We start from the raw sequence: 1,153,433 nt of genomic DNA, 5'->3' as shown, positions 1-1,153,433 counted from the left end.
CCACCTCACTGTTCACCCCCTTTTCCAGATCATTTATGAATATGTTGAATAGGACTGGTCCCAGTACAGACCCCTGGGGGACATCACTATTTACCTCTCTTCATTCTGAAAACTGACCATTTATTCCTACCCTTTGTTTCCTATCTTTTAACCAGTTACCAATCCATGAGAGGACCTTCCCTTTTATCCCATGACAGCATACTTTGCTTAAGAGCCTTTGGTGAAGGACCTTGTTAAAGGCTTTCTGAAAATCTAAATACACTATATCCACTGGATCCCCCTTGTCCACATGCTTGTTGACCCCCTCAAAGAATTCTAGTAGATTGGTGAGGCATGATTTCCCTTTACAAAAACCATGTTGACTCTTCCCCAACAAATTATGTTCATCTAGGTGTCTGACAGTTTTGTTCTTTACTATAGTTTCAACCAGTTTGCCGAGTTCTGAAGTCAGGCTTACCAGCCTGTAATTGCCGGGATCACCTCTGGAGCCCTTTTTAAAAATTGGAGTCACATTACCTATCCTCCAGTAATCTGGTTCAGAAGCTGATTTAAATGATAGATTACAGACTACAGTCAGTAGTTCTGCAATTTCACATTTAAATTCCTTCAGAACTCTTGGGCGAATACCAAGTGGTTCTAGTGACTTATTACTGTTTAGTTTATCAATGTATTCCAAAACCTCCTCTAATGACACCTCAGTCTGCGAGAGTTCCTCAGATTTTTCACCTAAAAAGAATGGCTCAGATCTGGGAATTTCCCTCTCATCCTCAGGCATGAAGACCGATGCAAAGAATTCATTTAGTTTCTCTGCAATGGCCTTATCGTCCTTGAGTGCTTCTTTAGCATCTCAATCGTCCAGTGGCCCCACTGCTTGTTTAGCAAGCTTTCTGCTTCTGATGTACTTAACATTTTTTTTTGCTATTACTTTTTGAGTCTTTGGCTAACTGTTCTTCAAGTTCTTTTTTGGCCTTCCTAATTTTATTTTTACACTTAACTGATCTGCAATAATTCTGTGGCTAATGTATATGACCTGGTCAGTGAGACAGTCCTGGCATAGCTACATTGTGTTATTGGGCTTTCCTGCATGAATGTATTGGTCTAACTTAATGCTGGAAAAACCAACAGGAAAACGACATGTGTCTAGATGGGCAACCTCCTAGCAAGCACATGGGGTGCCAATTACTAGCCAGTTGCTGAGTTATTAGCATGAAGATGCTACTTCCAGGCTCCAGTTTGAAGGTTCACAGCAGCTTTGCCAAGGTTGGGAGCCTTGAAACCAACAGGCTATAAACAGTGTGACAAAGTTCTGTCCTGGTGTCCGTGGGTCCCGCGCTTCCTGGCAGAGTTTGCTAGCCTCAGAGGCTCACTGTGACCCTCCATGTAGCCCTTCTCTCTCTCGAGGCAAGGGTCATAGCCTACTGAGCCATTTTCATCATAAGCCAGCAAGGGAGGTGAGGAGAAGCAACCCTCCCTTGCACAGTCTCTGTTGTCTCCCAGTCTCAGTGATTAATCAGGGGGTGGGGGGGGGAGCCCAGACCCACCCTCTACTTCAGCTCCAGCCCAGGGACCCTAATAGTAGCAGCTATGGTAGCTGACTTTTTGGAAATAGGATGCATACAATTCCTTGGGCCACTTCCCCACAGCAGCCCCCACTTCCTCAATATCTACTTCACCATTACCTCAGGGCCTCCTTCCTTGCACCTGAAATGGTTTGTACTGCTCAATTCCTCCAACACACAGCTTCCTCCTACAGCTCCTGACATGTGCACCCACTGACTAACTGGGAGGCTTTTAACTAGTTTCAGCCATCCCCTAATTGGCCCCAGGTGTCTTAATTGTTTAGCTGGGGGCTAACATATCTATCTCCCACTACTTTTCTATAGCCATCTGGCCTTGCCCCATCACAACAGTTGAAACCTGACTTGATTCCTCTGTAGAGGGTGATCAAAAGACTGAACAGGTTTAAAGGCCTCACTCCATGAACTGGTTTGTCAGTTAAGAAGACAGATTATGCAAAATTATACCCTGCTAGTGGTTTTGGGGGAAGCTTGTGTGAATCTTAGACCTAGCAGGATCCCTATATAGAAGATGGCTAGACACTTGGCAAGCTCGAAGTGTGTATTGTCTGCTTATTGTTTTAAGAAATTTTTATCTGAAATAATTTGGTCCTAAATAAATAATAATTGCTTTAAGAGGCTGTCTGGTCACTGGGTATCACTGATCGGAGCTTGGGGAGGGAAAAGAACTGCAGGTACTGAGCCTAAATGGCGTGGGAATAAACTTCCCTTTTATTTTATTTTAGAATATGTTTTGTTGCACAATTGCTACAGATGCTGCTGATGCCTTTCAAAACTCTAATGTGCAAGAACAGCATGTTCCCAATGGATGAGGAAGTAGCCTTGTAAATGTGTGCCGCTGCCTTTTGATGCCATGTGGTTGAAAGAGACTCATTTTTGCAGGGTTTACAAATGGGGTCAGAGCCACCACTGTTTCATAGGGAGTGTGGAGAATCTTGCCTCTTGGACAAACAGTTTTTCAAACCAGCAGTGCCAGAAAATACAAACACCTGCATAAATAAACAAGCTCATTAAAAACAAAAATTAACAGCATATTCAAGTGACTTTTCCCATCAGTCCTTGTTATCTGTCCCTGTCAGAAGGGAATGGAAAATATTTTGACCGCAGTGTTGGACTTTTTCCACTAGAGGCGCCTGTTCCTGCTGCCACTGGGCTGCCTCCTCTTTTTCTATTATGGTTTTGTGTGGATTTTCATCACTGCAGTATCTGAATGGTCTTTGTTCCTCCCACTGGCAGCTTCCCTGCCCACCCGTCTCTCAGGGTACGTCTACACTGCAATAAAAGACCTGTGGTAAGGCCGCAGCTGGCCTGGGGCAGCTAGCTCCGTCTCAAGGCTCAGGCTTCAGGGCTGAAAACTGCAGTGTAGATGCTTGGGCTGAAGCCTGGGCTCTGAGAGCCAACCCCCATGGCGGGGTTTCAGACTCCTGGATCCAGCCTGAGCCCAAACGTCTACACTGCAGTTTTCAGCGCCAAAGCCCGAGCTCTGCGAGCCTGAGTCAGGTGACCCGAGCTCGGTGCTGCGGGGTTTTCACTGCAGTGTAGATGTTCCTGAAGTGTGTTAGGGCAGTGGTTCCCAGACTTTTCTCCCCGAGGCCCACCGGTGCAGCTGCAATAGGCACTGCGGCCCGCTATTAACACTTCTGGAGGGAAATTATTAATTTTATTGCATACATTTAAACGATAACACAGTAAATAAACAATGTCCATGTTTCCTTTTCATTGTAAGGCAATCCATTGTAAGGCTAGAAATCCCGAGCAATATGCACTCAAAGAAATGCTGCAAGATCTATGAACCCAAAGAGTTTCAGGGAAACTACACTTTAAAAAAATGCTGAGAGCAAGATGTGGTGTTCAAATGGGGGAAACACAATGTTGTTTAAAACTGAACAATAAGCAACACAACAATGTTAACAAAAAGGTTAAAAACCACACCGTGGTGGTGTTTACTTTAAAACAAAATGGTTGTCCAACTTTGAACACTATATTGTGTTTTCACATTTGTTTAGTGCAAAATCTAAATTTCTGTGCTGTGAAAGTAAAGACACAACGTTGCGCTCTACAAATTAGAAAATAATCTAATATTGTAAATAAAAATAGAAAATAAGAGTTATATTAAACCCGCTGAGGCAATGGGTACTCCTCTGATGTGATAAAGGCGAGTACAAACTTCAAATATGCGTCATCATATCTTCTTATCACTTTCTTTATTTTTTTTTGGCTGACTCATTTCGTGCCGCTGTAGATGGTCTGGGACTTCCATTTTCTTCTCCACCAGTCCACCCTACTCGTTTTTAAAAAATATATGGATCCATTGTCAGATTGAAATACGGCTTGTCGTTTTTTACCATTGTAAATGGCAGACTGTGTTGTACGTTCTTGGTTATCTTGCAGTGAAACGCACTCTTGTACTCATGAGAATTAAACTCAACATATTGCAGCTTGGGGTTTTTTTAAACTTTTTTGGTATACTCTGCCCACCATATACAGGTCAAAATATTACATTTATATAGCTTTTATTTAGATTACCCGAGTCATGTGGAGTTAAACATTTACTAAGAGCTTGCTTGGAGAATCCCGTTGTACTGGGGGACCACCCGGGTCTTTGTCAGTGGGCTGTGGCCCATGGCTTGGGAACCCCTGTGTTAGGGAACACATAGTCACTCCCTGGAGGAGGCTGTTGAGTTGTGCGTGCTCAACATCTTGCTGAACTGGGCCCCTAAGCAGCTGTAATGGTAAATCTAAATGAAAGGCGTCTTTAGACTCATTAGTCTAAAGGTACGTCTACACTGCAGTCAGAGGTGTGACTTTGGCACTTGTAGACATAGCCTAGCTAGCTTGGGTACCAATAGCAGTGGGGGCCACGACAGCACCTGCTCTGTACAAGCCCAGGTAGGGCTAGGGCCCTGGGTGTGTACTCAAGTTTCTAGTGTGTACTGCTGCCTCGGCAGCTGCAGCTTCACTCTTATTGTGATTCAAGCTAGCTAGATCAAAACTAGCCTGGGTGCGTCTACACATGCTGCAGTCACACCTCTGATTGCAGCATCGATGTGACCAATGATGCTTAGCTGGCCTGCTTTATCCAGGCTTTGCCAAGCTGCATTCATAGCTCTTGAGTTACTACGTGATTGCGTGTCCTGCACCCTTTTGCAAATGGCCTTTCTGTCAGCTGTGTTGACCATTTTTCACTTAGGGCCATGTCTGAGTACCAGGGGACAGCTGACATTTATAGCACAATCAGCTCAGAGCTCTGGATGTTCAAAGCATGCGGTAAATTCCCCCTCTCAGCCTGTATAGCCTGTTGTTTCTATGCTGGCTATTGGAACCAATGGCAAAAGGGTTCTCAGTATCTCACTTGATCAGATGGCGTGAGGCCCTTTTGACAGTGAGACCCATGCACCAGCTGGCAATGGTTCCCGGCGGCTCTAAGCATTCCTCTTCCAGCTCCCTCACTTTTCATCACCAACGCTACTTACCCGTTCATCTCTCTACCAGCAGCTCTTTGCACCTGCGCACCCAGAGAGCAGGGGGCTTCTCTTGCTGCCATGCCTGTGCTGCACAAAGTGCTCCCCAAGCGACGTAACTGAAACAGGTGCGGGCACTGCAGTGGGGACTCCCACCGTTGGATTAGCTTAATTACATTGACGTGAATTGTCCTGGTACAACTTTCTCATGGAGACAAGGCCTCAGTTTGGACCATGAGATTAAACAAGTCCCTTTCACGATGGGCCAGAACCAACCCCTCCCTCTCCCCAGATAAGGACACTTGGGAACTCTGGGACTGAGCTGAGCATCATGGATGAGGCTTTTCTTTATGCTCAGCTTGTGTTGACATTCACCTTCTGTTCTCATGCGCCAGTACAAGGCTGTGAGGTCTACAAACTCCATGGGACTATTTCTATCCCAACCAAAACCATGTCCCATTTTCAAAAAATGTTTCCATTAATATCGGTTTTATAAAAGCCTTCTGGATTTCTCCAAAATGCAACATTTGGGGCTCATCTGCCTGGCAGAATTAAATGTGAGCTGAGTCTAGCTAAATGGTTGGAGAAATGAGCCAAACCACTTCTAGTTCTGGTATCTTGGATCTAAAGAGATGTTCAAAGACAGGCCTGGTGCATTTTACCACCTCTTTACTGTCCTGCTTTACATAGACACCACCCACCAAACTTACATTTACTTTTGTCTAGCAGGCTGTGCTCTTCATTATTGGCATCAAGAATGCCGAGGCATGAAGTGAAGATTTATGACACCTGGTCATTTTAGCTTCTTGTCGGTTGGTTTTGCTAACCTGTCCCTCATTTTGTCCTTCGTGTTCTTACTCATTTTAAAGGACAGCATCGCCCTGTTGAGCCCCGATAGATGGAGGGAGGAGACATTTCTTGACTGTGCAGTATCACTGGGGCTGCTGTCAGGAGTGGGTACCAATGTGTGGAGCTGAGGCTGCAGAATGGAAAGTAACAGAATCCATGCCTGACGGAGGAGAAGGTGGAGGAAGACATGGGGGGGACAAGAGAAGAGGGGGAATGGACAAGAGAGAAAGGAGAGAGAGAAAGTCGGCAAAGGCGCAACAAAATGGATATAGCAGAGGGAAGAGAGAAAACAGAAAAGGAAGGCAGAGGAAAAAGAACAGACCAATAGTAAGAAACAACAGAACACAAGGAGATGGGGTGGGGCGCAAGTTGGTACAAACAAACAGGGGAGAGCCAGAGGGACAGATGATGCCAGGTGTGGGTATATCAGCTGGTTAGGTGAAGAATGGTTTGCTCCCTCTCGCCCGAGTTAAAAGAGCAGGTCACCCCATCTCTTTCCCTGAGTCATTCCTCCTGATCTCCCCATCTGTAATGCTGCCCCATTTGTCTGCAGGATGGCCTACCTCCTCCTGCAGCCCAGGCTTTGGAGTGAGTGCCGGGAACTTCTCACCCGACAGCTTGTTGGTGTAGGAGAGCTCCATCCTAAGCGACAGAGCCCCTGGAAGCCTAGACAATTGCCTATCTTGAGTCACCTCTGGGCAAAAGGACAGGTGAGCGCAAGAGGGACAGAGACAATGGAATATGAAGGACAGCAGTAGAGTGACAGGGAAGAACCCAGCAGATCACAGGGGACTGAGAGAATTGGGCAGGGGGAGGGGAAGAAATGCCTGGCAAGTCTATTGAAAAGACAAATAGGGGAAAGATGGCAGACTTACCTTGTTAAGTAAGGGAGAGAATTAAGAGGCACTGCTGGCTCTACTGAAAATGACAGCAAAGTTCCTACTGACTTTTAATGGGGCCAGGATTTTACCTCCAGAAGGGGAGGGAGGGTGTGTGTGTGTGTGTGTGTAATAAATCAATAACTGGGAGTCAATGAAAGAGGGAAATGGAAGAAAAGAAAAATGAGAAGGGGATAAAGCAGTAGAAAGAAGAGAAAGTCAAAGCATGCAGAGGTCCCGGCATTGACGTGTGTGAGTTTCATTTATTCCTGTCCCTGCATGTCACTGCGTTTCCCTGGCAGGCACTCCCTCCCAGCTCCATGCATTCTGCAGAATGACACAGGAAAGGCAGCTGCTGCTGTGGGGATTCGAGCTGACTTGACTTGTTCCATCACCTTCAGAGCTTCTGGAAAGTCTTCTGCCACAGCAGCAGACCTGGTGCTTTCCATCCACCCTTCATGACTCGGCCTGAAGGGGCTTCAAAGAAGGGAACAGAGGCAGGAGCAAATGGGGCTAGTTTGCCTGCACAGGCAGCCTAAAGGGAGACTTCATTGGGGGTACTCACCTGCTTAAAGTTAAGCATGTGCTTAAGTGCTCCGCTGGATCAGTTCCAGAGTGCTCAGCGCCCTATGGGTTTGAGCTCCCAGACTCTACGAGCACCAGCAGTTAGCCAGTTGGTACTTGCTACAGCAAAGCATTCTGGGCCGGATTCTCCAGTGCCATGCACCTTGTGCAGTCCTATACACCTCCATAAAGTGGATGTCACGTGTGACCACGTTAGAGTGGTGACGTTTCACTCCTACGCTGCGTGGGTTTACAGTCAGATTTTCACTATTGGACACTGATTTTGTGTGCCCAGCTCAAGATAGCGAGGAAAAAGGACCCACATTTCCCATGACCACCGTGGTGTTTTGACCTTTCAAATTATTGTGCCAGGTTATTGTATCACTGCCTTTCCCTGTGCAAAGCTAGGGCCATTTTTCAGCAAAAACGTTATCCAAAAATGTTGCCATTTCATTCTAGGCGAAAGTTTGCTTTCCATTTAATTTTTTTCCACTGAAATCATAGAAATAATAGAAATGTAGGGCTGGACGGGATCTCAACAGGCATCTAATCCAGGCCCCCACCTCTGTCCCCCTCCCCACCACATGCTGAGGTAGGATTAAGTATAGGGAGACCAAACCATGGGAAAATACAAATTTTCATCATTTTGATGCAAAATCCACTTTGTTAAAAAATGGGCCTTGTTTTGTTTGAAACATCACACATTTTCTAGGAAAATGTCACACTTTTTGGCCCCAAATGAGTCACTTTTCACTAAGAACTGCCCATTTTTGAGTTAAGATGTAAGGCGAAATAGGGCCTTTTCCAGTCTTCTATGGAGATGCTAAAACACTCCCATGTTGAGGCCTTTTCTGTTTTGCTGTGGAAACTGCACACAGCTTTGACGTACTTGGCTTCTGTTGGTTGCTGAAGAAGACAGCTCTGGTCTCCCCTTCATAGCATGCAGAACAGCAGAGATGGTAACCCATGTGGAATCATTCTATCCCGAAACATGTCCATGGTCTGGGGCAGTGCTTAATTTGCAATGAAAGAGGTGCCATGGCTCAAGCAATGGTTTTACGTTAATAACTGATGCGGCAAGCCCAGAGGTTCCGGGCTATGAATTGCCAAGCCCCGAGGTGCCGGGGCTCAGTCCTGGCACAAATTAAGCACTGGTCTGGGGTGTTGGAGCGGATTTTGCTAGCTCATTGGCAACAATCCCATTCTGTATTGAAAGCCCAGAAGCTAAATTGCTTTATTGAGCTTAGATGACAATTTTGCTTTCTTGAGCCGTGTATGTATATCCCTAATCTTATCACCTTCCCAATGAATCACAACCTCAGATGTGTCTATAGTTGTTTGTTTTTTGCTTTTATATGTAAGCTTGTAATGAGCGATCCATTAAAAAAATCAGTGTCTCCAGGAGCTAAACAAGCAACTTCACACACACACATTTTACACACCCATGAAAAACAAACCCTTGAATGTAGCTGGAAGCTTTGGGTGTACTGGCTAATTCTGACATGCCATCAGTTTCAAATCCTTCAGGGCAGCTGTTTGGTTCGCACTGTTTTATTCTGGTGAAATACCGTAGAAAGTGAACTGGCTCATTTAAAAGGAGTGAAGCAGCTCTTTATTCCTTCTCTTGATAGAAGAGATAACAGGGTCCCACTGTGAGATATTGGGCTGACAGTAGGAGAAGAACGAAGACATGCAGACCTAGCTGAAATGTCAGAAGCAGTTTCAGTCCCCCCAAAACAGGCTTTTCCCGTTAGCTTTCATAGATCAATGAATTTTAGTGCTGCTGAAAGTGAGCAGTCAATCGTAATGGCTAGAGATCCGAGTTACTGTAGTACAGATAGGGCATGTCTGAGCTCCCTGCACCAGCTATGACAATGCATCCCGGTCCTGACCTGCAGAATTCTCTGCTGCTCCAGTCTGGGATACACACTCTGCTTGGTTAATGGGCATCACCCCTCCACTGCATGCTCCCCCTGCTATTCCAGTTCTTACTCAGTGCTCCTCGGTCCTTACCTGCAGCACCAGGTAGCTGTGCCAGTCCTGGATCTCTACTAAGGAGAGTTTGCAGATCAAGCCCCATTATGCATGAGGATTTAGGTGAGAGCATAAAAATACCATCAGCTCTCACTAAGTTGAGATCAACCAATTACTGTCCATTGTGATTTAAACCAAGATCGAGCCCAGGTCTTAGGCAGTAAAAGATGACCCAGGACTGGAATAATGAGGGGTGTGTCAGGTCAGGATTGAGGGGCAGGGACACAGCTGTGTGTGGGAAGTCACATGGTACCTGCCTACACGGAGTGTCCTGAGCTGGTGCCGTTAATGTCTTTTTCATGAGTGCAAAATTCAAAGCTTTCAACTTTGTATGAAAGTAAAAAAGTGGAGTTTTAAAGCGTGTCGTGGTCACAGTGTCACTGAAGAGCTGGGCCGCTAGGAGTGCTATTGAGTGCTCCTTGGCCACTGCTACCCATGTACATTATTCTGCTCACTTTTACCATCATGTCCATTCAGCTGGGATCACATCACCCTTTGGCCAGACACAGAACTCAGGCTGCTACTGCACTTCCCTGCAGCTGAACAGAGCTCTGTTATGGGGGGTTATTTTAAATCTTCAAGGATGCAGCCCTGAAACAATCCCTCCCACAACATCAGCTGTAAACAGAGGGTGACAAGGTGCGCCATGCTAACCTGGGAAACTGCTGAAGGTATGAAGTCAGGACTGCTCCTCCCTGACTGGGAAAGAAGCCGGTTATTAGGATATGTCTCCACTGCGATAATAAACCTGCACCCCTGAGACTCAGAGGCTGGGTGAGCTGGCTCGGGCACAGGCTGCGGGGCTATGGAATTGCAACATAGATGGTTGGGCTCGGTCTGGAGCCTGGGTTCTGAGACCCTCATGGGGTATCAGAGCCTGGGATCTCGCCTGAGTCGAACCATCTGCACTGCAATGTTATAAGCCAGCAGCCCGAGCCCCGTGGACCCAAGTCAGCTGACCTGGGCCAGTCATGGCCATGCCGTGGGTCTTTTATCACAGTGTAGATGTGCCCTCAGTGTCCTGGTGAGGGTTCTTATAGAATCAAAGAAACATAGGGCTGGGGGGACCTCGAGAAGTCATTTAGTCTATCTCCCATGCTGAGGCAGGACCAAGTAACCCCAGACCATCCCTGACAGGTGTTTGTACAGCCTGGTCTGAAAACCTCCATGTCTATACTATTATTGCCTCACCCCTAGAGCTGTATGGGGCCCATCTAGAGAAAAAGCATAACAGAAAGGTAGGATTAGAACTCTTTCTTGTGATATACAGAAAATATTCCTTCTGGCCATGATTGCTTCTGTTCCAAGTTGGTCTGGAAGCCGGCTTGCACTGCTGCAGGCTCTTCTTCCCCTCCCCTCACCCCCCTGCCAGGAGTTTGCTTGCTGTCATTATAAATATCCCTGCAAATCTGATTGCTTCTTTGTGTCTCAGTGGCCTTTACTGTAAATTTTTGCATATTCTATTCTGGAAAGTAAATCCCCTCTGAGAGCATTAATGCAAATCAGCAGTGCTTAGGCTCAGTGAGCTTGAGGGGCTGATGCCCCACAATGGCAGTGAATGGTGGGATGTAATATCTCCATTCCCACTGTAATTAGGGGTTGAGCTGCATCGCTGAATTAGAAATGGCACTGCCATTGGTTAAGCAATCCTGGCTTCATTGCCTGTGGGTGCTACAATCACCTGGAGCTCCTAGAACTTCAGACTGGACTCAGCGTTGGGAAGCAGAAGGAGACCTAAGTGAGGGGAATTTGAATGCATGAACTCTAATTAAAAAGAAAAAGTCTGGCTGTTTCTCACATTCACGCTCATCAGAGGCTGCTGAGAAAAGAGAGAGGAGACCCTTAATGAATGAAAACTGGGGCCCAATCTTTGAGCCATTCGAAAACCAGAAACAGGTACTAATTTGGCATGAACCCATCTCTTCTTCGTCTCTGCTTTCTCTGTATAAAGGGAATTTAAAGGGAAACTGATAAGAAGCAGCTCCAAATACATTAAAGAGCCTGGGATGTAGGCAGTAGAGGCTGGACAGACGGTCTCTGATTTTTTCAAGGCTCTCTTGTGTGAACCTCTTGGAAGATGAAATGTTTCTCCGGCGCTTTGTGGGCTGCCCTGAGCTTGTCCCTGCTCTCCTGGCCCTGCCATGAGTCTGCCTGCCTGCCTGCCACTGGGCTTCCTGTTGTTCAGTGCCATCAGAAGTGATGCCCTGGTGAATAAACAGCTGGAGCCGGTGGTGGGTAGGAGAAAAGAGTGTACAGAGAGACCGTGAGGACCGGGAATGGGAGCGGAGGGCTTCTCTCAGTTGGGTGAAAACTCACAGCTGTATTTTTCTGATCAGTGGTGAGTGAATGCCCAGAATGGCTCAGTTCCGATAATCCCCCAGATGTCCAGATGCTCACCCGTAACTTACCAAACCCAGCCAGGCCTCCTTAAAGGCTTGGAACTGGGCTGCACATAGAGCTGAGTGCAACTCAGCAGGTTTGGTGTGCAGAGATCTGATATGGATTGATGAGGGGTTGCAGCCCCATCTGGTGCTTGGAGTCTCAGGGTCGAATGGGAAAAAAATAAATCGAAGAGGAACTCGGTCAAACCCGCTAAGCATCTCCTGGTTTGGATTTGGAAATGTGTGACGTCACCAAGCCTCATGGGATTTCCACCTGAAATGATAAATGCCCCATGTCAGACCCAGTCTTGGCCCTAAGACAGCCCCACTTTTACCCAAACCAGCTTTCAGATGAGTCCTGTGGTAGCCAGAAATGTGATTGGTCAAACTGGGCCTCAGGAAAAGAATGGACAAGTTGGACAAAGCAATTGTTTTCTTACACTGGATCGGCAGCCGCAGCTGCTTGTGTATTGTACCTTATGGGTTGGTCTGCACCCTCTAGTCCCTCTAGTCTAATGATTATTCTGATGATGAACACTTCCCAGCTGCATCTATTTTATCCTGCCAGATTCTCTCCCGTGTTGCCTTGTCTCTTCTCTGACAATGAGTCTGGTGGATCGTGCTGACACCGCAGAACTGTCTCATGTTGCTCAGATGAATTAACCAAGGGCTCAGCTGCATGTGTAGAGAATATCCTAATAACAATAATGCCCAGCTCTCCTGGAGCCCAGTCGCTTTATGTGACAGCTATTTAGAGGCACTCTGACCACGGGTGAAATTCACCTTGTATTTGCTGTTCTCTTACCAGAATGTCTCTTGGTTCATCTCTGGGCAGATAATAAATGCCTCGAGGACAGTAGGAGAGAAGTTTTCAGTTGCCTGGGGTATGCGAGGAAGTTTATTTTGAGAAGCAGCTCAGTCCATCCACTCAAGGGTCTTTTGGCTCCCTTTTCTGGGGATTTTCAATACATTCTTTCAATAAAGTGGCCTATAGAAGCCAACGGACATTGGACCAAATCCTGGTCAATGGGAGTTTTGCCATTGCCTTTGATGAGTCTCCCTAAAGTTTTATTCCTCTCTGCCTAGGGGAAAAGGAAAGAGTCCCTCTTAGATGCTGTATCATATCCCCACTCTCAGCGGCGAAGGAACAATCCCCTGAGATTTATCTCTGGAGTCTTAGAGAAGGCATCCAATACATATTTTGTGTCTATTGAAAGCCCCCACTGTAGTTATGGTATAATTTCCCAGGAAGGGGGATCTCTGTATATCTCATCTCTCTATTCCAGGGGTAGGCAACCTATGACATGCATGCCAAAGGCGGCACGTAAGCTGATTTTAGTGGCCATCGGTCCGGGGGGCTCTGCATTTTAATTAATTTTAAATGAAGCTTCTTAAACATTTTAAAAACCTTATTTACTTTACATACAACAATAGTTTAGTTATATATTAAAGACTCATAGAAAGAGACCTTCTAAAAACATTAAAATGTATTTCTGGCACGCGAAACCTTAAATTAGAGTGAATAAATGAAGACTCGGCACACCACTTCTGAAAGGTTGCCGACCCCTCTGAGTGGGAGATTTCCCCTAGGAGATTCCTTATTTCAGGGGGGAGCCTTGCAGGTGTTGTAACTTCATCTTTGGAGAGGGATGTGCATGTCTGGTACTGCACTATTGTCATGTCCACAATTGCACAGCTCACAGCCCCAGCGGGGTTAACCGTGAGCTGAAATATGTCCTCAAAAACTGAGATCAGCGTTCACCAAAGCTGCTGTGTTAGAGATGGTCGAAAGTGTTTGACCAAAAAATACACTGTTGGAAAATGTGGTTTCATGGAAATTGAAATTTTGTGTGGGGAAAATGATGAGTACAATGACTTATTTTTTTTACTTTCTGGTCTGATGAAATGTCTGTTGAAAACAAACATTTCATTTGGATGTGCCAGAATGTTTCATTTTGATTTAAAATGTCAACATTATGCCATTGAAACATTACTGATTCAGAACTTGTCAGAATGGCTTTTATTTTATTTTTTTTACACTATTTCAACTTTTTCTCACGATTGGGAACAGCGAGTAATTTTGAAATGTCAAAATTTCCTGAAAAAAGAACATTTAATTTTTGAGCAGTTCTATGCCCAGTCATGGGACCATGGAAAAGAAAGATCTCTGAATGTACAGCCTTTGTACAGCCCAGTTATAACTGATTCACATGATGGTGCTTCTACTTTTTCCGCCCCCTAATTTGAAGGAATTCAGGAGCTACAGCAAAATTATTTAAATTTTTTCAAGTTATAAAAGGACTACTCTTCTCTACCCCAGCCCCAATATCCTGCTTTTGCTGACCTTCCCAGCATGCACTGTGTTGGTGACATCAATGTCTCTCTTCCCAGGAACAGCTCTGGAGTAGTGTTAGCCACTGAAGATAAAGCACACCTGGTTTTATTCAGTACTCTTTATCCTATTTTTTTAATCACCTAAAGCCAAATGAAAATGCCACGGAGACACTGCATTCCCTTTTCCCCTAGATGAGCAGTTGTCCCCTTTCTGACTGACAGAATGCTAACATTTTAAAGGTTACAGCTCTGAACTTGTGAATTCAAATGTCAGAAGATGAAAGATCTGGGACGACACAGACATTCAGGAGCAGATCAATGCACAGGGTAGCTCAGCAGTCCACAACTCGACCAAAATGTTCTCTGATAAATTCTCATTCTTCCATCCTGGAGTAACCTACAGTAATTTCAAGCCTGCATGGAAGCTGGTTTACTGGGGTATAGAAGGCTCAGGAGAGGAGGTATGAGATGTACAGGGATCCCCCTTCCTGGCAAATTCTATTGGGGAGACTCTCCCAGTGCCTAAGCAAAATACCTGCCCTGCCTGGAGGGTACTGGGAGCTGTGGTCAGATATTTATAGATGTTTGGCTGCGTGCATGTGATAGCCCGTACAGCAGGCTCCGATCGAACTGCCCAATAAATCCACAGGCTTGGTTCATAGCGAAGGAACTTGGTCAGGTTTATTGCCGACGAGACACGGTGCTAATGCGCCAGCTCAATGGTTCCAGGTACATTAACACATGTCTGCCCGTAACAATGGCCAGGCTCAGTAAATGGCAGGACTTTCCATTCTCCTCTTGGCCAGACAGAGACACTGCCTCTGAGACTCCATTTTATACATCAATACAAACAAGTTACATACTGCCCCTCTGACGTAGTTAGTTGACACCCTCTGACGTAGCCAGTTACCACCCATCACCTTGTACACCTCTATCCATCACACTGTCATCCTGACCGTATCTTTAGGATGGGTTAGCGTGTTCCTGTTCTCTTTAGGGAATGTGTTGGTATCGAGGTGTTCTCGTACCACCCTTCTGGAATGTGTTTGCGTGAGTGCTCTGTGCCTAACACCTCTTAGGAACGTGTGTTTCTGTAATATCAGCCCTGTTCTTGACAGATTCTGAGAGCAGAGCCTGCCTCTCGCTCACAGCCTGATGTTGCTTTATATTAGCAAAGTTTTGACCACTACTTTATCCCAGGCCTCAGGCCTCATACCAGGCCTCTGATACACGGGCTTAAGTTTCAGGCCCTCTTCCTACTACAGAAGGATCTGATGCTAGACCTGAAGCTTCTGGAGAAGAGGTCACTTCCCAGCTGTGCTGCTGCCATGAACAATTAATAGAGAAGATGGCCACCACCAGGACAAATATCAAGGGATGTATCCATGCTCCAGCCCTCCCTACAGTGTGTCTGTCAGAGGGGGTTCTCCCCACCCCACACACTGTTTATTTGTGATGTACTTGAATAAAGCAGTCTGTTCCCCGCCTTTGGTCCTGGGAATAGAGTGTTAGTTTTGTAGCACTGAGTGGTCCCTTTACATTAGGTATAAGTAGCTCATTCCAGTCCACATCCATGGACTTCACGGGACTGCGTCAGCTCCCTCCTGTTTGCTATTGGAAAAAAAAGCCTGATGCTTATCTAGACAGCAAAGTCCCATCACAGGTAGCTTCAGTGCCTTGGGACAACAGAATATCAGCTTTCCCAGCCAGTGTGGAGACCCAGTCTTCACAGCTACAAAGTATAGTAAAGAGCTGTCTGGTATGGGGTTAAATGTATTGTCTGCTACCGGATTCAGTAACTGGAGTCCCAGGAGTTAATGGAGTCTCTGTAGAGCTCAGCCTAGGAAGAAGCATTTTACTCTCCTTGATCGGAACTCTTATATTGCACTCTTTATCAGTAGCTCTCAAAGCAGATCAGTATTGTTATCCCCATTTTAGGGATGGGGAAACCGAGGCACAGAGAGGCAATGTGATTAGCCCAAAGTTACCCAGCAGCAGAGCCAGGTATAGAACCCAGGTTGCCTGAGTTCCAGAATGGTGCGCTATCCGCTAGGCCACATTGCCTCCCTCTGGCTAGGTCAATAGTTCTCACTTATAACCCATCTTAATATTAGCTTGTACGTTCTTTGGGACAGTGACTGCATTCACTTCTGGGTCAGATCCACCAGTAAGTCCTGTATGCTCGGTGTCTCTGTGTTGATTTACGCTCCCCAACCCCCTCAAGGATGTAGCCCACAGCTTTTGCTTTGATGCTGTATTCCAAACCAAGAATGCACCTTCTTTATTTTCTCCTTGTAGTGCTCTCTCAACTTCCATCAGTTCTTTGCTGTGAAACTAAAAACCAAGCTAAACTCAGGAAAAAGTAGGGCTCTGTTCCCTTCAAACATTAGGGGCCTGATTCTCATGTACACTTATGTTGTCTATTGAAAATTGTGTTAAAATGACAAGCTATCACTTTAAGTGTCAGGGGTTTCCTGGTCCTTGCAGGCTAGGGGGCTCTGTAGAAAAGTGTGCAGTCTGGGTTTTCCCAGCAGTCAATCTGCAAAACGCCAGCCTAGAGCAAGGTGGGGTGAGTTGTGCTTCACTGCTTTAGGGAGCAGCCTGTTTTGTCACTCTCTGTTTTTGGTTCTTCTGTGTTAGGGTTCTGGATGCTAAGAAATAAAGTACTGATATGTTGCAGCCTTCCAGAAAGAGTATTTTATGTCTTGGTCTAATCTCTCTTTGTGGATACTGTGAACATAACAACTGTAACCCCATTTGACCCAAGCAACTAGTCAAAGTTTGGGGATGTTCCAGTGGGGAGTAGAACTTTATGATGGAGTCGGGTATTTTGTTTGATGCAAGCTTGTTTATTTACAAGGAGTGTATCATGTCCTGCTTCTCCTTCTTTGTGTACAGCCCGAGTTTCTTTCAACCATCCCCAGAGCCGGTCTCTAGACTTTTCCTAGGGTCATGCTATGCTTACAGGCCGCTGCTTGGCTTTCTTTCTGGCTCTGAGGCTCTCTTAGTTTCTTGTCTGCCACTAAACCCAGCTAGACTTTTTCCACACCCTCCCTCCCATGTCAGAGCAATACCCAATGGAACCTTCTGGCCATGTGGTGTTAGTTTCTGGGCAGGCTCTATTAGACCTTGTGGAACCCCTTAACTCTCTCTCTTGCATCAATCTTAAACGAAGCATGTTGTTCATACATCAGTTTCAAGGAGGTTTTAACTCAATCCATAACAAGGTTTAACCCAGGTCAACTAAGCCCCCTTCGCACTGCCCTGACAGCATAAGGGGGTCCCTAAAATGGATGTAAATTACAGTCATACACATTTGAAGGCACTGAAAATGAGATTCAGGCCCTAGGTTCCTATTTCCAATCATCAGCCAGAGTTCTTTGTCCACTAGACTGATGCTATGACAGTGCAACAAATTTTGTTTCAGTTTTGTAGCTTTTAACCACGTGGGGCATCATCTTTCCCCTTTAGTTCTCACACTGAGGGCATCATTTTTCCCAGTAAAGCATTAAGCTTAGAGAGCTCCCCTGGCTGGCGAGGGCTCCCAGAATCCAGATATTTTTGCACAGATTTAATCTTCAACCCCCTGCACATATCTGCCCACTTGATTTTTTTGACTGCAGTTTAATGGCCAGTCTGCCTATTCCTCTGCATTATCCTCCATGCTACCCAGCTGCTTTTCTCTTCTAGGCCCTCTTCCCTCTAAGAACTTGATGTCAGTGGGTAAGACTTCTAGTGTCTCTTCTAGGGAAGACATTTCAACACAGAGCTCCAGCCATTTGACTGTGAAGTGGTTCCAAACGTTTGCAGGCAGAACTTCTCCAGTAGGGAAGGATCAAGATGGGCACTTACTGTGTTTTTTCAAAATCAATGGACTTCCTTCTATTTTTACCTCTAGGCCTGTTAACTTGCTGCTGGGTCCCTGCTGTGACTCAGAAAGTGACAGCTCATCTTAAGCAGAGGTTTTGCATTCTTTTTTCCTTCATCAGCTCACCCCTAGCAAAGCTCCCCTCTTCTCTGCTTGGCTCTGCCCCCATGGTCATCTTTTTGTAACCCAAAGCTCCATTGGATAGTGGAGATTTGTGTCTGCTCCCGTTGACCAACTCCAAGCCTCTATTTGATTTCGTGGGCTGAACTAACATGTATCTCACAATTAAAGGTCTTGCTTAGGGTGACTATATGTCCAGTTTTGGCCAGGACAGTCCTCTTTTTCAGCTCTGTCCGTACTTTTACACCAAAAACTGGGCATTTGTCCCAGCTGCAAAGCAGAGCAGAGAGCGGCGGCTGCTGCTTGGGGGCCAGCTGAAGGCAGCAATGCCTGCCAGCAGGAGAGCGGAGAAATTTGCTGCTGGCGGGCAGCGCTGCCTTCAGAGCTGCCCTCCCTCCCCCTGGGTGGTGCGGAGCTCGACAGCTCAGTTCCCGCCCCAGCTGTGGGCGACATGGGGCTCGGATAGTCACCCTGGTCATGCTGTAACTTGTTTTCTCTGGGAATCTAGAGAGCTAGTATAATCGCGGAGCATCTTATCTGCAGGGGAAAGACTGAACTAAATACGGTTTTCCCTGCCTGGGAACCTGCTGCTGCGTGATCTCCCAGGTTATATGTTAACTAGAAATACAGCTAGCTGCTAAGAGCTCCTTGAATGGCAGCCTTTTGGCTGGAGCTTGTCAAAAGGCTTATTTCAAACAGCAGTGCAGGTAGTAAGGGCTGACAGTGGATATTTCTATAGGCAGCCCAAAGTGGGTAGCTGTGACCGGGGCTTCTCTGCCTCGGTTTTTCAGGGAGCATGATGGCATTAATTTCCATAGTCTAGTGAGCTCACTTATTTGTCAAGACAGGTCTCACTATTCATTTGCACCAGCTCTGACAGGCAAGCACCTACTGGTATTTTTCATATTATACATCTCTTGCCTCCCTAAGAAGGCAGCTTTCACACTGGCAGGGCCCCAGTCCCTTCCAGCACATTTCCTGGCTTCACTGCACGTCCTACTGGCTTTTGATGCCATCTAATGGGATTGGAATGTTTCTGTTTCCATGGTGGAAGTCGAGGAGGAGGAGGAGGATTGTTGGCTGCCCGATAGTGGAGCTTCCAGTCTGGCTGCATGTTATCAGCTCCTATGCTCTATGCACAACATGTCCACACCAGTGCAAGCGATGCAGGGATTTTCATAGCCGTCCAGCAAGGCTGCCTACTGGCATAAGTCAGCATCAAGCTCAAAGGGCCCTGGAGTGTCTAGCTTGTTTCTCTGGGGCTGTTAGCACTCCAACTTGTCTGCCAGTACGACCACTGCTGAAGCTGTCTTAAAGGCGATGGATACTTCCTCCTGACACAGAGATAGGGCTGCCGTCCACAGCCCAAGGGACACCACCTAAGAACTTTGTCCTACTGGAAGATCAGGTTGCAGCTCATTGGTAGATAACCTGTGTGACGGGTTGGATCACAGAAACCCCCTGGGGGTTGCCAACTCAGGTGCGAAGACTACTTCTGCCCCTGCTTTCCCTGCCAGTTAGGGACTCCAGCAGCCTGTCTTGCTGAGCCAGACACGCCAGTCTGCTCCAACACAGACCCAGGGTCTGAACCACATGCCCCAAACTGCAAGCTTAACTGAGAGCAGCTTACAGAAGTGTTCCTGCCTTTAACACTCAGATGCCCAACTCCCAATAGGGTCCAAACCCCAAATAAATCCATTTTACCCTGTATAAAGCTTATACAGATAGAGAGATATGCACAGCTGTTTGCCCACCCCCCAGGTATCAATACATACTCTGAGTTAAATAATAAGGAAAAAGTGATTTTATTAAATACAGAAAGTAGGATTTAAGTGGTTCCAGGTAGTAACAGACTGAACAAAGTGAATTACCAAGCAAAGTAAAATAAAACACGCACGTCTAAATCTAGTACAGTAATAAAACTGAATACAGATAAAATCTCATCCTCAGAGATGTTTCAATAAGTTTCTTTCACAGACCGGACACCTTCCTAGTCTGGGCACAATCCTTTCCCCTGGTACAGCCCTTGTTCCAGCTCAGGTGGTAGCTAGGGGATTTCTCATGATGGCCTTCCCCTTGTTCTGTTCTACCCACTTATATATCTTTTGCATACGGCGGGAATCCTTTGTCCCTCTGGGTTCCCACCCCTCTTCTTAATGGAAAAACACCAGGTTAAAGATGGATTTCAGTTCAGGTGGTATGATCACATGTAACTGTAAGACTTCATTACCCACTTGCCAGCCTACCAGAAGACTTACAAGTAAAAGAGAGCCATCGACAGGTAATTGTCCTGGTTAATGGGAGCCATTAAGATTCCAAACCACCATTAATGGCCCACACTTTGCATAACTACAATAGGACCTCAGAGTTATATTTCATATTTCTAGTTTCAGATACAAGAACGATACATTTATACAAATAGGATGACCACACTCAGTAGATTATAAGCTTTGTAATGATACCTTACAAGAGACCTTTTGCATGAAGCATATTCCAGTTACATTATATTCACACTCATTAGCATATTTTTATAAAATCATATAGAGTGCAATGTCGCAACCTGGTTAATGCGAGCACATCCAGTGAGAAGCCTGTTGAGGGGCTTTGGGAAGTCACATGTAGATCTTATTGTTGGCTTTTCTGCCAGTGCAGATTTCAGGCTGCTGAATTTCTGAGCCTGGGTGGAGCCAGGAGGGTGGAAAACTTGGATGTCAGTGAGTGGTTCCCAGAGTGGAGTTTGGAATTCCACCGTGTCACCCCAGGTTGCTTGGCCTGCTGGCAGGGGAATTAGTTCTTAGCTGTAGCTGGGTAACATGATGGGCAGGGTGAGAGGGACTGAGGTAGGCATGGATCTTCCTGTCTGGGGTGAGAACATTGTCCACTGTCCTCTTAGAGGAACTCCTTGCACTGGGCTGGAGTAGGGCACAAAGCTGGATACATATGCGAAATGGTCACCATTCCCTGTCTGCCTCACGCTCTTCCACTCGGCAGACATATTCAGTGGCATATATGATATTGGGCAGAGAGGGAACTCTTAACAAAATACCTGGGCAAAGGTCAGTCACATGAGAGAGAGCAAAACGCAGGTGACTTTGCAAACAGAAGGGGACACTGGCAGGTGATTAATCCCCACGGTGAGCACTGGGGACAGTGTTGTTTAAAATGGTGAGCGGTGAATTCACTCCACTCACTTGGCAGTTATACTAAATTGTCCACAGAATAGGGACTCCATAGCAGGCCCCTAGAGCCTGAGCACTGCAGCTAGATGAGAGAGACAAAGATAGTGGGGTGTGCATTGCCACAGTGGACGCGCGCGCGCACACACACACACACACACACACACAGAGAGCCAGTGGTGGCAGCAGCATCTACAGAGAGCAATAACTCTGCTCACCAGGCACTCTGTGGCTCACCCCAGGGCCAGGGTGAAAAGAAAGTGGAAGGGTCCCTGCACTCTCTCCTGCAGGGCGCCAGCAACAGACCAGCCCATAGCATGTACTAAGGCCGTGAGTAGGCAGCACAACGTCCGTCCCGCAGCAGTTTTGTCTAAACAGCCTTGGCGAAAAGGACTGAATGAGCAACGAGCCATAACCCCACGAGGTCAGGGTCCAGGCAGATTGGCAGGACGCAGTGTGTGCGGGGAGCTGGCATGGCCCATGGTGTACTGGGCCTGTGGACAAATAAGGGACTCCAGTCTCCAGTGCAGTCGAGGGGGCACCATTCCCTTGTGCTGGATGCTCTGGGTTACAAACATGGTGAAAGCTTCGCAAAGACAGCAGAGGTTTTTAATGGCCAGCCTCTTGTGCGGGGTCTGTCCTGTGCTTTGGGTTTTCAATGACACTCCAGGGGAGGATTCGGTTCTGTCTGATGCGGGCCCTGTCTCTGGGAGAAAAATCCAATAGCTGACCCCTAGACCGCCGGAAGGCCTGGAATGACCGCAGAGCGAGAACAGAGCAGAAGGCAGCAGCTGGGCCAGATGCCGAGGGGAAAGCAAGGGGAACCAGATGCAGGGCTCTTGCTTTAGGGTTCCCAAGTCCGTAGTTCATTTAGCTGCGTAGGCAGGGGAGGGCCAAATGGAAGGTGAAGCTCCCGCCAGTCTGCTCCCCCTGTGGCTACGCAGTCAGGCTATTCTATGGGGGAAGGAGGCTTCACACCCACAATTCTAACTGAAACGCCCAGAAGGCTGGAGACCAGGGATCACCTCCTGGTTTTGCTGCTGACTAGTGATTGAGGCAAGCCCTTGAAAGAGCTATTGCCTCTTGTTTTAAGAGGAAAAACAGGATTTTGAACATTTGAGCTGAATTGCTGACTGGTTGGCAAACCCCAAGTCTGTCTCATGCAAGCCTCCTCAGGGAAAGCACCGGGGAACGTGCTGCCACATGCCTGCTCTGGGCTTTGGCAGAGTGTGTTTAGACGAAGCTCTTCTGCTCTGCACGGCTTCCATGGTGCCCCCCAGATGAGTGTAGAGGTTTCTGTAAAATGTGGCTTGTTTTGTCCATTTCCTACTGCAGAGGATGCCTAGTGTCTGCTACTCAGAGCTGCTAGTTGTGTGTAATAGCTACTGAGCCTTGGGGCATGCGTCCCCATGTGTCTGTTACACCCTGGAGCCCTTTAAAACTGGGGCCTAGAGTGATAAGTCATGTTTGTTCCTAATCAGGGGCTAGACACTAGAGACCCAGGGGTAGGGTTGGGCTAGGAAGGGAGCTCCCCTCAATAGCCAGGCAGGGTTCTGAAAGCAGGGAAGGGCCCAGTTCCTGCATGTTTTGTATTATCTTGAGCCTTTCTATCTTCTTGTGATTAACAAACCTGCCCTAAGGGCTGTGGGCCTAAACTTGAGCACATGGGCTGGGCTGGACTGCTCTGGCTAGTGCATCTGCCCTGGGGTTAATTTGGCATGAATTTGGCGATTGAGGGACAGAGCTAGGGCAAGGAGTACTGTGGGCAGGTCTGTGCAAGCTCTCCCGATACAATTCTCCCACTGCACCCCAATCCTGACCGGCACTATCTCTTGCTGCTAGAGTTTCATGCAGAGTTCTGCCATTCGAATGTACTCCTATCCTGCTGTGCAAACAGCCCCTGCTAATCTAGTGCTGGGCTTGACTTGTGTGCAAATTGCCACCATCGCTCCATTGTGAGCTCCAGAGAGAGCGAGCTGAGCAAATCATATGTGGATCATTCAAAAGTTAGAACATGGATGTTAGTGTAAATGGTGCCTATTGTTTTGGTGTCAAGTGTTTTGTTTTTACATAGAAGGGGCTGAAATGTTAGGGCTGCCTGTTCAGTGCCTTTCCCATTAAGGGATTGAGCTTTGCTGAAGAGGTGAGCGCTCTGGGCCACAGCCAGGTAGGGTTCCAGCTGAGGAAGGTGCTCCTGGAAGGCACTTCAGTGGGGCAGATTTTGCAACCTGTGTGCGTTTGCTGGATTTTGGCAAAAGATTTAATAAAATGCTCCAGTCTGTGGCAGCCCCCTGATCTGGGTGTGTGACGTGTGCAGCCAATAAGGTATTTAAAGAATTCCCCTTTTTTTTCTAGTTCGTGAATTGTCTGCAAACAGATAGTGAAATTCTCCAGTTATTGATATTGCAAATTATTTGCCGAGTTTGTTCATTCTGGTCTGCAGAATGCAACTGCTGCGAATTAGACCAACCAGATACGCACTTCGTGATTCCTGTTGTGCCCTGTGAAATTTACCGAACCATCCATGCAAATTTCAAGTTAGGCAGCGCTTCAAAGTGCTACATAATTGCTATTTTGGGGGGCGGTTATGGGACGCAGAGGCCTTCGGCTGACTGCACGGAGTGAGTCGCACTCGGAAGGGAACTCAGGAAAGTCACAAACGTGGTTGAGTTGAATTTTACGCTTGAAGTTGATAGGCTATTTGCAGAAACATTCACCCCCTCCCCCAGCTCAACTCTAGTTCTATAAAGCTTTGCATTCTGCTGCTGAGAGTGACTCATTCATACCCCAGGCTGGGAAATATTAACTCAAAAGGAGTTCTGTTTCTCTAGTACCTGTTTTTCACATCCTTTACACTACCAGCACATGCCCAGCTGCAGCATTAGCTGTGCTTTAGCTTGGCCAGGCATTATTCAATCGCACGTCCCTGGGCAAACCTGCCTAGCATCTCAATTCCTCCCTTTTGGCTGATTTCTAAATGATAGAAGGCTGCAGCTGCAGGGCATGTTGTATATTCCAAGGGAGAGGTTGATCTGCAAGGGCTGTGGATTGAATTAATCCTGTCCGCTTCCCAGGGTTCCTCCTGCATTGATTTTTCTCTCCTCTAATGGTGAAGACCAGCTGCTTGGCTGGAGAGTGCCTTTCTGCACTGAAGTGAGGGATCCTGGGGCTTCTGAATCCAAATGCACGCACACAAACTAAACTAGCATGTCTTGCTTGGTTCAGCAAGCTAATTACATGTGTGGAGTCTGGCAAGAACATTGTCCAAATGCCCAAGGTGTGGAGGGGAGATTTGATGCACTTCAGCCAAAGCTTGTGTGTGTGCTACCTGGGGAGAGAGAGCGGAGTAACTCAGTCCTCTTTAACAAGCAGGTCATCTGATAACATAAGGCTCCACCCTGGAATGCTAGTCTTGGACAGCCCCCCAATGCACTCCTTTCCAGCACACCTGAACAGTCACATCACGACACGTCAACTTCACATGCTGCTGCTGTTGTGATGATGTTAAGTCTTTGTCAACGTTGGGGATTTTGCCTAGAGTATTTCCCATTTTTGCTACCACCCATGCAACTCTGCCAGCGGGAGCCCCCGAGTAGTTGGATGTCAGCATTTTAACTGGTGCTATCTAACCCTGTTTAGAGGGTAGTTCAAATGCCCGTGGCCACCTGCATCTGATCTGTACTAGTACTCTCAGTGGTAGCAGCAATGGGGAGCTTTAGGCCAGGAAAGGCCAGTGTAGACACTAGCCGATGTTCTTGCACTGCACTGGGAGTCAGGACTCCTTTGTTGTCTCACATGCTCACTTTGCAGGAGGCTGGGCAGACCTATGAAAAGCTGGGCTGATCCCCAAATTTCAGGGTAGGTGATGGTCCCATCCCATCCTTTGGCTGTTGCTAAGGCACATCTTGTGACCTTTACTCTACAGCAGGGATTTGTTGCATCTGTTTTCACAGGGGTCCCAATGAAACACTGTGTTGCATGGACAGTAGGTGTGGTCTAGGGAAATAAATGTGTGGGTGGAACTGACAGGAATGCCAGCTCTCCCACTGGTATGCTCTATTGCCTTGGCCAAGGCATACAAGCCCTTTGGCAGTTTCTTCACCCAAAATATAGAGCTGTTGTTATCATAGAGATGTTAATACTGAACGGGCTAACTTTGTGCCTACTCTACTGCACTCTAGTGGATAGAATCAGAATTGGATAGTTGTGTGTCACAGGCCCTACACTGCTAAGAACTAAAGCAAAATTGGCAGTGCTGGTGCTGCTTGGAAGATGCATGCACAATCTTGATTTTGGTCTTCTTTCTCCTTTGCCTCATTCTGTGCTGTGATTCTTTCCTGGATGTCTAAAATCCAGTAAAAAGAAATACTTAAAAAATTGCTTTCTTTGTATATTTTTGGTGACTAAGCTCAAGGCTGTGGCTCTTCCTGGAATGCACATAAGACAGGGCAGCAAGACAGCGGATTCAAAATCTGCTTTCGTATTTCAGCAAATATTAATGGAAACATCTTTCCACTATTCACCCAGCTCTGATGATGATCATGAGGCACAGCCAGCTTGGAGCTTTGCTCCCATGTATTGTCTTAGTGCTATGTACCACCCATCCTATCTGTCCAGAAGTGCGGATTGCTAGTTTGCATTCCTAGAATTTAGGTCTACAGATTGCGAGCGCCTCATTTCTTCTTCCTGAGGGCTTCACTGCAGGCTGTTTGTATTTCTGTTGCTAGGTTTTTAGCAAACCTGTTCATTTTTGCACCCAAGTGATGTTTTAAATGCTATTTGGGGATTTTATCTCAAAGAGCAGAAGGAAAGAGTGGAGAGGTAAGTTAGGATCAGTAAAAAATAGAGATTTACTATGGGGCTCTTGGTTCAATATGGGACTCACCAGTAATCCCATATTCATATCTGTTGCCTCCTCCACCTCTTTCCACCAAGACCCAGATTATACAATTACTTCTCTCTCTAGATCAGAGATCTAGGTTCATAAAAAAATCCATGTTAATACATCACAGTCATTCTTTTTCTGAGGAGGATGGGTCAGAATCAGCAGAGCAAAAATAGTGAGGTTTTTATTTTTCCATTTCCCTGCTACTGCCTGCTGCTTTTCATCATCTTAGAGCCTGTAGCCCGGGCTGCTTCTTGCATCTATGTCATTCTAAATGGGGTATAAAATATTTTGACTGCAACTATGTTTTAGTGCCAGCCAAGACGCATCAGTCACTCTTGACTCCGCACACAGTCTGTAGCTCACTGCCAGACCAGATCAGTTATTCATGGGGATCATATACATGTTGGCTGCCTGCAGCGGTGCGACGACTCACTGGTGCGGCACCTCCTACTGGACGTCTTGGGAATTAGCTCTTTCCAGCCTTCGGAGCACCCTCTGCAGGCCAGTGTCTTGCCTGCCGCTGGCCCCATGTCCCTCCCGGACCCTGGTGCCGTTTTCCTCAGGGTTCTGCCCCAGCAGTACCCCAACTCTGGGTCTCCCCTCCCAGGGGAACCCCCAACCCTCTAAACCCACCTTGCCTCAGTAGCTACTGCCAGTCATCATCTAGCCCCTGCTCACTGGGGCAGACGGCAGTGTAATTGCCACTCATCATTGGCAAGGGGTTAGGACCAGCTGCCTCTGCCTATCTCTGGGCTGCCCCTCTGCAGCCCCAGTGCCTTTGTAGGCCTCCACCAAGGCCTGTAGCCTGGGGGTTTATCAGGCTGGAGCTCCCCAGCTCCCTTTGCCCTTCCCCAGCACTGCTCCACTTCAGGTACCTTGCTCCCAGGCAGCTAGCCCTTCCCAGTCCAGGGCTAGAGTGAGACTTCTATGGCTCCTGGCCCTCAGCCCTCTTATAGGGCCAGCTGTGGCCTGATTGGTGTGGCCCCAGTTGTGGCTGCCTTCCCAATCAGCCTAGCCTTTTCTCTCAGCCCCAGCCCTCTCCAAGGGCTGGCTTTAACCCTTTCAGGGCCGGAGCAGGGTGACTGCCCTGCTACACTGCCTCACTTCAGTCCACTAGTATAGCAGTGAAGACTCCATGTATGGATGGAAGACCAAAATTCCCTCAGCTGGATCCTGGGTTTTTGCCTTCCTATCTTGTGTCTCAGCTGGTAAATTTGACTTTCAGAAACTAAGGGGAAAGAGTCCACGAGACAGAAAAGTCTCTCCATTATTAATATTATTAATTATTATTAATATTTATTTACATGTCTTCAAATATGTTAAGGACTGTAACAGAAAGGATGGTGATCAATTGTTCTCCATGCCCACTGAAGGTAGGACCAGTGGGGTATTAATGCCTAGGCCGACAAGGCCTAGGCCGGCAAATTTGCAGGGGCGACAAATTTATAATAGCAGCCAGAGGCTGCTTTCCCTGGTGCCGGTTCATGCCCTCCGCCCTCAGCCCTGCCCCAACTCCACCCCTTCCCCGCCCCCATTCCCCGCCCCCTCCCTGCCCCTATTAGTCCCCTTCCCCAAATCCCCGCCCCAGCCCCGCCTCCTCTCCTGAGCGCGCCGCGTTCGCCCCTTTCCCCCCTCCTTTGTGAAGCTGTTTCGCGCACAAGCACTGGCAGGGAGTGGGGAGAAGCAGGACCCGGTGGCACGCTCAGGGGAGGAGGCAGAGGCGGAGTCAGAGCGGAGGTGAGCTGGGGGGGCAGGCGGCAATTATTTCTGGGCCTAGGGGTGGCAAAATCATTAATCCGCCACTGGGTAGGACAAGAAGTAATGGGCTTAATCTGCAGCAAGAGAGATTTAGGTTCGATATTAGGAAAAACGTTCTAACTCTAAGGGGAGTTAAGCTATGAAATAAGCTTCCAAGGGAGGTTGTGGAATCACCATCACTGGAGGTTTTTAAGAATTGGTTGGATAAACACCTGTTGGGGATGGTCTAGGTTTACTTTGTCCTGGCTCAGCGCAGGGGGCTGGACTTGATGACCTCTCACGATCCCTTCTAGCCTTACATTTCTATGGTTCTGTGTACTGCATTACCACCTGGGAGCCTAAGTCATGGACCAGGACCCTGAGGTGCTAGGTGGTGCACAAACACGGAACAAAACACAAACCCTCTCCCAAACAGCTTACTGCCCGAGTACATCTCCATTATCTTTGGTCAGTGAGTGGATTGTAGGGACCAGCTGGAATTGCTACCCAAAGAAAAAAATATTTCAATTTATTTTTGTATTACACCCTGAACTTAATGGCATTCTAGTAGCCCTGACACTGAGAGTCGGCCCCACAAAAGCAAGGAATTCCTACCGGAGGGCTACTCCTGCCCTCTCAGTCTCACTGCGCTGATGCGTCACATCACAGAGAGTCTGGGTGCTGATGTTCAGCAGCACAGGTTGAGGATTAGCACAGCATGGAGTAACAAATCCCCTTCTCATTCATCAGTAGCAAGTCCTCGCTCTTCACCGTGGTGAGGGAGAAGTACCTGGACAGAGCAGTAATCAGGGCAGTGCTTCCCTGTTACACACAGAGGGGAACAACTCCTTGGATAGACGCTCCCTCAGCTCCCTCTGGCCACGTCAAGAGTGAATGAAGCAAAGGAGTGAAGTAACAGAGCAGGACAAAGCAGTCTGAATGGCTCATGAGTGTCAAGGGATGCTGTCAGGAGACCAGAGGGAGGTGGGGATGGGAACAGCAGGTCCCCACACAGGACATCACCGCTGCAGGGAGGAATCCTGTGCAGGCCTATATCCCCTCCTTCCCAAGAATGTAGAGGCACACAACTCAGCCTGCCTCTCCTCCAACAGGGACACATTTCAGTGGGTTTGGAGTCACTTCTGTTGGCACATTTCTGACACCATTTGAATAGCCTGATTGACAGACCCAGAATGAGTCTATTTCTGCAGCTACTGTTATTAAGCTGTCCCCAATGCTAATTTTGCAGAGAAAACCTCATTTAAGACAAACCTTCTGTCTTGGGTGCTTTCTTTATTTACAGAAGTTGCCTCAACAGAAACCCTCGATGTAGACCAAATAAAGCCACACTAACCCCAGAATTGCAATTTGGCCATAGACAGATCCAAATGTGAGATTCAGATATGACGCTGAGTCTGACTGATGCTTTCTTCAGTTATTATTTTGTCAGCCCAGCAGCTTTGCCTTACTTAGCCCCAATTATAGCGCTGCTGATAGGAATGGGTGTCTCCAGTCTCCTGCCCAGCTCTTTTTGCAATCCCCTCAATTAACTAATTCCCAGAGTGGCGGGAAAAGCATCTTAAAACTGACTCCTCCAAATCTTGATAGAGGAGCAATTGGTTCATTAGGCACAAGGTTTTGTTCACTGCAAAGGAAAAAGCAATTTGTGTGAGCTGGTAGAATGATGAAATAAAGATGGCCTTAAGTTCATTCCTTTCCACACAGCTCGGCCAACGTTGGTATCAGCTGAAAACGTGCTTGATCTGACGGATGAACATTTCATAACTGTTGACAGAGTGCAAGGCAACTGTGATGGGGAAACAGCTTTCATAAGCCACAATGACAAAAATGGAGCGATTAGTTATAATTCTAAGAAGGTGACTCTCTTAGAAGGATGGTTTTGTGGATAAGGCACTGGAGTGGGATTCAGGAGGTCTGGGTTCAGTTCCTGCCTCTGCCATAGACTCCCTGTGTGATCATGAGTAATTCAATTAATCTCCCTGGGCCATAGCTCTAAGTTAGCCAGGGCCCTCTTTACACGGGGTATGTTTGCTGAGGGCCATTTCTACACTCTTTACATTTAGAGGGGTGTAAAAAGGGCCATAGCACAAGTGGGAAACAAAACCAAAGTGGAGCATTGACATTGGATACAAAAAGAAAGCAGTCTGGGCTCCTAAGGAAGCAAAACTGCCCAGCAATTAACAAAAGTAACACGTTGCATAGAAATGATCCAGCTGGGAAGCTGTATCTGAGAACCTCGAGCCATTGTCTCTGCTTGGCTATAGCTACTAGAGAAAATCATTAATGCCAGAAATCTATACGGGCTTCCCATTGGGAGAACCAGTGATTATCACGGAAATAATTGAGCTTGGCCCTTGAAATGACACTGTGTGTGCTGGCTGGCTTGCAGGCATTGATCCAAGAGGAGAGCTCCGCGGGAAAGGAAATCAAGTGCAGAGCAGAGCAGAGACAAGAGATTCATTGGCTGGACGAAGCGTAAACCTATGGGACCAGTTTCACTGTGATTTTGCTCATGATAAAGTGATTCTGAACCAAGGCTTGGTGCAGAGGAATCTCAGGAGTGGTGTCTCCCCCACCCCTCCCCAGCTGTCTGTCACAGACTGAAATATGGCTCATCCCATGATCACAGTCCCAGGTTGGCAGGGATTCTCTCTCATACATCTGCCTTGGATGAACAGAGTATACAGCTCCCTTGCAGTGACTCCGGCCTCCACATGGACACAAATGTTTCAATGTTTACAGTTCCCAGAGAACTAATATTCTGACCTATTATAGCTGACTTTTAGCCAAAGGCTGCAGCTGTTGAGATAGCTTCCTGGTCCTGAGTGAGCCAGGGCAGTGCTGTGCCCACTGGGGTAGCTGGCAGAGCTAGTCACACAGTAACGAGTTTAGAACAGGTGGGATAGTGCACTGGGGTGGGACTCAGGAGATGCTACAAAAGATTTTAAATCACCAGGTTTGATTTCAAGTTACAGCAATAAATAAGAGGTGGTTAAAGAAAACACAGCAGGTATCTTACTGGAAGGAAGAATTATTATCTGTTCCATGAGTAAGCTACCGCCTACGGCTTGCATTTATTTCTTCCAAGAAAATTGGGGGGCTCACCCTAAAGATTCCTGTTACGTAGCAAAAAAATCGGTGTGGTCTGCCTTGGTTTCCTTCAGTGGGACTAATAAGGCTTTTAGGGGCTCCTGGGTTCTGTGCCCAACTCTGCTGCTGACTCGCTGCACGGCATTAGATAAGTTACTTCGTCACCACAGCACCCTTCATCCCAGGTGACGAGGTGGGGAATCAGAAGTGGAAGCAGATGAACCTATCGGCGATGAAGATCCATGCAAAGGAATGTTTCTGTAATAAACGAGGGGGGATGAGAAGTACAGGAAATGTGACCTATATACAGGATTGTTCCCAAACAGGCCATTGTCTGTTGCTCTTTCACCCGCTCTGTCATGCCAGAGGGCATAGCTGAGGGGTCTGACTCCCAAAAGAAGGCATCAGGCCGGGATTTGCAGCATGGGCGCTGCATTTCCATATTGTTGTGGGAGGGATGGGCAGAACATAAGTGTAATTGGGGTAATTTGTGTCTGGTTCCCTTGCCTTTGCACTAGGGGATCAGGGATCTATGAGGGTGGTACCAGGAACAAATAGCTTCTTGCACCAAAGAGCCCCCCAGAGGTGGCACCCCAGGACCCCAGGTGGCACCCCAAGATCCTACTCCCCTGTAGGTGGTACCCCAGGACAAGATCTTTCATCTGAAAGCTGCTACAGCTTTAATGGCATCGGATGGGTTGCAACACTTTCCTAGCTCAGTCAGTGTGGCAGGGATAACATCCAGGTCACACACTGTGATAATACAAGGTCTCTGCCTGTACTTGCTGGTTCCCATAAGAGCAAAAATCAGATTCCATACCTCAGTAGATAACCCCAAAAGAACTCCACAGTTACATCTCCATCCCTGAAGACTTTCACACTGGCCTGGGGACCCATCAGAGATCTCCACCCAAGACCAAAGACAACTCAAAGTCCTCCAGCCATGTCCAGGGACCCCTCAAAGACCTCCAACTAGCCCCAAGGGCCCCTTGAAGACCTCCAGCCATGGAATGAAAGGGATCTCCCCCCACTTTGCGAGGTATCCAAAAGTCTCTGACAAATACACTGCAAGTCTAAAAGCAGAAAGGAAAGTACTTCCAACAGGCCCCTTGTCTCCCAAATCCTTCTAAGGGCTTTATTCAGGGCCTTCATGGAAGGGCTGGGGGATAACTTGCCTAGTCTTTAAACCATGCACATTGAGAGAAGATCCATTATGTGGGTATTAATTATTCAGAGACCAGAGCTGAAAGGGATCCAGGAATACACAGTTGCTACAGTCTACATAGCTAATGGGCTGTTCTATAAAATAACAACAACAACAACAAGGATAATAACACAGAATAGTTTTTCCCACTCCAGAAATTAGCAAGGCTAAAAATAAGTATCTCTGCAGTCTGAAGCAATGTATTTCTCCCACCCAGTGCCATGTGTTTCCTATAATCATCAAACCTTTCCTTCTCCTTTCCTCCCCATATTGTCAGAGCCGATGTTCTATCCTAGCAAGGAACGGCAAAGAAGGCATCTTTGAAGGCTCTTTCTGAAGCAGATATCAGGTGAGATGGTATCAACTGCTGCTGTCATGTTAACGATGAGACAGTGCCGTAGGGACAGGTATCACATCACTGGTGATTTGCTATCGCACCAAGTCATGGCATTAGTATGTCAGAGTGAATGAACACATTACCAAGGATCTATGCACCAGACACTAAAAACTCATGCATAAAATCTGTATTTTGAAGAAGGCACAGCAGAAGGTTGGTCCATGTAGGCGCTATGCAGAGTTTTCTGGCTCCTAGAGTAAACACATCTAAGAATTGCTCTCCACCCAAAAGGAAAGCCATAACAGGAGTCCACTTAAAATCTTAGCCATATTCTGGTGCCCATGGTTCAGTGAAAGAAAGGATGTTAAATGTCACCTATGGCTGTTCAATTTTAGCCTTTGGGCCTTTTTGGTCCATATACAGTAATTGTTGATCTGTGTGGATTAATATTTCAGATGCTTCTTGGGGTGAAGTGCAATTCATTAAAACAGAATTGTTACATAAAAGTAAATCCTTGTTGCATTTGTTATGGAGGGCCAGATCTTCAGCTGGTGAAAGCTATGCCTGATTTACATCAATCTGGCCTTGAGAGTGAAATCATCAAGGTTTGGGGGCTCCAAAATTTGAGCTTCCATTTTGTCCAGAAGAAACCTTAGATGGGTTCACACACACATAGACATGCTGGCTAAGATTTGGGGAGGTATCAATTCATCATTCTTACCTTCGTAAACATCCCAGGGGCCACATTACTTGGGGTGATCACTGAGAAACTTCTCCATCCAGGGACAAAATGTGAGTGCCAAGTTAGGTGTACAATGCTTCCCAATTCATCTATCTTCTTCCCTGGTGTCCTCTTTATTTCCCTAACTGTCCCTTCATCTCCATCCTTACACTCCCATTTCTTCTTATGACATGGCCGGGCTATTTTAGCGTGTCTTCCAAATGCTTTTCATCATAAGATCCTCTCTTAGCCATTGTTTGTCCTCCTGCCTCTCTGACATTTTATGTCTATCACCTTTCAGTCCTCTCCTGCTCAGCTTTTAGCTTTTCATCCATCTTTTGGCTGAGAGTCTGGACAAAACCAGTGCCAAACGTTTGAAGGCAGAAAACTTGCTCTTCGTAACTCTCTCCATTCTCCACGGGCACAGTTCTAAACTTTTCACTGGGTCCAATGGAAATAATGTGGTGACAAATAAATGCCTGTTCCAAACTAGACATATGAGGCAGAGGAGTTCTTTGTCAGCCACAGTGGCCTTTTCATCTGCCATGCTGTTGATTAACATACTGTTGGTCTGCGACGTGTTGGTCTTGGCCACTCATCCCTGGCCTTCAGATCCTGAATGTTGCGTCTGCCTCCTCCTGGGGTGTCAGGCGAGACAGCCATGTGGGAACCACTCCTTTTCACCAGCCGGCAGCTCGAAAGGACGAGCTCTCCACACAGAGCTCAAACCTCTCACAAAAGATATACAAACCCGAAGAAATAATGGCTGATATTGGTGGGGGCAGCGGGAAGGGGAGGGAAGCCTGAAGAGTTGGAGACTCCCTGCAAGGCAGAGCCTGGGGAAACAGGAATATTTTTTCCAGCCAGGCTGTGGAACTACTCCTGAGAACAGTGGCTTCCAGAATGGCTATAACTCTGCCCCAGGGGTGTTGCCTGCGGAATCCATGTAAATGCCGATCCATTGACTTTGCCCTGCCTCTCCCGGTCCTCTCTTTCTGGCCTGCCCTTTCTAACAGTCTCCTCTTGTCACAGCCTGTGTGGAGCAGTGCTCTGTGCATCCCACTCCCCATGTAGTGCCTCTGCAAAGGCAGAGAGGGGAGGGCAGGATATCCCCAGCAAGTGAACACTATTGAGCAGAAGCCCGGCAGAACATGGGAGAAGATTATGGGAAATGAGCCTTGCTATTCCGCTGCTGCCGTTGCCTGTATTTGACGTCCTCGTGGGACTTTGTTTACATTAACTCACTCAGAAAAAACCTAGGCTTTGAAAGCGAGCTGCCAAAGGATGGTTTTAAAGCACGAATGCCTTTTCAGGGTGGTAATTGCCTCCTTCTGTTCGGCTGGTTTGCAGATTAACTTTTCTAGGTTTTAATGCAGGGCAGAGATTTGAATCTCTCTTACCTGTTTTTACTGTGTTGATATGCTCTCTCTGGTCTGGTGTAGCCATAGGTGTACCTACCCATGCTGAGAAGGTTCAGAAACGCAGGTGCCGCCAGCCACCCATGGGTTCTGCAGCCTGGGGGCAGGGAGTGTTCTCTAAGCACATCCCTTTCAGCACCACCAGGGTCTGTTCGCCTCCTAACCCCCTGCACCATTCATTTCCCTCGACTACGTAGTATTTGTATTGCCACAGCTCCTAGGAACCCGAGCCATGGAGCAGGATCCTACTGGGCCAGGGGTTGTTAACGAAGCTGCAATGTTTGATAAATTATTATTGATAAATCATCACTTTCTGGGGGTGGCTGGGTGGCACTTTCCAGTGGGGACACCAAGGGCCTTTTTTGTTGGAGGAAGGGGATAAATTCCCCCCTGAAAAATCATGTGTTTTCTCTCATGTAACGCATCGCTCCAGCTGGAAACCAACCCTGTCTGTTCACATTGTAGTCAATGTTCTAGTTTCTTTCCTCTGCCAGGGGCATTTGCATGAATATGCCCCACTGTTTACAAATCACCCTGCAACTCAGCCAGGCATCTGCAGCTGTGCTTTCTGCTTTGCCTGTCACCACCAGTACAGAGACTAGAACTGGAGCTTAGCTGGCTGATGTCGCAAGCGGCAGACCAGCACCCAGCTTGCTCTTCTGCAGCTGGCCTCGCTCTGCGGGGCTGTTAGTGGTAAGAGTTGTTCAGGAAACCAAGTGGATGTTGTAACAGTAGTGACTAGAGTCAGGAGATCCTGACCCCTGGCAAGAGGTAGGGTATCACTGTTTGTAACTCTTATCCTTGTCCTGGTTCAAGGGTGAGGACACCCATCTTATGACGGTGCTTTGGGGGGGCCGATGCAGAGCAGATATGGGCAAGTAAGAAGGCCACCTTCTTAGCCAATGCACTGGGGAGTGAACCAGATGCCTCCAACCCTAAAAACATGAGCCAATAGAGCTTGAGCTAAGGCACCTGAGCCACGACTGTCTCAGACTTGGGCCCAGACAGGGAGCTGTAACGTGCTCACCCCTGGATTACATCAGGCTCAGTAGGTGCTTTTGAGAACAGAACCTCCTCACTGCACTCCTTTTTTGCTGGTGACAGTCAGCGCTGCTGGATGCTCAGGGCTCCTACCCAGGTGGGTATATATAGATCCTTCCACAACGAATGATGAAAAACACGATGGCCTGGTTTGAACATAGACTGGGGAGAGCAATGGGGTGAATCATGTGCCACTCAGTATCATTCCAGGTGGTGAAAACAGGCCTTTGAGGTCAGCCTGGTCTCTGAATGGGGACCTGGCTAAGTCCACGTATGGCCCCCATTACTATAGTGTTCTGAGGATCTCCATGGAACTTTGATATGCCACTTTTCATCCATTGTGGAAATACCAACAGTGAGAGAGAGTTGAGTATTCCCTTCCTGCTTAAAGCAATGGTTCTCAGCCAGGCAAACGGGTACCCCTGCGGGTACGCAGAGGTCTACCAGGGGTACATCAACTCATCTAGATATTTGCCTAGTTTTACAACAGGCGACATAAAAAGCACTAGTGAAGTCAGTACAAACTAAATTTCATACAGACACTGACTTGTTCATACTACTCTATAGACTATACCCTGACATGTATGTACCATATTTATGTTCCAATTGATTTATTTTATAATTATATGGTAAAAAGGAGAAAGTCAGCAATTTGTCAGGGTGCTGTGACCCTTTTGTATGTTTATGTCTGATTTTGAAAGCAAGTAGTTTTTCAGTGAGGTGAAACTTGGGGTACGCAAGACAAATCAGAGTCCTGAAGGGGGTACAATAGTCTGGAAAGGGTGAGAGCCACTGGTTTAAAGCATAGGTGTAGCCAGTGACTCCTTAAGGAGTCTTAGTGTTCCATCTCCTCTTGCAGTGGCATCCAGGGTAAACCATCTCTGCTTACAAACACTGATTGGATGCTCTTCACTTAGAGCCAAAGGGGATTAAAAACAAGCAAAAAGTGAGTTTGTCAAGCTCTTGCATACTAGATTCAGTCTTCTTTCTGGCACACTAACTGTGGATGGGATTTAAGGATACGCTTTCCTTTATTCCACATGCCTTGATGTGAAAAATCAGTACTTCAGTAGGCAGTTTTCTCTCCGGTGAGTCATTGTCAATACATGGTAAAGAGACAACACCAAGCTGTCTTGCTTATTTTAGTCTCCAGTGGTTTGAAACTTATCTGAGGAAGCTGTCAAAGACCTTTTTAGAGGAAGAGGACATTTTGTCACACGGACAAGGTTCTTCTGAGTGTTCCTTCACCTGTTGTCATTTCCAGTAACATCCATAATTCATGAGAGGCTACGTGTGCTTCTCTGGGTGGGGGCACAAGGGCATTACTCAGTGTCCATCAGCGAAAAACATCGGGGGGAGGGGGAGGAGAAGCACAGGGTGGAGTTCTGCATGCAACCCAAGGAGACAGGAGAAGTCACTTCCTTTCTAATGGTTGGCCATAAGTTTGGCCTAGATTTGGAAGCAATGTCCAGTAATAAGAAAAAACACTGCTTTTTGGAATGTTGATCACAGTCTTCATTTCCTCTTCCTCTTGCTGTAGGAAGACGTGGGATTTCAGGAAGAACAGCAGTCGTTATTCTCACATCTTTTAAGTACAGTTATTTCCAGGAACGAACAATTTAATAATCCTCTAAATACTTTTAGTGCTAAGCACAAAGAGAACCTGCAATTGGAAGGGCCGCTAGTAAAGAATAAATGTGAGGACTTTCGGGCCAACTAATATGAAACTAGATTTGCCTGAAAAACCTCAACAAGGGAGGGGCTTGCCTAGATGCAGAATGCACGGAAAGCAGCCTGCAAGTACAATACTGCTAATCATTTCAATTTCCATGGCACTTTTCATCTTTTTTCAAGGCACTTTACAACGGAAGTGAAGTTTCCCATTTTACAGATAACAAAAATTGAAGCACTGACCACTGAAGTTACTTTTTGCCCAAGGTCCCCCAGCAAAATTGTGGCAGAGCCAGGCCTGAAACCTTGTCTTTTGATTACTAGCTGTGTGGTGTAGCTACTGGATCATTCTGCCTTCCAGGTGAAGAGTAGCCAGGGGAGAAGTGAATATACATGAAGGACTTGATGCTACTGCTGGAGCTTAAGAGCTGAGGTAAAGGACATCATGTTACTGATACACATGAGCAGCAGCTAACCCACTAGCACCCCTACCACAGAAATGACTGGCATGCGTGGCTGGATCAGACAGCTGTTTTTTGAGACAAGGGTTGGTTTACCATTACAGCTCTGAAGCCGAGCTGTATTCTTTCTACCCAGGGATGCCTAAAATTTCATCCAAGATGTCAATCAAAGGGGCGTGTGTGTCTGGAAAAAGCTTCAAGTTAAAAAAAACCGCAACGAGTGCTGGAATTGCATGCAACGTGACACAGGATTTAATTTTTCCTTTGCACTGAAAACCATGAGGAATAGCTTTAAAAACACATAAAGCAGCAAAACAAAAACAACAACAAAAACGTTTTTCTTCCCCTTGACGAGCTTAGCTTGGGTTTCCTCCTTTGCTGATGGGTAAAGGGAGCCCTCCTGCTACAGACCTGCCAATATGACCAAATCGGAGAGCTCGGGAATGAAAACAAAGATGGTTAGACGAGCTCAGCTCACATTTCTTTTGAGAGCAGCTTTTAATTTCACCTCCTGTTATTCTCCCTGGAAAACAAGCCTGTCTTGTTTCTGTTGGACCTGGCAGGTATTTGGGATGCCAGGGTGATTCTTTCATCGTAAACGGCTCTGAGGCTCTGAAATGTGTGAGCAGCAGGCTGAGTTCTAGTGGTCTGCAGGCGAGACCTGATCTCTCCACTGGTATCCCACAGGCCCTACTGTTATATGTGTGCTGCAGCCATAGCCTTGGCTCTGCTGCTGATTTGCTGCCCATGGTGGATTCCTTTAGTGGTGTGCTAGGAATCCATCAGAGGCCAAAAATACTTTGTGGCTGCAGATGAGACCAACAGAACCAAAGCCCCAGCTCTAAGCAGCCCTAGATGCTGGGGAAGTTTGGAGTTGGACCCACACTGTGTCTCAAGCCCACCTCTAGTTACAGTGTTCTACACCCCATTCCCCCCGCCCCCCCCCGCCCTTTATGGCCAGCATGCAGCTCCTCCCCAGGGCCAGCGGGCCAAGCTGCAGCACCTTCTGGGGCCCCACTACCCATATAAACATTTTGCATCTGCCACCAACATTTGCACTTTCCACCCATCAAAGCGGGTCACACCAGTTAAGTGACAAGCTGACGTCATTAGACTAGGTGTTTAGGTTGCGTCTTGGAGATAGTATTGATCCACCTAGTGTCTGCCCATGGTGTTGGTGCCTGTGCTGTACCAGTCCTGTGGATAAATGGCTTTGACAATCTTGATGTCAATGGGAAATTTGCCCAACTATAATCAAATGTATCCGGTTACTTCTGGATTCCTAGTGTTAATTATTTGTATTACAGTCACTTCTAGAGGCCCCAGCTAAGATCAGGACCCTGCTATGCTAGGTGCTGTACAAACAGGTGGGAGACAGTCCTTGACCTGATGAGACCTTCTTTGACTGAGACCGCCTGAATGGAGGACTTGAAATCTGGCCTTGGAGTTGATGAATCTAAGATTAAACTTTGAAAAACCCTTACTGGGGAAAAAAAGAACAAAATGGGTAAATCTCACTGGCAGTCTCCCTGAGATGGTATGAAATCAGATGACAATGTCTGATCTTGCAGTAACCTGTAGGAACACAGGCTGGATCAGACCAGGGGACCATCTAGTCTAGTATAGCATCTCCAACAGTGGCCAGCACCAAATGATTCAGAGAAGGGTGCACGAATCTCTACAGAGGCAGTTATGGAATAACCTACTCATTCGGAAAGTTTCTTCCTGACACACCATTAGTTCGTGAAGCATGAGGATTTCTACCCCTTCCCTCGTGGTTTTTAAGTCCTTATTATTAAAAACCCTAGATATACTCATCATCCTTGTAACTATTCCATCTTTTTTAACCCTGCTAAGCTCTTGGCTTCAATGATATCTTGTGGCAATGAGTTCCACAGGCTAATTATACATTGTGTAAAAGCTGCGGGGTTGGCATTTAAGGTTGATGGGAAAGTACAGAAAGGATCTCTTTCAATTTTCCACCCACAAAGAGCAAAACATCTACATTCACTCTTGATTCCTTTCAGCTGAGTTCAAGGCAAGCAACAAAGAATGAATGTAACGTCTCCATGAGGGAAAAAGCCTCTCTTACTCTGTTGGATCCACCATATTGGATCCCCTCCCAGCCCTGATCCCTGGCTCACAGGACCCCAGACTTCTGACCTTTAGAGTCACAGAGTCAGAGAATCCAAGGCCAGAATGGACCACCTGATGATCCAGTCTGACCTCCTGTGCATTACAGGACACCAACACCACCCAGCACCTGCACTGTAAACCCAAATGAAATTAGACCAAGGTATTACAGCCCACAGGAAAAGAGGATCAGGGCTGCCTCCATCACATACAGCAAGAGGTCTTTTAAATTTAGCATCTCCAATGTGCTTGATGCCGAGCTAAAACTGTCAACATCCTGCACAGGTTACTGATTGCCTCACTGTGATTATCAGGGCAAAAATATCCCAAATGAGTAATTTTTAAAATGTGCAAATGACTGAAATCTGATTCCAAGTTTCGAATGTCTCTTTCTCCACCCCTGCCATCCCTGCTGGCGGGGGATTCGCTGTGGCACCCAGTACACACTCCTGATGCAAGGAGAGTCTTCAATTTTGTGCATGATACTTGACACTCCACAAGAGAGGGGAAAGGGTCTGACACCAGCCCTAAAGGATGGGTTAGCTGCCTTGCTGTTTGTAGTTTAATCCGTTTGTGTCACATGTGTTTATAGTAAAAATCCAATGAAAGATGAACTCTTGGGCTTCAAGGGGAAGGTAATAGGAAGGGAACAGTGACATAGGCAGCAGTTCACCGGAGGGTTTGTTTACTCTCCATTTTGAAGGCAGAGTTACATGCCTGTGGCAGAGCAGCCACAGGGCTGGAGGCAACTGGCAGGATCTGAGGGAACATCAGGTTTTCCTTAGCTTTTTACCATTTTCTATGTATATTTTGGGAGAGGCAGTGTGGTCAAAGCTTGACAAGCAGGAGACCTGGGTTCCCTCCCTGGCTCTGCTGCTTGCGCGGTGCACTTCTCGGAATCCATTCATGGCTCTTTGCCTCAGTTTACCCAGCTGCAAAATGGGGGTAAAGCAACCACTTTGAGACCTACAGCTGAAGATGGGCTGTGTCAGTTCAAAGCAGCGTTACTGCAAAATGAATGTAGGGCTGGTGAGACAGGCCCATGCTAAGAGTTCTGCTGTCCTCGATAGCTGGCAAATGTCCACCCTCGCCAGCCCATAGCAACCTGAACAAGCAGGGGCTGAACATTTTGCTGTCGTAGGTGACTGTTTACTCTGCCCGTATGGTTGGCTCTGCATTGACAGCCCCAGAGACCAAGCTTTCTCTCCACAGAACAGCTGTCTCTTGGCCACTGCGCAGGCTTTCCGCTGCACGCCCCCATGGCCAGGAACGGGGAGCTCAGGGTCAGCGTTGCAGTGCACAATGGCCTCTCCGGGCAGAATGTTTCTGTGCTGTGCACACTTCTGAGGTGACCAGCTCATTTTCATGCCCATGCAGCCAATGGTAACGACTGAGCGGGGCTGGCTTGAACAGCTGACCTGACAATTAAGTGCTGCTTGTCCCTAGCTCTGCCTTTGTTGTGCTCAGAGCAGCAGTTACGGTTATCAGGATTGTGACAGTTTTCCTTTTGTTTCTTTTCATGCCAGTCCATTAACACCCGGCTTTATCAGCTTCACGACTCGAGGAAAGAGTAATTGCTTTTTATGGACTGAAGCAGACAATTATTTTTGTTCCTGTGAGCACTCCCCCTGCGCTCTGTGTGAAGGAGTCAGATGCTGGCACGGATTAGTCCTGGCCCTTCCAACCCTCTGAATGATTCTGTGTGGTCACCATGGGGAGGGGCCCTCTGCTATCAGGCTTCAGATTGCGGAGACGCACTTATGGTCTAGGGGAGGCATGGGTTAAAACAGCTGTGACGTCAGGAGGGTGGTGGTGGGTGGGGGTGGGGGGGGGGATTCCTTTCTGCTCCAGCTAAAGGGTTAGGAAACTGCTCGTGCTAGGCCTGTGGATGGGGCGGCTTTTATTTTGGTCTAGTTACTGTGTAATGAAAGGTACAAAACGTGTGAGCCGACACTCCATTACCCTGCCTCGCATTTAGACCATGCAAAGTGCAGTGGGGAGTCAGCCCTGGGCAGAACCCACCTGACAAAAAACCAGACAGTTCAGTGAATTGAAATGGCTCCCTCCTGCTGAGAACTGACCTCCAGGGACACTTTTTGAGCTCAAATGGCCTCTTGGCGCTTGAGAGCCCCAGTTCAGTCCCCCAGATAGCCCCATGGATGCAGGGGTTCTGTAAGAAACATGATACCTCGGTGTGTGGATCATATAAGCTCCATACTTCCTGAGGAATGGGAGACTGGGCTTTGACAGCTTGCATCTGAAACCCTAGACATTAACTTGGGACAGCTGGTCCATCTGGCTGCACAGGCCACAGCAGCTACCCTTCCATTTTCAGCACGCTAACTCGATCCGAGCTAGTGTGGGGATGTCTGCCTGAGCTGGAAATTAAACCCCCGGGACCCTGAGACCAGGATGGGTAACTTTAAGGTACTGAGTGGCAACCGTCTATCTTGAAAGGCGATGCCAAAGCAGTTCAGTTACTTCGCATCATGCTGCAGCATTGCGAGTGGCTAACAAGTCCAATTCTTGCTTGACCATCCTTGTCACAGATAACGCAAGTGTGACATGCAGGGCCACAAGATGAAGGTGGCGCTCTACTAGCTCTGCAATTTCCTCTTCACTCTCTTTGCTTTCCCGTTTCTTTACCTCTCTTCAGCCTCTTTGACTTCCTGGTGCTGCACAGTCCTTCCAAGTAGCCTGTTTTTTTCCACAGCTTCCAAGTTTGCAGTGCTGGTGTTGAAAGTTTTCAGGTCTCTCTTGCAAACATCCTGGAACCTGAGCCTAGGTTGGCCCAGTGGCCTTGGGACATCCACAAGTTCTCCATAGAGGAGATCCTTTCGAATGCATCCATCATCCATCTGGTGCTGATGACCAAGCCAACAGAGAGATCTGTGTTTGAGGAGAGTGATTAAACTTGGTAATTTTGCTTTCTTGAGTACTTTGCTATCAGGAACTTTGCTGTATTCTAAATACAAAGTGAAAACCAAAGTCAGCGGGGGTGGAATGCGTGTGGTCTTCTCTTGCGTCTGTTATAGATGGTCGGGGTCTTGCCACCATACAGCAGTATGTTCAAAATGCATTCCCGGTAGACCTGAATCTTGGTGTTCAATGCAAGTTCCTGTTATTCCACATGTGCTTGGTCAGTTGGCCAGATGAGAGGGCTGCCTTTCCGATGTGAGAGTTAAGCGCGTCACCCAGAGATAGGTTATCTGATGCAAGTGATCCTAGACAGTAGAACTTCTGCACGGCATCTAGTCTGGTGCAGTCAGCCCACCTTGTGCAATAATCATTGTCTTCTTTAGGCTAATGGTTAGTACAAATTTATCACAAGCTAGTGCAAAGCTATTTCAAAATTGCTGGAATTCCTTTGCACGGCGTGCAACAAGCACTGTGTCACTGGTATGGATACGATATTGTTATGGTAAAATTAGGCAAAATTCACGAAACAGTCATGGTAAAAATGTACCAAATCAGCTTATGGTCATGGCAACAAAAAAAGTGTAACAATTTAACAATAAAGTATTATTGTGTAACATTTACAAGAAACAGACACCGTTAGTGTAATAGTTTTCATTTCCTTGTCCAAGTAAACTATTTTGAAATTATATATACATATTGTGCAATCATTTTTCGAACAAAAATGAAAAGCTACATAGCCAAAATAACTGATTCTTTTAGTAAAGTCCCTTTTGCAAACTGTTGCAATTTTGGTACAGCAAGTTAGAGACGGACAGATTGTTATTTTTCGTGCAGATTCTGTTGGCCCCAAGCACATTCTTATAAGGCGTGTTCGGCGCCCACACTATTGACTGGTACTGCTAAGAATCACAGGACAACTACTGACACAGCTGGGAGTCTGGCCATCTTGCTTCTCCAGAAATGGAAAACCTCCTCGTTCCTCAATTCTAGAGTTGCTCCGCAGTACGCCCGATATGCTCTCTGGGCTGGATGTTGTCCTCAAACAGTGGATTTTCAAATCCCGTGATCTTGCAAATGTCAAGGTGTTTTGCTTGATTTGGCTCAGATACACAGCATGCACTGAAGAAAGCGGCAGCAGGTTGGCAAAAGCAGGAGGTTGAGGGTCCATGTATGATTTTTTTTTTTTTTGGCATTTTCCAAGAGGGCTGTTTTTGCTGTTGGGTTTTGGCAGATTTCAGAGCAGCTCTCTGCCCACAACGCAAGATCACACATGCCATTTTTGACTTGATGAGCATGAACTGTGGGCTCTTCATAAGCTGTAAGCGTGTTCATGATTTGGGGTGCAAACTCTTTTTGGACCTGAAGTTCTTCAGTAACTGCTGTGAATTGGCAAAATCAACAGTCTCTTGAACACTTGAACTACTGCTACGACCATTCTCCATAAAAAATGAAATGTAATCCTCAGTGTGTTCAGTGTGATAAAGAGCCTCATTGAACCAGCTGTTCATCTGGTTATTATGGGGGTTGGTGGGATGGAAGGACTTTTCCCTCTTTCTGTTTGAAACATGTGGAACCAGGCGTTTCTGGCAGGGCAGACAGTGAAAGCACGTTTTACAGCCACAACTAATTCATTTTCTTTCAAAAGTATCGTCCACCACAGATCGCCCGCAAGGTTAAGCAAATGCGCCATGCGTGTAAGATGTACAACATTTACATCCAGACCTTCCAAACCTCGATCCCGGGCTTTCCCCATGAACATGGCATTACTGGTCACAAACGCAGTGGTGCGATCAAATGGGACTGCGAATTTTTCAACCGTTGCTGTTTTAAAATTGACTGCTTCCAAAACATCACAATGTAACAAGAGAACACCCAGCTTGTGTTCACCTGCGTCTGAAGCGCCTGCAATTGTCAGTGCTTGGTAGGGCGGGGACGGCAAGAATGTTAATCACATACCTGTCTTCAGCATCAATGGTTTAATCTGCCGCAATGCTAATTCCTACACAGGACTGCGACTCTTCCTTTCATTCTTCAACGTGACAAGTTGCGCATGGTAGAACACCTACCTTGTTCTCTAAAAACCCTCTTGGTTTTGGATTGCTGAAGGCATGCAGGGGCATATTTGCAGCACAGAAGCCTTCTGTTAATTTGAAGACTTCATTTCTCCTGAAATGCTGCTCTTTGGTCTTGGTATTAAACAGCTCTGTAACCGTTCCCTGCTTTTTGACATTTCTATCTTCGTCCATTTTTAATGCCTCTCGTTCGCACTAATGAGTTGCACTTTCAAGATGCTTACCACAGCCAGCCTTTCTCGTAAAATCAACAGGGACATTGCATAACGTACAAAACAATTTTCCTCCGCTTTCATGGAATGTTGTAGGGCACTGCTCTGCTCGCTGCTCAGCACTTAATTTTATCACTTTGCTCATTTTTTTTGTTTGCTGTTGTTCTCCTAGTCGTATTTCAAACCAGTTTCTGTAACCCCTTCTTCTACATGCGTGACTCTTCCATGTGAAATGCGATGAAGGCCGCATGATGTAACATCCTTAGTTACTGTTGCTTCGTGATTGACTGTAAACAACGTGAGCGGCAGTGAATGCAAACAAATGTTAGACAGTTTATTTCGTTTCTTCTTTTTTAAATACACTGCTAGTTCTTACAAATACAAAAAATCAAACAGTTTTACAGGGATGGAATGGTAGATTCTCGCTGTTTTCGGGGTCAAACTGAAATAAATGGCAAAACTTGCAGGTTCCGTGATGGTGGTGACAACCATAATATAATCCATTCTTTCAAAAGTATCATCTACCACAGATCGCCCACAAGTTTAAGCAAAAGGTTAGGCAAGAAGAGGTTCTCTTTTCAGCAGGTGTTTGACTTTGCTTTTTGCTCTTAAACATGTAATTTTTTGTTTTTGTATGGAGATGTACACTCTTGGTGGCAGATGAGAAAGCATGATCATAGAATCATAGAATCATAGGACTGGAAGGGACCTCGAGAGGTCATATAGTCCAGTCCTCTGCACTCAAGGCAGGGCTAAGTATTATCTGGACCATCGCTGACAGGTGTTTGTCCAACCTGCTCTTAAAAATCCCCAATGATGGAGATTCCACAACCTTCCTAGGCAATTTATTCCAGTACTCAACACCCCAACAGGGAGTTTCTTCTAATGTCCAACCTAAACCTCCCTTGCTGCAATTTAAGCCCATTGCTTCTTGTCCTGTCTTCAGAGGTTAATGAGAACAATTTTTATCCCTCTTTCTTGTCTCATGTAACTTACGCATCTGCGCAAAGGCAGGGCCCTCCCGCCGTAATGCCCATCTCACCTCCTTCCTGGCACTGGTGCTGTCAGGTCACCTGTCCCAACCTGGGCTGTGGCCAGACAAATAAAATGATCTGTCGGGCCAGAGGTAGCCTCTGGGCCACCAGAGGCCCATCCCTGCCATAGATTTATTTCAGTTATTCTTCATTGTACAGTGCCTAGCACAGTGCGGTCCAGCGTGGTTGTGAGCTTTCAGCACCCCACAATATAAATGTTTAATAATAATTAATAATTGCCCTTGTTTTCTGTGAGTCTAACTCCACAGTTCAGTTCTTTCCCCTTTTGTTCGCCAGGCTGGAGGGACAGCCCTGTGCTCGCTGTATTATTCATGCTTTCCTGGAATCTCACAGACCCACTGCACAAGGACAAGAGCAGACTTCAGAGAGGACATGTGCTGCTAGGACTAACCAGAAATTGAAAAAGAAAGCAAAGCGCTAGAATATTCAGGGGCTTTGGCAGCAGTATGAGCTGAAGAATTTTTCAAACTCCCCTTCATTTATCAAGGAAAGCTCAAAGTTAAAAGGAACATTGAGCTTTGATGGCTCATTTTTCTTAGTTTCAGAATTTCCAGGAACCTCCCAGTTTGAGTTTGTTACAGGGGGAGCTAGAGTCTGAGTCCGACTGTCATCCCATTAGAAAAGCAAAGGGGGAGAGGCTTTTGCCACAGGTAAAATCACTTTGGAGCACGTTCCTGTCTCATCACAACTCTGTAATTCCCATCGCTTAAAGCAATCCACCCATTGCAGTGAAGGGTGAGCTCTCTGAGCGGGTGAGTCTTTTAAGCACCCTTGATCTAATTGCAAAGCTTTCGAGAGCCATGTCAGTAGGTCCAAGCCTTTCTCAAGCAGTGTAGGTTTGAATGTTGCTGAAGAATGCATGGTCTGTGGCTTTCAGACCTGATTAATGTTTAAACATCGCCCGTGAAGGGAAAATAATTATTTTTTTCTTTTACTTCTTTCTGATGGATGCAGAAGGCTTGAAAGGTTTCTGCTCTTTTTTTTATACATTAGCAATGTGAGTTTTCCCTAATTTGTTTTTCCTGGGTGAGCTTGTAGGATTCGGACATCATAAAAATCAAGGAGCAGTTGAGAAAGGAGGAGATTTTGCCTCAGAATATTTAGAATTCTTTGCTTTTGTTAACACTCGTTTAACTGAAATGCCTGAAAAGAGATGGGAGGAAAAGACCGTTCAATTAAAGGGTGGGAAAGCTACTTCTTCAATTACCTAGTCCTCCCAGGAGACCTCCAGCATGAACAGGGAAGATGAGGCTTTGTTGTCCCTTCTGTTATAAAGATGAAAAACAAATAGAAAATAACACTTTAAAAAAACCATTCTGGGCATCTCTCAGTCTACACTTGGAAGAAGCCCCAAAGGGCACAAGCCCATGATTTTCCTTGGCATGTCACCTGAGCTTGTAAATTCTTTGGGGCAGGGACCTTCGCTGTGTTCTGGGTCTGTAGAGCACCTAGCACAATGGCGTCCGGGTCCAAGGCACTACCGCAATGCAAGTAATAAATAATAAGAGCCTTTAACTGGCTGGCAGGAAACATCTCCGTTATATTCTAATGTGCTTCCTGTACCTAATTATCACTTCCCAGGGAGGGCTGGCCTGAGTAACTGAGAACTGCAGATACTTAAAGGCCACAGCTGGTGTGGTATTTTGATACAATTAAGGGAATTATCAGGATTATGCTTAACCAGGAACATGCATGGAAATGAGAAAGGGCTGGGAATTTTGAAAACATAAATGCCTCGAGCTGTTGATTTCTTTATCTGATGTGAAACTAAGTGGGCTCAGTTGTAGCATGTGAATGTGACTGACAGCTCAGCTTCTCTCCAGTGGCAGAGCAGGGCTGCTACACTCTAGAGGAAGGGGACTGAGCTGATTATGATTAACGGTGGCTGGAGACTGGCTGGTATTAGAAGCTCATTGACTTCAAGTGCTTCCAAACCAGACTCTCCAACGCTGCATCCACACGTCCAAAACTGCACCTGCGAGAATGGAGAAAACAAGGTATACTTAATCCTGCCTCAGTACAGAGGGATGGACTAGATCAGTGTTTCTTAATCTTTTTGAGACCCCGGACCAGCTTGTAGCCTTCCTAAACTGTGTCAGGGAGATCTCAGGGACCGGTGCCGGGCCACGGACTCAGAAACGGCTGGAACATATCCAGGCACTGTGCCAGCACCTTGCTGATGCATCTATCTCATTTTCCACAATCTCAGCTTACAGGTTGTTGTTTTTTAAAGTCTGCCAGGTGTATGAGCTGCAAAGAAAACCTCAAAAATGTGACCAGAGTGTTCCTGAGGGCATGGCTACACGACGAAATTATGTCAACCTAGCTTGAGGAATTCCATCGCTTGTGCATGTCTACACTTTGCTCCTTGTGTCAGCGGTGCACGTCCTCACCAGGAGCGCTTGTATCGATTGTACGGTCAGCATGGGGCATTGTGGGACGGCTCCTGAAAGCCAGGAGCAGTCGATGTAAGCGACACAGTGTGTACATCGACTCTGCATCGACTTCACTACATCAACCTTGACTCTACACTGCTCATGGAGGTGGAGTTATGAAGTTGGCGTAGCGGGGCAGTTATGTCAGCGGGAGTGAAATTGAAGTGTAGACACTTCCCTAGTTAGGTCGACGTGAGTTGCCTTGTGTGGACCTAACACTGTAGTGTAGACCAGACCTCACAGAAAGAGGAGTCTGTGGAGAGAACAATAGATCAGAGAGGTGTGACCTGCCCCATTCACCTCAAGAAGTTAACACAGATGTCCAGTGATGATAATTTAAATGACAACATTGTTACTCAGTTCATTCTTCATACAAGAAGGAACGGGGGGGGGGGGGAAGGTCCTGGATCTGCCTAATTTACTGTGAGAAATGTCTCATTTTGGTGTCATAAGTGGGCAGCATTTGAAAGAAGCCACCACTTCCCCCAGCCCCCTCACCCAATCAAGAGAGAGCCATACCTAAAAAGAAAAAAGAAAAGGAGTACTTGTGGCACCTTAGAGACTAACCAGTTTATTTGAGCATGAGCTTTCATGAGCTACAGCTCACTTCATCGGATGCATAGCAGTTTCCACGATATGCTATGCATCCAATGAAGTGAGCTGTAGCTCACGAAAGCTCATGCTCAAATAAACTGGTTAGTCTCTAAGGTGCCACAAGTACTCCTTTTCTTTTTTCTTTTTACGAATACAGACTAACACGGCTGTTACTCTGAAACCATACCTAAAAGAGTCCCTGGGCGTATTCAAGCCCCACCATTGGGGAAGGGAGGGAAGCTCAGGGAGCCCAGTGGAGCTAAGCCGTGCACAGATTTTATACATCTGCACAATCTACTGTGAGTGGTATCTCATTTTTTGCATCTCGCATGGGTGGAGCTTTTCCTGTGGGCGGAGCTTGGCAGAGAAGCACCACATTGTGGGTGCGCCGTTCCCCCCGGCCTGCAGTGCATCGCCACTGCAAAGCAATAAACCTGCATCAGACTTGCTTGCAAGGTACAAAGGTATTAGTGTGGGCAGCACCGGGTCACCCACTAAGGGAAAGGAGTGCCTATAAATCCATAGGAGAGGCCTCCCAGGATTCCAGTAACGGATGGGGACAACCCCCAAGGGACTGGCTCTGTGTCCCAGGGCGAATACAGTATTCACGGTGGTATTATTGAAGTGCTGGGGCAGCGAGGGGAGGAACTGGGAGCGTTCAGGGAAGGGAATGGTGGGGGGTAGGAAATGAAGCCCTGTTGGGAATTGAACCCCTCAGAGCTTTGGGGAAAACCCTCCCTCAAGAGAGGGCAGAGCCACGGGAAGGGACACTTTGAACTCCCCTCATTCCTTGCCCCCAAAGAGTTTCAACGCCAGTTATTTAATGAGCCCTTCTCTCACCCCTGTTCCGTTTTGTTTACAGACTCCTCCCCCGGCCCATCCCATGGCTGGTCCCCCAGTTGAGATCAGATACAAGGCATATCAGGGGGCAGGGGTCCTACTGGGAGCAGAGGTGGAGAAGTCACAGACACATGCTCAGAACAGACTCCAGGCATCTTGGCAGGTGTGTGGTACCCAGCTGGTATTTCAGCCCATTTCCTCCAACTTGTTTTTTTCCTACAAACCCCCCCCCCCCCCCAAGACGTTCTGGTTAAACTTGGATTATTGCTGTGCACATTGTAAGATGAGCTATTGCCAGCAGGAGAGTGAGTTTGTGTGTGTGGTTTTTGGAGGGGGGTGTGTGTGTGTGGGGGGGGTGGTGGTGAGAAAACCTGGATTAGTGCTGGAAATGACCCACCTTGATTATCATGCGCATTATAAAGAGAGGTTTCAAAGAGGGATGGGCTATTACCAGCAGGAGAGTGAGTTTGTATGTGTGTCTGTGGGGGGGGGGGGAAGGGTGAGAAAACCTGGATTTGTGCTGGAAATGGCCTTCCTTGATGATCACTTTAGATAAGCTGTTACCAGCAGGAGAGTGGGGTGGGAGGAAGTTTTGTTTCATGGTCTCTGTGTGTATATAATGTCTTCTGCAGTTTCCACGATATGCTATGCATCCGATGAAGTGAGCTGTAGCTCACGAAAGCTCATGCTCAAATAAACTGGTTAGTCTCTAAGGTGCCACAAGTACTCCTTTTCTTTTTTCTTTTTACGAATACAGACTAACACGGCTGTTACTCTGAAACCAACTTATCAGTGTTTGTAGCCTTGCCACTGCATTTCTATGTAGCAGTGGGGACATCTAGTGGTTACTCTTGGTAATGGCAGATGAGCAATCAATGCCCCTCACCCCTTCAGAAGAGGTATGACATCCCACTTTCGGGTGGGATCAAAGGGAGAAGTATGATAGCAACACAAGCCGTGCCAATACCAGGATAGATTAAGGCTGTTTCCTATTCCAATCCATGTGCCAGACTAAGGCTAATAGATATTGTACCTGGGAATGGCACACAAGGAGCAAGAATCACAGGCAGATGGCACTATCACATCCCCACGGTGCAGCAGCTTGGCAAGTCAGAATTTTTTGGGCAGGCAGGAGGTAGGTAGGGGATGTGACCATTCCAGGAGCACTGATGTATACAAAAAAATTTTCAAAAAAATCCCAGCCTATCTCACAGAGTCCCTGGTTTTGAGTAGTGATGGGCCAGATCCTCGACTTTGGGGTTTGTATCTAGTTCCAAATATACCCCGCGTTCAGGTGTATCTGGGTCCAGAGCTTTGGTTTGGCCTGTTATAGAGACAGAAGCAGCTGTGAATGTTGGGTGTGGATCGGAACTTCTCCATAGTTACAGGGAAGGTTTTGGACAGGGCTTAATTCTCATAGAGTATTTCCTCAAGCTTCCCATGCCCCCCTCCCACATTCGGGGCTCCGGGCTTCAGCTGTGGGGCAGGGTGTCTTGAGGCTTTAGCCCTGTGGGGTGTGCCGGGGCTCAGGGCTTCGGCCCCACAGGAGGTGCCGAGGCTCGGGGCTTCTGCCCCATGGGGCGCACCAGGGCTCAGGGCTTCAGTGAGGACCTGTGGCTCCCCAGAAACCAGCTCACGGCCCTCCAGAGGGCTGCAGAACCCCCACTGAGAACCAACAGCATCAGGCTGGAATCAAGGGAAAATATTTATTGGCGCTCTGTTCCGGACAACTCCAGCTGAATTTAAGTTCAGGTTCTGGATCTGGGGTTTCAGTTCAGTCCCATCATCACTTGTTTCACCTGCGGCTGTCTCAGTGTGCTCACTCTCAGGAAAGGGAAAGGGGGAGTGGCTCAGGACTTCCTCTGAGGACAGGGTGTGATGAAGCTGACAGTCTCCACTCCAACCCCTGGCTCATCTTTCCATCTCTGATCAATGCAACATTGACCCCAGTGGAGTGACAAAAGACATGACATCATTGGTCCCTTCCCCATCAGAGCCAGGGTTTGACTTTCAGCTAGGCATCCCCAGAACTTCCCAGAGATGTCGCACATCAGAAGTGCTGGGGGGACTGCCTCCCTAGTTTGAGGGTGTGTGTGCAGGAAGAAGGAGACCAGGGACATAGCAGAGGGGGTGCAGACAGGGCATGTTATGTGAAGAGCTCCTGATCTTCACACTCGCTTCCCCTTCTCCATCTGACACAGTGCCCCCTGGACATGCTGCAAGGCCCATGGATTCTTATAAGGAGGAGGGAGGGTTAGGGTGGGTGTGACACTACACCCCATATTCTTCATAGAAATATTGTTATAATATGATTATAGCACATCTAAGATATATTTTATGCAACTCTGGCAGCCAACTTCACTCTCTGCATGCCACCCAGTGATCTGCCAGAACATGCTGAGAATCTCGGCTTGGGACACACCATTAGGATAACGAAGGAAGCATCTCTGAAGTGACTCAGGCAAGGCTGGTCTAGCTCCCTTGAACCATCCCCCATGTCAGAAGGCGCCTGAGAAACAATATTACTGTGGCTATGCGAGCTGGCTGATCCCACCATTCAATAGCTGTGTTGATTGGAACGGTCTGAAGTACCGTGGCTAATGCTGTTGCTAATCTCATTCCTGGCAAGCACTGGTAAGCACTGGTGTTTCCCCTTGGCAGATTGTGTCATTGTGGCAGTGTGAACTGTCCCAGTGGGGAGAAGAAAAAGCCAAGCAGCTGGCTACAATTAACCAATCCCCTCAGAGGCTGCTGGGAGTGGGAAGGGTCTGGGGTCTCTATAAGCCAGGCCCAGCTCAGTCCACAGGGTGGAAGGGGCACACCTGAGAAGACTTGAGGCTGAAGGAGTCCCAAGGGGAAAAACAGCTCCAGAAAGGGGCAGGAGGAGAGACAATCAGTTTGGGGGAAAAATGCTGAGCTTGGCAAACATGGAGTACAGGCTGGGACCTGCTTCCCAAGAAACCTTGGACTTGCCTGAGAGGTAAGAGAACGTAGGGGGACATGGGACTGAGGAGTTTGTTCATAGATGATGATAACTAAATGCCGATTCAGCCCACTGATAAGCACTCTGACATTCTCTCTGGCACCCTTTCTCCCCCCAGCCTTTCTGTGGTAGTCAGGTCATCCTGGCCCATCAGGCAATGGCGTAGTGCCAGTTGGAGCTGTGGGATTCAAGTCATCTTAGTGATTGTCTGCAGACGTCTCTGGGGCTGGTGGGAATCTACTGGTTCTCAGTAGTACAATGAAGGATGAATAGCATCAGCAAAAGCCAAGGATTGTGCAAGCTTTCCCCATTCAGCTTGGCAAATGACTCTCGACTCTACCCTGTAACTGTTACTCCAGTCCTGAACTCCTGTAGGTTTGACACTAGACCTGAGGGCTGACCTCCAAACCCCTCTGCTATTCCATTCCTGAGCCGATCTGCCAATGTAGTTAACCTTGGCCTGCTGTGACTTTTTGAGCCTTAAATCTCTTCTAAGTAAAGATTGCTGATTCCTGGCACATGGAATGGGAGCTGGGGGTTGTTAGGGAGCTAGGTGTCTATGGCAGAACTGGCGCCTTTCACTTTTTAGCTAAATCGCAGTGCTCCAGTCGTGAGCATTAACCCTTTGTGCCACTGAGGGGTTCCTGGCATATGAGCACTGCTCCACAAGTTATGGGTGCCATCTAAGAGGCGGGACAGACTAGAAGTGCAGCCAGGGAGGAGAAATTGCCTGTGAGAGGAGACAAATGTCAGAGGCAAAGTTGGATTCAGCCTACCTGAGGCCTGGATTGACAGTCACAGCGTTGGTGCCGTGACCCATAGCTGCAATAAGGATACTGTGCCCCCATCTCTCTCCTCCTCAGCTCTCTGCTCCCTCTTGTAAAGCAACATGCTTAGCTTTCCTCTTTCTTTGCCACTTGTGCTGTGGGCAACCCGCTTTTAAACCACGTCGCGTGCATTGGATGCATATTGCCACCCAGCTTGTGCTGAATGCCTGTGTGTTGTCAGTTGTTTTCAACCCAACTCAAACGCCCACCATCCACAATTACTTTCGTCCCATCAGATCACCAGAGATCAGGAATGGAATGATCACTGCTCTCACCTGGCAACTGCTTTCTTTTCACAGGGGACTGGCAGCAAAACCCTCACTTTCAACCTGTCTTTCCCGCTGTAACCCTGCCAGCTGCCCCTCCACCCCATTCCCTCCCACCTGTGTACCTCCTTAATTTCTCCCCCTTCTTCTTCCTTAACCTCTCTCTCTTTCTCTCTCGACCTGATATAGAGTTCTTCCCCATTCTCAGAATAGCACACACAGGAAATACATACCAAGGAATAAATAAAGGAAGCAGTGGTTGAGTTCCCAGGGTGCTGTCAATTAAGATGTTTTCCACTGGTCACTTGGTGCATTTTGTTCCTTTTTCTTTCTTTCCCACTTTACCGTAATAAAGACCGAGCAGGATCGGCGCCTCACAAGGAGGAACTTGAGTGCATTTTATATGAAAGGCCAGTGATCCACAGGGGGACACCCAAGGAGCACCTTTGCAGGTGTGAATGGAAGCTTGAGCATGGCAGACTGGGCATCTGGCACATGCACAAAATAATGCCAAGCAGTTAGATAACACTTTCCCTCTTCCAGGCGAGTTAACCCTGACAACCCCCATTGGACGTGAATGTTTGTCTCTGTGTTACAGATGGGGAATGGAAGATACAGAGCAATTGCCCAAGAGGGGGCTTGTGTGAAGCTGGATCTGGGCTGCCAGTTCTGTGCTTAGACCAGGCTCCCCCTCTGCACGAAACACCCTTTTCCTCAGGCTAATCCAGGCTTTGCACACACAGAACTGTGAGTGAATTCCAGTGCTCAGGGAAGGGAGGGACAGACAGCTCGGATTTAAGCCAGCACAGAGCTGGCACTGGGCAAACATTCCTCACGCAGCTCTGCCAGTGCAGTTCCACCTGGACTTGCACTCCTCCTTTGGCTACAATATCCACCAGCAGCTATGTGCAGTTAACCCAGGGAGAAGCCGTTAACGGTTGAGTAATGCAAAGTGTTCTCCTGAACATAATGAGCCCCCCAAAAAGCTCAGGCAATAGCTGAGCTGTGTGTGAGACACCTGCAGGAGACAGACAGAAGAGATTACATTTCTTAGCTTAGGGCTGTGTGCATGGGAAAGTTTTAGAGAGACAAGGTGGGTGAGGTAATATCTTTCACACTGTATCCACCTTGTCTCTTTAATATCCTGGGACCGACACTCTACAATGACACTGGGAAAGTTTTACTAGTTATACTGGTGTAATTATACCATTATAGCTATACCAGTGTATCTCCCCATAAGTACGCTCTTATTCCCATATAACTGGGGCTCCTCAAAAGAGGGTGTGTTATACTGGAATCAGAGTGTTCACACAGGGAATTATAGCAGTAGAACAATCTCAGTTTTAATTCATGCCTTAGTTCATACCAGGATAACTTTCCCAGGTAGACACGCCCTTAGTAAATTGGTCATGAGACTAGGGATGGAGTGAGGTACTTCAGAGAGTTAGCTATGCAAGAGGAACTAGTTTTATGAACTAAGAGATAATTGTTGTTTGACAGAGGTGGCGACACCGAATTGAGAGGGAAACTAATTGTACTATTAATGGAGAAAGCATTGTCCAGTGATTAGAGCAAAGGTGGGGCTAGGAATCCAGACGCCTGCTTTCTGTTCCCAGCTCTGGAGCTGGCTCGTGTTCTGACCTTGGGTAAGTCACCTCACCTCTGGCTCTCAGCAATCCCTCTCCCCCAGGGCACTGAGAGCATTAATTAGTTAATGCCCTTACATTGTCCTGAAACTACAGAACTAGGCATCAGTAAGCATTGATTCAGGCCCAGATTCCGCGACAGAGTTGGGAGGTTGGAGGAGATCAGAGGGAGAGTCTATGAGGGGGTTATTTGGCTGAGGCACGTTTCACTGAAGCTTGATCTGACATTAGCTCAGTGAATATAGGTTTAACTGGTGGAGGCACCCAGTAAGAATAGCCAAATTATTGTGACATGGAGGATATGGGTCAAATCTGAGACCTTACTGCATATCTAGGGGAAATATGGCATGACCTTCAATCCCTAAGAGTGCAAGGAGGAGTTTGTGTTGGGCTGTGCATATTTTAAGGACAGAATATAGTTTAGTGCAGGGGTGGGCAAACTTTTTGGCCCGAGGGCCACATCTGGGTATGGAAATTGTATGGTGGGCCATAAATGCTCATGAAATTGAGGGTTAGGGTGTGGGAGGGAGGGAGGGTTTCGGCTGAGGGTGTGGGTTCGGGGGTGGGGCTGGGGATGAGAGGTTGGGGGTACAGGAGGTGCTCTGTGCTGAGACCAAAGGGTTTGGGGGGTGGGAGGGGGGAATCAGGGCTGTGTCGGGGAGCAGGCTCTGGGTGGCACTTACCTCAAACAGCTCCCAGAAGTAGCGGCATGTCCGCTCTCCGACTCCTATGTGGAGGCACAGCCAGGTGGCTCTGTGCACTGCCCTGTCTGCAGGCACTGTCCCTGCAACTACCATTGGCCGCGGATGCTGGCCAATGGGAGCTGTGGAGGCAGTGTGTGGAGCCCCCTGGCTGCCCCTACTCATAGCGCGGAGGGGGCACATGCCACTGCTTCTGGGAGCCTTGCGGATCCCCGGTATGCGCGGAGCAGGACAAGCCCCCAACTCTGCTCCCTGGCTGGAGTGAGGCAAACCCAGGACCCCGCTCCCCGGCTGGAGCTCCAGGGCCGTATTAAAACGTCTGAAGGGCTGGATGTGGCCCCTGGGCTGCAGTTTGCCCACCCCTGGTTTAGTGGATGAGTTTTGACTGTTGTTCTGTTTGCCAGTTACATGAAACCAGACTTTGATTTTTATGTACCTGTCCATTATTAGCAGTTGTTTGACCCGCCTTTTATTTCAGCTGGTGGGCTGTGCATGAACTAGTTCTTCAACCATCTTTTAGGCTACTCATTATTTCCGGCTTCTGATTGGTCACTGGAGTCACATGATAATCTGTTTGCTCCCTGGCCACTGTAACTTGTATAAATAGGAGGGAACTTAAAGTGATTTCAGGGTTACTTGGTTTGTAAGCTCTTTGGGACAGAGACTGCCTTTTTGTTCTGTGCTGTGTATGGGTTCCTGGTCCACAACGGGCTCCTCTGCGCTACAGGAATACAAATAATGAATAACAAGGTGGCTGCATGAACACTTCTGCTGGAAAGCTGCCTGCAAACACATCTGCACAAATATTTGCAATCCTTTGGGCTTCGCCAGACCATTCTTGCAAACAAACACAAAAATCCCTCCTCCGACTAGCGATGGCAAATGAATGCAGAGTCTCAGCTCACAGTTTTTATTCACACAAATGTTTGCAGATTTTTTTTTTTTGCATTTGCATTTGCTTGACTCCATTTGAAAGCTTCCTTATAGCAGGATGAATGAAGACACAGAGATTAGTAGCTGCTTGAATGTCTGACTGAGGTCAGTGAAAGCAGAAGATGATTGATGGATCCTCACAAGCTATGGCACAGCCATGTCGGCTACGATGCCTTAAAGCTCTGTCAGCTTTGAAATTCCCCAGCACTGGCACTGACAGGTAAAATAATCTCGTGGAAAGCTCTAAAGCACCAGAGCTTTGGAGGCATCCCATCCTTCAACGAATGCCCTTATGGATAATTCAACATCTCGTTGAGGGTTCTGAGCAACTTCCAGGAGTCAGATCCAACCTATTCTCAAGTGGAAAGAAACATGATGAATCTCTGCCTTGTTCAGCCCCACAGTCTCAAATGCTGAAGCAGGGGAAAAAAGAGGAGTTGTGCCATTTACTTTAATGCACCGGTGGAGACTATTGAGGTGAAATGACTGTGTCATTAAAAAGCGAGGATCAGGGGCAGCTGATGAGGAGAGGGGCAAGTGCTAATCATTTGGCATTTCCTACTTTAGGATTTCTCGCCATGGCATCAAAATTGGAGCTGTGTCAAAACTCGAAGCCTTGGACCTGAATTCCTTTGGAATTTGGGGTGATGTGGGGGGTTTGAATTAGGACCCCCATGTCTCAACTAGCCCCTATGGTTCCACTTACAGCTCAGATCCAAAACTAGGCAGGGCCGAAATTTTCCAGCTCTGCTTTGGACATGGAAGAAATTTAGTGAGACAGGCTAGTTGCCTGTAGAGGGGTCTACAGGCTAGTAGATGGGTTTGCAGGCCTGTGAAATGGGCAGGTCAGGACTGCAGTGCAATGGCAGAGCGGTTTGGGGGGCACAGGATTGGCAGAACAGGCGCAGCAGGAACGGGACTGAGGGGCATTGGCAGAGGTTTGTGGGAGTGTGTGCAATGCCCGGCTGTAGTCTGCGCCAGTCCCCACTTTCAGAAACATTGAAATTCACCGATGTATAAAAGTAACTACATTATCCCCCCCTCACCTGACCCGCACACATACATGCCCTGCCGCTTACCTGCTGTGGCAGCATATCATACCATACAGCAGGTGACAGAACAATGGGAAATCACAGCAGCTGAGCTTCCTGTAATGGTTTCAGGTCAGGGAGTGCGAAAACAGTTTCAGCACCATCTTTCCCTACCTACCAGTGACTGGGGAGGAAGAAGAGATACAGGCAGCTTTTCATCAATACCATCAGCTCTTGGTTCTCCAGGCTCCGTTGCGCAGAAACCAGCTTATGGCCAAGGGGGATTTTTTTTAAAGGAATTTAACCTTCCTGTTAGTGACCAGTCCCTAAGCCTGGGTGCCAGACTCCATTTTGCCTCTTGGGAAGGGACTCGCCTCCTGATGAACAGGAAAGCTGCTGAGTGCTGAATCTGGCAATGGACCCAGCAACTTCACCCTGTTTATTATGGTAGTGCCTAAGGATCAACCAAAAATGGAACTCTACTGTGCTAGACACTGTACAAACATGAGAGCTGCGCCAAAGATCTTACAGTCTAATAGGGTAGAATTATAGGATCAATGACAATGACAGACTCAGCTCTAATCCACCCATGCAGGACGAGGCAGCAGGATCTGTCTAGTGCAGGTGGCAAGTGGGCTTTGCACCTGCCATCTGATTCTCACACAAAAGCTGGACTCTTCCCAGGACCATTCCCAGCTTGGATTTTCTATGGATGTGCACGTTGGAGCAAATCTCGGGGTGCAGCTTGCACTGATGGGTATCACGGATGTTACTGCAGCAGTTGCAGGTTGTACAGTCTAGCACCTGTCTGTCCTATATGATCTTAATAGGACCGTGTGCTTTTCTAGCACGCATTGATGATGTCTCACTGTGCTACTCGGGGGTGCGCGTCATTTCCTCCCCATTTGGCAAGGAGGCACAATAAGGCTGCGTGATCTGCCTAGCATCGCAGAGTAGAGTTCAAGGCAGAACCAGGAGGAGAATCGGAGTTCTGAATCTGTGTTCCCAGCTCACACTGCAGGACAGAGCAATGAATTCGAATGGAGGTACCACCTTCTCCCACAGTATGGGACTAGAGCACCGACAGCGGCAAGACCTCCAGTTCCTGGGGTACAACTCACACCCTTCACCTGCACTCCCAGATGCAAGACCCACCCATACTGTATAATACATCATGAGAGGAAGGATCGTCCAGTGGTTAGGACATGGGAGACGCAGGTTCAATGCCTAGCTGTGCTGTAGGTTCCCTGCCTGATGGTGGACCAGTGACTTGGTCTGTCTATGCCTCAGTTCCCAGCCGTAGAATGAAGGTCATAGCCCTTCCCTTCCCCACCTCCCAGGAGTGCTGTGAGAATCAATACATCAATAGGCTGAAGACTGTGAGGTGCTCAGAGTCTGTGAGGAGGGGGCTAGAGAAGTACCATAGGCAGGCTGCTCCCAAATGAGCCTCACAGTGTCTTACAGCATCCAATAACTTTGGGCCTCTTGTCTCATCGTTACCTCCTGGAGCCTTTGTCCTTTTGATTAATCAGCGTGCTATCAGTTCCCTATTCTGTCCCCCGTTACGTGTGCCAGGCTTCCTTCCTGTGCCCCGTCTCTCTGGCATAACTCCACGGGGCCTCTGACTTTTTCTGAAATGATCTTTTCTCGCCCGCATGTCACCTATTTCACTTTGCCATGCAGCCCAATACAATATAAGTGTAGAGAGGGGGAAAAAAACCCTGCTGTCCCCACGAATTCCCACTGTCATCTCATCTATTTCTGAAAGGTTTCTATCGATTTCACCCCATGCGCTAATAGAGTGGCCGTTCCTCCCATCACCCTCTCCATTCTATAACCTCGGCGTTGCTAGCGAGGCCAATCTCTCCAGCAGGTGCTTTCCCCTCTTTATTTTAGGTCCTGCAGCTTGTATTACCTACCCCAGTATTTCTCAATGGATTCACAGGGAGCAGCTGCTTTGCATCACCTCTTAAGGGACTTATCTGGAGAGAAGAGATGGACAAAGCACTTACAGCTGGTGCTCTAGCAATCTAAAAGGTGAGCCGCTGCCCTCCATTTCAATCAGAGTTGCCAGTGGCAAGTTCCTGGGGTGGGAAAAGCATATCTCCCCAGGCAGAAAGTGCCAGGTGTGCTGGAGAACAAAGCTGAACTGCCACTTGGCTGGCAGCAGGTAGAATTTTTGAGAGCAGGGAAATGGGAGCTGAGCTCAAAGGTTGCAGATCAGTTTCCATCCTGTTGTAGTAGCTTGAGGACAGCAAAGGAGCCTACTGTAGTGATACTCAGGGCCCCCTTTTCTCTAGAGGCACCATTTACAGCATTAAATCTGTACCCAGATTTGAAGTGCTGGTACTTGCATCTCTATCGACTGACCATGGATGCAACCCAGGTCAGGAGGTGTTCAAGCACTGGGGTGTGCCCTTGCAATTTGGGAGTTCATCCTGCAAAGAACCAGGTGCAGATAGCTCCGACAGAGAGAGAAGCTGGGCTCAGGCCATGTGAAAATGTCTCCTTAAACCTTTTGTTTTTTGGGGGCAGGCAGGTCTGGAGCTGGGTGCTCACCTTTCCTGAGGACATTAAAGAGGCAGCTGTTAGGGTGGGGAAGGTCCAACCATTGCTCTCTAGAGACCCTCGGTGGTAGACAAAAGCAGCAGCATTAACAGCCTCCAGAGAGAACCATGTGCCACTCTCCTCCAGCAGACAGGACACCCACCATGGCTTGGACCGTGGAGAATCAAATGGAGACCAGAGCTTAGCCTCCATTGTCCAGGCAGGCTTTGGCTGCAATGCCATTACATTACTTTGTGCCTTGGTGTGATGGGGGGTTCACCCCACACAAAGCCTGAAGGAGTTAAGGTGGCTAGGTGGGCCAATTAACTGCCCAAGCTACACCTGGAGGAGCAGCCAGGGAGCAGGGAATAATTAGAGTAGGCTCAGCTGGACAGAAACAAGCAGGGCCTGCATAAAGCCCAGGAGCTGCAGGAGAAGCAGTCTGCAGTCCCTCCCTGAGAGGCAGGGGGTGTGGTTGGGGTGAGACAGGTATCCTACGGTTGCTCCCAGGGAGGAGGGAGTTTGGGATGGCAAGCCCAGAGGAAGGGTGAGGGCCAGAGGGGTAGGAGAGGCTCAGATGAGAAGCAGCAAGGTATGGAGTAGGGCAGACATTGGCTGCCGATGAGAGGGCCCCTGAGCCAGAAGTGGCCCTTTGACCCTTCTGTAGTCATGGGACAAAAACAGGGGGTTAGTGGGTTAGGATGTTGTAATAAACCATGAATCTAGTGTCTCTATTCAGTCCATGATTTTTAGAGTCTAGCAGAGTAATGCATTTAAGCTCCCCGGCTCATCTTTTGAAAGTGCTGTGCGGGTTCCCTGTGAGGAGGTGGACTGACAGGTCAGATATAGACAGATCGTGTTGTGAAAAGTGTTTGCTCGCAGGGGATAGGGTGTTTTTGTCTTTTTCCTGTGTGAGTTTATGTGGGAACATAGTGATTGTCTGGTTTCACCCACATAGTTGTTTTTTGGGGGGGCGGCATTTAGTGCACTGGATGAGGTACACCCTAGCTTGTGACAGGCATAGGTAGGATCCATGAATCTTGAAAGGTGAATTGGGGGGGGGGGGCTGTTGATCGTTATAGCGGTGGAGATATGTCTAAAGGTTTTGCATCTGTTCTGGTGCTGCTTTGAGTCGATGTGTCCTGGTCTGTGAGGAGCTTACTTCTGATGAAACAGGGAATCGTTCCAGACTGGGGGGGAAGTTTCTGTAGGATCCCCCTAAAAACATAGGCTTTTCCAACAGGACTTGTATCTGAACAGGATGACTTTAAAAACATGGCATGAGGTGTCATCTGCTCTTAAAGGGCCTAGTCCAATGCCCGCTGATATCAATGGGAGCTCTTCCATTGACTTTAATAGGTATTGGATATTTAGATAGCTATTGTAAAGTCCTGAAAACAGGGCTAAGTTCAGAAGTGATGCATAAGGCAGTGCGAGCTAGAACCCCTTACCCTCTGCTAGACTCCTCCACATCTACTGACTCTACCCACGTACAAGGGAGCTTATGCTGGCCTAACTTACACAGCCTGGAACTGCAAGAAAGCATAAGAGGGTGTATATTAAAGGAGATCCCACCCTACTTTATCTTATGTCTTCTTTTGGCTCCTTGGCATAGTCGTTAGACTCCCTTTCACATGGGTAGAGCAGATATGAGTACCTCTAGGAGTCCCAACATTAGGGTGAGGGGGACAAACTGCAATCACCTTCCTTCCTCAATTTGGCCCATCCATTCCAGATTCCTAACTACAACTTGTGGCCTAGGCGCTGACTCCGTGGGTGCTCCAGGGCTGTGCACCGGGGAAAAAAATGCAGGGTGCTGAGCACCCACCATCAGCCCAACTACCAGAACCTCCCCCTCCCCCAGTGTCTCCTGCCAGCCAGCAGGCCCCACCAATCAGCACCTCCCCCTTCTTCCCAGGGCCTACTGCCTGCCACGGATCAGCCATTTCACGGCGTCAGGAGGCACTGGGGAAGAGGGGGTGGAGCGAGGGCACAGTATGCTCAGGGGAGGGGGTGCAACTGGGCAGGGAAGAGGTGGGGCAGTGTGGGAAAAGGCGGAGAAGAGGTAGGGCGGGGGCAGAGCAGGGTTGGGAAGAAGCAGGGCGGGGGTGGGGCAAAAGAAGCGGCTGTTCCCAGAGAATCTATCCCAGATTTTACACTTAGCCACGCATATGCTCGGGTAGCTCTTCTGGAGTTTAGCTAGTGCTTTCGCTCACCAGCCAGGATAAAAAAAACCTCATAGTTTATGCACTTCCCCATCTTATTTCAGTGCCTCAGTTGAAGGAGCTCCCTTTAACCAGGGACATACCAGTTACCCTTAATTATTCCACCTAAATCTTCAAGGCAATGCGAGGAGTTTGAGCCACGTGTCTCTCACTAACCCATAAAACATTCACGTGTTTCAGGCTGGCAGGCAAAGGAATGCCTGTAACACGTGGACAGGGTATATCCACTGGGAGTTGTGCAGCTAAAATTCTCACACATGTGCCTTTGAAAATCTAGGACTTTGTTTCCAAAGGCATTTTCCCTCAGCTTCCAGGGGAGAATGTCAAGTGACTACTCCAGTTACCCACTCACTGATCTTGACCTCCCAAAGGAAGGCTCCTATCAGCTCTGACATCTCCCTTGGGAGCTGCTTGACAAGTTGTGGAGGAGAAGCATAAAGCCTCAGGGGTCTTCAAGAACTCTGTGGTTCTTACAACATTTCCAGGTGGCAGACAGGGACACGAAAGCTCAGTTGCTCAGCCGGGTGAGATGATTAGTAATGAAACACGTACAGATAAGCTCAACAGGCTGGACATTTTCATAACTTTCCCCAGACACTTCCTGAAATATCAGAGGCTGCTTAATGCTCTCATTGGGTAACACACCTCACCCATGCTTTATCAGTTATTTTTTTCCTATAGGTTCCAGTGCCATGGAGCGCAACGGACGCTGAATGTCTGCTAACAGGCAGAACTCAATAAAAATACTAAGAAAGAAATCGCATTGTCTGGCCAGAACCTCAGTGGGTGTCAATTAGCATAGCTCTATTTACTTCAGTGGAGACACACCAATTTATACAAGCTAAAGGTCCTATTCAGTTGTCTCTGGTTCTCTTCTACCTTCAGTTCCAATTTGTGTCTGCTGACAAGTTAGAGCGGGCCTGTGTATCACCAGAGTCTCTCCCCCCGGGAATGGGACACACTGACATCAACACAGTTCCCCCAGCTGAGGATCTGGCCCATTGTGTGTACGGCTAGTGTGTTCCTGCAGTCAAGCCTCAAACTGGGATCCTGACATTCCCCAGCCTCTCTGTGAAGCTGTAAGGAATCAGCTTCTGCGGGAAGTTGTTCTTTAGCTTTGTCCCACAAGTGGCAAATAAAATCTAACAAGCAAGTGCTGCTTCAAATAGCATATGTGAGGTGCTGAGTCAAAATATTATCAGCCCCCGACACCCAGAGCATGAGTCAAAGTCAAAACTATGTCTTGACACATCAGGCTGTTTTGTGCATCTCTTTTTTCTTTGTCAACCTCCAAGCCAGCATGCCTTTTATTTGTTCTACCATTAAGCCTAGCTTGCCCCATGGACTACTGGGGTCATGTGAAGAGAACAAAAGGAAACAGCATGAGCCATGATGAGATAACGTTGTCTGGTAAGGAAATGACTGCATGGAGAGATCAAAACTGGTCGAGAGGATGGACTGTTTGCTTGGAAAGGCTGATACTTGCTCTGAAGGAATTATTTTTGAAGTCAGCAGAAAGAGAAACTAAATAGATAAACATCTGTGCCACGAGAGAGCAGAGTAATATTAAAACCCCATTAACTTTCCTGAAAATCAGTGAAATGCATAATCTGCACAGAAAAAGCCAATGAACCGATGGATGGGGAGAAGAGACATAGAAAATTGAAAGAATGTGAGTGAGCAAATGCCTGGGCTGGTGCTTTTGCTACAAGTTCAGATTTTTAAATGAAAAAGAGGTAGCCGCACCTCAGCAATGGGTGACCTGGGGAAGGCCTTTCACTTCTAGGTCATTGGTTCAAATCTTGACCGGCACTGACTGAAGGCCATTGCAATCTGATGCTGTTAAGTAGCTCGCGTCACTGGGCGCACTCACCGCTGGTGGAGCCTCCTCCTGGCCGTTCTGGGGATTAGCTCTGCCAGGTGCTGCCCCCCCTCTGGCAGTGTCCTTATCCAACATCCTTTCTCACCCCGTGGGACCCTCTCGCTTCAGAAACCGCAGCCACCTCTGTGTGACTCGGCCCTCTGGCCAGGTCACTATTGGTTGTGCTTCCTGCCTGAGTCTATGCAGGGACAATTTTGGGCACATGGTAAGTTGGGTGTTGATGTGTGGGCTGAGATTTCTGGAAGGGGAAATTGTCCGTTTGCTGCCTTTGGGTTCTGTGCCAGGACTGGGGTATGAGTGTATCTAAAGCAAGTTACACATAGAACATATGTAGACTCCACCTCACTGAGTTCCCCACTGGTAAGCCGACTTGCCGTTGGCGATAGCTTGGAAGGGGTGTGACACTGGTGTCCACTCTGGGACACCGGCGTCGGAAGAAGGGGCAAGAGTAGAACAGCTCAGTGTCCAACCAGCATGAGTTGAAATAGGGAGTACAGCTAGGTATGGAGAAGACTGCGGGTGGGTTCCAAGATCCCCTCCACAGGATACATAGGCTATTTGGTACAGTCCGGGCCAGTCCAAAGGGAAAAAAATGCCATTCGGAAATATTTTGCTAAGCCTGTTCTTGGATGGAATTCAGGGCTAGCTGGTGCAAGGTTGGCTGTGGGGGTTCCTATTTACTCTCCTCCTTTTCCTTGTGGTCAGTGCTCCCTAGCAGAGGCTCCTCCGCTTGTTTCTAGCTCCTTTTACAGACCTCCAGGCTCTTTGCAGTGAAGAACTGGGACTAAGTAGGACTTCACTGATAAAGACCATGGGGCTGCTGAGCGGGGAGCAAAGGGAGGGCGATTTTCTGGTAATTAGGACAATTTGTGAGAACTAAACACATTCTGAGCACTAATGGAGCAGTGCAGAGCCAGCCTCCAGCAGGATTGGCCAGCCTCAGGTCTCAGCGTGAGCAGGCAATCCTGCTGCTGTAAGCTTTGCCTTTCTACCAAGTCTTCCCAATGCACCACCTGATGTTTCATATGTAAAACTACACCATTAATTTCCCTTCCCTTGTAATGCACCTGCCCATAGAATACAGGTTTATCTCAACTATTGTTGGATCATATTAAAGAAGTTCTGTATTAAAATTACTAATTAAGAGGTGTCTTGGTTTTTGGTACTGTTTCTCTCCCTCTGTGTGAAACTTGCAAGCTGCTAATTGTGTTAGTACATTCTAAGACAGAGTCTGTTCTCAAAGCAATTCTTTGTAACAACTACTCACACAGAGAGAGACTCAAAGCAATACTCTGTAACAACAGAAACAGCACCCAGATACTCCCTGCCCTTTTGTTGTATTCATCTCGCTTTGTTAACAATTGTGATTAAAATAGAGATCGAGGATGTGTGTGGATAATAACTGAATGATCAGGGAGGTGCCAGCCTAAGAATCCAGTGTCCATCGGCTGAAGAAGGCGTCAAGTGGAAATAACCAGAGGACCCCCGGAGGGCAGCCTGGAATCCACCCAACAGCCTCAAGAATGGGAGAACCAAAGAACAAGATAACATCTGGCAGCAGGGAGCCATCAGAAATGTGCCATCTGCTGATTGATTCCGCAACAGCATGATGAAGCAATTCCCACAGACTGGCATAGGAAGAAATTCCTATAAAAATGGACTCTAGAAAGTGAGACCTTTGGGGTCTGATTCTGCAAACCAACTTCCAGGAGCATCAGATGAGCATCTGACAAAGCCCTGCTCCCTCCTCATGTCCAGGCCACCTGGCCAGTGGCTTGGCATGAGCAACTCTAAAGCTGGCAACTATGATAACAACCTTGCAGGACCTGTATGTGTGTGTGAATGAATGTGTGAATAAATATGAAATTGAATGGAATGTTATAGCTATAACTAATTGCTTACTGTGATTCTTTCTGTATTCACAATAAATGTGGCATTTTGCCTTTTCCCCTTTAATAAGATCCTGCTGGTTTTTATTTTATTGGTATAACACTATGACTAATTCCTAGCTCCTATGGTGATACGAGTATGTAATGGTGAAGGCAGTCCCTGAACACCCTGGTGTGATGCTGCAGGCTTGGCCTACCTTAATTTCCTCTAGTAGAACAGCAATAAATTCAATTTCAAGGGCAAGGAGTAGCCAACACCTATTTACACAGTAGTATGTCTACCTCTGAATCAGACTTCAGGACGGGAAGCATTGCAGCAAACACTTCATCAGGACGCTGTATCAGGGCTCCCAAACCTACAATCCACGCCCAAGTCTTTCAGTCAGGTTAGACGTGTCTCCTTGCGTGTAAGAGCATCTGCAGCCTGCCTGAGTTCTATTCCCCACCCCACTCCACTTCCTGTTCCTGTTTCTGTTTATATGGTTCAGCCTCCGGGGCAGAGCAGGGCCATCCTGGATTATCCAGTCGGCTCCTTAAAGGGGTAGTATCCTTTTTACCACATGCAATAGACTCTGTGAAAGAGTAAGTCCATGACGTTCCAGTTAGCAATGGGTCACAGCTGGCCGCCTGCGCTCTGCTTGGCCCACTGACATAGAGAACTTCAGTTGCCATGTGCCACAGCATGCTTCCCTATGTCCCGCCATCAGGGCTGCTAACCAGCCCCACCTGGGTCAGAGTCTTGGGTCAGGGACATTAGAAGCACCTTAGCAAACTGGAAATGTTTCTTCGCTACCATCACTGGATCCATTGCTGCCATGCAATAGATAGTGTACAGATTGCCATTCTTGCTGCCTCACCCTCCATTCCTGCATCCATTCATTGTACCGTCCACCTGGTCCAGCTTGTCATTGATCTAGATCGGGGAGGGCAAACTGTGGCCCGCTGGCCAGATCTGGCTCGGCACAGTTTTCAATCTGGCCCATGGGATTACCAACCCTGTGGCACAGCAGGGCTAAGGCAGGTTCCCTAGCCCTGTGCTGCTCCCGGAAGTGGCCGGCACCACGTCCCTGCGGCCCCTGAGGGAGGAGGGGCAGAGGGCTCCGTGTGCTGCCCTCACCTGCAGGCACCGCAGGAACAGGGAACTGCGGCCAATGGGAGCTTTGGAGGTGGTACCCACAGGCAAAGGCAGCACGAGGCGGAGCCGCCTGCCCCACCCCCATCCCACCCCACCCCCAGGAGTCACGGCTGGACATGATGGCCACTTCTGGGAGTGGCGCGGGGCCAGGGCAGACAGGGAGCCTGTCTTAGCCCCACTGCACACCGCTGCCACCCCAGAGCCACTTGAGGTAAGCGGCGCTGGGCCTGAGCCTGCACCCTAAATCCCTCCTGCACCCAAACCCTTGCCCTGAGCCCCCCCCAATCACCTCCTGCATCCCAACCCTCTGCCCTGAGTCCCCTCCTGCACCCCAACCACACCCTGCACCCCTCCTGCATCCCAAACCCTTGCCCTGAGTCCCTTCCTGCACACCACACCCTCCCGCACCCCAGCTCCCTGCCCCAGCCCTACATTCATGGCCCTGCATGCAATTTTCCCACCCAGATGTGGCCCTCGGGCCAAAAAGTTTGCCCATCCCTGATCTAGATTGTGAGATCTCTGAGGAAGGGTGTGTATTTTTACTACATGTTTGTACAGCACCTAGCACAATAGGGCCCTGATCCCCTAACTGAGGCCTTCAGCTGCTCCTGTAATCCAAGGATATAATAATAATTAATACTCTGTACACTTATTTGGGATACGGTTTTTATGAGAAATGGAAATGCAAAATAAATCTGTGTTGCACTGAAGACAAGAATTAACCCCCAGCGGAGACTGTCTATGACCCTGACGTTGAACCTATATTGCCTGAGATCAGACTTCACCTCTGGGCTCTGCCAGGTATTTATGTGCATAAAAATGCAGAGATGTCACGATGGATGTGCTGTAGTTTATAGTGCTATTCTTGGAGGTGCCTGATGGAGCGTGGGAGGAGAGGGCTTTCCTTTCAGAGCTATATACTATGTGTGCAAAAGTGCTTCCTGGATGCCACTGATTAGCTGATTACAGGAATATTCCTGTAATACTGCTGAGTTCCAGTCAAGTGCAGGTGTCACTGATGCATCAGTGAGAGTGCTGACACTTGTCCTCTGCAAAGGGTCCTTATCAAGCAGAAGTGAAACCTTCAGCTGCTCTGCAGCCTCTTGGCTGCTCAATAGGCAGAGGGCGCAGCTCCATTTCGTCCAGCATCTTTTAAGAAAATGGAAGTTCAGGAATCTTCACTTAATCATGACACACTTAATCCACGTGCCTCCCATGGAAGCAGCTGAATCTCAATGACTCTTCAGGGCAATGTGCGTGGCTTAAACAGGAACAGCATTCCCCATAACCCGGCTGCCTTCAGGTGGCTAAGCCTTTGTGTCCTGCACACTCATTCTGGTTCTCTCGGTTTGCAAAATGTTTAAGGGTCCTTTAAAAGGGCAAGTGCTCTATAAAATGTCAGGACTGGGCTGGAGTCCCAGAGTGTAGCTCACCTGTAAAATGGGCGTGATACTATTTACCATCAGGACAATCTGAAAATATCCAGGGTATTAATCGGCTCAGACCGACCCATAGAAGGCTATGCAAACATTAACCCACTTTTCTGACAGGGAAATTGAGTCAGAGATGAGAAATGACTTGTAGGGGGAGCCCTGCGCTCTAGTATGTTACCCCTGGAGGCAGAAGGGTGGGGGAAGGGCTGCTCAGGCAGGAGAGACACTGAGCAGGTAAGGGAGAGAGTGGTCTCCAGGAGGAGAGACCTGCGAGTAGGAAGAGAAATGTTGATTTGAGGGTAACAGCCGTGTTAGTCTGTATTCGCAAAAAGAAAAGGAGGACTTGTGGCACCTTAGAGACTAACCAATTTATTTGAGCATGAGCTTTCGTGAGCTACAGCTCACTTCATCGGATGCATACTGTGGAAACTGCAGAAGACATTATATACACAGAGACCATGAAACAATACTTCCTCCCACCCCACTCTCCTGCTGGTAATAGCTTATCTAAAGTGATCATCAGCAGGAGAGTTTGTGTGTGTGGCTTTTGGAGGGGGGTGAGGGGGGTGAGAGAACCTGGATTTGTGCAGGAAATGGCCCACCTTGATTATCATACACATTGTGAAGAGAGTGGTCACTTTGGATGAGCTATTACCAGCAGGAGAGTGAGTCTGTGTGTGTATGGGGGTGGGGGGGTGAGAAAACCTGGATTTGTGCTGGAAATGGCCCACCTTGATTATCATGCACGTTGTAAGGAGAGTGGTCACTTTGGATGGGCTATTACCAGCAGGAGAGTGAGTTTGTGTGTGTATGGGGGTGGGGGGGTGTGATCATCAAGTTGGGTCATTTCCAGCACAAATCCAGGTTTTCTCACCCCCCTCACCCCCCTCCAAAAGCCACACACACAAACTCTCCTGCTGATGATCACTTTAGATAAGCTATTACCAGCAGGAGAGTGGGGTGGGAGGAAGTATTGTTTCATGGTCTCTGTGTATATAATGTCTTCTGCAGTTTCCACAGTATGCATCCGATGAAGTGAGCTGTAGCTCACGAAAGCTCATGCTCAAATAAATTGGTTAGTCTCTAAGGTGCCACAAGTACTCCTTTTCTTTTTGTTGATTTGAGGGACTTTAATTTCGGGCTTGGAGTCTTATGGAGTTATTGTCTGTGAGCCAACCCAGGCTCCAAGGAGGGTATTTTGACCTCAAAAGTGGGCGGAGTCTGTGTAAGGAGCCCTCCAAGGGAGAAATTATTGGTAGGGCACCACAGAGGCCTCCGTGACCACAAGGGGGCAGATGAGGCAGCCAACCCTGTTACAGGAGGAAAGAGCCAGGAGCGTTACCTAGGGAGGTGGTAGAATCTCCTTCCTTAGAAGTTTTTAAGGTCAGGCTTGACAAAGCCCTGGCTGGGATGATTTAATTGGGGATTGGTCCTGCTTTGAGCAGGGGGTTGGACTAGATGACCTCCTGAGGTCCCTTCCAACCCTGATATTCTATGATTCTATGATTAATCATTGCTGTGCTGGAGCAGACTGTGATCCTGCCTGGTATGCAGTCTCCAGCCGTGCCTGATACTGGATGTGTCAAAGGAGTGCAAGCTGCACCCTATTAAGGCATTTCGCCAACTACACAGTGCAATAGCTGGAGAAACACATTCCTCCTTGGCGCTGACAAATCCTCTCCTCTCGAGGACTCCCTGGAAATTTCCCATGTCTCCCGGTGGTTGCAACATTCCCTCCAGGTTAGGGTGACCAGATGTCCTGATTTTATAGGGACAGTCCTGATTTGGGGACTTTTTCTTATATAGGCACCTATTACCCACCACCCCCATCCTGTTTTTTTACACTTGCTATCTGGTCACCCTACTCCTGGTGTGTTCTGTTCACACATGTCTGAATTACGCATCACGCCTGGCTTCTGACAGAGGGGAACAATTTAAAGGGCACGGGGCTCCAGCCACCGCTACTGCAGCGGAGCCCCGGGCCCTTTAAATTGCCGTCAGAGCCCCGCTGCTGGAGCCCCGGGGCTCTGGTGGCAATTTAGAGGGTCCGGGGCTCCCCACAGCGGCCGGAACCCAGGGCCCTTTAAATCGCCGCCTGAGCCCTGGGGCTCCCAGCTGCCACCGCTATCCCGGGGCTCCGGCAGCAGGGCTCTGACGGCGATTTAAAGGGCCCAGGGCTCCTTTTAAATCTCCAGCCTGGGGAAGCTGCCCCCTGCCTGTATGGTTCGCTGTGTACCGGCTCTTGCCAGTACCCCGTACCAGACAGTACCGGCTTACTTTCACGGCTAGCCTGCAGTACTACAGGCTAGCCAGCCCAGGTACAAACCCGCCTGAACCCTGTGGGCACATACTCAGGGTGGCAAGCTCATGCCCCTGTTGCCCATGCCACTATGGCTACACCATTATTTTTAGTGAACTAGCTCAGATGAGAGCTTGTGTGACCTGGGAATTGCACCCCTAGCTCCTGGTGTAGACGTAGCCTTAGGGTCTAAGGTTAATTGAACACATGCTTTAACATAAATGCACATCATGCTTGAAAATAGGAGAAGGAGTGCAGGCTTAGATAGAGAAGGTAATTCGAATCCCAGTATTTAGGTGTGTTTGTATGAATAAGTAATTCAGGTCAATCCTAGTTACGTTCTTGTTTGCTCTCTTCAACCACAACCCAATGCAGCTGAGTTTGAGCCATTCCTGGGCAGATGCCCTGGGTCACTGGGACGTCTCTTTGTCAGATGAGATATAGATCAGAGGCACTGATGAGCTGTGGTCATTAAAAGAGTCCATGCCATTTTTTTACAAGAGGAGGGCCGTTCGCTTTGGTATCTCAGCCAAATTCCAGTTCTGCTGCCTGTATTGGGCTGTAATTTCAGATGGCTACATTAGTCTTCACATCCCCTTATGGACACCATCGTTTGTGGTGTCGCCCCGTTCCTCTTCCAGGAGTGGCTGCATTTCCATGGTGGGTCAAGTGGCCCCTGTGTAGTCTGAACAGCATGCTGGGATTTTCCCTAGTGGAAAACATTTGCCAAACATTGTTGCTCTGGATTTAAAAAAACCCTTTCTGATGTGTGATCAGCACTGGATAAGGAAAATTCCTGCAACAAGTGCCCCAAAGTGATCCACAGAGGTTTATTTTATTTCTGCTCATGCTGTTCCCACACAAACAGATAAAATACAATATCAACGATGCTTACAGGCCAGCTATTGAGCCATGCATAACAAGCAAGGCACAGGGACTAATTAAAGAATGACTCTCAAATTGGTGACTCCCAAAATTCTTTCCCCTTTTTCTTTAACCAGCACAAACCTGCCAGATTTGGTTCTGCCTTCTCAGAGGAGAAGTGCCTCAGAAAAGGTGAAAGCTGCATCTGTGCCTAATTCACAGCATAGGCTGATGTCTAGATATTGTGTACAAAAACCAAACCCATATTCTCCCTCCACAGTTCCTTTCAGGTGTAACACCTTCCCCACCCCAGAAGTATCCAAATAACTTATTTGTTACTCTCTTAGAGAAAGAAGAGACAATGGTTCTTTTGGCTACACTCCTGTACTCAGGCCAGGAAAGGAAGGTGGGGAGCTAGAGGTGGCTTGACGCCATCATTGCATTTCATGCAGGGTAAGTAGTCTGGGAAGAGCTGCACCAAGCGATGAAAAGAGGCACTTGGTTTTGTGTGTGTGTATGGGATGGGGGGGAGGGGGCGGGGGAAGGTCCATCTAGGGGATGCTTCCCAAAGAAACCCAATTGTTATGTTTTTCCATGCACCGAGGAAAAGATGGTCTGGAAAACTTGTTAAAATTCTTCAAGAAAAACTACCAAGCAAAGAAGGAATAAATGTAAAGTTTCCATCAGGGAGCACAGTGTGTGTCTTGCCCTGTCACATGCCACAATCCCGGTCTGCACAGGCAGCTGCCCCTGCAGGCAGGCAAATCCCTTGGAAATGAAAAGGGGGGTGTCAAAGGGTGCACTGCGCATCTGGGCCTCCAGAAAGCACTAGTTACTGGGGATGGGGCTACCTGACAAGAGTCAGATGGAAGAAAAATCCCCACCCTCTCCAGTACTTGTCAGCAGGATTCAGAAACCAGGGATTAAAGGGTTAACCAGCTGCCAATTCAAGACAATTGGCGTTTGCTGGGGAAGTCGGCCCAGCTGCTTTATATAGCAGGCAGGAAAGGAAGCTTGGCTCAGAGCAGGGGAGGTTGTTGTGATGATTTGTCCAGGAGCACTGTGTGAGAGAAATGTCAGCACCAGCCTATTATACAGCAGAGTTTACTAGGGTCAACTGTGGCTTCATTCCCACAATGCAATGGCATGCCTGCCCACCCCACCCCACTGAGTGACTGTTATCCCCCTACTTCCCCTATCCCAGGGAAACAGCTACAGAAAGGGAGGGGTGTCTCAGGAAGGAAGTAGACTCCCTTCCTTTTCAACATACAGCCTCTGCCTCTGTGAAAGCTTCTGCCCATGTCCAGCTTGCAAACTCTGCCAGAGCCTCAGCAAAGCTTGAGAGCTCCCCCGAGACTCATCACTAAACTTGATGTTTTGGGGCAAGGGAGAGGAAGACATCAGGAAATTCCCAGCTTAAAAAACAAAAACAGAAACTCCAAGTTCAAGGGAATATTGTGCATATCAGTTGCTTTGAGGAGAAATGCCTTAATGCCTCAAGGAAACTGGTAAAAAGAACGAGGAGTACTTGTGGCACCTTAGAGACTAACAAATGTATTTGGGCCTAAGCTTCTGTGGGCTAAACCCCACTTCATCAGGAAACTGGTGAGACTCCTGACGTTTGCGCATAAACTATTAGTGTGCTCCCAACTCTAGTCAAAGGCATCAGGACAGCAGAATAAAAGAGTCAATTGGTGACAGAGAGATATATGTGGGGGCTGTGACTTTGAGGGGGAGGGAAGTTGAAAATGTTGCAAGTGAATCCCCTCCTGGTTTTGAAGCCTTTTTGCTAGAAACACCATGTCTGATTTGCCTCCAAATTCCTAGGGAGATCAGACCCTGGTATAAGATTCTACATGTACCTTTCAGGTGGATAGCTTTAGCTATGTTGAAGCTGGTTGGTGAGGAATAAAAAAAATTAAGCTAATATTGGAAACCCTTGGAAATATTGGAAAGCTGCTTCCTCCCACCTGGAGAGCTATACAGTGACCAGCACTTAGCCCAGTCCCAGGTATCTATGTGAGCATCATTAATGGCAAAAGTACACTCTTTCAGGATGCATTCTCTGAAGTTGCATTCGAAGTGCAGGGCAAGCTTGCAATGGGTGGTGACTTTATTACAGAGCAAGTTCAAGACACCTCATTATGACTATCCTCATTAAAGGGACAGGTTTCTTTAATATCTGATGTCAACAAAATCCCCTGAAGTGGATTTCACCACTTCTGCCTGTTGACACTTTGCTAACTCCTGCACAAACATGTTCCTAATAGTCCGAGTTAGTTCCTAACAGCAGCTGGTCAAAGGAGCCCATAACCTCCACAGTGGATTCAGTTGATCTCTCAGGTGCCCCTCCCAGCATCAATGTGGCAAAGCTGTTCTAAATTATAGCAGTGCTGAGGGAGCTCACCCAGAAGCCTAACTCACTTTTCAGTCTCAGCAAATACCCTGCTTTGCAAGGCTTGTGAGAATAAGGTGCTGCTCACTGGAGCAAAACCACTGGTTGAATCCATTGTCCTGGGACAAGCTGAAAGAATCATACATAGTGTTTATTTCTAGATCATGCACCTGGCTTCTTGAGCTCTTCTTTAAATACTATGTCTTATATAAGGACGTGGGAGAAGAGACTGGGAGATTCGAATTCGGTTCTGCCTCCAGTAATTTACTGACCTGCTTCCAAGTTTGTGGTGGAAAACCAAAATCTTCTGCCTCATGGTCACTACTCCCATGTGGATACATCCAATGGAAAGCCAGCTGTCCCCTAATTGCTGGAAACAATGTTGTGAGGTGGACTTCCTGAGACATCTCAGCAGTAATGACCAGACCACCTGGCATTGTGGAAATTTATCAGAGATCTTATCTTTAAAAAAATCTCTGGTTTCTCCCTGCCATTATTCTCATAGGTGTTTCCTTCTGATATGGGTCATAACTGAGAATGCCAAATTCAGGAGGAACTGCTGAGAAATAGGGCAAACACAACGCAAAACTGGTGGTTATTCTTTTATAAGATATGCCAAACCAGCCACAAAATTAAATTCCTGTTTTACCACACTGGCTAACAGGAAAACATAAAGGCAGTTTCCTCAGGCATTCCAGTTCTTATATCACCACCAAAAACACTAGATTCAGAGATGAGTGGTTCTTTACAACCAGTCTCATCAAATAAGAGGTTCTTCTGATCCCAAAGGACCAGCCACACACCCAGGTCAATATATAACTTAGATCTTACCCAAAAATCACGCCGATGCCAATCCTTTAGTATCTAAAATCTAAAGGTTTATTTATAAAAAGGAAGAAAGAAAGATGAGAGCTGAAATTGGTTAAAGGAATCAATTACATATAGTAATGGCAAAGTTCTTGGTTCAGGCTTGTAGCAGTGTTGGAATAAACTGCTGTCTTAAGTCAAGTCTCTGGAATACATCCACAGCTTGGATGGGTCATTCAGTCTTTGTTCAGAGCTTCAGTTTGTAGCAAAGTTCCTCCAGAGGTAAGAAGCAGGATTGAAGACAAAATGGAGAAGATGCAGCTGCCTTTTATAGTCTCTTGCCATGCGGCCTGTGCTTTCTTTGTTTTAAACACAAGCTGCCCAGCACATGGCTAGGAAGCCTTAGAGTTCTCCTCATAGGCATGTCCCTGTATGCCTTGCTGAGTCATAAGGTGTATCTGCCTTCTCTCAGTGGGTCAGTTGTATAGCTGATGGTCCTTAATATCTTACATGGCATATTTGGCTGTGACTGGTGTCCCAGTGCGCGATAGCTATGGTTACTCAATTAGTGTGAACTGCAAAGAATGGGGCAGACAATCCCCATAAAGCTGATGGATATTCCAATATTTATAACTTCACATACAAAAATGATACATGCACAAGTAATCGTTATTATTTATATAGTGCCCCAGACACCTGTGGATATTTACAGAATAAACAGGTTCCTTGCCCAGGAGACTAAAAGGAGGAGACAATAACATAAGAAGAGGCAGTGAAGAGGCATGGGACCAGGGTAAGGACAATGAATACATGATCCCTGGGAGGCTAGCACATCATATTTGTTTTATGTGATTAGCACTATTATTTATAAGAACAACGGATGAGGTGGGGTTGGACGTGAACAGGAAGGGAGTTCCAAGGTTGGGGGGAATGACAGTGGGACATAAAGGGGGGCATCCAGGCAAATGCCTTGGGATGATTCAAGAGGTAGGGAGAGTAAAAGGAGAAAAGTGCAGAGAGGCAGGAAGGAGCTAAACTGAGGAAGGCCTTCAAGGCACATTGAAATAGACAGGGCCCTCATCAGCATTAGATTGGGGTCCAAGAACATGGGAAATACTCCCCACGGAAAATGTCCAGAAGTTATGGACATAGGGGCTGATCCTGCCAGGGTCCTGCAGGCAGAATTCCTAGTGAGTTGAGTGGGAATACGCTGTTGTTTGTTGTTAATTTATTTGTATTATGATGGTGCCTAAGAGCCCCAACTGAGGCCTTATCAGCACAGAGGAGAACGGAAGCATTACTTCTTTTGTGTTGCTTACAACACTCCTGCTAATACAGCCCAGAATGACATTTGCTTTTTTTGCAAGCATTACACTGTTGACTCATATTTAGCTTGTGATCCACTGTAAACCCCAGATCCCTTTCCACAGTACTCCTTCCTAGGCAGTCATTTTCCATTTTGTATGCGTGCAATTGATTTTCCTTAATGAATTTCATTCTATTTCCTTCAGACCATTTCTCCAGTTTGTCCAGATCATTTTGAATTTTAATCCTGTCCTCCAAAGCCCTTGCAACCCCTCCTAGCTTGATATCATCCACAAACTTTATAAGTGTACTCTCTATGCCATTATCTAAATCACTGATGAAGATATGGAACAGAATCGGATCCACAACTGATCCCTGCGGGACTCCACTCATTATCCCCTTCCAGCTTGACTGTAAGCACTGATAACTACTCTTTGAGAATGGCTTTTGTAGCAGTTATGCACCCACCTTATAGTAGCTCCATCTAGGCTATATTTCCCAAGTTTGTTTATGCGAAGGTCATGGGAAACAGTATCAAAAGCCTTACTAAAGTCAAGATATACCACATTTACTGCTTCCCCCTCATACATAAGGCTTGTTAGCTGTCAAAGAAAGCTATTAGGTTGGTTTGACAGGATTTGCTCTTGACAAATCCATGTTGACTGTTACTTGTCACCTTATCATCTTCTAGCTGTTTGCATATTGATTGCTTGATGATGATTACTGTGTCCAGTAATTGTTCTGTCTCTGATACCTTTAGACTGAGGTGTGTTTCAAGGGAGTTCATTCTCAACACACCTCCTGGAGGTGTGTTACCACAGCACACCCATCCTCACTGCATCTGTGAGCTCCTTATCAGTCAGCAAAATGAGGAGGGTGTTTAAATCACAGTCTTGGTACCTAAGGGATCCTTCCCCTTGTTATATGACAGTCTGTATCACTGTGAGTGAGCACTGAATGAGTAATAGATGCAGCCTCTGATAGAGAAGTTGGGGGTACTGTTTGCCATGTCACAAGGATAAAGAATTGCACAAAGAGTTTCTTTCATCTAACACTGAACAAGGAACTTTATTTGTATAAGTAACAGAGTATTTTCTCTAAAGCTACTCCATTTCTCTGTGCTTCATTGTCGAGATTCTGCCTAGAACCTTCCCCAATTCCATCCCCCACATCTGCTTGGCTTCCTGCTAGAGTTTTAAATAAATGGTGCCTATATCATCAATGTCTAAAACCAAACCCATTATCAAAAGGTCAGGAAGGTCTGTGACATTTTTGGGCTCATCCCGACCCATAAGAGGTCCTGTAACCTTAATTCTGTGCTGCTATGGCTCAGATCCCTGACACCAGTAGCCAGCCCACAAGCACAAGGTCTCATCCTGGCTTCCACCAGCTTAGTTACTCCTTGCAGGGTGATCCTAACTGCCCTTTCAGTCCCAAGTACCCCCAAATCCATCCTTCCCAAGTTCCAAACTATCAGACACTCAGACTTTCCCCCTCCAGTTCGTCACCGCGGGAGATGTGAAACCAGCGCTCCCCCCCGCCCCCCTTCCCCCCCAGTTATCAGCTCAATTTGGCACACACACTCCACACAGTTTGCACAACAAAGACCTGCTTGGGGTAAAAATACACAAAAGGTTTGTTTAATAGAACCCCCCCCCCCCCAGATTCCAAGAGGAAATAATGAGGGAGAGCAAACACAGACAAGCTACACAGTCAATAAACATAAAGACGCAACCTCAGGCTTTACGCTTCTATATTAGGTAAAATCCCATTTCGAATACAATATACTTATTGCCTTTGCACAGTTTCCCAGTGTACCCCTAATTGTAGAGGGATCTAGCATTTAACGGACAGCTTCCCCGCCTTGAGGCAGGTCCTCAGTTTCTGGACGGATTTCACTTCAACTCCCATTTTAAAAGGGATTGCAGGGTTTTTTTTCCCTTCAGTCACTACAGATATTCAAAGTGGGGAAATTCAGAATTGTCTGTGTCTTTCCATTAACTTTAGCGATTCACCATTGTCTTTTCCTGGGCTGGACAATGGATTGAAGCTGGTTTCATGTAAACAACTGGTTTGGGAAATAGCCCCTCCCTGCTTGATTGCTTTACCTCCCTGTTGTGAGTTGCATCACAGTCACAATTTACAGTTTTCTATATATGCAAATATATACATTCATCACCATGGCCTGTACACATATCTCATAATGACCATCAAGTTCAGAACATTACAGGCTTTCATAAAAGACCTTACTTGACATTTTTATAGTACAATGACATAATGTGCAATCTGTTAGTTCAACTGCTTATTCTCTGGGGTTCAGACCCCTTGTTCTTTGGGGTGGCTGGACCCAGGTTGTCACCAATTCATGCAAAATTTGAACTTGTTCCCCAAATGCCTGTTGCTTCTGTCTGCATGTCAAATTGGTTACAAGAGCACTTTTCTTGCTGCAGTTAACTGGTTTTGGGCAACATCATACAGATTTTTAGCCTGTCTTTGCCAGGTTAATTTTTCTCTTTTTTGCTGGATGCACCTCCCCTGACAATCTCCTAGTCTTCCCTTACTTTCTTGTCTAGGCAACAGGGTTATTGCAGTTGCTTACACTTTCCACTTGCTGTTTTAATTTCCCATTTTGATTTTTTTCTAGTTATAAGTTCCTTGTCAGCTCTTACATTGTTGTTCAACACTAAACATGTGAGGCAATGCAATGCAATACCACTTTGCTTCTTATCTTTCCCTTTTTTACAAGTTACTCACGTGACCCCAAGGGTTAAGATTTACATATCTAGCCCGAATCATGGACAAACATGACTATTTACAAATTGTACAACAAGGGATTTTAATGTCTCCCATCTCTCACTTTCATTTGCCTTGGCTTTAAATTTGTTCTGTGATGTTTACTGAAAGAGGATCCCCCCCCCGCCCCCTCTTTTTAGTCTGTGTCTGGTATTTAGCCAAGAAAAGTGTTTTAATTTTTATATACAGAATACTGAAAATGTGGCTTTTGGCCCAGGAATTCCTGAAGTATTGGCATTTTGCCTAAAGTGTTTTTATCATGCGCTAGCTATAAAACTGGTCACTAGGCCTGGCCTAGCTGGCTACACAAGTGTATGTGAGATTAATGAACACTAGCATCCCACTGCTTCCTGAGCATCATCCCCCTCCAAGCAGTTACATTGTGACTCCGCACTGCTTGGTTTGACTAACGTTTGGCTAGATGGCTTGGCTCACCAACTGGTTCATAAATTGTACAGTCAACTGCTTGATCACAATGTCCGTCTGGTGTATTGCTCTAAGCCAATAATAATCTAGTACAGGGAAAAGGCTGTACACCAGTCTCTGGGAAGCTATCTAGTGCAGTGATGTTACATTGACTTTACTCAGAAGGTGTGCTCCCAAGGTTACACATTTCATCTGGTATTATTTATATGATGATCCAACCTATCAGTGTGTCCCAGTTCCCAAACATGTCATTCTGTTCCTTCCTTATCGTTGTTTTGGATACAAGCATTCCAAGTACTGGTCTGGGCAGATACTTCCCTAGCTTCAATTAAGACACAGAACGAATGTACCTTGATTTTGACAAGTTTCCTATCTGCTTATGCCAAGTGCTTTCTTCAGCAAATGCAAGGAATTATGGGATACTTAGCATAAATGAATTTAGCATAACGAACATAACTTAGTATAAATGAGTATAACTCATTATAACATAACTTAGTTTAAATGAGCATAACTTAGCATAAATGAACGTAGTTTTAACTAGCTAAGTGATAAAAATACACCTAAGTTCTTAAAGTATGGGACTTTACAGGCAGGCCTGAATATCTATATTTTAACATTGTGTAACTCACCAAACAGGAAAAGAGGCATTGAGTAAGGTAAAGTGCTCGTCCATGGCCCATTGAAGGCAAATGAGGACAGAAACCCTGTTGACGACATTCCTGACTCCCTCCAGGAAGGGGAGACCTACACATGAACTCATCCCATCAGTTTGGGGATAAAAATCCCTGACAAAGAGAAACTGGGTCTCTTTCATGCTGTCTGGCCTCTCAGGGGTGACAATTCCTAAACATAAGCAAAGAGATCCCAATGCTGCTTGGCATAGATTAGCCCTGAAAGACATTCTGAATTGATAGATTACTACATCCCAGTCACCTTTTGAATTACAGGCAAACTTATTTTTGCATATATGCTTGCTTTAACCTGTAATTAATTCCCTTATTTCTTTTTCCTAGTTAATCAACCTTTAGTTAATTTATTACAGGCTTGGCCACAAGCATTGTCTTTGATGTGAGGTCTAAGGTACTAATGGACCAGGGGTGAATGACTGGTCTCTTGGGACAGGGAGCAACCTGCATATTTTGTGATTTTTGGTGTAAGTGACCATTTATCACTAAAGCCCTACAAATCCATGGATCATTTTTGCGGATCGGATGTCGATACAAATTTTGTATTTGCGCAGGGCTCTATTTATCACTGAGTCCAGCTTGCCTGGCGGGTAAGCTAGACTGGAGAGCCCAAGGGCACTATCTGTGACTCCATGCTGAGACTGTTACAGTGACATCTAATTATAAAATAGACCACCAGTTTGGAGCATCTGTCTTGCTTTTGACAGCCTGCCCTGAGGTCGTGAACCACTCCGACAGCGTGACATTTACGATAGGTTTTTGCTTAACTTTGCGACAGCACTACAGCCCTGGAATGAACTGGGATACAATGGACAGAAGTAGTGTTCATCCACACAGTGCACTGAGACTTTCGATGAGGCCAAGAAGCTCCTAGCATCTGAAAGGGTTCTTACATGCTACAATGCATCTTTGCCCATAAAGTAGCTTGTGCAACTTCCCCCTAAGGAAATGGAGCAGTAATTTCACATGTGATAGAAGATCACATGGAAGGACCTTTGCTTCTAGAGATCTCTTACCGGGGCAGAATGCAATAACTTCTGATTGCCAAGCTGAATAGTCAGTGCACATATACCCAACCCTGGTTTCTCCCAGGGCCTTTCTGTTGTTGGATGGTGCAGAATGCTTCTTTCTTGGGGACCATTGCTATTTGTTCATGGAGCTCAGCTAATGTCTCAAACGAATCCATCCAAATGAGTCTTCTCAGAGGACAGTTTCATAAATGGCTCTTTTACCAATAACCCTTTCATTAAGGGACTTGGGGAAAAAGTTGCCTTTTCCGTTTCAGAGCTAGCTAACACATAAGGCTAACAGATACATTTTACAAAGGACAGAGGGCTAGTGTGAGGCCTTGGAGCCTGTCTGCCAACAGCACTTCCTGTTTCTGTGCCCATAGGCTGTGGCGTTGCTGCGATTCATGGTTTAACTCCTTTATCTGTCTGCTATTGCTGGTGGGGCTTTGAATATCAAATTGCTTTTCCAATTTCTGCGATGTCCTGGCTTCCCCTAGGACTAGCCTATTCGCCTCTTTCTGAGGCCTGGCCATCACTTTCAGTACTAGCTGGGTCTGTTGGGTGGTGCAGACCCGCACTTGCATTGTCTTTTTCTCAGAAGTCAACTTGTAAGGACTAGCTTTAGAAACATATGCCCACAACATGTAACTATGGCACTCAATTAGAGGAGTGAAGTGCATTAGTAAATCATTCCCAATTAACAAGCCTTCAGTAATATATACAGGGTGGGCGTCCCTCTTTCCCCCCAAGTTAGTTCCTTCAGCAGATACCCACAACATTCACCCTATCCTGGAATAACTGGTGAATCTGGCTGTATTGTGTTGTGGGGTGAGCATTCTCTCTGCTGACAGGAGTGCTTGGTTAATCTGGTCAAACATTCTTTCTGCCCTTAGAGTCACTTCTGCCCCTGGATCCAGGGAGAGCTAGTCCCATCACAGTGCCTTGTATCCTAACCGCTTCGGGGCAGGACCTCCAGGGACAAGTTCCCCTAAATAAACTTTCCCTTTGATCCACCTGTACAAAATCAACAAAATCCTGCCTGATGTGCGAATGGTCATTTTGGATGGTTGTGGATTCTAACCCATCTCCCTTCTTCTCCATGGCTGACAGTCAGGGTCTGCCCTAGTGTAGATTGGATCCCATCACTAATCAGCTAGTTTGGGGGCCAGTTTCCAACGCAGGAAGGCTTGTCCTAAGGACATCCTGGTCCACTGGCATAGTCACAGCGAGTGGCTTAGTGAGTTGTCAAAGACAGTAACTGATCCCGTCTATCTATTGCTTTTGCAAACTGCTTGCCTGCAGACTCTGGTTACTCTGGCTGAGACCTTGAGTCCTGACAGACTGAGTTCACTTCCTTTGTGGAGCCAAAAGAAAAATTCGATCCAGATTCTAACTGAATGTGCCTCCTGTACAGCTCCCCCTCAGAAATGTTCACAAAGGATTGTGGGGTCCCTGTTCACAAGGCTAGGAGGAATCTAGTCTGGATGTCACTCAGATTGCTTTTGTACTAGGGCTGTCAAGTGATTAAAAAAATTAAGCACAATTAATCGCACTGTTAAACAATAAGAGAATACGATTTGTTTAAATATTTGTGGATGTTTTCTACATTTTCAAATATATCAATTTCAATTACACCACAGAATACAAAGTGTACAGTGCTCACTTCATATTTATTTTTTATTACAAATATTTGCACTGTAAAAACAAAAGTCATTTTCATACACGTACCGTAGTCCAATCTCTTTATCATGAAAGTGCAACTTACAAATGTAGAATTAGGTACAAAAAAATAACTGAGTTCAAAAATAAAACAATGTAAAACTTTATGGGCAAGAGCTTGCACTTGAACCAAAGAGATTTACTGCTCTCCTGAGGGATCACCCAAGGAATGCACTGTTTGCAGCTGTATGGAGAGAAGCACGCTTGGGACAAGGATTCCTTGTGCCAGACCAAAGCCAGAGACCCTCGTGTTCTTGAATGTGTTTGCATGGTCACACTGCAGTCCTTGGACTGCTCCTTACAATTATGGGGATTATATTTACCAAGACCCTGATGCCCTAGCTCTGCTTCTTGATCAGCTCTGCCCCCCCCCTCCCCGCAGTTAGTGCAGTGAGTCCTGGAGACAAGCCTCAGAGCATGGTCCCCTCAAATTTGTCTCTGCCCCTATTGGATTCCGCAGACCCCCGCCACCGGCAAAAGGCTACCAGCTTCATAAAGGTCAGATTTGCTAAGGTCTCCTCCTCCTCCTCCTCCTCCTCCTGAGGACTTACTCAGAATCCAGAACTTTTGACACAGGGATACCAATAAGCTTATCCTTAAAATGAATAAGGGTGAAGAGGCGAAAACTCAGGGTCCTGGCTTCCCAGTAAGGTCCCCTCTACTCCCAGTGACTTGAAGAGCAGAACAAATATTTCCTTTCAGTACTACACTTTTTCAAAAATGTCATAATGCAGATTGGCTGGGGATAGGGGAGAATCACTTCCAGAGTCTCTGCTAAAGAAATGCTGGAAAAATATGGCTCTTTCCCCACGGTGAACTCCAAGAGCTCCTTGGTTGAAATGACCTCCCCGGCTCCCATGCTGTGCATGCAACTGCCCCCAGGGATCCAGTGGACAAGTGAGCAGAAGCCTTTCACTTCAATAAGCTACTTGGATGTCCAGGGCTGTAAGTTTTCCTTTGAAAGGAAATAAATGTTTAATGCATTTTTCCTGTAACTATGACCCTGGTATCAGTTGCTGATGTTTCCTGGCAGTTTCCTACTAATGGGATCAGGTAGCAGGCTCGTCAGAAGGGCTCTAAGCAGCTTAAACTTATTTCTCTCTGGTTCTGAGAGCATTTGCTGTGATGTTGATTAGATCTCCTGGGAACTCTTTGTGCCTCTGCTACACTTCAGTGAGGTTATTTTCCTGGGTTTCAAACCCTGATTTCCTTCTGATAATGCAGAGTAAATAAAACACACCCACCATATTTAGATTTCAACAATAGGCCAAAGACTTTCCTGTTTCAGGCAACATCTCAGGGCCACTGCTTTTTCAGCAAGTTCCTTGAGATGAAGAGTTTCGTAAATATCAAGCAAGCTGCATATGTCTCAGGATGATGTTTCCATAACTGGAGCTAGACCTTTAAGGATCATGTAAAAATCTTTTTCTGTTATTACTCCAAAGCAAGCATCATTTCGGAAGTTAATGCGAACTGATACACATCTTAAATGAATGGCACCATCCAAACTGCCATACAATCAACATTAGACTATTGTCAGTCACAGTTCTCCAAGACAGATTGCCATGCCTTTTGATGGTCATAAAATGGTTAGATTGCTATAAGCAAAACTGCTGAAGCAAAACCACTTTGCACCATAGTTAACAGCTTCACAGTTTTGGTATAACCAGATACATCATTGTATCAGATTACAGATGCTGTCTGTGATGTGCACTGACTGAGATGAATCTTTCAAGACATGCAAGAAGTTGTCATGAAGTACCAGTTACCTGAGATCAGTACATGAGGATGCCAATCCATGATCAGAGTTACATACAATTAACACTTTCAGTTCAATTGTAGCTGCAGAAACAGAACATATATTGCTCTTTTGAGCTATGTGTATTCCCCCGTGAAAAAACTGGGTTTGTTTAGTCTGGAGAAGAGAAGACTGAGGGGGGACATGATAACAGCTTTCAAGTAAATAAAAGGTTGTTACAAAGAGGAGGGAGAAAACTGTTCTTGTTAATCTCTGAGGACAAGACAAGAAGCAATGGGCTTAAATTGCAGTAAAGGAGGTTTAGGTTGGACAGGAGAAAAATGAACTGTCAGGATAGTTGGGCACTGGATTAAATTGCCTTTAGAGCCTACAAGTCCACTCAGTCCTACTTCTTGTTCAGACAGTTACTCAGACAAACAAGTTTGTTTACATTTGCAGGAGATAATGCTGCCCCCTTCTTGTTTACAATGTCACCTGAAAGTGAGAACAGGCGTTCTCATGGCACTATTGTAGCTGGCATCGTAAGATATTTCCGTGCCAGATGCTCTAAAGATTCATATGTCCCTTCATGCTTCAACCACCATTCTAGAGGACATGCGTCCATGCTGATGACGGGTTCTGCTCAATAACAATCCAAAGCAGTGTGGACCGACACATGTTCATTTTCATCATCTGAATCAGATGCCACCAGCAGAAGGTTGATTTTCTTTTTTGGTGGTTCAGGTTCTGTAGTTTCCGCATCTGAATGTTGCTCTTTTAAGACTTCTGAAAGCAAGCTCCACACTTGGTCCCTCTCAGATTTTGGAAGGCACTTCAGATTCTTAATCCTTGGGTTGAGTGCTGTAGCTCTCTTTAGAAATCTCACATTGGTACCTTCTTTGCAGTTTGTCAAATCTGCTGTGAAAGTGTTCTTAAAATGAACAACATGTGCTGGGTCATCATCCGAGACTGCTATAACATGAAATATATGGCAGAATGTGGGTAAAACAGAATAGAAGACATACAATTCTCCCCCAAGGAGTTCAGTCACAAATTTAATTAACGCATTATTTTTTTCACCAACATCATCTGCATGGAAGCATGTCCTCTGGAATGGTAGCAAAAGCATGAAGGGGCATACAAATGTTTAGCATATCTGGCACGTAAATACCTTGCAATGCTGGCTACAAAAGTGCCATGCGAACGCCTGCTCTCACTTTCAGGTGGCATTGTTAATAAGAAGCCTGCAGCATTATCTCCCGTAAATGTACACAAACTTGTTTGTCTTAGTGACTGGCTGAACAAGAAGTAGGACTGAGTGGACTTGTAGGCTCTAAAAGTTTTACATTGTTTTGTTTTTGAGTGCAGTTATGTAACAAAAAAAAATTTACATTTGTAAGTTGCACTTTCATGATAGAGATTGCACTACAGTACTTGTATGAAGTGAACTGAAAAATACTATTTCTTTTGTTTATCATTTTTACAGTGCAAATATTTGTAATAAAAATAATAATATAAAGTGAGCAGTGTACACTTTGTATTCTGTGTTGTAATTTAAATCAATATATTTGAAAATGTGGGAAAACATCCCAAAATAGTTAATAAATTTCAATTTGTATTCTATTTTTAACAGTGCAATTAAAACTATTTCACATTTGGGGACAATGTATACCTTCAAATCAGCAGCACTGCTATGGGTACCCGCATGGCCCCACAGTATGCCAACATTTTTGTGGCTGACTTAGAACAACGCTTCCTCAGCTCTCGTCCCCTAATGCCCCTACTCTACTTGCGCTATATTGATGACATCTTCATCATCTGGACCCACGGAAAAGAAGCCCTTGAGGAATTCCACCATGATTTCAACAATTTCCATCCCACCATCAACCTCAGCCTGGACCAGTCCACACAAGAGATCCACTTCCTGGACACTACGGTACTAATAAGTGATAGTCACAAAAACACCACCCTATACTGGAAACCTACTGACCGCTATTCCTAGCTGTAGCTCACGAAAGCTTATGCTCAAATAAATTGGTTAGTCTCTAAGGTGCCACTAGTACTCCTTTTCTTTTTGCGAATACAGACTAACACGGCTGAAACTCTGAAACCTTTTTTAGAGATGTGATTTTATAATCTTCAGCAACATACTAATGAAATCTTTTTAAAGCAAATTTTAAACTAAGGTCCTGTAGACTAACATGTTCTGAGTAAATAGTACAGTAATGCACAACTGTTTTTGTCAGTAAATTCAGAAACTGAGCATATATATCTGGGGGTTGGCAAATGCCTGGTAAATGGCTTCATTACCACTTGAATGGCTCTTTAACAGTTTCAATGTTGTGCTAATAGGTCTGGCGGGCTGGAAGGCGTTTTCACTTTTAAGTACTAGATCCCCTCCGGAGGAAGACTCACTAGGCTGCAGCAGCCAGCTGTGGTGGGAGCCTGCAGGAAGGGTCGGAACAGGGATAGGAAGAGGCTGAAGGGTGGACATTAAAACCTAGGGGTGCCCCAAATTTTCGGGTGCCCTACGCAGTTGTGTATGCTGCGTATGCCTAAGGAGGGCCCTGGAAGAAGAATAAACAAACACAGAACGCTACTACAGGTAGTAATGCATATATTAGAGCTGATCAAAAAAGGGAATGGGAGGTTCTTTACGTACCAAAGGAGGGAATAAAATCAGCCAGAGCACTACACTTATCATACTGCAGTTTCCACAGTATGCATCCGATGAAGTGAGCTGTAGCTCACGAAAGCTCATGCTCAAATAAATTGGTTAGTCTCTAAGGTGCCACTAGTCCTCCTTTTCTTTTTGCGAATACAGACTAACACGGCTGTTACTCTGAAACTTATCATACTGTGTGTCCCTTCGATGGAGTCACGCAGCCGTTATGCATCCTGCCCCACTGATTCCCCAAGGGAGGCCCTGGCAATGCTAGAAGGTGCCATGGCCCTTTATGAGTTCATCCCCAGCAAAGGCTTCACAGTCCCAGCTGGGAGATACCCCTGAGCAACGAACCAGGAGAGGAAAGGGTTGCTGGCTGGAAGCCAGAACAATGTTCACTAGGGAGACAGGAGGCAGCCAAACGGGGCCATGTCAGCTTTGTTCTTTGTGGGTCTCTCTTTGATGTTTATGGATTTAAGCTGTGGCCGGGGTGGTGAACTATTGTTGTGTTGGTTTGATTTCTGGTGGGTTTTTTTGTGTTGCATAAACATACGGTAAAAATAGACTGTGAACGTAGAGGGTGATTTAACGTAACCTCTGGCCCCTGTGAACTTTTATCTGCAGCTGCCCAGTCCCTGGACCTGCCATAGCTGATAGAAGTTAAACGGCAGTATTTAGACTGAGGACTTGAAGCCGCTGAATCATAGGGGTGAGAAATACACATTCTTAAATTAAGTGCCTATGTGACAGGCTGCTTTACAGCCCTCCCAGGGCTCTTCACTAATATAGGGCCATTGGGGAATGCCCAGATCCGTATTTTTTGAGACTAACATAACATCATAATACCCTGCTCTTACACAGTATTTCCCATCCAGAGAGCTCCGTCAAAGTGCTTTTCACGCATGAATTTCCCAAGAGCTCCTGTGCAAGAGGTAAGTATCGTTATTCCCATGCTACAGATGGGCAAACTAAAATACAAAGATATGTGACTGGCCCAAAGAGACACTGCAAGTCAGTGGTAGAGATGAAATAGACCCCTGGAGTCTATGATCCCAGGATCCTGCTGTAACCATTAACTACCCATGACAACTGACACCTTGGCTAGTGGTAGGGATTGAACCACGGACCTTTAGAGATGAAAGCATGCGTGTCTACAGCTTGAACTAAGGAACCAGGCCCTGCTTGGGCTGTAACAGACTCATATTTGCTGGGGACTGGACACCCTGCCTTACAGGTTGCACTTACTCCCAGCACATTTCACAGGCTATTAAAACATTGCTTGGTCTGTAGCACCCATTGCTTCTGTCATCATCCTGGGTGTCAGTTAGGGAGCAGGGAACCTGCGCAGCGTTGGTCCACATCCCCCTCACCCATGGAACCCTAGCCCCCCCAGATGCGGGACAGAGACGAGCTTGGTGTAGTTCCATGGAGGAACTCTAGTGCCCAAGGTTTAAATTTACACTCTGATTGGTTTATAGTCCCCTAAATGAGTGAGGTAAGGGGGGAAAGTGTTGTCTATGCTGATTCCTTTTGTAGGTTGTGGTGATTCCTGTTTACCTCGTCTCTGGAAAGGGTAATTAAGCTGCCAAAATGATTAGAAGGGAGTGGTGGTTTTGAAGAGGAGGAGTACTGTGTTTGCTCCCTGGTTTCACTAGGCCAGTTTCTGAACATCTGGCTGTTTGAATGGCCTAACTTTTAACCCCACTCACTATAAGTGTTACAGGTAATAACAGGATGACTCTTGTGCTTACCTATCCTGAACAATGGTCATTTATTTTAGTGGATACAGGATTTTCAGTCCTTTGTGATGTTTTAACTGAATTATAGAATTAGCAGACAAGGAGAAAGCAGTACGTGTGTGCAGATGTCCTCACCGTAGACTCCTACATACGCACAAAACCCACCTCGATTTCAGTTCTTGTTTTCTGTGGCTCCCAGTGCTCCCGAGTAACCCAGATACACCCATATTTGAAAGCGTTTGGCTTAAGGCATAAAAACATAACATTGGATGAAGTCACTCTCAGAATCTTACCAGAAAATTGAATTCCAGTGGCTTTGGAGAGGAACACTCCTATGTGGACTGAAAACTGGCTTAGATACAATAAACAAAATTATGTAACTGATGGCAAAAATGTTGGAAGGGATATTCAACCTCTTACTTCAAGGTTGAATCCAATCTCCAACTACCAGAGGTTATTATGTGACCTGTGAGAGGAGTTTCTTATCCCACATCTGCTCCTGTGGAGTTTATACCTCTTCTGGTGCTGGCCACAGTTAGACGGGATACCAGACTGGATGGACCTTGGATCTGATCCACTCTGGCAATTCCTATATTCCGATGCGTTGATAAATCGGGAAGGATTGAGTTGGGGGAGTTGCATAGCGGGGTACTACAGGAATCGGGGTTAAGTGTGTTCTTTGCTTAGCCTCTTTGTTAGTAGTCCAGAAGGGAGGCATGTAAATAGCATGTTAATGCAATTCATAAACAGTGATCTGTTGGGCGGAGTTGCAGACACCAAGAGGGATAGAAAAATAATATAAAGGGAGCTAGTGAGATTAGAAAAGGTAAAACACTCTAGCTGGTTTCAAACTAATCTGAAACGCAGCTGTTCAGGGAGGAACTCTGGGAGCACTCTGAGCACAGCCAGATACACCAGGGCTATCACCTCTGTCCTCTGAGACATACGCCAAAAGAGACCTGGGGAGAATAGCATGTCTCCGACATGAGATTACAGTGTGACATGGCAGTAAAGGCCAAAATAACTTATGGCTAGCCTCCAAATTACACACAGAATATTGTTTTATGGTCACCTGATTACGAGAAGGAGATTGACTGAGCGGTAAGGTGTTCAGAGAAGGACTGCAAAAACAATCAGCTGACAGCAGGGATCGGTAAGGATAAAAGAGGTAGATCGTTTGGGGAAGAGATGATTGTGGGCAGCGGGGGAAGGGAGCACATGGTTTCCATTTACTTGAAATCACAGGATTTAAGTTAAGAAAGTGAATCATTAGGCTGAATGTTAGGAATGTTTCATGATAATACTGTGGACCAAACACCACCACCAAACTCCTTCTCCTGCTGGTCCACTTGTGTTCACCAGTTGCAGCCTAATGGCCATGCATCTCACAGGGGTAGGTCACCTTTGTCCATGGAACAGCTGCAATAGCTAGGCCATATGAGCTGGGGCACACATCCAGGGGAAGAAGAATGGACTCCAAAGCTTGGAGGAGAGGTGCAGCAGGCGAGGGGAAGGGTAGAGGGAAGGGCTCCACAGCAGAGACAGAGCTGTGGAGGAGGGGTATGTACATCCTGGGGGTGTGTGAGGACTCTGGGAACTAGAAGAGGTGGCTGGGGCGAGGAGAAAGATGCATTGATCATTCAGTTCCCGGCCCTGTCACAAGCTCACTGCACGATCTTGATCTTGAGAGAGTCACTTAATCCCTCTGTAGTTCATTTCCCTGTCTGTGAAATGGGGATAATTGATATTCCCTTTCTCCCCACCTTGATCTCTCCAGTCTATTTTAAGTGTAAGCTCTTGGGAGCAGGTGCTGTCTCCCATGCTCATGAGTTTGATCTACATATTGAATAATGTGGCCTACCATGACTAAGGAATTGGTTGGCACCATTGCTAATGTGGTGACATGGAAGACCCTGGAAATTATAGACCAGTGTGTCTAAGCTCAATGCCAGGGAAAGTACAGAAGACCCCAATTAAAGTTCGAATAACATGGGGCTTGGGTAAGCAGAGCTGTATTAAGTCAAAGCAGTCTGGGGGCTGCTGTGGGAAGAATATGCCTCGCTAACCTGGGATAGCCTCTTTTATCAGTGTTACCCGTAGGCATGACGTGCTTGGATTTTCCAAAGGCTGACAAGGCCTCATAAAAGTATAATAAAAGAATTATGTGCCAAGTTTAGTCATGCATGCTGATTGTCTTATAGAAAACATGCAGTCATAGCGAATGGCTGTTTCTCAGACGGGAGAGAAATAAAGCAAGTTAGTGCTGTTTGCTGGTGATGCTAAACTCCTAGATTTTTGTATAAATTATGGAGAATTGTAAGAAACTCCCCACAGATTTCAACACATTGAAATCAACACATGGGAAGAACTAGAGCCGTGAATCTGCATGGCTCACTGAGGACAAAGACTTTGGGGTCACTGGGGATAGCTTACTGAAGAAAAATCAGCAATTAGACAGGCAAATAAGAAGTTTGGGAGAATTAAAGAGGGAAAGAAAATAGCACATGGTACTCTGTGTCCACTCTGGGGTCTCCTTTAAGAGATGGAGCAAATGAGATTGGCCGTGTCCAGAGACAGGCAAGAGTAATGGTTAGAGCTTTGACAGAATTTATATATGAGAGATAACAAATCCCAGGTTTGTTTATCCGGGAGAGGAGAAGTGTTGGAGATACTTGGAAGCATTTCAGATTATGTTTATGGGTTTCTGATTATGAATATGAAATTCTGGGGGTATAGTGAGATGATCAGTCAGTCCTCTTTACCCACTCCCAACATAATGCAAAACAGAAAGTTACCTTGAAATGAAAGGGCAGTGAATGTGGCACAGGTAAAGGGGACTGTTACATTCATTTATGCAGTTCTGTGCAATAACAGGTCATCAGCTCAAATATTATAGCTGGGACTTAAAAAACAGCTGGATAAATTCATGACCACAAACATTAGTACATAGCCTGCCCTTATACAATGTGGCTATAGAGGCTTCAGGGGGAGAAGAGGGGTGTGCCGATTAGGGTTTCAAAGGCATCTCGCTGGCCAATGCTAGGCTGCATCAGTGTGGCTGGCGTGGGAGCATAAGGAAAACACAAGTGGAGCTCCCAAAGGAGCAGCAGGGGCCCCTCAATCCCAGTCTCTCCTTGACACTGTAACATGTGTACTGGCAAGCTTAGTGCCAAAGCAGGCCCCTAGCCAGCAGCCCATGCCCCAGTGAGGCTGTGATGCACCAGTGGGCTTATTAGCCGGGCCCCTGCCTCAGTCTGTGTGCTGCTGGGTGGGTGAAGTCAGGGGTGGAGACATAGTGAGCCCATGTGACATGGGGCAGAATTTGGCTTTAAGTTAATAGGGTGACTAGTGTCTGGATCAGGAAATATTGGGCAAGAGTTATCCCTGGTGTAAGCCCACATACGTCAATAGTGTTACATCAGGATGAGCTCTTCTTTCTCAATTGCCAGTGGTGCACTGGGGGTGGGCAGAGGTTCCTTTGCCTCTAGAGGCCCATGCACTGGCCACTGTGCAGAGGCAGGAGACCAGTCTAAGCTCTGATCCATTTTGGCCAGTCTTTCCTCTTCACCTTCAGACTCAGGACTTCACTTTGCTCCCTTGAAGACTTTCCTGACTTTGTTTCTTATTTGTCTATGCAACCTGAACATTGTGTTGTCAATTTTGTTCAGGCAGTTTGCCCACTAATGGCTAAGTCAGCTGGGCATTGTGTGACTGACTGAATAGCTCAGGAGGTTAGTAATGGGCTACGGAGTGACATATCTAGGTCACCAAGTTGAGCCTTGCTTAGGTCCATAGATCACCAAAAGTTTTTTTCTATGTGCCAGGCCTTTGCTTGCCTCAGTATGAGATTAGCTTGTGCGTGTGAGTTTATCTTCTAATGGGGAAGTCTCCATATCTCAGCAACCCCCAACTCAGCAGACCCCTTTGTTGACTGTGTCAGTAGACAGGCTAAAAATAGAATGGGTGTGAGGAGAGAACCCATCGCACCCTTAGGGGAGGTCACAGCAGGTCAGGGTTGAGGTTCTTTGGCTTGGACAATGTCAGGGAAAGCTTGCACTGTCAGTGCACTCTGGCTAAGCAGAAGACCTCACTTTCCAGGCCAGTTAATCCAGTACCTTTAACCAGCACTAAATTCATTGTTTAAAAAGTCAGTCACTCTAAAGAAGTGGAGACGCTGGGCCAGATTCTCACCTGGTGGAACTGCATTGTACTCAGTGATGCATATGGTCCGGTGTGGAGTATTTAAATAGCACTTTGATGTAATTCTGAGCAAGTGAGGATTCCTTTCACAGCAAGAGCACTGAACCACAATCATAGGAATGCCATAATGGATCAACCAAGTACTCCATGTAGTTCAGTATCTCAGAGAGTGGGATAGCAATGACAGAGAAAGCAGGGAATTCATTAATAAGAGTAATGTCGTATACATCCACACATAGGCCAGAATCCTTGGCACGACTCAGGCCAAAGCCTTTAAAACATGTCAAACAGCAGAGCTTTTTGGGCACTGAACAGGCTGGAGTGTCAGACTTGGAAATAGTGAGCAAGGAAACTGTCTGCTCATTAATGATCAGCGAGTTATTGGTTTTCCACATGCCATCTTTTGGGTAAATATCATGACAACAATGTGTTAAGTATAGTGAGTATGTCAGGCCTGACAAAAGTTGCTGACACAGAAGACTGAACCACCAATGGGCCTGTGTCACAATGTGTCAGGCATATTTTTTGGTGTGATCCTGTTTATTTACAAAGGACGTACACAAAGTTCAGTTTCTCTGAACACTGCAGAAACAAACAACAGCAGGCAGTTTGTTTCTTTAAACGAGCAATGGACTTTATTAATCGTCTGTGAGAGGGCTGGACAAAGCGGGGCAGATGGTTTGGGGGCATTCAGAACTGGGAGATGTGATGGGGTCACTCTGCGAGTAGTAACCAAGGCTGGAGGGGACCAGTGTGTGGCTGTGGTGTAACAAGCAGGCTGCAGGGTCAGGGCGCTGAACCAGGACTGCTCAGCACACGGACACTCACTGCATGCTTGTCTGCTGCCTGGGCTGTGAGCCACAGCAGCAGAGCATTTAAAGGCACTCAGGGTTACAGGGCAGCTGGTGACACAGCCTGTCACTGGTCTGGGTTGCACCCCAGAATGTGACACATGTATCATCAATTTCTTCTTCGAACAGCCTGCAAGGCCCCAAATGTTCGCTAACTGCTCCCTCCGAAAGGGGCAACAATACATGATTAGAAGTATAATTTTATTGCTAGGTAAAATAAATCTAAAAGGGATCAATTAAGATTCAAGAAACTATATTGAAAATTAAAGCTATATAAGTGATAATGTGACAGATCCCTGGGCAGCCTGCCCACAGAATCCAGCAGCTAGTTCGGACTGTGCATTGTCTATTTTAAATAGAAATGTGATCAACAGGCAATTTATAACTGATCTTTAACAAAGATATATTGGACAAGGTATTGGTTTTGTGCTAAAGAATCTTATGTGTTTAAGCGGTATATGGAGAAGCTAGTGTGAAGTGAAAATCTTTAAGGTGAAACAGCCAAAATTATCAGGCCGTAAGGAAATAGGTTGCTGATTGATCCCAGCAGGTGTTCTGTGTATGTCTCAGGATGTTTTGTACAAACTGGTATGGCCTAATATATCTTGCCCAAAGTGGTATGGCACAAAATGCCAAAGTCCTACCAAGGCAGACCGCTGTGAAATCCAGAAAAATAATGAGCATACATTTATCATGACACCTTTAGGGAATCATGAATGAATGGCTTTTCTGTCTTTCTTGAGAAATCAGTCATTGCAACCATGAAGCTGAGCTGAAGAACCCACTTTCATGTCAGTTCCAACTAAGTAGTTAAGGCAGTTCTAAACATGTATGAGATGACTTGGCTAAATGCTTCTCCAGAAGTAAATACCTAAGCTAAAACACTGAATGCCTAAAGGGTATGCTGTATATTTGTGTTTCACTAACAAGTTTAATCTTAGTTGTCTCGAAATTATGCTGTCAGTAAATAGTTGAGAGTTCTGAGTCTGGGGAAACTCGTTACACTAAGTCTAGTGGTATTTGCAACAGGAAACTGCTTACCTAGTCAGTTCTAAGAAACTCTTTCAAAGAATTCAGCCTAGAAATGGCACAGATTTTGTGGTCAAGAGAACTGACAGCACCTCAGACAAAGAGAGGAAGAAGCTTTGAACTGGTTTGTAAGCTAAAGATCGTTATCATTAATTGAATCTTTTATTAAAGTGGCATAAGAATTTACGGTCCTGTTGAAGTTCCAGAGGCCAGACAGTAGTTTCAACATCATTCCCTGCATATTACATTTTGGGATAAGTTTTGTGCATGTATAAGTGGCAAAGCTTGGCTATGAGTATCAGGTGAGCAAGGTAATTTGGAACTGAATTGACATTCTTTGATAATTAAGTAACATGTCAAAACTTCTAAATTCTACTTTAGAATTGTTTGGTTGAGTTATCAGGAGCAGTCCTATGACTCCATTGGTACAGACGTGATTAGAAAGAAATAAGGATCTCTGATTTAAGGATCAGTAGTTCAATGTTGTTTCCAAAATCACCTGCCCAGAGTACTAAGAGCTCAGATAAATGTTTACCTTTGTAAAAAGACTTGTAATCATGTAACACCAACAGACCCCAGTTGTCACTGGGCACGGTTAAACCAGGGACCTCTGGAGCTTAGTGCATGAGCATCTATCACATGAGCTAGAAGCCAACTGGCTGTTAGCTAACCAGGGCCGGCCCACAACATTTTGGTACCTGAGGCAGGGAGCTCAAATGCCGCCCCCAAACCCCCTCGTTTGGGCCAAAACTTTGAAAGGTCTCAGTTCTGCCCTCTTCCTGTTCTACTCCTCTCATGGTACTGCTCTGCTACCTACCCCAATAGAGAAGAACTAACAACTTTAAAATGCCTTGTTCAAAAATTGTAAGTAACACTTAACTTTCAAATGCCTGAACAGCAAATGTCACTTTTCTTGTCTGCATAGTAAACACTGGCATTTTTATCTGTTTGAATAAACAAAGTGGTGCTTTCCTTGCCTTCTTGGTTGCAAAGATTTGAACTGCTTCCTGAAGGTCCACAGTCTGGGCCAGCTCATGCTCTATTGAGATGGTTGCAAGGCCTCTCCCATGTCATTGTGGAGCATAGATGTGTTTTGATTAACTTCAGCTTGGAGAATCTGCGTTCTCCACTGGCAACTGTTACAGGAAGTGTTAGAAGTATGCGCAGAGCAACAAAAGCATTTGGAAAGAGGGTGATCATCTTATTTGTGCACATATGTTTCAGAACAGCCTTTGGAGTTGATCCTGCTGAAATGTATATTGAAAGGGCTTTCAGTTCATCACCTAAATCACTCGCATCAATATCGCGCATGTCATCATGTGTCAACACTGTCTCTAGTGCCCTGCATTGCTGGTGTAGGTCTTCTTCAGGTATAATGAGGAGTTTTGGAATATCATACAACATCCCAAATATACTGCTGTGTTCCTTGAGCTGCACGAAACGTTCTTCAACTAACTGTATTGCACAATCTAGCACCTGGTTAAAGAATTCAACTTTGCATTGTTGGTTGGGGTCTCTTATGGGATTATCCCGTGCCTCGTAATCAAAATGTCGTTTTCTTCAGTGACTCTTGTATTCTTCAATGGGTGGGAAAATAGCTTCAGTGTGAAGTTCCTCTGCCAACTTCTGTGCACTCTTCAAATCATTTTGAAATCCCTCATCTGACCGGTAAGACTGTAGGTATGACTTTGCTTTGTCCAGTTGTTCCATTGCTCCAGATATATCAAGTCAACACCTTGGAGTCTCTTACTTACAATATATATTTCAAACAGTATGTCATGCCACAACACTAAGCCACACAGAAATTTGAAGTTATGTATGTTTCTGGTGATTCCATTTCCCTCTGCCACTGTTCTCCCACGAACAGTTCCTGTCATAACATATATATATAATGGCAACTATGGCATCATCTATCTTCCCAATTTGATGTTTGATAGGCTTTATCGCCTCCACTCGACTTTCCCATCACGTGGCACTCAGTGGTTTCAGTGTCAGAGAGGATGTTCCCAGACGTTGCTTCAAAATTTGCCATCGATGAGTTGATTCAGAGAAAAATACATAGATGCTTTGAATTACATTAAAAAATCAGCAGCCTCACTAGAAGCTGATGCTGCATCACTGACCACCAAGTTCAATGAATGAAAACTGAAAGGGACCAAAAAAAGCTTGAGGGTTTAACTCTCGGATCTGTGTCTGCACTCCTCTGTTCTTTCCTCTCATGTTGGCACCATTATCGTAGTCCTGGCCTCTCATGTCAGCTATCGCAATTCCCGTATCCTTCAGCTTTTTAAGAAGCACATTTGTCATATCAGCTCCTGTAGTATCATCAATGTCAATAAATTCTAGAAAATGCTCTCTGACAGTCACCATTACAGGGACATTTTCACTAGGTTCTGTTGTTGTCACAAAACGCACCATTAAAGTCATTTGTTCCGTATGGCTGATGTCGGGTGCGCAGTCCAGAATAACAGAGTAATATCTTGCTGACTTCAGATCTGCCACAATCTTCTGTTTGACTTTTGTTGCCAGGTACTGTATGATCTCATTTTGAATTGTTTTTCCAAGGTAGTGGTGTGTGTACATTTCTTGGGTGGTGACTCTTTTTAGATGCTCCGGGAGTACAGCATCAAACTCAGCCATCAGCTCCATAATTTTAAGGAAGTTTCCATTGTTTGGCACATACAGCTGATCTGAAGTGCCACGCATGGCTAGGTTTTGGGTAGCAAGCATTCTCACAATGGCAATGAGCCTTTTCAGAACATTTTGCCAGTAAAGAGACTCTGATGCAATCTTCTCTTGATGCTGATCATCTATGGTGGATTTAACCTTAGTCTCATCTCAAGCTCTTTCCACCTATGGAATGCTCTCTGGTGATTTGCTGCCTTCTCATGGCATGCCAGATTTCTAGCCAGATTTTTCCAGTCCTTTGTTCCGGTAGAACCTAGTGTGGCTGGAACATTAGACTGGAAGAGTTTGCAACAAAAACAGTATGCAGCATTCTGGGCTTTTGAGTACATAAGCCATGGCCTCTCCACTTTGTCACCATTGGGGATTTCACTCCAGTAATGTGTTGGATGGAAACTTCTATTTTCATTGTCTTTGGGGAACATGAAGTTTTTCACTTGCTGTGACCCATGCAGTACAAGGAAGTCCCTGAGGCTACTGCTCAAGTGGGTCCACAGTCCTGGATCATCTAGATTTAAGGAACTAAACTCAGCAGCAGCTGTTTCTTGCGCCTCCACCACACTCTTCTCTGATCTACACTTTTCTTCAGCAATGTGCATGGTTACATCCATTTGCGATGGAGATATGGATGCTGCAGTAGCTGCCAGGTCACCTGCACTCTGACTAACTGGAAGATCAGGCATCTCCTCACCACTCACAACCTCACTGGGGCTGGAAGGCTCACCATGAACATTTGTGTCTATGTATCTCAGGAGAGCTCCTTCCTGCCTAAAGAAAGGAAAGGAAGCTTTTCTATCTCTTTTTCTGAATGCTGCCCCAGAGGTGCGTTTTCTTCTTTCACTCATGACTGCTGTTCTGTGCCAGCTATAGTGGCTTTCAACACTCAGTTGAAGGAGACAAATAAGCAGGCTGGTAGCAGGGCCTGAGTGAGGGAAGATATCAGCATCTCAAGGGCCTAATTGGCTCCTACTACTTCAGTTGACTGCCTGTTCTCCTCAAGTGGGTTCAGGGAAGCATCAGGAAACAGGAAGCTCCCTGAGAAGCTGGTGTTAATCAGTCCAGGCTCCTGGGGGTGCTAGAGAGGTACATAAGAGGCTCCTCCTCCTCTCTCTCCCTGCAGCTCCTGCTGCTTTCTGTTATTCCCTCTCACCTTTTCTCCTGCCTGCCTATTATGTCTCTTGTGCCCTCCTTCCTCCAGCACAGCACTCCACCATCTCTGTGCATCTAGAGCAGAGAGAATACATATGCACCAGCAGCACACACAATTTTCTACACTCTGGGTCCTAGTGGTGGCGCCCCCCCCCGGCCCACCCAAGTCTGGCACCTTAGGCAGCCGCCTCAGTTCGCCTCATGCTAAGGCCAGCCCTGCTAAGGCTGTAGAGCAGACTCATTCTATCTCTCTCTTTTTAAATGGTCTCAGTGACACTAGATGGGACAGAACACCACACCCAGAAGGTGTGTGGGTTACAATAAGACCTTCAATTAATTAAATTGACTTATTACCTTTTGATAATGTGTAACATCCCATGTGAGTTTTATTTTGACATGGTAAACTATATCTTCTAACCATCTTTATTTGGCTTTTTGTTATTTCTTAATATCTTTTGAAAAGGTATTTTGACTAATAAAACTCATAAGTTTAAAATAATTCATTAGTCTGCACATTCTCTAAGGAATAGAGATCCAAAGACCAGTGAGAAACTAGTTGAGGTAACTGGCTAATTAAAACTATTTAACTAAAATATGTAAGTTTATAACATTTCTTTCTCTGAGTGGCCTGTAACAGATGCTTCAAAGGAAGGTGCAAGAAGCACCAGACTGGACAATTATGGAATAACCAACCGCTAGGTGAAGTTCCTTCCTGACCCCCATCAGTAAGTGATTGATTTCTGCCCAGAAGCATAAGGACTTCTAGTAGAGCTGCTCCTTTCTGCAAGAATATGTTGATTTTGATGAAATTTAATTTTAATTTAATTCAATTTCAACATTTTTGGAACCAAATGTTTTGATTTTTCATTTCAAAATGACTTTTCGTTTTGAAATGTGTTAGAAAAAAATTAAAAATCTAAAAAGTCAAAATTGAAATGAAATACTTCAACTGATCTGAAACAAATATTTTTGAAAATTGTGGGATGCTTCAGAACTCGACATTTTATTCTGACTTGTCATGAAAACAAATTTTGAAATAGCAGAATTTCGCACAAAATGGAAATTCCAGTTCCTGCACAGCTCTAGGTTATATAGCTTAACAACATTTTCCTAGTTAATGTAACTCTGGATTTTATCATTATCCATATAAATGTCTATTTTTTTTGTATCCCACTAAGATCGTGGCCTCAATTATATACTTGAGTCAATGAGTTCCACAGGTTAATAATTCTTTTTGCATAAAAAAAGTTACAACCGCACTGTGTTGCTTTTCAAGTACATTGAATGTTACTTTGTTCTTGTAATATGAGAAAGTAAATCAAAGTGTACATGCATGACTTAGTAACCCTGATTGTTTCCCATGTGTATGAGCAGTCCAAATTTTTCCATCCGTTGAAGCCAGTGGACTTTCACTAGGGAGGACTCTTTTAGTTTAATTAAAACTTTGAAAGAAGATTTAAAATTCTCAGTATGCAAAATGACAACTGAAATTCTTAGATACCCGGAGTGCTGACCTATAAAATTTCTAGTCTGCCCAGCAATATCTTGGGTTAGTTAGTTATTTTTTCTAATTGGTTCCTGTGTGCATTACTAAACCCTAGACCGCCAGTCTCTGCTGAAACTTGTAAACACAGTCAGAGTGACTTTGACCTTTGGAAGCTTGTGTTCATTACTGCTGCTTTATGGGTTTTAAAAAAAATCACATGGACTGACTTACTGGAAACACTTTATATCCCTTTGTTTATTAGTCACAGATAGCTTGTTATAATAAGCCAGGCTAATACGAATGATCACGTTCCAGATAAATGTGCTTTCGCTTTTAGGATGGCAAACAGATTAGATCATCCTTTTTTGCAGTTTTAAGGCTCCTTTCACTCAGAAAGATACCAGAGGGCTTCATGAACTAGGTGTACACAGGTTTCAGAGTAGCAGCCGTGTTAGTCTGTATTCGCAAAAAGAAAAGGGGTACTTGTGGCACCTTAGAGACTAACAAATTTATTTGAGCATAAGCTTTCGTGAGCTACAGCTCACTTCATCGGATGCCAATGAAGTGAGCTGTAGCTCAGGAAAGCTTATGCTCAAATAAATTTGTTAGCCTCTAAGGTGCCACAAGTACCCCTTTTCTTTTTAGGTGTACACACAATACCAATGAAGTGCAGCCATCTTGGGGGAGGAAGAGGGTAGCAGCTAGGTAGCTAACTGACATGCAGCACATTGTACAGTATCAGAAGAAGGCCAAGGGCACTAGGGGAAACAGTGTGATAGGGCAGTGAATGTCCATTCAGACGGGATGGGATGTTGGTTAGTTGGGTTTCATCTAAACATCCCCCATCGCCACCACCCCATACAAAGAGTAAATCACATGAAATTTAATTTATCTATTTCTGAAGGCTGAAGGGCTGAAAACCCAGAACATGACCAAGGCAAATGGCATTCATGCATCTGCAGAAGAAAGGGCTCTCCACTTCCTGTACAGCAGTGATGTCCAACCAAGAAAACTGTCCAGCATTTTCCTGGTGGCTCCCATTCTGTGTTTCCCGTCTTGCTCTGAAGCACTTTTGCTTACCCACTTTCTGAGGAGTCCTCCTCAAATGCTCCCCATAAGCTATTCCACTAATTTCTGTGATGCCTCCTTTGAAGCAAAAAGGAGGCATGTGAAGAGGACCAATAGCAGATGGCTGGGTGAAGGCCTGATACAAAAAGTTGGGATGAACCTCTTACTAGACGGTATAACAACTATTACAGACAGTAAGTAACCTCTCTACTGCCACCACCACTAAAATAAGTCCATTTAATGGATATTCACTGTCTAAAATGATTGTGAGTTCTCCAGTATGATCCTTCTATGTCACTTTCTTTACCGTTCTTAAAATGAATTAAGCAGGGCCATCCTTAGGCATACGCAGCATACGCTGCTGCGTAGGGCACCAGAAAATTTGAGGCAGGACCAGGGATGGCGTTTTTTGGGTGGGCAGCCAGGGCGGGTGCCCAGGGTGGCATGGCAAAGAGGGTGCTGTGCGCTGACCTGGCCCAATGCTCCATGCGTGCCACAGCCAAGCGGCCGCTGCAGCACTGGTTCCTCTCCGGTCCAGCCCCTCCCTCTGGCTGCTCTCGGCCGGCGGGCCCAGGGCTGCCTTCTCCCTACCCCTGACCCCTGCCCACTTGCTCCTCTTGGCCAGCTGGCTGCCAGCTCCTGACAGTGACGGGGGTGGAGAGGAGCTCTCAGCCTCTGCAGCTCCGCTCTGGCCCCATCTCCTCCCCTCAGAGGCTAGTACCACTTGGTGGTGCGCGGGGGTGGGGGGAAGGCTCGGTGGCAGGCCTGGGGGTTTCTGGTTGCCGCGCTGCAGACAGCTGGGCTCCCCCGTGACACAGCCCCCGCCTCCTCCCTGTGCTCTTAGGTCCCTGCCGGGCCTGGGGCAGTGCTGGTGGAAGGATGCTGAGCATGCAGCTCCCCCTTACCGCCCTGTGCACCCATCCCGGCCCCGCCATTATTCAAATGCGGAGGCCAGGGAGCATGGGGATCCCGGACCATGCGGGGCAGGAGGCGGCACCATCATCCAGTGGATGGACACCCCGACCAGTGGGTGCTCCTTGTTTCAGATTAGCCACCTTGACCTGGGCCCCAGGGAGTAACTGGAGACCCAGTTCCCCCTGCCCCATCCCCCCCACCAGCACCCCTGGGGGAGACCCAGTTCCCCCTACCCTATCCCCCTACACCAGCACCCCTGGGGGAGACCCACCACCAGCAGGGCGGCTCGGTATCCTTTGCTGCCTCGTCCACGTCCCCCGGGCTGTGAGCCCAGGCTGCAGCAGCATCTGCCTTGTATGAAGCTCAGTGCGTGTCAGCAATGGGGCGGTGGAGACATAGTCCATCAGCATTATAGTTCCTTAATTTGTTTAAACTGGTTTTAATAAAGTGCATGTGGCAAGTTTTCCATTACTATAAGCTTATGTTTGTGTTGCTAAGAGCAAGTCGGGCATAGGGGTACCAGCACAGGCAGGGCCGTCCCTAGCCATTTGGGTGCCGGGGGGGGGGCTGCATAGGGCCCCAGGCCTCTGGGGGGAGCACCTGCTTCCCTTCCTCCTCCCCCCCTGCCAAGGTCTGGGGCCCGGGAGGCAGGAGCTGTGGGGAGCCACATTGGGGGGCCCCACAGGCCCAGAATGGTCCGGGGGATTAGCGGGGGCCAGGAGCAGCCCACTCCACTTCCCTCACCCCGGCCCCAACTCTGTTACTTGGGGGAAGGGGTCTCCCTCCGCATTCACCGGCAGCGGCGGGAAGTGGAGTAGCCCGGCCCCAGCCTGCTCTACTCTGCCAGCTCCCAGCCATGGCGCTCCGCTTCCCGCCACCGGTGAGTGCGGGGGATGGTCCTTTCCCCAGCCCCCCCACCTGCACTCACTGGCGGCGGGAAGTGGAGTGACCCGGTCCTAGCCCGCTCTGCTCCGCTCCCTCCGCCCCAGTCATGTCGCTCAGGGGAGGGGATTTGGGAGGAGGGGAGGAGTCCCCCCCGCACTCACCAGCGGCGGGAAACAGAGCGACGCGGCTGGGAGCTGGCGGAGTAGAGCGGGCTGGGGCCGGGCTACTCCGCTTCCCGCTGCTGCCGTTGAGTGCGGGGTCGCTGGGAGAAGAGGTGGAATGGGGGCAGGCCGGGAGCAGAGCAGGAGGGAAGGCTAAGAGGCAGGGCGGAGGGAGTTGTCTGGGGCCCCACACCCCACTAGGGACGGCCCTGCCCCTTGCAGTGGGCGCAGCCCGCGAGGGAGCTGGCCGAGGGATAGGGCTGGTCACCGGAGCTGGTGCTGCCGCATATGCAGCACACAGCTGCCTAGGGCACCATGAAATTTGGGGCACCAATTTGCCCCAAATTTCATGGTGCCCTACTGGCAGGGTTCCCTCCCCACTGTGAACTCTGGTGTACAGATGTGGGGACCCGCATGAAAGATGCCCTGTGCTTATTTCTATCAGCTTAGGTTAAAAACTTCTCCAAGGCACAAATCCTTCCTTGTCCTTCGATGAGTACTGCTGCCACCACCAACTGAGTTAGACAAAGATTCAGGAAAAGGACCACTTGGAGCTCCTGTTTCCCTAAAATATCTCCCCAAGTTCCTTCACCCTGCTTTCCTGGGGAGGCTTGAGAATAATCTACCAACCAGATAGGTAAACAAGGTGAGCACAGATCAGACCCTTGGGATTTTAGGACACTAAAAACTAATCAGATTCTTAAAAAAAGAGAACTTTACTATAAAGAAAAAAAATAAAAGAAGCATCTTTGTAAAATCAGGATGGAAGGTAAATTTACAGGGTAATCAGATTCAAAACACAGAGGGTTCTCCTCTAGGCAAAACTTTAAAATTACAAAAATGAGGCATAAACGTGCCTCTTAACACAGGGAAAATTCACAAGCTAAAACAAAAGATAAACTAACACATTCTCTTGCTATACTTACAATTTGTAATTTTAGAGGCTTATTTCAGGTATGGTTTAGGAGAGGTTTTTGTTTTCTGCCTGGTCCCTCTCTTTGTCCCTAGAGAACACAAAGAAAAGCCTTCCCCCACAGGTTTGAAAGTATCTTTTTCCCTTATTGGTCCTTTTGGTCAGGTGCCAACCAGGTTATCTGAGCTTCTTAACCCTTTAGCTGTATGTTTATAACACCTACACAGCTGCGTATTCTGCGTATGCCTAGGGACGGCCCTGAGCATAAGGCCCAATAACTCCTAAAGACGGCCCTGGAATTAAGTTGTAATAAGCAAGGCAAATAAAAACCGCAAACATCATGTTAAGTAGAAATGGACAATGAGGAACAAAGATAGAGTCCAGATGCAGAACTGAACTTTTCCAAAGTTGGTAATGTTTGGATCTGCCCTTTTGCTTTTGACTCATCTCTAATATTAAGGATGAGTTATCCAAGTTAGTAATCTCTACATTAAGGAAATGTCTTTTGCAACTGCAGAGGGAATTGTGCAAAGGAGTCCTGTCTGCTCGGACCCAGATGGGCAGACCGCTTTGCTAGTTAAAGTTGGTTGGAGTCCAGCCACACCGAACTTGGGGCCCTGATCAAAGACGAGAGGCTCTTAGAAACTACTGCAGTATAGACAAATAATAATAATTAGACCTCCAACCCTGCTGACACCACTGCCGCTGGACCTAAACCAATGCCCTAGTTTAGTCAAGGCCACACATAGAACTGTCTTGCAAACTGCTAATCTGTGGAGGGAAGATTGGATCCAAAACTTGAAGCCTTTGCCCCTGGGTTCCTCAAGAGGTTGAATGACTGAAAGAGGTGTTTAAGGTGCAACTGATAATGGCATGTTGTAAAAGCTGAACTTGATAGCTCTAAAAATCCCCTGCCATGATGGTTCAAGAAAACATTGCTCTATGCAGAGAACTAAAAATCATTCCAAGAGTAAAAATCTCAGGATTCTTGGCATGGAAGAACCTGAGACAGGGAATAGGACACAGAACTTTAAGGTAGCTCTTGGAAATCAAATTTGAGTCCCTTTGGGATGGCATACACTTCCTGTGTTCCAAGCCGAGCATCCAAAGCCTTTCACGGGTGCAAAGTTCCTCATTACAGACATTTTTATAGCATCTGGTTTTATAAGTTGCACAGAAGAAAGGGAAAGAGAGGTTTTACACACAATTAAAGGACACAGTAGAAGTACTGGCTGAAAGTAGCTAAGAATAAGACTTATTTTATTCTATTCTATACACTGCGCTCTGTTCTTATACCACGCTCATCCCCCTAGTATCTGAGCACTTTTCAGTAGTGCATTAAGCCACATGGCTATACATCTGTGCATGCGTTGTTGTCTCTCATCCTCTCCCTGTGGAGGTGTGTGCAGTGGAATGTCTTGTTTTGGAAGGAGTTTTTTGTTTGTTGTTTGACTGATTGTTTTTAATGTACACTATTGCATAGGATCATGATGCAGAAGGCATGTCGTTGACCTCACCCCTTCCAGAAGGTGGTGAGGTTTGGGATAATCCTTATTTCCTGGGGGAGTTCATTCCACAGTTTTGGACTGGTCCCTGAGAAACGTCTATCTCCGGCACATACAAACTTTTTCCCCTTATTGCTGAGAATTACATCGTGCCTGAGAAGCAAAGCTGTTGACCATGGTCTTCATCCTGCAGCTCTAGGCAGTCTTTTAGATATCCTGGGTGCGGGCTGCGGAGCTCCTCATAGATAAGGACTGAGACCTTGAACCTGATTGGATAGTCTATGGGAAGCTGGTGTAGGGAGCGGAGGACATATTTCATGTGCTCATGGTAGCCTATGTTGCTGAGGAGACAGGTTGCAGCATTGTATACTAGATGGAGTTTCCTAAGTGCTGAAGGCTTCATGCCCAGGTATATCCCATTGTTGTAATCCAGACAAGTGGTGACAAAGGCATGAATAATTGAAGCCAAGTCTCTGTCTGCCAGGAGGGGATGATAGAAAGCGCTACGCATGCCTCCAGCTGCGTGAGAGCTTAGTGTCAGCAAGGAACCCAAGAGTACTGCTAAACTATGGACTGATTTGACCAATCGTGTGTGTACTTTCCATCAAAGAAGACTGTGGCTGAGAACTCTTCTGAGTACTTTCCTTTGCCCACCAGCATTGTGCCCTGGAGAATGGACAGGGTTCAAACCGACACATCTCTATGGTACCAAAGATGACAAGCCATAGTGCTCACTCAAGCGCTCCATTTGTTCCCAGGGTAAGTGCAGCCTAGGCAGCAGCAGTGCAGCCTTTCCCCACAGTCAAACCCCGTGTGGACGGACCACACCTTGGGGTGCGAGTGTAGCTCAGGCAGTGTCTCTTCAGTCCTTGGCTGCTCTGCTGAGACTGCCAACAATGGGGCCAATTCCCGCCAATAGGGGTAGGTTTGTGGCTGTGGACAGCTGCCCTCTGGGAACTGGCCTGACACCTCCAAATTCATTCTCAACAGGCAACAGAACAGCTTTCCAAAGGGAACAGTTTCCAATTAATACTCTTCTGGGCTGGATTTGACCCTGAGATCCAGGATCTCCATCTGTCACTGGCCCCTGGACCATTTAGACCCCTGTAGATGGCTAATTGTTGTTTTTCTTTCTCTCCTACATATGTGGGATAGAAACAGAGTTTGGGGAGAGGATGAGAGCTCAAATACTCAGGGCTAGTTCTCCTGGTGCAGTGTGGCTCCATTGAGCTGGACCAGCAGCAGGATTCTGGCTGCAGAGCTGGTTTATCCAGCCCTAAGAGATTCACCCTGGCAAAGAGATTCCTAAAACTCCCCCTTCATGCTGGGGGAACAAGGAACACAGCCAGCAGAAAGGGGGCATGGCACGGGTGTCTTTACATGTCTCTAATCCCTGCAGTTTTGGCCACTTATTGCTCTTTGCCTTTGCATACATTGGAATTGCCCTTACATTACTCTAGCCTGGTGCAGAGGTCTGGCTTAGGAGCAAGAATATAAAGATTACCCTTATGACCTCTTTGTATGTGCAGGAGAAAGAACTTTCTTGGGGGCCGGTCTGAGTCTGTGGAATGAATGTTCCCAGGAACTAAGGACCATTACGAACCTCCCCACCATCCACTCCATGTGCAAATGCAGGTGCATTTCTTTGACCTTGCTGTCTCTAACATAAACATATAGCAACCTGTATAACAAAAAAAAACCCTACCAAAACAAGACACTCCATTGCACACACCTCTCTCGCTGAGGAGAACAAACAACACATGACAAATGTGTAGTCGAATTGCTCAATGCACTATTGGCAGGTTGTCAGATACTATGGTGACGAGCACAATACAGGAACTTGAATAGAATAGCATATACCTTCCCCTCTCAAGCTGCTTTCCCATCTATATTACCCAGAAAGGAACTAGAGTAATTTGGAATAGAAATTTTTATTAAATGCTGTGACCCTGATGCCTGGAGGGACCATGCTGAGATAGCTCAATCAGGGCAACCTGCAAAGAATGGGGCACACGATCCCCCAAACTGGTGGTTTGTTCTAATAATTAGATTGACCAAGCCAGCAACAAAGCAGCTTCTACAATACCTTCCTGAAAAGAGAAAAGGAGGACTTGTGGCACCTTAGAGACTAACCAATTTATTTGAGCATAAGCTTTCCTGAGCTACAGCTCACTTCATCGGATGTAGCTCACGAAAGCTTATGCTTAGATAAATTGGTTAGTCTCTAAGGTGCCACAAGTCCTCCTTTTCTTTTTGCGAATACAGACTAACACGGCTGTTACTCTAATACCTTACTAGTAACCCAGAAGCCCAAAAGTACATTTTCCCTTCAGCAATCCAGCCCTGGGCTCCCACCCAGACAGCCAAGTCAAATATGGTGAGGATTACTTGAAATCTTAGTCTCCAAGGTGCCACAAGTACTCCTTTTCTTTTTGCGAATACAGACTAACACGGCTGTTACTCTGAAACTTGAAATCTTGTTCACCATATATAAAGTTCTACCAATCCCAAGACACCGGACACATTACCCACCAGGTCAGTGAATATTTCGGACTTTACCCAAATACACACTTACAGCCGATTCTTATTAAAAAGGTCTGAACTACAGTCCTCTTGATTTTCAACTACCAATTTCTTCATCTCTCCGGCTGCAGCTGGGAGACCCCGGGCCTTTAAATCACCCCCAGAGCTACCAGCTGCAGAGGCAGCTGGGAGCCGTGGGGCTCAGGGGCGATTTAAAGGGCTCCGGGCGCCGCTACCACAGTGGAGCTCCAGGCCCGTTAAATCACTGCCAGAGCCCTGCTGCTGCTACCCCGGGGCTCCAGCAGTGGGGCTCAGGTGGTGCTTTAAAGGGTCCGGGGCTCCCCGCAGTGGCCAGAGCCCCAGGCCCTTTAAATCACCGCCTCAGCCCTGCCTCCACTACCCCAGGGGCTCCGGCAGCGGGGTTCGGGTGGCGCTTGAAAAGGCCCGGGGCTCCAGCCACTGTGGGGAGCCCGGGACCCCTTAAAGCACCAGCCGGGGGAAGCCGGTCCAGTCCGGCGTACTGGCTCTTGCTGGGATGCCATGCCATACCAGACCAGACTGGCTTACTTTCACCTCTGGCCATGGCAGATAGGCTTGGGAAAACCCCTGCAGTAGCTACCTGGCTGCTCCATATACCTTGGATACAGGGTGAGGTGGGGAGGATTCCATCCTCTCAACCCCATGCATAGGCCCCTGGACAAAACCTATTTATCTGGGCGTTGTGTAGGAGGACAAGAACTTGCTCCTGTGTGGCCAAAGATTCACAGAGTCAGGAGTGGAACCCAGGACTCCCACATCTCCTGTTCTAGACCAAACTCACCAGCCTCCCTGTTCCACGCAAGGTGTGTTCATTCCCAGACTTCCCAAGCAGCGACTCCCATGTATTGGAGTCTGAGCTTGGGATGTCTTTTTCAATCCTCTGCCTTCTGCTGGTGGATACACAACCATGTTGAGTCAGTGTCTGTCTCAGGGGCCCACTTGGGAATCCTAGTACTACGTGCTAGGAATTAGCAACCTTGGGCCAGATCCTCCAATGTATTTAGGCTCCTAAATCAATGAAATCAGTGCAGATTATGCAACTAAATACTTTTGAGGCTCTGGGCTCATTTGCCTGAGAACATGACAGTACAATAACGGACTTTGAAACATGGCAGAATCTTTCTAATGGAATCCACCATTATTACTTAAATCTACCACTCGTTGCCACTCTTCCATCTCCACGGCACATTGATTAGAGTTCAGAAATGGGTTTCCGGGATTTCTTGTTCTCTCGGTCTCTTGCTGTACATAAACGTGGCAGTGCAAACAGCAGGCACGAGAGCAGGGCAACATGTGTTTTGAGTCTACGTTTTGCACGAATCCCTCATCGCATTCCCATTCCCTGCATGCTGCCTCGGAAGGTGTCATTGGTCTGGGACGCCCCAGAGGTCCACAGGAAACATTTGGCTTAACACCATATGCTGGCAGCCTAAAGCACTGCCGGAGAGACTGCTGTGCCTGAGCCTACACTGGTTTGTTGTTTGTCTTTCTAGAAACTGATACATGCCCCTCTCGCTCACTGATGTCAGTAGTAGTTAATGCTTAGCTTTTCCTCCAGGGATCTCAAAGCACTTTACAAACACTGGGGATGATTCTGCTTGGGTCCCTGAGCATTCCACCTGAGTAAGGAACACAGTCTCCCAATGTCTTTGTGAACCATTTTAGAGATGGGTAAACCGAGGCATACAAAGGCCACATGACAGAGTGTGAGGCAATAAGGAATAGAACCCAGGAGTCCTTGCTCAAACTCATTGAGCTGCACTCCCCACCCCCCCCCCCCAAGAGGACATTGCAGAATAACGCTACATACACTGTTTCCATTTAAACAATAACAATACTTGTATAGATAGTGCTGCTCATCAGTAGATCTCAAATCGTCCTGCCATGGCTGGTGAGCATCATTTTACAAACAGAGAACATGAGACTCAGGGAAGTTCACTAGACTTACCCAGAGTCACACAGCCAATCAGTGGCAGAGCTAGAAAGAAGCCCCAAGGAATAGGCGTCCTAGTCTGAGGTCCAGTCCACCCTATTGTTATTCCCCACTGCATAAAGTTATGGCATCAGCCGAGCACCCATTTAAGAACCAGCTCTACAAATACAGATAATGTGCTTAATTAAGACACAGTCATTTCTTCCTTTTTGCCGCGGTTGTGTCCATTTCACAACTCGATAGCCACTGGCATAGCCTCACCTTTTCTTGAGCTGTACAATGATTTCTAATTCCTCTTCTTGTCTCTAGCACTGAAAGATAGTAACACTTCATATTTAATGAGGTAAAAGTGCTGGCTACAAGAATGAAAATGAAAGTGAAAGTTCCTTGGTGTTATGATGGGAAATCCAGTGCTTTCATTTCATACCCTGAGCTCAGGGATAAACATGAAGCAGGAAAATTCCCACTTCTATTCACCTGCCAGGCTATGAAAACAACCCCATGGGCCGAAGCATCTGCAGAATAAACTGGAGTGGGAAAGCTTACAGTTTACAGCTGAAGTCGTTTTCTTGCAAGATTGCCAGCTGCTGGAAGTGACTTTACTAGGGAACAAAGCAGTCAGGGATCGAAAACTTATTCTGGATGCTTGTCAGCTTTCAGGTACTGTACTAGGTTATTCTTTTCCAGGCTCTGAACAGGTGACGGCCAGATTGTTTTTTTCCATTACAAAGCTTGCTGGTTTCCAGTTTAAACAGTCAGTTAGGAATTTGTATTGAAAATCTAAGTCATCAGCTGAGCAACTCATGCTTTTAGAACATATCCTGTAGAAGGAAGTTCCTCGTTGCTTCTGTTTTATGCATGTTGCTTAGGATATGCAAACAATTCTCTGCAATTTTGAATATTTTCCCAAATGTTTTAATCCCACAAAGATTGCTTTTGCCTGCCACGAGATGAGACTAAGGCTACGTATTCATTGCAAAATATTTGTATGTTGTTTTGTAGTTTGTCTTGCATGTCGAGTTAGATATCACAATGTAGTTTTACCTCTCTGTGTAATTAGTTGAGGTCAAACACCCCTGACCTGGGATTTACATCAACTAACTATATGGAGGTAAAAATTATAGTCTGCAGTAGGAGTTTACATTCAGGTTGCTAACCATGTAAAAACACACCACCTTGTTTTGCAGCAAAGACACAACCTGTGAAACAGGTGTGCTAGAAATGTTCTGCATTTGAGTGCTGCTCAGCAAAACTTTTGCATGATTCTCTCCTGTCTTCGCACCATTTATACCTGTGCAAAGTGGGTAAAAAAATGTTACCCTATCAAAAAGGTCCCATCTGACAGCCACTTTGCACAGGTATGAATAACCATACAAGGGGCAAAACAGTAGACAGGCTGGTCCTGAATCACTGTAACACATGCAGAATTTTAATCCTCAGGTGACAGAGTAACAGCCGTGTTAGTCTGTATTCGCAAAAAGAAAAGGAGTACTTGTGGCACCTTAGAGACTAACCAATTTATTTGAGCATAAGCTTTCGTGAGCTACAGCTCACTTCATCGGATGCATACTGTGGAAAGTGTAGAAGATCTTTTTATACACACAAAGCATGAAAAAGTATTTTCATGCTTTGTGTGTGTATTTTTTCATATTTTTTCATGCTTTGTGTGTATAAAAAGATCGTCTACACTTTCCACAGTATGCATCCGATGAAGTGAGCTGTAGCTCATGAAAGCTTATGCTCAAATAAATTGGTTAGTCTCTAAGGTGCCACAAGTACTCCTTTTCTTTTTACGAATCCTCAGGTGAGTGTCCCATCACACTGATGCTATTTGTCATATCCTGTTAGCGGGTTTTTTTGGGGAGGGGATGACCCCTTTCCCCAAAGTGGTTATTTTGTAGATGTTTTGCAAAGGAATGGTTTTTAATAGCTTGCCATAACTTTACAATTAAAATTCTTGCAACTCTTGATTTTGATAAGTAGGAGGCACTGAAAGTTACATTACAGCATGGATTTATACTGAGATTTGTTGTGACTGCAGCAGGGCTGGAAGCAAACCAGTAACAATTTAGTTTGCAGGGATGTATTGACTTGAAATTAACTTTCCACACAGCCTCATCTCTTTTCATTTAAAATCGCTTTAAAAGCTGTAAGGAGTAAACAACTCTTGAGTATTATCCAGAGGTTTGAGCAAATGTGCTATAAATATATTCAGCTTATTTTGCATTCTTTTCCATGGAGTCTAATACAGCTTCCCCACAGAATCCCCATGCCCCAGTTAATTGCTGATTTCTCTGTTTTGTTTGCCTCAGAGCCGTGTTGTCCTTTCTTGTCATCTTGCATGTTTTCTTTTAGGGTGGTAGCGCTTATTTTGTAGTGTGACTGACAGGGAAAAGTGTTTTCCCCAGTTGAGTTAATGGGTCCCAATTCATTTCAGATGTAACTCAGCAGGAATGACCCTTAACGTGAATATAAATCCAGCTAGGATTGCCAGAACGAAGCTGCAGACCCAGCATGGCAATTCAAGGAAGGCTTTTCTCGGGCTGTTTTTTTTTTTTTTTTGTTGGCTTGACTTCCTTGTTGTCGTCAATAGCTCACATTTTGTTTAGTTTCAGAGTAACAGCCATGTTAGTCTGTATTCGCAAAAAGAAAAGGAGTACTTGTGGCACCTTAGAGACTAACCAATTTATTTGAGCATAAGCTTTCGTGAGCTACAGCTCACTTCATCGGATGCATCCGATGAAGTGAGCTGTAGCTCACGAAAGCTTATGCTCAAATAAATTGGTTAGTCTCTAAGGTGCCACAAGTACTCCTTTTCTTTTTGTTTAGTGTTTTCCACTTGTCCTACGGTGTTTATGGATTGAGTCTCACAGCTAGCAGGTACTTAGGCTGGAGTGTGAGGAATTCAACAATCCCTGAATTCTCAGCAAGTCTGATTCTGCCTCTACTGAAGGGGGTCTGAAATTTGGAGCAAGTTACCTATTAAAAGGCTGATAGCAGCCTTCATATTTAACTGGTGAACTGCTGGGGTCTTTGTCAACTCCCAGGAAAGCAGAGATCTCCAGATCCACATCACCTATCCATTTGTTGTAGCAGACACCAAAAAGGTCATGGGATGAACACCTGGTGTGCATGTGCAGTGGGGGTTGTGAAATGCAGATGCATTTAGCTAGTGTAGCGGGGATCAGGAGCCTGTTAATTGTCTATCACCCTCCTAAACACCATCTCCCCTTTGTCATAAGGACATAAGAACGGCCATACTGGGTCAGAGCAAAGGTCCATCTAGCCTAGTATCCTGTCTTCTGACAGTGATCAATGCCAGGTTCCCCAGAGGAAATGAACAGAACAGGAAATCAAGTGATCCATCCCCTGTCGCCCGTTCCCAGCTTCTGGCAAACAGAGGCTAGGGACACCATCCCTGCCTAATAGCCATTGATGGACTTATCCTCCATTAACTTATTTAGTTCTTTTTTGAACCCTGTTGGTGCCTTGGCCTTCACAACATCCTCTGGCAAGGAGTTCCACAGGTTGACTGTGCTCTTCCTTTTGTTTGTTTTAAACCTGCTGCCTACTAATTTCATTGGGTGACCCTTAGTTCTTGTGTTATGAGAAGGCGTAATTAACACTTCCTTATTTACTTTCTCCACTCCTGTCATGATTTGTAGACCTCTACCATATCTCCCCTTAGTCATCTCTTTTCCAACCTGAAAAGTCCCAGTTTTATTAATCTCTCTTCATATGGAAGCTGTTCCATATCCCTAATCATTTTTGTTGCCCCTTTCTGTACCTTTTCTAAATCCAATATATCTTTTTTGGGATGGGGCGACCATATCTGCACGCAGTATTCAAGATGTGGGCGTACCATGGATTTATATAGAGGCAATAGGATATTTTCTGACTTATCATCTATCTCTGACTTATCATCTATCCCTTTATTAATGATTCCCAACATTCTGTTTGCTTTTTAGCCTGCCGCTGCACATTGAGTGGACGTCTTGTCCTCCATGCCCCTTTGTACAGATGGACACAAATGAGTCACTGATGTAACTCTACTGACATCAGAGAGTTACACCAGGAATGAATTTAGCCCTCTGCTTGTCACTCACAGTACTTAGAACTGGTTCCCTGGCCTTGTTCGAGCAAGCCTCCATGATTTAAGGTGGGAGGAAGCGAGGTTTAGTCATCAGTGTAGCAGTGTAAGATTGGGGACTCCTGAGCTGAAATCCTGGCACCATGGATGCTAATGGGAATTTTGCTGTTAATTTCAATAGGAACCATTATTTCACCTCTGCTTTATATTCTTCCCTTTGCCATAGAATCACCTTGTGATCCTGAGCAACGCCCATGGCCTCTTTGTGCCTCAGTTTATCTGTCTGTAGAACAACTGGGCTGTGAGAATTATCTGCATAATATTTGGGAAGCACTTTCGAATCCTTAGTTTTATTTTTACTGAGCCAAACCGTGCAGTCCTAAGTGTTCACTCAAGAAAAATCCCCCTGCCTTCACTGGGTGCTTTGCCAGAGTAAGGGTTGACCCTTGATTAACATTGTATCAACATTGTATATTCCCAGTATTAAAAGACTGATCTCTGGGCCACTAGGTTAATCTGTTTATTTCTGTCTTAATAAACACAGGGCTTGTGTATAGCAAATGAAATGCAAAACACAAAAGCAAAATCAGGGAAAAACGAGAGACACAAAAAGGTTGCAGCTGATGAACAAAATTCATGCACTCATAACCCTTTCCTATCTGAGCTCTGAGCTTTCTAGTTAGGGCCAGAGAGTCTGATTCATTATCTGCCAAACTCCCTTCCTTCTTTGGTTAATTCCCCCCCTTTCCCACCCCTCATTTTTGATATTTGCTCTTGTTCTTCTGCGAAAGGCAGTTCATGGGGGCCAAACCCATCACATTAATTTCAGCGGAGCTACCCAAGGGCTGAATTTAGCCCAGGGTATAGGTAGCCTTGCCAGAAGCGAGGCTTATCAGAAAAACCCTCCCTAGTTTTCCAGCCCAAATCTGGAAACACAAGAAATGTGTGTGTGGCTCAGCGAAGGACATCATACAAAATATGAGATATCTCACTTATCTGTCCTATTAAACTGCAAGGTTTTAGTCAATTAAAAACCCAAAACAGGATAGGCTTTGGCTAAGCAAATCATGCTGTGGCAAAGAACAAGGGTTCATGGGATTTAGGAATTCAGTTCATGCAGGAGGAAACCTTACTCATAGACTTTAAGGTCAGAAGGGACCATCATGATCTTCTAGTCTGACCGGCACATCGCAGCCCACAGAACCTCACCCCACCCACCCACACACTCCTGTAATAGACCCTTAACCTCTGGCTGAGTTACTGAAGTCCTCACATCATGGTTTAAAGACTTTAAGTTAGAAAGAATCCACCATTTATACTAGTTTAAACCTGCAAGTGACCTGTGCCCCATGCTGCAGAGGATGGTGAAAACTCCCCAGTGTTTTTGCCAATCTGACCTGGGGGAAAATTCCTTCGTGACCCCAAATATGGAGATCAGTTAGATCCTGAGTATGTCCGGCATACCTGGGAAAGAATTCTCTGTAGTAACTTAGAGCCCTCTCCATCCCTCATCATACCATCCCCTCCATTCACTTCTCAAGCTCAGTCTTGAAGCCAGTTAGGTTTTTATGGCGCTCCCCCCCACCCCCCACTGCTCTCCTTGGGAGGCTGCTCCAGAACTTCACTCCTCCGATGGTTCGAAACCTTCATCTAATTTCAAGTCTAAACTTGTTGATGGCCAGTTTATATCCATTTGTTTTTGTGTCCCCATCGGTGCTTAACTTAAATAAGTCCTCTCCCTCCCTGGTATTTATCCCTCTGATAAATTTACAGAGAGCAATCCTCTCTCCCCTCAGCCTTCTTTTGGTTAAGCTAAACAAGCCAAGCTCTTTGAGTATCTTCTCATAAGGCAGGTTCTCCATTTCTCAGATCATCCTAGTAGCCCCTCTTGGCACCTGTTCCCATCTGAATTCATCTTTCTTAAACATGGGAGACCAGAATTGCACACAGTATTCTAGGTGAGGTCTCAAAGTGCCTTGTATAACAGTACTAACACTTCCCTGTCTCTATTGGAAATACCTCTCTGGATGTGCCAAGGTCGGTAATAAAAATGTTAAATAAGACTGGTACTAAGACTGATCCCTGAGGAACTCCACTAGTAACCTCCCTCCAGCCTGACAGTTCACCTTTCAGTATGACCCACTGTAGTCTCTCCTCTTATCAGTCCCTTATCCACCTTTCAGTTCTCATATTAATCCCCATCTTCTCCAATTTAACTAGTAACTTCCCAAGTGGACTGTGTCAAATGCCTTCCTAAAATCCAGGTAGATTAGATCTACTGCATTTCTTTTGTCTAAAAAATCAGTTACCTTCTGAGAGAAGGAGATCAGGTTGGTCTGGCATGATCCGCCTTTTGTAAAACTATGTTGTTTTTTATTCCAATTACTGTTTACCTCTATGTCCTTAACTACTTTCTCTTTCAAAATTTGTTCCAAGACCAGGCATACTATTGAGGTCAAACGAATAGGCCTGTAGTTTCCTGGATCACGTTTTTTTCCCTTTCACTATACTGCATGCCTGAACCATGTTGCTAACTGTGTCAGGCAGTAACCGTAGTGGAGCCACCAACCAGTGACTTTTTACAGTGTAGGTGGGGTCTTACATGTGTCTTTATTCAAGTTACAACACTTCGCATTCAATACTAACCACCCTTAATATCGATGCTCTTTAATGATATGCACCTACCTCTGTGTTAACATCTTTCAGCCATAGACAGGTAGAAGCTGTTCTCCAGCCCCCTGCATGGTAGTTTTTAATTCTCTACCATACATTAAAAGGTCCCATGTTAGTGACTCTGGCTTATCTTTTTTTTTAAATCCATTTTTATTGACAAATGGATACGAAAGTACAGAGCATCTTGTTAATGTCCCGCTGACTGGAATAGCTTCACCTCTAGAGCCTCCTGAGATACGATTAAACATCTAGGATCAGTTCCTCATCAGGTGTCAATTGACATCGTGCCATTGAAGTCAGAGCTACACTGATTTACACGTGACACTACTGACTTCAGCGTTGGCTTGTAGCCCTAAATTCATCCTGGCGTAAGCAGGTGCAGCGCCCCCTGAAGTTGATGTAAGTTGCACCCACTTACACCAGGGGCAAATTCCGCCCAGGGATTCCGCCAAACCTCCTTGTGACCTTGGTGAAGAATTCAAAGGTGACTTATGGGTCCATCTCTCTCTCTCAGCTTCCCACCCCCAACTGCCATTGGTGTCCCTGTCAGCCGGCAATGCTCAGCCCTGATCTCACAGAATCAGGCCAGTTGAGTAGAGATGTGCAAACTGCTTCTTAGACAGTGAAAAACAGCCTGAAGCTCAGCCTTGTTCCCAAACCTCGGCCAGTGGTCAGAGGAGTCTGGAGTGCAGCTCAGAGCTGTGGGGCCTGGGCTGGCAAATGATAAATTTTCAGTTTCCCTTGGAGAGTAAAGTGCCATGAAATAAATTATGAGGCCCTAATCTTCCCTTCCCCTTCATCGGTTAGACACAGGTGTTACCTCCATTGACTTTATAGAGTTCCTCCAAACTTGCACCAGGGTAAAGCTGGGAAATGAAGCCCTAGCTATGAAGGGTCTAGTCCTGAGCAGCCCCAACTCTCATTGACATCAACGGGAGTTAAGGACCCTGCGGAAGGTGCTCATCCCAGGACAGGTTGTAAGAGTGGCTAAGTTCTGCAGCTGGGAACAGAAACAACCTGAAGAACACAGGCACAGCTGATAAGGCTAAAGTTAAACATCACACTTCACTGATACTGATGGAGCAGAAAGTTCAGTCTAGTGAAATGATCTCCCCAAACAGCTATTGGCAATTCTAGCTGACTGCTCTGATTTATATCACAGTCTAATTGTTTTATTTGTAGGTATGTGGTATTTCACAACATGTTATCTTAAGGGCTGGTCGGAAAATGAGGGCCACTACAGGTAGCCATCACTTCAAGGCATAGGTGCAAACACTGGGGGCTGAGTGTGACATGTCACTCCCCCATTGTGCTGTTCTGCCCCTTTACTGCTGCTACAGGACTCATTAATTCATATTCCTGGTTCCCTCCTCCTCATTTTTATCGAGCTATCTATTTCAAGTACAAGTAGATCTGGGCATTAATGAAAAGTTTAGTTAAGTGCATGCCTGATTCTACTGGTCTGCATAAAATGCCCCACATGAAAACCCTGTAGAACTGTCCAAATATTTCATACACATTTTGTGAAATCCACGCAAAATATACAGAACAGGCCACAATGTCCGTACAGGGTGGTATACGGTTCACAGATCAACGTCAGAGCTGGGAAAAATTGGTAAATGTTGGTCTCTGAAAATCCATGTACAATTTTTCATTAGTTCATTTTTGCAGGATGCCCTTTGCCTCTGGTTTCAGCCAGAAATAGGGTACATTGGTACATTGAAGGTCTGTAGGCAAAAAAGCTGGTGCTGCAGATCAGTGTTGAGATGCTTTGGCAGAGCTGCGTGTGGGCCTAGGAATGGAACAACAGCCCTGCTGCAGGCCAGGGCTGAGGGGCACTGGCAAAGCTGTGTGCAGGTTTAGCGGCAGAATAAGTTGATGTTGCAAGATGGGATTGAGGTGCATTAATTAAGCCTGTGGGAGAAGTTTGTCCAGCATCAGCTTCATATGCTAAGTCGGACTCAGTCTTTCCTGAGCACTACATTCAAATCCATAGGTTTCAGAGTAACAGCCGTGTTAGTCTGTATTCGTAAAAAGAAAAAAGAAAAGGAGTACTTGTGGCACCTTAGAGACTAACCAGTTTATTTGAGCATGAGCTTTCGTGAGCTACAGCTCACTTCATCGGATGCATGGCATATTGTGGAAACTGCAGAAGACATTATATACACACAGAGACCATGAAACAAAACTTCCTCCCACCCCACTGTCCTGCTCGTAACAGCTTATCTAAAGTGATCATCAAGGGAGGGCCATTTCCAGCACAAATCCAGGTTTTCTCACCCTTCCCCCCGCCTCCCCCACAGACACACATACAAACTCACTCTCCTGCTGGTAATAGCCCATCCCTCTTTGAAACCTCTCTTTATAATGCGCATGATAATATACTCTCAGCCCAGCAGAAGCAGCTGTCCTATCTCGGGGTCTCTCCTTCTGCCCCTCCACCCCCTCGAACATGATACAGTTTTGTGGTGACCTAGAATCCTATTTTCGACGTCTCCGACTCAAGGAATATTTCCAAAATACCTCTGAACAACATAATGATCCACAGAGGCCTGCCTACCAACATTACAAAAAGAAGGATTCTAGGTGGACTCCTCCTGAAGGTCGAAACAGCAGACTGGACTTCTACATAGAGTGCTTCCGCCGACGTGCACGGGCTGAAATTGTGGAAAAGCAGCATCACTTGCCCCATAACCTCAGCCGTGCAGAACACAATGCCATCCACAGCCTCAGAAACAACTCTGACATCATAATCAAAAAGGCTGACAAAGGAGGTGCTGTTGTCATCATGAATAGGTCGGAATATGAACAAGAGGCTGCTCGGCAGCTCTCCAACACCACTTTCTACAAGCCATTACCCTCTGATCCCACTGAGAGTTACCAAAAGCATCTACAGCATTTGCTCAAGAAACTTCCTGAAAAAGCACAAGATCAAATCCGCACAGACACACCCCTGGAACCCCGACCTGGGATATTCTATCTACTACCCAAGATCCATAAACCTGGAAATCCTGGGCGCCCCATCATCTCAGGCATTGGCACCCTGACAGCAGGATTGTCCGGGTATGTAGACTCACTCCTCAGGCCCTACGCTACCAGCACTCCCAGCTACCTTCGAGACACCACTGACTTCCTGAGGAAACTACAATCCATTGGTGATCTTCCTGATAACACCATCCTGGCCACTATGGATGTAGAAGCCCTCTACACCAACATTCCACACAAAGATGGACTACAAGCCATCAAGAACACTATCCCCGATAATGTCACGGCTAACCTGGTGGCTGAACTTTGTGACTTTGTCCTTACCCATAACTATTTTACATTTGGGGACAATGTATACCTTCAGATCAGCGGCACTGCTATGGGTACCCGCATGGCCCCACAGTATGCCAACATTTTTATGGCTGATTTAGAACAACGCTTCCTCAGCTCTCGTCCCCTAACGCCCCTACTTTACTTGCGCTATATTGATGACATCTTCATCATCTGGACCCATGGAAAAGAAGCCCTTGAGGAATTCCACCATGATTTCAACAATTTCCATCCCACCATCAACCTCAGCCTGGTCCAGTCCACACAAGAGATCCACTTCCTGGACACTACAGTGCTAATAAACGATGGTCACATCAACACCACCCTATACCGGAAACCTACTGACCGCTATTCCTACCTACATGCCTCCAGCTTTCACCCTGACCACACCACACGATCCATCGTCTACAGCCAAGCTCTGCGATACAACCGCATTTGCTCCAACCCCTCAGACAGAGACAAACACCTACAAGATCTCTATCAAGCATTCTTACAACTACAATACCCACCTGCGGAAGTGAAGAAACAGATTGATAGAGCCAGAAGAGTTCCCAGAAGTCACCTACTACAGGACAGGCCTAACAAAGAAAATAACAGAACGCCACTAGCCGTCACCTTCAGCCCCCAACTAAAACCCCTCCAACGCATTATTAAGGATCTACAACCTATCCTGAAGGATGACCCAACACTCTCACAAATCTTGGGTGAAAGGCCAGTCCTTGCCTACAGACAGCCCCCCAACCTGAAGCGAATACTCACCAACAACCACATACCACACAACAGAACCACTAACCCAGGAACCTATCCTTGCAACAAAGCCTGTTGCCAACTGTGCCCACATATCTATTCAGAGAACACCATCACAGGGCCTAACAACATCAGCCACGCTATCAGAGGCTCGTTCACCTGCACATCCACCAATGTGATATATGCCATCATGTGCCAGCAATGCCCCTCTGCCATGTACATTGGTCAAACTGGACAGTCTCTACGTAAAAGAATAAATGGACACAAATCAGATGTTAAGAATTATAACATTCATAAACCAGTCGGAGAACACTTCAATCTCTCTGGTCACGCAATCACAGACATGAGGGTCGCTATCTTAAAGCAAAAAAACTTCAAATCCAGACTCCAGCGAGAAACTGCTGAATTGGAATTCATTTGCAAATTGGATACTATTAATTTGGGCTTGAATAGAGACTGGGAGTGGCTAAGTCATTATGCAAGGTAGCCTAACCCCCCCCCCAAGACGTTCTGGTTAAACTTGGATTATTGCTGTGCACATTGTAAGATGAGCTATTGCCAGCAGGAGAGTGAGTTTGTGTGTGTGGTTTTTGGAGGGGGGTGTGTGGGGGGGGGGGGTGGCGGTGGTGAGAAAACCTGGATTAGTGCTGGAAATGACCCACCTTGATTATCATGCGCATTATAAAGAGCAGCAGGACAGTGGGGTGGGAGGAAGTTTTGTTTCATGGTCTCTGTGTGTATATAATGTCTTCTGCAGTTTCCACGATATGCTATGCATCCGATGAAGTGAGCTGTAGCTCACGAAAGCTCATGCTCAAATAAACTGGTTAGTCTCTAAGGTGCCACAAGTATTCAAATCCATGATTTTCATCAATGTGATAGGGAGGACACTGAAAGTGTTCCCAGAGATAAGAATCTGTCCCGAAGGGTTTGAGCCATGCAGGAAAGAATGGACAACGTACAGACCTATGCAGAATTAGAAATAAGAGCAAGAAGTAGCCAAGAGTAAGAAAGAGGCAGATCCAAGGTACAAATTCTCCAGTACAGTGCTGGAGAGTAGCAGAAAAAACACAGCCTGCAATGAGGTAGTTGTACAGTGACAGAATGAAAACAAAGATAAAGATTACACAAGGGCCCAAGATAAACAACAAGAAGTACGTACATAGGTCATGAAGGAGACAACTCATCTCAAGGCCCAGTATCCTGCAAAACACTTAAGCACATAAGCAACCTCACTTATGGGAGTAGTCCTATTGAAGTCAATGAGTAAAGTTGCAAGTCCTGTGTTTAAGGGTTTGCAGAAACAGGTCCTAGGATCACACCTCTTTCCTCCTCTCTCCTGGCTTTAGGCTGGATTCTCTGATTAATTATTAGTTGGTGTTTTTGCTATAAGCTTCCCTGTTCAGGGGGTTTCTATCAGAGCGGTGATAATTTCCTTGCAACAAAACTTGACATAGACAGTCTCTGCGATTTTTTTCATTCTTGTAAATCTGGTACATGTAAACTGAAATGGACCACAATTTCCAGACACCTTTGAATGCCTCAAAAATTATGGCTTTTTTTCAGGCCAAACTAAGAGGCCACTCCAGACATGTAGGCTAATCATTCCGGCAAACGTGTGAGTAAGAAAAAGACAGATGGGTAGTGTAGAATTGAAAAAGAAAAAGTGAACTGTGCCCAGGCGGTAAGATTTCACACACAAAGAATTGTTGATTTCCATTGGATTTAATGGCACTGTTCATTGGGGTGTGACATCAGCCAACTTGATTTTTTTAAAATTTGACTCTAATTCGACTAGCTTCTGTTAGCCCACCTTTGAAATAATATGTCCAGAAATGGTTGCTTAAATTCCTTTAAAGACGTTATAAGGACATTTCTGTTCTCTGGTTGATTCTTGTAAGGATCTTTATGACTAATTCCTTAACTGAGCTCAATGAAGTTCAGCATCTGCTTAATTTTTTACACGATCGTGGCCAATTGACTCTTTAGGGGAAATGGTGAAATTGAGTATGTACAAAATAAATACACTGAAATTAGAGAGAAAAATATTTTTTTAACTTTGTTCAGTGATAATAACCTTGTAAGAATAGGTTTCAGAGTAGCAGCCATGTTAGTCTGTATTCGCAAAAAGAAAAGGAGGACTTGTGGCACCTTAGAGACTAACAAATTTATTTGAGCATAAGCTTTCGTGAGCTACAGCTCACTTCATCGGATGCATGCAGTGGAGGAATGCATCCAATGAAGTGAGCTGTAGCTCACGAAAGCTTATGCTCAAATAAATTTGTTAGTCTCTAAGGTGCCACAAGTACTCCTTTTCTTCTTGTAAGAATAGTAGCTGCAAAATTTTCAGAGAAAAGTAAGATTGTTTTCAAGTTAGCAGTATCCCTCTAAATAATGACGTTTATTTATGTACAGCATCCTCCATATACTTAAGTGCTGTGAAACAGAGAGGAACTTCCTTAGGAGTTGCTGGTAGCCTGAAACGGGAGGATAGGGCACTTGAAACTTGCAACGATTAGAAGTGCAAAACAACATAAATTTTGTGCATTGTCACTTGTTAATGGAATGCAGTGCACCCTTTGGTGGTTTAAAATGAAAAGTACAGGAATTTCATTATTTAGCATCACCAAATTCAGATGAAAAATAAATATGTCTTCTGTTTCTTATTTTCTGATAGCTCGATGGGTCTCAGGATAGTGATAGAGGATCCAACAGCTTAGCACCTGAGTCACTAGTTCAAATCTCAGCCATGGTAGCTGTGCAGGGATGTTATTAGAGTCTGAAAACTGCTCAGTGGTTTAGTAATGAGTCTCAGGCCAAATTCCTGTGGGACAGATGTCCACATGGGAGACCCCTGCACATGACTGCACTGCACCCTTGCCACCACTCCAGCACAGACTCCAAAGGTTACCTGGACAGTGGAGACAATTACCTGCTCATCCTTAGAAGTGGTTAATCCACAGCAGATTTGAAGCTACATTCCTCTTGGTTTTAGCATGATAGGGTTGGTAGCAATCCCCACTGCCAACCCCCTTCCTTGACTAGATTGAACTGCCTCCCTGTGCTGCCCAGTCATCATCCAAAGGCATTTGCTGTGTTGTACAATGGGTTCTTCTTTCGGCAAAAGGCCTGTGGTGAGGGGTCGTTTTGTTGCTGGTGAAAAGGAGATTAAACAGGATGAGAAGGGGACGGGAATTCTAAAGGCTGTAAATTAAGTTTATACCCAGGAAATTGATGTCACCTCTTCTGCTCTGATAGAATAATACCAAAACGCTGGACGTCTACAGCATCTTTCACCTCAGGATCTCAGACATCTGAGACACACGCCTGATGGGCTCCCTCCAGAAAACAGCTGCATGCCTCCTGTTCCTGTCCATTTTCTCAAGTGCCTCCCACGGCCGTAAGTCACCTCATTTTACTGTGTTTGCCTCTCATCACACAATAATATGTTATTTATGCTCCAAGGAGAAAGCTGAACTGTTAACAATTAAAACCAGCAACCCAATGAGCTGGGGCAAGGGCAAGGAGGAAACCGAGTTAGGCTACTTAGAAAGAACTGAAGCTAGAGCCTTCTGAGGAGAGGGACTAGCAGCTTGGCAAGAAGAGACATTACAGTACTGATAGTCTAAGGGGATACTGCAAACCACAGAATCACCTCTTCCCTCCAGCTCCACTCCCACCACAACCAGCGTGGTTTGGAATCAGCCAGCAGATCCGTTTTAGAGCAATCGTTATATCCCGTTTGTCTCCTGTAAGCTCTGGCAGTGAAACACAGCTCAGACAGGTGGTCACTGCTCCCACTGGCTCAGCCAATAAGGAACCTCCACTTTGGCTCTCCTGGGAGAACCCCTGTCTACCGAGCCCCCACATTCCAGACTAAGACTGAAATTAAGATGTGCTAATATGCTAACAGTGCTACTCCATCCACTGGAAATGCTCTTTGGATAAAGTAGATTTAAATGCTGGCCATCAGTTGTCTGTCATCTTAGGGCACATTCACCACAGGAGTAATTCCGCAGACATCAGTGGAATTACACTAGAGATTAGTTAAACCCAAATTAAAATTCTGTGCTCAGTTGCGCATATTTGCTTATGTAAGGTAGCACAGGTGTAACTTGGGACAGAATATGGCCAAATGGTCTCGAACGGATACAAGTTTTCTCCACTTAAACCTATTCTATATTTTAGCAATCAAACACTTGTTTTTCACTTAATGATTTCTGTTTGAGTAATAATTTATTTGTGTTCTTTTTTCCCCCGCCTCCCTCAGAACTTGCAACCTTCATCTGCAGTGATGTCAAGACAGAATATAACAAAATGGCAACAATTTCATGCATTAGCAACAAGAAGATTACAAATGTGATCGTTAAGCGCTGTGAAAATTGTAATAAACAGAACTCGTGCTTAGAAAGTGTTATAAACACATGGGCAGGAAAGAATTCCAGTGAAGAGGGAAGAATTCGGTTGGTGCTACAACGCAATGTTTCTGAAGTGCACATACAGGAAGTAAAAGCAACTGATGAAGGAGGTTATAAATGGCATCTTTATTCTGAAGCTGGGTACCGCGATGGATGCGCAACCCTTGAGGTTACAGGTAAACTCACAGCACAGAGGGGATCATGGACACTATAATAAAGCTACTCCAGATTTCAGTTACTTTTTTGAGCATTTTAATAAATAAATTCAGTTCGACCATGGATTAGTTTTCAGAGGACGATTACCAGCACTAGAGGTTTTGGAGATAAAATAAAGAGGTTTTCAGAATAAATAAAACATTTCAAACACTGAGTTAGGCCCTGCACAGCCCCATTGTCTTAAAATGGTTGAAATACCATAAAAGAATGGAGACTGTTTGGTGACCTGTGATGGACAGGTGAAAGCTCAGCGTTTATTGTTCTTGTACTCAGCACTCCATGAGTGAGCTCACCGAGTGTCAAGGTTCTAGCTCAGTAGAGACACGGAATTGGACTGTGTTCTTCTCCCTGTTCCAGTCATTTGTATTATATTAGCTTGTTTAGGGCCTGATTGTGACCTTTACTGTATAGCCACCCAGGGTTAAGGGACACCGTTCCCTTGTGCCTGTTGCCCATGTCATGGGTACCAGTGCAGGGTGGGAGAGCAGCCACAAGAGTTGCAGGGAAGCTTGGTTCTGCCCTTCCCCCAAACATATCACCCAATGCAGCTGCCTCCTGTGTGCAAACAGAAGTATCCTTTGCCAGGTGGAGTAGATTATCCCCCCTCTCTTCCCTCTCCCTTGAGCCCTTAGGAAACTGGGGACCAGATTGTGAGTCTCTGAGTTCCAAGTCTGCTCCTGAGTCAGTGCGGCTGCATGCTGCTTTTTGCCCAGGGCAAAGCCACTATTTAGCCCATGTATAGCAGCACAGGAATAGATAAATGCTGCCAGAGAGGGTTGTGATGCATTGGTAGAGCTGTGGAGGAAGTCTGACCTGGGATCTGTAATGAGACTTTCTGGTAAGCGAGAGGGGAAAGAGGGCACCTTTAGATCCACACTAAATGAGTTAATTCCTGGGTTTACCTGCAGTCAATAAAGTAAGAGTTTGTTAACCAAGACTAGCATGGAGCTAGGGTTGACTGAGGTTTCCTGCAATGGCCTTCAAAGGGCACCTACCGTATTGATCAGCAAGCCCCTTGCTCCTGAGGATGGGGCCTATGGAATAAGGGAGCAGAATGAGGTGGGCCAGGATCTAAAATTTCCCAAGTGGCAGCAATTGTCTGTGCTGTAGGAAAGTTGGGGTTGTGACAGCCATGGCTAGAATAGCAGGAGTCACACAGGTCAGCACTGGACCAGACACAGGGGGCTGAGAAAAGGACCGAGGGCAGTTGAATTGCTGGGTGAGGGAAGCCTGTAGAGCACGTGGCTCCACTGTGTGTGACTGAAGTCACGGCTGTCAAGCCCTCCGCATTAGAGGTTCACCCGCAATATAAAACGTTTAGAGAAATCAATCAGGTGTAAACGGACACCCAAACCACCCTGGCAGAAACCATTTTTGTTTATAAACTCCCTGCCATCTCCAGAATCTTTAGTGACACCTCAATCCACTTTTCTTTTATTGTCACTTTCCCTTTTTTCCCCAGCTGTACTCACACGTATGGTATCAGGTGCAGTTGTGACCCACCCTAGCACCAGATCCTTTAGCTCCATCCCCACAGAAATCCAGCCAAGACTGTCGTTACACAGTTCTAGGGTCAATTCATCCTCGACTGAACTTCAGTGGAGTTACCCACACACGCCAAGGCTGAATTTGACCCATAGATTAGCTGTTAATTCGGACCCCTAGTCACCTGTTGTGGAAAAAAGCAATGGATATTGCACTAGTCATAATCAACACTGTGTTTCTTTCAGCTCCAGAAACTGAGCCTAATCTCACTAGGAACGGAACAAAGCTCACCTGCCTGTCACCTATAGGGCATCGACAAAGGCAGATCCATTGGTTCGATGGCCACGGGACTAACCTGACGGGCAGTGCAAGCCTGGTATCTGAGGAAGCAGAAGGTGGCTTAACCAGCCTTACCAGCACTCTCCATGAGAAACCCAACTTAGCTGCCTCAGAGTATTGCTGTACTGTGCTGTATGATGTGCACACCAAGAGAAACCAAACCAAGTGCCTTAGTGCCCACAAAGCAGTCGCTGATTACCTTCATTTTACTTCAACCGCAGGTATAAGATATAGCAGAAGTACTTTGAGTTTCAGCCACAAATCAATCATCTCCTGATGATGAAACGTTAGCAGGTGTCTTATGCAGAATTCGTGCTCCCCAGCTGGAAAGGGTGACTGGAAGTTCTCAGAGTATTAGTTCTAATGCCATTATTATTGAGCACCACCAACATACTGTTCCAGGAATAGCTGTCTGCAGGTAAAGCAGAGATTTCTGAATAATATGTCGCATGCATCTGCTTCACATGCTAGATTATTCTAGATTTTTTTACAATACAAAGCAGTGTGGGCAGTGCATTTTGTACAAGAAAGGGCTGAGGCACCTGACGTCAGGAGAGGTTTCATGGCTGTGAATCGCACATGGAGATTGGTGCCAAAGTATTTCCCACTGGCTAGTTTAGGCAACTCCTTGCTGTGTGTGCTGGCTTTTGCAGATCCCTTTCTTAGGCTCCTAAATCTCCTCAAGCAGTGCATACAGAGTTGGGTGCCTAACGCAGGGCTGTGGATTGCACTGGGTAACAAGGTGCCTAAGTCTCTTTGTGGATCTAGCCTGTAGCTGCCTAAGTTTTATGGGAAGTCAACTGCGGCTCCTAAACCACTTAGGCACCTTTGAAAATTTTACTCCATGTAAGCTGAAAACAAGATCACAAAAGATACCCTCAACATCTGCCAAATGTACCGTATGACACACAAATCATCCCGCTATGAATTACTGCTTTAAACACGCTACGGCTTTGGTTGTCACCGTAATGTTTTTGAGTCCTTATTAACACACCTGGTTTTTTTCCAGATCCGGAAATTCCGAAGACCATGAAAGAGCATGTTGCCACCATTCTAGTGCTCCTCTTTCTGGTTCTCTGCTCTTTTGCAGCTGTTCTGTACTTCAAGTACCGCCAGCGAGGTACAGTCTGACAACACACATTCAGGGCGAAGCCTGTCCGATCTGCACTTGCTGAGTTTCAAAAAGTCATTTGCTAGGAGCTAGTGCCCAGGGCCGGCTCTAGGCACCAGCAAAACAAGCAGGTGCCTGGGGTGGCATTGTGGCGCCGGCCATGCCGCCCCTAGAAATGTGCCCCCGCCGCCTCAGCTCGCCTCCGCTCCGCCTCTGCCTGCTCTCCTGAGCGCGCCCCCACCTCTCTGCTTCTCCCCCCTTCCTCCCAGGCTTGCCCCGTGCAAAACAGCTGTTTCACGTGGCAAGCCTGGGAGGCAGGAGAAGCCGAGCGGCGGTGCGCTCGGGGGAGGCGGCGGTGGTGGAGCGGAGGCGAGCTGGGGCGGGGAGCGGTTCCTCTACCCCACTCCTTTACTTAAGGTTCTCCCCCCCAACACCCTCACTCACCTCCACTCCGCCTGCTCCCCTGAACGCGCTGCCTCTCCCTCGCCTGAGAGGGAGGGGGGAGAAGCGGAGCGGCGGCATGTTCAGGGGAGCAGGCGGAGCGGAGGTGAGCTAGGGTAGAGGGTTGCGGATGGGGGAGCCGCAGGAAGCAACGAGGGGGGGAAATGCGGCACGCCCGGGGGAGGAGGCGGGGCCGGGGATTTGGGGAAGGGGTTGGGAAGGGGCGGAGCCGGGGGACCAGGAGGGGGGGGCATGAAAAAAAGCGGGGGCAGCCAAAATTTTTTTTGCTTAGGGTGGCAAAAATCCTAGTGCCAGCCCTGCTAATCCCACAAACTCAGCTAATCCACTCTTAAAGGTGGCAGCCTGGAACAAACGTGGGGAGTGTCCATGCCAGCCTTTGTAAATGTGTTAGCTACCACAAGTTAATTGGTAACAAAATAATTTGAGATTAAAATGTCTAGTGCAAACCAATGCCATGAGTTTAGAAGAGGCAGGAATGCTGCTGCTTAAGGATATGTCTACACTGCGAAAGAAAAGCTTTTTGTTCAGGTTAAAATACCAGTGAAAACATGGCAACTTGGATTAGCAGCTCAAATTCAACTCCTGGGGTATGTCTACATGGCTGCTGGATGTGAGCCTCCCAGCCTGGGTAGACAGACTCACACTAGCTGGGCTCAAGCTATCATGCTGAAAATAGCGATGTGGAGGTTGTAGCTCCAGCAGAATCAAGCTAACCACCCGAGCTCACACCCAGGGGTCAGGTGGGCTCGAGAGTCTGAGCCACAATGTCTAGACTGCTATTACTAGCACAACTCTGCCTACCCAGGTGAGGAGGCTTGCACCCAGCTGTGGTGTAGACATATCCCTTTCGGCCTGCACTCTAGCTGCTATCCCAACTTAAAAGTAGAGTTGCTACATCTTCACTGCTATTTTAATCTGAGTTAGGAACACACCTCTTTTTGCAGTGTAGACATATCCTTACTCTCCTCTTGAGCATACTGGCTTGATTTAGCCCGTATTTGTGTGCACTTGAACCCCTCCATGCTACAAACCAGGTAGAGTCCATTCCAGCCCATACTTCTTCATGACTGAAACCTAACACTTAATGCTACACCCAAGAACGAAATGGGAAGTTTGCATGATCCTTGGTGGAGACTGATTCCATACAAATGAACAAATGCAAACCTGTAACACGCAACGGACCTTACCTTGCACCCCCTAAAGAGCATGAGAAATTATATTGGAGACAGTAGGACAGTAGAGTGTCCCTGCTTGTCCTCCAGGCAATCAAGGGTATCTTTTTCCTGCACTAAAGTACCCTGTGCTTTTCAGTCATATCCATAGATTGTGTCCTACCATGCAAAATAATGATGTCGGAGAGGTGTAACTCCCAGCCCCAATGGTCCAATTCTACCCCCAGTAAAGACCAGCCCCTACATTAACAGAGAAATATTGTTTAAAAGTGTCCCCAGGACATGTTTTTGAGTTCCACTTAAAGTCAGTGGGACCAGGGCTCCTAAGTAACATAAGCATATTTGAAAATTTTTCGCTTTGCCATTAGTCTCAAGCCAGGCAAAGGATTAATCTCTTGCTAAATTTCAGATGGCATTTAAAATAAAGCTTTGGGTAGCACTGCCAAATCCAGCCCAGAGAAAGAACTTCAAATACACGCAAGACAGCACTGCCTCTGGTATACAAGTGATCAGGGAACCATGCAGAGGGCTGCACGGAAACACGTGACTGACCCCAGTCAAAATCAAAATGTAGTCCTTTCCTGTGTCTGCATTCACTATGGGGTGTTGCCTCTCATTCATTGTCTTGGTCAACACAGTGAAGGCAGCACTGCTAAAATCTGTTTTCAATGATGCAGTATAGTTCCTGAAATTAAATCATCTAATGGTTTCATACATATTCTAATGCCAATCCCTTTCCCCCTTCATTTTCCTAGCAATGGCCAGAGGGAATTTTGCAGACGTATTAAGGAACCTCCTTCCAGTTTTGAGACAATGTAAGCCTTTCCATTGTTCATATTGTATCTCATCATGGGTCAAGTTAATCCGGTGTGTAGTTCAGCTGAAATTACTGGCTTTGTGTCAGGGTTGAATTTAGCCCAATATCTCTGTGATTTGATTGCTTTGTTACATTTTAGTGCCCTTCATAATAAAAAGCTGATAAGAACCCAATGTCGTGCATTGCATGGACTAGCTATATGTGCTTCTCCCCTGCAGCGCTGCCAAAACACACCTCAGTTCTGGCCTGCAGCAATCCAAGCGAATATGTTCCGGGAGTACACACAGCTATGAAATATATCTAACTCCTGATCTAAAGTACCCCCTGCCAGTCCTGGGACACCATACAGCTCAGCTGATGGACCACGAACCACTATTTCAGTGCTGCCACCCTCAACCGAACCACTCCTTCAAACCACCACACAGCTCTACCCACGCATATTAAACCTACCGAAACTCAGCCTCTGCCCCTCTGTATTCATCTGCAATGTCCTGTTCGCTTCCCGTTCTGGCAACCCACCCAGCTCTCCCATTGCACCTCATCCCTGGCAGTGTGAACCGACAGGCTACAGACAGAGGCCAGGTCTGCTGTGTAAAGTTTGGTCAGCATAGCTATGTTGGTTGAGGTGTGAAAAAAAAATAATCATACCTATTCCGGAAAAATGGCTATGTAGCTGCAGTTTATTGTGGTAAAGGGGCACTTTTGCCTGGATGGTTTGTGTTGTTAGGAGAGATGGTTGAACTATTCAGACTAAAATACGATGTAAGTTTTTAACAGTGAAGGTAACTAACCATTGGAAGAAGGACCATGGTAGATTCTCCATCAATAGCTGTTTTCAAATCACTGTTGGATTTTTTTTTAAAGATATGCTCTAGTTCAAAAGGAATTATTCTGGGCATGTTTAATGGCCTGTGTCACACAGGAGGTCAGACTAGACGCTCACAATGGTCCCTTCTGGCCCTGGAATGTAGGAATCTATGAACTATAGCGGCAGAGAATGCCTCTTGTCGGAACATGCTGTGTCTCCTTCGGGGGCTTTGCCAGTGCAGCTATTGGCAAATTGGCAAAGCCTTTGTACCATACACCAGCCCCTATGGAACCACGGTGACAGAATCCCCTCGGCCCTAGAGGCAGTTCCACTAGGTCAGAGTTGAGGTACCTTGGCAGGGCCATTCAGGGGAAGCTGGCACCACCACAGTCTGTGCTTTGCCTGTACTGAATCCAAACAGATACACACTGGGCCTGGTTCTGATCTAATTGACACCCATTGTACACTGGTGTAATGTCACTGACTGTCATAGATTCTTTTTTACACTAGTGTGAGAAACAGCAGGAGCAAGCTCGCTGTCACCCAGCTGCTGCTAACCTGGCTTCAGGCATTTCTTTTGTAAAGAGGGAATTGCGTCTAGGGTGTTCTCACAAGAGTTTCTCCCTGATTTCTACAGATGAAAGAGCACAAGAAAATGTACCTACCCAAGAAGTCTGACGTGTGAAACAAGATGGCTCCTGATAGGAAACAATGATGATCCAGCCTGCATCAATGCAACTGAATTTAAGCAAAGCAGTAGATACAGAAACTGAGACATTCAGTACATACACACTCAGCAATCAAACAATGTGAAGAAACATTCTCCTCTCTGTTTCACTGGTCTGATAATTTGCACAAAGTTCTTTTCCTCCCTGAAACACTGATGCTTTAAGGCCATATTTTCCCCACTTTTGATGGAATCAAAGCTTTGTTTCCTACCTTAATAGCCAGCCCTTTAGGATGGGCTAATACAGCAGCTAGATGTATGTAGCATTGTATCCCCCAATTAACCTGCAGCCATCAGGACAGAAGTTCAGTGCACGATCACAAAGACTTTGTGGTGCAAGTGCCAATCTAATTTACCAACCAAATGGTGTGTTGTGAAGGGGCTGCAGAACTGGGAACCATCCCCCAAATCAGAACCGACTTCAATTACTTGCAAGAGTTGTATGATGAATGGACACACTGAAGAGAAAATGAATGTAAATGGGGCCCTAACTTCACAAGTAGATTGCAGAAATTAATTGCACTGATTTACTTTCTACATATGATAAAAAATATGGAAAGAAAGTGGGAAATCTTGTTTTGTTTAGATAGTAGGGTGATTAAACGACATGCAGCTAATTTACACTAGAACTGAGGAGCTAAATTGTTGGTATTGCAATGATGGGAAATTTCTGTTGACTGAATAGTGTAGCCTCAGCCATACACTGTCAGTAGTGCTGCTGGGGTCTTGGCACTTTTGAAAATCAGGGCTTTTAATCAGGTAATTAAAACATGGATTTAGGACACTAACTTTAGGCATCCATTGAAAAAAATCTTGGCCATTGATTTTATCCAAATGTCTTGCTATGTTGAAAGACACAGAGATACCTGCCTTCCTCCCTCTGGCTGAAAACCAATGGCAGATTCCCATAGGGCCAGATTTTAGTAATTTTTTCCAAACACTCTTTGGGGAAAGGCCAGGCCTTTTGAAACCCCTGTTTAAATAAACTTAATTGACAGTTGCACCAGTGGTTGCTGGGAATTGTAGTACCCACCAGGCTTAAACAACTCCTCCTCGAGCAGACATAGAGCTGCCTAAGATGCCAGGGAACCTTGTCCTAGATAACTAGTGTGTGTTTGGGAGATGCTGTTTTGTCTTCCTCGGAAATGTTCACTATTTGTTGCTATTCGAGGTAAAACACTATCCTTGATGGGCCACTGGGCTGAGCCTATATTTCTGTGACACTCCAGTTACCTACCAGCGACACAAAGGCCTGTACATGGGTATGTCAGAACCTGGAGGTGGGAGGATTTGTGAGACTATTCATCCTCCTGTCAATGGGTGCCTCCATCGCTGCCCAGCGTACCGTACCTCCAGGCCAGTTTGTGTCGATTCACAGTCACAAACACATGCCCGGCCCTTACCCTTTCACCAGGGGTGTATTTATTCTTTCCTTACACGCTGAGAGGATTTCAGTGCAGGGTTATAGCAAGAGGAGGCTTCCATGCCACCTTCACTCCTCAGCCCAGGTTCACCCTTTCAGCTCCCCGTGCTTCCTGTTCCTCCCATTTACAGCCTCCCAGTTACCTCGTTAGGCCAGGGAATAGCACCCAGGGGCTCATAATCCCCCAACAGAAAGTGTCTAATTGGCTTCAATTAATCCTGCGCTCTTGCCAGTGCTGCAGCAAACTCAGTGACCAGGGTGCTATTAATAGCACCCTGTCACACCTCCTCTGGCTGAGTTTTAAACCAGTAATTAGGCCCAGGACCTAGCTTCTTCAGGGCAGGAAGCTGCAGATACAAAATTCCATCCAAACAGCCAGCCATCCCATGACCAGGTATCCACTGGTTTTGTCTCAGGAATCTGTTAGTCAAAGAGGTAGATCTTCTTGTCATTGCTATGCTGATTCAGTCTTTCTGTTAATTAAGGCCAAAGGCATATCTGCAATTATAGTGTATTTTACGTACATAATGACAGGTTTCAGAGTCGCAGCCGTGTTAGTCCGTATTCGCAAAAAGAAAAGGAGTACTTGTGGCTCAAATAAATTGGTTAGTCTCTAAGGTGCCACAAGTACTCCTTTTCTTTTTACGTACATAGCAAGTCATGCGTATAGAGCCAAAGGTAATGCAAAGCAAAGTCTGACACTGTCCTTTCAGATTCTGGAGCATCAAACCCATAATGGCAATTCCAGTCGGCTCTTTTTGAATCTTTCAGTTGGTCTGTGTTGGTTTCTAGCGCTGGGCCAGACATCAGTAGCCCAATAATGAAACTATTGCTCCGTGCCAATAATACGAGTATCGTTCTGTGCCAAAACTTTTTTTGCCAGCAGAATCAGTAGAAACCAGATACAAATTTTCAAATGGAATTTCCATTAGTGACATTTTAAAAATGTGAACCAAACTTATTCTTTTTCCACTCAAGTTGCCACAGGAGCTTGTGTTCCAGAATTAGCTCTAGCATTGTCTCTGGCTGTGGATAGCATTTTCTTTCTTGACATTTTTTTACTTCGTGGCAACACTAATTACTTGTGGTTTATTTCTGTAAGAAATCATTTTGAATTAATTTTGCAGTATCAGTGATAAGAATATTATATATTTTTTCCATAAGGTTTTGAACTTTCATATGGCTAGAAAGAGCACATTGACCAGTGAGTTAGGTCTCAAATGTTCCCATCCTGACACTTACGTGTTTGCTAAAGCCATGCCAGTGTTTTCTTTATTTCCAACACAGAGGTTAACACTGTGTGAGATCAGGGCTTGGATTCTGCATGGGTGTTGGCTTGTTGCCTCTGATGGGTGCTTATACACCTGCACAACTTTATTAGTTTTTCCCGAGGTGCGGGGGAGCTGCACCAAATGAAGCCTCAATCCTGCACTGTGACCCATGTAGGCAGCCTGCAGCACCTGTGCAAAGCCCAGTTGATGTCAAAATGGGCTCCATGTGGGCACAATGAGATCACAGAGCAGGATTGGGGCCTGAGAGATGACCATGTTGAATCTGATGTGCTCTGAGCCACAAATGACCCATAACTCTTGATGGTGGGGGGGCAATTTAAAGGTTGGGGCGGGCACGTGACCACCCCACGTGTTGCCTCTGGCCCCTTTCCTGCTCCCCCTGCGCCTTCCACACCCGCTCAAAGCCGGCACCAACTTGCCCCCATTCCCCTCACAGCTCCTTCCCGCTTACTTCTCCCATTGCCTCTCCACTGCGGGCACGGCCCAGGCTGGAGAGGGCTGCGGACACCTACTGCCAAGCAGGTACCTGCGGCTGTGGGAGAGGAAGGGACAGGCTGCTAGTTTATGGTTGTTCATGGAGGAGTCTTGATTTCCCTTCACCTCTATCTCACATAGCAGAGAGCTGAGGGGGGGGGTCACATGGGGACATGTGCCTCCCCACAGATTTCTGCCTGGGTGGGAGTGGGGCTGAGTGCGGAAGAGGGGGCGTGCCTGGGAGACACTTATCACTCCCGCTGAGCCCTGCGAGGAGGCGCCCATAGCAGGGAAGAGAGACGGGGCTGGCAGTGCACCCATATGCAGCTATAGCTATGCAAGACACCTCCAGTAGGAGACAATGGAATATTTTTTAGTTCCTCGGAGCTTGCTATTCATACCAGAAACAAGGGCAATAATCAAAGGACATCTACTAATAGGTCTCCCCTGTATAATGTCCAACACCCTCAACTCCCCTGGTGATGATCAGAAGCTTGTAGGACCAAAGCCATAATGTGCAACTTCCAAAGTATAGAAACTTCTGACCCTCAACTATTTGGCTCTGTGCCCCTTTAACCAATCCTGTAAATAACTGTAATCAAAACACAAATACAAGTTGCTTTGTTTTATTATGCAATGGATCAATGTCTCCTGCTAGAATGAGAATTCCTGGCTGCAGTGTCATTTTAGCACCCAATCTACTTAATGATATGAAAGATTTTCACATAAAAATCAAAGAGCCATTAAATCAACTCACTGGCAAGTGGGAAATTATTTCTCTGTGTTTTTCGTCTCTGGATTCTTTCTGTCTGCTGACTGAACAGAAGGTTTTAACCAGACGGATTTTGAAGTCACCGTTTTGATTTCTATCTTAATTATTATAGTTGCAAAGAAGACTAAAAATTGTTTTTAAATGGTTTAAAAATTGTATATACACAAGATTTCAGGAGTCTTTTGTGGCAATTGAGGCCCTTCATACGAAGGACGGTTGTGCTTTATCCTTCCATCCCATAGGGTTTAAAATCTGAATTACAAGAATTAGCAAATCTGAATGGGTTTCAACCGAATTCTCCATTTTGGGAGTAACCAATGCATGGGGAATATCTAGAGAGAAACATGGAAATAAAGCGTAAGATTGCATCATCAGCAGGACATAGGTCATTCCAGAAACCAAGTTCTTCCATCAGTTCTGCAGTAGGGTGAATGTTTATTTCTTTAAATCTTATAAAAATGCTAGCAAAGGCACCTATCTATCTGGTCTAAGCTTTCTTCACTCCAAAACATATCCTACATACAGCAGTATAATTTTAAGAGAACCACCAACCACCCGTGAGCACTGTAAATAGTGAAATCCCCCACCTTTGTGATTACCACCTTTAAACACTGGGAGGTGGAGGGGGGGAGGAAGAGGAGTTTTGCAACATCCACTGAAGATGTTCAGATGCAAAGGAAGTGATTTAAACAAGCAAAGACTAGCACCCAGTCCCGTGTTTCATTTCATGTGCTTGGTAGAAGCTCTTGCCACACAAGAGCCGAAAGGGATGGGCAGAAAGACACAACCCAAGCTGTAGAAGCACAAGGTGTTGGATGAAAATGTTTATACCAGAATGGCTCCTATTCCAGGAGACAAAAATGGCAAACAAGCCAGGTTTAAATGCGGGGTAGGAGGAAGCCTGGGAGAGCTCCTGGCCCTAAAACTTGAGAGCAGATAATCAAAGGGAAATGCACCCCTCTGATCTTAGGCGGGCAATCCCCTCTGTCCTGGAGCCTCAGTCTGCAAGTTGCATTGCAGTCCTTACTCATGTAACCCTTCTGCCAGGTGAAGCCAGCAGCAACAAGGGCCGGGTTCAGTATCTAGGGGTTCCTTTTCAACAATACAACACCGAAGCGGCTCAAGCCCCCACCCAGTAACCTGGGACAATTACACATCACCCCCTCGGTGCCTCTGAGAGGCAATACTTGCCCATTCGCAAGCTCAGAGTCTGAGTGTAGCAAAAACTTTTAATAAAAGGAGGGAATTAACTCAGCATTAATTTGGGAAAACACCACAGCTATGGTTCATAAACACAAACCATGAGCAAAAGACCCACCCCGAAGTAAGTTGGGCAGTGTCCTTTTCCCCTCAGGGTCTTAAGTCCAGCAACCCAAAAGTCCCTTTAGCGTGCCCGTCCCTTCTCTGTACCCCCACTCGCAGTTGCTCTCCTTGGCCAGTGCAGTCACAGAGTTCAGAGGTTCATCCGCAAAGTTCACCTCCCACCCTGTGTGGAAGACAGGGGTGGGGGGTAAGGAGGCACTAACACACTGCACTGCTCGGGCACTCGCTCTTCGCCCCAACGGCTGATTGCCACGCCTCTACAGGGCTTTTCTCTGGCCCTCTCCACCAGCGTCTCTGCTGGCCACTTGCCATGCCTCTCCACCAGCCGCCCTGCTGGTCGCGCCTCTTGTAAGGGGCAAAATCCTAAAGTTTGTGTTTGTATTATCATTGTTTATTGTATTTGGGTGGCATCCATCTTATAATCCAAAATGGAGTATTGGTCATGTGACCCAAGGGTTAGCTAGAATGCTTCCCGCCCTTTTCAACGGTCAGTAGTGGTACAGTGGTAAACAAGTACCAGCTCAAACTGGTTTTGTGCAGGGATTCTATGGGGTTTCCCGCCTTAGAATCTTCATAAGGCTGGCAGTTCTCTCAGTTAGGGGCTGCCCATCCTAGAGGCAGGTACACGCATCTTGCTCCAACGGGCCGTCTAGACTCCGGATCAATTACCCGTCACAGTCACAGCCATTATTATCTGCCTTCAGATGCCCTGCTGTCATCACGGAAGAACAGACTAACGAGGGATCACTTCAGTGTTCCTCTCTTGGGGGTCTATACGGGCTAAGAGATAAAAGGCCTGAGCAACCAACGGAAGGGTGATATATGTATGTCATACTTACCTTGTACCCCATCTGGTATTGATTTGGGTCCTGGCTTCACACCATGCATTCACTAGGTTACTGTACCTGTAAAAGAATAAGTTTCAGTTAATGTTTACTCGCTTCCCTGTCCCCACTTTGCTTACATCTCCCCAAATAAACATTTTCTGTTTGTTCTACATATACCTATCTTCACTTGTATCATTATCCATCATAGAAAGGGGGAGGGAAATTACATGGTAGAGGCTGATAGCCAACCAGATCAGAGATACTAGTCTCACAGTAAAGGAATGAGAGCTCATTTATTGTTGGGGGGCTCCCTGCTGCCTTATCCATTCTAGATCTTGTAGCTAACACTCTCTGCAGGCCACCCTGCTAGCCACTTGCCACACCTCTCCACCAGCTGCCCACTCACCAAGATGTCTCCAGGGGCCCCCAACACTTAACACAGCTCTCAGTGATTCCAACTCTCAGTAATTTCAGCTGTTAGTGAGGGAAGCCTCACCACTGGTGCACACTGGGCAGTCTCTTATAATTGAGATACTGTCCTAAAGTAGGCCTAATATTACACCTAGATATCAGTGATTTCAGCTCTGCAGCATATAATAAGACTCTCAATTGAATCTAAATTAGCTCTTTTATTATACCAAAGGGACAAGAAAGATCACGTGGTGTCTAGGGCCCTTAAACACAGCCCATACCACCAGGCACAAGTACCTATCCCCACCTTCTCTCAACTCCTTGGGCTTTGGAACCCATGTCCCCAGCCTAGCGAGTGCTGTTCAGTTGAGGGTGAGTCCCTCCATTGGGGTATGCCAGGTACAGTTCTGTTGCCCTTGGTTCACACAACAAGGATAGCAACCCTCTATTACTCCTGCCCCAATAACAAGGAGACTGGAGATCCAACACCAGCCACAAGTGATCATTTGGGCAAGCAGTCCCATCATGCTGAGCACCTAGGTAGGGTGTGTGTGTCCATGCAGATGAGATCAGCTTTTGAAGTTTTTTTCCACAGCTCACCACTAGATGTCAGGGGAGAGCTCATCCAGACTTAGCTTACACTCTCACTCATAATTCCATTGACATCACTGGGATGGCTCATATGGATGTGTTACAGGAATAAGGCAACCCATTTGCTGATTCTAGTGTCTGTTCACTTCAGTATAAAATGTCCAGCCGGGATTCATCCCCCATGCTGGTGCAGAGCATGGTTTTCATCTCTGTCAAGAAACAGGGTGAAGTCTCCCTCCACCCACAGAGCACTGTGCCACACAGGCTTTCTCTGTGCAAGGGACATCGGAGTGGGAGAGGCAGTGCACCTGGGCCATGGCAGATAGGCTTGGGAAAACCCCTGCATAAGAGGTGCATAGTGGGTCACTAGCACAGCTCACTGGCTATCTGGCTGGTCCATATACCATCCTCTCAACCCCATGCATAGGCCCCTGGACAAAGCCTATTTATCTGGGCGTTGTGTTGGAGGACAAGAACCTGCTCCTGTGTGGCCAAAGATTCACAGAGTCAGGAGTGGAACCCAGGACTCCAACTTCTCCTGTTCTAGACCAAACTCGCCAGCCTCCCTGTTCCACTCAAGGTGTGTTCATCCCCAAACTTCCCAAGCAGCGACTCCCATGTATTGGAGTCTGAGCTTGGGATTTCTTTTTCAATCCTCTGCCTTCTGCTGGTGGATACACAACCATGTTGAGTCAGTGTCTGTCTCAGGGGCCCACTTGGGAATCCTAGTACTACGTGCTAGGAATTAGCAACCTTGGGCCAGATCCTCCAATGTATTTAGGCTCCTAAATCAATGAAATCAGTGCAGCTTATGCAACTAAATACCTTTGAGGCTCTGGGCCCATTTACCTGAGAACATGACAGTACAATAATGGACTCTGAAACATGGCAGAATCTTTCTAATGGAATCCACCATTATTACTTAAATCTACCACTCGTTGCCACTCTTCTGTCTCCACGGCACATTGATTAGAGTTCAGAAATGGCTTTCTGGGATTTCTTGTTCTCTCGGTCTCTTGCTGTACATAAACGTGGCAGTGCAAACAGCAGGCACGAGAGCAGGGCAACATGTGTTTTGAGTCTACGCTTTGCACGAATCCCTCATCGCATTCCCATTCCCTGCATGCTGCCTCGGAAGGTGTCATTGGTCTGGGACGCAGCAGAGGTCCACAGGAAACATTTGGCTTAACACCATATGCTGGCAGCCTAAAGCACTGCCGGAGAGACTGCTGTGCCTGAGCCTACACTCGTTTGTTGTTTGTCTTTCTAGAAACTGATACATGCCCCTCTTGCTCACTGATGTCAGTAGTAGTTAATGCTTAGCTTTTCTTCCAGAGATCTCAAAGCACTTTACAAACACTGGGGATGATTCTGCTTGGGTCCCTGAGCATTTCACCTGAGTAAGGAACGCAGTCTCCCAATGTCTTTGTGAACCATTTTAGAGATGGGTAAACCGAGGCATACAAAGGCCACATGACAGAGTGTGAGGCAATAAGGAATAGAACCCAGGAGTCCTTGCTCAAACTCATTGAGCTGCACTCCCCCCCCCCCCAAGAGGACATTGCAGAATAACGCTACATACACTGTTTCCATTTAAACAATAACAATACTTGTATAGATAGTGCTGCTCATCAGTAGATCTCAAATCGTCCTGCCATGGCTGGTGAGCATCATTTTACAAACAGAGAACTTGAGACTCAGGGAAGTTCACTAGACTTACCCAGAGTCACACAGCCAATCAGTGGCAGAGCTAGAAAGAAGCCCCAAGGAATAGGGGTCCTAGTCTGATGTCCAGTCTGGGTCCAGTCCATCCTATTGTTATTCCCCCACTGCATACAGTTATGGCATCAGCCGAGCACCCATTTAAGAACCAGTTCTACAAATACAGATAATGTGCTTAATTAAGACACAGTCATTTCTTCCTTTTTGCCGCGGTTGTGTCCTTTCCACAAGTCGATAGCCACTGGCATAGCCTCACCTTTTCTTGAGCTGTACAATGATTTCTAATTCCTCTACCTGTCTCCAGCACTGAAAGATAGTAACACTTCATATTTAATGAGGTAAAAGTGCTGGCTACAAGAATGAAAATGAAAGTGAAAGTTCCTTGGTGTTATGATGGGAAATCCAGTGCTTTCATTTCATTTTGTACCATGAGCTCAGGGATAAACACGAAGCAGGAAAATTCCCACTTCGACTCACCATTTGTTAGTCTCTACGGTGCCACAAGTACTCCTTCTCTTTCTGCCAGGCTATGAAAACAACCCCATGGGCCGAAGCATCTGCAGAATAAACTGGAGTGGGAAAGCTTATAGTTTACAGCTGAAGTCGTTTTCTTGCAAGATTGCCAGCTGCTGGAAGTGACTTTACTAGGGAACAAAGCAGTCAGGGATCGAAAACTTATTCTGGATGCTTGTCAGCTTTCAGGTACTGTTCTAGGTTATTCTTTTCCAGGCTCTGAACAGGTGATGGCCAGATTGTTTTTTTTCCATTACAAAGCTTGCTGGTTTCCAGTTTAAACAGCCAGTTAGGAATTTGTATCGAAAATCTAAGTCATCAGCTGAGCAACTCATGCTTTTAGAACATATCCTGTAGAAGGAAGTTCCTCGTTGCTTCTGTTTTATGCATGTTGCTTAGGATATGCAAACAATTCTCTGCAATTTTGAATATTTTCCCAAATGTTTTAATCCCACAAAGATTGCTTTTGCCTGCCACGAGATGAGACTAAGGCTACGTATTGATTGCAAAATATTTGTACATTGTTTTGTACTTTGTGTCTCCTCTCATAAGGCAGGTTCTCCATTTCTCGGATCATCCTAGTAGCCCCTCTCGGCACATGTTTCAGTTTGAATTCATCTTTCTTAAACATGGGAGACCAGAATTGCACACAGTATTCCAGATGAGGTCTCAAAGGTGCCTTGTATAACAGTACTAACACTTCCCTGTCTCTATTGGAAATACCACTCTTGATGTGCCTAGGTCAGTAATAAAAATGTTAAATAAGAATGGTACTAAGACCAATCCCTGAGGAACTCCACTAGTAACCTCCCTCCACCCTGACAGTTCACCTTTCAGTATGACCCACTGTAGTCTCTCCTCTTATCAGTCCCTTATCCACCTTTCAGTTCTCATATTAATCCCCATCTTCTCCAATTTAACTAATAATTTCCCCAGTGGACTGTGTCAAATGCCTTCCTAAAATCTAGGTAGATTAGTTCTACTGCATTTCCTTTGTCTAAAAAATCAGTTACCGTCTCAGAGAAGGAGATCAGGTTGGTCTGGCACGATCTACCTTTTGTAAAACCATGATGTATTTTATCCCAATTACGTTTACCTCCTTCACTACTTTCTCTTTCAAAATTTGTTCCAAGACCAGGCATACTATTGAGGTCAAACGAATAGGCCTGTAGTTTCCTGGATCACATTTTTTTCCCTTTCACTACACTGCATGCCTGAACCATGTTGCTAACTGTGTCAGGCAGTAACCGTAGTGGAGCCACCAACCAGTGGCTTTTCACAGTATAGGTGGGGTCTTACATGTGTCTTTATTCAAGTTTCAACACTTTCCATTCAATACTAACCCCCCTTAATGTAAGTGCTCCTTAATGATATGCACCTACCTCTGTGTTAACATCTTTCAGCCATAGACAGGTAGGAGCTGTTCTCCAGTCCTCTGCATGACAGTTTTTAATGCTCTACCATACCTGTTAGTGATTCTGGCTTATCTTTTTTTTTTTTAAATCGATTTTTACTGACAAATGGACACAAAAAGTACAGAGCCTCTTGTTAATGTCCCGCTGACTTTTGCTGGTACCTGGAATTGCACAATATGTTACCTTAAGGGCTGGATGGAAAATGAGGTCACTTCAAGGCATAGGTGCAAACACTGGGGGCTGAGTGTGACATGTCACTCCCCCATTGTGCTGTTCTGGTGATGGCCCCTTTAGTGCTGCTACAGGACTCATTAATTCATATTCCTGGTTCCCTCCTCCTCATTTTTATCGAGCTATCTATTTCAAGTACAAGTAGATCTGGGCATTAATGAAAAGTTTAGTTAAGTGCGTGCCTGATTCTACTGGTCTGCATAAAATGCCCCACATGAAAACCCTGTAGAACTGTCCAAATATTTCATACACATTTTGTGAAATCCACGCAAAATATACAGAACAGGCCACAATGTCCGTACAGGGTGGTATACGGCTCACAGATCAACGTCAGAGCTGGGAAAAATTGGTAAATGTTGGTCTCTGAAAATCCATGTACAATTTTTCATTAGTTCATTTTTGCAGGATGCCCTTTGCCTCTGGTTTCAGCCAGAAATAGGGTACATTGGTACATTGAAGGTCTGTAGGCAAAAAAGCTGGTGCTGCAGATCAGTGTTGAAATGCTTTGGCAGAGCTGCGTGTGGGCCTAGGAATGGAACAACAGCCCTGCTGCAGGCCAGGGCTGAGGGGCGCTGGCAAAGCTGTGTGCAGATTTAGCAGCAGAATAAGTTGATGTCGCAGGATGGGATTGAGGTGCGTTAATTAAGCCTGTAGGAGAAGTTTGCCCAGCATCAGCTTCATATGCTAAGTCGGACTCAGTCTTAAGGGAACCCTTTCCTGAGCACTACATTCAAATCCATGATTTTCATCAATGTGATAGGAAGGACACTGAAAGCGTTCCCAGAGATTTCCAGACACCTTTGAAAGCCTCAAAAATTATGGCTTTTTTTCAGGCCAAACTAAGAGGCCACTCCAGTCATGTAGGCTAATCATTCCAGCAAACCTGTGAGTAAGAAAAAGGCAGATGGACAGTCTAGAATTGGGTGGGGAAAAAAATGGACTGTGCCTAGGCGGTAAGATTTCACACACAAAGAATTGTTGATTTCCATTGAATTTAATGGCACTGTTCATTGGGGTATGACATCAGCCAACTTGATTTTTTTTAAATTTGACTCTAATTTGACTAGCTTCTGTTAGCCCACCTTTGAAATAGTATGTCCAGAAATGTTTGCTTAAATTCCTTTAAAGATGTTATAAGGACGTTTCTGTTCCCTGGTTGATGCTTATAAGGATCCTTATGAGTAATTCCTTAACTGAGCTCAGTGAAGTTCAGCATCTGCTTAATTTTTTACATGATCATGGTCAATTGACTGTTTAGGGGAAACGGTGAAATTGACTATGTACAAAATACAATTTTTTAAACTTTGTTCACTGATGATAACCTTGTAAGAATAGAAGGTGCAAAATTTTCAGAGAATTTTTTGAATGTTTTCAAATTAACAGCATCCCTCTAAATAATGACGTTTATTTATGTACAGCATCCTCCATATACTTAAGCGCTGTGAAACAGAGAGGAATGTCCTTAGGAGTTGCTAGTAGCCTGAGGTGGGAGGATAGGACCTGAAACTTGCAAGATTAGAAGTGCAACACAACATAAATTTTGTGCATTGTCACTTGTTAACAGAGTGCATTGCGCCCTCTGGTGGTTTAAAAGGAAACATACAGGAATTTCATTATTTAGCATCACCAAGTTCAGATGAAGAATAAATACATCTGATGTTTTTTATTTTCTGAGAGCTCGATGGGTCTCAGGATAGTGATGGAAGATCCAGCAGCTTAGCACCTGAGTCACTGATTTAAATCTCAGCCATGGTAGCAATGCAGGGAAGTTATTAAAGTCTGAAAACTGCTTAGCGGTTTAGTAATGATTCTCAGGCCAAATTCCTGCAGGACAGATGTCCACATGGCAGACCCCTGCACCATGACTGCACTGCACCCTTGCCACCACTCCAGCACAGACGCCAAAGGTTGCCTGGGCCATGGAGACAATTACCTGCTCATCCTTAGAAGTGGTTAATCCACAGCAGATTTGAAGCTACATTCCTCTTGGTTTTAGCACGATAGGGTTGGTAGCAATCTCTACATTTAGGATGCCTAACGCTTTCTGATATAAATGACTCTTGCGACTGTTGTTTTGAGAAGCTCCCATGCCTCCCTTGTTTGCAGTAGGCCTTTGATATGTGGGGAGAGGGAAACCCCTCAGACTGGAGACGGGCCTTCCCTACCCCGCACCATGAAATTCCATTCAGGTTTTGCTGAGATGTACACTTTTGAATATCACCATTTTCATACTCTTGCTTGCATTCTTCCGTGCCCAAGCCATGAGGCTAGGGTGGGCTCTGGGAGTGGTCACAAGGGTCAGAGACAGTCTAAGCCAGGGTCACACGGTGTCAGAATCAGCAACAGAACCCAAGTGTCCCCACAGCCAACCACTTCCTTGACTAGATCGTGCTGCCTCCCTATACTGCACAGGCATCGTCCAAAGGCATTTGCTGTGTTGTACAATGGGTTCTTCTTTCAGTAAAAGTCCTGTGATGAGGGGTCGTTTTGTTGCTGGTGGAAAGGAGATTAAACAGGATGAGAAGGGGACAGGAATTCTAAAGGCTGTAAATTAAGTTTATACCCAGGAAATTGATGTCACCTCTTCTGCTCTGATAGAATAATACCAAAACGCTGGACGTCTACAGCATCTTTCACCTCAGGATCTCAGACATCTGAGACACACGCCTGATGGGCTCCCTCCAGAAAACAGCTGCATGCCTCCTGTTCCTGTCCATTTTCTCAAGTGCCTCCCACGGCCGTAAGTCACCTCATTTTACTGTGTTTGCCTCTCATCACACAATAATATGTTATTTATGCTCCAAGGAGAAAGCTGAACTGTTAACAATTAAAACCAGCAACCCAATGAGCTGGGGCAAGGGCAAGGAGGAAACCGAGTTAGGCTACTTAGAAAGAACTGAAGCTAGAGCCTTCTGAGGAGAGGGACTAGCAGCTTGGCAAGAAGAGACATTACAGTACTGATAGTCTAAGGGGATACTGCAAACCACAGAATCACCTCTTCCCTCCAGCTCCACTCCCACCACAACCAGCGTGGTTTGGAATCAGCCAGCAGATCCGTTTTAGAGCAATCGTTATATCCCGTTTGTCTCCTGTAAGCTCTGGCAGTGAAACACAGCTCAGACAGGTGGTCACTGCTCCCACTGGCTCAGCCAATAAGGAACCTCCACTTTGGCTCTCCTGGGAGAACCCCTGTCTACCGAGCCCCCACATTCCAGACTAAGACTGAGACTAAGATGTGCTAATATGCTAACAGTGCTACTCCATCCACTGGAAATGCTCTTTGGATAAAGTAGATTTAAATGCTGGCCATCAGTTGTCTGTCATCTTAGGGCACATTCACCACAGGAGTAATTCCGCAGACATCAGTGGAATTACACTAGAGATTAGTTAAACCCAAATTAAAATTCTGTGCTCAGTTGCGCATATTTGCTTATGTAAGGTAGCACAGGTGTAACTTGGGACAGAATATGGCCAAATGGTCTCGAACGGATACAAGTTTTCTCCACTTAAACCTATTCTATATTTTAGCAATCAAACACTTGTTTTTCACTTCATGATTTCTGTTTGAGTAATAATTTATTTGTGTTCTTTTTTCCCCCGCCTCCCTCAGAGTTTCTCATCTTCAACTGCAGTGATGTCAAAACAGAATATAACAAAATGGCAACAATTTCATGCATTAGCAACAAGAAGATTACAAATGTGGTCGTTAAGCGCTGTGAAAATTGTAATAAACAGAACTCGTGCTTAGAAAGTGTTATAAACACGTGGGCAGGAAAGGATTCCAGTGAAGAGGGAAGAATTCGGTTGGTGCTACAAAACAATGTTTCTGAAGTGCACATACAGGAAGTAAAAGCAACTGATGAAGGAGGTTATAAATGGCATCTTTATTCTGAAGCTGGGCACCGCGATGGATGCGCAACCCTTGAGGTTACAGGTAAACTCACAGCACAGAGGGGATCATGGACACTATAATAAAGCTACTCCAGATTTCAGTTACTTTTTTGAGCATTTTAATAAATAAATTCAGTTCGACCATGGATTAGTTTTCAGAGGACGATTACTAGCACTAGAGGTTTTGGAGATAAAATAAAGAGGTTTTCAGAACAAACAAACATTTCAAACACTGAGTTAGGCCCTGCACAGCCCCATTGTCTTAAAATGGTTGAAATACCATAAAAGAATGGAGACTGTTTGGTGACCTGTGTTGGACAGGTGAAAGCTCAGCGTTTATTGTTCTTGTACTCAGCACTCCATGAGTGAGCTCACCGAGTGTCAAGGTTCTAGCTCAATAGAGACACGGAATTGGACTGTGTTCTTCTCCCTGTTCCAGTCATTTGTATTATATTAGCTTGCTCAGGGCCAGACTGTGGCCTTTACTGTATAGCCACCCAGGGTTAAAGGACACCGTTCCCTTGTGCCTGTTGCCCATGTCATGGGTACCAGTGCAGGGTGGGAGAGCAGCCACAAGAGTTGCAGGGAAGCTTGGTTCTGCCCTTCCCCCAAACATATCACCCAATGCAGCTGCCTCCTGTGTGCAAGCGGAAGTATCCTTTGCCAGGTAGAGGCCTGGCATAGATTATCCACCCTCTTCCCTCTGCCTAGAGCCCTTAGGAAATGGGGGACCAGATTGTGAGTCTGGTTTTGTTTCTCTTGGTGTGCACATCATACAGCACAGTACAGCAATACTCTGAGGCAGCTAAGTTGGGTTTCTCATGGAGAGTGCTGGTAAAGCTGGTTAAGACACCTTCTGCTTCCTCAGATACCAGGCTTGCACTGCCCGTCAGGTTAGTCCCGTGGCCATCAGGAATAGATAAATGCTGCCAGAGAGGGTTGTGATGCATTGGTAGAGCTGTGGAGGAAGTCTGACCTGGGATCTGTAATGAGACTTTCTGGTAAGCAAGAGGGGAAAGAGGGCACCTTTAGATCCACACTAAATGAGTTAATTCCTGGGTTTACCTGCAGTCAATAAAGTAAGAGTTTGTTAACCAAGACTAGCATGGAGCTAGGGTTGACTGAGGTTTCCTGCAATGGCCTTCAAAGGGCACCTACCGTATTGATCAGCAAGCCCCTCGCTCCTGAGGATGGGGCCCGTGGAATAAGGGAGCAGAATGAGGTGGGCCAAGATCTAAAATTTCCCAAGTGGCAGCAATTGTCTGTGCTGTAGGAAAGTTGGGGTTGCGACAGCCATGGCTAGAATAGCAGGAGTCACACAGGTCAGCACTGGACCAGACACAGGGGGCTGAGAAAAGGACCGAGGGCAGTTGAATTGCTGGGTGAGAGAAGCCTGTAGAGCACATGGCTCCACTGTGTGTGACTGAAGTCACGGCTGTCAAGCCCTCCGCATTAGAGGTTCACCCACAATATAAAACGTTTAGAGAAATCAATCAGGTGTAAACGGACACCCAAACCACCCTGGCAGAAACCATTTTTGTTTATAAACTCCCTGCCATCTCCAGAATCTTTAGTGACACCTCAATCCACTTTTCTTTTATTGTCACTTTCCCTTTTTTTCCCCAGCTGTACTCACACGTATGGTATAAGGTGTAGTTGTGACCCACCCTAGCACCAGATCCTTTAGCTCCATCCCCACAGAAATCCAGCCAGGACTGTCGTTACACAGTTCTAGGGTCAATTCATCCTCGACTGAACTTCAGTGGAGTTACCCACACACGCCAAGGCTGAATTTGACCCATAGATTAGCTGTTAATTCGGACCCCTAGTCACCTATTGTGGAAAAAAAGCAATGGATATTGTACAAGCCATAATCAACACTGTGTTTCTTTCAGCTCCAGAAACTGAGCCTAATCTCACTAGGAATGGAACAAAGCTCACCTGCCTGTCACCTATAGGGCATCGACAAAGGGAGATCCATTGGTTCGATGGCCACGGGACTAACCTGACGGGCAGTGCAAGCCTGGTAACTGAGGAAGCAGAAGATGGTTTAACCAGCCTTACCAGCACTCTCCATGAGAAACCCAACTTAGCTGCCTCAGAGTATTGCTGTACTGTGCTGTATGATGTGCACACCAAGAGAAACCAAACCAAGTGCCTTAGTGCCCACAAAGCAGTTACTGATTACCCTCATTTTACTTCAACCCCAGGTATAAGATATAGCAGAAGTACTTTGAGTTTCAGCCATAAATCAATCATCTCCTGATGATGAAACGTTAGCAGGTGTCTTGTGTAGAATTCTTGCTCCCCAGCTGGAAAGGGGTGACTGGAAGTTCTCAGAGTACTAGTTCTAATGCCATTATTATTGAGCACCACCAACATACTGTTCCAGGAATAGCTGTCTGCAGGTAAAGCAGAGATTTTTGAATAATATGTCACATGCTTCTGCTTCACATGGTAGATTAGTCTAGATTTTTTTACAATACAAAGCAGTGTGGGCAGTGCATTTTGTACAAGAAAGGGCTGAGGCACCTGACGCCAGGAGCGGTTTCACAGCTGTGAATCGCACATGGAGATTGGTGCCAAAGTATTTCCCATTGGCTAGCTTAGGCAGCTCCTCGCTCAGTGTGCTGGCTTTTGCAGATCCCTTTCTTAGGCTCCTAAATCTCCTCAAGCAGTGCGTACAGAGTTGGGTGCCTGACTCAGGACTGTGGATTCCACTGGGTAACAAGATGCCTAAGACTCTTTGTGGATCTAGCCTGTAGCTGCCTAAGTTTTATGGGAAGTCAACTGCGGCTCCTAAACCACTTAGGCACCTTTGAAAATTTTACTCGAAGTAAGCTGAAAACAAGATCACAAAAGTTACCATCAATATCTGCCGAATGTACCGTATGACACACAAATCATCCCACTAAGAATTACTGTTTTAAACACGCTACAGCTTTGGTTGTCACCGTAATGTTTTTGAGTCCTTATTAACACACCTGGTTTTTCTTCCAGATCCGGAAATTCCGAAGACCATGAAAGAGCATGTTGCCACCATTCTAGTGCTCCTCTTTCTGGTTCTCTGCTCTTTTGCAGCTGTTCTGTACTTCAAGTACCGCCAGCGGGTACAGTCTGACAACACACATTCAGGGCGAAGCCTGTCCGATCTGCACCTGCTGAATTTCAGAAAGTCACTTCCTAGGAGCTAGTGCCACAAACTCAGGTAATCCACACTTAATGGTGATAGCCTGGAACAAACATGTGGGGAGTGTCTATGCCAGCCTTTGTAAATGTGTTAGCTACCACAGGTTAATTGGTAACAAAATTATCTGAGATTAAAATGCCTAGTGCAGACCAATCCCATGAGTTTAGAAGAGGGAGGAATGCTGCTGCTTAAGGATATGTCTACACTGCGAAAGAAAAACTCTTTGTTCAGGTTAAAATAGCAGTGAAAATATGATAACTTGGATTAGCAGCTCAAATTCAACCCCAGTCTCCCCTGGGGTATGTCTACATGGCAGCTGGATGTGAGCCTCCCAGCCTGGGTAGACAGACTCACACTAGCTGGGCTCAAGCTATCATGCTGAAAATAGCTCCGTGGCAGTTGTACCTCCAGCAAGAATTGGGCTAGCCACCCAAGCTCACACCCAGGGGTCAGGTGGGCTGGAGAGCCCGAGCCACAATGTCCACACTGCTATTACGAGCACAACTCTGCCTACCCAGGTTGGGAGGCTTGCGCCCTGCTGCGGTGTAGACATATCCCTTTCGGCCTGCACTCTAGCTGCTATCCCAAATTAAAAGTAGAGTTGCTACATCTTCACTGCTATTTTAATCTGAGTTAGGAACACAACTCTTTTTGCAGTGTAGACATATCCTTACTCTCCTCTTGATCTTACTGGCTTGATTTAGCCAGTATTTGTGTGCGCTTGAACCCCTCCATGCTACAAACCAGGTAGAGTTTGTTCCAGCCCATACTTCTTCATGACTGAAACCTAACACTTAATGCTACACCCAAGAACGTAATGGGAAGTTTGCATGATCCTTGGTGGAGACTGATTCCATACAAATGAACAAATGCAAACCCATAACACCCAACAGACCTTACCTTGCACCCCCTAAAGAGCATGAGAAATTGTAATGGAGACAGCAGGAGAGTAGAGTGTCCCTGCTTCTCCTTCAGGCAATCAAGGGTATCTTTTTCCTGCACTAAAGTACCCTGTGCTTTTCAGTCATATCCATAGAATGTGTCCTACCATGCTCAGCTGATGGACCCCAAACCTCCTATTCAGTGCTTCCACCCTCCCCCAACCACTCCTTAAAACCACCACACAACTCTACCCACGCCTGTTAAACCTACCGAAACTCAGCCTCTGCCCCTCTATACTCATCTGCAATGTTATGTTCGCTTCCAGTCCTGGCAACCCACCCAGCTCTCCCATTGCACCTCATCACTGGCAGTGTGAGCCAACAGGCTACAGACAGAGGCCAGGTCTGCCCTGTAAAGTCTGGCCAGCATAGCTATGTTGGTTGGGGTGTGAAAAAATAATCATACCTATTCTGGAAAAATGGCTATGTAGCTGCAGTTTATTGAGGTAAAGGGGCACTTTTGCCTGGATGGTTTGTGTTGTTAGGAGAGATGGTTGAACTATTCAGATGTAAGTTTTTAACAGGGACAGTAACCAACCATTGGAACAAGGGCCATGGTGGATCCTCCATCAATAGCTGTTTTCAAATCACTGTTGGATTTTTTTTTAAAGATATGCTCTAGTTCAAAAGGAATTATTTTGGGCAAGTTTAATGGCCTGTGTCACACAGGAGGTCAGACTAGATGGTCACAATGGTCCCTTCTGGCCCTGGAATGTAGAAATCTATGAACTATAGCGGCAGAGAATGCCTCTTGTCGGAACATGCTGCATTTCCATCGGGGGCTTTGCCAGTGCAGTTATATGGTATTGACAAAGCTTTTGTAGCCCCTCAGAACACTACCCTCTATGGAACAACAGTGACAGAATCCCCTCAGCCCCAGAGGCAGTTCCACTAGGTCAAAGCTGAGGTACCTTGGCAAGGCCATGCAAGGGAAGCTGGCACCACCACAGTCTGTGCTTTGCTTGTTCTGTATCCAAACAGATACACACTGGGCCTGGTTCTGATCTAATTGACACCCATTTTACACTGGTGCAATGTCTCTGACTGTCATGGATTCTTATTTACACTGGTGTGAGAAAGAGCAGGAGCAAGCTCGCCATTACCCAGCTGCCGCTAACCTGGCTTCAGGCATTTCTTTTATAAAGAGGGAATTGAGTTGATGGTGTTCTCACAAGAGTTTCCCCCCCGATTTTTACAGATGAAAAAGCAGAAGAAAATACACCTAACCAAGAAGTCTGACATGTGAAAACAAGATGGCTCCTGATAGGAAACAATGATGATCCAGCCTGCACCAATGCAGCTGAATTTAAGCAAAACAGTAGATACAGAAACTGAGACATACAGTACATACACGCTAAGTAATCAAACAACCATCATAGAATCATAGACTATCAGGGTTGGAAGGGACCTCAGGAGGTCATCTAGTCCAACCTCCTGCTCAAAGCAGGACAATTCCCAACTAAATCATCCCAGCCATCATCAATGCAGTGGTCTCCATGCCATTCATCTTAACTGGCCGCATGTATCTATGTGGGGTCATCACAACCCCCACAAGGTTGATTAAGCCACATGGGCCTGCATGATCACCCAGATTGCACTGCATGGGCTCCTCAGTATTAGGACATTGGGCAGCTATATGCTCTAGTTCTCCACAAGCATAACACCTATATCCTGCTCAGGATATCCCCTATTCTTTGGGCTATCGGGTCTTACCCCACGACCCTCTCTCCTCAGTCCCCCAAATCCCTTTGCAGACTCCGGCTGCTCTTCAGCATCATCGTAGGCCTTCTGGGCTTCCCCACATAGGAAAGGGGCAAGGATGCTGGACCACTGGTCTCAGGGCCAGGCCTCATGTAAGGCCGTTCTCTCAAAGGTGAGAAGGTATGCCTCCACATCATCTTCCACCATCATCTTTTGCAGGTAACTTCTGGCCCTTCGGGGTTTCATCTCATTAAGGCCATGTGTCAGAGTGGTCAGGGCCTTTAGCTGGCTTACAACCTCCTGCAGGGTGGCTCAATCCTGGGCTGCCTGGCTTATCAGCAGCTGATTTGTCTCCTGTTGTAGTCATACCAACTCCTGTTGGGCGGTCATCTGGGTCCTGGTAGCCTCTTGTTATGCTGCCATGGCCTGCACCAGTGCCCTCACTAGATCATCCATTTGCAGGGGCAGGGAGGTGATTTACCTTGCCCTGGGATGATTCTCAGCACCAATGCAATCCCCCTTCTGACACCACATGTGGCAAGCACCCTTTCTACCTCACCGGGTTTAGCACTCCCTTCTCTGGCAGGGACAGGGCCTGGAGTACATCAGCCCCCACTCTGGAGCATGTCTGTCTTCCCTCTTCAGGGTTTGTTTCTCAGAGCCTTCCCAGTAGGCCTCAGGGCAGGCCTGAGGAGTCCTCCTCTGCCAAACAAAGGGGAACAAGCCTATAAAGCACCAAAACAAAAAGGGAATACCTTTCTCTGGCCCCCTCACTGGGGCAGGTGTTGTCCTGTCACTGGCCCCAGGGTGTCAGTCCTTCCCCTAAACAGGCACTGGGTTTTGGATGTCTCCCCTATGGGGGGGAGAGCAGTCTCTCACACTGGAGAAGCCTATCTCCCTGCTGCCTCCAGCTTGCAGCAGTTTGTCTCTCTCCCCCCCCTCCCCAGGAGAGAGATTTTAACAGGTTTTAGGCAGCCCTTAATTGGACTCAGGTGTCCCTAATTGACCTGAAGTAGCCCCTTCCCAGCTTGTAGGCAAAAGGGCCTTTAGCATTCTAGGGCTAACATACCTGTTTTCCCAGACTCTCCTGCAGCCGTCTGGCCTGACTTTGTCACAACAGCAATAGATGTTGAAAAGGATGCAGAAGTGGGAATGAAGGTGGAGTGAACCATCTGACCTTGTACATTAGATGATGTGGGAATAAACTGAACTGGATTCAGCCCTGGTACAAGTGGGTGCAAGACCCACTGAAGTCAGTGGTGCCACACCTATTACAGCAAGGTGGAACGTGGCCCTCCAATGGCACAAACCTGCAAGGCTCTGAGCACTCCTGTGTGGTACAGGGGGACCTGTGCTCTAGCTAACTTCAGTGGGAGTCAAGAGAGCTCAGTGCATAGGTGAACTGAGCCCTACAAACACCGATGGTTTGGGGTTTTTTCCCCCGCATCAGCACTTTTTCAAAACTAGCTCATGCAGTGGTGTTTGTGCTTCTCTGTTTGTTACTGATGTGGTTGACAGCCAGCAGACACGGGTTCAGTGTCACAGGAGAAACAGCTCATCAAGCTCTGCCTTTCTTCACTTGACGTTGGGTGGGATTTTATGCAGTAGCACAGAAATCTAGCTCCAAAGGTTTGTGAAAATGCCCTGGACACCGGCTCTTCCAGCTGCGTTTCTGCTCTTCCTGCTTTTCCAGAGTACCCCAGCCCAGAAAGGTATGTAGTAATGATTCAAGCTTTAACTTTGTTTTGGAATATTGTAGCTCCAATGGCTCAGTCTGTTAAATCCAAATTTGGCTTGGGGTCCTTCTAATCTGGGCAAGTGACCTGCTATTCACAATGGCTGGTGAGTAACAATGGGTCCCCTAGGATTCCTTTCAACTAGTATTGAAGATGATTTAGCTACGAGCGTAGATAGAGCCACACCCTTTTCATCACTCTTACAGAAAACTTATTATCCACCAAATTGCACCAGGTCTCCACCACGCGGGGTATATATAGGTGCTGAGAAACACTTGACTCCATCTACCCTAGCCTACCTTGTTATTTGTTTGCACACACACCTAGTTGGTGCCAGCAATTGCGGTATTTGCACATACAATTTTGCAAGGCCTTTGTGTTATGGAAAGCAAGGTCATGAAGTTCTTTACCAAACTTGCTTGGAGAAGGATTTATAACATTGTTATTTCCTGCAAATGTACTCTCTGGGTGTTAACAGTTCTTATCAACCGCTGACTGGGGAGAGGTGGGTTGGTTGAAAAGGAAACAAAAGTTTCAGAAGTTTTCTGAAATTTTCTGAGATTGAATTTGGTATTTCCCAGGAATTTCAACTACAGTAGGATTGTTTTGTGATTCTTTTGTAGTCAAAAGAAAATACGCTTCAGGTGATATATTTCAGCCAGCAACCACAATAATAAAACCCCAACAATGTTTAACAGAGATTTCTTGGAACCTTTTTAACTCTTCAGACCATTTGTTACAGTAGGACTCATACCACTGAAAATAATTTTTGTACAGATGATTTATTACTTTAAGTTCAGTTGCTTTTCTTCCCCCACAGTACCTCTGTCTGTGCATAAAGAGGGAATATGTAATAGTGGGGGGGGGCTGCAAAAAAAGTATTTCTTACTGTGAGTTTGGGGTAACTCAGTCACTCACATACACTGGAGCCAAACAATGAATTCTGCAAATCAGTCCAATCAAGTGGCTATAGTATAAGAGCTTTGTAGCACACACATTTTGTCAGTGCCACTTATTTTGCTTCTATCTTTGTAGTTCCCCCTCTACTTTCGCCCTTTGAAACATTTTTGTATTATAGAAATAATGAAACCATTGGTATGGGTTGAAGAGTGTCATCTACAAGTGCAGAATATAGACTTCTACTGCTGTTGTTCTGATTAGAATTTGGGCCACTTTGCTTAATGATGAAATGCATCCTAGAATACTCAAGAAGCTGACTGAGGAGATATCTGAGCCATTAGCAATTATCTTTGAAAAGTCATGGAAGACGGGAGACATTCCAGCAGACTGGAAAAGGGCAAATATAGTGCCCATCTATAAAAAGGGAAATAAGGACAACCTGGGGAATTACAGAGAAGTCAGATTAACTTCTGTACCCAGAAAGATAATGGAGCAAATAATGAAGCAATCAATTTGCAAACACCTAGAAGACAATGAGGTGATAAATAACAGTCAGCATGGATTTGTCAAGAACAAATCATGTCAAACCAACCTGCTAGCTTTCTTTGACAAAGTAACAAGCCTTGTGGATGGGGGGAAGCGGTAGATGTGGTATATCTTGACTTTAGTAAGGTTTTTGATACTGTCTCGCATGACCGCCTCATAAACAAATTAGGGAAATACAACCTAGATGGAGCTACTATAAGGTGGGTGTAAAACTGGTTGGAAAACCATTCCCAGAGAGTAGTAATCAGTGGTTCACAGTCATGCTGGAAGGGCATAATGAGTGGGGTCCCGCAGGGATTGGTTCTGGGTCCGGTTCTGTTCAATATCTTCATCAGTGATTTAGATAATGGCATAGAGAGTACACTTGCAAAGTTTGTGGACGATACCAAGCTGGGAAGGGTTGCAAGTGCTTTGGAGGATAGGATTAAAATTCAAAATGATCTGGACAAACTGGAGAAATGGTCTGAAGTAAATAGGATGAAATTCAATAAAGACAAATGCAAAGTACTCCACTTAGGAAGGAACAATCAGTTGCACACATACAAAATGGGAAATGACCTCCTAGGAAGGAGTACTGCGGAAAGGGATCTGGGGGTCATAGTGGATGACAAGGTAAATATGAGTCAACAGTGTAACGCTGTTGCAAAAAAAGCAAACATGATTCTGGGATGTATTAGCAGGAGTATTGTAAGCAAGGCACAAGAAGTAATTCTTCTGCTCTACTCTGTGCTGATTAGGCCTCAACTGGAGTACTGTGTCCAGTTCTGGGCGCCACATTTCAGGAAAGATGTGAACAAATTGGAGAAAGTCCAGAGAAGAGCAACAAAAATGATTAAAGGTCTAGAAAACATTACCTATGAGGGAAGATTGAAAAAACTGGGTTTGTTTAGTCTGGAGAAGAGAAGACTGAGAGGGGACATGATAACAGTTTTCAAGTACATAAAAGGTTGTTACAAGGAGGAAGAAGAAAAATTGTTCTTCTAAACCTCTGAGGATAGGACAAGTAGCAATGCGCTTAAATTGCAGCAAGGGTGGTTTAGGTTGGGCGTTAGGAAAAACTTCCTGTCAGAGTGGATTAACAAAAATAAATCTGCAGCTAGGGTTTTTGATTTCAAAAGGGCTGACTTTCAAAAATTAAGGAAATTAGTTAGGGAAGTGGATTGGACTGAAGAATTTATAGATCTAAAGGTAGAGGAGGCCTGGGATTATTTTAAATCAAAGCTGCAGAAGCTATCGGAAGCCTGCATCCCAAGAAAGGGGAAAAAATTCATAGGCAGGAGTTGTAGACCAAGCTGGATGAGCAAGCATCTCAGAGAGGTGATTAAGAAAAAGTAGAAAGCATACAGGGAGTGGAAGAAGGGAGGGATCAGCAAGGAAAGCTACCTTATTGAGGTCAGAACATGTAGGGATAAAGTGAGACAGGCTAAAAGTCAAGTAGAGTTGGACCTTGCAAAGGGAATTAAAACCAATAGTAAAAGGTTCTATAGTCATATAAATAAGAAGAAAACAAAGAAAGAAGTGGGACCGCTAAACACTGAGGATGGAGTGGAGGTCAAGGATAATCTAGACATGGCCCAATATCTAAACAAATACTTTGCCTCAGTCTTTAATAAGACTAAAGAGGATCTTAGGGATAATGGTAGCCTGACAAATGGGAATGAGGATATGGAGGTAGACATTACCATATTTGAGGTAGAAGCGAAACTCAAACAGCTTAATGGGACTAAATCGGGGGGCCCAGATAATCTTCATCCAAGAATATTAAAGGAATTGGCACATGAAATTGCAAGCCCATTAGCAAGAATTTTTAATGAATCTGTAAACTCAGGGGTTGTACCGTATGATTGGAGAATTGCTAACATAATTCCTATTTTTAAGAAAGGGAAAAAAAGTGATCCGGGTAATTATAGGCCTGTTAGTTTGACATCTGTAGTATGCAAGGTCTTGGAAAAAATTTTGAAGGAGAAGGTAGTTAAGGACATTGAAATCAATGGTAAATGGGACAAAATACAACATGGTTTTACAAAAGGTAGATCGTGCCAAACCAACCTGATTTCCTTCTTTGAGAAAGTAACAGATTTTTTAGACAAAGGAAACGCAGTGGATCCAATTTACCTAGATTTTAGTAAGGCGTTTGATACTGTGCCACATGGGGAATTATTAGTTAAATTGGATAAGACCGGGATCAATAGGAAAATTGAAAGGTGGATAAGGAATTGGTTAAAGGGGAGACTACAACGGGTCCTACTGAAAGGTGAACTGTCAGGCTGGAGGGAGGTTACCAGTGGAGTTCCTCAAGGATCGGTTTTGGGACCAATCTTATTTAATCTTTTTATTACTGACCTTGGCACAAAAAGTGGGAGTCTGCTAATAAAGTTTGTGGATGATACAAAGCTGGGAGGCATTGCCAATTTAGAGAAGGACAGGGATATCCTACAGGAGGATCTGGATGACCTTGTAAACTGGAGTAATAGTAATAGGATGAAATTTAATAGTGAGAAGTGTAAGGTCATGCATTTAAGGATTAATAACAAGAATTTTAGTTATAAGCTAGGGACGCATCAATTAGAAGTAACGGAGGAGGAAAAGGACCTTGGAGTATTGGTTGATCATAGGATGACTATGAGCTGCCAATGTGATATGGCTGTGAAAAAAGCTAATGAGGTCTTGGGATGCATCAGGAGAGGTATTTCCAGTAGGGATAAGGAGGTTTTAGTACCGTTATACAAGGCACTGGTGAGACCTCACCTGGAATACTGTGTGCAGTTCTGGTCTCCCATGTTTAAGAAGGACGAATTCAAACTGGAACAGGTACAGAGAAGGGCTACTAGGATGATCCGAGGAATGGAAAACTTGTCTTATGAAAGGAGACTCAAGGAGCTTGGCTTGTTTAGACTAACTAAAAGAAGGTTGAGGGGAGATATGATTGCTCTCTATAAATATATCAGAGGGATAAATACAGGAGAGGGAGAGGAATTATTTAAGCTCAGTACCAATGTGGACACAAGAACAAATGGATATAAACTGGCCACCAGGAAATTTAGACTAGAAATTAGACGAAGGTTTCTAACCATCAGAGGAGTGAAGTTTTGGAATAGCCTTCCAAGGGAAGCAGTGGGGGCAAAAGATCTATCTGGCTTTAAGATTAAACTCGATAAGTTTATGGAGGAGATGGTATGATGGGATAACATGGTTTTGGTAATTAAATATTCATGGTAAATAGGCCAATGGCCTGTGATGGGATATTAGATGGGGTGGGATCCAAGTTATCCAGGAAAGAATTTTCTGTAGTATCTGGCTGATGAATCTTGCCCATATGCTCAGGGTTTAGCTGATTGCCGTATTTGGGGTCGGGAAGGAATTTTCCTCCAGGGCAGATTGGAAGAGGCCCTGGAGGTTTTTCACCTTCCTCTGTAGCATGGGGCACGGGTCACTTGCTGGAGGATTCTCTGCTCCTTTAAGTCTTTAAACTACGATTTGAGGACTTCAATAGCACAGATATAGGTGTGAGGTTTTTTGCAGGAGTGGTGGGTGAAATTCTGTGGCCTGCGTTGTGCAGGAGGTCAGACTAGATGATCATAATGGTCCCTTCTGACCTAAATATCTATGAATCTATGGTTAAGCACTGGAATAAATTGCCTAGGGAGATTGTGGAATTTCCATCATTGGGGATTTTTAAGAACAGGTTGGACAAACACCTGTGAGGGATGGTCTAGATAATACTTAGTCCTGCCTTGGGTGCAGGGGACTGGACTAGATGACCTCTCGAGGTCCCTTCCAGTTCTATGATTCTATGGTTTGAAATATATTCCATGGTTTGTGACATGCAGGAATTTACATGACTATCGTAACCACATATATGCTATTAGACAATACACTGCAAAGATACTTGAAATAAGAAGATTGGGCAACTTCAGAGGATTTAAGTTGTGAATATTAGTCCCAACCTGATCATATTTAATTTAAAAATTAATGAGAGAAAATTCCTTATTCAGTAGTGTGGTATTGTAGTTTGGGATCATTAAGTCTCAGAAGTTCCTGCTGTCGGTAGATATTTGCCTGGTGCCATCAGTCACTAGATCCGATTTGTACATGCTTGCACCAGATCTGAAAGAAACCCATGAAGTGTAGCTACTTTGAGACCTGAACTCACTTCTATACAACATAGCCTGGGAGAAAACTGGACAACAGGGGAATCACATGGATTTTTTTGGTTTGTTTACTTGGGTTTTTTGGGTGGGTGGAGAAAGTGTTATGTTACAGTGTATTGCCAGACTGGGCATCTTAAAAAAAAAAATTTTAAAAATGCTCTCGCTCAGTCACAAGATATGGCCTTGAAGCATATATCAATGGATGCAAATCTATAGTCTGTGTTATTCAGAATGTCAGAACTAGAATATTGTAATTTTCCCTTCTGGCCTTCAAAATCTAGGAATCTATAATATGATGATTATTGTTTGCTGAATGCCATCAGGGTACTCAGTACTGTTCAAATGCAGTGGAGCACACAGTCTGTGTTCCCAAGTGTTTGTTTATAATCTGCATTACTGATCTGAAGCCTGCAGTACACAGTTCCTGTGGATTACTTTTGTATCTTTTATTATTATGGTGTGAAAGTCACTGGGAGCACATAAAACCCAAGCATTTAGTTGGCATACCTGGAGGTGAAATCTACACCCCAACAAAGGACCAAGGCCCTGGGCACCTCCATTGCAGCTGCTAATTCAGTCCATTGCATGGAATAGTGGGTCCTCTGGACCTATATAAAGTCAGATCCGTGGCTCCTTACCTTGCCCAGTGGCAGCTCCCAACAAAACAGGAGGGGAAGCAGGCCAGTGAGCAACCTCCAAAGATACTGGATGGGAGACAGAAGGCCACTGGGTCTCCCCCTGGAAGACAACCAAAATAAGGATGGAAGCCTGGGCCTGCTGATGGAGAGGGGGGAAGTCTTATGAGGAGAGTGAGCAGATTTGTAGGGGTAGGCAGGCTCCAACGTCTGGATACACATTCACACATTTGGATTCTGATTCCAAATGACCAGGTTCACCCCAGAGTGAGAGGTCTGAGCTGGCTTCAGGAACCCAGCAAAGGCAATGGAGATAAGCTTCCAAGATGGTCAGCGGAAGGAAAATGGCTATTAAAAGAGACTTATTTGTTCACCTCTCCCTTTTAGATAGGGTGTAAGGGTGCACCTTACCCTTCTATCCTCCAGGTGCAGCCCTGCCTCAGTTTCCTCTCTGAGGGGAGGGATCTGTTGTAATTGCTCACAACATGACTCAAGTTCTAACTCAAAGCTTCCCCTCCTGGGCCTTGGTTTATCACCATACAAAATATATCCCAACAGGAGACCCCATCCACCCACACCTCCTCAGGATATCACAGCTCTCCTCTAGGGCCTGTAGATAATCCTTCACCCTTCCCAGACTACAGTTTCCTCCCTCGGAAGCCCCATAGCCCAATCAATTGGGTGTGCAGATAACCCTCTTCCTCTTGTGTTGGAGGTTCATAAGTCCCACCCCTGGCTGTACGGGTTCCAGACAACTATTGCCCCTCCTCAGGCTCCTGCTTGGAGAGGCCTAAAAATCACTGCTGTTCCCCTTCAGGTCTACAAGTGGGCAGACTCCCTGTCCCTGCCAGGTCTCTTTTTAAACTAAGGAAGTGGTTTGGCCTTTTATATCCTGCTTCATCTCCCATCAAGCCTTGCCCTCAGGCCTGCGACTCTAATAGTGCCTGAACTACAAGTCCCAGAATTCCCTTGATATAGCTCTGGGAACTGTGAACAGTGGTGGATGGTGTCTGTCCTTGAAGGGCCAGCACACTCTGTTACAAAGAGTATGGCAAAGACACCTGGCTCTGGAGCAGAGGGGTGTTTTGTAATTGGAAGAACTTGCTAGTGCAAGGCCATCCTCCCTCTAGCCTCCAACAGTTCCCAGTCAGCCACATGGTAATAACATGTTTTCCTTTCCTCCTCTCTGCATGCAGGTGTGACACAGGAGCCAGCTATTCTCATAGTTAATGAAGGAGAGTCGGTCAACATAATCTGCTCCGTTACTAACAAGGGGATGCTAGTAGGGATGTATTTGAAAAGAGAAGTTGTAAATGCCATGGAAGTGCTATACATCAAAAATAATAGTCATACTAGTACCGTAGACTTTCACTACAAAGACCGCATCGAGATCTCCTTACTCGGGACAGAAATGAGGATAACGCTGCACCGGTTGCAGAAAAATGACACTGCTGTATATGTCTGTAGTGGGAGCACGCTAGAAAATTTCGAGCCCCGTAATGTGTTGAGCCATGGCACCATATTGGTGGTGAAAGGTATTGCACATTTTTCTGTTTTTTTTAAAGTGTAAGACAAGTGGGTATTTATTTTCAGTTGAAAGGGCTGAGGAAGTGTAGAACATTAACTGAATGGTTATGTGTTTCAGTATATTAGCAGAGCCAAGGATGGGTTTATGGAAAGACGGGGTCTTCTTACAGTTATGTTTTTTCCCATATACCAACCATAAATTTTGATCTGAAGACAACAAGAAAGAACAAAAGTAAAGTCCCCATGCGAGAGTCCAGTGTGTGTCTCATCTGTAACAGGCTGCAGCAAGTCTGAAAGTGAAATGGTTGCTCTTTCTGCATTGAACAGATTTCTTTGACATGGAAAGAGGCAATACACAGAAAACAAAGGCTTCGTAGTTTTATAGCCACAGACACCACAGTTATTCCCTCCCAAATTTGCTGTTCAGCCATAAAATTTTAAATGTAACCCCCATTTCCTTCCCAGGTTACTTGGGAGTAGGCAACTCTCACCTGTGATCTGGGTACCTATGTCATTAAGGATAATGGAAATCCTGGGTGTCCCAGTTGAGGTGAAGAATTAGGTGGGAAGTCATAAGTACCTGCTCTGTTCCACAAAAGATGATAATTCCCACAACCATTTTTGAAGTACCAGACAGTACAAAGTAGTTGTTGCATATTGCCTTGAAATAGCTGCCCTATCCTTCTGCACCTTCCTCTCTTTCTCTTTAAAGTCAGAGGTGACTTCCCCTGCTCAGATTTGGTCAATTTACAAGTCAGCAGGTAATCATGCTGCAAATTCAGGATGGGATCCAAAGATAAAGCTCCATTTTGGTTAGTTTTTTCCCCACCTACCTCTTGCATCATCAGCCCCAGTAATAAAGATTCTATAGTCAAACCTTTTGGCAAAAGTTTTGTTGAAATGTTGAGGCAGAATAGAATCGAGGTCACTCTCTCCCTGCTCTATTGACTCTGCAGCATAATACAGAAAATTGGTTTTGTCTATAGAATATGTAGAGATGACTCAAAAATACATGAGGCTAGATTGGGCAGCTCTCACTCATGCTTGCAATGAGACTTATGACTTCATTGGGTCTCCTTGTGTAAGAGACCACCAGAAGTAGGGGTTGCACAGTCTAGCCCACAGAAAACAGAGTTGCTAAATAGAAAGGGGCAGTTCCTACCTAGTTTCTTTCCCAACGATTGTGTAACCACACTGCTATAACAGCCTTATCCCATGGGATTTACTGGAGCCAGGAGCGTGGCAGGGATCCCAATTGTTGTCGCAGAGTTACAAAGCAGGGTGTAACTTTAAACAGAGAGGACTCAATAAATGGGGAGTACTGTACCCTGCCGCAATAGAGTCCGTAATGCCCTTGGTTAAAGAGAAGATAAAGCAAGGGCCAGTTGTACCCTATTTCATCTAGTCCCCTATGTCTTTACTAGAGTCAGATATATAACTGGGCCGCCATGTGAAGATGACATTTTTTTCGAATCTATGCACCTGAAGCTTCATAAGAACACGTGGCTGTAGCTGTTATTAAACATGAAGTCATGGCTATTATATGGTGGTTTGTTTTCAATAATTGTGGCATTGGACAGTGGTACGCTCGTTGCACAATAATTCTTTGGAGAAGTGGTAGGGTAGTGGTTACATGTCATTCCTGGCACAGTTCTATACCCCATGATACCAGAACAGTAAACCTTGATGCTTAGCTTCTTCTTACTCCAAGTGTTCCAGCACTGCACGCAATGGTAGCAACCATCCTAATGGGATTGGCACCTAAATCCTTTGTGTTCCAGGAACGAAAGCCATACTGCCATCTCCACTGGTCGTCTTCTTCTTTCGTATGGCTGGTGTAGAGCAGCAACTATAATTTCACCTGAAGCTGATGGAGCCAAATGGCTACATCAGGAGTAGCAGAATTTATTGCAGTAATGCCCCCTTCATATTTTTGAATTGGGCAATAGGTAGTGATATGTTCGATGGTCTGTTGTGGGGAACCACACTCGCACCATGGGTGGTTCTTGATTTTCCATTTTTGCATTCGATGCCCGCATCTACCATGGTTGGTTCGGATTTGGGTCAGAGTTGACCATGGAACACCAAACCCAGAAACTTTCTGCGTGGAATTCGGCACAGGGTACTTATTTTTTAAGTCTTGTTTAGCCCAGTCTGCTTTCCAAGCCTCCTCCTGATCGTAGCCTGATTGCATGAGACTAAACGAATGTTCCCAGAAAGGCTTGCAGGACTTAACACAGTGGGGGCAAGGCATTGTCAAAGTCTTGGTGTATAGGAAGACATCTGTTTTCCTGGATTCGCTGAGCTTCGCGGAATGTCACAGCAGTTCAGTGTATCGGTGGGGGAGCGATGTTAGCCAGAACAGGTAGCCAACAGTTGTTGGAGTCGACTTAAGGGTTCCCATGATGTGTGGTGTGACACTGGGAATGCACTGGTGGTAATGAGGAATGATGGTGACACTGGTGGACTTCCAGTTTACTGGCCTGCAGAGCGACATAATATGTTCCTCACATGAAGTCATAATTCTGCCTCTCCTCTGATAAATCACCCACAGAAATGGAGCAGGCAGAGTGCTGTGTGGCTTCCTGGGTGCCCTATGTCCTTTCCTTCATGGTTTTGATCTCGGTTTCTGCGCTGGGATACCTCATTCTGTCTCACATCGATGTAAGTATGTCTTCGGCCACAGCCCCAATGTTTTCCGCACTTCTGACCCTGCAGATAGGAGTCATCCCCAAGCACAACCATGCCTGTTAAAGTGCTGTGCATATAAAACATTGTGGAGCCATAAGACATACATATGATAAACCTCTCTAACCATGTGTGTCTCCTATTGTCCCTTTGTCCTTCCATCCCCACTGCTCCCATCCCTTTGTGTGTTGACATCCCCTGGTGTCATGACTACATGTAGACTGTAAATTGCTGAAGGAGGGACTGTGGCTTCTATCATGACTGTACAGCCCCAGGCTCATTTTCAGGTTCTATTATAATAATAATTTCTTAGAGAGGAGGAGGAAAGCACGAGCCAGCCCCCTCCCCCCCCAGCTTTGCCTATGGACCTTGATGTGGTAACTGCATTGAAATCCCACCATTCTGCAGTTGCCCTTCTCACTGAAGAATGGAATCTTAACAAGCCCCCTGTTGGGATGGACGAGAGGGACGTCCCCTTCTTGCGGTGTTCTGTGGGAGATCAGGGACACCACAGGGTCATGAAGAAGCTCAGTGTCAGAGGGTAGCACAGCCATGTTCCCTGACAATAAAGTTGCCTCAGAGGGCTTGTGCAGAACAGCCTCTTTGGAAATGGGCTGTGACTGACACACGCACTCACCTCCCATGCCCTGCATGTTTATTTAGGAGAGTCATTTCAAACTGTAGAACAGGATTGAATGAAAGCCTTGCTTTGGGCCTCCTCCTAACAAGTTTAACAGGCACCACAGTGCAATGATGCCAGCAAGCCTCTCCTAAGGAAGCCGTGTCTCCTCTTGCAATAATTACAAGACAATTGTCCAAAGCTGTTGGAGCCATTGACACTTTCAGCCCCCTAAAGAGCTGCTGGTGGAAGAGCCTGTAAGAATTTTGGGGATTAACCCAGCCCTTTCTGCTTGTTGCTCTATGTAATTCCTTTGGGCTAAGAGAAGGACCGTTTTGTTATCTCTGCTTGTAACTCGCTGCACACTGAGATGAAAACAGCTCCTGGCAGGGGTTCTGCTCCAGCCCTAGACCTGGATGGCTGCCTGAGTGTTTTGTTTTTGTTTTGTTTTTTGCAGATCAAGAAACACTGCCAAGAAGGAAAGGAAAAGCAAGCAAATACGGTGTACGAAGACATGTCCTACACCCTTAGGGTCAACACCCTGGCCACAGGCAACTCTTATAGCAATTATTAGCAAGCTCTTGCCAGCTGAGGCAGTGTGGACATCAGCAGCTCCTTCTCCATGTGCTTGAGCTAGAAAGGCTGACGTCTGACAGTCATTCCCTTTAGTGAAAAGAAAAAAATACCTGCCTTGTGTCCTGTGCAATATTTCTGCTTATTTCACTCAATTGTGAAGACCACTTTGGGGTGGGGGGCAGGGAGGTTACTTACAGAAAATGTAGAGAAATGAGTGCATCCCTGAGTGTCTGAGTGTGTGCTGGGGAAGGTGGCATTAGATGCTGCGGTGTATGATGCAACACCTGCCCTTGCTCCGCCGATTAGTGATGCTCACAGCCCCCAATGAAGCATGTGAGAGAAGTTGTGTTGGGAGCACGGGGAGGCACTCAGGCCCAGATCCACAAAGGGACTTAGGCACCTCTAAGTCCCGGTTTAGGTGCCACTGAGATCCCCAAAACCTCCACTCAGCTTCACCTAACCCTGTAGGTGCCTAAATGTGCTCAGCGCCTGATTTGGCAGTAAAAGTTCCCTGGGCACCTAAGTTCCTCTGGGCAAGGGCGCACCTGCCTCTCTCTTGGTGTCTGGCCACCTAAGCCCCAGAGCAATCCAAGAACTAAGGGAAGATAGGTGCTCCTCCACCTATCTTACCTATGGGACCTGATCCAATAGGCGTGCTCAGGCCTTACCTACTGGATTGGGTCCCATAGAAAATCTGGCTGGAGGAAAGTGGTGGTGCTGGTGCCTAGCTTATAACATTCAGCCCAGTGGTTAGCTCACTTTACCAGTATGTGGGCAACCTGGGTTCAATCCCCCTCTTTGCTTGAAGGGAAGAAAGGATCTGAACAGAGATCTCCCGCAAGTGCTCGGACTACTGAGTTATGGGATATGCTGATGCGGGACTCTCTCCTATGAAACCTGTTCCATTTTGAATAAATACTTAGTACTTGGGAGAGAAAATGGCTCTGCAGATGGGTGTTTAGAGCACGCAGTTCCCCTGCTCCAGTGATTGTAACTAGTTATCCACCATGTAAGAGCTTCAACAGGAGAAAGCGAGGGAGCACAACAACAGACCTCTTCTATGGCTCAGTGGTTAGAGCACTCTCCTGCGAGCTGGGTGACTCCTCTTCAAATCCTTTCTCTCCCTCAGGCAGGGTGGGGGGAATTGAACCTGGGTCTCCCATGCCACAGCTAAGTGCTCTAAAGTTAGGTGGTAGACACTGCCTCCTCCCGTGGCTATTTTGCGTGGGCTGAGGCAGGTGCCCAACTCATTCTCCCAAGAAACAACGTAGGCACCTAAGCTGCCTGACTCCAGGCAGCTGGTTCCTATTCATGGATCACTAGCAGAAATAGCAGCCTGGACATAGACACCTATCTCTGGGAGAGAGGTAGGGGTTAGCACACCTGCCTTTTGTCAGCATCTCCTATTGGCTAGCTGAGGTGGCTCCCTGCCTAGCATACTGGCTTTTGTAGAGCTCATTCTAAGGTGCCTCTCTCTCCCCATGGGAGCTTAGGCACCTAACTCAGGCTGTGTGGATTGCAGTTGTTCTGTGATTTTCTAGGTACCTAAACATGGGGTGTTGCTATATTCCGCACCGTAACGCCTGAGCCCATGAGGTAGGCTTCAGACACCATGATGATGCACATCTATATAAAAACATAGATGGATAAATAAATAGATGGATTCCAGCATTTGCAACAAAGCACAGGTAGCTGGGTAAGTGGGTTTTGTGTAATCTAAGTATTAAAGCAGAGGCAGTTCCTCAGAACAGCATTCAAAACCCATTTGTGAAATGGCAAAATACAAATGTAAAGAGCCTGTCTAACACCCCTGTAGTCAATGACTATCCCACAGGGATGAAGTTGGACCTACAGTGTATATGACTGGTCTTGCTTTAGGGTAATAGCCAGATGGCTGGGATTCTTGCATTAAATTCAGGAAATGGTGAGGTTTTCAGGTCCATGATATCACAGAAGCTGCTGTCCCTCTTTCTGGTTCTTTGTCTGTTTAATGTAGGTTATTACACAACACAGCTCAGTAAACCCACCTCAGTGATGCTGCACTGTACAATGACTTTCAAAAGTCAGCTAGCCTGGACCACAATCAATAGCTAGACATCTGACCAGGGAGTGGATGAGCCTGGGCCAAAATCACTCTAGGATATTTACCTTTCTCTTGGTAACATGAGTTTGAAAACTCAGTGGGGTGAATAAAAAGCTACATTAGCTCTGTAATGGCTTATATAGACCTGTCCATTGGTTAGCAGGGAAGGATTTAATCCTCTTTCTCTCTGGCTAGAGGACAGACCACAGCTGTCTGCCTTGAGTGCAGGGAGATCCAGAGTTGGCTCAGCTGTGAGGAATTAATTAATTACCCCCAGCCCCAGCACAGTATAAAACAGGGGAAGTGGGCCTGATATTTGTTATTGAATTCAGGGTGTTTAGGAAGGAAGTTAATGAAGGAAAATGGTCTTTAAAGTTTTTTTTTGTGCTTTGTATTTGATTGAGGGAAGCTGTCTTGTATTTGGTCTGCAAAGGGGGCAAGGTATTCTTTATCTTGGTGGTATATTTCTATTTTGCATTACAAATTTGTTCAGAGCGCACCAGTCTCCTTTCTCAGTTAGCGCTGTGGGTGCTCAGCACTTCTGAGAACTGGACCTGAAGTGTCCCAACTTGGGCACCCGCAATCAGGGGCTGCTTCTGCAAATCTTGGCCTTAGTATCTCTCTATGTTGTAACCATGGAGCAATCCACAATAGAGCAGGGGTTCCCAAACTAAGGGTTGGGACCCCTCAGGGGGTCGTGAGGTTATTATTTCCTGTGGGGTCACGAGCTGTCAGCCTCCAACCCAAACCCTGCTTCGCCTCCAGTGTTTATAATTGTGTTTAAATATATTTAAAAGTGTTCTTCGTTTATAAGAGGGGGTCACACTCAAAGGCTTGCTGTGTGAAAGGGGTCACCAGTACAAAAGTTTGAGAACCACTGCAATAGAGTGTGTGGGTGAGGAAATCTATTAGCTATTGAAGACAGAAGTTTTTGTTTGTTTTTTCCTGTAATAGATGACAGATAAGCAGGGGCTTGTTTACCCACCACAATATTTCCTGTCATCTAGAAGGTGCCAGAAAAACACATTGTGAGACATTAGGGAGGAGAGAGGGTACTGAGAGAGAATTTTTGGTTAGGCAACAAGCTGTAACTACAGCAGAGTGGCTGATTGAATTGGTGTCTCATCAAAGACATTCCCAACTGTTTTGTCACTTTTGCATGAGTAGATTATTGAATATTCAGTATATTATTGCATGGCTATAGTCAGCATGCTGTACTCACATATCTGCAATATTCATTTGTATGTGTGTTATGTGACTGTCAGCTCAGATCCTGTAATCCTTACCCAGGCAGAGCTCCCGTTGCATTCACTGGAAGTTTTCCCTGAGTAGGAACTACAGAACTGGGTCCATAATATTTAATATTTTACTGTGTAGTTGTTGGAAAAATACCAAATCCACTGGTCAAACTTTAAATGTGTATGAAATGCTACATGCACATTTATGAAGAGGGCTTTACACATTTCTTTTTGTATCCACATTTTTTTCAGTTTCTATATCTTTTCATGTCCTTTACAAATTAACATTATAGATACTGATTTAGTTTTACTTTTAGGCTAGTTTGACAGTTTCCTGCAAAGCACAATAAAATCTATAGCAGACACTGCCTCTAACACTCAATTCCCACTGTTAAGGTAGCATTGGAAAATATTGTCCAGTACATGATTTTCAATTTAGAGTAAATTGGTGAAGAAATTTGAGGGGAGGAACTGCTCACCTTCTGAGTGCAGCTTTTACCTGCTTAAGCAAAAATCATCAAATATCAGGTTGATGGAGATGGGAAGAAATAAAATAGACAACTACAATTTTGCATGACCTTTGAATAACCATATGTTTGTTGGTTAGTGGCAGTTGCTTAGAACGCTTTTCATTGTATTTTGCTGGATTTAAGTGCACTGTCCTTACTCAGTGCACTGGCTGGGGCTTTGTGCAGAAAGCCTCTTACAAGAACCATTCCTCTAATGTCTGACAGGCCTCAGACCAGCCCTTGGGCTCTGCACAGGGGCACCTGACGCACAGCAGCCCTTCCGATTTACAGAAGTGAGAAGTAAAACCAAGACCGCAGGGGAGCTATGACCTCAGTGAGCCAGCTCTTCAAAATATGCCTGGGTGAGGTAAAGGAAGGAGCTAATGAACCACACACCAAGGCTGAAGAAATGCTTGTACTTTACCATTGGGAGAGGAGAATATGCCATAACCAGTGGGGACCAGCTGTTTTTTTACACCAGTCTCAAAGCCTCCCCGGTCTGTCTGCTGTGATTCCCAGAAGTGACACTTCTGTTAGTATGTACAATACAGTGATGGCCTGGGCCTACCCAGATAGATAGGGGGCATCTGATGTCTGAGGAGGATCCATGAAGAGTCCCGGGGGACTTGGCTTCATGACCTCTCAAGCGGAAACTGCTCTGCATAAAGGCAGCATGTTCCTGTGGACATTGGTGGGGCTCTTGAGCCCTGGACCCCCCACATAAATGTGACATGTGGGAACAAGTTCATCTGACCCTGAGGCCAGACAGGCCTTCATCTGAGGTGAACGGTGATGTGCTGCCAATCACATGACGAGGAGAATTCCACAGAAACGTTCCCCTTCCTGCCTCAGCGCAGGGCAAACCCAGTGTCTCAGGAGTGTTTGGGCCGGAAAGGGGAGGAGTGCAGGGTTGGGGAATCAATTGCTGGGTGTTCCCATTGGAACAAGACTGCTCTCTCACCACTAGAGCCAAAGAGGGAGGCAGCAGCACACAGCAAACAGGCTTGTCGTCTGGGCCACACGCTGGCAGTGTTTATAGTTTGTTCCTCAGAAACATGATGGTGTAGCACAATGGAGTGTTGTGTAGTGCAGAAGCATGGGCCGACGGGCAGGGCAATCGCTTAGGACTTGAGAGACCTAGGTTCAAGTCCCTGTGCTTGGCCGCAGACTTCCTTACGGTCCCACAGCAAATGGCTCTTACAAAACAACTCAAGATAGTTAAGTCCTACGCAGACTGCGAAGAGCTACAAAAGGATCGCACAAAACTGGGTGACTGGGCAACAAAATGGCAGATGAAATTCAATGTTGATAAATGCAAAGTAATGCATATTGGAAAATATAATCCAAACTATACATATAAAATGATGGGGTCTAAATTAGCCGTTACCATTCAAGAAAGAGATCTTGGAGTCATTGTGGATAGTTCTCTGAAAACATCCACGCAATGTGCAGCGACAGTCAAAAAGGCGAACAGAGTGTTGGGAATCATTAAGAAAGGGAAAGATAATAAGACAGAAAATATCCTATCGCCGCTATGTAAATCCATGGTATGCCCACATCTTGAATACTGTGTGCAGATATGGTCACCCATTCTCAAAAAAGATATATTGGAATTGGAAAATGTTCAGAAAAGGGCAACAAAAACGATTAGGGGTATGGAACGGCTGCCATATGAGGAGAGATGAGTTAAACTGGGACTTTTCAGCTTGGAAAAAAGATGACTAAGGGGAGATATGATAGAGATCCATAAAATCGTGACTGATGTGGAGAAAGTAAATAAGGAAGTGTTGTTTACTCCTTCTCATAACACGAGACCTAGAGGTCACCCAATGAAATTAATAGGCAGCAGTTTTAAAACAAACAAAAGGAAGTATTTTTTTCACACAACACAGTCAACCTGTGGAACTCCTTGCCAGAGGATGTTGTGAAGGCCAAGACTATAACAGGGTTAAAAAAAGAACTAGGTAAATTCATGGAGGATAGGTCCATCGATGGCTATTAGCAAGGATGGGCATGGATGGTGTCCCTCCCCTCTGTTTGCCAGAAGCTGGGAATGGGCGACAGGGGATGGATCACTTGATGATTACCTGTTCTGTTCATTTCCTCTGAGGCACCTTGCATTGACCACTGTCAGAAGACAGGATACTAGGGTAGATGGACCTTTGGTGTGACCCAGTATGGCCGTTCTTCTGTTCCTTAAGCTTCTAGCATGGTTTTGGACCCTGTAATAATAAAAACGAATAAGGCATCTTTGTGCTGGATAACAACTGTGTGCAGAGAGGAGCTGGCTCCAGCAGGCCTCCCTCCCCCCAAACCTCTCTTTGAAATGAGAGGAGGATTCTAGCAAACCTCTGGCAGTGCATCACTGGCCTCTCCTGTCTTTATCTATTGATCTAACCTGGCTAGAGCATCCCCCCTGTGACGTGGGTGGAAGCAGGAAACCTACATGCTGTGTTGATTCACTACAAGGTTTCAAAGCTTTTCCATTTAAGGAATGGACAAATTAAGCCAAGTTGTTACCAGCTGAATTTAAACAATTCTCCCTAAATGTAACCTGGAAACCCTGTCCCTGCAGTTCCTGTGCTGTGTGGAGCGGGGTGCCCCGGCACCTGCCTGGGCAGGTGTCAGTGGAGTGCCCACACAGGCTTCAGCAGGGTTAAGCAAGAGACATACTCTCTGCACTGAGCTCCAGGGAGCCTTGCTCTCTCCTGCTGCTACTGGACAGCAAAGCTCGCTCAACTGCAGAGGGGGCAACTCCTTTGTAGTTCCTTCCTTCCTTCCTTCCTCCCTCCCTCCCTCCCTCCCTCCCTTGACAGTGCTGTTATTATCTAGTACCAAGTTATGTAACTGTACAGCTCAAAGGGATACACTGGCATACAAAAGGAAAATGTATTAATACTGGGGATGAATGAACTCTCTTGGTGCTGCTATAACCCATCCCTGAAGCACATGGAAATACTTCAGCAGAGCAACTGCTTTGCCATTCAAAGGGACCAGATTGCAGCAGCTGGCAAGTGTTTTCCAAAAGTTCCCCAGCTGAGGAGGCGACCCCCTTTCTCCCTACAAGGCTCCACTGAATTTTAAATGACTCAGGTGGAACCCTCTGCTGTCCTGACTACACTCAATGTATTGTGGTCAGGAAAAAAGTCTCAGGAAGTAACCTGGGGGATAGCCATTTCAGACTTGATTCTGACAACACAGAAGAATTGGTTGTGAATCTGAAGGTGGAAGGCAGTTTGGATGAAAGTGATTGCAGGGGTGCTGGAACAATTTTTATAGTGGGGGTGCTGAGAGCCCTGGAACCAAACTGTAAACCCTAATACGGCAGCTACTCTGAAACCTACGATGGAAACCTCTCCAAGCCAGAGGGTGCAGCAGCACCCCCGTACTCCTAGTTCCAGCACCTATGAGTGATCGTGAAATGACAGATTTCATCATTCTAAGGAAGTGAAGGAGTGGGAACAGCATAATAAGGACAATGGACTCCAAAAAACCAGACTTTAGCAAACTCAGAGAAATGGTAGGTACTTTAGGAAGAAAATCTAAGGGATAAAGGAGTTCAGGAGACTTGGCAGTTTCTCAAGGAGACTATATTAAAGGCACCACTGCAAACTATCCTGATGCAAAGGAAGAGTAGTAAGAAGCCAATATGGCTCCAATAGGAAAAAAAATTTTAATGACTTGAAAATCAGAAAAGAATCCTACAATAAGTGGAAATGTGGACAAATTGCTAAGGAGGAGTACAAAAGAGTAGCACAAGCATGTAGGGGAAAAATCAGGAAGGCTAAATGAGTTACATCTAGCAAGGGATGTAAAAAGCAATAAGAAGAGGTTCTTTAAATATATTAGGAGCAAAAGAAAGAGGAAGGAAAGTGTATGACCTATACTTAGTGAGGAAGGAGAGCTAATAACGGATGACATCAAGAGGGCTGAGGTATTTACTACCTATTCTGCTCAAAAAAGTTAATGGTAATTAGGTACTCAACATAATTAATATTAACAACAAGAGGGAAGGAATGCAAGTCAAAATAGGGAAAGAACAAGTTAAAGAATATTTAGATAAGTTTGATGTAATCTAATTGGCTTGATGAAATTCATCCTAGGAACTAGCTGAAGCAATCTTGGAATGGTTAGCAATTACCTTGGAGAACATACGGAGGATGTGTGAGGTCCCAGAGCACTGGAGAAGGGCAAACATAGAACTTATCTTTAAAAAGGGTAACAAAGAGAACCCAGGGAATTATAGACCAGTCAGCCTTCCTTCAATACCTGGAAAGATACTGGAACAAACTAATAAACAATCAATTTGTAAGCACCTAGAGGATAGTAGGTATAAAAAACAGCAAGCCTGGATTTGTCAAAAACAAAATATGCCAGACCGACCTAATTTCCTTCTTTGACAGAGTTACTGGCCTTGTGGATAAAGGGGAAGGGGGCAATATATCTTCATTTTAGTAAGGCTTTTGACACAGTCCCACATGACATTCTCATAAACAAACTAGGGGAATAGGGTCTAGATAAAATTACTATAAGGTGGGCATACAACTGTTTGAAAAACCATTCTCCAAGTAGTTATCAATAGTGTGCTGTCAAATTGGGAGGACATATCTAGTAGGGTCTCACGGGGGTCAATCCTGGGTCTTATACTATTCAATATTTTAATTAGTGACTTGAATAATGGAGTGGAAAGTGTGTTTATAAAATTTATGGATGACACTAAACTGGGAGAGGTTGCAAGCACTTTGGAGGACAGGATTAGATTTCAAAATGACCTTGACAAATTAGAGAATTTGTCTGAAATCAACAAGGTGAAATTCAATAAAGATAAATGCAAATTACTACACTTAGGAAGGAAAAATCAAATCCACAATTACAAAATGGGGAATAATTGGCTAGGTAGTAGTAATGCTGAGAAGGAACTGGGAGTTACAGTGGATCACAAATTGAATATGACTCAACAATGTGATGCAGTTATAAAAAAGGCTAATATCATTCAGGAGTGTATTAACAGGAGTATTGTAATTGTTTTGCTCTACTGGAGACTGGTGAGGCCTCAGCTGGAGTACTGTGTCCAGTTCTGGGCATCACATTTTAGGAAAGAGGTGGATAAATTGGAGAGAGTCCAGAGGAGAACAGCAGAAATGATAACAGGTTTAGAAACCTGACCTACAAGGAAAGGTTTTTAAAATGGGTGTGTTTAGTCTTGAGAAAAGAAGACTGAGGGGGACCTGCTAAGTCTTCAAATATTTTAAGGGCTGTTACAGAGAGGATGGTGATTAATTTTTCTGCATGCCCACTGAAGGTGGAACAAGAAGTAATGGCTTCAATCGGAAGCAAATTTGATATTGGAGGAAAACTTTCTAACTATAAGAGTAGCTATATTCTGGAACAGGCTTCCAAGGGAGGCTGTGGAATCCCCATCACTGGAGGTTTTTAACACCTGATCTAGGTTTACTTGAACAAAAGAATGGCCATCCTGGGTCAGACCAAAAGTCCATCTAGCCCAGTATCCTGTCTTCTGACAGCAGCCAATCCCAGGTGCTACAGAGGGAATGAACAGAGCACATAATCATCAAGTGATCCATCCCCAGCTTCTGGCAAACAGAGGCTAGGGACACCATCCCTGCCCATCCTGGCTAATAGTCATTGATGGACCTATCCTCCATGAATCTTTTTTGAACCCTGTTATAGTCTAGACCTTCACAACATCCTCTGGCAAGGAGTTCCACAGGTGGACTGTGCATTGTGTAAAGAAATACTTCCTTTTGTTCGTTATAAACCTAATGCCTATTAATTTAATTGGGTGACCTCTAGTTCTTGTGTTACAAGAAGGAATAAATAACGCTTCCTTATTTACTTTCTCCACACCTTTCCTGATTTTATAGAATTCTGTCATATCCTCCCTTAGTCGTCTCTTTTCCAAGCTGAAAAGTCCCAATCTTATTACTCTCTCCTCAAACGGAAGCTGTTCCATACCCCTAATCATTTTTTGTTGCCCTTTTCTGTACTTTTTCAAATTCCAATATATCTTTTTGGGGATGGGGCGACCACATCTGCACACTGTATTCCCATACCCAGACACCCCTGCCAAGCCTAACCCAGTATGCCCAGAACCCCCCTAGCCCTCCATACTCGAACCCCACCCCACTGAACCTCAACCCCTGCATTTGGAGCCCCCCTGCACCCAGACCCCCTTCCTCTGGACCTCCACCCCTTCACCCAGACCACCCCATAATGAGCTCCCTGCACTCAAACCCCCACCCTGAAGCCCCACCCCCTGCACCACCCTGAGCCCCCACATCCAGACCCCCACACCACTGACCGCCAACTAGCTGCACCCAGACCCCCATCCCACCAAGTCCCACTCCCCCAGCACCCAGACACCTCCGCTGAGACCCCCACACCCAGATACCTCTGCTGAGCCCCAACCAGCTTCACCTGGAAGCCCCTGCAGAGTCCCATTGCCCTGCAACTGGAACCCCACCGCCCCAACAAGCCTCTGTGCACCTAGACCCCCTTACTGAGCTGCCTTTACCCAGATTGTCCCACACAGAATCCTCTCACCCTACACCTGGATCCCCCCACACTGAGCCTCTCCACACTTGGATCCTGCCTGGTTAAGCCTGCCTGCCCCACACCTGGTGCATCTGGCGCAGAGGGGCTGGGCCCCAGGGTGTTTCTGGGGCAGGCCAAGGCCTTGTGCTGTGTCAGGGTTGGGTGCAACCTAACCGCTGAGTCCGTGTCCTCAGGGTAGGGGGGCTGCAGGGTGATCTTCCACCTTCATGCAGCCAGTGGCCTGTGCTCCCCACTGCTATGCTGGAGCCTCTACATTTATTTATTGACAAATAAAACTTGCAGAATTTTAAAATATTTGTGTGGAGAATTTTTAATTTTTTGGCACAGAATGCCTCAGTAATATTATTGTGTAAGTGCAACTTTAAAATGTAGATTTTTTTGTTGTTACATAACTGCACTCAAAAACAAAACACTGTAAAACTTCAGAGCCTAGAAGTCCACTTGGTCCTACTTCTTGTTCAGCCAGTTGCTAAGACAAACAAGTTGTTTACATTTACGGGAGATAATGCTGCCAGCTTCTTATTTACAAAGTCACCTGAAAGTGAGAACGGGATCCCCCTTGTCCACATGCTTGTTTATCCCTCAAAGAATTCCCGTAGATTGGGGAGGCATGACTTCCCTTTACAAAAACCATGTTGACTCTTCCCCAACAAATTATGTTAATCTATGAGTCTGACAATTCTGTTCTTAGTTTCAACCAGTTTGCCTGGCCAGCCTGTTATTGCCGGGATCACCTCTGGAGCCCTTTTTAAAAATTGGCGTCACATTAAGCTCTCCTCCAGTCATTTAGTACAGAAGCTGATTTAATTGATAGGTTAAAAACCACAGTTAGTAGTTCTGCAATTTCACATTTGAGTTCCTTCAGAACTCTTGGGTGAATACCATCTGGTCCTGGTGACTTATTACTGTTTAATTTATCAATTTGTTCCAAAACCTCCTCTAATGACACCTCAGTCTGGGACAGTTCGTCAGATTTGTCACCTAAAAAGAATGGCTCAGGTTTGGGAATCTCCCTCACATCCTCAGCCATAAAGATCAATGCAAAAAATTAATTTAGTTTCTTCACAATGGCCTTATCATCCCTCAAGTGCTCCTTTAGTACCTCAGTCATCCAGTGGCCCCACTGGTTTTTAAGCAGGCTTCCTGCTTCTGATGTACTTAAAAAAATGTTTGTTATTACTTTTTGAGTCTTGAGCTAGCTGTTCTTCAAATTCTTTTCTGGCCTTCCTAATTATATTTTTACACTTCACTTGCCAGAGTTTATGCTCCTTTCTATTTTCCTCACTAGGATTTAACTTCCACTTTTTAAAGGATGCCTTTTTGCCTCTCACTGCTTCTTTTACTTTGTTGTTTATCCATGGTGGCACTTTTTTGGTTTTGTTAATATGTTTTTTTAATTTGGGGTATACATTTAGGTTGAGTCTCTATTATGGTGCAGATTGCAGGGATTTCACTTTTGGCACCGTACCTTTTAATTTCTCATTAACTAACTTCCTCATTTTTGTATAGTTCCCCTTTCTGAAATTAAATGCTACCATGTTGGGCTGCTGTGGTGTTTTCCCTGCCACAGGGATGTTAAATGTAATTACATTATGTTCACTATGTTTACCAAGCGGTCCAGCTATATTCATCTCTTGGACCAGATCCTGTGCTCCACTTAGGACTAAATCAAGAATTGCCTCTCCTCTTGTGGGTTCTGGGACTAGCTGCTCCCAAGAAGCAGTCATTAAGGTGTCAAGAAACTTTATCTCTGCATCACATCCTGAGGTGACATGTTCCCAGTCAATATGGGGATAGTTGAAATCCCCCATTATTATTTGAGGTTTTTTTATTTTAATAGCCTCTGTAATCTCCCTGAGCATTTTGCAGTCACTATCAACATCCTGGTCAGGTGGTCGTTACTAAATCCTTACTGCTATATTCTTTTATTGTCGCTTTTCGGCTGTCTGAAATTACATGATGTAATTGAATGGGACTCTTTTTCATTTGACTGTTTCTCATCAGATCCTACCCATATTTTATCATTTTCCATCCTCTCCTCCTTACTAGGACATAGAGAATCTCCATTAATAGATCCTCCCCTAAGAGATAACTTTGTCCGAACACGTGCTCTTCTGCACCTGTCAGCTTTCCCCCAACCCTTTGTTTAAAAACTGCTCTGTGACCTTTTTAATGTCAAGTGCCAGCAATCTAGTTCCATTTTAGTTTAGGTCCTGCATCAGTGCCACACTTCCAGCCCAAGCTTTCTATGATTCTAGGCCTTCCAGGAAAGGGCACCCTGTAAAAGTTTGTTTTCCAGGTAGTATTCTCTTGTTCTTTGGACCTGGCTTTCAGAGTCACTTCTGTTCCAATGGAAAAGCCAATGAATCCACTTCCCAGACCCTCTAGAGCATGGGGTTCATCTCAGATTAAATGTTTGGGGGTGGGGGGGCTTATTAAAATACACTGGCCAGGTCCAATATTTTCATTTTCCTAAGCACTTTCTTTGTTATTTTACTTGCTCCTTCTTTTCATTGAATGTTGGCCGAGGATCAGAGATCAGGAACCAGAGGGTTGAATTCAAGAACCTGGCATGACACAGAAGGCAGGAGTCTGCAGCCCTTTCTCATGCTGGAGAGCCCCTGGTCTGGGACTACTCCCCAACTCGAAGGAGGATTGCATAAGCTCTCCGAGAGAGCGGTGCCCACAGATGAGCTTGAGCACCCTTCGGCTTTGCGTCTCTGAGCTGTCTTCCTCTACATCTTGCCTTGCAGCTCTCTGGCAATCGCTCGAGTGAAACCACAGAGACCAATTTACTGCTTAGGGCCCCAGACTGCAATATGTTGTTTTTCAACAGTGAGAAGTGAGGCACCAGCCAGGTCAGCTGCATTGCTGGCGAATGACATTTAAAGGTGTATGTGGTTGGTTTCTCATGTGGCTTCTCGGCATACCAAGTGATATGGGTATGCGTTTGAAGGTCCTCAGCTTCTCAGAAAGGGACCCGCCTGACTAATCATCTCTGTAACATCTCTGAAGGATTAGCTGCTCTTCTGATTGCTCTCGGTTATTTATAAGCAAAGCGCAGTGGCTCCCTCTGTGTGTCTGGAATGGGGAGAGTCAGGGAGTAAATTAAAATACCTCATGGACCAGAACTACTATGTTCCAGAAAGTTCAGTTAACAGGGACTCTGACTGTGTGTTGGGGGAGGTAAGGCTGCACCTCCTAATTCCCTACCGGGTATGATGTGGAAGCAATGAAAGGTCAGATGAAAGGCTGTCCTCAGGCAGCCATATTGTCCCCTCCAGCAGCATGTGTCTAGGAAGCTGACAGCAGCTGCGTGCAGGAACACCCTGGCTATCCGTGTTCCTGGCCTAGCCAAAACCAGCACGTCCAGGGAATCTCGCTGGAGTGCTGTTTCCCATGGGATCTGCAGCCTTCGTTTCAGTTCCCAAAGGTTCGTGTAAAGATCCCAAACAGAACCTCTGACATTTCCAGCAATGGACAAAGCAGAGGTGTCTCACCCTTGACAGTCTGGTGCCCTGCAGAGGAGAAGGAACGTGCTGTCCAAATCCGCAGGTCTCTTATTATCGCTCTTTTGCTAGCAAGTTGAGGGTAACACATGATGGGCAGTCTGTGGCGGCTTTGTAGTGGTGTCTCTACAGAATGGTGGCAAGTGACCAGAAGCCTGAAGTTCACACTTAACTGGAGCTGCTGGGAGAGATAAACCACCACCCTACTTTATTCCTTTGCCTCTCTGGCTCTGTTATAGAGAGACAAAGTCAGCCCTGGGAACTGAGGGTGCCACCTTGCCTTGGAAGGAGCAAAGAGGACAGCAATATTTATAACCCAAACCAGGCTGCTGCTCACGATCTTCTTAGCATAAGTGCAATGTGCCTCAGGTGGCACATGACCAGGATTCCTCACCGAATCTGGTCAGCACGCTTTGCTGGGCTAGTGCATCTTTCTTTGCTGTCGCACTGAAGGAACAGTGGTGGGGTAGGTGTAGGGGTGGTTGCTGCCATAGCCTTTGAAGTGTTATGTTTCTATCTGACACTCTTCACAGCTACAGCTTATCTGCAAAGGGGCTTATTCTTCTGAGGTCTGGTTTACTAGCTTACCACCTTGTTAAATGGCTCCATGCTAACACACTGACAAGCTGTGGTCACTTTGATTCAGAAGAGGCTGCTGCAGAGGTGATGCAGCTCAGCAAACCCAAGGCGCATCAGCTCAGTAAACAATCACCTTCATTCGTATCTCTCTGACCCCGAATGCTGCTGGAAGATGTGCTGAACTGTGGCTCCCTGACAGATGTCTCAGCAACGTGGTTTACGCCAGAGCTTGCCTCTGATTGCTTGGAAATGCAATGGCAGATGGACTGTCCTGTCCAGGGTCTCACAGGACTAATGGCTGGCTGCAGACCTCTCCCACTTGGGAGCCAAATAATTCTAGGGCAGCCGATGGCCAGGACTCTCTTTTCCCAGGTTAGAAACAGGAATGGTTAGAACACAGGACTCAGGTGGTAAAGACAGAAATCTGACATTTATATACTGCCTTTTGTCCTGAAAGGATGAAGGGTCCCGCTGTATGGTCGTACGTAACCAAGCATGCTGATCCTGATCCTGACTGGGTGCTCTTGTTATACAAGCAGTAATAGCAATATTGGGCCTTTATATAGCATGCTGCTTGCTCAGAGCACTTCATAATCCATTCTCACAACACGCCTGGGAGGCAGGTAGTATCTTTATCACAGAGGCACAGGTCAGGGAAGTGACAGCAAATCAGGGGTACAGCCAAGATTAGAGGTTGTCCTCTTTGAGTCTCAGCTCTTCATTGCTCCAGGCATTGCCGCCTCACCACTGGCAGAAATGAACACTGACTAGCCCTGTTGTGGTGCTGTCGTTAAGTACGGGGAAGTGGGATGCGGAAAAGGGGTGGGAGGAGAGCTGACCTTGTTGGGCTTGAGAGGACTGCAGCTTAATGGCTTCTGCTCATTTAGTGGTATTTTTACAGCCTGTGCTGTACAGAAAGGATACTCCAGTAGTTAGGAAACTAACTGGAGACTTGGGAGCCCTGGCTTCAATTCCCTGCTCTGTCACAGGCTTCCTGGGTGACCTTGGGCATGTCACTTGGCTCCACTGCACCTCAGGTTTCATCTGTAAAATGGGGCCAATAGCAGTGTTCTACCTGGCAGGGGAAAGAAATACCTTAAAAGAGTATGAAGTGTTTTGAGATCTACTTACGTAAAGTGCTGTCTAAGAGTTATGTATTATTATAAGTCCTAAGCAAAGCTACAACAGACATCAGGGTGACCAGCAAAGTACCCCACCCCCATACACCACACACAAGTTGGGTGCTACCGTACTTTGCATACACATACTCTGCTATTGCCTCCCAGGCTGGTGAGCTCTATGTGGAGGTTTCCATGTTAAACAAGTGTCTGCTGAAAGGGCACGTTTGAGTGCAGCACCTCTTTGCAGAAAACTGCTGACATGGATTGTTATTTTATAAGGGTTGGACTTACCCTGCCAACTCATAACCATCCTGTGGAGTGTTGGTGTGGTCTCCAACCAAGGCTGCAGAGACTTCTGACATTTACAGCAGAGCTTTGGTCTATGATGCTTTTACCAGCTTCTGCAGAGCATGCTAGCATCACGTTCCTTGCAGCTGAGACATGGTAGCTGTCTCATCTGGGCAGCACTTGTATGTCTTCTGTATGAAATCTTCAGCTCCCACCCCAACACTGACAAGGCTGCAGAGAAGGAACCCCAGAGATTGCAAAGTTAAAATGAAAGCTGCCCACTAAATGGGCTGGACACAAGGGATTTTTGTGTGAGGTACCCTTGAGTGATCATGAAGGCGAGGGATGATAAAAATGGCCAGCTATTAGCATTCAGACAGTGAATATTTTTGCTGCCTTATGACCTAAGGGCCCGCAAACCTGATATACAAAATCTTCATGTTTTTCTCTGATGTAAGGGGAGATCCCTGCTCCCAGGCAGTGACGCTGACTATCTGCCAGGAGGGGACGAAGGAAGAAGACTTATGTACAATATGGCACAATTGTCTAGGAGCATCGCAGGAGAGTGGGCATTCCCATCAGTGACCCGTCACTTCTGGGTGAAGGCCCAAGATGAGACGGGCTGATGATATGATCTGAGATGGCAATTGTTCCCGGGTACATAGTGCAGTCAGGAGCTGAACAAGTATTTTCTCCACTGCCCTGCCCTGCCACACCTGCGCTGGCTGTCTCCCACTCCTGGACTTCTCTTGGCCAGGGATGGTCCCAGTCCTACTGAATTGAGTGTCAGTTCTCCGATGGCATTAAATGCCTGTCAGTTCATTTGTGCTCGTCAAACCTGCTTCACGTGCTGCACCGGCATGCTGTGAATGGTAACGGCGCCTCCGAGTCCTCGGGCGGAGTGTCTTGCAGAAATGCCCTGAAAGGCTGTTCAGCCTGAACTAGATCTAGGCATGGATGGCAGCTCTAAGTTCTCAGCTTCGAAGGAACCCTCGGGGGGTTCAGTTCAGCTCTCCTCTGTACGTTACTTGTGCGCACACACAGTATGAATCTCTCATGTATGATTACATTGTGTCCAGGTGCAGAGGCCCTACCAGAGCACTGGCAGGCAAGGACTTAACTGCCCATTCAGCTTTGTTGCAGGTGTAAAGGTCCAGGTAACGACGTGCTGCTAAAGGCCTCATTAGGAGCTCAGAGGTAAATCAGGGAGCACAATAAAACCAGCTCCCTCAGGGGAGAGGCCAAACTTGGGAGCACAGTGAGAAGGGACGATGCATCTGTATCACAAGCAGGCCATTTGGTTTTCTATTTGAGAGCTACGTTTTGTCTGTTAGCCCCAGAGCCCCTTTGAACCCAACTGGGCCCAATTCATCCCCTGGGGAAATTCCATTGGAGTCCCCAGAATTGCATAAGGGAATGAATCTAGGCCAGGTTTCTTCTGCTTCTGGGCCACGTTGGAGAACTGCCAGTATGTACACATCTAATTCTAAATGGTAAAGCAATGTCAAGCTTCCTGGGAAGTGAATGCCTCCTGGGAAGATGAAAGCCAGAATGCCATGAATTCTTCGACGGGCCCCTGTGCACAGTTAGAATACAGGGCACTGATCCATACTCCAGCAGACAAGACATGTCTGGTCACAGACACAATAGGGCAGTTCCCATGGGAAGAAAAAGCCCAGGTGTGCATCTTTTGCCATTTGCCTTCATTTGCTTAGCCCAGGCAGACAGTCTGTGTCTTTGCCTGGTCCTCTCTCTAGCTCAGCATTTCTCAATGTGGCCACCATGGCTGCATGCGGCTACTAGTGTATTTTTTTGCGGCCACGACAGCCTCCAAAGCATGGACTGAGGCTGGGAGTGGGTGCAAAGCAGCAGCCCTTCCCCATAGCACCCAGCTATTGCTCCTGGAAGCGCTGCCTTGGTATTTGCGCCGCTGGCACTGCTGGCAGGGATTGGTGCCCTGCACTGCACAGCCTCCTCAAGGACTCTAAGAAGCACATCTGGAGACACGTGGGGCTGGTGTGTGGGGCACCAGAGGTGGCTGTGGGCTGCGGCGTTTGGTCACTGGGGTACTTCCTTGGGCAACTCCCTCACTCCCGCCCGGCCAGGGCATAGTGAGCCTGAGACTCCACAGGCGGCCGGTGAGTTCCTAGCAGCAGGGCTTGGGCTTCATCTTCAGCCAGGGAATGGTGGGGACTCACTCTTTAGCATCAGCATGACCACCAGCAAAAGTTGGTGGCTGCACTCTGAGGCCACCGAAATAATTTATTGTGAGAACTCCAGCTCTAGCTTGCTCTCAGCAAAGTGCTGGGAGCCTCCTGGTGGTGTTTGTTTCCTTTGCATCTCTGCCGCACTGTTCCACCACACCCAGCAAAGCCCTCTGCTGCAGACGCAAGTGGCCCACCTAGCCGATGTTTTAAAAATAGACGCCAGAGCGTGAAGCAGATCACAGGTCACTCCCCAGTTAACCACACTTATCACATTCAGTTGTTTCTTTAAATTTCTCTTGTTTGTGAGAGACTGGGGAGGAGGAGGGGACAACAACATGTGCACGATGTGGCTTACATCGGAAAATCTCTCTCTGCCTCTGGGAGAACATGAGCCTGCCGAGGCCTTTGTCTAACAAGGCTGGAGCGCTGGGTGCCAGCACCAGGCATGCCTGAATGTGTCCGCGAGGAAGTCGAGGCTTCTGGGTGAGCATGCAAATTGCTGCAGAGGCAGAGTCGTCGCTGGCTTCTGGCTTGCCTGATTATCAGGAAGGATGACTGGCACAGCAGCACCGGGAATTATTTCTTGAATGATCACAATGAGTAGGATGGGAGTAACGCCCAGCAGTGTCAACTGAGATCGGAACCCCCTTGTGCTAGGCACTGTACAGACACATGGTGAGAAGCAGCCCCTGTCTCAAAGAGCTTACAGGCTAAATAGACAAGACTGGCAAATGATGGGAGGGGAAACAGAGGCACAGAGAAGGTGGAGTGACGTGCCTCAGGGCACAATGCAAGTCAGTGACGGAGCCAGGAATAGAACCCAGGGCTGCATCCCACTGCAGTGCCCTGGCCCATGCTGGGCCTGTGTTTCACTCGCAGCTTTGCGGCTGAAGAAAGCACCAGAGACGCAAGCTGCAATTTCTCTTCTTCACTGTTCTTTCGTCTCCCCTTACATGTGTGTTTGCCTTACACGATCAGACTTCACTAATCACCACCACAACAAAACACCTGTCTGGGCGTATCACAACTCACTTTGTCTTTTTAACTCCCAAATGCCCAGTTAAAACCATGCCTAACACCCTCTGAAATGACAGGTAAGCAGGGGTTTTCCCCTATGGAAGACACTCGACACAGCTGAAGGAAATAAGGAAGATGGTTAAAATGAAAGCCTTGCATATTGCTTTGAGTTTCAAATGCTTTAAATATTTTCTCTTCTTTTTCCTGCATCTTTAGTAAGAAGTTTGTCCTGGGGTCCACTCACCACTAGTGGCACCTCCTCCTGGTCACTCTGGGGATTAGCTCTGGCCAGATATTGCATCCTCCTCTGGCAGTGTCTTTCCCGTCACCCTCTTGTCCTGTGGTCCCCTCTCACGCCAGGAACGGCAAGGGTAGCAAAGTCCCCCTTGGCAAATGGGTTCAGGGTGTCTGCCTCCTCACTGTCCCACTGGTGCCAGTTCGTCAGCAGCTGGTAGGGGGACCCGGGCCCACCTGCTACTCCGGGTCCACACTCCAGGGCCCTCTCATCGGCAGCCAAGATTTGACCTACCCCATACCTCACTGATCCTTCCCTTGAGCCTTGCCTATCTCTCTGGCTCTCTCCTTTCACTGGGCTTGCCAAACAACACTTGCTCCTCCCAAGGAGTAACTACAGGTTATTCGCCTCCAGCCCCAGATACACCTCCCTTCTCCCAGGGAGTGACTGGACACTCCTTCCTTCCAGCTCCTGGGCATTATATGGGCCCCTGCTGTTCCTGTCCAGCTGAGTGTGCTTCCAGTTAATTCCCTGCTCCCTGGCTTCTTCTCTGGGTGCAGCCTGTGGAGTTAACAGGCCTGCCTGGCCATTTTAACCCCTTTCAGTCCTAGGTGGGGTGGACACCCCATCACAAGGTTAAAAAGATTTTAATGGCAGTTGTGACAATGGAAGATGCCAGCGATAACTCGACAGGAAAACCCCAGACTACACTGAATTTTTTAATGCTCTAACTGGTGTGAAGGGTTTTTATTAATCTTATTCCTTGTTCAGCCTGAGACAACTTCTTACCACCATCACAGGGCACCCCAGTAATCTGAGAGCTACGCTGCTGACTCTCACAATGGTACATCCCCTTAAGAGATTGCGCTGCTGGTAAGTCAGTGAGCCAAGGGAAAAGGCATCTGGAGGACTGGGAGCAAGTGAAAGTGGTAATAGACTAGCATGGGCACTATAAGATGGATGAGGCTGATGCAAGAATGATGCTCAAAGGATAACTTCAATAAGGAATGGAGAGAAGAGGACAGAAGACAGATGGGAGCCACTCAGCTGTTTCTGAGGATACTGGGCTTTGTAGGACATAAATGGTACAGGGTGGAGGAAGGTTCCCTGGAAGCATCAAGGGGAGATCTTCATCCCTACCTGCAGAGAAGGAGGCTGTGTTGGTGACAATTCACGTGCATCTATTTCAGGAAGCTCACTGCAGCACCAGGGCTCGTCTGATTCCAATAGATGGCCTTAATATAAACTTACATCTACTGACAAGCATCACTCCTTCCAGTGTCCATCCAAGCCTAGATAGGTGTGTCTTGCTTGGTGGTCAGACATCCTGGTGGAGCCACTGATTAAGTTTACCTAGCAAGCACTGGGGAGAACAATGTGCTCCCTAGATACAGGTGGACCACAGAGGCTGGCCGTTGTACTCCTTCAGTGTCTAAGCCATGGGGGCTTTCTGCTCATGCACACACGCATCCTGGCTTCAGTCTCTATATCACTCCCATCAAGTATTCATCAGAGGAAGGTTTTCATCTGAATGTTTTGCATTATTCAGGCATGGCAGCCTCTCAGTGAATCTAGGAGATGTTCACATTGCTGACAGGATTTGGATACCAGGGAGGTGAAGGGGGGAACAGATCCCTCTTTAATTTCCTTCATTTAGAAATTTTACTTGATTAGGATTCTTTTGAAGATTAGTCTTAATGAAAGACCTTTAATTCAGAATCTTCCTCCCATTAAAGGAGGCCCACAACTGAAAACAGATGAGCCCGCTCCAAAGAAATCCCTGCAATTTGATTATCATCCATTGACTGATTATGGAGCCAGCTGTATTCAATTCACTCAGCTTTTGTCTTACCCCAGCAGGCCTGCATGGTTAACAGGCCATTCCTGTTCCTTTAAAGCCCTACTGTATAATATCAAAGGAAGATCCTTCCTAGAGCAAAGCTCTCTGATGCACTGCATCAACAAAACAATTAGAAATAATGCTGAGCCAAGTTGGAACCAAGTTTCAAACCACCAAAGTCCAGGGCTATTTGGATCCAAGGTTTTGGTTTGACCCATCGTAGATATAAAACCTGGTTTTCAGAGGGATGCACAAGAGTTGTGGGTGCTCAGCACCTCTGGAAATCTGGCACACTCTAGACCAGCCACAAAATTCAGATCTGGATCTAAGTTCAGATTCCACCAATGCTGCAAAGATCATGTCAATTTTCTTTCTATGACGCTGTATTAAGGGACGCAGCAGTGGAAGTTAAGTCAGCTATAGTGCTTGGCCACTAAGTCACAGACAGAACAGGGTACTGAAAGTTTGGCATTATGGGTACTAGCACTCCTACATATTAGAGGTTCAGATGGTACCATATGGAGAGAAAAGACTCCGCAATAAAGGAAATCTAATTTTTAAAAAAAGGACAAGAGAAATGTTTGCAATTAAAATCATACCTGGTGTGTATGGGTGCAGCTCTGTTGAAGTCGATGGAGTAGCACTTGCTTACATCAGGGCTGAATGAGAAGGATGCTTAAAACCCAGATTCTAAATTCTTTGCTCATGAGCTGCCCTACAGGAATTCTTTGATGGGAAACAGATGCAAAATTAAGTTGCTGTCTTTTCAAGAATCAGTCGTAATGGGGAAAGCTGGTAATGACAAGCAGATTCGCAGTGCTTGTTGCTCTGAGACAATCTCAGTTATTTCATTCACTCCTGGAATAACTTGTTTATCTTTATCTGCTTATGTTGGAATTTTCTGTGATTCTCCTCCATTGTTCTGTTTGGCGCATTAACAAATTTTAGTGCACTCAGATGAAGCAGGGATGGGCATTAAACAGATACAAAGTGAAGCCGGCCACATGTTTTATAACATGGGGTGGTTACAGCAGGGTGAATGTTTTGGCTCAAAGATACAGAAACTGCAAGTACAATGTTTGCCTTAAGCCACAAGCAAAGAACAAAGCAGTGTGTTAAGCTAAGCTACAAGGCGTGCAGGCAGGCCCACCTGCAGCAGATAGTTATAGGGATGAAGCAGTCCCAAGCTGAGACTCAGCAATCGTGAATGAGACTTTGCAAAGATGCGCTCCAAAATGTGTGTACATGCATGCATATGTGTACTGTACGTGTGTATAAACATATATGTACTGCACTGTGTACTGTATGGTCAGAGTAGCAGCCGTGTTAGTCTGTATCTGAAAAAAGAACAGGAGTACTTGTGGCTCCTTAGAGGCTAACACATTTATTAGCGCATAAGCTTTCATGGGCTACAGCCCACTTCATTCGATGCATAGAATGGAACATATAGTAAGATATATATATACACACATACACACACACAAGTACAGATAAGTTGGAAGTTACCATACAAACTGTGAGAGGCTAATTAGTTAAGATGAGCTATTATCAGCAGGAGAAAAAAAACTTTTGTAGTACTGTATGTATGTGTATAAACCTAGGTTCTCTAGCTCCTTTTCTCTCCCTTTCTTGTATTTACATAGATGGTTGTGTTTGTGGGTTGTAACTTTGAGCAACATCCAGTGTCTCCAGAAAGTGAGGAGCTGATCCCTGGGACTAGCCTGGAACAACCATCATGTGATGGAGGCAGAGGCTGGCCAGGCTTCATACACACACTTCAATCCCTGATGTGAGCATCCCTGCTGCTGTGCCCCTGGGCCTCTCCTGATGAGAAGATGGCCAATGCCCGTGGCAATCAAGAGCCAAATTTCACAGCGGGGGGGTTAACTCTACTGAGAGCAAAGGATTTGGCCTGAAATGTTTCCCCTGTTTTTCCAAGAGTGTGTGACAAGTCAGAGAGAGTTAAAACCAAAATGATCCACTGAGGCTATTAAAAAAAAAGAGCACATGACAGCGACACTTTTGGAGCATTTGCCAATCCCAGCAGTTTGTTGGCAGCAGTGCTGGGGGCATCGTGGCAACACCAAAGTACACTGAAGGGCTGGTGACAGCAATAAAGCTTCATCTCCATGAATGCTTTCACCAAAGGGCTCCCATGCACTTCTCGCGGAGATCGGAGGAGACTGTTATTTATGGTAATTAAATAATTAACTAGTAAGAACATTTATTAAGGCTTAACAGCTGGGCCATAGATAGGCATCAATTACAGAACAGCAAAATCTGCAATAAATATGCTCCCCCCCCCATAATCAAATATGGCATAATGAGCTAATACTGAAAGAGTAGGGTTGCAATAAATAGACTCAGTAAGACTTGCCTTTATAATGGGATTTAATCAGCCAGCCCTTGTAAATTCATTTAATAATGATTATTCTACATCTATTTATTGAGGATTAAAAACTCAGTGGTAGATATGCAAATCCCCCCATATGAAATACACTGGAAATTCTCAAATACTATTTAATGCACATTAGCGATCTGATTAAATCTAAATGGCTGGCCCACTGGAGAACCCTCCTTCGGCACTGGGCTGAAAGCTGCTTGTTGCCTTTGTGAGCTAGTCTGTGCATGTGGTGGGTGGCTTTTAAGTGGTTATTTGGGGTGTAGGTGAGAATGGAGAGAGAGACAAAGGGAAAGTGAAGTGAAAGGAGCTTGCTTGATGAGCCTGTGCCTGTCTGGGGAATAGAAGTTCTCTGTGAGCCTAATCTTGCTCCACTGATTTCAGTGCACATTTCTGTGTTTATTTTTGCCACTTCTTGAGCAGTGTGGGTAGAAGGAAGGGGTCTTCATGGGGGTGAATTGGGTGGGCAAAGGAACAGATTTGGGGATCTCTATTAGGATGACTTTTCCTAGAGGAGATGATTGAATAAGCTTCCATTAAATCTCCTTCGGCTAATCTCCATGGCTTCTGTTGAGAAATACACCACGCTGGAACGGCTCATTTGTATCGCTCCTGCGTGGGATTTTGCTGGGGTCTGTGGTGAATAATGCCAACGGTCTCCAAGATTTTATCATGAAGTATCACCCAGAACAGGCACACGTTGCTGGCTGAGTGATGCTGCAGGCCACAGATGGCAAGGCTGGCTCCAGGGGGTCTCACAATGGCCCAGTGACACCAGGCAGAAAAAGTGGTAGTGTCATAACTGTGATATGTTCATCCCTCTTCCCATGCATGAGGTTGCCAAATGTAGAGAAGACTTTAGTCAAAGATCTGGTCATTTCCTGGGGACAGGTTGAAAGGGATGGTTCTGCTGGTGAATGCAGCTCAAAGCAACTAGAGGGGTTATGGCCAGGCTCTCTAAGCTGTCCTCGGGTTATTGTCCTCAAAGACTATATGCATGTGGATGTCCATTCCGGTGGGCCAGCATGTAGCTTTCTGAAAGAGATGGACTGCCTGGGTTTCACTAAGAGGATTCAGAAGAAATCCCACAGGGCCTTTGTCTTTCGACCTGGTTAAATATTCCATCTTTTCAAGGCACTCCAGTCTGATGGGTCATATCCTTTATCCTACATTTCAATACAAGATCTACCCCAACCCTATCTCAGCACCACTGCTGATCTCTTTCTTAAAGAGTGAGGAAAGCAATAGATCTCTGTGATCTTCCTAATGCTGCTGAGTTAGATATGACTTTGCCTTCCATCCCAAGGAGCAATAACTTCAACAACCCAGGGAGCTGTTATAATGAGTTTTTGCTGTTTTTGCCAACTAGATACCTCATGTCAAAGTTCCTCCCCCACTCTGAACTCTAGGGTACAGATGTGGGGACCTGCATGAAAAACCTCCTAAGCTTATCTTTACCAGCTTAGGTCAAAACTTCCCCAAGGTACAAAATATTCCACCCTTTGTCCTTGGATTGGCCGCTACCACCACCAAACTAATACTGGTTACTGGGGAAGAGCTGTTTGGACACGTCTTTCCCCCCAAAAATACTTCCCAAAACCTTGCACCCCACTTTCTGGACAAGGTTTGGTAAAAAGCCTCACCAATTTGCCTAGGTGACTACAGACCCAGACCCTTGGATCCTAAGAACAATGAACAATCCTCCCAACACTTGCACCCCCCCTTTCCTGGGAAATGTTGGATAAAAAGCCTCACCAATTTGCATAGGTGACCACAGACCCAAACCCTTGGATCTGAGAACAATGAAAAAGCATTCAGTTTTCTTACAAGAAGACTTTTAATAAAAATAGAAGTAATTAGAAATAAGAAATCCCCCCTGTAAAATCAGGATGGTAGAAACCTTACAGGGTAATTAGATTCAAAACATAGAGAACCCCTCTAGGCAAAACCTTAAGTTACAAAAAAGATACACAGACAGAAATAGTCATTCTATTCAGCACAATTCTTTTCTCAGCCATTTAAAGAAATCATAATCTAACACATACCTAGCTAGATTACTTACTAAAAGTTCTAAGACTCCATTCCTGGTCTATCCCCGGCAAAGACAGAATATAGACAGACACACAGACCCTTTGTTTCTCTCCCTCCTCCCAGCTTTTGAAAGTATCTTGTCTCCTCATTGGTCATTTTGGTCAGGTGCCAGCAAGGTTACCTTTAGCTTCTTAACCCTTTACAGGTGAGAGGAGATTTCCTCTGGCCAGGAGGGATTTTAAAGGGGTTTACCCTTTCCTTTATATTTATGACACCTCATCTTCCACCCTGCGTAGTTCTTTGCCCAGCTAGGCCATGCTATCTCAGAGACAGTTTCTTCTTCAGTAACTCCCCAGCACAGCGATGATCCTTGGGCATTCTGTGGCTACAGGAACACAAACACACACTCAAGGAAGCAAGAGGCGGAGACTTTGCCATGCTGTGGGAAACAGCTTCCCAAAGCAGATCAGGAAAGCTCTATCTTGGCCATCTTCAGGTGGCAGGGAGATTCCCCTCTTTGGCATAGCACTGCCCTCAAGGAGCAAGGAGGGAAGGAAACCTAATGGTGCACTCAGTGATAACAGCTCATCACTGAACTGGGAGCAGGATGGCTGATTAACCTCATGCTCAAACTCATGGGCCTGGATTACACCTAGAGCAAGACAGAGAACTGAACTGATTAACATGGGAACCACGAGAGGTGCTTGAATTTGAGAGGATTTGCTAATGATAAGTGTAACCTGTGGTGGGCTGTGGGGACATAGAGGCTGGGTGCATAGGGTGGATGACAGTGGGCCTGGTTCTCCACTGTCCCTGCATCTTGTGCTACCTCTCCCACCAGTGGAAAGTGGGTGTCAAATGAGAATAAACTTCCTTCATCTCTACCCAGTACCAGAAAAATCCATCCCCTCTCCTGTCCATTCCCTGCTGCTGCTTCTCCATACTCACATTTTCAGTATATGTTGAGGTAGAGGGGAGACACCACAATTTACAGGGTCAGGTATTCAATGTACCTGAGAGCTAGAACTCTCTTCAAACCAACCTCCTGCAAATTTTACTGCCGGGCCCCATCTTTACAATGAGCTGAACCAAAAACCCAGCTCTGAACTTTGGGGGGAGTCTGGTTGAGGTTCGGAGCTGTGCAGCTTTGAGCCATCTCTAGAGAAAGCAGAGCTGCATCCAACACAGTAGAGTAAAAGCGATTGCTGCATTAACAGGCTGATGCTCCGTAGTGGCAGTGTTGGGAATGTTCAAATGCCGTTTTGAACCTGGAACCCTGCACTCCAGTCCTGCAGTAGTTTCCTTTGGAGCTCTGCAAGGATGTGGGGAACGATGCTAGCAGGTGCAGCTGCAGAATCGAGGCTAGTGGCTGGAAATCGCCTAGGCTATTTTGCAAAGGTTCCCAGTCTTCCTTGCTTCCAAGCATTTTGGAACCCAGACGTGCACAAATGCAGGCAAGAAAAAAAACGTGCAGCAGCTAGTTTTCATTGAAGTCCTGCTTTGTTTTTTAGGCATGAGATCAAGTCACTTGCCATTGTGTGGTCATATAATTAGAAACTGGTTCAGTCTGGATTCAAACCTTTTATAAGTGAAGTCTTTAAAAAACATGCAGAAAAGGAGCATGGTAACATGAACCAGCTGATACTGGCCACTGTCAGAGACAGGATAGTGGGCTAGATGGACCATGGGTCTGATCCAGTATGGCCATTGCTATGTTCATTGTACAACATGGCAAATAACCGTGTGTGTGCGTGCTCATAAGCGCATAAATGTAAATACCTCCAGCAGCCAAACATTCTAGGATCTCACTTCCTAGTATTTATATTCTCTAAATTGAGTAATAATGAGGGTTAGCTGCTGGTGACATTCGGTATTTGCTCACCAGAGGGAAGCCACGTTAATAGTTTCAATAATTGGGACAAAGAAGCACCCCTGGACTTTTTCCTGCATCGCCTCAGTTCTCCCCGGGTGTTTCTGTTCTCTTCTCCTGCTTGCAGAGGAGGGGTTCAAGTTTTCAGACACTCCCCTCAGTGCATGGGCTATCATGTGGATCAAATAGCAACTGTCTGGGCAACCTTTGCTAAGAAGACTGCTTTAAAAAAATATTTTTGCATGTAAAGAATTTGTTGCAAATCCCAAGGAAGGACACAAGAGGGCGATGTCTCCTTAGGAATTTTTCTCCCCTGTGCCTGAGCTGCTTTTTCTTGGGGAACCTGCTTAGACAGAGAAACTGACCAGTTTCCAGCATTGAAATGAAATGTTCCTTTCTCTTCAGGGAAGATCCTGCTCCCCCTTTCAACTCCCACTGACTTCAATGGGAGCAGGCCCTTAATCGCCTGCTCAAGCAAGTGACGAGACACGGTTAGGAACTGGTCCCATCCTGCCCCTGAGGGAGGCAGCCGTGTTCATGTTTGTGATAGAGTCTCTGCTCTGGGCCAAGAGTAGTCAGGGAAGGGGATCAAGGAACTCCCCACGCCGGCCTAGGAGGAGGGCTGCTTACACAAGCCAGGGAAAGGATGGGGAGCGTGGCTCTCCCACGCAGAAGCAGCTCCCATCCACTTTTAGCTGCACTTCCTGTTTAGGGACATCATGTGGGGCTGGCCTGAGCTGCTCGCCCGATCCCTGCCTGTCCCCCTGCCACCCTCGCGAGGCTGGGGCTGCCATCGCTGCTCACCGCCCACATGTTCCTCCACACCCCACTTTTTTGACAAAACTGGGCATTTGTCCTGTTTTCTCTTGCCAACTGATCAAGTGTGTGGCAGCGAAGGCCCCAGGAATGCGAGGGGCAGAGGCCATCGTGAGGAAGGTGAGCTGCTCCCCCCACCCATTTGACCCTAATCCATTTGCAGCTCCGGCTTTGATTCCTGGAGAGCCAGGCCTGTCTAAACAGCTTCCAAATTGCCCTGCTCTCTGAGAGGTGATTGATGCTCAGTGAGGGAAGCTATTATTAAATTCCAGCCTGCTGCCCCGTTCCTGCAGGTGAAGCACTGGGCGGTGCCTCTCCAACACATCTATCGCCCCGGCATGCCGGGCACAGGCCTGCCCCATCTGTGGCAGCCTGCTCTGTGAGGGAGCTCTGTTCCCTGCCCCTGGGATTCCTCCTTTGCTCTGTGGGCCCCAAATGTTCTTCAGTGCCACTGGCCAACCCCAAATGGCTTTGGCACAGGGGGTGGATCCAGGAAGGGTATGAATGCCAAAGGCCTGCACTCCTGAAACCTCCTTGTTACTGGCTGAGAGCCACCTGGGGCTGCAGGACCAGAGAAGAGACCCTCCCAAGTTTCCTTGACTTGGCTGTGAATTCGTCCAGAAAAGCATTTCTCAGGATACCTGGCTGTTCTCCACCTTGTGTCCCAGCCAGAAACCAGCAGAGAAGAAACCTGTGTCTGAACATCACGGCCAGTTCTGTCCCAGTTCAGTTCTAGAAAGAGGCCAGTGCTGGGGAAGGGTGTCTCAGAGCTCCTAAGCCAGTTTTCCCATCCTCACTTGCTCTCACCTCTCTCCCTTCGTCCCTGGGCATGAGGGCCGGCTGGGCATTTCTGCTCCCTCCTCAGAAGAGTCCAGCAGCCAGGAGATTTCTGCATGTGCGTCCCCTTCTGATCCTGAAGGCTTTTTCTGAAAGTACCACTGGGAATGACTAGAGCACATCACCCAGCCTTGCTACCCCACTGACCTCCAGCTAGGGCTGCTTGGCTATTTCTGTAACAAGCACGGGTAAAAACACCTTTATACCAGTTTAACTGCATCCACACTAGGATCTGCACTGATTTAACTATTTCCTTATAAAATCACCCACCTAACTGGCATAGAAGAAATGCTGTGTGTAGACCAGGACTTAAAGCAGCCTAGGAGCTGCTCTAGCTTATGCAATGCCACGTGGTTTCTCCGGACTGTCTATCTGCTCTGTCCCATTGGTATGCACTCTGTGCTCAGGCTGGGGGCAATGGCTGGCACAGGAGCCAGCTAAAAGTCCCCCCCTTTCTGGGATAATTTTCAGATGGCCAGTTACAGCCAGAATCAGTCACCAGCTGAGTAGGGGTCTGGATCACATAGGAGAATCTGGCTCAGTGACTTTAGTGGTGGCTGTGCACCTTCAGCCCCTTCGAACCTGAGCCCTCCCTGTAAATTAGAACATTAAAATAGCCTGATTTGGCCCCTGCTCCCCTCACTCCTAATCTGGATTCTCTCCATTTGCCAATGCATTGCAATGATGCCGATCCATGATGCCCTCCCGACCCCCCATTTCCAGACACAGGGTGCTCCAGTTTGCTGTGCAGAGTGGAGTGATTGGTACATTTGTTTTGGAGGGCTGCCAGGGGAGTTGTCTTTCCCTCGCATCAGAAGCCTTTGGATTCCCTCCAGGAAAGAGGCGAAGGTTGATTCTCGCCCCGTATCTGGTGTGCCTGCAGAGCTGGTCAGGGCCGCACAAAGGCAGGCCCTGTGACTTGGGATCCTCTCCCTGAGCTGCCGTTCTCTTCAGCGGTTGTGGTCCACACCCCCACCCCGGCACCTGAGGAGCTCTCGACCTCTGGCGGCAGCTGAGTCAAGCCTCTGAAATTACAGGTTTACCCAGAGACTGCCGGACGCCTCGCGGGATAAGTGATCCCTGTGTTTGGAACCCACATGACACAACGCAAGACAAATTGCTGGCGACTAAATATATGTTTGGGGTGCGTCAAAAGCTGGCAGCATGGTCGGCTGCGATAGCCAAAAAGGGGTGGGGGGAGGGGAAGGGAAATGGCCAGATTCCTTTCCCCTCACGTTACGCTACAAAGAAGCTTGGGATCGACTGAGGCCTGTTCACGGGGTTTTGGATGGGAAGAACAGAAGGGTTGAGCCAGGAGGGCCTATGCAGGGGGTCAGTGCAGCAATACTCCCAGTGAAGGGATGTTCATTTCAGGGACACTAGAGACCTATGTAAGGGGCAGATGACCCCACATCTGCTACTGTTGGGGGTCTTCCAGCTCCCTCTGAAGTATCGGCTGCTGTCAGAGACAAGACACTGGAATAGATGGAACTGGTGTGATACAGTCTGGAAGTTCCTGTGTTCAATCCCTGACCTGGGCTAAGCCGCCTGCCATCGTCGGACACTTGTTCTGGCAAAATGACACGTCTGCATTTAAAGGGGCAATGTCAGATTTTAAAACATCAGTCTCCTTGTCTGCATTACTACAACTAAATCCTTATATTATTACAATGGAAAGAATTCTCTAAACCCGAATTGGCTCTTTACATGTTTTGTTTACTCTTTTACACTTCTGCTCAGTGGAACTAGACCGGTCAGTTTCCCTTTCTGTTTAGGGTCAGTTTCACTTTCTGGCTCTCCACCACTAGCAAAAAAGATCCTAGTCATTCCAGCACTGAAAGCTGCTTTGAGAGGTGCCCAGGGCTGCACCAAATTCTAACATAAAATGATTCGTTTTAATAATTGAAGCTCTGTGCCCATAATTGTGACATTAGCTTTAACCCTAATGCGGGCTTGAAGCTGAGACACAACAGAGGTGCTTTTAAATTGGGAGTGTTTGCCACTGGGTAAAGGCTGCGTGATGAGGTGTATAAACCCCACACTGGTTAGCAATAGGTTAATAGGAGCTTGAGCCCTGGGGGGCACCTGCAGGAGTGGTAGATCTAATTGGTGATCAAACCAAGCTGGGTCCTCATAAAAGCAGGAGCGCAGGGAAGCCTGAGAAGGCCAAGGAGGAAACTCAGGAGAAAGGCAGCTGGGAGTTTATGCTCTGGAGCTATAACTGGAGGGTCCTGAAGGAGGAGGAAGCCTGGGAGGTGGGGGCTGTGAAGCCTGGGGCCGGAGGCGGATGGTCCTGAGGCAGGAGGAAGTAGGAAGCAGTGAAGTCCAAGAGGCAGCAAGGATAAAGCCTAAGGGGTCTTGGGATGGGAGTGTGAGGTGCTGCAGGCGGAGAGCAAAGAACTCTGCAGTCGCTCTTTGGGGAGCAGGGTAGTGGAGATCCCTGGAAGAGACAGGAGTGGAGCAGTGGCTGACCCTGACCCAAGGGCAGGAACCAGACCCCTGGGGAAAAGCCCTGGGAGGTGCTGATTGTTCCGAAGGGCCCAGGAAGGGGCTGGGGGAAAGGCCGGAGGAAAGGCTAATGGTAGGAAGGAGTCCAGGGTAGCAGCAACAGTGACAGACAGAGCAGGCTTGATCCAGAGTCAATACACAGGAGCCCAGACTAGAAGGTGGGCCTGGGTTCCCCTGGTTGCCACTGGCCAGGTGGCATGAAATCCCCTGAAGTCCAGGATAAGGACAATTGAGGGCCCGGAGATAAGGTTGTAAGGATCACTGGGCTCACAATCAGGGGCCAGTGACCTGACACAAGGTCTTGGAATTATTTCTTGGAGTTTCTGTTACCCTGGGATGGATGGACTTAAATGTGAATCCTTATTTGTGAATCGTTTTTTCAATTTTAGGCTAGCGCTGCTATCTCTTTAATCTTCACGCACACATTCTCATACTGTCTCTCTCACACACACCCTTGGAACTCCCGCTCCCAGGCAGAAGGACATTTCCAATGGAAATAAATACCGTTTTAGACATGAAAGAGTTTCTACCAGCTGAATTGATTATCATAAATCAATAGAGCCACATTTTCAGCCACAACCTCTGACTGCATCTGCCAATTTTATGCATTGCCCCTTGCGTTGCACACCTCTTGATGTGTGCCAAACAGTTGTGTGTGAATGTTGTGGGTGCAAACATTTGTGTGTGCAATTTTGTAAGCACAGAATGGGACGCTGTGGCTGAGACCGGCCGAAAAAAGTGCCCATAAAATTCTAGCAAATCTAGAAGTGTGTGGAGTCTTAATGCCTCTCTCCAGCCGGGGGAGCTGTCGACATTGTCTGCTTGTTTCCCGTAAGCTCGCTCTGATACTTGCCGACAGGTGTTTGTTTGCACATAGCCTTACTATGATGCAGCGTGTTGCTAACCAGCAGGGCGTGGAGGGAGCCGGATATCCTGGCAGCTGGACTATGGCTAGAGCTGGTTGACCAAATGTGGAGATGACGATATTTCCCTGAGAAATGGCTTTTTGACCACAATGACAATGTGAACTTTGGTCATTTTCCAGGGTGGTTGTTTTTTCTTGAAAAACTAGAAACCAAAAACTGAAGTTTTCCAAAAAATGACTTTCAAAACCTACATTTTTTTTGTTTACCTCAAAAAGCAAACCTTTTGAAATTCCTTCCTCTCCCCCCCCCCACATTTCCCCTAAAAATAATTGGCATTTTCCAATCACTTCTAATTAATATCACCGTTACTCTGCAAGAAGTTGAGCACACCAGCATATCTGATATAGGAATGGCCCCTTTAAAACCTTGCCCTGAGGCAGAGGAAGGGCTGGTTGTCCCAGGGGCTTAGGGAGAGGGAGAGGACAGGGTGTGGGTGTCTAGCTCCACAGAAGAGGGCTACAGCCAGCAGGCCCTTATATAGCCAAGAACCTGCCCGAAGCCTGGGAGGGAAGCCAGGGATGCCCTGGGACAGGAGCCAGGAGGAGCACTGTGCCAGGGAGGAATCACCCGAGGAAGACAAACCGGAGCTGGACCCAGTATCATTGCTGCCCAGCGCTCTGTGGGGGGCTTGTGACCTTGCACTGGGAATAAGGAGGGAGGCTGTAGCTAGCTAAGTAGGGGGGTGGTCACTCTGTGTGGCTTTGCAGAGAGCGGCAGAAGAGGGCACCGGAGGGGTTTGTTGGGGAAAGTTCACTGGCACTGAAGACGACCAGGAGCACCTAAGACTCGCTGCTGGACTGGAACTCTGCCCAGGACTCCTGACCGTTGAGTGTAGACGCAGTGCTCGGTGTCTGCCCTGTCATATTGTGGTATCACAGGGCCTCTGGGGCCTCGTGTTGTATGTAACCCTGTTTTATTCCCCTCTTCCCCTCTGTTGTTTTTTCTCCATTCATCCCTCTGTAAATCAATATTTCCCTTTCCTATATTCATTGTACTATTCCCATGTGTGTGGGTGGGTGTGTTTACTCTGGGGGGGGTTGAAACAGGTGTCCCTGGGGTGGAAGAGAGTTTCCCTGCTGTGTTCCTGCATGTGCCTTTTCATGGCCGCAGCTGCCTGCAGAGCAGACTCCATCTTGGTCATGAGGGTACTAAAGTTACACTATTTAAAGGGATACCACCCAATTCCTATACCAGGAGTGGGCAAACTTTTTGGGCCACGGGCCACATCTGGGTGGGGAAATTGTATGCAGGGCTGGGGCAGGGGGTTGGGGTGCGGGAGGGAGTGTGGGGTGTGGGAGGGGGTGTGGTGTGCAGGAATGGGCGCAGGGCAAGGGATTGGGGCAGAGGAGGGGTGCGGGATGTATGAGGGGGCTCAGGGAAGGGGGTTAGGGTGCAGGAGGGGTGCAGGGTATGACGGGGGCTCAGGGCAGGGGTGCACAGGGGTGCAGGGTACAGCAGGGGGCTCAGGGCACGGAGGAAAGATGTGAGGTGCAGGCAGAGGGCTTAGGGCAGGGAGTTGGGGGGTGGGGTGCAGGAGTGGTTCGGGCTCTGGCCCAGTGCTGCTTACCTAAAGTGGCTCCGGGGTGGTAGCGGCGAGCACTAGGGCGGCAGCGGCGAGCACTGGGGCCAGGACAGGATCCCTGCATGCCCTGGCCCTGGCCCTGGCCCTGGCCCCACGCCGTGCCACTCAGCATGTCCCTGTGCAGCCCTTGTGGGGGGCACGGGGCTCTGCGCACTGCCCGTGCTGCACCTCCAGGTACCTCTCCCGAAGCTCCCATTAGCCGTGGTTCCCCGTTCCCGGCCAATGGGAGCTGCAGGGGGCGGTGCCTGGAAGCAAGGGCAACGCATGGAGCCCTCTGTCCCTGCTCCTCCCCCCGCCCCGAGGCCCCAGGGACATGGTGCCGGCCACTTCTGAGAGTGGTGTGGGGCCTGCGGCACCACGGGGGGCAATCCCGCGGGCCAGATCTAAAGCCCCGAGGGGCTGGATCCAGCCTGCGGGGCATAGTTTGCCCACCCCTGTCCTATACGCTACATATATATTCTTAACTTTGTGTAGAGAGCTAAGGCACAGCAGTGTGACTGACTCCGCTTAAGAGTCCTGTTTGGTCTCGCTTCCTGGCAGCCAGAGGATCAGATGACCTCCTCCAGCAGCCCCAGGGAAGACCCATGAAATCGGCCAATCCTTGAAGCAGCCTAAGGATAAGCCACTTCCCTCAGGATAAAGTTGGATGTGGACATATATATTTGAAAATACCGTGGCCACTCACAGATCTTATTGTGCTGCCCACAATGGTCATCTTGGAGCTAAATAAAAATAGAAATCTCCCTTCACTATTAGCAGTATGGTGCCTAGGACATGCCATCGAGCAGTTCTCATGCCATCCAACAGAGGACAGTGCATAATAGTTCATTACATTTAGACCTTCATTCATTCAGCGGGCAGTGAGGGAACATGGCAACATTCAAAGAGTTAAGATCTTAATGTTACCCCCTGTGCTTTGCTCCCAAGGGCAGACCCTGATCACTTTTCTCCACTTTGTTTCTCCTCACTGATTAAAACTAAGAAACCACACCAAAGGAGAGAATGGGGAAAGGGATTAGGGAGTTAGTCTTTGAACTGCCATGTGGTAAGGTAATGAGCCATGAATTATTGAAGTGATTCAATCAGGACTGACAGCCACATGCACAGTTCCTGCACTGGACTTTCCTCTATGTGTTTAGGCAGGTTTGCAGCTTGCAGCTTCTTCGCACAAACATACTCTTCTTACAAATTATATATATATAATATTATATATTATAATAATAATAATATGTATATGGGTGTGTGACTGATATATAACCTCATCTGCCATTTGGTAATGTAAGCTAATGGTCCTGTGGCCAAGAAATGTTATGCCTTAGTGCATGGGGCAGGGTCACATACTGTAGACCATACAGGAGGGAATAGAGCAGCACTGCAATGAAAGGATATGGATACCATAGTAGAACTGATCAGCAGCGTGGCATAGATCCTACACTGGTGACCGCTAAGAGCGATACTCCTTGATCTCAAAGGGTAGATGCATTGTTTTGATATCACGGAATAGTTTGTTTGCTTGCACAGGCATAGCCTGTTGTCAGTAGCTCACCATCAACGAATAGTTCTATTCAAAGAGACTTAAGCACGGACCAGACTGGTGTGTGCTCATCTTCTAAAAATGACCTGCACCACAACTAACTTAACTTCCACTATTTCTCAAAGATCTAACTGCCGATACACAGTTGAGTATCTGTAACAGTGCCATCTGGTGACTGCTAAGAATATTGCAATAGAGGCTTATACTGGAGTGGGAAGATTTGAGTTCTACCCTAGCCGTTGCTGGGAGGTTCCAGACGGCCATGGAAATCAGCAGTGAGACCTGTGACATGCTACAGTAGGAGTCCATGGATATATTCCAATATCATTGGAGCTGGGCAAATATCTCATAAAGAATGGGCTCAGCTTCTGGGGACAGGAGCCGACTCTCAGCATGCCAGGGAGGGCAGGGGGCTCCAACTCACTCAGGCGCAGTCCCTTAAGCCAAGCCCGGGTGGGAGGCAGCCCACTGCCGCTGCAGCCAGGCACTCACCCAGGCAGCTGCTATGCCGCACCATGCAGCAACCGGGAGTGGCTCTGGGGCCTGGCTGCCAGGAAGAGCAGCTAAACATGCCCGGTGCAGCGGGAGGACAGAGCTCCCCTCCCCCAGGTAACGTGGGATGGGGAGGGGACGGGGAGAACGCAGGGGGGGCAGGGAGGAGTCACGTGGGGAGGTCACATGTCCTCTCCTTTAGCTGGTGCCCCCCCAGTATGGTGAGGCACCAGTCGTCTCAGTTGGAATCAAGCCAGTGATCTATTTGGTAAAATGCTCTGTAACCCAGTCCTATGCCCATAAGCCATTCAGGTAACACATCCCCCGCCTCCTGTCTCTCCCACCCCATTCATTTACTAAATTAAACAAATAATGACAATGACCATTTCTGGAAAATAGACAGGTGCAAAAAGTCATATCTTCCTATTCCCCTCTGAGGAACGGACCAGTTTCAGACCTGCTTTTGTGCATGCCTGTCTGGTTTGGTTTTCACAGTTGGAAACTGGCAGGTGCCCATGACACAAGCTTTTTGGGAGTCTTCTATTTAAGTCTGACAGGCTCCGAAATCGTCATTGCCCTGCAATTGTACCAAACTGATTGTAAGCGCTGAGATATATATAGATAGATAGCCTGTGCCCTGCGTCGAGTGATTGTGCCTCGTAGTTCTGGTTCCACAGAGTAAGGTTCTTAACAGTCCAGTAAGCTAAAATCCTCAGTTTGCCGGCTAGCATCAGAGAAGAGGCTTCTCTGTGGTTGTGTGGAGATGTCTGTGCAGGTGGCTATTCCCACAAGTGGAAGGGCAGGGCAGGAATGGGAGGCATAGGCAAAGCTGGAATCGGTCTCTGCTCCCATACTGAGACAACTGTTGTCAGCTAAAGCAGCCACAGGTGTGCAGCACTGGAAATAAAACTCCCACCGTTTAGCTCAAAAAATCCTCAATCTCTGGCTCCTGATCTAATGATGACTCCGTGTTCAATAGGTCGTCCAACTGCACAAGGATGTACCTGTTGTTTGTAGGCCAGCCACCAGAGGGCAATACAGGAACAAAATCTTGAGCAGTGTGGAATCCACTGAGCCCAGACCCAGCTCGTCTACCCATGATCCATTATATTGCAAGCAGAACAAAGATTTAGGCCTCGAATAGCAGTGGGGGCTACAAGTCAGGTTGGCTGCGCACGGGCAGAACTGTGTGTGGGAAGCTTGTGGAGCACCTGGCTGTAGCCATCACCATCATTCCATCAGTGTCACTGTGACCCAAATCCTTTTGGAAAGGTATAAAAATGGATCAACCCCAGGGAGCGAACAGTTTGTACCACAGAGCTCCCACACAGCGCGATGTCTGGTGGAACAATTCCCTACCCACCATGATATCCCCCATCCACTGGCACAGTCCCCTCCCTTTGAGCGAGGGTGAGAGCAGGGTGAGCTGTCTCTAGACTCTGCCCTTTGCCAATGGGTGAGGATGTGCATGGCTCCTTGTCTGGGGAGTCCCATTCTTTCTAGCCCAGAGAACGAACATCCCCTCTCTGAACTCTCAGAGCCCTGGATTCCGCCTGGCATGTAAACACTAAAGCATCCATCTCCAGGGCTCTTTGGAGAACAACCTATTTTCCATCTTCCTTCAAGTCAGCCCCAGCTCAGAAAGAGATCAAAAGAGCCAGGGGGCAGCGGGTGAGGAGTAGGGAGTTCCACACGGCTACATTCACACAGCTGCTAGTACCAGCCCGCTCACTGAGTTGCTCTTGAAACCAGTCCAGACTCTGAAGTCATCGTTCCATTAGGAATCCATTCATGCTCCAGCCAGGGCCCTGGTGTGGCTCCCTGCAATGTAGCAAACAGCCAAGCACTAACACAGACTAGGAGCCACCGCTCCTGCCTGGCTCGTTAGAGGAAATATACTGCTGGTCTGATGTGCGCCGGGCAGGCAGAGCGGGGCAAGCCCCCAACGCTGCTCCCCAGCCGGAGCTGGGCAATGGAGTTTGAGGGCCAGATTAAAAGCTCTGATGGGTTGGACGCGGCCCGCAGGCTGTAGTTTACCCACCCCGTGCTAGCTTGACAGCCCGGGAGACCTAAATCCTCTGCACGCTTCATGCAGCAGCCGCCCTGTGCTTCATCTCTTTAGGCCCTATGTCTAAGGGTGAGAGAAGGACGGTCCTTCTCAATGTCCCTGGACTCTCTGAGATTGCCTACAAGGATACCACTTTCTGCACTGTGCTGGTCAGTTTGGTAGTGCAGACCTTTGCAGTGAGACCCGCCAGGCTGTTAGATAATAGCAGTGTTTGCTTACTCCTGGCTAGACTGCCGGCCAACCCAGTGCTCTTTGGGGCACACGCTCTGGGTCCCAGTGCAAAGCCTGATAGTGCGGGATTGTTTGGGTTGGGAGATTCTGGCCCATCGCTGGGAAGAACAGTGAGAACCAATTCTCTGGTTCGCCTGCTTGACCTTTAATTACCCTACCGGCTGCACTATGCAGTGAAATCCAGATTGGGTTTCATTTTCATTTGGTGAATCAGCGTTTCCTCTGATCCTTTTTCTCTCCTTCTTTGCATCTCTGGGAAGTCTTTCACAGCAGTGTAAACAGAGCGGTATTAACCTCAACACACACAACTTACTAGTTTGCAGATGGGGAAACTGAGGCATCTAACAGTGAAGTGACTTGACCAAAGTCACAGAGACAGTCAGTGGCAGAGCTAGAAAAAGAACCTAGCTCTCCTGATCCCCAGTCCTCTGGCTCTAACCACTAGGTCACACTGCCTTTTTTTGTCACCAAGAAGGAGACAAGCATGGCCTTGTTTTGCTTACTTCATCTTTTGTGCAGCTCTGGAAGACGGGGCTGCCTGTGAACTTGCACTGGCTTTGCAGCAGCAGAACACAAAAATATGGTAGGCCCTACAACAACTGTGACTATTTTTAAAAAAAAGGAATGGAGACAGAAATAGATATTTAGTATCTGAGGTGATTTCCCAGCATCAAGGCTGAGCCTTTGGGAGGAGTCAAAGAACTTGGAAAACAGTTAGTGATTCGCTGGCCTCTCTCTCCCCCTCTCCCACACCATCCCTCCACCCTTGCTCTGAGGTGTCTTTCTATAAGTCCCCCTCTGAGGTGGATGCATTAGTCAAATCCCTGCTGTTACCTGGTAAACTGCAGCGAGCTTGGTTCCGTGTTTACATTACCTCTTGGCTTGTCTCTTTCAAGGCATTTTTCATTCTGATGGATTAGCCTTTTGAGCTGGGTTTGCAGTCGGTCCTTTCTGCTTCATTTCATTGCCCTGATAGCTTTTGGGCCAGGCTGCTTTGCACCCCCTTAACCTCACTGACTTTTGGATCTCCTGCGGAAACTGTTGAGGTTTGCTCCGTTCTGGGTTCCGCAGCTCCCCTGGCTTTGAGCTTTCCAAAGCTGTTTTCCCCTCTCATCTAACATGGAACTGTCAGGGTCAGCATGTGCTTAGGGCCTGGGGGTCAATCAGGAATAACTGTGCTGAATTCACTGGGCCTCATTCTGCAGCTGCCCTGAACTGGTGCAGTCATTTTCACCAATGCAATGGCCCTGCAAGGTACAGGGCCATGCAGAATCAGGCCTGATAGAGCTGCACTAGTGTAAAAACAAAGTAAGGGAGAGTAGACTCAAGTCCATAGAAATCAAATAGGAATGGGGGTTGGTTTGCTACAACCGGGGAGGCAGTGGAGATGTCACCAGTGACAGACAATGGCATATTAGACAGAAACCTGCTCCAGCCTCCAGGGCTGCAGTAGGACCAGCCTGGGGTTCTGCTGCCCAGGGTGAAGGCATCATTTGCAGACTCCGTCTGAGGGGTGTTCTCCTTCTGTGCAGGGCAGAGTCCTCTCCTGGGTGTTGTGACACTGTCTGAAGGTGCCAGGCAGCGATTTATCACAGCCTAGATCCCACAGGCTGTAATAGCAGTAGTGGATCAGCTCTGCTCACACTCCACTGACTTGGGAAAGATTCCTCACCCACTTTGCCCCCATGGAAGCCTCCGGCATCGCTCACACTGGCTGCTGTGGAGATCCCAGACTCCGTGGAGTTACAGCAGGGGTGAAAATTGGCCTGTTCAGTTTTCCACTCGTTGGTCCCAGTCCTCCTCTCAGCTCCATGGGAGCAGATCCTTGCCCCACTGGGGCTCTCACAGGCACAGAGATCTGCACGGCATTGCTCAGCGCAGGAGCAAGGATCTCCTTGGTAACTTGCCAGCCTAGGATGGTAACGTAATAGCCCCCGGGGTAGGGCGCTGGTAGCAGGGATTGAACCCAGGAGCTCTGGATCTAAACGCATGCGCCCCTACCGCCTGGGCTAAAGGAGCTGCTTGAGTTAGCGCTAAGTCAGGAGCACAGAAACTTGTGATGTGGTCCAGCCCTCACCCCACCCTTAGAGCGGGACAGAGAGCCACACTGTGCAAGTGTGGGCTACAGGGACTTACTCAGTTCCCAGAGGCAGCATGATCTGGGGATGGGAACTCCAGGGTTCCAGTCCTGGCTTTGCCATGGACTAGCTGCATGTCAAACCTCTACATGCCTCCATTTCCCCACCTGTAAAAAGGGGGAGGGGGCAGTAATACTTCCTCGCAGGGGTGCTGCCAGGCCTGGCCAATAGCTCCACTGCACGCCAGCGCCGGGAAGGTGCTGAGGATTGTGAGTCACTGATTTGACATTGTGGTGTTTGTTTTCCTTTGTAAACTTGGAAGTAACATTTGGCCTGAGCTCCAGGCTGGAAGCGGAGAAGTGTAGCCCTTCCTTCCCGCCTCCGCCCCGCCCCTAGATAGGACAGAAGTGCTGAGGCTGTACTGCTCACATCTGAGATAGCCCAGTGCCAGGATACCAAATTCCCTCCTTCCAGCTTTTCCATTTCACGTGCCAAGGACCCAGCTCTGCAGCCTGGTATAAATCTTCCATAATTGCTTTGGTAGCGATTACAGCCTGGCTCTCGCTGAGCCTTCTGTGGTTTTCCTTCATCCAGATTTGCTGTGTTTCCTTTTCCCCTCTTCTCCAGTTCCCTGCTTCCCTCCTTCTCCAGTTACCAGCTGGGCTCTGTGGCTCCTGTCCAGAATCTCCCAGCGGAGAAACAGCTGTACAATGGGTCTGATGGGTTTCTATGCCTGCTGTTCCACAAACAGCCAGTAGGGGGAAGGGGCCTCTCACGCCCTCCTCCCAAGCACATGCAAACACACAGGTCAAGGTCAGACACCAAGGTCAGGCTTACAGTGCTGGGGAGGAGGCCTGTGCTCTGGAAACCAGTGACTCTGCAGGTGGTTGTAGACAGCCAGCTGAACATGAGCTGCCTGTGGGATGCTGGGGGGAAAAGGGTTAACCCCATGCTAAGATGTAACAGGGCATGTACTGAGCAGGAGAAGGAAGGTGGGATTGCCCCTGAGTATGGTAGACGTACCTTCAAAAGTGCCTGTGTCCCATTTCTAAAAGGCATTTTGGCTCAGACTGTCAGCGGTCTTTAGGCCCCTGACTCCCACGGGATCTGGGCCTAGGTCACTTAGACACTGTTGAAAATTTTACACATGGTCTAGTTCAATTGCAAGTTATTAAACTAGAATCAGGAATCCCTGGATGAAATCCTATGGCCTGTGCTCTTCAGCCAGTCAGACTAGATGATCATGATGGTCTCTTCTGGCCTTTATTAAAATTGATGCATCTCCAGTATGAATGTATGTTTCCTGGTCAGTATTTCCTGGGCAAAGCACAAGGGAGAGGGGCTCCACTTGAGAGGAGAACACGAGGCTCATGTGAGTCTGCCCGAGAAAACCTGTGACTGAGGCCCTGGAGAATCCAACAGGTTCTTGCTCCTGTACATTTATTACAAAACAATGACTTACATTATACTAACTAGGAACTATAAAAAAGTTTACATTTCTGTAGCCCCTTTCACCTGAGGATGTCAAAGCACTTTCCGATTAATCAAGCTTCACAACTCCCTGTGAGATAAGGCAGGATTATTATCCCCGTTTTACAGATGGGGAAACTGAGGCACTGAACAGGTAAGTGACATCATAGAATCATAGAATCATAGAATATCAGGGTTGGAAGGGACCTCAGGAGGTCATCTAGTCCAACCCCCTGCTCAAAGCAGGACCAATCCCCAATTAAATCATCCCAGCCAGGGCTTTGTCAAGCCTGACCTTAAAAACTTCTAAGGAAGGAGATTCCACCACCTCCCTAGGTAACGCATTCCAGTGTTTCACCACCCTCCTAGTGAAAAAGTTTTTCCTACTATCCAACCTAAACCTCCCCCACTGCAACTTGAGACCATTACTCCTTGTCCTGTCATCTTCTACCACTGAGAATAGTCTAGAACCATCCTCTTTGGAACCACCTCTCAGGTAGTTGAAAGCAGCTATCAAATCCCCCCTCATTCTTCTCTTCTGCAGACTAAACAATCCCAGTTCCCTCAGCCTCTCCTCATAAGTCATGTGTTCCAGACCCCTAATCATTTTTGTTGCCCTTCGCTGGACTCTCTCCAATTTATCCACATCCTTCTTGTAGTGTGGGGCCCAAAACTGGACACAGTACTTCAGATGAGGCCTCACCAATGTCGAATAGAGGGGAACGATCACGTCCCTCGATCTGCTCGCTATGCCCCTACTTATATATCCCAAAATGCCATTGGCCTTCTTGGCAACAAGGGCACACTGCTGACTCATATCCAGCTTCTCGTCCACTGTAACCCCTAGGTCCTTTTCCGCAGAACTGCTGCCTAGCCATTCGGTCCCTAGTCTGTAGCTGTGCATTGGGTTCTTCCGTCCTAAGTGCAGGACCCTGCATTTATCCTTATTGAACCTCATCAGGTTTCTTTTGGCCCAATCCTCCAATTTGTCTAGGTCCCTCTGTATCCTATCTCTGCCCTCCAACGTATCTACCACTCCTCCCAGTTTAGTATCATCCGCAAATTTGCTAAGAGTGCAATCCACACCATCCTCCAGATCATTTATGAAGATATTGAACAAAACCGGCCCCAGGACCGACCCCTGGGGCACTCCACTTGACACCGGCTGCCAACTAGACATGGAGCCATTGATCACTACCCGTTGAGCCCGACAATCTAGCCAACTTTCTACCCACCTTATAGTACATTCATCCAGCCCATACTTCTTTAACTTGCCGACAAGAATACTGTGGGAGACAGTGTCAAAAGCTTTGCTAAAGTCAAGAAACAATACATCCACTGCTTTCCCTTCATCCACAGAACCAGTAATCTCATCATAGAAGGCGATGAGATTAGTCAGGCATGACCTTCCCTTGGTGAATCCATGCTGACTGTTCCTGATCACTTTACTCTCGTCTAAGTGCTTCAGGATTGATTCCTTGAGGACTTGCTCCATGATTTTTCCGGGGACTGAGGTGAGGCTGACTGGCCTGTAGTTCCCAGGATCCTCCTTCTTCCCTTTTTTAAAGATTGGCACTACATTAGCCTTTTTCCAGTCATCTGGGACTTCCCCCGTTCGCCACGAGTTTTCAAAGATAATGGCCAATGGCTCTGCAATCACATCCGCCAATTCCTTTAGCACTCTCGGATGCAACTCGTCCGGCCCCATGGATTTGTGCACGTCCAGCTTTTCTAAATAGTCCCTAACCACCTCTTTCTCCACAGAGGGCTGGCCATCTACTCCCCATGTTGCGATGCCCAGTGCAGCAGTCTGGGAGCTGTCCTTGTTAGTGAAGACAGAGGCAAAAAAAGCATTGAGCACATTAGCTTTTTCCACATCCTCTGTCACTAGGTTGCCTCCCTCATTCAGTAAGGGGCCCACACTTTCCTTGGCTTTCTTCTTGTTGCCAACATACCTGAAGAAACCCTTCTTGTTACTCTTGACATCTCTTGCTAGCTGCAGCTCCAGGTGCGATTTGGCCCTCCTGATTTCATTCCTACATGCCCGAGCAATATTTTTATACTCTTCCCTGGTCATATGTCCAACCTTCCACTTCTTGTAAGCTTCTTTTTTATGTTTAAGATCCGCTAGGATTTCACCATTAAACCAAGCTGGTCGCCTGCCATATTTACTATTCTTTCGACTCATCGGGATGGTTTGTCCCTGTAACCTCAACAGGGATTCCTTGAAATACAGCCAGCTAACCTGGACTCCTTTCCCCTTCATGTTAGTCCCCCAGGGGATCTTACCCATCTGCTCCCTGAGGGAGTCAAAGTCTGCTTTCCTGAAGTCCAGGGTCCGTATCCTGCTGCTTACCTTTCTTCCCTGTGTCAGGATCCTGAACCATCTCATGGCCACTGCCTCCCAGATTCCCATCCACTTTTGCTTCCCCCACTAATTCTTCCCTGTTTGTGAGCAGGAGGTCAAGAAAAGCTCCCCCCCTAGTTGGCTCGTCTAGCACTTGCACCAGGAAATTGTCCCCTACGCTTTCCAAAAACTTCCTGGATTGTCTATGCACCGCTGTATTGCTCTCCCAGCAAATACCAGGAAAATTAAAGTCACCCTTGGACTTGTCCAAGGTCATGCAGGGAGTCAGTGGCAAAGACAGGAATAGAAGCCAGTTCTTGGGTCTCCCACTCCTACACTTGAAAAAAATACTTAACAATGTCTGAACAGTGCTGTGCTCCTCTTCGTATGCCGAGCAGCGCCCAAGAGATGACTGTAAGGGAATAGAGAACAAGACCATTAGAGCGCATCAAAAACAGCAACACATTTTAGAGCAAAATGGTGTCAATGTTTTTTGTGGGGTCATTTTTTGGCTTTTGATTGTGAGTACTCAGCATGTGAGTGAGATGTCTTGGAGGGGCATGAGATTCAGAGAGTCACTGAAAATCAGGCTGTTTCAGATGTCTTGATCTGGGCCCCCAAAGTCACCGGTCACGTCTGAAAGCCCTTCAAATGAAGAGGCAAAACAATGACTTACATTATACTAACTAGTAACTATAAAAAAGTCTGCATTTCTGTCGTCCCTTTCACCTGAGGATGTCAAAGCACTTTTCAATTAATCAAGCCTCACAACTCCCTGTGAGATAAGATAGGATTATTATCCCCATTTTACAGATGAGGAAACGGAGGCACAGAACAGGTAAGTGACTTGTCCTCTTGCTGTTTCCCTTGGGCACCAGCCCTTCTGCCCATGCCTGCTGCTTTATTTTATTTATAATAGAAGCATCAGCTTTCAGGTTGGGGCTGTAAAAAAAGTTTCCTCTTACAAATACATTGGCAAGGTCGTTCTCAGAAACTGACCACTTGTGCCATAGCAGATGTTACCCTGTTTGGTAATAAAATCCTGCCCATGAGCAACTGGACGCTCCTTCTGGCTCACCGTAATTAAGGTGAGAGGAAAGATCAAAGCCTTCTGACTTAAGCTAGGTAATTGCTTCATTAAAGTTCCTGCCTCCTAAACACATCCATTAGTCCAGGCTGTGGAACAGCAGGGTTGCAGAGCCAGGTGGCTAGATGACAATGTTATGATACTGTGGCCCATGGATGCTGCAGTGTCAGATGGAGTCACAGGAGCAGGAAGCAGGGAATGCATTGCTAAATTACTAACCTCCTAGCCATATGCAGTTGAGAGTGCAGAGGGAGCCTGGCTGTTGTGCTATAAAGTGAATCGGGGTTTGAAACAGGCAGACAATGAAGGAGGGTTCAGCTCATCACATCACAGACTGCTTCCCTCTGCTATCTGAGCATCAGATTGTGATGGGGTGTTAGGAAAGCCAGAGCATCTGTGTTCTCCCATTCCAGGGGATGCCTGCTTTAACACCTGTACTATAACTGAAAAGAGGGAGGGTCATTCAGGACTAGTACAGTGCAAATCTTAGCTCTTGGAGCATGTGACTGTCCATACAAAAGTTCTCTGTGGTGTCAGTCCCTATGGAGGTGTGTGACCATACACACAAGTGTGTGCACACACAAATTTTACTTTGAGTTTAGGGTATAAATAAAGCTGAAGACTCAGCCACTGCTACCCAACATCGCCTGGTTGCATTTAGTTGGGTGTCAGATCTGAGCTCTATGTCCAAGATTATTGCTGCAACTTACTTCCTTAATGGGTGGGATCCAAACTCTCCAAACTCTGGGGAAGTTTAGACCTGGATGCTGCCCCCAGAGTTTAGATTGGGGTTTGATTCTGCTCTGCACAGAGATATGAAGTTTGGAGCTAGACCTAGTGTTCTGATAGGGGGGTTTGGCTGCACCCCACCTCTAGCTTGGCTGGGAAACCTCACATTTGCCCATGTCTGCAAACCTGTTCTGAGCATCAGATTTCTTACCAAGCCCCAAATGAGGCAAGTTTGGCTTTGAACATTTCACAGCGCTCTAATTAGGATTGTGCCTGGACTGAAGAAGAAGGATCCCAGGGCTTCCTAGGGTTTTTCCACCCAGACTGCCAGCTGTTTTGCAGCTGCTAATTATATATATATATATAAAAATATGAATATAAAGTCTGTAGGACAGGGACCACGTCTATAGGTGTTTGTAAAACCCTGATCCTGGTTGAGACTTCCAGGTGCTGCTGTGATAGAACTAGTGAACAACCATTTTATATAACCATTTCAATTATTAGAAATATAAATAGTTGGATTTGTGATGACCGGGAGAATCACATGATGAATTACTTGCTAAGTGCAAAGGTGGTGGACTTCTCAATGCATCTAGACCAGGGGTGGGCAAACTATGGCCCGTGGGCTGGATTCGATCTGCGAGCTGTTTTAAGCCGGCCCACGAGCCACACCACACAGCTCGGCCCGCTCTATCCAGGGCACTGGGTCGGGGACGCATCACTTGGCTCGGCTCCACTCCAGCCATGGCGCTGGGTCGGGGGCCACACCATGCGGCTCCCGGAAGCCGCGGCATGGCCCCGCTCCAGCTCCTACATGCTCCAATGGGAGCTGCAGGGGCAGTGCCTGTGGATGGGGGGGCATGCAAAGCCTCCTGGCCGCGCCTCCACGTAGGAGCCAGAGAGGGACATCCATTGCTTCCAGGAGCTGCTTGAGGTAAGCGCCGCTTGGAGCCTGCACCCCCTGAGCCTCTCCCCATGCCCCAACCCCCTGCCCCAGCCCTGATCCCTCTCCCACCCTCCGAACCCCTCAGTCCCAGCCCAGAGTACCCGCCTACACCCCAAACTCCTCATCCCCAGCCCCATCCCAGAGCCTGCACCCCCTCCCACACCCCAACCCCAATTTTGTGAGCATTCATGGCCGCCATACAATTTCTATTCCCCGCTGTGTTCCTCAGGCCAAAAAGTTTGCCCACCCCGATCTAGATAGGCTTATGTGCAGTGCTGGGGAGGAGCCGGTGGTTGTTGTGGTCTATGTAGGTACTAATGACAAATGGAAAAGTAGGAGTGAGGTGTGGAGGCCACATTTACCTGTTAGGTAAGATATCAAAATCCAGGACCTCCATGGTAGCATTCTCTGAAATGCTTCCAGTTCCATGTGCAGGACCAGTTAGACAGGCAGAACTGCAAGCTTTGAGTGTGTGGATGAGATTATGGTGTGTGGAGAAGGGATTTCAGTTTATTAGGAACTGGGAAATCTTTTGGGAAAGGAGAAACCTATACAGGAAGTTTGGGCTCCACCTAAACCAGAACAGAACCGGATTCCTCGCATGTAAAATTCAAAAAGGTCGTAGAGCAGTTTTATAACGAATGGCTGGGGGAAAGCTGACACGTGCACACAGTTCGGACAGAGACATCCCTTAGGGGAGGATTTATTAAAGGGGATTCTTTCAATTCTAGTAAAGAGGAGAGGATGGAAGTTGATAAAGTACAGGTAGGAACTGAAGAGAAACAGTCAAACGACAGAGTCCCATTCAATTATTTCACATGAAGGCAGACAACTAAATATTGACAAATTTTATAAGTGCTTGTATACAAATGCTGGAAGTCTAAATACTAAGGTGTGTGAACGTGAGTGTCCAGTATTTAATGAGGATATTGATAGGTAGCACAGCAGCTTGGTGGAATGATGATAATCAATGGAACATGGTGATAGCAGGGTACAAAATATATAGGAATGACAGAGTAGGTCGTGCTGGTGAGGGAGTGGCACTGTATGTGAAAGAAAGCGTAGAGTCTAATATTGTAAACGTCTTAAATGAATCAAATTGTACCAGAGAATCTCTTTGGATAGAAATGTCATACTTGAATAATAAGAGTATAGCAGTTGGAATATATTACTGACCACCTGACCAGGATGGTGACGGTGATTGGCAAATGCTCAGGGAGATTAGAAAGGCTACAAAAACAGAAATCTCAATAATAATGGGGGATTTCAACTATCCCCATAGTGACTGGGAACATGTCACCACAGGTTGGGATGCAGTCTCGATAAAATTTCTGAGCACCATAAATGATTGCTTCTTGGAGCTCTAGTCCTGGAACCCACAAGACGAGAGGTAATTCTTGACTTAGTCCTATATGGTACACAGGGATCTAGTCCCAGAGGTGAATATAACTGAACCGCTCGGTAACAGTGACCATAATGTAATTAAATTTAACATCCTTGTAGGAGGGAAAATACTAAAGAAACCCACTACTGTAGTATTTAATTTCCAAAAAGGGAACTACAGAAAAATGAGGAGGCTATTTAAATGGAAATAAAAGGAACAGTCATAAGAGTGAAATGCCTGCAAGCTGCATGGAAACTTTTTTAAAAAAACACCGTAACAGAGGCTCAAACTAAATGTATACCCCAAATAAAAAATAACAGTATGAAGACACCAAAATGCCATCATGGCTAAACAACAGAGTAAAAGAGGTGGTTAGAGACAAAAAAGACATCCTTTAAAAATTGGAAGTCAAATCCTACTGAGGAATATAGAAAGGAACATAAACTCTGGCAACTCACGTCAAAAGCATAATTAGGGCGGCCAGAAAAGAATTTGAAAACCATCTAGCAAAAAACACAAAAACTAACAGCAATTAGCAATTAGGAAGCCTGCCAAACAGTCAGTGGGGTACTGGACAATTAAGGTGCTAAAGGAGCACTCAAGGAAGACAAGACCGTTGAGGAGAACTAAATGAATTCTTTGCATTGGTCTTCACTGAAGGTGACAGATCTGAGGAACTGCCCCAGATTGAGGTGTCAGTAAAGGAAGTTTTAGAACAAAGTGATATATTAAACAGTAATAAGTCACCAGAACCAGACGGTATTCACCCAAGAGTTCTCATGGAACTCAAATATGAAATTGCAGAACTACTAACTGTAGTATGTCACTGATTGTTTATATCAGCCTCTGTACCAGATGACTAATGTAACACCAATTTTTAAAAAAAGCTCCAGAGCGGATCCTGGCAATTACAGGACGGTAAGCCTAACTTCATTATAGGCAAATTGGTTGAAACTATAGTAAAGAACAGAATTATCAGACACATAGATGAACATGGTATGTTGGGGAAGAGTCAACACAGCTTTTATAAAGGAAAATCACGCCTCATCAATCTATTATCATTCTTGAAGGGAGTTGACAAACGGGAAAGTGGATATAGTGACTTGGACTTTCAGAATGCCTTTGACAACACCTCTTCCCTCACTAAAGGCTCTTAAGCAAAGTAGGCAGTCATGGAATAAAAGGGAAGGTTTCTCATGGGTCACTAACTGGTTAAAAGATAGGAAACAAAGGGTAAGAATAAATGGTCAGTTTTCACAATGGAGAGAGGTAAATAACAGGGTCCCTCAAGGATCTGTACTGGGACCAGTGGTGTTCAACATATGCATAAATGATCTGGAATAAGGGGCAAACAGTAAGGTGACAAAGTTTGCAGATGATACAAAATTACTCAAGCTAGTTAAGTCCAAAGCAGACTGCAAAGAGTTACAGAAGGATCTCACAAAACTGGGTGGCTGGACAAGAAAATGGCAGATGAAATTCAATGCAGATAAGTGCAAAGTAATGCACATTGGAAAACATAATCCCAGCTATACATACAAAATGATGGGGTCTAAATCAGCTGTTACCACTGCAGAAAGATTTTGGAGTCATTGTGGATAGTTCTCTGAAAACGTCTGCTCAGTGTTCAGCAACAGTCAGAAAAGCAAACAATATTAAGAACTATTAGGAGAGGGATAGATAATAAGACAGAAAATATCATAATGCCACTATATAAAGCCATGGTCCATCCACACATTGAATACTGTGTTCAGTTCTGGTTGCACTATCTCTGCAAAGATATGCAACAGCTTCCATATGAGGAGAGATTAAAAAGACTGGGACTGTTTCGCTTGGAAAAGAGACAACTAATGGGGGATATGATAGAGGTCTAGAAGATTATGAATGGTGTGGAGAATGTGAATAAGGAAGTGTTACTTACCCCTTTCAGAGAACACAAGAACCAAGGGTCACCCAATACAATTAATAGGCAGCAAGTTTTAAAACAAACGTAAGAAAGGACTTCTTTACCCAGCGCACAGTCAACCTGTGGAACTCGTTGCCAGGGGATGTTGTGAAGGCCAAGAGTACAAATGGGTTCAATAATACATTAGATAAGTTCATGGAGGATGGGTCCATCAATGGCTATTAGCCAAGATGGCCAGGCTGCAACCACATGCTGTGGGTGTCCCTAAGCCTCTGAGTGCCAGAAGCTAGGACTGTACGGTAGAGGATAGATCACTCTGTAATTGCCCTGTTCTGTTCATTCCCTCTAACATGTCTGCCACTGGCCATTGCAAGAGGACAGGATACTGGACTGGATGGACCACTGACCTGGCCCAGAATGGCCATTCTTATGTGTAGAGTTACATATAACATACACAAAGACTAATGTCTATCTCAACACCTCACAATACTCCTGTGAGACACGGCAGGGCTGTTATCCACATTGTACAGGTGGGGAACTGAGGCACAGAGAGGCTAAGTGACTTGCTCAACATCACACAGGGAGTGTGTGGCAGAGCAGGAAATTGAACCCAGGCCTCTGGTGCGCTAGACCACAAGGCATTATGCCATCATTAGCATGCATCTTTGACAGCCTCATTTCTTTGACTCACTTGGCTTCCCCAATCAGGAATATTGTAGCCATCCCAAACTCTGGCCAATTAAACTTTTACCCCTCCCCTCCCTGCCATGTCTGCCATAGCAAGTCAGCTGTGGGTGTGAGTATATAATTTATATAAAAATATACACACATAGCTAGTATGCTGCAGCGTAACAGTGTTCTTGGCATGACTCTGGCTGTCTCACTCCCGACTGCTGGAGTGATGCGTGAGTTATGGAGGCCGTGCCAGACGAGTGCCAATCAACCCTCTAGACCTCTTCATCGTGTAAATTGCACATGCCACAGACTAGCTGTTACAGGAATGTTCTCAGAAATTCTTCAATTGGAATGGCTTTTTGGTAACGCTCTGAAGCCAGGTGTCTCAGTTATCCACCCTCCAAGGGCTCAGAGGGAGAACCGGGCGAAATGTGACAGCAACTAGAAAGTTAGCTGGATGGGCAAAAATGAACGTCGGTGCTCCTAACTCTAGCTCTGAAAGTGACTCTTGCTAGGACCCCAGCCTAGCTTCTGTGCTTCAGTTTGCCTTTCTATGAAATGGGGACAATGCTAGCCTTAGTTCACTGCAGGGTTAATTCACTACCGTTTAAGCAGGGCTCTGAAGCTGTCAAGCTCCCAGTGTTATTACTAGGATTCTGAGGAGCCAGGAAAGCAGCCAGGGCTAGTGGGGTGTTTGGTGCTGGTACTGGCTTAGGCAGGGAGACTGTGCTATCGGCAGAGGGGGTCTCTCTGCAACAGAAAGGGGTAGCTGGTGCTCTGAGTGTTAGCTGTAGGATGAGGAGGGTAGAGGCTCTGATTCTTGGGAGTGCAGGTACCAGATGTTCCCAGTGCTGGCCATTCTCTGGGCTTGGCCTCAGTCGCAAGCAACTTCCCCTTGGCGTGGAAACATCATGCCTCCAGCAGGGAGCAAACTACCCTGAAAGTCTGTTTCTCTGCAGCCAGGAAACCAGGCGGGATCCTATTCCAGCCAGTGATTTGCCTGGCTGGCCCCTTCTGCTGACTCAGTGCCTCCCGGCTGCTGGACGTACGAAGTGCACGGGAGGAGTCAGCACTCCGCTGCACATCCATCAGCACTGAGGCTGTTCCTCCGTCCCTCCCGGCGAGCTCATGCTGGAGCCAGTTTCTGCCAAAGCCACAAGCTCCCATCTCCGTGTGGTCCCACTCCCTTCACTCCCAGTTCAAAGGCTTTGCTTGACTTTCTTTTCCCCGGGTGTCTCTCTCTCTCCAGCCAGTGGGTGGATGGCACAGCTCACCTACTGTTTGGGTTGGCAGCTGCCCTCTCCCCTGCTGCTCGGCCAGACAGGGAAGAGTGTGCTGGATGGAAAACTTTACAGGCGCCCTCCAGCCATGCAGCCACGGCAGAGCGACTGTGCAACTGTACGAAGCTGGCAGGATCAGACGTAAAACAAACAGAGCGCTGGAGAGGGGGATGCGGCCGATTTATGGCCCCATCACTCTAGTTTCCACCTTTACATCTGTCAGGAATATTTTTCCCCAAAGAAGTTGATGAGGCCTGGCCTGCTGCTGGCTTGTTAAACCCATGGACCCCTTCCCTTCGCCCTATTGTGCCTTTCTCCTGCTTGCCCCTCATTCCGCTGGCTTCTACTCACTCCCAGCTCCCTCCCTGACTGGTGGCAGAACAGCCAGCCTGATGGAACAGGGCCCTGCTCCACAAAGTCTCTCCCCCGAGCCCTGCTGAGCCTCATCCTATTCCCTAAATGCAGCTCCTGCTGCCTTTCCTTGCTCATGGTGGCCTCCGTTAACCCTTTCCTGTTCCTAATAATAGCCACAATGATTGGATAGCGTGCAGCATCTTCAAACGCGATACCAGCACTAAAGGCTTACAAGGCTGGCTGGCTGGAAAAGAAGCATTCCATGTCATGAAGAATGTCAAGGTTTTGAATTTTGGTTACAGTCTGCACTGGAATAGGCGGGGTTCCTACTGATGAGACCTGAGGTGGATTGGCAGCGCTGGGAATGGGGAGGATGGACTAAGATTGGCAATGCCAGGAGCACTGCAGGTCAGGAGTGAGGTGCATTAGCAGGGCTGCCTGGGGGCCCACAACTGCAGTAACAGGGGTGCTCCAGGCTAGGAGCGAAGTGCTTTGGCAGAGCTGATGGGGGCCCAGGACTGGGACATCAGAGGCGCTGCCCTTCAGGCCTGAGGTGTTTTGGCAGAGCTGCATGTGTGGGACGCTCACCCAGACAGTGCGGGCCTGCACTGTGTCTGGAGCAAGCCAGGACTCTGAATCCCGCCCCTTTCAAGAGCAATAAATTCCCTCACTTATCTTACGGAACAGAAAAGAGCTATAAATGACTTACCTATTTGCAGCTTGAGGGCTCTGTATTGGATTAAACATTAACCTGCCTTTCCAAGCAAAACTACTGACTCTCTGGATAATTCAGAGGCCCAGGCAGTTCAAGAAAAGGATTTTTTGTCTGAGGGATGTTTCATAAAAAAATCCCTCCAGCCATTTTCTAGTTCTTCACGTTTATTTGGCCCTGCGCTAGAGACCTTGCCCCACAGTTTGCTGTTTGTGTTTGTGCAGTCGAGCAACTGCTCTGCACACATGCACACACATACATAGTCAAACACACAGATGCACATAATCATATGCACACATGACTGAGCACACACACAATCACACGACTGTGCACACAATCACATGACCGTGCATGCACAATTGGACACACACACAATTGTGCACACCTAATTGCATGCCCCCCCCACACACACAATTGTACACACATACACACATGCAAATATGTGAGAGGAGCTGTAAATTGTCCCTGAACCTTCTGCAAAACGTTTCTATGTGAGTATGATAGTATTTGAATCAGCCAGGTCTGTGAATATAACCAGAGGTGCAGAGACAAGGGGGTACCCCAGACGGTAGGATATTTGATTAGCATTCAACCAAGCAAGCTGTGGATTGTCTTCCTGGCTTCAACACTGGCCTTGGCCCATTGTATGACATTGGGTAAGTCACTGCACCTCTCCGTGCCTCGGTTTCTCACCTGTAAAATGGAGCTAATGACTTGTAAAGCGCTTTGAGATCTGTTCTGTAGAAGAGCTAGGTATTGCTGTTTAATGATGGGATGGGCTACTGGTCTCTCCATGTCCTCATGCAATGCCAGGATCAGAGCACACCCACCCTGTGCCAGGCAAGCTTGCAAAGCAACAGACTTCCTTGCAGGATATTACAGTGGGAGTAAAAGCAAGAAGGTGAGTCACCCGTCCTCTGGATTGCTGAATACAACAGGGATGGCCCTGGGCTCTCAGTAATGAGACATGTGCTTACACAGTCCCAGGAAGGGGTGGGGGAGGGGGCTTTTAAGGGCAGTGGCCACACAGCCAACAACATGGTGAGGGGGCCTTTTGCAAACCACAATGTCAATATTTTACTAGTTTCAGAGTAACAGCCGTGTTAGTCTGTATTCGCAAAAAGAAAAGGAGTACTAGTGGCACCTTAGAGACTAACCAATTTATTTGAGCATGAGCTTTCGTGAGCTACAGCTCACTTCATCGGATGCATACTGTGGAAACTGCAGAAGACATTATATACACAGAGGCCATGAAACAATACCTCCTCCCACCCCACTCTCCTGCTGGTAATAGCTTATCTAAAGTGATCATCCAGTTGGGCCATTTCCAGCACAAATCCAGGTTTTCTCACCCTCCCTTTGTGCAAATCCAGTGCTGGTGAAAGTTGCTGGTTCAGCAGCTTCCTTCTCAACACATGCAAGTACTTCTGGGGGTTAGAGAGCAGCTAAGGCTCCATGGCCCATTCAATCCTCAACTGCTCTCCTGAGACAGGAATTGGAGCCGGCTATGATAGTGGGTTGTGTGATGTGGACACTTGCCCATGGGGAACCTGGACTGACACCCAACAAACTCATTTCACCCAGGGCACCAAACAGCCATCAGCTGGTAATAACTAATGGTTGGAGCTGGATTCAAACTGGTGGCCTAGAGGTGAAAAACTGTAGCTAGGAGCCAGTCAGTCCTCCCACAGCATCATTTTTATTTCAGGCCTTGTCTACATGAGAAAGTTGTGCCAGTTTAACTTAAATTAGTGTTTAAACCACTTCAATTAAACCTGTGCAAACCACCGTCTGGACATGCTTAATTCAGTTTAAATCTGGTTCATATTCTTTTAGTTTAAACCAGATCCTGATAGGCTTAAGCCAAATGGAAATACGTCACTCTGAGCTGAAATAAGAACATCCATACAGGGGCTTGCACCAGTTTAACCAAATCAGTTTCAAAATTGCACCTCTTGTTAAACCAGTGCAACTTTCTCATGTAGACAAGGCTTTGGGGGGAGGTTCTGCCACCTTTCCTCCTGCTGAGTGAGTCTCGGTGTCAATGGGAATTTTCCATTGACCTAACTCCATAAAGAGTCCAATTCCATGGGGCAGAATCCAGTTCTTTGGCCTTTTCTTCTTAATATTCTCCTCTTTCTGTGCTAACAATGCCTTCAGCGTGTTTGCCTGACTACTAATTACCCAGCATGCACTTCACATGGCCAGTAATCGGAAGCATGTGTCTCGTCTCTGGGCTCCTGAGACACCCAGACATGTGTCAGACTCGAGCCTTCCCTCACCCCAGATGCTCTGAAGGGCGATGAGTGGACCTGTGTGTGAGGGGGGAGAATCTCCCTCCGCTTTGTGAAGCTGGTTGTCTGGTATGTGGCTGGCTGTTGGGCTGCTTCTCTTCGGTGTGATGAATGGTTCGGTTACACATGCACGCACACACACTGTGACACACATGCACGCACACACACAACCCCACGGCGGGAGGCTAAGCAAATGCTTCACTTGCCTGGCAGCCTTGCCTCTCCATGCGGGTTTGGAGAACGAAGAGGAGATGTTTACACTAATCAGGCTGACAGGCCAGCAATGCACTTTGAACTAGAAACTGCTTCTCCCTAGAACTGGGGTGATCCTGCCCCACACAGACGGGGAGGGGCTGAGTCAATGGCGGTGGGGTGGCTCGGGGCTTGAAGGAAGAAACTCAGGTAGATTTTGTTCCTGGCTGCACAGGTTCAATCTGTGGGAGGTTCCAGGCCCGGGAGCTGGCAGAAATATTCTGCAGAGTGCATTTGTGTTTGGAGGGGAAAAGGTTAACCCACCAGGGAGGCTGAGCTCTCCTCCTTCCCCTGCCAATGTCAGCGCAGTTGGAACGGCCCAGAACTGAACATCAGATTAGGAAAGGTGTGTTCTAATTGCTGGGAGTGTGCTGGGCTGCCCCTCCGCTCTTGTGTGGAGCCAGTGTGCAGGAGGAGTGCACTTCCCCTGGCTGATCCCTGCCTGCGGGAACAACAGCACTAAGCCAGTCACACATCACCCTGGGGATTAGTCGCAGGAGCAACTTGGAAAGCCATCCCGGCACGGAATTTTGTTCCTATGTAACGTCCGCGACGGTGGCAGCATGAAGAAGTCAGTACACTCAGGTGAGCAAAGCGGGCCCTGGTTTGGTGGCTGCCGGGTGTTCTTGAATCAGTCAGCTGTGTGTGTGTACAAACCCAACACTTAAAAACAACAGTATGGCACATACAAGCCCCTCTTGCTCTACTTCTCTCTGTCGGAGGAGAGACGCTGTTTTGTTGCCTATAAATGAAAGTCTTTGATCAATGGAAAAGGCTTAAGAAACCCAGAGCAAACCCAGGGAGGCAGGTTGTGCCAGCCCGCTGGAAATGTCTGTGAATGCAGTTCCTGTGACCCACACGTCACTGTGACAGCACATGCCACAAGGAACGGCAAAGACGGTCAGCTTGGAACAAAAGAGGGACTCTAAAAAGCAAAGCGGTGCCTACGTTACCGGCTGCATTTCCTGTTGTAAGGGACGCTAATAGTATGTGTGCTGTGAACTGAATGAACCAGAGCCACGGGAGGGTGGTGTGGGTCTGAGTCAGTGCCCGCTATCCTACCCTGCTCCACTCCCCAGCTCTACTCCAAGTCAATGCAGGCTCTTTCGCACTTGCTCCTGCGGGGACAGCCATTGTAGGTGAATGGCAGCGGTGGGGCTGCAGCTGGTTACAGTCCTGGCAAGGTCATCTTCTGCCTCCTGGAAGCTTAGTCACCAACCGAGGAGCAGTCCAATGTTACAGCTCCTCCCCTCTCATCTTCAGCCTTCCCATTAGAGCAGAGCCCTGCGAGCCCTGTGAAAGCCTGGCGTTGGCAGCCTCTGAAAGAGTTGCCAAGCCACTGCTCACAAAGAGCTGCCGCTGGTACAATGCGAGGGGAGTGGCTAAAGTTAGCATGGATTCCTGACACTTCCTGTAAGGTCAAACTAACAAATCGTTGGAATAAGTGATCAGTGGGTGACAGTGAGGGCAAATCCCCTGTGAAAGACCAATCAGTTACCCAGCTGACACGCTGCAGTTAGGGTCCCTGCTAGCACTTAGGCATATCTTCCCCTCGACAGCTGAGTTCCACTCCTGGTCCAGCCAGCAGCCTGTGCCTTTAAATTCCTTAAGCCAAATTCTGCTCACTTACACCCTTGCTACCTCAGTGACTTCAGTGGGGCAGGCTGGATGTGACTGCCTGCAGAATGTGGGCTGTTTTCTACATGCCGGTCTCTTCCAAGCAGCCGGATCACATTCCTTGTTGGACCATTGCGTGGGTGAGCTTCTTCGCTGGTATTTCGTTGCTTTTTGGAGTGGCCAAAATACTGTGACTTATTGAAGCCACATAACAGCCAACTCAAATCCCTTCTGGGGGCTTGGATGATCTCATAAACCACAGGAGCAAGCTGGATTCAGTGCTTTGTCTTCAGAGCTCCCCAATGGAAATGCCTCGGATTACTCCAGTGCTTCTGTCCGTTCAGAACGTTTCTATTGTTGTGTGTTCAGTCTCGAGCTCCCACCCCCTAAAATATATATCTTATTGGTGTCAATCAGCAGACTGTTCTGGTGGTTTTATTATGATTTTACATGTTGGGACCCATAGCTGGTGAAAGTATTATTATTAATATAGCACCATGCCTTACAAAGCATGTCATTTAGATGGGCCATTGCCTTGGGCAGTTTGACAAGCTAGATATGACTGCTACAGTACAGCAAGACATGGCATGAGGGCAGTCGCAGCGACCATTCTTCCTGAGTGTGAGAAAGCAGGGCAAAAGAAGTGTGTTTCATGGGGGAATGTGTGGAGCATAGAAAGTGGGGGTTATTTCAAGGGTAGGATCAGGGCAAAAAGAAGGTGCAGACACCAGGATGGGAGAAGGGATTCGTAATACCTCCTTGCTCCTAAAAATAATGGGCCAGGTCCTCAACTGATGTTAGCTGGTGCATCTCCATTGCAACCATGCTGATTTATCTCTATGGAAGATCTGGCCCAATAGATTTTATGTGAGATGGGGCAGCTAAGAATGGCAAAACATGGCACACAGGCACCACAGAGATGGGCCTGTTAGAAAGGCATAGATAGAAAAACATCTGATGGGTTGCAACCCCTTTCTGATGCCTCCTGACGCCTCCCAAATACTAGACAACACATATGTTCTACTTTGCACAGCAGGGCTGAATATGAGCATTACATATTTTAATCCCATACCTTAAGGAGCCTTGTCAGTGTCCAATGAGCTGACATTGTGGCTGCTTGCTATTGAAGCTGAGTGTCCTGGACTGTCATGTTTGCTTTGTACTGATGTGTGGTGGGGTAAACCTGAGAGACTGCAAATCTTCTGGCATTAGTGAGATGTGTAGCTCATGAGACTGCCCCAGTGAGCACAATTCCAGATAACTACAGTAGGGTTCGGCTTTGACATTTGTTTAGTACCTTTCATCCAAAAGGGATTTTAGAAACACTTTGCTCATCACAAAGATGCAGCCACTTCTGGGCTGGAACGTGGCAGTTGTTTAAAAAAGGAAGGGAAGTTTATATTGTTCAATATAGAGGAAGGTACAACAAGAGGAAGGTTAGGGAGGCAGAATGTAATTGCGTGGGTTGGAATTTGGCCAGGACACTAGGGTTGAAACCCCCACTTACGTTCTCGCAATGCTTTGGAGACAACTTTTTATTACAGAAGGTGGAGAAAGCGACTAGGGGAGAGGTTGTTCTAGATTTGATTCTGACAGACAGAGAGGAACTGGTTGAGAATTTGAAGGTGAAAGGCAGCCTGGGTGAAAGTGACCATGAAATGATAGAATTCATGATTCTAAGGAATGGTAGGAGGGAAAACAGCAGAAAAAAGGCGAAGGACTTCAAGAAGGCAGACTTTAGCAAACTCAGAAAATTGGTAGGTAAGATCCCACGGGAAGCAAGTCTAAGGGAAAAAAGGGTTCAGGAGAGTTGACAGTTTTTTAAAGAGATAGTATTAAGGGCACAAGAACAGACTATCCCAATGCCAGAGACCATCCTGGCTTAATAAAGATATCTTCAATAACCTGAAGCTCAAAAAAGAATCACATGAAAAGTGAAAACTAGGTCAAGTTGTGAAGGATGAATATGAAAAACAACAACACAAGCATGTAGGGACAAAATTAGAAAGGCCATGGCACAAGATGAGATTAGGGACACAAAGGATAACAAGAAAACATTTTACAAATACATTAGAAACAAGAGGAAGTCCAAGGACAGAGTAGACCCTTTACTCAATGCAGAGGGAAAGACAATGCAGAAAACACAGCAATGGCTGAAGTGTTAAATGTCTTTTTTTGTCTCCATTTTCATCAAAAAGGTTAGCAGTGATCAGACGACTAACATAGTGAACATCAGTGTACACGGGGTAGGATCTGAAGCTAAAATGGAACAAGTTAAGAATGATTTAGACAAGTTAGATGTCTTCATGTCAGCAGGGCCTGATGAAATACATCCTAATATACTTACGGAACTGGCTGAAGCAATTTCGGAGCCATTAGCGATTATCTTTGAGAACTCGTGGAGGACAGGAGAGATCCCAGAGGACTGGAAAAGGGCAAGTATAATACCTATCGATAAAATGGGGAATAATAACAACCCAGGGAATTACAGGCCAGTCATCTTCACTTGAGTACCTGGAAAGATAATGGAGCAAATAATCAAACAGTCAGTTTATAAGCACTTAGAAGAGAAGGTGCTAAGTAACAGTCAACATGGAATTGTCAAGAACAAATCATGTCAAACCAACCTAATATCCTTCTTTGACAGGGTAACAAGCCTTGTGGATGGGGGAAGCAGTAGATGTGTTAAAGCTTGATTTTAGTAAGGCTTTTGATGCTTTCTCACATAACCTTCTCATAAACAAACTAGGGAAATATAGTCTAGATTAACCTGCTATAAAGGTGGGTGCACAACTGGTTGCAAAACCATACTCAAGAATAGCTGTTGATGGGTTCATAGAAAAGCTGGAAGGGCATATTAAGTCAAGTCCCACAGGGATCTGTCCTGGGTCCGGTTCTATTCAGTATCTTCATAAATGATTTGGATAATGGCATAGAGGGTACACGTATAAAATTTGCAGAAGATGCCAGTCTGAGAGGGGTTGCAAGCATTTTAGAAGACTGGATTAGAAATCAAAATGATCTGGACAAACTGGAGAAATGATCTGAAATAAATAGGATGAAATTCAATAAGGACAAATACAAATTACTACACTTTGGAAGGAACAATCAGTTGCACACATACAAAATGGGAAATGACTGCCTAGGAGGGAGTACTGCAGAAAAGGATCTGGAGGTTATAATTGATCACAAACTAAATATGAGCCAACAGTGTAACACTGTTGCAAAAAAAGCAAACATTGTTCTGGGATGTATTGGCAGGAGTGTTGTACGCAAGATATAAGAAGTAATTCTTCAACTGTACTCAGCATGGATAAAGCCTCAACTGGAGTATTATGTCCAGTTCTGGGCATCACATTTCAGGAAGGATGTGGACAAATTGGAGAAAGTCCAGAGGAGAGCAACATAAATGATTAAAGGTCTAGAAAACACAACCTACAAAGAAAGATTGGGGAAAAAAACTGGATTTGTTTAGTCTGGAGAAGAGAAGACTGAGGAGGGACATGATAACAGTCTTCAAATACGTAAAAGGCTGTTATAAAGAGGAGGGTGATAAATTGTTCTCCTTATCCACTCAGGACAGGACAAGAAGTAATGGGCTTAAACTGCAGCAAGGGAGATTTAGATTAGACATTAGGAAAAACTTCCTAACTGTTGGGGTAGCTAAGCATTGGAACAAATTACCTAGAGAGGGTCAAGAACCTCTGTGACTGGAGGTTGTTAAGAAGAGGTTTAGACAAACACCTGTCAGGGATGGTCTAGGATAATGCTTAGTCCTGCCTCAGTGCAGGAGACTGGATCAGAGGAGCTCTCGAGGTCCCTTCCAGTCCTACATTTCTATGAAAAGGCACAGTGGACTTGATCTTGACTGTACATAATCAGACCTTGTGTATAACTCAGCCAAAAGGCTAGCGCTTTGGAGGACAGGATTAGAATTCAAAGTGAGTACAGCTCCCCATAATGTCCTTTGGGGGGCTTGTCTCTTTGCTGATGCAGAAGGAAGAGGGTCACATACTGAATCACTACCATCCCCTACCATCCTTAGGTTTCTTTGGTGGTCTCCCCTCCAGACCCAGGATTGGCCAGACCCAAGCCTGCTTAAGCTTATAAATTGGATAGCATTACAAATCTTGGTAGATGTATGGTTTTCTTTTGGGATGGCCACAGGGAATCCGACTGGCTTTACAAAGAAAGGTTACTGCCGCTCACTGATTGTGCAGACTATCAGGACTTGTTTGACAGGGAAAGTCAGGAGGACTAATGAGAGGTGGAAGGGAGCATGCCAAAACGGCTGAAAAGATGACCCCTTTCTGCCAGCACTGCAACCCCCAGCACTGTTGTGGGATTTGAACTACAACGCCTTCTCGGCCAGAAGCAAGAGTACGGCTGTGAGAGACCAGCTAATGAACGCCCCAAAGCTACGACATTAGGAAGCAACAAGCACGTTTCACATGATTTGTGAGGATAGAGAGGGGCCGTGGGGCTTAAATTCAGACTCCTGAGGTACCAGACTTTGCCCCACTCCCTTTGGCTCCCATTGATTTCACTGGGCTTTGGCTCAGGCCCTGTGTTTGCTGGGCACGCTGTAATGCTTTTGCTGCATCTTCCTGCTGTGGGGATATTCACAGCCCAAGCAGGATTTACATTTTCTGAGGCAGTGTAGGGAAATCATATACATCTGCTGTGGCTTTTGAACACTTGCCATGTAGGTGTGGTTGGGCTAGAGATCCTGCCTTAGATACTTTACCTCTTACCCATAAACAGACATTCAGACCTTTGTGCTTTAGCTGCAGGCATACACAGCTCAGCCCTGCAATGATCTGGGCCTGAATATACTGAGGTGGCTGGAGGGGAGAGGGGCTATAAAGGCCTTTGCAGCAGTCAGGAGGAATCTTACAAGGCAGGTTTAAGAACAAGAAGCCCCCACTATGACACCAACTGTAACTCCTCACACTTGTTTTTTCAGATCTGTGGGGAGAGGAGAGTTGTCCTGAGATGTTTCAGTTGTGCTGGGATCCTCTCTAGGGGATACTGTTTCTTTAAGGATATAGTGCTCCCTTTTCCATTACTCAGATCCGTGTGCATTGCCAACAAGGCAATAGACAAGTAAGGCTCATGCTGAGAGGTGAGGCTGAGGCTTGACGCGGAATGACCTTCAGGTGACCTCCAAGCTTGGCAAGAATTGCTTAAGAAGTGTGTATGATGCTGAGAATATTTGAAAAACGAGTGCCCTAATTACCTCCTGAATTACCCCCATGGAACTGCATGTGATCCACCGGTTGAGCAGGATTGGGGGGAAACTTGCACTAAATCTGGGATTTGCAAGTCTTCCAAAACTTTCCCTCTGTGGCCAATTACACTCCTCATCCTGAACGGAACAGGAACCTCAGAATGGTTCCATCTAGGACACTGCTGCTGCTAACAGGGAGAGGCCTAGGCCTTGGTTGGGCTCCACACAACAGGGGTCTGCCCACGTAGATGTGATCAGACCCTTGGGTTGTATACTGTAGCTCTCAATCCTTCTGAAGAACATCTGTGGGTGATCAAGGGGTTTCCTGCTTGTACTGCCACTGTATAAACTACCAGAGGGGTAGCCGTGTTAGTCTGGATCTGTATAAGCGGCAAAGAGTCCTGTGGTACCTTATAGACTAACAGACGTATTGGAGCATAAGCTTTCGTGGGTGAATACCCACTTCGTCAGATACATGTAGTGGAAATTTCCAGAGGCAGCTATAAATAGAAGCATATTTATACCTGTCTCTGGAAATTTCCACTACATGCATCCGATGAAGTGGGTATTCACCCATGAAAGCTTACGCTCCAATATGTCTGTTAGTCTATAAGGTGCCACAGGACTCTTTGCCGCTTGTATAAACCATGGACTTGTTAACAGGGTGCATGCAGAAGAAATACCTGTATAGTTCATTCATGATCAATGTACTTATAATAAATGTAGAGGTTATTGAAAGAGAGCTGTGTTCTGAGCTCTGGATGGGGAGTCAGGAGCTCCAGCATGCTCCAGCATAATCTTGACTTTCATAGAATCATATAACTGGAAGGGACCATGAGAGGCCATCTAGTCCAGTCCCCTGCAGTCAAGGCAGGACTAAGTATAATCTAGATCATCCCTGACAGGTGTTTGTCCAACCTGCTCTTAAAAATCCCCAATGATGGAGATTCCACAACCTCCCTAGGCAATTTATTCCAGTGCTTAACCACTCAGTTAGGAAGTTTTTCCTAATGTCCAACCTAAACCTCCCTTGCTGCAATTTAAGCCCATTGCTTCTTGTCCTATCCTCAGAGGTTAAGAAGAACAATTTTTCTCCTTCCTCCTTGTAACAACCTTTTATGTACTTGAAAACTGTTATCATGTCCCCTCTCAGTCTTCTCTTCTCCAGACTAAACAAACCCAATTTTTTCAATCTTCCCCCATAGGTCATGTTTTCTAGACATTTAATAATTTTTGTTGCTCTTCTCTGGACTTTCTCCAATTTGTTCACATCTTTCCTGAAATATGGTGCACAGAACTGGACACAGTACTCCAGTTGAGGCCTAATCAGCGCATAGTAAAGCGGAAGAATTACTTCTCGTGTCTTGCTTACAATACTCCCGCTAATACATCCCAGAATGATGTTTGCTTTTTTTGGAACAGCGTTACACCAGTGACTCATATTTAGCTTGTGATCCACTATGACCCCCAGATCCCTTTCCGCAGTACTCCTTCCTAGGCAGTCGTTTCCCATTTTGTACGTGTGCAACTGATTGTTCCTTCCTAAGTGGAGTACTTTGCATTTGTCCTTATTGAATTTCATCCTATTTACTTCAGACCATGTCTCCAGTTTGTCCAGATCATTTTGAACTTTAATCCTATCCTCCAAAGCACTTGCAACCCCTCCCAGCTTGGTATTGTCTGCAGACTTTATAAGTGTACTCTCTATGCCATTATCTAAATCATTGATGAATCGATCCCTGCAGGACCCCACTCCTTATGCCCTTCCAGCATGACTGTGAACCACTGATAACTACTCTCTGGGAATGATTTTCCAACCAGTTATGTATCCACCTTATAGTAGCTCCACCTAGGTTGTATTTCCCTAGTTTGTTTATGAGAAGGTCATGCAAGATAGTATCAAAAGCCTTACTAAAGTCAAGATATACCACATCTACCGCTTTCCCCCCTCCACAAGGCATGGTACCCTGTCAAAGAAAGCTATCAGGTTGGTTTGACACGATTTGTTCTTGACAAATCCATGTGACTGTTATTTATCACCTTATTATCTTCTAGGTATTTTCAAATTTATTGCTTAATTATTTGCTCCATTATCTTTCCAGGTACAGAATTACTGGTCTGTAATTCCTTCTGGGCTGTAATTCTGTAATTTCCGGGGTTGTCCTTATTTCCCTTTTTATAGATGGGCATTGTATTTGCCCTTTTTCAGTCTTCTGGAATGTTTCCCATCTCCTCCATGACTTTTCAAAGATAATTGCTAATGGCTCAGATATCTCCTCAGTCAGCTTCTTGAGTATTCTAGGATGCATTTATCAGGCCCTGGTGATTTGAAGACATCTAACTTGTCTAAGTAATTTTTGACTTGTTCTTTCCCTATTTTAGACTCTCATCCTACCTCATTTTCACTGGCATTCACTATGTTAGACGTCCAATCGCCACCAACCTTCTTGGTGAAAACCGAAACAAAGAAGTCATTAAGCACCTCTGCCATTTCCACATTTTCTGTTATTGTCTTCCCCCCCTCATTGAGTAACAGGCCTACTCTGTCCTTGGGCTTCTTCTTGCTTCTAATGTATTTGCAGAATGTTTTCTTGTCTCCTTTTATGTCCCTAGCTAGTATGATGTTGTTTTTTGCCTTGGCTTTTCTAATTTTGTCCCTACATACTTGTATTATTTGTTTATATTCATTCTTTGTAATTTGACTGAGTTTCCACTTTTTGTAGGACTCTTTTTTGAGTTTTAGATCATTGAAAAGCTCCTGGTTAAGCCAGGGGGGGTCTCTTGCCATACTTCCTATCTTTCCTACACAGTGGGATAGTTTGCTCTTGTACCCTTAATAATGTCTCTTTGAAAAACTGCCAGCTGTCTTCAATTGTTTTTCCCCTTAGACTTGCTTCCCATGGGATTTTACCTACCAGCTCCCTGAGTTTGCTAAACTCTGCCGTCATGAAAGCCACTGTCTTTATTGTGCTGTTCTCCTCCTACCATTCCTTAGAACAGGGGTGGGCAAACTACAGCCTGTGGGCTGGATCTGGCCCCCAGGGCTTTGGATCTGGCCCACGGGACTGCCCCCAGTGGTGCCACGGGCCCCATGCCACTCTCAGAAGCAGCTGGCACCACATCCCTGCGGCCCCGGGGGAGGGGGAGCTGGAGGGCTCCGTGCGTTGCCCTTGCCTCCAGGCACCGCCCCCCGCAGCTCCCATTGGCCGGGAACGGGGAACCGAGGCTAATGGGAGCTTTGGGGGAGGTATCTGGAGGTGTGGCAAGGGCAACGTTCAGAGCCCTGTGCCCTTCCCTCCCCCAGGGGCCACTCAGGGACGTGGTGCCAGATGCTTCCCAGAGCGGCGGGGCGTGGGGCCAGGGCAGGCAGGCAGGCCCTGGCTGCTGCCACCCCGGAGCTGCTTTAGCTAAGCGGTGCCAGGCTGGAGCCCACACCGCTCCTGCACTCCGCCCCCCAATTCCCGCCCTAAGCCCCCTGGCTGCACCTTGCACCCCTCCTGCACCGCAGCTCCCTGCCCTGAGCCCCGTCACACCCCGCACCCTTCCTGCACCCCAACCCCCTTCCCTGAGCCCCCTCATACACCCTGCACCTCTCCTCTGCCCCAATCCCTTACCCTGAGCCCCTTCCTATGCATCACACCCCCTCCCACACCCCGCCCTGCCTCCCATACCCCAGCCCGCTGCCCCAGCCCTGCATACAATTTCCCCATGCAGATGTGGCCCTCGGGCCAAAAAGTTTGCCCACCCCAGCCTTAGAATCATGAACTCTACCATTTCATGATCACTTTCACCCAAGTTGCCTTCCACTTTCAAATTCTCCACCAGTTCCTCCCTATTTGTCAAAATCAAATCTAGAACAGCCTCCCCCCAGTAGCTTTCTCCACCTTCTGAAATAAAAAAATTGTCTCCAATACATTCCAAGAACTTTTTCTGTAGCCTTGCCTTGAGCAACCCCCCATGACTCAGTTTCCTTCTGAGTAGGTGATAATACCAAAGGCAAATAGAAGTTGTGTAGATTAGTTCGACGGGAAGTGATTGGGGAAGGGACTGTGTTTTCCTGTGGGTTGGCACTGTGCCCAGCACAATGGGGTCCCAATCCTGACTTGGGCCTCTGGTCACTACCCTAATAGAACTAGGGTCTGATCATTCTGAGATGCTGAGCTGTGATTCAGACCAGTGGGACCGCAGGTGTTTGGTGCCTCTACGAATCAGGCTCCTACTAGATCCAGTGTTTCTGGCTGTACCATGCGGTAAGTATTAGACCCAGTAGGAGAATAAAGATTGGACACTAAGATCATTTGCTTTGCTCCTTGTCAGCTGAGGCCTTGCTGAGCAGAGCAGCATTGATAATGATCAGCTGAACTGTATTTCTCCAGTGGCATGGCATAGCAAGCTTTCACTCCAAAGGTCGGATTTTCCAGAGGCACCTAGGGCCGGATTTCACGTGGTCAGCACCCACAGCCAGGGGCAGCTCAACTACTATTTATGCACCTAATTAAGGGTCACATCTTCAAAAGAGCCAGCTCCACAGAGGGATGGTGCTAACTGTTTACCGGTGCACAGCAACACCACATAGCCGCCGAGGCTGCAAGCGAGAGAGATTGTTTCCAATTGAGATTAGATGGGGATTTTAGAGGCGCAGAATGGAATTTGGCCAGGCCTCTGAAATTAATGTTCCTCCCCCCAGGGCAAGTGTCATGGGGCTCTTGAGAGCTCAGTTCTTCTCTCCTTTACCCATTGACCCAGCAGACAGTTTGCCTGTATAAAGCCTGGAAAACGGGATCTTTAATGACCATGCGCGGTCAGACCTCAGTCTTTAGCTGCAATAAGTGAGTGTGTGAAAACAGAATTCAGTGCAAACTACATCGCTGCCAGGGCAGATTAACAAACTGGTGGCATTGTTTCCACCCATCATTTCTGCCAGGAACAGCTCTGCCTGCCACTGTGACGTGCATTCAAGCACATTAAAAGCTACCCCATTATTTCTCAGGAACGGTGCCCTTAACCAGTTGCACCATTGGATGCTCAGTCAACCTGACCCAGATAATTGCGTACCCTGGATTTTCTGCGCTAAGGCATTCTCAGCAGAATCCCTTTTCTGAGCTATTTAATCTAATCTGTCTGCATTATCTCTCTATCTATCTAGTATCTTCACTATATTTATCGCTGTGGTATCTGAGCAACTAAGAAAACAGATCTGATTGGAGTTATTCTTTGCCTCAGTTAGATCCTGATCCTGAAAAAGGATCTGCCACCGGGACATCTACCCATGTGGAGCCCTCTTACAATTAACATGGCTTTTCATGAGCACTTGTTTATTATTGTAGGGTTGCTTGTGAGTTGCTAGGGTTTCCCACCGTGGCTTTTCACTGCAGGGTTGTGTTGAGCCATGTTCATATCAAGTTGTTATTTCCATTATTTGTGTTGCTGTTGCACTCCTGGACCAGGCCCCCATTGTGCTAGGCACTGAACAAACACAGGGGAAAAAAGGCTGCCCTTGCCCCCAAAGAGTTTACGCTCTAAATGCATATCTTTGTGCCCTAGTTTGTTATTGTAGGGTTGCAAACAGGTGCTGCAGACACTGGTGTAATTTTTGGGCATGGGACTTTAGAAATACACAAGCTGTGCTTCCTGTTGCAGAGTTAGGCCAATGCGGAGCACCCATAAACAATGCCATGGAGTTTGCAAACCGATAAGGGTTGCGGGAGGGGAAGCTGACAGTCTGGCCTCCCATCTGTGCATGGGGCATTCCTGGGAGTCTAAGGTCCCTGCTGGCCATCAAGTTTGAAATCCTGACCCCGCTGAATTCAATGGCAAAGCTCCCATGAACCTCAATGGGGCCAGGATTTCATCCCAAGTCCTCCCAGCCTGAGGAAACAATGGTGGCATAATCATCTCCCTGGCAACATGCCCAATGCCTGCCCTGACTAGCTAAACTGCCAGGGGAGGAGCAACTCGGCACGGGGTTCATAGCGTGATTTTTTGCCTTTCATTGTTTGTATTACATACAGAAGTTTCTCTATCGGGTTGTTTTAATTAAAACTCACATAAATGACACCACAAATCGTTCCCCCCAGAGCTAGGCTTTCCAGGCCGAGCCCTGGAGCCAGTCAGTGAGGCCAGAACGCCTAGCATAGCTCATAAACAAACGGAGCAAGGCACCCCCCTGCTCTCACCTCCTCCTGGGGGAATGTGGGGAGAAAAGCAGCTGCTGAGCTGGTTGAGGGCTCTTTGAAGTCAGTGGAGTGACTCCTAGCGATTGCAGGGGCCTCTGGATCAAGCCTTTGGGGAGCACTCAGCCCCATGGCAAGCCAGCTCCTGAGCAGGTGAAACCTGGTCCTGGAACCGGCTGGGAATTGTTTCAGAGCTCTGCGCTGGGCATTGTAAATTTCTGTCTGCAGAAACGGACACTTTCCAATCACCCAAGGGCAGCCGTTCGCCATGCGCGACACACAGGAGGTGCTGAGCCACCTCTTGCCAGAGACCCCAGACGTATTAGACTGTGAAAATCTCATGATTTTAAGCCAGTCTCCTGATCGTTTTGGAGCCTGACTCCTGGTTTCTGAACACTGGGGGTTGGCAGTGCCACGCATACTGCTTTGCCGGTGGTGCCAATTGCTTCATGCAGCTCCTAATCTAGGAGTCTTTCTCCTGATAATAAAATCCACTGTGTTTACATTGCCCAAGGACCTGAACTCCATCTACTCATATACCATCGATCCTGCCTTAAAGCGGCCCAGAAATTATACAAGCCCCTAATTCTGCCCATGCTACCCTACTACACTCACTGGAGATGCATGGAGGTAACTAGGGACAGAATTTGCCTGTAGACTCCCTCCCACAAGCGTGACCCATGTACATTGGGCCTTTCTCATGGCCTTTCAGTGTCACATACATGCAGTTCCTGCCCTTGTTTGGTCCCATCTCCTGATGGTGCCTCATTCCCTTTACAAGGCTGAAGGGTCAACCCACATGCATCCAACAGCCTTCCCCGATATTGACTTGTTGCTTGTTCATTTGCAGAGTCCCCGAGGCTTGGCTCCTCCCACTAGGGGGAGGAGCAGAGGGTAGCCTCCTCAAAGACATGATACCCTTCTTCAGGGGAAAAAATGTCCTGGACTGTTACATGGACAATCCTTGAAATTCCCCAGTGCTGGGAGAAGTCAGAGCTTTCCTCCTGTCTATTATGATATTATTTATTATCTACATGAGTGTGGTGATGCACCGATCAGGGCCCCATTGCGTTCATTGCCGTACAAATTCACAGTAAGAGACAGCCCCCGTCCCAAAAAAGGCTTACAATCTAAACCCTCTCTGTTCCAGCCCTCTGATGACATGGCTAATGATGAAGGAGGGTATTGAAACACTTTAAACTTGCTTGGAAATGAGTCAGTTTTATTGAAATTATAGGAGGGGGAAAAGCCAGGGGGATGTCAGGAGTTTGTCTTCCCTTAATCTAGGAGCTGCTGATAGTTGTTGCACAGACAAGGAGCTTTGTACTTTATCTTCGGGGCACTGGAAACAAATTCTGTGGCTTGGTTTGGTGAGTCACGTGGGCTAAGAGAGGCCATAATTTACATCTGTGAGAAAGCTTGTAATCTGAAAGGTCAATCGCTCTCCATACCTGCCCCAAACCCAGACACAAAAGAGAAAACAAATAGGATCCAGTTCCCACAAGGAAAACACTCGCCCGTTGTTTCAGGCAGCTGATTAGCCTGTGCCACACAGTCACATTTTCCAGCCAGTAAACAAAAGCTACGCTGCCCTGTCATGTTTACACATGCTGCCTGGCAACGACTTTCACCACTGGAGCCGGCAGACTGAAAAGCACACCTCTGAACTTCCTGCGTGACTCACTTCCCCTCCCGCGGCTGCCCCGGCTCGGCCCGTTGGCGCTGCCATTGCTTTCAGCAGTGGTGTTTGTAATTTGTCCTACAATTGCACCTAGCAGCTCCAACCGAGATCAGGGCCCGCTCGCGCTAGAGCCTGCACAAACACATAGCAAAAGGCAGTCCCTGCCCCAAAGCACTTTCAAAGTAAATAGACAAGACAGAAACGGGTAGGATGGGAAACTGAGGCACAGAGCAGGGAAGTGACTTGCCCAAGGGTGCACAGCAGGACAGTGGCAAAGCCAAGAATAGATTCACATCCCCTGAGTCCCAGCATAGTGCCTTCGCCATGAGCCTATGCTGCCTCTCCAGCTAGCTTTTCAATACGCGATTCAAATTTTAAACACGCTGGGAAAAGCAGAACAGATGCGCTTCCCAGCATCCCATTTCCAGCCTGTGTCTGTTACCTCTTAGCATTAAAGTCAGCAACCTTCCCAGCCTATCTCAAAACACTAAGCAATGTCTGACCAGATGGCCCACTCTGATCCCTGCACATTTTCAGGGAGACCCACGTTCTTCTCAGTCACGGGTGTGTCATGAGACGCTGCTGTGACACTGGCATTGTATATTGCTAGGGCACTAGCATGGTATGCTCCAAAAACATCACTAAAGTGTGCTGCTGTATTGTTTGTCTTAGCCCCAGGTGATGGGGCATCCACCTCACTCTGGCAGAGAAGGGATTAACAGGGCCATAGGGAGGCTGCGTGGGGAGCAGCCAATAGGACAGGGCTGTGAGGAACAGCCAATCAGGGCCCATAGCAGGTCCATATAAAAGTGAGCTGCCGGATAGAGTAGTTCAGTTGCTGTTGGGAGCCCAGGGAGTGAGGACTGTGACCCTGGAGGGCTGAGAGTGCTGTAAGCACCTTGGACTGAGCTCTGGCTGGCTCCTGGGACTGAGCAGTGAAGTGCCCTGAGGTGGGGGTGAAGAAGGTGCTGGGGCCATGGGGAAGTGGCTCAGGGGAATAGAGCTGCATTGACAGAGGTTACAGAGGAACAGCAGGAGGTTGCTATTCACAGGGGTCCTGGGTTTGTGCCAAGAGTAATGGGTGGATCTGGGTCCCCCCGACTCGCCATTAGGGAAATGGCTGGACTGATGGACAGAGATACCTACCCCTGGAAGGGGGAAACACAGACAACAACCTAGCCAGAGGGCTCAGTAGAGAAGAGGATGCTGTGGTCCTGGGAGCTGAGACAGGAGCAGAGACGGTGCCTGTGTTCAGACTGTGGACATGGGCGTTGGCCTTGAGCTAATCCCCAGCACGACCAGGCGGGGGCATCAGTCTGGCAAGGAGTGCTTCACCCGTGATACCCCATTAGGCATCCTTCCAAGGCCCCAGGATTGCTTGCCGCAAAGACTCTAGTGTGGGTGGACTGCTTCAGTGGAACCAATTGGCTGCCATACTGGTGCCAATATGTATTACAGTGATGTTGGCAGAATATGCTGCTATCACATCAGTGTGCCAAGTGGCGATGATGTTGGCATGGCTTCCAGGGCATCAGCATGGTGGGTGGATGTAGCATTGGTAGGACAGTCCGCTATAGCACTGGTATGCTTTGTTGGCATGGTATGAGATAGTACGGGCAGCTCATGGTACATCAGCTGCTATGTTATTGGCCGGGCATGCTCTTATAGCATCGCTTTCTCTTCCAGCTAGTGGAAAAGTTCTGCCGTAGCTAACATGACATCCTGATACCTCTCAGGAACCAGCTCACAGAGCAGGGAACTCCAGCCCAGCAGTAAGTTACTGCTTGTACATAACACCAGGCAATTTAATGAGATGTCAAATAAAGAAGAGCTGCAGCCAAAAATTGCTGTTTAGGAGGCTGACTGGGTGTGTAATCCCCCTCTGGGAGCATGGTCCTTGTTCCCGCCTTCACCCTGCCTGCCCTGAGTGAACCAGACAAAAGGCATCACGTCAAACAAGGAAATGTGGCTGTGGGGAATAATTCCCTGATGAGCTAATGGCAGACGGGTAAATGTGAGGCAGGGAAATGGAAGCAAATAAACCTTCACTTCTTTTCTTCTTCGCTCCTTTCTGCTGCCTCTTGCATGTCCTGTCTTGCCTGAACTCCAGCTTAGCTGTGAGTTTCCATGCACTGCAGCTCACAGACACAGGCCCGGTCCTGTTCCTCTTGAAGTCAACTGCAAAAGTCCCTTTGACCTCAGCTGGAACAGGATTGGACTCCGTGAACCTCAGCCGGGGCATTGCTTGCCATCAGTCGCTCATTGGAAGCAGAGCTATTGGCTACAACACAGTAACTGGCTCTTCCTGAATGATCATTATCTGCCCCCTTGCAAACCACAACAGACAGAATTAGTCTTGCAGCCCAAAAGGGCTTTCCCATCTGGGGCAGAGTCTGTGGAGATGGAGAAAACTTGGCCTCTTTGGCGAAGAGAAATAGTGACCCCCTAAAGCTTTCTCCCAGCAGGTACAAATGGAAAGTCTCTTCTTTCTTTTGGGGAGCTCTTTGGTGGCTGACGTGAGACAGTGGTCTCCATCCAGTGCAGCCACCTCTCTCAGACCACTGGCCAGGCCACAGACTGACTGGGCCAAGGAAACTGAACTCCCTTCTCATCCCTGGAGGCGACTCCTCCATATTAAGGCTGAAGCTTATTGGTGTTGGAAAACTTGTGCTGCCACCTTCTGTGCCCAGTCTCTTCTCTGGATAGGTGGACTTTGGTCTCTGTGGCCGCTGGTCTGACACTTTCACCAACACCACTTTAAGAAAACATTAGGGGTTTTTCCTTCCTCCCCAGCTCCAGCATCCTCTGGAAGAAATCCAGGACGCCTGTGCACATATACTCACCATGTGTGTGCAGTTTTCGTATTGTAATCAGAGCCCAAAGGCAGCAGTCCAGTCAGAGAAAGGCAGCACAGTCACTAGTGAGTCAACGCTTTCCCACACTTGCCGGGGATGACCTTATCATGACAAAGGAGCCCCGAGACACCATTTGAAGTGCTTACACTTCAGATGAGGATTCATTGCAGCCTGGGAATCTGCCTCCTGCTGTGTAACTCATCATCCTGGCTAGAGTTGGTGACAGGACATCACAGAGTCTGGGAAGGCCTTTCCTAGTGCTCATGGTGGAATCAATGCCTAATCCAGCTCTGTGGAAGCAGGAGTCGTGTAATCACAGCTTGGGTTCTGACTTCTCAATTATAAAGCACCCTTCACCCCACACCAAATGGCTTTACGATCTATGGGTCACACAGCACCAGTGAAATGCAGACACTTCTGGGGTGGAGGGCAGCACATGAGTAGGGAAGAGGAAAATTTTGGCCAATAGTGACAGATTACAACCCTGCCATTTATGTAAAGTGTCAGGCCATGCTGAGCAGCCAGGACCTTAGTTGTAAGTTCTTGTTCAAAAGGCACCCTGTATGGTACTAAACTTAGCCATCTTGGAAATCTGAAGGGCTTTCTCAAAGCTGCTATGACTGGGGCTTGTGATTCCAGCCCAGGCTGGTATTTCCAAACTGATGTTTAGAGCACCCGCTTCCAGTTTTTCTACAGGCACAACATTAAAGTGAAAGAGCCTGCAGGCTCCCAGCGAGGTCCGATGACATCTGGGTTCTAGGAAACTCAGCTGGAGTGGCCAATGCAAGGGAACTGGGGGAAGGAGGAGTTTGGTTCCATGTTGTGGGATTATTTATTTACAGGAAACATTGTACGGGACTCAGAGCTTTGTTTAACAAGGGGCTTAGAGAGAGGAGATAGTGATATGCCTGATGGAAATGAAGAGGAGCAAGGTTATGCTCAAGAAAGACCATCATCCTCAGGGGGGATTACTGCTGCTTTGGGGGTAGAGAGGGTGGCAGGGGCTTTGGCTCAGATTCCCAAAGGGCGAGAATACTCCAATCAGGTGAGTAGCTGAGTTTCCAAAGAGCCCAGCTCCCACTTAGGCCCCCGAATGAAGTACTCAGCAGCTCCCACTGAGATCCAATGGACCTGAGCCCAAACCAGCCGGCACAGAGACACAGCTGAACCTCTGCAGCTGGTGATTCTCTCCACTCACAGGGAGACATCTCTCCTAGCAACCTATTGCTATTCACGAAGAGGGATCACCAGGGACTGGAAGCCAACCAGACTCTACGTGTTTATAGGCTGAATCTGGTTAGCTTTGGGAGGGGAAACAGGGAAAGCATGAAATTTGTAAAGATGCAGGGGAAGACATGAAGATAACAAGGACAGAGCAGGTCTTTAAAGAGACAAGGGCTAGAATGGATTAAAACAGCCAACGCTTTTAGGGGAGGCACGGTTGCGGGAAGGGGCGTGAGAGACGTGATAGCCTTTTAGGACACTCCGATGCCCAGGAGCTATTTTGTTGGATTCGTTCGTGTGTTTGTTTAAAGAAGTTTTTATGGCAATGACTTCTACTTTCAGAACAGACCTCACAGCAAAGTCCAGCATCTGTGTAACTGACTTTACAGGCCATCAATAGTGCACACTGCATAGCTCTGCCTTTAGAGCTTCATTGGCATAACCACGCTGTGGCATAACTGAAAAAAAATGTACTAGTTAAAATGATTCTGCACCTTTATATCTAAGCGTCATGCTCAGGGCAGTATACTTACTACCTACCTTCTTAATTTGGGATGGAGTTTTTGACTCTTTGTAGCCTGGCAGTTGGTATCAGAAATGAGAGCTGCAGGTGTTGAAGGACAGTTAGCGGAAGAGGTTCATTAGTATTTTTATTTTTTTAAATGTCTGTCTGGTGCAGTTGTATGGCAAAATGAGATCACCACTAAGTGAGCCAATAGAACAAGGGGTCACAGGAGAGGAGAAATGGCACGTTCATAACTGACTGCCACTGTGCTCGGCGAGGTAGTAAGCTATGGCTCTTCCTTGTGGTGTCTGGACCACTTCAGCAGAAAGTTGATGTTTCCGGGATGGCCAAACTGTGGCTTGCGAGCCACATGCCCGTTCCCCAACTAGGCTGGGGGGTGGGGAGTTAAGGACCTCTGCCTTGCAGCAGGGTGGTGGGGTAGGGACTTCTGACCAGCAGGGAGGGAGGTATCAGGGCTTCTTCCCAGTGGGGTGGGGGGGTCTCAGGGCTGGCGCACCTATTGGGGCTCAGGGCTTCAGCAGGAGAGGGGCTGAAGTCCTGAGCCCTGGCAGATGCGCCCCAGCTCCGAACTTCTGAAGGCTGTTGTATGTGGCTCAGAGAGTCAGTAAGTTTGGCTATCCCTATATTTGTGGCTTTTCTCACACCTCATTCTCCCCTCCAGTTCACCCTCAGCTACGGCCTGTACAGGGCACAGGCACTGGGAGAGTTGCTTTACCGAAGATCTTTCTTTCTTCTCTTGATGTACGGTTAGGCTGACCCTGTTTAAGTGAAGACCTCTTGGAGGGTGTGAAACCCGCCAGGTTGAGTTTGCTTGTGTGTCTGTGTAGTCTGCCTGTGTCATGGCAGGAATCTGAGCAGGGGCCCCCATCCTTAGTTGGCAGGAATTTGCTCATCTTTGAGGAATAAAGGATTACCCCATGGTAATCTCACCAAAGGGGTGGCTTGGTAATAAAACCAAAGGAGATGCCCTCTGAGTGCTGCCCAGTTTGGGGTGGCTCAGCTCCAGGTTGATATAAGGGCCTATAAACAAGGGGCCGGAGTCAAGGAGCTTTCCTGATCCTGCTGTCATAGAAAGGGGCAGGTAGGCAAGCTGCCAACCCACAGAAGAATCCAAATGAGGGAAGCAGGTTGGCCTCCCCCGGGTCAGTGCTGCGGAGTGGGCCAGCCAGCCAGGCCCTGAAGAAGCTGGGTGGCAAGAGGTCAATGGGCCCCAGGCTCAGTGGCCTGCAGCACTTTGGAGGGTTGGAGAGAATGCAGGTTGTGTGTGGGAGACTGAAGCTTCCCAGACTGCCAGTTACCTTTGGGGTTCTTACTGAAAGTGCCCTTGTTTGGGTCATCACAGCATCAGGGTGCACAGGCCTGTTACTGGGATAGGCTGTGTACCACCATTTGGGCTTATACCTAAAACATAAAAAGAACGAACATGAGGGAGAGGGAAAATGGCATTGAAGGCAAAATCCCCCTCCCAGAGAGAAAGGGCACCTGTCTCCTTTGAGATCCGGCTCACTACTTTCAGGGGACACAAGGGGTGGAGCAGGAGGTCAGAGGCCTAGTCATCTGCATAGACTTCCTGATCCATTGGGTCCTCCAACTTTTTAAAGGCTTTTGCTGTCTGTTGCTCTTTACCCAAAAGGCAATATGAAGAAACCACATGGGCACAGTTGGATCCCAAGTAACCATACTTCCTAAACATACCCAAACACATGAGGCTCAGGTACACTGGGTTCTGCCGGATTCTAAACCACAGAACACTGTGAGCGCCACTAGGGAGCCCACCGACTACTTAAAGGGATACTACCTTATTCCTCTACTCTACAAAGGCATGTTCCTCCCACCTTCATTGTGTACCGCACAAACTAGGTCATTCAAAATGTTATAACAGTCTCTGCTTTGCACGGAGTCAGTGCGATATCCAGCGCTTTGTTGCTTCAGTGAGGCTGAGGGAACCATGAGTGGGTAGGAGGCTGAATTTTGTTCTGAGATGATACAGCTGACTTGAATCACTTTTCACCCAGCCAGAGCTGATTTTCCCCTTCTGGGAGTTAGTCCCTTTTCCAGGGGGGAGCCTGGCTTTGATTTGTGCCTTGAGGAGATGTCAGGAAGACTAAACAGCGAAAAAGCCCTGGGTTTCTCTGCCTGACCCACAGAGCTGCTCTGGGGCAAAGTGAAGGATCAATAGCCCCTCTGTTCAGCCCTGACGTGTCCGTAGCAGCAGCAGCCTGGCAGTGAGAGCAGATAGACTTGTGGGACATGCACTTCCCCAGGGTGAAGCTGTCTGACCATGAGGCTCAGCAGCCCTGGCTCTGTTGAGGTGGTCATGGATCAAGTCGCCACCAGGCAGATGGCTTAAGTCAGTGCTACTCAAAGGGGTGGTCCGCAGACCAGTACCAGTCCATGAGCCATTGGCTGCCGGTCTGTGCGCACATTGGAAAAAAAAATTGCCGGTCCCCCACATCAGATAGCTTGAGAAGCACTGGCTTAAGTGCCTTACAGCCCAGCTGAAGATTCTGCACAGAAATTCCTTCTGCTTCATTATTTTAGGACCTGATCCAAACCCCACTGACGTCAATGGACCTTAGATCAGGCCCATAACAAACACCACTAAGGACAGTTACTAAGGGGCCTGATCAGACTCCCATTGTGATCAATAGTGAGGGTCCCACTGTTCTCAATGGGAGCCAGCTCAGGCCCTGAATTTCTAGGTACCTGAATGTGGAGACTGTGAGAAAAATTTAGGACAAAGTCAGGGAAAATTCCCATGGTTTGGAGGGTTTGTCACAGTGCTTGGGTTCACCCAAGAGTTTGTGGAGATTTGTGAGCCTTTCCAGTGACCCAGGGCTTACGTGAGCTGACTTATGGTGTTGCCATTTGCTGGGTAATCTTTTCCAGGTTTTGACTGTGTCAATTGCTGGCAAAAAAGCCAGGCCTGGGAGAGCTGGAGACTGAAGGCCTCTAGTTACACACAGCCAAAGCAGTGCTGCCTTGTGGCTCATCTTGCCCCACCAGGGGTGAGGGACAGGGCCGTCTTCTAATGTTCCTCCCGTGGAGCGCTGGTGTATGTTTGTCACCATCTCAGAGAGTGCCTACATCACAAACAGATCCCACACACAGGGAGTTCTGTCTCTTCCACTGGCTGAGCTTTGTAACTAAAGATATGTCCCACTTCTCTAACACCTTCCATCCAAAGATCCCAAAGCCCTTTACAGGCATCATTTGGGAGGGGAGGGTGGTATGAGCCCCATTTTACAGATGGGAAGCTGCCGAAAAGATGGGTGAAGAGACTTTATCGAGGTCACACAGCAACACTGCATCAGAGCCAGGTATCCTAACTTCCATCTCCTTGCCTTAACAACGATTGAGATAACTTAGGCTTTTATTTGGCCCTCATTAGCGCAGTATCTGAGCATAGTTATCTCACAACACCCCTGTGCAGGCTGGCAGTGCTATTATCCCCATTTTGCAGATGGAAAACTGAGGCATGGAGAGGCAAAATCACTTGCCCAGGGTTACACAGGAAGCCTGTGATGGAGCAGGAAATTGAACCGAGGTCTCCCAAGTCCCACGGTAGTGTCCTAACACCTGGACAATCCTTCTTCCCTAAACTGCATCCTAAAAGTGAACACTTGTTTACAGCTGGGGCTAAGCCCTTCGTATCCTTCTGTTGTGTTTGTTCAGCAGGTTGCTGGTTTACACAGTGGCAGTTAAAGGAGCTTTATTGCTTGAATTCACCGCAGGCTGTATGACGTTTTGAAACTAAGCGACTGCATGCTTCAACATAGAGATCCCTGGTTGGGTAGGTGCTGAGCCTCCTTCCCAGCATCCTGTAATATCAGTGGACCAGGGCACAGCTGCTCATGAAGCAAACTGCCATGCTAGAGACTGACACGGTCACAGACCTGGCACCTCAGTATGATAACATAAACTTGGGCCGAGCCAGTGGATATTCTTCAGTGGCTCAGGGCGTGAGACTGTGGTGACGTGTTAGCAGGGAGAGGGGCCAGCAGTTCCTCTTGAGACAAAGCAGAACCATTTTCTATCCATGAACTCAGTTGCTTGAGATAAGCTTGAAATTTAAACAGCCATTTAAGCATCCTCCCTCCGCCCCCTGTCCAGTCCTCGTGCTTACATCCAGGCAGGAGAGATTCCATCCTGTGAGTGGACATGTCCTGGAGAACAATACTGGAGACAGGTTTGGAATGGCAGGTTGTGGCACTGCCTGAAGATCCCTCTCTGACAGGGGGTTCTGGGGCCCTCTCTAATGGGAAAGGGTAGAAAGCAGGAGAAGCCAGGTCATTTGCTAAATCACAGAATCTGGCAATGCCAAGGTCCCACTTACTAGATATCCATAATCACCTGTGAGTCCCAACCAGCTGGGAAGGGAACAGCCCAAGGCCTGCTGGGCCACAGCCGAGTTTAACATACTGTATAGCTGGTCTGGGATTATAAATGTCAGCATGCCCTGAGCTGCATGAGAATTACTCACAGCCCCTTCTCATTTCTCATCACCCTTTAACCTCCCTGATGTGCAGACAAAGGAGACCAGCAGTACTCCAGAAAGTGATCTCAAATCTTCAAGTCCATAGGGACCAAAAATGTTCTGATGGGGGCGCTATTAACTTGTCTCTTTGTAAGCCTGGACTGCGTGACTATTGCACCTTCTCCTGCCGTCCAGCTTGTCTTTAAAAAGGAGACAACACAGCACCCATGTTGGATTCAGGCCATAGAGATCACCTGCCTCTCGTCCTTTATGGGCTACAGTCCTCAGTCCTTCCTAGCATATAAATGTTGCCAGCACTGGAGCCCACCTCTAGCTACAAGAGTGCAGTCTGTCTGGGCTGCTGGGGATGGAGTGCGAGCTGAGGTGAAAAAGAGCAGCCTAGGGTGTTGGGGGTCCTCTCCATTCCACAGGGGAATCTATACATTAAACTCTTCCAGCCTTTGCCCTTTGGAGCCTGGATCAATGCACTACATTGTTCGATGCATTTATATAGACCTTCCTGTTGCAAAACCAACAGCAGCACAAGGCAGCTGTCAGTTCTCTGTGTAGATGTGTATTTGCTCTGTAGATTTGGCAACAATTCTTTGGAGAAAAAGGTAATTTTCCCACACCAGCCAGTATAGCTGGATGTGTGGCTCATGTGGGTGGGGAGCTTAGGAGACTGGCATTCTGGGTTCTAGTCCTGACCTTACCACTGGGTAAATCATGTTAATCTCTTGGGCTCATGGCATTGTTGCTGATGCAACCTGGCTTTTCTAGGGGGTCATTAGGGCACCCCCTATCTTCTTCTCCTCTCCCCAGCAGACTGTGTTATGTTTGTATGACACTGTATTTCAGCACAGGCTTTGGTTCCTCTTGCATGAACTTTCCCTTCATAAATAGATGAGTGATGAATCCTGTTCTAAGGTCTCATGTTCTAAGTTTGCAGGTGGCAGCTCTACTCATGCTTTTCACCTGAGCTGTGAGCCAGTTCATTTTGCCTTGCATTAGAGTTTGATTGTTTAAGTAGATGCCAGGTGTTTTATTCTTTCCCTACTATTCCCACTCTTCAGCTGCAGCTGGAGGAGCCCATTAGAGCAGCCGGCTGCTTAGTGACCTTTTGGTATCCATGGAGAGGAGAGGGTAACCATAGAGTAACATCAAGCAGTTTTTCGTCCAGCTGGGCCTGTTTCAAGGCACCACTCTAGGGTTGCTTTCCTCCCACCTCATCTAGGGAGCTGACTGAGCTGGCTTCTAAGGTGTAGTCAGATGAGCTGGACTGAGGCCAGAGTTGTTCGGCGCTATTGGAAGCCGAACTTAAAAGGACACAACTGGCAAGGTAGTTTAGTTAAATAATTGTTCCCCCTTCCTGTTTTGAGCACCCCCTCCCCCCATAGCTTGATCCTAACATCTGCTTCCTTGTTCTATTACTATTATTTAAAGCTAACATGGCTTAGTGTGGGTTCATGGCTGCCCTTCCCCCTCCAGTGCTTCCCATGCAGGATTGGAGCATCCGGGGGGTCAGGTTTTCCAGAGCTCAGCGTGCTGGGTCCTTTTGTACATCAAACCTGTAGTTAGATGCCTGAATGGGAGCTGTCTTGTTTGGAAAGCCGTGGCCCAGTTCCAGCTGCTGAGTGTTTGTAGGTCTGGGATTAGGGCTCAGATCCTCACAGATAGGTAAGTCCCTAACTCCCCTCATGGCTCTGTGCCTAGACCACTGTGTTCCAGTTCTCTGCCTGTGCCTCTGTCCCTGTCCATCTGTGTGGAGCTGAACTGACCAAATGCAAACACAGCAAATCCTCGCTGTAGGGCTTTTTCCATAAAACCTGCCACAGACGTAGCCAGGGCAGCTCTGCTTAATAAGCTAATAACATTCTTTGTGTGTTTTTCCTTGTGTCTTACAAGGATTTTCAATATTAACTGTAAGAGGCGGGCAAAGTGGAGTAGGGGAAAAACCTCCTGCTATGTGACTCCCTGCATCTGGATATTCAAAAAGCGCCTGTCTGCATCTCTAGGCACCCAAATCCCTTTCAAAAGCTAGTCCCCAGTTTTTTTTTCTAGTCTGCTTTGCCCTCCTCTTGCAGTTAGCAATAAAAATCTCTGTAAGACTCAAGGAAAAACATGCAAAGAATGTTATTAGCTTATTCAATGGAGTTGCCCTGGCTGTGTCTGTGGTAGATTTTATGGAAAAAGCCCTACAGCCAGGATTCAAGGCTTCTTAGCATCCATAGCCATAAACCTCCTTCTGCCAAACTGCTTGTGGATAATAGCCATCGCTGCCATTATCTATAAGTAGTTCACACCTATCAAGTGCTTTATGGTGCTAGTAACGAGTACAGACATTCAGGAATAGATCCTTGGGCTGCCCTATAAGCAGGGAAGTGTTATTCACCCACTTTTACAGACAGGTGCCTGGCAAGAAGAATTGAATTGCAGTGAGTGAGTCAGTGGCTCAGCAATATTTAGAGCAGAGCAGTTCCTGACTCCCTGTCGAGGGTTTGCTTCTGCAGACCACACTGCCTCAACAGCTGATCAGCTGTTTGCCTCTTCAAACCCTGCAGCTTTATTCCTAGGGGACACTGTTGCAAGTGAATGGAACACCAAGCTGTGACTAGGGATGGGGCCAAAACTGTAAAACAGCAATCTGGATGCTCAGTGTCCCAAGGGGTCAGCCACCATCTGGGCTCAAGTGAGTGGCTCAAGGCCACTGAAGGAGTCTGTCAAATCTGGGGCTTGAATCTAGGCCTACCAGCCCATGATCAGAATGCTAAAGACCACAAATCCGAAGGAGACTTAACCAAGAGAGGTCCCGATTCACCAATGCCCCTTGTGGGGCTGCTTACAGAAGTGCAAAATGAATGTAAAATGTTCCCCCTGTGGTCTGATTGTGTTACACTCACACTGCACTGTGTAAGTAACCACACAAGCTACGGTGAAGTGGGCCCTGGGTACATGAGTGCAAACTACTGACACCGAGGATGCTTCAGGGTGAAGAGCATGATCCTTTTAGAATGTTTCTGGGCTTGTGTCTGATTCTTTTATTTATTTTTTTTCCCTTGGTAGGGTGAGAATTTGATTGAGTGAGTTTGGTTAATTGGTTTTGAGGCCCCCACCTGAATTCAAGGACAGATACACTTAACAAAGGAGGAGCTCAGGAGAGTCAACAGACGCCTCTTATGAGCCTTTTCTTCTTTACACACTCCATCCTCCTCTGGGAAAAATCAACATTTGTCTTTCTGAGCCTGGCAAACAGCAGCATTATGTACTCCATCCTGAGAGCACCCCTAGGTCTGCAGCTTTCTGGTGATCAATTCTGCAGTGTCAGTCTGGGAACTGGAGGGGGGAACCCTCTAAAATAGAAGCCAGAGAGCGCTTCGTGTTTGAAATCAGAGCAGGAAAGCACTGAAGGGCCACTGGGGAAAATCTGCAGCTGAAAACCAAAAGCATCTGTTGAATTGCACTGAGCGAGCGCGAGGAAAGCAGGAAACAGAGTTTTTAAAATGCATGTGTTTTTGAGCCGCACATTGCTGCGCAGGGTTACGAAGCTCTGCAGAATGCCAGAGCGCACCGAAGCTTTGCCATGGGAGTCTTCATCCTCAGCCAGAGCCTAGTATAGTATGGGGCTGAGGGCAGGAGGGGGGAAGTCTTGGGACCATTTGCTCTCCTCTGGACATACCAGATTCCATATTTAAAATTTCTCTTCCCTCCATCAAATCAGATAAGGGATCTCTCTAGCCAGGTTGTGGCCCTGGCTTTGCTTTATGACAGGAGAGTTTCAGAAAGCTTGGTGGTTTGGTTGGGTGATGAGCACCCCAAAGTTTGGACACTGAAAGCTCTTTGGGGTAGGAACCGAGTGTTTGTTCTGTGTTTGTAAAGCTCCTAACACAGTGGGGTCCAGCTCCTAGGTGCTACTGCAAGATACATAGTTCAGCGAATTATTATTATTATTTGAAGCTCGTGAGGCTGCAGAGCTGGCCTGAAGCTTTTGTGAGAGCTGGTTACCGTAGATTTCTGGTATTTCCTCCTTCCAGCCTGGCCAGAAATTGGAGATGGGCTGGAGCCATTGGTTCAAACACCCAGGACTGCCCCCAGAACATAGCTGGGGCTGATAAAAAGTAAAGGGTAGCCAGATCTCAACCACTCCGAGTTTGGTTTTGTGAACTCTGACTGAAGGTTGTGGGTTGTTGTTTCTTTTTTTTTTTTTTTGGGCGGGGGTGGAGGGGCGTGTTTGTAAAACCAAATTCACCTCTAAGTTTAAGTCCCTCTCTCATGGAAATACCACAACAGCAGCATTTCACTCGGCATTTCACCCCCTCCTTTTCTGATCTCGGATGGAGCTTGGAAGCTTTGTATGGTAAATGAGGAGGGGAAAGTTAGAGGAACATCAACAACTGGGAATCTAGAACATTTCAAGAAGAGAATTACAAGTCGTTTCAGGCATGATAGCTGCCCCTGAGTCCCCTTCCTCATTGTTATGGTTTCACACAGTATTATTTTCCTATTCATTTAAAAATGTTTCTCTCCCCTAATACTGTATGAATCCCTGACAAAGAGCAGAGGAAATGGTGAAATTGACGCCCCACACAAAGGGCCTATTTTTCCAGTGCCTTGTAACTGGTGTAATTCAGAGAGTGTGATTTGTCAGTGAAGTCATGTGGTACCATTTCTACTACCTGATTGCACGACTGATTTTTAAACCAGAGAAGCACGAGTGATGACGAACACCCTTTACAGTACAAATAATCGCTTGTGCTAACATTTTTGATGCCTTCATAACTCACCAGCATCTTTCTGAATAGATGGCAGATGTCCAGGCACTCATGAATAATGAATAACATTCCCACTAACAGCAACAAACAGATCCAGCCACTCCCATCTGTGGAAATATTTGTGACTCCCGTTTTGTATGATTCATCCAGCCCTCCTCCTCGCTGTGTGTATTCTGTGCTGAAATGGTCTCAGCAATACCTGGAGGCCATTTTAACCCTTGAACACCTTACCATGGGATATGGTGGATTCTCCATCACTGGAAATCTTTAAATCAAGACTGGACGTCTTTCTAAAAGACATGAACTACTTCAACTGCAAGTGAGTGGGCATGATGCAGGAATGACTGAATGATGTTCTATGGCTGAGTTAACTCAGGTCAGACAAATGGTATTGATGGTCCTTTCAGACCTTAAAATCTATGGATTCGTTAATCACTCTCTGATCATAACTGGAGAGGAACTCAGTTTAAAACTCTCAATCTCAATTCCTTTTCCTGCTCTAAGCTTGGGAAAATTCAAGTCTCAGTTTTGCAGCTGGGGCTCTCCTCCATCCATAACCACCATTTACACAGTTCTACCTTTTGGCCACTGCTCAGTGGCAGGATGATGACCTTCCAAGCAACACACGTGGTAGCTAGTATCATGCAATGTGCCCAGTACGAGACGTGTAGGCAGTTTATTCATTCCAATTCCCCAACAGCTTGCTGGAGGGATGACTGTGCTCCAGCTGTTGGCCAGATTCTGAGCTGCTGTAAATCACCATAGCTCCACTGAAGTCAACAAAGCTTGGCCAATTTACACCAGCTTAGAATCTGACCCCTGATCTGCACAAGCTTGCTGAGCACTGACAATTCTGGTGCTTAGGCCATACAGTGGTTATAGGCAGCAGTGCACCTAGGCATGTGCCACAGTCCCATGAGCGCACCGGCAAGTAGCTGCATCAGAAATGGGCATTGATCCATGTCTGAATCCATTATCAGTGTCAACTAGGGAACTGCAGATGCAGCCCTGCCTCGCTTCCAGTGAGAGGTCTGTTTGCAGCATGCTGTTGCTGCTGCTGCTGCCAGAGACATCTGATCCAGGATGAAAAGCAAAAGAAACCATATACATGGGTTGTGCTTCTGTCCAGCTGTGCTCAGCTTATTTGGAGAGTGTCTCCGTTACACAGAACTTGGGGAAAGTATCGGGTTCCTCAGTGCGTGTTTCTGATTAGGGCTGGAGCTCAGTGCACTCAGTTTCACATATTCCTTTTTGGGTTCAGGGGTGAGAATGGATTTAGAGCGAATGAAGGAGAAGTACTAATTGCACTGGCTGGAGTCGGGCATAGATTTCTGCCCCCATTACCTGCATGTTCTGCAAATAAGTGGCACTCCTAGCCTTCATCAACTTTGCTGCTTCCAAGCTGTTCCAATGCAGCTCAGGTCCTCACCCCCAGCACCCTCTGCTATTCCACTTCTAGTGCTCTGTTGAGCGGACCCGGTCAGGGCTGTTGAGCTACAGGAGAACCTCAGAGGTATAAACACCAGCGTTACGTACTGACCGGTCAACCACACAGCTCATTTGGAACTAGAAGTACACAATCGGGGCAGGAGACAAAAAGAAAAAAGTGCATACAGTTCTGTGTTAAACGGAAAAAAACTACTAAAATAATAAAGGGAAAGCAGCATTTTTCTTCTGCATAGTAAAGTTTCAAAGCTGTATTAAGTCAATGTTCAGTTGTGAACTTTTGAAAGAACAACCAGAATGTTTTGTTCAGAGTTACGAACAACCTCCATTCCCAAGGTGTTCCTAACTCTGAAGTTCTACTGAATGTGATGTGGGCAAACGGGAATGGGACTCATCCAACCCATTTTCAGTTATGTCCCGAGCCAGCATTTGAACGTCGCAGCTTGGGCAGACGTCCAGCATCCAGACGCCAGAGAGAAAGGTAAAGAAGTCACTGAGGACCTGCCTATGCACTGTGGATCAGCCCTACTGCAGAATTTCCCTTTTTGTATTATGAGCTTTGGTCCCAACCCTCAACAGCTTAACTAGCGTTTCCAGGGGTTGTTCATGAAGGCAGGGTTTAGGGCTGGGGGGAAGGACACTTGTGTTGCGTCTGGCTGCGTTGCACCTGTGCGGTGGATAAACTGCATAGATTCCACTCTTCAGGATGGCCTAGCTGGCAGCTTTCAGATGCACTGAAATGCACACGCAAATCTAAACAAAAAAAGGGGGGAAACTGAGTATTTCATAATCATCTAATTGTACTCCTGAAGGCAGTAGGGCTCTGCCTGGCTGTCACCCTCACATCCTCTCCAGGAGACAGGGTGGGGGGCCATGACAATGCAGCACTGGAAGGCTGATAGTTACTATTTAGTTGGTAATCACAGCCACAATGTGCTGGGCTCTTTTCAAATACAGAGAGTGATGCAGAATCTGCCCTGAAGAACGGATGGTCTAGAAAACTGAGCATCACACTGGGAAATACCAGTGTCACAGAGCAGCATTCCTGTATACATCTCAGAAGTGTCCCCGTCATGGCCAAGAGCCCCTCCCATCATTCCTCACTCCTGATCAATGGAGGGCAGGAGATGGCTTGGAGAAGCTCTTTTCTTATCCTCTGGGTATGGGAGGGTAGCTGGGATGGCCTGAATAGCCTTGGGAAAAGGTCGCGGTCTTAAACAGAGACAAGAAAGGGCTAATACTGGGGGCAGAAACATACATTCAATTATCTGAGTAGCCCTAGAGAAGATCTCCTGGATGATCCCAGAGACTGGTAGTCTGCCAGTAATACAGCTTATAGAAACAAGGGGCCAGATTCACTGCTCAGATAAGCAGGAGCCAAATGACTGACCAGTGGGATGATTCCTGCTTACACCATTGGTGCATTTGGCCTAGTCATTTTAGACAGGACCAGTGGTCACCATTATATTTACTTCTGTAACGGGTGTAGCGAGCATGTGCTGCTGGTTGTAACACCGTGGTGTTGTTCAGACATAGCCCATAAATCTGAAGAGTTGGATCTAAGAATATGTAGAAGAATATCTAAGAATATGTCCCATACATATGCCTTATGTATGGGATGTGTATAGCTATCGGGATCAGCGACACAATTTGAGAATGAGCCTAAAGCATAGGCGTAGTTTGACTTCTGTAACTGGGGGGGCAGCTCCAGTCAGGCCAATGGGGCTGTGCATGAGGGGGCAAATTCCGTGCTTGCCCAAGGCTTGCACTTTGGAAGGGGGCAATGCCCTCCCCTGCTCCCCCACCCCCAAAACTACGCCCACGGAAAGGACCCATTCTTGGTATTGTTAAATGTTCATAAAAGGGTCAGGGAGACAATTCTTTGCCTTGGGCACTTTGTACAAAACAAACCAGGATTATTTTGGTAATATCGTATTTTGGGGATATTGGACGTGGAAGTAGCTATCAGTTCCATTATTAGGGTCAGGTTTTGCACCAGTAGTAACCAGCTGAGACAGTCATTTTCCACCAGCAGTGATTCCTCTAAATACACTGGACCTGATTTCCCATTGCCCTACACCCCACCCTGGCCCTGGTATCATTTATACTAGTGCAAAATGGGATTTGGGAACATTTTACACACACTTTGCGTTGGTGGCACAAGAGGTGCGAGGCAGTAGGGAATTGGGCCCTGTATTGTCTGGGGCGGGCAGATGGAGTTGTGAGACTGCCAGAGTGACTGGACCTGATTCTGATCTTGCTCAAACTGATGCAACCCCATTGGAATTGCTGCTGCCTTGCACAGCTATAGAAGGGATCTCAGTCAGGCCCAGCATGCTTTGGGGATGCCCCTGTGTTCACTGTGTTCCCTATGGGCCTAGGCTGCCGGTCTGGGAGTGATTCTGCCTTGATTACAAACTGCTACCAGATACTGTTCAGCCAGAGATCAGAGGACAGTGGTAAGTGTCCCTAACGCGATCCCTGTGCATAACAGCGACATGTCCATGTGGTGGAATGCACTGCTCTTAGACTGTCCTACTTTACCTGACGGACTGTTCCATTTCAAAATTACACTGAGGGAGTGTGGGGAAACTGCCCTAATTTCAACCAGATAAGATGTATTTAATTTTGTTTCTTATTCCAGTACTCTATAGCCTGGCCTGGGGATGCTCCTGCTGCTATTAGAGGGAGAACTTATAGACAGTATGTGTAGGATAGAAGCCTTTGATTTTTGATTCCTAGTCCCATAGCCCAGAACCAGAGCTGCAAAGGCCTCCATGCTATGAATAGAGGTAACCCCAGAATGCTGTCTAACATGCTGATACACTGTCCACCCCGCCTGCGCTGCAGTCTTTGCAATGATCTGGGGAGTGAATACATTTTCTTACTGATTGCATTTGCATCTATGACAGATTCTCTCTCCTGTCCTGTGGGACTGGAGTCTTTCCACATTGCTTAACCGCCCTCCCATGGTCAGTCTGGGCAGTTTGTGTCTCTGTGGAGAAGTCTAGAGGATAGCACACTGGACTGGGAATCAGGAGATGTAGGATCTATTTCCAGCTCTGCCTCTGGTTTTCTCGGTGACCTTGGTCAAGTTACTTCACTCCTCTGTGCCTTAGTTTCCCTGTCTATAAAATGGGGTAATAATACTTTGTAAAGCACTTTGAGAGCTACTGATGAAAACTGCTGTATAAAAGCTTGGTATTATTGTACTTGAGGTAGCCTTCACATGGTGTCGCTTAGCGGTTAGAGCAGCCAAATAGCTGTCAGGATACTCTGGCTCTAATCCTGTCTCTGCCACTGACTTACTGCGTGAACTTGGGCCAGTCACTTTAGCTCTCTGCAGCTTGGGTTACCCAGCTACTAAAAGGGGATAATAATCCTTACTGGCGTCTCAGAAATGTGAGAGTTAAATCATACTAGCAAAGTGCTGGGAGGTCTCTCTATCACAGGTGCCATATAAGTGCAAAACTGTGCGTGCGTGTGTGTGTGTAAGTAAATAGATACATAGCTATATTGCAAGTTTAAGAATAAGAAACGCCAAATGCAGAGGGCTCTGCCACACTGGACATTGCGAATGTTTTACATTTCGTTTTTACCTTGTTACCAGGGCTAAGAGAAGTAAAATCTATTTCCTGTGTCCAGTCTTGTCCAAGCTTGGAAGTTCCTTGCTTTGCATCTGTTTGCCTTTTGACCCCAAAAGGATGGATTTAACTAGCTCTGCATGACTGCATATGTGCAGGTCACCCAAAGGGGGGCAGTTTCTCCTATAGATGCAGTTTTCAAATGCTTGTAGCTTCTGTGGAAGCGAAATCATTCTCTCCCCCTGCCCAAACACAGCAACGGTGCTAGTCCTCAGGGAGGAGCCACTCTTTGCTAGGTTTCAGCCGCTCTTGCCATAGCCTAGCTAAAGAAGTGCTGTTAAAATTCTTGTTTAACAAAGAAAATATTTTCACCTTTGCCACACACAATCTCCAAAATATCCAGTCCAACTTCCTGAAAAAAAATCCCCTTTTGGGCCAAGACCGAGTGAAGAAAATCTCAGGGGAATGTTTCCGAAAGTGGTGGAGGTGGTGGCAAAAACAACCCCAAACACAAGAGATTGCAATGCTGTTTGTGTTACATTAGCACCTAGAGGTCCCAGGAGAGGTGGGGGACTCCACTGTGCTAGGCACTGTGAAAACACCTGGTAAGAAGCAAAACTAGCCCCTGAGAGCTTACAAGCAAAATGTAACCCTTCTTCCAGGCAGAGGCAGCAGCAACCAGGGCTGGGTTCAATATCTAGGGGTTTCTTTCCATCAGTACAACACAGAACAGGCTCAAGCCCCCACCCAGTAACCTGGGAAAATGACACACCACCCCAGGAGCCTCTGAGAGGCAATACTTCCCCACTCGCAAGCACAGAGTCTGAGTGTCGAAAAGAAACTTTTAATAAAAGGAGGGAAGTAACTGGGCGTTAATTTGGGAAAACACCAGAAACAGGGTTCATAAACATAAACCATGAGCAAAAGACCCACCCCCAAGTAAGTTGGGCAGTGTCCTTTTCCCCTCAGGTTCTTAAGTCCAGCAACCCAAAAGTCCCTGTAACGTGCCCGTCCGTCTCTGCACCCCATGCACAGTTGCTGTCCTTGGTCAGTGCAGACCAGAGTTCAGAGGTGCATCTTCAGAGTTCGCCTCCCACCCTGGTGGAGGTAAGGAAGCACCTTACTTGTTCCGTTGCTCAGGCACTTGCCTGCCACTCACTGCGCCTCTCCGTCAGCTGCCCTGCTGGCCACTCGCTGCGCCTCTCTGCCAGCTGCCCTGCTGGCCACTCGCTGTGCCTCTCTGCCAGCCGCTCTGCTGGCCGCTCGCTCTGCCTCTCCGACTCTGCCAGCCACTCATTCGCCAGCTGACTGTCAGTCACCTTCTTCTGCCATCTGTCTCTCTGCCATGACCTCTGCACATCAGTCTCTTAGTGATTTTCAGCTCTTTGCAGGCTGGGCAGAGTCACTGCCCCATCTCAAGTGATTTCAGCTCTCAGTGATAGAGCATTTAAAATAACAAAAGAGGCTCCAAATGAAGCCTATTTAGCTCTTTCTTTGAACAGTGGGGAGGAACAGGTTAACGAGGTCTTTCAACTGAGGGTGACCCCCTCATTTGGGAAAGATTAAGTACAGTCTTGCTTCCCTGTATTCCTACAATAATTACAACATTGGTAACCATATTCCACTACCCTGGCATTCAGTACTAAGGTGATTTGTAACCCAACACCAGCCAAAGTTGATCACTTTGACACCGCTCTATCTCCTGAGCAGGAGCAACTATATTTACATAAACACACCCAAAGTCTCTCCCCCTCCCAGCTAGCTGTCAGGGGACCATTCATTCAGATCCTGCTTACGTCAATAGACAAGGAAACAGAGAGGTGTCCAAGGTCACACCGAAGGTCAGTCGCAGAAATGGGAATAGAACTCAGGTCTGTTGAGTTCCACGCCAAAGTCCTGTCCACTAGACTCCTGCCTTGTGCTGTCTGATAATGGAAGTTGTTTACAAACTGATCTGCTGGAAGTTCTATCAGACCCCCACTGATACAGATACAGCTGTTGAAGGGACAGGCTTTCTTCATCTGCATTCGCACATGCACAATAGAGCAGTGTTCGCCACAAGGGGGGAAACATCAGTCTCAATTTTTTCCTTTTGAAATCTGGACTTTTTACTGTCCCCCTTTCACAGGGTGATTCTTGCCCTGGGGGCTCTCCCTCTTTCTCCTCCGGGGATGAGGAGCAGGGTGCGTCATCTTGGAACTGGCCCAGGGGTTTAGCCACGTGGCTTCGCAGTCACCGAGACTTTCTTATATTACGAAAGGAAAGTGGAGATACACACCCGCATGGCTCTGAGCATGAGGCGCTTTTTCCAAGTGGAGTTGCCAGCCAGAAACCCCTGTCCCAGGGCAGTTAGCATGAGGTTTGCTGCCTTCCCCACCTCCCTCTTTTTTTTTTTTTTAAATAAGGCACAAGCTGTTCCAGCTGAGAGGTTGGAGCAACAATACTTAACCCACTGTTTCGGGGCTCTGGGACCTAGGCACACCCTGGTTTTCTGACTGGTTGCTGCAGGGTGGGAGGAAAAGACACTTACTAGTGAGCTATCTCTTATAAATGAACTCTGCATTGAACAAAAAGTGGAGAGTTCCAAACCTGCTTGTGTCCTGTAGGTTGCAAGTGCAGTGGGGACCTTAGTGGAAATTCCTGTTCAAAATGCCCTAGTGGCCAACTAGGGTTTGGAAAGAGTAGTGCATCTACTTGGCTATTTGTTGCTGGGACTACTGGATCTTAGAGACATTGGTCCTCCAGTCTTCTTCTTAGCATATGTGCAACATGCCTCAGGTGGCACATGACCAGGATTCGTCACCGAATTTGGACCACTGACTGGATCATTAGCTCCCCGGCTTGGGCCAGTTACTGATGGGGAGTGCGAAGTGAACGTTGATCCATGCCCCCCAGTCTCCGGTAGAAACCAAGAGAGACTGAAGGATTCTGTTTGGAATCTCTTGGAATTTCCATGGGAGCCAGATCAGCTGATCCACTGAATCCATGATGTAATTGCCACTGCTTGTAACATCAAGGCACTACAGAGTCAGTTAGAGAGGGGCAGCCCTAAATCTGTGATTCCTGGATATGGCCAATTCATTTGTTTGTTTGTTTTAAATCAGAGCTGGTTAATAAGGAAAATTTAACACCCACAGCACAAGTGGAAGATGTGTGGTTGTGGCTATCCTCACATGGGCAATTTGTGGCACAAGGAGGGTAAGTGACTTGTCAAGGAGTAGGTAGCAGAACTGGAGACCGAACCCAGGAATCCCTCCTTGCAGTCCGTTGCTCTAACCAGTAGACAGCACTGCCTTGCTGACAGTGCAGCAACACCCAGATATATGGAGGATTAGTACTCTCTTTCTGGATCTGGGTATGTGGAATGGAATAAAGGAGAGATTTGGTCACCTTCTAAAGAAAAATATGTTCCAGGATAGGGTAAACTTCCTCTGTAACTATCTCCCTGCCACTGTCTGGTTAGCAGCTGGGTGGTTCACACAAACTGATATGGAAAGACTAACTCATTAAAAAAGGCCTTTCAAACCAAGCCAAATTCAGGTGTGTCTCTTCTGGTTGACCATCAGTCCAGAACACAGGGATGTGTCTAATATTTCAGCCAGTTTAGCCACACTAATACAGATGCTATGTGATAAATTAGCTCTATCTGGTCCTTTTGCATTGACTTTGCTGGTGGAGGGATCCTCTCTCACAGGCACGGAGCTAGCAGTGGGTACCATTCACTAGGGTCCCGACGGAATGTCTCCACGGACGTGGCAGGAGCATGCTGTGGTCAGGGAGTGCGTTCTGCAGTGCTGCGCACAGACCACTGCAGCCTCCTGGGCTGATCTAACCTGCACTATAGGCCAAGCTGGCTCTGGGCAGTTCCAGGATATGGGAGGCACACTTCATCCCTTCTAAGTCTCTGTACCATGCATGCACATACCGTGTGCGTGCACCAGCCTAGACATTGATTAGGGTCTAATATTGTTGTGTTTGCTTGTCTTAGCAAAACTCACTTCTCTGCAAGATCCAGGGGAATGTCTGTGTTTTCTTGTTGGAGAAAACATTGCCGGGCATGAATATCTGCAGTAAAAAAAAGTCCTAGGTTGAAAGGGGTTTGTGTGTCTGTGTGTGTGTCTGTCCTACTCAATTACTTCAGGACTTTCTTCTCCAATTTCATGACCTTTAAACATGCTTGCAGTTCCTGATACTGCAGAATACTAATAACAACCACTATTAGCCAGTGTATACTACAGGGGCAGCTGAAGGTTACCAGTGAGGTATTTCTCCATTCAAAATACCCATTCTTGAGATTTCATAGATAACGTTTCTGTACAAAGCAGACACCAGCGGAAGAAGGGTGGCTTGGCAGATCAGGTTTCAGAGTAGCAGCCGTGTTAGTCTGTATCCGCAAAAAGAACAGGTGGAATTAAATAAATGTGTTTGTCTCTAAGGTGCCACAAGTACTCCTGCTCTTTTGGCAGATCAGGAATCACAGCATGGACACCGAACCACATGCCAGGTTCACATTAGTTAGCCTGGCACCTTATCACTGATTTTTCTTGCTCTAGGAATCACCAGGACCTCCAGTGGGAGACTTCGGCGACTCGGTGACCTGACAAGTCCAAGTAAGTGGCATTAATACACCTGTTTCCCTGAGTCGTTCTCCTCCAATAGAAAGGCTGCCTCTCCCATGCTTGCCTCCTGGGGCTATCAGAGAGAACCTCTCCCACCTTCCATCAAATAACAAGCACTGCTAGAAGGGAAAGCTAGCTGCTAACAAACAGAGAGAGGCTTCCATACCCTACATATTCTGCACTATAGAATTAGAGGTGAATTACCTGTTGAATGATGGATCCGCACATCAAGTCAAGAGTCCGACACCAGTGAGCAGAAAGTGAGAGTGCCCTGAGGTTGAATTACTGTTCTGGTAATTAATGGCTTTCTCTCACTCTCCTAAGCCATTATCTTTTATTGCACATGGAGATTTACGGATAATGTGTGCTTGTCCTTAAAATGACATTCTTAATTGCAGCTTGACATGATTTAAGCGGTTTCCCCCATTCAGGAGGAAGCCAGTGGGAGGGTTTCTCTCTTTAAACAGGTGTCTCCCAGACTCATTACTGCACAGCTCTCTTGTCTCCCTTCGGAGGCTTTCGGCATTTGAGCCACACTTGGTCTGCAGCCCTGTCTGTATCGTATGTGGTGAGCTTTGGAGTCCTGCTGATATTAACTGTGTGAATTCAGCCCAGACTGGTGAGGGAATTATGGGGCAATAGGGAAAATGCTTGAGGGCAGCACCAACTTTAGGCATAGGAGAGACAGGCAGTTATAGAGTCAGAGATTTTTGAGGCCAAAAAGAACCATTAGATCTAGTCTGACCTGGGACTGCCTGGAGCCAGCTTGAACCCTGCTGTAGCTTACACCCGGCCTGAGGGCTGCCTAGGTTGCAGTGGTCCCTGGAGGGCTGAGCTTAGCTAGGAGGCCACATCTGAAATAGCACCATGTTAGCACAGGAGTCCCAAATGTCCCTCTTAGCGAGGTCTCAGCAGGAGGTCAGTGGAATCTGGCTGGAAGAGCAGAAGGGAATCGCCTAGTATGGGGGATGTTGCAGAAGTCCCCAATACGAAGATGCTCACTGCAGCCAGTGCAAAGGATTCTGGGGCAGGGCTGGGCCTATTTGATCCTGGCAGAGGTGGGGGGGCCGAAGCCCACTAGAATGAAGGCCCAGCTGGGTCCCAGAGCCTGGAAAACTGATTACAGAGGGACCAAAAAGAAAACTGGATGGGGAGTGAAGGTCAGAGGTACAAAGGAAGGGTTCTGGCTGGGACAGGGTTGGAAGGGACAGAGGTGCTGTGTTTAGGCCAACAATTCACCTAGGGCCAATCTTGCTTAAGGGATCCTAGTGACTAAAGTGATGGTTGAAATCCAAATGCACCCTGCCTACAGGTCCTCCCAAGACACTGGCCCTTTGACAAGTACCCCCAGCTGCTCCTATTCCAGTGGCTGGCGGGGCTGTAGCTCGTGGAACAGGGTGACCAGCTGTCCCGATTTTACAGGGACAGTCCCGATACTCGGGGCTTCTTCTTATATAGGCGCCTATTACCCTCCACCCCCATTCCAATTTTTCACATTTGCTGTCTGGTCATGCTATCATGGAACCTTTGTGCAGTTGCTTCCATACCCAGAAGCCCCGGCTCCAAAAGATGGCACTTCCTCCTGTAGTGACGTGGCTGAAGTTTGTCTCATGAGAACTCCCATTGGCGTCTATAGGAATTCCATGCACGGGGAACTCTCAGGATTATGGGTAACACTTTTATTCCCTGTTCCCATCCAGGATTTTATGCTTGCAGATAAATGCTCCTGCAAATGCTGTTGGTGCCTTATTAAAGACTGGCTGGAAACTTGTCCCTAAAGCTCCCTTTTCTATCTATTGCAATAGTGTTTTTACAGCTAGAAGGAAAGGAGATTCAAAACTGTGCCACTGTTTGTCAAATGCTGTCCCTTTTCCAGCAAGATCCCCGCTGGCAGCTCCTCACTTACTACTATTTAATGCCCAGGTGTGCCAGCCAAGTTCAGGGCTTCATGGTTAAAGGCACTGTACAAACCCAGGGTAACAGACTTTGTCTGCTCCATGGGACTAGACAAGACAGATGATGGGAGGGATGAGAAACAGGTTCAGCCTTGCCCAAGTTCACCCAGTGGCAGAGGCAGGTTTGGAATCGAGATCTGCTCAAAGCCAGTCTGCTGCCCCATGAGCTGGACCGCACCGCCACTGCAATGGCATTTCCCCAGAAAAACAAACCCCGTGTCAAATGAAGTGGCCTTTTGTTTGCAAGCTGGGAAATGACTTCTTGCTCCAACCGCTGCTGTGCTGGGGAGTGTGGGCACAGCTTCTCCTGAACAACCCCCCCCAGTCGCAGCGGGAGTATGAGGAGTGGGGCTGGAGAACAAGGGTCAAGTTTCAGTTTTAGCTCAGTGTGGCACCCGGGGGCTCAGGAACCCAGCCAGGCCCAAGCTGCTTGCGCATAAAACTCTAGAGCCCCAGCGCTTCACACTGTCCACTCAGCATCTGTGACAGGTATCTTAGTTCTACAGCTCCGCCTGCCTGCTGCACTGCTTACTGCCAAAGCAAGTAGAGCAATGGATGAAGCTGTCCAGATGGCTACCGGGAGATGGCGGTGGGAACCCAAATCCAGTCTGTTTCTTGAACGTTGCTTTACATCAGGGTCATAGTGCAATGTACCTGCAGGAGGCTGTGGTGTCTCCACCGATGAAGAATCCGGCTTTGTACCTGGCTCCTCTGCATAGAGTCACAACAAGCAGTAGCCATCTTGGGTCAATCACTTCGGGGGAAGGGAGAATACTTGTGGGTTTCATTCCCTTAGTGTGAACGGAATCCTTCACACCCACACGCCCCACGTGAGTGTGAGCTCTGATCTCCTGCAGCGGGGTGGCTTCCTCTTGCACTGTCACTACTCAATTTAAAAGAGCTGCAGAGAGGTGAGCTGGAGCCAGCTGGCCAAGGTGAGTGGAGTTGGATGGTCACCTTTCCCTAATGGCTACACTGAAATTCCTCCATTTAAAACACCCATGTGGTCTTCCAGATGGCGGGCCTGTGAAAGCATCGCTGGGGACATGAGCGCTGGGGTCTGGTGCTCTTGACTGGGCTGTGTAATCCAGGGAGTGTTTTGCCAATCGATCTGGCATGGAACTTGCTTCTAGGCCTTTCCCTAGCAGCTGCGTTCCCAGTTTGGAAGCTCTTTCTGGAGGAGATGCTGAGGAATAGAGAGAGAGAGAGCTGGCAGCTGCTAGCCTCCATAAATCCATTTCCACAAGTATTCGCTGGCGACATTTATAGTCACAGGGCTGCTCTTCGAGCTTGAACGCTCATTTTCAAAGAGACTCTGGCTTAGTTGGTTTTTTAAGCAGTACCAGGTGCTTGCAGCCAGAGCTCATAGTGCTGTGACTCTCCTCAGGAACCTTCTCTCTGCCTGGCAATTGGACTCAACAGCCTGTCTGTGGACACCCATTTCCAGCTCTAACAGACCATTGCTTATACTTTGTCACTTGAAAAACAGATTTTTTTTCCTTTGTGAAATAATCAAGAGAAATATGAAGCCAGTGGGGTCAGCCTGGAATGTTTGTTTGGTTTGGCAACTCCTTTATTAGTCTCTCGGCATCTGAACATGGGTTTTCCCGCACCAGGACTGGTCCTCCACCAGAGGCTGAGATGAAATCATGGTCCCAAAGCTCCTTTTATAGCCCTTCAATTCCCTTCCCTTTCGATTACCACAGCTGTTCTCTTCCCTCTCTGCTGGGATGGGGGTAGCTATGGCATGCGCCGTTTTAGGAACTAGCAATGAGATGGTAGCACTTAGGACAGCACAATCATTGCCACTGTGCCCTTGCACAGGGGTTGGGCACAAAAGTGTGAGGAGGCTCCCTGTACTTTCTTCATCCCCTTGCATGCACCCCTGCAGGGCTGGGCACAATTAGGCTGTGTATGTAGAGAAATCACCTACTGCAAGAAGCCACAAGACAAATCTTTGTTCTGTTTGCTCTGGGGAAGACCATAGGGCAGTAGAAACAACTTATGCAAATACCATTTTTAAGGGACAGACCTGCTAAAAAAAAAACCCTATTTTTCCATGCACCAAAAGTTAAAATACAATAGAAAAAAATGGACCTGATGGGGGTGTATGCCTAGCGAAAATACATTTCCAAACCTCTGGTGCTGCCGGGTCTTGGTGAAGGAACGTCATTTGGGTGCATCGGAATTATTAGTGTAACAAGCTTGTCAGAATTTTATTTTCTCACTCAGTTTGTTTGTAACACTCTTTGGCTTGACCATGGACAATGTACTATAAAAGCAGGACGGGGATATTTGGCGTCCATCCGTGTAGACTCTATATTTATAGTCTGTCTCCTCACCTGGATGTTAATCACAGATGGTTTATATAAAGTGACAGTTTTAAAATAAGCCCCGACTCCTTTGAAAGAGCACAGCACATGCTGAACTTGACGAGAAAATGACTGAAATGGGATGGGTCCCTGTGGGGACGTATGGGAGCATGGGGATGTGAGGAGTTTCCCACTAACTTCCAATGCAACTCCGATGTTCCCATCCTCCTTGCCCCCTGGGGAATTTTTCATAGGCTGACATGGTACTTCCTGAAAACATTCCCTCCCCCTTACTACACATGCTGTCCCTCTGGGGTCTGTTCCAAAGCCCCCTGAAGTCAATGAGAGTCTTTCCATTGGCTGAGGTGGGCTTTCACTCAAGCCCTTAGAGAATCCACAAATCCTGGTTATCAGTTCACTGTAACTCTCTTTAGATCTCGATCTGTCCCGCTTGCTGGGCCCCACTGCTGGAATCTCCATTAAAGGTCTCTAGTTTCCTTTGTCCTTGCTGGCCTTAGTTCAGCTCTCCGGGTGCGACAGGTATCTAGCTCCCAGAGGAGAGGTTTTCAGCACAACATTACAAACTACCTTGCTTCTGCGGCGAGGCCTACAAGAAATAACCCAGCCTGTGATGATGTGGCAGAGGGGCAGCTGGGAGGAAGTGGATATAACTTTATGCAATGCAAAGCACAGGGAAAACAGCACGTGTGTGGAACACTTCTATCTATCTGATAGACTTCTTCTCTCCCCTGTCTCTGCCTGATGCTTGTCTCCTTAGTGTGTAAGGTATTCTGGGCAGGGATCCACTGCCTGCACAGCACCGAGCACAGTGGGGCTCTGGTCTGATCGGGGCCTCTGACCACTACCACAATAGAATAAATATTGGCACCCCTGCTTTGGTGCTTCAGTATGGTGGGGCCCAGGACTGACTGGGTCATGGAGATGGAACTGACCTTTTAGCCAGGCACCAGTCCTGGAAAGTGCCTTTGGCTCCCACTGAAGCTGAGAAGACCAATCTCGCACCTATTGATGTTAAGGACATTTTGCTATTGTCTTCAGAAGGGCAAGATCTGGCCTGCTACGAGTGGAGCACTGAGCACCTTGCAAAACTGGGCCCCCGGAAGCAGATCCCTGTGCGGCAGAGTTGCCACACTAGAGGTAATGCCGGCTTTGCCATGACCCACCCCACACTCCTTCTCTGAAGGAAGAGAGGGCATCGGTCTTCAGGGCTGAATTAACCAACAAGAAGCTTCTAACAGAACTAGCTTCTGTGCTTTCCCTTGGTGGGATCTTATCTCTGGAGCCTGCTGGCCCTGTGTTATCATCCCTATGCTTTGTCCGTGCTGCCCTATATCCCAAGGGGCTGAGAGAGGTTCCCTCTACCACTGCTCAGAATTCTGGGAGGCTCCAGCTGCCTCTGGGGCTTTGCCCATTGCAAACGTTCTTCACTTTTCGTTACCGCTTTTGGTGTGATGGTAACTTTCTTTCATATTTATTCTGCCTCCCCAGGAGATATATGGATGGCTGCTGGCATCTCTTACCCGCCATACTCCTCTTTCTCTCCGGAATGCTGCAGAATTTATCTAATTTTAAATTATTATTTTAGGAATGCTCATCACTTTTCAGTCAACAGATCCCCTGGAGAACTCCCACTCTCTCCTTTGATACCTTGCTACACCTCTCCTTGGACAGTCTTATGTTCACAGTCTCTCTCCCTTTTTACTTGCTTTCTTGGCCACTTGTACCGCTTCCCAGTCCTCGTTCCCTGGATGTGTTGTCTGAGATCTCAGATCTTCTTGTGGCAGGTTCTTGCTGCTCTTCCCGGTGCACAGAGGGAGGCGAAAGTTATCCTAACAATGATTTCCTGGAGCAATGACTTAGCTACAGAAAATGTGCTGGAAGTTTAAGTAGATGCATAAGTGCTTCACTGGATCAGGGCCTTGGTTCAGATTTGGTCCTTGGCAGATACTGGGTCAAGTGACCATTCAAAGGCCACAGCTGAGTGTTCAGGTTATGGTTGTCCCCAAAGGGTAGACTGAAGGATGGCTTCAGAAAGAATATGCACCTGCTGATGCTGTGGTATTGTACCATGATGTCATAATGTTTGCCTCTTCCTGCCCTGAGGATGACTCTATGGGTGATGATGTTGCATTCTCATAATGTTGTGGTATCTTGATGCAAAGAAATGATCATAATAGCACACTGTCATAATCCAACGTCACAAGGCTGCAAAGCCCTGAAGATCCCTCTTAAAAACTCTGATTCTCCTGCAAATTTGGGGATGGGAAGTGACACCAGTCTGGATGATAGGTGATGCACTAAACCATCACCTTAGGAAAACTGGCTTCAAATTCTTGGCCACCAGTGAAATAGTCCGTAGTCAGGTCTTAGTATCTAGTGCACTTTAGTTCATTTTATATGCAAACACAAAGATGTTGTCTTGACTTCTGGTGTGGTATGTCCTCATCCAGCTATATCCAAAGACAGAAAGGGGACTAGGTAGAAGTTCTAGGGTAACTGGAGTGCAGAGATGCTAAATTGAAAGACACAGAATTAGTCTGGTTTCTTCAGACTCTACTTATATAATCTCCTGTTTTTCTGGTGTGAGCCCTTTTTAATTTTAATAAACTTTTTCATGTTGAGAATCTTAACGAGCAGTTCAGTGCTTTGATTTATACTGTAGTAAATATTTACAGCTCCATATAACTGCAGCTCCATTTCCCCTCGTTTCAGGGCCAAATTTCCTCTCTCTGCTCACTTGCCCTGCACCTTGGAGCACTTATAACTGGGACGATTGTGGTGTTTCCCCTGTAACTGCTGCTCAGTCAGGGATAGCGTGGGGCTCTTCGCCACCCCAAGGTGCCTTTCCACAGCCATTGCATTCTGCAGGCCAGATTTTCAAGAGTTCTGGCCATAAGCAATGGGGGCTGCTGGGGGCTGAGCCGTTGCAGAACTGACCCAGAGCCGTCTTGGAAATCTGGTCCTGTGACCCCTTTCTCAGCTTCTCTCCTCCCTGTGCCAGTGCCCTTTTGCCATTGCCAGTCATCTCAAGTAGGTAGCACCTCCAGTTCCAGGACACCCCCTAGACACAAGGGAGGCCCAGTGATTAGGGTGCTACCGGGGGACTTAGGAGAGACCTGGGTTCAATTCCTGGCTCTGCCACACACTTCCTGTGTGACCTTGAGCAAGTGACTTGTCTCAGTTCCCCATCTGTACCCTGGGGATAACAGCACTGCCCTGCCTCACAGGGGGGTCATGAGGGTAAATACATAGACATGTTTGTTTGAGGCACTCAGAGACCTTGGTCAGGGGGCCATATGCGGACCCTGGCTACAGGTGCAATTGCAGCCTGTGTGTGGGGATTGACTAAGGTCTGATCACTGAAGCTACAGAGCTGGACCTAGCGAAGCCTATTCAGAGGTGGAACAGGGACAAATGAGGGATTGTTATTAGCCCTCTTCCCCACACCCACCTAGGTGGCCGTCCTGTATGGTCACTTGCTCCGATTCCCCACCCCTCAAATTCCAGATTCAGCTGTCACTTGGGAATTTACAACCTCTTTTCCCTGCCCAGCCCAGGAAGGATGATTAACAAGTTTCAATGCTCAGTAACCATGGTCAGCAGCACTGCACAGCAAGAAATGGCTGCTCCTCAAGAGTTGGAGGGGCCCCTGCTGAGAGTCCCTTGGACATACAAATGTCTGGGTTTGGCAATGTCACCCGACAATTAAACAAGGGAATACAGTCCATCAGGCTGAGCAATGTGGGAGGTTTGGGGTCTGTATTAAACACGCAATTGGAAACAGGCGACTCCTCTTTAGGATGAGTGGAGGTTGGGCGGGAGGAGAGAGAAGAGCAGAAGCCCTAAATCAGAACTTCCATGGCAAACTCTAGCTCCCAACCTAACATGCCAACTCGGCATGTCTTTGGTAGCCTTGGCTATCATTTCTGCAGCATGGAAATGTGTTTCCTGAGGCGGCAGGGCTTCCCCCACTGAACCTTCTTCAGATTCAGCCCTGAGGAATACTAGTGAGTGAAAATATTTGCTGACACATGCCAGCCAGGCGGGAGTGTGTATTACCTGGCAGGTCTGTGAATAGCCCCGAAGCACCTGAGTGGAGAGAATCTGCATCTTGGGACGCCAGCTGCTCTCTGTACTTTGGTTTCCTTCCAGGCTACTCTCTGGCTTTTGTCCAGAGGAAAGAACATCTCTGGGAGGTGCTGGTGCAGCATGCAGATTAGGGTGCAGGTAAAGCGGTATACTTTTGGGGCACAGACAAGCCCTAATGAGGAGATGGCCTTTAAATCTGATGCAGGGAAATTATTCCTTTACTAGATCTGTTTCTGGATCAGGTGATTTGTTTGTCAGAACTCCCACCCAGGTAAGAGAGGAAGAGGTGCCTCATGTTTCCCTGCTTTTGTTCTCTATCTTGCTGCATGGCTAATTAATTTTCAGCCAGCCAGACCAATAGAGAGGCATTACACCAGAGCCAGCTGCAATCCAGGGGAGGCACAGTGAGTCTATCCACAAGAGGCAGAGTGCTAGCAACGTCCCTAGTTTTGCATCATCAGCACTTGGCTGAAGACCGACTGCAGTTTATCTTGAGGCTGCCTGGAAGCGCAATGCATAATTTAGAGAAGCACAAAGCTCAGGCCCAGCTATCTGGGTTGCATTATAAAGGGCACTCACTGACAGCATGAAAACCTTCATCCGAAAGGTTTGTCTTTTATTCTCAAAATGATCCTACCGGACACAAGGCGAGAAGCACCATGCCCCAGTCCTGTTACTCTTGGAGTCACTTGTGCCCTTCGTTCTCCTCTTACCCTGAGTAGGTCAAGGGACAAAGGGACCGAAAGAGCAATCAGAGGTGAGGGAGTGTGGGATGGAATCTCATGAGTAGGGGCCTCCAGAGAACTTAGTTCAAGGACCTCATGAGACTGATGCTGGTGACAAAATGAAAGGTTGATGGTCTCTATCAAAGTCTGAGCAGACACTGTAAAATCCCCTTCACCACAAAGTGTGGCATTGACACAGCTGTGAGAGGGACCCAGGAGTGGAGGCACAGGAGATGTTAAGGCAGGTCGGGACTGAATGTTGTCGCGGGGGTTCACAGCTCCTGTCCCCAGTTAGTGCTATAAAGCCACTGCCCTAGGCAGCGAAATCCATCCCTAAGCTCAGAGACATTTTTAAAAATATTCAAGTCCCAGGGGAATCCTTAGTGAATGAAATTGTAGAACAATTCAATCCTTTTCCCCACCATTAAGATTTTTCATGTTTCCTAAGAATTAAAGGTCAGAGGAGGAGAGATATTTCATCAGCCTTCGCTGAACTAGGTGCCAGTTGACAGTATTTCCCAGGCATGGCAACTCCTTACCAGAGGTACTGCTCTTATCTCACGGCTGTACATAGCAAGAGGACTGGAGTTATAGATGGAGTAGGGAGAAAATGTTTTATCTGCAAATTTAAAACTTTAACCGTGATTCCCTACCAGTAAATTGTCCATTTATCGGTACAGCTTATATCAGTTCCCCTAAACAAGACAATGATACCAGCAGAAGGACCTTGCCACTGTAACACAGCTACACTTGGGCTTTTGCGAGGACAGCCAGGTCAGCACAACAAATATCCAGCGCTTGTCTGTAGCACGTGGTTCACCAGCTTCATCAAGGTGTCTCGTTGGGTGACGTTCTTTCCAGTGCACCTGCCGTGCAGCCTCGCCATCCTCAGGCCTGGGCTGCACTGGGAGCTTTGCTGCCATAGCTAGAGCAGTTGGGGAAGGGATTTTTATTTCTTTATTTTAGTGTTTTGCTGACATGGCCGTCCTAGCAAAAGCCCAAGTGTAGCTGCTGTTATAGTGGCCAGATCCTTCTGCTGGTATCATTGTCTTGCTTAGGGGAACTGGTATAAGCTATACTCATAAAAGGACATTTTGCTGGTATAAACTGTCTACACTAGCAAGGTTTGCCAGCGAACTCTTTGAGAGCAGATCAGGCCTCACTTCCCATTGCTTCAAGAAGTGTGACCGCTCCAGCTGGAGGTTGGGACATGGTGGAAGAGTAACAACGCCTGGCATTTCTGTTACACCTTCCACTCAGGGTCTCAAAATGCAGGTATGGGAGCAAATTCCGTCTTGGTGTAACGCCTTTGAAGCCAATGGCATGACACTAAGCAATGAATACCCTAAATTCTGTGATACTGTGGTTTGAACCGTTATAGCTGAATGCTTCGAAGGGTAGTTTTCAGCAAGCCACTGCCACTCCAGTGGAGAGTCATTCAGCTCGATAGAGCACCCTACGTTTCTGTATCCTTCAAGTCTCTTGGTCTGCTAAAAAGAACTGGAAATCTCATGGCAGCATCACTGTGAGGGAACCCACAGGAAAGGATTCATTGTACAGATGGGGATGCTGAGGCCAAAACGTTTTACAGGGTCTGTGAATCTGGGATGCCTTAATGTTGAAATGGAACCATGTATGGCCTGCTGGTCAGAGGGGCTGAGCGAATGGACCTGTGGGTGTTTATACCTTCGCTGTTTCCAGTCTGGCAACCAAAAATGGAGGCAACCCAAAACGAGTGCACACTTTTGAAAGATGAGGCTTAAGCGAATTCCCCAAGGCCATGTAGTGAGTTCATGGCAGAGTGGGGACTAGTGTCCAGGGCTCCTGAAGCTCAGGATCCTGCCTCCCTCATAGGACCATCGTCACTTTCTTTATGCCTAGAAACAGTGAAAGGGTTAACATCAGAGATGAGTTGGAGTTAGGAGACAGGTGAGACAACGCAGTTAACAAAACCCGACCTATACATTTGTCCGGAGCGTCAGATGACCCCAACTTTTAACTTTGGTTGAGTCATTTTCGCAGGCCACTTCCAACATCAGGTGATCAAGGCTATTACTGTAGTATTTCCAGTCTTAGCAGAAGCAGGGATGATCCAAATGCCTCCTGAGAGACTTTGCTGCCAGGAGATTTCCAGTTCTTTTTAGCAGACCCAAGAGACCCGAAGGATGCAAAAACGTAGGGTGCTCTATCGAGCTGAATGACTCTCCACTGGAGTGGCAGGGGCTTGCTGAAAACTGCCCTTCTAAGCATTCGGCTATAATGGTTCAAAGCACAGTAGCTTAGATTTAGGGGTACTGCAGGGTTTGGGGCTGAGCCTGTGATACTAATGGAAGCTCATGCTTTGAGGCCTGGCCTCTGACCTTTACTTTGACACAGCAGCAAAGGAGTTAACAGCTGGTTGTTGAAGCCTGGTTGCCTTGAACATGTTCCTAGATGAGGTCATTTGAATTTCCTGGGGCAGTCTCTATTCCCTTTTGTTTTATGCACCAGGCGGGCTACCCCAGCTGCGTGCAGCCCTGTGCCAAAGAGTGCCCACATGTGCATGCGTCACTCACTCCTCTTGGGTGCTAGTGCCAGGCTGGCATTTGAAATGTGTCCTCTTTGTGTTCCTAATTGGGCGGAGGAGGATGCGGGGACAGAAAGCAAAGGCTGAAACTGCATCGATTGGATGCAGCTGTGCACCAAGTCACAGCACCACTCACTCACTTTTGGCCCCACTATGACGGACGAGCTGCGGGGCCAAACCTGTGTGGGTGGGTGCGGGGAGGCCAGTGCTGCTGCTCCTCGCTGCTGCCATTGGGAGAGTCCAATGCTGCTGACTTTCCCCCATGCTAATGATACGCACCATGTGTAAAGTACATGCGGCTGCAGGCACCACCAACTATCTGATGGTTTGCGGCAGTGAGGGGGGTTCTGGTGTCCAGGATTGTGAGGTTTATGGTGATTTATGTGTGCATGGCTAAGAGTTTCAGAAGTGGCTAGTGATTTTGGGTGCCTCGTGTTATACTCACAGCATTCACACAGCAAAGGTAGGTAAAACCATAAAGGATTCCTGCCGGATGGTTGCAATGTAACACTATTTTATTATTTTGAATTCAGATAAAACACAAAACCCCCAAAACAGAGAGAGAGAAAACAGGCTGCTCCCAAGGGCAGCAAGGCAAAATTCACACCACGTTTCTTTGACCTGGCTCTTTCCAGACTAACTTTTGCTGCCAGTGCTCATGTGCTTTGCTACAAAGCCCTGTAAGTAGGAACAGGAACAGCCCCCGCACTTAAAGTGATAGCTTGCAATTCCAACACAGTCCTCAGTATACCACACCTCAGGTTTTGAGTGCCCAACCTGAGACCTCTTAAAGGGGTCTGACTTCTTGTGGAAGGCAAGTGCTCAGCACTTTCTTTACAGTATCTCTGGTTGGGACCACAATATCGTGAGTCATTTTGATTTGTTAGGTATATGGGGTGGTCCAGGTGGGAGGGGTGGTATAAAATATTGAGGAAGATTTGAGGTTTATTGATTTATGGGGTATTCTGGGTTTGGTGTGATAGGGTCACAGAGTTTAAGACCAGGAGGGGCCACCAGACCATCTAGTTTGACCACTTCACAAGCCACCAACATCCCCCAGCACCTGCACACTCAGCCTAACAACTGAAATGAGACCAAAATGTTACAGCCCACGGGAGACTAAACTGTTCTGTGCCACAGGCAGAGAACAGGAGGGAGTGAGCTGTACCACGGTCAAAGGCCCCAGCCATGATCAAGTGAGATGTACTCAGATAATCCTGGCAAGTGACCTGTACCTTCACGCTGCAGAGGAAGGCAAACCCCGCCCCCCCCCAAGGTCACTGCCAATCTGGGGGGGGAAATGCCTTCCCAGCCCCAACCATGGCGATCAGTTAGACCCAGAGCATGTGAGCAACAATCAGCCAGCACCTGAGAGAGAGAGAGAGAGAGAATATTCAGCACCACCTCAGAGCCTTGACCCACCCCATCCAATGTCCCATCACCAGCTGTGACCATCCATCATCCTTCAGAGGAAGGAGATTTTAGAAACACCAACAGAATACATTGGAGGAGGGGAGGTGGGAATCCCTTCCTGACCTCTGCTGTGGCCAGTTGAAACCCTGAAGCATGAGCTTTTAGGAACATATGATATAAACTGGAAGTGAGTTGCTGCCCCCTGCCATCACAAGCACTCAATTCACCATCTGTGAAATGGGGATAGTGGTATTTCCTTTCACGCACCCTTTGACTGTCTTTGTTGTTTAGACGGTGCTCTCTTTGGGGCAGGGTCTCCATTACTATGTGTTGGTACAGCGCAACAGGGCCCTGATCTGGGTTGGGGCCTCGAGGCATTACTGAAATACTGTTGCCTTTGGACAGGCTGTCAATCAGGTTCTTTATAGTCTCAGCACCAGCCAGCCTCTGGAGTAAACTCCTTAAGCCGTAGCCCTTTCAAGTGAGTATGGCAAGCTGCTGCGGCAGGGACAGGCCCGGGGGATGGGAGCAGAGAAGAGGGGAAGTCGCAATGGAATTTAGCTTTGTCTGGTTTACTTTGCTAGTCTCGTTCCATTGCAAATGCAAAACAAAACAATCCCCCTTAGACTGAACACAGTGCACCCAGAGAGAGAGATGCACACATTCATTATCAACCCTCCCAGCACCAACATGTATCCAGTGAGGAACACAACAACCTTGATGGGGGGCGGCGGTGGTGGAAGGCACTTAGCCTGCCTGAAAGCACTGCAAACTGCTTCACACGCACAGGAGCTAAGCAGAGAGCGAGGCTGCAGGCGGCTTCTCCGGTGTCTGGGGGAGAAGAGGGGAAATATTTCCTGCCAGGGTGTTGACAGGTACTGTTGAGATTATTCCACTATTGATGTGTGTGTGTGTGTGTGTGTTTGCATGTGCGTGTGGGGAGGGGCATACAGCATGATCCCACCTCTTCTATATAGCACAGGAATGCATTCAGCAGCATAGAGTGGGGATCAGGTGCGAGGAAGGAGCTGTCTGGCTTCAATGGCTAGTGTGCCATTGTCTAAGCGAGATCAGTGCTGTAGCTATGTTTAGTCAGGAATCCCCTGCGCTGCATGTTTGTCTTTCTCCTGTGATTGCTTTCTCCCACTTCTTTTCACCTCCACAATGGCAGTTTGCAAACTTTTCTCAAGGGCTGATTGTTGTGAGACCCGCTGATGGGCTCTCTGCGCTCTCTCTTCCCTCCTCGGCAGCCCTGTGTCTTGACGTCAGCCGGGGATAAGTGGCAGTTTCCAGGACTCTGGCTTGCTTGGAGAAATCTTGCTGGCTTCACACCACAGGCATGCTGCGAGCCTCCAAGGCAGGAACATCCGGCTACCATCTAGTGTTTATCGAAACCCCTAATTGTATCTTAGGCACAGAGCACCCATTTACCCACCTCTAAATTTGTTCTCTAAGCAGGGCTGCAGAAGAGATGGGAACACAGCCGCTTTCTTCGTGTCCTTATCGTTCTGGTTGGATGATTTTGCTGTTTACTCTGCCATGGAAGCAGGGGATCAGCTACTGTGGACAGTTGACACTGGGCTGCGAGGCACTAAAGAGTATGGATGGAATTCTGGGAACCATGAAAATCATTCCTGTGGGTGCCGGGGCGGATCAGGTAGCAAAATACAACTTTGACTCATGGGTCTTGGATCAGCTCCTGCTGGTCTGAATTTTTCCAGTTGAATTTCTTGTGCCTAAAAGCAGGCCTGATGATCTGAGAACTGCCCAGGCCTTCAAGATTCTGCCACTCTTAGCAAGCCCTGTAGTGTTGCCAATCCAGCCTGGCTTTTGCAGCATAGTTCCTATTTTAACAGGTGGGTCTCTTCTGCTAGCAGGACCTGAAAGACCACTGATGAGACCCAGAGGCTCCCTTAGGCCAGTGCAATGGCATCCTGCTATGTTACCCCATGGCGAAGTTTCTTTGTGGTGTTGCCTGGCAACACGATGATGGTCCTTGGAATGATGCGGTGGCACGAAGCAGCGAAATCCATCCTGCCGGGACAAACTGCTGGAAGTGGCCGTGCTGGCTAAAAGATGAGAGGGGTGGCACCCGGGAGCGCCCCTCTCAGGAGAGTGCCCTATGCACTGTGTGGGAAGGGAAGTCCTTTCCCCAGAAAGCTGTTCTTGTAAGAAGTGAGAAACCAAGATCTTACCAGGCTAGATCCTCAGCTGCTGTAAGTCAGGGTAGCTCTGTTGACCTCAGTGGAGCTACTTGGATTCACACCAGCTGAGGATCTGACCCACAGTGACATCTGACTGTGTTGCATTCAGAAAACACCTATCATAGGTGTCTGGATACCCACACTGTTATTGTAGGGCAAAAGCTAAGCGGCAAGCCCCGCTCCCTAGGACAGTCGTAGGTTCCATCTGGGCACGGCTGCCCTGCTGGGTTGCAGAGGGAGGGAGTACAGTTGCCAAGAAAGCCAAGGCCCTGGCTTATTAAGAAGGGCCTTTAATAATAGAGCTGGGTCCTTGAATTGTATTCAGAATGAACTGGGAGCCATGCAGTGTATGGAGCCCGGGTGCAATCAGCTGCTTTCCTTGCGTAAGAGGTAGGGTGATGCCCATGGCATAGGTTAGGTTAGTAGCTCTCATGTGGCCTTCGTTCTCCATCTTAGGTCAGAGCCATTGCAGTGACCTGACCTGGACGTGATGAGAGCACAGATCACAGTAGCAAGATCCTCATCCAGCAGAGGACCAGGTGCAATCAAATGCAGGACCGTGCTTTGTCCCATCAGCCACTTGGAGGTGGGAGGGGGGAAGTGTCCCAGCCCTTTTGAGCAAGGTGCTGGGTTGGGTGGGTAGAGGAGATGGGGTGGTTCTGAGAAGACAGCCCCAGTTGGCTCTCAGGGCTGGGTGTGAGGAGGGGAAGCTGAGCAGAAATGAATTAGTGGAGTTCACACTGCTAAGCAATTGAAACCAGCTCCCATGAGGTCCTGAGTCTAGTTGTTCCGCCTCCCCTTTCATTCTGCGTTGCCAGCAGCTATTAATACATCCACACGTTAATTCTGAAGTGTGAGCAGAAAGGCTGGAGAGGATATGCTGGGGATTTCCTGCCCTTCGAAGGGAATCAGGCAGAGACTCAGCCAGGGTGGAACAGAGTTCTAGCCAGCAGCTCTTCTTAAAGAGACACACATGCTGCTAGCAGCAGGAAGTGAAATCGAGTCCGGTTTGTGTGTGCATTAAATAACTGTTCCATACGGGCCTGGGGGCATGAAGCAATGGGCTGCTAATATTTAACAAGAGGCTGCCACTAAAATGTCCCCCGAGTAGCCGATGATAAGCCTGTGATCAGGGGTGCCTGTGATCTCAGGGCTGGGTAGCTAAGAGCTGAAGAAATGTACACACTTGTTTTCCTATTTCAAACAAATATGCTTTCTCCTGAAAATAAAAAGGGAGGGAAGTAACAGCACTTGGCAAACAAAGGTTTATAAAGAGCCATGTGCTGGGGATGTTTGTCATCCTGAGGCTATTGACAGGGCAGAGCAGCTTTCAGCCTGTATACCTGGAAGGGACGAGGGGCAGGGTGAATGTCAAGACCTAGGTGGGGTTCTCCTCCTCCCTCAGCGTATACCTGTATTTTAAATACATGGCACCTGGTGCAATCTGGTCTTCAGAAGCATTTTTAGGAGCCCAAGGGATACGTCATCTATGGTAGGCATGATTAAGCAACATCCAGAGAGGGGATGATTGTCCCGAATCCACCTTTTAAAGGAGTGGTAGAATTCCATTAAGGGCCTCCCCAACCTGCACGTCACCAAATTATTCATGCGAGAAGGGGGTTCTTGGAACAAATGCTCAGTGGATGCTGATCTAACGTGACGACTCGGTGGGCCAAATTCAGCCCAGGTGTAAATGGGCCCAGCCCTGGTGTAAGGGAGTTGCAGCTGATCACTCCACGCTTGAATCTGTATTGCTACAGCCAGACATCTTCCACTGCACATAGTGTGGCTCAGACACATTCATCTACAACCACGCTGCCTCCTGCCCTCACCGTCCTTTCACTGCCTCCCAGGCTACTAGTCAGAGAGTTTAAGGCCAGAAGGGGCCACTGGCTCATCTGGTCTGACCCCCTGAATCATAGGCCATCCACACCTCCTAGCACCCGCATGCTAAATGAGACCAAAGCAACACTGCCCCCACAGAGACTAGAATATTTGTGCCCCCACAATGGCAGGGAAATGATTAAGTGAAATATACCCAGAAAATCCCAGCAAGTGACCCACACCCACGGACTGCAGAGGAGGGTGAAAACCCCCTAAGGTCACTGCTAGTCTGACCTGGGGGAAAATTCCCATTCCCACGAAGGGTGATCAGTTAGACCCTGAGCATGTGAGCAAGAACCAGCCAGCCAAGTACCTGAGAGAGAAAATGTTCAGTGCCACCTCAGAGCCCTGGCCCTCCCCGTTTCAATGTCCCGTTTCCACTCATGGCCATCTTCCTCCTTCAGAGGAAGGAGAGAACAAACCAACAAAACAAAAGGTGGGGGAGATCCCTTCCTGACCCCTGCAAGGTGACCAGCTGAAGCCCTGAAGCATGAGATTTTAGGAACATAAGACATAAACTGGAAGGGACCCCCAGGGCTGCCAAGCCCTGCCCCCTACCATCACAAGCAACCCATCAGACAGTCCCACTCATAAATGTGCCCATTTCTCTCTTAAAACTAATTACATTGTTTTCCCCCACAACTCCTATTGGAAGATTGCTCCAGAACCTCACTCCTGTGATGGCTAGAAACCTTCTAATTTCCAGCCTGAATTTGTCCAACATTGTTCTTTATAGCTATTCACCCTCCCTGGTGATTACCCCACAAGGTATTCACCGGAGAGCAATCACATCCCCTCTCAGCCAAGCCAAGCTCTTCCAGTCTCCTCTCATAAAATGGACCCTCTGTTCCCCTGATCGTCCTAGTAGCTCTTCTCTGCACCCATTCCAGTTGGAATTCATCTTTCTTGAACATGGATGACCAGACTGTACACAGTATTCCAACAAAGGTCTTACCAGTGCCTTGTACAATGACATTAATTCTTCTCTCTCTCTCTACTGGAAATGCCTCACCTAACGCATTTGCCTTTTTTCTCAGCCTCATCACACTGGTGCCTCCTCATCATCCTGCGATCGACCAACACACCCAGGTCTCTCTCCTCCCCGTCACTTCCAACTGATGGGCCCCCAGCTTAAAGCAGGAATTCTTATTAGACCCTAAGTGCGCTTCACACTGTTGAATTTCCTCCCGTTTCTGGTGCTCCAGTCTCCAAGGTACTATGGATGTCTGAGAAGTAAAGTAACTAGCTGAATCCATGGCAGCCCAACCTAGGGGCCTGCAGTCTGTGCATTCGCATGCAACACTTCCCTTGCCAGCAGCCTGAGCGCTGGGGCAGGAGCGGGAGCTATATAATCTGGTTAGTGTTTTATGGGAAGAAGACGGAGAGAGGGAGAGTGGCAGCTCTGTGTGCCAGGGACTTTGTGTCACTTGCTGTGTGCCAGGGACTTTGGCACCTAGTGCAGTGGGGCCCTGGTGGCAGATTGGGGGCCATAGGTGCTGCTACAGTAGGAATAATGAAAGTGTCAGGAGGGATGGACTCTTGGGAGCCTCACTGGGGGAGAAGGAGATTGAAGCAAGCTGTCCCAACCAGGTGATTCTTGCGCTGACTCTAAAATCCATGCAACGCCAGTACAGCCCCTAATGACATGGGTTTACAGACTCCCCTCTCCCCAAAATGATGTAGATGCCCAAATCCCATTAATTTTAATGGGTATCCAAGCCACCTAGACAGCTTGGAAAAGCTCAGGCTAACCCATGGACTCGTCCCATATGAGCACCAGCTGTGCTAGAAAATAATTCTCTCCTTAAATGAAAGAAAGGAGGAACCCAGACCCTCTGTGGCAGGCACCCAGGTGTCATGGTGATGAGCATGCTAGGAAACCTAGAGAGCCAGACAGGAGGACCTGCTAATAGAATTTCTCCGTGTCTCATCCCAAGGTTTTTGCTACCCACCTGTAGTGGCCACCAAGTTGGTAATTAAAGAACCTATATGTACTGGGTCACCTCAATGTCCTGGCTAACAGTCCCCTGTCTCAGTGAAACGGGATCCAGCATCCAAAGCTGCGTGTGAGCTTTTGCTGGCCGCATAATGGCTGCTTTATTTGTCCGTAGAGTCGCTGCACTGCCAGCACCCAGCTGGTTGCCTTGCAAAGTGCTCCAGGGTCTCTTGACTCGGGTGTGGAAGACACGCTATATATAAACCCCAAACTCTAGCCTCTAATTGGATTCTGTTTGTTTTCCTGCTTGTTGTTTCCTCCCTAACGCCCCATCGGAGAGAAATGCCTTGTGTCTGCAGCCTGTCGTAATTAGCAAACACACTGGTTGAAGGGGGAGGCTAAAGCATGGAAGCCACACGCTGTCTCCAACCTCCGCCTGGCTCAGCAAGCTCAAAGGAGGCTGGGAGATCAAGGTTCCTATTTGTTTAAGCTTCCCAGCCCCAAATGTAACTGGAGGCTATTTTTAAAATGGTCAACAGTTCTTCCCTAAAGGCTGTTCCTAATTTGCCCTCTCACACAGCTCTATTATTGGCCCTCTGTAATGCCACCAACTGGGCCTTGTGACTTCACTTGTATTTTTTAACAAGGTTTTTTAATGTTTAAAAAAAGTCCAGGCACAAGAAAACCATCAGATAAACCTCTAGCGGAGTGGCCAATCCCTAATGTCCTAGGCCTCTCATGCACTTTGTCAGTGTCTCTCAAGGGGCAGACACAGCACCAGTATTAGGGCCTTCATCAAAGGCCAACACAATGCGACAGTCGCCGTTTCATTCTGGGATACTTCACCCTCCCTCCAGATTTTGTCTTTCATTAAATATTTGCAGAACAGCCAGTTTCTCACAAGGAGCAACAATTCCAAGGATGGCCCCTGTCCTACTGACATTGAAAAATTCCAAATGTCAATTTTTTTCTCAAAAATAAGGGCCAGTTTTCATGGATTCAAAATGAGATGCAGAAGCCGTTAATTTTGAGACCCACATTTCATGTTCCGTACCGTGCACAGCCCTCATCGGAGTGGCTCCATTCGATGTCAGACCCATGTGACCTTCAATGCTCCTCTTTCCCTAGCGCTTTGCATCAGGACGACTGATTTTAAAGTGCCTATATATCCCTCAAATAACAGCATCAGTGAGAAGCCCCATCACCAGATCACGTTTTACTAACCTCTTCCCAAGAAATTATTGAAACAAACAGCAGCTACTGTATTAGGCCCTCCCTGCTTCAGCAAACTGTTTACACACATGCTTATCTTAAGGTCATGGATGAGTACAGCAGTTATTCAGCAAAGCATGTGCTTAAACATAAGCACGTTCTTAAACGCATTGGGGTCTTAGGGACTTTCTTTCAGATGCTTCACTATTATGCAAAGGAGCAAAAACAAACAAGCAAGCAAAAGTCTACATTTTCACCAACAGGTGCTGTTAGCAATTACTATGTATTTTGTTTTACTTTATTTAGATTTATACAATTCCTACATCATAAAGCACCGATTGAGGACTTTTGGCCCCTTTGCCAGCTGCTTAAAATACAAATATGAATGCAACTAAAAGCAAACTCCATAAACTCTCCCAAACCAAGAAGGTAAAAAAAGCTGGAGCACTCAAATTCCAGCCCTTGGCACAGCTGCCCCTGCCCAACAGCCCTGAGTCACTAGATACATGCTATTTCCAATTCTAGGGGAGGGAAGGAAGAAAATCCTGCACATAGACCACCTGGCTAGTAGCTACTGGCTGCCTCCCATCTCCCGGCCTGTACCCACTGCAGCTAGCATGCAGTGAGAGACGATGTCTCAGGTTGGCAGGTCCAGAGCCATCCAGATCTTGATGGGTTAAAACCCATATGCGCTAACATTTGTGCTGCCTTGCATCTCTCCTTCCTTCCCATTCATCTATTTCCTCTCTCGATATTTCCCCTTAACCCCTTCCTTTCCTCTGTGGCCTTCAATTGGCTTCCTGCATGGAGAGACTGTCAATGAAGGCTCCCTATGGGAGGCAATGGATTGGATTCTGTGCTGCATGTAGCTATGCGACACTTATGGCTTTTTACCCTTTTACATTTCAGACAGGAAGTACAGAGTTGCTCTTTGTGGATGGAGCCACATCACCTATTCTCCTCTAGACATTTGAGAGGCAACATACCCTTAGTGAATAGAGTACTGGACAGGGATTCTGGAAGTTTGAGTTCTGTTTCTGGCTCTGCCACTGACCTGCTGGGTGACTGTCATGGATCCGTGCCTCAGTTTCCCCTTCTGTAAAATGGAGATAATATTGACTTCCTTTGTGAAGTGCTTTGAGATGCACTGGTGCAAAGTGCTGTAGAAAAGCTAGAGATGATTATTATTATATGAGCCGCAAAAATATCCAGAATTCTGATAGTGAAAGAATATGAGAAGGAATCTAATCCCTACCTCTTCAGGCATAAGTCAACTTCTAACTATTGGGGTCAGAAGGAAACTCTCCATGGGAATACATTATCCCATAACTGCTCCTACAGGGTTTCTTGCATCTCTCTCTGGAGCAGTTGGCACTGGCCATAGGGGCCAATGGTCTGATCCCCTGCAGTAATTCCTTTGCTCCCCTCTCTGGCTTTGGCAGCAACCAGATTCCATCATCGGACGTGTTGGAAAATGTGTAGCTTTGGGGGATTTTTTAGTACTGCTGCCATAAACCAATGGATGGTAGATCCAACCCACAAAAACCAAGATACGTTTCTTGACAGCTCCCTTAATCCAATGATTCTTTCATGGAAAGTTTATTCATCCAGACAGATAATGGCTTAGGGACTGTCTTTTTTGTTCTGTGTTTGTACAGCATCTAGCACAATAGGGTCCTAGTCCATGATCAGGTCTCCTAAGTGCCACTGCAATACAAATAATAATCATGAGGTAATCTTCTGTCATAGTCCACATTACTAAGGGGCACGTGCCTGATGCTAATGCAATACACATAATTTTCCATATAGATTGTACGCATTTTTGGGCAGGGACTGTCTTTATTATAGGTGCATGTACAGTGCCTAGCACAACTGGGCCCTGATCCCTGATCAGGGCGTCTGTGCTACTCTAGTAGAAATAATAATCCATATAAGAAGATTGCAGGATTGCCCCTCGGTGTGTGTGTCCCCCCCTGGTGCCTAGAATGTCTGTGGAGTCCGTGTGAAGCCATGGAAACAGCAAGGAGCCTGTCCGAGAGCTCTTTTTGTTTGGAATCTCACCACGCCGAAGCAGCACTGGGAGTCGTGGTCTGTTACCATCCCGTTTTTAAGTTCTCAGCCAGGTTTGGCTTTTTAGCGCACCAGGCTTTACAAATGACACCCGTGCGACAGGTGAATAACAATAACGGCCTTCCATTCCTTGCCACCTAGTGGCAGTCCCTGCTTTCTCATTGCGGGGCCAGGCCTCTCTTGCATGCACACTGAAGGGGGAGGCGGGTGCCCTTACATCTGGGCTGTTGACTCACGGCCTGAGGAATTAGCAGAGTGTTCTCATTGCCCAGCTGATGAGTGACGTGTCGGCTGCTGGTACCCTGTGTGCTTCACCACTTAGTGCCATCCTCTGGATCTGCTGCAGTCACAGAGATGGTTCCTGGATCATTCAAGGCAGTGTGTCCCGTGGAAAGAACGGCTTGTGGCTTGGGTAGTGAGCAGTGTGACTGCTTCAGTAACAGAAGGTGCAAGCATAGCTCGCTCCCTACAGAGCCAGAAGGCTGTGGGTTCGAGTCCCATCAGGGGCTTGACCTCATTCCCATGCTGAAGCCCCAGGCAGTATGTATTGAGCTGGTACAGGTGTTTGCTCATGGGGAGGTGTTTAACCAACATCTCTTCTGCCTGGGTTTGGCAGCTGTCCAGGTGGCGGTTTCCACAAAGAGGAGCCTCCAGCCCCAGAGTCCTTGCCAGCATTCCCCCTCCCTGCCCTCAACAGAAGCAGCTCTAATGTCCAGAGTGGCACATGAGCTCCTAATGGTTGCTCCATTTACTCTGCACACTCAGTGCACTGCCAGCCCCTATCTCTTTACTGTGCAGAAGGGAGTCCATGAAAGGTGCTTTCTGAAGCCCAGCTCTGTCCATTCGGGGATGACAGGGCAGCCCCTGACTCCTGTCACCGCTGGGTTAGAAGGGGAGGTTTCACTATTGGTTTCTAGCTAGCTTCAGAAATCTCTTCTCTTATCGCTTGTGTAGCGAGGGGAGGGCCTGGCGTAGCCGGCTGTTCATGCGAAGGAGAAGCAGGGATTGCTTGCCAAGATTCAGCAGTAAACCTCTCCAGCAGGGCTCCGGTGGGAGACTAAACATGTGCAGCAGTCGGGTCCTTCCTGGTAGCAGGCAAACCGTGATGCTCTGCCTGAGGATGAAATCAGCCTTTATCGGCGGAATAGTTTATGCATGAATCGAAACTTCAGACCTGGCTGGGTGGGGGAACAAGCAGGATCTGAGTTCTTTAAAATGCTTTAGCCACTGAAGGAGGAGGGCTGGGGATAGAGGAAATAGCAACAAAATCAGACTGGGGAAGCCGGGAGAGATTTGAGAAGCTGGATGTGTTGCTCTGTTATTCCAAGGAGTCAAGTTGTGTAAGCCTCTCCTGGTGGATACTAAAAGGAGCCAGCCGCAGAGACGGCCGCAGTCTCCTGGATCCGCGCATGCTGCCGCTTTAAGACTGCTCTGGAGAACTTGGGCTTTGCCATCGTCTACATGCGCTGGAGTATTTCGGGGCGTTGTTGAATCTGTGGGTCATGTACCCCCCCTCTTTTTTTTTTCTCTCCCTTTCTGCCTCAGTCTTTCTTTTCATTTCAAAGAGACAAAGCTACTTCAGTTTGGAGCACAAACATATGATCAGCACATGGAAATGTGGTAATTTGGATGCATTCATGATTGCAACAGATTGAAGAAATTAGACCAGACAAAGAGCTTTTTTTGGGAAGAGGAGGAGGAGGAGGAGGAGGAGGCAAGGAAAGGAGGGAGGGAGGGAGAGTGGGTGAAAGAAGGGGACACCACCGAAAAAAGGGACGGCGTGACACGCGGATGCTAAATATATCCCGTAGTAATGGAGAGGGACCGCATTTCAGGTAGGCTATTGATCATTTTATCTCTGCTGTTCTGTTACTCTCCCCTGCTCCCCCTCCACTTCCCCCGGAGTGTCTGCATGTGAAGAGAAGAACCAGCCAAGCTCTGCTTTGATTTCAATGGTCTCTTTTATTTATTTTTAATGTTCTGCTGCTTTTTTTTTTTCAACCTCCTAAGTTCTCCAGACAGACCGTGTTTCCAACAGAAGCAGAGGAGGGTGTGGGAGAAAGAAACCGTTTTCTGGGTCTGGATTTCATTTGAGTCTCTCTCTCTCTTTTTTTTTATATTTTCCAATCTGCCGCACCGAGTGAGGCAGATGAATGCTGAGACTGTTAGCTCAGGACTCGGAGTCAGGGAGAGAAAATATCCTGGCTCTTGACTTAAGGATGCCTTTAGATCCTGGAGGTTGGCTGCTTAGTTCATATGGCTGTGTGTTGTGGTTTCGCTCTCTCTGCATGCCAAAGCTTGTGTTAAAGACAATATCCTCCTCTCCAGTAATGCTTATATTGCTGTACAGAGACTTGGTCATAGGTCAGGAGTCTTCTGTTGCTAGGACAGGGCCTCCTGGCTGCATGTGTGTTCCCACATTGAGCTGGGGTTTGTTGTATAACTCTGGAAAAGGGGGTTGATTTCATGCAGTTGGCATGTCTTTGGCTTCAAGTTGCTGGTGAAGTGTGTGTATTGGGGCGGGGGGTGGGAATAGAAGGGCAACTAAACTGGATACATCCAACTCCTGTCCTTCCTTGCAAACCCCAACTAATGGCGCATGTCCGAGAGATTAATCCCAAAACTGCTGCCGATTGATCAGAAGGCGTTAGGTAACCGCGTCTCAGCAAGCAGCTTTGCAGCATTGCAGGACTTGATGCTGAGCAATGGCTAAGGCCTTGACAACTATTCATTATTAAAAGTCAGGGGTGGGGGTGGAGGAATGTTTGCCCTAGAAGCTTGAGCCCAGAGACTGAGAATAGGGCTGAGTCCATACAGAGCTCTGAGGGTCCCTAAGAGAAGACAGGAGGCCCTTCAGCAAAGGAATCCCAGTGCCTTTGGAAAGGCCAGGGGTGCAGGGGCTGCTGCTTTGAACGGCTGGGACTCTGCAGCCATTAACTCAGTCTGTGGTTCCCTGCTTTTTCCCTGCTCCCCGCCCCTGCTGGGGGCCAGGGGGTATGCTGGAGTGGAGAGCAGATCGCTTCTTACCTGCTCTGGAGCCTGCATATTCTTCTCGCCACTCTGAGTTGGACTGGGTAAAGCAGCGACCGGGTGGGGTGAGGCAAGCAGCACCACGCTACTGGGCATCAGGTTTGGAAAGAAAACCACAAGGACGAGGGGAAGCAGTCGAGCAAGGGTGGCGTGCAGCAGCCGTGAGGGAACGTCCATCCCATTCCTGGGCCAAATGGGGCCACGTAGGTCCACCGTGCAGCCACCCAGCATTGCTCACTGCAATCAGGGGCTGGGGAGACCCATAGAGGCCATCAGGCTGAGAGTGGGGGTCTGTGGGGCTCCGCAGTTGGAGACCTTGGGGCATCTGTAACTCCTCTGCTGTCTGTCTGGACACTAGTCTGTGCCATTAAGTACCATAGGGGAGGCCTTTCTTTACTCCAGCCAGGTGTGTAACAGTGCTCGACAGAGGGAGCACAGCCCTGACGGAGCACAGACCCAGCTGCAATTGCTTAAGGGCCTGATCCTGGTAGGTGCTGGGCACCCACAACTCCTGCCATTGCTGTCAATGGGAATTGAGAGCGCTCACAGCTTGAGACTGGCCTGCGGGAGCGTTCTCTCCCTCCCAGCCCTTTTCCAATAAGGGCAGCTCGGATGACGTGTGCGCTCCTTCTCTCTTGCCCTCCTTCTCTCTTGCCGTCTCTTCCCCACATTCCCTCCTTTGCTTTGAGTCACTTCAAAGCATTCCTGGGAGCTGCCCTTGACCCAAAGGATGGAGTGTGTATGTGTCAGTAATACCAGTGCTCAGACGTGGATAATCCTCTATCACTGCAGCACAGGCCTTGGCCAGGCAGAGGATAAATAACAGAGGGACTGGGGCAAGTTCTGCAGAACAGAGCCAGTCGGACCCAGCACCGAACCGATCTTTTAAATCTGCTGCTGCTTTCCTTTTGCGTTGATGTTTTCCCAGGACAAGGGGGCCTGACAAACAGGAGTGCTGGCAAGAAACTGGACTTTAATTTCTGGCCCCAGTCACATGAGAGGCTCTCTTTAGTCAAGAGAAGTGCCAGATCTCCGCTCCCCGGAGTCCCTGCTCATTTTGGGAACTGCTCGATTCAACACACTTCATGCAACCTAAATGCAATAGCTAACTGCAGCAAAGAGCCCACCTAAGTCTGGGTGGGATACCTCCTATCCACTCTCATCCTTGGTACCCCATGTGCAATGGATCCAAGGGCAGGAAGGACCCTGGTACAGTAGTCCACAGATGCAGCAGCTCTAGTTAACCTCCAGTAGCCTGGCACCTTCCTAAGGGTCACTAGCAAAGTATGCAAACTGTCAGGTCTGCTGATGACTTAGCTTGGGTGTGCCAGCGACGCCTGCTGGAATCTGATGAGAGTATGCAGATTTCAGTTCTCTTGATTTAGCTGTGTCACGCAGTTGTTGGCAGGGAAGCCAGGCAACAGAGCCCTCCAATTAAATCCTCATCCTGCATGTGGATGACAAATAGTTGTGGTATGTGATATGCGCTAAACAAGGGTAGTAGCTGTATGTCTCTTAACTCAGGGGCACAGAGGCTGGTTTGCACACACAGCTCAGACTTGGGAGCGTTTCTCTGGGGACGCAATACCCAGTACTCTGCTCTTGCTCCTCATGCTCGCTCTGTTCTAGAGGCCTAAGATGTCAGCAGTCTGTGCCGGGGAGGAAAGAGTGCACTGCAGAGTCGCCAGGCAATGAAGCTCTGTCCAAGATTGGAGAAAGAAAGGGACATGACTAGAAGCAGTTTTTGAATGACTCATCCTTTCAAAACCCCCTTCTCAGCAGCAGCGTGGGAGAGGGAAATGCAGGAGGGTTATGGGTATATGTAGACCCTGAGGAAAGAGTTAAAATCCAATGACATAAATTTGTTTAGAGTAAACAGTATTTAAAAGCTGCGGTTCAGGGAGGGATTTCAAATGTGCTGGGAAACCACTTTAGAGACACAGTAAAGTAAGGGTTAAAGGGAACATAGGAAAATCTTGTTAAGTGAGGTTCTGGGCAGTTCAGATTATGTTGTCAGGTTTCCAGGTTTATTCTCCAGCATTGACTTCTGGGCAAATCGGCTCGGTTTGCCTGCCAGCAGACTGAGTTGTGCCTGGTACCTGGCAATCCGGCTGCAATCTGTGGATCTGATTCTTACTTGGGGTCTGACTCTGGTCTCATGTACACCAGAGTCACTCTATCGATGTTACCCCTGATGCACACCAGCAGGGCTGATGGAGGGGGGCAGTTATACTGGGGCCCTATGCTCGGGGGGGGGGCAAAAGGTTTGTAGTATCTGGGTAAATAAAATTAAATGGAGGGGGTGCAGCCCCAGCTAACATGATTGTACCAGGGCCCCAAATTTCTCTCAATGGACCTGCATACCAGTGAACAGGGGAGGAGAATCGGGCCCACCAGTTTTGCCTGAGTCACAGCCTCATAGTCTGGCTGGTCGTGCTTCAGCCATCATGACAGGAGTTGGCAGTTCAGCGGCTGGTGTCCCAGGCAGAGGAGAAAGCATCCTGCTCTCTCACAGCTCTGCTGGCTCTGCAGTGTTGGCAGCAGGAAAGAAAAAACCTGGTTTTGGTGAATCAACAAAACATGACTCAGATGGAGAACAGATCCACGCGGTGCTAGGCGGCCACGTTTCCAAGGCACTCTTCTGGCCAGAAACATGTTTTTAATTAATATTCCACCACTGGAGCTTCACAATGAGGAAATAAAAACTCCCTGTCTGAATTCTCCGTGTGAAGGGGCCTCAGCATGACTGAGAATCAAGCCTCTTCTCTTCCGTAAGAGTGCTGTGTTCCTGCAGCTACTGCAAAAAAGCATTCCTGAATCCTACAGGCGCTCCCCACACAGGGAGAGCACAGGCCTTGCCACGTCAAGGCAGATCAACAGCTTCCCTAATTGGCTCTCCTGTCTCTGACAGTGGCCAATGCCCGATGCTTCAGATGAAGGTGCCAATCCCTGTAAAACACCTAGTTCTGCGCCTGGTGATCCTTGAAGCGTGAGGCTATGATAGTCCTTGTCGATTTTATTGTAGCTAGTTTAACTACAGAGACATATTTAGATCATGGTCCTTTAAAATTTTCTGGTCTCTCTAGGTTCTTAGATTGCACCTATCACCATAATATCTGAGCACCCTCAGCAGTGCAGAAAGCAACATGTCTAAAGTCTGTTATGTTTGTTCTCTCATCCGCTCCTCAAGGGAGAAGTGTGTGCAGGGAAGTGTCTTGTTTTGGATTTGTTTTATATACCTTATAAATGTTGCTCTATGTTTATGTTAGAGAAGGCCTTGCACTTGGAGCGGGAGGCGGTGAGCTTTGTGATGGTCCTTAATTCCTGTGGGAGTTCATTCCACAATCTTGGGCCTGTCTCCTGTCCTGCTTTATGTTGTCCCAGGCAGGGACAGTCTTTTTATGTTTATACAGGTAAAGCACCCTGCGGCCTCAATCCTGATGAATGCCTTTGGGCATCAGTAGAATAGACTATTGTAATAGAAATGGTTATTAATAATAATATGACTATTTAGCCTCATTAAACTGTCTGCCTCAGTAAAATCACCTGGCATTGAGTTTCACAAGTTATGCTGTGGTGCATTAAAACACACAGAGCTGCTTTTTTGTTATCAGATATCTTTATTTTTGTGTTCAGTAAAAGGGCTGCAAAACTACACCCATCTGGTGTTCTCTAGCCCCTTATTTATTAATTCATATCCCTCTCTCCTCTTCCTCTAATCCTTTCCAAATGGTCTTGGGGAGGCTAGATAGCAGCAGGTTTGTTCCTGGTAGTGTTCCTTTCTTTCTCTAAGAGATGGACATCTTGGTTAATCCAGATTCTCCTGTTATAAAGGACCAAGCCAGTTCTTATCTGCGGCCTCAGTTGAGACGTTAATTGCAGAAGAGGCAAAAGGTTCCACCAGGTTTTATTAAAAGGAAAGGAAAGACAGAGAGAAGTTGAAGGGGTAGGAATTGTGTTTTTATTGCGACGTGTGGGGTGGTGGAGCAGATAGATGTAGCTTTTATGGAGGATCTAGTACTCCAGATGAATGATCAGTTGCACTTTTATACTAAGGTTCCATATAGAATGGTTTATAAACAGTTAATAAATGATTCATAGATGTTATAAGCATGTTACAGACATGAGAGGCTTGTGTTGCAGATGGTCTTAGAAGGGGCTGTAGATGATTATAAGTAACCTAGTGAATTCTCTAACAATTGATTAGCCATTTATTACACACCTGTTAATTATTTATTAACCCTGTATAAACAATTTATAAATGGAAGCTTACAGTAAAGTGTGACAACTGAACAGCCAGCGGCAGCCCAAACAGCACCTGTTTGCAGTGTGTGTGGTCATCAGCAGCTGTATAATCACTAAGGACCGATTTCAGTGATAATCAGTTCTGCTTTGGCAGTGCCCACCTCTCCTGGGGCTCAGAGTCTATGGGGAGTGACTGAGGTAGTGACCCCACCTGAGCCCCAGGGTATAGGGGGAGAGATTGGTAGGGATCACAGTATCCCTCCATGTTTGTAAATGGGATTTCCATAAATGTGTGTAGCTCTGAATGGAGGTGGCCTGATTCTGATCTCACTCCAGCAGTGTTTACCCCTGGCTAACTCCACTGGCTTCCCCTGCAGTTAGTCTTGATTAATGGTGGTGAGGCAGCAGAATCAGACCCAGGTGTAGACTTTGAATGTCCAAATTGTGTCTAGCATTTTCCTACCCAGTGGCTTCCACAGCAGCACAGGCTCCCCTTTTCTATTCCCTCAGTGCTATCGCCTGTCAGCCACCCTCTACAGCAGAGATTTTCAAACTGTGGGGCATGTTGCCCTGGTGGGGTGCATGACATGGTTAACTGGGGGCACGAGGACCGGCCAGTGCTGGGGAGAGCCCTGTGTTAAAAACTGAGGGGAAAAAAGAAAAAAACCTGGTATGGGGGTGGCCGGGCCAAACCTGAGGTTCTGCTCCCTACATCCCTGGCACTGTTGCCTATCGGATGGGCATTTTTCTTTCTGCCTTTTGTGCTGCTTTCCACAGTATGTACACTGAGCCATGATGTCTGCATTCTCAGTCAGTCTGCCTTTGTCCTACTTCCTGGGTTCCTTTGGCTTGAACCTGAGTACTTGTTCTGCGCTAGGGGCTGTCATTGCTTTGATCCTTTCTCTGGACAGTTCAGCTGTGCTTGCTATTTGGAGGCATTTCTCTAGGGTTAGATCTGTTTCTTTCAGCAGTCTCTCCTGTAAACTAGAATTGTGAGTCCTACAAGCAATCCTGTCTTTAATTAGGGAGTCATTCATGTTTCCAAAGTTACATGTGGATGTCTGAGTTCTCCACTCTGTAATATAAATATCTAATCCCTCTTCTGTTTCTTGGTTTTGGATAAAAAAAAAAACAGTCTCATTCTGTCTGGTCTCACAGCACTTATCAAACACCTCTACCAGCTCTTCCAGTGTTTCAGGCATTATTCGTTGCAGCACTGTCTCTCTCGCTTCTTTTTTCCCATTGAGCAGTAAAAAAGCTATTCTTTCATTCCTCATCTTTATCCCCCCATGATCAGATCTATGTACAGACTCAGTTCTTGCTTCTACTGTTTCTCTGCTTGTGCAAAGGCTTTTTGTCTAGAAACCCAGCTTTCCTGGTGATCTGAGTCCCTCCATGCTGCCTGTTTGTGCTGTTTCTGTGTACTACTTTGTTTTCCTGTCAATCACACTCTGTTCCTTGACATGGGTCTCACTAGACTGACCACTGCCACCATGTTTCATGTACCTCATGCTGGGTAATAACAGAGAAGATAACATTGCTTGTAAAACTTTACTATCTCTTTACTAAGAGATTTAAAGAGATGCTGCAATTGCAGCTAGCATTCTAGTCATGTGCACACAGGCTGACGTTCTGGCACCTCCTGAAACCTGTGCTCCTCCCTCCAAGTTCCATGCAGGTTGCTACAATGGTGTGATGCCATTCCTAGAAATGGTGCCTTCTAGAGGCTGTGCAGCCAGGAGTGAGGTCTGAGAACAGCTGCTTGGGGGATCCCCAAAAAGAAAAAAAATGTGGCCACCAGGTAGGAGTGTGAGGAGAAAACTATCTCCTCCAGAAGCCAACAGATTGGTTCCCTTGTTATCAAGAGCCTGATTTGACCTCGGTTCAATCATGTGCGAGGGATTCTCTTCATTTCTTTTTAAAGGAATGCTGCCAGGTTAAATATACATCATTAAAAAAAGAGAAACTCATCTATGCTACAAGTAACATTAGATTATTAAAATGGAAAAAATTTGAGCAATCTAGCTAATTTTCCTCAATGCCACTTCGTATTTCTCCTCCTCCCTGCCTGTGCAATGAACATGCTGCAGACAGGATAGCCTGCTTCACTTTCACTGCTTAGAAGCAATGTGTGCATGAGAATCCATCTTAACTGGTTAGATAGTTGTACTGCACTGATCACTGAATGAATCACTCAAGGGAACTGTGTGCATGGCTGTGTCTCTCTTTCCATGGGATTTGTTTGTTAATTTCATTTAAATGGTTCTTAATCTTTAGGGTTTTTTTCAATTTTATGCCTAATTTTTCCCTTTTAGGGGCCAGATTTTCAAGTGCTCGGCCCCTGCAATTGGGGGCCTATTTTCAAACTAGCTCAGCTCCAATGTAGGGCCCCAAATTAGGGGCAGATTTTCAAACGAATAATCCTCAGCACCCAATGTGACAATCTAGCCACTTATTTTGGGCCCAAATGGGAGCTGAGTTCTCTGACATTCTGGCCCTGGCTGGGGTTCTGAACACTTGGAATTCAGCCCATTGGCTACTCTGCAGACTAGCAGCAAATTAGAGGGTTCAACCTCCAGCACCAAACCTGTACTTTGGAGAGAGACAGGGACAATATGGGATTCCCACCTCCTGTTCAATGATGATAGCTTTTTATAAGACCTGTTTTTATCTCATCCCAAGAGCTGGAGTTTGAAAGGATGAGAAGGTCCATATTGGTCCCAGCCTTAAGAGTGCAGGATTTTTTATCTAGTGTTTTTCATGGATGCCAGCCTATACCTGCAGGTGGCTTGTTTTATATGAACTGATCTTTGGACCTTGCTACTTCAGAGTCAAAAATGTGAAGGGAAACTAAACCCACAATAGAGCATGGGGTTATGTCTCTGGCCATCTTGGCTAATAGCTGTTAATAGACCCATCCTCCATGAACTTATCCAGTTCTTTTTTGAACCCAGTTATTGTTTTAGCCTTCACAACATCCCCTGTCAACCAGTTTCACAGGTTGATTGTGCATTTTGTGAAGAAGTATTTCCCTTCATTTGTTTTAAACCTGCTGCCTCTTAATTTCATTGGGTGACTCACGGTTTTGTGTTATGTGAAGGGGTAAATAAGACTTCCTTATTTACTTTCTCCACACCAGTCATGATTTCCTGTCTTTTAAGCAGGTACTGATCCAAGAGAGGACCTTCCCTCTGATCCCAGGACTCTTTACTTTTCTGAAGAGCCTTGAAGAGGAACCTTGTCAAAGGCTTTTTGAAAGTCCAAATACACTATATCCATTGGGTCACTCTTGTCCACATGCATGTTGACCCCCTCAAAGAATTCTAATAGATTGGTGAGGCAAGATTTCCATTTGCGAAAGCTGTGCTGACTCTTCCCTAACGTATTGTGTTCGTCTATGTGTCTGATAATTCTGTTCTTTACTACAGTTTCAACCAATTTGCCTGGTACTGAAGTTAGGCTTACTGCCTTGTAATTGCCAGGATAGCCTTTGGAGCTTTTTAAAAAATCAGTCACATTAGCTATCCGCTAGTCATTCGGTACAGAGTCTGAATTAAGTGATAGGCTACATACTTTGGTTACTAGTTCTGTAATTTCATATTTGAGTTCCTTCAGAACTCTTGGGTGAATACCATCTGGTCCTGATGACTTATTACTGTTTAATTTATCACTTTATTCCAAAACCTCCTCTATTGAAACCTCAGTCTAGGTCAGTTCCTCAGATTTGTCACCTAAAAAGAATGGCCTAGGTGTGGGAATCTCCCTCACATCCTCAGCCATGAAGACCATTGCAAAGAATTCATTTAACTTCTCAGCAACAGCCTTGTCTTCTTTAAGTGCTCCTTTAGCATCTCGATTGTCTAGTGGTCCCACTGATTGTTTGGCAGGCTTCCTGCTTTGGATAGGCTTTAAAAAATTTGCTGTTTGTTTTGTGTCTTGTGTTAGCTGGTCTTCAAATTCTTGTTTGACCTGCCTAATTATACTTTTACACTTGACTTGCCTGAGTTTATGCTCCTTTCTGTTTCCCTCAGTAGGATTTGACTTCCAGTTTTTAAAGGATGTTTTTTTGTATTTAACCACCTCTTTTATTCCGTTGTTTAGCCATGGTGGGGGGAGGGGAGGGGTTTGGTCCTCCTACTGTTTTTTTTTTAAAATTGGGGTACACATTTCGTTTGAGCCTCTATTAAGGTGTTTTTAAAAAGTTTCATGTAGCTTGCAGGCATTTCACTCTTGTGAATGTTCCTTTCAGTTTCCGTTTAACTAGCCACCTCATTTTTGTGTAGTTCCCCTTTTTGAAGTTAAATGCTATTGTGGTGGTTTGTTTTTTGTTTTTGTTTTTTTATATTCCCCCCCTACAAGCATGTTAAATGTAATTACAGTATGGTCATTACTACCAAGCAATTCAGCTATATTCATCTCTTGAAGCAGATCCTGTGCGCCACTCAGATCGGAGGAAAGATACATTGTGAGTACGGCTCTGTACTGAGATTCACCAGATCTGGAGTCACTTCCTGGCTCTTCCACAGAATTCCTCTGTGATCTTGGTCAAGACACTTACTCTCTGTGCCTCAGTTCCATTTCTGTAAAATGGGGACAATGCTAGCCTTCACCCACCTTTTTTGTCTGGCTGGTCTATTCATAGATTGTGAGCTCCTGACTCTTATTGTGTGTATGGACGTACACATGTCTAGCACATCTGTGTTGTGATTTCTAGGTGCAACTGTAATATAATTTACAATAATAAAGTATTTCATGATTCTCCTCTCACATGGGGGATCAAGCAGAATCAAGTCTCCAGTTGTCAGTTTTCCCATCACCACCTCACACAGCCTTGAATCAGCACTTCAGTGCATTTCCAGTTTTCAGATTCCCTTTCAAGTGATTGATCATGCTGCATGGCTGAGACTCAGATATTGCTGGGCATGAAGGGAAGAAGTATCTCATGCAAGTCAAAATGTTTCCAAGTTCCAGAGTCTAGCATACCAAGATGCTGAGTATTTAAGAAGCAAGTACATAGTTGGGGAAAGTATGTCTGAATCAACAATTCTTCTGTAGTCTTAGCAATCCCAGAAGCACAATGTCTGTGTGTCCTGTTGGCTTCTCCACTAGGTACTTGCAGCTGTACCTAATACTGTAGGTACACAGTAATGCATTAAAGAGAGCAGCAACACCTCCTGCTATAAATCCTAGTATCAGGTTATGTAGCCTACATAGAAGGGACTTGCTTTCAACCATACCTTCTCTGGCTGGTATTAAGAGAGGAAGGATAGCCCAGCGGTTAGGGAGTAGCCTAGTGTCACAAGTCCCAGGTTCAATTCCTTGCTCTGCCATAGACTTCCTGTGCGACCTTAGGCAAGTCACTTAGTCTCTCTGTACCACAGTTCTCCACCTGAACAATGGGGATAATAGTCTGTCTGTGCTTGGATGGAAGGCCATGAAGGAAACTCAGGAGCTCCAGGCAATAAGATGGGTGAGTCAGTAGGCAGTGCCCCTCCCTTCACATCACTTTCCCCAGCGATGAGTTTCATGACAGTGACACTCTGACGGCTTCTGGTTACCAAAGATCCTACAGCATTTGTTTGCGAGAGCAGCACGGCCTTACCAAATATCAATCTGGGTAACGAATTTCCCTTGCAGTTGGAATGGGATATTGCACTCCTTCTTACCACTCCTAAACCAAGGGGCATCATTATTATTTCTTTATTTATTTGTATTGCAGTAGTGCCTGTGAGTCTCCATCCTGCACTGGGGCTCCATTGTGCTACAAACACACAGTCCTTAATGTTGTTTCTGTTGTTAAACATGGGCCATTTTCCACCCCCGGCGTGGCTGCCGTGTGAGTGGCTGGCCAAGAAATCCCTGTATATCAAGTTCACCAAGCCCTTTGGGATCATTAAAGCTGAGAGATGCTCTAAGAGCTGTGCAAACGTCTACTTGCCCTGGCCTGGGGAGATTATATGTAATTTGACAGGTGAGTACAATATCATTAGCTTTTACATCATTACACGATAAAAGGGCCAACAAGTAGATTTTGTGGCTGGGCTGGTAAATGGCCATGGCAGATTCCCTAAGCTTTTAAAAATCTGTGTTGTAAGATCCTTACTAATTAACTGATTACATCATCACCAGGTCTGATGGGCTAAATAAATACTTCTTGGAGCAAACTGCAGGTTATGTGGTAATTAGTTTGGGGCCTAACAAGCATAATTACTCACTCAGCTATACCCAGCTCCATAGGGTTCACAGGAAAAGCCCCATCAGGGGCCAAACCCAGCCATGGGGCAGGCTCAGGGGTCACGGTTCATATCCAAGGACTGGTCGGAGGTTTATGCCTTGGCACAGTGGAGAAAAGGTTTTACAGGGTCGTGTTCTTTGCTGTCTGGTAGAGCGGCCCCCAAAGTGGCCCAGTAGAACTACTAGGGTCTGTTACGACACACTGCGGGCAACAGCAAACCACTCAGGTTTGAAATGGTCTGCGCCATGCATGCCATTCTCTTATCCAGGCCTATCCAAGCCAGATTCCAGAGGTGCCTCTTCTTTTTCCACGTGTGCCATTCTTGGTTTAAAGGCAAGACTGGGTGTGAGTTACATGGGAACGTCCTCCCCGTAAAGCAGCCAGGGCCCAGTGAGTACGGAAGGCGGCGTTGGGAGGAATAGGCACTGCTGTAGGGAGAAGCTTAGGCCCAAACATGCAAGAATGGCGTCTGATTTGGGCTGCCTTGCTGGAGATACCTTGGGTCTCATTTGTGAGGGCTTGAGCACCAGCAGATCCCACAGGCTTCTGAAGATCAACCCAAGGCGCCTCAGACGGGCACCCAAAAACTGAAACTGCTGTTCAAGTGATCCCCTGCTAGAGGGACCTCCAGCACAATTCCCCACCCACATACTCTTTCCCCTTTTCTCCCTCAGATCCTCTGGGCCTGGTTTGCAGGCTCCTTGGGCCAGCAGCTCTGCCCATTACTGGCCACCCATCCTCCACTCTCCAATCCTTGTCAGCTGCGGGTGACTCTCTCACTTTGGGGAGAGAAAAGGACGTGTGTTATTTATTAGTTTCAGATGCTTTTGTTTCCAGGGCTTTTTCTTAGGGCTGCATGTTTCAAGCCCTGAGTCACAAATGTGTAATGGTGGTTTGGGGGCTGTATACAAACCCTCTACTAACAGGTCAGTGAGTCTAACCAGGGAGGATTGCCACGGGGCACATGGTCGGTAGGCGCTGTGCTTTGTACAGGCTTTTTATCCTTTCTGGTGGGGAGGAGTGTCTGGCTCCCGCTGACCTACATGACACAAAATGATTCATGCCCCTGAGCAACATACTTAAGCCAGCCTGTAGCCGTTTAAGTGTAGATGTAGCCTAAATTAACATTTGTGTGCGTGCAGCTGTGTGTTTAGGTCGCTCTGCAGAAACAGAAATGAAAGGGTTAAGCTCCCATGGGCTCAGGTGGATGCTTTTCCTTCAGAGAATGCCTGTGAAGCTAGCATGCTTTGAGTAAGGATCCAGACCCAGATCTTAGCTTTGTGGCTAGGGCCCATTTCTACTCTAGTCTCAATCTGAGAGAAGTGGCTGCATCCAGCATCCTACTCAGGAGGACTCCCCTTGCAGACAGACCAAGGTAGCATGTTCTACTGGTTAATGACCTGGACTGAGGCTCAAACCAGGGTTTTATTCCTGCCACTGCCCTGCTGCCTGAGCAAGTCACTTCATCCCCCTGTTTCTCCATCTACAAGGTGTTACCTCACGCTTCAGGCCTAAGCCCATCTCTGTTAAGGTACATCTACACTTACAGCTGCCGGTAGAGTACAGACACTGCACACCAAAGTAGCACGGGTATAAACAGCAGTGTAGATGGTGAGGCTCTGGGTGGGTGAGTAGAAAAGAGACGAGTGCCTGAACCCCCACGGCATGTACCCTACACAGTTCTCTACACACTCAAGCCATGCTTCCCACAGCCATACTGATGTTTATATCAGTGAAATGTCCCACGGCCGGAGCCTTTCCCTGCTGCAGGGAAAGGCTCCAGCAAGGAGGAAAGGCTCTGGCAGCTCCCTGCTGATCGAGCCTTTCCCGCTGCCTCCCCATTGCCAGAGCCTTTCCCTGCTGCATGCAACAACATGTCACAGTAATAAGTGTGGACGCAGGCTGCCTTTCACTGCGGCGTGTAGCTCCACATTCCCTGCATGCTGCCAGAAGTGTAAACAAGGCCTTAGAGACCAGAATGGGGCCTGCACTTGCCTCTTGTGGGGTTCTTACATGTTGCTCGGAAGCATTGGGTGCTGCCAGAGACTGGATAGCTTGGGTCTATCCAGTATGGGAATTCCTCTGTAAAGTGCTTTTGAGATCTTCTAATTTAAGAAGGCCTATATAAATTCAGAGCATTATTATGGTGGTGGTTTGTATTATCTATTGTCTAACACAGGAGAGATCTTTAACTTGGAATTTCATCCATATGAACAGGCAAGAATAGATTTTGCAGTTAATGCTAATACTTTAATAATACTCTAAATTCTTTAGGGCTGGGATTTTGTGTGATAGAGGTGTGTACAGAACCTAGCACAATGGGGCCGTAGGCACTACTGCAATCCAGAGCATATTAATTACAACCCTCACTCACCGCACTGGTTTCCAAAGGGTCCCACTTGCTTGGCAAGCTGCCAAAACAAAAGGCAAGAAGAGGGTAGCTGTGGCAGAGGGGAGTCTGGCAGAAAACTGGGGAGAGAGACTGTCAGAGCACAGGTTTCAGAGCGGTAGCCGTGTTAGTCTGTATCAGCAAAAACAACAAGGAGTCCTCGTTGTCAGAGGACAGTAGGTTGTGGACATGCAATTGCAATGCAAGGATGTTCTAGCATGTTGGGCCCGCCTCTGGGTGGCCAGGAGCTGGGACATAGCTGCAATGTAATCTCTGTCCTAGCCGTGCTTCCTTCCCACGGCTGTCTGTGGAATGAAGAACAAAGCAGAGAGTGAAATAGTTTTTCTTGAGGCTTGCAGGTCTGAGACTCCCAGGTGACTATTCCCGGTTAACATCTCCCTTTGCCAGCTGTCCCACAGACTGCGGAGAGGGTGTATCTGTGTTGGTGCCGATGATTCCCGCACATCAGCCATGTCTTGCTCTCTGTTTCTACAGGATAGGCAGGGGGGAGGGAAGTAGCTGCAGAGGGAGCTGTTGGAAGGCATTGCCCTGTGGCAGAATATTGGCATGTTCAATCTGTGCAGCACCTGGACAAGACCACTCAGTTGCAGGAGTCAGGGTGCTCTGGGTTTCCTTTGAATCCAGCGTTACTGTTTAGGTTTTGTTTCTGTGGGATACCTTAAGGCTGCCCCAGTGTGGGCAGTTGCAGGGAAAGTTCAGTGAAGGGTGCTGACTTCAAAGGGCAGAGCTGAACTTCCCCAAGGTTTGAAAGTGTTTTGTATTGGGCCCATTTTGAACATTATTATTTATTATTAAATGCAGCAGAGGCCCCAGCTGGGTACAGGGCCCCCTTGTGCTAGGCGCTGCACATACATAGTGAGAGGCAGTCGCTGCCCCCTTGCAATCTAAACAGACAAGGGGTAGAAGGTAAACAGAGGCACATACAGGTGAACTGATTTGCCCAAGCTCACACAGCTGGGAGTGGAACAACCCAGGTCTCCGACTCCCAGTCCAGTGCCCTGTTCACTGGCCCATACTGCCTACAGCGGTGAGGGGAAGTGGCATCTTAACCCCTTCTGGTTTCTTGGGGGTTGGTCTCTGCACCCCTGAGTCCTTTAAAAATGTTCCAAAGACGAATAGGGGAGGAGGGCAATCCCTCCACATAAATAGTGTTAGCTGTAGGCTGATTGATGGCAGTGCTGACTTCATTTGCCCACGTGAAATGTCTGAACCAGGTAGTCCAGCAGGCAGGTAAATCTTCAGGGCAGATGGTATTTAACTCCCTGAATGGACTTCAGCAAGACCACGGGTAGACGCAAAAAGGTGTTTCATTGTGAACTATGGGATTATTAGCAGCTGTAACCCAGCAACCTCAGTCCTGGGCTTCCACGAGGCAAATGGGAAAGGTGCCATCTCCTGGGGCATCAGGCTTGGCCTCTTCTTTCAGCAGAAGTCATCCATTTCCAGTGACTCGCTCTCCACACCCTGTGGGTCGCTAGGGCTGGGAAGGCTAGGGGTGGGGAGAAGGGGAGCGTGGAACTAGACATTGAGCGAAGCAGGCATTCGTCTGGAAGAGGCCTGAATGGACAGAGAGAGTAGCCAGAAGGCTGTCGCCTAGTCAAGCTGACCGACTGGCCACGGAGACCATGATGGGAGGAATCCCTAAGATACGGGAAAATAACAAAAAGAATTGACATGCTGTCTCTCTACGCTGGTTTGGTGCCAGTAGATGGCAGTGTGAGCTTCGCAATAGGATCCCAGGCCCGGTCTGAAATCGGAAGCCTTGGGGATACTTTATGGGTTTGTGCCTTCACATAATTCATGGCAGAAGAAATTGCTGCTGCCCTGTTCCAGCTTCAGGGGGCAGTGAACGTGAGGGGGTGGGGTGGGCAGTACGGGAAATAGACAATGAAGAAGGGGAAGGGAGAGGAAGAACAATAAAGGGAGGGCGCCCAACAGGGCACTGGCTAAGAAAGGGGCCAGCGTCCCACCCCCGCCCCACACCTCCGAATGTTCAGTGCTTTCAAATAGGGATCTTCCCCCGTCTTTGCAATGTGCCTAGTGCCAGTTTATGGTGGGAGCTCCATGTTTGCTCATGTGAGCCTCTGAGTCCCTTTAAAAGCTCCCTTAACCCCACAGCCCAGGCTTTGATTACACATCAGAAGAGGAGAGGACAGAGGATTAGAGTTCTGTAGATATGTAGAAGAGGCAAAGAATTAGTGAGGATTACAAGAGGGGATTTGAGCTAGAGGGAGAGAGAGCGAGACTAGTAATTGCCCATCTGTACATTTCTCTGGCTGGCACTACAGACAGCCAGCAGAATGTGACACATTTCTGTTTTCAGCCTCCTTAGTTTCCCAGGGGTTACTCCATACGGACCCATCTTGCCTCCAGTTACCCCAGCTCTCAGGATGCCCCAAAATCCCAACATGGAGCTCTGGTGGAGAAAAAAAAAAATCCTAGCAGTTAAAGATGAAAAATCCGAGACTTGCCGAGTCTCTGTCTTGATGCATATTTGCTAGTGCTTTGTCCAGCCTGCTTTTAAAAATCCCAAGGGCTGAGGGTTTCTATCCCAGCCATGGAAATTGTCCCACTCCTGCTTTGAAGGTTTTTTTTCTGCGATCCATTTTTAACTTTTCTTAACTTCATCCCATTCCTCCTGGTTCTGTCGCATGGGGCGCCCGAAATAAATCCTGTCCATCTTTGGTATTCATACCCTTCAAACACTTGTTGACTGCCATTCTGTTTTCCTGCCCTGACCCTTCCCGGTCCCCACTGTAGCCATCTTCTAGGCGAACATAAGAACAAAAGAACAGCCATACTGGGTCAGACCAAAGGTCCATCTAGCCCAGAATCCTGTCTTCCAACAGTGGCCAGTGCCAGGTGCTTCAAAGGGAATGAACGGAACAGGTAGTCATCAAGTGACCCATCCTCTGTCACCCATTCCCAGCTTCTGGCAAACAGAGGCTAGGGACACCATCCCTGCCCATCCTGGCTCATAGCCATTGATGGACCTATCCTCCATGAATTTATCTAGTTCTTTTTTGAACCTTGTTATAGTCTTGGCCTTCACAACATCCTCAGGCAAAGGATTCCATAGGTTGACTGTGCGTTGTGTGAAGGAATACTTCCTTTTGTTTGTTTTAAACCTGCTGCCAATTAATGACCCCTAGTTCTTGTATTCTTAGAAAGTGTAAATAACACTTCCTTATTTACTTTTTTCACATAATCATGATTTTAAAGTCCTCCATCATATCCCTGCTCTTTTCCAAGCTGAAAAGTCCTAGTCTTATTAATCTCTCCTCCTACGGAAGCTGTTCCATACTCCTAATCATTTTTGTTGCCCTTTTCTGTACCTTTTCCAATTCCAGTATATCTTTTTGAGATGGGGCGAACACATCTGCACGCAGTATTCAAGATGTGGGTGTACCATGGATTTATATAGAGGCAATATGATATATATAATGCACATTCAGTGTTCTCTCTAATATTAAAAAATGACAATGCTTGTTTTCTGGACTAACGTTCCAGGCTGACGTTGCAATGCCACATCAGGCTATTATGGCTGCCCTTTCTCTTCTGATATTTGTTTTCTTGGCAGCTTGGTGCATGCACCTATTAGGAGGCAGAGAGGCCCAAACAGCTGGAGGTGGGTGCTGCATAGAGAAGTGACCTTGTAGCCTGTTAGAGATGCCCGCTCTCAGATGTTGGTCCTTTGGTTTCCCTTCTCCACCCCAATTATAATATGGGGTGTTATGTGCATGCTGCTGGAATGTTGTGAGCATGCATGTGCGTGTGCATGAATGTGTGTGCATTGTGTTTCAGTAAATTAGTGAGGCGCTGAAAAGCTCAACGTGAGAGCCATCTTTCACCCATTGTCATCTGCTACCCATTGTGAAATTGGCCAGCAGCTCTCCGAGTGGACTAGCTGGGCTCCTCTCCTGTGCAGTGGCCATTGTCCGGTTTTGTTTTAATATTGGAACTTTTTGATTAATGTCTTTATTTTTTACCAGCAAGCCTTAGTTGAGCCCCACACTGAAGGGGGTGTTCTAGTGGGTACAGCAGAGCTCTGGACTCCTGGATTCTCATCCAAGCTCTGTCACTGCTTTGTTCTGTGGCCATGCGCTAATCAGTTCACATGCATGCCTTGATTTCCCTAGCTGTAAAATGAGCCTGGTACTTACTGTCTCCCAGAGAGATGTGCTTCAAGATCCTCTCCCAGTTGGCAGCAGGAGGGGCTGCCTTTATACAGCTGGAAACCCCAATGACCTCTGTTGCAAGCACCTCCATTTTCAGTGTAGGCAATGGGGCTTTCTGGGTGATGAAAGCAGCAGTCAGTCCGGATGCAAGGAGCAGAGATGGAGAGCCGCTGGAGGGGCTTGGCTGCAGACATGAACAAATCTCCCTGACTCAACCTTTGGCCCATTCTGGGGAGCCCAGGCAGATGGTCGGGTCTGAGATTCACTCCCCAGAATGCTGCCCACCTCTGCATCAGACACCATTAGCGTTTGAGACCCCAGCCAAGGTTCTCCCTGTGGGGAGTTCTCTCCACTCCATAATCAGGAGCCTGCAGCCAGCCGCCGCCTCAGGTATGTTCAAGGTAACACAAATCATGCGGCTGCGTGTCTCTGTTCCTCCTGTTAGCTGGAACTGTCCAGCGCCCATTGTATCACCAGGGACGTGCAGGAGGAGACAGAAACCAGCTCATCCTTTTATGGCTCCTCCAGCCCACACGGTTTCCAGAGACAAGGAGACGTTCGAGGCCTTGGCTGGTGTCTCTTTCAGCCCCCCTGCTCTCCCTTCCAGCCCGCCCCCCCTGCAGAGAGAGATCTTCTCCAATTAATGGCCTACTCTTTCCATCATGGTTTTTTCATTTGCTCCTGCTTAGCTGCTAAAGCATTTAGCAGTCACTCAGCTACAGGGGCTCTCTCTTGCTTTCCCTTGCCCCAAGGCCTCTCTGTGCTCTGTGTTTTGCAAGCCAGGCCTGAAACGCCACGGCTTTCAGGGAAGGCTCAGGTTTAAATGTGCAGTAATTTATCCTGGTAGAGGAAAGGGGTGCAACCTTGTGAGTAGCTGAGCTGCCAAACTCAGGGAGCACAAAATCTTTAGGACCAGATGTGTAAAGATATTTAGGCATTGCTCTGCTCAACATTGCAACAAGGCTTGAGCTTCCGAGGCTCAGATCCCCAAAGGTCTTGGGGCTGCTAACTTCCCATGGGACCTAGCCTTAAATCACATGGGCCTTGCAACTGCTGAGCAGAGTAGCAGCTGAATGCCTTAGCACTTAAAATATTTACCATTTCACTCTCCTCTAATAATCTCAAGGATTCAAATACAAGCTGGTCAAAACCATATTGTCCAAACTGTTGGGGTTTTTTTTTAACTAAAAATAACATTTTGACAAAACTGAAAATTTTGTGTGTGTGTGTTTTTAAGGCTGTCGAAAAGCTGAAAACCCCATTTTGGGAAGGTTTCAGGTCTTTGGTTTTGTGAAGAAAAACTTGAAAATATTCAAAGAAATTTTTTGATAAAAATGAATGTTTTTGTTGAAATTTTTCAGTGTGGAGAAAAATAATTCCCCATCCAGCTCTATTCAAAGGTATTTTATAGCACTTCACCTATATAGGAATTGCTTCCGCTACCCATCAAATGCAGCCACCTCTGAGCTGAGCTGTTTAACAGCACACGTTAGCTCATTTTAAAATAGGGATTATTAGTTAATAAATTGCCAGAGGGGAGGAAGGAAATATGTGTGTCATGGTAATTATTTCTATTGGAATGAGGCCAGTACATCAGATTTAACTCCTGCTCTCACTAAAAGTGTCATGGATCTCTAACGCCCACAAGTATTCAGAATCTCAGAGATGTGGGTGGGTGGGTGTATGTTCAGCTCCATAACAAGTCATCCTAGTTCAGTGCACAGAGGTCTTTCCCTCTGATGGTCACTTCCTTCCATGCCTGAGTCGGGGGAGGGGGTACAGGAAAAAAGGAAAACGACAGAGTCGAATTTCCCACAGCAGATCCATGCCTGGAGTGAATTGTCACAGCTGGAGACAGACCCCGTTAAACAGAGAGAAGGGGCAACTATAATAAACCACTGCTGTTTGTACGACGTAGAGGCCGCAGCAGAGATCAGTGTCCCATTGTACTAGGAAGTGCCAAAAAGCTTACAGTCCAAGAAGACAAGACAGGCCAAGGGTGGGAAGGATAATGGAGTGCATGACCTCTCGAGGTCCCTTCCAGTCCTACCATTCTGTGAAACGGAGAGGGAAAAGTACTTGCCCACAGTCATGCAACAGGTCAGGAGGAATAGAACCTGGGTCCCCTGAGTTCTAACCCAGTGCCCCACCACTGGGGCCAGACTGCCTCCGTTTTAAAACTGGTGCTAGGGTCAGCCAGTGGGATAGGCACAAAGCTTGGTAGCTTAGTGAAGGTGTTTTATGGAGCGTGGGGAGGTGCATGAGAGTGGATGGAGAAGTAGTTTATCCTCATGAGAGCCCATCCTAGCAAACTGTGGATGAAATGGGCTGGGCCCTTCTGAAAGAATACAATTTCTCTACAGCAGCACTAGCCCAAGGCACAGCTGTTTAAAGTAGGGTCCATGCAGTGCCCGGGGTCAGCACCCTAATACAGCCACACTTTTTTACCAAGGTGGGCTGTCTAACACTAATCCTTTGGAGGCTGGCCTAGCCAGTCATAGAGACTGCAGCTACAACCAGCTAAAGGCGATAGAGGCTTGTGCTTTTGGTACTGCAGGCCACAGGTTCTACCCCGAAGGAGAACCATGGTAGGGAACATTATAAAAGGGTGCATTAAAGATGGCTGCATGGGAAAGTCCAGGGATCTGAGGCGATAGGGAGAGAAGGCAGCTACACAGGCCAGAATTCCACTGCATTAGGTCTGTGGTTCCAAATGCGGGAAATCATAGAATATCAGGGTTGGAAGGGACCTCCCCCACTGTAACTTGAGACCATTAGTCCTTGTTCTGTCATCTGCTACCACTGAGAACAGTCTAGATCCATCTTCTTTGGAACCCCCTTTCAGGTAGTTGAAAGCAGCTATCAAATCCCCCCTCCTTCTTCTCTTGTGCAGACTGAACAATCCCAGTTCCCTCAGCCTCTCCTCATAAGTCATATGTTCCAGTCCCCTAATCATTTTTGTTGCCCTCCGCTGGATGCTTTCCAATTTTTCCACATCCTTCTTGTAGTGTGGGGCCCAAAACTAGACACAGTGCTCCAGATGAGGCCTCACCAATGTCGAATAGAGGGGAACGATCACGTCCCTCGATCTGCTGGCATTGCCCCTACTTATACAGACCAAAATGCCGTTAGCCTTCTTGGCAACAAGGGCACACTGTTGACTCATATCCAGCTTCTCATCCACTGTAACCCCTAGGTCCTTTTCTGCAGAACTGCTGCCTAGCCACTCGGTCCCTAGTCTGTAGCGGTGCATGGGATTCTTCCATCCTAAGTGCAGGACTTCGCACTTGTCCTTGTTGAACCTCATCAGATTTCTTTTGGCCCAATCCTCTCATTTGTCTAGGTCCCTCTGTATCCTATACCTACCCTCCAGCGTATCTAACACTCCTCCCAGTTTAGTGTCATCTGCAAACTTGCTGATGGTGCAGTCCACGCCATCCTCCAGATCATTAATGAAGATATTGAACAAAACCAGCCCCAGGACCGACCCTTGGGGCACTCCGCTTGATACTGGCTGCCAACTAGACATGGAGCCATTGATCACTACCCGTTGAGCCCGACAATCTAGCCAGCTTTCTATCCACCTTATAGTCCATTCATCTAGCCCATACTTCTTGAACTTGCTGGCAAGAATACTATGGGACACCATATCAAAAGCTTTGCTAAAGTCAAGGAATAACACGTCCACTGCTTACCCTTCATCCACAGAACCAGTTATCTCGTCATAGAAGGCAATTAGATTAGTCAGGCATGACTTGCCCTTGGTGAATCCATGCTGACTGTTCCTGATCGCTTTCCTCTCCTCTAAGTGCTTCAGAATTGATTCCTTGAGGACCTGCTCCATGATTTTTCCAGGGACTGAGGTGAGGCTGACTGGCCTGTAGTTCCCCGGGTCCTCCTCCTTCCCTTTTTTAAAGATGGGCACTACATTAGCCTTTTTCCAGTCGTCCGGGACTTCCCCGGATCGGCATGAGTTTTCACAGATAATGGCCAATGGCTCTGCAATCACATATGCCAACTCCTTTAGCACTCTTGGATGCAGCGCATCTGGCCCCATGGACTTGTGCTCGTCCAGCTTTTCTAAATAGTCCCGAACCACTTCTTTCTCCACAGAGGGCTGGTCACCTCCTCCCCATGCTGTGCTGCCCAGTGCAGCGGTCTGGGAGCTGACCTTGTTCATGAAGACAGAGGCAAAAAAAGCATTGAGTACATTAGCTTTTTTCACATCCTCTGTCACGAGGTTGCCTCCCTCATTCAGTAAGGGCCCCACGCTTTCCTCCCTGCCCAATTCCCGTAACTGTGAGCTCCTGGATATAGTGTCTTGGGACACATCCCAGAGCTGATCACCAAGACAACCCACCTCCCCTTCCCTATCTGGGGCAGAAGGAGGTAAGTCTCGGTCCGCTACGTCCAGCTGGGGAGGAAATGGAACCTTGCCCTGTGCAAAGGGGGAGCTGACAGCCAGCAGCAAGGTTTGTCAGGGATGTGACCAAAGGGAATCTGCGAGGGTGGGAAAGGGGGATTCAGCGCACGATGCAAGGAGCTGTGCTGCCCAGGAGGCAGAACGGGAGGGAAGCACACACAGGGCCAGGGTAGCTAAGCGGATCTCTCTGATCTGTGGGGAGAGGTGATCAAGGTGATCATTTTTATCAAAGTTTTATCCACATTTCATGTTGCATGCAGGAAGCCCATGACTCTGGGCCTTTCAGAGCAGAGAGAGTAGGAGCGCAGTTTGACCTTTGCCCTCTCTTTGCTAATGTCCCCACCGCCTCATGGAATTTTCCTCTTTCCACTGCTCACCTCTGCTCACCTCCCCAGCAGGGGCCAGGCACTCATTTCACTCCCCTCTCCGCTTCTGGAGCTTCAGAAGTCTCCTGAGCCTCGCAGGAAGCGGGGCTGCTGGAGCCCATGTCCTTGGCAAAGGGAAGGTGTTTTCTGTTGCTGTTCATTAAAAGCCGAGTGAGCACAGCAGGAGCTTGGATCTTGCTATCAAATGCTAGCAGCGTACAAAGAGCAAGCACTGAACGCAGTTTGTAGCTTCCGGTTTCCCAGGCACCGGAGGGAGGGGATGGATTGTTTAACTAAGTGGCCAGATACAGCCCATCAAGTTACTTTTATGCTTTAATAAGTGCCCGCCCAGACCGTGCTGCATTTTCCTAGCTCATGGCTTCCTACCAGGCTCTACTCCAAGCCTGCCTGTGCCCAGACAGTGACAATTTTAGCCACATTCCATGAGGACAGGTGACTGCAAATCCAGTTGCTTCTCTGAGTCCGATCCTAACTACGTGGACAGCTTGGATGTACATAACTGCTCAGAATCTCCTGCAAGCAGATTTTCCCATGAGATAACCAATGCTTCAGGTTGACTTACAAGAGATGCCCCATAGTGCAGGATTTTTCCATCCAATCTCACCCCTGCTGGCTTGAACCCCCGGGGCAGGGGTATGTAAAACTGGGGAATAAAAAGTTACCAGTGAAGCTCCACAGATATTGTTTTAAATTAAATGGGAATACTGCCCTTTTAATATTAAACACATAGAGCTCCATTGACTACACCGGCTGAGGGTCTGCTCCATAATACTTTTGCAGCACTTAATATTTCCAGAGTGCTTTGCAAACATTAGTTCATCTCCTAACAACACTGCAGGGTAGGTAAGAGGTTGCAGTTATTCGTATCATTATCCCCATTTTATAGGTGGGGAAACTGAGGCATGGGGTCTGTGAGGTGCTGAGCAATCCAGCAAGTTGCTGAGTGCCTCCTGCGAGATCCTGAGCTTCACTGGGAGCTGAAGGAACTCTGCATTGCTCAGGAGGTGCTCAGCATGTCACAGGAATGGCCTCAGCTAGGATAAGGCCAGTGTTTTCAAACTGGATGTAGAAAGCTAGGCAGCAAATTCCATATAGAGGCTCCTCCTGGTAAATACATAGTCTGACTTTCAGAGTGATCACCTGCCAATGTCCATGACGTTAATGGGAGCTGAAAATTGGCCACTTATTTAGGTATCCCACTACATCCCTAAGTGCCTAACTTTAGACACCGACCCAAGGCCCCAGAGAGAGTCAGTGGCAGCAGTGGGATTAGAAAGCAGGTATTCTGGGCTCTAAGGCCTGGACTTAGTCCACTAGACCATGCTGTCCCCTAAAGAGTCTGTGAATTGTAGGAGGAGCTCTTTCCAACGAGAAGTTCTGAGCAGCCGATGAGCATGTTCTAGGCTCAGGCCCAAAAACACCAAAGGGCCAAAACCATCACGCTGAGTCTAACTTCAGGTAAATCATGGGGCCTGACTGGGGGGAGGGATAGCTCAGTGGTTTGAGCATTGGCCTGCTAAACACAGGGTTGCAAGTTCAATCCTTGAGGGGGCTGTTTAGGGATCTGGGGCAAAAATTGGGGATTGGTTCTGCTTTGAGCAGGGGGTTGGACTAGATGACCTTCTGAGGTCCCTTCCAAGCTTGATATTCTATGGTTTTCTCTTTGGTGTGTTGCAGCTGCTGCTCTGAAGGTTGCAAACAAAAGGTAGTTTAGGGAAGGCTCCAAACTTTATTCTGTTTACAAAGTTTTTTCCACTAAAGCCCCAGAGACTTTCCTTGGTGACTTTGCTGGAGCCTTTCTCTGACTGTAATTTGAGTTTACATCTCCCTCGTTCACAGATGTTCCCACAGGCCTTGCCTGCCTTTTGCTAAGCTGGGTTATGGATCAAGCTACTGATCTTGCTGTTTTCTGTGACTCCACAAACCCCTCTTGCTGGTGGGATTGTGTTTGGACCTCCATGATGCATGTCTAGTGTTCTGGCCTGCACATCTGATTATAATGAAGAGGCCGGGCTTGATTCTTTTTCAGTGGCCCCCAGGAACTGTACTTTCCTTTGAGCTGGCAGATAAGGAGGATTCTATACCTTTGGGACATTCAGGGGGCTGGATGGAGAAGCGAGGTGCATGATTTGCAGGATCCTGAGATTTATATCTTCCATAGGTCAGCCTATAAGGCAGATGCATTTCAGGATTTGGAATGTGGTGCCAGGGGTCCCATAGGATGGGGTGAATGGCAATAAATCCGGGCCATAAATAATAGCACTGTTGTCCTCCCAGTGATTGCTGACTTTTCTGATAACAAATGTAGCAACAGGCTTTCATCTGCGGAGGATGTTCTTGGCTTCCAAGCTGCGAGAGAGACCGTTCCAAGTGGGCTTGGCTGCATGGAACTCACAGCCTTAGGGCCAGGGTCAAAGCGGAAAGGAAGCCAAGGCGCAGATAGGATTTTGTGTGGCTCTCCCTGTCTGGCTTGGGATTTTGTTGTCATCAGAACTTGCCCCAATCCTGTGCTCAGCTGAGGCCACTGGGTGACACCACTCTTGTTGCCATGGGAATCTCCAGTGTCGCAGACTCTGGGGATCCCTTTCAGGTTCAGGGGCACGGTGCAGCTGTTTGAGACTAAAACCTAGGCCAGATGGATGAAATTCTGAAAGCAGTGTGATTGATGGGGCTAGAGTCTGGCTCTCCAGGCAAGCAGGTACTGGGAATGCTGCTGTGGAGGAGGAGGAGGAGGAAATGATTTGATCAGTCCCTTTGTGGATTGGAGGTATGGAAATGAGAGGCATTTCAAGGGAGTTCCAGCCACCTTCCTTGCAATGGAGAACACTGTAGGAGGAGAGAGAGAGGACATCTGTCAGGGCTGTGAAGATGGGGATTGCAAGGGGGATGCCCCATCAATCTCCTCCTAACACATTCCAGACTCCGGTGCCCCCTGCATGAACAAACTGACATGTGCACCCTTTCCACAGGGATCTGGCCCTGCCCAGATAAACTCTTTGTGCTCAGTTTGTGGTGAGATTCCATCTGCCATCTCCTCATGCCATCTCCTGCACTGTGCTCACTCTGACGGGCTCGTAGGCCCCAACTCCCATGCCAAAACTTTGTCAGCTCTTTATCATCCTGTTCTCTAGTAGCTGTTGGATACAGAGGGCAAATGCTGTATAAAATGGATACCTCCCTCACACCTGCTCTGGCCTGGGAACGTGAGGAGGAATATTTGATGGGCCCTGTGAGCCATCATTGCTGATTTCACTTTAAACACAGTAACTCCCTTGAGGCAGACAGTGGAACGAATAACACGGGTTGCTCTCTGGGTTGGAGATGGGTTTCTTCACATTCTTATGAGCTGAGTAATGAGCATCACAGATGCTCAGAATCTCTAGCATGTCAGTGGTGGGCTGGTCTGTCTGCCCTTTCTAAAGGGGTGGCATAATTCTCTCTAATCTGAGTAACCCCACAATCTCACCTGGCAGTTAAATAGATAACATTGAGCCCTCCTTTGGGTCTACAGCCATCATGGTCATGCCTAGCCTTTCATATTTTGCAGTGGGTAGAATGAGCTCACCAGCCGTGACTGAATTATCTGCAGCTTGCTGGCACCTACATACGTACTCCCGAGTGTCTCTCCAAAGATAGTGTTGACTAGCCATGCTGAACATCACTCCTGGAAGCTCCAATATGGCAATTATAATGTATCTTTATCTTCTACACCTGTCAGACTCTAAAGTAACTGGGGCGTAGGTCTATAAAAGCCTAGAGGCCTTGCCCATCTGTTAGAATGGCTGAACAATTGACGCTGATGGAAATTTTGTCTAAGGAATGGGTGCAGACTTCAAGATTTGGCCTCTAGTTTGTAAGAACTATGGCTGCTGCTTAAGAAAACTTTTGAACCTTACACATTGTAGAGCGATTTCTCCATAGGTTTATTACAGCTCTTGTTGTTGGCAGAAGAATGACATGAAATGGATGGCTATTTGTAAACCATATGTCCAAAGGGACAGAGCATAATATAGGTAAATGATGAGGAATGGTTGAGCCTTATTTTGAACCTCAGTGGGACTGCTCTCCTGTCTGAATATTTCCAGGATAAGGGCCTCAGCCAGCAGCATCTCCCACCTTGAGCTGAGTGTATGACCTTTGTAGTGATCTCTGCTCATGCTGCCACATTGCCCTGAGACTGGCTGTGGTCAATGGAGGCCTGGACTAAGCTGAAAGAAGCCAGGTGCGAATTAAAGGGACCTCCTTGGGAATGGAGGCTGAAGCGAGAAGGGAAGCAAAACTGCATTTTTCTCATGAGAGCATCAAAAGTTCTGAGTGATGCAATCAGATTCTACAAAGAGGTCATGAAAGGGACACACCCGAGGCACGTGCAGACACTGTTGTGTGACTGTAATAACCTGGCTGGCAAAATAAGTATTCCAGGCCTCTCTGAAGAGTATTCTTAGCAGATAGAGGAATATGATGCTGCTGTTAGAACAACCCTTATCTTGACATTCAGTCACATTGTTTTCTTTAAAGTTCACCTTGTACCCCTCTCCCATTCTCCTGGTCCCACTGCAGGTCTCTATTGTAGGCATCTGATCAAGTAGGACTGTGTTTGAAATACTGTAGGTTGAAAGTTGTAGATGGAAGGGATTGACAGTTATTGTTAGCAAACTGTGCGCAAAGAGTGTTATCTGGAAAAGCACTTGAGGAACACAAGTCTGGTCCACTAGGAGCGAAGATCCTGTGCTTAATCTGTAAGTGCTCTGTCACCACTTCTGTCGTAGCCAACATCAGAGATTTGCACAGCGTTTTCAGTGCAAAACCAGGCTTATTTTACTGCCTTTCTCCTATTAGGCCCTAAAATTTTGGGACCTGATTTGCAAATAAATAGAATACATTTTATATCTATAACACATATAGATGGATAGATTTCATGCCACAGTATGTATTTAGATTTATAGTGCTAATCTGCTGTTCTTTACAAAATTGATAATATCCAGGATAAAAATTCCAATCACTAAATATATTCAACTGCCATATAAAATCCCCAAATCAATCCCTGTCTTCCTATCCCCAGCTCACACACACCGCCTCTCCCCAAATGTCCCAGAAAAACATGCCCACCGCTAAGGTAGGCTTTATAGCTTTTTCTGCAAATAAGTGGCTCAGAGGCTAGGTTTTTAACATTGCTCGTGATCGGCAATATGTCACAAGGGGAGCTGCTGGGTGATGGGCACTTTTGTAAGTCTAGCCCTCATTTAGCTGCCCAAATGGGAGCAGAGCTATTTTGAACATTAGATCCTGAATCTGGGTGCTGAGTGCGTGAAAATCTCACCACCAGCTCCTTGGGAAAAATCTGGATCTTGATGCACAAGCCAAGCTGCTAATGACTCTTCCTCCAGATGACACATGGTGTTGTGTAGGGCTGCCTGCCTCTGGGGATAAGAGCTGCAGAATTCAATCTCAAGGGATATTCATCCCTTGGCTTCTCTGGTGTGGTGCCAGTTTGTACCAGCTGGGCTGTGGACAGGTGGTCTCCTAGGATCTGGCCTGAGACCCATCAGCTTGTTTCATGTAGGCCACTGAGCTGCTATGAAACACTAATAGCTTTCAGTCACTTCTGATGCACATGTCATAATAACGTGATGGCTCTGGTTTGGGTTTGTATCATTGCACAGTGACTAGCTAAGAGACTACTTTGTACAGTGACTAGCTAGCTAAGTGGCTGCTAAAAACAAGATGGTGTTTGCCAACCAGTGGGTACTCTTAATGTCTGCACCACTACTTACCCTCCTCGTAGAGTGTCTGGAGGTATAAATATATACGAGGTTAGAGCTCCTGCTGTATGTTAATATGGCTGACAGCAGAGATTCCCAGCATGGATTAAACATGAGCTCTGCAAGAAAGAGGCTTTTTTGAGCAGACAGAGAGGCTTGGTGTTGCAGTGCAGCCGCATTCATCCTCTGCTCTGATGCAAACATCATTATCAGCTTGTTTACAGGGGGGCTTGGCTGCAAAACGGCTCCTCCTCCTCACTGCGGGAAGGTTTTTTCAAGAGGCTTTGTGACTTTTCTAAATGACCCCTTTATTGCACTGCCAAGGACTCTTGTGGAGTCCAGTCACAGAAGGAGTGGCCTGCTTGGCTGAGGTAACATCCCTCCGGGCAAGAGGTTCCATTCCCAGGGGTCCTAAAAACTGTTTCCAGACTGGTAGGTGTCCAAGAGGGGGCCCTTCCCCCCAAGTACCTATGTCTACATTAAGAAAAGGAGTACTTGTGGCACCTTAGAGACTAACCAATTTATTTGAGCATAAGCTTTCGTGAGCTACAGCTCACTTCATCCGATGAAGTGAGCTGTAGCTCACGAAAGCTTATGCTCAAATAAATGTGTTAGTCTCTAAGGTGCCACAAGTACTCCTTTTCTTTTTGCGAATACAGACTAACACGGCTGTTACTCTGAAATATGTCAACATTGACTCTGTACATGCAACTGTCCCTTTAACTTCTGTGATGCCTGGCTCAACAGGAGCTGGAATGGCCCCATCTACCTAGTGCCCCCCACTGAGGCCAGCATTCCAGTGGAATCTTGCCACTTCAAGAGCCCTGCTGAATTCTGCCACCTCAGGGTGGATGCTGCAGAGAACTAGGAAGGCAGTAAATGACCCGCTGTCACCTCTTAGGAAAGTGTGAAGAGCGACTTGTATTGCTCTTTACACCGCGGGACATTTGCATGAGGTCAGGATCATGAACTGCAAAGGAAAACTCGAAGCTGTTAATGTGTTTGTAGCCCATCTTTGTGATGGATAAAGTTGATCTCAAGGGTTGGTTTGTTTGTTTGTTTGTAACAAAGGAAAAAAGATTTTTTTCCAGTTGTTTTTTTAATATCTGGACTCCCCATCCTTCCTTTTGCTGGAGGACCTTTTGGAGGGTGGAGAAATGGAATAGGAGAGTGACCCCACCCACAATGGTCTGATGTGCAAGCTGCAGCTATCTCTTATATGGCCCTCATCACCATCATATCAGACTGCCTTACAGACATCATTGAACTGTTCTTCACAACCCTCCTGTCAGGTAGGGAAATGATTTTCCCGCATTTTACAGCTTTGGAAACTAAGGCACGGGGAAATTAAATAACTTGACCAAGAGCATACAGGAAGTCTGTGGCAGAGCCAGGAACTGAACACAGATCTACTGACTCCCAGTCCAGTGCTTTTTCCTTTCTGTCTCAGCCCTCAGTTGAGTTGGACAATGAGATGCTGAGGCCTCCAGAGACAGTTACTCTTCCCCCCACTTTTTTCACTGTCAGCTGTTTGAGTTAAACAGGTTTTAACAAAATAATTCCATCCCTTCCCACCAAAATTAATAACCAAAGGGTCAAAATGCACTTTGTGATGTAAGTGGAGCGGCTCTGGGTTTGCTGTCTTGAAGTGAGGCTGGGAACCATGCTCTGGCCTGCTGGCAGTGATCTCTTCTCCGATAAACTCTGAGCAAGCATTATTGGCAGGACCCTTATTTGGAAATTTTCAGTTATGGAAGTGAATCCGCATCGGCAGACTTTAGCAATAACCTTTGGAAATCTGATGGCATCTGTGGTGTCCATTGGCCTGCCAAGATGTGCTGACGATCTATTGCTAGGGAGCCTGACCAAAGCATCTCCACTCCAGAGATTAAGGGCAATGCCTTTAGTCTGCTGAATATGGTTAAAGAGCCTTCCCTGTATAGGAGGGTCTCACCAATATGTCCAAAGGTAGGGTCATGGCTAATGCGTAATGCATACACTTGTTCTCTTTTTCAATTCCTTTCTAGGAGAAGGTATTTAGAATTTAAAATCAATCCGAATGTAACTTCTTCAGAACAGGGGTTGTCTGAGTCTATGTGTTCGCACAGCCCCTATCACAATGGGGCTGTGATGTGGGTTGGATCTTTTGGGTGCTATTGCAATGTAATGATGAAATAATAATGACGAGACAGTGGGGGAAGTCACCTGGGTTGCACGGGGTGGCTGCTGAGGCCAGTAATTGAACAAATGAAGCCTGCCCTACATGTTTGAGATTGCGGGAGGGTTTAATGCAGGTGAGCACCTTACACTTGTCTCACTACCATGCCTGCATGCTTCACTCCTGTCTGCAGGGACACTGATAAGGTCTCCTGATCAGGACAGGTGTTTGCAATCAAACTTTGCTGCCTGCAGATGAGCCCAGTGGCCAGGGTGTGACCGGGGCATGTGCTATGTACACAGGTCTATGCATGTGGAGATGAAGCTGCTGCTCTGTTACTGCAAGGGGGCAGCCAATGCATGGCTTGCTTCTGAAAGCAGTTTAGCTCTGCAGCCTCCATTTGAAACAAAAGGAAAGCTAATGACCCCAAAGCCCACAGCAAGACATGTGGAACCGAGCCCTTAAACAGCTACAGCAAGGGTGGTTTGATTTAGGGGGCTGATGGATGGAGGTACTTCCTGTCCAAAGAGCACTGGTGGCTAGAGTAGCTTAGGACAGCACTTCATAGAGCAGATGCAAAGCCAAACGCTGTTTTCAAACTCATGGCTTACCCCAGTCCAAGCCTTTTTCCCTCTTTCCCCCGTATGCACCCATATAAGCTAGGCCAGTTCTTACTAAGGGAGCACCCCCCTGCTTTGGTGTCTTTGACTCTTATCTGGTTCCAAAGGCCTCAGAGTCAGCCCATCTCTAATGGTTTCACTCCGACGGGTTAGAGCCTGGCTAGCGGGTTGCATGGAATGTTAACTTAGCATTTTTCACTTCCTGTTGATGGGCTGAAAATCCCTCATTCTCTCCCATCCTCCATCTCCTCCCGAATCTACCACCTGGGTCAGCGCTCTGCCTCCCTCCATCTCACATGCCCCATGCACCGTCATCCTCCATCGCTTTCCAAATCTAACACCTGGGTCAGTGCTCTGCCTCCCTCCATCTCATGTGCACCCTGCAACGCCATCCTCCATCTCCTCTCGAATCTACCACCTGGCTAAGTGCTCTGCCTCCCTCCATCTCACGTGCCCCCTGCTCCACCATCCTCCATCACCTCCCGAATCTATTGCCTGGCTCAGTGCTCTGCCTCCCTCCATCTCACGTGCCCCATGCTCTTCCCTTCCTCACTGCAGGGGAAACGCTGCAATGGACCTTCTGGTTCATGGGCACCACTCCACCCCCACCCCTGCCAATCATCTCACAGCAGGCGAATCTTTATTAGGCTCCCCTCTGTATTACGGGAGCCAGCATCCACAGCCCTTTTCTCTTGCTTGTGCAGAAAGCTGCTCCTGCCAGTGGAAGGGCTTCCGTGAGCAGAAAACCAGAACAGTCTGATCCGGTGGCAGCCAAGCACTTAGCACTGCCATGCAGAAGTCTTGGGTTTGATTCTCTGTCTGTACTGTCCTGCCCCCATTTGGTGGGGGCCGCAAGTGCTGAAATGGGAGTCTCTGAGTGAGAAGAATTTGTTCTCACCAGGAAAGAGTAGCCTAGGCCGTAGCATGGGTGGTGTGGTGGATGGTCTGCGTGTGTGTGGAGTGAGGGTGGGGGAGTCCCCTGAAGCCTGGGACAGGGCTGCAGGAGGCCTCAAAGGAAAATCACCTAGGACCATGCACATCATACTCATGTGGCACTGCACAGAGTTGGCTGGTTGTATAAATATTACCCTAGGCGCGTGCTGCACTTCACAAGCCAGTAAAAAGCAAAGGTCCCTGCCCTGTGACCTGACAATTTGGGGACAGCCTGGTTGCCAGAGAGACGTGCAGCCAGCTTCACTCTTGGTGTCCCTACTCTTCCCTGGGTCTCACCATCCCTGACGTCCCATTGAGGGGCTACTCAGAGTCAGAGCTGGATAGCAACACCTCGGCATGCGCTGGGTTTGGCCCTGCTCCATTGGCCATGCAGAGTGGATTACTGCGTTACTGCTGCCTGGGGAGCCCGTTAGCTGAGAAGTATGGAACCGGCCCATTAGTATAATGTGGTCTGGTTAGCACATGCTTCTCAGTTACACTCCCTTTATAAACAGTGCCTGTCTCCTTTACCACAGAAGGCTGGAAGAGTGGGCACATCTGGGAGGCTTTCTTGGGCATAGCTCCACGTCTACATGCATGCGGGACTCAACTTTCTACATCCTTTTTTGTTTGGAGAGAGGAAGGGTGAGCTAGTGGTTAGGGCTCGAGCCTGGGACTCAAGGGAGACCCTGCAGACAGGTCCCAAGTCACTATGCTAGACTACAGTCCCAGGCCACAGAGAACATGCTTTCTCCTGAGTATAGTTTTTCCTTCTCCAGATCATCAGCCACTCTCCTTCCCACTGTAGGTCCCCTCCATTGACCATTGGCTGGCCTGCTAAATGGTCTGTATTTTTGCCTGGATGGGCACAATGTATAGTGCCCACCCAAGCAAAAATACAGTAGAACATCAGAGTTACAAACAACCTCCAGAATGGAGGTTGTTTGTAATTATGAAATGTTGGTAACTCCGAACAAAACAATATGGTTCTTCTTGCAAAAGTTTACAACCAAACATTGATTTCATACAGCTTTGAAACTTTACTATGCAGAAGAAAAATGCTGCTTTTAACCATCTTCTTTTAAATGAAGCAAGCACAGAAACAGTTTCTTTACCTTGTTAAATCTTTTTTTAAACTTTCCCTTTATTTTATTAGTAGTTTACGTTTAACACAGCACTGTACTGTGTTTGCTTTTTGTCATTGCTGCCTGATTGCTGTCACGGAGTGTGGGGGAGTCCGGGGCCTGCACCCCTCTTCCTGGGATTCACTGTGACTCTCAGCCAGCCAGTAAAATGGACGGTTTATTGGACAATAGGAACACAGTCTAAAACAGAGCTTGTGGGTACAACCAGGACCCCTCAGTCAAGTCCTTCTGGGGGGCAGGGAGCTTAGACCCCAGCCCTGGGGTTCCCTGCGTCTGCGTTCCACCACCTAGCACCAAACTGAAACCAAAATCCCCCCAGCAGGCTCTCTCCTGCAGCCTTTGTCCAGTTTCCCGGGCAGAGGTGTTACGTCCCCCTCCCCCTTCTGGCTCAAGTTACCAGCTCTCAGGTCTCCCATCCCCAGTGAAACTCCCCTGCCACATTCCCAGGTCAACACTCCCCCCTCCCTGCTGTGTCACATCTCTCCCCCCTTCGAGACTGAACTAAGCGGGGTCACTCTGACCAGTGACCTGGGGAAGTTCAGGGCACCCTCCCCGTGACAACGCATCTGCTATCATGTTGGCACTTCCCTTCACATGGACCATGTCCATGTCATAATCCTGCAGGAGCAGGCTCCACCTCAGGAGTTTGGCATTGGCTCCTTTCATCTGGTGCAGCCAGGTCAGGGGAGAGTGGTTGGTGTACACGGTGAAGTGTCGCCCGAAGAGATATGGCTCTAGTTTCTTGAGGGCCCACACCATGGCCAGGCATTCCTTCTCGATGGCCACGTAGTGTTGCTCCCAGGGTAGCAACTTCTTGCTCAGGTACACGATGGGGTGTCTCTCCCCCTTTTCATCCTCCTGCATTAACACCACCCCCAGTCCCGTGTCTGAGGCGTCGGTGAACACCATAAAGGGCTTGTCAAAGTCTGGGTTTGCCAGAACTGGGCCACTGACCAGAGCCTCCTTCAGCACCCGGAAAGCCTCCTGGCACTGCTCAGTCCAGACCACCTTGTCTGGCTTCCTCTTCTTGCATAGCTCGGTGATGGGGGTGGCTATGGTGCTAAAGTGGGGCACAAACCTTCGATAGTATCCTGCCAACCCAATAGAGGCTTGGACCTGCTTTTTGGTGTGGGGAGCGGGCCAGTCTCTGATCACCTCCACCTTAGCTGGCTCCGGCTTTAGGTGGCCACTCCCCACCAGATGGCCCAGGTAAGATACTTCAGCCATCCCCACCTTGCACTTCCAAGCTTTTATGGTCAGCCCAGCCTCCTGGAGTCGGTCCAGCACTTGTCTAACCTGGGACACATGGTCCTCCCAGGTCTGGCTAAAGACACAGATGTCATCAATATACACCACGGCAAAACTCTCCATCCCCTTCAGTAGCTGATCCACCAGGCGCTGGAAGGTGGCTGGCGCTTCCTTGAGGCCGAAAGGCAGGGTCAGGAACTCATAGAGCCCCAGAGGGGTGATAAAGGCCAATTTCAGCTGGGCATCTGCATCCAGCGGCACTTGCCAGTAGCCCTTTGTAAGGTCCATGGTGGTAAGGTATCGAGCTCCTTCCAATTTGTCTAGGAGCTCATCAGGCCTGGGCATAGGGTAGGCATCAGATACAGTGATGGCATTGAGCTTCCGATAGTCCACACAGAACCAGATCGACCCTTTTTGGGGACCAGCACCACCGGCGAGGCCCAAGCTGGATCACCCCCAAAGCCAGCATGTCCCTGACCTCTCTTTCCAGGTCCTGAGCAGTTTTCCCTGTGACTCGGAAGGGGGAGCATCTTATCGGCGGGTGCGATCCTGTCTGCACCTGGTGGACAGTCAGATTAGTGCGTCCAGGCTGGTTGGAAAACAGCTGTCGACATGGATGCAGCACCCCCCTGATCTCAGCTTGCTGAGCAGGGGTTAGCTGATCCAAGAGGGGAATTGTTTCCAGGGGTGAACCAGCTCTGGTCCCAGGAAACAGATCTACTAAAGGGTCATCTCCCTGCTCCTCCCAATGTCCACACACAGCCAACACCACATTCCCCCTGGCACAATATGGCTTCATCATATTCACATAGTACACCCGGCGATGGTGTGCCCGGTTAGACGAAAGGCGAAAATCCGGTAGACTCCTGGGGTACCTCCCTGTACGCGAACAGCAGGTGAGGTAAGTACTTGTCCCAATACTGCGGGTGCTGGTTCATAAAGGTTTTCAACATCATCTTTAGCGTCCCATTGAACCTCTCCACCAGCCCATTGGACTGGGGGTGATAAGCTGAGGCCCAGTTGTGCTGGACCCCACATTTCTCCCACAAGCACCGGAGCAGGGCCAACATGAAGTTGGATCCTTGGTCTGTCAAGACTTCCTTAGGGAACCCCACTTGGCTGAAAATGGTCAGGAGCGCATCTGCCACGGTGTCTGCTTCAATGGAAGCTAAGAGCACTGCCTCGGGGTAATGGGTGGCAAAATCTACCACCACCGGAATGTATTTCTTCCCCGACCGGGTCATCCCACTGTGTCCATGGCCACCTTCTGGAAAGGTTCCTCTATGATGGGCAAAGGTTTCAAAGCCGCTTTCCCCTTGTCCCAGGCGTTCCCCACCCTCTGACAGGGGTCGCAGGATCAGCAATACTGCCGGACAGTAAAAGTTCTGTAGCAACCTCTGCCGGGTGCGCCAGATTCCGTGGTGCCCTGAGAGGGGGATGTCATGGGCCAGGTACACTAGCTTGCGGCGATACTTCTGGGGGACCACCAGCTGCCTCCTGATCCCACAGGACTCCACTTCCTCTGGGGGAGCCCATTCTCAGTACAGGAACCCCTTCTCCCACAGGAACCTCTCCTGGCAACCTCTCCTCATGGTCCATACCACACGGAGGTCGGCCAGGTCCCTGAGCTTCCGCAAGGAGGGATCTTTCCTCAACTCGGCCTGGAACTCAGCGGCTGGGGAAGGGATGGGGACTGGTTCCCTCTCATTGGCCGGGTCTGAGGCCACAGCCTCTCTGAGCCGTGCCCCTCAGCGCTCCCTCCCCACCAGGGTAGGATCCTGCGCCTCCGGTGTGGTACCCTCCCCAAGGTCGGGGCGAAGTGCCCCTCACCGGCTCTGGCTACGGGTCACAACCAGGGCAGTCTGGGGGTTGCTTGGCCAGTCCTCTAGGTCCCCCCCATCAAAACCTCAGTGGGCAAATGGTGGTGCACTGCCACGTCCTTGGGACCCTCCTTGGCCCCCCATTTCAGGTGTACCCTTGCCACAGACACCTTGAATGGGGTCCCGCCCATCCCCATCAAGGTCAGGTAGGTGTTGGGCACCACCCGATCTGGGGCCACCACCTCGGGCCAGGCCAGCGTCACCTCCACGCCCATATCCCAGTATCAATTGACCTTCCTCCCATCCACCTCCAGGGGAACAAGGCACTCTCTCCAGAGGGACAACCCCGTGCCCACCCTGTAAACCGAGCATCCTGAGTCCAGAGCATCCAGCCCTCTGGCGGAGCTGGCTTGGGGTACTCTTCCCTCCTGAGCAGGTGGTAAGCTGGCAGCCCCCCTTGCCTGGGCTGTCTGCCCCTCGTCCAGCTGGGTCCCTACCCAGTTAACCCTGGGTAGGTTGGGTCTGCTCAGTCTGTCCCTGAGCCTGGGGCACTGGGTCTGTACGTGGCCTCTCTGACCACAGTGATAGCAGCTCATGTCACGTTGGTCCCCTCGAGCGGGTCGGATGGTCCTGATGCCAGGCGTTCCCCTTGGGAGGGGGTTCTCCATATTTCCCCGCTGGGAGGTCCCATGGTGACTCTCCCTCTGCACCGTGGGGGGCCTGTTCTTCTGGGACTCCTCCCTGCTACCCCCTGACCAACTGTTCACAAACTCGTCGGGGGTTCTCTAGCTTTTTGTCCACTAACCATAGCCTCAGGTTGGAAGGGCACTGTTCATACAGTTGCTCCAGTACAATTAGGTCAAGCAGGTCCTCTTTAGCTTGGACCACAGCTGTCCACTTGTGGGCATATCCCTGCATTCGGTTGACCAGTTGTAGGTATATGACCTCAGGCGTTTTACGCTGAGTCTGGAACCTTTTCCGGTACATCTCGGGGGTCAGCCCAAACTCACGGAGCAGGGCCTTTTTGAACAGTTCGTAGTCCCCTGCCTCCGCCCCTGTTATTTGGCTGTACACCTCCATGGCTTTGGGGTCCAGTAAGGGGGTGAGAAACTGGAGCCTGTCTGCAGGGTCAACCCTGTGCATCTCGCGGGCATTCTCAAAGGCCGTCAGGAAGCTATCTATGTCCTCTCCCTCCTTATGCTGGGCCAGGAAGCACTTATCAAAGCTCCTTGCAGTCTTGGGTCCCCCCTCACTGGGCTTCCCCCAACCCCTCCCCTAGGCATAGGTAGGAAGGGTCTTGGGATGTCCTCGGCAGCAGTCTGACCCCACCCAGCCCGGTCAGGCCCCAGGGCCCACACTGTGTCCACTGGGCGGCTTCCCTCAGGGACAAGGATCGGGTCATCCAAGCGATCCTTCTCCTCCAACTGGGCAATCACCTGTTCCTTGGTGGCCCTCCCAATGTGCAGCTCCCTCTGCCTGCACAGCTCCACCAGGTCACTCTTAAGGCATTTAGCATACATCTCCCTGCTGGCCACTCGCAGGCCTGTGCAGCTTTCCATGGTTTCCAGGAAGAACCCCTAGGGTGCCAGTCCTTCTTGAGGTCACTACCTCTTTGCCAGGGTCGAGCTGCAGACTCCTCCGCCCCTGGGACTGCTCGCTGCAATCTCCCGGGGGACCCTGTTACTGCAAAAGTCCTTCTCTCTGGTCACGCACTCCCAGGGGTTAACCGCCCCCTGAAACTGTCTCTCTCTGAATCTTCAGCACGCCCGGTCCCCGTCAATCCCCCTTCGTTGTACTGTTCCCCAGTCACTTACTGCAGGAAGTGCCGTTCACGGGGTGCAGTACATCCCACCTCTGCCATCAGTTGTCACGGAGTGTGGGGGAGTCCGGGGCCTGCACCCCTCTTCCTGGGATTCACTGTGACTCTCAACCAGCCAGTAAAACGGAAGGTTTATTGGACAAAAGGAACACAGTCTAAAACAGAGCTTGTGGGTACAACCAGGACCCCTCAGTCAAGTCCTTCTGGGGGGCAGGGAGCTTAGACCCCAGCCCTGGGGTTCCCTGCATTCCACCACCCAGCACCAAACTGAAACCAAAATCCCCCCAGCAGGCTCTCTCCTGCAGCCTTTGTCCAGTTTCCCGGATAGAGGTGTTACCTCCTCCTCCCCCTCCTGGCTCAGGTTACCAGCTCTCAGGTCTCCCATCCCCAGTGAAACTCCCCTGCCACATTCCCAGGTCAACACCTCCCCCTCCCTGCCACGTCACAATTGCGTACTTCCGGTTCCAAGTGAGGTGTGTGGTTGACAGGTCAGTTCATAACCCTGGTGTTGGTAACTCTGAGATTCTATTGTACAAGCCGTTTATCAGACATGCCCCAGGGCTTCCTGCACCCACAGCACCATGGACCGCTTGCCTTTGTCCACACCCGGTATCAGTGAACACCAGCTCCTGACCGACAAACTCTTTGACAGATGTTACTTGTGCAGCGGCTGAAGCGAGGATACTCATAACAAGAAGTGTGCATGGCAAAGGCTGGCTTTCACCATTGGCTGAGTGCCAGAAGGAAGCTGACGCTCCCATGCCACAAACATTGGCTGCACCAGAGAACAAAGATTCAACAGGCTGCAAGGGAGAGGAAATAGTCTAGCTCCTCTTGCTTAGTGTGGGCGTGGAAGTTCTGTGCTGACAAGGCTTCCAAGACCCACTTTCCCTCGATGGGGGATGGGCGTAGGTGTACAAGTGCAGAGGAGAGGTGGTGAGTGACAGGGGGGACAGGCCGGCCTGTGTGGATTGCTGTGATCCTGTCTATCTAGACCCTTATCACTGCACTCCTAATGATGCGCACACCGTGGTTCGGTGCTAGTTTGGACTGGAGGCAGAGCAAAGTTCAGTGATTGCCGGGAATCTCCCTCATGCTGCAGGATTTTAAACAGCTGAAGGGCACTCAGCAGCTGCTTGTGCACTTTGTGAGGCAGGTGTGCCCAGTTGCAGGTGAAAGACATTTGCAGATTAACTAGTGGGGCTGTGTGGTGTTAACCAGAGGGCATGAATGAACTGAGGCTGCACACTCTGATGGGCAGGTAAAGAGGCTGTATGACGACAGGCATTTGGTTCTTAGCGGTACTGTTCCCGAAAAGAAGTGGTGGATGTTGATGGTCTGGCAGCACCGTGAAGAGTTACACACAGCACCATATGTAACGATTTCCCACACTAACCCTGTTCCTTTTGCTTATACCGACCTCACGCTGTTTTGCAGAGGGGAAGTATGGTCTAGCAATTAAAATACAGGACTGAAAATCAAGTGACTTGGTTTCTAATTTGGCTCTATGACTGCTCACTGTGCAACCTGGGGCAAGTCACTTGATTATGAGTATTGCAGCAGTGCTTAAGAGCCCCAGTCCAGGACCCCATTGTGCTAGGCGCTGTACGAACAAAGAACAAACCCTCCCTGTACCTCATTTTCCCTATCTGCTTAACAAGGATCAGGATATTTCTCAGCGAGGCGCTGGGACGCTTGCTTCATGGGTGTTTGCAAAGGCCTTGGAGATCTTGGGTGGGAGGGTACTTGCAGGAGAGGAAAGATTGATTTATTTTTCTCTTCCTTTCACTTTTTTTTCCCTACTCGTGCTTCTTTTAATTTTTTACTAAGGTAAAGCTACCATGATAGAACCGTGCCTTGTAACTTTATTCTGTCTGCCTCTTGCAGAGGAAGCTGGGTGGGTACGTAACTGAGGAATTGTTCTTATCAGCTCTTCGAATGTTTTTTTCTAAAAAAAAATCTTTAAGGAAAAGCGGTTGAGGAGACACCATCGCTCTCAGGGCCTGCTCCACCCTATTGCACTTCCATTGACTCGGGCTTTGGATCAGGCAGCCTGCAGCTTGTGTATAAGATCTTCATGGTCCCGATAGATGCCATGTGGGGCTTGGAACATCACTGGAGCCTCTGCATGGTGGTGAGAAGCCAAGCAGGGACTGGCACATGTAGTAGGAACCACTGGAAACAGCCTCATGGCAAAGCAGTAGGGAGCCATAAAAGAGGAAACTCTCCAGCCATGTGCTGGCGTATTTATGACTGGAAAAGTTCTGGGTTGAAAAGGTCACGCGCACACGGCTGAAGGAGCTGCTGGGGAGCATCTCTAGAGGCTGACTCCCCGGCTGGTTTGTGTGCTGCTCTCTGGAATGACATACCCAGCTGGATAGGAAAAGAGCATTGCACTACCGCCTAGCAGCCTGGTGTAACATGAGAAGGAGCACAGAGGGAAGGGTGGGCGACAGACAGGCAGGCAGAGAGAGGAAAGACTAGGCTGTGTATGTGGGAGGAGAGATAGGGGCCAGGGTTGTTGTATAAGTCGGAGTAGCCCAGGGTAATCTCTGCAGCACCTCAGCATGGAGAGCCCATTTTCTTCCTACATCATCTCCTTATCCTGAAGGAAGGAGCTCGGAAGCTCTCAGCTGGAGACCAGCTGCAAAGGAGAGGGAGAAACATCTGGCAGCAAAGCATGGGTGTTACATTGGCTCATTCCTTCCTCCGAGCCCTCTCTAATTAAGGGCTGCCAGGTAGTTTTCAGTAAGCAAGTAGCCTGCTTCTGTGGGGAGCAGGGTCCCAGACTAACCTTTCCCCCACCCCATTGTCCTTCCCTCCATGAGCAGAAAGGCATGCACAATATTTCCTGCTGGGAATGTGAGGACATCTCCTCTCGCTCAAGATAATGGCCCAGCGACTTCTGACAGAGTCAGATGCCTCTGACAGCTGCACGGGAAGGCTTTGCGACCAGAGACGCACTGGGCCACGTGTGTGTGTGTTAAACTCCTCGGGGCCCAAGCAAGGGTTCGGACCCCTCTCTTCTTGGTTCAAGTGTCTTTTCCATGCTGAGTTTTGCGCCTACGTGTTGTAACGTAAGGTAGCCTCTACATTATTTCTATGTGCGCAGCATGATGCATTGTCAGCTCGTTCCCCTTCTGGGAGGGCACGCTTGGCCTTTGTTGTGAAAAGCCAGCCTCCAATAAGGCTGCACCTTAAACTGAACTTTCACAGTGAGCGCTGAGCTGAAAATAAACAAGCTGGGGAGAGTTTCAGGCTGACCTTATTTTACCTTGAAGGCCGCAGGGTCTGGGTAGATATAATCCCAATTGGCATTTCTACTCCCCCTTCCTCAAGGATCTCAGAGCACTTAAGTCTCCCAACCTACCCCCCACGAGGCATGGACATGGTATCATTAGCCTATTTCCCCCCTCCCTGAGCCAGTAGCCTAGTGGTGCAGGTCTCTCTTGGGCGAAGGGAGGCAGCGAGCGTGCTGTGTCAACACTGCCGCGTTGGCTGTGCTAGAGTGTCCGTGTTCTGGCGAAGCTGGGGAGTTCAGCATGTCCCTCAGCCCAGGCTTCGGACAGTGTTTTTGTTTCCCGGCTCCGCAGTGCACACAATAGCCGGAATTGACGGCTCCACGTGAAATGCTTCCAGCTGGGCTCTGACACTGATGCCATGAGTGACTCATGTGTTTGCAGCATGAGGTCCGTGTGGTCAATAGCAAACTCATTAAGTGCACACGGGTTGCTCTGTGCAAATGGACAAATTGCTCATTCAGGTCAATAAGGCTCTGAGTGCTGCTGGGAGCATCGCCTGGGGAGGGGGACGCTTCATGTCCGTGTGCAGCTGACAGAGGCAGCAGCAGAGTCCCTGTATGGAGCCCGCTGGGCTGTAGGCCACTCTCCCTGCAACCTGGCATGCTACTGCTGTCCCCCCATGTGTTCCATTATAGTCTGTAAAACTGGGCCCGTGTGCTCCCTGCATCTTCCGTATCACATCTGCTCAGGTTGCTGGAACAAACAAAGTTTCTGTTGCCAGAGACAATGTAGCTGCAGAAGGGCAAGCTCTTGTTAAACAGAACTGTCAGCTCAGGATCCAATCCTGCAGTCCTGAGATGGGAAAACAGCCATTAAAGTCTAAAAGAGTTTTGCCTGCGTACGGGTAGCAGGACTGAGACTCAAGTCTGAATTCCAGACTCCTGTCTCTTTTATGCCATGTAAATCTAGTATAAATCTTGCTGAAGCGAATAGGTTTAGGGCCAGATTCTCATCTCAGTTACATCAGTGTAAATCCAGAGCGACTCCATTGAAATCAAGGGAGTTATTCCAAGTTGCACAAGAGGAGGACTGGGCCCTTTGCATATTGTTGGCAAGATCTGGTGTGCATGTATGTACACATGGAAGAGAAAAGGCACTGCTTGATTCTCTGACTAACTGAGCAAATTTGATCTGGAAACACTGATGGAAAATAAGTATCATTGTTACAGTCACTCTTCTTGCTGTAACTGTATTTTAGTAGCACGTGTTTTGTTTCAGGCTAAATTCATTCCTGGGTCCTGAGTTTCAAAGGAGTTCAGGGTCAGGTTTTGAAATGCTCAGCACCCACAGCCAGGGCCAGGCTTTCCAAAAAACTCAGCTCCATGTAGGTACCTGAATACCTACATTTTTGGAAGATTTTTGGAAGAACTGCCCAACCAGATGCAGTTGATGTGCTGACCCCATTTGAAAATCTCTGCCACTAATGCACTGTCTTTCAGTTTCCCCACCTGTAAAAGGGAGATCACAGGGCTTCTTCCTAGGGGCGTTGTGAGCAGAAACTTTGTGGCGGAAACCTGAGCACATGTGACTCAGAAGATGACGGGTGCACATGGGTGCATGGACAATGGCCAGTTTTGCAGTCACTTCACTGACCAGTTAGAAAGGAAGCCCAGCCCAATTTAATGACACTCCTTCCTTCCTTCTCTAGGAAGTTGCAAACCTTTCCTTCCCTGTTCCCTAAGCATCTGGCTTAAGATTCTATTGGATGATGTGTGTGTTTGCATTCACTGCACTGGATTTGGTAGGGATCCTAGTTCTGTCTAGGGGCTGGAACGGGCAGGAAAGCTTTCCTGTGTGCTGGCTCTATCTTCCAGAGTTCTTTGGTGAGGGAGAGCAGCTTAGGAGCAGTGAAGTCACCTGGGCTCCTCATTACTCTGCCCCCTAATGGTTGGAAAGCCCCCTCTCTCCTTGGTTTTCCACTTCACTGCTGCTGTTCTGACCAAAGCAGACAGGATGGACCAGGCAGCACTGCTCCTGCATCAGCCACAGGGGGAGCTATAGAGCGTTCCAAGCCCTGGCCTTCTCCCTGCAGGGCACAGAGGCTGGCGTGTTCTTCCTATGGAAAGGGAGCCCTGGCCTGGAAAGCTGTTGAGGGCTGATTCATCATGGAGCAGCTGCAGATTCAGCTCAGCAGGGGAGGCGTCTGACTGCCCGATGTGAACAGCGGGTCCCCTCCAAGGGTTCCATTTTCTAATTAGAGCCAGGGGAGGAAAAAAGAGGGTGATGGGGATTAATTATCTGCTACAGTTTGCTGGATAATTTTAAAAATATGCCTACAGGATTCATTTAGCCACAATGACTCAGGCCATCTGCTGCAACTGAGCCTGGCATTCGAGGGGGGAGCAGACTGTGAGAGCGATAAGGCAGGACTCTGAAGGGTTTAGAGAAGAGAGCGTACTCGCCATGTGACATGTCACTCCTCCCTGCCACCACAAACACACCATGAAAAGTGCTTTTTAAAGTGGGTGGGGATGGAGAGCCCTTACCATGCCTGAGTCCCCCAGGCACCTTAAGAAGGGTCTCCCATGCCTCCTAGACCCTTCCTAGAGAGAAATGGGGGGTTTGCCCCTGTTTTATAATACAGCTGCCTGGGCAGTCCTCTGCCATGCCATGGTCCCTGGCATCTCCTCCCCATCCCTGTGCAACTGCAGGATCCGGAACACAGAAATTTCCCAGCCTGCATGAGACCAGAGATCTATCTAGCCCCATAGCCAATCAGTGGCACTGGCCAGTACTAGCTGCTTCTGAAGAAGAAGATTGCCATGGTATTTGGAAAACTCAGACTCCAACGTAAGTGAGGATGCACACAATTGACTGGGGAGGTTGGAGATATGTTGGAGCCCAGCACAGAGTCAGCTGAGCCCCTGAATTCATAAGAACCAGGGGGAAAGTTTGCTGTGTAGGAAGGTTGCTGGCCAGCCAAGTGATGATATTGCAACTGTGTTTTTTTTTATACCGGTCTTAATGTAGCTGGCTTGGTCAGTGGGATGCCTTGCCAAACTGGAAAGTTTCCAGTTTACCAGAAAATCCAGTTTACCAGGAAATCCAGTTATGTAAAGTATGTAGGTTACAATACAACTTACAGGTAGCATCTGTAACTATAGCATGGCAGGGCTAGAGAGCCAGTAAAGACTAAGTCTGGGGGAGAATGACTGATCACAAAAAGAACTGGCTGGTTTAAGTGGTAGGATTTGATTGGTTGCTTTTTAAGAGAAGAGCTGGGAGTCATAGGCCAGGGAGAAAAGACAGGTCTGGAGAAAGCATTTGAAGAGAGCCAGGAGCCACCCAGTTCCTGACCGTAGGGATAGCATAAGCAAAATACTTCTACTATGGAGAATGAGGGTCAGAGCTGCTGCTTGTCCCAGATATTAAGGGATTACACTAGTTTTAACTTGGCTCCTGTATTTTGCAGGCTGCACTTGTAGGATGTTCACAGGTCCTAGCAATGACTTCTGGGGCCTGTGAAACATCATCACACAGGAACGTTGCAAGTGACATAAAGCTTGGTGGAATGGTAAATAATGATGAAGACAGGGCAGTCATATAGAGCAATCTGGATCGCTTGGTAAACTGGGCTCATCCAAACAAAACGTGTTTTAAGGCAGTCAAAGACAAAGTCATACTCTTAGGAACAAGGAATGGAGGCCATATCTATATATTGGGGGATTGTATCCTTCACTCTGAAAAAAATCTAGGGGTCAGCGTGTACAAGCAACTCAACATGTGCTCCCAGTGCAATGCTGTGGCAAAAAAGGGCTAGTGCAAACCTTGGATGTATAAACAGGAGAGTAGTAAGTAGGAGGAGGGAGTTGACATTACCACAGAAAAACGGCCATACTGGGTCAGACCAATGATCCATCTAGCCCAGTATCCTGTCTTCCAACCGTGGCCAGTGCCAGATGCTTCAGAGAGAATGAACAGAACAGGCAATCATCGAGTGATCCATCCCCTGTCATCCACTCCCAGCTTCGGGCACTTAGAGGCTTAGGGACACCCAGAGCATGGGATTGCATCCCTGACCATCTTAGCCAATAGCCACTGATGGACCTATCCTCCATGAACTGATCTAATTCTTTTTTGAACCCTGTTATAATTTTGACCATCACAACATCCACTCTGTATACGGCATGCGTGAGACTGATACTGGCTGCTTTTTGGAAGAGATGCTTTAGCCAAACATAAGTCATTGGGCTCAATACAGGGGTAACGGAATGTAATTTAATGGCCTGTGCAGGGGTGAAAGTAAGTCTAGGGACTTACCGGTACAGGGCTGGGCTTGGGCTGGCTCTGGCCCCCGGAGCGGGCGGGGCCTCGGGCAGAAGGGGTGGGGCTGGGAGAGGTCAGAGCCAGCCCTGGCCTACCCTGTACTGGCAAGTGTCTCCTTCACCCTTCCTGGAGTAACAGCGGCAGCCGCGGCCTCTGGCAGTGGTTTAAAGGGCCCTAGGCGGTAGCAGCGGCTGGAGCCCTGAGCCCTTTAAATCTTCCCCGGAGCCCCACCGCCGCTTCCCCAGGGCTCCAGCAGCAGGGCTCTGGGGACAGTGCTCCGGCCACCACTACCTCCCCGGGCCCTTTAAATCGCTGCCCCAGCCCCGTCGCCGCTACCCCAGGGCTCCGGCAGTGGGGCTCTGGCATCAATTTAAAGGGCCAGGGGCTCCACCCGCTGCTGGGAGCCGCAGGCCCTTTAAATTGCACCTGGGGAAGCCAATCCACCCCGGTACGGCGCGCTGGCTCTTGCCGGTACGCCGTACCAGGGCATACCGGCTTACTTTCACCTCTGGGCCTGTGCGATACGTTCAGACTAGGTGATCAAATGGTCCTTTCTGCTCTTAAACTCCACGAATATATGAAGTGCCATAATGGATCAGACCCAAGGTCCATCCAGTCCAGAATTCTGACTCTGCCATGGTCAGTAAGAGGTGCTTCAGAAGAAGGTGCAAGAAGGTGCACTGGGGGAGAGGCAGTGATGGGATAAGCTGCCCCAGGGAAAGCTGTCTCCTGACCCCGGCCAGCTAGCGTTCAGATTTTGCCAAGGCATGAGTGTTTACCTTCCTTCTAAAACTCCTGTTAGTTTTATAATATTTACTATTGTAAATCTGGATATTCTTGTTATCCATAAACATGAGTATCCAATCCTTTTTGCTCACCGCTAGCATTTTATTTATTTATTTTGCTATTTGCTATCCTGGTAGCTGATTTCAATAAGAGATTGCATATTGGGGTTAGCACCTCAGTCTCTTCATTGACAAATTCCGTCACAGCTCTAGATGCCCTCATCTGGGCCTGGTGATCCATTGACAGCACCTCATCTTTATTACCAGGAAAGATTAGATCTGGGGTACCCATCTCCTCAACATCTTCTGTGGTGCAGACTGATGCAAAGCAACCGCATAGCTGAGATTATGTCAAGATAGCTGAGTTTGCCCATTAGACAAAGTCAACCTTCCCACCAATCCTAGCAGACTGGGTAGATTTGGGAGACTACAGGAATAAATCTGGCATTCAAGGAGTTTAGGAGCAGATTGGAAACTAAGAAGAGATGAGGACAGCTGTATGGAGGAAGAGAGGAGATATCCAGTCTGCTAAGAATCTACAGCTCTATATCTTAACCCAACAAAAGCAAAACAATTCCAAATGAAAGCCGCCTCTTCTGTCTCCAGTCCTCTCATTGTGCCCAGTTGTTATACCCCATCTGGTATATAACTTACTTACTGTTCTCACACTCCTGTGCTAGTGACAGTGGCAACCTTAGCTCAGATGTTGCTTGCTTTCCTCCCAGATTAAATCAAACCCACACAAGCATTATTACTTAGGGTTTTGTTCAATATTTAGCAACTATGGGTATTGTGACGGGGGCAAGGCCAGATGGCTATAGAAAAGTAGTGGGAGATAGATATATTAGCTCCAGGCTAAACAAATCCCTGGTACCAGGTTAAGTGAAATGGAAGCTGCTCCAGGTCAATTAAGACACCTGGGGCCAATTAAGAACTTTCCAGAAGGCAGGGAGAATGCTAGGTTGATTAGGACACCTAAAGCCAATCAGGGGCTGGCTGAAACTAATTAAAAGCCTCCTAGTCAGTCAGGTGGGTGTGCATGTCAGGAGTTGTAGGAGGAAGTTGTGCTATTGGAGAGGCTGAGTAGTACACACCATATCAGGCACAAGGAAGGAGGCCCTGAGGTAAGGGTGAAGTGGAGCTTGAGGAAGTGAGGGCTGCTGTGGGGGAAGTAGCCCAGGGAATTATACATGTTATGTTTCTAAAAGGTCAGCTACCATAGCTGATACTATTAGGGTCCCTGGGCTGGAGCCCGGAGTAGAGGGTGGGCCTGGGCTCCCCCCCCCACCTTTGCCCCCTGATTAATCACTGAGACGGGGAGACAACAGAGACTGTGTAAGGAAGGATAACTTCTCCTCACCTCCCTTGCTGGCTTATGATGAAAATGGCTCAGTAGACTGTGACCCTTGTCTCTAGAGAAAGAAGGGTTACGTGGAGGGTCACAGTGAGCCTCTGAGGCTAGCGAAATCCGCCAGGAAACGCGGGACCCACGGAGGCAAGGACAGAGCTTTGTCACAGTATGTCTATGCTGCAATTAGACACCTGTGGCTGGCCCATGCCAGCTGACTCGGGCTCGAGCTAAGGGGCTGTTTAATTGCAGGGGAGACATTCTGGCTGGGGCCTGGGCTCTAGGACCCTGCAGTGAGGGAGGGACCCTAACATCTACACTGTAATTAAACAGTCCCTTAGCCCAAGTCAGGTGGCAAGGGCCAGCCGCAGCTGTCTAATTGCAGTGTAGGAATACCCCAAGTCTGAGTATGCTGCATGCCACATTAGCTTTTCTAATATTCCTTTTCTGTGCACCACTCAGTGTGCTATTAATAGAACAGATGGCATTTAGCAGCCTTATATGAAAAGTAATTATCTAAGGGAATGGAAGAAGAAAAAAAAAAGGAATCATGCGGAAAGCAACAAGTTGCAATGTGGCCGGACAAATCTCTCTCCCTCATCTCTTCCCCTGGCCCAGGTTGTGCAGTGTGAGGCAGTGGAAATTTTCCCATTTCCTCCACAATAGGTATCATTTTACCAAATAAACAGAGAGAAAGGGGTTTTGATTTCCTGTTGATGACTTCATTTCCCCTATCTCTGTATTTATGGAATCCCTGTGCCTATCTCTGTTCTGGAAGCTGTTTCCCTCTATATCACAAAAGGTGTATTTCCCAGAGAAGCTATGAGTCCAGGCTCTGGCTCTGTTGTCATTGAGATAACTGGCATTAAAAATATATCCAACTAGCAGGTTTTTCCACTAGTTAGTTCACTCCCTATTCCCTGACCCCTTCCCCATCTCAAAAACACAGATTCCATCACAGTACAACACTATTGCCTGGGTGACATATTTTGGAGGTAACATCAGACTCCAAACAATGGACCTGGCTCAGTGAGGGTCTCAGCAGTCTCTCACACTGAATTCAATGGGAGTTGAGGGCACTGTATGGTTCACAGACACTACTCAGCCCCTCTGAGGGCCATGGGTTGTTTTCCTTCCATATTTCTTTCTTTCTTTGCTTGCTCACTTTATTTTTTATTTGCATTCCACCCCCACCCCCATCATGACAATTCACCAGAGGCTTATGCCCATTAGCAGTGCTCATCTCAATCAAACTCAGGTTATACAGCTCCCAATACTGAGAGAATTCTCCATCAGTTTTAGCAAGGCAACTTTTCTCTACCAATGGTTTTCAACCCCTGGTCTGTGGATCCGTGGTCTGCAAACAGTGTCTAAGATTTCCAAAGGGGTCCGCACCTCCATATGACATTTTTTAGGAGTCCGCAAATAAAAAAAGGTTGAAAACCACTGTCTTGTACTAGCCAATTGTAAATCTCAGACTCTGGGGTTTGGGTTTTTTTTGTCCATTGAAAATGGATTGTGGATATAACCCCTGCACTTTAGCACCCTACAAGAAGGAAACACAAGCTTCCTTTCAAAACTGGTGCCAAGGCCACTGGTACAGGTCAGCAGCACTGGATCCTGTATAATGTAACAATAGTTTCCTTTTCCCAAAGACTATGTGTAGATCTGAAAATGGCAAGGGCCCACCACTAAGGATGTGAAATTAGCATCACAAGAAAGGCAATTTGAGCTGTGAACCCACGTGAGCTCATGCCATTGTCTAACGCACTTGGAATGTATAACTGGGCTAATTTACCATGGGCTTCCAAAGAAAGTTGCACTCATGTATTTTTGAGCAATCTCACGTTATCAATGCAATAAGCATCTACATTATTTTTAAACCTGTAATGGCAAGGAGGCATAGTGCAAACCTCTCGGAACTGTTTGTGGTTTACCAGTTCCTTGTAAAGAATTCAAGACATGAGCATTATTCTTTTTAAAGGGAGGCTGTAACGTCTGACAAGTTATTTGTAGCTTAAAATACCATGTTGCTGTTTTAAAGGGTGCATTAATCAGCTTGTTTAAACAATCATGATTTTCTTTTTTTAAGAAAGTCCTTCCACATATTAGAAATAAAGCCTCAGATTATTAAAACTGGGTAAAAAACAAATCACCTTTCCTGCTGCTGCTTTCATATGGCTTAAAACCAGCAGTGTTAAATACCCAATCTAGGCTGGCGATCCATTTGTTTGCTTCATGTGGTCTGCCCTGTTAGATGCTAGGGCACAACCAATGTCATCAGATCAACAACTGAACATCACTCAGTGAAGTCCTGGATTGGACAGCAGTGGAAATCAGCTGTGCTTTACACCCTTCATTCATTTGCCTTTTGGATTTCTGGCGCTTTAGACAGCTTTGGGCTAGTCTGTTTTGCTTTTGGGTTCCTGTGTGCTAGGACAAGTCTCTTTGGTGTTTGGGGGTGGACAGTCATTAAGAATTTTAAAATAAAATAAATCTGCAGATGCACCCCTATTGCAGCAATGGAGGGTTATACCCGGCCTGCTCCTTTCCGCATCGCTTCCCCCATGGCCTAGCAGAAAAAGAATTAAATTGGGTCTGTTTTATGCTACTTTTCCTGCTACTGTCTCTGAACAAATTCAGTGGGTTAGGGTAGCACAGTCAAAATGATTATGGGGGAATCATTGGTTGGGAGAATGACAAGACAGAGGGCCCGATTCTGCCACCCCTACTCCGATGCCATGGGGTGATGAGCTCAGTGTAAGAATCTACCTAGAATGGAACAGAACGTGCTGAGTAGTAGCCTTCTCTGTGGTTACACATACCCAGTCTGAGTAAAGGTGGTAGTATCTGAGTCACAATGGGAAGGGGAAAGCAGGAGGGGAGGGGCAACATCCGAGAAGAGGGGAGGCAGACAGTGACAAAACAGAGTCACAAGCTGCACCAGGGCTCTAGGGCCAGAGTATATCAGTCTGAAACCACTGGGTTGTGGAAGACTCAGTCCCCAGGGAGATGCAGCATGTCTCTCTGCCCTGTAGCAATCTCTGATCAGCTGCAGGAACCTGCACTGATGCTATAGTGATGGGCCTAGTCTAACCAGTTAGAGTGAGAGGATCATAAGGGACTGTCCTACAGAAAGGCGGTTACTGGCACAGCAGGGCTTGAAGCTGTTGGAGGAGGGAGTACAAGGGGGAATTGGGGAGGTAAAGCAAAGGAAGAAAGTCCTGTGTAATCCAAAGAAGGTTGGAAAGCGTGAGGCTTTATCTATGCACTAAAGTTGCACTGGTTTAACTCACTGAATTGGTGCAATCCTTAAGGCCCGCTCTACACCCATTGTTTGGCCTGACTGAACTAATTCTGTGATGGCTATGGTTTTCTACCACCCTCCCCCAGTGTGGGTCCTGTTAAGCTGGTTATAGCAGGGTAGCTTATTCTCCTGTACTTAACTGATTTAGGAGTGTCCACATAAGGGAATTGCGCCCCATTTAACTACAAGGTGGTTAAATCAGTGTCTAAACCCATTTTAGTTACTGTTGGGTGTAGACAAAACCTGAAACAAAGAGGGGGACCAAGAAGAGTAGAGGCAGAAGCGGTGGGGAGAAGTGTGGAAATACAGGGAGACTGTCAGAAATAAAGGGGGGGCAGGTATAGAGGCAACGGGGAAAGCCTGTGTCAGTACTGGGTACAGCGAATGAGTTCCCCCCACGGGGGAAAGGGGCTGCAGGGTGGCATGTTCCCTGTCTATAGTGGCAGAAGGTGATTTCTCCCCGTAGCAGGGAATGTGCGAATGGGGAACCCCCAATGGTAAACAGCATCAGCCCAGCTCTACCCAGATGAGCTCCCGGGTCCTTGCTCGCCCGCCCCAGCCAGCTCGCCTCGCGCAGCGCGTTTGCAGACACCGGCACGACCCACTTGCACTTCCTCGGGGAGCCAGGGGCGATCGCCGCCCTCCCGCTCTGTTGCTCCCCCCTCTGCCGAGGGCGGCGAGGCAGCAGCCGGGCGGTAGCGAGGTGGCTGTGCCCCCCAGTCCCCGAGCGGGGAGGCAGGTTTGACGGGCGTGCCGAGCAGCCAGTGCGAGGAGGGGAGGCTGGGCTCCGCTCGCACGGGCTGGGGCTGTGCCCTGGGTGTGCGAGCGAGCGGGGAGGGCTCCTTCCCTCGGCCCTTCCTCCATTCATTCAGCCCGAGCCTGCGAGCGGGAGGGGGCCCCAGAGGGGCTCCGGCGAGCTCGGCAGCGAACCCAGCCCGCGGTCGCTGAGATCCTGCTGTCCGGCCGGCCAGGGGCTCGGCAGGAGTTTGGCCGCAGCGCCGCCACCCCCGGCCGGGGGCTTTATTTGGGGAGGGGGTGGGGGCAGCGCGCCGCGATGTCAGACCCGGCGGTGAACGCGCACTTGGAGGGCATCATCTCCGACTTCGAAGGTAGGAGCCTGCGCCGGGGGGCAGCCCCCGAGCACTCCCGGGGGGGGTCCCCACTTAGCGCGGGGTGGGATACTGCTGTTTGCCCCCCCCCCGCGCCCCGGCTCGCGTAGGGGCAGCAGGAGGTAGCGCCTGGGTGGAGGCTGGACTGGGGGGATCTGCCGGGACGTGAGGCGGGGCCCGCTGGCCCCTAGGCTGGAGGAGCGCACGGGGCTGCTTGCGCGCTGGTTACTTTCCAAGCGGGCGCTTCAGCCAGGACGCTCCGGGCTGGGCTGGGTCTGCGGGGCGGCCCTTGCAGCGGGTCCCCGCCCTGCCCTTGGGGCCGGCTAGCGGCGGGGGGTGGCGCAGGGCAGGGGGTCGCTAGCTCCGTGAGTGGCAGGCGGAGTCCCCGGGACTGGAGGGTCTCAGCGCTGTAGCTGCCTTGGGGGCTCTGTGCGCCCCAAGGCCTCAGCAGAGGCCGGGCTCTCAAGGGGACAGGACAACAGCTGGCAGCTCCCCCTCGCCCCCCCCCCGTCTTTGCGTCTCCTTCCCCGCCGTTGTGCCTCCTCGGGCCGGGCCTGCCACCGCTCCAGGCTCCAGTCATCTGGGGCTGGGGTGGATCCAAGGACCAGCGTCGCCTCCAACCTCCTGTTGAGCTGTGTCTGGGGCAGCCTCCTTGGCAGTGCAGAGAGTGGGGCCCTTCTGTTCCTGGGTCCTCCTGAGAGGGGGATTATTGCCAGCTCCTCCCCTTCCCCCCAACCAGAAAGAGACCTGGAAATATTTGCGTTATTCCAGCAGCATCTGTGCTCAGCAGAGCTCCTCGAGTTCCTGGCCCTGGGTTCTCCTACAGGGCAGCGTAGCAAATCAGCAATCCCGGACTGATCTGCCTGTGAGGCACTCTTTGTCTGTGGGGCAGTGACTGTCAGGGCCCTGTCCCCAGAACCTGCCAGCACCAGATTGGGCTGAATCAGGTGTGGCCATGGGATCTGTGTGTTTGGCGCTCATCCAGCGGTGTGTAAAGGGTTAGCTTCCAGTTCGCTCCACGAGTGTGGCAGAGTTGGGGACTGAGCCCAGTTCTTTGGGTCCCAGGGCCAGGCCAATGTCATACTTCTTCTCTTCCAGGAAATGTGGCAGGCTGCACTTTTAGGAGGGGTGAAAAGTGCTTTTCACTTCTGCATGGAGAACAAGGGGGTTGCCATCTCCTGGAAACAGCTCCATTGAGTCACTACCACTGGCCACGGCTGGTGACCGTCCCTCTTACGCAGGAGGGCAGGGGACAGACTGGGTGGGGTTTGACCTCTTCTTCAGCAAAGTGAGAAGTGTTTGGCTCCACTTGTTGACTTGTCCGTACTTCTGTAGGTAGGGCTGGGGAGGCTGGAAAAATGGAGGTGTCTGAACTTGGCCAACTGCCATCTCACATCCTCTGGCAGCTTTTTGGGGAGCTCAGAGGTGATTGACTCAGTTCTGAGTGTATGGGGTTTTTTTTTTTTTGGTTCAGCGCAATGGTGCATTCTGTTGTTATCTGCTTCGGGAAGATCTTCAGGCTGTTTTTTTCCTGTCTTTTCTTACTCTGTTTATGTAGCTTTTTAGTCTGAAGTGCATGCCTGACATAATAGAGAAGGCTGTGAATCTCCAAGCACACGCAGGGCTTGCTTGCCCTTTGCTTCTCTTGGATGCCAGCACAGCTTGGAGGTAGCTGTGAGATGGCCATAGCTAGAGCTGCCGGAGGAAGCTTCTTTTGTGAACTGGGTTCGAATTTCTACTGCCTGTTACGGCCTCATTACTTTGTGGCAGCCTGAGCTTCTGGAGAGCATACAAGAGAGAAGGAGTACCTCCTTCTCAGACCCTTGTGGAGCGCTGAAGGGTTTTGAGGGATGCCTTTGAACTGAGGGCTCTGGGCATGTGCCCAATGTGCTGAGTTTTCAGGAGAGCACAAAGAACTAGCCTAGTCAAGTCTGGACTCTTGCCAGAGAGGCATGTAGGCCAGAGACAGGCAGTGACAGGACAAAGGGACTAATCTGGAATGGCTTGGAGAACACAGATGTGATTTTAAGATCAGGGGGATTGTTCTTCCTAAAAATGGTGCTAATTCTGGAAAAGCAACATTTTCCCTCCAGAAACACTAGGACTTAAGAGCCAGCCATGGTCCAAAGAAACAGAGCTTTGCACAGTGGGCTGTAGAAAACCAAGAGATAGCAGAACTCTAGGGCAAGGATGATGGGTCATGGCTCTGGATCTGTCCGTCTAGATACTTCTGTGGCCTCTGTAGCCATAGTCTCTCAGAATTAAGTCTTGAATCCCCTGCAGTGAAGCAGAGACATATTTTCATTCCCATTTTGTAGTTGATGATACTGAGGCACAGCATGTCTTGCTCCAGGTCACACACAGCTGGGAATTAAACCCTAAGTCCTAGTTCAGTGCTTCAACCACAAGATCATCTTTCCCCTCCTGTGAAAATCAGGGGCATGTCCTCCCCAGCGTGGCTACCCCTCCCTTGCAATCTTTTACCGTGCAGGACTCCAGACTCGGCAGCAGCATGCTGGGAGGGGTGGGTGGGTGTGAGAGAGGGGGAAATACAATCTCATAACAAAGTAAGTGCTGGTGGAAGTTTGGAGTGAGTGAAGCTGCCCGACTGCTCGATCAGTTTTCCACTCTTTGTTTCCTCTAGTGCGTGTATAACTGCCCTTCAGGGACTTGCACTCACATCCCTACTGAAGTATGCTCAGGCTCTGAAGTAATTACAACCCTCCCCTTTCACCCATCCCAACTGCATTTAAATCTGTCTGCAGCCTGAAGTAATCCTCCACTCAGAGAACAAACTGAAGAGGGTAAAGGCCCTGCCGTGAGCTTGAAGGCTGTTAGCTGCAGAATGTGAATGTCCACCCCCCCCCCCCCGACAAGGATCTGCCCCCCAGTGGGAGAATTTTCAAGCCAGAGTGGGTATTCCCAAAACGGCAGCCCCTGTCTGTGTAGTGCAAAGCAGAGAGAAAGCTGTGGATGCATCTGGCCAAGAGTCCTGGCATTGCCCTGAGCGGGGATCCAGGTTAATGGTTCACAGCTTAATTAGCTGTCACCATTCTGCGGTGGCATCCCAAGCAGAGACCCTGGTAGTGCCCGTTCCAGTTATTCTCCTAACCCCCTCAATAGTGAGCCCAGTGTTTGACTTCTGGGCAGGCATCTCAGCCTGACCTGGCCCAGGGCCAGAGTGAAAGATATAGCCAAAAAATTTCAAGTGATACAGACCCCAGATCCTCTGGAAGCTGGAACCCTCTTTGTTCTTGCAAACTGCAGGCCTGTCAGTCCTGCAAAAAAATGTTCCCTTTGGCCATCCCTGTCTGGTTCCTCTTCTAGTGTCCCTCACTGGCTTGGGCCTGACAACTTTATCTAAAACTACAGAGTAGCAGATGGGAGCGAAGTGCTACTTGGCATGAGGGGATGCTACTCCTTCCTCTCCTCCTTCCCCCCCCGGTGCAAGTGTAACCCACTGGTCATGAGTGTTCAGGGCATGTCCACAGAGGATAGGAGTTGTTGCAGGCCCCAGCCTGGGCTCTTTAGCTCAAACTGTAGCAGCTCATGCTTTTAGCTCGGGAGGTCCCTGATTCAATCCCAGGGCGTGGGCCGGGAAGGCGGCCATCACTCAAACATGAGTCCCTGCTCAGGATATGGGGATGCCCTGGTATAGTGCAGGTTTGTGCATGGGAGCCTTGCCAAGTCTCATGAGCCAGCGTGGTGGGGTTGCGATGCCGCTGCTGAAGGGCGTGGGCATCCTTTCACAAAGCGCATCTTCAGGAGGAGGAATGTGAGTTGTTGCAATGAAGTTTGGTGGGCACCAGCATCCAAACCAGAGCATCAGCTAGCGTGGGGAAACGCCCATCCCCTGTGATGTGGCTGGGGTTAAAATTGGCTCTGCCATGCTCCTGTGAGCAGTGCCACAGGTGGTGGGGAGGAAACGATCTGATTTGAAGTGGGCGGCAGCAGGGCCATCTATAAGCATTGGTTAGGTTAACAGGTATGGTGGCGTGGGATAGATACTTTAATCCCCAGTATGTGATTGGCAGAGACTCTGTCTCTTTTAATAAGCAGAGAAATTTTTTCTCCCCCCTTCCCCACACAGTTTGGAGTCTGGTTTGCCAAGACGCGTGCAGGACCAGCACAGTTGCACTCCTAAGTTCAGAGGTTTTGGCAGGTCCTCTGAAGAGTTCCTCCTCCCACAGTGATCTCAGCCCTGCACTGTGCCAGTACCCCCCCAGCCTCACCCCTGTGAGATAGCTCCATCAGCATCTTACATTGCCCAGCACTAGCACAAAATTAAACAAAACTCCCAGGCCCAGCCAGCTCCACAGTGCCCCCAAAAGCCTGGACTGCAGCTAGCTCAGCTTTCAGTAATGTGAAATAAATACATATGTGCAATATGGTACGGAGATTCTCTTCCAGCCATTGATCTACATAGCTTGATCTTGCTTGCTTTTCGGTATGGGGATCAACCTGAATTTGTCCTAATGTCAGGTTACATTCCAGAACCCATCCCTGGAGTATCCAACAGCAGTATTCACAAAGATGGGGTGGGGGTGTATGTGTTTCTCACCAGTATTAAGAATTACATTTGCAGTTACTCAAGGTGGCTTTGTTCAGGGCACTAGTAATGTAAGAATACTTTGCACATATACAGGGCCTCTCAAAGCACTGAGCAAACATTTTCTGCTGAAGTAAAGTCCCTTAGAGAGAGAGAAGATGTCCATTAGTGAAGTACAGCCACCTCTAGGGTGGAATTCAACTGTTGTTGAATGACACTTGAACAAAGGTGTGTCTTCACTAAGAATTCATGGAGTTGAGTTAGCAGGCATAATGCGGAGTACAGCTAGTCTTTCTCCACTCTTGCCATCAGTCGTGGTCAGCATCCGCTCCAAACATGGGATTTCCTAGTGAACACATGACCCAAATGGCGGCAAATGGAGAATGAGACCATAATCACTTGAAACTGCAGGGTAATGTAAGGAGGCAGAATGTAATTACCAGAGTTAGCATCTGATCAGGATGCTGGGGCTAGCACCTTTGCTCCAACAAAAAATGCAAAATAAGCTTCAGTTGTCACCAATGGTTAGATCCTTGGCTTTACAGTCCATCCCAAAGACTCCATCTCCAGCAGTGCAGTGACATCGGATCAGCACTGACTCACTGGGACGAGAGCTGCTTATTGACTCACCCGCTTCTTCCTGTACCTGGGTGGGCCTTGGCAGTCTCCCATCCTAGCTCAGTCCTGCAGAGTTCGTGAAATCTGACGGCATCAGAGCGCAAAAATAGTGTGGCTTCAGGCTGCCAACATATTATAGTGGCTTCTTGTGTAGTTTGCTACTTGGCAGAGCGGAGCTCCGTTTATTAAAAAAGAAAACAAGAACCAATCCGAACGGGTTCCTCACAAAAGTAATAGCTTTTACAATCCAATGCACTAGAGCTGGCTAGAAGCAGGCATTCCATGGGAAGGTAATTTATAACAGCTGACAATGCACCTCAATTCTAACTGGCAGCACTTTCTCCTTTTGCAGTCCCTCCCCCCAGCTCTGCCAGTGCAGTTCTGTCCTGCCCTATATCACCCCATGATATTCCAGTCATGGCCTTCACTTGAGCAAGGTCCACCAATTGTACCTGACCTCTGTGGTGGTTTTCAGGGTCAGTGGGAGCTAAAAAAAAGGCTGCCAGGTCATGTTGACAAAGGACCCAAGTAGAAATGGATCCCAGGGCTTTCCAGAGTCCCGTGGTCTCATCCAGCCCACCTTCTTCCCTAAAGTGCAGTTCAGCAAGTGTCTGGAATCTTGTAGGGACACATTTCTGGGGTATGCATGCTAAGCCACTTGGTGCACACATTCTTCCTGCATGCTGCATGAGGGAAGCAGCTGTTGCTTGAATGCTGCAGATGCTGAATATCAGCCATGATGCTAATATTAGAGAGCAGCATGCCAGAAGGATGGATGTGGTGTTATGTGGAGAATGTGACTTGAACTCAATATGGTGCAAAGCTGGGGGAGAGGAAGTGCACAAGATTTTCATAACATTGCATTTGGGTCCAATCTGACTTGATCAAGAGCGTGGGCTGGATGCCATGTGCATTTGGGCCTCTGATGCATGGGGTGGAGCCTACTAAGGGCTTGTCTACACTTACTGGAGGATCGATACTATGGCGATTGATACATTGGCAGTTGATTTAGCAGGTCTAGTGAAGACCTGCTAAATTGACCGCCGATCACTTTCCCGTGGTCTCCTGTACTCCACCTGATTGAGAAGAGTAAGGGGAGTTGACACGAGACGTTCTCCCATCGACGTCGCGTAGTGTGGCTCCTGCAGTAAGTAGATCTAAGCTATGTCGATTTGGGTTACACTATTCACATAACTCAAATTGCGTAGCTTAGATCGACTTTTTCCCTTCATGTACACAAGGCCTAACTAAGGTCCCCACATACTGAGGCAGTTCCATTATTCCAGCTTCTTTTGCACATGTTCAGGGAAGTAGATGCTAGGAAATCTTTCAAGGTGCATCTCAGTCCCACCCAAGATTTGTAGATGCTCTAAGCAAGTAGGTATCCCTGCCCCCAATCTTTTGATTTCCTTGAGTATCTAAAAAATTAGATTGAGATGGGCCCCTTCTTGCACTCCTGATCCTGTACACACATGCCCGACACTAACAAATACCTCTCCCCAGCTGTTTGAGGAAGCTTAATGCTCAGAGTTGACCAGTTAGATTTTATATAATCCTCAAATGAGACCTCTGAGGGTTGTCTCTGTTCTCCACCTTCCCCTTAACAGTCTTCTTGAATCCAAGGCAAAAAAATGGTGTAAAATGGAAGCGTTTCCCCCAAAACAACAAACGTTTTGGGAAGTGAAGCGGCTGTTTGAGTGGAGGGCATGGGAGGTGGCTCATGGAATGCCTGATGTCTTAGCACAACTGAGATGGTCATTAAGAATGGAAGAAATCACATACCTGCTTAGTTTTTGGATTTTTTTTCTTTGTCCTGCCAATATTTTTCTTTGGGACCAAAGGGCATCAAACTGGAGGAGGTGGAGAGGTGAGTTGTGGGGCATCTGCTTGGCTTGACTTCATTAATTTTGTAGTGAGGGGGGTGGGTAGATGAATCCGGATCACTGGTTCATCCAGCCCAGTATTCTGTCTTCTGACAGTGGCCAGTGCCAGGTACTTCAGAGGGAATGAACAGAACAGGCAATCATCGAGTGATCCATCCTGTTGTCCATTCCCATCTTATGGCAGTCAGAGGCTAGGGACACCCAGAGCATGGGGTTGCATCACTGACCATCTTGGCTAATAGGTCCAACAGTGGCTATTTGCCATGAACTTAGCTAATACTTTTTTGAGCCCTGTTATAGTTTGGCCTTCACAACTTCCCCTGGCAATGAATTCCACAGGCTGACGCTGCGTTGTGTGAAGAAGTGCTTCCTTTTGTTTGTTTAAAACCTGCTGCCTCTTAATTTCATTGGGTGACCCCTGGTTCTTGTGTTATGTGAGGGAGTAAATAACACTTCCTTACTTACTTTCTCCCCAACATTCATGGTTTTATTGACCTCTTGCCATATCCCCCTCTTAGTAGTCTCTTTTCCAAGCTGAAAAGTCCCAATCTTTTAAATCTCTCTTCATATGGAAGCTGTTCCATACCCTTAATCATTTTTGTTGCCCTTCTCTGTACTTTTCCCTATTCTAATATATCTTTTATGAGCTGGGGTGAGCAGATTTGCATGCAGTATTCGAATTATGGGCGTACCATGGTTAGAATGTTCCTAAGAACAGCCTTTCTCATCAGATTTCCAGCACTGTCTGCCTCTGATTAGGCCAGAATTATCACAGAAACCATCTGTCATGATACTTCAGCAGTTCTGCTTCCAGCTGGCATCAAGGGCAGCAGAGGTGTCTGTGAGGACAGGGAGGGTACCTTTCTGCATCTCACAAGAGGCTCCGCTCAGGTTTGGTTTGAGTTTTGGGTAAGGGTCTCACGGCTTTTCTTACTCTGTTATGGTTAGTTTGCCAACCTCTAGTCTCCAACAGATGTGGAAGCAGCTGGTCACTACAGTAGCCTATGAACTTCAGTCTCTAGTAATAGTCATAGCAGCTGGGGTGGCACAGGTGACCGTAATCGTGCTGGGCATGCAGGTGGCTGGAATTTTCCCGTGTGTAAAGTAATGGAATAAGTAAGTTGCGGGAGGGGAGGAGGAAAGAAAAGGGTTTCTGTGCCTGTAGAGCTAGACTCTGGTGACAGCCCCGACCTTGTCCCTAGTTAGGAAGTGGGACTGTCCAAGGGTCTCTGGTTGTGGCAGCCTATGCAGTGAGGAGCCCGGCTGCTTCCCCTGGGGCCTAACAGTCTACGCCACAAAGCACAGATTGTTCTGTGGCACCATGCTAGGCCCCGGAGCTTCCAGTGCTGCAGACATGGCAAAATACTAGCACCTTTGGGTGAGGTCAGCAATGGGAGAACTCTAAGAACGGCTTTGCACTAGTACAGTTGAAGCATTGTGGGGGATGGGAAAAGGTCTATGGCTGCAGAACGTGCAGGTGTTTGGCCAATGCAAATGGACCAAGGCCAGAAGAGAGGAGCATCTTTGGAGCATGCACTGTGAGTGTCCCCTGCCGTCCGAGGCCCCTGCGGCCCATCATTTGGAGTCCCCCCAAGGCTGGCCTGGTATGCTACCCTCAGAATTCTGCTCTTCCATTTTATTCTCTGCTCTTTGCCCTTAGGTGGCTTATTTGACCTCCAGACCCCCTTGTGGGTAGAGTGTGGTGGAAGCAGCTTGTTTTGTCCTGTCCCAGGCTAGGACCCGCTACTCCTTTCAGCCTGGCAAGTGTTGGCAAAATCGCATTGTTAAAGGGACGTGAAGCCTTGGTGTGGTGTGGCCTGGCCTGGCTGTGTCATCTGGGCTCTGCTTTCCTGCTTCCCTTTATTTATTCTCTGGTTCCCCTTCTGCCCCCCGTAGGGTACATGGCATGTTTTCATGGGAGTGGGAACGAGGGCAGCAGCAGCAGCCAAACCCTGAGTTCAGGACACACTGTAAATTCAGAGACAATAATGGAAACATCAGATCCCAGCATGACTCCAAATATTTACATAACTAGCTTTACTATTTAAATGAGGAGACAGGGTGCTTGCAGCTGGCCCAGCCCTAGAGCTATCAGCTGTGCTTTCCCTCCCCCCCACTCCCATCACCTCTGTCCCCACCCTCCTCTTCCTGCAGGAGCAAACCCCTGACAGCTCTTTCTCCACTGTTGGAGAGATGAGGATCATGGGGCAAGGCGGGGATGGGTAATGGGCTGTGGATCCTTTTGCTTCCGAGTTCAGATCGAGCCCAGCCTCTTGGCTGTTGGTGTCGTGTAAAAAGAGTTGATGGGCCCATGTCCATTTCTCAGTGGGAGAGCATTCATATTGCTGATAGTGGGGAGAGTGTTGGTAGAGAGGCCTAGGCCTGGCTGGTTTTGTCTCTGAGCTAGGGTGACCAGACAGCAAGTGTGAAAAAATTGGGACGGGGTGGAGGGTAATAGGAGCCAATATAAGAAAAAGCCCCAAATATCAGGACTGTCCCTATAAAATCGGGACATCTGGTCACCCTACCCTGAGCTGTTGTGCCTCATCCTCCTGCTCAGCGCTGGGACATGCTGCTGCGCTGCGTGTCTTCCCCCTTTCCTTTCACAATCGCTGCGTCCCATTAGCCCCCCTGCCTCAGCCACATCTCTACCCCCGGGCAGATGCCAGCAGAGTTTAGGGTCTGGTTGCTCCGCGGTTGTCTTTCACCAGCGCACTCTAGCACTCCCGTTTTCCTTCCTTAGTACGTGAAGGACAGCACTGAGGAAGAGGAAAGGGACCTTGGGCAAGGAAGAGGTTTATTGTTATCTCTGACGTGGTCCGAAAAGCTGCCCCTGGGTTAACGAAAGCTCTCAGTGCTTCGCAGCTGTGACTCAGGCTTTCGCTGTGATTGCTTTTCCAAAGTCATTGGCCAGAGCTCAACACTGATTGTCACAGCAGTACGTGCAATGAGTTCTGGGTGTCCTAGCTCCACTGGACCAAAGCTCCCATTGACTGCTAACTATACTTCCTAAGGCAACCTTCCTCTTCAACAGAGAGAGAACATTTCCTTTTCTGCTCTTAATTTATTTTTCTGTAAGGGCTTGTCTTTACTGCAGTGCTAGCTTGTGGTTTAACTTGTATGCTGCCCCTGACCTGACTCCTTTCCACACACACAAATCTCTAGCTCATGTTAAGTTGCGCTTTAAACTCTAAATAGCGGGCCTCTCGGGGGCATATGGGTTGAAGCTTGAGTGCTGATGCTTGAGGTAGTAATGCAGTGGAGAGGCAGCTACAGCTCGAGGTAAGACCGAAGAGAACGGGGAAGTGTCCTCCACCGCACACCCAGCCCTGCCAATGTGTCTGAAACCTGACCTACAGGGACCACCCTCAAGATGGGAGAGGAGTTCTGTCTCCGTGTTTCCAGATGGCTCTACCTCTGCTCCCCTTGCCGGTGCAGACACCATTGGCTCAGGTGGAGGAGTGAGGGACATGGATTTCTGGCAAATGGGCCATTACAACCCCTGTCCCAGGTGATAATGCTGGAGATGGGCCAGTACCCAGGCTGCAAATCTGAAACTGCCCCCCTCCCTTTTATAGTGTTTTGAGTCTGACCCTCTAGTTCCAAACTGGCCTCAGTCTGTAATAATGATCCAAATGCCACTGAAGCTGGTGGGAGAGAGGGGCTTGGAATCCAGATTTTGCAGCTTGGTCCCTTTTCCATGTGACAGGGATATGGCAATAAACCAAAGGACTCCTTTGGTGAAATTCAGAAAGAGCATTACAGATTCTGGGAAATCAGGCCTGGTGGCATCTAAATTCCAGGGCAAGGGGCATTGGGGGAGCATCTGCCGTGCAACCAACAGAGTGATGGATAAGCACCACCTCCGTTTGCACAGAAAATATTAACTTGAGTAGCCACCATGGTTACATCACTCCTTGATCCTGGTGACTTGTGCAGCGTCCAGCCTGATCCAGCCTCAGGGGAGGCATAGCGAGGGCTCGCAAAGACGGAGAAGGCAAACCAGATGAAACCTGCAAAGATCATTTGAGCGAGAAACTACCACTGGAGAAAGAGTTTGTTGCAAGTATCAGAATTCCCTGCTTGTATGTATATATTTTAATTGCTAACGGAAAAGTAAATTTTGAACAAGGGAGAAGGGCCATTTTAGATCTTGGATTTAGTTCATGAGATGTTTCAAGCAGTACTGTCCCAGGGAGGGGAAATGGGAAAGGGACGAGGGTTGGGAGGAGAGAGAAAGGGAAAGAATCCCTCCCAGTACTTCTTGGCAGCAGCTGCCTTCTTGCAGCACTGGTCTTTTCCCTGCCCTATAGAAGCCAGTGCTGCTGGGGATATTAAGAGTGACTGATTGGCCAGTTGGTTGCTTTCGCTCTTCTTTCCCCCTTCCTCCCTCCTTGGTTTCCTGGGTTGTTGTTTAAGGAGAGCGGCATGATGGTGTGTTTATAGTGCTGTCAAATTCTGGGAGGCTTGTGTACATGTCACGGCTGCTGGGAACAAGCTGCCTCTGAAGAGCATGGCTTCCTGTGGAGTCAGTGTGGGGAGGCTGTTAAAGATGCTGGCAGGCTTTCCCCAATTGTCTCCTCTTTCGCTGCAGTTGATCTGAACCTTCACCTCTTCTCCAGACTGGAGCTCACCAGTGAGATGAGTTTGGCGGTCTCATTAGAGTCCCTATGGGACACTTGCCCATGTCACAAAAATACTAGTTGATTCTGCAGGATTGGCTCATATTGCCCAGGAGCAGATTAGGCCTGGAATAGGATAAGGTACAGCAGGGCAAGATTGGGGGGCATTGGCAAAGCTGTGGGGGTCCTCAGGCCAGGACTGAGGGGCAGTGGCGTAGCTCTATGCGTGTGGGTGGGGTCCCCAGGATCGGAATAGCCAGAAGCTCAAAGGGCACCGGCAGAACTGTGTGGTGGAGGAACTTGTACAGCTCCTGTCCGCGCTGTGTTTGGCTCCAGACAGATCTGTTAAACCCTCCCTCTTCCCAAGCTTGCTCAAAGCTGCTTGGTGGCACTTCTGCCTGTTAGGACACGTTGTCAAACAAAGATTTAGTAATTTAAACTATTGAGGGTGATGAAATCTCCTTTCCAGAACCTGGCATTAATCCCCTGTCGCTCCATGATCAGCCACCTACCATAAGTGGTCTTGACGTTTCTTTTGCACCCACTCCTTCCCCTCAGGATATGTGACTCGCATCAGAGATGGCGTCTGTCAGCAGAGTCTGCCTCTGATGTGACAGGGGACCTTTAGCTTCGTTAGACAAGAGAGACAGGCTATGGCTACACTCAAGAGCATACAGCATTGGTGCAGATGCACCGCTGTAAGCTCTCCAGTGTAGCTGCTCTGAGCCGGTAGGAGAGAGCTCTCCCGTTCACTTAATTAATCGACCCCCAACAAACGGCGTTAGCTATGTCGGTGGGAGAAACTCGCCCACTGACATAATGCTGCCCACACTGGTGTTTAGGTCGGTGTAACTTATGTTGCTCAGGGGAGTGGCTTATTGGCACCCCTGAGCAACCTAAATTATACCAACATAAGCGGTAAGGTAGACGTAGCCTCAGTCTTGCTGGACAGTCCAGAGCAATGGTTGCTCTCAAGCCTTTGTGGCTGTTTCCCCACGTGTGCCCAGCACTGCATTGCCAAAATAAGAGTTGATGCTGTCTGCTTGATGCACAACAGTGGTCAGGATGCAGGTGACCTTCTGACTATAGTTTAAAGACACAGGCAAGTTAAAAAAATAATCTCTGGAGAAACAGCATTGTCCCCAATGAAGAAACAAAATAAAAAAAAAATCTGCAGCACAATCATGGTATTTTCTGCTGCAGGGAGAACGGTGGCTTAAGTCAATCAGCCAAATCTTCAAACACATCTTAATTTACAAAGACAACTAGTGAAAATTGGGTAATCCCATACTGTTCCTAGAGAAGTTTCAGAGTAGCAGCTGTGTTAGTCTGTATTCGCAAAAAGAAAAGGAGTACTTGTGGCACCTTAGAGATTAACCAATTTATTTGAGCATAAGCTTTCGTGAGCTACAGCTCACTGCATTTTCCACTTTTATGCATCCGATGAAGTGAGCTGTAGCTCACGAAAGCTTATGCTCATATAAATTGGTTAGTCTCTAAGGTGCCACAAGTACTCCTTTTTCTTTTTGTTCCTAGAGAATTGTTGTCTCAAAAGACATCACCAAAATTTAGCCTTCTTCTACCCCTGACTTTCTAGATTATAACTGTGCGGATCTTTAGTACCGTCAATCCAAGGATCTCAAAGCACATTAGTGAACTAAGCCTTACAACCTTTCTGTGAGGGAGGGAAATATCGCAATTCCATTGTACTGATGGGGAAACTGAGGCATGGATAAGGGAAATGACTTGACCAAGGTCCCCCAGCAAGTTGATGTCAAAGCTGGGAATAAAATCCAAGGGGCTGATTTTTTCCGTTGTTTTACACCAGTACAAAATAGGTGTAAAGTGCTCCCATTCTTATTTGGTAGCATTTTGCCCTGGTGAAATGACTTTCCCAAGATGAGAATCAAGCCCAAAGCCTTTTTGTCTATCCAGTACAGTAAGAGACAAGATCTGAATTTGACTTAATCTGGGAGCCGTTTGTTGCTGTTCTTAATACTTGAACATAATTAGTCCTCTGCTTTTCCACATTCAAATAGGCATCTGGTAAAATGATGCAATGGTTCCTAATGGCTGAGTGTACCGCACGGGCTATTACAGGTAATCATCATAATTTAAATGAACACATGTGGAATGTTGCTTGGAGATGTTTGGTTTAGATGAGATTTCTGCGATTTCACTTACCGCTACGTTTTGTCTTTTTCTGTTTACATGCTGTCACCGACCCTCACTTTACAGCGGTCCTAATGTTAATCAGTCCATCACCTTAAACTGTTGTATATAACCCGTGTGTCAGCCTGGGAACTACACTGAAGCCATTTCAGCTCTGTTTGGACACTCGGTAAAAGGCATTATGAAGTGTGTACTCTAACGGAGGGCTTGGCTGCACAGCAAGTGACTGCTGCATAATGTCCAGACGGGACGTTGCTTGGTGGCAAGCTGATGCCCTGTTGATTCATAGTGTGATTTTCTGCGCAATAACTTGCTGTACAGACAAGTCCTGAGAGTAATGTGACCATCCCAAACACATGCTGCTTGATGCTATTCTACCACACCAAGCCCTTGTATCATATGGACATGTCGCAGCAAGGCTGGCTGGGCAGGATAATGATGTGGTCTCCTGATCCAAGCCCAAGAGAAGGATCCAGGAATTTCTGAGTTCTGTTCTTGTTTCTTATGCTGATTCACTCAGTCGCTTTGGGAAAGTTGCTGAACTCCTCTGTCTCCATTTCCCTGTCTGTAAATTGAGAATCAGAATATCTCCTGGGGGTGCTTTGAGGATCAGTCAGTGAACGTTTGCAAAGCAGCATACCTAAGTGTTATGGTGACCATCGACCATTTATAACTCATTGTTTTTTAGAGTGCGTGTCAAGTCCAAACTAGATGTTCTGTGCTCCTCTTGGCACATACAAGCGTAACCCACTGGTGAGTATCTGTTCCAGGTTCCCTTCTGTGTCCCAGCCACAAAAGCTGTGACTTTGTTATAGCACCCTCTAGGGAGCTTAGCTCAAGCTGTAGCAGTTTACGCTTTTAGCTCTGGAAGTCCCCAGTTCAATCCCTGGGCTGTCTACCAAGATGGCAGCCATCACACAAATATAACTCACAGTATTGTTGGAAGGGAGCTGTGAATGACCTGCATGCACATTATTAACATATCTAATATTCCAAAAGCTCTTTCCATAGCCCTTTACTTCACCTGGCACTAAAATGCAGCCACCTCTGGCATAGATCTTGGCAGCTGTTTACGAGTACAGCAACCCCACACAACGGTTTAGGATTGGAAGTGCTTAAGAATGTCATATCCATTTGAATGTAGAGGGGTCAGTGAAGTGTAAGAATGTAATTATTCAAGCTGAAATATGGCCAGAAAACTGGTGCTAACATCCTGCCAGTCTGGTGACAAGTGTCCTGGGATATTTAATGACCGTGAATGGGTAGGACCTCAGTTCTATGGCTCACCCTCCCTGGGAACCCCAGCTCGCCATCTGGTAGCCCTTTAAAGAAAATCAATGTTTTGGAATAATACCGTTGTATATTCTGAAATAAACAGTTTAACTGGCTCTGGCTTATTCCAATAAGAGTCTCGTGTGTCTAAAAATGCAATGAGAGCTTTCAGTGCTTAAGCAAGCCAACAAACATAACTCTGAGGTTACAGAAATCAAGTGCGGGATGTTTAGTGGGAAGCAGCCGCCTCTCCTTTCAGTTCTTCAGACTCCGCAGAGCCTGAGCCAGGTTGCAAAGCAGTTAGCATAGGTCCTGTAGGAAACGGCATCCCTTTCTGTTTGTTTCCTTTGGTCTCCTTCAGTGCTTTGTAAACAGAGGTTTCCTTGTCCACGACATCACCTTGGCTGGGACTTGGTGTCTTTTTGTTTACAACATGTCCACAGATGTTAGCCTCCCCGTTCCACAGGTGTCATCCAGAGATTTTTTTTACCCCCACATCTAAAACGGGGTGTTTGATGTCGGACATTATTTCACGTAGCAGAAAACAGATGAGCAGGAAGCTCTCTAATGAAAACCCAGCAAAGATTTGTATTGCAGGCAAGGGGCAGGAAGCTTGGCGGGGAGGGCAGGGGCCAACGAGCCCAATGATGTCAATGGGAATCTTTCCGTCTACTTCAGTGAGTTTGGATCATGCTCTAGAGAGAGTCTTTCACTCTGGGAGAAAGGCACTTTCATGCGTGCAGCCCTGGGCTTTGCCCCCGACTTTGTTTTTGATGATTTGTCTGTTTTGTAAATGAGTGGGATTTTCTCAGAGCTTTGTGGCTCAGCCCTACTTCCCTCTCTGTGTGACCCTCATGGGGAGATCCTAATTCTTAGCTTGTGATTCCATGGTGTGTGATGACAGGCATGCCTGAGTTGTCGCAAAGTCAGCGTTACGGTGACCTCCATACAGCAGTGGGAGAGGCAGATGGTCTGGGAGATGCACAAAAATGATTGTTCATCACTTAGGTTGCAGTTTGCACAGTTACCGTGATGCACGGTCATAGAGCAAGACACGTTTCCTGTGCCAACGTACTCACAATCGCAGGGCCCGGTCCTGCCAACTCACGTTACTGGGCACGATGCTTACAGGATCCGCACAGCGCAAGTGTAGGTGGCAGAATCAGATTCTGTAGTGACACTTCTCTACATTCACTGGTGTTTGCAGGATCAGGCCTTAGGAGAGATCAGAGAAACACAGACAACAGTTCCATCGAGATGGGATGTGGAGTGATTAAAGCTGAGAACCGCCAGGTTGGAAGACTTTGTGGGGGAAGTGGGTTTTACAGAAGGATTTTTTGGTGGGAGAGAGCATTAGCAGTGAAGGGAAATTATGAAACCCACAATACAAATCTGTTCCCTTACATATTTCAAAGCATTTTCCAAGGACCAAGTAACACATACATACACAAACGTTACCATTTACTGTATTAAAGGAAGCTGTGCCCCGACTTTCTGTTTCAACACGCGTTTCCTTGTAGGAGCAAAGAGTTGCTGCATTTGTGTGTTGTAAACTAGGCTGATTACAGCAAGGTGCCTTGGAGAGAGACATGCATCTGACGAAGTGGGTATTCACCCACAAAAGCTTGTGCTCCAATACGTCTGTTAGTCTAAAAGGTGCCACAGGACTCTTTGCCGCTTTTGGAGAGAGAGCTGCTTTTCCCCTGGGAATCCACACTGGGGGGATTCATTCTTTTTTTTTTCAGTATCATGATTGTTTAAGCTCTGACCACCCAGTTACCCTCACAAAGCCAGTCCCTGAGTGGGGGCTGGGATGGTTGGGTGAGGTTTCAGATCTGCTCCCTTCCCCCTCTGCACAGGATAGCTTCGCTAGCCAAGCCCAAATGGGGGATCAAGATGGATCCCCTCCAAGGGTATTGCAAAGGGCATGCCAATGTGCACGGCAGTTGGTGCTCCTAGAAGAATTTTCTGCTGAAGCCTCTCCAGGACTGATGATACACAGGGCAGAATCCAACACTTAGGCAGAGCTGGAGCTGCTCATGTTATCTTTTAAACCAGGTAAACAAAAACACACCAGAAAACAGAAACACCTTTTTCGTGGCTGAATGCTGCTTGGCCTCATGCAGATGTTGCATTGTCAACACAAACACAGACAGCTTTTCAGGGGAGAAGGGGGAGAAAGAGATTCTATTGTCTCTTCATACTATCATGGACATGCTGTCCTTTTTAGAGAGAGTGAGCACAAGACAGCCAGTCATCATACATCAGCACAGGTAACAGCAATAATGTACGTTTAAAAGTGTCTTTCATGCCAGAGGCTTTACAAAATGCATACAGACATAAATAATTCACCCAGCACTAAAATGCAGCCACCTCTGGGGCAGAATGTGGTGGTAGTTTAACACACAGTGATATTGTGGAAACTGCCTAAGGTCTTCAGGGTGAGTCCCTTTGTGGAATAAGTGCAGAATATGTGCTCCTGAGAGGTCAGTGCTGTTGATGATTGATTTGCAGTGCAGGTTGGAGCAGGGAGGTTTCTGCCCTGTCACAGGTAGGGAAGAAAAATACAATAGAAGCTGCAGGGGAAAGGCAGGAATTTGGGTTGGTGGAATGTGCTGATCTTAGGCCACATATAAATGAACCCATGTCTTGGGAAATGAAGGACTTGGGGGGCTACATAGGGGCAAAGGACCAGATTTTAAAGGGGAGTTAAGTGCCTAAATGCCTCTAAAAATCTGGCCCTATGAGTATTAGCCATGCAGTGGTGGGAGAACTGTGCAACGCATCTGTAGACGCAGCCCCTTTGGTACGGTGTTGTGCTAGGCACCCAGGAGGACTAACACACAGAGCCTGCCTGCAAGGCTGATCTGCGGCATTGGCCTTTATTTGGCTATTATTGTTTTAATTAATTAGCCAACTTCCCTGCAGGAAGCCAGGAGGCGGGTCCTTTGGAACACGGGCTGTTTACTTCCCTTCTCTTGGCTCCGGGCTGTGCAGGCTATTTTTAAACTCTCCAATGTTGATGGGTTTTTTTTATTTTTGTTTTTTCTGGGATTGTTTTGCTTCCTGAGGTCTTTTTTTCCACACTCTCTCTCTTGCCCTTTTCTTTGCTCAGCTGCTGTGTGCAGGGGCGTGGTGACGCTGAGCAGGAAAGAGCTAGAACAAGAGGCAAGCAAAGCATCAGGGAAGCTGAGAAGGTGAAAGTTTGAGCAATGGGCTGACACAGTCATAAAGCCAAGGTGATCTTGGGCCCCATGATGCTTCAGAAGCATGCTCTGCTCAAAGGAACGTGCTTCTGCTTGCAGGGCAGAAATGCAAGGCCCATTTGTCACAGCCATTTTCCTTCCTTCACCCCAGGAACATGGAATACTTGCCCTGCCCAAGACTAAAGTGGAGTTGGGGTGGGTCCCTCCTGCGCTGCTCAGCAGTCTGTAGCTGGCTGCCCAGCACAGTTTGTTCTGTATCTTTGGAGCCGTCTTCTGCATTCCTGGGCTGGTCTGAAAACCTCTTTGATTGGACCAACCAGCTCTCTGCTTTCGCGACCCGGTGTTCCTGCTTGTCTTTATGGAAGAGGCTTGCAGTGATTAATAGGGATGAAACCAATGGAGTTCTAGAGAAACGTCTCTCGAAGCCTGTTGAATCCTTTCTGTGGGCCTGCTTTAGAGCCCAGTGAGGTCAGCAGGAAGTCGCCCATTGACTTGGGTGGACTTGAATTGGGCTGTGTAGGAATTCTGAGCCATCCTGTGGAATTCCATGGTTGGGCTGTGAGGTTTTACAGGCTGGTCCAAAAGAGCTATAGAAGAGTGATTGAGCATAAGAAAACAAATAAATTTGTTAGTCTCTAACGTGCCACAAGTACTCCTTTTCTTTTTGTTTTCTGTTACATTCAGCTGGCCTTTTCAGACCACTGTCTGCCTAACCCCTCCCCCTTGGTCTGATCTTGGTTTAATGGGGTAGGTTCTTTCTGGTTTCCAGAAACTTTCAGGGAGGTTTATGGTACAGAAAAATGAGTCTGTAAATCACCCCTTAGGACTGCACATATCAACTGGGTCCTGCAACAAACTGAGCACTTGGGCCCCGATCCAGCAGAGCACTGAAGTGCATGAGTGATGCCATTGGAAGGGCTGATTTTGGCATATGCTTTGCTGGATCATGGCTCAAACAGTCAGAACCTTGGAGCATTGAGCCCTATAGGTCTGAACCTACAGCCCTTAGTCACACAGGTTGTTTGTTCCTCCTCACCTAAGTACTTCCATGGGATTACTCACCTGAGGGAAAGTTGCAGGTTGAGATTTTTCAAGGCCAGAATAAAACTATTGTAATCATCTACTCTGATCTCCTGCATATCACAGGCCAGAGAACATCACCCAGTAGTTATCAGGCCGTGTTCCCCTCTACTTGCTTGTGGAACTCCCTTTGATGTCTCTGGGAAACTAGAGTATATCCCATGTGCTTTGTCCCAAATCCTAATCTGGTGAGTTTGACAAACTCTATTGAATCCTTCTGTCAGCATTGCAGAACTAGCATAATTGCACCGCAGCCTCTCCTTGGCTGTGCTGGTCAACAGCTAAGTAGCCAGTGAAATTCTGATTCCAGAATCTTTAATTCCTGTGGTGCTGGTGATTTTCGTGCAGACTAAACTCTGCTGAAACATTGAGTCAGCTTCACAATCCACTTCCGTGGGCTAGGAAATGGTGGTTGGTGGTGCTGTTTGCATAGACAGCACGTTACCAGAAAAGGAACGTAAATCTTGCAGCCTGCTCACAGAGTGAGATCCACAAATGGAGTATTGCCTAAATAAAGAAACTTTCCAGTACTCATCAAAATGTTGCCATTTCCTTTGCTATCACATTCGTTTGGAGAACATTATTTACCTTGGAATGTCTGATCTTCCAGACACATCTGTCTTTACATGAGTAGGCCGCTTGGTCCAAGGGAATAAGATAGATGTTGAAGCACTCGGACATCATAGTGATGAGCATGGTTTAAAACCCCCAGCTCACAGAACTGCGGTACTGTCTGTCACAACAGTGGCAGCGGGTAATGAGTGTGTCCTCATCTGACCTACTTCCATCCTACCCCCACAGCTGTCTTGTAGAGAGAGAGAAGTGGAGGGAGCAGTTCAGATTTGAATCCTACTTTCTCCTTTCCCAATCTCTGTTGTACCTTTATCCAAAACTCATAGAATCAAAGAATAATCATGGAATATCAGGGTTGGAAAGGACCGCAGGAGGTCATCTAGTCCAACCCCCTGCTCAAAGCAGGACCAATCCCCAATTTTTGCCCCAGATCCCTAAATGGCCTCCTCAAGGATTGAACTCACAACCCTGGGTTTAGCAGGCCAATGACCTGAATCAAACTTTTTTAAAATAGAGATTAGGGGAAAAAGGAGTTAATCGTTAAAGAGGCACAAAGCAGGAAAGAAAATGGCAGAAAAGCTGATGCCCTTGGGTTCTCCAGCCCAGCACTGGAGACTTGAAGGCTTTGGATAGTTTGGAAAAGCTCTTGAGTCTGGACCTTTATTTTTAATTACTGTTCTGAATAGGACATTGATGATTTCGTCAAGAATTAGCTGCTGCTCATCAGCAATGCTCTTGGTGGTGGTGGCTTACAAGACCTAGCTAGCAAGACCAAGTCTGCCTGAAAGCGCGCACACAAGAAGCTAAGCATGGGGCTAGCACTTGCTTGGCTGCCCTATAGGAGCTTAAGGAAGGAAGGGCACAAGAACCTCTCCCCATTCTCCTGGGCAGCAGCCAGGTGCAGTTGCAGACCATCTGTTTTTTCCTGGAGTGTCCTTGAAGTGTACGACAACCCCTGAGTGACCAATGAGGGAGCCTCTGGTAGAATTCTTCCTAGATTTTCCCCTGAGGCAATGCAGCTCTGCATCACCTCTGATATGCACCTGGGCCTATACAGTACTGTACAGCTCACAGATCTTCTCATCATGGAAATGTAGGGCTGGAAGGGAAATTGAGATGTCAGCAAGTCCAGCCCCCTGCACTGAGGCAGAACCAAGTAAACCTAGACCATCTCTGACAGGTGGTTTGTCTTAAATGATGATGGGGATTCCAGTCTCCCTTGGAAGCCTGTTCCAGAACTTAATTACTCTTGGAGTTATAAAGATTCCCTAATCTCTAACCTAGATCTCCCTTGCTGCAAATAGAGCCCTTTACTACTTGTCCTGCCTTCAGTGGACACTGAGAACAATTGAGCCCCACCTCTTTGCAGGTTTGAAGACTGTTATTAGCTCCCCCTTCTTCTTTTCTCCAGACTGAACAGGCCCAGTGTTTTTTAACAATACATGTGGTTTTCTATGGTGGGCTTCTTGGAAGAAGTGGCTCACCAGAGGGATTTGAGTGAGGAGAGGGGTGGAGTCTGGTGTGCTGGGACTGGCTTGTCAGTCTGTCGGAGTTTAAGACCAGGAGAGACGACTGATGGTCTAGTTTGACCGCGTGCAAATCCTGCTGCAGGCTACTAAACACCACCCCCACACCAAGCCAACACCCAGGATTCGAACACAGCACTACAGCCCTTAGAAGACTCAGCGTTCTGTGCGACTGGTGGAGAACAGGCCAAATGCTCTCTGTCAGCCTCAGGAAACTAATTATTTAGGCTTAGTATTGGTACCATCGATAGATTGTTCACTCTCTTATAAGAGATAAAAGAGGGGTGGGGAAATTTTTGACTTCAAATATGGAGCTGCCAACCTGAAAAGGTTGAGACCCGCTGCTCCGGAGTATTAAATCCCTCCCAATTCTTCCCTCTGCCTTCGTTACAAGGATTCTTTTGCCCCAGTAGAGATAATTCACTCTAGGTACGGAATGGGGCAGAGGATAGCCTGATCCAGCATGGCCAACCCTGCTGGTCCATCCGTCCAATATCATGCCTCCAGTAGTAGCCTGGACTCGATACCTCAGAGATGCTGCCTAGCATGTCCCCTTTCGTTCCCAGATCTCAGGGTCCTATAGCAAAGGTGGATGTCGTTAGCTCCGCTTTATGGCTTGAATAAGTGAGGCACAAAGAGATCATAGCGAATCGGTGCTCTGGAGATAGCGCCTAGTCTCCTGACTCCCAGCCCTTCTCTGCTGGACTGCCCTTGCCCCTCAAAGTTAGGCAACAAATCCTATAATGCCTCCAGCCAAACCCCACAGGGGCCTTCCTGAATCCCACAGGCCTTCAGCTTACACCCTGAAGCCCAACATTTGGTAGCTTCTTCTCATTGTTCCTCACCTCAAGTCCACGCTGCCAGCTTAGGAGATGGTGTTCTTCCTCACAGCACTGCATACAAAACCGACACAATCCTTTCCCAGCCCTTCTGAGGTTTGCTTGCTGCTTGATTGCAAGACCCCTGGTGGAATGTTCTTGTGCTGAGCTGATCAGTCACAAGGCACCGACTGCTGGTGGAAAGACCTACCTGTGGCAGGGGTCTAATGCACAGCAGTGGGGCTCTGCTCTGTCGCGCTGGATAATGGCATCAGTGAGAGACAGTGGCTATTTCATTTATGGGAAGAGTGCTGGGAGAGAGCCAGGCACTGCTGGGGTGCTACAGGGCTGCGTGCCACACCCCATGTGTCAGTGGGGGAGTGGGGAGCAGAGGTAGCAGCAGCTTTCATGGTTGTGACAAAAGTGTTCTTATTGCAGTTGAGTGTCTGTTTCAATCCCAGGCTCATGAACACAGGCTTGGAAATTTTAGCAAGAGGCTCCCGTGAGACCCCTCCAGTTCATCAGTGGAACCAGGAGTGGGCACAATGAAGGGAAACTGTCCCGACATCTTTCAAGGCTTTAGTTAGGATTTTCTGCTCCTAATTTCCCCTGTGTAAATGGGCCTGATGATTCTCTTTCCTCTGAGTCCGTGTTGGGTCAGTGCCCGGCATAGTGCTGGATGGCGCCCTGCTGCTGCATGTGTTGTCTTTCCCATGAGAGGTAAAACCAGACCGCTTGGAGGTCTGGAAGGTGCAGGTACAGGGCTTTAACCATTGTGTCCTGGCTAAATGCCAGGGCAGAGGATATTCTGCCGACCTCACCTCCTGTCCCCACTGCAGATTCAGTTGGACAAGTCTTTTCTGCTGCATGCCCTGAAGTGTTGCTGTGTTGTGTTAAACAGCTGCCGTAGTCCATCCCAGCACAGTCTGCATTTGAGCAGTGGATGAAGCAGTCTAGCTCATCTGATCTTGCCATCTATTTACATGGCCTGCTGCCATCATGGTATCTGACCACGTTGGGTAAGAGGGTGCTAGAAGAAAGCAGGGTATTCCTGCTTCGTGACTGTGATTGGAGTCGGTGCCGGTCTGGGGGTTTCATGTGGATGCTGTGGTCTGTACCTCAGTGCCTCGGAAACCCTCCTTCCGTATTGCACATTTGCTTCTTGATAGCAATAAAGACTTGATGCTTTCTGAGTGGTAGTTCTAACTGAAGAGGCACTTCACCTCTTTCATGAAGTAATGAAATCCATGTAATCCATGAACTGGGCAGGTTAAGTGCAATGTTCAAATAACAGAGCAGGGTTCCCAGCGTGCAGTGGAGTTGCTGCACTGATGCAGGAGTCAGTGTGATGCTATAGAGAGCTTGGTAGGGCAGGGACTGTCTATATTGCGTTTGTACAGCGCCTGGAGTAGAATGGGAATCCAAACCCTCTTGGAAGGGCCTGGAAGATGTCAGTGACATCAGCAGACTCTCTTGTACTCCCCTTTGAATTGGCCCTAAAACTCCAGCCACTCCTGAAATGTGGGGCTCATGGTGACCCCAGGCACTGCAGATTATGCCGGTAAAGCATGCAGTTTCCACATGCCTCAAATCCCATTCTGCTCATAGCAGATCCAAGTGTGGGCATGGCTGTTTAATCTGTACCGGGCTCCACCAGCTCCCTGCAGGATAACCCCTCAGACTGAGGTGCTGCAGCAAATCGGTGCAATCTCCATCACAGCCGCGCCCCCCCCCCCCCCCCCCCGGCCGTGCTATATTGCAGCCAAGCGCTTTCCCAGCAGTTGGCTGGCCTGTACTTTGCAGCACTCGAGCTCATGACAAGGGGAGGAGGAACCTTCTGAACATAAGCATAACTAACGAATGGTTGGGGGGCTGCGTGTCAGCAGCTGCATTTACAATCTGCTGGCAAAGTGGCGCTGGAGTTCCTGCCACGTGGAACGCTTTCCTGACCCTGTACGCTGGAGAGAGCTGGAGCAGATGGTTCCTATTTCTGAGCGGGGAGGCTGCTGCTCTGACAAATACATGTGTCAAGAGGGACTGAGAGTTCACAGGCCTCTCTTCCTTCTCCTCTGGGTTCAGGCGCTTTCCTCCACTCTGGAATTAATACTTGCCTTATAGTCGGGACAAGCACCGCTGCTTCTGGGATATATGGGACCAAGCTGATGGGACAGTTCCTGAGCAGCGTGTGTGTCATTCTTCATGGGCCAAACTCGGACATTTGTATTACAGCGCCTGGGCCTTTGCCTGATTGTTGAGATAGGGGAGTAAGTCCACCCTGATCTGGGGGGCAGGGCAGCAGGCACCATTCAGTAGCCACCCTATTACAGAAAGGCAGATGGCCACCCTATTCACTATGCCACCACGGTAGGGCTGCTACTTCTGAGACTGGCCCTGTGTTTTCTAAGGAGGAGCTGGCAGGTAGTAGACTTAACTCATTGCCTGAGTAGAAAGACACTGACCTGTCCTGAAGTTCTCTTGCCCTTAGTCCCTGTCTCTGCAATTGCACAGTGGCAGGCTCCTAGACTAGAGGACCCAGCAGGAGCTAACGCTGCTTTAGGCAGCTACTCTTGGTCAGAGCATCCATCAGGTATGGAAGGGATCATGCAGCTGCATGCTGACTCCACCCTCTTTTGCTCCCAAATTTCACTGGAGTCGCAACCCCACAGAGCTCATGCACAGAGGGGAAGCAGGGTTTGGTGCTGATGCTTTCTCCACACCTCCTTGCAATACTATCATTGCGTGTGACAGGTGGGGAGACGCCAGGGCTTGTTTCTCTTCCGTGCACTCTGGTCCCCTGGCTAAGGGTGCTGTGCAGTAAGTGGGTTTTAGGACATTACCGTAGCACAGGGAGGCAGAGTAACTGAGAGTAGCTATGATTTCTTCTCTCCCTCTCCCACTTTCCCTCCTGTTGTGCACGTGCTGTTCACCTCTTGCTCCCTGTGCCTGACATTCAGGGACTGGAGTGGGTCCTGTGGGCTGTGGAGTTGATGCCTTCTCTTCAGGTGCCTATTCCTTTAACGGGGGGATAACTCCAGGGGTGGGCAGGGTCAGTCATACCTGGCCAGTCTGACATGAACCAGGCTGGGATCTGACAAGGGCTGACCCTGGGCTAATGTGGGGTGGGATCATCAGGTTGGAGGAGTTTATAATAATAGTTGGTGGAAGAGAGATGGATTGATGTGGATGGACCCAGCCTGCTAGGATACTCTGTGCTTCCTTTGATTTCTGAAGTGCAGGTCCAGCGAACTCAGGTTTCTGGGGCCATGCAATACTTATTGGCTTTCCCCAAACAGATTCCTGGGTCGGGGATTTCAGAGTTGCCTTCTTAGTGGGAAAACTCTCTCCATGTGTTAAAGGGGCCAGAGCAAATGCTGTGGGCCCCTTGAGACTGGGACAGCAAGAACAGCAGAAAACTTCACTTCCAATGACATGCAGCTTTGTAGCGCCTCTCAGACAGGCTGATTACTCAGGTCTAGTATGCGAATGACTGAAAGCAGTGGTGTAAAGACATTCTGCAGCCTATTGATTAAACCAAAGCACTCGGTGCTAAGCTCACATTGAAGCCTAAGCCTGAGAACCAGAACTCCTGAGTGTTATTGCTGGCTGTGTGCAATGCTGGATGAATCACTTAGCAGCGCTGTATCTGTTTCCCCATCAGTAAAATGAGGCTGATCATGGTTTGTTCTGTAATAGTGTCCAGAGGCCCAACCAGCACTTCCCTGCTCCAAAGGAGCTGTGGCGAAGCTAAATTCATGAACATTTTAAAAGCGCTTTGCGATCCTTGGGTAGAAGGCTCTTGAGAAATACAAAGTATTATTATAGAGGATTTATTCAGAGTCTGATCCCTTGTTATTAAAATATAACCAGCTTCTCTCTCAGTGGTATGTTTATTGGGGATTTCCTGGTCTTCTCCAGTTGTTTTGGACACTTTCATGAGGGTGGGTTTGGATTACTTTGCTCCAAGTGACCCACTCGACCCTCAGAAGTTGTATATGTACCACCGCGCCCTTGGAGGTGGAATCACGCTGGCTGGCTACTCAGAGTGTAACTGAGCTAAAGCCGGCCAGCAGGCCCCCATTAGGACCTGGTTCCAGGCTGTCTTGTACCTTGTGAAGTCATTTACACCTGTGCAAAGCAGGAGACAAAACATTACCCCCAGGATGAGTGGAGAATACTAATAAGGTAATAACTTGTATTAGAGGTGTAAAAGATACTCAAGTTGTGGTTAGATTTCTGGGAATTGGGATTCCTGGATTCTAGTCTTATTTCCATCACTGACTCGCTGTGTAAGTACCATAGGGGTACTTTGGGTAAGTTCCATAAGTTCTCTGTTACTTAGTTCCCCCACGTGTTCAGCGGGGGTACTGATCCTCCTTACCCATCTCTTGAGTGTGGGATGGAAGTCTTGAAGGTTCATGAACACTGGTAAAGTGTGCTGTGATCCTCTCATGAAGATGCTGTTGTTGTTAAATTCTGAATTCTGTTCATGTATTTCAGCTCTGAAGCGATCTTTCGAGGTAGAGGAGGTAGACCAGTCTCCAAACACCTCTACGCCGCAAAGACGGACCCCGAACCCTCTCCTCAGGTCCACTGTATCCAGCTCCACACAGAAATTCCAGGATCTTGGTGCCAGGAATTCAGACACACCTGCCAGACATGCAGACTCTCCAGGTCAAAGGTCGCCTAAGTCGTCTCTGAGGAGGGTGGAGCTCTCTGGACCCAAACTTCCTGAGCCTGTGTCACGAAGAACAGAAATCTCCATTGATATCTCATCCAAGCAAGTGGAGAACTCCACTCCAGGGTTATCAAGGTTCGGCCTCAAGAGAGCAGAGGGGCTGGGGCACAAACCCCCTGAGCCCACTCCAAGAAGGACTGAGATCACTATAGGCAAGCCTCAGGAGCCCGCTGTCCGGAGGATGGAAGCCCCCACCTCAAAGATCCCGGAGCTGCCCCAGCGGAGAGCCGACACAGCCAGTGCCCCTGTGCCGGATGTTGCCACCAAACGGGTAGAAATCCAGGTGGCAAAGTCTCCAGAGGTCCCAGTCCCACCTGTCAGGCAGATGGAAAATTTGGAGCCTTCCTTGACCAGTCAGCATCTCCAACCAGAATCAAAGGCGCAACCAGTAATGGCTGAAATCCCGCCAAAGAGTCCAGAGGGTAAGTAGAGTCCTGGGCAAATCCTTGTGTAACATGCTGGCTAAGTATATGTCTGCCTATGTCTCCCTCTAGTGGCTGTCCCACGAGGGGGGCAACAGCCAGCTGCTACTTGTTCACAGCTAACTGTTGCTCCCTTAGTTCATGTCGTGAGGTCTGGTGCTGAAGGTCCTGGGTTCTGTACCCGCTGGTGTCTGAATGAATATAGTCATGCGTCCATTATGCTTGGATTTATTGAGACTTCTGGAACTGCTGGGGGCACTGCAGAATTTTCATTAAGTGGCCCCATGAGACCACAAAGCTTGCTGAAAATGGAATGAGAAAATAACCCCCTCCCCCTTACCTCAGCCGTTTGCCAGGCTTGTAAAATGGGACACTGCTCTCACTTTTGGCCCTAATCTTGGGCCCACCCACCTTGACTGTGTCTCCTTAAGAAAAGCAGCCATTGGGGTGACGTGAAAGGTGCAGACATGGCGCCTGCATTGCTTGCTGTTTCATTGCAGTGCTGACGCTTGTGGGACTCCAGCACTGTGTCAGCAATTATTGTCCTGCTGGGGCAGCCACCCAGCCTCTCTCTTAGCAGGAATCAGGAGCTCTTTCCCTCTGGCCCCTGTAGCCAGATGCTGTAATTGTGTCATGGACCGGAGCCACTGTGAAATTGGAGCCCTGTTTTACATTAGCTCTATCTTGTTTTTGATTAATCCTGCATTAGGCATTAAAGCTGGCTCCCCTCCCCCAGCGGCGCCGGGACCTTTATTCCCCCCACTTCTGTTTTAAAGAGATTTTTGTTCTGTTCCAGCTCTTTGATTATTTTTCCATTCCCCAGTCCCCTCCTCTGCTAGGTGCATCACTGGCATCGAAGGCCATAACCTTCCCTCCTCGCCCTGCTCTTCTCCAGGGCTCACGCAAGTCGATCCCTTGTGGGGTGAAGTGTTACAGCTGAAACAGGCCGCTGGGCGGACTTTGCGTGTCCAGTGAGTTACGCAGCCCGCCCTTCTCGCCCCCCAATTCACTCAGTCCAGCCAGGAGTTAACCAGACTTCCTTACAAGGCAACGTCCGTCAGCCTGTCCAGCGCTATTGTTCAGTTGCTTTGTTAGCTCAGGAGGGTGGTTGGAGACCATAGAAGAGCTGCCTTCTTCATCGCGCCCTCCCCTTTCTGCCCCGGAGCCTGCTGCAAACCTGTCGCATGCGGACCCGGCCGGGGGTGTCCAGGCCTCCTGCGACTTTTGCCATTACCTGTCAGGAGCCTCCCTGCTGCTCTGCGCCGCAAGCTGGGCTGCTTGGTTGTGGGAGCGACCGCTGCCAGCAGAGGCTGTTAGGGTGGTTTTGCTTGGGGGAGACCTGGCCCTGTAGTAACACTTGGACAAGTAGAGAATGATTTTCACCCCCTCCCCACACGCATACATTCTGCCATTGGCTGCTGGACCCGTTCATTGGCATTAGGCTGGGGCAGCTGAGAAGTGCCTTGGTCTGAGGACCTGGCCTCTCAGGTGTTAGCACTGCTCCAGGTGGCCTCCCATTCAAAAGTGTCCATGGAAACAGGAAAGCCATATTATCTGATACCGAAGCTGTGCTGGGCCCTCCCCAGGCTTGGGCCTAGCCCCAGCAGGACCCTGTGTGAAGTCAACTGCACAGGGCCCCATCCAGCTCACTTCCCCCTTCACTTCCACCTACCCTTGATGACGCTGCTTGCCTCTGACCCCTCGTCCCTGAGCTGTTGTGAGACTCCCTGGTCTCTAGCGAGCCCTCCCTCCCCACCTGGCCTAGGGCATGAAGCTGGCAGTGCTGAAGGGCATCATTTAGCAATTGGGTGCGAGCGCGTGAGGAGTTGGTCTCTGCCATTGGACAGGCTGCTGCAGGGGCAGGAGCTGGAGCTCAGCTCTCACTGACCTTAACGGGAGCTGCAGCTGCTCAGGGCTTCTGAAAATCAGGCTCAAATAACATCAAGTTGGGCGCCCAAAAGCTGAGGCACCGAGAGAGGCCACGTTTTTGATGCAAGTGACTTGCTCAAGATCTGAGGGTGAGTCAGTGGCGGAGCTGGGCTTTGAACCCACAAATCCTGACTCCCAGTCCTTTGTGCTAACCATGAGCCCACAGAGTTTACAATATGTGGAATGAGGAAATGGTGAAGTCCCCCTTGTCCCAACTGTGTGTAGCCTTTGTAAGAAGAGAGGAACAGCCTTGGTGGGACTGAGGGAGGGGAAGCAGCCTAGGACAGCTGCAGTTATCTCAGTTAACAAACTCTGATTATCTGTGGCTGAGTGATATCTAAGAACACAGCACAAGATATCTCAGCACAATAAGCCATAAAAGCACTGCAGGCCAATCCACTTTGCCTCATCCCACTCCGGGTTTAACATAGCCTGAGTAATCCCAGAGAGACCATCCGCCCAGTGAGATGCTCGATGAGTCTGATCCTGCCAGGCGTGGAGCTCCTTCTGGGTGGCGCAGAGCCCTCTCCGCTCCCACTGACGCTGAGCACAACATCACGCAGGATCGGGCCCTTTGGTAGGTACTGGAAACAGTGTCTAAGCTACAGAATCCCTGGACAGCTGCCTGGAAGTGCGGGTGTCTTTAAATCAAAGGGGCTCCACAATCCCAAGACAGGTTTCAGAGTAGCAGCTGTTTTAGTCTGTATTCGCAAAAAGAAAAGGGGTACTTGTGGCACCTTAGAGACTAACCAATTTATTTGAGCATAAGCTTTCGTGAGCTACAGCTCACTTCATCGGATGCATTCCGATGAAGTGAGCTGTAGCTCACGAAAGCTTATGCTCAAATAAATTGGTTAGTCTCTAAGGTGCCACAAGTACTCCTTTTCTTAATCCCAAGACAGCTGCTGAGGGTGAGGTTTACACGACAGCACAGCTGTCTGGGGTACGATTTACAGAACAAGGCAGCCGTGCTCGGTGGGAGTGACACAAAGGGAGCTTTCGGGCCCAGGGAGGCCCCGAGTCCAATAAAAGAGCTGAGAAACTGAGTTAAAAGGCTCATCCTCCTGGTCACTCTTTCCCAGCTCAGATTTACAGCCCAAGAGCTAGTGCAATATCTCCACTGCACCCCTCAAGCCCCAGCACCCCTACCCCCTCCCCCACTGACATCTTAGCCACTCTCCGTTGTGAACTCTAAGCTGCCTATGCAATCACAGCTCCTTGGGTCACTTTCCCTGCCAGACCCCATTGTGGGGCACTCCCTCCCTGTGAATGGCTGTGTAGCGCCCGCTCTGGAGGAGCACTCTCTGCTGTGGCCTAGTGGGGAATGTCGGAGATCTGGCGTTTTATGGGACTACCCATTGTTTGTCCTGCCTGGCTGCGGAGGAGCGTCCTGCCTCCTTAGCCCTGTGGCGAGAGGAGCTTTGATCGGCACCCTGCTCACTGAGCATGGGCAAAGCGAGCAGAGCTGATGTCTGGAGAAGCTGTGGACTTTGAGAGCCAAGGGGGGTCCCTTCAGTGGTAGGAGAAAGAGAGAAGGCTTCTTGGAACCCCCTGAGAAGACGTTACTACGTAATCCCCCCGCCAAACACACACACAGTCTTTGGGGGGTAATGAGATGCTTCCCTTACCTTTCCAAGATGGAAGAAGTGGCTGGGGTGGGGGCTGCTCTGCTTCCCACTCTTAAAAGCCCACAGGGCACCACTGGCTGCCATGCTACAAAGGCTAGGACTTCTCAGCTCGGCTGATGCTCCGTGTCCAAGCTAGTAGAGTGATAATGGAGGAAAGTCTGCTCTGAAGAGGAGGTGAGGACTAATCACTCCAAGTGAGGCCCATGAGGTCTGTGATGTTTTCATAGCTCTGAGCTGTAGTACAACTGGGTCTGCTAGCAGGGTGGGGACTGTAATAGGGGTGCCGTCCTGGAAGAGATGTGCCCAGAGCCTATATGTGAGTGCAGAGAGGCAGGCCACGGCTGAGCCCCACAGAAAAGAAACTGGATAATCCCTCTACCCAGTGGGGTCTCGGTAGGTGGCTTCTCTCATCTGTGTTGAAGGGGCCAAGGGACAGACCTGTCATCCCAGGCTGCCCTTCCCTGGGATTGAGTTTGGTGTGGGAAGAAATCGCTTCAAAGCTGCTCGTGGACCTGAGACCGAATGAAACAACCCAAGAGAAAAACAAGCTCTCCCCTTAAACAAATCCATCCCGTTGGGAGCTGGAAACGGGACCGATTTACACCAGGGGTGAATTTGGCCCTGTGACTAAAAGAAGCTTTGATTTGGAGGGCGATGATAGCTTGGCAACTCAGCTGCTTCCTGCCCAAGGGAGCTGAGGGCTGCAAACAGTCTCGAGTTCTTATCCGACAGCCAGGATTAGGAACTGCCGTCCTCCCCAGTTGTCTCTGCACTGCAGAGCAAAGTGCATTCCCTTGGAGATGTATGGCTGGCTGCAGGTGAGACTGCCAGGTCTCTAGGCATGCTGCAGCTGTGTCCCTGCAGTGGCACTTGCCCCTGTCTCACTTGGCAGTTGTGACACCTGGATTGATGCCCTGCTTTCTCTACCTGGGAAATGCTCCCAGAGGTTGGGTCAGGCATGATGCTGCAACATGATGTTCATGGAAACTCCCCTCCACCCAAGCCCCCTGCTACCCCTACAGTGGAGCCTCAAAAACAGCCCAGAAGTAATTAACCCCTTGTGCCTGCCTCTAGCTTGTTGAGATTTTATTTCCCTTGAGCTCCAGCGGTCAGTGACTTGTCTGTGTTCTCATGCTGTTCCTCTCCCCCTCACCCCACTGCTGCTGTCACCACCACCTTTGCTGAAGGTCTTCAGGAAAGTGTGTGATGCAGGAAGGAGGCTGGTTGGAGATGAGCTGTCACCTGGAGCTCAGCAGCTCTGAAAGAAACGGCAGGGAAAGGAAGCCAAACAAATGGAGCAGCTAGCTGTGGTGAAACTGCCATTGCGGGGTAGGAGGGGGAGCAGTTAGTTTGTATTGAGAATGCCGTAGAGCAGCGATTTCCACCTGCATAGCTTCAAAAGCCTCGTGGCAGTTTGCCAGGCACTGGAGGGCTGTGCCTAATTTGCATTTTAATTTACATGCATATTTAAACCCAAATATTATTGTGCACAACCTGATTATCTGTCTCTTGCTTTTATTCCCCCTCTACATTTATTTGCATTAGTTTAATGCTGTTTTGACAGCCCTGGAGACTGAAATCCCCAATAGCAGCTATCCCTAGGACAAGCAGCAGCCATGCAAACTCTTCCTCCCTTTCTCTCTCATGCCCTGCCACCAGACCTGAAGGGAACTTTTCTAGTGGAGGAGGGTGTAGTCAGTCCTTCAGGTCTGTTCATTCCTTGGCTTTTCCTCTGAGAGTGACGACTCTTGTGAGGACGCCATCCACTGCGCAGGCGATTGTGACAGCCGGTTCGCTTAATGCGACAGCAGCCAACATCAGATGGTGGTAACCTTTGGTTCCTGCCACCTTCCTAAGCAGGATTTGAACTGGTGACAGGCTACTTCCAGTCCGCTGGAAGCATGGTCCAGTGGTTAAGTTGCTAGGCTGGGTCCAGTGGTTAAGTTGCTAGTTCAGTTCCTGCTCTGCCATATGCTTTATTTTGTGACTGTGGGCGAGTCGCTTGGGGTACGTGTGCACTGCAACTAAATACCTGCGCCTGGCCCAGCTCAGCTGATGCCTGCTCCCTGGGCTCCGGCAGTGGAGCTGTAAAATTGTGGTGTAGACGTTTGGGCTCATCTGCACCCCTCAGCTCAGACTCCAGAGCTCAGGCTCCAGCCAAAGCCCAAATGTCTCTACTGCAATTTTACAGTCCGGCCGTAGCCTCTGCGCTGGAGCCCGAGTCAGCTGACATGGGCCAGGCACAGGAATTTAACTGCAGTGCAGACATACCTCGAGTCTCTCTTTGCATCCGCTCCCCCCTCGGTAAAGTGGGGATAATAGCAGTTGTGTACCTCACAGGGATGTTTCTGAGGATGAATGAATTACAGACTGAGAGGGGCCCAGATGCAATGGTGGTAGGGCCCAGATAAGTACCGAATGTGGGCTGAGCTTCCTTGACAGATGAGCAGACTTTGCAGGTTGGTTCAGTTTGCCAGCAGTAACTGCCTACTGCTGCTAGGTTGTGTCCTCACTCTGCAGCTCTAGGCAGAGGATGGTTTCAAACTACATTGTCTCTCAGGCCGTACTTCGGATGCTTTGAGCGAGACACATGAAGGACTGAAGCGGGCCCTGGGAGGATGGGGGGGGGGGGGGGGAATAATGTTATTAGCTAGACTATTCCACCTCTGCAGTAGGTGGCAGGAGGCAGCCTCAGATGTGGTATAGTCTATAGGCAACAGCATCACTGTAAACAACGTGCAAACAGCTTCCTCAAAGGGTTACCGCAGGCCTAGCAAGCCTGCTGGGGAAAGCCTGGGTGGAGAGCACAGCTGTGCACCAAAGGGTCAAGTAGCAAACCCCTACGGTTGGGCCAGGGGTGCCCAAAGTTCACCAGCTCCAGGGCAGCTTTCCACGTGTCCAAGGGATACATGCACCTTCCATAAAGGAGCCTCCTGAAGCCAGCCTCTTCTTTAATACAGGCGTGCTGTCCATGGACACTGTGGTTCCCAGCATGCTGTGCTCCATCCATCTGAGTGGCTGCCTGGGCTGCACCTCTGAGCACGTGTCCTTGGGGGCATGCTGTAGAACTCCCTAGGCGTGTGGACTGAACTTTCGGCACGCTGACGCTGGGGTTAGGGAATGAGTCTGGCGATGCATCTCCCTCTGCTGTAGCCCTTATGGACCTTGCAACAGCTGTGGAATAGATGGGCAATATTGTCCTTGCTTCATCCCCTCCTGTCCCTGTTGTGTCCCCTAGCTTAACCTAATCCACTCCAGAACATCCCCTGGGCTGGGGACTTTGTGCCTGGTAAGGGGGTGCTCTGCACTGGGAAGGGTGTTCACAGCTGCTTTGCTGCCCCTTTCCACCAGTTCAAGGCAGGCAGGACTCTGCCTCAGGTGTGTTAGTGCCCAGATGTGGGTCCCTGCCATAGTGGTGCAGGCATTGGTCAGCTCTATGATTTCTCTTCTCAGGTGTGTGCTTTGTTACTGCCTTCCAAACAGCCTTTCCTCTGCTGCCTGTTGCCAGACAGCACCTAGGCACCTGCCTTCCTCACTGCCTCCACAGTGCCCCTCTCCAAGCTTCTGGAGGCATGTATGCTTCACAGCTGCTGCATACTGTGTCCCTTGATGTCCAGGTGCCGGGCTAAACCAGGAGGGGAGCACTTGACATTTTTGGGGGCAGGTTTTATCACCGCCCCCTGAGACTGTGCAGCTGTTGTCATTTGCCTGGAGCCTGGATATTAGCTCCTTGGCCTCTGTTGGCTTGGCAGATGGTGCAAGGAGAATTGTGTTAGGTGCAGCACGAGAATTCCCTTCCATGTCGTCTCTGGGACAGGGGAACCGGGAGGGAGGAGTAGGAGGGAGCCGTGTGCATATGAACCAGCATATGACATCCACAGACACTTCTCAATAGAAGGATTTTGAGGGCTTCCCTTTGGTTTGGATGGGTGCCAGCCTAATCCTTTAGGAAGAGCCTCGTATAATTTGTAATTACTAATTCTGCAAGAGCCCTCTTGTCTGGGGAGATGAACAGCATGTCTCAGCTGTTTCTGGTATTCATGGTTCCATCCATGGCCTCTTGTTGTCACTAATGTTGCAATTTCAAGTGCTCTAAACTCACACACTCAGTCTACGCGCCTGCTTACAGACACACAAATGTACCTATACACACACGTGCACAAATGCATACCTACACATCGCAAATATATATTCAAACACACGCTCTGCATATGCACATAATACATACACGGATTCATTAGAACCACAAAAACCGCTGGAGACACTCCAGGGATAGATGACCTGGGTCCGGCTGTCTCTACAGTTGAAGCCTTTCTATGTCCAGTAGATATCATCTTCTTTTTATTTAATTGTTGGGAAAGGGTAGGTTCTCCTACTGGCATCCCATGGCAAGCATTACACCAGTGCAGGGAGCAGCAGCGGTTTTCTATGCTTACAGTAGAGGTCTAGAACTTCTGGGTTTTCTCGCCTCCTCTTCTCCTCATTTACTTTGTCACCTTGGGCAAGTTATCGCCTCTCTCTGGGCCTTGGGATTCCCCTCTGTAAAATGGGTATAATTCTTTTGAGCTCCCTGTTGGGTGTGGTGCGGCTTAATTCATCTCTTTATATTGCATTGCTTTACCGTCTTTGGTGAAAGGGGCTCTGTCGCATGCCCAGTGGTGGTGGTAAAGGGTAAGGAATCCACACGGCTCTCTCAGAGCAGGTCTGAGTCCTGGAGGCAATGGGTTTGATACAGCACATGGAACGAGGCTCAAGAAGTTGTCTGTGTCACTCAGTTTGCAGCCCTCTTGTGACAAGTAGAAGATGGTCAGTCTCCAGGATGGTTGAATTGGCCTGCAATTTCCCTGGCAGTAAATTTTACTTTGAAAAGTAAAAGGTAAATAACAGGATAGCCTGCCACCTTTTGTCTGATGAAGAAAGTAGCACTAATGAGTTTTGAAAGGAATTAGTCTAGTTCCCCTCAGGTAGAAAGATTGAGAGGGGATGTGTGTGTGGGGGGGGTGTACATTATGTCAACAGGTTATTCCTGAGGAAGAGCATCCAAACCTCCAGCTTTTATTCTACATTCCTTTCATCTCCTCAGTGGACTCTCTGAAGAAGTGTTCTAGTGGCTGGAGTGGCTGTCTGAAAGTCAGGACTCCTTGGTTCTCTTACAGACTGCTGCCAGCTTGCTGCATGAGGCAAGTCACTTTTTGTCTCTGCCTCCGTTTACCCATTAAATGTGGGGTACGGACACTTTAGCCACAGAATAGCTATAGGACAGGCAGTGGCAGAGCAATCTTCCCCACTTCTTCCTCTACATCCTCTGCTCCAGGGACCTCTTCTGCAGGTGAAAGGATAGTTCAGTAGCGCAGTTTCCCATGTCCATTCAGTTGTTGGCCTCTGCTGAAGACACCCAGACAGAAAACCCCAGCTTACTTATGACAGGCCCTTGAACAGCTTCCAGATGCCAAAAGCTTTTTGCCATCACTGAGGTAGGCTGGATTGGAGGTGGTGACTGGAGATGAAAGGTTCCGTCTCCTGCTCCCTGTCCTCTCCCCATACTCCTCTTGTGCTTACCCACTAAGGTTGCAGCTTTTCCCCTGGTAACAAACCTCCTTTACAATCAGTCCATGAACACTCAATGTAGAAGGCCATAGGTGCTCCTGGAACTTTGGTAAATTTTTCCTCGTTAGTCAATTCTTTCTCGTTCTGTCCCCGGCTCCTCCTTGTTCAACCCCTGGGTTGTATTTGGAGGTGAGACTCAGTTGCAATATCTGGTGCATTTGGAAATCTTCTTGATCTGATACGAAAGCGATGTGAAGTGACTTCTCCTTGAAAGCACATGCTGTGCCTTCAGTGCTGGCCCAGGCTCTGGGAAAGTTGTCCTGGCCGCATGCTGCCAGCAAAATGTCATATTTAGAAAGCCACCAGCTTGAAGTTGGCGCTGATGAAACTAATTTTCTCTTGCTTTTTTGCCTGATTGTCATTCCTGCCAGCTCTAACTGGCAGCGGAGCAAGGAGTTTAGCAAATCCCTGGCTCTGGAAAGGTTAGAAAGACCCTCTGTGTGTCAGTCATGAGAGGAAAGAGTTCATTTGCTGGTGTCACTGAGAGCCCCATCTCCACACTTGCCCTCAAAGGAGAAGAGGGTCTGTTTGACCAGGTCTGCTCAGGGAAGGTATGGGGGTCCTCGGGTTTGTAAAGGACAGAAGGGTGTTATAAGAGAAGCCATTGGGTCAGTGACTACTGACCGCAGCCACGTGATGGGGGTATAACCTTTGTCTCATTCTGACCCATGGCATATGCTTGGGGCCAGGAAAAGCCCATAAGTCTCTTATCAGCTCTCCCATGCCTTCACTACCATTATCTTGTGGCTAGTTTAGTCCCCTCGATCCCCACCCATGGGTTCTCAGAGTGCCTTCTCAGCCTAGAGCATATACACGGACACCGCAGAGTTTAATGTCGCTCCACAGAGTCATTGTCCTGCCCTTGCCCAGCACTAGGACCTCATTGCCTTTGTCCCTCCATTTTCTGGCTGCTGTTCTCTCCAGAACTCTCCCCAGCAGGCATGGAGGAACCAAGGCAGATAAGATAAACTAGTACCAGGTACCTTCACCCAAAACCTGAACTCAGCCTTCCTCTGAAGCGGCTACTAATGGCCACTGTCACTAGATGGACTTTGGATCTGATCGGGTGTGACATTTTTTGTATTCCCATGAGCCTGCCTTGATTCTTGGTTTGGCTTCCAAAGCTTTCCAATAACTTTTTAAAAACCTATTTTTTCTTGGAAGCAGCCTCTGCCCTTCCTGGCCCCCTCTGGGGAAGCCAGAGAAGTGCTGGGAAATCTGGTGGGAGGTGAGCGAGGTTCCCAGCCTTGTTTTGCTGTCCCAGGAGGTTCAGGAATTTAGAGAAGGTGTGGTGAAGCTCCTGTGAGGAAGACCCTATCACAAGGGCCCATTGAGAAGAGGGCCCCATTGGTTTGGGGGAGGTGTGGGCGCGTGGGGCTCTTCTCATCCAGAGAGGTTTGGGGATGGAAAGGTGGAATGTGCTATTCAAATACCATTGTGTCTATTTTATCAAGGCCCTCTTGGGATGTGGCTCTCTGGTCTAGTTGTAAAGGGGGTGGGGGAGGGGAAGGGGAGTTAGAGAGATTTAAAAGACAATAAACAAAGCAACTCTACCTGAAATGAAAAGGCCAGGGTTGAGTAATCCTTTCCAAGTCCCTGAGTGGCACAGCAGTTTAACTGCACTAAGAGATTAAACCTGTGGGGAAGCATTTCCTTACAACTAGCTGACACACTGGGGCTAGACTGGGTGCGTGCGTGCGTGTGCACGCCTGCAGCCGAACGTACCCGAGAGAGACTGCGAGCAGGGAGGGGACTGGGGAATGAAAAATGCACCGAGTCCAACTCTGTGTATATGTAGTAGGCGCCAAATATGAGATAATCTGGAAAAAAGGAAAATCTGCAGCGCCAGTTATTTGGAAAAAAAAGAGAGAAAAGAGGAGAGAGCGCAAGGGGGAGATGTGCCTGTCTCGCTACAGAGGTTGCACACAGTCTGGAGAGCAACATGAATTTGACAACAGAGGAAGCTCTCTGTTCATACTCTATTCCCCTCTCCCATACCCCCAGGCAGGTACCGCATAGGCAGCAGCAAAGCAAGCTTCCCTCTCCTCTGCCAGCATTCCTTGATCTTGCTCTGGAATGGCAACAGGAAATGCATCTGATGAAGCTCACGAAAGCTTGTGCTCAAATAAATTTGTTAGTCTCTAAGATGCCACAAGTCCTCCTTTTCTTTTTGCGAATTCAGACTAACACGGCTGCTACTCTGAAACAGGAAATGGGTCGTTCAGCCTCCAAGCTCATTTAGACTTGGGACTGGCTGCTGAGAATGCTGGTGAAGGTGCCAGCAGTGATAGTGGTTTTTCTGATGAGGACACCTTCCCTGCTGACAGATGATCTGAGGCCTGCTGAACTCATCTCACCTGGGCCACCAGGTGGTGAATAACTGGTTGCTGGCAACCTAGAGGTGGAAGGCTCTGAAGTCAATTACCAAGCCACCAAACCAACATGGGCAGGGGATAAGGAATTATATTTGGACACCAGAGATGGTCTGGTATGATTGAGCCAAGATGCAGAGCATTAAATTGGAGTGTGATTGCAGGCCAGCGAGGCCTTATTACTGACTCAAGCGGTTATTAATATTGTTTGACTGGCAGATTCCCCCCTCCTTCAAACCAGCCCCTCCTTTCCAGTGTGACTCAGGGCCAATGTTTGGATTTATTTCCTTGTTTTAGCAGATTCAGTGTCTCCTTTTCTCATTTCAGAGTCAGCCAAACTCTGATAAAAGAAGGAATTTGTTTGCCCCAGTGTAAGTCCCTGTGGGTCTGCAGTGAAACGGGTGATCTCACCAGCAGACAGATCTATTGTACTGTGGAATAGTCTCCCAAAAGAAGTGGTGCGAGTCCTGTTGTTTAAAGCTGGACTGGATTGAACACTGTAGGCACCTTCCTGCAGTGGACTGGATGATCTAAACGTCTCTCTCCCATTTCTAGTTTCTATACATCAGCATGATGTTTGCCTCCAAGAATTTCCAAAGAGGATGCTGGGATCTGTGCACTTGGGATTTTTAAAGACCCCAAGTGATCAAGGCCTCTGTTTTCTCCAAAAGGCAGCCGCCCAGCACTTCATCACATCAGGCTGGGGCGCTGGCTCCTTGCAGACTTAGGATATGTCTACACTGCACACTAAGCCTAGATCTGGGGCACCTGGGCTTGTGGACTTAGTGTTTCCAAGTCCATGCTTGAAGGTTCACACTGCATTGTAAACCTGGGTTTACAATTGCTGGGCCCAGGTCTGAGCCATGCTAATGCATCCATAGTGTATTATGCAGACCTTCTGACTTGGGTCTGCAGCTTGAGTTGTGTCCACACTGCAAAATGACAAGGCTTGGACCTGAGTTCCTGTGGGGCTCTGGCTCTGATCCACCTCCCCTAGCAGGGTCCTAGGGCTCTGACCCACCCCATTAGCAGGGTCTTAGGACCTGGGTCCTGAGTGCTCGCTGACCTGAGTCAGACTGATTGGTGTGTGGATTGAAGGGGGGCTTGTGCTCAAACCTGAATCAGAGCCAGGGCTTAGTGTGCAGTGTAGAACTACCCTGCGAGGGAAGAGTGCCCCCTTCTGAATCAGCAGCACTCTTAGATACCAGATCCTCCACAGCTTTGCACCTTATGTCATCATTTACACTTGTGCAAAGTGGGTATAAAACACTACGGACCTAGTTCTCGTTTATACTAAGGTTCTGCTATGCTCTGACAGGGTAACAGTGCCTCAGAGTAAAGGAAAACCAGTTCCTACCATAGGTGTAAATGATTACACAAGGTGCAAGGCGGTGCAGATCCTATCTGCTAATTGGAGGTCTCCCATCCACACGCCCTGGAAAATCCTACTTAGCTCTACGAGATATGGTCCCCAGCTCTTCTCTCTTCTGGATGTTCCAGGGGCTCACGCATTTGGGAAAATAGTCTTGCAGGCTGATAAGAAAAAAAGTCAGTTATCTTGGGAGAGATAAGACAAAAATTTCACCAGGGTCTCCTTCAGTATGGGTTGGCTATTAACTTGGACTTCAATGCCTTCTGCTGATAGGGCACTTTGACTGTTGATAAAAGTAGGATAAGAATTGACTTTTCCAGATTGAAGAATTATCTTTTAAACTATTTATAGATCCTTCCTTCTGCCTAAGCTTGATGTTGCTGTTGGCCACTGCTTGACAGGATAGGTTGGGTAACCTGCCAGCACAATAAGCCTTATAAGACGAGGCAAAGGACTGAATTAAGATCATGCAGAGATAGCTTTGTTTTGGGAACATCAAACTTCATTGTGATCAAACAAGATAATTTGACAATTGGCCAATTGTGTTCTTCACTACTCCCTCAAACACACACACTTCATTTCCTAGAGTCCAAGATGTTGCAATGAAGCTGGACTGAACATGGCTATAAATGGAAGAAGCAGCTTATCTTGGATTGGAGCCTGTGCTAAGACTTTCTTGGGCCCAGTTTTTGTTCCATCTGCCATAGAGTTTAAAGAAGGGAATTGGGGAAGGGGGCTGCTTTCCTTTAGGTCAATTTAAATACATTCATTTCCTGGGTCGGAGCAGGAGTTATCTGGATTTCTCCAGAGTCGCATGCAAAACTGGTTCTCTCCATTGAGTTTCATTCTTTCGTGGGGTGGGGGTAGACCTAGACAAAGCTCAGAGCCAAAACTCTGCCAGAGAGGCTGGCTCAGTTCTGTGGACCAAAGTACCATGCAAGCCACTGCAACTAATGAATTATACACATATGAACAAGGAAAATACATAACATGCCTTATAAGGCTCTTACAGCTATCAAGAAGTAATGGCAGGATGTTCTCACTGGGCTTTGCTTTGCCTATGGTTCCTTCAATAGGGGAAAAAAGGCCCATCAGTCTTCTCGCATAGCAAACGCAACACTTGGCAACTGGAATAAATATTGGTTGAAGCAAAGAGGGATTTTGCAGGGGCTGATGCTCTGGTGGGTTGGGTGTTAGTGTTCTAGCTTGTCACCCCTTCCGAGGCTTATGTTAAAACTCTTAGGTCCCCAGTGAAAATGAATCTGATGATCTCATCATAGTCCCCAGGTGTGTAAATGGCAAAACACCATTGTACGGTTTTCAGTCTGCTCAGGAGAGGCCTGGGTTTGTATGGTGGGGATTTATATCAGCTCAGAACTGAGGTGCACTTGCAGAACTGTTTTCAGGACTGGACCAGCACAGCCGATTCTGTGCTTCCGATTTGATCAGGCCAAGAATCGGTGGGGAGAGCTTTTCATAGACCAACTATGCCTGGCTTTTGGGGAAGGGAGGGAATTAATCTCTCGATTTCATGCATGCTAAAACTTCACATTCAGCTTAAGGGCCTGTTCTAAAGTGCTAAACAACCTTCCCAGGATCAAGCCCTAGAACTAAAGAAAGAGGGGCTGCTGGTGGGTGTTGCCTTTGCAGATTATATACCTGCAACATGTTACAAGCACACCTTGTACATGCAAAGGCTGCCTGTGTCATACATGTGACATGTCTGCTTTTTGGCTGGCAAGGGCTGAAGGCATGCAATCCTCATTGCCTTTCAGTGGGAATTGAATGGCAATTTGAAAATTCCTGCTTTTGTTTTCCTCTGAGAATGAGAGCAGAAGAGGCCTGGACTGAGAGTATTGTCTGATGCATTCCACTCTCTATATATGTTGTCTATTATTTCCGGAGCAAGGCCAAGGGTGGTAGAGGTGATTAAGAGAGGCATTCCTGCATTGCAGAGCAGTGTAAACTACCAGCCCCTTGTAATGTTCCGCACAGTGGTATTTTGAGCACCTCTTTGTGTCTCTGGCCTCATTATGTCATGCAGTGCTATGATCAATTCATGTTTAACAGTCATCTACTTATACAAGGGAATAATGTTTCTTTGATGTTTATCTGCAGCACTTGAATTTTATGGTGGCAGCATGTTCCCTCCTCCTCCCCCTGCACCTCCCCCTCCAAACAGAACAAACACAATTCACTCCTGGTGGAAACGGTCTGGCCTTGAAAAGGCAGAGAAAGATGAGATGGGAATCCGAACGGGAGGGTTGTAGGGAAAGGGGGGACAATGGAAACAAATTGACACGCTGTCTAATGGTGACTGAATCACAGCTTAGACCTCCTAAAGTGTTAGGCACTGTTCCTCAGACAAACAGATTGGGATGGATACCACGAATATTCGTTGGGATCTAGAGTTTAGTCACTGTGCTTGGGCCCCTGGCCACGTTTGCTTTTGTTTTTGCTGGCTGAGAGAGAATTGGTGCAGTCAGGTATTCACAATGAAAAAGGTCTCTCTGACTTGGGTTGGGGTGGGATGGGACAGCACTTTATTAACACAGCGGGGAGGCAGGGTTCCCCAAATCCTTCGCCAGAGCCCTGGGGGCAGAGGCATTAAGAAAAGCTGGATGAGGATCTGAAGCGGAACCCTTCACAGCTAGGAGCACGTGGGCATGTGCAGTTTCTGCGCAGGGCAGCTTTCTGTCTTTCGCTCTCCTCTGTGAAGCTGGAGTCAATGGGAGTTTTCGCTAGTGACTGTTATGGAAATGGGGTCAGGTATTCTGAGCATGAAACACAGCATGGCCTGGAAGAATAAAGAGAAGGTTGGGAGAGTGGAGGTCCCAAGTTCTGGTGGTGGCTCTGCCATTAAACTGTATAGCGTAGCCTCGGGCAAGTCACGTCACCAGTGTTCCAGTTTCCCCCCTCTGTAAGACAGGGCATCATGAGATTTTCTGTAGCTATCTGATGGGGGTGTGAAGAGGGTTAGTTAGATAGACCTGAATTTTGCCACCCTTGATTAGGACCTCATGCTTTGAATAGTCCCACTGGGTTCATTGTGATTGCTCGTGGAGCATGGCGCTACTCACCATGAGTAAGGTTTTGGGTGATCGAAGCCAGCCCTTGATGTCTGCACAACTTGTTGGAGCATTATTATTCCATGAGAGCTGCTGGCAGTTGTCTGTGGGGAAGGGGAAGATGCCAGCCAATGTCTGTATCTATGCAAAACAAGCTCTTTCCAGCTTGCTCTGAGATTCTGCCCTTGTGTCCACTTTCTCAGGGATCTACGAAACAGCTGGCAACTCACGGCCAACTTCAGAGAGCCCTTGGGTTTAGAATGACATCTATTTTCTGGTTGTTTTGGTCATTTTCCTTGGCGTTTGATTGCTAGTGTTGTTTTGGGATATGAGCCCACCCAACAGACTCTGCAAACAGAATCCTTCTAAGGGCTTGTCTACACTGGCACTTTACAGTGCTGCAACTTTCTCGCTCAGGGGTGTGAAAAAACACCCCTCTGAGCACAGCAAGTTTCAGTGCTGTAAAGTGCCAGTGTAGACAGTGCAGCGGCTCTGGGAGCCGCGCCCCTCATGCAGGTGGGTTTTTTTAGAGCGCTGGGAGAGCTCTCTCCCAGCGCTCTGCTGCGACTACACAGCCACGTGTAGACTAGCCCTAAGAGGAAAGCAAACAAGAAAGGTGCCAATATGCAGTGTGTGGATGCGGGTTGGTTGGCAGCAGTTGCAGGTTAATGCACTAGCTAGGAGAAGGTCTGGATTGGGATAGTAGGGGGGTTCTGCAGATCAGGGTTGGGTTGTGTGCATCAGCAGATCTGTGTGTGGGCACACCCAGAATAGCATGGGGTGCTGTGGGTCATAAGAACAGCTGTGGTCCATGGTCCATCTTTTCTGACTATGGCCAATGCCAGATGCTTCATAGGGAATGAACAGAACAGGGCAATTTCAAGCAATCCATCCCCTGTCACCAGTCCTGGCAGTTGGAGTTTTAAGGACACCCAGATCATGGGGTTGCTTCCTTGACCATTTTGGATAATGGCCATTGATAGTCCCCTCCTCCAGGATTGAGTGCATTCATCCAGTTGTGTGGTGGAAGAATTACATTGTGCCTGACTGAATTACATTAAGCCAACGCTACCCACATTCATCCCTTTTTCCTGTGGAAGGGACATTGATAGCTGCTTCTTTATGGCTCTGTTTTTCAAACTGTGATTAAACTGTAGAGCATTCTCCTTGTTCCCATCCTGCACTTTGCGGTGATACAATTGAGTCTCTCTGGGGTAGTTTCTGGATTGCTTGTGGAGCAGCAGAGTTCTGGTGTAGAGCACAAAACCAGGTTGACCGTGTATTGCAGTCCTTCCCCAACCTAGCTCACAGCTCTCGAATATACTGAAGGTATCCTTAATTAACTGTCCAGACGTTCACTTCTGCCCCTCACTTTCACTATAGATAGTGGACAAATCATGTACACGCGCAGTACTCCTAGGTGAAATCTTGACTATGTTGAAGGCAAAATTCCCCTTGACTTCAGTGAGACCAAGATTTCAAATATGTTGCCAACCCTCAGGATAGCTGATGCTTTTCTTAAAGCCCCAGTTCTTGGAGGCATGTGGTTAAGTGAAAATCTCAGCTTTCATATAAAAAAAAGAAAAAGTAGCTAATCCTCATGGCTGCAGAGAAAAGCTTGAGAACATGATGCTGAGTGCACCCCAAAGGCCCCCAAACCAGAAGACAAAAAGGACATTTAAAAAAAAAACCCGCTCATGATTTTCAAGCCAATTTCATGATTTTGGGGGCCTGCCCCATGATTTTTTGACCCTTGGGAGCTGGTACTCCTGGCCAGATTGGCCTCTAACAGGAAGCGTGGAACACTATCTGCGATTCCTGTCCAGCGCGCTCCCTCCTCCACCTTCCCCAGTAAGAGAAAGGAGGGTGAAGGTTTCCTTGGAGTTGTCAGGGTTTGCCTGGGAAAGGGAGGAGATCGGAGCAGCTTTTCGCATAAAACACAATGTGTTTAGACAAACTCTGGCTGAACTCGTTTCCTCTCGCGGCCCAGCGCGCTGATAAAGTGGGTCTTGGGGGAAATTACCTCACATGCTGCTCGGGCCTTCCCTGGGGGTCACCCCGCCATCGAGATCCAGCGCCCACCCTCCCTTCCGCTGCCCTGAGGGGGAGGGCAGGGTGCGGGAAGGCACTTGGCACAAGGCTCATTAGCGGGCCGGGGCCTGCCACCAGTGACAGTTACTGTTCTAATTTATAGTCCTGAAATGGAGAGGGCGCTGTGATATAAAGTGCATTAGTGCCATTAGCCGGGTAGTTAATGTAAATACCAGCCTCGTCAGAGGTCACTGTAGGATCAGTCGTAGCTAGTCAGCTACAGCTCAGCCTTGTTTACGTTTCACTCAGTTTTATGTACGTGGTGAATTTCCTCAGGAATGTGTGAGCCACTCAGCACATTCGAACTAGCAACTCCTACCATGTCTGTTTGGGAGTTCTGTTGTGCCGCTCTGTAGCTCAGCCGGAGACCTATGCCGAGCAATGGCCGGATCCCTGCCCTGAGAAGCTTCCAGACTAAAGGCACGAGCGTGATATGAGAGAGCAAGTGCAGAGTGGGGAATGGCCGTTGGAGCTGGAATGTAGTAGGGCCAAATCCAGCTCCCGCTGAAGTCAGTGGGAGTTTTGCTGGTGCGTCCACTGAATTGGGATTGGAGCTGTAGTCATGGTTTTCCTGGCAGTTACCGTCTCTGTTCCCTGGGGAAATAACAACCCCCACCGCCACCTATGTCATAGGGCAGGAGGCTGGGTTAAATGTCTGAGAAGGGCTTGGAAGATGTAAATGCTCAGGATGAGAGCTGTGCACCGCTTTGCTCCCCAGCATCTGGAGATCTTTCCAGGGCCGGAGTGCTCTGCTTTGGTCTGAGCTCCTTGTAAGCAGGGACTCAGCAGAGCTAGGGCCTTTTACATGGGCACCGGGGTACTGTTTTGCTTCACTGGAATGAGACCATGCATCCGTCCCCCTCGCCCAGACAGTCAGCGGTGAGGCACACGAGTCACACGGAAGCACAAAAGGAGGCAGGGATGGCTGGGAGAGCGTGATTTATTGACTACTTGTGGGTGTAATTGGGCTTGTGAGGCTGCAGGGCTGAGCCCTGCCCCACTGGGTCATCTCCATGGGCCTTGCACCAGAGCTCAGGCGTGAGTTCTCTTTTGCTTGAGATTTTTCTGTTTATTGTTCATTTTGGGAGTGAACCTAGTGCGCTCTTTCACTTCCACTGCTCTGGTGTGTAATGACTGGAAACTACTGACTCATGTCACTTTTCACCCAACTGGGATTTGGAGCCAGAGGTGAGAAGTCGGCTCTTCTTCATTTAAATTTGTGTTTGAGCAGAAAGAGATGGGGAAGGAAAGAAGCGGTGTAAGAGGACCACAGGGAGAGAGAAAGTGCTTGTGTTTTCCTTCTTCTCCTGCTCTTCTGGCCTTTTCCACAAGACTGTAGATTGGTGGGCTGAGCCCTGCAGAGAACATACTTCAGCAGCCAAAGGGAGCTGCAGGCTTTGAGCCCTTCATCAAGGACCAGGAGCGGTCTGGAGCGTGGCCCATTGTAGCAGCTCATCTGTCCAAGCCTAATGGAGTGATCTGTGCATGCCTAGTGCTCCCACTTCTCAGCATTGGGGCAGCTCTGGTGGGAAGGACAAGACCTTTCAGCTGAGGACTATATATCAGCCCAGCGCTTGTTACCTCGCGCTCAAAGGCATTCTGGTGAAAAGCATGCCAAGAACGCTGGCATTTTGCAGGCTGCCAGCTAGCTGAATGCCCAGGAGGATGAGCTCTGAATGCAGCAAGTGTGTGCAGGCCCAAGAAGGTTAATCTGGGTTACTCAATAGGCAGCATTGACCTCAGGAAAAAAAGTTCTCACAGCTGCCTGCGATTCTCACTGGGGTGTCCAGCAACATGCACAGCCCTTGGGACTGCACGCTCTGTAAGGAACTAAACTGTAGGACTGCAAGAGCAGGAGGCAGGCCTACCTCTGAGGGCAAGATAAAGAGACAGGCAGGCAGATCTGATAGATCTATGGCTGAACTATCCACTGTCCCAGGGCACCATTCACCAGGCCAGTTCTTAAAGCATAAGGGCACACGAGGGCCATATTCTGCCTTCACTCACATCCGTGCAAATCTGGAGTAACTCTGCTGGCTTCAACAGAGAGATGCTGGCTTGGCACTGGGGCAGATTCTGTCCTTAAGGTCCAAAATACATGGAGAGCAAAAATGAAGCTCAGCCACTTCCCCTTCGTTTATCTCTGCTACTTAACACAGGTTGCTGCCAGCCTTTCACACGCAATGCTCCTGTTTGTTCCTATCTTTAAGGACCTCAGGGGTATCAAAACTCTGGTGGTGATGATCTCCAGGCCCCCAAGGGGAAGCCAGATCGGATCTGGGCTGGTTTTGTGAGCCGCATGGCCCTAAGCCTCTGGAACAGGGGTGGGGCTGAACCGGGAGTTTTTTCCTTCTCCAGTCCCATTGCTGGAAGGCTGCAGCCTGTGGGTGTGTGACTCAAAGTAGATCTTCGGGATCTGAAGCAGTGGTGTGAGTATTGTTTGTGCCTTAGGCCAGCACTGTTTCACAGTGGGGAGAAGCCATTATCTGAAGCATCCGTGTCGAGCCTTCTGTCTGCTCAGAGGAGAGCGAAGAGCATCGCTGAGCTTGTCTCAACCACTAGACCGGTTTGTGGGACAAGGTCTGCGAGGGTCCCTAAACAGATCGGTGAGAACCAAAGCGAGTATCCTCCTGACCCCGCTGTAATGAACAGCACAAGGAGACAAGGCCACCTCGTAATCACTGGCTGTCTGTACAGAATGTGTGTACTGCTGGGAGCAGCTGCTGGGGGTTGCCTGTCTGAGCCCCAGCACAGCTCCCTGGAGAGGAGAGGGCTCCATCCAGTGTTTTCGGTCTTGGTTTTCCTTTTGATCTCCAAATATATAGGGCTCATTTAGCTTTTCAACAGTCGCCCCAAGGCGGCTGTGTTCTCCCTAGGTGAGTTTCTGCCCAGTGGAGCTGGGGACTGGCTGGGTTTCAGATGCTGCATTCATCCTGCCCAACAGAAACGTCCCCTCCCCGTGTAAGTCACCAGGCTGGCTCCCATGCTTTGCATAAATAGTGTGGTACTTCAGGGTCAAATGTCTTTTAAGTGGCGGTCAGTAGAACACAGGAAATGGCTTAAGTTTCCAGCTCCCAAGATAGCGGGAGTGTGAAAGCTTCGAAATAGAAGAGCATTCGACCTCCGACTTCCTGCATAGCAAACAAAAGTCCACTCCGCGACCCCAGGGCGAAATGCGGGATTGATTGGAAAAGCCTTGCCCACCCTGCAGCACAAGTGCAGCGTTGTTCCGTACAAGATAGACGCTGATTTTGGTGCTGTTCAGGAGTAGTAGATGTTGGGGGGGGGGGAGGGGGATTCAACCTGACTCCTCCCCACCCCCACCGAGATCTTCAGGATTTCTGCCGGGGAATCAAGGCTGATTGAATTTCCTCTTCTGCTCTGCCTTGCTCTATTGCTCTGTAATAACATGCCCAAGGAGAGCTGTTGACAACTATCAGCTGGGGCAAATCTCGCCCCCATTGTGTGAGCACGCAAGACCAACCTGCAGCATAGCTTGGGCTGCAGAGAGGCTGTGTGGTGGGGACCCCAAATCCCTTGCATTTCATGGAGCAGTACTTTGTGGCAGCTGTCTCTGCAGCAACATGGGAGTGAGGGTGTTGTAAGTGGGGCAGGAGAAGGGGAAGCAGAGGCAGGTTGGAAAGATGCAAATCCAGTGGCCGAACCCCTATGTAGGGGGAATGTATTGGCTAGGGGATAGCTGTGCAGCAGCTCGGAGGGTTGAGGTGGAAGATTCCATCCACCTCCGGTAGATCTGTTTTCTTGGGCTTTGCATGGCGGAGAGGATTTCACTCTAGTTTCTCAAAGGACCTTTCACTGCTCGACCAAGCTGTATGGCAGCTCCCTTTAAATAATCTCCCAGGCTGCACCACAGCTTGGTTGCATTAAGCTGGTACTGGCAATACCTGCCTTTAGCAGCCCGCTGAGCTGCCTGGGGCAAGCTGAGCCCTTCTCTCAGCCCTCTTGTTTTAATCTGTTTGGCTGCAGACTCTAACTAGGAAACAGCGGTCCCATCCACAGTCAGAGGGGCTTGCAACTGCCAGCTGGAAATGAAAGTTGAGGTTCTGGAGTCAACAGGAGATGAGGATATGAGCTGATCTTCACTTTGGATTGGACTGGCACCTTCTAGCCTGACCATCACAATTCAGCCCCCGCTTCCCCTCTACATCAGGATGGAGGGAAATTGTGCCAAACCATTTTGCAGGACAGATTACATCCCCCTTCACGCTGGCTGAGCTCCACCACTTCTGTGCGGGAGGGGGACTAGAAGCCTGGAAATGCAGCCCCTTGTGCCTCCTTATCCATGGTTGATTGACATAAAAGGAGGAGCATGTAGAAGAGGTGTTGCTATAGAACTGGGTGCCAAATTCATCTCTGGTGTAACTCCAGTGAAGTCAGTAGAACTATACAGTACTAGGCCTGAAGTGTGTGTGGGTGGGGTGGATGGATGGAGGAAGGGTAGTAAACATATAGTGACTTAGAAGACAGGAATCGCTACGCCAGAACAGACGAAGGCTACGTCTCCATGGCTCTTCAGTTTGGACTACAGGTGTATGAATTGCAGCGCTTACTAGTGCAGAAGAGGGAAAGAGTGTCCTGTTTGAAACTAGGTACCTTTTAGTTCACACCAGCAGTGTTCACATGGGGCAGTTACAGCACAACCGGCTCGTACATACTGCACTTCACACCCCCATAGTCCGAGTGGCGGGGCTATGTAGACTAGCCCTTAGACTCTATCTAGTTGATATCCTGTCTCTGACAGATGTCATGTGTTTTCAGGGGAAGCTCCATCCTGTAATCCAGCTCTATACTACACCATTGTGGGAAATTCCTCCAAGATGCTCCAGCTTCTGGCCTGACGCACAAGGTGTGAGCACCCTTGTCAGTGATCCTAGGTGTTGTCAGTAGGTTGGCAGTGGCTTGTATTACATATAATGTGACCAGGGACTGCAAAAGTGCAACAAAAGAATAGACCCCTTCATGGTTAGAGGCTAGAAAACGGTGAACCGGAGGGAGATGCCATGTAAAACCTACTGGCTGGTGTGAAGGAGCAGTTCACTTGACAATGCATTGGGCCTGTGTCCCATCTCACTTGCACCATTTGACCCCCGGTGCAACTCCATTGACAGTCATGGAGTTACTTCTGATTTACACCAGCGCATGTGAGAGCAGAGTCAGGCCCATTATTCCTGCACTGCATCAAGGGCCAAGGCGTGGGCCTGAGTCTGTGCTGGGCACCAGCGGCTCCTGCAGCCGGACACATGTTACACTCGGTGCGTACAACTGGCAGTGGTGAGGAGAAGCAGCGCTGGTTGCCCCACTGCCCAGGGGGCCCACTCTGCTTTGGCCTCGCCGGCCCCCTGCTGTAACAGGGTGGGGGTCTAAAATTAGTGGTAAGCATTGTGACACCCATGCACCAGGTTGCAATGCCACTCACTCAAGTTTGGCCCCATAGCTACCCTCTGAGGGGCTGGCTTTTATACCAGAGCTCCCCCTGGGGACTTGCCTGTCCTCACCCCACTTCCAGCAGCCTGTGTCCCCTCTCAGAGATGGAGAGTAATGCTGCCCCAGGTGGCCTGGGCTGGAAGGTGGGGGCTGAGCGCTCAGCGGGCAAGGTGCCAGGGCCAGTGGCTGCAGTGGGGATGGCTCTACAGGGACTGATGGTGCATCATGAGAAAAGTTTCTGGGTGTGCCCCTGCCAAGTGCTTAACTCCACTGGCCACAGCGGAATTCCTGGGCTGAGAGCAGAACCACACCATGGTGGGAGCTTTCCTAAGACAGGTCCGGCATAAACTGGGCACTATCCTGTATCCAGGTCGTGCCTCTTTTTGGCTCTCATCTTAACCCCTTCTTTGCTACGCTCTGCTGAATCAGACTCTTGCATGTGGCCTAAAAGTTATTCTGGGACCTTTCAGCCTCTTACAGGAAGCAAGATCAGAAAAGTGAGGTAGGCGGCATGCCTAGCGGGATGCTAGATCCCTTGCAGCATCAGGAGCACAGAGAGCTGGTGTGGGGACACCTTTTGCTTCTGCAGACATGAGTAAAAACTCATATTAAGTCCCCAGCAGCAAAGCTCTCCCCATTGGAGGCAGTGGGGTTTCTCCTGGGGACAGGCCCTAGTTTTCACAAAGCTTTTCCACAAGGCAGTTTTCCCCAGCAAAAGCTACATTTTGATTTACAAATCTGGAGTGAAGGGGAAAAAAAACCTGAAACTGGGCACAAATGGCTGTAAAATGTACACAGCCACTGCCACCCAGTGTGTGAGGGGGGTAATAAATGTGGGATCTGAAGACTGCCCAGTGGGAAACTGATGAACACTAGCCTGCATCACAAAACTTCTTGGATGGGCTGGCAGATCTTGCTGGCTCCAGTCCAGGCCTGGGAGGATGGAGTATTGCATGGTCTAAGCTGCCAGAATTGGTGGGAACCCAGGACAGCGTAGCAGTGAGATTTGAGGTAGATTGGCAGAGTTGTATGAGGACTCAGGACTGGAGTAGCAGGGGATACTGCAGCTTAAGACTGCAATAATAATGATAAATAAATCCTAGCTCTTATGTAGCACTTTTCATCTATAGAGCTCAAAGTGCTTTATAAAGGTGGTCAGAATCTTTATCCCCATTTTACAGATGGGCAAACTGAGGCACAGTGGTGAAGCAGCTTACCCACAGTTATCAGAACCAGAAAGGAGACTCAAATCTCCACTTTCTTGCACCACCCTGTGTAGTAATTTATGCTGGTGCCACTGGTGTGTGTGGAGTACTGTGATTTGGTAGAGTTTTCACCAGTGTAAATGACTTCATAAGATACCCAGCAGGGAAGAATCTGTCCCTCTCTGCCTGTCTCTCCAGAGGGCTGTTTACCCCTTCTGCCACCAGTGCTGAAGTTCCACTTGATTCACATATTGAGGGGGGTAGAAAAGGGCGCTTGTCTCTAATCCTGCTGAGTCAAAGCTAGCAGCTGCTCTCCGGTTGTGTTTCCCGCCCTGCGTGCCTCTGACGCTGAGCGATGCCTTCAGGAAGCAGGAGTCAGTGAAAGAGTGAATTACATGTGTATGCAGTCCTTCTCCCAGGGAGCCTCTGGGCTTTCCCAGGGAGAGGGCAAGTTCCACAGAAACTTAATTTGTAGGGGAAAAGGTCCTTCCGTGGTTCTGCTGAGCAGCCAGGGCTGAAGTGTGGGGGAGAGGAGGACAGGGAAAGCTTTTGTATAAATCACTATGGAATTGATTATTTGTCCTTTAGTTTTTGGCCGCCCTCCATCACCTCCATATCCGAGACTGTTGAGTCCCACATAACAGCAGTCAGCCTGTGTGAACCAACTCACCGTAGGCTAAGTGGCTCTTCCAGCCACCGGTCCCCTGGTCAGACTGTGAAATCTGAGCCTGCAGGGTTGGTTTGCAGTGACTGGAAAGAGGGAGATTCACTGATACACTTCGGAGCAGGATATTAAATGTCTCCTTGACATGCACAGCCAGATCCTCCATAGAGGGGCCAGAGTGCAGCACCGAGCACTTTGCCAATTGAGGGTGAAGTCCTACTGAGCCTGCCTTCAAGTGAATCCAAAGTGAAGGTGTTTCCCTCCCAGTGAGTGAGTCTTGGGTGGTCTTCGTGAGGGGCATGGGGGTCCCTTCTTGATCTAGCCAGTCCTTTCCTTAAAAATAGATCGGCCGAAAAATTGAATGGAAGGACTTTCCCCTGCCGCTGCATTGCTCTTGCTTTCGGGAAGGGGGATTGTTCCCAGGCATGGTTTGTGGTCACCCTTTACAGGTTGGGCTCAGTAGGGTGATGAATCCTGCCCAGCACAGCTGTGGAATGTTACACAGAGAAGCTCATGGTAAAGTCATGGGCAGGACAAGGAATGCAAAGGGACCAGATCCTGCTTTTAGGAGAGCATTGCTGCACTCCTGCCAAGTTACTTTGCCTGCTAGCAGGATTAAAGCCTATGAGGGCAGTGTGAAGCTAACATGAGTCTTTGGCTTGAACCTATGTTTGTAGACCTGCCTGTTCCAGTACTTCCAACCCCAAAACTTCAAAAATCCAAAGTCAGGCTCCCCCAAAATTACATTAGCTTCAAATCATGAGATTTAAAAAAAATAAAAAATGTTGGGGTCTTTTAACTTGATTTCTGAGCCATCAGGGTCCATTTGATTCATGTTTCAGGCTTTTCTCCACAACCATAAGGGCTAGAAATTTACTTCTTTGTAATGAAAACTGAGATTCTCATGTGACAAAATGACTCCAGGAGCTGGGGCTTTAAGAAAAACACCAAATATCATGAGATTCATAATAAAATCTCGAGTTGGCAACATCTGCCCCATCCCTTTTTCACTCTGCATCTCTAGTCTGGAGATTGCAATACCTGGCACGTAACCTGACTCACACTCTCACACGGAACCCTTCTTTGTGCTTGTGCTGGAGCACTGCCGCTTCGCACAGCCCTTCAGGGCATCGGGCAAAGGCCCGAGTGAAGGAGGGACATGTAGAGTGATCCCAGCCATCCTGAAAGCTGAAGGTCAGCTCTGCTTTTGGGACCTCAGACCTGCATTTCAGTTCTCCTCTCTGTAGGACAGGAAACATGGAGAGAGATTAAAGATCAGCTTGTCAGTGAAGCATTCCAACCAGTCTGTAAATTGCTAGTAAGAGTCTAATAATAATAATAATAATAATTAATAATAAAGGAAGAGCTTTTCAAAAGCACACATGGGGGAAAGCATTCAGCCCCCACCGAATTTCAATGGGTTGGGCACCTTAACTGCCCTTTGTGTGTCTGAAATTTTTCCCAAATATCTTAACACCCAAAGACCCCAGTCAGGATTAGCACCCCATTCTGCTTGGTGCTGTGCAAACACGGGTAAAGAGATGATCCCTGCTCCACAAACCTTATACTCGAAAGGACCCAAGAACAAAGCTGTGTATTTTTCATCAACATATTTTATTCTTAGGGTCGGGGGAGGCTTCCAGGGATTTTGGAAAAGGGCTTCCAAATAAATGATTTACCAGGGCAATAAAGGATCAAGGGATGTTGGGATGGCATCTAATCTAAACCCCTTCCATCTATGAGGGGGTATCCGCCACCCACTGACCTATTATAGCTTTCCCTTAGCTGGTTATTGTTCTGCATGCCATTTATGGCCAGGGTCCCTCTCCTGCTGAACGTCAGTGATTAGACACTAACTAACGCAGTTTGTGCAGTATCCAGTCAGAACAGGCTGGCTTTTCTTTTGGGTAGCAGAAGTTCTTGGTTAGTTTCAAGTCATGAATCAGGAGTCCCATGGAAAAGAAGCCCTTGAGGAATTCCACCATGATTTCAACAATTTCCATCCCACCATCAACCTCAGCCTGGTCCAGTCCACACAAGAGATCCACTTCCTGAACACTACAGTGCTAATAAACGATGGTCACATAAACACCACCCTATACCGGAAACCTACTGACCGCTATTCCTACCTACATGCCTCCAGCTTTCACCCTGACCATACCACACGATCCATTGTCTACAGCCAAGCTCTGCGATACAACCGCATTTGCTCCAACCCCTCAGACAGAGACAAACACCTACAAGATCTCTATCAAGCATTCTTACAACTACAATACCCACCTGCGGAAGTGAAGAAACAGATTGATAGAGCCAGAAGAGTTCCCAGAAGTCACCTACTACAGGACAGGCCTAACAAAGAAAATAACAGAACGCCACTAGCCGTCACCTTCAGCCCCCAACTAAAACCCCTCCAACGCATTATTAAGGATCTACAACCTATCCTGAAGGATGACCCAACACTCTCACAAATCTTGGGAGACAGGCCAGTCCTTGCCTACAGACAGCCCCCCAACCTGAAGCAAATACTCACCAGCAACCTCATACCACACAACAGAACCACTAACCCAGGAACCTATCCTTGCAACAAAGCCCGCTGCCAACTGTGCCCACATATCTATTCAGGGGACACCATCACAGGGACTAATAACATCAGCCACACTATCAGAGGCTCATTCACCTGCACATCCACCAATGTGATATATGCCATCATGTGCCAGCAATGCCCCTCTGCCATGTACATTGGTCAAACTGGACAGTCTCTACGTAAAAGAATAAATGGACACAAATCAGATGTCAAGAATTATAACATTCATAATCCAGTCAGAGAACACTTCAATCTCTCTGGTCACGCGATTACAGACATGAAAGTTGCGATATTACAACAAAAAAACTTCAAATCCAGACTCCAGCGAGAGACTGCTGAATTGGAATTCATTTGCAAATTGGATACAATTAACTTAGCCATTCCCAATCTCTATTCAAGCCTAAGTCATTATGCAAGGTAACCTATTTCCCCTTTTTTTTTTCCTCCCCTCCCCCCCCGCCCCTCCTCCTCAGACATTCTTGTTAAACCCTGGATTTGTGCTGGAAATGGCCCACCTTGATTATCATACACATTGTAAGGAGAGTGATCACTTTAGATAAGCTATTACCAGCAGGAGAGTGGGGTGGGGGGAGGTATTTTTTCATGCTTTGTGTGTATAAAAAGATCTTCTACACTTTCCACAGTATGCATCTGATGAAGTGAGCTGTAGCTCACGAAAGCTTATGCTCAAATAAATTGGTTAGTCTCTAAGGTGCCACAAGTACTCCTTTTCTTTTTGCGAGTCCCATGTAAACGGCCCTTCTTGCAGTTTTCTTTTTTCTAGAGATGTCTGAACCCAAATCCCTGATCCAGACGCTCCTGAACTTTGTCATACCCATGGCACTGCCTAGGTCCCATTGGTGGCTAGAAGCACCGAGCGGACTGCAGCTCACTGAGGCCACAACCTCTGGTCCTCCTACTAAAACGCTGAGCCGAGAAACTGCTCTGCTCTTGGCTACAACACAAAAGTGTCAGAAACAAAAGCTGTATCCTGTAGAACTGAAAACCCCAAACCAGCAGCAGTTGTGACCTTTAAGAGCCTGCAACAATACTGCAAACCAAGTGCTCTCCCTCTATCTGCAGAGCAGATCTCAGAGCCACGCTGCTTGCTGGGTTGAAATGCACCCTTGAGTTGCTTTTAGGTTGCTATGTAATGTTTGGGTTTAAGGGACGGATTGTAAGCTCAGGTAAGGTTGGACTGCTGTGATGCTGCTGCTTTGGGTTTGTCTTGTGAGGGAAGTGTTAGAAAAGTCAATGTCTAAAGCTGTGCTCATTGCATTAACAGGGGATCCTTGGGAGGGTTTCCTTCCCATGGAGTCAGGGCTGCTACTCCCATCAGCAGCAGGTGCCGCCTCTCTTCTCGGGAGCTGGCAGTTCATGCTGGAATTCAAGAGTAGAGGCTGCACCCAGAGTCCATTCCATGACGGGCACCAAAATCCAGTTCCTGTTTTACTCCTAGTAAATTAAGACAATAGGAGGTTAAGCATCACTTTTCTCATACCCTTGCGGCTTTTGTTTTTGCTGAGAGACTGACTTTCCCAGGCTAAGGGAACCTCCCACTAGGGCCTAGGACCATCCTGGCAGAGAAGGCTGTGCCGTCTGGGAGCTCCAGCTGTCCACAGAGTGATGCTAATGGATGCTACAGAGGCAGACTGTAGGTGTAAAATGGCAACCGAGCAGGTGCAAATAAACCCCAGCCTCAAAACAGGACCCACCTGTACAAAGAGGGTGAGAATATCCTGGTCATTTATTTTGGTCCATGAGTTTTATTTCACCACCAGACCTCAGCTCTGCTTCCTCTTCCCAAAGAGGCGGGATGGGCGGGAGTTACGGTTGCAGGCGGCTGTATTCTCCCAAATACACTGCTGGGCAATAACTCCTGGACGTTCATCGATAGACTTCCCAAAACCCTCCTGGTTAACTATTGATATGTGCAGCTCTGCTCCACCCAGTCCCTGCTACGCAGGGGCCTTCTGTCAATCTAGCACCTTTCACCGCACAAAATTCACTTTAAACCACCTCAGGAAATAATTTTTTCACAAAATAGAGCAGCAGACATGGTTTTGTAGCCTCCCCGTCAGAACATAGCCCCCCACCATCTCTCATGGTAAAGTTTAACATCACTTGTTTCTCTCCTTGTCTGTGCTGCTGGAGGCCAGCCAGAGTCAATACAACTGGGCTCCAAAGCCAAAGACCGGGAACCCAGTGGAAACTAGACTTTGGAGAAAGATGCCCTGTGTTTCCTCTGCAAATGCCTCCCTCTGCCACCCTGGCCTCGGCGGGGCACATGTGGACAGAGCACTGTCAGTGCCAGGAAACTTTGCGCATGGGTCTGAATTCTGTTTTTGTTCTGAGCAAATTTAGTGCAGTGGAACGGGGATAGGAGAGGAAGGGTGGCCATTGGCTGGGGGCTAGCTTGGGACTCGGGAGACCTGGGTTTAGTTCCCTGCTCTGTCACAGACTTCCTGTCTGACCTTGGGCAAGTCACTTAGCCTCTCGGTGCCTCTGTTCCCTGCCTGTACAATGGGACACCAGCACTTCTCTGCCTGCCAGGGCTGTTGTCAGGATAGATATGTCAGAGATCATGAGGCGCTCATAAACTACGGTGGTGGGGCCATAGAATTACATTAGAGAGCTAGAAGAAAAGGATTGATGGACCTGGAGTGTGACGGCTGTTGTTTATGCAGCGCTGGAGTACGGCACCTTTGGCAGCCCTGCCGGCTTCGCTCACCAGTGGGCATCAGCCCTGCCCTGCAGGGGCCAACTTTAGGAGCATGACGGTCTCTGTGCCCTTCATGGAGTGTGCTGAAAAGAGTGTTTCTGTGATGTGGATACTTGTCTGCTCAGAAGTGGAGCGAGCCAAGCAACTAGCTTCACATGGGCCACCCCATAGCCACGGGATGGTCATAATATGCAGTTGCTCTCAGGCTTGGCTGGATTCATGCCAGCAAGCTTGAAGTGAAAGGACCTGGTTCTCAGTTACTCCATGTGCTTGGGACTGGGATGAGAGTGAAGGTGGTTTTCATCTACTTTTGCATTCCTAGAGTTTGGTGCCATACAAGGACCTCCTTGGTCCCTGGTGTAAATTAGAGCTGCCTCAAAGCTGCTCTAACCTATGCTCTGCTCTTGACATGCTCCCCATCCACCACTATGCATGGGCTTGGGAGCAGAGCCACTGAGAACCCTTTCATCAGCTCTAGACCATCCAGGGACGTGGCAGGAGGCTATTTCTGCCTCTTTTGAGGGCCCTTCACACGGGTAGCTCAGTGAGCTGCAGCCAGCTGAAGGGGAACATGCACTATTTGGATTTGAGATGAGGCTTCCATCAAGCATCCGAGGCAGATGGCTCGTCATAGTCAGAGTCTGTCCTTTCCCTGCAGTAGCTGTATTTCCCGGATCTGTCCAAGTGCGACTAGAATCCCACTCATCTTACAGAGTGCACAGCTGCTGAGCCCAGCCGCATTCCTCTCATAGCTGAACAGAGGCAGCTGTAGTGTGAGTTCATGGGCCCAATTGCATCCACAACCAAGGGTTCATAACCAGGCAAATGTACCCTTCTCCTGGCCCAGTCTGAAGGGGAGGCTGGGGGAGGTGTGATGTTGGAGAGAGGGACCTCCCCGCACTCACCCTGCAGTGGCATCTCCTGTCCCGCGGAGCTGAACCCAGCTCTGCACTCCAGACGTTGCGACCTGGCGCACTGGGTTGCAGCGCCACTCAGGTATGGGCCAGCCATCTGGAGTGGGGAGTCAGGCTCAGGACCCGCCACTCTGGGGTGAGTTCAGAGTGGCCTCTGTCTCCAACGCCCCCGCCCCCACTCCCTGGGGCCTCCCCTCTGCAGCGGTCTGGGATTAGAGTTGCAGAGCTGGGGTGGAGGGCGCTGCAGCGGGTGGTTGGTGCCCCCTCCCCAGTTAAGTGTAGCGCACCCATTGAATCAGGAGGCTACATCCGCCCCTGTGGCTGAGCGCTCTGGCAGCCTTTGTGGGGAAGGCAGACACCCACTGAAGAGGTTTCTGGTGGTGTTAACTCTCTCCTGGCCAACCCCTGGAAGGCTGCATCCAGTCACTATGGCGAGTTGAGGATCTTGAACAGGGGTGGGCAAACTTTTTGGCCTGAGGGCCACATCGGGGTGCAAAAGTGTATGGAGGGCCGGGTAGGGAAGGCTGTGCGCCCCGAACAGCCTGGCCCCCGCTCCCTATTCACCCCCTCCCACTTCCCACCACTTGACTGTCCCACTCAGAACCCCCGATGCATCCAACCCCCCCGTTCCTTGTCCCCTGACTGCCCCCTCCTGGGACCCCCCCTGCCCCAAACTGCCCCCCGCCCGGGATCCCACCCCCTATCCAACCACCCCTGCTCCCTGTCCCCTGACTGTCCTGACCTATTCACATCCCTGCCCCCTGACAGGCCCCCCAGGACTCCCACACCCTATCCAACGCCCCTCCCCCCCCGTTCCCTGACCCCTGACCACCTCAGAACCTCCGCCCCATCCAACCACCCCCTGCTCCCTGTCCCCTGACTGCACCCCGGGACCCCCTACCCAACCCTGTCACCGCCGCACGCAGGCTGCCGCTGCCCCCTTACCATGCCACTCAGAGCGTCAGGAGCTCACAGCTCTTCTGCCCGCGCGGCAGCGTGGCTGCATGGGAGGGCCAACAGTGGGGGAGGGGCCGGGCGTAGCCTCCCGGGTCAGGAGCTCAGGGGCCGGGCAGGACAGTCCCACAGGTCGTATTTGCCCACCTCTGATCTTGATGCTGTGGGATGCTGGCTTTGTGATGCCAGTGACATAGGGCTAGGAATCAGGAAGCCTTCGGATTGGCTAGTTGTTGGCTCCATTTTTTTCATATTTAGGTTGGGCCAGTAACATTGAAAAGTCCCATCACAGAGAGTCAATTGTTATCCCCCTTCCAACCCCTTCCCGTACGTAAGAGCTACGAGGAGATTGCTTAGGGCTGCAGCTTGACCTTTCCTTGGGCTGTGCAGTGCTCTGCTTCCAGTATAGACAGGAGGCTTCCAGGGGAAATCTGATGGAGAACACATGGAGGGGTACATGTGCAGAGTGATGTGAATGGGGTGGGGGGACGGGACATTCCACTAAATCATATAGGGAATTGCTCAATCCAGTTTCCTTCCTCCTATGCTAACAAATACCCCCATCTCCCAGAGTCAATGGGTTGGGCTGGTCCTGAGGGAATCACTGACGATCCTCATGAATGTTTGGATTCAGGCGTGTGCATCAGAGCACAGGCTGGAAATCACAAACTGCAAGGGTGTTTTCACACCTGGCCAGATTCTGCTCTCACTAAAATCTGGTGTAAGTCCTTTGACTTCAGAGGGGCTCCTCTAGATTTACACCAGTGCTGCTGAAATCTGAATATGCCCCAGCGAGAGAGACAATCACCATATCACGGAATTAGTGACCCTTTCATGAACAATGGTGTGAGCTGACAACAACAATACCATGTAGCTCTTCTATAGCACTTCTTATAGCTATGAAAGTGTTTTACAAAAGAGGTCAGGATCATTATCCCCATTTTACAAATGGGGAAACTGAGGCACAGGGAGGGGAAGTGACTTGCCCTCAGCAGGCCAGTGGCAGAGCTCGGATTTAGACCCAGGTCTTTTCTAAGTCTTAGTCCAGTGCACTAGCCATTGGGCTCCACAGTATTTGCGTTGATTTAGCCTTAGAACCATCTACTCAGACCTGAAGTGTTTATTAGCTGAATTCAGCATCTGAGGAAACTGCTCACGCTCTGCTCTGCTCCCACCTGTAGGAGCTCAAAGCAAGAGGAAACCATGCAAGAAAGAGAGCGGAAGTGAACCAAAGCCACATGAGAAGCTTTTTGGGTCACACATAAGTCTGGCCTGTGCTGAATACATATCTCGTCTGATTCTCTGCAGCTTTTGATGTCAGTAACTGCATTGCTCTTTGTTCATTATGGCCCCAATTCAGCAAAGCACTTAGGAAAACTCTTAAGTTTAAGGTCATGAGAAGTTCTGTTGAAGGCAGTGGTACAACAGCGCTCACATGCGTACGTGCTTTGCTACTTCAGGGCCTACATGCTTAGAGAAGTTACCAGCATTGCTAAGCTGGAAGTTAGAGTTAGGCAGGAAAGCACCAGTCACTATACAAGCAGAGGACTGCTATGAGCCAGGCACTTAGGCTGTGAATGTGAAATGAAGATGAACAAGGAGACTGAGTTATCAGTGGTGGTAAGGGTATTTAATGTCTCTCGGCCTTGAAAGATTCCAGAGCACTTCGGAAAAGACTGGCCTGCTCCTGCTCTCATTGTGGTCAACAGGAACTTCCCCCATTACTGAATGCAGCCATGTCCAGGATGGAACATGGCAGCTATTTAACCATGCACACCAATGCTACACAACCCTTTTAGCAAACCGTGTGTCCCATTGAAACCACAGAGGAAATGTAGAGAGAAAATAATTAGCCGGTGGGAAGTGGGCCGGGACCTTGCAGGTAGCACCCCTGTTCTGCAGAGAGGAGCCACGGGAACAGTGAGGACGAGTGCTCAGGTACTGTGTTTCACACCACACCCAGAAGATGGCAAGTGAAGGAGCACTGTCAGGTTCCCTTTCAGCCCAGGACAGGATGTGGCACATCAGAATGTGCTGCAGTGTCATCATATCTGATACTGCAGGATTTGGCTGTAAATGAATGTCTGTTGCAGAGACAAACCCCAGCGAGACTGATTAAAAGGAAATCCTTGTGGACTCTGAGGGGCGTCTATGCAACGGGCAGTCCCAAAGCTGTAAAGCTGCTTACCGCAGGAGTGAGGGGACACAGGAGAGTTAAGCTAAGCCTTGATGGAGCAAGCACAGTACTTTAGGAGAGTCCAGTTACAAACTGGCTTGAATCACAAGTGAAATGACTCCTAAGTAAGCTGCTTGGGAAATAGCTCAGACAGTCTAGGCTTGGAGGGTTATGCAGACAGATCTCTCAGCCCTTCAGGGAGACAAGAGACAGGGCCACCCAGCACTACCAGCCTGAGAACAAGCTTTTATGAACACTTGCTATGAAAACAGAAAGAGATTTGAATGATAACTTGAGGCTGCTTCCTGTTTACAAGGTGAGAACTAGATGATCTCCTAGGAAGGAGGCAGAGGTGTTTACAGCCCGGGCACCCCCTCCCTGGGTTCTGAGGACATGTGATCCTTCCTCTTGCTCCTGCACTCTGATTGGCTCCTGCCATGCTCTCTGGTCTGATTGACTGTCGTCCTCAAACTACTGCTCCGTATGCCTACCCCAAACATGGAGACCTCAGTTTTTGACCTTCCACCCATTTTGTCACCATAGCATCATAGAAATGTAGGACTGGAAGGGACCTTGAGAAGTCTCTATGCCGAATGTCTGTCTCCTTTGTCTTCCCCATCCTCCTCCTTGTGGTGTGTATCCTCCCCACTCCTCTCAGACCAAATACAAATAGTTCCTTTTCTGGTTAACTTGCAGTTAGTATCAGTGACAGAGTGGGGCAGGGGCCAGACAAGTTTAGTGTGGGCGTATGGATGGGAGATCTGAAGGCAATGATTAATGAGAGTACAGGGATTTGAATAATCATCAAAGGGTTACTGAGAAATAATGTGAGAGCGATTATGCAAAGCAATACCCATCAGCCAGTTAGATGTATATTTGAGAAATAGAGGCCCAGTTATGTGTCACATCCTGTAGGTGCATCCCTCTATTCTGACTGGCTCTGGTCTGCATAAGAATTGTATAGTCTTTTCTCATAACCATGCAAATGATTTTGCAAATCCCTGCACTCTGATTAACTCCTGCCCTGAGCACTCCACATCCATATGCCTAAAAATTCCATCTCGGTGCAATATGGGATAGGCTCCAGCCTGCACAGAGAACATCTGGCATCTGTGCATTGAACAGTATTAATCACAGCACAGATGCAGCCAAGTGTAAGATGGTACATCATCCCTCCTTCCCCCCAGTGAAGGTTGATTCAGTGTTTCATTAGTAAAATTAACATAGTGGTCTGGGCAAATGATACTCTGACAAGAACTGCTGTGGGATGAAGGGATGGACAGCACTCTTAAGCTAAAAAACCATTCCGTCCTGTGACTTTTGAAATCCCCTGCGGCATTTGAGCTGTTTCCTAACAATTCCTAATCTCCTTCATTTTGAGCCTAAATCCATGAAGGTTTCTTGTCACCCTCACCCCAGACTGCTCTCTTGCCTTGAATCCTTTTAATTGTTTGTAGAGCTATTGAAGGGCCAAATCCTGCCACCCTTACTCCAGATGAGCAGCACCTTACTCCATGATGTAATGGGATTCCTTGCATACTTATGTACCGCTCAGCCTATGGGTGGCAGAATTGTCACCTCTAATTGTATTCTAGTAACTGTACTGATTGGAATCGGGGCCCCATTGTGGTAGTGCTAGAGCATATTCCTGTCCCAACTAGACAAGACAGGCACAGGAAGTATTACTGTCCCCATTTTACTGGGAATAATCATAGATGGGGAACTGGAGCATCTAGAGAAAGTGGATCACATCCTCACCTGGTTAAAATCCATGTAGCTCAATTGAAGTCACCCAGCATCTGGCCCTAAATGATTAGCCCAAGGTTATGCAGGAAGCTTGTGGCAATGCTCAGAACTGAACTTAGATCCCTTCAGGCTCAGTGTAGTCAGTGCCTTAACCACAAGGCTATCAATCCTCTCTGAGAAGTCTGCCCTGCACAAACAGCTGCATCTAAGGGACATTAAGCTCCCCATATGTTACCTTAGATGTGGGTGTTTCCCAGCACTGCCCATACAGAAAAGCTAGTCCTCCTGGAGCACTGTTCTGGGAGGAGGCCCAGGAACTGGTTGTGATGCACAGAGGAGGACTGATGAGCGAGCACTGCTAAGAGGGAGTGTCGGCAAAGGTTTGGAAGCTCTGGCAGCCTGTAGATGTGAGCTGGGTGGGAACTGGATTTTCTGTTTCATGGGAAATTCCGTAATTTCCAATTTCTTTCTATTCCGAAACAGAACAGAAGCCAAACCTTTGAAATTTCCCGCAAACAGAGATTCTGTGAGGGGGGGAAAAAGGGTGGGAGGGCGGTTGATTAAAACATTTGGTTTTGGTAAAATCAAAACATTTTGCTCTGATTTTGACCCATTTAAACTACACACAACTTTTTTATATTAAAAAAGTGAATTTTTGTTTGACTAGTGTTTTGAAATGAAAAATCATAACATTCTGTTCCAAAAATGTTGAATTGGGATGTTTTGACATTATCAAAATGCTTTGTTTCATTTGTTTAAAACTAAATGTCAAAATCACCCTTTTAAAAACATTTTGATTTTGACAAATGTCATTTTCCATTTATTTATTTTTTTTTTAATGAAAAATTTCCAACCAGCTCTGCTGTAGATGTGATTAACAAAGAGCTGGTGTCCCCCAATCATCCTGGAGCCTCTGCGGACTCTGGCCAAGGCTTATTCTCCTACATGTAATCCTTGGCTGAGTTAAATCTCTCTGCCTGACCTCTCTGTTCCCCTCACAGCAGGGAATAAGGAGCAGGGGAGGAAGCTGCTCAGGTTTTGTGGCTGTGTGCAGCTACAGGAGTTTAGCACAGGAAGTCAGAGCTCTCGAGATGAGATGACCGGATTGTAAAGGAAGTTGGAAGATGGGGGGGATGGTGCAGAAGTGGCTTGGTCTGGGGGAGAGAGAGAGGGAGAAATACCAGGGGCGTGATGCAGGCATCAGCACAGGGAAATGCTCCTTTGGCAGAGCCCAAGTTACGCAAAGCGCAGAGATTTTTGACATGTGATACTGAACATGGTCTCTGCATGCTCCTATGCAAACTAGATGGTTTTGCCCAGAACTTAGTGATCTAAGCCAGGCCTGCCTCTTCTGTTTTCACAGTGGGGGGAGGAGGAAGCCCCTGGGGAGTAGGTTTGGTTATCATTGTGCCTGGTTTTCGGTTGCTGAGCAGCTGGGTAGGGTAGCAGAAGGGAAAGAGTCACGAATAAGCCTGTGCTCTGCTTTAGGAGCGCATGTAGTGGCCCTTCCTAAATGAGCTGCTACCTGTTGTTCTCCCGATTTCCTTACAGGGCTGCTGAGCAGTCTGCAGCAGGGGCCAGGGGAGCAGGGAGCGTATGTAGCTTTAAATGGATGGTTCTCTGCCAAAGGCTAGGGTTTAAGGCTCTCTTCAAAGCCCCCTCCCATTAATGTCTCATGGGAATTGGGTTTCCAGATCCCTTAGCTGGCTTTGACGGTCTCAGCGTCCTCTCCTTCCATCTCCCTGTTCACTTCTCCTTTGACACATATGGGGTGGATTATGCGAAGTGCTCAGCAAGTCCTGGAGGCACTGAGTGTCCTCCAGTCACTCAGGACCTTGCAGAATTGGTCCCCAAATTGCTTAACCTTTCTCCTCCTATTACAAAGCTCTGCCCACTCACACTGCAAACTACAATCAGAACATCTGAAGGGCACAAAGGATGGAGATGATGGTGGATTTAACAACCCTCTTGTATGTTCCCTGGCTCTGTTTTAAGGGCCCTGACAGCAGAGCTCGGGGAGCAGGGGGGACTGGACCTGCTTTAACTTGAGTTGCTGGGAGGAGGTTCTCTTCAATAGGTGGGAAGCTGATGATGCTGGTTTGTTTGCCTGCTATCTACTGCAGCTGCCCTAGCACTTCCCCTGTGCCCTGTTGTTTGTTTTTAGGTCCAAGCTCTCTGGAAGGACAAAACCACCCAAGGACCTGGGTGGATTAAAGAATAGGTCAGCTTGAGAGTGACTATTTTAAGGAGGAGGAGAGTGCAGATGCTTACACTCAGTCTTCAGAGTAACAGCCGTGTTAGTCTGTATTCGCAAAAAGAAGCTGTAGCTCACGAAAGCTCATGCTCAAATAAATTGATTAGTCTCTAAGGTGCCACAAGTCCTCCTCTTCTTTTTACACTCAGTCTGCATCTCTTTGAGACCGAGGTCTTGCGTGGCAGAGACATGACCAGTTCCTCAGTTTGGTTCTTGTCCCTGAGCTGGGGCATGCTGGGAAGAGGAGAGGAACCTGGGACTCTCTGTTGGCAGGATCGCTTCCCCACATCACGCTGTGGATGTTTCACTTGAGGCTGCTGCAATAAGCGTCTCTTCTCTGTGGTTGTATTTTATGTGATCACTTTGGAGGCAACCTGGGAAGTTCTGGGCTACACTATCCCATGCACAAATAACGGTCACTCATTCCACGGCCTGCAGTGGAGCAAAGCTGCCGCCCGCTACCTCCCAGGCTCAGTGAAGTGTATTGCAGGTATGATAACCTGCCTCTGTGTAACGTCCTCCCCAGCTCGGAGGGGCTGGCTCTTGAGAACATCCCCCTCGGCCATAGAGCCCCATCTGTAAAACACATGCTGCAGACCAGGGGCGACCATTGATTTTTCTGATGATCCTGACTTTCCAATCCAGTGTGCTGGCATTGTCCAAGACTGTCCAGCTCACACAGTCCTGTGTCGGACTGACAAGTCAGACGCCAACCACAGATCACCCTTGCCAATTGCAAAACTGCTGTGACACATATTCCACTGAGAAGCATATTTCTCTCTTGCAATTTTGCTTGTGGACAGTTTAAATGTCTGTATAAAGGCCACTGCGGCAGGAGCCTGGTCTCCCAAATCTCTCCCTGGTAAGGTGCTTTGCTCTGTCAGTCGGATAGTAGGAAGAAGAGGAATGGTCAGGAAGCAAACTCCCTTCCTCCCGGTACTGGATGGGCTTGAGTTGTCCTGCTGGCTGTTTAAGGTAGCAGGGATGGGTTAGGGCAGGGCGAACTCCTCCCCAGTACATCTCTATGGAGTACTAGTGACTTATATAACTTGCCTGGCCCCTCATTAGGGCTAGGAAGAGATGACACCAGAAGGATTTCTCCCATCCCTGCCCCAACAGCTTTAGCTGTGAGAACCTGCTCCCAAAAAGGGGTTGGAGGAATCTTTATTTTTTCTCCTTATCTGTCTTTGAGTTTGTTCCTGTGTGAATGAGTGGGGTGGTTCAAAGGCCAGCCTTCCCCCGCCTTCCCCATGCCTCAGTGTGTTCTTCCCCACGTGGGAGAGAGAGATTTCTTACCCCAATTAGAAGCAAAGGCCAGCCAAAAGATGGAGAAGACCGACTGTGGCCAGTACCCCAGAGAGGCTGCCTGTGTGCAAACCCATTGATATGTCCTGACCTGGACAAAGTGCTCATGCTGCGTCGAGCGTTTGCCCGTGGGGTTAGTTTGGGAGCAGATGTGCTATCAGAGGGCGAGGTACATTCAGCTTGCAAATGAAAAACGGGTAGCAGTGAAAGCCTGACCCAAAGGCATGTGTTACCATCCATCTGACTTACCCAGGCTGGCAACCCACCGAGCTCCCTGATCCTGTGCCAATGCACCATTTGGGCAAGGAGGAGTTCATACAAAAGCACAAGAAAGGGAGTAGTCTTAGGTGAAGCAACTGTGTAGGCTTATTCGTAGATTGCAGCATGGGTCTCTGTGTTATGGTACGTTTCAGAGTGACAGCTGTGTTAGTCTGTATCCGCAAAAAGAACAGGAGGACTTGTGGCACCTTAGAGACTAACAAATGTATTTGAGCATAAGCTTTCATGGGCTTATGGTATGTGATTTGTGTCAGAGCCAGAGACTAAAGCCTTTAGGAGAGGGTGGATAGGGAGTGTCTGCCTTCCCATGTCCCAAATTATTCATGTAGCACCAGTACAGTAGTGATTAGACACTTGAAAAAAGATGACAGGGTCCTCTATTCCCAGGTAGTCATTCTCCAGGTGTTTCCAGGTACTCTCCCACAATGGGACTCCAGTCCCCAGTGTTCCCTCTAATTTTTCCCAGCATGTGCGGAATGATTTTTGTTATGTGCATCACCTCCATGTTGGTGCACATAACAAAATTAATGTGGCAGGGTGGGGCCGAGGGGTTCAGAGTGTGGGGAGGCGGCTCAGAGCTGGTGCGGAGGGTTGGGGTGTGTGTGTGGGGGGGTGAGGACTGCAGCTGGGGGTGTGGGCTATGGGGTGGGGCCAAGGATGAGGGGTTTGGGGTGCAGGTTGCCCCAGGGCTACAGTGGGGAGAGAGGACTCCCCTTGGGCTGGGCGTCTCTCCCCATCGGGGCTGGGCTGAGGCCAGGGGAGGGGCGCCTCTCCCATGGCCATGGCCGACCCAGGGCTGGGTTGGGGAGGGGAAGGGGCCCCTCTCCCCCAGCCGTGGCAGGTCCAAGGCTGGGCTGGGTCTGGCGGGAAGAAATGCCTCTCCTGGCAGGTCCGGGGCTGGGCTGGGGCCTGCAGAGAGAGTCGCCTCTTTATCTGGGACTGCGGACTCTTTATCAGGCATCTCTCCCTGCTGCAGCCCTGAGCGGCGCTTAATAGGCTGCTGCACAACCGTGCAGCTTAGAGGGAACTTAGGTCCTGATTAATGATGGGCTTGATTCACCACTGCCCTGCACCTTGTGTCATCATTGGCACCCAGGGAAAGCAGACAGGTATCCCTTTACGCCACCTTCCAGAGGTGGAAAAGCCAAGGTAAATGGTAAGGTGGTGGAGAGTTGGGCCCAGTGCATTTATGGCTTTACTAGCCCAAATCCACTGAAGTTCCTTGTCTTGTGTATTTATCTCCCAACAAAAGTGGTTCATAAAACTAACTTCTGCTCATTCACCTTGTTTAATAGATTGTCCTGGCTATCCTTGCTACTTGTTGTTTCTTAGCTGGGTTGGTTTAAGGGCTGGGCCTGTTCTAGCCCACCAATTCCTCTGGCTTGATTACTCCCAGCAAAAGCCTCCCTCCTGCTCCAAACACAAGGGGCTAGACTTGGCACAAGGGATTCCACACAGGCGAGGGGAGAAGTACTCCTCAGGCTGCAGTAGCCCCAGTTGCTGCTGCACCTGTTGATCTGGGTGGGGCTCCATGTAGCCGAGGGACCAGCAGCCCTGCTCCCTCTAACTCCGTTGTCTGAACATGTGCAGGGAGCCCCGATAGGATTGAAATCCTCTGTGCACAGAGGGTGCAACACTCCTCAGATAATTGCCCCCTCCCTGTGCAACAAAACCCCAGCAGCTCTGTGCCTATGTGGCCCTCGTGTTCGTGGAAGAAGAGGTAGGACTGGCCCCTCGGTGAAGTCCCAGTGTTGAACTGGAGACATCAGAACCCCCTCTGTGGCAGTGGGTCGGGATGTAGGACAAGCTATTACTAGAGGGCAGGCATAGGCATGGGAAATAGGAGTGCAGGGGGTGCTGCACCACCCCCAGGTTTTACCTGAGGCCTCCGGTCCTGCACCCAGGGCTCCACTCCCCAGCTGAGGTCCTGGGGGTCAGCCCCATGCCCCGCTCCCCAGCCGCTGGCTCTACACCCGGGAGCCCTATCCCAGCTCTTGCCCAGGACTCCATGCCCTGGCCCTCTGCTAGGATCCCGGCCACCAGCCCCACTCCCCAGCTGCTGGCCCTGTGCCCGGGGCCTATGCCCCGGCCCCACTCCCAGCCCCGCGCCTGGGGTTCTGCTTCTGGGGCCACAGGTGCTGGCCCCACTCCCCGGCCATTGGGCCCCGCATCCAGCCCCATCCCCTGCTCCCAGGGCTCCACCGCCTGCTCCCAGGGCTCCACTCCCTGCTCCCAGGGCCCGACCCCACGGCCGGGCTCTGCTCCTGGCCTCACATGTGGCGTCCCGGCTGCCAGCCCCTGCCAGGGGCTCTGCTCCTGGCCCCATGCCCCTCCTCAGCTGTGGCCACAGCCTCGGCCCCCTTATCCCTGTCTGGGTCCCCTCTTCCTGGAGACACAGCCCTGCTCCCAGCCTTAGCTTGGGCAGGGGGGTGGAGGGTGCAGACAGGGGTAAGGGGGCTGGATTTTAACACCCCTACTATTAAAAATGTTCCAGTGCCACTGAGGGCAGGATCAGGCAGCAGGAGGAAGAGCTGGCTGGGCTGGGAGGAAGATACATCGGGGGTTAGAGAAGATCAGTGAGGTCCCCTCATTCATCTCCCAGCGAAAGGCACAAATGCAAAGTGCTGTTCAGCACAACTATCATCACTTACAGCAGAGGAGCGGCCAACTAACCTGCTGTATTGGCCGCAAGGTGATGGTCCTGTGGCTAAAACACGGGGCTGGGCATCAGGAGATCTGGAGGCTGGTCACCATTCTGCTACTGATTTCCTGCATGACTTTGGCCAAATCCCTTAACCATGGTGTGACATGGGATCCCGCCCCCCACCAGTGAAATGGGGATGATAATGCTTAGCTGAGTGGCAGGGGAGTTGTGAAGCCCAGTTCATTCACACATGTGCTGTGCTTTGAGATCCTGCCAGCACTGTGGGATGAATGCTCCCTGTTTTCCAGATCGTCCCTGTGTGACAGTGCCCTGAGTTTTCGAAATCCCCATAAGCTGAGTCAGCTTCACCTCCTCTCCTTTTTAGAGCAGAGACTTTCCTCTGAATTACTGTGTCACAGAGTTTTTATTTTTAATTGGCTCTTTTGAACTGCCTCCCCCCCCCCCCGGTTCCACTCCACTCTCTGCACCCTGGGCAGTAATTATCCATCTGCACCCCCACCCCCCGCACTGTTGGGTGCTCATAATTCACAGAGTGACAAAGCCCCTTTGATCATTGACTAGTATTCTGAACCATGTGACCCTGAAGGGGGCGGGCCTTCTCTGCTAACATCGCCAGGAGCCTAGAGTGTTTCAACTGCTGGGGTGAGTCTTCTCATTCTCCCTTTGTTCTTTCCAATAATCCCCCTTCCCTCTGCCTCGCCGTGTGCTGCACGGGGACTCGCCTTCTCTCCGGCCACAGCTTCCCTCGCAGGGCTGGGGACCTGCATGCCAGGGTAGGGATGGGGGGGAAGGCAGCAATCCTAAATTGTGATCGTGGGCTGCTTTCAATGGTAACGTGCAAGGCTCAGCAGAGCAGGACGCCTTCAAGCTTCTGTCCCCCTTCTGGAGATGGGCAGGTTTCAGCAGCTCTAGCCCTGCTAAAAGCTTTCAGCCTCCAGGCTGAGTCATTGTAACCAGAGAGAGACAGGGATGGGGGAATTTTGTTTCCATGCTCCGACCAGATTCCGCCCGAGAAAGAAGAAAAGAGCTTTGTGCTTTACAGCTATCTCTTTGTAAATATTTGGCCAACTGAGCCGGGTGCTTTAGTTTCTTTCTCTCTGGTGGTTTCTTGCCCTTGCTTTGGAAGGAGCTTGTTTTGCTCTCCTTGAGACGGGGACTTAACTGTAACTCTCCTCTTGCCTTTATCTAGCAATCTCTTTTGAAAGAGTGCAGAGCGTGTTTTCCTATAAGCCCTGGGGGTGGGGGGGGGGAGTCCAAGTCGGTTTGTGTTCGCTTGAAACTCAAATGAGTACTTTTCTTTACGCCGTGTTCTCAAGTGTCGCTTTCAGTCAGTGTTCCTGCTGCTGTGTTACCCTTTAGAAGCCTTTTCATGATGAAAACTTTCAGGGCTGCAGGGAGATATAGTGAGGGGGTTGGGGGAGGGCAAGACGTTTTCTTTGCAACTGACTGGGAGCTCCCGGTTCTTAAATGATCACTTGGGGCAGCTGCTTGCATTGCAGCAGGATCATTGAAGGTTGGGAAACGTGTGTTTATATGGCATTATGGGAAAACCGTAGTCCTACTAAGTAAATGCTTTTCCTGGGACTTCTCAGACAGACAAGTGCTTGGGCGTGGGGTCCTTCGGCAGGTACAGATCCAGCAATGACTCTTACAATGAAAGGGCTTGTTTACAGGAAATGCACTCTGTTCTTCCAGGCCTGGTATCCCCAAGCAACTCATTGTTGCCTGGCGCTTTTAAATCCAAACAGACTGAGCACCAGATTCTTAGGGTGGCCCTGCTCCCTCAGCTACAGTATGCCTTGTGCTGCTTGAAGCCAGCATCCTTGTTGGGAAACCAGCTTTGTTCCAGGAAAGTTTAGACTCTCCTTTTAAAAGAGGCCAGATTCATTCCTTGGGTAGCTCCACTTCAGCCAGCAAAGTAGCATCTGGGATGAATCTGGCCTGATCTATCTAGTGCCATGAGCATCCACTGAGACAGTCTTTACCCTTTATGAAGGATGCTTTCTTTTCCATAACAGGCAGGGGCTGGGGGCTGAGCAAGCAGCTGAGTATGTAATTGTACCATTGTTACTGGCGGAGTGAGATTGTTTCCAGGTTTTTCTGTAATGACCATCACCACAGCATGCAGGATGCATTTATGTTATTAATGCAGAGAACTGAGAATGGAAACCAGTTTCTGAGTTCAGGTCCAGGTGTGTTCTGGTTCAAACCCACTGGCTTAATGTGGACTACTCTTTCATGTAAATTCCCCACCGTTGCACTGGCCTAGATGCCATGTGGATCAGATAAAGCAGGCCATCTGTAGGACCAGGGGTGTAGGGTACCATTGCTCCAGCATTTTAAAACTGACTATATAACAGAGTTGCTGAAGTAACCTACCATCCCAGGGGGGTGGGTTTCTCCTGTTAGGAAGCCTTACAGATTAAAATCTAGATTCTGGGTTGGATTCTGCTCTCAGATGCATGAGCATAGATCTTGTGATGCAAGGTTTGCTTGTACAAGCCCATACAGGAGCTGCTTTTAGTGGGTATGCGACCATGTGGGTCTTGTGTTTTTAGGGGACCAGATCTGGCTCTTTTAAGCACTTCTGTTCAACCCCTTCCAAAATCTAGCACTGTGCTGCTTTAAAATCCCCCCCCCCATCCAAGGTTAAACTGTAAATTCATGAGAGTAATTGCACAGGGCCAGCTATGACCTAGTCCTGACCCTGCTGTGAAGAGCATCGAATAAGAGATGTGGGTATATATGTTCCCCACTCTCAGCTTCATGCCTTCTATTGGAGCAATGTGCCCTAGCGCATAGAGTATTAGACTGGAGTTCAGGAGACCTAGGTTCGGTTCCTAGCTCTGCCACTGACCTGCTGTATGACCTTAGGCAAGTCACGTCCCCTCTCTGTGCCTCAGTTTCCTCAACTATAAAAGGGGGATGACGATATGTCTTTTGTAAAGTGCTTTGAAATTTACTGATGAAAAGTGCTATACATGTATTATTATTATGTCATGAGTTCATCTTGCACTCAGAACAGTTTCCCACTCCTTCTGTGCCAAAGTGTCTATACTCTTATTGGAATTGGGGCAGCAATCAGTCCCGCACTGCTTCCCTCACAGTCCCCAGTGTAGGGGGCATGCCAAGGGCAGGGCCAGGGACCTGTTGGGAGCAGGAGAGGGCATATCCGTAGCACAGGGCACTGTGGAGATTCTGCGCTGGCACACAGCTCTTAGGCTGTGTCTACACTGCATTTAGACGCCTGTGGCTGGCCTGTGCCCGCCGACTCAGGCTTGGGTTCTAAGGGGTTGTGTCATTGCTGTGTAGGCTCTGGAACCCTCCCACATTTCGGGGTCCTAGAGCCTGGACTCTAGTCCGAGCCCGGAAGTCTACACAGCAGTGAAACAGCCCCACAGCCCAAGCCCCACGAGCCTGAGTCAGCTGGCACGGGCCAGCCACTGCTGTGTAGGCAAACCCATAGGCAGCCAATGGGAGGAGAGCAGTCTCATAAACTGCTCTAATTTATGCCTGGGGCCCCACGAGCCGTGAATCTGGGCCGCACAAAGGTGCGGTGGAGTTACCTCTGACCCCTCTCCCGCCAATCTCTGCCTTCTGTGCTGAGTCTCCAAAAGGTTCAGCACAGGATGAGACCCCGTGTTTTCCAGGTATCCTTCCTGCCTAGTTCTCTTCACTGATCCTATCACCACACTGTCCCTTACCTGACCCATTGCTCTGTGCCTAGTCTTGTCTTGCTGAGCTTGTAAGCTCCTCAGGGTGCGGCTTGTGTCTGACATTGTTTTGTAATGCATCCTGTGTGTTTACAGCACTATAATAATGATGCTTAACACTATCATAAAGTAACTAGTACAACCCATGTAACACTTTTTAGTTAAGGTGAATGTCTCCTTCTGTTAATACAGCAGAAAGTCTCCTTGTCTGCTGGTGGAATAAAGTCCATCTCCTGGAGAGGACATCAGAGTGCAGTACTCAAGAGCTGTGATATCATAGTGATTAAATATGACTTTTAAAGTCTGCCAGTATTCTAACCAATAGGATAGCTGTATACAAATGAACCAAGGTCCAACTGTATTGTGATTGGTTGAGTAATCAATAATGTCTCACTTCTGCACTCAGCAATCAGCTGTTCCTAACTTTTTTGAACTCCTTTGCAAGGGAGGGACTCTAAATGTTTTCTTCTTTCCACTTGAACAGAACACAAAAGAGATTTTACATTGTAAATTATTTTAATTTTAAATACCATGGTTTTCTTATTAACGTAGCGTGGTGCCCTATATGCAATACCTAACATAGGAACCCTGTCCGTGATGGGGGGGTTGGAGGTTAGGCATGCATTGCAGGTTCTGATCCCCACACAATCCATCCAAGCCTCATTCTGGTTATCACAATGTCCTAGACTACAGTGTTGTCTTGATGTGTAGTTCAAACGAACGAGTGAGAGCCAGGACTGGGTTTTATTCCTGACTCTGCCAGTGCCGTTTTGTGGCCTCGGGCAAGTCACTTAACTGCTCTGCAATTCGGTTTATTTATCCCTGAAAGAGGGTTAATACTTTCCTATCAGGAGTGTAGAGAGGCTTAATTAATTCACAAGAGGAAATCTTGCTGAGTTAATGTTGCCAGTGCATTTCAAATGGAGTCCAGATAACAATCCCTCCAAAAATTCTAGCCTGGGTTGAAATGTGGCATGTGAAATTTCAAGGGAATTGGATTCTTTTAGGGAAGTTGAGTAATTGCTGGGAGGGCTTGATAATCAGGTTTGTACCAGGAAGTTGGTTTCAACCTTAAGTCCGGTTACCGCCTCTGTGTGACGTATATAAAGCACTTTAAGATGCTCAGGTGACAATTGTTCGAGAAATGCAAAGGATCATTATCACATACCCACACACACTGAGCAGGGGATATGGTCTTCTAACTTGCAGTCAGCTATAATTAGGCCGTAGCTGTTGCTGTCAGAAGCATGTGCCCTGGTTTCTATTGGAAAGTCTCAGTTGTGCTCAAGAGAGGGAAATGGAAGTCCATCCTCACCATGCCCTTGAAATGGCCTTCCGTGCGCCCTGAGAAGTGAGAGTGTCTTGAGCAGGGCCCTCCTTTCTCAGAATTCCAGGGTTCTCTGGAACTGCAGCATAGGAATTTGCTTTCCCAGGGGTTTGCTGTTACTTCAGCATCCTACACAGCAATAATAGATCTCCCACTGAAATCACTACCTGTAATCCCCATCCTGTTTACAGAAAGAGATGCAGCCTCACTGTAGCTCTCGCTGGGTCATAGAATTCCATGGCCTCTGTTACCTTAGAACAGTGGTGTCCAAACTATGGTCAGTGCAGAGCTGGCTGGTCATATGGCCCTCGCTCCTCTTGCTAAAAATATATTCACTCCTTTCCTAATACACATTTTTCACGTAATAAGCAATTGCTGTCATTGCCGCCGGGCTGTTATTTGATTGACAGCAGGAAGGGAGGTGGCCGGGGGATTTCTTGTGAAGTGGTTAAACTGTTGCATACTGGGAACTCCTGCTCGGGGCTCACGCTCCTTTCTCCTGCTCTGAATTTTTAAACTCTGTTAAGATCATAAATGATGTTGAAATCTCCATCCTCATCTGTGTTGCCCCCAGGTGTGTTTGTTCTTTCGAGGGCCAAGTAGTCAGATCTTAGGAACGGGAGCTAAGGTCCCAGCCAGGACCTTTGGTGCACATGTTGCTTATTGACAATCTCTTGGCTTTCGCGAGGGTCCGGAGAGCACTGCAGGATTGTTCGGCAACAGACGCTAAACCCCTGAAGCACAGATTTACATGCCTGCTGGTTGAAGGGGCCTTTGGAGCAGAGAGAAAGAAGAATCAAAATCTTCCTGAGCTGCTGCTTTAGTGGCAGCATCTCTGTATCTTCACTTTCATGGAGGCTTTTGGTTTGTTTTCTGACAGGAGGAGTCACTGAATGGAAGACAAAAAACCATGTTCTTCAGTGTTTGGGGAGGATTGTGAGTTAGATGGAGGCACCATTTGCTGTGGGCTTTCTCCTGGCTCAGCTGGAAAAGGTTAATTTTTTCCATTTCCCCCAGTAACGTTCTTTCCCCAGGATGATTGTGGGGAGCAGGGGAATTGCCTCTGTCACTTTCTCAGGGATGGCTGGGCAATAGGGAATGTCTGTAGCTGATTCTCCTGATTCATAGATTAAAAATAGTAACAGGCAGCCCCTATTGGACAGTCCACAAGAGGTGGAAAGTACAAACATTTGAAACCAGACTGGACAACAGACTTGCCCACAGTGTGTGTGAGACAGGGGCACTGACAGCTCAAGTTTTATGCCCCCTAATGTGGCTTTCTGCTGAGTTTCGTTGGCATAATTTCCCCCTCTGTTTATCCCCTCCACATTTCCCCACTGGTCAGCGACACTCACTGTAGGCTTCCCCTCCCGGAGCCCTCCCATTGTTAGCCACTGACCCTGGAGCATCTTCAGATGACGTCACCATCCTCCGTTTTCTGCCAGCCTTGTCTGAGCCTGGAGACCCTCATCTCAGGGTGCCTCTTGTCCTAACCACTAGTGCTGGGAACTGTATTGTGATCCTGTTTTCTTAGTGCAGTGTGGGACTTTGCTTTCCCATCACAAACTGTAGGCAGTGGCCAGCCAATCTCACAGTGGCCTTTGATGCCCCTTCAGGACTGAAGGCAGCCGCTAACTGGTGCTGTGTCAGACCTCGCCTTAAACAGGGGAGCTGCCCCCGCTCTGCCTTGGGCAATGGGACTCCATTCAAATGCCTCCTTCCCCCCTGCCAATGGGCCAAGCTGTTTCCTGCTCTGGGCTGTTTCCCTTTGACCCCTGGCCTGCTGGGCTCTGAATCAGGCCAGCAGGGGCTGTCGGAGGGTGGGGCAGGCCGGAGTGGGTGGAATAGGGACAATGCCAGCTAGCGGGCGGGAAAAATAGAACAAAAGGCAAGGCCTGTATTTTTGTCCCTGGTGGTTGGGGCAGCCAGCTGGCTCCTCCTTAGTGGGAGCCCAGCCCCAGCTGCTGAGCAGAAGAGGCTTCTCCTTGTTCTCTCTTCGCAGAAGAATTACCATATGAATACCGCTCTTTCCCAATCCCAATGAGGCTGGCTCCTCTGGCGCCCAAGGAAATGCAGATCGCAAGGGCGAGGCCTGGCTTTAGGCACTTCTGCAACTGCATCTGCACAGCAAGGCCCTGCTGCTTGGCAGGCAACGGGAGCTCTTTCTCCCAGCAGTTCCATGGGAATGTGGATTTGCGACTTGCGCTCTCTGCAGGGATCCAGTTTGCAGGGCATGCTCTCTTGCCAGGAGGATTAGATCAGTCAATTAGCCCCAGGCAGCAGGGTAATCCCAAAGTGAAGGTTTCAGAGGGGTAATTGTGTTAGTCTGTATCACGAGTCCTCGTTTTTTCCCAAAGTGAAAGAATCCCAGTAGAAATGGGACTGCAGTAAATTCCAGATCCAGTTCTGGGAAGGCTCTGATCTACATCAGAACTTGGTGACCTGTTCCACTCTGGAATGGCCAGACTGAAGCCACCGTAGTCCTGTGGCTCGGGCACTGCCCTGGGAGTCCTGGGTGCTAATCCAAGCCCTGCCATTGCCCTGGTGTGTGACCTGGGGCAAGTCCCAAGAGCTCGGTTTTGCCTCTCACTCTGTGTCTGTCCAGACTGGAAGCTCTCAGGCAGGGACTGTGAATCCAGAGCCTGCTGCACTGAGCCCTGATCACAGCTGGGGAATCTAGGTGCTGCTGTAATACAGATACTAATAACTAAAATGCTATCCACTATCCGCTATCTGGCTATCCACCAGAAGTTGGGATCCAAATCGGCCCGCACCAGCCAGGAGCCAAGGACATGTGTTGGGGAAGGAGTGCTGGGCTCTGCCCATCTGGGAAGAGAATCATAAGGTGCTTTCTCTTGGTGAGTTGCAGCTAAGAGGAGAGAAGGGATTTCCCTTTTGGGTCTGAGTCAAACTGGCATGAGAGGGGGAGTTAATGAGATGCTCCCAGGAGTGCCTCTCTGCTAAGTTGAACGTTAAGATACGGTGACCCTAAAGCAGGCCTGGAAATGTCTAGAAACATATTTTCTAGTCTCTCCTGAGACCAAAGAGGGAAGGTGAGACCTTTTGCATTGTTGCTGGAATCCCAACAATTGCACCCAATTATCCCCTGCTTAGACCCGTCCTCTGACCAAGAGTGAGTTGAAGATTTGGGGCCCATCAGTGTCACTCATTAATCAGCCGAAGGGGCCGCTCTCGTGCAGTGCGGGACACCCCTTCTTCAGAGGTTCAATGTGTTGCCTTCACAGGACTGGGGAGATGCCAGCTGGGGCTGTTGCACATGGCCATGCAGCATGCCACACTGCTGGGCCAGCTAAATGCATTATGATTTCCTCAAGTCCTTCCTTGGGGGCTGCTACCATCCAGTCTCCTCCATGTCATACACTGGAGGGCTCTGAGGATGCTAAACTGGAGCCTTCTACCTAATTCAGCCCAGAGCCATGCAGCATGTGATCACTGGAACCTCCCCCACTTTCCAGGGGACAGTGCTCTAAATATCAAGTCCGGAAGGTCCAGCTCCGAGTCTATTTCTAGGGAGTCAGCGCCTCCTATGCTGTTCGCTGACGTGAGTGTAAGCCATGAAGCACAGCAGGGCATGTGCTGGTGTTGGATGCACACAGCAAGCAGCAGACACTGTCACAAGTAGCTCTGCACTCTGCTGTGTGCTCCTGGGCTTGCCATGGCTGTGCTCTAATGAGGCAGCTTGGGATACTCCTGGACCAATGAGTTTGCTCTGCCAGGCCACGACTACAAGAGCATTTGCAGCTGGGGAGCAATGAAGCACTTCCCCTCCCAAGAGAGATGCTGAGGTGGAATTAGTAAGCTCCAGAGTTAACCCTTTACCTGCTGGCCTCCAAAGCTTTCTGTATGCTAGGGTGAAAAGCGGAACATTGCCACTTCAGTGGTGAGACCTAGGACACAGGGCCGCACTGGAGATGTGCTTTGTCTTGGTGGATGAGAGAGCGCCGCAGGGGTTTCAGTGAAAGCCACCTCCCAGGTATAGGGGCGGGGTAGACACCTGCTTTACCTCTCCTGTAAGGTGCTACCACTAAGGCTCAGTGAACTGACACTGATTTGAGCATTTAGGGGTCTGATCCTGTGAGGTGCTGAGCATCCTCCATGCCCATCGAAGCCCAGGATGGTTGAGGGGGCTCAGCACCTTGCAGTTTCAGAACCTGCATCTTCAAGCCCCAGTCCTGTTGCCCAGCAGTACCGTGGGATGTGCCGCTGCACCCACCCTGTGTAAGGCTGGTGCACTGGGTTCCCAGGGAAGTGGTTCCTCAAGGAGGAAGCGGGTGAGACTGGCAGGGGTGAGGGATGTCCTCCATTGAGCACTCACTCCCTGCTGGTGCTGCAGCGCAGAGATAAACAGGAAGCTTGTAACAACTCATTTATCATCACGGTGAGCTGACACGAGGGGCTGGGACCAGCACAGGGTTCCCACTTGGGTTGGGTAAGACACAGTGCTGAGCATGAGGAAACAAAATGATCCATTGTTCCCCCTGGGGGTGGGGGCCGAGGGGAAGATATTATAGGGGTACCAGAAACAATGGTGATGGGCATGACTGTAAGAATGTAGCTGGATAACTCTGCACTTACATGCCTGGGCCCTTTCCCCCCCATCTGCCTCCACCCTTGCTCATGGATTTCTTAGATATACAAGTACAAAGCATTATTATTAGCAGAATAGCATCTGCATTAAATGACAGGGCTGGTTCTATAAACAACCTGGGATGACAACACGCTGTTAATTAAGTTCTAGAAGAAAGAGCAGCACCATGGCAGCTTTAATAGGATTGTAGCTAAGAGTTTTCCCCTCTCTTCAGTGTTGGGTTGTCCTCCCTTCTTCTGGGGAGGACAGCACCAAAAGCAAGAAAATCTCTCCAACATGGGAATCTTTAGGGGCACAAAAAAACGCCTCTTCCACCTGGTTTGTACGTGTGCATGCATTGTACATTGACCATCATGAATATATAGGCACAATAGGCCTGTCCTACATAGCCCTTACTCAGGTGAGTCCGAGCATTGCATCGGTGGGATTTACTTGCGTGAGTAAGGGCACGATTGGGGCCAGCTGTCAAATGTGGATGTCTCTATCAGGGCATGCAAAAGGTACTAAAAGAATCAGCACTCAGGAGCATTTTAGCCATATACAAGCCTCAGGGAGCACCCAGTAACGAACCTAAGTTCTCTTACGCAGAGAAAAGTCCTAACAAAGACCAGCCATGCTATATACTGTTGCTAACTCTGTTCTGAGACAGGGGAAGTGCTGGCTTGCTCAGCATTGACAACAATAGTCCAGAAACCGCCTGCTCTGCGTGTGCACAGTCATACCTCAGCTGGGAGTATTTGTACTAAGACGTAACTGACTGCCTTTGTCTGGCCCGTCATGGTAACACACCACACCACTTTGAGCAGGCATCCCTTTGTTTCCTGATGCTGTAGCACTAGCTGGACCCACTACAACTTGTGGTTAAAAATAACGAAAGGCTGAAGCACTATGAGGAAGTTCTCTAGGCTACTACTTGTGCTTTGTGTTACAGTAGTGTCTGGAGGTCTCGGCCGAGAACGGGGCTCTGGTGTGCTAGGCACAGTACAAACACACGAGACCGTCTCTGTCCTGCAAATCTTACATCCTAAATAGAGAAGGCAGACGAAGGGTGAGAGGGAAATGGGCTGAGAGAATTCAATTGACTAACCCAAGGTCACCAAGCAGGTCAGTGGCAGAAAGCCCAGATCGGCTGATTCCCATTCTAGTGCCATGCAGCCTCTTTGTAACTAATTTGCTTCCATGATTCCCTTTTGCTGTTCTCCACGACTGCTGATTCTCCTCCTCAGTAGATAGGGACAGAGCGAAGGGAATTCAGAGTAGAATGACAATAATAATTAAGGTGACTGGTGAGGAGCTATTGAGAAAACTAAGGGCCTGGTACTGCATCCACTAAAAGCAAATTGAAGTTTTTCCTGTTGACATCAGTAGGGACAAGAATGGATCCTAAATATGTGCCGCTTGGTCAAATAGGGGCTTGTGTGTGTGCAGTTTTCACACCAGTCTAATGACATGGATAGAAAAACCAATTCAGTTAAAGCCTCCAGATAGACACTGATCCTGGGTTAAAGGTGCTTACACTTGCAGGGTTTGTATTGGTTACAGATATACAAAGGGTTGGACTGGTTTAAGCAACATAGTGAAACCATTGTCAGGCCTGTGTGTAGACAAGGTTGAAGAGAAATGTGGCAAACCATTTCAGAAGTGTGTGTGAGGTGCCATGCTTGGAGTAGAATTTTGGTTGGTACAGAAAGGCCGTCCTAGGAATTACGGGATGAAAGTTAGCGTGGGAAAGTCCAGCTGGCTATCAGAGAAATGCTCCTAACGGGGAGGTCTGTTTGACTTTATAATTGAATTTATAATTTATAAAGTTTATAATTCCCGAGGGAATTGGGGCAAGCCGCAGTGCTGATGTCACTCAAACTCTGATGGGGCAGAGCGCTGAAGAATCTTACTGTAGAGCCAGTCATGCTGGATTGAAACGGTCCAGCAAGCCCACTTTGAGCTCTGGGGTGACTTCCCACACTTCACTGCATTTATTTGTTCACCAAAAAAAAATTACAAGATTTTTTTTAAATGTGCATTTTTCCCCTCGCCCATTTAGTGCCGTTGGATGAGAACTGATTGTTACTTGCTGAGTGCATTTCCTGTGTGTCTTTATGCAAATCGCCTGTTGCTGTTTTTAGTTGCCCATAAATTAAGCTGCTAGTGGCTAGAGAAACACAGGTCATGGTGAAGTAGTGCCAAATCACTCTGAAAATGTCCTGAGTTTGTGGGGGCAGACTAGCTTCAAGCTGCTTTGCAATGGTTGTGCTGGGGAGTGGGAGATGTGGCTCCTGATTCTCCATTCATTCTGATCTCCACTCCATCCACTGATAGAAGATTTTAAGGGTACGTCTACACTGCAATAAAAACCCCGTGGCACAGAGTCTCGGAGCCCGGGTCAGCTGGCTCGGGCTGCGGGGCTAAAAATAGCAGTGTAGGTGTTCAGGCTTGGGCTGGAGCCCGGACTCAGGGTCTCAAAGCCCAGGCTCCAACCCAAGCCCCAATGTCTACACTGCCAATTTTAGCCCCTCAAACCCAAGCTCCAGGAGCCTGAGTCAGCTGGCCCGTGGCCATGCCATGGATCTTTTATTGCATTGTAATCGTACTCTAAGCCACTGCCCCATCCCTGTGTTCTCAGCCTGGTGTAAGCGAGAGCAGTCTGAGGGAGCTGCAAGAGGAAGTGGCGTAGAGCAGTTCCACTGGGGTTATTAGCCAAGCAGTCCGTTCTGCTACCGAACAGCTCCTTTATGCTGCTGGAATGGCTTAAAGCGGGCTTTGTGGAACAGTGAATTGGGAGCTTGGTGCATACATTTTTATGTGGCAGGAGGCTACGTGGGAGAGAGGTGTCCAAACTTGGAGCCCAGCGGGAGGCAACCCAATCTTGGGGTGCAAGGGCCCCTTCAGACCAGCTGATCCATTCAATCTCTGGTTAATCAGCTGCTGGCTGCAGTTAGTGTTCGGCTGAAGGTGGCAGATGAATTTCTAATGTAGGGTGAGGAGTTAGCTATTGATGGTCTCCTCTCTAGGTTCAGGACCTCCCTCCCATAAGTAGTGGGACAACACTCAAGTCTTCACTGCAGGAGGGGAGCTGTCAGCTACCCATCAACCAGAAACACACTAGAAGACGCAGGCAGCTCCGAGGCAATGTGGCATGGGAATTAGTCTGCTCTCTTCCTCAGCCAGGGCAGCAGATCTCTAGCTGTGGCCCAAAGAGCAGGCCTCCCCACCTTCTGTAGGTCTGAGCATCACTGTCTCCAAGGTGACCTTTGTAGCTGCGACACTTGTGTTTGTCTAACAACCTCTACGTGTAAAGGCAAATCAGTAGCTGCTGGGCCTGATCCTGTCACATTCTAGGTGTCTCCTGAGTGCTCTCAACTCCTGATGATGTCAGCACATCGCACGACCGAGCTTGTGTCCTCGGTGAGCAGAGGATGATGGGAGCATTTTTCTCCTGTGCTCCTTGTGTGTGTCTGGCCCTGGGCCTGCCTCTCAGCAGTGACTGATGGAGCACAGTTAGAGGTCGCTGGCCTAGTGGCGCTGTGGGTCTCCCTGCTGCTAATGAGCCGCGCTGGAAGGAAGGGTGCTGCTGCAGTGGCAATGCTGGGTGAAGGGAAGTGAGTCGCACCCTCTTGGCAGAGCAGCTGACACCTCCCAAGGATGCAGAGTCGGCTTTGCATATCAACCGATGGCAAAATCCAGAATGGTTCCTTCTGTCCGTCCGTCCTGTGCCTGCTGGTGGACGCGAGCCAGGCTGGAGGTGTCGGTCTGCGGGAGCTGTTCTTTCCCCTTCCTAGCCAGGGATCAGGCAGCCAGGCCGAGCTCGCTGAACAGGAATGTGTTGTTTTTCTTAAGAGTCACAGAGCTGAACTAGCTGAGCCCCAGCTCCTTTTCCCAAACTTGCTGTAGTTTCACCTGAAAGGGTTGAGCAATGCGGAAGGTATGTCCAGAGCTGCCCGTGTGATTTGTTGGGCCCCTAGTCATGGGAGGGAATCAGGTTGTAAATTGGCTCTCCCTCTGGTACTTTAACCCGGGGGAGTGTCTGTGAGAGAGCGAAGGTTAGACTGGCCCAGGACTTGCAGAGTCTGAAGTGCCCCAATACGCTGCTTGCCCTACTCATGTGTTAAGACCAGGCTTGAATTTTACGGAGCAGGCTGTGGGAACGAGCTGTCAGAGCGGATGCATTTCCCACACAGATGTTCCCTGCGCTGCAGCAGGAGGGAGAGATCATAGGTGGCAAATGGAAAACTGATGCTTCTCCAGAAGATACGAATGATGCAGCTTATTGAATTCAGGGAAACAGTCAGAATTGCTCCCTGTTTCTTGCCAATCAAAACAAATTTACAGCTGCAAAAGTACTTGATTCCAAAAGTTCCCCTCACTATCTAAAGTACTGATATAGTCCTTCACAGTCTTTAGTGTAAAAAGAAAAGGAGTACTTGTGGCACCTTAGAGATTAACCAATTTATTTGAGCATAAGCTTCGTGAGCTACAGCTCACTTCATTTTCCACTTTTATGCATCCGATGAAGTGAGCTGTAGCTCACGAAGCTTATGCTCAAATAAATTGGTTAATCTCTAAGGTGCCACAAGTACTCCTTTTCTTTTTGCGAATACAGACTAACACGGCTGCTACTCTGAAACCAGTCTTTAGTGTATTTACCTTCACAACACCCCTGTGAGGCAGAGCAGTGCTATCATCCCCACTTTACAGATGGGGGAACTGTGAGGCTCAGAGACGCTAAGTGACTTGTCCATGTTCACACAGGAATTCTGTGATAGAGCAAGAACTTGAACCCAGGTCTTCCAAGTCCAAGGCCAGAGCCCTAATCGCTGGACCATCCTCCTCTCACTCTTCAGTTTCCCCCCACTCAATGCTCCCATTCAACGCTGCGTTCTCCTGACTCTTAGAACCATTGATAATGGAGTCTCTTTACCACAGCATATGGGGGGCAAAAAATTTATGGCCAAAACTCTGGCCAAAAAGATGACTGGTGAATAACCAGCTACTGCAAATGTCTGGGGAGTTGTTTTTTTTTGTTTTAAATCTGTTCTCAAACAGGAACTGCAGCTAATTAGTGCAAGTCTCTGCTCTCTGCATTGCTCCTGTTGCTGGGGCTGCCCCGCAGTGGCAGGACCGGGTCTTGTTTGCTCTGAATCCTTGGAGTTTGGTTTGGGTTCATTCACCCCCAGAAAGTGTAAGGTTTCCCTTTTGTGGGATTAAGCCGCTAAGTAAATTTCTGCTTGCAGCCCTGTTCAGAAATGAATGGGGTCTTTGCCCAGGCCCAGGCCCAGGCATATGCTAAGCAAGGATTATGCTGTTTAAACAGGGAGTTCAACCAGTGCCAAAAACTGACAACTTGAAGAAGAAAATTGCATTTTATGTAGGAGGAGGGACTCGGGGCTCTGCCACAATCGAATGTAACAAATATTAATATCTAATTCCAATACAATGATTATAGCTAACTCTTATATAGTTCTCTTCACCAATAGATGTCTAAGCGCTTTACCCTGGAAGACGTGTATTATTGCCAGGACCGGCTCTAGGCACCAGCAAAGCAAGCACGTGCTTGGGGCGGCACAATGCCAGGGGTGGTGGCATTCCCGCATTCCTTTTTTTTTGTTTTTTTTTTGGCTTGGGCAGTTGCGCTCTCGGAGCTTGGGGCGGCAAAAAACCTAGAGCCGGCCCTGATTATTGTCCTTCCATTTTGGGGCGAACTAAGGGATAGAGAGGTGAAGTGTCTTATCTAAGATCTCAGTGCAGGCGAGTGGCAGCTGATTCATTGATTCATAGATTACAAGACCAAAAGGAACTATTGTGATAATTTAGACTGACCTCCTGCATATCACAAGCTTCCCGGAATTAATTCCTGTTTGAACTAGATCAGATCTTTCAGAAAAACATCCACTCTTGATGTAAAGATTTCCAGTGATGGAGCCTCCACCACAAACAACCCTTGGTGGCGACTAGTGGGGAGGGACACAAAGAGGGGCATGCGGCCTCACCACTTGATGCCCACACATGACTCCTCCCAGCCCAGGGCCCCCACGCTCTCCCCATCCTGTCTCTTCCCTATCCCACGTTACCTGGTGGGGGAGGGGGGGCTCTGTCCTGCTGCACCACGCTGGGCAGCGTCCCCTCCCAGGCAGCGTGGGAGAGTACAACAGCCGGGCAGCATGGCCGGAAGAGGAGAGGCTCTGGCCCTGCCTCTTCCCTTCCGGCTCTGGCCCTGCCAGCTGCTGGCCCCTTGCCGCCCCCGCTCCCCCCCCAGCATTTGGGGAGGGTCATGTGACGCTCTGGGCCCCTCCCACCCATCGCCCTTGAATGCTTCCAATGGCTAATTACCCTCACTGTTAAAAATTTGAATTGCACTGGCTAGAATCTGATTTGCGGACCAGAGTCCTTCCCTGTTCAGTGGCTCACACTGCCTTCTATTGACTTTAATGGAGCTTCACTATGCTCTGAATTTGCTCCATTTTCTGCTCCTGATCTGAGAGTTGCGATACAAGCGGCTGGAGTTTCCAAGGTGCAGAACACCTGCAGCACCCATTGAAGCCAGTAGGAGTTATGGGTGATTGGCACCACTGCAAATTGGGCAATTTTATTTACCAAAAATAAAATACAAACAGTTTGGTGTCTGAGCCCTGTTGCTGTGCGGTAAACCAGGGATCAATGCGATGTGCACCTATATGGATTGTAAACCACTCTTCAGAGCTCTGTTGTTAAGAGCCACAAGGCAGAACGTCTGGCTGCCTGCACTTTGCACTCTGTACTGTGTCCAAAATAGCGTATCGATTGCCGAGTTAAAACTAGAACCCAGCAATCCTGTCTCCTAGCCTGGTGCCCGTCCAGTGGGCCATATGGCCACCCATTCCAAGATAAGCAGCTGCGGACCCTGGTGCAGCCTTTGGATGGGATTGCCCCAAGGAAAACCTGGGCTCCTGTGGAAAGTGCTACTGGCACTGGTGATTCATGACTATAGATACCACGGAGTCTCCTCTGGGAGCCGGTACTGAACCAGTGCCCCAGCAGAATTTCTGGTAACCTGGGCTGCTGCTGGGCCTAATTCTCCACTGCCTTGTACCAAGGGGATATAAAATGCTGCCATTGGTGTGCATGGAGAATTTTGATCTGGTCTAGTTTTACACTCACACGTGTAAGTGGCTGTGCAAAGGAGGGGAGAATCAGGCCCAGTGTTTTGGAGGAGATGCAACACTGACAGCGTGTCCCCTTGTGCATAGTGCAAATCTGTGACGCTTCTCACAAGAACACGGGGGGTTACCCAGAATTATTCCTAGCCCCAAAGTTTTTAGAGAGAGGCAGGATGATCTTGTGAATTATGACCCTGGACCGGGGTGCAGGAGTCCTGGGTTCAATTCCTGGATCTGCTATAGATGTCCTGTGTGACCTTGGGCAAGTCACTTAATCTCTGTGTTGCTCACTAGCAACTGGGGATAAGAATCCTTCCTGCCACTAACCTGCTGTCGTTTTGGGCAGTAAGCTCTTCAGGATAGGGACTGTCTCTTCCTATCTCCATTTATAGAAACTAGTATAATTGGGCCTCAACCTCAGCAGCCTGTCGGTGCTACTACAGCACAAATGTGAGAGGTGGTCGTGTTGCTGTACAAGCGATTCCTCTGTGCCAGTGATACTCCGACTGAGGCTTCAGAGCCTCAAGTGAGTCTTTAATGGGTCGCTGGAGCCTCTTTGCAGTGCGTGATGTTAAAACACAGTGTGACTTAACTATTAACCAATCAGGAGGCTTTTACTATGTTATTAACCAATTGTAGTTGATAAAATAATAATACTTAGTCAGTCATGTTGCGTGAGAATGATATATGTGGGGATATATGTAATCTAAATATTTCCCTGTCATACTGTTTAAATATGACTAGATAGTACTGTAGTAAATGGAACAATGAATTCACACGACTGTGGCTCTTTTGGGTCACGTTGATTGCTAATTTGGCTCCTGAACCACTGAGGTCTTGAGTATCACTGCTCTGTGCAAACAGTCTACAAATAACTTTGATGAAATGTACTGTTCTAAATGCCCAGCGTGTCTCTTTGGTAGAGTCAGGGGATGTCTCTTTATAGTCTTTGTGCTCGGGGGCTCATTGTCCCCACCCTTCGATCGTTTCTCTGGGTGGGCTCTTTGTGTTGCCTGTGCAGCTGAAACAGTAAGTCCAATCGAAAGAGCGTGTAAGAGTCCCATGATACGTGAGCCACCAGCCCCACGGTATGTGAGTTACCAGCCATGATGCAGTGTTTATAGATGTGCTACAGCAGTGGCTCTCAAAGCCAGTCCGCTGCTTGTTCAGGGAAAGCCCCTGGCGCGCCGGACCGGTTTGGTTACCTGCCACGTCCGCAGGTTCGGCCGATCACAGCTGTGGGAAGGGCGGCCCACACGTCCCTTGGCCCGTGCCGCTTCCCGCAGTCCCCATTGGCCTGGAGCGGCGAACCGCGGCCAGTGGGAGCCGCGATCAGCCGAACCTGCGGACGCGGCACGTAAACAAACCAGCCCGGCACGCCAGGGGCTTTCCCTGAACAAGCGGTGGACCGGCTTTGAGAACCACTGTGCTACAGTGCTTGACTTGTTGAGGGGAGAAACTTTTTCTGCAGTTTTCTGCTGCTCACAAACAAGGCTAACATCACAAATCCGAGTCTGTGTGGAACAGTGAGGACAGTAGTAGTACGCACGGCTCATGCGGCGCCTCATGGCCTCGGACACCATCCGATGGTCCAGGGACATCTACATTGAACACACACCGGCCACCGACAGTACCAGGAGGTGTGAGCCGGTACGACATCGTGCATCAACTATGGGAAAGGGACTGAGAGACTTTTTCCATTGGACCATATGAACTGGAACCATAAACTCACTGAACATTAAATCCCACCAAATGAGGGTAAATCCATCCTCATCATCGTATCCACTCATTATACTCCACACCTGAACATAGCCATTATATGGACAACATACCCCCATATGTCAATGTCTGTACTTTGGCCCGTTAAACTTTTACCCCCAATCGGGGAGATTGCAGATTACGTATTCCTTATGCCACCCGTTCCTAAACCGAATTTCGCACCCCTTGATAATCTGTACTTTATTCCCTGATAACCAGAAACTTCTATGCTTAAACTCTGTACCATTTTCTTTTTACTTCAACATCATCTTAATAAAATTATTAAATCTGTAAAAAAAGAAAAAAGACTTCAGTTTCAAATATAACAGGCTGGCCAAGCATGTTATGTTCTCCCTCCAGCAGCTCACTCACGCAGAGGATAAGTACTTGCTACTGCTAGCAATTCGTGGAGTTACTCCTTTAGTTCAAGGGATAGAAGTCCATGCTGTTTGGGTAAAGTTTCTGGTTCAGTCCCTGCTCGTGACCCAGAGTAGGGACATTTCACAAGCATCCAGGAAATGGTTGTAATCCTGAGCATGTGTAATTGTTTTAATAATAGTTAAGTGTAGAGTAGCCACCATTTATAAAGTCAACACACATCTGAGAGACCGCACTGATTTCCTGTTCTAAGCACAGATGGAAAGTGCAGCACCTCAGACACAGCTGCGTGCTAACTCTTGGCACATGATGGCTTTTCAGTGGCAACCATTTTATATTGATAGCTCTTGTTCGAAGGCCCCGATCCTGCTCTCTTTAAGACATTGACTTCAGCATGAGCGTGACTGAGCCCTACATCAGCAAGGCCCTGTCACGGTTTAGTTCAGCCTGCTGGCTTGCATGACCCAGTCCTGGCCCTTAACCTAATGAAAACCTGGAGTGACCTTAAAAAATGATGGGCCCAGCTGCTACTGGGCAAGGCCCTGTTTGGCATCTAGCGTAGGATTTTCACTATTAAGGAGCTTAAAACACTAATACTCATTGATAGGGTTTAGAGCTTTATTAAGTCATAAAAAGTGGTGTAATCCAGCTGCAGGGTAAACAGATTGAGGCTGGATTTCCGGCCTCGGTTTCAACGCAGTGACGGCACTTTCTCAGCAATTGTTATTTGTGGCGATCAGTAAAGTGAGGGGCCGGAATCAATCCTGTGCAGCCTGTTTTCCAGCCCGTTTTCAGAGGGATACATGCCAACTTCAGCAACCTTGCCAGAGCTGTTGGCAGCCAGGGGAAGAGAAGAGAAGAGAAGGCAGCCATCGGGATGAGCGGGGTTAACGTTGTAATCGGCAGGGACCTACCACCGGACAAGGGAAATAAGGCGGCTCAAGCCAATTCTTAGGGGAGAAGGAAAGCAGAATGTGAGTTATAGAGCCTGCCGTGGACAACAGAAAGCAACAGAACAGGCACAAAATACTACTTGAAGTCCAGGGGTTTAGTCACCAATTGGGTTTAGGTTGCACGGCCTTTGGCTGATTTTCCTGCAGAAGAGTATTTCGTACACGGCTAGGATCCCAGAGGGCTGGTGGCATAGCAGCAGCTCCTTTGGTCTAGTTATCCGAAATCTGTCTAAGGGTTTGATCTTGGAGGGAGGACTGCTGATGCTGATAACACGTCTGATCCGTGCGTTCTCCCTACCCGGTTTCAAAGCAGTAGGGGCGCACAGTTTGATCTTTCTTCACCTCTTCAATGCCCTATGATCCTGGTCCTGCAATGTACTGTCTCCTGGGATAGCTTTATATATATATATAATATCCCTGAGGATCAAAGAATCTAAGCAACAGTATTGGAGCCAAGACAACCAGGTCTCAGAACAAGGGAGCCATTTTAGCCTTAATCTGGGGAAGACAATGGACTTGGAGAATAGAGGAAGGAGTGCCCTTAAATTAATTTGCTGAGCCAACCAGCCTCAGCATGTCTCCATTTCCGTGGTCTGTGTGATCTGGTGCAGAGATGGTGGACAGGTAGGCAGCGCCCACGGTGCAGTGACCACTCCCGAAAAGCACTGGGCACCAAAGCCTGGTTCCATTCATCCCAGGACCTGGCCGGTTCAAGGATAGCATCCGGGCTCGGGCTGCCTAAGTGCGCCAGTGCAATGACAGCAGTGGCGCCAGGCATTGCAGCCTCGCCATTTTACATTGTGATAATCTTCAGGAATCCCGCCTTCCTGCTTGCACTGGGGGAAGTGGAGGCTAGGGAGGCCCTTCTAATGCAAATATTTGAGGATGTCAGCTAGGTAATGTTGGGGGTGGGGTGGGATGGAGGCTGCCTTTGGGTTTATTTACTGTAGCAGACTGCTGTGTGGTTGAAATAATCCAAGGGGCGCTCCCAGGGGCTGCCTGGCTTTGTATTCCATCCCACTAAAAAGTCCCCACTAGCTGCCATCCCTTTAACTATGAAAAGAGCCTCTGTTCGCACAGCAGGCCCCAATTCCCTATGACACTAGGCACCCAGAGGCGAAGTGCCAGCCTCACCCCAAGGATGTTAACAACATCCTGCTGCCGGCACAGCTGGGAGGGGACCATAGCTCCTGCTGGCACCCCGGGTTGGGAATGCAGGGGCAGGGCAAGCAGGCACTTTGCCCAAACTGAAGCGGTGATGCTGTGTTAGGAGGTAGCATCACAGCACACAGCCCTCTGGGGGTGGTTTTGAATGTGGAGTCAGGATGGGTGGGTTTGCCCTAATGCCCTGTGTATAATTGTCAGTGCTTTTTAACCCTGGTGGAGCCACAGTGTGATTGAAAACCCCCCATCCTGCCCTCGGTGAATATGCAACCATGTAAAATGGGGCTTGCTCCAGTGCAATTTACCCTGGTGAGTCACTGGGGTAAGTTGCAGTGTGCAGTGTGTCTTCACTAGAGGTTTGTACCCATGCAGCTCCATGGATGTCTAGACAGGGCCTGAATCGATCTCTGCTGCTGATGCTCTTTCTCAGTGAAAATCCCTGCTAAGACACTGCCATTCCTGATAGCCATCTAGTCCAATCTCTAAAGCTGGCAAGCACCCTTCAAGGGAACTGGTCCCTATCACTCCATTGAGGGCATGCACAGTATACACAGTACAGATACGTTCTCACAAGTAGACACAGGCCAAGCCAGCTAATGAATGCATCCGATGAAGTGAGCTGTAGCTCACAAAAGCTTATGCTCAAATAAATTTGTTAGTCTCTAAGGTGCCACAAGTACGCCTTTTCTTTTTGCGAATACAGACTAACATGGCTGCTACTCTGAAATCTCTCAGAACTGTGTATCCAAATGTCCAGGCCTTTTCGGGCCTGTCTACACTGCAGTTAAGCACCGTGGCTAGCCCATGTAAACAGGCTTGGACTGTGGGGCTGTAAAACTTGCAATGTAGATGTCCGGGCTTGGGATGGAGCCTGAATTCTGCAAGGGGAAAAGGTCCCAGAGCCCAGCCTGAGCCTGGATGTCTACACTGCAGTTTTACAGCCCCGCGAGTCCGAGTCCACTGACCCGGTCAGCCGTGAGTATTTCATTGCAGTGTAGACATACCCTTTGTCTTCACAAGCCTTAACTCTCCAGGGGCACAGTTGTTTCCAGCAGGACTACTGAAATTGCCCTGCAATGCAGCAGCCTCCCTGCCACAGGCAGGGCACTTCCCACTCCAAACGGGTGGGGTGAGGGGTAGGGAGAGCATGGGGTGGTCCATCTCATTGCAGGGCATCCTAGGAGGATGGGTGGGCATACATAAGATTCTGGTAAAGAGGGTTATATGCCCTTTCAAAAGTGGCCGTGGGAGGAGGGGTGGAATTCTGTTGACTGTGGGGATGGTGGCAGGGAGCAGAAGGACAGGAAAAGGAGAGTGCTGGGGAGCGAGTCCCCTTTAAGAAGATGTGTTTGCAGGCTGACTGCAGCTAATCAAGGGGGAGCTCACCATCAGGACAGAGCAAGGCAAGTGGAAGGAGTTAGTTGATTAGGGGGAGGAGGAAATCATTGCAAGCTGACTGGAGGAGGAGAAGCAGCACCAGCAATAAAAGCAGCCAGGGTAAGTTGCTGTTTCCTTTCTTTGCTGAGGTTTCTGCTTGCATTGTATGCAGTGTTGAAGGCAGGATGGAAGAGGCTCCTGGTAGCCTGTGCAGTGAGCTGAATTCACAGCAGGCATCTCTGCCTAAAGCACAGGGAGGTATTTTAACAGTATCTTAAAAATTCTGAGGTCTGGAGTGGAATAGCTTGATAGCAACGTATCTGAAAACCCATGGGAGTCCCCTAGTTAGTGTAATGGACCCAGGCAGATGGAGTCAGGAAACAGCGGCTCTCTGTGTTTTAAGGGTCTTGTACCGTGGGGGCTGCCAATACTACTCCATCTGCAGGGCCTGAGACAAAACCCCCTCAGATCACATGCAAGGTTCAACTGGTAAACGCTCAACACAGGGACCTCTCCCTCCTGGTTGTCCTTCCCTTGTATTTATAATTAATTAGCTCAACAAGACAAGCTGTTGTTTCTTCTCCCTCCTCAGTTGGAGCCCTGCTTACATGCCCAGTATTGTTTGGGATGGAATGAATAGGAGGTTGTATTCCTAGCAGGAAGATGGGAAAGCCTCGGTGCCGGCTAGCACAGGGGCTGCTGTTGGAATGAAGGGGGAAGCAACTGCTACAGGCAACCTAGATGGTAATGTGGGGGGAAGCAAAGGGGGATATGTGCTCTGCTGATATCGGTGTGCCAGAGGTGTTCCATAGCCTCTCCAGGACTAATTTGTTAGTCTCTAAGGTGCCACAAGTACTCCTTTTCTTTTTGTGAATACAGACTAACACGGCTGCTACTCTGAAACCTGTCCAGGACTAACGTACCCCTTGTATAGATGAGTTCCCAGACTGTAACCCTAGCAGCACTCTTAGTAGAAACCACTGTATTCTAGGCCTCCCTGTCTTGTCTTCCTCCCACATCCTGCTGCTTTGACCTCTAATCCACAGGGAGGCTCCCTGGACATAACTCTCCTTATTACAGTCAAAGAGGTTTTAAATACCCCGCAACAGCTCATTGGCTGCCCTTGAATGCCTGTCAACACTGACGCCTGTGGCTAGTTTTACTCACCCAGGTGGCCTTGTAGAAGTCATTGGGACGGCTCAGGTCCCTCAGATGCATATGTGCAGGATTGGGCTAGGTTGGGCAACCTGCTTTCTCTGTGCCTGTAGCAGCTCTTACTCTGAAGGTAACGGTGCCTGAAGCTGGGCAAAGAGAGATGGGGAGTTTCTTCCAATGACACTCATTTAACAACCTGCTTACTCTTTTTTCAGCTAATTTAACTAGGGTCTACTTCCATTTTTAAAGGGAAAAATGGGACTAAAATTCCACAGTTAAAGCCATAACACAGGCCAGCACTGGTTTGTGTCCTTTCTCTGTCCGTCCTCTGCTGACCTCTTACACCTGGGACAGGACTATGGGCAGAGGGGCTCTTCTCCCTGGGGGGAGGGTGACAAGCTTTGTGTCATTCATTTATTTAAATAATCCCCCAATCATTCCACTCCTGTTTCTCAGTGGGGAGTAAAGTAGCTGGCAGTGCAGAGTGTCTTTCTGAATATAGGGTGTCTGGGAGGGATGGCTTTTTTCCCCTGTATCCTGGCCTTTGCAGGGAGTTCATTGATCCCACCGGAGAGGATTTTAGGGTATGACCATGCCCCATCCTAGCTGATGGCCCTGAATGAAGTTATTATACAGGTAGGACTTAATTGCACTTCTCAGCTGCACCTGGCTCCAGAACCCATGTTCAGTGTGCTGAAAGCTGGGTATTGTGGGAAATCAATCCAGGGATGTCCAGGAGAGCTAAGCCATGTGCCATAACTTAGTTTTTTCTCTTGGAAACAGTCTTTGTGAGTGGGAAAGGGGAATAGGCTAAATGACAACACATCTTGTTTTCTCTAGAAATGTTGGCTTCCTGCACTTTTGTCTGTCACTTGAGCTGTACTCTCCTGTGGTTAGAGAAACCAGGGCATGTGGTTTCCTGTCCTCCCTGAGAGGACTGGTGTGTGGGTTAGAAAGATGTTGAGTCCAGCAAAGTGAGACTGAGTCTTGGTAGCTGGTGCACAGCAGGAGGGTAGATGGGCAAGACTTACATGTCCTGATGGACGGCTCTCCTTCCTTCTCAAAAAGCCTGAGATTACAGCATTTTCCAAAGTGCAGAATAGAACCGACTGGCTGGAGACCTCTCAATTGTTCTTCAGAATCTCAGCTCTAATTATTTTAAAACACCAGCTGGAGACTGTCAAGAAAACATTCAGCAAGTGTAACTGAGGCAGAGACCTCTGCCTGAGTTTGCCGAGAGCCTGAAACAGTAGCTTTCCAGTGTGAATGGCCCCATTCATTTCAGTGGGTGCTAACTGAGACCCCAAGCGTGATACTTTGATTGCGAACAGAAGTGGTACAGGAATCCTAGGTGAGGTTCTCTAGCTTGTGTTAAGCAATAGGTCAGACTGTGGGATCAAAATTGCGCCTTCTGGCCTTTAAAACAGGAAATTATGAACTCTCAACTATTTCTCTGCTCATCAAAGCATGGAAGAAAGGAAAGGAGGGGTCATATTATGAACTACATCAGGGTTTCCCAAAGCATGGGTAGAGGGAAGGGAGGGCATGTATAAATTAAAATGTGTGGGCCTTTAACGCATAGCAGGATCGCAGGGGACCTGCAAGTGACTTCAGTTTCCTGCAGGGGGACTCACTTTCCAAAGCTTGGGTAATGCTGGGCTGCTGGAGTCCTTTGCAACACCTCTAGTCATGGTATTTCTTGTAGGTGGGTTGAAGGGAATATATAGCAGCTCTGGTTGGATCCCCAGCTTCCTGTCAGAACTAGTGGCTACTCCCATCCCCTGTCCTACAAAGGCAAGGTTATTTTGTTTCCTCACTTGTGTGTGTGTTTTTTGGTGTGTTTTTTAGTCTTTCCCTTCAGGCTCTCTTTTTTTCTGTATGTTTGTTTCCTGTTTTTTTTCTTCTATTTTGCTCAGTCTTTTAAGTCCGTCTCTTGCGCAAGGGCCAAGCTCCTCCTTGCTATGGGCCCTACTGATACGCTTTTTATCCCAGAGACAGGGGACAACCCTGCCTGAGTCACAGGGGATTGAGCACAGGAGCCATGGGACACTTCAGAGGGCAGCTGGCGCCCCACAGTGTGGAGTTCCCTAGCTGTAGAAGGCTGTGTGTCTGTAGCTAGCTGGAACATTGAACAGCAGCTGTTGGGATTAGTGTGAGTTCCTCTCCTGGGAAGTGCCCACATGGGATGGTGTAGTGCTGAAAGGGTTAAACTCTCTTACTGTCACAGAGCCTCCCTCTGGGGAGAAGCAACAGGAGGAGAGTGGGAATTGGGAAGCAAATTGCAAAAATTCTGCTTCTCTTGCAAATGAATGAGTGAGAGATAAGCCTCAAATGGCACTTCCTGGTGAGGGAATGGGCAGTGCGGATCAGGAGGGTTGGAGCCATTTAACCTAAACTTCTACCCAACTCAGTAACTGAATGTCTACACTGCAATTAAACACCCACGGCTGGCCCTGACTCTGGCTAGGGCCATGTGACTGCAAAATTGCAGTGTAGATGTTTGGGCTCGGGCTGGAGCCTGGGCTCTGGGACCCTCCCTCCTCATGGGGTCCCAGGCCTTGGGCTCCAGCCTGAGCTTGAATGTCAACACCGCAAGCCCAAGTCAGCTGACCCAGGCCAGCCATGGGTGTTTAATTGCAGTGTAGCCATATCCTAAAGCAGTGGCTCTCAACCTCTTCAGACTACCATACCCCTTTCAGGAGTCTGATTTGTCTTGTGTACCCCCAAGTTTCACCTCACTTAAAAATGACTTGCTTACAAAACCAGACACAAAAATACAAAAGTGTCACAGCCACACTATTACTGATAAATTGCTTATTTTCTCATTTTTACCATATAATTATAAAATAAATCAATTGGAATATAAATATTATACTTACATTTCAGTGTATAGTATATACAGCAATATAAACAAGTCACTGTATGAAATTTTAGTTTGTACTGTCTTCGCTAATACTTTTTATGAAGCGTGTTGTAAAACTAGGTCAATATCTAAATGGGTTGCTGTATCCCCTGGAGTACCTCTGTGTACCCACAGGGGTACGCTTACCCCTGGTTGAGAACCACTGTTCTAAAGGATTCGGGGGGGCTCCCATTGTGTCTTTAAGCAGGATGTCATGTAGCTCGAGTTCAGTTCCCGTGCACTTTTGAAGTGCCACGTGCTGGATTGGCAGGTTGAACAACTCGCTCCATAGCAGCATCTGCATCACCAATGTGCCTCCCCACCTGGGAATGAGAGAAGAGGGCTGTCTGCAGGTTCGCTTTTGGCCTGGTTTTTCTGCAGACGCTACCAACATGGACACCTCTTTGGGATGGGAGGCCCCCCGCCCCGCCCCTCACTAGGATCTGGACAGAAACCATCACCTTGACCAATGTGCGTACGGCAGCTGTCTGGTCATCTCCCCGATAGACCCAGGAGGCAGAGATCAGATCCTTCTCCCGTTTCTGGCTTATGGCTGTTGTGGTGGGGATAAGAACCTCCAAAACTTGAAGCAAGGGTAACCGATGCCAACTCGGGCAGATGCCCTTGCAGAGAGTCTGAAACGGTAGCTTTGAGGCATGAACTGCCCCCGTTCACTCAGCTGCCCAGTCCTCTTTCACCTCTGCATCAGATGGTCTAAAACTAAAGCACTGGAGCGTATTTCTTACCTACCTTTTGACTTCATTGTATTGCTTTTGGCTTGAGAGGTTCTGCAGACAAGACTCAGAGTGCTCCTAATTCAGGAGCAGCCATCTTTGTGGCCATCCCTTTTGAAGGAAGACTGTCCAATGGGGTCATGCTGTGGCATCCCTGGCACCAGGAGCAGGCCCCGTGGCATTCGTTTCTCATGGGCTGTCTGTATTTTAGTGGGCGATTGTGGGGAGGAAAGGGAAGAAACGCTGTGGAGGGGGCAAGGGCTATGAAATAATTGCCTCGCTTGGTTAAAAGTAGTCTGTGATGACCATAGAGTTCTCCTAATCCCCATAAATTCATGCCATAGTACCTCTGGACATAAATGCTGGTTGACTTTTTTCAAAGGAGCTTAAGAAAACATGGGGCCCAAATCCCATGGGAAGTCAATGGGAGTTAGGAACCTCCCTCCTTTGAGAGCTCCTGGCCCCTCTGCTCAGGAAATGCCTGGGCTGGAGCACCAAGCTTAGCCTAGGACTGAGCTGCAGAACGAAGGTCGGGGACCCAGCACCTGTGTGTGTTGTGCTTGGTCCATGCTGCCGAGTTTGCCTCTAACCAGTCGAGTGCTCTGTATGCACATTGGGGTTCTAAAACACATTCCCGTTGCACCCACCAGCCATGGCTGTCATGGGATTTTGGCGCTCAGCAGTTCAGAGGTTAGTTGGCATTGGTCTGGACTGCTCTAGTAGCTGTTCGTGGATACCTGACCCTGAGAAGCTGTTGCTTTTCGTCCCCTCAGCTGACTGATACTGTTGGTTCAGCACTGTGCATCCCACATGCATGATATGACAAGCCCACTCGACAGACCTGGAAGTCTGTGTGTTTCCCTGTCACACCCATGCCTGAAACCCCAAATACAGGGAAAGATACATTTGTAACAGCTGGTAGCAACTCTCCCTTCCCCTTGAGGGGTCTGGAGCATCTTTCCTTCGCTGGAGTGCCTGTAGTTGAGAGGAATTACCAGGAGGTAACCAGGTGCTAAGTGCAAACAGAAGATTGAAGGCCAGCAATAGAAGGAATCTGTGGGGAGAGAAATTAACTCTATGGAGGGGAAATCCTGCCTGTGCAGATCTCCAAAAAGAAGAGGGGAGAATCAAGTTGTCTTTCTGCAGCAGTTTTATGCCCTCTTCAAGGTGTACAAGCCTCTGTGCTAATCCGAGTGAAGACTCTGACCCAGTCTAGAGACCAGCACTCAGTACTAGGAGAAGGGACAGCAGCCTGGGGCAGGAGTGATTAACTGGGCTGCACAGACGCTGCAGAACAAGGCTCAAGGCCCACGAATGTCCCAGTGGAAGCTGCTGTTGCTCCTTTAGAGGTGCATGATGGTGCTTCAGGCAGTTTAGCAGCAGTGCTTCTCCTGGCTCTTCTGAAAGGGAGAGTTTGTTATGGGCCCACTCTTCTGCCTCTAGCCCCAGTAACCCTGGCAGTGGGGGCATTTTGTAGCCAGAGACGTGCATAGCATATGAAGGGTTAAACCATGGCAATACACAGGGATGATGCCGAATCATGTTGCATGGTTGGATGCTGCATTCTGATATAGCTGTCGTGTAGGACTTGAAACCAGTTTCTCTGGTAGGGCTTTAAACAACATCCCTCAGTTTGCCTTCCGTCTTTAAGGGTTCATCTACAGTGCAATTAGACACCAAATGCTGGCCCATGCCAGCTGATTCGGGATTGTGGGGCTCGGGTTAAGGGGCTGTTTCATTGCGGTGTTGATATTAAAGCTTGGGCTGGAGCCCAAGCTTCTAGGACCCTGTGAAGTGGGAGGGTCCCAGAGCTCAGGCATCTACACTGCAATTAAATAGCCCCTTAGCCTGATCCCAGGTCAGAGGGCACAGGCCAGCTGTGGGTTTTTAATTGCAGTGTAGACATACCCTAACTCTACCATTCCTGATGAACACTTTCCTTGCACGGAGTGCCTCTCAGACTTGTCATAAATAGAGGCAGCATGATCTAGAGGGTGGAGCAGGGAGTTTCCATCTTAAAGCCATTTAACCTCTGTGTTTCCATTTTCCTGTCTTCAAAATGGAGATAATTGTGTTTATCCCCCTTTTTGTAAGGCTCTGAAGAAAGTCACCTGCAAAGTGGCGGGAAGCCTGCAAACCATCATGGGGGCCACTGTATTATCAAGGCAGCAAGGAGCCCTCAAGGAAATCAAGGCTGTTACAGAGAAGCTCAATTAATTCTTTGCATAGGCTTTCACTGCAGAAGATTGAGGGAGATTCCCATACCTGAGCCATTGTTTTCAGGTGACAAATCTGAGGAACTGTCCGAGACTGAGGCATCAATAGAGGAGGTTTTGGAACAAGTGGATAAATTAACCAGTACCAGGACCAGATGGTTTTCATCCAAGAGTTCTGAAGGAACTCCAGTATGAAACTGCTGAACTACTAACCGTGTAGGGTGACCAGATAGCAAGTGTGAAAAATCGGAACAGGGGTGAGAGGTAATAGGCACCTATATAAGAAAAAGCCCCGAATATCGGGACTGTCCATATAAAATCGGGACATCTGGTAATCCTATAACCATGGTATGTGACCTATCACTGAAATCAACCTCTGTACCAAATGACTGGAGGGTAGCTAATGTAATGCCAATTTTTAATAAAGGTTCAAGAGGCGATCCTGGCAATTACAGGGTGGTGCCTATCTTCAGTACCAGGCAAATTGGTGAAAACTCTAGTAAATTATCAGACACCTAGATGAACACAGTATGTTGGGGAAGAGTCCACACTGCTTTTATAAAGGGAAACCGTGCCGCACCAATCTATTAGAATTCTTTTTTTTTTTTTTTGGGGGGGGGGGGTCAACAAGCAACCAGGCAAGGGTGGTCCAGTAGATATAGTGAACTTGGACTTTCAGAAAGCCTTTGACAGGGTCCCATACCAAAGGCTCTTAAGTAAAATAAGCAGTCATGGGGTAAGAGGAAAGGTCCTCTCATGTATCAGTACCTGCTTAAAAGATAGGAATAAATGATTAGTTTTCACAATGGTAAATGGTAAATAGATGGGTTCTCTGAGAATCTGTGCTCGAATTTATGCTGTTCAACGTATTTATAAATGATCAGGGAAAAAGCGGTGAACAGTGAAGTGACGAAGTTTGCAGATGATACAAAACTGCTCAAGATAGTTGAGTCCAAAGCTGACTGGCAAGAGTTACAAAGGAATCTCGCAAAACTGGGGAGTGGGCAAGAAAATGGCAGATGAAATTCGGTGTTGATAAATGCAAAGTAATGTACTTTGGCAAACATAATCCCAACTATACATGCAAAACAATGGGGTCTAAATTAGATGTTGCCACTCAAGAAAGAGATCTTGGGGTCATTATGGAAAGTTCCTTGAAACTATCTGCTCAATGTGCAGCCGCAGTCAAAAAAGCTAACAAAATGTTGGTAATCATTAGGAAAGGGATAGATAATAAGAGATAAAATATCATAGTGTCACTATATAAATCCATGGTATGCTCATACTGTGAATAGTGCATGCAGTTCTGGTCACCCCATCTCCAAAAAGATGTATTGGAATTGGAAAAAGTACAGAGAAGGGCAACAAAATGATAAGGGGTAGGGAACAGCTGCCATCTGAGAAGAGATTAAAAAGACCGGGGCTGTTTATCTTAGAAGAGAGAAGACTAAGCGGGAATATGACAGGGAAGGTAAGGAAGTGTTATTTACTCCTTCATATAACACAGGAACCAAGAGTCACTCGATGAAATTAATAGGCAGCAGGTTTAAAACAAACAGAAGGAAGTACTTCTTCACCCAACGCACAGTCAACCTGAATAACTCATTGCTAGGAGATGTTGTGAAGGCCAAAAGCATAAGTGGGTTAAGAAAAGAATTACCCAAGTTTATGAAGGATAGGTCCATCAACAGCTAGTAGCTAAGAGGGTCGGGGCTGCAACCCCATACTCTGGGTGTCCCTAAACCTCAGACTGCCAGAAGCTGGGACTGGACAACAGGGATTGATAACTCGATAATTGCCCTGTTCTGTTCATTTCCTTTGAAGCATCTGGCATTGGCCACTGTTGGAAGGTGGGATCATTGGTCTGAGGGATCATTGGTCTGATCCAGTGTGGCCTTTCTTACATTCTTATGATTGCTCTAAAACCTAGGGTACTAGAAGCACTCTGACTCTAATGGGAATCCAGTCAATATGCACAGTCTACAATTGCTCTCTTCCTGGCCTCCCAAACACTTTAGGTTATCTCTTGAGCTGTGAATGGTGCATTGCCTGTCCATTTTTTTCTAGGCCCTCATTTCTCCTCAACTACTTGCTGGCTTCCAGGGGTTCCTATGTCTTTGAATGAATGCACTCTGCTAACTAACTGTAGCTGCCTGTGCGTGGACTTGCTCTTAGCATCTCAGCCCCACATGGGTAGCAGATGCGCTCTCTGTGCCTGAGGTGAGCTTTTCATGTTGATACACAGATGCTGAGTTTGGCTTGAGTCCGAAGTGTGTGTGTGTGAACTGCTATCAGCCATCCCAGGGTCTCTGACAAACTGAACTCCCGCACAGCTGTACTGGATCTTGTTGCTGCGTGTAGCATCGCACTTGGTTTATTTTGTTCTTGCTAGTGCAGTGACATTCTGATGATCCCCTATCCATGTATCTCTGGAGAGCGCAAACGGCAAGCAAAGTAACATGCTATTTCGTCAGATAGGTGTCACCACAAAACACATGGGAGGGTTGCACCTGGTTATCCTCAACTAGAGGAAACAAGGCATCTGTAGTGAGCTGGATACTATGTATCACTAGCCTTTCCAGAATGCTGTTGGAACTGCTTGGCTGTGTGTCAAAGGCCCTAGACTGAGATTTTCCTATAGCGCAAAGGGGTAGGGGCTTTTGGGGCGCAGAGGCATCTGAGATCTGTCTTAGCTGTTGCTATGAGTTCTCTAGGTGGGCAGCATAGTGACAACCATGAATTTCTTAAGCAACCACAGATCTGTATCGGTATTATGTAGCTTAGTACATGCCCGCTTCTAGCACTCAGAGCTTCTGGTTGGTGGTGTTGATATGAGTATCATGGAAAGTTCTGCGGCTCTGGCACTATTACCGTGATCAAGAAGATACGTTTTAAATACTAACAGGAAATCCTGGCAGCATGTATGTACAGCCAACCACTGCATCTGTTCAGATTTAGTTCTGAGACTGTTTTATACATGTTTGGCGAGAAACACTCCCCCAGCCATAATGGAAAAATCTGCCTGGAGAAAAGCAGGGAGCCTATTGTTCCAAGAGCTGCTGCAGCCAAATTACTCATGCTTCGGGATGTCGGAGGAATCCTGGATACAAATTGGCTGGTGAGAATAAGGCCAGGACACAACCAACCATGCCAGAGTGGGATGCTCGAGTGCACCTATTGACGCTGACTTTTTGTTTGTTAATTGCTGATTATTAAAGGAACCCTGTCAATTTAGAGTCGCACATCTTAAAAATTGTTCACCTATGTTTGCTACAAGTAACATTTATGGCTACTTGCAACACTGAGAGGTCAAATGAAAAAAATATTCTCAATTCCTTTGTTACAAAATCTCTCCTGTGCATTTGAGAGCACTGCATGCAGAGTTGGTGTCACGGCTTTGCCCTGTAGGGTCAGTAACCTTTCCCTAGTCAGGTTGAGCTTTCAGACCACAGCTGGAGGAGAGAGAAACATTTAAAATAAATTCTTTCTGATTACATTTTCTTTTAGCCTGGACCAAGCAGTTGTGGAACTAGCTGCTACCTAACTGCATTGCCATACACTAGCTGGCAGCAAGTCATTACGATTTGCACCAACAGGATGTTGTCTGCATTTCCTCTGATGTCGTAGGGCTTTTATCTGGTCTTCTGGGGCTGCTGAAACATGAGAACCTTGGCGGAGTCAAGTGTGGACTTGTGTGAGTTGGGTTGGAACATCCCAGCTCGGCGTCTCTAGTCCATTCCCTTGCACCATATGGGGGTTTGCCTTTCTGTTTGCCAAGCACAGACCTATGTAGCAATGCATGTTGCATTCTCTCATAGGACTGCAAGCATTGTTAGAAGTTGTGTGGGTTGGAGAACATGGAGCAGATGCGGTAGGTGCATTTCCTTTGCTGCAAATGGAGAATAACTCTCTTCTCCAGATATTTTATTTCCCGGTTCTGACTCTTAGAGTACAAACAATGTGGCTTCTTTAGCTGAGCACAGAAAGTACGTTCCAATTTCTTTGCTGCCAGCTTTCCGCTCCAGTGCTGCCTTGTTGCACCTGAATCCTCCCGCACGTACATGAGCAATCCCCACAAACCACCCCAGAATCGTACAGGTTTAGGGTTCAGTCCTACTGATCTCTCTTACCTAAGCTATGCCTAGAAGGGTGCTTTGTGTTACTGTTTCTGTGACTGCAACAGTTAAACCCTTACATAACCCAGTATTTCTCCTAGCGGTTACATTCTTTCCAAGTGGATTTATTTTTTCAAATGGTATGTAGGATTTTTTTCCACTCTTGGCCTTGCCATTTTGAAAATGGCACTAATTCAGGATCCATGGAAAGACCTCTGGCTTGCTGGGTCTATAATTTTGCAAGGAGCAGTGTTGGGGCCAGCAGCCCATTATCAGCATGACTTTTTGTGGCTTTGGTACAAAGCTATGCTTTGAAGGAACATGCTGCTACTGTGCATATAAAAATTGGTGTGTTCCCTACTGGATCTGTGTGTAACTCTGTTCTGGAGAGCCCGGGATTGTGTGTGTGGTTGGTTGGTTGGTTGTTTTTAAAGTTCGAAGTGGTCTAAATGCATTTGTGCTGTCAATTTGCATTCTGCAAGGTAGGATTGAGTATGTGCAATAGTATGTGTGCTACTTGGGCGAAGTGAATGCTTCCTAGTGCCAGATCCATGTGAGTCCTGACTGTCTGGCTTACAAGAGGTTACAAGCTCTTGCAGGTCACTGGCAGAGAGGGGATGGTGAATGTGAAAATGGCTTTGTTTGGATGTAGGCTTCTTTAATTCAGCTAAACTTACACACCCACACTCACTCACTCAGTCACACACACATGTTTTTGGACTTAAGGGGGGGGGGGGGAAGCACCTAGCACATCATAAAAGGCCAAAAATAACAGCAGAGTGAGGCAAACAAGCCAGGAGAGGGTCTGATGTCATCCCCGCTAGGCCTAGCAGCAGTGAGGGGGGAATGTGTCCAGAGCCTAGGAGACTTCCCAGAAGACATTGATTACTCCAGAATAGAGACCCAAGCTCTGGACCTAGGCCAGGGGTTCTCATAACAAATTTTTTGGTGGCCTCAGAGTGTGGCCACCAAATCTTGCTGGTGGCCGCTCTGACCATTTTCCCTAAAATAGTTTAGGAAAAACAAATAAATATGCACATACATATGTCCAATCATTGTAATTTCTCTACATAGGGGTTGTTTTTTTTTTTTTGAAGACTCAATAATAAAAATTAATGTACAGTTGTCTCTATTCTTTACTGGACTTAAACAGAACAGAAACACAAATAATGTGCTTTGAGCATTCTTGTCTTTTTTTTCTTGTTTCCTTTGCTTTTTTTTTGGTTGCTTTTTTTTTAAAGACTTGCTAGCTACTAAGTGTACTGTGAAAAGTGATATTAACAAACATACAAATATCATTTTCACAGCAGACTTACTCATCCCCGGCAAGCCCGGGGACAAATTAAGCCCTGGGTACAAAGGCAATGGGGGCCAGAGGCGATGGGGCACTGGGGGAGGCAGCGGGGGCCAGGGGATAAGGGGGGTGAGCTCGGGGCCAGAGCCTGGGGGTGGAGCCCAAACCCCCTTCCACCTGCCACCCCAGGGCTGAAGCCCAACCCCCCCCTACTCCAGGAAGGTGGGGAACTCACTGGCTGCCTGCTCCTCCACCTTGTGTGTCTCCAGAGGAGGGCAGGGTCCGATCACTGCTGGTGGCCCCTGGGGAGGGGCTGCTGCTCTGCCCACACACACACCCCCCCGCTCCCCCCAATCACTGCCCAGGAGGCTGTGGCCACAAGAAAAATCCCTGGTGGCTGCGTTTGAGAAACGCTGACCTAGGCTGCAGCTCCCAAGACCCAGGCTGGTGGGGAGGGGGTTGAACATCCTATAAGGTGGCAGCTTTTTGGCTTCTACTGGAGTTTTTCTCTAAAAACTGAACAACTTTGGCTGTCATTGCAGGCCCTGGTTCATTCTGGAAAGGATGAATTCATGAGCTACTTTAGTTTGGGAGCCCCAGCAATAACACACTGACCCACAGAGCAGAGTTGTCACGTGTGGGTTGGAGATGGAGTTTAGATATTCCCCCTTTTAATTTACAGGGTTTCCCTGATCAAGCCACTTCCAAACAAAGTGGGGCACAATCAAGGTTTACACTGGTGCATTTTGTAATTGCCCTTTAGCAGCTTACAGTTGCAGTGTTTCCTTACAGGTAGCATGAACCTGCAGCTCTGTTAACATGTGGGTGTGGGAGTGGCTGGTTACAAGGCACTTTTTGTTTCTTTCTAAACCAAGTAATTGAATCTTTTGATACCCACACGCCACTTCCTCCCCCCGCCTCCACGGACTCTTAATAGTGACAATACAGTGGAACTTTACTAATTCTCCCTCTGCTAATCCACAAACCCAACAACGGTCTCTCAAACCAGGCAATACTGTCCCATTTATGAACATCAAGTAGGGGGTTGTCTACACAGGGAAATTGACCAGCAGAACTACACCAGTATAATTATCTCTGCAACTATGCAGAGTAAACCAACACTCCCACCCCACTTTGTGTGGACACTCTTTCAGGATTTAGAGTGGCCTCTTTTCAGCCTAGCTTTTGTCCTTTGGAAGCAGCTGAAGCAAAACTGTAAGTGTGGTATAATACTACCACTACGGCTGAGTCGGTAAATTTCCCCACGTAGACAGGCCCTTAGTAACAGGGTCTGTGCTGAGATCTCATCTCACTAAGACTTCATCAGTCTGACTAAATATTCTGACTACGACACTTACAGGAAGGTTCCTCGGCTCTGGAATTCGCCTCCTTCCTTGCTGTGATTGATTTGCATCATCAGATTTCTGATGATCTTTGGGATATGACGCAAGAGCAGCCTGTTCTACCAGGCAGCTCTTGTGAATGGGTGTGGGAGGGGGATGGATGGGGGTTGGGAAGATATTGCAGGAGGGGTCTCTGGTATGGGCCTTGTTGGACAACCTAATATTCCATTTTAAATTGCTTTAAATAAGCTTTGTAATGTTCCTAGACCCATAGTTGGGTGCAGTGAATGGTAAACCAAGCTAACTGCACTCCAAGGAAGCACCGTCTGTGATGCATTATCCGTTTTTAACCCGTCTGTCCCCTTCACTTGCTTGGCTAGGTTAGTCATTGGCACTCATGCTCAGGGTGTCTCTCAGCTTCCAAGCTAAAGGGCAAGAGGGTGTTTGTTGCCATCCTCTCCCGTTGCTCTGCACTCAGCATTTACTTCCCAGAGTTCCTCACTGCTCTTCCTTCACTTCCACAGGTCCAGAGGCAGTTCCCAGTTACACGCCAAGCATGACGGACGCCCCCAGAGATGCTGGCCTCAAGCAGGCGGCACCGCCACGGCCCGAAAAGCCAGCTCCCGACTTCAGCTACGTCGGGATCGACGCCATCCTCGAGCAGATGAGAAGGAAAGCCATGAAGCAGGGATTTGAGTTCAATATCATGGTAGTCGGTGAGTTTCCGTCAGACGCTGCTCTCCCAGGAGACGCCGGCTGTGCTGTGCTTGGTGGAGGACAAGCTGTTTATTTTATAGCTCCTTGGCAAGATTATTCTCCCTGTAGCTTCTATAGGAGCAGCTTCCAAGATTTAATGCTGGGATTCTTGCATTCGGAGTCAGCTAACTCCGTTCTACTTTAAGGGGCCTGGCTTGCTATCGGTTGTTAAAGCACAGAGTTGGTTGGGATCAGTGTTGCCAGGCACATTGTTTAGCATTTAAGAGTTTGTGCGCCCTTAAATCTAGTGGGGGCTCTCCACGGCCAGACCTCAGTGCTACCACGTGTAGTGCCCCCGCTTGGGCCATGGACCAAGGAGTCTTTCTCCTCTCTCTTCCTGTTTTGTCCCCAGTGCAGTGGTTTGATGGTATAAGTGGGAGGCCAGGAGTAACTGCATGATTTTAACCTCTTCCTGTGAGTATGTACAGCTCCTAGCATAATGGGGCCTGGTTTTCGATTGGGGCCTCTAGGTTTTACTGTACTACAGATAAACAAGAAATAAGCAGTGATTCTGCCCAAGCTGTACGGACAATTTCCCCAGATCTGCTGCATTTACCTGGGGATACCAGGCGCTGTGTGAGATGGTGCTGCTTGTGAAACAAGGCTTCAGAGCAGGGCTCTGTTGGGCTCTTTTCCTGAAAGGCCTGGGGACGGGGAGGAGTGCAGTTTACAGGTGGGGTGTACGAGGCTGGAGATGAAGAGGGGTGTGCAGGACGTGGATGGGAAACGACACCATTATCAGGGTAGTTGCTGGGGTGTAAGCAGGGCCTGTGCAGCATGGCACAGTGTGGCCCCAGGTCTCTACTCCCCTGCAGCTGAATTCTCGATGTGTTATGATGAAGAGGAGGGGCTGTCGCTTTGCGTCCTGGTTGCCTTCCCCTTTCCATTGCTGCTTGGGTGAGGCACAAACCACTTGGCCCTCAGAGCTGGACTGGGGGTGCAGCAGCTTTATAAGCAGGGGAGGAAATAACCCCAAAGATTCGCTGATGTAATTAAAGGACCCCAATGGGGCTGGCCTCATTTTGAGGCTCCTCTGGCTAGCCCATTTGCCAGTCTGAGCGGCCTGCAGCATATAAAAGCTCACCCTGGTGCAATGTACACTGGGATTATAGCATCCCTGGTGCTTGTGGTATGTGGGGAATGGGGAGGAGCTTTGCTTTTCCCTCTTCCCTTGTGAATGGTGAGCTTGGTGCCAAAACCCGATACACCAATAGACGTTCTTGAGCTCTTGTTATCCCTTTGAGGCTGCAGTGGATAAAGGACAAGGAACCTAGAGTCTTCCTTCAGTCCCCGGCAATCCCCACCACCACAACCCACCTGCCCTCACTTGGAGGCCACAGGTTTCCTTACTGCTGCTCTAGCTGAAGTTTTACTGCTGTGGTTATCTAAGTTTCCCTTTTATAAGCCTCTAATTTAAGAGTTTTACAGCTTGGCTCTGCCGAAACTTGCCTCAGGTTAAAACTGTCTGCCTCAGCAGATAGCAATTGAAATCTGAGCACATGGATCTGTAGGTTTGGTTATTAAGGGGGAGGCTTTACAGAGGAGCAGCCTCTGAAGGAGCATCTGTCTATAAAGAAATGAGCACAGCTAGTGCTATTGGTGCTCCCTGCGCTACCTGTAAAACTGTCATCGATGCTCCGTGCTTTGCAGTGGTACCCAGATCTAAGCTGCTCAGCTTGCAAAGTTCAGGGTGGTTTGCCTGGACCCGTGAAACTCCACCTGGGATCTGGAAGGCAGAACCCATTTGACTAGGGTGAGCATATGTCCCGTTTTGGCCAGGACAGACCCCCTTTTTGAAACTCTGTCCTGGACGCCTGGCAAAACTGGGCATTTCTCCCATTTGCTTTTGCCCTAGGGGAAGTGCAGAGGAATGTTCAGGTAAGAGCAAATGGGAGAAATGCCCAGTTTTGCCAAAAAAGTCATGATGCCCCTGATGGCAGCTCGGGTGGGGGGCAATGCCAGGCAGGGCTCGGGCCAGCCCCCCACAGCTACACCCAATGTTTTCAGTTAGGGAAATATGATCACCCTACACTTGACTCCTGCATCATCCCCAGGAATAAGGGCTTGCAAAGCAGCTTGTCCTCAGTTCCTCTTGAGCAACTGTAAGCAGGACTTGGCCAGTCAGCTGAGGGTAAGCAGTTTCTCAGGTGACCGACCCGTGGCAGGGTGCAAGGGGAAGAGAACACAATACCGAGTCTGCTTGGAGCGCAAGGCCTCTGGCATGTGTTTTGTTTTGTTTTTTTCCTCTCTCCCTCAGTGCCTCCTGCTGGTGGTGATGGAGTGGAACAATATCTGCTCTCCCCGATGGTGGAGGGTGCCAAGCACTGTTTATCCTGGGCTGGCAAAGTACAGAAAGAGAGTCTGGGGGTCAAAGACGACTGGAGTAGTTTTGGCCTAACCTGCAGTGTGTGCTGGCACTGTCACTTTCCTCTGACATCCGCTCCCCTGGGAGCCTGATTCTGCACCTGGCTTTCCAGCCCCCTGACATGTAGCTCTCTTGCTCTCTCTGCCCTCATCCCTTACCTATACCTGGACAGCTGGCGCCTCCTTGCTGGTTACCCTGGTTAGCCCCAAAGAGCTGTGCAGTGAGCCCAAAACCAGGCCTGGCTCACAACAAACCCGGAACTTGGGTCAGAGTCACTGAGACTGGTGAGCCTGGGCTGGCTTTGCGGGTTACAATAGCTTCTCCCCAAATCAGCTGCAATTTCAGCTGACTTTCTGTCCCCCAAAGATCAAGATTCTTCATGAGATCCGAAGTTGCATGAACTGAGACCCTAGGCCTCTGGCAGAGCTGGACTTGCTTCTGCCCTGTCCTGGGATACCCTGAGTTCACAGTTTAGGGGTGTTGCCCTGTGTTGCCTAGGAGCCACAGCTCTCCTCTTGCCATCCGAGGGCAGGCTGCAGGGGGAAGACACCTCTTCCTTCTGCAGTTCTGGTGGTGATGGGAGACTTGTAAGATGGGCCCGGACTTGCCTTGGCAGAATGCCGTATATGGTATGGAAGCCCATACCTCACAGTGGCTGGAAAACTCTGCTCTTTCCTTGGCAAGCTCCCGGCTGAGTGTTCACAGGCCAGGGAATTCGTGGCAGCCTAAACAAGTGCTGAAACTCTCTGCCTATCACAGGAAAACACAGGGTATGCGACAGAGCGGGCGAGGGGTGCTCAGTGCATGTGAATGGGAGGATGACCCTTGCGATGGATCACTGAGCTTTATAAGGACAGGTTGGACAACCACCTGTCGGAGATGGGATAGGATTACCTGGTCCTGCCTTAGGACAGGGGGCTGGACTAGATGGCTTCTCAGAGTCCCTTCTAGCCCTACAGGTCTAAGTCTGAGGCCCCAGGATGGGATCTCCCATTATCCCCTCACTCTCTCCTGCCTGACTAAATACCATGCCAAGTTGGGAGACAACAGGCTTCCTGAACCTGTACAGATAAGGGCAAGGGGATGGGGCAGCTGCTTATTTCAGGGCTCCCACAGAACTGCGGTATTACTTGGGGGTTCTGTCTGTCTGTCTGTCTCTCTCGCTCTTGCTGAATCTGGGAGTCTTGCCATGTTCCTAAAACTGTCTGGAAGCCACCCACAGGTCTCTGGTTCAGGCAGACAGAAGGGAGAAATGAGGAGTAGCCAAGCAGTTTCAGTCCTTCTTCCCGATGAGCCTAGTCTAAAGCATGCGCTCTGTGGAGTCCATTTGAATGCAGCTGAGTGGGATCCTCAGGGTTAGCCTAGTCATGTGGCAGTGCAGAGCATCCAATGAATCTCTATTGGAAAGCAACTTCCCAGGCAACTTGCTTACAGGAGCTGTAGAGAAGCACGCCTTCCCTGGCCACGTTCTTTCCACTCAGCTCTTTCTTGGTCCGTCCTCTGCCTTTCTTCATTAGTGCTCAGCTGGGCAGCCCCACAAAAAGCCCGACAAGACCCCGCTGTATTGCCCAGACATTTATCTAGGTATAATATGGCCCCCCACTCTGGCATTTGAGCACTTGCAAAGACAGGTACTACTATCCTCGTTTTACAGTTGGGGAAGCAAGGGGCAGTGAAGTTAAGTGACTTGCCCAGAATTACACAGGAAGCCTGTGGCGGTGCTGGCAGTTGAACCCAGGTGTCCTGTGACCCAGTGTAGTGCACTCAACACAGGACCATCCTTTCTGTAGAGCAAATCTCTCTGGGGATCTTTGCCACCATGAGCACTACTAATGTCCTCAACAATACTGTGGAGAGCTTCAATCAGATTCCTGGAAGTGTTTAACTCGTGGGTCAGTCTGGATTTCCCAGAACTACTTTAGTCCCCTAATCCCTGCTGCTAAGATGTGGTTACAGCCAGGAAAAGGACTCTGCAAAAAGTGGCTCCTTACTCTGAGATATTGAGAAGTTGCAAAGTAACTACTTTCCTGAACAAAATCCGCATAGTATGTACTGACCAGAGATGGCCAAAAAGCTTCGCATTCCAACCTCCGTCTCTGCTACCCACTCCCAGGAGCTGCTCTGCTCTTTAGTGTTTTTCACTCCAGCTAATTAAACAGCGTTAGATGCAGGAACAGACTAGCACAGGTTGCAACAATGTATCACATCTTAATTAGAAGTATATGGGAAAAACTAACAAGATCACAAATAGAATACCGAGATTAGCCTATTTTGTTTACACTTCAGGCATTAACCCTTCTGTTGCTTGATGAAACTCTCTGCAAAGGGCAACACACTTGAACTGAATTTGCCCTGTGTTTCTTTTGCACCCATAGCTTCTCTGCCTACTGACAAAAACAAGACTTCCTCCTGTTGGCATTGCTAAAAGCAGGTGGGGAGAGACTATGGGAGAGCAAACCAGTGCAGAAGCTTTTGGGACCTATGAGTTTCCTGGATGCTTGGGGAGATGGGGAAGGGGGTATTTTGATCTTCTTGGTCCTAGAAGGGTGGGCATGGAGGTGGAGGTTGAGTGTGGGGCAGTGGCTGGGACTAAGCTTACTCTGAAGTGCTTTTGCAAATTTAGTTAGAAGCTAGTGGCCCAGCTGAAGCCTGTCTGACAGTATTTTTCCTAGGAATTTTCTAGTACTAGCATTGTGCTATTTTTCCTGGAACATTGATCTAAACAACAGAGATGGATTTAGCCCAAGCTGCCATGCGCTGCCCAAATCTGGCCCTTAAGAGAACCTCTGGTCCTGTTAAATGTGACTGATTTCTGGGGCCAGAGCCGACGCTTTGTTAGTTTAGCTGAAAGAACCAATCCATCCCCAAACCTAATTTATTCCCCTTTGTGATCTCAGCCATAAACCATCGGGTTTTGTTTTTAGCCTAGTCCTGGATCATTAGTATCTATCCCCTGCAGGATTTATTGAAGAGCTTGGGGGAAGCTGTCTGTCATGGTGGATGATCAAAAACATAAGATACAGTTTAGAGTGTCCTCTTTAATATCGGCTGAGATAAAGGTAGAAGGAGCCTTGCAAGGAATGGAATTCATGTGGGACAGACAGTGAAGGAATCCTGTAAGTGAGCCCTCCAGTGGGCCATTTCAATCTGTAAGTCCCTTTAAGAAAATCTTTATTGAAGGGGTCATGGCGGAGGGAGAGCTTGTCTGCTTCCCATCCTCTTGTTAAGGAGGGAAATGGTTATTGCAGCCTTACAGGGGGCAAATAAATAATTCAAGATGACTGTGTGGCCTCTGTGTTGGCTCAGTTAAGGTTAATAAAGGGGTTCTGTAAACATTAGCCCTTCTGTGCTATGTGTATCTCTGCCCTTACGGGTCGTGTGAGCTGCTGCTGTTTAGCGAACTGACAAACTAGCTATTCACATGCTCCCCAATGAGTTTGTCTAGTTGTGCCCAAATGGGCCGTGTTTTCTCTCTAGCACGTCTTCAACCAAGTGAGATCTTGTTCCATATTGGAGTCACTTGTCTGACTTCGCTCTACGGGGTGCCAGATCCCTGTGCTTTCCATCCCACATCTCCGGGCAATGTCTTCAAACACACGGGTTTTGTGTTCCACCCTGAACAGGGACAGGGGGCAGAGAACCGTATTGATTGCAGGAGGGAGCTGTTTCCACTGAGTGTGTTGCCTCATTACCAAGGATGCTTTCACTCTCAAAGAGGGAGCCGCAGTTCCCGTGATCCACACCCACGTGCTGAGGTCACTTGACTAACGTGCGGCATGAGCAGGAGAGCAGACCTGGGCTGAATGAGCTACAGGAACCACTTTGCTATGTCAGCCAGCAGGGGGCACAACGCATGAGCCGGTCTGAAACGTTTGCTCCGGCCCATGTGTACCCAAGCCAATATGCAGCCATCTGCTGGTGTGAAGAAATATCCCAGAGGGGCTGGGAAATACTGTTAAATTCTGCAAAGAAACTGTAGGTATGTGCAAAGCCGCTGCCTGCGGAGTTGGCCCCACCCTAGTTAGCAGAATGTGTTCTTGATGCATGGTGGGGACGGGGAATTCCCATAAAGGTGAAATGGAGACAATTCTAACTCTGATTCTGACTCTCCCTGTCCTCCAGGTCAGAGTGGCTTGGGGAAGTCCACGTTAATCAACACCCTCTTCAAATCCAAAGTCAGCCGGAAATCCGTTCAGCCAGCTTCTGAAGAGCGGATTCCCAAAACCATTGAAATAAAGTCGATCACTCATGGTGAGTCTCTTGGCCATACATGCACCTTGCGGGGTGACAGAGCTCTGGGGGTGCCTCCTAGGCCAAGAGAAGCCAGAGCATCTTCTCTGTATCCACCAGCCTAGACCCCTTTATGCCAGAACACAATAAGTTGAAATTGCTGGTTGTGTATCGTGCTTCGCAGGGGGAGGAGTTATATGGTCTATTGAGAGAGCCGAGCTGCATAGTGTCTTCTTTATAATGCAGTTGAAATGCCAGTGATGTAATAGGTTGCTGTATCTTTGGAGGGCTGCAGGTACCAAGAGAGCAGCCGCTTGGAGAGATCTCTGGTAGTAGGGCAAGGCTGCACGCTGGGCCTGTCTCTGTTTGCTGCCTACACCATCCCTTGGACATTTCTGTTTCAGATATTGAGGAGAAAGGTGTCCGTATGAAGCTGACTGTCATCGACACCCCAGGGTTTGGAGACCACATCAACAATGAGAACTGGTGAGGAGCCGGGAGAGGGGAACACTGCAGCCGAATGGCCCCGGGCTGTGCTGGCATAGGCCTTCTGTCATGCAGACCACCTATGAGGGTGGGGGCTCACTTTACACCACCCTTCCTTTGGCCTGGGGCATGGAATGGGCCGGGGCGCATTGCAAAGATGCGGATCCCTTGTGGCCTCATTCTGCCCAGCTTGGTTGTTGAGGGGCGGGGAGGGAGGCTGGAGATGCTGAACAGCTGGGCTGGTGAGCTGCAAAGGGAAACCAGATAATCCTGCCAGCTTCCTTCCTCAGCAGGCTCCAGTGCAAAGGGCTGGGGTTAGTCAGCATTCTCTCTGCCGGGGGGTGGAGCCCAACCACCCCAGATTGTCGCTTCATGGACAGGGCAGGTGCCAGAAAAGGCCGAGGAATCCTGCTCTTTGGGCAAAGAACCTGGCCAAATGGTGTGGAGATGGCATGGGGACAGCTATGACCCACTGGTGGTTAGTTACAACCCTTCCGCACCCCCACACGTCTCAGGGCCCTGGGGCAGAGCGCTATGTTGCACTGCTCTCAGCAGGCCAAAGGCCAGACTCTGCCCTAGATTTCCCGGGAAGTGGCCAGGCAGTTCCGTCAGCAGCTGTTAAAGAGCACCTTACTGCCACCGCTAAGGAGGCCACCCGTCTCCTCAGCCCCAGCATCCCCGTCATGCTGACACAACTGATCACCCAGCCCTTTCTGCATCTGCTGGAGAGTTAGCAGCTGTGGGGAAAGTCCTTGGGGCAGCCACCGCCTCTGAACGTCCATGTGTCCCGCTTGTGGGGATGTGTGAGTGCCAAAACAATTAATTATCAATATCTGTACATCCCCCCCCCCACACACACACACCCACACCCATGCACCCACACGCTATGTGGTTATGTGGGGATGAGGATAACACTGGAAGCATACAGACAAATTTGAGTGACCAATGTCTGTGGGGGAGGGCACACAAGCATGTTTCTTTCTTTTTTTTTTAAAGCCCACTCCCCTGCCCCGCAACCTCTCTCTAAATACAATGTCTAGGAAAGCACTACAAGCTCTGTTAAGCTTTCTGGGGCACTGCAGGTCTCCCACAGTCCGGGCAGTCAATGGCTAACTGCTCTGCTGCCTTTCTCAGAAGTGACTCCTGGTGAAGGGTTATGGCTGGGATCCTGGGGTGGATGGGGAAGAGCAAGAAGATGGCAGGGCTAAGTGGCCAGGCTTTCCAGGGCTTATTTGACACTCCTGGTGCTGTTCACTAATATTTCTGTTCTGAAATGGGTCAGAGCCTAGTTGGTCACAGGATGCCCATTACTGCAGCAGTAAAGGGGCTACTATGGACGCTAACACTTACAAAGCCTGCTTACCATTGTGAGAGTCTCGCGTTTGGATGGTGGAGCCCAGTTATCCACGTGAAGTGGTTGCAGGCTCTGCACTGCCTCCTAGTGCTAGAGGCAGAGCTCACAGCCAAGAAGCTGAGCTCTCCTGCGGCCATACATCCTAGTTGTTCTCCTTGTTGAGTGCCAGGACTGGGAGGATTCCCAGAAAACTTGGCTTTAGAAAGGTGATAAAACAAGATTTGCCATTCACACAGGACTTGGGGGATTCTTTACGTAGCTTCCTGCAGCTGTGGTATGAAACGTTCCCGTGCTTTTACTTGGGGGCCCAATTCTGCAAGATGCTGAGCACCATCCAGTCCCAATGACTCCCCCTTTCAGAATCCAGTCCAGAGGGTAGCGTGTGGGTGGTTTTAGAGTCCCTGCATGAGTCCTGTCTCACCTGTGTGTATGTCTTTCTGCATAGCTGGCAGCCCATCATGAAGTTCATCAATGACCAGTACGAGAAGTACTTGCAGGAGGAGCTCAATGTTAACCGGAAGAGGCGGATCCCAGACACCAGGGTGCACTGCTGTATATACTTCATCCCAGCCACCGGCCATGCGTATGTACCCGCCTCCTTGGGAGAATGATCTTTCCTACTGAGGATGGCGTGTGTATGTGTTTGTGGGTATGATCAAGATTGAACCTACTTGTCTCTCTGGTGCTAGCTGTCTCTGTCTTTAGTCTTCCCCAGAAGTTGCTAAGAAATTCAAAATCACTCTGGTTTGTGTGACCTTACAATAACTTTTCCCAATTAGTCATCTTTAGTGCAAATACTACATCCTGTTTAGCCAAGTTCTGGTCACTTCCTGTACATTGAAGCATGCACACATTGACTGCTAGGTGCTCTATATACAATCCCACACAAGTAACATATCAATGCCATAATTCCTAATGCTTATAGCTAGCTCCTTCCCCATCTATAGCTGTTAGTATTAACACAAAGCAGTCCTAGCCAGGCACAGGTAGAACAAATATGCAGGCATCACTTCATTTTCTTTTCCCCCCAAGGACCAATCAAACAGTTAGCCAAAATCCCAAGAGTCCTTGTGAGTAGTGGCTAGAATCTGATGGTAATGTGCTTGCCAACGTTTAAAGTGCCTCCCTACCATGCTGTCCGTTTTGGTTAAGCAAGGATCCAGTTGTCCCAGCAGTATAGAGCAGATGGAACAAGTTGGTACTGAGCCTGAAGGGGGTATTTAGAAATAGAGCTTTTAGCCTGGAAGTGATCATGACCTATTTCATATGTAGCCTCATTTCTGTCCTTGGCACCTTTAAAAAGCAAGTGTCCAAGTGCCGGGACCTAGAATTTTCATTTGGTTTGTGGCGATTCCTTCACTCGAGAGCTGGCCTTGTCTTCTGTATAAACAAGGTATGAACTTAAACCTATATAGTTATACTAGTCTAACCCCCTGTGTGGACACTCTTGTTTGGATAGGAGTCACTTGTTTTGGTTTCACATATGTCACTTGGGAAGGGGCTTCAACTCAACCAAAAAAAAAAAAAAAAGCACTCTTCGACTAGAATAATTGTCCCGGCGTGGAAAGTTAGACAGGTATAACTATACTTGTGTAACTGATGAAAACTTTCCCACGTAGACAAGACCTTAGAGTGCCCTTCTCCATTGGCTTTAGAGAGCAAATTCCTTGTCAATGTGAATGGCCCTGCATATACATTAGCATAGAGCAGAAGTGGTTGCATACGTGCAGTTTGCAAAGACCCTGGGGTCCTTGGATTGTCTGATTGGGCCGTGAGCCTGGAGTCTTTGTCTGTTGTAGCCTTCTATTAGGGGCAGAGGGAGCCAATGGAGTTGTCTGCCTCGGGATGATCAGACCTTTTCTAGAGAAGACTCTAGGTCTGGTGACCTTGCAAATCCCACTCTTCAGCAGAGGAAGAAAAGGAGGCTCTGAGCCCTCTGCTTGTGTGCAAGGAGCATTGGAGCTTTAGAAGGGGTGACCACATGCATGCCCTTGAACACTTAGCACTATGGCTGTGCCACTGACCTGGCCGTGCATCCAGCAGCAGGAGTTTGCTAATGCAACTCTTGAGGTGGAGCAAATGACCCATTCCACAGCCCGCTCCCCCATCCCTGGGAAAGCGCCGTCATTCTGTGTGTGGCCGTCGTGTGTGTGGGGGAGGGCACTGACATGTTAGGCGCTCATCCCTCTGCCTGTGCCTCTCTAATGGCATGTTCTGGTTTCTCTCACCCGGCTGCTCCCAGGGTAGCAGTGTTTCCATGGAAGTCTGATTCTCTGCTTCCTCCCCCCCCCCCCCCCCCCCGCCTCTTCCTCCCTCCCTCTCCCCTCTCTCTCCAAAGAACATGTGTTTCCAATATAAGAAAATGGCCCTGCAGTTCGAGAGGTTTCATTACCACGCTGCACGCAACAGGCTCCTTCCCCTGCAATAGCCTTTGGCTGCGTGTAGCCTGATACCCCAGCTGGGGGTTAGAACCCGCTCGCTTGGCTGCCGTCTCAGGTTGCTTCTCCTAGGGCCACGGTTTCCTGCCCAGGTGTCAAAGAGGACATCTGGCTCCTGACTTTCGCCTCCCGACAGAGGATGCATATATGCCGGGGAACAGCAGGACGCACTGAGGCCATAGACTACAGCTCGGGGGGAGGGAAGACCTTTAATGGGACTGGGGAGTGGATGGGAAATGCTGGCTCTCTCGGAGTTGTAACGTGTGGCATTTGAGTTCCTGATGCCACTCTCTGGTTAGTTTCACATCTAATTTCTTATTGCCATTGGCACTTTCCTCCTGCCCTTCATAATCTCCCCTGCTCTCCTAATGAGTTGCCCCATGCTCAGAGATTATGGGCTAGCACGGGGTAGACTCTCTCTTCCCACTGTCGAGTGGAGTATTGTTTGAAATGACCATAAACCTTTTCAGAGAGTGGTGAGCTGGGAGGCATCTTCCCATAGTTTTATGTAAGCAAGGCACATCCCTTCATGCTGGTTTTGTGCATCTCTAACACAGCTGTGAGCTGCAGATGCTAGTGTAACCCACACACCTTCTAGATATGGTGTTCTGTCCTATCTAGTGGCACTGAGACCACTGAGAGAGAGATTAATGAGTCTGCTCTGCAGCTTTAGCTAAAAGCCGTGTGGCTTTTAGCTCATACAGTAGAGACTCATGCGTTTCGCTCCAGAGTTCCAGGTTCGATCCGGCCCGCCGATGACCAGGGTCTGTCACTGTTACACTACCGCTGTCTTGAATATGCCACAAGTGGAGGGAACTGGGACTAGAACCCTGGTGCATCTGCTCTCAAACCTCAGGCCTCTATCACTTGAGCCACCTTAGCGGGTAATGACAGGTATTCCTTTGCACTCTGTGGATCCCCACGGGGGGCAACATCACACAAATCCCAATGGGACGGATCACTTGATGATTCCTGTTCTGTTCATTCCCTCTGAAGCACCTGGCATTGGCCACTATCAGAAGACGGGATACTGGGCTAGATGAACCATTGGTCTGACCCACTATGGCCATTCTTATGATGCTCACCAGAGGTGTCCCCAGAAGGGATAACTCTCTGGGTGTGGTGGTTCAACCTGTTGGGATGCTTCTGCCTGCATAACCTGCTTTTTAATTTGGATCACAGTTTTTCTTGGCAGCCAGCTCCCTCTCCCCGTTCTCACGGACACATCTTACTCCTGTCAATCGTTTGCACCGGTTACAGAAAATGTGGTAGCGGAATTAATCCCCATGTCATTCTCAAGTGTCCTCCACTGTTCAGATTGTCCTTTTCAGGGGCCTTCTGCCCCTTCATTGACGATGGGGAATGATGCAGCGGCCCTGCTGCTTTCCAGACCTGACGACTCAAGGGCAGAGCATTACTCTTTTCCTCCCTTCCCAAACTGCACAGCAAGGACTCCTAGCAGCCCTTTGGCAGCATGTGACTGCTTCCGCAGCCAGCAGTGTGCAGGGGGTTAGTTTAACCTGCAGTGCCTTGTGGAGATGGGGACTGGCTTGGAGTTGGTTCTGCTTTCTGTGCCAGTTGCATTTGGATTAATACTTGATCCTCTGGAGCCGTTCTTTTTGTCATCGTCATAAACATTTAACATACATTCAGAACCCACCGAGACTGGTGAATCCCTGAGTGACTTTTACGAGACTGCTGAATATAGCACTCCAGTCTGTGAGCCAGAGATGTCCTATCCCATGATAGCCCTCACCCGGTAGACTGCTTGGTTCCATTTCAGACTCTGCCGTAGACGTTGAGTAAAAGGTTTGTCTATTCCTCCCGTAGAGTGGAACCCGAGAGTGAATCAGCTGATGCCTTTTCCATCTCCTAACAACACATCCTCAGCTCTGTCTCCCATCAGTCAGGAGTCCAGGGCAGAGGAAACTAATCTAGTGCATGCCCTGCTCTCCTCATAAGGCCCCGGTAAAATGATGTTTGCAAAGACTAAGTAACATGCTGGCAGGGGCTTTTGTCCATGGACACAAAGCCACAACTACTTACCACCCAATAAATTCCACAGCAGGCTCTGCATGATGTCTGGAAAGCATGGCTTGACTCTGAAAAGTGGCTGTGAAATACGGCACTTTCTCACTCACTGGCTGTGCAGCCTGTGTGTGTTGGAGTCGCTGCTTCTGACTGTACTGACACCGTCCAGTTTCCTCTCCTGTTAGTGTCCCTGCTGTTGGAGAGGGAGCTAGATTCAGTTCTGGTTTGTGCCTCAGCAGTTTCCTGTTGCGCACTTAGGTATGTCTACATGTAGCTTGCTTCCTGCATGCGTAGGCAGACCCACACCAGCTCTGCTAGTGACTTGCCCGAGTATGTCCCCAGGGGGTGGGATTGTGCTCAGGCGTCTAGCCCAAGCCACTGCCCATGCCACAGCAGCCATGTTGCTATTTATAGCACACTAGCTCGAGCAGAGCGGGCATGCGTCTGTCTGCCTGTGCCGGAAAGCATCCTCCTAGCTTCTGTGCAAAAGCACCCTTTCTGGCGGTGGTGGGGGGAGCCCTGTGTGACTCCGCACAGGTGTTTTGCTCAGTGTACAAATCAGAAGATTTTATTCCTTGCTGCTAGTTAGATCTGGGACGCCACTGACAGGGTATATTCTGTGTTTCGTACTCTCAGTGGCTTTTATTCCTTAACTGCATTTTAAGGGAACAAGCAAGAGCCGAGTCTGCCCTACAATGTTCCTTCTAATTGTTTACATCCATGTGCGGAATGAATTTTATGTGCACCAATATGGAGGTGATGTGGGGCAGAGGGGTTCGAAGTGGGGAGGGAGCTCAGGGCTGGGGATGCAGGCTCTGGGGTGGGGCCGGGGATGAGAGGTTTGGGGTGTTGAAGGGGGCTCAGGGCTAAGGCAGAGAGTTGGGGTGTGGGGAGGTGAGGGCTCTAGTAGGGGATGAGGGGTTTGGGGTACAGGCTGCCACAGGGCTGAGGCGGGGAGAGAGGACTACCCCCAGCCCTCTTTCACCATGGCAACTCCGGGGCTGGGGCTGGGGGAGAGGTGCTTCTCCCTGCCACAGCCCTGTATGCCCCAACTTGTTCCCCGCCCACCCCCTACCTCTGTCCTCTCCAGGCCCCTGTGGCTGCGCGGCCCTTGATAGCCTGCTGCGTGGCCGCGCAGCTTAGAGGGAATTTTCCTGCCCGATCCCACCTATGCTAGCGAGCCCAGGTGTAGATCACTTGGAGGGGCCATACACAACCCCAGCAGTAATACTCCATTCCCTCCCCCACCCCCAAACTTTGTGGGGCTGAATAGTGGTCACTGAACAAAAAGGAAGGACAAGGTTTTATAGCCACCCAGTGTGTATATTTCAGCTCGGTGGAACAATCCCCCGCCACAGTTCCACTCAGCTGTGGCCTGTCCTCTTTCCCTAGAGGTCCCTTTGCCTGTGAGGCAAAGGCAGTTTCTCTTGTACATATTCAGTCACAGACCTGGCCTTCCAGAGATCATACTGGAAAAGAGTTAAAATATAATCTGTTGCCTCTTGTGAACTGCACCCACTGCCTGCTTATGACTCTGGAACGCAACACTGATCACAAGAGATTTTGCATGTTTTTGTACTGTGATCATCCATCTTTTCTTGCATGCTTTATTCAGTAGTGAAAAAGTTAATGTGAGAACCAAAATGGTCTTCCTTAGGTTCCAGAATCAGCTGCTTTGCTCCTTGCAATAGGGAGCTGGGGATGGACTACCTGAGGCTAGAGTAAGCCATCTCTTCCCACTGCTACTACAGTGGCCATGTCTATAGTGCACGTAATATCTATGAAAGGGTTAATTTGTGCGTAAGCCAGCTCCCAGTGCTAGTGACTTCTCAGGTGCATTGAGCCAATGAATTTTCATCTGCTTTAATATTTGTGACTTAGTCTAGAGCTAGAGCTTTCCTGGCTAGACTTCCAGTTAAAGGGCCTCCTTTGGGGAAAGTCCCACGGAACTGAATAGAAAATGGTATTTTTCTATAGAGTTCTTTTTAAACTGTCCAATAGAATATAGTAGCAAATTGTATAGGATGGTCCAAAAAACATAAAGAAAAATTATTTGCTCTCTGTGAAGTTCAGTTACTTCTCTAGAATTCTATTTGTTTAATCCCTGTGACTTTCATTTGATAGGAGAGTAATAGCATTTTCAAAGCACTTTATAAAGGCAGCCAATCAAGCTTTCTAACACCCTGTGTGGGAGGGAGGGAAGTGTTCCCTACATTAAAGGTGAGGGGACTGAGACAGAGGTTATACCATGTCTAAGACCACACACCTTTAAATTGTGTCAGTGGCAGAGCTGGGGTTTGGCTTCAAAAGACCTGGATCGTCTATCTTATTACTGGGCCCTGCTGCCTCTAGGCTCAGAGCTTGCCCTGTTTGCTCTGCTACTAACAGGGAGCTGTGTCAAAGTGTAAATCCCCAGCAGCCAGCCTGGCTGTCCTATGCCCTGTCCTGGTATCAAGCCTCGAAGCTGGAATGCTGCTCGCTGCAGTGGTGTAGGAAGAACTGCTGTTTGGGAAAGTCTGCTGACCTCGGTTCTCTAGCAGTCAGAGGAAAGAGCTCAGCAAGATGCCAGGAAGCTCTGCCGTGGGGACTCTGGGAAAGCACAGGGCCCCACAGTGCACAAAGCTTACTTTGTTTGGTCTCCTCTGACAGTGTCTTACTATGGGGGAAGGTGGGAGAGTGGGGGGGGAGGGTTACGGCTTCATGGATGCCCTAGGTCTACTGAGGTCAGACAGGGGACCTGGCTGATAATAGAGAAGAGTTTGCATCCCTGAGTCCTGCTGCTGACCCTTCAGTCAAAAGCCTCCTCACTGACGTACAGGTTCACACCCCAGCTTGTGAGAGAGCAGAAGCCGCAGCCAGCGGATTCAGTTAATGGGGTTTTAGAATGGTCACTATGGGCCAAATCCTCTGCTCAGTGGAGCTGCAGAGAATTAGACCCATAGATGCCTTTCCTCCCAACGAGTGTTACAATCAGCATGAGAATTCTTACGCCCACCACTGAAATGCAGCCACTTCTGGAGGGAGTCCTCTGCTGCAATGTTGCATCTGTGTAGGACAGGAAGTGGAGATGAATACCCTATTGAACTGAAACTTCAGTGCAGGGGGATTGAATTGGAATTCGTCTGCTATGATGGGGTAAAAATCTTCTGATAGACTCAGGGCCTTCTTTTCAAAGACCACACTGGGTGAATGCTGGGAGCAGTGCAGCCTGCCTTATTGGCTTGCATTTCTGCTCCTCCAGCCTCTCCTCTGGTCTTTCACACCATCTCACCATTGTTAGTGCAAGAGCCACCTTCTGGGCAATTCTTGCCACTTGGAGCAGCTTTTCTGTATCTCTCTGTCCCAAGTCTGCCTGTACCTCTCTCTGGAGAGATGCTGGTATTGCAGCTGTGTTGTTTGTCTAGAGCATCGAGGGGAAACCAGTCAGTGGAAGGACACTACAGATTGAAAGGTGTGTGGGGCTCTTAATGCTGTAAGACCCTTAAGATCAGAAAGGATTGGGACCTCTGTTTTAGGGCTTGTACGAAAGATAGCAGTGCCCCGTATTGCTGTACAGAAGCATTGCTGCACTGCTGAGCTAGAGGGAAAAGCATCAGTGACTGAGTCAGAGTGGGCTGGTGTTATGGGGAGGGAGATGATCGTAATCTTGCAGCTGTGTGGGCTCACTCAAGAGCACCTCCTCTGCCTCCTCAACCCAGTATTAAGTGTGCACAATCTCGTATATTGTACATAGGAGACTTCATGACTGGTCTTGGCCGTTAAGAATACCTCAGCACCAAGAGGAGATGCACTGCTGTTGCCCAGTCACCAAACCCCACTGGGATGGGCTAAGCATGGTGCATAGATGCCAGCAGATCCAAAGCTGTGCAGCTGGCTGATGTCGGAGCTGGGTGCAGATGGGGATGTGGGCTAGGTGTGGCTTGGCACGCTGCTGTTAGAGTAACAAAGGGCACCCTGGCCCCCTACGGCTCAGTGGACCAAGGCAGGCTCGATAACTGGGCTCCAACTTTTAAATCAGAGTTAAAATTCCAATGTACTTCTGATTGTGACTCAATCTGCATTGGCCACATACACATCCCCATCTTCCACCTAAAACAAAAGCTGATGAAAGAGGCAGGAACATGCTGTCGACGGGGGGAGAGACTTTTAAAGGGGAAAAGCTGTTTGAAAAATTGCAAGGAGAACAGGAGGGAAAGAAGTCCTTGGGGAGAGAAACATAAGAGTGATGCTTCCCAGGGGGGTTGGCAAATGTATTCTGCAGAGTTCCAAACAGCACTCTCCAACAGCAGTCTGCTCAGATGTGTCCTTGGGGGTTTCCTTTCCAAGCCAAACTAATTTCTTGTTTTCCTGGAGCTCAGGGCAATCTGTGACTGCAGAGTTTGTATTAGGACCTTGCTCTCCCTAATGCTAATGATGTGATCTCTAGGCTTTTTGATGTGTTTGCCCCACTCCCGCTGCTCTCTGTGCAGTAGAGAGACCACAACCTCTCTTGTGTTGAATCTCTCCATGTCCTCCATGCGTTGTGGCCACAGCTGCACTGTGGCCACCTGAATGTAGAAAAGGAATTCTAGCCTTGCACTGGCCACAAGGCATCTGAATGAGACAATGTTCGCAACTCAAAGCTAACTCCTGCCTTTCACAACTGAGATTGCTACAAAGCTTTGTGGCAATCCCAGTTGTGAAAGGCAGTGGCTAGCTAGCCTGGCTCCCAAGCGGGAAGTGGACTTGCCTGCCTGGGAGGTGAAAGGCTTTGAGTTGCCAATATTGTCTCCTTCTGTGAGTACAGAGGTGCCAGTCTCCCAGTTTACAGAATAGGACTGGGGTTTAGGAGAGCTGGTGTGTAGACCCAGTTCTGCCACTAAGTTGCTGTATGGCCTTGGGCAAGACATGTTGGCCGCTCCGTGCCTCAGTTTCCCCCACTGTACATTGGGGATAAATGCACCCCCATCTGTGAGGCAGGACAGCGAGGCAAGGATTGATTCATATGAAGTTGCATTAATTTAGTGTTCGCCCTTTGGCTCCAGCACTGGCCTGCCTGCGCCCTTTCCTCATACTCCCTGCCTCGACTTCTACCCTGGCGTGCTCTGGCCAGTTTCAAGCAGGCAGATTCCTTGGGATTTCCCTCACCCAAGGGGCTTCAGTGCTTGTAAAGTGTCCCTGTATCCAGGCACTATACATGACACTGCGCTCGCTTCTTTACAGTAGCTTGTTCTTCTTACCACTCTGCTTCCCAAGCTGGCTGGGGCCTCTCAGCCCCATGGCAATGGCTTATCTCCCTGGCATCATGTCTGGCTGCCTGATGAGGTAGTTGGAGCGGGCAGGGGGATCATGCCTCACTCAGACCAACACAACTAGCTGCAAATCCAAATACCCAACTTGTGTTTGTTCTTTGCAAGGGGCAGGAGTGTTCTGGACCCCAGCAGCATCTGGGCCAAAAGAAACAATCCTGGCCTTGTGTTCCAGCAGTTTGCTCGGGTGGATGGAGTTAGCTCCCTTAAGCTGCTGGCCAGCTGTTAACGAGACTTGAGGCCACTCTTGGTTTTAGACAGCCTTCTAGCTGGGATCTTAAGAAGGACAATCATTTGGGTTGTGAATTCCTTGTAGCTTTGGGGCATCTGTTTTTCCCTTCATGCTTCATGTCCTCGCTAACCCCGCTGTGGAAGTAGAGTAATCTGTCCCACTGCTGCTGCTCAGTGTGGGCATTAACCAAGTCATGCTTTGTATCTGCACTGGCCGGTCTGTCGTTTTGGGTGAAATTCACCCCTGTGCAGAGGGGTCAGTACAAAGCGTGTGGTCCACAGGCCAGTTACTCTGCGCGCGGGGGTGAGGGATGGGGGGTAGGGGGAAGGGTCATGATTCCACTTCATTCTGATCAGGTGCCAGGATGGGCAAAGTTTTATACAATGGGTCACCCTTAAACTGTCCAGTTCCATTGCACAAGGAAGGCAGGATGGCTTAGCAGACCAAACCCAGCCAGGAATGCCTGAGTGCTGATCCCGGCTCTGCGAGAGACTTGTGTAGCCGTGACAAGTTCCTTAAAATCCTCTGTGGCTGAGAATCCCCATGAAGATAAAAATCCTCTCCTTCTTCACGGAGTGTGGAGGGTTAATAATTGATTGCAGGGCACTTGGAAAATGGAACCTGGCATGTTTCGGTATTTGTGTCCACAAAGCATGTGTCTGTCTCTATCCCCCTCTCATGCTTTTAAGAAAATGTTGATTAGAGAGGGATGTTCTCCAGCGTTACAAAATTACTCCCCCGCTTCCCTAGGCTCTAAATACCCTTTCTGTTCTGGGGATTCTCCCCCTGAAACAGCCCCTACGTCGCTACTGTTGAAGTCTGATTCCCTTTCTTCTCTGCTGTGCTTTTAGCCTCCGACCGCTAGATATCGAATTCATGAGACGCCTGAGCAAAGTGGTTAACATCGTGCCAGTCATCGCCAAAGCCGACACGTTAACGCTGGAGGAGAGAGACTACTTCAAAAAAAGGGTAAGGGGATGGCAGCCACTCCCCAGCCGGCACTTCTTCTCCCTCCCTCCCTACCTCCCTTCCCCACCGCCCCCTGCAGGGCTGCAAAGCCTAAGGGCTGGCCTGGAGCCCAGAGCATTCCTTAGGCTGCAGCTCTGAGTGATCCCATGTGGCAGGAGGAAGGGCCTTCGCCTCCAAACAGTTCCTTGTGTTTCCCTTGGATCTCTGTCAGCTCACAATGGATTTCAAGCTCTTGGTCTCCCTCTGCATGGCTGTTTTATTTTTTCCCCCCAGGCTGTTTTTATGGTTTTTAGGAGGCCGGTCCTGCTGTATGTCGAGCCTCTAAGCTCTTTTTGGGGAGCTCATATTACTGCACAGCATCCTGCAATGATACAGAATCCAGGCCAAAATGTATGCATGCTGAGGTCCGCTTTGAGATTGACGGGGGAAGCAAACCGTGCAGTTCCCTTGATTGCATCAGCTGGAGGTTGGTGAGGTGGGGAGCCCATAAGAGGCTGTCTCAGTCTACAGCCAAGCGTGCTGTTTCCTCGTGGTGCCGCTGCTTTGCTTTGGCTTTCAAAGGGCTATAAATCCAATAATATGACCAACGATTTTGCTGCAGGCGTGATGGTCTCAGCATGCGCTGCAGAAATAAGCAAGCCACCAGTCGCCTCTTGGATTGCTGCTTCTCGAGTCTGAATTGCCATTCTGAGCATGAATAGCCTGGGTTTTGCCAACCCAATAGCTCAGCCAGCGTTCCATAAATACCCCCGCGGAATGCAGCGAGGCTGACGCAGGAAGGAAACGGGCAAGGGGCGGAGTCAGGTAAATGGCAGGGAAAGGGGTCTCAGGGTTGTCCGGCTGACTTCAGGATGTCCTGGTCCTCTAGTCCGGCATTAACCCATAAGAGCCCAGCGGAGAGGGAGGCTTTGCATGTGGTAGCAAATAGCTTGAGGTGAAAGGGTTCGTTGTAAATCCAGGCTCAAGGCAGTGAAGGAAAATATGAAGCACAGCTAAATCCACATGCTCAAATGTCTCCATAAGCATCTGACTTGGAGCAACAGAAGCAAAGAGATTCCCAGTTTGATTTCAGCCCATTCTTACCTTGGGCAATATAGCAAGCTATGCGGAGAGGGTTTGCTAACATTCTGCCTGGGGAGGGACTCTCGGGGTGGTGGGGAGAGCACAGATTGCCGTATCCAGGTCACCGGGGGATGCTGTGGGCTGTGGAGAGAGGCTACAGGGCTCTGAAGCCTGCCTGGCTGTAGTCTTACTCAAAGCATCGCTGCGGAAGGGGAGGAGCTGCCCTGCTCACTGAACGTCATCCACCGGCTGGGGTTCAGAGCTGGCTTGAGCATCCCCTTGTCCCATCCATGGGAGCGAGGGCCATGAATTGAAACCACCAATCTGACCTGGGCGGGGGGGTTGAATCCAAATTTCACAGCTGAATCCATTCTACAGAGGACCAAGCAAAGTTCTGGAAATGGAGCCAAATCTTGTGGCCCAGCCCAGGCTGCACGTTATCAGCATCCCGTGCTCTCGGGGACAAGTGAGGAGCTGTTGCAGTCAGGGGAAGGGTTGTAACGACCGACGGTCTAGCCTGCTGTAGTCTGGTCTTTCCCGATGACTTTTCCACATGCCGTTTGCTCAGTTCAGAAGTTACAAGGCGCGTGCACGCGTATGTGTCGCTCCCTCTCCGTCTGCCTAGCTGCTGGAGCTAGAGTCAGTCTGGAATCTGAAAATCCAGCTTGGCTCCCTGTGCCTCAGATATCATCCTTGGCAATAAAAGCTGAGCTCGGAACTGAGCTGACAATGTTGTTGACGCGTCAGGCGCAATAGAATCCAGCTGGCTCTCCTGGTGCCGTATTGGCTTTGCAGTTAATGGACTAAACTTGGATTTGTCAAGGAAGCAGGAACAGATAGAACTTGAAGACTCAGCAAATTTTCCCCTCCGCTGTTTCAGCCCTGTACCACGCTATTCACTCTAATTGGGTGGCAGGGGTGTCTCTGAGCAGCACTGGCCCATGGTAGCAGGAAGGCGGGGTAAGAAGTTCCTTCTTTTTATTGAGTTACATTTTTGATTATAACCAGACTCTGAAAATCCTTCCCAAAGGGAGGTGAAAAATGTAACTAAGTTGGTCTATGCGCCATGTGAGACTGGACACCTTGAACCCCATCCTCAACGGGCTCCAACGGAACCAGCCAGCAGCTCTGGATCCTCAGCTGATGTAAATCAGGAGATAGCGGAGCTGGGCTGTTTTACACCAGCTGAGGATCTGGCCCCCCCAGTGGTCCGATATGGCTCTGGCAATAGTGGTTAGGCGTGTGTGAGTGTGTCTCTCTCTAGATCTATACACACATGCACAGCTGTAATATGCAATGGCCTCATCTGCATTAGGTGGTAGTGTATTGGAAGGTGATTTAGCTGGAACTGCCTTTAAACTCTGCTTTCTGGCCCGTTGTAGCTTAGTGGTGATGGAGCATTAACCACCAGTGGCTGTCTTGTACCCATTCAGATCTCAGTAGGTCCAGATTCTGTTCTCTCTTAAGTTGGGATAATTCCCATGGGCTGGGTGGCATTATTCCAGATTTATGCCAGTGCTCTGTTAACTTGCACCAAAGTGGAGTCCAAAGACCTGCACAGTCGTTCCTTCCCACATTAAAGCCAAGCCTGCTCCTGAAACCGCAGCATGTCTTTGCTGGTGTTACGTGACTCCCCCGCCCACAAGAATGGAGGGTGCTCTCAGGTGGGGAAGTTTGTCAGAGTGGATGTTTCTGGCTTGGGAGAGGGGGTTCACTTCCCCTGAAATGCAGGGCTGATCTAGAGCCAGTGCCAGCCTCATGGCACTGGCATCATTCAGACTTGGATTCAAACATGAGTTTTCTTCAAGACAAACGACACAGGTGTGTTCTGGTGCTGATGGCACCCGAATCTCCCTCCAGGAACCTGGTATCAGTGTGTGTCTAATGCATGCACCACAGCGAGATGTTCACAGCACTGGGGAGTGTGGGCCAGCACACCCTGCACACACCCCTTGGTGTCAGGGTTGCTAATTCCGTGCACATTACAGGATTCAGGAGCTTGAAAATCCCTGACACTGATGCCCGGTTGGATTCAGGAGCTGAAAATCTGCCCTTCTTCCCGGGTGCTGGTGCAGTGCTAGTGCTTGGTTTAAAACCGACACCGATCTGGACTAACAGACCGTCCCCCTATCTGGGTAGGATGCTCTGCCCTTTAGGCCTGGTGTGGAGGAGGGAATGACATCACTGTTGAATGACCCAATGCTACGGTCTGCTTAAGGCAGTGAGGAGCAGTGTATGGTGTGCCAAGGGGAGTATGAGCACCCCTCCACCTCAAGCCCATGGATCTGGGGGAGGGAGTGGCTGAGTAGGTGGCGGAGGATCAGCCCGGTGTCTAACAGGGGAGAACCTTTTGATGTTGTCTCAGACACATAGCAGATCCCAGGCTGCAAAGTGAGGCTCCCTCAGAGCAAGTCTCCTGACAGATGGTTTGTTTGCAACTGAAATAGGTTTCCGAGACCCCATTCCAGGCTCTTCAGCCCCTGGGGCTTGGGTGTCGCTGCTCCACTGTGCTTCTCGGCGCGGGGTGCCTCTTTCCTGTGGTGTTATCCTGTGTGGGGTCCATGGTGGCATAACCCACTGATCAATGTTTGTCTGTCTTCCTCTGAGCTTGATCCCCAGAGGATGGGAGTCTGTTACGCTGCCCAGCTACTGAACACAACCCTCAAGAGCCTGCAGCTTTAGCTCATGCTTTCAGCTCTGGAAGCTGCTGGCTTGGTTTGCCAGGTATCAGCCAAGATGACTACCGTTGCAGTGGCCAATGCCATTGAACACCATGGTTTTCTCCCCACGGTGTCAGGCTGGACAGAGGCGCACTGTTCTCATTCATGGCCAGCTGCAGCGCCTATCTGAAGGGATAGAAAGAGCAAGTTCGTGCATCTACACTTCACTGAGCTGTGTGTTCCTGCCCCCATGTGACCCCTCTCAGGATATGCAGCACAAGATCTGGGGTTCCTCTTCCAGGGAATGTGAGCAAGACACAAATACCAGAAAGTGACTTGCTAGCTTACTCTGGAGCACCCAAACTTGCCCACCTCCAAGTCTCAGGAGCATGTGCCTGGGAGGTGCACGGTCGCCCTGACTTGCTGCCCATGGTGCAGGCTGTCACTACCCTTTGTCTTTTTAATGTGAAGGCGGGGTCCAGCTTGCAATGCTTCATCTTGGTCTGTGTGGCCTTCTGCTCCGCTCAGAGATGGACGCTATCCTGGGGGCGGTGGGGTGATGGAGAGACGATCTTCTAGAACTTCATGGGCTGCACTTCAGGCTGGGTGGATATTTAGCACTGAAACTCGCATCCTTCACTGAGCAGTAAGGAGGGGAGGGGACGCAAGGTTGCCTGGCTAGTTCCAAGCTGGAAAGGGCTTCGAGTTGTTCTATGGCCATTCAGTATTGCGCAGGGTGCAGCCTTGCTATGCTGCCGGGGAGGCTGAAAGGCAGCAGCCGTGGTCATGGAGTCTAACATGGTGTCCTTTCCATGTCCGTCTTCTTCAGATCACGGCCGACCTGCTCTCCAATGACATCGACGTGTATCCCCAGAAGGAGTTTGACGAAGACTCCGAGGACCGGCTTGTGAATGAGAAATTCAGAGTGAGTGGATGGTGCTTTTGTCCTGTAGCACTGTGGCCCAGAGCTCTTCAGGCTGGGCCCTACGGCTCCAAAGGCTTGTGAAGATTTTGGGGGGTTCAGCAAAGTGCCTGTATTTCCTTTCCAAGGCTGGTGCACTTTACCTCTGTTTGTGCACAGAGACTGGAGACAATATAGAAAGAGTGGGTGGGAGATTTGCTCCCCAGGTTATGAGAATTGCCTGATTTCAGCCATAGCCTGGGATGCTGAGCCCCATCCTTCTGGCAGCGGGCTGGCTGGGTGTTTGCTGCACTTCCCTCCACAGGGATAGGAAAGTAGGTAGAGTGGCCTTCCTTCCTGTGTTGTGTCCCTGACACCGTTGGTCTGGGCCTTGGGGAATGTTGGCTGTTGCTGCACTCAGAGGAGCAAGCGAAGGCTTCCTGCAGCTGGCGTTTGGGGGCTGGGGCTGTGACTTGTTTCCAGACGGCTCATTGAGAACTGGCCTGGCTGTTAGAGTCTGGCTCCCTAAATGTGACATGCTGGACGATGGTATTTGCCCAACAAGGGCCCTGGGAGCAAAGCCAGGCTGGGGAGCTAGGCTAGGAAGAGGAGGGCTCTGAATGAGAACGTTTCCCAGCCCTTTGCCACCCACTGGTATTTTCTGACTCCGAGGTGTGATGGCTGGCAGTGGGGCAGCCATTAGTGATGGGCTAGTGTCATCTTTCTGCCACTCTTTGAAGCCCTCCTGCCCTTTGAGGTGTCGCTGCAGTTTCCTCCTAGGCTATGATTCTCCCTCAGCAGCCCTTAACAAGTGGGCAGGGGAGCCCCTCCGCACTGTTGCACTGCGCTGTTGCCAAGCCATGTGCAGGTGATGCCCTTTTCCTGCTGCGCTCTGGGTGGAGGCATCCTGTTCTCTGAAGAGCATTTCCCTCTGGCAGCACTATTGATTGAAGGTTTTAAATAGTAAGAGATAGCAGAGAGGGACACGATTGGAAGGGAGTGGCCAGGATAGAGATGCATTGGCAGATTTTTATTGGTGTCTGCGATTGGAGCAGCAGTGGGTGCTGCAACAAATGGTGCTCACAGCATTCACAGAACTGTGTGTGAGGCCCTTCCCAGCACTTGCTGAGGTGATGCATCCCCTCACTTCGATTTTTGAAAGCCCCCAATCCCCTATTTTTAGTCCTGTCTGCCTGCCGTGTTTCAGAGAGCTACCACCAGTCTCCCAAAGGGAAGCCGAGGAAGCCTGTCCCTTCTTGGGAGAGCAGCTGCTGTCAGGTTGGCCCCACACATGGCGGCGGTGATGTATCTAGCCTCCGTTGCTGTGCTGAAGATGCATCGCCCCCATTAAAGTGCAGTGGAAACAGATAAGTCGAACCTATGGAGATGTTCCTGTGAAACTCTTCAGTAAAAAATCCCCTCTGCAGATTTCTCCGGAGGCTAGACCTACAGCCCAGAGACCAGAGCTCTTAGACACGTACCATAACTGCTTTGCCTGCTGGGCTGGCTGTGGATTATCTTACCCAAGGCCACTCCGTCCAGTTGGTTTACCTGCTGGCTTCCAGGATGAAGCCGTTAACCTGTGTGCTATGCTCTGTCCCTCCAGGAAATGATTCCGTTTGCAGTGGTGGGCAGTGACCAGGAATACCAGGTTAACGGGAGAAGAATTCTTGGAAGGAAAACAAAGTGGGGCACCATTGAAGGTAGGGGCTGTCGTTGTTTGCCCCCCACCCCCTTGTCTGTTTTCTGCAGTGTTTGAACGGGAAGTCAAAAGGCGGTAATTGGAAGCATGTGCAATATGTGGATAGAGCGCGCACCACTGCCCTCTACAGAACAGAACTGGACCCTGCTCTAGTGTTTGCGATGGGAGTGGCTCTTGAAAGCCTCATGGCACGGCAGAGCCTGGGCCAAGCATCCCAGAGCTGGGGGTCTCATCCCAGAGCAGTCTGTGTGAAATTGCTCTGGCAGCTCTCCATCTGCAGAGAAGCAGACACGTGTGAGGTTCCCTCCAGTACGGTGTTGGGGCCCTACAGAGGAGATTACACGGCTGCTGTTGATGGGGAAGCACTGGTGTTTGATAAGTGGTCATAAGGAAGGCAGTATGGCCCAGTGGTTAGGGCACCAGGCTCGAGTCCAGGAGACCTGGGTTCTGTTTCTCGCTCTGCCACTGAGCTGCTGTGACCTTGAGCAAGCCACTGCCACTCCCGGAACCTGTCTCCCCTCTTCCCGCTTTCTCTGTCTTGTCTGTTTAGACTGTAAGCTCGTTGGAGCAGGCAGTGTCTTAGTGTGTACATGCCTAGCACAATGGAGCCTGATCTCAGCGGAGGCCAGTGAAGGTGCTACTGTAATACAGATCAAGAGCTCCCCTTCCTACACATCCCACTCTGGGATTGAGGGTGAGAGCAGGGTCATTTCTGAGCCCTTTCATTGTTCTCCTGACCGCTGGTTAGGAGGGGAGGATCCTCCACTGCTCCCGCTGTTTTCCTTTCTGTTGTCTCCCTTCTCACCTGTCTTCTGCCCCAATGCCAGCATCTTTCTCTTGTTCAACAACTGCCCCAAAGGAGGGGCCTGGCTGTGGGAGTGCCATGTAAGTGTGGAGATTCTCTTAACAGGCTCTAGAAATCTCCATTTCCCTAGCCTGCAGTCATTGATGGTGCAGTTGAGCCTGGAAATCTGGAGTCCAAGGTGACCTGAAACTTCCACTTTCTGATGGAGAAAGACGGGAAGGGAGTGCGTGAGGGGATGGGGATTCCGCGTGCATTTTCCATCAGAATCATCTGGTCTGCCCTGAAGACTAGAGAACAGGGAGGAGAGGATGATATTCTAAGAGCTATTGTGGGGGTTGGGCTGTCCCTTGTTTAACTACAAGGGCCAGCATACACTGGAGAGAGCAGGCCTTTGTTACATATTCACCCCCTCTATCTCTGCAAGGTCCTAGAGCTCCCTACACCCATCTCTGCTGCCTCCCAATGATTCTCCAGAAAAGACTGGACATGTCTGCTATCGCTGAGGAGGAGAGTGTGCCCGTTAGGAGGTGGCATTCCCATTTGGCAGCTTTTATCTGTCCAAAGGAGCAAAAATGGGCACAGCCCCAATTTAGGACTTTTTTTTTTTTGCAAGTCACGTTCAGTGGATTCAACTGCACTCGCAGTAGCCACTAGTGCTCAGTTGGGACTAGTGTACGACTTTCTCTGCCCCACGGAATAGTCTCCACCCACCTATCCCCATCCCCTAATCCGCAGAGGCTGGGAGTGACGGATACTGAGTGGTGACATCTTTTGCCTCTCTGAAAACGCTGGGATCAAGTTGAGTGGGGGCAGGGCCCTTCTTCCCAGCCCCCTCTCTCCTGCCCATCCCACCGGTGCCTGCAGGGGGCGCACAGCCCTTTTTGAGTCTTGCTGCTTCATGAAAGGGCACACAAATGGCCATGTCCAGCTCCTCAGGCCCTCCCTGCCTTACATCTGGAAGGAACCCTCCATGCACCAAGCCCCGGTCTCCTCAATTGCTGCAGGAGCCTGAAACCGAATGCTTGGCTGCCGGCGGGGGAGGGCGTCTGTGCAGACGGGCCGCCTCTCAGCACCCGCTGGGGCGTTTGAATCGTCCTTCTGTCCCGGACTCTCACAGGATTTGTTCTTCTCTCTTCCCCAACATGTGCTGCATCTTCCTTTCTTCCTCCTCTTCCCCTCTGCCTTCCTCTTTTTTTTTCCCCTCCCTTCTTTCCTTCCACAGTCAGTCTCCCGCCAGCATTTCATTGGGGAAGCCTACCTCTATCAGTGCGACACATGCTCTGCTCTCGGTAGCTAGGATCCCAGAGGCACAGTCCATGTGATTTCACTGCTCCCTCCCTCTCTTCTCCCCCCTCCTTCCATTTCAGAGCTTTTTCTGATTTTACGATTCTTTTTATAGAAATCCTATTTCGAGTAAGCACTTAACAAAGATGCCAAAGGAACCCATTTTATTTTAAACCCTTGGATGCCCTCTTGTGGCTAGTTCTTGGTAACTCTCGGGGCTTGGCAGTGATGGTCCTGGCTGGGTTTGTAAGAAATGCTGGTCATCCTTCAGGTGTGAGGTATCTGCCTTCAGTATAGGGAGACTCAAGGACCCAATGTTTGCCATTGGTTATGTGGCAGAAATAGTGTTGTTAATCTGCTTGCTATTTGAGCATTGTGTTCAGCCATGTAGAAAACAAAGGGGAAGACGCTTTCCTTGGCCCAGGGATCTGTCCCTCTGAATTAGACCAACAGCACCGTTCAAACACACCATGTGCTGAGAGCAGGACACAGGATGATCAGACAGCACAGTGACCTTTTTTCAAGGCTTTTTGCTCCACACCGCTTTTAATCCGAACAGTCCCAATAGTAGATCATGTCATTCCACAGCATGAATCAAGATTGGGGGGAGGGGCGGACTAAGGCACAGCGATCTGCTCCAGGTCCCACTGGAAGTCTGGGGTAAAGCCAGGATTTGAATCCAGGGCTACTGAGTCACAGTCCAGGGCCTTAACCACAAAACCATCCTTCCCTTCGCCTTTCCAGTTACCCCCAGCCATCTCGGGAGACACTTACGTTGAAACAGGTTCGTTGTTTGCGAGGAGTCAGTTGGTGCCCCTTGCCTGGGTGACGCAGTGAAGTGGTAGTGGACTTGCACTGGAGGGTGTTCACTCCAGCAGCAAGTGAGCGTGAGCAGACGAAGCAGACACGAAAGCTCTTCCTGTCTCTTACAAGCTGCTCTTTAGGCAGGTAACAGCTAATGAGCCTCTGTGTAAATATCCTGGCTTATGATGGTGAAGAGGCTTTTCCTCATGACAGGCAAACATTGATTTTAAGCCCGTGGAATCCCTCAGCTGAGTGATCCTTCTGCTGGGCTGAAGCCCCTGCTCCAGGCTGTTTGTGCCCACCGTGCACTGGTGTTGATTCTGAAACAAAAGGCAGAGTCCCGCTTGTCCTGAAATTGCTGGCTTGCTCAGGAAATGTGGCTGTGTTCTGGGCTGTGCCCTAACGGTTTGCCTCCTCTTCTCCTTTCCAGTTGAGAACACGACACACTGTGAGTTTGCTTATCTGCGGGATCTCCTGATCAGGTCGGTATAACTGCTCTTGGGTGAGAAAGAGACGCCATTGTTGTATTCGTGTCACTTCTGCCAGCAGGTGGCATCAAAGGGAAGGGAAGAGCTCAGCAGTTGCTTGGGGCATGAGCTGCTTTATCCTCTCTGCCTTTGCTTCTTGCAGACCACAGAAGCAACAGCTGCTGTGTAACCCGTAGCCTCTTGAATGAGGACGTGAACTAGGGGGCTTCCTGGGTGCACTGGCCAGCAGAAGTTAGGGAGTAGGGAATGGGAAGGGAGTCCTGCTGTCAGACTAGCAATACCCACCATAGAGGTATCCCAAAGATTGCTTCAGGCCCAGTGTTTTCTGCATCACTGTGCCAGCTGCCTATTGCCACCATACACCTCCGTGCCCTCCAGTTGGCTGCTGTAGCACTGGGCTCATACTAGTGAGTGGAATCCCAGGTGTGGTTCCCTACAGTAGCAAAGGTGATGCTCTAAACCCCATTTAAACCCTTCTGAAGAGTAACCACTTCCAGGCCTAAAACTTCCTGCACAAATAAGACTAGTCCCTGCAGTCACGCCAGCTAGGGTAAAGAGATAAGGGGCGTTGGACCTTGTGTATCATGGCTTAAGTTGATTGCCAGCTTGGATTGGGGGAAAACTTCCCCTCCTGATATATGGATTCTAGGAATTCCAGGCTTCTCCCTGAAGCCCCTAGCACTGATCACTGCTGGAGATATTACACTGGAGTCCAGGGGCCATCTGGTCAGCTCCTGTGTGAAAGACATGACTGGCACGCCACCTGACTTTGAGACGGGCCAGCCTGCTGTTTGGGTGTGAGTCACGTTGCTCTCAGAAGTGCTTTTCAGACTAAAGGGTGGGCGGCAAGCTGAGAGAGGGTGTGCCGGTTGCAGAGTTGTGCGTAAGGGCTCCTGTGAGAGGAAAAGCCTCCTCCACTGGTAGCAAAGCTGCAGAGAGCTCTGAACTGGGGAAACCTGTGGCAGCCATTCCCTGCCAATGCAGGCTGTTTAGCTGAGCGTATTCCACCACTCCCCATAACCCCCTCTAGGCAGTCAGCCCTGAGGTATGGGCTTCCCCCCACCCTGCAAATAGTGTGTAAGGTGCAATACCTCCCCTGTGAGCCAGGCTAGATCTGCCTGGAGCCTTTCCTCCAACAGTAATCCCACGGCCAAGCCCTTCCTTCCTGGATCACCTGTCAATGCCCTCCTCAGAACAACAGGGAATCGAGAGAAACTGAGAGTTGTGGAGAGGGGGCTGATCAAAGCTCTGTGCTACCACCTCTTCTCCCATATGAGTGATTCCTCCCACAGGGGAATGGAAAGCCAAGCTGCTTTTGTCTGTCCCCCCCGGTTATCAAAGTTTCCCTGAGTCAATAGCTCATCAGGCCAAAGTGGTTAAGGCACATCTGTTTCCTACCCCACGGCACCCAGGGGCGATCTGGCCAGCATCGCCTCCTACTGCCTTTAGCAGATGAGGGCCCATTTGGGGGCCTGGTGCACTGAAAGTGGTCTTTGCATGAGATTGAGCAAGACTTGAACCCATGACTTTCAGAATTGTACTTGACTGTCTTAACCACTCAGCTACTGCACTTCATGGGGGGAGGGGTAGATGCAGAGGTTAGGGGAGTGAGAAAGGCAGTACTCTTCCAAGACCTGCCTACACTGTAAGCTGTGCCCACTGGAGATGCTCCGCCTACTCGCAGTCTGCAGAGCGTCAAAATATGAGCCTGTAGGCTCTTTGGGCTGGGCTCCCTGTAGAGGGGACCACACACATCCGTAGGCCCCCACCTTGGGGCACTTTGAATGAACAGAGGCAGTTGGTATCTCTCAGAGCTGTTGTTCCATCTGCATCAGCTACATTGGGGTCACATTCTCGAGGTTCCAGGAGTAACCAGAAGGGCGAGAGACCTTGAAATTGCGGGGCCTGAGGTGGCAGCATGGAAGAGGTGGTGGCAGACTCTGCTGCCGTGAAAGCCCCATTGTGGGGCTACGCATCTGCGCACAGAGATCTCATTTAACCGGCTTCTCTGCTTCCCTCAGGACACACATGCAGAACATCAAGGACATTACCAGCGGCTTCCACTTTGAAGCCTACAGAGTGAAGCGGCTGAACGAGGGCCGGAGCGCGCTCTCCAACGGCGTGGCCGACCAGGAGGCCAATGAAATGTAACCGTCTCTCTCCGTCGCCAGGACCCAACGCGCTCGCGCTCTCATTTCTTCCCCTACCCCCTTTATTTTTATATAATTCTTCTGCCACCGTCCTCCTCCCCCGCGCTGCCCATGTTAACTGACCAAGTAACCTGATGCCGTATCTATCATCAAGAGCGTGGTGACTGCCAGTCCCCTGGCGCGGCCTGCCCCGTAGCGCAGGGGTTCCGTTCTCAGCTCCCGTTGGGCTTAGTGAGGGGCGGCTGGGTGGTTGGACAGGAAGGCCGGGGAGGGAGTGAGGGGAGGGGAGGAGATGACTGTCCCAAGTCAGAAGTCAGTCTCTATTTATTCTCTAACACTAGCCCAAAGCATAATCCCTGGGTAGGTGGAAGATCCCCCTCCTCGCAAAGGCCTGCTCTAACTCACTCCACCTGGCTTCACCAGGAGCTGGAGGGTTGCTTTATAATGAAATCCAAGCCAGGAGATAGGGGAGAGTCTCTCTCTTCTTGCTCACAGAAGCCAATCATGAAATGAATCTGATTTCTCTCTTCTCCGTGTCTTGAAACGGCGCCATGGAGTGGGGCGCGGGGACTGACCTTACTGCCACGCATCATGTCTGTAAAGATAGTTGGAACCAGATGGCTTTACCCTGCATCATGTGGCTCTTTTATTTTCTTCTCCGTCCATTGAAGGCAAGGCTTTCTCTAAGTAAACATGGCCTTCGTAAGCAAGGTGCGGGCATGTGGATGGAAAGGGAAAGTGATCACAAGCTTACGTCTGCCGCCTCTCTTCTGCCCCCAGCCCTGTGCCTAGCCAACTCACTCACCCCACTCCCTGTCACCTGCAATAAGCCAGGAATGCCATGGGGTGACTCACGGATCTCTAAATCTCGGCCCGCTCTGAGAGAAGTGCCTTTGAATTCAGCTCCCATGCAATAGCTAGTTTCTCTGTGCAGCCTGCCAAATGCCTGTTGAGATTGACTCTTCAGAGATTCTTCTTCCCAGCTTTTCCCCCACTTCTTCCCTCTCACTCAGTGCTTGGACCATACCTATGGCTGGTTTCCTGGGAACACTTGGTGTATTTATTTTTAATTCAGTGTCTTTGTTGAAGGCTCAGAATACGTTTGTGTGTGTGAAGGGGGCTGAGAACAGAACCATCTCTGCAAAGCACGGGCAGGGGGCCGGAATTCTTTGTATTGTGTGACTTGTGTGTTTTATTAGGTTTTAAATAAGCCAGAGGAGGCTGTTGAATCAATTTGTTTTATTCCTTTACCTGGGCAACTTATATGTACATAGCCAGTTCCTTAATCTGGCTAATGCTTTCTCTTGAGAACCATGTGCACGCACACAGATCGAGCCCCGCATGCCACACGCTTGTTAGAAGCCTTCAGCTGTAAGAAAGGCTAAACTGGTATCTCACGCAAGCTTTGTAGTATAGGGTCCCTGATCCCCAACATGGTCTGTTGACTTAGATCAGCTACCGTAAACGCCAAGTGTGCTTAAATGAAACTCCATGCATGGGGCCAATCCAGCAGGGACAGAACCACCCATGTGCAAGTCGATCTTGGAGCAGAGATCCAACTGCCCAACTTCGACTTCTGTCTAAAAACCCAGCCCCAAGACAGATTCTGGTGTCTGCCCAACATCACTTTTCTGACCCCCCCCCCCCCCCCATGGAGGTGTAAGACTGTGCCCAGATTGTCTCCTCTTGGTGCTCCCACAAAATGGCAAAGGTGTCCCAACTTCCAGCCTCACAGAGACACCTGCAGAGCCCCCCGAACCCCCTGAGGGATGAGACCAGTTACATGTTTACAGGCGGTAAGAAGGTTTTGAAGAGGGATGCTGCTCTCATCTTGATTCAGAGGCCCGCATGCTCTTCTGCATCAGTGGAGTATCTGCAGACTGCTGCTCCCCACACATCACTCTTCAGAGACCCAGCCATAGAGTCTGCTCAGGGCTGCATCCCTCCACGCCATTTCCAGCTGTCTTACTGTCCATGCCAGGCCGGTAACAGGAACCAGTTACAGGCTAGCAGGGCCCAATTCTGCATGATAGCAGAGGGAAGTAGCATCTTGCAAGATCGCCCCCCCTTCATGCCTGCATGGGCAGATGTTCTATATGGTGGGTGTGGTTATGGGACACATGAATGTGTCTGTGCAGGTGTGTTTGCCTTGCAGGTAAAATCTGTACTCCCCTTTAACTCTGTTTCACCCCCCTCCTGGAAAAAAGTAGGAATTTTTACAGAGCTGTGTTAAGTTGAGGAAAATGAATTATTTACTTGCTGACTTGCTATATTTTAGCAAAAACAAAATATTGTGTATTAACTGAAAAGCATATGTATTTCAAGTGTTAAAAAGACTATTCAAGGGGAGGGTAGAAAGTCTTTTCTGCGTGATGCACTTCTGCAAATATCACCATCTTAAACTCCTTTCCTAGACAGTATCTCAAGCTGGGCCAAGCAAGACATGCCGCTTTCTCCTTTGTAATCTAATTTTTGGAAAAAAAAATGTTTAAAAAAATTAATCCAGATCTATTAAATATGGCCTTTTGGGTGTTATATGCATTATGACAAATTTAGTCCTTTTTTGTATAAATAATAGTGTTTAATATGTATTTCCCAAAATAAATGTTTCAAATGCAGATGGAAAGAGGCTTACTTGGAAATGTTCGGTTTGTTTGTTTGTTTGTTTGTTTGTTTGTTTGTTTGTTTGTTTTTTCAGAGCCACACAACCTCAGGAAGTTTGATCTTGTGTCGGATCTTTTACTATGCAAGGACATTTCTTCCTGAAGGCAAACTCAGGGGCTGCAGGGATTGTGTTAGGGTCTCTGTAGGAAGTGCTCTTCTTTGAATTGCTAAGGTTCCAGTGCCACCATGCTGGGATATTTGGGGTGTCACTTTTGAATATGATAAAAGAGGTCCTGTGGTTAATAAAGATCCCTCTGGTCCTTTCAACAATAATAATATTGGGCCAGATCTGGGATATAAGTGGAGATGTTGGATGCTAAGCAGGCTTAAAAATCGGAACAGGGAGCCACAGCATCCTAGCCAAATTCTATTATGGGTGACCGACCTACCTCAGTTCCTGTATTGTTCATTCCGCTAATATATTCCCATTCCTGTTGCTGGTACTGCTCTAACAGAGGCTGCATTTCACTTGAGGCAATAACAGGAGCCTTTACTGGACCAACACTCATTAGAAAGACCAACTTGAACATATTCAGCGTCACCAATGGCCCATCAGTCCTGTCCCAGTTCAGGTCTTGCTGGGACCGAGCAGAAAAGGGTTAATAGGCTAAGGGGTCCAAAGAATTGGAACCCATCAGCTGCACTGTAAACCAGACAGGAAGTGGAAGGTGAGGGGAGCAGTAGTTCAGAGCCCAGGGTACAATAACCGCTGTTGAGGTGAAGGACTCCTACATTTTCACTGGGTTTGTAAATGGGAAGGGGAGAGTCCGGCTGGAGCTGGCTGAGACATGAGGACCTCTCCAGCATGTAACCAGCTAGGTGCTGTGATACTTAAAGAGGAAAAAGAGACCGTTTAAGTACCATATATTCTGCTTCAACACTCTCTCCAGAGCACTGTGGTAGGTAGCAGGAACGGCCCTAGCTGTTTTGCGGGTCAGCATAGAAAATGGTTTTGGCACACCCCTCCCTGCAGCAGCTGAGCCAACCCACCCCCGCACTTGCAGCCAGCCAATCAGCAAAGCAAACAAAAACACATGTAATCACAGCCTGGCAAACCAAACCAAAAAGAAAATCCCAGTAGTGTGCCACCTTGAACGGAGCAGCCTGCCCCAGAACCAGCCCTGGTTGGTGTGGCAGGGGGAAAGAATTGCAGGAGTGAAGGCAGCATAGATGGAGGATTTGAGGGCAGGGGAAACTCTATGCCAATGGGATCCAGACAGGAGATACTCAAGGGAGAGGTTCCTGAACAGAAGCTGCAGTGTGAATGAAGTGATCATGGATGGGCCCCACTTTTCAGGCACACCATACACTGGCTAGCATAAGTATAGCTGTTCCCTGAGACTTATGCTGCTTGGATGAGTGTTCAGGGGCAAAACCCTTAATGCACGTTCCCCAGTGACTGCAGCTCCACTGGAGGAATGAGGTCTGGCCTCAGTGAAGGACCCTGGAGTCCCTGGGTGGCGGAGCTGTAGCATGGAACTGGAAACGGGTGGTTGGGAAAGCAGCTGGGTGGAACCCTGGCACTGGGAGTAGGATGATTAAGCCATTGTTCAGGGGCTGGTCTGGGGTGGGGAAGAAACAGGCACAGATGGAGGAAGAGAGGATGTACTGACCTGACAGCACTAAGTTGTGCTGAGATGAAACTGGGATGTGCCTTTCCAACACAAAGTCTCACAACATGGGCAAGTACTATTATTATAAGAATGGCCATATTGGGCCACCCCAATGGTCCGTCTAGCCCAGTATCCTGTCTCTAACAGTGGCCGATACAAGACCTTCAGGGAGAGTGTAAAGAACAAGCAATTGGAGTAAGCCACCCCTTGGCTTTTCCTCCCAGCTTCTGGTAGTCAGAGTTTTCAGGTCGCCCCAAGCATGGGGTTACACCCATGGCCGTCTTGGCTAATACCCATTGCTGGACCTATCCTCCATGAACTTATCTAGTTCTTTTTTGAAGCTGGTTATACTTTTGCCCATCACAACATCCCATGGCAATGAGTTCCACAGGTTAATTGTACTTTGTGTGAAAAAGGACTTCCTCTTGTTAGTATTAAACCTGCTGCCTATTAATGTCAGCAGGTGATACACACATGGTTTTTGTATTGTGGGAAAGGGTAAGTAACACTTTTCCCCCCGCCAACCATGGTTTTCTAGACCGCTATCATATTGTCCCTTAGTCACCTCTTTTCTAAGGTGAACAGCTCTAATCTTTATAGTCTTTCCTTGTGTGAAAGCCATTCCATATTCTTTATCCTCTTTGTTGCCCTTCTCAGAACCTTTTCCAGTTCCACTATCTTTTTTGAGATGGAGCAACCAAAACTGGACACATACTCCAGGTATGGGCACACCGTGGATTTATACAGTGGCATTATGATATTTCCCTTACATCCTCTGCAGTGAGGACTGATGCAAAGAATTCATTTAGCTTTTCTGCAGTGGCCTTGTCTTCCTTGAGTGCTCTGTTAGCACCCCGATCATCCAGTGGTCCCATTGCCTGTTTGGCAGGCTTCCTGCTTCTGATGTCCTTAAAAAAAATGTTTACTGTTAGTTTTTGCATCTTTAGCAACTTGCTTCTCAAATTATTTCTTGGCCTGCCATCTTATACTTAACTAACAGAGTTTGTGCACCTACCTGATAGCCTCACTAGGATCTGACTTGTAAATTTTAAAGGATGACTTTTTGCCTCTAACAGCCTCCATTACTTTTCTGTTTAGCCATGCTGGCATTCTTTTGGTCCTCTTATTGTCTTTTCTGATGTGGAGTGTACACTTAGTCTGAGCTTCTGTTATGGGATTTTTAAATCGTGCCTATGTTGCTTCAAGGTATTTAACCCTTGTGACAGTGCCTTTTAATTTCCAGCTAACATCCTCATTTTTGTGTAGTTCCCCTTTTTGAAGTTAAATGTTACCGTGGTGGGTTTTTTCATATTATTCCCACTACAAGGATGTTACATTTAATTACATTATGGTAACTATTATAGAGCAGTTCAGCTACAGATACTAGATCCTGTGCTCCACTTGGGACTAAATCGAGAGTTGCCTGTCTCTTTGTGGGTTCTTTGTGCTTCCGTGTGGATGGAAGTATATTGTCTTATAATTGTCAGATGTGAAATATTTCTGTCTAGCAACTCCAATACACAGTAGAACCTCATTTATCTTGCAGCCCCTTTTTAGCCCAATTTAAATAATGGAGGGGTTATGTCCATTGCTGAACACTTTGTATTAAAGTTCCTCCCATTTCTCCAAAATCCAATTAGTCCAGATAAATTCTTGGTCCCCCATTCTCTTCCGACAAACAAGAGTCTACAGTCGTGAAGCTGTCTGCACAGAGCGTCTCATTGTTTTAGTGAATTGCAATGGGCAGATGGCCACTTGAGCTGAAGTTCTTATGAAAAAGGACGGATGTAGATAATGTAGCACTTACGAATGAGCTGGAGAGCTTCGCCTAGAGATGTGACTGCAGTAATGCCCACCCCCCTGCTCCCACAAGCATTACCTCATCCTGCAGGCTTTCCCTAGGATTCTATTTCAGCCTGTAAGCAATTTACTCCTGCACAAAGCAAAAGACATGGGAGCAAAGGGTGCCCAGCGCATTGCAAGCTCCAGCCCAGTGAGTGCATTGAGCTAGCCCAATGTTTCTGCTGTATCAACAAATGTTCCTGAGCACGATGGAGAGGGATGCTGGGAAACCGCTTGGGATGGGCAAAATTCCTCTTCTCAGAAAAGGGGACCATGCCGTTCAACTCGGCTGAAGAACCATTCCTCGGGGTCAAAGGCCATTTCACGGGAATGGCCCAGCGAATGGCTTCCAGCTGTTAGGATGCTATGGAAAGGTAGTTTTTATAAAGGGGACAGCAATAAAGCCAGCTGCTCTCAGGAAGCTCTGACACATTATGCACAGTCTGCTCTGCTGGCTGCAGCTGGAGTGTTAATACAATATTGCTCCCCCAAGGTTTAAAAACCTCTCTACTTTTATTTATGAAAAATACAAGAGCTGCCAGTGTGTTTTGAGAAGTGTACAGGCTCCACCCACACTGCGAGCTCATACCCAACTCAGGGCTTGTAGGCAGATCAGCCCTTTATGAAATCTCGCAACTTCTTGTCACAAGATTTTTGGCCCAAAATAGTAGAAATCCTGGGAGCTCAGCTGTTCGTGGGGTTTCAGCTGCCTTGGAGCAGGAATTGGTTTGGAACTTAAATGTAGCTCCATGTTAATCTAGGTTAGAGAGAGAGGGAGAGGGATCTTGGCTAGTTTGGATACAGGGGTCCTCAAAAAGTGAAGGGATTTGAATTTGATTTACCTGGCTGGGTCTGTGAATGGAAGTCATGCATCTTAAAGGCCAGGAAGGAGTTAATTCAGCTCCAAGGAGAAGCAGAAGGGGGACCAGCTGGGTTCAATTACAGAACCCTGGTGATGAGGCCTGGCCCCTCAGTGCTGCGGCTGAGTTAGGAAAGTTCTTTCTGGGAGCCCTGAGGAAGGGCCTGAAGACACGTGTGCTGAAGGACCCTCCCCAGAGGCTCGGCCAGCAGCAAGAGGTACTCACTGTGAATAAAAGAGATCTGTGGCTAACAGGTTCACTGGGGGGCTGGCTAGAGCCACTTGCCCCTCCATCCCCTGCTGGCTACCATAAGTCCTAAGGGCCTTTTTGCCCACTGGCAGCTCTTGGGTCTGAAGGGGACAACTATACACAAAGGTTAAAGTAAGCAGGAATTGGGGATATGGTAGCATAGTGAGAGAAGGGCTCGCCTCTCCTGAAAAAGGAGGGGAAGAGTCCCTTCCTTTCCTGGCTGGAGAACACAATAATCCCCCTTTTAGACTGGTCCCATGAGAGCTCCCCCTCTGGTTTCAATGTACTTTAACAGCTGGTTACATCTGAATGAGCCAGTTACAAACAGAAAAGAGAATGAGACTAACACTTCCCATGCTGGGCTCCATATAAAGAGTTAAAGGCATTTCTGAAAGGGCTCAATAGAGGGAGGCATTCCCCAGTGTATTCTCCCAAGGGCCTACAATCTATTAGAGAAACCAACCCCCAATAGTTATTTCAGGGTTTGCTCTAGTAACCTCCCCCCCGTGTTAGAAAAATCACAGGATAATGATCCTTTAATTCAACACAAGATTTACCCTTCTAGGGGAAGGCTTGTCTAGTGGTTAGGGTGTGATAGTCTTAGACTCAGAAGACCTGGGTTTAATTCTCAACTCCACCACCCACTTCCTGTGTGAGCTTGGGAAAGACACGTAGTATCCCTGGCCTTAATTCCTCAGCTGTGAAATGGGGATCACAGCACTTGCTCCTCTCGCAGGGGTATTGTGAGGACAAATACATGAAAGCTCGTGAGGTGTTCAGGTGCAATGGTAATGGGACCTGGGGGCACTAGAAGTACTTAAGATAATAGATATTTCAGAGTAGGAGCCGTGTTAGTCTGTATTCGCAAAAAGAAAAGGAGTACTTGTGGCACCTTAGAGACTAGCCAATTCATTCTTTGTTAACAATTGATTCTTGTGCTGAACTCTGGGCGCTGCTTCTATCAAATAGCCTCTGAATTTAAGCACACAGACCTCAGGGTCTTCATTTAGGAGCGTAAAAGTCTCAGGGTGCAATCTGCTCTATTTTTTTGTTTGTTTGTTTTTCCCTTCTAAGGGGGTCCCAGTTACTGCCAGGTTATCCTACCTTCTATACTTCTAGCTTGCAGGACATTAAATGACACCAAGCTAGCTTTGCAGGCCTATGTAATATCAGTAAGTTTGGCAGCATTTTATTTTTATTTTTATTAAATATATTTTGGGACAGGTATTGACGTTTATGTTCAAGATTTCTTTTATATATTTAAACTTTTGTTCACAGTTGTATAAAATTACAGCTTACGCATTTTGGGGGGGGTTAAATGGATTTCAGTTGTCATAGTTTCAGGAAACTGGGCAGAAACTGGGGGAAGGTCAGACAATAATTATTTAGTGACAGGTTTCAGAATAGCAGCCGCGTTAGTCTGTATTCGCAAAAAGAAAAGGAGTACTTGTGGCACCTTAGAGACTAACAAATTTATTTGAGCATAAGTTTTTGTGAATGCATCCGATGAAGTGAGCTGTAGCTCATGAAAACTTATGCTCAAATAAATTTGTTAGTCTCTAAAGTGCCACAAGTCCTCCTTTTCTTTTTATTTAATGACAGTAGATGCTGAGATTCAAAAAGTTAAAGCTTTATTACTGTTAGAACACAAATCGTTACCATCACAATATATGAAGTAAATAGCCTGAAATCAAACTAAGATGTTCTCAAGCAGCATTTTTCTCCCTCTGCCTATCTGTGAATTTCTGTTATCGATGGAAATATTTTTAATCAGTTTGTATGTACTGTGAAATCGATGTTTATTAACATTTAGTGATGAAAAATCTCATCCTTCCAAGCTTAAATATCAAGGAGTGGAGTTTCGGTAGCAACTTCACAACAATTGTATGTTGACATGCGGGACTAAAGAGTTTAAGGGTGGATGTCACGTAAATGACAGCCTGTTGAAAAAGTGTTCTGTGTGCCCTGTGATGACCTGGACAATTTATCTATGTACAGCTCATTCTGGCTGGTGCTATGAAGTTATTCTGAACGCCTCAGTGTAGACATGATGTCAGTCATCTGCTGTCAGGGTTATAGCATGTCCCTCCCCAACCAGGTACAGTGGTGGGTCATTAGACTGTTAATGGTCATCTATTCAGTTGGAAGCACCTTGGGGCAATGGGCTGGCTGAAGCCTAGGGAAACCAGTTTGACCAAGTGTATGTGCAAAGGTTTGGAGAAGTGGACAGTGGAAGATTCCTACTAGCAAAACAAAGAAATCAGCTGCAGGTCATGGGACATAAAAAATTGAGAGATTAGCAGAGCAAGATGCAGGAAGCTTGGGCAGGAGAGCAGAAGGCCACGGACTGCAGAGGTCAGAGAGAGACTCCATGAGTCTTAAAGCCATGAGCTGCAGGAGAGGAATCCTGAACCCTGCAAAAACACTCCAGAGTGGTGAGGAACCTGAGGCAGAGAGATGTGTGGGTGTGTTCAATATTTTGTCCAGATCTGTGTATTTCTCCTGCTAAGTAAACAGTAATAGTGTGTTAGAATCCTGTGCACATGTTGGAAAAGGTAAAGAGCTTTCTGATGAGATGAAAAGCAGTTTCTGAGTAGTATTTGGACATGAAAAATATCCTAGTACTTTCTTGTAAAAACAAACATGTGACCCCTAGTGTGCCAGTTTTCTGGGTGTCCAATTACACTTTTGCCTTTCTACATTTCTTTTGCAGTTTCAAATGGATACAATATTTTGAAGAGACACTAAAGACAGAAAGTATCAGGGGGTAGCTGTGTTAGTCTGTATCCACAAAAACAACAAGAAGTCCAGTGGCACCTTAAAGACTAACAGATTTATTTGAGCATAAGCTTTTGTGGGTAAAAACCTCACTTCTTCAGATGCATGGAATGAAAGTTAACAGGTGCAGACATAAATATACTGATACATGAAGAGAAGAGAGTTACCTCACAAGTGGAGAACCAGTGTTGACAGGGCCAATTCGATCAGGGTGGATATGGTCCACTCCCAACAATAGATGAGGAGGTGTCAATTCCAGGAGAGGCAAAGCTGCTTCTGTAATGAGCCAGCCACTCCCAGTCCCTATTCAAGCCCAAATTAATGGTGTTAAATTTGCAAATGAATTTTAGTTCTGCTGTTTCTCTTTGAAGTCTGTTGGATTCTGAAGTCTTTTTTGTTCAAGTATAGCTACTTTCAAATCTGCCCAGAAATCACCTACTACAGGACAGGCCCTACAAGGAAAATAACAGAACACCACTGGCCATCACGTACAGCCCCCAGCTAAAACCTCTCCAGCACATTCTCAACGATCTACAGCCTATACTAGAAAACGATCCCTCACTCTCACAGACCTTGGGAGACAGGCCAGTCCTCGCTTACAGACAGCCCCCCAACCTGAAGTAAATATTCACCAGCAACTACACACCACACCACAGAACCACTAACCCAGGAACCAATCCCTGTAGCAAACCTCGTTACCTACTTTGTCCCCATATCTACTCTAGTGACGCCATCGGAGGACCCAACCACATCAGCCACACCATCAGAGGCTCATTCACCTGCGTGTCTACTAATGTGACATGTGCCAGCAATGCCCCTCTGCCATGTACATTGGCCAAACCGGACAGTCCCTACGTAAAAGAATAAATGGACACAAATGGGACATCTGGAATGGTAACAGACAAAAGCCAATGGGAGAACACTTCAATCTTCCTAGACATTCTATAACAGATTTGAAAGTAGCTATACTTGACCAAAAAAACTTCAGAAACAGACTTCAAAGAGAAACAGCAGAACTAAAATTCACTTGCAAATTTAACACCATTAAACTCCCTTCTCTTCATGTGTCAGTATATTTATGTCTGCATCTGTAACTTTCACTCAATGCATCTGAAGAAGTGAGGTTTTTACCCATGAAAGCTTATGCTCAAATAAATCTGTTAGTCTTTAAGGTGCCCCTGGACTCCTTGCTGTTTTTTTAAAGACAGAAAGACCCCCTTGGGTCATTCTTCTCACTGCTGATGCAAGAGGCATCCACTTCTTGTCCTAAACTCTGATTTCATGTTGCTGTGCACCATTAAATAGCTGCTGAGCATGCCTTGGAAGTCGCTGCATTTCAGTAATGAGTAAAGCAAGACTCATTTACACAAAGGCCAAACCATGCCCTTTCTGGCCTAAATTCAGGAGCTGAGCCACAGTGTAACAGGAAAATCCATTACTAAGAGAGTTGCTGACAGATCATCAGAAGCTGGGTTGAGGGTTTCATGCCTGCAAAGCAGGCAAGGAACACATCCCTCCAGGATGCCCTGAGATCCACTGTACCCCTTTAGCTGCTGGTTGCCAGATTAGTAAGATGCTTTCCATCTACACAGCACCTTCCAGCCCAAGCTCTCAAAGTGCTTTACAAATGTGGGTTAATCCCTATTTTACAGTTGAGCACTGAGAGCCACAGGGTGGTTAAGTGACTTGACCAAAATCATTTCATGAGTCACTGGCAGAGCTGTGCATAGAACACAGAAGTCCTGATTCCTTGTAGTAACCACTGGACCACACTCCAGTAAACCTCTTGCCCATGCCCTTTCCCTTTCTCTCCTGTTTGTCAAGCTGCTCAAAGGTTAACAAAGAGGTAGGACTAGTTACCTAGCAATCCCTACACTTAGTATATTCTTCTGTGCAAAGAGTAAAGTGAAAATAAGTCTCCCTTATTCTCAAGAGAGAGACGGTCCAGTGGGACAAAACATTCCCTGAAAAGCTCAGCCCTGCCTTGGGGAAATTGGCCTACCAGCGCTGGACTGGGACAGCAGGGAGCTCGGTGTGGATGACTTGTTGAGTGGCCTCACTTTAATAAATGACAGAAAGGACGATGAGGGACAGTTTAATGACTGAGCAGAGGAGGGCTTTCTGTAGCTTGCGACTTGGGTGGAAATTTTCACTTTAATTTGTCTTGCCACCAGAAAAAACAGCACAAGTGAAATTTGGCCTCTGAGATTTTTTGGTCCCTCCCCGCCCTTCCAGTAGCTGTTAAAATTACTGGCTCTTACAGAGATGTGTGCTCAGCAAGGCCAGGCTGGAGCTAGGTTTCTGTTCCGGCTGAGTGGCCCACCCCAGAAAGCATCTCCCTTTCCAAAGAGGATGACTATAAATAAGAAGAATAAAAGGGAGTATAAATAATTAAAGTCGCTCATAGTGAGTAGTTTCTGAAATGTCTGCCTGATTTAAAAACTAATTACTTTGAGGGTAATCATCACCAGAAGCAGCATATATTTACCCACAGTGCTGCACTTCTTTCTCCTCTCTCTCTCTCTCTCTCTCTCTCTCTCTCTCCTGATTGTTATCCAAGGCATTGGTATTCGCTTATCATTCATCCACAGCACACAATAAACTTTTGTTGTACTCTTCCATCTCTCTCTCTCTGATTAATAACTTCATTGGAGACCTATTTCTGAATGAAATAAATCCTCTCTAGATAATAATGCAGGTGCCAACAACAGGGGAAATCTTAGATACGAGGCACCAGGGAGTAGCACTCTCACTTCTGCAATAGAGGGGAGTGGGGTTCACGCTGCATGGCAGTTTAGTGATAAGACCAGGTTTTGCGATCAAAGGGGCCATCTGCAGTGGTTGAGGGGCAGTCCCTTTGAAGGTTCCGTCCACCCCAGCTCATGTGGGCTGTGAGGCATATTATAACTCTACTGTCCTGGACAACAAAACCATGTTCTGTGATCCAAGGCTGAGTATAATGGATGGGGCAGAGGGATGCCTATAAAGTCTCATCTACACTGGGGTTCTGGTGAAGTTCACTAGGGTAGACCAGCTGCCAATGTTTTTTATCACCATGTCATCTATACCTGCTTGGGCAGGGTGAGATACTATGTGGGGTAAAAATGGCAATGGCTGGTCTACGTTAGATCTCCCACTGGTGAAGCTACACCAGGGCCAGGACACCCATAGGAGAGGCACAAAAACTTCCCAATTGAGGCAGCAGACACTTGATAGTAACTCCGAGGAGATTCCAAAGATTTGGTTAGAAGGAGGGTCACGATAAACTCTACTCATCTCCCCTCCAATTTGAGGACAAAACACATTACTGCGGGTTTGAGCACTTGGTTGTTTTCATTTTCTAAGCTTGTGGGATTCTATTAAGAGCTTCTAGATCATCTGCCCCAGCAAAACTGCATCCCTCTGCCTCAGGTTAGCTGCCTTTTAAAACTCCGTGTGACCAATGGCAGGCTAGTCTATAGTATGTTTGAGAAATGGCAACTGGTTTCAGTGCCTCAGTTTGGGGTTCCCAGTTTGTAACCTTGGGCCTGACTTTTCAGAAGGGCCGAATGCAAACAGCTCTTGGAGGTGCAAGTGCTCAGCACCGCTGAAAAATGCACTCTCGGTGTTAAGCGGGGCAGCTTAAATTAGTGGAGCCTTTTGAATATATTGCCCTATATTATCCATTACACACATAAAAAGAACAGGAGTATTTGTGGCACCTTAGAGACTAACAAATTTATTTGAGCATAAGCTTTCGTGAGCTACAGCTCACTTCATCGGATGAGGTGCCACAAGTCCTCCTTTTCTTTTTGCAGATACAGACTAACATGGCTGCTACTCTGAAACCCGTCATTACATGCATGGTTCTCTTCAGTGCAATTGCATGCATTTCCGAAGCTAATAAAAGCTCTCACTAAATGGCCAGAGTTTCAGCCCAAAGCTCCTTCTCCTCTCCACGGTCCTCGTGGGCTGAGAACTCACTCTTTGCTTTTCACCCCCACGACCTTTGGGAGTGAGCAACTCAGCCCAAGAGCTGACCCCCAGGCTCCAACACACAGCAACACAAGAACCCATAGTTTTAAAGCCGCAAGTGAATTCCATGGTCCTGGACTGGCCTCCATGGGAAACAGCTTCTTTTGCTGTGAAGGATGAAAAGTGAACGACAATGGGCACGTTGCAGAGTTATGTTTGTTGTGATTGTGCAGCACTGCAAGATAGGGTATGGTGCTACATGAGGGGCTGAGTTCTGATCCTGCTTACCCCAGGGTTACTCCACTGACTTCAATGGATAATAGAATCAGGCCCTTTTTGCCAAAGTACCTCTCTGCTCATGCAAAATTCTCTGAATGTTAAGATCTAGCTGCCGGTCTCATTGCTCCTTTTAAAATCTAAAGCAAAGGTTTTCTCCCACCCCCGTTAAGTGAAAGTTTGTAACTCTGTCCTCTGTTTTAATTTGTTTTTAATCTGACAAACCCTGTGAGTGGTGCTACCCAAATTAAAAATCACCACTGAAATGACTTAGAAGCAGGATTGTGCCATGTTGCCTCATTTAGGAAAACAGAATAATTTATTTCAAACTTATGGGATTCAGGAGAACTGCAATCACAGACTGCAATATTTTCTCATTAACATTACCCATCTAGGCTAAAAACTGCAATTTCATAAGTCATGCTTCCTTCAAAGGCACCTCACAAGCTTCCCAGGGACTCAAAAAAATTACTGAAGCTTAAAAGGATATCTCCTAGCATGCAGCAGCAATGTACTGAATTCCCTTATCTGATTAAAACCATCTTCCCGTGCCCATTCCCCCAGAGCTCTTTAATGGGTTCTTGAGCCATTCCCTCACTCTGATAACGTCTGATATCCCAAACTAATGGGTGTAGGGCAGTTCCTCACAGGCAACCCTAGAAAAACAGCCTAGGATGCACAGCCCAGCACCTGCCATGAGTAGTCCTTTGATAGCAAATAAGCATCCACAACCCAGCTCCATTAGAAACAGCCACACGACAACAAACTGGTAATGAAAGCCCAGCATTCATTAGAACCAATTCTGCAATAACAAACCAATCTGCAGGGAGCCTGGCTCCTGACAAGCTACCCTCAAGAGCAAACCAGTGTACCAAACCTTGCTTCATTACAACCAACCCCAAAATAACAAACCAATGCTCAATGCCCAGTGCTGCTGATCAGCCCTGCAATAACAAACCTGTGGTCGAAGCCCACTCTGGGGTAGCCTCACGGGCAGCCCTGCCATGACAGAACAGTGGGCGCCTGCATCAACGGAACAGAGAATATTTAATTAAAGCCGCAAACTTCAGTCCCAGCTTTCCAGGGGGTTGTTCTAAACAATCAAGAATTAAAACTGATTTGAAAATACCTCAGCCTCGTCCCTTTGACTTTAAAAGCGGCTGGTCTGAAGCGCTGCTCCTCTCTTATCTTGTCCTTGCTACCTCTGCTGTTAGTCTGGCACTGGGATCACCTGCACGGGTCTTTGTTTCCAAATAATTCCAAAGTACTGTGTAACAAAGGACGATCTGCACGTCTAATGCTATTGCAGCAGAAGCATGGGAGGGCTGCTATCACTGTGACCCTGTGAGGCACAAGAGTAAATGAGGGGAGTGGGGCAGCAGTAGCTAATGTAGAGAGAAGCTAGGAAGCACCAGCAGGAGAATGGGATTGATGCCAGGCAGCAAAAGTGTGGGAAAGGGAAAATAAGAACCCATTGGCATTGGGTTAATAAGGGCTGGGGAATGGAAGGAGCCATCAATGAGCAGTGGGTAGATGGGGTGTTGCAGGGAGCTGGCTGAAAATTATTATCCAGGAAACAGAATGGCTTACGACTTGCTTTTGGGTGCAAGCCAAGCTGTTGATATAACCCGCAGCCAGACTCTTGCTCTGTGTGATATTGAGAACCGCAGGGGCCCCTCTGTTAATAGGCATTGATGGATGGCAAGGCGGGTATCCTCAGGAAAGAGGGGGCAGGACTATGAAGCCCTGTTGGTCCACCAGAGCCTGTGTGTGTTGACGTTTCGGGCACAGGGCAAAGCTTGTCTGTTCTCTCAGGCCTCTGTCTGCTGGGCTGTGTATTTAGGACTGGCTTTTTAGGAGTCCTGGGTACCCACAACTCCAGTAGGAGTCAGTGAGGGTCACCTCTGATAATCAGGCCCTGGGTTTATTCTAGGGGGCGGGAGTTTATGCAAACTGACTTTACTTGACCTGTTGTAGCTTTTAATGCTGCACATGTGCTGTGATCTGGGCCTTTGTCAGCTCAAGGACAGATTATTGCAGTGGGCCATACACAGGTGGCAGTTCGTCCCAGTTTTAGTGGCTTTTCATAACCTTTCCTGTGACATAGACTAAGACTAACAACTCCCTGGATGGAGGCAGGTCATGGGCAACAGAAAACCTGACACCTTGGACCCCTATTATCCTAAATGGGATTCAAACCTAGGAAAACCCCATAACCCAATACCGGTGTCTGAGCTATCCAGCCCCCCTTAGCCAAGCCACCTCTTAAAAAGAGTTTTACCACAAACCCTTCTCAAAAACTCCCTTTAACCAGATCGACAAACCTGGCTTTAAAAATAAAATCTGCACAAAAATGTAGCCCTTCAAGAAACACATCCTAAAATGTCCTTATTGATTACATTGATGTGAAAGTAGGAAGAACGAGTTAGTTCCCTTTTATGTTTCTGCCACATTTTATATCCTATTAGCTGTAGGTTTATGTAGGGGAGCGATTGCTAGGAGATGATTTCAGTGACTTTCCCCCTTTCTCCTACCACCTCAAGAAGAAAGGCAAGATTACATATCATATTCCTAAAGCAAAATTACACATTGGAGAGTCTGAGCTCCCCTCGGGAGGATCAGGACATTCCTGTATAAATATCTGTCTCCGTATATGTAATTTGCAGATGAAATTAAGTCTGTGAAGAAAGAGAAGTCTGTCTCTTTATGTGTGGGCTGTCCAGATTTTGCCTTGAATATTAAAGTGAAGTGAGTTACAAAGCATTGGCTCTCCGGGATTATCTAAGAAACCTTGTAGATCCCAAGTGACAGTGGTTACCGGATCAAAAGATGCAGTACTTATGCAGAAAACAGCCAGTGTGGTTCTTAGATCAGACCCTAATAGTCAAAGTCTCAGGTCAGTTTACAAAGCTCAGAGCTTTCCAAGGTAACAAGGAGATAAATGAGAAGCCAGGGGAGGTTGGGGTTTCATGTGGATTTTGGATTAAATATTAACTTACTGTCTTTGGTCATAAGAATAAACATCAACATTAATAATGTATACACTCATTATTATTGTGATAGTGGATTGCTGGAGCTAAGGTTGCATAAGCAATTCCATTCTAACCCCCTGTTGTCAGTCACTTATAACTTACCAAAACCTCCACCTTTCAGGCTATGCCTCTTTGGAAGGTGATTGATTCATTTAAACCATTTTTATTTGTTTATTTTGAAAGCTTGGGCCAAAATGGTTGCTTTTGAGTATGAGAGAATGAAGAAAATGCATTTTTCGTCATTAAAAAAAAATAAATCTTATGAGGTTTTTGTGCAAATCCCAAACTCCAAGGAGGCAGAAAATTGAACTTTGGCCTGGAGATAGCTCCCATGGTAGAGATATGCCTTGGCTGTGCCAGTGAAAATTCATTTTGATATTCATGTTGATGACCTCTTTAAAATCACAACTTGTCCACATGCAGTACCTTTTGAACAGGGGTTTTTCTTGCTAAGTATGTAAAGTGTGCTGCTTAAGGACAGCTTTGGAGGCCTACATGAGTGGCCAACTTGGCTGTATAAATGAAAAGCAGTCCAAGATCATGTGATGAGATTGTACTGTAATTACAGGCAGTTGATATTTGTGGCGTAAAAAGTTGTTTTGCTGAAAAATGACCTTTTCCTTGTTCTTTTCTTTTTCAAATTCAAACATTTTTGTGACAACTGGTTTTATTTTTTTTACATTTTTTCAAAACGTTTTGCCTGAATTTTTTCACATATTGTTTTTTCAGTTTTTCTTTCTTCTCTTTCCTTTGTTATTATTCTTCTGTCTTTTTTTGCTCCAGTCATTTTTCAAAATAGCTGGCATGCAGGGAAGGGAGAGGGGGAACAAAAAGAAAGACATGAAAAGATTTAAAAAGCAATAAAAAATAGACCTGTGGTAGAGGGCCTGGTTCTGTCATTAAGTGATATTAGATATGGAGCAAAATTATTGTGAAGACGGAGTTATGCATGTCTGCAAATTACTTTTCTAAACCCAGATGAAAGACATGGAAGGGAGCTCACCTAGCAGACAAGAAACTGTCTGATACTAAACATTTGGAGGGGTTGCACTCGTATCTCTAATGACCATCTTCCCAAGGTGGAGAGGATGCAAAGATCTATAGACTCCTCCTATGTGAAGCTACCTTCAAAAGGATTATTTGGGTGGGAGGGTGGGGGAGGAGACTGACTGCTAAGACTGGAGAAAGGAAGGTAGGAAAACTTTGGGGAGCTAAACAGGAGGGCGGTAGTTGAATGAGGAGAAAATGACCATTGTGTGGGGAACAAAGAACTATTCATTTCTTTAAGACAGTCCACCTGATTAAACGTTGTTTATGAAAATGCTGATGCAACATCACCCTGATATGATAATGAACTCTAGCATTTTGGAGGTGAATTTATTTCCTGCATACTGCCTCATAAGGTCGCAAATCCCTCATCCCCTAAGGAAAGGGGGGTGAAGGATACAGGTATCTGCAACCTTAACCCTCACTCAAGGCCTGTCTCAGAGGGGCATAGACAGATGAATCTTTTCCCATTAAGATGTGTTGCAAAGCAAGGCGGGTCATTTGTACACAAATGGAGTTGCTTGAGGATGATGGAGGAGATGAGATTTGGTTAGGGGTGCATGGGGCAGGGCCCAAGTGCAACCCTGTGTAAGAAAAAGTATTTTCAAATGGCGTTAAACTGTTTTTCTGTTTTTTGATCAGCCCTAACTGCAGTGCATACATGAGGTGTTGGAGTTAAGGTAACACAGCCAATCTTCACTTGGACATTTCCCAATTTCCAAATGATTCTAGCCAGGCAACCATAATAGTTTATTAACATTGACTTTTCTGATGGAACAATACACTCTTTGTGCTTTTTTCTTTCACTGTGCTAAGGATTTGGGCACTGTTAGGAAAAAAAAGATGATTGCAATGGTGGTTTTTCTGTTGTCGTGCAGGTCAATATGACATATAAATATCGACATTTGAAAGCTAGAAATATTGGAGAGAAAACTAGGGAAGCACCACTGAACTGCACTGAAGCATGCTTGGCTGGGAATGCTTGCAGAGGAATCTTGATCTTGGTGCAAAATTTACAAGATGCTAAGGAACAATGATTGACGGCTGCTGATGGCTTGAAAGCAGATGCGATGATGGAATGAGTGAAATTATGGTGCTGTTGCTTGTTCACCAGGTATTTTTAAGGCTGATAGCTGCTGCTGCAGCAGGTTAATATTAAAAGTAATGAAGGTCCATGAGGCAGAAAACTCAAAAGGGTCACAGTCCTCAGAGATGTGCACTGAGGGTCTGAAAACTAAGCTATGAAAACTACGGTGAACTCGTTGTGATCTGTTTTCATTTTATTTTCTCCACCATGGGTCAGATTTTCAAATACGCCCCACACCCAACAGGCTGAGCTATTCTGAAGAACTGGCCACTTACTTTGATGCTTAAAATAAAAGTCGAGCCATTCTGAAAATTTGGCTCCAATTGTGAGCACGGAGGTTTTTTTAAATTTTGCTTGTCTGGATCTTCCTCTTTACTCACAGTCTGACCTCTGGAGCCCACCTGGGAAACAGGACAACACAAATTAGAATGCAACAAAGCTCAGATGCAAGAGAATATAAAACTGTCACTGAAAAGTTTCGGAGTAGCAGCCGTGTTAGTCTGTATCTGCAAAAAGAAAAGGAGTACTTGTGGCACCTTAGAGACTAACAAATTTATTTGAGCATAAGCTTTCGTGAGCTACAGCTCACTTCATTAGATGCATTCAATGGAAAATACAGTGGGGAGATTTATATACACAGAGAACATGAAACAATGGGTGTTACCATACACACTGTAAGGAGAGTGATCAGGTAAGGTGAGCTATTACCAGCAGGAGAGCGGGGGCGGGGGAACCTTTTGTAGTGATAATCAAGGTGGGCCACGTCCAGCAGTTGACAAGAACGTCTGAAGAACAGTGGGGGTGGGGGTGGGGAATAAACATGGGGAACGGTGGGGGTGGGGAATAAACATGGGGAAATAGTTTTACTGGGAGTGGATGGGTCATTACACAAAGTAAAACTATTTCCCCATGTTTATTCTCCCCCCTCCCGCTGTTCCTCAGATGTTCTTGTCAACTGCTGGAAATGGCCCACCTTGATTCTAGAAAAAAGATTCTAGTCACTTGCATCTTAGGAGAGAAGCCTCTTCCTTCAGGTGAGTGCGGGGAGCCTTGTCCTAAATTGGCTCGCTGGGAAGATGAAAATGCACCTGTCTTCTCAAATCCCTTGCATGTGACAAGTGATCAACCCACAGTCATTTGAATACATAACCCTTGCAAGTACTTAAAATAAAAAAAAAAACTCTAAAAAACCTGGGGCAGGCTATTTTGAGCCCAGGCTGCATCACATGGGAAGTGATCTTGTCTGATCTGGCTTGTTTAAATCATCTTAACAGTTCTTAGTGAAATGGAGAGAAGGGGAAAAAAAACCCTCTGCATCCTCAAGGCGAGTATATTTGGGCAAAGCAATAAGACAGACTTGAAGAGGTTTGGAGGTTACAGTGGGAAATAGCAGTTACTCCCAATAAGCAGTGTTTAAATGGAGTGCTGCTGACAGTACCCTCAGGCAGGTTCAAGAGTTCCAAGATTTGCAACTAAAAGATTAACCAAAATAGATGTCTTATTACAGGCGAGTTTGTATCTAAATCATTTAAAGTGCCTTTAGACTCTGTAATGTTTTTCCGCCTAAGTACTTGTAGTATTTCTGCTGGTTCCTCTCGGCTTTAGTGAACAAGTAATGAAGGACCCTTGATCTAAGGAAGCCTGAGATCCTTCTGTTAATCACAAGGACCTCAGTGTGTTTGACACGCTGTGACTGAGTGGGAGGCTGTTTGTCTGTTTGTTCTTTAAGTCCAGGCGAGGGGGGGGGAGGAATTCTTGGCCAAAATTTTCCCTCCTTTCTGCTTTGTGTGGTGTGCTGTGCTGTCTGCCTGGATTATGTACACCACCCCAGAGGGGATGCATTCCCATAGCCCTGCACAGAATATTGAGCCAAATTCTGTCTGCCACAGGCAGAGAGAGAGCATGGAGTGGGATTTTTGTGCCTTGATTCTGGGTATCTTCCCAAACCACCAAAAGGCCACTCCAGAGACCCCGAGGTAACAGAGGAGCATTTGGGGGTCAAGGACATGCTCGCCAGGCTTCTACAGTGTGCCCCCTATATCGGAATGGGGACCACAGAGCCCCACTCACACAGTTTATTGCTGCTTTGAGCAAAGGGTACTGCTGGTAATCTGGGTACACTCCAACCCTGCTTTGGCAGTGGTAATATGTGCCTAAATTGGGATCTTTTCCATGTTTTGGGCCATAATTTACAGCGTTTGATAGGATCCTTTGAAGTGGGAGGTGCTGTTTGAAAATGCCAATTCTAATTACCATCCTAAGGCAAAGGTGAACCTAGGAGATCTTGGTTTCCTAGGTATTGCCATATTACTGAAAGCAACAAAGTCTCGGGTTTACCGATAGGTTGAGAACATATCCAGATGGTGTTAAATCCTTATAGTCCCCCAGGATTTGGAAAGTTAAATCTCTTAAGAGGAGGCCAACTTGAGCAGGAAAGAAATTGGAAATACAAGCTTCCCCCCCCTCCTCCCCGAAGCCTGTTTCCAAGTTCTAAAGCTAAGTGACATTTCTGTGTCATTCAGAAAACCTGAGATTACATATTTTTTTCAAAAAAAGAAAAGGAGGACTTGTGGGACCTTAGAGACTAACACATTTATTTGAGCATAAGCTTTCATGGGCTACAGCTCACTTCATCGGATGCAAGTCTCTAAGGTGCCACAAGTCCTCCTTTTCTTTTTGCGGATACAGACTAACATGGCTGCTACTCTGAAACCTGTCATATTTTTTTCAATATGTCCTGGATAATCTCCCACTTAAAAAACGGCTCCAAATCAGTTTGCAATCAATTTTATTTAAAAATAAAAAGTGATTAGAATTAAGAGTTCCTGTCAAAAAGAACCTTTGCCTTGTTACCTGAGCACAGCGTGCTCTGAGCTGTCCAGTGGCCATTTCAAAAGCATCAATCTCATTACCACGATAACTCTCAAAAGAACATAGCTTCCTTGCAGAACAAGAACCACAAGGACTGATCTCTAGTTAGTTCCTTAAGGCTGTCTGGCTGGATGTTCAGTCTGTGTCCATCATTGATGATTTCATCGGACCACTGAAGCTTTTGGTCCCCATGTAGTCACCAGCTGGGTAGCGGCATTCCTTTGTAAATGCACTTCCTAATTCACTGGTCTTCCATCCTAAAATGTCAATATTAAGGAAGCCACCAAACCTGAACCAGTACGTTCACATCATGAGAGTGTTTATACTGAAGACACCTGAGACAATCTGGTTAATTGTCCTTGTAGCCAAAATGGCCAAGAGTTTCTCTGTCCTTGAAGAGAAAATGACCAATGAAAACCTCGTGAAAGCACCACTCAGGTATCCTGTGTATTGGTGGCAGAAGCATCGTGAAATAAGGTCTAAATAGGCAAAGGTCAAAGTCCCACCTTCTGTACAAATTAACGTGACTCATTTACCTTGGTGTGTTTAGAAGGAGGCTTCAGAGCGGACTCAGCTGCTGAGGATGGCGTTGACCTCAGTGTTAGCACCATACATAACACTATCACTCCACAGTGCCAAAGCATGCTACAAATACTTATTAACACTTACCATACCCCTGTGAGGTGGATATGTGTTTTGCCCCCACCATTTTAAAGACAGGGAAACCCAGGCACAGAAAGGCATCATGACATGCTCCAGGCCACACAGCAAGTCAGTAGCTATTAGTTTTCCCGCTCATTAAAATGACGAGGTGTCAAATAGTATGGTGATGGGTGCCAATATAAGACAATACTTGGCCCGCCATGAGTCTTCGTTAATGTTTGTAATGAGCTGTGGGATCCTCAGATGAAAGCTACAGACTGTTCTTACACAGAGCAGTATGCATGTATTCTCTACCTGTATAATAAGAGAGAAGAGCACAGAGGTTGCAATACCTAGAAAGTGCTCTCCTTACCCAAGCACCTACCACAGAGGGAATCTGATATAATTGACAAGAGCCACGTTCCTGAACCAACTGCACTGAAGGTACAGGCTGTGTTATTGATAACAGATGGAAAAGTAGCTTTTCTGGGTTCTCAGAAATCTCCCTTTCCCTGTCTCCACTGCTCTCACATTCTCTGCAGGTTGAATCACTGCCTCTTTTTCTGTCCACTCCAGGAGTCTCCCCCTGAAGGGTAGAACCTGCTACACGAGCTGCGTGGGTGCATCCTCTTCATGTGTAAGGAGTCCCATTCAAGTCAGGCACCACCCATAACACTTTTCTACAGTCAGTGTTTTATGATTGTATGCAAATTATTTACAAAAATGTAAATGAGGTAATACAAAATTTGCATAAAATGTCCTGCACAAAGCTTGTGAGTTATGTCTCCCGGACAAGAGGGCTTTTCAGGCCTCCTTGCCTAACACTCTCATCCAAGACACTAATGGATTTTGTTCCACTGACTGCATGATGTAGATTGATGAGAGAGGGCTCCATGATTCTAAAACTCACTGTCCTCTTTAATCCCCCACATCCTTCCCTTCCCCACCCTCTTTCCACTTTTTCTCCCATCCAAGCCAAGAGATGGTACTGTGGTATGCAACTTCACTTGTATCTGTTCTGACTTGACTTCTCTGTAGTGCATCTTTCACTGACGAGAAGACCCACCCACTGCAAGGGATGCAGCTGCCGTTTTGTGTTCAGGTGCACCCTGTTACAAAGGAGACTTGTGCACACACACTGTGCTCTTTCACAGAGACTTAACTTTTGTTCTTTCTTATTGTGTTCTTCCCTTAATTAAAAATTTTAAAAGTAAAAAGGCATTGCGATTAAAAGAGTATTATTGCTCTTTAGGGCTGGAAAAACCTAACAGGCCCAAATCTAAAAAGCCCTGGATCTGAACCCTCCTTCACTTTGGGAGATTTTCTGAGCTGAGTCCAGATTTACATCCTTGTGCTGTTTTCCCTCTAAAACACTCTGACAGCTTCCCTTTTGAATGGGCCCCCTGGTCTGTTATAGCTGGAGAGGGAAGTTAGTCTTTGCCTCATTGCTGGGTTCTAAGTGAAATGTCCTGCGATTTTATTGTGGGGGTCTCAATGCTTTCTCTGAAAGCACCAGCTCCTGGGGTTAGGTGATTACATGAGAATGTGAGATTTGATTTTTTTTAAAGTAAATTTCAACCTGTAACTTAGGTTTTTGTTTGCCAGAGTGAGATCCTGAGAAGGAGTGAGGATAGGGGTTGTGTGTAATGAAGTGGCAGCCCGATAATTTGGCAATTAACGTAACCCACACTTGTAATGTACACGATTTCTCAAAAGTCTCAGTGGTGCATTTCCCCTCTTTATTTTAATGTATAGTTTGGAAAGCTGCCCTTTTAACTCTCCTGGCACTGAAGGGAGGACACTTACCCATGGCTTCCTTCTCCCAAGAGTTAAAATGCTTAATTAAAAAAGGTATTTTCAAGAATTTCTGCAACAGACACAAGCATTTTGTCCTTTAAACAAAGCACCATCCAGACTCTGAATTCCCTGTGCTAATTAACTGTACATTCTGTTAGGCTGGTGAATTATTCATTGCGACTGGAAGTTTAAACTGGGTTTTAAAAAGAACTGGATAAGTTGATGGAGGATATGTCCAGCAATGGCTATTAGTCTTTAAGCCTCTGCCGGCCAGAAGCTGGGGCTGGACAACAGGAGTTGGATCACCTGATAATTGCCCTGTTCTGTTCATTCCCTAAGAAGCATCTGACACAGGATACTGGGCTAGATGGACTGTTGGTCTGACCCAGTATGGCCATTCTTATGTTCTTAAAGGTGCCAGTTGATGGCAATTGTAATTGGATGTGGGCATGGGAAAAACCCCTGGCTTGGTTCACCCGGTTGGACTTTAAATCTCAACCTGTCTTTCCTGAGAGTGTAGAAAGAATCTGGCATATAATGGGAGATACTGTAAATAACTAACTAAAGTAATAATAACAAGGAGTCCGGTGGCACCTTGAAAACTAACAGAGCCATGTTAGTCTGTATCCACAAAAACAACAAGGAGTCCGGTGGCACCTTAATAATGTAATAATAATAAGAGTAGTAGTAATGTGAACTCTGAGTGTGGAATATGGCTTTCCTTTCTTTATAGGCACTAAAGCTGCCACCTCCAACCACTTATCACTTGCTCATTGTAGAAATGAGACTTAACCTCACTGTTACTTAAACCACAACTACCCTGGGAGAACAGAGACGTTTCTATTTAAAATAGGGACTAGTGAAAACTGCAACATACCTAGCAGCAGGTAGAAGGCCCTACGTGTGGATTACGTGACATGTTGATTGGTACATGCGTCCTGCTTAGCAAAGGCCTAAAGCAAAACTGTAGAGGTAATATCTTCAACTTAGGGAAACTTGGGCCCAGATATGAGTTTTGCACCTGGGGATCATTCAAATCAGGGCAGTGAGTGTATTTGTCTCCACCTCCCATGCAGAACAGAAATCTTGTGCTCATGTCCTCTATGTTCCCGGCACCATATTTCCAAGCCCTGTGCAAAGCCGTGAGTCCGATACTAGAGTCAACACACAGACAACTGCAACAGCCCGTGCTCTTCACAATAGCACCTTGGACATTAGAATGTGATTTACTGAGAGGGGGAATGTTACCTGGGGGAGGTGAGCGATACCTGATTCTCTTCAACATGTTTCATGGGATCTTTAACTTCCACTGGATTCTGGCAGAAGAGGCCTCAAATAAAGTATACCACAGTGTTTTAAAAGCAGAAACTCTGAAACAGCTGCCATGATTGTAGTCAGGCCAGGTACTGCAATGGAACCTGGGCTGTGGTGGCAGTTATCTATAAAGACACAGTAGCAGGCAAGCTACTGATATTTTGGATTGGATTGAGCTGGAGAGGAGATATTTGTGCCCCCAAATCATTAGCCGGGATAAGTTACTGGGGCAGAACCCTTAACCAAGAAGATGCAAAAAGAGGCCTTTAGCGGGAAACTCAGGGAAGGCATGTGCGTGAATCTTCAAGGCTTTGATGGGGACACGGAGGAGATGGATGGAAAAGATGAGATCCTTACAAGAGTTAGAAATTCAATATGACCTTGTGAGTGGGTGCATAAACCCCAGACAGTTTATGGAGGTGGAAAGGGTTATGATCCTTCCTTGGATTAAGAGAAGGAAACTCCCCTTTTCACCCATAGTATTACCTCAGCTGTGAGGAGTGGAGGCCAGTTGCCTCAGGTGAAACTATTTGAGGAAGCTTAGCAAGGAGGAAATGTGCTGGGATGGGTAATTAAGTTACCCTGCATATATGCAAAGAAGAGCCAGGGAATTTTTCTTTTTCTGCATGATATATTTAAAAATAAATATCAAAAACATCCAGCTTTCAGTTTTTTGTGGGGGGAAAAAAAAGAAGAAACAAAAAATTTAGGGGGAGAGGAGTGGGTTGGTGAAATTTCTCAGTTTCTGAGTTCTGAGTCGGGTTTTTTGGTATGTTTGTTAGCTTGTTTTAACAATAAAAACAATGGAAAACTGACCAAAATGAAAATTTTTCACAATTTTGTTTATTTTTGTTTAAAAAAACAAATTAAGAATTTCTTTAAAGGTAACCAATTCTAATTGAATTCCCTTTAAAGGCTGTGACTAAGGGTCCCATATACACTATACAGTATTTGTGGCCTCTTAGGTCAGGAGCAGGGAACAGGACCCATAGGGGCTGGAACGGGCCTGGGAGTAGATAGGAACCCCAGGACTCTCATTTCCAGGCTGGAGCTGGCTGTCTCCCCACCGCCCCCACCCCCACCAAGTCTCAGTACCTCCCCTTACTCCCCCTCCTATTCCTCTGCCCCCATTTGCAGGGAGTTTCCTCCCCCCAATTTTCATAAGAGGGGAAGAAGGAGCAGAAAGAGCCCAGTAGTTCAAGGTGGTTCTGCTCCCTTCTTCCTCATTACGGACAGTGGATCAGTCTGCTCTCTGCTCCTTTGGCCCTGGGGAAGGGGAAAGGGGGTGAAGAATCTCTGGAGCAGCACCTTCCCTCCAGGCCTAGGAAGTGGGCGAAGAAGCCCATGCTGCAGCTGTCCTCAGCCCCAGGTCTGTGTGAGGGGACTGGAGAGCCCTGGAGTTGCAAAAGGAGCAGAGGTGCTCTGGGGACAGAATTGGGGTAGAAGGGATGTGGGGGATGGGCATGTCTGGGGCTGAGGAGGATGAATTAATTTGGATTTTTGGCTTCAGGGAGAAGCTGGAAACTTGGCACTGTTAGGCAGCATTTTATACCCATCGGTGTGGTTCAATCTTTCTTCCAGTGAGCACTCCTGCACCCTCTAAATGTGGGAGAGTTGGCAATACGGTCATGCCACACACATGCACTGGGGGTAGACAGGGGTGTGTGTCAGAAATCAGGAGACAGATCATATCACACACTAAAACCTTTTCTGTTTTATGATTTTTTTAAATACAATTTTAGGGCCAAACTCCATGATTGCTTGGGGTCTGACTGGTGATGTTCAAACTTTAGGGGCTGGCAGTACTGGCAGCTACAGCCTGGTGTGGATTGCACCCTGCTGACCAGAGGCCCACCTTCCAAAATGGAGCATCCCCTATCCTAACCTAACAATAACAACTACTCCACACTGCCTGGGAGGAGGCCTAAGAGGCAGATGGACTGAAGGGTCAGGAACCCCAGGGAGGGAGAAGTTCTTATGGACTTTGATAGAGATACCTGAGGTGGATAGAGCTGTTGGGGGACAGATTTGGGAGTGACGGGTTTTGAGATAGCTCAGGAATAGTTGGTTTTATGCTGAAGGGACAGAAGTAGCTAAGACTCAGGGGAGAGTTAAAGGACAAGCAGAGAGAAGGAAAAGGTCACAGACAAAGGGAGCCAAAAGGTATACACTAAGTGTTGGCTTCCTAGTTCAGGGCCCATTGGCAGGGCTTCCAAGAGATGGTGGATTTGAGAGGGGCTGTGGTCCAGAGACAACAAAGAGCATCTGTTGGAGCCACTGTACGTTTTGTATGTTACTCTGGAAATGTGGCGTTTTCCTCGTTTAGCCAGAGGATTAAATTTAAGCTGCCCCCACTCGCTATGGAGAAACGGGCTGCCCTGGCAATGGACATACTGGGTTATTAACAGTGTCTAAACAATTTCACAGAATCCTGCAAATTGGCGATAGAAAAGACTTGTTAGCTCCATCCCCTGTCTAATGCAGAATTTCTCCTCTTCACGTATTAGCACAGCATGCTGTCTAGTGGCATGTCCAGTCCACTTTTAAGATTGAAACAGGGGGGCTTACATACATTTTTTTGATATTCATCCTTAATATCCCCCCCACTTTAGTTTTTCCCTTTACTTCATATTACACCACTTTATTACCCTCCCCCCAACTGCTCTTTGCTTTCTCGGTGTTTATATACTGTGATCGTATTCCCTTTAGTTGCTGTCATTTAGCCAAGCTGTTCATATTTAATAAAAAATATGTTGCACATAGAGACTTTAATCCAAGGGTCTCAAAGTGCTTTATGCCTCATAACACAGCTGTGAGGTTGGGGTTGGGTAATCCTTGTTCTGCTGCCCAGGATACTGAGGGAAGAGAGAGAAAGTGATTTGTCCAAAGGCATATAACGAATCTGTGATAGAAACAAGAACAGATCCAAGGTGACCTGGCTCCTACTCTACTCTAACCACTAGACCACACTCCTTTAGTTTTAATCTTTCTTCATAAGTCCTAGGACCACAGGAATTTTCATACAGGATCAGACCAGTGCTCCCTCAAGTCAAGTATTTTCTTTCTGATTGTTGTCAGTATAAGATGCTTCAGAAGAAGATTCAAGGAACCCCATATAACCTGCCCACAGGGACACGTTTCTTCCTAACCCCAGGCAGTTACTGGGTAAAATATGATTGTTTGTATCCCTTACATTAGATAAGTTTAAAAATAATTGAACTGTGGATGTTTTCATTATATAGAACAGTCTAGTTGGGTTTTATACTCCTCCTAATTTCTTGACCTCACTAATATCTTGTGGCAGTGAGCTTCACCGGGCAATTATGCATTATGTTTTTTTTAAAGTATTTTCACAGTTTTAATTTGTTGCCTTTCAACTTCATTGACTTCCCCATTGCTCTTATATTCTGAGAAAGGGTAAATAGAGAAGTAGGTCTGGCACTCCTATCCCAATCATTATTTTGTGTATCTCTTTCATATTGCCCTTAATTTGTTTCCTCTCTGAACTAAAATAGTCACCATCTTTCAATCTTCTATATAGGCTTTTCGTATACTGTGTTCATCACTGTAATGTCTGAGCACCTTCCAGTAGTGAATTAAACAACATGACTAATATCTGTCACATGCGGTTCATTCTCTCTCGCCTCCTCTCTCTAAGGAGATAACTGTGTGTGCACCGGAGGGTTTTATTTTGGTAGGGCTTGTTTTTAGGTTTTTTTAGAATGTACATGCTGCTCTGTGTGTGTCAGGGCTTGTTTACAACTTGCAGCACTTAGTGAAGATGCTACCTAAGCCAATGGGAGAGCTTCTCCTGTTGGCGTACATACTCCACCTCCTCGAGAGGCAGTAGCTATGTCAGTGTGAGAAGCCCTCCTGTCAACTTAGCGCTGTCTACACCAGATGTTCGGTCGGTATCACAGGCACTGACTTTCCAAAGTGCCAGGAGGTGCTCGACCCCAGCTCTGCCCCAGACCCTGCCCCCAATCCACCCTTTCCCGCCCCTACCTCTCCCCGCCCAGTTCCGACCCCTCCTCCAAGCTTGCCGCGTCCTCGCTCCTCCCCGCTTCCTCCCAGCCTCCTGCACACCACGAAACAGGCAGGGGTGGAGGAGGCTCTGATCCATGGGGCCCGCCGGTGGGTGGGAAGCACTGGGGAGGGGCTGCTGGGGGGCTGCTGGTAGGTGCTCAGCACCCACCATTTTTTCCTTGTGGGTGCTCCAGCCCCGAAGCACCCACAGAGTTGGCGCCTATGGTCAGTATAACTGATTTTCCGCATCCCTGAGTGACGTAGTTATACCAGCATAAGTTTGTAGTGCTTTGAGAAAGCAGGTCGAGGAAGTGCATCTTGAACCTGGAGTGGAAGGTGAAGTTTCTCTTTTCTGGAAGCCTCCCCATACCTCTAATAACTTTCTTTGCCTATCTCTGGGTCTCTTCTATTTCTGAACTCTCTCTTTCAAGACATTAACCACAACTTTTACTCCTTGAAGTGGAAAACTTTGGAAAATAAGAGCTCTTGCAAGGAATGTTTAGAAGGCAAGCCTTTGTTGTTTGCAAAGCGACTTGGTAGTCTTGTTCTGTGTCCCGGTATAAAATCCAAAATTAACAGGAGGATTGGTACAATAATAAGGACAGTCACTTAGACAGGGTGGCGTTTTTATTTTTAATGTGAATACATTTAATAAAAAAACTTAAAATGTGTTGAAGAAATAGACATTAAATGATGTTGTTTTTATAACACCTGATGAGTGAGTGTTAGAGAGGAAACAGTGTGAAAACTAGCACATCATGAGCAATAGCAACAGACAAAGCCACAACTGCTAGCCACAACTGCAGTGCTTTGCACCCTCATTCTCCCTCTATAGCAATTTCAGGGCAACAGAGAAGAAAGAGGTTTGAAGACAGTTTTTAAATTATGGCATAAATGAGAAGGAGGAGGAGGAGGAGGATAGCATTCTGGGGAGTAGAGGTCCAAGAGGAGAAGCAAAATAGTTAGGAACAGCACTGGAGGCATGAATAGTATAGAAACGATTATGAGAAGCTGGTACTAGTAAGGTGTGACGAAGAAAGAGACCTGTTTAGGAAAATAGTGCTGAAAGTAAAGCCAGGGGTGAGCTGCCAATATTTAAACAGGGATTCCCACAACATGTGTCCATCCCCTGTCATGCTCCACCCTCTGCCTTGCCCTCCGAGGGCTTGTCTACCCAGAGACTTAGTGCTCAGCAAACCAGATGGTGAATCTACAGCTCACTAGCTAGCCACGCATTAACTAGCCATGTGGACTCTGCTACTGTGCACAAAAATGTCCCTAGTGTGCTTTGACTGCTGTAGATTTACACCTTGGCTTGCCACAAGCTAAGTCTCTGTGTACACAAGCCCTGATAAATGTTTATGGGGGTGCTGCAGAAGCCACATACCTTTCAACCTGACAAGGCACAAATGTGGGACACACTGTGATGGAAACCCAGGACGAGGGGACACAAGTTATTCACTAAGAAAGCCTAAAATAATGAGGGATTCTCTCCTTCGGCATAAATGACTCTCTAACCACTCTTCCATGGTTCGTTTGTTCTAATGTAAATAATCCTCAGCAACAAAAGTGAGGGGATGCCAAATTTATGTGGGACCTTGCTAACTCTGGGACTTAAATGAGCGAGGTCCCTCAAAACTGGGGATACTTGAGAGATTTATGTGTAGGGGAATGGCCTGGGAAGAATTTATTTTCTAGTTTAAAATGCCAGCACTACTTCATAGCCAAGGAGGCAAGAGCACTTGAAGTACAAGGGCCACCGCCTGGAATTGTCTCTGAAAAACCTATGAAGTATTTTGCATAGCACATTGTTTGCTGGTGATGATATTGTCAGGGGAGGGGTTTGAGAGAAAAGACTGTGAACCTTGAGGGTTCAGCTGACTCTGGCAGGGGTAATCCAGATGTGTGGCTCTCCTCTGGAGAGAGGGACCCTAGTGGACTTCTCCAGCATGTCAACGTGTATAAGGCTGTGGCAACAGCTGTTGTCAGCTATGGCTCCATTTTCTAGGGTAATTACAAATAGCGCTTGGGTGAGAAATTTAACATGGGAGAACAAGAGATTGAGAGAGGCAGAGTGAGGAGAAGACTGGTGAGATGTGCGAGCTGCGGGGAAAAAGAGCTAGGTGGGCTGTATGATCTTGAGCAGACTACAGGGGCAACTCAAGTCAACAGCCCTTCATGGAATCATGGTGCTGTGGGGTGAATATGCCAAGCTTTCACCTCTGGAGACCCAAGTTCAAAACTTCCTTCCAAACAAATTGAGGGGGTGGGGTTAGGACTGGATTAGCAGGGGATGCAGTGGGCTCAGTGTTGACGTGCATTGGCAGAATCGGAGGGGGGACAGTGTTGGTGTAGCAGGCTAGGTTTGGAGTTAGTTCACTGGCAATATCCAGAGGGTTGTGCTACTGGAATGGCTTTGGGTGTAGTGTTTTGGGACTGAGTGTGCACTGCTAGGGTTGTGTGCATCAGGGAGCTCCATCTCATGCCTTATGCTGGCCAGTGCAATTCAGCCTCAGCAATACGTTCACTCACACTTGAGCAAAAAATGTTTTTCTCTCCAAGTCCCAGCCACCCATTATGATAGGTCAGCCCTTCTGTTCCTCTGATCAGCGGCATGCGAGCAAGAGGGTGGAGAATATACATTGATGTTATACTCTGAGCTTTGATTCTTCTTCTTTGTAATGGTTTAATATTTTGGCTTAGTAAACAATCTGCATATGCAAACAAAACCTTACAACCCTCCCCAACACTGGCTGGCTCCGTTGAGCTCATCCCATTAACTTCCTGAGAGCAAAACCCTTTTGAACAGCCATTTCAGAATGTGTGAAATTGATTTCATATCCATCCTTCTCAGTGAAAGAAGATGGCGGCACAGAGCTGTGGGCTGTATGAACTCCTCTCCCCCCCCCCCCTTCTTGCTTTAGTTTTTGAGAGATCCTATTCCCACAGCTCATCTCCATGGTACAAAACAGATGGCTTTCAGTCTCACTGATGCTGTGCCTGGTGCCTGCAGGTTAGCCACACTGACTTAACACACTGTCTCCACTCTGTACCTTCTGGTGAGAAAACAATAGGAGACAAATTTATAACTGCCCCTCCTCAGGTCATTTGCATAGTGCAAATTCCCCCACTACCTCTCATCCTCACCCCCCGCCCACGAATGTCTTCATGTAATTAATTAATACAGCATTCATCAGGGCTTAATTCACGTTCCTGTAGTACACCAGGATGGCAGGAAAAGGCAGGGGGGACCCTACCGAGGGGGACAGTAGTACACTCCAGCTTCTCCGTTCTATCGGTGGAACTTAATTAGTCCCCATGATAATATCTGATCATTTCCTGCAGCCTTTGGATCACATGGTTCAAAAATTTTTTAGTGCACCCTAGTGTATAGCCCATTCCAAACAAACACCGCAGCATCTTTCCCTTAAGAGTCAGTGCACGGGTTTTGCTTTGGGATTTTTTGCAGGGGGTCGGCTAGGGGGAATGTATGGAGGGGCAGGACAATCTGTTGTAACAAAGCCCCCTTTTTCTTTCCAACTTTAAACCCACAGTGTTGAGTCTGGTGAGGAAAAGAAGCAAAATAGCCTGCTGCTGCCTTCTTAGATACAGACTGTCTCTGGGGTTTGACATTGGAAATGGGCAAGGTATGTGGGGTGCCGGACCTAAAACTGTGTCAGGCTGTAAAGAGTCCAGTATATTCATTTTTGCTCATAGCTGTTACTACTGGTATTGCAGGCTTGCTATTCTTTTTTCCTTTTTAAACATGACCTGCTTTCACATGCAGTACCTCCTATATTGCAAATTCTTACTGCCTTTGCCCTGAAGGGGACCACAGCTGGAAATCCAGCGAAGGTTGGGGGAGGGCGAGCGGGCCCGCGCTTTTACTTTTTGACTCTGGCAAAAGAGCAAACTGGGGGGAAAAAAAACCCCAGAAAATTTAACCGATGTGGCAATTTTAGGAGGCGAGCATAACTTCTCAAGGACCTTCTGCAAAGGCATCCAATCTGCAAGGTAATTTCCTGCTGGTTAATTAGCATTGGTTTACAGAGCGCATTGGAATTTAAACGTGGTTTTTCTAATTTTTTTTAAGCTTTAAAAGGAAAAAAATAAAAACCCAAAACAACAATGTATGCCGGCAGTCCATTCCTTGGCAGCATACAAACGAGGTGGGGGCAGAGGCTTGTAAGTACGGACGTGAATGCCAGTCGCTAACGCAAAAGGGTATGTCTTTTATTTGCACGTTGTCTTTGGAGAGAGACTCATGACTCTCCTCCCCTTAAAACAAAACAGTCCCCCTTTGCTTTAAACATTTTGTACGGTCAGCGACTGCGAAATTCAGATTGTCTGGATACCACATTTAAAATAAAATAAATAAAGGGGGTGGTAGATGGGAGAGAGAGGGCGAGGGAGAATGGGGCGGAGGGGAAAAAAAAACAAAAGCGGAAAATATACTGCCTGGCATGCCGAGGTGTTCAGCGGTGGATCAGGCGCCTTGCCAAGAGTGCACACAATAAGCAGTTGTAGTATGCACAGTGCCCTTGTCTTCACTAATGGCAGCTGCAAAATAAAAAGTCTTGAGCATTGATTACGATGGAGGGCAATGGGTTGGGGAGGGGGGGAAACGGGCGGGGGTGTGGGGATGCGGAAGTATAGACAGGCAGGTTTGCGTGTCTCCCTCTCTCTGCCCCACTGTTTCCCTTCGATCCAAAATGGCTGGCGATGTTCCCTGACACACACACCCACCTCCATTCCCCCCCCCCCATTTTCTTCTCTCTCTTTCTCTCGTCCTCCCCCCTCGCTCTTTTCAAGGATCTTGGTGTTAATGCTGTAGGTCTTTAGCTTGAATGCAAAGGCTGTTTTCTGTCAGTTCGGCACACCAGCCTGTGAGATGCCATCTCGCTCACATTCTTCCCAACGCTAGACAGAACTGAGGAATCTGAAAGGCATTATTGGTGCTCCGGCAGCCTGACGCGCCCTGTGCACTTGACTCGCTCGATTTGCATATGCAATGCAGCCATACTTAATGAGTGTGAGTAATTATGCCAATCAGAGGGTTGGTTTGTGTGGGGCGGTATTTTTCCCCCTTCCTCCCCTCTTTATCCCCGGCCTGCGGCATTGAAACTTAGCTACCTCTTTGGTGGTGGACTTAGGAGCGAAGGGGGAGGGAAAAAAAGGGGGTCAGTTGGCACAGCAACTGTTGTTAAGGGAGAATAGGAGGCTTTCTTAGATACAGTAGCAGCTGCCAGCCAGAATAGCAAATACGAGAGACTTGGCAACACTCCAGCTTCCTGGAGGGTTTCAGAGGGATGGTATGTTTGTGGGTAAGACTAGCTAATTAATCTTCCGGCAGGGAACAATGTAATATCAGACAATTACAAACACAGAATGAAATGACAATAGTTGGAAGGCTGGCATATGAATTTCTCAAAGGGTCCATTCCTCAGCCCACTGCTGTACACTTTATATGTGGGGAAAGCACTGGCTGCACTTGTGTTTTTGTCTGAATTGAATTATATCCATGTAAGGGAGAGGCTGGGGGGGAGGGCGGGAAACTAGACTTGATTGCGTAAAGGTTTTCAGGAGAGAAAGGGAGAATTGTTCGAATTGAAACGGGTCCCCACTCCACACGCCATACTCAGGAGGCAAAAAATGTGTTGTCAGCAACCCCATAGGTTTGTGGGTTTGGGTTTTGTTCCCCCCATGCCCATCCCTTCGGTTGTCCTGTGATGATGCCATGGTGTGAAACAGAGTTGCCATTTTGGGGGGAAATGGCTGGCTGGCTGGGCTGAGGCAGTAAAGCCTCCCTCAAAGCCCCGCTAGTTGTTGGAAGTTATTGGGGAAACACACCTACTAGCCCAGTGGCAGTAATTGCCAATAATTAGCTGTAATAACTGTTACCTGTAGTTGGGATGCTGTGATGAATAGGTCAGCACAAGTCACATGTCAGAGGCTCCCCATCTGTTTATTTGCAGTGGGGAAAGTATTAAGAAAGTCTCATTTATCCTGGAGCTTAGGAAAACATCAGCGGGAGTTCACGGTCTCTCCAGTATTTACACGAGAAACCACTCCCTCCCCATCCTCCCTTTTTCAGGGCTTTACAGCTAAGCTATTGAATCTCCCTCCAGGCACTGCGCTCCCACAATAAAACTTAACGCAAAGGGGTCTCCATATAGGAATGATTAAAAATGAAATAAAAACAAAATTGGTCAAATTCTGTAAATAAAATATGTATTTCTGCGGCTAAGGCTGAGCTTTGTCAAGTGATGGCTTCATAATGTGGCCTTTGCCATGTGTCTGGCACAATGGGGGATGCTTTGCAAAACTGCCCCTTAGCAATTCATCCAATACAACACAGAAGAGAAAAAGCTTGTTGGATCTATTCCTCCTTGGTCACTCTCCCTCCTCTGTGAGAGAGCTGTTTGTTTGGTGCCTGTGTACAAAAGGTCAGATGTCACAGGCAAGGCTTTTTAAAAACCCTTACGAATTTCTGCACACCTGTGATAGGGAAACGGCTCTCAGGAAACCTTTCTCAACTGACTGGGTATAGACAGGGGGATCTGTGAGTGCCAATTGTCACTAAAGTTATTGGATTTAAGGTATTGTAAAATAAGGGGAAATTTTGAAAAAATGGCATGATTATTTTTTAAGGTAAACTAATAATGAAAAATGTTTGATTTACAACCCTGGGGCCCAGTTCTCCAGGCTGCAGGATACTTGTCTCTCCTTTTGGTGGCAGGGGAATAGGGTCTCTGGCAATAGTTCTCTGCTTATCGACAGATACCTCGCAATCTGTAGCAAGGCAAGTCTCTCTTCACACCACTCCCTGATGCCCTGCTCTAGAGGGAATACCTTGAGAGTGAAAAGAAAGTTCAGACTCCACACACATTACATTTTCATTCCTTATCATGTAGCCTGAAGACCACGACCAAAGGTGCTGTTGGTGGATTTTGTAATGTGGACATTTGTCCACCAGCAGTGAGGTAGAGACCTTCAGAGACAGTGGAAACTGTTGCTGCCTTGGTTTCATCGGGACTTTCTCAACAGTGACTCCACCAAAAGCCTCTTGGGTCAGTTTCTTGTAAGGGTGAGTAGCTTTTTGTACAATTTCAACAATGAAAAGGAAATGTGAAGCCAACATTCTCTATGAGCACAGGTTCCCTGATGAGCTGCGGGGTATGCAGTGTAAAAGCTTCTCCATGACAGCCCTACTTGCTCTGGGACAGCTCTGAGGCCTTCAGCTCCAATCCATGAAACTGAAGTCATAGAGCTGTGAAGAAAGGATCCAGATTACTGAAGGGGGAACCTGAGAAGATGCCATTCACATCATATTTTGTATTTATACAGATCCTTTCCTCTGAGGATCTGCGAGTTTTTTAATCAGAGAGTATTATTCCCATTTTACAGATAGGGAAATGGAAGGCCTGAAGGGTTAAGTGAGCCCCCCCCCCACAAGACTATGCAGCAACTCAGTGGCAGATCTGGGAAAGAGTGGTTATATCTCACTTGATGTTTATACCGTACCTGTCACCAGGGTAGTTGAGCCCAAGTCTTCTGACTCCCAGTCCTCTGCTCTAGCTCTTACACCTCTTAATCCTGACCTGCCCATTGGAAGCTCAACCAAATCCCTTGGCACTGCATATTTGGACCTGGAACTCTTGCAAGATCAGCCTTTTCAGAAAATGGGCAGACGACCATCCCAGCTTCTGTGTAGGTGCAAAATACCTCAGCCATCCTTTCTCAGGAATCTGATGCTTTTACTTTAGGGCCTAGCTGGAACCAGGAAGTGAAGAGGGAGAAGAAAGCAAAAGGAGTCTGATCACTTTGATATTCAACAAAAGGGTCCATTTGGGTTTGGTTTGAATCTTGGGCAAAGGTTTGTGATGGTCTGTACTTTATCCAAACTATTCACCATTCCTGATAGTGGATTTTGTACCCTTGGAGTCCTACATACCAACTGACTATTTTCTGGCTTTTCTCTGTCTTCAGTTATGTGTATATCAATCTTGTTGATACCAGTGGATCTGGACTTGACTTTCTGAGGGCAGAATTTTCACCTTTATGTTTACAGTAGAGTGGTTTAAAACAAAAGCGTGCATGAAATTCTACAGAAACGGCTGTAAATTCACAGGTGTCTTTCGTTTAACTGCAGGTTTGTGCTTTCTGAATTTTCTATGGATATTGTGACAGGGTCGGGCCAGATGGCTACAGGAGAGTAATAGAAGGCAGATATATAAGCCCCAGGCTAAGTAGGTCCCTTTTCCCTGCATAAGGTAACAGGGAAGGTTCCAGAACAATCAGGAACCTTCTGGAGACAATTAAGACAGGCTGATTAGAACACCTACAGCCAATCAAGAAGCTGCTAGAATCAATTAAGGCAGGCTAATCAGGGCACCTGGGTTTTAAAAAGGAGCTCACTTCAGTTTGTGGTGTGCGTGTGAAGAGCTGGGAGCAAGAGGCACTAGGAGCTGAGAGTGAGAACACGGACTGTTGGAGGACTGAGGTGTACAAGCATTATCAGACACCAGGAGGAAGGTCCTATGGTGAGGATAAAGAAGTTGTTGGGAGGAGGCCATGGGGAAGTAGCCCAGGGAGTTGTAGCTGTTGCACAGCTGTTCCAGGAGGCACTCTAGACAGTTGCATTCCACACGGCTCTGGGCTGGAACCCGGACTAGAGGGTGGGCCCGGGTTCCCCCCAAATCCTCCCAACTCCTGGTCAGACACAGGAGGAGTCGACCTGGCCTGTGAATTCAGAAAAACGGCCAAGCTGAGGGCTGCCGTGAAGCTCCAAGGCGAGCAAATCTGCCAATAAGTGCAAGGTAGAGCAGGAACTTTGTCACAATATATATTTTTAAATGGAAAAATTCTAGTTTTGAAATTTTTGCCTTTTTTTAAAAAAAAAACCTCTTCCCCCATGTGATTAAACTTACCAATCATGTTACAAAGGGCCAGACATGTCTTGTCCTGGCCAGGTCTTTTGCATGCCCACTTTCACCATGTAAAGGTGACTCTGACTGTAAAGGTGGGCATATGCAACCTGCACTTGGGTGCTAAAGCAAAACAGGTGCACTGTCACTTCCGTGGTCATAATCTGTTGTTCATCTGAAGCAGGCATGCCACATGGGACATTGGGACTGGAAATGGAGCCAAATGCACAGATCCAGTTGTATCTAATCTGAGGGTTTTTTAACCCTTTGTTATATTCAGGCTTCAGAGCAGTGGATCTTAATCTCAACCTGCTCTGTGCTGAGACCCCATTCCCATTACCTTTTCCATACTGGGATCTTCTATCCTGTTTAGCCTATTGGAAGTGCAGGGAGATTGCAACCCCGTGACACATATTTATAACCCCAGATTGAGAATCCATGCTTTCGTTCCTATAGCTAGGAAGATGAAATGGGTGATTAGGGATGTACATTTTCCTCTTGCCACTGAAATGTAAGAGAATTGGTACTCTGCCGAGTGGGGCATGGTGGCTAGGAAAGGGTTAACAGCACCCTAAATGCCTCCCATTCCTGGGCGGAGTGCACCTGTGCATTGTTGAAGATCCCCTGTTTACCACAGGGTGCCTTCCTTTGTATCATGCCAAGCCTCTTCAAGTCAACCACTTGAGTTAGGAAATGTAATTTGTAATAAATCTGTATTACAGTTCTGCATTACTGTACAAGTAAATCTGCTTCAGTGGTTGTAAAAATTAATTCCTTATCCTAAACATTATTATATAGCTTTTAAAATGAATTGACTGTGGTTGGTATCTTAGTATGTGCCATTATTGGTAATTAGTGTAACAAAATAATGTTGCTGTAATATTTCCTTCCTGCCCCTCCCTCCTTTAGGAGCCGTTTCCTATTAGACAATCAGAATTGCAAATGTGATGCTTGCATGCAAACCTCTTGCTTTGGTTTTTGTGTTGGAAGACAATCCCGCCTGTTCTGCATCTTGGATTGCTGTTTTGCCAATAAGTTTTTGATTATGAATAAGCATCAAAGTCACGGTGCTTCAAGGCCCAGTGTCTCAAGATGCTGATCATTCTTCTGCACTTGGATTCTGTTCAGCAGAAGCTGAGGTTGCTTAGACCTCCTGAACCTAGTCCGTACTTTGGGTAGCACCTTTCCTACAAAGCGGATCTCAACAGGCTTTACCATGATACATCATACAGGCATATTTTGGGCAGACTCATCACCTTCAAAAATTGAGCTTTCTTTAAAAGTTTCCATCTCTTCTGATGGTGAAGTTATGCAGGGTACTCTTTTCAGCCTGCTGGCAGACAGCCTGAATAGCTCAGGGAGTTGTGATCTGATAAGAATGGGGTGTTAACTCTGAAACCTAATGGCACATTGAATGTCACTATTTCTAACTATTTCCCTGCTGATCACTTTTGCTGAACCATCCAGCTGCTCAGACAGAACTTTTTCTCTCCATAGTCTGACCACCAGTTAAACAATGTAAGTGGGAAGCATATGGTATAAATAGAACCACATTCCATATATTCTCTTTATAACAATGTTTTACATATTTGAAGACTATTATGTCCCCCTTCAACCTTCTCTTCTCTAGACTAAATATGTGAATTATTTCAATCTTTCCTCAAGAGGTTTAGAACACCTGACCTATAATAATCTGTGGTGTTTGCTTCTGGATTCTCTCCAGTTTGTTCACATCTATCTTAAAGTGTGATTCTCAACGTCTTCTCCTGGATGGCTACCAAAATGACATGTAGTGGGCAGCTTTGTACGATTACCCAGGAAATTGGTTATATTTTCTCCTTCATGTTGGTTTCTTAAGTGAAATTTTTCTTTCTTAGCTAAGGAATTTTGGGGGGAGAACATAGCGCTTTTTAAACACTTGGATCAAATCATCAGAGTCCAAATCACTGGGATCTTGAGGGACATTCTAAGCCTTTCAGGATGCAAATACCTCTCTTTTTCCAACCACAGTGAGGCATTTTATTTTATTTTGCTACGTGCCTTAGGTACAGGGTGGTTGGCCCCTGTAAATAAAGTAGGTCCATCTCCTTTATGCCAGGACAGCTGCTCCTGTCCATTTGGCCAATTAAGAGCGTAGGGGAGCAGTTGAAGCCTATAAAGGACTAGGGAGAATCAGAGACAGGGGGAGGCCTGGTGAATCAGAGTTGCCTGAGAGGGAGTCAGGGCAGATGAGAGCAGCCAGAGACTGTATGTTTGGGACCTGGGAGAAAGCTGAAGGTAGGAGAACAGCAAGTGGGTTTGTTGGCTAATATCCCCAAGCCTGAGAGCTAGAGGCAGAGGGCTGGAGAAGGCTAAAGGCAGGAGAAGCTGCAGAGGGAGATTCCTGCTGGCTCTAAGCTAGATAGCCAGAGCCAAGGACCAGGGAAGGCTGAAGGCAGGGGACCAGCAGAGGAGCTTATCTTCTACCATCTCTGGGGCTGGAGGGCTGGACTCAGAGGAACCATGAGAGGGCCAGGGGGAGTGAGGGATGTTCCCCTGGTAAAGATGATCTGCCAGCGAACAGGCTGTGGGGGTTCCCACTGGGAAGAGTGGGATTATGTTCCAGTAGGAGCGGCTGGTACAAGAACAGTGGAGGCCTGCCAGAGCGTCTGGACCGGGTCAAAGGCACTAGTGTGTGATATATGGAGTCTTATGAGATGAGACACCAGGTGAGCTTAATGACTGTTTGCACTGGAGTGAGAAGTGAATTGTGTGTGTTTGGAACTTACATTTTGGACCCTTTGCACCATGTTTTGTAATAAACCATCTCCAAGGACAGTGTTATTGTGGGAGAGAGCTTATGTGGAATTACTGGGGACGAATTTTTGTCTGAAACAACGTTTCCAGAAAAGTCTTTTGCCTCATTGGCATTTTCTGACGGAAAAATTGTTCTGTCAGAAAATTTCCAACCACACCTTCTTCTACATGATACATCCAGCCCTGCTAGGTTTCCGAGTAGCAGCCGTGTTAGTCTGTATTTGCAAATAGAAAAGGAGGACTTGTGGCACCTTAGGTTCCATTCTTGCTTTTGGGCTCCAGGCCAGTTCCAGCTGCAATGCTATCAACTGACAAATCTTTTGATCTCTGACATATGGAATATTCCAGACCTTGAAGGTTCCATTTGTATGCATGGTCACCACAAGCTTTAATGTTCCATATACCACTGTAGATGCTTTTGTCTGGAATTCAAACACAGAAATCCCTCCAGTGGGCAACTATGTGAGCATGCCATTAACAAAGATATACAACTCCTGGGGTTAAAATAGGACTTCACCATTGTCCACAGTCAGTTTCTGAACTGGTAAAGCCTGAAAGAAGTGAGAAAAAAATTCTAACATGGTGGTACATCTGCACTAGAGTATAATAATAATAATTAATAATCATAATACCTAGCTTTTTATAAAGCACTTTTTATCCTTAGATCTCATACTGCTATACAAATGAGGTAAGCATAAGTATAGGATCTGTTAGGTGCTCATGGTGTAAGAATGAGCTCTGAGTTAATGTCTTCTCTTATAGTGCAGCCCAGAGGAACGTGTCTTTTGTATTATCTTTTCCCATGTGCTCTTGCAGTAGGAGAGTTAAATTGGGGTGAATTCTCTCTGTGACAGTGGCCAATTGTGTATTGGCTAAGGCAAGGGGAAGATGGTTATTGTAACTTGTTTCCTGCTTTTCTGAGTTAAGGGGATGTATCCCAAGTTTGTTTGTTTGGGTTTTGTTTTGTTTTTTTTTTTTGGTAGGAATATACCAAAGTAACAGATGTTACAAGAAACTTTAGATCACATTTGGATAATCTTGAATTTTTAAAGTACTTTTTTATTTTTTGTGTCTGGTTGTATGAAAGGTCAGACTTTTTACAACTGCTGTATAAAGGACAGAAAGATGTTTACATTTTATATATATTTTTGTGAGAAATCTATGTGATAACTGGCTCATTTTGCTTATTTAGACTTTGTAATTATGTATTTAAAACAGGTTTCAGAGTAACAGCCGTGTTAGTCTGTATTTGCAAAAAGAAAAGGAGTACTTAAGGCACCTTAGAGACTAACCAATTTATTTGAGCATAAGCTTTCGTGAGCTACAGCTCACTTCATCGGATGCGTGCTGTGGAAAGTACAGAAGATGTTTTTATACACACAAACCATGAAAAAAATGGGTGATTATCACTACAAAAGGTTTTCTCTCCCCCCACCCCACTCTCCTGCTGGTAATAGCTTATGTAAAGTGATCACTCTCCTTACAATGTGTATGATAATCAAGGTGGGCCATTTCCAGCACAAATCCAGGTTATCTCCCCCCCCCACAACAAACACTCTCCTGAAATGGCCCACCTTGATTATCATACACATTGTAAGGAGAGTGATCACTTTAGATAAGTTATTACCAGCAGGAGAGTGGGGTGGGGGGAGAGAAAACCTTTTGTAGTGATAATCACCCATTTTTTTCATGGTTTGTGTGTATAAAAACATCTTCTGTACTTTCCACAGCATGCATCCGATGAAGTGAGCTGTAGCTCACGAAAGCTTATGCTCAAATAAATTGGTTAGTCTCTAAGGTGCCACAAGTACTCCTTTTCTTTTTGTATTTAAAACAAGGGTTTTCAAATTTTGTTTACTTTGTGGGCCATTTCTTAAGATCATGATTTACCTTGTGGCACAGCTTCATTCACAGCCTCCTGACCCTAATTCCAGACCTTCCTTGTGGCACCTACAAGGCTAGGAAGAAGTAGTAATCCCACAATATTCTGAAGACAGAATACAAATAAATTATCTTTATGGGTTGCGTATGGCTGCCTGGTTGCATCAGTCCCCACATCTTTTTGCATCAGTGCTACTTATCTCCTTTCCTTGATAAGTCCTGAATCACTTTCTCTCTGCAGCAGGCTCCTACTGCTGTTAGGAACTTTGCAAAGAGAAACCAACTGGGATTAATCATTTTCCACATCAACCTCCTTGAAAACATAAACTGCTTGCCATCCAGCTCACAGCTTGTTGCAGAGGGGAGACTGACTTATCTTGCTCATGCTATGTTTGTTTGCTCTAGCCTTTTTTTTGCTGAAAAATTTCTCACTGTCACTGAAGCGGTTCAGACCTCACAGGCGGCTAGTAGCAGTGGGAGCCCTAGTGTAGACAAGATTCCAAGCAGCTGCCAGCATTTTAAACCATTGTGTCAGCTAACCTAATCAAAGTGGGTCTACCTGACCCAGTGTTAAAAACATCAGCATCCACAATACTACTCCACTAGCATTCACAACCATTTCTGCTACCACTGGTGTTAGTAACCGTGGGAAATTTTTCAGGAGAAAAAGCCGACAGTATATTTTTTTATCAATTAGGCACGTTTATCTGAATTCCACCCCCCCCACACACACACACGCTTGCTCATGACTGTACCACAAAGGGTACACTATTCATAGTTCAAGTTTCAGAATTCTCCTCTTGTTTCACTGTGGTTGTCAGTTCTCTCCCCTTTCCCCTCCCAACATAGAATCATAGAAATGTAGGGCTGGAAGGAACCTCGAGAAGTCAAGTCCAGCCCTCTGCACTGTGGCAGGACCAAGTAAACCTAGACCATCCCTGACAGGTGATTTTTTTTTTTCCAACTTATTTTTAAAAGCTTCCAACGATGAGGACTCCATGACCTTCCTTGGAAGTCTATTCGAGAGCTTAACTACCCTTATAGTTAGAAAGTTTTTCCTAATATTTAACCTAAATCTCCCTTGAGGCTGATTAAGCCCATTACTTCTAGTCCTACCTTCATTGCACATGGAAAACAATTGTTCACTGACCTATTTATAACAGCCCATACCTTAGTGGAAGACTGTGATTATGTCACCTCACTCTTTTTTTCTCAAGACTAAACATGCCCAAGTTGGTTTTTTTGTTGTTGTTTTTTTTCCCCAACCTTTCCTCATAGGTCAAGTTTTCTAACCTTTTGTCATTTTTGTTGCTGTCCTCTGAACTCTTTCCACTTTGTCTACATCCTTCCTAAATTGTGGTGCCCAGAACTGGACACAGTACTCCAGCTGAGGCCTCAGCTGGGCCAAGGAAAGAGGGACAGTTACCTCCTGTGTATGCACCCCAGAATCATATTTGCCTTTTTTGCAGCTGCATCATATTCAGTCTGTGGTCCACTATAACTCCCAGATCCTTTTCAGCAGTACTACCACCTAGCCAGTTATTCCCAATTTTGTAGTTATGTGTTTGATTTTTCCTTCCTAAATGAAGTACTTTATACTTGTCGCTATTGAATTTCATCTTATTGAATTCACACCAATTTGGTAAGGTCATTTTGAATTTTAAACCTGTCTTCCAACGTGCTTGCAACCCCTCCCAGCTTGGTCTCATCTACAGATTTTATAAGCATACTCTCTACTCCATTATTCAAGTCATTAATGAAAATATTGAATAGTACGAGACCTGGGATTGACTCCTACAAACTCCACTAAATACACCCTGTTAACTGGACAGAAAGCCATTTATAACTACTCTTTGAGCATGGTCTTGCAACCAGTTGTGCACCCACCTTATAATAAATTCTTCTAGACCACATTTCCCTAGTTTGTTTAGAGTATGTCATGCGGAACTGTGCCAAAAGCCTTACCAAAATCAAGGTATATCACGTCTACTGCTTTCCCCCATCCACTAGGTCAGTAATCCTATCAAAAAAAGGAAATTAAGTTGGTTTGGCATGAATTGTTCTTGACAAATCCATGCTGACTATTCCTTATAACACTATTATCCTCCAGGTGCTTACAAACTGACTGTTTAAGAATTTGCTCCAGTATCTTTCCAGATTTTGAAGTTAGGCTGACTGGTCTATTGCATCAAGCGAAGTAAGAAAGGCTGACAAGTTTTCTGAAAACTTCCAGTAATATGAAAGATCACCTGGACAATTTCAGTCCAAAGGAAGGATTTTATTTTAAAGAAAGTATCAGAGGGATAGCCGTGTTAGTCTGAATCTGTAAAAGCGGCAAAGAGTCTTGTGACACCTTATAGACTAACAGACGCATTGGAGCATAGGCTTTCGTGGGTGTATGCCCACTTTGTCGGATGCATGTAGAGGAAATTTCCAGAGACAGGTATAAATATGCAAGCAAGAATCAGGCTAGGGATAATGAGGTTAGTTCAAGCAAGGAGGATGAGGCCCTCTTCTAGCAGTTGAACTAACCTCGTTATCCCTAGCCTGATTCTTGCTTGCATATTTATACCTGCCTCTAGAAATTTCCACTACATGCATCCGACAAAGTGGGTATTCACCCACGAAAGCTTATGCTCCAATATGTTTGTTAGTCTATAAGGTGCCACAGGACTCTTTGTCTATTTTAAAGAAAGTTATGAGTGAATGAGAATGGGGTTTATCCCAGGAACTGTCCTGTAATCAAAACTGTACTATTCATTATACGTCAAGAAGGGGAAGAATGGCCTTGTGGGTAAGGCCCTGGAATGAAACGCAGGAGATCTGAGTTCAATTCTTCACTCTGTGTGGCTGCCTTAGTGACTTTGGGCAAGTCACTTCTCTCCACGTTGAGTCCCATCTATAAATGAGTGTAATACCACTTCTTTTTTGTATCTTGTCTATGTAGGTTGTAAGCTCCCTGGAGCAGGGACTGCCTCTAGCTATGTGCTAGGCCCTATAGGTGCACAATCTTGTGTGGGGCCCCTAAGTGCTACTGACTTACAAATAGTAAGTTATCCAATGTAAACTATTTTGTACTGACTGATGCACATAAAGAGTAGTTGCCTTGGTCAGTTGCGCAGTGGCAGCATGTGGTTAAAAGCCCTGCATGAACAAATGCACAATTTACAATCATGCTTCAAAGATACTACAACAGGTCCAAGAAAGGTCACATAAAGGGAGCCTGGGTGGGAGCTGGGGACATCCTGAAGAACACAATTCACCCTTAATTTAATAGAATGGTCCATTCGATAGAGAATATATTGTAAAGTTCTCTCAGGTTGGATGGCTTCCAGTTGTGCCTGGCCTTTGAAGTGCTGATTAGCTGGGCTGGGAACACGCTGATAAAAAGTTAATTTCTATTTGCTGTTGCTTTGTAATCAGATGAACACGAAAGCAATTAAATATTAAAACATACAAACAAATAACAAAGTCACTGTAATTAGCCAAAGTTTGATCACTGTCATATTTATTTAGGAGGAGATGATACGTCTCAGCAGGTGACATTTTAAATACCCTTGGCCACTTTGGTGGTGTCTTCAGAGAATGCTGAATAATATACAGAGGATTTAATTAAACCCCATTGTAAATCAGCTGTGATGACAAGGTAGTGACAGCCACATGTTGAAAAGAGAATTAGGCCTCAGCAAGAGATATTAATTAACTATTTTCTATAGGGTTCAACCTAGACTTCTTGCTCTGAGGTTTGAGTTTATGTGAAAGGGGACTTGTTTGTTGCTGAGGGTGTTTGCTTATCGTTATAAAAAGTTTAATTAAATTTCGATGTAATCCCTAGAACACTACCTTTCATCCTAGGATTTAACAGCCCTTTAAAAAGGTGAGCATGTGTTGTTATCCCCATCTGACAGCTGGGGATAACTGAGGCACAGAGCAGTGATGTGACTAGTCAGTGGCAAATCTGGGCACTGAATCCAGTTCACCTGAGTCCCATCCCAGCATGTAGAAGATGCTTCTGCAGAAGAGACTGTACTGAGGGCTTTCACAAATTGGAGGCAAGGGATTTATTTTTCATTACCCATTGGTGGATATTTTGAGAGAAGAAACTTTGTGGGCACTGAGGTCTGCTGCTCACCAGCTGTGTCTGAAGTTCATGGGAGTCTGAGATCTTTATTGTGTCAATGGACACTAGGAAAGAAGCTCATCTGTTTGTGTTATAAATGAAGGAATCCTTTGGAAATGCTGGTGTGTTGCTTTGTGCCTTAAAATAAAAGGAAAGAGAAAGGAACCTCATAGGATTTTCTCAGCTTCGTTAGTGTAAGCAAAACTGAAGGTTTGTTTGCCTGTATGTAGTGTTGTCCAAACCTCATTGGGCTAGAGATTTCATACTAACAGGCTTTCTCGTGGTAACTTCTGTCATAAAGTACAGAGGCTCCCCTAATTCTGCCAAACAAATGAAGTTAACCAAACTCTTTAATACCAAAGAGTTCCATTTGGTTTGAGTAGGGGGTTAATTTTTTCTGCTGGTCCTTTTCCCAACTAGCTGTACCTGCTTTTTAAGTACATTTTAGCAGACTCCTAGACAGTGGTTAAAAGTTGCCTGCACTCTTGAGGTTATGGGGAAAAATCATTGAGTGAGCCTGTGGGGCTGTCTAGTAAAAATAGCCAATGTTGGTCAAAGGACCGCCAAAACAAGAAGTGGGTGTCAAGATTTCAGGGGATGAAAGAGTCAAAGCCTAAGATGCCTGTGTTGGGAAAGAGGGACAAAGGGGAGCTATGGGAAAGTCATATGAAATAATGAATGGTATGGAGTTTGCCAGTCAGGTACTCCTGTTTGCCTTTGCCCATAAAATAAGAACAAAGGGGCAAGTAAAAATTAAACGGCAACAAACATATAAAAAGAAACAATTTTTTACACATCATATGATTAATCTATGCAATTTATGATTAATCTATGCAACTCATATGATTAATCTATGCTGCTGCAGGGTTTTATTGTGATTATAAAGCCAAATACCTTTGAAAGAGTTAAAAACAAGATTACACATTTATACAAATAACGTTAGCACCTACTGTTAGAGAAGAGTGAGATGGAAAATTATTAGGGCTACCAATTCTCATGCAGCAAGGCATATACTGATCACTAGTTGGGCTTAGGAATCAATTTCACTCTGTAGCATAGTGTTACACAATGAGGTATATTATGGGGGTTTTGCACCATCCTCTGAAACATCTGGCATTAGCCACCAGCACCCGGGACAGGAAACCAGATTAGAATGGGCTGTTCTCCTATGAAAACAGATAAGCAGGGCATTTTTACCATGACTCTAGCTGAGTCTTATGCGTGTGAACGTTCCTCTACCCAGAGTGCTACTTAGGGGATAACGTACAATGCAGCAATGAATGGCTTTTGTGAGCGGTTACGCACCTGAGAGCAGATAAGTGGGCTCCAGTGCCGGGAACCGTATTTCTACTATGACAACGTATAAGGAGGTGGGGGACCGAGGGCCCTGATTCAGCAAAATACTGAGGCATGCGCTTAATCTTAAACGTATGAATAGTGCCGCTGATGACATTTTAATTACTCATGTGATTAGTGTTAGGGATATGGTTAAGAATCTCGAAGAATTGAGGCATAGGTGAAAAATTGTTCATGGGCAGGGCTCATGAGTGCAAGACAGAGAGTGACCTGGGTGGGGAAAGGAGTCATGGGACTGGACACACACATGATATGCCTGTCAGTGCAGTTTGTGAGAATCGTAGCTGTATTTTCCCTTCCTGTCAAACCAAACCAACTCCCTCCTTTCTTTCCTCCCAGGGGCACCACTGAACTTCAGAGGCCTGCAGAGAGGATGAGTCTGAATGGCACTGTGTGGAAAGATCAGCACAGAAGCGTCTGTAATCCTTCCCAGTCAGGTAAGGCGACCGGTTATCTTGGATTGCCGCACACGGGTCTCTAGCGCTACTTTTGCTGCTGGATGGTGTGATTTGCCCAAGTGACTTTGCATTCCAAGGGACTGATTCTCCTCTCACTCCCACCCATGTACACACTGGAGGGAAAAAGTCGTACTATGCCTACACCTCGCAGGGCTGTAAATGTAATTGTATCCGCTCAAGAATGGGACTTGGATGCCACTGTGGACAGCTCAATGAAGACTTCTGTTCAATGTATGGCTGTGGTCTGAAATGCAGATATGATGCCAGCATGAATAAGGAGTGGGAAGGAGACTAATAAGGAAAAATTATAATGCTATTCTATAAATCAGCCTTGTCTGGAATACCGTGTGAAGTACAAATCACTCCATTTCAAAAGAGATATTGCAGACTTAGAGGGGATTCAGAGAGGGTGACCAGAATGATTAGGGGCCCGGAAAAACTCTCCTCTGAAGGGAAATTGAAAAAGATTGGGATTAGATTAGAAAGGAGACCAATAAGAGGGGATGTGACACAAGTGTATAAAAATAATGAATGATACAGAGGAGGTATCCTGGAGCTTCTGTTCTTTCGGTCTCATAACAAGAACAAGGGAACATTATATGAAATTAAAAGATGTCAAAGCTTAAAACTGATAAAAGGAAATAATTTCATGTTGTGTGAAAAAGCAAAATGTGGAACTCATTGCCACAAGATGTTGTTGAGGCCAAGAACTTAAAAGATTCAAAGAAGGTTTGGACACTTTAGATGGATAATAAGAATACCCAGCATTGTTATAGTTATTGTTAACAGGAAAAAAAAGTACTGGAAGGGAGTTTAAGCCCTGAAACGGGAGGCTTTAACCAGTTTTTAACTATTGGGGTTTAGGATGAGGCTTGCATCGGGGCACATTACTTCACATCAGCCCACCATGGACTTCTTGTGTCTTCCCCTGAAGCTCCTGGCATGGTTAAAGACAGGACACTGGTCTAGATGGACCAGTATGGCAATCCCTATATTTCTGTGTTGACTGAAGTTCAATGGAGTTAGACCAGTGTAATCATGCTATGAAGGAGAGAAGAATCGTGCACTATAATTAAGGCTACGTTTTAATTATGGGTATTTTTAGTAAAAGTCATGGACAGGTCATGGGTAGTAAACAAAAATTCACAGCCTGTGACCTGTCCATGACTTTTACTAAAAACTTTGGACGGGAGGCCCATGCTGATGCTGGGGGTGGGGGTGGGGGAGAGAGCTGGGCCATGGCACATGGCCCGGGCCGCCACTGGTGCTGGGGAGGACAGGCCGCGATGCACGGCCCAGGACCCCTGCTGGTATTGGGGGAGGTTTTGGGGGGGCTGGCCGGGCTTCCCTACCCTGCTTCATGTCCCTGGAGCTCCTTTGCGGGAGAGGGGCCAGGGTCCCCCATGTGCTGCTCCTGCCACAAGTGCTGGCTGCTGCAGCTCCCATTGGCCGGGAACCACAGTCCCCCCTGGTCCCTCCACCACCTAGGAGCTGCAGGGCCATGCCAGTGGGAGCCCCCCTCCACGAGGTAAACACCCCCCACACCCTCCAACTCCCTGCACCTAGCCCTGAGCCCCCTCCCACACACCCAAACTGCTGCTGCTGCAGAAATCCTGGAGGTCACGGAAAGTCACAGAATCCATGACTTCTGTGACCTCTGTGACAGGCTCGCAGCCTTACCTATAATAATATCCCAATAAATAGATAGAGGTGTGTGTGTGTGTTGATCCTGTGAGATGCTACGCTCCCATAAATCTTGTTGAGGCCATGGGGCGGTGTGGTAGCTTGGTGTTGCTCTCAGAATGTGGACAGTGTACCCTGAGACCTTGGGTGTGTGTCTTGTTGGGGGCCCGTCTGCACTGGCTGCCTGCCCTATACCTGCTGCTTCCCCACAAGTTCCACACAGACCTGAACCCAGCTGCAATGTCCAACAGTTATACCCTGTCCCACATGTTGCAGCCTGCTCTGTACACAGTTCCCTGGCAATTTCTCCTGCATTCAGCTTCCCTGCTGTTCCTGGCGTAACATGCCGCTGCTGCCTCTTCATGTCCCAAATTACTTCCTTAACTGCCTTAAACCACGAGACAATCCTTCCTGTTCCTTCTGTGCCCTGCTTCATTCACTACACACTTTACAACTTCCGCCTCAAATGGGGCAAGCAGGGCCGTCCCTAGAGGGGTGCAGCACCTGGGACATAGGTGCGGAGTTTCTAATCTGTTTGGGGGGTGCTCCCCCCCTTCCCCGGCTCCACCCAGGCCCTGCCCCCACTCCACCCCTTCCCACAAGGCTCTGTCCCCACCCCACCTCTTCCCGCCCCCACCCCGCTTCTTCCCCGCCCAGTTCCGCCCCTCCCCCGAGCACACCGTGCCCTCATTCCTCTCCTCTCTCCCCCAGTGCCTCTTGATTCCGCAAAACATCAGATCCGCGAAGAGGGAGGGGGAGGTGCTGATTGGCGGGGTCTGCCAGTGTGCAGGAGGTGCTAGGGGGAGAGGGACGTTCTGGTAAGGGGGCTCCTCCTTGCCCCCCCCGCCTACCACTCGCCTACCCATTCGCCTCCTCACCCCGCTCACTTGCCCACCCACCTCACCTCCACACCTGAAGCGTGGGGCCCCCTAAAGCGCGGGGCCCGGGGCAGTCGCCCTGATTCACCGTACTCAAGGGACGACTCTGGAGGCAAGAGTCCTATACAGAAGTGCCTCCTTTGCATTACAGCCCTGATTCACTGACTGAGCAACGTCCATCCTGTGTACGGAATGAGGCAGGGGTCCTGTGGAAAAAAATGGCACGTGATCATGTATTTAAAGATTGTATTGTACAAGGGGCTGAATTTAGATTGCTTGGACAATCTTATTTCCTCCATTTCTAAACTTTTGAGTGTTTGACTTTACAACCTTTATGGTCTTTTAACATAGTGTTTTGGATATAATCTATAGATAAAGTGCCAGTAGATGGTGCTCAAGAAGATATAGCATAGTTTCTGGGTATAGTAGGACCCATAAAACTTCTTGCTGTGCACCTCAGATGGCTTCCTTTATATCCACTATTAGCAACTGTCATGTTCTGGTCTGGAAATTCAGTGTAAGGAGTGAGGAATCCAAATCGTTGAAGCAGCAGCAATTGTTGGTTGATCCTCGTTCTTGTCTGATCATCTCCATTTTCTTTGCACCATTTGGGTTTAAACAGCTTCACGGTCTAGAAATCCTGAGCCAACTCTCTCCTCAGTTGACCCCCTTTTATGCTTTGCTTTCAGCTTATTTGTAAAGTGACATGAGAATTTAAATGGAAAGCTGAAGTTAATTGACCTAAATGAGCCAAGAGCCTTCTGCTGGCTTTATATACACAGATATATATATATATATATATATATATATATATATATATATCTGTGTAGCCCCAGCTCTCTTGCTTAACCATGTTCCAGATCAGATCAGATTGCCTAATGCATATTGAAGCAGCTGTTGTTTTAACACAAAAAATAATAATATGGTAACATCTAAACACCCTAATTGAGATCAGAACCCCATTGTCCTACACACTATGTATACAGAGAGATAGTCCCTGCTCCCAGAGAGCTCAGTCTAAATAGCCAACACAAAGGCTAAGAGGAGCAACACGGGCATACAGAGTAGCAGTGACTTGCTCAAGGCCATACAGCAGGTGAACAGCAGAGCTGGGAAAAGTCAAGGTCTATCGACTCCCAGTCTAACGCCCTGTTCACGAGACTACACTGCCTTTACAACACAGTGTAGCCTTTTAGTGGTTAGGTTTCCTCAATAAATATTGCATTTTATCATTAATAGAAGCAATGCTCCCAACTTCTAAAATATGTGGCACCTCAGAAAGTGAGGGACTTATTCCCATGGCTATACCCAGGCATAGTTTGGGCAGGCATTGTAGAAGTTTCCAGAGCTCTTCTAATGCATCTCAATCCTGCTCAGACCTCTTTCGAGACGTTATGCTCCATTCTACCACCGCACCTTGTTCTTGAAGTGCTGCATCCTCTGCTGTTGCATTCTGTGGCTACCACAAATCTTTCTCAGTGCACCTCGTTCCCGACCCGCAGAACCCTCTGCCCGTGCTAGGCCTGGTCTGCATTAAGAAAACTAGCTCCAGTGTAACAAAATCAGTACAATTACACTGGTGCAAACTACCCATTGTAGTTGTCCTTAGACCAGTTTAGCTTAATTCAGTTTCCAAAATAACCAAAATCAGTATAATCATGACTTAAAAGTGGCTTAAGTGCATCTGCATTAGGGGTTTGATCTAGTGTAAGTGCACTGATTTAAAATTGATTTAGTTACATGGTGGAATTTTTCTACTCTAGATGAGCTCCTAGTCCAGCCTGGAAGGTGGGTGCATGGCAAGTATGGGGAAATGGGCGAAAAGAGAGGACAGATCCGCAAGGCTCAGATGGGGATCCCCGTGAAGCACAGGGCTCGTCGTTGCGTCACAAATGGAGGGGAGGCAATGCGATCTAGTGGATAGGGCATGTGGCTGGGAGTCAGGAGATCTAGGTTTTATTTTTTGACTTTGCTGCTGACCTGCTGAGAGACCATAAGCAACTCACTTCCCTCCTCTATGCCTCAGTTTCCCCTCCTGTGTAAAGCACTGAGCTCTCTGGATGAAATTTTCAGTTCATATTCTATAGATAAAGGAGCCTAAAGAAAATAATCTTCAAACAAAAGACTGGCCACAAATTTGGATCAAAATCCAAGTGTCCTCACAACATGGAGAAGCTCAGGTCTGAGATTTTGATGGGACCCCTGCCCTCCCCCCGACCCCCCGGGCTTCAGATTTATTAATCCTTAGATAATTTACACTTTATGGAAATGTGCCAGTGGAGAGGGCTCTCCGAGGGCGCACCTTTCTCTGGACAGGAAGAAAGCAAGCCGTCTAGTTAGGTGAAGAAATGCCAAACTGCCTCTAGCAGTTTCATTTAGGGAGCCCTCTTGTGGCAAATGCTGAACATGTCTGAGGCTTTCTTAGAATGCTGGCTTGGTACTTGTAAACAACAACAAACTAAATAAACCTACAAAGAAAATATGTGTCTAAACAGAGAATACTCCCATCTCTCTCCACCCCGCCACTGTTTCGAGGGTTCTCCTTGTCCACAGACTAAATAGCAGTAAAGAATAGTGACACTTTGTGAAAGTGAGACAGCAAAACTGTTACAGAAACAGCACTCCCCCTTTAAACTTGGTGGGAAGAGAGAGGCTTTGGTGATCCCTTAGGCAATTTAGTTTAATGCTGTTCTATAATCTCCCTAGAATCCACATGGTGTCTGTAGTGTGTAGAATGCACTTGTTTTGTACCTCTGCCATTATAGAATATGATGATACAGAACATGACTGAATTAATCACTTTCCTTTCATGCACCTGGCAAACTGGCGGGACTTGCCGGGGGGGGGGTCTTTGTGCTGATAATTTGGACTCATTAAAAATCTCCAGCCTGGTGGGGGAGCAGCAGTGTTGCTGTTCAGAACACTGTACGGTGATATCAGGAAGCAACTTTGGAAACAATCCTAATTGTCCCTGTTTGCTCCAGTTTGATTGCATGGTACATTTCTTCGGAGCAATTAGACTGAATGGGAAGGGAATGAGATCTTGTACCAGAGTTGTCTAGGCTAGGGCCAGTTGTTGCTCCCATTTGAAACCAAAATCAGGCGAGAAAGAGGATGGTCCTGCATCTCTTGGGATGGAAGACTGGGCGGAGCATTGTCACATCTTGGTTAGCATCATTCCAATGAAGGCTCCATTTCTTGTGGCTCATTGTTGGTTTAAATACTGCTCTTGGGGGGTGTAGCAGGTGGCACAATTTTGCACAGGCAATTACCCATTTTATGAGTACAAATCCGAGTGTTGCTCATACGGTGCAACCACACAAACTCTGTGGGTACAACTTCAGGTAGGTGTCTTCATCTGAATGTTTTTTCCGTACAGATATATTAGAATTGCCTTTGTTTTTAAGGAGATGTACAGAATTGCATGACCATAAGAAACTGCTACGAAGGAGAGTAATTAAGATATGTTTGCCCTTTTTTGGCAGGCAAGGATCTCCAAAACTTGTACAAACACAAATGAAAGTTTTGCAGCATTATTCCCATTTTACTAAAGAAGGTGACTGAGGCACAGAAAATCTAGTTAGCTTTCCCAAGGCTGCACAGCGAGTGTGGGAAAGAGCCAGGAAAAGTTCTCTTGACTCCCAGGACAAGGCACAAGGACACCTTCTTCCCTCTGGTAATTCGAATGCCATGCCCCCTGCCCTTCCCTACACTCTTTTAACATCTGCAGCGGCTGGTGACTTTCAGATAAAAGTTGGGAAGGTGACATGAAGACCTTTTAAACTTCCTCCACTTTCGGTCAAATTTCTTTGACAGATTTCTGTATAGATCTTATTTGTGAGTGAAGCTGACAGAACCCTGAGGGCTCCCTGTTCTTTCGCAAGCAGCCTTCTTTCCCTCTCGTGCTCTCTCTATTGTCAATTGGGATAAGACCTTGACTGTGACTTTTCTCCCTCCTCCTTCTGATGTCTCTTCCCCATGCCCGATGATGACTCCCTGTTTATACAAAGTGGAGATGACATCTGCACTGGGAGTTCCTTATTTCTTCCACATGTTATTGTAATGAGCAAAATAAAAATGAACAGCATTAGGTAATGTCATCTGCTCGAAAAGCTGGGCTAGGGCTTGTACCTGTTGCTGCGGGGAGATGGCCCTGCTATGCTGATTGAAAATAATTAAAGCCCACTGAAACATTGGGGACATTTCTGGCTTGGGAATGTCGTGTTAGACTGCAATAGAAAACAGATGTTCCCTACTATATTTATTCTCTAAGTGAAAGTATAGCAGATGCAAAACAACATTAAAATGGTATCAAGGCTGTAAATACTGCTCATAATTACTGCGCCAGCCAGGTAATGTCATTTGCAGCAAGCCGACTTTCTCCAAAGGATGCTGCAGGCACATCCCGGATGCATAATGTCTTTTAAATGACAGATTTGTGCATTTTCCTCCTTTTAACATATGTGTGGGTAAGCTTAAGTGCCCATGGGGGAGCTGAGGAGAGTGCTGGATAGTTAGATGTAGTGGGCAAGATTCTGCACTTGCTGGTAGGAGATGCACTGGGAATGGAGAGTAGAGAACAGCTGCATGTTAGTTACAACAATCATCCTGCTGGCAAAGAGCAGGAATGGCTCAGGCTAGACAGCCACAGTGTGGTGTGAAAAGGAGCAGTGTGCGCTCCTGCAGACAGACACAAGCCAGTAGGGTCACTGCTATGTAAGAAAGGGAGAAGCAATGGAAGCTACCCAGATAGCCTGGTGGCAACAGTGACATCAGAGACCTAGAGGTGAGGAATATGAAGGAGAGACATGAAATACGTGAAGGAAAAGCTGACTAGGAATCGGAACAGCATGAGGAGGGGGAGTGAGGGGAACAGAATGGGGGGGGGAGGAGGGAAGAGAGATGAAATGAAGAGGAAAAAGGAGACCGTACTTAACTTGTCAAACTAAACTTAAATTAAGGGGTGGGGGGAGCTCAAACATTATAGTGTAAAATTTCCAGTGCACTCTTTAAAAAAACAAAAAAAACAAATAAAACCTCAGCACCCCTTAAGAACTTTAAGAATTCAAAAGGGACAGTGAGTAGAGACTGAGGGGGTGGGGAGCACCTGGCATGGCGAGCAGGAGAGAAGGAGCCTATGAGTTTTTCTCTCTATTAAGAGGAGCTACAGAAAAATGTGAGCACCCCTTTATGTTGGGGCAGCAAACGTATAGTTATACTAAAGAAAATGTCCCACAGTAGTTAGAAGCACAGTAGTTGGCAGACATCTGCCTATCTTAAGGTTTTATACTGCAGCCCATCACCAGAGTATCTAAGCACCTTGCACATAAAACCAATAGCAACAGAGAAGCTCCTAATGGACTCCATGGAGCCTCTGGCACATCTCAATTTTTGGGGTAAAACTTCTATGTGGGGCAGGATTTCTTTTTATTTTAAAATTATGAATTTACTTTTTTAAACAAGTTAGTTTTGCTTCAGGTATGGTTTTTGTGTGCTTGGGGATTTTGAGTAGAAGGGGTGCCAATGTTAGGCATTCTTAGGATGGAAAGGCCCCTTCAGAGGAAGGGTTTGCAGTATTTCCCAAAGATGGTTAGACTCTGGATTTGCCTGATCTCCTCCAGAAACGTGTTCCACAGCCAGATCCCCTTGACTGAGAATACTTTTGTCTCCTACAATCCTGCACTTCATCTTGGGCTTTATGATCTGGTTTGTCCCAGAAGAGGTCAACTGTCATGGTGGTTCATAGATCTAAATTTGGTCTTTAATATAGTTGGGCCTAATCCATTAATTGCTTTGAATACGAGAAGCAAAGGCTTAAACTGGCATTGGACATTGATTATGTCTACACTACCCGCCGGATCGGCAGGCAGAGATCGATCCAGCGGGTGTCGATTTATCGCTTCTAGTGTAGACGCGATAAATCGATCCCTGAGTGCTCTCCCGTTGACTCCTGTTCTCCACCGCTGCAAGAGGTGCAGGCAAAGTCGACGGGGGAGGGACAGCAGTCAACTCACCGTAGTGAAGACACCGTGGTGAGTAGAGCTAAGTACGTCGACTTCAGCTACGTTATTCATGTAGCTGAAGTTGTGTAACTTAGATCGACCCCCCCTCCCCGTGTAGACCAGGGCTGAGTGGGGAGCCAATGGAGGGACGTGAGCATGGGCCTGATATGATCACAGTGGCTGAGACTACAGAGAAGATAGGTAGACACCTTCCATATGAACTGCAGTCTACGTAGTGTTTTCAGCTTCAGTTACCATGAATTTCTGTAGTGCAGCCTGGAGGTGGATGAATGCAGAGATGACTGGGGTTAGGTCCTTGCCCATGAGGAAGAGATGAAGTTTCCTAGCTAGCTGGAGATGAAAGAAGGCATTTTTAGATACTGCTTCTGGGTGGATAAACCTCATTCTCTAGGCAGAATGAGAGCTGCAGAACAATCCTTCTCTGAGGTTCCTAGGGACCTTTTCCTTACTCATCCTCTTCCAGACACTGTGCTTCCCTTTCCTTGTTGTTTTTTATACTTTTCAATAACTAGCTTGATAAAATGCAGCTTGCAGAATTGCGTCCATAGCCTGAGAGCTGCCCTGTGTTGTTTCTGTGTAGCACACAGCACTCTGGGCATCAGGAGCTAATGGCTTAAGATGTATCTCAATCTCTAATTCCAGCAGGGGCAGGGTATGAGCTAGAAAGCTGATGCTACCAATTTAGCTTGGACGTGTGGCTAATAACCTGCCTGGGGGTGACCCATTGCTCTGCTATAGATGAACTGGTCAGCAGTTACTGCTAATCCCTCTCGTAGGGCATGGTATGTTTTATAGGAAGATGTAGCCTGTTGTGGGGAGTTTGAAGTCTGTGGTTTCAATAGTTAAAGGGAAAAAATGCTACATTTTCTTTTCTTTTTCTTTCTTTTACAAAACCTTTGCATTTCTGCAAAAGATATTCCAAAGGGGTTGGGTCTCCCCTTGCTGTGTGTTTGTATCTCTTGTTAATGGCTATAGAAGTAACATACGTGCACTGAAGTAAGAATTCCTGGGAAAGTAAAGTACTGTATTACAATGTAAGTATTTCTTCATACAACACACAGTCAACCTATGGAACTCCTTGCCAGAGGATGTTGTGAAGGCCAAGACCATAACAAGGTTAAAATAGATAAATTCATGGAGGATCAGTCCATCAGTGGCTATTAGCCAGGATGGGCAGGAATGGTGTCCCTAGCCTCTGTTTGCCAGAAGCCAGGAATGAGCGACAGGGATCCCACTCTGCTGACCGCAGTCCTTCATGGAGCATGAACAGCACAAGGAGCAGCAACAGGAGCAGAGAGAGCTTGCCTCTCCCCACCACCTCCTCCCCACTTGTCTCTTGAACCTCCCTGCACATGTGAATGTGGCCCCCACTTTTTGTGACATGTGCACACAGACCCCCTCAAACAAACACCCACTCTAATATGTTTACAACTGCAATACACTTTTAAAAACAGAAAATCCCCTGCTGAATCAAATTATTTAGAGAGATCAACCAAATGTGCATTAACTAATCAAACTGTGATTTCAAATTGATTATTGCAAATTGCCAACAATAATGGAGTTCTTATAATGGGAATAATAAAAGTAGAGGCTCTAGCGGGTACCTTGGCTAACCTGTCCTTGGCTGCTAGTTAGGGATGAATTTATGTCCCCTTTCCCAATACAAAGATCTCTCTGTGAGTTGATAACCTTGGATTACTGTCCTAATCTGGGTGTCCCCATTACTAGTGCTGGCACAGATGCTTGGCTTGCTGTTTGTTTTGTGCCCCTCCCCCACTCCTCTCTTAGAATGCATGCCTCGCATTGTCCTGCCAACTGCATGGTGAGGTTGGCGGTAATTGGCAGAGTTCCAGCGGGGAGTGCTGGGCTGCTGATTACAGGCATTTCTCACACTTTGCAATGTGGGCAGCAGCCCTGTGCACCTTCACGCTTGTTTCCTTGGCAACCAAATCACTCTGCCAGAGCGCTGCAATGTCAAAAAATAAAACAAGATGACACCAGAGCGCCTTAAAACCCCTTCCCTGCCCCCCAAATCTGTCGCTTCCTGAAATCCTGTGTGTTTCAGAGCCGCCATGTGCTAGCTGGGCATGCCTGGCTGTTAGAAAAGGAGTGAAAGAAATCACTCTTCCTTGAAGACCGTCGGCCGACATATCCAGATCAGCCAGATGTTTAAGGACTATTAGACTGGAAAATGGCTTCTGAGCAAGCCAGAGAACGTGTACACTTTCACACTTGTAGGAGACTTAAAGTGGCTTAAGATGGCTGCACCAGCTGCTCCCCCTGTATAGCCCCAGCCCAGTTGCTGAGCAAGGTACAAAAGAAGTAGAATGGTTTTGTGACCGGGACAGTGGCCTAGGCTTTGGGAGACCTGGGTTCTAATCCTAGCTCTGCTACCCACCTGCTGCATGTGACCTTGGGCAAGTTAATTCATCAGTTTTCCCTGCCATCTTTTGTCTGGCTTGCCTTTTTGGATTATCTGTTACTAGGTGTTTGTACGGCACCTCGCACAGTGAGGACCTGATCTTGGTTACAACATCTAGGTGCTATTGTAATACAAATCGTGAATGATGAGCTACCACTCAAACTGACAAACATTTCAACTGTTCCATAACAGTTTTAACCATATCTCCACCTCCTGAAACCTGTGCTGGCAAGTGGCAGGGTACATAGAACTGTGGCTTCCTCTGGTAAGAGGCCTAGGCTAAATTAATGACTGTTTTGCAAAGTGCTGACATCCTCTGATGGAGGACCCCAGAGCAGAGCAAATTATTATTACCTATTAATAAAGGTACAAACTCTTCTTTCTTTGTGGTGGCACTTAATGCCACTTACTGTCTTCTCAAACGATCATCCCAGATTAGAATGGTTGACTCTTTCTGATTTATTAGTTCCTCTTTCTTCTAACTTCGGGTTCCCAATTCTGATTTTGGAGCAATATTTTTCCACCGAAAGCTCTCATGTAAATCCCAGTGCAAACATCCATAACTCGCCCCTGCCCCTTGCTCCCCTATTCCACGTCTAGGGCACCTGTGCTTTTTCAATGGTGGTTGGTGAAAGCAGCTCTGGAGTCTGGACACCAGCTGGCAGTCGTGATGTATTATCAACACATAGAATAAAAATATTTAAAGAGACTGTTCTTACTGGATCAAGACATGGCCAGTTTATTTCCCCCCATCCCCACTTTTTAAAGACAGTACAAAATAGATGCTCGGGAAGAGGGGGTGTTGATTCGCACAACTGGCTTAGTAAGAGAAATTCTGCATTGATGTAACTAAATATACAGGGACTCTGGTAAATGGAATGCAGAGCCTTTTAATTTCAGGTCACTGATTTTAGTGCCACTTAGTATGGTGAAATGACCAGAAATGATTCTGGTGGATGTTCAATGGGTAGCTTATATGAGGTGAGTTGGTGGTGTCAATCCATTGGCTACTCTACATGGGCCCCATCCTTCCCCCCCAACACCTCCACAAAAGAAACCATCATCAGCATTAACCACGTGGTTGGCAGTTTCTGTCAGTAGAGTCGTAAGGACTGACAGTGCATGGAGACTGAACTGTGCCTTCACTCCTATGGGTGGTCCTTACAGGTCGCAGGAGAAGGACTAGGAAGCTTGTTTCTGTACTGGCCATACTGCACCTCTTGTGGATTAATCAAGAAATTTAGTTTTGTAGCCTTGTCAGTCTGGCCCCTTTCACCACTCCAACGTTTACTTTAAAAGTACAGTTGGACAGGTTTAACATATTTTCCAGGGTATATTGCATTCAAGCCCCCCTCACCTGAAAGGTGAAAGAGTTGTCAGAACAAAAGCATTCTCCATGTCACAAGGATGCCATCTTAATACCTCCCCCAATGCACACAAGTTTAGATTTAAACTGTTATGAGCATGTCCTTTGAGCAGATTTGCATCCCAGCTTTGTCATGGTACCTATGAAAGCAATGCTTTGTAAGACGAAATGTATCTTTCTTCCATTGGCAAATATGGGGTCAATGTGGGGTGTCTTTTTGTATTCGTGTGTATGTAATGTACTGGCCAAATGTACATGTCCCACCTGAGGCTGTTCCATAGACTGCAGTGGTTCTCAACCAGGGGTACATGTACCCTTTGGGGTATGCAGAGTTCTTCCACAGGGCCCATCAACTCATCTAGATATTTGCCTAGTTTTACAACAGGCAACATAAGCACTAGCAAAATCAGTACACACTAAAATTTCATACAGACAATGCCTTGTTTATACTGCTGTATATACTATACACTGAAATGTAAGTACAATATTTATATTCCAATTGATTTATTTTATAATTATATGGTAAAAATGAAAAAGTAAGCACTTTTTCAATAATAGTGTGGCTGTGACACTGTTGCATTTTTATGTCTGATTTTGTAAGCAGGTAGTTTTTAAGTGAAGTGAAATTTGGGGTACACAAGACAAATCAGACTCCTGAAAGGGGTACAGTAGTCTGGGAAGGTTGAGAGCCACTGCCATAGAGTAGTGATACCTGCTAGTGCTGCCAGCTTATGACTTGGATCCGTTGGATCCATTGGTTGAGGTCTGTCCTTGAGAGATATAGGTGCCTGGTTCAATCCCGGCTGACGTCCCCCGGTTTATATATAAACCTATTTTATTAAGATGAGAGTTTATATTCACAAGTGGGTATGCCCATGTTGCCTGATACTCAGGCTTACCTGTCGGGGTTTGAATGTAATCCCCTCCGCTCTGATCACCATAAACACTTTGATAACCTACCCTTTACCAGCTGTCAGAGAAGTCTTATCACTCTTTGCTAGGGAATTTGCTCCTATGATTCTGAAATACCTGTCTAATGTACAGGAGATAATTTCTATGGAGAAGTTCGTCCTGTTTCTACAGGACCGGTCTTTGGACTATAAAATTACTGTGTAGGCACCATGGTGTGCGTGTGTGCAGCAAATTAGCCTTTGGATGGCTAAACCACTGATTCTGTCTTCATTTGATCATGCTGTGTGGCGGGAGAGAGGGGGGAGGGAGCTATTTCCTTCCTTCTTGGGATTCTTTAGTATGAAGAGCCACCACTCTTGTGGCCATACTTCACAAGGAAAGAGGAATGACTTTCCCCGTGTTAAGACAAGTGGGTTGGTTTAGAGTGAGGGGAGACAGCTCCCTGTGCTATGACTCCTGCTTTTAATAAGAACATAAGAATGGCCATACTGGGTCAGACCAAAGGTCCATCCAGCCTAGTATCCTGTCTTCCGACAGTGGCCAATGCAAGGTGCCCCAGAGGGAATGAACAGAACAGGTAATCACCAAGTGATCCGTCCTCTCTCTCCCATTCCCAGCTTCTGTCAAACAGAGGCTAGGGACACCATCCCTGCCCATCCTGGCTAATAGCCATTGATGGACCTATCCTCCATGAATGTATCTAGTTCTTTTCTGAACGCTGTTATAGTCTTGGCCTTCACAAACATCCTCTGGCAGGGAGTTCCACAGGTTGACTTGTGCATTTTGTGTGAAAAAATATTTCCTTTTGTTTGTTTTAAACCTGCTGCCCATTAATTTGATTGGGTGACCCCATGTTCTTGTGTTATGAGAAGGAGTAAATAACACTTCCTTATTTACTTTCTCCACACCAGTCATGATTTTTGACTTCTATCATATCCCCCCCTTAGTCTCTTATCAAGCTGAAAAGTCCCAGTCTTATTAATCTCTCCTCATATGGCAGCCGTTCCATACTCCTAATCATTTTTGTTGCTCTTTTCTGAACCTTTTCCCATTCCAATATATCTTTTGTGAGATGGGGCGACCACATCAGCACACAGTATTTAAGATGTGGGCATACCATGGATTTATATAGAGGCAATACGGTGTTTTCTGTCTTATTATTATGTATCCCTTTCTTAATGATTGCCAACATTCAGTTTGCTTTTTTGACTGCCGCTGCACATTGCGTGGATGTTTCAGAGAACTATCCACAATGACTCCAAGATCTCTTTCTTGAGTGGTAACAGCTAATTAAGACCCCATCATTTCGTATGTATAGTTGGGATTATGTTTTCCTAATGTGCATTACTTTGTATTTATCAACACTGAATTTCATCTGCCATTTTGTTGCCCAGTCATCCAGTTCTGAGAGTTCCTTTTGTAGCTCTTCGCAGTCTGCCTGGGTCTCGACTATCTTGAGCAATTTTGTATCATCTGCAAATTTTGCCACCTCACTGTTTACCCCCTTTTCCAGATAATTTATGAATATATTAAATAGGACTGGTTTTAGTACAGACCCTTGAGGGACACCACTATTTACCTCTCTCCATTCTGAAAACTGACCATTTGTTCCTACCCTTTGTCTCTTATCTTTTAACCAGTTACCAATACATGAGAGGACCTTCCCTCTTATCCCATGGCAGCATACTTTGCTTAAGAGCCTTTGGTGAGGGATCTTGTCAAAGGCCTTCTGAAAATCTAAGTACACTGTATTCATTGGATCCCCCTTGTCCACATGCTTGTTGACCCCTTCAAAGAATTCTAGTAGATTGGGGAGGCATGATTTCCTTTCACAAAAACCATGTTGACTCTTCCCCAACAAATTATGTTCATCTAGGTGTCTGACAGTTTTGTTCTTTACTATAGTTTCAGCCAGTTTGCCCAGTACTGAAGTCAGGCTTACCAGCCTGTAATTGCCGGGATCACCTCTGGAGCCATTTTAAAAATTGGCATCACGTTAGCTATCCTCCAGTTATTTGGTACAGAAGCTGATTTAAATGATATGTTACAGACTACAGTTAGTAGTTCTGCAATTTCACATCTGAGTTCCTTCAGAACTCTTGGGTGAATACCATCTGGTCCAGAAAAGACCAGGAAGTACTTTCCATTCATATCCCATCAAATGTTTCTTCTTATTGGTCAGAGCAGTGTAAGCGAGTAATTCAGCTCTTAGCTCAGGTCCTGGTCACGTTGTCTCCACAGCATCCTCAGCTAAGGTTGCCAGGCGTCTGGTTTTAAACTGGAACGCCCGGTTGAAAAGGGACCCTGGTGGTTCTGGTCGTGTTAAAAGTCTGGTCGGTGGCACAGCAGGGCTAAGGCAGGATCCTTGCCTGCCCTGGCTCTGTGCAGCTCCTGAAAACAGCAGGCATGTATGGCTCCTAGGTGCAGGGGCCAGGGGGCTCCACATGCTGCCCCCACCATGAGTGCTGGCTTGCAGCTCCCATTGGGCCAGGAACTGCGGCCAGTGGGAGCTGTGGGGGTGGCGCCTGCAGGCATGGGCTGCGCGCAGAGCTCCCTGGCCCCTCCCCTCTGCCTAGGAGCTGGACATGCCGGCCGTTTCCGGGAGCAACCTGAGGTAAGCACTGCCTGGCCGGAGCCCACACCATGAGCCCCCTCCCGCACCCAAATTCCCTCTTGGAGCCTGCACCCCAACCCTCTGCCTAGCCTTGAGCCCCCTCCCACACTCTGAACCCCTCAGCCCCAGCCCAGAGCCCCCTCCTGCACCCCAAAACCCTCATCCCCAGCCCTACCTCAAAGCCCTTACCCCCTCCTGCACCCCAACCACCTGTCCCAGCCTGGAGCCCCCTTCTGCATCCTTAACCCTCATTTCTGGCCCCACCTTAGAGCCTGCACCCCAAACCAGAGCCCTCGCCCTCTCCCACACCCCAACCCCCAGCCCCAGCCTTGTGAAAGTGAGTGAGGGTGGGGGGATGGAGTGAGCGGGAGGCAGGGTCTAGGAGAAGAAGCAGGGCAGGGCGTGGCCTCGGGAAGGGGTGGGGCAGAGGCGGGGCAAGCGTGTTCAGTTTTGTGCGATTAGAAAGTTGGTAACCCTATCCTCAGTGCATGCCCACTTAGGGTATGTCTACACTATGAAATTAAGTCGAATTTATAGAAGTCGGTTTTTTAGAAATTGCTTTTATATAGTTGATTGTGTGTGTCCCCACACAAAATGCTCTAAGTGCATTAACTCGGCAGAGTGCTTCCACAGTACCGAGGCTAGCGTCAACTTCTGGAGTGTTGCACTGTGGGTAGCTATCCCACAGTTCCCGCAGTCTCCGCTGCCCATTGGAATTCTGGGTTGAGATCCCAATGCCTGATGGGGCAAAAAGCATTGTCGCGGGTGGTTCTGGGTACATGTCGTCAGGCCCTCCCTTCCTCCCTCCGTGAAAGCAACGGCAGACAATCATTTCGCACCTTTTTTCCTGAGTTACCTGTGCAGAGGCCATACCACGGCAAGCATGGAGCCTGCTCAGCTCACTGTCACCGTATGTCTCCTGGGTGCTAGCAGATGCGGTACTGCATTGCTACACAGCAGCAGCAACCCATTGCCTTGTGGCAGCAGATGGTGCAATAGGCCTGAAAACCATCGTCATTGTGTCCGAGGTGCTCCTGGCCGCCTCCGTGACGTCGGTCAGGAGCGCCTGGGCAGACAAGGGTGCAGGGACTAAATTTGGAGTGACTCGACAAGGTCATTCTCTTTAGTCCTGCAGGCAGTCCTATTGTACCATCTTATGGTGAGCAGGCAGGAGATGAGAATGGCTAGCAGTCCTATTGCACCATCTTCTGCCGGGCAGGCAGGAGATGAGGTTGGCTTGCAGTCCTACTGCACCGTCTGCTGCCAGCCAAAGATGTAAAAGGTAGATGGAGTGGATCAAAACAAGAAACAGACCAGATTTGTTTGTGTTCATTTGCTCCCCTGTCTCTCCCTCCCTCTGTCCGTGAAATCAACAGCCGACAATCGTTTTGGTGAGGTCTGTCAGGGGCACCTTGAAAACTTTAATAGAGATTCAGTCCTGCCTGAAATACCAGAGGGAGGGATAGCTTAGTGGGTTGAGCATTGGCCTGCTAAACCTGGGGGTTTTAGTTTAATCCTTGAGGGGGCCATTCTGTGTGACAGTTCTTTTTGTTTCTCCTTGATGTAAAGCCACCCCCTTTGTTGATTTTAATTCCCTGTAAGCCAACCCTGTAAGCCACGTCGTCAGTCGCCCCTCCCTCCGTCAGAGCAATGGCAGACAATCGTTCCATGCCTTTTTTCTGTGCAGAAGCCATACCACGGCAAGCATGGAGCCCGCTCAGATCACTTTGGCAATTAGGAGCACATTAAACACCACGCGCATTATCAGAATGCACCAGAACCTGGCGAAGTGAAACCGGGTGAGTAGGTGACGTCAGCGCGGTGACAAGAGTGGATGAGGACATGGACACAGACTTCTCTCAAAGCATGGGCCCTGGCAATATGGGCATCATGGTGCTAATGGGGCAGGTTCATGCGGTGGAACGCCAATTCTGGGCCCGGGAAACAAGCACAGACTGGTGGGACCGCATAGTGTTGCAGGTCTGGGGCGATTCCCAGTGGCTGTGAAACTTTCTCATGCGTAAGGGCACTTTCATGGAACTTTGTGACTTGCTTTCCCCTGCCTGAAGTGCATGAATACCAAGATGAGAGCAGCCCTCACAGTTGAGAAGCGAGTGGCGATAGCCCTGTGGAAGCTTGCAGCACCAGACAGCTACCGGTCAGTTGGGAATCAATTTGGAGTGGGCAAATCTACTGTGGGGGCTGCTGTGATGCAAGTAGCCCACGCAATCAAAGATCTGCTGATATCAAGGGTAGTGACCCTGGGAAATGTGCAGGTCATAGTGGATGGCTTTGCTGCAATGGGATTCCCTAACTCTGGTGGGGCCATAGACGGAACCCATATCCCTATCTTGGCACCGGAGCACCAAGCCGGCGAGTACATAAACCGCAAGGGGTACTTTTCAATAGTGCTGCAAGCACTGGTATATCACAAGGGACGTTTCACCAACGTCAACGTGGGATGGCCAGGAAAGGTACATGATGCTCGCATCTTCAGGAACTCTAGTCTGTTTCAAAAACTGGAAGGGACTTTATTCCCAGACCAGAAAATAACCATTAGGGATGTTGAAATGCCTATATGTATCCTTGGGGACCCAGCCTACCCCTTAATGCCATGGCTCATGAAGCCGTGCACAGGCAGCCTGGACAGTAGTCAGGAGCTGTTCAACTACAGGCTGAGCAAGTGCAGAATGGTGGTAGAATGTGCATTTGGACGTTTAAAAGTGCGCTGGCGCAGTTCACTGACTTGGTTAGACCTCAGGGAAACCAATATTCCCATTGTTGTTAGGGCTTTCTGTGCGCTCCACAATATCTGTGAGAGTAAGGGGGAGACGCTTATGGCGGGGTGGGAGGTTGAGGCAAATCTCCTAGCCTCTGGTTACGCGCAGCCAGACACCAGGGCGGTTAGAAGTGCACAGGAGGGTGCGGTGCGCATCAGAGAAGCTTTGAAAACCAGTTTCATGACTGGCCAGGCTATGGTGTGAAAGTTCTGTTTGTTTCTCCTTGATGAAACCCCCCGCCCCTTGGTTCACTCTACTTCCCTGTAAGCTAACCACCCTCCCTTCCTCCCTTCGATCACCACTTGCAGAGGCAATAAAGTCATTGTTGCTTCACATTCATGCATTCTTTATTAATTCATCACACAAATAGGGGGATAACTGCCAAGGTAGCCCGGGAGGGGTGGTCGAGGAGGGAAGGACAAGGCCACACAGCACTTTAAAAGTTTAAAACCCTAAAACTTATTGAATGCCAGCCTTCTGTTGCTTGGGCAATCCTCTGGGATGGAGTGGCTAGGTGGCCGGAGGCCCCCCCACAGCGTTCTTGGGCGTCTGGGTGAGGAGGCTATGGAACTTGGGGAGGAGGGCGGTTGGTTCCAAAGGGCTGTAGTGGCAGTCTGTGCTCCAGCTGCCTTTCCTGCAGCTCAACCATATGCTGGAGCATATTAGTTTGATCCTCCAGCAGCCTCAGCATTGAATCCTGCCTCCTCTCATCACGCTGCCACCACCTTTTAGCTTCAGCCCTCTCTTCAGCCCGCCACTTACTCTCTTCAGCCCGCTACCTCTCCTCCCGGTCATTTTGTGCTTTCCTGCACTCTGACATTGTCTGCTTCCACGCATTCGTCTGTGCTCTGTCAGTGTGGGAAGATAGCATGAGCTCAGAGAACATTTCATTATGAGTGCATTTTTTTCGCCTTCTAATCTTCACTAGCCTCTGGGAAGGAGAAGATCCTGTGATCCTTGAAACACATGCAGCTGGTGGAGAAAAAAAAAGGGACGGTGGTGTTTAAAATGACACATTTTATAGAACAATGGGTACACTCTTTCACGGTAAACCTTGCTGTTAACATTACATACATAGCACATGTGCTTTCGTTCCAAGGTCGCATTTTGCCTCCCCATGGCTAACAGTGAGGAACATTTCTGTTCAGCCAGAGGCAAACAGCCCAGCAGGAACGGGCACCTCTGAATGTCCCCTTAAGAAAAGCACCCTATTTCAACCAGGTGACCATGAATTATATCACTCTCCTGAGGATAACACAGAGAGATAAAGAATGGATGTTGTTTGAACGCCAGCAAACATACACTGCAATGCTTTGTTGTACAATGATTCCCGAGTACGTGTTACTGGCCTGGAGTGGTAAAGTGTCCTACCATGGAGGACGCAATAAGGCTGCCCTCCCCAGAAACCTTTTGCAAAGGCTTTGGGAGTACATCCAGGAGAGCCGTGAATGCCAGGGCAAATTAATCATTCAACATGCTTGCTTTTAAACCATGTATAGTATTTTAAAAGGTACACTTACCAGAGGTCCCTTCTCTGCCTGGTGAGTCCGGGAGGCAGCCTTGGGTGGGTTCGGGGGGTACTGGCTCCAGGTCCAGGGTGAGAAACAGTTCCTGGCTGTCGGGAAAACCGGTTTCTCCGCTTGCTTGCTGTGAGCTATCTACAACCTCCTCATCATCATCTTCCTCATCCCCAAAACCTGCTTCCGTGTTGCCTCCATCTCCATTGAAGGAGGCAAACAACACGGCTGGGGTAGTAGTGGCTGAACCCCCTAAAATGGCATGCAGCTCATCATAAAAGTGGCATGTTTGGGGCTCTGACCCGGAGCGGCCGTTTGCCTCTCTGGTTTTCTGGTAGGCTTGCCTCAGCTCCTTAAGTTTCACGCGGCACTGCTTCGGGTCCCTGTTATGGCCTCTGTCCTTCATGCCCTGGGAGATTTTGACAAATGTTTTGGCATTTCGAAAACTGGAACGTAGTTCTGATAGCATGGATTCCTCTCCCCATACAGTGATCAGATCCCGTACCTCCTGTTCGGTCCATGCTGGAGCTCTTTTACGATTCTGGGACTCCATCATGGTCACCTCTGCTGATGAGCTCTGCATGGTCACCTCTGCTGATGAGCTCTGCACTCACCTGCAGCTTGCCATGCTGGCCAAACAGGAAATTGAAATTCAAAAGTTTGCGGGCCTTTTCCTGTCTACCTGGCCAGTGCATCTGAGTTGAGAGTGCTGTCCAGAGCGGTCACAATGGAGCACTCTGGGATAGCTTCCGGAGGCCAATACCATCTAATTGCGTCCACAGTACCCCAAATTTGACCTGGCAAGGCCGATTTCAGCGCTAATCCCCTTGTCGGTGGTTGAGTAAGGAAATCGATTTTAAGAGCCCTTTAAGTCGAAAAAAAGGGCTTCGTTGTGTGGACGGCTGCAGGGTTAAATTGATTTAACGCTGCTAAATTTGACCTCAACTCCTAGTGTAGACGAGGGCTTAGAGAGCTGGAGGGCTGTGCTGAAAAGGAAAGGAACTTACTGCATGGCTAATAGGAGGAGACAAGGAGCCTATGTGATCCCATGGCAAAGTAATCATTAAATGTGTGTCATTAGCACTGCATTAGGGCTCCAATCTAGAAATGGAGCTGGAGATACTGGACTGTGATGAAGATTCCCTTATATAAAAACTAGAAGTGACTGAAATATTTTCAGTACAGTTTTTTGTTTTTTTTGGTTTCCCCTACCCCCAAAAAGTGGCCTTTTAATTTTTTGGTGAAAAATTGTCCGTTCTAAAAAAAAATCATAAATTTTCATGAAAAACTTTTTGAAAAGTTTACATCAGTTTATTTCCTTCCTGTCCCCCTCCACCTTTTTTTCTTTTTGTATTTCCTTTTTTCCTCTTGCTTTTTCAAGTCATTTTTAAAAACAAATTATTGGGAAAAGAAAAAAAGGAAAGGAAAAATCAAAACAACAAATGAAATTTTTTGAAAATCTATCACAGCAAACTGATGGGGGGGAAAAGACCAATAATGATTTACTTTGAACGATGTGAAACAAAATCAACTTGAATATTTTGATTTTTTTTTTTGTAGTTTGTCCAGTTTTTGACTCGCTCTATTAAAAGGTCAGTAATCTACCAGTGACTATTAAAGGTATTCAGGACACATCCCATCTTGTTGTTAATCAATGAATGGCTGACTGGTGGCCTGTGTGAAATGAGTTCATGGTCTAAGTCCAGCTCCCAGTGAAGATTCGCCCAAATTGCAAAACCCTAACTTATTGCTGGCAGTCTCAGCAGACCAAGTGTGAAATCCTGGCTGCATTGAAGTTAATGGCAAAAATCCCACTGACGTCTGTAGGTTCAGGATTTCACCCCCAGGACTGAGGATGCATGAAGAGTGAATTCTCATCTTGGGGTGGTCCTTCCAATTCAAGAGTGGGGCCGCATGGGGGGGGAGTTTGCATTGCAGCTGCATGTAGAATACTTGAGTTCCTGTCCCAGCCCAAGAGTTTTCACCTGCACTTAACTTATGCAGGGTTTTTGTTTTTTGTTTTATTTAAACCCACCGATTTCTTCAATGAGCACAAAGGAGCGGGTAAGTGCAGTGATCTCCCCATAAGTCCTTTATCTTGTGTGCTTCTCTTATGAAAGGACTTCAAGTGCAAAGGTCTCCTTTTTAAAGTTGGGGAATGTGCTCATGTAAAAGTGTCTTTCCAGGCTATTGGGACAGGACTCATTGCTAGACTTTATGAATTCCCAAGGATGTTTGCTAGGAGCCTGATCCAAAGCCCATATGCTTTTCCACTGACTCCAGTGGGCTTCGGATCAGGCCCTAAAGCAGAGAATGGTTCTGTTCAGCTCTAAAGGAAGGAAATAGGCTAACCCTGAGGAAGAGCTTCTGTGATGTCATGCAAGATGGAATCCTCCCCTTGCTCTGTGTATCAAAAGAATGGTGTAGACTGGTTTAAACTTCTAAATGATGCCAGCACTATGGGTAACTACCAAGCAAACCTGGTCTCTTGGAGTGGAACAATGGAGAGGCTAAAATAAGAGGTTGTCTGGGACATGGGGAGTCATGCTAGCATTTTCCTTGGTCTGTTTCCAAACAGATACAGTCTGTGCTTGAGGAAACAAAAGAGATGAGTCAGTCCTCTCAGTGAAGGTTATTCTAGGAACCTCTCGCAGCCTCCAATTTAGCTTTGGCTTGAGTGGTTAATTTTCTTTTCAGTGTCCTTTGTGAAAAAGGGGAAGTCAGGTTCTAGTTCTAAAACATCTTACTGAGTCTATTAAATGAAATGATTTCAGACATAGGCTTTGATTGTCTCCCAAAATAGTATGGGGTTGCTATAGTGCATTGCAGGATTAAAGCAGCAAGGCCAAAAATTAATATCTTACATAATTTAACTGTAAGAGAGAGTCCATATTAGAATCAGAGGCATCTGAATCTCTCATGTGAGGAGTTTTGCATCCAAAAGGAGATCGGCAGAGGGTCTGTAAACTGAGGAATGTCATGTAGCTTTAAGCACATGGCTTGTGCCAGGACTGGCTTTGTACGTGTGGGACTCTGGAGGAGAAATGAGGGAACACTGGGTTCAGTTCTCCAGCCCAATTGGTTGAAATACCCACTAGCAGTGGCTGAGACACTCAGGATAATAGCTTGGGCTTCAAGGGCTGGAGGAAAATTTGGTTTTGCAGATGCTTGGTACCTAATTGATGCATTGCTTTGAAATTGCTGCCTTAGTGTGGCAACTGGCTCTACCTGGGGCCCTGTTTCAAATTTGCTGCAAGTAGAACTGCCCCTCTAGGAAGTGCTGAAAGGACAGGAATCCAGGAGGGATTTTTCAGATTCTGGTGCTGCCCAGTAAGTCACCAGGCCTGCCATTTGCCTTCCAGATTGTGCTGATGATTGCACTGCTGCCTCCCAGCCAGGCCATTTCAGGCAGAAGCAGCTCTGTCCTGCTCTCCACCCAGCTGCCAGGGAGAATGGCCAAATATGCAGGGGGGAGGTGCGGGGAGATAAAGGCAGAGAGCCCTTGCCCCTCCCAAAGGTAACATGGGGCCAGGAGAGCGCTGCAGTCCCATGCTGGGTGCAGGGCAGGAGGGGTCACTGGGCAGGGGAGATATGTGGGGCAGTCATGTGTCCTCCCCTTTAGCTTGTGCCCCCCCACTATGGGGGGGCACCACTCGTCTATGGTCTTGCCATGGAGACAGACAGACTGGAATGCCCAAGGCAAGCTGGACTATGTGATAGATGGTTACTTTACACCAAAAATCACAATATTCAGGTTACTCCCAGTCCCAAAGGACCAGTCACTCAGTCCTGCTCAGTTGTACTCGGATCTCAAACCAAAGACAATGCTTGGAGCCAATCCTGTAATAAACCAACTAAAGTTTTATTACCTAGGAAAAGGAAATGAGTTATTGACAAGGTTACAGCAGGTAAGCATACATACAAAAATGAGTTACAGTAAAAGAAAAGTAATAGAAACTTCGACAGTAAGCTGACTGCATATCTTTTAGGGCTAATCCAGGCAAAAGAACCGGGGACTCCTTGCAAATGCTTAGAAATCCTCACCCCTCAGAGCTCAAGCAGAATAGGTATAAGAAGTTATCCTTAACAGGTATTTTTATTCCCTTGCCCTAATGTTCAAGCTGTGATGGGAAGAAGGCTTGGGCACGTACCCTCTCCAGGGCTGTGGGGGAAGCAATCAACAGTCTTTTGTCCACAGTGGCTTCTCTGATGAATGTAGACCTTATTTTGTTGGGGAGGAGCTAACGCCTCTGGTGGTGAACTAGTATTTCACACTTGATAATGCTTCTCCCCTGACTGGGGTGGGGAGGTGGTGGTGGGGGAATATTATAGTTACAGAGCAAACATTTAAACATTACCTTATAACATGAGATACAGACATTTGTAAGTAGGATTAATACATGCGGCATTCTACAAGCTGTTGATAAGGTTTAAACACATTCTTATCAATTTAACATCTATTTTAACAGGTGACCCAGAATGGTTCCCAACTATGCATTTGTCAGTGTTCAGTAAGGCCCAGGCCTTGGCATGAGCTGGCACCTGGTCTGCCAGCATCCCAGCAGGTACGTTGGTTACCTGCGCAGCCTTAACTGCTGCTCTCCAAACCTTGCAAAATACATTTTATGAAAATAAACAACCTAACTGCCAAACGTGGTAGCTTAAATTAAGGCAGGCAATTCTATGTTCCTACTGGCTGTAAGGTATAATGCTATGTACTTACAGTTAGATTTGATGTCTCTGTATGATGTGCAGTGTTTCAGAGGGGATGTGCATCTCCTTTGCGAACAAGGGTGTCAAGGTTCCTTCCCCACTCTGAACTCTAGGGTGCATGAAAACCTCCTGAGCTTACTTTGACCAGCTTAGGTTAAAACTTCCCCAGGGTACAAACTATTTTACCTTTTGCCCTTGTACTTTATCGCTGCCACCACCAAACGTCTAACAAATATATAACTGTGAAAGAGCCCATTTGGAAACGTCTTTCCCCGCAAAATCCTCCCAAACCTTACACCTCCTTTCCTGGGGAAGGTTTGATAAAAATCCTCACCAATTTGCATAGGTGAACACAGACCCAAACCCTTGGATCTTAAGAACAATGAAAAAACAATCAGGTTCTTAAAAGAAGAATTTTAATAGAAGAAAAAATAAAAGAATCACCTCTGTAAAATCAGGATGGTAAATACCTTACAGGGTAATTAGATTCAAAACATAGAGAATCCCTCTAGGCAAAATCTTAAGTTACAAAAAGACACAAAAACAGGAATATCCATTCCATTCAGCACAGCTTATTTTCTCAGCCATTTAAAGAAAACAGAATCTAACACATATCTAGCTAGATTACTTACTAAGTTCTAAGACTCCATTCTTGTTCTGTTACCAGCAAAAGCATCACACAGACAGCCACAGAGCCTTTGTTTCTCCCCCCCCTCCAGCTTTGAAAGTATCTTGTCTCCTCATTGGTCATTTTGGTCAGGTGCCAGCGAGGTTATCCTAGCTTCTTAACCCTTTACAGGTGAAAGGGTTTTTCCTCCTGCCAGGAGGGATTTTAAAGGTGTTTACCCTTCCCTTTATATTTATGACAAAGGGCGATAAAGTTGGGACTCAAGCTGTGTGCAAGCCTTTTTTCCCCTCATATCTGTAGCTAACAGTTGTGTTAATGAACACCTCCTGTTTCAGAGAAGCACAGATTCTATATAACATGACATTAGGTTCCTAGAATGAGGACTTGTCACCTAAGTACAAAATTGGCTACCCCATTTTGAAAAATGGCCCATTTCAGCTTGTCTTTAAAATGTGAGTGCATTTTTGTACTGAATTTTTCCTTTAACATATGATACATTTAGTATCCGAGACATCTGAATGAAGATTGACAAATTTTTAATTTAGAATATCCCAGGGAAAACAATGGTTGTGTTTTTCTCCCCCAGTAAAGAACTGGGAACTTCATACTGTATGCTGAACTCCAGTTGTGAATTCAAATCAATCTGGTGGAATTAGAAGGGACAGTTTTCTGGAATATTGCTAAAAAGGAGCTTGTACGTGTTGGTGTTATAATGAATGGAATCAGAAGTGCTCATTCTGTGTCACAGGCCTGATAGTTCTACCAAGAGCAGGAGATTTCTCCGTTAGTTCAAATGGCAAGGGCATGAGGTTTTAGAGAAGGAAGATATAAATTATGTCCTTGTAGTGTTCATGATGGACAGCATAGTATAGTAAGAAGAAAAAGTCTTAGGTATCATAGAGTAGTTAAAAATATAACATTGTTTCTTACTTAGAAAGGCATCTCAGAAAATGAATGTTAAGTTAATACTAAGCAAAAAAATTCTCTCACTCCTCCTTCTTGCCTCCCTCCCTCCCCCAAGCTGATTTCAAAGCCCAATCCAAGCGTTCATAGAGTTTCTCAAGGCACTGGTACTCACTGTCGGCCATCTGTGCTATTTAATTCTGAACTACCTGTTTGTTACTCGGCTGCATTAAATATTGCTGCATACTTTGCCTATACAAGAGCTCAGTAATACAATCACGTGCTAATAAATTCATTTTCTACTTGACTGCTCATTCGTTGAAATATTAGTACATAGGAAGAATACAATCACGGTGAATGTGGGATTGACTAATCAATGTGTAACGAATAATCAGAAAATACAGATGTCTGAGAAAGACGGCGGCAGTGCAGAATGACTGCACCAAGGAAGGGAGGAGAAAAGCAGGGGGAGCTGTGAGCAAAACATGACATTGAGCCCCTCCTGCATCCCCTAAATGTCCCAATTTCCTTAGACACATCAAGGTGCTGCTGGTTGAGTCATAGCTCCAAGCGCACCTCACCTTGACAGAACCATTCTGTGTGGTTGCCATATTCAGTTGACATTCTTGGGGGCGTTCAAAGGATCTCTAGTGACAAAGGAGAGTCATGGTTTTTTTCTACCATTGTGTTATGCAAATTTGTCTTATTCTGCTTCTCCACAACTTGTTGTTTCCATGTGTAAACTACACAGGCTAAATCCTAGTGATGGCCTAACTGTTCTGGAAATACCACAACATCCCCCACCTTTATCTGTTTCAAGAGCTGAACCCTAGCCAATCTGTGTATATGCCTGCAAGACTGAAAATGTTCATATACAGGTTTTTGTTTTTACTTCATTTTTTTTCTTTGTTGCTGTAACTGTGGGTTCCCCCTGGGAAGAGAAGCTAAAGGATATGAACAGCAAGAGAGTTGTTTGCTTGTTGTTTTCATGAAATTCCCAACCCAATTTTGCAGCCCCAGAAAGTTGGAATAGTGTGGTTAAGCGTATGATCTTCTGGGTGCTGATGCAAGCTGGATCTCTGAACCTCAGCACCTACCCTGGAGGTGGCAGCAGGGTTCCTTCCCATAATGTGGCTTGTAAAGTGCTTTGGGATCCTTTGGAACAGAAGTTGCTAATCACTATGTAAACGATAAGTCACACTTTGTGACTTCCTTCCCTTAGCATGAACCATACTAAAGTAATCCATTCTTCTTTCTTGGAACATGCTTATTTCTAGGAATGTTTTGCATCTCGGCTGGAGCCCTGAAGGCGCCTCCTCCACCTTTTCATGGTGCAATATATCCCATCCGCCGTTCCATTTTCTGAGCACCAAATCGGGGCTACCTTCTCATTCCCAAATAGTGCTCAGATTGGCTCCACGGAAAGCTCAATCAACAGCACTCCTTAGCATTTTAGAGGGAAGAATGAGGTAACACAAGTCGAGAGAGAGTGAGAGAGAGAGAGAGTGTGTGTGTGTGCACATGGAGCTGCCATCTGAAGAATGGAATCAGAACTGCTGGAGTGCCTTCTTTAATCTGCCTCTGGTGGTTGAAGGCAGGGGATGTAAGAACTCTACTGTAACTGGGTGCATTACAGGGTGTTGTGAGTGCTGTGGTACATGGTACACCCGACCTCTCTAGATCTATGTCGACACAACAGTGGGGAGGGCGCTTCCATGACATTCCAGGATGCAATCCGAACTAGTTGAGGGTTCATGTCACCACCTGCCCTGCAATGCTTTGCTGCTGTAGCTCCCACCTGGGCCTCTCACAAACAGCATGCAGGTCACACCCTGAGTATCTGTGTGTAGCTGCAGCCTGCCGGCAACACTCTGGCTTCCACTTGTAGAATGACCCCAACACACTCCCAGTTCCCAGATTTTAGCCAAAAACATGGGTTCTGCACTATCCAGCCCTCTTCTGGACAGTTCGGATATTAGAGGTTCGTTGTATTTGTACAACAGTTTGCTACCTTAACTGGAGTTACCAAACAATTCAGTTTAAACACAACACGAGATTAGTTTTGATTAAAGAAGAAAACAAGTTTATTTAACTACAAAGAGAGAGGTTTTAAGTGAGCATAGGTGTAAGGTATTAAAGTCAGAAATTGTTACAAGAAAAATAAAGATAAAAATGCTTTCTAATAACTAAAACTTAACAAACTAGACTCAGTTCAAGGTGAAATCCTTACCACATGTTCCGAGCAATATGGCAACCAAATTCTCAGGTCAGACCCCTTGCCAAAGTCTAATAATGACTGGTTCCTTTGTCTTCTCAGCTGAAAGAGAGAGAGAATACCTGGGGTGATTTTGCTCCTCCCTTTTACAATCCAGTCACACTTTGAAATACATTTTCCAGAGGGGTACCCCTATATAAAGTTCATTCTAGCTGTGAGGATGGACATGTGGGGTCTCGTGGTAAAAGAGGTTCCATGTTTGTTGTTTGTTACGATGCAGATCCACCTATTCCTTCCCTACTTCACTGCCAAAGAATGGCCACTTGATTGGTGATTGCCAGTCAACTCTGACACCTGGCTAGAGGGTGTTACCTTGTCCTTTGTCTTTGAGAAACTGATTTACCCACTCTCCAGACTTGTCTGGTAAACACATTTCAGTCATAACTTCAGTTTATGTTCATAACTGTACATATAATGTTGCTACACACATTTCAGCATGACATTCTTGACCAGAAAGTTATTAGTTTTCAAAGGATACCTCACAAGGTGTATTTTGTATGAAGGTTATTACAATGGTGTGTAGGGTGTGAATACAGGGGTGCATTTGGTCACAGCTTCCCAGTGCTGGTAGAAGGACACTCACTAGCTCCGCTTTAGCTAGCATGCTAAAAATAGCAGAGAGAGTCATTTCCCCGTGGGCACATACTGCACCAGTGGTAGGGCATCCAGGAACCCTTTCTTCCTGTCCTCTACATTAAACACTTGGCAGCATTGCCACTGTTGGAAACTTTCTTTAGGACCCTTCTGCTCTCCCAGGAAGTATGAAAGCAAGGACATAGAAAGATTTAGTGAATGATCATTCAATGTTTCTTCATGAACCTTTTCATCTTTCCTCTTTGTAAATCTTAAACCCATGAGCCTGGATGATGCTGGTGGGGCATATTCTAATGTTTGTATTAGGAAATCTTTTAAAAAATGTATAACCTTAGAACCTCTCCTGCTTATACTGGGCCAGAATCTGATCTCAGTAAACTTCAGGGCTAAACTTCAGAGTTGACTTGATGGGAGTCATTTTCATTTAAGGGCATTATTATATGCTGGGTTTGCACCACTGTGACTGAGATCAGAATCTGAGCCTTAGAAATGACTCTCCCTTCTTAAAAATAACAGAACTGCTTCCCCATTTTTGACTCTCCCCAGTTGAAGGGGTGAGGCAGCATGTAACCGTTCTGTCTTTGTTCCAAAACAAAATAAGATTCAGGCTGGGAATGGCTCTTTTGATGTTCATAAGCAGTTCAGTGATCCTGTCGTGTGAAATGATTCCTGCTGGTAGAGATCAGTGCGAGTGATGGGCGGGGTTATTAATGTGTCTGTGTGATTAACCCCAAAGCTGTCTGTGAGTGTATGTGTGTACATGAGTATTCACTGAAGTTTATCTCTCTTCCATCTCCCTCTCCAGTAGACATGTATTTGTGTATTCACTCCGGTTCCAGATTACCTTTCTAGAGGACTCTGTTTCATGTAATAAAAAGGTTATTCACTTTGGAGGGGAGGGGGGCAAGGATGAGGTTAGGAGTGAGGTGGCTGGAGGGGAAAGAGAAAGCAAACTCTTTTTGCCTTTTATAGGGTTCAAATTAAAGTGTGTGTGTTTAGATAAATTCATAACAGGAAGAAACTAAAGCAGATGCTAGTCAGGAATATGTGTGTATTTTGGAAATGTAGGCAGGATGGGCTAGGGAAGGTGATAGAAGGTTAAGGGGTAGAACTGATTGGGGTAAATATATTTTGTAAAGCATAAAAGAAGTTAATCTTGGTTGGCAGTTGTGTGGGGGAGAGGGGGTGTTTTTTCTTCTCCTCTCTTTCTGCCGACCAGTGTTCTTTATTGTCTCTCTCAGGTAGATCGCACATTGCTATAAATTTTCTTATCTCCAGTGCTTTTCCAATTATGGATAACAACAAAAAAGCAGTCATTGGTCTCTAAAAGGTCATCAAGATATAAGACCCGATTGGGAAAGGAATGACTTATGGAGTTGGCTTGTGTAAACCTGGGGAAGTTTTATGCACAAGTCAGGCACAAAATGTAAGTGAGATTCATAAAAAACAGAGATTTACACTGGTTTCAGTTAGTAGAAATCAAGATGCTTATGAAAATTTCCTCTCTTCTTTAGCCCAGTGTGTATGCAAATAAAAAGCTGTTAACAGTGGTCTTTCAAGTGAATTTAGTGGTGGAGACGATACCACATTGACAGCCCAGGAGGATGGAGACCTCTGTTTTTCCAAAGATTACTTATAGTGTAAGCAACGGTAAAACAAGCCCTCTCCTCACACCCTGCTCTGCCAGTGACCTGGCAATGACCTCTTTGGATGAGAGGGCAGTTCAGTCTCCTCTGCCTCTCTGCTAAGACTGCCCGCCGGGTCCCACCTGTGAGGATGGTGATATAGACGCTTGTCTGCTAGGATCCGGATGATTTCCTCCCGCTCATATCACACACAGCAGGTCACTGAAGGTCCGTTGGTGTGGCTGTGTTGCTCTGCTCACCGCTGCCGATCACTGTCAAATTCACATTAACCTAGAAGCAAAAGCCTCCCCAGCTCATTACTGGGGACAATCCCCTTCCCCACCTCTGTGCTTAGTCCACTTAGAACACACAGTGTGGAAACTGGGTAAGAATCGATTTCCAAGCATGTAACTCAAGGGTGCTTGTTCACAGCTCTCAGGGTTGTATTGCAGGGCGCAGGCCCCCAAATGACAGACGCTGGCCTCTCTCAAGAGGGGACACACTAAAGGACATTTCTCCCAGAGTGTCCTTGGGTCTTTCCTGAAATGTCAATAATTGCCACCTAAGTTTCCCCCCTTCACTTCTCCCCCTGTACTGTTCCAGATCCCTCCCTTTTCTCTATTGCTCCCAATGCCTTCCCTTACTCCTCTAGTCTCCATTGCCCCTATGCTCCCTTCATCATTCCAGCCGCCTCAGCAGTCCCCGGGCCTTCCCTTTCCCCAGGTTCGAAGCCACTCTTGGAGCGCTTCAGCTGTTTGGACAGCACTTGCTTGTCTACCCATCTGAATGTAAATGAGGGGAACGCATTGGCACAGCACGATCAGGTGGCACAGCACTTTGCACGCAGATAAAATGGCTTTCCTGACTCAAAGAGCTTCCTGGCCGAATAAGACCAACCTGCAGTAAGATATAAGGCAACCATTCAGGGGAGAAGAGGGTGTGTGTTCGCACGAGTGTTAAGGAGCCCTTGGGTCAAAATGATCACAGAGTGATAGAACGGAACCCTGCCATGCCGGGTGCCTAGAAGACGACGGGGGGAGAGAGAAGGGGTTTGGCAGCTGTGGGAGAGGAAGCAAATAGGCTCTCCCCCTCGATAGCCAAATGATATGTCTCCTGGCTGCCCTGTGGGCTTGCCTGTGCAGTGTACAGCAGGCCCTAGAGTCAATGGACCAAGAAATAAATTTAGTTTCTTCCCAATGCTCCTATGTGTCAGACCTGTATTGCAGGCAGGGGAGGGTGGGTGCAGAAAAGCAGGCTGTAGGAGCTCACTGGAAGCTCTAATGCGCTCTGCTGGGGTTTATAAACACTGAGGCCCAACCCTCATATTTGTAATTCAGAAAGAGACAGAAAACTAGGCCCAGGAGACAGAGGCATTCCCTCTTTCCAAAGACACATGTATGCTCTGTTTTAAAGTATACTATATATTTAGGCCCTGTTTCCAATGCATGTTACACTGTAGATTGTGGCAAACTCTTCCTTGGTCTTTCCAACTCTGTAAATATTGATTTCCAGATGCTTGGGTGCCAAAAGGCACCAGCTGTGGCTCTCCAGCTCAGATGAAGAACACAGTAAAACTGCCCCTCAGTCCACTTTGAAGGTCCATGATCCTGAATACAGAGGCACCTGGCAGCCGCAATAGGTAGCGGGAGCTGCCATGAGCTACTTAACCTGCCGACTAATGCAGAAAGTCATTTCTGCCACAGCTGTCTGAACAATACATTGCCAATTAAGTTAATTCAATCAAATCCCTTGTATCCAGCACAAAAGAAAGAGCAAATCCAGGTGAAAGAGAGAACAGAGTGTAAGCTCTCCTGTATGTCACACAAAAAAAGGCAATTTCTATATAGGGTTTGTGTGTATACTGACGTGTGGAGCCACAGAATCAAAGCCTAGAAATCTTAACTTAAGGGGATGTGTTTTCCTGCATTTGTGCAGGGGCAGGACAACTCAGGGAAATAGTGATGGCTGAATGCAACTGTTTCACCCCCAGTTCACTTGTTCAAATGCAACCCAGGTCAGGAATGATCTAAAACTGGTGACGTGCTGTCTGCTGGGTAAGAGAGTTCTTCACTGGAGTTGCTTCTGAAAGGTGAGCAAACTCACCAACGTGTATATGAAGCTGCTTTCTCCTGCTGTCTTCTGAACTCTAAAGAACCGCTGTACCCATTTTAGCTTGAGTGGACTAAACCCTATGAATGCAAACTATTCCCATTACTCACACCCTTTGGTGGTGACCCAACCTTTTAAGGACATGCTTCTTTGCATTCCTCTGGGTGTGAGCATCCATTATGATTTACTGCGCACCAACACTGAACATGAAGCTGTATCATATGTAGATGACATACTCCCCCGGTTCAAGGTGTGACGGTGCACCCCATAAGGCTTTATGGAAATATGCTTATGAATATATATGACATAACTGGAATATGTTCTATGCTACATATGCCATGTAACATATCTATGTAAAGGTTATGATCTACTTAATCTATTAATCCTATTTGTATGCGTGTATCACTTTTGTATTTGAAGTTATGAATATTGGCCGTGTACTGGCTTGATTTCTAAATAACTTTAGTAGAGCATTTGGTCAAATCCTGGAGAAAGGAATTCGCAAAGTTAAGTGCCCAGTCAAGAAACACTTAAGGAACAATGCATCTTGGAATGCTCCAATCCACATAAGACGTCTTCATGGAGACATTCAAAATATCATGTGGGCAATGGCTGCTGCCTGTAAAAACTGTGAGTTATGCATGGACATGTGACTTGCCCAGGTGACTCCAGAACTCCATCTTGGAACTGGACTTTGCATAGGAGAGAGCAGGGCCGGTGCAACCACTAGGCGAACTAGGCGGTCACCTAGGGCACCAAGTGGTTGGGGGCGCCAAAAAGCGGTTCCCTGGCTTGGCAGGGAGGAGCCGCCTTCCGGAGCCACCGGAGAGCCAGAGTGTCGGCTTGCAGGGGCGGTGAGCCCCAGTCATGGAGGAGCCGGCATGGCGTAGGGGGGCAGCAGCCCTGCAAAGGTGGCAGCGCCGCTAGCGGGGAGCAGCTGCACCCCCTGCCCCTCCTGCCCAGGCTGCGGCCTGGCGTCCCACCCCCGGGGACTCCTGCAGGCTGCAGCAGATGCATGTGGGCGGCGGCCCCCGTGTGCCCCCCGGCACCTCCCTTGCCATGCCTGGGCTCTGCGGCTCCCGCTGCCTCAGCACTCTGCAGGGGAGGGGCTGTGGGCGCGGCAGCCCGGCAGTGTGTTTTGCCTCAACATGGAGCCAGCGTCTCACCGGCATGAGCATGGTAAGGGGAGTCCCGGGGGGCAGTCAGGGAGCAGGGGGAGGGTTGGATGGGTCTGGAGTTCTAGGGGGGGCCTGTCAGGGGTAGGGGGTGTGGAGAGGGATAGGAGCAGTCAGGAGACAGGGACCGGGGGGGTTGGATGGGTTGGGAGTCCCGGGCATCTGTCTGGGGGCGGGGGTGTGAAGAAGGGTGGGGACAGGTAGGGGGTAGAGTCCTAGGGGGGCAGTTAGGGTAGGGGGGGTCTCAGGAGGGGGCAGTCAGGGGACAAGGAGCGGGGGAGGTTGGGAGTTCTGAGAGGGGCAGTCGGGGGTGGGAAGTGGGAGGGAGTGGATGGGGGCGGGGCTAGGGCAGGGCTCTCCCCCCCCCCCCGTTCTCTTTTTTTGATTGTTGAAATATGGTAACCCTAGGCGAGGAGGGAGTCGGGGGGCACATGGGGGCCGGCATCCGCATGCATCCGCTGCAGCCTGCAGGAGCCCCCGGGGCAGGGGGGTGCCGGGCCACAGCCTGGGCAGGAGGGGCAGGGGGGGCGGCTGCTCCCCGCTAGAGGCATCGCTGCCTTCGCAGGGCTGCTGCCCCCCCTGTGCTGCGCTGGCTCCTCCATGGTTGGGGCTCGCTGCCGCCGCAAGCGGAACACTGGCTCTCCAGTGCCTCCGGAAGGCAGCTCCTCCCTGCCGAGCTGCTGAGCGGCCCAAGCCTGGCAAAGCCAGTGAGTGGACTTGGGGCGGGGGCCACCGGGGTCGGTGGGGTGGGGAGGGCTCGCAGGGGGGCTGTGCACCCTCCAGGGGAGTTCAGGGGGTGGGAAGGGGGGAACCTGGTCTGGGGAGCAGCCCCACAGCTGGCCCCTGGGGTCTATAAAGGCTTGTTGAGATTTGCCCAGCAATGAACCAATGTGTGTGTGTGTGGAGGGGTGGGCAAGGTGGAAGTTTTGCCTAGGGTGCAAAATATCCTTGCACTGGCCCTGGGAGAGAGGAGGGGATCTCCACCCACAAGAGAAAGTCTGTTTAAGCCCATGGGAGACCCCTCCATTTTGTCTTCAGCTGGCTAAGGAGATAGCTTCTCCACCCCCAAGGATACCTGAAAGAAACTGGAACAAAGGACAGTAACTACAGGGGGTGTAAGTGCTTGCTGGACCCAGACTAGAAGGAGGCTAGTCTGTAAAAGAGAGCTTACTGGAACTGGTGAGGTTTTTATCTGTATTCAGTTTGATTCGACATAGACTTGCGTATTTTATTTTATTTTGCTTGGTAATTCACTTTGTTCTGTCTGTTACTACTTGGAACCACTTAAATCCTATTTTCTGTATTTAATAAAATCACTTTTTACTTATTAATTAACTCAGAGTATATATTAATACCTGGGGGGGGCGCAAACAGTTGTGCATATCTCTCTATCAGTGTTATAGAGGGCGAACAATTTATGAGTTTACCATGTATAAGCTTTATACAGGGTAAAACAGATTTATTTAGAGTTTGGACCCCACTGGGAGTTGGCATCTGAGTGTTTAAGACAGGAACACTTCTGTAAGCTGCTTTCAGTTAAGCCTACAGCTGTTAGGGGACATGGTTCAGACCTGCGTCTGGGTTTGCAGAGGGCTAGAGGGTCTGGCTCAAACCAGGCAGGGCACTGAAGTCCTAAGCTGACTGGGCAGGAAAGCAGGAGCAGAAGTAGTCTTGGCACATCAGGTGGCAGCCCCCAAGGGATTTCTGTGATTCAACCCATCACACAAGGGTGCTGTAGGTAGACAATACAGTTCAGCCCAATAATACGCCTGTTTACTTGGTAAAGGTGCAATCTCCCGAAAGAGTGCAGATTTTTTTAGGGCGAAATCCCCAGTGGCTGTAAACTGACATTGCTTCTTTGCCTTTAAAGAGTCAATGGAGCTGTACTGACTGGCCCATTGACTTCAGTGGAGCTCTCCCTATGGACACCAGCTAATGCTCTCACCCTCTCTTCCTCAGACCACCCCACCTACCCATTTTTACATCAACACTTTTTATGACACGAGAACAAATAATAAGCAAAGTCGTCCTCTATTCCAGACTCCTGCGGGGTCGGGAGTCTCAACTAGTCAGGGCTTGTACAGCACTTCTCAGTGCTAAGCATTATCATGACTTTAAAAAAAACAAAATCAGGGCCAAATCTCCCCTCACCTACTGGTACAACTCAAGTGGGGCTGGATGGGGTCTAAGTGAGGCCATGATATGGCCCCTCTCCTGCAAAGGTCAGTCTTTCAATGGGCAGCCCAGTTGCTTGTTTTGCAGATAAAATTATTAAATTGTTTTTTGACAGGTATATGCCAATTTGGAGTATTCCCCTTTAAACATTTCTTTAGCCATGCTGAGGTGATGGCCAAATACAGAAGACCCCAGCTCATGTAAATGATCTTCCCTGCCTCCCCCAACTCATAAGAACTCAGAAGAGCCGATCAACGTGGCTGTGTGCCTCATACGATGTGGGTGCTAATATGGAGCCTTGTTTGAATAATAGTTCTTCATCGCTGACATGAGGCAAGGAGGACAGAGACAGATTCCCAGAGTCCGTGCTTTTTTCCCCTCCTGCAGGACAAAGAATGGGAACTATGAGTGAATTTGCTGGTTTCCAGATTGACACAGAGCAAATGCAGTCACTGGTAATCAGTGCATACAAGAATTTATCACCTCTGCAGATTACGAAGTGGGGAGCAGGTGTCTGACCTGCAATGACAAAAACACGGAGTGGCAGTGGGGGAGGAAGTTAGTGGGGAGAAAACAGATAAGATGTCATTTGTCAGCACAGTTTTTCTCTCCGTAATGTTCTCCTAGATTATGGGAAACAATCATGGGACATGAGATGCTGGTGTTTTATGGTGTCAATGGGGTTTAAGGTTTTAGGTGCAAAAAAAATGGGACGTTTAGATTCTGTATATTATGGGGCATTTATAGGGCACACTAGGGTTTTTTTTATCATTACTTATTTAGTTGAGGCAAGAAGGATAAATTGGATTCTGTATCCAAGCACTCGCATCTAAAGGAAATTAAAAGGAATGAACTTGGCCTCCACTTGGGGCAGAAATCAGCACAGGAATGACCCTCACTAAATTAAAGAGCTACTCTTGCCTCAAAGAAAATGCTGAGAGTTACTCAGTGCGTGAACCTTTTCCCTTCCCATATGGTGTGTTTTCTGGATTTCCCTTTCCTTATTCTTTGTTAGTAGGGATATTGCCATTCAAAAAAAAAAAAAAAAAGGATCGCTGCTCCCGTAGAGCTCTCTTGCTCCCTCCTGTAGGCGCATGTCTCCGCCTGACAAACCACTCTACTTACCGTGGATGTGATTATGTTGTCACTGAGCAAATTCCAACCTCTACGCAGGTGTCAATCCATTGACTTCAGTGGAGTTGCACCTGGTCACGCTAGATTTGAAATCACCCCATACCATTAATGAGATGGATACTTTGCCCTGTTTTAGGGCCTTCCATCTGAGGATGACAGAATGTTTTACAGACATTCATTAACATCATAGCACCCATGGGAGGTAGGGAAGTATTATGCTCATTTTACTAGAGATGTTCTCAAGCTGCAAAATTCAGATGCAGCTCCCAAATACCCCATAGTTCAGAGCTATTTGGATCCAAGCTTTCGATATAGGTTCACTGTTTCATTTTACAGGTGGGAAAAGTGAGGCACAGTCAGGTAATATGACCTTACAGAAGGTGACACAGTCTATGTTAAAGCCAGAAATACAATCCAGGGCTCCTGTCTCCCAGTCCTACACTAGACATTAACCCCTAGATAATCCTTCATCTCTTAAGATGGGGAATTGGTAAAAGAAGCAGATGAACAGTTAAAGATCCTTTTCTTTTGCAAATGTACTTAACGCTGAAAAGGAATGACAGAAACAGAATCTGCCCCATGACCTGGTAACTGAGCATGAAGCACCAACATTTCATGAAGCCACTAGAACTGCTGAGACTTCATAGACTCAATGGCCAACATCATGCTGACGACACCTAGCTCTATCTAGCCCTTGCTACGTATGACAACACCGCTGTCACTGAGCTGGCCCAGTGCTTGCCTTGAGATCAGCTCATGAATGAAGAATACCTAGTTGAAGCTGAACCTAAACAAGACAGAGATGATGCTAGTTGGCAGAGGGGAACGTTTTGAGACGTTTGTAGCCACTTTGCGGTCTCCACTGGTTGAAGATGCACAACCGCAGCTGGTCAACAGAGTTGACAGTGTCGGAGGCTCCTGGATTCCTTGCTGATGTTGAGCTCTCAATAGCAGCATCTGCAAGTAATGCACTCTACAATGGGCCCGGAGGCCACTTCCCATCCTACAGAATCTGGACTCAGTTATATATGTTTTTGTCACCTCCAGGCTGGACTACAGCGACTGTCTCTGCTGCCATTGAAGTGGTGACGACCTGGATTTGACCCCTGAGCAACTTTTTATTAACTTTGCTGCATATGTCAATTAATTTCTATGAACTCATTCTCCTGATGCTCTAGAGCAGGAAACTCCCAACCAGCACAGAAGGCAGAAGTCTGGCTCCTCCACAATGCAGGCTATGGTGAGCACATGCACATCAGACTTGTTCTCTGCTCTCTACCTTAGCTTTCTATACACTATTGAGCCAAATTAAGGTTGCAGCCCTTGTCTTTGAGGTATTCAAGAGTTTGGGCTAGTGATATATAAAAGATCACAAAGGTCCAGGATCAGGACTGGAGTCCACAGCTCCCCTCTTTTGACACAATGGCACTTTCCAGCAGAAGGATAAAGCTTGTCTTTCTTGGGGGGTGGTCCCAGACTGTGGAAAGAGTTCCCACAGGATCAAAGACATGCCATAAATCTCATTCCCTTCTGCTTCAAGTGCAAGGTGCTCTTCTTTGACGTTGGACTTCTAATAGAAACACATAGCATAGTGTCTGTATAATACATTAAATACAGTTAAAATAGTAAAAGTAAAAAAATCTCCAAATAGTTTCCTTTGGGGGGTGGGGGTGGGGGGAACCACAGGTGCCACATGCTAGTCATGTCTCTTAATGCATTTCTGCAAAGTGTTCAAATACTATGGGAATGAGTGCTCTGTGAGAGCCCGGATATAATAGAATTTCAGTCCCTTTGTCTCTGGGTCTGTGCCTATTGCACCCACATTCCTCCCCCATTGCATGGGAGGCACAACTCCATGCCCGTCTGCTCACCCACACGCTTCTCTTGCACATTCCTGTGAGGTGAGATCCCCCTGTCTGGCCTGCATACGTGCACCCTTCCCCCCCCCCAGCAGAACCACTGGGGCTTTGAGTCTTGCACACCCTTATAAAGAGGGACACAGTGCTTAATTGGTGCCTGGGCTTTCCAGGGCTCAGCTCCAGCACCTCTAGGCTTGGCAATTCGTAGCCCCAGCACCTCTAGGCTTGGCAATTCGTAGCCCCAGCACCTCTGGGCTTGCTGTGTCAGTTACGAAAGTAAAAAAACTGCTTGAGCCCTGGCACCAAATTGCTTCAGCCCTGGCACCTCTTTCATTGCAAATTAAGCACTGGTGGGACCGAATTTGGTTCTTCATTCTGGTTTTGGGAAAGCGCCCAATGAATGTAATGGCAATTCTCCCATATAAGAATTGATCCCGTGGGGTCCTAACCCATGTGAATTACACAGCAATCACCTGGTTAGTCTCTTAATTTCCTTTGTTGCAAGAGGAGCAGCCTTGATACACTGTCCATCCTTATGTAATTTCCAGGATACACCCCAATGGCTGGCAGCCTCATACCCCACTGCACTGTGATTTTGTCAGACTGTACAAGCTAAGAAGTGCCCAGCAATATTGTGCATCAGTTTGGGACAGGAAGTGAAGTATAATATGGTATCCAATGGAACTGCAGAGGGAATTTAGGTTAGCAGAATGTAATTACCCAAGCCAGGATTGAGAAGACACCAAGCCCAACAGCCTTTATGCTGGGGAAAGAGCACCAGCATCTTTAACGATGAGGAGTTCAGAGCGGAGTGCAGATTCAGATAGAACTGTTGTTTGAATGAGGCTGCAAGGTGAAGCCTGTGCTAAGTAGGGGAGGGGGAGACCATGAGCTCACACCTTTAAATTCCCCAGGATCCCTAATGTATTGGCAAATTAAAGTAGTAAAAGAGATTGAGCATGTTTTCAGTACACATTCTAAGTACAATATCATATGTCTGTCTTTGGTCTTTGTGAACTCAAGTGTTCTGAGGATTGAAATGAAGGAAGGACAGCTAGTCCAGCCTCAACTTTTGCCCATATGCTTCTTAAAAATCTAAACTGTTCTTTTATTTAGGGTTGGGTACCTGGCCCCGTTCCAGCCTTTTCTAGATGTGAGAAAAACAGCAGCCCCAGTTCTCCATTCAGTGCAAGTGTCCTGGTACTGTGGGCTTCTCAGACCAGGCATGCATCTAGTCTGGTATCCTGCCTCTGACAATGGTGTCCATAATGGAATAACTATCATATATTTGGAGCTGCTTAGCATAACTGACAGGAAACTCCTGGGCATGGGAGATGTCTCACAAAGCTATATAGACTGTATATGCTGCTTGGAAGCCAATGGAGGAAGGAGGAGGACGGGGGGAAGGGAGTTGCATGTATTTTTGTGAGGCCTTTAATCTGACATCACCTGTGGCACTATTAGTAATTCACAGCAATCTCTTTCTGGTCCAAGGAACAGCGAAGCCAGAGAGCATCACCAAGTTTACCACGAACAATACGCCAGGGCCTAGCAAAGAGTCCAGCAGACCTCCGTTTTAAAATATAGATAGAGGAAAAAGAGAAGGGACTGAGGCTGGATGGGAGGGCTGAATTCCCCTCTGATGCAAGCAGACACAACTCCATGCATTTCAGTGCAGCTATGCCAGCAGAGAATTTTTCCCAAATACTGTAAACCAGCGGTTCTCAACCAGGGCTCCGGGGACCCTTGGGGGGGCCGTGAGCAGGTTTCAGGGAGACCACCAAGCAGGGCCAGTGTTAGATTTGCTGGGGCCCAGGGCAGAAAGCTGAAACCCTGTGTGTGGGGCTGAAGCCTGGGGCTCCCAGCCCTGCCACCTGGGACTGAAGCCAAAGCCTGAGCAACTTGGCTTTGTACGGGGAACCCTGTGGTGTGGAGCCTTGGGCAATTGCCCTGCTTGCTGCCCCCAAATGCTTGCCCTGGCTTTTATATGCAGAAAAACAGTGGCTTTGGCACTGGTGGGCTGTAGGGTTTTTATAGCGTGTTTGGGGCCGGGGGGGGGGGGGGGGGGGCTCAGAAAGAAAAACATTGATGACCCCTGCTATAAACAATGGCACAATGGAGTAGTGTGATCTACCCAGATTCAGATCAAGAACCCCACCTCCTCTTGACATGCTGATGATCCTAGAAACTCTTTCTACTCATGGGAGCTGCTCGCAGCTTTTTGTATTACTCTTTGTCTAACTATATATAATCAAACTTTGAAGATGGCACTTGTGGGAGTGCAGCGTTTTGTTTTACCTAGATCTACAACAGCCCTCCTGCTAGTAATCTGAGCAGGAATAATCATTTGAGAGGGAAGCTAATTAAATTAAAAAGACAATCAAACTGGAGGGATAAACCTTTTGATGAAGAAGCGCTGGGGAAGCATAGGGGGATGGGGATGGGGATGAAGGCACATATCTTTTTGAATCATCAATGTCTCAGGGCAAGGTTGCTTCAGCCATAGTGAGTATCCCTATGAATTATCTCCTGCTTTTATTATCTATTTCTACCAGGAAAAGACGTGGGGGGAACTAACTTTTTTTTTTATTTGGACAGACTTAAAGAAGTGGCATCAAATTTGAAGGGCACCCAATCAATCTGTTGTCCTAGCTGCATGAAATTGTATTTCCCTGCCACTTCATATCTTATTTGCAGCAGCTGGGCTGTAAGTCATTGGTGATAACATTCTTTATTATGCAGCCGTGTTTATGAACTGAGCCTGGAAAGAGATGATAGAAATATGCAGCAATATGCAAAGGGGGGGGGAATGAGGGAGGGGGAATAAATGCTAGTTGCTAGGGCAACCATGGGGCTATTTTGGGCATCAAATTTTGCAGATGCTGAAAAGCATTTTCATGTGATGGCTGGTCTCTCCGGGAAGGGAAGGGGAGAGAGGGCACACAATAAACTGGGAAGATAATATTCAAGAAGGCAGCAATTTAATTTTTTCAGTAGTTTCATCTTTTTTAAAAAGTATTAAAACCAAAAAAGTTGATATAACCTAGTTAGCAGGAAAGCTGGGAGTTTTAAAGAATAATAGAAAAAGACAGCCTAGGAATTTAGGAATCTTCACTTCAACTTCTTACGAGCAGCAAGTGAGATTGTTTAAATCTAGCAAGTACTGTCAACCCTGGGGTCTGTAATCGCTTTCGTTCATAACCAGTCCAGTTCACAATAGACTAATGCAAACTTTCCTTCCTGAAAAGATCCTACCTGCCTCATAAACCATGATTAGCCTGTGTGCTTGGGCTGAGCCCCCACCCCTGCAACAAGAGCTAAAGAAGTGAATTCCCAAAGACCCAATTGGACTTTTCAGGGACCCTGGTTTGTCAAAGGGAGAGAGGCAGCTATTTTGTCTCCACCTTTAGCTATATAAATACCACTGATCTCTGTTAAAATTCCAAAGTATCTAAATAATGGGAATTGTTCTAGTCACAGCTCAATATTTCTAGAGTACCAGTGTTGGTCAAGATAATGGCTCAACTCACTATCATTTAAGGGCTAGTTTTCTGTTTCTTTTATTTTAAATAGTCTAAATGAATTTAATGCTGATGAAAGGTGCCAGTGCAAGGACTTTGTACAGGACTTGAACCAAGGTATCCTCTCACGCTACATAGAAGTTTCACCTCAAAGCCCAGAAGGTGCTGAGGGCTAGAGTGGAGTCACTCTGATTTGCACCAGCTGAGGCTCTGGCTGGAGCCATTTGCAGCTGTTTAAAGTGGGTATGAAATTCTGTTAGATCAGAATTCTGCCCTCACATCTGTGGTAACATTTTACACAGGTGAAAAGAATTGCATGAAGAGGAAGGTAAGGGAGAGCCAGGCTCTCAAACCACAGAACAGGTAAAGCAGCAGCAGCAGCAGCAGGAGGAGGTTCCTCATAGGATCTGTTTGCATCTAGCAGCCTGAATGAAGAATCCCTTTATAATCCTTGTATCCAAGGTTTGTCTGTTTCCCTACCATGAGAGATACTAGCCCCATCCTAGTTGCCCTAGAGAATCCTTTTCTCCAGCTTGATATTGCGTAAATTAAGCAGAATCCAAATAAAAAATAGCTTATGGCTATTTTGTGCAGCTCACACCTCACCCTTTCTCTAGAATTCTGAATGTATCGGCAAATTTAGCCAGGAAAAGGAATTGGAATAAGTTTTCAGCGAGGAACCTCCTCTAAGTACTATGTCACATGTTGGTGTTATTGCTCCCTGATAGTGTTTTTAATTAAACAGTTAGCAGTGGTGTTGAGATTCTCCTTCAATAATTAAATCACAGTAGTGAATAATTATAAAAGTGAATTGTTGAGTTCAACAGTCTCCAACTGAGGCAATAGGACCTGTTTCATTAAATTAATCCAAGTAATGCATGTTCACAAGAATCTAGAATAATATGGAGGTAGATAACTATCATTCAGCCCTGCATGTTTGCCTCTTTTAGGTGACATATATTCCCAATCTCATCTTCTTGTTCTTTCACCATTTCCTTCAGTTCTCTTCTCCAGAAACAAATGTTGCTGCTGTCTTTTTTATTCACACATGGTGTGCTCTCAGCTTTGCCCTGGTAATGCATAGATTTTTAAGGCCAAAAGGGAATATTACAATCCTCTTAGTCTGACCTCCTGTATAACATGGGCCATGGAACTTCACCCAGTAAATCTTGCATTCTGCCTCTGTTTACTCAACTTCTAGCTGGCCTTTTGTGTTAAACAATTCTCTCTCATCTGGATTATCTCACTTTTAGTGAAGATGAGCCTAAGGTGCAACTGGCTCTGACCCCTTGAACTCTGGTGTTTAAATCTGAATCCAAACTTCTTGGCTCCCCCTAATATTTAGATTGTCTTCTTTACATTTTTAAAGTCCTTACTGTTATATTTTCCATACGCAAAACGCAAACAGATTGTTTGTCAGAATGACCTTTATTTGTTAAGAGAACAAAAGTAAATTTTTCATGAGAAGCACACACAGTAAGAGGATGTCTCTTTTGTTACAGTCTGTACTTAACTGAACACACAATGGGTGCCTGTCTTTGCAGACAGCAGTGTCCTTAGCGGGTGAAAGAGGCAGTGTAGGAAATAAACACACATGGGGGGAATAATATTTCCCCTCAATGTTGCTAGACCCACATGATTTTGAAAACCTGTTTTAGTTCATCTCATGGCCTTTCGCTTCTACCCAGGGAGAATAAATCCAACTCCAATAACTATTGTGCAGATCTTAAGATAATTAAGCGGATTCCAAAATACTCTGGTGAGCTCTTCTTCAGGTCTGAGGAATGAAGCACACTCTCCTTCTCCAGACATGAAGAAGAGCTCTGAGTAGCTTGAAAGTGTGCACCTTCCACCAACAGAAGTTGGTTCAGTGAAAGATATTACCTTGCCCACCTTGTCTCTCTCAAAATCTGGGCCTTCGTCCCCAAACAGCCAGAGAGCTATGAAATGCAGCTGTTGAGAAACTTTTTTTCTTCTGCAAAGATCTGAACATTGATAATGGTTAATGAGAGCAGGAAATTGGAAGCTCAGATTTCTGGGAACTGCTTCCTGATTTTGCTGTTGACTTCTATGTGAATTTGGACAAATTGTCTCTCTGTGCCTCAATCTTCTCATCTGTAAATTGGTATAATAGTATCTTCCTTACAGGAATGGTGTGAAAATGGCAAATTTTTAAAGTGCTTAGAAAGCCTTGGTTAATAGATGCTAAATATTCTTTGTTCTTATTACAGCTGGTCAAATTTTTCAAATATTGATAAAATTTCAAAGTCTGAAACAGAATCTGACAAAATTCTCACAAAATTTGCCCTTGTTTTTGAGTAGCTACTGACTTGGTTGAAATTTTCCAAATTTCAGAATTTAAAATTTTTAAAGTTTCAGAAAAGAGAAGGAAATTGGGGGGGGAGGTCGTGGGAGAATAATGAAATTCTCCCCTCCCCCCCCCCTTTTTTTTTTTAAAACCCGTTCTAATCAGCCCTCTTTAATGTGAGCCAATAGAGGTGTTGCAGAACTGGAAACATTTTTTGCTGTTTTATTGAGCTCCGTTCCACTTGAGCTCCTGGATTCTACAGGAAACAATCACCTCAAAATTGCAGCCATCTTAATATTCACTGTTCAGTCTTTTATTACTGGGAGCACGGATATAAAACTTGAAAATAATGCAAATTCAATATTTTTTTTTCCAGGACATGGATGCAGCTTTTGAATTTAAAACCAAAGACAATCAAGATCTTGGTGAGAGAGAGAAGGTCAGTCTCATAGCTCTGTTTAATCAAAATCGAAATTGTGACATCTGTTTCCCCAACCCTCATTTAAAAAAACACATCACTTCATTTTATGGGTTGATGTCTCCTCGGCTGCATAAGAGGGGAGGCACAGAAAGGTTTAAAAGAAGTTTTCCCTTCATAGTTTCTGCAGGTGGTGATAAGGGAGAAAGAATGACCAAGAGCTTAGGATGCTAACTTGGGAGACCCATGTTCAATCCTCTGTTCTGCCAAAGACTCCTTGTGTAAGTTTGGATAGTCATGTACTGTAGTCTCTCTAGTCCAGATCTATGAAGGCACCCCTGCAATCCACAAAACCCCTGTGTGGCTGCCACCTAAACTCACTCTGTGCGTAAATCAAAGTTTCCTCAGTGCCTACATTTCTGCGCTGGAGCATGCACACTGCTGCCTCACTCTATGCATCTGAACGTCTGTATCCTACCTGAGGCCCTCTGTGATCCACAAACTGGGGGAAGTGAGGTGGAGGAGTGTCCATCTTAGGGCCAGAGAGCGAGAGAGAGAGAGACACTCAAGTCCAGTGGTTACGGCACCCACTTGGCAGGTGGAAGACCCAGGCTCCAGTCCCTCTGCTCCAATCGCTCTTTCATTATTCTACACAGTGAAACAGCTTCAATAGGAGAACTTTGGGAGCCCCTCATCATAATATCCCATAGCTCTGTGGTTAAAGCACCCTGTTCAAAACTTTTCTACCCCGTCAGCCTGAGGGGGGAATTGAACCCGGGTCTCCCCCATCCCAGGTAAGTGCTGTAATCACTGGGCTAAAAGTTATGGGAGGGCACCACTGTCTCCTCCTCCAGACATTTTATATGGAATGAGGCATCCACCTAACTCATTCTCACAAGAGATGACTCCAGGAGGTAGGTTCCCAGTTGTGGTTTGCTAGCAGTCCATGCAGCCCAGTCTTACACACATAACTCTGTGAGATGGGTGGGGCTTAGCATACACCCCTCTGGCATGCTTAGATGGGGAGTTACCAAGCATGCTGGCTTTTGTGGATTGCTTTCTAAGGCACCTAGTTCTCTCCATGCATTGTAGAGACAGCTTAGGCACCTGGCTCAGGCTTTGTGGATCACAGTGTTGTTTCAGTGATTTTTCTAGGCAACCGAGTCCTTTTGTGGATCCAGGCCTCTGTGCCTCAGTTTCCCATCTGTAAAATGGGGGTAATAGGGAAGGACTATTTCAGAGGAGTGTTGGGTGAACAACTACATTAAAAACATTGTGAGGCACTCAAATACTAAGGTATTGGTGGGGGGGGGACTTATGAATATCCTGGATTGATGGCAACTAATAGAACAATTTAAACTCCAGGACTAAGACAGTTTGTTAAAGGGATGAACTGAAAAATTACAAATTTATAAGTGAGTCCTCTTGGGGCTTGCAAAGGTCTCAAAGGATTGCTGGGTCTTTCAGCGATAGAATTCCATTTGGTTCATAGCAAAGCATTAAGGCTAGGGCTTCTCTTTTTAAATGCTGTTGTTTTATTTGAAGGGGAAAGGACGTGGTTGTTAGTTTTTTGGTAGTGTCTAGCCAGCTCTAGGAATTAGCCACAGACAACACAACTGAACAGCTTTAAAAAACAATCTGTGAATATTTGTTTGAAAAATTGTATTGTGAACTTTCTATTTTTATTGCTATACTTAAACCATATACTGGATATGGAATGATCCATTTCATCCAAACTGTTACAAAAGTGGTAGAGATGTCATACAGCATTTCAGCATAACCATATTTTTTGCCAATATAAGAGTGTAAGAGAAGAGTATAGGTAAGACAAAAAGAAAACATGTTGTTGAATCAGTTTTTACCCCTTAACTAAAAATTAGCACAAACTAAACAATTCTGTTTCCCTAGGAAGTCCTTGAACCATCCCAGAAAAAAATGTTTCTGTACATCTATTTGTGTGTGAATGGCCTTAAGTTAAAGTAGCCTCCCACAGCAAGATGATCAGGGTTTAATTGAACATTTTTGAAGATGAAGTTTACTAATAACTCAGCGTGACAGAATTTGCACAATAATGGAACATTTTTACATTGCTAAACTCTGTGACAATTAAAATATATTCCAGAAAGCTGGGAATTTTAGTATGAAAGATTTTTAGTTAAGTTTTGTTTGTGTACATCCTTTTACCTCAGACTTACATACATGTTGAATGTTACCAAGTTAGCAGAATGTTCCTAATGAATGGTCCTGGTACAACAAACCATGCTTGGAGCTAAGAATTTAAAATATGTATTATATATTTTTAAAAGTTGACCATACTATAGCAGCAATGTACGGGTACCCAATGGAGAAGAGAGGAGCTACAATACCTGAGTCTTGAAATGTCAGCAGCTTTGGTCAAGATTTAATTTTCAAAAACATTCTTGATGAAATCCATCTCTGACTATATTTCAAATATATAAATCCTACGGAGAGATGGGCCTGAATCAGAATCCTGGATCTGAAAATCCTCACACTTTGAAATTTGGATCTTGAGCTAGATAGGAATTTTGTCACTGGCCCTTTATAAGTATCTTTTATAATGGCCTGAATTAAAACCCGGAAAACAAAACATCACAGGAGTTTGTGAAAGTTCAGATCCAGTCTCTACTTTGTAGCTAGGTCCCATCTCTATACATTTTGCAGACATAGCATATGATAGATGTATTTTTAAAGTCCACTGGCTTCACCTGGGTTACTGAGGAGATGATTCATACAATAATAACCACTATTAAAATGTCATCAAATATATATTAAAAGCGAGGAAAAAATGGCATCTCTGACAAGTATGTCTGGGATACCTTATAAGGCATCCTCTATACAGTAGTATGGCACTTTAAATAAGAATGCATCAAATATCAGAAATGAGTGTTGAAATAGGAGCTGATCCTGGAACACTTGTAATCAATGAGATTACTGTGTGAGTAAGAATCAGTAGCATGAGCAAGGATTTGAAAGTGCCAGCCATATTGTGTTCACTGTAAATGTGGATGTGCTGTAGACCGCAAGCTCTGTTGGGAAAGCGACCAGTCAATCATTTCTGATGCGCAGCCCCATGATTCATTTTCTCTTGTTATCAGAGGTCAGGGCAAGACTCCCCAATAGCAGTCAGCTCTTCAAGTTTCTCTCTAGTGTTAGCTTCACAACTATTAATGAGTCGTCCATCTACAGGCAGAGTTCTGGTGAGGCCTTTGGTTTTATCGGGACTGTGAGCTTTTGGTTGCATGGTTGTTTAATCCTCTCAGTAAGCATCCCATTTTCACACACAACTGGAGGGGATTTTGTTAAATGTAATGAGTATATTTAATTTACGAGAGATTTAAGAGACTAGAATTACAAAGTAAGATTCTGGAACCTTCACAAGCGATGAGTGGAACCTCCCTCCACTAGTAGTTCCACTAACGTCAATGGGCCTACTGACCAAGTCAGGTGTTGTTCATGTTAAATAGGAAGCAGAGCTTTACAGGCCCTATCCAAGCAACCAGCTATGAGGTCTTCGGAGACATATAAACCTACCTCTAGTGGATACTATAGTGGAAAACTTTCAGCTGGTTCCTACAGTTTCTACTTGGCAACTGGGTTTTAGAACAGAGCAATAAGGCTATTGGTGTACTGGCCCCTGGAGCTACTGGCCCTCCAGCTGACCCAACAGAGACTAGCAGAAATCAGTAGAGACCAGATGAAGGACTCAAATTAGCTGCGGGAAGGATGGGGATCCCATAACTAGGTAGGTAGGTGCTCAGGGCAAAATATAAAATCTACCAACTCTGCAGGCAGGAATAGATGAGATGTAAATAATCTCCCCATCCTGAGCATCCCTACTATCTACTGCATTAGCCTCTTCCTTTTCTCCATCCCACTCGAGGTTGCAGGGGGTGGGAATTTCTCCTGGGGAAAGGGAGCTGCTTCCTTGGCCAAAGGTTGTGGAACCATGTTGAAGAAGCAGCAACAGAGTCCAAGGGAAATCAGTAGACCCTCCCTGTGCACGGAAAACCTGCCATGATTATCCATTTAACTAAAACACTCATGTCATAGGGCTATTTTAGTATTATTTCTACCGTCCTCAAAAGTGTGCCAGGCACTTTATAGACAAAACAGAAAGGCATAGTCTCTGCCCCCAATATGGTCCAAACTGACACATGACAAGTGTAGGTAGCAAATGTTACCTTACAGCACATAGTAAGTTTGCTAGCTATTTGGTTCAGCTGATGATCTTGATGGTACAGGTAGTTTAATACATAATAATTATTAGTGACTCCATTCTTGTGGGCACCGGGGAAGAAATCGGTATCAAGAGAGTGTGGTGGCTTGGAGGACCTGTAACGGGACAGTATTCTGTACATGAGGGTAGCATGGCTGAGGGAGAAGCAGACAACTTAGGCTTTGAGGCTGATATCACTGTGAAGTTGGAGGCTGGGATAATAAGAGAAGCGATTAAATGGGAGATGTCAGTTGGGGCTGAGTTACGGAGAGCCTTGTAAGTGAGGATCCAAAGTTGAAACTTGATGTAGTGGAGGAGGAGCTAGAGGAGAGACTCACAGATGTGGTCAGACCAACAGGCAAGGAAGATAGTTATCGTGGTTGTATTTTGGGTAGACTGGAGGGGGTGATGTGGGTATTTGGAAGGCCAGCAATGGGTACATTTCAGGAATTGAAATGGGAGATAATCAGGAGTATAACTGTTGGGATAGAGAGGAAGGGACAGATCTTGGAAATGTGAAGGAAGAAATGGTAAGATGTGGACATGGCCTATTGGTTACAATGTTCTTCCCCAAAAGGCTGAATCCAGACATTAAACTTCATTATTTTCTCATGCAGCTTCTTTTAATTCTAAAACACTAGATTCTTGGGTCACAGAAATGTCACTCCAGAGAGTGAGGCAAATTTCACTCAGAGGTTCTAGCAGATTTTTAAAACATGTCTTTAAATAAAAATTAAGCAGGGTTGCCTGCACTCACCCACATTCTCCCATGATACAATGAAGCAGGTAGCACTGTTTGAGTGAACTTCAGGCACTAATGGTTTGGAAAGATCAAATGGTGCTGAAACATGGCAATTCCACAGTTGTGATAGGACCAACAGGATTATGTTGACTTCAGGTACAGAATAAACAGCAGAAGCAGGTGAACCAATGGGGAAAAAATAAAAAGGATTCTAATTTCCTGCTGATGGCAGTAGTGGTCAAACACAAGCAAGGAGAAATATCAAAAATATGAGCCCCACTATCAGTTAGCAGTTGCTCTGTTTATTTGGGTTCTGCACGAGAATGTGCAATTCTTTAAAGGACAGGTAAGATGGTAACTTGCCTGTTGTTTGATTTTACTGTAACACTACCTGTTACTCTACTTTCAGGTCCTTGTGTACCTCCAGGTCCTAATGGAACCCCTTAGGGCAGAAACCTTTGCCCCTTCCTTTTGCCCAGGACCAGGTAATAGGCTGTAACTCAGATGAGTGAATTACTTACCTCTCATTAGAAGATGGAGATAATTTCAGAGAGAAAGTTATCAGAATGGACCCGTTCTTTTCAAATAAATTAGCTATAGCAAGCTATCTTTTGGTTTCTTAAACACCTTACATTTTTAACATCAAGTTAATCTAAGAAAGAGAGGTATTACAGAAAATTAAATTTAACCTTTAGCCACATCACTTCAAGAGAAGCCTGGGGAAGTTAACCTATTAGCTACAAAAAAGATAGGAGAGATTATGTATTCTGAGATCTTCACTCCATTGGAAAGCACTACTCTCTGACCATCCTCTCATCTACATTGAGTCTCTGCCTCTCATCACTTCCCTTGGGATTTATCTTCCTCATGACTCTGGTCTACTTTCATATAAGTTGAATTCCCTCTTCAATTTCCCAGAGAAGGTAGGAAGGAATACTGGTTGAACTGCCTTTAGGATCCATCCTGTCTGACTGAGAGCCTTTTCCTTTCAGACAATTCAGAATTTCTTTCTGAGTTTCCACCTCCCCTCTTCAGATGTGCTGAACAATTTCTCTCTACAGGACACCCACTGAATGTATAATTTTTAACCACTCTGTCTGTCAGATCCACAAAAGCTGTTACTGGAGGTGTTTGCATAAAAGAGCTCCTCTCTAGGTATCAGAGCTGTTGGCAATGCTCTAGACAGTATCCAACAGGGCTGATCGGGACTGGATGCTTTAGTCTCCTTGACTTAATGGCTATGTACATCTTCTTACTGTATCCTCCCCCTCAATTCCCTTCTGCATTAGCATTCTGGTTGTGCCCAGCCATGTAAAGAAATGAAGTCTGGAAGCTCTTAGTTTCAGATGAGACAGATTCTTATATTATCAAAAATAAAATTTAAACCATAAGTCGAGATAAATCAGAGAAGATAATGGGCTTGATCCTTGGGTCTGGCTGAGCGCCTATAAGTGCAAACCTGAGCATGCTGTGGAAAAGACAGCTTTATATAGTACACACACGCCACAAGCCTAGGGGTGGTGACTGAGGGTCACTTTGGCCTCTGAAGCGATATAAAGCAGCCTAGGATTTGCTCTAACTTGTGCAGGCTGATAATAGTCGCCAAGGGACTATTAAACCAGGTAGAGATCATTGGGTCACAGCAGTGTTCATGCTGTGTCCCTAATGCCAAGAGTTGTGATGCAAGGGGAGGTGCAGAGGCAGGGAGTTCTCAGCTGGGTGATTGAGCCAACTTTATAGCCTGTTTGGGCAGCCAGAACATCACAAAAAGGCCTTAGCAGGGGCAAGATCCTGGCCAAAATGGGCATACTGCATCGCCATGCCGCTCATCTGTATGTCGTTAGTCTTCACAATCAGAAATAAAATATTTAGTTAAGTTTTGGATGGACTCTCAAACAGACAAAATCAGAAGTGACCCAAAGTCATTACCCAAGATCTAAAGGCTTTTAGGGGTCATCTGTGAGATGAGTTTGAGGTCTAAGTCCTGTTCTGACTGAACAGACATTCATGGGATGGAACCACCACCTAACAAATACCTTTTGAAGTCCTGGATTAAGTTAGACCATGGAATCTGAATTACTTTTATTTTAGATTAAGGAAAACCAGCTACAAGAAAAACAGAAGTAAAGTCTCCAGGAGAGAGCAATGTGTGTCCCTCTCATCTGGAATAGCTTAAAACAACACTGGGAATAAAATGGGTGTGTTCTCTGTACACAGGCGGAGTTCTTACAAATGCAAACATTGATCACAGATTAATAGCTGCATACACCTCATTAACATTTGTTAGTTACTGAAGCATCCTTAACATTTAGTTAAATAAATTTCTGGCAACTTCAAAATAGAAGAAGAATGGCCTTGTGGTTGAGGCACTGGTCTGGAACTCAGGGAATCTGGGTTTAGTTCTCTGCTCTGCCACAGACATTATGTGCATGACATTGAACAAGTCTTTTAATCACTCTTATCCCCATTTTACAGATGCAAAATTGAGGCATAATTCCTTTCTCTCATCCTCTGTCCATCTTGCCTAATTAGAATACTGTCCTGCAAACGTGTACACATGTACTTAACTCTAAACATGTGAATATTCTCATTAAAGAGAATGAGTTTATTAATATGCTTAAAGTTAAGTGTGGTTAAAGGTTAATATTAAAAGTTAAGATTGCAAGCTCTTTGGGGCAGGGACTCCTGTCTTACTATGTGTATGCTCAATGCCTAGCACAACACTACTCCCATCTTGGTTGCAGTCTCTAAGTGCTACTGGAATACAAATTTTTAACTTGAAATAGTAAAAAATAAAAGCTCAGTGAAAATGAATCTGAAAGATGCAGTATTTAAGACAATAGATTAAGTGCTTTGATGGCTGTAAATCAATAGACAGAGAGATGGGTACTATTTTGGTACTATACTTCACTGGAAAAATAACCATGTTGCAAAATGTCAATCCCTGGCAGGCTAATGGCGCAATATGAGCTGCAGAGGGCTGATTTCCATTTGTGCACAGTAGAATAGAAAAGAGACAATGGGCCAATTTTTTCTCTCGATTACACTGTTGTCAAACCAGAGTAAGTTCTATGACTTCATTAGAGTTACTCTGGATTTATACTGGTATAAATGAGAGCAGAATTTGACCCTAGTTCTACCAACTGTTGTTTAGATGGAAAATCCTGCCTTCTGCTATACGAAGTAAAAATGAGCAGAGAAACCTGCTCTTGGTACCACACAAAGGTTCCTTTAGGAAACGTTGTTTCTGTGTAAACTATGAGCCAGGCAGACCTGTTGTCCCCTTACAAGCTGCAAATTACACAGGCAAATGAAATTACCCATTCTTTTTGTTATTAGCTTGAGCTAGGAAAGCTTCAAGCAATCATCCCCTTTCAGTGTATTTCAAAGCTTACTCACAAGATGCATCCCTGATATTGAAGACAATGAGGTCCCTTTTTTAAACATTCAATTAAACATTTGCCTACTGTGACTCTTTATTCACTGCAAATTGTCTCTGTAAATAATCTTCATCAAAAGTCAGAACCAATCCCCATTAGTTGTTTAGATTAATTAATGAGTCCCCCTGGAGCCACCCAGATGAATTCAATTTAAACGTCAACAACTTGGCTATGGAGTTTCCCAGGTTGGCATTAAGACAATATTAAACCTGCAATAAGTCACATTTAAAATGTTAATTCGTAGAAGCTCACCATTTAGAGCATTTAATTAAATCCTTAAATAAACTGCATGGGCTCAGTACCAGATGGTTCTGCATTTTCATTGCAGCAGAGAGCCTTGAAGTCATTGAGGGAAGTAATATTAGAGGCATGGTGAAGATAACCAGGATATATAGTGTAATAAAATCTAATCTTGTTTCCAGCAGGGAAATTCAGTGTATGTACACAACCCAGGCTAAAATTGTAAGTTAATTACATTAACCCCAATGTACTCTGGTATCTGAGCAGCCAGAGATGAAATTAGTCTTTTCCTATCATAAGATTCTTTTCAACTTCACTATATTAATTTTTAGCCAAATACTTACTCATAAGGAAAATTGAAGTTAATGTAACCAAAGACAAAGTAATGCAGTCTTAATATTCTGAAGGGATTATGGAGGGCCGTGAAAATACACTTTGCAAATGTCACTCACTTAGAATGGATTTGTGGTGGGAAGTTGGGGAGAGAGAAAAATTATAGCTGTGATCTGAGCCATGCTGGGATTTAATAAAAGTCATGATTTAAGGAATTCAGACCTGTGAGGAGGGAAGGGCTGGAGAGAGGACGGGGGGGAGAGAAAAGGTATAGGCTTCTGTCTGGTGACCTAGATTCCCAGGTAACACTTGGTCAGTTTGCATCTCTACCAAATGGGGGAGGAGTGAGATCTTTGCATTTCAGCTTGAAGTTCTGTACAACTGTTTGTGTCAGTTGTTTTACTCAGAGATTGCCCATCACTATTACAAGGAATGCTTTTTTTATCAGAGGCCTGAGACACACCTATTTTGCTCAGTGAAGGGTTTTTAGAGTACACAAGTACAAAAGTGCTGAGTCCTCAGTATAGAGTTCAGAACTCTAGACTGTCTTGGAAAGTTTTAGATTTAAAATCAGGGGCGGCTCTACCAACTTTGCCGCCCCAAGTAGTCGCCGCCGAATTGCTGCCGTGGGACACGGACTGCCGCCCCATTCTAAATGCTGCCCCAAGCACCTGCTTGCAAAGCTGGTGCCTGGAGCCCGCCCCGCTTAAAATAGTATTTCAGAGCTTTCTGTTGAAAATGGACCATGATGCTGAGGTCAGCTTTTCGGAGGCCCTTTTCCAATTACACTCTTGCTTTTGACCCTTTTTAAAATCTCTGTCCGACATTTTCAGAAATGACTAGTCATTTTGGGTCCTTCAGTTTCTGAATGCCCAACTTGACACCGTAGAGGAGCCTGATTTTCAGAAGGCAGGTGCTCACCACTTTCAGAAAAACAAGGCTCCTTTTAAGTGGCTGAAATTGGGCATGGCTGAAATTGGGCAGCTAACATCTCTAGTCACTTTTGAAAATTTAGGCCCATCTTTCCATCACCACAGAATGAGTGTGTCACTCAGATGACTTAGTAAAAAGCAAAAGACCACTTGTCTCTTAACCTTCAAGAAAAATAACTCAACTTTCAAAAATGGAAATCCTTCTGTCTGTGAAATCAAATACGGCAGGGAACCTGCCTTCCAGTCTCTTAACTGCAGATTTGCACAACTGGCTTCTGCAAGAACCCAAATAAAGCCCAAAACAGAGGGACTTGTGCAAATCCCAACAGAGTTAGATACCTCAATATTTGTATTTATGTTTACACTTTCATTGTCCTCTTTATTGCATAAAGCCACCTAGATAGTGAGATCTAGTCCATTCAGGAACTGGAAGGTGCTTCAAGAAGACCAGATCTTTTCTGATTTAGGCTCCATAAATAACTCTGTGGGCGGTTTAAAAAAAAACCTCACTGGAAAAATGAAACCAATACAAGTTCTTTAAGTAAAAATAATAGATCCCACCTTCAGCCCTATTGGATACTCCTCTCTCATCATGGTGGGATTACAAAGGAAGTCACATTTTAATAGTTCGATCACTGCCAGTAGAAGGCTCAGAAATCCAATTAACAGTTTGTATGCAGCATGTTGCTCATTGTGTGAACTTTCAGGCTGCTGTGCTGAGCAGAATGAGGACTGCTCTCTTTTCATATGTTTTCTCTCTCTCTCCCCCTTCCAACCCCCTCGCTCTCCCCACCGCCACATTGTAGGGAAGCGCACAGAGATTCAACCCTCCCTCTTTCCGCCCCCATCCCATATCATGAATGCTCAGACTTGCCATTTGTATGGTATCTCTTTATCAAACACTGCCTAAGCCAGGATGTGGCCAGCCCTTGTAATAGGGAGTATGTAAATGAAATTCTTCCCAGGAGGCCTTGCTGCAAACTATTTGTGGTGCATAAGGAATTTGTGGCCGGGGGAGGCGGGGACTTGTTACTTCAGTAATCACAAGCTCCTGAGCTCCCTCAAAATTGGAGAAGCAGCAATAATAATCCATCCTGCACCGTTCCTAGTGCTTTGAGTCACTCCAACAGAGGAGCTTGCTTTGCATCTAAATTAGCTGTGACAAAGGGAGAGGAGAAATGATTTTTACATAATACCGGGATGGTAAGAAAACTGAAAACTTTCTTCCCTCTGTCTCTGTCTCATATGAAACTGCATCAGTCAGTGCCTTGAAAACACAGAAGTGCAGGTGGAGGAATGTACAGATAATGCAGCAGTATACCTGCTGCTCATGAATATTTGATTCTGTAATTACTTGGGAGGGAAAATCCCATTCTGCCACATTTTAGCCTTTTACTCCCCTGACTCCTTTCTTCAGCACTACTGGCTGTGATTGCACTGTGGAAGTTTTAGAGGGGTTATTTTTGGAGGAGTCAGGGACAGGGCAAGGAAAGTGTGTGTGAGAGAATGTGGGGGAGAAGGGTCAGCAAGATTTTTAGAAATGAACTAGAAAGCTAATGTAGTGCCCATCTTTAAAAAAGAGAAGGAGGAGGATCCTGGGAAATACAGGCCAGTCAGCCTCACCTCAGTCCCCGGAAAAATCATGGAGCAGGTCCTCAAGGAATCAATTCTGAAGCACTTAGAGGAGAAGAAAGTGATCAGGAACAGTCAGCATGGATTCACCAAGGGCAAGTCATGCCTGACTAATCTAATTGCCTTCTATGACGAGATAACTGGTTCTGTGGATGAAGGGAAAGCAGTGGACGTGTTGTTCCTTGACTTTAGCAAAGCTTTTGTCACTGTCTCCCACAGTATTCTTGCCAGCAAGTTAAAGAAGTATGGGCTGGATGAATGCACTATAAGGTGGGTAGAAAGTTGGCTAGATTGTCGGGCTCAACGGGTAGTGATCAATGGCTCCATGTCTAGTTGGCAGCCAGTATCAAGCGGAGTGCCCCAAGGGTTGGTCGTGGGGCCGGTTTTGTTCAATATCTTCATAAATGATCTGGAGGATGGTGTGGATTGCACCCTCAGCAAATTTGCAGACGACACTAAACTGGGAGGATGGATCTAGACTATTCTCAGTGGTAGCAGATGACAGAACAAGGAGTAATGGTCTCAAGTTGCAGTGGGGGAGATTTAGGTTGGATATCAGGAAAAACTTTTTCACTAGGAGGGTGGTGCAACACTGGAATGCGTTACCTAGGGAGGTGGTGGAATCTCCTTCCTTAGAAGTTTTTAAGGTCAGGCTTGACAAAGCCCTGGCTGGGATGATTTAATTGGGGATCGGTCCTGCTTTGAGCAGGGGGTTGGACTAGATGACCACCTGAGGTCCCTTCCAACCCTGATATTCTATGAAAGCAATCACCGTGAACTGGTTATTAGAGCTCCAGCAGATTTGACCGTTAGGCACAGCAATAGTTCAGTTGAGAAGTAAATCCAGGTCCTGGCCACGTGGGGTCATAAAAGATTCCAAGATGTCATTTTTTGCAAGAGATGGGTGTATTTGATCTGGCATCCTGGACAAATTCTTATTTGGGTAATCCATCTACGTACATTTCTCATTCATTTGTTGGTATGTTATTCCTCTTCATTTCCTGTCTGGTACTGCTTGTTGGGTAGCATTTCAGGATGCCATTTCTGTAATGGGAGGTAGTTTTTCTTGTTCTTTCCTTCCCTTACTGGGTTCACCTTCCTGAAAAATGTGTTGTGTTGTACCTATAAATGTTATTAATAGCAAGACTCTGGAATAGTCCTTCAAAGGAACTGGGGGAACCCCATCATTTGGGATGTCTAGGACTGAATTAGACAAAGCATTTAAGAATATACTTGATAGTACAGTCCTGCAGCGACAGGCTATAGAAAAGATGATCCGATAGATCTTTCCAACTTCCATTTCTTTAGAGGGGCCCTAAACAAAAAATGTTTGTTCAAATTCCCACAGATTTTGGTTCAGATAAAATGTAACCTAGATCCAAATTGCCACAGGTTTGCCAAAGCCAAACTCTGACCTCCTCAACCCATTTCAGGTTATGTCTGTGATGCTGGTATTCCCCTCTCAGAACTGGCATTTTGGATCCTGAGTTCCAGTACAATGCTTCTAACGTTTTTGTTCTTGTTTGCTTGTAAAGCAACTCTCTTGTGGGATGGGCTTTGCTGGCAGCATGGATCACAGAAAACCTGAGTGCCCCTGTGTCAAAGTATGTGGAACTTAAGTGCATCAGAACCTATTGCTGGATTCTGCCTGAGGCAAGCATTTGATTTTGTAGTTTCTTCGGGTTCCTTCTTCAAGGACTGTCAGGGTTCCCTCCCCACTCTGAACTCTAGGGTACAGATGTGGGGACCCGCATGAAAGACCCCCTAAGCTTATCTCTACCAGCTTAGGTTAAAAACTTCCCCAAGGCACAAATTCTTCCTTGTCCTTGGAATGGAATCGCTGCCACCACCAAGTGAGTTAGACAAAGGTTTAGGAAAAGGACCACTTGGAGTTCCTGTTTCCCCAAAATATCCCCCCAAACCCTTTCACCCCCTTTCCTGGGGAGGCTTGAGAGTAAACAAGGTGAGCACAGACCAGCCCCTTGGGTTTTTAGGACATTAAAAACCAATCAGGTTCTTAAAAGCAGAACTTTATTCTAAAGAAAAAGTAAAAGAAGCCCCTCTGTAAAATCAGGATGGAAAGTAATTTACAGGGTAATCAGATTCAAAACACAGAGGATTCCCCTCTAGGCAAAACTTTAAAGTTACAAAAACAACACACAGGAATAAACCTCCCTCTTAGCCTAGGGAAAATTCACAAGCTAAAGCAAAAGATAATCTAACGCATTTCCTTCCTATTACTTACAATTTGTAATCTTAGATGCTTAGTTCAGGTATGGCTTTAGGAGATGTATTTTCCCTGCCCTGGTTTCTCACTGTCCCGGAGAGGAAAAAAAAGAAACACAAAACAAAAACCTTCCCCCACAGATTTGAGAGTATCTTCTCTCCTTATTGGTCCTTTTGGTCAGGTGCCAACCAGGTTATCTGAGCTTCTTAATCCTTTACAGGCAAAGGAGGGATTTTATGTTACCCTTAGCTGTATGTTTATGACAAGGACCCCAACCTTGATTATCCATAGGACTTTTGGAATGTCTGAAACATTCAGCTGAGTATTTCACATGTCCCCCAGGTCATATGGATAATCAGGATTGGGACCCTTAAAGAATGAATCAGATAACTCCGGGGTTGGCAAGCTTTCATCCTGCAAAGCTTAGTAGCTCCCCACCTGCAGAGCACTATCTCTAGTAAGCACATGAAGTAGCATTGACTGGCTCTGGAAGGAGCTACTTTAAGCCTTCCTTGGAGAGAAGGTCGCTGCAATGTGACCATAGGGCAGGGATCAGACTGGAGAAAAATGGTGGTGATGCTGCACTCACAAAATAAGCTCCACCCATGGGAGTCACCACAATGAGGTGTTGCTCACAGTGAAGTGTGCAGATGTTAAAAATATGACTGTGTGCACAGTATGGCTTAGCTCCACTGGGCTCCTTGAGCTTTGCCCCTCCTCAGCGGAGATTGAACATGCCTATGGGCTCTGCTAGGCTCCATAGGCTTGACTCCATATTGAGCAAGGGGGAAGTTAAGGAGTGACAGCATCTCCCAAATGCCTCCCACTTGCGGCACCAACATGGGCTGTCGCTCACAGTAAACCATGGAAATCTGTGACTCTTCCTCTCCTTTTTACATGAGGAATGAAATAGCTAACACTGCTGACACTTAAATGATCATCACAGGATCTCTGAGTTAACCCCTCACTGAGATGAATGGGGCACTTCACCTCTCCAAGCTATTATCCCAGGCTCTCTGCAGATTCATCGCTACATCAGTTACTCAGGTAACATTTCTGAGGCTTTCTTTGCAACCATAACACCTAGAGACTTACTTTTTAAAAGTATGCTTCAGAGAGGTGTGGTGCATACATGTTTACAGGCTGTTTCCAAGCCCAGCCATGGGGCAAAGAGACTGAGGAAAGCATTTGGTGGCTGAGGACTCTCTCCTCACTTCTTTCCTGGTCAAAGAGAGGCAGGAGAGCATGTGATGGCTTTTCTCTTACTATAGACTGCTGGATTTAAAAGCTGTTGTAAATTGGAAAGGACAGGACCTGGGGAAGTGCCTGATGTTTGGTTTTGGTTAATCAGAGTTCACCCGTATAGCAGGGATTTGTTGCAAACACTTCTTAATGGCATGACGCTCAGAGACCAGCAGCTCCTGCCCCAGCCTGGCTGCACCTAGCATTGTCTTCCTCTCCACATTCACATCTCCAGCTTACTGTGTGCTCATCTTAACTGTCTTAGTATCTGTTGTTCTGTATCCTGTGGCTGGTGCTCTGATTGCTGCTGCTTGATTGTTAGCTGATGCTGTGGGGATACAAAAACAATAAGGGGAAAAATAGCCCCAGAATAGATGCTTCTATTACCAAGTAAACTGTTTCCCTGGCAACATAACCATCATGTTGAGATTGCTCTCCAGACGTCCTCCCTGTTCAAAGGGGGTGTATTCAGAGTGCCTGAGATGCTGTAGACTGGGCAGAGGAAGCAGATGTGCATGCTGGTTATAGACTTGTACTGGAAAATAGAAGGGTAGGGAATGTCAGTGCAGCTGGGCTGTCCTCGGTGTGATGTTATTCCAAAGCATTTCTGCCTGGTTTTGATCCAGCTGTCTTAGGTCCCCAGTCTGGCGTGTTGACCCTTGTTGCCTTTTCCAGGTTTCCTTTCTTTTCCATGATGTGTGCGTGAAAACGTGCCACAAAGCAGCATGCCAGCGAGTCAGACAAGATACAACAACTGCCACTTACTATGCTGGCGGCAGTCCTGAAGAGCTGGCAGGCTCCCCATTTCTTAGCACAATTTTTAAGTGTCAAAGCTGTATAGAAGCTTATGCAGCAATGGTGTCTCAATGGCCGGGCTCTGGTTAACGCTTATTGTGTATTTAGCTAAGCCTTTTACAGCTGTACTTGACCTGCTCATCAGCAGTGCTATTCATTCCCCGAATTGAAAATAACATGTTCTAGCAGCGCAGCGGGTGTACTCCTGCAGTTTATACTGTGAACTGGGTGTTAACACCTGAACTCCTTCCATGTCCTTTGTGAAGTTTTTGGAAGTTCATTGGCTAGCACTTACCTGCAATTTCATCCGTCTCTTTGACTCCAGCAATTATGTTTGTCCTTCCCCCTGCTGGTCTCTGCTTACTCTCATCCCTTTTTCTTCTTTCTGCTGTATTAAATTGCAGGCCAGATTATACTCAAAGCCTCTTTCATTTCTCCAGGGCTAGCTGGGCAGTGATTTATGACTGTCTTTAATTCAACAGAGCTTAGATGGGGAGAATTCTGTCCTCCTCTTGATGCTCAGAAGTAACTCCCAGTATTTATTTCGATGTGTTTATAAAGTCTCCTGAGCTGTCAGTGCTGAGGTAGTTATTTAGGGTTTGCAAAATGTGGAGATAAGCATCCAAAACAAACTATGATCTGCCAACAAAATAATTCCAACTCCCAAGGTTGTAGGAGGCCAAATAAAGAAGTTTCCACATGAGTACCCAAGTCCCTATACAGCCGCTCCCAAAAAGCCCCTGGACAAAGGAATGCATGTTCAGGCATGTCTTGAGAGTCACCATATTTGGGCTTTGTTGGACCCAGGATGGGGGTAGGCGCTGAGTGTTATGGTGAATGAGATCAATATATAGGCAATGCAGTTTTGCCAGCCCCAAAAATTCAAAAATCATGAGTCAAACTAAAAAAACACACATGGATTTTAAAAAGAAAATTAATGTTTTTTGAGCTGTGTTCTTATTTTTTTCAGTTTTAGTGAAACACAGTTTTGGCCACCACATCCCTATATCAATTAATTTTGTGCTCAACCCCCCACATCAATTCTGCACCCTAATCCCCACATCAATTAGCTTTGTGCACCCCTCCACCAACTCTACCCAGCCAGACACATAACAATCATCTTTTGGAAAAATGCAAAATGTCCAATAAATTCTTGGAATATGCTGGGGACAGCTTCTTCTTTCAGAAGGAAGGAACTAACTGGGGGGCTGGGGCAATGATTTTAGACTTGATTCTGACTAATGGGGCCATTCTTTGTAAATTTGAAGGTGGCAGGGAGCTTGGGTAAAAGTGATTATGAAATGATAGATGTCCTGACTCTAAGGAAAGGAAAGAATTAGAGCAGAAGAATAAGGACAATGGACTTCACATAAAAAGCTAACTTTATCAAACTCAGACGACTGGTAGGTTACGTCCCTGGGGAAGAAAATCTAAGGGAAAAAGGGAGTTTAGGAGAGTTGGCTGTTTCTTAAGGAGACAGTATTAAAGGATCAATAGCAAACAATCCTGATGTAAAAGGAAGGATAGGAAGAATTGTATGAGGCCAATATGACTGCACCAGGAGCGCTTTACCTGAAAATCAAAAAGGAATCCTACAAAAAGTGAAAACATGAATGAATTGCTAAAGGTGAGTACAAAAGAACAGTGCAAGCACTTAGGGACAAAATCAGAAAGGCTAGTCACAAAATGAACGAGACCTAGCAAGGGATATAAAAGGCAATAAGAAGAGGTTCTTTAAATACATTAGGAGAGAGAGAAAGACGAAGGTCCCCTTCTTAGCAGGGAAGGAGAGCTAATAACTGATGACCTCAAGAAGGCTGAGATGTTTGTGGTGTTTATTTTGCTTCAGTCTTCACTAAAAGGATTAATAATGACTAGATGCTTGACAGAATTAATGTTAACAAGGGGGAAGGAACACAAGCCAGAATAAGGACAGAACATCTTTAAAAATATTTAGAAAAGTTAGAGAGAGACAAGTTGTCAGGGCCTCGTTAAATTCACTCTAGGGTACATAAGGAACTAGCTGACGCAATCTCGGAACCATTAGTGATGATCTTTGAGAACACATGGAGGATGGGTGAGGTTCCAGAGGACTGCAGAAGGGTAAACTCAGTACCTGACTTTAAAAAAGAGAACAAAGAGGATGAGGGGAATTATAGACTACGAAACCTAACTTCAATACCTGGGAAGATACTAGAACAAATTATTAAAGAATCAATTTGTAAGCACCTAGAGGGATAATAGGGTTATAGGGAATAGCCAACATGTATTTGTCAGGAACAAATCATGTTAGACCAATGTAATTATCTTCTTTGATAGGGTTACTGGCCTCGTGGATGGGGGGGAAGCCGTAGACATGATATATCTTGATTTTAGTAAGGCTTTTGACAAGTCCCTAATGACATTCTCATAAGTAAACTAGGGAAATGTGGTCTAGATGAAATTACTATTAGATGCATGGTTGAAAGACCATACTCAAAGAGTAGTTATGGTTCCTTGTCAAATTGGAGGGACATATCTAGTGGGGTCCCACAGGGGTATGTCTTGGGTCTGGTACTATTCCGTTTTCAAGTACACAAAAGGTTTTTACATGGAAGAGAATGAAAAATTGTTTTAATTAATCTCTGAGGATAGGACAAGAAGCAATGGTCTTAAATTGAAGCTATGGAGGTTTAGGTTGGACTTTGAACATTAGGAAAAACTTCCTAACTGTCAGGGTAGTTAAGCATTGGAACAAATTGCCTAGACGGGTTGTGGAATCTCCATCATTTGAGGTTTTTAAGAACAGGTTAGACAAACACCTGGCAAGAATGGTCTAGTTATTACATAGTCCTGCCTTGAGTGCAGGGGACTGGACTAGATTACCTATTGAGGTCCCTTCCAGTCCGACATTTGTATGATTATATTCAGCATTTTTATTAATGACTTGATAATGGAGTGGAGGATATGCTTATAAAATTTGAGGATGACACCAAGCTGAGAAGGATTGCAAGTCCTTTGGAGGTCAGGACTGGAATTCAAAATGACCTAGACAAATTGGAGAATTAGTCTGAAATCAACAAGATGAAATTTGATAGACAAGTGCAAAGTACTTCACTTAGGAAGGAAAAATAAAATGCACAACTACAAAATGGGGAATAACTGGCTAGGTGGTAGTACTGCTGAAAAGGATCTGGGAGTTATAGTGGGGCTTAATCTGCAGCAAGGGAGATTTAAATTAGATATTAGGAAAAGATGTCTGTCTATAAGGGTAGTTAAACTCTGGAATAGGCTTCCAAGAGAAGTTGTGAAATCCCCGTCACTGGAGGTTGGACAAACATCCATCAGGGATGGTCTAGGTTTACTTGGTCCTCCCTCAGTGCAGGGGGCTGAACTAGATGGCCTCTTGAGTTCCCGTGCTGATATAGGTGCTGGAACTAGTGGTGCTGGGGGTGCTGCTGCACCCCCTGGCTTGAAGTGGTTTCCATTATATGCAGGGTTTACAGTTTGGTTCAATGGCTCTCAGCATTCCCACTATACAAATTGTTCTAGCACCCCTGCCCATCCAACCCTAAATTTCTGATTCTATGAATTCTGCACTCCATTACCCCCAGCCCCACATCTGTCTTTTGTCCCCCTACACATCTCTGCTCCTCATGCAGTTTCAGGGATTCTTCACAGGCAGCCCCTTTCCAGACTTGAGGGAGCTGACTTTTAAGGGCTCTTCATACCCCCTTCCCAGTCTTTAGGGAGTATTCAGATTAAAGCAGGGCCCTCTTCTCCCCCTTCCCAGGCCTGGTGTTGCAGCTGAGCAGAGATATTTTTTTTCTCTTGGACAATCCTTAAAATCTCCTTTGGTATGTCAAACAAAATGCTGCAGCAAACCTTCCTTCCAGGATGGAGCAGACAGAAAGAATGGGGTGGCAGCGGACACAAGCAAGGAGGGGAGATGAGAACTACCTCCATCGCTCCCAGCCCATTGTCATTGATAGTTTTTTCTAGCAAATACTCTAAAACCCAACGGCATATATAACTATCATGGCTAGATGGGATTTTCAGAAGCACTCAGTGTTGGCCTAACTTGGCCCCCACGAGTCAATAGTAGAACTCCCAGTGGGAGCAAGGTTCAGCCAGTGCTGAGTGCTTCTGAAAACCGCATCGATCATGAACCAAGTGAGTCTCACCCTGGCATGGGGTAGAGGTTGTATACACAAAACACAAGGTTGCACTGAAGTATTTATATGGTGTTTTCTGCTAGTGCACATTTGCCACTGTGATGATATCCCTTTCTCTCTCAACCCAGCCATGTTTTTCCTAAAGAAAGCAGTTGCTGAATGATGGGTAGATTTGTGAGCGGCTAACTTTTCCCTTGAGCAGTTACGGGAATGTAGTCGGGACAGTTTTGTTCACCACAGTCAACAAGAGACTCCCTAAAATGGTAGAAATGGTACCATGGGAAATGTCACAAGCTGAACTGAAAAGTGGAAAAAAATGTATTTTTCTGATCGCTTTGTAATTTACATGCTCCTTTTCAAATGAGCTCGAAAACCAAGATCCTCGTCATTTCTGGTCATTAAACATCTTATGGCATCTTTCATAAAAGCCGTGTGTCCTGGTGAAATCCTAACTCAGTTAACTATGGTTTACTTTCCTAAATTCTCCCTACTCTATTTCCTTTGCACTAAATTAGAGTGTAGTGTTGCTATGTGCTCTTGAAAAGCAACTCCAGAGGTGGCTGCATTTCAGCATTGGACGAAGTATATGCTAAATAGTTAGTACATCAGCTTGTTGTGTTCGCAAAGGGCTATTGGTGATGAAAAGTGCTATAGAAATGTATATTGTCTTATTAGATACATGTCTAAGTTGGAACTAGGGGTTTTATTCTGGTCAGGATACACCTGAGTTCATCTATGGCTGGAGAAATTGTCTAAGGCCTCATAAGAATATAAGAATGGCCCTACTGGGTCAGACCAAAGATCCATCTCGTGCAGTATCCTGTCTTCCAACAGTGGACAGTGCCAGGTGTCCTAGAGGGAATAAACAGAACAGGCAATCAAGTGATCCATCCCCTGTTGCTCATTCCCAGCTTCTGGCAAACAGAGGCTAGAGACACCATTCTCGCCCATCCTGGCTAATAGCCATTGATGGACTGATCCTTCATGAATTTATCTAGTTCTATTTTGAACCCTGTTACGGTCTTGGCCTTCACAACATCCTCAGGCAAGGAGTTCCACTGGTTGCCTCATCCTGCAAAACCTCACTGACTTGAATAATCCTTCAGACTTCCCTTGCTACTTCCTTTACTCAGGTGGGAAAGGTGATATAGCGCCTGGCTTTCAGTGGCTGTGAGGTCCAAGGGCTTTTCTCAGAGTGCTGTGGACATTGAGCACTGGGCTCTGTAACAAACAATGGCACTGAGCTCAGCCCAGACAAAAGAAGATTTGACTTGAACTACCCAAAATGCAAACGGAGCCTTTTTTGAGCTTCCCCAAAGGTGCAGAGAACTTTTCTAGTCAAGTTATTTTTCATTTTTGAATGCAAGTAAAGGCGTTTACACTGCTGTATTACTATCGTCATTGCAGTAGCTCCCTAGCAGTCCCAATCATGGGCCAGGACACCATTGTGCAAGGTGCTGTACAATTGCAGTGTGTTACATTTTTCAGCGGGGCCACCAGTGACACAATCCTAGTAGACTCAGAACCACCCACAATGGAACTAAACAAACCACGAGAGATGCTGCTCTTATAATATTCCTAGACCAACAGGAATCAGAAGGTACCGTGACTCTCCTGCATGAAGCTGTGCACTAGGAGCTAGATCCCAGACCTACATGTGGAGTGGATCCGTCATATGTGGATATGCCTCTACAAGTGCAGAAGAGGCACCACTCCCCTGGCCAAGAACCTGCTGGAGAGCCCTCATGCAGGGGCAAGCATTGGATAGAAGAAGAGGATCGAAATGAATGGCCCAATAAAGTTTCCCCCAATCAAGAACATGATGATGAATTTGTTCATAAGTGAATAGATATTCAATACTGTGGCCTACACACTTAGAACTTACATAACCATGTAACCTTACTATAACCTACATCCTTCCTTTCCCTCCTCTCTCCCACTTGGTTTCTGTTGCTCTTGTTCATTGATTTCTATTTAAAATTAGGTTATAAGATACTTGGGGCAGGGGCCATGCAAAACATGTAATGCAGCTAGTTTTTTGTGTAAACCATAAATTCTCCTGCTTGTGGGAGTCATGTGGAGAACAAACGTTTCAGCCAGCAACTGAGCTCTGCATGTGGGCGGTTGTTTTTGGAGTTACAGAGATCCATTTGACCACATTGCTGCAGAGGGTGGATATCTCTGTCCCATTGATGTAACTGATTGCAGAATTAAATCATTTAAAACATGTAAACCCAGACATGTTTTCATGCTTCACACGGGAAGGGGGAAAAAACCGTGAATAGATTGGGGAAAAGTCCCACAAATTTCTATTAAATTAATTTCAAGAAATAAAAGAAGAGCCATACCATGGCTGCTGCAGGGAGATGGTAGTCATGAGTATAAGGTAGTAGCATAAGCCCAGATCCTCAGAAATACCTACGGTCCTAACTTCCGTGGAAGTCAGGAGCCTAAATACTTTCCAAGGTCTGGGCCATACAGCCTTTGCCTTGAAGTCACTGTTCAAATCCAGCACTGGTCCATAGTGAATGAAGGATGTTCCCATCTGCTGACTACTGAATTGACTATATGAAATTAGCTTGTTTAGTCTTAAAGTGTCATCTAGAGCTCTGAGTGTCCATCCTCATGCAGAGGCCATGCTAATTTTCTGTCTCCTTCCAATTTTAGTACCCATGCTGCCAATGGGAGCCCAAAAGATTAGCCACTGCAATACCCAATTTGTAGAGAAGGTGGTGCCACATTCTCTGCTTTTCTGAAAAACAGAGAAGTGAACATTACAATTCTGCCTTTACAGTCCCCACCAAAGACGGGTAGAAGGAACCTCAAAGGACAGTTCATGTAACAGTGAAGCACTTGCTTCTGTTGCTGCCAAGCTGTGTCAGCACTAGGTAGAAGCTCAGGTCCTGTATGGGACTTGAACTCGCTGGTTTTTGTCCTCAAGCCTGAGACACAACTAAGTGGGACAGGCTCAGGCTAGTTTGGTTTCCCAGAGGGGTTGGTATCCACAACACAAAAGCACTGCAGCACTTGGCACGAGAATTGAGTCCTTTGCTGGCCCCCTCAGCAAATAGAGTGAATGGGTACAGATGCTGAATTACCTTCTGACTCTGTAAAAAGAAAAGGAGGACTTATGGCACCTTAGAGACTAACACATTTATTTGAGCATAAGCTTTTGTGAGCTACAGCTCACTTCATCGGATGCATTCAGTGGAAAATAGTGGGGAGATTTATATACACAGAGAACATGAAACAATGGGTGTTACCATACACACTGTAACTAGAGTGATCAGGTAAGGTGAGCTATTACCAGTGGGGGGGGGGGCGGGGGAGGAAGAGAAACCTTTTGTAGTGATAATCAAGGTGGGCCATTTCCAGCAGTTGACAAGAATGTCTGAGGAACAGCGGCGGGGGGAATATGGGGAAACTCTGTGGAGATGATCTCTCAAGGCAAGGCTGAGACATGGCAAAGGGCAGCAACTGGGGTCGGGGTGGGGACAGGGTGAGGTGTGGAGAGGCAAAACCAACTCTGGTGGTGGGGGGATGGCTTCCATTTGTACCTGTTCTCTGGATAAACAGGAAACTCTGTGCTGTCAATCATGCTTGTTTAAGAAGCAATTCTTCTAAAAGAAATATATATTTTTTAAAATCCCCAAATACCTGTAAGTTATTGTCCGACGTAATAAGCCCTTGCGTGGGATTTGTCAGCCAGTGTCAAACGCAACCCTTTAATAGCAGGATTGCATTGCATATACATTAATTTAGGTTCCTGGGAGTGACCCCACTCATCGCAATGACACTAGGAAGTGAAGACTTCTTGACACGTTTGTGGCTTGTCAAGCACAGCTTGGTTCTGGTAGCTTCTCCCACCTTTGACTAATTGCTGACCTGACATCTTTCTGATAGTGACCTTGTTTCAGCTAGTAATTCAAATATCTCTGTGTCAGAAATAATAAGTGCTACAGTGAGACGAACAAGCAGAGCTTAAGTTGAGCAGAGATTAATGGGGTTTTAATATTCCTAATTTAATCACTCCTTTCTATCTGAATGTGTGCAACATGATGTAGCAGCTAATTATTTTTTTAACCATGATGGGGAATCTTTCCTAATCATTTTTATATTTAACATGAATGAAGGGAGGGCAGTGATTAATGAGGGAATAAATCTTACGAAACAGAAGCAAGCACATGATCGGTTAAAAATGCGGCTGTTTGATTCTCCCCTTGCTGCAAATACTTAACCAACTACACCTTTTCAATTCAAATGGCAAGCTGTTTTCAGCCTGAAAAAGGGGCTGAAACTAGGCTTATCCCCATGATATGGTCCCACCAGAATCTCTGTGTGAACATATTTGTGGCAAATACACAGTTAGTTTTTCTTTTTCTCTTTAAAAAAACAGGTTCACAAATAGATGCATTAATGGGTGGATAGATGTCTTTTGAAACATTTGTTCTTGACAAGGTGTTTGGAATTGCAGATGAGAAGCAAACCGGCTCTGAGCATCTGTCTGTCACTCCAAATGCAGTAAACCACCCTATGTTTCCATCGTGCTAAGGCAGTGAGACAAAGCCAGGAAACTCAAAGCTTAAATGGACAGTTGAGATATTTGATCTCTTCTAAAGTCCTTTTTTTACATTTTTTTTCTTTTCCTCCCTTGATCGTTTTTTGTTTTGTTTTTTGTTTTAATCAGGAATCTGTCCTTCATCTGAGGTTCCATCTGAATGTCCCTCTCTTTTGTACATGTCCTCAAGTTTGTTATTGTAGGATTGTTTGTGAGCTGTGCGTTGTGCACCCTAGGTTGTTACTGTAGAATGTCTTGTGAGTTCTGTGCTGAGCAGTAAAGATGGTGGGTGGTGAGTTGCTTCTGAACGTTAGTGCTTTGTTGTTGTAGGTTTGTCTATAAATGCGGGGTTGCATCCAGGGGTTTGTTAGTGTAGGGTTGCTTGTGCATACCAGTTTGTTTTTTTTGCAGGGTTGATTGTGAGCAGAGTGCTGCACAGACTGGTGGTTGCAGAAGGCTTTGGCTATGCATAGTGGATTGTTATTGCAGGGTTCCACATTGGTTCACACAAAAGTGAACACAGGCATTGGTTCACACAAAGGTGTCACACAAACTGACTAGTTCCCCTCTTCATTAGCTACTGTAGTGGATAATCTAGACTCTAAGAAATGAAAGACCATTCTGGGTGCCCAAGTCTGCTCTTCTACCAACACTTACAAGCTAATAAGACCTTTAATAATTTACTGGGATGATTTCCCCACCGCCAGTGCCCAAGCAGCCCTTACAGGTGGCCCTAATTTCTCTGAATCTCAAACAGGTTGTAAAACTGGTTTAATTAACTGTGAAAAGCGAGAAGGCATTCTTAAATACAGCTTTTATAGATTAAAATACTATATCTGTTGCTTATTGTGATGGGGTGTATTGGCTCTTTAAGATTGAAGGGGGCCAGAAGACCCCATTCCAGGCACATTGGAATAAAGAAAGCCTTGGAAACAGCATTGTAGCCAGAAGATGAGGTGTTCCCAGGGAATTGGATGGGAAAACCAGTATACTGTACTGGGACCAGGAGTCCTGTAGTGTACACCTCCCCTCCCTTCCCACCAGTTTAGGGGAGGTCTCTGAAGGAGGCAAGTATATATGCTGCCTTCTCGCTCAGAACCAGGAGTGTCCTGACAAGGGAGAAGGAAGCCAGTAAAGAATAACCCCGTTACAGGGTGACATACACCAAAACACAGATGCACCATGTTTTGATCACTGGTCTTCCATTTAAATGACCTGTGACCCACGTTGACAGGTTTCAAGTTTGAGAGGAATGCCACCAGGGGGATTTATTATTATTTGTATTGAAGTAGTGCCCAGGAGCCCTAGTTACGGACCAGGGCATCACTGTGCTAGGCCCTGTTCAAACACAGAACAAAAAGACAGTCCCTGCTCCAAAGATCTTACAGATCTGAGCATAAGATGAGACAATAGGTGGAGACAGACAGATGGGGGAGCCCAAGGAAGCAAAAAGACAATACTGGATTTGTATTCCAAGCATTTTAGGAAGGTATTCTCAAAGGCAGTTAATTAAAATTCTACCCTTGCAGGCCTTGGATTCAAATGAATGTTATACTGTTCACCTTTCTATTTATTTATTTTTTTCTGTTAAAACTAAATTTGAAAAAAAATACAGGGAAAAGTATTGTCACTTTGTCTGACTTGAGATGGGGAACATGCATCAGGATCAGATGGAACACTTTAAGCTACCAAGATCCTGTTTATGTTAATATGTGCGTAGTAGTAAAGAACACAGGAATGGAGATATACAAAGCATAAGCAGATTTGTTTCCAAATAGAATTTTTTGCCCAAGTTCTTTCCATGAGGTCTTCTCAGCCAGTCTATATAGCATTGCAAATGGTGGTATAATTGCATTTGTCTTCCAAACTGTCTTTCCTTGAGGGCAAGCTTCACTTTGTTCCTGATTTGATTGTGTACTTTTAATCTCAAAGAAAAGCTAACGCATAAGTATTCATTACAAAATTGCATTTTACATGGTCAGTGTCCTCTCCTATAATTACAGGTCCCATCTGAATGGCATTTCTTTTTCTGTATTTTCAGCTGTTTTTGCAGCACAGGAGTTTAGTTCTCTCCAGCAGTTACACATTCACTGGATAAATAAATACACTATTTTTGCTGTCAAAGCTGAAAGCATGCACAGCTGTTTGCCACATGATACGCTGGGACTACAAGGTATAACATTTCTTAATTAGACTGACCTGGGTTTGCGAAGCAGCATCATTAGCTCAGAAAACTTAATTGCAAATGACAAGCCAAATTCTGCTCTCAGTTACTAGGAGTGGTACAATATTTCCCACTGGGGGCTTGATCCTAAGAGGTGCTGAGCATTTCTCTCTCCCCATTTCACTTCAGTGGAAGTTATAGGTGTGTCCAGCACTTCTCGGAATTGGCACAATAATTAGAGAGTGGTTCAAAACAGCCGTGATATTCCAACTTCAGAGGACTACTCTATGCCAGAGAACTGCTCTGCTGATCACTGGATGGTGGGATATCCCTGGTGTAAGGACCATCAGTGCAAAGTATTAGCACTAGCCAGGCTCTTTTGGCTGTTGATTACTCGCAATTTGGCCCCACATCCACCCAATGTGCTGTGCTATTCTGTTGCATTTGCCTTCTGGGTACCTGCCCAATGGTCCTGGCACAGCTTCCTGAACCATTAGCTTCTGGGAGATTTGAAAAGGCCTCTGGGAACCCAGGGAATTATGAGGGGGGGGGGAGAAGAGGTCAAACTCCAGTGATTCCTGGGGAAATCATCAGTGCCCTGATCCTGGTGCCATTTTTTAACCTCAAAATAGAGGCCAGAAAGAATGCTCTGGATTTGTTCCTGACTTGGCAACCAAGATTTTTCTGCTAGAGCTTTGGAAAAGCAATTGTGTATCACATGAGGTAGCAAAGCAGCGGAGAAGGTTCTGGTGGTATGTTCAGAGAGCCAGAGCCAGAGACGAGGTGTTTAGAGTCCATGATGAAGCAGCAGTATACTCGCCACTACCCAAGTAGCTGGCTCAGAATGATAATTGAGGGTGATATTCACCCAAAGGGGCCCAGACCATGACATGAGATCTAATGGTTCTCAACAGCTGGGATGAGCTTCTGTGGCTGCAGAACTTCAAGATAAGATAAGGAATCTTTTCTGCATCTCTGTGATGAACTGTCTGGACGTTGCAGGGCCATGCCACCAGAAGGAGAGATGGTCTTGTCATGGAATAGAAAGTATCGATTGCCCCGTGGGTGTTGGCTACTACAGATAATTTATTGGTCAATTGGGCACCAGTTTGTGGTTGGGGAAATCCATGAAGTGTGATCCTTTGGAGAAGGTGTCAGAGATTAACCCGTAGTGTGTTGTGGGGCGTCTGATCAAAATGGCCAGTGAGCCAAGAATGATTCAGGATTTAAATAGTTGAGGTTTTGATGGAACAGACTTGGCTATCCTGTGACCCCTCCATTCCAAGTGATCCCAGAAGTATATTAACACAAAGGGTTTTCACTCAATGGTGATGCAGATGTTAGGGGTTAATTGTGGCAGATTCATGGACTCTTACATAAGTTAATGGGGGAAAGTATGTTATGCCAGGAATGTCAAAGCGTCTGGACTTTTTAGAAGCAGGAAAAGCAGTATTTCATCCAACACTGGCATTGATGGTGTTTCCATCCTCCCATGGATAACCTCCCTCTAGATAACCCTGCATATTCACTCTTGCCATGGCAAATTAAACCCTTTCCTGATTGCACAAACCTAAACACAGAGATTCAACTATGATAATGGCGGAGTGTGCTTTTTGGCAACTGAAAGCAAGGTGGAGATGTTTTCTGACCCTCAAAGGCGGTTCAGATCCACCTGCTGCATTTGTCATAATGTATCTGAAAGTAAAGGTGAAATTTGCAATGCACAGTGCAGTGCTGAGGGAGTGACCTGTGTGCAACACAGGGGCACCCTGATCCTGACTGGAAACGTTGGGTCTTACCATAATACGTCTAGTAAAAATGCATTAAACTGGTACAGCAAGAATAATGGGAGGAGAAGCTTTCCTTACATTCCCTGTTCCTTACTAATTTGCCTCAAACCTTAGCAGGAGGTGCCCTCTCATAGGAATGATCAAGGAGATAAGTGTCAAGGTGCCAGCTGAAGTGGCACTTCTTTGTGATAGATACTTGTAAGAAGCTTGAGCCCTTCATCTCAGTTCACACGGGGCAAAAAAACTGCAGGCAGCCTGTTATCTCTGCCAGCTCAAGATGGATCCAGACCAGTGGTCTAGAGGCAAAAGGTTCTATATCCCATTACCCACCTCCCCACATCATCCAGCCCCCTGACTGTAAGAATTCTGAGTAATTCATGTCCCTTATTAGAATCTCAGGCAAGAAAACGAGAGAGTTTTGAGATGCCTGTGACACCGGAGTTCTGCTGCATAGCAAATATAGTCGCAGGGCTTCTTCATATATAACACACTGGGAGCGAGAGCATTCAGGTAAGGAAATGAAGAGCCTCAGGGCTCAGCTGTGCAAGATGAAAATAATTAGGGCATGTTTATCTCACGCTCAAACCTACAGAGGCAAAAAGCAAGGGGCGGGCATGTGGGTTCAGGGAGGGGGTGAAAAAAGAGAGTTCGTTCATACACACCTCTCAAACAGGTTTAGTTGTCTATCCTTCGGATAAATGCTTCTGCCCCTCGTCCCATTACCCCACTGCCCAAAGGCCTGATCCTTGCCTATACTGCTGTCTGTCCAAGTCCACTGTAGGTCTGTCTGACTCTGCCATGCTGGGCGCTTTTTGTAAAACGCGTGCGCCCCTGGCTACCGAGAGAAGGGGATGCATTTTAAAAAGGGCGCCACTGACCTGGAAGATTCCCCAGCGTAGATAAGAAATGAAGAATGCAGCTGGCACTGCACAGCCTTGCTGGGATCCCATGTTGCATTTTGCAGAATGTTGGTAATGTTGTTTGTTTGGGGGTGGGGGGCACAAAGAGGAAAGAAAATCAGGCTTGGGGGAATGGGGGTGGAGGAACAGAAGTCGCTCGCTCCAAGGTGGGATTGCTCCAGCTGAGAGTTGAGGAGGAAAGCAGGAGAGCAGAGCCGGGTAGTAAAGGGGGAAGCTTGAGATCGGGGACGGCAGGGGCAATGCAAGTGCCAGGATCTGCAGCTGCAGGAGTCCCAGAGTCAAGGTAGGTGGGGGCAAGCTGTGGCTTTGAAGAATGCAGTAGGATAAGTTTTATGGAGAGGCCTGGCCCCAATCTAATGGCTTTGCAGGAGTCTCCAGATTTGCTTGCAGGAAGGGAGGAAGACCTCAGAATGGTGAGATTAGCATATGAACTCATGGGGGACTCTCCAAACCAAACTGAGCTCTGAACCATATGGGGGCTCGTCCCATCACGAGCTTAGTGTGGTGAAATCTTTCCACAGTTCTTGTCTGCACAGTACAGAGTGCTCGGCATAAGCACAGCCACCGCCTAAACTACTCTGCAATGCTGTGGTTTCTTCTGCTGTTTCATGCATCTTTCTCTGGCCTTTCCTAAGGTCAGGCAGTGAAAACTGAAGCAGAGCAAAGCAGTCTGACGCTGAGCTGTGTTTATCTTCAGCAGGAAAGGTGATCAGTAGTTGTACTTTACCTATACGTCTTCCTTTGCTCACCTCCTAACAAAAAAGTGCACACAGTTTTCACATCAGTCACGAGGAACTTTGCTCATCATGCTTGTGAAATATGCAAACATGGCACTTTCTGGTGGCAAATCCTATTATTTATCCAATTTCTTTTGTTCTTGAACATACTCCTGTGCCTTCCAGGTCTCAGCACAGGCTCTGATGCTTTGCTTGGGTATATTTTGTATGTGCTAACTCTACCACCAGCTTCAGCAGCACAATCTCCTTGGTATTCTGCAGCGTTAGCTCAGAAACAGAGCGGTATCAGATAGTGAGGAGTGATTATTTTTTCATTCCAGGCTTTGCCACAGTTCTGCAGAAGGCCTGAGGCCATCTAGTCCATCATGGCTCTCTCTCTCTCTTCCTGTTCCCCTTCCTGCTTCAGTCTCCAAGTCATGGCTACCTTCCTATCAGCTGAGGCAGATTAGATGGAAATTCCTCTGCAGCCTGTCTGCTCTGCTTTTTCATTGATCCCCAAGCTCCACATTCGGATAACAAGTCACTCCACCCATGCCAGGGATGAATGTGAATAGCTGGGGTTGCCGCTGGTCAGGGCTGAGGTGCATGGGCAGAGCTGTGCGGGAGCCCTGGACTGGAATATGAGGGGATGCAGCCTGTGATAACTGAGCTACATTGGGAAGGTCCGTATTCAGAAAGCTTGACTAGTCCCTGCTGGCTCTTTGCCCAAGGTCCAGCTAACGTATTCAGAGTCTTGTTTTCATGATCAATAAAATTAGACCTAGGCCTGGTCCAGACACCCTGAACTCTCTGGGTTTCAGGAGCCAGGTGATTCTCCAGGCAATGCGTCCATCTCTAAGTAAAAGACAGAAAAGTGTCCACCTGTATTTTTTTTTAAAAAATCTAACCGCCTATCTACCAGCTGATCAGGAAAGAGGACCAGAGGCTCATTTGAGAAGGACCCGGCAGTGGGATTAGTGACCTTTTCTCTCTCATCCTAGGAAGTTGTGGATTTACCCACCCCCAACATGAGTAAAGGAGTCAGACCTTAGTTTTTACAGATCACCTTTTCACCCACAAATTATATTCTATTTAAACCCTTTTTACCCAGTGTGGGATACAGCTTCCTGTTTCAGTCCTGTACCCCCAAAGAGGAAGAATTTTAAAGACCTCAGCTTGGCCTGGATTTTGTGGGGTGTGATCACATCCAGAAGATGGAAATCCATCTGATCAAATGGCAAATCTCTGAGCTTTGGCAGATATGCCTCCTGCTCTGCAAAAACATGTTGCCATGGCTACCACTCTGTGCGAGTGTCTCTCTCCTGATCAAAGTGCTGTTCCTCCTGCCAGGGTCGCTGCTTGCACTCAATAGCAAACCCGGGCAAGGTTTGGGCCACGCCTCTGCAGAAGCACGGTGGCATCAAATAATAGCTACTAAATAGCCTGGTAATTTGAATTAAAGTTGGATGAATAGTCCCCAAAAAAATCTTGGAACCCGTCAGGAGCTTGAAAGGTTTATCAAATCCAAAGACTCCATTTACTATTCGGGAACAATAAAACTGGGAGGATACTGCGAATGTATTGCACTGAGAGATGAGAGGCCTGGGTTCTAGTCTCACATTTGCCACTGACCTGTGCCTCAGTTTCCCCTATATAATGAGGATAATATTTACCCAGTTTTCTAAAGTAGCTTTTGATTTATAGATGAAAAATCTTATCACGAGTTATACTTGCTTCTGAAAGCAGCCATCCTATCCTGCAGTAAGTATTATTGCCTCAGTGTTATAAAAAAGTATCCTGCTTATAGACCACATTTAGGAAACACCTGCTTTAGAGTAAAAAGTAAAAGTTTTAAAGGTCTGAGTTAGAGAAGGACCCTGATCCAAATCTCCAAACTCTGGGGTTGTTTGGGTCCAGATTCAAACATCGCAGCTTGGACTCCTGTCTAGTTGTCGTTATTATTAACAATTAAAAATGGGCATGTGGGATGCTTTATAACACAAACAGAAATAAGCCCTTGCCCCAGAGAGAAACTCTAGTACTGGATGTGAGGCCATGAGTGAGGATGACACTCAGTGGGAGGGGGCAGGCTGCAGCTTCCACCCGTAAGACTGTGCATACGCTCGCTCTAAGCATATGCACAGCTTGGCGTTTCCACAGAGCACTAAATATCATGCTAATTATTTTGGTGAATTAACTTCCTGTAGGCAATGCAGCTGAAATGGGTCTAGAGGAGCGTGTTGGCAAAGGCCGTAGAGCAGCACGTTCTGCATGCAGCTATTCCTTCTATAGGGGCTTGATCCTGCTCCCACTGAAATCAATGGGACAGTTTTGCCAGCAACTACAGTAGGAACAGGAGCGGGCCCCTTCACTTCAAGTGCATTTGTTCTGCTGCTATCTGAGTGTCTGGCTGTGTGAATTTGGCTACTGGAATGTCTCATTTGGACTTGTGTGACTGGGTGCACAAATCGGGTTCTCAAAGGCACTTTAGTCCCCTGCATGAAGTCTCGATTAGCTACTCGGTGCTGCTAGCTGCCCACTCTTTTGTATCGCTCCTTTTACTTACAATAAAGAGGTAAAGCTGGTGATACGTACTCTATAGTCTGGTAGCTAGCATGTCTCCAACCCAGTCCTTGCCCTTTGCCTTTCTGTAGCAATGGAAAGGAAACCAAAGAAAATGCATGGGTTGGGGTTCTTTGTGTGCCACAGGCATCCATCAGCCTTCAAGACTTACCAGCTGGATTAATTTTTTTTCTCTCTCCTGGAAAGAGAATACTCTCTAAAATATTAGTAACATTGGCCATTTGGGATCCAGGAAAACCAGTGTCGAACCCACCTCTGCATTCAATAGAAATGAGGATGACAGCGGCTAGCAGATGTACTGAAGGGAATGTTATGCTGATGGAGATTCAGAGCTTTCATCCCCTTTCCTTTCTCTCCTCCTCTTCTGTACTCATTGGTGTGAAACTGCAAGTTTCTTCCAGTGGCCGTGTGAGGAAGTTGCCTCTCAGCAAGCACAAAAGAGAAAAGAGGGAAATTTTACAAGGAATGTGTTCTCCCCAGGTGTGTGGAGTTTATCCTGAAGCGGGGATTGAGGTCATGTCTATTTTCTCTTCTGGTTTTAATTGTGTATTCCAATATGAAATTGCAGTATATCTACTTATTAAAGTGGCCTTCTGCTGTTGCCGTTGCAGTGTTTTCTAGAAACCCCTGAAAATCCCCCGAGCTGTGATGTGGGAATCCAGTTCTTTTTAGCGGATGATTCTGTAAACACATTTCCCTGGATTTGTAAGAACCATAGCAAGCATTTCAATTATTTGAATAAAGTGAAAGAATATCTGATGGTGACTATTCCGCTTTGCATATTCAAAACTTGCAGCCTAATTCCTGGGCTGTATCCTTTCCAGATGAATGGACTATCAAAAGGCAATGAAGCTGTGCAGGGGATTTAGCCAAAGATCTTCTCTTAAAATTAGTTCACACATGCATTTTTTTTTAACAGTATAAAGGAAGCTGCATAGCGATGGGTGACTCTCAAAGGGAACCTTGCCATTCAGTTTCATTTAATATACCCCTCCACACACACACCCTCCCAAAAAATCTGGGGCTGATCTTTGGCCATGTCCACGCTACGGGGCATATAGCCTCATAGCAACAGCACTGTAGCTATGCTGGCATAATCTCATAATGTAGACACAGCCCACAGAGACAAATGGGGTTTCCATCGCTTCTGTGGGCTCGCACATGCGTAACTCTAGAGAGAATCTGGCCCCTTGGGTTTGCAATGCTGGGCAGGAAATCTTGCAACAGCAGATTTTTTTTTTCTCCTGTCACTTCCAGCCACAATCCCAGTCAGGAATGGCAGGAAAAAAATCTTCTGTGAACCTTCAAAACAGTTAGGGGTGAGTTTGGTCCTAGAAGGGGGTGAAGTTTTGAGGAGGAGGAATTTCTATTTATTCCAAACTGGTTCTCTCGTCTCCAGTTCTTTCAAATAACTGGGGCCCATTTTAAAGATATTGGCCAAAACACCCAGTGCAACCAGTTGAAAAATACCAATTATTTTTCACTGAATATTTAAAAAAAAAATTCAAAATCTCCTGTAAAATGTTTTCATTCTTTTTATGAAACCAAACCCAAGAACATCTTCAGTTTTTAAAACAGATTTTGGTTTAAAAAAATGATTTTTCAATTTTAAAAAATTGCTTTTTGAAAACCAAAACCTAATCCTTTTTGCCCCCCCTCCCCCCAAAAAAAGTTTACCTACATTTTCTGTTTTCATCTTTGGGGGGGGGGGAATGAATTTTGCTTTTAACCAAAAGGAATTTTTTTGCAGAAAATTGTCATTTTAGTTAAAAAGCCATTTTTCATCAAAACATTTTTCAGTAAAAAAAATTTTAACTGACTAAAATACCCTGACCTCGGTCCTAAGGAACAGCCTAAAACTGGAAATAGGGGAAGAAATGGAGTGAGACAAGAAATGAGGGTGAAAAAATCAGAAGAGGACAGAGAATTGGAGAGGAAAAGAAGCCAAAAAAAGGAAGCAAAACTAGAAAATGGGCAAGAAGAGTGAGAATTAGGCAGGGACAGGAAGAGGGAAAGCAATCCATGCAACATAAAGAGCAGAATGAAATAAAACACAAGGAAGAGAGCAAGGAGCCAGAGACACCTGAATCATGCAGATAGCTGTAATAGATGCACATAAAGAAAGAATTGTAAAAGAAAGTGAACCAAGAAGAGAGGAATGAAAGCAAATAAAAGCCAGATCCCCAGCAATGAATGTCCATGACAGTAGTTGTATTCTTTCTAGTTCTGCAAGTGGAAAAAGCCACTTGGCCTAAACAATTTCAGAAGTGGCTTCTGAGTTGGGTATTTTTTTTTCCCCAGAGGAGCTGAGCAACAGTGGTTTCACTGACTTTGATTGGAACCGTGGGTGCTCAGCACCTCCAGGAAATCAGGCCCAAGCTGGACTGGTGAAATCAGTGGCTGCTGTTAAAAATGTCAGGGCTTGTCTACATGAAGACTTAACAAGTGGCAGGTACTGCTCCCTAGCTTGTCAAGCACCAACAGGCCGTGTGGATCCTGCTACCACACACTAAAATTCTGTAGGTCAAAACACGCTAAGGAATCAGGGGCCACACGGCCAGTTAGTGTGTGGCAAGCTAGGGTGCTGTAGATTTACATCCCAGCTTGCTGCGCACTAAGGGTATGGCTACGTTTTGACCTGGGCCAAGACTTTAGGCAGGTACTCGGGGCAGCTGGGCCCTCACGTGGCTCACGCTGCCATGGCTATGCTGTTTTTAGCATGCTAGCTCAGTCAGAGGTAGTGCTGATATGTCTCCTCAAGCTGGGAAGTACACCCCCTACTCAACATGTAGACATACCCAGCAGAGACTTTGGATATGTATACACTGCAGCTGGAAGTGAGTCTCCCAGCCTGGGTGGACAGACTCACGCTAGCAGGGCTTGAGCTAGTGCATTAATAATAGCAGCGTGGATGTTGCTGTTTGGGCAGCAGCTTGGGCCACCTGACCCCCCGGGTTTGATCTTGGGTGGCTAGCCTGAATCGCCACCGGAGCTGCAACGACCACAGGTGGGAAAGCTCGCTCCCAGCTGCAGTGTAGACCTACCCTGTTTGTCTCTATGTAGACAAGCCCTTATGGCTTGATTTTTCACCAGCTCTAGGGCTTGCGCCTCCCACGAAAGCCAATGGAGTCTGTGAGCTCTCAGCACCTTTGAAAGATCAGTCGTTAATGTGAGAGGCCCCACCTGTTCAGGTGGGCAGTCTGATTTCTGGGTTTGGCACTGAAAGCGAACCAAGGTCCCTCTTCAGATAAATCTATATTAAAAGCGCTATAGCAGCACAGCAACAGCGCCACTGCCCCACTGTAGTGTGGGTACTTGCTACAGCGACGGAAGGGTTTTTTGTTGCTGTGGTAAATCCACCCCTTTGAGAGCTGGTAGCTAAGTCAACAGAAAAATTCTTCCATTCACCTATCACTGTCTACACCAGGGCTTATATCGGCTTAACTACGTCTCTCAGGGGTGTGAATTTTTCATAGTGACATAGCTAGGTTGACCAAAGTTTTAGGTGTGGATCAGGCCTTTGTGGCTTCTCCCACCCCTAGAAAGTACAAACCATAACCAGCTAATGCATAAGAAAATGTTCACACGCCAATGAGTAAATGATTTACAGTCAAACGGGTTCAGCGTTAATTTGCCAGCGGTTTGGTCTCCTCTCATTTTCAGACGATCTGCCCATGCTAGTGTTCCAGCATCCACTCAGGTTGGAGTATCTTACGGTGTTCTAAATGGGAAAGTAGGAGCATTTCTGATCTCATTTTCCAGTATTTCAGCTGTGCCATAATCTATTTACCACACAATTTGTGTCACTTTGATAAGCGGCTGCTTCAAGACTGCATTTATTAAAATCAAGCGCAAGGACAGCTTTCAAGTCTCTCAAGTGTTGTAATAAATGTTTGAAATTAGTCATTACAGTGTTTGCCATGGTTCATATCATATACTCTATCTAAATGACAAACGATCATATCCTGGACACACACTCTTTTTCGGGTGATGCTTTCAGGGTGGGATGAGGAGGATGACTCTGCACCAACAAGGGAGGGATGGTGTATGGGGGGGAGAGGAGCTTGGGGGGGAGTGGTCAGTTGGAATTATGAGTAGAATTCTTATCATAGCCTCAGGGCAACAGCTTAGACCAGTGAACCGCTGGCTCAGCTTTTACTTTCCTAGCGAAAAATAAAATAAACCCAAAAGATGACGAAGGGCCAAGGAAGAAGCCTCTTGGTTTTTTTTTGTGATGTGGAACCATTTAGTTATCTGCATAGACAGGTTCTGATAGGGTACAACCATCCCGCACGAGGCAGCTCGAGCACAGCATCTGTATTTCTATTGAAAGAAAAGGAGGACTTGTGGCACCTTAGAAACTAACAAATTTGTTAGTCTCTAAGGTGCCACAAGTCCTCCTTTTCTTTCTGCGGATACAGACTAACACGGCTGCTACTCTGAAACCTGTATTTCTATTGTAATTTGGTTTTTGGTTATCTTAGCTAGTTTCTTGGTGTGTGCGCACACCTGAGTGTTTATTTAAAAAAACTGTTACAAGTTATGAGTATGTACACACACACACATGAATGCCTAATTATATATATGTGTATCCAGTTCTTTATATATAGGTTATGTGTATTTATACACAGATGTATTAACACATACACCATAGAAAAGAGACTATTATTAAGACAAATATTCTGTCTCAATTCATTTCATTCTTCATTTTCCCATCAGGAACATAATAGCTAAATTTATAGTGTTGAGTCTGGGCTATCAATTCTATTATTTTCAGTGACGATATCAGTTATGTTCCTTGCAAGGGAACCTTACGGGAGGGGAGAAAATTGGAGACAAAATCTTCGGAGGGCAAGAAGGGAGCGGGTGGAAGAGCAACTTTCCCCCCTTTTCCTTGCTCATTGTCAGTAACCCAGCGCTTTATCCCTAGAGAAACCCATCTGCTCAGCTTCTTGATCATCCAGCTTGTAACTCAGCCCTGTACACAACACATCTAAGATCACAAGTCTGTCACTATGGAAATAATTGTGCCACTACAAACACAGGTGCTGGGCTGAGAGGGGGAGAAGAGCGAGAACAGGAAATGGCCTGATTTGAATGTAAACAATGTTTATTTTTTAAAAATGAATGATTGGAAAGGGAAATAATGTATCCAATTAAAGAGAAATCGAGCTGTGTATGAGTATTAGTCTCTCCTGCCCTTGACTTGAAAGTGATTTTTTAAAAAGGTCTTTCACACATGAAAGGAGAAAACATTATTACAAAGAGCAGTTTATTGAGCTGGTAAGCTCTTCCTATGTTCATTCCCATCCCTTTTTAAGGGTTTTCCATTGTGCTTCCTCACCTCAATCCCACCACAGTCTTAAGCCTGTATTTGTGACATCAGTCTGTTGCTATGGGAATGACTGAATTGTGCAGCATGGTCTCATCCTATAAGGTGCTGAATGCTCTCCATTCCCATTGACTTGGAAGTTGAGGGTACTCTGCATGCTAGAGAATTGGGGCCCTATGACATAACTACTTATGGAACTTGAAGAGGGTTAGAAAAATGCTTGGGAACGAGCAAGCCAATTTGGATACAAAAAAGATGATCCAATGCAGAGACGGTAGCAGTTAGATGCCCAGCTTGCACTGAAATACATTGTCAATTGAAAAAAGAAAGGGAGGACTTGTGGCATCTTAGAGACTAACAAATTTATTTGAGCATAAGCTTTCGTGAGCTACAGCTCACTTCATCGGATGAATGCAGTGGAAAATACAGTGGGGAGATTTATATACACAGAGAACATGAAATAATGGGTGTTACCATACACACTGTAAAGAGAGCGATCAGGTAAGGTGAGCTATTACCAGCAGGAGAGCGGGGGAGGGGAGAGAACCTGTTGTAGTGATAATCAAGGTGGGCCATTTCCAGCAGTTGACAAGAACGTGTGAGGAACGGTGCGGGGGAGGGGGAATAAACATGGGGAAATAGTTTTACTTTGTGTAATGACACATCCACTCCCAGTCTTTATTCAAGCCTAATTTCATGGTGTCCAGTTTGCAAATTAATTCCAATTCAGCAGTCTCTCGTTGGAGTCTGGAGTTTTGAAGTTTTTGTTGTTGAAGAATTGCCACTTCTAGGTCTGTAATCGAGTGACCAAAGAGGTTGAAGTGTTCTCCAACTGGTTTTTGAATGTTATAATTCTTGACTTCTGATTTGTGTCCATTTATTCTTTTTCATAGAGACTGTCCAGTTTGGCCAATGTACATGGCAGAAGGGCATTGCTGGCACATGATGGCATATATCACATTGGTAGATGTGCAGGTGAACGAGCCTCTGATAGTGTGGCTGATGTGATTACGCCCTATGATGGTGTCCCCTGAATAGATATGTGGACACAGTTGGCAACGGGCTTTGTTGCAAGGATAGGTTCCTGGGTTAGTGTTTTTTGTTGTGTGGTGTGTGGTTGCTGGTGAGTATTTGCTTCAGGTTGGAGGGGCTGTCTGTAAGCAAGGACTGGCCTGTCTCCCAAGATCTGTGAGAGTGATGGGTCGTCCTTCAGGATAGGTTGTAAATCCTTGATGATGCATTGGAGAGGTTTTAGCTGGGGGCTGAAGGTGATGGCTAGTGACGTTCTGTTATTATCTTTGTTGGGCCTGTCCTGTAGTAGGTAACATTTACTCCAACCCCTCAGACAGAGACAGACACCTACAAGATCTCTATCAAGCGTTCTTACAACTACAATACCCACCTGCTGAAGTGAAGAAACAGATTGACAGAGCCAGAAGAGTACATAGAAGTTACCTATAATAAATAAAACTATTTCCCCATGTTTATTCCGCACCCCCCCACCCCCCCGCCCCGCACTGTTCCTCACGTGTTCTTGTCAACTGCTGGAAATGGCCCACCTTGATTATCGCTACAAAAGGTTCCCCTCCCCTCCCCCCTCCTGCTGGTAATAGCTCACCTTATCTGATCACTCTTGTTACAGTGTGTATGGTAACACCCATTGTTTCATGTTCTCTGTGTATATAAATCTCCCCACTTTATTTTCCACTGCATGCATCCGATGAAGTGAGCTGTAGCTCATGAAAGCTTATGCTCTCATAAATTTGTTAGTCTCTAAGGTGCCACAAGTACTCCTTTTCTTTTTGCAGATACAGACTAACACGGCTGCTACTCTGAAAATTGTCAGTTGAGTCCCTAATTTCCTTAGGCTCCTGTGCAAATCTCAGCCCTAAATCTTCCTCCCAAACTCCGACCAACCTTGAAATTTCTCTGAAGTTTTACAACAATCCCAGTAATATTTCAAAACAGAACAGGCTTCTGGATATCCTGTCAGAATATTGAAAATATAGGAAAAACTCCTACAGAGGCTGTTTGTGGGATTTTTTGTGACCCACTTACACAAAAGATTTGTTGACCTTCAGGAAAGGCTGCAAAACCTACTTCTTTGCTCATGCTTTTGGGGTTACCTCAGTGGATACTTGAAATAAGTTATTTTGGGTTGAAGGAAAGTAGGATATTTTCTTAATGTGTTTTATTGCTAAGGGTTGAGTTACTTGTTGGATTTAAGTTTTTGTCATATTATTTGACTCCATATGGACCCTGGAATCATTTTATATATATTTTTATGTATCATTAAATGAGAACCCCTGTAAGCCTCAGGCAAGAACATATTCTTGTTTGTATTCCAGGCCAGTTCCCTAGCATCCGTTATAGATGAAGGGGTAGTTTAGTCTCTGTTGCCCATTCAGTCATTACCCCTTTTCTACTGATACTATTAACAAGGAAGCAAGTACTGGTGATATGAACATCTGCTCCCTGTAGAACTAGATTGAGACCACCAGCTCATTTCAGCTGGCCTGCTGATAACCTTTGGTCATTACCAAGCTGAGCCATATTCCATCCGGTAACCTAGAAACAGAAGGGTCTACCAAGCCATAAAACCATTTGGGCAATACAGTTCTCAAAAAGCGCTTCAGTAAATCATAAGTCCCTTCACCTTTCACATGGTTTTATAATTTCTTTTGCTACTCTTTGTGATCATCTAGTCTAACCTCTCGTAGATGATCATCTAGTCTAACCTAACCACACAACTTCTCCCAAGTAATTACTTCTGAACTAGAGTATGTTTTTTACAAAAAAATAACCAATCTTGATTTAAAAATTGCCAGTGATAGAGAAATCCACCACAACCATTAGTAAATTGTTTCAATGGTTAATTACTCTGTTAAATTTTTTTGCCTTATTTCTAGTCTGAATTTGTCTAGCTTCAACTTCCAGCCATTGGATCTTGTTATACCTTCTCAACTATACTGAAGAGCCAGTTATCAAATGTTTGTTCCTCATGTAGGTATTTATATACTGTGATCAAGTCATCCCTTAATCTTCTCTTTGTTAAGCTAAATAGATTGAGCTCCTTGAGTCTATCACTGTAAGTCATGTTTTCTAATCCTTTGTCATTCTCTTGGCTTTTGTCTGAAACCTTTCCAGTTTATCAACATCCTTCTTGAATTGTGGACACCAGAACTGGACACAGTATTCCAGCAGCAGTCGCACCAGAGCCTAATAGAGCTAAAATAACCTTGCTATTCCTATTCAAGATTCCCCTGTTTATGCATCTAAGAATCAGATTAGTCCTTTTGGCTACAGTGTTGCGCTGGGAACTCATGTGCAGCTGATTAACCACCATGACCACCAAATCTTTTTCAGAGTAGAGTCCTTCCCAGGATTGAGTCCCACATCCTGTAAGTGTGGCCTACATTCTTTGTTCCGAGATGTATACATTTACATTTAGCCATATTAAAATGCAGATTGTTATCAAGCATATTTGTTTAAACAAAGGTTTTTCCCTCATTGCCTTGTTGCTCCGAAAAATATTTTCACTGGCCCTTAGAGCTGGAAAGAGAACATTCATTAATTTTTGTATGTCCGGCTGTCTTGCTGAGTCTGCAGAGGCAGACATAAACAATGCACATGAGAGGTGTGAACAGACTCCATTCACCTCAGTGTGGTGTTGACTCTGAATCCTCATGACAACATGTCAAAATAAAAGTTAACTATGTCATTGCTGGTAATTTCATAAGAAATGTCTAATTATTCTGAATTGTAGGCATGGTTTGGGTAGAGTTCCCTTTCCCCACTTCTTATGTCTGTTGATCTGGCAGTGAAATCATAAGGCTGAATTTATTACTGGTGAAATTTCCAAAATCCCCTGAATGACTTGGGAGCCTGAGCCCCATTTTCAAAAGTGACTTAGGCACTTTAAAAGTCAATGGGATTTAGGGTCCAAAGTGCCTGTGGCACATTTGAAAATGGGGTTTAGGACTTTTTGAAAATGTTACCCTCCATCCCTATGTATTTTCATGACAACAGACTGATGTTAAATTAGGAACAGTGGTCTGATTTAGCAAGGTCATTCCTTTATGGTCCATGAGATTTTGGATTTCAGTTTCCAGGGCTTTCACAAACACAGCATTCATTATAAAAGAAAGAAAAGCATTTTTTTTTTAAATTTCCGAATTCAGGAGAGGTCAGCACATTAAGCAGGCTGTCTCTCTAGAGCTCCGACCATTGTACAAAGTGCTACTGTCATAAACATAGGGGTAGCCTAAATTCCTCCTTACCTGTAAGGGGTTAAGAAGCTCAAGTAACCTGGTTGGCACCTGACCAAAGGAACCAATGGGGACAAAAGATACTTTCAAATCTGGGGTGCGGGGGGGAGAGGTTTTGTTTTGGGTTTTTATTTTCTGTGGCCGTTTGCTCTTGGGACTAAGAGGGACCAGACACCAATCCATGTTCTCCAAATCTTTCTGAACAAGTCTCTCTTATTTCAAACTTGTAAGTTACGGCCAGGGAAGGCATATTAGTTGAGAAAACAAAGATAAACTTGTACATTTTCCCTTTGCTAGAGGGAGGTTTATCCCTGTTTTGTTGTAACTTGGAAACTAAGGCTAGAGGGGTTCCTCGGTGCTCTTTGAATTTTCTGCTACCCTGTAAGGTTAACTACCAGCCTAAATTTACAGAGGTGATTCTTTTACCTTTTCTGTTTAGATAAAATCCTTCTTTTTAAGAACCTGACTGATTTTTCCATTGTTCTGAGACCCAGGGGTTTGGATCTGTAGTCCCTTTGTAACCAATTGGTGAGGATATATGCTCAAACCTTCCCCAGGAAAGGGGGCGTAGGCTTGAGGGACTATTTTGGGGGAATAGGACTCCAAGTGGTCCTTTCCCTGATTGTTTGTTTGTTTGTTAAATCACTTGGTGGTGGCAGCGATCCCAAGGCAAGAAAGGAATCTGTGCCTTGGGGAAGTTTTAATCCAAGCTGGTAAGAATAAGCATAGGGGGTCTTTCATGTGGGTCCCCACATCTGTACCCCAGAGTTCAGAGTGTGGAAGGAACCCTGACAGCTACCATTTGTTCCCAGAGAGGGGAAAGTTGACATCCCCAAAACACTGCAGTCCTCAAGCATAATGTGGTGTGTTGGGCATGGAATTTTACTGCCTTGCTGGTGGTGCATCTCTGCTGTGACTTGAAGGGGCCACTTCCTGCCTACAGCCCCAGAAATCCCCACTGCAACTGGTACTCTTCTTGGTGGGCTTGCATTACCTTGGCACGATGGACCAATTTCAGGACAGATAGCTTTGAATGTTTGAAAAGAAAAATAATGTTTTTATTCTTTGGTGGTGAATATTGATGCTGAACTGACAGCACTAAAATCCTTTCTCCACCAAAACAGCACCGGTAGTGGAGGTTCCACATTTCTCCACAGCCCCCTTCCACGTGCCTCATACCTGTTATGAATGGTCCCCTTTGCCATTTTGACCTTGGCTGCTCTGCTGAGATTTGCCAGTGAATACCAGTTGTGATTTTGCCCCAAAATCCCAGTTAAAGGGAGTTGGGTTTATGTTTGTTTGTTTTTTATTATATTTTTCCTTAAAGGATATTGTATGGGGAACATCAGGAGATGACCTGAGTTACCTTTATAAATACATTTTTTTTAACTTGCTGGGAAGGCTGTAAAAATGTCTTCTTGGAAATTCATGCAGATGATATTTAGACATGCAGATATGCACTCCTGTTTTGCATGAATGTTTGACCTTGGGCAGAGCTGTTCGATGCAGGATGGATGTGTTGTGGCTGCATTTAATCATCTGAAGCAGAGATGAAGCCTTGAAAAACCTCACAGACCCAATTCCCAATTCCCAGCCTCTGGATAGTAATGAACTTCTGAGAAATAGCTAATCAATAAATTGAACAAAAGACTCAGGCAGCTAAACCACTTTGTCAGGGCCTTAATTACAATTGCAAAAATAAATTGGGGGGTGGGGAGCCTTTGCTAGACAGAACTAATCCTTTATTCTCATAAACTAACCCTTTATAGGCAGAATGCAATGTTTTAGTCGGAGGTTGTGCTTCTTTGATAGGCTCTAGATTGGAATCCCTGAGTGGGCAGATGACACTGGATGATCATCTCTGCAATGGCAGGGGAATTTTTAGTGTTTGTTTTCCTTGCTGTCCTTTTTATTTATAAAGAAGCACATGCTGCAGCCTAGAAGTAGCCTTGAATTGTGCCAACCAGACCTTGTCTAGGAATGGCTGATGCTGCGTGTCTTGTAGAGAAGGGCTCAGGGACAAATGGGTGCAGTGTAGACTGCCTCAGGGATTCAGCATCACCATGATCCTAGGGTGCTGCTGCGAGCCATGGGAGGAAAGTTTTAGGGACTAATGAAAATTCTCAGTGCCCTGGACCTGTAAAACCACCCAAAAGCTAGACGGGAACATACCTGTCAGGAGGTGTGGGGTAGGACAGGGTGATTTGGATCCAGGGTCTTTGGTCAGAAGGAATCCTGACACAGCTGTGAGAGTGAGCAGCAGGAGGTGCTGAAGCACACAGCTGACTGCGGCAGGCTGGGCTTCCTTACTTGGGAGGTAGATTGAGAAGCTGGGAGAGGGGAAGACCGTGTGCATGCCGGTGGTTTGTCTATTGGAGTTGGATTGTCTGGAGAGGGAACTGAACTGAACCAATCCAGGCCCATTGCTAGTACAATTAGAGCAACAACAACTTCATGTGCATTTCAGTTTATTTCCAGGAAATATCATGGCTGTAAAAAATTAAAACGTGTTGTGTCCCTGATGAGATTGCCCAGTAGATGTGGCCTTACATTAAGGGGATATTAAAATAGCTGGTGTGTCCTTGGATGAGCTACTTGATCATGGCAAGTCTGGTTCGCATGCAATAGGGTTGATTCTCCTGTCTGGGGCAGGAAGGGAAATCCCCTTCCAATCTCATTGCCTCTTCAAGGCATTTGGGCAGGGACCCTGAGGGGCTTTTGCCTTCCTCTGGAACAGTGAGCAGAAAGCTTCTGTTACGATCATAGAGGCATACCCCATACAAATGACTTCCTGCCACTGCAGCAGGGAGAAGTCATTGATGGCCTTTCAACCTTCTCCCCTTCTGTTTCCATGTTCCTGTGACTTGGCAGAAAGGAGGCTAATTTGCTTAGTTAATTGAGATGCATATTTAGGAGGGAGGAACTATTTTAAATGGTGGTTTGCTGCAGATGAACAGCTATGGCTGCTCCACAGTGAAGTCAGCAGACTCTTGTGTCCAAACAGAAAAAGTGAATTCCACGCAGTGAACAGGTCCAGGAATAACAGAGCTCTGGAGAACGGAGTCCTCTGTTTATCCATGGAACAGAAACAGCATGGGTAACAACAGTGTGAATTTCCTGCACCCCCCATAGCTGACCGAAGAGGCCAGTCTTCGTCTGTGTTGTAAGATTTTAGTTGTATGGTGTCCTTGGGGTACAGGAACACTGTCTTCCTTCATGTTTATACAGTACTAAGCACCCTGATGGTACTCAGTCCTCATGCACGTGATCCTTAGTTCTTCTGCCGAGGCTGCCAACTAGTGCTATACATTGGTGCTTTTTGTGAGCTCCACTAGGTGCCTGATGGAGAACCTAATGAAGTTAATGAAAAGACTCCCCTCAACTCCAGTGGGGTTTGGATCAGGCCCCAGCATTTTTGGCAGGGATTCAGTCACTACTGTGCTGGCCTACCTTTGAGTGCCAGTGGAAAGGCTTTCTACTTCACGCCCATTCCCAATCTCTTTGGCCAGCTCGTGCCACAAAAAAAAAAAAAAACATTGTGAAGAGCAGAGTGGAGAGCAGGGTGTGCCTCTGCCTTGGTCTTTTACAGGTCTGTGTATGTCATAGTCACACCAGCAGCCTCTCTGACTGCATGTCTAATTCACACATGTAAAACATTGAGGTCACACTTGCCAGCATCTGAATGCTAGTGTAGTGTACAAACAGGAACTCTTCTTCAAGGCCACATTATTCAGCAAAGCACTTAAGTGCCTAACTTCAGTGGGATTTCCATCTGCTTAAGCATTTTGATCAATATGGGCCTAAGGTACTCAGACCGCTTTTTGGTGGGGTAAAGTTGGGGAAATAATAGTAACTATTTCCCCAAAATAGCATTTATTTCTCCTGAATAGGGATAGTGGCGAGGTGCATCGTATTTCTTCCTTTTTTTCAGTTTGTTTTTATATTAATGTATTTGTTTTATATTGATATAAAGCACAAACAGGAAAAAATTATACAGGTTTGAAGGGTAGTGTTTTCAGATAGTTGATATCGTATTGTTCTGCATATGTATACATACAGGCATTGATGTAATAGCATTACACACACAGGGTAGTCTGAGTCCCTGAATAGCTGGTGTTGAGTTTTCCTACACAAATAGACATAGGATTGCTTAGTGAAGAACTGCTGTACTCAGCTAAGTGTGCAGATGTTACTTATGCAGCATATAAATGAGAAACACCTTTCTCCATAGGAGACAATGTCATTTCAGTTTGAGGTTAATGGTTTGTCTCTGGTTTTTTGCATGTTTTCCCACAGCTCATTCACTAAAGCCCAGTCATCCTCTCACGAATTATGGGGCTGCCTAATCTGATCTGTGTTCTATATCTCCTGTTTTGCATAGCCTTCCTCTATTCATATTAGTGAGTGAGTGTTTGCCATATCAGCTGGTGGTTGAGTTGGTGATGTATGCTATTAAAAAGATCTACAGGAATGGAAAAATAAGTTTTAGTTGTATTATAGAAAAATCAATTTTGTTGAGTGGACCAGGACAGTTCACTCTGGAGACTGAGGCCCTGATTCAGGAAAAGCACTTAAGCACACGATTAATTTAAAGGCCGTGAAAAATCCCACCTTAGTAGGACTACTCAAGAACATACTTCAGTGATTTGCTGGATCGGGGCCCCGTTGAGGTAGCAGTGAGATCCATGCCCTGGGGACAATGTGTATCCCACTCTAATTCAACCCAGGCTGCTGTCTTTCTCAAAAACCTGGGGAGCTGCTCTATAATGAGGCAGCAGCTGCCAGTGACAGGAGGCTGCTGTGAATAAGACGCTCGGCTCTCTGTGAGCTGCTTTCGCCTTTGTGCTGGGATTCGTCTTGAAGCAGCAGATAAATCTCCTCCTCAGCAAGGTGGCAATATTCACAGAGCAGTCCCGGGGAAATGAGTAAGGTGCTGCTGTCTGCACTGTGTTTACTGCACTGATAAAATATTTACAGCTCCATCTTTGGTGTGAAATGTGACTCTTCCAGTCCTCATGAAGGTCACTGGAAAGTCAGTAAAATTTATTGACGGTTTGTAGCACTTTTGTGCCAGAAAGCAAGGTTACAGTGTTCTATGCTTCTGCATGCCAGCCACAAAGAAATAGAGGCAGACGGGAGCGAGGAAAGAAGAACAGTTTGCTTTAGCTCATTGGTTTGGCCCCAAAACTCATGCATTATTTTTAATTAAATGATAAGCTCCAAATAGCAGAGCATGTGTTAGGCTCATAACAGTCTGTAGCCTCAGGTCTCGTTGCTCGAGCGAATGAAATGTTTACTGTGTGGAAGTGCACATTCCTGGAGGAGGGGGGTTTCACAATGTGTATGTTTGTGTAGATAAAGTCATATTTTTACATTAGCAACATGGGAAAGAACGGGGTTTAGCTCCGGCTCCCATTTCATTTTTTATTATTATTATTATTTATTATTTCTGTAAGCTACCCAGCCAGGCAGTATGGTCCTATTGTGCTACACACTGTACAAACAAAGAACACAAAAGCAGTCCCTGCCCCAGAGAGCTCCCAATCTAGGGCTTTAGGCAACTCTAGATTCCCCAGATTTGAAGAGGGTTATTAACATGCTGCTCTTTTTCCATGTGTCTCTTTGTCTAATCTATACTTCACTCATCCCCTGGTATCTGTCTGATGGAATTCTAAAAAATTAAGTAAGGATAAGAACATAAGAATGGCTGTATGGGGTCAGACCAATGGTCCATCTAGCCCAGTATCCTGTCTTCCAACTGTGGCCAGTGCCAGATGCTTCAGAGAGAATGAACAAAACAGGGAGTGATCAAGTGATCGATCCCCCGTAGTCCAGTCCCAGCTTCTGGCAGTCAGAGGTTTGAGGACATCTGGAGCAAGGGGTTGCATCCCTGACCATCTTGGCTAATAGCCATTGATGGACCTGTCCTCCATGAACTGATCTAATTCTCTTTTGAACCCAGTTATACTTTTGGCCTTCACTACATCCCACAGCAATAATTTCCACAGGTTGACTGAGTGTTGTGTGAAAAAGTACTTCCTGTTACAGGTGCTGACTTTCTTCTTTCTGGGTGGGTGCTCCACCTCTGCTTTGCCCCGAGGCCCACCTCCACTCTGCCTCTTCCCTCTCCCCCCATTCTGCCCCCCTCCAACTGGGCCCCACACTTGCTCCATCTCTTCCTATGCCCCGGCCCCAGCATTTCCCACCCGCCACTGAGCAGCTGAACAGTGCAATGCGCTGAGCAGTTGATCGGCTGGTGGGTGCTGACCACCCACTTTTTTTCCCCCATGGTGTTCCAGCTCTGGAGCATCCACAGAGTCTGTGCTTATGCTTCCTTTTGTTTGTTTTAAATCTGCTAACTTGGTTAATTTCATTGGATGACCCTTGGTTCTTGTGTTACGTGAAGGGATAAATAACGCTTCCTTATTCACGTTCTCCACACCAGGCATGATTTTATAAACCGCTATCACATCCTCCCTACGTCATCTCTTTTCTAAGATGGACAGTCCCAGTCTTTCTAATATCTCCTTGCATGGACTTTGTTCCATACCCCTATCATTTTTTGTTGTCCTTCTCTGTACCTTTTCCAATTCTACTACATCTTTTATTTTTGAGGTGGGGTGACCAGAACTGCACACAGTATTCAGTGAGTGGGTGTATCCTGGCTTTATATAATGGCATTAAGTTATTTTCTGTCTTCTTATCTATCCCTTTCCTAATGGTTCCTAATATACATCTCTGTTTTGTGCCAGGATTTAAAATAAAATTTATTATTTCTTGCACAAACGCTGCTGTGACGCACTCTCTGTGATTTTATAGAAGTATGCTGATGAGCGTGAATATAATGTAACTAAAATATGCTTCCTGCAAAAGGTCTCTTGTAAGGTATCATTACAAAGCTTATAATCTACTGAGTGTGGTCATCCTATTTGTATAAACGTATCACTCTTGTATCTGAAACTAGAAATATGAAATATAATTCTGAGGGCCTATTGTAATTATGCAAAGTGTGGGCCATTAATGGTGGTTTCGAATCTTGAAGGATCCCATCAACCAGGACAATTGACTGCGGATGGCTCTGTTTGCAGGCAGGCCTTCCTGTGAGTCAGGCTGGGAGGAACGAAGGCTTGGGGTCTTACAGTGACATGTGATCATGTCACCTGAACTGGAATCCATCTTTAACCTGGTGTTTTTCCATTGAGAAGGAGGGGTTGGAACCCAGAGGGACAAAGGATTCCCGCCTCATGCAAAAGATATATAAATGCGTGGAACAGAACAAAGAGAGGCAGCCATCGTGAGAAATCCCCTAGCTACCACCTGAGCTGGAACAAGGACTGTACCAGGGGAAAGGATTGGGCCCAGACTAGAAAGGTGTCCGGTCTGTGAAAGAAACTTATTGAAACATCTCTAAGGGTAAGATTTTACTTGTATTCAGCTTTTATTACTGCACTAGACTTAGATTTGCGTGTTTTATTTTATTTTGCTTGGTAATTCACTTTGTTCTGTCTGTTACTACTTGGAACCACTTAAATCCTCTTTTCTGTATTTAATAAAATCACTTTTTACTTATTAATTAACCCAGAGTATGTACTAATACTTGAGGGGGGGGTAGCAAACAGCTGTGCATATCTCTTTATCAGTGTTACAGAGGGAGAACAATTTATGAGTTTACCCTGTATAAGCTTTATACAGGGTAAAATGGATTTATTTAGGGTTTGGACCCCACTGGGAGTTGGGCATCTGAGTGTCAAAGACAGGTACACTTCTGTAAGCTGCTTTCAGTTAAGCCTACAGCTGTTAGGGGATGTGGTTCAGACCTGGGTCTGGGTTTGCAGCAGGCTAGCGGGTCTGGCTCGAAGCAGGCAGGGCACTGAAGTCCTAAGCTGACAGGGCAAGAAAGCAGGAGCAGAAGTAGTCTTGGCACATCAAGTGGCAACCCCCAGGGGGTTTCTGTGATCCAATCTGTCACACCTGCAATGCCCCAGAAATACTGCCCTGTGTTCTGAAGGTGGTAACATTTGTGAGAGGAAGGATGGGTCAGTGGTGTGAGTGCTGGCCTGGGGCACAGGAGGCCTGGGTTTAATTCCCTGATTTGCCAGTCTCCCTGTGTGATCTTTGGCAAGTCAGTTAGGGTCAGATTTTCTAAGGTATTGAGCTGCCTAAAGACGCAGACAGGTGCCTAGTGGAGTTACACCAGTGTACGACATGCCATAAGGAAGTGATGAATCAGATCTCAGAGTATTTAGCTGGGGATTGGTCCTGCTTTGAGCAGGGGTTGGACTAGATGACCACCTGAGGTCCCTTCCAACCCTGATATTCTATGATTCTAGTTAACAAATTTTGGAATGCAGGGGCAATATTTTGGCTCCCAAATTCTTGTTGAGTGCAACAGCAAATCGAGAGTGATTAAGAAATGGAGTGAATTTCTCCAATCAGCTCTGTAGCATGGGGTAGACCTGAGATCAGTGGCGGCAAAGAGGATTTATGAGCTGCAGTGCAAAAATTTGGTTTTGCCAGGTGCTTCTATGTGCCAGATAGGGATTTCAGCAGCTTGTGCACCATATCCCTGCTGGCTCAGATTGGATTTCCAAAAGAGATTATGGACTGACCCAAAAGGGCAATTATAACCCATCTCCGTCCCCTAAACAAGTATTCTGCTGACTCAAAATTTGATGAATTAGTGGCAAAGTCAAAGATAGAATAGATAAGTTATTCCATCTCATACTCTCTGGTGCTCTGATGATGAGTAGCTGATGCTCAAAGATGCTGGGTAGATGGGTGGACATTTGTAAATCCTCATATACAGAAAATTAGAAAAGCTGGACGTGCACAAGTCCATGGGGCCGGACGCGTTGCATCCGAGAGTGCTAAAGGAATTGGCGGCTGTGATTGCAGAGCCATTGGCCATTATCTTTCAAAACTCGTGGCGAAAGGGGCAAGTCCTGGATGACTGGAAAAAGGCTAATGTAGTGCCAATCTTTAAAAAAGGGAAGAAGGAGGATCCTGGGAACTACAGGCCAGTCAGCCTCACCTCAGTCCCCGGAAAAATCATGGAGCAGGTCCTCAAGGAATCAATCCTGAAGCACTTACATGAGAGGAAAGGGATCAGGAACAGTCAGCATGGATTCACCAAGGGAAGGTCATGCCTGACTAATCTAATTGCCTTCTATGATGAGATTACTGGTTCTGTGGATGAAGGGAAAGCAGTGGATGTATTGTTTCTTGACTTTAGCAAAGCTTTTGACACGGTCTCCCACAGTATTCTTGTCAGCAAGTTAAAGAAATATGGGCTGGATGAATGCACTATAAGGTGGGTAGAAAGTTGGCTAGATTGTCGGGCTCAACGGGTAGTGATCAATGGCTCCATGTCTAGTTGGCAGCCGGTGTCAAGTGGAGTGCCCCAGGGGTCGGTCCTGGGGCCGGTTTTGTTCAATATCTTCATAAATGATCTGGAGGATGGTGTGGATTGCACTCTCAGCAAATTTGCGGATGATACTAAACTAGGAGGAGTGGTAGATACGTTGGAGGGCAGGGATAGGATACAGAGGGACCTAGACAAATTGGAGGATTGGGCCAAAAGAAATCTGATGAGGTTCAATAACGATAAGTGCAGGGTCCTGCACTTAGGACGGAAGAACCCAATGCACCGCTACAGACTAGGGACCGAATGGCTAGGCAGCAGTTCTGCGGAAAAGGACCTAGGGGTGACAGTGGACGAGAAGCTGGATATGAGTCAGCAGTGTGCCCTTGTTGCCAAGAAGGCCAATGGCATTTTGGGATGTATAAGTAGGGGCATAGCGAGCAGATCGAGGGACGTGATCATCCCCCTCTATTCGACATTGGTGAGGCCTCATCTGGAGTACTGTATCCAGTTTTGGGCCCCACACTACAAGAAGGATGTGGATAAATTGGAGAGAGTCCAGCGAAGGGCAACAAAAATGATTAGGGGTCTGGAACACACGACTTATGAGGAGAGGCTGAGGGAACTGGGATTGTTTAGTCTGCAGAAGAGAAGAATGAGGGGGGATTTGATAGCTGCTTTCAACTACCTGAGAGGTGGTTCCAGAGAGGATGGTTCTAGACTATTCTCAGTGGTAGAAGAGGACAGGACAAGGAGTAATGGTCTCAAGTTGCAGTGGGGGAGGTTTAGGTTGGATATTAGGAAAAACTTTTTCACTAGGAGGGTGGTGAAACACTGGAATGCGTTACCTAGGGAGGTGGTAGAATCTCCTTCCTTAGAAGTTTTTAAGGTCAGGCTTGACAAAGCCCTGGCTGGGATGATTTAATTGGGGAATGGTCCTGCTTTGAGCAGGGGGTTGGACTAGATGACCTCCTGAGGTCCCTTCCAACCCTGATATTCTATGATTCTATGATACAGATCTCACTAAACAACAGCTATACAGACTATCAGACTGGCTTTTGGACCCTCCCTATAGGCTGTGCTTTCCGAGATCCCATGAAAATGTCTTGGCAGAAGACGCATGCTGTAATGATGGTTCCAGATGTCATGCCGAAACACAGAAAATTGGTACTGTGCATCTATTTGGTCATGTACCTGTCCTTGGGAATTTTCTGAAGACTCCCTTTTCAACCAGAAGAACATAAAAAGACAGGTTAAAATGATCATGCTGTCATCTCTTCCAAATAGTTCCAAAAGGAGCCAGTGATCTGTTAGCCACTGTCCAAAGCCACATGCGACAGAAATCACACAACTCAAAATGTTATCCCAAATACTACTATTTCCCTACCACACTTTTTTGCAAATAGATTTTAAATTTTAATTAACTAAGATGAAAACAAAAACAACCCCTACCCTGGGCTATAGACACCCCTCTCATTAATTAAAAAAATACAAGTGATAAACCATCAGAAAGGCATCTGTCTGGTAAGCAGAGCATGATACCTTGAACAAAAGAAGCAGGCATAAATGTAGCCCCAAATACTGGAGCAGTTTGTTGGTTGGATAGAGATCACATGCCAGGAGAATGAGGTCTGGTCAGTTAAAAATTGTGGCTGACAATTAAAAAAAGTAAGTTTAAAACAAAGGTGAACATTGTAGCATCCCTGTATAAACAGAATCTTAGTGTTCTACAGTAAAGATTCAAAACAGCATAGCAGCTCTATTGTAATGTGGTGATTTGGGACCGCTACAGAGTGTGCTACGGTATATTTGTCTTTAAGGATTTATGAAGTGTTTTATTTTTGATCCAGTGCTTTTCATTTAACAAAGGAGGGTCAGAGTCAGATAAGTGAGAAATATAGGAAGAACCCAGGAATTAGCTGCTGCTTGTTCCTATCCGTTCCTGGTCATATTTAAAGCCCAATAATGAAATAGCTTCTCTGTGATCTTATTACTAAGGAAGGTTTGAGTCTGAGCATGTCGTGAAACTCAGCCAGCTTGGTGGTAATAACAACCCATATGTGCAGTAATGCAGACACTGCAGTCAAGTTAAGACTGGGCACATGCTCGCATAGCTGATACATTTGCATCATTCAGCAAATCCCCCCTTGTCCTGATCGTGCCACAAAAGAGTCATCGGTTTGAAACTGAAGGTGTCTGTCTGATCCCGCTAGCAGGGAAAGGGAATCTTGAGAACATTTGACAAAAAATGCAGAGTTGAAATTAAATATTGTAATGATATAAAACAGTAAGCAGATCTGCTTGACAGCCCTGACAGCTATTTGTTATAGAAAACAGCGTTTATGATGTCAGTCCTATAACGAAATGTGTTTGAATTAAAATAATTACAGCAGATAGTACAACAAAGACTCCTTGTAGTCAATCATCCTTCACAAATACATTGTGTAAATCTTCCCAATGACTGAAAGGAAGCACTGGAAAATAAATACAAATAGAAGATTCTACAGAAAATGCAAGTGACCACATTCAGATTGAGGATTTTCTTCTCTTTTTAATTTATCAGTGAAAGAAATGGAGACATTTGTATAGTTTCCCCTTTCACTGTTCATCCAATTCCAGATCTGGAATTGGAAAGACACCACCGTGGAATGGGCACAGTGTGATTATTTCTTGTGGTCATCAGCGTTATCCTGTGTTATTCCTTGTCCCTTCATCTACATCTACCCTACCTTCAATGCTGAATTAATTTATTTCCTTAGGGAGCTCTGTCACAGTTCAGGGCAACCACACTTGTATTTCCCCTCAGTGGCACCCACTCTCAGGCATCCAGCTGCCCAACCGTTGCCTTTTTGGGTGGAGATCTGCGTCTCACTCCCTTCTGACCAGGGTTTTTCCAGGCTGCACAGTTCCCTGCCATCACTGTGCTCTTCCCAACACAGACAGGTGGTCCAAGCACACCTGCTTGCTTTCTCTTCAGAGACTGGTAACAGAGTGATTGCCAGTAGTTAGAAGTACCACACAGCTCTTTTTATGGATGCCTATTTTATTCTTCACATAAAAAGCATTACTGAGAAAATATGTTAAAAACAAAAGAACCTACATGCACACTAATAAGCTTACCAGACATCACCTCAATCCTAACATGGGCTCAGGCAGGAGCAGTCCTTCAACACCCCACCAAGGGGCTGCCTTGTGGTTACGAGTTCATTAGACCTTCCGCTCAGAACAAGCACCTAGTTTTATGGGGTCTCAATAGGCCCAGTCCTTCCAACCCTCCCCTAAGAATTGGGGCCGTCTGTGGGTCAGGGGTCCTGTCCATTTGCTGGATCAGGAAGAAGGCCCTGAGCCAGTTTTAAAAGAGACTATTTTCCAAAAACCCTGTCTTTGTCTGTTGGTCCCTGGAGAATCCAGTTTGAACTAGTACATGTGCATCACTCCAAGGGTGTGGCTTCTCTGGAGATATCGCAACTTTAGTGAATTTGCTTAATCACCCCCTGCTGTTCTCCTATTACCCCTTCCCGTGGAAATACATGCAATTCCACATACACCATTGCATTTTTAATACAATGAACCCCAAGGGTATTAACCTAATTCAATAAGGTTTAGCTTAATTAAATAAGTTCATTTAGGATAGTGCTGGAAATTATCAGTGTCACAAGTATATTTGAGAACTTTCCACTGAAAAATTACTTCTGCCGTATATCCTGTTCTTACTGTCTTATAGTGTGTAAGTGCATATTATAGGAGGTAGTAATACTGCCTATTATTAAGGTTGCCTGACATTTCCCTGTTTTAAGTTGCTTGTAACTTTGCCAGGCTAACTGTTCAGGCTGAAATTTTAAATCTCTGTCTCAGGCTGCATGCTTCTGAAAAAAAATTCAGACAAAATGGTTTGGCTGTTTTTGGGAATGAGGATAGGGACAAACACAGTGTTTAGCCCATGTTCAAAAATTGTCTACTTTTGTCTTCGAAATACTCTGGTGCTTTCATCCTTTGGAGCAGAGTCTTGAAATCTGGGCAGATGACCTTTGTCAGGGATGTGCAGTTTGCTGTCCCTGTGAAAATATGCCCAAATTTGGCCAAGTTATAAGCCTTTGGAAAAACCGCAGTTCACACATTCTCCATAGAGACTTGCTGGAGCTTAAAGCTAAAATCTCTGCGGATTCCATCCTCACTGAACACGCTCCATCCCCTCACAGTTCATAGCGCTGGCCAGATTGGGCATGCGCCATCCCCACAGAGAGACTGAGTGTGTTCCAGTCAGGGTTACAGGTATGCAGAAGGACCTCCCTTGTCATGGTTACTCCTGGCTGAACTGGGCCAGGGCAGGACCAGGCACCAGAGCTGAGAGCAGGGAGCCTCTTTCCTGGGCACTCAGTGCTCCCCCACTTATGACAGTCAGGCACCATGGTGAAGAAAACCATCTGAATCGAATACAGAGGGGGCAAAAGCCAGACTGGGGAGAGGGAAAGGAATATGGTGAGACTGGGAATGGCATGGGAGTTGGGAGAGACTGGGACTGGCCAGGCAAGGACACTGGGATTAGGATGAGAAGTTTGAGGAGTAGAGGTTGGCTCTGGGTGGGCAATGAGAAAAGGAGCTGGGGGATAGGGAAAAGACAGGACTGGGACAAGGAACAGACAGGACAGAAGGGGTTGAGCTTGGGACCAACAGGCAGAAGAGTCTCTGCTCACTAAAGAACACTCCCTCCCAGAGCCTAGAATGGAGCCAAGATTCCTGAGCCTCACCATTTCTCTGATGCCAGCAAATATCTGTGAAACTCACTGACAAAGTATTTATCTCATTCCCCTCTGGTGCTGGTCTACAGAGAGGCTGACAACCTGCTGTTGCTATTGGTTATTCCATTAGCTCAAATGACAGAAGTCCGTGTGGTCGGGCTAAGGTTTCTAACACTGCTGATGACCTATGTGGGTGTCAGTATGATGCCATGTGATGGAATTCGGCTCTTTGTTTGCTTTTATTTAAAAACCTAGGAAATTACATTCAAATATATGCATTAAAAGAATATTAGTAAGGTTACAAAGTCAAGCCCTCAAAAGCTAGGAAAGATTGGAATTAAGGTTGTCTGCACAATCTTAATTCAAGCCCCTTGTGCTTGCATATGCACTACAATAGTCTTTAGTAATATGATCAAATACTATTTTTCCACAGCACCCAAGCCTCCGTCCGTGCACAAGATGGAGCTCTTCTGTGGATGAATTAGGGTTGTGGGCCCCTGCCTGATTTGTTGCAGAAGTTGGCAGGTATGTAGTGAATGAGGCAGGGGACTGCTTGAGGAGAAAGGATGGCCTCATGGTTAAGACACTTAGGTGCCTAAGAGAATTGGATTCTATCCCTGTCTCTGCCTCAGAATTCCTGGGTGATGCTAGTCAAGTCACTTAAACAAAACTTTTCACATGTGGTCACTAATTGTGTGTTCCTCATTTTGGGGGTGCCTGACTTGAGACTCTGGGGTCTGATTTGCAAAAGCATTGAGCACTCACAGCTGCAAATGAAATCAATAGGAACTGTGCTTTGAACTAATAAAGTATGATATAATGCTAAATACGCTGAAAAAATCAGGTCCTAGACATCTCAGTTTGGGCACCCAAAATTAGTGGATACTTTTGACCTTAACTTTTCTGAGCCTCAGCTCCCCATCTGTAAAATGGGACTAATAGCAGCACCTCACCTCACCTCACAGGAGTTTTGTTTAGATTAATTGTTTGTGGAGTACTTGTATACTATAGTCATGGGTGTCATAGAAAAGCCCATGAGGAAATTAATAATTCTGCCTCCAGATCAGTTTGAATAGTATGCAGTAAATAAAGTCTAGGGCTGCACGTTGAACAAGTAGGGGAAAACAAAATATTGAATAGCTGTTCGTTAAGTGCAGCTCTTAAAGATCCATCCAGTGCAGTGAATAAGGCAATGGTCCTGTGGGGAAAAAATTGGTACGTGATCATGTAAATAAAGACTGTATTATAATGTATGGGCACAAGGAGGGTGTTTCAAGGTTCCTCCCCCACTCTGAACTCTAGGGTACAGATGTGGGGACCTGCATGAAAAACCTCCTAAGCTTATCTTTACCAGCTTAGGTCAAAACTTCCCCAAGGTACAAAATATTCCACCCTTTGTCCTTGGATTGGCCACTACCACCACCAAACTAATACTGGTTACTGGGGAAGAGCTGTTTGGACACGTCTTTCCCCCCAAAATACTTCCCAAAACCTTGCACCCCACTTCCTGGACAAGGTTTGGTAAAAAGCCTCACCAATTTGCCTAGGTGACTACAGACCCAGAACCTTGGATCTTAAGAACAATGAACAATCCTCCCAACACTTGCACCCCCCCTTTCCTGGGAAATGTTGGATAAAAAGCCTCACCAATTTGCATAGGTGACCACAGACCCAAACCCTTGGATCTGAGAGCAATGAAAAAGCATTCAGTTTTCTTACAAGAAGACTTTTAATAAAAATAGAAGTAAATAGAAATAAAGAAATCCCCCCTGTAAAATCAGGATTGTAGATACCTTACAGGGTAATTAGATTCAAAACATAGAGAACCCCTCTAGGCAAAACCTTAAGTTACAAAAAAGATACAGAGACGGAAATAGTTATTCTATTCAGCACAGTTCTTTTCTCAGCCATTTAAAGAAATCATAATCTAACACGTACCTAGCTAGATTACTTACTAAAAGTTCTAAGACTCCATTCCTGGTCTATCCCCGGCAAAGACAGAATATAGACAGACACACAGACCCTTTGTTTCTCTCCCTCCTCCCAGCTTTTGAAAGTATCTTGTCTCCTCATTGGTCATTTTGGTCAGGTGCCAGCGAGGTTACCTTTAGCTTCTTAACCCTTTACAGGTGAGAGGAGCTTTCCCCTGGCCAGGAGGGATTTCAAAGGGGTTTACCCTTCCCTTTATATTTATGACAGGGTGAATGAAAGTTGCGCAGGGTGCCACTTCCAAAAGTACTCGCCAAACAAAAAACTGTAGTCAAGTTGTAATTCAAGTAGAAAGTGTGTATCAATCATTTAACAGTATAGGAATGTTGTAGGATGGAAACGGGCACAGAAAAGGACCTGCCATCCTACAATTTGTCTTGTCTATTTGGAGTGTAAGATCTTTGGAGCAGAGACTTTCTCTTACTATGCCTTTGTACAGCACCTGGCACTGTGGGGGTCCAATCCTGGTTAGGCCTCTAGGTGCAGTTGCAATATAAATAATAATAAGTGGCCATTTCAGACACTGTTTTAACCATTTTTATGCTACAGTTCATTGAAATCTGCCGATTGGTAGGACACAGCAGCATCAGAATCTTTCTCGTTTCTTTTTCTGTTTGTTTAAATCCACCCTTCCCAGTGATGTTATCATCACAAATATGTGCTTTTGGCCGCTGCGCTGATGTTTTCACAGGTGGGATATGGAGGAGTGTAGAATCGCAGGAAGAATATCAGCAGTGTCCCATGTGAAAAGAGCAGAGATAACGGCCCACTGTTTTCCTTTTACATTCCATGCTGTTTTCATTCTTCCAGAGAAATTCTGTCTTCATGTCCCCAGCCCCCCACTGCATCCCCTTTAACAGCTCAGACCCAATGCCAAAAGACGGGGGTTGGGGGGAGGAAGGAAGGGAGGGAGCAGTAGTACCATTTTATCCCAGCTTCACTAAAGTAGAAACACATTCAAATATTAGTCTAGTTAGTGAATATGTGGTGCTTCACTTCTGAATCCCATCATAGACCCAGTGGCAAAGCCTCATATCCAGGCTTTTATGTTACAGTAGCAGCTAACATGTCAAGATCAAAATAAACCCCATTCTGTTCTCAATGGTTACGATTCCTGACCTGATACTCCGCACCAGATAGCAAAACCACACTCGCCCAGATTAGCTGTCTTCATGTGTTAGACACCTAAGGTGCTGAGCCACCCTGCCAAGGAGCTTTATTGCAGTTTTTATTCAATGAGGTTTGGATAAGCTCAAATCAGCAACTTCCAGACGCCCCAGTCTCCTGCAGCTCGGTGTCAGCATATCCCAATATTGTCCTGTGGCGGACTGGAACCTGAGAAATGTGTGACGTTAATCTGCGTTCAGTGCCAGCATGTGTTAAATTGGGTCGAATGGTGAGGCATTGCTTGTGTCTTGTAAAAGGGCATTTTGCATCTGTGAGTTGAATTCACGGGCATGTGTCCCCCTTGGAAGGATGCAAAGAGTAATCTGCTTTCCTCTGGACTGCCACAGGCCAGGGAGAGCCTGCAGGAGCGAGCAGAGACTTCAGTGAAAGAATCTGAAAACACTTTCAGATACAGAGGCACTGGGCCTAGTGCTCAAATGCAGATGTCTCAGTAAGAGCACCAAGTTCTGAAGCTGAGTGTTCAGATTGGCAATAGGGCTCCCAAGTGCCTGTTTTAGGTGTCTTTATGCCAGTCTGAGCTCACAAATGTGGGATCTGGGTGTCCTATTAAAGCTTCCCTGGCCCACAGTGTGCAATTCGTATGGACTGCAGTGCAGAGACATTCTCCCCCTTCCCCCCCGCAAAAAAAAAAAAAAGAAAAGGATGGGTTAAAGGTTTCTGCAGTGCTGGGAAACCCTAAGGTTTCCTCTCTTCTCTCTGCTGTAACAGCTTCCCACCCTCTCAATCCAGTCGTCCCTACAGATGAGGCATACTGGGAAGGTCTCCTTTAAAGTCCCCAGATTTTCCAGAGAGAGTGTTGGGGGGCCATGTTTCTGTCACTCTTCCCTTCCTGTGACAACCGCAGTGAAAAGGCTGCTCTGGTGTTGCCTGGAGAACCTTTCACGTGAATGGTGATTTGGAACGTGAGGCACTCAGTGAGTGGCAGTCAGCCCTTGGCAGGGGCATGGAGCACCTTGCCAATGTGATGCTGTTTTGCACTGATGCAGCCAGTCAAAAGGTCCATCCAAACAGATTCCAGCTAGAATATTTCAACTTTTGTTTCTAAAAATGTCCCCTGCAGTAATTATGAACCTCTGTCTGCCCACATAGGCTTATTACTGGACCCAGGTAGCCTGGCGTCACCACAGCCATGAGGTTAACCCTTTTTGTTCTTTTCCCAGCACTGAATGTAAAAGCTGCAGAGCAGATGCAGGTCAACCTAGAGGGGGCCAAAGTTGCAAAGTCCAAGTGTGAACTTTCTTATAGTTAAGGGATTCTTGACTCTGGGGGTTTGGTTGGGCCCAATAGAGAGGGAATGGCCAGCTGTGAAATGTGAATCTGGATCATCCAAAAGTACCATCCAAATTGCAGGATGTTCCCACAGTCCACATCACAGGTAGCAACACTGGAGTGGAAGAGTACTCTGTACAGTGGCTACTTCCACCCCATCCCCTTCCCCAGCAGTGCAGGCAGATGGAAGGAGGTGGAATGGGATTGGGAATGGCCAGTCAAGGCTCTGCACTCTTTTCTCTCAAAATAAACCTCAACAAACGCTGCTGTACTGTACATGCTGGGCAAAGCATAGACCTGGAGCAACTTACCGCCTCCTCGGAGCAGGGAGATAATAACCTGCTGAGTCAACGTCTCTCTCCCAGGCTACTCTGGGGGTAGCATAACAACTTACTGCCCTTTGCTTAGGGCAGTTATCTCATGTTATCTCATGGTCTCATCCAAAGTTTGGGGATGCCTAGGTCTGTGTCCATTTTTAGTGATCATGGTGTTATGCTGGCTGGAGTGGCTCACAAGTGTGAATGCCAACCTCAGAGCAGACTGTCCAGGAACAGGGCACAAACCCAATTGGTTGTGTGTTCTATAATTAGATTTCACCAACCAGATAACAAGTGTGAACTCTTAAAGCAGTATAACAGCCTTAGCACGGAGTCACAGACAGTCACCTTAGGCACTCCGGGCTATCTTACCACCCCAGGCAAGCATGCCTCTGTGATAGATGGTCCTTTACACCAAAAATCACAATATTATTCAGGTTACTCCCAGTTCCAAAGGACCGGTCACTTACCCCAGGTCAATTGCACCTTAGATCTCTCACCAAAGACAACTCTTGTAGCCAATCCTGTAATTAACTAACTAAAGATTTATTAACTAGGCAAAAGAAAGGAGAGTTGTTTACAGGGTTAAAACAGGTAACATACACACACAAATGACTGACAGTCTTAAATGCCAAAGGATAATAGAAACTTCTATGATAAGCAAACTTTATGCATCTTTTAGGGCTAACCCAAGCTAAACAGTTGGGGACTCCTTGCTTATGCTTAGAAATCTTCATCCCTCAGAGTCCAAGCTATGGAGTAATAAGTTTTCCTTCACAGGCATCTTTATTCCCCTTCCCCAGTGTTCAAGCTGTGATGGCACAAGGGGTTGGGCACTACCCTCTTCAGAGTTATGGGGAAAGCAATCAATGAAGTCTTTGTTCCACAAAGGCCCATTTGGATTCGGTAGTCCTTCCTGATGGGCAGGAGAGAGCACCTTCTGTAAGAATCCAGCATTTTGCATTAGATGAAGGTTTTTTGGTGAGTTACATAGTTTCAGAACAAACATTTTACAATTATAGAACCGAGCCTTAAGTACTACCTTATACCATATGATATAGAGGTTATGAGATTAATGCATGCGGCAATTTACAAGCATTTCATGAAGTCTAAACACTGTACACTTTGATAAATCCAATACCTATCTTAACAATACTAAACACAGGTGAGACAGACTGGTTTCCAGCTATGCATATGTCAATGTTTGTTGAGGCCTAAGGGCCTTGGCGTGAGCTGGCATCTGGTCTGCCAGCATCACATACAGAACTTAAAATCTCTCAAAAGCCAATTTCCTTATGAGAATAGATTTTTGAAAACAAGAAAGCACTATTAAAACTGACTGGCAATTTTCAGAACTTTAAAGATGCTGGTCCAGTAAAGGGGAGGGAATTGTGGGGTGGGGACAGAGGTTCTTATTTTTACTAAAACAGTTTGTCCTTTTCTATCCCACCTTGGAAGAGAGAGAGAGAGAGTGTGTGTGTGTGTGTGTGTGTGTGTGTGTGTACACGTGCACATCTATAATAAGTGGTTTATTTTTCCTCCCCTGGAAATCATAATAGTGGGAAATCTACATATCATCTGTTCCATGCAATAACTGAGCAGACAAGATGGCATTGGAAGGCTTCTGCAGTTCAGCCTGGCTCTAAATTTCTTGGTGAATTTCAGTCAAATCCCTGATGATATTTGAATGCTGGATGGTGGGGTTTGGGTTTTTTTGTTTGTTTGTTTTGTTTGTTTGTGGCATGTAGTTTAATTATAGTGTGGCTGTGCACTGACTCTCCATTAATAATACAGTGAATTTCAGCAGCAGATTAAATTTCTGTAAAGTAGTAAATTGTGGAGGAAAGTCATGGTTGAGGAAAATAAGTACATTATGAGTCCTTTATTAGATAGGTTTCAGAGTAGCAGCCGTGTTAGTCTGTATTCGCAAAAAGAAAAGGAGTACTTGTGGTACCTTAGAGACTAACCAATTTATTCAAGCATAAGCTTTCGTGAGCTACAGCTCACTTCATCGGATGCATTAGATAGAAGCCCATGGCATCAGGCAGACGGGTTCTTACAAACACACACATATGAGAAGAACAGGGACTGCATCAATCAGCTTATCAAAATCACTTAAAAGAAATGGGATTCTGCTGAATGTGTGGAGTGTGGTAAAACATCACTGTAAAACTGGACATCTATTAACTGGCACAGAAAGATTATGACATGTCCATTACCGTGCTTGCTCCTCCTGCTGTCTGCAGAGAGGTCCCAAATCCTACAAACTGTGTTCATTTAAAAAAAAATCTTTATTTTTATTTGTCTTGTTATAAGCAGACACACTTTAAAGTAACATCAGAGTCAGAACAGCCACATAAGAGATGCTGAGTCTGCCCTGAAAATCAAATGTACTTCATAAGGGGTATGTAAATAGTCTGCTAATCTAGAGCAATCTGAGAACACAAAAGAAATGAAAAGTGAGTAAAAAACACCGTGCAAGCAGTTCTTATCTCCAGTTAGTTCTGCGCCGACAGCACTCGCCTTCTGTCCTCATCGTGTCTTAGTGGTATGTCCTCTAGAGTGTTTGTGGAGGTATGTTGTGTGTTTAGTCATATGTTAGCATGTGTTACTCAACACGTATTAACCAACACAGTTATAATTTTTGGCATTGATGAGAGACAAATGTTAATTTCTACTCATGTAGTGGAATTTATAATTGGGATAGTTAAGACATGTTAAACCATGACTGAAAATGAAAATATGGGGGGTGGAGGTGCACATGTCCATGCATGTGCTGCAGAGAGAGCGCTCAAAGTAAGAAGAGAAAATGAAGCAATATGGGGATAACTCTTTTGCTACAGCACAGATCTGAGCAGGGCACAGGAGTCAGAGGAAAAAGCAGGGGAGCTCCTGAAATGTTGCAGTGCAGAACAGAGAGAGAGAAATGGGGGCTGGAGAGTAGAGCACAGAGGGGAGATGAGACAAGAACCCTTCTGCTGTTCTGTTCCCTTTTGTTTTGTAATAGTATGTTAGTATGGGGGAGCAGAGCCCAGGAAGACTGGGGGAGTGGTGGTCAGCTAGGTGAAATGTAATGAGTTTTGAGGAGGACAGATGGGTTGCTGGTGCATGGGACAAATCTGTTCATGTCAGATCACTGGAGGCAGACACTTGGTCATCCGCCCAGGAAGAAATTTCCTAGAACTTTTAGCTCATACTTTTATTTGTTTTCAGCATCTTCTATTCTCTTGACTGGTAAAACTCTTATCCACTAGATCCTTGCTACAAGCACTCAGGTTCCACAAGCGGATTCTCTCCCTCCAGCATAATGCCTCCTCTTCATTGTTTTTCAGTTCAGGCGCATTCCTGATCCAGGCACACAAACCTCATATGCTTGAGGAGCTGAGACTGTCTCAGAGGTGAAAGTAAGCTGGTATGCCCCGGTACGGCGTACCGGCAAGAGCCGGTGTACCGTACTGGGGCAGCCCGACTTCCCCAGGGGGCAATTTAAAGGGCCTGGGGCTCCCAGCACTGGCTGGAGCCCCAGGCCCTTTAAATTGCCTCCAGAGCCCCGCTGCTGGAGCCCTGCGGTAGCGGCTGCAGGGCTCCGTCAGCTATTTAAAGGGGGCTCCCCTGCTTCTACTGCCCGGGCCCTTTAAATAGCCACTGGAGCCCAGCCGCTGCTACTCCAGGGCTCTGGCGGCTATTTAAAGGACCGGGGCAGTAGAAGAGGGGAGCCGCGGGCCCTTTAAATAGCCCCCGGAGCCCCGGGCTGCTGCTGCTACCCCGGTGGGGGGGGCATTTACCTTACAGGGTGGGCTGGGGCTGGCTGTGACCCCCTCAATCCCACCCCTTCCGCCCTAGGCCCCGCCCCTTCCGGGGGCCAGAGCTGGCCCCAGCGTACCGGTAAGTCACTTGACTTACTTTCACCCCTGGTCACTGGCTGGATTGGTAGTAAAGCTGCCTTGTTCTCGCTGTGCCTCCACATCCCAGCTTTAAAAACCTGAGAACACTAGTGCTTTGGATATGAAAACCGATGATAGCAAACCTGAAACCCCACCTTTGCAGTTCTGCCCTTTGATTAGGTGACCATCTTTCCCTATGCTGAATACGGGACACCTGATGAAATTACTCCTATTCAAGCGAGTTCAATGGCAATCAATCAGAACTATGCAGTACAAGTGTTCAAATTAACATCAAGTTGACTGAGCCATTGTCAAAAAGAAATACTGCCTAGTTGGATTCTTTTTATTTACCTTCTTATCTTTAAGGGTTTAGGGTTCACGCGGGGAGGAGTGACACACACACCCCTACCGCACCCCCCACACACATAGGGATCGGTTACACACAAACACTCCCATACTCCTCTCTCGCACAGCTGGGAGCTGCTTCCAGTTGCAGGGTCTCTCCCTCCTCCCCTGTGGCTGGAAGCAGCTTGTCCGTTCCTGCCCGCACAATGTTGAAAGGCAGCTAACACCTCCATGCTGCTGCTGGCCACTGACGTAACCCAGCTGCCTCTTGTCCCCCGGCTAAGCATGGGTAGGAAGGTGTTAAGCCCTAAGGATGCATTGTGCACCAGAGCCCAGGGAACCTAACTGCAGGGGCTTCAGCGAACTTGGCCAGAGAGGTGGCTCAGCAGGGGAGGGTGCCTAGGGGATGAAGCATGAACAGGCTGGAAATCGCTCTCCCCCCGACCCCCGGCCACTCCAGAGCTTAACTGAGGGGTGGAGAGGCTTCCCCGTGCCAGCGCTGTGTGGGGCTTTGGCACAGGCAGGGCTTGGCTCCTCCTGGCCAGCGCCCTGGGCCGGAGGATCTTGGGCTTTCCTGGGATGATGATCCAGCCAGAGGCAGTGTGGCAAGGAAGGAGCCTGGCCAACAGGCTGTTGGTGAGCTGAGCACTCCTGACCAGGGGCTGGTTGTCCACACAGTGCTAGGAGTGGGACATGCCCCTCCAGGGGGGATATGGAGGAGCAGTGGGGTGGGGGAGCGAAGGGGCAAAGCAGGGAGAGGACAGCGAGAGGGGGAGCATGTTAAGGGCCAATGGGTGGGCAGCAGAGGCGACACATGACCGGCCACCCCTTGCGCCTGCCTATACTCACCAGCCACCGCAGCACGCAGCCAGTGCTGACCGGAAACAGGATGGGAGGTGGGGCCCTGCTGGCTGAGAGCCAGCACGCAAAGGGGGCTGCGCTGACGGACCAGCCGGCGGAGCGGCCGGCCCCGCACGCTGCAGCTTTGCCCTGCCGCCAGCCTTGCACACCCACCCCCATCATCAGCCACTGGTCCCCCCACTCACCGCTGGTGTGTGGGCAGGTGGTGAGCAGGGATCCAGCCAGCAGCAGGACCCGCCAGTACTGATGGGGGGGACAGAAAATACAGGACAATTTGCCCGTTTTTAAGAAAAAGTCTGGACACCTGCAGGAGGGTTTAAATATGGGACTGTCCCTTTAAAACGGGACTTCTGGTCACCCTACCTTTGATGTAGCACCAGAACAGAACACAGCTTGTCCTTCAGCAGCTAAAGGGGTTTTGCTCTGCTGATACAGAGCTGGTATGACTTTTTAAACTCACACAGGGGGAACAGATACACTAGGTACTGAAGGTCCATTTTTAGAACCCCTTTTTGGTCCTTATAATCACACTTGGAACCAAACGAGAGATGAGGACTCTTTCAACCCAAACTGTAAGAGACCCCAAGGGACACAAGATTATGGACACTTATAACTAATGCAAAATAAACAAGACAAAATTATATGTAATTACTCCTAAAGTCATTTACTTGTTTCAGCAATTGACCTGTGCATTCTTTATTCTTTAATGCTCCTTTAAAATTCAGCCTCAGGGACTCATAACATTTATTGACGTTTGTCATGGTTAAGGCTCTGGAGGAATTGGACTTTATTAGAAGTCTTCAAAGAAATATCAATTTAGCGATAAACAGCATTAATAGTTTGTACACAGCCTCCTCCACACGGAGTGCATCACTATATTCCTTTACATTTTATGAAAACAAATGACTGCTAAAGAAGGGCATTGCATTCAATTGCCTAGGTCTGGAGGATGAAGTACATGATGCCATTGTCTGAGTAAATTTTCTTCGTGGAAAATCTGGGATGATGTAAAGAAACAGCAGCTGATGCAAGACTTTGATTTGTCTAAATGGCATGGCAGAGTATTTACATCTGAGAGGCAGCATAGTCCAGGAGAATTGGAGTCAGAAGACTCCATTTCTGTTCCCAGCTCTGCCACACACTTGTTCTGTGACCTTGGATACGTCACTTCACTTCTCTGTGCCTTAGTTCCCGCGTCGGTAACACGGGGAGAAGGATACTTGAAGATTGTTACATTATTTGAGAGCTGCAGATGAAAAACACTATATCGGACAGATCCAAAGCCAACTGAAGCCAGTGGGAACCTGTCCATTGATTCTATGGTCTTTTGGTCATACCCTGTAGGAGCTAAGTATTTTCTACTAGAGAACTGTAATGCAAAAAAGACTAAAAAAACAGTTTTCCGCCAGATAAATGAACAACATTAAATCTAGTTACAGTATGAAAATTCAAATACTATCGCCATTTATTAACCAGCTGGTTTTGCCTTGGATAGACTGATATGGTTATCCCAGAATTTGCAGATGTGTAGGTACTCACCATGGTAAGTATAGGGAAGCATGGAGGATACTGCAAATACCCATGGAATTTCATTTCTGCATCTAAGTTAAAGCTGGCAAGGCTGACCACTGTAACATGAAGTGACACAGCCACTGTGGTGTTATGTTTGGCCTCTCTTGCAATCATTTTCTGCTGGGCAGCTGTAATATTAATTCAGTGATTCAGGCAATTTAGAGAGGGAAAACATCTGTTAGACCCTCCCATTCATCTCCCAGCCACATGATGCTTCTGGGCAAGTATTGGATCAACAGCCCTGTAAATGGAAGTCCTCTGTTTTCTAACCGTTACAGTGTGGGAAGCATCTCCTCCCCCCACCTCCCTTGTTCCATGCACCTTTTTGGGGAGGGACCAACTCTAGGGTCCACAGTGTGGTTAGACCAGTCTCAGTGTTCATTCTATCCCTCGCCACTCTCTTGTACGTCAAGTGTGATATGCACAGAAACTGGACTGTTCCATTTCTCAGAGGCTACCAAAGATCTGTCCTGTCAGATGACAATGCCTTTGTCAGAGCCATCTAGCTTAGATTCAAACTAGGGGGAGTGACCATGAGATTTAAAAAAAAAAATCTGTATTTTATTGCCTGTCTAATCTGTTGAGGCTTTTCCACAAGTCTAATCACCATGGTATCTGATTGCATTACAGAGCTACATACACTAAATCCACCACATATCTAAACACTTATTCTATGGCACTTTCTCCTCTTATCAGGAGAGGTTGGTGAGGGGGTATGATACTTGGGCTTGTTTGTTTTTAATTTCTGCTGGAAAGACAGAGTGATGCCATGAGTCTTGCAGTTTTGTCCTAACAGCAGTGCGATTCATGCTCATTTTAATCTCTTTGGAAGGAAATTCCATAGCACTGGGCTGGTCACTATGGCCCGGATGGTGATTAAAGGGGCTGTTCTGTCAGCTAACATGAGTTACCTTACACCATGGCCAGGCAGCATGATTTAAAAGTGCATCTACCTCACGTGTTAAGGGGTGTTTCAAACTACTGTTAATTTTTTCTATTGTCCTAGTTACTAGGACACCCAATTAACATGGTTTAAAAACACCCTTTTTTGGCCCAAGACAGCACTTTTCCTTGTTAGTCCCAGCTTTGTGGTTGACCATTTCATTGCTCCTGAAGGTAGCAGGTGTCGTGTAAAGTTCTGGTCACACAGGGAAGGAATAAAGGAGAAAGAAGAAAGCAGGGGGAAATGGACACACAGGCACACTGGGAGCTATGGCAGCTTTGAGCATGTGGCCATTTAAGGCTGTGTTAAATTGAAGTGCTGTGTAGCCCTTAAACCCCACTGTGTAATAGATGCCTTAGAAAATCCTAATATAAACAGTTAGCTTGCCTGTGGCCAGGAGGAGATTGTCCTGAGCCTTCCGGTCTGCTAGTCCTTTGTTTTTTTGGTAGCCCTTTGGTGTTTTGCTTTTAAAGGACGTTTTAAACACCAGACATTTTGCAACCTTCTCTTCCTGCATGTCCAGAGAGAATTTCATGCTATAGCTTAGAGCATGGTAATGAAAATTCCTATTGCAGTATTCTAGGTAGTTACAAATGTTGACTTCAGAGTATCTTCAATCAGAAAGAGGACACACAGGATTTCTGTTCAGTTACCATTTGCCACATTGCCCTTTTCCATTGGGACAGGTTGCCTTAAAAGTATTAACAGAGGGAAACCGAGATTGAAAAGAATATGGTTCTGTTAGCTCCCCAGTTCAGCATGTCATTTGGGTGTCATTTGGGGGGAGCTTAGGTGCTCTCCGAAGGGCAACCCAAAAAGAGGCCAGTTTTTTCAAAATTGCTGAGCACTTGGGGAGCTGTACATTGGATGCTGATTTTTTTTTTTTTTTTAAATTTGGCCCCTACTAACTAGGACTCCCAGTGATGTCCCAAGGAAAGATTTGTGCACAGATCCAGGGCAACATATTACATTTATTCCATGAGTACTCAGAATAATTGCTGCAAGGGTGAAATAATGATAGCATTTGGAAGGAAGACTGTTCCACAGGTTGCATTTCAGCACTCAGCCTTTTCAGGGCTCTCACGCCGGGCGAAAGGTTTGTGATAGAGATGGCCCTGGGCGGTGAATTTCTGATCTAGATAAAAACACCTATGAACTTCAGGAAAGTTTGTATCTGAGGTTGTGAGTTGAACTTTCCTCTAATAGCCTTGGGGAGAATGCTTTTACCGCACTATGTTTACTAAGTGTGTAGTGTTTGTTCAAACAAGGTCTTTTGGAGCCTCTTCCCCATTCATCTTCTCAGCTTACTACACCCCTGGAGCTGTACCATGCTGAGCCAGTGCTGTCACCATGAGATCAGTTTGCAAACAAATCACAAAAGGAAAAAGGGCTATACTCTTAATAAATGTTGTTTACAGATCATTTGTCCCACTCACTCATTAGTATGAAATAAATTAAATGTGGCTTTAGATGTGTTAAAAATTATTACTTTAATAGCTGAGATAGCAAAGGAACTAAAAGAATAGTGGAGGAGATGAACAGACTCATATTTAAATATTATGGGCCAGATTGCACATCCCGAGCAGTTACCCGACACCACCAGTCCTGTTGATGTCTCTTAGATGCCTGCTGTCAGTAACTGCTCAGCAGTGTGCCAAGGGGATTACTATCTGGCCCTGTCTTTGTAAGTGATCAGGTGTGGGTGAAAAGCTTAAATATCCTCCTATGCCATGTGCCTTTCTGTGCCTGGGAAGACAGTGGCTAACCTGACACCAAATGATGCTCACACCTTTTATCCCTTATCAGGACATAGTATTATTCTCTTTCTGGGCCGCAGCAATGCCATGGGTGAATTGGAGTGAGGTTTCCAGCAGAGTGGCAGAGCTGAGCTGCCTCTCACATTAAGCGTTAAAGATTTCCTTAAATGGTGGAGGAGGGAGCTGGTGTGGAGTGGGAGGCTCACCCCAGAGACATTACAGATTGTCTCGTGCTATTTTAGTGGGCTAAAATTAGAGGGAAAGAATCTGCAGCTAATTTGACTTGTGCATTAATCATAGTCTGCTGCCGGAGTACTTCACCCATTAGAATGTGTTAATTTGGTAATTACGGTGAGGGGGGGGGAGGGAAGGTCTCTCTTTATAATCAAGAGCCTTTCTCTTCCACGTTGTGCACATTGGAAATAGGTGCAGTCAGACATTCCAGCCACAATTATTGTCAGAGGAAACTACATATCACCACCTCCTACTGCACATATGAGCATGCAGTCTCTCTGCTTCCAGTTACCTACCCTTAACCTAGGTTAGACACTGAGAGCAGAGTGTCGTTTATTTTTCAGTTCAGTCGTATCTCAGTTTGTACTGTACATATCCCTCTTTCACTATGTGAAGTGATGAGAACATTCCGTTGAGCTGCTTTGGAAAGGGGTGTTTTTGTTTGGGATTTATCTTTTCTGTTCACCCCTCCTTCTTTTGAATTTTCTTATTTGCCCTCCTCTTTCTCTGGGTGTGTGTGTGGGGGGGGGGGGGTTGTAACAGAACTCTGAATATTCCTCCTGCTTTCCCATTTTTCCACTCTTCGAGGTCCCATGTTGCAGCCCAAACCATTCAACAGAGGAAAAATTATCCCTTACCCTTCTTTTGCCTTGAGTTCTGTTGATCAGTAACCTCAGCACTACCCACCTTCTCATCTCCCCCAGCCACCCAATTGGCAGCTCATGTTAAATTCAGAGGTGCTATATAAACCAGTAAGGAGGGAGAAATAATACAAAGGTATTATTACATAGATAGGAAACATGGACAGAAAATTCAGCTTGGGGAAAATGCAAGAGAATAGTCCTGGGGGAAATTAATATAAAACACAGATGTTCCCAGGGAGGGAGAAACCTGGAAAGTACTCTTGAAGGTAACAGTGAGGAGCAAATTAAATCTGACTTTGCAACATAAAGCAGTGTTCAGTGACTTCATTTGCGGAGCAGGTTGTTGACAGGAGGCTCCACTTTTGGCCTTTCACTGTGGAGGAGTCTGCTAAGAAATAACCCCCTGATATCAGCTCTTACAAACTTCTCCAGCTATAATCACACACAGTTATGTTGCTGGTTTATTAGCCAGCAAGGAGGTAATCATCCTACAAGAGGCAAAAGGTCCACTCTGCTTTGAAGCTTCACATGTTAGTTCCTCAGGGGGAAGAATTCCCTTCATGCTAATAGAATGTTGTGCAAGCATTGAGTCTAGTGCCAGAGCCTATTTCCATGTACGTTCAACCAAAACACAGCCTGCCCATAGGTCCTCTTGTTATGAATGACTTCAGCTGTGATATATTTGTGGGAATTCTTTGTGCTCACATGCAGCCTTCACAAATACTGACCTGAGATACTGACCTCAAAAAACCACATCATTTTCCACTTGGGCAGCCCCAGATTGGTTCTCTGAGTCTGAAGAACTAGAGGGCTGGTTTTGACTCTCACAATAATTTGCTGGCTCATTAGCACAAACTTCTTAAAGGGGCACCTTTAATGTTAGTAGGCCTAAAATGTGACTTAATTCCCACTCCCCCTGTTATATCTTCTTATAAATTCCATGTCGTTAAACTGTGTATACTCCCATCCCTCCACCCCAAATTCAGTATTCTTTTGAGAGGATCCTTTTTCAAACCTGCTCTAAAACAAAGTCCAAATACTGTCAAAACAAACCCTTCCTGGGTGTTTGCTTTATTTATGAAGTAATTAACAATAGGAGAACATAAAGGTCAGTACAAACCTTCCCCTCAGATTTGGCTGCTCCTAGAGATCTTTCCTCTGGACTACTCAACTCACCACACCCTAGACACATCCTTGTGGAATAACAAGCAATAATAAACCAGCAATCTGCTTACAACAACAGGAAAAAATGTCTGTAAGAAAAGAGATTTCAGTTTCAAACCTGCAAGGAATTATTGTAAACATAGTTTAAAAATGAAAAAGAAGATTTTTAAAGATAACAACCCCTTTCTAAGAAATTATTGTGTGTACGGTGAAGCCAGTTAAACCAATTCTGGATGTAAGAATTAAACCTCTTACAAAAATGATGCTTTTAGTACAATCCAGTCTGCACATTTGCTACAAACTGCACATACCCTTTGGAATAAAATGATTATTACCGCACCAGTTAAATGGATAAAGACCATTCACCAGCTTCTATTTTTGGGATGACTAATGTGAAACCTTGTTAAACAAAATGCATGATTAGGGTATAATTTTGTTAGAAGAACAAATTTACAATGCCCAGTAACTAGGTGTGAAGGAGACTTCCTCTGCACAAACCACTTTGCACATCTAGCCTGTGCTCCTGGACTTTAATTAGCAGCGCTGCATCTATCCTGTTACAAGTTGTTCCTTGCCAGACCTTCAATTCTCATGTTGGCAGGTGATAATCAAGTACTTTTAACAACTTAATGGTGCCACCTTGGTCTTGGCTAGGAGAAGCAGCAGCTAACTATTTCAAAACTTCTATGGGTGAAGTTTGTTTTCCATAGTGAAAACTAAAATTAGGTACTATTTTATGTTGTTTTTAAGAATTGTAAGTTCATGTTTTTAATAATTTAAATTTCACTAATTATTTATCCTATGAAACCCCTTTGAAGCTTGAAACTGAAATCTGTTCATTTGTCAAATTAGTTTTTCCTTAGCTGTGCATGCATGTTGGTAGGTCATTGCAAGGCTGCTCATATGCTGGTTTGCTATAGTACAGCCACCTGTTTGCATGGGATGGCTCACACTGGTTTGTTGTGTAGTGTTGCCTTATGTGTCTGTCTGCTGGGATTGTTTTATTCTGAAGCAAAACAAATGCTGAAGTATTTGATAGTGTAACCCACTGGTCAGTGTGTGTTTACAGGTCCCCTTCTGTGCCTGATCTGGAGAGGATTTGAGTCTGTTACAGCTAAGGAGACTTGGCCCTTTAGCTCAAGATATAATGGCTTGTGCTTTTAGCTCTGGAGGTCCTCGGATGACCACCCACCCCGAATTGGGCAGGACAGTCCCAAAATGCAGAATTCAAGTCCCAGGCCCAGGCTGAGTGACTCCATGACAGCGTTTGTTCCGGATTCCCTGTGGAGCCCCTCTGCGCCTGCCTGAGGCTCAGGAGTGGCACCAGCCTCTTCCCGGAGGCGGGGAGGATGAGCTGGGCTTTAGCCCCCCCTACCCCACCATGAGGCCTCACTACCTGCTCCTCCTCTTCCCGAAGAGGTAATAAGAGCCGCCCAGGAAGCCCAGGCTGCTGTGGGGTATCCCGAACCCTCCACCAGTCCTGGGCAGGCAGGGACATGGGTCGGGGGTGCTCTCAGGCCCCCCTAACCTCCCACCCAGGGCAGGTGGAGGTTCCAGGTCTCCCCCCAGTGGCCTAGGCTCCCTGGGCGGCTCTTACCATGGCCTGGCTCCAGCCTGGCCTTAGGGGGTGGAGCCTCGGGGGAAGAGGAGGAGCAGGGGCAGAGCCACAGAAGGGCGGGGAGCAGCTCCTGCATGTGTCCCGCTTTTGCCTTTTGAAAAGGTGATCACCCTGGGAGGTCCCTGGTTACATTCCGAGTCGGTTGGCTATCATAGGTTCTCTAGCTGCGGCTCAAGATCGGGGAGGGGGGCGGCAGGTAAGACACACTCGCTAGTGAGTTACACTTTGACCCCCTAGACTAGGGCTTAGCTGTGTCACAACAAGCATGCCATACTTAGTTTGGAGGGTAGACATATAAGGAAGACTGACACCTAAAGTTTTCTTAAGTGTCTTACCAAAAGCCAGTATCTGAGCTGAGAATAGAACCGAGTTGTCCCTGTAAAACCATGTAATAATCCCCTGAGGATGTCCTGTATTTTTTATTTACCATGAGGTCAAAAGTTTGAAGCAATGAAAACAAACAAACAAACAAAAAACCTTTTTAAAACTTGAGACCAGTGAGTTCTCACTAATGAAGCTAAACAGGAGACATAAATGGCTTGGATTGAATTTACAGTGATGCCAGCATTTCAACCGAGTGCTTTATTACACCTTTAAAACAACAGCTTGACATTAGGAAATAGTAAGATGGATTGGCTGAAAGCAAGAGCCACCCTGCATAAGAGATTTTTTCCACCCAAGCTCCATTTAAATTGTACAATATTAGAAATGCATTCTGGCATGTTTGTTAATAAAGGCACTCAGCTGAACCAACACTACTTGTGTATGTGTTTGTTTCAGCCCATTGTGTATCTCTAGAGAAATGTTATTGGAATCATATTGCATTTTCGGGTCCGATGAAACTACAGTAATATAAGCATTTTATGTAAATTTGTTGTAGTGGGAAGAATAGCATGTCATGTACTATCAATCTTTAGGTAACTGACATTCTTGTTACGTCTCAGTTTTAACATATCCTGATGTAAGTGCAATTATTTTGAGCCAACAAATTGCTCTCTTGAAACTTTGTTTCTTTTGCAAATAAGATGTCTCTTTGCCAAATCATATTTAGAGGCAGCTGTTGACATTGGTGAACTGATTACATTATTTTATTGGCCACTCACCCCCAACAAATATGGTTAGGGTAAGCTGTTATAGCATAGGGTAAGGATTGATTTGAGTACGACATTGTAATATATAATCTTTGCATTTGCATGATAACTTTCGTATGAGGATATCAAAGGGCTTCTACTGGAGTCTCCTTAGACCCTTGGCTGGTAGTAGATATTGGTCCAAATCGTCAGCTGATGTAAATCTGTGTACTGTGGAGCTATGCCAATTTACCCCAGTTGGCCCATTATAGCCTTCTTACTGATGGGGGAAATGAGGCACAAAGAGGTTAAGTGATTTGCTCAAAGTCACCTCGAGAGTCAGTGGTAATGCTGGAGAGGAGTTTGGTTCCTAATCCTTTTCATTAATCACTTTCTTCAGAAGCATACTATTATGAGTAGTAAAAGCAGAGAATGGTTAACTGCCTTGTTAACCTATTTGAAGTAAATATGATAGAATTTCCTGCAATGCCCTAAAAGCTGGAAGTCCCAGTATAACTATTTTATTCTCTGCGCAAGATTTTAATTCCCCTTCTCCTTTCTCCCAAATGAAATCAAATTTAACTTTACAGGAGAGACAAGAAGGTATAAATTGTGAATTTGAATAAGATGTATTTTTTCCTGACTTCTCAGCTTCAGCCACCATTTAGTGGTTCATGCTGAGAGGGTCTAACAGCTTTTCCAAATTCTGCATGTGCAGCAACCTCTCTGGGGCTCCCTCAGCTCAGAAAAGCAAAACATTCTAGCAAGGAAAAAATATTTTACAAAAGAAAATACCACTGGTTTGTGTTCACTGTGAGGTACTGGAGGGAGATGGGGGGAAAGCAGATTCCGGCCCCATATTGCTAGCACCTTGTATCCCAAAAGATTAGACAATACTTTAGGTGCTGTACAAGATGCTCATCGCTGAAATGCAGCCAGATCTGTATTGGAACACAGCAGCTGTTTAAGTTTTCCATACCAATACTACTTCACAGTTTAGGACAGGAAGTGAAGAAGTAACCTTTATCCAGGGACTTCCCAAATTTTGTCATGGTGTGGACCACATTGTAACTGAGAAATGGATGGAAACCTCTCCTGCTCTTGGTGATGGTCTGACTCCACTTCCTCTTGATGATCACATGACACCCATGTGGCAATGATAGTAACTGGAAAACATGGAAAATTAATATTGGGAAATTATTTAATGTATTTTAGCTGTCGCTAAAGCACATGGAAACAAAGAAGAGTCAACACCTGTAATTATCTCTCCACAGAACACTAGCAATAGCTCCAGTTCATGGACCACAGTTTTGCAGTTGCTACCGTTATCCAAATGAAATTGTATGGGAAGTTTATGTCACTTGAACATTATTAGCCATTTTATAATCTGGCCAAAATACAGGTGTTCGCACATGTCCTCTTACAAAAACAGCTAGAAAATCTTTAAGTACTCACAAATGGTTAGGACCTTGATCTTACATTTTCTCTGACAGACACCACCTCCAACAGCAGTGTCACCTAAAAACAGTACTGAGTCAGAATGAGGCCTGTTTAGGCCCTGATTCAGGAAAGCAACTTAAACACGAGTTTAGCTTTTAACAACATGTTCAAATCCATCCCTGTTCAGCAAAGCACTTAAGCCCTATTGAAGTCAAGTCTGAAAGTTAAGCCTGCACTCAGGTGCTTTGCTGAAATCACCTAAATGGACCTACAACATTAACCCGACTTCCTGCACCAGCAGCCATCATTTTTCACTTGTCTCCCATTTGAGTAGTGAGCAGGCCCAACTCTTCTTAGCTTAGCTCATGAGCACTGACAAAACTCACAGCCTGAGCTAGAATGGCTTCAGAATGCTGTAGGAAGGAAACAAGCAGCATACACAGTCAGGAAATAAAGTATATATCTGAGCACAGCTGCTCAGGATGATTTCACTGTGGCTAGGCAACAGGATCGGAAGTGGAGGAATGATCTCTCTTTGTCAGACAGCCGAGCTGTTAGAGGTTATGAGATTCTTTTATTGCACTAATTTGCAGTGCGATGCACTGACATTCTCTCCCTGTTGCACAGAGAATATATAAATTATGCCTGCAGGACGATTAACTGTTTGTCCAGGCTAATTGTCAGTATTAAATCTTGCGCAGTCACAGTTTTAAAGCTTTAATTTAAACTCTCTATCTTTAAGGAATCCATACACCCACTCCCCCTCCCATCCTGGGAAAAAATAATAAAGCTTTAATGGCTTAAGTCAGTTTCTTCTGTAAAAGCCAAAGTTATAATTGGGTGTGTGTATAACAGAAGCATCTACACATGACGAGCCTGTGGAATTTTCCTTTGACTTAGCTGATAATGCCCGTTTCAAATCCCATTGTCTTTGCTACCCTGTATTAATTTCCGAATTATGTATTATTGTTCAGAGACCCTTGAGCCAGCGCTATTCCCCACATCTATTACTGCATAAATCTTCGCAGTATGGTTAAAACAGCAATGATTCATCATGAAAGACGAAGAGGAGCACAAGCTCTAATGAAAAATTTCCCCCATGAAACAGGTACACTCGGGTCTGCAGACCTTGTAAAATGTATCAAAGGGCAAGTGGACCCAGTTGGAGAGAGTTTCATGAAAAGGGAGGAATGTGTTTGCAGTGTGCTCCCATGAGTCACAGACGATGAGATGTTGTGATCAACCACAACATCCCAGGGTGCTCAAAGCAGGCAACTGTTCCATCACTGGACCTGTGGCAACCAGTCACCCTTTATTCTGGGGAGTGGTTTAATTGTGTCTGTTGCTTCAAAACAGGTGATAAGAACTGACCAAAACTGTCACAGAATTTTCATCTGCGTCTGATGATGTGTGTTTTGTTGTTTTATTATGAAGATGCCACTCCATAGACACACACGGTCCATGTCACCTTTGTGATAAATAAAGTGGGGGGATAGCTTCCTTTGATGGACACCCAGCCAGCCAGTGAGCTGTAAAATCCCTCTTTCTGTGGCCTGCCCTCAATAGACTCCTGATTCTGTTCAAAGGCATCAGCTAAAAAAAGGTTTCAGAGTAACAGCCGTGTTAGTCTGTATTTGCAAAAAGAAAAGGAGTACTTGTGGCACCTTAGAGACTAACCAATTTATTTGAGCATAAGCTTTCGTGAGCTACAGCTCATTTCATCGGATGCATCCGATGAAGTGAGCTGTAGCTCACGAAAGCTTATGCTCAAATAAATTGGTTAGTCTCTAAGGTGCCACAAGTACTCCTTTTCTTTTCGCTAAAAAAAGCCATCTCATCCACAGACTTTACATCCGTGTCCCATAGGCATTGCTTTACATCAGCCTTACGTATGCTATGCTTAGGAAACGCTCTTGAGCAACAAGATCCAACATTCCCTCAGATCTTACCACCTCTTTGCCCTACTCCCATTTTCCCAGCAAATCTTTCATTTTGTGTACGTATTCCCCATTACTCATCCCAATATCCCTCTTAAGATTCCTAAATATAACTCTATATGTTTCAGGGGTAATCTGAAAACTTTGCAGAACAGTATCTTTAAATTTACAACAGTCTGCAGCATCTTCAATAGGCATTCCATTGAATACATTTCAAGCTTTACAGTTAATTTCGCAATCAAGGTAGGAACTCTCTTATCAGGGATTTTGTGTATTACACACAGCCTTTCAAAGATCGTCAGATATTCAGCAATATTGTCCTCCTCACTGTATGCAGGTCATAAGTGTTCCCACTTGTGGATTTTGGGAGTGATGGGCGTTGTTGGGGTTGGGGAGTTCTGCTTCTGTAGCAGGTTCAGTTGGTGTTTTCGCTCTTTCTCTTTCTTCTCTCACTCTCTCTTTTATCTCCAGTTCTTTCAGTTGCAATAATCTTTGGTGCTCCCTCTTCTTTTCTGCAGATTGAAGCCTAAAAAGCTTGCTTTACCTGTAAAGGGTTAAAAAGTCCACCGGGTAACGAAAAAAAAGAACAGCTACCAAGAGCGATTTTACAGCTAACTGGCTGGCTGGGTGTCCATCAAAGGGCGCTATCCCCCCACTTTATTTATCACAACCTTACATTCTACAGGAACTCAGCTGTAAAGTTCTCCTATTTGTCTAGGAAAGGCTTTTTTCGGGATTTCACCAGTAATATGGGTTTAGCTGATCGTTACAATGCCCTTGTCTGAGATTAGTAGTTGCATGCCAAAAATGAGCTGTCAGTAATCTATCACTGCTTGCTCAAATTTGCTTTTCAATCCACAACATGCCTTGGTACCTTTGGTAAAAAGCTTCTGCACTTGTGAGAAAACTGCAGCATATAAAAGGGCAGGGTCAAGACCCTCCACTTTAAAACGTACTTTACCATGCTCTTTTCTTCAGCTAAACTACAGTCATCATAATTCAGTGAGAGAATATACTGCTGACCCAAAACCTTGGAACACAACATCAGGGTAGTGGAAATAGGTCTGACAAATACAGTGGGGTATGCCAGCCCATGACACATTTCACATTGGCAGTGTGGTCACCGGTGACTTGATTAACAGTGTTTTGACCTTACTAACCCTACTATGGCCAAGCAGGGTGAGGTTCAAGCATGACAGATAGAAAGAAATTAGAGGCTTTTGCTCTACTGTGACTTGAGTAACATGAGATGTGGTCAGAGCACATAATGACTGAGGCATTTTCTGTTTCGTTTGAGCCAATTTCAAAGTATAAATACTTCACCTTTTGTGGGATACTATCCAGGGGGGTTCTTATTCCAGTGCACTTCTAGGAATATGCCATTGGTAAGAGATCCTGGCTGAAGTTAGGTTTGACCAAATACTTGAATTTTCTCAGACCAGTGTCTATCCTTTCTGGAGGTTTCAGTGTCTTCAAGCCTCTAGAACATGTTCTGCTTGGAAAAGCCTCAGTGAAGTCTGCAGATTAGGAAATCCTTAGTGTTCTCTGAAAAGCATGATGGGGCTCCCCAACGCAAGAGAACAAGCCATTGGTGACCATTTCATTGCCTGCTTCCCTTATCCAATAACACACCGGTTGATTCATATTCCTGATCTCTGACTACTTATTCCACGAAACATGTTGAGATCTTTATTGACCTGAGGCAGGAGGTAATTGAGAAGAATGAGATTGCAGTCAGAAATGAACACAGAAAAGTAAACAAACTGGCCTCTCTCCTAATGGTGAACTTGTTTCAGGAAGATCAGTGACCCCGGCAAAAAGGAGAAGCTCTTTTGCCTTAAAGAAAACTGCACGGCCCTTATATTAGAACCTATTTTATTGAGCAAGAGAGAGTGTTAGCGTGATGGGTTGGGTCACAGAGACCCCCTTGGGACTGTCCCCTGATGTGCTGAGACTACCTCTGAGACCGTTTTTCTGTCAGTTTCGGACTCCAGAACCTTGTCTTGTTGATCCAGGTATGCTAATCTGCTGCAACACAGACCCAGGGTCTGAACCATGCCCCCAAAGCTGCAGACTTAACAGAAAACAGCTTAGTAAGTGCTCCTGTCTCTAGCACCCAGACACCGAGTTCCCAATGGGATCCAAACCCCAAATAAATCCGCTTTACTCTGTATAAAGTTTATACAGAGTAAACTCATAAATTGTCTGTCCTCTATCATACTGAAAGAGAGAGATGCATAGCTGTTTGCTCCCCCAGGTATTAATCACTTACTCTGGGTTAATTAATAAACAAAAGTGATTTTATTAAGTATAAAAAGTAGGATTTAAGTGGTTCCAAGTAATAACAGACAGAGCAAAGTAAGTTACCAAGCAAAATAAAACAAAACACATAAGTCTAAGCCTAATACATTAAGAAACTGAATACAGGTAAATCTCACCCTCAGAGATGTACCAATAAGCTTCTTTCACAGACTAGACTCCTTTCTAGTCTGGGCCCAATCCTTTCCCTGCTACAGTTCTTGTTAGTTCCAGCAGGCATCTTAGGTGAAAAGCAGGGGATTCCACATGACTGGGCCCCTTTGTTTGGTTCCACCCCCTTTTATAGCTTTGGCACAAGGCAGGAATCTTTTGTCTCTCTCTGGGTTCCCACCCCTACTTCTAAATGGAAAAGCACCAGGTTAAAGATCTATTCCAGTTCAGGTGACATGATCACATGTCCTGTGAGCCCCCTCCATTCCTCCAGGACTGGCCCGCATGAATGCAGTGGAGGCTTGTAGGTAAACACAGCCATCTACAGTCCATTGTCCTTGACAATGGGAGCCATCAAGATTCTAAACCACCATGAATGGCACACGCTTTGCATAATTACAGTAGGACTTCAGAGTTATACTTCATATTTCTAGTTTTAGATACAAGAATGATACATACATACAAATAGGATGAATACACTCAGTAGATCATAAGCTTTGTAATGATACCTTACAAGAGACCTTTTGCATAAAGTATATTCCAGTTACATCGTATCCACACTTATAAACATATTTTTATAAAGCATTATGGCGTGCAACGTCACAATTAGCTTGGACAGGAGAAGCTGGACAGTCACCAAGGACAGACATTTAACCTCTCATCTGAAGGATAACACCTCTCACAGTTCATCTCCCACCTAATGCTGTGCTACAAGGTCAGCACTGAATAGAAGCCTGAATCCTAAGGTAGAGTTTGAACCCATGACTTTTGGCTGAAAAGTGAGAGTGGGACCAACAGAGCAACACTGACACGTTATGTAGCTTTTGTCTTAGGAAGCTTTAATTACTGGAAATCAAAGAGCAACTTTTGTGTATTCCTGCAGAAGCAGTGATGTAAAGTACTCAGGGGCTTAACTAGAGGATGGAGAAAGGTGAATGGATCGATACCAACTGAAGAAAATAGCCATCTGGGAGCTGAGAAGAAAATGTTTCTTCCTAATCCTGCTCTTTCTGACATCTTGCAGAGAAACAAAGGGGCTCATACCTGTTCTCTTGCTCTACCAGAGCTCACTTTGATAGTGACAGCTTTTCTCATTTTCTCACTTCTTTTCTGAATTCTGCAACATTGGGGAGAGCAAAGGGGTGGGGGAGAGCAAGACTGGCTAGAAGAGAAATGCCTGAGAAATGTAGAAGACTACAGGTAGGAGAGAGAAATTCTGAGATGAGACGTGAAAGCAAGAGGAATGATAGGTAATTAGCTGGCCAGGCTGCCTGATGGCAAAGTATTATTGCATATATGACAATAGGCTGCAAAGCCTAGAATAATTTTGCCTGGAAAGGGGATGCGCTAAAGAAGATTTGGGAGTGATATTTTAGATTAAGAAGGGTGTTGTGAGAACTGACCGGTCCCTCCTTTTTATAGCTACCCCAGAACCCAAGACGAAGGGTCACTAAGTGAACTGAATGGCAGGTAACACTAGAACGAATAAAAACAATACTTCATCACACAGCCTGCTGTCAGCCTGCAGAATTCACACTCTCTGCGGATCAAGTCAAACACTTTGCCTGGATTCCTTTTAAAAATAGAATAGTTTGATGATCAATAATAGAGCTGATTGCTTCCATTGTGCAGGCATGTTGCCCCCTCACAGCCCATATTCATGACTGACACAGGCATTTACGGATGCACAACAGGTAATTAGACGTGTATGTGTTCATTTTGCGCACACCAATGCAGTGGTGTCAGCACAAGAGAAGTGGGTGCCATTTTGCAGGTGCAGTTTAGGTGGCGAGTTTTAAATGTCAGCACTTGTTCAGACAGTGGTCCATCTAGTCCAGCATCCTGATTCTAACAGTGACAGAACAGAGGAAGGAACAATAATCTTGGCAAAGAACAATGAGAGTGTAGCTTGCCAACAGGGTGTGTCCTCATAACCCCAGGCAGTTAATGGTCAGTTTATACCCTGAAACATGATGTCATATATTCCTTACATTTTTATTATGACTTATTATTTGTATAACTGTCGCACTTAGGAGAATTAGTCATGGGCTAGGACCCCGCTATGCTAGATGCTGTACACACACAGAACAAAAAGATTGTCTCTGCCCCCAAAGAGCTTACATCCTCTCTAATGCAATTGTGGACATTCCAGTTATCTATATAAATGTCTAATGCTTTTTTTAAAGCATGCTAAACTCTTGGCCTCAATTAAATCTTGTGGTAGTGAGTTCCACAGTTTAATTATGAATTGTATATAAATAGATACAAATAGTAAAACAAATCTTTTTATCAATTTTACATGTGCCACCTTTCAATTTCCTTGAATGTCCCCTGGTACTTGTATTATATCTCTTTATAACCCTTCTTATTTGTTTCCTCTCTAAACCAACCAGTCAAATACTTTTCCAGTTCTTCTCCTATGAAATTCTTTCCATGCCTCTAATCATCTCAATTTCTGCAATATTTTCTTTGAGATAGGTTGATCAGAAATGACTACAGCAATGAAGAGGAAGGGTTACCATTGATTTATATAAAGGCATTATTATATGTTCAGAATTATTTTTTTCTGGATACATCCTAACACTTTGTTCACTTCTTTGACTGCCATTGCACACTGAGTAGATGGTTTCACTGAGCTCAAAGTGCACAATGACCCTCAATGATGCTAACAAAAGATTAGTCAAATCTCATGCTTCAGAGTGTACAATGATCACTGGAGGGGTCAGGAAGGCATTTCCCCCCATGTGTATAGCATCGCACAACTAACTTTGTTGTGAGGCTTGTCTAGAAAGCATCAAGTATTGACTACTCTTGGAAGCAAGACTACAAATTGAAGTCTAGTGTGGTCAGTCCAGTACCGGGTTTACAATGGTGCTGTGGTGCCAGGCCCACAATCAGAAGGGGCCCCAGCGCCCGGACTGTGGACCCACAACCCGCTCCGCCCCAAGGCCCTGCCCCCGCTTGGACTCTTCCCCCTGAGGCCACACCCACCACTCACTGCTCTCTGCCCCCTTCCCCCTGCTTACTCCTCTCCACCTCCTCCCCTCCATGCAAGCGGCAGGTGGGGCCTCAGGGGGAAGAGGCAGAGTAGGGGTGGGACCTCTAGGTGGAGCATGGGAGGAGTGAGGGCAGGGCTACGGTCCAGGTGCTGGGGCCCACAAAAGATTAATCTGGCATTTGGTCAGTCTAATCCCATGCTCCCTTTAAAACAGCTTGGTTTGTGGGAGTGACTGAGATTCCAGCCCATCTCTGGCTTGTGGTGCCAAGCGACATCATGAAGGTGAATGTCAGCAAAGGGACTTGGCCAGGCTGCTTTCTAGGCACAATGTGTCCTTCGCCTCTTTGTAGAAGGGTCCCACCACTCCATAAGTGAACATATGAGTGGCCCTCCCCACTGAAAGAATGTTACAGCAATGTTGATTCAGCAAGGGAAGGGGGTTAAGAATGTACACTGAAGGAAATACCTCTCTGTGTTCTAGGGTAGACTGATGCTGTGGGGCAGGGGAAATAGTGAGTGATACAGAAAATGCAGTGACGCAAGGAGATCTGCTATCTTTATTATAATTAAAGATGGGTCTGGGTTTTCATTGGAAGCCCCCTTTTTGGAGGGTTGGAGATGGAGAGAGGGTGTAGAGTCTAGACCTAGCTGCAATTTGCATTTGCACAAGTTGTAAAATCGAAGCATTTAAAACTGTAAAGGCAACACGAGCAAAATACCTCTGCTAATATAAGAACAAAGGACATTGGGCTGAAATACCTGGGATCTTCAGCCCATGCTGGGGAGCGTGTGTGCAGGGGTTAGGGGGAGGACGTTAGTCTGCCATGGTTCAGCAGGGATGCTTTCTTTAGCATACGCTCTGCATATTTTACTACCAGTGAAGATATGGCAATGATTTAATATGCAAAGGTAGACAGCATGGCATTGATATGCATCCACACTGCATAACATGTGCATACATATTTCAAAGGTGATACAAGTAAGTATCACAGCTGAAGGCAGGAAGGCATTTGTCAGGTTTCAGCACCAGGAAGGGTTTATCTTGATGAAATGGGAGGGAGCTTGTGGTCAGAGATTTGAGACCTTTAAAGCCTTGAAGTGACCCTGAAGGAAGAGAAGCAACAATAATAGTCCTGGTTATTTATTTATTATAACTGTATTAGATGTTGGGGAAGAAGGAAACCAGGCATAGATTAAAAAATACTGAGTGATGCAATGGAGAAAAAGGAGGAGAGTCAACAGAGTCAATAAACAAAGGGCTAAAGATAGTGATGCAGAGGGAAATAAAGAGGAGAACCTGAAATGGGAAATCATTCCCTTGCGGCCTGTGCATTTCTCTCCTTAGCAAATTTTGCTCTAAAGCCACAGTAAGTGAAATGAGCACCACTGAGAGCTGCACTTGGTTTTGTTTGTTTTATTCTGGGAATGGAGCTGAGCTGTGCAGGAAAAGGGGGTTTGACACGCACAGAAGTGACCAGTGAAAAAGGGAGTGTAACCTGCAACTAGCATAGCTTGCGGGAGCCTTTTTTATTTTATTTCATTTTATTTCTGGAGTGTCGGGGGAGGGAAGCAGAAGTGAATGAAGCGGCCTGTCTGATTCTGGTGTTTCATTGTAACTCTGATGTGTGAAGCAGCCCGGGGAGGGGATGAATTCCCCCTGCCAAGCTGAGGTGAGCTGTATGTTGGGCTGTCCACTTTACTGTGAGGTTGATGACAAGATTAAGGGTAGGGAGGGTTGAAGAAGGCTTAGTTTAGAAAGGGAAGCTGGTACTTTCAAAGCAGCTCAGAATTTCAGAGTAGTGTGCCTAATTCCCTTAGGCTCCCTTGGAAATTACGAGCCTGAGAACCCAGACATAGGGATTTCCATATCAGGTAAGATCAATGGTCCATGGAGTCCAGATCCTGTCTCTGTAAATGGCTAGTACCTTTTGCTTCAGATGAAAGCAATATCAGGCAGTTATGAGTAACCTGTCCTTAAGAATGTAAGAATGGCCATGCTGGGTCAGACCAAAGGACCATCCAGCCCAGTATCATGTCTTCCGACAGTGTCCAGTTTCAGCTGCTTCAGAGGGAATGAATAGAACAAGACAATTTGAATAATCACCCAGTCCCAGCTTCTGGCAGTCAGAGGTTTAGGGACCAACCCAGAGCATGGGGTTGTGTACCTGACCGTTTTGGCATCTAGCCATTGATGGACCTATTCCTCCATGAACTTATCTAATTCTTTTTTAAACCCAGTTATATTCTGGCCTTCACAACATCCTCTGGTAACAAGTTCCATAGGTTGACTGTGCATTGTGTGAAATACTTCCTTATGGTGTTTTAAACCTTCTGTCTATTAATTCATTGGGTGACCCCTGGTTTTTGTGTTATGGGAAGGGGTAAATAACACTTCCTTATTCAATTTCTCCACACCAGTCATGATTTTATAGACCTCTATCATATCTCCCCTTAGTCCTCTCTTTCCTAAGATGAACAGACCCAGTCTTTTTAATCTCTGCTCATATGGAAGCTGTTCCATACCCCTAATCATTTTGGTTTACCTTCCCTGTACTCTTACCAGTAGTTTCTTCCTGACCCCTCTCAGATAGAGGTTGAATTATTATCTGAAGCATGCGGGTTTTTAGCCCTTCTATTCTCTCCTCCCCTTTGCCTGTCTAATGCAGTGTGGGCTCTTCTCACAAAGGTAGGCTTTTCCAAACTCCCACTCTTTGCCTAAGGGTGGTGAACCCTCCTGCAGCCTTCAGGGAGGCAGGAATTTACCCAGGAATTTACTCCGGTATCCTGGTCTATTCCAACATCTTTGTCAGCATGGGCAGAAGAACCACAGTGCCATGGAAAGGGGATGAGATGCTTAACAAAGGAGCTCTAACTTCATCAATAACAAACTCTCCATGAGGCCTCTCCAGCCTTAGCCCCAGATTAGGTCACCTCTTTCCCTCAGGGTGATGGCAAATTCTTATATTAGTGTAGTGCAGTGCAAGCCCTGACTAGTCAAACACCCATGCTGCTTCCTGGACAGGCTGGCCCTCCCAGCCCAAAATCTCAGGCTATGGGCCTGCTGCATCCCTGCAACAGCAGCAGCATGTGCCCCCTGCTTCCGGCCTATGCCATGTGGTCTCTTCTTGAGTGGAATTCCCACGCTCAAATGAGAAGCGAGCTGACAGCAGGAAGGGGACTGGGATTTCCTGCCAGCTCTCTAGCCAAGCCGGGCTATGGGGAAGTCGAGAAACTATAGCAGTGATACTCAGACTGAGGCTTGCGAGCTGCAAGTGGCTCTTTAATGAGTCTCCTGCGGCATTTTGCAGCACATGATAGTAAAACACTGTGTGATTTAATTGTTAACCAATCTAAGTTATTAACCAGTCAGGATTCTTTTACTTTGTTATTAACCGATTGTCGTTGATAAAATAATACTTGGTCAGTCATTTTTTTGCTGTAAGAATTATATAAACTAAACATTTCCCCTCTCATACTGTTTAAATATGACTATATAGTACTATAGTAAATGAAACAATTAATTCACACAACTGTGGCTCTTTTGGGTCACATTGATTGCTAATTTGGGTCCTGACCCACTGAGGTCTGAGTATCGCTGGACTTCCTAGGCCCTTTCCATAACCACTTGGCGGCAGAGGCAGCACTGCTGCAGATGTGTGGAGTTGGACCTTCCACACTAGCATACCTGTGGGTGTTCTCACCATCCATACGAAGCACCAGTGTTTAACGTGAAGTGTTACTGGTCCAGGAAGGAGATCCTGGTAGGTAAATTACCTACTTGTGAAAGGTGGCAAGCTTCTGGATTGGAAACCAGAAACCGTTGTTCAGCTGCATAATACATATCCACAGATAGAATAGGTAGACAGGTAGAGGCAATGTAAGTAACCCTGCCAGGAATTGGCCTTATCTTTGACCCGCAGGTATCACTTCTGGAGGTGACTTCTTAGTGCAGCCTCCATATCTCTGTTCTGCTGAGGCTGTTTAGTGTTCTGGTTAACAGCAGTTGTGACAGTGGTTTTTAGTGATAGGTATCAGGGCTGAGTGAACCTCCAAAAGGCTTAACCAAAGCTTATCTAAAAGTTCTTTGGACCCCCACCCCCCTCCAATCCACCATCTTCTTCCTCTCTGTGACAAAAAATAATGCTCTTTCCAACAGACTCTTGTTCTTTACTACCTTTGAGCCATCATTCTTCCACCATTTCCCACATCCACCCTCCCTCCAGGGGTGGCAAGACCTGGGCGAGGTGAGGACATATAGCCTCTCTCCTCTGACAGCTGCAACATTTCCTCTGGTGACAGGGCACAATAACTTCTCTGATGAACCGTACTACAGCTCAGTCTCCTGCTGCCCTGGGGCTGCCCCATGTTTTTATCCCAAAGAGGGCAGCTGCCACCTCAAGTCCGCAAGAAGATGAGATTTGCATGAGTCACCCACAGGAATAGGAAATCACTAGATTACCAGGAAGCCTAAGGAAAACTACTGCAGCAGCAGAATTGGGGGCCAGAAGACAGGCTACTGGATCTACTGAGACCTGCCTCTTGGATTTAAAAGGGAGCAGGTGTGGTTGGTTGGTTACAGGATGTGAGGGAGATACTTCCTGAGATGATCCAAGCCCTGAGAACAATTTTGGTTTTGGAATGGGCAAAGGTTCAGATCAGTTCTTACTGGAGATGGGTCTGAGCCAACCCACTGGGTCTGGACACCACCGAGCTTTAGGAAAGTTCTGCCTTGAAGGCCATAAACAAACCTGGTCTGTGCTGGGGTCTGAACCCAAATCCCAGCACCCCCCAGAGTTCGGGAAACTTTGGCTTCACATCTAGATGTGAATTTTGCAGGCTGGGATTATTTCTTATATTTTCTTCAATCAAATATGATTTCATGTCCCTATTGTGGACACTGAGAAGATTTCAGAGGTTAATGGGCTTTGGTTAATACAAAAAGAACTAGTGGCCTACAGGTGAAAGGCTCTATATCCCAGTCCCAGTCCCCTGAGCCATTAAGCCCATTCACAACAGGTATATTTGGGAGAAGCCAGTGAGAGATTTAGGATGTAACCCTTTTTAGATGTATAAAAAGTAGGTCTGTTGATTAATCACAGTTAACTCATGCAATTAACTCAAAAAAGTAAATCGTGATTACAAAAATTAATTGCAATTAATCGCAGTTTTAATTGCATTGTTAAACAATAGAATACCAATTGAAATTGATTAAATATTTTGGGATGTTTTTCTACATTTTCAAATATATTGATTTCAATTACAATACAGAATACAAAGTGTACAGGGCTCACTTTATATTATTATTTTTTATTACAAATATTTGCCCTGTAAAAATGATAAACAGTATTTTTCAGTTCACCTCATACAAGTACTGTAGTTCAATCTCTTTATCGTGAAAGTGCAACTTACAAATGTAGATTTTTTTTGTTACATAACTGCACTCAAAAACAAAACAATGCAAAACTTTAGAGCCTACAAGTCCACTCAGTCCTACTTCTTGTTCAGCCAGTCACTAAGACAAACAAGTTTGTTTACATTTATGGGAGATAATGCTGCCCACTTCTTAATTACAGTGTCACCAGCAAGTGAGAATAGGCATTGACATGGGACTTTTGTAGCTGGCATTGCAAGGTATTTACGTGCCAGATATGCTAAAAATTTGTTTGCCCCTTCATGCTTCAGCCACCATTCCAGAGGACATGCTTCCATGCTGATGATGACGCTCATTAAAAAAATAATGCTTTAATTACATTTGTGACTGAACTCCTTGGGGGAGAATTGTATGTCTCTGGCTCTATTTTACCTGCATATTGCCGAATATTTCATGCTATAGTAGTCTTAGATGATGACTCAGCACATGTTCATTTTAAGAACACTTTCGCTGCAGATTTAACAAAATGCAAAGAAGATACCAGTGTGAGATTTCTAAAGATACCTACAGCACTTAACCCAAGAATCTGAAGTGCCTTCCAAAATTTGAAAGGGATGAGGTGTGGCGCACGCTTTCAGAAGTCTTATAAGAGCAACACTCCAACGCGGAAACTATGGAACTCGAACCACCAGAAAAGAAAATCAACCTTTTGCTGGTTTGCTTCCACCAGAGGGAGGTGCTTAACATTCCATTTGTGGTTCTTGGGCAGTTCCTGTGGAGATGTGCTGCCCTAATGCTTCTCTTGGGTGTCCTAGCCCCTCCATTATTTTGGGGGCTGTGCCTTAAAGTCTGTACTGCTGTTTCCCCATTCTAGATAGGTTTTGTGCCTCCTCCCCACAGACTGTCAGCCTGGATTCTGCTGGTGGCATCTGGCCCAATGTTTGGAAATGCTTTGCAACCGGTCGGTTCATCTTAAAATCTCATTATGATCCAGAACTGTTTTACAGTGATTTCTAGCAGCAACTATGGCTGTGTTATACAACTTACTATACCTCAGCCTCATCCAACAGCTCTGGAAAGTTACTCTTCTGTGAGTCCAAGTCATCTGCGGGATGTGGGTGTCGCTTTGCTTGACAGGCAAGTCCGCAGGGAGATGAAAGTAGTTTATTCGGTTCCATTTGCTTCTCGCTAAATCACTACCAAAATCCCGCTGGAAAGGAACCTTTTGATCAAGGCACCAGGAGTGGTGTTTGCAGCATCCTTTGGGGTTCAAACTCAGCCATCGAGTCTGTAAAGGGGCAGGCAGACACCTGTCTTTTATTGGTAATAGGAAATGAGGCTGTTGCCCAAGCCCTGAGCCACGCCAGTATGGAGCAGCAGGCGCCTCAATCACAGGATGCTCTATAGCTCTTCAGTCCCTGGGGAGCTTGAGAGGAGAGTGCACTTTGCAGTGAGGTGTGAAGAATAGAGAGGGCTTCTGCAGTGTTAATGACAGTGGGCCGCAGTGGAAGCTACTGTAAGTCGATCACTCTTTAATTATCTGGAATTATAGTGCCGTTCTCATCCTTTTTATGTTACGGTGAAGGAAATCAGGGCATACATTAATTATCTAATCCGTATGTAAAGTGTCACCCACAATTTTCCCAGAGCAAAAGGTTCCAGCTTTAAGACCTGCATCGTCTCTTAATAATCATGTGTGAAGGAAGAAAATAACTCAGTCTATGATTATTACAGTGGTTGGTGCCCATTGGTGCTGCTCTCACCACATCTGGGTTAATGTTGCCATTAGAGAACCTTATCTGGGAAGGCTTGAAACTGGCCTTTAAATGTCCCCTGGGCCTGACCCTTGCCTTGCAGCCTGGGATGAGTGGGAGAGGTGTGGGAATTGGATGCTTTTTGTTGTTGTTGCCACTAGTATGATCAGTTTTGCATTTTGCTTGTCCACATTTGGAAAAAGGAAAAAATCCAAGGCCTAACCTGTAGAAGATGTACTGAGGTTTTAAAAGCTAATGGTCTACTAAGAAAATCAGTATTGCATTTGCTATCCTTGGTCCTCATGATACATGGTGTTATGGTTAATTCATGCATATTATTACTATGATTAATTAATTCAAGTAATCATTGCAAGTGTATGCAGTGAAAGCTTATTAAGAATAGAGCTGGGTGACTACTGGTTAAAAATGGTTGAGTATTCATTCAAAATATGAAACAGCTTTGCTTTGTCTTCATTTTTGCCTCTTTTGGATTCATTTTCCATGAATATTTTCACAAATGAGTTTAGTGGAAGGATGTTTATGGGAACAGTGAATTTCATGAGGCTGTTTCAGAATATTTGTTGTAAGTGAATAATAAATTCTTAATCATGATTGTTCACAGTGGAAACCCTATTGCAAGTGTCACGCTCAGAAACACACCATATGACTTCTGCAGCCAATCAAAAAAGATTGAGTTTTGGATACGTACAACACAAATTGCTTGTAAACAAACTACAGACCAAGGATTTGGCAGGAAGTATTAGATGAGTAAATTCAGATAAATCTGAGAAAATTGCAGTTTGTTTTCAGGAAGCTCATGAGCAGAAGCAGCAGCAGAATTAATTGTGTAATTATTTGTCACAGATTATTCATTAGCTCAGAATGATATGCACAAATGTGCTGAGGTAACAGGGCTAATAATATGATAGCTACAGAGAGGTCTAAACCCTTGATCCAAACTTCAGAGAAGGTCAGATCAACACTCATCTTCCCTCATCTCTAGTGATCACAGCCCCAGAGGAGCCCACCAAAAACACAGGGCATGTTATATGTTACAAACCATCTGAGGAGATAAGTTAAACGCAGTTCCGTAGGTCTTTTCTCTCTTTCACTGCCTATGATTGCTGCACTAGCCTTTCAGTATTGGGATGCCTTGGCAAAGCTACACAGAGAAACTTCCACATTGCCTGCCCAGCTCCACTATTAGGTGATTTTAGGCGCATTAACAGAAAATATTTTTTTTAAAGTAAAAATCTTCTGGGAACACCCCTCTAAGCTCCCTGCTACACAATGCAATCCTTTACAAAACAAGAAAGCTGGTAGTAAGCAAGGTACCTGATGTATCCCTGCACTAGTGGGGCTTTAGGGTGTTTCTGAAATGACTGTAATTGGTATTCCATGAGACAAACTACAGGACCCACAAAGGCCATCACTCCATAAGATCATTCAATCATATTGCAGACCAAACTCTCGAGATTGCTCTTAATGGAAATGCAGAGCCTGGGAGTTTTTGCTTTAGTAAGGGTAGAACTTGTAGCTGCCAGTGACCTCTTTTGGTTAGCATAGTAGCAGCTAATTGCAGTGGATAGAGCTGATAGATATTCCTGGTTCACACAGCAAATCAGTTACATCTCTTGATAAATATCAGATCTTCTGCTGTCATATATGAGCTTCGCACTTTAAACACTCGCCGCCTAATTCATTTTGTTTCTGTTTTCCAGTGGGCTAGAGATATTTTGCTGAAATCATATTTTTTCCCTATGCCTGGAAGTATTTTGCCTCCATGGTTGTTTCCTATTTTGTTTGTCTTTTTCTCCTCCTGCCACCAGACCTTCTTTATTAAGTACCTTGCCTCTGGCTAAGAAAGAGGTAGAGCAGAACAGCTCGTTCCCGGAGGTGGCTCCCTAAAATGGAGAGCCACAGACTGTAATTGGTCTTTGTCCCCTGTGGTGCTGCATGTGTCACCTGCAACCATGTGTCTAGCATCTTAGTCCCCCAGTCCCTAGCCGTGTCTCTCCCCTCCCTCCCCCCCGCCCCAAGGAAGCAGCCTTGCATTCTGGGTTAGGTGTCTGGCTCAACAGTAAAATGCAAAGTTTGCTGGTGGCTCTCCTGCTGCAGCTGCTGTTTTTTCTATGGGCAGTAGCTTGGCAGAGTGCAGAGTTTTGTTCAGGATTACAGGAAAACTGTAGTGAATCTCTTTGTTGTCTTTGGAGTGCCTCTTCCTTCCTCTCAGCCTGCATGTCTCATACTGCAAAATCTCATGGGAGACAGGACTGAGAGTCAGGATACCTGCATTCTAGCCCTGGATCTTCTGCCTACTCACTGTGTGACAGTAATCAAGTTATGTACATCTGTGCCTCAGTTTTCCCATTTGTGAAATGGAAGTAATGATACTTACCACGTTTGCACAGTGCACTGGGTTGCTGAAATGAAAAACTCTGTGTAAGTGCTTAAGTATTCTGTATTATCATCACCTATTTTAGCTCTTCTCTGGTCGCTTGTTCTTTGTCTTTATCTTAGACACTAAGGGCTTGTCTACCCTTACTGGGGGATTGACACATGGTGATCGATGCATCAGCAGTCGATTTAGCGGGTCTAGTGAAGACTTGCTAAATCGACCACCAATCGCTCTCCCATCGACTCCTGTACTTGTCGCTTGGTGTGGACCCCACAGAAAGTAGATCTAAGTACGTCGACTTCAGCTACGTTATTCACATCGCTGAAGTTGTGTAACTTAGATCGATCTCTCCCTGTAATGTAGAAAAGGCCTTATTAGGCAAGTATGGAGGAAGCAATTTGACATTTGTTTACACACTGACCAGTCTGCTGTGTGCCATTTCCTTCCACCCTGCTTTACTGTTTACTGACACTGTTTACTGGGGGTAGATGAAACCTCACTGAAGCTGGTGTGTGTAATAGCCACCCTTCATTCAAGATAAATGTAGAAAGCAAGTAAGCTCCTTTTATGGAATAGACAGCTGTAGGACTAGCCTTCAGTGTTTTGGTGCCCATGGTTGAAAACGTTTTCAGGCCCCTCCCTGCTGAGAAACCCTCCTCCCCCCCAAAACCGAATGAGCAATATGCGCCCTTCTCTCTTTCCCCTCTTCCTCCGATTTGGGGCTTCACCGGAAGCTGGCACTCAGGATGGCCACCCTGATCACCTGCCCCTAAGGCAAGCCCTGGATATCTAAAACAATAGGAGCCACCACCCAGAACACAGGCCACTTGCAATGCTGGAGTAGAAGTTGAGCCATTCTGTCTGATGGGTTTTCCCTGGGGTCTGAAGGGACGGGTATTGTTAGAGGAAGGTGGGTGTGTGTGTGTGTGTAAGCAGCAGAAATACCATAGAAAGGGAGGGATAGCTCAGTGGTTTGAGCATTGGCCTGCTAAACCCAGGGTTGTGAGTTTAATCCTTAACGGGGCCATTTAGGGCTCTGGGGCAAAAATTGGGGATTGGTCCTGGTTTGAGCAGGGGGTTGGACTAGATGACCTCCTGAGATCCCTTCCAACCCTGATATTCTATGAAACACACAGAAAAGGAAGCAGAAACATCCCTGGGGACAATATTGGCTAACTGCGTGGGTCAGAAGGGCTAACAATACTTTACCCTTCTTTCCAAGGACCATACAGTGTTTAACAACAGTAATGAATTATCCCCACAACCCCTGCCTGTGGTATATTGCATATATATTTACCTGTGTACTCAGGTACTCAGCTGCTCTGCCGCTCTAGAACATTCAAGTCCCCTGGCAGGAGTGGGGATCCTGGAGGCAGAGGTGATGGAAGGTCCTATTTCACTGTTAAAACCATGGTGCCATTGAGTTTGTGAAGATCTGGCTGTACTGCAGTGGCACAGGGTTTCTCTTCTGCATCTCTGACAAATCCTTTAAGATTCATGGCTCTAGACAGAAACCCATGCTTGTTTTCTCTTTTTTTGGGGGGGGGGAGCAAAGGTGCGGTAGGCAAATTCTCTCTTCCATCCCTCCCCCGCCCCCCACAAGAGAATGATCTCCAGCAGTGATTCTCAAACTTTTCTTTTCACAGACCACTTTAAAATTGCTAAGGGTCTCGGCGGACCACTTAATGATCTTTCCAAATGCTGTTTGTACCATTAGCTAACTATTGTAAAGTGCTTTGGGTAAAAGCTCTATATAAAAAAAACCTTAATAATAAATGTTTTTTTGTTCTACAAATAAAAGCACACAACTCATATTTTAATATGAGTAGTCTTACCTTTCTAATGTGATGGATGTGCCCTCTCTCCCCTGCCGTGACAGCCACCGAGCTGGACTGGGAAGGTGGGGGAGTGTCTCCCCCGCCACAGAGCTGAGGCTGGGAAGGAGGGGGGTCTCTCCCGGGCAGCCGCAACCCTGGAGCTGGGGAAAGTCGCCTCTTTCTCTGGCCACCGCAGCCCTGTACATCCCAAATTCCCCCCATGCCTTCTTCTCACCCCACTGCCCCCTCCCACCTACCCCCTACTCCCTCCAAGGCTACCACCTCACCTTACGTGTGCATATTCTCCAGGGTCCAGGCACCTAATTAGTGGAGCCAGGCCTGCACGGCTCCACTAATCAGGTGGGTGACCCTTCATTCTTTTGTGTGCGGCCACCCAGGCGTGCATCTTAGAGGGAACTATCCGCAGACCATCTGAATGGAGCCCAGTGGTCCGCGGACCACAGTTTGAGAACCTCTGATCTGGAGGAAGCTATGGAGTTTTCCTGTCAGGGCAGCAGAAAAACCTGGTTTTAAAAGTGGCAAAGAGTCATTGTTTCACGGTGTCTGTGTATATAATAATGTATTCTGCAATTTCCACAGTATGCATCCGATGAAGTGAGCTGTAGCTCACGAAAGCTCATGCTCAAATAAATTGGTTAGTCTCTAAGGTGCCACAAGTCCTCCTTTTCTTTTTTTAAAGAGTCCTGTGGCATGTTACAGACTAACAGTTAGTAAATAAGGTGCCACAGGACTCTTTGCCGCTTTTACAGATCCAGACTAACACGGCTACCCCTCTGGTAGTGGTTTTAAAAGATACTATTACACAGTGATGATGATGGCAAGAAATAAGGTAATTAGCAAAATGGAAGGAACCTGAGTAGTTTGTGAGAATGGCGTGGAAATAATTTCCCATTGGAAGTTATGGCTATAGAAAACTCTATTTGTCGTAAAAATCTTAAGGCCAGATTGTTGTCCTCACTTGTGGTCCTTGTGCACATTTCCAGCAGCATGAAGGGGCTGAAATGCCAAATTATCTGGCTACCTGAGGATTCACTCTATGGAGGGGGAACTCCTTGAGAGTGTGGAGAGATCAATGCCACCCCTAAAGTAGCATACATGTCCAGAGCACCCTTGTACACTTGCTACCAGAATAGGCCCTTGGGGCCATAGGGAGTGGTGTGCAATTTAGAGCGGCCCCAAGGCCCCTCTAAATTGCACCATAGGATTGAATCAGCCCATACCTGGTCTTGGGATTGTGGGGACACAAAAGCATCATAAAGCCATTTTTGTGCGTGTGCACACACATACATCGTCACGCACAAATACACAAGTCCTGCACTGAGCACAGCCTGACTTGCCCAGAGGACCTGTCTCTATACATTCACATGATAGGTATTCTTTCAGTATCAGGATTTCTCTTTTTCTTGCCAGGGGGCCATTAAGTTGTTTACTAGGGATAAAAACTCTAGATGAATATTTTAAGCTTCATATTGCTATGATGTTTTTATTGGAACTCCTGGTATTTATAATAGCTTCTGTGCATTTATTTATTTTGGAATTTAAAGGTGGAGCCCTCTCCCATTGACATCTGTAGGAGTTTTGCTAATGAGTTCAAAGGGAGCATGATTGGGCCTGTAATAAACTGTGTTGTTTGGTCTTGAAAACCAGTTAAAAGAAAATTGCATTCAAAAAACTGTGTTCCAGGACTCCGAGACCTGGAACCCAAGTATTCCACAGCTCTAGGCTCCACCCTTCTGTCTAGTCTATATGACCTACAGAGGGACAACCTCATAAAAATAGGGAGGGGCCTATAGCAAAATGGACAGGATCTGCAGCTATGTTGAGGGAATCATTAAGAGAATGCTGAAAAGTTAGCGGGAGCAGAAGATATTTTCCCCTTGTCCTTCCCCCGCACCCTGTGACTGTGCCTATAGTCACCTGTTTTTATTTCTAAGGGTATGTCTGTACTGCAGTCACAGAGTACGGTGGCAGCTCAAGCAGATGTAGCTGAGCTAGCTTTAATATACGTACTAAAACTCATGCGCTTCAGCGGGCGGTACAAGCCCGCCCAAAGCCCTGGGTTAATTACTCAGGAGGCCCATCTGTGCTGCCACAGCTTCCCTGCTCCAGGTCCCAAGCTAGCTGAAGTTAGCTCAGGTATGTCTCCTTGAACTGCAGTCATACCCTGTAATTGCAATATATACTTACCCACAGGTGCCTATCAATATGGTGTCAAAGCAGCGCGTGAGGTTGGTACCTTAACCTGTTGTCAGGGTTCCTTCCCCACTCTGAACTCTGTGGTACAGATGTGGGGACCCGCATGCGAGACCCCCTAAACTTATTTTTACAGCTTAGGTTAAAAACTTCCCCAAGGTACAAATTCCACCTTGTCCTTGAACAGTTTGCTGCCACCACCAAGTGATTTAGATAAAGAATCAGGGAAAGGACCACTTGGAGGCCTATTCCCCCAAAATATTCCCCCAAGCCCTGAACCCCCTTTCCTGGGCAAGGCTTGAGAATAATATCCTCACCAATTGGTACAGGTGAACACAGACCCACCCTTGGATCTTAAGACAATAGAGACATCAGTCAGGTTCTTAAAAGAAGGATTTTATTTAAAAAAAAAAAGTAAAAATCATCTCTGTAAAATCACGATGGAATATAACTTTACAGGGTAACAAAAGATTCAAAAACACAGCAGAACTTCCTCTAGGCTTAGTTTCAAAGTTACAAAAACAGGGATAAACCTCCCTCTTAGCACAGAGACAATTCAAAAGTTAAAACAAAAGACACTCTAATGCATTTCCTTGCTATTACTTACTATTTCTGTAATATTAGATGTATCATTTCAGTGGGAGCTGGATTACTTGTCTGGTCTCTCCCTTTGTCTCCAGGGAGAACACACACAGAGCACCAAACAAAGCCTCCCCCCCGATTTGGAAGTATCTTCTTTCCCCATTGGTCCTTCTGGTCAGGTGCCAATCAGGTTATCTGAGCTTCTTACCCTTTACAGGTAAGGAGGGATTTTATGCTACCCTTAGCTGTATATTTATGACACCTGCGTACTGTGTATCACACAGAGCCCAGCTCAGTACAGGGGACATCCCCACAAATCCAGAGAAGGACTGTAGGTGAATGAAATCAGACCCAGTCCAACAGAACCACTTTAAAGAACAGGTTCAAAAAGCACGAAGCCAGTGAGTCAATTTGTGTTCCAAGTTCCAGCTGGCTAGCTTTCCCATAATTCACCTCTTTGTAGTGTTACAGACCAAGGTATAAGCGAGGCCCCTAATACCTCACATTAATTTACAGTGGATTTCACTGTTTTTATAATGTTGTTTCTTTCCCTTTGTTCTTCTGCTGTGTGACACATAGGAGAATTGTAAGATTCCATTCTCTTTCACCTGGATTTGCTCTGCCCTTTCTGCTGGATACAAGGGATTTGATTGTATTAACTTAATTGGCAAATGTATTGTTCAGACAGCTGTGGCAGAAATGACTTTGTGTATTAGTCGGCAGGTTAAGTAGCTCATGAAAGCTACTGACACCTATTCCTGCTGTCAGGCTCCGCTGTACTAATTCAGGACCATCCAGCTTTGAAGTGGGCTTGGGGGATTTCTAGTGCAACATAGGTTTGAGGTAGACATTGATGATTTTGGAGCTAGAAACAAACTGGTAACGAACAACAAAAATCCAGGGTGGGAAGAGAGGCACCAAGAAGCATCATGCAGCTTTCTACACACTTGTTCAGAAATTAATTCAAAATCATTATATATTGGATGAAGAACATAGGCTGAGCTTTGCAAAGCAGCCTGGGGGATTCAGATCCCAGGTCCCATTGATTTTAATGGGGACTGGGCAGCCAAATCCACTAAGTGGCTTTGACTATCTCAGCCTTAGTGTCTTTATTACTGTATTTGTGTACTTAGAAAAAATGGATCCAATCTAGATGCCTTCTGAGGTGCTAATTCACTTGTATTTCAGTTTATAGATGTAAATATCGGAGAACTGTGATTATAGTTGCAGTTTGTTCCAAAGACAACAAAGAGGAAGGACAGTCCAGTGATTAGGCCACTAGTTTAGATCTGGTTCAATTCCCTGCTCCACAACAGACTTCCAGTGTGACCGTGGACAAATCGCTTGTGCCCAGATTTGGGAAGTTGGGCACTTAAATACCTTTAAAAATCTGGGCCTTAGTCAACTCTGTGCCTCTGAACATGGAGGTAATAGCGCTTTTCTCCCTCAATGGGCTGTTCTGAGGATAAGTACACTAAAAAGTGTCAGAAACAAGGAGGAGTCCTTGTGAAAGTGTCAGAAACTCAGGCCCAGATTTTTAAAAGTATGTAGGTGTTGCACCACTCAGCACTGCAAGGTCTACGTGACTTAGTCCCATTTTCAAAAGTGACTTAGGCAATTGTGACAGTCAATGGTCTCCTAAATCACTTTTGAAAACAGGGCTTAGCCATCTAAGTCACTTAGCCCTGGTCTACACTAGGACTTTAGGTCAAATTTAGCAGCGTTAAATCGATGTAAACCTGCACCCATCCACACGATGAAGCCCTTTATTTCAACTTAAAGGGCTCTTAAAATCGATTTCCTTACTCCACCCCTGACAAGTGGATTAGCGCTTAAATCGACCTTGGTGGGTTGAATTTGGGGTACTGTGGACACAATTCGACGGTATTGGCCTCCGGGAGCTATCCCGGAGTGCTCCATTGTGACTGCTCTGGACAGCACTCTCAACTCAGATGCACTGGCCAGGTAGACAGGAAAAGAACCACGAACTTTTGAATCTCATTTCCTGTTTGGCCAGCGTGGCAAGCTGCAGGTGACCATGCAGAGCTCATCAACAGAGGTGGCCATGATGGAATCCCAGAATCGCAAAAGAGCTCCAGCATGGACTGAATGGGAGGTACGGGACCTGATCACTGTATGGGGAGAGGAATCCGTGCTATCAGAACTCCGTTCCAGTTTTCGAAATGCCAAAACATTTGTCAAAATCTCCCAGGGCATAAAGGACAGAGGCCATAACAGGGACCCGAAGCAGTGCAGCGTGAAACTTAAGGAGCTGAGGCAAGCCTACTAGAAAACCAGAGAGGCGAACGGCCGCTCCGGGTCAGAGCCCCAAACATGCCGCTTCTATGATGAGCTGCATGCCATTTTAGGGGGTTCAGCCACCACTACCCCAGCCGTGTTGTTTGACTCCTTCAATGGAGATGGAGGCAACACGGAAGCAGGTTTTGGGGACGAAGAAGATGAGGAGGAGGAGGAGGTTGTAGATAGCTCACAGCAAGCAAGCGGAGAAACTGGTTTTCCCGACAGCCAGGAACTGTTTCTCACCCTGGACCTGGAGCCAGTACCCCCCGAACCTACCCAAGGCTGCCTCCTGGACCCAGCAGGCGGAGAAGGGACCTCCGGTGAGTGTACCTTTTAAAATACTATACATAGTTTAAAAGCAAGCATGTGAAAGGATTAATTTGCCCTGGCATTCGCGGCTCTCCTGGATGTACTCCCAAAGCCTTTGCAAAAGGTTTCTGGGGAGGGCAGCCTTATTGCATCCTCCATGGTAGGACACTTTACCACTCCAGGCCAGTAACACGTACTCGGGAATCATTGTACAACAAAGCATTGCAGTGTATGTTTGCTGGCGTTCAAACAACATCCGTTCTTTATCTCTCTGTGTTATCCTCAGGAGAGTGAGATATCATTCATGGTCACCTGGTTGAAATAGGGTGCTTTTCTTCAGGGGACACTCAGAGGTGCCCGTTCCTGCTGGGCTGTTTGCCTGTGGCTGAACAGAAATGTTCCCCGCTGTTAGCCACGGGGAGGGGGGAGGGTTGAGGGGGTAGCCACGTGGTGAGGGGAGGCAAAATGCAACCTTGTAACGAAAGCATATGTGCTATGTATGTAATGTTAATAGCAAGGTTTACCCTGAAAGAGTGTAGCCACTGTTTTATAAAATGTGTCTTTTTAAATACCGCTGACCCTTTTTTTTCTCCACCAGCTGCATGTGTTTCAGTGATCACAGGATCTTCTCCTTCCCAGAGGCTAGTGAAGATAGGAAGAAAAAAAAAACGCACTCATGATGAAATGTCCTCTGAGCTCATGCTGTCCTCCCACGCTGACAGAGCACAGACGAATGCGTGGAGGCAAATAATGTCAGACTGCAGGAAAGCACAAAATGACCGGGAGGAGAGGTGGCGGGCTGAAGAGAGTAAGTGGCGGGCTGAAGACAGGGCTGAAGCTCAAATGTGGCGGCAGCGTGATGAGAGGAGGCAGGATTCAATGCTGAGGCTGCTGGAGGACCAAACCAGTGTGCTCCAGTGTATGGTTGAGCTGCAGCAAAGGCAGCTGGAGCACAGACTGCCACTACAGCCCCTGTGTAACCAACCGCCCTCCTCCCCAAGTTCCATAGCCTCCACACCCAGACGCCCAAGAATGCGGTGGGGGGGCCTCCGACCAACCAGCCACTCCACCACAGAGGATTGCCCCAAAAAAAGAAGGCTGTCATTCAATAAATTTTAAAGTTGTAAACTTTTAAAGTGCTGTATGGCATTTTCCTTCCCTCCTCCACCACCCCTCCTGGGCTACCTTGGTAGTCATCCCCCTATTTGTGTGATGAATGAATAAAGAATGCATGAATGTGAAGCAACAATGACTTTATTGCCTCTGCAAGCGGTGATCGAAGGGAGGAGAGGAGGGTGGTTAGCTTACAGGGAAGTAGAGTGAACCAAGGGGCGGGGGGTTTCATCAAGAAGAAACAAACAGAACTTCCACACCGTAGCCTGGCCAGTCATGAAACTGGTTTTCAAAGCTTCTCTGATGCATACCGCGCCCTCCTGTGCTCTTCTAACCGCCCTGGTGTCTGGCTGCGCGTAACCAGCAGCCAGGCGATTTGCCTCAACCTCCCACCCCGCCATAAACGTCTCCCCCTTGCTCTCACAGATATTGTGGAGCACACAGCAAGCAGTAGTAACAGTGGGAATATTGGTTTCGCTGAGGTCTAAGCGAGTCAGTAAACTGCGCCAGCGCGCCTTTAAACGTCCAAATGCACATTCTACCACCATTCTGCACTTGCTCAGCCTGTAGTTGAACAGCTCCTGACTACTGTCCAGGCTGCCTGTGTACGGCTTCATGAGCCATGGCATTAAGGGGTAGGCTGGGTCCCCAAGGATACATATAGGCATTTCAACATCACCAACAGTTATTTTCTGGTCTGGGAATAAAGTCCCTTCCTGCAGCTTTTGAAACAGACCAGAGTTCCTGAAGATGCGAGCGTCATGTATCTTTCCCGGCTATCCCATGTTGATGTTGGTGAAACGTCCCTTGTGATCCACCAGAGCTTGCAGCACTATTGAAAAGTACCCCTTGCGGTTTATGTACTCGCCGGCTTGGTGCTCCGGTGCCAGGATAGGGATATAGGTTCCATCTATGGCCCCACCACAGTTAGGGAATCCCATTGCAGCAAAGCCATCCACTATGACCTGCACATTTCCCAGGGTCACTACCCTTGATATCAGCAGATCTTTGATTGCGTGGGCTACTTGCATCACAGCAGCCCCCACAGTAGATTTGCCCACTCCAAATTGATTCCCAACTGACCGGTAGCTGTCTGGCGCTGCAAGCTTCCACAGGGCTATCGCCACTCGCTTCTCAACTGTGAGGGTTGCTCTCATCTTGGTATTCATGCGCCTCAGGCCAGGGGAAAGCAAGTCACAAAATTCCATGAAAGTGCCCTTACGCATGCGAAAGTTTCGCAGCCACTGGGAATCGTCCCAGACCTGCAACACTATGCGGTCCCACCAGTCTGTGCTTGTTTCCCGAGCCCAGAATCGGCGTTCCACAGCATGAACCTGCCCCATTAGCATCATGATGCATGCATTGGCAGGGCCCATGCTTTCAGAGAAATCTGTGTCCATGTCCTGATCACTCACGTGACCGCGCTGACGTCGCCTCCTTGCCCGGTATCGCTCTGCCAGGTTCTGGTGCTGCATATACTGCTGGATAATGCGTGTGGTGTTTAATGTGCTCCTAATTGCCAAAGTGAGCTGAGCGGCCTCCATGCTTGCCTCGGTATGGCGTCCGCACAGAAAAAAGGCGCGGAACGATTGTCTGCCGTTGCTCTGACGGAGGGAGGGGCGACTGACGACATAGCTTACAGGGTTGGCTTACAGGGAATTAAAATCAACAAAGGGGGTGGCTTTACATCAATGAGTATTTCAGGCAGGACTTCACGGAGGGTTCCAATAAGAAATGGTGCACCTAAGTAATTGTTCTCATTGGAACAAGCAGGTTGGTCTGGCCTCTGATTGATACATGGCTAGGTTTACCTCGCTGCATCTTCTCTGTGAGTGACTGCAGTGTGACCTAGAGGAATGAGTCCCCTAGACGGGGGAGGGGGAGAAGCAAATGAGTACAAAACAAATCTGGTCTTTCTTGTTTTGATCCACTCCATCTATCTTTTACATCTTTGGCTGGCAGCACACGGTGCAGAAGGACTGCAAGCCAACCACATCTCATGGCTGCTCGGCAGAAGACGGTGCAGTAGGACTGCTAGCCATCCTCATCTCTTGCCTGCCTGGCAGAAGATGGTACAGTAGGACTGCTAGCAATCCGTATCGCCTGCCTGCTCACCATAAGATGGTTCAATAGGACTGACTGCAGGACTAAAGAGAATGACCTGGTCAAGTCACTCCAAATTTAGTCCCTGTGCCCATGTCTGCCCAGGAGCTCCTGGCCGACGTGGCCAGGAGCACCTCGGACATGACAATGACGGCTACCAGTCGTACTGTACCGTCTGCTGCCACAAGGCAAGGGGTTGCTGCTGCTGTGTAGCAATGCAGTACCACGTCTGCCAGCACCCAGGAGACATACGGTGACGGTTACCTGAGCGGGCTCCATGCTTGCGGTGGTATGGCGTCTGCACAGGTAACTCAGGAAAAAAGGCGCGACACGATTGTCTGCCCTTGCTTTCACGGAGGGAGGGAGGGAACGGGGGCCTGACGATATGTACCCAGAACCACCCGCGACAATGTTTTAGCCCCATCAGGCTTTGGGATCTGAACCCAGAATTCCAATGGGCAGCGGAGACTGCGGGAACTGTGGGATAGCTACCCACAGTGCAACACTCCGGAAGTCGACTCTAGCCTCGGTACTGTGGAAGCCCTCCGCCGAGTTAATGCACTTAATGCACTTAGAGCATTTTCTGTGGGGACACACACACACGAATATATAAAACTGATTTCTAAAAAAACGACTTCTATAAATTCAACCTAATTTCGTAGTGTAGACATACCCTTAGGCTTTGCAATGCTGAGTCTAAAAACCTTTAAAAATCTGGACCTCAGATATTGTGGTAATGGGGACCATATAAGTACCTCATCTAGCTAGGAGTAATCTGATCTGTGGTGCATATTTGAGTGAAAGGCTGTGAGTGTAATGTTCAGTCCGATTGTGATAAAAGCACATTTTAGAGGCAGTTGAGGAAGGGGAATGCAGCCATCCATGCAGTTTATATGTAGTGTGAGCATATAGATAGTACAGGTATCTCCTTCAAAGATTCAGATGCTGTACACGAAAACAGAGAGAGACAAGCAGACCTAAAGGTCATCCAAGTATTTACTCAAGATTTCGTCATCCTACTTCTTTACCAAGTTGATTCCCATTTCTACAAGGGCCAGTGTCTTGTGGACAGAGCTATTGTAGTAAATGACATTTTAGTGTATCTGGCTGACACAGATCATGTGGGTGCATGCATGTGTATCTGTATCAGGGCCTGAGGTGAGTCCTCCATTGATGATGTCCTGACCAATGAGAGCCTGATGATTCCAATTGGGGATCTCACCAATGGTCAATATTATTTATATATAAAGCATTTTATTAAGATGATAGTTTCAGACCCAAGCAGTGTATCATCTAGTTTAGATGGACACAATGTAGTTAATTAAGACTTAGGCAGAACGGGGGAGCAGACACTTGTGGAGTGATGAGCATCTGGAAGCAAATTGACCAGTGAGCAATGAGGAGATGTTTGAAGGAAGAAAGACAGGTCTTAGTGCATGGGAAAACAGAGGATTTGGGACATGGATGAGGCATTGGAACAAGTAGGCTGTATATGGTAACCTCATGCCAAGTACGTCAAATTTGTTTCCTGAAATCAAAATCCTTAAAGGCTCATGTCACATTGTGGGAACCTGTCATTTTATAGATCGGGAAACTGAGGCACAAAAAGGGGAAGTCACTTCTCCAAAGTCACCAGCAGGCCAGTGAGAACAGAACTTATGTCTCCTCATTCCTATTGCTGCCTTCCATGTATGGTGAGACTCGCCTCTGTTCATCCCTAACACACCTTTAAACATGTGCATGATCAAGCCTGGCCACAACTGGCAATTCAGGTTTCAGACTGCGTGCCCAGCTGGCTCTAGATGCCTATGGTCTCTGTATCTTCAGGGTCCCCTGCTTCTCAAAGGGCCCTCAATAAAGCCTAGGTTTGGAAGTAGATGCAGTGCCCATTGTCTTGGGGAGGGTGCAAACACCCCTGTCTTGATGTCTGTTACCTCAGGTTAGACCTGACCTTGAGGTGAGCAGTGTTGTTAGTTTTCTTTTTAAAGAAGCAAGTTTCCAGTAGACAACAAGCAGGGACAAGAAGAATAGCAACATCTCTTTTAAAATTTATATCGACAGCCTGCTGAAGAAATGCTGCCAATCCAGAAAGAATAGTCCCCTTCAGTCAAATGTGGCTTTAATGAAAAATACATATCCACAGGCTTTCTTTCAGCCTCTGTTATTAATGTGACCTTTACTCAACTGCTTCCCTCTCCTTTTGATTTCTGTGAATAAATGTAATTAGGAGGGTGTATGAGATGCAGCTGAGCTTCAGCAAGGGGTTCTAATGCTGGGTAGGTGAGCGAAATGTTGCCCAATTAACTCCTTCAGCAATGCGGACACAGGGACAAGTGGAGGGTTTCATCACGACTGACACTATGGGGAAAATAGAACCTTTTTAACAATTGGATTGATGAGGAGAAAATTCTCCTGCAGTGGGTGGCACCTGTGATGAAAGAAATCATAATCTTGTGTGTGTGCCATTAGAAATTTAATAACACTTTTTTTTCAGATTTAAAGTTGCATTATTTCAAAGTCAGAAAATGCAGAATTAAGATTATAAACTCCTCCCTTTGAAATGTTTTCTCTCTATAGCTTTGTAAACTATTTGTCAACTAATAGAATATAACACCAAATTAAATTCAGTATGCAACCTTGCATAAGTAAGTTACAGACCGCTACTTGGCTTTGATTGCTCAGTTCTAATGAGATCTATGAAACAAGCTAAGTTTGAAAAAAATCAGTTGTATATTTTACAGTTTTGACTGTTTAAAGATGAATGGCCTAAGATTAGAAATGACAGAGTTTGAGATATTCTGCAGTTCTTAATCCCACTATCATTGAATCCATCTTTATCAAACCAAATGAAAAAAAGGAGGGGCTGGACGCAAGAGAACAGCTCTCTCCACTTCATGGTCTCCCCTCTTTCCCAGATTCTAGCAGTGTGGTGAATCAACACAATGGTGCTGATGTTAGACATGCTGGGATAGTTTCTCCAGTCCAGTAGAGATGGGGTCTGCAGGGAGCCAGTTGTGGTTCCCTGATCCTCAGTCACCCTTCTCTAGTGCAAGTTAGAGCTGCACAAGAGCAGCTCAAAATTACACTGCTAAGCTCCCTTAGGACCTTACACTAGTGGAGAATTGGACAGAGCTGCTCTCTGGTCTGCCACACCCCCTCACCATCCTGCCCATGGCCTACTCCCCTGGAACTCCCCAAACACCTTATCCCTCCCCTTATGGTGGGAGTAAGGAGTAGCTGGCAAAGGAGTTAGTGGCCAGTTCCCAAACACAGTGGGAATTCTTCACTTGCTTCTTCTGACTGTGTGTTAAGGCCACTTTGAGACACCTACAAAGTGGTATTAGGGGACCAGAAAATCCCACCCTGTAACTTTAAAACTGTTGAACCAGCTTTCTTTAAATTTGGCTTGTCCTTAAATGGGAATCCTTAGCTCTGAGGTGCCTGTATTGGGTAATAATTCTCAAAGTGGCTTACAAACATTAACTAATTAAGTCACTGTCACACTACCGCTGTAGTGCGGAAATTGTGGGTCATATGTTCCTTTATATCAGTGGGGAAGGACAGAAATAAGTTGGGAGTCATATATCTGAAATATAAATTTTACTTGGAAACCCTGGAAAAAATGGATTTGTAATTTGGACAAAAGTTCAGGCAACACTTGAGCGGGATTTTCAAATATGCCTAAGGGAGTTAGATGCACAACACCTTGGTGAGGGGCACCAAACTCCCTTAGGCACATTGGAAAATGCCACTTTGGATAATTATTATTCATTCCAAAGATCCAGATTTATTAGAGAGCTCTAAGCCTGGAGACTAGCTGTATAGGCCTTTGTCTCCCCTTCCCTTTTGCTTCAACCATCAGCCTCCTCCACTATCTTTCTTAGTTCTCCCCTTCCTTTCCTTTCCCCCAATATTCCTCTAATTTCTTTCAGATATAAGGGGAGATTTTCAAAGGCCCAAAGAGGAGCTCGGTGCCTAACTTTAATCAATGGGAGTTGGGTGCCGAGCTCTCCATTGTGCTTTCAGAAATCTACACGGTAGTATTCGTAGATGTTACTTGTAACAAGAGTAGGTAGAAACTTTTTCTGACACACGAAGTACCATTCTTTTTAACATTGACAAATTCCCTTTAAAGGTGACCTGCAAAGGACATAACACTGGGATTGTGCCCAGTTTTGCTTCTTTATGATGGAGACAGAAGATCTGAAAGGTTTCTGTCGATGTTTTTTTTAGTTTGGTTGGTTGGTTGGTCTCCCTGCTGGTTACTTACATTAGGAATTCAGGTTCTGTCTTCTCTAGAAGATTCTATGATTAAGGCCCTACCAAATTCACAGCCATGAAAAACATGTCACAGACCGTGAAATCCGGTTTTATGTGTGCTGTTACACTATATTATACAGATTTCACGGGGGAGATCAGCATTTCTCAAATTGGGGTTCATGACCCAAAAGGGAGTTGCAGGGGGGTCACAAGGTTATTTTAGAGGGGTCACGATATTACTACCCTTGCTTCTGTGCTGCCTTCCAAGCTGTGCGGCCGGAGAGTGGCAGCTGTTGGCCAGACACTCAGCTCTGAAGGCCGCGCCCTGCCAGCAGCAGTACAGAAGTAAGGGTGGCAATACCATCCTGTGCCACCTTACTTCTGCGCTGCAGCCTTCAGAGCTGGGCAGCCAGAGAGTGTCACTGCTGACTGAGGGGCCAGTTCTGCAGGCAGCAGCGCAGAAGGAAGGGTGGCAATACCATACCCTGCCATCCTTACTTCTGTGCAGCTGCTGGTGGCGGCTCTGCCTTCAGAACTGGGTTCCCAGCCAGCAGCCGCTGCCCTGCTCTCCAGCTGCTCAGATCTGAAAGCACCAGCAGTGCAGAAGTAAGGGTAGCAGTACCGCAACCCCGCCCTCTACAATAACCTTGCGAACCCCCCACAACTTCTTTTTTTGGGTCAGAACCCCTAGAATTACAACCCCGTGAAATTTCAGATTTAAATAGCTGAAATCATGAAATTTGCAATTTAAAAAACCCTATTACCATGAAATTGACCAAAATGGACCGTGAATTTGGTAGGACCGTAACTGGAGAACTACTGAAATGCTAACATCACAAGAAAGAGAGGCAGGGTGAAAGTAAAATGGAGCTCTTACCAGTACATGGCCATCTTAAGGCTCAAAGGGGTGCGGCCTCGGGCGGAAGGGGCAGGGCTAGGGTCAGCATCCCCCAGCCAGCCCATTTGCGCTACCTGGCCCATGTCGCCTGGGACTCCAGCAGCGATTCAAAGGGGCAGCGGCAGCCGGAGCTCCGGGCCTTTTAAATCATGGCCTGGGGGCAGCTACTTTTTATGCTACCCCCCCGTTGGTATCCGGGGGGGGCAAAAGGTGAAACAGCACTTTAATGTCGCTGCCCCTGTTGCGCCCCCCATCGACGACCTGGCAGCACTTTAAAGTCAGCGGTACGGGCCGGTATTGGCAGCTACTTTTTACCAGTACGCTGTACCAGCCCATACTGCCTTACTTTCACCCCTGAAGAGATGGGAGGGATTTGTAATCAGACAGCTTAACCTGCTGGAGCGGTTGTTTTTGTTAAGCCCTATTTAATGTCAACGTGTAATGATAATGTGGGAGAAAAATAGACCTTTGTTAAAGATTCAATACCTTCATCCCATTAGGTGAGGTATAAGAGCTTGCAATAAACTTTTCCGACTGCCCCATGGACTCCCCCAGCAAAAGCAGGGAAGAGCAGACTGGACATTCCAGGCATTTCTTAGGTTTAAAAGAAAAGTGAAAAACCCTCCTTCAGGCTTTCTTTATATCCTAAATGAAATACAGGAATGGCACAAGCCCAGTTTTTAAAACTTTGTTCGTAGGTCACCTTTAAATGCTCATAACTTTAAAACAACTGAGCTGATTTTCTTCAAATCATGGAGACTTAGAGGTCATCGAGACTTAAAACTAAGTGTGCCTGTAAAGCAACCAATAAGCAAAATAGATAGCAGTGTCCTTCCTGCAAACTGTATCCCCAAAAGCTTTATAGAATGAAATAACATCAGAGCAGAAGGAAGGAAAAATTCAGAGGGTGAGAAAATGTTTAGATCTGAGATTGGAAAGATCTAAGTCTGTAAAAGGGATGTTTGAGTCAGATAAAAGGGATGCAAAAGTGGAAGATTCTTAAACCAGCACCGGTGAAAATATGTGAGTGAAAGAAGGATGGATGGTCTTAAAACTTGGGCTACACTCAGAGTTGCATCAGCTAACTAAAGGTGTGATTTTTAAACCGGGTTAGTTAAAATAATGCAACCCCCTGTGTGTATACTCCCAATTTGGTTTAAACCAGCAGTGTAGCTTCAGTTGATCAGGAAAAGTTTTAAGCTAAACTGAAAAAGCTACTGTTAAATGAAAGTAAGTGTGTCCACACAGGAGTTTGCAAGACTTCAACTAAACCAGTTTATCAGTCAGAAAAGCAGACTTTGACTCCCTCAGGGAACTGATGGGCAGGATCCCCTGGGAGAATAACATGAGGGGGAAAGGAGTCCAGGAGAGCTGGCTGTATTTTAAAGAATCCTTATTGAGGTTACAGGGACAAACCATCCCGATGTGTAGAAAGAATAGTAAATATGGCAGGCGGCCAGCTTGGCTTAACAGTGAAATCCTTGCTGATCTTAAACACAAAAAAGAAGCTTACAAGAAGTGGAAGATTGGACAAATGACCAGGGAAGAGTATAAAAATATTGCTCGGGCATGCAGGAGTGAAATCAGGAAGGCCAAATCACACCTGGAGTTGCAGTTAGCAAGAGATGGTAAGAGTAACAAGAAGGGTTTCTTCAGGTATGTTTGCAACAAGAAGAAAGTCAAGGAAAGTGTGGGCCCCTTACTGAATGAGGGAGGCAACCTAATGACAGAGGATGTGGAAAAAGCTAATGTACTCAATGCTTTTTTTGCCTCTGTCTTCACAAACAAGGTCAGCTCCCAGACTGCTGCGCTGGGCAGCACAGCATGTGGAGGAGGTGACCAGCCCTCTGTGGAGAAAGAAGTGGTTAGGGATTATTTAGAAAAGCTGGACGAGCACAAGTCCATGGGGCCGGATGCACTGCATCCAAGAGTGCTAAAGCAGTTGGCATATGTGATTGCAGAGCCATTGGCCATTATCTTTCAAAACTCATAGCGATCGGGGGAAGTCCCGGACGACTGGAAAAAGGCTAATGTAGTGCCCATCTTTAAAAAAGGAAAGAAGGAGGATCCTGGGAGCTACAGGCCAGTAAGCCTCACCTCAGTCCCTGGAAAAATCATGGAGCAGGTCCTCAAGGAATCAATTCTGAAGCACTTAGAGGAGAGGAAAGTGATCAGGAACACTCAGCATGGATTCACCAAGGGCAAGTCATGCCTGACTAATCTAATTGCCTTCTATGATGAGATAACTGGCTCTGTGGATGAGGGGAAAGCGGTGGATGTGTTGTTCCTTGACTTTAGCAAAGCTTTTGACACAGTCTCCCACAGTATTCTTGCCAGCAAGTTAAAGAAGTTTGGGCTGGATGAATGGACTATAAGGTGGATAGAAAGTTGGCTAGACTGTCGGGCTCAACGGGTAGTGATCAATGGCTCCATGTCTAGTTGGCAGCCGGTATCAAGTGGAGTGCCCCAAGGGTCAGTCCTCGGGCCGGTTTTGTTCAATATCTTCATAAATGATCTGGAGGATGCTGTGGATTGCACCCTCAGCAAGTTTGCAGATGACACTAAACTGGGAGGAGAGGTAGATATGCTGGAGGGTAGGGATAGGATACAGAGGACCCTAGACAAATTAGAGGACTGGGCCAAAAGAAATCTGATGAGGTTCAACAAGGACAAGTGCAGAGTCCTGCACTTAGGACGGAAAAATCCCATGCACCGCTACAGACTAGGGACCAAATGGCTCGGCAGCAGTTCTGCAGAAAAGGACCTAGGGGTTACAGTGGACGAGCAGCTGGATATGAGTCAACGGTGTGCCCTTGTTGCCAAGAAGGCCAATGGCATTTTGGAATGTATATGGAGGGGCATTGCCAGCAGATCGAGGGACGTGATCGTTTCCCTCTATTCGACATTGGTGAGGCCTCATCTGGAGTACTGTGTCCAGTTTTGGGCCCCACACTACAAGAAGGATGTGGAAAAATTGGAAAGAGTCCAGCGGAGGGCAACAAAAATAATTAGGGGTCTGGAACACATGACTTATGAGGAGAGGCTGAGGGAACTGGGATTGTTTAGTCTGCAGAAGAGAAGAATGAGGGGGGATTTGATAGCTGCTTTCAACTATCTGAAAGGGGGTTCCAAAGAGGATGGATCTAGACTGTTCTCAGTGGTAGCTGATGACAGAACAAGGAGTAATGGTCTCAAGTTGCAGTGGGGGAGGTTTAGGTTGGATATTAGGAAAAACTTTTTCACTAGGAGGGTGGTGAAACACTGGAATGCGTTACCTAGGGAGGTGGTGGAATCGCCTTCCTTAGAAGTTTTTAAGGTGAGGCTTGACAAAGCCCTGGCTGGGATTGGTCCTGCTTTGAGCAGGGGGTTGGACTAGATGACCTCCTGAGGTCCCTTCCAACCCTGATATTCTATGATAGCAGCTGTTAGTCATGTTGCTTAATGCACTACTAGAAGGCGTTCTGATACTACAGTGAAGGGCATGGTCTAAACCAGGGGTGGGCAAACCTTTTGGCCCGAGGGCCACATCTGGGTAGGAAATTGTATGGCAAGCCATGAATGCTCACGAAATTGGGGATTGGGGTGCAGGAGGAGGTGAGGGCTGTGGATGTGGGCTCTGGGGTGGGGCTGGGGATGAGGGGTTGGGGGTGCAGGAGGGTGCTCCGGGCTGGGACCGAGGAGTTTGGAGGGCAGGAGTGGGATCAGGGCTGGGGCAGGGGGTTGAGGCATGGGAGAGCATCAGGGGTGCAGGCTCTGGGCGGCGCTTACCTGAAGCAGCTCCCAGAAGGACCGGCATGTCCCCACTCCGGCTCCTATGCAGAGGCGTGGCCAGGCGCCTCTGAGCAGTGCTCCGTCTGCAGGCACTGCCCCTGCAGCTCCCACTGGCCACTGTTCCCAGCCAATGGGAGCTGCGGGGGCTGCTCTTGGGGCGGAGGCAGCGTGCGGAGCCCCCTGGCTGCCCCTATGCATAGGAGCCAGAGGGGGGACATGCTACTGTTTCCAGGCGCCACACAAAGTGAGGCAAATCCCTGACCCCGCTCCCCAGCGGGAGCTTGAGGGATGGATTAAAACATCTGGAGGCCCGGATGCAGCCCTCGGGCTGTAGTTTGCCCACCCCGGTTTAAAATCTCTAGAGAATAGAATGGGGCCACAGACTCCTATGGTAATACAAGTAATAGCTAAGGCTGCGAGTCTTTCATAGAGGTCACAGATTCCTGACTTTCTGGGACCTCCATGACTTTGGCAGCAGCTGGTGCAGCTGATCCCAGGGCCGTCCGAGCAGCTGGGGTGGCCCTGGAGCCAGCCGCATCAGCCACTGCTTGGGTAGCCCCAAGCAGCAGGTCCTGGGTGCTTCCCCAGAGCAACGGTCTGGGAGCAGCAGCAGCGTGGCCTTGGGCCACCCCCCGTCTCGAGCAGCACTCTGCCCAGAGCAGCAGCATCAGCAAGGCCACCCCAGCAGCGGCAGGGCCCCGGAGCATCCCCACACCCCAGATCAGCAGCATCCGCAGGAGCTCCCACCCCCCAGCACCTAAGATTTAGTTAGGGGTATTTTTAGTAAAACTCAGGGACAGGTCACAGGGTATGACTTTTTGTTTATTGCCCATGACCTGTCCACGACTTTTACTAAAAATACCCATGTCTAAATCGTAGCCTTAATAATAGCTAATAACAACAACAACAAGGACAGAAACAAAATAATAAACAGCTGCTTGTTAAGTGAGCACTAGCCCGACTGTGCACTGAATAAGGAAGGAATCCTGTGGAAAAAATAGTATTTGATCATTTCATTACAAACTGTAGCACAAAGCATTGGCAAAAAGGGGTCAAATTAAGATGGCACAGGTAACCTTAATTTTAGCATTTCCTAACGTTTGAGCGCTTGACTTTGCAGCCATAAGAACATTATTTTAATACAGTTTTTTTGTGTAATATACGCATGTATGTGTGTATACAATTTTCCCATCATTTGCTCTGTTCTAATTATATATAATTAGGACTGGGCAAATGATGCAAAAAAAAAAAAAAGGCCATGACTGTTAGTTTGAATACTTCAATTAATTTGCTTTAGCTGTGCTCTCACCCCCTTTGAGTTAATTTTTTTGAAACTTCTGAGCAACAGGGTTTTGCTGGTGGAAAATGTTTGCCGGAAGTGGATTTCAAAGTCACATGTGAATACTTGCAGAAACTAAACTGTGTGCACAGATACTTGCACCAGAAGTTCTTGTATGCTTTCATTCAGACAGGGAATGGAAACAAGGGCTGTGTGGCTGTTCTGACCACTCACAGCTAAGCAGCACAGCTTGAAACAGCAATATGCGTCATCAGTCCCTAGAGGAGTTAAAAAAAACAAAAACAACAACAACTAGAAGAGATACTCAGAAACAATACCATACCAGATTTCTAATAGCAAATGCAAGGCAATCGGCAGCTGCTTATGGATATTCTAAGCAGAAAAAAAGGGGTAAATTCAAGGTATAAATTATTCATTAAGAATTATTTGTTCCAATCTACGACATATGTGTGTCTGTGTGTATGTATAATATATGTATGGGTGTATACATATAAGATAATCACAGAGACTGCAGTGAAGTCCTATTTTACAGTCCTTTACCCTGCTCAATATAATCCATTAGGGTATTTTTCTTCCCTTTTAGATCTAATCACAGTTAGCAGTGCAGGTTGAAGCATTTCAAGTGTTTTCTGTCGTCTTATCCGGCTGCCCTTTTAATGTTGTTATTGAACGCCAGGGCTTGTGTTGATTTGCATGCCATTTTGCTTTTGATCTCCATGGCAACTGCTACCAAATGGCCTGAGAATAATAGAAGAGCTTTTTGGAGCTGCAAGCAGGCTCTATGCAGAGCGCTGGCGCTGGAGGTTTTTAAAAAATAAATAAATAAATAAAATTAAAATTAAGATAGCTATTGTAGCAAAAAACCCAGCTAGCAAAGCCATGCATTCCCTCTCCTCCCCACCCCCCTTATTGTCCCTGAATCGTAGCATGTTGTTACATTTGAGAGATGTTCTTGACAGCCACTTTAAAAAAAAAATAGATGCACTTGGAAAAGGCTGTAATAAATGATGAATCGGCGTGGCACCAGTTTATGGTATCTGGGCCTCATAGGAGTCTGCACTATTGTTCCGAGTCCTGATTTTTATTTATTCCATGAGTAAGAGTCCATAGACTTAAAAATTCTTGATGGCTTCTTTAAAGGAGGAGGAGGAGGGATTGGGAAGCCGCTCACAGGTTTGTGAGAGATTAAACGACTTTTGGTACACTTAGCTTTCCTTATAAAGGCAGCTGTGCTGGGCTGATATTCTTCATCTTATTTAAAGGGCAAGACTGTATGCAGGTTTTTAGGTCCTTGCAATGAAACACTCACCAAGGTGATTTTTAATGTCAGTGCTCTCCTGTCTTCAGCAAAGTAGCTTCTTTTGATCCAGACTCACTTTCCCTCCCACAATGTTTGTAAATGAGAGGAAGGATGGTCTTGTGGCTGAGGCACTCAACTGGAACTTGGGAATTCTGGGTTGAATTCCTGGCTGCGCCATAGACTTCCTCTGTGACCTTGAGCAAGTTACTTAATTTCTCCCGATCTGTACAATGGGAATAATAAGGTTTCCTTTCTCCTGCCCTTTGTCTGTGTTTTCCATTTAGATGATAACCTCTGAGCATAAGGGACTGTCTCTTACTGTGTGTATGTCCGTCACCTCACCCAATATGGCCCTCATCTCAGTTGACGTTTCTAGGCACTACTCTAATATGGATAATACTAAAGTGCAGCACTATGGGAGCATTAATCTAACAATAAACCTCTATGCACAGCTGGGGGTGTCAATGCCATCAGTGCATGTCATATGTTTTCCTCTCCAAATCTCACGTCACAAATAGTTTAGTGGGATAGTGGTCTGTCTTGCATCCCATGCAGCTCTGTCAATTTAATCGGGTTGCATTGGGGTATGTATACAGTCAGGGCATGGTTAAAGAGATTTTATTAGGGCCTTGAACACAAACCAGAGAGTCATCAAACATCAGTAAAGAAACATAGTAAGAAACAGGGAATAAAGTCATGTGGCCTAGGTTAAATCTATGTAGCCAATGGCTGTCCGTGGCAGCAAGCCTCGGCTCTGGGCTTACGGGGATTGCCCTATCACATTAAAAATAGCCGTGTAGACATTGCTTTGAAGTTGAGGCTCAGGCTTTGAAATCCTCCCTCACCCTGCTAAACTTCAGACCCTAAGCTCTAGCCCAAGCGGCCATGTCCAAACAACTATTTTTAGCATGGTAGCGTGAGCTCCAGTCTGTTGACCTGGGCTTGGAGGCTCGCTGTTGCGGACTGTGTAGACATGCCCCTAGTGGCTATGGCAGGTTATTCTGAGGCGTGTCTCCCGTTCCAGTTCTGTCTGCATTGTGACAGCGCTTATAAGTTTCTCCTTTCCTTCTCCAGGCTCCTTCCTCTCCCATAAACTCCACTGTCTACTCCCTTCCCTTCTTTTAAACTAAAGATAGGCCCAACGGTGCCAAGGCACCCACTTCAGTTACTGAGCAATCAGGCCACCTTGTTAGGAAGGGAGAATGGGACAAGAGAGGCAATCGCAGAGGGAGGAGGCAGGGCAGGCTGGAAGGAAATACATGACAATGCTTTTTGCTTTCAAACTGTCCCCCTGACCCCAGCAGCCCTTTCTTGTCACTTTCAACCAATTTCCTATGACAATAAAATAATTCCTTCGGCCAGATGGAATGAGAATGTTTTAGAACCCACTGGGTCCCGAGCAGGCTCCAGATACTGAAGGGAAAACATCCAGGGCAGCTCTTCCTTTCATGGCAGTGTAACAGGACTCAGGGGCTTATTGCCTGGATTTGGCTCTGTCGGAAGTGGTGAGAATAAATCTCCCTTGGTTTGGAGTGGTGCACAATGAAGGGCAGTTGGGGCAGGGGGGAGGCTGATGTGTTGAGGTCCCCTTGGGGAGACAGCAAGTGTTTTGGAGTGGCCCTGTCATCTGGGCGCTGTCTGCCATGCCAGCTGAAGGGTCCCTGCCAAGTTCCACCCCACTCCCTCCCTCCTTAATTAACATCACAACCACAACTTTGTTATCCTGGGCATGAAATCAGGCTAATGAATCATGTCCTACTTTGAAGCCACGTTAGAGCTGAAATTGACACAAGCTTTTACATCTGTGTCACTCCGCCCCCCCATTTTTCCCCTCCCTTTCTTCCCCCCACCCCCTAACTCAAGGCAGGGCCATCTCACTGTTCACCTGTCAGTCAGCTGAGGAATTTGCATGTGAGTTAAGCTGTTAGCATGAGTAATTACTGAGTGGGTCAGTGACTCCTCCCAGCAAGCCGGCATGAAATGCTTTGCCTAGCGAGCAATGTCTCTATCGCTGGCGGACTGGCAGCTTGCATTTGGGGAAATGAATGCAAACTATGACTCAGGGCTAATTGCACTCTTTCACTATCGCTTGGGCGTAAGCTGCCGGCTTAATTAGAAAAACAGTCTGGTCCCTCAAAGCGTGAATGAAAAGCTGCACAATCAATACATTCAGGTGAGAGGTTGAGGAAAAGGGGCAGAGAGGAATCCCACAGTTTTCCAGCTCTGTGACCCAGTGTGGTCATCATTGGGGGCTTCCACAGCAGAGCCAGAGTGGCAATTTAAGGAAATAGTTGACAAAATACGACTATATTTTTTTTTTGCCATTGATAAGGACAAGGAGACTTTCCTGTTTGTCTCCAAAAAGCCAGTGGCTTCCCACCCAGCATCAGTTCGCAGATACAGGGCAGCAGCAGCCGCAGAGGGTATTCCCACTCTGCAGGAAGGCTGTAGAGCATTTCATTACAATCATAGAACTTGGGCCTTGCCTACATTGAGAATTTGTCCCAATTCCATCAGCCTATCTAAGGGATTTATATGGCCCCCATTAGTGTAGTATCTGAACACCTCACACCTTTAAAGTATTTATCTTCACAACACCCCTGTGAGGCAGGGCAGTTCTGTTATCCCCATTTTACAGATGGGGCACTGAGTCACAGCAAGACTAGGTGACACATCTAGAGTCACACAGGAAGTCTGTGGTGGAACACGGATTTGAACACCAGTCTCTTTTCTTCCAGCCTAGCTCCATAGCCACTGGAACCTTTCTTCCCCTGAAAGCAATGGCTAGCCACTGATGTAACTGCTCTGGGGTAGACACCAAATGTAGACAAGATGAGCTGGTGTGATTTGCATTGGATGACTTTACACTAGTTTCAAGGTACATCTGTGGCTGGTCATTGATAAGACTGCAAGTTTGTCATGGAGGTCATGGAAGTCACGGATTCCGTGACTTCTGCAGTGGCTGGTGCAGCTGGCGTGGGGGCTGCTTGAGCAGCCCCTGGGCCAGCCGTGCCAGCCGTTGCTGGGGCAGTCTCAGGCCACCACACCTACTCCCCCCAGCAGCAGCAGGAGTTTGGGTGCATGTAGGAGGGGGCCCAGGGCTGGGGTTTGGGGTGCGGGAGGGAGTGAGGGCTCTGGGCAGCGCTTACCTTGGGGGCTCCCCGAAAGCAGTGACATGTCCCTCCCTCAGCTCCTAGCTCTGTGTGCTGCCTCTGCCGGCAGGCACCTCCCCCACAGCTCCCATTGGCCGCAATTCCTGGCCAATGGGAGCTGCAGAGCCGGCGCTTGGGGCGGGGGCAGCACACGGAGCTAGGAGCTGAGGAAGGAACATGTCGTCGCTTCCAGGGAGCTGCAAGGAGCCAGGTAGGGAGCCTGCCAGCCCCGCCAACCCACCCCCCTAGCACCTGTGGCACCCCCAGGCCACCCCTTCTCCCCTGCAAGCACCAGGGCCCCTTCCCCCAGGATTTAATCAGGGATATATAGTACAAGTCATAGACAGGTCCCAGGCCATGAATTTTTGTTTACTGCCCGTGACCTGTCCATGACTTTTACTAAAAATGCCCATGACTAAAACATAGCCTTAGCCATCGATCATTGGAATTGAGGCATATTCCCAATATAGAAATGGCTTTAGTGATGGCAAAGATCTGTTAGATCTTCTGACGTGTCCTCCTGACTTGTCCACCAAAGTCATATAGTGAGTCACTGGTAGAGGTGGGAATAGAACTCAGGAGTCTTGACACCTGCCCCCTGGCATAAGTATAAAGGACGCATCTTGTTAACAGAATAAACTCTCAGGTCATCAGAAGATCCAATGCGATCAGAAACACACAAACAAAAAGAACCTAGATCTGCACAAACCTGAGCGTGGTGCAGCACCGGTTGCTTTGGTAGCTGATCTCCTCCTGGCAGTGGATGAAGATCAGGTGTTCATGTAGTTAGATCTGTCAGCTGCTTTAAGTACTGTTGACAATGGAGTGCCGGTGATTTGTCTGTGGACTCTAGCATTTGGATAGCCCCCTTCAGTGGCTTCATTCCTGTCTCTCTGCATGGTCCCAAAGGATAGTTCTGGGCAATTGCTCTTCTTTCCCAAAGTTTCTTTCATGTGGATTTCTGCAGGGTTCCATCTTGTCCCCACTCTTGTTCAACGTGCATATTGGGCCATTGGAAGGATTAGTCAAGAGGCATAGACTACTGTGTTTACGGTACACTGATGACAACCAGCTCTATCCATCTATTTCATGTGATCCCAAGCAGTGCTCTTGAATATCTGACCCTGTATTTGGTAGAAATCGGGGTATGGGTGAGGGCTGCTGGCTGATGTTCAGTACAGATAAGACAGAAGTGATGTTTTGCAAAATTTCTCTAATGGAGATGAGGACTCATAAGAAAGCACAATGTGCTTGTCTCCTCTGTAACAATCTGTATTGAATGGAATACAAAATGGCTGTCAGTATCTCCAAACAGCAGAATCTCTAGACATTTAAAGATATAGTATATAGGAAAAAATTAATAGTTACATAGTGTATCTTTTATACACAATATCTTTGTGTACTTCTGATGATTCAGATAAGCTCTGACTAAGCCCCTAACATAAAATCCTCTGCAGCTTTTATTTTCTTGTTTCATAAGACTGTATTGAAAGTTATTCAATACAAATCTGTGCACCATAGGTCACTTCTTTTATGGCATATATAGGCTAAAAAATGCATCTTTTTAACAGAATGTTTGTTCTGAGAATAAATCACAATTGTTTGTAATGCTTACACTTTAAAAAGGAGCAGCTCTAAAAGCCCAATTTTTAAACAATTGGATCGTGAGTATAATATGAATGTAGTTAAGATGATAAATGCAGCTAATTTTCTCCCTCTATTAGCCCCTTTCACAAGCTACTTACAAATGCCAGTCAAACTCAGCAATCCTTTCATTTTATTATTCAGTGACGGGGCGGTTGGATTAAAAATACATGATGGCATTTTCCAGGTTGGATCTATATGTGCCACCCCTGTGTCTAATTCTGGCCTGCCATTTGCTATCCACAGGAAGAAGCATGGTTTGTGGGTAAAATCCTAGGACTTGACTGGGGGTCAGGAGAACAGGCTTCTGTTTATAGTGCTGCCACAGTCTCCCGGTGTAACCTGGAGCAAGTAACTTCATGCCTCTGTGCCTAGGTTTTCCTAGCTGCAAAATGGGGATATTGATGCCTCTTTACTCGAGAGAAGTATTAAGAGCAAAGTAATTCAATTGTTGTTTTCAAAGCACTTTGAGATCCTCCAATGGAAAGTGCGTTGTATTATTACTTTGGCCTTTCCCAGTGTTCCTTGATTTTGCACCTCCTAATGATCCCAGTCTCTGCTCACTTAGTCCTATTCAAATCAATAGGCATCGGCTGCAGTCAGTGCACAAACCTTACCCTGTTACTCCAACAGGCCTACTGTGTCTCACTATCTGAAAAGTATCATTAGCATTTCCGAGGTGAATAGACATCACCTGCTCATTTAATCTCCAAAGGCTTCTCTTCTGGCTGATACCTTCTTCCCAGAATTTTTGTTGTTTGATCTGCAGCGGAATGTGTCAGGCCTGTTACTGCAGCACCCTCTGGGTGTATTTATCCAACTTTGCTCACTGTCATGGCAGATGAAGATTGTCCAAGATTGTCCAACACGCAGTCATCACATGACCCTCCTCCCAGTCTAGCCTTCCTCTTGGGTAACAAAATGGATTCATATTCCTCCCAGGTCTATCCTGGCTCAGTCTTGCCTAGAGAGTGAATGCTAATGAAGGCACACTGACTATAGGTGGGTTTGTGGATTGTTGAGTGGCTTTATTTCCATATATGAGAACCACTTGCTATTCTGGGTTCATTCCAATTAAATTTAGGGCTGTACTAGGGTCCCAGAGGTGAAAAGCCATGTGTCCAAGTGATCAGCTCTCTAAATCAGCTATTGTTTTTTTAAACGAAAGGGACACTAAAGTCCAATTATTGCAATAGAATGAGCTGCTTCTTTAAACTGAAGAATTTGACTCAGCTCAAGGGATATTTGTGATTGCCTCTGGCTTCCCTGGAGCTAAAAAATTATATGCTTTCCCTCTTCACTAAATTAAAACATACTTGGATTGGTAGTGGGACTGAAGGAAGTCCCTGCCTGAAACCCCAAGTGTCAGCCCGCTTTGCAAACTGTAAGCTAGTAATTGGTTTGGAAATACTGAGTGAATAAGTAAAAAGGCTTCTGAGGGATTCATGCTGGATAATATAGACTGTATACAGTGTAGGGGATTGATTTTGTTGCCAGAGTTTGCAGCATGAGCTGTTAATTTCAGCCTTTCATACATAAACACAATTAAACTGTGTACTCTGCAACCACTAGATATAATTCTGCTTGAATCACACATCAGCCTTATCTAAGGTTTCTCTAACCAGTTCCTCTGTCTCTCAAATGTCAAACTCCAGCCAGGCCCAAGGGCTAGCATTCTGCAAAGCTCTCAGCTCACCAAGGCCAAAACGTCTGATACTGGCATCTAGACTGTGACAGACTGAGATTCATGGAGAAAGCAGAAAATAGCTGCAGAGGGAACTTGCAATGCATTCAGATAACTCAGTGGTGAGCTCTGTATCCGTTCTCCTCACACTGTGGTCCATGGAGTCTTGGGTGGAGGTGTGCAGAGAGCTGGCAGGACACATGATCCTGGCTCTCCTCCTCGATTCCGGCCTTTGTACTGCATTCAAGCCATTAAGAGTATGGTGAATGCTTTCTGAATATTGCTTTGTCTCGTAAGCAATTCTGGTTGGCACAGAGAGATTATACAGTTTTCAAACGTTGTCTTTGGGACAATCTTTCTATTAAGATGAGGTCAACTTAATAAAAATGTTTGACAGCTCCTGGCTTCATGAGATGGATAGGAAAGATCAAGCTCCAGTTTCCTGTGATGCGCACGTTGCCTCATTTAGCCCATCTCCTGGCAGCCTCTGCCAGTTGGACTCCTATGGAGTCCCAGCTGAAAATACAAGCTTCTGTGTCATGACAGATCCCACTGAGAAGGGCAGTGGAGGCCATGCCACCTGCTCTCCCTTGGCATGAATATTGCCCCCATGCCGCACAGCTAGCCCCAGGGACAGAGGGGATGTACTTTGAAAGCCACAATCTGTGGGAGTGAATCAAGCCCATGGAACTTGTTCTTTGGGATATAAAGGTCTATAGTAAATATAAGATATTATATAGGATGACGCCAATGAAGATTTTGAGAGTTGCTCTAGAGAGAGGAACAGCTTTTCTAGTTGACACAACGAAAGTGTGAAAATATCAATAATCTCTCTAGACCGTTCCTTTTTCAAATCTCTATACATCCATACCAGAGCTTCCTATGTATGTGGAGACCAATCCAATCGTATGGATTTGTTGTCCAATGCATATTTTTGTAGGGAAGCCTTGTGCCTAATTTTCAAGAAAGTATGTGTATGTGCTATTTCTTTCTCACCCTCCCAAGCTCCTCTACCCTAATGCCCGAGGCATGATAGGATGGGAGCAGATAGAATTGCTGGTTTCTGAAATAATTACTATGGGATTTGGAAGGGCCCCCTTTTGTAGATAATCACAGTGTGCCAAAAGGAACTCACGTAGAACATAAAAAATCCATGCACTCTCCACTCTGAAGAACCCTTGACCTTGAAATCTCAATACCATGGGTGCATTCTGAGTAATTAGACCACACAGTGGCAACATTGTACATTTACATACTCACCAGCTGCATGGTCATGGCTAGATTTTAGCAGCTGCCATCATCCTTCTACCCACTGTCTTCCAAAGCATTGCAGGGTTTGCACTGTTGAAGGATTTCAATAGTGGGAACTAAATGTAGCAAGAATATTGAGTGTCCTTTACTTTCTTTCTTCAGTGTCTCTTCAATGGATACATGACTGTGGAAATGTCTCAAAATCATCTTAGCCCTTGAAAGAGAAACTAACATTTGATCACAAGGCCCTTCTCTGTCACTATCCTATACTAATACTAACAAAAATGTTTCTCAAGTGGGAGCTCTCCATCCGTCTTCTAAGGGTATGTGTACACTGGAGCTGGAAGTTGTAAGAGAGATGGGAGGAGTTAGCTGCCCTGAGTACGATCCCATCTGAGACTCTAGGCACATTCTCAGGCAGCTCAACCCTCCTGCTGCTCACAGCACTCTGCCTACAAATCTGTTTTTATCCCTGTGGCTTGATCACAGCTAGCACTGGTATATCTACCCGCAGGGCCGGCTCCAGGCACCAGCATTCCAAGCAGGTGCCTGGGGCGGCAATCTTAAAAGGGGGGCAGGCTGAAACTATAAAAAGGAGGGGAAAACACCCCAAGAAACTCCTCTCTCTCTCTCTCTATGCCCATCTCAGTCTCTGCACCTGAAAAGACACAGGAAACAGCCGTTGAACTCTGGGGAAGGGTCCTGAAAGTTTGGTCAGTAATGTTGTTGGAAGCATGTGGTGAGAAACTTTGCTTTTAATCTAATACAGTGTGTTAAGCTAGGCACTAGAAAGCGTTTTTATCTTTATTTTCTTGTAACCATTTCTGACTTTTAAGCCTCATTGCTTGTATTCACTTAAAATCTATCTCTTTTGTAGTTAATACACTTGTTTTATCTAATCCAGGGTGTTTAAATTAAAGTGTTTGGGTAATTCCATTTAGGGTGGCAAGTTGTGCGTATATTATTCCCTTAAAGGAATAATGGACTTAATATTTGTGGACTGTCCAGGAAAGGACTGGGTAGTATAGAACATTAATTTCTGGGTGGAAATCCAGGACTGGGAGTGTGTTGGGGTCACACTACAGAAGTAATCGAGGCTGGTAAAAGCCAGAGTGTAACCAAATGGCTGACAGGCTACACACAGACACTCAGGGTGTGGCTTGCATGCTGGAAGGCTGTTTGTGAGCGGCCCAGGTGGTTGTTACTCTAGCAAAGATTTTACGGCACCCAGGGTTGCAGGAAAGGGGTGACACAGCGCCTCATTGGTCTAGATTGCACTCTTGTGTGTCACACCCATGTCATCCCATAGCTCAGATAAAATGGGCAGCTGAGTTTCTGACAACAGTAAGCTCATAGCACTTTCCATCTGGAGATCTCAAAGCGCTTCTCAAAGCTTGGTGAGTAACGCTATTCTCATTGTATGCTTGGGGAAACCAAGGCACAGATGGTTTAAGTAATTTAGCAAAGGTTATTTAACAAGTTGCAGAGAAAACGGCTCTCCTGACTAACACTGGTGCCCTATACACTGCACCACACTGTCTCTTACTACACCGGATGAGGATTGTGGAAGTGCTTTGGAAGATCGTAAAACAAGATGTTTTTGACCTCAAAAAAAGAGCTTTTGGAAATGCTGCCTTTAGGAACATGGCATGAATAGATCCATTTACTGTAAAACTGGAGCAGCTTGTGGAAGGCGAGTACCTGAAGGGCCAATGACTATTGATAGCCACAAGGGCCACAGCAGGTCATAGAAACCACTGGTACCTTTCAGAATCCACTGTATAATTGCTATTAGGGGCTTCACCAAAGAAGTAGACTTGGGAAGATGTCCCTACTGCAGAACTGAAGCAAAGTATCAAGAGATTAGATGGAAAACTTCCTATAATCAATACAATGTGGAGAAATCACATTGGGTGCCTGACAGAAATGATTATTAAAGTATCCCCCTTTAAAGAATAGGGAATGTTGAAGGGCCTAATTTAAGCCAGATAAGGAGCCTCTGTTGGTCAATGAAAGTCAGGGCAGCCTATGGTTCAGGGTGTCATGGATTCACCTTAAACTCGTAGCTGTCAGTGTACAGAGGGAGTGCCACTCCTGAGCACAGCTGGATTAAGGCACAGGCACATCTGGTGCATGTTTAGGGTCCAGGCACATAGAGATTTTGACATCATCACATGATTCAACTTAATTTTTTTAAAAACTCTCATGGTTATGAAGAACAGCTTTAAAACCTGACTAAAGTGTAACGAATGCAGTGATGTCTCTCTGGCTCTGCAGGCAGGCTGAAACAGTAGCTGTGAGGGGCACCAATTGCTTTATTTATCTCAGCTGCTCTGAGGAGGTCCTTGCTTACACCAGCCCAATGGAGGAGGAGGGAGGGTTCAGCGGGGGAGGGTTCAGCGTTGCTCCCCTATCATGGGGAAGAGTTAGTTGTGTCTTGGACACAAGAACAAATGGACATAAACTGGCCATCAACAAGTTTAGGCTTGAAATTAGGCAAAGGTTTCTAACTATCAGAGGAGTGAAGTTCTGGAAGAGCCTTCAAAGGGGAGCCGTGGGGGCAAAAAACCTAACTGGCTTCAAGACTCAGCTTGATAATTTCATGGAGGGATGGTATGATGAGACTGCCTGCAATGGCATGTAGACAATCTGTGACTGCTGGCAGCAAATTTCTCCAATGGCCGGTGATGGGACACTAGATGGGGAGGGCTCTGAGTTACTACAGAAAATTCTTTCCCAGGTGTCTGGCTGGTGGACCTTGCCTACATGCTCAGGGTCTAACTGATCTCCATATTTGGGGTCAGGAAGGACTTTTCCCCTGGTCAGATTGGCAAAGACCCTAGGGGTTTTTCACCTTCCTCTGCAGCTTGGGGCACGGGTCACTTGCAGGTTTAAACTAGTGTAAATGGTGAATTCTCTATAACTTGAAGTCTATAAATCAGGATTTGAGGACTTCAGTAACTCAGCCAGAGACTAAGCGTTTATTACAGGAGCAGGTGGGTAAGGTTCTGTGGCCTGCAATGTGCAGGAGGTCAGACTAAATTATCATGATGGTCCCTTCTGACTGTAAAGTCTATGAATCTATGAGCAGGGCCATACACACAGAGAGATGGGCATGTGGGTGCTGAATCCTATCCACCTCTGGGACAGACCCCACTAGAAGACAGAGATTGGTGGTCCAGGGAGCGGTGAGGGCAGCTTTAGCTCTCTACCAACCCAGCTGATGGCTCCTAGGTGGCTGGCCCCTGCCACTACCAGCCCAGGCAGGACAGGGCTACGGTGCAGGGGTGAAGCTGTGGTGCAGGGACAGGACACCATGTGGGTTTAATGCCTTAATCTGTCTCTGCTCCTGGGCTTCAGTGAGGGGAACCACCTCTGAGGTAGCCCATAAAACATAAAGCAATAAACACAATAATGAAGGAATTAATCAAGCATTGAACCCTATGTCTAAAACCAACTGACAGTATAGCCGAATGTGAGTGCACATCTAGTGCTACTAGACTGATGCTCTGCCTTCGTTCCTCTGGCCTATTGTACCATTTACTGAGGTTGTAACATAATAGCCATGCAAAATAGTGTCTCTCCTTTTTTTTAGTAAGTGAAAGTAAGTCTTCTAAGCCAAGGTTAACAATATATATTTATGAGTTCTGGCCAGCTGCTTCTGTGTTTTCACATGTGTTTGTTAATGAACAGAGACCTAAGGGTCAGGTTATTATGTAAATAACCATTGTCAAGGGTAAAGGTGAAGAACCCAGTAATGAGTTGTGTCTCTCTCACAAACCACTAATGAACATTAGATATTCTCATTTACAAGGTTTTTTACCTTCATTTTATCAGAGGAGGGAAAAAGAGAGAAGTAAATTTGCAATTAAGTTAGAATGAGTTCGTTTTCCCTCCCCAAGAGCAGACAAAGTGAGTTATTTCTTCTGTAGGAATTAGGTACACATAATCTGATTGTCCCAAATTTGGACACAAACACCTTTCATCTTCTGGTCTGTGCTGCATCCAGCCATTTCGTTTAAGCCTCTGCAGCTCTCTCTTTAAAAGAAGCCCACAAATCAACAGTCTGCATCTTTGCAGATAATACTTAACTGTGAGACACAGCCAGTGAGCCATCTAACAGACTTTCCATTAGGAAGGTTAACAGCAAACCTGCCTACGCGGGATTACTGACAGAGTGCGAACAGAAGGTGCAGCCCCGGTGCATATGCTTTTAATATCATACCACAGAGAGGGGAGCCTTTAGCTCCCAGACACCTGACACCTTGTGCTGTTGTTAGGGTAACAGTGTAAATAGGAGCAAGAAATCTCTCTCAGGTGAATGTGAATTCAGAGACTGCAACGGAGGCAGAATCATAGGACTGGAAGGGACCTCGAGAGGTCATCTAGTCCAGTCCCCTGCACTCATGGCAGGACTAATTATTATCTGGACCATCCCTGACAGGTGTTTGTCTGACCTGCTCTTAAAAAATCTCCAGTGATGAAGATTCCACAACCTCCCTAGGCAATTTATTCCCGTGCTTAACCACCCTGACAGTTAGGAAGTTTTTCCAAATGTCCAACCTAATTCAAGCCCATTACTTCTTGTCCTATCCTCAGAGGTTAAGAAGAACAAATTTTCTCCCTCCTCCTTGTAACAACCTTTTATGTACTTGAAAACTGTTATCATGTCCCCTCTCAGTCTTCTCTTTTCCAGACTAAACAAACCCAGTTTTTTCAATCTTCCCTCATAGGTCTTGTTTTCTAAACCTTTAATCATTTTTGTTGCTCTTCTCTGGACTTTCTCCAATTTGTCCACACCTTTCCTGAAATGTGGCGCCCAGAATTGGACACACTATTCCAGTTGAGGCCTAATCAGCACAGAGTAGAGCAGAAGAATTACTTCGCATGTCTTGCTTACAACACTCCTGCTAATACATCCCAGAATGCTGTCTGCTTTTTTTGCAACAGTGTTACACTGTTGACTCTTATTTAGCTTGTGATCCACTATGACCCCAAGATTTTATTTTCTAAAGTCCTTGCAACCCCTCCCAGTTTGTATCGTCTGCAAACATTATAAGGGTACTCTCTATGCCATTATCTAAATCATTGATTAAGATGTTGAACAGAACCAGACCCAGAACTGATCCCTGAGGGACTCCACTCATTACGCCCTTCTAGCATGACTGAACCACTGATAACTACTTTCTGGGAACCGTTTTCCAACCAGTTATGCACCCACCTTATAGTAGCTCCATCTAGGTTGCATTTCTCTAGTTTGTTTAAGAGAGGGTCATGTGAGACAGTATCAAAAGCTTTACCGAATTCCAGATATACCATGTCTACTGCTTCCCCCCTATCCATAAGGCTTGTTACCCTGTCAAAGAAAGCTATCAGGTTGGTCTGACATGATTTTTTTCTTGACAAATCCATGCTGATTCTGATGTACACTATCAAAGTATATAAAGGAAGTGTACTGTATATGCCAGTGGCTAAAATCCTGGTCTCATTGAAATCAGGGTAGCTTTGCCTAAAGGACATTTTTCTTGGGGGCGGGGCTAAGTTTCTCCATCTTTAAAACAGGGACAGCAATTACGTACCTCATGGGGCTATCATGAAGATACAGTCAGTAATGATCTTGGATTGTGAGCTCTCTGATGCAGTGACCATCTTTGTTGTACTTGTTTGTACATTGCTTAGCACGATAGGACCTTGAACACCAGTTGTGGCCTCTAGGTGCTACAACCATACATATGTAATTGTCATTAATGTTTGCTAAGTCCCTTGGTCCAGATTTACGAAAGTATTTAGGCAGCTGAAGATGCAGATAGGCACCTAATGGAATTTTCAAAAGTTAATTCCCAATGGGGTTCAATGGGATTTAGGTGCCTAACCTGCTTATGCACTTTTGTAAATTTCACTAGGTGCCTTTCTGCATCTTTGTGCACCTGAATACCTTGGTAAATCTGGCCCTTTGAGGCCCTTTGATGAAAGGGTCTCAGGGGGATGAGATGTCTGTCTATATTTTACACAGGGGTACTGTCCCTGATACTTTGTGCCATCAGAGAAATCATGGTGCGGCATGTGTGTGGAAAAATCTCTAGTGTAATGCTCCGATGAAGTGAGCTGTAGCTCACGAAAGCTTATGCTCAAATAAATTTGTTAGTCTCTAAGGTGCCACAAGTCCTCCTTTTCTTTTTGCGAATACAGACTAACACGGCTGCTACTCTGAAACTTATAATTTACTGACAGTCCAATGAAAATATTTGTTTTTACATAAAGTTAGCTTGATTTTTCTAAATGTCAATGCTGGAAATCAAATTGGTTAGGAGAATAAACTGAGGGGAAGGGGAAAAAAGCCCTAATTTGCACATACAGCCATTGGTAAGATCCATAAAGTGTAAGAGGGGCAGAATGGGGAAGTTTGCATTATCTGCACAAGCCTCATTTGGTGTTTTGAGTAATGTAATGTTGCCACTAGGGTGTCTCTGCAAGCAAGATATTGCATCTCTTAAGGCTTTCTAGCACAAATAAAAGCTAAATATGAGTGATGGGCTGACTAGCTGGCTGTCTTAGCCTCTGCTTTTTACTTTTATGATTGAGAAATAGTTCTTGAAATTGTTGATAAAAATAAATAAAATTAAGTTTCCCTGATTAGGTGGGGAAAGAAAATTCACCTTTCTTTGCTGACATGCCTTTTTGTTCTTTGTTGGCCTTTATATACATGGAAAAACACCACTGAGAGCTTCTAGGGAGCTGCGACGGGGGCAGTTATAGACATTTTTACATCCATCATATGAGCTTAAATCCATTTGCCGATGTGCTGTAGACAGAGAGACATTTTTACAGTAATTGTCATGTATAGGAGGGTCTTTATGTGTCACAAAAAGATCTCACTTAAGAGAAATAAATGTGCTTTTCATCTTTTGTTAGCAGAAGCAGTGGTGGTTGGGAAGAGGGTAATTGGTGATCTTTTCCAGTCTGATAACCAGGACAAATAGGGGAAGGGGTAGTACAAAGTGGTTGTGGCATTCCCCACTTCCCTCCCCCTCCTTTGTGGAGGGGTATGTATTGTTATAAGGTACTTTCCTGGTTTTCCTCTCAGCATAAGCAATAGATATGATAAATATCATCACCTAAGCCATAGGGGCAGGTTACAGGAGAAAAATGCTGACACAGGGTGACCTGAGTGTTGTGTGAAGAATACCTCTCAACAATAATCCTTATTCACACTAGCTTTCTGTAATGTATGTGTGTATTGGGGGTTATTGACATTGGAGTTGCTTCTCTGACAGCTAATTAGGACATTTCCACTTGTGTCCAGGGTTTTAAGACCTTTTCTTTAAAAAACAAACAAACAAAAAAATAACAACAAAAAACCAATCCTCACAGGCCTATCCTTGGGGTCTTTATTTTTAGGTAGAGTTTGTTCTGTAACAGAAATAAGGTAGTCCAAGGCCATACATTTTCTGGAATATTATTGCACTTCTCAGGGGGTTGACATTCAAAAGCCTCTCAGGAGGCTTAGGGGCTTTGACAACACTAAGTCCCATCTGTACCACCAAACTCTCCGGGACACATCATGCATGTGCTTAACTCCAGCACTGACCAGATTGACATTCTGAGGACTCAGATTGGAAAGGTACTAGTGTTCCACTGTGGATACATGATGAATTTTATTGATTTTTTTTTTACAAGGCATTTGACAATATCCACATGGTCTCCCTTTGGAACCCTATACTATGATATTGCTCCTGAGGAGGACAGTCAATATTGTAATTAGATTGCATGCAGGACACTCTTGTAGGAGCATGATGACTGTTAGGTCAAGGAAAAGACCGAAACCAAGCTGCCTTCTCTGATCCATACTTTTGGGATTAGAATGGGCTGCAATCCTATGTCATATAGCGACCCTAGCAAATGGCAGGTCATTACACACATCTGCCTACAAGCAGTCATCTGTTCTATAGGACACAACATGGGGCAGGGACTCATAGCAAGGATCAAGTAAAGGAAATTTAAAATAATACCAGATCCCTGAACTTAACACCATGTGCTTCATTTTCACAATTCAGCATGTCTGTTTAATACATATTTTATACTGACAAAAGTTACACCAACGGCATGTCGGGCTGAAGGGAAGCGTGGGTTTAAAATGTGGTGTGGCCTTGAAATGAGGGACAGGTGAGCGGTAGGCTGGGCCTGATACATAATGGATGAACTGTACTTGATTTTGCTGATGATGTAGTGACCTTTGTGGAGGCAAGAAACAGCAAATGACCAACAATACTGATGAACAGGCTAACTGAACTGGACACATCATTAACACCAGCATACCAAAATAATTACATGCAAAGGGGAGCCATGCAGTCAGCAAAAACAGGCAAGAGGTGGCAGCTTTGAGTAAGTGTGAACTTTTTCCTATTTAAGCAGCGATGGCGGGTTTCAGGCATAGCTAGTTTCTGGCATTTGCTGAGGGAGAAGCTTGGAATGTGACTAGCTGCTTGAATTTTGACTTTTGTACCAAAGTACAGTTGTGGTAAAGGATGGGATTTTGTTGCTGTAAAACTCCCATTGGTTGGACCCAGTTAAAAGCGCAGTGGGATCTTCCTTGTTTATGTATAATGCAGGAGCATCCGAAGGCCCCACTGCACTAGGAGCTGTACACCCATGTTGCAGAATGCAATTCCCACTCGGAAGAGCTTACATTCTATAAAGACACAAAAATAAAGGCCATGGGGGGAAAGGTACAGTGCAAGCAAAGTCAGTAGGGTGGTGCTGTGCACAAGGTGTGTTTGTTCATTTTATTTTGTGTTTTTTCATTAGCTCTTATTAACTTGTTTCTGTGGGCTTTTCTTTGTACTGCTGGATATTCAGTCATAGGCTGGCCACCTCCATATTTCAAGTACCCATGTAGGTAGAGCAGGTGAAACCGTGAAAACCAGTGTTTATGAACCAACCATTGTTCGGTTGAATCATGTGTGCGCCCACTGTTGCTCGCTATTGAACATTCATTTGAATGGGGATTTGTTTGCAGACATGTATAGGGAGTGACTATTCTTCTCCCAGTCACCCATTTTAATATGCCAACAAGAGTATTCATTATTCTCATACTTAATAAAGGTTTAGCAATCCAGTCTGGGAACAGAAACAATAACATGGTGACTTATGTAACCAATCGCAATCGCTGAATAACAAGTAATGAATAGGCAAATGAAACACTTTACCAGTAAGTCAGAGTCTTAAAATTATTCAAACCAGCAAAGTAGATTGGTTTGTGATAGATTTACAGCCAGAAAAAAAGGGCTGAATTCACAGTGAATAATTCAACCAGGTTGGCTTACCAGTTTCATTTATAAAAAGAAAAGGCGTACTTGTGGCACCTTAGAGACTAACCAATTTATTTGAGCATAAGCTTTCGTGAGCTACAGCTCACTTCATCGGATGCTTCGGATGCATCCGATGAAGTGAGCTGTAGCTCACGAAAGCTTATGCTCAAATAAATTGGTTAGTCTCTAAGGTGCCACAAGTACGCCTTTTCTTTTTGTGAATACAGACTAACACGGCTGTTACTCTGAAGCCTGTCAGTTTCATTTATTTTATTGTAATGATAATTTTCACTTTATTTAGTGCCTTCCATCTGACGATCTCAAAGCAATTTACAGATGTGAATTAATTAGTCCTTGCAACTGCACCCCTTCCTCCTCCCCTCTGCCAATATTAGCAGAGTTAGTATTTGCACACATTTAAAACTGAGGCCCAGAGTGAATTCCACAAAGTCACAGATTAAATCAGTGGCAGATCTGTGAACAGAGTCCAGAACTCCCAAAGTAGCCACTTGACCACATTCCCTCTCTATTATGTGAACTGCAAAGGCAGGACTTGAAACAAGTTTTTCTGTAATATTATGAAGTGTCAGATTTATAAATATCATGAGACAGTATGTTTACAATAAAAATAAGTTGTCTAGGGACTAAACAGAATCTTTATTGTCTGCCTTACTCATCTCATTCTGCTAGAACTGACCTGAAATGGAGGGAAACATTTTGCAAAATTAAAAAAAACGACCTCTATCAAAAAGTTTTTAAAAATCTAATTTTTTTCAATTTGATATTAAAATGTATATAGTGGGTTTAAAAGCAAGGAGGAAATTTCTTGGAAACACCAAAATTTCTCCTAATTTTTTTTCAATTTTCTTTATTTTGTAAAAGTTCCAAAATTTTAAAATGTCTATCAGTTCTATTTTCTGCTGTGTTCTGTGGTTTGTGTTATGTCTGTTCTCTGTTATAGCTCATACTGATGAGGTTTTTCTTTAACAAACAAGAAGCAATTCTTCAATAAATGCTGAGCTGTAAATGAGGCAGGGCGTATTTTAGTTAGGGTGAGGGCAGTAGAACAACCAGTAATGGCTGCATTCCAAAAAGAGTTAATCCATTGCTTTTATTATGCATTTGTTGTTGGAAATTTTACAGTTTACCAATCTAGCAATGAAATCCCGTTATAAACTGGTTGTCAGTTGTAGCTAGAGTTGTGCAGTGCAGAGGGGAAGTGCTGTTTATTGCTCCCCCTCTATGAAAATTGCCCTGGGGGTGATTTTGGATGCTTATCTGAACCAAAGTCAGAACATTTCAAGGTTCTCCCTTCACTATGATTGTGTATTTCTTCTCTGTGAGGTTTACAACATATTTTTCCATGTACTTTTGCTATGGGCAGGCTGACTTGCTGCATGCTTTTATCTTGGGTGCTATGAAGTCTGCCTACATTGTTGCTGGAATTTGCACGCTTCTTTACTTTATTTGACTTGTCGCTGCAGTACTAGAAGTAGAGCCAGAATAATTTAAAGGGGGTAAAAAGGATTATAGTTTTAATATAGAAATTTGGATATCACCCTCAGTGAAGCAAGCACTCAAAGAGTGCCGCTATCACTCAGTAATAAAAGACTACAACACCAAAAGATCACCATAGCCCGGTCACAGGGCAGACCTGTCTAGGGTGAGGAATTATGCTCCTGAATGAGGCTTTGGAAGTGGCTAAGATGCAAGATAGTTACTGCTGGTAACAACTCAGACCCTCAATTGTTTACAAAAATCTGGTGGTTATATTCCCTTGAGAGTTTGATAGAAGACATGCATGCCTAATAAAATGCATGTCTAGAATTCTTTCCGTAGCCAGACATGTAGAGGAAGGATCATCCAGTGGGTACTAGCATGGCCCTTTGGAGACCTAGGTTCGATTTCCTGATCTGACACAGACCTCCTGTGTGACTTCAGGCAAGTCACATAGCTTCTCTGGGCATTAATTCCCCATCTGTGAAATGAAGATAACAGCACTGGCCTACTTCACAGGGTATTGTGAAAATAAATATGTTAAAGATTGTGAGGTGCTCAGATACTATGGTAATGAGGCCATGTAAGTACCTAAGTTAGATCAGTACGTACCATGCTAGATACACAGAGGCTGAAGTTAAGGAGGATTTGGGGTAAATAAAGCTTACTTTGTTTAAAGAAACTCAAACTCGTCATATATAAGAACAGCACAGAAGAAAATGGCAGTTCCTAAATTAAGGTGTGGTTGAACCTGATCAGATAAAGTAACAATGGACCTGAAAATTCACCCAGAGCTCAAAACAGTTTTTTTTCTGAGGTTTCAAAAATACTGGGTAACTTTTCATTGTTTTTATTTTTAATCATCGTGCAGTGCAGGGGTCCAGATCTGATTTTCTGGTTCTGTTCTGGCCCCACCTCTGATTTTTCATGTACATCTCTGAACTTTCTGTTTCCAGCCAAGACTGGAAGTGGAGATGCTGTAATGCCATTAAAAAACAGCTGTTCTTGCTGTTTTACCAGTCCACCCAGAAGCAAAATGTGACAGGGTGAAGGAGCACTTTGTGATTTTTGGTGACCTGGAGATTAACCAGCTCATTCTTTCTCTCTTCCTGCACAGGTCCGCAGAAGTAGCTCTGTAATATAGGAATGGCTGTTTTGGAAAGAGAGGGCAGGAGAGGGCCTTTGGAAAGATGATGCTCCATACTCAGTCATCATGGGCCTGGGTTGAACACAAGCTGGGGAGTTTCTCCATTTTATTTTCTGGTTACAGCCAGATATTTATTACCTCATTATAAACACTGCTCTCAAGAATAAATGCCAGGCAAGAGACTTGCTGACTAAAGCCTGAATCCTGCAAAGACTTAGGTGCATGCTTAACTTTTGAGCATGTGATGAATTTCATAAGACTGAATGAGACTATTCATGCTTCAAGTCTTTGCAGGATCAGGGTCTAGGCTCTCTTTGCTTTAGATCGTTCCACCAATTTACACAGGAATTTATAAGAAACCTCACAGGAGTTTGTTCTCCTGAGATTTCCAGACCAATTTTGGAGATTCAGGAGTTTGGGATAGTTCGGGTATAATCCAGGTAAGCATGCAAACATTGGGATGTTTATGTAAACTGAAACTCTGAACCTTAAAAAAACCACAGAATTTAACTAACTAGCAAACTATACCACTGAGTATACATATTCCTTTAATACTCTCCAGCAGAAATCCCCTTGCTGCACTCTGAGATATAATCTCTGCCCCTGACCATTTCCTGGCAAAATAAGGTTTTAATGGACAAAACTGTCGCTCATAGTCTCACAAGAAGGTGGTCATTTAATGAGAAATGATGGCATAAGATCAGATAAAATGTTATAGATTCCTGGAAGGGAGAGGGAAGGTAGCAGTTTTTAGAGAAGGGATGGGAGAGACAGGCCCTCTGGGTTCTATACCTGATTTTGCCATTGGTTTGCTGTGTGACCTAAAACAAGTTTATTTAATCTCGTTATACCTCAGTCTATCTGGCTGCAAAATGCAGTTAATGACACTAACCTGTCTCACAGGGATGATGTGACGCTTAATTAATGTTTGTAAAACCCCTTGAAATCCTCCAATTGAAGGTTCTGTAGAAGTGGTTAGTTTGCATATTTTGGGAAATGGGAATGAAAAAAATGTTTTTAAAACTATAACTTCGATGGTAATTTTCTAGACTAGTTTCTCAGCATAATACCAAGTTCTCTATAAAGACCATGAAGTGGCAGCTTAGTTGAGCAATCTATCTACTCATTCACCCAGTGGCGCTGGAACAGTTTTTAGAGTGGGAGTGCTGAGCTGGGGCTGGGAACAGGGCTGTGGCTCCGGGAGGCAGGGATGTGGACAGGAGTAAGGCAGCTGGGGGCAGGGCCAGGAGCAGGCGGGCTGGCCACTGGGACTCGGGGCCAGCAGCAGAGCCTCTGGGCGAGAGGCCAGCAGCCGGGACTCTGTGCAAAACCTGGGGGTGCTGCAGCACCCTCTACACCCCTAGTTCCAGCACCTATGCATTCACCTGTTTTGTATTATGTTATGTGAACTTTTATGTGGCTAGTCCTTACATTTCCATATAGCGAATAGTCAGCGATGAATCTATCCATCAATACCATGTTTGTGTGTCACACTAAATACAGCTTTATTTTTCCTGACTCATAAAAAAAATTGGACAATGTTTAAAAGTTACGAAGGGCAATGGTGGCCAATTAATGTCAGTTCTCATTTCATCCTCTGGAGGACTTGCATATACTGCATGCCAACAGGTGTATTGACATTCATAGCTCCTCCAGGGGGAGAAACATATGGAGGCTCCACAGGGACAAACTTCGTGATCTGAATTGGCAATCAATGCATGGCTGAGCCTCAGCTGTGGAAAATCTTGCAGATAACAAGGCTTCATGCTTCCACAATTCTCATTTTAATCTGTCTGTTGCTAAATATGGTTTCAGTATTGCTTGAGTCAGTAAGAAAACTAGAACACCAGCTTATTATGGAGTGGTGTCAAGGTGCAGCTGGCTTCCATTAGAAAAACCTGTTTTGTCTCCCATATAACTTTGATTGTAAAATTGGATTGACCTGAAAACTGAAATATTTACTCTGAAGGCAAAGGAGAATGTTTCCGCAAAGTTTGAAGAAAATTCATCAAACTGTTCTTGAGTCACTTAACAATATCATCCTGAGCTGAAATGTTGACTTTTGTCTAACTGTTCATTTCCTTCTAGCTCAAAATATAGCTTGTTACTAGATCTGTGTAAATACCCGATTTTTCAGTTCACTGGCTGTTCTGAAAAATAAAAAAAATAAATAAAAAGGGGGTTGATCCAAAATGATTTTCCCCCAATTTTTTTGGTGAACTGAAAAGTAAAAAACACGCAAAACTTTAGGCCAAAATATTTTGGCCAACTTGTGAATGCTCCAGCTCTGCCTCTCAGCCCTCTAGTGTCTGGTTGTGGAGCCATAGGTGAGCCCTGCCTTAGTTTCCCCTCACCTAGGTATAGACAAGTCCACATGATCTTCTGTGCATAAAAGAGCAACCCCTTGAGAGGTTCTCATTTATTGACCACAAAGATTAACAAAAGCATAAGCAAGACTTTGTTTAGGTATTTCTGCCACCTTGGGATCAGCCGATTAACTTCTGAATCTGGTAGACACAGGGCGTTCAAGGCCAAGTCCCTCGTCTAAAGTCAGGACTCTAGACTGCTTTTGCTCTCTTCCCTTGGAGAACCGCCTCCAGATCCTTCTTTCACGATATTCCTGTTCCCTGGGGAACAGTCTCAGGTTCCTTCTTTTCAGGGTACTTCTGTTCATGTGGGGTACAGTCCCTCCCTCTCTCTGGAGCCCTCCCAGTTCCTTCCCCTGGGCTACTCCTATTCCCTCCATGTGGACACTCACCCTTCAGGGTTGCCTTCCCCCTTACAAATCCCTTCTCCTTAAAGGCACCTCCCTCATAGGAGTATCCTCAGGCAGCCTTTTTATAGGGTGCACATGCTCCTCTACGGATTGATAGGCTTGGAAGGATTAGACTTTTACTGCTAAATGTAGATCCCATCCTACCACACAAACCAACGAAAAAAAGTTTCCATTGATGAGGATCAAAATGTACAGATAGGGAATGTAAGAAAGAATTGGCTAGAGTTTGATTTAAGGATATTGACTTGGTAAATTTTGACATGTAATCCTGACAGTTTTGTGTTATGATGGTTAGAAAGCTTTAACTTTTTGAATCTCAGCATCTCCTGTCATTAAACAATGGTCTGACCTCCCTATTATGAGACCTCCCCTCTCCCGTAATTTCTGGCAACTGTGAAATTTAAATAGATACAAAATTGAAAAAACACTTAAAAATAAACGTTGATATTATCCATCTAAATTATAAAAAATAAGGATTGAATTCTGCCAAGCCTACTGATTGACAGTTACTCTATGTTGGCATTAAACAGCCATGTAAGCAATCAGTTACTCCCAGGGGGGTCTTCCCAGGGTCATTGTGTGCAAGCTAGGCCCTGACTCCCCTTCAAGGGCCAATTGCCCTATGACACAGCTCTACATGTTACTACCTCTTACACTTTCTGCGGAGTCATATCTCCATGGAAATGCATGTGCTAGCGATATAGGAAGAAAATCGACTGTAACGAAAGCAAAATTACTGATTACTTCTATTGTTGGATACTTTGGGGCCCATTACAGATCATGTTGATTTCAGTGAACGATTTAGCCATGGGCTTCAGTTGGAGCATGGCTGGGCACTTATTTACTTAGCTCTTAGTGAATTTCAAACACAGATTTCAAAACACCTTACAAAATTGTCCCCATTTTACAGAGGGGGGGACTGAGGTCACATACTAGGTCAATGACTGAGCCAGAAATAAAGCCCAAGACTCCTGACTCCCAGTCCAGTGCCCGAGGCACTAGACCCCATTGCCTTTCCCATTGTATGTATGTCATCTTCTATTGGCTGGTTCCAGCTTAGAAAGAACATGAGGCTCATTCTACAGCTGATATATAACAGTGGTCTCCCTGCACGACCTCTGTGCCTACATGAAATAGAACTTCCTTGGCTTCTTATGTAAACCTTGTCCCATTTTAAGGCTGATTTTTATTCTTCTATTAATTCAAAAAGACAGAAAAAATTCTCATGCTTTCTAATGTTTCAGATTAAGTCTCATGGGCAACTGGAAAGTTTGCTGAAAATTTTGGAAAAAAATTGAGATTTAAAGGCTTTTAATAACGTTTTTGAAATGTGAACAGTGTCTAACGTTCCTTTGCGTCCCTCTAGCTGCCCAACAAAATCACATTATGCCACAAAATAAATGTAAGTAGATTTTGACATTGACTTGTGCAAAAGACATTTTTCAAGGGCAGGAATTGTAAAATGTTTATGCAACTGGCATCATTTCACATCTAGACACAATTCCCTGTCAATGAATTGATGGGGGGGAAAAATAGCAACAGAGAATCTATTATTGGCCTCAATCTAGGCTATTCCTTCTCCTGGATGCCCCACCAAAATGCCTTGGGAAGTGGGCAGCATGGGAACAAGCTGGCCTGGGAGCCTGGAAACCCTCCCAGCCCTGGGGCAGTCTGCAGAGAAGGCCTGCCGCAGAGCAGGCCTGCCCCAGAGCTGTGAATCTTGGAAGCTTGTTCCAGGATTTTCAGGTTCCCTGTTGTGGAGCTGGTAGCCAAGCCCTGGTTAGAGTTGGGGCACCCAAGGCTTCCAGGTTCCTGGGTCCATGACAGGGAGCCTGGAAGCCCTGGCATAGTGGGGCTGCCCTAGAGCTGCAGATCCTGGAACCCTGCAGCTGGAGGCCCTGGAAGTCTTGGCTTCTCAGTAGCCCACCAAGAACCCTACCTCTGATTTGACAAAAATTCTTTGAATCAGAGATGTTTCCGCAAAACATTTCAGGTTTGACAAATTCGCATTTTCCAATGAAACTTAAGTCACTTTTCAAAATGGGATTTAGACTCTTCTAAGTCACACGTGTACTTTTGAAAAATTAACTCTGAGTTACTTGCTGTAGGTCACCTAGTAAGTTTGTGACAGAGCCAGGTACCATGAACTCTGAATTGGCAGAACCATATCTTGCTTTCATATATATTGGTTCAGAGCTGTACTTAGTACTTAGGCCAAGCAAAGCACAGTGAAGGATTAGGGGCTTGGCTGGCAGATACTATGGCATAGTGGGTGAGATATTGGCTGTGGAACAAAACAGCTGAATTCAAGTCATTGGTTCCACTCTTGGTTCTGACACTTCATTTGCTATGAATTTTTTATGCTTAATATTTAAGTGAAAGTAGGCTATGTTGTGCATGCACTCATGTCTAGTGTAGCTAAGTAACGTGTCAGAAGCACAGTGAGGGCCTGATCCAAAAGCAACTGAAGTCAATATGTGGCTCTTTCCACTGACAGCATTGGGCTTTAGATCAGGTCCTGAACAAGGCAGAGCTTTGTAGGAGCCATTATTAGATTCTTCTCCTCCACCGAGTTCCTTAACAATCTGGTGACTCGCCTGTCCCATTTATTTACAGTTTTAAAGATTGTGTCTTCCTTTGCCTAAGCAAAAGAGGGGGGGGGGGGGAATGCAAGATGTATAAATAAATAAATAATGGCATGAGAAATTCCAAAGATTAAAAAAACAAAACAGGGAAAAACCCTTCATTTATTTAAGGGGGAGGGGGGAACTAAGGTGACTAAGTGATAACAGTATAATTAACAATCACATTGTTTCCAAAATCCATGCACTAAAAGGTAAGGAAGTGAATGGTTGAGATCATCATCAAATCTTGCACTGCCCACCTAATAAGCAAACACGTTATTCTTATCATGTATAAAGAAATACATATTTCATCACAGCCCAACAGTCTTAGCTCTGCCCATAGATTTTTGGAGGGTTGGGAGCATTTTTGGGGTACTGAGAGGCTTAAACCATTTAACTGTCTAAAGCACTCTAAGAGTCTCAGGTGTAAGGCAGTAAAGACATGGAAAGTTTAGGTATTGTTTATTATTTCTTGTAATGATGATATGGCACTCTGATGGTGTTTTATGAATCCTGGAAAGCAGATTTCCCCCTTTAAAAAAAAAAGGCACTTCACACACACTGTGAGGGAAGTATGTTGCTGCCATTAATAATAATCATAAATAATGGAGCCCCTAGTGCTATATTTTTAAATGACTGAATTGTAAGAATCTACTTTAAAAAATTGTATGAATGCCTATCACTTGTGTGCATATAAATGTATTCAATTAGTCCTCAAATCTTGAGTTATCTCCTGATGGAAGGCAAAACCTTTTGAATTCAGTCCCAGGCAAAAAATTACTGTGCCCTTTAACTCACAAAAGGATGCTATGCACTTAACAGATAATGACTGAAGAGGATTTCACCGTATTGCCAGCCCAGGTGCTAGAGAGGACAAAGAAAATAATTCCCCCTTTAGGATCCTATGGGGTAATGATGAAACCCTCTCTGCAATGATCTCAAATAACATGGAATAGGGGAAAGGAAATAGCCAAATAGGCTAACTGGCTGGGTTTTCATTGTCATGGTCCTCCATGTACTTTCCATGTTTTGTCTGTGATGCTAAGCCACTGGCTAACCTGTCTGTGAACCTGCCACCAGCACGTAGAGATTACTCACCCTGGATACTGCACTTCAGCAAATGCAGAATTAGCCCTGGCTAAGTAATCTTGTTAGCGTGATTCAGTGTTAAATGGATCTCGATTAAATGGGGCTTTATATCGTCCCAGCTGGAGATGATAAGCCTCCACAAGGAAATGGCAGGAGACCGAAGGAAATTGCTTTACTTCAGACTGGGACATTTAATCCCATAAAACACTTTCTACTTCCCCACCTCTCTCTTTTTATTTAAGCCCACTTGCATGGACCCAGTCTGCAGTTATAGAATGATGGTAGCAGTGCAGTGGTGTGAAGCCAGGTCTCTTCCCATCACCTACCATTTACCAGATAGAAAATAAGGCAACTAACATTCATGTTGAAGAGCGGGACATTTACTAATTGTGAGGTGGTGATGATGATGCTCTCCTTTCATGTTGTGTTCTGTTTATGAAGATAATACTTCACCATCGTTATCACTGCATTTCCGTCAGACTGTTGCTCCTTTTTCTGTTTCTGCTATCCAGGCATTTATAGAATGGCATCTCTGGTATCTGCGCACCCTACAGTCAATGTAACTATGTCCGGAAGTAGTTTGCAGAGCACCAACACAGTGGAAAACATCTGGAGCCTCATCTTAAAATAATATAAAGAGATTGCTTAAATGTGCCCCAGGGATTTCTGGGCATGGCCTGGGGTTTTATTTATGTGAGATAGAGATCTGCCCAATAGACTGAAATATCAGAGCCTGGCCATTTATTTCTTCCTGCTATTAGATTGGCACAGTGTGCATGGTTTGGGTAGATCGAAAATTACCCTAAAATACCCAGGGGACTTCGAAGGCAAAGGGAATTTGTACTGGGGACACCAGCAAGGGGAAAGTGTTGGGAGATGGAGGTTTTCATCTTTCAGTTGCTGGTTTGAATCCAGCTCAGTGGTGACCCACCTGACAGCCGTTGAGTGGCCTGTGAGAAAGGAATTGGTAGCCGGACTCACATTCCCAGTGGACGTTCATCCTCAGGACAAGACCCACCATCGTGGTTAGCATCCGTTGACCTCCTTTTTGGCAGTCTTCGCAGTGAGACCCTAGAGACTGTACGCACCAGCTTGTTGCTAGAAACAATGAAGCACGGTGGTGTTGGGGAGCTTGCTTCAGTGTCTCTTTGTTCTGTGGATAGAGACTTCACTTTCCAGAGATGTCTGTTCAACACTAAATGACACAGCCACCAGGGGCATCTGGCTCAGTCTGAAGCTCACAGGCTTTTGGTTCTTTCCAAATGTATTTAAGTTTACATTTTTAAAAAGCAACATACACTTCTGTCTCTTTCTTTCTCACACGCACGCTCTCACACACAAGAATCACACTACCAGAATTGTGGAACAGTTCCTTGGCCACCTAATTGCACACAACAGGCCAAATGCTGCCCTGACAACTCCATGCTGTCCCACTGGGATGTAAGACAAGGCAGAGCTTGCCCCGGCACTTTCATCATTCATGTGCCGCCTTATACTCACCATGTGAGATAAGGAAAGCTATAATATTTTCTGTTAGTCTTGCTTCGTCTCTGTTCTGACTGGGGTGAGTCGAATCTATGCAAGTTTTTCTCCATGTCTGTTCTACTCACTGCAAGCTCATTCTTAGAAATGCAGCAAGGAAGTAGGTTTGCCAGGTAATTTCAGCAGCCCATTAGAATCTACTGTCCCCATTCTGGTGCCCTGACAATCTAGTTCCGAGGACGGGGAATCACTGAATTGCACCAGAGAAGGAAGCTGATGAGTGGTGAAAAGGACTGAGATGAACCACCCCATTTATAGTCTGTGTTAAATGGTCAATGTTAGTAAGAGGCCTCCAGACACAGAGAAAGATGTGGATATCAAAATCCCTACTCTCCCTTTACATTAGTGAGTACCCTCCTTCTGTTCCCCTGCACATGCCATGTTTTCAGGGATCCCAAACCATCTGTGATTTGAGTCCAAAATATGGGTCATTCCCATGGACTGAGAGAACACGAGATAGGATGCATGCAAAATCTCTTCCCAATATTGAATCAGCTGATCTGATTTTTTTCTTATTCCATTGACAGAAATATGATAAACATGCTGTTACTTGAATTTATCCTTAAATATCACATTTCAGGTGGATTTGCACTCTCATGAAATTTCCCTGACATGAATCCCAGAATCACGAAAGCAGCCCATGTTAACAATGGCTGCAATTAGACTAGAAATGATCTAATCTACTGGAGATTTCCTTCATTATCCCTCTAATCAAGGCCTCTATCAAGCTTCTTTGATGGGTTACTGGAAAAAAAATCTTCAAGTAAACTGATGCTGGAGATAATTAATTAACTTGCCACTATCATCAGTCTCAGACAGACTCAATATAAGAAAGAGGATGTGTCCTTCTCAATTACTGATCTGCAGGTTGTGATGGGCAGAAATACTCTACCAAATTTCAGGCTTCAGACACATCAGTGTTTGCAGTTCAGAGTATTTTCTCGTGCTTCTATTTATCATCTTGCTGGATACTGATCACATGGCTCAGATTTCTTTTATCTTCCAAATGCATATTCTTCCCCCCACCAGAAAGTGCCTCTGGTTTCCTCTCTGTCTGGTTTTAATGGCCCTTGAATAACATCTTCAGTTGTTTCTACACTAGCCACTAGTTTCTTAAAATGTCCAGTATTGGTATCACCAGAGCAGCTTGACCCACGGTGTAGGCAATTCTGCTGGGGCTTTAAGCATTGTCACCTAACACTGCTGAGAGCAGGTCTAGGTGACATGATGGTTAAAATACCGGTGGCTACCTATGGTGCAGCTCCCACTGTTGATACCAACAGTGGAGCTGCACCAGGGATGGTAACAGTGGGAAAAGTAAAGAGAAAAAGGCTAGTGTAGACAAGGATGCTGAGATTCGTTAACAAGTTCCCTGCAGACCACTTACAAACAAAAATAGGGCTTTCATTCACCCTCAGAGCCAACAGCTTGTGCACATAGAAGTCACTTGGATTTTATGATAGGTTTAGTTCAGATCTAGTCATCTGTCCCAAGAGGTTTATAAGTAAACCAGTTAATATTTATGGTCACCTATTATGTATTATAGAAATCAGGTATCGTATTGCTTGATCGTCCAAAACCTCTAATTACTCTTTCTGGAAAAACACTATCTGCCCGTGTGATGAAATAGCCTGCTAACCCTCGCCTTCCTTTTTAAACAAGTATAAGAAAAAGAAAACCATGGAACTACCAGACATGTACAAGCTTTACTGCCTGTTCACAAGTCCTAGGGCCTCCAGTCCTCTTCCCTATATTTATAGAATGACTTCTGATTGCAAACTCCTAAAGCAGGGACCATATCTTTTTGCATGGCTGTACGGGGTAAATAATATCTAATGGCATCCTAATGCTCTAATTTGCTTATAATAGCAAAGGAACCTGAGGTATTCATAGCAAAAGATTCTATTTTACCCTCTCTCTTTGTAAACAATCTACAAGCACTTCACCATTTTCTCAGATGTGTTTGTTTTTTGAAGTTATTGCTGAATACGCTCTGCAAATTTTTCTTGTTCTATAGATTACACATGAGCCTTTATTGTGGCACTTCAGTATGGTAAATCTGAGTTGTGTTGGTTGAGTTTTGATTGGACATATAGGTCATATGGTATTGCTGACATACCCTGATTGGAGGAGAGTAGCTTCTAGAATCAGGTTTCCAGGGTAGATAAGCAAAAATGTACATGTTCAAAATTTGCTTTCCATGAATATTGTGTAATATTTGCTGTTTTTTCAAACAATTCTGCCGGAATGATTGTGGAAAGTAAACACGCCCAAAGTTAATTCATCATTTTATCTGAGCAAATATTTGAAGGATATTTTTGAAGTATTTGCTCAGCTCTAAGTCTCCTAACATCGAGGCGTTTTTGCAGTGCCCAGCTAAGATAGGTGCCTTTTACAGAGCTAGCCCAGTACTTGTGCATACGTAATCAATCAAAGATAAAATCAGAACCTGGGAGCTGTAGTGAAGGTTGCTGATGCACTAAAAGGTCCTATTCCAGGGCCCAGCTACCCATCTCCAGAATTGCAATCTGATATGCCAGATGAAAATGGAGTCTGATGGGACAGCTGTTCCTCCATTATCTGTAGGGCACCACAGATCACCCCGTTAATTTTCATCTTCAAAAATGTTGCATAAATATGAATTAATGCTGAAAATGGAATCCTGAAAATAGTTCACAAAGGCTTAAAAACAAAGTAATATTGAAGCATCTGCTTGTAAGCTTCACCCCACTCCATGTATCACCCCATTTATAAAGCACTTTTCTTAAAAGCTATAATTCATCCTTTTGGCCTATAAGCATTGAAAAGCTCCTAATCAATGGCCTTTCTCACACTCCTCTTTTATCACAGAAACCCCCTTTAAAAATATTTGCTAACTGATTTTAAGCCTCTTTGTGGCAAAGCCTAAGAACTGGATTTACCAAGTTACTAGGGGGATACATCTGGTGCAGAAAGACGATTTCCTTGCCAAAGTATTTCACCTTAACAGAAAGAGAGAATGGGTTGTAGGCCCAGCCCTCTTGGCTTGACAGGAATTTCAGTTTAACTAGCTGTTGGCATTTCATGTCCACATTTTGAGGAATAGTGAGGAGGGTCTTCCACAGGGAATTAAAGAGGGGTCTCTGCCCTATTCTCCTTCACTGTATATGAGATATGTGCTGTGCATAACCGTTTCTTTCCATGTTATTGTTTTTAAATATTGGGAGGAAATTTGGTGACCATGAGGGGACCACATAACTGGAATGAGTAAATGATAGTGAAGGCAGATGCACTGTCTCTGTCAAGGCAGTTACGTTCAGATCTGCAATATGTCCCTTTCCTGTGCAGAGGGGTGGGCAGAAGTTTCCAAACTGTATGGGGTCTTTCTGATACCACTAGGTTCAAGGTTCATTTTTCACTTGAGATTCATCCAGCTTTGAACCTGGAACATAAAGGCCATAGGTTACTTTCTTTTTCTACAATTTACTTGTCCCCTTCTTTACAACAAATAAGCTAATATAATGCTTTTTAAAAAGGGGAACAAAATGGCACAGAAAATATGGTATATTAAACCAGTGGTGTACGCCCTTTGCTGGACCCCTGTCTCAAACTTTGATCTCCTTAGAAAGGGTATTGGCTGAGACTGAAAAGGTCCAGAGAAAGGCAATGAAGTTATAACATGCCGTAGAGTGCACATGAGAAACGTTTGCAGAAATTAGGACTATTTAGCTTGGAAAAGAGAAGAATTAGAGGGATCTTGACTGGGATTTTCAAAATTATGATGTGGCAATTACAATGAAGACTGATCTGTTCTCTTTTTCACTCTGTCCGGTATTAGAACTAGTGGTAATTCCATAAAATTAATGACAGTACATTTAGAAGATCTAAATGGAGATATACAGAGTTTAGTGTGTCTGTGGGAGTTGCTGATATAGGGAGTCATCAGCTCAAATGAGCCAATACCAGAAGCAGAATGCTGGACTTGGTGAACAAATGCTCTTACCTGGTCTGGTAAAATGTCTGTTTCTATTGACCTCACTGGAAGTTTCATGTGCTTATGGAAGGTAGTTAGTGAACTTGCATCTCCAAAGGTGAATGGCTAGTAAATATAGGAAACCTTTTATCGCCTTCAGTTGATGTTGCACTCTGCTGATTGGGTGAGAATTTACAGCTGTGGACCCTGTCATGGGCACTGACTATGAGACATCCAGCCAGTAGCTGTTCTGTGCTGCATTATGGCCCTTCTCTATAATGAACTGATGACAGACCTTCATTTCTAATAGTGTAGTGTGGAAAAAATTGCCTGGGTATAAAATGCTATTGTCTGACCTCTCAATCTAGTAAATAAAGTTCACATTAAATCAGGCCAAATTGCTGTTACATTTTTGATCTTCAAACCAGTGCTGTTTTGGCTGGTTACTTGTTCTCCATCTGCTAAGACTGTAATATCTTCAGGGCAGGGATCGCCTTTTTGTTCTGTGTTTGTACAGTGAGCAGCACCATGGGATGCTGAATTGTTACTCAAGCTCATAGGTGTTACCACAATACAAATAATAACACAATGCCATCCTTTCTGCAGTACCATTAAAATGCATTGTCTATATTAGCATTTAAGACACTGAACTATTGGTAACTTTTTAAAACTATTTTAGTTTCCATTTTATTTATTTCATAATAGCCTCTTGAAAGTTTACAATAGTTCCTTTTCCTCCCTCATGTAGGCACACACTGGTTTGTTAAATAGGCTTGTATAATGTCCTGGGGAGACCCTTTTCATGCTCCTGCCCAGGGCTTTGGAACAACGAAACTCGATACCTTGCCAAAAGAATCCAGGAAGTGGATCTCTTGTGTGGACTGGTCCAGGCTGAGGTTGATGGTGGGATGGAAATTGTTGAAATCATGGTGGAATTCCTCAAGGGCTTCTTTTCCATGGGTCCAGATGATGAAGATGTCATCAGTATAGCGCAAGTAGAGTAGGGGCATTAGGGGACGAGAGCTGAGGAAGTGTTGTTCTAAGTCAGCCATAAAAATGTTGGCACACTGTGGGGCCATGCGGGTACCCATAGCAGTGCCACTGATTTGAAGGTATACATTCTCCCCAAATGTGAAATAGTTATGGGTGAGGACAAAGTCACAAAGTTCAGCCCCCAGGTTTGCCGTGGCATTGTCGGGGATACTGTGCCTGACGGCTTGTAGTCCATCTTTGCGTGGAATGTTGATATAGAGGGCTTCTACATCCATAGTGGCCAGGATGGTGTTTTCAGGAAGATCACCGATGGATTGTAGTTTCCTCAGGAAGTCAGTGGTGTCTTGAAGATAGCTGGGAGTGCTGGTAGCGTAGGGCCTGAGGAGGGAGTCTACATAGCCAGACAATCCAGCTGTCAGGGCGCCAATGCCTGAGATGATGGGGCGCCCAGGATTTCCAGGTTTATGGATCTTGGGTAGCAGATAGAATACCCCTGGTCAGGGTTCTAGGAGTGTGTCTGTGCGGATTTGCTCTTGTGCTTTTTCAGGGAGTTTCTTGAGCAGATGGTGTAGTTTCTTTTGGTAACCCTCAGTGGGATCAGAGGGTAATGGCTTGTAGAAAGGGGTGTTGGAGAGCTGCCTAGCAGCCTCTTGTTCATATTCCGACCTATTCATGATGACAACAGCACCTCCTTTGTCAGCCTTTTTGATTATGATGTCGGAGTTGTTTCTGAGGCTGTGGATGGCATTGTGTTCTGCACGGCTGAGGTTATGGGATACATGATGCTGCTTTTCCACAATTTCAGCCCGTGCACATCGGCGGAAGCACTCTGAGGACACCCTCCCTTTTGGTTGTTCTGAAGTCCTACAATATCTTTGCAAAAAGAAAAGGAGTACTTGTGGCACTGTAGCTCACGAAAGCTCATGCTCAAATAAATTTGTTAGTCTCTAAGGTGCCACAAGTACTCCTTTTCTTTTTGCGAATACAGACTAACACGGCTGCTACTCTGAAATCTACAATATCTTTAGTACTCACACAACAGACCAAAGCGAACCATCTTTTCAGCCACACGGGCTAGGCTGGAGAAAGATATTACATTAAAATAGTAGTTGGTGGAGCACTCACCGGAAAGGTTGCTACTGTTCTAAATTATCTACTTTATCCAAATCGAAGTTATCCATTATCTAAATTATCCACACCTTTAGGTTTGCAAAACTGGATTGGAAATCTCACCCAAACGGGCTTTTTTTGTGAGAGTTCTGGGGCTTCTGTTTGTGGCTGGACAGGAAATAACCCAAGAACAGGCTTCTTCCTGCTGTTTTGGCCCCTTGGCTTTCAGACCAGACCGAATCCAGGAAAAACGCATGTGTTGTCACAACGTTCGTGGTGATTACTATGCTGCACACTTTGGCTTCTAGAACTCAAAGTGACAGAGGGGATAAACTCAGATCATCCTGCTCCAAAAGCACAGGCACTTACCTCTTAAGCTAAAATGGAATCGCCATTAGCAAGACAGGGCCTATAACACACACACTTGAGCAGCTCTGTTTCTATGCAGAAAGAGGGCAGTGGAATACATACCCACTAGCCAATTATGGTGTGAATTAAATGAAAAATAATGTGAGAAAAGCTATGCAAAAATAATGGGGGAAAGTTATGCAAATTTTGTTTTGAAAGTCAGAAAAGATTTGGTTTGATTATGGGGTGCAAATGCTCATAAAAAGTGTCTCTTACGTTATCTGAATCTGTTCATCCATCCCAATTCAAAATACAATAATATGTGGTAGGGAGAGAGTTTGCCAAAGCGAAAAAATAGGGTGGAAAGAAATGTTCATTGTAAGTGAGTGTTGCACATAATGCTGAATAATGAAAATAAACCTGAAATATCTCTGATACTTTTTACCCAAATGTAGAAAAGTTCCATCAGAATCAGGTAAACTGTTTGTTTATGTGTCATTTAAATTCTTTATTTTCTCTGTCTTTCAGCAAAGAATAAATCATCCAATAAGCTCTTGCCAGAAAACCGCCTTTGAAGGAGTCAAGAGCAGGTAAGGATTTCAGTTTGGATTACATCAAAGCAAGAGGTTTATTTGTTACTTGACATGGGCCCAGTGAAGGTCTGTGTGCTTGCAAACTGCATAATCTCCCACCCCATCATGAAGGGACAGGTGAGGCTGGGATGTTTACTGTACTGGTAGAAACATGAAACAATGGTTGGAGACCTGAATGGAATCCCTGTAAGAAACAAGCAAGCGATAGTCACCTTTTTTTCCTACCACATATTTGTAGTAAAGATATTTGGCAGCAAAATATGCTCTGTTAAAAGTGTATATGTAATACAAATATAATATTGCTATTGAGAACAACGTAGAAATATTTGTTTCTCTGTGTGTTTCCTTACTTTGTGTTATTGTACTCTGAACCATTTGATTTGCATTCCTAGATGATTAGAAGTTGAGGGTTATGCCATATATCATTCAAAGGATTGTTTTTAAAGCTAGTTTTTTAAAAATCCAATTTGTTAAAATTGTTTGAAATATTTTGTGTTATTTTTATGCTTTTCAACCAACTCAGAATGGTCAACATTGTTTGAAAATTTGAAATGTTTGATGAAAAGAATTGAAATATTGTTGCAAAATATTTTCTGCATTTTTCAAACAGCTCAAGTTATTCTTCTTTAGGTGTGCAGTAAGATGTCTCCGCTTACCTACACCTCCATATCATGAGGCATCAACGATTTCCACGTGGTCCTGTATTTTTATGATTTGCTGGGATTTTCTTTTAATTTACATGGATAAACTCAAGCTATCTCATTTATTCCTAAAGCTATGGTAGCTTACACTGAACATGGTGGTGAACTCCAGAGATCATACATGATGGTTGCTTAGATTTCAAAGCCAGCTCAAACATTAACTCAGACAATTGACTTCTCCCATGCAGAGCCATTAACTTTGTCTATGGGACGGCATGTGGGGGACAGAACTGGAGACATGTAATGGAGTTCCTTTTCCTCCAGGTTCTTGTATTGTATTATTTTGAAGGTGTAATGTTGAGTATGGATTCTTGGTGTCTCTTGCCTTCAACAGGTGGCTGGTTTTTAAAATAGATTTGTTGTAATTTTCACATCTGTCCTTTTCTGGAACGGGGATGATTTTTTATCTTTGTCATTAATTGAGTGCCTGATTCAGCAAAGCACTTAAGTTTCACTTATTTCAATGGAGCTTAAGCACATGCTTTAAATGAAGTAACAAGACATCTGGGACAGCAGCAGTCTCCAAAATTAGGGCTCACAGCAAAAGGTACTAATGATTGTGTGTGTGTGCATGTGTGTGTGTGTGTCTGGACACTTATTAGAGCAAACTAACCTAGGAAATGCATTCATCTCACTGGCTATGCCTTGTCTATTAGAGGAAAAACCACACTTTGGAAAGGCTTATATCACACTGTAGATGAAGTACAATGAAAGTAAGAGAGAGCACTTTGGAATAATAGAGACAAATTCTATCTCAGCTACACAGTATAGGTGAGGAGTAACTCTGCTGAAGTCAGTGGAGTTATTCCTGATTTATCTCGCTACTCATGAGATCAAATCTGGCCCCAAATTAGTGAGAAACTTAGGTCCTGCTCCAGCTCCCATTTAAGTCAACAGAAAGAGTCTCTGTGACTTCAGCAGGAAATGGACTGGGTACACAGAGAATGGGGACCATATAGACAAAAGGTGAACCAGTATTGTCTAGTGGTTAGAGTGGTGGAGCAGTGGCCTGGGTCTCTTCCTGACCTTGCCATTGGCTCTGCTGGGTGGCCTTGGAAAAATCTCTGGATGCCTCACTTTCCCCATCTGTAAGTGGAGATGGACCTGAGCCATGACATTCAGATCCAAATATGAATGTCAGAATGTCAGGAGTGTGCAGCGGTGGGAGGAGTGCTCGAATCCAAATGATTACTTTTTCAATACACCTTTGACAGGCTCAATCAGGCGGATCATGGAGACAAGTTAGAGCTGCAGAACTCAGATCTGAACCTTCCCAGCATTTGCCTGGCCCAGATCCTCTGTTCCACTTTGGGCCCTTCTCTACTGCAAACTGGTGATAACAAATGCCCACCTCCCTTCCAGGGGCACTGTGATTTGTAAACTGTTCAGATGAGGTCTTTGGACGAAAGGCAGTAGATGCAATGCATTATTATTATATCCTACCTGCAATCTGTGACTGACTCCAGCTGATGATACAGATCCCTTTGGGACGGGTTTATTTTTGAAGAAAGGGGGCTATGCAGTGTATACTGCATTACAGCCAGTACATGACCTTTAACATGTGGAAAGAAAGAGAAACCCGCTCCTACTCACAACCAGTAACAACAACAATCATAATAATTCATGTAGTAATTATCCTAACAGATGGAAAACAGGACTGGAAGCAGCAGAGAGAGGTGTACTGTTGTTTGCTTTTAAAATACTGTGTCTGTGCCAGGCGCTGTGTAATTCCTTCAGTTCTGTCCTGCATCAGGGCTGCAGTCCCAGACTGATGGATGGGCATAGTTGCTGCAAAATATTCTATAATGTTAGATTGCCTGAAGGTGCTCGGTAAACAACATAGAAGGGGATTGAAGGGATCGGGAGGTCTAATTACTCAGCTGGCAGGGTTGTGGGTCCCGTATAATGGTGCAGCTAGTGGTGATGGAGAGAGGGAGGGGGGCAATGGGGAGAGCGGGGGGCAATGGGGAGAGCAGGAGTTACAACAGCATTAGAATAAATAATACAGTAGCAGGGATGAACTGCTGAACCAAGAGGGCACAAAAAGGAAACCTGTCTCCTCCCTGCCTGGAAGGAGGTCACAGAGCAGGCCACTAAGCAGGGAATGGGCAAGGGGGAGGGGGCAGGACAGAGCACTGAGCTCACTTTAACTGGGTCTCTCTGACTCCCCAGATCAGTGGAATGCCGTGTGGCATATGTAGATCATAGCAACACAGCAGTTAGGAATATGATTGTGCAGCACTCCCTCCAGGTATGGGTGCACACAAAGACCCTTCTTTGCTTTCATGTCCCAGGGGAGAAACGGGGACCAATGACAGGTACTGGATGAACCATACTTCCTACCCCCACCGCTGCCTGTAAACATCAGTGCAGCTAGCATTGTTCTTTTCTCATCCAATGCCAGAGAGCAATCCCTGCATGATAGGCTCTGTCTGGTTTTAATAACCATAAATCAGTTCTTTCAGGTACTTACGTACTCACTCACTGTTTTAGGAAGAAATTTGCTCAGTTAAAAAACAAGTCCCTGAGCTCTGATGCTGGAAAGGGACCTAAAACAGAAGGACAATGCCAAGATGGCTTTCACTGCCGTGCCATGGCTCAGAGCACCACTCATGATAGGCCAGGGATTTGGGTTTACGGAGCTTTGCTGCAGTGCTAGGTAAGCAGCACAGAATGGAATAAATAATTCCAGCACAGCGCCTTGCCTGCAAACAGCTCTACAAAGAGAAAAGGAGAGGGGTGGAGGAGCAAATCACTTATGCAGAGAATTCTTAAAAAGGGGAGAGAAATTAATCAGAGTCGTTAAAGGCTTCAGACAGCTGAGCAGTAATTAACTATTTCAGCCACAGCCCACTTTAGTCTAGAGCATTACGTTGGAACCATTCTCATGAAGGTGTTGCCCCTTTCGTGCCAATGTGGGAAACATCTCCACCCACCTCTCCCGCACCCCATCACCTCCCTAAAACAAGGGGAGGGGAAGGCTCAATTCCCTATATGCTTTTGTTCAATTGGCTACTTCATATCAAACCTGTCTCTTCTCTGTTTTGCATCCCCGCCCTCCCCATTCAGACAGCTCAATGGCACATGCTAACTGCAATGGGGTGGTGACATTGCGGCAGGTGTCCCTAGCTCAGAGAGCTGCAGGATCTTCTGAAAAAGAGCCCAGGCTCTGCAGCAGCTAGTAGCACTTCCAAAGTCCCAGAACCTGGTATGCTCGGCTCTGATGTCCGATTCCTGACACTGTTCTGAACTTAGTGTTTGTCTGAGAGGCTCTGACCACTTGCAGGGGAGTCATGAGACAGCTCAGGTAAAATGTGTTTTGGGGAAGCACTATTCATTTTTGCACAGGCTTCGCAGAAGCTGTAGCTAATAGAGAGAGGCTTGCAGTTACTGCAATGGGAGAAAGGAGAGCTAGATCCGATTTTCCGCTCAGACAAAAATTTGCTCTTTGACTTTGGGCAAAGTCCCAAAGTCCAACATTTTCAAAAGTGGCCTCTAATTTTGGGTGCCTCCCTCAGCTTTGGGGTGCTCAACTTGAGATACCCAGGGCCTGATTTTCAGAGACATTGAGCAGTCAGGCTCTGAGAATCAGGCTCTAAGTATCCCAAATTGGGCATGCAAAGAATACAAGGTACCCACCATTAAAGGTCATTTCTGAACATTAGGCCCCTAACCAACTGTGCTTCTTTTTCCCTATCTATAAAATGAGGATAACAATACTTATCTCCCTCCTAGGAGTCTTGTGAGGCTAAACTTGTTAACATTTGTGAAGCTCTTTGAGGTCTTCAGCTGGGCAATGCTGCCGTACGTAAGGGCAAAGTATCTAAATTACGGAATGTGCAGTGGTGGACATTGAAGAGACTGTTCCTCCTATGATGGAGCAGAATGTGCTGAGTGATGAAGAGTTGCCTAATTGGGTCTTAATGCTTTAAATAAGGTTACGGCTACAGCTGAATAAATAATTTATAGTGAACAAACTGTTGGGCTGATTCAGCGTTTTTCCCTTGTTGGTGAATGGCCTGTGAACAGCTTGCCGGTTTCTCAGATGTATTCATGATTTAGAATTATTACCCAAATAATGCCTGCCAGTTACCCTTGGTCTGCAGCTTGTTTGCAAGCCGTTCATTGAGAGTGTGAGAGATTCAAAATTCAAGCTGCATTGGTTAGGTTTTGGTCGGACAAATGGGTCTCCTGATGTTGTTTCTGCTCCTTGATTGGATGAGGCTAGCTCTTAGAGCTGTGGGGCAACCACTGTGTTTAATGAATTTAAAATAGCTTTGGGCAGATAGTCTCAGACAGTCACATACAACTCGCTATTTCCACAAATGTTCTGGTTAGTAAACTCCTTCTCCAGGAGATTCACTCAAAGCCTCCTACGTGAACCGGCAACTAGAAGGGGATAGACACTGTCTCCATCTACACTAGGAATTTTTCTGAACCATTCCCCACTTCTGCAGCTCCAGTGGTGAGAACTCTGCTATATGCAAAGTGTCATGGTATATTTACCATGGCATCCCATAGATCTGCTTAGAGCAGAATTAGACAGCATGGCAATTAAAATGCCAAAGGCCAACTCTGTCTCCATTGCTCCAGCTGAATGGAAGTGCAGTATAGATACTTTGCAAGTCTACAGTGGTCTATATCTTGCATCTGAAGATCGATCCTGCATTTATACTTGTTTGCTGTGTCCAAAGTGGATTTGATCTGCAGGAAAGAACAACTAACAGTCTTCCACTGTCCACAGGTTTAAAACATAGTGCTCAGACATACCTCTCTTTCCTTCTCCCTTTCGTAGTAACTTCACCACTGACCCTGCTAGCAGCGGTGTGTTAATTTTTATGATGAAAAGGATGCCTGTTCACTAAGAACCGGAGTGAAATTCATTTCAAGTAGCAGCCAACCAGCTGGTGGATGATTCTCAGTTTCATTTACTGCTGACATGGACTAGATTGTGTTAAGTCTTGAACATACTTACTCCGAGCAAGGCTAAGCACCAAGTCATCCACCACCATGTTACTTTGTACCATTGTGGTGCCAATGCAGACAATTAGCACTGGCATAGACGCCAGACCGGAGCCTCCCAGTACCTGCCTACGATGCTCCTGCCCATCAGAATGTACTAGCTGTGACATCTTCTCTTCATTAGGAACATAGGTGTGTTCTTAACATGTGTTGGCCACATCCAGGGTTTGACCCCATGACCCCTATCTTCACCCCGTATCTTTGCCACCCAGAGCAGCAGAGGAGGACACAGGGAACACATGGAATATACTTGATTTAAAACTTAATTTTTTTTTCTTGTAGAACGTTGTTGCACACAGCAGTTCACCAGGAAACCAGACAGGGCATAAATCAGAGGTTATGAGCAGAAAGCCACCCCCAGCTAGGCATGCATAGAGTACTTTATTGGGGCTTGCCATAGAAGCCCATGTTAGTAGCGAATTAAAGTTTGCACCACCGTGAAGTCTAATGGTTTCCCTCCCACTTTGGGATTTAACAAGGTCACCTCTCCTCAGCCCTCCCCCTCATTTCCCTAAGGGCAATCCACTTACTTCTCCATGGGCAAGCACCCACTCATCATCCCTCAGTCCTATACCATAGCATAAGGAGAGGTACATCTCTGGGGTCACCACTGTGGTAGGTGGAGGAATGAGATGCTATGGGGAGCTAATGAGGTTGCCTTGAGGTGTCCAGAGAGATGTCCTCCTCTAGACCTAGGCCAGGGCCTCAGATCACTGCTGACTCTGGATCCTAGAGGCAACATACCAGAGAGAAGGAATTAAAGGAAACCACACAGCCAAACCACAAGCACAAAGGGAGATTTTTATAGCACCGACGTGAGCAAGGAGGTGTCACACCCATGTTACAAACAGAGACAGAGAAACTGACAGGGAACCAGGGCCAGACTTCTGGGGAGAACTCAGGAGTCCCAGTTATCAAGCTGTTGGCCTAACCACTGCATCATATTAACTCTAGAACAGCAACAGTCATTCAGCTGGTCCTGGCTTCTTGGTGAAAGGAACATGACCTCCGTGGTGCTGACCAGCAGGCCCTGACTAACCTCAGACTCTCCCACTTCCAGCTCTCAAGGAGCTTGTAAGATTTCCTGAGATAACCTTATCTCTCAGGAGCTAGGGAGGAGAAGCTTCCTTCCTCCACAATCTTACAGCAGACATTCGGGGGAGGAAGAGAGCCCTTCCTGGAACCCTCCCTTCTCCTTCTCCTAGTAGGCAGATAAGGAGGGTACCCTCAGCATGCTTTTGAGGTTGGGATGACAACAGAGTTAGAAGAGCCACCGCTCCCTCAGAGGTCCAGTGCTCTTAACATCAGTGCAAAACCAAAGTAAATCCTGTCACCACTGCAAAAATCAGTGACAGAGCAACCTGTATGGGTGGGCATCATCCCTGTGAATCGTGATACGGGGGCAGTTCCTGTGGCATAAGCCTCACTGTCCACTCAGCCCTGCAATGGTCACAGCATCCCCTCTTTGTCTCTCCCCAGCTCAGACGCAGACACCACAAGAGAAAGCCCCTCCGCCTTCCTCTCTCCTGCTCCACCCCCGGTCGCTGCCCTTCACTAACTTACAATTCTCAAAGCATGGGAAGGCTTTTTTTTTTTTTAAGTCAAAATCAATGACAAGGACAGAGCGGTAAGCGGAGTGGTGGGAAAAGAGAAGAAAGCGGCCGGTGTCAGGTTTGATGCAGGAGGCAGTTAGAGGAGCCTATTACTAGCTCTGTTGCCTTAGGGGAAGTTGGTGGGTACATCGAAGAGTGTAATGTCAGCGGAAAAGGCGAGCAGTCTGTTTTCCCTTCTACCCTTATCATTAATGTGGAAGGCATACATTGTCAGCTATTAGTCTGGAGGGGGTAATATTGCAGGAGATGTCCTCGTTTAGAGATGGAGTCTGGCTCATCATCACCCCAGCGTGGGAAGCTTAGAGGGCTTCTTTTTATTAATATCCTGTTAAAGGTGAAGTAGGAGAGCCCCTAACAGCTGCCATCAAGACTGTGAATAAAGGGGGTGGGGAAGGGGAGGAAGAAACCTGATTCTTATTTGATAAGGCTGCTTAATAAGAGGGACACGTGTTTTATGTCCGTGATATTTTTGGAGAATGGTCGGTTGTGTCCCTGGCATTTATTCTCTGTGGAAAATCACTGGATGTGGCTTTTGGAACATAAAGATCGCCCACCTCTCACTCCATGCACAGAGCCCATGGAGGCCACAGCTGATCATGCTTTGCACTTCTACAGTGCCTTTTGTCCAAAGACGTCAAAATGTTTCATGCAAACATCAAATAAGCCTTGCAATGTTTCTACAAGGTAGGTAAGTCATTACAGCTGCTTTGCCAATGGGGAAACTGAGGCACACAGCAGCCACACAGAGTCACTGCTGGAGGTGGAAGTAGAACTCCAGTGCTGTGACTCCCAGTCTTTGCTCTACGCACTAGGCACAGAATCCCCTATTTAGGAAGTATGAACCCCCAACAGTAACTAATTCCTTGGGGTCTATTAATCTCTAATTTACATGGGTAATTCCCATTAGTAGTATTATGAGGTCTCCATGTTTTGTGTGTGTGTATGTCTCTCTCTCTCTCTCTCTCACCTACACAGACACAGACAGACACACACTGAAGCTCAGCACATCAGCAGGAGGAATAGACACTTCACCACATTCCAGTAATGATTTATTTGAAGGAGGGTCTGAAAATAAACACAAAATAACAAATCCCTGGCAGAAAAAGTTAGATCCTTTGTCTGATGATGCTGGCATTTTTCAGACCTGTTACTAACTGTGAATGGCTATTAACTCCTCCCTTTCCCCCCCACTGGCTTTGGCAATTGGGGCTTTCAAAAAATAGCTCCCAAAATAGAAGGCACAGAGAACTGATCTCACATTAACTTGGGGAGAATAAAAAACCCATTCCTGCTCTGAAAGGGAACTGCAGGGGGAAACGTATTATTGGGTCTATATGACATGCGCCCACCCTAATCCCTTCTTATCTGCTGGGTTCTGACATGCATGGGCTGCGTCTGGTCTAGATTTCAGTCTCTTTAGGGTACAGCTGGGTGAAATTTTTTGACCAGAACTTTTTTCCTTCAGAAATGCCCATTAGGCAACCCCAAAAGATTTCCCCAATTTGTGTCGATTTTGCTAAATTGTTTCAGTCAGAAAAAAAAAATCTGAACAAATCCAAACATTCACTTGGAAAATATCAAAATGAAATATTTTGGTTCTTCGATTTCAAAATAACCTTTCATTCAGAAATTTCCTTTATTTTTGAAAAAAAAATTAAAAACAAAAAATATTTGAAATTGAAACACAATACTTTGTTTCAGTGTAGCAGCCGTGTTAGTCTGTATCCGCAAAAATAAAAGGAGGACTTGTGACACCTTAGAGACTAACAAATTTATTAGAGCATAAGCTTTCGTGGGCTACAGGCCACTTAATCGGATGCGTAGAATGGAACATATAGTAAGAAGATATATATATACAGAGAAGGTGGAAGTTAATTAGTCTCTTACAGTTTGTATGGCAACTTCCACCTTCTCTGTATATATATATATATCTTCTTACTATATGTTCCATTCTATGCATCCAATTCAGTGGCCTGTAGCCCACGAAAGCTTATGCTCTAATAAATTTGTTAGTCTCTAAGATGCCACAAGTACTCCAATGCCTTGTTTGGGATCACATGTAGCATTTCATTCGACCTGAAATGATTTTTTTTCTATAGATTTTTTGGAAGTGTCAACAAATCGGAATATCTGTTATTCAGCAAGCTCTACTTTGGGGAGAGGTGCAGAAAGTAATGGAATCATTTGTATGGATTCTGCTCTCCCTTTCAATAGGTTTAATCCTGTAGTCCTTGAAGAAGACTGGGTTGGGGGAGGGGACCTAAAACAGTCTTCAAGTATGTTAAGGGCTATTATCAAGAGGACAGTGTTCAAATGTTCTTCAGGTCTACTGAAGGTAGGACAAGAAGTAATCGGTTTCATCTGCAGCAAGGGAGACTTAAGTTAGCTATTAGTAAAAACTTTCTAACTACAGTATAAGGATAGTTAAGTACTGGAATAGGTTCCCTAGGGAGGTTGTGGAATCCCCATCACTGGAGGTTTTTAAGAACAGATTGGACAAACACCTGTCAGGGATGATGTTGGTATATTTGGTCCTGCCTCAGCACAGGGGGATAGACTAGAATCAGTGTTTCTCAACCTTTTTGATACCAGGGCAGTGGTGGCGGAGCCTTCCCAAAAGTGGGCGGGCCAGCCGGCCCCTCCCCCTGTGTCCCCACCCTACTCCTTCTCCTGAGGCCCCGCAGGGAGCCACGGACTCTCCACATGCCTGGGGTGTGGGGTGCCAAAAGCAACCCCCAGGCAGTGTCCCTGCCCCGCGGGCCCCCTGCCCAGGGAAGGTGGAGGATTTGCAGCTCCCCACAGCTACCTGTGTGGCTCTCCCTGACCCGGCTCCAGCTAGGAGACAGGGCCTCGGAGCCGCAGCCCAGCCATGGTAAGAGCTGCAGCGCATACCCTCTGCCCCTGGGGCCCTCCGCCCAGGGCAGGAGGAGCGTCTGCGGCACAGTGTTCCACAGTGTCCGGGCTCCCTGGCCGGGATCCAGCTGCCACCCTGGCCAGGGGCAAGAGGAGGAGCAGGGAGGCCCATGGCGAAAAGTGGATGGGCCAGGCCTGTCCACTTTCAAAAAGTGGGAGGGCCATGGCCCCCTGGTCCCCCTGGTTCCGGAGGTCTTTTACCCAGCTTGCTGCCTTCCTAAACTGTGTCAGGGAGATCTCAGGGACTGGTGCCGGTCCACAGACCAGTCGTTGAGAAACACTGAACTAGATTACCTCTCGGGGTCCTTTCAGCCTTACGTTTCTATGATTCTGATTTGCACATCAAACCCTGGAGTTTGATTCCCAAGGGCCGGAAGCAAACCAGTGCCTGGCAGATTACTTAGAAAGCCCTAGGTACATCCTCTCTCTGCTATGCCTGCTCCCCACAAACTAGCCCCAGGACCCTTATAATTTTACCTTAGATGTCTTAAGGGGGTAGGTCCTAAAGCTATGGGGAGAGGCAGGTCTCCCTGTCCTTTAATTGCCCAGTAGCTCGCAATCTTTTCCATGCTGTGACCTCATGTTACACCAGAAAAAGTTTCGGGATTCCCCGTCCACCCCATCTAGTTATAAAGGAAGGAAAGTGTTTGTGACTCCCCTGAACCTGATTGTGCCCCAGCTGGAGGCTCTGAGCCCCAGGCTGAGAACCCATGTTCTAAGCACCTCAGCCTATGTTCACAAAAATGGTAGGATATGCAAAAAGGAACTCACTAAAATTATCGTAAAACCTTCAAGGAACTGGCAGGCTCAAGGGAATGTAAAAGTGCTAGGTTGCTAGTTCAAATCTAGTTTGTGTTGGCAGTGACTAGAAATCACTGCTGTATTGAGTGATGGCTGCTCACTGAAAAGAAATAAATAAATAGAGACAAACTGCTGTTACTGCTTCACAAAAGCCAGTGCCACGATCCGCGTCGAGACGAGCCCTTGGCTGGCATTCTCTGCAGAAAGGCCAACGATTGAGTAGACGTAGAGGGCAACCTGAATTATCTATTTGTATTGTGGTAGTGACCAAGAGCCCTCATCATAAAGCATTGTGCTAGGCGTTGTATAACCACAGAACAAACTGATGGTCCCTGCCCCAAAGAGCTAAAAATCTAAGGAAACCCCACGAGGCGGTCTCTTCAGTTTAGGGTCAAGACACATTGGCAAGCCTGTGAGTGGTAGTGGTGGTGCAAAAGTTGTATGCTGCTGCCTATGCTACTTCTGTCCTGCTTCGGACTCAGAGGCTGTCAATCACTTCTCTTTCACCAGCTCTAAATTCATTTACACTAGAGTACGAATGTGCAAATGTTAAGACCCTTCATGTGTCACACTGTGTTTATTTTAAAGGTCTTTCCAATCAGGCTAAAGTTTGAAAGATGATACAAGCCTACTTGGGCATTTGCGTTTCCATATGAAAGAAAGTTCTATATTTTATGAGCAATTGGCTGAGAAATCCAGTAGGAAATAGTTTTGGTTTGGTTTTTTTTGGTTTGGTTTGGTTTGTTGTGTTTTTTTGTGAGGGGAGGAGGGGCTGGTACTGTAAAGCTGTGAAATCTACACCAATATCTATTGCAAGAAGCTGTCTGCTGAGGATGCAGGCTCAGTTTACCTCTGTTATTCTAAAAATAAAGGGATAATATTTATTTCATTAGAATAAACCTTTCCATAGCTGGGAAATGCATTCTGAGTAGCGAGAGGAACTCTAGGATCAGGGACTTTACTGCATTTGGGATTGTGTGTCACTAATATTTGGTTAAATAAATACATTTTACTAATTGGATTACTCAGACAGCATAATATACTGCTGGATTTCCAACATGATGCTAATAAATTGTGTGAAGAACTTAATCATGTTAGCTTCCAAAAAGCTTGTAAGAGATGAAATTAAAAAATAAGTAGAAGTTGACATCTATTGCATTTCATAGTGTCTTCATTTTCCTCATCCATCTTAGAGTTCTCTTTACCATAGCTTTGCTGCTGTGGTTTTTCTATTATTATTATTATTATTATTATTATTTAATCTGCCTATGATTAGGGAGGCTAGGGAGTTAGAATAGGCCCCAAAGGATGGTGGCACTGTCCTTGCCAACTGTCCCTTCTTCTTACACTGATTCATAGCAACATAGAAAAAGCGAGACCTTCACATTGTCTGTTGGATGCAGAGGGGAATGCGGCTTATTTATTTGGACACATACAGATGTAAATGAGACCTGAGGGAATGTAAAGCAGCAGTTGCCACCGGAAATGAGGGAGATTAATGCTGGGAGAAGCACAGTAAGCCAGTGCTCTGGTTTCTCAACTCAGATGACATGGGTTCTAATACCAGGTTAGGTCATTTCAGAAAGAGCGCTGCATAGGTTAGTGTGATTGACAGTCTCTGGTCAATAGAAGCTGAGAAGTGCCATAGCAGGGGGGAATGGGGCATGCTGTGGATCAGAATTAACATGGAGCAGAAAACCTGTGGGGAAAGCATGGGGAAATAACTCATCAGTATTACAATAGTCCTGCCCTTAGTCTATACTAAATTGACTTGTATATTTTAACCCACAGGGTTAAAAAATAATGGAGGGTTTTGTTTGTTTTTGTTTTTCTGGACAGCAATATACTGTAGGACAGGACAGATTTCCCTTTTCAGCAGCAAGTGACAAATGCTCTGTTAAAAGCCAATAACTTGTAGTCCAGTCAATAGAATAACACTGTGGGTTAGATATATAGTTCAAGACGTATTATTTAAGTGACAGCCAGCTGTCAATGTGGTCTACTCTTTACTGTGAAATAAATGTCACAGAAGGGAATTTTGTGTCCTGAGCTGAAAGACACACAGCAAGTCTAGCCAACAGGTGGGGATTGTACTAATTGATGAAGTCCACTATGGATGTCTGGATACCAGTTGGCACACAACGGGCCGTTTGTCTGTTACACAGGTCAAATGCAGTCCAGTAACAACATACACTGCAATTATGGCTTAAGGACTCTTACTCATAACTATAATTACATCCTTAAGCATCCCCTTCGCCTTACAGATACTTAATGCTGAGCACAGACCTGTCACACACCAGAGAATTAAGCCCCCATGCTGTAGTGATCACCAGAAGCAAAATGATCACAAGAAAAATTATGCCTGCAGCTCAGTGTGATGGAAGGGAAACATTTCTCATGGCTCTTCATTCCTTCCTGAACACTTAACAGTAAGGATGATCTTGTAGTTAAGTCCCAGTACCGTGAGGCAAAAGATCTGAGTTCTGTTCCAAGCTTGTTCATAGATTACCTGTCTTATCTTGGGCAAGTCACTTAAGTTTTCTATACCTGTTTGATATGTAAAATGGGGATAATCATTACTGCATCAAAGGGATATGCAGAGGAGTAACTGAGCATTGTAAAATGCTGTGAGACCCTCTGATGGAAACAGCCACATACAATGGTTATAACTAAAAGATTAGGTGGAAAAAAGATTGCTAGTCATTATAACAGAGTTCTTTCCTATTCTCAGACTATGGAAAAACTACCAGTGTCTCAGATTCTACACTATGGTAACTACTGGCAAATGCTGACTTTGGATAGCAACCCCTGTAAGTGCAAAATATTATGAACTCATTATCAGGAACCTCTGAGCAGCCTGTTGGCTGCAATACATAACCACATTCAGCTGGGCCAAAGCATCATTGTCACTGATATCCTCTGAAGCTCAAATGCTGCCCTCGCTTCCACTAGTTAACTGATTGCCTATAGCAACATGTGCATGGAAGCAAGGGCAGAATTCTACCTTGCAAGTCTTATGAAAATGCATGAGAGTTACTTCTGCTTGGGTAGGTCACCCTGAGCACACAGTGTAAGACTGAGTAAGCCGGGGATATTTTATAGACACTATTCAGAGCTAAACTGCAGCTTTTCCCTCTCTCTCTCTCTCACTTTACCTATCTGTATAATGGGCATCATGAAGCTTGGGCATCTGTTTGTTAACATTTAACATTTACAAGTTGCCACTGAGTGTGGGTGCTCAACTTTCAGCTGAATACTGAGTGCCCACAATTCCAATTGAACCCCACAGAGGCACTGGGTGTTCAGTACCTCTGAAAGTCAAGCCCAAGTTGGGCAGCCAAAATCAGTGCCCACTTCTGAAAATGTTGGCTTATGGGTTTTGAGATCCTAAACTGAAAAGTGCCATATATTGGAGTAACAGAGTCTAAGGATATGTCTTCACTACCCGCCGGATCGGTGGGCAGCGATCGATCCAGCAGGGATCTATTTATCGCGTCTCATCTAGACGCGTTAAATCAACCCCCAAGCGCTTTCCTGTCAACTCCTGCACTCCAGCGCCGTGAGAGGCGCAGGCGGAGTCGACGGGGGAGCAGCAGCAGTCGACTCACCGCAGTGAAGACACCACAGTAAGTCGATCTAAGTACGTCGACTTCAGCTACGTTATTCACGTAGCTGAAGTTGCGTAACTTAGATAGCTCCCCGCCCTGCAGCCTAGACCAAGGCTCAGGTTTTCGTGCTTCGTATCTGCTCCTCTTCAACCTGTCTTCATACATTTTGTTCCTTGTTTGGCAGTGCAGTCTGCATGAAGTACACGGCATCGCCTTGCATTTATTTATATTTTAGTTCACAGCAGGATTTAGGGGGTAAAAAAAAAAAAGAAAACAACAAACCAGCCCCTGAAACGGCAGCAGCTTCTTGATAACCTGAACCTCATTGAAATACTAATAACTAGGTTTTGAAGCAGCTTTGTGGGTATTAATGCAAATGTTTTTTCTGACTCTCCAGGTTTAATAGCAACAGCTTATACAACTCTAATTAGCATAACAAAATTCAGTGATGAGGAGTAAAATGCTTGTCTTGTTTGATGTTGCCTAGTAATTAGCAAGAATAATGATTTATGCAGCGTTCCAGGTTCTCAACCCACAAAAGATGGCAGAGATCACTTACAGCGAGTGGTTAACTCTCTGTTCTTATGAATAGGGTGTAGCTGAATGAAAATACATGCACTCACACAGGCATATACACATACCAGTGTGCACTGGCAGACACAACTACACATGTGTGAATCTGCAAACACACTTGCATATGCAGACACAAGCAGTCTCTGACTGTCTTTTAGACAGCAACAAGAGTGAATGAAAGCCACTCAGGATTTTGCTGGGGGTGGGAGGAGGGGTTGTTTTCTGTTTGTTCATTGAAGTGGTCTATTATATACTGAAAATACACTGGGCAGAATCAAACCTCGGGCCAGAAGAAACTTGTTCTTTTTCCCCTTTGGTCAGATATTTGACCTGACTTCTTGGAAAACACAAACAATTATTGGACCTGGGGCCTCTCCCCTGGGCCATGCAGAGACAAAGGTCAGAAGCATGAAGAGGATGTGGTTGGAGCAGCAAAGTGTTCCCAATGCAGGCTGTAACCTTTCCCAGGCCCACCTGATTCTGGCCCCCATATCCAGGAACCTGCTTACTAATTTTCTGCTCAGAGGACCTGTTCTCTCTAGTTTCAGAGTAGCAGCCATGTTAGTCTGTATTCGCAAAAAGAAAAGTAGAACTTGTGGCACCTTAGAGACTAACCAATTTATTTGGTTAGTCTCTAAGGTGCCACAAGTACTCCTTGTTCTCTCTAGTGAGACTCTGTTTGTAGCCACAGGGCTTTGTATCTGCCTCTGTTATTTCCGCCAAGCTATGGACCCTTTTCCTTAGGTCCACAAAGGATCACAAGCTTTGCCCAACCAGGGGTTTCCTTGGCAGCCCCTCACAGGCCTCTACCTAATTTGCATAAAATGGAGCAGATTAAAGGCCGTTCCCATCTTTAATACAGAGGTGCAGCCTGCAGGGATCATATGGTATGCTCCCCCACCCACCTCTGTATGGTGCTGTAGTCTACATTGTGGTCTCCATTGGCAACGCACTTTGGTGGCTCCTGTCCTAGTGCAAGCCATAACATTTGTTATAAATTTTGGGCTTCATGTCAGCCAGTCCACCCTGAGGCCCTTGTATATAATCTGAGGACTGTAATCTCCTCTCCTGCTAGTTTTTCACTGTAAGAATTCCACCAGCAGCATCTTCTCCTTGCAAAAGTGTCCATTTGTATTAACAACCACAAAGTAAACTTTAAAGGGTAGTAAATTTTGAACCACTAAAAAAAACAAACACTCCTTTTATGTTGACTTTAGAGAGGATTTATCTTAAGGTGTTTATTGAGATAAATGTTCTGGCTGGGTTTTTAAAAGAACTAAATAATGTATGACCATTAATTCCCTTTGTGGTTACATAAGATAACAGAATTATCTGAGAGTTAAGCCACATGCTTCAGGGCATAAACTGAATTCCTACCACGGTCAGGAAGGAATCTGCAAAAAATGTACACAACATCTTCACAGAATGGAACAATTAGCTAGGTGGATAAGGGAAATCCTCCTTTTTTTCCTGACTTATCGACAGCCAGGCAGTGCAGAAGGAATGGCCAGGGTCTGCTGCAATAAGGCAAATCCTTTGTTTCCATACTATGAAAGCTAACAAGGTAAAGAAAAACAATGAATGATGTATAATCTATGAATGCCTACTGTCTGAGGTGCCTCTTCTAGTCTATTTCTGTCATCTCTGGAGTAAAAGGGGGTGCTGCCAGAATCACCCAGGTGTGTTCCCTCATTCTCCCCCGCCCCCCCCAACACGTGAGATGATCAGAACACTCATTCCATCAGTGATACCCTAGATGAGATATTTTCAGTCATGCTAATGGCATCCTAGCTTTTTCGTGGGTGAAAAGGCTTGGGGAGAGAAGCATTAACGATGAGAAGAATAATTTGGTCCAGCAGATTTTGCAAACCACTTGGGGGAAATGTTTTCCCACCTCGAATGATGGTGTGCTGTTCACACAGGGGAGCACAAGCTGATCTGACAAACTGAGAATGTCAGCCTAGAAATCGACTAGGGAATGTAATCAGTTCCTGCTTACACAGCAGTGCCTCTGTGATTCTCAGGGCTCTTTACATTGAAAACAGCACGGGAGTCTAACCCCCCGCTCCCCCTATCTCCCTTGCCTTGATCTCAGAGCAACACAGGAGGGGAGGTCCAGGGTCATTCAGGAGGAATCTCTTTGGCATGGCCTCTCCACTATTTCTACCCCTAACAGAACTACACTGGCAACTCCTATGGAGACTGTAAAGGCAGGAGAGATTGTACCTGGGAGTTAGGTTTGCCAGCCCTCCAGGATTGTCCTGGAGTCTCCAGGAATTAAAGATTAATCTTTAATTAAATAGTACTTCATGTGATGAAACCTCCAAGAATATGTCCAACCAAAATTGGCAACCCTAGTGAGTTGCCCTTTCATCTTGCACAATGCAAGAACTTGTTTATAATCATGGAGAACGGTGCTACTTAACAAGAATAAGGGTTGCGAAATCAGGCTCCGAGGCATCCTTTATGGTGCTCATTAGAAGGGCACATTTGGATTCCTGGGTGGCAAGACACACAGGATGGGTTCCTGTACAAATTGACAGCATACCAAATCTGGAGTTTAAGGGGTGAGGCATTGTTACAGAACATTTCCATTTCCTTTGGGTCTGAAAGACATGCAAGATTTCCTCTGTGTGTGTGTGTGTGTGTGTGTGTGTGTGTGTGTGTGTGTGTGTGTGTGTGTGTGTGTGTGTGTGTGTGTGTGTGAGAGAGAGAGAGAGAGAAATTATAAATGTGTGTATGCATATATAACATATATAAAAGTGTGTGTGTGTGCATGTAAAATTGACTTTCTTAGATTCTGCAGAGTACAGTTCTGTTGCTGGAGATGGATCACTGATCTTCTGGGGAATTGTGCTCTACAAGGTTAAACGTGTTTGCAGAAGAAATATGGATAATGCTCTTATCATATATGACCTTTACTATATGTGTAACATTGTCAGTGACAAAAATGGCATTTTTAAAATGGTTTTCACACCATGGTATCCAGCCATTAATCATAATGTATGTGAGTGACTCTATATTGTTTCTGTGAAATTGCAGCATTAGATTACTTTCCATGCAGGCTGCTCACAAGAGTTGTACCCCGTGTTACTGTGAGCAAGGTTCTTATTTTCCATGCCTAATGTCATTCTGGTCCTGTATTTACCCAAAGGACTAGGGAAAGACTTACAAGGCACAAAGACTGCTGCTCTCCTCTCCTTCCACAGCAGACAATTTGTGCATGTGCATATGTAAATGACGTACTTACTTTAAGATGTTTCTCTGATCCTGGAGTTGATGAATGACTCTTTCAGATGCCTCTGCTGATGTTGCATTTTTAATGTAGACAAACTGTATCTCTGGCTCTAATCCCCCCAGCCCCGGTTCTTCCATCTTCCCTCTTCATGGGCTGATGTTTGATCTTGCTGATGTCATTTGGAGGCTTTTATTTCTGAACTGTGTTTTGATTTACAGGTGAGATAACACTTTTTTTTTAAAAGGCACCCAGAGCTGAAAGGTATAAGTGCTATTTCCAGTCAAATGTAGCTAATTCTTGGTCCTTCCTGGCCTGAAGAAAGAGTTAAGATGCTATAAAACAGAGGTGTCAAATTCATTTACCCAAATTCTATGTTTATTTATGGTCCATGGATCATGGTATGAATTCAGGACTATACTCTCACCGCAATGCATGGTGAAATGTCACTGATGTCAGTAAATCCCTTGCAAAGAGATCAAGGGGAAAATACGGCTTTTATGTAGCAACTGAACGTTTAGTTATTATTTATTGTTGGTTTAGAGCCTCGTTGTCACATTCATCACTCAGTGAGAAAATCGTCTCCTTGTTAGGCCCCCACTGTTTCTGTCCTTCATTATTGCTGTTGTTTGTATTTCAGTAGCATCTCGGAGCCACAGTTATGGACCCCACTTTGCTAGATACAGCATAAACACAGATTCCTTTCCATTCCTCCTCCTCCTGTTTCTCTGAGCCTTCCTGGTCTTTGTGAGTCTCTTCTGTTCTTCCTTCTGCATTCACTTTCCTGCCACAACGTGGAATTCCCAGTCCAGTGGGCTTCACTCCATGCCATCCGCTAAAACAATCAGTGATTTAAATACTTTAATGTTGACACTAAAGTGCGATCACTGGGCTCTAAAGATGAGGCTCCAATCAGATTGGTAGGGGACAGGGGTGGCTACTCCTCTGAGTCATTATTTCAGGCTGTTTGCAGACTCAGGTAAAGGTCAGTGCATGGGTTCATGTTTGAAAGGTAATTTCCGCAGCCACCGGAGCTAGGAACTTACTTTTATAAATCAAAGCTTCGATTCTGGAGGATCTGAATATGTCATGCAGGACACGTCAATGTATCATGTGTGCCAGATCCAGCCTCCAGGCATACGTTTGATACCCCTGCAATAGAAAAATTAAGCATCATTTGACCTTGTTGGGGTCTAGTCTCCCTTCATTGCCTGGGAGGGAAGTAAATGAGGTGGAGGTGAAGGGTTTCTACCTGAAGCCCCATTAGCATTATCCACCTGAGCAGCTCCTCACATATCACTGGGAGAACTGGCTACCCTGTGTTTGGATTCTCTCCATCTGGTACCACAAGGTCTGATTCTGTTCACCCACGTCAGTGTAAAACATGACTGACTCTGCATCAGGTGATGGGGTTACACTGTTGTAAGTGAGAGGTCAATTAGGCCCACGGTCAGGGGTGAAAGTGGGCCGGTACGGTGTACCGATAAGAAGTGGTTGCCGGTACCGGCCCACATGCAGAAGACATTAAAGTGCTACTGCAGCAGCGTTTTAACATTGCTGCCCCTTTTGCTGTCCCCACTCCCGCCGCCGACAGGGCCACCGATGGGCCACTGACAGGAGAGGGGGTAAAAGGAGCCAACAGGATAGGGGTGGTAAAAGGGGCAGCTGCCCCGGGGCCTGGCGATTTAAAAGGGCCGGGTCTCCCGGCTACCACTGCAGCTACCTCGGCAGCGGCCGGAGGCTCAGGCCCTTTTAAATCACCGCTGGAGCCCCAGGCGGCACAGGCCAGGCATCGTGGATGGACTGGCTGGGAGAGGCTGAACCCCCCAGCCCCGCCCCTTCCGGGGCCCAGAGCCAGGCCCCCATACCGGTAATTCTTCTATGTTACTTTCACCCTTGCCCACCGGGTCTTCTCAGGAAGCTGAAGATGTTAAAGGCCCTTTTTGTCATATAATCCATTTCTGACCCTGTGGATGAGGCACCAGACTAGGATTTGACCTATATTTGAAAGTTAGATTGGCATTGCTGCATCAGGCAGGGAGGGGTGTGAAAATACCACTCCCCTGAGCAACATAGCTATGCCAACAAAACCCTGCAGTGTAGACACAGCTAGGTCGATGGAAGACTGCTTCTGTCGATATAGCTAATGTCGTTTGAGGAGGTGATGCTCCTATATCATCAGAAAAACCCCTTCTCTCGGTGTAGGCTGCCTCATGGTGACATAGGTATGCTGGTGTAGTCTCGGTGGTGCAGACATACCCTTCGACTTGATAGGCATGTGTCCAATTCCTGGCTTCTCCAGAGACTCCCTGTGTGGCCTCAGGCAAATCGCTTGATCTCTCTCAGCTGCAGTTCCTCATGTGTTAAATGGGTATGGTAACATTTCCTTCCTCCCCCACCTTTGTCTATTTAGATTGTAAGCCTTTTACAGCAGTCTCTGTCTCTTACTACATGTGTGTACGATGCCTAGCACTAGTACAATGGAGGGACATGACCTCCACTGGGCTATTACAATACAGCTTAAGACTTCCTTTACTCCATTTCATTGCTTTACCCTTCAATAATGCAGAACCATAACTGCACAGAAAGTAGAGATGGTAAAGATCTGTCAGGCCACCTAGTCTCTCCCCTTTCAGTTGCCAGTCACCCTCTCATACCGTTCCCTTCTCATGCTTGCACCGTTCAGTTACTTACTCCACTGCATACAGATCACGGGCAATTTTTGTTGCTCTTCCCAGAAATCCCTACGGTTTGTTGGTGTCTCTCAGGAATTGAGATGACCAGTCTGTTGCAATATTCTAGGTCTAGCCTCACCACTGACCTATAGGGAGGAGCCAACATTGCTGTCCCTGGATTCCATCTATAGGTCACATCATTCCTGACTGCAACAGTTCCTATCACTCTCTATTCTAGCCCAGTTCCTATGTACTGGAGAAAAGCAAGGGCTCAGCTGGTGCTTACAGCCACTGTCTATGGTGGAAATAGTGTGAAAGTGCAGCCTCCCTGCAGGAGTTCCCAGAGGAATTGTGCCTCAGGCAGGTGAAGGGAGTGGGGGAGAAGAGATGTCTTTGGGCACTGGCTCAGTGCTAGTCACAGCAGAACCCTGCATGTACAGGGATGGATGAATGGGAAAGGTCCAGAGTCATTCTGGACTGTTTTGAGAGCCCAAAAGCTTTTCATTGCCACAGTAAATTTATAAATACAGCACAGTGGGTACTGCTTCCACTCTCAGTGAGCATTTCTCACCACGCTGGCCCTGCAACTGCACAAAACCATCTTGAGATGAGTAAATTGTGTGTGTGAGAGCAAACGCAAAACAAATTGCAGAGGCACCACAAGACCTGCTGTATCTCGTCTCTGCTCACTCTCTCTCTCTTTCTCTAAGTATATATTCTGGGTTTTGTTTCAAAGTGCTGGTTTCTAATGAGCTTTTCCATTTAAGACACATTAAAGTTTTAAAACTAATGTTGCTGAGAAGGTTTCTGATTAGTTGGTAAACTCCAAAGAGTTAATGTCTTTCTGTCTCTTTCCTCCTCCTCTCCTCACACTTCCCACCAGTCTCCCTGATCTCAAACCCTATTTCTCACTTCATTTGAATTTGCTCTTTTCTTTCCCTTTCCGCTTTGTTTTGTTCACCTTAATAATAAACATTAGTGAATTAGTGAACCCCTTGGGCCCTTAACTCACACTCACTCATACACACACACACACACACACACAGAGTCCAGGGATCCAGAGGAAGTTAGGGTAAGAGAAACCCGCACTCTCAGCTCTTCTCTCTTTTGGAAAGGTAGATGGATGGGGTTGCTGCGTCTTCCGTGCTGCGCAGTGAGTCCAACTCCGCTAAGTAACTAAATAAAGATGTAATTTTAATGATGATTAAATTGAAGCACCTCATTAATTTCATGTGAGAGGTGGGGAAGTACACGGCAGTTCTTTCCCTAAATTCATTGTTTGTCTGGCCGTGAGACGTCCCCTCTCAACGTCTGGTTGAGTCTAATTTAAGTATGTAAATTTAATGGTTCAGTAAGTAAAATTGCCTTTATTGTTTAGAATGGTTTGCGCAGTAATTTACAAGCTAGCAAGGCTCATTTGATAGGAGCTTATGATGGAATAGGTGACTATAGTGAAGGACATGTTTATCTTTAGGATACAGAGGAGGTATACGGACACCTGGCATTCACACTCAGAAACCAGGGACGATGGTGCAGGCATGAGACTCAGATATGCGTGAAGTCTGCAGGACAAATAATTTTTGCTTTTAAATCTCAGCTTTTGAACCAGCCATGTTATTGGCTAGAATCCTTCATTCTACTTGAATATTATCATGAATGACTGTACCAATCCTATGGGTGCAAGTGGGGATTAAGTGGTGCGTAGGCCCTGCGCTGGCTCTCTTCACAGCCCTGGTGCCTTTGTATGTAGATTTCCAGCATCTCAACAAATTATGGAAAGAGGAAAAGAGACCTGATAGATTGCAGTAGGGTGAGAGAGATCAGCTCTTGCTGGTTTATGACAGTCATGTGTTAATGTCATTTCACCCATGGTAGTTCTCATTGGAAAGTTTTCTTTTGTTGAGCTGGGTAATAGGATTAATCAACGCATGTTATTTCTAAACAGTAGGCCAGTCATTCTATATTTAGAGACACATCTCCTTCAGCATCACTGAGAGAGCAGTTTCCAACCTGAGTCTGGTTTCATCCTCATTTAACTTGAAACAAAGCTGAAATGTGGCGACTGCTGGTTGCCTCTATGCCCTCTCACGGCCTTCCTACCATTCATCCTAACCTGCATAACCGCCTCTCCTTAAAGCTCCTTCATTTTGTATCCAAATATTTATGACAGCATTTCTTGTTTAAAATAATAGCTTGTACCAAGTATTCTGAAGTGCTTTTCAATATTAATTGAGCTTCTCTACAAACATATTAGTTCTGAGAAACTAATATTATAGATGGATAAAATATTGCACAAAGCAAGGTCACCCAGCCAATCTATGGCAGGGCTGGGACTAGAACCCATACATCTGGATTCCCATGCAGCTACTCTAACCCCTTGACAACACCGTACCAATGGATCATCTCTTCCTGAAGCAGTCTTTAAAACAGACCCATATTTGTTCGCTCCATGGCCCACAGCCTCCAGACCAGCTGACGATATTTTCCTTGGCTGAATAAACTTGGGCTGCCTTTGCTTTATACAATATGACAATTTTACAGTATCCCATTATTGGTGCTCAGGTACTGCGGGAATGGGAACATTAGAAAAATACAAACTAGCTAGCTAGACTCTTTTCTATAGAGGCCCATTTGTTTGTCTGATTTAAAGCTTGCTTTCCATATTTTTCATAATTTTTTCTATCTCTTTGCTTTTGATAACCTCACTATCCACGTATCTGAGTGAAAAATGAAGCTAGTAAAATCTTATTTGCTTGACTATGACTAGACTTCTTCCAGAAAATCTGCTTAGGACATGTTAAAACCATGTAATGTAAGCATAGGGGGAAAACGGGGAAAGTGTATAAACAAGCAATTTCTCTCCATGAGAGAAAATAAAATGCACCAATAAAGGCAAATATAACACAAAACTGCTTTCTAGAAAAATCAGTCTTTGTCTGGGGGCTTTCATTTTAGAGCAATCATAAGTTTTCCTTTGTTCACTTTGGCACTGATATCACTGAAGAAAATACTCCTATTTGCTTAAGCAGTCCTCTCCTGAGAAACTCATAGTCTTCCCTGATCAAACTATGGACTAGATAAAAAATATTGATACTCTGTTGAATAGAAAGGTATTAAATCAGTGTGTATTAAAGTACTAGAACCTGGCCCTATGTTTTTCAAACTATAATGCCTTATTAAATTCCCACTTTCTGCCCCAGTGCACCAGCAGCCCTTAAATAATAATTATAAACAATATTTATTCTTTCTACTAGTATACAGTAATAATTTACTTGCTAAGGTCTCGTGGCCCTTAATAAATATTCACCATTTTCCAGTTCACGTGAATAGGAAAAGCTTCTTTAAAAAAATTAATTAGGACTAAAGCTTAGTCCATTTCTGAACTAAACTGAACATTTCTGTTCCTAGAGGTATGATCTAGACAGGTTACTGTTGCTACCCCAATAGCGCCCAGGTTTTTGCTACCATTTTTATTGCCACCTGAACATTAACTGCTTCCCACAAGGCACCAGGAAACACAGTCTCTTTTTTAGGGTCTCTCTCCACAAACCTTGTATGTGCAAAGCCCTGCTGGCTTCAACTGGAGTTCCTTCTGCATTGCGAAGGCTGTGTAAAGCTGCTCTTTCTATACATTTCCTTCCTCTGTTACAACAGAAGCAACATTTGGGACTGCTGCTCATTCAGACCTTGGCAGGTGGTATGATTCTCTGCAACTGCCTCTGTAGCTGGAATTGGAATGCTGTTGACAGACACTTACCCCAGGAAGGTTACAGTAGTATAGGGCAAATAGTTAGTGGGTGACTTTTCTTTGCTTGTGCCTGCTGAGAATGTGACCCAAAGAATATTGTTCCCCGAAAATATTCCATACAATTTGGTAGATTTCCTTTCATTCTTCTAATTACCACTTTAACTGGCTTCTGCCTGGTTTTATATATTTCCAGTCCTCCTCCTTCCTCATCACACTCTTCACTACACACTGTCTACTTGAGAAAATAAATTGCTCAACTCTCAGCACAGAGGGGAGAATAATGGATGCTCTGCCTGCTAATGTTCTGCCATTGAAATGTAGCAGACACAGGGTTAATTATATCTAACCAGCTCCAGAGACTGTGTCCAAACGATGATGGATAGGCTACTGACAGAGTGACTATGATGATATCTCTGACATCTAAAGCTACAGTCAGTTTCTGGCTTCCTAATATATTATTTTGGCTCAGTCTTCAAGATATCTGAAGGCGTAAAACAGGTCAAAGTGTTCTCCCTTTCTGCTTCCCAATTTTGGAACAAACATGACTCGTATACTTCCAGCTGCATCTTTAACTCCATGTTGCCAATACGAGGTGCTAAATTGGCAGCACTGGAAACACACCAGAGCACATGCAAATGCAAGTGCAGTACATATGCAAGCTTTGCAACAGTGTCCCTTCCCCATCCATCCATGTGCCTCAGACATGACCACCTCTAGGGTGTGTCCTCACCAGGAAATTTGCATTTTGTTGGGGTTTTTGCACCAGTGCAACCAATGGTGAAAGCTATAGAGCAGCCTGGGTGCAGGCACTTTTACCACCATGCCATTGGTAGTAGGGATCCTGCAAGTAATGGTGCAAAAAAAAAATTTAAACACACACCTAGCTACAGATGTCCCTAGTTCAAACAAGGCTCTAACAGGGAGAGGTACCATAGTTCAATGTGCCCAGCCCATAGAAGAAGAGTATTTACAAAGGTCACAGTTGTGAATTAGGTTTCAGTGATATGGATATCTGTCCAATAAGAATTGGATGGAGAGCCTCTTACTCAATTCACAAAGGCTATTGAATAGCTATTAAGATTAGTCAGATTCAAACCAGAGATCTAGAGATGACCATTCTCCACTGTGTCCATAATGAATTGAGAGCACCATCTGTTCTCCACCTGGAGTACGTTACAGGCACAGGATAAGCACCACGACTAAGTTGGCTTAGGGGGAGGCTAAATAAATTGTTGGATAAAGTTAGAATTAGGACTAAGAAGCAGTGAGGGTCCATACATTTAATATCTAGAACAGAAAATTGAGGATACCAGGGTCCCAACATTCTGCAGACTTGTGAGATGTCCCACCTTAGATGGGTAGATCTGACAATCATATACAGTTTCAAACCACTAAAGTTTTCATTTCCCTGTTACATTTTTACCTACAGACCAGGACCATCTAATAAACACGGTCATGCAGACTTGTGACTGCATGCCTTTTCTTTTCAGTATTGCCTGCAGTGACTGTGCTTCTTGTACCTAAACCTGATCCCAGGCATGGCAACCAAGAAGCTCACTATTGGATGCCTTACCGTCACTGGAAAGAAGAGAGGGTATAGGTATTGCAGACTGCATACAGAGTTGTGATCAAGGGCCTCGAGACCAATTAGACTACACTAATTATCTTTTGACACAGCCTCCAGCTTCTTAAAAATTCCATCCCCATCCCCAACTCTCACATCCTTTAGATTCTTCAAAGAAATAGACCTGTCTGATAGCCTGGACAGGTTGAAATCTCTTGCGTGCCAGGGGCTCAATTATATCTCTCAACACAGCTCGTCACCTATAATCCTACGGACCAAATGTGGGGGCACTGACCTTTTCAAGTCTCAGAAAGGTTGCTCAAATGAAGATGACAACCAAAAAAATAAATGAGTGGAACAGGAAACTCTGCATGACGCAGAAATAATTTCTTATGTCCATGAAAGGTTTTACTCTGACTTCACTTACATAATTTATCAGTTTGGATATTAGTAAAATTGTACTGTCTGTAAGAAAAGGAAAATCTGTGGAGTTTTGCAAAGGATTCATCCTAACAAGGAAGGGCAGACAAGAGAAAGAATTAACAACCTATGTGCAAGCTTTTTTAATATTCATTAATTAAAAGGACACTGTCATCTTAGGTTGACCCAAAAATTTAAGTTATCTCCAATTAATTAAAAAGGATATTGACAAAAACCTGAAATTAATAGAAATGTTTTTGTTTTTAATTCTAATTAATAGGGATTTTTTGTGAAGGTGACTTTACAGTTTTCCCTCAAATATAGGGAACCACATGCAAAACGAAACTGACTAGAAACAAAAGTGAAACTGGTCAGTTGTTACATTCTTCAAACTGAGTGAAATGCAAATAATAAATAAATAAGCAAGGAGCATAAATGGTGAAGAAATAAAATTGGTTTGAAATTCTTTTCATTTTAATAATCTAATATGTTAATTACAGAGGTGGAGAAACTTTAAATATTTTTAATTATCTGCATTCCAACTTGACAGTGTCTCTTTAAGATAGAGTAAGCTTTAGATGTTTGCACTTTTTCATTATCACACTAACATTCATTGAAATATATACATTTTTCCTTGGAGCGCTCTTATTTTGCCCCAAGAAGTGCATATCTTTATATTAATAGGAATTTGTTTCCTGACAGTCACTAAATGCACATTTAAACACACAAATCTATGCCCAGCAGAGTTAAGGACACTAAGAAGGAGTTTTTTAAATGTACTACGAACAAAAAGAATCCTAATAAAGGTAATGGTCCGTTACTAGATAGAAACTGTAGAATTATCAACAACAGTGCATAAAAGGCAGAAGTGTTCAATGACTCATTCTGTTCTGTATTTGGGGAGGAAAACAGGTGACGTAGTCATATCATATGATGATAACACCCTTTCCATTCTACTAGTATCTCAGGAGGATGTTAAACAGTAGCTACAAAAATCAGACATTTTAAAATCAGCAGGTCCAGATAATTTGCATATAAGATTTTTAAAAGAACTGGCTGAGGAGTGTGCTAGACTGCTAATGTTGATTTTCAGTAAGTCTTGGAACACTAAGGAAGTTCCAGAAGACTGGAAAAAAGCTAATGTTGTGCCAATATTTAAAAAGGTAAATGGGATGACCTGGGTAATTATAGGCCTGTCAGCCTGATATTGATCCTGGGCAAGATAATGGAGCAGCTGCTTTGGGACTAAATTAATAAAGAATTAAAGAATGTTCATATAATTAATGGTAATCAACATGGGTTTATGGAAAATAGATCCTGTCAAAATAACTTTATTTTTTTTTATGAGATTACAAGTTTGTTTGATAAAGGTGTTGATGTAATATACAAGATTTCTGTAAGGCGTTTGACTTGATACCACAACATTTTGATTTAAAAAATTAGAAAAATATAAAATTAACATGGCACACGTTACATGGATTAAAAGCTGGCTAACCAAATGTTTTAAAATGTAATTGTAAACACAGAATGCTCATCAAGTGGGTGTGTTTCAAGTGGGGTCCTTCAGGGATTGGTTCTTGGCCCTATGCTATTTAATATTTTTATCAAAGACCTGGAACAAAACATAAAATCATCACTGATAAACTTTGCAGATGATGCACAAGTTGAGGGAGTGGTAAATAATGAACAGGACAGATCACTGATACAGAGCAATCTGGATCGCTTGGTAAGATGGGTAAAAGCAAATAATACGTGTTTAATGTAGCTAAATGTAAATGTGTACATCTAGGAACAAAGAACACAGGCCATGCTTACAGGATGGGGGACTCTAGCCTGGGAAGCAGGGACTCCCAAAAAGATTTGGGGGTTGTCATAAATATAAAGGGAAGGGTAAACACCTTTAAATCCCTCCTGGCCAGAGGAAAAACCCTTTCACCTGTAAAGGGTTAAGAAGCTAGGATAACCTCGCTGGCACCTGACCAAAATGACCAATGAGGAGACAAGTTACTTTGAAAGCTGGAGTGGGGGGGGGGAACAAAGGGTCTCTCTGTTTCTGTGTGATGCTTTTGCCGGGACCAGAGCAGGAATGCAGGTCAGAACTCCTGCAAAGAATTAGTAAGCAATCTAGTTAGATATGCGTTAGATTCTGTCTTGTTTAAATGGCTGATAAAATAAGTTGTGCTGAATGGAATGTATATTCCTGTTTTTGTGACTTTTTGTAACTTAAGGTTTTGCCTAGAGGGATTCTCTTTGTTTTGAATCTGATTACCCTGTAAGGTATTTACCATCCTGATTTTACAGAGGTGATTCTTTTACTTTTTCTTTAATTAAAATTCACTTTTAAGAACCTGATTGCTTTTTCATTGTTCTTAAGATCCAAGGGTTTGGGTCTGTGTTCACCTATGCAAATTAGTGAGGATTTTTATTAAGCCTTCTCCAGGAAAGGGGGTGTAGTGCTTGGGGGGATATTTTGGGGGGAGATGTTTCCAAGTGGGCACTTCCCCTGTTCTTTGTGTAACACTTTGGTGGTGGCAGCGTTTAACCTAAGCTGGTAAGAATAAGCTTAGGGGGTCTTTCATGCAGGTCCCCACATCTGTACCCTAGAGTTCAGAGTGGGGAAGGAACCTTGACAGGGGTTGTGCTGGATAATCAGCTGAACATGAGCTCCCAGTGTACAGCTGTGGCCACATGGGTGAATGCAATCCTTGGATGAATAGCCATGGGAATCTCGAGTAGGAGTAGTGAGGTTAGTTTACCTCTGTCTCTGGCACTGGTGCGACTGCTGATGGAATGCTGTGTCCAGTTCTGCTGTCCACAATTCCAGAAGGATGTTAATAAATTGGAGAGGGTTCAGAGAAGAGCCTTGAAAATGATTAAAAGATTAGAAATTCTGCCTTTTAGTGATAGTCTCTAAGGAGCTCAATCTGTTTAGATGGGTAAGGGGTGACTTGATTACAGTGTATAAGTACCTAATGGGGAACAAATATTTGATGCTGGCTCTTCAGTCTAGTGGTTCCAGTGGCTGGAAGCTCAAGATAGACAAATTCAGACTGGAATAAGGTGTACATTTTTAACAGTCAGGGTAATTAACCATTGGAACAATTTACTAAGGGTCATGGTGGATTCTCCATCACAGGCAGTTTTTAAATGAACATTTTTCTATAAGGTCTGCTCTATGAATTATTTTAGGGATGGTTTATGGGCTGTAATATAGAGGAGGTCAGACTAGCTGATCACAATGGTCCCTTCTGGCCTTGGAATCTGTTAATCTATTAAACTTTTACATACATTGGACAAACTATACCAGTGCTATGTCATGCTCTTTCATAAAGCTAAAGGCCAGAAATGACCAGCAGATCACCTAGTCCAGGGGTAGCCAACCTGAGCCTCAGAAGGAGCCAGAATTTATCAATGTACATTGCCAAAGAGCCACAGTAATATGTCAGCAGCCCCGCATCAGCTCTCCCACCCACTGGCAGCCCTGCAGATCAGCACCAGGGCTGCCCAGAGGATTCAGGGGGCCTGGGGCAAAGCAATTTTGAGGGCCCCTTCCTATGGTGTAGCCAGGTGGGCCAACAGGGGGAGCGGACATAAAAAAAGGTGCCCGCCGCTTGTACTCACCCACAGCGCTCTGGGTCTTCGGCGGCACTTCGGCGGCGGGTCCTTCACTCACTCCGGGTCTTCAGCAGCACTGAAGGACCCGCCGCCGAAATGCGGCTGAAGACCCGGAGCGCCGCTGGGTGAGTAAAAATTCAAAAGGTGCCTCTTGTTTTCAGTGGGAGAGCGGCCGCTGCCCCGCACCCCCCTAGCTACGCTACTGGCCCCTTCCTTGTCTCAGACCTCAGACTTCAGACAGTCTCGTGGGGGCCCCTGTGGGGCCCGGGGCAAATTGCCCCTCTTCTCCCCATCCCCCGGGCGGCTCTGATCAGCACCTCCCATTCCCTCCCTGCACCTCCCGATCAGCTGTTTCGTAGCATGCAGGAGGCTCTGTGGGGGGGAGTGAGGGCACTGGGCGGAGTGGGGGCAGGGGTTGAGCAGCGAGCACCCCCTGGCACATTGGAAAGTTGGTGCCTGTAGCACCAGCCCCGGAGTCAGTGCCTAGACAAGGAGCCACATATTAACCTCTGAAGAGCCGCATGTGGCTCCGGAGCCACAGGTTGGCCACCCCAACCTAATCTGACCTCCTGTATGTCACAAGCCACCAACACCACCCAGGACCCTCACACTAAATCCAACAAGGGAAATGAAACCAAAGTAAATGAAACCCACAGGAAACTAGACTATGCACCGCAAGCAGAGAATGGGGGGACTGAGCTGCACCAGTGCTCCAAGTCCCTACAATGGCAGGGCAATGATTAAGTGAGAGAGACCCAGATAATCCTGGCAAGTGACCTGCACCCACATACTGCAGAGGAAGGTGAAAAGCCCTCAAGGTTATTCCTCCCCAACCCCACATAAAGCATGAGCTTTAGCAACACAAGATATAAACCATAAGTGAGCCTCAGGGCTTTTGAGCCCAGCCCCTACCATCACAAGCAACCCCTCCATATAATTGCACTCATAAGTTTGTCCAGCTTTCTCTTAAAACTAATTAAGTTGTTTGCCCCCACAATTCCTATTGCGAGGCTGTTCCAGAAGCTCACCCCTCTGATGGCTCGAAATCTTCTTCTAATTTCTAGCCTGAATTTGTTCACGGCCAGTCAGGAGCAGCGGAGCCTTTCCAAAAGTGGTAGGGCCTTGGCCCACCCCGTTCTGGTGCCCCTGCAGCCAGTTTTCATCCATTTGTTCTTGTGCCAACATTGTCCTTTAGTTTAAATAGCTCTTCACCCTTCCAGCTATTTACCCCCGTAATGTATTTGTAGAGAGCAATCATATACTCTCTCCACCTTTTTGTGAGTCTAAACAAGCCAAGCTTTTCCAGTCTCCTCTCATAAGACAGGCCCTCCATTCCCCTGATCATTCTAGTAGCTCTTCTCTGCACCTGCTCCAGTTTAAATTTATCTTTCTTGAACATGGGCAACCAGAATTGTACACAGTATTCCAAACAAGGTCTTACCAGTGCCTTGTACAATGACATTAATACTTCTCTATCTCTACCAGAAATGCCCTGCCTGATACTTTCTAGGATTGCATTTGCCTTTTTCACGGCCGCATCACATTGGTGTCTCATAGTCATCTGGTGATCAACCCACACACCCAGGCCTATCTCCTCCTTTGTTCCTTCCAACTGATCACCCCCTCACTTGTAGCAGAAATTCTTATTATTAGACCCTAAGTGCACTTTGCACTATTGCACCTTGCACTTTGTACTATAATTTTATCCCATTTCTGTCACTTGAGTCTTTGAGATCCTCCAAATCTTCCTGTATAATATTCTGATCCTCCTCACTATTGATGGTGCATCCCATCTTTGTATCATCAGCATATTTGTTTAGCACACTCTTACTTTTTGTGCCAAGGTCATTAATAAAAATATTGAATAAGATGGGTCCCAAGACCAATCATTGAGGAACTCTGCTCCAATCCGATAATTCACCTTTCAACACAACCAGCTGCCTTCTCCCTTTTAGTTAATTCCTTATCCACCTTACAATGCTTATACTGAACCCCGTCGTCTCTAATTTAACTAATAATTTCCCATGTATTATGATGTCAAATGCTTTACTGAAGTCCAAATATATTAGAACTACTACTATTATCTAAAAAATCAGTTATTTTCTCAAAGAAGGAAATCAGATTAGTCTGGTATGATCTACCATTGGCAAACCAATGTTGCATTACATCCCCTTTACCTCTTTTCATTTTACCTCTATGAATTTAATTATTTAAATTTACATATATTAATTTAATTTCACAATTTGCTCTAAATCCTTGCATACTACTGAAGTCAGTAACTAAGAAGCCTATAATTGCCGGGATCACTTTTTTCCCTTTTTTTAAATATAGGTATGACGTTACCTATTCTCCAGTCATATGGTACTACCCCTGAATAGACAGATTTATTAAAAATCCTTGTTACTGGACTAGCAATCTCATGTGCCAGTTCTTTCAGTATTCTGCGATGGAAGTTATCCAGTCCTCCCAATTTGAGTGCATTAACCTCTTTACGTTGTTCTTCCACCTCAAATGTGAAAACGTCTAGCACCAATCTTTGAGCCATCTGTTGATCTTAATTATCTCGTCAGGCTGTCACTGCCTTCTCTGGGGTCTAGAAGTATTCCACTGAAAATCACCTCAGCTTCCACTTCTTCAAACTTCTTAACCAGCTGAGCTTAGACACCCTGGATCCATTCCAATGGGAATCTAGCAGTGTCATTTGTCCCAACATGCAGCATGATCAGTGAATTTTTAACCACTCCATCAGGAGCCTCTTCAGCCTCATGTCCACATTACTTGTCCTTGCTCCTGGTGGACAGCACACTCTCCTGTTCTCTGGATCTGGTCTGGGGACAGGCCTGTCGAGTCTTTTGAGTGTGGAGTCCCGTTCACTAAGCCTGTCTCTTCCTGGTATTGGTAGGAATCTGTTTTATGTTCTCTCACACAGTCCCCTGTACCACATCCTCATATTTCCTTTGGCTCTGGTCCCTGGTTATCTCCATCATCTCTTCCTCTCTTCTACAGAGACTGGCTTCCCTTCTTTTCTTCCTCACCATCCCATCTTCTGCCTGTTTCTCCTCCTCATTCCCCAGTGCAGCAAACCAGTTATTCAACTTAATTTCACCACCACTAGCTGGTCCCTTCCTTTACCTTGTCCTCATGGTCACATTCTTCTATGGATCACCCTCCTCTTCTGGCAGCCCTCCATCCAGCTCCTTTTGTTCAGCAGGGATCTACAAATCTTGTTGTCTGTACCATCTCCTCTGTCTTCTCCGGCATTATATCTTCATCCTCAGATGAATTCCATCATTGTATTAGCAGGAGTGTTGTAAGCAAGACACTAGAAGTAATTCTTCTGCTCTACTCCATGCTAATTAGGCCTCAACTGGAGTATCGTGTCCAGTACTGGGTGCCACATTTCAGGAAAGATGTAGACAAATAGGAGAAAGTCCAGAGAAGAGCAACAAAAATTATTAAAGTTCTAGAAAACATGACCTATGAGGGAAGATTGAAAAAATTGGGTGTGTTTAGTCTGGAAAAGAGAAAACTGAGAGGGGACATGATAAAAGTTTTCAAGTACATAAAAGGTTGTTACAAGGAGGAGGGAGAAAAATTGTTCTTCTTAACCTCTGAGAATAGGACAAGAAGCATGGGCTTAAATTGCAGCAAGAGAGGTTTAGGTTGGACATTAGGAAAAACTTCCTAACTGTCAGGGTGGTTAACCACTGGAATAAAATTGCCGAGGGGGAATCTCCATCATTGTCTAATCTGCTCTTAAAAAATCTCCAAACACCTGTAAGGAATGGTCTAGATAATATTTAGTCCTGCCATGAGTGCAGGGGACTGGACTAGATGACCTCTTGAGGTCCCTTCCAGTCCTATGATTCTATGATTATCTCCAGCTGCATCTCTAATATCTGAATCTTTTTTGCCATGAGCTCTATCAGGCCACATTTCATACACAAGTAGTTTCTATCAGATACCCCTCAAGGATGATGTGCATTATGCAGCTCACCATCTTCTTTCCTTCTTGGGTCACTTCTAGTGCTGCCTCAGTAGCCATCATTGTCTTCTCTTCCTAGACCTCTAATAAGCAAGGTCTGGCCCTTTCTTCAGTAGGTTGCTGAACCTATTGGACTTAAACCAGGTTAAAAGAACTGATATTTACAACACTGCCTCAGTCAGCAAGAGTCCTTTATTGCACCTCAATTGATTTTAGAGCCTCTGCAGAATTTGAAATGGCCCAACCATTAGCTGATTCAAAGTTTCAAAGGCTACTAAATATGAATCACTTTTACTTGATTCCTCCTTACAATATTCATTTTCTTCCCTGGAAAGATTCTGCAAGTGGCTTAAGGACTAGTGACCAAAATGTCTGTTTCCTGCGGGGGTTAAGTTAGGAGGAAGCAGCTGGGTGGGATAGGTGGCTAAAAGCAGATGAAGTGATTTTCTTAGACCGTAGAACAAGATTCTGAGCTGGTATATATCAGATGATTTACACTAGCTGAGAATCTGGCCCCCTGTGTTTAAAAATAAGAGAGTTTAGGAAGAGAAGGTCTCTGGGTGAATGGAACGTGTGTGTCCCCTTTAAGATCTTTTCAAAGCACAAAACTCCCAGAGAAAGTCAAAGATTTGGGGAGTGGGGAGTTCATGGAGACGCTAATTATGGCATCATGATTGGGTGTAAGGCTCGGCAGCCAAGAGACTTGGGTTCTATTCCTGACTTTGCCCCAGGGTCGTGGTGTGACCTTGGGCCAATTACTTAACCTCTTCATTCCTCTGTTACCCTGTCTGTAACATGGGGTAATAGTGCTCACCCAAGTGTGTAAAGCACTTGGGATCTAGGGATGAAATGTGCTTGATAAATGCTAAGTATTGTTTATTTATTGAATTATTATTGTTTATTTATTGTGGTCTGCCTAAATTAGGATTTTATGTTATGCCCATCGCTGTGGCATTATCATAACTTTTGAGGTATGAGTTTGGGATGCTTATGAAGACTTAATATGAGGCTCAGAGGAGGAGCCTGGGTACTCACAGAAACTGAGCACCCCTCTCAGCCCTACAGGCTTGCCCTTTAGCTGAAAGTTGAGGCCCAGTAGCAGGGCAGTGTGAGTGGAAGCTTACGCTGCTGCCACCCAGGCTGTTCTTGCTCTGTCAGAGCTCTTCAGAGGTGCCAGAAGACAGCACCTTTTGCCCTTCTGAAGGCCACGAAAAGGACTTATGAAAAATTTTGGGATGGCAACAGACTGAAGGTTTATGTTTGGATTCTTGGCTTTTTATTTGGATGTCTTCATTTCAGACAGAGGTGTTAAAATCTGCTCTGATTAACTCTCAATTACAAAAGCTGATGTGTAAAAATAACCAGTGATAGAGAGGAATTGAAAACACAGGAAAATAGACCTGTACATTCATTTCCAGGGCAGTGATTGCCGCTGCACTTCTTCAGTGGGACAGGAGAGATGCCAGTGGCTTTCCCCATTTCCTGCCCTTCTCTTTGGTCCTTTAAATACTGCACTGATTGGGTCTCATGTAGGCACAGAACCACGACTGATGCTTGTAAAGTCCATCATCACAATTAATCTGCCTCACAAGAGAAAAAAAGTTATGTGGAATGAAAGGGAGGGGATGGGGAAAAATGTAAATATTACAATGACTATTTAACATTTTTATTGTGATAACTCCTAAAAGTCAACCAGGTCAGGATGCCATTGTGCTAGACATTGTTAAAACACATAGTAGGTGACAGTCCCTTCTCCAAAGAGCTTATAATTTAAAAGACAAGACAGAACAGGTGGATGAACCGAACATGTGTACCAGGGTGGGATTTGAGAGGAAAACAGGGTAACCACCTAGATAATAGGGTCCAACCCAGTTAAGGTCTTTAGGCACTGCCACAATATAAATGTTTAATAATAATAACAATAATAGGATGTGTGCAATTCTTAGCCAATCAGGGCAGTGATCACAACTCTCCACCTGCCTAGCCCTCGTCAGATTGCAGTTGTCATTGTATATTATGGCAGAAGGAAATTTGGAGAAGGAGGAGGCGGTGGCTTTACAGATTTTGATCTGCAGCTTTTCTTATTCATAAGGGGCAACCTGGGAGAGCAGCAGTGAAAGCGATGATACTTGCACACAATAATTGCACCCTTTATCCGTGGATCTCACAGCGTTTTACAAAGATGGACAAATATAATCACTCCTATTTTACAGGGGGAGAGATGGAGAACAGAGAGGTTAAAGGGGTTGAACAAGGTGAATCAGTGGCAGTGTGGGGCAATGACATCCAGGTCTTCTGCACTGTAGTCTCCTGGTCTAGACAACTATACAGAGTGTACAAATACAGAACAAGCCTGACTAAAAATCTCCTTTTTAACCAACTGCCAGGGACCATATTAATAAAATAATTATTCTCCATTTTATTCTACTTACTCTATCCTACGAATAGTCATTGAGCCTGCTATTCTCCAACTTCCACCAGAATATAATTGTCAATCAACATGAAAAATGTTGTAATTTAAGTATATCGCAGTCCGACAAGGAAGTCCATATGGTCTTTAAGGGAAGAGAGTGTGGGGTGATTTAGCACTGTTACCATTTGAAACAGCTTTAAATGAGCAAGTAGGTGTTGACATCAAGGGACTGAATAATAACCCATGCACCCTGAGGGTGAAGTTGCTGCCACATCAAGAGCTGGCTGTGTGTGAATTGTTGTCCAAAGTGAGAAGTGCAGAGTGACTAGCTGGTGCCATTGTTATAATTTTTAATCAGATATTCTTGGGAAGGCCGGACAGGGATGGCATGGTGAATTCATGGGGAAAAAACCTTCCCATCTGGTGCGCCATGTTCAAATCTTGGCTCAGGTCACAAGCAGTGATGGGTAAATCACAAAGAGCTCAAAATTCTGGTTTGGTTCAGATGCGTCTTAGGTCTGCAACACTGCCCTGAAAACCTCCTGGTGAACATGAGACTGCTGGTAATTTTGGTTCTTATCTGTCTGTGGAGCTTCTTATAGGCCCTCTTTGCCATAGTATCTGCACACTTCCCAGACATTAATGAAGTAAGTCTCAGAACTCCTCAGAAGGATAGAGAGAATTAGTACAACCCCTTTCTTTACAGATGGCACAGGGAGTTTGTGACTTGCCCAAGGTCATGCAGCAAGCCTATGGCAGAGACAGAAACTTAATCCTGATTTCTTGAGTCCTAGTTCAGAGCCTTAAACATAAGATCATTCTTCCTGTCATAGAAGCCAGGTTCAAATCCACAGGAAGACTGTAAAAAGTGCCCTTCAAATTAAATTGTAGCAATTGGAAAGGTTCTGTGGGATTTTTTTATTTAATCAGAATCAATTCTCTCATCTTTGGACACAACTGAAAGTAAGTATTTTAGGTCTTTTTCCTATTTTCTCTGTATCCTTTATGTCTGTCTGTCTTCATGAATGATGCTTGGGTACCATGTGCCCTGTGTTAGCCCTTTCCAAACCACATAAAACCACAGGCTAATAAGCTCTACCCCCTTTTCTCCAGCTAGGCACTCTACTAAAGGGAATATTTGCAGAAAAGCGTGTGGGGAATTAGCTGCTGCAGTTCGCACTGACGTAAATGGAAGTGACGTAGCCAATATCCCCAAATTCATCTGCTGCCCTTAAGGAACAGCAGCAATGGCCAGGATTTTCCCTTTTTATGTTTGTCCTGTGGCTCTTCTGTAAAAGTCAGATGTTCGCAAGAGAGAACAGCTCGACTTTTCTCTGAGGCTTAACGCACTGAGCAGGGCGTCCTGAGTCACATTCACCTCCATGGCCTGAAAGCCAGGAGTGCAGGATTTTGTGTGTGTGAGAGAGAGAGAAACAAACACATGAAGAAATGAGCAGTTGTCCTCAAAGCCTAGAGGGGAGGGAGGGGGGAAGAGTCTAACCTCATTTCTCTGTAAGTCATTCGTTTAAAAACAAGGTGCAGTCCCAGCCCATGGCGTGCGTGTCTCAGACTGTACGGCAGAGTCTGAGGCACGGGGAAGCTGTAAGGTTAGGGGGACAGAACACAGCAACACAGATGAATGCACACGCACGCCTGCGCCTTCCTTCTTCCCCCGGGGCACCCCCAAAGGAGCCTCACTGGCCGGGGCCTCGTTAACCGACCTCTGCCCCCAGAGTCGCCCTCTTCCTGGGCGCCCTGCAAAGAAGCTGCCTCTCTCTGTCCCTCCCTCCATTCCCTGGCAGGGTGGGTGGTGGTCTGCGGAGGGAGGATTGGTTTTGATTCGTATGAACGCTGGGTTTGTCGCTCTTTCCCGACCGTTTCGGCAGGTGGTTTCTCTTTCAGTCGGACCGTGGCCCGCTGAGACATACACGAGGGGGCGCAGATCGACATCGCAAGTGCAGGCAGCGCGCGCCCCCGGCTCTTTTTATTTCTCTCTCTCTCTTCATCTAGTTATTTAATCTTCCGGCTGCCCTAATCCGTCACCCTGCAGCCTGTCAGATCCGGGGGCTGCAGTCAGGCGGCTTCTTAGGACCACTCTCACAGGCTCTCGGGCTGGCAAAATTGCCAAAGAAACAGTGTTATAATCAACCTGGCAGTCTGTCTGTCTGTCTCTGAATATTATCATTCTCATCCTGTTTGTCAGGGCTGCGCCGTTCAACCATCTCCCCCTTGCCCCCCCCCCCCGCTCCGCTGACATCCGCCCTGCTCCACTGCGCACACTTCTCTCTGTCGCAGCCTCTCTCCTTTACAGATTCGCTGTTCCCGACACTTGCTCTCCCTCCTGCCAAATCTCCTTCACCATTGCACAGCCCTCTGCTGCGCCTTCCCGTCTCTTCGCGGCGCCTTCTTCCCCCCACCGCCCTCCTCCTCTAGCTGCCTCTCCCCTCTACAGCTCTGCTGTAATTGACATTTTCCATCTGACAGACTCTGTTTTCCCTTCCTGCAGTTGCTAAGGAAACAAGCCACAGGGCCCGCAGCCAGGGAGCGGTGAGCTGCCGTTAGAGGCTGCCTGTCCCCATAAATGTCGCTTTCGCTCATGAACGTTTGGGCAAAAAGTTAAAACCCAGCCCAAACAAAATGCAACACTAAGCCGAGCTAGTGTTAAACGAGGGGGAAACAAAAAATCTCTTTGTAGAGCTGAACCTGTGACCTCCCAATGAAAGGTTTTGCTTTCCTACCCCAGCATGCCAAACAATTAAGCAACGTGAGCTCAAGTACGCGACAGGTCTCCCGTTCCTTTCGTCCGTTGTGGAACAGGAAATTATCTTTCCCGGGCCAGCACTCTGCCCTTGTGGGGCTCCGGGAGGGCTGGCTCTTCTGAGTTACAAAAAAAGGCACGTTCCGGGATGATCCTAAACCCATAAAACTAGACAGCTGGCAGTGTGTACTGAGCACTTGTACAGATTTCCCAGGAGAGCTACCTCAAAAAAGGTTCACTCCTGGGAAAACCTGGACAGGTGGGAACCCTAGGTTATAGTTAGGGAGACAGACAGATGCTATAGATCAGCCTGCCAATATTTAACCTGAGGCAAGTGGCTTTTTTGGACAGGTGAATAAATTAACATTAGTTTTATCATTGTCTACATCATGGCTAAGGACCAGAAAGTAGATCTAAGTTAGTCCTGGGCTTGTAAATCGTCCTGCTGGTTTATAAGTCTTCTCTCTGTGTTACATTGCAGGGTATGTCATGGTCCAGCTATGCATACATACTACGGGGCAGGATTCAGGGTGAACAGGGAACCTAACCATTGTTGTATCCTGACTTGGGAATACTATGCTTTGCAACGTTCATGTTCTTTCCATGTAGATTGTTTTGTTAAAATGGGATTTCCTACATTTAAAAATGTAACCCTTCTGCCAGGCCAAGTTGATAGCAGCAAGGGCCGGGTTCAGTACACAGGGGTTCCCTCTCATCAAAGCAAATACAAAACTGGCTCGAGCCCCCACCCAGTGACCTGGGAAAATCTTACACACCCCCTGGGCGCCTCAAAGAGGCAATACTTCCCCTCTCGCAAGCACGGAGTCTCGGTGTAGTAGAGAATCTTTAATACCATGAGGTAAACGACATCAGCATTAAATTGGGAAAACACCACAACTAGTGTTCATTAACCAAACCATGAGCAAAGACCCACCCCAGAAAATTGGGCCACATCCTTTCCCTCGGGTTCTTGAGTCCCAGAACCCAAATGTCTCTTGAGTCCAGCAATCCTCAAATCACCCAAAATCCAAAAAGTCCAGCCCCAGAGTTCAAAAGTTCATCTGCAGAGTGTTACTCCCCAGTCTGGCTAAAATGTGCCTGTGGGGGGGGGAAAGAGGTAAGGGGTACCTTACGTGTCCTGAAGCTGACTGCCCCACAGGGCTCTGCTCTGCTACGCTGTCTCACGAACGGCTCCGCTCCACCACGACCGGCTCCACTCTGCACAGCTCGCCGTCTCACGAACAGCTCTGCTCAGCTCGCCGTCTCACGAACAGCTCCGCTCCACCACGACCGGCTCCGCTCCACCACGACCGGCTCCGCTCTGCACAGCTCGCCGTCTCACGAACAGCTCTGCTCAGCTCGCTGTCTCACGAACGGCTCCGCTCCACCACGACCGGCTCCGCTCGGCACAGCTCGCCGTCTCACGAACAGCTCGGCTCAGCTCGCCGTCTCACGATCACACCGCTGTTTCACGAACGGCTCCACTCTGCACAGCTCGCCGTCCCACGAACAGCTCTGCTCAGCTCGCCGTCTCGCGAACACACCGCTGTCTCACGAACAGCTCCACTCTGCACAGCCCGCCGTCCCACGAACAGCTCTGCTCAGCTAGCCGTCTCGCGAACGGCTCCGCTCTGCACAGCTCGCCGTCTCACAAACAGCACCACTGCACTCTAGATCTTCCGGCTCCCCACTACTTGACACAGTGCTCAGTGATTTCAGCTCTCAGTGATTTCAGCTCATAGTAGTGGGGGCCTTAGTGCTGGTGCACCATAAGGCCAAAGTGAATGCAGCACAGTACCTGTAGCAAGACTCTTAATAGACCCAAAATTAGCTCTGACATTCCACAGTGGAGAGAGACAGAGGTGCAATTGGTGCTTCAGGCCCTCACAAAGGGGCCCACACCACCAGGTACTAATACCTGTCTCAAGTCTCTCTCTCTTCACAGAGTTTTGGAACCCATGTCCCTTGCCTAGCGAGTGCTACTCAGTTGATGGTGAGTCCCTCCATCATAACAAAAGGCCAAGTACAGTTCCAAGCACAGTTCCCATAATCAGGGTAATAACAATTTACTCTTCCCGCCCCAATAACAAAGACACTGGGGATCCCACAACAGCCAAAGTGACCATTTGGGCAGTTATGGCCTCATTCTAGGCGGGGTGGGTGTGCCTATGCAAATTGAGATCAGCCCCTGAAGTTCTTTTCCACTACTTGCCACACCTCACCACCAGATGTCAGGGTGGAGCCCATCCTGACTCTGCTTACAAAAAAAATTAAAAATGAAGAAACAAGGAAATGTTGCTGTTATGGTTGTAGGGCGAGCTGCATCTCTCTCCCTCTCTGATCTTTCTGAGAGCACTCCTTCAGGTGTCAGGCCTCAGGCCCTTACTTCTCCTGGTCTGAAATGCTGCAATTCTTTCACTGTTATGCCAGACCCCCTGGGCTACAGCATCCTGTGTACAACCATGCTTTCCCAGCAGGTCCAACTGGTTTCAGCACATGCAGTTCTTCCTTTTGGGAGTCAGTGACCAGTGGTGTATAGTGACCAGACCGCCTTCTTAAACCAAAGTATTGTTTATTTTAACATTAGGAACAAAATATTTAGAGAAAAAGGGTTTTAAAACAACAAATAGTCTTACATGCTTACTCAAAGAGTCCTGTGAAGGTGACTTAGGTAGGCCTAGCTTCTTCGGACACCCCAAAAGGTTCCCCGTGTCTTTTTATCATGCCCTTGAACATCTCCCCCTCTCTTGAGAGAATCCCTTTTTAAACTGCTCTAGTCCTATCAACAGCTGGTGTGCATTGGCCTTTTCCTGTAATGTGCAGTGTTGTAGCGATGCTAGTCCTAGGATATTAAATAGACAAGGTAGGTGATGTAATATCTTTTATTGGACCAACTTCTGTTGGTGAGTGTGATGGGTGGGGTGTGTACTGGGCCCTTTGCAGCCTCCTGCTGAAGGCCTTGCAGTCCTAACACACTCTGCCCTAGAAAAGGAGCAGCGAAGGGGCTCCTCCAGGCCTGCCTAGAAAGGCTGCAGGGAAGCCGTGAATCAGAGCCCAGCAGGTTCAGTTGGAAGGAGCTGCAGGGCCTGAGCAGGTCAGTTGTTGGCTGGGACCAGAAGGGGGTAGAATGACTGAAAGACTGAGAAACTCGGCAGACAACAAGGCCTGGAAGAGACCTTGGTCAAGCAGGAAACAGACAGAGAACCCAGGAAGGTGATGGGACCAGTTGGGAAGCCACCCAGTGAAAGCAGCGGTAACCATTAAAGGAAGGCAGTACATGGCTATAGGGTCCCTTGGTTGGGGCCTGGATTAGTAGGTGGGCCCAGGTCCCACCCACTGGAACAGTGGCCAAAGCCCCAAGAAGGAGACAAGCACAAGAAAGGGACTAGGAGTTTAAACAGGCCAAGGACTGAAGATGCTGAAGAGGGTCAACCATTTACTGAACTTTGTTACCCTATAAAGGGTTTGTTCATTCTGCGTATTAACTGTGTGACTTAGCCGGAGGGCTGAGCCACTGAAGCTCCGCCTGACGAGGGCAACAGCCGACAGGGCACCATGAGCAGAGAGAAAGGGTGTACAGGTTTGCACCCAGCCAACAGGAGGTGCTCACGAGAGGTGAGTGAGCCCTGTCACAGTGAGAGAGACAAGCTTTTGAGCTCTTCTTCAGGTATGGAAAACTAATTCAAAGTGTCACTCACTGTTAAATATAAGGTTTGAACAGATTGTTTTGCATCCAATGTCTCTTAAGAGCCCTCAGGCATTTGCAGAGAAGTGGCTTATCTTGAGTCATTCGTTCCTGCTTGTTTTTTCTTACAGACCCCTATTAAATGAAAACCAGTATAGTCATATAGTAAATATCCCAACAACCTGGCAACATAGAGTATTCATAAATTATTACAGAGCAGCTCCAGTTCCACCACAGTCACCACATTCAGCTATTTGCTAGGCAATGTGTGCAATCAATGCAAAAGTAACCATTGCTTCATTTGAGACGCACCTTTCTGTGTCATATAAAAGAAAGCAAGACTTCTTCCCAGCTTTGCTTCCTTCTTCATAAATGTTTTGAGGTGCTCCTTCCATGTCTGTTTAGGTACTTATATGCCCGCATGCCCCATGATATCTGAGTGCCTCACAGACCTCAGTGAATTTATCTTCATAGATAAAGTATCAATAGCCTCATTTTACAGATGAGAAAATGGGGCACAAAAAGATTAAGTGACTTGCCCAAGGTCACGCAGGAAATCTGTGGCAGCGCTTGGGAATGAACCAAGGTTCCTGTGTCCCACAAGTCCGTAATTCTTTATTCCTCCCCTTCAAATATCATACTGAAGGAGGCTGGACTCCTTTGAACACTGCCTGCCTCCATACACCCCTTCGCAGATCATATTCCACAATCTGCTATGTGTGCAAACAGAAATTCCGCTCTTTGTTATGCTTTCATCTGCACATCCAGCACAGTCCTGGGACACTGTATGTTCACTGTATGGACATTTTCTCTTAGTTTATATAAACACTCATATGCATTGCTAGTGGAATTTTCAAAGATCCTAATTTTATTATTTAACATAATCTGGTGCACATTCACAAAGTACATCTTTAAATAATATCAAATCTGGTTTTGACTGGACCATTGCAAGGTACATCTGCAACCTAGGGATTATGTGTCTGCCAAATTTCAAATCCCCATCACCTTCTCCACAGGCACTAGAGTTATTCAAAGAAAAGGTTGCAAAATTATCTTCTTATCAGGAAAACTACATTATTTCACTTGTTCCATGCTTGAAAATGCTCAACCATTTTTTCATGAAACTTTCAGGGGAAAAGAAATTTATTTGAGGAAGTTACAAGTAACTGAAAATAGGTTGGAGAGGCAGTGTGATCCAGTGAATAGGGCACACAACTAAGAGTCAGGAGACATGGGTTCCATTCCCAGCTGAGCCACTGACCTTCCTTATGGCGTTGGGCCAGTCACTTCATCTCTTGCCTCCTTCCATTCTTTGTTTGTCTAGTCTATTTAGATTGTAAACTCTTTGTGGCAGGGACAGTTGCTAAATGTTTGTACAGCATCTAGGCACTGCTGTAATACAAACTGTAACAAGAAAAGTAAAATTTCACAATAGAAATGCATAGGCAGCCTTACCTGTAAGTGTTGCTCTGTGCATTACTTGTAACAAACTCATCCTTCCATCTTCACCTGATTTTAGAACTAAGCTTGATCCAAACTTTTGAGGGGAGGGTTCCTTTCTAGTTTGTGGCTGGCACCAGAACTGGAACTGTAGAATCTGCCAACAGAAAGGAAAGTCTTGTGAGAGAGATCCTGCCCAGTTTTGCACCCCCAGAGAGGTGCACAGTTCAGATATGCCTAAGTGTCTGGTCTTCTGGATGCATATCCAAACCATGCCTGAACACCAACCACATGTGCTCATTTAAACTAAAGCCCTTTTATACCTCCTCTGGCAGTGTAAAAGGGCCTTAGAATGGTATCAAATTACATGTGCACTAGAGAGTCCTTAGGTTAAGTGTATACATCTAGGAAAAAAGAACGTACAACACATTTACAGGTGCGGGGACTCTATCCTGGGAACCAATGACTCTGAAAAAGATTTGGGGGTCCTGGTAGATCATCAGCTGAACATGAGCCCCCAGTGTGCAGCTATAGCCAAAAGGACTAATAAGATCCTGGGAAGTATAAGCAGGGGAATCTTGAACAGGAGTAGAGAGGTTATTTTATCTCTATATTTGGCATTGATGCAACTGCTGCTGGAATATTGTGTCCAGTTCTGGTGTCCACAATTCAAGAAGGGTGTGAATAAATTGGAGAGCTTCAGAGAAGAGCCACAAGAATGATTAAAGGATTAGGGAACATGCCTTATGGTGATAGACTCAAGGAGCTCAATCTATTAAGCTTAACAAAGGAAAGGTTAAAGGGTGACTTGATTACAACCTTTAAGTACCTTCATGGGGAACAAATATTTGATAATAGACTCTTCAGTCTAGCAGAGAAGGGTATAATACAATCCAATGGCAGAAAGTTGAAGCTAGAAAATTCAGCCTAGACAAAAGGTGTAAATTTTTAACAGTGAGGGTAATTAACCATTGGAACAATTTACACAGGGTCGTGGTGGATTCTCCATCACCGGCCATTTTAAAATCGAGACTGGGTGTTTTTCTAAAAGATCTGTGCTAGGAATTATTTTGGGGCAGTTCTGTGGCTTGTGTTCTACAGGAGGTCAGACTAGATCATCACAATGGACCTTTCTGGCCTTGGAATCTATGCACAAGTAGGCCTATCCGTGCTACTTTTAAGCATGGGAAACCACAGTAATGTAGATGTGACAGCCTGGGCTTCTGCATGAGCAAGCAACCAGAGTACATATCCAGGGCCCCCAGAGGGCTTGTACTCTGGTTGCTAGCCCATACTGAAGTCCCTGCCATATCTACAGTACTGTTGTTACTCATGCTAGATAAACTAAAGCTAGTCTGGATGTACCTATCCATACTACAATCACACCTTCACTTGCAGTATAGGCATACCCTTAGTGATGGGCAAGATTCAAATGATTTGGAGGCTCATGTGACCTCTGATGGCTTAGCTGAACCTCTGGTCTTTGTGAGGTTGCCCTTAGAGCCTGTCCAGAAGTCTAATTCCTTTTCATTAATGCATCCACCCCGCTTACAGTCCCCTTTCTATTGCTTGTGCTCTTTCTCACACTCACACAAAATCAATAGGACCCCAGGTTGCTCCCTTCCTAAGACTAGACAATAATTTTAATTATCAGGACTTGGGGCTGGACCTGCCTTTCAGAAGATTCTGCAGCTGCCAGGTGAAACTCAGGGCTGTTCATGAGGCTTCATGAACTGAAATGCTGATTTGCTCAGTTCTAGAAATCCAAAGGGGTTAGCTTAGTAGGTGTCTGAAGTCAATAAAATACTTTTGTGATAATCCTGAGCCCAAGTGTTGAATTCACCCTGAGAAGTAAGCCAGAGTGGGCCCAGTGGCTTTGTGAGGTGGGCCACCCAACTCACTGTCACTTGTGACCTGAGTCAGATCTACAGAGGTGCAAGGCTTTTGCACTTTGTGTGCACTGTTTGTTATGACTGCTCAAGAAGCACAAGGGCTGTGCTTGGGTTATTTAAGAGTGGAATAGCAGAGGGCAATACAGGCCAGGAATGAGGCTCATTGTCAGTAAAGAAGGGAAGGTGCAGTCTAGATGCCTGCACAATGCTTCCCTACATTGCTTGGCTCCAATTAATACTTCATTCTTGTGAACATCAGATTCCAATGGCCTGAGCCAGGTCCTGGCCCCCTTGCTGATCTCAGACCCCTATCTGGGACAAAGTGTGAGTTGCCATTACAACCTCATTATTTACTTACCCATAATGCAAAAAGAAAAGGAGTACTTGTGGCACCTTAGAGACTAACCAATTTATTTGAGCATAAGCTTTCGTGAGCTACAGCTCACTTCATCGGATGCATACTGTGGAAAGTGTAGAAGATCTTTTTATACATACAAAGCATGAAAAAATATCATGAAAGCTTATGCTCAAATAAATTGGTTAGTCTCTAAGGTGCCACAAGTACTCCTTTTCTTTTTGCGAATACAGACTAACACGGCTGTTACTCTGTTACCCATAATGGTTACAGTTGGATGTTTCCTGGGTTTAGAACAAGAAATAACCATGTGTGTCAAGGTGAATGCAAGGCAGCCTCAAGAGTTCATAGGTCTTGACTAGTCTCATGGCTGCTGGGAGCAGCATATAAAAGGAAGGGGAAGATGAGTTAAGGGGAAAGGAAGCCTGGCTGGCTGGGCAAAGCCTCTGGGGAATCATTCCCAGTGTTTTTCATCTAATTTGCTTCTGGGTTTTGTGATGTTTTTTGTTTTTGTTTTTATTTTATTTTATTTTATTTTGTTTTGTTTATTGGTGGTTAATGAACAAGCCCTGAGGAAAGGACTGCGGCTTGGAGCTTTATTTCTATTCCCTAGCTGGTGAAACCACCCATCAGCTTACGCCACGGTATTTTACATACTTCTGTGGGTAAATGTTGGCTTTTTAGTGGCAATGACTGTATCTATTATACAAGGGTAAGGAAGTGGTAAAATAACATAGCATGAGAAATGTGCTTGAATGAGTATTGAAATGTGAACATAACAAGTGCAGTCAGTGTAACGCTCAGTCCTGAGGGACACGGGAGCTTTGGTGTGACTTTAATTTCTTAAAAAAAAAAAAAAAAAACCCTAACCCTTCCACCTCCTGGGCATTGTTTTCAAATTAATTACTCTCTTTACATTAATTGTGTGAATGCCTCTTCCATTCCACCCTCCCCAGCTCCATGCAGTGGGTGAGAATATAACAGAGTTGCTAAAAATACAGAACCCAGGAATCATATAGCAACAAGTAATCCAGTAAAAGAATGCTGTTGCTGAACACACTTCCCTTGTGTAACAGATAATAAATAACCATTGATCAATGAACCACTGTGAGAACACTCCCTCCCCCCCCAATACAATGGTGATACATTTCTCCCTCACTTGAAGTTGGGGAGCGTTGGCTGTTTAAAGGCAAACTGCAAATTAAAAATTAAAATTTTCTGCCTCGTAATATGGCTTGAATGCAGCCCCCAGCCCCCGAATTAGGCATTGAAGGGCATTCAGCACAGCATCCTTGTATGTTTTAATTTATGTGGTATATGTTGTTAGATTATAATCCCTTTAGGGTAGGTATCTCATGTTTTATATCTGTAAAGCGCTGTGCAAACCTATGGCTCTATACAAATATCTTTTACAAAATGAGTTTGCCCTCCTGCTGTGAAATCCTGTGACGCCTCCTGATTTGCATAAGTAGCCTCGAATGGATTGTTCTGTGACCACACTGATTCTAGGGGTTGCGTGGAAATTCTGATGATCAGTGACGTCATAGAACTGTGACAAACCTGAATGTGCTGTGAGGATTTCACAGGGGAAATCATGGAGGGGGATGAGTACTTAAAAAAGAAATGTTATTTTTGTGCTGAAGGTCTCCAGAGCCTGGTGCATGTTTGCAGGCTTGACCCCATTTCCATTTAGCATTGCATTTCATAGTGCTGCCTAGTGACAGGTTAGATGTAAAAAGGCTATTAGGGTAGCCTGCCTCTCCCTAGCTAGGACAGGATTGTAGGATCATTCCTTTCACTATATTCTCCCATGCTTTATCTAGTCTAGTCTGAGATGACTTGACTTGTGGAGTTTCCTCACTTCCCCAGGAAGGCCATTCTACAGATCTCACCACCATCCAACCGAAATCATCCTCTTCTTAATTTCATCGGCATTCTGGCTTGGACCACTCTAAAGGTAAGAGTCCCTCTGCCCCTCCTTGGTGCTTTGGCATTTACAGCTAGGGTTTTTAATGGGAGCTAAGGACCAAAGTCCCACTGAAATGTAATGGGACATGAGCATCTAACTCCATTAGACTCCTTTGATAATCCCAGTCTAAAGCCTCCATTGCAACTGATTCGGCAGGATTTGCATCTTCAGTATTTCACACAGTGCAACTTGCACCCTGTGTTATCACCTTGAGCTGTCAGTCCATCAAAACAAATGCTCAGCATTCTCTATTCCCCCTGTGATGGGCTTGGGCCCTTTGGGGTATCACCTGATGTCCTGGGGTTTAACTGAGTCAGCCTATTCTGCCAGTCTGGGTCCCCTTTATCTGGCCATACTGGGTTAGGCGCACAAGCTTCTTCCAGCCAAGCACACAGGCAGGGCCACACCCAGCTGCACAAAAAGACAGAGATCTTCTCTGGAAAGATTCAGCCTTAGGGGCTTGCTCCAACAGTCTGGTGCCCACTTCTTTTAAGGGGTACAAACCCAAAGGTTTTATGAAATTCGCCCCCTCCCTCTGTGTGGAGAGAGATATGCACAACTTCTTGCGCCCTCCCCCCCAGTGAGAAATTACATAGACTGGGTTATATTATAATCAAGAAATAAATTTATTAGCTACAAAAGGTGAATTTTAAGTGAATATAAGAGATAACACACACAACAAAGCAGATTACTGAGCAAATAAAACAAAGTATGCAAGCTAAGCTCAATATACTTAAGAAACAGGTTACAAAATGTAATTTCTTACCCTAAATGTTATTTTAGACAGGTTGCAAAGTTTCTGTGGTTCAGAGTTCCAGTTATATTCCTTTTCAGACTGGACCCCTGTCTCAGTCTGGACTCTCCCCTTCTTCCCCCTCCATCTTCCCTTCAGGTGGCGTTAGCAATCTTTCTTCTTAGGCAGACAGGCCATGGAGAGGAGGAGTCTCATTTGCCTTCCTCCCTGACCTTAAATAGCATTTACATACGGTGGGAATCCTTTGTTTCCCAAACTTGCCCCCCCACCTGGTCCCTTCCAGTGGAAAGTTACGGGAAGTCCCAGGTAATGTTTAGTATCGGGTGACAAGACCCAGTAGCGTAGCTAGGGTGGGGAGCGGGGCAGCAGCCGCTGCCGCTGTCCCACCGAGCAGAAGTGGGGCCTTTTTAATTCTTTGGCGCCTTTTTAATTTTTACTCACCCGGCGGCGCTCCGGATCTTTGGCGGCGGGTCAGGCGGCGCTCCGGCTCTTCAGCGGCACTTCGGTGTCGGGTCCTTCACTTGCTCTGGTCTTCGGCGGCATTGCAGTGCCTGGGTGGAGGGTCCTTCAGTGCCGCCGAAGACCGGGGCGAGTGAAAGACCCGACGCCGAAGTGCCGCTGAAGACCTGGAGCACCGCCGGGTGAGTACTAGCGGGTGGCACCTTTTTTTTTTTATCTCCGCTCCCGCTGTTTTCTCCACCCGGCTACACTAGTGACAAGACCACCTGACTTTGTAGTATCACAGCATCCATGAGTCAGTGGCAGTATGGCATGAAGGCCAAGCCTTTTCACAGTCCCTTGTCCTCACTGATGGGCCATCCACCCTTTCTGGCTTTTCTGGCTAACCTGAAGTGTTAGTGGATGTCACCCAAAGTAGCATAATTGAAATACAGATATATAGTCAGGTTTCAGAGTAGGAGCCGTGTCAGTCTGTATCCGCAAAAAGAACAGGAGGACTTGTGGCACCTTAGAGACTAACCAATTTATTTGAGCATAAGCTTTCGTGAGCTACAGCCCACTTCGTCGGATATATAGTCAACATTCCTAACTTCAGATACAGAAATAATACAGGCATACACACTGGAGAATCACAATCAGTAAATCAGGGGTCCCCAACGTGGTGCCCGCCGGAGCATTTTTGTGCGCCCACAGGACACACCGCCGCCGAAACGCTGCCGAGAAGCGTTACCGTTACCAAGAAAGGTTGAGGATCACTGCAGTAAATTATAGCCTTTCCAATGATATTTCACATATGTACATCTCAATTATGTCATATTCATAAGCATATTTCATAAACAATATGGAGTGAAACATCACATCCCCATTTTCATAGATTTTTAAGGCCGGGTGGGACCATTAGAATTATCTAGTCTGACCTCCTATATACTACAGGCCAGAGAACATCACCTCATAACTTCTGCACCAAGCCCATAACTTCTGTTTGAGTTCCAGCTTATTTTTTATGAAGACATCCAGTTTTGACTTAAAGACTGCAAGTGCCAGAGAATCTATTAGGTCCCTATATAAGCTTATTTTATTTAAACTTTAGACACCCTGTGTTTGCATTGAAACAACATCTCTGACTCTTATTCTATTGGAGTATCTGTCTTTACATCCTTCTCTCTGTCTATATCCATTTATTACAATAAATAGGTAGATTCATCTCTATCGGGTTTCCAACTGCAATCATCACCATGATATTTTAGTGACCAAGGCCTAAATGTTGAATAGTTCATTCTCAATCAGCCAAACTTTTCTTCGTTTATGCCAGTGTAAATGTGGAGTAACTCCATTGATCTGAGCAGAGTTACTCCAGATTTATACCAGTGTGAATGAGACTGAAAGCTGGCCGAATGCCTATGTATCTGCATTATCAGAACAAGTAAATGGGATTATGAGAAATAATCATTTGCCAAAAATAAACAAAGAATCTTACGGATTTTTCACTGAGCTGGAAGAGCCTTAACAAATGGATGGGTGAATCCTAAAGACAGTGGGTCTAATATGAGTGGTGATGAACATAGCGACGGTTACATGCCAAGTGTAAAATGGGTGTAAATGATAAAATATTTTTGGTTGCACTGATTTGTGCATTTGTGCATATGATGGGTGTACAAAACAAGTGTAGCTTACACTGCTGTGATATTCTGGGATGATTGAGACCTCCTGGTTCAAACTCAGCCCAGGGGCAAGCAGGTACATCTCCCACTGAAGCACACTCGTAGTGGGCTAAATTCAGATGGGTTCACCTCCGTGCATCAGGAAGAGAATAGAACTCTTCTGTTCCCTCAGCAATGCATCTCCGGGTATGTTCTGAAAACTGCAGAGCCATGTGCATTAGAATTACAGACAAACCCTCCGGAAGTATAACTGCCACTAAGCCGCAAGAGTGCAACTGCACAGTGAAATAATCCTTGAAATATTTTAAGAAGATTTTCACAGTAGTGTTTATTATCTAAATTCTAAGCTTCTCTTCTTAATGTCCTGGCTAGTGTATGAACAGAGAGAAGGGGAGCAACAGCCTACTCTTTGAGTCAGCACAAATTAAAGAAAGTGAAGGAGTTACTTGGGCTTTAAACCAGGGTAAATGAGATCAGAGTCTGGCCCAGTAAAACTACTGTCCTACGGAATGAGACACAGTCGGCCTGATTCTCTGCTGCTTTGCAACCCCGATAGTCATTTACACTTCTGGAAAGGAAGTGCAAAATGCCATCACCAGTGGAGGATTTTATATTTTGCTCTTACCTTGCACAGGTATGCATGACAACACAAGGTGCAAGGCAGTGGAGAAGCAGATCCATTGCTCTTGCTTCTGAGCTCCATTGATTTTATTGTAATTTCTCCTGATTTACATCCCCGTGAGATCAGAGACTTTATTGCCTATAACTAAAACAGGACATTCCTTTATATAGACATGAGGGTTGCAGTTTGTGAAGCTTGACAGATTTGTTTACAAAGGTTCATGCAACTCTTTCCTTTGGTTTCAATCATCCCGCAAGCTTCGTTTCTGAAATGCCCAATTACCACAATGTAGAACTTCCATCAGGCCATTGACTTTCTCCTGGTTTAGCATCAGAATCCTGTAAAACAGCAAAACTCACGTGATTTTAGTGAAAAACTATGAATTGTTTTTCAATAAGCTCCAATATGCCTAGGTTTGTGTGCCTTGGGGAGCTTTCGTTGAGCCTAGGCTGAGGTTACAACGAGAAACAGCAAGTTTCATGTCATTCCAGCTTTGTAGTAGAAGCTTGGCTGCTTAGCAGCTTAAGCTGAATTGTTTATTGGGATAATTTGGAGAACATGTGTTAGGATATGTATAAATATTGATGAATGGTGTTTTTGATAATAGCTATAGCTTCTGCTTCCTTCCCAGCTGAAAAAAGGAAGCTCAGAGGTGCATGGTGAAAATGGAGAAAAACAAAACAAAAATGATCCAAGAAATAAATGAACCTTTTCTAACCTCAGGGATTAAAAAAAGCAAAAAACCTGTTCAGATTCAGTTTGAGTTTGGAGTGACGTGGGCAGTGCTGCTCCTTGTGTTGTACCATTTCTGTGGCTAAATAGGTGTTGGTCTCCAGGCCCATCCAGCCAGCACCTTTCCCTAGGTAGCTTCACTTATAAATATCAACAAAAGACAGCTGGCAGCTGCGAACTATGATCCTGCCTCAACCCCCACCCCAGAAGACACAAATGGCCTCCATGGAAGTTAATGGAAATTTTGCTTGTGTCCTGTCTGAGTGGAGAGAATTGGGCCCCACGTAGCTTTGGTGCATGTGGGAGACATTTACCCAGCAACTGTTTCATATCTGGCCTGTTGGCAGACCCCAGGAACATCTCTGTGAGTTGCTGCTGTCTAATCTTTGCACAGCTTTGAAGCTATAACCAGGCTGGTCTTAGGGGAAAAGTACGTTAGCTAATAAGGATGGACCGTGTGGAGACTGCAGGGAGGATTCTTGTCATGACTTTGTGTGAGTTGCAGCTTCCTTTATTTACAAAGAAACATGGAGAGGGGGGTGAAGAAATTGAGGGGAACCAGATTCTCAAGCCACCCTGCACACCCTGCCTCCCCTATACTCGACTGTAAAGATTTAGAGAGAGACCAGTGCAGTGAATAAGGCGTTTCTTTCCTGGGGTTGCTATTTAATTCAGTAACATGGGAGTTCAGAGTGGGATTTAATGTCATTGAGAATGATCATCCATCGCACATTGTTCCTGCAGACCCAGCTCTGTGATCACAAGAGCCTGCTGCAGGCTGTACTAAAAATAGGATGCAAACATCATTCCCTTCTCGCCAGCCAATCCCTTGTTGTGCTCAGTGTCATCTGGCTCGTCGTACCCTGTAGCACTGAGGCTGCTGACAAGTTCTGACTGGCTGGAGACAAGGTTGGTTTTCTTCTATTAGGGGAAGGAGATTTTTTTCTCAACAGAAGTAAAATGATGTAAATGAATGTATATGTACGCAGCTTTCAGGAAACAATAATGGCACAAAGCAAAATAGAATGTACGGGGGGAGGGAAGGAGAGGTCAGGTCAAATTTGGCCCCAAATCTAGCGCCTTATTCTGCAACAGATAAACATCGCAGTGCTACTCAGACACTGCAACACTGTGGAAGTGTGAAGGATCCTGACAGTAAAATTGATAGGCAGTAGCTAAAGGTGATAATTATTTCCCCTCTAATTACTGAAGAGCCTTAGGCCCTACAGTAATACAAATACTAATAATATTTACAATATAGGCAAGGATATTTTTTGATAAATATTGGGGGCGAGGTTTTCCAAAGAGCTGCTTCCATTTAGGCACATATATGAAGTGGCCAGATGTGCAAAAGTGCTCAGCGCCTGGCAGCTTCTATCAAGAACATCTGAAAAACTAGCCAATAGATTTTAACTGGACAGTATCCTTTTAGTACACACTGCCAGGGATAGCTGAGTGTCAGCTGGTTTGCAGTAGAAATGGGCAAAAAGAGCCACCTGTTTGCTTATAATAGGAGTTGACTCAAAAATCTTATTCTTTTTATGGCTCCATAATTGTACCGTAGACAGTGTTTTTCAGAATTTTTACAAGATATAGTCACTGCCACAGAATGCTTTTAATCTTGGACAAATACGCTACACAGGGCAGCACTTCAAGTGCGAGAACTTTTGCCAGAAATGGAAATCAAACCTTTTTCTGAGGTTCAAAAAAGTTAGGTTAATATTTATGTTTTACTGTTTTTCATTTTCACATCCTTCTGCGCTTCTGAGGTTGGGCTAGGAGTAGAAGTGCCAAAATCCCAAGTAGGAGCCTGTAATTACAAGATGCACAGCCTGTATTTACAGACTCATGACATTTGAATAGCTCAGATAAGCTCTGCATTAGCAACAAAACTTATGGCTGCTTAACTAAACTTTGGAACACGCTGAGTTTTATGTGTCATTAAATTGTAGTGCAAGTGCTGGATCTGCTCTGCTTTGTAATACAATCCTGTCACACCCTTTCCTGCCCTACTTGACAACTAGGTTATGAAATGGAGCAACAAGCCTATTGTTCTACTGGTTCCTGAGGCTACTTGTCATCATGTGCATTTATTTTATTGTGGACATGCTTAAAGTTTAGAAAGGTGCAGTATAAAGGGGGAATTTTCAGAAGCGCTCCATGGTGACCTAATTCTGCTCCCATTGAAGTCAAAGGTAAAACTTCCATTGACTTCAATGGAAACAGAACTAGGCCAACATTGCGTGCTTTAGAAAATCCACCTTAAATCTAAATAAATGCCTATACAAACCAGCAGAAACCAAGCAAGATTTGTTGTCAGATTCCAGTGGAATTACCAGTAGGGAGGAGTATGAAGTTCTGTAGAGAGGGCTTCTTGGTTCTGTTTCTCAGTTTGTTTTCTCCTTCAAAGAGGCTCTCTGTTGCTGTCATTTAAGTGTCAAAATATCCTTGGCTCTGAGCGCAGAAGCAACTGTGGTGGAGTGAGTGGAGAAGCAAACCTTTTCATTTGAAAGAGATGGTTATCCACAGTCAGCATCTCAGCTTGGGAGAGGCAAAAGAGGGGGTCCTCCAAGCTGCCCTTCTACCTCCAGGCAGGAAATGCATTACATTTTAAATGTGAATAAGAGCAAGAAGCTAATTCCTGTAGAGAAGCATTTCAGCTAACACAGCCCTTTACGTCCCTTATCACAGTGCAGCTGCAAGGTCTCTCTGCCCACTTTTATAGCTGTGGTTTTATCTAGATTTGGGCTGAAATTGGCACCTTGAATTCAAAACTATTCAAATGACATTCCAGTCTCCTAGGGCATTGGTCCTAGGTCATGACCCAGACCTAAAGGGCCCTATTTTCTGGTCACTGCTGGGATGCATTCAGGATATTAGAAATCTTGCGAGATCTCCTTTCGGGGCCTAAATATCTCAGGTAAAGTTCCCAAGATGACGATGTCGAATCAAAACCCAAAGCTCTCACCCTGGTTCAACCTTGTACCTTTGCTCCCTAGACCAGTTGCAAACCCACCTCACTCTAGTTCTGTGCAGACAGAATCTCCGGTACTGTGCAAATGCGTATGGCCTGCGTCTGATGCAGCATAACTTTCTGTGCCTGGGCTTTCCACCCTGCCACGCCAGAAAAGAAGGTGCTGTGAGAGCGTGTAGCTTTTGTTACATGAGGCATGACCGAGGGAAGGTCTCTGGGCTGAGAATCTGAGAAAGAGGAAAAATAAGCATGTAAAAAAATAAAAATCCCTGCTTCAGTGGTATTCCGTGTAGTTTGGTAAAGGCACATCTCCAGGTAAATGAGATATGTAATCCTGCTCCTTTCACAAGGCTTTATGTAACTTCCTCATTTTACTGAGAATTAATATTCCTCAAATGCCACCCTAGTGCAAGCTGTATTTATGCAAATAGGTATAACTAGGGAGGTAAATTATACTAAAAGCCTTTTTTGTTTGTTTTAAGTGCAAGTACCACATAGAATTTTTTATTAATTAATCATTTTTAAAATATATACTGAAATATCATCTCTTCTTAACCTCCCAAAGTCAGGGATAGCGAGATACATAATGGGGCCAGGAACAACACAGGGAGCAATAAGATGAATTGACGCTGAGAAATCAGATTGTGCTGAGTAGCCCTCTGCCTCCTGGAGAGCCCCATCTTGCTGATGGTGCGTTCAGAGCTCAGATTTCCTTGAATACATGCTAACACCTTCGCATGACATCCTTGCCTTGTATAGTTGCTGGTGATGTGACTTTTTACAGTCCATTTGTTAGTCGTTTCTTGCCTTTTTAGGCAGTTGAGTTTCAAAGCGATACAGTTCAGTATACTGCCACATGAATCCAATGGCCAATAGCCTAGGGGCTTGTCAGCCTCCACTGAGGACAAAAAGTTTCCCTCTTTTCAACAAGGACATATTTAATTGTAAGTATAAGAGCCAGTCACCCCTTGGCAAACTCCTTCTTCCCTTTTTTTAACCAGCCTATTTTATGATGATCCACATTCTGGCATTCGTAGCATTACATTTATTTCTATGGAAGTTACTATGATCCCATAAAAATTTGCTGTGTGAATCAGGCATGAGGAAAGGAGCTGGTTAGCAAGGCAAGTCCTCTCTGCTCCCCCCACCGGGTCAACGAATCCTGATAAACAGCAAAGACAAGGTGCTCTTCTAGGAGGAAAGATGGTCTTGTGGTTAAGGCACTGGACTGGGCCGCCCATGTCCTGGCTTTGGTTCCTAGCTCTGCCCCAGATTCCCTGTGTGACTGTGAGTAAGTTGCTTAGTTTCTCTATGCCTCAGTTCTCCATTTATAAAACAGAGCTAATACTTCCATTTCCTCTCCTTGGGTTTTCTTGTTTGGTATACTGTAGATTCTGAGGGGCAGGAAGTCTGTCTTACTCTGCGTTTGTATAGTGCCTAGCACAACGGGCCTCAAGCTATAATAACAACGAGGTCTCGTTAACACCAGTAGAGTTGTATTGAAAAGATTTAAAACAATGGTCGTTTGCAGTGTCTGCCCACTTAATTTTGAATGGTCTCTTGCAGCATGTGTTAATTCCATGTGCTTAACAAGCCATTCCACCTTGTATTTAGCTGTGATGCTCTGATTACCTTTCCCAGACCTGAAGAAGAGCATGAAAGTCTCTTTCACCAACAGAAGTTGGTCCAAGAAATTATCACAGGCCTTGTCTCTAAAAGGATCATTGTCTGATTTAAAATCTGCAGTTTTCTTTCACACAATTTGCCTAAAGTCACACAAGAGGTCAGTGGTAGAAATCATTTAAGATCATGGGCCAGATCTCCTGCTGATATAAATCCATTGACTTCAGTGGACTGCACCAATTTATACCAGCTGAAGACCCATATATTGTTGCAGGATTTTGGTTGCTAATGAACCAAAAAATAGGCCCCTTCTGGTACTGGAAATGGCCAAGAACCAAAACTGTAGGGACAGGTTTGGCTTTGTGATTTCACTTCTGCACCTCCAACCCTAAAATTCAAAGAGGTTTGGATTCAAGGGTCTGGTTTGGGTCTATTTCTCAGAAAAATATTTTTATGTATTAAAGTTTTCCATCAACTGGCAGGAGTGCTGTACAGCTCGTTTTTCTGTATTCACCGCTGCTGCTGCTGGTAGTTTTGATGCATAATTTCTTTTTGCTATATTTTCAGCCTTGGGAAAAGAGGTATTTAAAATACCTTATTCCATCTTGACCCTATTCATTTGATTTCCAGTAGACTCTAACTCTTGGGAAGGATTTAATAGCAAAGTTGTCCTTGATGCCTAAATCCCATCCTCAAAATGGTTAAGGCACCTATTTTTTACTGAATAGCTTTAAAGGCCACATTTAAAAGGATGATGCAATGGGTGCATCTGCAAATCCACACTGGAATGTGCAAACAGCCTTGGCACACACAGATCCAAGTAACTGGAAGCCTAGCTGCCCAGCTGAGATGGCCATTAGCAGTGAGGCATTCAAATGCAGCTGTTTGGTGGTGCGCCAGATGTCTATTTATTTTTACAGCATCACTCATCATGCTCTCCTGTCAAATGTAGGTAGAAAGGGTGAAGTCTTTCATTTAAAAATATCTTCCTTGTCTGCCTTTTACCAATTGATTTATCACAACGAATGCTGGCTTGACTATTTGCAACCTGGGCTGCAATGGAGAATTCAGATTCCTGTGTTATTTCCTGTTCACAATCCTTTCTTTATCTGTGTCACCTCAGTTATACGCAGTGTTGTGGTAGCCGTGTTGATCCCAGGATATTAGAGAGACCAGGTGGGTGACATAATTCCTTTTATTGGACCAGCTTTATTGGTCCAATAAAAGATATTACTTCACCCACCTTTTCTCTTACTTCAGTCATGGTCTATGTACCTAATTACTTATTCAGCTGCCTACCTTCCCGTATCAGAGTAACAGCCTTGTTAGTCTGTATTTGCAAAAAGAAAAGGAGTACTTGTGGCACCTTAGAGACTAACCAATTTATTTGAGCATAAGCTTTCGTGAGCTACAGCTCACTTCATCGGATGCATACTAGAGTCTTGGTCTTCTAGCCAGCCACGGCACTTCTCCAAACTCTCCTCTGCTCCGACTGCAAATATGGATTCAATATGGTGCCGTGGCTGGCTAGAAGACCAAGACTCTAGTATGCATCCGATGAAGTGAGCTGTAGCTCACGAAAGCTTATGCTCAAATAAATTGGTTAGTCTCTAAGGTGCCACAAGTACTCCTTTTCTTTTTACCTTCCCGTAAATACCCCTTTGAAAAACAAATAAGCAGTTGAAAACAAACACATTTATCTAGTAATTTACGGGGTGCTTTACAAACATAGATTAAGGCACATTCTTCCCCCGCCCCCCAGACTTTACAGGCTAGGTGAGACAAACACAAGACCACAGATCCTGGAGAGAAGGGTTGAAGGGAGTTGATGATGATGATGTCAAGGAAGGAGGGATTGCTTGAAGGAGAGAGGATGAAAACTGGAAGTCTCTTCCAGGCATTTGAGAGGGGGCAGGAAAGAGATTGTATATAGATATCTGGGCCAGATCCTTGGCTAGTGTTAATTGGCACAGTGCCATCAGCAACTTCAATTGAACTACACCTGTTTACACTAGCTGAGGATTTGGCCCATACTTCTGCAGCATCCTAAATAACATTAACGCAGTTTGTGGGTTTGCTTGCTTGCTTGCTTTTTTTAAATGGCAAAAAACATTTCTGTTTTCAGCTGTCCTAATTTTGGCTTCATTGATGCTTTCCAAAGTGCGAAGCTTTTCCTCTGCTAACTTCCCATTAATATCTCTCTTCTAATTCTCACATTCAAAGATGAGGCAAAGGTAATAACAGTAATAATAATCTGACACTTTCTGAGAGAGTGAGACGTGTCAAGGAGGAGCAACAAAGACAAGAGGTTGGAAATAGTAACCTGTCGGCACTTGGCATACAATGGAGATGAGAGGTAGTTTCCAAGTATGGTATTTGCCACTGAAAGGGAATCCGATAAATCCAAGATATGTTTTCTTTTTAATAATGCCAATAATACACTGGTAACGAGGAGGGAGGAGAACAGATAGAGCATTTTGGCATTAATGTTGCTTTCTGTCGTTTATAATAATGGGCTAGTACTTTTAGGAGTATCTCAGAGCTTAAGAGGTGAAAGGTGAAGTAATCTTTCAAGAACAGTGTTAACTCTACAGAGCTATTTAATGCAAGCTAGAAATAATGCAAGACCATCAATTTAACCGGACAATGTATGCATGGGATTGTAGTGTTTTCCCATTGATGCGGGGGCTTCATCTTTTATTTATTTCTTTCTTTTTCTCCTTCCACCTTCTTAGCTCAGCCGACCCAATTATAGTATTGGGTGGCTTGCTGACAACGGTGGCTTATGTTGTACTTCTCCCCTTTAAGCCTCTGGAGTGCCAATGTGAATTCATGAAGCGCAGTGCATGTGTGTGTATGTGTGTGGACAGCAGAGGTGATTGCTTCTGGAAGGGCTTTTGTACATGAAAAGAGAAGCTCTACAAATCTTTTTGCACTTACCATTTTTTCCCATTTAAAATATCACAATACAAAAAATCTTTTTTAACTGTTGGGCTGTGTGTGTCTCTTCTCTCCTTCCTCCCCCTCCCCCCCCCCCCCCCGCCGGTATAGTCTTGGTGTCTTGGAATAGACTTCAGGCCCCACTCTGTTGAAAATAGCAGCATTTGTCTGGGAGTGCAGTTCTGTGCATTGAGACTTACATTGTGCTCTCCCCCTAAGTTTTGGGGGGTCCATAGGAAAGCTGCCAGGCATACTGCCTGTGTTGTATTGTGTCAGACCAAATTCTCATCCCTCAAATTTGGTGTCATGCTGTCTGGAGTGGCTCACAACTGTGAGTAGTGCCTATCTTGGGGCAGACTGTCAGAAAACAAGGGCAGATACCCCAAACTGGTGGTATGTTCTGTATTTAGATTTCACCAAACCAGTAACTAATGTAAACTCCAGGATCACTGTGCCAGTCTTACCATGGAGTCACAGACAGTCCCCTTAGACTGTCCATTTTATCTTGCCACCTAGACAAACTGAACTTTGTGATAAAAGGTTATTTAAACCAAAAATCACACTACAGCAGATTGCTTCTAGTGCCAAGAGACCAGTCACTTACTCCAGTTGGTACTCGAGATCTTACACCAAAGACAACGCTGGTAGCCTGTTCTGTAGTAAACTAAGTAAAGATTTATTAGCTAAGAAAAAAGAATGAGAGGTATTGAGAAATTAAAGCAGGTAAAATATATGTACAAGTGAATCACAGTTTATAATTCCAAAGGATGGCAGTGATGTAATAAACTGCCAGTTTCCCTTTTCAAATTACTTAGATATCTGGGTATGGCTGCTTTGCATCTGGTACACTTCCCTGTAAGAGTCCAAAGAGTTCAAAGATGCAAGATCTTTCTTTGAATCCATATTTGTAGTCTCTTCACACAGAAAGCAAGCTGACAATGTCCCTACCCACATGGGCTTTTCCTTTGATGATGGTCAGCAAGGAATGCACTTAGCCTTTTGACCTCCGAACACCATACATAATGGCCACTTGCTTTGAAGTTAGCATTTTCTGTTAAAGTCCTTTATGTCCTTCATTAGCATTTCACAAGATTTCTTTGAAGGGTTATTTAGTTATAGGGATATACACAGTGTAAATGTCTGCTATTACATTATAACAGGGACAGATAAGTGAAAACAGTACAAGTAACATTCCACTAGTTTTCATGAAGTTTAAACACCTGAATACAGTCTTACATTTACACTCATTTTGATCTATACTAATACACAAGTGAATTGGCCTGAATATGCTCTAGTATGACCTGGTCAGCCAGTGTCACATTTGGAATGAATGAATGACCTGGAAATAGCTCCTCCCCACATACACCTCATCATGTCTCTGAATCAACTGAAGTAGAAACCCTGCCATGACTTCCCTCCAAAGAGTCCGTTTCAGGTTTTATACAGGACCCTGGATGTGCTGGGACAAGGGTTAGGGAGGGTTTTTTTGTGCTGTGTAGAAGTCCAGGCAGAGTGGAAATGTTCAATGGAACTGAAAGTTCTTTCTGTTAGTACTCAGGGCCCAGCCTTAAAACTTAGGCGTCTAAGTTTAGGTCTCTGCATTCTGCATTTGGATGCTCAGATGGGCACTTAGATGCTCAGATACCTGTTAAATATGCCTCAGTTCTGTTATCTGATGGCCTAGATGCAGCTCTTAGTTGCACAATGTAGGGCCCCAAGTTTGACAGCTGGTCTCTTCAACCTAGAGCCAGAGCCAGCAGCCATTATTCACCATGGGACAAAATTCACCCCTGGGCAAGGAGCCCGCACAAAGTCTATTCACCACTTACATCTCATATAAACCCAGCAGTTGCAATGAGCATGTAAAAACTGTAGGATTGGGCCTCATGAGTAATAATTCCAGACTTCCAGCCATGTGGGACACAACTAGGGTAGCCAACATTGTATTTCAAAAATAAGGGACTGTTTTCTTAGCAGCCCTCCTCCTGATATTATTATTATTATTTATTATTTATTAAAGAAGAAGAAAACAACAACTCACCTACATTCACTAGGGATATTTCATGCTGCTTTTTGCAGCACTCAGCATCTCCTGATCTTGTTGTACATATATTTTTTTAAAAAGGGGGACATTCTGTGTAATAAGGAACTAGGTGTAGGGACTGGGTTTAATAATTAATAGACCCCAGATTCAGTTGCCCCATCTGTGGGAAAGTGTGGGTGAGGATTCACATCTGAATTTTGCACTTCACCCCTATGCTCTGTTTCCAAGGCCATTTTTTCTGGGGAGGCAGTAGCCGTTCAAAAGCTAGAGAGGTACTCGGACTAGGCCCTTGTGAATGTTGTGTGCCACCCCACTTCACTCTCATCATATGGAACCCAAACCTACTGTATGTCAATGAAATAGAAACTTCTAGATCCTCAATTTATATTCAGGGAGGGTGAAAGTATCTCAATTCCTGTACACCCAAAATAAAGCCCAGGGGGGAGCTGGGAGAAACCCTTTAAGCAAAGCCTGGTGGTTGATAGCTCATGATGGATGCTGGCAGCTCGGGCTGCTTATGGACATTATCTCTGCGTAGAGTGAAATAATGTCCCTAGTTGGGGGGAGGCCTGTTCCATGGACTTTGAATCATCAGACAGCCAGGAAAATGCAATGATGATGGACATATGAATTCAGCAAGTTAGTATCATTATCCTGTTTCCCATCTCTTGCAATCTTCTTCAATTGCAGCGCTCTGACCTTTGATCCAAATACAGCATGACACAATGCAGCACAGCTACACAAGCCCTGGTACCACTTGTGGTATTGCAAAGTCAACTGTGCTAATAACAAAAGAAACTGGAATAACGTAAGTGTAGCAGAGCAACCAGGCAAGTAACAGCTGATTTATTGCTGAGTAATTTGGCACAGATGGGCTGATTTTGATTTCTCTTATTTTTTAGACAATCCTTTTCCTCCCATTATTTCTTTCTTCAAAGTAAAATAAAATCTGCCCAAACATCAGTAAGTTTTTAAGCTGCAGGGGTTTCTGAGTAGGAGAGAGCTTCAGCAGATTGAGAGTTTTATTGGAGGTTGTTGCTTTTTCAAATTTTCTGTTCCAAAATGCGGTGTAGACAGATAAATATTTATTCAGTGTCTCTCCCTCCTCTTCCTCATTGCACAGGAGTGATCTAGCAATTCCAATCCCCGTGTATTTTGGAAGCTTGCCTTTCCCACAGGAAGCGCTGCAGCACATTTCACAGTTGAGAACTTCCAAAAGGTAAAATTGCGCGTTCTTTCTCTCTCTCTCTCTCTCTCTCACACACACACACACACAGAATCAAATACGATGTTCTGGGGACAGAATTGCAGTAGTTACTTGGAAAGGAACTTCTGGGTCACCTAGCATGCGAGTGCGGGATGTAGTCCCCGGATGGAGGAAATAACAGATGTTAGACTAACAATATTTTACACTTACAAGTGAGCCTGAAACTTGTCTGCTCTCCACAAAATCCACGCTCTGTAGTCTGTGGGTTGAAAGACACTGTGTATACAATAGAAATGACATGCAAAAATTGCAGTGAGGTGGCATGCAGTGGGGACGTCAATTTGGCTAAGGGCACTGGTACAAAACACTACTCTTATGCAAAGTGCCATCATGTGAAAGAAACAGAACCAAAAGAAAACCCACATATTTAACTGTATGTTATACATTTGATCTGCCTGGAAAAGATAAAGGGATAAGATGCTGCTGGGCTTTCAACCTGTAGCTCTACGAGAAAGGGGGGATTAAAAATTGGTGTTCATTTAGGGCAGAAAACTGATATGTCACACTTGTTGCTGAACGTAGGCGCTGACTCCATGGGTGCTCTGGACTGGAGCACCCACAAGGAAAAATTAGTGGGTGCTCTGCACCCACCGGCAGCCAATCTCCCTGCCCCACCTCACCTCCTCCTCCACCTCCTCCCGTGAGCACGCCGCGTCCCCTCTCCTCCGCCTACTTCCCAGCGCTTGCCACCACCAAACAGCTGTAGCAAGCTCCGGGAGGGACGGGGGAGGAGTGGGAACGTGGCGCACGCAGGGGAGGAGGTGGGGAAGAGGTGGGGCCAGGGTGGGGATTTGGGGAAGGAGTCGGAATAGGGTCCGGGAGGGGGCAGAGTTGGGGCAGGGACTTTGGGGAAGGGGTTGGAATGGGGGCGGGGCAGGGGTGGAGGCAGGGCAGGGCCAGGTTCAGAAGGGGGTCGAGCACCCATCAGCACCAGTAGAAGTCGGCGCCTATGTTGCTGAGCCCAGCATCAGGCTCTGGTTTAATTCTTCATTTGTCTGTATCCAAAAAGCCAAGAAAAGGAAACGAGTGACAGGTTAACGGCTTGTCTGTATGGAGAGTTAGTGCTCTTTGATCTAGATAAAGTGCACTGCGGAACTTTAAGTGCCCAGTAGCAGGATCCACGCAGCCAGTTAGTGTGCCTCATGCTAGCACGTTCTAGATCCACGCCGCAGCTTGCCGTGTACTCACTCTCCATATAGGCATGCCCTAAATCAGATTGCGGGACTACGTGTAGGGGTGGGGGAGGGGTAGTGTTAATTTCTCATAGTAATGGTAGAGTTCAAATTGAACGTTTAAGAGGTAGATTTTCCAGGTTCTCTCCATCCTCTCTTAGGAAACTGCTAACATATCCCTGCCCAGATTGTACACAATCCTTCTTGCCTAAAATTAGGAGTGGATCTCTTTGTAGAGAGCAGCTTAGCTACTAGACAGGGTAGCTGCTAGCATCCATGTAAACTCTGAATGACCAGGAAGAGAGCAGAAAGTCCATGAGTCGTCTGTGTTATTCAGTCACTCCATCTTGGACTATGGCCTTGACAGAGTCACAAGCTAAGCAGGTTCAGACATATGGTATCGGTGAGTCACCATAATGGCACCCCTTCTTTCTGGGTCAGTACAGAATTGATGCCCCAGTGGAATGTTGGGAGGGGGTCACTGTGCTGATGGAAATGTCACCTTCCAAATGAGGTGTAAAACTGACCAAAATCCATGGCATTTTCACAACAGTAGGGGAGTTAGTCCCAGGATCCTGTCCAAACTAATTTTATACTTTGCTTCCCTCATACGCTGCCCTGACATTCTTGTTTTTTCCTATCATGTGGTGGGGTTGGGACCTGTTCTACCCCAATGATAGCTGCATTTCAGTGGCAGACTGAGCAGATTCCTGCGGCCTTCCAGTCCACTTATCCTGTAGAAAGGAAGTGGTGTTTTATACAGGAACTCACAGTTATTCAATGGAATTCACCATGTAGGCCAGGATATCCATTGTATGAGAGGCCGGGTTTTAAGGCCCTTGGGTTGCTATACCTTTTAAAGTGCTTTGAGATCCTTTTGGAATGGAAAGCGCTGTTGAAATATGAGAGAGGTGTGTCTGGAAAATGGACCCACTGATCATGATCTCTGCGATGCTGCAAACCCAAAGGACTGTGTTACCTCTTTGAGACACATTGCAGTGCTGGCTGCTTGGAAATGGGAGGGAAAGGTTTTGGTTCTCAAGCCTGATGGTGCCTAGGGATATCAGGATTCGTCAAACGGCCTTTTGGTGTCTTTAATCCCTTGATGCCTTGTCCTGCTGCAGCCCTTTCACACCAGCTTCTAATGAGTGCAGAAAGCAATACACTTAAATAATGGAGAGTGAAGTCTAACTGAATCTTGATCTTCACTTTGCAAGACCCTCTTTCACGGTATTGAAACACATGTCGAGTGCTCCATGACTCTGCCTTGCTCTCCCTCATCAGCATGTCATTGACAATGGGTGCTACCTTGGAAGGGCTTGTCCTTGGTCTTAAACAATTTAAGGCAGATTAGGATTTTAGCTCTTCAGAGAATGATCTTCTTCCCTCCTTGCCAGTGAGTGGTGGCGTGTCAGCCCGGTGCCTCTCAATAAGGTAATGCTTTTGGCCCTTTAACAGAGACAACAGCAGGAGTGTGCAGGGATGGGAACTGAGGAATCCAAGTTTTGAAATAGTCGTGAGGAGAGAGAGGTCATTTTCTCAATGTGCAGGGAGCCCAAAGAACCAGGCTATGCTGTTAAACCACAACTCCGAGTAGATGGTGTCCTGCAGCAGAGTGCAACTCTGGAAGGGTGCATGCCCTCCCCAGTTCTGCACCACATGCTAAGTAATGACCACTGCTTTCCCCAGCCAGCGAACCCTGCAGGGTGAAGGGGGTGGGGCATTACCCTGCATCTGTCCTTTTTCTGAGATGGCTTACATCCCAGAAGAGTACCAGTGGGATCAAGCCCTGCAGTCAAGAAACCACAGGAGCTGCATTTGTGTGGTTAGGACCTGTGTGGGGTTGCGAGAAGTGGGAAGACTCCTTGTGACCTTCCTCTTGTGCATTTGTGCTGAAGCCCAGTCCGGTTTGGCCTTAAACCTCCAAAAGGCTCCGAAAGGCAAAATTGCTGTGGCAGAATATGAAACTAGCAGATGACGTAATCTGCCACGTAATAACTTTGTACACAGCCTGGGACATGAACATTCATTTTCCTAAGAAAAGAGAATATTCCCTAGGACAATGGGGCTATTCCCTATTCCTTATCTTTTTTTAAATGCCATGGGTCTTCTTGCTTCCATATTCATAAATCGCATGTGAGGAGTCTAAAGGACCTAGCTTTAATGTCTTGTCTCAAAGCTAGGTTGGGGAGGAGGGGAGATACAGCCACTGCCATTAATCAGATACCAAATGCATTTAAAATGTCCTTTTCACATTGAGCCAATTATTTGTAAAGGTGAGCCCAAGGTAGAACATTAGGATCCAGATTTCATTTTGCCCATCCTATCCCAAAAATATAGGAGTGCTCCATTCCAGGGATTTGGATGGAGCCCAATTGTAGTTATTTGTCCTTCTTGTTTCTCAGTGGCAGTCAAGCATGTGGTTGCTTAAAGTAATTTGGCTGGGGGCTCAGCTAGGTCTGGGATAGATTGGGACAACTTGATTAGATTTAAAGCATCTCCCAGCCCCTCTGAAACTAGGCCATCATTCTTCTGCTCTGTCAGCTGATTGCTTCTTCACAGTGAACCCCAAACAGATAATTATGCTGCCCATCTTTTCACTCCTTAGATCACAACAGCTGTAGATTTTATTATAAAGCTGTTTGATTTAATTTAGAGTATGATGATCATGATACGTATTGCAGAGGTTTCATCCAGCAGTCTCAAATTGAGGCCCACCAATCTCAATAAACAAACATTTATTCTCTCAATGCCCCTCTGGTGTACTAATTAAGTGTTATATCCAGTTTATGGATGGGAAAACTGAGGCATAGAAGTTAAGGACATAACTTTGCTCTCTCATGTTGTTTTTATACCAGTGGCACTCTCATAGCTATGGAGTTACTGCTGATTTGCACCAGTATAACTGAGAGAAGAATCATGCACTGAATGAATTTTCCAAAGTTATATAGTGAGTCACTGGCACACGCAAAAATAGAACCTAGGAGTCCTGATTTCCAATCCCCTGCTCTGACTGCCGGACATTGTCTCTTATTATTTCTTTTCTTTTCTTTGCAAAAGCTAACCTGATAGTCTATATCTCAATCTTTTAATTAGTGTCTGGTGGTGTTTTGTTTCATCACGCTGGCTTGTCTCTGTATCTCTTTGTAGTAGAACCGTTTGTACCTGGAAGAGTGATGAGGTGAAAATTAGCGCCAGAAGTTTCAAAAGAATGGCGCGCTATTAAGATTGTTTCCATTGCAATAGCTGGATTAATAGCCACTGAAAAAGAAAAGGAAAGAAAGAATTGTGTTGTGGCTCCTGGTGACTCGTGGAAATTATCATTATCATAAGAAGCTGGCATTGCCTTTAGCAGCTGCAAGACAGAAATTAATTTAGTTATTTCTTTTGTGTTTTTAGACCCTTATAAAGTCTCCTTTGCTTTGTAAACTTTCCAGCACTTTTATATATCACTGCTGTGAACTTCCCAGGGATTTTTTTGCAAGAAAAATTTATCTTGGTCAGCACATTTTTATGTATTTCTTTAATCTTCCTGTATAGCAATGAGGACCTGATGGGTGTGGCCTCAGCATGCTAGCAACCTCGCTTGTGGCACTAATACACCTCACGGGCTGTGGCTCAGTTCCCAGGGTACTGCACCAGCCTGGGATGATTCTAGAATTGCACCGCTAGTAACTGATCTTGAAAAGCATAAGCAAGAAGAGCACTGCTGCTCCCCTGGAATCAAGGAGAACAGAAAACTAAAAGGTCCATGCTGATATACACTAGCAGGGGGCATTGCTGTGAGCAGTAGAGCTAATAGACTTTGGAGGACTGCTGAGATAAAAGAATGAACAAAGAAAGAGAGATAGTGGAGGATGGGAGGAATCTTTTCTCTGCTAAATTTGTTGCTGTATTGGAGGCTGAAGGAGGATCCTGGAGACAGTATTTGTTTGTACTGCTGTATGCCGGCAGTTGAATAATAAGGGTAACCCAGGCTAGAAGTGCGATAAGACACTTAACCAAGGTGATTCTTCCTTACTTAGGGCCCAGTTCAGCACCTACTGAAGTCAGAGGAAAGATTCCTATTGACTTCAGTGGGCATTGGCTCTGATATATAAATAGATATGGTGTCTAGTTGGGGTGAACACTGGACCCAACCCAATGGGGTCTGAGGCCCTTCTTGGTGTCTGAATGCACTCAGGTTTAAGCTGTTCACCACCTCTGACTGGAAGATTGGTGACCACTCCTCATTTTCTCCCATTTCTATTTATCTAACAGCCTCTGGGCCTAACCCAAAGACCATTGAAGTTCATGGAAAGACTCTCGGTCCAGTGGACTTTGGATCAGCCCCTTTGTGAAGCAGTATCTGGGCCCTATTAAGACTTCACTAGTATTGCTTGGGGTCAGAGGGCTCTCATGTAGGGCCAAACACCCCAAGTGAAAGCTTTAGTTAATACCCCTATTGCTCCGGTGGCTGCTATACCTTGTTTTGTCTCCTATTATGGCATTCTGGGAATCCCAGGTGTATCCAATTCCATATCCTTTACTAGCAGATTCCCTTTATGAGCACCGGGCACATGCAGGGATATTGCAGAGCAGAGGAGAAGAGGCAGATGCTATCAGTGCTCTGTGACTGCCAGCTGCTGATGCACACGAAAGCCTTTCAATTCCCTGTCTAACACAGGGCAAACGGAGTGTGATGTACAATTTATCTCAGATGACCAGGCTCGTGGCTGGCATCCCAGTTCAGATGTGCACTATACCTGCCACCGTGACAACCGATGGCCATTTGGTATCATAATAGGATTTGCTCCATGTCTAAAAACTGTTATCCTAAATATCATCCCAAATCCTTTGATGCCCAGTGACAACCTGTCTCGTTAAGTCTTTTTCTGAATAAAGCTGTATGAATTCAAATCGTAGGGATTTCCATGTATACTGTATACAGTTGGGTTATATTTTATGTGTCTTTTTATAATAATGATGCAGTTAAATCTTATTCTAACAATGAAGGGGCTCAAACCAGAGAGGGGACTCACTGTAGCTGTGTTATAAATAATGCTGGCAAGCTGTTTGGGATTATCAGTAAAAGAACTTGTTAGCCTCTTGGAGAACAGATGCTTAATTAGAGTTGTGTGACACAGATGGCCGCCTATTAAAGGGAAAGCACCTGTTTTGGCCTTGGAAAAGAGCTGGCACCAGTTGGTATGGCTTTTACCACCTTACCCTTGTGACAATGTGCACAGATCCTCATCCTTGGGTGCCAGGGGCCTAATTCTACCTTCATTTGTGCCAGTGTACATCAGGAGTAATGCCGCTGAAGTTAATTATGTTACCCAGGTGTAAAACGGAGGTCAGATTCAGGCCTCACATTTTATATTTCCAAATCTCTCTTGTTGTTTTGGAAATCACCTTCACCAAACAGTGCCCTTCAGCAAGGTTTCAGTGTTCAGTGAGTCAATGGACATTCAGATGATAGCATTCTGAGCATGATGAAATCAAGGAAAAGGAGGGGAAACCTGGGATACATTTGCAGATTAAATGATAAAACCATTTTCTTCAGTCCTATTTTGACTTCTAATAAAGGGCTGTGAGAGGCAAAGCTCAACGTCCCAACTTTGCCAAAATTTTGGATGGTTTGAATTGGGGCTGGGGTTTGGTTTGACCAATGTAAGATAGGTAGGAGATATCTTCGGGGCCATTTGGATCCGGGGATTCAGCCCGGAGCTTTCATTCCAGGAGGCTGCAATTAGTGGTTTGTCACAATTGGGAGGTGGATGGTCTGACTTAGTGGTTGGAGCATGAGTTGGGAGCGAGGAGGCAGTCTGGGTCTGGATACCAAGGCACCAGAAACTGGCAGAGGGCAGAGGGCAGACTAAGAGTCTCATGTCAGGAGACAGGTTACCAGGAGATCAGAGATTGAGACAGGTCAGAGGCCCATGGTCAAAAGGTAGGCAGGGTCGGGATAGCAGAAGGTCAGAGTCAAGGAGCAGGTAGGACAAGGGAGACGGTCCTAAGCACGGACACCTTCCTGTTCCTCTGCTTGGTTTAAGTAGAAGCAGGGAACCAGTCAGGACTCTCAGAGTTTCACCAATCAGAGCCCAGAACTGAAGTCCTCTGCCAAAGTTGAGCTTCCAGTTCTGGTGACTGCTAACAGGTCAGTGGATGGTGAGTCGGAACATGCTGGCTCCTAAGAGCCCTGGGGGCTGGGGTTTGAAACCTCTGGCCCCAATGTGGTTATAACAAGGTTCTGGGAGTCAGGACTCCAGACTTCCATTTCTGGGTCTGCAACTGACCTTGGGCAAAGAACTCCCTTGCGTTGTCGAATACCACCCGGGAGGTACTGACTGCTTTCGGCTCCTATGGTTTTTTAGCTCAGACCTCTATTTTTGAGCACCCACGTTGAAGCATCTGTGGCCTGAATTCAGAGACAGTGAGCCCGTGGAGCTCCCACCAACTTCGTTCAGAGCTGTGGATATTCTGCATGGCTGAAAATCATGCCCTTGATGTCTCAGGCTGGGCACCCCAAAACTGAGACCCCCAAACATGGAGACCAGTTTTGAAAAATTTGGCCTGTGGGCACCTCCCTCTGGATGCCGAGGATCCTGAAATTTCCCCTTGAAAGAGTATCAGACCCTTGGCATCTTTAGCCATCCAGCAGTCTGTATTGGGGCTCAGTCCTGTTCCCATTGAAGTCCATGGGAGTTCTTCATTGAGAACAAGATGATGCCCATCTGGAAGTGTAGCATTGTTTTTATTTATGTGTGTATAGATATATGTGCATATTATTGTACGGTTATTTGTATAGCACTGGGGATGCCAAACAAGGGTCTGTTGTGCTAGGCAGTGTCTAAACAAGTAAAAGAAAAGACAGTTTCTGGTCCAGAGAGTTTGCAGTGTAGTTTCCTGGCAGGATGCTACAGGTGGATAAAACAGACAAATGGGGAAATGGGTAGAATCAGGAGGACAGGGTAACAACAAAATAAGTAAGTTTTGCACAATAAACAGAAGGTCACTTGCCTAGGCGTAAATGGCGAGTAATAAATATGGCTGCATCTTTGTAGCTAGACTAGATATCAGTGTGGTTTTTCGAACCTTGTTAGTCCATCCAATTTCTCTTTTATATAGCTCATTTTATTTAAAAACTGAATAAAGATAACTATTTTATTCACACACACACAAACAATAACAAAAGATCCATCCATTCAAACCATCTGGAAGAGCTGTGTTCCTAGTGTAGGGTTAACAATTACAGAAGTTCCTAAATCCCATTTTCAAAAGCGATTTAGATTATGTCTACATTGTAGTCTCAGATCTAAGCCCAAACCCCCCTACCGTCCACATACAAATCTGTCTGATTTGGGTCACCAAGCAGTCAGGACCCGGGTCCTAGGACCCTGCTGCAGGGAAGAGGGGGATCAGAGACCTAGCCCCCTGAGACTTGGGTCTGAGCCCTGTCATTTTATATTGTGGATCTATGCAGACCCGAGTCAGAAGGTCTACGTAGTGAGGTATGGACACGTTAGCATGATTCTGAGACCCAGGTCCAGCAATTGTAAACCCAGGTTTACAATGCAGTTTGAAACTTCAGGCATGAACTTGGAAACACCATGTCCACAAGCACAGGTCCCACAGACCCAGATTTACAATGCAGGGTAGACATACTCTTAGGCAGCCTCAGGAGCCTAAATACTATTGAAAATCAATGGGATTTAGGCTCCAAAGTCATTTAGGCATTTTTGAAAATCGTACTATGTGTCTTACTGCCTTTTGTGGAATAACTTGACAAACCTAATTACCCATCCTAGCTCTCAAATTTCACATAGACCTCCATTCAGAGTCAGGGAGTGGGTCTTGGATTTCTAGTGAGCAATCTGGAAATGGAAAAAATGAACAAGTCAAAGTCCTTTTGTCCACATATACTCCATAACTAGAGCTTTATGAACCACAAAAAAATAAAATCAAAACATCTTTACAGGAGTTCATAGTACAAATTACCCTATTAAAAAACCCAATATTTTCGATGTTTATAAAGTGAAAAACATGACTAGTTTATTAAGGGAAGGTGAGACAAAGTGCTCAGTAATGAGTTATCTTCAGAATACATTTTCTTTGGGCTGCTGTTGCTGCTTTAGCTTATCATAGAGATGGTTATTTTCATCATAATTGAAGTGGGTGGCATGATTTTCTGGGCATTTATTTTGTTTAAAAATGAATGAATCTCTCTCATAAAAACAAAATGAAAAAAGGTGGATAATTAGCATGCAGTAGTTAATGGGTAATTTTTAAGCAAATGAGCAGAGTTCAAACTTTCTTCTGAATTATATTTGCATTATCTGAACTTATTATTTTTTGCTGTAGTAGAAATGAGTTTTTCCCACCAATTATTCTTTTAATGGAGGAATCTTCCCACTGAAGCTAATGGACAATGATTTGCTGATAATTTTCATTTATTTTTGGGTGGTCACAGGTCAGGTTTTGTTACAGTACAAAGTTCCTGGCATTAGCCAGATTCAGGAAAAACTGAACTGATGATTATATGCTTTTATGGATTTCATAAATATTCCGTTACCTCTTTTTGACCAAGCGGCTACTCAAAGTTCACGGCCATGGGAATGTCCCAGTTGGAAGTAGATATTGATGATGGAGCCAGGTATTTTCTTTGATGCTGTCTTGCTTTTTTATAAGGAATGTACCAAGTCCTTGTGATGTGGTGTATTCAGCCTTTGTTGCTTTCTGCTTGGGGTCCCTTGGTCCTATTACACCCCACTTCAAGAAGCAGCAAGCTGAGAGGAAAAGGGGGTTCATTTGGACTTTGTGACTTGGCTGGAGGGCCAAGCCACTGAAGACCCACCAAAGTCAGATGGCAGGGGGCACTAGGGGCAGGAAAAGGAATCTGGTACCATACACAGCCACTCAGAGGTGCTCAAGAGGTGAGGGCCCCTTTACAGTCCTGCTTCTTCAAACACAGGAGGGAACAAAACCGAGAGGAGCAGTTTCTTAGCTCACACACGCAAGCTTCATTCAGCCAGCACTCCTGACCCTCTTTCTGAGCTTCTCCAGGATTGCACCATGTTTACATGCTGCTGCTTGGCTTTCTGGCTTTGGTCCTGAGTCACTCTCATTCTGTGTGTTTTGCCTCTCCCTCTGCCCTCCATAAACACTTACCTAAACAATACTCAGCAAAACCCTCTGACCACTCAGTCCACAACTCCTAAGTGGGTTCACAACCCCTTTTTTCTTAGGTGGGGGGTTCCTGACATTATATTAATTGAACAAAGGGTGTGTTCACCAAGTCTGAAAGAGGTTTGTAACTGGTGTAGTCACCCACACCTCTCAGCATAATAGCTCTAAAGCCCCATGCAGAACTCCAACCTAGCACCTCGGATATTTTTTTCAAAGATTTTAGTATAAAATGGTTGCTTGTAAAGCAGGGACTTTAACAGATGGGTTTATGAATTGGGTTTCATAGATGATTGTGAAGCTTTGAAGACTGTCATGAACTTTTTGCATCTAGATCACAACATGGAAGTGTTGCATTTTATCACCTGTGCAGACTCGGTTACCTTATAGTCTTTGGGTCCATTCAAAACCCTACTGAAGTCAGTGGAAAGAACTTCATTGACTTCAGGGTCTTTTTGCCCACTGTACCCACCATCTGTACTTCCATATTTCCTTTGCAAGCCCCAGGAAGTGGAGCTTGTATTTTCATTCAAAACGACCTTGACAAATTGGAGGATTGGCCTGAAATAAACAAGTTGAATTCAATAAAAGCCAGTGCAAAGTACTTCACTAAGGAAGGAAAAATCAAATTCACAACTATAAAATGGGGAATAACTGGCTAGGCAATAGCACTGATGAAAAGGAATTGGGGTTACAGTGGGTCACATTGTATATGAGTAAAAAGTATGATGCATTTACAAACAAAGGCTAATACCATTCTTGAGTGTAATAATAGCAGTGTCATGTGTAAGAGACACATGTAATTGTCCTGCTCTACTCAGTACTCCAGCTGAGGCCTCACCCGTGCCATGTCCAATTCTGGGTGCCACACTTAGAAAAGATGCGAACAAATTAGACAGACTCCAGAGAAGAGTAACAAAAATGATAAGAGGTTTAGAAAACCTGACCTATGAGGAAAGTCATGTTTAGTCTTAAGAAGCCTAAGCGGGGACCTGATGAGTCTTCAGATATGATAAGAACGGCCATACTGGGTCAGACCAATGGTCCTTCTAGCCTTCTGACAGTGGGCAGTGCCAGATGTTTCAGAGGGGATGAACAGAACAGGGAAATTATCGAGTGATCCATCCCGAATTGTCCAGCCCCAGCTTCTGGCAGTCAGTGGCTTAGAGACACTCAGAGCATGGGGTTTATTAAGGGCTGATATAAAGAGGACTGTGATCAATTGTCCTCCATGTCCACTGAAGGTAGGACAAAAAATAATAGGCTTACTGTGCAGTAAGGGAGACGTAGGTTAGCTATTAGGAATAACTTTCTAACTACAAGAGTATTACAAGCTGGAAAAGGCTTCTAAGGGAAATTGTGGAATCTCCATCACTGGAGGTTTTTAAGAATAGGTTGGACAAACACCTGTCAGGGATGGTCTAGGTTTACTTGGTCCTACCTCAGTGCAGGGGGCTGGACTTGATGACTTTTCCAGGCCCCTTCCAGCCCTATATTTCTATGATTCAGTGATTTTTTTTTAACTCAAGATCATTAAATTTGAGTCTATAAACTAGATTCTATTCTCAGTTATGCCACCACAGACTAAGAATAACTCTTGGGGTTACTCTGCATTGAGAACAGTGTATTTTCAAAGGCATAAATAGCAGTTCAGTGCTTAACACCCATTGACTTTTTCTACAAGCTAGACACCAGACTGACATTTGTGCCTCTGAAAAATCTCCCCCTTCATCTTTAACTCAATCTGCTTTTCTTTTAGCCCTATCTCCCCACAGGCCTCTTGTAAGTGGGTTCTAGCCCACGAAAGTTTATGCCCAAATAAATTTGTTAGTTTCTAAGGAGCCACAAGACTCCTCATTGTTTTTGCTGATACAGACTAATATGGCTACCCCTCTGAAAGCTCTCACTTTGATTCTCTCCCACATACACATAGCAAGATTAAATATGGCCAAATTATGTTGTCAGCTTTAGCACAGGTCACAGGCAGGTAACCTTTACACTGTTGACTTGAAGGTGTATAAATAGCAGAATGGTTCGGACAAAGTTATTTTTATCCATCCTCTTTAACATCAGAAGAGAGTCCAATAAAACAGTAGTAACCATCCTAAGGATTTTATCTGATCTGAGAGGTGGGAGTTTAGCTGATGTTTCCCCTGAGGTAGGGATGTATAATAAGTGTGATACACAGGAGGGCTGGTAAAAGACTGGTCTTTATTTCCTTGGTCACCAGATATGGACCAGTATTATAAAAAGTGAACACCTCTGTCCATAAAGCTGTAAATAGAACAAGGAAATTGTGGTGTTCCTTCAGATGAAGGCACAGAGTGGTGCAATCCTGGAGCCAAAAATGATGTTTGGGAGGATAGGGAGTCAGGGGAAAAAATCATTGTCAAGGTGGGTCTGGGAAAATGTTTTTCAGGCTAGCAAAAACAGAAGTGGGATCCTCTAGGCCATGGAATCCTCAAACTAACAAGCCTGCAGCTGGGGCAGTCATCACCTTTCTGCCCAGCACAGTGGGGTGGATGCCTTTCTTACTCTCCTCCCTCTGCTGTATGTTTGTGCCGTTCACCCCCCAAATCTGAGACCAACACAAAAAGGCTCTGCTATCTTCAGAGCTTGGAAAAAGTTGCAGACTGGCACCTGATCCAAAACAAGTTGAAATAATATTGCTTCAGCACTCTGTGTGTGTGGGTGTGTGTGTGTGCGTGCCTCTCTCTCACTCTCGCTCTCTGCCCCCCGTCCCCAGGGACTCTTCTAGCCTGGGAGCTAAAACGCAAGAGTAACCATCATGATTTCATATCAGGAGACTGTAAAGAACAAGCTGGGCTTTGTCATGCAGCAAAACTACCCTTTACCACAAGACCGTGCTCTTTACAATGGTTATAATTGTCTTCATGCTAAGACAGTAGCTAGTGGCTACCAGTTTTCTTAGGATCTTTTATCCTAGGCTTCTGTTCTCATTTATGCTTTCAAAGACAATTCAGTTTTCACACTGAATGAAGCAATACCTAAATACCCTTAAAAATCTAGGCCAGAGTTTGAGTTTTAATGCTGTGTCTAGAGAGGTGCTGAGCACCCACATCTGCAGGGGTTTGAGCCTATTAATGACTATATTGATCATAGCGGCCACCATAACCCCTGGTAGGACGAGCTAATCTGCACGATGATGAAACTGGGCAAATCTACTGGACTTCTGAGCCTCTGTTGGATCCGAGTGAGATTAGGATATTGTGTACCATTATGGGGCCAGTGATGGGAAAATGGGAAAGACTAGTGGCAGATATCTACCAACAAAGTGGAAGCTTTTGGCTTTCACTTTGGAGTAAAGATGCTGTTAAAGCCCATCCACTCTACAATGCACTAGCTGGCACCTCCACTTTGGTACTCAAGTCCTGGATGACTTGTTTAAACAGAGCAGTGGTAGAAGGTGCTGTGTTTCACAGCTAAAGAACATTTGAGGATGGTTCTTAGCTAAACATCTATCTAAGGCAGTGGTTCTCAACCTGTTTACCATTAAATACTACCTCTATGGCCCTGAGAATGTTACATGGGCTGCAGCTATGTGCTGATTGGGCCACAAGCGGCCCATGAGCTGCAGGTTGAGAACCACTGAACTAAGGGATATATGGCCCCTGTTAGCATAGTATTTGAGTTCCTCACAATATGTCATATATTTATTATCTTCACAGCACCCTTGTGAGGTTGGGCAATGCTACTATCCTTATTTTACAGATGGGCAACAGATTTTCAGATGCAGATAGGCACCTAGTGGGATTTTTAAAAGTGCCTAAGTAGGTTAGGTGTCTGGCTTTCAATGGGAGTTCCTCCTAGACATGTATCTGCCTTTATAAATCTGGCCCAGAGAGACTAAGTGATTTGCTCAAAATGTCTGTGGTAGAGCAGAGTATTGAAGCCAAGTCTCCTATTTCCCAGGCTAGCACCCAAAACACTAACCCACCCTTCCTACATTTTCCTTTAAATAAATCAGCAATCCAAATATATGTATTGGAACTCCTGTTGCTGTTGGTCCAGAGCTACTGAAAGAGCCCCATTCCCAGAGCACAAGAGAGGGCTTCCAAGGGGATCAGTCTTTTCCCTATTGATATGTTTTGAGGACTCCCAACTTAACAGACTTGCTCATTTGGCTACTTTATTGCAACCGCTAGAGCAGCACTTAGACCAACTCACCAGAAGTATCCTGGCAGGAAACTGGTCAGGAGCGATTAAAAGTCAACATAGAATCAAAGCAACAAGATCAAGGCAAACTGCAGTAGCATGTTTTGTTACATCTACTTGATGAGGGACTTGTGAGGTCTAATTACTGTTTGTAGAGCAGTTTGAGATTCTCAGGTAGAAGGTGCTACATATAGTACACATAAGTAGATACAGAAAAAGCCTGCAAAATGAAATGTTTTTTGTTTAATTTCTGTTTAATTTTTCTCATCTGATGCTCTCTCAGAATCTTGAAAATAACATTTTTATCATCAGTTTTGGTCCATTTCCATTTAGCATATGGATCTTTTTAGGAAAAGATTATTATGATCCAGAGGATTTTCCTCAATAATAATAATAATAATAAAAAATAACAAATTAAATGAGTCTAATTGATGCTGTCTCTAATGAGAGATGTCTTTGCTAGAGCAGGTAACACCCTAACTGACAAACTCATGAACCTATCTTAGAAGTTAGAACTTCAGATTTTGCAATAGAAAACCAAAAAACCCACCACAAAACAACAAATGCATTTTAAAACTTTACATTAATGCACCAAAGTACTAAAAGAGTTTGCCAGTAAAATGGGATAAATACTTTGCATTTGTTAATCCTGGTGACAGCAATAAAGAGAAAATAAAAACTGGCTAAGCTGTAAATTGTTGAGATGCTTCTCTTGTGCCTCACACCACCCTCTTTGGAAATTAGCCAGTTGCTTTGTGGAATCTCTAATTAGCATCATCCATTGTTGCCAATCCACCATCAAAAAAATAAGGAGGTTTATTTAATATATTTTACTGTGTTTTAAAAAAAGAGCACCCTTTCTATCTCTCTCTTTTTTAAATGATAAATTCATAAAGATTTTGGAGATATCTTAACTCCTGTCATGTCATCTTTTCAATAGCCCAAAGCCCACCTGCTGTATGAGAATGAGGTCAGTACAAATTAGGCTTCTAACAAATGACTGTGCCAATCATTGGTCAGTGAACCCCTCATCATAAGAGGAGAAGAAACTGAACTGATGCATGTGTGGAAAAGGAGCTCAATTTAGTAGACACACTTGCCATTTGGGCTTAAAATAAACAAACGTCAGCAAATAAGCCAGAAAAGGATCTAAATAGAAAACAGGAGATGCTCACCAAGCTGCTAACAGCAGCTCCGTCAGTCCCATTTGGTTGTGTGTTCTCAGGAAGTTGTTCTGGGGAGTGGGATCAGCCCCTGATCCCACTCCCCAGAACAAGTACACAATAGACAACATATATTCGTCTCATTGTGGCTACAGGATATTATAAGACTCACCAAAGCCAGACAAACCTTCCATTATGTAACCTAGAAGACACCAAACTCTCCTGGCTTGTGTGTTTCATTATAAACTTGGAATCCAGTCTATGGTCATTGAAAGTTTCACGCTAAGGTTCATAACTGGGTCCAGTATCAAGCAGAGAATTGACTGAATCAAAATCCTGCATGTAAGTACCCTTGAACTGTGGCGAGGTTCTGATCCTGGTACCATGCTTGCAGTTGTCTCTTAACTTTATAATGGGCCAACTCAAACTGTGAGGAGGTTTGGATCCAGATACGAATATGGTGGCTGTGGTCCATCTCTAAATTTGAGCATACCGGGGCCAATTGATGGGTTTGCTTCATGAAACTTGAGTCTGATTTAGATGCAGATTGTTACTGAGTTACTGCGTTTGTGCATACCTGAGAGTCAAGTCATGAGGACCCAGGGGAACTGAAGCCAGAGAAAAGGATCTCACAGCCCCCTGTGAGCTGAGTTTTACACAGTACCCCGCCCCCAAAAAATCCTTCAAGCTATGATAAGTGAAGGGCCACTTCTCACCTTTAAGTGTAATGAAATTCCTTCCAGACGCAGGCACACATGCTGCCAAAATGTGAGAAAAACAAACTGCTTGACTTGAGAAGCCAACATGTCTGCCTCCAAAGTCAGGAAAGACCTTGGATGATGACAGTAATAGCCCCTTCTCACAACAGGAAGTTTTCACATCACCTGTTGAAGTTGCCAGACTTGTAAGCCCACTTTTAAATAATGTTTAAACCCCACCTCCTTTCATACACAGTGTCCCACTCACTCATTGGTGTTCTGAGCTCTCTCCTGCTGGGATGCAAGTTCAAATCCAAGGACACTGAAAGCAAATGAAAATTACTGCTTCTATAGGTCAGCTACGAAGCAGGCAGCCTGAGATAAGTCTGTATGTGAGGATGGACTCTTTCTATAGAGGTCTCCACAAGGCAGTGTTGCTCTCCCTGAGTCACGCGAGACTCTTAAACTCATTTCTTAAACTGACAGCCCACTCAGATGGCTTTGTTGAGAAGGACATGCATGCATGCGTGTGCACACACCTTAGATTTACTCTGCTTTTGCTGTTCAAAAAGCCCATTCTTTCAGGCTATGCAATCTGAAGTTTAATGTAACAAAACAAAAATAAAACCATCAATCCGCTACTCAAAGAGGCAAATATTACACATTGGACAGCTCAACATTTAGGAAGGCTGACCCCATTAGTGTAGCTAAAGAGTTGCAGATCATGTCTCTGATCATTTTTTTGAAAGGATATAAAATTATTCTCTTTCTTTCTCTTCCCCCCTCCTCCCCCCCCCCCCCCCCCCGGTGAGAAGCAAAAATCTGTGAATATGTCCATATGGAACTGAAATATGCTGAGTGTTTGGGCTGAGGGAAAGGGGGGTCCTTACATAAGCCTAAACCCAAATGCTGGCACTTTCACAACAGCATCTAGCGCTGGGGTTTGGCTTGGGAAGGATTTTGAAAAGCTTTTTGGATCACCCTCTCCCCTATTTCTCTCCCTTGTTTGTCCTGCAAAGAGCTGATGTGAGTTATTTTTTCCATTTCTAATTCTCTTTTTCTCATTATTTTTTAAAGCTGAGATCTATAAAGCTAGAAAATGGCTCGCTTTGCTTTTTTCTCTCTCCTTTTTCTCAAATCACTGAGCCATCTGTGGAAATGCCACAATTCAAGCCGTCTCAAGACAGAATCCAGCTCTCTGCCTTGTGATCTGCATGTCAAGGTGAAACGGCAATAAGATAATAATGTCACTATCCCCAGAAGGCAGGCGGTAAAAGATACTAATTGCATTTCACTGAAGGCTTCAGAAACACTCAGCAGCTGGAAAGCTGAGAAGAATTTTGATGCTATTCTTATAAGGGAAGATTTTTTTCCCTTATACTGTTTGTAAATCTATTACAGAACATGGGGAGTGGAGGTGGGGGCGGGAATGTATAAAACCAGTTAAACGCTTAATGTTTCCCATTATATTTTGTGAGCTGTAGGTGGTCTAGAGCTTATGAAAATATAACACACTCCCTTGTTATCAGCAATAATAATTTATTATTATTTATTGTGAATTGTTATTTTATATTTTAAAAGGCCCCCACCAAGGCACTTATAGTTAAAATGTATTATTATGAATACTAGTGTGTTTTTAAAGTAGTAACTAAATAATCTAAAAATAACACATCTAAAAAGCCTAATGAAGTTTTACCATTGCAAAAAATATGCAAGAAGGCAGGTATCCTACAGAACAGTTGATACTGATTAAAATAGAAAATCTCTCAGGAAAGAATATATATTTCAGTCCTTTTGAAAAATTGATGGAGGCAGGGCTGGGGGGATTCATCTGAGGAGATCAATTCTACACCCTAGGGACAATACAACCAAGGTTGGGGAGAAACAAGCCCTCCAGAATGACCCTCAAGGATAGAGGTCTGGAATATAGTCAATTATTTCAAGAAGAATGAAGGGAAAGAAAACAAGCTTTTTGTTGAAACAGTGGATTAATGGAGAAATGGATGATCTAGTTGATCTGGACTTTTACAAAGCCTTTGACAAAGTTCTTCCTAAGAGACGGTTAGAGAAACTAAGCAGTCATGAAGTTAAAGGCAAAATTGTCATGGATCAGAAACTGGTTAAGAGAGGAAAAACAAAGAGAAGGGATAAATGGTCAATTTTCATCATAGTCACAGGGATCCCTGGAAGCCCTAGTTTTGTGTAATATATTTATTAAGGAGCTGAAAAAGAATTTGAACAACGAAGCAGCAAAGTTTGCAAGCAACCCAAATTTACTTAGGTTAGTCAAGACTAGAGAAGACCATGAGGAACTTCAGAGGGACCAAGCAAAGCTCAGTAAACGGGCAGCATGCTTGAGGATGGAATTCAGTATTGGCAAATGCAGAATAATGCCAACTGGAAGGAAACCTTTGAGCTACTCCTACATACTGGTGGGTTCTAAATTAACTGTAATGGCTCAAGGAAAAGACCTGAGTATCCATGTGGACAGCTCACTGAAAATCTCTGCTCTCAATGTGCAACAGCTGTCAGATAAGCAAAGAAAATGTTAGGAAGTGTAAAGAATGGGATTAAAAATAATGCTGAGAATATTGTAATACTATTATATAAATCAATTATATGGCCTTGCCTGGAATACTGTGTTCATTTCCAGGCAAACCGTCTCAAAAAGATATAGCAGAAATAGGGATTGGAGACATTGAAAGACTTGCATATGAAGAGTGGTTGAAAGATGGGGACCATTTAGCTTAGAGAGGAGATGATGTGTGGTGACAGTGAGTGGTGTGTATATAAGGCAAATCAGGCATGCCTATTCACACTTTTTTTATATAATACAAAAACAAGGAGAAATTCAATCCAGTTGAAAGTCAGCAAATTTAAAACTGACCAAGGAAATAGTTTCTATGCAAGACATAATTAACCCATTGTGACAAAGTTCCTCCTCTACCTTGGTGGGTCCTGCACTTATTGGCGGATTTTGCTCACCTCAGAGATTTACAGTAGCCCTCAGTTTGGCCACTTTCGTGGCTCAAATCTGCCGTTCACTCAGATAACCTCATCACTGGCCAGCATGGGGAAAAGGAAGGAGAACAATCCCCACAGTCTCTGCTGGTCCACCTAGTGGGTTGGGGGACAGGCCAGGGACCTTCCCCTCTGGTGGGACCCACAGTCCAAGGCAACTCCTCCTGTATCCAATAGGGAGTTGGAGGGAACCCAGGCCCGCCATCTACTCGGGGTTCCAGCCCAGGGCCCTGTGGATCACAGCTGTCTATAGTGTTTTGTGTAACACCTGTGTGACAGCTGCAACTCCCTGGGCTACTTCCCCATGGCTTCCTCCCAACACCTTCTGTATCCTCACCACAAGACCTTCCTCCTGATGCCAGGTATCATTTGTACTCCTCAGTCCACCAGCAGCACGCCCTCTCACTCTCAGCTCCTTGCACGCACCTCACTAACAGGAGTGAGAGCCTTTTTAAACCAGGTGTCCTGATTAGCCTTAATTAATTCTAGCAGCTTCCCAATTCGCTACAGGTATCCTAATTAGCCTGCCTTAATTAGTTCTAGAAAGTTCCTGAGTGTTCTGGAATCGTCCCCGTTATTTTACCCAGGGAAAAGGGACCTGCTTAACCTGGAACTAATGTATCTATCTTCGACCACTCTTTTGTAGCCATCTGGCCTGACCCTGTCCCACCATAGAACTCATTGCTACAATATTTTATTGAGGCCTAAGGTAAGCATGATTCAAAAACAATTAGAAATGTATTTGGAGAATGAGAGTATTCACAACTGCATTCACAACACTCATGCTTCACTAATATCTTGGAATTAGGAAGAAACTTCCCCTTGGGCAGGTTATTCCATACTGGTCTGTTACAGGGATTCTTGCACCTTGCTGTGAAACATCTGGTGCTGGCCACTGTCAAAAATAGGATAGTGTTTTGAGGTAGTATGGCATTTCCAATGTTTCTTCGAATAACCCTATTGACATCATTCTTGGATCAGCTTGCAATGTTCTTATTCTTATTCTGATGCCAGACTGATCCTGAGAGGCATCCTTCACTGTATAAGTCATTCTTCACATTAACACATTCAACTCTGAGTCTGGGTATGAGACATATACATTGCGCTGGTGAGTGGTCCATTTCAGTAGCATTAAAGACCTGTGCAATGTGTAGCAAAGGCCCTACCTGTAATGTGGCTTCGCAGCCCCAAAGGAGCAGTATGTGGTGCAATTGGTCTGGATGCGTGTCAATCAATTGAGGAGGCAGGGACTAAATAGTTTTAAAATAGGCTGGGGAAAGGGTCAACCTCTAGAGATGGTTAGTTCTGCCCCTCGTTTACAATCTGAATCTAAGGCAAAAGAAGCAAAACAACACCCATAGCTGTGGCTTTGTCATTACTCCCTGAATAAGGTACGTTGTCCTGAGCTATCACCGATGTCTTCTGTTCTTCAATACAGCTTTGTATTTATTCATTCACTGGTGAGGGGGTGATTTGAAGGAATACTTTTTTCTTGTTGTTATTTTGAGTGCTGCACAAACATGCATAGGCTCTGCAGATGTTTGGGGGGAGATGGGGGCTGGAAGGATTTGGCCGTCATTCGCCTCCCCTTGCAGACGCATAAGCTAATCCACTGTAGCACTTGATTCCTGAGTTGCATGCTACCTTTCGGGATCAAGGGCTGCCCTCCAGTTCGGCTGCCGAATTACATAACTCAGAAACACACCATAAAGAGGGTCAGTTCCTGCTGATATTTTTAAATGAGCATGAGAATTCAAACCCAATGTTCTTTGTTTCCACCCCTCCTGGTACAAAGCGCCCACCCGTATGCATGTGGAGGGGGAGGAAAGCATTGTATGTGGTTTGATGGAATAGAGCCCATAGTGGTGCTTGTAATCAACATGCCGTGCTAATTGGGGTACCAGCCAGCCACACGCTGCCAGGATGCAGAATTAAGCCCTGTTTTCTAACTGCTGTTTCCTAGCTTGCTTGGCTTTGCTGAAAGGCTTGAGGTTTAATTTTTTTTTTGTTTTTTTCCTCTCTGTGAGACTAAGCTGGAAAGGTGCAAATGAGGAGCTACGTGCCATAGCAGGCAGGATCTCTCTGTGTAGCTGGCTGCAGAGCACTCTACCTAGAAGACATTGCTTAAACCTGTCCCAATTAATCACCCCTCACTGACTTGGACCTGGCAGGCACTGTGCTGAGCCGCTGCTGCCTTCTCCTATTTTATCCAGCTCTAGCTGATTCAGGCGGCCCTGCAGTGGCCCTGTGGCGTATGCTTGAAAAATCTTCTGGAGTGCCATGAAAGATTCATGAGGGTGAAGTGTTAGCATGTGTACTGACTGGGTAATAGGCTGGGACTATTCTTCCTGGATATCAGGAGGGGAGGGAGGGCAAGGCACACAATAGGAAGTCTTGGCACAGGCAGTTCTCGATATAGCAGCTATAGCTGTGGAATCTGTTATATGTCAACATGACTGCGGCAGCGTCTGTAGAGGAATGGGGAGGGAGCATATTTCCTTTTATACTTACGCTGGGGCAGGCGGTTGTATTAGCTCAATAAAGAATAAAAAGAAGAGAGACAGTTATTAATTGGGCTGGTACAGTGCATGTTATCACAGCTATCCGATCTCCTTTTTGTCTGTGTAACACACTCTTCTTTGGTGTCGTTCTCTAGATACCATTGGAAGGTTCACAATTTCCCCCTTGTAAATAGGTTACTAAAGATGATAGGAAACCCAGACCCCAGATTCCAACATCCCTCACCTGTGTTCATTGGGGAGGTTCAGAATCCAGACCCAAATTTTGCAGTGAACCCCTCTCTCTAACTTGGCTTGAAACCAAACCTTGGATCTGAATATCCTTCGTGGACCATGGAATGGGGAAATCTGAAAGTTAGTATTAGGCCCCTTTCTGCGCTACCAGCTAAGGGCCTGATCCTGCAAAGGCATGCCCATGGGCAGGGGGCCACTGAATTCAACAAGATTTTGAACAGATGCAGGGGTCCACACAATGTGCAGTGCATCCCTTTGCAGGATTGGGACCTAATGGAGTAAAACTACAGAACATCTGAGCTACAATGGAATTTATAGGCTACAGGCATTCAAGGTGTATCTTGTGTGTGGGGGTGGGTGGGCTTAGATACTGTAAGTGAAATCCTGGCCCCATTGAAGTCAATGGGAAAGCTCCTATTCTATATAGGTTCTAATACCACACTGATCAATGTAGTGTCTGAGCTCCTTCCTGTAGTGCATTTAGTGACTAACGTTTGTCACGTATTGTTTGTTCTCTCATTCTCTTTCCAGAGGGAGAAGCACGTACTGGTAGTTGTTTTTTGGGAGAGTGGGGGTGGGATGGGGTTAATATACACGTTGCTATGTTAGAGACAGCAAGGTCAAACAAATGTGCCTTGCACTTGGAGTGGGAGGTGGTGAGGTTTACAATGGTCCTTAGTTTATGAGGGAGTTCATTCTACAGGGTCAGACTGGCCACCAAGAAAATTCTGTCTCCCACACAGGCGAGCTTATTGTCAAGAGTTCTGTTGTGCCACAGGAATGTGCTACAATCTTTGTCCTGGAGCTTTGAGCAAACTTTCACATATCCTGGGCCCAGGCCATGGAGTGCCTCAAAGATAAGAACAGAGACCTTAACTTTGTTTGAAATTCAACGGTAAGTCAGTATAGAGAGCGGAGGCAAATCCTCTGCATACAGCTGGCACATCAGCCCATGCCGTCTGACCAGTTCACGTAGTGGTTGCATGTAAATGTTGAAAGGGACAGGAGAGAGAATTGATCCTTGTGGAACACTATCAGTGAGGGGCCTAGTGGTCGAGGTGCAGTTTCCCATCACTACTCATTGGGTGCCTCTCCAGAAAGGTCTCAAACCATTTTAACACATTACCCAGGGCCCCTGCCATCTCTGTCAGGTAAGACAGCATTGCCTCATGGTCAACAGTGCTGAATGCTGCCGATAGGTCCAGGAGGATGAGAATGGTTGTCTGCCCTGTATCCATTGATAGCGGGAGATCCTACGTCAGTGCCATTGAAGCAGTTTCAGTTCCATGTCCTGGCTTGAATCTAGATTGCGTCAAGTTGAGAATGTTAGCATCAGTTAGAAGAACTGTTGTTGGCCTTCGCCTAACGTCTCTGTGAACTTGCTCGGGAATTGGAGTTTTGACACGGGGCAGTAGTTGGCTAGGTCTGAAGTATCCAGGGTGACAATAGCAAAACGCCCATTGACTTCAATGGGTTCAGGATTTCACTTTATGGTTGTAGGCGTCGTGTTAAAAACCTGAGAGACACTTTCCAATTTGCCCTTCCTTTTCTATCTGTATTGTAGGTGGAAACATATATATTTACATATTCAGTATATTTGACACAGCAACATGGAATGCAGTACATCTATGAATGATAATTCATAGCACACCTTGAGTGTTATTTATTGAACATGAAACCAAAGACCAAGATACTTAACTATCTGAAAAAAAATCAGCTGGAACACCCTGCCTGGTCCTCTGAAATGTCTGCCTCACCTCTGCAGTGCAGTGCCCTAGATCATCATATTGCTATTGTAGAATGGAATTTAGGAGTAAAAACAAAAGAAAACTTGTAGGGTTGTTGGTCTACATGCTCAGCCCTTGGGAACAGGGAATATCTCATGTTACACAATAGTGACCCCTTTGTCCAATTAAGGAACAGCACTGATGGGCTCCAACGGGAATCCCATGCAGTCCTCCTGAGCCAGAAGGTAAATATTGGTGAAAAAGCCAGACAGGCATTTAAGGCAAAGAATAAATGAGTTGAAGAATCTCTCCATCCCACTCTTTCTGGATTGCATCCCAGACTAAGTCAAACAGTACAGACATCTAAATGGCTGAAATGAGTTCAGAAGACAAAGTTCAGTGCATTGCAATATCCAGTAATCAACTCACTGCAATGCACTTACAGAAGAATGATGGCTGAGTTGCAGGAGAAGGAGCCAGGAGTGGGGTTCAAGTAGGGGTTGGGGGGGAATTATGGAGATCATGAGGTTCCATCATGGATGCGAAGAACACTTCAAGGGGAAGCATTCAGGGCCAGATTGTGACTCGCCCCAGGGTGGATGTACAGATTGCAACCTTTGCACTCACCTGAGCATAGGCAGCGTGAGGCTAAAAGTGTTAGTGGAACTAATCACTACAGAAGACACAAGGCATGATCCCACCCCTCCATACCAGCCTGCAGATCTGGATGGTCACTTGCATGCTGCAGACCCAGAGCTCCAGGGAGCAATGTGTCCAGCTGAGGCACCTCACTGCCCTCAAGTGCAGATGAGCCTTAAATGCACAATAGAGCCTTTAACCTTTATAGGCACAAGGCATGGGCACTCCCTTTGCTTGTAACTGTTTAGTACAGCCCTAGTAGAGATAACAAATAACCCTCAGATTCAGGGGAGGGACGTAGCTGTGGTGCTCAGAATGAGGGATGAGAAATTATGCTTTGTGCAACAATCTGTGTGCTGTAGGGACCCTTCCTAATCTCTCCCATGCTTGCTGATTGTTCTGAAGCAGGAGTTCTCAACCTTTTTTGAATCATGTCCCACTTAGCATTTTTTTTAACTTGACGCCCTCACCTCCCCCTACTTCCCCTCAGAAGTGAAAAGGATACTGTCTGGCACACAGGGTTGCAATACTACTCCAATTGGGCCCAGCCAGCTGCCTCTCCTTCATGATGGGCAGGTGCAGGTGTGTGTAGAGGTTCCCTCAAGGCAGAGGAGAGGTCATGTGGCAGAGGTGATGGGTGCAGGACCTTAACTTTTGTTTTGTAACTGAGTAGGTGTCAAGTTAGCAGCAGGGCTCTTTACCCTCCAACAAGGGCTGGATACCCCCCCACCCCATTTCTCCAATCCCCAGGGTAGGGTGGTGGGACCCAAGCCTCTGTGCCCCAGAGGCTATCCCAGTTCAGAGATCCCTGAAGGGTGGGCTAGCACCACTGGGCCTCCCCTCTTCTATTCCTGTGCCCTGTGGGAGGCACAAACCCCAGCCCCCACCCCACTTACTAGGTATGCCCCGAGGTCATCCCCTGGTGCAGCCAGATAGCCAAAGAAGCAGTGCTTAATTCATAAGAAGTGCCAGGACTCAAGCAATATTTTTACTTTCAGAACTGACGCAACAAGCCCAGAGGTGCCAGGGCTACGAACTGCCAGGCCCAGAGGTGCTGGGGCTCAGCCCTGGCAAACCCCAGCACAAATTAAGTGCTGCAGAGCAGGCAAAATCCTTGAGGCCACGCAGGAGCCACTGCGCTCGGTGGCCCAGGCCTGGCCTGTGCCAGCTGGTTGAAATGCGAGGCCAGCACTAACAGGGTCAAGTGCAGGCAACAGCACTCTGTGAAGAACCTGGGGCAGTGAGTGGAATGAGCCCCCAGGGAGCCCAGCCCTGACCTGCCTGGGTCCCCAGCCCTGTCCTCCTCCTTGTCTGCCTTCACCACTGCTTCCACTGGGTCATGACGAAGGGGCAGCTGGGCCAAATTTGAGTGAGTGGCATAAATTTCTGACTTAGAAGGCTTGCTGTGACCTCCATAGAAAGTTTGACTCATGCCCCAGGGGGACACCCCTCTGCTGCCCCAGTTGAAAACCTCTGTTGTAAATAGACTGTGAGATGTCTGGTTTTTCAGTGGACTGGTCTAGATCAGACACAATTCCCTTGACTAACACCTGTTTCCCATTTGGTTACACAGATTTTATATATATAAATAAAAAAGAGTCACTTGTCACTTTGTGTGTCTTTGTCACTCTGAAGCCCAAAATCTCTGAGCCAGTGTGAAGCGATGGAAACAGTTACAAGCACGGTTGAGAGGTCGTCTTATTCAGAATATCACCAGGTTGAATCACCGCTGGGTTTCATGCTCTGATACCATCCATTTTTTAAGTTCTCAGCCATTTTGAGTTTACAAATTACACCTGTGTGACAGCAAGACATGTATCTATGCCATGCCAAGAGACCTACACCATTGCGAGATGGCTCAACCAATCACCTCCCTGGCTGTACACCTAATTTGTATACTATTATTTCATTGGTTATGTGAGGGAGATTGCAAAGAGGGTGGATTACTTGGGCCAACTGCCACAGATCTTCAAAGCTAGAGAGAGATACATACACACACACCTACCTGAAGGATGGTTTGAAATATTTTATTTCTTCCAGAATATCTTAATATGCATATGTAATGGGGCACACAAGCCTCCACGCAAGGCAGGAAGGGGTTAATGGGCTACTGAAGGCCCAATGAGCCCAAATTGAGATACCTGGAGCAGAAGGCAGGCTTCCAGGGAAGGGCTTAAAAAAGAAGAGCCTTGTTCAGTTAGGGGGTTGGAGGGGAGGAGGCAGAGAGAGCAGATGTGGAGCTCTCACTGTCAGACTGGGGAAGACTGGTGCCTAGCAGATCTACCAGAGGAAAGGGAAGACTTTATGTTGCTTCATACTGGTTTGGACTTTGAATCCCTGAAGGGGTAGAACTGTAAGTGACCTAGCCAGAGACCTAAATTTCTGCAATCCAGAAGGCATTAGAGATTGGGGGTGTGGCGCAGCAGAAGAGCAGTTGGGAAACTGAGGCTGAGTTGCTGCTTCACCACACAATGCTGAAAGGAGGTGCTCTGGTAAGGACACACTATAACGCCATGGCTTAGCCCTGATTGCAACGCACAAATATCTTTATCAGTGTGTTTGGTATTTGGTGTAGTAAGACGAGACTAGATTTACAAAGAGATGTAGGTGCCTAAAGATGCAGATAGGCATGTAGGGAGATTTACAAAAGCACCTAAGCAGGTTAGGCATCTAACTCCCATTTAAATCAATAGGAATTAGGCAGCTAACTCCTTCAGGTGCTTTTATAAATTTCACTAGGTACCTATCTGTATCTTTAGGCAACTTCAGCCCTTGATCTATATTTGTTATTTTTTCTCTCAGCTATAGTAGGCATTAGTTTGACAGTAATAGGTCTTCTGTTGTCTGAATTTCTGCAGTAAATTTACCCATGGCTTTTGTTGTTTGCATGTGGGAATTTAGCAGGACAAATTATCCCATTGGGGAATGCTGTTTAATTTCTAAGGAACCACTTTCTTATGGTGATACAAATTTGATTGTAACGACATGGTTACTGTGGCAATAACACAGCAATGATAAAGCTCTTGTGGAAATAACATTATTTTCAATGCACCTGTATGAGTACCCTAAGGACTACACAGTAAATTAATCTAGAGACTAGTTTTAATGGGCCAAATCTTTGATTCCTTACTTGGTTTTTGCTTAGCACAAATTCAGGAACACTGTATCCCTGAGTAAGGACTGAATAAAAACAGGACAGAATCTGGATTTGGGCCTATCGGTACTGTATGCGAGTCTGATCCCGCAAACACTTGCTGCCCAGTGTAGTTCTTACGGCTATGAATAGTCTCATTGGACCTGATTCTCTTGTCACTAAGGCCCCTTGGCACCACTCTGTCAGTATAAAGGGGTCTTAAAGTGGACATAAATTACATTTACACGTCTTGTAAGGCCACATTATACTGCCAGAGTGGTGCAAAGTGGCTTTATTGTAAATGAGAATCAAATCTAGTGAGACTATGCACACTTGGCCCATTGACTTCAGTGTTTTCAGTGTTTCATTATTAATAGACCCGAGCCACAAAATTTGGGTCTGGATTTCGAACACTCCAGAGTTCATGAGGGCATGCATGGATCCATTATGTTGGTCCATCCCATCATAAAGATAGGAGCCATATGTGACATTTGGCTCTGGATCCAGCTTTGAGGGTTTAGGAGATCCGAAGTAAGGGCATGTGCAGGTCAGTGTGCTTTGTTTAGACCAATCTAGTACTTTATCTGTGGACCTTTGTAGAATGCATTTCCACTAATTGAGACCCTTAGTTTTCTTTGAAACATCGCCTTGATGGTAACTACATTCTATACCCACACATCAGTCAAAGTGTCCAATGCTAAGTCCTCCTGTGCAGAATCGAACTTTTCTTCTATTCACATCTTTAAATTAGCAGACAGTGAAAATGAATGATTGTTCCTTCTCTAGGGAAACATTCTAGGATCTGCTCAACACCACAGTTCTGGATACTAGGCTGCTGCTGATAATATGCAACCTTAGCTGGGGCCTCTACGGCATATTAAAGCTGAATGTTGCATCACCAGTTCAGCACTGTTTACCGGGGGAGGGGAGGAGAAAGCTCAGTCTCTAATTCCCCCGAGAGTGCAGAATGCTGATGTTTGCGGTCAGCCCAAATCTAATCTCTGAAGGGAACAATAAAAAAAAGCCAGCCCCTCAACTCCTACCCCTTGATTCCCCTTCCCCGCCCCTGGTTATTTCTGTTTTCCGGTTTGGAATAAATATGAAAACATGACATTTAAAGTGTGTCCTGGATATTATATTTCCCCAACTCCCCTCCTTAGCCTCTTAATGGTGTGCATGTTTGTGTGTGTGTAAGCGTGTATACACATGCACACATATAAAATACAGCACCTGGTTTAGTGGGGATTCCCCTCCCCCCTGTTTCATGTGGATTTCTCAGTGGCAGCTCGCCAAGCTGGAGAAGCAGATCAGCAAAACAGGGCACATAAATTGTGAGGAATTTGTCAGTCTGTACAAGTAGTTGGCCAGGCCCCTTCTGTATACATTTTACTATGTTATGTAAATGCAATTGTTCTTTTGTTACTGCTTATGGTAGGATTGTGTGTGCTAGGAACACAGCCCTGTTGCCTCTCAAGTGTATGTTGTTCTGTACTGTACAGTGCAGGTCAATAAAACAACAATGGTAGGAAGAGAGAATGCAGATTACAAGAGTGGAAAATCTCTGCTAGTAATGCTCTGGGATCCAGTTTAACTAGGAGAGCTGGAAACATGAATTTGGGCAAGGAATGGGGGGGCAATTCAAGGTAAAAGGAATTATCTGATGAACCTATTAGAGGGGATTAAATAAAAAGTGAAAAATAAATGCTTTTCATGGTGTTTCTTTGTCATTATTGCTAAAATATTGAAGTTTAAACAAGGAGGCTTTTAATGGAGGGTTGTCTCACAGCATGTATTGTATTCACTGGAGTTTGGTCTCTCCTTAGCTAATTATATGTATTTATCCATCTTATTGTAAGCGTCCCTAGATCAAAGAAATGCCAGCTTATTTCTTCATAATATAAAGAACAAGAATGGTGGAGAGATACTTGTTAAATGTCGGGGTGGTTCTGATGCTGGCACTCTTGCCTCCTGGCCAGAAGATAAGGTGTTCAGGTTTCCCATTGAAGGGGAATAAGAACGGGGAACACAACTCCCCTTTCTACAGTACTTAAACAGAGATGTGTCTAGTAAATCTAGGGAGAGGCCTGAAGGGAAGAGGAGATCTCTTGTTAACCATTTGAGCTGGGATTTCCCAAAGTACCTAAGGAAGGTAGGCATCCAGTTCCCTTAGGCACTTTCAAAAATTCCAGCCCTAATTTGTTTGCGCCAATTCTCAAGTGCATTAGTTATTCCAATCACACATGTTCCAGTTAACAGACTCTCCCACAAGACTACTGCACAACCATGTCTTCAGACACCTGTCCCCCCTCGTCACTGTCGGTCTCCAGTCCCCCCAGCTCTTGATCTCCAATCTCCCTTAATGCCCGTGAGAAAAGATGAGCTTTGCAGTGTGTCCAGAAGGTACCAAAGAGAGAAACGCTAACCCAGATTCCATAATCTTTCCGAGAGAATGTCCAGCCTACAAACCCTCCGTTATTTCAAGTGTGTCCAGCCTGAGCACCTTCACTGATCTCTTGTCATAGCAGGATTGGCCAGGGAGAGAGGTAGTGCATCGCATAACTGGAACCCAAACCTTTTAGGGCTTTATAGGCTGAAACTAGCAACTGGAACTTCACCTAGAAGCCATTGCGGAGGGTTTATGTTATGTGCTTTCTGCATACAATGCACTATTCAAAAGCAGAGTTCTCCATTCAGATGAGAGGTGTGTAAACATTCAGCCCAATTTACAGGTGAAGAACTGAAGCACAGGTAGGCGAGTGAATTCCTCAAGATCAGACAATGAGTCAATTGCAGAACTAAGAACTGAACACTTGGGTCCTGACTTACAGTCACCTGTTCTAGTGGCCCATGCACCTTCCTATTTTATAATCATTTTATTTCAGGTGCTGACCTTTTGTTCTATATGTGCAATCTTTTAATTAGTGTGATGTGGGGGGTAAATATTGTGTCTCTCTATGGCTGTGGGAAGTGGCTTATACAGGAAAAACATCAGTGAGATCAGAGACATGCAAAGGGTTTCACTATGGTCTGCAGTGGAATAAAGTTTGTTTTCCTGAGCTGTATGACTGTCAGAAACGTGGCTCGCTCTGCCTGTCATAGCCAAATTACTGAATCTTTGGAATGGCACAGAAGTCTGGGGCTTTATTTTATTTTATTGTCCCTGACCATCTTGGCTAATAGCTATTTATGGGCCTATCCTCCATGAACGTATCTCATTATTTTTTGAACACAGTTATACTTCTGGCCTTCACAACATCCCCTGGCAACAAGTTCCACAGGTTGGCTGTGCGTTATGTGAAGAAGAACTTCCTTAAGTTTGTTTTAAACCTGCTGCCTATTAATTTAATTGGGTGACGTCTAGTTCTTGTGTTATGTAAAAGGGTAAACAACACTTCCTTATTTACTTTCTCCACACCATTCAGGATTTCATAGACTTCTCTCATATCCCCCCTCAGTCATCCCTTGTCTAAAATAAACAGTCTCCGACTTTTTAATCTCTCCTACTATGGAAGCTGTTCCATACCCCTAATCATTTTCATTGCCCTTCTCTTTTCCCAATTCTAATATATCTTTTTTGAGATAGGGCAACCAGAACTGCATGCAGTATTCAAGGTGTGGGTGTACCATGGATTTATATAGTGGCATGATGATATTTTCTGTTTTATACTCTATCCTTTTCTAATGGTTCCTAACCTTCTGTTAGCTTTTTTTGTCTGCAGCTGCATGTTGAACAGATATTTTTAGAGAACTATCCACAATGACTTCAAGATCTCTTTTTTGAGTGGCAACAGCTAATTTAGACCCCATCATTTTGTATGTATAGCTGGGATTATGTTTTACAATGTGCATTACTTTGTATTTATCAACATTGAATTTCATCTGTTATATTGTTACCCAGTCACCCAGTTTTGTGGGATCCCTTTGTAACTCTTTACAGTCAGCTTTGGATTTAACTTTCTTGAGTAATTTTGCATCGTCTGCAAATTTTGTCATCTCACTGTTTACCCCTTTTTCCAGATCGCTTATGAATATGTTCAACAGCACTGGTCCCAGTACAGATCCTTGCTATTGATTTCTCTCCACTGTGAAAACTGGCCATATATTCCTACCCTTTGTTTCCTATCTTTTAACCAGTAATTAATCCATGAGAGGACCTTCCCTCTTATCCCATGACTCCCTACTTTGCTTAAGACTCTTTGGTGAGAGACCTTGTCAAAGGCTTTCTGAAAGTCTCAGTACGCTATATCCACTGGATCATCATTGTCCACATGTTTGTTGGCCCCCTCAAGTAATTCTAATAGATTGATGAGGCATGATTTCCCTTTACAAAAGCCGTGCTGACTCTTCCCCAACACATCCTGTTCATCTATGTGTCTCCTAATTCTGTTTACTATAGTTTCAACCAGTTTGCCTGGTACTGAGCTCTTGCCAATGGCTTTTACTTGAGATGCAATGCAGACCTGCTAGGTTATGAAATCTGAAAACAAACAACACGATTAGCTTGTTAAGAGGGATGCTGATATAATTTCTACCATTTGTTCCAATTAGTTTCCCCATCCTGCAGTCATAATTTGAGCTGTGTCAGGGTTGAGTCTCAGCCAACTAGCCCTCATTCAAGCTTCAGTCTCCATTAGGCAGTGAGTCCTTCCACTGTCCCTCCGTGGTTGGATAAAGGAACATTTTCAAAGATATAAAGCAAAACTTACTTTTTTTCCTTATGGCATGGAATACAGACATTACAAATAAGATTAATGAATGCAGCAGTTTACAAACATTCTGTAGAGTCTAAACACTAAATACATTCTTATAAGACTAATACCTATTTTGAGCAGCACTAACACATAAGTGAACTTGTCTGGTCTCCAGCTATGAGTTTGTCAGTTCTTAGCTAATGCCAGCAGCCTTGGCAAGAGCTGGCACCTAGCCTGCCAGTGTCACAACTGCTGCATGTTCTTTAGATTTGGATGTGAAGCAATACTTCCCCATTCCCTAATGAAACCTCCCTGAACTCTTGTGCAAGGTGGGTGGTGGATTCAAACCCAGATCTCAATCCAATGAATTATTGTGAAGTGCAGGAGAAGATCGGATCCAAGCCTGAAACTGTATCAAAATTGTTTGCTGACTCCTGTCTCTGCAATAGGACATCCCGGGTATTGGTTTGAACTCTGGATCTGGATTTTGCAGCCCATCCTTTCTCTTGCCTGAAAAAGAAAATAAATAATGTTTTCATTACATTTTGAAGGGTTGTGGATGAGAGCAGGAAAAGTCTCTTCCATACCCCCAGTCCTCATCTCACTACTATGGTTGTGCTCTGAGCCATTCCAAGACGCTGTTACATTGTGTATGAGAGAGATGAGGACCAAGAGGGGTCAGTCTGGTGGTAGAGGGAGAGAGATGCTTCGTCTCTAGCAGCCCATTCATGTTGGCTGTTGCCAAATGTTGCTGCAGTAGCTGCACAGAAAGGAGAAGAAGAAAAGAAGGGAAGAGAGTGGGTGGGTGGGTTGTGGATTGAAGGGGCATGAGCATGCTGCAAATAGAGCTGCAAAAAACAGCGTCAAGGACACACTGAGAGTCTCACTCCTCACACAAGCAAGGGAATGCAGGGAGAAGTGGAGACTCTGCAACCTCATCTCATCCTGCTGAGCTCATCACAGGAGGATTTAATGCAGCACGTGCAGTATGCATAGGAATTCAGGGACTTCAGCTATTTCAGTGTTGGGGGATTATAGCAATATTAAAACCCCCCACAAAGAATGAAGGGGAAGATCTCTCTTGGGAGAAGTTGTAAGGGTTAAAACACAGCCCTGCATGGTCCCTTCACAGCTATTTCAAGTTCAGAGTGCAAGGTGGTGTATGTATTTAGGCTTTTTTCCCCAAAAAAACCTATACTTTGTTAGGTATTTGTCTCATTAGGGCAGGGTCCATGTGGTTCTTTGCTGCACCTTTCACACTTTGGACCATAAGGGATAATAAACAGTAATAGTTAATTATAATGACAGTAATTTAATGCAGGACACAAGTAGGGTGCACCACAATTCCAAAATGTGTCTTCACTGTCTGCCCTGATGTTGTTTAAACGGTATTTGTGTGCACAGGACTGATTGCCAAATGCTACTTGCCGAAAGAGCCTTTTAGGGCCAGATCCAACTGCTGTAAATTGGTGTAAGTCCAACAAAATCAGTGGAGCTATGCCAGCGTACTCCAGCTGAGGATCTGGTCCATAATATTTGATTAGATTCTATCACTCTGGAGCGTGAAGTTCAGAATTAGACAAACATAGAACAAGTTACAAAATTTAAATTGTCAACATGACATGTCAAAATATACAAAACAAATATCCTTAAAGCAAACTCTAATAAGTTCTCAAGCAGCATTTTTCTTATTGTGCTTATCTGTGCATTTCTATTATTATCAATGGAAATATTTTTAGTTGGTATGTGTATGTACAGTGAAATGGACATTTACTCATAAAAATCTATTCCTTCCAAGCCTAATTTAAAATGTTTTCTCCCTCTATAGGTTTGTCTACTGTGACAAAGTCCCTCCTCTGCCTTGGTGGGTCCTGCGCTTATTGGCGGATTTGCTCGCCTCTGAGGTTCACGGCAGCCCTCAGTTTGGCCACTTTCGTGGCTCAAATGTGCCGTTCACTCAGTTAGCCTCATCACTGGCCAGCCTGGGGAAAAGGAAGAAGAACAATCCCCGCAGTCTCTGCTGATCCACCTAGTGGATCAGGGAACAGGCCAGAGACCTTCCCCTCTGGTGGAACCCACAGTCCAGTTCAATTCCTCTGGTATCAAGTAGGGAGTTGCGGGGATGGGGGGAACCCGGGCCCACCCTCTACTCCGGGTTCCAGCCCAGGGCCCTGTGGATTGCAGCTGTCTACAGTGGCTCCTGTAACAGCTGTGTGACAGCTACAACTCCCTGGGCTACTTCCCCATGGCCTCTGCCCAACACCTTCTTTATTCTCACCACAGGACCTTCCTCCTGATGTCTGATGATGCTTGCACTTTTCAGTCTTCCAGTAGAATGCCTTCTCACTCTCAGCTTCTTGTGCCCAGCTCCTCGCACGCACATCACAAACTGAAGTGAGCTCCTTTTTAAACCCAGGTGCCCTGATTAGCCTGTCTTAATTGATTCTAGCAGCTTCTTGATTGGCTGCAGGTGTTCTAATCAGCCTGTCTGTCTTAATTGTTTCCAGAAAGTTCCTGATTGTTCTGGAACCTTCCTTGTTACCTTACCCAGGGAAAAGGGACCTACTTAACCTGGGGCTAATATAGCTGCCTTCTATCACTCTCCTGTAGTTGGCCGATGGAGTCTCCTTTGACTGTGGGGCCTATTTCTGATCCTCCGTCCATTCCCGTATCCGGGCAGAGTTCCTCTGGGCGGTGTCCACTGACTCCCTTGACGCCTTTGAGGAGAAGTGGGCGCTGTCCGGGGTTCTCTGCTCAGTGTCCCCGTCTGGTTCCCTTCGTTTGACCCTTTGATCACACTCCTGTCCCTGTTATTTCATTAGTTGTCCCCCATACTCATTTGGTGTCCAGGTCCTGTGGATCCCCCTCTTAGGCTGGTGGGGGGATTCTTTAGCACTTCCCGGATCCTAATAGGATCACTCTCCTGTAGCCATCTGGCCCGACCCTGTCACAATACATAGATACATGCATGCACACACATGTACATAAGTAATACATCACAGTTACATGTATTCATACATACACACAAATACTATTTATATACATATATTGCACATATATTACATCACTGTATATGTATGTATTTCAATGTATATATACATTATGTATTTGCACACAGTCTGTTGAGAGGAAGAGAGAAAGTGTCTCAGTCTAGTGCAAATTTTTACAGCTACACTATAAAGGATGGCAAATGTAGGAGTCTGAGGAGCAGAGGGAGCATTATTCTCTCGAATGGAAACTGACAGCACCTTAACTGTAGCCGCACTAGCTGGCGTCACTATAACGATCCAGTTCATTGATAGGAAGTGGCAAGCAAAGCAGATGCTTTTAGCAGTGCTGGATTATGAAAGGGGCAGGCTGCTAGAGGCAACAAGCTATTGTCTGAAACATGAAATTTATTACAGGGCACCATACGAAGCCTAAACTAGGCTAGCCAAATAAATAAATAAAGGAACAATTTAGTTTGTGTTATATGTATGCAAAGCTAGTCATATCAAGCAATGTAGTATAATAAGGCTGAACTAGTCACTAATGGGCTATACAGCTTGCTGCCTTTTTTATTTTTTTTTAAGATGGCACTTTAATGGGTTTTCCTCAAACAGATGCTTGAGTAGTCACACTCTAGTGGCCAGTGATAAGATTAAAAGAGAGAGAGAGAGAGAAAATAAATAAATAAATTTTAAAAGCACAAGATTGGCAGAACCCATTTGTCAGAAGGAAAGAGGTTGAGGGCGATGGGCAGGAGGAAGAGAGAGAAGCCTGTCAGGCTGTGGGAAAGTTTAATAAATTCCTTGTCTGAAGACCGCTGCACACAGAGTTGCTCAAGGCCATTGAAACCTGATGAACCTGTGATAGGCTGGTTGCAGTTTGGCTGGCACGCGTTACTGCTTTGATATCTCACACAAAGGTTGGTTGTGAGTGAGTGAGTGAGAGGCCTTGCTGTATGCTTGTCTTTATAGATTTAAAAATCCATGATGAGAGCACCTAAGTATTTAAGTGTGTAAATGTCATCAGTTACTGTTTAACTGAGTGAAATGTGTTGAAAGCAGCAACAGTACAATATAGCACTGAACGCATGAGAGCTCAAAGAACCCTCCTCCCACATCTAAGAAAAAGTGCTTTTAAAAAAAAGTGTAATCCAAGTACACTGGGAGCGGGAGGAGGACTGAGGGCGTTGTTTCTCTGCAGGGAGGGCAAGAATGTTTTTTTATTTTGTTTTTCTTATAATCAAGCAACTCATTGCAAACCAGGGTCCCCATCCGGCAAACACTTGTGCACATGGTTAACCTTTCTCACATGAGCAGACTCACTGAATTCAGTGAGGCTATTCGTGCTGACAGAATGGATCCCTGTACTAGCATGGAGCCCATGGGTCTACCTATGTGGTTCTGATTACAGGAGTGGGGCCCAGCATGGTCATTTTTAAATTTAATGGAGAGGCATCATGATCTAATGTGGAGCACCCTGGGTTGGGGCTCAGGAGACCTAAATTCTTTTCCTGGCTCTGCCACTTACCAGCTGTGTGCCCTCAGAAAAGCCCCTTCAGCTCTCTGTCTCCCCTCCCACCCTTTGTCTTGTATTTAGACTGTAAGCTCTTCAGGGTAAGAACTGTCTCTTGATATGTGTTTGTACAGCACCTAGCACAATGAGGTCCTGAAAGTGTTTCTCAGGGGATGATTTTACCCCCAGGCATACAATAGATTTAAATCAGTTCTTATTGTGACGTTGGGAGAACACGCACACGATGGTGTCAAGTAGGTGAGCATTAAGTCTTACAATCGCTTCTGATTTTTAGCAGGAATATGCTGATATTATATTGGAAGTGTATACTGGTAAGAAAGCTTCCTTAGCAGGAATGATAACACTAGAGCAATAGTGAACCATTGCCTCCTCACTGCTGTAAAAATAGCAAAATGTCCAACCAGTCGCTGCCACAGTGATAAAAGTAGACAATGATTCACCAGGCATGGTTAGCAGATCTGTGTGAGAGCCCACTACCAGATCTGAGGGCACATTGCTACTGCAGCTGGGAGCGTCCTTCCTACCATGGGCATGGGCTCAGGCTAGCTGCCTGAGTATGTACCTAGGGGTCCAGGCAGAAGACAATCCCATGCAGCCACCTGTGCTACCCATCCCCACAGCTACACTGCTATTTTTACCATGCTAGCTTGAGCAGAGCTAGCACATCTGCCTACCCCAGCCGGGAAGCACAGTCCCAGCTGCAGTGTAGATGTTCCAAAGTGTATTGGCAGTACATTGTTATGTGAGATCTTAACATGGTAATAGCAGGAGTGATGTAGGCCAGGATTGTGAGACTGTTGATCCCCAGGATTGGACTAGCAGGGGAGTTAGTGAAGTATTTTGGCAGATCTTGTGTGTGAAAAGCCAGCACTATATCTGGCAGTCGCCAGTGTTTACCAAGGCCTCACTTTTCCGATCACTGACTAATTCCATTCTGGTCAGACAGAAAACTCAAAGTAATAATGCCAAGAATTGACCAACTATCCCCAATATGATGCAACTGATTGAAGAGCAAGACATCTGCTATATTCACTCAGCCAAAGTCAACATTAGTAATAGCCACTAGTCATTGTAAGGAACCCACCTTTCTCCACAATGTCATTCGTAACTGGTTGCAAAAGACAGTAAATGTTGAAGTTAAAGTTGTGCTTGCAGCTCAGGAAATGCCAAAGTTAACTCTGCCTCCTTGTGTGCATGCAGTATGGCAGTTTTAAATTACTCAGATAATGCAATTTAAGTTTATACGTTTTTTCTGCAATCCTAGAATCCCATGTGTAATTACTGTTGTAGTATTGCGTATGGCAGACAAAATCCAGGAATGTCATCCATATGAAAAGTATACAGCAGAAGTACACATGTTTGCAACTATGTTATCTCTTGAATTACCTGACTCACACCCTGAAATGGACTTAAGGAAAGCTGCACTGTGCATGTATGCACAAGGAAGTTAGCTTTGCATGATAGTTCACAAGCTATTCTGCTGAACAGCACCAAAGGAAGGTGTTCCTGCTGGTTGAAAAGAAAATATATAGTACACGGCTGTTGCTAGCCTTAGAGTATTGAAATATTTATTGTGGAGAGAAGTGCCTTTTGGAAAAAGTGTCAGTAAGGAAATACTAGGAACATAAAAAATGCCAGACTGGACCAGACCCAAAGTCCACCTAGTACATTTTTCTGTCTCCGACAGTGGCCAGCTCCTGATGCTTCAGAGGAAGGAGCAAAACTTCCTAGTCCATAGTAATTAGAGCATGGTTTAAACCCTTAAGCTTAAGGTTTAGGTGAGCCATTGTAATAATGAAAATAATGTGATTATCCAGGATTGACGAATATACTTCCACATGCTACGTGGGTATTGAAGACTGGAAAAATGGCAAAACAGCTAGGCAGCTGGCGTGCTGTGACTGCTGCTTATTACACTAAATATCATCATGGCAGGTTACCTCCTCCTTCCCGCCGTGTGTAGTATCCAACTGTTGTCTCTCATCGTATGTTGAGACTGTAAGATCTTTGGGGCAGAGCACATCTTTAATTGCATACGTGTATAGTACCTAGCACAACAGAGGTCTAAGCCATGACTGTGGCTGCTGAGCAGTTACTGCAAATAATAAATTAATAATAATCATAATAATATTTTCTTGTATTCTCACATAACTTTAATATTTTGACATCTGACTTTGGTGTGCTTTACCATGCAATCCTGAAGTTCTCTAAACCGAGTTTGTGTTTGGGAAGCGTATTTCCTTTACTGAGCTCTTAAGCATGAAGATTAATGAATAAATATAATTTTCCATTTAGGATTTAAAATGAACTTAAAGCAAGGTTGTTGTGTTTTTAAAAATGCACGGCATCCTTTTTATCGCCTGGAGGCAATAAAAAGATTCGTTTTTAAAGTAAACAGACTTCAAAACAGGACTGTGGCTCTGAGAGGCTTTGTTCGGCTTTGCAGTTTTGGTTTAATTCTCTATAGCTTGCAACCCTGAGCATATGTGTAAAGTGAAATAATAATTTGTATTTTGATAAATCTAGGCGTGAATGATCACTTAACACTCTCTGGAAGTGAAGCTGGCAGGAGCCACGAATGGTCTGTATTATAGGCATCCCAAAAGAGAGAAAATCACAAGCATCTTTCCAGTTCTCCTAGTGGTACATTTGGTTGATACCTCTTAAGGGATATTCCCACTAGAGCTGTGAGGAATCCAGCAGTTTCACTTTGCAGGGGGTCATTAAATGTCTTTGTCAGCGCAGGGTTAGGCCCCACACCCTGAGTTCCATGTTGAGTTTCAGGTTTAAATGATTCCAAAAGTAAAATTCAGGCAAAGCTGCCATGGTTTTGCCTTCTTTCACATCAGGACCATGCCAAACTCCAGCTTTCGTATGATTTCAGTGTAAATCCATAAATCTGCACCAAGTTGCAGAGACCGACTTGAAGGGCTGGTGAACCTCCACAAACCAGGTCAGAGGTTTCAGATTGGTGGGGACTTGGGAGGGCTGGTGTGGGTTGGCTTTGCATAGCTGTGCGGGGTGGTTTTAAATTTTGGCATCCCAGTCACTGCCATTCATAGTAGTCACTCAGGAGCTTCCAGATAACATTCCTTATCTCACCACTTTCATGCTTCACTATGCAATGGCATTTGGTTGCACTCTCTTTTTTATGGAGCACAAGCCATGCACCTGTACCTTGGTTTGATTTGTTGATATACATCAATGTGTTGGTTGTCATAATTCAAAGAACACAGTTCATAATGAGCTGGGCCTGTTTTGTGCCTATTGCACCTTGACATTTCTAAGAATCCTGCTTGCCTGCATAGACAGCAGCCATTTTGTTCTCCGATTCGCATATGCAGAAGAGATACATGCATTGACACTCTCGTGTGTGTGTGTGTAAAGAACACAGGATTATTTAGTTAACTTAGGCTCACTCTTTTCTCTGGGAGTGTGCTTCGAAGGTGAGACTCTGTTGGTAAGTTTGTGACTGCAATTTCTTTTAAATTCTAGACAACTCAGAAATTGCCAGCTGGTGTTAGGAAGGTCTGGAAAAGGCCACCTCTCACCCTTTCATCCTCAAGTCATTGCTCATGCCAGGGAGACTTCTTAGAAACACTCCTATTTGGAGAGGGGAACAGGCAGTGACACTCACACTTGGAATCAAATCCGGACCCAAACTTCCCCAGAGCTGCGAAGGTCCGATCTGGCATTCCGGTTAATTGATCTGGGTGCAGATTAACATTGCTGGCATGGGCTCCGGAGCAGGTGCACAAACACACTGGGCTGGAAAGCGTGGGCTGCAGCAGTTGTGAAGCACTTGGGAGCTTCGTGGTTTGTATTTATTTATCATTACTCCTTTTTACGTCTATTATTGTTCAGCACTTTTGAGCAAGAGGCATCGTGTGAATGGGAATGAACTCAAATCAGCTTCCTCACTGCGTGCATTGCTACTCAGAGGGTCTGGCAGAAGAGTGATAATGCTGGGCCTCATCCTGCAAACATGTATTGCAGAACGTAGTGCTTACAACTGCAAGTGTTTCCATTGAAGTGGATGAGACTACAGCACTATACTCAGGAATAAGTGTTTGCAGGACTGGGCCCTTAGTCAGGAACAGATCGGAAGGCAGTATGGTCTGTTGGGTAGGGCACTGGACTGGGATTCAGGAGACAGGCTTCTATTCTTGGCTATACTGCTGATCTACTCTGTGACCTTGCGCAAATTGCTTCACCTCTCAGACCCTCTATTTCCCATGCCCACCCCTTTGTCTGCCTTGTCTGTTTGGATTGTAAGCTTTTCAGATCAGGGACTGTCTTTCACTATCTGTTTGTAAAGTGCCAAATATAATAAGGGCGTCAAGGTGCTACCATAATCATCATCATAGCCAAAAAAAGGGAGGATTCAGTAACTTTGGAGAGGCTAAACTTACATACTGTGGTTTTGATTCTACCAGCAGTACCTTACTGTGATATTAAGTCTAGTACGAAGGGCACTAATACTTAGTACTAAGTACTCTTTAGTGTCAGTAAGAACAGCAGAATTTGATCCAGAGAATAGAGAGATCTATTCACACATGCTGGTGGAGTCTGAGTCAGTGGACAACCCCAGTTTCAGAAATGTTAAAACGTAAAATTAATCTCACTGAGCTATATTGATCCCCTTCTAGGAATTTGAAAATCCCTTCCCACTTTAACTGCCCTAGGCTTTCTGCGACTCATCAGTTCCTGAAGTTTCCCCTTTGCTCTCCCGGTGGGGTTTGCTGTGTACAGAATTCACCTATACACACACAATGCAATTAGTATGCTAAAAACAAAGGGTAGCTAGCAGAACAAGCAATGAATTCTGGCTTCATGTTTACCAGCAAGAAAACACACACAACTCTGGATGGCATTTTCCAAAACCTTTCCTTGGCATGTAGAGAACGCAGTGCTGTCTAGCTGGTGGTAGTGAAAGCAGTAGACTGCCTGACTAACACCAATCACAGCTCTTCAGTTCTGTTGATAGCTCTGCCACAGACTCACTATGTAATCTTGAGCGAATCATTTAAGTGCTCAGTGCCTCAGTTTCCCCATCTGTTAACCAGATTAATAAAACTCAGGTACCTCCCAGGCATGAGTTAAGCTTGCTTTGAGATCTTTAGATACAAAGAGCTATGTATCTGCAAATTATTAAGCAGCTATTGAGGTCTTTTACAGTGAAGTGCAAGTTTATGGATCCAAGAGATACCTATTTTCCTCTTTGGTCATGAAATCCTGATTGGCACAGAAATAAGAAGTTAGGATATGGATTATAACCAAGGTGGCAGCAGCTGCTATAATTAAGATGGGTATTAGTATCATTTAATTTTTGTCTTGTGGTAGCACCTAGAGGGCAACCAGGTAAGGACCTTATTGTGCTAGGTGATGTACAAACATATGATATTTGAGTATAGTCCCTGCCTCAGAGAGCTTACAATCTAAAAGACAAGACCTAAAAGATGGATGAGACAAGCAAAGTGACTGGGATATGGGGGGCAGGATTTCCATTCTAACCACCTGTTTAAATTTGTGCATAACTTTCTGGTCCTTTCACTTCTTGGGCTGGAATTTTCCAGGCTTGGTTTCTTGTATAAAGGTGAAATATTTGGAGAAATGTAGCAGAATCAGTTCAGCCAGTTTGAACATCAAGGAAGTGAAATAAATATTACAACCTTTTTATTTTTGAAAGGTGTTTGCAAAATGAAATTTGGCCTGGGAACAGTCCTCACTGAGAAGTGCCTTTCATTGTTCTGGAAGATATTGGTTTTGATTCGACTCAGCTATGAACCTTTGATAATCACATGCTTAGCATATTCAGAACATTTTTTTCTTCTGAACTGCCAGCTGTTTTCTCTCTTCCCCGCCATTTAAACTAGCATTCTGTAGGGGAATGCAGAGATTAAAAAACAAAAAAATGTTATTCATCTCATCAAATCTATTGCGGTCAATGGGTAGGCGCTTCTTTGTATGGTGCTACAAAATATTCATGCACAAAAAGGCAGAAAACACAAAATGATACATTTTCCCTGTTTTCACTCTAAATCTTGTCTTCCAAAGTGTCCCTAATTTTGACCAAAGTTGCACAATTTGAAATGTAGTTTCTTTTAAAAAAGATATATGTTCTTTTTAAATAAAGATATTTCCACCCACCCCAGAAAAATACACATTTACAGAAAGAGGAAACTGGACAAAGAAATTCACTCCATGGCCTAGATTCTCCATTGTGGTGCAACCACTTTTCCCCACCCTACTATAACTAGCCACAAAAGAATTACCACAGCATACAGGAATTGCCTGGTAGTGCAGAGACAGCATAGCAGTTCCTGAGTCACTGGCTGCACATATAGGGGGTATAGATGCAAGAAAGGGATGTGGCTGAGGTTTTCTTATGCCCCAGTGATTGTAGGCTGCCAGTTTAACACGTTGGTGCAGTTGATGTAATTTAAAGCAGCCTTCAGACTGCTCTAAATTATATTGGAGCACATAGTCCACAATTGTGCTAGCATAAAAGCCACTTTTGCAGCCTTACCAACAGTTTATTTGCACACAGTCTCTAACACCTTAGTGGAGGTAGATTAGCAGTAAAATTATCAGTTTGTGCTTAATAATAAGAGCCGAGGGTGCACAGTGCAGACGAGGTTGAGACACAGGAAAGAGGGGAAGTGAGCCAGTGTGGACTGGAGTCTGAGGAGAAAATGATACCAATGTGCTGATTCTGCAGTTAGATCTGCTTCTGCCTGCCCCTTTGCTGGGGCTCTGCGAGTAGATCCCATTGTCGGATCAAGGTCTAAATAAGGACTCCTTCACTTCTGAGAAGTGGCAGGACCCACAGTGAGATGTGAGCCTGCTTGCTGCATCCGTCAGTACTGGAAGAAAAGGTGTTGGCTGCCTGTCCTCCGCAGGGGAATTGTTTATTTCATTAAGGGGCAGGTGCTAAACCAATTCCCCTTCTAGGATTGGGATATGTCAGTCCTTCCAGTAGAGAGATCTTTTGATTGGGACACTGGACTGAGACACAGAAGATCTTGGTTCAACTCTCAGCTGTGCTGTAGTCTTCCTGTGTGTGACCTTAGGCAAGTAATTGAATCACTCTGTGCCTTAGTTTCCCCCATTTAAATGGGGATCATATTTCTTCCTTTCTCCCACACTTTGTATATTTTGTCTAGTAAAATTTTCAGCTCTGCAGAACTGGGACATACAGACCTGGACAGTCCCTATTACTTACTACATATATATTTGGCACCTAGCACAGTGGGGCTGCAGTCTTCAATGGGGCTTCAAGACATGATCGCAATACAAATAATGAATTATTAGTAGTATAACAATGTCTCAGTAAAACTCTCCCTTTGATGATTGATTTCCATCTTTAAACATGCAAAAATTTGAGCTGTTGTGTTTTAAAGCAAGCCCAGACGTTTCACATATAAAAATCATGAAAATCAAAATGTAATGACCCAGAAAAAAATAGTGAACATTTTGGCAACATTTTATGAAGGCTTTTCACGCACGACTGCTTTAATGCCATGCGTGACCTGTTAGCATTGGCGCTGATCTCAGTGGGCGACGTTCTCCCCGGTGCAGGGGGCCAGCACAAGAACTGTGCACCACTTAAGTCTCACTCAAACCTAGTTAATTTCACCCTGAATTAGTAACCTGTGATGAGGTAAATAGAAACTGACTCATCACATAATTTTTTCAGCCAGTCTCAAGCCAAGATTGCCTTTATTTATGCTAAGAGTTCTATTTTGCTATTATTATCTCTGTATTACCTTCCTCTTGGTGAGCCTAGAGACCTGTAGCCTGAATGTGAGGGGAATACAATGCAGAAGCCTGCTGGGGTGGGGTGGGGGGGAAAGAGAGAGAGAGAGAGAGTCTGCAAATGTTTAATGTAGCCCATATTTCAACAGCATTCACTCTGTTCATCATAATCCCATTTTCTGCCTCAGACATGTCATTACTGCCCACCGGATTTGGGGTGATAGCAGCAGGAAATGAGCTGGAAAAACATTAGACAGTTTTAAAAAAATCATTAGCACCTTTAAGATATTTAATGAACTGCAGGCTGCTTCCAGAGTGGAGAAGTATAAATTCTATGTGGGGATTGAAGAAAGGTGAGGATGTGCATAAGAGCAAAGGGAGATCTTGAATTAAATTTGGGACAGGCTAGAAGTGAATGACTGGTCCCAGGGTGTAACTTGTTCAATGTCTGCCCTAACTCACAGCATTCAGGGAGATTTCACAGTAGTTTCCACCAAAGCCACCCCTTCATCATCCTCATCAGAATTGCTATCCTTAACCTCATTTTAATTCTGAAGGGGTGAATAAATATAGAGTGTGAGCAGATAAAAGCTATTGGCTTTTGTGGACTTCTGCCCGATCATATGATGTCCCCTATTGTACATCCATTGCTGACACTGCAGTGTGGTAACAGGGATCCAGAATGTTACAATTAGAGGTGCTATCCTTCCTATGAGTCATTAAACCAAAGTCCCCTCTGCCCACCTCTCAAATGTAGGTAGAGCTATAGAACTCATCATACATTTTAGAAAAGATAACCCTTGTGTCTGGGCCAACTTCCCAACCCTGAATGATGTGTCTAAGGTTTGAATGTATTAAGTCGAAGTTCATATGCATAATGGTTGCCACATTTACCTGCACGTGGCCACTGCTCTACTTGTACTTGAGAGTATGCTTCAGAGTCCATTAGCAGTAGAAAGAAGCCCATTGACTATAGTGGATGTTGGATGGGACCCTAACTCCTCATTTTGTGAAGAATATTAGGGTATGTGGAATATATGGAAGAAACTTTAATTAAAAGGTGACCTGTAAAACAACAATATTTGGGTTTCTACCTGTTTTTTCCTTCTATCAAGTGTATAAAGAAAGCCTGAAAGTTGAGGAAAGGGAGGTTAATTGGATTTATTTCTGCTTGTGTTTTTACCTTTAAAATGTCTGGAATATCAAGTCTTATCTTCCCAGGTTTCACAGGAGGGTTCTTTGGAGATCCAGAGACCTCTTTGGAGGCCCAGGAATGGAAGTTTTCTTAGCCCTCAGTTGAAGAGACAGGGACATCTGAAACTTTCACAAAGACATCTTTCCTCTCCTGACTTAAATGGGTGTTAACAAAACCAAGAAACCCTCAGAGAGTCGTAAGGAGTCTGACTACAAATCCTTTCCCCTCCTAATTGGGCTATGGCTTTGGTCTCTTGTGATGTTATAACATCTCTAGTTGACCATTGAGCCCTCCAGCAAAAACAGTGTAGACAAGATCAGGTATTGCTAATGAAGCAAGCAAGCAGAAAAAATGCACAATTTTTGCAAAAGAAAAATTTCAAGATGTTTTATATATAAGTTATGCACCAAAAAGCTATGCTGAAAGAACATTAAGTTTGTAAAGTCATGGACTCAAAAGTTAGGACATGCCAGAATTCAGGTTGTTTGTGCAACCTTAATTCTGCCCTTTTGTGGTGTATGTCCTATGATCATCTTTAATTATATGATCACATGCTATTTTTTCCACAGATCCTCTGCCTCTTTCATTGTTCAGCATAGACTTGCTCTGGGGATGAATCAGTGTAAGAATGCATATGAACAAGGGGGCCAAATTAATCTAAATAATGTTCTTTTAATGTAGTTTTTGGTTTGTAATTTCCTACGTTTTAAATAATGCAAACTGAAAAAAACATAAATTCCATCATGCAGAGGCATATTGGTACACACACTCTATCAGCAGGGTTGGAGCCTTTATATCCACTGCATAGACCTCAGCCACTTAATAGCCCTGATAGCAAGAGTAAATTGTCTTCCTTTATATGGACCATCGCTAGAGGGGGATGAGACACACACTTTGCTAGTGGGCTTGACAGATATTTGCTGGGATCAGAGGAGTCATGAGACTCAGGATTCTTCTGCCCATTCTCCCCAAATTGACCCCTTCTGCCCTATTTCCTCCAACCTGTCCCCATCCTTTCTCTTCCCCACCCCTGACTTCTTGTGTCTGTCCCATTCTCCTTGACTACCTGGTCCCAGACTCCACCCCTTGGGCTTCTCATCACAGTCCCAGCCTCTTTACCCAGCCAGTACTAGTCTCCCTCTCCAGGCCTGCTGTCCCAGTCTTAATCTACCCCCAAATCCCAGTCTCTCCCCAGTTCCCAGCTCTTCCTCCAGTCTGTCTCTCTCCTTCCACCTCCATTGGCTCCCAGTCCTGCTCTCCCTCTTTGGGCTCCTCATCTAAACTCAGTCTTCCTCCTGCCCCCTTCATGGTTCCTTATCCCAGTCTCTTTGCCCATTCAGTCCCTGTTCTCCCCACAAACACCAGCTCCTTGTCAATATGTCTCTCCTCCCAGTGCCCTGTTTCCCACCCGCGCACACACGCTGGTGCCTTGTCCAGGTCTCCTTGTGCAGCTAGTCCCAATCTCTTCCCCTCCCCCCAACTCCTCCAAATTCAGTGTTCCTACTCCCAGTCTCCCCGCCCCACAGCTGCCATCCCAGTCTCCCACCCAACCAGCCCCAGCCTCCCCTAGTCCCTGGCTCCCAGCCCCTGTTTCCTTGCCCAGCCAGTCCCAGACTGCTCTTCACATCCCTGGCTTTCAGTCTCCCCACACTCCAATCAGAGTATTGTCAGACTCCTTGTCTCAGTTTACTGCTTTCCCTCCCTTTCCCCTAGTCTGCCTGTTGTCCCTTTTGCATTCTAGTCAGACTGCTTACTCCTCCATGCCACCTGGGTGCCAGCAGGGTGGTCATTGAGAGCACGGGAGAGACTGGCTCCTTGTTCTCCATTCCAGTGCCTGTCTCCACCCTGGCCCAGAGCAGTTGGAAGCAGCCATTACATGGAAGTCCTTTTGAGTCCCCATAGCCCTGGGCTGGAGCATGGTCAGTTGCTCTGTGGGGATGGTACATTTCAATGGGATTTAGGCACCTAACCTGCATAGGCTGATTTGAAAACCCTACTAGGCACCTATCTGCATCTTTAGGTGCCTAAATACCTTGGTCAATCTGGCCCTTAGAGACTTGTCCATTTGGGGTGAAGCAGACTCTCTTGTTGGTCCATTTCAGTCCTACTAAGGGATATCATCTTTATTTTTTCTTCTCCATGTCCCCTTGAAGAACATTCTATATTATTCTGCATATAGTTGAACTATTCTCTATATGCTAAAAACCAGGGTGTGCCCTGATGTGACAGCAGCTGAGAAGAGCTCATTTCCCATTTATGCACCAAAATAAATGGCCTGAATTTTGAAAGAGCTCATCTTCTTTGGTGCTGAGATCTTTTGTAAATCCAGCCCATCATTACCATTATTTTATATTACAAGAACAAGAAGTCAAGAAAGAATAAAAGTAAGGTCTACAAGCAAGAATGCTGTGTGGATGTCTGCCCTCTAGCAGGTTGGACCCAAAGACAAAAATGGCAACTGTCCCATCAGCTGGGAGTTGGAACTTCCTTACAGGTGTGCTGAGCTGTTCAAAACTGGGCACCTAAAATTAGCCTTCTAAATCCATATTTAGATACCTAAATAAGTGAATTCATTTGTAAAAGTGCTGAGCATCCAGCAGCTTCTGTCGACTTCAGTGGAAACTGATGAGAGTTCAACATGTTTGAAAATCAGACCATATAGTTAAGTATCCCAATATGGACATATGAGCCTAACTTTAGACAACCAATTTTGAAAATCTCAGCTGTAGGACAGAGAACAAATTATACAGATGCAAACAGCATACACCAGTGTATGAAGTTAAGCACATCTGGGTGGGATTTTCACAAGTACCTAAGTGTTTTAGGAGCACAAGTTCCATTGAAAGTCATTAAGCTGTGTGCTCCTAAGTCACTTGGAACATGTGGAAAATCTCACCCATGGGTCTTTCAGGAGAAATGCAGTAGCGGAATGTTAAGGTTTCTTTGCACAGCAGTTCAGTTGATATCAATTTAATTGGGCTGGTCAAACCACTAGCACTAGGGATTTTTTTTTCCCCTCTGACCATTCCTTTCCTTTCACAAAAAGGGCCCCTTTTCTGAAAAATTATTACCAAACTAATAATTGAAAACTGGAAATTAGACCCTAGTCTTCAAAGAAAGGGTTCTGAAGTGTGCATTAGCCTTCTAACAAGATGAGACATCTTACTAGTCAGCACTCGTTTCCTACTTGAAATTATGTTTGACTACAGGGCATGAAATGTTATTCATCCTTCGCCATCTCCCTCCCATCCATTTCTATTCAAATTCAGCACTGAGTGGTAGCAGCAGCAGGTACATGAAAAAGATTTTCAGGTGTGCATGTGTCTTTTTATTTTTCCTCCCAGTTCCCCTTTTATATGTGAGAAAGTAGCATGAAAAGTAAAGCAAATTAGAATCAGAAAGAAAGTGTTGGATTTAAAGCAATCTGTTTAACATGACAGAGTTTGTTATTCACTAACATGTGGTCATGGTATGTAAGACATCGCAGGCTGAATGGGAAGCATGCTGCATGTAGAAGGCATTCTCTCTCAGCAACGAAGAGAGGTGGTCAAGGCTGGCTTGGAAAGGGTGGTGTTGAGGCAGCTGATGGGCACTAGGTTAATTTTCATTTCTCTCCTTGGCAGTTGCAATTTCATGAATCTTGTCATCTGTGGATGGTTGCAGGAAGGGGAGATCTGAAATGATAAACATCCACATTACCATCTGAGATTAAAATGTCACCAAATGATCTTTTAATACAAAGCTGCTGGTTGATCTGTGGTTTGGTTTGTATAATGCAGACTTTTACTTTAAAGGAAAAAAAATGAAATTTGGAGCCTTCCATGGTGACAAGTGCATGATCTACATTTAGACGTGGATGGGTTTGATTTGCCTGAATGAATCATGGTCATCATCTATTTATCCCTTCAGCTTAAAATGGACTAAAATACTGCTATATTTACTAATAAAAAATTACAATAGGGAAAGTTTAATACATATAGAGCCAACTACTGGAGTCTATTCTTGGCTGTTGTCTTACTGAAATCAGTCAGTTTTCCCTTTATTATAGGCTTAGTAAAAACTGTGGGTGAGTTATTTTCCCTACATAGGAATATCTTTGAATTGGTAGAAAGTCTGCAGAGTTCACCTTGAGGAGTTTCTATGCATACTTTCGTCAGGGGAAGAGTGTAGAGTCCTAGAACCCGGGCTCCAGCCCGAGCTCAGAAGTCTACACAGCAATGAAACAGCAGCGCAAGCCCAAGTCAACTGGCACAGGCCAGCCACGGACATAGGTGCTGGAACTAGGAATGCTGAGGGTGCTCCTGCACCCTCTGGCTTGAAGTGGTTTCCATCGTATACAGGGTTTACAGTTTGGTTCAATGGCTTTCAGAACCCCACTGTAAAAATTGTTCCAGCGCCCCAGCCATGGGTTTTTCTTTGTGTGTAGACATAAGAAAGCAAAGGTCTGACCCACAGATACCAAAGATGCCATGAACACAGCAAGAGTGCAGGCGCCCTGAAGAAAGGGGAATACTGCCCCACAGGGTGGCTGATTCTCTGTTCTGTGCAGAAAAGACTGCATGGGCACAGGCAAGCCATGAACAAAGACTTCAGGGATCAGTCCCCTCTTTTGCTTCATAGTCTATCTGGCAGCCAGTTAAGGGTACACAATATAATTATCGAACAATGTGGTTTTATTTCTGAAACTGATCTGAATCTTGACTCCTACAATTGTTACATTGTGAATAAATAACAATTATTATTGATTAGTGCCTGAGGGTGCTTTGGTTTTGTTTCTTTTTTTTAATTAGCTGCTATGCAAAAGAATTTATTTGCAATAATTCTGTGTGTTTTTGTGGGTGGGGGTGGAAGAGTTCTTACCCAATGAGGGCCAAATTTTTGGCTATCCTGATGTAAGTCAGCATAGTTCCATTGACTCAGAGCTAGGCTTATTTACCCCAGCTGAGTATCTGGCCCAGAAATTCAATAAATTAAATAAATCCAAGCCTAAAGTCTTTCTTTTTGGACAGGGCCTGGGCTAAAGGCTCATGTGATGCATTGTGGATAAGGGAAAGAAAGGATAGGAAAGAGTAGAATATAGGTGTGTGCACACATTACCAGGACAAATCTGGAAGAAAAGGAATAAAAAAGGACTTTGTCTCTGTGGCTGTTTGAAAATGGTATAGTATCTGTGAGCATCAGTTGAATTCAGCCATATAAAAACAAGTTACCTCAACTATGTGGTCTCAGTATACAATCTCAGCTAACGTCATCTCAGCCACTGTACCCTGTACATCCCCCTCATCTACAGTAGACCACAGCCAGCAGAACTGGGGCTCCCTGTAGCGATTCAGTTGGTTTCTCCTGGCTACAAGGCCCAGGATTCTCTGAGTGATAATGCCCCTCTGTACTCCAAACTCCTGTGCCAGGCATTCTTTGGTTGGTTGTGTTTGTGGGTAGTGGGGCTGGGAGGAAAGGGGATCAGATCAGTTTCATGTAGGGCTCAGGGTTTTCAGTGAAACTGGAGGACCAGGGAACCTGTGATGCTTCCCAGACATGGGCATGATGAAAGAGGGTTATTTGAGTCCCAAGGGGGCTAAGTTATTATCACCACAGAGCTCTCAGTCAGCAGAAAGCAGCTCAAGAACACAGTGTCTCAGCTTTTACTCACCTCACCATATAACCCCAGATAGAGCCATTTCAGCTGCTTTGCCATTTGCAACTCTGATAAAATGGTCTTATCAACAGGCTGCCCAAACAACCTGCACTTCCTTAATAGCCTGCCAACAGACTTCTTTCCCAGGCTTGGCATTTCGTTTATTAAGCCATAGCCCTTTGGTGAATTCACCTATTATTTCAGGGAAATTCAGCCTGCAGTCCAGTGAAACAAAGTACAAAGAGGAAGGTAGCCCAAGGCCACTGGCATGGATCCCACCCCACCCTACTCTCAAAGGCATTGGGCATTCCTCTACTTGAGCAGCTAAACCTGATTTTAAAAAGAATTCTTCGATTGCTGCGAAACCTTTGGGTCTGTTTCAGACAATTAAACCAGAGTCCATCAAAAAGCCACCTTCCAGATAACAGCACCATTTCAGCATTCACTGTCTGAGACAGCTGGCTTTACCATGAGTGGCAGCCTATCCTTTCACCCTTCCTGGAAGGGACAAACCTAACATCTCAGGTTGAGCGTCTGTCATCTTTGTTCATGCATAGCCAGATTCTGCCACCTTCCTCTCATTGAGTAGCACCTTATTCTGCAAGTAGCCTGGTGAAATTACTGGCCCTGAGATCCAAAATGTTGGAGAGCATTTGGGCTTTTTCTTGCAAGTTGGACCCATGTCCTTCATGACTAGTTATAAGAAAAAAAGGGGGGGGAAAGTGCGGAGAGGAATTGGTTCTGTTGTTTCTGGAGATAATTAATACTGCTTAAAGACAGGGCAGGATACCAGCCTGCTTCGAATTAGTAGATGCTTCCTTAAGGAATTACCTTGTAATAATCTCACTAAATGTCCCATGCCTGTGTAGTCCAGTAAACAGAGCAGTGGAGTGGCATTCGAGACATGGGTTCTCATCCTGGCTTTACCGCTGACCTGCTGTGTCAACAGAGTGATCTTGAACAGGCCACTTCCCTTCTCTGGACCTCTGTTTTCTTTCTCACCTTGTCTATTTAGTTTTTCAGCTCTTTGGAACCAGAGACTGTCTCTTACTGAGTGTGTGTACAGTGCCTTGCACAGTGAGGATCTGATCCTCTTTAGAGCCTCCAGGTGCTATTGAAATACAACTATAATACTTAAATTGAACTTACCTTTTTGGAGCAAACGTATTGAGAGGAGTCTCTTGATCCCTGCCAACCAGGTTTCAGACCTGGCACTATTAGAGACACTGCAGTGTCTCATTGATTGATGTTCTCCTAGCAATGGAAAATGGGCAGGCATTTAGGATGATTCTTTGAGATGTCTCATTGCCCTTTGGTACAGTTAGCCATGCTAATAATATATTACTAATAACAATAGTTTGCACTTCCTGTACTGCTCCTCTAATTACCAGGAGCAGCTAAATACATCAAACGTTGCTTACCGTACTCATACAAGTACATTCAGGATTATGATCTGATATATTTTCCTCCCTATTTTAGTCTCAAAAGCCAATGGGAGGTGTGCTCCTAACCCCCTTAGGTACTTTAGAAAATCTCATCCTGTAAATCTTATCCCCCACTTTTTTTTAACACAATCAACACCTGTTTGGTGAAGGGATGGAGAGATGTGAGTAAATGTCTGAGGCAGAGCATGGGATTAACTAGACTCTCTTGTTTGCAACCCTGTGCCAGCGTGCTGAGGTCAGTGAGAACACAGCACAATGGCAGTTATTAACGTTCTTTAGTATTTTGTTGCAGAATTTAGCCGTGACCAGGGGTTAGGTAAAACGGTGCTGCTCTCACCAATCGTACATACTCATCAACTCTACTCTCATGCTGCTTGCTCTCACCCTGGTTCATTCAGTGGAGAAAAGAAGAGGCTAGGCGGGACAGTGGCACCCAGGCCAGTCTTTACAAAGTGGCGTGCCTAAAGTTAGATACCTGCATTCATATGTAGGTGACCACATAAAAGTGTTCTGAGCAGCCACAGCTCTCATTAGCTTCCCCTGGTTTCATCTGCAGCTTTGAATCTGATTACGTCACAAGGTAAATGAGTTTGTGCAAAAGCAGCACATGCAGAGGAGTTGTGCAAAGCCCTGGTAATTTGTATCCGAGAGCCCTACTTTGCTAGACAGTAACCAGCAGAGGACTGCTCCCCCATTGCCATCCATGCTTTCACAGCACTGCAGAAAAAGTTGTTTACCACAGATACCACTCAGAGCTTTGTTTGTTTGTTCGGTGGGAAGCACAGTGCGCAGGTGACTTGCTTTGGCCTGTAGCCAAGCAAAGACGGGGGTGGAAAAAGGAAAAGAAACCACTGATGCCTGCAGCTGCTGTAGCAGTAGTGTGCCTTGTATGAAGGCAGCTTCCTCCTCCTCATTCTCCTTGGTGCTTTCGGTTTGGTGACTGTTTTAATTCCATTGCCTTGAGCATGTTCTCGTTGGCTGTCAGAGGTTGGTAAATACTAGTGCTTCAAACTGCCCCGATTTTAACACTGGATGCACATGCAGATCTCGGGTGGTGCAAAGTTGTAAGCTGGTGTCCTCCTATTGCGGGAGAGAGCACAGATAAACAATGAATTATAACTGTGATTGTTAATTATTTGTATTATTGTAGCGCCTAGAAACCCTCGTCATGGACCAGGACCCCATTGTGCTAGGCACTGTACAAACACAGAACCAAAAGATAGTCCATGCCACAAAGAGATGACAATCTAAGTATAAGACCAGAGACAACAGATGGATACAGACAGAAATTTAAGAAGTGGCTGCCGGGGGCTGGCATCAGTGGCCAATTGGCGGCAGAAATCATCCTCTCAGTAGTGAATGAGAGATGATAGGTAGGGCGATATTTAAAGAGGCCTGGTCGGGTATTTCCTTTCATAGTTGTGCCTTGTCCATCCATGAGAGCTTGCCTTCCCTTCCCTTTATAAACATACACACACATGTGGGTGGGGAAGGAGATTACATATACTGTATACATTGCATATGTGTGTATAAAATTTCAAGTTGCTGTTTCAAACCATGGAGGCACTCAAGCTACTTTTAGTAAAAATGACTGGAAATGCTTAATGTTGGGAAACTACCAGTTTTTCAGTGACTACTTCTTGAACATGGCTGCACTGTTTTTGCTCAAACTTTCAAAACAAACATTCCACCTGAGGTGGAGAGCAAGCATGGGAAACTTCAGAAATTGTCAGTTATATGTAAGTAATCTAAAGTAGTGAAAAGGGTTAGTCAGTCTTCAATTTAGGTGTCTCCAATGATCTACCTAGGACATAGAATATACACACAGTGTATAAAGCTTGTGTATTTACCTCCCATACCTCCACCCTAGAGTCATTTGTGGGACAAGAAGCGATCCATTCTTTTTTAATGGTAGCTGTTTGAAGCCCCAGGGAGGTTTGGAATGTTAGAAGCAGTCCTGGCAGAGATGAATTATCAGGCAGAGTACAGGTGAAGTGACCAAAGGTGGATGACAAATACAATTTAGCACATGAATATCATAGTGTTAGTCAGTGGGATGCCTCACATGAGTAAAGACTGCTTGCATGAGCAGGGGCCTGGAAGAGTGGGCCATATATCCTTTATAAGAGATGGCCCAGCTGCTGCAATTTATTCCCTATAGGTCAAGGATGTGGTTCATCTGAGAAATGATTAGTAATGAAAGCTTCATCCTGCAAGTTGGGGAGAAAATCCGTTGCCTTAAATACCTCCACCATGACCTTCCACAAGGGCCTGTTTTGGTTTCCCTTTTATTCAACATAAACTCATATGACCTTCCTGAGACGCAGGCTGAGAAGCGTGCGTATGCTGATCACATCTGTATTCCTGACACTAGAAATGACTTCCATAGGATTGAAGGGAATCCCAGCCAAGACGTGGATACTTTGATCACTTACTTCCAGCAATGGAAACGAATTCTTAGTGAAACCAAGACTGTGGCAACTACTTTCTAACTAAACAATCATCTTGCCAATCAACCCATCTCAAGCCAGGTACAAGGATGGCTACTGCCATTCCAACCAGTTGTCACATGCTGGGGAGCAAAACTTGACCATAGTCTGACACATCAGCCTCACCTGGAACACCTGTGAAAAGGAAAATCTCTTCCTGTACTATCTTGATACAAAAACTATCAAGAACCTCCTCAGGAGCAGATCCTTCAGGCCTTCATCTATCTGCATTGGCCCTGGTGTTTTCGGATTGCTTTGCAGCTTGGGGACACTGTTGCTACACAGTTTGTCAAGACAGAGCTGAATCTGGCCACTTGTATTATTAGTGGCTGCTTGAAGTACACACCAAACTTCAGTTTGTATGTGCTAGCACACGTAACTCTGACAGACCTTTGACAAGATGCCATTACTGCTAGATTTGCCTGGACAGCTTTGACAGGTGAAACTTGATGCCCCATTTTCAGATAGGAAATAACACACAGCACTGACTTAAAGATCTGCTTATATTCGGGGGGGAGGGCATGACACCAAAGCTGGTCTTTTGATACCACTTTTCATTAGCAGCTAACTCACTTCTGGACAAAAGTGCTGCTCTTTACCATCCACTGGTGATCAGCACTGCTAGGGAGCTGAAAACTATGTTCTTATGGCGTGGAAAAGTTTAACACACTAAGTAAATTCAGGAGTCCATCACCTGCACCTGCCTTCTTGTCCACTTGATCGTAGATCCCGGACCAGGCTCAACCAGATTTGCTGCAACAATAGGCCTCATTTCCTCCCTATGCTGTGACTGTGCGGCAGCATTGCAGACAGTAACTCATGGGGTAGAAGAGTGCCCAACTTGACATCTGGTGGGTGGTTTGCAGTGCCTAGTCTTCCCATGATACAGAGTCTATCCTCTGGTTACAGAACCTGGTCATTGATCTCTGATGTTTTTCTAAAAGATCTGCTCTAGGAATTATTTTGGGGAAGTTCCGTGGCCTGTCAGACATGAGGTCAGTCTCCATGATCACAATGATCCCTTCTGGCCTTGGAATCTATGTCTGCATACAAGAAAAAGATATTCTTTACACAGCCCATGTGGTGATATTTTGGCAGCTATATTACAGTACATATCGTGAACCACAGTGGGATCGTTAAATATATCTCAGTATTCCACAACTATACATACTGGGAGAGAGATATCATCTAAAGCAGTGACGTGAACAATGACAAATCCCCATGCTGTCAGAGCAGCTATGATTCCCCCCCTCTCAGTTGCTGGTTTCACACTCACTTTGTTCTCCCTGCTACTGTTGGATGGTTGGTTGGTTTTTATTTTTAACCAGAAGCTTTTAAAAGAGAGAGAGAGGAAATGCATGGAAAATGACAGCCATGGACTCAAGCAGCTTTCCAAAAATAAAACGCACATTTAAACACCAACCAAATAAACAGCCTTCTCTCTGCCACTGGTGAGTCATGACTTAGCTTCAGGAAAGCATTTAACTACATGTTAAAGTCCAATTAACTTAAGCGCCTGGTTAATGTTAGGCAGTTGCATAAATATTTAGCTCAGTCCGGGCTTACTGAATATCACTGCTCTCATCCTGACAAGAGTCCTCATCTTCTCATTGTCTGTCTCGGTTCTTATACTGCATCGATCACTGTGAGATCTGAATGCCTTGTTTTTCACATTGGCCTGTCCTCTCATGTATTCTGTCTGCATAACACACTCTCCATTTAGATTTCCAGAGCAAGTTCTTTCCCTCTTGCCCCACACCCCTTACCCTCCCGACCCTTTCTCCTACTGACAAATAGTGGTAATCAGTTCCTGCTGCTCCTGTATCGCCTCCCCAGTGTGCCCCGGAATTTCCATGAGATTATATTATATTGTTCAATTATTGGAATGGTTACAGGAGCAGAGGAGCAATGTCTTACTGTACACAGAACTGATGTTTGGGGGTATTGGTGCCCATCAGAAGGAGAGAGGGGATGTAACAATATTTATGTCAAGTTTCTCTACAGATTTGTCATTCTAAATTGGGGGTGTTTGAGCGGAGAGGAAATCCTTTCCGTTCTGGCAGGGACATAATGATTTCCCCCTGCTTTTAAACCCTTGCCTATGGATGCTGTGTTCCAGTCATAATCTTGCCAATCAAGAAGGAACCTGTCAAGACGTTTCTTTAATTGGACAAAAGGGTTACGGTTTAGCAACATGAGGCGTTGCCTAAAAATTAGGGGCAAGCACACAAACTCCACAGTAATGCCAGATTCTGCCTGGCCCAAGGAGAGAGACTTCAGCCCAGGAAACTGCATCGTGTCCTCCCCAACTCCAGGCCACATTCATGGTCACGCTATCTATTAGGGAAACACAGTACCTACCCTTTTTGCAAAATATCTACCCCCAAAAAACTTCCTTAGACCAGACAATGTCAGTGGCATTAAAGGGGGAGATCCTGGGGGGGGGGGGGTTGTTTGTTTGTTTGTTTTTGTTTTTTCAGATATCCTGCTCCTCTCTTTAGCTGTTGAAGGGCACAGCTTTACAGAAGTAAAGGGCACAACTTCTAGGCCACCAGTTCTTTTAGCTTTTGTGCAACTCCAGAGTGTGGGGTTGCACAAAATGCCTACAATTGCCCTACACTTGGATGGGGACCCTGCAGATGGCCAGTGCACCCCATAAAGGTGGTGTTGCTGGGTGGGAGGAGCTGTTTCAGCAAGTGCTTGCTTCTGCCTCTGCTAGCAGGGTCCTAGAGAACCCCAGATGGGAATGAAAACTGCTTCCCTAGTGGAAACTTCAAGGGAGGGATGCCCATGGTAGTCTGCGCTACCCTCCCTTAGCTAAATCCCTCTGGGATGCATCAGCTCAGGCTGGTTCAGAAAGTTCAGTTGATACCTCCCTGCACCAACATGAATAGATCTGGCCCTGGATGTTGGCTGTAGCAGATGCCATCTCTCTGTGCGTGTCTCACTCTCTGCATTAGAAAATTATAGACTGCAGTAACTTTGGGGCGGTGTTTGCATATCTCTTTTTTAATAGACAAAATCATTCATCTGAACCAAATTTGTGTTTAAAACAGGTTTGCCAAAACCCAAAAGTATCTGGTGATGAATTTAGTGATTGCAGCTGTTGCTAATGACAGGGAGGTGGTCACATCTGCTGTACTTACCACTTCCTGTAAATGAACTGGGTCATTAATCAGAGAAACACTTGCTAGTACAGATAAAGTTAAGGTGGTGTCAGCTGTTTTGTTATAAGCCCTTCCTGTGTTCTCTGCCACACTTTTTTTGTTGGCTTTTAAGAGGCTTATCCCTCTGATCTTTAAATTTGGAGGCTGGACTAAAACATCCACCATTAAGAGCGCAGTCTGTATGTTGCACCTATGAAAACCTGCTTGTTCGTGCACAGAGGGGCATTTGCAGTCACAAATTGCCAGTGGTACCCATTAATACACATTTGCACACAGCTACCCAATTTGCACATGCCAGCATGGTGATTTGCATATGCAACTGCAGTTTGTCAGGCACAGTGGAGTGCATGCCTATCCATTGCACACTCCTTGGAAAATTTGCTCTACAAAATCTCTTCACTGAAGCAAATGTTTTACGCACTTAGAAAAAAGAAAGGAGTCCTGATGTTAGCATTTAGGTTGTGCAAGTACCAGACAGGTGAGAGACGGAGGTTTCATGGTTTTACAGATATTTGTTGTTTGTGGGGCGGGGAGAGGAGGGAAATTTTGAGCTCCTATAGGACTTGAATGACTTGGGGTTTGTGTACATGGGGAAATTGACTAACATAGCTATAGTAGAATAATTATGAACCTGATCTTTTGGCACTTATATGTATTTGCCAATTAAAATATCTGTTTATATTAATTCTTGAAACTTGGCTACTGTGTCTGCATGGTTTCTATTCAGGGCACTGCATTCCACACTAAAATTCGCTAAGATACTAAATACCACAGCATCTTTTTTGTAAGACAAAACTGAGGTCCTGACCATTTTTAGTGACTAAATATCCCAAGGCAATTTTATTAAAAGCTGATGTTAATTGCAGAATTATGCCCAAATACGAACCGAAGTAAATAATTCCTTTCTGCTGAAGTTTCAGCAGTATACGGTATGCTTCCTTGCTTCCTGCCCGAAACTGTAATTGCTGTGTGCCATTGACTAGACAGAGGTGGCTGCATTTCAGTGGTGGGTAAAGCGGCACTGCCATTCCCAAGTGTTCAAATATCATGAGTCAGGCCCTAAAAAATCATGATACTGACTTAAAAAATCATGGGATTTTAAATAACCTGGGGGTCTTTTTATTTGCCTTCTGGTTTTTGAGCCTTAAGGGTACACTCAGGTTATGTTTTTCAGCTTTTCTCCACAGCCACGAGAGCTAAGAACTTGATTTTTTTAACAATACCTGCTGATGGTGAGTAGTACCTTACTGTCTGAGTAATCCCATGGACTGCAGTGGGTCTACTTGCATAGTAAGGTACTACACAACATGAGTCAAGGTGCCAGAATCTAGCCCAAAGTTTATAAGACACTTTGGGATTCTTAATGCTACATAAATAAAAGCTATTGTTATGATTATTCTAATTCTTATTTATTATTTGTAACATAGCAGCACCAAGAAGTCAAGACTCCGTTATACTAGGTGCAGTACAAACTTAGACAAAGAGATCGTCTCTGCCCAAAAGAGTTCACAATCTAAGTTTAAGGTCAGAGACAACAGGTGACTATGATAGACAGACAGGCGGGGGGGACCACAAGGTGACAGTGAGACAATTATGTTTAGCATAATAAGTAGTGGTCTTGTGTTAGATTATTTTTGTAATAAATCCTATATAACATTGAAGGAGGATTGCTGAGCAAGTGTCAGACAGGAGGAAGAGGGGACAGGCACCTGCAGTAACTATGACCTGAGCACTGAACGAATTAATCCAGAAATTTTCAGTACAGACAGAAGTGAATAAACTCTCCAAAGGCATCAAAAGCAGTAACAAGTCTAACTAGTTGTTAAAAGATGTCAGGCGGGTATTGTGCAAAGAGGCAGGTTTGGTGCTAACTTAAAGGAAGGGACAGATGCCTGAGATGGGCTACTGGCTCCCTCCACGCCTAAAATCTCTTCTGTTTCCTGTGTTATCACTGCCAGGACTCTTTGATGTGTTACACGCTTTATTCCCCTCTGTCCACACGCGCTGCGTGTGGCATTCTCTCTCTTCAAATGGAAGGCAATATCTTCTGTGACACGGTGCGGCTAATGAGCTGTCCTGGGAACTGAAAAGCTGACGCAGGATTGATGAACTCTGCTGCTTGTTTCCAGGTCTGTCTTAATCATGACATGGAGAGATCACTGTGTGTTTTAGTAAAGACCGTTCCATCGTGCTATTCAGCTGCTTCTGCACAGAAAAACAAAACCACACCAAGATGCATTGCAGAGGGTGGGGGGGGGGAGCTATTGGTGTTGGGGAGGGGAAGGGCGTGGGATAGTTAAATGTTTGGCTCTTCCTGGACACCCACAGATGGAGGAGAAAAAGGCTGTGGGAAACCCACTTTTCTCCCCCATTAAGTGCAAGTCCTCCCCACACCTAGAGACATCCAGCCACCCACACAAAGAACAACTCCCCCCAAATCCAACCTGTGACACAAACTTTCCCCCTCAAGAGAGCACCTGCCTCGGCCAGTCTGAGGCAATGCAGTGTGTTTCATTCCCATTTTGAGTCACTGAGGTCCTCTCTTCACAAGGAGCCTCTCTCCCTTAATTTATTACACTGAGGCATGATCTATACACCAGGTAAGTCCTCACTTTGAGCTGAAGGTGTAAATTCTAGCCAAGGAGGCATACCCGCCGCACAAGCCCTGAGCTAACAATGAAAATGTTGCCGTGGCAGTGGGAGGGGCTAGCCACCCCGAGTACATGCCTACCGCTTCAGACGAGATCATACTTGGTGGCTTGCCCCTCCCACTGCTCCTGCTGTGGCAGCTACACGCATTTTTAGTTCACTAGCTCAGCCAGAGCTAGCATGGGTAAAGCTCAAATTTACATCCCTCGTGTGAAGTGTACACGTACCCACAGAAGTTGTACCAGTTTATCTGAAGTATGATGATGAACCACTTTAAACTAACTGTTGAAACTTGGTGGATGATTTTGTTTGCTGCATCTATTCAACCTACAGACAAGCTAAACCACTGTAAGGCTCATTTAAACGGATGGAAAGTGCCCCCACACAAAGCTGCACCATTTTAACAGAATGGGTGCAGTGTCACACCTTTAGCTACTCCAGGGCAATTTCATGCATAGACCTGACCTGACATCTACTCCCCCAGTTTGAGATACCATGAATCCAGATGCAGGGTCTCTGAAGCAGATTGTCTACCATTACATTGAAGTGGGAGAAAGTAGCCACAACTTCCCCTCAGTCGGAGTGGTCCATCAGGGTCAGCTTAGCCCAAAAAGTGGGGAGGGGCAGCCTGGACATATGCCCATTTAGAGATTCATAGTGTCAAAGAGTTTAAGGCCAGAAGGGATCATCAGATCATCTGGTCTGATCCCCTGCACATCACAGGACACCAACACCGCCCAGCATCCACACCATAAACCCAAACGAGACCAAAGCATTACAGCATTACCAAGGTGCATGAGTGTCCTCCCCAGCCCCCCGATAGCAAGGAAATGATTAAATGAGGTATACCCAGATAATTCTGGTTAGTGACCCACACCCACATGCTGCAGAGAAAGGTGTAAAAACCCCACAGTCACTGCAAATCTAACCTGGGGTAAATGAAGGAGAGCAAAAAACACCTCCCAGAATACATTTTGGGGGGAGCGGGCGCCACGGGGAAGAGGAATCCGTTCCTGACCCCTGCTGGTGGCTGGCTGAAACCCTGAAGTATGAACTTTTAGGAACATAAGACATAAACTCCCTTTGGTAGTTTCAGGCAGTGGGCTCCTAGGGAACTAAACACATTAAGCTGCTGCAACCCAGCAGAAACTCAGAGGGAGAATAGGGCACCAGCTCCCCTCTCTGAAATAATCCCCCAGAGCAGAGGGGTCCAGGATGGCAGAGGGGGACCTGTCAGCAAGAGCCAATCTGATGCATGAAGGCCCTAATCCAAAATCCATGGAAATGGGTGGGGAAACTCCCATTTACTTCCATGAGCTTTAAATCAGGCCTTTGGTGGTACGACCAAAAGGAGAAAATGCCATGGTGTTGGTTTGATTTGATGTTCTTCCTGTGGACTACTTTCCACGAATAAGTGGAAGAACACCAAAACGGAAAGTAGTGCTCAGTATTCCAGTGTATCAGAAACTGGGCTATAGCATAACAGTAGCCGTACCTCCCCTCTTCAGAGTAGCAGGTCCTTGTCTGTTAACCGTGCAGTTGTTTGGTCCCCTCCAGTATTATCCATCCGGATTTATTTATTAACACCCTGGTTCAAGTTAAATTTTATGTGCACAATTTTTCTCTTATGCCCACTTTAATGGACACTGCAGAGAGAGCCAGCACACAGGGGAGATTAGCTCCTTGCTTAAAAGAACATTGTCCAGATATTTTTCATAATCTCTTAAACATTTTTGCTGACTCTTTTATTTTTAATTAGATCCCCTTGGAAAGCTGGCACTGAAATCTGTGTCCTTCCGCTGTTGCTGGGGTATTCTGTATACAAAACACAGAAGGGAGATATGGTCTCTTGCCACATATTTCTGGATCTCCTTGACACACAATAGATCAGATCCACAGCTGGCATAAATCAGTGTGGCACCACTGAAATCAGTAGAGGAATGGTGATTTATACCAGCTCAGGATCTGGCCCAATTGTATTTGTTTGTTATTGTAGGGTTGTTTGTGATCACTGGGGATGTCAATTGGGAAATTTTAATTGCTTCCAAAGGGCTGCAATATAAGTAAGAAGATTAAAAATGCAGGGCAAATTTGCAACAAAGCAATCTAGACAGTGTCCCAAAATGTACAGGTTGGAAAAAGGTGCTAGTGGTGGAAAGAAGGAGTTTACAAAACTTTAATAGACCAAATTCTGCCTTGGAAACACATATGAAAAGCTGCAGGTAGGAGGGGAACTGTAGAGCAGAAATTGTTTGCCCTGAGGCTGCTCTAAGTTGCACAAGAACCAAATTGGCCTGTTGCTAGCAGGTTGGCAGTGTAACAGAAGCATGGTACAAAAACATCTTTCCCAGGAGCTGTGCTGAGCCACAACCTTGTTGGGCCTGAAAATTGGGTCCAGATGATCTAGGATGTGGGCTGAGCAGTTCTGGGATGGCAAATTTAGGAGCACCCAAGCTTGGGGACAAGGTTTGAGCAGATCTTTATCTTACTGGTATTTCTGCATTGATAAAGCCAACTTCCAGGCAGGGGATGAGCTTTGACTCTACACTGGGTGAAGACTTTGTTTTAGAGTGTGGTGGGAAGGCACCTTTGCTCATATTGCTTTTGCAAAGTTTGGCTTAAATGACTTGCCAGGGTCACAGTGCATCAGTGCAAGAGATGGGAATAGAATCCCAGGTCTCCTGACTCTCATTCTGGTGCCTTGTCCCCAGGACCACACTGCCTCCCTCAGCAATCTCCGTTGCTGCTTTATTTGAGTTTTTCATTTGTCTTGGAGCCCTCTGCTATAGATTTATGGGTCCAAGGAAAGGAATGCAGTGAGCAAGCAATAGCCTCTTCAAAAAGAAACCATATACACCTCAATGCAGTAGCTTCTCCATGGCTCTCTGTCCCTTCACAACCCAATGTTACATTAGACAGGCCTTGATTACATTGTAGATCTGTTGGCAGAGATACTACTCTCTCAAAAGACTAAATTACACAGTCATTTCCCGGCAGAGTGGAGAAGTACAAGAAGCTCTTTTCTAGTATTTATGTGACTGCAGGGGTCATTTACAGGAAAGCAGTACTAATCACAGTGACACCTCCAAAGGAAACCTCCAGCCTTCTCAGATGGGCTGGGTAAAATAGCTTATCTTTGGCTTTTCATCTTCATGATCCCAATCTCGCCATTTCTAAAGAAGGCAAATGCAGGACCGGTCTGCAGTAATTACAAGGAAGTGTGGGCCTGTTGCGGGTTCTGCAGTAACATGGAAGGATCAGCTTTGCAAGAAGTTTGAACGCAATGCAAGAGAAGATGGTGGGGGGGGGACAGACCGAGAGTGAGAAAAATTGCTGTAATGGCTTTTTTTAAAAATAGGGCTTTTCCTCTTGAGTCCTACTTCCTTAATCATTGGTCAGATGAAAGCATGTATGCACCGGGGAAGTGTGATCTGTTGGGTAAAGCAGCAGGACTCTTGGGTTGTATTCTCAACTCTAACACTAACATACTATGTAGTCTTAGATCAGTTACTTAGGGCCCCAATCCAACTCCCATTTAAGCCATAGAGAATATGCCTCCCAGCATAGCAGGTAGATAGACTTGCGCTAGCGGGGCTCAAGCTAGCTCACTAAGACCAGCAGTATGGACGTTGCTGCTCGGGCTCTCAAGCCCACCTGACCACCTTGACTTGAAAGCGCAAAATCCAGCCACGCCACAATGCCTATGTTGCTACATTTAGTGGAGTGGATTGAACCCTGCTAGCATGAGTCTGTCTACCCAGGCTGGGAGGCTCACTCCCCATGGCAATGTTGAGACATACTGTCTTCCCATTGACTTAAATGGGAGTTCGATCAGGCCTTTAACCTCTCTGTTCCTCGGTTTACTGGCTGTACAATGAGTAAAGTAGCCATCTATTTCAGTGGATGTTGCCAGGTTTAATTATGTCATGCTCTCTGGAGTGGCTCACGAACATGAGTGCCTACCTCAGGGCAAACTGTCAAAAACAAGGGAGATACCCCCAACTGGTGGTAAGTTCTATAATTAGATTTCACCAAGCCAGTAACAAATGTGAATTTCTGGATTACTGTAACAGTCTTACCATGGAGCCAGAGAAAGTCCCTTTAGACCAGGGGTCAGCAACCTTTCAGAAGTGGTGTGCCAAGTCTTCATTTATTCACTTTAATTTAAGGTTTTGCGTGCCAATAATACATTTTAACATTTTTAGAAAGTCTCTCTCTAGAAGTCTATATATTATATAACTAAACTATTGTCATATGTAAAGTAAACAAGGTTTTCAAATGTTTAAGAAGCTTCATTTAAAATTAAATTAAAATGCTGATCTTACGCCGCTGGCCCACTCAGCCCACTGCCAGCCTGGGGTTCCATTCACCTAGGCCAGCAGCAGGCTGAGCGGGGCCTGCGGCCAGGACCCCGGCTGGCAAGGGGCTGGCAGCCAGAACCCCAGACCAGCAGCGGGCTGAGCGGGGCCGGCGGCTGGGACCCCAGACCGGCAGTGGGCTGAGCAGCTCAGCCTGCTGCCACTCAACCCGCTGCCGGTCTGGGGTTCCGTCCGCCGGCTCCTGCCAGCCAGGGTCCTGGCTGCCGGCCCTGCTCAGCCCGCTGCCAGTCTGGGATCCCGGCCCTGCCCACATAGAGTGGGTACCTACCTTCTCCCTGGTTCTAGCCCATTCACTTCCTCTCTCTCTGCACTGAGCTGAGGGTGGGAGTGCACTGAGCACAGGGCTGGGGGTGAAGGAGCAGGCTGGGGGTTGGGGTGTAGGGTCTGGCCAGGAAATAGAATGAGGGAGGGGGCGCAGGGTTGGGGTACGAGGTTGAGGTGTGGAGTGCTTACCTGGGCAGCTCCCATTTGGTGTGAGGGGTGCAGGTGGGAATGTGGGGGAGGGGGGTGCAGGAGCTCCCGTTTGGTGTGCAGGGTGGGGGTGGGAATGTGGGGGGTGCAAGAGTCAGGGCAGGGGGCATGTGAGGAGGGTGCAGGAGTCAGGGCATGGGGTGTGGGGGGGCTGGAGTCAGGGCTGGGGTCATGGGGAGGTGCAGGGGTCAGGGCAGGAGGCTGGGGTGTATGTGAGGGGGGTGCAGGGGTCAGGGCAGAGGGCTGGGGTGTGTGTGGTAGGATCATGGGGGTGCTCCCAGCCCCTTGCCCAGAGTGGCTCACAGCAGGGGGCTGGAGGGGATATGCCCTGATTCCAGCCCCCCTTCCCCAAGGCCTCGTCCCCACCTCTTCTCCGCCTCCTCCCCGGAGCGGCTGCTTCTCCCCCTCCCTCACAAGGGCCACCAGCTGATCAGAGGCAGGGAGGGAGAGGAGGAGGGGCAGGAACCCAGCACGGCGGGGGGAAGAGGCTGGGGAGGGGGGACCTTGCCTGCCCTGCAGCAGCAGCCGGCAGGACCAAGCTTCTTCACCCTGCCCCCACGGGGGGAGAGGGGCGGTGAAGAGCGGGGCTGGCAGCTGGGACCCAGCAGGCCGCAGCGTGGCATTAAAAATCGGCTCATGTGCCTTCTTTGGCACGCGTGCCATAGGTTGCCAACCCCTGCATTAGACTCTTCAGTCCATCTTGCCACCCAGGCAAGCTGGACTTAGTGGTAAATCACACAGAGACCAGTCACTTACCACAGATCAGTTGGTACCCTAGATCTTACACCAAAGACAATGCCTGTAGCCAATCCTGTAATAAGCTATCTAAAGGTTTATTAACTAGGAAAAAGAAATGAGAGTTGTTTACAGGTTAAAGCAAGCAAACATATACACACAAACAAGTTGCAATCTAAATCCTAAAAGTGACAAAGTTGTAGTCAGAAAAGGAGTACTTGTGGCACCTTAGAGACTAACAAATTTATGAGAGCATAAGCTTTCGTGAGCTACAGCTCACTTCATCGGATGCATACAGTGGAAAATATAGTGGAGAGATTTTATATACACAGAGAACATGAAACAATGGATGTTACCATACACACTGTAACAAGAGTGATCAGGAAAGGTGAGCTATCACTAGCAGGAGGGGGGGACCTTTTGTAGTGATAATCAAGGTGGGCCATTTCCAGCAGTTTACAAGGAGAGAGCCAGAAGAGTACCCAGAAGTTACCTACTACAGGACAGGCCCAACAAAGAAAATAACAGAATGCCACTAGCCATCACCTTCAGCCCCCAACTAAAACCTCTCCAACGCATCATCAAGGATCTACAACCTATCCTGAAGGATGACCCATCACTCTCACAGATCTTGGGAGACAGGCCAGTCCTTGCTTACAGACAGCCCCCCAACCTGAAGCAAATACTCACCAGCAACCACACACCAAAAACACTAACCCAGGAACCTATCCTTGCAACAAAGCCCGTTGCCAACTGTGTCCACATATCTATTCAGGGGACACCATCATAGGGTCTAATCACATCAGCCACGCTATCAGAGGCTCGTTCACCTGCACATCTACCAATGTGATATATGCCATCATGTGCCAGCAATGCCCCTCTGCCATGTACATTGGCCAAACTGGACAGTCTCTACGTAAAAGAATAAATGGACACAAATCAGATGTCAAGAATTATAACATTCAAAAACCAGTTGGAGAACACTTTAATCTCTCTGATCACTCGATTACAGACCTAAAAGTGGCAATTCTTCAACAAAAAAACTTCAAAAACAGACTCCAAGGAGAGACTGCTGAATTGGAATTAATTTGCAAACTGGATACAATTAACTTAGGCTTGAATAAAGACTGGGAGTGGATGTGTCATTACACAAAGAAAACTATTTCCCCTTGTTTATTTCCCCTCCCACTGTCATTGTAAACTGCTGGAAATGGCCCACCTTGATTATCACTACAAAAGGTTTCTCCCCCCACCCCCACCGCCGCTCTCCTGCTGGTAATAGGTCTGATCACTCTTGCTACAGTGTGTATGGTAACACCCATTGTTTCATGTTCTCTGTGTATATAAAATCTCCCCACTATATTTTCCACTGTATGCATCCGATGAAGTGAGCTGTAGCTCACGAAAGCTTATGCTCTAATAAATTTGTTAGTCTCTAAGGTGCCACAAGTACTCCTTTTCTTTTTACGGATACAGACTAACACGGCTGCTACTCTGAAAGTTGTAGTCATCTGTCAATTCAAAATGCCTTTCAGGGTAACCCCTGGGCATCTCTGGCTTCAGCTTAGTATCTCTGGTCCTGTGAGAGTTCAGACAGCAAAGAGTTAAAAATAGTGGACACAAAGATTTTTTATTTCCCTCTTCCAGCATTCAAACTGATGGGACAATGCCCATACTTCTCCACAGGTGAATGGGGCAATTAACAAAGCTTTTGTCTTATAATGGCCCACTTAATTTTTGATAGTCCTTGATGGGCAAGGCAGTGGGGATGATTCCCATGCTTGGGATCACAAGTTCAGAGCAAACATTTTCAAAGTTATAAAGCAAAACTTACATATGTCCTTATAGCATGGAATACAAACATTACAAGTGAGATTAATGCATGTAGAAATTTACAAGCATTTCACAGAGTCTAAACACTAAATACATTTTATAAGATTAATACCTGTTTTGAACAAAACTAACATACAGGTGAGCTGGTTTGGCTTCCGGCAATTAGTTTGTCAGTTCTCAGCTTTCACCAATGGCCATGGCCAGAGCTGGCACTCAGCTTATCAGCATCACAAATTAACCCTTGTAAAATCCTTTGAGATCTATGAACTAAAGGTTCCTAGGTAGCACAGAGGCGCAGAATTTTTTTATTATATGATTAGGTATAGTTAGCTAAAATTGACCCAGTATCTATAGTGCTCCAAACAGTCATCTATAAAATGCTGCAGCAAGATCTGTGAAGACTTATTTTGCATTACTTTGGTCATCATCTTCAAAAACTTCTTGCTAGAGTCCTTTTCCTGACACACTGAGGCATCATACTTTTATTTAACTTTAATCTTCTTATTCTTTCAACCTCTGCCATTCTTTTCCATTCCATATAACATATATGGGTTTTCTGGGTTAGTTGTAGCCTTTCTTATTTCAGACATCACAGCTTTAAGAGCTGAGAAAGTAAAAGATGAAGTCAGGCTTTAAGAAAGAGCAGGAGACTTTTAAAATATGGTGGAGAGGCTGGAAGGACTCTCGCAGGTTTTGCAAGAGCTGGAAGAATATAACAAAAGCTTTGCCTCTAGCCTTTAACTTGAAAGCTCTAAATCAGAGGGGGTACAGTGTGTGAGAACAGCTTTCTGTCTCTTTCTGGTAGGTTTGGATCGCATCCAGAAATAAAAGCACAGCCATAAAGCAACACACACATCGCATCCAGCCAAACTTCCGTGCAAGCCTTGCGCACGTTGGTAGGCAGAGTCAGTGCAACTCATCAACATCATTTTTTAAAATGCAGCAGCGGCTTGGTCTCTTTCTGCTCTGTGATGACATACACTCCCATCATGAATGGCGCTTTTCTGCAGCGCACACGTTGCTGCAGAGAAGCCAGCGACTGAATGGGCACATGGCTCACGCTTACCTATCATCCCTAATTCCATGGCTGAGTTAAGCACATACTAAGGCAGAGTCAGGTGTGCTGGCATGGTCACTGACCATTCTCTGCCTGTGCTATGCAGACAGGACTTCACTCTTCAGGTAGCTCAAACCAGTTCCTTTCAGTGGCATAGCTACCATGGCGCAAGTGGTGCAGTCACACAAAGGCCCACGCTGTTTTGGGGACCCAACCAGATGGAGGGAGCAGCCAATGAGTGAGTGGCATTTTGATGGGTGAGTGAAAGGCACAGCACCTCTCAGGTTTCGTCCGGCTGCCTCTCTGTCATGACAGGAGATCATCCAGGCCAAATTTGAGTGAGTGGTGTTATAACTTGGTGCACAAGGTCACAATGCCACTCAGGTTTGGCCTGACTGGCCCCTCTGTAACAGAGGGGTGGCTGAGCCAAATCTCAGTGGCACTGCGACCCCATGCAGAGGGTCGCAACTCTACTCATCATTCATATTTGGCCCATGTTGTGTGAGTGTGGGGCGGGGGATGGGCGTAAGCAGAACTGGGTGGCAGGAGGAGCCACCCTAGTGTGGGATGGGGCAGAGCGCTGAGCCTGAGGGGCAACAATGAGAGGCCAGGACGGTTCCAGGGATGCTGGGAAAAGGGGTGTGAGCTATCGGGTGAGTGGGGATTGTTGGGGAGCTGCAGGATGAGGGGTTGGGGTGAGGGAGGGATATTGGGGGCAGTGGGGTGAGTTGTGGGGGCTGTGGAGGGAATGGGTGATGTTGGGGGGTAGTGGGGTAGGTTGGGGGCCGTGATGTAGATGGTAAAATAAATTTTCAATTTTAGAATCATGGAGCAGGCCTCTAATCTAATTCTTGCACCAGGGCCCTCTGGGGCCTTGTTATGCGATTGGTTCCTTTCACAAGCACTAAATGTACTCCAGAAAATAATAAAGTTGCAAAATTGTTTGCTGTGTTGTTGTAGCCAAGTTGGTCCCAGGATATGAGAGAGACAAGGTATGTGAGGTAATGTCTTTTATTGGACCAACTTCTGTTAGTGGAAGGGTCAATGTTTTGAACATCACAGAGCTCTTCCTCATGTCTGGGCAAGGTAACCAGAATGTCTAAGCTAAATACAAATTGGGACAGAAGTTAAGCATAAGGGGTTCACATGCTGTAGGAGACTGGTTAAAATAAAGTGGGGAATTAAGAGTTAGCAAGCAATGGGGTGTGTTACAAATTGTTGTAATGAAACCAGGATCCCTGCTAAGTCCTTGTTTATTATTTCTAGCAGAGATGAATTTAAGTTCCCAAGCTCATCTTTTGAAGGTGTTGTACAGACTTCCTTTGAGGATGAGGACTGAGAGGTCAGATATAGAGCAATCACTTTGTGAAAAGTGTTCGCCTACAGGTCACAGGCTGTCTTTGTCTTTTATTATTTGTTGGTGTGAGTTCATTCAAGAGCATAGTGATTGTCTGGTTTCACCCACATAGTTGTTGATGGGCACTGGATGAGGTACAATACTCCAGGAGAACTTGCTTCAATACAGAAGAAAAAAAAAAAAGCCCACTGACCACATACCCTTAGTTGTCACCTGCCACCCCACAGTGAAACCCCTGGGGGTCAGAGGGAGACTGGGTATGTTGCTGAGGAGGAAAGTTCAGCCTCTTGGTAAGGAATGGGACTGACTAAAGTTCTCTTAGGGTTAACATTTGCAGACTGACCACAAAAGGCCTGTAAGGGAAAAAGGATGATCTTGTTAGGGCAGTAGCCTAGGACTTGGGAGACCTTGGTTCAAGTTCCTGCTCTGCCACATACTTCCTGTTTGACCTTGGGCAAGTCACTTAGCCTCTGTGTGCCTCTGTTCCCCTTCTGTACCGTGGGGATAATAGCACTGCCTTACCTCACAACAGTGTTATGAGGGTAAACACATTAGGGATTGTAGGCGCTCAGATATTACAGTAATGGAGACCATATCATTAAATATATAGATGCACCAGTTAAGTCCCACTTAAGGACTCACAATAGGGTTTCAGTGGTTTGAAGTTTCTGTGTGTCTTCTGCACCAGGGTGAATTTCACCTTAAAGCACTTATTCATGACTGCTGGATGGTGACCATGTGTTTCACCTTGCGAAGTAGATATTACGTGAAGTTATCTGCCTTTCTATGCTTAGAGCCATGCTAGCTATACACAGTACAGATAAGAGAGCGAAAGCAACGATATCATAATATCAGCCAGCTAGTGAGTTGATGTAATGAGAAAAGGCCTGGAGTAGAGCAACCCACAGAACTGCTCTCTGCCCATCAGCGCTCCTTAAATGTTTCATACTATTGTACCTGCCAATCTGATGTGCTCCCGCATCATCTCTAGATATTCTACCTTCAGAGTGCAGCATTTCAGGAAATGACATCCCCCCTCCTTCCCCAGCCAATCAGTATTTCCTGAGCTACTACTGTACATTGCTGGCAACACTGATTTTTGGCCATGTTTCTGCCAGGGTTGATATCATTAGGGATCATGGCAATGCCAAACACAGTTTGGAGGAAGCCTGTAGGTCTCTGAGCAGCCTGATGTTTGGAAGTAGCAGCAAACCCATATTTTTCTGCACAAGCTGGATTCTGTCTCTAGCTATGGCACAGCCAAGGCATTGATATCCTGGCAAGACTGTAGTCATTAATCACTCTGTGACCTGGTCAGGCAAAATAAACTTCTGGAGGTGGTATATAAATACACTTAACCATTAAAAAGAAAGTTTAAATGAGGACCAAAGGCAAAGTGAAAGACCCTCCCCTAGAGGAATGTTTCCAGGTGACAGCTTCTCATCAACCCACCAGGAGAACATTTCAAATGAGACTGAGAAGCCTCTTCTACCCAGCCTCATTCATCAAACTGACAGGGCCATGCCCACCCAGGGACGCAGACCAAACAAGGCAGAGAGCGAGTCCCTCTGAGGAGAAACAAGAGACAGCTAAAATCAGTCCTATTCTCCTGACCTGGTTTGCTACCAACATACTTGGTTTGTTTCCTGAGAAAGGTCAGACTGGAAAACGTGTGTTTCTTCCCGATTCCTGCCAGATGAGTTTCAAATGTTAACAAGATACATACAGGGCAGTTCTCCGTGAGAGCTTCTGGCCCAAAATTGGAGTTCCATTGCCAGAGGACAAGGGGAACATGCACATGAAGGGAGTGTGTTTATTTTCTTTAGGGTTTCTTAGTTCCACTGTCCTGGGTGCAGCAGGTTCATCAGCCTAACGTGAGTAGACACACCTGCTTTCGCTACTGCCTCTTCTGTAGTTGCTGTGGGGAGGGTTAGCAGGTTATTTCCTCATGCTCAGAGCATCTACTGAAAGCAGCAAGAGATGGACGAGTGCTTGGAAATCTCAATGAGACTGAACTTGTGGAGTTCACAACATCCAATGAAGTGAGCTGTAGCTCACGAAAGCTTATGCTCAAATAAATTGGTTAGTCTCTAAGGTGCCACAAGTACTCCTTTTCTTTTTGTGAACTTGTGGAGTTTCTAAGTAATGCTCCCTCCTGTAGAGGACAGGGAGTGCAGCCCTGACAATTCATGATTATTACTATTGTCTTGATGCTTCATTTTCACCCATGTCTTGTGGTTAAGGCACAGGCAGAGCAAGTGGTGACAGAGCTCGCGGATGGGACCTGGAAGTCCTGACTCCCAGTCCTGCGTTCTGTCCAATAGACCACACCAGCCTTACAGCTGACCACCTCTAATCGCATGCTGACATGACCTCCTCTTTTACAAAACACCGAGAAGAGTCTCGCTGCAGTAGTAATAGAAGTATCTCCAAGGTTATTTACTCTCTTTGTCTTAAGACTGAGCTGTGGCAGCCACCAGAAACCTTGTTAGCATATCTGCTCTCAAGTGCTGTTTGCAAGCAGCGTGCCCCATGGCAATAAGCCTCCGCTACACGTTCTGCAGTGGCTCTGTCACACCACATCAAAGACCTCCGCCATTTGTTCCTCTTAATGAAGACCGAGAGTTGTAACAGTGCCAGCAGGAGCTTAAGAGCGTTAACGGCTGATATCTCCTTGTCACTCTTCTTTTAGCCACAGTCATCTATGCTCTGGGGTTCAGAAATAAAATAGGACTCCAGCTCAGGGAGCGTGGTGGCTTCAGTTCAAACCCCGAGTCTGTTCTGGAGTCCCAGCACAATTCATGCCAGTGGACAGAGATGCCTCCCTCTTTCTGCCTGTGAGAGCACACTGGGAGATCCTTGCCAAGGAATCTGACTGCTGGCTCTAGCTAGCAAACACCTGTGCTCATCATATCCCCAGCTGTGAGCGTCTGTGTGGTGATGCTGCTGGCTCTGCAGAACGTTCCAGTTGCTTCTTCCTCTCTCCTTGTTGTCCTCCTCCTTGTGTTACTATTCTTTTTCTGCCACACACTGTAGCTAAATGCTAAGAAGATGCTAATACTTTCAGGTCCCAGTGCCTGCAGACTCTATTGTTACATTTCAAGGTAGGCACAGTTAAGAGGGGATTTGGAAGGAGCTCTATGGATATTTTTGGGGAACCTGACATTCCAGAAGATCCAGGAGCACCTTCCCTCTTTCTCCTCTTCCCTACCCCAGTTAATAGTACTTTTCTATTTCCATTATACATGCCACTGTAGAAACCTAGACATATTTAGTTTGTATTTAAAGAAAACAAAAAGATTTTATAAAGCTTAATATGAATCAACATGTTTTCATGAAAATGTCAGCAAACTCAGTTGTATGTGCTTAAATGTGAATGTTTCCCCTCCAGCACTGCAAAACAAACACCAGGGGGTTGTGTTAGTGTGTGAGAACCAGAAAGGGACTGACTAGAAGGAGAAAGTGAAAATGCCCCGATGAGTTTCACTGTCAATGCTGAGTGAAGAGCAGAAAGATAAATGATGAAAAGGAAATGTGATATGTAAAGTTATTCAGGGCCAAATGTTGCCACCTTTACTCACCTTGTGTAGTATCTGCTGTATTGTAGTAGGCTCTGTACAAACACAGTCCCTGCCCCAAAGAGCTTGTAAAGCCATTTTAGAATACTTTTCACATTTTTCTTTAAGTGCATCTGATGAAGTGAGCTGTAGGTCACGAAAGCTTATGCTCAAATAAATTGGTTAGTCTCTAAGGTGCCACAAGTACTCCTTTTCTTTTTGCGAATACAGACTAACATGGCTGCTACTCTGAAACCTTTCACATGAAAGGTAACATATGCAAAAAACCTAATTCTATTGCATTGTAAATGTGGCCTCCATAACAAACCTCAGAGCTAAATAAAGCAGCCTGTTTTACCATTAGTACCATGCTTTAATGTTCCTAAACTGCTTTCCAGTGGTAAAGGGTGTGCTATCATCCAAATCCAGTACAGCAGTTGATCCATACATCTCCTTGTCTTCAATCCTGATCTACAATCATGAGCCAAAACTTTTCAATCTATTGTCTATTGCAGTAGCCTGGTACACACACAGCCTTTCGCTGACAGCCACAGATTTCTCACTAAAGAAGTAGGATACCCCAGCATTAGTTAAATCTCCCATCTTGTGGATGCTATGGAGTAAAACACCAGCAATACTAACTTCTACCTGATACCCATGTATAACTCCCACTACTATCAGTGAGAGCTATGCACAGATATGGTGAGAAGGAGGAGCAAACTGAACCATCAGCAGATTTACCCCTTTGGCTCTTGTGTACAAAGGTGGACTCGGAGATGCACATTTACCAAGTGCATGGCTTGGCGCCATGGTGTTATACTCATAATGGCTTGTCCCATTCAAGACACCAGCAGCTGCATTCTGCACTAGCTGAGGTCTCAAAATCATTCTCCGGAATAGCTCCAAGTAGCATGTGTTGAGATAATCTAGCCTGGAGGTTACAAAGGTCTGAATGATTAGGGTGAGAACTGCATCAGAGAGGCAAGTGGTAGAGTACAGGACAGCAGCCAATGAAAAAGCCACTGCTTGCTGCCATTGTCACCTGGGAATCTAAGAGCAATGATAATTCTAGTGTGAACTATGCTGGACTTTCACCTCCAAGGGAAGGCACACTTGCAACCCTGACCCCAGTCCTCCAGATGTTTCCCTTGCCTATCAACACCACCCCCACCTCATCCAAGTTATTTCTTTAGCCAGTTTTCTCCCTTCCACATCCCTACCTCTATCACGCACTGGGAAAACAAGGAGACCACAGCATCTGGGTTTAAGACAATGGAGCTATGAGTGTTAATCATATGCTACTGGTCATCCAGGCCAAAGCATCTTCCATACTCTCCCAATGGCTATATGCACACATTAAGCAGGAAGGGTGGCAGGATGGAACCCTGTAGCACTCCACAGGCAGCAGGGGCATAAGAACCTATTAGCACCCTTTGGGACATCTCAGAAAGGAAGGAATTAGCCAAGTGATGGGTTGTCCTGCCCCTGCCCACCCCTTCAAGAACCCTCAGCCAAGTCAAGAGAACATCATGACCAATGGCAACAAAAACAGCTGATGGGCCTGTCAATATCAGCATGGGTACCTTAGCTTGGTCCGTCATCGATCACCAGACAGAGCTCCCTGTTACACCTGTGTCTAAAACAGGCTCGTTGCTAAATAAAGGAGACATATGCAGGGTCTGGGTTATCTGGAGTGCTTCCCAACATTCCTTCCTCCATAATCTCCCCCAAAATGGGGAACATAGAGACAGGGTGATAATGGCCCAGACTGTTAATATCTAGAGATAGCTTTTTTAGCCCTGGGCTTCCTCACAACCTGTGTAAGGACAGCTGGCACCCTCCCCTCCTGAAGGGAGGTGATAACAATCCTCAGAAGGAGCCTAGCCCCCTTCCCTCCCCCACCCCCTCCCCCAGCTCCAGGCCCCAAAGTCTCCAAAGTCTTTAGCAGATTTAAGGGGCAAGAATCCAGCTCGTGGAGGGCAAATTCTCTCCACACATCTAAGATATCTCTGTACAAAACAGAGTGAAGCTCGCCAGACAAGGAGCGAGGTGGAGTGTATTTCTAATCTTCTGCTCCGGTGCTGTTCCTAAGGTACCAGCCAAGCTTCCCCTTATCCGGGCATAGGCACTGACTCCGTGGCTGCTCCATGGAAAAAATGGCAGCCATCTTCCCCCTCCATCCCAGTGCCTCCCACTCACCATGATCAGCTGTTCTGCAGCATGCAGGAGGCTCTGGGAGTGAGGGGGAGGAGTGGGGATGGGGCACACTGGGGGGAGGGGGCAGAACTGGGTGGGAAGAGGCGGGGTGGGGGTGGAAGTGGCGGGACCTGGGGTGGAGCAGGGGCGGAAAGAGGCGGGAAGGGGGGGACTTGGGGTAAGGGGTGAGGTGGGGGAGGGGCCTGGGGTGGAATGCGGGGTTCAGCCCCCTGGGCCCAGAGGAAGCCGGGACCTATGTATCCGGGCCTGGTTTCTCTGCTGTGTCCGAGCTGTGTAGAGTGGCTATTTCAGCGAACCAGTTTCAGCTCCCTGCTCCTCAGTGGCTTGGCTCTGGCAAAAGTTAGAGCAGCAAGGAGGCTACTTTAACTTCCACCACTGCTGTAAATTCAGTAACATAATTTACATTGGTGGAGAATCAGGCATAGTGGAGCTCAGCTCACTCCCAGCCCTCCAACACACCCTTTCTTCTGACTTTATGACACAGTAAGGAAGACAAGTAGTGTTGGAGCTCACTACAAATGTTGTTTCCACCAGTGGAAAATCCCCCTACCCAGAGGGAATTCTTTGCAGGGAATCTCCAGCCAGTTTCAGTGTAGAGCCTTAGCAAACTGGAGTATGAATTCCGGGGGGGCTCAACTCTGGAGATAGGGCATTCCTCAGAGCAAGGATATCTCATGTCTATAGTAGTGAAGAGAACTATGATTCCCCAGCCTGCCCTCCTCTATTCTGATCAGTGCGGCCAGATGAGAAGCTGTGGCAGAGCTTTGTTTTCACTACACACTGGTCGTGCTAGGAGACAATAAAGCTAAACCAATGTGTTTACAGTGAGAATCTATTAGAGGAGTTACAGCTGTAATTTAATAATGGGATGGGGGAAACTACAGAAAATTACAGAAGTATATAATTAAAGTAAATCTATTTTTAAAAGTCTTCCTTTATGGCTTGGTAGTTTTTGGGTCTCAACATTTTCCTCTCTCTTTTTATGAAGCTCTGTGAGAAGGGAGATGTGACAACGTCGCTCTCCTCTTGAAGCCTTACAAAGTGCACCTTCATGGTCATAAATCCCATTCATATTTATGATTCAGGGCAGCTAACCTTGCAAATCAGATTACACAGATGATTATTACCTTTTGCCTTTACCTGGATAGGAGACATTAGGAAGACAAAGCACATATTCTGGCAAAGGCACGTAAATACTTTTGACAAGGATTTCTTCTCTTCCCCAAGCCCTTAATTTTGAGGTCAATCTCTCTGTTGCTCAGGGGTTCCTGATCCCTGCTGTAGGATCTCTCGCACCCTGTGTAATCAGTTGCTGTGAGAACAAGCTAAAAAGAAAAAGCAGATCCACCATATTTCACCACTTGGCTCCATCGGGGCATGAGTCAGCACCTGAAACACAGCCTCAGGAAGCTCACAATTTGCCCAACAAAAGTCCCTGGTGGCAAGTTGCTAAGAGTCTGATGACAATAAAAAAATTGCATAAAATGGAGACGCTTGCAGTCTCCTTCACATTTAGCATGGGGGTGTGACCTTTGGAGACCTATCTAGTAACTGAAGTTGAAGGTGCACTCTTAGCCCTGCCCTAATTTTCTAGATCAGGGGTTCTCGAACTTCATTGCACCCGACTCCCTTCTGAGAACAAAGATTATTACACGACCCCAGGACGGGGGACCGAAGCCTGAGCCTGCCCGAGCCCTGCTGCCCCAGGTGGAGGGGGGGGGTCAAAGCCAAACCCCAAGGGCTTCAGCCCCAGAAAAGGGCCTTTAACCTGAGCCCCGCCACCCGGTGCTGAAGCTCTCAGGCTTCGGCCCAGGGTGGTGGGGCTCAGGCTTCAACCCCAGACCCCAGCAAGTCTAAGCCAGCCCTGACGACTCCATTTTAACGGGGTTGCAACCCACTTCGGGGTCCCGACCCACAGTTTGAGAACTGCTGTTCTAGATGTTCCATCTCACAATCTCAACATGCCATGCTCCATCTTAAGCTGACCGTGTCCATCTATTCGGTTCAGGATGGTCACTGAGCGCTGAAGCAAATACATCTGGATCAAAACTCACAGTTGTTCTCTGAATGTATAATGTTCTAAAAACGCCAGATCCAAGCACACGTGTGCATACACACCAGATGTGAGAGCACTGAGATCTCTTTATACATTTCATGGCCCATGCTCATTTTTGATAATGGTTTTATGTTGGGAGAGTGAAAGACCTTTAGTGAAAATGGTTATTGAACATTACAGATGGGTCTAGGCTGCAAAGTGCTGATTCAGATCAGAACAGAACTTCCCCAAAGTTTGGGATCGTTCAGTGTTTTGGTTCAAGCTCATCAGGACTATTAGGAGACAAGGGGTGGAATACCATATTGCAGGGTCTTTTTCTTATTTGAATCAAGTCTGCTCCTATCGTTTTGATTTAAATAAGTGACAGATCTCAATGTCTGTATGACCGACAGAGTGTAAATCATAGCTTGCTGAACTCACGTGAGTGCTTATGCTTAGAACATCTGACTCATTTTTGGTTGTCGTTACCTTATTATTCTATAATTCTTCCTTCAGGCTTGTGGAGTCTTTATTTTTTCTTTCTTTCTTCCTTCCGCCTCACTCAGAATTGTGGCTTTCCTTATTAATTAAATCGTAATATTCTGATCACCTGTGATCAGAGTTTTAATACAAACAGTTCAGTGCCAGCGGAAGTGATCAAATTAAATAGAGTCAGAATGACCAGTTGCTGAATTCAGAGGAAAGTATTACAAAAGGCCAGGGGATAACACTGAAATGACGAAGCTACTAGTATTGACAATCCCAAGTATTCAAAAAAATTAATGAGTCAGACCCACAAAGTCATAAGATTGACTTTAAAATCATCAGATTTTTAAAAATAATCAACGTTAGGTTCTTTTTATTTGCCTTCTGGTTTTTAAACCTTTATGTTACGCTCGGGTCATGGTTTCCCAGCTTTTCTCTGCAGCCAAGAGTGCTAGAAACATCCTCTTTCTTTAAGAGACAAGCAGAGATTCTCACATAATTTCTCAACTGCAGGAGCTGGGGCTTTAAGATAAACACCACCTCTCACAAGTGTTGGCAAAACTCAGGTACAAATCCCATTGTAAAACATACCCTTCTAGTGAAGCCAAGCTAAGAAATAGCACTTTAAATAACCACAATTAACTTGTTGCAAGGACAATTTCTCTGCACCTTGTCAAGGCACAATGGGCCTGATCCAAAGCCCACTGAAGTCAGTAGAAAGATTCTTATTGACTTCCATGGGCTTTAGAACAGGTTTTGATTCTGTTGATGTTGCTGTGATCGACCCATGTAGTACTCTTCTCCCTGTATCACTCATAATACAATGTATGCAAGAATGATCCTAAAGTCTTGGTTAGTTTTAATTTGGGGGGGGTGAATTTTAAGGCTGAAACTCCCCTGGAAATTTTCAAATCCTGGGATTTCCTGATCAGAGTCTGCAGACTACTTGTTTGTCAGGTGGGGACAATTCATCCTCTAGGGATAAACTCATTTCACTTGTGACCTAAGATCTGTTTGAACACAGGTCTCTAAAGTCTACTTAATTAGAGCTCTTGAGATTACGGCTACCACTGCACCACCACATCCAGCAGAGGCTTTGTTGACTGGTCCAAAACTGCTTGAACTGTTCTGCATATTAAGCTTGCAGAAGGCCACTTTGTCCATTGTTACAGTGTTACTACAATTAAGTCTGTGCTGATTAATCTTCTGCTGGTTTAATCAGAGATGTGGTGTGCAGCACAAGAAACACTTACAATAAAAATCCAGGGTTTTTTAACTACCTCACCATGCTTAGTATTCAGAAATATTACCTATACTTAAAAAATTTCTTTGAGCAAAATCCCCTCGTGCCCATGTGCTTTAAAGTCCTGTTAATATTGAGTAGGGAAGTGACATACAGCTCTTTCTGTCAAGGGTATCTATTGTACAGCCTTTATCAGTCTAACCAATAGAAATTAGGTTAGGAAACACGGTCAAGAGGTGATGTAATGCCTTATTTATAAATAGCCATAGAAGTGCATCCTGGGAAGCATAGATCTGATCTGCAATTGCTCAAAGGACATAAGAGAGGTAGAATTGAACAAATCAGCTATGAAAACTATACCCTTGCTTTCCCACTTAGAGAAAACATTATCTGCTAACCCTGGTAGAGGTCTGGATAATGATAAATTGGTACTAATGGAAAAGAGTAACTAGATCTGCCAGTCATTGTTACATATTTCCCATTTCCCACTGAGCTTTCATCACAAACGTTGGGATAAGGAATGAATCTTCATACTCCCTGATATAGTGTTAGACTATATGTAGCAAAAATTAAAAAGGCATTTGTGGGCATGTATAGGTACATCTCCAAAGACCAATTTGCATAAGGAGCATCCATCTTCCTCCAGAAATCGGTTGACAGACTAGATTGTGAGGTTTTATTTTGGGTGGGGAGAGTCCATCTGTGATAACTATAATTAAGTTTTGGAGCCTGTTAATATCCCGTCAAAAACGTATAAACTAAGAACAGGCTAGTGGCCATTTCAACATCTGTTCTCCAGTGTCACGCATATGTCTCTATTCTACAGCAATATCTCTCTCAAGTTTTGCTTCTCTTTTCTTTTTTAGCACTTGCATAGAAACTAGAGCCACTGAACCCCCTCTTTCACAGACATGCACACATAAATAGTACAGTGCACGGGTTGTTGTTGTTGTTTTTTTAATGGTTCTATTTTAATTCTACAGACTTTCCTGAAGAAGTTCTCAACATCAAAACAGGGTTTTGTGTGTGCATGCATACATGATAGAGAGAATACTGATAAAGTAATCTCCCTTAGTGCTAAATGTCATTAGAACTAGAGATGTGCTGGAACCAAAATCCTGGATTAGACTATCTATGAATTTGGGTGTCATTTGGATCCAAATCTAAATTTCCCAGCTGGCCCTTACCTATAGAATTAACCAAACCAGTTCCTCCAACCTTTGGGGGAGTTTGTATCTGGATCTAACCCTTGCAGGTCACTGGAAAATAAGGTTGTGAGTTTATCCATATAGCACAGTTTCCTTTTCCCTTTCTCCTTCACTAAACATACACAAGCCATTCTTTAACAATTAGCCTCAAACATATCCATTCCATCCACCTTTATTATTGCTTATCTTAGGTAATGTTGTTGCATAATGGTACTGTGTCAAGATCAGGCATTAATATATTTCTCTAATATAATATCTGAACAGCCAGGTTTTTTGTATACCCTAGGGGTATGTATGAATTTATTATGCAAATTCACAAATATTTGAATAAACATATTTTTATTGTATTAAAATACATCTCCTGTATTTATTTGTGAGAAAATTCATAACGTTCAATCTGGATGAAAGCCAAGCACTGGTAATACTTACCTGACATAATATGGGCCTGTGACAGAAGTCTAATGAAGACTTCGATGATAGGAATGTAATTGTAAAGAAAAAAAATGATTAAAAAATTGGTTCCAGTGCTCTGCAATCCAAGAGTTCATTTGTTTCCTCCTTCATGCACTAAACAAGTCCCTAATTAATCTTGAACCTTGGAGAAAGGAGACTAGATTGGCATCTTCTGAATAAGAACGTACTTCACATTTTGGAAAGTTTGAAGAGGCTCTTAAGCATTCTCTTTTAATGGTATTTTTGCAGGGATTTAAAGTGGCTTCATTAGACAGCCAAAGCCACTAATTGCATTACCATATTTTTAAACTTCAAAGGTGCAGATTAGGTTCAGCCTTTTCCAAAAAGAAAGAAAGAAAAAGAAAGAAATTAATTTGATGGTTTTGATGGTTTGAAATGTGTAACTGTAACATTCATTTTCCAGTCCCTGAAAAGGAGACACTGCATTGTAATGACTACTGTATGCAATCCCAGGGCTTAGCTGTACACAATTTTTGTACCACTGTAACTGTATTGGATTGAAACTAGCATAATTAAAATGGTACAACCTGCCTAGTGTGGATGCTGTTATGCTGGTTTACAGATGCGTACATCTGTATGGTTTATTCCTGTAAATTTAGTTACTGGTAATAAGCAGCTTTGTACTGGTATAACTGCATCCACACCAAGGAGCTGTACTGTTACTATCTAGTAATAAGAAAATATCACACTCCTAGCTGAAATCAGTTAAATTGGTACAAATTTGTATGTTGACCATGCTTCTCTGACAGCATCTGTCTCAGTGTGTGAGGAACTCCTGTTCTCTCTGACAAATGGGCGTCATACACAGAGTTTTGACAGAAAAGCTATATTTTAAAAAATTGCAAGTTTGTACCAAGTTAACTGATTTCAGCTAGGAATGTGATTTTTTTTTCTTTTAGTGGCTATGCACAATAAAATTCTTGCTACTCTTTTCTCTGAGCTGGACCCACAAAGGTGCTGAGCACCTGCAATTCCTGAGGAAGACAATGGGCCACACCATGAAGGCTTTATTCAGAAAGACTCCCACTGAAACAAGATGTCTGAGTAGGCACTGAGTGGAAAATCCATGAGCCGATCTTCTTTCAGGATTGTGGGGCCAGATTTCCATCAGTTTAGCATCCACAGTTCGGAGTTTGATTGTCAAGAAAGCTGAACTCACATTCAGGAACATGAATAAGAGGCAGATTTTCAAAAATGCTGAGCACCCAGCAGTTCCCATTGTGATTCTTATGGCCAGATTTTCAAAAGAGCTCAGCATCCAACGTGCACCCAAGATCTTGAAAATCTTTTGAAAATCTGTCCCTTTCAAGTAGAAATGACACCTGATAAACTTCTGCTTATCTGTGCCAGGAGGTGTAAAAGGGAGCAAGTAAAGATTAAGCAAGTAATTTTCAGCTGGAAAATGGCATAGAAGTTCAAAGTATGATTGTATTAGGCCAGCTATTGTTATGATAGTAAATAACCGTCTGAACTTTTAACTTTCATGAGGTCACTTCCTGGAGACTCACTTGCCAACTGCTCCAGGTGGCTTATCTAGAGTAATATTAATAATACAAACAAGATAAGATAACTTTGTTAGCCCTAAACAAAGTTATCAGCCTGCGATTGCAGCTACCTACATTATAGTGACAGAAAGGGAAGCAAAAACCTCTCCGACCTATAAACACTGTGAAAAAAACCCACATATGAGCTCATCAGAAGAAATACTATCCTGATCCGGATGGGAGAGAATCAAGTGCACTAACAACAGCTCAGGGTTGGGATTTTATTTTGCAAATTGTGTTTTTGTGCATTTCACTGTGAGTGATGCGATATATTATCAGCTTTCACAAAAGTGAGGCATTGTCAGGGTTTCATTAGTTATGTTTATGCCAATACAAATAAATCTTAGCAGTCCTGGGAAGAGATTGGTTCTACTCCTTGCCCTGTCTGGGGAATTTGACTGGTCATATCCCTGTTGTGCTAGTGAGGCAGATATAGTTCGAGATATACTTTGGCCTTATTGATTTCAAGGCTTCTTCATTACTTCCACAGTGTTGCAGATCAATAGTCAAGCCGAGAGCAACATAATGATTTTTTAAAAAATCAATTAAGCAGAATATTTTAAACAGAATCTAGTGCAAAATTTGGTTGCATTTTGGTGTACCAGTGTAAGGCTTTAATGTATTTACCTCCACAAGTCTACGTTATAAGAAAGTTACAGATCCTTTGTTTTAAAATACATGTACCATGATATTAATGTTTTACATCTGAAGAGGGAGGAGTGAATCACTATTACCAAAAGCAAAAACAATCAGGCTTTCTCCTTTGAAACTCAAATTCATCACTGCAGCCTCACTAGAAAATGAAATAATGTTTGTGGTTTTAGCTTAATCCCCAGTGGACAATAATTCAGTTAAAATACACCAAAATCTGTCATGATTTTCTCTTGCTCTGTCTCTGAACACAAGGAGATGAGCTCCTTTTAAATTAGCTTTCATGCTTGAAGAGTTTCCTTGTGCATGTGGAGCCCAATTCTGCTCCCATTCAAGCCAATGACAAATCACCCATTGATTTCAATGGATGCAGGATTGGGGTCATGAAGGAGACTTCCCAAAGGGCAGCCCCTGGGGCCAGATGTGACTCTTGGAGTTCTGAAATGCAATCCTCAGCTGTCTTCTCCCTCCAAGGGTAGAATGAGGATGAAGCCAATCAGCTGTCCAGTTTTATTGCTGATGAGTTCAAACAACAAGCAGTTTGTGTTCATCATGGAAGATATTAATGGTACTGGAGCTTTGTCTGGCAAAGAATTATGCATATGCTTAACTTTATTCATGAGAGTAGATCCTTAAGCTGTGGCCTCTGAGCTCCAGATGAATTGCCAATGTGACCTTTGTTGGTGTAAAGTTTATGTGCCCTCAACGCAAAGCAAGGTTAAAAAGCCTGGTACATTTTCATTCAGTTGTGCTAATAATTCACATTAACATCCTGTCGGAGTAGCTTGTAGATCTGATGTCTAGAAGGTTCATTTGTTATTTTACATCTTGTACCAAGCCAACTGTAAGTGATAAAGCGCTGATTCCATAGAAGAGATGGAGAGCGCCTTTGCCTGGACTCCTCAGATCCTTCATCCCATTCATGAAAATAACATACTGCAGGGAGGCAGGGTTGTGTCTGAGTGATACAGGCTAGAAAAGGCAGAACTGTGGGGAAGAAGCTGGGGGAGGAGGCTGAGTTTGGAGGTGGGGTGAAGGATCCAGGATGGGCAGAGGGGGCTCAGAGCTGTGTGAGCATGCTCAGTACAAGCCAAGCAGCAAATCTGGCCCCTCTGGATGTGGGAAAATTAGGTGAGGAAAAAACTAAGCTGGCTGGAAGTGGCAGAGCTGAAGCAGGGAGGGAAGCTGAAGCTCAGGAGATGGGAAGCAGAAGTGCAGAGAAAGAGAGATGGGGCAGATGGGAATAAATTTGAGGGGAGGTAGACAGAGAGATGGGAACCTTAGAAAAAGAGAGTCCTATGGCCTCCAGAGGAAATGGGCAGGGGCTGCTGCCCTCTAGAGCTACAGGGTCAACAGGGCCTGCTATTTGCCCCTTGAAGATGTGCACATTTAAAATGCTGCATTTTCGGGCAAGGCACATATATGCAAATTTATGCAAATTGTATGTAGGGGTTTTGTTTGTTTTCCTTTAAAGCTCTGTCTCTGTTGGTTCAATGCAGGCAGGCTTGCCTTCACAGACTCTGACTTGTTGCAGCAGTATGCACATCTCCTCTCGGTTTCGCATACCTCTCTCAGCAGCTACGGCTTTGTCCACACTGACATCTGAGGGCAATCTCCCACTAGTGGCTCTAGCATTGGTACATCTGCTCCAGCGGTAGCAGTAATGGGAGCTTTAATGTAGACCAGCTCCCAGCCTTTTCTGCCATGTCAGCCACTGGTGGAGCTACAGTTGCTAGACCAATAGTGGGAGAACCCGCTAAAGTCCTGTTTAGACACAACCGGTCTGAACTTGCCTTTTTACGCTTCTGCAGAATCACCACTGAATGAGCTGAAGGTGCAAACAGCCTTTACCCACCCAAGGTCAACGTATGCCTCTCGCTCCACCACAGAGTCAAAGCCATTAGTTAAAACCCTGTGATCTGTGGGAGTAAAGTGCTCATGTACACTTGGAACCAGACTTACAATTCATAATGTTGGAATAAACTAAGTTAGAGGGTTGAAGCAGGGTCATCTTCTAGTTCAGAGATTATTCTTGAGTCGTTCTTCCAGCCTATTTTTAAATGACCCAAGCGATGGAGTTTCCAGCACTTTCTTTGAGGAGATTATTCTGTACTCTAGTAACAGCTCTCATCATTGGGAAGCTTTCTGCCAAATTTATTATTTTTTAGTCTAATTTTTCCCTTTCTTAATTTCACTCCCTTCCTCTGAGTTATTTCAGTTCCCTCAAACGCTGTCTGCGAAATGCTTGTTTTTGTTTGACTAACACATTTTGCGTGAGGAGACGTGCCATCCTTTGGAAGAGCTGGTCTGATTGCTTTGGTGGTAGCAGATGGAAGGTGCTTTTTATTTTTCCTCAGACACTTCATGATCCAAGCTGCTCAGATTGTATGAGAGAGGCCAGATGCCTTGTTAATTCATAGACATGTTTACAGCATGGAGTTTCTAATAGGTGAATATGATTACCAAATATAATGATTAGTGCTTGTCTGACAAACGTCTGCCTTGTGACTGAAACTGGATCTGAGTTTGACCTTTGGTGATGTAGGAAGCTATCCTGGCATATAATAAGCTTTTTTGTATCTTCTTTGAGCCTTGGGAGCTAAATCTCTCTTCACTTTCTGACAAAGGAGTAGCTGTTTGCCCTAAGGCATGAGAGGTTTTTCAATCATGCTGTGCCTACCTGCCTGTGTGCCACTGCTTGAAAATAAGGGGGCTATTGCCAGTGTGTGACTAAAGGTGGTTTGGTGTGTGTGAAATGGGTCACATTTAGGTGTTCTGGGTCTGGAGAGGTAACAAGGAGCAGCTTGAAATTCTTACAGAGCTGGCTCAGAAACAGATCTAGCAGCAGCGGGGGACGGAGTCCCTGATTCATGCAGGACAAGTTTGACCTGGGACCCTGCATTCCGCTGGTGTCTGAGGACAGGGACCGGGGGCAAGGGAGTTGGTTGTTGGGAATTATGGGGATTTGGTCTCCCAGTGATCACTGTATTGAATGCCTTGGGATCCTAAAGCCAAGAAGAAAAGGATTATAGCTGGGCGCACATGGGGTGAGAGAGAGAGAATCTTAAGACTGGGCCTTACCTTCAGATTTTTTTCCAGTTCTGCTAAACCAGTAGTGGGCAACCTGCAGCCCACGGGTCACGCGCGGCCCGTCAGGGTAATTCGCTGGCGGGCCACGAGACAGTGTTTACATTGACCATCCACAGGCACGGCTGCCCACAGCTCCCAGTGGCCATGGTTTGCCGTTCCCAGCCAATGGGAGCTGCGGGAAGCAAAGTAGGCCACAGGGACGTGCTGGCCACTGCTTCCCGCAGCTCCCATTGGCCGGGAACAGCAAATCGCAGTCACTGGGACCTGCGGGCGGCCGTGTCTGTGGACGGTCAATGTAAACACTGTCTCGCGGCCCGCCAGCAGATTACCCTGGTGGGCCACAGGTTGCCCACCATGGTGCTAGACCCAAGTGTCCTCCAGTTCTCTTAGAGTTTGGCCCACATCTTAAAACAGAGATTGTCTGATAGTGCCTCTCCTATCCATAATTGTGCAGGCTAGCTCTCCTTCCACTGGTGACTGTGTAACATAGAAAACTAATATCAGACCTGTATTGTTAATTCTCCTTAATGTAATAGAGCAGCTGGAAACGAGGAGGGGAGGAGCCAGGACCATGTGAGCAGGAGGCAGTCTGGACTACCAGTTCTGAACCACAGCTCTAAACCATGGGAAGCAAATGGAGAGGGGAGGATGTTTTCTGGGACTGAGTGGCTAGAAAAAAGCAACAGACCTTGGAAGCAGAACTGTGATAAACTGATATATAGATATATATGATCAGCAGCTTTTCCCATGGAAACACCCACATTTGGGAGATCGATAGAGGATCTCTGAGATGATTTGTGGAGGAAAGGAGCGTGTTAAAGGAATAACTGCTGTTAAAATATACACGTGTGTCCAGATCCAGAAATACAAATTGACCTCATCCTTGGCTGTTGTGGTATGTCCTTTTCCCTACACGCTGTTTTTCTTTTAGTCTAGTCCATTAATCTTTTTTTTTTCAAGAACACAGGCTGGGAATTTCAGAGGCCTAAGGGAGTCAGTTGGGTTCTTGGCTCTTCTGTCTCAGCCAGAGTAACTTAAGGCCTGAAAAATAGTGTATTTAAGCTGCCCATTCATAAAGGGATATAAACTTATTCTGTCACTTGTGATCATTGCAGGGTGTGGCTGTCCCTTTATTTTGCTTTTATAGTTTTCCTTTTCACTTCATCTTTAAAATCAGTTGTTAAGTTTTTTCCCCAATTAGCCCAATAAGGGGATAGGATGCTTGGTTTTGTTTTGTTTTTAGGGGGTGGTTTAGGTTTTGTCTTGCTGTTAATTTATTGGATACTGCTGACTGCACAGGAAATCTTGGAGATGTTCAGACCTAAAGGTGTGCTGAATGATTCAGCCTCAAGTCAGCTCAGCTTCCACATAAGGCAAAGAGTGCACAAAAATCAGCCTACAGAGTTTTGTTTCTGACCTTGGCCTCCCTCAGTTTGGAAAGGAAGCTGTAATAAGAATGTGGTTTTGGCAAACAACCTCAAAAAGCAAATCACTTGCTCTGTGGACTGAAAAACACATTCTTTTTCCTCTAAACAGTACCTCTCTGCAGGGAAACAAGCTGATAAATGAACAAGACAAGAAATCTTGCTTGGAAAGCTTAGTAGCACAAAAAGAGCTGGGTTTCTGTCTGGAATGCTGCTGCAGGTTAGTGGAGCTAAACTGTAGCACTTCTCTCATGCTGGGACCTTCCTTGTTCCACACGAGAGAAGGAGAAAACAGAATTGCTGTACAAAACATTAATAAAAAGAAAAGGAGTACTTGTGGCACCTTAGAGACTAACCAATTTATTTGAGCATAAGCTTTCGTGAGCTACAGCTCACTTCAGATGCATAAAAGTGGAAAATGCTTTTATGCATCCGATGAAGTGAGCTGTAGCTCACGAAAGCTTATGCTCAAATAAATTGGTTAGTCTCTCAGGTGCCACAAGTACTCCTTTTCTTTTTGCGAATACAGACTAACACGGCTGCTACTCTGAAACAAAACTTTAATAATTATCATGCTTTAAGTACAAGCCAAGTGCTCTTCGGTATGCACTTCTACAGTCATTCATAGAAGAAAAACAAAATATTTGTTGCAGCTTCTTTAGATGCTCAGGTGGGGAGTTTGCCCATTTGGTAAGGAGAAAAGGAGGCTGGTTCACATCCTGCTGGGAAGTATGCTGTATAATAATCAGTCGTCATGATAGTTAGCACTTACATAGCATCAACTCCTGTGGGGCAAAGTCATCTGTGTCAGTGCTAGGGTTGGTGCGTGTACAGGGATTAGGGGCTTATGTCTTCCCTTTTCCGGGGCTGGCTCTGCCCTTGGAACAGACTAGGGGGCTGTCCTAACTTGCACCCATGTTGCAGTGCCCCATGTGGACCATTGCAGGGGTACAGAATCATAAGAACACCCTGGCCATGTCCTCTCCATCTGCTCCCTTTCTCTAGCTGCTTCCACCCAGCCCTGGGATGCCTTCTTCACCAGGGGCTCCTGTAGAGGCACAGCAGAGCTGGCAGAGAGGCCCAAGTGCCAGCAGTATTACCCAAGTTATATGCTTACCCCTACATGACAATGCTTTACTCCAGCCTAGCTGACCAGGGGTCATGGGGTCATAGCACACTGACCGTGAATCTGGCCAATAACTCCATTCAGGATACTGTGACACCTAAACCATGAGTTGAGTTGGAAATTAAAGATCTCATGCCATTTCTTGTAGAAAGTAGCAGATAAACCCTGCTTTGTGGGCTGGCACTCTAACACAAATTTGTCTTCAATTCTGTCTTCTAAATTAGTAACATTTAGACGTGGGCTCAAGTAATAAAGTTCAGATCCAGGTCCGAACTTGACTAAAGTCTGAGGATATTTGGAGCCAGGGTTTTGGTTCAACCCCTTCACTTGTAATATGGTTTCCCTTGCTTTCGAAAGAATGATGCACTGCACTTGGTTTTGATGTCAGGTACTTGGGGATTATAATTACTGTGCAGACCAAGCAGCCTGAAGAGAGATGTCTCAGGAGGGGCAGCCTGAGGGAAGGGAAGAAAGTTCTGAAATGCAGATGTTTTTAAATAGCTGTAATTAACTGGAATGGATACAAAGCATTACAGACATAAAAGCTTAATAGGCTTTTGTTTTTAAATGTTTGCCATATATTTAAAGGGGTCATTCAATTATATGGCACACAATAATTTCAGAACTGTTCACATCCCTTGGCAAGCTTCCCTCCCCCCCCCACGCCCCCCTGGGCAATGCTGAAGACCCCCTATATTCAGTGCTTACAGGATCCTGCTGCCCTTCAGGGCAGTAAACAATGAAAACTATTTTAAATAGGAATCAGCGGGTGGGGGCATGGGGAGCATAGGAAAAAAATAACAAACCCAGAGGTCTTATATGAGTAGGAGACAGATCTCCAACCCCAAGTTATGAATATTGTCAATGAAATTAGCCAACAAAGTTTGGGAAAGAGAAAAAAGATAAAGCAGTGCACACTCTAAGGAAATCTAGCAGAGACCTGGAGTGAATGGAGTCTTTGTTCAAGCTACTGGTCCATTCAATAGGCAGCTTGCAGCCCTGTGACTCACCTCACACTGCCTGCTGAATGAGAAATTGAGGCTCCATTAATGGGGCAGTGGAAAAATCTGATTTGCACTCCTTCGACAGACTAACCAGCAAAAGAATAAAATTAATTTACTGTTACCGTTAATTCATTGGCTAAGAACAGGAACTAGAAGCGGACTACAATAATCACACAGGCACAGGAACCAGCGGGAAGGATGGGGTATGCGAAGCAAAGGCTGGTGCTCTCTCCCCTAATAACAGATCTCATTGTGCCCAGGTATTACAGAACATGTCTGTGCACCATCCTCCACAAACTGGAGACCCAAGTGATACTCGCAGCAGGAAAGGTTAAAGGGAGTAACCACTTATAAATTGGAAATTGCTGTCATTGGGGTGATTTGTCTTGCAGCTCCAGGGCCAAATTTTTAAATGTGGATGCAATAGGCACACAAGCACCTCCTGTGCATGGGAAGCTCTTGCTAAATTCATCTGTTGTTTTTTATTTCTGAGTGTTTTCTAGATGCCCATGGTACCTAACACTATAACAAATTGAAACACTTATTTACCATTGCCCTAAAGTGCCACTACAGTCTTGCCAATAGCCTCATCGACTGAAAATCCAGCCAGCATTCAAACAGAACAGGTGCCTCTTGCACTGTGCCCTAAAAGTGGACAGACATGGCTTTGATGGATCTGCAAGAAGTAGTGAGTTTCAGGGCAGAGCACTCACCACCAAGAATGCCAGTCCTCATTCTCCTCCCCCCCCCACCCCGATTTAAACCTTGGGACAGCTGGCAAGAGCATTCTAGCTCATTGCCAAATGGCATTTGTGCACACAAATAAGGTAATTACAGGAGTAAATGGATACTTCTTCATGCAAAATTTAATTTGTGTGTAATATGGAGCTCTCCACAAGCAACCCGTGCACTCCACATTTTTGTGGGTGCACCCATTGTCTCCATGTATGAAAACCTATCCTCTAAAAGACTGATGTAGCTATTATGAACTAAGTAATGCAGTTGCCATAGAGGCATGGGGGTGTATCTCAGGAGCACTGCTGCACTCCAACAATTTCTTGCTGAAATGACACCCCTTGGAGGCTATCATTAGCCAACATAAATTAGAGCAGCCTTGAGATTTGCCTAACTTACTCTAGGATTGAACTGGCCTGAAAGATCAGGAGAACAGAAAGATGGCATACAATCACCTTTGCCTCCTCACTCGGGTCGTGGATGGGTGAAGCACAGCTCTGCCAAACCCAAGGATTGGGCCCTGTATGTTTTACAGAAGTTGTCCTGAATGCTTACAAGAACTTCTTTTTCAGTCAGGAAGTATAACATAAAGTTGTATAATCTTACGTTCTAGCGCTGCATCAGATACAACAAAGATAGACAGAAAACCTCAAACTCTTGCACATAATATTTAATCTTGGAGCAAACTTTTATGATTCTTTAAACTCTCTGAAACTCAGGGTTAAAACCAGAAACAATGAGACAAAGGTTAACATGGCTGTGATGCTTCCCCTTCACAGCTTTGAAAGTCCATGTTGTGACCAAAGTAATACTCTCTTCTAATCACATCATCTTTCTGGATTTATCATTTTAATGTTCTCTGGGCCACTGAGCCCCACAGCCGTAAATTAATTTTTAAAGTAATACAGGGTTTAAAACTTCGATCTGTTTTAATGAGCTTAGGGCGATCCCCTTGTATTAAAAAACATGCATGCAATTATTTTTTCCATCTTGGGTTTCATCAGTTCCCGGCACCCCTTCTGTGATGACATCTTGCCCTCTTGAAATTCTGTTGGGTTTTTTTGTGATTATATGGCATTGTATCCTTGTGATGTGTGTATTTTGCCTTACATGGGCAATATGGCTAGAGAGGTCTCCTCTAAGGACTATACAATATCATTAGTGGGTCCCTTGGTGCCTTCCTTAGTCACCTTTCCATTAATCTGGCTCTGCATCGTAGAATTAGGAGGTGGCTAATGAACAGCATTGGCACTGGAAGCCTGAAGGTACTGTATTTACTGGACGTCTCTTTGAACTGCATGATTTCTGGTGGGAAAACTTCATGGAAAATGAGATTGTATTTGTTTTCACAGCCTTCTGTGTCTGTTTTCAAATATTTGCTCACAGTACTTTTTTTTTTTTTTGTATTAGCAATTAGCCTAGTAAGCCATCTTTTCTTTGCTCCACATGTAGATTAACCACTTCAGAGAATAGAAAATAAACATGCATCTATCTTCTGGAAAAGATGAGTAACCTGTTTCCACAGAGACTGGGTCCTGCTAACATCAGGGTTATGCTCTCACAAAAGAGCCTCCCCCCAAGACAACTTCTTACAGTATTCATTAACCTGAATTTTTAACACAATTAATTCTTATTTAGACAGTGTGTTCAAAGTGATGTTCTTCATAAGACAAATAAATAACTCTGGAACATGAAACCTTCTCGGGTATCAGAGCTCTTAGAAAGTTCATCTAACATTGAATCAGGCAGACTTTTTTAAACAACATGGACATATTCCAAAATATTAGCCTAATCCTGACCTGTGTTCCATGGATGAGCTGTGTATGTTGTGGGTGTAGTGCAGACAGCAGAAAGTACAGAGAGCCTTTTCTCTATTGCACCAATGAATCAACATGGTAGGATACCTTCCTCATGCTTTGTTAAGGGCTAACATTTCTGCCCGCACTCTGCGATTCCATCGAGGCGTAACCTCCTGGCTGAGGACAAGGACAGACTCCCCTTCCCCAAGCATGTGCTTCAACCAATGGCACATAGAGTATGTGGGAAACCTGTCAGCAGCATTACTGAAAAGAAGTTACATTTTGCAACAAGTCTGACTGGATGACTCTGGGGGTTATCAATAAAGTACAGAGCACTTCACCGTTGGGTCACCAGTCTGAAAACAGCCCAGGTTGGTAGTGACCCAGTATTATCATCTGTTTGGCGGTCATGTGCTTGTGATCTCAGTCCAGTTCCTACTTGAAAGGTGCACCTACATCACCCAAACCCACCAAGCAGCTGTCACCTTGTGAGCAGAGGCCAAGGACTGAATACTGAACTACTCTCTGTACAAGTGCTTCTTCCGGTCTTGGCTGAGTCTCACTGGCAGAGCGGGGCGTGGTAAACTAGCTCTGTTGCTGCCTGTGCTGATCCTTTTCTAGTAAGTAAAGTAATTCAGTCTCTGGGGATGATGTGAGTTTGACATCTTTGACCTCTCAGTTCACTGACAAAAACAAACCAAACAAACTCTATTCCTTTTACTCCTGAGGGAGTTTTGAGCCAAAAAATTAAATATTCTGCACCAAAAAATTAATAATTCTGGGGCTGCTCCCCTTCTGCACACAATATTTTAAAATTTTGTAACAATGTGCATATTTTATTTGTCAGAATAACACAATATAATCACCATTTGAAATTATTTGCTGAAAATTATTTTGAAATAAATTACCAAAATAATTGAAAATGGTGTGATTATATTGTTGTGTTTCTGTGTTATTTTGACAATTAAAATATGCAGAACTTTGCAGAATTTTAAATTTCTTAATTTTTGGCTGCAGAATTCCCTCAAGAGTACAGGTTTCAGAGTAGCAGCTGTGTTAGTCTGTATTCGCAAAAAGAAAAGGAGTACTTGTGGCACCTTAGAGACTAACAAATTTATTTGAGCATAAGCTTTCGTGAGCTACAGCTCACTTCATCGGATGCATTCTCAAGAGTACAAGGGTTCTGTGTGGCGCAATCTGGGTGCAGGCAGCTTGGTGGAGGTCTGGGTTTGGGGGGAATCTGGATACACAGGGGCTCAGTGCAGGGTTCTGGGTGCAGGGGGAATGGGACTCTGCAGGGGATTCCAGGTGAAGGTGATTAGAGCTCAGTGAAGGGGACTGAGGGAGTGGGGCTAGGAGGGGTGGGGGGTCAGTGTGGGGGGCTCCTGATGCAGGGGGTGAGGCTCAGCAGAGAAGGGGTTTGTGGGGCTTGGTGGGGGGACTCTGGGTTCAGGGGGCTCCTGATGTGGAGAGGGCTCAGCAGTGGGGGTTCTAGGTGCGCTGGTGGGGGGGAAGGGTCACTGTACAGGGAGCTGCTTCCCCTGTCTGCCCAACCCCTGTGCATCCAGTCTCCCCTGCACCCAACCCTCCCCACCACTGAGCCTTACCCTCCCCCCGCACCTGGAAACTCCCCTCCCCCCTTGCCCCCCAGTCCAGAGCTTCCTGTAGCCAGGGGAAGTTTCTGGGGCTGCTCCATGCAGGGAAGGGGAAGGGGGAACTGTCTCCATCCTCCCCCCCTCCCACCCAGCTGTGACTAATGTCACTGGGTGGCCGGGGCATCCCCAGTCCCCACTCTCCCCAGTGAGTTACCTCTCCCCCTGGCTGCCTGAACAGACACCTCTGAGCTGCTGAGCTGCGGGGGAGGGGTGAGTGAGTACTGGTGCAGCTTCTCTTGGCTTTCCCACAGAAATCATTTTCTGCAAGGAAGCAAAGAGAATCTGCAGGGGGGCATTTTTCTGCTGAGCCGCAGTGGTGCAGAATTTCCCCAGGAGTATTCATTTATAACAGTTTGATTGCCTACCATCACAGCACATCTAACAGTACCTTGAGTGTCATCTCAGTCATGGTATGAGTGCTCTAAATACATCTGTCTGCACTGTCAGAAGGATTCCCTAGTTTTTGGTGTCCAACTTGTGGCACCCAAGGCCTGATTTTGGAGTGGCCGAGCAACTTTCATGAGAATGCAGATGGTCGGCACTTTTGAAAAGCAGGTCTTAGGTGTCTGTCTGACATCTAAAATTAGTGGACACTTCTAAAAATGTAGGCCATCGCATCAGCCTTGCTTTTTGGCTGGCACACCATTATTGCTCATGGTATGTGCTGATATACAGATGGTATGTGCTGATATACAGAACAAACAAAAATCACACTAGCAAATCCTGGCATAGTCATTCCCTTCTAGTTCCAACAAAATAAATCCTTCACTGTATTTCTTAAGCAGCATAAACAATGGACCTCTGTCTTTTTCAGCAGAAGCCGCAGCTCCGAGAATGAGGCACCAGACCCAACAAACAAAACAAAGGGAAATGACCTAATGTTTCAGTAGAACTGTCGTCAGATATTCACTTCCAGATTGCAAAAATATAATCACTCTATTCTGTATATAATTCCATACACAGATATGTTGTTTAAAAGCAAGTCAAGTTGGTAAAATGTGGTGTTCATCCAATGCAAACTCTAAAAAGCAAGAAAAAGCCATGTTATGGGACAAATCTTACCTGTCTCCTAATGCCCACACAGCACATTTCCATAGATAGCAACAGACTCCATCCACATCATTACAAAGAACTTCTTTCTGCTTCTAACAGATAAGGGAATACGTTACACACAACACTTTAGTCTCCCTCGCAGTACAAAGCAAAACCTTAATTATGATCTCATGCCTCCCCACAAACACATTACACACCACACACTTAACTTGTGCATATCAATCTCAAACACTGACTAATGTTGCAAGGACCCCTACCTTAGGAGGCAGTCAAGCATCAGCCTCCCCATTTTATAAATAAGCTGAGCGGCTGCACAATGTCATTTCTAGCAGAGCGTGGAATAGGACACAGGTCTCCAATGTAGCACACCAGACTTATCCACTGAGCCACACTATCTCCCAGAAAGAACCCTATATGCTTGGCTATGTTGTCTAGAGACGCTAAAGAATCCCCTCCCCTTCCTTCCCCTCCCCAGAACTAGGAATGGAGCACAGAATTCCTGATTTCAGTCTCCTTGCTCTAACCAACCACTAATCTACACCATTTCCAAGAGCCAGGAATAGAACCCAAGTGGTCTTATTCTTAGCATTCTGCTGGTGTGTAGCAAATAACTATGTAATGCACTGGCAAAGTGTGTCATGTCCCCTTGTGTAGAAGGTAACAGTTACTCCTGAAGTTCATGTAATAATAGTCTGGGTTGGGTGTCAGATGGTCCAGGATTCAACCCTGCTGAAGACCCATGTTGGGGTTCTTTGTGGGACCAGATGACAGAATTTCTGTTGAAATAGTTTTCTTAAAAAAAAAAATCTGGTTCATATAATTTGCATAACGAGAAATATCCTTTAAAACAGGTTTTATACTTAAAAACATAATAAAAATTCATAAATTTTATTGTGCATTATGGTACAATGCACAACAAAAGACTGGTTCCACATTTCAACTGCTTGTGTCACACACTGGAAGGTTGAGAAGTATGATAGTTTTAGTGAAATAGCATCCATCTTCCCAGAGATCAGTCCCAGTGGCTGTCTTTATTATGATCACCCCTCCAGCGAAGTAGCAGCTATCTTTACTGAGGCATAAATATCTTTGCTTCATTTGGGTAACTTCAGTCCCATTGCAGATTATAGCAAATAGTGGCCATTTTTGTTCAGCAAAAATTGTGAATAGAATGGGGGTAAGATTTTTTTTTGTAAGTGTTAATTCTGCTTAATTACCACCTACTGCCCTCTCAAGTGTATATTTGAAGGTAACTGGCTACCATTTTTAATTATATGCAAAATGTGAAGGATAACAAACCAGCAAAAGGGTTCTGAAAAATGGTGAGACACTAAAAATTCTTAAAGGTCTTATTTTACAATTGGGTTTAACTCATAAACTAAGTAACAGGTTTAGATGAAGATGCCTGGGAAAGTTGGTCTTTAATCAAACATGATGTGTTGTAAACCTATGAGAGTATGCACTGTATCCTTTGTACAAACCAGAGGTTGAAACCCTGCAAGTGCAAAATAGAACTCAAACTTAATAGAGGCCCCATCGCACCCTTCTAATACCCAAGTATGTACCCCTTTCTTAGCTAACACTGGTGCTGGTTCCAGAAGAGTGTGTGTGTGGCTGTGTTCGGCATATATAAATGAACCAAACATTTAACATAAAAGAGAATTGAGGGGCACTAATGAAACAAAATGATACCCTTAGACAAGCTGATTTATACTGTACCAAGCCATAAAATGCTCAAGAAAAAAAACTACTGATGCTAAACCTTCAGTTTGATCTTCTTCTTAGCTGTGACACTCTGAGTACCTTTCCCAGACCTGAGGAAGAGCTCTGTGTAGCTCGAAAGCTTATCTCTCTCCCAAACAGAAGGCCCAATAAAGATATTCCCTCACCCACCTTGTCTCACCCCCTCCCCAAAAAAACAAAACAAAAAAGAACAACCAACCAACCAAAAAACACCACTTCAAAGCAATACATCTGTCTTGGCATCCAAGCACCAGACAGTGAGCCTGAAGCCTGTTTCTCCTCTCATTTACACCACTTTAAAGTTTGGTCCAACTGCTTCAGTGGAAGAGAATCAGCCACAAAATGTTTGTTCTGATCAGAAATGAGTATGGTATGAAGGAAAACATTGGAAAGATGAAAAAAATGCATCTACACCTGGGGGAAGATGTGGAATACGCGCTACTTTCTATTCATTCAGATTCTTACAAGGGTTGTTTAAGGTTATTGTATAGCAGCTGCATTAGTAAGGACCCACAGAGTATTGGAATGTGCAGTGAACTTTTCAGAGTTCCTTGCAGTCTCAGATGAAGCCTATGCGGACACATTCATTGCTTGCAGATGGCCCCTTTACGGTTAGGCACACACTGAACACTTCATATTTTGCCAAGTAGTGATTTTTTCCCAACAGTAAATTAATCAGAGCTGCATTTTCTTGCACTGTCTTCTGCAGTGTCTTACAGTCAGATTCTGGCTGCTCTTTTGTGGGTGAACAATTAGGGGAAAATGCAAGCAGGGACCCCTTTCCTCCACCTTGCTCTCCTACTCAAAGGGCAGCCAAAGTGTCAGCAATTGCACAACCTGAGTTCCAGGGTTGTGAGTGGGCTAGCACAACCTGATGTTTCCAATATCTTGAAATGGGAGTGGCTTTTCTGTGTGGAGGTGTGGCCAAGACCCTGCTTCCTTCTGTGTTCATAATCACCTGGAGGTCAGTTTTGGAAGATGAGTGCAATGAACTCTTCTCGTCCCATGCTCAATTCCACACAACTCCCCAACAGAGCTTCTGCTTCCAAAAACCCAATCTAGCCCTTATTTGGTTTTTCCAGCATAGCATATAATGCTGTAGTCATACGCAGATTTCCTTGTTGATTTTCATTTTGGTGGGGGGCTTTATAAGGGGAACTCTGAGAACAAAACACCCTGAAATATGGTCAGATGGGCACTCTTCCTTCATTTCCTTTGTTTCTGACTGTTAGGGCTTTCACCCTGGGCCAGGATATCCAGCACCGTGGACTTTGATGTAGTGATGCCGATTACATAAACTGAGAATCTGGTCCTCTGTGTTCACAGAGAAGTCAAGTCACTATTACACTCTGTTATACTTAATTTGTATTAAATTTTGTAAGAATGATTTATTTTGTCCTTTCCATGCAAATTACTTGAATAGACTCTGTTTGCCTATCATACACACAGTAGTGCATACTCCTACAAGCTGCTGCACTTAATATATGTTATGACATCATGTTATATTATTTGACCATTATATTTTTCTTTTATTTGACCATATAATTAAAGACTACATCACAAAGCATATTCCCAAGGGGGCAGACTTAAGGTTGCATTTCTTGACTGTTGTGTGATATACCATACAACCTTAATATTCTCTTAACAGCATTTTAAAGGCACACACACACACACTAAAAAAATAGAAAGAATGAATCCAAAACTGTTTCCCTGAGCTAAGAGGAAGTAATAACATTCACAAAATGGAAAATACTCCAAATCTTGATCCAATAAAAAGTCTATTAGTTCAGAATGAGATTATAGGGAATAACCATATTAAAAACAATTCTGTCTAATTAATTGTACATATTTAAACATATAAAACTCCTGTAGTTCTCAATATGGGTAATATATTATTATGCACAGTCAAATCCCCACAGTAAACACAAATATTTTGTTTGTAATTTACTTACCCCAGTAGAGTTCAGCAATCTATCAGTGCTTTGGCTCAGTTTTGCACCTAGGCTGACTTGAGAGCAAGGAAGTCACATGATGTGTCTGGGGTCAGGCTGTGAGTCATCTGATCAGTCAGCACACAAGTTAGGAGCCTCCTGTTTCTCCACTCTCACTCCCACCTGCTAGTTCAAGGCATGAACACGCTTCTGATTTCTCATGTGCGCAGGCAGGGCCTCTTTTAGTTGGCATCATGTATCCAAAATCCTCCTCCTCAGCGGCAAAAATGCTTTGCATTGCCTTCCCTTTTGGGCATTTTTGCTTTAGCTCTGTTCCAGAACTGCCAGGGTGAGAACATGTTTAAATATACTCAAAGTGTGTGTGCCAGCTTCTCCAGTGGCACCAAGCTCCTGAATGGGGATTCTGCACTTGCCATACAGTCTTTGTTCGTCATACTACTTTGCCTGAATAGAGCTGTGTACATGCACTTAAAAGCTGCATGTCTGCTTTGCAGGGGCTGTGCCTGGGGAGGCAAAAATCAATGGAGAATCCCTTTGGAGAGCTTCATGCCCTCAAGTGCATTGCAGAGATCTCTGCAGAAGGGAGGGGCACATGGCAGAGGGATGGCCATTGAGTCAGTTCACAATGAGGATCCGCATGGGCACAAAGCCATACAGAAGGCCTCATCCAGCTACTGCTGGAGATGCAGAGGAGTAGCAGATGAATGTATGTTTAACCCTTGCTTCCAATTTGAAATGAGAACTCTGTTTACCCTAGCTCCCTTGTAGGTCTCCGAAGCAAAGCCTTTCTACGTAAGATTTGCTTAGAGATTAGGAGGAAAGAAAGTCTCAGTATTGGGCCTATAGTGAGCCCAAATTTCCAAAGTGGGCACCTAAACTGGGCACCACTTAGCCACAATAAATAAATAAATAAAAACAAAAAACCCAAGTAGTTGTTCATCTAAGTGCCCCTCTGCTCATGGGAATGCAGCATTTGTGCTACCAATGTACTCAACTGCTTTTGAAAACTGGGGTTAGTTTTCAAAAGCAGTTACATCTTCCAATGTAGCAGATAAAAGCGTATTTAAGGATCATAGCAAAGCCAGTAATTATGACCTTTATTTCTGTTGGTGCTGCACACTGAGTGGAGAGCTGTTCTCAGGTGTTCTTCAAAAACTGTTCCTCTGCACACAACTAGGACCACCCTGACTGAGTGCAGCATTGTTAAACACATTCAAAGGTGACGAGTACAGTGGTGTAAATTACATCAGTGGGTGCATGTGGTTATAAGGGAGAGTAACTGGCCCAAATTCATCCCCAGTGACATTAATAGGATTATACCAGGGCTGAATTCGGCCCATAAGATGTTCCTTATGCCCACTTACTGACATATTTTACATCATCTCTGACATACTCTGTTCTGAGTAGAATAGTGCCATCCATTGTCCCCAGCTAATGCCATAATACTTCGGATATCAGAGCGGCACATGACAAAGGTGGTTGGCTAAAAATATTTTGGAAGGTGCTGAGGCAGGGAAAAGTGGCTATTCTATGAGACCCCATCAGTTTGTTAGTAATACGGTACATGGAACCTTCCTCAGCATTTCGGATGTTAACAGGTCATCTTGCTCTGTGTTCTGAATACTCTATACCATTTCTTCTTAATCCATGGAGCCATGCAGCCCCTAGTGATAAATTTATCACTTAGTATATGGCTTTCCTCCTAAAATCCTCTTCAGGGAACAATTCTCCTAGGCCTTAAATAGTGACTAATTGATAACTTTCTTTAAGGGGACTGGATGATAACTTTCTCTAAAGCACTATATTATGATCAGTGGTCTTTCAAAGGAGTGTGCTGCTCTCTTAATTCTCACCTTCATTATTTTAATATCTCCGTAAAATGGATTTCTAATGGATCTATATTGCCATAAAACTTCAAGGATGGTGGGTGGGTATCAATAAATTCTTCAAAATCAGCATGACTCCTCCAGCCAATTAAGGAGTGGACTGACAGACTTTGAAAGGAGTCCAGTCCCTGGCTTGGAAGGATTGCAGTTTCCTGTATGGTGTGGGAGTTTAAAGCAAGTGGAGGATCTTCTCTTCTATTTTATTCTATTCCCCTTTTTATATGGCCCTCATCACCATAGTATCTGAGTGCCTTGCAGAAGTGCATTAAGGAACAAAGCTAATATTTGTCACTTGTGGTTCTTTATTTCTCACTTTCCCTCCCCATGGATCAATCTTGTAGGCTTTGTCAGGAATACAGAAGCCCCTTTGGGTGCAGGGACAGGAAGATAATTCTTCATTCTTTCGGATCACCTATAGAATCTTACCAAAATCACAAATATGTCATGAATGCTTTAATCAAATGAAAGGTATGCAGTTAAATCCTTGCAGAATAATCGCAATAATGATAATAGTGCATTTTCATCCACAGGTCCCAAAGCATTCAATAAAATTTACATACTCCAATGGGGATGTAGTGGGGTCACCCAGCTTTAAAATGCAGTCATCTCTGAGATAGAAGGCAGCAATGTTTATACAGTACACAATTAAGGACAGAAAGAAAAGAATGCTATATTCAATTGAAACTATGGAGAAATATTAGATAGGCAGGATCCAATTCTCCGAATGGAATTTGGCCAAAACACCGAAACTACATTTTTTATTAAAATAATTCCAATTTACACTCATTAAGTAAGCCTCATAACACCCCTCAGAGGTATGGAAGGTGAATATCAAGAGCCTAAAGGAAATATTGCAAAAAGCCTTTCTACCATAACAGGAATGATACAGCATTGACAACACTTTCTTCCCAACATCCCCCTCCCTCCACATGAATAAATAAAAAGAAAGAAAGAAAGTGAAGCAATTCAACCAACCATCGAAAAACCTCCAAGCCCCTACCTGAAGGAGAGATTTTACCCCCAAAACTGAGAAGAACCAAACGTCCACTAGGGACATTGCTAGAGCTAGTGAGTTTACATGGAAGATGTTCCGATACTACAGTGGTGGGTGGCAATATAAAACCCTAAGTTAGATAGACAGAATATTATATCCAGTTTACTGGAGGATGCACTGAGGTACAGAGAAATTAAGAGATTTGCCCAAGGTCATTATCAGACCTGGAAACAGAAACCAGGAATCACTATATTATTACTGCTTTATTCTCACCATGACAATACTCCCGCCCTAAAGCGAGCCAAATAAATTAAACCTGCCAATGTTCTTCTATCTTCAGCAGGCAAAACTTGAATTCACCTCTATACATTAGGATCTATTTTTTCACTTTCTGCTGCAGGCTTTTTATTCCAGAGTGTCAGAGACTTTAGTATCAGTTCTCTGAATTGATCTGTCATTGGCAGGTTTAATACCCCCAGCACTTCACCACTTCACTGCTATTTTGTATACTCCTTGTTGTATTTTGAGCAATGGCTAGGCTGTCACCCTCAGATTCTTTGTGCTCACTTAACTGCCTGATTTCAGAGTAACAGCCGTGTTAGTCTGTATTCGTAAAAAGAAAAAAGAAAAGGAGTACTTGTGGCACCTTAGAGACTAACCAGTTTATTTGAGCATGAGCTTTCGTGAGCTACAGCTCACTTCATCGGATGCATAGCATATCGTGGAAACTGCAGAAGACATTATATACACACAGAGACCATGAAACAAAACTTCCTCCCACCCCACTGTCCTGCTGCTAACAGCTTATCTAAAGTGATCATCAAGGAAGGCCATTTCCAGCATAAATCCAGGTTTTCTCACCCTCCCCCCCCCCCCCACACACAGACACACATACAAACTCACTCTCCTGCTGGTAATAGCCCATCCCTCTTTGAAACCTCTCTTTATAATGCGCATGATAATCAAGGTGGGTCACCTTGATTATCATGCGCATTATAAAGAGAGGTTTCAAAGAGGGATGGGCTATTACCAGCAGGAGAGTGAGTTTGTATGTGTGTCTGTGGGGGGGGGGGGGAAGGGTGAGAAAACCTGGATTTATGCTGGAAATGGCCTTCCTTGATGATCACTTTAGATAAGCTGTTAGCAGCAGGACAGTGGGGTGGGAGGAAGTTTTGTTTCATGGTCTCTGTGTGTATATAATGTCTTCTGCAGTTTCCACGATATGCTATGCATCCGATGAAGTGAGCTGTAGCTCACGAAAGCTCATGCTCAAATAAACTGGTTAGTCTCTAAGGTGCCACAAGTACTCCTTTTCTTTTTTCTTTTAACTGCCTGACTGCATCACTGATCCACTGCTGTGTTAAAGCACCCCAAGAGAACTACCTGCAAGCAAAATTGACCTATCTGCAGCCAAAGACATTTTTTAGCCTCTCCAGACTCCTCAGATCTGTATTCCTGTATGAAGCTAGCTATTGTCATATCAGATTACACTCTCCCTCTCAGACTATAACCCTTGTAGTCCATAAATAGGCTCTTAATCCCTCCTGCTCCCATTTTACTCCACCTCACCTGATGAGTGACAATCACATGGGTAAAAAGTTGAGTAGGAGAAACCCATTCTAGTATCTGCTGTTACCACCAGCACAGCTGGAAATGTGTGAACGGCTGCAGAGGCAGCAGGGTGGAACACAGAACATTGTTTTTGCCTAGGTGCCAAAAATAAAATTAGCCAGATTTTTGGAGGTGCATGTGCAGCTCCCATTGAAGATGGGGTTAATATGGCCTTGAGAAGAATAAGGAGATGAGTTGCAAGGGCTTCTGGAACCTTGTTTGGTGGTCTTCTCATTGTGGAGTGAACAGATGTATCCCAGGGTGCAAGGAAAGACGAAAGAAAGAAAATATCTAGAAATAGTTAAAGTGTAGCAAGAATGAAAGATTAACAGGTCAACTGCAATTTTTGTTTCTTCGTCTGAAAAGTGAGATGAGAACCAGTTATTTAAATTTGATTTGCTATAAATATGAAGACATAAGAAATCATTTTAATTTATTTTCTGAAATCAAAAAGTGCTGGTAGTGTGGACGGGAAGAGGATGGGTCTGATCATCAGAGGTGTTGAGCATGTGCAATGCATTTTGAAATCAGCATCCATCCCAGAATCAGCCTTGATCAGAAGTCACCCCAACGCCATCCAATTCATAAAAATCTGTCTCTGCCTATCTTGTCAGAAATAACAATATATTACCAAGGAAGGTTTTTAAGGTGGTTTCCAGGCATTCTTAATCTTGCATACTGACACAAACCCCAGCCCTTTCAAAGTGTGGGGATTTAATTTATCCGAAAGAGTAGCTAGTTCTGATTATACAAGTTGCTTGAACTGAAGATTGTATACTCTTTATTCTGCATGGAAGAAGCCTTTGGTTGCCTTTCTGACCTACTCCCACACTCTTTGGTTGGGCTGTTGGAAAAAATGTCCAGTCTAAAAGTGGTGGGGTCTATGATGGAAAATGAAAAATAGCTTAGATTATCCATTATTAGGCCTCTCTCACCTGATCCCAAAGGGGCAAAATCCTGTGTCTAGAATTCCTGCTCTCAACATACAAAATTAATGTAGCTCTATGATCTGGGCTGCCTACACTTAGGTCCATCTGTTTAAAGTGCACAGTGCCCTGTCAAAAAAGTTTGCCAGGTCCTTTCCCCTTGGGCACAGGGATACCTCGAAATGATTGGTTTACAAAGATTGCCGGCATCACACTGAAAATTCATTCTCTTCTACAGGAATTCCTCTTTTTGTTCCAGCAATGAACTACCAGCATCATACAACTCTCTTCCATTCCTTTCATACTTGATCACATCTGTTCTTGCTCATGTGTGACAAAGAAAATACTTGAACTGTGGAGGGAAAGGATAAAGTTCAAAGGTAGCAGGGTCTACCTGAAACATAGGCTGTACTTCAGTAGATGCCTTGGAAATTGATGAAGGCCATTCAGGGTTTGCCACAAAAGATGTTAAATATTGGCCCTCGATACGAAGGGAATTGTATGGTGGAAGGTGGCACCAGGAGAAAAAGGACTGATTTTTGTGAAGCTCAAAACACAAGCTGTTCACTTGCCCACCAAAATGAGAATCTGGATGACGGGTGAAACACAGGTCAACAGGCCATATAATATCTTTTCCTCTAGGGCAAAGAAAATACTAGGTAGTTTTAACAGGTTTCAGAGTAGCAGCTGTGTTAGTCTGTATTCGCAAAAAGAAAAGGAGTACTTGTGGCACCTTAGAGACTAACCAATTTATTTGAGCATCAGCTTTCATGAGCTACAGCTCACTTCATCAGATGCATCATGAAAGCTTATGCTCAAATAAATTGGTTAGTCTCTAAGGTGCCCAAGTACTCCTTTTCTTTTTAGGTAGTTTTAAGTAATTAATCTTGGTACATGTTAAACTCCCTTAATTGTGCTAAGCATAGAAATGAAATGCACAGAAATTAAAAAAGTATATTGGCTGTCTCTTAGACACAGGCAGCCTCAGAAGCATTCAGTACTGCAGGTTGCAGCAATTATGATCGGTGAACCGGAAAATACCTGTTAGCACAGTGAGACATGATGAAGAAATGTTTGGGTGAGAAGTTGTGGAGTTGTCCTCCATTTCTGGATGAAAATACTTTCTCTGAGCATGTCTGGCTAAGTCATACTATCATCTGACCTAGACAAATTGGAGGATTGGGCCAAAAGAAATCTGATGAGGTAAAAGGTCAAGTTCAGAGTCCTGCACTTAGGAAGGAAGAATCCCATGCACTGCTACAGGCTGGTGACCGACTGGCTAAGCAGCAGTTCTGCAGAAAAGGACCTGGGGATTACAGTGGATGAGAAGCTGGATATGAGTCACCAGCGTGCCCTTGTTGCCAAGAAGGCCAACGGCATACTGGGCTGTATTAGTAGGAGCATTGCCAGCAGATCGAGGGAAATGATTATTCCCCTCTATTTGGCACTGGTGAAGCCACATCTGGACTGTTGTGTCCAGTTTTGGTCCCCGCCACTACAGAAGGGATGTGGACAAATTGGAGAGAGTCCAGTGGAGGGCAACGAAAATGATTAGGGGGCTGGGGCACATGACTTCTGAGGAGAAGCTGAGAGAACTGGGCTTATTTAGTCTGCAGAAGAGAAGAGTAAGGGGGGATTTGATAGCAGCCTTTAACTACCTGAAGGGGGGTTCCAAAGAGCATGGAGCTAGGCTGTTCTCAGTGGTGGCAGATGCCAGAACAAGAAGCAATGGTCTCAAGTTGCAGCGTGGGAGGTCTAGGTTGGATATTAGGAAACACTATTTCACTAGGAGGGTGGTGAAGCATTGGAGTGCGTTACTGAGGGAGATGCTGGAATATCCATCTTTAAAGGTTTTTAAGGTCAGGCTTGACAAAGCCCTGGCTGGGATGATTTAGTTGGTGTTGGTCCTGCTTTGAGCAGGGGATTGGACTAGATGACCTCCTGAGGTCTCTTTCAACCATTATATTCTATGATTCTATGATCTGTGTGGACCATTGTTCATGTATAGAAATATTTAAGGGCATGACTTACTGACCTATAGTAGTCCAAGTATTTGAGGGTTCCCAGGATAGGGAGAATAGGCACTGCCTATCCTGTTTTGAATCAGATGCATTATAACCTTTACCCACATCTGCAAGTTGCTCTGAGTACTCCTTTGTGTGTCCGTTTCACTTACCAACTTTCAGATAGCTTAAACCAAGCTAGAGGTGTTCTCAAACTTGCCAGACACCTCTGCTTGAATTCCAAGGGAGCACAACCAAGATAATTAGAAATGCAAAATCGGGAATAAGTCCAGTGGTGGCTGAGCCAGGAGAAACAAAAGCAGGGAAAATCAAATAATGGATTGAACAATCCTTGTATTTAATGATAGAAGAACATTAATTGAATTAATTTTAAATGCATTTTTATCTTTACAAATAGCACCTTAAAATATGGACATTGATTTTTATTTAAATCTAATTTACTTTTCACAATTGGTTCTGTGTAAGGGTGTGTGTATTTTAACTAATAATTTTTGCATTTATTTCAGCTTGGCCAAGAAAATACATTAGTTAGTTTCACTTTTGGTTTTAGTCAGTTTCAATTTTAGGCTATCATGAACTTTGCCTCATGCTACCTTTGTGTTGAAAACAGGCAGGGGAATGTTTACTTCTTAAAAAGACATTTTGAATTTAAAAAATCAGGCAAATACTTCTGTTCTTAGATTTTATAATAGCTTATATTTGTACAAAATCTAAATTTGGGGCCAAATTTGACCTAATATATCTAAACAAACAGAATTATCTGTAGAGTACAGTTGTATCTATACAAAATTTTATTTGTGACATAATATTCCCATTATAACCTTTTTCTTAGATTGTACTATATACATCAGTGATTAAGATACTGGTTGTCTCTGTTTGTTTGTACTGTATTGGGTTGTTGTGTTATGTTGAACAAAATCCACTCTGAAAGTAACAACGTGGCAATTTGCTTCCTTGCTTTTGGGGAGGTCGTTGTGGGAAGCCGTTTGCAGGTGTTGACCTACATTTGTTTAACAGAAAAAGGTAAAGAAAGCTCCTCTGAATTATCTACACAGTTACACTAGTACAAACGACTTGCCTTTGAAATGTAAATAGCTTAGACCTTGATGTGTAAGAGCAGGAACACTGTAGTCAAGGGTCTCTCAGCCTCACATTACATTAGAAAAAATATACGTGAATTTAAAGTTGTGGTGAAAGGTACTAGATTGACATTCAAAATGCAGGGAAATTGTTGTTCTTAATCAATTTACTTTTTGCTGCTTATGAAGCAAAATAGTACACTTAAATCTGATTTTTATAACATTTTGCATACATCTAGATCTTGGTCTGACATACAGAACACACTTTGTTCTAACTATAATGATCTGATATTACATGTTTTATTATTTTTTATATTTGAAGTTCTGTTTCTGTTGCATTCTGGAACAATATGGGCTCCCTCCAGTGGCCAAAGTAACACTTATGCTCTCATTAGTGTTAACCAAAGACATTTTAGCCTGCTTGTTAAGGTATTGTCTTTGTATCAGAGGTACTGAATTCAAATTCGATTAGGATTGTATTTTTATAAACAAAAATTTCATATGTTTCTGTTACATATACCACTAATTTTTCAACATTTAAGGTCTAATCCTGCAATCCATACTCAATCACTTAAGGCAATTACTTATTGGTTTAAGGTAAATTGATATAAGGCACTCAAACCAATTTGATAGTGTCCACACAAGAGGTTTGTACTAATTTAACTAAATCAGTTCTAGGTACTCATTTTGTGTGTAGTCAAGGCCTAAATTTTGCAGGATCAGAACCTAAAGGTTTGGGTTCAGAGTAGCAGCCGTGTTAGTCTGTATTTGCAAAAAGAAAAGGAGTACTTGTGGTACCTTAGAGACTAACAAATTTATTTGAGCATAAGCTTTGGTGAGCTACAGCTCACTTCATCGGATCAAAGGTAGGTTGCTGAGCACTTGACTCACTGATTTGCACCAGCTGCAGGAAGTTAGAGGCACAGGTGCTCAGATTTGTACCCACCATTCAGCAGCAGGTACAATTTCGGGCCACAAAAGGGAGAACATCCTTTAAAAAATTATTCCTGTGTATTAATATTATGCACCTGGCAATCCTTGCAAATTGCGCCTGATCCTGCAGTACTTTCTCAGTCAAAACTGTCATTAAATCTATACAAGCTTTGCCTGAGTAACACAAAATTAGGTCCATGTACCATAAGGACTTAAGTGCTCTCTGACTTTTTCCTGTTACAGAAAATGCAAAACAAAAATTGGCCCTAGATTTAAAATATGCATTGTCCCTGGTACGTTTTGCGTTGTCATTTGTGAATTACGTTTTATGTTGGCATAGTTTTCTTTTGAGCATTGTGCACCGCTGCGTTCTGCGTTGGTATTTGGTATATGTTGCATTTGTGCCAACTGTACTGGTGCTAAATACCCTCACTGCAAAACGCATCCGTCTTGGCAATTTTTGCATTGCTTCTTCACTTAAAGCTGGCAGTCAGACATTTTTAAAGTCACGTTTTGCACCGGCGCGCTTAGCCTCCGGAGCCGAGCATGTTTTTTTGCGTTGCTGGGTTGTGTTTAGATGGTGATGTTATTTGTCGGTGCTGCACTTTAAACTCGCACAAAAAGGCATGGCCGGGAACGAGTTGTGCATATACCAGCCGCCCGGATGCATTCTGCACATAAAATGCGAGAGGGTGAGCAACGTGCCCAGATGCGCGGGCAGCAGGTGGGAGCCGCGCGGCTTCCTGCGCAGTTAGGTGACACACAAGGCTGCTCTCGCCAAGATGGAGGGAGCTAGCAGAAGCTTGCAGGAGTGAGGACCGTAGCAGCTCGCGCGTCTTCGGGTCTCGGGAGCGCGCGGGAAGGGGGGCAGAACCTGCCGCTGAGCCGCGGCGCTGATTGGTTCTGCCACCCAACTCATTTGCATGCCGCAGTTTCTCTCCCCTCCGTCACGTGATCAGAGGGGGGGCGCTGAGGCTTCCTGTTTGGGGGGGGGAATCGAGCAGCGGGCCTCCTTCTGGTCTCGCGCTGCCTGGCGGGGTTCTTGTCAGTTAGCAACAAAATGGCCGCGGTGGCAGCAGCTCTGCTCCTGAGGACGGTGGTGGCGGCGGCAGCAGCAGCATCGAGGAGGAGCAGCGGGGGCCCGGCACCGCCTGTCTGCTAGAGAGAGCGCGCGCGAGACGCTGCAGCCCCAGCCTCCCCGCCACAGAGAGACGCTGCTGCAGCCCCCTGGGGAGACGTTGCTGCCTCAGCCTCTTGCCTCCCCCCGGGGCGCAAGACTCCTGGATTCCCCCCTCCCCCCCAGTGAGAGGCTCCGCTGCGGCAGCTTCCAGCCTGGTCCTGAGGGGCACTTCTGGATCCCTCTGGAGGAGACGGAGAGACCCCGCTGGATCTCCCCTCGTCCTCCTCCTGCCACTGGATCCTCCGCGAGAGACGCTCTGCTGGATTCCCCTCGCCCCATTGGGTCCCCCCTGTGAGAGATCCTTCTGCTTGGATGCCCCATAAGAGAGACTGCTGGATCCTCCCCCTGTGAGTGACTGCTGGATCCTCCCCCGTCCTTCTCCCTGTTAGAGAGACTTCACTGGATCCTCCTCCTGCCTGGATCCCCATGTGAGAGAGACCGTTGGATCCCCCTGTGGCTCCATATTTTGGAGGGGGAGCCCTCTTTCAACCAGGTTGTGGGATCCACTTTCTCCTTTTAATTTGCACTTTTTGAAGCCTCAGATGCTCCTCCATGTGGACAGAGAATCCATCAACACAAACAAAAAATAAACTCTCCCCGATCCACTCCACATCCTGATTCCGTGGGTTTTGCTGCAACTCGAAAGCAAATGTGTATTTAAAACAACATTCGTGTGCAAAAGTCTAGCTAGGGACTTTTTTTCCCCTTTCTTTCTCCACTGGAAATCAAAAGCTTGTTTTGGAATTGAACCTGTTTCTCCTGCACTTGGGCTGGATAACACTGAAGCTCTTTGCTCTTCTGCTTGGATACTGTTTTCTTGTCGACTTGTTTTTCTTCTGTGGCAGGTTGTGGGGGGAGTTGCTTTTTGTTTTTAGTTCGGGGGGGGGGGAGCGACTGAATCTTTTTCCTGGCCGTGTGAGATTTTTTTTTTTCGGATTCAGATTCGTGAAATTACGGGTATTTTTTTTTTTAAAAAGCATTAAAATAAGCAAGAAGCACGTCAGAGAGACCACACGCTAGACGAAATACTCACTTGTTTCATTGTAGAAAGACTGAGTCGAAAGCTGCCAAAGAGCCCCTGAAGGAAAAGAAGAAAAGGTAAGGGGCGATAGTTTTATATTAATCTGGAAACAGTAGAAGTTGGAGATGGGGAAAGACCTGTTAAGTCATTTCGTTAGTGCATGCCACCCTTTCCGCCCCTGGAGTCCAGGGCAGGATTTTTCACTATATCTGTATTTTATTTTCAAATAGTCTTCACCTTTTTATTTTAGTATGGAGCCGGTGGAACAAATAATACTGTAAAGTACTTCCACGCCAACTGTTTTTAAACAGTTATTTTAAGATATATCTTAAAACTAAAATCGTTTTCCCTACTTCCTATTTGTTAAAAAATAGACCTTTATAAAAACTTGGTATTTTCATATGGTGATTTTTTTGCACGTATCTAATTATCATTACCTGCATCATCATTTTAGGTGGAGTCCCATATGCAGCAGTTAAAAATGTTCTAGATTACAGGAAGAACCTTGTGAGTTTGCTTTTAATAAATGATGGTTGATGTGTAGCGTTTGAAAATTAGTATAAAATAATTAGCGAGGTCACCAGGGCTGCTTTTGATCATAACCAAGTAGGTGAAACTTGAACATCATCCTTGATGGTCAGTTTCAGTTAAATGGTAAGAGCTCTTTAGATCCATAGTTTGTTTTTGTATAATTAGGTTATGGTAACTACCAGAACTTAGTCTCTAAATACTAGACATGAGGGAGATTATTTTTCATATTTTCATGAAGCCAAATTTTCCTTATTAGTTTCAGTGGGAGCATCAGTAAGGAACAAAAACCGTGTTGCTAACTGCAAAGAGAGATGGATGTTCAATTGTTATTCTTAGAAATCATGAGGCAGTGGAAGTTTATTAAAGATATTTGATCTGTTTTATTTTGCAAGTTTCTGTCAAAGGGTAATCTCTTTACTGTGTAACTGTGCATTAGTAGAAGGTCCAGTTATGAGACTCACTGAAATATATGAATGAATATGTGAATTATTTTATGCCTCATAATATAATTTAATATTTTGTTTTCTTAAGTTATATATTTTTAATTGTTGTTGCTGGAAACTTCAGCATTTTATTTTCTTTAGAATGGCCATTGTAATCTAGCAAGTCATACTTTGATTTGGTCTAGGGTTACCTTTATTCTCTGTTTCAATTTGGATATTTTTATTGGAAAATATTTGCTTATATTCAGTTTATATAATTTTCAACTTTGATTTGTATTTTTCTTGAGCACAACATGGCCATTTTTGCATATAAATGAATTGAGGAAATATTTTTTCCTGTATCTTAAACTAATTTGATTTTATATTGAATGGAATCCAGACTAATAATTTAATTTCATCATTGGACTAATTAAACTAGTTAAAACCCAGTAATTGCTGCTGTTAGTGGTCTGGTTGGTTATATTTGTATCAATATATATCTTAAATCAGATGAATATTGTTACACTAAGAATAATGAACAAGACAACATCTTCTGTTTTTGGATACCATTATTCAAATGATTCCCACTTTTTAAAATCCTTACTAACAGTAAATGTTTCCTCAGTTTGGATTTGGTGAGAGATGACCTTTGGATTTTGGTTGCTGTTGTACATTATATTTGATTGTTTAAGAAATCACTGAGATGGTAAACACAGATTTAGAAAACCTTTGTTTGCTTCTCTCAGAAATATGTATTGGGGGTTAGGTGAGATAGTATTGGATGCGACCTAACAAATTACCTGACAGGTTTTTTTTTCCATGCCTAATAGTTGAATTGCTTCACATCTTCTGTGACTTGTTAAATCCAATAAGTTTCCATTTGAACATCTTTCCAGCCAAGTTAATCTATGAATTGTGAACTATGATCTCAAAATGGTGCACTAACAAATGTCTAAAACTTACTTGTCTTCGAGTAATATTATTTTGTCTGCTACTGCCCCTTTTAAAAACTTTTCCAAAGTGACTCTTCTCCTTAATAGTAACTTGTGTAATGAATAGTTAAGAAAGCTGGTGCTAGATATTTCTACTTAGCTATATTTTTTGGTGAAACAGTGGAAGACACTGTTGTTATTGGATATCAATATTTTTACAGCCATGTTTCTTAACTTCTAAATTCAGACAATCTGGTTTCCAAAAAAGGCTGTGGAGTTCAATACTGGATAACTTGAGGGGACCTGGATGGTTCAAGGGACTGGTGGTAGTTTTTCACCTCTATGACCACATTAAATTCAGTGAAGCATGTTAACTTCTGAAATCATTTCACCATTGTTAGGCAGACAAGGTGGGTGAGGTAGTATCTGTGAGATGAGAATGGTCTCAGTTCAGTTCCTGGTGAACAGGTGCTTGGGTCCCAAAAATCGCAGTTGTATTGGCCAAGGAATGAATGGGCATGGAGACCTAGAGGCAGTCCCTCCAGAGCAAGGTTAAAACATGCATCAGAGGCTGTTTGGGGTGGGGCCAAGAGTATGATGTACTTCTTTGGACAAATAAGACTGTGTCTAATGTATGTAGTGTCATAGGCCAAATATGTTAGTGCAAAATGACTATGCTGTTCAGAACTTTTTCAGGTGTTTGATATTGCACTTATGATTTTTTTTATGTTTCAGTTCTTTGCAGGATAGCAAGCTATAAGTAGAGCATGTATTGACAAATATTAATTGTTTGCTAATGTACAAGCATACAGCTGTTTTTAAAAAAAGCCCACTTTTATTCTTGAGATAAATGGGTGATGGGTCCTTTACCATGTTCATTTGGCATCTGTCAATTTATGCTGTACAGATTCTTTTGTGATTAGGAGGTTATCTGGTACATAGCTTGGATGTTGTACCAAACACCTACCAGGCAGAAGACTAAACCTACTAGCAAGTGGAAGAGGTGAAGGAGAGCAGGGCAGAGCAGTCTAGTCCACAAGCAATGTCCTGGTGAGAAGTCTAGTCCCAACAAAGTTTCCCAGCTGCTGGGAAGTGAAAGTGATGGAATTTCTGATAGAGTGCTGTTATTGAACCTTGGTTGGGGTCTCTTTTTAAAAAGGATTTGCTAATTTAAAGCTCCTTCCTTTTAAAGTTTTCTGGAATGTCTTTGCCCCCTTTCCAAAACTGTCTCTGTGCTCTGTGAATGGGAATGTGTGCATCACCCTCTTTCACTAAGCCTCTTGTCAGTTGCTAGGAAGAGGGAAAGAAGAGGTAGAGACCTCTCTAACCTGCTTAGAGGGTCTTTCATTACCCCCTAACATCTAAAGTACACTTTTGGTGAAGTTTGTGATCCTTTTGTTGAAATTTTAAGGACAATAGCTAAATATGTTACTTTTGCTTTGTTTTTATTTTTTGAATATTATTGATACAATAGATGTTGATAAGTTTTTTTAGGTAGTCAGGATGAATTTTTCCAAATAAGTTTGAGGAAAAACGTGATCATTGTGGGAGACTGTATTGTTATGCCCAACCTTAAGATTCTTTGTGTTGACTAAATACTCAGGACTGTTAGTAGTTTAATGATGTGTGAAACTCAAAGTGAAGCATTAGATCAGAGTGAGACTAAAACGTTTCCCACCACAAGCTACAAATTATTTAAATCTTGAAATATTTTGATGATAAATATAAATTGAACTTATTAAGAAATTTCACTTAAAGAACAGAGTCTACAAAAGCAGTCTATCTAGAAATAGGACAAGCATTTGGTAGTCTACTTTTTAAGAATCTTGGTTACTTAGGATTGTGAACAAATTTGTTTTTCATATAGAGGACTTAGTTTCCTTACTTGCTGACTTCTAGAGAAAACAGCTACCACTGTAAGCTGCTTACATATCAATGTTTGAGTTACTCAAAACAATCTACAGTTTAACATTATAGACCCCCTTTTTTCATTCATGAGAAACCAATATATTAAAACAGTGATCTGGAAATGTTTTACTTTCAGTTTTAGTTATGAAAAATCAATGAGACTGGTGACAGAGGGAATGGGTAATACTTTAAATTACATTTATTTCCCTCTAGGCAGCTGTCCTTGCAGAGATAAATATGCACTTTTCCAAATGCTGTCATCTGGCCCCTTTCCAAAAGAAGCTGAAGGAGGAGGTCAAGGGTGGAGCAGTCTTTTACTTCAGCAAAGAGAGGCTCTCAGTTGGAAAGAATTGCTAGATAAAGTCCATGTAGTACTGGCTATGCGAACACTGCAGACTTAAAGTTAAAAAACAAACAAAAAAACCCTAAACCTTTCCTATTCAGATAAAGTAGACTGTTAATTTCCTGTATGTTAAATCCTGTTACTGTAGTTATTTATGTAATAATTTCAGGTTATGCTAGTTTAATTGTGAACATGCCTACTACTTGCTTGAAAAAAAATCAATGAAAAATGTAAGACTTTGTTCAATCTTCGGTCACACCAAACCATGAGCAGCACAGAATTACTATTGGGTGTAATAGTTAAAATTCAGATAACAAGATTGCGGTAACACCATCAGAAGGTTTTCTCCTGACTTGGAAGTTGCAACTGGAAGTTTGTCAATCCCGTAGTATTAGAGATGAATGATAAGGAAACCTCTTTAATGCCTGGTGACACTACATTCTGGCCAATTTCGTATCGGCTGGTGCCTTCTAGTGATTAATGGCTGGAGGTTTTCAGTTGCATTATGAAGATATCAGCGAGGACAAATGGTATTTAAAAGAGAAAGTGAATTGGGAGATGCTTTAGAAATGACAATATAAAATTGTGTGCAGTGTTGTAGGTGTGTTGTCTCTTAAATAAAATTGCATTTGTGACGATGTGACGCAGCAGGGAGGGGGGAGTGTCTGGGGGAGCAGGGAGCTTAGACCCCAGCCCTGGGGTTCCCTGTGTTCCTCCACCCAGCCCCAAACTGAAACTAAACCCACCGAGCAGGTTCCCTGCTGCAGCCTCCGTCCACATTCCCGGGCAGAGGTGTCACCGCCCCCTCCCCCTCCTGGCTCAGGTGACAGGCTCTCAGGTCTCCCGTCCCCAGGGCACATTCCCAGGTCAACACTCCCCCCTCCCTGCTGCGTCACATCGTCACAGCATTACTAAATGGATTTTACACTCTGCATGGCCTCTTTGATTTAGCAGTAAAAAGTAACCACATAGAGAGAGAGTGACCATTTTAATAGAAGTCAAATTTAGTGCTTAAAGCAATATATGGTTTTGTTTTAGAAATCTTGTCTGTTTATGAAAATTATTAATCTGTCAGAAAATCATGTTTTAGAGTTTGGACTCTTAATATAAGCATATTTAGAAATGTTTTGCGTGTAACACTTAAAATATGACTAATCTGCATTGTAGTTTTCAGAAAGCAACTACAAATGTGACCATGTATTAAGTTATTTTCTTTTGTATGAACTGCCACTTTAAAAAATTGCTTTAGTGCCATTCTGCTGGTCAAAATTAGGTTAGTTAAATTATTGATTTTAGTTGGAGACTAAGTTTTGCTATTAAATCACAATTATCATAATTAGATTCTTCAAGAAAATATTCAAATTTTTATTAGTATAATTTCAATGTATTTTAAGATTGACTTTGTTTTTTCAAGAAATGTTCTTGATTCGCTTAATTTTTCTAAAAATGTTTCACTTGGCAATCTGTCCCTTTTGAGTTTACATTTTAATCTTACCTCTTTCAAATCAAAAGCTCGCTCTTTGAGAAGACATGCTGGATAACGCTATTAATATCTATAGAAAGATCTATATGAAGTAGTTAGCTATATATTTACAATCTTCACAGTTCCAAGAATCTAAGCATCAAATTTTGAATTGATTAACCTTGACCCTGGATGTGTCAGCTGTATAATTTTACAAAATTCAAGTCCTGTGTAATTCAGACCTATGAAATATTAAAAGTTTGGGGAGGTAGTGAAGGCTGCTTTCTGGAGCTCTTTCCTTTTGTGTTTTATGGTCATGGAGGGCTCAGAAGAATGAGAACAGTTATTTGTGCTATAGCAGTGATGTTTTATGGCTGGATGCCCAGATTGTCTAGCTTTGCAGACAGCCCCATCGTTTCTTTTGAGGTCTGTGTAGTTGGAATACATTCTTAATGTACAACTATCTGCAGCTTGCTGTTACTGTGTCATGAAATGTACATTCACGTCAGAAATTTAAATCAAAGTGAGATTTTTCTCTGGTTTGTCAACAAATGTAGTGGAATTTATTTTTACAAGTTTATGTTTAAAGAATATTCATGGTAATCTCTTGGGGCTTGCCTACACTACAGGGCACAGCTATGGCACTGCAGTTGTGCTGCTATAGACACTTGCTGCGGTGATCTGCTTGAGAGGTGGTAGCTAGGTCAACAGAAGAATTCTTCTGTCGACATAGCAGTGTCTATACCAGGGCTGATGTCAGCTTGTGTGTGTCCATTAGGGGTGTGAATTTCACAGCCCTGAATGATGTTGACCTAAATTTTAGGTGTAAACTAGGTCTTACTTGGAAATGTAATTTCTTTGTATTTAAAACGTGTTAGATCTATTCTAAAGCTAGTTTTTGTTCAGACTAAAGAGTGGAATCTTTAGAGAGAAAAATGATGCATATAGTTCTTCAGAGAGAAATTGACTTGTCAAGTAAATGTGACATACTTTGTGGTAAATAAGCCAGAGAGAAACATATTTACATGGCTCAAAATATTTTATAACTACTGCTAGGATAGGGCAGTATTTTATTAGAGTCAGCCCAAGGGCAGAATGGGACCTGTGTGGGGCTTCCCATCAAGCTACTATCTGTGAACCTTACATTTTTATAGTCAATAGTAGATATATAGTACCAGTAAATATCTACTGAAGAAGGAATTTCATTTTCTTCCTGGCTGCTGTTTCCTTTCCCACTCCCTTTCTTCCTCCCTTTTATTCTTGTTTGTGTATGTACTTATTTGGACTTCCAGTGACAGATGAGAGCCTTTTTTCATTTCTTGTTTGTGAAAGTAAATTTTTTACTTATTTAGCTTTATTGAATAGAATTTTAAGGAGGTAGTTATCCATTAATATACAAAAATATGAGTTCATCTTAAACTCTGGTTTTAGTTAAAATTGTTATTGGCTGGCACTTCATGTTGAAGGCACTGCCCCCGCAGCGGTTCCCGGCCAATGGGAGCTGCGGAGCCAGTGCTCGGGGTGGGGGCAGCATGCAGAACCGCCTGCTGCGCCTCCGCCTAGGAGCAGCTGGGACAGGTCACTGCTTGCAGGAAGCTGCTCGTGGTGAGCCCCCTCCCACGCTCCAGCCCCACACCCCCTCCCGCACCCAAATTCCCTCCCTCTTAGTTAACCAGCATTTTTCACTTACCGGCACCCCCCATTTCCCCAACATGCCTGATAAAACAGCTTTTATTGTACTAGTATCTCCAGAGAATATCTGGTTCATTGGGCAGGCTGCATGAATTTACCAGAATTACAACTATTTATTTAATTTGGCATAAACAGTAGTTCATTTTGATCCATCTAACTTAACTTCATCAACACAAGAAGGAAAAACTGTGTAAAAACAAGAATACCCAATTTAAAAATACTTTAATTGCTCTGTCTGAGGTTAACATGTAGTTTAAGATTGTCATTAAACAGTGAAAAATCAGGTCAAAATTCAGAGGTAATTGACATTCTAAAAAATTCTTCATTCTATTATGGTTATATTTTTCTCAATTTAGTTTACCATGTATTTGTTAAGCATGAGTACAGCGGAGTCCTCAAACAATAACTGTAAGTTTAGCTTTCTGACTGTAGTCCTGATGTTCACTTATAACAAATACAATATTGATTTAATAAGTTTCTGAATTTAAAAAGCTGAATCATTTTACTAGAGCTTTAAGTATTTGTTATTCATCTATTAGTGATCTTTTCTTAGTATTTAAAGATTCTGCTTTGTATTGTGTCTACAGACTTTGCAATTGGTTGTCATTTTTTTTCAGTTAAACTGTAGGTGTAGTCTGGAAAATAACCTTATAAATAAAATTAGTGTACCATATAAAACTCTGTTCAGATTACAAGGTTCTTCAGACTGCCAGCACTGCAGGCTTAACCTGACATTTGAAAATCAAATGGTGTTCTCTGCTTTGTGCATTACCAAAAATAGAGAATCTTGAGTAGAATTTTAGCTGTCAAGTTTGATAGGAGAGCATGTGGCAACTCCTTCTCATTTTATTTGCAATGCTGATGATGCTAAAACCTTAATACATTAGTTCAATAAGCAGTGGTGACTCAGAGTAATTAGGAAGCCAACACATGCCATACATAAGTGGCAGATAGGTTTTTAACAATAACACCGCTTGGTTTCACAATATAGAAGTAGCTGGTGCAAAATGTAATTCTGCACTTAATAAGTAGACTTCCCCTGTGTTTTGGTAACTCGAATATGAAAAACATAGCTGCCATGAATTTGTGAAGCGGTGTAGGTGATGGTATTCTAACTGCCAATTCATATTTTCTAACATCATTTGTCATAAGACAGAATGCATATATTGTTGATTTAGATGTTAGACCACTGATTTCAGTGTAGTTGGCATAAATGTGTGGTGGGTAGTATTCTTACCATTAATAAACTAGTATCCTTATATGAACAGCATAGTTTGAAGGAAAACATGATTTTCTGTGGGATTTGATGGAATTGGGAAAATGCAGAATTGTTACTGTTTTTTGGTAATGCATATATCTTTCTAATCAAGCTTTTTGAGAGAAATGACCCAAATCTGGTTCAGATGTAAGTCTCCACAAATACTTGTTAAGTGAATATCATAAAAGATAATTTATCATGACTCTTGATATATTGGAGTCTATTGTCAGACTTACGTCTTCATTCAGTTTTCAGACTTATGGCTGTATTCATACATGCTTACAAAATGTATCGTTCTAGCCCAAAAAAAGCATTTTGGCTTGTTTAATCTCATCTGTAAAAAACCACAACAAGTTTTAATATTGAAAATAAAACTGTTAGCATAGTTTTATAGTGTTGTTAAATTAAAAATAGGGCGGTCAATCACAGTTAATTCACATGATTAACTAAAAAAATTAATCACGATTAAAATATTTATCGCAATTAATTGCACTGTTAATAGAATATCAATTGAAATTAAATATTTTTGGATGTTTTTCTACATTTTCAAATATATTGATTTCTGTTACAACAGAATACAAACTGTACAGTGTTCACTTTATATAATTATTTTTTATTACAAATATTTGCACTGTAAAAATGATAAAAGGAATAGTATTTTTCAGTTCACCTCATACAGTTGCCATAGTGCAATCTCTTTATTGTGAAAGTGTAACCTACAAATGTAGATTTTTTGGGGGGGGGGTTACATAACCACTCCAAAACAAAACAATGTAAAACTTTAGAGCCTACAAGTCCACTCAGTCCTACTTCTTGTTCAGCCAATTGGTAAGAAAAACAAGTTTGTTTACATTTATGGGAGATACTGCTGCCCACTTCTTATTTACGATGTCACCTGAAAGTGAGCACAGGCGTTCACATGGTACGTTTGTAGCCGGCGTTGCAAGGTGTTTACATGCAAGGTATGCTAAAGATTCGTATGCTCTTTTATGTTTCGGCTACCATTCCAGAGGACATGCTTCCTGTTGATGATGCTTGATTTAAAAAAAAAAAAAAAAAAAAAAAGTGTGTTAATTAAATTTGTGACTGACCTCCTTGGGGGAGAATTGTATGTCTCCTGTTCTGTTTTACCCGCATTCTGCCATATATTTCATGTTATAGCAGTCTCAGGTGATGACCCAGCACATGTTCGCTTTAAGGACACTTTCACAGCAGATTTGACAAAATGCAAAGAAGATACCAGTGTGAGATTTCTAAAAATAGCTACAGCACTCAACCCAAGGTTTAAGAATCTGAAGTGCTGTCCAGAATCTGAGAGGGACGAGGTGTGGAGAGTGCTTTCAGAAGTCTTAAAAGAGCAACGCTCTGATGTGGAAACTACAAAGCCCGAGCCACCAAAAAAGCAAATCAGCCTTCTGCTGGTGGCATCTGACTCAGATGATGAAAATGTACGTGCATCGGTCTGCTCTGCTTTGGATCATTATCGAGCAGAGCCCGTCATCAACATGGATGCATGTCCTCTGGAGTGGTGGTTGAAGCATGAAGGGACATATGAATCTTTAGAGCATCTGGCATGTAAATACCTTGCGGCTGTGACGGGTTGGATCACAGAAACCCCCTTGGGACTGCCACCTGATGTGCCAAGATTACTTCTGCCCTTGCTTTCCCTGCCAGTCTGGGACTCCAGCACCCTGTCTTGCTGAGCCAGACATGCCAGTCTGCTCCAACACAGACCCAGGGTCTGAACCATGTGCCTCAAACTGCAAGCGTAACTGAAACAACTTAGGAAGTGTTCCTGTCTTTAACACTCAGAGGCCCAACTCCCAATGGGGTCCAAACCCTAAATAAATCTGTTTACCCTGTATAAAGCTTGTACAGGGTAAAACTCATAAATTGTTCGCCCTCTATAACACTGATAGAGAGGTATACACAGTTGTTTGCGCCTCCCCCCCAGGTATTAATGCATACTCTGGGTTAATTCATAAGTAAAAAGTGATTTTATTAAATACAGAAAGTAGGATTTAAGTGGTTCCAAGTAGTAACAGACAGAACAAAGTGAATTACCAAGCAAAATAAAATAAAACACGCAAGTCTAAGTTTAGTACAGTAATAAAACTGAATACAGGTAAAATCTCACCCTCACAGATGTTTCAATAAGTTTCTTTCACAGACCGGACACCTTTCTAGTCTGGGCCCAAATCCTTTCCCCTGGTACAGTCCTTGTTCCAGCTCAGGTGGTAGCTAGGGGATTTCTCATGATGGCCTTCCCCTTGTTCTGTTCCACACATCTACATATCTTTTGCATACGGCGGGAATCCTTTGTCCCTCTGGGTTTCCACCCCTCCTTCTCAATGGAAAACCACCAGGTTTAAGATGGATTCCAGTTCAGGTGACATGATCACATGTCACTGTAAGACCCCCAAGCCTTCGTTCCCCCCCCAGCCTGACTCACAGGAAGGCCTGCCTGCAAACAGAGCTATCCGCAGTCAATTGTCCTGGTTGATGGAATCCTTCAAGATTCGAAACGACCATTAATGGCCCACACTTTGCATAATTACAATAGGCCCTCAGAATTATATTTCATATTTTAGTTTCAGATACAAGAGTGATACATTTATACAAATAGGATGACCACACTCAGTAGATTATAAGCTTTGTAATGATACCTTACAAGAGACCTTTTGCATGAAGCATATTTTAGTTACATTATATTCATACTCATCAGCATACTTTCATAAAATCATATAGAGTGCAACGTCACACGGCTACAACAGTACCATGTGAATGCCTGTTCTCACTTTCAGGTGACATTGTAAACAAGAAGCGGGCAGCATTATCTCTTGCAAATTGTTTGTCTGAGTGATTGGCTGAAGTAGGACTGAGTGGACTCACAGGCTCTAAAGTTTTACATTTGTTTTATTTTTGGATGCAGTAATTTTTTTTGTACTAATTCTACATTTGTAAGTTCAACTTTCATGATAGAGATTGCACTACAGTACTTGTATTAGGTGAATTGAAAAATAGTATTTCCTTTGTTTTTTTACAGTGCACATATTTATAATAAAAATAAATATAAAGTGAGCACCGTACACTTTGTATTCTGTGTTGTAATAGAAATCAATATATTTGAAAATGTACAAAATATTCACAAATTTAAATAAATGGTATTTATTATTATTTAACCGCACGATTAATCAAGATAATATTTTTAAGCTTGCGATTAATCTAGATTAATTTTTTTAAGCTCTTGACAGTCCTAATTAAAAACATTTAAAGCCAATAATAATATATATTCTGTTTTAAGGGGCCAGTCTGGTGAGCTAGAATTGCAACCTTCTGCTATGCCAGGGGAATAGAAGTGAATGTACAACTGATCTGTGAGTAGGCCTCTGTGGAACTCTTCCTGCATCTGCTGACCAGATCCCAGATTTGGTCCCTTTTAGTATGTGCCGCAGGGGTCTCTTTCTCCCAGGTTTTTTATGGAGTAGTGGGTGTATGTACAAGGTATGACTCAGATTATGATGGAAAACTGATGGTAGACAAGAAGGTTGTGTTCACTGCAACTGATTCCCAGATCCATGGAGAACATTTATGGATACATTCTCCTGTAGAGCTGGTATCTGTTACATGTTCTTTCTGATGCCCAGAACATTCTCAATAAAATCCAGGGAGATGGGTCATTCTGGTGGCTACAAGCCCAGTACATGGATGCCATCCAGTTATCATTTGAATAATTTCTGCTTGCTTAGTTCCCAAATATATTGTTGCACTATTTCCCCCCGTGCCTTGCTTTTTGAAAGATTTTTGTCAGGCTTGATGACCTTAATGGAGTTGTATAAGTTTATTTTTTGAAAGGGGGTCATACCTTAAAACCTCCAGGTAAATTTGAGAAAAGCATTGATGCACTAGTAGAGATGTTGATACTGGTGAGATCGCCTCTTTTCTGTGTAGCTCAAAAACTTGTCTCTTTCACCAACAGAAGTTGGTCCAGTAAATCTTATTTCTCTAGTATTGTTGTAATTTCAAAATAGCATTTCAGCTGAGGCTACAGATCTGGTTGCAGAAACTTCAGTGAAACAAACTACTTTCAGTCACTTCAGAGTTCTTGATCTTCTTCTTTTTTCAAGATGAATGAAACAAATCTTGAGCCCAAAGTTTCAACTAGTTTTACTAAACAAAGTTAATGCACATTAAGAAGTCAGTAAGATATAATTAGACAGTAATGTGCCCTCTTTCGTCTTTAGTTTCTGTCCATCTGTCCAGTGGACATTTTAAAACAGTTTATAGTAGAGCATATAGGTGTTCTTTCTTAAAGATTTGGTGTTATCCCCCTGCTGAGAATCCCAGGACCCCTGACATTTTATTGCGACTCTGGATTAGCTCACTGGGGTCTTGCTCAAAATTCTTCTTTTCATCTACTTGATAAATTGAATTCCATATTCCTAGTGCATTTAACTAGAATAGTGTTTGAAAAACTTTAAAAAGGCACCTAAACTTAAAAAAAGAATTAATTCATTGAAGAATGGTTGTATGTTGTTGCAAGTTTAAATGTGGGGAGGCAGAGGAAATAAGGATTTATTGTAATCCAAAATCTTCCCAGAACATCAAACATTTTGTATCCCATTGTGACAATTACATTTACAAAAATGAAAAGCAACATTTTTTCCTTTTATTGTAGGCATTTTGGTTAAAGACCATAAGGCTTAAAGCTAAAACATTGGCATAGATCATGTACTTTTGTTTTTAAACAGGCCACCTACTTCATTTGTTCTGCTTATTTCTGTTAAGGTACTTACAACAAAAATAACTTCTACAGTATTACAATTTAATGGCGAGGCTAAAGTGAAGTTGAACTTCTTGAATTGAACAGAGTTGGTTCTCTTTCCATCTCAGGTCTGACATGTCTCCTGGTATGGCAGATATACACCATTGCTAGATGGCAGGGCTTTTATATTTTTAGCTTCAAAAGTAAAGATGAAAAACTAGAGAAACAATACTTAAGCTTGGAAAGATTACATTTTTATTGGTACATGTTGGGAAACGTTGATTACACTCTTCATGCACAAACCGACAAAGTCCATCAATAATTGAGATTTACAGATGGGCAAAGTGAGAAAAATGCTACATGACAATTTATTAAAGTTTCATTTAAAGATATTTTTACTTTTGATATGTGATGTTGACAATTTTTGTTTTAATGGTTAAAAAGCTTTAACTTTTTGAAATGTAACACCTAATGAAGTTAAATAATTGTCTGACCCCTGTAATTTCCCACAAGTGTGAACATTTAAATGGATAAAAAAAAACATTGATATCTATTGAAATAAAAATATTCCAATTTTGACAGTCCTAACAATACTGGGTTGATATAACTAGTAGTTTTGCTGTAAATTCAGATGCTCCAGGTATTCTTCATCAAGTACACAATACTACTTTTTTTCTAATGTTTTGCTCCTCCTTGTACCATCCTATACCTGTTAATTGCATAGTAATCTGTTGTATTTGTATAAATGCTCTTTTTTTAAAGTCTTGGATTCTTGTTTCCAGAAAGACTTTTTGTATATATTTATGATTAGATTTTCTTTAATACATTTCACCACCTGCCCTTCCCTGGCATACACCTTGTTCAATACACCAGTGTTTGTGGGTCACTAATACAGCCTTTTTACCCTTCTAATCTTCTCTTCAGGACATTTGCCTGTAAATAAAAGGTGATCCTGGCTGCTTTTTTCTAGCTCTGTTTCCTAAGTTCTTCAGTTCTCTTCAAAGCTCTATCGATTGACTGACTATGCCTCGGACTCCTGGACTTGAAAAGCCCCTAAAACTTTATTTAATCCAGAGTGAACATAACAGAAGCAGATGGTTACTGAAATCTTAGAGGGATTCCTAATCTTATGAAAGCCCAGCAGTGCTTCCCTACCTGGTCACAGTCTAACTCCACAACTTGCTCAAGAGCCAACTGACAGTCCTTCATATTCAAACTCCCTCCCCCCGTAGCACAAATGAGCAGACTGGGTAGAACTTCCATTCAGCAATCCAGACCTCTGTGTGTCCATGAATCCAGTGGTATATGTTCTTTTTGGTCCTCGTCTGGTAAAATACCCGATCATACAAGTCAACTTAAGAACTCTTATCCTATAACAGAATCTCACAACGTCTTACTATTTCAGGTTATCATAGTTCATTCTGCACACATGCCCAAATCCTTTACTAAGCAGAGCTTCTTAGTTGAAGTCTTAAAGTGAACAGAAAACAGATGTTCATCACAATATGGTAAACTCCCATTACCTGCTAACAGAATTCAGACAACTGATTTTTAATGCAGTAAAACAGCTAGAAAAGCAACTACTAACTTGTGTGTGTCTACCACAGAGATTCTCAAACTTTTGTATTGGTGACCCCTTTCACACAGGAAGCCTCTGAGTGTGACCACCCCTCCCCCCCATAAATTAAAAACACGTTTTTAAAATATTTAACACTATTATAAATTCTGGTGGTGAAGCAGAGTTTCGGGGTGGAGGCTGACAGCTCAAGACCCTCATGTAATAACCTCGCAACCCCCTAGGGGTCACAACCCCCAGTTGGAGAACCCTAGTCTACCAGGTGATGTTTTCTAAAGTAGAGTCTATTTAAAAACAGCAATTTTTTATTTTTGTATCTTCCAAAAAGGAAATGGGAAAAATTTCTGGTAACGAATTGTCCCCTTCATGTCTTTCTTCCATTCTCATCTCTGCCTCTTTCCATTCAATGCTGTCTGCCTGGAACCCTCTACTTGACCTAGTTCACTGTGCCTCAGTCCTCTCTTCTAAATCTCTCATTAAAACATCTATTAAAGTCCTCCATGCAGAAAAATGTACCATATTTGACTAAAAACACAAAACAGAGTTGTTTCCCTCTGCTGCCCCCACCCCCAACTTCAGGCAAATCCTAGAGCTTGTAGGATACCTGCCAAACTTAATGAGTCAATTCTGCTGCGTGTCAGTAATCTATATTCTTGTTTCTTTTGAGGCTTTGTCTACTTTGGGAATTTTGTTCCAATTCGAGCAGTAGATGACCAGCTAGCAGTGAAGCTGCACTGGTGCAAACCCCAAGTGTAGACCAGAAAAGCTGGTGTGGCACTTCTTGAAACTGGATAAAATGCCACCAATGCAAATTGCAACTTCCCTTGTCTGCACTTGGGGGTTGCACTGATTCAGGTGCTTTGGTAGCTGGATGATGATGGCTGGAATCAGGTCAAATTCCACTTTAAGGAGTACTGCTTTCCAGTATATGCGAACATAGTATATTGAATACGAGTGCACTGATTTTTTTCTTTATACTTTTGTAATAGAAATGGCGTTGAATGATAGCTTTAGTTATTAGTGTTCAGTAAACTTAACACAACATAGCTCACTAAATAGTAATGTGTAAGGCTGCGTGTCTTCTGTCACAGAAGTCACAGATTCTGTGACTTTTGCAGCGGCCGGTGTGGCTGGCTCAGGGGCTGCCTGAACACTCGGGCAGCAGTTTGGGTGTTGGAGAGGGCTCAGGGCTGGGTCAGGGGGTTGGGGTGCGGGGCGGTGCTTACTTGGGGGAAGGGGACTCCCCGGAAGCGGCTGGCATGTCTCTGTGGCTCCTGACCTAGGCGGTGAGGTCAGATGGCTCTGCTTGCAAGCACTGCCCATGCAGCTCCCGTTGGCTGTGGTTCCCAGCCAATGGGAGCTGTGGAGCTGGAGCTCATGGTGGGGGCAGCGCATGAAGCCTCCCTGGCCTTCCCTCCCCCTAGGAGCTGCAGGAACACATGGAGCTGGGTAGGGAGCCTGCCAGCCCCGCCAACCCTCCGCGTTGCCCCCCCCCCCAAGCACCAGTGGGGGTCCTGGGTTGCACGCTGCTGCCAGGCCGCCCCAGTGGGGGTCCCGAGCCGCACCTGCAGCGCCCCTGCCCAAGTTTTAGTTAGGGTATAGTACAAGTCATGGACGGGTCACGGGCCATAAATTTTTGTTTACTGCCTGTGACCTGTCCATGACTTTTCCTAAAAATACCCATGACTAAAACATAGCCTTAGTAACGTGTAAATGCTTGGTCTCCCTTATTGTCCAGTTCACGTTATATGGCTTCTGTGTGTCAGTATAGCTATACTGAAAAAAATTAATGAAGCAGTTGTTTCACTCTACATGAAAGGGACCTGTTGAGTTAATATTCGGAAACCTCCAAGGAAGATCTGCATTTTGCAGGAAGTTGTTTGGCCTCTTCTCTTGGTACTTAATCTGTATGTCAAAATGACTGTAGTAGTGGGAGACTTTGTGCTGTTGGAGATACTATCCTTTAGGTGAGATGCATAAAACAAATATCCTTTTCAGTTCTCCTCATGAAAAATCATTGGCACTATGTGTCAGAGTAAGATTAAATTATTAACATAGTTTCCTGTGTCTGCCTAAATATTCCCCTGTACTTTCAATAGGATATTTTAATTGACTGTTATATTTTCACTCTCTGTTCTAAACTATTGTTGTAGTGCTTCTGTGAGCTGTTAAACTGCAGCTCTATTTCACCCTTGATGCAGTAGCATTTCAGTAGTAGATTAAGTTTTATCTGTGTATATCCTGTTTCTACTTAAGTGTGTTGTGTGATTTTAGGGCTTGTCTTCATGGGGTTATTCTGCAATAGCTATTCCTGATTAACGATTTCTAATTAACTCCATGTGTGAACACTGGTATTCCAGAAGAAGAGTTCTTTTCTCAAAATTAGCTTAATGCACTAAGGCACTCTTACTCTGAAATAACATCCACATATGGAGTTAATCAGGAATAGTTAACCCACATGCAGCTCTCTGTTATGTAGGCCACATACCACACACTATATGTACTACCTGTGTTGCCCTGAAGATGTCACATGAGCTGCAGCTGTGTGCTGAATGGGCTGCAAGCGGCCCACAGGTTGAGAACCACTGTACTAAGCTAATACCTTAACCTTTTCAGAATGTTGACATGCTTCACGTTGCCTACAATATTACTTAGGAGCTTATATGTAATGTATAGAATTTACTTCAGCAACACCACAATTATTTAGTTTGTCTACATGGGGAAGTTTTTCCGGGATAAGGTAGGGAGTGAATTTAAAGCACAATAGTTATTTTGGAATAGCTCCCCATGTGATCTCTCTTATTCTGGAATAATGGTCCCTTTTTCCAGTAGAATAAATTAAACCGGAAAAGGGCACACTTACTTCAGAATAAGAGTGTCCACATGGGGAGCCATTGTGGAATAGCTGTTCAAGTCAACTTTCGTGTGTAGGCAAGCCCTCAGGATCTTAAAATGAATGAGGACAAAACTCATTAGAATGTCAATGTAAGAACTACACCAGAATGCATTGTAATTAGTAGCAACACCATTAGACTTAACTTTGAGTTTGTGTTTAAGCATAAACTATCCCCAGAAGGGTCAGTGCCAAGTTGTCTAGACAGGACTTCACCAAATTCTCTACAATTAAAAATGTAAACTGTGATTTCAGATGTGAAGGAGATTCTGAAGATAATGAGAGAACTCAGTCACATGAGTTGTGAATATCTGGTGTCACCTGGAAACAGACATTTTCTTTTTTTCACTTCCGAACTCTCAAACAGTTATAAATAAGAAACCTAGACTGTAATATGTTTTTACGGTGGTGGGTGAACTAATAGAGCCACATGTAATGCCGATAGATAATATCCATGCTTCTTGACTTGGGTCTCTCAATTTATCTGAGTTCTGATTTGCCACCCTTCCTGCTGTTCCAGTAGAAGATCTCTCCTGAGCAATATGATGTTCTCCAGTTTGAAAAACCATTTTGCTTTGAGGGTTGTGGGTTTAAATAATTTGTTTTCTTTCAGGTCAGTTAGAATGTGATAGTACAGTAAAACTCTTTGTCTCTGCTAGTTACTTAAAGCACCTGTGATACAGTACTGCATGTATCCATAAAATGAAAAAAAAATCATACAAATGCATACTAAGAAATTATGCTTTATTTTCAGTGGGCTTTTATATTTTTTAAACCAACCTTTTAACTTGCTCCTGTATAATAAAGGAGAACAAATAGTGCCTTTGGAGAAAAATGTATAATGCACACCTTGGTTTTTATCAATGGCAATATAATCAAAACTTTAAATAACCTTGTGAACAGTGCAGTCTTTTAAATATTCTCATTTCATTATGCTGTTAGTTGACTGTTTAACATTGTACCTAGAAGTGAAATCAAGAACTACTCTCTGAAGCCACTTGGAGATTTAGTTGTGTAATTTTAAGCATATTTAAAGTACATGTATTCAGATGTCATTATGTAAATTAGTAATGAAAATTGAGCTCCATTAAAATTATAATATTTTCTGACTGAATTTGAGGCTACTTTAATCTCAGAAATGAAATAAACAGGTTTTTATTAAGAGTGGCACTTGTACCCCTTATAATGGTAATTGACATTTTAATATGACATACATACATACATACAGTGTATGTTAACATACATACAGTGTATGTTTAATATAGCAAAAATGTTTGCTGATCTCTGGTTAGTTTTGAGATGTGCTGTACCCAAACAGGTTTTGAATTTAAGTGTTGAAGTTGAAAAAATAAATCTGTTTCAAACCAGTTGGGTTGGGAAGTTAGAGGGGGAGGTACACAGTTAAATTTCCAGATACAATTATAACTTTAATAGAATATTAAAACTAGCCCTTTCTTTCAAAATATCAGAATTTTCTGTCATAAGTTATGTTGAAATTCAAATAATTTCATCAACCACTAGCGGTAATATACATTTTGACAGGAGATCACTTATGGATCTTTTGTGTAATGTACTCTTTCAGAACTTTTGAAAGAGCTCATCACACCATAGTTAAGGCTAAGTTTTTGTCATGGATATTTTTAGTAAAAGTCAGACACAGGTCACAGGAAATAAACAAAAATTCACGGCAGCCTGTGACCTGTTCCTGACTTTCACTAAAAATATCCCTGACAAAAGGAGTAGGTGTGTTCAGCACCCACTGCTGCTGGGTCCCCCACTGACGTGGGGCATGGGAGCTTCAGGGTCCCCATGCCCCTGGGGGTTGGGATGCCACAGAGTCTCCTCGCCCTGGGTAGCTGGTAGCTGCAGGGTCCCCTGGCTGCAGCTGTGGCGGGGAAGCAGTGTGGAGTCCCCACTGCCCGCCGCGGCTGGGCAGATTCAGGGGGTCCCACTGCGGCTAGGCATGTGCAGGGGGTCTGCCTGCCTGCCATGGCTGGGGCCTGCGAGGGTGGGGCTGGCTGGGAGCTCCAGCCCCAGGACAGAAAATGTCCTGGAGGTCAATGGAAGTCATGGATTCCGTGACTTCCATGACATAATCGTAGTCTTAACGATAGTATATGGGGAACAAAACAGACAAAAGAGCTGCACCTTCTTAATGCATTGTGAATAGTGGTTAAAATATCTCCATTAGGATTTCCTCTCCAGATCCCTACTAGTGCATACCTCAGCCTATGGAATTCAGAATCCGCTAGAAAGAAATGATAATTGGGATTACATTTACCATTTTGCAATTCGTACGTTTTGTGTAAGTTTATATAAGGAGTTGTGACTCTAGCCATTCAGAGTTCCTTTTCTGCTAACCGTGGCCATGCTTCTTGGAACCATTGTACTGGATAGCTTGTAGCTTGAGCTGACAGACAAACACAAGGAGATATCAGAAAGACAAGCAGATATTTTAGTTTGGACAGAGACAAGTGTGGAGTAGAGAGGTAGATCTGAGAGTTGTCAGCATAGAGATAGTAGTTGAATTTGGGTTTGTGGATGAGATTGCCCCGAGATAAGGTGTAGAGCAGTGGTTCTCAACGTGTTTACCGTTGTGGCCTGCATACACACAAAATATATATACACATACACACTACCTGTGTGGCCCTGAAAATGTTGACTGGATTGTGGGTTGAGAACCACTGATGTAGAGGAAGAAGAGAAGGATACCAAGGACAGATCCCTGTGGAATCCCCACAGAAAGTTGACAAATGGATGAGAAGGATCCTCCAAAGGAAACACTGAAGGAGCAATTAGAGAGGGAGGAGAACCAGGAGAAGACAGTCATGAAGACAAGATTTCAAGAAGAATAGCAGGATTGAGTGTGTTGAAGGCAGCTGACAGATCAAGGGGGATGAGTGTGGAGTACTCATTCTGAACTTTAACTGGGAAGAGGTCAGAGACTTTGGCAAGAGCGGTTTCAGTGGCGTTCGGTGTCTCCAAGCTCTTTTACATTTGCAGCATGTCACAAATTGAAAATGATCTTTCTATGGTGAACCTCAGTAAAAAGAAATAAGATTTAAATGTAATCCATGTGGTAGTCTGGTAAAGACTTTATTACATCAGATGCTGTTAAAGTCTGGGAGGAGAAACTCCCTCAGCCCTGGTCCACACTAGGACTTTAGGTCGAATTTAGCAGCATTAAATCGATGTAAACCTGCACCCGTCCACACGATGAAGCCCTTTATTTCGACTTAAAGGGCTCTTAAAATCGATTTCCTTACTCCACCCCTGACAAGTGGATTAGCGCTTAAATCGGCCTTGCCGGGTCGAATTTGGGGTACTGTGGACACAATTCGATGGTATTGGCCTCCGGGAGCTATCCCAGAGTGCTCCATTTTGACCGCTCTGGACAGCACTCTCAACTCAGATGCACTGGCCAGGTAGACAGGAAAAGAACCGCGAACTTTTGAATCTCATTTCCTGTTTGGCCAGCGTGGCAAGCTGCAGGTGACCATGCAGAGCTCATCAGCAGAGGTGACCATGATGGAGTCTCAGAATCGCAAAAGAGCTCCAGCATGGACCGAACGGGAGGTACAGGATCTGATTGCTGTATGGGGAGAGGAATCCGTGCTATCAGAACTCCGTTCCAGTTTTCGAAATGCCAAAACCTTTGTCAAAATCTCCCAGGGCATGAAGGACAGAGGCCATAACAGGGACCCGAAGCAGTGCCGCGTGAAACTGAAGGAGCTGAGGCAAGCCTACCGGAAAACCAGAGAGGCGAACGGCCGCTCCGGGTCAGAGCCCCAAACATGCCGCTTCTATGATGAGCTGCATGCCATTTTAGGGGGTTCAGCCACCACTACCCCAGCTGTGTTGTTTGACTCCTTCAGTGGAGATGGCGGCAATACGGAAGCAGGTTTTGGGGACGAAGAAGATGATAGCTCACAGCAAGCAAGCGGAGAAACCGGTTTTCCCGACAGCCAGGAACTGTTTCTCACCCTGGACCTGGAGCCAGTACCCCCTGAACCCACCCAAGGCTGCCTCCTGGACCCAGCAGGCGGAGAAGGGACCTCCGGTGAGTGTACCTTTTAAAATACTATACATGGTTTAAAAGCAAGCATGTGAACGGAGTACTTTGCCCTGGCATTCGCGGCTCTCCTGGATATACTCCCAAAGCCTTTGCAAAAGGTTTCTGGGGAGGGCAGACTTATTGCGTCCTTCATGGTAGGACACTTTACCACTCCAGGCCAGTAACACGTACTCGGGAATCATTGTACAACAAAGCATTGCAGTGTATGTTTGCTGGTGTTCAAGCAACATCCGTTCTTTATCTCTCTGTGTTATCCTCAGGAGAGTGAGATATAATCCATGGTCACCTGGTTGAAATAGGGTGCTTTTCTTCAGGGGACACTCAGAGGAGCCCATTCCTGCTGGGCTGTTTGCCTGCGGCTGAACAGAAATGTTCCCCGCTGTTAGCCACAGGGAGGGGAGAGGGTTGAGGGGGTAGCCACGCGGTGGGGGGAGGCAAAATGCGACGTTGTAACGAAAGCACATGTGCTATGTATGTAATGTTAACAGCAAGGTTTACCCTGAAAGAGTGTAGCCAGTGTTTTATAAAATGTGTCTTTTTAAATACCGCTGTCCCTTTTTTTTTCTCCACCAGCTGCATGTGTTTCAATGATCACAGGATCTTCTCCTTCCCAGAGGCTAGTGAAGATTAGAAAGGAAAAAAAACGCACTCAAGATGAAATGTTCTCCGAGCTCACGCTGTCCTCCCACACTGACAGAGCACAGACGAATGTGTGGAGGCAAATAATGTCAGACTGCAGGAAAGCACAAAATGACCAGGAGGAGAGGTGGCGGGCTGAAGAGAGTAAGTGGCGGGCTGAAGAGAGGGCTGAAGCTCGAATGTGGCAGCAGTGTGATGAGAGGAGGCAGGATTCAATGCTGAGGCTGCTGGAGGACCAAACCAGTATGCTCCAGTGTATGGTTGAGCTGCAGCAAAGGCAGCTGGAGCACAGACTGCCACTACAGCCCCTGTGTAACCAACCGCCCTCCTCCCCAAGTTCCATAGCCTCCACACCCAGACGCCCAAGAACGCAGTGGGGGGGCCTCCGGCCAACCAGCCACTCCACCACAGAGGATTGCCCAAAAAAAAGAAGGCTGTCATTCAATAAATTTTAAAGTTGTAAACTTTAAAAGTGCTGTGTGGCATTTTCCTTCCCTCCTCCACCACCCCTCCTGGGCTACCTTGGTAGTCATCCCCCTATTTGTGTGATGAATTAATAAAGAATGCATGAATGTGAAGCAACAATGACTTTATTGCCTCTGCAAGCGGTGATCGAAGGGAGGAGGGGAGGGTGGTTAGCTTACAGGGAAGTAGAGTGAACCAAGGGGCGGGGGGTTTCATCAAGGAGGAACAAACAGAACTTTCACACCATAGCCTGGCCAGTCATGAAACTGGTTTTCAAAGCCTCTCTGATGCGTACCGCGCCCTCCTGTGCTCTTCTAACCGCCCTGGTGTCTGGCTGCGCGTAACCAGCAGCCAGGCGATTTGCCTCAACCTCCCACCCCGCCATAAACGTCTTCCCCCTTGCTCCACAATATCTGTGAGAGTACACAGCAAGCAGTAATAACAGTGGGAATATTGGTTTCGCTGAGGTCTAAGCGAGTCAGTAAACTGCGCCAGCGTGCCTTTAAACGTCCAAATGCACATTCTACCACCATTCTGCACTTGCTCAGCCAGTAGTTGAACAGCTCCTGACTACTGTCCAGGCTGCCTGTGTACGGCTTCATGAGCCATGACATTAAGGGGTAGGCTGGGTCCCCAAGGATACATATAGGCATTTCAACATCACCAACAGTTATTTTCTGGTCTGGGAATAAAGTCCCTTCTTGAAGCTTTTGAAACAGACCAGAGTTCCTGAAGATGCGAACGTCATGTACCTTTCCCGGCCATCCCACGTTGATGTTGGTGAAACGTCCCTTGTGATCCACCAGTGCTTGCAGCACTATTGAAAAGTACCCCTTGCGGTTTATGTACTCGCCGGCTTGGTGCTCCGGTGCCAAGATAGGGATATGGGTTCCATCTATGGCCCCACCACAGTTAGGGAATCCCATTGCAGCAAAGCCATCCACTATGACCTGCACATTTCCCAGGGTCACTACCCTTGATATCAGCAGATCTTTGATTGCGTGGGCTACTTGCATCACAGCAGCCCCCACAGTAGATTTGCCCACTCCAAATTGATTCCCAACTGACCGGTAGCTGTCTGGCGTTGCAAGCTTCCACAGGGCTATCGCCACTCGCTTCTCAACTGTGAGGGCTGCTCTCATCTTGGTATTCATGCGCTTCAGGGCAGGGGAAAGCAAGTCACAAAATTCCATGAAAGTGCCCTTATGCATGCGAAAGTTTCGCAGCCACTGGGAATCGTCCCAGACCTGCAACACTATGCGGTCCCACCAGTCTGTGCTTGTTTCCCGAGCCCAGAATCGGCGTTCCACAGCATGAACCTGCCCCATTAGCACCATGATGCATGCATTGGCAGGGCCCATGCTTTCAGAGAAATCTGTGTCCATGTTCTGATCACTCACGTGACCGCGCTGACGTCGCCTCCTCGCCCGGTAGCGCTTTGCCAGGTTCTGGTGCTGCATATACTGCTGGATAATGCGTGTGGTGTTTAATGTGCTCCTAATTGCCAAAGTGATCTGAGCGGGCTCCATGCTTGCCTTGGTATGGCGTCCGCACAGAAAAAAGGCGCGGAATGATTGTCTGCCGTTGCTCTGACGGAGGGAGGGGCGACTGACGACACGGCTTACAGGGTTGGCTTCAGGGGGCTAAAATCCACAAAGGGGGTGGCTTTACATCAAGGAGTAGTTCAGGCAGGACTTCACGGAGGAAGAAATGGTGCACCTAAGTAATTGTTCTTATTGGAACAAGGAGGTTATCCTGGCCTCTGATTGATACATGGCTAGATCTACCTCGCTGCACCTTCTCTGTGAGTGACTGCAGTGTGACCTAGAGGAATGAGTCCCCTAGGCAGGGGAGAAGGCAAATGAGTACAAAACAAATCTGGTCTATTTCTTGTTTTGATCCACTCCATCTATCTTTTACATCTTTGGCTGGCAGCAGACGGTGCAGGAGGACTGCATGCCATCCACATCTCATGGCTGCTCGGCAGAAGACGGTGCAATAGGACTGCTAGCAATCCATATTGCCTACCTGCTCACCATAAGACGGTTCAGTAGGACTGACTGCCGGACTAAAGAGAATGACCTGGTCAAGTCACTAAAAATTTAGTCCCTGCGCCCATGTCTGCCCAGGCGCTCCTGATCGACCTCACACAGGCGACCAGGAACACCTCGGATATGACGAGGACGGCTACCAGTCGTACTGTACCGTCTGCTGCCAGAAGGCAATGGGTTGCTGCTACTGTGTAGTAATGCCGTACCGCGTCTGCCAGCACCCAGGAGACATACGGTGACGGTGACGGTTACCTGAGCGGGCTCCATGCTTGCGGTGGTATGGCGTCTGCACAGGTAACTCAGGAAAAAAGGCGCGAAACGATTGTCTGCCCTTGCCTTCACGGACGGAGGGAGGGAGGGAACGGGGGCCGGACAATATGTACCCAGAACCACCCGCGACAATGTTTTAGCCCAATCAGAGTGCTCCATTGTGACTGCTCTGGACAGCACTCTCAACTCAAATGCACGATTGTTTGCCGTCGCTCTGACGCGGGGAGGGGCAACTGAGGATACAGCTTACAGGGTTGACTTCATGGAGGGTTCCAATAAGAAATGGTGCACCTAAGTTATTGTTCTTATTGGAACAAGGAGGTTAGCCTGGCCTCTGATTGATACATGGCTAGATTTACCTCGCTGCACCTTCTCTGTGAGTGACTGCAGTGTGACCTAGAGGAATGAGTCCCCTAGACAGGGGAGGAGGCAAATGAGTACAAAACAAATCTGGTCTATTTCTTGTTTTGATCCACTCCATCTATCTTTTACATCTTTGGCTGGCAGCAGACGGTGCAGAAGGACATATTGCCTACCTGCTCACCATAAGACGGTTCAATAGGACTGACTGCCGGACTTAAGAGAATGACCTGGTCAAGTCACTAAAAATTTAGTCCCTGCGCCCATGTCTGCCCAGGCGCTCCTGATCGACCTCACACAGGTGACCAGGAGTACCTCGGACATGACGAGGACGGCTACCAGTCGTATTGTACCGTCTGCTGCCACAAGGCAATGGGTTGCTGCTACTGTGTAGCAATGCCGTACCACGTCTGCCAGCACCCAGGAGACATACGGTGACGGTTACCTGAGCGGGCTCCATGCTTGCGGTGGTATGGCGTCCGCACAGGTAACTCAGGAAAAAAGGCGCGAAACGATTGTCTGCCCTTGCTTTCACGGAGGGAGGGAGGGAGGGAAGGGGGGACTGACGATATGTACCGAGAACCACCCGCGACAATGTTTCAGCCCCATCGGGCATTGGGATCTCAACCCAGAATTCCAATGGGCAGCGGAGACTGCGGGAACTGTGGGATAGCTACCCACAGTGCAACGCTCTGGAAGTCGACTCTAGCCTCGGTACTGTGGAAGCACTCCGCCGAGTTAATGCACTTAATGCACTTCTGTGGGGACACACACACTCGAATATATAAAACCGATTTCTAAAAAACCGACTTCTATAAATTCGACCTTATTCCGTAGTGTAGACATACCCTAAGAATAGTTTAATTTGCACTGGTTTTAATCTGTCGCCTTAAAAGAGCAGTTGGCTCAAACTTTGTTGAGGGTGTGCTTGAAAGCTTAGTGGAATAGCTAGGGATTGTTTACTCCATGGAATGAACTATGAGGGATCTGGCATTGCCTGGAAACCAAGTGGCGCAAGAAAAAAAAAATTCTAAGGAGCAGATACTGTTAACCAAGATTGGTATCCAAATCTGCATTGATGAAGCTTCATGCAATGTTATATATTTGCTCCATCTTTGGGAGACCTAAATTCTCTGTCAAATCTGAGTTCATTCCAACAGGGGTTTTTCCTGTTCTCCTCGGTAGTGGAGGCAGAACCAGACTTGTGTATCATAGTCTCGACTCTGTTTACTCTCAAAATCCATCAGCGGCATGGATGATGTCCAACCTCCTTATCTTTCTGCAAAGCACTAGAAGAGTTATTTAAAAACAACTTAAAAATTACCTGTACATAATTTCTTAATTTCTGCGTGCAGTGTAAGAGTGGTGGAAAGAGGTCACCTAAACCTCTTCAGGTAGTATTGGACTAACTATAGCTACTGCAATGAATATGGCCCTTTGAAATCAGTAAAGCCCTGTGAATTTTTATAAAACTTTTTTATTTTGCTTTTTGGGGAATTTCTTGTTTCATTTTATCTATTAAAATTTTATCCATTTAATTTTTTCTATGTTTACATTAATAAAATACCTGAAATGACTATATATAAATCCCAGTACTGCAACCCCCATATAACATCCACTTCTCCATCCTCACTCAATGACACAAACCCCATGGGACACCATGGATCTTCCCAGTCCCTAATGCTTTCTTCTCCAGCTCTCCGCACCCCCCACCCCAGTATATCTAGGGACTCCTCCTTGGGTGCCCCTATCCCCATTTATATATTCTTCCTCTTTCATTGAACCTCCTTTATTGAGTCCCAACACTTCAGCCTCCTCACTGTTCCCAGGAACTCCTCCCCTGTTCTCTTCCCCTGCTGGAGCTGCTGTGGAGCAGCAGTGGCGTGCTGCCTGCAGGTGGGGTGGGAGGCCTGAGGTGGATTGCGGAGTTGAACCTGCCTTGCACTCACCCAGCAACAGCAGCAGATCCTGTCCCATGGGGCTGGGCGTGGCTTTCCTCTTTGGATGTTGCAACCTGGCATGTTGGGTTGCAGCGCTGCTCAGATTTGTCTTGGTGGCCCTCTGTCATGATGACAGAGCAGGGGCAGGGCCATATTTGAGTGAGTGGTGCTGCAACTGTGTATGCCATGTCAGTGCCCAGAGTGGAAAGGCAGCCCCCGCCAAGGGGGACAGGAGCTGCTTCTGTGGAGTGTCTGTCTGAGGTGTGGTTTGTTTTTTTTTTTTGGTTCATTTTATTTCATGGTATTTTTGGAAATGTGAAATATGCAGCATTCTAGAAATTAGCGTAAGGTTGGGAGAGCAGCTGCATGTGTCTGCATGCTCCACACATCCTGCTCTGGTGAGTTCCTGAGCCTTGTTTCAGCCACCATTGTTGTAGCCTACAAGGAGTCACCTGTAACCATGCACAGGTCTTTCCTAAGTTGAATATGCATTAACTTGCGGGGGAGGGGGAGAGGGAGTTTTCTATATGGGCAGAGCAGAAATATAGGCCTTCTGTCTTCGTCCACTTTCTCTTTCTACCATTCAGCTCAGTGGTGCCAAATCCTTATTTTGTATTTTAAGTTGGATATAAATACTGTTTGGCAAAGAGGCTATGTTTAGATGTCAGTAGGAGATTTACATGGAGTGTTGGGGTGCAGGAGCGGGGTGAGGGGGTACAGGCTCCAGGAGGGAGTTTGAGTGCAGGACAGGGCTCTGGGCTGGGGTGCAAGAGGGGATACGGGGTGTTGGCTCTGGGAGGGGGCTCAGGGCTGGGGATTGGGGTGCAGGAGGGGGTATGGGATGCTGGCTCTGGGAGGGGGCTCAGGGCTGGGGATTGGGGTGCAGGAGGGGGTATGGGATGCTGGCTCTGGGAGGGGGCTCAGGGCTGGGGATTGGGGTGCGGGAGGGATGTGGGCTCCCACCGGGCGGCGCTTACCTCAGGTGGTGGTACAACAGGACTAAGGCAGGCTCCCTGCCTGCCCCGGCCCCACACCACTCCCGGAAGTGGCCATCACACCCCTGTGCCCCCTGGCGGGGAGGAAGGTGAGGGGGGGAAGTGTGGCTCCGCATGCTGCCCCTCTCTGCAGGCACCGCCCCCGCAACTCCCATTGACTGCAGTTCCCCATTCCCAGCCAGTGGGAGCTCCAGGGGTAGTGCTTGCAGGCAGGAGCAGCGTGCGGAGACCCCTGCCCCCTCCCGCACTCCTCCCCAGGGGCCTCAGGGTGTGATGGCCGCTTCCGGGAGCGATGCAGGGCCAGGTGAGGCAGGGAGCCTGCCTTAGTCCCGCTGCACCGCTGGTCTTTTAGCAGCTGGAGATCACAGTTGACTGTCAGAAGCTCCAGGGTGGACCAGTCGATTGCGATCTACCGGTTGGTGACCACTCTTCTAGCCAAACATGGATCATAGGAGCTTTCGTTTTAGTTAACGTTACGCAATGGTCATTGTGTTTTCATTTATAACACTGTTATCAAGCACAGTCAAGGAAAGTTTGTCATTTAAATTAATTGTACTTCATTCCACAGAATATTCATGTGGATTGTATCATGCATGCTTTGCATTTGTTTACATGATCTATCCAAAGTCAACTAAACTTAGAATTAGGAAGTTAAGAAGTAGATGAAAAAATTCTGAATGAAACATTTTGCCATTGAAAAAAGAGGTTGTGTGGAAAAACTACCTTTTCAATGAAACTTTCTGTCTGGGAAAATCAATATGTAAGGTAGAATCTACATTAATCTGAGTCCATGGAAGCACATAATGACTCAACCTCAAGGAGAGAGATGTAGTGCAGCTCACATAATACCTCTGCGCTTCACAAACATTAACAAATTTATCCTCACAGCATCTGTGCGAGGTAGGGAACTACTGTCCCCGATTGACAAACGGGAAACTGAGACAGACCAAGTAAATGACTTGCCCAAGGTGAGAGAAGATGTCTGTGACAGAGACTGGTACTGACGCTTCAATTCAGCAACATACTTAAAAAAAAGAAGTGCAATTGATTTCAAGGAACTACTCACATACTTGAAGTACCTTGCTGCACAGAAGCCTCAAACAAGGTCTTCTAAGTTCCATCTCAACTCATTAACCATTAAACAATCATTTTTTAAAATTTATATATTTGTATCTCAGAAAGAAAGAAAACCAAATCCAGGTCAGCATCATGTTTACCTTTGACAGCCTTAAACATATTATTGCTCCAGGTCATCAAGAACACGGGTATAGAAAAATGCAACCTATAAGCACTGCCTCAGCTATCTAGTTTAACAGGTTTCCCATACCAGCATAATGCTCCACTCTTAAATTCATATAAACATTCAAAATGGTCTTAGGTTTTGAAAAGGTTTATTTTGACAAAAGACAATTTTATCCAGTATTGTTTGAATCTCAACTTTGAACTTCCAAGCCTACATTTATGTGTTACAACCTCAGTGGAAAGTGTTTTTTAAAAAATAAATAAAATAAAGAAAGCTAAATTAATACCATTCTAAACTGGTATAAAAATCTAACAGTCAATATTTCAGATCCTAAATTATATTTCCAATAGTAATGGCTCATTTCAAGGATGGACATTATTCCATCCATGAAAGCATTTCTACCCTAAGCCAAAATGCAGGGGGGTGTTTGTTTTGTTTTATATTTTAAACAAGGGAACACAATTTAAATTTATTATTTAAAATTCTTTTCTTCTTATGCTTTTAAGTGGGTTTCTTTTTGCCAAGTAAAGATCCTACAATGGCATTTTGAGAATGGTATCACGAACATGTAACATCCCATCCCACAGGAGCACTTCTTGTGCTGATGCCACTTCATTGGCTTTCTTGGGTTGACAAAAATAGCTGCTACTGTAGGATGAAGAGACGCTGGGGCCCGTCTACATGAACATTGAGTTTGCAGCAAGCTGGAACATGAATCTATCTTGCACTAGCTTGCCGCAAACTAACTGTCCTTGTGGACCCAGATGACACACACGAACAGTTTAATACGCTTTGATCTAGTCTTGTTTCGAACAGGACTAGATGAAAGCACATTAATGAACTGCTAATATGAGTCAGCAGGGTCCACATGGAGTTAGTGTGCGGCAGATTGTGTAGACAAGCCCTCTCACATAAAAGCAAATATTCGAGAGGAGAGAGAGAGAGACTATTTTAGCTGCAATGTTTTAGAATGGCTGAAGAGTTGGGATCCAGGCCTTGGTGCATGAATATAATGAAGGGGCAGATTTTAAAAATGAGAGGGAGCAGCAATAAGATTACAAGAGAGCCTAGAAGTGTAAGGATGGCAGAAAAACCAAAGATAACCCTATACCAGGGGTCCCCAAACTTAGTTTGCAGCTTGTTCAGGGTAAGCCCCTGGCAGGCCGCGACACACTTTGTTTACCTGAGCGTCTGCGGGTACGGCCACTCGCAGCTCCCAGTGGCTGTGGTCCAACACTCTGCCCTAGTCTGGAGCCTCCTCCTGCCCCCAAACTCCCTCCCAGAGCTTGCGCCCCTCAGCTCCTCCTGAACCCCAACCCCCTGATCCAGGTTCAGCCTGGAGCTCCCTTCCACACTCTGAACCCCTTGGCCCCAGCCCAGAGCCCGCACCCCCTCCCGCATCCCAGCTCCCTGCCCCAGCCCAGTAAAAGTGAGTGAGGGTGAGTGACGGGGGGGAGGATGGAGTGAGCATGGTGGGGCCTAATTTTGAGTGGCTATGGTGGGGTGGTATAATAAACCATTAAAAAGTAATATTTTTGAGCTTTCATGTCTACACCCTAGCTATTTTATTATTATTACAAGGGAGTTGTCTGGTTTACTCCTTACTTGCCAAACAATAATACTTACTTTTTGTTGTTGTTGTTTTGGATGTTTTAGAATTCCATATAATTCAAATTATATGGGATGAAAGATTTGGTCAGAATCTTAAAAAATTCCAGTTTTGTCAGTTAGTCTTTTGGTAGGAGTTTGCAAGTAGACATCCTCTTTATTTGGCTTTGGAATTTTGGTTTGGAATTTTTCATAACAATTCTGTTGGAATACTACTTGTTGGAACTTTAGAGAATAGTGTTTTCGGACATTACTTACTTCCGAGAGATGTACTTTGTAGCATTAATATTATGTATATTGTTTGTCTTGATTCATACAATTGACCTCATTCATAAACTTTCCGAATGCTTATTTTTAATAGGGAGAAAGAACAAGAAATTCAAGAAGAGGAACATTTGATGGAAGAAAAGAAAAAGAAAAAGCAGGAAGAAAAGAAAAAGAAGGAAGGTGCTCAGAAAAAGGTTAGTCTACACTGTTGCATTTTAGAGATGCAGTTACTTTAACACTTATATGGAGTTGGTCCTGTGGTCTTTACTCATGTGAATTAATTCCAGATAGTTTTAATGAGAAGTCACATTGACTGTATAAGAGTTGCAAGATCAATTCTCAAGTTTTCCATGTACTGGTACCTCCTCTCCCTCCCGCCACCTCCAGCCACTTTACTACTTTTTTTTTCTCGTGTGTACGAAGTTGCTAAATACATGGATTTCATCCAATATCCATTTAAGTGGTCAGCTGAAAATTATGGCTATATATATATATATATATATATATAAAATAATCTGTTAATTAATCTATTAAATCTAACTCGTGTAGCATCCTGCAGATAGCACCGATGGTTTTTATGTCTTAAGAAATTTAGAAAATAACATGAGTTTGGTTTTTATTGGTCCTATTTTAGGCTGCCCATACCCTTTCACTAAGAACCACACTTTCAGGAGGAGCTCTCATGGGAGGAAATATTTGGGCAACATGAGAGTATCTTGGATAATGAGGCAAGATATTAGGAAAACTTAAAACTTTGCTAGAATAAGCATATATAAATTACACTTAAAATGTGAATAATTGATAAACATTAAAAAAATCAAATTGAAATGGATAGCTCCAAATTGCAGCAGTACATGACATAAGCACTTATTAAAACATATTTAATTATCTGTTTAGTACAAACTCAATAATAGTATAACAAATATGGAAAGTTCTTATAAAAATGCAATATAGTTTAAATGAAAGTGGAGGGAAATATTAACTATTTGATAAATAGATGAATATATTTCAGTACTTTGGTAACAGCTACTGCAGTGGCGTTCAAAAATAAACTCCTTGTTAAAACCTCATGTACATAGTCATTTACCTTTTGTGTGAGACTATTCAGAAGTCATGCCACTAATACTCACGATGGGATGGTTTCTGGTATGAGTATTATAATTCATTATTAATTTGGTATTTACAATCAGTAAATTTGTATTTGTTATCTATTAATTACATACAAACTACTTTATGAAACAGTATTTAGATTGCAAAAGTAAGGTCTTGAAAGCTAGTAATGCTTAGGTCACACATGCAACCTTAATTCTGCTTCGTTGTGCCCGTGCATTGTAATAGGCTTTAATTACATGATCACATAATGTTTTTTTTCTGAAGGAACCCTGCCTCTTTAAGAGCACAGGGTGAATGACGCTCAAGGAATGAAATAACTGGTAAATATTTTTATCCATCTAACTCAATTAGCGTCCCCTGCCTTAATTTTAGCGTACACCATCCAAAGTTTTCAGTGAGTACAAAACTGTTCATTTCCTTATGGTCTCTTTTATGGGACTCATCATAGTATCTAAGCTTTACAAATATGAATGAATTTCTCTCTACTTCAAGATAAGAGAGTACTGTTTTATCCCCATTTTACTGATGAGGAAGCTAAGACAAAGACTTGCGTGAGGCCATACAGTTGGACTAGTGAGCTAGGAGTTAGAGGGTCCTGAGTTCAAAGCCTGTGCTCATTCCTTCTGACCACACTACTGTATTGCAAGAGGTACTAAACATCCACAGTTCTAATGACTTCATTTGCAGTTGAGTGCTCAATATTGCTGCATTTCCAGCCCCAAGGGGAGTATCAAGTTGGGCACCTAGAAAATGAGGAATTGCACAATGATGAAATTTTGGTTAGTGACTTACTCAGCATTTATATATGACTGTGGCATAGGCAGGGATTGAGCTGATTTTCTCCTGTGTACAATCACCTCCCTTAATTACAAGACCATTCTTTCTCTCCCTGCAATCCCCTACCTCATTCCCTTCCAACTTCTAGGGCAAATGAGGCAGGACTCCTACAAACAGCCTTACTTATTACACAACAGTGAATCTTTTGTTGAGCACTGTCCATCCTGTGCACTGAAAGAAACAGGGTTCTTGTGGAAAAAATAGTATGTTATATAATTAAAAACTGTATCTCAAGGCATATACAAAAAGGAAGAGGGTTAACGTTGCCTGGACAACCTACATTCTGTCATTTCCTAAATTGAGTGTTTGACTTTGCAACCTAAATAAGGTTCTTTTAACAGGTTATTTAATAAAATTTCCAAGCATTTTAAAAAGAAAAAGATAAAAATAATGTGCTACTGTAACACCCCCACCATGCATCACTGGCAGTGTTTGAACCCTGAATCTTCAGCACTGCTTCAGGTACAGGATTATTTCCTTTAGCTAGTAGCTGGAGATTGCTGTTGTGTAATCCTGGGGGAGGGAATGAGTCACTGAGTTCACAGGTGTTTGAGGGAACTCAGCCTGTTTCTCTTCCCTTCTTCTCCCAGATATGGGAAGTTTCTTCCCCATATAAAGCAGGGGGGAAAAGCCTGGAGCTTCAGGTGCGAGTGTCATGCAGAGGAAACCATCCTGTGTGTCTCTGTCTCTTGCAGAGAGGTTGCCTGCTCCCAGGATTCTGAGTGAAGTGAAGCTGCTGCTTTTTGGATTTGGCGTGAGCCTAGCTTTAAATTAGAATGTTCATATTCATTTACTGTTTTGGAATGCTGCTAACATTTTTCCTGAGCCATGCAAGCAGCGGAAGGAAAATGGAGATTTTGAAAAGTTTTTATATCTGACAAATATGAATTGAATGTAGTGGGACAAAGAAAAGGCATTTATCTGGCCCCGTGGCTTTTCTTTGCTGAATATTGAACACCTGCTGGAAACAACAGGAGTGTTGCAACCTTTTCTGAAAAGTTCTCTGAATCTTTTATAATGGGAAGTGTTAAGCAAACTAAATATAGGGATCGCTAATAGCTCCCTTTATAATATGTATTACATATCCATGATGGGTAGTGTAACATAGTTTTTGGGCATGTGTTCTAGATGGACTCATGGTATAATAAATAGCAAAAATATGGGATATGTGGATAATCTCAGAGCAGTACCAATAAATCCTCATTACCCCTGTACACCATTAATGGCGTTGTCGTGTAATTTTTACATAAGAAAAACAATGGTACTTTTTTTTAATCCCTCCACTTGAAGCCAGAATACTTAATTCCCAAGAGTCCAACTTCACAGACATCTAGAAGAAAGATAAATTTATATTAGTAACCTCTAATATAGACTGACTGTAGATCATATTACATTTTTAAGCTCTAAGGTTTCATAATATCTTAAGGATACGTGCAGTATCTTATTGGAAAAAGGGATACCTAGCTCCCTATTGTATCTATCTCTCATTCTCAGACTTGGATCATTAAATTGCGCTGTAAATAGTCATTCTTCTGGGACTGAGTACACCCAGTCATTGGCTTCAAGTGAGGAAAGAAACTTTTTTCAGCACTTGTATTCTATTTTTAAAAGTGGCAGGTTGAAGGGTGTCCTGAGGTTTGGAAAGGTGGAAGTAGTCCTGATTAGATGGATCAGTGAGCAGAATACAGATAAAGGCAGTCAAGGGTGTGCAAGGTAAATTGCACTGATCTCTTGGTTCTTCAGTTTATTAATTGGATAGCATATTACATATTAATTGGATTTATAAAGTGGTATAAATACAGATGTGTCTACAAACATTCCCACACACTATGCTGCCACTATAATAGTTCAGTGAACATTATTATGTAGAAACTTTTCAGAATGGGGCAAAGCTGTCTTGAAGAAGCTACTTCCTTGTGTTGTGCACTTCATCTCTGAAAATGGGACTTCCAGACTTTTGTTTTGCTTCAGCCCAAACAAATATTTAGATAAATCAACTTCACACATTATCTATCTCCCAAAAAAAAAAAATCCAGAGTTTCATATTTCTCAAATCCTATATTGTGGCGGAGCCCTTGCATTTGGTTTTGAATTATTTTCATGCTATAGCCATGTAAAGGTTTTGTCCCCTGGGGTTTATAGACATTGCCATTAATAATTATATGGATATTTTGGGGAGTTAGCTGAATCTGCAAATTTAATAAATTATAAGTAAATATTAACTGGGATACAGCTTTGATGTTAACCTTCATAACAAAGTTAGTGATGCTAACTTCAGGTCATTTAAGAGCATAGCTAAATAGGGTTAAATTTAAAGTAGAAATAATGTTGTGTGACAGTACTGCAGTCCTAGTAAGATATCAGCAGGTTTCTCAGGTTTTTCCTAAAGCAGGGACTCAGTGTTCAAGGTAATTCTCTGCAAGAGAGGAAATTTTAAAGGGTCAAGGGTACAGTCCTATATCTTTGATATAACAGCAGTAGAAAGTGTCTAATACTGACCAGTATTTCTGACTTTTTTTTCTTTCAGGCTGCTGAACAAAAAACCAAAGGTAAACTAACACTTACTATCTTATTGTGAAATATTTGATATGTTTGAGTTTGTTTTGAATGCATTTCTGATTTTTCCATAAATATGTAGTCTTACTACTTACACTAGAAAATGTTCTTGTATTTTTCCACAGACTTGTGGGGGTTTTCTTTGGTATAATACTTCCTTTGAGTGTATTTGCTGTTTTACTATTTTTTTTAAACTATAAAAGGCATCTAGCCTATGGTTTAGATGTATGACTCGATCATTATCAACTACAAAATCACAACATATGTTGGTCTGTTTAGTAGTAGTTTAATTTAGGGAGCCTAATGTAGAGGCAAATGTGAATTTTTTTTTCCCCCTTCTAATTTTTAGTGGTCATCTAATGAAAATGGATTAGGATAATTTTAAACTGTTTATCATGCATTAAGACTTTCTGTACCTATGTCTCTTGGTTGATTTAACTAGGAAAATCATTTATCTCAGTTACTTTGAATAGGTTTAAAATTAATAGTTTTCCTTTAAAGATATAATTTTTGCATCATTCATCAGTTTTGGATCTTGTGCTCGGTGCAAGAGCTCTCAAGATTTAAGATTATTGGGCAGAGGGAATGGAACTTATGTAATGATCTACCTTCCTGCAAATGCTTAATAGCCAGGACTCCTACCTCTGCTCACCTTGGAAACATTCTTGAGCATAATCCATGAAGAAACTTCACATGGGAGGTGCACTTCTTCATTTTGGCTATTAAACCCACCTAGTGAGTTGAAGACTTCAGATATGCTTTTCCACATGCAGCCCTCCTTGCCTTCTGCTCAGATCCTGTTCTTACGTGATTTGGAAAACCTTGTGGCTCTTGTTACCACTGGTTCAGGAGCACTAATATGGCACCTTTTTCTGGAATCTGTTTGATCCAGGTTTTCTGTTTTGCATAGAACATTTCAGCACCTTATTTGCCTTGGCACTCTTCACAGCCACAGCTTGTTACCTCAAGACTTTGATTCTCTGCACTTCAGAATTACTTCAACTCCAGAGGCTATTGGTTTCAAGTGCTTCTTGTTTCACTATATAATGTACTGCTGTGACTCTTTGAGAAGAAGGAAGACCACATAGAATCTTCAAATAATGCCTGTGTAGCAAAATGAGTATTGCTGAATATGAGACCTGGCCAAGTCACCCCTTATCTCTAAGACTTCCTCAAAGACCACAAGGCTGTCTTTGATTCTTCCTTCTTGCTCCATGTCATGAGCTGTTTAGTGCATTTTGCACTGAGATATTTGCCTACACCCCTAGAATTCTCCTTAGCACAAGCACTGGCCCTGACACTGATATCCTATCACCTTTTGGTTTAGAAGTTCTCTGCACAGCCCCTGGATTTAGTGTGTGCAAGCAGCTTGCATGCTCCCCGACAGGAGTCCTTCCACGCAGTGGTGTGTGTCTTCTGTCTGGGAGTGTGCAAGCTGTTTGCGCACACTAGCACAACCAAGAACAGTTGCCAGTGAGCCTGGTGCCTGCCACAGTAGGCAGGGCTAAGGGTGGTACAGCTGCTGGTGCATGTTGTTGGCTCCTGGGATCAGTGGCCCAACATGCTGCTGCTTTTGTCGCTGCAGCCCAGTAGAGTCCTGTGATAGAGTCTGTGGTAGACTGAGAATCCTTGCTCAGTAAATATCTTTAGAAATGGAGAAATTAATTGCATTGTATTTCTGTTTCCTTCAAGGTGCCTTTCAGGACTCTTACTATTTATGGCCCATAGGTATCAAAAGCCTTGTAGCACAAGCCTCAGGAGTGAAAATCCTGCAAGGTATCTTCAGAAAAGCAAAATAATAAGGAAAGTGACTTCCAGTATAATAATAATTAGGTGTTCTACAGTAGGCCAGAATCTTGTCCCAATGAAGTTAGAGAATAGTCATGAGTGGGTACAGTACCTCCATAAACAGGTACCGTGAAGGGAATATAACAGGGTTCTGTCATTGTAAATGGAATACATAATTGACCAAGTTTGTTTTCCAAGAGTAAAGCCCTTGATTTCAGGGTGGATTGATTTAAATAAGTGCAATTTAATTCAGACACCAATTTTAATGCTGATTTGAATCAGTAAGCAAGAATTGTGTAATTTGTTTTCTAAATTCGTACTTTTCAGTTATTTTCTGAACAAAGGTTGGTTCTTATTAGTTGATAAAGATGTGGTTAAAACATGTTGATTTGCAACTAAACATTCCCCTAAATCCGGTGCTGCTTTTTGCTAATCAGGGTACACTATGTCTATACACATTTATTTAAGATCTTATATAAGACCTTATATAGTGTATCTTGCATGTATTCAGAGTCTTAATTTTGACATTTTTAATGTTAGAAAATAATGAATGATACATTTCTTAAATTGATTAATTTGTTTCTTGTGATGTAAGTCTGTTTAGATGGAAATTCAAACAAATGCACAAACAGTATTTTAATTTTATTAAATAAAACTACATTACAAGTCTGGATACTCATGATTCTCTCCTCACCTTCCCCCCTCCCCCCAAACGTGTTTTGCACATAATACTAACTGATTTATTAAAGGCAGTATTGTCTGTAATTAATGCAATTACTGATTTGTTTTTTGTCACCATGTCTTTCAAGATTTTAGAACTAGTCTATCTCACCCTTTCATATCTGTTTTCCTCCTCCAATTTAGGACTGAAAACTAAACTGTCATGCTTTTTCAGCTCCAAATCGACTTCTTATCTTTTACTGAACTAGTCATTGAACTGAACTAGCTGAATAAACTGAAATAAAAAAAATTCTCTCTGCACATGCAGGGGAAGCTGATGCTATCAAAAGCTGGTTTAGCACATCAACAAATTTTGGTACCAGGTGCTTAGCCAGTGACTTCCACCAGTTCAGTGATTTGACTTCCTTTAAAATTTGACAGCAAACGTACTGCTTAATCTTGTTTTTTTTGTATTCAGTTAAAATGATTTTAATAGATTATAATTTTTTGTCTTTTAAAATAGGTTATCAGTTTAAAAGTTTAAAATAAAATGGGCTGCTTTTTTAAAAATAGCCCTGCATTTAATTTAAATAAAATTTGATATTTTTGATATTTTTAATTATTGATTTTTCCCCTGCTAGATTTATGATTTTTGGACATATTCTGATAGTGTGGGGCATCAAGAACTCAGGCACTAGTATGGGTGGGTAAATGAGAAAGGAGCTATCGGAAGACAGGTTCGGGTGGACCAGAAAGAGTGTATGATCTGTAGAAGATGATGAAGGTAGAGATGTAGGGAGATACAGTTTTGCATTTGCCTTGAATGTGAAGAGGCACTTGTATTTCAGCCAGTGAGGTAATCTGGAAAGGGGAGACATAGTTGTGGAATAAAGTGGGTCTTTGAAACAATGTTCTGGATGGAAATAGAAAGGGTACGGACCCCCAAAAGGCAGGACAAATTAGAAGAAAAATTCAGTGCAAAAGATTATTTTATCTTGGTTCTCATGGTAGTATTTTTTCCTATATTAATTCCTTTCCTTTAAATTCATTCATCAAACAGTTGTGTATTCTGTGTTTAAAAGCCACTGTCTGAGACTTCATATATTGAGAGAAAAGAAAATATTAACATAGTTGAACCTTGAATTATTTAGGCTTTTGTAAACACACACAACTGAATGTCAGTATCAAAAAGATTATTGTAGCTGATAACTATTTCTGTGTTCTCACCGCACTACTTCCCACTAGATGTGTTGCATCTTCTACTTCAGTGGCAGTTAACAACACCAACGCTTAACTCTACCTACATCTTTTGGCATCTTCAGGGACTTTTTCCATCTTGCTAAGACTCCTTTTAGTTACAAACGTCGTATTAGCAGCAGCTGTTTAATTTTCTCTGACTTAAATGACAGGAGTAAACCAAGAAACGATAAGATGTTAAAACTGCTCTTGTGAATTACATAGGCAAAGTTGTTCTATACCATTTCTTCCTGTTCAATTGCTTGTTCTGATGGGAACAGAAGAGTGCTTTGAATATTTCGGCACCTTCTTGCCTGACCAAAGTAGCAGCTGATCAGATGCGATTCACCCTGGAAAGGCGAAGGAAGTTTCTCCCACCGAAACTGTGCAGAGGAGAATGAATCCATGATATAGGGTCAAGAAACACCACAGAACTGACCAAGGCGCAAGTGACTTGCTTTTCTAGTCTGTTAGTTTGCCATTAGCAAATCAAGAACTCAAGAAAATGTCTTAGAAGACATCCAGATGATGCTGAAAGTCTCCTTCACAGAACAGTCCAGAACATGGTATGACTCTTGAAAGTTGTTAGTATAGTAGTCTAGACGACACACCAGAATTAAAAAGTTAATACTTTCAAAAGCTTTGCCTGCTTAGACCCTCCTTAGATTGAGACATGGCAGACAGTAAGGTGTTTGTTGCTGTCCTTGAGAAACGTTAGACTCTCCCTTTCAGGCATTACTCTTCAGAGGGCAAACTACCTGCAGTCAAACTGAAAGGATGTATCTAGTGTGGTCTGATAGGGGTCTGTCCTGGATCTGGTACTAGTCAATATTTTCACTAATGACTTGGGTAATGGAGTGGAGAGTGTGCTTATAAAATTTGTGGATGATATGAAGCTGGGAGGGCTGGCTGGCACTTCGGAGGACAAAATTGGAATTCAAAATGACCGTGACAAATTGGAGAATTGGTCTGAAATCAAAGATGAAATTCAGTGATGGCAAAGGCAAAGTACTACACTTAGGAAGGAAAAGTCAAATGCACAAAAATGAGGGGCGGGGGAGCACGGGCTAGGCAGTAGTACTGCTGAAAAAGATCTGAGGGGTTATAGTGGATCACAACTTGAATATGATCAACAATGTTATGCAGTTGGAAAAAGGGCGAATATCATTCTGGGGCATATTAACAGGAGTGTCATATGTAAGACATGAAAGGTAATTGTCCTGTTCCACTCAGCACTGGTGAGGCCTCAGCTGGAGTACTGTGTCCAGTTATGGGCACCACGTTTTAAGAAAGATGTGGACAAATTGGAGTCCAAAGGAGAGTAACAAAAATAAGAAGTTTAGAAAATATGACCTATGAGGAAAGATTAAAACATGGCATGTTTCTTTTGGAGAAAAGAAGATTGAAAGGAGACCTGATAAGTCTTCAAATATGTTAGAGGACTGTGATCAGTTATTTCTCCATGTCCACTGAATGTAGGACAAGAAATAATGGGCTTAATCTGCAGAAAGAGAGGTTTAGGCTAGATATTAGGAAATCCTTTCTAACTATAAGGATAGTTAGTACTGGAATAGGTTACCAAGGGAGATAGTGTAGTCCCCTTCATTGGAGATTTTTAAGAACACGTTAGACAAACGCCTGTCAGGGATGGTCTAGATATACTTGGTCCTGCCTCAGTATAGGGGGCCAGACTAGATGACTTCTCAAGGTCCCTTCCATCCGTACATTTCTGTGATTCTTTTCTTTTTAAAAAATGTCTCTAGTATTTGTGGCTCTTGAGAATTGCTTGCCCTCAATATTTTAATCTCTCCCTTAATTGAAGGGAAGTCACTTCAGGGAGGTCACTGCAGAAACAGGCTTCTCTGCTGAGGATACCATACCATACTTGTTTTCAGGTGTTTTTTTTTTTTTTTTTTTTAAAGCTAGAGAATGTTATCGTGAGCATCCTAGATGACTTCAGCTGCCATGGCAGCTTCTTTCGTGAGCTGTCTTTGTGATTAGCACTTGGTTAGGGACTTGGTTTAGTTTTGGGAATGGCCTGATGTGCATCCATGCATCAGTAATACTAGAATTTTGCAATAGGTATAGGACTAATAGGCCAGTAACTGTTATACAAATTAATGTTATGCAGATTAGCACCATTTTTATGGAAGAATGCCTTGCACGGTATCCAGTGGTTTCTAAAAGCACTGACATCCCAACAGTTTTGCAAAACAATCGGTTATATTTTCTTTTAGTAGCTGTAATTGCAGGCAGGATAGCAAATATCCTTAGTAATATGTGAGTCTCGGTTTCCCTTCAGCCACAGTCTCAGTGGTGACATTTGATATAGCCTTTTCCTTTGCCTGTATCTCTGCCATTCCTGGTATTCCATAGAGATGCATTTCTAAGTGTGGAAGGTAAGGGTTAATGGAGCGTTCAGGTTGTGTAGTTGTAATTGCGGAAATCTGTAGGCAGCAAACCAAAACCACGGGAAAATTCATTGTAGTTTCTAATATCACATACCTGCATGAGGAAAGTATATCTACCAATATGGTATTTATAATGGAATCTGCTGATGGTGGTGTTTCTAGACAGTATGGGACTCTGAAAACCCTAGGCTAACATAACTTCCCATTTGTTTTGCTTTTGCAAACCATTTGTCTTTCAATCTCATTTTGATGCCAATCTTGGAATATGTTTTAGCATTTTAGTATGGCTTTTGGTCACAAGTTAGTCAGTTGAAATGTATCATAGTCCAGTGTCAACACTTGTCATGGAAAACTGCTACAAGAACGTAGAGTGAAGTGATACTCTGTGTTATGAGAAGCATATTTATATCTCCTGGCGTATTGCATCATACTGTGTCAGCCAAAACCTGTCGATAAAGATGGTGGAAAATGACAGACTCTGTGGCTGCCACCTAGTTGGATGAATGAGTGAGTCTTCATGTGTCAGGCAAACTGTATGCAGGAGTTTCTCATCCATTTTCTTCTCCCAACATGCAGGCAGGCTTCACCAGTTGTTCTGGTCTTACTGGAAGATGGGTCTCTTGAGGCATTATCTTTCTTCCAGGTCTCAGCAGAGCTGCAGCATGACAGACCAGGGAAGAAAAAGGAAACTTACTCCAAGAAGAAGCCAGGAAAGAAGGGCCAGATAATGTCTCTCCCCTGCAATATTAGGCATTCAGTGCATTCTCCCTATCCAGTCCTTCTACCTTTACTCCTGGGGGAATTCTGTGCCAAAAATTAAAAATTCTGCGCATAGTATTTTAAAATTCTGCAAAATTCAACATATTTTATTTTTCAAAATAAAACAATATAATTACGCCAGTTTCAATTATTTTGGTAATTTGTTTCAAAATACCTGTCAGCAACTGCGTCTGTAACAATGCAGACAAAAAAGATTCAGGAAATGTTTCTTGACAAATAGATTCCTTACTAGGAATACTAATACATAATTCTGTGTAATAATTCATTTAAACTACAATACAGAAACATATTTCCTGCACCCTCCAAAAGCAGTGCAAAGGCTTGGGGGAGTCAGGAGTAATGGAGGAGCTGAAGGAGAGGGAAGTAATTGCTGGGAAGCAGCCTGGGTGTGAACTTGGAGGGTTGTTGGGTGTGGGTGGGAGAAGTATGTAGCAGAGTTTTGGGGGGGCAGGGAGGGATTGTTTGGGAGCTTCCAACATGCAAAGCCTGGCTGATCCCTAGCCTCTCATTTAGGCACATCTGCCCATGTGTCCTTGCACCCCCACTCAGCCACCCCTCCTCCTCCTCCTCCACCAATGTATCCCTACATCCCCCTCCCCCCAGGGGCCCTGCACCCCCACTCAGCCACCCCATATCCCTGCACTCCCCTCCCCGTCCCCATGTGTCCCTGCGCGTCCACTCCCATTCAGCCCCCACCCTAGTCTATCCCCCCATTAGCATTTCTGAACCCCCAGCAGCCCCATATGCCCCACGCTGTCTGTCTCTGCCGCCCCCCCCCCCCCCCCAATACCCAATTCCTCCTGACCCAGTCTCATGGGCAGGATACTGTGAGGAAGGCAGCCTCTTTTCCCTTCCCTATCTGCAGCTGGGGCTGCTCCTGCCCAGGAGCAACTGCACTCTGCTCTGGCATCACAGCGCCCCCGAGTGGGTGAAAGGAGTAACTGCAGCACCTTTCTGGCAGAATGTATTTTCTGCGGTGGGGAAAAATCTGTTTAGCACATGAATTCTGCGCAGTGGTGCAAAATTCCCCCAGGAATATACCTTCCAGGCCTGGGCAGGGGTGATAGTGGCTCTGAACTGGCCCTGACGCTGCAATACTTCAGCAGCTCCTGTAGAATCTGGGGATCAACCTGACAGCTTCTAAAAAAAAAAAACCAGACTTCCAAGAGTGGGGCCTTCAGAAGGACCAAGACTGGGACAGGGGCTGATGAGACAACTTGTGATTTGAACTGTTTTACATATTATCCCAGCAGAATTATTTAAGTTTCATCTGAGTAGCCCAGAGTCCTGAGATGTGTAGACTTGCTGATATGTGATGGGGAAACTTTGACAAGTATACTTTACAGACTGCTCAACTTCGTATATATGAACTGTATTCCTCTGTCCTGACTTCTTATATGGGAAAAACTTTTGTATGAAAACAGGATCTTTTGATTTAGAGCTCTGTTTCTGTTGCTCATTCTCCACTTGAAATCATCTGTAACATCTTAAATAGTTACTGTGGAAATAAATCATTCAAGAAGATTGACTTCAGGTGAGGACTAAACAGCAGGAGTTAAGCTTTTAAAGATCCTTATTACATGCAAAAATTGCTTGTACTAAAAAAGAATTAGACCAAATTGTCTCTAAATGGAATGTTTTCCAATTTTCCATGAGGTATCAGCTGCTTTGTCTCACAATTGGCCTTTTGCACTGTGTCAAAAGGTTTTACTGTTCTGCGGCACACTAATGAATCTTTCACATCATAATTCAATGCCAACTGTCTTCTATTGTCATTGTAACTAATTAGGTTTCTTTTCACATTGTAATTTAATGCCTATTGATTTGTGGTAATAGTGGAACACAATGCCTGCAGCTTTCTTGTATGTGGAGGTACTGTTGTGATAGCTATTTCTTTTTTAATTGCTTGAAACTGTCAAGTTTTTAATATCAGTTTCCTAAGTAGCTTTGACACCGTTTTCTCATCTAGACTTCTGTTTGTTTTTGTGTTTCTGTTTCAAATTTAGAGATGTATTTCTCCACTAATTTCTTGATTCTGCCCCTTGCTTTCCTACTTAGATGTCCTGTACTACTGTGGTAGAAAAATGGGAAATTAGTGTCCACTTCTTCCGTAAAAGTATTGTTGCCAGTCCTTTTCTTGCTATAGGTTTGATCCACTCCCCCATACACCCAGGCTCTGTTTATGCAATCATTAGTTATACAGCTAAAATTCATGCATTCTCAATCCTTCAAAAATACATAAACAGTTAATTTTTACATGAGAATTATGGGCTCCAAGACCCTCCAGTGTGTTCTTTAGCCAGTTTCTGTATTTTTTTAATTGAATGGGATGGTGATGTCAGTACTCCCACCACAGCAATTGAAAGAGAGTTAGTGAGATTTAGGAAGAAAAACTGAAATGTGTACTGATATGGTAGATCATTTTTCCTTCCAACATACTAGAGAAGCACTGCCTCAATCTTGAATAAACACTATATGTAACAGGTATGCTTCGGAAGAGGAGAGCAAGAAACCAAACCAGAGAGTTTATTCTTACTGGTTTTTGTAACTCTTGTAAAATGCTCAGATACTACAGTGATGAGTGCTGTATAACTAGGTAGATGTTATGTTGAAAAGAGAACAGTGTTCCTTCAGTGTGCAACAAGTGTTTCCTTTAGCTTCCATGGTATGTAATTCCAGAGATCCAGAAGAGTAGAGAGGTGTAGAAGTGTCTTACTGTTTTCTGCATCCTGACAATTCAAATATAAGTATAGGTTTCCATATTGAACTGGTGTAGTGTCTGACTACATCTATGAGGGTCTGATGATAAAAGTCAGGAACTGAGAGGGCAATTGCTCGGTAGAGGATAATGGGTTAGGAACCAGAAATGGAAGATTTTCTATGAATGTTATGCTAGTATTTTCAAAGTAGCCTGAGGAGATAAGCATGCAAATCCCATTGACATTCAATAAGAGTTGGATGGATTAGGCCTTTAGGTTCCTCTGAAAATCCCAGCTTAAGGGTTTGTGCCATATCTGAGTAAGTATAGACAAAGCAATTGTGCAAGAGTTATACATACTTTTAAGTTAGGTAGAGGTTTGAAAGAAAACTACTAAAATAAAATGTAGGGACCAAGCTACGTGGGGTGTGTGTTGAGGAGCAATGTGAGAACAGATCACAGGAAGTGTGTGTTAGTGTATTTACTACTGTAGTGGTGGAAGCTTTCTCCACCCTGGGGATCATGTTCCTTGCTCAAAATGGAAAACAGAACATTTATGGATTTCATACTGAACAGCTGCCTTCTTAACTATATGAACAAGTGAACTAGAAAAAGTTCCTGTCCAAGTTTTGAGTAACACTTCCGAACTGGAAATGTAATGATAGAGAATTTAAGCACTAGTGACGAAACATAATCAGATTTGTAATGGGAACGAAAGTGAAGCAAAAAAGATAATTTGTTCTGCTACCAGATATTTTGGCACTATGCAGGAAGCAATCAATGGGAAGACAGTGAGAAAACAGGAGGCAAGGAAAACATTCAGAGGTTAAACTACATATGTGTTTTATTGTAGCAATAAATATATTTTAAATAAACATATATAGTGAGAAGAAAGGAAGACTACAAGTCAAGGTAAGAAAGTGGAATAGGATAGAAAACATCCTGTAAAGTGGACTGGAAAATCAGACTGTTTAGTCTTCAAATACAGTTTTAAAACCAGTAGAAGTTTAGAATGAATATAAAATTGTACAAATGGTTGAGAGAGAGGTTTCCAAAGAAACTAGAGGTCATTGAATGAGATGAGGTCTCTTAAGAAATAATGCTAATTTATTGATGGAAGAGTGATGACCTGACGAGCATAGAAAAAAGGGGGGTTGTGTCGGGTGAGGGGGAGGGCAGAGAATGTAACAGTTTTTATTTGGTTCTGTATTGGTATTTAACTAGACTTTTATACCTATTTAACTTTTAGACCCAGACCCTGTGATTTCTGCGCCTCTGTTTCTGTGTAATTAAAATCTTTTTCTTTAGGGAACTCAAAAGTTCAGGTCTTTATAGGGAGGAAGCCGTCAGCCTGTGCCCAACTCTCTTAAGTGTCTTCCTTTTAGAGGGTCTGCCTTGTTCTCCAGTACTCTGTTCTGCTGTGCTCTTGGACTTTCCTCTAGTCTTCCTGATTTACTTGTCTGTCTCCACGCTTTCAGTAGGACCTCTTTCAGGAAGCAACAGCACACTTCCTGGAGTTAATGCTCCCTTGGAATGAGCTCAGCCTGACCTATATGGGATGCAGACCCTTCCCACTCCCAGCAGCCTCTGCAAGGATTAGTGGTTAATTTAAAGTGAGCTGGACCCAACTCTAGTTCAGAGTTCCTAGGGTAGATCAATATCTATGGCTGCTTCTCAGAGGACTTGTATTTTTTGGTTTCCGTCCAGTGACAGTTCACTCTGTTACATTCACCCTTAAAAGAGATGCTGAACCACTAGCCATTGACAGACTAATGGGAATATCTTAAATTGTATAAAATCAACATACATTCATGAAAGGAGCAAATCTTGCTGAACTTCTTTTTAAAGAAGGGTCAAAGCTGAACATGGAAACTATGGACTTTGATTTAAAATAGAATATTTTGTGCAGTATTTTATAACATTTCAAAGGGTTGTTTGAACAATGCTGAAGTGAGAAGATAATTGGTACCACAAAGATTAATATTGAGAGTACTGTAGAATCTCAGAGTTACGAACACCAGAGTTATGAACTGACCGGTCAACCCCAATATCACATTTGGAACTGAAAGTATGCAATTGGGCAGCAGCAGAGGAGAGAGAGAGAGAGAGAGAGAGAAAAGAAAATACAGTACAGTACTGTGTTAAATGTAAACTACTAAAAAGATAAAGGGAAAGTTTTTTTTAAAAAAAGATTGACCAGGTAAGGAAACTGTTTTTCATTTAAATTAAGATGGTTAAAAGCAGTACTTTTCTTCTGTAAAAGTTCTGTAAAGTTTCAAAACTGTTTTAAGTCAATGTTCAGTTGTAAACTTTGGAAAGAACAACCATAATTGTTTTGTTCAGAGTTACGAACAACCTCCATTCCCAAGGTGTTTGTAACTCTGAGGTTCTACTGTAGTTGTATTTAATTCATAAACTCTGACTGAGAGAACAAGGCAATGTGCCGAAAAATAGTACAAAGATAGTGCTAATGGACCATAAAATTGAGTGAATTGTGTAGAGTAGATGTTGCATTTTGATGTGCAGAAGTGTTAAAAGTTACTGAGGCCAGTGACAAATATGAAAGAAACTGATAAAATGGCCCTTGGATATGAGTCATGTAACTGCAGGGGAAACTGTATTCCGCTTTAACAGTGCGGTGACTAATAACTTTCACTTTACTTCCTGTCTATGAACTTTGTTGTTAGCAGTCAGTTGCTGTAACAATGAGACATATTTCCATCGCTCTTCTGGAGTAAGAGGAAAGGAAAGGAAATTGTTATATGGCCAGATTCTGGGTATAGAAGTGTGCAATTAATACCTCTCATTGTATTTGAAGCCTTGTTTTTATACTGTTTTATATTTGGGTATTGGTGTTTTAGAAGGGAAGGTATCCATTCTAAGTAAATGTAGGATGGAATAATCTGTCCAAGGAGCTTTATTTATATAGTCAATTAAAAGGTTAAGTTATCCAGGGTCACTTATTCCATTTTAGAATCCTACAATGATGTATTAAGTTTCTTTTATTCTGAACAAAACAGAGCTATTCAGTTAATTCTCTAATAAAATGCAAAATCCACTGCATTGTTTCATAGTGTATAGTGTAATGCATAGTTAGCGCCATCAAATATTGTGTGCACAGTTGTAGTTTGCTGTAAAATGTGCCCAATTTCCGCATACCTTAGCGACCATTTTCTGCTGCAGCCTCAGGAAAAGAGATTAGTAAGCAGAAAAAAGGTCTCCTGTGGATGGGTGTATGTAGTGTGTTGTCAATTAAACATCACAAAGGGGCCTCAAGTGCAGCTAAATGTTTTCATTTATGACTTGAAGCACAGAACTCCTCCAGAATAAACAAACGTACGTTCCCAGCAGAGGAGGTGCTTTGAAAGATATGTGGCTTCTTCTGAAGTTACTGATCCCATGTTAGAAAGCGCTCCATTCACAACTTACACTCATATTTCAATTAAAAAAAGGATTAAACTCTAAATTTTCAGAAGAGATGAGAAACTTAGGCATTTCTCAGTTACAGAAGAGCTTCGTGTTGCTCGAAAGCTTCTCTCTTTCACCAACAGAAGTCAGTCCAATAAAAGAGATTACCTCACACTCCTTGTCTGTCTCATATTTTCTGAGGCATCAGCCACTAAGGTTTATTGTAGTAAGCTGAATATTTAATATTTCATGGGCCACTACTGCAGAGTTGTGTGACTAAAAAAGGTTTTAAGAGCTCTGATAAGAAATGAGGGTTGCTTCCTGTTTAACTGGAGTAAAGTGCTGCAGAATTGGATGGTGTGGGGAGAATATATACTTTTATCACATACTGGGTGTACTTCCACATTATTGGATTTTTTTTTTTATGGTACTGCATTTTAGAAAATGGCTAATGAACTACACAGCTTGCTAGAATTTACTATAATTGTATAAACTTACTATTTTATATGTACTTGATGAATAGGTTCTTCTGATGAAGATTCTGTAAATCAAAGCATTCTTCTGTAACATTCAAGTGTTCTGCACTCTGGTAAATAGCAGCCATTAGATCGGGGTGGGCAAACTTTTTCACCCGAGGGCCACATCTGGGTGGGGAAATTGCTTGCAGGGCCGGGGCAGGGAGTTGGAGTGCGGGGTGTGGGAGGGGGTGCGGTGCGCAGGAAGGGGCTCGGGCTGAGGAGGGGTGCGGGGTGTATGAGGGGGCTCAGGGAAGGGGGTTGGGGTGCAAGGTGTGGCAGGGGGCTCAGGGAAGGGGGTTGGGGTGCGAGGTGTGGCAGGGGGCTCAGGGAAGGGGGTTGGGGTGCGGGAGGGGGCTCAGGGTGGGGAGCTGGGGTGAAGGAGGGGTGTGAGGTGCAGGCAGGGGGCTTAGGGCAGGGAGTTGGGGGGTGGAGTGCAGGAGGGGTTCAGACTCTGGCCCAGCGCCACTTACTTAGAGCGGATCCGGGGTGGCAGCGGTGCACACCGGGGCCAGGGCAGGCTCCCTGCCTGACGGCCCCAGTCCCGCGCTGTGCCACTCCGGGAAGCGGCCGGCACCATGTCCCTGCAGCCGGTGGGGGTGGGAGTAGGGGGTGGGGGGCACAGAGGGCTCCTCGTGTTTCCCTCGCCTGTGGGTACCTCCCCCCGAAGCTCCCATTGGCTACGGTACCCCGTTGGCCAATGGGAGCTTCGGGGGAGGTACCCACAGGCGAGGGAAACACGCGGAGCCCTCTGTGCCCCCCACCCCCAGGGGCTGCAGGGACGTGGTGTGGCCGCTTCCAGGAGTGGCACCAAGCCCGCGGCGGTGGCAATCCCGAGGAGGCGGATCCAAAGCCCCAAGGGGCTGGATCCGGCCCGCGAGCCGTAGTTTGCCCACCCCTGCATTAGATTATTATAATCTTAATTAGTAACTATGGGGAGGCTTTTAAGAGAGGAAATGTAGATACTTGTAGACTATAAACACTGAGGCTGACCCATCCTGTCCCCCTTATGGCACCGAGGGAACCATTGCTCTAATAATACACAGCTGTTCTCTGCAAATAATAGGTGATTGATTTGCTCTTCTCCCTGCATTTCTCTCATTGCCTATCCCAGCTGAAGCCCCACAGGCTTTATCTAGACCAGGATTTAAAAATATGGTACTGTCTAACATATTCTAACACATGGTAAAAATCATGTTATAAAAGTCTGGTGTAGACAAGGCAGTGTATACTTGAACAAATGCTACACTGATTGTCTTAAAGCTTAGGTTCCCACCACTGCAGAGCACATCAATGTAAACCATGAAAAGAAAGGATATACATAAATAAGTTGTACCTGTGTGTTCAAAGTCACTAACAAAAAACCAGTTTCTCCATATGCTCTGTTTCTGGGTTACCACTTCATTTCATAAAGCACAGCTGTCTTTATTTTGTAAAATCTTTTTTATCTGCAAACAAACGCAATGTTTAGTCTTATATAAAGTTTGTGAAGAATAGCAAGTGTTTCTCTGGTGCCTGTATCTTAGATATTGCCAAAGCTCAGGACAAAAATAAGTGCACGTCCAGTTTTGGTTTCTTGGCAGTCTTAAGAAGCAGATGAATCTCAATATGTTGTAGAGGTTGTTGGTGGCTTGCTTTTTTATTATATATACGTCTCAGGGCATTCTGCATCAAAAAAGAAAAATTATGTGCACAATATTTTACAATTCTCCACATTTTATTTGTCAAACAAAAGTGGAGAGCACAGGCCACTGGCTGCACAGAGGTGGGAGATCACTCTGCAACTCTCTCCCTCCCTCCCCGGTACCCAACAGTAAGGCTGCACCCAACCATGACACAGTGCAAGGACCGGGCCTGCCCTTCCGTGCCAGGCAGCGTCAGCCTGGCAGGATCCAAGTGTGGAGGGATCCAGGTGTGGGTTGAGAGGGTTCTCAAAAAGGTAGAGGCTGTTTCTCCCCAAAAGTGGTGAGATCATCATCATCATCATCATCAGCTGTGGTGTAAATATCAGAATTCTGCAATGATTAAAACTGAGAATTTTCCACACCATTCCTCTAAATTCCTTGTCCAATTCTCATACTTTCTAAAGATAACAGTACAAGTTTGAGTCAAGAGGAGTCTTGAGTAGGTAAAAATGTGAGCCTCAACAACTGTAAATAGTATTTCAAGGAAGTAAAAAAAATAAAGTATAGCTTAGCTGTTTATGTACATCTATACATGAGATGGACATACAGAATTCTGTAAGACTAACAAATTTTATTTAAAGAAATTACTGATATAATAGTTTTGCAGTGCTTTATAATGATCCTCCTGATTGTTTTAGGATGACTCACTTTGTTTATTGGGGGTTTGATTTTATGAGCTAATCTGTTTTTAGCGTTGGTTTTCAGACTTGGTCCATATATTATTGGTAGTTTATTAGTTTTACATTGCTGGTTTCTTTTTTAAGTAAAAGAATATGACTTTATATGAGCTTTTTAGTAATACAAAACACCACTTCCTTTGACTTGTCAAAATTATACTATTTCTTTGATTGTTTGGCTTGTTTAATCTTCTAGATAGCTGACCAATTTTTTGGCTACAACACACTTATCTACCTGGACAGTTATATTTTCACTCCTGTTTGACAGTGTTTTAGATACAACATAGTTTGTGCGTGCATATATATATTTTTATATATGTATAAAAATAGAGATGTTCATAACTTTTGCATCGTGCAGGGATAGGTAGTTTCTTGAAAATAGTTACATTTTCTCTAGTGTGTGCTTAATTTGTGTGGTTGTCATTTTGGATCCCTTACCTTGGGAAAGACATCCTGTATTCATGGGGCTTTCTTCAGAACCAGTCAGTTTCATTTCTGAATTAAACAGATAAGTGTTATATAGCTTTTGGGATTGCTGCTCCCTTCTCCCCTGCCAAATGTGCTGTTTCTAGTGCTCCTGCAATAAATGGATCAAGCTTTAGCCTTACACTTAGTTCTGGTTATGTTAGGGCGTTGTGCATTTACTAGGCTGCTGGCCAAAATGTAGTGTTGTGTACATTCCTTCAATACCCAGTGTATCAGAACATATTAGAAAGCATTGAAGTAGTTAACTTGCATGTGAATTATCACCAGAAACAATGCAGAACCTTTTTTAGCAGAATCCTGGTTTTGTTTTTGGAGTAAAATAACGCTGATATGTTTACATAACTAGGCTGGAACAAATTACACTTGTAAGTTATTTGGGTGGATGTTGGACTATCTATAGTTTGTCAGGGAACAGCAGAGTTTGATGGGAACATCTCTGAGATTTGTACAAGATTAGGAAGTGTGTTTCAGACAGTAGTCTGGTAAGATTTACAGCAGATTTATGACCTCTGACTCATCTGACTATTTATAGTGTGTGCTTGAATATCTGCCTCTGCCATCTTGCTTGTAAAGCACTCTGTTTGTATTGAATTGCTTGACATTCCAGTAACAAAACATACCGTATATTATGGCTGCTGAAGGGGGAAGGAGGCTCACTGTAACAAATGCTTCAGTTAAATTTTAATATGTAGTCATTTGAGAATACAGTGCAGTGTATTAAGACCTTCAAGAACACAATCTAATACTCTCATTATTCTCTTTCATAAAGTTTTGTTTAGCTGCTTTTGTATTATATACTGCTTAAATTCAGATTATAATGAAAGGCATATGGAAATAACCAAATGGCTTTCTTGTACTTTGGTGAAAAAAAGTAATGGTTTTATTTTCCACCTCAGACCAAGATTACAGGAAATACTGAATGCCTTGCAATGGAAATGGGTTTGCACGTTTTGGATGGTAACTAGATGAGGAGAAAAAGGTGAAAGTGGACAGACTCTAGGTCTTTTTGGAAATCTTGAGAGGACAAACTTTTTTCAGTTCCAGACCTTACTACTGGTGAGCTGGTATTTATCCACTCCAGATGCAGAAAAGTACTGATTTTAGTTTTATTCTGTTTGAACTCATGTTCTGCCTCCAGAGCCGTCCCTTGGGTAGGGCAAATCGGGGCGACCGCTCCAGGCCCCGCGGGCCGGTGCGATTGGCCGGCACATTTGGTCCCAGAAGAGATGAATCTGTCACTTCCGCCCACAGGCCGGTGCGGTCGGCTGGTGCGGTCGGTCCCGGAAGAGACGAATCCGTCACTTCCGCTCCTGGCCCTGCACGACCCTCTCCTCCCCCCCCCCCCCCCCGCCCTGTCTGCCTCTCCCAGTTCTTAATAAATTTGGAGCAAATGTGAGAAATGAAAGGAAGATGCATTCTTTTTGTAAAGAAGACTCTCTAGCATCGATTGTAATGTTTGCAACATGGATTCTGATAATTTAAGTTTTTATTATGACACATGAATGAAATATTTGTGGTCTTTCATCCTAATGTATCCTCAGTACATCAGATCTGAACTGATGGGTTATTTGTTTTGTTCCTCCTGACAAGCAGCAGCAACAATCATTGCCATCAATAACTTTTGGCACCACCTTCACTTGCTTCCTTTCTCTCTGACTTTTCCCAAATTTATTACATTTCTCTTGAGAGAAGCAGAGAAACACCTACTCCTTTGTGTACCTTGTGTTCTTCCTCACTTTAGTTTAGATGTGTGTTTTGGAAGCCTGCAAGGCAGGCTCCCACTGCGCGTGACAACAGCAATTATTCAGTTGTGAGAAAAGTAACCTCATTTTTATTAAAATAGTATTTTTCCCTTCTTCAAGGAGTGCCAGATTATCAGATTGCTCCTCTAGAGCTCTGAAGTTGTTTAAAAATGGATAGCTTTCCATTCTCTACAACTCTTAGAAGACCAGCCCAAAGCCAGCTTAAGTTAGAAATCATCCTGAAATAAGAAACCCACAATGGTGTGAGCATAGGTGGAAACTGGGCCATGTCTCATTTGCAAAATCCTCTTTACCCTCAGTCAGTATCTCTCTTACAGACCAAATTTGACAAGAAAATTAATGGGGTTTTATAAAAAATCTGTCTGTATAGCTATTCATTTGATTATACAGCTTCATCATTGCTTGAATGAGGTGGAGGACTTCAGCAAGACACTTGTAATCCATGATGCCCAGATCCCACTTTTTCAGGAAGAATCAGACCCTGTACTGCTTTGGGGATTACAATTTTTGTTTGTTTGTGGCTCTGAAGAGCTTTTGAACATTTTTGTAAGTATTATGTTTACAAGGTGACTACTCTGGGGCCTATGGTCTTCTAAATCCTAAGTTTAGCATTGTAACTATATAGTATACAGTAACTCCACACTTAACGTGCTCTCACTTAACGTTGTTTCGATCTTACGTCCCTGCTCAGTTACAGAACATGCTCCATTTAAAGTTGTGCAATGCTTTGCTATAACGTCGTTTGGCTGCCTGCCTTGTCCACAGCTGACAGCCCACCATCAGCTCCCCTACACTGCCTCCCGCCCACTGGCAGACCCCACGGATCAGTGCCCTCCCACTCCTCCCCTCGCCTCCTGCCCACAGCAATCAGCTGGCTTGTGGTGTTCAGGAAGGAGGGGGGAGGAGTGAGGACATGGCACGCAGGCTCCCCCTCCCTCCCCTGCGTCCTGAACACCACAAGCCAGCTGATTGCTGTGGGCAGGAGGCAGGGGAGGGAGGGGGGAGGCTGCACGCCGCGTCCTCGCTCCTCCCCCCTCCCTCTTGCCCCCTGAACATTGCAAGCCAGCTGATTGCTGTGGGCAGGAGGGAGGAGTGAGGATGCAGCACGCAGCCTCCCCCCTCCCTCCCCTGTCTCCTACCCGCGGCAATCAGCTGGCTTGCGGTGTTCAGGAGGCAGATGAATGGGGAGCCTGCGCGCCGTGTCCTCGCTCTTCCCCCCTCCCTCCTGAATGCCGTAAGCCAGCTGATTGCCGCGGGCTCGGGAGGGAGCGGGGAGGAGCAAGGGCGCAGTGTGCAGAGTAAAGGGGGAGGGGGGGATGAAGAGGCAGGTTAAGGGTGGGGGTTGAGGGAAGAGGTGGAGTGGGCGGGCTGAGGGATGAGCCCCCTGCCCCTGGTGCTTGCAGAGTAGGGGAAGCTGCTGCTGCGCAACATGCTTCTCCTAGCCTACAGCATCTTCAGCCTCCTTGCCTGCCTCATTGTCTCCAGTGCCAGTGGGCTGTGCCTGTGTGGGGTAAGGCGGGGGCATCTCCCGACTATAGTACTGCACTGTATGGCAAAAAAAATTTCCCTGGAACCCAACTCCCCATTTACATTCATTCTTATGGGGAAATTGGATTTGCTTAACATCGTTTCACTTAAAGTTGCATTTTTCAGGAACATAACTACAACGTTAAGTGAGGAGTTACTGTATGTCACTGCATCAAACTACAAATGCCATTTTTTTTGTGTGAACACAGTTTTGGTGTTAAGAATATGCTGTGCCTTACCTCTTATCATTTTGCATCCATCTTTTATTGGAATTCCGAAAGGTGCTGATCTCTTCCAGAGAGGGTGACCAATACAGAGTGATCAGGGGTCATTAACTTGGGGAGGGGGGTGTCTCCTCTTTAGAGTTACTATATTTCAGGTTCCCAACTTCTCAGGAGGTTTAGGAGAGCCAGCACTAGTTTCAGTGCCTAGACAGTTGGACCACAAGGAGGTTGCCACTACTACTGGGTGTCAGACACACAGTGGTCTGCACCTGGACTGTGTTTGGTGGCCCAGTGCCAGAAAGACTCTGCCCAGCCCCAGTAAGCCAAGAGCATGTGGCATCCAAAGTTTGTGTGCAGTAGAGTCTGATGAGTGTCCAGCAGAGAGAGCTTATCAGGTTTGTAAAAAAGTTTTAAACTCAATAAAACTGAACTTGCTAAATAAATAATCAAGGGAGCACAAGATGTGGTACCAAATGGCCAGAACCCATTCTGCTTTTGTTGTGTGCTAGTAAGCACTTGAAATGCCCTTAAAGCCAGACTCCTGAGCAGGAACAAGACTATTGCAGCTGACTGCAATAGATGATAAAGCCCAATGTAATGGAGACACTATGGGTTCTAGGGTGTCTAGATTCCTAGTTTTTTGAGACTTGACTTTTGAAATGAGATTGAGTCCAAAATGGTCCTTTATAGGTACCCTGTTAGTTATATGCTTTAGAAGTCATTATGTGCTATTACTGTGTATTGAAAAAAGCTCAGATCTCAGTTTAGCTCCGAAGGAGTCTGTGTTACTTCAGGTTTCAGAGTAGCAGCCGTGTTAGTCTGTATCCGTAAAAAGAAAAGGAGTACTTGTGGCACCTTAGAGACTAACAAATTTATTAGAGCATCATGCTCTCACAAGTACTCCTTTTCTTTTTTGTGTTACTTCAGACACTTTGGATTTTTATTAAACTTACTGGAGGCAGGTTGGATGAGGGGTTGGTTCCAGTACCCAGTGAGTGCATTCTTCAGCTTTTATTATGCACAAAGGAAAGTTTCAAGTTCTCAGATACCATGGTGCTGGATGAGGTGTAAAACCTGGATAGTTTATCTGGTGGGTCCCCTATATTAAAAGCCAGGTACCTTAGAGCAGATGATTAATCCCTCTGCAGTCTATTCACTGCCACTCATTTCATTAATATTCTCCTACAGTTGTTGAGAGGCTCCATTCACGCTCCTTGACTTGGTTCCCTCACTGGTTTCCTATCTATAAATGTTTTTGTTATAAACTGGCCAAGTACCCTACTGAAAGGTGACTATTCTGTTGCAACCCAATTTCTGGATCTTGGTAGAGTCTATTCTCTGTTTCTAGCTCTAGGGGCTATAGGGCATGTTCCTAGGCTTCCACCTCTTGACTGACACCCTACTTAGGGATGTGTTCCTGCTGCCTAGCCACCCTAGACCCCAAAATCAGTGTCTTATATCTCCTGAACTCCCCTCTCCTCTAAGACACTTACTCATTCTCCACTTAGGCTATGAGCACTCTGGTCTTCTCGTTTTACACTGTCCCTGAAAGTGTAACAGGAAAGCAAGGAATACAGGCTCAGGGCTGGTTTACACTAGAATTCACATCGGCATAGCTATGTCTCTTGGGTGTAAAAAATCCACATCCCTGAGAGAGACTATGCTGACCTAACCCCCAGTGTGGACAGTACTAGGTTGACAGAAGAACTCTTCCGTTGACCTAGCTATCACCTCTTGGGAAGTGCTGATGGGAGAGCCCTCTCCCGTCAGCATAGGTAGTGCCTACCGTGAAGGGCTGCAGCATCAGTTTAAGGGTAGACATACCCTTAACCTCTCTCTCTGATGTTTTACAGTGGGAAGCTCCCATCCAGTGTAGGCACCTGTGTAGAAAGCGTATTTTTTCTTGAGGGTGGGCCGGTAATTAAGACCATCAGTTGGTGGCCCTAGGTTGCAATCTTGATGGCTTCTCAGTGACTGTCTCTCAATGAGAAGTCAAGCAACTTTTCTGGGTATGGTAGCTGTATGGAACACATCATAGGCTGCCCTCAGGCGAATTTAGATCTGCTCAGATTATGAGCTCCATATTGTATAATGTGCTGATACAGACCTATCCCATTCTGTCGCAGTTTTGTTTCACTGAAGACTGTTTTTCAGGGTACGCCAAGATTTCTTCTACCTGGTTTGTTAGTTTCCTGGTTAACAGGGAAAGCAGTCTTGTAAGGTTTTTGTCGCCATTCTTAATCTGGGTAGGTGAGGGGGTTGTTTAAAAGGCATCTGGAATATAGGGTATTCTACACTACAAAAGTATATCGACCTAAGTTACAAGAATATATAGCCACCACAGTAATTAAATCGTTTTTGCATGTCCACTCTAGACTCCTTGTGTCAGTGGTGCACATCCTCACCAGGAGTATAGCGATTCAACTGTCAGTGTGGGACATTGTGAGATGACTTCTGAAAGGCAGCAATAGTTGATGTGCATCAACCTAACTGCATCAGCGTTTACTCTATGCCTCCCGTGGAGGTGGCGTTAAGTCAGTGTAGTGGGCGAATTACTTCAGTGGGAGTGACGTTTTAGTGTAGATGCTTACAGAGTTAGGTAAGTGTAAGTTCCCTTACAAGGCCTTAGAACTGTAGGTCTTAGTCTCCAAAGTGCGTGTCACTTTTGGAAATGAGACTCAGGCACCTAAGTCACCAGGCACATTTGAAAATTTTACCCAGTACCCCATAAGCTTTACATAGTAGCTTTTTATTCTATAATATGTCTGGGGCCTTACGTCTGTAAGTGCTTGTCTGCATGGGGAAGCTATTGTGAAATAAACTAGAATGTAAATTAAAACAAGATAGCTATTCCACACTAACTTCCCATGTGGATGCATATTCTGCACCAAGAGTGCTCTTTTGCAGTTTAGTTTAATTCACTTCCAAAAGTGGATTAAGCTAAAATACACAAAGGCAGTTTCAGTGTAGAATAAGTGTGTCCACATGGGGACCTAGTGTGGAACATCTATTCTGGGCTATTTCCCCATGTTGACAAACCCTAAGACTACTCTGTCAAGGTGGAATAAAAGCAAATATAAAGGTCTGTCTATCAAACTTTGTCCAGTTCAAGCTCACTTTTCTAGGGCAGTGGCAGGCTCCTTGGTAAAGCATCTGCAGAGAGAGCTTGCTTGTTCTCTGTCAAGTTTCAATTTCCTTTACAAAAAATAATCTACATTACTGTATTTTCTAGAATATAAATTGAGCCTAGCTATACAATGGTAGTTGTGATCAAGCTGCATGCTGCTTTATGATGATTGATTTACCCACAGTGTATACTTCTGTGCACAATAATTGGCCTCTCCCCCTGTGACGTGGATTGCCTAACACAGTGTATTTAACCATGCAAACTGATATGGTCAATCACTTGAATTTCTGTAATCACAACTGGTTTTGGAAAAGCTCATATGCTTTATTTTTTTAATGGGTCTTTAGGAAACAAGGGTTTAATTTTTTTAGGAGAAAGTGGCTCTCTGCGGTTTCTTGGCGCTTATCGAAGCAAGCCTTTTTTTTTTTTTTTTTTTTTTTTTTTTTTTAGTGGATAAGATGTTTGGTTGAGTAACTGCTCTTTGGTGTCTTGCCATCCCACCCTGCAAGTTTCAAGAGTCAGTGTTACACAGCACAGTCTTCCAAGGAGCCAAAACACAGTGAAATGCATAGGCTATTGAAAGGCAGCCTCCATGTCCACCCAGTCTTGGCTATTCTCTGCCTCCTTTCTTGAAAGCATGGCTGTGACTAGTCCTCCAGTGCCTCTGTTACAACAAAAGGAGAAGAGGGACAAAGGGAGCCAAGCACTTTTATGATGATCCTCAACAATATATTAATGCTACCAGTACTCAGAAAACGAAAGCAAACCGTCTCTTGTGATCCATCCTGAATTTCAGGCTACCAGGATCTCAGATGGATGATGACTTTGCAAATTAGACGCCTTAGTCTCTTAACCCCCACAGTTTTGACCTTAAGTGGCCAATCCAGGAGTCTTCCTGCTGCTGTTTCTGTACCTCAATCCAGCATGCACCTCTCTGACCCAGCTTGTCTTCAGGAGTGCTGCTGCTGCCGCCGCCTGCTCTGGATCCTGTTCCCCAAGTATTCAGGAGCCTTCCTTTCTAGTTCTGTCAATTCTCTGGGAGTTAGGACAGTGGGAATATGTCTACACAACATTTTGGAATGAGCCTGCCAGCCCAGGTCAACAGAATATTTCTAAGAATAGATGTGTAGACAGCGGTTTTGAAGTTGTGACTCGGGCTGTTGCTTGGGCTCTGAATCCATAATGCTGTGTGGACATATCATAGGGGTGTTGTCTCCCAATTGCTGCTCAGTTTTTTTCTGATTGTGAGCACTTCACCTCTGCTGCAGCCTTCAGAATCATACAGCTGAATGCTACTATTTGTTGTGAGGTTGAATACATCAACACTCCCCACTGCAAAACTCCCACTTCTTTCCTGCCTCCCCTCTGGGGTTTCCTGTTCTCCTATCTCATTTCCAGTAGTTAAATATTGGTATTAGTGGCTCCCTCTCCCTGCAGTCCCTCTCTGGCAAGCATCTCATAAAACCAGTGGCCCACTTCTCAACCAGAGGAAAACTTGAAAATGAAATAGTAAGGAAATCATAAATTTGAATACGCACCTGTGATGTAGCACAGTGTATTTGCTTTCTGCTGTTTCAATATACACAAAGACAACTGTTTTTTTTTTCCTTGGGGAAATGTTTAATAATACCTAGCTCTTATATAGCACTTTTGATTAGAGATCTCAAAGCACTTTTTTAAAGTGCTTATCTTTATCCTCATTTTACAGATGAGGAAAGTGAGGCACAGAGAGGGTAAGTGATTTGCCCAAACTCACCCAGCAGGTCAGTGGCAGAACTGGGAAATGAATCTGTCTCCTGAGTTCCAGTCCAGTGCTCCAACCACTAGACCACGCTGCCTGTCTAAATCATGGTTTCAGATACAGCCCAACAGTCACCTCACAAGATCAGATAGTAGATACTTCCGTTTCCTCAGGAAGCTGTAGAACTTTGTTCAGACATGCTTTCTCCCTTGCATTCATCAGACAATTTTTTAAGCCATAGGACTCTGTTCTCTGCCTTCCTTCCCTCTTTCCAAACACCAAATTAAGGATCCTAAGTCTCTCCACCTCATTCCTCTTTCATGTGGTCAACAGAAACTGCTTTTTTTTTTTCTTCCTCTCATACTACTGAATAGTCGTCTCAATCACATGTCTGTCTCAGAGCTCCCCTCCTTTGCTGCCATGTGTGATGGTCTCCCATAATGCAGCACCATGCAAACATGTGAACCACTTCTCTCTTCTGGTGACGTTTCGGTATCTGCCAACTGCCTTTTGCTCCAGCCTCAAACTTTCCAGGAAAAGGAGAGCCGATTCTCCAGATGAAACTTCCCTTCTTTTATCATAGGTGAATGGGGCTCCCAGTATCCTTGCATCCGATGGAGTGAGCTGTAGCTCACGAAAGCTTATGCTCAGATAAATTTGTTAGTCTCTAAGGTGCCACAAGTCCTCCTTTTCTTTTTGCGGATACAGACTAACACGGCTGCTACTCTGAAAAGTGTCCTTTCTCACGCTCATAGGTGGGGATCACCTTTGGTCTTGCTCACCCCAGATTGTATTCTAAACACCTCATTTTTCAGTTCTCCCTGGTTATAGCTTGAGATGCTTTCTCTTGGAATTGGGGAAAGGAGATATATATAGCTCCTTCCCTAATTCCAACTGATCCCCAGGACTGTGGAGAGGGCAATATCTATCCCATTTCCCCCCAGGTAGCCCCAAGGACTCTGAGCTCCTAGACCTTTCTTGGAGCCCAGGTAGTAGTCCCAACCAATTTGTCTGAATATCTTGCTCCAGGGTCGAGTCCACTTTTTTCTTGAGCCTCTAGGTCTAAAAGATAGTTTCACAGAGAGAGATTTCTGTGTCATGGTTGCTAAAATGTTGTTTACATAGCCACAAGCCTTCAAGCAAGAAGTTTAACCATGTGTCTGGATGACCTCTTTTAACTGGTAAATGTGCAGACCTAGAATGCTTTTCTGGTGTTCCCTGCAACAAGTATGTGCAGTTTTTTGCCTGGAGTCAAGAGGGCTTTGAATCTGCTCTCTGAATAGAGGTTTTGATTCTCTGAGTTTCAGGTTTCAATGCCATAATGTTTCTTTGGGAAACAATGGATTATGCAGAAGGAAGGGAACTTCTCCCAGTGGAAACTGGAATTATTAAGAATTAATCTGGGAACAGTTTTGAGAGACACTATCTTTGAGGAATGTTAGAAAAGTGTATAAAGGGTAAATGGGATGACCAGGTAATTATAGATAGGTTAGCCTGATAAAAGGATTCCCACTATACAGGAGTGGTATGTATGCATCCTGTAAGCCCTTGAAGACAGAAATTACTTTTTTTTTTTTTTTTTTAAGTTGGAGATAGGGAGAAGGGGGACATGCCCCCCTCCCATTAGTACACCTATGTATGCCACGAATGTGTACCTTACGATGTGAGGGAAAGAAGTGCATGGTGGAGCGTATTGCAGAAATATAATTTAGAGGTAGAAACAAGGATTCCTTATTGCTCACTTTTAACAAGTAGGTAGTGTATGATGTTGGTCCAGTATTGTTTCTGATAAACTGCTTTCAGTTTTTCTCTTGTATTACGACTTTTTGGTTAGATCTGCCGGGACAGTGATCTCTAATTAATCCAGGGAGTTCATAATATGATTCAGTAATGCTGAGATTGGCACATTTTATCTACAGCGGATTTCATATAAGTAATTCTCATCCCAAGATAATAAAAAGATCCAGTGAGGTATAAAAATGTTTCCCAAATATTTTTCATCATTGTTTTTGATTAGGGACACCGAAAACATTAAAATTATGGTAATATTCTGTTAGTTTGGATATTTACGGTGCTAAAAACACCCCAAAACATATAAATATCCAAAATGTGACTTTCAGATAACTTAATGACAGTATAACTATTGTAACATATGTTAGGTGGATAAAGTGTTCTGGACATCTCTTTATAGTTTTCGTTAGCAAATATTACTTTTCTGCCAGAAATGCACGTTCATGTAGTTCAAGGGTGGCCAAACTACAGCCCCCGGGCTGCTTCCAGCCCATCAGACGTTTTTATCCGGCCTTTGAGCTCCTGCCGGGGAGCAGGGTCGGGTGCTTGCTCCGCCTGCCTGGCACTCCCCAGCCCCTGATTCTCAATTCCATCATCTTCCGGTATGCGCAGAGCCACACTGCACAGGCGCGACTTCACCGTGCTGATTCTAGGATCAGATTCCCCCACCCATACGTGGCAGCTCTCCTCCCCCTTCCCCCGGCCCAATTCCCTCCCAGTCTCCTACGGCCCCACCCTTGAGAGCCTTGAAACCTCCCAGAGGCCACACCCATCCCAGCTAGGGTTCTTCCGCCCATGGTGGTGCCTGTTATGGCTGCCTTGGTGTCACTGCCGGCAGGGCCCCTAGGAGTCCTCAGTACCGTCCCTGTAGAGCCCCCCTGTAGTGAGGCGGTGTGGTGCCCCACCACCCTGCTGAGGGAAGAACCTCCCCAGACACCAAAGTGGGCGGAGCCAGTGGATCCTGTGCCCGCCCGCCCTACGAGGTCAAGGTGCAGGACAGGAAGTAGAAAAGCCCAACCCCAGAGCTCATTTGGGCAACAGCAGCCGGAGAGGCCAGACGCCCATGGCCTGGCTTCGGCTTGGGAGACCCTGGCAAGCCGCGGCTAACCCGAGGACTGGCCAGACCGGCCAGTGCTTGACACTGACCAACGCCCAGAGGAGCTGCCGAGCCTGTCCCTCGCCGGTGACCCAGAGGAGCCCGTGGTGCTGGAACCCTCCAAGGACACCATCCTGACCCAGGTACCCTACGAGGGGGAGTCCAGAAGTAGCCCAGGGGCAGCCGACCCCAGTCTGGCTGCAGCACCGCCAGAGCCCATGTCAGTGTGTTGCGGCCAGGATCCCCACTGAAACAGCAGCGGGTCTTTGGCCGCTGCTAGGGCCCTGGGCTGGGACGCAGTGGAGTGGGTGGGACTGCGTCCCCCCTGCCACCCACCTTGCGGGTGACAGTCTCCCCTTCCCCCTGGTTGCTAAAGCTAGGAGCTAGAGCTTATATTGAACTATTTGGCTCAACCCCTGACTGAGGGCCTGAGCCCCTGACTGTTTGCTGCCCTGCCCTCACCCAGGGCCTGGGCTTATATTGAACTGCTTGTGGGACCCAGCCTGAAGGTCTGTGCCATAGTCTGGGTATTCACCAACCCAGCCGAGAGTGTAGTGAGACGTGTGGTGCCCAATCACCCCGTCGAGGGACGAGCCCTGGCTGAGTTCCCTCACACACCCCCTTTCCCCACCTCAGTAACATCCCTTATAGAGCCTCCACATTCTACACCCCATAGAGTCCCCCTCCCACACTGGGCATTCATGGCCCACCATACAATTTCCATACCCAGATGCGGCCCTCAGGCCAAAAAGGTTGCCCACCTCTGATTTAGATGTATAGTGGGTAAACAGTCGTTTTTGTGGTATGATTAAAGGTGATTAAAATGACTCTTGCATGGATAACGCAAGTATTTCTCTTACTTAATCATTGAACATTAGCAACTGTGGTTTTGTATGTAGATATTCTGATCTTGGGGCAGTTATTGCATGACAGGAGCAACGAAGGCTTTTAAAAAATATAATCATTGTAACTTATATTCAAACTTCCAGTTGGTACTTCAGTGCACGCTTGAATCCATAATATTGTTTTTGTGATACCTCACAAATATGAACACTTTAAAGCTATCTGTGAGCCTCAGTTAGATTGTTGCTTTACTCCTGCGCATTTAGAATGCACTCTTTTTGGTTTAAAAAAAATGTTGAGAGACTGAAGAAGGTTTTTAAATGATTCATTATGTCTTTGTTTTTCATTGTTTCTTATAGCTCCTTTTAGAAGCATATAATTTTTTCTTACAAGAGTTTTTTTTTGCTGAAATGTTGACTTTTCTATATATTTATAATTGAATTTGAAATGAACCTGGCATCTGTTTTTTCTGGTTTGTGCAACAGCGTCCTCAATAAGGTCAGCATAGGTAAGGAAATAGCTTGTGCTCCCTCTGCTGTTAGTAAAAGATTCCTGTTGTAGGTCATGCATGTTGTGGTTCTGGTTTAAAAGAAATGCAGTACTCAGATGTTACATAGTTTTGTAACTCCATTAGATTGTAATAGTACTAACTACTTGAATTTACCTTTAATAACTTCCATGCATGTTAAATGTTTAGTAAATGGTTTGCAAGCATCTTAGCAGCTGCCATCCAGTCCAGCGTTAACTTCATTGTTTTATGGCTGTAACCTAACATTGAAAAGTCTTGAATCATCCCTTCCCCATTTGAAAGAAATGGTGTCATCCAATATTTGAAAAAAATCAAGATAGCAGTAGATTCCTTGTCTTTTGTGAATCCACAGTGATTCAAGTATTATCTTAGAGACCTGTCTAGACAGAACTCGTCTCCCTTATTCTTCTGTCTGTTCAATGCCACTTTAATCATCACAGAAGTTCACAGTAGAGCTAAAACTACAATTCTGGAGATGATCCAGCGGGCTTGAGAAATCCCCAAAAGCCTTATGTTAGATGTGCAGTAGTAACCTATACTGTTTCAGTTTAAATAGTGCTGTCCCTTCCCATTGCTGGTGTCCTTAATTGCTTTGGACAATTGTAAGTAAAGCTGAATGAAACAAAGGCATGTGATCCAAGCAGCTTTGTGTGGAATGATTATGCATTCCTCTGTAGCACGGGAAGAACGTGTCTGAAATAAACTCAACAAAATTTTGAATTAAAATGAAGTAATAACTTATTAGTAATAGTAATCTTTATTAAAACATCTTTAATTTCTTTTAACAATCATGTAATAGAATCTGATTTACTGGGAGTGGCATTTAATTAATTTAATTCAATTTAGAGAGTTTAACTCTATTACATATTAGTAGAGAAAATTACCTCTGAACAGTCATTTCTCATTGGTGACATGCAATAAGTTAATTTAGCTCAGAGTTCCTTTGGGTGCATTGTGAGTTTTGCTCTGAAAGTTGCTATGGTGACAGCCTGATCAACCAAGGGCTGTCAACGAAACAACAAATAGAACAGCCCTGCTTTGCACAGTGGCTCTACTGCTGTAAACACTGACAAATGGGTACTGTTTGCTCTATGCCTTATTCTAGTCTCATCATACTATTTTTAGTGAACCTGCTTGTTTAAATCTTTTATAGATGCCAAAGTTGTGTTTGAAGAGCTAGTGAAAAAGCTTCTTAAGGAATGCCTAGTCATTTAGCAGACCTGCTGTGCAGAAGCGTTTTCACTGAGAAGGTTTTCTTTCAGATTCTGTTCAACAAATTGAACTGAGCTTCATTGGTTTCAGCTCAGTCCCAGTGAAATGATTGCAGAATGGCCATCAGAATTTAGTGTGCTTTTTCTTTAGAGAACTTTCGTGCAGCATTTGTGAGATATCTGGAAACTGCTGGAACTGCATTCCTTGTGTTCCTGAATAATTTACGACCTGCTTCTCATATATGTCATTAATGTATGATGGCCCTGCAGATATAAAGAATCTGTTTGGCTTTAGCTGAATTAATGAGAAGAGTTCTTCTGATACTGTGTCAGCCAAGGTTTCAATGTTAGGCCCTTAAACTCCTCTGTTCAAAACAAAACCTACATAGAGAGGCTGGCTTTTGTAAAACTAGCAAAGGACAATTGTTTATGTATTTGGGGCATTTAAAAAAGTGTTAAATATTAAGGGTATTAACAGGCCTGAAAGAAAGTACTAAATTATAAGTTCTGTATATTTGTTTCTTTTATAATTCAGTGTAGGGAAGTGGAGGTTTGCCTTCTCAAGTATAGGAAGTAATTGTTTATTTACAAGATTTTTTTAGATAGAAATAGCATACTTTATACTACAGTGCATCCCAACACTAAACATTAGAACTAAATATTGTAATATAATGGCAAAACTTTAGTTGAAATGGACTGCTCGTGTGACGAAGGGTTTGTGGGATCAAGATTGTAGTTTATAATGTCAGATTTAATTAATACAGTACATCTAAACTTTCACCAAAGTTACATGTTTTGGTATAGATCACATATAGAAACATAACAGATATTTTCAGAGAAGTCAACATTGTATAATAGCTGCTAGGATATGAAGATTATCAGTAAACAAAGCAATATCAATGCATTTACTACCAAAAGACTAATTTCAAAATTAGGAAGGAAAGTGTTTTTAACGGTAATTTTGAAGACATGTTTTTTGCACAAAAATCATATTACTTCAGAAGACAAAGAAAAAACATTTTTTGCATTGTCAAAATCAAAAAGCAAATATTTAAATCTGTCCCCAAATTCTCAAATTTATTTAGAAAAATTTCTGCAATAATATGCATTAGAAACATTGGTCTTTCAGAGAATGAAATAATTGTGCTTTGTGTTGACTGGTACATGCATACATCTGGGATGAAATTTTACTTTTTATTTTCAGATTTTACTCAACCTACCCTTATTTGGGGGCAGAAGTAAAAAAATAGCTATGCATATTAATTTTTCAGCAGTGGAAAAAGCACCTGAAGGAGGATGCAGGTCATCAGTTATAGCCTCCAACCATTGAGGCAGTAACACAAGATTTTCCCTTAGTGACTCTGCCTGAGTCTCAGAAAAGCCTTCTCTTGTGGTAAAGGGTGAGTGTAGAGCTGTACCATAATTTCTGCTTCCTGCATCTGCTTCATCTGAAATATCATGACTGGACCACAAAATTATTAGTTTAGTATTTCTATGAAATATATATTCCCATAAATGTACATGATACTAGGGCCTTGATTTTGCATGTACTTAAGGACATGGATAATTTTATTTACATGAATAACCCCACTGAAGTTAGTAGAGCTACTCATGTGAGTAAAGTTTGTAGTTAAGTTTTTTCATTGTTGGATTCATAAATAGGACAGTGTGCCTTTGCAAGCTACAATCTATAAACTACTGACAGATCTTTAATGGAGAGATCCTCCTTTTAGGCAGCAGTAATTAAAAAAAAAAAAAAAATTTAAATAGAAACTGAAAATAATTGGAGTGGCCAGATACGTAAACCAGAGTCATCAAACAGTTAAGAGGAAAAGGAAATGCAAAATAGATGCATTGTAATACTTATGGACTTGGCAAACAGTACTCACAAATCTAATGCCCTGCAAGCAGAGCTACGATACAAGTCTGAGTCTATCATTTTGACCACTGCTCACTTATGAAATACTTTTAATTATAGTAGCTCCTTTTCCTTTTACATGAACAAATCTTTCTTGATTTGTGTACCATTTTATCCTCCCAATGATCACTAACCTGTCTTGCACCAATACCATGCTGATATGTTGTTCAGTAGAAACATTTTGTTTTGGGGCATTTTGAAAGGACTGTATTCATGGAGGAGAAGGAGCCAGCCCCGTCTCCCCCATAACATTTTAGCTCAGTAGTTAGAGCACTTATCTGAGAGGCGGGAGACCGGGGTTCATTTCTCCCTTCTGCCTGAAGTGATGATGGGTTTTGAACTTGGGTCTCCAACCTCCGATGTGGGGCTATTGATTCATTCTGGGTTTGATCTCTGTCTCTCCTGTTGAAGCTGTTCCACTTTTTATAAATAATTAAATAGTCAAAGGGCCAAAGAGAGAGAGTGGAAGAGTGTGGCTGTCGCCTGGTGGTTAGGGCAGTCCCCTGGGATGTGGGAGACTCAAGATCAAGTCCATCTCCAATAACTATTTAATTAGTTATACTAAGTGGGACAGCTTCCACAGGAGAGATTGAAAGAGACCTGTCCAAGAATGCTCCAGAGCTCAGTGATTTAAGGCATTCTCTTACAATGTAAGAGACTCAAGTTCACATCCCTGCCCTAAATCAGGCAGACTGGAGAATTGAACTTGGGTCTCCCACATCCCAGTTGAGTTCCCTAATAAGTGGGCTAAAAGTTGGCACCAGAGACACCACTATGAGGATGACATTTTGGGTCAACCAAAACTGTATTTTTGGGGGTGAATAAACTATACTCCTGTCATCCCAATTTACCCAGTTCTAAGTGTTTCATCGTAAGTAACACCTGAATAGATTATTTTCAGACAGAAGTGTTTTTTTTAAAGTTGGTGTCCCTTTACAATATTCAGCTGCATATGTATTTGAAATCAGCAGCCTTTGCTTTCCATTACCCCCTTCATATTCCCAGTTTAACAGCCTTTCTACTCTATTTTCAAAACTCAGTTGCTTTTTGATCTGTAGTTAAGTATTCAGAAGGTTGGTAACTTTAAAAAAATTAATTCTAATATGACAGTGGAGTGATACAGTGTATTTGTAGTCACTCATCATTTCCAAAGGCAGAGAGAGGCTTGTTTCTGTGGAGTTCCTTGCTTCTATCAGCATAAAAGTATGAGAGCTTCAAGTTAACCTCTAACCTGCTAATCCACCAGACTGCCCCAGGTTATTCGTTTAAAAGAAAAGCTAGTCTCGAGATTTTTTTTTTTCTTGTAAACTCTAACCTATAGATCTAGTAGTGTCCCACATTCTAATGTAATTTTAGTCTCTTGATGAAGACAATAGAATTGATGAGTACACCAGACTATTATCTCTCTTTATAAATAAATGTGTTGATTGCTTTGAACTGAATTTTCAAATAACTTTGTACAGGTGTGTTATGATGCAATTGTAAAGTTTTCTACTGTAAATAATACTTAGCTTTCCAGCTGCTGTTAGAAGTGGCTATCTCATTACTGAAGAAAAGACAATTTGGTCACTCTGACTTTAGCACCCTTTGTGAATTTCCTTTGAAACAGAAAATGTTATGCAAACATTGCATACCCTTTGCTCAAAATTGCCTTTAATTTATTTTTTGCTTTTTAGTATCAATTTAAAAGAAAATGATTTGCCTGTCTTCTGTATGATATCTGTACTAAAGGGACATCATCATTTCAAAATCAAGGATTCCATTCCTGATTCTGCCACAAACCTAATATGTGACAGTGGGCCAAGTCTCATAATTTCTCTGGTTGTTGTACACTAGAATTTTCACCTGATTTCTCAGCAATCCTAGCAGGGGGCAACTGGTGTCTAAACCACCATGTGAAACAGAACTCTGAACCAGCTCCTTGTCTTCACTAGCCCTCCTGGTGTTACTCTCTCTGGTGAAGTTGAACTGCTGGTAACAACATTGCAAAAGTACAGGGGAAAAAAATTGTAGTATACACAGTTTCTGACTCACTTCTAGTTTGTAAAATGTTATACTTTCCGATCTTACTGGGCTGTTGTGAGATAAATTAATTTTTGTGAAGATCCGATACCATGGTAATGAGGATTATAGAAGAACCTAATAGATCAGTGGTTCCCCAACTGTGGGGTGCGCCCCCCCCAGGGGGGCACGGAGGAATGTTTGGGGGGGAGGGACACAGTGGGCCCTGGGCAGCCCCCACAGGGGTGCAGGAGTGAGCACCACCTAGCCCTGCTTTGTCCCAGCTTTGCTAAGGCCCCACCCCAGCTGCAGCTTGGGCCCCAGCCATGGCTGTGGCTCCACTTCTGCCCCAGGCTCCCAGCCCCAGCCCGCTCCCAGCCATGGTTCCAGAAGGGCTGCAGACAGGTTTCATTATTGGCAAGGGGAGGCACAACAGAAAAAGTTTGGGGACCACTGTAATAGATATTGGATCCTGTCCCTGGGTCCACTTGTCAGTTGTTGTGACTTAAAATTGCTTTTTCCTATTTTTAAATATATATTTCTCTCCACTGTTCTGTGAAAGACCCATACACGCAAAACTACCTACTGAATTCTGAGAATGCTATGAAGACTAAACCTGCTTTATGTAGAACCACATTATCAGAAGATTTACTGACTTCCAGAAGTTTCTAATACTAGCAAACCAAATCCTCCTAGTACTTAGCAACTCTATCCATCCATTTAATCATTCAGTAATAGCTGATTCCACAAAGAACTAGTCCCTCCCTCTCCTGAGGTGAGAGTTGAGTTTACAGATATCGGAATTCTACAAATGAAGTTCTGAATTCTTCAGGGTTGTTGAGTGAAGACGACATATCCGAGAGCAAAAGAAAGAATAGGTCTGTGCTGAAAATAATAGCATGAAGCTTACATTTCAGAATTAGAGAGTAATCTGCAGGCTGTTTTCTAGCAAGAGTTATGTATTTCTTCTTGCCACACACAATGGGGTTTTTTTGAAAGGCATGTGTGATATAAAAATGAATGATTAATATTAGAATTAAGTCATATGGATTCATAAATGCTAATTCACATCAGTGAGAAGGAGATCTGTAGTTTGAAAGAAATCAGAGAGAGAGTATTAAGCAGTGAAAGTTACCATCAGTTATCAGCTCTCATCCCAGGAGAATTTAGCCATGAAAACTATGGTAACTTTAACTGTTCAGTTCCCCAGACTGTGATTCCAGAATTTCGAGTTCTCACTTTTTAGTAAGTTTACAAAGAGCATTGAATGTAAACTGTGAATTTACTTGAAGATTAAAATCTTATTTCATGCAAATAGAAGAAAAGTGCAGAAGAAAGTATTAGAAGTTGTTAAGGATTTAAGTTTTCTTTGACAGACTACTACTGCATGTTAAAACAAAACCTAATGATAAAGAATGTGATTGACAAAAGCTTTTAGGAAATTGAATAACATAATGCAAAGCAAGTTCTGTATCTTTGTTTAAGAAAGGCTAGATACCTGGCTGCTGACAGCTATGAAAATGACAAGAAATGCAATCATTCTTCAAGAATATGCAACAGAAGCTAAAATCTAGTCAGCAAAGCATGCTAATTAGTACACAGGTTATAATGTTGAAATACAGAAAAATACCTCATCAAGAATAAACCATAGTGAAAAACATCCTAAGTACTGTGAAAAAAGCAAAAGTGCAGTGGACTGGCTGTAATGTAAGAGGATGGGGAAATGAGCTGTATTTATGACATAAAGGAAACAAGAATGAATTAAGAATCACAGTTTGTGGTTATGTTTGACCCAGAAAAAAGGATGCTTCATGACATCTTGAGGCTTTTATCCTATAACAAAGAAACAGTTGTTAATGTTTGTTTGTTTGTATTGTGATAGCATCTAGGTGCTCCAGTCATGGATGAGAGCCCCATTGTGCTCGGCAATGTACAAACACACAAAGACAGTCTTTGCCCCCAAAAGCTTACAATCTAAGCTTGTAAGATGAGAAACAAGTGAGTGCAAGAAACAGACTGAGGGGGCAGAGGTGAGGAGAAGTGATACAAAGAAGCAGTGAGATACTAATGGTCAGCATAACCTGTGTTCATAGCACACCAGCTGCCTAACCATTGTTGGTTTTTTTTGTAGGCATGAAGAGTTTTAAGAGGGAATTTGAAGTAGAAAAATGAGGTGGCCCTGCAGATGCCTTCAGTGAGCTCCTCCAGTGCATAAGAATGACATGAAAAGGAGCATGACGGTGTTCAGAAATTTTAAAAATGAACAATAGAGGCGATATCGTTGGCATAGCAGAGTTGGGAGTTGATGTCTCAATACTGTGTAAGAGGTGATAGGGTTGGGATAGACCGGGGTTCTCCAACTGAGGGTCATGCCCCTCAAGGGGTCACTAGGTGGTTACATGGGGGTTGCGAGCTGTCAGCTCCGTGGGGCTGAAAGTCCTGAGCTCCCATTAAATTAAATTAAACTAACTCCCCCCATTTTTAATTTATACGGGGGGGGTCACATTCAGAGGCTTGCTGTGTGAAAGGGGTTCACCAATACAAAAAGTTTGAAAAGCACTGGGATAGACAGTGAAGGGCTTTCAAAGCAAAGACAAGAGATTGTGTTTGATGTAGTGGAGATGGAAGAATGTGAAAAAGGCATGGTTGAAGTGACGAACCATGAAAGTGATTTTGCATCAGATCTATTATTTAGATACAAATGGGGGCAAAATGGAATATGACAATGCTAGAGAGGAAGAGGTTGCAGTAGTTAAGACATGAAATTACAAGGGCCTGGACAAGAATTTCAGCTGTGTGGATGAAGAGGAAAGGCTGGGTTTTCAAGGTGTTATGCAGGAAGAAGTGACAGATATTAAACGTGGTCTGGATGTGAAAATCTAGAAAGAGAGCCATGTTAAAGGCTGTGCTCAAGCTTTGGATCTGAGTGACAAGGAAGGTGATGGTTTATCCACAGTGTCGACTTCTTAGCATATGTGCAATATGCCTCAGGTAGCACATAACCAGGATTCATGACCAAATTTGGTCCACTGTTTAGATCATGAGCTTCCCTGGGCCAGGTATTGACGGGGAGTGCAACATGAGCACTGATCCATGCCCCCCTCCACAGTGACTGCAAAAAGAGAAAGGAAGGACACCTTGGGGGAAAGATTAAGAGCCTTGTTTTGGCCATGTTATGCTTAAACTGTTGTCTGGATATCGATGAGAATATGTCAGAAAGATGGGCTGAGATATAGTTTGAACTGGAAGACACAGGTCCCTGTCTTGCTTTCCAAGTGGAGGGGTAGATCCGCGAGCTGCCAGCATAGAGACAATAGTTTTAATATATGTTTTTCAATGAAATTATCCAGAGGTAACATTTAGAGGGAGAAGGGGAGGTTGCCGAAGATTAAGGCCTGGACAACCTCCACAGAAAGTTGGGTAGAGGTTGAGGAGGCACCACTGATGGAATGATTAGAGAAGTAGAGGAACTTGGGGGGAGAGAGAATGGAGTCACAAAAGCTATGGGGAGGACACATTTCAAGACGTGCAGGGCTGTGTGTGTGAAAGACAGGCGATAGGTTGAGGAGAATGAGGATACTGAGCTTTGGCCTTGAAGAGGTCATTAGAGACCTTGGTGAAAGCTGTTTCAGTAGAGTGCGGGGTTGGAAACCAGATTAGAGAAGATCTATGGAAAGTTTCAGTAATTGGAGAGGCAAATGAAGTCAAGGGTGGTTTTAATAAGATGAGAGAGACTGAGGCATGCTTATACTGTCCCTGAAAGAAAAGTACACAACACCAGATTGTTTGCTTCAACTGAAGATCAATTCCAATATAACATCACAGCACTGAGATATATTTATAGTGAAAAGCTTGTTATCAAAGGCTAGGATTTAAGAGATAGTGAGTAAGGATAATGATGAAAACAGATCTGGTTACATATAAAACAAAAAGTGTAACACAATTCCTAGAGTCTAAACTTTAACAGGCTAAAACCCTTGTCAAAAGTAGTTTATCTCAATCTTCCCAGCTGACATGGCTGGGATCCAACTTTTATGCCTACAGAAGGCACTGTCCTTTTTGCTTCTTCAGTGACGGATGAAGGAGTGTCTTTTTGCCTTCCACTTACGTTCCCCAAAGCCACTGTTTTGTCCTCAGAGTCACATGACCCCCAGGGTTTATTCCCTGGTGTGCTGGCACTGTATTGCCTTCACATCCTCGTGTTGATGTTGTAAGCAAACCGCCTTCCATTGTGATGGCTTATAATGATAATTTTACATTTGAACCAAGGCAGACAGGTGAATATACATGCTTTGTCTTGTCCAAACCTGTTTGTGAATTCTCCTTTGGTTCAGACTTTAAAACATAAATTTCCAGTATATATACACAGATCCTTAAATGTCATCTGGACATACATCTCGCAATGACTGAGGATCAGTATGACATAAGCTTTTTTAGATACCTCACTTGATCCTCTTGGATAAATACTGTGAAAGCAATGCATAAGGAATAGAGAGTTTGTCAGGCCTGTCGAGTAACAGTTATAGAGCAGTGAACCCTTTGCCAGTTGGCACTAGCTCAGGGTCACAAGGGTCCACACTGCATTGTAAATAATTGCTGGACCCAGGTCTAATAGCTTTGCAAACATGTCCATGTTGCCCTACCGAGACTTGGCTTGGGTCTGCAGCTTGAATTGCATCCACACTGCAAAGTGACAGGGCTTGGACCCGAGTCACAGCAGTACTCAGGCTGTGACCCTGTGATTTTTTTCCCCCCTGTGATGGGTTCCCACCGGGGTACCACTTGGAATTGGGGTTCCCCTGAGCCCTCTGACCCACCAGCCTGGATTCCCTCTCACACTGTGCTGCTGTGACAAGCTGTAGACTGCTCCTAGTCCTACACTCCCACCAGCATTCACACAGACAGGGACACACCCAGCTGCAGTTACATGCAGGCTGACCAGCCCCTGCATGAACCAACAATGGAGGGCTACAGCCAAGATAACCCCCACCTTCTCAGCCTAGAACCTCAGAGCTGTACCATTCTGCCCTGGTCAAAACCCTGGCCAGTATGAATTTATTACTCAGTTTGCCTCTCCCTCAGTGTGGAGAGGAATATGCAACAAGTCTGTTAACCAAGCCGAGATTTTTCCCCAGACACTTCACTTAAAGGCACGCTGATTTAGGTTAAAACATAAAACAAGTTTATTAACTACAAAAGATAGATTGTAAGTGATTATAAATGATAGCAAACAGATCAAAGCAGATTACCTAGTAAATAAACCACAAACTAAGACAAGGATACTAGAAAGATTGGATATGAATTACCAATTTCTCCCCGACTGATGATACAAGCAGCACTTGCTTTGCAGCGTGGGCTCTCCACCCCCTTTTCTTTCAGAGCTTTTCTCAGGCATTGAGTTGTGGGGGAGTGAACAACAGATGATGTCACTCCCTACCTGATACAGCTTTTCCATATGGCGGGAACACTGTTTAAAAAAACAGTTCCCAATTTGTGGGGGAAAAAACAGGTACCCAAATGGAGATCAGTGTCATGTGGTCTGATCACATGCCCTGCTGAGTCATAGCAGCCACAGGCTGTTTGGAGCGTTCTCAGGAAGGTTCACCAGGTGATGGATAAGCTTCTCCTAAGGTCTGTTGTTTTTCCTAATGGCTCATTACTCTGAATAGGCCCTTCACCATGAGCTGTCTAGGCTGGAAGCATTTTGCCTAGTGGGTGTTTGGCCATCCCTCAACTAGAGGATGATCTCTACCACAGATTTACATATGGGTCCTGAAATGACTCAGGAGTCCAATCCTGGAACCGCAAATCTGCCCACTGTAGGTACAGGCATTTTGTGGCAGGCCAGCTGCCTGCTGGGAGAAAGTTATTTCTTTTTTCTTCCTTCCTTCCCTCTCCAGCTTCGAGGGCAAGGCACTTCTTCTTGAAGTGGGCCACTGCCTTATGGAGGATATGGCTCCATTGGGGTCGGTTGGTGGCTTGCTCCTCCAAGCTTGTGATGTCCACATCAGTTTTCTTAAGGTACGCTTTCAGTGTATCTTTGTAGCATTTCCTCTGACCACCATGGGTGAACTGAGAGTAGAAGACTTATTTTGGGAGGCAAGAGTCTGGCATCCGCACACAAAGTCCAGCTCAGTAAAATTGGTTCATGAGGATCATTGCTTCAATGCTGGTGATATTGGCTTCAGCGAGGATGCTGGCATTAGTGCCACTTGAAGCGAAGGATCTTCTGGAGGCATCATTGGTGATACCTCTCCAAACTCTTGAGGTGCTGTCAATAGGTCACCCAGGATTCACGTCCATAGAGGAGTGTAGGAACAACAATTGTCTTGGATCTTGGTGTCCAGCTGTAGATCACGGTCTGTGAAAACACGTCAGAGCAATTTCCCAAAGGAAGCACTTGCACACTGGATCCTGTGCTGGATTCCTCTGTCGATCTTTGCATTTTGAGAAGGTTGGCTACCAAGGTAGCAAAAGTGCTCAACTGTCTCCAAAGTCAGGTTGATAGAGCACTTTAGCCTTCTCAATATTCAGTGAGAGTCCTAGGCTTCAGTAAGCTTGTGCAAGTAAATCCAGGTCATTCTCGGTGTGTGCGAGGATGTCGCAATCATCAGCATATTGAAGATCAGTAATGGATATCCTGAAGACTTTAGACTTTGAGCGGAGATGTCGAAGATTAAAGAGCTGCCCATCCATTCTACATTGAATGTCAACTCCGTTGGGGAGGTGATCTTTAACGAGGACCAAAATAACTACTAAATAGATGGAAAACAGGGTTGGGGTAATAACGCATTGTTTAACCCCAGTTTTGATGATGAAAGGTTCCATCTCAAGGCCATTACAGAGAACTGTGACAGTCATCAGATCATGGAGAAGACTTAGGACTTAATAAATTTTGGAGGGCAGCCAAATCTGGCCAGCACCTTCCACAGGGCTTCGCGATTGACAGAGTCAAAGGCCTTTGTCAAATCGATGAAAGCCACGTACAGGTCGTGATTTTAATACCAAGATTTTTCCTGGATTTGACAGGCAATGAAGCTCATGTTGGTTGTCCCGCGGGATGGTCTAAAACCGCACTGAGATTGCGGCAGTATTTCTTCAACAAGGGGAAGTAGTTGGTTTAAGGGGATATGGGCAAGAATTTTCCCTGTTGTAGATAGCAAGGCAATGCCTCAGTAGTTTTCACACTCCGACTTATCGGTGTTAGCGTTTCTCAAGTCTTCTGGAATTGTCTCATTATACCAGATATGAAGAAAAAGTTTGTGGAGCTTCCTTACCAATTCCTCACCTCCAAACTTGTAGACTTCAGCTAGTATGCCATCTGGCCCTGCTGCCTTGTTGTTCTTAGTTTGCTTAATGGCTTGTGTTACTATTTCGACGGGGGGAGCAAGGGGGTGTGAGCAAGTGATTCTTTTTCGTATCATTGAGGTATAGATTCGATAGTGGCATCAGAGACAGTTGACTCACAGTTCAGGAGTAACTCAAAACGCTCCTTCCATCTGGCTTTAATGGCTTTGCTGTCCTTAAAATACGTTGACCCATCTTGAGCTTGGACTGGGGTGGGTTCATGGAAGCAAGGACCATAAATGGACCTTATTGCCTGGAAAAAAAAACTCATGTCATGTTTATCAGCATAAAGCTCAATCTCCATGGCCTTTTCTTGCCACCACTTATTTTTGATATCATGGATTTTCCTTCGGGCTTCAGGCTTGAGTTGTTGTATGACTTCAAAACAGTATTTAAAAAGAAGCTACTCAAACTCAGTTTGAGAGAAGAAGACATTTAAGCACACATTGAAACAAGAAGGGATGAAAAGACTGAGGTGGAGACCCTGTAATAAAAATGGATAGGCTAGGAAGATGAGACTTACAGTATTCTGGGAAATGCACTTTTGTCTAACCATTTAAATAATAATATGCTAACAGTGTATATAAATGAAGGCAGTATCTTCATTCTGGGGTGCTCGTAGCAAGAGCCAAACCATTTGTTTGACTTTCTGTAATTTCTTACACCATCTGCAGTGTTTCCTAAGAGTGGACCTCAGACAGACTATCCAAAATATGTAATGTAAAATATAGGAGAACAGGAAATGTGAAAAACATGGATTAAATTACTTATTTTTGGTACTGTCTTCGACTGAGAAAAGATGATGGGAGTCTTTCAGAGAAGAAAATATAGTGGTGGTAGGGTCCTTTAGGTCTAGGGGAAGAACCTTGTTCCAGTCTCATTTCATGGAATTATAGCCTCATGTACAAAGGTTGGAGTGCATTAAACAAACCAACCTTGCCCACTCGTCTGCAGATGTAGAGCGTCCTCTTGGAGCAGAACTATTCCAGTATACAAACTGAAGGTGGGTAGCAAAGTGAATAGAGCCTATAGAGAGGGTGTGGTGATGTGTTCCATGGTGAGGGTCAAGGAGTCTTCCCAGCTTTGAAAACACTGTGTGCTTGGAGAAGGATTTATTCGGGTTTAAGGGTCAAAGACTGGTCTCACTTGTCAAAAACTCCCATTGATTTGTTAACAGCCAGAATTTGGTACTGAAATTTGTGCCCATTTCCATAAGGACAGTTAGTGATGGGATAGAGAGGGGTCTGTAGGAATTGTACTCTCTAGGGAAGCTGTGTGGCTCTAGCTGATACGGCATTGGACTGAGACCTGAGTTCTGTGCCTGGTTCTGCCACTGGCCTGCTGGGTGACTGTGGGTAAGTCGCTTCACCTCTGTGCTTCAATTTCCCCTCCTTTCAAATAGGGATAATGATACTGACCTTTGTAAAGTGCTTTGGGATCTACTGACAAAAAGCCCTATGTTAGGGCTAGGTGATATTCTAAAACTGAGTTAAAAGGAAACACACTTAAGTTCAGACGTCCCATAGCAGCCATGGTTCCATATGGTCTAACAATATTTGGTATAGACAGTGCTATAACAGCACCTCTGAGGATCCAGGAAGATGCAGAAATAATAGATTTTTAAAAAGCCTTGTTTTGAGAGCAGCTGTTAATGTCAGTATAGGAATGAAGGCTTAAGAACAGAATGTTTAGAGCTCTCAAAATTGGAAAGTATAATCAAATTAAATACTATTCTCAGTTTACTTGAATTTTTATGTGCTTCTAGGAGGTTAAGAAAGGAAGATTTTATTTTAATTTGTAAATATTAATATTCAAGTCTCACTCTTGGAAATGTGATTTGTGACATGCTCATCGCTGTGGGGCCTATAAATTATCAAGGTTTCCTCATAAAATGTTGGTTTCCAACGGATGGCAATAAAATATTTCTGGATGACAATTGCAAAGGAGCTTTTCCAGTATCAAAATTAGGAATTAATTTTTGTCTGAATCAAAAGCCACTGAATAGATAGCAAATAAATTTCACTGTTTTATAATATATCCATTTATGATGGGTAGTTATCTATCAACTGCCTCTGATCATATGCCTGAATATGTGAGGTTCTAAGACAAATCATGTTCACACCTTGAGGAAGCCCATGAAATGTATTCATATGAGCAGAGCAGACTACTGCATTTGTCTTTAGAATACATGGACTGCAGATAGATAGGGCTTTGGAAGGTACTGCAGTATAGATATTACACAAAACTAGAAACTTAATTCTAGGCTGAAGAGCTGCCTCAGACCACTAATATATATATTGTTTAGGCAACGCTTTAAAAAAATCACTTACCTACAGTGAGTAGGGATTTTTCCTGAATGAGTGTCATCTACTTCTGTAGAACCAAAACTGTCATTAGAAAAAAAAAGTTTGAAGACCGCTTTTCAAATGTGAACTAGCTATAAACCGATGCAGTGCTGACTTGTAAGTCTGCACACAGAGCTCCAGTGTCTTTCCCCCGCCCCCAAAGATGGAGCAGAGTGAAAATAGAACGTTGTCATTTTTCACCGCTGCTATTGGGTATGCTATATGTAACCATGAAACAGGTAAAGATCACATTCTGCTGTGATTTAGGAAAGTTCTGAGCAACAGCGAACTGGAGCTGTTCTCGTTGGAAGAGGACCCCAAAACTGAGATTGAGGAGGAGGATTACCAGAATCACTCTGCCACAGCAGAGAGAAGGCTCTGGAATGGGGATGAAGGAACAGAGCATACCCTTTGGAAATTTATTGTATATGTGCTACCTGCAGGTTACAGAAAATTGAGCCACTGAATATGGTATATGGACATCACCCTATTAGAAAACCCAACAACTGGGTAAGGGGGAATACATGTTTTTTTCATTGCCATTTCCGGTGGGATGTTGGGCTCCTGGTCTTCATTTATGCATCTTATTTAGTAGTCTGAGTACCTGGTAATTTTTTCAAGCTCCATATATGTATAAGGGGCTACAAGGGTGGGCTGAGGGTGAGTGAGGTGAGGGGTGAAAGGGTACCCTGATGTAGACTGGGGAGAATGGGGGAAATTGGTAGGGAAGAAGCTTGGTGCAAGGAAAGATTTTGGAGAATGAAAAGAAAATAAGGGAAAGAGGTAGAGCACACATAAGGAACAAAAGAAGAAAAGATATAAAGAGGTGAGGGTGGAGAATGAAAAAGAGGAAGCTGACACTGACCTGAGACATAAATTACGTTTTTAAACATTAGAGAGAGACAAACTGGATGCTGTAATATTTTTTATTGGACCAACTTGTGTTGGTGAAAGAGATGACAAGCTTTCGAGCTACACAGCTCTTCTTCGGGTCTTGTCAAATAGAAAATTGATTGACAATATCTTAAATGCAGTGTGCAGTAAACAGCACAGAACTGATTTATTCCTTTGAATACTAAGGAGTAAAGCTTCGGGGGTTATGGTGATGCAAACATATTCCGTGTAATTTTATATTTAACCCTGGCTAGTAGGCTTAGTTGTCAAAATGTAGCTGTTGGGTAAATTTTTTAAGCCCGTTATTAGGCCATTTCTTAAGTCATTGTTTAAAGTTCTTTCTCTTGTGAACCATCTTGTTTCATTGTCAGTGTCAAAGTGAAATTCATTGTTACATCTGATAGATTTTAAGGAGAAAAGCATGTGTGTGTTCAGGTGAGAAGGAGAGGGGGAAGGATGACTTTTTGTGTACAAATCATTGGATATTACATAACAAGCTAACAGTTTTGCTGAAATACCTTTACTTTTGCCAGTAGATGTCACTGTCGTGAAAAACATCAGAGTTTAGTAGACAAAGGAGATAATTTTCTAAATGAAAATTCACCATTTAAAAGTGGATTGGAGGAAAAAAATTTTCCCTGTAAGAATTTTTTTCAGCAATTAAAAATGAATTTACTACTTATCAGAGCATCTGTGCTTTTGACCTAGAATTTTTATTTCTCAGCTGAGTTGGGTAAGCGCTAGCATTTGTATCTGGTTCCAGGAGGCGGTGCTTATGTATGGGCATGCTAATGTTCTCTGTCTTATCAAAAAGGCATTTACTGTTTCAAGGTTGCTTTAATAACTTCTGTTTCTCTGCGCAACATACTTGTGCAGGGATTTGGACATCAAGGAAGTGGCTTCATTAAGATTGATTTGGAGTGGGGAGCAAGATGGGGGGGGGGGGGAGAATTGCCTGTATTATTGAGTGGGAGAATAGCGCTGAATTATGGGATCCATCTGTTTCCTGTAATGAATTCATAAACCATCAAACAATGACCTGAACGAATTGCTGAAGGAAAAAAATAATACATTGGCATGATATGTTTAACGGAGTGAGGCAGTAGCATTGTATAATCAAAAATTCTTCTCACATACAATAGTTTGTAGTGGAGCTGCTGTGTTTAACAGAAGCTGTAAATAAATCCTGTCACAGTAGAAGCCAAGAATGCATTTCTGGTTTTAACTATTCCTGTTTCAGAATGCCTTTAAAAAAAAAAAAAAAGTTACAAACGCCAGTTTGGGCAACTGGGGGCCATGGGTGTAGAATTCTGTAGTGTAGTGGAATGTTAATAATCCTGCTATAAATCAGTATTTTGTGGCTTCACCAGTTTCTGTCATTTATTCATATTCTTTCCTTATGTCACAGAAATGTACTTAAAAGCTGTTGTACTTACTGAAATCTGGTAGATTGATCCTATTCATTACATCAGTACAATGGCTTATAACGCTTTTTTGTATAGTTGGGCTTTCTCAGATTGTAATCATTAAAAAGCATATGCAGTAATTATTGGATTTGTTTGTGTAAAATTGGATTAAGACGTTTAGATATCAGTAAGTATCGAGTAATTTATTACTAGCAAGCAATATTTTAGTATGTGAAGATTTTAGTATGTAGCAGAACAGTGGTTCTCAAACTTTTTTTTTGTGGACCACTTGAAAATTGCTGAGGGTCTTGGCAGACAACTTAATGATCTTTCCAAATGTTGTTTGTACCGTTAGCTAACTATTGTAAAGCGCTTTCGATAAAAGCACTATATTAAAAAAAAGTAGTAATTGTTTTTTTGTTCTACAACTAAAAGCACACAACTCATATTTTAATATCAGTAATATTGCCTTTCTAGTGTGATGGATGTGCCCTCTCTCCCCGGCCACGGCAGCCACAGAGCTGAGGCTGTGAAGCAGGGGGTGTCTCCCTCTCTCCCCCACTGCAGCAGCCCCAGGGCTGGAAAGGAGGGGGGTCTCTCTCTGGTAGCCACAGCCCTGAAGCTGGGGAAAGTGGCCTCTTTTCTCTGACCACCACAGCCCTGTACATCCCAAATCCCCCCCCCCCCCTCTTCTCAGCCCACTGCCCCCTCCTATCTACCCCCTATTTTCCCCAAGGCCACCATCTCACCTTACATGTGCGTCTTCTCCAGGGTCCAGGCACCTAATTAGTGGAGCCACACTTGTGTGGCTCCACTAATTAGGTGGGTGGCCCTTCATTCTCTCATGTGCGGCTGCCCAGGCACGCACCTTAGAGGCAACTATCCACAGACACCTGAATGGAGCTCGTGGACCAGTAGTGGTCCGCGGACCATAGTTTGAGAACCTCTGTAATGGAAGATACATCTACATCACATAAATCTAAAGTGCTGGCAATATTTTCTTGTATTTTTTAAAAACATGCTTGTTTTTGTGTTTGACAGAATTCTTCCATTTATCAAAAATGTGCAGTTTCTCTTCAATGAAGTTTTAAAATTAAGTTATTTAAGAGCACAGTATTAAATATTGTCATTTAAAAAAAACCCATTACTTTAGAAAAGATGGCTTGCGGTGATATAAATGACATCATGAAAAGGCTAGACTTTATTTTCCATATTTCAAACAGTTGATCAACTGACAACAGCTTTGAAAGTATAATACCTTCCAATGAAAGGTTTGACACGCAGCTTCTTCTGGTACTGGCAAGATCTCTCTATAGATTGGCCCTTGACGCTGATTAAATGTATGGTGCACAATGCTTCCATCTCCTGGTCAGCCTCCACTGACCACAAACATTGCCCTGTTGTATGAAAAATAATGCTCTCTGGTATGCTTTCAGCCTAAGGTTTGCTAAAATAGTATGCCTTTGTACATTGTGGGTACGTTTTGCAAAGAGCATCCACATTTCAAAAATGTGCCTGTTGGATCAAGGAAGGTGTTTTCAAACTCTTGACAATTCATACAGTAGTTATGAGGTCTGCTGCAGTACATGAAGAATTAGCAAAGTTAATGTAGTCACTCACAGCAGCAGGCATTTTCCCACAATGCAGTAGCAAATCAGCATTGCTGCTTAGGTGCTGCAGAAGACTGCTCTACTGAATAGTATGCTGAGAGTTTTTGAAGAGCTTGTTACAATTTGTAGTCATTTGAAAAATACATTCTCCAAATAATTATTGCTGCTTTTGATACCCAAAATGAAGTGTTCCATACCCATACCCCGAAGTGTTGATCTTGTACAGAATTTTGGAATTAAGCCATTTTCTAGATCCTTCATATGCCTTGCTTTAATTAATCATAGTGGTGTAATTAAATGTTTCTCTTCCAAATGCCATGATGACGTTAATCTATTTTTTTTGGAGGATATTAATTTTATTGTTTAAATGTTACTTTTTGTTACTAGTTTAAAAGATAGAGATATTTTGGCATTCAAAATAAAAAGCACTTTTATGTTTTGTAAAATTATTATTATTAGTAGTAGTAGTATTAAGTATTATTATTATTAATTTGTGGAAATACTTTCATTCTAAAACAGAAGCATGACTGATCCCTCCATTCCCTTTTTTCTTTATATGTTCTGCTAGGACTTTCATACTTATAGTGTGACAAAGTCCCTCCTCTGCCTTGGTGGGTCCTGCGCTTATTGGCAGATTTGCTCACCTCAGAGGTTCACGGCAGCCCTCAGTTTGGCCACTTTCGTGGCTCAAATCTGCCGTTCGCTCAGTTAGCCTCATCACTGGCCAGCATGGAGAAACAGAAGAAGAACAATCCCCGCAGTCTCTGCTGATCCACGTAGATTGGGGAACAGGCCAGAGACCTTCCCCTCTGGTGGAACCCACAGTCCAGTTCAACTCCTCCAGTATCAAGTAGGGAGTTGGAGGGATGGGGGGAAGGCGGGTCCACCCTCTACTCCGGGTTCCAGCCCAGGGCCATGTGGATTGCTGCTCTCTACAGTGGTTTCTGTAACAGCTGCGTGACAGCTACAACTCCCTGGGCTACTTTCCCATGGCCTCCTCCGAACACCTTCTTTATTCTCACTTTAGTCTTCCAGTAGTACGCCTTCTCATTCTCAGCTTCTTGCGCCTCTTGCTCCCAGCTTCTCGCGCACACACCACAAACTGAAGTGAGCTCCTTTTTAAACCCAGGTGCCCTGATTAGCCTGCCTTAATTGATTCTAGAAGCTTCTTGATTGGCTTCTTGATTGGCTGCAGGTGTTTGAATCAGCCTGTCTGCCTTAATTGTTTCCAGAAAGTTCCTGATTGTTCTGGAACCTTCCCTGTTACCTTACCCAGGGAAAAAGGACCTACTTAACCTGGGGCTAATATATCTGCCTTCTATCACTTTCCTGTAGCCATCTGGCCTGACCCTGTCACAATAGGCAAATATTGTTTGTAAAACCAAAATTAGGCAGCTACTGCTATAGCTTATTTATGGAAAATGCTTGGTTAAGAATTTATTTAAAGCAGTCATTTTTATGTAGATTATTCTGTGCTATTAGTAGTTATATGTATCAAATATTATTACTGTCAAATGTATATGCACATACTTACAAATATCAGATGCTATGGTTTCTATACAGTGCTTACCCCTGAGAATATGCTGCTTTTCCAAATCAAAAATCTGTCTTGCCATTGTTTAAAATTTGAAATGTAAATTTCAGACAAATGTTTTTTCTTTGGGAAAATCTTTGGGACAGGAGGGCATCTGATTTCTTGCCATCATGACCAATATTGGGTTTAGTTCTGCCAAAGAAACTTCCTTTTGGGGTGCATCCACCCTAGAAAATTTTTGTTTTGTTTTTTGTTAAACCGCGTGGTAAAATCCTAGTGAGGACAAGGCAGTGTGTCATTTTAACACATGAGCAGGTCAAGGTAGACACTAGGCCAGGGGTCGGCAACCTTTCAGAAGTGGTGTGCCGAGTCTTCATTTATTCACTTTAATTTAAGGTTTCACGTGCCAGTAATACATTTTAACGTTTTTTAGAAGGTCTGTCGCTATAAGTCTATATATTATGTAATTAAACTATTGTCATATGTAAAGTAAACAAGATTTTCAAAATGTTTAAGAAGCTTCATTTAAAATTAAATTAAAATGCTGATCTTACGCCGCCGGCCCTCAGCCCGCTGCCAGCCTGGGATTCCATTCACCTAGGCTGGCAGCAGGCTGAGCGGGGCCTGCGGCCGGGACCCCAGCTGGCAAGGGGCCGGCAGCCAGAACCCCAGACTAACAGTGGTCTGAGCGGCTCAGCCCACTGCCGGTCTGAGGTTCCATCTGCTGGTTCCTGCCAGCCAGGGTCCTGGCTGCCAGCCCCTCTCAGCCCACTGCCAGTCTGGGGTCCCAGCCCTGCCCATATAGAGTGGGTACCTACCTTCTCCCTGGTTCTAGGCCATTCTCTTCCTCTCTCTTTGTACTGAGCTGAGGGTGGGAGTGCACTGAGCACAGGGCTGGAGGTGAAGGAGCAGGCTGGGGGTTAGGGTGCAGGGTCTGACCAGCAGCTAGAATGAGGGAGGGGGCTCAGGGTTGGGGCAGGAGGTTTGGGTGTGGAGCACTTGCCTGGGCAGCTCCCATTTGGTGCAAGGGGTGCAGGAGCTCCCGTTTGGTGCTCAGGGTGGGGGTGGGAATGTGGTGGGTGCAAGAGTCAGAGCATAGGGTGTGGGGGGCATAGGAATCAGGGCGGGGGCTGTGGGTGTGTGAGGAGGGTGCAGGAGTCAGGGCATGGGGTGTGGGGGGGGGCTGGAGTCAGGGCTGGGGTCGTGGGGGGGGTGTAGGGGTCAGGGCAGAGGGCTGGGAGTGTGTGTGGAGGGGTGTAGGGGTCAGGGCAGAGGGCTGGGGGTGTGGGCTAGGGTCGTGGGGGTGCTCCCAGCCCCCTGCCCAGAGCGGCTCACGGCAGGGGGCTGGAGGGGATATGCCCTGATTCCACCTCCCTTCCCCAAGGCCCCGTCCCCACCTCTTCTCCGCCTCCTCCCCGGAGCAGCGCAGGGCTCCGCTTCTCCCCCTCCCTCACAAGGGCCATCAGCTGATCGTAGGCAGGGAGAGAGAGGAGGAGCAGTAGGAACCCAGCACGGCTGGGGAAGAAGCAGGGTAGGGGGGAGCTTGCCTGTCTTGCAGCAGCAGCCGGCAGGACCAAGCTTCTTCACCCTGCCCCCACGGGGGGGCGGAGAAGAGCAGGCCAGGGCAGGCAGGATTTTGAATGGCACGCTGCTGCCTGCCGGGGTCCCGGCCTGGGTTCAGCAGTGGGCTGAGCGGGGCGGGCGGCTGGGACCCAGCAAGCAGCAGCGTGCCTTTAAAAATCGGCTCGCGTGCCGTAGGTTGCCGACCTCTGCACTAGGCTCTTCCTTAGTTACCATGTGTGTGTTAGCATATGGTATCTCTACACCCCCTTCACCATACACATACTTTTTTTGTAGTGAAGACCATGTCTTAGGCCTTGTCTACGCTGCCACTTTACAGCACTGAAACTTTCTCGCTCAGAGGTGCGACTAAACACCCCCCTGAGCGATGCAAGTTTCAACACTGTAAAGTGGCAGTGTAGACAGTGTACCAGTGCTGGGAGCTACTCCTGTCATGCGGGTGGGGTTTTTACAGCTCTGGGAGAGCTTTCTCCCAGCACTGGTGCCGCAACTACACAGCCACGTTAAAGCGCTGCCATGGCACCGCTTTTACATTGGTAGTGAAGATATACCATTAGAGTAGTTTCAGGATTACTGAGTGAGCCAGAAGCCCTAATCTCTGCTCTGCCCCTGCATCATTTTGTGGCCTTGGGCAAAGTCATTTAGAGCTTGATTTTCAGAGGTGTTAAGAACCTGCAGTTTCCACTGGAGTTCTAAGCACTCAGCCACCTGTGAAAATCAGGTTCTTAACCTTTCTGTGTCTGGTCCACATCTGTATAAAATGGGAATACTTACATTCCTCACAGGGGTACTATAAGGGATTTTGTACAAAACTTTGAAATTAATAGTAAATGCTCTTTTGAGTCATCTCAATCACCAAAGCTAGGCAGCTTATCAGATTTTTGCATCAGATCAATTTGAAAAGACAAGCATTTAGATATAAGTTCTGAGTACAGGTAAGTCTTAAATGAGGTAGCCTTCTCAAAGGCATAATGGCAGACAAAAGTACTGTGACTTTCTTCATGTTCTCTGTATAGTACGTTTGATAGCTGCCAGTGTCTATTGTTAACAAGTAGAAGCTATGCTTTTTCTAACAGCAGTACTTCTGCAGAGAGCTTGCCTGAAATTCATGTCCTTAGGGACTACAGTCAAGTGAAAGAACCAATTTAATTCTTACTGTACACTGTAAGCTTCTTAAAGGTCAGCTGGAATGGCAAAATCTACTCTAAAGTAGTGAGATGCATTAAAACAAAATGAAAATATTTTGGATCACGTGGGAAACTTGATAAAACTAAAAATTATTTATGCTGAAAAAACAAAATCATTTGCATGTAAATGATGAATGTTGATTTTATTCATATTTGAAGAGGCATTATTCTGTGTTTCATAGGTTTCTCTTTCCCCATAAAATTTTCAGTTGCAGGATCTGAGAAGACAGTATTGGTTGGCATTTTAGAAAAGGCAAAAGTTTTTTTTCCTGCACATTGAAATTATTTAGAAATTATTAAACTAGAACATCAAGGAAATGTATTTTTTTATTTTAGAAATAAGTTTATATAAAATGATGCAGACTCCAAAATGAAAGGTAGATTAATTGTTTAAAGAGTTACTTAGATTGTATGTTCTTTGTGGCAGGTACTGTCTTGTTATGTATTTTCACAGCACCAGTGGGTTCCTGGTCCGTGACTGGGGCTACGCGGTGTTATGATGATATTTATATAGTAAGATTCTGGGATTGGTACTCTGTCTCTCTTTGAAGCCTTATTGCATACGAGCTTGCCAAGCCAGTTTGTCGGTGCCTCATCAGTGAAGTGCAGAGCCCTCAGACCACTATCAAATCTCGTCAGAGGGCAGTCCTCCGTGAACAATGTCTGTTTGAGTCAGTGTGGCATGTTAAAAAACAGCTACAAGCATGGTGAGAGTTCTTTCTGTTTAGAATGTCACTACGTTGAATCATCACTGGTATTTGTGGTGTGTTACTATCTGGTTTTCAAGTTCAGTCATTTTCAGTTTTTTTTATACCCAACTTTACAAATCGCACTCATGCAACAGCACGGGCTTTCAGCTGCTAGTAAATAATAGTGAGAAATGGAGTATTGATGAGTCCTATTGCTTTTCAAACATATTAACCTATTTTACATATGCAAAAGCAGCACTTAGTCATTGGAACTGCTCTCAAAACTCCTATGACACCTAAACACTGTTTACATTGTAGGGTTGCCAACGTAGGGTCGTCCCGTATTGTAAGGGACATCCCTTATTTAAATAAAAAATTGCCTGTCATGTACTAATTCAGTGCAGGATGCCTTTTATCCTGTATTTCTTCCTCTGCCTGCTCCCGCCCCTTTTGTGGGCACATACACATGTGCTGCGGATGAAACAGCCAGAGTTCATTGGCTGTGTCTTCCGTCAGTAAAAAAAAAAATTCGATTGGTTTACCTGTACAATAGGAGGCAGGGCTGCAGGGGTTGCGGGCAGTCAGGAAGGCTCTCCATACAGCAGGCAAGGTAGCTGGTCTCAACTGAGTCAGGAGGCAGAAGCACAGGACCTGGTTGCACAGGGAGCTGGGGTCAAGGGAAGCTGGGTTGAAGGGATGGAGCTACTGCATAGTGGGGCAGAGCAACAGCTGTTAGGGCAGATTTCTTGGTCCTAGTGCCAGGCAGAGGGCTAAGCCCTCCCCCCGACACTTCCCATCTGTGCTGCACCCCTTTTTTCTACGTCCCAGTCCCCAAAACCCTGGTCATTAAGGACATCTGAGGTCTGTCCTGTATTTTTGAAATGCAGCATTTTCAATCCTAGTTCACAATATGGATGCATAACAGACTTTCCAAGGATGGCTAAAGCCAAAAGCCAAAACTTAGTGGCTGATCATGGGCATTGGCTGGCTGTGAAGAGTCTAGGTTCAGTTTTAAGCAAACCATGATTTTGCAGTTTAGTCAACATTTTTCTGATTAACCAAAAGAAATTTCCTGCCTGTTCTGCAGAGGCTGCCCAATGACTTCACTGAATCAGTGCATTTCCCAGCTACAAGCCATAACCTCTCCTTAGCTAAAGTCACTCTCTTGGTGTTACTTTGGTCCTCAACATCCTATTGCCCCATCAAAGTGGAGGTCACAGCTGTGAGCCCCTTCCTAGTAGACTTTACACTATTAAGGACTCTGTGCCAGTCTTTGTTGGCAGAATCTGGTGTAGTTTTGGCCTCATTACTTCAGGTAAGATTAGCATGTGTGACATGTCAGATATAAATCTGGAGTACAGTATTTAGATGCACAGCAAAATTGGGATATGCTCAAATGGCTGATATGAATAAGGTAAAAGATTTGGTTAAAGACAGCCAGAAAACAAAGGCTTAGTATGTCCACATAATAAACTTTTGGATCAGTTTTGATGTAGTTTTTTGTTTCCTGAATTATTAGACAGGTTAAAAATATGTAAAATTGCTTAAGGTTCAAAGCATCATGGCTGTAAACAATGTGAAGGTTATATATTTGTGGAATCTCACAACACATTAGGAGAAGTGACTAAACTTAAAAGACCATGGGCTGATCAGACATACACAATGGCTTATAACTAGGGTTGGAAAGATTAGATTTTTATCAGTAAATGTCAATCTCACTGTACAAACACAAACTGATGAAAAAATATTGCAATTGATGATTATCAAAATTTACAGGTAGGCAAAGTAGGAAAAACGTTTCTTGAGAACTTAGTTTGATCTAAGGAAATCTGCTTTGTATATTTTGACATGTGGTGGTTGTGTTTTAATGGTTATAATTTTTTTAATCTGTTTACTATCATTAAATAATTGTGTGACCCGCTATAATTTCCACAACTATGAACATTTAAATCTATAAAAATCTGAAAAATGCTTAAAATAAACATTGCTACTGTCCATTGAAATGATAAAATTGAATTCTCCAAAGCCTGCTTATAATTCAAAGTCTAAATGAGTACTCTATCCCAAGAGTAAATTGCCCCTGCTAAAGAGAGGACTGTCTTATCAACTGTACAGACGAGAGATTTGGTATAGTAACTGTGAAATAAACAGCTCAAAGATTGGAAATGCATATTACTCACACAGAGGATAGTGAGAATTTTTCATGATTTTGAGAATTTAGTATTCTGCTTACTTAACTGGTACTTCTGTGGGGAAATTTTGTCTTTGGTTTAAATTTAGAAACTGGTAATCAAGGAGGAGATAAAAGTTGGGATAGCCATGAAAAACACAAGTGAAACTGATTTTAGTGATTTAAATCTAAAATTTGTGGAGAGCATTAAAGTTTAAATACAAGGATTATTTATATAGTGTATTATTTCTATTTATGTACATTTATTTCTGAAGTATCTAAGATATATTCAGATAGATCTTTTCTGACTATCCTATAAATTACTCAGTACATTTATAAAAGCTAGTGCTCTTTCTATAGTGCTGTCCTACTGTGCCTTGGTCTGTCTATCTGTTGCCCAGAAAATGTAAGATAACACAAACGTTGGAGAATCAGTACTTCTCTTTCAAAAAGGCAAAATCTTTATCAGCCAAATTGAAGATACTCTCACCAGGCGAATACTAATTCAGCAAATCCACATTCAGTTGTACTGCATGGAAAACATCTATTTTGGATCAACTCTGCAATTTAAATAGAGTACCGCTCCTATTGTAATCAGCAAGGAAAAAAGGTCTCTGCTACTATTCATGATATGAAGAAAACTAATTTGGTATTGTCAACACATATATTGTTGATTATTATCCTTACAGCCATTCCCTTTTGTGTGCCTGCAAAATATCTTCAAAAGTACAAAATATGTATGGCTTTTGTATAGAAAATGGGGTAGTGAATTTAAACTTAATGTTATGACTAGAAATGTTTTTTGGACTACTATATTTAGGAGTACTATTGGACTACTATTTAGAAAAATGTCCTTGACTTAGAACTGTTGGATAGAGAAACAACTGTTGATTTTGTAAAACATTGGATATGTTATAATGAATTATGTGCTCTTAGTTATGAATTAGTAGAGTGATAGGAACACTTGGCATTGTTGTATGAAAGTGCAAAAAAAAAAATCCAGAGAAATGTGGTCAGCGTACATAGGATACATGTAATTTATTCTTTCCAACCAAATGAAATAACTGAATAAATCCATCCTATTCATGTGTTTAAAACAGACCTCATAATTTAAAACATTTTCTAATTATGTATGTATAATCCATTTCTAAACAAACTGCACATACATACACATGAATGCAGTGTGACAAAGTTCCTCCTCTACCTTGGTGAGTCTTGCACTTATTTGCTCGCCTTGGAGCTTCCCGGCAGCACTCAGTTTGGCCGTTTTCCTGAACCCACAGTCTAGGTCAACTCCTCCTGTGTCTGACCAGGAGTTGGGAGGTTTGGGGGGAACCCGGGCCCGCCCTCTACTCCGGGTTCCAACCCAGGGCCCTGAGGAATGCAGCTGTCTAGAGTGTCTCCTGGAACAGCTGTGTGACAGCTACAACTCCCTTGGGCTACTTCTCCATGGCCTCCTCCCAACACCACCTTTATCCTCACCATAGGACCTTCCTCCTGGTGTCTGATAATGCTTGTACTCCTCAGTCCTCCAACAGTCTACGTTCTCACTCTCGGCTTCTAGTGCCTCTTGCTTCCAGCTCCTCACATGCGCACCACAAACTGAAGTGAGCTCTTTTTTAAACCCCCATGTGCCCTGATTAGCCTGCCTTAATTGATTCTAGCAGCTTCTTGATTGGCTGCAGGTGTTCTAATCAGCCTGTCTGTCTTAATTGTCTACAGAAGGTTCCTGATTGTTCTGGAACCTTCCCTGTTACCTTACCAAGGGAAAAGGGACCTACTTAACCTGGGGCTAATATATCTGCCTTCTATTACTCTCCTGTAGCCATCCGGCCCGACCCTGTCACAGCAGACAAATACATAGTATGTGCAAGTATATCTTAAAATGGAATCCAGAGTTATTTATTTGATAACTTAAAAAATAGTGAGCTGACTTATTCCCTTGAAATTACTTTTCAGCCAACACACACACACTTCGCTTCAGTGATAACAGAAAGTTATTTAACAATATTCTTAAATTAGGTATTAAAGCAAAACACTGCTGCATCTGTATCTTACTCTGACCATTATGGATAAAACAGTGGTAGAATAGTCTGTATAGTTTTTGACTTTGTAATTTAATTCCTTGGCTGTGGAGAATAGTAAAGCAATTTTATTCGAAGCAACCTTATACTTGCTGTTTTGTTTTATTGTTTTAGGACAGTCTTACTTCACCAGGAATCTAGCTTTGACTTAAACTCAATTAAAAATCCAGGAAACTTTTCCAGTCACACACACACACACACAGAGTTGTGGAGAGTTAAAGGGAAATGCAGATGAAACATTCATTTCACAAGTATACATTCTTGAGTTATGTTTTTATATATATATTTTTTTCAGTTCCTTCTCAACTGCCCTTGGCCTTAAAGACTAACAAATTTATTTGGGCATAAGCTTTCGTGCGTAAAAAACCCACTTCTTCAGATGATGTGTTTTACCCACGAAAGCTTATGCCCAAATAAATGTTAGTCTTTAAGGTGCCACCAGACTACTTGTTGTTTTTGTGGGTACAGATGAACACAGGTACCCCCTGATATGTGTATATATATATTTTACTTGCACGCGCGCGCGCACACACACACACACACACACACTGTTTTGAGCTTCATGAATGCGAGCCACGCAAGGTTTGGCATGAATTTCAGTGAATATTTAGGGCTTATTTTATCCTACAGTAGGAGATGAACACTGGTGTGTGCATGAGCATGCGCAGCTCATTTCCAAGATGCTGGGTGAAGGGCAGCATGAACATGAGGCAGAATTGAGTTTTTGATGTGCTCTGTTACAAAGATACTTGAGATTATATTCACTGGTGTGTACGTGGGCCTATGTTATGGTTTTGATCCAATTTATAAATTGTATTTAAGCATCATTTGATATTTTTAGCTATCATAAGAGTTATTGTATATATTTAAGCATGTATTAAAGTTTGAGGAGGCCACATTTTTTCTTCGAGTAGTGTCCCTGTGGTTGCTCCACTATAGGTGTATCTGCCTCCTTACGCCTCAGATCGGACATTTTAGGTAGCAGTGTCTGTTCAGTCTGCACATGCGCTTTCTCTGTCTCGTTTCTTGCCTCGAGGCTATCTGGCGCTGCACAGGTGAACCATCCTCAGTTCCTTCTCAACTGCCCTTGGCCTGCGACGGACCATTAGCACAATCTGAGAGATGATTAATTTCTAAAATTAATTTTAGTTTACAGAATAGCTGATAGGATTTGTTATCTAGGTTTGTTTTATTATAAAACATTTTTTGTGGCTTTCGAAAACCGTTATTTCCCTCTCCTTACTGATTTTGTTACCTTCTCCCCTTGTGGGGGCGGAATGAACCCCAAGAAGGGGCATTACCAGCTCCCCTGGGTTTAAATACTGTCTTTCCTGCAGAGAAGCCATTCTGGTCAGTGACAGCCATTCATGCTGCAATAGCTGCTTAGGAGAATTCCATACACCACCAAAGTGTACTTTCTGCCTGAAATATAAATAAAGGACAAGAAAGACCCATGAACTGAAGCTCAGATTCCTTATGATGAAAAATTTACTTAGACCAGCCTCTGACCCAGGACCTCTCCAGAGCAACAATCCTTGACGTGACCATCAACATCCACGGGACATTAAACTCCAGTGGATTCAAAGAAGAAATCTGCTGATTCCTTTAATAAAACCTAAAAAAAAGAGGGCTACAAGTCCCCAGACTGAAGAATTTGACTAAGGGAAAAAAAGGTGCGTACAAAATGGGAAATGACTGCCTAGGAAGGAGTACTGTGGAAAGGGATCTGGGGGTTATAGTGAATCACAAGCTAAATAAACGCTGTTGCAAAAAAAGCAAACATCATTCTGGAATGTATTAGCAGGAGTATTGTAAGCATGACATGAGAAGTAATTCTTCCGCTCTACTCCATGCTGATTAGGCCTCAACTGGAGTATTGTGTCCAGTTCTGAGCGCCACATTTCAGGAAAGGTGGGGACAAATTGGAGAAGGTCCAGAGAAGAGCAACAAAAATGATTAAAGGTCTAGAAAACATGACCTATGAGGGAAGATTGGAAAAAATTGGGTTTGTTTAGTCTGGAGAAGAGAAGACTGAGGTGGACATAACAGTTTTCAAGTACATAAAAGGTTGTTACTAGGCGGAGGGAGAAAAATTGTTGTTCTTAACCTCTGAGGATAGGACAAGAAGCAATGGGCTTAAATTGCAGCAAGGGCAGTTTAGGTTGGACTAACTATATCAGAGTGGTTAAGCACTGGAATAAATTGCTTAGAAAGGTGGTGGAATCTCCATCATTGGGGATTTTTAAGAGCAGTTTGGACAAACACTTGTCAGGGATTGTCTAGATAATACTTAGTCCTGCCTTGAGTGCAGGGGACTGGACTAGATAATCTCTTGAGGTGCCGTCTAGTTCTATGATTCTATGCCTGGCAAAATAATCAATCTCTGTACTGACTGAACCGCGACATGGTACCCATGAGTACCAGTATTGGCAGTAAGGCTGAACACCGGAGGGGCACAGGTTCAGAAGCGTCAATACGGTCAGTCAAGAGAAGGGATAGAGACTGGACTACCTCTCCTAAAATAGCACTGCTGGAGACAAGGAGAGCTTCGGTTCTGAGCACTTTCACCAGAGCGCCATCTTCTGATCAATCGTTGGACCACAGAAGACTACAGGTACCACTGACTCCCTGGACACTGATGGGCCACTCTAGACCGACTCAATCGACACCGATTACCACCATGGTACCACAGGAATTCTGTTTCTCCAAGGACCTCTTGGTTTTAAATGCTGGAATCCTCCCTGCTAGGTATCCACCCCATCTTAGTCTCCTGAATTCCCCACAGTACTGAGACACTCTCTCCATGGGCCTCCTTATCTGCTCCACCTCTGTTGAGCAAAGAAGAAGAGGGCAATGATAACATATCTTTGGTCTCAGTTCAAAGCTCCCCAGGGCAACGTCAAGGGACCAGACACCTGGAAACACTTGCAGAGCCACAACGTCGCCATGACAGGGAAGGCCCGTCCACTTGGTATGGACAACGTTGGGTGCCACCACCCATGACTTCTGCACCACTCCAGTGGCAGTACTGGGACCAATGGGCAGCATATAGACACCAGTTCTCTAGGACCTCAGGTGTCTCTCATAGTGATAGAGGAAAATGATCTCCCTCAGCTTCCCTTTCTAGACCCCATGATCCTCAAGAGGAGATCTTTTGAGGAGTAGGAGGCACGACTGGATAAAGAAATTACTCCAGCAACAAACATTTCATCATTCTATCCAGATGAAGCTGTGATGCCTCCTCCATCATCAATCTCAGATGACTTCAGACAGTTTCAAGATCTCACCAAGAGAGTGGCAGACTTACTTTAGATCCCCCTCGAAGTAAAGGAGTCACGACACAAGCTGCTGGACATACTCCATAGGTCCTCATCAGCTCTTACTACACTCCTGATCAATGAAGCCCTACTAGACCCATATAAAATCATCTGGCAAACACTGGCCATGATAACGCCCACATGGAAAAGGGCAGACAAAAATATTATGTCCCCTCTAAAGATGTGGACCCAAATTTCCTTGTGGTATATGCTGTAATTGATCCTGGCAGACAGCACCACCCTAAATCAACACCGTGCAACAAGGATTGGAAAAAACTGGGCTTATTGAGCAGGAAATTGTACTCATCAGCAATCCTGCAGTTTAGGATTGTGAATTATCAGGTCCTGATGGCAAAATATAATCAATATCAATTATGTGAAAATTAGTGCCTTTATTGAACATGTCCCAAATGATCAAAGAGAACAGTTACAAGCCATCAGTGCTGAGGGCCAGCTTGTGACAAGGACAGCACTATAGACCACATTAGACACTGCAGATACAGCTGCCCGCTCCATATCAACTGCGGTAGTAAAGAGGAGAGCTTCATGGCTTCACCTTTCAGGCCTCCCAAGAGAAGTCCAAATGACTGTGGAAGACCTTCCATTAGAAGGATCCATACTCTTTGTGGAAAAAACATTCTTCACTCCACACAGTAAAGGGCTCAAGAGCCACATTATGTTCCTTGGGGATCTACATACCTGCACAGAAAATAAAATACAGCGAATCACAGGCATCACAAAGATTGACTGGCCCAGTTCCTTCCACCCCAGAGACACTACAAATCCCAGAGGAAAAGACAATGGATACAAAACCAAAAGCTATTAGCCCCTCTCCCCCCCAACTTCAACTGTACAGCTCTCAGCGTCGAAACATCAATTTTGAGACGTTGGTTGAGGCCCAGATCTCCCACTCTCACTATTAATTGCTGCAAAACTCGAGTTATCTATATCCTTTTAGACTTTTTCGATAAAACTGGGAAAAGATAACATCAGACAAGTGGGTACTGGAGATCATCTCCAATGGTTATTCAATCCGCTTTACCTCCCTCTCTCCTACATATCTTCCCTGCCTCTCCCTCTTCAGGAACCCTTTTCATGAGTGCCTGTTATGTCAGGAAATAAATCATCTCCTAAACCCTGGTCATGTAGAACCAGTTCTAAATCAGCACAGAGGGAAGGGTTTCTACTCCAAATATTTCCTGATACCCAAAAAGAATGGAGGATGGAGACCCATTCTGGATCTGAGGTCACTAAAGAAATTATGAAAAGGCACAAAGATTCAAGATGGTTACATTAGCAACAGTAATTCCATCTCTGGACCAGGGTTCTTGGCCGTTGACCTATAAGGTGCTTATTTTCATATTGCGATTCAACCAATCCCACAGGAAGTTCCCGAGATTCACCTCAGGTCAAGACCATTTTCAATACAGAGTACTTCCATTTGACTTATCTGCACCCAGAGTGTTCTCAAAGGTCCTATCAGTGGTAGTGTCCCATCTTCGCAAACTATGAATCCTGATATATCTGTATCTAGATGGGTGTCTACTTAAGGCACAATCCTTTGATGAAGTCCTGGTAGCCACGCAAAAGACTATAGATGTATTCATGCAGGTGGGACTACAACTGGCACTCAGAAATTGACTCTGACTTCAGTATAACATCTACAATTCATGGGAGCCTGTGTAAATGTGGCGAAGGCCAAAGCCTTCCTCCCACTACACAAGTTCAACACACTAAGCATCTTAATCAATGCCATTCAGATCAGCCTCCAGACATTGGCCAGAAATTGCCTTCAGCTACTACTGGGGCACATGGCAGTAAACACCTTTATAATAAGTCACGTAAGTCTCCACATGCATTGCCTTCAGGCATGGCTCCAAACGGTATACACACCAAACAGAGACAGATTGAATAAACTGCTGTTGATGGTCAAAGACTCTCTCAAATGGTGGAAAGATCTGCAGAATGTCTGCATAGGAGTCCCCTTCACTCAGCCACCTGCAACATTGATACTGACAACAGACTCATCTTTACCTGGCTGGGGAGCTCATCTAGATAATCACATGGTTCAAGGCAAATGGTTCCTCTTAGAATCAACACTACATATTAACCTGTTGTAGCTCAAGGTGGTCAGGAATGCTTGTTGACGGTTCCTATAATTGATCAAGGATAAACATATAAAACTCATGACAGACAACACAGCATGAATGTTCTACATAAGCCACCAGGGAGCAGTGAGATCACCATCCCTTTGTGCAAAGGCAGTGAAACTATGGAATTGGTACGTTTGGCACAGCATCATCATAGCAGCAGCCTTCCTGCTGGCTGTGCAGAATACCACAGTGGACACCCTCAGCAGGACATTCTTGCAGGAACATGACTGGGAAATGGACCCTGTTGTTCTCCACAATGTATTTTGTCATTGGAGAGTCCGAAAAATAGACTTATTTGCCATGACCAAAACAAAAAATGCTCCCAGTATTGTTCCAGAGCCGGTCTGGGACATCATTTGCTACGAGATGCCTTCCTCTTTCACTGGAATACAGATCTCCTTTATGCTTTTCCTCCAATTCCTCGCATATTGAAGGTCCTGCTCAAGATAAGAAAAGAAAGAGAGCAAAAGTTATTCTCCTAGTTCACACATGGCCAACCCAAATGTGGTTCTCATACCTTACTCAGTTAGCGTGTGCCTCCCAATCACTTTTCAGTCCCTTCCTCACCTCCTCTCTCAGAATGCCGGCCAGATTCGCCATCCCAGCTCACAGGTTCTGTGACTCAAGGTATGGTTCCTCAATGGTTCGAAAACATGGAGCGTTCCTGTTCAGAGAATGTGAAAGAGGTGTTATTCCATAGCACAAAAATAACAACTCATCACATGTATATGCAGAAGTGGAAAAGATTCCAAATCTGGTGTGACTCAAAACATGTTACCCCCATATCCTCTCCACTCCTGCTAGTACTAGACTACATCCTAGATCTAAAAAAGGTCAGGATTATCTCTAAATTCAATAAAGGTACACCTCACAGCCATAACAGCCTTTCATCATAAGATAGATTGCTATTCCGAATTCACTTATCCTACAATGATTCCTCAAGGGTATGGGTAACCACCTACAAATCAGGCGTCCTACACCAACATGGGGCCTTAACTTGGTTTTCAAGTGCCTTACAAAGCCTCCTTTTGAACCAGTGGCCACATGCTCACTTATGCCTCTGTCTATGAAAACGGCATTCCTAGTAGCCATCATCTCAGCTTGGAGAATCAGGGAAATAGAGGCTCTAATTGCACACCCACCCTTCACAATTTTTTTTAGTGATGAGGTCACACTGACACCATATAAACCAACTTACTTCCCTCCCAACCTTCTTTCCAAAGCCACACCATGCCAAGAGAGAAGCAATATTACATAAACTCAATGTCAGGAGAGGTTTGGCATTCTATTTGGTTAGAACAATAATTTTCAGAAAATCTGCAAAACTATTCCTTTTGCTTGCAGAGAGGTCTAAAGGATCCTCAGTCCTGAAACAGAGACTCTAGATGGATATCTAGCTGCATTTCCTATTGCACCTACAATCTTCAGCCTCTGTCTGGAGTTCAGACTCATTCCACAGGATCTGTTTCCACTTCATTAAAAACGTTCCCATCACAGAAATATGCAGAGCAGCAATTTGGGCATCTGCTCATACTTTTGCAGAACAGTATGCAATCATCTATAACTCAGCATCAGATGCTGTGTTTGGATCCACAGTATTATCATCAGTACTAACTCTTTAAATACTGACTCTGAAGTCCCATCCTTCCATCAGGGGTACTGTTGTACAGTCACCTACAGTGGAGCACCCATAGGGACACTATTTGAAGAAGAGGTTACTCACCTTGTGCCGTAACAGTGGTTCTTCAAGATGTGTGTCCCTGTGGGTGCTCCACAACCCGCCCTCCTCCCCTCTACTTTGGAGCTCTTAATAAATGTCTGTGCGGTAGAGAAGGAACTGAGGATGGTTTGTCCACGCAGTGCTAGATAGCCTCGAGGCAAGGCATGAGATAGGGAGAGCGTACGTGCGGGCCAGATGGACACTGCTACCTAAAATCTCTGATCTGAGATGCAGGGATGTGGATACAGCTACAGTAGAGCATCCATAGGAAGGCATATCTTGAAGAACCACGGTTACTGCACGAGGTGGGTAACCTCTTCATCTTGTAAAATAATTTTGGTATTACCCTGTTTGTTCCTGCGTTTGTTGCTTCAGGATTGTTGTTTAGGGAAAAGCCCTGGTCAATTTTATACTATTATCCCTCCTAACAGAAACTTGGATAAAACTGTTTATTCCTTAAACAAATGTTGACATTTTTCTCCGTGGAAGTTTCTTTATATATTTTGTATATAATTCTTGTATGTATTTTACTTTGCGTTTCTAAGGTTAAATTTTATAATTTCTTTTACCCACTCATTTTGGAGAAATGATCTTTAATTCTTCCTTGGATTAAACTAATATTTGTTTCATTTTATACAGTGCCAGAACCTATTAAGACCAGTTTAAGCCAGCCCCAGCCTGCCGGTACCGGTACCAGTACTTCCACCAGCACTATTACCAACAGCAGCAATGGCAAGCGTGCATCTGCTAATGGGCAGCAGCCAGCTGCATCCCGTTACCTGCCTCGTGAGGTGCCTCCACGCTTTCGCCAGCAAGAACAGAAGCAGCTCTTAAAGAGAGGTCAGCCACTGCCTACTGGGACTCTGACAGGCGCAAGCCCACCACAAGGTACTGGACAAGCAGGGGCAAGTCCTCCTCCACAGCCAGGAGCAGGTGGACAGCATCATCCCAGTAAGACCCTAACCCAAACAGGTAAGACGTTCACATCTAATGGGGACACTGCAAACTCATTCTCTATGTAATTATGCCTTTTACCTTTGGTAATTAAAGTGACTATGATCAAAACTACTGTAAGAAATACCAAATATTATGAGTGGCAATGATACTTTTGTAAGTTGAACATGTGCAATTTCTTTCTTCCTGAGGGGACATGAAAGCAGATGCATTAGCAACTTTATGGTGCAGAACTCAAATTCAGAAATGTTTACATATGCCAAAATTTAAAAAACTTTTTGTTCAGCAACCATTATCTACTGTTTTGCTGTTCTCAGTATGATGACTCTTACTGAAAATCTTACTATGAGAGAGGAAAGGGAGACATGAAATCTGAATCTTAAAATATATTATTTTTTTGTTTGTATCACTGTTAAAAATCTTCATGTCATGTGAATAGATTTCTATTTCTGCAGGTAGCAGGGCCTCGTGCTAGATGTTTTAGGCACAGCCTAAGATTCTTGCACAGGCAACCTTAATTTGGGAATTTCCTATGTGTTGAGTGCTTGACTTTGCAATCGTAATGTTCTTTAAGATATCTTTTGCATGTAGGTTAAAAATAGGTATATTTCACATTTGCTGTACTGCATTTTTTTGGTGTACATTTACTTGCTCTTCTGCTCCCTGATAAGCCACATGGTAAGAAACAAAAATCATAGGAAAACTAAATGAATACCCTGGACCTTCCTGCAAAGTCACCATGTTCACTTCAGATGGAAGCATGAAGGCTACCTACCTTCCTGACTATTGGGACTAGTGTGTGAGAGGATGTCTCTCATCCACCTTCCCTCTTCTTTCTTCCTCCACTCCAGCTACTGGTGAGGACATAAGAGGCAATTTTGCTTCTCCCTTCCCACTCCCTGTTAGAGATTCTGTAAATCTCTTTCTCACAGTGGTGATCCATTCGTTCAGAGTCTCTGATAGATACCTGTCACTTTGTTTTCCACTATGCCTGTTACATACATATGTCAGGCAAAGCAGGGTGCATTCTTGTATGAGGTATTTACTCTGAAAAGGCAAACAGAGTGGGTCAGACCTGGTCCACACTTGAAAGCTAGGTCGTCATAGCTACATTGCTCAGGACTGTGAAAAATTGCATGCCCTGTGCAACATAGTTAGGATAACCACATCTAGATTGATGGAACAATTATTCCATCAACTTCGCAACGGCCTCTCAGAGAGGTGGGTACACCTACATCAACAGAAAAACCCCTTTCGTTGTTGTAGGAAGCTTCTATGCTAGAGCAGCATAGCTCCAGTGCCAATCTGTGCAGCTGTAGTGTAGACATACCCTCACAGTGTTGTCAACGTTTGAGATATCATGAATGTTACTATTGCAGCCTGACTTAATTTTGTCGAAACTGCTTGCTGTTTCCCCATTTGGATGCTCAAGGACATTTTGGTGTAACTGTAGATGTAGCTGCTGCCTGCAGTACGGTAGTACTCCTGCACATACTGAGCATGGCAGAGCCCTGGAGCAGGCAGAGCAGGGCAGTGTTGCCAGCTGTCATGGTCTTATTGCAAGTCTGACAACATTTGGTGTTTTCCTTAAACTCTCAGCTTCTGGGGTGATACTGGAAGTAGCCCATTCCCACGCGCCCAAGCTCAGAAGCAGGATCCTCATCCTGTCCTTTTCCCCAGTCACACTGCAGGAAGGAGGGAGCTAACAGAGTTAAGGTAGGAAGCCCCTTTCTCCATAGATTATAGAGAGAGGACAGCTGCTGGAGCCTGCCAGGGGGCAATGTGGCTCTTGGGGGCTAAAGGAGCCTATCAAAGTGGGAATCAAGGGAGCAAGGCAGACTGGGGTCCTGGAGAAAGAAGATATGCAGGGGAGCTGCAGCCTTTATTTGTATGCACTTACAGTAAAATTTTTACTCTGTAAATGTCACACCGATATTTGGGGAAGGCAGGGGGAATTAGATTAAGATTTTTCAAAAAATCTCATGGGTTTTTTTGGGGTCCCTACTCAAGATTTTTGAACTCTTAGGTTGTGGTCGTGTCATGCAAGTTGTATGACTGTGAAAGCACCAAACTTCTTAACTGTTCTTTGTTGCAAATTAATTCTGAAAATCAATTAACTTGAGCTTTTTGACAGAAATATTTTAGATAGGAGACTAAGTTGTACAGGTATTTCTGTCCAAAGTACCCTGTGATTGTATTCGAAAAGATATTGGAGGCAATTGCCATATGTTAGACCACAGGAAATGGTAAATGCTACGAGATTTATGCAATTGCTCTTGTCCAATATCAAACTAAAAAGAACAAACTCAGAGTAGCTAGGAGTCAAAAAGTACTCTCAGAACAATTTGTAAATGTGTTCAGTAAGCAGACACAGTTGAATTTCTGGGGAAGTTTCACAGTTATATATTTGAGAAGAAATAACTCCATTATTTTTGTCTTGGTTTTGTTTTGTACATTCTCTGTCCTAAGATGATGATATTCCAGAAATAAGGATATTCCAGAAAATAAGGAATTCAGTCACTCCTTAGCAGATATGAATTTATCCTGAGTGATATGGAGGTCTTTGAATTTGAAGTCTGTGGCAGTATTTTCCCATGGCAACAATGTATCGTGTAATTGCTTGATGTTTTATTTATTGGTGCTCATGTTGCTGAAATACCGTTTTGAGATACGTTTTCAATATTTCTTTGCTGTTTAGGTTTGAAAACTGAATAGATCAGTTAGTTTTCACAGTTTTTTTTCCTTCCTTTTACATTTGCTGCTGATATAGAGGTGCTTGTGAATTGTCAGATTACAGCAGCATTTCATATCAAATAAGTTTTTGTTATAATGAAAAAGAGGATCCAGGGAAAACTTAGAAACACAGTAAAAGTTATTTAGGAATTGTCACAACAGATATAGTTAACTACACATTTGTTTTTCTTCTGCCAACCGATGTAGGCCAGTTTCTTTCACTTACTATATATCCTGCAGAAGTCATAGCTACTTCTCTCATGAATGACAGATTTTTACCTGCTTCTGCAGTGTACACCTGTGGCTAGCTGGAAAGACATGTCTTCCATAATTACAGTCTCTCATGTTCAGAGTTAGCCTTGTTTCATAACCTGTTGTGCTATGGATGGGATGTTTTGTTTTATTTAGTTTTCTAAAAATATGTCAGTACAAGTCTAAACACATTTAAGAAAACAATACAATTGTCCAGTGCCAACTGAGACTTTTCCAAGCCATATGGCCAAACACTACTTAATAGTCATCCCTATCCAACATCCTCTTCATACTTAGAAAAACCCTGGAAAAACATGAGCCTTGCAGCGTTCTCTGTAAGTTGTCATATCTCCTTTCTGGAAGTCCAAAGAGAGAAATTATTTCCAGAATCAAGAATGCCATTCTTTTTGGGTTGTCATAGACACTGTGCCGTTGGATAGGCTGTAAAGAAAATACAGTCTATCCACATAGCGTAAAGAAATCAAAGGTAAATTAGTTCTTGCTCACTTTGTGGAAAGTTACTCCCCTCCCCCAAAAAACATGCAGAAGATCACTATAAATTACTGTATAACCTACAGAAGGATTTAGTATACAGTAATGTGAGGCTCTCTAGCAAGCCTTGAACCAGAGACTCCCTGACTAACAGGTCTCCTGAGGTATCTGGCTTTTATAGTTTCTTGTACCTCCATTTCCCATTTGCTAGTCTGCTGCACCAGTGCTTCCAGCAGGGTTTATTAATTTAGTTCTTTCAGTCTTAGTAGCAAGGCAGTCCTCAACAGCACTTTCTACATAGGTGTGTGCATTTACTTATTTGCCCTTTTCCTAGTTTTCTGTGAAGGCTAGAAAGAGAGACAGAACACTAGCAATTTACAAAAGAGAAAAAAAAAAAGCAAGCAGAGCAACCTTTCCCACTTCTTTCATAGCACATTCACTCTGGGGCATGCAAAACAAGTGAACCCACAATAATAAAGAGAACTGCTGCAATATTATACAGTTAGCGAAATCGGGATGCAGAACAGTTAGAGTCAAAATGAAAACTTTAAACTACACGTAGAAATCCAGTTAGCAGATTCTGGAGCACAGGTAGTAGAATGTGTGTCTCTCCAGTTATCTTGGCCAAGCTAGATGCTTGGGAACTGTTCTGCCTACTGGCAGATGGAGATGGCACACTGAGACTTTTTAGTGATATCATCCCCTGCATATAAGGAGTTTGCTGAAATCTCAGAGCTCATTTGTTTTTCTCCACCAGGTGGTGCATCAGTACCTTTGCTAACTGAGGAGTTCAGATTGAATATAGGAGAAAATGCAACTGGTAACATAGGTCTAGGAACATATCAGGCTACATACCAGTGTGCAGCTGTCTCAGTCCCACACGCAGTGAGCCAGTTGAAAGAGGTGTACAGCATGTCTGACTCTTATAGGAATTCCAGGGTCACAAAATGCCCATGTTGCCAGTCTTTTACACAAAAAATGAGGCTTTCGTAATGGATTATTCCACCTCCGAGCAGCATAGAGAATCAGGAGGTAAGACCTGTTCAGCTGCAAGGGGTTTTGGTATCTAAGCAGATACTCTTCTCAAAGGGGATTTATGATGCCTTCACCCAGGGATAGCTAGAGAGCCTTTCCCTGCTTCCTTTAGGCACCTCCCTGGTGACAGAAGCAGCTGTGACACCTGGCACAGGGAACATTCCCGCCCTTGACCCCACCCTAACTCCTGCCACTGAACAGAGGCTGCTTCTCCCCTCCCATTGGAAGAGCTGACATATTGCACAGAGACATAGCTAGCTGAACTAAGAGGTCACAGAAGGAATTGAGTTCATACGGCTCCAGAGTTCATGGACTTATGAAAATAGCCTCAGGCATTCAAAAAAGAGGATCCAGGCTGTGAGAGAGCAAGAATCTGCCAGAAGCAAATGCCTCTACTTCCTCCTGGTACTATTACCTTACCTTAGACCTTAGTCCGTCCTGTGCTTCGCTGCATGTTGGGCTACCCACATTTGCCATCCTTGCGTGTCAACTGCTCTTCTCTGCAGATCTTCCCATTTCATGTTGAGGTCCTTGGCGTCCTTCAGAACTGTTCGTTTCCATGTTATTTATGGTCTTCCTCTTTCTTCTTGCGTTTTCTGGCTTCCATTCAAGGGCGGTATTTGGTAAGCGTTCTTTTTCAATTCTCCCAGCCACTGATGTCTTCTTTTGTAGATTATTTGTGAGAGAGTACCTTGTCCAGTAATTTTTCTGACTTCTTCATTCGTCTTCGTATCTCTATATGTTATTCCCAGTATTCTTCTCAGACATTTGTGATGAAATGCATCCAGCTTTTGCGTATCTTTCTTGGTAAGTTGCCATGTCTCACTGCTATATGTTGTGATGGCGATAACAGTTGCTCTGTACACATTCAGTTTTGTCTTGAGGGAGATGTTTTTGAGTTGCCTGATACTATTAGACAAGGGGTATTCATATTTCAAAACCTGTTGACCTGGGTTCCTCAGATGCACCATTTACCAAAAGAGGTCCCTGGGGGATAAAAATACCCGTGGGAAGAAGAGATCAACAGTGAAGAGGAGGACCTGAATAATCAGATCCACATCTAGATCAGTGATCCTCTGGTAGCTTTAGAGGCATGATGATGCACATTGTATCATCTGCTAGACATTAGAAGCCTCTGGATCCTTTTTTCAGATGAAAAAGTCTTGGACGAAGAAGAGCTCAATGGAATCCAACAAGCTTCTGGGGATAGATAGAACTTTTTCCTTCTTAAGGATAGATTAACTAGGTGGAGTCTGTCCCAGCTCCCTTGGAACAGGAAAAAATACCAAACTTATTGCTTGGGAAAACAGTCACAGTTTTTCAGGAAAGGAGGTGGTTCTTTGAGAAGTGCTCCACTTTTGCTTTGGATCTACTCACACTCCTCTTTTGCCTTTCAGACCTCCCCAGTGGCCATCCTGGGATCCTTGTGCATCATCTCATCAGCAGTTTTTCCATGCCCCACAGCCTCTCTAGTGGAAAGTACAGGGGAAGATGCTCTCCCACTCCAACTGCCCCCCTCCATTTCCCCAGGTTCAAGACTGTTTTGAAGAACAGGAGGTCAGAGTAGATAGAGGTTACCCCTCAAAAAAAAAAATCTTCATCTTCCCTAGATGACATGTTTGTGCGTGTCTGTCCGTCTCGTCTCCCCCCCCCCCCCCCAATCAACCATGGCCGATGACTTCAGACTCTTCCAAGAAATGATGAAGCACATTGCAGACTCCCTTCAGATTCCCTTGGAAGAGGTCAGAGTTACAACATAAGCTCCTAGACATTCTCCAATGGATTCCCTCCACCCGTGTTGCCCTGCCTATTAATGGGGCCCAGCTTGACTCTGCCAAATGCATCTGGCAGACCCCTTTCACAATCTCCCTGATGTATAAATGGGCTGATTTAAAAAAAAAAAAATACATTCATGCTAAGGACTGAATTTCTGTTCACCTACCCATTTCCTAATTCCCTGGTTGTGGAGGCAGTGAACAAACGTGGCAGACAACACAACATAAAGGCCACATCGTATGATAAAAATAAAAAATGCCTTGATCTGTTCAGCAGAAAGACATGCTTATCCGCTGCTCAGCAATTTAGGATTGTGAACTATCAGGCTTTCCTGGCTAAATACTATCACTCAAATTATGTCAGATTTACCACCTTTATTGAGCACCTGCTGGCTGATCAGTGTGAATGATTTCAGGCTACTATTAACGAGGGTCAGCTGTTAGCTAGGTCATTGCTGCAGGCCTTGTTGGATGCAGCTGATACTGCTGCTCAATCCATCTGTACGGCGGTAGTCATCTGGAGAGCATCCTGGTTTCAGATGTCTAGATACCCAACGGAGGTCCAAAGTTAAGGACTTTCCCTTTGATGGTCTCAAATTGTTTGCGGAGTCCACTGATTCACTTTGTACCCTTAAAGATTCAAGATCCACAATGAGATCTCTACACACTTAAAAACAAACAGAGGTTTAGTAGATCCCAGTCAGCTCAAACATCCTACCCAGTCTCATTTTCAGGACTTCAGAGACCCTATGGGCCACCCAGGAAAAGGTCGAGATTCCAGAGGGGGAGTCTATCTGCTCCGTGTATGCCCACTGCAGAACCATCATCATCTAAATGTCAATTTCAGTTGTCTGGATGAGGGTCTGAAACTATCCCGCAAACCCGCTCTGCCTATATGACCTGTTACCCATCTCCCACCCTTTGGTAACTGTCTTTTCCCCATTTCTTTCTGCATGGGAGCGAATCACATCAGAGAGATGGGTGCTGGAGACGATAAGATTGGGATACATTATCCATTTACCTGCCTCCCATTTACTCACCCACCTTCCCCATACTTTTTCTGGAACACCTCCTGTAAGCACCTCTTTTTAAACAAAAAGTTGACTCACTTCTGCAAATGGGTGCTGTAAAGCCATTCCCTATTCAGCACAGAGGGAAGGGATTTTACTCCCAAGTACTTTCTAGTTCCAAAAAAGAATGGAGGGTGGAGACCGAATTTAGATCTAAGCTTCTTAAACAGCTCTGTCGGGTCGCAGAACTTCAGGATGGTGTTTCTTGTAGCTATAATCCCATTATTGGAACCAAGGAGTTGGTTTTTGGCCCTCAGCCTGCATGATGCCTATTTCCATATTGCAGTTCATCCAGTCTACAAAAGATTCCTACACTTTTCAGTGTCGAGTGCACCCTTTCGGACTCTCATCTGCCCCATGAGTGTTCTCAGTGGTGCTGGCAGTGGTCGCAGCTTACCTCCAGCATCTGGGGATAATTGTTTTTTCATACCTGGACAACTAGCGGATCAAGGGCCGTTTTTACAACGAGGTTTTTGACACTATACAGACTACAAGATCCATGTTCTGCAAACTAGAGTTGCAGCTCAACATTAAAAAGTCAGCTTTGAGCCCAATACAAAGAATAGAGTTCATGGGAGCCTAGGCTAGGGCTTATCTTCTCCACAACAATTCGTGACCTTAGCAGATCTCGTCTCAAAGCTTCCTCCTGCCCACTCTTCCCTCTTGATCGTCCTGGATTACCTCTAGAGCTGAAGACCACAGGTTTATCTGTGAGCTCTGTCAGGGTCCATTTGGCTGCTGTAACAGCTTTTCATTCAGTGGTTGAAGGATTCTCAGTCTTCACCCATCTTACAAATGTAATATTTCTGAGAGGACTAAGAAACCTCTTTCCCCAACTTAAGGAACCCACCCCTATTTGGGACTTGAAATTAGTTCTTAGATGTCTGATTGGGACCTCCTTTTGAGGCAAGGACTACATCTTCCCCCGTTGATTTATTTCAGAAGATAGCCTTTTTGGTGGATATCATCTCTGTTCATAGGATTGGTGAAATAGGAGTTCTAATGGCAGATCCTTCATTTACAGTATTTTGTAAGAACAAAGTCACGTTACTCCCATGCCCAAAATTTTTACCCAAGGTGTCAAGCTGGTTGATGTGAACCACAGATATCTACCTTCTGTTTTTCCCCAGAGAAGAAGTGGTTTTACACACTTGAGATGTTAGGAGGGTGCTAGCTTTTTATTTGGACAAATCTAAGGAATTTAGACACTAACAGTCTGGTTGATTTTCTATTGCAGATAGAGCCAAAGGTTTGACGATTTTCCACTTTCCAGATGGATCTATGACTGTATCATATTCTGTTTTAAATCTTCAAATATACAACCTTCTTGTAGAGAGTTGGTCCATTCTACAAGATCCTTATCTGCTTCTGTGGCATTACTCAAGAATGTTCCTCTTTTGGACATTTAGGCAACCACTTGGTCTTTCATACATATCTTCTCCAATCATTACACAGTGGTCCAGTCTTCTAGATTAGATGCTGCTGTTGGAAATGCTGTGTTGTCTGCAGTCTGAAGTCCAGCTGTGAGTACTGCTCGGTAGTCACATAAAGTAGAGCACCCATAAGGACATTACAAGAAGAAGAAGAAGAGGTTACAAACCTTTCAGCAGTTTTACTCAGTCTTCTTCGATCAAGCCAGTGCAGGGTTTGAATAAGTTAAATTCATTCCTTTGGGTATGGAGTTTTCAAATAGAGCCTGAACAGTCAACTCAAAGCAATTCTCTTTTCATTAGGTCTACAGAAGTTTACCTCTAGATCCTGATCTTAAACTCTCATCCATGGTTCCTATTCTGTGCAGTCCTGTAACAACATTTTCCAAACAAAACACTGCTGTCATATCTGAACTCAGCACCTTGAGTCTTTACCAAGATAATGGCCAGATCTGCAGCTGCTCTTGGAAAAGGCGTCCTTTTGATTCACTCCACCATGAGGGTCAGTTTGTCATTGTCAGGTCACAACCGCTGGTCAAGCCACCCTTCTCTCAAATATGGTCATTTCTCAACCAATGTGGCTGGATATTTAACAGAAATTCATGGTAATCCTGATGTATCCTTATATATTCAGGAGCCCAGTGCAATACTAAACCAGAAACCACTTCAGATAGTCACACAGATGTCATAGCGTCCAACCAGTCTTGAACCAACTAACAACAATTATCTTAAGAAGATATCCTTCAGCTAAGGTTACATGTAAATAACAAGACACCTCCACCTGCTTGATTCTCTCTCACTGCATGATGAGCTGGGTGCCTAACGAGAGTTGATTGGGTCAATATTGGACTCAGTGTCGTCTGACCAAGTCTCCATTATGCTATAACAGATCAGGTGCTGTTTCTGTACTCACATGATGAATAATAGAAAGAACGAGGAGTACTTGTGGCACCTTAGAGACTGACAAATTTATTTGAGGATAAGCTTTCGTGGGCACATCTTCCTGCTGTATTTTCCACTGCATGCATCTGATGAAGTGGGCTTTAGCCCACGAAAGCTTATGCTCAAATAAATTTGTTAGTCTCTAAGGTTCTATGACTCCTCGTTCTTTCTGCTGATACAGACTAACATGGCTACCACTCTGAAACCTGTCATGATGAATAATATCGTCTTTATTTTAACCAAATACCTGTCATTCATTAGCCTAAATTAAAGGACAGGAGGGTCACTGTTGGCCAGCGTCTAGCCCAAACTATCTTAAGAGTCTGTTCCTGCGTAGTTAACGTCAAACATGTGCAGCCAGTATCCTCCATGGGCCTCCATATAACCCTTCCAGCCGCAGAGAGCAATTAAAGGCAAGTACATCTGGTCAAGTACTCACTATTGCCACTTTTCTTCCTGTAATGTCCTCTTATAATTAGTCTTCCTTATGCACTCAATCCTATCATTGACCTATTCAAAATACTCCTCATAATGTTCATCCTGGTGCCAAGGAGTTAAAAAGGATGTTCTGTAAATATAAGGAATGTAAGGATTAATGCAAGTAAATATATCATTACTACGTATCAATGAAGCGGGTATAATTTTGTTGTTGGCTTTTTAAGTATTCTGTAATCATGATCTGGATGGGTAATACTTAAGAAGTAAGAAAAAAATGTTTCAAATTGGTTAGGAATGTTGATGTACAGATGTAAGTAATGTAAAAATCTTATTCTTTGACCTAACTACAGTAGAACCTCAGAGTTACGAACACCTCGGGAATGGAGGTTGTTCATAACTCTGAAACCTTTGTAACTTTGAACAAAACATTATGGTTGTTCTTTCAAAAGTTTACAGCTGAACATTGATTTAATACAGCTTTGAAACTTTACTATGCAGAAAAAAATGCTGCTTTTACCATCTTAATTTAAATGAAACAAGCACAGAAACAGTTTCCTTACCATCTCAAATCTTTTTTTAAACTTTGCCTTTATTTTTTTTAATAGTTTGCTTAACACAGTACAGTACAGATGCTCCCCGACTTATGCAATTGTTGCATTCTGGAAAGCCTTGCATAACTCGAATTTTGCGTAAGTTGGAAACCTATACCCGAACGTTATGCCAAAAAAAACCCCAAACCCCTACTCCTATTTCTAGTTTAACTTTTTCTGTAAGTGCAAATTTGTGTAAGTCAGGTCTTGCGTAACTTGGGCAGTGTTTGTACTGTATTTGCTCCCTCTTCTCTCCCCCCCCCCCCCCCCCAAAAAAAAAAGAGACACCCTCTGCTGCTGCCTGATTGCATGCTTCTGGTTCCAGATGAAGTGTGTGGTTGACCAGTCAGTTCATAAATCTGAGGTTCTGCTGTATACTTTAATGTTAAGTATTTTAAACTCAGTTGCACAAGAACATTGTATTTGACAGTACTAGATTTCTTTAAAAATAAAAGCATTTTGTACATAAGTATCACTGTCCAAATCCTTATACTGGAGTCAAATAACAAAAACAGTCCTAAAACTCATGACATACAGAATTGCTCTTTTGGGCTTCTTTTCAAGATTGTAGTTAAAGAAAGCTATGTGTGTGTATATAGCTTGTTTTACCTTCCAGTTGCTATTCCTTATCTCCCCCGCAAATAATCATGATGGAAATTGGTTTGTACCGTTTTTTCTCCTCCTCCAATCAACCCCAGTATGTCACCAGTAGCGTCTTCCTTTATTGAGGTGGAACATTTCTAGAGTTCTTCTAGTACCTCATGATCCAGAAGAATGAAGACTACAGCTGGCAACTATTCTTAGAGAACAAGAATAGCAAATAATATGTCCTTTGTTTTGTTATAAGTAACAAAGTTGGTATAGCTGCGTCCAGATAGCCAAAGCATGTTTGATTAGATGTGCCAGGTTTAAATGACACAATCAGTATTAGTTTTTCTTAAAGATCATTTTTCTGTAATTTAGCATTATGAAACTGGCATGCATTAACTCTCAAAAATGGTCATGGTCCTGCAGGAATTATGATGAAGCTTCTGAGCATTATGGTTTTTTGTATTGGAAAGCAGAAGGTCGTCTTGCAACTGATCAGGAACGTATAAAAAGAAATGAAAACAAGTAATACATGCAGTAGTCAATATGATGTGAAAAACCAGATCATTCTGAGAACTGAACAGATACAAGCAGATTTAAAAGTGCATCTCTTGTGCTCTGAAAAGTGAGGGTTTGACAGTAGTGGCAGTATCTCATTATTTTCCAGCCCTATGGGCTGATGCCAGCGTCAATATTGACCTTTTTTCTTTCAGTCTCTGGTTCTGGAGAAAATACAGCTTTTATTTTGGGGTTTAAAAGCTCATTGGCTGCAGTTTTGTTAAATAATGTTTGTAGTGTATTCTGTTTAGTTTGAAATAAGTGTTGTGAACAAATAGGAATTTGTGAATGCTATTATATAGACCATATATTTCCTATTTGGGTTTAATTATGTTTTTGTTTGTGTAGTGTATAAAATTTTGTTTTATGCAGTAATATCACAGGAAAAACTAAATGAGCTGTATTCACATCTCAGGATACTTATTTCATCACATATTACTTAGCTTCTCTTTTGTTGTCGTATTTTAATTTAGAATTCCTGGGGGTGGCATATCCTCATAGTTTAGTGTATTGGCTTATAAAGGCAAGATGTCTACAAGGATAGCAAACATACTGTCTAATGTATACTGATAAAGTTATCTTGATTTCAGCCTCCTGAGAATTATAGAGGTCCATGTTTAACCTCATTTCTTGGAGGACTGTCTAACAGGTGCTTTTTACATGTAAGGCATTCAGGAAAATAATTGTTTTTCCAATTAAAAAATTAACTGAAGACTGGCTGTTCAGATCCTAAATTCTGTAGCTGCTATTAGGAAATATCTTCACGTGTCTCTATTTTGGTCGGAGGAAAAATCCGTTACTGTATGACAGCAAAATTATTCTAAAGGTATCCTGAGCTGCTGCTTAGTCAAGGAAAACGTTTAAAAAATTTGACAATTTCCCCGTTCCACTGCAGTCACTTTCCCCATTTGTTTTATGGGTGATGTTTCACTCAGGTGGAAGAAGCATTTTAAAAAAGAAAAATGTAGTTATAAACCTTCAAGAATGGTAGGAGTACTCAGACAGTTGTGGTATCTGAAACTACTTTTAACTAATTTTTAACAGACTATATTTCAAGTTGATGGTGTCTCTTTAACAAATAGGCACAGCCGGCTGAGTATTCACAGGCTTGATAAAAAATGAGAGCTCAGAAATCCCAACTTTATTGCATTTAACCAAAACAAACCATTTTAATTTAGTTTAGGTTTTTTTAACATGTGGACAGTCACCACTAATTCCTTTTTTTTGTAAAACAGAAGCTGTTGATAAAATAAAAATAGAGTGCAAATCAGTGAAACTAGTGGTAAAGCACTAATCAAAATCAACAGCAAAACAAATAGGGAAACATTCTGGATTTAGAATGGAACTTAGCTCATGGCTTTCAGTAGTTATTAACTCATAGCAATGCCACTGTGTACTTCGGCTTGTTTTCAGATACTGTATATTTTTTCTCTGTGGCTTAGGGGTTCAGAGCAGGAGTTGGAAGTGATTACTAAATGATGATTTTTCAAATTTAAGTTCCTTTTCAAAAAGTATTTCTGGCCTTGTTTGTAAGTCTCTTATGTGGACTGTTTTAAAACTTGCAAGAATAATATCTTCTGTTTGTATGGAACATACAAAAAAAGCTATTCCCTAATGTTCTCAATAGTTAGTTAAAATAGTCCTTATTCCTATTTATTGGAAAAATGTTTTTTGTTTAAAAATGGAAGGGAAAGAATTATTGCGGTTTTTAACTACTGAACATAGTTATACCACCAAACTGAAGTCACTCCTATGAATAAACTAATTTGCAAGTTCCATATAGCTACAGCCTTACGTCTTAGAATTTTTTATTTTAACATATTCCTATTTTATTAATTCTTAGGAAAGTCAACTCTACATAAACCTGTAGTGTTTAGTTAAAGGTAAGGTTTATCAGAGTAATAAGGTAGAATTACAATCATGTGACCTGTATTAGACCTTGTCTTTGGAGATAATTGATTTATAAAACTAAAGCTTATAACAAAATAAAACTAGTCCTTTATTTGTTGGTTACACATCAAATGGTTAAAATGACTGGAAGAGAACTTAGTTGATGGCAGTAGCCCTTAGATAGAAACTGTATGTGCTGATGCTGGTGAAATTTAAATATGTAACTGGAGAGCCAAACATGCTTACTAGTATTAGATGAACATTTTGAAAAGGCTGACAAGAAGTAGGATTGTTAGTATGAAACAAGTTTTTCTTTTTCAAATATTGCTCTAATGTGTTGTGGAGGAAACTGAACTGTCAGAAGTAGTAGTCTCCCTGTTGTATATTCACACCAAAGTAAACCTGTTTGTACTTAAGATAAATAATATTTTTGTTATGTTATTCAAAGTGTGATTATTAAACATATATCTGATTCAGTTTGGCTTTGCCGCAACTTACTTTATTTAGGATTATTTTGCAACTTGCATCAAAGTGTATTTAAATAAAATGCTTGCAGGAACAGGATGTTACCTGCAGTCTTCCTGGTGCTAAAACAAATTTAGTAAATTGTCTATTACAAAAGTTCACCTTACATGTTCTTTATTTTAACTAAGTGCTTTTGCTTAAAAAAAAAAAAAAAAAAAGTCAATACACAAAATTAATGGGGTAGGAGGAACAATCCAGGTTTTCAGATTTATAATTGCCTGTGAGTTTTAATGATTATATTGAATGGCAGTAGTAAAAATAGTTAGAAAACTGAAATGAAGTGACAAAAGTTGTTTGTAATGGGTGTAAGTTGGCATTTGATTTGATACTAGCTAGTTGATAACTAACAAAAATTATCCAGAATGGATTTCACACAGGAATCAGATTAATGTTTACGTGTTGGCTGCCAGAAAGAGCAGATATCCGGATTATAGATCGAGACCCTAAGAAGGACTTTAAGCATAGTGGAGTAGTCTTTAATTTTCTGGGTTTTTTTTAAGTGTGTTATGAAATAACTTTAAGACATGCAGTATTATATAATCGCGATTGATCCTGAAATAAAAGGAACTCTCATTCTACTGTTGTTTAGCTAACTTAGGGATCTGCAATATCTTATTAGTTATGTAAAGATTAAACCTTTTTATAGCAAATATCTGATTTCTTTTTTTGAAGATGGACTAGAACATCTAGCAAAATCAGTTTTCATGTCACTGATTAGCCATTCCTCTTTGGATATATGTAGGTCATAATGTCACTACCATGCAATGTAATAGGATAGCTGGATTATAAAATAATAGGCATTTTCTATAAATTTGACAACATAAGGTTTAGATGAAAAGATAAGTGTACACATGCTGCTTACATTTGAATTACACTTTAAATAGAAAATCATTTTATTAATGCAGTTTTGTGTGTGATGTTTATTATACTGCTACAGCCACTAAAGCTTAACAGTTGTGTGTATTGAATCAGTGCACACATGTCATCCATAATATGGTTAAGTAATAAAGTTGTCATATTAGTGGGACCAAGTCTGATACTATGCAGTCAGTATAAAAAGAAAAAAAAAGTAAAGTTCAGTTTTCGTTAACCAACTGATACCAGCAAAAACAACGAGGAATCCTTGTGGCACCTTAGAGACTAACAAATTTATTTGGGCATAAGCTTTCGTGGGCTGAAACCCACTTCATCAGATGCATGGAGTAAAAAATACAGTAAGCAGTATATATTACAGCACATGAAAAGATGGGAGTTGCCTTACCAAGTGGGGGGTCAGTGCTAACAAGGCCAATTCAATTAAGGTGGGTGCCGCCCATTCCCAACAGTTGACAAGAAGGTGTATCAGCAGAGGGAAAATTACTTTTCATAGTGACCCATCAACTCTGTCTTTATTCAGGCCTAATTTGATGGTGTCCAGTTTGCAAATTAATTCCAGTTCTGCGGTTTCTCATTGACATCTGTTTTTTTGAAGTTTTTTTGTTGAAAAATTGCCACTTTTAAGTCTGTTGTTGAGTGTCCGGGGAGATTGAAGTGCTCTCCTATTGGTTTTTGAATGTTACAATTCTTGATGTCTGGTTTGTGTCCATTTATTCTTTTGTGTAGAGACTGTCCGGTTTGGCCAATGTACATTGCAGTGGGGCATTACTGGCACATGATGCCATATATCCCATTGGTAGATGTGCAGGTAAACGAGCCCCTAATGGTGTGGCTGATGTGGTTAGGTCCTATGATGGTGTCCCTTGAATAGATATGCGGACAGAGTTGGCAATGGGGTTTGTTGCAGGGATTGGTTCCTGGGTTAGTGTTTTTGTTGTGTGGTGTGTAGTTGCGGGTGAGTATTTGCTTTAGGTTGGGGGGCATTTCTATTCAAGGGACACAATCATAGGACCTAAACACATTGGGGGAGGGGAAGCACATACAGTATAGTGCTGTGTTAAATGTAAACTACTAAAAAATGAAGACGAAGTTTTAAAAAAAAGATTTGACAAGGTAAAGAAACTTTCTGTGCTTGTTTCATTTAAATTAAGATGGCTAAAAGCATCATTTTTCTTCTGCATAGTAAAGTTTCAAAGATGTATTAAGTTAATGTTCAGTTATAAACTTTTGAAAGAACAACCATAATGCTTTGTTCAGAGTTACGAACTTCCATTCCCACGGTGTTCATAACGCTGAGGTTCTGCTGTACTTTAAGATTGTGCTTGGGTTTTTGTTGTGTTGCTTTCTTCTTCCTATATATATCTCAGCAAAATGACTGACCAGGTATAATTTTATCAACTACAGTTGGTTAATAACATAGTAAAAGCATCCTGATTGGCTAAAAACTTAGATTGGTTAATAATTCAGTCACACAGTGTTTTAATAGTGTGTGCTTCAAAAAGCTGCAGGAGACACTGCAAAGAGTCACTTGTGGCTCCCAAGCCTCAGTCTGAGTATCACTGGTTTATTTCATAAGTTGAATGACTATAGCCCAAATGCATACATTAGCGGAATAGGTATATTAATCCAAGGCTACTAATTACTTGAGCTGGTTAGCTCAATTAATGCAAGAAGAAATTGGGTAAATGATATAAGGAAGAAAACAGAGTCAATGAGAAGGCGAGGAGCCAGCAGGACTGGTTAGGCAACCTGTTAATGCTGACAGCCCCTGAGATGAGATTGGGTTGATGGTTTTTCTTCTGACTCTTTTTCTCTAATGTGGGGAAGGACAGAATCAGTGAAGCATCTTGAGTGTGAGCACCAGTGTGGTACCCATTCAGGCCTTTTGACAGGGACTTAGGTGCGTAAGTGACTTAGGTGCTTTTGAAAATTTTACCCTTTGTGCTTATTGTGCTTCCTATAGAATTTGCCTGCACCAAAAGATAGAGTGATCATGCTAGAAATCTTCCTTTGCGTTCATGGATTATTATGATTTTTAGAACTTCGAAATATTTGTCTATTTGAGTTAGTGAAACCAAAGAAGTTTTAAGTGTAACTAATGAAGGGAAAACATTAGGAGAAATGACAGCAAATCTGTTTCAGTGGATTAAGCGGACACCAGAGTTTGTCTATATGTACTGAAAACCAGATATGATGGCCAGCTATCGGAAAAATGGACTTCTAAATAGAATTTCCTAATGGAAGTAATTCTGTCACTATTATTACTTATTAATTTCTTTAATGTGGATAGTGTGCTTGGTGCTGTACAATGCACAGAAATAGAGTTTTTGTTGTAAAGAGCTTTCAGTAGAAAGGTCAACTTCTAGAAATTTACTTTCTGAAACTAAGCCTTTCAAAATCACTGTAATGTGTTATTTTAAATTGATATAGGCTGAAAATCAGTCTGTAGATGAAAATACATTCAAATAGATTTTTTTAAACAATTAATTAGTTCAGAAAATATTTGCTAATTTGCAACTAATGGTTAATAGGGGTGTATTAGACTAAGCATGCCAATTTTAAAAGTAATAGTTTTAAAAAAAAAGTCTTAGAAGCATTGTATTATCTGGTAGTACAGTGACTATAGAAATCAGCTAGCAGGGTCCCAAATCTGCAGCTTTTACTGAGAGTAAACAATAGATTAAATAGATATGTACTCCTTTAAAGGAAACATGCATCTGCTGATAACTGCTTGCAGCAAATATAGTAACCTGGGGTTTTAGCTGCCTTCATGCAGAGATTCCCGTAACCTGTTGCCATTCTGGCAGTAGCTTTGAAAGAGCATGCTATGAAAATGCCATTTGTTGTCACCTCATATTTTCTCTGTGCACATAGGTATTGCCCCCTTTTTATTAAAATGTGGAGGCAAAGGTTTTCAAACTACATGATGTCACCATCTACAAGTTGTGCTGTTTATCATGATAGGTAAAGGTCGACTGTTAATGATAACTATGGCACACAGCATGCATTTTGATGATGACCGACAGGCTTGTCGCCATGGTGAGCACAAGACTCATATACATACTGGACAGCATAAGATCATTAGTCCCTGCTTGATAAACACTATTTTTCCATTAGAGTTTAAATTTAAAAGTCGTCTTTTGTTAAGCTCTTCAAACACAGGCCTTGCCTGTTAAGTCAACGGTGACTCTTGCTGGCAGAGCAAAAATGGCAATAATTAAGCACTATTTGCACTTCTACAGAAGATATGCATGCAAGTGGCTTATCTTAGTGATGAGAGAGACCTTTGTGAAGTCACACAAACTTAAGTTGAACATCTTACTGCCTTGTCACAGTATTACATGTTCCCAAACATCTGGGACATGAAGACATTACTTATGTAGGGTTGGAGACAGTTATTGGAGGGAAGGCTCCGATAGGAAATCAGTGCACAGTTGGTTTCAGAACACACTTTAAAAGTTGCTGTGTGTGCAAGCTCGGTAGTACAGATTCCAAAATAATGTCCCTATTGTAAGACTTCCCAAGTGCTGTGTTTAGAGGAAACAACCACAGAGTGAGCAAAACAGGTATAATTACACTTACATGGTGTATGCGCTTTATAAATAAAACTCACCAGAAGCATTGGTAATTTCTCCTGGAAAAGCCCAATTTAAAAAAGGAATTGTCACAAGTAAGGAAAAATTCATCTTACCCCATTGTAAAGGGAAATCTAAGGAATAGAATGAAAGTGTTAGATATGTTGGTGGCTTCTGGTGGACATTCAGAAACGTTCTGTGTTAAGGCCAGTTCACATAAATATATCTTTCTGTATTTCTCTCCTGCTTTTTTGATTTCTAGATACATTAGCATAGCAGATCAGTCTGTTTTGGTTAGAAGTTGATGTTTTCCTGCTGCTCATTCCTCACTTGAAGTCTCAGTCCTCCTGTTCCTAATGTTCTTTTACTTTGGAGATGATGATATCACAGAAACAAGATATGGATTTCATGTAACAAGAAATAGTAACACATGACCTCCTAAGCAAGAAAGATTCAGAATTGGTTGAATTTTTTTTTTTTTTGCATGAGTGTCGCTGATGAAGGATTTACTTTTTCATGCCATATTTTAAAAATTCCAACATATGGTCATTTTGACGACAGTTTGAAGTGACAGTCTCAATGTAGAGAAAACCATGAGCATTTTAAATTAAAAATTACTGCAGTTGTAAAACTCATCAGCAAAATAATTTTTGGAAAGAATTTCTCTGTGTTTTACAGGGCATTTGACATCAGACAGCAGGGCTGGAAAAATGTACCAGACACCTAGCAGAAGTTAAGCTGTAGTGTGTACATAGCCTAGGTCAGTATAAGCTATGTCACTCGGGGGTGTAAATAAACCCACCCCCCTGAGTGACTTAAGTTACACCGACCTAAGCGCCGGTGTGGACAGCGCTATGTCGACGGGAGAGCTTCTCCCACCAAAATAGCTACCGACGCTCACAGGGGCTGGAGTAATTGAGTCTATGGGAGAACTCTCTCCTATTGGCTTAGAGCATCTGCACCAGCAGCACTGCAGCGGCAAAGCTGCATCGGTGCAGTTGCATTGCGGTAAGCTCTATAGTGTAGCCATAACCTAAATCTATTAAGTTAATGTCCTTTGCCAGGCACTGGAGTTGTTCACTGGATGATCCAAAACCAGAGATGAGTGAAATGTTGAATAACTGAGATCTCTTGGTCTTCTTTCTCTCCCCACCTTGCTGTATCTAGCAGAGCGGGGGGAGCGGGTATATTAGTTGGAGATCCTCTACTATCACTACATCAAGGTTCTTCAGAAACAGGAAGAGTGAGAGAGCTCCTGCTTTCCTCCTGCAACTAAATCCGGGGTGGGCAAATTATTTGGCCTGAGGGCCGCATCTGGGTATGGAAATTGTATGATGGGCCATGAATACCCAGTGGGGAAGAGGGACTCTGTGGGGTGTAGCATGGGGGAGCTCTATAAGGGATGTTACTAAGGTAGGGGGAGGTGGGACTCATGGGGTGTGGCACAGAGGGGGGGCTCTACAGGGGCAGTACTGGGGGCTCCTTGGGGCCCTGCCGGCAGTGACACCAAGGCAGCTGTACCAGGCACAGCCACGGGCGGAGGCGCCCTAGCTGGGACAGGTGCGGCCCCTGGGTGGTTTTGAGGCTCTCAAGGGTGGGGCCATAGGATACTGGGGGGGAGGGGGGATAGGGTGCGCTGCTGTGTTTGGAGGGGAGGGGGCTGCCCTGTGGGAGGGGTTCAAATCCCGTAAACAGCACGGCAAAGTTGTTCCTGTGCAGTGCAGCTCTGCATGCCAGAAGATGGTGTTCATCAAGGGAATTGAGTTGGGGGCTGGGGAGCGCCTGGTGGAGAGGGGCAAGCCCCTGGCCCCACTCCCTGGTGGGAGCTCGAGGTCTGGATAAAAATGTCTGACGGGCCGGAGTTTGCCCACCCCTGAACTAGATGGAAACGGAGTTTCCAGTGTATAACGCCTACTAGCCAGAGGCTGGTATAATTAAGCCCACAAATTTGGTCAAGGGACAACACTCTGGTAGAAATTCTAGCAGCAGATGGAATGGAAACCGTACTTTTAACCAGGATGTTGCCCCTGAAGCCTCCTTAGAGGCCCTAATTTCTCTGTAGCTTCCCACCCTCAGATTTCCCATTTACCTCTGTCCAGTAAACATATTCCTGTTGACTATCAGTTGAGGGTTAACCTCTGTGGCCCTAATCTGAGGGAGAGAAAGTACTCTATTATAAATATTTTTTTTTCTCGCAATCTACCATATTTAAAAACAAAACCAAGCCGCGATGTTTGTGGAACTCATGCAAACAGGGTTCTACATTCTTTGCTGGTTCTGCAGTAAAACAAATCAAAAGTGCACTCACATAACTGAGTTCACACAGATATTCTTACATGAAAGGTGCTGTAAAATGGACACAACATTCATGCCAGTTATGGTTCCATTCAAAATAGTGGGTTTTTTTTCCAAATTGAAAAAGGCATGGTCAGAGGGGAAATTTTATTTTCAGGCTTGTAACTTACTTAGATTTAAGTTGTACCTATTCAGGATTCTAAGGTTATTACAAACAAATGGAGAGTAAATGTCTTCAAATAAAAAAAATTGAGCACTTTCAAGAATGTTTAGTAAGTGAAACTAATAACTTCACCCACTAATTTGACAGTGGTGATTGTACTGAGATGTTAGAGCGGTAGCAATTTTAAGAATGCAACCAAGCCTTCAAAGAGGCATCAGTAATGTGCAATCTAATTTAATGGATAAGGCAGCTCAGATAAAAGTCTGACAAGAATTGTATCTGCAGACTTAAAACATGTTGAATTTAATATAAAATTAGTGTGTATTTCAGGGAGAGGAGAGGGAGAGGAGGAAAGTGAGGAAGGAAAGTAGTTGCAAAGGCAGTGCATTAAAAATATTGGAATGGGGGGGTGAAGATGCACCTGTTAAAGCTTTTGTACCTATACATTTATATAAGATACTGTACATACGTATTACTATAACTCATGATACTGTTTAGGTCTTGAAAATGTTAGATCATTATGTTTATTTTTGTTCACACTGTATACATTCACAAGTCTGCAAGATAACTAGTGGTCTCCAGCCTGCAATTATTAAAGAATTTCTTCTTCTTCTGCATAGCAAGCAAAGCAAGAAGCATCACAGTCTGATGTATTGTTTTGGACTGCTGTGCTATACGTTTATAAACAGAGGCTTTGATTAATATGCTCTCATGTTTGTTGCTTAGATCTTTTTTTAGATAGAGGTAGGAAAGTAATTAAGAATTTGGCAGCTTGCCAATTTACATATGGGACTTGCTCTGAATATTACAGCTACTGTTGGTATGCCAAATGTCTAGAGCTGTTGTCATAGAGGGATTGGGGAGGAAGAAGACATAAAGGAGGCAGGAATGTATTTGCATGCAGCCAATCAGCAATATGCGGTTGTTCTTTTGGCTGACTTTCAAAAAACAGAAGAAAAGCAGCTACAGTGCTAATTGTAGCTAGGTCCCGAAGTGAAAATGTTTTGTGACAGTTGAAAGAATTTAAAGAGGAAGGAAGATCGGTTTAGTGTCAGCTGCAATTAGATAATCAAAGATTAAAAATCCTAGTCTGTTGGTTCCTTAACCCAGAGTTAAAGGGGCTGGAGATTGCCAGGGGCCGAGGGGAGCTCCCTGTGTGGAAAGGGCTTTTCCAAAGCCAGCGCAAGTAAGGCCCGACTGAGCTTGCAGGTTGTCTGGACGCACGCTTGCACCGAGAGATTTTCTTGGCAGCTCTACAGGATGAGGCTCACACTGTACACAGCCGACATATTGAAGCAGAGAGCCCAGGCGAACATAGATGAAGGAATAGAGACAGCTCTGCACACAATGTAGCGTCTCCTAGGATGGTTGGGCGGCACCTTTCCTCAGGTATTTCATTACCCATCAGCCCCTTTTAGAGCAAAAAAAGCCTCCACAAAAAACCCTGAGCAAATAGCATCTGCTTCTGTTAAATCAATTTATTACATAACATTTCAGAGACAGAGCAGCAGCACAGCGTCCTAAGCTTTTGGCTGCATTTCAGGTTTGATAAAATGGCGTCCTCGCAGAAAGAGCTGTTTGCTAAAGATATGCTGCACTGAACAGAAAATTGAATTATTTGTCATTATTTACTACTGTTTTTGTTTTAGAGAGTTAGCATTTAGTGGAATACCCACTAATAATGAAGAATGCTCTTTATTCTGCTTGTTTATCTTGATGCATTTTAAAGGCTCTTGCATCGGAGGAAACCAGCTACATTTTAATGTCATGGTGCAGAAAATTAAACTAGAGTAACAGGCTTTTCCACTTGGTTACTTAATTTTGTTTTTGTCTTTTAAAAAATGTTTTATTCAATTGTCTTATCTCTTAACTATCTTCCCACACTTCTAGAAAAACATGAACAGTTTGGCAGCTCTAGCATTTATACAGTCACTGTTCTTTGGAAGAAATTTTGGACACAATACTTTCAAGAATTCATCTTGGGACTTTAAATCTGAGAATAGTTGTAAATTGGCTTTCTGAGCACCTTCAAACGTACAACAGTTTTTAAATTTTCCTGGACCCCAGAACATAAGGATTGATGGAATTAGACAAAATCTGCTAATGTTGTTAAACATATCTGACAATCCAACTAGTAGCACTTGAATTGAGATGGTTTTCCTACTTTATGCTGCATCTTATTCTTTAAAATGAATGTTCCGAGACTCTATTTTTTGCTGTATAAAAATTAGACTACATTTGAGCTAAGCTTTTAAATGCCCTTCTGGCAGGTTCTATTTATTTTATTAACATTTATTGTAATGCTTTTAGAATTCTGTTAAGATGTCCATTTGAATCACTACAGTGAGCTACTTCTTATTTTGGGAGAGAAGTAGTTGTCCTTTTTTGACTTGCCTGATCAGGATACATAAACTTTATCTGATTAGTGCTGTGATTTAAAATCCTCAGCAGGATTGATGTCACTGGCTTTAGTCATTGCTTGCAAAATGAACCAATTAATTATTATGTTGGCTGAAAAAAGAATTCAAACCTAGAATAAGATTTTCTTGTAACGAGAGAAGGTTTTATTTTTATCTTTAAAGGTTTGGGGGGGGGTGTTTTTTGGTGGGGGGGCTAAGGAGGAGAGAGGTTTTATAAATGAACTTAAGCTTTTCAATTTTTTTTCTTTTTTAAATCTGTTAATGTGCAACTATCAAGAATCTGTGCCAGTCTCTGACATTTCATCCAATTCCCCCCCCCCCCCCCGCCAATATTTTTTTGTAAATCAGTTGAATCTTTCATTATGGTTGAAACTTGTTAGGTGTAATTAGTTTGAACTGTGTGCAGTGAACAAATAGAAATTTGGGAGATATGGATAGTGTACATTTTTTTTTCTAGAATAGAATGCAAAGCTGAAAAGAAATAGTTTGTGTAAACCACTGAGTATCACTGGAGGGGTTATAACTTTTGAGTAGACTGCATGATGTATAGAATGGGTATTCTATTTGTTAATATGAGTTTACGGATAAAAGAAGCTTTTCTTCATTTCTTGCTCTTCTCAGAGTTCATATTTGTTATCTGTTTACTTTTGATGGTGCTGCCAAACTCAAAACTAATATTTGAATTGTTCAAGCTAATTATGAGCTGTTGGAGCAAAAAAAAATTGGCTTCTATTTTGAATTAGTAACTAAATCAAAGTTTTAAAGGTATATTTCACCACAGTTCTTAATGTTAAAAAATGTTGTCTGTCTCCTACTCTTTGTAAGGGAGGGATTGAATTATTAGTGATTATTGGTGGCACCGCATAAAGCTATGCATGTTGAAGGTATACTGTCCTCCAGCTTTCTCCATTCAGCTTTCCTAATGAACCATTAATCCTGAAGAGCAAAATTCCTGCTACTTCCAGTCCAGTTGTTTCTGAGCAGAAACTGCACATGGTGCCATTTTGCAGGTGGCTTTGTGGAAAATGGAAATGGCCACCAAGAAATGACAACCTCAATTTTAAATTGTTCCCAAAGGTGAAATATTGATGGATGAATTTAGTGTACAACATAGTAGCTGTTAAATTACATCTGTCTGAAATATATCGCTAAAATTATTTGCCTCCTTAAGATCATTTCCTTTATTTGATCTCATTTTGATTGTTGCGTTTAGTGAGTGGGTGCTGGGTGGTATTGCTGGCCTGTGATGTATAGGAGGTCAGACTAGCCCTTCTGGCCTTAAGCTCTGTGACTCTATTTTATTTTCCTTCATTTTAGGGTACTAGGAGTCATTTGTAAGATTTAGTCCCATCTTGACAGCTCACTTGCTGTGTGACCTTGTGTAGGTTAATCTCTGTGCCCCAGTTTTTTTTCTCATCTGTGAAATGGGTATAATACTGACAAGATGTTTTGAGACTAAGTGTGGAAAGCATTTGAACTTACCAGATCAAAAGTATTCTAGAATTCCACTGTAACTGTGTTATAGTTGAATTTTTCCTTTCTGATTGACTACATATTAAATTTTACTTTTCAAGTGAACTATACTGTGAACGGGATGCATATCTAGACTTAACAAACACACAGCAATGTTTAAAAATCTGTTCCATCTTCAATGACCTATTAAGACTAATGCTCAAACTAGTCTGTTTCCTGCTCAGGACTCCTGGACATCAGATTCCTAAAGCAGACTGATTTCTTGTACCCCTTGCTTTAAATGTTTGTCATCAGTTTGCAGGGTAAATATGGAATCCTGAAAGCATATAAATGAAATAGTAATTGATTTTCCAATATTAAGTTTTGTAATGATCTTTTCACTTTTGAGTCCTAACAGTTTTATTTTTTTAAAACAAACTTTGGCAATGCTTATGAAGAACTATACCCTTTGTTTATCTTTAGATTGTAAACCCTTTAGTGCAGGGATTGTCTCTTTTCTATATATGTACAGTACCCAGCAAAATGGGGCCCCAATACTGATTTGGGGCTTTTGGAAGCTATCCTAATATAAATACTTACAAAATAATAAAATACTGACTAACGTGGCATTGAGATCAAAACTGTCACTCTCCTCTTTATTATGTGGCCTTCAGTAATGTAGCTAGATTATTTTTGGTCTTTTTATATTTTAAAAGTTTAATAGAATTCATAGTAAAGCTTTTGCATTTATTTAGCAGATTAGGCAGATCTAGTCCATTCTGTCATTGTTCTAATCAGTTTGGCTCTTTCTCTCTGTTGTGATGTAAGTATCCCTGATGGTGGACCGGTCCGGCGTGTGTGATCCAAATGATTGCATTTTATGCATCCATTCAGTGAGTGTTCTGTATCAGTCTTTACAGCTAAAGTATTCTGGCATTTCCCATAAGGTCTGGTCCAGTGTAGTAGAGCTACTTTTAGAAATCCTTTACTACTACATTTCAAAGGCAGATGGCACTCTGGATGAATTCAAGGAGATGAGGTCTGTTTGGTGATCCTTTACAAGCTTTCTCCAGACCAGGGATGGCCAACCTGAGCCTGAGAAGGAGCCAGAATTTACCAATGTACATTGCCAGAGAGCCACAGTAATACGTCATGAGCGCACCCACCCATCCCCACCCCCACTCCCAGCGCCTCCCAGCGACCGGCAGCTCCGCCAATCAGCGCCTCCCTATAGCTCCCGATCAGCTGTTTCGTGGCTTGCAGGAGGCTCTGGGGGGGGAGGGGTAGGAGCAAGGGCAAGGCCAGCGTGGGGGCGGGAAGGGGTGGAGTGGGGGCAGGGCCTGTGGCAGAGCCAGGGGGTGAGCAACGAGCACCCCCTGGCATACTGGAAAGTTGGCACCTGTAGCTCCAGCCCCGGAGTCAGTGCCTATACAAGGAGCCACATAGTAACTTCTGAAGAGCAGCATGTGGCTCCGGAGCCACAGTTTGGCCACCCCTGCTCCAGACTCTAGAGTTCCTGTATGTCTTCATTCCAATACTTCTACTAACAAGGACAGATATCCATTCTGATTTTGGTAGTCCCAGCCTGGAGTTCACCAGATCTGATTCTCAGTCCAGTTAGAAGAAATACAGACCAACTACCAACTCTTGTCTTTTTTGTTGTAAGACTATGTTTACACTGTAAACGCGGATCTGAAATTTCTCTGCATGTCTGTATGGAAAGTGGCTTCTTGTTAAGCTTTTGTTTGGATTGTGCACAGGAAGCTCAACAAATCTCTTAGCAAAGTCAAACTTTCTACAAGAAAGAGCTGGGCCTTGAAGTGGAATAGGAAAGTAGCAAGATCATCTGGCAGCTATATCAGTGTTCCATCCTTCAGTTACAGACAGCCTCAGTCTTTGACCATTGTAAGTTAAAGAAATTATTGAAAGGACTAATAAAGGCTTTGCAACTATTTGTGAGCCACCACCTACTTGTGAGAATGTGGTGGTGTTTTTAATTCCCTGCCACTGAAGATTTCATTTTTAATGGCTATAACATAATTGAAAAGTCAGTGAGAACCAAACCATGATGGCTAAACTTCCAGAGGATGATATTTTCTGGAGGATAACATTGTACTATATTTACACCCCAAATTCCTGTTTAAGGTGGCTTACATTTGAACAAAGCTGTCAACCCCTCCTGAACGTTCCCTAGCAAATATTTCCAAGACAAACTAGGTTTCGTAATCCAGATATTACGAGCTCTTAGCAATTACCAGTATCTGAATAATATCAAACAGGCTTTTAGATAAAGAACCCAAGATTGTGCCGTTCGAAGATATTCTTTTTTTTCCTCCCCTCCCCTGTGCTCAGATTAGAAAATCTGGTAAAACGGTATATAAACCTGTTGTTGTCATGTGGGTCTCACGGTGCCTGAGAGTTTGGGGACACATTTAACCAGGTGCCAGGCAATCTCCAGAGCTTGTTTTAGGAATAGCTCCATCACAAAGAATCATAAAATCATAGAATGTATGTGTGGAAGGAACCTGAAGAGGTTATCTAGTCCATTTTCCCACTCTACCTCCCGTTCCCCCCACGCACAAACACACACACCTCTCCATGCTGAGGCAGGACCAAGTATACCTAGACCATCCCTGACAGGTGTTTGTCTAATCTGTTCTTAAAAATCTCCTGTGATGGGGATTACACAACCTCCCTTAGTAACCTATTCCAGTACTTAACTATCCTTTAGGTTTGACATTAGGAAAAACTTTCTAACTATATCTTCCTTGCTGCAGATTAAGCCACCTCTACCTGTCTTACCTTCAGTGGACATGGGAAAACAATTAGTAACTGTCCTCTATAACAACCTTTAACATATATGAAGACTATTATTAGGTTCGCCCTCAGTCTTTTCTCAAGACTGAACATACTGAGTTTTTTTTAACTTTTCCTCATAGGTCATGTTTTATAATGTTTTTATCATTTTTGTTACTTTCCTCTGGAGTCTCTCCAATTTGCCCACATCTTTCTTAAAGCATGGCACCCAAAACTGGACACAGTATTCCAGATGAGGCTTCATTAGCAAGTAGAGCAGAACAGTTGCCCCGTGTGTCTTTCATATGACACTCCTGTTAATACAGCCCAGAATTATATTGGCCTTTTTCACAACTGTAGTACATTATTCGCTCATATTTGTGCTTGGCAGAATTAGATTTTTATTTTCATAATTTCAACGGATAATACCAGCGTTTATTTTTAAGCCTTTTTTTAGATTTTTATCAATTTAAATTTTCACAGTTGCACCAAATTATGGATTTTAAGCATTTTTTGTATGAATTCTTATCTATTTAAATTGTCACAGAAAATTATCAGTTGGTCAAACCGGGGAGGTGTCAGACAATTTAATGACTGTAGACGTTAAGATTCAAAAAGTTTAAGCTTTATAACTGTTAAAACACAAATTGTCAACATCACATGTCAAAATATAAAAAAAATGCCTTAAATCAAACTCTAATAAATTCTACAGCAGCATTTTTCTTTGTTTTTGTGACAGGTGATGGAAAGAGTTATGTAGTACCATTAACTTGACTATGAGCATAGAAGTGAATCAATGGCAACGGTTTATTTAAAAAGGAAATGATCATTGCAGTTGTGGTTTAACTACTGTGTAAATCTTTTCTTGGTCTGTGTATACTTGATAAGGTGTAAGCATGTATTAAAAGGTTGCTAGGCAGAATGGTATTTACTGATAGAGCATTTAGCATTTTCCATTGACTCTGTAATCACTCTATATCAGTGGTCTCCAACCTTTTTAAGCCCAAGATTACTTTTTTTGAATTTAAGGGAAACCCAGGATCTACCCTGCCCCTTCCCCAAAGCCCCGCCCCCCCTCCATCCCCCCATCTCTCCATCGTTCACTCTCCCCAATTCTCACTAGTTTTCATTGGGCTGGGGTAGGGGGTTGGGGTTCAGGCTCTGGGCTGGGGCTGAGGGGTTTGCAGTGTGGGAGGGGGGCTCTGGGCTGAGCCTGGGTTAGGGTGTTGGGGTGCAGGAGGGGGTCGGGGTGCATGCTCTGGGAGGGAGTTTGGGTGCAGGAAGAGGCTTCAGGCTGGAGCAGAGTGTTGGGGTGCAGGAGGGCGTCAGGGGTGGGGCAGGGGGTTGGGGTGCAGGAGAGGGTACGGGGTGCTGACTCTGGGAGGGGGTTCAGGGCTGGGGGTTGGGGTGTAGCCTCCAGCTGGACAGCACTTATCTCCAGTGGCTCCTGGTCCGTGGTGTAGCATGGCTGCCGCTAAGGCAGGCTCCCTGCCTACCCCGGCCCCACGCCACTCCCGGATGGGGCCAACGCAGCCCCTGGGGAGGGGGGCACATGGCTCCGTGTGCTGCCCCTCTCTGCAAGCACCACCCCCACAGCTCCCATTGGCCATAGCTCCCCATTCCTAGCCAATGGGAGCTGTGGGGGCGGTGCTTGCAGGCAGGAGCAGTGGGCGGAGGAAGACCCCTCACCGCTGCGGGGCCGCGTTTGCCACTTACGGGAGCGGCGTGGGGCCAGGACAGGGAGGGAGTCTGCCTTAGCGGCAGCCTCGCTACACCACTGGAGATCGCGATAGACTGGGAGATCCTCTAGGATCAACCAGTCGACCGTTGGTGACGACTGCTCTGTATTCTGACTGGTGAATGGTGTTTCAATCAGCAGCATGTTTCATTTTATTACTGCAAATTAGAGGTTATACACCACTGCTTTTATTTCCTTTTTTACATGCTGATTCAATAAACAAAAACGTATCCTAATACTCGAAAGTCAAACCTTAGATTTAGCAACTTAGAAGTTAACATATTTTAGAGGTTATAATGAATAGTAACGATACAAATGTAAAAACACAAACGTGGGCCTATATAGTACACTGATTTTAGAAAAAGAGACCCTTTCTTGGCTATTTTCAGTTATGAGACTGTTTCACTCTGGCTGCATAGTTGTGGTTTTTTTGGTTTTTGTTTTAAATCCACTCAAGCATAATTGCTGTTAGTAGTATACCTTTGAAGCATTATCCTTGGTTTTAATTTGGCTTTCATAGGGTACACACCTATACAGAGCTGGCTAAACATACATCCCTGGTTGACTTTGTTTGAGGTAGATGGTTGGTTTTTTGTAGACAATATAATTGTCTATCTTGTAAAGAGTTTAGTCTGCTTTAGAAGTAAAGTAGGTTGGAAAGGCAAAGAATAATTGAGACTTCCAGCATTCAATATTTGCATGTATGCACACTGGTTTTCCTCTCTATCCAAACTACAATTTAGAGAGACTATCCTACAAGTTGCCTCTATTCATAGCTCTCTGATCACACTAGCTATACAGGATAAAATTCCTATCATGAGAAAATATAAGGGAATAATTGCACTCATGTCTTTTGTACAATACAGTCAGGATAGATAACAATATCTAAGTCTTTAAAACTTGAAATAACCTTAACATGACCAATTGTGGCTTCTCTCAGGTTATTTAACTAAGTGCACTCTAGTAAAGAGCCAGGTCATCAGAAGGATTTGGTTATATTTTTGTGTTTGCTTATATGTTGGAGGAACATGGGGGGAAGGGAGCAAGAGGACAAGGAGCTAAGAAGGCTGGTGCTGCATTTTAAGGAAAAGTACAAAGATAATGTTTATTTTCTTTGGTTTTTGAGACAAATTGGACTGTAATTACAAGTTTAAAAATGATATTCAAGTACCACCTAAATCATTTAAGAGCTAAATTGCTTATTCTGGTCTTGCCATTTAATATGTATTATTGTGTGACATAACCAGGCTGTTCTTTAGAACTACTTATCTTGCTCTACAAAAAACATTACTTATAGCCATGCTCAGATACTATTAATATAGTTGCATTAAAATATCATAGTTCTGTATTCTCTGTGTATGGTTCTTAGAGAAAGAGTTTAGCAACAAAAGAAAACTAAATGAGCAGTGAATGTAGTGTTTTGACACCATTCATATTTATTCAGTAATAGCTCTTTGAATATTTTACATGAGGAAATATTTTAATTTTTAAAATGATTTTTGTTGAACTGTCTTTTTTCATATTTCACCAAAAGAAGGGGCGGGGGGGAAACTGAGTCAAAACAACTAAAATGTTAACAGAATATCAACACTTGACATAGTATTCATCTCTTTCCAGTAATTTTCAGAGTACAGATACAGTTTTCCTAAATGGGGGAGTTTTTTTGGATTGCTTATTTCTGGTGCGGAGATATTGTGACTTACAGACCAAAAATTTAAAATTTGTAAGGTTTTATTTTTGGAAGCTCAAAGGAGACATTTAAAATTAAACCAGGTAAAGCACTAGAAAACCTATTATTGTAGGGACCAGCCTGCATTGGCAAGCGGATAGATTAGATGTCCTAATAGTTGTGGTTTTTTTTTCAGATCTACTTTTTGGATTCTGTACAAGTATACTGTGCCTCAGTGTAACCTGTTTGTTGTCTTTAATCTGTTTGTTTTTCACTGGTTTATCAGTTTCTACTAGTATACGAAAAGACGCAAAATATTTATAACTTCTGGGCAGTTCTTAAACAAAACTTTTCAGTGTAAAATGTTTGTAAAATTTACATAAAATGTTGAATATGAACTTGATGATGTGGAAGATAAATTTATGATCAAACTCCTTTTATAGAGAAAACGTTTTTAAACAGAAAGATGTAAGGTACTTATTGTGGTGCATAAAATTATCGTATATACGTCTTTTAAAAATAGCGTATTCTTCGTTTTAGTGTAATTTGGAATTTATGTAGAGTATGGTATCATAACTGAGAAAGTAAAATATTTAATGACGTTATTTTAACAGAATTTGAATGGCAGACTAATTCTGAGTCTTGTTTAATCCTTTTCAGATCTTAGTCACAGTGGTTTGGGAGACCATTATGAAAATTCCCACTGGGGACAGCAGCCCACTTTCAGAAGTGAAGCCAACTGCAGCTGGGATAAAGTGATAATAGATAGGACTGACAAGGAAGCGTGGCCTTCCATTACAGGAACTGAGTCTGAATCTGCTTCAGAATGTACTACAGAAACTGACTCTGCCTCTAACTGTGGCTCAGAGAACAGTAGCATGGCTACAGGGAGTGCCCAAGGCAACTTCACTGGACATACAAAGAAAACTAATGGCAATAATGGCACCAATGGAGCACTCATCCAAAGCACTTCTAACCAGAGTGCCCTTGGAGCTGGTGGAGCAAATGGTAATGGAAACTCAGCCAGAGTGTGGGGTGTGGCCACAGGCTCCAACTCTGGCCTAACTCACTGCTCTGCCAGTGGTGGGGATGGAAAGATGGACAACATGATTGCAGATGGTAGAAGTCAAAACTGCTGGGGTGCTTCCAACTCAAATGCTGGCATTAATCTTAACCTTAACCCTAATGCCAATCCAGCTGCCTGGCCTGTACTCGGACATGAAGGAACTGTGGGAGCAGGCAACCCTTCCAGTATTTGTAGTCCAGTCAGTGCCATAGGTCAGAATATCGGCAACCAGAATGGTAACCCAACAAGCACCTTAGGTGCTTGGGGAAACTTGCTGCCGCAAGAGAGCACAGAACCACAAACGTCCACTTCTCAGAATGTGTCTTTCAGCGTACAACCTCAGAACCTTAACACTGATGGACCAAATAACACTAACCCCATGAACTCTTCACCAAACCCTATCAATGCAATGCAGACTAATGGACTGCCAAACTGGGGGATGGCTGTTGGTATGGGGGCCATCATCTCGCCCCACCTGCAAGGCCTTCCTGGTGCTAATGGAACATCAGTTTCTCAAGTCAGTGGGGGCAATGGTGAAGGAATGGGTAGTTCGGTATGGGGAATATCCCCAGGTAATCCTGCCACAGGAAACGGCAATTCTGGGTTCAGTCAGGGGAATGGAGACACTGTGAACTCAGCATTAAGTGCTAAACAGAATGGATCCAGCAGTGCTGTGCACAAGGAAGGAAATGGAGCAAGTGCATGGGATTCAGGACCTCCTGCTGGTCCTGGGGTACTAGCATGGGGCAGGGGCAGTGGCAACAGTAGTGTTGGTAGCATGCATTCTGGAGCTTGGGGCCACCCCAACCGTAACACCAGTAATGGTGTTAATGGTGAATGGGGGAAGCCCCCAAATCAGCATTCCAATAGTGACATCAGTGGTAAAGGATCAGCAGGGTGGGATAGCCCTAGTGTTACCAGCCAGAATCCTGCCATGCAGCAGGGCAATGAACAAATAAACTCTTGGGCCAAAGCTGCAGCATCTGTCACCACAGCTAGTGAAGAAAGTAATGACGGTGGTGGAGGTCAAAATGAGGGCAACACTGGGAGAGAAGGAGCAGGAGAGGCCAGAAGGAGAGACAAAGGGGTGATAGACCAAGGGCAAGTCCAGTTGCCAAGGAATGACCTTGACCCAAGAGTTCTGTCCAATACTGGTTGGGGACAGACTCCTGTAAAGCAAAACACTGCCTGGGAATTTGAAGAATCCCCAAGGTCTGAACGAAAGAATGACAATGGAACGGAGGCCTGGGGTTGTACAGCTTCTCAGTCTTCAAACTCAGGGGGGAAGAATGATGGGTCCATCATGAACAGTACAAATACCTCTTCAGTATCTGGGTGGGCCAACTCTCCACCCTCAGCTGTTCCAGCAAATACAGGTTGGGGAGACAACAACAACAAAGCGCCAAATGGCCCAGGGGGATGGGGAGAATCAGCTAGCTCTACTGCTGTCAATGCTGCTGCTGCTACTGCTGCCAAAAGTGGCCACGCTTGGAGTGGGACCGCAAATCAGGAGGATAAATCACCGACATGGGGTGAACCTCAGAAACCCAAATCTCAAAACTGGGGAGATGGACAGAAATCAAATCCAGGCTGGACTTCAGGAAGTGGAGATTGGACTGAACCATCATCTGTCCCTGGACACTTGGCTGAGGGGAAGAAGAATGGATCTGGATGGGATGCTGACAATAGATCAGGGTCAGGTTGGAATGATACTACAAGGTCTGGGACCAGTGGATGGGGAAATGGCACAAACACCAAGGCTAATACAGGTACAAGTTGGGGAGAATCTCTAAAACCTAGCCCTCAACAGAATTGGGCTAGTAAACCCCAGGACAACAGTGTGAGTAACTGGGGAGGAGCAGCTTCTGTTAAACAGACTGGATCAGGATGGGTTGGTGGGCCAGTGCCACCCAAACAAAAAGATAGCAGTGAGGCGACTGGCTGGGAAGAGCCTTCTCCACCATCCATTCGCCGTAAGATGGAAATTGATGATGGTACCTCAGCGTGGGGTGATCCAAACTACAACAACAACAAGACTGTAAACATGTGGGATAGAAACAACCCTGTAATTCAGAGCAGTACCACAACCAACACCACCACTACTACCACCATTATCAACACAAATATGGCTGAACCTCAGCCTTCGCACCAGTCAAGTGCCCAGCCGAACCGGTCCCCACTGCTTGGTCCAGGTATGGAACAAGTTTCATTTTCTTTTTAAGTCAGAAGTAGGATACAGTGGAAATAAATATTTTATTACACACACACACACACACACACACACGTCTCTGTCTTTTAAGACATACATACGCATTCTAATAACGAGGAGTGATTTCAAATGTTTTTAATTAATGTGAATAATAGTATAAAATGAGATCTGTTGGGCATTTCCTATTTATTTAAATTTAGTGTTATTTAAGAATTTGTTCAGTTTTTCAGATAAGTTTAAAAAAACGTTTAGGGTAATACAATTGTGTGGGTTGTGTTTACTAAAATAAAGTAAAAAATATTACATTCTCACCTGCAGAGCCCCCAGTTGATGTGCTTTTCCAGTTGGAAATCTTCTGATATGAGGGAAAACAATGGGGAGTCTGGTGTCACCTTAAAAACTAACAGATGTATTTGGGCATAAGCTTTCATGGGTAAAAAACCCAGAAGAAGTGGGTTTTTTACCCACAAAAACTTATACCCAAATAAGTCTTAGTCTTTAAGGTGCCACCGGATTCCCTGTTGTTTTTGTGGATACAGACTAACACAGCTAACCTTCTGATACCTCATCTGAGGGATGCTCTGTAAAATTCATGAATAGGTCAGCAGGATCCAGGAATGAAAAGAAACTGATGTGGGGAAGGGGATCCTTCAAGAAATCATTATGGCAGGATCTGCTGTCATAGCTGCACTCAGCATTGCATCAGGTTCAGCAGGCCAGTTGAGGCCTTTTGAGCTAAGAAGGCAAGGGGGAATGGAATGTCTTTAAAGAATCTGCACTCACTTGTCTAAATTGGTTGTCTGCTGCACAGGAAGAGCATCTGGAAAGTGAGTGGAGGATTCAGCTGGCACAACCCATAAAAATGTAGCTATGGTCTCACTCAGATTTTCTGAGTCCTGAAAGCCTAATTCAGAAATTAACTCCAGCCCAGCAATGCTTATGCTAGCCACTATTTCATCCTCTGTGGGTTGGGATAGGTTGAAGACATAGAGAAAGGGATTGAAACTATAGCTAGAGAGCCTATTAAAGTTTATTAGATATTTCATTTTTATATGTACAGTGTTGTAATGTTTGTAGTGTCCTTAATATTTTTTTAATAATTGCTATATTTATAGAACATTAGTGGCTTAAGTATTATAAACAAAAATTATGCTGTGTACGTTGACTAGCAGTAGTGTTTACCCTTTGATGTCAGGCATATTTGGCATAGTGTAGTAATTAGCAATAAATTGTGTTTTTTGTTAACTGTTTTGTACCTGGAATCAGATTTTCCTTGAGAATAAGCATAAAGATAGAGAAAAAGTCAGCCTTTTGCATCATGAACTCTAGACCATAGGCAGGAATCCAGCAAGTATTGACTTTAATTGCTCCATAGCTGGACAAACGAGTTTGTAATCTTGCACTCTTTGTACTTGTGAACAGGTGTAGTCTACCTTTTTATTAATTAAGGCAGTGTATTTGCAGGTTTACCAAATCACGTGTCCCACATGTCTTAGGGTAAGGGATTTCTCTTCAATGGCTGGCTCTTAAAATCACACTTGGACTGCTCTCAGTTGGGAAGTTGCCTTTTTACTGGTCTGCTGCTGAATTCAGAAATTTAATTAGGGAGGCTAGTATTCTCAGTTTTCTACTTTCTTTTTAAAAAAAAGGAAACCAAGATGTAACAACATCTGATAACCTAGATTATTCAGCTGTCCCTGTGCCTACACTAGTGCTAGTCTGCCCTGCTGTGTCACTATTTCAGGAGAAAGACTGGAGTCTTCTCTGTGTCTTATTTTATATCAAGGCAGTTCCCCGCTTCTTTGTCTCCCTAAGAAGAAAAGAACATTGTTCACTCTCCATGGTTCCATCCAGTAACACTCCTAAATAAATCTCCAAACTTAATTCAGTTTTCCTTAAATGAAACAATATTTTATTGATAGTGCAAAGAAAGGGAGATGGGACATAAACTTACCTTGAGCGTTCACCTCTGTACAAATACTAAAGAAAGCTTTCTAGGTCTGGTTGAAGTTTAGTTGCAGATTTTTTGAAATGCTGTCTGTATTTATAGCATGGCAGAAAATGACTCCCACAACCTACAGCTCGGTTAGCTTGATGTCTTGGTTAGATCCCCTTAGTATCTGACAGTAGGAAAGCCCCCACTTTTCTTTGCTGCTTTTGAAATCCAGGCATCAAAAATCTCATTTATAATTCTTCCTGGGCCTGACATGGAAGTAATCTTTTTCCTAGCGTCCTAGCTACCATTTTGTTTCTCGAACAATGCTTAGTTAACGTATCTGAGACTAGCTTGGATTAGGTTCTGATAGCCAATTTGGAAAGCTGTGCATCCAGAGTACGATTTACTCAGATACGAAATGTGAATTAGAAATTTAGATATCCAACAGAATTAAAACTGGCCAGTAGTCCTTACTTATCTCCCAGTGTTGGTGATAAAGGAAGAATACTTTTCTACAAGTTAAGGAAGTTCAGAGGAATTTTGTTGACTAGGAGAATGAATGTAAGAAAAGCTTCTCAAAAATGTCAGGTTAGCCATTGATTACACTCTTAGCTTGTTGATCTCTCTTAATTTTTTCAAACTTTCAGTGGGTGGGAAGGTACCATGTTGTAATTCCTTTTCATAATTCTCACCATCCTTACTAATCTCATCCTTACAATCACAGCAGGAACAAAGATGAGGCAAGAGGAATTATAGAGGGAAAATCTAATAAATATCTTAGTTATCTGTATACTAATGCAAGAACTATGGGCAATAAACAGGAAGAACTAGAAATACGAGTGAATAATCGCAACTTTGACATAATTGGCATCACAGAAACTTGGTGAGATAATTCACATGACTGGGATATTGATCCAGAATAAGTTTGCACTGAGGTTGAGATAGTGGGAGGCAGACCTGTTGAAAGTCTCTGAGTAAGGATAAAAGGAGTAAAAAACCAGGGGTGATGTCATGGTACATGTCTGCTACAGATCACCTAACCAGGAAGAAGAGGTCGATGAGGCTTTTTTAAATAATTAACAGAATCATCCAAAACATGGGAGTTGGTGGTGATGGGCGACTTAACTATCCAGACATCTGTTGGGGAAATAATACAGCAGGTCACAGATTATCCAACAAATTCTTGGAATGCATTGGATACAACTTTTATTATAGAAGATAGAGAAAGTGACTAGGGGAGAGGCTATTTTAGGTACGATTCAAATAAATAGGGAGGAATTAGTTGAGAATTGGAAGGTGAAAGTGATCATGAAATGTTAGAATTCATGATTTTAAGGAAGGGTATGCAGGAAAACAGCAGAATGCAGACAGTGGACTTCAAGAAGGTAGACTTCCGCAATCTCAGAGAATTGGTAGGTAAGGTCCCATGGGAGGTAAGTTTAAGGGGAAAGAGACTTCAGAAGAGTTGATAGTTTTTTTAAAATCAATTTTATTAAGAGCACAAGAGCAAACTGTCCCCGTGTGTGTGTATATATGGCAAAGGGACAAAATTAGAAAGTCCAAGACAAAACCAAGATTAAACTAGCTAGGGATATAACAAGTAACAAGAAAACATTTTACAAAGGTATTCAAAATAAGAGGAAGACCCAGGACAGGGTAGGCCCATTACTCAATGAAGAAGAAAACACAGTAACAGAAAATGGGGCGATGGCCACAGTGCTAAATGCCTTTTTTGTTTGTTTTCACCAAAAAAGTTAGCAGTGATTGGACAACTGAGGACAGGACAAGAAGTAGTTGTTTTAAATTGCTGCAAGGGAGATTTAGGTTAGACATCAGGCTAAAATAGGAAAAGAACAAGTCAAATATTACTTAGACAAGTAAGATATCTTCAGATCAGCAGGGCCTGATGAAATAAATCATAGAATACTGAAGGCACTGGCTGAACAGATCTCTGAACCATTAGTGATTATCTTTGAGAACTTGTGGGGGACAGGAGAGATACCCAAGGATTGAAAAATGGCAAATATAGTACCTATCTATAAAAAGGTGAATAAGGACAACCCAGGGAATTATAGACTAGTCAGCTTCACTTTGGTACCCTGAAAGATAGTGGAACAAATAATCAACCCATCATTTTGTAAGCACCTAGAAGAAAATAAGGTGATAAATAATAGTCAACATGGATTGGTTAAGAACAAATAATGTCAAACCAAGCTAATGCCCTCATAGCCTTCTTTGACTGGGTAACAAGCCTTGTAGATTGGGGGGAAGCAGTCGATGTGATACATCTTGACTTTAGTAAGGCTTTTGATACTCACTCACATGACGTTCTCACAAACAAACTAGGGAAATATTGCCTAGATGAACCTACTATAAAATGGGTGCACTAGTCTTTGGGAAACTACTAAGAGAGTAGTTATCAATGGTTCATAATTAAGCTGGAAAGGCATATAAAGTGGGGTCCTGTAGGGATCTGTTCTGTATCTGGTTCTGTTCAATCTCTTCATATGTGATTTGGATAATGGCATAGAGAGTACCCTTACAAAGTTTCTGGATGATACCACACTGGGAGAAGTTGCAAGCATTTTGGAGGACAGGATTAGAATTCAAAATGATCTTGAAAAATTGGAGAAATGGTCTGAAATGAATAGGATGAAATTCAATATGGACAAATGCAAAGTTCTTCATTAGGGAAGGAATAATGAATTGCACAAATACAAAATCGGAAATGACTGCCTAGGAAGGAGTACTGCAGAAAAGGTTCTGGAGATTATAGTGGATCACAAACTAAATATGAGTCAATATTGTTGCACAAAAAAAGCAATCATCATTCTGGGATGTATTAGCAGGAGTGTTGTAAGCAAGACACGAGAAGTAATTCTTCCACTCAACACTGATAAGGCCTTGATTGCAGTACTGTTTCCAGTTCTGGGCACCACATTTTGGGAAAGATGTGGACAAACGGGAGAAAGTTCAGAGAGCAACAAAAATGATTAAAGGTCTAGAAAACATCACCTTTGAGGGAAGATTGAAAAAAATTGGTTTTGTTTTGTCTGGAAAAGAGAAGGCTGAGGTGGAACATAAGTATGCAAGTTTATGAAATGATTGTTCTAAAGAGGAGGGTGATAAATTGTTCTCCTTAACCACTGAGGACAGGACAAGAAGTAGTGGGCTTAAATTGCTGCGAGGGAGATTTAGGTTAGACATTAGGAAAAACTTCCTAACTGTAAGGGTAGTTAAGCACTGGAACAAATTGCCTAGTGAGGTTGTGGAACCTCCATCACTGGAGGTTTTAAAGAACAGGTTAAACAAACACCTGCTAGGGATGGTCAGAAGATAACACTTAGTCCTGTCTCAGTGCAGGGGACTGTACAAGGTAACCTTTTGAGGTCCCTTCCAGTCCTACATTTCTAAGATTCTGCGTTTTCTTTTCCCTGTTGCTATTTGTTTCCCTATGTTTCTGTCTTTCAGCCTTTGATGGCCATTTTCAGACGATTACTATACTGTACATCTGTTTCTGTTCTTCTGGCTATACTTCCTGCCAAAAGACACATTTTTCAATTGTGTCTGTTATTCAAGTCTGGAATGCTGCTGTTTCTACTAATTCTATTCATTGACTTGTACTGGGAGGATATCCTCTTCTGCACTGGGATAACAAGCATCCTTGCACTTATATGTCACTCCCACAAAGGCACATTGGTTAAAAACGTTTATCTTCAGGGTGGCTAGGAAAGCATCTGTAAACTTCTGTTGTAGTTCAAACTCAAGTTTTTAGGTTATTGGGTCATTTCAGGAGGAAAGAAATATACAGTTTTCCTGTATAGGGACAGGGTGTTGTGGTGAGCAAATAGCAATGAAAAATATAGGTCACCTTTTAAATACAAGTTACCAGAAACCTGAAAGATCATGCACTGGAAATAATGTTCCATATGATGATTCCCGACATCACAAAACTAATCAGACCTAGCAGTGTTATCTGAAATTCTTCCATCCAGTTTTGTCTTGACCTGGAAAGCTGTCCAAGCTAATGCTACTTATTTTCTCTTTGAGTTCCCACCTATAAGGATGTTTTGTTCAAGTTCCAGATAGATTTGCCATTTTCTTTTCCTGCTACTGAGTTCTTGGTGCCTCTTATGTTGGTCATGACTAACACTGACATTCCAGATGCTGCTTCTATCCAGTTGTGGCTTTTTCTGCCTCTGCATCTCCTTCATTTTCCTCTACCTGGTGTTCTGGAACAATACATATTTATTGTAATTTTGGTATAAAACTATTTCCATACACATTGGCCTTAAACTCTATGATGCTATGAACAGAAGAAACCATTAGATCATCTAGTCTGACTTCCTGTCTATCACAGGCCCTTAACTTTGTCCCAGTTATCTTTGTATAGAGCTCAATAACTTGTGTTTGGCTAAAGCGTATCTTCCAGAATGGCATCCAGCTTTGATTTGAAGACATTAAGAGATAAAGGATCTAGCGTTTCTTTTGGTAGGTTAATCACACTCACTGTTAAAAATTTGTGCCTTATTTCCATTTTGAATTTGTTTGGCTTCAGCTTCCAGTCACTAATTAAAGTATTTTTAAAAGTTGAGGTTATCTATTTTCATTAAATTGACCTAAACTCTAGAAAGAAAAATATTTTCCAGGGGCTAAATGGATGACAAATCTAATGGACTTGCAAAACATTTTAATCATAGTACCTTGCACATGAAATTGTTACTTCAGATTTTTTTAAATCTTTCTGGCAGTGTTAAAGTAATTCTTTCTTTACACTAATTCTGATTTTAGTAGATCATATCCACAATTTTGAAACTATACATTTTAAATTATGGGCTATTCACACTATTCAAATAATTCGATACCTTGCACAGGAAAACTTACTATTTTAAAAAAGAAAAGGAGTACTTGTGGCACCTTAGAGACTAACAAATTAGTCTTTCAGGTTTTGAATGTTACCTTTCAATAAAAGGTGTTACTATACACGGTTTCCTCTTCAGATGGAAAAGCACTATTACAGATTTTTTTGTTTTCTAAATTTATCTGCTTATACCATATGACTTCTAATGATCATTTTTAAAAAATCCAACCTAGAAACCATAGAATTAGGTTCAAATGATAATATTGAAAAATGTGCATGAATGTTCATTAAAAAATGTTGAGATAGCGAAATAAAACAAAATCCAAAATATTTATATATTGTAAAAGGAAGAGAATTGTTGCTTTAAAAATTAATTCTGAAATCATTGTTGCAACAATGTTATGAATAAACATCTGCCTGTGTGTGTGTCTGTATGTATTACACACAGAACTGTTAAAAGGTTGCAAAGTCAAGCACTCAAAAGTTAGGAATTGCCATAATTATGGTGGTTGCCTGTGCAGCCATAATTGGGCCACCTTGTGTGCATGCATTGTGATGCAGTCTTTAATTACGTGATCATATACACAGGAGGGAGTTGCTCTGGGGATGAATCAGGTTTGTGTTGTAAAGAAGGCTATTGTCTGTCAAGTCCCTTTGACTTTGTTGCAGAAATTGGAAATTATGTAGTGAATGAAGTAGGAGATTGCAGGAAGAGAAAAGGAAGTCTCATGGGTAAGACAGTTGAATGCTGCCCTGCAGGCCTGGATTCTATCCCTGTCTGTGCTTCATTATTCCTGTGTGATCCAAAATAAGTCACTTAAACCTCATTTTCTGGGTGCCAAACTTGAGACCCTGGGGTCTGATTTGCTCTGATGCTGAGCACTCACAACTACAACTGAAGTCAGTGGGAGCTGAGCTTAAATATATACAGTGATATAAAATGTTAAATACTCTGAAAAATAAGGTCCTTGATGCCTGAACTAGGGCACCCAAAATTAGGGGATGCTTTTGCCCTTAACCTCTGTGGCTGTGCTCCCCACATATAAAATGGGGATAATACAGCCCCTTCACTTCAGGGGTTTTGTGAAGATGAATTAATGTTTGTGGAGCACTCAGATATGATCATGACGAGTGCCATAGAAAAGCCCATAAGGAAATCAATAATTCTGTCTTCAGATCAGGGTTTGAATAGGGTGACCAGATGTCCAGTTTTTAAAGGGACAGTCCCATATTTTAAAGCCTCCTGCAGGTGTTCTAACTTTTTCTTAAAAACGGGCAAATTGTCCCGTATTTTCTGTGTGCGCACCCCCCACCCCCATCAGCACTGGTGGGTGCTGCTGCTGACCGGATCCCTGGTCGCCAGCCACCTGCCCACCAGCGGTTAGTGGCAGGGGGGTCCAGTGGCCGATGATGGGAATGGGTGTGCAAGGCTGGTGGCGGTGCAAAGTTGCAGTGCGCAGGGTTGGCCACTCCCTCTGCTGGTCTGTCAGCACGGTCCCCCCCCCCTGCATGCTGGCTCTCGGCCAGCAGGGCCTTGCCTCCCATCCCATTTCCAGCCGGCAGTGGCTATGTGCGGCAGTGGCTGGTGAGTGCGGGCAGGTGCCAGGCGATGGCCGCTTATGTGTCGCCTCTGCTAACCACCCATCGGCCCTTTACGTGCTCCCCCTCTCGCTGTCCTCCCCCTGTTTTGCTCCCCCTCCCCCCAGCCCCACTGCTCCTCCACATTCCCCCGACAGGGCACATCCTGCTCCCAGTGCTGTGCAGAAAACCAGCCCCTGGTTGGAGTGCTCAGCTCCCCAACAGCCTGGCCAGCAGGCTCCTTCCTTCCCGCACTGCCTCTGGCTGGGCTGGAGCCCTGGGAAATCCCAAAACTCTCCGTCACGAGCCAGGCTCCACAGCAGCCCCCCCTCCCTGGGAAGGGGCTTAGCACCCTCTTCACCTGCTCCCCCGGCCCTGGGTCCTGCCCCCAGCGAGCGCAGGGCTGCTCTGTTCCATAGGCACCCTCCCTTGCTGAGCCACCTCTCTGGCTGGGTTCGCTGAAGCCCCTGCAGTCAGGTTCCCTGGGCCCTGCCTTCTGCACAGTTCATCCTTAGGGCTTAACCCCTTCCTGCCCCCACTGTAGCTGGGGGACAGGAGGCGGCTGGGTTATGTCAGTGGCCAGCAGCAGCCTGGAGGTGTTAACTGCCTTTCGACACTGAGCAGGCAGGAAGGGACAAACTGTTTCCAGCCACAGGGGAGGGTGGTAGAAGAGATGAGATCTGCAAAGACACGGGGCAGGTCATCCCTTTCCCCCCTCCTCCTTCCTTGCAGCTGGAAGCAGCTCCCATCCCTTCCCTCCTGCACAGTGCAAAAAGGCTGCTACTGGCCACGTTCTGGGGTTAGCCTTGGCAGAAATCTGGGGCCGGGGGGGGGCATGCATGTGACCCTGCGTGCCTCCCAACCATGTATTGCCTCAGGAAGACGCAGCGCCAGATACCAGGAGAGGTGTGTCTGTCCTGGGGGCCCAGCCAGGCATCAAGGACGGAGAGCGCCGGGCAGGGAGGGTCGGGTGAGTCACCCCCTCGTGTAAGAGAGGTGTACGGGAGGGTGTGTGTGTGTCACCTCTCCCCGTGTGAACCCTAAAGCCTTAAAGATAAGAAGGTAAATAATAAGAATCCAACTAGGCAGTATTTCTTTTTAATGGGGGCTCAGTCAGCTTCATGTTAATTTGAACATTTGTATTGCATATTTCTGATTGATTGCTGTTGAACTCACTTGAATATGAGTAGTTTTACCAGGTGTCCCATATTCAGCATAGGGAAATATGGTCACCCTAGGTTTGAATAATGTGGAGGTGTTGTGGCTCTGGTATGTTCTGTGGCCTGGAACTATCTTCTACAGGAAATATTGGGTGGGCATCTCAACCTCTATGCAGGCAGCTGAGAGTCTCTCTATCTCACACTGACTACACTGTCCTTAGAATGTAAAAACTCTCACACAGTAAATATATAAAACCACACAGGAAGTAGGTGCCCTTAAGAAGTTAGTTGTCACTTCATGGAAAAATGTAAGAGAGTAATGCTATGAGCAGGTTTCAGAGTAGCAGCTGTGTTAGTCTGTATTCACAAAAAGAAAAGGAGTACTTGTGGCACCTTAGAGACTAACACATTTAATTGAGCATAAGCTTTCATGAGCTGTAGCTCACGAAAGCTTATGCTCAAATAAATGTGTTAGTCTCTAAGGTGCCACAAGTACTCCTTTCCTTTATGCTATGAGCAGGTATTCTCTCTTTAGAATAGGGAGTTCTGGTAATGCCTTACTTAAAAGTAAAAAGTTTACATAATTATTTTCAAATGGGTCCCATTTTATTAGGTTGCACCAGAGTCATTTGCCCATGTTTTCCTTCATGGAAAATCTAGGATAAAGAAGAAAAATCCCTTTTTATTTTTTAAATCCTTTTTACTCTAACAACTTATTTCTTTTTTGCTACATGACTACTTTTGTGTTGAGATATAAAGCGTATGATGAAGATGAATGGACATTTTCTATCCTAGTTTCTCCTTGAAGTGTGTGTCTTTCTAAGCAAATAAAGAAAAATATGGCAATTGAAGCATCAAAGCTACATTGAACAGAATGAAAACCAATAACCCAGAAGAGAATTTAACAGAAAAACAATTCTCAAAAAATAATTTAAAAAAAAATATCATTCTGATAGAGGAAACCATTAAGGATCATCTTTAGGTCTGTAATTTAAGATTAATATCTCAAACTCTACGTAGATGGTCTCAACCACAGTTGAACTTGGTACATTTTCATTATATTGGACCAAGAATCTTCATGTAATTTTTTTCTCTCATAATATGGAGGGAGTGGTCAGGAGAGTTACTGTAATTTTACAATAGGACACAGATGTTGCGTCTAGCACTAGAATATCATGAGATCAGACCGTAACCTCACATATGGAATGGTGACCGCAACCCTCTTGCTTGAGCATACTGTACTATGTCACCAATTTAGGAAGAGAGGATTCTGTTCCTGTATTTCTGAGTTGATCCTCTGCTGAAGCGCATTTATAAGGAGTGTAGGTTTTCACCCTCAGTGTGCAGTGTGTCTAATTGATATTTTACCACTGGTGGAGAAGGGGGGATGAGAGGGGAATCCTGTGCTTGGTCCATAGTTCCAGTAAGTGTTGAGGGGATAGCTAATTCATTTAAGAATATCATTATATTCACAAAATTTCAGCAGAGGATAGAGATGTACTTTAGCAGATATGACCTGTCAGTCCATTTAACAAGGCGTTTGTAGTTCCTGTTTCAACAACAAACAAAACAAAACACATATTTTAAAATGGCATAATACACATCCTGTGCATTTTTAACATATTTTGAAGGCAAATTAAATATACATTTCTTGCCTCTTGACAGTTTCTCTTAGACTTTTGATTGTGTGGCCTCTCGTAGAGTACTAAATACTAAAACCAATTTTTCTGCATTACATCAAAATTTCATGTTGCAATTAGCAACATGTCTTGTACAAAGTAAATTCTTACAGATTGCTGTTGACCATTTTCATGGTAAAAGGCTGACCTGCAGAAAACTGATGCCTCTGTCTGGTTCTTGTTTTATGCACATAGTTAAGTTGAATAAATGAGGTGGGTTTTTTTGTTTTGTTTCGAAAGTGCATGTTGAAAAGAAACACCAATTAAAACACCACCCGGAAAACTTTCTAAAAGTAAAATATGACCCTTAATCTTTGAATCACAATTTTTTCTTGCACAAAGTCATTTTTACATGGTTTTAACCTTAAACAGTCTATTGACTGTTGCTAATCTCTTTAGGATCATGTTATGCTTCTGCAAGTCTCTCATCAAACTGCAAATAAAGCAAAGCATGCAGTATTTCAACAAAAGTTGATATCCACACTCATTCAGTATGCTTTTCTCCGAGATGAATAGCTAAACAGAAATGGTTGCTTTTAAGCTCTTTAGCTAGCTACAGCCACAACTCATTCTGAATTGAAACCAGACCGAGTCCCTCCTTCACATAAACAGAAGCCTAACTTTTTTTTGCATCTGTTTAATTTCTGTTATTCCACTAGGCAGTTCCTTTTCTTACCTGGAAAAACCGAAGAAGTGTGACAAAAGCCAGTCTGATAGTGCAAAACATAATTAGAAAAGAAATCCATGCTAAAAATATAATAAAATAAAATCAGAAGAAAGGGGGACACTCTTGTGCTCTGAGGAGTTAATATTTTTAGTCTCAGTGGATAATGGGAAACACCCATTTTAATTTCAGTTGGAAATAATACTGTCTGTACTATGCACAAGTGGTAAAGCAACAAGTGAACTATGCATTTTACCCCAAACAAATGACAAAAAACCCTTGTGTATTTTAGCACTGTATTTATGTGCTAAATACTTAAGGAAAAACAATTAGGTTTTTTTATTATATTGGCACACTTTTTCACATTCTTCTTCTGCTTGTAAAGCCAATCGTGCACATTTTGGATGGAGAGAAAATTAATAAAATATCGGACCTCTAAAATGTATCTATAATACCTGTTCTTTAGCTAATAATGTGTGGTTAAGGTCTGATCTAAGGATATTCTATGTCCTATTGTAAAACTAGGACTCTCTACTTTCTAATGATTAAAAGCTCCAGTCTCTAGCCCTGATATGACACAAGATATATCAGACCTTAAACTTCACTGCTCCAGGACCAGTAGAAGTTTTGGGGATGCAGAAACAAGAAACATTTCTATAGCTACTGAGTGGTTTGTGATGTTAGTAGTCCTGGTAAAGATGAATTAGTGGACAGAGTGCAGATCAAGTGTTTAAGGGTGCATGGTAAATGAAATCTGTCATTCTGCAATTTATTACATGGATATCACTTCTGCTTTTGTGGAGTCAATATTGTGTGTAGTATATTGTATGATTCTACACAAATAATGTATAGTAATAAACTTTCACTCTACACTTGTCAGCTGGATCTAATGATAACTCATGGGTTTTTACCCTTTCCAACAGTTTTCATATAAATGAATAATGAAAAGTGTCTGAGTGTATCAGAAATTAAATTTGTCTATTTAAGCCAGTCTCCCCACATTGCCTTCTAAAGTGTCTCAACCCTGACCTGAAGAATACTACCTCCAAGGTGAAGTGGAAACCCATTTTTACAGTTTATTTAGTTTTGCACCCCTGTTGAAAATAACAAGAATGCAATTTAGTGCTGTTTGTGTGGGTTTTTTATTATATTGAAACTGATGTGAATCCACAGACTAATTTCACACAGACTTCCAAATGTTTTGTGTATGTTGTCATAAACACAGTTAGGACTAGAGTATGCATGATTGTGAGGTTTGAGTTACTCCTATAATATAAATATTTAGAACTAGAGGAAGAAAATCCCACTGAAGAATTTCAAATAACAATCTAACCATTGGAACCACCAAGACCCCTATTTGCTTTTCTGACTAATGCAAAAAATGCATTTGCACATCTCATTGATGAATTCTGACTTAGAGTACCACAGGCTGAATAAATAGAAATTCTCTTTAAACTTATAATACAATCAAGTGTGCTGGAGCAAACAGACAACAAAGGTGACAAATCAATATTAAAGTTTCCTTCAGCAGGTAAATTTGTAAAATGTTTTTTTTGTAGCAAAATTTCAGATGAGTGTTTCTCAGTTATTTTTATTTAATATAAAATTGCTATAAGAAAAGTTTTAAAGGGCTCTGAGTTGCACTCCCTGTCAGTACCTAGACCAAGCCGGAGAAGCTGGTCTAGGTACTGATCCACCAGTGCTCCAGGCAGCGCAGTAAGGAGGCAGGGAGCGGGGGGCAGAGGAGTTCGGGGGTGGTAGTCAGGGGGTGGGGTAGTCAGAGGGCAGGGATCAGGGTGGTTGAATGGAGGCAGGGGTCCCGGGAGGGCAGTCAGGAAGGAGGGGGAGGGGTTGGATGGGGCAGTCAGGGGACAGGGAGAAGGGGTGGTTGGATGTGGCAGGGGTCCCGGGGGGGCCATCAGGAAGGAGAGGCAGGGCACAGTCAGGGGCAGGGGGTCCAGGGGCAGTCAAGGAGAAGACGTGATTGGATGGGGAAGGGGTCTGGGGGGTGGGGGGGGGCAGTCAGGAAGGAGAGGGGAGTTAGGGGTGGGGAGTCCGGGGGCATTCAGGGGACAGAGAGCGGGGGGTGGATGGGGCAGGGGACTCCGGGGGGGCTTGCAGGAGGCGAGAAGCAGGGGGAGTCGGATAGTGGGCGGGGGCCGGGCCATGCCTAGCTGTTTTGGGAGGCACAGCCTCCCCTAACCAGCCCTCCATATAATTTCAGAAACCCGATGTGGCCCTCAGGCCAAAAAGTTTGCCCGCCCCTACTCTAGCATGTGGGTCCTGGTGATACCTGGCTTATTTGGAGAATTTGCTGTGGAAAATAATTTCACTGTTAACTATGGATCTGTCTTTGTCATTTTAATTGTCTATCTAGGATTAAATCCATTATTATAAGCTATTATATTAGCCACTAATATTATCAGCAGATACTTAATAAGTTAACAGTTTATAGCCACGTATAGCTTAATTATTTCACAGTACTATTAGACTGTCTAGTGACAGAATGACTAGTGGTTGTTCTGTTAACAATCAACTTTATAAGGAGATCTCATTGTTCTAGAACACAATCTGCTTCTTTTTAACCTATATGAGGCCTCTTGATTTTTGTTTGCTTGTTTTAAATTCCACTGTCTCCTCTTTGCAGTGGATAAAATAAATCTGAGGAAAAATAACACATCTACCAAATGACTATAGAGTGATTTTAAGGGGAAATAACTGCCTTGTGACACAGTTTGGTAAACATTTCATTTCTCTTGATTATCCAGGGCTGGATTTCCTATTGGCTGAGACCCAATGTTGATTATGCTTTATCTTTCTGTAAACAAGCCCTGCTACTGTGCCCAATATATTTTTTTTAATAGGGTCGCTGTTAGGGTTACCATATTTGAACATTCAAAAAAGAGGACACTCCACTGGGGGTGTGGGGGTGGGGTGGTATTTGCTCGTGCCCCCCACCCCAACTCCACCCCTTCCCTGCCCCCATTCCAACCGCTTCCCCAAAGTCCCCGCCCCAACTCTGCCCCTCCCTGCCCCATTGGACCCCTTCCCCAAATCCTCGTCCCAGCCCTGCCTTCTCCCCTGAGTGCGCCACGTTCCCCCTCCTCCCCGCCGTGCGAAACAGCTGTTTCGCAGCGCAAGCGCTGGGAACTAGGGGGAAAAAGCAGGCACTCTCTCGAGTGATCAGCATTCACTTTCTTTCTTGAATGATCAACATTCACTCTTTCTTGAACGATCAACTCTTCTTTGGGGAAAAATAATAATGGCAAAATCCCGGATGTTTTTAGATATTTAAAAATTCCTCCCAGACGGCGATTTAAGAACCAAAAAGTTGGACATGTCCGGGAAAATACGGACGTATGGTAACCCTAGTCACTGTGTGTATTGATATTACTGGTCTACAGCATTAAAATAGTGGCTGGAAATGTTAGTGTTAAACACATACTTTCTTGCCACGGAGAAAGCCCTTTTATGGACTTTATTCCTGTTTTAAAAACAGATCTGTGTTTGCCTAAAATCATGGAGATATTTTCTCAGGACACTCTATATCTGTGTCTCTCACACTGTAAAGAAAAATGTAAAAACAGAAATTTTCTATTAGCAGAACTGTAAGAAAACCAACAAAATGATTTCAATAGTTTAAGCTGTTATAGAGATATTGTCTTTCCCAAAGCCTTCCAAAAGACAGATTGGAGAGGTTTTAAAAGCACTTTAAATCATTTCCATCCAAACAATTCTAGCTCATTTTCTAAGCTGCTTCCATTATGAAATCTAAAGTAGTAGTGGAAAGCAGTACCCTTACCAGTAGGAAAGCTGCTTGGACTGGGCAGGCAGAGGAAGGTTTGGCGTGGAGGACAGAGTTTCTTTGAACTAAGATTCCACACGGACGTGCCACAGATATGAATCATTTCATCTTATTTTCAAACCCCAGAACAAGTAAAAAGAGGAACTTTCCCTCTGAATACTAGGTAAGCAGACACTCAGTCCATCACTATGGCAGTATTTTGCGTCAGTAGATTGATAATGGAATTTTCTCCCATCTTTTTAAGTCCCTAACGTAGAACAGTTGCATACAGTCATAAATGTTGGCACAGAGCTATGTAACAGCATTAACAAAATTTTATACTTAGCTTGGAAGAAAGTAAAAATGAAAAAATTACAAATATTCATAGCTGTTCTGTTTAAATTACCAAGATTGTTGGCAGTTTTTCTGGGGGTTAGTGTTTAGCAGCACCCAAGCTATTGTAGAGGTTTCCACACCACCTATCATTTTTATCTACTCTGCTAATTTCCTGCATTTAATTTCGTCTGTTAAAAGAGCTTTGAAAACTGTTGTATCAAATGGATTTTGTTTTTATGTAATTACAAGTAATATTTTAGTAAGGGCTAACTCCATTGTTATTGGTAATGTTTTACATTGTTATACTTAACACATTTAGAGCACTTAAATCAAAATGACTGAGACATTACATACAATCTGTGGTTATTAGTCAATGTTACTGAATTTAGTTAATGTAAAGAGCAAGAAAAGAACTGCTTCCTAGGATATTTTACTTATTAACTAGGTCTGTCAATTAATCACAGTTAACTCAAAAAATTAATCGTGATTTAAAAATGTAATCGTGATTAATCGCACTGTTAAACAATAGAATACCAATTGAAATTCATTAAATATTTGTAGATGTTTTTCTATATTTTCAAATATATCAATTTCAATTACAACACAGACTACAAAGTGTACAGTGCTCACTTTATATTATTTTTATGACCAATATTTGCACTGTAAAATGATAAAAGAAATAGTATTTTTCAATTCACCTCATACAAGTACTGTAGTGCAATCTTTTTATCATGAAAGTGCCACTTACAAATGTAGGGGTTTTTTTTGTTGTAACTGCACTCAAAAACAAAACAATGTAAAACTTTAGAGCCTACAGGTCCACTTGATCCTACTCTTGTTCAGCCAAGCACTAAGAGAAACAAGTTTGTTTACATTTACGGGAGATAATGCTGCCTACTTCTTAATTACAGTGTCACCTGAGAGTGAGACTAGGTGTTCGCATGGCACTGTTGTAGCTGGCATCGCAAGATATTTACGTGCCAGGTGCGCTAAAGATTCATATGCTTCTTCATACTTCGGCCATCGTTCCAGAGGACATGCTTCCATGCTGATGATGCTCATTAAAAAAATAATGCGTTAATTAAATTTGTGACTGAACTCGTTGGAGAGAATTGTATGTCTCCTGCTCTGTTTTACCTGCATTCTGCCATATATTTCATGTTATAGCAGTCTCGGATGATGACCCAGCACGTGTTGTTTATTTTAAGAACACTTTCACTGAAAATTTGACAAAATTCAAAGAATATACCAATGTGAAATTTCTAAAGATAGCTACAGCACTGGACCCAAGATTTAAGAATCTGAAGTGCCTTCCAAAATCTGAGAGGGATGAGGTGTGGAGCATGCTTTCAGAAGTCTTAAAAGAGCAACACTCTGATGCATAAACTACAGAGACCAAACCACCAAAAAAAGAAAATCAACCTTCTCCTGGTGGCATCTGAGTCAGATGATGAAAATGAATATGCGTGGGTCCACACTGCTTTGGATAGTTGTCGAGCAGAACCTGTCATCAGCATAGACACGTCTTCTGGAATGGTGGTTGAAGTTCAAGGGACATATGAATCTTTAGTGCATCTGGCATGTAAATATCTTGTAACACTGGCTACAACGCTGTATTGCAAACTACTGTTCTCACTTCCAGGTGACATTGTAAACAAGAAGCAGGCAGCATTATCTTCTGCAAGCGTAAGCAAACATGATTGTCTGAGCGATTGGCTGAACAAGAAGTAGGACTGATTGGACTTGGAGGCTCTAAAGTTTTAGATTGTTTTATTTTTTGAATGCGGGGGGGGTGTGCATAATTCTACATTTGTAAGTTCAACTTTCATGATCAAGAGATTGCACTACAGTACTTGTATTAGGTGACTTGAAAAATACTATTTCTTTTGGTTTTTTACAGTGCAAATATTTTTAATAAAAAATAAATATAAAATGAGCACTGTACACTTTGTATTCTGTGTTGCAATTGAAATCAATATATTTGAAAATGTAGAAGACATCCTAAAATATTTAAATAAATGGTATTCTCTTATTAACAGTGTGATTAATCGCGATAAATTTTTGTAATCGCTTGACAGCCCTATTAAGAACTAATACCGTTTATTGAAATTATAACATTCATGTTCTGAGGCTAAATTTTGGGGTTGAACTAGTTATAATTTTCAGCATGGGCTGTGCACGCACAGGCAAAGATTATAATACTGTAGATACACTGTGTTCTGGTTGGGACTTCAGATGCATTTCAAGTTTTCCTACCTCATCTGTTTGTGAATAGTTGATCTCTTTCATTATGCCAACATATATGTAAAACAGAATACGTGCACCTGTCTGCCAGGGATGTCTCCTGAACAGAGGAAAGATTATTTTGAAATAATGTCATTTTAAATCTTTTTAAATGGATTTGACTAAATACCCACTGTCACCAAAAGCAAACTTGAATAAAAATTTTAGATGAGTCACGAAGAGGTTTGATTAAGAATTTCTCTAGTTTCCCATTAAAAATCTTAACATGAAAAATACATTACTTTCTGGTACTACTGAGTACACAGTGACTTTGTTTCAAAAATGAAAATCTCTTATGAATTCCATGAAAATAATTTGAAAATCATCCCTTCTTATGGCAATGCAAATTCAGAAATGATGTTTTATGGAACATCATGAAATCAATGTTTGTGTCAAGAATAACATGGCGATTATTGTAAAATATATTGGAGTCAGAGTGAAGAGCATGCTGCTAGGGAAGGAGATTTATATATTAAAGTTAAATGTGTATATAGTTTATCTCAGCATTATGTGCAATGCAGTCATCCAAATATCTAAAAGTGAGCTGTGTGTTGCTGTGTGTTGGCCAGTCGCCAGTTATTGGTGAAGTGATGTATGTTGCCTGTGGCTTAGCCACACCAAGACTGGAACATTGGTGCAAGTTATGGGTAAATGGCAGCAGCATGGAGTTTGAACTCAGTGTCACCTCCATGGTCTAACAATCAGTTAGACTGATTGTTCCCTCAGAAATGACCACATGGATTACTTGCAAATGTAGACCTCCTTGTTCAAATGGCACCTGTTCTTAGTCAGTTTACATGCTGCTTAAAAAGGTAGCGCAAATGATATCAAATATCTTGTCATTTGCCAAGAGTCTTCATCTTTTGGCAAGGGAAATAGTTCTTAAAAATATTAGTACTTGATGGAGTTCTTCTCTGTTGAAGAAAAAGGAAAAATTATGATCAAATCAGATAATACTCTTCTGACCTTGCTTAAATGTAAACTAATCTGAGTGAGAAAAGACCCTTTTTATACAGTAGAAGGGAATTAAGGATGGTCAGAAATGACTGATATCTGTTAAACAGATGGATTCTGCTCTACTTAAAGTAAGGGAGTGTGCTGCGCCAGGTGCTTTCACCACAATCTTCCTACTTCTGGATTAGGGAGAGGACCATTAGCATCACCCCCACAAGCTTCTGTTCCCAGAAGGAATCCGTGCTGCGGCAGAAGTGACATACAACTTCAATTATAACAATACTAACCTTGTGTTTTGGATTGGGTGGCAGCCTGTTCATAGTGCGTTTTTTAAGCTTATGCTCAATTAACGAAATATGCTGTCCTTTCTGAACTTTGTGCTTGCACGTGATGTAATTAATTTAGTGATTACTGTAGAACAATATTTCTCAAACTGGGGGTCCAAAAGGGGGTCACAAGACTCTTGGGGGGGTGGCACAAGATCACAAAAAATAGGGTTACCATACGCCTGAGTTTTCCCGGACATGACCTCTTTTTTGGTGGTCCTATTTCCGAATGGACAGATTTTTGAAATATGAACAAATATCTGTGATTTTTTTTTTTCCTTGCTCATTCTTTTTCCTTGCCTTCAGTGCTGAGCTGCCAGAGAGCAGCAGCTGCTGACTGGGCAGCCAGCTCTGAAGGCAGCACCGCTGCCAGCAGCAGTGCAGAAGTAACAGTGACATGATATGGTTACTTAGCTCTGTAGGAATTTGCACTGAGGCTGCAAAAGCTATGACTGGTACCAAGAGTGTGGGGAATGAGGGGGTGGAAGTCTTCAGAGCCTGCAATATTTTCAAAGAGGGGCCCAGCAAAAGAAAGTTTGAGAACCCCTGCTTTCGAACATGTACCATGGTTTCAGTTCCGTGTAAGATAACATTGTCTTTCAGTTCCCCTGTAATATAATGCCTGTCATAAATACCCAGTGCGTATGCTTTACCTTGACTTGAAGTCCATCTCTAATAAAAAAAAATATTTCACTCATATCTTTTGGGAAACTTGCCCAAACAATTCAGTTCTCCAAAAGAATCTGTAGGTGCTATGTTTGTCTACATCTTGTTTTGCTTTCTAGACAAAGTTGGTTTCTTAATCGCTAACACTCAAGTACACTGAAATGAATATATAACAAAAAATGGAATGAGTAACTTTTCCACCAGGAAAAGCTTTCTGTAGTGTAACAGACTTCAGAAGACCTAATTTGGAGGTAATTACAACTTTAAATGGAACCTTTCCCTCGTACTATATCCCACTCTTTATTTTTCTGTTGGTCCCAAGAGCTGTGCCATAATTCCTGGTAGATTCATCCTAAGTGGTAAAATCAGTAGGAGGTGGACTTGGCTAAAAGCATTCCACTGAAGCCAAGCTAAAGTGATTTACCAGGTAATCCCTTGAAAGACATTAAGATACTAATACAAAAACCACTTTGGTTGGGAAATAGTATCTTGTATCAGCAATCCCTTCAGTTGGTTTTGGTGTAGCCATAGGTGGTTGTTGTAGTCCCATTTAGTCCTGGTGTGGTAGGATGTTGGTTACAGCATAGGGCCTCAGTGATGGAGGGAATATGAGGGGAATACACTTTACTGCAACCCCATAATAAAAGCTTTTTAGAATGCTTATGAAATATATGATCACATTAAAGGTAGCCACCCAGGCAAATACAGTATTTTATTTTCTAGAGCACAAGAAAGGAAGTGTGACCATCTGCAAATGGTTAAGAGAACTAAAAATAGCTTAAAATTATTTGGTTAAAAATTGCACCTCTGTGTTCAACTCTAGCTGAGATTCCTCCTGATATTTTCAGTGATCTTACAGCCTCCTAGTAGCATGATATATGACACAAAACCACTTCACTTGCACTTTGAGACAGGTTAGTATGATCTGAAGAGGCATAACATTTAAGGAGATGATTCATCTGAGAAGGAGAGTGGTTTCTCCAGATCAGAGTTGAGGTATATTTGTATAGCAGTATGGATAAGCTTGAACATCTGCCTTTATGCAGTTGATAGAAAATATTTTTTCCATCTTGACACATGCATATCGTGAAGTTCAATTAAGAAAAAGAAAATTGAGAAGAAGTCAAGTTGATTTTTACATGCTCAATTAGAGCCATTGTGTCTATCCATTGCTTTATGCTCTCTCTCTCAAAAAAAAGTCATTTTAATGACAGATGTAGTTGGAAATTTATTCAGAAAGGTTCACTGTTGTTTTCCATTTTTTTTTCCTTTTGGACTAACTTTATTTTATCTTTCTGGTTTCAGCAGGCTGGGGAGAAATGCCTACTGTCCACACAAAGACTGAATCTTCTTGGGGAGAGCCCTCATCCCCTTCTGCTGCAGTTGATAATGGAACTTCAGCATGGGGGAAACCTCCCAGCAGTGGTACAGGGTGGGGAGATAATTCTGCCGAGCCAGCAGGGACCTATGGAAGAGTGAATGCTCCAGCTGCTGCCCCAGCACTGTGCAAGCCAGGTGAACTCTCACACTGCTTCTATTGTGATGGTGTTGGGAGGTAGGGTGCATAATGTGGGAAACAGCATCTGTACTTCTGCATATTTTTCAGTCATGTTTGCTCTCCCATACCCTTTTTTTGCATTTAAAATTGTATTTAGTTTTAATTATGGTTGGAAAATATAATACCATTATAACCAAGGACAATCTAATATCAATATATAACTTCTACTTTCTCAACTCAGTAAACTATCTCAATTCTTTTGGTGTGTGCACTAATTTTGTCCCATTTAGAACATTTTAGAAAATCAAATTTGTTTACTGGACTGTCAGATTCAAATACATTGGTGTGTGTGTGTGTGTGTGTGTGTGTCCTGGAAGCAACTCAATATAAAGAGCAAAAGATATAGAAAAGGGAAGTCGTAAGACACCAAGACCTCAAATGCCTACATTACACAGATGACACCCAATTCTGTTCTTCCTCATCAAATGCCAACAGTGCTATCCCCAAGTGTGTAATTGAGATAATTGCCTGGATGAAAAGCCGCTAAACTCCGTCAAGACCCAGGTGATGTTAGTAGGAAGAGGATTGTACTTAAGAACTAATAGTCTGAAACATCGTAAACTGAATTAGTGGGAGAGGAATTATACCCTTCAACCATCGAAACAGTTCACAGCCTCAAGTCATCCTGGATTGTTTACTGCTATTAGATTCCCAAGTAGCATCAGCTGTCAGATGCACATTCTTTTATCTACAGTTGGCCTGAAGGCAACACCTCATCTTGTAGAATGCCATTTTGGCTGTGGTGAGCTTTTTATTTGTAACTTCCAAGCTCTACTGCTGCAACATGTTGTACATAGAAATAATTGACAGCCCTGGAAAAGCTATAGAGGGTTCAAAATGTGACATTCCACCTTTTGCGCAACACAGGACAGGACAATTGCAAGTAGATCATCCCAGTTCTCCTTACACGTCTACTTGCAACTCACTTACTACTGCCAAATTCCATGTTCATGTTCTAATCCTCAGAGATCTCGATAGGTTTGGCTCAGACCACTTTTGAATCTGCTTCTGTCTCAGCAGCTATAATCTATGTTCATTTGGAATAACAGAAATTGTCAACTAAAAAGGCAAGAATCATGAGATCAGGAGATAATATATTTGTAGTGGTTGCATGGCTTTGGAGCCCTGTTCCCCAAGAGATCGGATTGACCTAACATTTCACCTCCTTCAGAGTATAAGCAAGATTCTGCTCTTCACAATTTTCCCACAGTAATAATAAAAATATTGTATCCCTTCCCTCCAGCTTCAGGGAAGGGAACAAAAGATTAATATTGATCGAACTGTATGTTGCACCTGTGTAATTCTGTAAAATGTTCAGATGCTAAGATAATGAAGATAGGATGGATGGATGGATGGATGTGCATATAAACGAAAGGATTTAAAGTCTAGAGAAAATTAACATAAATGTTTCCTTCCCCCCCAGCTTCTAAATCTATGCAAGAAGGCTGGGGCAGTGGTGGGGATGAAGTGAACCTCAGTACTAGTCAGTGGGAAGATGAAGAAGGAGATATGTGGAATAATACTGCTTCACAAGAGAGTAACTCCTCCTGTAATTCATGGGGGAATGCCCCAAAGAAAGGACTTCAAAAGGTAGGACAGTGATAAGGATGGATTGTAGAAATCAGTAGGGTTAGAGTACAGCATTTCTAGCACTGAATGTTACACATGGTTTCTGTATAAGATTAATACTCTGAGTTTGAATGAAAGTTTGTCTCATCACGAGTGGTGAAAAAGAGTGCAGTACTATAGGAAATGGATTTATATACACTTGTTGCAACTAAAGTAAAAGCAGTCATATTAAATATTAAATGATAGACAACAAAATATTGTTCCCTTGAATACACTTTAGCTAGTCTGACAGGTTTCAGAGTAGCAGCCGTGTTAGTCTGTATTCGCAAAAAGAAAAGGAGTACTTGTGGCACCTTAGAGACTAACACATTTATTTGAGCACAAGCTTTCATGAGCTACAGCTCACTTCATCAGATCCGATGAAGTGAGCTGTAGCTCACGAAAGCTTATGCTCAAATAAATGTGTTAGTCTCTAAGGTGCCACAAGTACTCCTTTTCTTTTAGCTAGTCTGTTGTAGCTGTGTCTAGAATGTCTTAACATGCAGACTATTCCCAAGGGGGGTAGGGTGAGGCAGTGGATGGAAGGCTACAATAATTTCTTTTACTTTTAGAGTGGTGTCTGATGTTTCTGATTGTTTTTGTTTCTCACCAGTTTCATGAACATTTATGTATTATGAAGATCTTTTAGTATATTCACAAATAAATCATACTGATGACCTCTTAAACGTTTTTATTTGCAGTGGAAAAATCAAATGTTGGTCTCTTAAGAAATGGTCCAGCTTAATTCATAAGCAAAAAAAGTATCTATTTTGTCTCCTGCATCTGAAGGGGGAATGTATAATTTTGTGGCCTGAACTGATGTGGGAAGAGAGAAAAATTTAACCAAAATGAAACTCAAACAAGAGAACATCCACAGTTACATTAGGAATTTTTATATTACAAGAAGTATAAACCCTCAAATTTCAGGACATGAACCAACCTCTAATTTGCTTATGAGCAGCTTATTCCATAATTGTCAGCTATACTAGATGGACCACTGGTTTGATCCAGTATTACAATTTTTATATTACTGTCCCAACCCTTAACGTTTGTTCCTCTGTAATTCAGAGAGTTGCACTTCAGGGCCTTGAAGTGGAGAAGTTGCCCAGAGCTCTACTAAAGATGTCTATTTCAGTCTTTTCAATGCAACCGATGGATTGAATGGACTTTGACAGATTAAGTTTGCATATTCAGTTTGTTGGGTATTTTGAGGGAACTTTGTACTATGTCAGAATTTCTGAGTGACTTTATTTTGTTTTCCTGCTGATAACTGAAATGAATAATGCTGCTTAGAGAAAGGGTTAGTTATTTGCAGTATCCAGCGTATCAGGCAGATAGCAAGTAGTTCTTTACAACACCTGATCAGGTGAGGTAAAATTTGCTCTGTGCCCTCTGGGGAGAAGAGGAATGTAATTCTATCCTGTTTTGTAGGTTTCATGAATGTGTTATAAATATACATATGAATATAACCTGAAGCAACATACGGTATTAATAAGGGAAACCTGCCATAGATTGGGCTGCAGCTCATTGCTATAAATATGAAAAATAGATGATTAATGGTCTTTCCAATTTGTTTACCTAGGGCATGAAGACATCTAGTAAGCAGGATGAGGCCTGGATCATGAACCGTCTGATAAAACAGCTCACGGACATGGGCTTCCCAGTAAGTAACATTCATATTCTAGGATTTTCTGTAGCTTGGTTTTTGTAGCTTCTAGTGTATGTGTTTGACCTTTCTGACTGCAGATACAAAAATGTTTCCTAAATGGGAAATCAGTTGTTTTAACTATATTTGGCCATTTACTCTAATATAATTTGTGAAACCTCAAAAGAGCATGTAAATACCCTTTGAGTGTAGATACTGACATGCTTAACTTTGATGAAACCTGTAGAACTTTTTATATTTGTAGCTTTTTTTAATCATGGGTTTTACTTTGAACTTATTAATAGTCTTCGTTCTCTTCCCCATTCCCCTATTAAACAAATGAAATAGGGAGTATTATGTGGTTTGGGGAGTTTTTTCGTTTGTTTTTTTAAGTTAGGGGTGTGTGGTGGTATTTTTAAAGTTATCCGTTGCATAAGGTTACAAATTCAGTTATAAAAAGAATATAATTTAACTTTATAGAGAAGAATATACGTTTTGCCCAGTGAGACAAGCCAGATCTTTCTGGGAAGCATGTCATAATTGGTGAAAGCAAAAAAGTTACGTATAAACATAATCTGATTCAGTTAATACATGTCAGTGTTACCCCAGTATTAAAGAGAATCTTGAAATTTCCCATTTGGTTTGGAGTCCTGTAAATGTGTTCTTGCTTGAAACACAATATAACCAAACCCACATTATTGTTTGCAGAGAGAGCCAGCAGAAGAGGCCTTGAAGAGCAACAATATGAATCTTGATCAGGCCATGAGTAAGTGTCTTTCTAACAAACACCTTTCATAAAAGGTACTTCAGTAAATGGATACATGATTATAAAGTTTGATCTATTCCAGTTCAATTAGCTTCTGTGTTCCTAAAGAGTATTTCAAGAAAACACATACAGTTTTGTGACTATTTTCTATGCCAAACCCCAGAGTGTAATTTGTAGTGCTTTCAAAGATAGCATATTTTTTAGTTTTCTACTGTAAAATTAATATTAATTGTAATAGGTGTATAACTGACACTAGTGTTGTTGTTTTGGTTTTAGAAGTTTTTGCAGACTCACTTTACCCTTGCATCACCAGCCCTTTTCTTGCTTCCACTCTTCCCTTCTATGCAGGTACTCTGCTGGAAAAGAAGGTGGAAATGGACAAGCGTGGAATGGGAGTGACCGACTATAATGGAATGGTCACCAAACCCCTTGGCTGCCGCCCACCATCAATCTCCAAAGAGTCTTCCATGGACCGCCCCACCTTCCTTGACAAGGTAAGTTCAAAAGTATGAGTGTAATTTATAAATCAGTAGTGACAGTGCAGGGTGGGGGAAGAGCTGCTGATTTCTGCTGACTGTTGTAGTAATCTGGAGAGCACTACAAACAAAATGAAGAAAAGAGGTATAGATGTGTCTGTCTTCTCCATCTTTTTTTTTTTCCTTTTGTAAATTCTGCAAAGGTGAGAGGAGCCCACTTAGTACTAACGGCCTGCCCCTCATTCAAAGGAAGGGCCACAAGAACTGAGGAATAATTAATTTCATGGTATGGGAAGAAAAAACTAAACAAAAAACAAACAAACCAGGAACAGTAGTGCAGGTTATAGATATAAAATGAGGGCACTGGATGTCAATACCAACCAGTCCCCCAGTCAGCCCTCACTGCTCTGTGAAGCAGTCCAAGGAGTTAGTGGATGCCACTCGGAACTGTGCTCCGATATGTGAGACAAGTAGGGACTGAAAATAGTCTTCACAGTCACAGAGAACCTCCCTGTCAAGCTTTCTTCTCCTAACCTCAGGTATGGCCATCTTGGCCAATGCCAGGAGGAGGAGGTCTAGACAAGGTTTTCATGTCTTTGTGAGACCATGGACACAAAAGGCTGTAGGAAAAGGGAGTGAGAACTTCAGCACGAAGTTCTGAGGAGCCAGAAGTGGGGAGGCAACCTGGTGCACTGGAGCAGAGATAGGTGTGTGCCAGGGTCTCCCTCCTACTGCAGAAGGTACAGGTGGCAGGAACTTCGTGAACTGCACCTACCACACACCTGTGTTCTTGGCTCTGTGGAGCAGCCACCAACTTGTGGAAAGGGACAAATTGATTATACTGTAGGTTAAAATGCTTTCTTCAGTTACAGAAGAGGTACAACAAAAACATTGGCACTGTTAACCTCCCCGCAGTGACCCACCAATGTATCTCAATACCCCTCTATAGGAATTATTAGGAGAGAAAAGGATAGTTGAGATTCTGAGATTCCTCTCCCATTTGTTTCTTGAATAATGTTGAAAATCAGTACCCACTAGGAACTGCATTGAAACCAGTTCATTTTATGTAGGCTACTCACCTGATGATAACAACTTTGTTGTCTATCAATTTGGGCTAGCTTAAAACTAGTGCTTTACACATGAAAGGGTGTGTCTATTACCAGTCCCCTGAAGCATTCAGTTTCCCTCCTCTGTATATTAAACTCTTTCCTACAGTGGTCATCATTAAAATGCAGTTACCCCACAGCTTTTTTTTGAGATGCCACAATTCTTTTCCTACATTTTAAATAGAACATAAATTCGGTATCTCAGATACTGAGCTATAATTGCTAAATATTAATTTTTTAGTGACCACCATTGTAGATAATTTCTGCTACTTTTACTTTGCACTTTGCAACACAAACATTTAGCTGAAGTTTCTATTCAGTGTGACAGGGTCAGGCCAGATGGCTACAGGAGAGTAATAGAAGGCAGATATATTAGCCCCAGGTTAAGTAGGTCCCTTTTCCCTGGGTAAGGTAACAGGGAAGGTTCCAGAACAATCAGAAACCTTTTGGAGACAATTAAGACAGACAGGCTGATTAGAACACCTGCAGCCAATCAAGAAGCTGCTAGAATCAATTAAGGCAGGCTAATCAGGGCACATGGGTTTAAAAAAGAGCTCACTTCAGTTTGTGGTGCGCATGTGAGGAATTGGGAGCAAGAGGCACTAGAAGCCGAGAGTGAGAATGTAGACTGTTGGAGGACTGAGGAGTACAAGCATTATCAGACACCAGGAGGAAGATCGTTTGGTGAGAATAAAGAAGGTGCTGGGAGGAGGCTATGGGGAAGTAGCCCATTGAGTTGTAGCTGTCGCACAGCTGTTCCAGGAGGCACTCTAGACAGCTGCATTCCACAGGGCTCTGGGCTGGAACCCGGAGTAGAGGGCGGGCCCGGGTTCCCCCCAAACCTCCCAGCTCCTGGTCAGACACAGGAGGAGTTGACCAGGACTGTGGGTTTACAAAAACAGCCAAACTGAGTGCTGCCGTAAAGCTCCAAGGCGAGCAAATCTGCCAATAGCTATCCACCCAGGTAGAGGAGGCACTTTGTCACATCAGGAACAAGGAAAAGTATAAAACAAGTTACTGTATTTAAACAGAGACACACCTTACATTAATACTGCTAAAAATTATTACTATTACTAAAATCAATCTAGTCTCATTGCAGTTTTCCTCCAAGTGAATGTATGTTAACAAAACACTTCCCTGCTTCTGGGGAATCAGCTTTATTCTCCCAAAGCCCACTGTTGTATCAGCATCTATTCTACCATCCTTCCTTAGACCAGACTAAATTGATAATTTTTTCTGTCTCCCATGGCTCATCTTTCTTACTATCCTCTTCCCTTTGCTTTAAAATTCATCACTCATTCTTAACTATTATCAGTCAGTTTGTGGGATGCCTTAATGAACATGGTAAGTGAAAGATTCTTTCCATACTCAAGTGTACAAAATGTGTGCGTATGTGTCAGTTAACCTTTTCTTTTCTAGGATAACACATTGAGCAGTTACATCATTACTAGAGAGAGAGAGGCAGGCACGTTATGCAGCATATTGTACATAATGTAGAAATATATGTTAAGCATAACTGTTTAATATTAAGTACTAAATTAATCAGTATTTATACAGCAAGTAAAATCCCTATCTGTCAGGGTATGCATAGTCTGTCACAATGACTTTTTCTTTCAACAACAACATTCCACATGATCCTAAATAGATATTTACTTGTTAATATTAGATAGGGATTTGATCATCTTGCTAGTAAATAAAAAAAATCTCTTCTCTAAAGTGGAGAAAATAGTATTTTTTTTAAATGTATCATTCTCATACTTCAGTTTCATGCAACTAGAGTAACTCACCTTCTCAATGATTTTTTTGCCTTTTGAGTGGTGGTATTTCAATACAAGAATTCATCAGCTGGCACTGCCTTAGTCCCTAGTCCCTTCTAGCCAGCTCAGCTTTGTCCTTGGTCAGTGAACAAGCTCACTGCCTTAGCTGCATCAAGATCTTCAGTCCACCACTGCTCCAGCCCTCCTTTAGCCCACTGTTTCAACAAATCACCAGGTATCCTTTTATTTGATTTTTCTGAGTCTCCAGTAAGTTATTAAATATTTCTATGTTTCTGCGTGCCAGCTGTTTTTGGATGATCTGAGCTATGTGCCCCACAGCTCTCTTCTGAGTTAAGCCAAATGCCCTTTCTGCTACTCCCACTCTGAAGATTTTGTTCAACACTTATTTGTTCAGATTCTTTTTCTGCCCTATGAATTGTGGTGAGGGACTTCCAGCTCCTCAGTACTCCACATTGGGGTCTGCTTCTGGATGTGCTGCACTCCTTACTTGCTTTGGGATAGCTGTAGTTTGTGGAGCAAAACACTTATTTGCCTTGAAGCTTTTGTTTGACTTGCTTTCTCAACATGACACTTATTTTTTATTCTGTTTTGCACTGAGTCAAGCTTTGGCACTCAGTGCTTTCTGAATTGTATTATTTTTCAGGATGTCATCTTGTCTTTTAAAAGGAAGAAGTCCAGTGGCTTCAAGAGCTACAGATGCAGCCTAATAGTGCCCCTCACACATGATTGCAACCATATTATCTTGTACCTGAGAGTCAAGTATGCTCTGCTCAGATGTAAGATGTGCTTGAAGTTGTAACCTGGATGTCCAGTGGAGCCATCAGTTTGGGAGGGGAGCTCCTGAAGATCCTATGGGCACGCTGAGAGAAACCGTCAGTCAGCCCGGTATACTTCAGAGGATCTTGTCTTGAAGCAAAGGTCTAATCTGAGTTCCATTGCTGACAAGTAGGACTCAATGTTACCACCACTCATAACTTCACAGACAGTATTCATTCAAACTTAAAGATCTACTTGGTTGTCTGAAGGTGATCTGCACTGACCACCTCACAGTTAAAGTCTCTAGAGCATATTGAGGCTTGGTTTATTAGCAAACCAAATAGATACTATTGAATACCAGATCACTGAAAGAGGTGATGCTTCCACTAAAGTGCCAAAGGTAGAAGATGCTGAGAGGGGCAATATCCATCAGACTCCACCACCACCAAATTGCTTGTTCCAGGCAGCTAAAGATCCCCCTCTCCATGTGTGTGCGACATTTAGCAATTTGAGACTAAGTTGCATCAGTGTATTGTGTGTTATTGAATTGCTCCATGTAGCTTTGTGGCTGAGGTTGTCTTGAAGGGATCAGGACCATCTTTGATGCCCAACACCAAATTTGTCCAGAGCCAGAAATGCCACAGGGCCAAGATTGATAGCTGTACCAGGCTCCCTCCCACATTTCTGTACTTTTGTATCCTGTTCTTGATGAGTTGGTGAAGAATAAACTTAGCACGGCTCTCTCCTTATCCCAGCTGGTGGAGAAAAAATGTATCTTACAAAGTGAGTCACAGGCTAAGTCTTCTATTCCCAGTATTAAGAGCTTGATGAACATGGTGTCTCTTGGTAGAGGAAAACCTGCCAAACTCATGACACTGCAACCAAACCTCTGAGATTTGTCACATCATACAATTTGCTACTGCAAAGATGGTTTCCTGACTGGTTTGGCATCAGATTCAAGCCTGTTAATTGACTTGCCTTCAACATCACCTCTATTGATTTCATGGTAGACTCACTCAATTCTACTCTCTCCTCCTCTCTTGACTCTTTATGCCTTCTTCCACACTGCTCCATTCATACCACTAGCCTCCAGGCCTGGCTCACACCACCCGTATGTTTCTTCCAAACCTGCTGCTGGACCTTGGAGCATCTGGAAGATCACATGGAATTCCTTCCTTACAAATTCTGTCCTTTCTTTCAGTACTATCTTGCTCACTAAACAACAGTTCTTTTTCACCTTTATTGAAGAATCCAGTGCCTAAAAGCTTTGATGCCTATTTGCCACGTTCAACTCCTTCCGCAAACCACTTCCCTCTGCCCAGGCTGTCGCCTAGTACTTGGAGGTGAATATCAGTGAGTTTCTCCATCCTTATCCATGCTCTCTATCTTCTTGTCCCAGATGTCCCTAATGAGTTGGACAATTTTTGAAAGTTTCTCTCTTTTTAGGAGGACATATTCTGAGCTTTTGTCTGTTTGTATGTAGATGATGATGTTGGTTGGTGGATTTTTTTATGATATTTTATTCACTCGCACACACTTTGTTCCCTCATCTATCCATGACGCATCTGATTCAGTGTTTTGTGTATTTTTTTATTTTGAAATCTCTCTCAAGCTCCACAGATAGTATCCTCAGGATAGTAATCACTACTTCTTTGAATAGATCCCACCTTGCAAGATTTGCACATACCTATCTACTTGCATGGGTTTGTGTGATCTGCTTCTGAAGTGTGATTTCCCTCCAAATACTCCTACTTTTCAGCTTGTATGTAATATGTATGTAATATTTTTACATCTTTAGCAGGGATTGGGGGGGATTGTATTTATTTTTTTTAATTGTTTACTGATGTTTTGTCTTATTTTTTTTAATTGGTTTGTATGAAAAGCTTTGGCTTTCTGTGCAAATCCAGTACTGTTTAAAAGGCCCTTTGGAATCAGGTAGTGGCAGTTAGGTGGCATGTGACCACTGAGGTGTAGGGGAGTCTCGTGAAGCTATCAGTATCTTGCACAGCTAAAAACCTTTGCACAAAGGGATTTCTGTTGTCTCTCATTTGGCGTATGAGACTCAAGAAAGAATCCCATGAGAGATTTTCAAATAACTGGAAATAAGTAACTTTGCCTTACTGACCAGCAGTGGCGTGCTCTGCACTATACAACCACAAGAGCATATGGTCCTATCCTAGAAGATTACAATCTTATCAACTCTGATAAAATACTAAATTCCATATTGGTTTCATTGTTTTATGGGGAGTCAAATATAAGAAATTGTACTAATGGATAGGAGACATGATGGTTGAACTTGGGAGGAGTGTACACATTTTTTTTAACAAGATTATTAGAGATGGACTGAGAGAAGGAAAGTTGGCTGTGACTGGATGGTCCTGAAGTTTAGTAATGGGTTACAAATCTCTAGGTCATTAGTATAAATTCAGCCTACCCTAAATTGGTAGTAAACAAAAGTCCTTAATGTTTGTTGAATTAAGTGCCTAAAATGAAATGAGTTTACCTCAATTCCATTTCTAGAGAATAAATATCCCACGTCACAAACGGCATACTTATTGGAAAACTTAGAAGCCGCAACTAAAGACCAAATTAACATGGACACTGAACTACACTTGCCAGTTGATTGTTCCGGTTCAGGGTTGAGGCACACTATTGAAGTTCGGGGGGAGGTGGCATTGCAGCTAATCAGAACACATCTGTTCTGGAAATTGAAAATTTTGATTTCCATAGTAGTCAGTCTAGCACTTTCACCAGCACTGCAATCAATGTACATTTTTTTTAAATGGGGGTAAGAGGGAGAGGGGAAATGTGGCAGTAGATATTTCTGCTTTTGGCAATATTTAGTGGTTACATCCATTACTCTCTCAGCCAACACTGTTATTTGTGTAGAAAACAATGGCACCTGGAAGAAAGAACACACAAGTCACTGGGAATTATCTCCACTTTAAAGAGTAAAAAAAAAAAAATTAACACATGTCCATGACCTAGGCATGAGAAATCTTTGAACCTGTTACTGTCATGCAAGCTGCAGTTGTTTGTGGAGTATGACTGATGTCCAGTAGAATGTAAAACATCTTGAGCTGAAAGGCCTTGGGGATATCATTAGACAATGTCAGCATCCCCCTCAGGATATTCAAACACCAAATCAAGTGTCACTTTGACTGATGATAAACTTTTCCTTTGCACAAAGGACTGCTGTTGAAAATTCATATTTACAGGGTAACTTAGAACATAAAGTTTCCTGAGAATTCCCACAGTTAGGTGCTTTATTTGATATGCTCCTCTTTCAGCTATCTTTTGTGATGCTAGAGAGCAGCAAAAGACTTCTTTTTTTACTTCTAAAACCTTGTCTCATGTTTCTTGGGACTCAGCACTTCAATCACTTACCAGGGAGAGTACATACTTAGGATATAAGTAGTTTTTAAATGTCTTTTTTGTGTTTGCATATATATATAGAGAGAGAGAGAGAGAGAATAGCAGAATTTAATTATGAATATTAGTAAGTCAGTGCTACACGAAAATTAAAACAAGGTTACATGTCTTATCATCCAGTTGAAACTGGAGTGGGAAAGAGGATTAATGCAAACATGCTTTCTGAACAGCTGAGTTGGGATTTGGAACTGAACCCAGACTAGGGATCACATGGCATTCTGCTAAAGAACCTGTAAAGTGAGCTCATCTGGTCTTTCCTTAGTTCTAGCTTTACAAAGTGCACGTCACAAGTGGGTGCTGTGTTTCTCTGACAGTGTAGCAAACAAACTGCAGAGAGAAAGATTTCTGAAATTTGCTGTTGCACTACTCTTTCCACTGTTTAATGTCCTGGTGCCAAGAGAGGAGAGAATAGAGTGAGTTGTGAAAGCAGTTGTATGGCAGTGGTCTGATTCATGAGGTTGAAGTTGCCTGCAAGGCCATGGAATTTGTTTTACCATGTTCATACTAGATTTTAAACTTAACATAAGCACCAATTCCTGATTATTCTGGATGGGAAATGAAAATGGTCATGCATCTGTACATTTGCAATGTGCAAAAAGTAAAAAAGAACAGTACCTTAATCCTGTTTCTCTTTCTTCTTTCTTCCACCCCATACTTTCCATTCCCTATTACTCATGCCTTTTTTTTTTTTTAATATTTTGATTTTTTTTATTCATCCATGCCCGTTTATATTCCCATGGGAAACTGTTTGATGCTCTGTCTGCTTGTGGACACGGCACACAGCTCACCCTTTCTTTCTCCAATCAGGATGGCGGCCTAGTGGAAGAGCCCACTACTTCACCATTTTTGCCTTCACCAAGCCTGAAGCTCCCCCTTTCAAACAGTGCACTCCCTAATCAGACCCTGGGCGGGATTGCCTCAGGGCTGGGCATGCAAAACTTGAATTCTTCTAGACAGGTAAGGCTGTTGGGAGAGATCACAATTTGAATTTCGGCTCTCTTGAACTCACTACTAGAGGAATTTCTCATCCCTTTTTCAGTTTAAACCACTATTTCCAAATATGAACAAATTTTTTTCATATGAAATGTCATTGTAAACATTTCACTTTAACAGCCACTGTTTAACTGTAGTTGCTGTAACCTGAAACTTACATGCGTCCATTGAGAGGAGAATGCAGCACTACAGATTTATAATACTGGACATTGTATTTTGAAGTACAAGGAACTTAAAATATATAGGGTATATTTGACTAAACCATAAATGACTGATGTAATGTTTCTGTATTTTTAAGGCATTGCTGATTGCCAGAATAGTTGTTTAAAACAGAAATTTTCTTCTAATTAGCCTTCACTGGCTTGATTATTCAGTGATGATACAACCTTGTGATGAGGCTGGAGTTATATCAAGTTTTTCTACCATAATGGCTGAGATAAGACTGTTAGCTTTTGCATGTGGGGGGAAAGATCTTGCATATCTCTTTAGTGAGCATGTCTAGCAGAATAAAGGGTGGGAATCATTTCTTATCTGCCTTGTTGGTTAGAGGATTTGAGGGACTGAAAATGAAAGGAGGGGAAAGGAAAGTAAGTGGGTGAACATTTATAACTATGAATGTTTGTGAGGTCATAAATTATGGCTGATCATGAAAAGAGAGAAGAATACAGAAAAATCTTGTAGCATTCTGTTGTGGCATTGACTATAAAAAGGTAGCTTGAGCATGGTGGAGTATGCTTAACCACTTTTCTGCTTTTCTGACAGCAGTAGCTCTCCAGCATTTACAACCCGTTAGGCACACCTTTGGGAACAGTGACTACACTAATATCAGATACATTACCAGTAGCCAGGGCTTTGGAGCAGAGCCTGGAGCTGGAGCGCGGAGCAGCTCCGGAGCAGTGGAGCTGCAGGTTTTTGCCTGGAGCTGGAGCAGAGCTGGAGCACAGCTTCAAAGCCCTACCAGTAGCTTTGTAAAACAGAAGTGTATTGGGGCTACATGGACGCTACTTAAATAATTCAATCATGTGTGGTGATAGGATTTTAGTGATTTTATTCTTTGCCTATTCTCATGGACACAGAAATGTGTTTGGCAGATGATTTTATTATTCGTTCCTTGGATGACATCCTAGAGTCATACAGACTTATTTTGGAAAATATTCAACCTTCTGGTGCCACTCAAAGAACTGTACAAAATTTTAGCAGGCTTGGAATGTCAGTCTTGGATTTATAGCTATTACTTACGTGCCTGATTCTAAACCACATCTTCAGTAAAACTTGCCACAAAATAGATATAAGCCTGTATGTGATCATTTCGTTGTCTATGCTTATCATGATCTTTGAGAATAAAAGGCAGCACAAGCATGTCACTATCATGGAGTCTGTGGAATGTTGCATCTAAATAAGATCATCATCTTTGTCATATTGTAGATACCGAGTGGCAATCTGGGTATGTTTGGCAATAGCGGAGCAGCACAAGCCAGGACCATGCAACAGCCGCAGCAACCGCCAGTGCAACCTCTTAACTCATCCCAGCCTAGTCTTCGTGCTCAAGTGCCTCAGTTTCTATCCCCTCAGGTTAGCACTGAATTGCATAGCACAGAAAACTGTCACATCTTTGTTTCATGGCGACTGTATACTGAGTAAGAACATTTTCAATATGAAAAAAACTCTAAATAATGAAGTAACATGACCAGATGATTTGGACCAGCATTGATAACAGAAACACCATTAAAAAACTCTTTATTTTCTTTGTTTCTGCATCCATCAGAAAAGCAGATTTGATTGTGGGTATTGTTGTTTATATTTGATATAGTGCTTCTAAAACTGGTGACAACTCATCTAATTGCAAATTTATTTTGTGTATGATTTGTGGCTCTTACTGGCTATTTACATAGTGGGCAATTTTAACAGTGAACATACTGTGCTTAAATCTGATATGCTGTATTCTCTGTTCCCCAGGTTCAAGCACAGCTTTTGCAGTTTGCAGCAAAAAACATTGGTCTCAACCCTGCACTATTAACCTCGCCAATTAATCCTCAACATATGACGATGTTGAACCAGCTCTATCAGCTGCAGCTGGTGAGTTAAAAGGCACAGCAGACGAGATGTAAATAAGACTTGAAGACATTTTTTCAGATTTGCACATCACATTTAAAATAAGAGAAGTGCCAGCTTAGTTTTAAAAATGGAAAGTACAATGCTACTGTTTTGGTTTTTTTTTAAAGATAGTTATTCCTTTGAAAGTTACGTATTCTTCAAGAAGTAAAAGCATGTTTTGTTTTTCCTAATGCTCCTTAATTGTTACAGTGACTAATTTTCTGTATTGTCATTTAATACTAAGGACACTTGTCCTTTTCATTCTTGTAGCTGTAATTAGCAAGTCAGTTGTCTCCATTTTTGATGTGTGTACTGTATAGCATGCTCTCAAATAGCACTAGTAATATGTGGCTTGGTGACGTCTTATTTACAAATATTGTTTGGGAGCTATAGATTTTTCTGTAGCCATAGAGTTTTGTTTGTTTGTTGTAAGGACTAAAACTGCTGATTTATTTTTAAAAATTTCTTCTATTAACACTTTACTTTTACTCACTTACTGAAATCCTCCCTGGTTAGAATCTTTGCTACCACTGTTAATCTCTGACTGCCTTTCTCAGTTTTAAGGAGGAAAATTAGATTCACACTCTTTAATAACTGAGCAGGATAGTGCTTGAAAAAACAGCCCTGAAACTTAAAACTTCTTCTTATTCCTCAACTAGTCCCTCTGAAATCAATGGTACAACTTTTGGAGTAAAGTACTACTTGATGTAAGGATGTCAGAACCTGGTCCTGTATGACTTCATTTTATTTTGTTTTAATCTGACCAAATGCCAGAATTCTACCAGTCTGTTTGTACAGCACTGAAAAACATTAATTCACATTATTGTTTGGATAAATAGTTTTCATAATTTCCCTTAACTTTTTCATTTCTAGTTTTATGAATCATGCAGAGAAACTCTCATTCCCATCTTTAAGTGAAAAATAATTGCTGAGAGTCCTACTCATTATCAACAGTTAAGTTTTATTAGCTGAATTGCGTTTTAAAAAAATCAATATACTTAAAGCAAAAATATATTTATCCTTTCAAAAGTTCTTTTTAACCAGAAAATGTACTTTTGCTGCAGTAACCTTCAGGAAGCAAGAATATTTCAGTTTGCATTTTTAGAATCATAGAAATGTAGAAATAGAAGGGACCTCAAGAGGTCATGTAGTCCAGCCTCTGCACTGAGGCAGGACCAGGTAAACCTAGACCATCCCTCACAGGTGTTAGTGTAACCTAGTCTTAAAAACCTCCAGCAATGAGTATTTCATAGCCTCCCTTGGAAGCATATTCGAGTAACTAACTGTCTTTATAGTTAGTTTTTTTTTCCTAATCCTAAATCTCCTTTGCTGCAGATTAAGCCCATTTGTTGTCCTACCTATAGTTGACATGGAGAACAATTGGTCACCATCTTTTCTATAACAGCCCTTAGCATATTTAATGCATATTATCAGGTCCCCCTTCAGTCGTCTTTTCTCAAGAAGTAAACCTGTTCAGTTTATTTAGCCTTTCCTCATAGGTCATGTTTTCAAAACCTTTTCTCATTTTTGTTGTTTTCATCTGGACTCTCTCCAATTTGTCCACGCCTTTCTGAAAGTGTGATGCCCATAACTGGATACAGGACTCTAGCTGAGGCCTTTCCAGTGCCAAGTACAGCAGGGCAATTACTTCTTATGTCTTAAATATGACACTCCTCTTAATATAGCTATACATTATAATATATTGCTATACGTTGAGCAAGTAAGGCTCACAACCCCCCATCCCCAAGAAATAAGTATTTTTGTCCCCATTTTACCAAACGGGAAACTAAGGCATGGAGATGTTGTGTGCCAAAACAGTGGTAGGAAGAGAACTCAGGAGGCCCCAATCTCATGCATAGATCTCTAGATAGATCATAACATTGCATTAGTTCATCATAATGGGGCTCTGACACAGTGAAGAATGTTACGATATAAGTGTCATAAGGCCACTATGTTGTCCCACACAGGAGATCAAACACCAAGAGTGGCAGGAACATAACTGTGCCGCTCGCATCCACACAAGGATGGGGCTGGCCTCGTTCTCCTCTCTAATCTCAGGTTCATCATTTAATGGCAGATTATCTGTGGGATTTACTGATGCCACATGGGGTCAAGTGGAGCCCAAGAATGACATTAGACTTTTTTCTTTTTTCTTTTTTTTTTTTTTTGTAACTGCATCATGTTGACTCATTTTGAAGTTGTGATCCACTGTAACCCCCCAGACCCTTTTCTGCAGAATTACTGCCACGGCCAGTTATCCCCATTTTGTAGTTGTGCCTTAGGAAGGAAAAATCAAAGTGTAGTACTTTGTACTTGTCTTTATTGAATTCCACCTTGTTGATTTCATATTTATTCTCTAATTTGTCACAGTCATGAGGATTAGAATTCAAATTCTTCAAAATGCTTGCAATCCCTCCCATCTTGGTGACATCCTCAAATTTAATAAGCAGACTCTTCATTAATGAGAATATTGAATAGTACGAGACCCAGGACAGACCCCTACAGGATCCCACTAGATACATCCTCCGAATTTGGCAACGAACCATTGATAACTGCTCTTTGAGTATGGTCTTTCAACCAGTTTTGCACCCATCTTATCGTAATTTCGTGTAGACCACATTTCCATTGTGGGACTGTGTGAAAAGCCTTACTAAAATCAAAGTATCATGGTTACAGCTCCCTCTCCCCCACCCACTAGGCTAGTAACCCTATCAAAGAAGGAAATTATGTTGATTTGGCATAATTTGTTCTTGGCAAATCCGTGTTGGGTATTACTTATCTCCCTGTTATTTTCTAGCTGCTTACAAATTGATTATTTAATAATTTGTTCCAGTATCTTTCCAGGTATCGAAGTTAGGCTGACAGGTCTATAGTTCCCCAGTAGTCTTTGTTCCCCTTTTTAAAGATAGGTCCTACTTTTGCCATTCTCCAGTCTTGTGGAACCTCACCCGTCCTCCATGAGTTCTCCTAGATAATCTACCACGTCTGTCTCACAATTCTGTGAGATTGTTTCGCTGGGTCCTTAAGTACCCTTGGATCAATTTCATCAGGCCCTGCCAACTTGAGTGCATCTAACTTATCTACATAGATTTTATCCTGTTATTTCCATATTTTGGCTTGTGTTCCTTCCCTTTGTTAATATTAATTGTATTAAGTATCTTGTCGTAATTTACCTTTTTAACAAAATAGGCATTAAACACCTCACCCTTCTTGATGTCAGCCATTATTAGCTCTCCTTCCCCGCTAAGTACAGGACCAACACTTTTCTTATATTTTGTAACTTACAAACACACTATAAACAAGTATGTTAGGTTTTTTTTAATGTATGACTTTTGACCTTCCTTGTTTCTTTCTTGTAGGCGTACCAACGTTTACAAATCCAGCAGCAGATGTTACAGGCTCAGCGTAATGTTTCCGGACCTATGAGACAACAGGAGCAGCAAGTAAGTTTAACCTGCCAACTTGATTTCAACATTAGATTCTGGTTTCAGCTGCCTATAAAGATTCTAGTTCATTACTCGAAATCAGTTAGAGTAGCATTAAGTAAACCAAACTGTATTGCATGGATTTATATTGAAAGAGAAGAGTACCAGTGTTACTGAATGCAGTTCTACTTTCCTCACTTTTGAAAGAATGTTGTTGAACTCTTAATTCAGTTAATTCTTTGTTTCAAAGGGCTGGATGTTGTGTTGATTCAATTTAGAAACTGGGGCAGCATGGCTTGTGCACCTTTGTACTATCTAGCTTTTGCTGATTGTTTTTTGTTTCTTTTTTTAATCTTTTGTTGACAGGTTGCACGTACAATCAATAACATGCAGCAGCAGATCCAGCAGCACCAGCGCCAGCTGGCCCAGGCCCTGCTTATGAAGCAGCAGCCTCCCCCTCCACATCTATCTTTGCACCCCTCTGCAGGCAAATCAGCCATGGATAGCTTTTCACCCCATCCCCAGGCTCCCGGCCTACCTGACCTGCAGACCAAAGAGCAACAGTCTTCTCCGAACACCTTTGCTCCTTACCCTCTTGGTAAGTGTTCTTTCATTTAAGCTTCCATTTACAAAAGAGAGGAGATAGTGTTTATATGTTTAATTATTTCAACTTCTGAGCACCTATCCTTTGCTCTAGGTCAGTGGTTTTCAACCTTTTTTCATTTGTGGAAGCCTAAAAAATTTTGAATGGAGGTGTGGACCTCCTTGGAAATCTTAGACATTGTCTACGGACCCCCCAGGGGTCCATGGACCACAGGTTGAAAACCACTGCTTTAGGTGCATTACAGTGCTAAAAATATAAAATACAAGAGAATCTACAAGAATCATGTTAACAAAATGCATATTGAGTTGCTACACAAAATTACAATAATTTATCCCCATCACTGTGGTAGCCCTACACCTAGTCATCATAATAACCTACCTCAACTCACTCCCCCAAAAGCCTGAAAGAAATTATGAACTTAGCAGTGTACTTAGAAAGCTAATTCTTGATTGCACCAAAGGGGGGGAAGTTCCAGAGTCAAGGATCTCTTACAGAAAATGCCCTTCCAGCACTGCTATCACTCTCCTCTTTAAGCTGGATTACAGTGCATTAGATGTCAATGTGTTTATTTTTGTCAGCAGAATGTAGCGTGATTGTGAACCAGTTCCACTCTAACTGAACTATATGGTTTTCACTAAAACTTGCACCAGGAGGATATTAAGGATGGTCTTGTGTGCAAGGCAATTGAGTGGGATTCAGGAGATCTGTATTTTATTTCTATCTGTGCGAGACTTCCTATGTGACATAGGGCAAATAACGTAATTTATCTGTGCCTCTGTCTAATCTTTGTAAAGTGGGGTTGATAATACTTACTTATCTTACAGGTTAGCTGAAAGGGTATATTAGTGTATGCTAGGTACTAGGATGATGACCACCACAAGGTCAAAAATGTGCTTATAAGTATATGAAGGGCCTAAACCTGAAAGGTGCTCAGCACTGTCTGATCTGTTAACTTTCAGAATCTTTTCCTGAAAATCTAAAGATCCCCATCTTGGAAAGATGAAAAGTTCTTCCCTAGAATACTGTCTATGTATTGATTATAAAAATGTATCATTTAGTCTTTATTATAATTTTTAAATACATTAAACGTGACTCTGAGTAGAAGGGCAGCAACTTAAAGAATAACAAATCAGTATTATGCAATTGGTGGCTGAGGTGTTAATCGTTTTAAAAAACATTGGTAGCCCAAAAAATCCAAGGATTTGTTGGAAAGTTGACCAGAATGATCTGTCTCACTGATGGAACATTGCAAATTCCTTGCTTGTTTTAGTTTTGAATTCTAATGCAAAATGCCTTTTCTGAGACAACTAGGAAGAATTAAAGTGGAAATGCCGATGGCATTAAAATACATCCCTATAGTGGGTTCTTTTTCTCATTGTCAATGGTTTAATTTTATCTGAAGTTAGTGGGAGTTTTGGCAGAAATAAAAGGGTGATATTTTTTAGAAGAGTAGAATTTATTGAGCAGCAGGCTGAGACCAGCATGTGGTAAATTGACATACAGTATATACAGAACTATTTCTATCTGAAATCTGAAGTTCAGTAACTCATTTGTGTGGATCATTAAGCACCAAGAATTAATGTTGGGGATTGGGGGAGTATAAATGTTAGGAATATGTAACAACCTACTTGCTTCCCCTAAGCTGGACTGAATCCGAACATGAATGTAAACAGCATGGACATGACTGGTGGTTTGTCAGTGAAGGATACTTCTCAGTCTCAGTCTCGCCTTCCTCAGTGGACGCACCCCAACTCCATGGATAATATATCTAGTGCTGCTTCTTCACTTGACCAGAATTCTAGCAAGCATGGTATGTCAATTACGTTTGTCAATTAGTACTCTTAGGACATGGTGGTCAGATTGGCAAAGCAACCTAATTTCCAGGCATTCTCTATTATAAGAGCTCGTACAAAATACCCTTTCAGATTATAAACTATTAAATTAATACTTTTAAAGAACTTCTTATGGTATAGGCTGTGTCATTATGGTTGCAGAACATGGAACCTTCCATCAAAGCTTTGTTTAAAGATGTTTTTGGTTTGGCGAATGTAGTTCAGAAAAATGAGTGAATAATAGCACCAACTAGAACCAGCCTTAATGTGGCAGGCACTACGCAAACATCCCTCACAGAATTGCCAGTGTACCTCAGTACCGAGCTGCATCACCTTTGCCCTAACTGTAATGCATTTTAAATTCCTTCCCCAACTCCACCTCCAAAATCTTGAGTACGAAATTCCCAGCTCTGCTCAGAGTTGTGATCTGTTAAGATTACTGTGTCCTGCTTCTTTGTCATTAGCAGCACAAATCATTTCACTTAAATGCTAGTTGTTAGCCTGCAACTATTTCTACGTCCCCACATTAACTTGTTGTTTTGTAATTCCTATTCAGAATCACCTTATCCATTTGAGCTTGTTTTTGACAGAGATCTCTGAATTGCTGTTAGCTAACTTACAGTATGATGTGCTACTGAGGTTTTCATCAGATTCTGATCCTGGGAATGCCAAGAGAGACTATCTTGAACTGTGTTAAATCTTGAATAATTGTTTGTTTTCTTACTGTATGTATATTTTAATTACATTACTTAATTTTAAAATTTGGAAAGTTTTAAGGACAAGAAAAATGATAAAATATAATAGAGATGAAAGGAGCAGCCAAAGAATGAGTCCTGCCCCCAAACAAATTATTTTTTTCCCTTCTATCATTTCAGGTGCTATTCCTGGAGGTCTAAGTATTGGTCCTTCAGGAAAGTCCTCCATTGATGACTCTTATGGACGGTACGATCTGATCCAAAACAGTGATTCACCAGCCAGTCCACCTGTAGCTGTTCCTCACAGCTGGTCACGTGCCAAAACTGATAGTGATAAAATCTCCAATGGTTCCAGCATTAACTGGCCACCAGGTAACAAAACACAAAAATATTACCTTAAAAATACTGATGTCACTGAATCTAAGTGTTGGTTTTATTTACTGAATCAGTGTCTGTCTTTTGTGTGGGAGCTTAGAGCAAAGGATAGTAATTTCATAGACTCTTGCTTCTGCTATTTTAAAATAGAATTTCATCCTGGAGTGCCGTGGAAAGGACTGCAGAATATTGACCCTGAGAATGACCCAGATGTCACTCCTGGAAGTGTTCCAACTGGGCCTACCATTAATACCACCATACAAGATGTTAATCGCTATCTTCTCAAGAGTGGAGGTAGAGCAAAAGTCACACAAACACTTTGCACCTCTGTAGTCACTTTGTTTCCCTTCCTTCCAAATATTTGAACTAACTGTCTTACTCCTAAAAAACAACAAGGCTTTCGGTGGCACCTTAAAGATTAACCGCTTTATTTGGGCATAAGCTTTCGTGGGTAAAAAACCACTTTTTCAGATGCATGAAGTGAAAATTACAGATACAAGCATAATCTGTAATTTTCATTTCATGCATCTGAAGAAGTAGTTTTTTACCCACGAAAGCTTATGCCCAGATAAAGCGGTTAGTCTTTAAGGTGCCACCGGACTCCTTGTTGTTTTTATGGATACAGACTAACATGGCTACCCCTCTGATACTTGTCTTATTCCTGTGTTTTGTATATAGTGTTGTTTTTTTTTTTTCGGTAGAGAATTGTCTGTACTACCTATGTGCAGATGAAAGGTGGATCTGATAGTGTTCATGCTTTGCTGCTACTGTTGAACTTCCACCATAAATCTAGACATTTTTGGCCCACTAAGTCAGAATTTGGAGATTCCTGATTTCTTATTGGAAACTTACCACTTTTCATACTGTTGAAAACTCTCAGACTTAAATATGTTTTCTACATGTTTTCCAGGAGATTTCTTATTATGTTTAAATACTATATCTGTTTGGTTTTGCTCTCTACACAGCCCAGCCTTTTCTCCTACTTGACACAGCAGTGAAGTCATAATGCCAAAGTCAGGAAATCACAATTCTTTCCATGGCAACAAATTGACGTCATGAAAACCTGATTTGTGACTTCACTACAGGATCAAGCAGAAAGAGAAGATGGATTTGTATATCCCTAAAATCAGCCAAGAGAGGGTTGGAAAAAAATTATTATATATAAATATTCTTTTCACCTTTCTCCATCCCTCTCCCCATAAGTTTTACTCCAGAATGAAGAGGGATCCTCCCTAAAACACTGAGTCATTGGACTTTAGTACATCTCAACAGGGGTCCATAGCTTCGGAAAATGGACCAAACTAAAGGTAGCTTAGTTGTTGTTTGTGGTCATGTTGTGACCTAATATGTAAATTGTCCGAAGAAAGCAGTCTAGTAGAACACTATAATGCGCAGAGCAGAATTATGGCCAAGCTGTCAGTAGGACCTGCAAGGACTTTAAAATGTAGATTGAGCTATCACAGTCACTTGTGGGTGTTTGCCTAGATTGTGAATCATAGTTATCATTGAAGCAAGTTTCCTGGTATCCTGAGCAGTGGAACTTGAAGCTATGTCCGGTAAGAGGCTGTGGAACTTGAAGGGAGTGAGAGATGACGGGAGGTTTTTTTTATCACATTAAGTAATGTTGAATTTTATCATCTGGAAAGCTGTCAGAAAGTAGTCTTTGTTCAAGCTAAAACTTCAGTTATTTGTGTGTATGAGTAATACTGAATTAACTATTTAATGACTTTAGGTGTTTTTAAGGGAGGGGAATTTAAAAAATTTTAAATTATTTTTACACTGCTAATCAGGTAGGCTTCAAGAAGTTATTTAGCTATAGTTGAGATTCTGATGCATCCAGTATTTTATTTGTGTTGTGCCAACATTAGAGTGACGCTGAAGATGATGTTGTCTATCTACTTTGTACATTTATATATAATAATTCATGGCTCTGCATCATGCAGATCTCATATCTGCGTAGTTAGAAAATGTACTATAACCCTCTATATAAATACTAGTGTATGAATAAATAATTATACTGTTTCTTCGAGTGCTGGTCCCTATGTGTATTCCACACATGGGTACACATACACGTCATACACCCGAGTCCAGACATTCTTCAGAGCAGTGTCCACTGACTCTCACATGCACAGTGGTTTCCCTTGTGCTCCTGACTGAGAGTATAAAGAGCAATGTGGATCAATGCCTTTCCAGTTCCTCCTTACTGTCTCACGGCCTGAATTGGAATCATGTCCTCTTTCAGTGCATAATCTATAAAGTAAACTTGTTGTAAATAGATTTTATATGTAGTTTATTCGTTTTAGTTAGCGTATGTTTATAGTAGGTATAGGATAAGTTTCCCCACCCCCAACCCCCATTCGGTTGGATTATGCCCAGAGTCCCAAATTTAAGAGTTGCGTCTCCTGCCCTTGTTCCTTCTCCAGTAGTGACAAGCATCAGTGGTACTGGTACCACCTGGGTGAAGCACGTATGTCAGCAAAGTGCAATATCTGCTCATCTTTTCCATCCAGAACTAGAGAGGCATGAAAGTTCTGTTGTAGGAAGTTTCTGATGGAGGAGGATGAGGGCCTACTCTCTCCTCCCACCCCCGCCTCCCCCAGTACGTCGGCCTCAACTGACTAGCAGCACCCCTCTAAACACGAGCTTTGGAGCAGAGCCTTTACCACCGAAGCCCAAAGACAACTCCTACAGGGCTCCCCATGAGAGTAAGGGACACTTCATGGGCGCAAGGACAGATCCCCTCAGAGGACTGTTCATAAGAAACCCATTTCCTCCCTGAGCTGATCTAGGTCAGGCAAGACATCACAAATGGAACCCATGGAACTGGTTCTGACAAAGACTCCCAGGTGGGGGGGCAAGGCACAAAAAAAGAGAGTCCCGGCAGTGACAGTGGGACCAAAGCAGAAAGACAGATACACACCAGTCCCTTCTACAAGTGAGGTCCAGGCCCCTCATTAGTACCGCCTCGTTTATCCAAAGACTGACCAGTGGCAACAGATGAGCCACATCCTTCAGTTGTCCCAGCTGGAACTCCCCAAACTCCAGGCCATATGGAGACCTTCATAATTTCAGAGGATATATTACTTCCTTACCTGCAGTCTCCACTCCTCTTGGACCCTGCCCTCCTGAGGAATGTTCTTACCCTGGAGGCGGAATTGTTCTAACTGTCTCAGGAATAGTTACATCCCCTGGGCAGGAGTGCCCCCTACCAATGGTTCCACCAATACTGATGGATTCGTCATCGGAATCAGAAGAGCCAGAGGAGATGGAGGCATCAGTATCTCCGAGAAGGCACAGGAGTCCCAACAGGCACTCGATACCTACCACCCAGATGATAACGTCACTCCTTTGTTGTCTTCCCCACCAGATGACCACCAGCAATACCAGCAGCTATTGCAAAAGGTCGCTAAAAATCCACATATCCCTTTGGAAGAGGTCCAGGACCCTCAGCATTGACTCTTGGACATTTTACAACCACAAGGACCTGCCAGAGTAGCCCTTCCGATCAATGAAGCCCTATGAGGGGTGGTGACCCTAACCACTGTTTGCCAGAAGCTGGGAATGGGCAATGGGATGGGTCACTTAATGGTTACCTGTTCTGTTCATTATCTCTGAAGCACCTGGCATTGGCCGTTGTCAGAAGACAGGATACTGGACTAGATGGACCTTTGGTCTGACCCAGTACGGCCGTTGTTATGTTCTTAAATTAGATCCACCCAGAGCAGTTTGGTACACACGTGCATCTTGTGCCCCATGCCAAAAAGGGCCGAAAGATGCTACTTTGTTCCTGCCAAGGGAGCTGACTTCCTATTTTTCCATCCTGCCCCTAAATCACTGATGGTACGGGCGACCACAGAAAGAATTAGGTTGCACTACCAGACATCCACATTGGTAGAGAAGGGACCAAAGAGACTGGACCTCCTATGTAGGAAGGTCATCTCCTCTGCAGGTCTGCAATTTCATTTAGCTAATTACCAAGCCTTATTAACAAAATACAATTTCAACACCTACGTCAGACTTACGGACTCCCAGTGGAAGACCGAGCCCAATTCCAAGCTTTTCTGTTCGAAGGAAAACTAGTGACAAAGTTGACTCTCCAGCTGCAGTAGATGCTGGAGATACTGCATCCAGAAGTTTGGCCACACAGGGCTGGTCATGCGAAGGGACTCCAATTGTTGGGGTTTCCTAGAGAGGTCAAAAACACTATCCATAGACTTTCCTTTCGACAGGTCCCACCTGTTTAACGAAAAGTCCATTACACTTCAGCCCCCAGAAGAAACCAGAGACAGCCCTTCAGGCCACAACCACCCCCTGCAGATGCTCCATATTATCAGTGTCCACCTGAACCTCTGGCAGCTCCTACTTCCACAGCCTCTGCTTATTCCCAACCTCAGGCCAAAGGCCATTTTTTACATGCAGGTTGAGACTTGCTCACCACTGTTCATGACACTTAGGCCTTCCCCTGTCAAATTTGGAGGTCATGTTACCCTCTTCACCTGGAACAAGATCACCATGGACATTTGGGTCCTGGAGATTATACACCAGGGATACTCTGTAGAGTTTCTTTCCTTCTCCCCTCACAATCTACCTCCCCAGTCCCCCTGCAGGGACTACTCTTATCACCATTCGCTATACACCGCTTGTGGGGACTACAAGCGTGGTTTCATTCAACCTACTGACCAAGCAGAGATCACATCGACTCCAGATGCCAGTGTTTTTCCTGACATGATGTAGCATTATTTCTAAAATGCCTAGAACAGCGCCCTAAAGAAATTAAAGGAAAAAGATCGGAGAGAGTAAGTGATGCCCAGCAGCAACACAGTGTAGTTCTGAATTATCCAGGGGGGTTTCTTTTTAGATCTTCTCAGCTTCTAGTTTCATCACGAGTGTTTCAACAAAAAGAGCAAGAGCTACCTCCAGAATGCCCCTTCATTTACCTATGCACAAGTATTGGATGATGATAACTTGTGGAGTATGTTTAAGTTCAATTTTATATCTAAATGGCTTTCTCTCCTCCTCCCCCCGGCCAATGAAAGGGTTCTGTTGTGGATGATCTCTATACAGATGGACCTTTTACCATAGTTAATTAATTTCAGTTGGTCCTACACAAAGGTCTCATATTACTGGGAGGCAATGTTTGTTCCAATCTTTATTTTACAGAAGTTTTACAAAGAAACATAATCAAGTAAGTTCTAATAATTTAGCTGCACTTTAATACTTACAATAAGTTGTGCTAAATGAATTCTTCAACATAATGAGCCACTTAGGGAGAGGTTTTACCAGAGAATCCCTATCCATAGCTGTCTCTAGCACAGTTTCCAACAGAAATTGCACTAACAAACACAAAAGGGCAAATTCTGTTCTCCTTAGTACTGCTGTAAATCTGGAAAAAATTGCCTGGGTTTCAACCATTATTCTGAATTTGGAGTTGTATAAATAAGAACAGAATATGGGCCATCTTGTTTCATTTTTAGTTTTGATCTTACTGCTATAAGATTTTGAACAATATATTTTGACCTCCTTCATATAAACATGAGGTTCATCGAAATTCTATTAAATTTAGAATGTCAGTCAATCATTTATACATTGGGAAAGTAAGAATACAAAAACCAATGCTATGGAAAGTGCTTCAGTTGTGTGTTACTGTGAAACAATCTTTCAGTTAGTGTGTAATAAAATATTATTTGTGTGAATCATCCAAATTGTTTCAGTATCACAAGGTTTAAAGTAGTTAGCCTGCAAGGTAGTGATGGTTGGTTATTTTTGAAAATTATTTGTATCTGCAGTGTAGCCCCTGGAATCACCACTAAAGTTCTCCCCTCCCCGCTCCCAATCTGAAATGGCACCCCTCTCTGGGCTACCAGCTTCCTTGCACCCTCCTTCACTCTGAGCATTGCCTGCTAGTCACCCATGTGTGGAATACACATAGGGACCAGCACTCGAAGAAGTAGTGGAGATTACTTACTGTAACTGGAGGGTCTTTGAGATGGGTGGGCTCTGTCTGTATTCCACCACCTGCCCTCCTTCACCTCTGCTTTGGATCCTGTTGGATTGTGGTAAGAGGGAACTGGAGAGTCATCAATCCATACTGCCCCTTATACCCTTGGTCAGGAGCACAAGGGAAACTACTGCGCATGTTCAGGTCGATGGATGCTGCTTTGAAGAATTTTTGGATTCTGGCGCATGGCGCACATGCATACCCACATGTGGAATTACAGATAAGGCCACACATCTCGAAGAATCTCCAGTTACAGTAAGTAATCTCCCCTTCTCTTTTAAATGGATTGTCAATATGCATTACCATTCTAGGGGCATACATGCTCCTTTGAGACAAACCCCTATGGAAAGCAGTGACTCTGGGGCTCACTAACATGCTGTCTTCCTTCATCAGCTTTTTCCTTTAATTTGTGTAAGAATTAGCATTGTAATGTTAGCTTAGCTGTTTGGATAGCTTTTGTCATTGCTTAATACTGAGGTGCCTGGTCCCATGCCCAGTTCTGAGCACATTTGTCAGCACCTGTTCCTTCAACCCTGGTCAGATCCCTTGGAGTCTGAGATTATATTATGGCATGCCCTAGTGTAAGAGATTGACTTACAAGCTGTGCATCTTGTAGTACAAAGAAGACACTGACAGACTGGCATTTCTGATGCCTAAAGTACCTCAGTGAAGGTCACTCACAGGGTCAGAGCATGGCTTGTAGTCCTTTTATCCTTCATACCCATAAGGAGGCAGATTCCAAGCTTTATTCCCTGTTCTTGGAAAAGCGTTGCTGGATGAATCTGCTCTTAGTTAAAAAGCCTAGCTATTTAGAATCGGGGCTATTTTTGGCACCAAATAGATTTCTGAATCATGGCTCCTAGAAATCCTCAGGTTCAAATAAACTCGAGGAAGGGCAATGTGTTGTGCTTGGCCTTAACCTCTTACTCCTTGATACAAGAAGGAAGATAAAAATGAAAAGTCATGACTAAATATAAGAATTTGTCACAGAAGTCACGGATTCCGTAACTTTTCAGAAACCTCTGTGACATTTTCCCTTCAGTTTCAGCCCTGTGTGTGGGGCAGCAGAGGCAGAGCGATCCTCAGCCACTGCTGGCAGTGGGTCCTGGAGCACCCCACACACACACACAATAGTGGGGCTTAGGCTCTCATCCCCCCTGTGGGGCTCAGGCTTCAGTCGTCCCCACATCTCTCTCACACCATTATTTTTAGTAAAAGTCACAGGTCATGGGCTTCCAGCATTTTTGTTTATTGCCTGCAACCTGTCTATGACTTTTACTAAAAATACCCGTGACAAAATCTTAACCTTAGTCATGACTATTCCTCTGGGTATTTCGGAATCCCCAAGGAAGGGTCTGTTTTGAAAGTAGGTTAGCACCAGCGGAGGCCTTGGCATTGAGGCTTCTTGGCACTGACAGATTCCTCTGTGTTGGTGTGTGTGTTGGTGCCCAGCAAGGTTGGACGGGTGAAGTCTAAGCAATTTGTTCAACTTTTGTTCTCTTCTTGCCTACCTTCTCAATGCCAGTTTAACACTCAATCCCTGTTGCTGTAGTGGAGGTGAGGAATTAGATGACACTCACGGTTGTCCTGTCCATTTTTTCCCCACCTTCTTTGAAATGTCAGTCTCCCATTACCATTAGGCAGTTTGAGGTATCCTAGAAATTGAGGCCTCTGGCCCAGGGATTTTTGGTGTCCATTCTGCTGCCATCAGGAAGGGAGTTTGAAACCCATTCAATTGTTACAAGGTCAAAGGTCGAGGTCCAATCTTTATTTGAAAATTGCCAGTGATGGAGAATCCAGCACAAGCCTTGGTAAGTTGTTACAGTGTTGAATTAGTCAAATGATAGATCCCTCATACATAGCATTCTATAAAGATAAGGTGGTTCCACAACCTGTTCTAAGTTTCACCCAGGTGTTAAGTTGCAATTTGGATGGAACTATGCATATCAGTGAGTCCCCTAGACTGTTTGTTTGTATCATCTAGGAAAATAAGCTGAAATTCCCTTTAATCTCCCCCTTTTCCTGTCCATAATGGCACCTGTGGTAGTTTGGGGGAGTGTGGCTGTTTATTCCCCCCATGCCCTGGACTTTTGCCTGCTGCCTGTCTTGGGAGGGTAAGCTGACATGGCTGTCTGAACCCTTCTTCTATCTCAGTGTTTAATCTTCCCTCTGTACATCCCACCAACTCCCACTCCCCTTACTGGTTCTGCTACCCCTGCTTTCCAGCAAGCTAGTTCACCCATAATAGATGGGCTGCTTCCCTTGTAAACCTTGCCTCCCTACGGTGATGTCTGAGACAGAGCTTCCTAAGGCTCACTCAGAATAGCAGCAGGGCTCCCAGGTGTTCTGGAAAACTTCCCCAATTAATTTATCAGTTCTTTTGAGCTATAACTGGTGCTAATGCTCACTTCCCTTTTTTTTTTTTTTTTTTTTTTTAAAGGTGGGGGTATTATGTTTATACCAGTACTTCAGTCATCTAAAATTGGGGAGCTATACTGACAAACAGGAAGAAGAAAGATAATTGACCAGTAACTGTAGTGTAACCATAGATCCTCACTTCCCACCACCATTCTTCTTCTATGTCTTCATTTTAGATTCTGAATACATAGAAGGAACTGAGGGACAGTTATGGCTGAGGATCCCTTCCATGCCTTCAGGTCTTGAAGGTTCAATTCTGCATGGAAGCATTGTGCAACCCCAGCTGCTTTCGAGAGGGTTCCGACTCAATGGCAAGAGAGCATGTGCGTCCCGATAGTGTTAATATGTACTGACAATATACTGTGAGAGCTCGGTTACTGATAAGCAATCTGTCTATAGGCTGTATTCATAGTTTCCATTCTACTTTGTCTTAGGAACAGTTTGATGGCAGGAGTTTAGATGTGCAGCAGCCACTGGTGCCACGTATTTATTCAGTTTCACTCAAACTGACATTAAAGTCAAGTTGCAAGTGTCTGTCTTCTGGGTGCTGTATAAATCATTAGTCTCTTGTATCATCAATAAAGATACAAAACAAAATATTTCCTAATAACAGTGCACCAGAATTAGGCTTTTGTATAACATATCATCTTCTAAAGAGAAACAATTTTGTGTCTTCTGAATTAATATATTACGTACACACGGTATGTGTATATATGTTTTGAATAATGAAAATCACTCATAATATGCTGCTAATTGTGGTTGATTGCTAGAGTGGATACTTTCAGTTCATAGCCTCCCATTCTTTGTTCTGACTGTTCTGAAGGTATTTTATTCCATGTTCCAGTCCCTACTTTTGGTACATCGTATATTTGTTAGCGAGTAGGAAGGTTTTGGATGTATATTTAACATTCCTATAAGGCAACCTGATGACAAGATAGCTCCTAATTTAAGTTGTGTGAGTTTGTCGAGCACACGTAGAATGATTTGCCAACTTAAGATGGTTTCAAGTTGTTTCTTACTATTGCTCCTTTGATATATAGCTAGTTTTAGAACATTTTTATGATATACACATTTATTTTACCGGCTGCAAAACCTAAATTTGCAAAATACCTGAGGGTATTTGTGGGGATTAGGGCATGGGGAGAAGTGCTTACTTCAGCAGTTTTAAGGTATCAAGGATATTTGGTTGGTTTTACATATACATTCATATTCATCCACAGTTGCTGGTGCTTAGATAGGCTGACAAGCATGTTATAAAATGCAGATAGATAGCTTCCCTCCTTCAGATCTCACTTTAACTCTGATGTCCCAAGAGTCAGATAATCTTAAAGGAAATCCAAAATATGTCTTCTGCATGGGCACCAACACACTTGCCACTCTGGTGCCAGCTTTCTTTTCTTTTATACTGAAGAATTCTGCTTCACTTTATCATGCTTTCTATAACATTCATTCATGGTTAGAGGAAACTGGTTGCCTGGTTTGTATTTGCACATGATGTAGTTAGAATTGCTTATTCTGCAGCAAATACCATTTTGCCCATCTTTCTTAGTTGCTTCTTTGCTGGTTCTGCAGGGTCATCCCCAACATCATCTCAGAATGCCACGCTGCCTTCATCGAGTGCCTGGCCGCTTAGTGCCTCCGGCTACAGTAGCTCTTTCAGCAGCATTGCATCCGCACCTAGCATTGCAGGTACGAGAAATGGCCTTTCTACTTTCAGCATCCCTCTCCATCCCCAAAGAGCAAAGGCCCTGAAAAAGTGCTTTCCTCTGGTTATTATAATAGAACTACTGCAGACTTCATATCTTTTGAGCACTGTGCTGCTCCCATGGCAGCTCTGCAGTGGTGAGCATTTTAAACAGGTGCCTGGAGTTGTGAATATCTGATAAGGGCGCTAATGAAATATATATTCAGCCCACTTCATACCATGATGCTACCACTTTATTTTGGCATTCATACTTTTTCAACAAAGTTTATTTTTGCTCCAACTGTGAGGCAGAATGTTCTCTGCGAGAACTCAGTGGTAACACTATTGCTGGATCTTACCAGGAAAGGTTGATCTGAAAGCTATTGCCAGTAAATTCAGTTTTGCCTGTCCCTTTAGTTAAGAATCTGCTATAAAGCTCTAGCCCTGGTATTGTTAGGATTTCTTTGAGTCCAGCAAGCTGTAGAAAAACTTTTAAAATTTCCAAATTTAAGTACTAACACAATAATCAAGGCTTCATATTTTCCACTGCAGTTAAAAACTTTCTAACACAAACCAAATGCAAAGCGATGCAATCCTGTCTGCCTGAGTCTGCAGACAGTCTCAAAAAATAACAAAATCTTCAGAGTACTGAAAGCTGGAAATGTGCAGCCAGTATAAAATAAATATAATATAACAATACCCACTCTACTGATTGCTTAATTCCTGTTCATATTTAGTAAATTAAAAACCTCATTTTAATTTAAGTGAAGCTTGAACATCCAGGGACCTTAGTGCAGCATTTAGGTTCACGTTGCCACAAAGCAAAGGGGCCTTGAAGGAGGGTAAAGTAATGGCTTGCTTATCTCTTAATTTTATCTGCCATGCATATTTCCTTTTTATTTGTTTGGTTTTTTGCTGTTACATCCTATCTGCATGTGAACCTCATAAGAATCAGTGACATAGCAACATCTAACTTTTATTAATGCACATTCGTTATATGTTAAATTGTAGGCCCAGCTGCTGCTACTAGTTCTAAAAATCAAACTTTCAAATTTCTTTTCTCAATCGGTTACTTGAATAGTATTAACAACTTCCTTTTTGTCACTGCAGTTTGCACAAAAATATGGGCCTGACTGGCCTCTGACTTTACACCAGTTTGACTCCGTTGACATCAATGGAGTTGCTCTTGATATACATAGGCGTTAATGAGAGCAGGAGAATCAGGCTCTATATCTTTGGTATGTGTGTAGCTACATGAAAGACGGGCAGATGTGTGGAAGCTTAACGGTGAAATGTTTCAGAGATGATCATTTGACAGTGTGCATTTTGTTTGGTAGTGTCTATATTTTGAGTTGGTCCTGTTTGTGTTATTGACACCAAAATGCTAACTTGTCCTTTTTTTGTTTTAATGTTTGTCTTTTGAAGTGTATAATTTTAGGTCATTATAGTATGTTTAATAAAACTCTGGTTTGACAGAAATTGGAATAAAATAAGTATGATACTAATATAAATGAAGGTAGGATTCAGAGCATAACAAAAAAGTGGTCAACAAAAAGTTGTAAGAAGTGGTAGATTGCGATGTATAGGGCTTTTCTCGTGAAGATTGTTAGTGTTTCAAAGAGGAACTTGTAAAAGAATCCATACGCCTGATGCATTTATCTTTGATTATTCAGCAGCATAGGAAATTTTGCCCTTTCTACCTCTTCTGGAATCAGCTTAATACTGAACCATGAGAACTCATGTGTGCTAATTTCTGTATTTTAAACAACAGTGGTTGTTCCTTCTTGGGTGCAGAAAGTATAAACTTCATTATTTTAATAATTTAGGCTAAAAAACTTAGAACATATACAGTAATGATTTTATTTTTGATTTCAGCTAATCAGACATAGTCTCTAGTCTTGTTTTATGGTTCTTTGTCCTTTATCAGAAAGAGAAGTGCTGGGAGCCACAATAGAAAGCGGACAGTAGTAACAAATGTCAGATACTAGCAGATTATAATTAATGAACAGCCTTGAGGATCACCTCTTCACTTACTGGAGTTGCAGATTGTTCAGATTTTTTTTTTTAGCTTGCTTACCAAAAATACATGAATTATGTTTCTCTGTTGCAGGTAAATTGTCAGACATCAAGTCTACATGGTCCTCTGGCCCAATCTCTCACACACAAGCCTCTCTATCCCATGAACTATGGAAGGTACCCAGAAACACTACTGCTCCTACGAGACCACCTCCAGGTTTAACAAACACCAAGCCATCATCTACCTGGGGTGCCAGCCCACTGGGTTGGACCAGCTCTTATTCCTCTGGTATTCCTCTGACTCCTACATTTTATAATATTGCAATGCTCTGTTTGCTTTTATTTTCCATGTTACAGTAGTATGGTACTATGGTACTTTTGCTCTAGTACTGTGCTCCAGGTACTTGAGGTTCAATAAACACAGAGTGCATCAACTCTTGTGTTGAAATGCAGGTCTCATTTTCTATCACATAGGATGGCTCATTCTCAAAATAGAGTTATGGGTTAGTAGGGCATGTTTCCAATCAGTGGGGAATAATTTCACTACAACAGGGGTCTTTCTTTATAATACTTTTGCTCATTTTTTCTAAATACCTTGAGACCTTTTTCTTGTTTTGTGGCAGGTGTTTTTCTGTGAATTGTTGCAAGACTTCAGTATTAGCTAATTAATCAGTAGAATTTATTACATAGAATAACATCCACTGCTTAATTTGTGCCAGGGCTTGCCAGGACTGAGCCCCGGCACCTCTAGGCTTGGCAGTTCATAGCTCCGCCACCTCTGGGGTTGCCACATCAGTTTTGAAAGTAAAAAAACTGCTTGAGCCCCAGCCCCTCTTTCATTACAAATTAAGCACTGTACATCTCTATAGCAGGGATGCAAAACATCCAGGACCTGATTATCCCATCAGTTTTATGACGGGGCCCCCAGACAGTAAGGTATACGTTCTTTTCTGTTCAATCTGTTTCTTTGGCTGTCATAATTTTGTTTATACACAAATTAAAGGGGGAATGTGTACATAATAGCTATATACTCTGTGTGTTTGTTTATCAAAAAGCGTCTGCATCAGAAATAAATGTCACTACTGACTATTTTATCAATCATCTTCCCAAAAAGCTGGGAATTAAATGTTCTCCCTAATTGTCAAAGTCTGTCACGTCCATTTTTTCTTGGGAAAAGCCCACCCGATGGCTACAGAGCGTTGGTGCAAGGATTTCATCTACAGCCTCAGTATTTTTACCAAAGTGACTTTAGAAGTACTGCAGTTTTTCAAATGCCACTAGAAAATGTCATCTCTGTTGCTTTTAAGGTATTACCTGCTGGCTAATTCCAGTGTAACCTGAAGGAAGTTTTGGTGAAATATCAGCTTTCACAAATATAGTGTCACAGTGGCCGCTTATGAAAGATACGATGGCAGGAGTGTGAGAAATCCCACTGATCCTTCAGAGCCAACTGGGAGCATTCTAATCATCGAGCTCCCTCCTTTCATTCCAAATAAGAAAGGAAAAGAGGATGGAGATAAATTGGTTATTGGATTGCTCATGAGCATGTTTACAATAGCAGTTGCATTGCTAGCGTGTTGTATCTTGCACATTCTTTATTCCTGATGAGTTTGATTGTTGTATTGTGCTCTCACTAAGGTATTAAATTGTTCCCTTTCTGGATTTGATACAGGTTCTGCCTGGAGTACTGACAGTTCAGGAAGAACAAGCAGCTGGCTGGTTCTACGTAACCTCACACCCCAGGTAAGCAGAATAATATTACCGACTACGCAAAGAACCATGCTATACTTAAGAGATGGTAGGAAGAATGCTTATCAACCTCGTCATTTTGGTCAGCTGCAATGAGTATATAATAATCATCTATGTAGCAGTAACAGTAATATGTTGAGATAAGCCAACATAGTGGATTTAATGGTTTTAATGGGAGCCATTGTGGCCTAGTGGATAGCGCACTGGATTGGAACTCAGGAATCCCTGGTACTGTTCCCAGCTCTGCTACTGGCCTGCTGTGTGACCTTGGGCAAGTCACTTACCTTTCTAAAGCACTTTTAGATCTGCAGGTGAAAAGCAAGAGCAAATCAAATATGAACTCTGAGTCTGTATAATTAGTCATTCCAGTGTACATCATTTATTTGTTTAAAAGTTAGTGGTGTTTTGGGGGCAAATTCAAAGATTTAAAGTCCAATTTTTCTGGGGTTTCTGCTATTCTCCCCAGTCTGTCAATTCCTCTGCTCCTCTCCATAGTATAATTTACATGGAGAGGCATAAGACTGAAAGCAGTGGGATCAGAAACCAGGAGATGTCTTGGAAAAACAAGCTTTATTAATATAAACTATTTATGAACAAGCTGGATTCCCGACCTACCCTTGGTAGGCATGTAGTGATAAATATTTTTATATTAATTTAAAATAACTGGCTGGTTCTTTGTGCTGAACTGTACAGAACTTGAAAAGAAAAGATTACCTCCTCCTTTTGAAATAGTGACACATCTAATTCCATTCTTTTATCTTGTGGGAGGAAACTACATTTGCACTCTATGTAAATATTTTCCTTTATCATTTAAAGCCTCTTCCATTAACAAATATACTAAGGACAACTACAGAAAAACAAGTCAACTTTTTTCTTCCTCTGCAATTAGATTGATGGTTCTACACTGCGGACACTGTGTTTGCAACACGGCCCTCTAATTACATTCCACCTGAACCTGACTCAAGGGAATGCTGTGGTCCGCTACAGTTCCAAGGAAGAAGCAGCCAAGGCCCAGAAGTCTCTGCATATGTACGGTTTTTCTCTTCTTTTCCTTTTTTCTGTAAAGTAGAATCTAGTACAGCACCTGTTCTCCTAAGCATTTGCTTGCTATGTCATTGAATTGCTCTGCTGAATTGTTTGGTGGTGTCTTGGAAATTATCTGTTAGCAGAAATTGTAGGAGAGCTGCATGAAGAAAAGTATTTGTGGACTAAATACATTCAGAAGTAATGTATGAAGTGCCATTATAGAAATCAATGGTAGGTGTTCACCATAAGTAGTGTGTTCATTTCTGCTCACACCACCTCGAAAAAGATACAACAGAAATAGAAGGGACCCAAAGACAGTCAACAAAAATGATTAAAGGCATGGAAAAAATTCCATATGCAAAACAGAAAAGACTAAGACTGTTTAATTCACAGAAAAAATGAATAAAAGAGGACATGCTAGATAGAGATAATCAAAATAAGAAATGGTGTAGAGAAGGTAACTCATGCACTGGTATTTACTTTTTCCCAAAGAGACTGCCAATGAAACTGAAAGACCTTTAAACTAATGAAAGGATCTTCTTTTTAAACTACATTACTAAAAGGAAAAAAAACCTGTGGAACTCATTGCCACAAACTGTCATTGAGGGCAAGATCTTAGTAGCTGTCAAAAAGGAATTTGGCATTTACTGGGATGAGAATATACATAATTACATTAGATAGATTTAGAAATATAAGGAATATAAATCCTAATGTTTCAGGACATAAGCCCACCACTAATTGCTAAGGATTAATAACGTAAAGCACTCTTCTCTGAAGCATCTTATTCTGGCCACTGTTGGAGACAAGATACTGGGCTAGATGTAACACTGGACTGATCCAATATGGCAGTTCCTATATTTCCCTATACTTTAAAATTACGGGGCAATAGTCACTCCAGATGCAAAGTTGCAGCTAGCTTCCCATGATGAGCCTCATTAGATAAAAGAATAAAGTGTATGTAATATAGAAAAATTTGCATAATGATATGCATGGTGGTGTTGCTTTTTAAAGTTTTGACCTTTCCTTAATTAAAGACTGTGTGGCAGCATTCAGAACAGATAAGGTCAAAAATTGCCCTGACTTAATGATTTCAGTTTAGATGTGGGACTAAGTTAGAAAGAATTCTATCCTTTAGGGGGTGTTTATGCTGTAATTGAAAATGTAGATTTAAAAATCAGTGTATATTTTAAAAGCGTATACAGGACATCCTCCGTGTTCTCCAAGGTTTCAGAGCCATCCATATAAAGGAGGAATTTTGATTAGCGGGGAAATAATGTTAGTACATATGCTGCTAAGGACATGACAGACCTCTGCTTTACAGAGGTTGGATATTGGGTTGTGCTATATGTATTGTGTGCAGATACAAAAACATATTTGTTTGGAGGGCAATAATGGTAAATTAAAAAGGGATTTCAAAAAGTTAACAAGATTGTAACATAATACTAAAAGACTTCAGCTATCATTTCACAACTGAAACTCAAATAATGGCTTACATGCAATTGTTTTTAGAAAATATGAATCACTGAACTGGCATTCAGGAGACTCAGGTTCCAACTCTACCAGTTCTCAATGTGTGACCTGGAGCAACTCACTTAACCTCTCTTCCTCATTTTCCCAACTTGTAAATTAGGAATAACAATGCCTACTCACATTTGATACTATGTAAGCAGGCTCTGATACTTGTAAAAATAGTGTCAGTTGTATCCCTGTGTTTCACTGTGTTGTGTTGTTGTTGTTAGGTGTGTTTTGGGAAACACTACCATCTTGGCTGAGTTTGCTGGTGAAGAAGAAGTAAACCGTTTCTTAGCACAAGGCCAGCCACTGCCACCCACCTCCAGTTGGCAGTCCAACACTGGAACCAATCAGACTCGTATGGGCTCCACGAGCAGCTCTCATGGATTGGTACGGAATGATGCAGGCCACTGGAATACTCCCTGCCTGGCTGGCAAAGGGAGCAGCGATTTGCTCTGGGGTGGGGTCCCTCAGTACTCAAGCAGCCTTTGGGGGCCCCCCAGCACCGATGATGGCAGGGTTATTGGCAGCCCAACACCTTTGAATACTCTGCTCCCAGGTGATCTTCTCAGTGGGGAGTCCATCTAGGAAAGAGAGAAACAAAGTGGAAATAACAATCATCAGCACTAAAGGAAAAAAATGTAACCCTTTCCAGTCCAGGGCTTCACGAAGAATCCAGCTTTAACAGATCAGACTGGCAGCCCTTTTTAGTACCTCTGTCCAATATCGAATATGAAACTCTGCAGAAGTCCTTGTGAACTGTTAATGAAACAGTATGGGCTACATTTGGTCAGTGTCACATGCTAATGACAGGTTTTATTTTTTTCATGGCTTATTATTTTATGTCTTTTTATGTTTGTATGGTGTTTTTAAAAACAAGGTATAAAAGCTGCTTAGAATAGTTCTATCATGAAGGGCACTTTTCAGAATTTGGGCTGGAAAGGGTTATTATGTCAACTTTGGGGGGAGGGAGAAAATGAAAGCCTATTTTAAATGAGCCTGTGACTATTATGCACATTACCAGAGGCGGACCCAATAATCAGAAGAGAGTGGAGTGTGATATTCATCTTTGGTACAGAAAAGTAATGAATCCGAATGGTAACTATTGACTGTACAGGTTGAATTGGAGGGTGGGGGTGGGGTATCTGTGTCCACATCTCCCATGGATCTGCCTATGCACATTACCCTTGTTTCATTACTTTTTCATGTCATTTTTTAAAAACCCCCCAAAATATAAAATGTTAAAAAAAAAAAACAAAAAAAAAACCACATATCAAACATGCAAATACTTGAATCCAGCAGGCCAATAACAAAATGTGAACACTTTCTAATTATTACACTTCCAGGTTGGCATCAATACACACAAAACAGGCTCTAGGAATTTTTTTAAAGTTCATACAATGTGTTTGTGTTGGAACAGATGTATGTGTGTGAGTGAGCTTGTATGTGTGTGCGTGTATGCGCGCCCGTGTGTGATTTAACAAATGTGTGATTTTTTTTCTCTTATCAGTATATATGCTTTTTATTTGCTCATTGGTCAAACGTTTAATTGTTATTAGCTTCTAACTTTGCACTGAGTGTCCGCAGCCCTTCTTGTAGCTAATCCTATGTGTTTAAAAAAAAAAAAAAAATTGATAGGAGGGGCCGGCGACAATTCATGTGTAAATGTTTACTCAAGGACTCTTATTGCGTTTTAAAAATTACAGTGTGTATCTCTGGAGAATAATATGTATATCTACCTTTAGCGGCTTTTTATTGTGGACTAATGCAAGAAAATTATTACCGGAGTATTGCACCATTTTCCATTCGGAATATAAAGTTTAAAAAAAATACTCTTGTTGAACTGTGGCCATAGATATTTGTAAAGAGTGGATAGTTCCCCTGCAAGCAGGAACACAAACAAGCACTTGGACATAGTTTTGACTGCTTTTGGAGGAGTCAGGAGTTTTGGCTCCCACCTGTTTACAGACCTTTTTTTTTTCTCCTTCAAACTTTAAAATAAAAAAGGAATTAAAAAAAAAAAAAGAAAGAAAAAAAAAAAGACTTCCATCGTAAAGAAACCTATTTTCAGAATGAAGATATGCTACTTCAGAGCTCTGGGATTGAACAGTGTTGTTGTATTATCCTTTTCTTTGGCCATTGCTGTGTACTATTTTTTGTTGTTGTTTTCCTCTTCTTCGTCAAAGTGGCGAAAACTTTGTGATCACTATCTTGCACATGGTGGAAGATGTCTCAGGAAAGCCGGGTTTCCCGAGGAGCAACTCCACACCATTTCATGTATTTTTAAACCCAACTCCTAGCACTGAAGATATTATTAAAAAAACAAAATAAAAAAAAAATAAAAAGACAGAAGAAAATACCTAATCTAATGTGTAGCAGTTACATATTTACCAAATAATGGACTCAAAAGAAATAGATGTTTGAAGAGTGCTTTATATATTAAAAAAAATTGCTTTATGTTTTAAAAAATGATCAATGTTTTTGATTGTTTTGAAAGGAAGAAAGACAATGGAATAACATACCCTTCAAGTATGTTTTAAAAAATTATATGAACATTGTGCTCCCTGCCTGCTTGGATCAGGAAACTTGTGCATTACATTTTTTTATTTTTATTTTTTTGGAAGATTAGCTTTTTAATGGTTTTATCAGATAAAAAGGGTCCTGCAAGTTTGCAAATCAACAAAAGCTGGTTTTATAGAGGATCATGAACTATGCACAAACTGGGTTCAAGACTTGTTTTTTTCTCAAGTTTTAGTAGTGTATTTAGCTGAATAACCTTTCCTCAGAGTAATTGCATCTCATTGCCATTACACGCAATCTACATATATATTTTATATATATACACACACATAAAATATGTATGTGTGTATGTGCGTGTTTCCATACAGTACATAAAATTTTCCATGCTGAAGTTTAGCATTGAGTTGTAGAAAAACTCCTGATATTTTAAAATTGGCGATGGAAGTTTAAAATTTCTGTTAAGCTTTTTTATTTTTTTGTCTTTCATTTGGAATTAAAGATGTCTGTAACTCTGAGATTTAAAAAAAAAAAAAAAAAAAAAGTTTGTGGCTTTTAATGTTATTTCTCCTCATAGAATGTGATTGTTAAAGAACATGCACCGAAAGTTGCTTTCGAGAGTACGAAGATTCTTTGAAACTTAATAAATTGCAGTTTTTTCTTGGCTGTTCAAATAAATGTGTATTTTTCTTTAATACAGGGGATACTAAAGGATAATGTTAAATGTCAGTTTATTTAATGGAGGAAGTTTAACCCTTTCAATATTAATGAAGACTTAAATATGCAACCAGGCAAATTACTTCCATTATTAAAGTCTCGTCCTTTAAAGGTATGCTAATTGATGACTACACTCTCATAGTCTTTTACCAAATCACATTAGGAACATGTGGTGTATAAAAAAGAAGTTATCACATTTTTGTTAGAATTAATTTTGTTTCTGCTTCTGTTATTTATCCATGCTTTTGTTTTCCTTTTAAAATATTGTGGATGAATTGTTTTAGTGCTTCTGAAAATGAGAGTAGAAGCAGAGGTAATGGGACCCCAAGTATCTCTGCTATAAACGATTATGATGAGGCCACCCAATTATTTTCATGTTTGTACCAACGAGGTTTTGAAACCAAGAGCCAGATCCTCAGCTGGTGTAAATCATCATAATTCCGTTGAAGTCAGTGAAGCTATGGTTTATACCAGCTGAGGATCTGGTTCCAGGTCTCCAGAGGTAAAAGGTGTACAACCCACTCTACTACCTGCCCTTTAAGATTTTTTTTTTTAAATTGCAATATTTTCATAAAGGTAGTGGAGGGCATCTGAGAGGTTTTGAATTTTGAATACTGGAAGGGTTCTGATGGCAGTGTATTTCACTGGCCCAGCTTCCTAAAATTCTGTCCTTGGCACAATGGCCAGTAATTCCGTAAGTAATACATCTTCATTTAGAAAGAAGTCTCCTTTATGGAATAGAAGCAGCTCTTAGTGAGTTTTCTGACTAGTCTCAGCATATGACAGTATTATCACAAATGATCAATTCTAGATATTGGGGTGATTTTTACTGTGTAAATACCTAAGATAGCTAGATCTGTCTATCTTGCTCATAAACACGGTAACAAAAATTACATAAATACAGAGGTATAAACATTGTGTTTGGTTCTCTGTTTCCCATGTCCAAAGAAGGGCGGTCCCACCCTTCTTTTAGTTTCTGTTCAAGATGATATTTGCAATGCACCTCTGGGAAGAGAGCTTTGCCTTTCTTCTTCTTTCGCTGTCTTTCATGAAGAAGAGTTCAACATCAGATGTTCTCAGCCTTCATTTGTTTAGACTTCGGAGTCTCTTACAGAGCCAGGTGTTTCAGTCAGCTTCTTTTAGGCTAGCAGAGATGTCTTTTTATAAAGTAGAACTACTTTCAGAAATTAGAATACATCCTGTCAAAGCAAGAAACAAATGTGGTTTTTGGCCAAAATTTGATTGTAGTGCTTCTTGTGATTTTTTTTTTTCATTTTCAGTATGCCACATTCATAGCTATTTAATGCATTCAGTGACATAAGATATTTCTTAGTTCATATAAAACCGCTGTTGACTTTTACATGGAAATGCATTAGGGGCTATTGCTTTCATGTACATGTTGCAGTTATCTTACATAGGGAGCCATGCAATGAGAGTGTTGTCTTCTAAATCCAGACCAAGCAGTCTGAAACTGTAAGCAGTCTGAAACTGTCAAACTTCTTCTTAGAGAGATAAGGTGGGTGAGATAATATCTTTAATTAGACCAGCTTCTGTTTGGGGAGAGAGACAAGCTTTCTAGCTTACACAGAGCTCAAAAGCTTGTCTCCTCTCACCAGTAGAAGTTGGTCCAATAAACGATATTACCTCACCCACCCTGTCTCTAATGTCCTGTGACCAGCACTGCTACAGCAACACTGTAAACTTCCTTATAGTCATTTCTCCAGTCTAATTTGTGGGTGGTGCCATCAGAGCGGGGTTTTTTTTCCCCTTTTTTCTTTTGCTGTTTCTGCTCCACAATTGTCATCCTTGATAAATCAGTGTATGGTTGTGTATGTGACCAGCACTGCTACAGCAACACTGTAAACTTCCTTATAGTCATTTGTCCAGTCTAATTTGTGGGTGGTGCCGTCAGAGCAGGGTTTTTTCCCCCTTTTCTTTTTTCTGCTCCACAATTGTCATCCTTGATAAATCAGTGTATGGTTGTGTATGTGAAGGAGCATTTTAATTACAAAAAATTGTATACAAACATTTGTGTATGTTAAGTATCATTGGAGTTGAGAGAGTCTGGAAATAGAATTGGAATCCTCTAGTTTTTGGGCTGTGGACAGCTATGGTGTGATAACCAGAGCAAGGATGAGGTGACCTGTAAGGACCTTCTCATATTGTATATGAACTGCTAAATGTCTGTTAGAATTGACATGTAAAACGATGGCTGTACTAAGTGTATCACTGTATTGATGCTGAATGTACAATCTCTTCACAGTTATTTTCTCAGTTTCCATGGAGGTGCGGGTTCTGAAAAATAGGCATCAATATATTTAGATCCAACAAACTTAGTATGTAACTGTATGGATGCCTGCCCTACCGCCTCCACTCCACCCTCCGTGCAAAAAAACCCAACCTGGCAACTCCATGAAACGTCTGGAAACATGAGATTCATTTCCTTGGAGGAAACTCTGTGCATAAGACTATCCAGGACCATTTTAGGGGTCCCCTCAGACTGTTTTACCTAGATCCTTGCATCTTGCATGAATGGCAGTAACTTACCAACGGAAAGCTTTGTGGGAGAGACAAGCTATTGTTCGCTTTTGGAACTTGCAAGGGGCTCCTCCAACATTCACTCCACTTTTTCGGGGGGGAGGGTCCTCTCTAGTTTTCTGGAGAGGGGAAGCTCTGCTGACGTGCCCACGTTCTAGTGGGGTGTGGGTGGCTTTGTCTAACTTTCCACCCATTCTCAGGTTAAATATTGCATGCTGCAGGTTGCCAGACTACATTCTCTAATGGCAGATTGAGTCCATGCAAACACAGTAAAGTTTCCCATTTATCTTCTCTTCTCCTCCCCTGCCCTTCTCCCTAATGAAAAAGTTTCATATGACATTTTATCTTCTGTGTGCCCCCAGTGTTAATTTTTACTGTCGAATGCATTGGAAACAATTTGCTTGTAAATTTTCAGATGAAACATGCTTCCAGTGCAGTCATGGTTTCAGGGTTATTAAAATGTTATAAAGCATAATAGGCTGGAAGAGTCCTTTGCTTTTCACTAAATATTATTTGTAGAGATGGGCTGGCATTAAACTAGCAACAGGTGCTGCCTAGTTTCTATAGGTAACCCATTCACCTCCCTAGCTGGCTTACCCTGATACATGCAACAGAAACTCGCATTGAAATTAACTGGGTCATTCATTTGAATGTTCATTTTTCACATAGACTTGTTAATCTTCAAAACTGTGCCTCCCCCATTTCTAACCCAGCTGCAGTCCTCAGCACTTTTCTGGCTATTCTGCCACCGTTCACAATCCATATCAGATAATTGTATTAGAACCAAAATAGACCACTAGAGAGTTATAGACTGACTTCTTCAGTTAGGAACAGCCTCTTTTGTTTATATCTTTGCAACAGGTGACCTAGTTTGGCTAACAATACAAAAGGCTGAACATATAAATATACCTCCTCAGATCCTGCTGGAGCAGAAAAAAGCAACTGGGTATTTATTCCCTCATATGATTTCAACCACCACACGCTCCTTCAACCTTTTCCCTGCACATCTGCGATCTCACGACTGGCTTCCCTTATTTGGAGGCCCAGTTCTCTTCCCCCCTCCCCACAGGCTTCAAGTAACTCCCAATAAAGTCAAAGCATTTATTAACCTGCAGGGGGAACAATTGGACCCCTAAATATTGAACTTCTCCCAGTACAAGTTGTTTATCCTGCCTTTTTACAAATAGTTCTATTTAGTGGCAGATTCAGCACAAGTGTATCCTATGTAATACTTAGGGTCAGCAGCTGTGTTGACTATTATGTTTTATCGTCCTAAAACTAGACAGCCATATTATGCAGGTTTATATGTGAGAACAGAGTAAATACTGAAAGTTCTTTGACAACTCATACTGTTATGGAAGTATTAGTAACAATGCAAATGAAAGGTATTCAACAGCGTTCAAAATGTGTCATTGTTCCAAGGTAAGTATTGCTGTGTAGCTCTCACCCCATCACATCATGCTTTGAGAGAGATTCCAGAGTAAAAGGAAAGACCTCACAAGAGAATGAGGCAGACAAGCATGGAGGAGCTGGAAGGAGACATAGTAACCAAACTAAAAGGATGTGTCCAAGTCTTAAACAATTAGTTTTGGACTGGTTGACCATGGATGAGCCCATTCTGCGTCATTTAAGTGTCTTTTTATCCCCCCTTTTTAACTAAATCATTTGGTTTTCTTCTGTCAGCTTTAGTTCATTGACTATTTTCTTTATGGTGCAAAAATGTGACCAAAAAAAAAAAAGTAAAATATGTAGATTGCTTTAATATTTTTTATTTCTTGCTCCTCAGTTAGGGTGCGACAGATGGTGGAAAAAATCCCATTGGGTTCAAGCACTGCTCCTTTATGATTATGGCACTGCATCAAACTGTATGTCCTGGGCAGGCCAAGATAAAGCTACATGTGAGAGATTCTCAGAGATGTCCTCTCCTTGAACTTTCCTGTAAGTTTTCATTATCTGTCAGTCTAGTCTAGCCAATGACTCAAGGATCAAATAATTGCCTGGATGGAAGTCAGGATGTACTCTATCTCGAGACACTTAGTTTCAGAATAATTTCTGAAGGATATTTGAACATTTTAGAAACACATTACTGCCTGGGGCAATTTCAAGTCATGGAGACACAATTACAGAACATCACTAAACCAACACAGAGGAAGGGAAGGCTTGTATCTCTTGGGTAGATAAGCACTGATGCATGGTGGCCTTTGCCACCATTATAATTCTAACACTACCTTTTGATCCATTTTATGGAATCCAAACCCTACTAGATATCACGGATCTATACTTGTGCACTCCACACCATTGTCTTCTCAAAATGTGGTCCATTACCTCCAGTGGCCTGGTGCTTCACAGAATGGATTTTAAAAGCCAAGTAGTGATGGGATTGGACTGTTGGGAGGAGGAAAGTTAGCCATGAGAAAGAGGAACTTTTCCAAAGTGAACCTCGAAATGAAAAGGTTGGTGAACTCTCTTTTCAGATTTCAGAGTAGCAACCTTGTTAGTCTGTATCCACAAAAAGAAAAGGAGTACTTGTACTACAAGGACTCCTTTTCTTTTTGCAGACACAGACTAACACGGCTGCTACTCTGAAACCTGCCATTATGCAAAGCACTGAATTTAGCCGTATGGAGTGGAAATGTATCAACTTCATGAAAAAACTCGTACAGATACAGACAGACATCTTCCTTTACAGTGTGTATGGAAACACCCAGTGTTTCTTGTTCTCTGTGTATATAAATCTCCCCACTGTATTTTCCACTGAATGCATCCGATGAAGTGAGCTGTAGCTCACGAAAGCTTATGCTCAAATAAATGTGTTAGTCTCTAAGGTGCCACAAGTCCTCCTTTTCTCTTTTCAGAGTCATGCCCTCAGCGGAGGTAATATTGGACCTTTTCAAATCAGGTGCCTTTCGTTGTCTATCAATATGATGCATTTTGGTAACGGATTCTTCTTCACCTGTGTGTTGTCCTGTGTGTGCACACCCCAAGCACAGTAACCAGAAATTTTTCCCTCACTGATACCTGTTGGGGCTGCTCAAGTGCCCTCTGCTGCCATGTGCCGTGATGGTCGCTGGAACAGCTTTCCTTGCATCCACAAGCTCTCTGTGGTCTTCTCTTCTTACTTTACACAGTTAGTTGTAGGTATTTTTAGTGAATTTAGCTTGTGAATTTAGAGAAATTTAATAAATTTAGTGAATTGGTTAGTTGTAGTGTTTTTGTGGAGATTTTGTGTGATCCCCAGTGCCAGGGGATGCTTCAGTCACCAGGCTTTAAGCCCTGCGCTTCCTGTAACAAAGCTATGACCCTGAGCAACCTGAAGTACCTGGGAGAAGCTCACACTGGGGACCATTGCCAGATCTGCAGGGACTTTAAATCGCATACAGAAAAGGATTAGGAGGCCAGGCTGAAGATTTTGCTCATGGAGGCAGCATTGAGATTTCCATCTGAGCCAGGCCAGTCAGAGTCAGCACTAGGTGCCTCGGCATCCATAAAGAGTGCTCCTCCTACCGTACAGAGTCCCAGCACTGATCACCATCCCCACTGCCTAGACAAAGGCATAAGAAACAGCCAGCCGAGAGGGAGCAATCCCCGGCACCCAAGACTGCCAGACATGGGGATCAGAATAGAGTGCGATCAGAGCCAAAGCGCTCCTCTGTCTCGGTACTGCAGAAGTTGGCGCTGTTGACTCTGGCACCTGTACAGGCACTGTTGAGTCCAGTACCAAGAGAGCCTTCTACATCTGTGCCACCATGTGCTACCGATGCTATCTCGGTACCGACCACGTCGGAGGTGTTTGCCTATGCCAGGGACCTTCTCTCACTGTCAGTAACGGTATCGCCAGCAGTACAGGCTTTGGCATTATCGGTGCCAGCAGACAGGAGTGATCCTGCAGGGTCCTTTCAACTTGCGGTACTGCACCTTTCAGTAAGGTCAGAAGGGAAGCCGGCTGTGCTTGCCACAGTGCAGACCTCTCCTTCATGGCACCGGTGGGAATGGTACCCCCTTTGGTCACCAGACAGAGACTCATACTTTTCTGAGTCAGGGGTTGGGTCCTACTTCTGCCATTTGAGGAGACATTCTTGCTACTCTTTCAGGCATTTCCACACTTCCGTGGACCAGGGCGCAGGAGTACCACTGAGTGCATGGTCAGGCAGTCACTGGGGACTTAAATCAGTCATGGGGCCCTTTTGGAACCCCTGGCGGTTCCCCCCAGTTTGCAGGGCATATTTCAAGCACTGCTATTCAGTGGCCTCAGAAAGACAGGCAGAACTGTCCCACCTGGCAGCACCTGGTCTGGACCCCAATACTGAGCCTGGTACGGATCTAAAAAAGCTGGCTCAACGGGATCCTGTGATGCAGAAAGAGCATCCGCAGCCACTGCTGGCCTCCTATTCCTCCTTCCCTAATGAGACAGTCTCAGGAGAGAGCACCTCACCTCCATTGAATGACTATAAGGCTCACAAAGAGTTGTTAAAGAGGGTGGCCTTAAATCTGGGCATACAGATGGAGGTAGTAAAAGAGTCCTCCCCCAGTCTAGTACATTTTAGCTGCTGCAGGCCCTTCAAAAGTAGCCCTGCCTCTCAATAAGGGTATTATGGATCCTGTTAAGATTTTGTGGCAGACCCCTGCATCCCTTCCCCCACTTCAAAAAGGGCTAAACATAAATACTTTGTTCCCGCCCTAGGTTATGAGTTCCTTTACATCCATCCCTCAGGATCCCTGATGGTGTCCACTGCCAACAAGAGAAAACGACAGGGTCATCAGGGGATAACCCCAAAATCAAAGGGCTCAAAGAAATTAGATTTGTTTAGTAGGACATTTTTTTCTACTTGGGGGCTGCAACAGAATTGCAAATCAGCAGGCGCTGCTGGGCAGGCATGATTTTAACATGTGGGACTCCATGCAAAAATTCAAAGACTTGTTCCCACAAGAGGCAGAGAAGAGTTCTCCTCAGTAGCGGAGGAGGGGAAATCAGTGGCAAGGGCCTCTTGAGAAGTGGTGCTAAATACTGCTGACTCAGCTGCCAGGTCCATTGCTTCAGCAGTTGCCATGCGCAGGAGTTCATGGCTACAGTCCTCAGGGTTCCCGCATGAGGTCCAACAGACTGTTCGGGGTTGCAAAGTTTCATGGGCTAAAAGACTCAAGAGCCACGCTAAGTCCTTTGGGTTATACACCCTAACTCCTTCAAGGAAGCACTGTAGGCCCCAACGCCCCCTTTGATAATCTGTCCCAGCACCCCATCAGGACCTGCAGAGGAAGCGAGCCATGGGGTTTAGTCATAGGCAACCACCCCATCCTACCTCAACATCAATGCCTACCCCACTCAGTCATCCAGGGGGTTCTAAACAGGCATTTTGATGGTATGCTGAAGGATGCCATACCAGTTTCTGTGATGCCAGACCCTGTTTCTCCTTTATTTACAAACCACCTTTCCCACTTTCTCAATGCTTGGTCCTGTACTACCGCAGACTGTTGGGTGTTGAGCACGGTGGAAGTGGGACATATCCTACAGTTTATACCCCCTTCCCATCCACCCTCTCCCTCTTCAGGGACCCCTCTCACGAAGACCTTCTGGTCCAGGAGATTCAATCTTCCCTTTGGGTGGGAGCATGGAAGAAGTTCTACAGAATTTAAGAGGGAAGGGGTTCTCCTCCCCGTTATTTCCAATCCCGAAAGCCCAGGGAGGTCCCAGACACATTTTTGACCTGCATCAACTCAACAACTATCTCAAGAAAATAAAGTTCTGCATGGTCACCAGGGCATCTATTATCCCCTCCTTGGATTCCGGAGACTGGTATGCTGCTCTCTATTTAAGAGATGCTTATTGTCATGTGGCATATACCAGGGACAGAGAAGATTCCTCAGATTTGTGGTGAACCATGCACACTATCAATTCACAGTTGTCCCGTTTGGCTTGTTTGCAGCTCCTCAGGTGTTTACAAAATGTATGGTAGTAATGCCACTTTTCTTGAGAAGGTTAAGGGTACAGGTCTACCCTTTCCTGGATGACTGGTTAGTCAAGAGCCAGTCCAGGGCTCAGGTAGTGTCCAACATTCGACTTACCCAATCGACGTTCAAAGTCCTAGGCCTTCTGATAAATGCAGAAAAGTCTGTCCTCGCTCCAGTGCAGAGGATAGAGTTAATTGGAGTGGTGTTTGACTCTACTCAGGCCAGGACAGTAGAGTCAAACAGAGATTTGTTTCCAATTAATCAGATCCTTGATAGCACACCTCAAATCTAATCCTATCACAACAGCCTGAAACTGTATGAGGCTCCTGGGTCACATGGCCTTATGCACATACATGGTACAACACACAAGACTGCACCTCAGACTCCTCCAGGCTTGACTGGCCTCAGTGTACTTACCAAGCCCTCTCCATCTGGATGCTGTACTTACGATAGCTTGTTAGGTTCTCATCTCTCTAAATTGGTGGTTAGATCCTCTCATGATTTGTGTGGGCGTTCCCTTTATATGTCCTTAACCATCAGTGACTCTGGTCTCGGATGCGTCAGCTCTAGGGTGGGAAGCTCATCTGGGGCCCCTCGGAACTCAGGGCCTTTGGTCGCTGGTGGAACCTTCACAGCACATCAACGTCAGGGAACTCAGAGCAGTTTGCCTTGCCTGTCAGGTTTTTCTGCCCCACATAAAGGGCAGAAACTTGTTTGTTCTCACATACAACACTGCAGTCATGTTTGATCTCAACAGGTAAGGAGGAACTCACTCTTCCCTCCATTGTCAGGAAGCAATACAACGATGGGATTTTTGCATAGCCCATTCAATCAACCTTGAGGCCTCGTACCTTCCAGAAGTGCAGAATAAGCTGTCAGACTGCCTCAGAGGTCTTTCTCCAGTTGCCACAAGAGGTCTCCTTGCCCAGATGTGGACAGAGACATTTTCCAACAGTGTGGGACTCCCCAAATAGACTTATTTGCAAGCAGGTTCAACAGAAAGTGTCACCAATTCTGCTCCCTACAAGGCTATAGTCTGGGTTCCATCATGGACGCCTTCCTACTACCATGGAAGGGACACCTGTACTATGCTTTTCCACCTATCCCTCTTGTGCACAGAGCGCTTCTAAAGATCAAGTGGGATCGCGGCCAGCTTATTCTGTTAGCCCCAGCACGGGCCCAGTAACACTGGTTCTCCACTCTGCTAGGTCTCTCAGTGGTGACTACTATCCCACTTCTGTTGCACAAAGACCTGATTTCCCAGGACCACAGTCCAGCCAAACTGAGCTCCCTTCATCTAATGGCCTGGAAGCTCCATGGCTAAATTCCAGAGAGCAAGCTTGCTCAGAGCAAATTTGTCATATTCTACTAGGCAGTAGAAAGCCCTCCACCAGGGCTACTTACCTCTCAAAGTGGAAGCAGTTCTCTGTCTGTGCATCCCAATGTAGAGTCTTGCCCATGCATTCATCCATACAAAACATACTTGAATATTTATTGCACCTGAAACAGCAAGGTTTAGCAATCTCCTCTGTCAAGGTTCACCTGGCAGCAATATCAGCTTTCCCCCCTTGGGTAGATAACTGGTCTGTTTTTTCAAATGAAATGTTTGTCAGATTCCACAAAGGCCTAGAAATGTTATTTCCTCAAGTAAGAGAGCCTGTTCCTTCTTGAGACCTGAATTTGGTCTTATCAAAGCTTATGGGACCCTCGTTTGAACCTTTAGCAACATGCTCCCTATTATTCCTCTCCTGGAAGGTGGTTTTCTTAGTGGCCATCAGTTCGACCAGAAGGGTCTCAGAACTCCATGCCCTCATATCGGAGGGCTCTGTATACAGTCTTCTTTAAAGATATGGTGTATTTACAGCCTCACCCCAGTTTCCTCCCGAAAGTGGTTTCGCAATTTCAGAGCAATCAAGCAATATTCCTTCCTGTTTTCTACCGGAAGCCTCATGCAAATAGGAATGAGTAACATCTTCACTTATTGGATGTTAGATGGGCTCTAGCTTTCTTTGTAGAAAGAACTAAACTCTTCTGTCCACCCAACAGTTTGTAGCTGTAATGGACAGGATGAAAGGTCTCCAGTCTCTTCACGGACATCTTCGTCTTGGATTACTTCATATATTTGCACTTGTCACGATCAGGCAGGTGTTTTGCCGCCAGCTAACCTGACTGCTCATTCCATAAGGTCGCAAGCATTCTCAGCAGCATTCTTAGTGCAGATCCCTATTCAGGACATTTGTAAAGCAGCAACTTGGTCATTGGTGCGCACATTCTCCTCCCGTTATGTCATCACTCAACATTCCAGAGGTGATGCCAAATTTGGTCGAGCTGTACTGCATTCCATGTGTCCATGAACTCCAATCCCTCCACCTATTCTTCTGCTTGGGAGTACAATCACTCAAAGAAAAAAACAGTTACTAATCTTTAATAACTGTTGTTCTTTGAGATGTGTTACACATGTCCATTCCATGACCTGCCCTCTTACCCCTCTACGTTGGAGTTTTCCAGAAAGATGGAAATGAGGGGGTGCAGGGGTCATTTGGGCACGTTATACCAGTGCTAACAGCATGCGGCAGCAGAGGGTACTCAAACTGCCCCAACCGGTACCGCAGAGGGAAATAATTCTGGCAACTATGCTCGGGGCATGCGCGCACCTAGAGTGGAATGGACATGTGCAACTCATCTTGAAGAGCAACAGTTACAGGAGGTTAGTAACTGTTTTTTCTAACCGGCAATGGATCTAATCAAAGCTTTAATAGTAGTAGGTTTGATATTGGATGACACCACAAAAACCTGTTGTTGAATCTTTGATTATACCCAGTGCTAACTTTTTCTGCTGTCTCTGAAAGAGAAGGGAGGTCAAATTCAGAATGGAAGAGCCATATTTCATCACAAAGTACAAGCTTATCTTGATTATGGAGGGATGCAGTCTTTGGTTTTGTTTTTGCAAAACAAGTGGTGTTGCAGATTTTATCATTTTATCCTTGGCCTCCAAGGGTCAGGGTGGGATGGGGTTTTGGATTAATGGACTTCTCATGAATGCAGTTCAAGTGAGAGGATAGCCTTCCTCTCTCCATCATCTGAGAGCTACAGCACCAGAGGTTGTCAGGGCCACACATAGCTACTTCACAGAACTACAGCATCAGAGGATCTTAGGGCCAGACCCCTTCCCAGATCCCCTGATGCAGGCACAGTCAAACACCCTAACATGGGCTCGCTCCACCTCACAGCCTAGTGTTTCGATTGGTGTCGGAAGTAGAATGCTCTTGTTTGTCCCCTGTCGAGGCTATACTTACCCAGAGTAGAAAAGTTTTGACTAAGACCTGCTATCTGGCTAAATGGAAATGTTTCTCCGTCTGAGTATAGCACAGTCAGTCTCACCCAGTCTCTCAAAGAATCCCGATCATTTTAGATTACCTCCTGTCTCTAAAGAAAGCTGGTTTCTCGATCAACTTGTTACGAGTCCACCTTGCAACCATTAGTGCCTTCCTCCCACCAATAGACGGGTGCTCTGTCTCTACCCGCCCAACTACAATATGATTCATGAAGGGTCTCATCAAGGCCTTCCCACCAGTCATTAAACTAATACCAACCATGAGATATTAACCTTGTGCTGTCAAAAAGTACTAGACATCTGTTTGAACCCTTAGTGACAAGTTCCATGTCCCACCTATCCACGAAGGTGGTATTTCTAATGGCCATCACATTGGCCAGGAGTTTCAGTGAATTGGGAGCCCTAGGTGGGTAAGGTATTTCAAAAGGACAAGATTTCCCTTGGCTTTCACCCCAAATTTTTCCCCAAGGTCGTCTCCAAATGTCACCATAACCAGTGTATTTACTTACCTATCTTTTTTGCAAAATCCCATGCTTATCCCAAAGAGGAGAGATTTCACTCCTTTGACATCAGGTGTGCACTGGCCTTCTACCTACAAAGAACCAAACCAATCAGACAGTCTCCAAGGCTCTTCATTGCAATAGCAGGGAGATCCCATGGTCAAGCTATATCCTCTCAAAGGATTTCTAAGTGGATCTCTGTCTGTATTATCGAGTGTTGACCTCAGCTTACCTCCAGCCTCCTGGCAGTATAACAGCCCACTCCATGAGAGCATAGGCCATCACAATAGCATCCCTGCACAAAGTCCCAATGCAGGACATTTGCAAAGCAGCCACGTGGAGCTCTGTACGCACCTTTGCTAGACATTATGCATTAGTCCAGACCTCTGCTCTGGGTGCAGCAGTGGGGTCTGGCTCTTTGCTGTCAACTTCCTCACACCTACCTCCAGTCTTAGCACAGTGGAGTACACATTGGGATCAGCACCCTAAGAAGAAATGGAGGTTACTTACTGTAACTGGAATTTCTTCGAGATGTGTGGTCCCCATCTGAATTCCACTACCCACTGTCCATCCCCTCTGCTTCAGATCTGGTTAGATTCATGGTAAGAGGAGGAACTAAGAAGGCATTGACCAATGCAGCCTCTTATACTCTTGCTTGGGAGTTTGAGATCTACTATGTTGGGAGGGAGGGGGCCAAAGTACACTGCTTGTTAAAATCTCCGGACTTGGGCGCATGGTGTTCATGCATACCCAGGTGTGACTTCCACTTACAGTAAGTAATCTCCATTTTTTAAGCCGAGCTTATGACATTTGGGGGCTTGCCTCATGATTTTTGAATGCTTGGGGTTGGCAAGACTGGCATTTGTAGAAGTCAGACTCCTTCTGTGTCCCACCAAAGGTCCCAAGCAGGGGTATGAGGCCTCCTGTTCAGTCATAGCCAAATAGCTATGTGCTTTCACTAGGGCAGCATATGCTACAGAAAGGTGTCCCTGCCCTATGATTAAAAGCTCACAGTCCTAAAGGAATCTCCATTTCTTGAAGAGAAAGAGAAGCTGCCAGTCTCCAGTCAATGTTTACCCAGTATTATAACATTGATGTCAGCACTTCACTATACATAGCTTTTGGACTTAAGGTCTGTGATAGGTTGCCCAGACCCTGTACCTGGACTGGCAGTGAAAGGGTGAACTCCTCTGCCTGGAAAGGGCCACAGCTGCCTGCAATCGTTCTAAATGGTGATGTGTGTGCACAGCCAGCACAGTGCATTGAAAGTTGTAGAACAATAGTAACGTTTCCACTGACCAACAGTGCAAATTCTGAATTTTACAGTCTAACATTCAGCTTGCCCATGCTGACATGAATGTGCAATCTAATATATATATTATATTCATGTGAGTAATTCTCAAGCACTTGAATGTTCATAAAAGTAAACAGGAAATAGTTCCGTGCATATTGAATTAGAAGTTTACTTTGTATCCAGATGGTTATTCACAGCTCTAGTAAATGCAAGAAATTACCCTTTATGAAGGATTTCAGACATTAATTAACATTTTTAGATAGTAATTTAATTTGTTACCAGACTTCTTGCAGTTTGGAATAGAGGAAAGAATTTTTGCAAGGTGTCCCCATTTGCAATTCACAACTTCTACCACTAGGTGGTGTAAAGAAATCGCTCTACCACTCATAAAAATCCAGGTTAGCTAGAAATAAGAGGTTTGGAAAGCAGAAGGCACTCCCTATCAGGGGGAGAGTGCATGTCAAGTCTTTAGAGCAGAGAATCATGAGCCAAGATCTCTGTGTTCTATTCCTGGGTCTGCTACTGACTGTTAGGGGACTTCCGGTTAAGTCCCGTTGGTCCCCTTCACCATGCATCAGTTTCTCCATCTGTCAAATGAGTCTTACCTGTCTTATAGCAGTAGGCCAGGCTTAACTAATCTTGGTAAATCACTTTGAATTCATCCTAGGATAAACTGTGCTGTAGAAATAATGCATGGGTAATTACTAATATTTATCACAGTCAAACATGACATTTTTTGAGATATTTAAGGGTCATATGAAGTGAAGCCATGCCAACAAGCACACATAAATACAGTACAAAGTTCCTCACTCTCCAAAACTACTTCAGGTTGAATTTTTGTCCCATCTTGGTAGATGAGGCCTGACTGTAACAGTTGAAATGTAGATATTGGATTTTGAATACAGACCTTTTGAAGGGGTGTCAAGTGTTCTGTAAAGGGCCAAACTTACTACAAAGTAAGTATAATGATTACATAGGGATACAGGTATTAATATATATTAATGCTAATTAAAAGAGCAACTTTTGGTTCCCTGGCATGTCAAGCGTCCACTAATTTTGGCTGCCTGACTTGACACACCTAAGACCTTATCTTTCCAGAGTACTTAGCATTTAGGTTTCTTTTTCCAAGGCTGCTGCAGAGCTTCAGTAAAAGACCCTGAAGAGTAATCATACTAAGTAGATCATAGAATCATAGAATATCAGGGTCGGAAGGGACCCCAGAAGGTCATCTAGTCCAACCCCCTGCTCGAAGCAGGACCAATTCCCAGTTAAATCATCCCAGCCAGGGCTTTGTCAAGCCTGACCTTAAAAACCTCTAAGGAAGGAGATTCTACCACCTCCCTAGGTAACGCATTCCAGTGTTTCACCACCCTCTTAGTGAAAAAGTTTTTCCTAATATCCAATCTAAACCTCCCCCATTGCAACTTGAGACCATTACTCCTCGTTCTGTCATCTGCTACCATTGAGAACAGTCTAGAGCCATCCTCTTTGGAACCCCCTTTCAGGTAGTTGAAAGCAGCTATCAAATCCCCCCTCATTCTTCTCTTCTGCAGACTAAACAATCCCAGCTCCCTCAGCCTCTCCTCATAAGTCATGTGCTCTAGACCCCTAATCATTTTTGTTGCCCTTCGCTGGACTCTCCCCAATTTATCCACATCCTTCTTGTAGTGTGGGGCCCAAAACTGGACACAGTACTCCAGATGAGGCCTCACCAGTGTCGAATAGAGGGGAACGATCACGTCCCTCGATCTGCTCGCTATGCCCCTACTTATACATCCCAAAATGCCATTGGCCTTCTTGGCAACAAGGGCACACTGCTGACTCATATCCAGCTTCTCGTCCACTGTCACCCCTAGGTCCTTTTCCGCAGAACTGCTGCCTAGCCATTCGGTCCCTAGTCTGTAGCGGTGCATTGGATTCTTCCATCCTAAGTGTAGGACCCTGCACTTATCCTTATTGAACCTCATCAGATTTCTTTTGGCCCAATCCTCCAATTTGTCTAGGTCCTTCTGTATCCTATCCCTCCCCTCCAGCGTATCTACCACTCCTCCCAGTTTAGTATCATCCGCAAATTTGCTGAGAGTGCAATCCACACCATCCTCCAGATCATTTATGAAGATATTGAACAAAACCGGCCCCAGGACCGACCCCTGGGGCACTCCACTTGACACCGGCTGCCAACTAGACATGGAGTCATTGATCACTACCCGTTGAGCCCGACAATCTAGCCAGCTTTCTACCCACCTTATAGTGCATTCATCCAGCCCATACTTCCTTAACTTGCTGACAAGAATACTGTGGGAGACCGTGTCAAAAGCTTTGCTAAAGTCAAGAAACAATACATCCACTGCTTTCCCTTCATCCACAGAACCAGTAATCTCATCATAAAAGGCGATTAGATTAGTCAGGCATGACCTTCCCTTGGTGAATCCATGCTGACTGTTCCTGATCACTTTCCTCTCATGTAAGTGCTTCAGGATTGATTCTTTGAGGACCTGCTCCATGATTTTTCCAGGGACTGAGGTGAGGCTGACTGGCCTGTAGTTCCCAGGATCCTCCTTCTTCCCTTTTTTAAAGATTGGCACTACATTAGCCTTTTTCCAGTCATCCGGGACTTCCCCCGTTCGCCACGAGCTTTAGCATTGTAGCTTTCTTGTTCAGCTAAGCGTTGGTACTGCATCTGTAGATCAATCAAAAGTTAAACTTTAACAGCCAGACCCAATTACCCATATATAACGGTCTTATATCTGATTTCTCTCCCCTTCAGCCAATGCTTCTATCGTTGGCATAGAGTTCTTTCAGGATGTATCTTGATTATTTGTGTACACAGATTAAAGAGGAGCGTCTGACTGTGGTTTGATCTGATGTGTCCCATGATGAGGACCAAGGAATAGAATAAGGCACAGAAAATGCTTATCTGTAGATGACATGAGATTACACTGAGAGCAAACTTCAGATTCCAGAACCGGTGATGTCCCAGGTAAGCCTAGAGTATAAAGAACATAGGTTTTGGGGGTGGAGGGAATGATTTTAGCAAGGAGAAGGGTTATAATAAAAAGAGCTTTAGGATTTTCTCTCTCTTCTCTGGAGAGATACCAATAGAAGGGCAGCCTTTGCTTTGGCCCATTAGTGGAATACATTTTTAAAATGTATTATTTGTAGTACAGTAGCACTTAAAGGCCCCATCTGAGACCAGGGCCACATTATGTTAAGTGCTGCACACCTAATGAAAGACAATCCCTGTCCTGAAGAGCTTACACTCTAAAAAGGCAAGTCTGAGGGTGGGAGGGTAAAATAAGGCACAGAGAAGGGGAGTGACTTGCCTGAGGTCACACAGGTCAATGGCAGAGCCAAAAATTGAACCTGGAGTCCCAGCCCAGTACTCTACCCACTGGACTGCACTGCTTCCTGAAATACGACAGACAGGTAGAATTCTTGTTTGAATCATGAACGCTACACATGAAAATAGCAAGCACCCACAGCCTGATCGCTAACTCAAACCATAGTTAATTGTTTCAAGTGGATTAAAGCTAAGAAATCTCTTTTACGCTGAGAATAGCACTGGTGCAAGAGAGACTAGAATGTGGAGAACAAGTTGTTTTAAAGCAACAGGTGAACTACAAGGGGTACCAGGGTGATACACTGAGTGTCCCAGTTCAACCTGCAGTGGAGGCATTCCTTTTCCAGCCTGGCTTCCTCTGCACCTTATGGCCACACTCTAGCCTAAATGCAAGACAAAGGCCTCATCAGCATGCAGGGCCCTTTCACAGGATGTGTTCAGCATGGAGTTATGGTGCTCTTGTGTGTGTGCTGCACCATTAAATGCAAGGAGTCTGAGACTAGAGGATTTGAGTCTGCTATGAGCAGGTTCCAGATGGAAAGTTGTCCTCTTTCATTCTCTCCCATGGAGGGCTCACTTTTCTCTTTTGTCTGTTGTTTCAATGACTCCCAAACGAGGCCCCTAGACTGAAAGTGCCTTTGTATGGGAAGCCTCACGGGGAAACCTGTCTCTGCTCCTGTGGGTCTGATGGGGAGAGTGAAGGTGTGTGGTACTTATGCCAAATGGAATGGAGCCAGGTGCTGACAGGCACTTAGAATTCAATTGGAATTCTGATCCAGCTTCTCCCAGGCTGCCCTCTCATTTCATGCTGCAAATAAATCTGATTCAATAATCATCCCATCCACCTCCCAGTGACTTCCTCCCCTCCCAGCAGCCCCTTGCTCTGGCCCCGAACTGTCCTGGGGTGAACAGGAATTGTATATTTTGACAACATCAGGCATGGCCAGCAGAGGGTACTGTTGCTTTGTTTTAAGCAAGCGGCAGCATCACTGTGCAAAAGGTGGTATAATGCAGACAGGTATCCAATGCCAGAATGGCCAAGGCTGCAGTTTTGTTTGTTTGCTTTGGCTTTTTAAATCCTTCAGTCATTGCTTTATTACTGTATTTACTGTGCCATTGGGAAAAAAATAATAGAACAGATTCCATATGTAAGTGAGGTGGATATATACTGTACTGGTACCTTCCGGATCTTGGTGTCTACAGTCAGTGGGGCTGATGAGAGAAGGGAAAAGGGGGAACTGTGTTACCAGGCTCCTGAGCTTGGGTGAGGGGGTGAAAAACGTCTAACGTCTGTGTAAATGAAATGGGATGGGGTGGCACCCCAGCGAACTTGATATAATGAGCCCCAAATTTCTTTCATTGGACCTGACCATCAGTATAATGGGGACAGTATAGGAGCAGGTTTTGGCTTGAGCAGGTGTCTCTAAACACAGGGTAGAAGAGTCACGGGGGGAATCGGGAACCTTCTTTTGTTTTTGTTTTAAAGCACACTGGCTTTTTATTTGTTAACATCAAGTACTGGAAGTCTGAGGAGACCAGCAATGTCTGAAGATAGGGAGCCCCTCATTTCCAGGCTTAATCCAGAGTATTGATTGAGCCCCTGAAAGTTGGATGCCGTCTGGGTGGGAGGTAAGGGCTTTTTGAGCATAAGTAGATTTTAGACACAACTTGAAGCTGATATTTATCATTAAGGGAACACCTAGCCCTGTAGAGGAGAGGACTGTAGCATATGTCCATTCTCTCTCTTCTCCCTCATTTTGCTATGCAATGCAGCTTTATTTTGTATAGGTTTTTATCCTATTCTGCAGTGCTGTGTCAGGCTTCCCCTGTCTGCCTGTAACTTTGGGGATGAGGATGAACAATGCAGTGTTTCCCATTTGTCAGTTCTGGGGAATGCTGCATCAGAGGCAGCTCAGATCCAAGCCCTGATTCTCTCTGCACATGGACCAATTATCACCCTCCTTTGCCCACAGATGGGGGTCAGAGCTAAGGCCCTTAACCAAATGCTTTTGAGCAAAAAGTTTCCATTTGGTATTTTCACATGAAATGGGCAATGGTTCAGAGAGTTCTGATCTCTGCCGAACTCATTCATACATCCCGAGTTGTGTCAGGCGAGAGAGTGGATGGATGACTGAACAGGCAAACAGTTACACAAGCAGCGCACCAGGCTGCACAAGAGGCTCTTAGAGAGCAGCAAAGTGGTGGTGACAACTGAACATACAAAGGCCCAGGCCAGCAGGGTCATGGTGTTACATCATCAAGTTGCATGTGGAGAGAGGGGAACAAGAGCAAAGCTGTCTCCAGAATACTACTCTCCATGCCCAGCATTTGCTCATGTAAGCAGAGTCTGAATGAACTGTCCCCTCACAGCTAGTTGGGGAGGGGGACAGACTTCAGGAGCAAACTGTATTTACATGAATACACCTACTCTGCGTAGGACAGACAGGAGCTGTGTAGTTCCAAGTGATCAATTTTGGCTGGTGTTGGGTTACGAATCACTTTAGTACTGAATGCCTGGGTGGTGAAATGTTGTCATCAGTGTTGTTGTCTTTATTGTCTGAGTAAAGGGGAGCAGAACTGTGCTTAACCTGTCCCAAATGAGGGGGTAACCCTCAGCTGAAAGGACCTTGTTAAGCCAGGGGCTCGAATGTCAGACCCTTGTGAAAGCAGACGGGTGGGAATAGGTGTCCCAGCTAGGAGGTGTGGACTCTTCCTAAGGCTCCCCAGTCTGGTTTAACTTGTTCCTCCCCACTGTTCAAAGATAGAGCTAACTAGGCTTCATTAGCAGGCTTTTGTTGTTTTAAGTGCTGAAATTACTTGTGCTGGGACAGTGTTTCTGCCCAGCCTGCTGAGAGCTAAAAATCCCTAAGAGCTGACAATCACTAAGGGATTGACATACAAAGGTCACAGCAGAGAGGCAGGTGGCAGCAGAAGGTGACTGGCGGGAGCAGCTGGTGACTGAGTATTGATTGAGCCCCTGAAGTCGGCCGGCGGGAGCAGCTGGCGGGAGGCAGCGAGCAGTAGGCCAGCAGGAGGCGGTGAGGAACAGCGGCTGGCACGACGTCCAGGCAGCGAGGAACAGTGGCTGGCAGGGCGTCCAGCCAGAGCAAGTGCTCAGATCGTGGAGCAGCCAGGAGCCTTCTTCCCTGGGTGGGAGGTGAACTCACACAGATGCACTTCTGAACCCTGAGTCCTCACTGACCAAGGACAATTACTGTGAGTAGGGTATGGTGAGGGAGCAGAGGGGGGCACAGTAAAGGAATTTTTGGTTATAGAACTCCAGAACATGAGGCAGAAGACTCTGCCCCACGCACGCTGGGGTGGGTGTCCTGCTCACAGTTTTATGTTTATGAATCCTGCTTGAGGCATTTTCCCTAATTAATGTCAGATGACTTCTCTCCTTTCATTAAAAATTTCTTTTCTACACTCAGACTCTGTGCTTGCAAGTGGGGAAGTATTGCCTCTCAGAGGCACTCAGGGGTGATGTGGGCTCGAGCCGGTTCTGTGTTGTATTGTTGAAAAGGAATCCCTAGTTTCTGAACCTGGTCCAGGTTGCTGCCCGCTCCACCTGGCAGAAGGGTTACACTCACATCCTCCAATCCCTGCTACCGTGGGGGGGTGGGGGGGGAGATGGGGAGAAGGGTCCCAGATCTAAGCTCAGGTTCTCAGCTGGTTGCGTAAAATTCCGCTGACATTCAGCCACTGTCTGCTTGGGAAATCAGCATTCTAGGGGTTGATCCAAAACCCTCTGAAGGCAAAGTTAGTGTACATTACTGGTAGCCCCCTTCCCACATTAGGATCTCTCTGGAGACCACACACTCTTCACGTTCAGCACCTGACTTGCTTTAAGCTAGCATTTATCTTTCAAGCCTGCCCCTGAGCAGAAATCTTATCATACAAAGACAATTTAGAAACAAAACCAAAATCCTCCCTAACAGCCAAAGTTCAAGAGAGATTCTGACAGTGACTTCAACTCAGCAGCAAGGGAAACAAAAGGGAAAACCTAGACAGGAGATCAGAGTGTTTTAGCCTGTTAAGCACTGTAAAGGAGAGTGCCTGTGAGTGCCTCAGTCCTGCTAGAGGAAGGGTCAGCATTATATGAAGCTCTCCCTGCCCTCCGTCTAGCTGCCCAGCCAGTCAATGCACCCCCTCTTCCTAATCCTTGGACATGTTACTCTCTGGCCCACCCAGCTCAGAGCTGTGGGCCATTGCGCGCTCTCTCTCTCTCTCGTACCAGCCTCTGTGTTCTGATTTGCTTTGGCCTTGGGAAGTTTTACATTCAGCTGCATTTTGGGAAATGCCAGGTGATCCCATCCATCTCAGAGAGGTGACCTGTGTCTCCCAGCTTGACTGCATTGGGTTCAGTGGACCTGGGGTGTGTAGCTGTTTGTCACCTTACTGTTGCAGTGTGTGCATGGCCGGATTTCCAATTAGGCACAGTCGGCATGTGCCTGGGGGTGCTGGCATCTCCATTCCCGAGGTGTCTGTAACTCTGGAATGTTCCCTAACTCTGAAGAAGAGGTTATGGACTTCAGCCACAAGGGGGGGGGGCTGCAGCCGCAGGTTGGTGGGGGGGGCAAGGTCACAGCTCTGGGTGGGGGGGAGAAGAATCAGGGATTCTGACTGTCAGGGCACCAGGGCTTTGGGCAGCGGGGAGTAGCTTCAGCTCCGCTCTCAGTTTCAGCCTCGTGGGGGGCTTGGGGCTCCCCATGGATCTGCTCCCTGCTTCAGCGGAGCGGGGGGAGGGGGGACACCAGGGCTCAGGGCTTCAGCTATGGGGGGAACACTGGAGTGGAAACCGGCAAGTCCCTCATAGCTAAAGCCCCGAGCCCCAGCCCCCTCTGCAGGACTGAAGGCATAAACAGAGCTGTGGGGCTGAAACCGGCAGTGGAACCGTGGGGGTCTAAAGCCCTGTGCCCCAGTGCTCTCACGGGTCAGAAGCCCGGCGCCCTGAGTTGCCCCGCACCCTGCAGCTCCAGCCCCAACCCCTAGTGGCTGAAGCTGTGAGCCTCAGGGCTAAAGGCCAGAGGCAGTACAGTATTTGTCTTTTCGGGGGGCGGGGGGGGGTCTGCGCTGCTGCCTGATTGGTTACTTCTGGTTCCACAGGGTATCCGGTTGACCGGTAAGTCCGTAACTCTGGTGTTTGTATCTTTGAGGTTCTACTGTATTTAAATTATCGTTTACATTTCTTTTCGTTTCATTTTTTACGGAAAACCTGAAGGTCAGCTGTAGGCAGGGGGGTGCTGCAGATGCTGTGCCTAGGGGCTCATAAGGTGTAAGTCAGGCCCTGAGTGTGTGGTCCTTTATTCACAAATAGAGGTATTCATTTTGAAAGGCTCTGGTGTAGCATATAGTCCTATCTGGGCACAACAGTGATGGGTGTGTTGTGCCTAGACTGATGACTCACCTGGCCATCTGTGAATCGGTGTATTGTGACAGGAGGAGGGAGTCTTTACACAGTTGTCAAGTGAAAGCAATATATATATGGCCATAGAGTTCAGCACCTGGCAACTCCCATTGTCACACCAGTGGCCAGATTTTCCCAAGAGCTCAGCTCCCATCATGCTGATCCCCTCTAAAATTTCTGGCCACTTATCTAGGTGCCTATAGAGGAGCTGAAATTTTTTAGAAAAAATCTAGCCCCACTTACAGTCAAAAAGCACCTTTGAAAATTCTGGCAATAGCATGCATAAGAGGGGAGGGTAAATCAACGGAGCATGCAGTAAATCACAGCAAAACCTGCCACTTGCCTCTCCTCTCCCACTCCTTTTATTACCTTCATTTTAATGTGTTTATGGTTTTATTTCAGCAGATCAAATGCTTTTTAATGGCTTCATTCTTGTTATACTTTGATATGAGGAGTGCTGTTTTGTTTGTAGCTGCTCACTGCCTGGTAAAATGTTAGTGGCTAAATTACCAGGAAAAGCCATAAAAGGGGAGGGGAGGGTGGGTGTCATAAAGTACAGGGAAGCCACCAGATAAGGACAACGTGTGGAAGAGAAAATGCAAACACAGTGATCAGAGGTCCGGCTGGGTACGGATCACAGCTGGTACTACTTTTCAGAGAGCAGAAGAAAAACACACCTTGAGTTTGCAATGTAATTTTTTTTAATTGGATACAACTTTAAAAAAGAACAAAATAAAAACCAGACTGTTCACAGACTGCCCTGCCTTGTGCTCCGTGATGCTACCCAAAGTGCAAAATCAAAACTACCTTGGACACTGGTTATTTCATTGTAAACGAAGCTTGTACAAAAACGTGTACAAATGCACAGGGTTAGGGGCTGGTGAGCAAGAACCCAACACAGGACTGGGACCAGTGAGAAACAATACGGATTCACAGATGCATGTGTGCGCTTTCCACTCCATGTGACAGAAGAGCCTCCCTCGTTTGCTCCCCCTTGTACCACAGAGCTTCAGGGACATAAGGTATTTACTAACTCTCATGATGGACGCTCAAAGGCTTCACAAATGCAACATGCTTCCTAAATGAGCCCTCTCTCTAAATTATACACTCTCTCCTCTCTGCCTCTGTCCCTTGCTACACCCCCGCCCCAAACCCCTGTGTAGCACCATAAAGACAGACTTCAGTGACTCAGGCACACCCAGTTCCTGCCTTTCGGAGACTGCTGCTGAACGCTCCCTATGGGTCAGTCACTCCCCCTCCCCAGCCCCCGGCCAGCTGAGTCAAAGTGACTCGGGCCCCTACCTCATTTGATCTACAAGTTTAACAGTCTAACCAGGCTGGGTAAGGAACAGGAGGGGGAGGGGTGCCACTTTAGTGGCTGCAGCCTCATCTCTACCCAGCCCACCTGAGTTTCAAGTCCATCCTGCTGCTGCTCCTCCTCCTGGCCTGGCCCAGCTCAGCAAACAGTGCAGCTGTTGGTCTTGTTCATGGGTGGTCTGAGTGCGTTCTCCTTTGGGAAGGTCTCCCTCCTTCTGCGCAGCGCCGGGCTGAGCCGGCTGGGCAGGTTGACTTGCTGCAGCAGCTCCCTGAAGACTTCCACCACATTCTCGTTTTCCTTGGCCGATGCTTCCAGGAAGCGGTTGTTCCAGTCCAGCTCCACCAGAGACAGGGCATCCTCAGTCAGCACCTGCCTCTCTCTGTTGGCCTCTGCCTTGTTGCCCACCACCACGATGGGAGGGAACTTGTCTTCCTTCACCTCCAGGATCTCCTCCCGCAGGCTCTTGACGCTCTCGAAGGACTCTGTGTCATCCACCGCGTAGACCAGGGCAAAGGCGTCACTGTTCTGGATGGACAGCTTGCGCATGGCCGGGAAAGAGTAGCTGCCACTGGTGTCCAGGATCTCTACCTTGATGGTGGCCCCGCTCACCTCATACTCCTTGCTGTGCAGCTCTTCCACTGTCCGCCGGTGCTTGGGCTCAAAAGTGTCCAGCAGGAAGCGGTGGATCAGGGCCGTCTTGCCCACGCCTGCCGCACCCAGGAAGACCAGACGCACGTGGTTCTTCTCCTTCACTGCCAGGGACATGGCTGCACACTGGAGCTCTGGGGACTTTGTGGGAGGAAAGCTACAAATCCAACTTTGGCTGAAGCTTTGGGTGCCTCTGATCTGTCTGCAACCCAGGGTTGCAGGTCTCCTTCCTCTGCAGCTCAGAGCCTGGTGTCTCCCTCGCTTTTCATGGATGAGCTCTGCACATCTCTCTCCAAGTTTGTTACTACTCTCGAGTGGCCTGCAAACTTCTCTGGGCTGGATCTGGATCACTGCTGTCTCCCCACTCCCTCAGCTCGGCTCACCATTTATTCACACTCCCCTTCAACATGTGTCATATGCTTGTCCAATCTCGGCAGTTGGGAGTATAACAGGGGAGGGGGAGAGAAGGATGCTCTGAGCCAATCCGCTGAGATCTGTCCTTGAAAGCCATCCCCAGCCCTGGAGAGGCTCAGCAATGCTGTGCATCACACTCGGCTCATGCTGCTGTTTGTAGCTCTGGGGAGCTAGCTGCCTTTTAGCAGCTGCCCTTGTGTCATCCTTGGAGATGGAGACTCACCGAGAGCAACAAATTAGTGCCAATGAACTAGAGTGAGAGTTCTGAGCCCTCAGTGCTCCTCTCTCCTGTTGGGGGATTGTGTGGGGACAGACCAGGGCTTTATTTGAAATTACCTGCTGAGTTTCTGTGACATTTTGCTTTGTGGCTTGTGTGCTACCAGCTGGTTGTGAGTATTGGAAAAAGGTAAAAACAGCCTCTATCTGCATCCCTGCCAATTTCTGTTCCCACTTCCTGCAATTGTATCATCAGCATAGAGAAAGCAACTGTAGCTGCTTCTACAGCACCAAACGCCATTCCTCGCCCCTCACCTGCAATGCATCCCAGAGCATGATTCTGCCAAACCCTGGATTCAGCACCAGGATCCAGCCAAATTTTGACCTGGTCCGGGTCCCCCACATTCTAATGCCTATCTAGAGAACAGGGGTAGCCCATTCCTCATGCTGCAAAATATTTTGGGCTGTGGTACAAGTGTGGCAAAAACCCAGATGTGGCACATATATCCTGCCAGATCCACCTAATTTTTGGCCATCACCAACCAAAATATACCACATGAGCAGAGAAGAAGTGTAGCTGTTTCTGCTGATCAAAACATTCTGGACACTGATCCATCTGAGGACATGAGTGTCGCAAAACCTGGATCTTTGCAATATTTGGCTCAAACCCCAAATTGTTCACTCCAAATTATAAAGCATAAGTAGCCACTCCTGCTCCACTAGAAAACTCTGTACCCTGCTACATCCCAACCCAACTGGACTGGAAAAACACATGTTTGGTATCTGGAGCCAATTTTTAACCCCCAGACTCTGTCTAAATAAACAATTGTACCAGCTCCTAGTGCACCTAAAATTTCACATGCTTTCAAACTAGAGCCGCAGCACTGCAAGCCGACGTTTCTGGCCCCTGGGTTATGCTGGATCCAGCTTGGTTTTTATTTTCTTTTTATGCCACCCCGTAAAATTCTACCAGTTAAACAAAGAAGTGCAGCTTTTCTCAATCTCCTGCAAAAATCCAGACCCTGATGCATCTTTAGTAAATAGCACTACAGCAATCCCATCCCACACCTGGAGCTTCTAGGAGGGAGTGTGAGACACAGCTGCTGAGCTAAAGGCACACTGCTGTTTTTGCACACACTGACGTACATGCACATATTCTCTCTCTCCTTTTCAGTCTGTCATTCTGCATTTCCATACTGTGCCCATCATCACAACATCTGAGTGCCTTTCCTTCTGCAAATCACAATGTTAACTTACCCGCTCTGGCCTTTGCAAGGAGCCTAGCCCACTCAGCTCATACAGAAGAGAACAGTCACAAAACACTTGCCATAAAGTTACATACCCAATACTCTTGCTTAGGCTTTGGAAAATGATGCTGTTGAATGTCTGGACTTTTTTAGAAAAACTTTGGGTTGTGTACCTTTTTTAAAAAAAACTGCAATAAATATAAAAAATGCAAAAGGAGAAGATTAAATATATTCCTTTATCATTTCTCCTGGTTGGGTGTAGGACATAATGCTGTATATCTCAGTCACAAGAAGATCACAGTAAGAACCTGGTGAGGATGTATAGTAATTGCAATCACTGCATAGGTGCGAATTCACAACCCCTTATTAAAAAGATGTGGTTTTATAACAGTACTGCGCACTTGCACAGTGTCGTCCATTGAAAAAGCTCCAGGTTTCATATTTGTTCAGCCTCACGACACCCAATGAGGTAGGTAAGTGTCATGATCCCTCTTTTATGAGTGAAGAAACAGAAGCACAGAAAAGTTAAAGGACCTGCTAAAGGTCAAACAAGGAGTCTCTGGCAGAGAGGGGAACAGAACCCAGGTCTTATGACTTCCAGTGAGGTCACTAAACCACAAAACCATCCTACCTCTTTAAGTAACCTGACCTTGGAGGAAGTGTGAGCTGAAAGGAGGTGTGAGGAGACATCTTGGGAAATTATACATGATACATCTGTTCCTGGAAGACTCATCTGAATTCTGGGCATAAGTGAAACGAGTGTGGTAGCCTTCTGGTCCACCTCATAAAGTCACAACACAACTCATTCTAGTTTGATCCAGCTGGTGCTGTGCGTGCATGTGTGGGTGTGTGTGCATGGGGGTGTCCTTTTAGCATGTGGGAGGAGAAGATGACAGGTGGAGGAGGAATGAGACAGTAACAAATCTTCCACATGGCTGGCAATATGCAACAGCACAGTACGACCACTGCTATCTTCGGTATTTTGAACCTTTCTTATAGAATACTGCAGGGTTTTTTTTTAAAGAGCTTCTTCACTCCAGTTAGCAGCATACACCTGTAACTTGTACAGATTTTTTGAAAAAATGTTTCACGGTATTAACCAAGGAAACATGGTGCAGAGGAAAATCTCCCCAGCTCCATTTCACTCTCACACAGAGACTAGATCTTCATGAATGATCTTTCACATTGATTGTCTCCTTTCATTTCCTGCATCAGTGTTGCCATGGTTACTGCAAGCCTGAAAGGTTTTAAATCTCCCTCAAAGCAATGGAGGATTTCAGAGGTAATCTTGTTAAGTGATGAGCAATGAATATTTCTAAAGGCATTTTGTGCTAACATCTTATTCCATCTTGGCTTATGTCCAGCAACAGAACAAAGGCAAAAGATGTGGGTTTGTGCGTAAGGAAAAGTAAGAAATTGGGGTAGGGAATGCAGAAACTATTCTCCTATTGCAGCTTCTTGTAACCAAAGAGACTTTGTGTTTTATATTGGTTGAGTCCAGTTTTTATAAATGAGAGGCTAACAGAGCTGCCAATGGCCAGGTATGTTGCAAGTAGACCTCACCTGGCCTCTGTCAATTCACCTTAATTCAATCTGGACCAGTGGCATGCACCCCTTTTCCAGTCAGCTGCCTCCTCAATGCATCTTCTGTGACCTTTATCCTAGCAGAGGGTGGAGCAGTTGAGTAGACTGGTCACCAGCCACTCATCACCAGCTGATGCCTTGTCAGTGGCTATGTGAAGTGAATTTGGGGCACTCGGGCCTCTGGGTGCAGCAGAGCAATGTACACCTCACAAACGAGGGCTATTGTTGCCCAGTGGCTAGGGGACTGGATTAGAAAAAGAGGGACTTGGCTTCTATTCCTGGTTGTACCACTGTGCTGGTTTTCCCTCCCCTCTTTTGTCTTGTCTTGCCTTTTAGATGGTCAGCTCCTTGGAGCAGCAACTGTCTATAATTGTGTGTGCGCGGCAACACCCAGAACAATGGGCCCCCCAATCTCAATTGATGCCTCTAGTTGATACTCTGATAAGAGCAGCCTAATTGGTGCTAATAATTGTCAGTCTCTGTAGAACAGCTAAGGCCTAGCTCGAGCCTGGAGCCTGAGTTCTTCTCTTAATCCAAGAGGAGGGATGGTACCTAGAGGCACAATCTAAGGCATATTGGCAGGTCAGTGTGTGGACACTTGTGCTTAGCATGCTGTGCCTGTTTTGTGGCTAAATAAAGGATTTTATTCCCTATTGATTACAGCCCAGCACCTTTCAGAAGCACTAAGTTCCCATCCAAATTACAAGAGGGAAACAGATGGTGCCTGTCCTAAAGCCAACAGTGATACAAATCTCATCCTTGCCACTTACCTAGGGCTGTAGCGATTAATTTTTAAAAGCCTGATGTAACCTAAGGCGATACCTTTTACAGGCCCTGGAGAAGAGCTCTGTGTAAGCTCAAAAGCTTGTCTCTCTCACCAACAGAAGTTGGTCCAATAAAAGATATTACCTCACCCACCTGGTCTCTCTGATGTAACTTGAGGCATTTTTTACTGTAGTTTGATGTACGTGATGACCTCAAAAACTCTTCTGGCTCAGTATATAAAATCAGGGCCTGCTCATGAATGGCCTCTGCGTATGAGCCCCCCTTAAAGTCAGTGACTTTCAGGAGCATTGCCATATTATTTTCTACTTTTAATTCCTGAAAAGTCCCTCGGTGGGACACAGACTTGGGTGAGGAAAGGGTCAGAGGATCCAAAAAATGTGTGTGTTTTGGAGCCTATTGGGGTCAGCAAAGCAGGGGCTGGGAAAATCTCTCACAGAACGACTCTTCCACGAGACCTAGGCTGACATTGTCAAAGTCTCCCGAGATTTGGATATCTAAATCCCATTAATCGCAGGCCTAGTCTACACCCAGAAGCTGCATGCGTTTAACTGATTGTAAATTAACCAGGGCAACGAATGCTTATAGCTGTTTGGTGTAAACTAAACTGCTATAATACTGGTTTAGACTCACGCACTGGCCAGAGCTGGGAAAGGCAGAGGCTGCATTTAAGGTGAACAAAACTTTTTGAACCTCCCAAAGTGTTTGGTTTGAGTTTGGGGTAGTGGTTCTGGACGGAGTTGGGGGGAGGGAGGGGCTGAACCAGTTCACCCTCCCTAACAAATGACCAACTACTGGGAACTGTGACGCCAAACTAATGGGTCTTATTGGCACTTAGCAAGAAAAGTATTTCTTAAAAGAAAAAAGTCTACAGGACATGCAGACATTACGCTGTGTATAGGACTATTTCAGATCTCTCAGCACTGAAGTTACTCAGCCTTGGTGTGACGGGGTATACCAGACCCTCTGAGGTCCCCTGCTGGAGGCCTCATGGCTCTGCCACACCCCACCCCAGAAAAGGGCAGTAGAGACGGCCTTCCAAGCCAGAGGCAGATTAGGGGTTTGTGGAGCCTGGGGACAGAGCAAGCGAGGGCCTCTCACCCCTTCCACCTGCAGTATCCCCCCACCCCCTTCCACTCGGCACTCCTGCCAGGGAGCGGGGTCAGGGCGTGGGGGCTTCCCCCACGCCCTGACCATGCTCCCTGGCAGAAGCGCCAGGTGGGCAGAGCAGGTCGGGGTGTACAGGCCCCGTTGGCCCAGTGGCTAATCCACCACTGCTCCAAGCTACGTAGTGTGGCTGCGTGAGATGTAGCCAATCAGGGCCCAGCAGCCTAGTATAAGAAGAGCTGCAGTGCCAGCAGGTGTTCAGTTCCTTGCTGGAGCTGGACAAGTGTGGATGGTGCGTAGATGGCTGATGGAGCTGCAAAACCTCCGACAGGGCAGTGCTGCCAGAAGCCAGGGAGAGCGAGAGGGAGCCCTGAGCTGGTTGCTGGAACTCCAGTAGGACAAGGCCCTGTGGTAAGGGTGAAAGTGGCACAGGGAAGTGGCTCAGGGGATTGTACCAGTGACGCCATTTATTTATTTACATGGACACAGTGGGTGGTTGCCATCTATAGGGTCCCTGGGCTGGGATCCGGAGTAGCGGGCAGGCCTGGGTTCCCTTCCCGCCCCTCTCCAGCCATTGGGAAAGTGGCCTGGACTTTGAAGCACCGCAGAAGAGGAGTTGAACTGTAGTGGCCCAGCTGGAGAGCTGCAGCCCAAAACGACCTGAGAGGGTGAAGACATTGCCCCCAGGGTGGGAGCCCTGATGCACTGCTATTCCGGAGCAGGGACAACTTGAGAGAGAGGTTACAGAGGGCACAGAGAGAGGCCTCTGTTGGACTTGTACCTTGGAAGGGGTTTCCTTTGTTTTTATTTCAAATACGGACTGCGTGTGACTTGGCTGGAGGGCTGAGTCACTGAAGACCCACCACAAACTGATAGAGAGTGAGTGCAGGCACACACACAGACATGGGGGGCTCGCGAGAGGTGAGTGCACCCCATTACCCTTGGCCAGAGCTACCCAATGTTATACCCTTTTCATCCTGCCTTGTCTTGTTGCTACAAAATAGGCTATGTCTGCCCCATGTCTTTGTTGATCTACCTGCACAGTAAGTGCTGGTCATGCTTGGGAGGAGGGCCCTACCATGGTTAAGGAGTGTTTTGCTGGTTCCCTGTGGACTTATCCCTCCGCAGCTGGGTTTCCGAGGCTTCTGCCTTCTGCAAAAGACTTGACAACACTATAACCCACTTCTTCTCTCTGCAGAGGGCTGGGTACAGCTCCTTTCTGATGCTTGACAATGGTCCTCTGGCTAGAAGTGGAAGTTTGAATGTGGCCAGCTGGAATCTGAGCCCCTGCCAATAGGGATAGCATGGGGTTTAGAAAGAAACTACTTTTCCCAAGGGCAGGTTAGCCCATAACTGCCTGCTGCAAGGTTTCTGTCTTGAAAGCAGCTGATGTTGGCCACTTTCAGAGACAGGATACAGGAATAGAGGGACTCCTGGTCGGAGCCAGTCTGGCACTTCCTAGCTCCCCAAATACTGATACATTGAGTGGAAGCATATCATGCAACCATATCATTACTATGCTGACCAGAGCATGCCTCCCATGGGGTTTAGAGTCTCTATTAAAACACAAACCAGTGTGTCACTAGACTCCTGGGAACTGACTTTTCCCAGCTTTAACTGAGCAGAGAATTACTTCTGAGATTAGCACAATGGACTGCTTTTTTTTTCTTTTTTTTCCCCCAGTGTGCAGCCTTCAATTGGAGCTGTGGGCACTCAGCACTTTTGAAACCCAGGCTCAGTGTGACCCACAGGGTCATGGACAGAGATGTACTCTTTCTCTTCCCTCACTGTTCACTGGTTGTTGCATGGCACTCAGCTATTGGGCTTTTATCCCATCATTGCTCAGGGATGCCAGTCTTCAGAAAAGCCCTAGATCCAATAAACCATTTGCTATGTATTTGGCCTGGAGTGGCTCTGGACCAAGAGGGAAATACTGCATTGTAGGCCCTGAGGGAGGAAGCAGCCTGTCCTACCAGGGAAGTGTGTGCCCTTGTAGAAAGAAACCACCACGGGGCATTCTCTTGTCCTCTGTGAGGTAAATTTGCAAGGCACTCTGAGCAATAGCTGAACTTCTGACCCTTTATGGGCTGGAGCAGCCAGAAGCCAGTAACTCAAATTAAATAATCCAAGTGCTGTGTGGGAAATGCCTGTGCTCCCTGGAATGAGGCATCGGGGGGAATAACTATCTTCCAAAACTGGCATGGGATGGGTAGAGGGGGCGAGCCAAGCATATTCCATGATTCCTAAAGAGCCAAGCCATGCCTCCTTCACACCGGTGGGACCTCAGCCACACCTGCAGTACCCCTGCTGGAGTCAGTAAGGCATCTTGTTTGAGTACAGTGAACCGGAGATGGCTGCTGGAACTAGGATTGCTGGGGTTGTGGCAGCACCCCCTGGCTTGAAGTGGTTTCCATCATAAGCAGGGTTTACAGTTTGGTTCAATGGCTCTCAGCGCTATACAAATTGTTCAAGCACCGCTGCCCACACTGTGCTAGATTTTTACTGGAAAATAAGTCATCTGAAGGGGAAGTGTAGAATAGGTTCTGGTGGTTTGATCTGGTGCTTTACTTAAGGGTCGAGAACAGGCGATAGCACTGGCGGTGGCACCAAGGAAAGGCTAAGTCTCCCCCACAGAATTCCTTGAGGGGGGCTGGAGTCTGAGCGGCAGTATCTGTGCTCTTCCACAGCAGCTCCCCTGTCCCATACGCCTGTGAGCTGCTCTTGGCTGGGAGGGGAAACAAATGATTGCTCCTGGCTCAGAACTGCTGCAAAGGGCTATAAAGGCCCCAGGAGGGCTAAGACCCTCTTTTGCTTCATGTAGGCATGGGAGTCTCTCCAGGCTGACTACAGTGTTGGGACTCTGAGGTTGAGTGTTTTGGAGGGGAAATAGCTGTTGTTTGATGTGGGGGAGGGGGGATAGTGAGAGTGTATGCAGGGGGAAGGAGAAGTGAGGGAAAGATTAAAAATGAGTGTAAAGTATCCCCGAGTAGGAGCTAGGCAGGAGGGGATAATCAGTTGCGGAGCTCTGGGAGAAAAATGCAGAATCCCATAGTCAAATCTTTGAGAGGAAGGAAGGATGGAAGCAGAATGGGACTTGGAAGGAAAATACTAAATATATTTCTTAAAATTAATCAGAATGAAGGGACCTGAGGAAAAATGCTGAGAACTTTATTTTTTTCCACCAAACAATGCCCCCCTTTAGTTTAAGAAAAAAAGAGTGTAAATAGAAAACCCAAAGTTGAGGGTGAGCAATGTAGAAATTAACTCTTCTTATGAGAGAAGAAGAGCTGTTTAGGCATAAACAGATGACAGAAATGTCCGTACATTCAGAGCAATTATGGGGAGGCAGCGCAGTCTTATGGTATCGTCACTGGCCAGGGAGTCAGTGCTCTGGTCTATGCCACGTGCTATGTGACTTTAGGCAAGTCTCTTTGCCTTTTTGTGCCTTTGTTTCCCCTTCTACTCTGTGTCTGTCTTCTCTGTGTAGATTGTAAGCTCTCTGTGGCAGGGACGGTCTCTCAGGAGGTGTCTGTACAGTGCCTAGCACAGTGGGGCCCTGATCCCAGTTGGAACTCCTAGGCATGACTGTAATAATTTGTTGCCCCTGTATGCTCCTTATTGCTGTTTAGTGAGTTGTAAGAAGGGAAAGAACAGTGGTGAGAGGGAAAAGGTGCATGAGCTGAAAGAACAAAAGGGCAAGACAGTATCAGTAAGTTAATTCTTTGTGTAAACTGTCTTAGAAAACTGGCTGCAAAAATGTTATAAACATTAAGCTTAAATGTTCAGAGAGACAGAGCCCCCACAGCTGCCGGGGGACTCAACTCAAGTTGCAGATGCTCTTCACTTCTGACAAAACTCAGTGTTGCTTCCTCTGCTGCTGAAAAGGGGAGTGAATCTTCTACAAGCAAATTAATTTAATCAGCCCCTTTTTAAGCAACCTTCTGCTTGATATTTGCTTTCTAGAATAGGGCTGCATCACTTTCACTCCATTTGATTGCAGGATTTAGAAAATGTGTTGTTCTGTTATGAAATGACTGTTGTTTTGAAGTTCAGTGCTGTGTGATAAGATTGTTATTACACCTAGAAAGCAGCAGAGTGACTGGAATGTTCCTGGAACTGCATTGCCAAGAACGGACATGTTTGTGGAAGATAATGCATGGGCCACCTGTAATTGTTTCTAATATGGGAACACTGGGAGAAGAGGAAGTGGAATATAACTGCCCTTCTGAAAAACTCCTATAGGATTTAATAAGGATGAAATGAATAGGGTCAAGCACAATTTAAATAGAGTCCTTTCAAATTATTTCAAGTTTTATAAGAAATTAAGATACAATTATATCTTTTCTATAGTTTGTAAACCAGCCTATGGAATTGTATTATGTGTGCAGTGTTGTTGTAGCTGTGTTGATCCCAGGATATTAAAGAGACAAGGAGGGCGAGGGAATATCTTTTATTGGACCAACTTCTATTGGTGAGAGAGACAAGCTTTTCACTTACACAGAGCTCTTCTTTAGGTCAGGAATTACATGACAGGAATTTAGTTCATCACAATGTAGAGGTTTGGTTTAAACTTCCTACACAAAGGCTTTAATTTTCTATCATTCGATAGGATTCTTCCATTAACATGGATCCTAAAAAAAAGTCTTATGTTCAAAATGATCATGAGATTAAAAATCTGAGTTACTGTTTTAGAATTTCTCACTAGCTAGGGATGCATCTGCAGGCAGACACAAAATTCCAGGCCAAGAGTTGAGACTAATGTTAGTGAATCAAATATATCATTCAAGTCTGTGCTAGAATCTGACCGGTGAGGGACTCCCTCAGTGTGTTGTTCCTTAGCCTGTAAAATTCACGGCAGGAGGAGTCCATAGTCAAAGCTGCATCTGGATAATTTTATGTCCATTGGGCTCAAATAAGGGTAATCAACTTTCATGCTTCAGGGTTGAAGCTGATCACTGCTGTGGTCAAGAATTATATTTTCCTTCCATGGACAGTAACAGTATTATTCAACTGGTCAGATGCGTTAAGAGTATTTTTGTCATCTGCTGAAGTATCAGGTGTTGGCCAGTACCAGAAGCAGAATACTGGATTTGATGGCCCAGTAGTCTGAGACAGTCTGGCAAATATTACGATAAAGCTCTTTATTTTAGTACAAAAGAGGCTGGCTATATATTCTCATTAAAATGCTCTTCCTAGCCAGGATCTCCTAGGGAGCAATGGTGCTTGACTGTTGCTAAAAAATAATAATCACTGTAAACTGGTGTTCAGCTATAGCAACAAGTAATGTATAGTGCTACACTGTGTTTCTATGAGTAAAGAGAAGAGATTGGATTCCCATGCCCACACGGGACTTGATCCAAAGCCTCCTTTTACTGACATCCATGGGCTTTGGATCAGGCTTGTAGAATAGAACAATACAACCACAATGAGTAGGGTGAATCTGAACTTGATTTATTGTTTCACATGGAATGGAACTCTAGATCCAAATTGCTGAGAGGAGAGGAACTCACAGATGGAAAGAGATCTGAGGAATTGCCAAACTCCATCCCTGAGACACAACTGTTTTATGCATCATGTAAGAAAAAGATAAACAAATGCAGAGAATCAGCAGCTCTTGGAGTGGTACGAACAGTCCAGTTAAATAGAACTTGTCATCAGTCCTGCTTTTGTCCCCATGTTCCATTCCTGACAGTGCTTTAGTTCATGACAAGCATGAAGGGTGGATAAATCTGTGTGTGTGTGTGTGTGTGTATGTATATGTATATGTCTCTGTACTTGAGAGGAACAGGGCTAAGTAAGACTTCCCTTAGCAGAAAAACTTTCACAGGTGCTTTCCATCACAGCAAGGATTACAGGGAACATGACTGGGCCCAGCTGGAACAAATTACTCCATCAAGTGGATTGAGGGTTTTGAGCCATTTGTTCTCTAGCTTTAGATAGAACTAAGAACAAGTCCTGGTTTGAGACAGAGAAAGATGTCTGGGAAGAATCCTTTCCTTTGTGGCTAGGAGCAGTCGCCTGAGCTTAACAGTGGGACTTGTTTCTTCAGCATTTGCCTCTTCTCACTTAATTTGCCATGGTAGGTCTTAAGCTTTACATGTAGAACTTCAGCCTTCCCTTAAGTGAGAGGGGTTGACCCAAATCTTCCTGCTATTCAGATTATTAGCTTTGTGCAGTGCTTTGCGTGGTTCCTGCCTGGAAGATTGTTTAGTTTTAGACAATAAGCAAACAAAGGTAGGGAATTGACATCAAAACATGTACATTGCATTATGTAGGACTGGCATGTCTCTCTTCTGGTTCTAGTTTTTTTCAGTTTGATGTGAAGTGTGTGTGTAAAAGTATAATGATGTGTATAATTACATGTCTGACTCTCACCCCCACAAATGATTTTCCTTTACTGTCAGCTTCCAAAATAGAGCTTATAGCTCTTCTCTGCTATGCAAACCTGGGCTGGATGTGCCATATTCACTACACCCAGTGGTGCTGCTCTCCATAGTAAATCATAGTGGGCATGGACAAAAAGGCCCATAGTAAAAAACTCAATAGGACAGCTCTTGTGTGTAAGGTCAGGCACATATGTAAGATATGGGTACTATAGAAAATGAATACCAAAACCATAGAATGTCTCATTCATTTTCTGCCCATCTCTTGTAAATTTTGTAGTTCAGTCAAAAAGCAATAAAATTTCTCTGGCATGACTTCATCTTTATAACTCTGTGCTGCTTGTATCTCTATTATCCTCTAAGTTACACAGCTCTCCTCCCCTTTATATTTTCTCTGTTATTTTGCTATATATATAAAGTTGCCAGTGCTTCAGTTAGGGCCTTGGCATACATATCTCCTGCCAGATAACTTACTTATGTCCAAATTTCTTCCTAATTATACAAACCCCTCTCCTTTTTATTACTGCAGACACGCAATACAAATATAAAAGCAACTAGGCAGCTATCACTGACCTCTTCACACACTGAAGACAGTTATATACTGGCAACATTGTACCCACCAAATAGCTGAGCAATGAACTTGCTGGGAAAAAGTAGAAAGGGCAGTTAGATCCCTACAGTCCATGGTTTATGGTAGAGGAAGGTGACTTCCTGGTGCATTACCAGCTACCACTACAAGCACTTATGTTGCAATGTCCATATGGAAATATCATACAGGTCCCGCAGCAAACCTGAAGGAAAGTGAAACCTTCTTTAGTCGTGTCCAATACAGATTACCAGTCCTCCCCCACCCTCACTTATTATTGGGCCTGCTTTCATGCTGGCATTTCTTCTTCCTGGGATTTATCTCTGAAAGCTATTGTTGTTCTCCTCAGCCCTCACTAAAACTGAAGTGTTGCAAGAAAGCAGGTGAATTTGGGCCTTGTAAACCTACCTAGCCCTTACCACAATTTCCGGCCAGGTACCTAATAAATAAACAAAACCCATCTGATAACATTGTTTGATCAGCTCCAAAGCTCACCCGGCCTCAGGGGATTGGATACAATATGTACTAGTTGATTGTGGGTAATAAAATCTAGTCTCCCTGTGAGCAAATGTCTCCTTTAGAACTACAGGGATTTAACACAGCTGTTAAAAGTCTCAGAGGGTTTCCTATAGCAGTGGTTCTCAACTAGGGGTACACAGAGGTCTTCCGAGGGTGCATCAACTCATCTAGATATTTGCCTAGTTTTACAACAGGCTACATAAAAAGTACTAACAAAGTCAGTACAAACTAAAATTTCATACAGATAATGACTGCTCTATGTACTATACACTGAAATGTAAGTACAATGTTTTTATTCCAGTCAATTTATTTTATAATTATATGGTAAAAATGAGAAAGTATGCAATTTTTGAGTAATAATGTGCTGACACTTATGTATTTTTATGTCTGATTTTTGTAAGCAAGTAGTTTTTAAGTGAGGTGAAACTTGGGGTATGCAAGACAAATCAGACTCCTGAAAGGGGTACAGTAGTCTGGAAAAGTTGAGAACCACTGTTCTATAGCATGTCTTATCTTGCTCTGTCCAGGTTGTTAGCAGGAGCTAAAGGCGTGCATCCATTCTGGCCACTGACCCAGCTTTTCCCTAGGTGCTGCTGTGTAATATGCTATCTGACAGGCGTCTCTATTTATTAGTGAATAAATATCTGTGTTCCCTTGCATTCAAACACTTCTCAGTATAAGGCAGTAGGCTCAATATTTCCGTTCTTGTGCTAGCAGCTTGTGAGATTTACAGTGGGTTTATGTGATGTGGCACTGTCATAAATATAAAGGGAAGGGTAAACACCTTTAAATCCCTCCTGGCCAGAGGAAAAACCCTTTCACCTGTAAAGGGTTAAGAAGCTAAGACAACCTCGCTGGCACCTGACCAAAATGACCAATGAGGAGACAAGTTACTTTCAAAGCTGGAGGGGGGCGGGGGAAACAAAGGGTCTCTCTGTGTTTGTGTGATGCTTATGCAGGAATGCAGGTCAGAACGCCTGTAAAAAGTCAGTAAGCAATCTAGTTAGATATGCGTTAGATTCTGGTTTGTTTAAATGGCTGATAAAATAAGTTGTGCTGAATGGAATGTATATTCCTGTTTTTGTGTCTTTTTGTAACTTAAGGTTTAGCCTAGAGGGATTCTCTATGTTTTGAATCTGATTACCCTGTAAGGTATTTACCATCCTGATTTTACAGAGGTGATTCTTTTACTTTTTCTTTAATTAAAATTCTTCTTTTAAGAACCTGATTGCTTTTTCATTGTTCTTAAGATCCAAGGGTTTGGGTCTGTGTTCACCTTTGCAGATTGGTGAGGATTTTTATCAAGCCTTCCCCAGGAAAGGGGGTGTAGGGTTTGGGGAGGATTTTGGGGGGAAAGACGTTTCCAAGCGGGCTCTTTCCCTGTTATATATTTGTTAGACGCTTGGTGGTGGCAGCAATTAAAGTCCAAGGACAAAAGGTAAAATAGTTTGTACCTTGGGGAAGTTTTAACCTAAGCTGGTAAAAATAAGCTTAGGGCGTTTTTCATGCAGGTCCCCACATCTGTACCCTAGAGTTCAGAGTGGGGAAGGAACCTTGACAGGCACTCTTTTTGTTTGTATTGGGCTAGCACCTAGATGCCCAGCACCATTGTGCTGGGTGCTGTACAAACACATAACAAGACAGCCCCTGCACTAAAGAGCTAGCAATCTAAATATAAAACAAAAGATGACAAGTAGATATGACCAATAGATGAGGGGAAGCATAAGGTAATGTGTTGCCAGTTCTCATGAAAATCATGAGACTTGTGACATTTCTTAAAGCCTCCTAGAGTCATGTGATTATGTGAAAATCTCAGCTTTCGTTTAAAAAAAAAATCAATAATCTCCAAACCCTGAAGAATGTCCACTTTTTTTAATTCATGATTTTGGGGGCCTGACTCATGATTTTAGGAGACTGGGGGTAGCTTGTACCAGGAAATAGGTTCATCCATTTTGCAGGGCAGGAGTGGTGCGGGGAGTAAAGAAAATGTTTTGAAATTGCCTCATTTACACATCACCTTCACAGGCTGCAGGGACAGGAAAACACAAGATAATCATGGAACTATGCAGCCATTAGCAACTCCATAATCAGACTGGGTTTGGGTTTTCCACTTCAAGCTTGTATTGAACATCTTGGCTTCATTCCTATTCTGTAAGTTCTCTGTTCCAATGCTGAATTCACCCTCCATCCCCAGCCCAACCACTTCTTTCTCATAGGGAACTATCACTCTGTTAGCTGCCCCAGTGTTTCAAGTCAAGCAGAACCTCTTTAGATAAAAGCATATGGCTTCCAATTAGAGCCGATCACCTTTTAGAGCCAATAAAGCCAGTAGCTAGTCACCTGATCTGGTATTTCAAGGTACATTAAGCAGCACATTTCCTCCATGCTGCTCACTGGTGTTCCAGGCAGGCAACTGCATTAGCAAAATTAAACCTCATGGAAGTGAAGCAGCTGCATAACTAATAGAAATGACAAGAAGTGTGCAATGGGGGGACTGGGAAACTTAAGATTTATTCCTCCCCACCCAAAATAAACCTAGTAGCTGGTGGGGCTTTGACATGCTCCCACACCTCCTTCATCGTATTATTGTTACTGTAGCACTTAGAGAACCCAATTAAGATTCAGGATCCCATTGGGCTACCTGCTGTACAAACCCTTAGTGTGCGAGAGTGCCTGCCCTGAAGAGCTTGTAGTCTAAATAAATGTGTCTGGGGAGAGGAGAGGAATCAGGCACATGGAGGGGAAGCAAGTTGCCCCAGGTGACACAGTGGGCCAGTGGCAGAACTGGGAATAGGATCCAGGTATTCTGAGTCCCAGTCCAGTGCTCTAGCCACTAGATTATGCTGGCAGAGTTAACCTTCAACTTCAGACGTTTGTAATTGCAAACTCTGGGCAGGTTTGTGAATCAGGGTCAGTTAAAGGCCCTTCATGTAAAATTTAGGGTTTCAACGCGCATCCTGACATTGAAACTGTGTCTGAGACAGTGCCCTGAATGTTGGGTTCATTTGAACGCTCAACCGAAAGCAAACCCCTGGCTGGCGGGGCTGCAAATACTTGCAGATGGAAACTGAAGGAAACATTTGCATGGACCCATTGGTGTGAAACAGCAGAGTCCAGCACAGCTCTGCTTTAAACTGCGGTGCTGAAGGAGCCTTCCTAATCCACCCTGCCATCTCCACTTCATGCACTGGTTTTGAATGCAAAGTCTTGCATATGCATTGGGACCTGGTCTGCGCTTAGCACAGATCTGAAGGATGATGTGCGTCCACTTAGTGGCTGGAACAGATAACTCAGTGCAGCAACGGGGTGGAACTAGCAAACCTCAAGTTATCACAAGGAATAGTACCAGATGCTGCAGCCTCACTGGAGTGTAGTCAGGCACCTTGCCATTAACAAGGACGCCAATTAGGGGGGGTCAAGGGAGGGCTTGTCTACACTCGCAATTTACAGCGCTGCAACTTTCTCGCTCAGGGGTGTGAAAAAACACACCCCTGAGTGCAGCAAGTTTCAGTGCTGTAAAGTGCCAGTGTAAACAGTGCACCAGCTCTGGGAGCTGCGCCTCTTGTGGAGGTGGGTTTTTTAAAGCGCTGGTGCACAAGCCATGTGACTTTAGCGTTGCCAGTATAGACTAGCCCTTAACTACAGCACAGCATTAGTGTGAAACGTAAGTTCTGCAGAGCAGAGGTGTCCCTGGAGCAGGGAGTCAGTATTTTATTTACAAACAGAGGCAGGGTGATTAAGATAAGAAAGGGCTGGTGATTATATTAAGGGTATGAAAGTTTAGCTTGTAAAAGAGGAATCCCTTTGTGGAGGGGGGAGAGGTTGTTTTAGGGCTAGTCCACACTGGCAGCGCTGCCATGGCAACGCTTTAACATGCCCTGTGTAGTCGCGGCAGAGCGCTGGGAGAGAGCTCTCCCAACGCTCTAAAAAGCCCACGTCCATGAGGGGCGCAGCTCCCAGCACTGGGGCACTGTTTACACTGGCGCTTTACAGCACTGAAACTTGCACTGTGGGGGGTGTTTTTTCACACCCCTGAGCGAGAAAGTTTCAGTGCTGTTAATTGTCAGTGTAGACAAGCCCTTAGAGAGAACAGGGGATTCAGACAAAATACAGCAAAGCACTGAGCCTGGTTACATTCAGAAAAGGGGGAGATGGGGTCAATCCCAGGGAAGGGCTAGCAGTGTATAGAGAAGTTCCCACTTTACCTGTGGTACTTATATGGTCTCATCACCATAGTATCTGAGGCTGCGCCTCACAATGTCTAACCTATTTCTCCTCCCAGCCCCTTGGTGAGGTAGAGCAATGCTGTTATCCCCATTGTACAGGTGGGGCATTGAGGCACAGAGAGACTAGTGGCCAGATTTTCAAAAGTGCCTAGAAGTTTAGATGCCTTGTAAACTCCCCCCCCCCCCCCGATGCCTAGCTTCATCTTTGGGTGCCTAAAAACCTTTGAAATTCTGTCCTTAAAGCACTGGTCTGGGGTCAGACAGGAAGTCCATGGGGGGAGTAGAACCCAGGTCTCTGAGGGCTAACTCTGTATCCAGCAGACCAGCCTCTCTCTCTGCTGCATGCTGCAAAAAAAGAGGACTCTGATAGATGGGAGAAAAACCATGGCGGACAGTTCTCTGAGACTCCAGCACACGCTCCCAGGATGGATGTCATGGTTGACAGCATGAAAAGCAGCACAGAGGTTAGGAAGGATGGAGAATGAGAATCAGATGAGAAGAGATCACTTAACTCCCCAGGGGTGGCAGGTTCTGCCCCATGCTGGGTTGTACAGCAATGGCTGCTGTATAATTTTACATTTTAACTGAAAACCATTTTGTTCAGTCATTTTTTGTTCCAAGTTTGAGAAAAGGAAGGAATGAGAAAGTGTCATATAAGTATCCAATGTGTTTATGCCTCAAATTCTTAGTGTTTCAGCTGTATTCAGGCCAATTCCAGAACAAAGAACAGAAACTGCATCCACTGAGTCCATAAAGTCGATGATTATTGTCATGATTTGCATTATTCATGGGTACCATCTCTGCGCTCAGCACTGTTCAGAATATGCCAGAAAATCCAGTCCCTGAGCCAATGCATATAAGATGTGTAACTCTGGATAACATGGCTCAGATATTTAAGTATGAAGCGTACAGTGATTGACCGCACATTATCAAATGTTCACTGATGTTTATATCTATGAGTGGAGGCACTGATGTCAATAGAAGTTTTACTTGATTAAGGACTAGAAGATTTGACCTTCCAACTTTCTTTCTAAAGGTAGAGCTGCCCAGAGCTCCTGTGCCCATTTATTTTCCTTTCCTGCCTGCAGTTGCCCTGATATACCTCAGAAGTCTCAATTTTTTTCTCAATTTTAAAATATAGAATTTTCTTGGAGTTTGGTTTTAAATATTCTCCTGTGAAAACTGCCATTCAGTTGTTGTTGTATTGTGTTTAAAGGCTAGTTTACTTTCCAGAAGGCTCTTAAACAGAAATAAAAGCAGTGTTGCCAACTTTCATGACTTTCGTCATGAGTGTCATAATTGTTTTCCTTAAAGCCCCAGCTCCTGGAGTCAAGTGGATATGTGATGATTTCAGCCTTCATTCTTAAAGACAAATGACGTTTCTAGTCCTCGTGGCTGTGGAGAAAGCTTCAAAATGTGACCCCAGTGTACTCAAAAAGCAGGAAAAAAATAAAAAGAATCCCAAATCTGTTATTTTTACATAATCTCATGATTTTAAAGCCAATCCCATGATTTTTGGTGAGCCTGATTCATGATTTTTGAACATTTGGGATTGGCAATACTGTCAAAGTGACTTGAAAGTGTCAGTTTCACTCCTGTTTAAGGTTAGTTTCTAATCTATTATTTGTAGTGAGGTAACACCCCTAGAGCCCCAGCCAGGTGCAGTATAAACTCAGGGGGCCTTGCCCTAGTAGGCTGTTTCCAAAGTGAAGTGATCTATTCCAAGCTTTATGAACTGGAAGAAAGTGATAGGAAGTAAGCTAGATTTTTCTACAATTGTTTCAATTGTATTCAAGAGTTAGTAACAAAGAATATACATTAAAACTTTAAACCTAACCAGTGTTCCTTTAGAGACTTGACACAAGATGTGAGAACATGTTAGTATTAGAGCTGAGCAGGTCTAATATTTATTTAATCCTCTTTTTTTATATAGGAATTAGATACAGTACCCAATCAGCTAATTTCTAAATTATTGTCTGCAAAAAACCCCTAGAGTTTTCAGGTGCGAAGTAGCCCTTGGAATCACAGTTAAAGTTGCACTCCCCACCCCACCCCTACCAAAATCTGAAATGGCATCCCTGGCCATTAACCCCACAAGAGGGAACTTGGGCAATACAGGAAATCAGAAGCGGGCAAACTAGTCCCACCCTCTAAAATCCCATCTGGGTGGGGATTGGTGTCTGGGGGTTATGAAGGGAGCACTGATGCTGCGGGTGAGAGACTCTTAATCAGTGTTTGATTCTCTTGGTGGGGAAGGTGGTTCTTGCTGCTTACAAAGATGTTTAATATTTGCTTAACCCCTTCCTAGCTAAATGCTACTCCAACACCCATGGCAGTATACCAAGTATGTGATGTAGCGCTGTGCATACCAAAGAGCATATACCTAATATACAGTGCAGGAGGAGTGTCTCTGACATCCACCCCATGCCAAGCCACTCCCTAGAGCTAGTACATCTTCAGGCTATGCTTCTTTGCAGCCAGGGATGATGCTCGGGGCCAGAAGTGAAGGGGTTAAATCTGTTCAATTTGTGAGGCTGTTGTTTTGGAGCATGTTGTGAGACCCTATATGAGCTGCGCTCTGGGGATAGCTGCGCACTGATAAGGCCCTTTCTCTCAATAGGATTTCCTGTCCTGGTTAAATAGAGGAAAGGGCCACTGGAAGCAGAGCAGCAGCAGGGCTGTGTCTGGTGCTGATCCTGAAAGACCAGTGTGTGCTTTGATTTTGGTTTTATAATTTTTTTTTGGACGTAGCTGTTTCAGAAAGAGAACGCTTGCAACGTTGGCAAGAGCCAGCAGTAGGGGCTTGTCAAGGAGTGTGAGGGACCTGGACACTCAACACCCTTTGGTTTCCACTGGGATTCGGGTACCTGACCCCTTTGGCCTGGCTGTTGGTGGGAAGCCTGTGCATTCCTGCTAGCACGGTGCTTGGATTCATCAGAATGACTGGTCCCCAATTCCATGAGCACCAAATGTCACTCAGATAGTATTATGGGATGGAATTTCAGCTAAACACCAGGGAAAACTCCTGGGGCTGAGCTGTATTCGAGTGGAACGGTCTCACTGACCTCAATGCCCATGACGACAATGTTGCCCCAGAAGTCTTCACTAGGGGTAGCCATGGGGGATGCTGCCGTGTGTACCGAGCTTGGGTGTCTTTACTACTATCATCTGAGCAAGGTTAGGCAACATGGTGCTAAATCCACCTCAGCCCTGTCTGCGCTACATCTTCCACTGCTGCTGCACCACTGGTGAATTACAAGCACCATGTTTGCCAGTGTAGCTGCACCTGTTATCAAAGCAGTTAAAGCCCTGTTGCTTGAGTGCCTTGAAATGCAATAAGACAAAGCAATGGGGAGCATACTGTAGGGAAAAGTTCTTCTCTGGTAGGGGGATGGACCTAATAAGTCTATTCCATTTTATTTATATTCTCAAGTAGCCATCCTCTAGCATCACTCATGCTCCTGAGCCCTGTTTGCAGTGCTGCGTCCCCTGTGCTGTGTCTTAAGGAATGTACATCCATCACATTGCATTTCAAAGCCAGGACTGTGCTCCCTTCTTCTTTCCTATCACTGGGGTAGAGCAGCAACTACGATTTCACCTGAAGCTGATCGAGCTCAATGGCTACATCAGCAGTAGCAGAATTTATTGCAGTAATGTCTCCTTCATATTTATAAATTGAGCAGTAGGTAGTGATATGTTCGGTGGTCTGTCATGGAAAACAAGTCATTTGTCACTGGTGCATGAGAACTTAATGTTGCAAATACCTAGGGTTGCCAGGGGTATGGTGTTCGACCAGAGTGCCTGGTCGAAAAGGGACCTGGTGGCTCAGGTCAGTACCGCTGACCAGGCCGTTAAAAGTCCAGTTGGCGGCACATTGGGGCTAAGGCAGGCAGCAGGCTCTTTGACTGCCCTGGCTCTGCGCAGCTCCCCGGAAGCGGCCGGCATGTTTGGCCCCAGGCACAGGGGCAATCAGGGAAGCTCCACTTGCTGGCTCTGCAGCTCCCATTGGCTGGGGACCGCGGCCAGTGGGAGCTGTGGGGGCGCAACGCCTCTGTGCAAGGGCAGCATGCACCACGCAGAGCTGCGTGGCCGTGCCTCTGCCTAGGGGCCGGACATGGCACCGCTTCCAGGACCAGCGCAGGACCAGGGCTGGTAGAGAGCCTGCCTTAGCTCTACTGCACCACCGATCGGGAGCCACCTGAGGTAAGCGCTGCCCAGCTGGGGCCCATACCCTGAACCCCCTTCTCCAGGTAGGAACCTCGTCCCGCACCCCAACTCCCTCCCAGACCCTGCCCCCCCAACCTGCACCCCAACCCCCTGCCCCAGGTTGGAACACCTTACCTCACCCAAACTCCCTCCCACATCCCACACCCCCTTCCGCACCCCTACCCCAGCCCTGAGCCCACTCCCACACTCCAAACCCCTTGGCCCCAGCCCAGAGCTGCCTCCTGCACCCCAAACCCCTCATCCCCAGAGCCCCCTCCCACATCCTGAACCCCTCATTTCTGGCCCCACCCAGGAGCCCTCAACCCCCTGCCCCAGCCCAGTGAAAGTGAGTGAGCGTTGGGGAGAGCGAGTGATGGAAGGAGAGGGGCTGGAGTGAGTAGGGGTGCGGCCTCAGAGAAGGCGCGGGGCCTCAGGGGAAGGGGTGAGGCAAGGGTGTTCTGTTTAGTGCAATTAGAAAGTTGGCAACCCTACAACTACCCCTTTCCCATATGACGATGCTCTCTGGCCTGGAGTAATCTGAAATCGACAGCCATGAAAGCCAAATTCCTCTCTGGATTTAAGTCAGCAGCTCGATGGAGTTGCAGTTGTAATCTTCATGAGCATGCGCCACTGCTTGAGCTCATTAATGTACATCCCACAGCACTGCCTGTGCTCCAGTCCCTGTGTCCTTGAGCTGTGAAATGAACACCTGCATCATGTGGCATAAAACAGCTTTAATGTAATTACAAAGCCTTCTTATCCTGTTACTGGGGGATCTGATCCCTTAGTTGCCTTTGACTTTAGGTACCATTTTTGCAATCTGTATAATTTTTTACACCTGTCAAGTAGGGCAAACGGGTGCAGGCAGGAGTCTTTTGTTTGTCGTCATGTTCTTAATGGCGAGTTGAAGGTAGTGATGGACTCCCGATATTTTTAACAAGGGGCTCCCACAAAAACTCCTCTTACCATTCCCTTCTTAACCTGTTATCTGAAAGCCTTCCTTCAAGCACAATAGCTACCTCTGGCAACTAGCCCCTCCCTTTAAAGTTAATACTTGTTTGCCACGCTCTTACACAGACGCGTGCATCCCCACTGCTTTGTCCTGTCCCCTATAATGCTAGGGGAAATAATGTCAATTTGGAGTGCCTCAATTTATGGGTACCCAACTAGAGCCATTGAGGGTTTGATTCTCTGCCCCCCCCAGTCATGCTCAACAATCTCGACTCCAGCTGAAGTCATGGGGAGCTCTGCACCTCTGAAAATCAAGCCCAAGGCATCGCAAGTTACACACCAAAAACTGAGGGTCACTCTTGGAAAATTTGACCTATTGGGTATCTTCCGACTGGTAGACAGAATTATTCTGTTCTATTTAGATTCTTATTCTATGCCCATCACCCTGGTACCTGGACACCTTCCAGAAAGAGGTTCTTGCTCAGTGCTGACTCCAAATGTGAATAGAAAATTGCCTCACAGCTGGATAGAAAGGTAACCTCCACATTGGTCCTCTGTCCATTTGCAATGCTCCTCCTAGACCCAGCTGCTTGAGTTTGCAGCAGCAGCTCCTGACCTTGGCTTATATTGCTTATTAACATAAATAAACTGGGGGATAATTCTTAAAGGTAAAAGCAGTCGGGCCCTTCTGCATCATCCTAAGCACTATTGACAGCCCCAGCTGGACAGCTGCTGTCTCTGCTTTACAGGCTATGCTGGGGGTGTGGCACAACTGAGGAGGGCTCGCAGACCTGTCAGGACATCTCATTTTTAAAACCCCCTTTCTGTCCATGAATATTAGCAGCACACTCTTGCTCTCAAGCTGAAGTTGAGTCCCTGGGTTATGGTTCTGTCTGAGCTCCTGTATATGTCCAGCTCTGTGGTGTCCTTTCTATTTCTGGCTTCCATCCAGCACTGGATCCCCCTTTTTGTTGTTGTTGCTCCTGTTGTATTTTGCTTTGAAAGAAGCAAAATGCTGCTCGTGCACAAGAGAAGAGCGGAATCCGCCAGCAACTATTAGCAGAGGGATGTCCTGGAGGGGGCGACTGGACAGTATGTTTGGGAGAGAAGAGGGCCTGGGGAGAAAGGAACTATGTAGCAAGAGGAGAGGAGGAGAAGTGGTCCAAGAAGAATACGGACAGGCAGTAGAGTCAGGGGAGCAGAGAAGCGGGAGGGGGGGAATGAAGACCAGATGTAACTAATGTGACTTTCTTTTTCTCCCATAAAGAAAATAATCCCCTTATGTGAACAGACATAATATATTAATCCAGAGGTTCTCAAACTGTGGTCGGTGGACCAGCAGTGGTCTGCGAGCTCCATTCAGGTGTCTGTGGATAGTTCCCTCTAAGGTGCGTGCCTCGGCAGCCGCACATGAGAGAATGAAGGGCCACCCACCTAATTAGTGGAATCACGCAGGCCTGGCTCCACTAATTAGGTGCCTGGACCCTGGAGAAGATGCACATGTAAGGTGAAGTGGTGGCCTCGGGGGGAATAGTGGGTAGGTGGGAGGGGGCAGTGAGGTGAGAAGCGGGGGTAGGGGGAATTTGGGACGTGTAGGGCTGCAGCGACCAGAGAAAGAGGCGACTTTCCCCAGCTCCAGGGCAGTGACTGCCAGGGAGAAACCCCCTCCCCTTCCCAGCCCCAGCTTCAGGGCTGCCATGGTGGGGGAGAGAGGGCAGATCCATTGCATTAGAAAGGTAAGACTACTGATATTAAAATATGAGTTGTGTGCTTTTATTTGTAGAACAAAAAAAGTTGTTAATAAACTTTTTATATATATAGCGCTTTTATCCAAAGCTCTTTACAATTGTTAGCTAACTGTACAAATAACATTTGGAAAGATCATTAAGTGGTCCACCGAGACCCTCAGCAATTTTCAAGTGGTCCACGAACAAAAAAGTTTGAGTACCACTGTATTAATCCTCCCCTCACATTGCTGTTCCATGTAAGCCATGACGGCATCTGTCATAGGCAGCCGGCGTGATCATGAATGGAAGAGGGGGCTGTGAATAAGGGAGGCATGCCTGGGATGATCTCTCTGTGGAGATGTGGTCCATGCTGTGGAAAAGTTTGAGACCCCCTGTGTTAGGATAACTTGCTCTCCCTTGGACCACATGCTCTTCTAGGCCCCAATCTAACTCCCATAGGAGCTGACGAGAGAGGCTTTCCATTGACTCCAGTGGGAGTTGGATCAGACCCTTAGGAAACAACGTGAGCTGTGTTCAAGCAGGAAGCCAGTGGCTCTGCCCACGACACAAGTACTCTCATTTGGGAGTGAAGAGGGAGAAGAAAAGGATGGTTAATGGAACAAAGGGAAGGAGGAGAGAGACAGTAAACAAAGCAGGGGATGCAGATGGAGAGAGTGGAGAAAGTAGCGGAATGATGAAAGCTAGAAAAGGGGCGGGGGGGGGAACACTCTCTGCAGACACATTCATGTGCCAGTGCACATCTGAGTCTGAGGGAGGTACTGAAGGTGGCAGTGAAAACTGTCCTCTCTACTATCCCTCCTTGCACAGAGATCAAGCAATTGCAGACAGCAGCTATGGGTCTTGTTGTCTCATCACATCAGATTTGCTTCCATGTGCATGAACAAAACTCTTTTGTCTCCATCTTAGTTTTAAAGATTGGGGACAACGTGCAGTTCATTTTGTTAAGTTTCCCACAGCATCTGCTTGAAATAGAAATGACTCGTCAGTTGTAAGATACAACATGCACCTGCTTAAGATCTTTAGTGACTTCAGCAGGGCTGGCTTGGGGTGTATGTCAGGTTAGAATGGTCTCTGAAAACCCTCAGGTTTGGTCTATCAGTATCTTAGCAAGGATGATGGTTCTGCTTTGCCACACTTTTCCTGTGATGAGGATGGGCACCTCTCTCTACTTCAGTAGAAACTAAACAAATGCAAAGCTGGAGACTGTAGGTTGCTTGAGCTGCTCTATAGTCAGATCTCAAAGCAGAAATCTGTTCTGCATTTGGGAGTAAACCCTCCTTTATGATAGTTCTAACACTACCTTGGGGCCAATGAGTTTGCTCTTGTAAATTTCAACACTGATATGACTGTAGATGTTGGACCATTGAAAATGTACATACAGGTCTTTGCACCTACCAAGTGCACATGCACACAGTTCTGTGCATGCTCAAGCAAAGTTCCCCTTGAAAACTTACCCCTCAATGCCCTATGAGGTACTAATTACTAAAGACAATTAGGGTAAATACATCCCACTCTGACCAATGAAGTCAATAATGCAGATGACAGTTATGCTGACACAGATGACTAAATTTATGGCCATTAACAAATTCAGCAAATTTACCTCCATTATTCCCCTAAAGCAAAAGCCTCGCAATTCATTTGCAATTGATTTCCATAAAAATTGCCTACAAACTAACCTAGTTTCACAATAACACAATTTTTTCAGTTTCAGTGGTTGGAAGATCACAAAGAAAACATGTTAAACCCAAGGCTGTAGCAGAAAAATAAAGTTCCAGCAAAACAAGCCTCTAGGCAACTTTGTAACTATCAATTTATTTCAGAACTTCAAAGAGCTAAGACATAAAACGGCATGTTTCTCCATCTGGTAGGTAACATTACAAAAACGCAGACCAATTTATCTCTAACTTCCCTGGCCTGAAAACATCTCTGAGCTGAGAGATGAGGCAGGGAAACTATTGTGTGTCAGAAAAATTATGAATAAGAGTAACACTTAGAGAGCTTTCTCCTGCAGGGCATAGGGAGGCAGATCTTGATGTTCTGCTACTGCGTGAAACTAAGTGAGATTGACCGGCTGTCCCAATATTATTGGGATTGTCCAGATATTAGGGGCTTTGTCTTATATAGGACTCTACCCCCGTACTCCCCCGTCCTGATTTTTTCACACTTGCTATCTGGTCACCCTAAACTAAGCTGAAAGGAGCACCGTGTGTAACCTGAAAGCTATTTAAAGGAGTGACATTGAGGGGTTGAAGTGGGAAAGATGCATAGCTTTTCTTGTCTCTTTCTGTTCCCTCAAAAGAATCCACTGTGTCAACTCTGCTATGTCCAGAAGTTGTTACATCCAACAGTTGATTGTAAGCCGGTCTCAGTCTAGTTCCTGGAGAAGACGTGTCCACCAAATCACAACCGCCATCACACTTCACACCTTTATTGTCAGTTGCTACAGCGAGGACAAGAACGAAATGGATGCTGATGCTGAATTCCCTGGATCGAGAGACATTGCTAGGGAAGCTTGCTCTACTACAGCCTGTTGCTGAATCTGTTCTGACGCTACACAAATGCCTCTTGTCTCCAGAATTTTGAACGTGGCACCTTTCACTGGGACTAAATTAACTTCACAAGAGTTTCTGTAGCAATGGTGGCGTTTTATGAGAAGGGTAAAGACAAGGCAAGAGTAGTGCAAATGGCTGGCATTAGTGCTTTTGGAGTAACTAATACTTAGGGTGTCTACATTCGGCATCTATTAAAATACTGAGGCAGAACCATGGATTTCTGCCTCCATTCTTCAGTCCCATCTGTAGGTCATCAACTTACTAAAGTAGGCTTTCAGAGGTCAGTGAAAAAGAAAGTGTGGTTTTGCTCTGGGTAATTAAACTTCCGTATGGTTGTGCTTGGGTGCACATCAAATATAATGAGCTTGAAAATCTTCCACCATATCACTGATGTTTTGAGGGATGTGTGGTGTGTATGTATTGTGTGTGTCAAGCTGTTCTGCCGTGGATCAAGAGCATGAGTACCAGCCTCAGGGCAGACTGTTAAGAAGCAGGGCATAGACCCAATATGAGCTGTAAGTTCTATACACAGGACTTGTCCGTACTTAAAATTCTGCAGCTGCCCTACTGTAGTGCTTCAGTGAAGACATTACCTATGCTGACGGAAGGGCTTCTCCTGTTTCAACCCATTTATCCATTTCTAAGGGCATGTCTACTTACAACCACCGCAGTAATTACTGCGGTTGTTCATATCCATACTACCCTCCTTCTGTCACCAGTATGCATCCTCACCAGGGGATGACTTAAGAGGGGCAGTGTGGGGGCTGAGAGCCCAGGCTCTCAGCTCCATACACAGCTCCCCACCAGGATCCCAGGTGACATCCCCTTAGCTCCCTGGCGTAGCCGGGCTCCCGTCTGAAAGCGCCACACCTGGAGTCCGGGGGCTCCCCACTCCCAGCCAGGCTGTGCCCTGAGCTCCCTGCAGGGAACCCGGTGACTGCACTGAGGCTCCTGAATCCCTGCTGGGAGCCCGACTGCAGCAGGGAGCCGAAAGCCTGGGGAACAGTCAGGCTCCCCGTGGGGAGCCAGGAGCCTCTGGGCAGCAGCCGGGCTCCCTGCATGGAGCCGGGCAGGTATTAGCCTGGCTGGCAGCAGGAAGCCGGGCAGGCATTAGCCTGGCTGGAAGCAGGGAGCCTGGGGCACCCAGATGCTAGCTGGTAGAGCCCTGTGTGGATACAAAATTTATATCTGTGGATATTCGTGAAGCTGCAGGTCTCTAGCGACAATGAGCAGACCAGCAGGGCCATGGCCAGCAACCAGGCCAGGAACCGCAACAACAAAAGCAGCAGCATATTGGGTCACTGGTCACAGGGGAACCAGCATCCAGCCTGAGCATCTCCTCTAGTGCGGCTGTACTGGCCCCAGTCTTGCCCGCTGGGTGGGCACTAGGCTCACCGGCAGCTGTCCCTGGTCACACTAGTGTATGCAAGCATTTTGCACGCTCCCGGACAGGAGTCCCATCCACGCAGGCACAGATTGCTTTGAGCATTTGCTCTTCATAGGGTGCTAGCAGTCACCTGGTGCCAATTTCTGTTCCGTAGTTAGATAACTGAGATTTACCAACAGGAATAATGTGCTTTGGGTACAAGTTTGTAAAGATGCCAGCAGCCATCCTGATAACCAATGGGCTGAGCACGTGGATTCTGGCAAATTGAAACTGAGCTCTGTGTGTTTGTGAATATAGTCACAGGTTCGTCCTGTCAAGTACATGACCTGCTCTAACCACAAATGTAACAGCCTCTCTCAGTCCAAGGCAGAGACAGTGAAAGATTCTCTGTCCGCACTCACCCATCCCTTCTGGAAGATAGGTCACTGCTGCTGATGGGCTCCACAGAAATCCACCTGAGTCTGGGGCAGGGAAGGGAGAGAGGGAGGGCAAATAACTCCCCAAAGATTATTGGGATGATGCTGCATCTGGCATAGCATCACAGTGACTTTTTTTTTTCCTCACCTACTTTATGCTTCCCTCACAGTGAAGTCCTCTGTAGCATTCAATGGAGTCTTCTCAGTGCTGCCAGATGCTGAGCTGGCCAGTACCCCTCACTGAACTCCTGTTCGCAATGTGCTGTTGCAAAGAGACCTCCCTGATCTGGCCGGTACACTTCAACTAGGTCAGCGAAGCCCCCCACTTCACCCTTGTGTCCGCCCTGAAGCTCTGCCCCCTGGGCCTTGAGTGGGGCACGGTCTATCTGCCCTTACACTGATACAAATCCTCAACAAGACCTTGGCCCTAGAATGAAATTAGTTACCCTAATTATTATTTGGGCTTCTATGGTGCCTTTCATCCTAGGACCTCAGAGCTCCTTAGAAAGGTGTGTGAGAGTCATTATCCCCACTTTGCAGATTGGGAGACCGAGACACAAAGAGGGAAGTGACTCAGGAGCAGGGGAAGGTCTCTAAAAGTGGGGGGGGCCAACTGTGCCCAAACTGTGGCTCTTCCCTTGCACCACCATTTCCCCCGAGGCCCGTCTCCCATGCCGCCTCTTCCCCCAAGACCCCGCCCCTTGCTCGCTCCCCTCCACCCCTTCCCCCCATCACTCGCCCTTACAGCCAGTAAAAAGTGGGAGGGACCATGGCCACCCCTGCTCCGGGGCCCCAGAAGTGACTTGTCCAAGGTCATGTAGCACCTCAGTGGCAGAGCCAGGAATACACCCTAGGTCATCTTGGCTCCCAGTATGCTGCTCTGACCACTAAACCAGGCTTCCTCCTTGCAGACTCCCAGAGGAGACAGTAAGTTCAGTGGATAGAGCATTGGCCTGGGAGTCAGAGGACCTAATCTAGTGCCCTGACAATGGATCCTAACTTGGGATAAGAGCATTTGTTGCTCCATGCTCTCAAAAGACACAGTTAAGGGGGCATACACTGAAACTGGCTTGCCACTAGATTAGGCCACTGGTCCCTGAGGCTCCCTTTCCCTGGTCTCCTAAGAGTGCCCATGAAGTTGCTTTTGCTGTCATTGAAAGGGTAAATTCCATTTAACTATAAATGCTAATGCTCCCTCATGGAGAGTAAATGACAGTATCCAAGTTTAACCTTTCCTGCTAAAAACAGATGTGTGCACACAGCACTGAAGTGGCCATGGTTTCTAGCATATAGCTATGCCCTTGCATTAACTCAAATTCATCTCTCTTCCTCTCTCTGATATAGTCAGTGTGACGCCTTGTCTTGCGCATCACAATTCACCAGACTCTGCTGAAGGCTCCTTCCCTTTGCAGTTGACTGAAAACTGCGGGGAACTTTTGTCACCACTTGGTTCTTTTGCATCAGCCTATTTTCTACATTGGGTGCCAGTCTCCAAGGTTCGTCAGCTCTGCTTAATGCAAGAGCCATCCTTTCACAGAGATACAGGAAATTAATTCCCTTGAGATTAACCATTGCGAGGGGTTTTGTTTCTTTTAAAATTTTACCTACTGTTCCTCTCAAGCAACACAGATTTTTCTGGGTTCTCGCAGATTGCACTGCCTTTATTTCATGCACTAGAAACCACCCTAGTAAAAAAAACCCTCATCCAAGTGCCACCCCTTTTTTCATGACTGTCCTTTTTCCATGGAGCTGGACTCCCAGCAAGTGTGAGGGTTCCACAGCTGGCTCTGCCCCCATGACTTCCATCTGCTAGCTCCTGAGGGCAGGCAGGGCCTGGCCACTTTCCCCTGTTGCTACAGGCCAGGAGAGAAGCCCTTCCAGCTGCTACAGGATGGAAGATCCTAAGGCTTGCAAAGGAACACACCCTCTCCGGTTCATTCCTTACTCTACTACACAGGGCACATGAGTGCTGCACTCCCATTTGTATTGCCTCCTCTGGGATTCTCTGGTATCGCTGGACCATCCACCCGCAACCAGCTATGAGATATATGCTGCCTATGCTGCCCTTTCCTCTTCTGTTCTCTAGGGGTGGTGGCTTCCCTGCTAGGCCTAGATCCTCTGTCTATCAGTCCATGTTGGTGGAGGGTTTACAGATTTGTCTAGCATCGCATTGCCAAGAGTGGATTGAAGCTAACAGGGCCCCCAGAAAGCTACTTCTGTTGCCACCCCTGTTTGACTCTACCCATTGTCTTCTGTCAGGTTGCTCTCAAACTTGCAAGAGGACTTGGAAAGCCCCTATTATTTTGGAAACATGGATGTGTACTATGAATGGCCAGCAAGATGTGTGGATTAGGTAGCTTTTCAGCCCCATCTAGTCAGAAAGGATCAGCTCTCCAATGAACTTGGTATGGGGACTGCAGATGATAATACTGGTACCCTTTGTATTATGGAGTCAAATTGCTAGAGAGAGTCATAGTTTTTTTGTTTGTTTGTTTTTTAAGGCCAGAAGGGACCATCACATCATCTATTCTAAGCTTCTGCACAGCACAGGCCATAGAATTTCATTCCGTGGCTCCTGTATCAAGCCCATAGGTTCTGACTGAGCTAGAGCAACTTTTTTATAAGGACCATCTGATCTTGGTTTTAAAGACATCAAGTGATGGCGAGTACACCACATCCCAAGGTAAATTGTTCCAACGGTTAATTACCCTCACCTTTGTTCTGGTTTGAACTTGTCTATCTTCAGCTGCTAGCCATTGGATCTTGTGCCTTTACCTAATAAAGAGCCCTCTCCTATCAGAAATCTTCTCCCCATGTGAATTCTCATAGACTAGGATTAAGTAATCTCTGGGAAGCGCTAAAGATATTGAGCTTCTTAAACCTGCCTTACACTGAGAAACTTTCCAGGCTTCGAACCATGCTTTTCTGAACTTGTTCCATAGTCTGCATGAAAAACAGCATTGGAAGCATGCCATGAGTGCACCGCTATTTCTGCCAGGCAAGATTCCATAAAGA

The 1,153,433-nt window shown here is 45.3% G+C and overlaps 4 protein-coding genes, 2 long non-coding RNA genes and 1 pseudogene across 29 annotated transcripts; 4 read left to right on the top strand and 3 right to left on the bottom strand.

Moving 5' to 3' along the window:
* The first annotated feature begins 111,954 nt into the window (after positions 1-111,954).
* On the top strand, positions 111,955-134,785 carry LOC141998317 (uncharacterized). Its single transcript, XM_074971058.1, has 7 exons — positions 111,955-112,037; positions 125,461-125,602; positions 126,473-126,796; positions 128,567-128,881; positions 129,670-129,780; positions 132,161-132,220; positions 133,668-134,785. The coding sequence occupies exons 2-7, from the start codon at positions 125,533-125,535 to the stop codon at positions 133,706-133,708; spliced, it is 921 nt and encodes a 306-aa protein (XP_074827159.1). The 5' UTR covers positions 111,955-112,037; positions 125,461-125,532; the 3' UTR covers positions 133,709-134,785.
* Positions 134,786-139,333: 4,548 nt separating this feature from the next.
* On the bottom strand, positions 139,334-173,801 carry LOC141998623 (uncharacterized). The gene is made up of 3 exons (XR_012641870.1): positions 173,770-173,801; positions 139,881-139,946; positions 139,334-139,386 (listed from the first exon to the last, which is right to left on the bottom strand). It is a non-coding gene; the product is annotated as an uncharacterized LOC141998623 (long non-coding RNA).
* On the top strand, positions 156,114-167,850 carry CD7 (CD7 molecule). The gene is made up of 4 exons (XM_074971767.1): positions 156,114-156,186; positions 163,639-163,977; positions 166,524-166,633; positions 167,734-167,850. Exons 1-4 carry the CDS (start codon positions 156,114-156,116, stop codon positions 167,848-167,850), a joined length of 639 nt encoding a protein of 212 aa, XP_074827868.1.
* A 50,439-nt stretch (positions 173,802-224,240) lies between the features above and the next one.
* SEPTIN9 (septin 9) lies at positions 224,241-480,236 on the top strand. 6 transcript variants are annotated; one of them, XM_074971962.1, is made up of 12 exons: positions 224,241-224,449; positions 262,000-262,056; positions 365,798-366,457; positions 446,130-446,321; positions 452,849-452,977; positions 453,361-453,442; positions 455,242-455,379; positions 465,637-465,754; positions 470,306-470,401; positions 471,984-472,080; positions 475,403-475,454; positions 477,482-480,236. In XM_074971962.1, exons 1-12 carry the CDS (start codon positions 224,428-224,430, stop codon positions 477,609-477,611), a joined length of 1,773 nt encoding a protein of 590 aa, XP_074828063.1. In that variant the 5' UTR covers positions 224,241-224,427; the 3' UTR covers positions 477,612-480,236. The 6 variants fall into 6 exon arrangements, with proteins under 6 accessions (XP_074828063.1, XP_074828067.1, XP_074828065.1 ...); XM_074971966.1 differs by lacking the exon at positions 262,000-262,056 and having other exon boundaries at positions 224,245-224,449; XM_074971964.1 differs by lacking the exons at positions 224,241-224,449; positions 262,000-262,056 and adding an exon at positions 286,199-286,287.
* A 31,387-nt stretch (positions 480,237-511,623) lies between these two features.
* Positions 511,624-1,095,820, top strand: TNRC6C (trinucleotide repeat containing adaptor 6C). 18 transcript variants are annotated; one of them, XM_074970980.1, is made up of 28 exons: positions 511,624-511,676; positions 527,082-527,179; positions 572,791-572,853; positions 723,073-723,134; positions 787,055-787,150; positions 930,667-930,766; positions 935,050-935,071; positions 999,870-1,000,202; positions 1,032,147-1,034,744; positions 1,056,294-1,056,503; positions 1,057,970-1,058,136; positions 1,059,737-1,059,817; positions 1,060,508-1,060,565; positions 1,060,914-1,061,059; positions 1,068,897-1,069,070; positions 1,070,532-1,070,678; positions 1,071,063-1,071,182; positions 1,074,560-1,074,643; positions 1,074,992-1,075,223; positions 1,076,872-1,077,039; positions 1,077,937-1,078,128; positions 1,078,282-1,078,425; positions 1,086,724-1,086,870; positions 1,088,120-1,088,236; positions 1,090,342-1,090,536; positions 1,091,920-1,091,990; positions 1,092,886-1,093,025; positions 1,094,762-1,095,820. In XM_074970980.1, the coding sequence occupies exons 2-28, from the start codon at positions 527,126-527,128 to the stop codon at positions 1,095,120-1,095,122; spliced, it is 6,282 nt and encodes a 2,093-aa protein (XP_074827081.1). In that variant the 5' UTR covers positions 511,624-511,676; positions 527,082-527,125; the 3' UTR covers positions 1,095,123-1,095,820. The 18 variants fall into 18 exon arrangements, with proteins under 18 accessions (XP_074827081.1, XP_074827084.1, XP_074827082.1 ...); XM_074970981.1 differs by lacking the exon at positions 511,624-511,676 and adding an exon at positions 512,491-512,694 and having other exon boundaries at positions 1,056,297-1,056,503; XM_074970979.1 differs by lacking the exon at positions 511,624-511,676 and adding an exon at positions 512,491-512,694.
* LOC141998271 (uncharacterized) lies at positions 840,847-887,281 on the bottom strand. 2 transcript variants are annotated; one of them, XR_012641813.1, is made up of 3 exons: positions 887,224-887,281; positions 883,538-883,620; positions 840,847-841,170 (listed from the first exon to the last, which is right to left on the bottom strand). It is a non-coding gene; the product is annotated as an uncharacterized LOC141998271 (long non-coding RNA). The 2 variants fall into 2 exon arrangements; XR_012641814.1 differs by lacking the exon at positions 887,224-887,281 and adding an exon at positions 883,786-883,921.
* Positions 1,095,821-1,120,837: 25,017 nt separating the features above from the next.
* Positions 1,120,838-1,122,507, bottom strand: LOC141998165 (GTP-binding protein Rhes pseudogene; annotated as a pseudogene).
* Between the last annotated feature and the right edge of the window lie 30,926 nt (positions 1,122,508-1,153,433).

Source organism: Natator depressus, chromosome 14 (assembly GCF_965152275.1).
Source record: "Natator depressus isolate rNatDep1 chromosome 14, rNatDep2.hap1, whole genome shotgun sequence".
Lineage (NCBI taxonomy): Eukaryota > Metazoa > Chordata > Testudines > Cheloniidae > Natator > Natator depressus.
This window is presented reverse-complemented; position numbering and strand designations above follow the sequence as displayed.

What these genes read in the sequence shown, in the direction of transcription:
- LOC141998317 (XM_074971058.1), top strand. Translation starts at nt 125,533, where the DNA reads ATGGGCTCCCTCCAGAAAACAGCTGCATGCCTCCTGTTCCTGTCCATT. An exon ending in CTCAAGTGCCTCCCACGGCC is followed by an intron (nt 125,603 to 126,472) that starts GTAAGTCACCTC and finishes CGCCTCCCTCAG; the next exon opens with AACTTGCAACCTTCATCTGC. An exon ending in CGCAACCCTTGAGGTTACAG is followed by an intron (nt 126,797 to 128,566) that starts GTAAACTCACAG and finishes TGTTTCTTTCAG; the next exon opens with CTCCAGAAACTGAGCCTAAT.
- TNRC6C (XM_074970980.1), top strand. Translation starts at nt 527,126, where the DNA reads ATGGCACTGTGTGGAAAGATCAGCACAGAAGCGTCTGTAATCCTTCCC. An exon ending in GAATCTTGATCAGGCCATGA is followed by an intron (nt 1,060,566 to 1,060,913) that starts GTAAGTGTCTTT and finishes CCTTCTATGCAG; the next exon opens with GTACTCTGCTGGAAAAGAAG. An exon ending in CTTTGCTCCTTACCCTCTTG is followed by an intron (nt 1,075,224 to 1,076,871) that starts GTAAGTGTTCTT and finishes GCTTCCCCTAAG; the next exon opens with CTGGACTGAATCCGAACATG.
- CD7 (XM_074971767.1), top strand. Translation starts at nt 156,114, where the DNA reads ATGCCCTGGACACCGGCTCTTCCAGCTGCGTTTCTGCTCTTCCTGCTT. An exon ending in GAGTACCCCAGCCCAGAAAG is followed by an intron (nt 156,187 to 163,638) that starts GTATGTAGTAAT and finishes CTCTGCATGCAG; the next exon opens with GTGTGACACAGGAGCCAGCT. An exon ending in CACCATATTGGTGGTGAAAG is followed by an intron (nt 163,978 to 166,523) that starts GTATTGCACATT and finishes AATCACCCACAG; the next exon opens with AAATGGAGCAGGCAGAGTGC.
- SEPTIN9 (XM_074971962.1), top strand. Translation starts at nt 224,428, where the DNA reads ATGAAGAAGTCAGTACACTCAG. An exon ending in GAGACTACTTCAAAAAAAGG is followed by an intron (nt 465,755 to 470,305) that starts GTAAGGGGATGG and finishes CGTCTTCTTCAG; the next exon opens with ATCACGGCCGACCTGCTCTC. An exon ending in AAAGTGGGGCACCATTGAAG is followed by an intron (nt 472,081 to 475,402) that starts GTAGGGGCTGTC and finishes TCTCCTTTCCAG; the next exon opens with TTGAGAACACGACACACTGT.